At 42.3% G+C, this 954,850-nt stretch overlaps 7 protein-coding genes and 1 pseudogene across 24 annotated transcripts; 5 read left to right on the forward strand and 3 right to left on the reverse strand.

Annotated features, from left to right (window-relative positions):
* Nucleotides 1-74,717: 74,717 nt before the first annotated feature.
* F13A1 (coagulation factor XIII A chain) lies at nt 74,718-163,500 on the forward strand. Its single transcript, XM_073332122.1, has 15 exons — nt 74,718-74,831; nt 75,659-75,838; nt 87,152-87,340; nt 107,724-107,975; nt 120,497-120,615; nt 125,242-125,349; nt 128,034-128,208; nt 133,287-133,425; nt 140,471-140,574; nt 143,865-143,953; nt 144,894-145,047; nt 146,872-147,156; nt 150,769-150,929; nt 155,707-155,843; nt 160,874-163,500. The coding sequence occupies exons 2-15, from the start codon at nt 75,679-75,681 to the stop codon at nt 161,025-161,027; spliced, it is 2,226 nt and encodes a 741-aa protein (XP_073188223.1). The 5' UTR covers nt 74,718-74,831; nt 75,659-75,678; the 3' UTR covers nt 161,028-163,500.
* A 52,706-nt stretch (nt 163,501-216,206) lies between these two features.
* Nucleotides 216,207-226,233, forward strand: NRN1 (neuritin 1). Of its 2 annotated transcripts, XM_073332123.1 has the most exons (4): nt 216,207-216,820; nt 216,995-217,110; nt 221,387-221,531; nt 225,057-226,233. In XM_073332123.1, exons 2-4 carry the CDS (start codon nt 216,996-216,998, stop codon nt 225,289-225,291), a joined length of 495 nt encoding a protein of 164 aa, XP_073188224.1. In that variant the 5' UTR covers nt 216,207-216,820; nt 216,995; the 3' UTR covers nt 225,292-226,233. The 2 variants fall into 2 exon arrangements, with proteins under 2 accessions (XP_073188224.1, XP_073188226.1); XM_073332125.1 differs by lacking the exon at nt 216,995-217,110 and having other exon boundaries at nt 216,298-216,820.
* Nucleotides 226,234-281,352: 55,119 nt separating this feature from the next.
* Nucleotides 281,353-711,593, reverse strand: FARS2 (phenylalanyl-tRNA synthetase 2, mitochondrial). Of its 11 annotated transcripts, XR_012157338.1 has the most exons (10): nt 710,722-711,318; nt 708,291-708,384; nt 642,538-643,170; nt 614,222-614,381; nt 594,590-594,721; nt 502,118-502,278; nt 456,001-456,152; nt 315,968-316,146; nt 282,944-283,086; nt 281,353-281,407 (listed from the first exon to the last, which is right to left on the reverse strand). XR_012157338.1 is itself a non-coding variant. In XM_073332128.1 (9 exons), exons 3-9 carry the CDS (start codon nt 708,318-708,320, stop codon nt 337,091-337,093), a joined length of 1,407 nt encoding a protein of 468 aa, XP_073188229.1. In that variant the 5' UTR covers nt 708,321-708,384; nt 710,350-710,431; nt 711,373-711,593; the 3' UTR covers nt 334,899-337,090. The 11 variants fall into 11 exon arrangements, 8 of the variants coding, with proteins under 8 accessions (XP_073188232.1, XP_073188229.1, XP_073188228.1 ...); XM_073332128.1 differs by lacking the exons at nt 281,353-281,407; nt 282,944-283,086; nt 315,968-316,146; nt 710,722-711,318 and adding exons at nt 334,899-337,229; nt 710,350-710,431; nt 711,373-711,593; XR_012157339.1 differs by lacking the exons at nt 281,353-281,407; nt 282,944-283,086; nt 315,968-316,146 and adding exons at nt 337,156-337,229; nt 339,218-339,419 and having other exon boundaries at nt 710,722-711,317.
* LOC140907029 (uncharacterized) lies at nt 462,005-464,052 on the reverse strand. Its single transcript, XM_073332134.1, has 2 exons — nt 463,184-464,052; nt 462,005-462,597 (listed from the first exon to the last, which is right to left on the reverse strand). Exons 1-2 carry the CDS (start codon nt 463,764-463,766, stop codon nt 462,056-462,058), a joined length of 1,125 nt encoding a protein of 374 aa, XP_073188235.1. The 5' UTR covers nt 463,767-464,052; the 3' UTR covers nt 462,005-462,055.
* LYRM4 (LYR motif containing 4) lies at nt 710,554-856,785 on the forward strand. Of its 5 annotated transcripts, XR_012157341.1 has the most exons (5): nt 710,556-711,078; nt 749,381-749,501; nt 779,931-780,066; nt 780,751-780,873; nt 856,404-856,785. XR_012157341.1 is itself a non-coding variant. In XM_073332141.1 (3 exons), exons 1-3 carry the CDS (start codon nt 710,993-710,995, stop codon nt 787,998-788,000), a joined length of 258 nt encoding a protein of 85 aa, XP_073188242.1. In that variant the 5' UTR covers nt 710,554-710,992; the 3' UTR covers nt 788,001-791,378. The 5 variants fall into 5 exon arrangements, 3 of the variants coding, with proteins under 3 accessions (XP_073188242.1, XP_073188243.1, XP_073188241.1); XR_012157342.1 differs by lacking the exon at nt 779,931-780,066 and having other exon boundaries at nt 710,558-711,078; XM_073332141.1 differs by lacking the exons at nt 779,931-780,066; nt 780,751-780,873; nt 856,404-856,785 and adding an exon at nt 787,950-791,378 and having other exon boundaries at nt 710,554-711,078.
* Nucleotides 743,070-743,587, forward strand: LOC140907032 (small ribosomal subunit protein uS19 pseudogene; annotated as a pseudogene).
* An 84-nt stretch (nt 856,786-856,869) lies between the features above and the next one.
* On the forward strand, nt 856,870-915,446 carry RPP40 (ribonuclease P/MRP subunit p40). Of its 3 annotated transcripts, XM_073332135.1 has the most exons (11): nt 856,870-856,975; nt 864,375-864,482; nt 871,221-871,301; nt 897,992-898,856; nt 905,282-905,426; nt 908,246-908,314; nt 909,857-909,952; nt 911,413-911,538; nt 913,250-913,448; nt 913,726-913,860; nt 915,033-915,446. In XM_073332135.1, the coding sequence occupies exons 4-11, from the start codon at nt 898,731-898,733 to the stop codon at nt 915,229-915,231; spliced, it is 1,095 nt and encodes a 364-aa protein (XP_073188236.1). In that variant the 5' UTR covers nt 856,870-856,975; nt 864,375-864,482; nt 871,221-871,301; nt 897,992-898,730; the 3' UTR covers nt 915,232-915,446. The 3 variants fall into 3 exon arrangements, with proteins under 3 accessions (XP_073188236.1, XP_073188237.1, XP_073188239.1); XM_073332136.1 differs by lacking the exons at nt 856,870-856,975; nt 864,375-864,482 and adding an exon at nt 868,046-868,141; XM_073332138.1 differs by lacking the exons at nt 856,870-856,975; nt 864,375-864,482 and adding an exon at nt 868,930-869,711.
* Nucleotides 864,843-868,971, reverse strand: PPP1R3G (protein phosphatase 1 regulatory subunit 3G). Its single transcript, XM_073332139.1, has one exon. It carries the CDS (start codon nt 868,915-868,917, stop codon nt 867,925-867,927), a length of 993 nt encoding a protein of 330 aa, XP_073188240.1. The 5' UTR covers nt 868,918-868,971; the 3' UTR covers nt 864,843-867,924.
* Nucleotides 915,447-954,850: the final 39,404 nt, after the last annotated feature.

Below are 954,850 nucleotides of genomic sequence, written 5' to 3' on the forward strand. Positions count from 1 at the left end.
GCCAGAAAATGCAATTCATTCTCTTACGAGCATCTCAACACACCACACATCTACTGCATGGGGTTGGAGAAAATGAAGCCACTGGAATCTCCTGGTCTGGAAGGGAACCTGTCGGGGAACTACACGGAATAACTGCAGAGCTTCCATATTGCCTGCAAACGAGTGGCACTGGAGAGGATAAAAGAAAAGGAGTACTTGTGGCACCTTAGAGACTAACCAATTTATTTGAGCATGAGCTTTCGTGAGCTACAGCTCACTTCATCGGATGCATACCGTGGAAACGGCAGCAGACTTTATATATACACAAAGAATATGAAACAATACCCCCTCCCACCCCACTGTCCTGCTGGTAATAGCTTATCTAAAATGATCATCAGGTGGGCCATGTCCAGCACAAATCCAGGTTTTCTCACCCTCCACCCCCCCACACAAATTCACTCTCCTGCTGGTGATAGCCCATCCAAAGTGACAACTCTTTACACAATGTGCATGATAATCAAGTTGGGCTATTTCCTGCACAAATCCAGGTTTTCTCACATCCCCCCCACCCCCATACACACACAAACTCACTCTCCTGCTGGTAATAGCTCATCCAAACTGACCACTCTCCAAGTTTAAATCCAAGTTAAACCAGAACATCGGGGGGCGGGGGTAGGAAAAAACAAGAGGAAACAGGCTACCTTGCATAATGACTTAGCCACTCCCAGTCTCTATTTAAGCCTAAATTAATAGTGTCCAATTTGCAAATGAATTCCAATTCAGCAGTTTCTCGCTGGAGTCTGGATTTGAAGTTTTTTTGTTTTAAGATAGCGACCTTCATGTCTGTGATTGCGTGACCAGAGAGATTGAAGTGTTCTCCGACTGGTTTATGAATGTTATAATTCTTGACATCTGATTTGTGTCCATTTATTCTTTTACGTAGAGACTGTCCAGTTTGACCAATGTACATGGCAGAGGGGCATTGCTGGCACATGATGGCATATATCACATTGGTGGATGTGCAGGTGAACAAGCCTCTGATAGTGTGGCTGATGTTATTAGGCCCTGTGATGGTGTCCCCTGAATAGATATGTGGACACAGTTGGCAACGGGCTTTGTTGCAAGGATAAGTTCCTGGGTTAGTGGTTCTGTTGTGTGGTATGTGGTTGTTGGTGAGTATTTGCTTCAGGTTGCGGGGCTGTCTGTAGGCAAGGACTGGCCTGTCTCCCAAGGTTTGTGAGAGTGCTGGGTCATCCTTTAGGATAGGTTGTAGATCCTTAATAATGCGTTGGAGGGGTTTTAGTTGGGGGCTGAAGGTGACGGCTAGTGGCGTTCTGTTATTTTCTTTGTTAGGCCTGTCCTGTAGTAGGTAACTTCTGGGAACTCTTCTGGCTCTATCAATCTGTTTCTTTACTTCTGCAGGTGGGTATTGTAGTTGTAAGAAAGCTTGACAGAGATCTTGTAGGTGTTTGTCTCTGTCTGAGGGGTTGGAGCAAATGCGGTTGTATCGTAGAGCTTGGCTGTAGACGATGGATCGTGTGGTGTGGTCAGGGTGAAAGCTGGAGGCATGCAGGTAGGAATAGCGGTCAGTAGGTTTCCGGTATAGGGTGGTGTTTATGTGACCATTGTTTATGAGCACTGTAGTGTCCAGGAAGTGGATCTCTTGTGTGGACTGGACCAGGCTGAGGTTGGTGGTGGGATGGAAATTGTTGAAATCATGGTGGAATTCCTCAAGGGCTTCTTTTCCATGGGTCCAGATGATGAAGATGTCATCAATATAGCGCAAGTAGAGTAGGGGCTTTAGGGGACGAGAGCTGAGGAAGCATTGTTCTAAATCAGCCATAAAAGTGTGGGCATACTGTGGGACCATGCAGGTACCCATAGCAGTGCCGCTGATCTGAAGGTATACATTGTCCCCAAATGTGAAATAGTTATGGGTAAGGACAAAGTTCAGCCACCAGGTTAGCCGTGACATTATCGGGGAGACATTATCCGCATGGCTGAGGTTATGGGGCAAGTGATGCTGCTTTTCCACAATTTCAGCCCGTGCACGTCGGCGGAAGCACTCTATGTAGAAGTCCAGTCTGCTGTTTCAACCTTCAGGAGGAGTCCACCTAGAATCCCTCTTTCTGTAGTGTTGGTAGGGAAAACCAACCTTCCACACAAACTTCCTCATGGCTGGATTTTACTAAAACTAGAAAGCCATTTACAACACACACTTTGCTTCTCTACAAAAGAAAAAGGACACTAAACTTTCTAAACTACTACATGCTACTAGGGGCCACAGCAATGGTTCCCTCAACCCACCTAGCAATATTGTTAACCTATCCAACTATACTCTCAGCCCAGCAGAAGCAGCTGTTCTATCTCGGGGCCTCTCCTTCTGCCCCTCCACCCCCACGAACATGATACAGTTCTGTGGTGACCTAGAATCCTATTTTCGACGTCTCCGACTCAAGGAATATTTCCAAAATACCTCTGAACAGCATACTAATCCACAGAGGTCTCCCTACCAACACTACAGAAAGAGGGATTCTAGGTGGACTCCTCCTGAAGGTCGAAACAGCAGACTGGACTTCTACATAGAGTGCTTCCGCTGACGTGCACGGGCTGAAATTGTGGAAAAGCAGCATCTCTTGCCCCATAACCTCAGCCATGCGGAACGCAATGCCATCCACAGCCTCAGAAACAACTCTGACATCATAATCAAAAAGGCTGACAAAGGAGGTGCTGTCGTCATCATGAATAGGTCGGAATATGAACAAGAGGCTGCTCGGCAGCTCTCCAACACGAGTTTCTACAAGCCATTACCCTATGATCCCACTGAGAGTTACCAAAAGCAACTACAGCATTTGCTCAAGAAACTTCCTGAAAAAGCACAAGATCAAATCCGCACAGACACACCCCTGGAACCCCGATCTGGGATATTCTATCTACTACCCAAGATCCATAAACCTGGAAATCCTGGGCGCCCCATCATCTCGGGCATTGGCACCCTGACAGCAGGATTGTCTGGCTATGTAGACTCCCTCCTCAGGCCCTACGCTACCAGCACTCCCAGCTACCTTCGAGACACCACTGACTTCCTGAGGAAACTTCAATCCATCGGTGATCTTCCTGATAACACCATCCTGGCCACTATGGATGTAGAAGCCCTCTACACCAACATTCCACACAAAGATGGACTACAAGCCGTCAAGAACACTATCCCCGATAATGTCACGGCTAACCTGGTGGCTGAACTTTGTGACTTTGTCCTTACCCATAACTATTTCACATTTGGGGACAATGTATACCTTCAGATCAGCGGCACTGCTATGGGTACCTGCATGGCCCCACAGTATGCCAACATTTTTATGGCTGATTTAGAACAATGCTTCCTCAGCTCTCGTCCCCTAAAGCCCCTACTCTACTTGCGCTATATTGATGACATCTTCATCATCTGGACCCATGGAAAAGAAGCCCTTGAGGAATTCCACCATGATTTCAACAATTTCCATCCCACCACCAACCTCAGCCTGGTCCAGTCCACACAAGAGATCCACTTCCTGGACACTACAGTGCTAATAAACAATGGTCACATAAACACCACCCTATACCGGAAACCTACTGACCGCTATTCCTACCTGCATGCCTCCAGCTTTCACCCTGACCACACCACATGATCCATCGTCTACAGCCAAGCTCTACTATACAACCGCATTTGCTCCAACCCCTCAGACAGAGACAAACACCTACAAGATCTCTGTCAAGCTTTCTTACAACTACAATACCCACCTGCAGAAGTAAAGAAACAGATTGATAGAGCCAGAAGAGTTCCCAGAAGTTACCTACTACAGGACAGGCCTAACAAAGAAAATAACAGAACGCCACTAGCCGTCACCTTCAGCCCCCAACTAAAACCCCTCCAACGCATTATTAAGGATCTACAACCTATCCTAAAGGACGACCCAGCACTCTCACAAACCTTGGGAGACAGGCCAGTCCTTGCCTACAGACAGCCCCGCAACCTGAAGCAAATACTCACCAACAACCACATACCACACAACAGAACCACTAACCCAGGAACTTATCCTTGCAACAAAGCCCGTTGCCAACTGTGTCCACATATCTATTCAGGGGACACCATCACAGGGCCTAATAACATCAGCCACACTATCAGAGGCTCGTTCACCTGCACATCCACCAATGTGATATATGCCATCATGTGCCAGCAATGCCCCTCTGCCATGTACATTGGTCAAACTGGACAGTCTCTACGTAAAAGAATAAATGGACACAAATCAGATGTCAAGAATTATAACATTCATAAACCAGTCGGAGAACACTTCAATCTCTCTGGTCACGCAATCACAGACATGAAGGTCGCTATCTTAAAACAAAAAAACTTCAAATCCAGACTCCAGCGAGAAACTGCTGAATTGGAATTCATTTGCAAATTGGACACTATTAATTTAGGCTTAAATAGAGACTGGGAGTGGCTAAGTCATTATGCAAGGTAGCCTGTTTCCTCTTGTTTTTTCCTACCCCCGCCCCCCGATGTTCTGGTTTAACTTGGATTTAAACTTGGAGAGTGGTCAGTTTGGATGAGCTATTACCAGCAGGAGAGTGAGTTTGTGTGTGTATGGGGGTGGGGGGGATGTGAGAAAACCTGGATTTGTGCAGGAAATAGCCCAACTTGATTATCATGCACATTGTGTAAAGAGTTGTCACTTTGGATGGGCTATCACCAGCAGGAGAGTGAATTTGTGTGGGGGGGTGGAGGGTGAGTAAACCTGGATTTGTGCTGGAAATGGCCCACCTGATGATCACTTTAGATAAGCTATTACCAGCAGGACAGTGGGGTGGGAGGGGGTATTGTTTCATATTCTCTGTGTATATATAAAGTCTGCTGCAGTTTCCACAGTATGCATCCGATGAAGTGAGCTGTAGCTCACGAAAGCTCATGCTCAAATAAATTGATTAGTTTCTAAGGTGCCACAAGTACTACTTTTCTTTTTGCGAATACAGACTAACACGGCTGTTACTCTGAAAACTGGAGAGGATGAAATCTTACACGCTGCTGCATATAGGCCTCCAATGCCTTTGGGCGAGCCACAATACATGCCAGTGCGATCAGGAAGGGGCTGCAAACTGCTGGAGAGAGTGATTTTAAAATGTCAAGAATTCTTTGTTTCACATAAGAATGTCACCGGTAAAAAAACACAAGAAATTAGCTGCTGTGTGAGACCACTGACTGTTATGTGGCAAACCTCCATGATAACCTTAAGTCATGTGTATTCTAACAGCTCACAGATGGCCTGATGAGAGACACAACTATTTATGGCAGAACTGATAACCAAGTCAAAGAAAGATAATTGCAAGAAAAGGACTGTGTCCTACTCCCTTGATGCCTGTCAAGAATGCTCGTTAAGGCCTCAATAACGGTATGCTGGTATGGTTTCTGTTACAAAACTTTACCTCCTTGTGGTTAGGGTTAGAGATCTTGATAGACAATGGAGGGGCTCATGGAACATTTCTCAGTCTGGAAGGTTATATGCACTTTTATAGATTATGAGCCAGATCCTCCACTGCTGTAAATCAATGGGTCTCTACTGAAGCCACACATCTATGACTACCTCTGTCACCCCAATGTTCCCCTCTTATCTGGCTAATCTTACTAAACTGAGTAGCCTTTCTGTGCTGCAGCTTATCGGGCCCCACCATGAAAAAGCCATTTGATGGTTTGACGGATACTGTTTTTACACATATACCCTTCTTTCAGTGAGTAAGCACTGACCCTAAGGAAGAGATATGTTTCTTCTTCCAGTCTGTGGTAGGTAGTGTTCCTATTTTTATTTACTGTGGCAGCTCACCAGCAACAATCATCCTAAGCAAAAAAGGGTGAGTGACTTTGCAAATGGTACATTGTGGTTTGCCTGGGGAGCAGTGATGGGACCATGCTCCGTTTCCTAGTGTGCCGGGGCAGCACATTTGAAACCATCCAGGCGTCAGGTCTGCTCTGCGTATTTTATGTTGTGTTTTGCTGAGAAATTGCTGCTGACTGCTTCACAATTTACTGGTAAAGAGACTGGCGGTGATGCAGCGGAGGAAGGCAAGAATTAACCCAGATCCTGCTCAGAATGTGTCAAGAGGTCAAGCTTTGCGGATGGACAGATTTGAACACTTGAGTCTAACTGACAAAATCCGATCATTAGCCAGAACAAAAGTTTCAGCTATGCTATGCTGGACAAAGGCTGGATTCCTAGCTAACTACTGCAGAGCTTTAACTTGCTACCCTGTAGATGCTCCCCTATTGTGCTCTGGTTGTAATAGAGATGTCATGCTGGTTGATTGAAGGTGGGTCACAAAGTTGATAGCATTTTAAATGCACCCCATGGAGGATTTATGTTTATTTAAATACAATATACTGCCAGGGACAGTGGCAAGCTTGTTAGAGCCAGGGAATCTTCCTTGCGTAACTCCTGTGACATGACCCACCATTTAAAATGGGTGCCCCTTTCCTCCATCCTTCCCTTCTCAGTTGAAAATAACTCTGGGCAGCAGAGCACCCACATGTCAGTGGGCAGACTCATCTGATGAGTAGCCAGGATCTCCCAGGATAGTACAACACATCTCTGCTTCTGCACAGCTTTCCTTTTAATCTACCTACACTGAGTTTTCCACGTTCACACGATCACAGTCACGCACACACTTTACAATATTTCTATCCGAAAAAGACTCGGGGTTTTGTTTTTAAATACGAACTTGGCTGGCTTTCTCTCTGCGTGAGAGCCTGTGTGTGTGAAGTTCAGTCTTGACTCTGCCTTTACTAAGGCCTGCAGTGGGATGAGGCATAAGAGAGATTTCCTGTTATGAAATATAGACTGTTTGCTAATTCTCTTCATCATGGCAAGCCTCCAGCCCCTTTTAAATCCCCTATTCAGTCATCTGGCATTCTTATCAAAGGTGGCATAATCTTGGAATATAATTCAGAAGAATCATTTTATAGTATTTATAACTGAGGTGGTTATTAACACTGTAGTAATTTCATGATTCCTAGTTAATGGAACCAATACCTTAAGGGCTGAATTATACCCTCTCTTGGCAATACTTGCAGGAAGGTACCAGGGGGCCAGGAAACTCTCTGACTTTGCGGCATTTCCTTCCAGTCTTCCCTGCTAGAGAGCATCAAGAAAACAAAGGCATCTTAACCCTGTGGCCCCTGACTATCCTTCTGGAAACATGCAGTCACACCAGGTCTCAGCACCTCCTCACTGCTTCTCTGGCTCTCCCACTCACCCTGGTAGCACTGGCCCTACAGGAGCCGTGCTATCATTTGCCTGCAACCTCGCCAACCCAGAGTGGGGTTCAGAACAGAGTTAATGCTACTTGTTTTGAATTAGCACTTAGAGGCCAGGGCCCTGTTGTGCCAGGCACTGTACAAACATAACAAAAATGGGTCCCTGCCCCCAAAGAATTCACAACCCAAGTATAGGACTAGTCAACAGGTAGATTACAACAAAGAGAGCTCTGGCACAGTCTCCCTGTTAGTCATTTAATCACTCAGTGTCTGTAAAATGGGAATAATGATACTTCCTTTCTCTGCCTCTTTTGTCACGTCTCTTTGGATTATAAACACTTGAGTCCAGGGACAGTTGTCCCTTACTGTGTAACTTTACAGCGATGAGCACGTTAGTTGGAGCTTCTGGGTGGTACTGAAAAGTTGCTAATAATATTTCAAGCACATCTGCTGCTTTTAATAGGAGAACATCATGGAGAACACCTCTGTTCTGCCTCCCAAAAACCCTGCAAAGCCCTGTCCCTGTGGAGCAAGGGGGTGTGGATTTCTGTGGGGTCAGAACAAGGGGAAATTATCATGATGCCTGCTGCTCCTGCCCAGTTTAGTTTCTCACTTGCTTTCAGTGCTGCTTCTTTCTTGGTCCCCTCACCTAGGGGTCAGTAGCAAGATAAATATGAGTAGGGTGACCAGACAGCAAGTGTGAAAAATCAGGACGGGGATGGGGATACTAGGAGCCTATATATGAAAAAGACCCAAAAATTGGGACTGTCCTTATAAAAATTGGGACATCTGGTCACCCTAAATATGAGTAACAATATTAAAAAGAGAATAGAAAAGTATAATTGTTAAAGAACTAGTTAAAATAAAATAATGTATCAAGCTGTTAAAGAAAATAATAAGCGGGGAGGAGAATTGGAGGAGATGGAAAATGGGAGAGGGATGGGGTGGGAAAGGTAGGGTAGGGAATGGTAATAAACTAGAGTGGCTCCATATTATGCCCAGGTCCCCTAAATCTTGACTATGGGTATGTCTTCACTTGAAAAACAGTGTGTTCTTTACTGAGGTTAACTAACTGGGGTTCACATAGCAGTGAAGACACAGAAACATGGATTAGCAGCTCAAGCTAAAGCCTATAGGGGAGGCTGGGGTTGAACGCAAGCTGCCAACCCGAGTTAAAAGCTGAGTTGCTGAGCCCTCGCTGCTATATTAACCCGAGTTATCTTAATAACACACCTTTTTCCCCCCCGCCCCGCCCCCAGTGAAGATATACCCCATATGCCTGCCTGCTTCCCTGCCTGCAGAAGAAGTTCTTCAGCTTTCAAAGAGAAATCCATTCACCATCCTGGACTGTGAGTTGTGCACATTAAAGGGAGCAAGTTAAAATGAGACATAAATGGGAGTATAAAGACAAAATAGGGCCTGGTTCCTTCAAAATACCAAGAGCTTTCCTAATAGACTATTTCCTCCAAGATCCCCTAGTTCACAGTAAATTTCTCTACCCTTGACGCTGTCTGATTCCTGGAGAATGGGGTTCTCAGTTGCACCTGGGAACTGATCAGTTCTCACAGCATTGATGCACAGACCCAGATCACATTTCAAGGTGGCTAATTGCTGGAAACCAGTGATCTATATTCGCTAAATCTGATTCTACTCCAAACTGTGGGTCTGATCCTAGTTCTCCAAGAATCTTGCCTTAATCCATTACAAGAGATTTATAGCAACAGCCTTTAAATCATCTCTCTAATTACACTGATTGACTATTTAATACATAAGTATATTCATAGCCTAGTCCAGCCCCTGGTCTGAGACAGGGTCATCCTGGCAGGTGTTTGTCCAACCTGTTCTTAGAAAGCTCCACTGATGGAGATTTCACAGCTTCCCTTGGTAACCTATTACAGTACTTAACTATCCATATAGTTAGAAAGCTTTTCCTAATATTTAACCTAAATCTCCCTTGCTACAGATTAGGCCCATTCTTGTCCTGCCTTCAGTAGACATGGGGAACAATTGATGTCTGTATAACAGCCCTTAACATATTGGAAGACTGTTATCAGGTTCTCTAAAATGCCCAGGTTTTCCTCATAGGTCAGGATTTCTAAACCTATTGTCATTTTTGCTGAGCTCCTCTGGACTCTCTCCAGTTTGGCCACATCTTTCCGAAAGTGTAGCGCCCTGAAATGAGACACTACTGCAGCTGAGGCCTACCCAGTGCTGAGTAGAGCAGGACTATTACCTCCTGTGTCTTACATATGACACTCCCTTTTGTACACCCCAGATTGATATGATTACTTTTTGCAACTGCATCACATTGTTGACTCATTCAATGTGCATCCCACTATAACCCCCAGATCCTTTTCAGCAGTACTACCGCCTGGCCAGTTGGTCCCCATTTTGTAGTTGTGCATTTGATTTTTCCTTCCTGAGTGTAGTGCTTTGCACTGGTCTTTACTGAATTTCATCTTGTTGATTTCAGACCAATTTTCCAATTTATCAAGGTCATTTTGAATTCTAGTCCTGTCCTCCAAAGTGTTTGCAACCCCTCCCATCTTGGAGTTATCTGCAGATTTTATAAGTAAGCTCTCCACTCCATTAGCCTATGATTCCTCCATGAGTTCTCAGAGGTAATCACTAATGGTTCCAATATTGCTTCGGTCAATTTCTTAAGTACTCTAGGGTGAATTTGGTCAGCACCCACCTCCCGCACAGTCCCCTTGCCTCTCGCAGGCACTCAGTGCCTATCCCATGTATCCTCCAAGGTACCCACGACTCCCAAACCCTGTGCCTCCTGCAAGGATCCACCACTCCCTGCACCCTCCCAAGCACCCACCAGCCCCTGCTTCCTGACACTGTTGCCAATTTAGCTGGCTGGGCTATCTCTCTACTGTTCCCCATAATGTGGAGGAAGGGGTGTGTGTATGGGACATGAATCTCTGAAGGGGGAGCACGGTAAAAAAAATTTGTGAGCCTCTGCTGTGCAGTCAAGGCCAAAGTCATCCCTGATGTAACTTCATACAAGTCAGAGTTACACGAGGGCTGCATTTAACCCAAAGTCTCTAAAGTCTTTTGGCATCATTGTGGACGCAATATAAATATATGGAGGTTTGAAATCAGAAGAGGCAATTTAAAGTGGTAAAACAATCATTATTCTCAGAGGAGAGAAATTTAGAAACATGAAATTGTAGGATATAGATATTCAGGCCTGTCTGTAAAGGCCTATACTCTAATTTAGGTGTATTCTTATCACTTAGCTAGTTATAGAGGTATTAAAAAAAATCAAAATCACTGTCTGCCGGTGTAAGGGCCTTCTCTTACCATGACAATCAGAGGCCCTGTTCTTAGGCTAAGGCCTTTGGCTAAGCAGCAGAGGCAGCCATAAGCTGGGAAGCGAACAGTCACATCCTCACATTCCAACCTAGTCACATTGAAATAAGGTGCTATTGGGCTGTTAGGAATACAACCCTGTCCTGATAATGCCTATCGCCTCCAGAGAAAGGGAAGTGCCTAGAAGATGTAAAAGGAAACTTAGTCTGATAGCATCCTGTCTGGCAAGAATTCACTTATCAAAAGACACAGCTGGGAAACCCTTATGTCTTTATAGATGTAGTTGTGAAATCCTCACTTCTGTATTGTTTTGTCATTATAGTTCCCACTTTGCTATTGTTTATTTGCATGGTCTCTGTCTGGTTCTGTGATTGTTTCTGTGTGCTGTATAATTAATTTTGCTGGGTGTAAACCAATTAAGGTGGTGGGATATAATTGATTAAATCATGTTACAATATGTTAGGATTGGTTAGTTAAATTTCAGGAAAATGATTGGTTAAGGTATAGCTAAGCAGAACTCAAGTTTTACTATATAGTCTGCAGTCAATCAGGAAGTAAGGGGGCAGGGAATGGGAACAGGGAATGGGGGTGGGGAAATTGGAATCATGTTTTGCTAAGGGGAGGAATGGGAATAGGGACACAGGTAAGGCTCTGTGGTGTCAGAGCTGGGAAGGGGGACACTAAGGAAGGAAACTGGAATCATGCTTGCTGTAAGTTCACCCCAATAAACATTGAATTGTTTGCACCTTTGGACTTCGGATATTGTTGCTCTCTGTTCTTGCGAGAAGGACCAGGGAAGTAGGCGGGTGAAGGAATAAGCCCCCTAACAGAAATTGTCAGACAACAGCATGACCAAGTAAATCACGTATCAGAAATGTTCAAGTATATCCCATCTGATTCCCTCTCAGTGCCTTCAGGATGCCAATCCAGCAAATCTTCCAACACTTCTGGTAAGTTAGAGCAGCATGGGAAGTACACCACAGGAAATTCTAAGTCTGATAAGAAATAGAAGCCAGAAGCCCCAACTCTAGTCATTCAAATGCTTCTTAGAACTACTCTTGAACTTAATTTTTGAACAATAGCTGGCAGTAATAGGGATAAAAATCACATTGATGCTCAAGTGAGAAAACACTTCTTTTTGGTTAGGTGAATTTAGACTCTCATTCAGAAGTCTACGATAAACACAGGTAAGAACAATAGTCACTGTATGCATTTCATCTCATCAGCTTTTAATAAGAGCCTCCAGATTATTCATTCTGGCACCCTCTGGTAAGAGTGACTCTTATAAGATGACAGCCCAGAATCAACCAAGCAACATTATTACTGGAAAATAGTTGTCTCATAGGACATGTTGGCTGTTAACCTTTCAATTAAGAAAACATCAGGCTTCAATGGACAGGACAAAAATTCGACACTTGAATTCAAACAAAGCCAGTGAGATACTAGGAAACTTTGTTCAATATTATGACATTCTTTAGTTGGAACAAAACTACTCTGATGATTCATTAGTAAACAAAACACAACACTTCCCCCCGCCCCCAACTTCTGACTGATTCCAGTTCTCCTAAACTTTCAGTTACATAGGCAGAAAAGCTGCTTATCGCTGAAAGACTATGAACAATGATCAAATTATTCAGTTATTTAAAGGAAGCCAGATGGCTTGGAGAAGGGATTAATAGAATGTTCTAGAAACACTTAAGTGTTGGTATAGCCTCTCATGTACCATACAACAGTTCCCTACCACCTACCTGGGAAACAGGCTACTATGACCCTTATGCCTCAAGTGAGCAAAGACTCCTCTCGGTACACCTTGTATACTCCTATGTGTACGTTGTAGATTTTGACTATGTGGCATTAACCGAAATTATAGACACAATGACTTCTCAGATGCATTACTAAATCCGTACAGTTAAAAAAGGGTTAATCATTAATAATCAGGTATCTGAAGGATACCTTACGCAATACCTTTCCTCAGACCTCAGACTCTAGTATATCAAGTTTCCTCTTCACTTTCAAGGCCTTCCAAAATGCCCATCCTTATTTTCATAACCTTTTACAATCCATCATGTTTCCTAACCTTTGCCCAACCTTCTCTCCTTTGTTTCCTTTGCTCACTCCCAACTTTGTGCCAGATTTCATGTGGCCCCCATACATCTGGAAGCACCTCCAATCAATATGTACCAAGCACCCTACCTGCCTGCCTTCAAATACTTCTAAAAACCCACCTACTACATGCCTTTCTGTGTTTGCCCTGATTTGCATTGTACTACACTGTACCTGTGTGTTCACATTGCTGGTTTTCTGGGTAGAGCTTTTAGTTTGACACAGTTCATCCTACTTTACAAGGCCATGTACAATGATGGTGCTCTCTATACAGTCTTAATAAATATCTCTTAAATGTCTAGATGACTCTGTATTCTAACTAATCGGTGTTGGAGAAAGCATTTGACAGAGTAAAATGAAAATATTTCATTCTGATTCTGTAATACATCAGACAATATGTTTTTTTTTTAAAGAGGCAAAGTTCTGTGTGTTTTAAAAAAGCCTGCAGGCATTCACATCTGCATTTAGAGTTGGTAAAATTTTCCATCATTTCCTGTAAAACTTTTTTTTTTTTTAAACAGGAAATGTCTTTTTTCTCTAAATGACATTTTTTTATTCCTTTAGGCATGTTTTGGCTTTAGATGAAAAAAGTAAAAAAATCAAAAATCAGTTTTTGAAAAAAATTGTTTCCAATCCCCTCTCTTTTTTCCCTTTCTCCTCCTTCATTTTTCCATTTTTGCCACTAGAAAAGCAGGGAAAATTGAGAAAAGCCAATAACGTTTCTGTTTTTTATCAGAACAACATTGGTCATTTACAACAAACCCCACGGGGGAAAGGAAGAGGTTCCTTTATAAAATCGTCTTCTCCTTCAACTAAGAAGTTAATGGTAAGTAAAAGGTGACCAGGAAGAGATGCATACAACATTTTTTATTTCATCGTTGTCCTTTCTTGCTCCTTCCCCAGCTCATGGACTGTGTCATGTAAAGCAATGTAAACATTTTAAACAGTGGAGCCCCATCCTACTGTATCCTACCTCAAAAGTATTTGGAGTATGTATAATTTCATATATCACCCAATTACTTAGTTACCACAGTTTTGGAGAGAATAAAGTTTCAGATTTTCTGATGAGTCTTATTTTGTAAATACCACTTGATATTCCCAGGGACATAATTTGTATTAAACTGCTTACAATAGCAACCTCCATAGCACTTGATGCCATTCCTGATTTGGGTTCTCCAAAAGCAAATGCCATATTTGCAGATGGAAGAAAAACCAAAACTGTAGTATCACACATTGGTTGTATGTGGGGATTTATGGTATGGTGCACTGATTGCTGTCCCCACCTGCTTTCAACTCTAAATACTAATAATTAGATGAATAAGTACTTAGTCTGACCTTATCTAGATTTTTTAATTTAGGGATTCTTATGACTCTGTGACTGCAGCACATACAGAGATACCTGAGCTAGCTTTGATCTAGCTAGCTCGAATAACAATAGCAGTGAAGCATGGGTGGCACCATGGGTTGTACAAGCCTGCCCAGACCCTGATAGGTACTCAGTCAGCTAGCCTGCACTCCTGTGGCTTCACTGCTATTGTTATTTGAATAACCTGGTCAAACGTAGCTTGGGTATGTCTACATGTGCTGTAGACACACCTCTAATTGCAGTGTAGACGTACCCTAAGAGTCTGGTAATCTAGAAGTATTAAAACCCAAGAACTCTAGAAAAGAAATAATACCAACAGTAGTATGGTGACTTTGAGGGCTCAGTGGAAGAATTCCCTGAGAATGGGCTCACCTCAACTCTTTCTTTACATTGGGAGTAGTTCATAATGGTAGCATGTAAAGTGTTGGAATGTATTAGTGCCACTGTCTGGCAACAGAGTATTGACAAGGGTGGTCTGAATCCTCATTGACCTAACCTGCTGTTACAGAGCTTTCTCCCATCTGGGGCTGAGAAAAGTTACAGAACCAGGCATGCAGGGAGTCAAGGAGTCAGCTAAGGGGACATTATAAAAGAGAGCTAGCTGGTAGCAGGGGAGGTGAGAAACTGATAGTCTAGTCCAGGGAGCAGACAAATAAGAGCCAGTATAGTCCGTTGGAGTTTTTGTGTTGTATTATGCTATATGGCCCTGAGTTGTGATCAGCAGACTGTTACAAAACAGATGGTGACTTCAGAATGTGGTGCCATTAATTTTAACCACCAAATAAACCCCAAAGTCTAAGAAGGCTTTTCTTTGCTTTACCCAAACCTGTCTCAAAGTGTCTGTTTCACTGTCCTAATGCTAGTTTTGCAGACACTTAAGAAGTCATATTGGGAGGAGATGAAAAGGAGACAGAAATAATCAAAAGTAAATGGGAGATGGAGCTTGGAATAACAATCACCCAAGAGAGACAGAGTGAAATTACAGGAAACGTATACACAGTCACATCCTCTCCATCATGAAGAGAATTTCAATGGCAAAGATGTGATATTTCAATACTCCACTGAATAAACATAAAATGAACACTCTAGTCTCTGAGAGAAGGAATGTGGGATAAGAACCTACTCACATATTTTTAAACTGTCCCCCAAATTCTGTCCATCTGGTGAAAAGGATGCAAATGGCCAAAGCTGTGAAAGGAACATGATCAAAATAAAATGCACATTATATAATTATAGCCTAGTTTTACAAGGGAGAAATCGTTTAGCTAAGATCAGAGTTCTTTTCTGGCTCCAGAACTGGACCATAACCTCTGTGTGTTCCTGGAAGATACCTAACACTTTTCCTGTAATTCCCCACACTGGTTCATTATTGCTCTTATGTCTCATTTCACATACTGTAATCCTAGCCCTAGAAGAAGAAATTAATTTCCCTGAAATCACAGTTCTGTTGTTGCATCACAGCCAAGGCCCGTGATCACTTTCTGTTCTGGTGAACTAGTGAGCTGGTGCAAACCTATACAAATAGGCATGACCCACTGAACCCAATCCTTTCTTTCAGAATCATGATGAAATTCAAGTATGGGGAAACTGGGTTAATTCAAATGTGAATTTGAGCCTCATAAACTGCAAATCTATGCAAACTTGATTCTGCAGAGTTTGAAATCATAACGGAATAACAATAATCTGCTGATAATTTTCAATTGTTTCCTAACAGTTAGAGTTGGTAACTAGGCTGAAGAATAGAACTATGGATTTATTGATCACTTGGTCTTGGGGCAACTGGCCCTTCAGTAGAAACCAGTATAGACCAGCTAAAAGTTTCTAATGGAATTTCCACTAGGGAAATTCCTATTAAACACAACTTCATAGGGTTTGCATAGAGATTTAGGGCTTGATCTAGTAAGGTGCTAAGCACTGTCAGCAGCCGTTGACTTTCATGGTAGATGAAGGCACTAAGAACTTTGCATAATCAAGAGCCTGATCATGCATCAGTGGATTTCAATAGCCTTTGGATCAGGCCCATAGCCCTTAAGCAAAAGCTAAATTCTGCCTTCAGAGACAATCATGCTTTCTGAGGGCAAAGTCAGGACCTTAATTAATGATCCAAATACAATTACTCTCTCTGTATTATTTATTGATTTATTTATTTATTATTGGTCCTATGTTAGTGAAAGAAGTGCTTGTCCACCTATATGATGTCAGCTTCTGCCAGCCCAGGGGTTCAGATACAAGCTCAGAAGGTAAACTTTGATTCCTGACTACACTGCAGGAGCTGCCCCACATTTTGGTTTCTAAAGCGACCAAAGGAATATCTAAAAAGAGCTCTGAAATGTTCTGCACAGTGATGACATTTTGTTTCATTGTAAAGATATTTTCTTTTACGTGTATTAATAGGACTGTAGCGTTTTGAAATACAATCAGTCTGGCTAACAAAGTACCTATTTTCAAATTATCAGTCAGAGGAAGGTTCTTGTTCAAAAAAAATCTATTAGTCTTTAAATAACGAATATAGAGACAATCAGAGGAGATGTGATTGCTTATTGGATACATGTATCCCAATAATGATAAGTTAATCAGGTTTGGACAGAATTTGCTGGGGCTTTTACACCTTGGGAATACTGGACCAAATCATTTTAAAGGGCCTCTAACTGGAATTACAATTGATTTATGTAAAAATTCAAACCATTTAAATTACTTTGGACTACAATATCTGTGTTCTCAGTGTCTCTTTCCAATAGCAGTTTCTTCTGTTTTGGGATTTCATGGTTCTTTTCATTAAGAATTAAGATGGGCCAAACCCTGAGGTCCTTACTCAGTTCTGATTCAGGAAAAATTCCCACTGAAATCACCTCCCATCAATGGGAGTTTTGCTCAATAAGGGCTTGGTAAAAATTGAATGAACGGATGTGCCCGATCTTCTTAAATTCCCTCATTGGCTGCCCACTTGCTCAAGTGTCAAGTTTAGATTTCTTGTCCTACCATTCAAGACTCTGCACAACTCTGCCTCAGCTGACTTCATCTCCTGTTATGTACCCGGTGGTTGGGGCACATCTTTTACTCCTTCTCTGGGCCTGTGTGTGTTGGGCCCCTCTGGGCAACTCACCTGGTGACGGGCCTTGAGACCCTCCTAGTACTTGCGAGGCCATCTACTAAAAGTCCAGAAAAGGGTCCAGTAGATCTTCTCCTGAGCACCCGCTCCGCTAGCAAGCCAAACAGAAAACAATAAGCTGTAAGTTGATGTTGGCAAGCTATCAGTTTGGTGATAACGAGATAGCACCTACCACCTCTTCTTATGCAAGTGCTCTGCATTTGTTCAAGAAGGTTACAATTAAGCTGTAGTAGGGTTTAGGTGTTTTTCTATGTGTTGCCTTGCCCAGAGCCAGTCACATACAAAAAGCGGCCAAGCAAGGGACACTGGTGATCACAACACATCCCTTTGACCAAATATGTGCATCTTCATCTATCCTGCTACACCCCTGGCTTTTTGGAGGGCCAACCCTCTCAGTGTTTTCCCCAGGAACTGAAATTAGAGACAGTGTTTGAATTTAGCGGGGGAGAGGGGGATGTTGGAAAACGGCTAAATTGGCAACACTGCAATGTAATTAGTTGACCACTGGGGGCGATGGGGGAGTTCAGGGGGTGTAGGGAAATAAACTCTATACCAGTTCATATCACCACTGTCACTCCAGTTGGTTGGCTGACTAACAACTCATCCTTAAGTCTGAAATTGTTTCCATCCTCCCACCTAGTCACCTTGTGGTCAACAGGAAGTAACCTATTGTTAGCCAGTGTCTTGTGTTGATTTTGATATTGTTGTAATTTGTATTGCAGTAGCTCCTGTAAGCAGGGTTGTGCTAGTCTCTACACACAGGGGTGATCCCTGCAGTAAAGTGTTTGCATGCTGCAACTCCTTTTGATGTGCACTATGCTGGATAAAATATTTGATGTATACAAGAAATACATGATGCTGTGATGTAAAGAATTTCATAGGCATGAGTCTGGAATGGTTGCATTATTCACAAGTGATAAGGCCACAGGTGGACTATGCGAGTCATCTCAAATAGTGTTAAAAAACCCCTATCTCACACCACATCTTAATGTAGTCTGTATATGTCAAAATAAAAAGATTTTAGGAATGTTTAAAGAGTTCTTGAAAACGTATGTTTTAAAATATATATCACTCTGCCTATAAAGACAGTCCCCTTAGGCCTGGTCTACGCTTAAAAGTTAGGGGCCCTGGCTGCCCTAGCTATGCTGCACTAACCCCTGCTGTAGATGTAGCTAGGTTGACAGAAGAATGCTTCCATTGACAAAGCTACCATTGCTCGGGGAGGTAGAGTTCCTACAGTGATGGCAAAACCCATTCTGTTGCTGTAGGAAGTGTCTACATCAAGGTGTTAGATCACCATAGCAATGGCGCCATTGCACCCTTAGTGTAGAGATGGCCCTAGTTAGGATGATTCTGCTTTTCATAGTGACCCATGAAATCCTGTAAATATAACCCCATTGTCATGAATCCGAAATCCAACATCTCAAGACTTTCTAGGGGTAGAAGTGAGTGTTGCAGGTTCCAGCTTCCATTTATATGATCATAAAGTTCCCATCTCCACTTCTGCAGGGCAACATATATAAAAGCCACCCTCGGTCTTGGGTTGGGGTAATTTTTTTTTTAAAAGCAGGTGAGTGGGGAAATCCCACATTTATAGTGAGAAGGAGAAAACACGTTTGTGGCAGTTGATTCAAACCCTCTAACGCCCCTCCCACCGCAAAACAGAAAAAAACAAAACAAAACTGCGGTTTGGAGTTGCTCATGGAGGTGGGAATGTTAGAACAACTCCCAGGAAGTGGATCAGTAGGCAGAGTGCAGGTGAGGCAGTCAAAGCTGCATGATAAATGTATTTATTAAAAGGCTTTACAATATATCATATGGCTCCCCAGTTTACCAGGTGGTTTTCAGCTCCACATACATGGCACGTATAAAATAAGAGAGAGCGTGCCAAAGTTGGGGAGTGATATTATTGGAAAAAATTGCATGTAACCTATACATCCAGTTTATATTGTCTCATTTCAGCTAGTCTGCTTAGAACTTGTTAGAATATACTGCTCCCCTCATATTCATTCACTCATGAAGAGAAAACAAAGTCCTTTTCTTCTATTAACATATTTAAATTAGCTCCTTTTAAAATTAATCAAAATAAGAGGGGTTTTTTTTAAAGAAAAGTAGATGAAGCAAAGACTGTTTTAAATCTCAGCAGCTTTCCCTGTGTTTGCAGTGAGCTTTTTCTTGTTTTCACTTGACCTAACAGCTCTGTCTTATGTAAAGGAAAGGTCCTATGGTTAATGTTTTACATTCTGGAAAGGTTGGGATCAATACATTTTACTCTATCCTTTTTAAATTTAATTTCAACTAGGCTGCTCCTTTTTCAGCGATAGCAATTTCCTCTACAGCATTTCTGTCCATAGGAGCAAAGTGTTTGAAATTGATATGGATTTGTCTCTCTCAAAATTTAGTGCTTAATATTGATATAACTACTAGGAATGAGAGGTCCACAAGTGGGCATGGTGGGGTGACAAGGCTTTATTTGCTTGGCAGCCATCTTGGGCTGACATGTTATCATATTTCGTAAACTTAAGGAGACTCAGGCCTGGTCTTTGGGTAGAAAGCCCTCCCCATCCCATCACCCCATCAAAGAACACTCAGGAGGTGGTGTTGGTGATTGAGGGGGAGATTTTTAAAGGCACAAATGGGAACTAGGTGTCCAAATTCCACTGACTTCCATCAACTTTGTGCCTTTGAAATAATCTTCCTAAATTTCTGACATTCTTCCCACTGTGTCAACAGTGAACCAGTGCCCCAGAACTGTGCCACTGTAAATCCCACCTTTCAGATTACACCTACAATGAAGGTCTTGCCAGTTTATAATTAGAGCTGGTTGAAAATTTTCTGATTGGACAGTTTTCTGTCAGAAAAAATTGATTTGATTAAATTGAAACGTTTAATGGGAATGTGTTGATTTCATCAACATTGATTTGCGAGAAATGATCAAAATGTTTTCTTTCAATTATCATTTCAACTCTTTTATAATATATTAGAAATATATTATGTTAACATACAAAAGTCAAAACAATAACATCTTTGTCAAATCAATACATTTCGGGCAAAATGTTTTAATTTGAAAAGGACGTTATTGTTTTGACTTTTCTAATAATATACTAGTTGAAATTTCGAACAAATTACTTTTTGAATATTTTGTTTTGTGAAAAATTCTGAGATTACAACTTTTCATAGAATCATAGAATATCAGGGTTGGAAGGGACCTCAGGAGGTCATCTAGTCCAACCCCCTGCTCAAAAGCAGGACCAATCCCCAATTAAATCATCCCAGCCAGGGCTTTGTCAAGCCTGACCTTAAAAACTTCTAAGGAAGGAGATTCCACCACCTCCCTAGGTAACGCATTCCAGTGTTTCACCACCCTCCTAGTGAAAAAGTTTTTCCTAATATCCAACCTAAACCTCCGCCACTGCAACTTGAGACCATTACTCCTTGTCCTGTCCTCTTCTACCACTGAGAATAGTCTAGAACCATCCTCTCTGGAATCACCTCTCAGGTAGTAGAAAGCAGCTATCAAATCCCCCCTCATTCTTCTCTTCTGCAGACTAAACAATCCCAGTTCCCTCAGCCTCTCCTCATAAGTCATGTGTTCCAGACCCCTAATCATTTTTGTTGCCCTGCGCTGGACTCTTTCCAATTTATCCACATCCTTCTTGTAGTGTGGGGCCCAAAACTGGACACAGTACTCCAGATGAGGCCTCACCAATGTCGAATAGAGGGGGACGATCACGTCCCTCGATCTGCTCGCTATGCCCCTACTTATACATCCCAAAATGCCATTGGCCTTCTTGGCAACAAGGGCACACTGCTGACTCGTATCCAGCTTCTTGTCCACTGTCACCCCTAGGTCCTTTTCCGCAGAACTGCTGCCTAGCCATTCAGTCCCTAGTCTGTAACTGTGCATTGGGTTCTTCCGTCCTAAGTGCAGGACCCTGCACTTATCCTTATTGAACCTCATCAGATTTCTTTTGGCCCAATCCTCCAATTTGTCTAGGTCCCTCTGTATCCTATCCCTGCCCTCCAGCGTGTCTACCACTCCTCCCAGTTTAGTATCATCCGCAAATTTGCTGAGAGTGCAATCCACACCATCCTCCAGATCATTTATGAAGATATTGAACAAAACCGGCCCCAGGACCGACCCCTGGGGCACTCCACTTGACACCGGCTGCCAACTAGACATGGAGCCATTGGTCACTACCCGTTGAGCCCAACAATCTAGCCAACTTTCTACCCACCTTATAGTGCATTCATCCAGCCCATACTTCTTTAACTTGCTGACAAGAATACTGTGGGAGACCGTGTCAAAAGCTTTGCTAAAGTCAAGAAATAATACATCTACTGCTGTCCCTTCATCCACAGAACCAGTAATCTCATCATAGAAGGCGATTAGATTAGTCAGGCATGACCTTCCCTTGGTGAATCCGTGCTGACTGTTCCTGATCACTTTTCTCTCATCTAAGTGCTTCAGGATTGATTCTTTGAGGACCTGCTCCATGATTTTTCCAGGGACTGAGGTGAGGCTGACTGGCCTGTAGTTCCCAGGATCCTCCTTCTTCCCTTTTTTAAAGATTGGCACTACATTAGCCTTTTTCCAGTCATCCAGGACTTCCCCCGTTCGCCACGAGTTTTCAAAGATAATGGCCAATGGCTCTGCAATCACAGCCACCAATTCCTTTAGCACTCTCGGATGCAACTCGTCTGGCCCCATGGACTTGTGCACGTCCAGCTTTTCTAAATAGTCCCTAACCACCTCTTTCTCCACAGAGGGCTGGCCATCTATTCCCCATGTTGTGATGCCCAGCGCAGCAGTCTGGGAGCTGACCTTATTAGTGAAGACAGAGGCAAAAAAAGCATTGAGTACATTAGCTTTTTCCACATCCTCTGTAACTAGGTTGCCTCCCTCATTCATTAAGGGGCCCACACTTTCCTTGGCTTTCTTCTTGTTGCCAACATACCTGAAGAAACACTTCTTGTTACTCTTAACATCTCTCGCTAACTGCAGCTCCAGGTGCGATTTGGCCCTCCTGATTTCATTCCTACGTGCCCGAGCAATATTTTTATACTCTTCCCTGGGTTTCAACCCAATTTTGGGATAAAACCAGATTTTGAAATCTCAAAATTTCCTGTCAGAAGGGAATTCTGAATATCAACCAGCAGCATTTGTAATGACAAGGTCTCCTGGCGCTCTCTCTTTTTTTTTTAATATGAGTAATGGTGTTGCCCATTGCAAACTAGCCAGATTCCATGCTGCTACTCAGTCCCCACCAAGAAATTTCAGTTGCATGTAATATTCTTCTTCACTTCCTGGTCTAAACTGATGTGTAGTGCATAGCTAGTGATGTTAAAAAGCAGCATTGTTTTGCCCAAGAATTGAATACATTTCAGTGCCAGGTGAAATGACCCACCTACTCTATCTGTAGTTATAGATATACCTGTGCCCAATATGTGGTGATGATATCCATGTGATAAATTGTGGCGCCATGTAATAAAGTGGATTTATCATGCACCTTTAAATGCCTAACCCGCATTCTGCCCACTTAATCTATCTACTCTGGGATTTAATCTCAAACTTGCCAATTCTCCAAGTAAGATCAAATACTCTCACCTGTCACTGCTTTTTTAAAAAAAAATCAATCTGTCTGCAAAATGTTTCCTTCTGTCCCCCAAATATGGTATGTCCCTCTTCCCCACCACAAAATTATGCTGCCCTGAAGCTCAGGATGGGCAATAATGAGTTCTGTAACACTGACTGATTTAAGGTCCAGTACCCTGGACACCTAGAAATAGAATATGTACATAATCAGAAAGGGGAGATTTTCAGCTTTATAATGGTCCACACAGCATTTGTGCCTAGAAGATTCTGAGATATTGGATTTGAAAGCTGGGATACATTTATATTTAGAAAACTATTTCAGTTCACTTTTAGAGGGGTTTAAAATATTTTTTTATATTTTCCCCTCTCGGCATGTACATAATATACAGTGGTGCCTAAAGGTTTTCTTGGCACTTGTTTGGGTTGCCCTGCCTAATGGCTTGCAAATGGCTGCACTCCTTGTGAATAATGGAGTGATCATAAATCATAATTGGCTGCCAATAAAATCTTTTAGGGGTTCTCAGGGCGGGAGGGGGCTGCAATCAGGAATCTGGTAGTTGTGACTCATATTGCTGAATGGGGAGGGGAGGGGGATTGGCTAGATTTCAGTTAGGTGGGAGGAAACAATTGGAGAGGATCCCAGTGTGAAAATGGTTGAGAACTGCTGTTTTATAAAACTTCACAACATGTATTCTATCCCTATAAACACATATGTACCCATCCCCCCATGCACTCATGCATGTGCATTCACACACCTATGCGTATAATGTCTAAGGAGTTTTGGAACCCCTCCGGATGAAAGATACTGTGAGGATGCAGGGTCTATTTATTTTTTAAAGCGTGGTTCACACTGGAAATGAGTCTCAAATCTTGTAGTGAACTAACAGTGTAAGGAAGGAGGGCTCCGAGTATACAGCTGTCATTAACTAGCCATTTTCCCCTATGGTAAATCCCAGGTTGGATTTCAGTGCCTTTTCACCCTCTGAAATACACTCTAATTGCTGTGCTGACAGATAACCCAATAGGTTTCTGCGTCTCCCTTCTTGGTTCTGTTGCAGCAATATTATATGACCATGATCTTTCATGCAGAATACATCGACTTGCTGCTGTAAGATGAGGAAAAAGAAAAGGAGTACTTGTGGCACCTTAGAGACTAACCAATTTATTTGAGCATAAGCTTTCGTGAGCTACAGCTCACTTCATCAGATGAGGGGAGCTTTTCAAAGTGTTGCTTCTGCACATTTTTTGCCTTGCTCTCCCCAGGCATGTGAGATGCTGTTCAAAGCTGCTTGTTAACCAGATGCATGCGGCATTGTGAAAAGTAGGAAGGAATCTGGTCTCACACTTCTTAATGAGCTGCCACCTCCTCAAATGGGTTAACGGGTTTGGGCTATAAATTACACAATAGAACATCTGCAGCAAAATCTGTGAGATACTCCCAACAGTGCAGGGAAGTGGATAAAGGTTTTATGGAGTTGGATTTCATTCTGATCTCAGTTGCTAATTTTGACTAATAAAGTCCATCATGTAGGTGAAAACAACACTGTGTGGAGTGAGGGCTTATTTGTTTTTTATGTTTACTTGAAAAAAGAATGTGGGTCATTCTCCTGAGGTGTTTGTTAAAGGGAACTGAACATACGTATTTCATCTTATACTCATTGAATAACTTTCCTTAAGGATGCATAAAATATCATATCAGGCCTTATTCTACCTAGGCTCCTACTGAGTTTCCTGGGAGCAGGACTGGGCCCTTGATCCTGGGATTTTTAAGCAATGGGCATCATGGCTTCATGAATCTATTCGTTCTGACTTTCTCCCTCTTTTCTTTCCTCCATACTGGCTCATCCGTGGAGGCCAGTCTCTCCCTTCAATTACCACAACTCACCAGCAGCGTCTCTCCACCAGACTTTCAAGAAACATGGCAGGACCCCACTTGATGTCCACTCTCTCATCCAAGCTGCACATTGGAGGAGTCCATTCTCAGCCTGCTCAACAGCTGTCATGAGGCAGAGCTCTAGTTATCAGTCGCGGAGATGCTGGCCCTCTTGTGCTAGAACAAGCAGGCTGCTCAGTTGGCACTCTGAATATAGTGGAGGCCAGAGGGTGAGTGGAATGGTGAAGAGATGAGGCTTAAGGCTGAATGGGGCTGGCAGACAGCCTTGTCTTCACCAATGCCCAAGAAAACTTGCTGCTAAAGGTCAGAAGCAAGTAAGATGTTGAGAGATGTAAGGGAACTGCCCCATCCCCTCCTGTAAATGAGAGAGTTTCAACTCCAGGACTTCACATGCTCAACAATCCTTCATTCTTCAACTGAACTAAGTTACAGGGAAAGATATTAGCTTCTGTGAAGTGAAGGGAAACAGGAAGCAGTGACTTGGATATTTCTCACCTTGCGGGTGGTAGGGTTGGAGTGGATTCTCTCAGTCTGGAAAAAATTGTTTTGCAGTTGTTTTAGTTAAAGTAATTCTACTCTGAAAAGTGACCCTATTCCATATTTACTCTTTCTCAATTATTCCCATAGGAATGGCCAAGTTTTGCCTTTAGCTTCATTTGTGCCAGCCTGCTGGCATCAGTGATGTAACTGAGGGCAGAATGGGACCCTGCAGGCACTCACTTCCCAAGTCAAAAGCTATTTTTCTAGCTGCCAGCACAGCAAACTCAACCTGCAGTTTGATATTTCAGTTCAATATTTTCTGTTGTTCTCCCCAGTTTGTGCATTTGCAGCACTTTGTGTATTATCACTTTCACTCTTTTTCATGTTTAATCAGCTAGCTAGTCAGCATCCCTTGCTGGTTGTTTGGGTTTTTCACATAACAATAGAGAGAAAAATATTTTTAAAAATACAGGACAGTGCATCTGTTAAACCTTCAAAATCGGCAGGGGGAATCTGGGTCAAGTGCAGTACTTGAAATTACATGTAACTCTTTCTGTTAATTGGTTAGTGTCAAGGTTCCTTCCCCACTCTGAACTCTAGGGTACAGATGTGGGGACCTGCATGAAAGACCCCATAAGCTTATTCTTACCAGCTTAGGTTAAAAACTTCCCCAAGGTACAAACTTTGCCTTGTCCTTGAACCGTATGCTGCCACCACCAAGTGTTTAAACAAAGAACAGGGAAAGAGCCCACTTGGAGACGTCTTCCACCAAAATATCCCCCCAAGTACTACACCGCCTTTCCTGGGGAGGGCTTGATAAGAATCCTCACCAATTTGTACAGGTGAACACAGACCCAAACCTTTGGATCTTAAGAACAATGAAAAAGCAATCAGGTTCTTAAAAGAAGAATTTTAGTTAAAGAAAAAGTAAAAGAATCACCTCTGTAAAATCAGGATGGTAAATACCTTATAGGGTAAGGAAATTCAAAACATAGAGAATCCCTCTAGGCAAAACCTTAAGTTACAAAAAGACACAAAAACAGGAATATACATTCCATCCAGCACAGCTTATTTTACCAGCCATTAAACAAAAGGAAATCTAACTAGATTACTTACTAACTTAACAGGAGTTGTAAGAAGTACTTCTCAGTGGCCAGTGGTGCCTTAGTTTATTTAAATTATGTGGGCATATAGGACCCTATGCTTCCAGGGTCCCAACATAGCATGAATACTCCAGTCCTGCCAGCAAGAGCTCCATTTGTAGTTCCCTGTCAGTACATACTTCAAGTTGATGGAGCTATGCTGATTCATAGGATCTGGCCCCCCAGTGTTCTTTACAGACAGCTCTTTGCATAGTGTTTTAGCATAATGCATAGTGAATAGCATAATTAGTGCATAGTGCATTGAAATATTCCACTTTCACACACACAACCTGAAGGAATGTTAAGGAAAAATGTGCGCAGTCAACTATGCAAGGTTTATGTGCTGCAAACTTTCTCAGTGTGAGTCTGTAATTCTGTTGCTCTAAACAGCTGTGGCAAATGAAGGCAATCTGAACATTCAGGAGCCATCTGATCATAAAGAGGGGTTGCTTGTATGGCACCATAAATGGCCAAGTAAAGAGTATTGCTCTGCCATTGCCTATGAAAGAAGCAGTGTAGATTGCTTTGCATTATCACTGTATTTACATTTTTCAGTTGTAGAGGATATGCAAAACCTACTGAAGAAGACAAGGATTCCTGTGTTTATCCTACATTTGTTTGATCCTTTTTGAATTCAAACAATGGACAAATGTGTCTAGTTTTACAAGCTGAGGGAAGTGTTTAGTCTTATAGTACCTAGCGAGGGATGGGTGGTAGCCTTTCAAAAAACCAGACTTTCATGGAGTTGCAGGAGATAATGCCAGATTGAGGCACGATATTTGTAGATAACTAAATGAAGGGCTGGGCCCTTTATTGGCCCACAGCTGGGCAGAGATTGCAGTATTAGTGCCAGTAAAAACCTGGACTCAGTTTGTCTTCAGTGCAAAGCTATTTATTTGAAAGAATCACAGACTGGCAGAAAAAGATTATACAATGCTACTTCCTAATAAGCCTCAATTCCCCAAGTATAATCCCTCTGTAACTATGTAGGCCCTACCCAGTATCCTGATTGGCAAACAAAGTGGGTAGATGAAGGCCTCTGTCTCTTTGCCTCTCAAGCACTTAGTCTATTAAGTATCTCCTGGAGCAGGGTATTGGCTACCCCGAAACCCTCTGTCGTAAATGTAAAGGGAAGGGTAAACACCTTTAAAATCCCTCCTGGCCAGAGGAAAAACCCTTTCACCTGTAAAGGGTTAAGAAGCTAGGATAACCTCGCTGGCACCTGACCAAAATGACCAATGAGGAGACAAGATACTTTCAAAGCTGGAGTGGGGGAGAAACAAAGGCTCTCTCTGTCTGTGTGATGCTTTTGCCGGGAACCAAAAGGGAATGGAGTCTTAGAACTTAGTAAGTAATCTAGCTAGATATGTGTTAGATTCTGTTTGTTTAAATGGCTGATAAAATAAGCTGTGCTGAATGGAATGTATATTCCTGTTTTTGTGTCTTTTTGTAACTTAAGGTTTTGCCTAGAGGGATTCTCTATGTTTTGAATTTCCTTACCCTGTAAGGTATTTACCATCCTGATTTTACAGAGGTGATTCTTTTACTTTTTCTTCAATTAAAATTCTTCTTTTAAGAACCTGATTGCTTTTTCATTGTTCTTAAGATCCAAGGGTTTGGGTCTGTGTTCACCTATGCAAATTGGTGAGGATTTTTATCAAGCCTTCCCCAGGAAAGAGGGTGTAGGGTTTGGGGAGGATTTTGGGGGGAAAGACGTTTCCAAGCGGGCTCTTTCCCTGTTATATATTTGTTAGACACTTGGTGGTGGCAGCAATAAAGTCCAAGGGCAAAAGGTAAAATAGTTTGTACCTTGGGAAAGTTTTAACCTAAGCTGGTAAAAATAAGCTTAGGGGGGTTTTCATGCAGGTCCCCACATCTGTACCCTAGAGTTTGAGAGTGGGGAAGGAACCTTGACACCCTCTGGCTCTAAAGTCCCCGAAAGTCCCTCGTAGCAGGGTGTTGGCTACCCTGGGTCTTTCATCTTAAAGCATCACAGGCCTCTTCAGATGTTAATTGGGGTGAGAGCTGAGCATATCATATTTCCCAATACTTATACCCTTTTCTCGAAGGAGTCACATGTCTTTGAAATATGCTACATTGCCGTTACATAACCTGTTTTTTTTTCTAATTAATATTTCGGAAGGGACAACATGAACTGACTGAAGGCCAGTTGACATTTACTCTCTCATCAATCATTCTCTCATCAATCGATTGCTTCTTAGGTCAGCTCTTGTGGTTGTACGGTTTTATAGGGCCAGTTGACCCAGGTCAGTCAGTTTCAGGTTCACCATCCAATGTTTTCTGCGTAATTTGTTTGGTAAACACGACTGACCATGACCATAGTTCTTCCACATAATCGCAGGTACACACAGAGCCCTTGGTTAAACATCGAAAGTGCATAGTTGTGTCAACATCCAAGTGCAATGTCTAGGGTGACCAGATGTCCTGATTTTATAGGGACAGTCCTGATTTTGGGGTCTTTTTCTTATATAGGCTCCTATTACTCCCCACCCCCATCCTGATTTTTCACACTTGCTGTCTGGTCATCCTAGCAATGTCAGCTCTCTCAGTAAGTGTCCATATGGCTTATCTGATGCTAAGAGAACCCTGTTCCCAGAATCCTCCAACAAATTCAAACTCACCAAGCTTTACCACACTCGTGCCAACCACAGTAATTCGTAATTATTCAGCATCATCCCAACACTAAATATCTGAGGAGGGAGGCTGAATTGTGCATCCCCAGAATCCTCACTGCATTTTGGCAAAAAGCATCGCAGAATGTCTAGTTGGTCAGCTGTTTGGAACAAAATGAGAATGGGTGCTGCTACAACATGATCTGCAAAACGCACAGTGAAAAAGCAGATGAGGCTGATGTGGGCCCTGTGGAGACCTGAATGCTAATGAAAAGAGAAACATATTTGGCAGCATTATAATCAAGACACCCTGAGGATTTCAAAGAATGTGTCCTTTTTTTACTACAGTAATAAATTTGTCAGTTTTGTGAAGAAACGTTGTGAAAAATGAGTGCTTTTTACTGCAGTCTGTGCGGTCGCTCCAGATTCACCCCAGATAATGGCTAATAAAACTCTGAGGTGGGAGGTTGAGTTGTGCATCTCTGAAATCCTCATTATGCACAGTTTTAGAAAACATGCACATGTGCCAGAGTGTCTCATTGTTCTTTTGATTTTTTTTTATTATTATTATATTGGTATGAAGTGGTTTTGTTTCCAGCTATGAAATGCAAATTTAGCTCATATTGATCCTGCTGTCTGCATAAAGGTTAAAAATACATATATAATACTGTTCCTGACAGCTTTGGAGGATGCTATTAGCAATAGTTAGGTTTTATTGCTGCTGCACAAAACCAAACACTCTTCCATGTCCAAACAAATGGCAGTTAGTTTACTTTTCCTTTTTGGTGGAGGGTTATGATCAAGCAGTCAGGCACCAACAAAATCTTGGAAAGTAAAGACTGTGTCAAAAAACAGCCTGCCTCAGGTATTCCAAAGGAAATGTATTATGTCCATTTACAACATATCTGCAACTTCTGAGTGTACATCTACACTGCAAAATAAATCCAGCCCTGTGGCAGTGACTCTCAGAGCCTGGGTAAACTGACAGGCTCATGGGGTGCAGACTATGAAGCTAAACATAGTAGTGTAGATGTTTGGTATGGAGCTGGTGCTCTGAAACCTGGTCTCGGAGCCCAGGCTCCAGCCAAGCCCTAATGTCTACAGTGCTATTTTTAGTCCCATAGTGCGAACCCGAGTCTGTTGACCTAGGCTCTGATACTTGCTGTCACAGGTCTGTTTTTGCCGTGCAGACATACCCGTTGTCCCCAGAAATACAAGTGCTGTTACTGAGGGTTACTATTTATATACCCATAACTGTTAGTGCCCTCCTTCTAGTATAAGCAGGATTGGAAAGTCTTATTTACATTATATGGACCAGAGTCTTCATCGATTTAGATATTTTAAGGCTAGACGGGACCATTAGATCATCTAGTCTGACCTCCTCTGTAACACAAGCCATAGAGTATCACCTAGTTTCCCCTTTCCCTTTCTGTCTGTCTGTGTGATGCTTTTGCCGGGAACCAAAAGGGAATGGGGAACAGTCAGCACGGATTCACCAAGGGAAGGTCATGCCTGACTAATCTAATCGCCTTTTATGATGAGATTACTGGTTCTGTGGATGAAGGGAAAGCAGTGGATGTATTGTTTCTTGACTTTAGCAAAGCTTTTGACACGGTCTCCCATAGTATTCTTGTCAGCAAGTTAAGGAAGTATGGGCTGGATGAATGCACTATAAGGTGGGTAGAAAGCTGGCTAAATTGTCGGGCTCAACGGGTAGTGATCAATGGCTCCATGTCTAGTTGGCAGCCGGTATCAAGTGGAGTGCCCCAAGGGTCGGTCCTGGGGCCGGTTTTATTCAATATCTTCATAAATGATCTGGAAGATGGTGTGGATTGCACTCTCAGCAAATTTGCGGATGATACTAAACTGGGAGGAGTGGTAGATACGCTGGAGGGGAGGGATAGGATACAGAAGGACCTAGACCAATTGGAAGATTGGGCCAAAAGGAATCTGATGAGGTTCAATAAGGATAAGTGCAGGGTCCTGCACTTAGGACGGAAGAACCCAATGCACAGCTACAGACTAGGGACCGAATGGCTAGGCAGCAGTTCTGCAGAAAAGGACCTCGGGGTGACAGTGGACGAGAAGCTGGATATGAGTCAGCAGTGTGCCCTTGTTGCCAAGAAGGCCAATGGCATTTTGGGATGTATAAGTAGGGGCATAGCGAGCAGATCGAGGGACGTGATCGTTCCCCTCTATTCGACATTGGTGAGGCCTCATCTGGAGTACTGTGTCCAGTTTTGGGCCCCACACTTCAAGAAGGATGTGGATAAATTGGAGAGAGTCCAGCGAAGGGCAACAAAAATGATTAGGGGACTGGAACACATGAGTTATGAGGAGAGGCTGAGGGAGCTGGGATTGTTTAGCCTGCAGAAGAGAAGAATGAGGGGGGATTTGATAGCTGCTTTCAACTACCTGAAAGGGGGTTCCAAAGAGGATGGCTCTAGACTGTTCTCAATGGTAGCAGATGACAGAACGAGGAGTAATGGTCTCAAGTTGCAGTGGGGGAGGTTTAGATTGGATATTAGGAAAAACTTTTTCACTAAGAGGGTGGTGAAACACTGGAATGCGTTACCTAGGGAGGTGGTAGAATCTCCTTCCTTAGAGGTTTTTAAGGTCAGGCTTGACAAAGCCCTGGCTGGGATGATTTAACTGGGAATTGGTCCTGCTTTGAGCAGGGGGTTGGACTAGATGACCTTCTGGGGTCCCTTCCAACCCTGATATTCTATGATTCTATGATTCTATGATTCCCCCTTTGCATTGAGTCCAATAACTAAAGTGTATCTTCCCAAAAGGCATCCAGGCATGATTTGAAGACATCAAGTGATGGAAAATCTACCACTTTCCTTGGTAGTTTGTGCCAATGGTTAATAACCCTCACTGTAAAGAATTTGTGCCTCATTTCTAATTAAATGTGTCTGGTTTTAACTTCCATGCGTTGGTTCTCATTGTGCCTTTCTCCATTAGATTTAAGAGCCTTTTAGTAGCTGGTGTTTTCTCCACATGAAGGTGCTTAGACACTGTAAACAAGTCTCCTCTAAATCTTCTCTTTGATTGAGCTCTTTATGTCTGACATAAATATAAAGAGAAGGGTAACCACCTTTATAGCCTACAGTGCTATAAAATTCCTCCTGACCAGAGGCAAAATCCTTTCACCTGTAAAGGGTTAAGAAGCTAAGGTAACCTCGCTGGCACCTGACCCAAAATGATCAATGAGGGGACAAGATACTTTCAAATCTGGAGGGGGCGGGGAACAAAGGGTTTGGGTGTCTGTGTGATGCTTTTGCCGGGAACGGATCAGGAATGTAAGCCTTGCAACTCCTGTAAAGTTAGTAAGTAATCTAGCTTGAAAATGCGTTAGATTTTCTTTTGTTTAATGGCTGGTAAAATAAGCTGTGCTGGATGGAATGTATATTCCTGTTTTTGTGTCTTTTTGTAACTTAAGGTTTTGCCTAGAGGGGTTCTCTGTTTTCAATCTGATTACCCTGTAAAGTATTTACCATCCTGATTTTACAGAGCTGATTCTTTTACCTTTTCTTTAAATAAAATTCTTCTTTTAAGAACCTGATTGATTTTTCATTGTTCTTAAGATCCAAGGGTTTGGGTCTCTGTTCACCTGTACCAATTGGTGAGGATTATTATCAAGCCTTCCCCAGGAAAGGGGGTGTAGGGCTTGGGGGGATATTTTGGTGGAAGACGTCTCCAAGTGGGCTCTTTCCCTGTTCTTTGTTTAAAACGCTTGGTGGCAGCATACTGTTCAAGGACAAGGCAAAGTTTGTACTTTGGGGAAGTTTTTAACCTAAGCTGGTAAGAATAAGCTGAGGGGGTCTTTCATGCAGGTCCCCACATCTGTACCCTAGAATTCAGAGCGGGGAAGAAACCTTGACAATGTCTCTCAGGGTAAGGCATTTTCTCTAGCCCTCAAATAGTTTTCTGCACTCTGTTCAATTCTTTAACATGCAGTGGAGTTTCTCCAGTTTATACAGAATCTGTGCCTATATCCCACTCACGATAACAGTAGATGTGCATCAGATCTGTTAGTGTTGTACAGCAAATTCACACAAGTGATTGCAATTCCCAACCTTGTAAGTTATATCTGTTGTTGTTATTTTTGGTCTTACAATTATATGGCACCTTTCATCCACAAGAGTCTAAAAGCAAATGCTTTTCAGAATATGCCCAAGGATTGCTTCACCTGACATGGCAATGCAGCTGCTTCAAGTTGGGATATGGCAGTTTTTTTACAGAACAAAGCAGCACTATGGTAGGAAGAATGTAATTACTCCGATTGGAATTTGGCCAGGAGATGAGGGTAAGCACATGCAAAAAGTCCCATAAGATGTTTAATGACGGTGAGTGGTCAGGACCTTGGTCTTATGTCTTAGCTAAAAAACTGAATTAAGAATTACTCAGCACAGCATAACAATGTTTAATGATAATGCCTGGGGTTTTATAGAAGAATATAAGAACTGTATATTAATGTAATGTCATCAGTATACATTTTCAGGGCCAAATTTTGCTTCCAGTGAGACTGTGCCATGCTTTGGAGGGGACAGAGGTGCGTTAGCTAAGGAAGCAGTGCCGGAAGTGCTTGTATTAGGTGCAGCTCTTTCTGGGAGCTGGAGGCAGAGCAAAGTAAGAAGTGGCCTTTGCACACTTTTAAAAAATCATCCTGCCACATGTGGGGGTATGTCCCTGGCCCGGCTTACACCCTGCCCCAAAGCACTCCTTTTGCAGGGGTCAGTGAGCATAGGATACAGTGCTGGTCCTTTTCCTCTCTTGTGCACTGGAAGCCAAATGGTGACTCTCTCCTGCATAGGTGCCCAGGACAAGAGAGGGAAGGGACAAGGAAAAGGATTCCCTCTGCATTCTCCAGTATCTGTTGCTCCCATCCAGGATGAGGCATAATATAACCCTTTGTCTGTGTTAGATCAGTGTTGTCATTGCCAGTGATGTGGTTGTTCGTTCATTCATACACAGGAACTTTTTCTATATTTTTATTCAAGCGTCCATCCGCACCCTTTTAAAATCTCACTAAACGCTCAGTAATTTTTTACTCCGTATGCAGAGCAGAGTCTTCTGCTGTCATCTATCTGACTTCAATCATTGCAAGATAGGCGTATGAGTGAGGTGCTTAGGAATCGAAATTCTCTCTCTCACCCATACTCAAGAAAGATTAAAATAAAAGTCTGTAAAGAGGTACTGTATGACCCTTCTACTAAGCAAATCTTTTCTGGAATCAATTGGCCAAATTTTGCTGGCAGTTACACTGGTGTAAATCTGGAGTAACTCCATTGACTTTAATGGTGATCCTCTGGATTAACACAGGTGAAAGAGCAGAATTTGATGCTTTTTGTGCATGAAGGATCAATGGAAATACAATGATACAGTGGAAAGGACTAGAAGAGAGGAAAAACTGAGACTAGATTAAAAGAACTGCTCTATAATTTCAGCTAGGAACTAGGGTTTTGCAGGCAATGATGTAGTGGGCAGCCAGCATGAGGCTTTTCATTGCTAATTTTGAGTATCAGAATTTTTTCAAAAATCACATCAGAAATGAAATGACATTTTATCTTTTCCAAGTGATTGAGTTATAATAAATGCTCACGCTGCAGTGTTATAGAATGCTGCTTTAAAATTGTGACTCTTTCCATTATAAGAACTCTTAGAATCAGAGATTTGTATGAGTGATGCCCTACCAAATTCACGGTCCATTTTGGTCAATTTCACGGTTATAGGATTTTTAAAATGGTATTAAATCTGAAATTTCACAGTGGTGTAATTGTAGGGGTCCTGACCCAAAAAGGAGTTGTGGAGGGGTCGAAAGATTATTGTAGGGGGGGGAGGGGGTTGCGGTACTGCTGCCCTTACTTCTGCACTGCTGCAGGTGGCCGTGCTGCCTTCAGAGCTGGGCAGCTGGAGAGCGGCGGCTGCTGGCTGGGAGCCCAGCTCTGAAGACAGAGATACTGCCAGCAGCAGCACAGAAGTAAGGATGGCATGGTAGGGTATGGCCACCCTGACTTCTGCGCTGCAGCCTACAGAGCTGGGCCCTCAGTCAGCAGCTGCCACTCTCTAGCCATCCTCTGCAACTCCCTTTTGTGTCAGTACCTCCATTTTGAGAAATGCTGGTCTCCCCTGTGAAATCTGTGTAGTATAGGGCAAAAGCACACAAAAGTTCAGAGTTCACGGGGGGAGACCAGAATTCATGGTCCATGATGCGTTTTTCATGGCCCTGAATTTGGTAGGGCCCTAGTGCTGAATAAACCCCACCCCAAAAGTTTGGAGATTGCTTTAAGTAATCAAGTATCTATAGTCCAGATGGCTTTCCAGAACTTCCAAACCTTTTCAACCTACCCGGCACAACTCCTTCCACTCGCTTCAACCTCCCTAACCCAGGTCCTATTCTAAACCCACCATCTTCTCCATTTCTCCTTTGCTTCCTCTCCCCATTTCAGTTGTCAAATCACTACCAGCTCTCTTGTGTTAAGGTAGCGGTGGGCAGCCTGCACATCCCTGCGGCCCAGTGCTGGGGTCAGTATGGAGCTCTGCATCAGTCCAGTAGGGATTCTAGGAGGCATTTGGCATGCACTTCAAAGTCACTTTTTAAGAAGGCACATCATGCTGGCTAATGCCCACAGGTTTCAGCTACAGCCCCACTTTCTTTCTGTCCCTTTGGGATTGCTAGTACCACTACCCTCATGTGGTCCTTGCACTCAGATGTGATTGCGCTCAGCCAAGCATTGGGTACTGGAGGGAGGTCCCTTTGGCTCTGCTTGCACAGACACAAATCTACCATGTTCTAGCCATAAGTGGGATACTATGCATAGGGATAGTATGAATCTGATTCAGTGCCCATTGAAGTCAATGAAAATACTTCCTTTGATTCTAGTGAGCTTTGAATCAAGACCCAGGTAGTTTTCTAAGATGGCCAGTGATGTGCTGGAAGAGATGAGTAGGAGGCCATGAGAAGTCCTTGTTAAAATTCCATTAGCACAGCAAAGGAAAGCTTGAGATTATTTCCCTGTTTCTGATGGATTTGCACTGTTGCTAGACTGCTTAATTATGTCTACCAGAGATCACTTATCCTTAGGGCTTGTAAAAATACTAAGGAGCAAATTGCTTGTCTTTGGAATGCATACGATTGCAGCAGGGGTCAGGAGTCTTATATATTAAAAAAATTAAAAATTCAGAAGAGAAGAAACCTGGTTCCCCTTCAGGGAGACACTGGGCACATGCACATATACACACACAGACTATAGTATATTATCAATATATTTAGCATATTTTTCAGGAAAATAGTATAAAGAGATACCCAACAAGTGCACTTAATGTATAATTGTGGTGTTACCTCCCTAGTTATGGTTCTGAGTAGGCATTTTATTTAAACAGGAAAACAAATGAGTAGATTATCTAGTCCCACACCACTCCTATCTGCAGACACGGAGCCCCATGAGGAATTTATTACATTGTGGGGGAAACATTTTCTGGGATCTTCTTGTTAAAGCATTAGAAGCACAAATGTCTGAAGTAAGTTCCTTCAAACTTGCCAAGCACGCTCACAATGAGGGCATGTTTTAAAGGCTTCAAAACAAGCACCTGTTTATTTCCCTGAATGCAAAACAAACAACTCCTCCCTCAAAAAATATGAAAAACATTATAACTGGTGAAAAACATCCTCTGGAAATGTCAAATGGAAAGCAGAATTTTAGCAAACTTTCCAGAATGATTGATCTTTGGGCTGAAACTAGACAAGTGAAGTGTCATCCAAATGGAGTCATTTTCAGAGTTATGAGTGAGTGAAAAGGAGGTTTTGCAATGGGCCAGATTCAGATATATTTACTGATGCTGAGTAATACCTTACTTCTCAAGTAATCATGTGGGATTACTTAATGTTAGTCAGGGTATCTGGTGCAATGGAAGTTGCTTTGCAACCTTAAAAATACTGTTAGCACCATGACTATCATTTAATGTGAGAATGTAAGAGTGCCATGCTAGAATGTATCTCCTATCCACATTAAATATAGGAGCATTTTGCCCTATGCCTTTTTCATTCGAGGGAAGCCTTTTCTTTTCCTACCATGCATGACAGTTTTCACTGCCAACAACTTTATTGATCAAAGTGTAAATGAAGGTGGGGAGCTGACATTTGCTGTTCTTCCTGTAGAGAGGAGCACTCGCTCTGCAACCTCAACCAAGCGTGATGCTCCCACTCTGTAGGACAGCCAGTACCCTTCTTAAGTTAAAAAAAGTGTTGGAGCCCTTATAGGAGGACATTTTTCGCAACATGTCTGGGGAACTATGCCTGCAACTTCCATTCATGTTAGCACGATGTTGCACATCCATCCTAACTATGCAAGCACCACTCTGAAAATTTAATCCAGCCTGGCTGACGATCTGATCATGCATTTTTTGCTCAGGAAAAACTCCCACTACATCAATGGGCATTTTGAATTAATAAGGAGGGCCAGAAAAACCCCTCTTCATGGTACAAGATTATCCATATGTTTTTAACTGTACCTTGCTTTTTAAAATTGAATATGTATTTCTAGTCATTTTTTATTCATCGCAAAAATGCTTATTTACTAATGTTTTAATACCATAGCTTCAAAAATTACACACCTCAGATCCAGTTAGTAGAAATGATAGCAAAAGATATAAACGGAGGAATCTAAACAGCAGCAAAGAATCCCCCCTTTTTTTTAATACATAAAAACCCCGATAAAATATATGTTGAAACTTTGCTATCATGGAGATGTTTAGTTAGGCTATCAAAATAGGAGAAAAAGCTACCATCCACATGTAATTAGAGATAGGTTTGCATGCATGCATGTGTGTGGTTTAACTGGGCTATTAAATATGAAAGTCCAGAATGAAGAACTCTGAAAGTGGGTCAAAGAGAGAACTTTGTCTTGAATGCATGTTGCTTTCCCTGCCCAGAATGATTTGTTTTTCCAAAGAAGATAAGTGACTCATTTGCAAGTTATTAGGGGAAAGAACAGTATAGGAAGCAACTTAGTGAAAACAAACTGCTCTAAGCCCTCAGTATGTTGCAGGTAAAGCACAAAAGTAGAGCCATTTCAAAGCCCTAAATAGATGGATAGGCCTGCAGGTGCAAAGCGTATACAGTTCAAATTCCTATTTGACAGCACTTGATATTAGGAGGTGCACATTTCTTTAGTTGTACAGGTTCATTGGCATTGGTTGGAAATCATGGATTATTTGTCAGTACATTGGGTTACCGTCTTTATTCCTGGCTTAGCAAAACAATCAAAAATTATAGCTAAAATTATTTTGAGGTTGCTCCATGATCGCAGTTTTTAAAGGAACTGTGGAGTGTGAACGAGCTAGATGATCAAAGCAATATCAGCTGTATCCCTTCCTAGTTTGGGATACCCAGTAACTGACTGGGTACAGTACCTCGGACAGTGGGATTTAATAGCCTAGGGTCAATGTAAACGGTGCTACAGTTATCACCAAATCTTGCAGTGTCACTCACTGTTGTAAAATGTAGGGTTTGGGGCCACTACTCTTTCTGTGGGTCATGCCAGGGAGAATACCAGAGGCAGCAACCGCAGACACTGTGAGTGTAAAGACCATAAGGTATACAATTCCATCACTGCATCTGGGGCTCTCATGTTGCTTCTATAATTTCAATTACCCTTGTTCTAAAGTTGTTTCATTGGTTACGTGTAACATTTTTTGATTCATTTAAAAAACACTATGAAACCTTTGCAAAGAACTGTCATGGACTAGCCCCTCTTTATTCATTGACCTCAGCGTCTGTCGTCTGCCAGTGTCCATACATTATTGCAGTGGTGGCATGCTACTTTCCTGATTTATGCCACATGGCAAATGGTTTTGTACTGGCTCATGAACTATAGTTTTCATAGAAAAACAATAGCAGCTGATAGTATGACTCCCACAGCATCCTGAAACTGTTACTGCATTTCTCCCGGCCTCCTGGAGTTTGACATGTGTCACCGCTGTAGTCCTGCAATGTTGCTATAAGGGTGTGTGGGTGAGTGGAAATGCTGAAAGAGCATTTGATTATGCTGCTCCCTCTTCATTGAGGAATAAATTTCCACTTAGTGTGGCAAGGCACCTTCTCAGTCTCACCAGCCTCAGCTGTTTTTAGCCTGGGTGAGACGGGCTTGGGTAAAACAGTCCTTCTTGGCTGCACAGGGGCAGTCCGTTCCTTCTCTCAGCCAGTCTTTTGGGCTTGTTCTTCTCCTTTATGGGAGGGAATGCAGCCTCCCCTCCTGGTGAGGCTTTGTGTCTTGCTGCTTCTAGCCTACTGGCAGCTTGACTCCTCCTCTCTCGCTCCCCCTTTTCTCCCAACAGGGGAGGGTTTAAAAAGGTCTCGGGCAGCCCTTAGTTGGCATCCACTGATCCTAATTGACCTCAGGTAACTCCCTCTCAGCTGATCCTAATTGATCTCAGGTCCTCAAAGAATCAATCCTGATGCACTTGCATGAGAGGAAAGTGATCAGGAACAGCCAGCATGGATTCACCAAGGGAAGGTCATGCCTGACTAATCTAATCGTCTTTTATGATGAGATTACTGGTTCTGTGGATGAAGGGAAAGCAGTGGATGTATTGTTTCTTGACTTTAGCAAAGCTTTTGACACGGTCTCCCACAGTATTCTTGTCAGCAAGTTAAGGAAGTATGGGCTGGATGAATGCACTATAAGGTGGGTAGAAAGCTGGCTAGATTGTCGGGCTCAACGGGTAGTGATCAATGGCTCCATGTCTAAGTTGGCAGCCGGTGTCAAGTGGAGTGCCCCAAGGGTCGGTCCTGGGGCCGGTTTTGTTCAATATCTTCATAAATGATCTGGAGGATGGTGTGGATTGCACTCTCAGCAAATTTGCGGATGATACTAAACTGGGAGGAGTGATAGATACGCTGGAGGGGAGGGATAGGATACAGAGGGACCTAGACCAATTAGAGAATTGGGCCAAAAGAAATCTGATGAGGTTGAACAAGAACAAGTGCAGAGTCCTGCACTTAAGACAGAAGAATCCCATGCACTGCTACAGACTAGGGACCGAATGGCTAGGCAGCAGTTCTGCAGAAAAGGACCTAGGGGTTACAGTGGACGAGAAGCTGGATATGAGTCAAAAATCTGCCATTGTTGACAAGAAGGCCAATGGCATTTTGGGATGCATAAGTAGGAGCATTGCAAGCAGATCGAGGGATGTGATCATTCCCCTCTATTCGACACTGGTGAGGCCTCATCTGGAGTACTGTGTCCAGTTTTGGGCCCCACACTACAAGAAGGATGTGGATAAATTGGAGAGAGTCCAGCGAAGGGCAACAAAAATGATTAGAGGTCTGGAACACATGAGTTATGAGGAGAGGCTGAGGGAGCTGAGATTGTTTAGCCTGCAGAAGAGAAGAATGAGGGGGGATTTGATAGCTGCTTTCAACTACCTGAAAGGGGGTTCCAAAGAGGATGGCTCTAGACTGTTCTCAATGGTAGCAGATGACAGAACGAGGAGTAATGGTCTCAAGTTGCAGTGGGGGAGGTTTAGGTTGGATATTAGGAAAAACTTTTTCACTAAGAGGGTGGTGAAACACTGGAATGCGTTACCTAGGGAGTTACCTGGAATGCGTTACCCCTTCCTTAGAGGTTTTTAAGGTCAGGCTTGACAAAGCCCTGGCTGGGATGATTTAACTGGGAATTGGTCCTGCTTCGAGCAGGGGGTTGGACTAGATGACCTTCAGGGGTCCCTTCCAACCCTGATATTCTATGATTCTATGATTCTATGATCTCTGGTAACCCTTCTCAGCCCTGATTGACCTGTAGTCACCCCTCCTCAGTTGATAGGGAGGAGGGCCTTTTAACCTTCTGGGACTGTTTTCTAACCCTCCCGTCCCCCTGACACCCCCCGCAGCTATCTGTCCTGAGCTTATCACATTAGATATTTGCTCCATGGACATTTTTGCATTTTAGTTAACTCAGGAAGCAAACAAGCTTTTTTTAAAGGCCCACATGTGCTGCTGGAAAAAGAAAAAGATGATTAGTGTATATGGTTAGGCGAATGTAGAGGGGTTCTGTTCTTGTGTGTTATACCTTTAAAAGTAAGGAGTTGCCCGGGTTGTTGTCTGGGGGGGTGGGGGGGGTGGGGTTGGGGTTGCTGTCCATCAATTAGAGATGGTTCTTACGAGTAACATGCTGTGCTCTATCTGTGATTTTCTCTTTGTTGCTGTAAGAAAGATGCGGTATAAACAAACCTTAGTTAAGCGACTACTTAACTGATTATCTGTGTCATCTTTCTTCGGATTCTTTTAATTTCAATTGCTTAACTAAAGAAAAGGACTTGAGAGTTTAATTTAGTTATATTAAGTTTTATTAACTATCCTTAACAACAGCAATTAGTAGTATAGGATATAAGAAGGCAAAAATGGTATTAAACTAACGTAAACTAGAAAGTTGGTTGATATAACTATTCAGGTTTTTGGAATCTAATCATACAACCACAATAGAAAACAACACTTATACTCAATCTCGGGTCTTGGGAAGTGACTTTGTTTAAAATTTTTGGCTGAGTCCCTCAGAATATGGCCTCACATGTGCCAGTTGGTTATCCAAGCTGCAAAGAAAAAACAATCCAAAGCTAAATCACAGGATAATTTGATCAATTACTTAAATACCAATTCGCCAAGGTCTCCTTCCCAATGGACCTATAGTAGTCAAACCTTGTTACCTATTTCCTGATGAATGATATTAGCCCCAGGATCTGATTCATGCTTCTAACTACCTAAACTCCTACATTTATGACAGACTGTATAGATTAAGTGTGGTTCAAGAGGCTTGTACACTTGGTCTGTTTTATGTTGATATGCCCCTAGAACTTGAAAGGCTGTATGAAACCATTAACTATGGTAGACACATGTATAGTGTCCCACAATCTGAGTTCAGTTTCAAAGCTATCTTATAACAGTCTTGATTGGAACCTGTTACAAAACACTGACACACACTATAACTCTGTGACAATCTTTAACACACATGCAAAAGCATGTACACTTCCTTGTTAATTAGATACCCAGTTTCAGAAAGTGGTCAATTGACTGATTTGGGTCAACACCCAAGAAAAAGTCTGTGTGTTACTTATCACCAGATCTTTGCTCAGCTGTCAGCTTTCAGCTTTGTTATTGTTCACAACAGGAGGTAATGGTGCAAACACAGGGAGCAAAGGATGGACACAACTATACTCTTTTCCTGGTGTGCTAGTGGGCACCATGAATTGCTGGAAAATAGGAAGAGACAGTTAAAGGTGTCTCTCTGAGATAGGCACTTGATGTCACCAGGAGGACTCCTGGGTGGCAGGCCAAGGACCTCAGTATTCTCCCTTCCAGGGGTCTTCGGCTTTTGGGAGCACATCTTGTCTCACCAGATTGTGTAAGATAAAGTAGGCCAAATCTATTGGTGCAACAATCTTGAGACATACCTTGAACGCTGGCTGGTTTGATCCAGTCAGCAACTTACCTCTGCAAACTGCTTTCCATGGCCCTTTTGTGGTGCACCCCTGGGCCAGCTTTGCAGTTATGCATGCACAAGTTGCAGATTCTTCATCAACACTCTGCTAGCTGCTGAAATGTCCAGTTTAAAGTTCATATAATATATGCAAAGTCCCTCCATAGTCTTTGATGCTCTTTAAACTTGTTTTAACTGTCCATTATACAATGCAAATTCGCTTAAAGAGCTGTTGTTCTCCAGCATGCTGGAACAGCTGTATACATTTTCCATTTCTGTTCTCTGTGTCTTAACAACAGTGGTGGACTTTGGTATATATGGCTGAGCTCAGTCTGGGCATTATTAATCAAACAGTTACATTTCTGATTATTCCATTCTGTGATCAAGTGTCCTTATACACACCCAATTTGGTTTCAGTTCCTTTTATTTACTGCCTCTTTCAGCATGGGTGTATTTCACTAACTTGATAGCATAAGCATTCTTGATTGCCTTCTTCACTTTACCATTTAAACTAAAATAAATCAATATGAATACAAGTCCTTTCTTTCTTAACAGGATTGTCCAGATGACTTCCATTTTATGCACATTTTAAGAACAATGTTAGATTCCAGCAAGTTCCCTATGTTAATGCTGTATGTGGCACATCATATAATATTTATATTCCATATTCATTTAATGTTTGTTTAATTAATTCACAGACAGGCAATAGGGAGAAGTCTCTTTAGCTGCACCGGTGGTACTCTCTTGCGAAAGTCTGCAGCAACTCCGCTATTGAAGAAATTTGCTCTTCGATCTTGGGTTTTTATTCTCTTAGCCCATGTTCTCTCTTTTCTAAAAGGCCTTGATGCCAGGGCAATTCTTAAATAGTAACAACTCATACATTTAGGGCCTTAGTTGCTATATTGTTTTCCTTCAGCTGAAATAAAACTCATCTGGACTGAAAGTGCCTGTTTTGCTCTAAATATAGTGAAAATAGAACAAGCTGTGTATGAGGTCTTTAGAAAAGATTTGCACTGATATGCCAGAGAAACCTTCAAACCTCCAGAAACAGTACATTGTTTGGCACACCTTTCCTCCAAAACTGGGACCAGGCATGTCCTATTATATAGAACATTGCAGTGCCGTTATTTACATGGTTTTGGGGGTTGCTAATAATCCTATATGACATTTTTCTTCACATTTCTTTCTCCAGATTTAACTCAATGTCCATGACCATTTTGGTTTTATTATCCTAATCTGGAAGGCTAATGAGTTAAATGTATTTTTCTTTAAGATACTTAAATCTAGGATTCAGATGTTGAGATAACAGCAGTGGCAACTTCCTAGAAATGGCTTGTATTCAGTAGTGTCTTAGTACATTTCTTCAAAGAAGGGGCACACAATGAGAGAAAGGATGGTTTTGTGATTGAAGTACTGGACTGGGATTCAACAGATTAGGGCTCATTTCCACCTTCGGCAGGTCATTTAAACTCGCGCTCTCTCTCTCTCGCTGAGCTTCAGTTGCACACCTGTAAAATGGAGATCATTATACTTCCTCTCTCCCTCCTATTGTCTGCCTTGTCTACTCCGATTGTAAATCCTTTGGTACATGGACTATCCCTTACTATCTGGTTGTGCAGCACCTACCACAGCTGGGCCCCAGTCTTGGTTGCATATCTAGGCATTACTGTGGCACAAATAAATAAATAATAATAGTAAGAGACCAAAGTCAACGGTGGCTGGTACAGGAAGCTGGAGAAGACACAATGCCTGAGTGGGATTCCAGAAGGAAGTGTTATGGAGCAGACCTTGCTGCACCTCTAAAGTGTGACCTGTAGAGGTGCTGAGAGTCCTCTCTTCCCTGGACCCTCCCCATAGGGCTGATGAGAGTGATAGACGAGAGAGCTGGCTAATGAATAAGCAGCAGGTAGGGTACACCGTGCTTCTGTTCATGGCCCGATCCTACGAGCTGCTGAGAACCCCCACCTCCCATGGGGAAGGGAGGAAAGGGAGGGTGGAGAAGGGAAGGGAGGAAAAGAGGGTGGAGATCTGTAGTGGACAGACCCCCACTTCCCCTGCTTTCACAACAGGATAGCAGAGAGCAGACTTTAGCCTGTTATCTCTCTTTCTCCCTCTCTCTGGTGTTTGTTCACAAAATGTATCTGCGAACCTATTGTTAACGAGGATGAGCCTTTCCTGACTGCAAAGATCTAACAGCAACCACCAACTTCATTCAGTCTACGCCACTGTGCTGCTAGAACTCAGACTTTATCACCCATGTTTAACAGCAGTGGGTCCTATGCCCTTGCTTCTGCCACATATATTTTTCATAAAATCTCTTCAGTTTTGTGGGTGGCCCCATAACTGACTTTTAGCTCTTTGCTGCCCTATCTAATCACTGAGATGGCTTTTTTGTGAACCCTACTTTTTAAGTTGGCGGTAAAGCATTTAGTAGCTCTAATGCTGCACTCAGATCATATACGACGATTTTTGGGGGGGAATCTTTTATTCTGTCTTATTTATCTTAGGGTTCTATTCTGCCATCCAACACCACAGTTTCTGTGCTCCTTTAGTGTAAAATCAATAGCAGTAGCCCTAGTGGATTTCGTGGAGTCTCTGGCACTGCTCCCTTTTTGGGGTCAAAACTGTACTTGGGATAGGGTGTTGGAGTTTTTTATATGTTAGATCTGATTAATTGACTTTCTTCTCTTTTGGGTGGGGGCTCAGTTGAGGGCTTTTGGGTAGAAAGGGATAACAGTGCTGTGGGTATCATCCTGATGGTGAAAGGCTTTCTCACAGAGGAAGGTTTTGCAAAGTTTCCTAAAGATGGTTAGACTCTGCATTCACCCGATCTCCTCTGGGAGTTTCTTCCATAGCCAGATCCCCTCAGCAGAGAATGCTTTGTCCTCAGCTCTCATGCACTTCATCCTGGGGCTTTGTGATCTGCATGAACCCAGAGAAGCACAGCTGTCACGGAGGTTCGGAGACTGAATTTGATTTTAATGTAGCTAGGGTTTGGTCCCTTATTTCATTTGTTCTTGGTAAAAACTAAAAGATATGATTCCATGAGCAAAGAGTTTGGTTTTGTTTGCTTTTAGTCTGGATACATGCTGTTTCGCAACAGTACAATTCAAGCGTCATTACTCATAGTGTTCTCTGGATGATACTTTACATTAAGAGTCCCTCATCTGCATTTCATCTTGATTTAATAGGACAGTTATTGTATTTTAAATAAATACCAACTGCTAATTACAAACATACTGTAGTATAACAGTGCACTGATATTTGATTACAGAAGTGTTAACTCATCAAAGAGATTTCTATTTAAATGACACATGCAGGTAATATCTTCAGAATTAATAGTGTCTTCCTTGTCTGCTAACATGCTCATTGAAATTAACAATACATTATTATACCATAAATGTTTTGTATTTCTTTCAATTAATCAATAGTCTTTCTGAAACACTGTAGTAAGACCTTTGTTACATGGATGTTAACTGTGGTTAGAAACCTTTAGTGCATATTATACTTTTTATTTACATAGGACCAGATTTTCAAAGGTATCAGGTGCCGAAAGATACAGATGAGTGACTAGCAAGATTTTCAAAAGCGCCTAGTGCCCACCAATGGGAGTTAGGAGCGTAGTTGGATTTTCAAAAGTGCCTAGGCACCTATCTGCATCCTTATGCATCAACATACCTTTCAAAATCAGCCCGATAATGCTTTTCATTCAGAGATCTCAGTGCTGTTTACAAAAGTTGCAGAGCATTATTAATTCACTTTGGACAGGTAAAGGAATGGAGGCACTGAGAGATTAATTGATTCATCCAAGGTTATAAAAGTTACTGGAAGATGTGAGTAGAATCCACATTTCCTGACTCCCAGCTGTGAGCTCATTTCTCTAGACCACAGGATCTGTCCCCAAATGAGGCCTCTAGCATTAACCTACTGTCCTATCCCCATTAAGCCCCAGAAGAAGGGCTGCCATTTGTGTTTGCATGAGTGCCCTTTCCTCTGCTAGCACCCCCTCCCACCTGTACTTTCCTCCCCAAAGAATTTTCCATGCTGCTTGTTCCTCATCCCTACTTTCAGCTCCCAGTCTAATCCCACCTTGCTTTTTGCTGGCCAACAAGATGATTAGGAATTTGCCTGGTGGGCACAGAGGAGCTATGTTAGAAGGATGCAAAGGGGGAAGGAGTTCCAGATTGGAGAGAGGCAGGTGTGATGGGAATTAATTCTCTCAGCCCCTCTCAATAACTAGAAACCTTCCCTCTTCCCCCAGTCCAGCTGCCACAGAAAAGCCTATAATAATAGTTATTCCCCAGGTGACATGGAATCAGCTCGTTTCCTAGGCGTTTATGAACAAGGCACATTGATCAGTGTGCAGTCTTTCCGATATATACAATCAGTTGAGGCACATGTAGTTAGGGATCAGTTGTACTTCTGAAAATAGTCTCTTTGGAAAGGGCTGGACTTCCAGAGCATATCTGGACTACTCACAATGGAAAAAATAAAATTATTTGCATTGTTACCTACCTGGGGCCTTGTTCTCTCCCCACACGAACACAAGTGATTTCCATTGTCTTCAGTGAGAATGACTAGTATCCTTTGGGGCGTGGGGGAAATGAGGCATCTGGTGCTTATTATCATCCCTTAATTTCACTGAGCTCAGCATACAGTGTGACATAAGGAGGAGACAAGGCCCTGAAGATGAAGAGATGGCAAGCAGTTTGTGCCACGCTGTCTGGGAATCCACCGCTAAAAACTCTCCATACAATTAAAAAATGTTTGCTCACAAGTGAGGATTTTTTAAGAACAAGAGTCTATGATGTGGAGAAGGTAAACAAATATTCCTTAAATGATTACACAGTTCTTTTAATCGCCTATTCATAAGTGTCTAAAAGCCTTAACAAACAGCAGAAGATTTAAGCTTTATAGGAAACCACCCCTTTATACTTAGAAGTAAACTCTTAAAAAACAAACACCAAAACAGCTATTTATTTCCAGAGTCTAAGTAAATTTAAATGACTGTGACTATATTAGCACAAGATTTCAAGACATTTCTACTATATGTTCTTACTAATTTTGAGCCATTATTTTCCAGTGCAATTCCCTTCACTCTGTTGTAGCACCCTTCAACCCACTGTCCCCTAATGAATCCAACAGACATGAACTGGGAGTATAGCAAAGTGTGGTTTTCTGAGTATTCACTGCAGAGATTTCTAATTACTGTGGGGTTTAGCCAAGCAGCAGAGTACAAGCTTATACCATGACTCATATGCTGTAAAACCAGTGCTAAGCACTGTATATAATTAAGACAGCATTATAGCAGTCAGATCACATATCTTTTTTTGGAATGTTTACAGTCCTGAAAATGTGTAATGTTTTCAGAGCTCTCAGATGTGAAGACTGTTAAGATATCTTGGTGACTCCATGCATCTGAAGAAGTGGGTTTTTTACCCATGAAAGCTTATGCCCAAATAAATCTGTTAGTCTTTAAGGTGCCTCCGGACTCCTTGTTCTATTTGTGGATACTGACTAACATGGCTACCCACCTGATACTAGGTTTAGACCATCATTTTGATTATTCCAGATGTTTCCCCCCACGTATTTAAGGCATCTTCAGAAGAGCTATGTTTTACTGAGAACAAAAAATGGCCTTTATACCCTTTCCAAGGATTTGATATTGTCAATGCCCACAAAGCTCTCATTTTTTGTAGTGCACATTTCTGAAAGGAGTGCTTGAAACATTTGCATTACAAGTAGCATGCATGGCTAATTATATTTACTTTTGAATGCAGTAGAAAGAGCTTAGAAGTGTGATACCTGACAGCCATGAATTCAACATTTGAGGATAGCACTCGTTGGCCACTGGGCCTGTTTAGGTGAACAATTCATAGCAAGCATAAAAATTCAGCTAATTTGTTTTCCTTCAAATACATGACTGTCAGGTCCGATCCAAGAACTTTTTTTTCTTGTGGATTGGCTTATCTAAGAAACAAGATTGGAAAGGATTCTCTGACAAGAGCCATATCTTGGGTCCGGTTGCTTTGGAATCTAAGTTACTGGATCCAAAAGCTAAATGCAAGGAGCTAACCTCCCAGCCTAAGAGGAAGGATCCACCTACCTCATATCTGAGGGTTGGCACCAACAGATAGAGATGATATCTCAGGTCCATCACTCAGATCCATCTCCACCACCTCAAATGGTGCAAACCACAATGATTTTGCTGGTTGCAAAAGTCCAGCAAGATTATAAGGTTACATCTACACTGTAATAAAAGACCTACGGCACGGCCGTGGCAGGCCTGGGTCAGCAGACTTGGGCTTGCAGGGCTCAGGCTGTGGGGCTAAAAATTGCTGTGTAGGCACTCAGATTTGGGCCGGAGCCCGGGTTCTGAAACACTGTGAGGGGGGTGAGTCTAAGAGCCCAGAATCCAGCCGGAGCCCAAACAGCTACACCTCTATTTTTAGTCCCACAGCTGAACCCCTGTGAGCCCGAGCCAATTGACTCAGGCTCTGAGACTCAGTGCTGCTGGATTTTTATTGCGGTGTGAATGTACACTAAGAAAGAAGCCTCATGGATGCGCCAAGAATGACTAATATTAAGTACACTATTTTTTCTATGGACACTGAAGGAATGTTCAGTATTTGTGACGTTCTATCCACTATCTTATGGAATCATATAGCATCTTCTGAAGGAGAAGAACCTGCTGTCACCCCTACACTTTCTTCTGTTGATGTTACTTCTCCTCAGTCCAGATCAGACTCCTGAGGTGGTTGTATTTGTTCCTCCTCTCCCAGTAAAGTGTGTTGCACAGTCACAGGGGACCAATGTCTGTCTCTGTGTTGTAGCACCAGATCCATTTTATTTGGATCTGAAGGCTGGAATCCTTCTTGGAGCCATGTTGGGGAAGCCTTCCTCAAATAAAAGGGACAGTCTTGGTATTGCACTGGGGAAGGCCAGTGCTGCTACCTCACCCATGGTGAAGCTTATTTATTTGATCCCATATTTAGCTCTGGTTGTAAAACCTGACATGTATAGATCTTGAGCATATCCTTGTCTGGAAGAAAGTCTGTGCTTGTGGTTAAGTATCCCTGCTCTGGTTCAGTATCCCATTGTGGATCCATCCTTGGTTTTGACAGTATCCGAGAAATCAGAGGTCGTGGTTGAATAAATGAGATAGGTGGAACATTTTTATTTGGAGACCCCCAATGGGTTTGGAGTGGAGGGGGCAGAGGTGAGATTCATATCTCTTCTAGCCTCCTTTTCTCCAGAGGAGGACCATTAAATATAGATAGAAGCCAGCAGGATCTTTGAAACCTCCAATCCAATGGTGGTAGAAACTGCACTTCAGAGATCAAAGGAGGAACAATTTCATTCAACACAAGCTGACAAGGAAGGTAAAAGACTGGATGTATGGGGAAGAAAAAATCTTTTTATCAGCTACTCTTGACATAAAAGTATCAAACTATTAGGCAGTTATGGCACCCTAACAGTACCCTCTTTGAAGAAAGATGGCAACATTTATAAAGAATTTCCAAGATGACCTGAGGAAACAAGCAAATGCAATCTTGGGGAAAGGGCAAAATATTGCCAAACATGGATTAAGAGCATCCCTTTGACTCTTTGGACACTTCCACCAGAACTGTGGCCTCAGCCATATCTTTGAGGTGCCTCACATAGCTGAGTTCAGCAGGACTTCCACCAGAGACCAGGATGCAAACTAAGGATCTCCCATTTGAGACGCAGGAGGCTATTTAGCTCATAGACAGATGAGATTCTAGAATGCACAAAGAATACTAAATCTATGGCAATGTCCTTAATGGTTTTTCCAATCTACCAGAAGGAGCTCTGGAGCACCTGTATTTAGGAATCAGACAATATCCTCTTTCTTCTTCCTCCTCCTATTTTTATCAAAGGTGGAATTACTATCAGCACCAGAATCCTTCTCAGCAACAGCAATTGCAGAGAAACCCTTTAAACTCCATGGTAGGGGAAAATTGTCAACCACATCATCTTCTGGACCTCAGCTATGGGCTCACATTTGACATGAGGACAGAGAGATACAATCCAGTCCTATTCAGCACTTATCCTATTCTACTTGGGGACCACCTGTTCCAGTTCTACCACCACTGGCCATCTATAACATCAGACAGGTGGATTCAGAGATTGTTCTCAGTGTACTCTATCCAATTCAAAACCTCCCTCCTTCCAACCCCCACTCCCATCCCTCTTCGAGGACCCATCTCACGAGAACCTGGTATAAGAACGGGGCCAATAGAGGAAATGCCACATGAGTACAGAGGGAAAGGATTTTATTTAAAGATACTTCCTAATATCAAGAAAGGATGGCAGTTTTCATCCCATTTTAGTTTTGAGGAAACAAAATTCATTAATCAGCAAGTTTCAGCTCTGCATGTTGTATCTATCATCCAAAATCCCTTTCTTTTCTATGCAGGACTTGTTTGCAACTCTGGATCTGAAGGATGTATATTTTCATATTTCAATAAGACCTTCCCATCAAAAATACCTACATTTCATGATGGGAAAGGACCACTTTCCATACAAGGTCCTCCCCTTTGGTCTTTCTATTGCCCTGAGGGTTTTTACAAAGTACCTCCCTGTAGTTGCTGCACATCTAAGGAAGCAAGGGCTCTTCATCTGTGCTTATCTACATGATTGACTTGTTAAGGCATCGCTCAGAGAGACGTTGTTGTCAGTGATAATGCAAATATGCTCCCTCTTTGCCAACCTGGGGTTGTGAATAAACTGGGAAAAGTTGCTCCTGGAACCCACTCAGAGGATTGTATTCATAGGGGCTACATTGGACTCGATAGTAGCTGAGCTATTTTTTCTACAAGAGAGAGAGGTAAAAATAAAGTTGGTGATATCTCTACTTCCACAACCCCTGGAGCAGACAATTTTCTTCTGCAGAGATCTCAAAGCCTCACCGTGTCTGTGGCTCCTTTATGCTCGACTACAAATGAAAGTTGTACAGCAATGGCTAGCAAGCAATTACAGACCCAGGATAGACAGCATGTGTCAAAAATCGGTGGTTCCTAGGAAGCATTATGAACACTAACATGATATACACAATATCAGAATGTTATGGTGGGGGTACCTTTTGATCATCTGAGACCTTCAATAATAGTTACTTTGGATGCATCCAGTCTAGGTTGGGGTGTCCCTGTCAGTAACAGTGTCACAATAAGAGGTCATTGGCCTCCCTCAGAGAGGAAGATGCATATCAACGTACTGGAAATGAGAGCCATCAGAGAGGCTTTAAAGTCATTTTTGTCACAAATCCATTACAAGGTAGTTCAGGTAGCAATAGACAATTGAACTGCCATATACTATCTGAATGGGCAGCAGTTGCTCGTTCCCCTCAGTTATGCAAGGAGGCAATAAGCCTTTGGGATTGGTGAATAGAGATGATATTTACCTAGTGGCCATTCATCTAGAAGGAAAAAGTAACATTCTTGTGGATCATCTAGTCTGAAAACCTTTGCAAATGCACAAAAACTACTGTGCTGAAAGAAAACTTCAAATTGGGGGGACAGCCAGCCATAGACCTCTTTGTATCTAAAACCAATGAGACATATTTAATATTCTGCTCTAGGGCAGGGAGAGACAAGGGATCTATCTCAGACACATTGCTGTTAGACTAGGGACAGGATCTCCTATATATATTTCCACCTTTCCATCTCATTCTGAAGGTGATGAAAAAGATAAAACAGAATAGAGCTGAGATGATTTTAATAATCCCAGTTTAGATCAAGCAACAGTGGTATCTGGACATTCATCTGTCCAGGGAAGTATACAGACTCCTGTCACTATTGACAGACTTACTGTCACAACAGCAAGGGACAGAGTTCTCACCTGGATTCTCAGTCACTTCATCGAACAGCATGGGCGACAGAACTTTGAGACACTTGAAATAGTCCTGTTCCTTAGAAGTACAGAATGTTCTGGGAAGGAATCCACATGGAGATATTATGCACATAAACAGAAAATATTTTTATTATGGGAAAACAGTAGCAATTGTGACAAAGTTCCTGCTCTACCTTGGTGGGTCTTGCGCTTATTGGCGGATATGCTTGCCTTGGAGCTTCACGGCAGCCCTCAGCTTGGCCGTTTTTCTGAACCCACAGTCCAGGTTGACTCCTCCTGTGTCTGACCAGGAGTTAGGAGGTTTGGAGGGAACTCGGGCCCACCCTCTACTCTGGGTTCCAGCCCAGGGCCCTGTGGAATGCAGCTGTCTAGAGTGCCTCCTGGAACAGCCGTGTGACAGCTACAACTCCCTGGTCTACTTCCCCATGGCCTCCTCCCAACACCTTCTTTATCCTCACCATAGGACCTTCCTCCTGGAGTCTGATGATGCTTGTACTCCTCAGTCCTCCAACAGTCCGTGTTCTCACTCTCAGCTCCTAGTGTCTCTTGCTACCAGCTCCTCACACGCACACCACAAACTGAAGTGAGCTCCTTTTTAAAACCCAGGTTCCCTGATTAGCCTGCCTTAATTGATTCTAGCAGCTTCTTGGTTGGCTGCAGGTGTTCTAATCAGCCTGTCTTAATTGTTTCCAGAAGGTTCCTGATTGTTCTGGAACCTTCCCTGTTAGGAAACGGAACGTCTTTTGCTTGCTCCTCAGCTATCTGCTTTCTATTCTTTCCTAAACCCCCCTGGCCCGGATTTTTCTTACTTTTTGCACCTGCCTTAGTCCCCCCCGACCGGGCCAGACGCTTTTTTGATTTTTCTTTTTCTTTTTTGTGTTTTTTTTCCGTCTACGTCCTTCGCCGACCATCCCCCCCCCCACGCCTGCTTTCGGGCGCAGCTATTTGCCTCAGCTGAGCCCCCGGAGGAGGGGGGGGAAGATTGCCGATTTTGCTGTCCGGAGGGGGGAGTGGAAACCCCCAGACCCAGCCGTTTTGCCAGCAGCTCGGACCTTACAACATTCTTAACATACCGGAGGACTTGGAACACAGCCAACACAGCCGGAGACGGAGATTTCATCAGACAGAAGAAATAATATAAATCATTGTGACGAAGGCCGTAAGATTGAGTAACTTTCTGAATTATACTCTCGTGGGGGGGAGTTTGACTGTGATTACTTGCGTTTGTGGCGTGGAGACCCCCACCCCCGATCCATCGGTGCCCCTACCCCCCCATCGTTATTACAACTGTCACGGCCCCCCCGCAGTCTGTCCCTGCTGGCAATCTGCCATCTCCCTTCGGATCCAGCTGTTTGCTTTGAACTTTGCCTTCCGGACCGGACCTAACAACCGACCAACCGAGACTCTTTGGACAAACGTGTGTGGGTCTGCACCCCCCCCCCCCGGATTGCTTATCCCACAACTTGCCCCTTTTACTGGACCCCGATTTTGTTCCCCCCCCCTCCTCCCAGCCCCCCTCCCTTGGCATTTTTTCCCTTCCCGTCCGCAGCCAGCGGAAGGAGGGGCTATTCCGCCTTTTCCCCTCCCCCCTCCTCCTTCCGGTGTCTCCCTGTCTCTCCCTGCTCACAATGGCGGGGAACGAGAGGGGCGAGACTGCTTTAATAAAATTAGTTGTCCCTTCCCTACCACCACCCCTGCCCAACCCCCAAGGTCCCCCCCCTACTACTATTGTTAAGGTACTTGCCACCCCCCCTGCTGGGGCACCGGTAGCAGGAGGCACCAGGGTGATTGCTGCTGCTGCTGCTGCACCCACCCCCCCCCCAGATTCTAGGAAACCCCCCCGGTTCGCCAGAAGGGCCAGGGCGGGTGGAAAGGAAAGGGCCCCGCTAAACCCACTGAGCCCTCCATGGCAGGGGCTGCCCCCACCGCTGCGGCCTCGTCATCAACCGTGGCGCCCCTCCCAGCATTTCCCTCCACCAGCTCTGCGATTGTCCCTCCCCCGGCCCCCAGGACGTATGCCCGGGCGGCAGCGGGCTCCCCGCTGCCTGCCACCTCGTCATCTCGCCCCCCCCTGCCTCCGCCACCATCACCAGCGGCCGAGGCCCTTTCCCCGCCTTGACCAGGAAGCACGGCGTCCGTTGCCTCCTGGTGCCCGCCTCGCCCCACGTGGAGACATACGTGCAGGCGTTGGCGAAGGTGGTGGGACCCACGGCTATTGTGGCGGCCTCCAAGATGTATGGGAAGGTCGTTTTCTTCTTAGCCTCGGAGGATGCCGCCCAGGAGGCGGTGGAGAGGGGCCTGACGGTAGGGGGGGTGTTTGTCCCCCTAGAACCGTTAGAAGACCTGGGCGTTCGCCTTGTCCTTACCTCCGTTCCTCCCTTCTTACCCAATGCTGCCCTGTTACCCGCTCTTTCCACCCTGGGGAAACTTGTTTCTGTCATCAGCCCTCTCCCGTTGGGCTGCAAGGACCCCACCCTCCGTCACATTTTTTCGTTCCGCCGGCAAGTGCAGCTTCTACCACCGGCAGGGGCGCGTGACGGAGAGGCGCTTGAGGGGTCCTTTCTAGTCCCCTACGAGGGAGCCCGCTATCGGGTCTTTTATTCTACCGGAGAGGCCCGGTGCTACCTCTGCCGCTCAGCGGGGCATGTCCGCAGAGACTGCCCTTTGGCTCGGGGGGGAGGAGCACCCGAAACCCCCGAGACCCGGCAGGACATTGGCCCCGTCGCTGCCAATGCCCCTGGCTGCCCAGTACCTGAAACCAACCCTCCTCCTACTCGACCCATCGCTGCTCCCGTCCGGGCCCAAGAGATACCTTCCCTACAATGCCCGGGCGAGCAAGGGGTTTCCACCCTTGCTAGTACCAACCCAATAGAGCCCATGGAGGAGGGTGTGGCAAGGATATTATCGGGTATAAGAGAGGGCCCTCCCCAAGGAGAAGCCCCCGCCCCTTATGTTGCCCCACCGCTACCTCCCCGAACGCCTAAACCATCGCCTCCGCCCCCCGACACGACCCCTGCTAACCAGCCCCCAGATGATGCTATGGAGGGCTGGACCCTAGTCCAGGGGAAGCGAGGCAAGCGGAAGGCTCGAGCTCCGCTGCATCCACCCAACGCGGAAGCCCCCCGGAAGACCAGGAAAGGAGGCACTGCTATTGAGCCTCCCGCCACGGCCGCGAGCGAGATCCATCCGCCGGTGTCGGGAGGGGAAGACGGACTGGCATTGGAGGGCAGAATCCCCCCTCCACGGGAAACCCTCCCCTCCGAAACTTCTGAGGACACCCCTTCTGCCTGGACGCTACCCGAACCCCCCGCGGACCCCGAGGCAGCCGTTGAGGCGGGCCCTAGAGGAGAGGCCCCCGGGGTGGCAGGAGTTGGCCTCTCCTCCGTGTATGCGGAGATCGAGGCCCTAGATTTGACCCCGGTCACCCAGGGAGGGGATGATTTGCTGCCGGCTGGCCTCGAGCTGGGCAGCCTTACCCCAGCCTCCCTTTCCCCATGCTCCCTCCCCCTTTTTGCCTTCCCGGGTGAGCACCCTGCAGAAGGCGGTCCACCACCTGATGCCGTGACCGCTAAAACCACCATGGAGCCAGCACCTAGCATTCTTGGGAGCCCCTCCCCTTCCCCCTTAACCCTTGATTTTGCTCAGGAGGCACTTTCCTTTAGCTGCTCGCCTCCTGCACCCCAGAGCCTTACCCCTGCCCCTGCCCCCACCCCTGCCCCTGCCCAAGGTCCCTCCTCCTGCAATGTTAATGCCGCCCCTGGGGTTATTTCCTTTCCGCCTTTTGCAGACTCCCCCCAGGGAGCAGTCTTTGCACTTTCTAGTCGCGACCCGTTAGGAGTGGCAATTTTTCCCCTGCCATCCCCCTCCACCCCAAGGCGTGAAGTGAATTTAATAACCCCAGCCTGTCAGACGCCCCGTCGGTGGTCCGCACCCTGTTTACCTGCCTTAGCGGACCACGCGGCTGTATTAAGAGGCCCATCAGGGAATACCTTGGGAATTGTAACCCCACCCCCCCATGAGCTGCGGCATGCGCTACGGAAGTTCCTAGAGCACTCCCGTGGCGCCCGCGATAGGGCACAGCTGGCTCTTCGGCTATGGGGGGACTTTGATCAACTCCTCCAGGCCACAAAGGCCCTTATAAAGGAGGGCAGGGGGCAAGGAAAGCGCGGTGCTGCGGCCTACGAGCGAGCCCGCAGCTTCCGCAGCGATCTACTCACCTACGGGATGGGTCATGGGTTGCTGTGCAACCCGCCGGGGGCCCTGAACCCCCCCGCCAATACGAGACCCCCACCCCCCCAGCCCTCCGTATGACGCCTCTTATTATTGCGACCCTGAATACCAGGGGCTGTAGGATGGCTCTCCGCAGGTCCCAGGTGCTCTCTTACCTTCGGGAGGGGAGGTACTCTGTAGTTTTCCTGCAGGAGACCCATACAGACCCGGCCGCCGAGGATAGGTGGCGGCTGGAGTTGGAGGACGGGGTATACTTTAGCCACTTTGCGACCTGGCAGGCTGGAGTGGCAACCCTATTCTCCCCCAACCTACGGCCTGAGGTGCTAGGGGTCAATGAGGCCGTGCCGGGCCACGTGCTGCACCTTCGAGTCCGTATGGAGGGGCTCGTGGTTAATCTTGTTAACATCTATGCCCCGCAAATGAGCTCCAGGCGGCCACAATTTTATCAGCAGGTGTCCGACTTTCTCGGCACCCTGGATTCGCATGAGTGCCTGGTCCTGGGAGGGGACTTTAACACCACCCTCGAGGAACGGGACCGCTCAGGGGCCGAACCAAGTCCGGCCGCTGCGAATATTCTTCAAGGGATAGTCGACCATCACTCCCTAGTGGACGTTTGGCGCGACCATCACCCAGATGACACCTCCACGTTCACCTTTGTCCGGGTGGAGGCCCATCGGTCACACCACTCTCGGTTGGACCGTATTTACTTATCCCGTTTCCATCTTTCACAGGCCCACTCCTCCGCCATTCGGCCGGCCCCATTCTCCGATCATCATTTAGTCACTGTAACGGTTTCCCTCCGTGCAGAGAGACCGGGGCCGGCCTATTGGCACTTTAATAACAGCCTGTTGGAGGACGAGAGCTTTGTGATGTCCTTCCGGGAGTTTTGGCTGGCCTGGCGAGAGCAGTGGCGTGCCTTTCCCTCGGTGCGGCGATGGTGGGATCTCGGGAAGGTGCGCGCCAAGCTCTTCTGCCGTGACTACACTCGGGGCACCAGCCGACGGCGAAATGCGGCGATAGAGCAGCTGGAACGGGAGGTCTTAGAGATGGAGAGGCGCCTGGCCGCCGATCCCGAGGACCCGTCCCTCTGCGGAGCGTGCCGGGAGAAGCGGGAGGAGCTCCGGGCCCTTGAGGACCACCGGGCCCGAGGTGCCTTCGTTCGATCCCGCATCCGCCTCCTTCGGGAGATGGACCGCGGCTCCCGCTTCTTCTATGCCCTGGAGAAAATGAGGGGGGCCAAGAAACACGTCACCTGCCTCCTTGCGGAAGACAGCACCCCCCTCACGGGTCCGGAGGAGATGTGTGGGAGGGCCCGTGACTTCTACACAAGCCTTTTCTCCCCGGACCCGACCGATCCTGACGCTTGCGAGGTGCTCTGGGAGGAACTCCCCACGGTCAGCGTGGGCGACCGAGACCGACTAGAGCTGCCTCTCACCCTGGCCGAGTTCTCGGAAGCCCTCCGTCGCATGCCCACCAATAAATCTCCGGGCATGGACGGGCTGACCGTGGAGTTTTACCGCGCGTTCTGGGACATTCTCGGCCCAGACCTAGTCACCGTCTGGGCTGAGTCCTTGCAGAGCGGGGTCCTCCCTCTGTCATGCAGGCGTGCGGTGCTCGCTTTGCTGCCGAAGAAGGGGGACCTCCGCGATCTACGAAACTGGCGTCCCGTCTCACTCCTTAGCACGGATTACAAAATCGTAGCGAAAGCAATCTCGCTGCGGCTTGGGTCCGTGATGGCGGACGTGGTCCACCCAGACCAGACCTATACTGTCCCGGGTCGCAGCATTTTTGACAACCTCTTTCTCGTCCGAGACCTTTTGGAACTCGGGCGGAGAGATGGTCTATCGTTCGCCCTCCTGTCTCTTGATCAGGAGAAGGCGTTCGATAGAGTAGACCATGGGTACCTCCTGAGCACTCTGCAGGCGTTTGGATTTGGACCTCAGTTTGTGAGTTTTCTCCGGGTGCTGTATGCCTCCGCAGAGTGTTTGGTTAGGCTCAACTGGACCCTGACTGAACCGGTCAGCTTCGGGCGAGGAGTGCAGCAAGGGTGCCCCCTCTTGGGCCAGTTGTATGCTCTGGCGATCGAGCCTTTCCTCTGTCTCCTCCGCAGGAGGATGACAGGGTTGGTGCTGCGGGAGCCGGAGCTGCGGCTGCTCCTGTCGGCATACGCCGATGACGTACTCCTCGTGGTCCAGGACCCGGGCGACTTGGCGCGAGTGGAGGCATGCCAAGCCATCTATTCGGCAGCCTCCTCCGCCCGAGTCAACTGGGTCAAGAGCTCTGGCTTGGCGGTGCGGGACTGGCGGCAGGTGAGCTCCCTCCCACCCGCACTTCAGACCATCCGGTGGAGTGCGGGTCCACTGCTCTATCTCGGCGTTTACCTTTCCGCCACACATCCTTCCCCGCCGGAGAACTGGCAAAATTTAGAGGGCAGGGTGATAGAGCGGATCCGGAGATGGACGAGGTTTCTCCGATGTCTCTCCCTCCGAGGGAGAGCACTGGTGCTTAACCAACTAGTCCTGTCCACGCTCTGGTACCGGCTCAACACCCTGGCCCCGGCCCCGGGTTTCCTGACCCATCTCCGGAGATTGATTCTAGAGTTCTTTTGGTCAGGAATGCACTGGGCCCCTGTTGGAGTTCTTCATCTACCCCTGAAGGAAGGAGGGCAGGGCCTGAAGTGTCTGTACACTCAGGTCCGCGTCTTCCGCCTCCAGGCCCTGCAGAGGCTCTTTTATAGTGCAAGTAGTTCGGCGTGGAGCATACTGGCGCACGCCTTCCTGCGCCGTTTCCAAGGGCTTCGATATGACCGGCAGCTCTTTTATCTTTCTCCGAGGGGTTTTCCGCGAGACCTCTCCGGGCTGCCGGTCTTCTACCAGGACCTCCTCCGGACCTGGAAATTGTTTCTAACAACCAGGTCCGTGGCGGCCACCGTGGGGGCAGATCTCCTCACGGAGCCCCTGCTACACAACCCCCAGCTCCGTGTGCAGGTGGCGGAGTCCCGCTCGGTGCGCCAGAGGTTGGTCCTGGCGGAAGTCACGAGGGTCGGAGACCTCCTGGACTACGACCGGAGAGACTGGCTGGATCCCCTGATGCTCGCTCGGCGCATGGGGCTCTCCAGCCTTCGTACCCCCCGGCGCGTACTTCAGGAGGTGAAGGCCGCCTTGACCCCCGCTGCTCGGGCTTATGTTAGCCGAACCTTGTACGAGGGCGCACCCCGCCCATCCCTTACCCCAGGCCCGCCGGACCTTTCCATCGGGCCCCCACCCCGTAGATCCCAACAAACCCCTCACCCTTTCACTGCAAGCCGGCTGCACGAACTGCAGCCGGTTAGCTTTCAAATTGCTCCACGGAAATACTTATATACACTTACGCTTCACACCCTTCACGCCCACACCCTGGTGTCCCGCCCCGATACAAAGTGGCGGGATCTCCTGCCACCTTTGGAGGGTGAGCAACCTCGGTGGGCCAGCCTGTATTCCACCCTGGTCCCAAGGCCCGTCGGGGACATCAGTTGGCGGCTCCTTCACGGAGCTGTGAGCACGGGCGTGTTTTTGACACGGTTTACCCCCATTCCGGACACTTGTCCTTTTTGTAATGTGAGGGAAACCCTGGCGCACGTGTATTTAGAGTGTGCCAGATTGCAGCCCCTTTTTCGGCTCCTCACAAATATTTTATTACGCTTCTGGCTTCATTTTCCCCCCCACCTTTTTATCTATACACTTCCCATTCGTGGCCCCACAAAGTCGCGGGATCTTCTGGTCAACCTCCTCCTAGCTTTGGCTAAAACAGCCATTTATAAAACCAGAGAGAGGAGGTTGGCCCATGAAGCGTCCTGCGATTGTGGGGCCGTTTTTCGATCCTCAGTACACTCACGTATCCGGGCGGAGTTCTTCTGGGCGGCGTCCACCGACTCCCTTGAAGCCTTCGAGGAGCGGTGGGCGCTGTCTGGGGTTCTCTGCTCGGTGACCCCGTCCGGTTCCCTCCGTCTGACCCTTTGATTGAGGGGAAGAGCGAGAGACGCCAGCCCCAGCCGTTGCCGCTGTGGATACCATCATTCCTGTCATCTAGGAGGGGTCCTATAATACATGGGTGTCTACCCCCCCTCCCTAACTTGCCCACCCCGCAGCCGTGCCCATCTTACCGGGCACTCTCAGGAGGGGGAGGATCGGTGACACTGGGCGCGGCACTGGGTAACTCGAGGGGGTGGAAGACCACGAGTGTCGAGGAAGCCCCCCCGCTCTAGGCCACCAGGTAACTCAGGAGGGTGGAAGACCACGAGTGTCGAGGAAGCCCCCCCGCTCTGGGCCCAGGCTAGCCTGAACACTTCTCCCTCCTGAAAGCTGCTGTGTTATACCTTCTGATTGCGTTGTTTTGTTGCATAGTTGTTTTGTTTCCTTTGGTAATTCTGTAAGCGTTACCAATAAACTTTCTTTCTGTTTCAAAAAAAAAAAAAAAAAAAACCTTTCCTGTTACCTTACGCAGGGAAAAGGGACCTACTTAGCCTGGGGCTAATATATCTGCCTTCTATTATTCTCCTATAGCCATCTGGCCCGACCCTGTCACACAATATATAGATTCCTATACAGCAGCTATTTAGTATATTTTAGAGTATTTGCTCCATCTTAAAATGTCTGGTTTCTCATCGTCATCCAGAAGGGTTCATCTCTCAGCTATTTCTACATACCATGTCCCTGTCAATAATAAACCAGGGTTTGTTCAGGATATAGTAATGAAATTCTTAAGAGAGCTTACATTCTATCCACCACTTAAATGTCCTGTATCATCCTCGTATCTAAATATAGAGCTTACTCAACCTATGCAACACCCTTTGGAAGAGTTTATGCTATTCCACTTATCCATTAAGATGACATTTCTCATAGCTATCGCCTCAGCAAGGAGAATAAATGAGCTACAAGCACTGATGTATGAGCCACTGTTTACTGTCTTCCATAAAGGCAAAGTAGTGCTACACCCTCATCCTAAATTCTTATCTAAGGTGATTTCTAAATTCCGTATTAATCAAACAATTAATTTACTGGTATTCTTTCCGAAACCACATAGTCATACGGGAAATACCCAAGTACACATGCTTGATGATGAGAGCTTTACTCTATTAGTTAGAGAGAATCCAACAGCTTAGACAATCACCAACCTTTTCATCCGTTATACAGAGAGAAGGAACGGTCTGGTTATCGTGACAAAAAACAGTGTCTGAATGAGTTAGATACAGAAGGCATATTAGTCTCTGCTCCCTGAAATCGGTGAGATCTCATTCTGCTAGAGCAAAGGAAGCCACTATGGCATTCAGCAGACACATTCTGCTAGTTGAGATTTGTAGAGCAGCTACATAGAGCTCCATTTGCATTTTTACCCAGCGCCGCTCTTTAGATTTAGAGTCTAGATCAGATGCACAGTTTGGTAAAGCAGTTCTCCAATCTTTATTATATTTGGACTTCACAGATCACCTTCCTAGGATAGGTGTATTGCTAGCCAATCTCTGCCAGGAGTGGCAATATGGAGAGGCCACTTGACGAAGAAATGAAGGTTACTTACCTGTAACCTGGAGTTCTTCAAGACAGACTCTGCATATTCAGGGTCCCCATCCACCTTCCCCTCTTCCTGGATCCTAAACACCACAAAGGACATAGGATCAGGAGGGAAGTGACTAAGGTGGCCACAGCCCCATGCTGCTTTATATCCCCAGCATCAGAATGTTTGCTGAGGGAAGAGGTGGGATTGGGTACCTGAGTGCTCCAACAAGCAGTGCTAGCTAAGGTTCTTCTTTGAGTGATTGCTCATGTGCATTCCAATAGGTGTGTGCGCGTGCCACGTGCACAATCACCAGAAGTTTTCCTTCGCGGTACCCGTCGGGTCGGCTGTGGAGACCCCTAGAGTGGCGCCTTCATGGCGGTGTATATATGTCCCTGCCGATGCGCCGCCTGCTCAGTTCCTTCTTACCGCCCGTGACGGTCATTGGAACAGCTTAGTCTCTTGCTTTGCAAGTGCCTTACCTAGTGGTTCCCTTGTTTCTAGTGTAAATAGTTGTTAGTTAGTTGTTAATAATTGTAGATTAGATTAGTTTAGCTTACTTCGGGGGGTTTCCCCTGTTCTACTCTCCCCGGAGCCGGGGCATGCCTCCATTGCAGGGGTTTAAAGCTTGCAAGAAGTGTGGAAAACCTATGCCAACAAGTGATCTGCACACTGCCTGTCTCAAGTGCCTCGGGGAGGGCCATCAGACAGATAAGTGCCCTATTTGCAGGAGCTTCAGACCCAGGACTAAGAGGGAGCGGGACTATCGCCTGAAGCTCCTCTTGATGGAATCGGCCCTTCAGCCACAGCCTGAGCCAACGCAGGCACCCTCGGTGCGCAGCGCACCAGCCTTGGTGCGGGATGTCCCAACACCAAGGAAGGACTCCGCCAGGGAGCACCGCCACCGCTCCCCGGCCTGCAAGGCCAGTGCCTTGCGGTGGCACCGTTCACAGTCCCCAGTGCCGCATAAGAAAAAGAAACCAGACAGGGGACATTCCCCTGTCAGGAAGCTGAGGGGGGATTCCAGTGGGGTGTGTCCTCCGGCGGGACACCCTCGGTAGGGTCCCCAAGAACCGGCACCGTTGACTCCAGCCCCAGGTGCAGAGCCATTGAGTCCGGTGAGAAAGGACTCTCCTACCCGCGACGATTTGGAGGAAGAGCTTGACCTCCCCTCCACTCCGGACACATATGAGGTGGCTCAAGACCTCATTGATATGACGGAGCAGTACCTGGCCCCGCAAACTCAGGCACCGCCAGTAGCACCGGTGACGGCACCGACTGTGGCATTGTGCCTGGCACCGCGGGCGATTACAACACCAGTCACGACACCGATGCCGATGGCGGCACTATCGGCAGCACCGATGGGGGTGCCGCCGTTGATTCATCATCGGGAGAAGGCCATGATGTTACGGTGCTGATCTCCATCTCCCTGGTACCGCTCCCCGGCACCGTCGGGGTCCGCTCCCCTGTGGTCAGGTACAGAATACTCGTCAGAGTCAGACGCGGAATCATCTGTGTCCCGATGCAGCCACTACCGCTCCCAGTCCTGGCACCGATCCCGGCACCGTAGGTCGGCGGAACAACCAGCACCAGTCGCCACTTGGCAACCCCAGTGGCAGGACCCAGTGCAATGGCCTTTTTGGACCCCCTAGGCCTACCGCCAGGCTCAAGGTCAGGGATCTAGGCCAGTATCGGTGGTATCCACCCCCCGTGCCCTTCCATCAGTGACGTCAATGGCACGCCACACCCCTAGGGCCCCTGAGGATCCCTTACGTGACAGGGCTGTTGAGCGGCCACAGTCAAGCACAGCCCTCCTCCACTGATGTCGGTGGCACCTGAACCTCTGGTTGCGGGGTGCTCCGAGGTACCTGACCCATCCTCCAGAGAACCCGAGGGGCAGGAAGACCCTGTCCTGGGAACCTCTTCCTCCTCTTCGCCAGATGAGGTGGTGGTGGGCACCTCCACCACTCTACCACCAATGGATACCAAAGGCCACCAAGACCTGCTCAGGAGGGTACCAGTTAACCTCAACCTCTAGGCAGAGAAGGTTATGGAGGACTCAGAGCCGCTGGTGAACATCCACACCCCCGAGGGTCTTTCCAGAGTACCTGTGTCCCTCATAAGGACAATTCAGAACACCACGAAGGTGCTCTGGCAAACCCCAGCCTCTATACCACCAACAGCTAAAAGGGTCGAGAGACGTTACTTTGTGCCATAAAAGAGCTATGAGCACCTGTTTACCCACCCCGAAATGGGGACTCTGGTAGTTGATGCGACAAACCACAAGGAGCAGCAGGGTCAACCAGGCCCCACACCTAAGTCACATGACGCCAAGAAGCTGGATCTCTTTGGCTGTAAAGTCTATTTGACTGGGGGGCTCCAGCTTTGGGTCGCGAATCAGCAGGCAGTGCTTAGCCAATATGCTTTCAATTTCTGGAGCTCGTTGGCTAAATTCCAGGAGTTAATCCCAGCTGATTCTCGCAGGGAGTTCGGTGCGCTCCTTGAGGAAGGTAGAATGGTCTCTAGGACTGCCCTCCAGGCAGCCCTGGACACACCGGACTCTGCAGCTAGAACCATGGCCACTGCCATCACTATGAGGCACAGTGCATGGCTTCAGGTTTCAGGGATCCCACCTGAGGTCCAAAATACAATTCAGGACCTCCCCTTTGACTGTCAGGGCCTGTTTACTCAAAATATGGACATGCACCTGCATAGCCTGAAGAATTTGCAGGCAACTCTGAAGTCTCTGGGGCTACATAACTGCCCCCTTGGGTGTTCACCAAGTGTATGGCAGTAGTGGCAGCCTTCTCCGCAGATGCCAGGTGCATGTGTTCCCGTATTTGGACGACTGGCTCATCAAGGCCGAGTCTCTTGGACTCCACATGCGCGAGGGCGTTTCTTTCAGAACTGCGTTTCAAAGCGCTCACGGACATTATCCAGACCCTCCTCCTCTTCCCCACAACTATAGCCAGGCACTGTATGGGACTACTGGGGCATATGGCGGCCTGTACATACGTGGTACAGCATGCCAGGCTGCGCCTCTGGCCCCTCCAGATGTGGTTAGCACAGGTGCACAGACCAGGCAGGGACCCACTGGACTCAATCGTGACCCTCCTGCCTCAAATTCTCCACTCTCTCCAATGGTGGCTGCAACCACAGCTGATTTGTGCGGGAGTACCCTTCGCAAAACCCCAACCCACATTTTCCCTTGTCACAGATGCCTTGGTGCTTGGTTGGGGAGCGCATCTAGGCAATATCAGAACCCAGGGCCTCTGGTCCCATGCAGAGCTATCGCTGCACATCAACTTGAGGGAGATGAGGGCGGTTCGCCTGGCAGTCCAAGCGTTTCAGGCCCGTCTACAGGGCATGTGCGTATCAGTGCTCACGGACAATACTGTAGCGATGTTTTATATAAACAAAGAGGGTGGTGCTCGTTCCTCTCCCCTCTGTCGAGAAGCCCTGGCGCTGTGGGACTTTTGTGTCACCCACTCCATACACCTGCAGGTGTCGCACCTTCTGGGGGTGCAGAACTAGCTGGCAGACCGCCTCAGTCGCTCATTCCATGGACACGAGTGGTCCCTCAGACCGGACATTGCTCACTTAATTTTCCAGAGGTGGGGCTCTCCCCACATGGACCTGTTCATGATGCAGAGGAACAAAAAGTGCCAGAGATTCTGCTCCTTCCTGAACCACAGCCCAGGCTCCACCGTGGATGCCTTTCACCTGTCATGGACTGGTTACCTGCTGTACGCGTTCCCGCCATTCCCCCTCATACACAGGGAGCTCCTCAAGACTCGTCAGGACAGGGCTTCCTTAATTCTCATAGCACCAGCATGGCCCCACCAGCGCTGGTTCACCATGTTACTGAACCTCTCCATGGACAGACCAATAGTGCTCCCTCTCTGTCCAACCCTAATCTCACAGGACCACAGCCATCTACAGCACCCCAACCTGGAGTCACTTCACCTCATGGCATGGAAGCTCCACGGCTGAACCCTCTTGAGCTTCAGTGCTCGCACTCGGTTAGGGAGGTCCTGCTGGGGAGTAGGAAACCCTTCAGTCAAGCCATGTACTTGGCTAGGTGGAAGTGTTTCTCCATTTGGTCTTGACAAAGGGGAACTGAGCCGCAATCAGCCCCAATTCCCCTTACTTTGGACTATTTTTTAGATCTCAAGCATCACGGGTTAGCAATATTATCCCTAAGGGTACACCTCGTGGCCATTTCGGCCTTCCATTCAGGAACGGCGGGAGGTTCAGTGTTTGGTAATCCCATGGTGAGCAGGTTTCTTAAGGGCCTTGGCAGACTTTATCCTCCAGTACATCGGCCCATCCCCCCCAGGACCTCAAGCTGGTCCTGTCGTCACTCATGGGCCCTCCCACTTTGAGCCCATGGCTCCCTGCCCTCTCTCCTACCTTTCCTGGAAGGTGGTTTTCCTGGTGGCTATAACCTCCACTAGGAGGGTATCCGAACTCAGGGCGCTGACCTCCGAACCTCCATACATGGTATTTTATAAAGACAAGGTGCAGCTACGCCCCCACCTTGAGTTCCTGCCTAAGGTTGTCTCCCAGTTTTATGTGACCCAGGACATATTTTTACCTGTGTTCTTCCCTAAACCCCATGCCACTCACAGGGAGTGCATGTTCCATTCCTTGGACGTTAGCTGGGCCTTAGCATTTTACACTGAATGCACAAAGCCATTTCGTAAGTCACCACAGCTCTTTACTGCTATTGCGGAAAGAATGAGGGGGCTCCCGATCTCATCACAGCGCATCTCGTCATGGATCACGTCCTGCATCAGGACTTGCTATGACCTAGCTAAAGTTCCAGCCCCGCCAGTTATGGCGCAGTCTACCAGAGCACAGGCAGCATCTGCAGCTTTCCTGGTGCAGGTGCCTATCCAGGACATTTGCAAGGCGGCAACCTGGTCTTTAGTCCACACCTTCACATCCTACTATGCCATTACCCAGCAGGCGAGGGATGATGCTGGGTTTGGTAGGGCAGTCCTGCACTCAGCAGTTAGGTGAATTCCGATCCCTCCCCCAGGGTAACTGCTTAGAAGTCACCTATTGGAATGCACATGAGCAATCACTCGATGAAGAAAAAATGGTTACTTACCTCTCGTAACTGTTCTTCGAGATGTGTTGCTCATGTCCATTCCAAATCCCGCCTGCCTCCCCACTGTCGGAGTATTCCGGCAAGAAGGAACTGAGCAGGCGGCGGGTCGGCAGGGACATATATACCCCGCCATGAAGGCGCCACTCTGGGGGTCTCCACAGCCGAGCCGATGGGTACCGCTAGGGAAAAGCTTCCGGCGACCGTGCATGCGGCACACGCACACACCTATTGGAATGGGCATGAGCAACACATCTTGAAGAACAACAGTTACGAGAGCTAAGTAACTGGTTTTTCTACCATCTAGCAGCCTGTACTGGTTGGAGCACCCCAGGAGCGTGACTATGCAGAGCCCATCTCAAAGAACTCTGGTTACAGGTAAGTCACCTTCATTTACTGGAGCACCTGGGGAAGATGCAAGCAAACATAACACCCAACCCATGTTTATCAACTGCATTTGATGATCCCTTACTTTTGTGTATGCTGAGCCACCGGCAAATGTTCTTGAATCTGGAAGAACAATACAGAAGTATGTGAAACAACTGAAGGGAACTTTAGGAAAAGATCAATGTTAAAAACAATAGAGATGTGTCAGTTGACTTTCCTACTTTGCTCACATAATTAACACTATGATGTTTTCCTGATGACTTTCTAATGTATTGTTGAAATAATAAAAACAAAACAATTACATTTTGGAAAGAAATCTAAGGGTACTCCTACACATATGGGATAAAATTGCTTAAAATGAAAATAGTTAAAAATTGCATTGATGATAAACAGTATCAGCGAAAGTTCACAAAATTAATACTGAGTTTACAGTTGAGAAACAGACTTTCAGCATGGAACTCTGTGCCTGGAAAGAGTCCTGTTGAAGTCAGTGGGGGGAATCTACATGAGGGCACATATTCATGCCAGCAAGTTCAATTGCCGGATTGGGGCCTAAAACTTTAGGCAAGAAATGATGAGAGAGAGTAACAAACAGTAGGGCCCTGTAAGGACAAGGGCTATAGTAGTGAGATTATTACATTACTTAGGTGGTTGTTTACACATCTTGGTGGCTCATTATACAGCTGAGTCAATAACTGATTTTTCGGTTTGATGGCCAAACTGAAAAATGTGAAAAAAATTGATTTGTTTCAAGCCAAAACTGATTTTTTTCCCTCCTGCTGAAACAAAAAAAAAATTTTTTTGTTGGGGTTGAACAAAACATTTCAGTGGTCATTTCAAATCAAAATTTCAAAACACAATGTTGATTTGAAGCATTTTCTAAATGAAATGGTGATTCAAAACAAAGAGGTGTGCCAAAAAAATGCTGAACAGCAAAATCGTAAACTACTGGAAGTGTAGGTAAATGCAAAGTCATTAGTATGGGCTAATTAGTAAAATCAGTGCCCATTTAGGGCACCACATTTAATGGAGGTTTGCAGAAGTGCTGACCATGCCATGGGACTACTAACTGCCCTGACCCATACCATTCATACTCACCCGTAGGGTTTCTGTTTGCCTTTTCTCCATCAAGAATGGGTGTTTGTCCTTTCTCAGATGTGTGTAGTGGGCAACTCTGCCAGGATACCTCCTTTGAAGCATCACTGTAGCAAAGAGATGAGGGAGGGCATTTGAAGCACCATCTGCAGGTAACTCAGAGACAGCCTTTTAGATGAAGAAATGATATAAACAGAGCTAGGTGGGGGATGAATAGATGAGCACCTCAGGGTAAGAGGAAAAATGCTTTCTTCTTTTAAAACACCAAGGTATACAGGGCCAACCATGAGAGTTGGAGCATAAACAAACAACTTTGTGAAGGAATGAATTTCAGTGAATCAAACTGACTCTTTGTAATAACCCCGTCATATAAAGGTGATGTAGTTTGTATGCTACTGTGTATTTTGTCAATAAATTTGTGGAAGCACTGCAGCACTGTTTTGAGAAATAGGTACATGGGGAGAGTTTAGGATACATTTGTTAGATTAACCTTCGCAAACCACACTGCAGAAGATTACAGTGGGAACAGGAAATAACTTGCTGACTTTGTAAAAATCAAAGCCTGCAGCTTGCACACATCCACAATTATGAAACAACTGTTAAAAATGTGGATAATGATTCAAAAAAAGTTCATAGTTTAAAAAAAATTACACAACAGTGAAACAGCACCTCCTTTCAATTCCTTATGACTCAGGTAGCATGTCTGTAACAGAGGTCACAGATTCCGAGACTTTCTGCAGAGGCCAGCAGCAACAGTTTGGGTGTGTGGGAGGGGGCTCAGGGCAGGGGCAGAGGGTTGGGGTTGCACTTACCTGGTGGGGGAAAGGGGTGTCTCTGGCTCCCACCAGCATGTCCCTGCAGCTCCTAGGCAGAGAAGCCAGGGGGCTTTGCACGCTGACTGAACCCACAGGCGCCACCCCCACAGCTCCCATTGGCTGCAGTTCCCAGCTAATGGGAGCAACAGAGCCGGCGCTTGTGGCAGGAGCAGTGGGTGGAGCCCCCCCTCGCTTCCCCTCCCATAGGAGCTGCAGGAACATGCCACTTGGAGTTGAGTAGGGACCCTGCCAGCCCTGCCAACTCTTTGCCCTCCCCCCCAACCAACAGGGGTGGCAGGCTGCGGGCCGCCACCTGGCTCCCCATCCCAGCACCAGCAGGGGCCTGGGTTGTGTGCTGCTGCCCGCCTCCCACCCCAGCATCCAGGCCCTCCTGGCCTAAGTTTTAGTTAGGGGTTTAAGAAGGAGGTGCAAGGGTGAGTTGTAAAACATCCCAACTGTAACATCTGAGGTAGTTGGTCTGTTGACGGCTGATGTCCTGGAGGGTCGTTACATTTTAGTCATGGGTATTTTTAGTAAAAGTCATGGACAGGTCACCGGCCATGAATTTTTTTTTACTACCCGTGACCTGTCCATGTCTTTTACAGTTGGGATGTTTTACAACTCACCCTTGCACCTCCTTCTTAAACTGCACACTTCCTTAATTAATAAATTACTCAGCTCATCTGTACAAAGATGCTGGTCAGTGCTGGAACAGAAAGATGGTCAACACCCCACTTTGATAACTGTCTTCAGGAGAAGCCAAAGAAGCAGTTTCACTAGCGACTCTTCCATAATATAGTTGGAGTGTATAGAGATAGCTACAGCAAAGGTTGCCTCCGTCTTTCCATTCAGACACAAAGCTTTTATGGCCCTGCGTCAGCTAATGTAGACATACCCTTAAACACCTGCTTGAATCAATGTGGTTAAGGGTATGTCTACACTGTAGTGTAAGCCCAGGGTTTGAACTCAGGCTCAAGCCTAACTCCTCTTCCAACTACACACAAATCATGTTAACCCAGGGCTCAAACCCAAGGCTTAGACCCAGGCCCCAGGAGCCCTTGGGTGGGAATGGATGGATGATCTGAGCCTAAGTCAAGCCAGGACCCAGGGTATAAGCTCTATTGCTTTGCAGTGCAGATGCAGCCCCACTGGATTTGTGCTCTGGCAGTCCACCAAAAGCATCCCACAATCCCATGAGCCAACTGTTTTTGTCCTCTGGAAAGTCAAGGTTGATGGAAGGTCAAGTTTTCTCATGCTACACTATGAACAAAGGGCTAAAGCAGCCACATTTTAGGAGGGCGCCAGGAAGTTTGGGATATGGGTGCTTGGACTTGGGCCTGCATAATGCAATGTAAATGCTGGAGCCTCACGTTGGGACCCAGGGTTCAACCATTCCTAAGCTGGAGTTACAAAAGAGTATAGATGCTCAAACCCTAGGTTAACAAATCCAGAGTCTGCTAACATGAGTTCTGCTAGCCCTGGGCTTACTTAGCAATGTAGACATACCCTGAGTGGGAGAGGATTACTCACATGCTTAACTTTAAAAATGAAGAAAAAATTCTCTCTCTGTGTGGAAAAAAATCACATTGACTTCACCTGGCTTTGGATCAGGCCTGTGAACTTGGGAAGGCTGTTCCTGGGAAACTGCAGTTGACTCACTGGTTTCCAGCAGTTTACAGTGGAGTGGCAACTTTACAAAGAAGAGTGCTCTATCACCAGACTTTACAGTGCATCATTAATTATGTTTAATGGCACTAAAGGGAAACCAGGGCTTTCTGCTCTCCATTTATCCTACTGCATCACCCCTTCTGTCAACAGATTTGAGCCATCCAGCTGCTGCTCCAAAGGAAGGTAAATTATGGTCAATACAGGCTAATAGGTGAGGGAGAGCCATTCCTAGGAAGTCACAGCAATGAGAAAACACCTGCTATCTGGAGCTGTCATAAGCATGAATTTGCATCACTCCCCCCACAATAAATAAATTTCAATCTAGAGAACATTCCGCTCCCTGGATGCAAAGCTCCATTGCTGTTGCAAATGTGGTCTCTCTGCTTTCAGCGTCATTACCAGACTTGTGAAAGCTCCCCAGAGGTCTCCTGAAAGATGGGAATGGGCACAGAGGGGTATTGCATCCGCCAGGTGTTTAAGCACTACGGCTTGAATATGATTGGGCCACTCTGTCCGTTTGTTCACCCTCTGTGACTGAAAGCTTTCCTCCTAGCTCTGACAGCACCGCAGCCACTTGGGGAAGCGCATGACTTCCTCTGGGGGCTGAATTTTTTATTTGTGTTGCAGGCCCCTGACAGACACAGGATAGAAGCAATATTTATGTCAGTTTTTGTAATGTCACTGCAGCAGCCACAATTCAGGGAACTGAAAGGCTGGATCATGAGCCATGGTATAGAGAAATCATAGACTAGAAACAAATGTAACCATCCCCAGACAATCCTCTGTTGTCCCAGGGCAGCACGTACCAGTTCCCAATACTATTCAGATGATGCCCGTTATTTATGTGGGGGGAGAGCAAAAAGGGATTCTGCTGAAATTTAAAATAAAACTAAAAGGCCCTTGGCCCTGATTGTATCCTGTCTGCTCTTGTGTTGCCATTTACATCTGTGCAAAGTGGGCATAAAGCCACCACCACTCATGTAAGTCAGCAGAGAATTCTGACTAGCTGGCATTTTACACCCACATTGCATGCAGTGTACGTGATGGCACAAGGTGCAAAGCGAGGAGCTGGGAATTCCAATTTGCATCCAGGGAGTGGGGAATTCCCATTTTCAGCTGAACAGGCTGATGATGCCAGTTCTTTACCATTAGGTACTTAGCTATGTTAAGAGCTAGGGTAGGAGTATGGCCAAATTCTCTACTGTTGTAATTCAAGGCATGACTTCAATGGAGTTATGCCAGCAGACAGTTTAATCCTGAATTTACATTACTGGACTGTAGGCAATAGCTCTCTGTGTGGGGGACAGAATGCCAACTGCCCGTCTTTTCAGTCTCTAATCCAGACTGCAACATGATGAGTGGTCTGATCTGATTAAACGATCACATACATTGTGCTGTAAGTAAGGGGTGATCTCCACCAGCCAGTTTGTGCATGAGTATGTCTGTTTATTGTATGCACATTGTGTCTGCTGCCAACTAGCAGCCACTAGCTGGACACTGAGCTGAGTCCCCCTTCACAGTAGTTTACCCTCGTGTAACTCCATTGGGTTAATGGAGTTATTCCTGACACATCAGGTGCAAATGATATCAGAATTAGGCCTCCTGGCTTAATCTTCAGCTGTGCCAGAGCAGATCTCAGTGCAGCTGAGTGAGACGTGGGAGAAGGGATGCAAAGCTGACGCTAAGATGGATTTCTGCTCCTTCTTCCCCTACTGCTGGAGCTGGATTTAAGACTGCTCTAAATTCTACCACCTTAAAATGGCCCCAGCGGGCCATTCCACAGGTGAGGATCAGACCTCAGCAAGTGTCTCAAATTGCTTTCTAGTCATTATATTACACGTGAGGTTGTCTTTCTGAGTATGGGAAATCAAGGACCAATGGTTTTTATTTACTGAGCACTGAACATCACTATATGTTAATCACAGGAGTTTCTCTCACTCCTGAAACAATACTTGCTTTACTTCACTGTGCTCCTTAGCTAACCACGGTGACGTAGGTTATCCCTACGTGGGAAAAGCTCTAGATTTCTACTTTAAAAATTGCCACTTGTGGAGTTCCATTTGGCCCCACCTGACCCGGGACCTGTGCACAACTCTTTAGGTGTAAGCAGCTCTCCGGGTGTTGTGATGTCTTCCACTGCCAACAGCTCCACCAACACTCCCCTTGTGGGGCCTGGCTACTCCTGCTGAGTCCATCAGGGGACTAACTCGCAGGAGAGTTTCAGCCTGCAATGCATGTGAAGAGCAGGAGCGCTGACCGTACAAAACAGCTGCTCTTCGGTGCATGCATTTTCTCTGCCCACAAACTCTTACTATGTGGGGCGGAGGGGGAGCCTCACGGTGCCTGGAGGCAATGGAGGGGGGTTACGTTGATGCTGAGGAGATCAGAGCGCACTTTGCTACTGCACGTTGTGCAGTGAAGAGTAGCATGTGGCTTATTCTACCAATTGACTCCTGTTGACCATTAAAGGGACAGCATCAACCTGAAATTTGTCGATTGTAAGAAGTAAAAGTTATTGCAGGTGCTATACCTGCCCTTGGTCTTTAAATATTTTTCCCCCACCCTATCCTCATTGGTGTATGAAGGATCCACACACGAGGGAACAGGGAAATGATTTCACAAACTGTTGTCTAATGCATGAAGTAAACAAGTACACTGAAAAACAGATCAAATCATATTACAGGAGGATTAGGACTTATCTGTAAAAGAGCAGCTCATACATGTTGAAACAGAAGGATGATTTAATTCCCCAAGCTGTGGCCCTTTAACTGCAGCTAGACAGGCCCAGATTGATAAACGTGACTTTTTAATTTTGCACTTGCAAAATTGTGCATGTAGATACTTGCATGCAGAAAACTTCAATGTATGTGGGAAATTTTTTCATGCACAATATAGGCTCTGGGCCAGATCCTCAAGTGGTGTAAATTGATTTCAATGCATCTGTATGGATTTACATCAACTAAGGAGCTGGCCTGTATTTAAGACTGAGTGAAACAAATAACCCAGCTTTGGGACAGATCCACATGGCCCCTGTGCACCACTCTAGCGATGCAAAGAGGCAATACAGCAAGTTTAACCAGCTGGCTGAAATTCCCTAATGTGGCAAGCCCAAGTAGCCCAGAGCTAGCACGACTGGATCTGTGCCATTGTCTTCAGGGGCATGATTAAGGGAAGCGGCATGCTCCTTTATAATCTGGCAATCCCCAGATGGCATAATAGCCCCTTGGGGGCTGTGCACCTGGCAGAACTTTGAGCAGCCATGAGAGGTTATAGGATTAGCCCCAGGAGTGTGGAGCAGTAAAGGTGTCTTATAGCTACTTTCCCACTCTCCTCCCTCCCTGCCACCCCCGCCACCCCCGGCTCCCAAGCTGATGCTGTGTTCTGCTTTGCCACAGCTAAGGCGCGAGACCCCTACATGAAGCAGCATGGCAAAACTTATTTTACCATATACACTGAAAATTGTATATTGAAATCCTCCTGATGTATATGTGTGTGTGTGTGTGGGGGGGGGGGGTTGGGGCAGAAGAGTGAGAGACACCCAAGGCTCCCGCAGCTGTTGCTGCTGCCTGGAGGTGGCGTGGGGAGGGCTTGCCAAGAAGGGAAGTCTCCCAGCCCTGAGGGGGGTGGGGAAGGGAAGGGGATATACTGCAGTTACTTTAAGAGCCCCCAACTATTGCCAGATTTCATTGCACTTGAGAACGTCTACCAGGAGCAGGAAAGAGAACATCTGAAAAGAAGGTACCCTGGCTAGCTAAATACTTTCTTCAAAATGCTATTAACTAATTGCCACATTTTGAAATGCTGCTTAAATGGGTATTTGGAAGAAACTGAGTTCTCAGCATTGGGTATTTTTCTGAGCAGGCTGCAGTGCCTTACACACACACACCAGCTTTATGCTACCTCAAAGAGAAATCTCTTATCATCCAATATCTGCAATTTCCCTTTAATTGATTTACTCTAGAGAAGTAAGTGGAGGAAAAGTTTTTGTCCCCTTTTTCTTGAAACCTGCAGGGTGTGGGAGGTGATTTTATTGTCTGGGTGTCTGTGGGCAAATCTTCAGATATTTTGTGTGTTTAAAATATGTAGAAACCCTATACAAGATATGATAGCATTCATTTCAAACACTTTCTAGTGTTTTGGACTCATGATGCAGTATAATTTATGTGTGTGTATTAAATCAGGGTAGAGAATTTGTGAGAGTCACTCACCAGAGATATTAATTCACCACTTAATCTGCAGTGATGCCTTTTTGGAGGGTTATGTACGTACATATGTATTTAATCCTAACCCATGGAATCTCCCAAATGTTTCAAAGTCTTGCTATTCCCAGACAAACGCTTTTGTGGTTGGGTTTATTCTTTCTTCTCTTTTTCATATATTTTGACCTTCCAAACCTCAGGGGATTGTAATCCATTGTTAGACTGATGCTTTCTGCCTTTGTTTTATTTATGTGAGACTGAAAATGTGTAGCGCATTGGCATCGCACACTTGTTATTTGTTTCTCCCTCTTAGACGTGGGGCTATAGCTCACTTTTCTTTTCTCTTGCTCTCCTTTTTCCTTTTAGGGGATTGCAACACTGTAAGAATGTCTGAACCAACGCACGCTGACAAAGAGAAAAAAAAAACAATTCCCCCTAGCCTGAGTGGCCGCAGAGCCCTCCCTCCAAACATCTCCAATGCTGAAGAAGATGAGGTCCCTGTCATGGAGATGACTGGTTTGGTACCTAGGGGATTTAACCTGAAAGGTACAGTGTACTGCACATTTTAAGAGTTGAACCCTTTCTATATTTCCAGTAGCTACGTTTATGTCTACGAACTAAAACAAAAACACTTGTAATAACAAAGTTAGGTAATAATAATTTGTTGTACTTCTGTAGCTCCTTTCATTTGAGGATCTCAAAGGCCTTTACAGACCTTAATGAATGAAACTTTGCACCATCCCCGTCAGAAAGAGGAAAGGAAATTATGTCTGTCTTACAGGCAGAGAAGTTGGCGCACAGAGAAATTAAGTGGACTGCCCCAGGTTCACGATGTCAAATAGTAGAGGGAGGAGGAAGATTCAGGAATATTTTGAAACTATAACACTGAGTTCAGTTCATTGTGACTTGTGGGGGTCATATTATTTGTTGTTCAAAAGCGTTCAGATGATTGCGGGTTATTTCTGAAAATGTTTTCAAATCTTGAATTAGTCTTTAAAATTACCAGAAATTGCTTGTTATGCTCCTGGTTACAAAGTTTACAATCCGGGATCAGAACTGATGATACGTGACTTGTATGTCAAACAACACTGAGTAACAGTTCTAAGTCTTTGGAACAAACAGGTTCACATGCCAGCTGAAAATAATATGAAAATCAGGACTGATGCTTGAATGATTCACTAACCTAAGAGGCTAAATTTATAACAAACATTATTTGAAATTAATAGGTGAGCTAGTTCCACAGAGCAACCAGGGCAGTATGATATAATAATACATGAAACTCCTACAACAATTTTCAGCCAAGGATCTCAAAGTATAACAAAAGTGGGTAAGTAGTAATATCCCCATTTTACAGATGAAGAAACTGAGGAATTGGAGAGCTTTAGTCACCTGCTCAAAGTTGCACATGAAGACTGTGTAGCCTTGATCCTTCACCCTAATCCTGTGCCTTAACCACAAATTCACCCACCCTTCCCATTCTAATACATAAATGTTTCTTTAATAAACATCACTTAAAAACAGGCAAGAAACTGTCGTGTTAAGAGTGGAACCATGGGCTATGCTTTTCAAACATCCTTGCTGTTGTATGTTGGTTTGTGTTTTGATATACTGTAGTGGAGTGAAACATGACATAAGAAGGTCCATCTCAGACTACTGTGGATCTCAAAGGAGAAACATTAATAAAATCAGGGAAGCCTAAGGTCTTTGGAAGCCTGAGAGGAAGATTAGAGAAGTTGTGTTGTGCGCCCGAACCAAAGCCCATTAAAGTCAATGGAAAGACTCCCACTGACTTTTGAGAAGCTTTGGATCAGAACCCATGTATAAGGGTAGAGTTGGGGGAGATTTTCATGGGGTTTTTCCACCAACAAAATTAAAGCTTTCAGGGCAAGTAAAAGGTAGTGAGAAGCCTGAAACATCCTCCTCCTGCCTCACTGGCAGGCCGAGAGATTATTAATGTACAAGGCAAGGAAACTGACGGCCTAGAACTCAGCCTCTAACTAGATAAGTGTAGAGGTTCTTTTGTATCAGAATGTGCTGAAGGGGAGAATCTGCCTGGAAAGAGTCACTGCTTCTGAGGGGACTCGTTTCCCTCACATTATCCCTTGGCAATGTTATTCCAGCAGAACTGAGGGAAAATGCAGTCGGCATAGCCAGAAAAATACATTTTGAAAAGGACCTGCAGGGTGTTTGATGGTGATTGGGGGGAGGGGGGAATTGCTGCTGTTTTCACCGCATTTTCAGAAATAACAGTAGGAATTACCTGGCCTCTTATTTTTTAGACCAGCATGTCTTACACATAACTCTGGCTGAGTATTGCATTTTGGGGTTGGTGCTTGCTGCACAGAGCAGGTGCAGTGTTGTACAGACAAGCACAAGGTAAGAATTTGCCAGCAGGACAGGACGTGCCAGGGAGCCGAGTCCTGTGTCAATGAGCATGCTTTCTGCCTAAGCTGCTTCCATGCCAATGCTACCACAATATCTCACAATCGCCAAACGATTTTATATTCACAGCACCTCTAGGACATAGGAAGTGCTGTTAGTCCCCCATTTTACAAATGGGGATAATAAGTGACTTGTACAAGGTCATACAAAAGTTTGTGGTAGAAGAAGGGACTGAACTTTTAGCTCTCAGGTCAGCACCCTGACCACTGGACGCATCACGTTCCACTCTTCCGCCAACTGCACAGAAGTCCCACATGCAATTTCTGTCAATAGGGGGTGCTGCAACTTTTCTGTGGAGTGTTCCTGCATTGGGAGGGAGTTGAGGCGATGCCATGAGAGAGCAGCTTTGCATAACATCATCCACTGGGAAACTCATGAGATTTCCTGACATAAGTTAATGATCTTGTCAGCCTTGTTATAAATGGAGTGTTGGTAAATCGGAGGGAGGGAGGTGAGCAGATGTCCCAGGCACGAGGAAAAAAATTGCTTTGGCTCTGACAAAATATTGGCCTCAACCTCCAGGGTTCTGTTAGTTCACCATTGGCTGTATGCCTCTGCTTGTAAGAAAAGGATCTAGAGCAAACTAGAGTGGGAAATGGGGAACTCAGGATTCCCAAATGGAAAAGTCACATAGAATTAAATAAAGAATAGTAACCTTGCTCTAGAGTGTTTAAACCTGCTGATCATTCTAATCAGGAATTGTATCCTTTCTATGGGCAGCGTTTAAAATTCTATATAGAGAATGTTTATCATGTATCCTCTCTGTGGGTGGGGTTATGATAAACTTTCTTTATAAACAATTTTAAACCCCAAAGTTTGTCATAACTCCATCCACAGAAAGGATACAACTCCCTATTAGATCGATCAGCAGTTTTAAAAACTCTAGCGCAAGGTTACTATTCTCTGTTTAATTCTATAGGATTCCTGAGTAACTGCAAGAAAGTTTAGTCCCTTTTAAATTCCACTGGACTTTTCCAGAAGGGCAGCAGTAAGAAATATTTTGAGCATTTTTACATGAAACAGACATTTCCCTCTCTGGTTTGTTCTAGATTGGTTTCCCACAAGGCAGCATACAGCTGATGATGAGAAAAGACAAGGACATACTCCTGCAACCCTTATTCATATGAGTATAAAAGAATAGCACAAGTATGTAGTAGCATAATCAGAAAGGCTAAGGCACAAAATGAATTCCATCTAGCAAAAGAAATACATTACAATAAGAAGAGATTCTATAAATACATTAGGAGCAAAAGAAAGACAAAGTAAAGTACAGCCCCTCTACTTAGTGGGGGAACAAGAACTAATAACAGACAACACGAAGAAGGCGGAGGTGTTTAACACCTATTTTTGCTTCAGTCTTCACCAAAAAGGTTACTTGTGACCAGATACATAGCAGAATTAATAACAAGGGGGAAGGAATGCATGCCAAAATAGGGAAAGAAGAGGTTAAAAAATACTTACGTAGGTTAGATGTATTGAAGTCAGTAGGGCCTGATGAAATTCAACCTAGGGTACTTAAGGAACTAGCTGAATCAATCTTGGATCCATTATCTTTGAGAACTCCTGGAGGGCTGGTGAGGTCCCAGAGGACTGGGCAAACATAGGACTTCTCTTTAAAAAGAGCAACAAAGAAGACCTTGGGAATTATAGACCAGTCAGCCTAACTTTGATATTTGGAAAGATACTGAACAAATTATTAAACAATATGTAAGCGCCTGGAGGATAATAGAGTTACAAGGAATAGCCAGCATGGATTTGTCAAGAACAAATCATGCTAAACCAATCTATTTTACTTCTTTGACACAGTTACTTGCCCAGTGGATAGGGGGAAAACTGTAGATGTGATTTATTTTGATCTTTAGTAAGGCTGTTGACACAGTCCCCCATGACAATCTTATAAGCAAACAAGGGAAATATGGTCTAGATGAAATTACCATAAGGTAGGTGCATAACTAGTTGAAAGATCATACTCAAAGAATAGCTGTCAATGGTTCTCTGTCAAACTAGGAAGGTGTATCAAGTGCGGTCCCACAGGGGTCAGTGGTGGGTCTGGTACTAGTCCATATTTTCATTAATGATCTGGATAATGGAGTGGAAAATATGAAATTTGTGGACAACACCAAATTGGGAGGGGTTGCAAACACTTTGGAAGACAGGATTAGAATTGAAAATTACTTTGACAAATTGGAGAATTGATCTGAAATTAACAAAATGAAATACAATAAAGACAAGTGCAAAGTACTACACTTTTTAAAAATGAAAGTCACAACTACAAAATGGGGAATTACTGGTTAGGTACTGAACAGGCTCTGGGAGTTATAATGGACCACAAATTGAATATGAGTTAACAATATGATGCAGTGACCAAAAAAACCAAACAAACAAAAAACACAAGCTAATCCTTGGTGTATATGAACAGGAATGTCATATGTAAGACAGGGGAGGCAATTGTCTCACTCTTCTTGGCACTAGTGAGGCCGTAGCTGGAGTACGGTGTCCAGGTTTGGGCCCCACACTTTAAGAAGGATGTGCACATATTGGAGAGAGTCCAGAGGAGACCAATAAATATGATAAAAAGGTTAGAAAACCTGATCTCTGAGGAAAAGTTAAGAAAACTGGGCCTCTGAGAAAAGAAGACTGAGCAGGACTTGATGAGTCTTCAAATATGTTAGGGGCTGTTATAAAGAGGACAGTGATCCATTTGTTCTCCATAACCACTGTAGGTAGGACAAGCAGTAATTGGCTTAATCTGTAGCAGGGAGATTTAGTTTAGATGTTAGGAAAAACTTCCGAACTATAAGGCTAGTGAAGCTCTGGAGTAGGCTTCCAAGGGAGGCTGTGGAATCCCCATCATTGGAGGTTTTTAAGAACGGGTTGGACAAACAGCTGTCAGGGATGGTCTTAGGTATACTTGGCCCTGCCTCCGTGCAGGGGCTGGACTAGATGACTGCTTGAGGCCCCTTTCAGCCCAGTATCTTTATGATTTACTTGTGAGTCCTTATCTACACTTTAAACAGCTTCATCAATCAGTACCTGGTAAATAATAATCTTATAAAAGGAATAAATCAGGTACATGGCCTTCATTAATGCAGCTGTGAGGGCCTACACTTATTTTTATTCAGTGGCCAGAGCAAGGGGGGATGCAGAGGGGATCAGTGACATAGGATGTAGCTCATGGTAGGGTTCTCGGGTGCAGGAAGGTCATGAATGGGGACTGCACTTGCCCGGCAGAGCAGTGCCTATCTCCCCACTTTTGTGCCAGGATAGAAAAGGGAGACTTGGGGCAAAATGGGTGAGGGATGAGTGTGTGAACTCTGAATCTACTACTCCACAGATCCTCTGACCACAACTCCTCCACCCACAGAAAGGACAGGCTGGATTCTGTGCCTCCCTGCTTCCAAGGAGAACCTCTGTGCAAAGCTGATTTACTTGAGCAGTATACAGAGGTCTGTTTTAGCTCCTAATTACTTACATATCACATTTGTTCATCAAATTATAATACCTGGCCATTTATATAATGCTTTCCAAGCCAAATTCTCCATGATTGTAAGGGAGCACAAGTCAGTTTAGAACAGAGCCACACTTGCTTACCCAGCTGTGAGTTTGGCCCTGCAGTCTTCAATGGAAAGTGAAACATTAGCTTACAAATTCCTAAAATGAAAGATGGGTGTGGTTTTTTTTCCCCTAGTTCAGCACTGGAAACTCATGCTGACAGTTGATAATCAAGGGGTCCAATATTGACCAGTAATAAAGATCCTACAGGCAGATCCTTTTGACTGAGGGTGTGTAAAGTTAAATAGAATCCAGCTCATTCTTTCATAGCTGCATTGATGCTAGCAGGAGCGTGGGGGAGTTGGTTTTGTTATGAAGTTAGCTAATATAAGTTAAGTCTGTTCCCTGTGGCGTGAGAAGATGCCATTTTTGCATAGTCATTTATCTAACTCTAACCGCAAGTATCTCTGGTATTTTTCAAACAGGCTGGGTCTATATGACATAGCTGATCTCAGCAGGAAATGTCAGCTGGAGAATATTTCTTTAATTATAATTCTCAGAACTTTGTTTCTGTAGTTTAAAATAGACTATTCAGGGAAGGGTATTCATCTTGCAAATTATTTCATGAAATGATAATGAAACATTAGGCCAAATATATTCTGTGTATTACTCCATTAACATCAGTGGATGAACTGGACCTATTTTCTGTCTAAGGTTCAGTTCTGGTACTCCATATTCAAAAGCACCCACAGAAACATCTGATGAAGTGAGCTGTAGCTCACGAAAGCTCATGCTCAAATAAATTGGTTAGTCTCTAAGGTGCCACAAGTCCTCCTTTTCTTTTTGAGAAAGCTTAAGAAAATTCTGGGTCAGATACCCAGATGGTGCAAATGTGCATAGCTCCATCGAAGCCCAATTCCTGACTCTATCACTGACTTGCTGGGTGACCTTGCGAGAGCCACTTACATGTCTCTGGGCCTCAGTTTCCCCAAACCCACCTGTGTTAAAGGTCTACAAAAGAGAGGGCCAGATCCTCAGCTGGTGTGAACTGGCATAGCACTGTTGAAGCTGGTGCAAACTGGCATAGCTGCAGCCACATTTGAACTCCATCAGTTTATGCCAGCTGAGGATCTGGTCCATGATCTTTTTGCAAGGGCAGACACATCCAGAGAGGAAAGAAGGAAGACAAAACTTCCTGATACGGGGTGGTGGTGAGGTAAAGCTCCGCCCCTTATGTCAAACATTTTTAAGTTGAGGTGTAGTAACTGGAAGCATTTACTGCTGATGTTCTGTGTTATGGGGTGTCTGCTTTAGAACAACCACCAAAAGGACTTTAAGGGGTTGGTTATAAAAAATCACATCTTTTATAAAGTGCCTTTCACCCAAGCATCTCAAACCACTCTACCAAGGTGGGTGGTATTAACTCTATTTCTCAGAAGAGGAAACTGAGGCACAGAAGTGAGACAGGGAATTAGTGGCACTCAGAAATAGAACACTGGTCTCCAGACCCCTAGCCAGGTACTCTAGTGACTAGGCACCGATGCCTCCCTACTTTCAGCTTGGAGGCAGGATTTGGGACTAGATATGGCTTCAAGCTGAACTTGAACTTTGACCCTCAGGTCCATCAATTTACAATACATACAGCTTTCAGACTAGCTTGGCAGAAAGCAGTTTTTACAGGAAGGAACCACTTTAATTATTGGGCATTTATCACAAGTCACAAAGCAATACCAGCTAAACCCCCAATTCTTCTGTCTTGTCATCAGATAGTCTAACCGTGACAATTAACCCATTGTCATCTATATGGGAAATCGAAATTTCACTCTGCTCTACCAATAAATGGCTACACAGGCTGTGCATTAGCTTAATTTAAAGCTGTATTTTTAAAAAAAAAAAAAAAAAAGCTTCATCCCTGCCTGGGAGATATCTTCAAGGGAGGATTGGGCAGGAAAGGAGGAACCTAAAGGGATTTCAAAAAGGGGTGGGGGAGCAGCTTTAAATTCCACCAGAGGCAGCTATCGCAGGGATAAGCTTATCAGCACATCCTCCAGCTGCTCTAGCCACACATCCTCCCTGACTAGCACAGTCTACTTGTTGAGTTGAGCTTTCCCCCTCATAGAATCATAGAATATCAGGGTTGGAAGGGACCTCAGGAGGTCATCTAGTCCAACCCCCTGCTCAAAGCAGGACCAATCCCCAATTTTTGCCCCAGATCCCTAAATGGCCCCCTCAGGGACTGAACTCACAACCCTGGGTTTAGCAGGCCAATGCTCAAACCACTGAGCTATCCCTCTCTTCCCCTCTAGGCTGCTACCATTCTCCACAGCTGAAATTACCCTTCCTGTCAGACTTTCTGCTGCTGGGGCTGTGTGCCAAGGCCTATGCCTGCAGTGTAGACACAGGAATGAATCTGCCCAAGTTTTTGCAAAGATCTTGCAGGGCACAGACACCATCTTCCTCCACGCCCTGGGGGTGCTCACCCCTCCTGTGCCCCGCCTCTTCCCACCCCCCTCTACCCCTGCCCACCTCTTCCTGCCCAGTTCCGCCCCCTCCCCCGAGCGCATCCCATGCCCACTCCTCCCTCTCCCACCCAGTGCCTCCTGCACTCCTGATTGCACGGGGCAGGAGGCGCTGGGAGGGAGGGGAGGCACTGATCAGCGGGGCCGCTGGCGGACGGGAGACGGGGGAGTGGGGAGCTGGCTGCCAGTAGGTGCTAAGCACCCGCTAATTTTTTTCCATGGGTGCTCCAACGCCTATGTTGCAGGGCACTAGCCATACGAAAGGAAAATGCTGAGTGCATAACAAGCCAATATACTTTGGGTATCTGCCTTAAGGAAAATACAGAGGATTCTGTAGGCAGGAATGTTGAAAGCAAGCAAGCCATAGAAAGCGAATGGAACAGGAAAAATACTAGCTTTATGGGAGCTTAAATAGGTATTTATGTGGATACCTACGTCATAAAGTCCTAGTAAGCTCCCTCTCACAGTCACGCTTTAGATAGAACAGAAGGAGCTCTTGAAAAGTTGACTCATGCAACTGGCGACAGAATGATGCAAGTTCAAATCACAGCATAACTGAATGGAAGTGCTCAGTGGGGGATACGTGTTGTGAAGCATGGTGAAAATGAAGATGGGGAAACAGCTTGTGACATAGTTTTACCATAATGGTAGGATGAACCCTCTGACTGCTACCAGTATGTTCCACTCCGGTGCACTCAGAGATATGCCTTATTAAAGTGTTCCCATAACAGGCCAATAGGATGGCATATGAGGCAGTAGATTCCCCGCCGCCTCCAACTGGATAACCACAGTTCTCTGTGTTGCTGAATTACAATTTAATTCAGAGACAGTAGTATTGCCTCCAGTATGCATTATGTATCTGCATCATTCATGAGACCTTCTTTAAGTCTCTTAACTTTAGTAATCAGGATTTCATCCAGGTATGGGAAAAATTCTAATGTATTGTGCCCAAATATATACGTTGTTATAATTACCAGGATCACCAGTGTTTTGGGATAGATACACCTGTATATGTGTGAGTGCTGCAGCTGTTCTAGCCCAGGGCTCATTTTAGGAACAAACTACCGCTGTGAGCCCATTTGAGATAATAGCATGAAAATTTTCTGCAAGGAGTTCAGGTACCCTGGTGATAAGTATGATATAATAACCTGAGTAGAAGATTTAATTAAGTTGTTGTTATAGTGATATTTTTCCCCGTGAACCAAGCAAGTGGGTCAAAAGAAGCAGGGCCAAAATTTTCAGATGTGGCCTCTGATTTTGGATTCATATGTTTTTGGATCCCCAATTTAGGGTCCACCTTTGGCCTGCTTTTCAGAAGCGCTGACCACATGCAACACCCATGCTTTCAGCTGGACCAAGGTGTCTCAAGTTGGGCACCCAAAATCAGAGGCTATTTTGAAACTTGTTGGGCCAAAATGAAGCAGAGGAGACCATCCCACTGCTGTGCCAAGAACAAACACTCTGATCATTAGCAAATATGAGTAATGCAGGGCTCAGGTTGAATTCCTGATCCACTTGAACCACCCCTGTTCCAATTTGACAAAGGAGCTTGACTTTCAGCAAGCTCGGGTTGGGCACCCTGGTTTTGTTGTGATGTGATATTTACTTTGTAGTGTTGTGACATCTGCTCAGAAGAGCCCAGTATCCAGGTGCTCATACCTTGAGCACCAGGAGGAGGAGGTCTGCTTCCCTGTGTAGCCAGCCTTTTCCTTCCACCCAAGCTCTGGAGAGTGCCTCTTTTGGGATGGTTCCCGGGGATACCCAGGGGTGTGAGGCACCTTGCTACCACCTGCCAATAGTGTGAGGAAGCCTTTTCTGTACCTGCCATGGGTGAGCTCCCCAATTCCACCAGCCACGGGCAATGCAAGCAGTGCCCTCTAAGCCTCACAGACCATGCTGTTACCCTACAGACTAGCAATTGGCACATCCCAAACCCCCAGCCCTCTGTCTCCCTGAAGTGTCCAGCCCTTGTTCCATTGGACACACTCAGTATTCACAGATTCACTGCTTCCACAGAAACAGTACACCCCAGCTCTGCCAGTTCTACCTCACATCACCACTCTGCTTAACTCACAGCACTTAGATATGTTTACAGTGAAATCAAGTGTAAGTTTATGTAAAAAAGTGTAGAGATTCAAGTGTTAGCAAGAAGTAGTATTGGAGACAAATGGTTACACATACAATCATAACACACATTCTAGAGCATAGACTTAATTAACAAGATCCTCTCATGTCTTGTAGAATATTGTTTACCCCCAGAATCCTTGCAGTACTTTACAGCCAGGTTGGCTGTGACCTTCCTTTCATTAGACATGCATTCTGCCAGTTTGCCTCCTAGGTGAGGGATCCCATGTGTTTCCTTCCACCCCAAGATATTCCATACCAATCCTTGGAGTTTATTCAGAAACAGGACGCACGCACGCACGTGCACACACACAGCCTGCTTATTTCTCTCTTGTAGATTTTACAATCCTTAACTCCTCCCCAGGCTCCGCTAGGCATACATTGTGAGGCATTCAATACCCAAATAACCAGACAGGGAGATAGGTGTCTGTTACCTCCTGCCTGAAAGGAAGATGTCCGAGGCATGTCATCTTTTGGTGAGCTACCTTAACTCCATGACCTTAAGGACCTAATTTTCAGTACAGAGACATAATTCCTTAAATACTATCCATACGTACATGGCCTGGCTCTGGCTCTTAGCCCCTGAGGCCCTGCCCCCAGGCCGGAAGCTGGATCCACCTTGGGGTAAGAGCTGCACGGGCCGCTGTGGGGAGCCATGGCCCCTCCACTTGCCCTGGGCTGGGGGCACAGACGGCGGGGACACAGGCCAGGGGCTAGCTTTTGGAGCCCCCCACCCCAGGAAAGTAGAGGAGCCTGGGCTCCCTAGCCCAGCTCTGGCTCCCAGTTGAGTAGGGGCATGACCCTGGGTAAGAGGAGGGGCAGGAGCAGGGCCTCATAGGGGGAGGGGCCTCTTGGCCCCCCACTTTTAGGAAGAGTCTGTTGCCCCTGCCACACTCTGTTTCTCATCCTGCAATCCTAAGCCTCCTGCACTATTCACCTTCAAGCTTCTGCAACCAATGAGACAGGGAACCTATATAGTCAACAGCCTCACTTGTGACACAGCCCAGATTCACCCCTAGAGCACTGGACTATTTTATAACTCATTTCATATAAGGGGCCTGATTCTCCTCTCTCGAACCCTACAAAGACATTTACACATGTGCCAAGTGGGTATAAAATGTAATCAGATGATGATTTTCCTCTCCACTTCAGTGGGGCTATTACCAAGTAAGGTACTACTCAATGTGAGTGAATGAGCAGGATCAGAGCCCATAAGCGGTATGGTATCAGTATGAAACAAAGAAACTGATTTCCCCCCCCCCCCTTTTGTGTGTGTACATAGATTTTCTGGAAGTTAAGGAAGTTCACATGTTCAAGGGTGACCAGGATGTTAACAAGCAGGAGCACCATACTGACAAGTACTACCACCCTAAGTTGATTGTACGCCGTGGACAGCCTTTCCTTATCCAAATTGACTTCAACCGTCCTTACAAACCTGAAAAGGACCAGTTCTGGGTGGAATACCTTATAGGTAAGTGCCAAACAGGAGCAATGTAGTGTTAGCAAAGTAAAGTTTATAGAATATCTATATCTGTTCCAAATAATATAGTATCTAAGGGCCTGATCTTCTATTAAAGTCAGTGAGACAGTAGGATGTGCTTAAAGCTGAGCATATGCATTAAACGCTTTGCTGAAATGGGGCCTGGATCCGGCTAGCCTTACTCATTCATTTAAGTCAATGGAACTACTCATATGAGAAATGTGAGCAGGGTTTGTCCCTCTATGTATATTCAAAAGCTGTACTTTACTATATTGGATTGCCAATGTTATCACTGGTTTATGTTTAGGGGCAAAATGATAGTGGTGGTGGGCAGATTAGAAAAACTTGTTACAGTAACTCCTCACTTAACATTGTAGTTATGTTCCTGAAAAATGCTACTTTAAACGAACTTATGTTAAGAGAATCCAATTTCCCCATAAGAATGAATGTAAATAGGGGGGGTTAGGTTCCAGGGAAATTTTTTTCGCAAATATTCCCTGCGGAAACTGAATGTGATGATGAACCCACGCTATCCCACTGGAGCACACCACTCCCTCCACTTTCCAAAGTTCCGGGGGCTGCATGTGTGTGTGAGACAGAGACAAACCGTGTGTGTGTGTGTGAGAGAGAGATGCGCATTGCCCCTTTAAGTACACCACTCTACGTACACTGTCTTTTTAAGTAGATCAGCAAGTTGAGAGAGCTGCTGCTGCCAGCAAGCTCCCTCAGTCCCGAGCCCTGTCGTGTCTCCCCCTCCCTGTTCTGTGGAGATGGGGTACAGGAGTGGGGGGAGAGGGACACCCTGACATCAGCACCTCTCTTCCCCTCCACCCACTGCACAGCAAGCAGGAGGCTCCCAGGAGCAGCTCCAAGGCATAGGGTAGGAGCGGCACACAGCAGTCGGGGGAGGGACACCTGAACTGCCCAGCAATTGATAGCCAGCTGGTCGGCCACTGCACAGGGAACTTAGGGGAGCTGATGGGGGGGCTGCCGGCCCACCCTGGTTCCAAGCCCCCACCAGCTAGCTCCAACAGGCTTCCCTTCCTGCAAGCAGTAGACAAAGCAGGTGGCTGCCAAACAACGTTATAAGGGAGCATTGCGCAACTTTAAATGAGCATGTTCCCTAATTGATCAGGGACATAACAAAACAATGTTAAACGGGAGGATGTTAAGTGAGGAGTTACTGTACTTGCAATTTTGGAGAATCTAGAGAAAAGAGCACGAGATTGTAGTCAGGAGAAATGGCAGAAATGTGTGTGTTGATATAAAAAATAGTTCTATGCACAAGGGGAAAAACAGAACACTAGAACTGTGAAAGTTTCTATAATGTGTACTTGCAGCTCAATATATATTAAACTGGAAAATTCTTAGGCAAGGGGGGAAAAAGATTGCAACCTTGGAATCAGAAAGGTATTGCAATCATAAAGATCAGATCATGAGTCATCCTGCACAACTACTCAGGAGAATAAGAGCAGGCATATGGTGACCCCTTGCACCAGATACCTCCATCACAGGGAGAGGAAATGACCCCCTCCTCCAATGCACCAGCCAGTGCAGACAGGGGATAGGCTGCAGGATATGTCCTTGGTAAAGAAGGGGGAAAGCGAGAAAGCAGACTGCAAGTCTGAGTCACAAACTGCTTCCCACTCTGCTTCTGGGTCAGCGCAGTCATACGCTGCCCCATACAGAGGGCTTTTGGTACAGTCACAATTTCACCGAGTTCTCTCTCAATTTTTTTTCAGACATCTCTGTTCCTTCCTGTTATAGATTGTGTATAAATTGGTTTGAATTGACATTTAATATAGCTTCCTGAGAACTGCATTTTAAAACTTGTATTACTGATTTTTTTTCTGCTCTTGGATTATGATCATATATCCACTTATTAGATTTGTTACTCTATCTTTTAAACATATACATGATGAAGAAGTTGCAGTCTGCAGTTCCCCCCGCCTCCCACTCTGTTACTTCTCATTTCAATTAGGGTTAGGAGGCATGTTGTGGTAGTCTAATGAGCTGATTGGCTAGAACATCCGTAAGTGCCTTAAAATTTAATATGCACAAAGATTATTAGTCCTTTTGGGGATTTAATTGAATTCAAGGCTTTTCCAATTCATCTTTATATCTTTAAACAAACAGCTATAGATTGAAGAAGTGAAAAATGGAAAGTTTGTTTGTTATTGCATTGTGTGATGTATGATGAATAAAACAAATTTCAGAATTCTTTATAAAAGTGATCTTTGTTTTTAATTTTTTTATTGAAGAATTCTAAAACTTTTTAGATTCATTTCCCATACATAACATGATGCAATAAAACAAAGTATACATGTGCATCGACAGGGCTCTTTCCCAACATACATCTTCCAAGTTTCACACCATGGCTTCATGGGAATGCATAGTGTACTGGTATGCAAGGGGCAGTGTCTGGTATTTCAGTGGTTGCAGAAGAACCTATGATCCAGTGCTCATTGAAGTCAGTGGAAAGACTTCCCCCTAGATCACATTAGAGATGGATCTGAACACTGTGGAGAAGCTTGCAATACAAACCCAGTTCCACATCATAACTTTACAATCGACTCCTTTCTTTATGATGCACCAAACCAAAACCCCAGAGCCAAACTTTTTTTTCTTTTTCTTTTTAAAGCTTTGGAGTGTTTGAAATCCAGATCCATCTGTTGGGGCTTGGTCACAATTCTAGTCCATGTTCTGTGTAATTCAGAAACAAACGTTGCATTTCCCAACTTCCAAATGCTCAGCCCAGCCACTGGCCTCTCTCATCCTGACTCTAGTCAGTCCCTCCAGTGCTGTGTCTGGACCAGGCCAGAGAGAAGTCACCAGCAAATAGCTACAGCAAACCTTTTTATTAAACAGGAGCACAGTGGGAAATGATAGTCACCTCAGACATTTAGAGGGATGAGCTAATGGACCTTGTTCTTTAGCTTAGGGGCAGCAGCACAGGGTAGTCTCCTTATGTGGCCCACCTGGCTGAGTGGGACAAAGCCCTACCTTCTGCCAGTCAGAGCCAAACTTGCTCAGTGTGGCCCCGTCAATGAGTGGCAAATTATTTCCACAAATCTAAATCCATATTCAGCCATCCTGCTATTTCTTGCTGAGCATCTCGTATGTAGTTCTTTTTTGCAGTCTCATGTTCGTAGGTTCCAATGGGAACTGAAAGCACTCGAGCACCTCTTAGGAAACCCTCAGCTGTAGGTAAGCAAGAGAACAAGGAGCTAGTTTTTATGAAGGAAGACTTAGCTGCTTTTCTCCTAGTGATTCAAAGTGCAGTGTTTCAGAGTTGCTATTCTTTCCGCAGGATGTCTTTCCCTGAGGAGATGACAGAATTTCACAATACTTAAAGTAGTGAGCATCCCTTGATTAGTGAAATACTTGATGGCAGTACACTGTTTAATACTTGATGCTGTTGGGCAGCAGTCAGACCTGCAGCATGTTTTCTGATCATGGTGCAGGACATAGCTTCCAAAAGGCAAGCAACGAGCTGCTGCTCTATCTGGTGATAAGCTTCCAGCCCTACTGAACTCACTGCCAGCACTAAGCAAGCTGGAATCCAGAGCACTGCTTAATACTCAGCACTCCGACAAATGTTTCTCTATAACCACATTGGGGTGGGGTTTTATGTGGGCAGCAACAACAAAAACAGAACAGTACACGTGGGAGGAGGAAGTCATGTAGGAGAGCTAAGCTGACATTTTGTATTGGCAGTATGTTTGCATCTTGCTACTTCCTTCTAGTGGAAGGTTCAATATTTAATGATCTTGAGGGGACGGGGAAGAGGTTTCTCTACAAATACTTAGGACCAAACAGAGACTGCTGAAAGATTCAGCATTTTGTTTGCCATGAGGAAACTCACTCTGTCTGCATTTAGTGTCATGTTCCTGGGAAGCAGGCACCTGGCTTACCAAACGTAAGCCGGGAATTGGGCAGACAGCAGCAGCAAATCACTGCAACCCAAGCCAGAGCTTTGGTAGATAAGAATGTAAAAGGTATTGCATGAAAATAAGTGGTGATTCAGAGGAATGTTGTAGATTTGAAAGTTTTTAAGTTGATGAATATTAAGCAGCCTTACAGGTGACTGTAATGACCTGCAAAGATCCTCCCCTCCTCTATTCACAAACATGTAATTTAAAATAGTCAGATAAGAGACCATCACAAAAGAAGCCATCCCAGGTTTTACAGCAGATTTAATGCATTCCAGGGCGGGGCTTGAGGTGTTTAAGGCTCAATCCTGTGTGGTGCTGAGTATCTCAGCAGGAGCAGATGCCCTTGGTTCCTGGTGAATTCAGTGGAGGTTGAGGGTACTCAGCACCTTGCAGGAGGTTCTCTTTGCAGGATCAATCCCTTAGTGAGTGCTGTGTAGATACCAACATAGAACGTATGTGTTTAGTAGGGTGACCAGATGTCCCAATTTTATAGGGACAGTCCCAATATTTGGGCCTTTTTCTTACATATCCCCCCACCCCATCCCAATTTTTCACACTTGCTATCTGGTCACCCTAGTGTTTAGTAAAGATGATTCTTGCTGACAGTAATTCAGCATGGAGGTTTAATAGATTAAAGACCAGTTCTGCTCTTAAAAATGACTCATAAGCGTGGGAACTAGAGTTGTGGGGGGTGCTGCAGCACCCCCAGGCTCCCAGCTGCTGGCCCCACGCGTTCAGGCTTCTGGATGCCAGCCCCACACGCCTGGGGGCTCTGCTGCCGTCCAGGGTCCCAGCTGCTGGCCCCAAGCCCAGGTCTCTGAGGCCACCCTGCGCCTGGGGCTTTGCTCCTGGCCTCAGCTCAGGGAGTGGGGGGAGTGGACAGGGGTAAGGGGGCTGGCTTTCAGCACCCCATTAAAAATGTTCCAGCACCACTGAAATGACTGAGTAACAATGGCACTTATATACTCCAGAGACCTGGTCCCTGCGTGTATTCAGATTTATCACTGTTTACTTTCCTGGCTAAAATAAATTTTTGCTATTCTTTAGTCCTGTTAATGTTGCAGAGCGCTATGGGAGAGTGAACTGGATTCCATTCTGGCTTGTGCATTGATAACAGGACTCTGAACTAAGCTAAATTTGGATTGCAGAATCCTTTTAGTTGGTAATGAATCACATTGGGTGAACTCTCCTTGCTACCCTCAATAGCCTGAAATTTGTTCTCTAGAGACGTTTCATGAATAACAAATTTGCAAAAACTCAGTCTGATTGCCAACAACTCACAAGCAGAGTGAAGTTAACTGAATACATTATTACAAATAGTTCACGCAGCTCCATTTAAAAATATGTTGTTTCACAACACCGTACCACACAGCTACCTAGTGAATACAGTACCTTAGCGGAATGTTTCTGTTAAGATGATCAGTAGTGAAGTTATGTAAATGTTAACATTTTAGACAGTTGTAATTATGTTTCACATGTAACACCTCATTGAATATGTTGTCCTGGGGAAGAGCAACTTAAGTTCTTCTAGCTCTTTCTAGGAGCTCCATGAGAGCTGTGCTGGTTGAGGCTATAAAATGGATGCACTGAATCAATGAATCCACCAGACATCCTGGACGTATTCATTGCCGGTCAAGTTGGGGCTGTGTTGGCTTTCTGGCAGCCTCCTGGTGAAGGGGCAAATGTGGGTATTTTGTGCCACTGTAAGCCCCACAGCAGATTTTTCACAGTCAGGGAGGGGGCTTGTGGGAATCTGCCCATCTGTTCATATTGCTGCAGATAACTAGGCTGGCACCAGTGCTGTGAAAAAGCTCCAGTACGAGCACTTATTTAGAATTGGTAGTTCTAACTATGATTTCTTCGAGAAACAATTGTATGATTCGGTCTGCTAATATGGCCTTCAATCTCACTTTTCATAGTAGTTTCTACTCCTGGGGGAATTCTGCAGCATGCCCTGTAGGGGTGCGGGTATCTGGGCTGGGGCACCCTGTGGCTGGGCTCTGGGATGTACGGGGTGAGGGTGTCTGGGCTGGAGGGCGCCCTGTGGCTGGGCTCTATGGGGGAGCAGGTGAAGGTGTCTGGGCTGGGGGCACACTGTGGATGGGCTCTGGAGGTAGAGACTGAGGGTGTCTGGGCTTGGAGGGTGCCCTGCAGCTGGGCTTTTGGGGATAGGGTGTACAGGTGTGTGGGCTGGGGTGTGTACACCCCATGGATGGACTCGGGGGGAGAGAGGGATAGTGAGTGTCTGAGACCAGAGGGGAAGAATTTTCCCCTAAGATGTGCCCAGCTGACACATGTGACGCACCCACACTGAGGTTCCCAACAGAAGCACAACAGAGAAACAGGAACTGGTTTGTCATAGGGGTTTCTTTACCTCTCTCTACTCCTGGAGAAATCTTTCTTGTTGTCTGCATTGTTACAGACATACTTGCTGACCAATATTTTGAAATAAATTACCAAATAATTGAAACTGGTGTGATGATATTGTGTTATTTTGACAACTAAAATATGCAGAATTTTGCAGAAATTTTAATTTTTTGGCGAAATTTTTTTAATTTTGACACAGAATTCCCCCAGGAGTAAATAGTTTCCTGTACACTACCAAAGCTGTTGATGACTTTATATGGTACATCCTTATTCTAATGAGATATTTCTATGCATTGTTGTAAATCTTAGGGCTAGTCAGACCTTCCTTAAATGGCTTCATAAACTCATAGATATTGGTCTATCTATAAATGTTATCTTAAACCTCTAATTTATCAATACACTTCAGAAATGGTCATAAATCCCAGACCTCTTGGCTAATCTTACCCCCACTTCCCATGCATCTATAAATCAAGGAATATTTCTCTGAAACTAGAGCAGAAACTTCCTTCTCTCTTTTCTGTAGCCTTATAGGACAATGCTCAGAGAGATTGTTACTCACATTAAATCAGTCAAGAGTAAAGAATTCTAAGGCCTGATCCTTTATGCTTTATCCAGGCCAAACTCCCCGGAAAGTCAAGAGGGTATTTGCCTAGTAAGGACTTATGGGGTCAGGGGCCCGGTCCAAAGCCCTCAGAAGTCAATGAGAGTCTTTCCAGAGCCCAGGTCCTTAGTCTACTTTTAAAGAAAAAAATGTCACTTTTAATTGATCAGAACTTTTTTTGACATTTAATACAGAAGCAGTAAATCTCATGCTTTGTGAGGTTAACATTGCCAGTGGAGTCGTTTTTGCCCATTGGATCCAGAAAAGATTTTTGACTATTTGAGAATGTTGCCTGGGATGGTCTGTTTTCTTGATGGCATGTCTGGTAAAGCACGTTGTCTCAGTCATTACGACAATATGCAAAAGCGGACTGCCTCGGTCTCTGTGACATTGTGGCAAAGCACATTTTCTGCCTGTTTAATCAAACGCCAGGGTTTAATTAAGTAAATATTTTTCCCCTTTAAAAAGAATGGATTCTCATAAACATACAGGAACACATGATGGGCTGAGCAAAGAGTCCGTGCCGTGTCCCATGTTGTTTCCATTTTCTAAAGGAGCTCCCATTCTTTGGAGCCAGAATTATTTATGACCATTGGAACACACTTCCTAAAATTGGTCCAGGACATAAAAACAACTGCATGCCAGCTGCTAGCTAAGAACAACAAATCTGTTTGTTTTTTGCATGATAATGTCAAGGGTATATTTTTTTCACCCTGGCATTCTTTGCCAACAGCCAGAAAGACGTAGGAAAGGAATTATCTGAGACCTTCTACAAAGTCAGGATTTTTTAATGCAAAAGGACCTAGATTCTGTTGCCCAATTACATCCATGCAACAACAGTAACTTTTAAAACTTGGCTTCTTTTTTAAAAAAATGCCTGTAATAACTCAGAGTTAGTAATAGTTAGCAGTGAGTGTTTAGCCCGTTTTAGCCCAGGGAATGTGGTCAGATCTGGGTAAAGCTGTGCTGAGATGGGTATGTGTGTTTTTTCTAAATGTTTTCAAGTCTGCATGCAGCCCTGCTGAAGGTGATGCTGTTTGAAGATGGGAGGGAACCAGATGTGACACTATAGGCAGCCTCTTAGAGACACTAGTACCTTCAAGGATTTGTTCCTCTTACAGGCTGTGATCATTTGGGGCAAGAAGGTTGGTTTTTTGTTTTGTTTTTTTGACAGCTGGGTGTTTGTAAAAATTATTCATGAGCGTTAGCTAATCATGGTCCCAGTGCACCCACCTACCATCCTCAGTCTGTTTGTTACAATAAGGCTTACCTCTGTTACAAGGCTACTATATTCTGGCTCTCAGCTCCAACTTATTTATCATCCTGTCACAATTGTTATACTTCCAGGACCTGCTTGGAAATGGATTCTTTATGCTGTGTATGAAGGGTCTATCTGGGTAAAATGAATGAGTTGAACAGGAAAAATATTAACCTTACTGTGTATATAGGAAGACAGATTCTGGCCTCTTTCTTTTAAATATCTGCTAATGGCTGAAAGGGATACTGTGCAATATCATGGGGCCCCCATATTTTGATATAGATCTTAAAACTAATGCAATCTGGAGCGGGGGGAAATGTCCTCTGGAGTCTAAATATATCTTTAAAAGAAAATTCCATTATTCTGTCTGCCAACAAAAGTATCCCCAACCAACACCACCACTGATTTGTGGGACCTATCCAAAAACATCTTGCACTCCCTCTGCTGGCCCTGCAACAGCAGTTAACGAATATGCCCTAATTGCAGAGCAATACTGATATCAGTATGTGCTCGCTGGTGCACATACAATGAATTAAAGCAAAATGACATGTTAGCGACAATCTTGATTAGAACAATGGAGCTGGAGGAGGAAAGCCCATGAGAGTTTTCCCTGACTCAGAACTGACCTGATGTTTGTTAAACTGAAAATAACAACCTTGGTATCTATTTTGGCAGGGTTTTGTTTAAAGAGCTTGTTAACTGGAGGAATATCGCTCTTGTGTTGCTGACTGAACCTTATTCTGCCTTCCTTCCTCTCTTCCCCACAATCAATGTAAATTCCTCCCATATGCTCTACAACTATATCCAGCACTAAGCCTAGCATACTATAGTAACTGACAGGATCTTAAGGTAATGCTGATATTCCAAGCAACTGAGACATGCTTTAAACAGAGCAAATTTCTATGTGGGATACATATGTAGGTGACCACAGGTCTTTGTTTTAATTTAACTGGTTTATTCTTTTACTTCTAAATCAATATGCTTGTAGCAGTTGTTGATGTGATGATGGATGGTGAGAGTTTATCTCCCTGTACAAAAGGCTGGGCTGTGGTTTTTGTAGGTGCCTTTCCTCTTGTTTTTGGAGTACCTTATTGCACATTCTGTTACTAAATAAGATATTGGACACCAGCAGGAGAAAGCCCCAAGCCAGCAGTAAGGATGGAATCCCAGCCACACTGAATGGCAGAACTCCCATTGACTTCAAAAGGGGTTAGGATTTCATTCTTAAGTATTTGTTTACTTCCAAATAATTAGGCAGTTTGGCATACCCAGGCCCGGTTAACTCTGGGCCAAATTCATGCCTCCCTCATGTAAGTGAGCTAGACTTGGGGGAGGGTTTAATGAGCGCTACGTCTGTACATCCATGAGGTGGAGAAGCACAGTTAGTTTCCCAGCACCGGAGAGCGCAGAGCAGAGGGTTACTGTCTAACAATGTTACTGTCTAACAATGGTGTTACCATACACACTGTAAGGAGAGTAATCAGATAAGGTGAGCTATTACCAGCAGGAGAGCAGGGGGTGGGGGTGGGGGTGGGAAACCTTTTATAGTGATAATCAAAGTGGGCCATTTCCAGCAGTTGACAAGAACGTCTGAGGAACAGCGTGGGGGAATAAACATGGGGAATTGGAATTAATTTGCAAACTGGATACAATTAACTTAGGCTTGAATAAAGGCTGGGAGTGGATGGGTCAGTACACAAATTAAAACTATTTCCCCATGTTTATTCTCCCCCCCCCCCACTCTCCTGCTGGTAATAGCTCACTTTACCTGATCACTCTCCTTACAGTGTGTATGGTAACACCCATTGTTTCATGTTCTCTGTGTATATAAATCTCCCCACTGTATTTTCCACTGAATGCATCCGATGAAGTGAGCTGTAGCTCACGAAAGCTTATGCTCAGATAAATTTGTTAGTCTCTAAGGTGCCACAAGTCCTCCTTTTCTTTTTGTCCATACTAACTGTCCCAAAGAACACGTATCAGAATGGGGTGAGAACACTGAGCGGAGTCATGGCCACCCACCTGCATTATTTACCCTACTACATAGGAGTGGCAAACAATGCCCTTCTCCTCCCCCCATCCTACCCCATGAGCCTGTATGAGCCACACACAACTGAGACCTGAATGTACAAATATAGGTCACATCCCACTTGCCTTCAGAGGAGTAGTCCCTTCTGAGTTCTGTGAGTGAAGTGAGACAACGCTGGCTCCAAAGTGAGTCACTTTCCTTATAATGAGGGATTATGCTGGGGCATTACGATGAGTTACTACTCCATAAACATTCTTCAAAACACTGTTAGGAGGGAACTGGATGGTTCTAGGTAGTAACTAATGAGTGAGCCTTTCATGTTTAGAAGTCTTGTTTTAAATTCAGACCAGATCAACAGTGACCAAAAGTTATTGCCTTCTGGTGTCCCTTTGGTGCCCTGTGTAAAATGTGTTGATGGTTTCAGACCAGTCCCTAGTAGGCAGATGTTCGCATCACAGAAAGTGCCATCGCTGACACTCCTGTTGTCAGTCTCAGGCCACAGAAAGGGCAAGGACCGAATGAGCCTGGAGACTGAACTCCTCTTGCCTCTCACATCCCTGAGGCGATCCCTGAGGCATGTTGGTGGGACTGTGTGATGATGGAGCTAGCAGTACCACTGGTTGTTTTCACAAACCCTCAAATTCACTTTTTTAAAATATTAAGGGTAAAAATATTCTATGATAGGCAAAGCTGGTGGCATCACCTATTATTAAGGTTGCCTGACACTTCCCATTATAAGATCCTGTTATTAGTTGTTTATAACATTGCAAATTTTAACCATTTGTGCTGAAATTTTGCATGCTCGGTGGGTATCCACCTCAGGCTGAATTGTTTTGGAAAATCTCAGTCAAAATGGTTTGGCCGTTTCTGAGAATGAGGTTAGAGAGAAATACTTGGGTTTTTTTGCCCGGGTTAAAATAGTTTGGTGACCTTTTTTTTTTTGCGAAGCTTTGGTGCCCCTATGCTTTGGAGCAGAGACTTTAAATTTGTCAGGGATGTGCCTTTTGCCAAATTTGCCCAAGTTTTAAGCCTTTGAAGAATCATAGTTTGGACATGCTCAGACTTAGATTTTAGTAGCTTAATTCCCTGAAGATTCTACCCCCACAGGCATGCTCCAGCCAGGACTTTCCCCGCAACTGCAGCTCAGGACTGCTATGGGCCAGGTCAGGCCTATTCTGGCCATCTGAACTGGGAGCTGGGAGTGTCTCTACTGTGCTCTCAATGATCTCCTGCTGGGCCCAGAAAGCATAGAGGAAGAAGATGTCTAATTTGAATGGAGAAGGGAGAAGCGCCTGATCTGCAGGATCGGGGGCAAGTAGATTGGAACAAGGAGCCTGTGGGGAGAGGACACTGGGACTGGTTAGGCAAGGTGACTGTGAATGGGAGCCAGGGAGGAAAATGGGTGTGTGGGGGGAGAGGGGGAATTGGGCACTGAGAACAGATGAGAAGACTGGGCCTGGCTGGACAAAGACTCTGTGACAGGAGTGAGGGACTCGGAGATTGGACGAGTTGTCCAGGGAGAGAGATTGGGACTGGAAATTAGTGGAGAGGAGGAACAGAGGAAGGCAGGACCAGGAATAACTGAGCAAGGAGACTGGGATGAAAAACCATGGGTGGAAAAGGGACAGGACCGGGATAAGGTCAGATAGGAGGGGATGGGGCAGAAGGGGGTCACAATTTAGGGGGTGTGGGCAGAAGAGTTTGTGTTCTTTGGAGCAAACTCCCTCCAGATCCTGGAATGGAGTCAAAGATCCCTGAGTCTCACCATTCCTCTAAGTCGGCAAATATCTGTGACATCCACTGCCAAACGCTCACCCCCATCTAGTGCTGATCCATCTGGAGGATGACTACCTGCTATTGCTATCAGTTATTCCATTAGCTCAAGAGGTGGAGGTTTGTGTGGTGGCTTTAAAGCTTCCAGCCCTGCCGATGACCAGTGTGAGTGTCAACATGATGGAATTTTTGGGTGTGGTGTTCGTTTGCTAGATTCTTTAAAAACAAACAAACAAACAAAAAAAAACCCTAAGAATTTACACACAAAATACGTTAAAAAAACATTAAGGTTACAAAGACAAATACTGAAAAGTTAAAATATGACAGAACTAAGGTTGCCAGGGCAACCTTTGGCCCCCTTGTATTATGATACAGACTTTAATTACATAATTAATCCTCTTTCCCCCCTCCTATCCCCATTTGTTTCAGAAGTTGAAAGATGTGTAGTGAATGAGGCAGGGGACTGCAGGAAAAGAAAGGGTGGTCTCACGGTTAAGGCAGTTGAAAGCCACCCTGGAGACTTGGATTCTATCCCTGCCTCTGCTACAGTGTTCCTCTGTGATGCTAGGCAAGCCACTTAAATCAAACTTTTCACAGGTGGTCACTAACTGGGTGTTCCTCATTTTCCGGATGCCTGAGTTGAAACTGTATGGTCTGATTTGTTGAAAGTGCTGAGCACTTGCAACTGCAGTCAATAGGAGCTGTGCTTTGAACTTAGAAAATGCTACATAATAAGTTCTTTGAAAAATTAGGTCCCAATTTGGGCACCCAAAATTAATGGATACTTTTGACCTTAATCTCCGTGCCTCAGTTCTCCTTCTGTAACATGGGCATAATAACCTCTCACCTCAAAATGGTCTTGTGAACATTCATTAATGTTTGTAAAGCTCTCAGATGCTATAGTAATGAGTGCCATAGAAAAGTGCATGAGGAAATCAATAATTCTGTCTTCAAAGCAGGGTTTGAGTAGTGTGAAGTAAATAAGGCCTGTGGCCACACACTGAATAATGAGGAGAAAGTAAAATACCATGAAGTGAGCATCATCCATCCTGTGCATGGAATGAGGCCAGATCCTGTGGAAAAAATAGTATGCAAATGTGTATTGAAGACTGAATGCATAATATGTATTGCATAATCCATCAGAATCACTCTGTCAGTTCCCACAAGCCCTCAGTTAATTGCAAATGATGACAAACCAACCCCAACTTTTTCACTCAGGACAGGCACCCTGACCATTCCCAACTCTGGAACCTTCCCAGTATCCCTTGCTTGGCAGTCTCTGCCATCTCCACTCCTGAACCTTCTTCCCTAACAAATCTTGACTGACTTCCAGCAATAGGGGCCTCCTTCATTACCCCTATCCAGAACTTTCTGCCACCATTCAGGACTTCTCCTGTTCTCATCTCTCACACATCTAGAACCCTTCCTTCTATCTGCTTAAACCACTTGTAACACCTGACCTTCCTCAAACAAGTTTCTCCTCTTGAACTTTCAAATTCATCCAGTTTCTCCACCTACAGATTGCAGTAGGTAACATTTTTAAGGGCTAAAATATGACTAATGGGATAAAAGGATTATGAGGTGCTCAGATACTATAGTGATGAGGGCCATATAAGCATTTTAGGTAGATGTATTAGCAATATTTCAGGGAAATTCTTGCAGATGGCAGTGTTGTGCATTTAATAATTGAATGATAATCATGCCAAAAAAGAGGGGAAGTGGGGAAAATCTTACCTAACGACGAAGAATAACTAAAAGCCTAACAGGCCAAAAAAAGTCATTGTCACTGAGTTCTGTCCTGCACCTTTGTATTACTATATCAATTCACATTTAACATTAGGCCTTTATCTGGCAAAAGAAATCTTACACAAAGTCAAAGTGAACCCATTCATCACTTTCGATTTGCACAACTTCTTTTTTCCCTCACACCTTCATTCTCTTGTACACTTACATATATGGTTTAAGGGGGAGGGAGATCAAGTGCAAAAGCTTCTGCATAAATTCTCCTTAACTCTGAAGCTAGTGAATAGGATTGCCCTTTTCCTTGACGCATTACTGTTCTGAGGAGCTCTCCTCATTTGTCGAAGCGTAGACATCAAAGACATGCTTTACAACCAGATGGGACTACAGTTCATTTATTAGACTGGCGGACAGTGTTCGATGCCATTAAACATAACCTTAGATTTAAAACATGTAGTGCCAGAAAGGGCATAAAGTTGGGAACAACACCTTCCAGAGATAAAAGATAATGACAAAAGCTGTAATTTAAAAATTACCAGAGGAATGCAACGTTTAGTAGGCAATTCTTTTATGCTACTTGTTTACATTTAATAAAGCAATACGCTGCCAGGTATGAGATGGCTAAGGGTATGTCTGCATTGCAATTAGACATTGGCCCATGCCAGCTGAGTTGGGCTTGTGGAGCTCGGGCTAAGGGGCTGTTGAATTGCAGTATAGATGTTCGGGCTGGGGCCGCAGCCCAAGCTCTGGGACCCTCCCACCTTGCAGGGTCCTACAGCCTGGGCTCCAGCCTGAGCCTCAACATCTATATTGCAATTAAATAGCCCCTTAGCCCATGCCCCATAGTTCTGAGTCAGTTGGCAGGGGCCAGCCCTGGGTTTTTAATGGCAGTGTAGCCACACCCTTAAGTATACTGGTAAAAGGATATAAAATAGAGCCAGTCTCATCAAGGTTGTTGGCTTGAATCAATTCAGGTCTCTGGTCACTAAAATTTGTCACTATCTATGGACACAGGGTGAATCGTATGAAATGAATTTGCTGTTAATCCAGGTTCCAGTGGACAGATGTCCACATTATGGAAACCACCATAATTAGCAACTTTGATGGCAGTGTTAGCAAAGGGGACACAACCGGTGACTAAGAACAATTCCATCGTGGTCAGGTGTCTTTAGACAAATGTGACAACAGCCTTGTCTACACTGCCACTTACAGCACTGAAACTTTCTTAGCTCAGGGTGTGAAAAGACACCCCCCCGGAGCGATGCAAGTTTCAGCGCTGTAAAGTGGCAGTGTACACAGCGCTGGGAGCTATTCCCCTCCTGGAGGTGGTTTTATTACAGCGCCGGGAGAGCTCTCTCCCAGCGCTGGAGCTGCGACTACACAGCCAATGTTAAAGCGATGCTGTGGCCATGCTTTAACATTGGCTGTGTAGACATACACTAAGAAAATGAGGACTAGACAGTGCAAGGGATTGTTAGGAGGGTGTGGGGGATATCAGTGTTAGGTAGGGTTACCATATTTGAACACTCAAAAAAGCGGACACTCCACGGTGGTGGGGGGTGGGGTATTTGCACCCAGTATCTACCAACTCGCGTTGTATTAATGTGTTATTGTACTGTTCTGTATGCTGTGCGCTACATGTTGTCTATATTGAGTATATATAAGAAAAAGTGATATGGCCTCAAAAGTGAAGTTTAATTATTTAAAGTTTACCGTACTTCTTTATATGTAGTGAGTCCTTTCCTTTCACCAGTTCTTCAGTTTTCTTTCTCCTCATGTGCCCACACATACTTCTCTGTAGATCAAATTTTTCTCAGCAGTGGCTGATTGCTCTTTAAGAAGGCATGAAAGTCTTTACAAGAAGTTTGTCTGAAGTTGTATTGTACAAGTAGAATTCCTTTCAACGACTCAACATTCAAGTTGTTCCTTTCCTTTGTCTACTGGCTTTGCATCAGTGAAAAAATTCACTCTACATTTGCATTGTGAGAAGGAATAGCAAAGAAAAACTGTGCAATCTTTAACAGTTCTGAATGATACTCAGTGTTTCTGGATTTCTCAAAATATTTGGTGCACTTCTGGTGTGCTAGCAAATTACTGAACTCTTCATCACTGTTGCAACTTTCTGTAAACTTCTTCAGGTTGCTGACCTGATCAAAACACTTCACGTCATCAATTTGCACCCCCTTATTGATCAGGTACTTGATACAAGGTTCCACATCACTCCAATTTGGTGCCTCACTCAGGGTAATCAACCTGAAACAAGAGAAGTCTTCCAGGGGTCTAAGCCATTTCTTCAAATATTCTAAGCATCTGCTGTACATATTATCTGCTTCAGCACAGAATTTGTCACACTCTTCATCAATTCCTTCCATGCGCTTTTGTGCCAGTAGTCCCTTAACTTTCAGGAACATAAAGTTGTGAGTCTTGCATTCAAGAAGGATAGTGTGAACCGAGTTCAAACTTTTCAGCACTTCCACGACAGAATTGCTTTCCCTTTCGATTTCTTAGATGTAAGTTTGGAATACACTCATGAGTGAATGCATGTGCCAAAGGTAAATCTCACTTAATTCATACTCAAAAAAATGTCTTAAGCACTGTGGGTGGTTTGTCCTGTGACAGAAAGAACGACTTCAAGGCTGGAAACATCTGTATCAGCCTTGTAATGCCTGGAAGTAATGACAGCCATCGTGTCTTGCTATGAGAAAGCAGCTTTCGGTATTCAACATCAACAAACTCACAGTACTCCTTCAGTCGCTCAGTTCGGACAGCGTAGATATGAAAGTACTCGTAAATTTTAAAAATAATGTTCTTAATGTCAACGTTCATTCTTTCTGCTGCATGGTGTACACAGTTGTTCAAAATGTGTGCTGGGCAACCCACACCAATTAATGTTCTCTTCTGCAACAACTTCTTGAAGTTTGCAAACACATTCTTTCCATCTTCATCATGCTGGAGTCTTCCAAACATTGTATTGCAGTTGTCACCTGTAAATGCAATACACGTCTCAAACAAACCATTTTTTTCAAATGTTTGTTTTATGTAATGAGCAATCGTGTTGGCAGATTCATTAGGTGTGTTCTGGACCTCAATCAATTTTGACTGCAAACTACCATTCTTCCAGTCGAAATACTGAATAATTACTGGAAATATTTTCCCTGAACCTGTGATTGCTTCCTCTGTAGCAACTCCACAGTAAGCTACGTCATTTTCTTCAAACATTTTCAGAACAACATCAACAGAATGCGGTGCAAGCACAGAGAGAACAATTGCTTCTGTCTTGGTTCTAGCACTTGAAAATTTCTGTGCTACTTCAGAATCAGGGAATGTCTTCTTCAACAAGACAGATGTGCAATCCATTGACTTAAAGCTATTACGATGCTTAATGGTGTGAAATGCAAAAGCACCCTCTGCTTCAGTAACAGCATCCTCTGATTTGCTGCCTAGTTTTACAAAATAATCGGTCAATTTTTGTTGATGAGCTCTCTCCTTGAACTGCTTTTTTGTGCTTGTCTGGGTCCACATGAGTTTGTAAATCATTAGCGCCTGTATTTTTCACAGAAATGCAAGTACCAGGTCTACATACCAAGCACTCAGCTTCCCATTCTTCTCTACCACTTCGAGAACACAGGAAGTTCATCTTTAGTTCTGCAGTGGATTTACACTTTCGTTTTGGCATTGTGTTTGGGGGTAGTAAAATAAAATATCAAATAAAGAGCTCTTGAGGAAACACTGCCATGCACAGTATGAACTCAGAAAAGACACTGAAATTGTCGACATTGCACTATCGCCACTATGGAAAAATGAGACAACTTAACAATGCTTAAATATGAGGCCCAATTCTGCTGCATGTTCAGGCCACTTTGTGCTAGTGAAGCATCCAGTTTAGCTGGCGACTGAGGGATTCCTCTTCCTTGGCTGGCAGAGTCCTGGGAGTGGATCTTAAGTCTCCCCACTCTGGGCTGCTGACACAGGGGACGTGGCTGGGAACGTACCCATAGGGTGACCAGATCACAACAGTAAAATATCGGGACACACTGGGGTGCTGTCGGCCCCGCCCACAGTCCACTCCCGCTCCGCCCCCACTCTGCCCCATGCTCCACCCCCACTCTGCCCCAGGTCCCACCCCCTCTCTGCTCGGCCCCACCACTGCACCCTCCTCACCGCCTGGCCTGCCGCTGGCTTGCTGCATCCTTCCTCACCCCCACCCACCCACCGCTGCTGGCTCCCTCGCCGCTCGCCTCTTCAACCCCCACTGCTGGCCTTTTCACCCCCCAACCCACTGCTGGCTCACCGCTTGCCTCTTCACCCCACCCCACTCACCTACTCACCCCTCCTGTCGCAGGTCCCTCTGGCTCCTAGGATCAGGGGCAGCCGAGGGGTCTCCACGTGTTGTGCCTGCCGCAAGCGCGAGGTCCATGGCCCCCATTGGCCGGGAAAAGCACAAATGGGAGCTGCCGGAGCAGCGGACCGGGGCTTGCACGTGCCGGCAGCGTGCAGAGAGCCCTCCGCCCCCACCCCCCGACCTGACCCTAAGAGCCAGAGGGACCTGCCGGGGGGCGAGGTGGGGAGTCCCGGGGGTGCTTACCTGGGGTGGCTCCTAGGAAGCATCCAGTAGGTCCCTCTGGATCCTATCTAGGGTCAGGTCGGGTTGGGGGTGGGGGCGGAGGGCTCTCTGCCCGCTGCCGATGCCTGCAAACCCCTCCCTGCAGTTCTGATTGGGTAGGAGGGAGTTGGTGCAGCACGTGGAGACCCCCTCTGCCTCTGTGCCCAGGAGCTGCCCACACTGCAGGCTCCTGCCGGCGGGCGAGTGCTGGGAGCTACCCCAGGAAGCACTGCCAGCCCCAGGACTTTGGTGCGCACGGTGAGGTGAGCAGTCCCTGATATCGGGACAAAGCGCATCCCAACCGATGTGGCAAAATCCCAGATGTTTTTAGATATTTAAAAATTCCTCCTGGACGGCGATTTAAGAACTAAAAAGCCAGACATGTCTGGGAAAATACGGACATATGGTAACCTTAGTGTTAGGTCACTAGTTTGAATTTGGCCAGTGAACAAAGGCATTACCATATAACAATTGTTTCTCTCTCTATTTGTAGCCACAGCTCAGTTTTAAGTGGACATATGCCTACCTCATAAAAAATATCATCACACAGTAGCACCCTTTTGGAAATCTCAGAGGGCCCAGGGACTGATGTCTACTCCCATCTCTAGAGGGCCCTTTAGATCAAGGATGAGGCACATCTCAGGGCACTGTGAGGGAGCTTGTACTGCTATATCCGTTCTATGGACAAACGTGGGCCAGATATTTTTAAAAGACGTATAGGTGCCTAAAGATACAGTTAGGCACTTGGTGGAATTTCCAAAAGCACATAGGCACCTAAACACCTTTAAAAGTCTGCCCCTTAGTTTAATGGGCGGTCAGCTGGGCAACTTTCAGCAGCACAAAGTTCAGACTTTCCTCTTATCTTTTTAATTGAATAAACCAAGCAATTTACCCTACTCTTCAGAATTAGGTGGTTTGGAAGTTGCTAGAGATGTCTACTGAATAATCCAATTTTGCTGTCGTTTGCTGTTGTTTATACAATTACTGTACATCAAAAGTAGGAGAAAAATACCTACTGTAGAGGGAAGAAGGATCAAATCCACCACCAGTTTAAAGGGCAATCCTACATTCAGATCCCAATTGTTAGTAGCCACAAGACTGTCATCTCTTATCCCTCTACACCTTAATTTTTAATGGCCTTTTTAAGATGTCCTGCACTTCATCTTCCTATGTTTGCTATCGAGTTTTGTTTTTTCTTTCTAATTCCTTTTTCTTTAGTAGGTCTCTTACTTCTGTTGCATGCCCCAATAAACAGAATATATAAGCAAAAAGAAAAGGAGTACTTGTGGCACCTTAGAGATTAACAAATTTAAATAGTCTCTAAAGTGCCACAAGTACTCCTTTTCTTTTTGCGAATACAGACTAACACGGCTGCTACTCTGAAACCAGACTATATAAGGTATCTGGTTTGCAGCATCCCTGGACTTTAGGGCAAAAATGGCTATGTATGTGGTCCTGAACAATCCATCAGATGGAAGCATAGTAGAAATGCAGAGGCTGAGCTGTGTTATAAAGTTCAGAGCCAGAGCTAGATTTATGTTATCCCAAAATTTAGGGGTGTTCAGATCTGGGACTCTCTCTACGTCAGCATTATACAAATAATTGGAAAGGAAAATCAGTTACATGCCCTATTCTCCACTTCAAAGTACATAAATGCTATATTTTCACTCTGCTATTATTAGACTTGTCTGTCCCTGTGCATTTGCTTTCCATTCATCTGTATAAGAGCTTGCTGAGATCTGACTTACGATTTATTAGGGCAAGGATCAGTTTGGAGTTCAGGAGAAGTGTGATGCAATATCTAAACAATGCTGAGATGTGGTGTTATCTATTATCTATATGGCAGTAATACCTACAGGCCAGGGCCCTGCCGTGCTAAGGACTGTACAAACATATAACAAAGACAGTCCCATATAAATTGAAGAGGAGACAACTGGTGGATGCAGCAAACACATGACAGGGGTGGGAGAAGGGAGCACAAGGAAATGATGAGAGACTTAAACTGAGGCATTTACAAAGCTGTCAAATACATTCACAGAAGGTTCCTCCTCTCTTTCCATTACTGTAGGTCGTTATCCACAGCAAAACAAAGGCACTTACATCCCAATCCCTTTGGTTGAAGAACTGCAAAGCGGGACATGGGGAGCCAAGATTACCTGGAAGGAGGACAGTTCCATTAGGCTGTCCATCATGTCTGCTCCGAGCTGCATTGTGGGGAAATTCCGCCTCTATGTCGCTGTCCTGACTCCCTATGGCATCCTCCGGACAAAGAGAAACCCAGAGACTGACACCTACATACTCTTTAATCCCTGGTGCCCAGGTGAGGGGTGTACAATATTCAGATGTTCATACTTCTGAGACAAGACCCATCTGTTTCCCCAGGCTTTTGGGGAGACAGGGGTGTGATAAAGTTTGTGATGGAGGGGGTTATTGTCTGGACTTGACTTCTTATTTTTTTAACTTGTGGTTGATTATTTTCTAGTTTGAGTGGGCAGTAGCTGGTGGCTTTACTTTAACTTTTGGTAAAGGTACCAAGATGCTTGGATAGCTGCTTGATCACTCTCTCTGTGTGTCTGATTCAAAGCCCACTGAGATCAGTGAGTCTTTCCACTGATTTCAGTGGGCATTGGTTCAGGGTGCAAAGAACTAAATGTTTAAAACCTGGTGTTCCATTTGTGCATATAAAAATCAGAATTTGTGCTCACATATGCATTTTACAAAGTGAATTCTATATTCCAGGCATTTTTGAAGTGAGTACAAATGAGTTGCAAGTTCTGATCAGCATCTTTTCAAAACAGTTTAGGAGCACTTTGCTTCAACATGATAAAACTTGGAATATAGACAGATCCAGAATGGCTTCAAACTTCTGGTATATCTAGTGCTTTAATGCAGTCCTGGAACTCTTCCTTCTTGGTAGATATAATCTCTTTCCCATAATATTTATATACATTTCTTTAGTGTCAGATAACGAGCATCGTGCTTTGTGATAAATGTTTGGCATTATAAATAGAGTACTCTGCAGCACTTTGTTTTGTACATGGAGTGATTTGGCCCAAGTTCATTACCTGCCTCTGGTCCAAGAGAACATAGGCAATGATTAGTTTATGTATTGTTTAGGAAGATGCATGATTAATCCTGAGTAAAGTGACATTAGTTAAGTGGAATTAGGACTAAAAAGGAGGGAAGAGAAGGAGCTAGGACCAGTGGGGATTTAGAGTTAGTGGGGCCCTGTGCTTAGCTTCATTTTTGGCCCTCCCCAATGGGGGGAGCATTCTCTCTTATCTTCCCCCCCCCCATTATCTTTTCTTTTTTTTCTGCATTCTCCTCCTGGGGCTCAGGGCTGGGGGTGCAGGATCTGGGAGGGAGTTAGGGTGCAGGAGTGGGCTGGGGGTCTGGGTGGGAGTTATGGTGCGGGAGGGGGCTCAGGGTTGGGGTGCAGGGTCTGGATGGGAGTTAGGGCATGGGAGTGGGCTGGGGCTGGTGGTGCAGGGTTAGGGTGGGAGTTAGGGTGTGGGAGTGGGCTGGGAGTTGTGGCCAGAAGTTAGGGTGTGGGAGGGGGCTCAGGGCTGGGGCAGGGGGTTGGGGTGCGGAGCACTTAGCTGGGGCAGCTCCCATTTGGTGCAGGTGCGGGGAGCTCAGGTGGCTCCTTGTGGCCCTGTGCTTGCCCCGCAGGCACCGCCCGCAGCTCCTATTGGCCACGATTCTCGGAGATGCCTCCCCCGCTCCCCCGCACCAGGAACGCAAGGGCTTTAGGGGCTGCAGCCCAGCGCTAAGCGGGCCCTGGAGCCCTGGGCGGCAGCCCCTAAAGCCCTGCCCCCTTTCCGAATCCGGCCCTGCGAGCAGGCGCTGGAGGACTCGGGGGGAGCAGGGGCAGCCGGGGAGAAGCGGGAGTTTCCCTTTCAAAGCCTCGCTTCTCTCCGGCTGGCTGCGCGGCTGCCCTGTGCTACTCCTGAGTCCTCCGGCCGACGTTTGCAGCTCTCCCGCCACCCGCACCTCCCGCCTGCTCCCCTGAGGCTGCGGGTGAGCCTCCCTCCCTGCTCTCCTGCCCGCCACAGCGTCTACCCCCGCAGCCGCCCTCCCGTGGAGCAGCCGCCCTGCACAGGGTGCGCCGGTGCTGAGCTGCCCCAGTGCCCAGCCCTGGGGGAACCGTGCCAGGGCACTGTGTGTTCCATGGTAAATCCGCCCCTGGCTAGGATGGGATGCTACAGCACCATGAACTCTCCTGAAAAACGGTGTAGAGTTGTGTTGCTTAAAACTGCACAGTAAGAAGATGCTCCATGGAGAAGGTAGGTGCACAGCCAGGAGAAAAGTGGGAGGCATCACAGCCTGATGTAGGCATGCAACTGTAACTCACTGCTGAGTGGATGTTAGCAGATCCCCCTCCATGCCTGATTTGTAGGTGGTATGAGTCTGTTACAGCCCCAGCTAGGGAGCTTTAGCTCAAGTTGTAGCTGTTCGTGCTTTTAGTCCTGGACATCTCTGGTTCAATGTGCCGTGTGTTGGTCAAGATGACAGCCATCCCCCAATCATCCTGAGCCAAACCCAATGCAAAATCCTCCTAAGAACTCAAGTCATCGAGGAGATCCTCATGATGAAAGCATACACATTTCATGTCCCGTGCTTAGCCAGCCCTATAGGAACTCGCTGCTATTGTGCTATCTACACCTGTGGAATATGACCAAAGAGACAAAAATCAGATAAAAATAGATCATCGGAGGAAACCAGTAGGACATGCTGCAAACTACAATGAAATGCTGAAGCTGTTGCCTTCAAAAGCAGTCATCAGCATTCAGGGAGTGATAAATAATGAAGAGGACAGGTCAATGACACAGAACAATCTGGATCTCTTGGTAAGCTGGGTGCAAGAAAATGATATGTTCTTAAATCTGTCTAAATGTAAATGTGTACATCTAGGAACAAAGGATTTAGGCCAGTGATACTCAGACCTTAGTGGTTCAGAAGCCAAATTAGTGGTCACATTACCCAAAAGAGCCACAGCAGTGTAAATTCATTGTTTCATTTTCTCTCTCTCTCTCTCTCTCTTCCATTCTCACAGCAAAATGACTAACCAAGTATTATTATTTTATCAACTACAATTAGTTTACAACATAATAAAAGCACCCTGATTGGTTAATAACTTAGATGGGTTAATAATTAACACACAGGTGTTAGAGAACTTATTCCTTCACTCTCCCACTTCCCTGGTCCTCCTCGCAGGAACAGAGAGCAACAATACGCGAAGTCTGAAGGTGCAAACAATTCAATGTTTATTGGGGTGAACTTCCAGCAAGCTTAAATCCAAGTTCCTTTTTCCTTATTTTCGAATCCCAACTTACTTCCTGTTTGCCCCTAATTTATATAGTAATATTCTTAGCTATACCTTAACCAATCATTCTACTGAAATTTACCTAACCAATCCTAACATATTGTAACATGATTAGCTAACCAATTATATCCCACCACCCTTAATTAGTTTACACCCAGTAAAATTAATTATACAGCAGACAGAAACAATCACAGAACCAGGCAGAGACCATGCCAATAAACAATAGCAAAGGGGGAATTATAATGACAAAACAATACAGAAGTGAGGATTTCACAACTACATCTATAAAGTCTTAAGGGTTTCCCAGCTGTGTCTATTGATAAGTGAGTTCTTACCAGGCAGAAAACTATCAACCTACATTTCCTTTTACATCTTCTAGGCTCTTCCCTTTCTCGGGAGGTGATAGATTGGATCACCTTCCTAACAGCCCCAGATGGACTAGTTTGGAATGTGAGGATGTGACCGTTCGCTTCCCAGGGTATGGCTGCCTCTGCTGCTTAGCCAAAGGCCTTAGCCTAAGAACAGGACCTCAGACTGTCACAGTGAGCGAAGGCCCTTACACAGATTCTTTCTTGTATACCTCTATTACTAGCTAAATGATAAACATAGACCTACATTCTTAGAGTATAGGCCTTTACATGCAGGCCTGAATATCTATATCCTAACAACAGGGTTTTAATATCATGTGCTGCAAAGAGCTGCAGGAGACACATTAAAGAGCTACTAGCAGCTTGCAAGCCTCAGTCTGAGTATCACTGATCTGGGCCATACTTACACAATGGGGGACTCCATTCTGGGTAGCAGCAGCTCTGAGAAAGATCTGGGGGTTGTGGTGACTAATCAGCTGAACATGAGCTCCCACTGCAATGCTGTGGCCAAAAGGTCTAATGCGATCCTTGGATGGTTCAGAAAAGAACTGCAAGAATGATTAAAGTATTAGAAAAATTGCCTTTATAGGGATAGACTCAAGGAGTTCAATCAGATTAGTTTAACAAAGAAAAGGTTAAGGGGTAACCAGATTACAGTATAAAGGTACCTACACAGGGAACAAATATTTATTAATGGGCTCTTCAATCTAGTAGACAAAGTGGTCGGAAGTTGAAGCTGGACAAATTGATTTGAAACAATATGTAAATTTTTAACAGAGAGACTAATTAACCTTTGGAGCAACTTACCCACGGTTGGGGTGGATTGTCCATTGCTGACAATCTTTTATACAAGAGGTCAGTCTAGATCCGTGGTTTTCAACCTGTGGTCCGCAGACCCCTGGGGATCCACAGGTAAGTCTAAGATTTTCAAAAGGGTCGGTGCCTCCAAATGAAAACCACTGGTCTATATCATCACAATGGTCCCTTCTGACCTTGGAAGCTATGACTGTCTATGGGCAACTCATAAGGCTCTGCCATGGGGGAAAGAAACTCCTAATACTATGCAAGTACACAGATCCATTATGAATCCACAACAGTACAACAACACGTAAGCAGCTGATCCCAGAGTTTCCTGGATAACTTTGTGCTGAGTATGCTACCTCTTTTGGTCTGTTACTTACACGTACTCCATTCTATATATGCAGCCAATGACCCTTTTTACCTGTTTGGATATTGCTTTGTATTTTTTCAAGTCACAGCCCTTGATGACTGTGACAAGTTCAGTTTTCTGCACATCCAAGGGTGTGATTTCATTTTGATCTCTATTTGTTTCTGGTCACATGTTTCTAAATAGTTTTGACTGTTACACTTATTTTTCCCCGGCCTGCTTGTGCAAGCAAATGAGATAGAATGCCCCTCCTTCCTTTGTACCCTGAAAAAAGAAATGTGTGAAATGGATCAACCAATGTGTATAAAAACTCAGCATCTTAAATATAATCCTTGATTAGCAAAGTGAGCAGTGGTATGAAGATCTCATAGGCTGACTTGCTTGGTTAATAGATAACCTTTGGGTGAAATACACCATTTAAAATGAGAAAAGAATGACCTGAATATATGGGAGTGTTTTTACACTGATTAGAAGACAGGATTTGTCTGTTTCACTAGCAGCTTTCTGGCTCATTGTTTGGAAGAAATGTCTGTGTTTCTGGATGAGATTCATTCAAAGACAAAAGTGAAATATTTGTGTCCTTCCTGGATAGCACCTTTTGTTACAAGAGTTCAGCTTTGTTGTACCTTTCTGGTTTTCATAGTCTGCTGTTTCAGGACAAGTATGTATGTATCAGTCAAGCTAGAGAGAGGTTCTGGAGCTGCTGGCTTTAAAAGTCATTGGATTCTCTCATACGAATCTCCCACTTCAGATGTATGACTAATCACCCATCAGACTTTATTAATTCAGTTACATTACTTTTAGGGCCTGACCCTGCAATATGATGAGTGCTCTCAATTCAAGCTCTCACCACACTACAGGATGAAGAGGTTTTTTACATACTTAGATCATAGATCATAGAATATCAGAGTTGGAAGGGACCTCAGGAGGTCATCTAGTCCAACCCCCTGCTCAAAGCAGGACCAATCCCCAATTTTTGCCCCAGATCCCTAAATGGCCCCCTCAAGGATTGAACTCACAACCCTGGGTTTAGCAGGCCAATGCTCAAACCACTGAGCTATCCCTCCCCATAAACCATGTGCCTTTAGTAATCTTAGATCCGAATACCATGAGCCTGATTTCAGGAGGTGCTGAGCTCCCATAGCTTTTCTTGGTCTAAGTTAGCAATGAGACCTCAGCTCAGGTTCAGGCTCTACGTAAAGGGCTATACAGTGTATTCAGTCAAGCTGAAAACTTCCCTGGCTGAAGTAATGCATTTCACCCATTACAGCCTTTTGCTAACTGAACAGTGTATTTAAGATGTTGGGGTTATACACATTTTTGCTGCTCTAATTACAAATTTCTTCTGCTCATCCTTGAATAGATGATATATAATTTGAGGATTAGGTATAAATGGACGGCCCTGAACTGCTCACATAAACTGTTGTGAATCCAATTTTGTGCCATAGGAAGTTTCCCCTAGATTTGCAATTGCGGGTCAGATTTGAATTACTATGGTTATGTCTATCCTGCACACTCCTTACAGCAGCGTGTAGAGTACATACTGTGTATGCCCCTGCAGCCTGGGTCTCAATAGCAGTGTGGACAGTAAGGCGCTACTTAGGCAAGTAGATTAAAGACATGTCAGAGCCTTAAGGTATGTACTAGGTCTGTCAATTAATCACAGTTAACTCATGCGATTAACTAAAAAAAATTAATCACGATTAAAAAAATTAATCGCGATTAATCGCACTTATTACAATAGAACACCAATTGAAATTTATTAAATATTTTGGATGTTTTTCTACATTTTCAGTATTGATTTCAATTACAACACAGAATACAAAGTGTACACTGCTCACTTTATATTATTATTTTTATTACAAATATATGCACTGTAAAAGCGATAAAAGAAATAGTATTTTTCAATTCACCTCATACAAGTACTGCAGTGCAATCTCTTTATCGTGAAAGTGTAACTTACAAATGCATTTTTTTTTGTTACAGAACTGCACTCAAAAACAAAACAGTGTAAAACTTTAGAGCCTACAAGTCCTCTCAGTCCTACTTATTCTGTCAATCGCTAAGACAAGCAAGTTTCTTTACATTGACAGGAGATACTGCTGCCTGCTTCTTGTTTACAATGTCACCTGAAAGTGAGAATGGGTGTTCACATGGCACTTTTGTAGCCAGGGTTGCAAGGTATTTACATGCCACATATGTTAAACATTCATATGCCCCTTCATGCTTTGGCCACCATTTGAGAGGACATGCTTCCATGCTCATGATGCTCATTAAGAAAATAATGTGTCAATTACATTTGTGACTGTACTCCTTGTGGGGAGAATTGTACATCCCCTGCTCTGTTTTACCCGCATTCTGCATATATTTCATGTTATAGCGGTCTCGGATGATGACCCAGCACATGTTGTTCATTTTAAGAACACTTTCACAGCAGATTTGACAAAACACAAAGAAGATGTGAGATTTCTAAAAATAGCTACAGCACTTGACCCAAGGTTTAACAATCTGAAGTGCCATCCAAAATCTGAGAGGGACGAGATGTGGAGCATGCTTTTAGAAGTCTTAAAAGAACAACACTCTGATGAGGAAACTACAGAAAACAAATCACCAAAAAAGAAAATCAACCTTCTGCTGGTGGCATCTGACTCAGATAATGAAAATGAACATGTGTCAGTCCGCACTGCTTTGGATCGTTATCAAGCAGAACCCATCATCAGCATGGACACATGTCCTCTAGAATGGTGGTTGAAGCATGAAGGGACATATGAATCCTTAGCGCATCTGGCACGTAAATATCTTGCAACGCCAGCTACAACAGTGCTATGCGAACACCTGTTTTCACTTTCAGGTGACATTGTAAACAAGAAGCAAGTAGGACTGAGTGGATTTGCAGGCTCTAAAGTTTTACATTGTTTTATTTTTGAACGCAGTTTTTTTTTTTTACATAATTTTACATTTGTAAGTTCAACTTTCATGATAAAGAGATTGCACTACAGTACTTGTCTGAGGTGAATTGAAAAATACAATTTATTTTGTTTTTTACAGTGCAAAAATTTGTAATAAAAAATAAATATGAAGTGAGCACTGTACACTTTGTATTCTGTTATAATTGAAATTAATATCTTTGAAAACGTAGTAAACATCAAAAAATATTTAAAATAAATGGTATTCTATTGTTGCTTAACAGCGCGATTAATCTCGCAATTTTTTTAATCGTGCAATTAATCACAATTTTTTAAATTGCTTGACAGCCCTAGTGTATACCCTACACTGCTCTCTGTGTGACCAAGCAGTGCCCTCCATGCCTACATTGCTATTTTTAGCAGTGTAGTGTCCTGCTTCCTCCCCACTGCTGGAGCCTTCCCCTGCCTCAGTGAAAGGCTCTTGCGGCGGGGGAAAGGCTTGTTCATCTCCCCACAATCAGAGCCTTTCCCCACTGCCTCCCCCACCCCCAGAGCCGTTCACTGAAGGGTAGCTATACACCTCAGTGGCGGTGACATGTAGTGTAGACATACCTTAAGTGTCATCGATTTCAGAAAGGTGAAATTCACCCAAAGTCCCTAATTTACCGCTCCCGTGGTGTAGATGGGTTCTGACTGCTAATCCGGCTCAGAGGCTAGAGTAGCAGCCCTAGGGGATAAGGAGGTGCACTGCATTTGGCCATGTGTTGGGTAGATTTTGCAGGCACACATACTAACCCTTGCTTACTCTGGGCCCTGGGCTTTAGGAGTAGAAGCCTTGGGGGCCATTTGGTTACAGGGAGGCACAACAGTGCTAGAGCTCCCCAGGGCTCATGGAAAGTGCTTGTTGATGCGCCCTTTAAACATCTTCTGTATTTTCCACAGTATGCATCCGATGAAGTGAGCTGTAGCTCACGAAAGCTTATGCTCAACTAAAGTGGTTAGTCTCTAAGGTGCCACAAGTCCTCCTTTTCCTTTAAAGGGAGGCAACCTAGGCTCTCACCTGTGCAGTGGGTCAGCTCCATGGGGACATGACTCCCACCTCCTCCCTGCCCTGTTGGGAGAGACTAGACTCTCTCAGGAAGTGTTAGCAGAGGGCATTTCCTGTGCTCAGGAGGGTAAAGGGTATGCCACTGTGGCACATATATTAGGGGGACAAGGCGGGAGGGCCTTCCTGTGGACTTTCCTTGCTTGATCTCACAAAGGAGCCAACCCTTTAGCTGCATTACTTCATTCAGACTGAGTGTATTTCACCCTTACTAATCTTCATACAGGTGAAATACAGGCAATTAAACGTAGTACTTTTTTTCCTAGAATTGCTAGATTTTATTTATTTCCAAGGTAAAACCTAATTAGTAGAATTAATGGAACCCTCCCGCCCATCAGATCTGTAGTTCCATTCGCACAGAATAATTTTGGAATTGTGCTACCTGCAGAGGGCTTAGAATCAAAGTAGTTCACAGCTGTCTCCTGTTTTCTTCTCAAGAGAGCCAGTGGTATTGAAAGCTATCCAAAACCAAAGCAGTGGGTTTCTAGGGCCTATTTCAACTTTTCAGTGAAAGCAGAGATCCTTTTCTCGGTTTAACAAAATGCAAATATTTAAAACAAAAACAGAATGGCAAAGGATTTAATCCATCTTCATCTGATTTTTACAATGATTACATAATCTGCAAATAACAAAGACAGGCGGATTGATATCCAAAAGATCAATGGATATTTTTATTCTGTGAAAGGAAATATCTGTGGTCATGAAACCATAGGCTATCTCTACTGAATGAGTAAATTATCAGTAAAGATGGAAGAAAATGCAATTTTCATTCCCTTAAATGTTCCCTCTCCACCCATTTTTTACAAAGGTATTTTAATAAAATGCAAAGGTCAATGAGTAAATATATACAGTAGCTCAATCTGCAAATTATGCAAATCAACACCAATCAAATAGGCTATAGAAACCTTATGATCTGTGAAGTATGCAACGGTATTGGCAAAGTGCTATGCAGCAGTTGTTCAGAGCTAGGAATCAGAAATTGAAAAACTCACTTGACAAGCTACTTCCTTAGGGTCAGAGTCTCAGCTCATATAAGACAATGGAACTGTTTCAGTTTATGCCATCTGAAGATCTCTCTTGAACTTTTAAATCTATATTGGTAACCTCTGAATCAAAAACCATGATCCTCTACTGCCTGAGCTAAAAGACCCAGGTCCCCTGATAGGCAGGGCCGTCCTTACCCATATGCAAAGCACGCAGCTGTGCTGCTCCAGCCCCTGTTCCTGCTCCGCCCTGCCCCTTCCCCGCCCCCACTCCCCTGAGCTCGGCAGCTGGCCTGGGCCTGCACTCACCAGCGGCGGGAGTGCAGCAGCCCGGCCTCAGCCGCACCGCTTGTGAGTGCTGAGGGTGGTTCCCCCCTACCCCCCCCAAGCCAGCTCCGCCCCCCTCCCCCCGCAGAGGCCTGGGGCCCGTCCCCCGCTCCCCCCCATGGGGGTGCTGCATAGGGCCCCAGAGTTGCTAGGGACAGCCCTGCTGATAGGGTACGTTTACACGCTATTCAAGGGTGTGATTTGCAGCTCAGGTAGGCACAATTTGCTAGCTTTAATCTACCTAGCATGCTAAAAATGGCAGTAAAGATATGGCTGGGCAGGCTTCGGCGTGGCCCATACAAGCCCGCCTGGTCCCCTGGGTACACGTACCCATGTTGCTAGGCTGCATTGAAGCCTGTGCAGCCATATCTTCATGTCTATTTTCTGTCATGCTCACTAGATTAAAGCTAGCATGAGTGTGCCTACTGGAGTTACAGTCACACCTTCACTTGCAATGTAGCTGTACCCTCATTTCCTACCCAGTAGCAAGTTCATAAACCTGTCTGTGGGTGGCTGAGCCATTAGAGCAGGGGTTCTTGCAACAAATTTTTTGGTGGCCTCAGTGTGTGGCCACCAACTCTTCCTGGCGGCTGCACTGACTCTTTTTTCCCTAAAATTATTTTTTTCTCCTAAAGTGAATTAAGTAATATGCACATATATACATCCAAATCATTGTAATTTATTTATGTAAGGTTTGGGATTTTTTTTGCAGACTCAATAATAAAAATCATGCATAGTTATTTCTATTCTTTACTGAACCTAACAGAATAGAAACACAAATAAGGTGAACTGGAGTACTTGAGGCACCTTAGAGACGAACAGATTTATTTGAGCATAAGCTTTCGTAGGCTACAGCTCACTTCATCGGATGCATACTGTGGAAAATACAGGAGGATGATTTTATATTATATATGATTTTACAGAAAACATGAAACAATGGGTGTTATCATACACACTATAACGAGAGTGATCAGTTAAGGTGAGCTATTACCAGCAGGAGAGAAAAAAAACCTTTTGTAGTGATAATCAAGATGGACCATTTCCAGCAGTTGACAAGAACATGTGAGGAACAGTGGGGGTGAGGGGGAATAAACATGGGGAAATAGTTTTACTTTGTGTAATGACACATCCACTCCCAGCCTTTATTCAAGTCTAATTTAATAGTGTCTAGTTTGCAAATTAATTCCAATTCAGCAGTCTCTCTTCACAAATAAGGTGCTTTGCACATTCTTGTCTTTTTTATTATTGTTTGGTAAAAGTGGTTGTCTGTGTAACAACTATGAAGTAAATTTTAAAATGCTTTGACATAATAGAAGTCAAAATAATAATAAAAAACATATCTAGGTGGCTTGGGTCTGGGGAGTGGAGTGGAGGGGAGGGGAGACACAACTGCAGCTGGCCCAGAGCTCCTCTGGACGAGGGCGGGGGTGCTCCGGGCTTCGACCAGCCCAGGGCTCCTCTGGGCAGGTGTGAGAGCCAAGATTTCACCCCAAGTTTCAACCCAAGCTTTATGAACAGTTTTATGGACAAACTACAAATTTTTAAAATGGAAATACATATCCTATTTAAAGAGCTTCAAAACTGTAGGTTATTTAAAATAAACTGTTTAGTCCACTCTACCCTGTTAGTCATTTTTGATGGCACAACGGAGAGCCACTGGCACAGTGGTGACACAGCATAGTTTCATACTTGCCTCGTTTCACAATACCACAAACCATTATTCCATTTCATTTAATATCTGTGGCTGTGCTTTTACTTTATTGCATAGGACACATGATTTCGGTTGCCATTACATTATATATCTGAGCCTCCAGTCTTGCAAGCCCTAACACATGGGAGGCAGATCCTCAGCTGGTGTGTTGTAACTCCACTGAAGTCAACAGAACTAAGTCAGTTTACCCCGATGATCTGCCAGTGTTTACCTTTAAGCATGCGAGAGTCCCATTGACTTCAATGGAATTGTTCATGTGTTTTAAACCTGTGAGAGAGTGTTTGTAGGCTCAGGGTCTATCTGCTCTTGATTGAGATGAGATCAATTTAGAAAAGATTTCTTAAAATATTTTCGACAAAGTACTCTTCAACTTATTTTCCTCTTTGAAAGGTAAGTATTTCCTGGCCAAATGTACAATAATGCCCATATTTACAGGAAAAGAATCCAAACCCCTTAGCTAATACGAGGGAAAACCTGCACTCCAAATTCTGTAATCATTTTTTAAGGCAGTACAGATTTTTCTTTAACTTGCTTGACACTGAGCTATTTTCCATTAACGTTAATGGGCTTGAAATTGTTGGTCTTTGATCTGTTTTGCAGAAGTGCGTCATGGTGTTCAGCCTTTTAAATTAGTGATGCACAGTAATCATAAAATAGTTGATAAGATGTGACATTTTAATCATGCTTTACAGATCCCACTAAAAACAGTCAGGAGTTGTCAGCATTTTTCATCTTGCATACTTTTAAGTTGTATGTCTTATTCCTAACTGTGATTGCTCTAATTATTATTGTTTTTATTTGTATTGTGTTGGAAGAAATAATGTTATGCCTTGTGAACAAAAGACACTTTTCATTTAAGATGACTAGAATACAGTAGCTTTAAGATCTGTCCACTATAAAAACAAAGTAGCTGTATTAATGGTTACTGTGTGTAAATTCTGATGCAGAGGATTCTGTGTTTCTGGATGATGAGAAGGAAAGGGAAGAGTATGTCCTGAATGACCTTGGTGTTGTTTTCCATGGAGACATCAACAGTATAAAATCCAGAAGCTGGAATTATGGTCAGGTGAGCCCTTTAGAATTTCTCTGGCTGGCCCAAGTAGTACTCTGCAAGTTAGTTTAATTGATACCAGATTGTAGGCTCTTGAGTGCATTATCACTCTCTTTCTGAGAAACACAGTGGGCATCATTTTAATATTGCATGAAGTGGGTATATACCTAATCCAGACAAGTAATTTCTTATCTAATATTTAAAGGGCTAGTTTTAGGGGTATATTTCAGATATTGAGAGGCTGTCCATTGAGAGTTAAAGTCATCAGCTGACAGTTCTGAAATGCACCAGTATATCTTCTGCTGCATTATTGCCTCTCCAGGATCAAACCAGTTGACTCAAGAGAAAAGGGGGACAATGATTTTAAGCATTTATTTTTAAAAAAATTAAATAGCCCTCAAATGTTGTATAATACAATGCCGGGCATAGTTTGTACCTTTTTCTCTTCTTCTCTTTAGTTCTAGCAGCTCAATGGAAATAAGTATCCTCTTCTCACACATTATCCTGGCACAGGCTGTGAGGGTTCTTAAAACTTTTTCTGTTATAAAATTTGTTGGATTTTTTAAAATAGTTCTGGATTATGGAACTTTCCTAACGTAAACACTGATTTCCCTGTGAGAAGTTGCGTGGGTTGATTTTTCTCCTCTTCCCCTCGCTCCTCTCAAACGCTTGGCTGTTTATCCACGGATATGTTGGTTGTTCCATGTACCTGTGTCATGTACTTTCATTTTTTCATTTAAACCCGGAGGCCACAACTTTCTCCACTGTTGTGTACCATTTGCTGTCCTTTTCCTTTAGTGAAACACAGGTGGAACTTGGGTGAAAGTGATTTCGATCATTGAAGTTCTACAGGCGGAATAAGCTACTTAAGGCAATGGAAATCAGGTCTGGAAAGTGTACTGATGGGCTCCTAATTTTCAACCAAATGAAGTGTACTATGTTTCTTAACTTTCACAATTGACTCTCATTTGGGTATTGCCCAATATTCAGTCACTTTGAAAAATGTTGTTTTCTAAATTTGTGGTTTAATTGAGGAATCATGGATTTTAGAAACGAAGAACATGGGTGGGAGTGAATTACAGTGCAGGCAGGCACCATGCACAGATAGGACCATAGGGGGGTGTTGGGAAGAAATGAGGCCATATTTGCAGTATTGGTGGTTTGGTTTGTATATAGAGAATAGTGATATTTTATATCCTACAAGCATGTTTCAAACACTGCTCATTTGGATATTTTGCTCAAACTGAAAGTTTTAAAATGGGAGGTGAAGTTCCAAAACAGGATCACTAGGTGCTGGGGAGATTGTGGCTGCCATTTTAGAAATGGGTAGCACCATTTGGGAAAGTAAGAGAGTGGGTGGGGGCAGGAAAAGCGGAACCAGGAAGAACAATAGAGGGAATCAGCCACTGGGAATAAAAGAGTATGGGGAAACAATTGTACCCTTCATCATGATACCGATTTCCGCCCTGTATTGAGTAAATTGCTAGTCACTCAGAAAAGCCCAACCCACAGGGAATATGGGGAAAATCAAGGTTCGGAAGAGATCTGGGCAGAAAGGGTACTATGCCCAGAAAACTAGGCAGCTCAGATTTACAGTGATTTTCATGCTTTTTGCAATAAAGTTATGAACGGGTCCTCAAATTTGTCTACATACAAAGTTGCACCAGCTTAATTTAAGGCGTGATTTTTAAAAAATATATGGATTTAGTTTAACTGGCACAACAGGCCTATAGACAGTCTTATCTTGGTTTAAACCAGCTTTTATTTCAGTTTAGCATATGTCAATTAGAAACAAGTTTAACTGAAACTGAAATAAGAGGGTCCGCACAGGGGTTTGCCCTGGTTTAACTAAACCAGTGCAAATCTGTGTGTAGACAAGATCTCTGCGTCTGTCTATTCTTCCCCAGCTTTGTTTTCATGTAGCAGTTGCATTCCTTGCAGCCGTTTCTCCAAACTGCTCTGCCAAAACAGCTCAGTCTTGAATCCAGCTTTTAATTATTTTTGTCCTTGGCTGTCTCGAGCAGAGAGTGACTGCTTTATGCTGTATGGGCCAAATTCAGCAGTATTCTCTGGATACTTGGCACTGCTATGGCAATGCAAAAGCAGCCATTCACTTCCCACATTTTGGAGATCTTCAGATTTTGTGTTTTGCTTCAGGTCCATCTCTTGCTAGACAGCAGTTGAATGCAAGACTTGAAGACATGACATTGAGTTTGATGTAGTTTTTGCAAAATAACTGGCATAGAAGGTGGAGAAGTATAGGTCTAGCCTGGTTTATGGCTGCTTTGAGGTGCTCTAGTGATGCAAAGCCACCAGAGTATACTGGTGGCCATTTATCCCTTCTCTTGTCCGTTTAACCCAGTGTGGTAAACCCAGGACAAACAGCTACAAAAGGGGGGTAGTAATTAGTCCCAGTGAATTAAAAGGCCCCTCCCTATCCACTGAGGAGAGAGAACCACAGGGCAATAAGGTTCAGCTGGAAAAGGGGTTGCTAGAGAACCAATTAGGTTCAGCTGACTCCAACTACTTGGGACCTTTTTAAACCCTCCCCTGGGTGGTAGGAGGGAGAGAGTGAGGGAGTGAGAAGAGCAGGGAAGTTGCTAGTAGGCTGTTTGCAGTAAGACACCAGACCTTCCCAGTAGGGAGGCTGCACTCGCTCCCCAGAAGGGAAGGAAAACAAGCACAAGGACTGACTGAGGAGAGGAGAGGAGTAGCAGGACCCTGTGCCATCTATAAGGATTTGCCTTGCCCCAAACCTGAGTCTCCAAGGCTAAAAAGGACTGAGCCTACTGAGGCAAACAAGGTATTTTGCCACACGAGTTATTTCGCAAACACTTACTATTGTTGTTTGCAGTATTGTAGCCACATTGGTCCCAGGATAATAGACAAGATCAATAGAAGTTGGTCCAATAAAAGATAATACCTCACCCACCTTGTCTCTCTAAATGCATACAATGTCAATTCATAGATTTTTAAGGCCGGGGGGGCCTTACCACCATGATGACAGCAATTCCTGTGTTTCTCTCTCTCTCTCTCTCTGCCAGTGAGATTGAGATGGCAAGGGTTTAATGCAGAATATACTTTACTGCATCAAGTGATGACTAGATGCAAATAAAACAGATTTTTGACTTTGGTGAAAGTGACATGTCCTTAGCTCAAGCCACAAGCAGAGTGAGTTGTAGCAGACAGGGCTGGTGCCAGCAGATGTGAGCCAGAGGATTTACGTTCTCCGTTGTGAGGATGCTGTTTAGAAAGGGGTGTCTTTAGAGAGCTATCCTTTGTCCAGGATTATTTCCAATACACACCAATAAGATTATTCAATTGATCTCCAGTGCAAACACTCCGTGGATGATATGACTCTGGCATTAGCTCCTTGGGTGGGGAAATGCTGACCTCCCCTGAACTCAGTTTTGCACTCTAAGATTATAACTGATTATTTAATAATGAGTTTCTGTTAAATGCCAAAGAAACTAAATCAGTGCAATTGTGGTTAGTAGAGCCCAGAAGTTGAATGATGATAAATGTACACTGACTTTCTTGGTTGATATTGCATTAGAGAGTGCAACAATATATCAGTACCTTAGATAGGTACTGACATAATCCATTCAGTTTTTCTATTTTAGATCAATTAGAAAACAAAACCTTTATAGCATATTTGTTTTTTTTTTTAAGAAATGGATGCATACTGTGTATAGCACCTTCCCATTGCTCGTATGGAATTAAATGAGTGAGGAAGAGCTTTGTAGTTCATACATTTTGATGTATGTCACAGCCTGCAATAGAAATATAACGTTGTTATATGCATTTTCAGTGAATACAGAAGATGAGCATTTTATTGATGTGCATTTCTCTGTCTCCTTTCCTCTTCCAGGGGACAGTGGTATTTTCTGCTGCTATCCAATTTCTCCTAAGCAAATTGAACTACACCACAGGGCAAGTTATTTGATGATGGATTCTGGTCTATGTAGGCACCTCTGCTCCCTATTCATTCCTGTGCTTGTTATTACTGGATTTCAGAAGTGGGAGTCTTTAGACTGTTTTTAAAGAAGACCGCTTTAGGTCACTTGTCATTTTCTTAGTCCAAACCGCATAGGCCAGAACTAATCAATATAATGTACCCAATAGCTAGTTAATTTTAAACACAGGTCCAAGCATATTACTTTTTAAAGTATGGAGACTTTGCCCTAACCTTGGTAAAGCATTCATTGTTCAGCTTTGGGCACTGCAATGGCTATGTCAGAAAGGTCCTCGTAATCAACAGGTCTAGGACCTATGAAGGACACACAGTTCTCTTTGAATAGATCAGCATTCTTCTTGTTGTTATTAGAACTTCCTATTATATTCTTGATAGCCATTTAAAATGTTATGTAATGTAAGATTGACTTTGTTGCCATAACCTTTAGATGTCTAGATCAGAACGGACTTGAAAGCAAGACTACATTTTCTCACGATGGAACACTTCTTACTCAATGTGGATAATTAGTAAACAAAAAAACCAACAACCCTGTATATCTAAACACTGAACTAAAACATGACCTTGATCAGTTTATTGTAGGGGAAAAGAATATTGGCTTTCTATTTGCTTTCTAGAATAAAAACTGAACCAGCCTTTTTTCTTTTTTTCTCTTTCCTTTTATTTAGTTTGAAGAGGGCATTCTGGACGCTTGCCTACACTTGATGGATAGAGCAAAACTAGATCTCTCTGGGCGGGGAGACCCAGTCAAAATCAGTCGCGTTGGATCTGCAGTGGTATGCAACAAAGATAAAGACCTGGAATATATTGGAAATGACATGTTTTTATTTATTTAATTTTTTATATCTATTTTGAAAGCTGATCTTGAATGACCACTTGAATAGGTGGAATCTCACTTTCTTGTTCCACTGCACTGACCTAAGATCAGATCTCTCTTATTCTATACACACGCATGCTGAGTTCTAGAGACCACCATTAATAATGTCTCACTCCAGGAGGGATGATATCTTAGTGTCCACCCGTCATCTGTGTCTGACACTAGGACCACACTGATAGACGTGCCACTTTCAGACATTGCACTTCTTGATGTGATGGCACTCCACCTGACACCATGCCAGTATCTAGCAGGTCAAATAATTGATAACGTCCATCTTCCCAGAGCAGGGAAGACAATATGGTGGTTAGACTGGGAGTCAGGAGGCCTGGATGTTAATTCCCACTATGACCTGGCTTTGGTGTTTGGCCTCTGGAAAGTCACTTCACTGTGCCTCAGTTTCTTCATTTGTAAAATGGGGATGATAATTATTTGTTGTAATTAGATTGATCAGGGCTACCAGCAGTGCAAGGTACCCCAAAGGGTGAGAATCATGACCCTGGACCTCCTTCACCATCCAGTAGACCCGAGCCTGTAGGTGGTGGAGCACGCACTCCACCCTGATACAGGATGGAATAGCCCCTGTTAAGGCATGCATGCCCAATGCTTCTCAGGAGTCCTGCTTGTGCAGGTTGACTCTGCAGTGTCCCTCTTTCCCCTTTCCACCCCCAGCCATTTTCCCCCGGGGTGCTTCTTAACAGCCACAGTGTAGCCTTTTAATGACTGGCTATAGCACAGATTAAAGATCAAAATACTGCACTGTCCTTGAAATGTGCCTCTTCCAGTATGTCTCCCATGACAGCGAGCTGGATACAACCCCTCACCCTTTGGTTTTGTCACTGAATACTTACCTTGTTTCATCCCGGGGTTCACAGGATTTTCTAATTAGAAAACAGTAGCTAGTCCAACCAAAAGCTTTTAAATGAAAATTGTGATTTATTTGGCAAGAGTGTAGTTGCTGTGCATTAACATAATTGAATGGTATATGGTGAATGAGGTTTTTCACACAGCCTCAACTGATTTGGTTCAGATTGCTACTAACTAGGAAATGTATTGCTCATTGACTATCAATTTAGTCATTAATCAGCAAATTGCATGTATAGTCTTACCTGGAGAAAACTTACACAGCAAAATCTTTCTTGTTTTCGTGTGTGCTAGATGCATGCTATTAGATTCAGCTCTAAAAATAACAGTGGACCCATTTCTTCTCTCACACCAATATAAGTCAGGAATAATTGTACTGCAGTCACTGGATTTACACTGGAGTATAAGTGAGAGGCGAATCATGCCCAATATTTCTCAGTAGGATTCAGGGTCACTTAATAGGCTATATTCACTTTCCAGTGAGCATGCTTATTAATAGTGAACCATTGAAAACTGCCAGTGTATGTATGTTGCATTTTGACTTGACTTCACCTTCCCCCCACTTTCTGGCAAAGAATCAGGTGTCTTCGACTTGATTGCTCCTCCTCCCCCTGCTTGAGGATGGTACATCCCCAGGTCCTGCTTCAAGTGTGACACTTCCATGGAGTGTTAAACTACCAGTAGAAAATACACTTCATTTAAATGAATAGTCCATGACAAACAAATGACAGCTTAGGATGTCTGTCTCAAAACAGTTCCACCAAATTAATCATTTGGTGACATGATTGAAACTTTGTCATTTGGTTCAATGACATTGGACTTGAGCATTTGACCACCAGTGGGATTTTTCAAAAGAGCCTAAACAGGTTAGGCACCTAACTCCCATTGATTTCAGTGGCACCTAAATGCCTTTGAAAAACTGACCCCCAAGTGACTAAAAGATCTAGGTATTTGGCCAAGTAGTTTAAAGTAGAGAACTAGAAACCAGGAATTCTGAGTCTTAATCCCAGCTCAGAGTGATTTAGTGTGTTACCTTGGGCAAGTCAATTATCCTTTCTGTTCTTCTGAAGATGATAAAAAATTTTGAAATTCTTGGATGATAAGAAAAGCACCTCATCTGAAGAAACAACATAATGTGGGAGATGGTTACAACATTTCTAATACACAGCATAACCTCTCTCCCCCAAAAAGTATTTGTACAAAGGTTGTATAGAAGAGACTGTATAACTTTTTTTTTTACATGTTTATATCTTTTAAATTATTTTATCCATTGTCCTGTGCCACAATGTCCTCATAGCAGGGCACTACCAAAATCCAATGATCTACTTCTTTGTTAACAATGGGAAATGTTTTGGAAACAACTTACATGGTATTCCTAAATTGTAAGGGAAAGAGGCCATTTTGATCATCTAGACTGACCTGCATAACACTGGCTGGAGGACTTCCCTGAATTAATTCCTATTTGAACTAGAGCATATCTTTTAGAAAACCATACAATCTTGATGTACAAATGTTCAGTGATGGAGAATCCTCCATAGAACCTTGGTAAGTTGTTCCAGTGGTTAATTACCCTCACTGCTAAAAAATGTAAAACTTATTTCCGGTCTGAATTTGTCTAGCTGCAACTTCCAACCATTGCATCTAGTTCTACCCTTGTCAATTTTTTGACATACTTTACACAAATCTTAACATATAGATTTATAGAATTTCTTTTTTTGTTAGATCAATGCTAAAGATGATGAGGGAGTGGTTGCTGGCAGTTGGGACAATATTTATGCTTATGGAGTAGTACCGTCAGCCTGGACTGGAAGTGTAGACATCCTGTTGGAATATCATAGCTCTGGTATGCCAGTGCGGTACGGTCAGTGCTGGGTCTTTGCTGGAGTCTTCAATACTTGTAAGTATTTTAAAAAGTGGTATCTTTGTCTAGTGCAGATAGTTTTAGAACTAAGATACTTCTTGAACTACAATGTTCAAGAATAAATAGTAGGGGGTTTTGCCATTACATGGCTAAAACAAACATGCTTTGAACATGCTTGTATGCTTTCAACTTTTGCTTCTCTTTTACGAGAATCTTCTAGCTATTTAAAGTCTGTCTTTTGCATCTAAAATGGCTGGTAAAATTTGTTTAGTGATGTGTGGGTAATGGGGGCATGATGGGCATTGGGACAGGTGGAGACTTTGTAAACGTAATAGTCATTGTTTTCCTCTGGAACTCTGAGATGGAAATCATGAATGAGTGATCTCAGTCTAAACCCACTGTGAGCAACTGACCGTATCACAAAGCCATTGCGCTGTATGGCACAACTGACAGTCTCTCTTGGCTCAAGAAAGTTTAATTACTGGAGTACCAAGGATTCTTCTTGGCAAGACCGAGGTGCATTGGCACAGCACCTGTAATATCCTGTGTAACTTGCACTGTTAACACACTTCCTTGGCGTTTTTGAGCCAGCCCTGTGGAGGAAAATACTGGTTTGGTGTATCATGTATCTGGTGCACCAAGAGGTTAAACTAAACAATCAGATCAGAGTTTCAGTGTTGCATAAAAGCAGAGAGGTTCTAAGTTTCATATCCCAGTGAGGGAAAGCAATGCTTGTACGGTCATAACTTTCACTGTCAAGTGAAACTGTAGGAGCATCATACCAAATAATCACTCAACACCGGTTTCAAACTATTAGTCACTAGAGGCCAAGAAAGACATATGCACTGTGAGATAATGTGAATACTCTGCCCATCCCAAGATCTTGGAGTACAGAGTGTTTTCCGTAATTGGGTCCAGGAGGATTATGCCGGTGTACGGGATCCCCTATAGGCTCAAAGCCAGCATAGCAGCTCCTATACCAACGTCCCTGCTACCAGTGTAAGGGGCTTGGCTGGAGTATAAAGGGTATAGCTTGGGTTTCTCTAAACCCCACTGATCCCAACTTCTTTGTTGGCTCACTAAGATGACTGCCAGCCTGGTGACAGAGTGGCACACAGCCCAGGTTCAGGGGACCATAAAGGACATCTTTGCAACCTCTGAGCATAAACTCTCTGGCCAAAACCAAGGGTCTGGGACTCCATGTTTAAGTTGTTAAGAAGAAATTAAATAAACAAAATAACCCAATGAAACCTTCTCACTTTTTCTTTGATGTTGTATCCATGACCTATACAGGCACATCAGTTTTCTTTGCAGTGTATTCTTATATCAGTGATGTTACCCGTACTGGCAGATCTGGAAGTTGCATGATTCATGCACTGAGCAATCAGTTAAGATTATGCCTCATTATCTGTTTCTGTTCCATACCTTTTTGCACCTAATAAGACAAGGAAAAACATGGGCCAGACGCTTACCTGCTGTAAATCAGTGTAGTTCTATTGACTTTGGGAGCGATGCTAATTTACATCAACTAGGACTTGGCCCTCCCCAAAGTGTCTGCTGCTGAACAATCTAGGAATATGTGGATTTCTGGAGTGGGTTGATTCCTGTTTGGGAGCAAAAGTAGAGCCAATATACTGTGATTATAGTCAATTCCCCATGGAATTTCAATGACCAGCTGTTTGCAAGTAGTGGTAATCTTAAACAAAGACAGTCAAAGTTTGAGCATTGGCCTGCTAAACCCAGGGTTGTGAGTTCAATCCTTGAGGGGGCCATTTAGGGATTTGGGGCAAAAATTGGGGATTGGTCCTGCTTTGAGCAGGGGGTTGGACTAGATGACCTCCTGAGGTCCCTTCCAGTCCTGATATTCTATGATTCAGAGACCATTCTGCTCTGAGAGCTCCAGCTAATTGCTGGAGGAAGACCTGAAAAGTTTTTGAAAATATTTTTTCCCTTTTGATTTTTGCAGTAGAAATTCAGGTCCTGTCTAGCATGCAAGATTGTATGGCCTTGTTAACAGTCAGTTGTTTCTTAAAATTTCTCAGCATTGTACTGCCCCTGGTACAGCTCTAAAAGTAGTAGCCATGGTGGGGTCTCTAGTATAGACAAAAATGTGTGATATAGCCCTGATCATAGCACGAATAGCCAGTGGAGAATTAAGCCTCTTAAACTGCGAGGGTTGCCAATCTTCCACCTTTGACAAGCACAAAATTCGCTATTCCTGCTCACTGACTCCCCAAACAAAAGTAAAAATTCTGTTTTATAAAGTGCAGCAGCCAGAAAGCTAGACCCAAAACAATGAAATTCTATTATTATGGAATGGTTCTGACAAGAAAGATACGTCCAAAACCTCCATTTCTGAATATTGAGGTGTGTGTGTGTGTGTATCTTTAGTTTAGATATACGTCTCTTCATCGGAAACACGCACACTGTACCAAATACCTTACTTATATCAGGACTAGCAGGACTCCAATACAACCCTATCTTCTACATGCTACGAGTATTGTGATCATGCCACTGCTGGTAGGTACCACCAGTCATTTGAAATTCCTATAGCCATTAGATGATGCTTTTTGCCCGCTCACCCTCCCACCTCTGTCCTGCAGTACACCAAAAACCTCCTCCATTGCAGACATACCGTTATACACAGCGGGCCAAATTTTGCCGTCTGAACCACAGGTGCACAGCTCCCATTGGGACTGATTCATTTCTGCATTCCTCTAGCTCAGTGGTTCCCAAACAGGGGGTTCTCGGGGAAAAAAATTCCCTAATGGCAGACAGAGCTGTCCTTAGGGACCCTGGGTAGTACGGGGCCATAAGCCTTTAGCACCTGGACTTCCAAGAGCTAAGCAGGTCAAAGCAAGCATATTTATCCCACTGAGGAGATTTAAACTTCAAGACTCCTTATAAGAAATGGAAAGGGAGGTAGATTTTTTTTTGCTGTTTTTAAAATTAAATAGGCAGCTAGTATTGTTTTTAAAATTATTATGAAGAACAAGTTTAAGCTTTGTTGTAATGTGTGTTCTTTGCCTGGACTGCTCAAGACATGAATGCTTGTGTAGGAGGAACTCTTTGAGTTGGCTTCTTAAATACCTTTATGCTGTTTCACATCTGATACTCCTTGATGAAAGCCTTGTCTTATAACAGGCTTATTCAAAGTGATACAAGCTATGAAAGTGAGATCTTGGAAGAGTGTTGCCGTTTTCATAATGTAATAAAAATACTGTAATGATGATAAATAATAGTGTGTAATAAACATGTCATAAAAACAAATTTCATATTTCCAAGATCATTGCTTTTATAATTTATACTTGGGTCAAGGAGAAAATCCCTGGAAATATTCATTTTTAGCAGGGGGTCTGCAAGACTTGACATTTTAATGAAAGGGGTTCACAGGTTGTTAAAGTTTGGGAACCACTGGTCTAGCTATACCCTATTTATAAAACTGAAGTAATGCAGTGTAGATTCAGGGCCACCTGTAGTCAATAGGAGACACATGTGCATCTTAGGGCAGAATCTGTCAAGGTAGGCCTACTAACATACCAAGTGCAGTTAGAGATCTAGCATTCATTGTTGTTACGAAGCCAGATGACAAACAAAAAAAATTGATGATTAGCAAGTTATAACGCTGGGCAGTGGCATATCTAGCATATAGCTGCTTACATGAAAAGGAGCCACTGCGAATGAGCGTCAAGATGACAGTGAATAGGGGGATGGCTAATTCAGCTAAAATAATTGCTTTGAGTTTTGAGTTATTTGAAGCTTGTAACATTTTATGACTGCAACTGCAACCAATCCAGTTTTCCAAGATTACCATACTGATTCAAGACAATCATCTGTTTTAAAATGCTAAAACATTCTGGAGAAAAGTAAACTAAGTCATTGATCTTAAAATAGCCAGATGAATTATTTCCAATGAGCCCCAAAGGCGCTCATGTGCTGGAAGTCTGGGAAGGCATTGGAATGAAATTTAATCTATAGGTATGTATGAGATCCATGCATCCAGGTAATTTGTCATCAAACAATTTAAAACATATGTGTGGTGTTGCTCTTTATTGAAAGTCACAGTAGTGACGTTAGCCTACATAGCACCATAGAGGGCAGTCCAAACTTTTCCACTGAAATTGTTTTGTGACAGTAAATTGGGTTTTCAACCCCTTCCCCTCCCCAAAACAGTATCTGCCTCCTGTGGAAACATTTGGCTTTTCATCAAAAAAATTAAGAACAAAAAAGCTCGTCTGAAAATCGAAATATTCAATTCAAAAATGCTGCCGCCGTGTCTCATGGAAGTTGTTGTTCAGATGCCTCAGACCCCCTCCCGCCCCCAATTCTTCTCTGAGAGCTGCGCGTCCCTAGTTGGACTCCCATCTCCTGTGCTATACCATGGCCATGGGACTCCCATGATGCACTGTACCAGCTGAACAAGAGCGTTAACCTGACTACATCTTAGCTTTCCCATCCGTAAAAATAGAGATAACAATTACATGCTTCACTGAGATGTTCTAGGATTGAATGCATTTTTTTTAATTCACTGTGAGATCATCTAATAAAAGGTGATTACAGAAGTTCAAAGTATTATTAGTGAGCGATTGGTACAAAATATGTAATGTGCTTTGTTTAAATTCTCTAACCCTGACACTTGTAAATAATTCAGTTTTCTTTCTCAATATCGATTTCTGTTATATTTTTTGGATTCTCTAGGTTCCTCCAAATGTAACATTGGAAAATTCCAACTAAACTTAAAGAAACCTTCTAACAGTGGCCCTTCTAATAAAGTCTTCCATTCACTTCAAAGCTTATCACTGCTGGAAGGACCAGTGTTTACCCTCTATTGTGTCTTAGTTTTTTGGGAAGCCTAACTGTTACTTTTTTTCATGTGCTAAAGGCAGACTATGTGTGGGGAGCGGCTGGAGGGGATGGGGGTTGTTTTACAAATGGAAAGCATTGAAAGAATAAAGGCCCAGGTTATCTTTCCATCCTCCCACCCTGCTTCCACCTGAAGTATACCTATAATCTCCTCCAATCTATCTACCCATTCTATCTACTCATCCTCTTGCCAATATATTATCATATTGCTTCAAATCATCCTTTTCATTTCCTTTCTCTTTCCACTCCAGTTCTGAGGTGCATAGGGATACCTGGAAGAATTGTTACCAATTATTCCTCTGCCCATGATAACAATGCCAATTTACAACTGGATGTCTTTGTAGATGAAGAAGGGAAAATGGACTCCAAACTCACAAAAGACTCGATCTGGTGAGCTGTCCCAGCAAACCTATCATCTCTGTGCACATAAAACATGACAGATGATCAAGGTTTCGTATGTCTCTGCTATTCTATTTAAAGAATACTGCTAGATTATCGAAAGACGTAGTTGCAAACTGTGGAATAAAAGCTAGTTAATAAATAGGGCAAGGAATGTAAACTGTTCAACATGGAAAAAGGCAAGGGATCAGTTCAAGAGTCAGCGTTCAATATACCACGCATATAAGCAACTTGGAAGAAAGGGTGAATACCTAAGTGGCAATAATTGCTGAACTCTAGAAAACCTAACAGAGGGCCCAATCTTGCTAGGTGTTGGGTATCTCCAATTTTGCTTGGAGGATTTCATAGCTTGGATTTAATTCCTGATCTAATGTCCATTGAAGTCATGGGAAATTTTCTGTTGCTTTTGATAGTTTCCTATTTGCATGTTTTATTTAAATTTGGTACCTGCATCCAGAGCTGCAGATGGGAAAACTTTAAAATAAATCAGATACATTTTTAAAAGATATAGGACAGGACTCTTTAATACTTCGATTAGCTTTATAAAAATAACAAGATATCGGATCACTATATTATTTGACCCAAGACCACCTTAGGTTTGCAGAAGACAATTCTGCTGTTTTCTCCCTTCAACTTTCCCATTCTCCTGTCTGGAGTGAGAAGAGCAATATATATTGATTAAGTTCTACATTCAGCAGAAATGATCTGTGGATTACCATACCACAACATCTCTCTTTCTGTGGAGCAATGATTCTGCCTTCTATATACATTCCTACATTCAGTAGATTCTTGTTCTGCCCACTGTTAATATTCCTGATTTGTGTGAATGATTTCTTCACCTCATCGGTAGAATAATATTCATTCATCAGGATGCTTCATTAACAATCCAAGATCTGGATTCTTTATAACATAAAAACTGGAACAAATCTACTGTCCTGAGGACAAAAAGACTGAGCCTATTATAATTGCAGCCCTGATGTCATCTCCATGAGTTCCATTGTCAGGGGGGAAGGATCCAGGTTTTGGAATCTATGTAAGAATTACATGTCAATTTCCAAGGAAAAATTCTCTTTCATGATAGCATAAGTCAGTGCATCTCACAGAACCACCCATATGCCATCCTATATAAATTGCACAGAAAACAAATAGCTCTGTGTCTAGAGAGACAAGGTGGGTGAGATAATATCCTGGGACCGGCACAGCTACAACAACATTACGTAGTTCTGTGTCTGTAATATATCTATTTTGAAGCCTATACTTTGTGATCCCAGGGTTCCAAAATTCAAATTTAGCATTTACTCTAATGACCAGAAGACAATATAACATTTCTGTAGGTATGATTCTCCTGCAACTTACACTGGTATAAATTGAGAGTAACTCTACTGAAGATACAGTGGTGTATAACTGATGTGAGAGAAGAATCAGGCCCTTTGTATATAGTCAAGTATGTTAGTCTCTAAGGTGCCACAAGTACTCCTTTTTCTTTTTGCGAATACAGACTAGCACGGCTGCTCCTCTGAAACCTGCAGTATGTTAGACACTCTACTAACAGCTTCACCAAGCTCTTTTTCCCCATGTACTCAAAGTCATATTTGTCTTAACCACTTGTGACTTTTTCCTTTTCATTTCCCTACCATTTTTCAATATTTTTCACTTCATTCAATAATTGTTCAGGTTTTCCTCTGAAGCTGGGGACAGATTCTGAGCGGGTGTAAATAGACGAAGCTCCATTGAAGTCCAGGGAACTGTGCCAATTCACTTGAGCTGAGGAACTGGCCCGCAATGTTTTACACCCCACATTTTATATACCTCTTTCTTTGTCTTGATTACTTTGGGCTTCCTTGTTCATCTCTTTCTCCTCATAATGTATTTATTGCTACATGGTGCACATAACCCCTTAGGCGCACATTAATTTATCTTACAGCACTTCCCATTTCTCCTTTGTGTCCTTTCTCTTCATTACCTTGTACCACTCTGTGGTAGCTCTAACTCAGACTTTAAATGGTTTGTGTCTTATCCTTGATGTTATTTCAGTGTAGCTTTTTATTTTTTTTAAGATGACATGTTCAAGGTATTTATAACAATTTTTGAAAAAAATGTCTTGACTTTTCTTTTTTAATTTATTTATAATCCCTAGGCAACTGGAAGTTAGGATCTCTTTCCTTTATGAACGTCTACAGCAGTTGACTATTTTATTCCCTGGAGCTGCAAAAGATGGATCTGTGTTCCTATTTCTAGCACTGCCAGAATTCAGGGATGTTTGGATCCAGGATTTTTGTTCAGACCCATCTCTAGGCATGGGGCTGCACCCAAGTGCTTGGTATCTGATATGCATTTACTTATTTTTAGAAAAAAGCATTTTTTCCCAGGATGAAAACATATATAAAGAATTACACAGACTTTTCCAGAAGTTATTTTTAAGAACTTGGTCAGATTACTGTCATTATTGACTGCTTCTCCTTACTTTAGTTTTTTTTAATTATGTACAGACACGTAAGGAATATACCTTGAAGGGATCTTACTATTGTGCCTTGATCCTAGTATTGATCTCCAATCAGGCAGAGCCCTGTTAAAATCAATGAGGCTCCATGTGGGTGCAGGAGCTTCTTCCATGCCAAGCTCACTGTAAGATGGAGGCCTGAGTAGCGATCCCTTCTGAGGTGTTGAACTCCAATCTTCCAGGCTCCACCCTCTCTCTAACTCCAAAACCAAATTTCTTGTGGTGTGGAAGACATTCTTCAGTGCTATACTCAATCCTAATGTCCTTTCTCATCCAATATGTCCCTAACCATATGAGCCCTGTAAAGTACTCTTCTTAAATTGTCTGCCAGGCATAAAAGTCTGCCACCTGGTCATTTTTTATTAGTTTTTCTATCATTTTGTTTAGTCTCTGGCTGGTTTAGATATAAGAGCTACAACTTCAGTTTAAATAATTGTCTATATATAGGGCCAGACCCTCAGCTGCTAGTACGCGGCGTAGCTCTATTGAAGTCAATAGAACAGTGCTCACTTGCACCAGTCAAGCATGTGGCCCAGTATGTTTTGGAGCTGGAAGGAACTTTAGATTATGTTTTAGGGATGGAAGAATCCCCCCAAATCTGGGGAAGCACAAGTGAATATGTATTTATCCATCCTCACCCAATGTCATCATACTTATTTATCATTTGTATTGCAGTAGCATATATAAATCTCAATCCCATTGTGCCAGGCATTATACAAACAAAAAAACAGTCCCCGCCACAGAGCTTACAGTCAAGTTATTACATTGCAGTGTCTACTCACCAAATAAGATTAGTTTCATTCATGGCCTCCTCCCCTCTGTTTTTTACCTTCTGTCCTTTGGTCACACTCAAAACCAAGAACATCTGAGTTTGATTCAAAGTTGGATTTTAAGTGCTTCGGGGCAGAGATTGTCTCTTCTCACATGGCATCGTCATAACTTTCAAAAACCCACCTACCAGACAGTGGTTCACCAAAGGCTCTATGAGAATGACTCACTACGCCGCATTCAGCAGTATCAAAAATTCTAGTTGTGTGCGTCACTTTTCTTGAATAATTCTTTTTCTGTAGTCCTGCTTCATTAACTCTCCTAACTGACAAGTTTTTCCCTGATCCAAGCATTTATTTCTGCTTTGAAATGTCTTGTTAGACAAGCCTCAGAGCCCACTGACTCCTCTACATTTCTGTTTTTTTCACCTATTACTAATGAAATGGTCGGAGTTTAACAATCCATTCTGGCTGCAATTTTATTGCTAATATTGCATGGATTAGGGAAGTATCAGTGGCTACACAGATGTAATTTCATTCATATCTGCTGGCAGGATACACATAATTTGCAAAGAAAATTGCTACTTTCTCCTCCCCCATTTTTGTTAATAACAAAATTCAAACACTTGGTTGACTCTTGAAGCTGTTGCAAGAAACTCGTGTTGGGTTTTTTTCCTCCTTGTTTGTGCTCTCCCTTGAGCTCTAATAAAATTTCAGAAAGAAAGTTACAAGAGCCATCTTTCTCGTTAGGGTGGTTCATCTTTGAAACATTCTCGACAGATTGTAAATAAGATGACCTGGTGGTGTTTTTCAAGCACCCAGCCAAGTGAGGGCATTTCAAGTCTGTGCTTAAACTAACCACTTAAATGCCTTTGAACATAACGCATGTGGCTCATGGAACAGCACTTGGCAAGGGTGCTGGAACAATTGGTATAGTGGGGGTGCTGAGAGCCATTGAACCAAACTGCAAACCCTGGATATAATAGAAACCACTTCAAGCCAGGGGGTGCAGCAGAACCCCCAGCACCCCTAGTTCCCAGATCCATGGAACTTGGTCCTGTGGAGATATGACCTCTAACATGGGCAACCATAGCACGTGAGTCTGTGAACTAATTAGAAACTAAGAGAGCTGGGCCTATTTTTTGCTTACATGGAAAACCTCCAAGGAAAACTTAGCACCATGGCACTGATGATTCAGTTGGGGTCTCTCTACCTTCTGCAGTATTACCAAGGGAGAGTTGGAAAATTCTAACAAAGTAAATTGCTTTTTGCATATTTTTTTAAAGTTAGACCTAATCATTGAAAGGGACCTCTACAGATCATCTAGTCCATGACTCATGGCAGGACTAAGTTTATCTAGACCATCCCTGACAGGTGTTTGTCTAACCTGCTCTTAAAAAACTCCAGTGATTTAGATTCTACAACCTCCCTATGCAATTTATTCCAGTGCTTAACCTTCCTGACAGTTAGTAAGTTTTTCCTAATGTCCAACTTAAATCACCGTTGCTGCAATTTAAGCTCATTGCTTCTTGTCTTATCCTCAGAGGTCAACGACAACAATTTTTCTCCCATCTCCTTGTAACAACCTTTTAATTACTTGAAAATTGTTAGTATGTCCCCTCTCAGTCTTCTCTTCTCCAGACTGAACTAACCCCATTTTTTCAATCTTCCCTCATAGGCTAAGTTCCCTGTAAGCTGCTCAGCTGCACAGCATCCTTCTTAGCACTGCACAGGCGCTCAGGAAACCCACCTGGGGGGAGGGGCATCTCCCCAGGCCCAGACATAGCCTGGCCCCCAACTCTGCTGCACCTGGAGCACCCGGACCGGCCAGAGTGCCCCTACCCTGGTCTGAACCCAGCCACAGCTGGGGTGGGGCGGCCCAGCCAGGCCCGAACCCATCCCTGGCCCAAACCTGCTGAGGGAGGGGTGCCTATCCTGTGGCCCCAGCCCCAGAGCTGCTGCGGCATGGAGAAGTGCCCCCCTCCCCAGGTGCTGCTGTGGTGGGAGAGACAGCTGGGGAGAGTCCTCTCGTGAGGATGTAGCCCCAGAGCACCCTCCTGCACCCCAAACCCCTCATCCCTGGCTCCCAACGTAGAGCCTGTACCCCCCGCTGGAGCCCTTACCCCCTGCACCCAACCCTCTGCCCCAGCCCTGAGCCCCTTCCCACACTCCGAACCCCTCGGCCCCACCTCCACCACATAAATTTTATTATGTGCACCAATATGCAGGTGATGAGTTTATGTTGCACATAACAAAATTCATTCCGCACGTGAGGTGGAAAAATTAGAGGGACTGCTGCTCATACATTATGTTTTCTAGACTTGTAATCGTTTTTGGTGCTATTCTCTGGACTTTCTCCAATTTGTCCACATCCTTCTTGAAATGTGGCACTCAGAACGGGACACAATACTCCTAATTAGCATGGAGTAGAGTGGAAGAATTATTTCTCGTGTCTTGCTTCCAACACTCCTGCTAATACATCCCAGAATGATGTTCACTTTTTTGCAACGGTATTGCACTGTTGACTCATATGTAGCTTGTGATCTACTATGACCCCCAGATCCCTTTCTGCAGTACTCCTTCCTAAGCAGTCATTTCCTATTTTGTATATGTGCAATTGATTGTTCCTTCCTAAGTGGCCTTTGTCCTTATTGAATTTCATCCTATTTACTTCAGACCATTTCTGCAGTTTGTCCAGATCATTTTGAATTTTAATCCTGTCCTCCAAAGCACTTGCAACCGCTCCCAGCTTAATATCGTCCGCAAACTAACGCAACTATTCCTCTTTAAAAAGCTTAGTCTTTGGTTTGTGGCATTCAAAAATGACCTACAAGGAGTTAGGGAACTATTTGTTTATATATCCAGTGCAGGGTCAGTTAATAAACCTGCACCTGCAACTTTACACAGAAACCAGACAAGCTCGTTTGTTTGTTTTAACTATCAGAATGAACATAGTTGTGCATATTACCAGTTGTATAGTTGGTACTGAAACCTCTGTTTAAGATTACCTAGTCATCAGCCTGGCTAGGTCTGCTTTATACCGTTCAGGAATCACAAAGCAGTGTTAACACCAGCATACATGGGCAGTTAGGGATTTCTCTTGCATAGAGGTATTCTCTGAGATAGAATTGACTGGCACCCTTCTCACAGCCCCCATTCTTGGGGACGTGGCTGACAAAAAAAGGATTCGCAAAAAGAAAAGGAGGACTTGTGGCACCTTAGAGACTAACACATTTAAAAAATTTCCATACGGCTAAATTCAGTGCCTTGCATAATGACAGGTTTCAGAGTAGCAGCCGTGTTAGTCTGTAGTCTCTAAGGTGCCACAAGTCCTCCTTTTCTTTTTGCGAATACAGACTAACACGGCTGCTACTCTGAAAAAAAGGATTGTGGCAGGAGCACCATTGTGCACCAACAATTCCTAGCTGCCTGAATCTCTTTTTAGGGGGGCTATGCATTAAGTGCCATTTAGAGCATCTTTCAGGCTCCTCTAATTGGCTTCTTGGCACTGGACTGGGCTTGAGGATCAGGGGATTGCAAAGAAGGCTTATACCTACCTTTCTGATACTCCCCATCAAGCTTCAGCAGGCACCAAATTATTGGGCCTGGGGATCTGGCTTGATCTGTCCTCTGCAACATATAAACTGTTGGACCCAGAAAATTCTTATGAGATTTTCATTGCAACAGTGAGACATTAAGACACAGGCTTGTTCTGATATTTATTTTTATGCTTTAGTATTGAATATTCTTGTCTGTTTTCCTGTGTAAGGAACTATCACTGCTGGAACGAGGCATGGATGGCAAGACCTGATCTTCCCGTTGGTTTTGGAGGATGGCAAGTCGTAGATAGTACTCCTCAAGAAAACAGTGATGGTAATCCTGCATGCAGTCTTTGTATTTTAGTCCTTAGACTGAAGTCAGTAGCTGTGGAGAAGATTTGGAGATGGATTTCTCATTCTCCCCCAATAGATATAAAAGCACCAATTATCTCAGTGGGCATAGAATTTGGCCAGAGGAAAACAAGACACTCTGTGCCATAATTCAGCCACTTTTGTTGGGTTAGGTGGTATGTACTTTATATAGTATTATGTATTAAAGACCAGCATTCCATATTCTGCAATACCAAAAGGTTTTGATGCAACCCATGTATAACCTTGACTTCTTTTAAGGCGGGAGGGGGGGCTGCATATTGTTTCCCATTGAAAGCATGTTCAAAGCAGAATTTCTGTGCATACTGATAGGAAGGATAGGAATTTTATAGTGGACATTACTTTGAAAAAATCACAGGTGAAACATAGAACATTTTGATGAAACCAAGGGCAGGTCTTCACTACCCACTGGATCGGCAGGTAGTGATTGATCTATCGGGGATCGATTTATCGCGTCTCGTCTAGACGTGATAAATCGATCCCTGAACGCGCTCCCCGTCGACTCCGGAACTCCAGCTTGTAAGAGGTGGAAGCGGAGTCGACAGGGGAGCAACAGCAGTTGACTCGCCGCCATCCTCATGGCCAGATAAGTCAACCTTAGATACGCCGACTTCAGCTATGCTATTTGCGTAGCTGAAGTTGCGTATCTTAGGTCGACACCCCTCCACCAGTGTAGACCAGGGCAAACTTTATTTAATCAGATTTCTAAAGTGCCCTCACCATAGTATTTAGGTGTTGGTCCTACATTTTGATACTGATTGTTACAGGTTGAGACTTATTTACATCCCCCTTCAGTAAAGGAGTAGCCCTCTCCCTTCAGTCTCAGCAAGTGGCATACGCTGAGCCCAGGGATGACTTCAAGGGTGGGGAGAGACTGTGGTATTTTCCACAGCATGGCCACCCAAAAGTCAAAGGGCTCAAGGAGAAAAATGGAGAAGTCATGGGATTCCGGATTCCATGAGCCCTGTGACCAGCCTGCAAGCCAACTCATAGCACAGTGGAGTGAGGAAAGGACATGTGGAAGGGAAAGGTGCCTGATCCAAAGAACGTTGAAGCTAATGAAAGGACTCCAATTGCCTTCGCTGGAGTTTGGACCCAGCCCCAGGAACGTTAAATGTATTTGTGATAACAGAGCTGCCCTGTAGAAGAGTGAGAGGGGATGTAACGGTTTTAAACCAAGTATTTTGGGAGTATATAACATATGCCATAATGCTAATTTCTCTCTGTAAATTCCTGTGGCTGCATTCTCTAGATGGTAGAGAAAAATGAAAATCCACTATTGCTGTTACATTTCTTAATTTCCTGCTCACTCAATTCAAAGATATATTCTTAAGACAGCGGCAGTCAGATGTTTCCTAGGTTCACACTCTGACAGACTGAGCTCCTCCAAGCTTGTCAGCTTTAACTCAAATCAGCTTATACTGAATGACATTTCCAGCACTTGAGGCTTATGCTAAACAGTGAAGCAAAAAGTGTGTCATTAAGGTGCCAACTGTTAGATAGCTTCAGATTTGGGACTGGATGGTTCACTGAGTTGGTAATAGAACATGGAGCCTTTCCTGTCTGGGTCAATTGTGGCTATAAGTTATTACAACATAAGTTGTTCTGTGGCCTTGAGCATGTGAAATGAGTTGATGCTATCAGTCCAGTTCCTAGCAAACAGGTCTCCATGTGGTAAAACTGGCATTAATTTGGCAGTTGCTGGCAATTCCAGCAGAGAAGAAACAACTGAATGACCTCGGAAGTAGTACCTATGGCTGAGGACTGAGGCATGCTGGTGGGGCAATATGGAAAACGTGGAGCAACGTGTCGGTGCTTTATCAGGGGCTAAACAGCGGACAAAGGGCCTGATTCAGCACTTAGTTACTCCAGTTTTGCACCGGTGTAACTCCACTGAAATCATGGTGAATAGGGACCGAGTTCTGTCAGTTCATCACCTTTCAGAAACTCCCAAATCACTTTAAAAAGGTAGATGAAAACATCACTGTTTTCAAGTAAAAATCAGCGCCATGATCTTACCTTGGTTGAATGTAGCATTTGTGGGTACATGCATGTGCACCTGTGGCAAGCTGAGGTTAGAACATCAAAAAACTAGAGTGGGGAAATATTGCGGGGCCTGGGAGAAGTGTGGCTTAAGTTCCATCAATAGCACTTGTAAAAGCTTTTTTCCCCCTCTCTTTAAATAACCTCAGACACTGAAGGCCTGATTCTGATACTCTTATCACACTGAGTAGTACTTCACTCTGCAAGTAGTCTCACTGCAATCAGAGTTTGTCAGGGTAGCAGAATGAGGCCCTGAAAGTGGAAGGGAAGCAAAGTCTCCATTTTCATTAATGAACAGTTTTGTTGCTGCATCTCACACCTAGCACATGAGTCCAAAGACACCTGCAGTGCTGTACATGTACCAGGTATAATATGCTATCTTTGCAGTACAGATACCAGTGGAATATTATGCCCTCAGCAAAGGAGATAGTCGGGCTTATGACACTAGGTAAAACCTATCTTTTTATTTCATGTACATTGGAATTGGAAAAGGTTCAGAAAACAGCAAAAAAAAAAAATGATTAGGGGTATGGAACGGCTGCTGTATGAGGAGAGATTAATAAGACTGGGACTTTTCAGCTTGGAAAAGAGATAACTAAAGGGGGAAATGATAGAGGTCTATAAAATCATGACTGTGGAGGAAGTAAATAAGGAAGTGTTATTTACTCCTTCTCATAACACAAGAACTAGGGGTCACCAAATGAAATTAATAGGCAGCAGGTTTAAAACAAACAAAAGGAAGTATTTCTTCACACAACGCACAGTCAACCTGTGGAACTTCTTGCCAGAGGATGTTGTGAAGGCCAAGACTATAACAGGATTCAAAAAAGAACTGGATAAGTTCATGGAGGGTAGATCCATCAATGTCTATTAGTCATGTTGGACAGGAATGGTGTCCTTAACCTCTGTTTGTCAGAAGCTGGGAATGGGCGACAAAGGATGGATCACTGAACCTGTTCTGTTCATTCCCTCTGGGGCACCTGGCATTGGCCACTATCGGAAGACAGGATACTGGGCTAGATGGACCTTCGATCTGACCTAGTATGGCTGTTCTTAGGTTCTTATTTTAAGCGAATGGTTTTGGCTAGTTGTTTTTTCCCAATCTAGCACATTCTAGATATTTACTTTAACTAAAGATAAAGAGAACAAATTCAACCTTTTATTTCTCTTCCCCCTCTAATCTCAATTCAGGTATGTATAGATGTGGCCCTGCTTCTGTTCAAGCTATTAAACATGGTCATGTCTGCTTCCAGTTCGATGCACCTTTTGTTTTTGCAGAGGTATGTACCTTAAAAAATAGTGTTTTGCGTGATTTAAATGCGACAGTAAGTCAGTCTCTAGGTATAATACATGGACTGCAATGTTATTTCCCATTACAACTCATGTAAAATAGAAATCCTGTCATTATATTTAGATCAGTAGGTTTGATATGACACTTGTGAATGATAAAATTGATGAAGCACTGCTTGCCAAAGTAGTAATCAGAAGAAGTTGCTCCAGTTGAAATGAAACCCCAGTTACCAGAGCAGCAGAGAAAGTTACTCGCTGCTTTCCATAACACAATCTGCATTGGCCCCTGCCTCTCATTAACGACTGTAACAGCAGGCAGGCTCCCCGGCAGGCTCTGAAGCTCTGGGTGGTGGTGTAAGCTCTTTGGGCCAGGGCATGTATCTTCCTGTATGTGTTGACAGCCCCTAGCACATTGTGAGGCTCTATTAGAATGCAAAGTAATTGTGCTCCTGCTGAGATGGTGGGGCTCCTCAACTCAGGACAGTACCTTTACAAGCATCATGGAGACCAGACTTGCTGCCAGGATTTCTCAATCTTCACAAATGTGTTATTAAATAGCTATTGATTGTTCAAAAGGACACAGTGGGCCAGATCCTCAGCAGGTGAAAATTGGCTCCAATGACTATACATGGAGCTACGTTGATTTACACTAGCTGAAGTTCTGGCCCTGCAACTGTACTAGGAAATCCATATGACAAGTGTATCTGACAGCTAGTTTAAAGTATTACCAAATTATCATTAACATTAAACCCTTTTTGGAAGTGTTTTGGGCCCCAGTCCAGGAAGGGGGCTTAATGTGCTTAATTTTAAACATGCATCTAGTCCCGTTTAAATCAGTAGGACTTGGTGATTGTGTCATTGAGTCAAGGGGAAGATATATTGGCTTTAAACACAACAGAAGACGTAATGCTTTGTTATTTAATTTTATAGGTAAACAGTGATATTGTTTACTCAAAAGCAATGAAAGATGGGACCAGAGTGATTGAACACATTGATAAGACCCACATTGGGAAATTCATCTTGACCAAGGAAATTGGTAGTGATGGAACCAAGGACATTACTGAGCAGTACAAGTTCCAGGAAGGTAACTGACTGCACATGGCAAAATGAAGTGTTGTATATACGGATGTAGATTTTTCTTAAATAGGTCTCCTGTCATTTATATATAAACCTCTAGCAAGGTGGGTTCTCACACAGCTTTCTCCAAGTGGCGTATCTTAATTCCACCTCAAACTTATTACACATCCTTCTGTAAGAACATCTCCTTAGGCTGTCGCTCAAAAACACCTTGGACAGGAGTTGCTATATCTGAAAACAGAGGATAACCATGGATGAATTTATTTAATTCAAAATAGGAGATTTTAAAAGTTGTTTTTCATCATCCACTTCAGAAGTGTGACAGTAGTGTGACCCTTAAAAGTAGTGGTGACTAAGGGTCAGCCCATCCTAGGTCACATGGCATGGCCCTTTAAAATTCTGGGAGGTTTTGAAGTATGCAAAGCCCTAGGAAATAAAACGTATTGGTGGAAAGAAAGTGACCCTAGAAATAAGTAGCATGTGGGAGAAAATCAGTTACTGTTTCTTTAAGGGCCTGCAAACAGGAATTTTGCAGAGTGGGTGAGGCAAGGCTCTTCTCTTACCCAACCAACTGGGGTGAGCTGAGAAAAGGGGACTAGCTCATTTTTCATCATCCACTACAGAAGGTCTGACACATCTTGGGTGACAGTAATTCCTTATGAGCTTCCTCCATGTCAAATACAGTATCTTGGTAAGTGCTTATTTTTTAACAAAAAAGGGATGAGTGTCACACAGCCCTACCACCCTGAGACTGTTTCCAGTGCTAAAAATTAAGTCCACTCGGCTGTGCCACATGTCTAGAATCAGATATACTCAAAAGTAGGTAGTGTTCTTCCATCTTCTCTACTAATTTACTTTAGCAACACTCCCCCATTCATTTGTGATATTGGGGAAGCAGAGAAGGATCAAAATAACATTTTAATCCCAAATAAGCTGCTTTACCCAGGACTGCATGGTTGGAGTACAGAGTTTTTGCTTTCTAAGTCCCACTGGTCAATTGAGTTTAGATTGATAATGAACCACAGTAATTATTATCTGACTATTGCTTCAAGTATTCACTTCTTATATTTCGCTATTCACACAGTGTGATAGATCACCTACGTCATATGGTAGCATTTCTGCTCCATGACTGGATGATTCCCAAATCCACAAGCTATCAGGATGGCTCAATGAACACTTCAGCACAAATATTCAAGCAACTGCGTATGTGCATGAGTATTTGGAACATCTTGTTTTTCTGTGAACAAAAAATTCACAGAAAACAAATAAGGCAAATATCATTGAGTTGAATTTGCTATTTTTATTTTTAAAATTTGCAAGTGATTTTTTGTTTTTATTTGCAGTATTTGCCAATCTCTGACTGGTACCGTAGTTGGAAGTCCCAGCAAAGAGGCCAAGAACTGAATGGACATGAAGACTGAACTACCCTCTTACTCATAGATGTGGTCTCTTTAGTACAGATTTGAGGCACATTAGCTAGCCAGTTTGGTTGGGAAGCATGCATTACCCCTACCACTGCTCAAATTGTCCTCTACTTAGCTCCAGGTCTCCAGAAACCTAAGGGCCAGATCCTGAGATCATTAAGGTTAAGGGGAGTCTTTTCATTGACTAATGAGTTTAGATCTGGCCCATGATCTGGTAGTTTTTATAAGCGCTGAAGTAATTTAAGAAGAGAAATAATTTCAAAATATTTGTAAAAGATTTTTTTAGGTGTTTGTTACTGCCATATACAAAACACCAATCTGGACCCTGGGAAAGTGGCATCATTATGAACCTGGTAATTAGGTTCTGTTGTTTCAGTTTTTTTAACATAATTTTCATCTTGTCCTAGGCACAGAAGAAGAGAGACTGGCCCTTGAGACAGCTCTGATGTATGGCATTAAAAAGGTTACCCAGGATACTATGGAGCAGGCAGGGACCGATGTTGACATGGACTTTCAAGTGGAAAATGCAATACTTGGCAGTGACTTCAAAGTCACTGTAACTTTCAGAAACAACAGCCACACCCGTTACACTGCAACAGCCTATCTGTCTGGCAATATTGTGTTTTATACGGGTGTCACGAAGAATGAATTCAAGAGTCATACTTTTGATGTGACACTGGAACCCTTGGCATGTAAGAGGGGGAAAACTTTAAGCCTCAGCCTTTTGTTTGCTTTCTTATCTGTGTGTGCTGACGCCAGTGAAACTCCCTCTAGTGATAGGCCCAAATTACATAGCTGTGGATAGGGCCCTGGAATGGGAGTCAGGAAACCTGGGTTCTGTTCCTGATTCTGCTGTGTATTTGCCCGTGACCTTACCCTCTGACCATCCACAATATGTGAAATGGGGATGATCATGCTTATCCACAGTCAAAAAGTATTTTGAGTTCTACAGATTGAAAGTGCTGAATTATTAAATAAGTGATGAGGATTGTTATTATTTAATGAGAGAGAGAGAATGGGTCCAGGTGTTAAGCTGTAAGATGTCATTTTCACATCTTTGACCATCTTGTAAGTTCTCAAAAAGGAAAGGGAAAACTCTGGTTCTTCAGGTGGAGGTTACAATGACAAAATAAAAGCAAAATCTTTCTCTTATTTGAGAGAGCCCTACAAGAGAAGGGAAAAGAGTGGCACTGGGTGCACATCTGGCACAAGAGCCATCCTGCAGTTAGAGCGTAGGAGGGTTCAGGACAGGCTATGGGAATACAGTGTTAGGTGCATATTTATGGCAATCTAAAAAGGAACAGCATACATCCCCGGCTAGTGTGTGCTGCTGACCACAGCATATGTGCAAGCCAGTTGAGGGAACATTCCCTACCTGAGATACCATGCACTCTGCGGGGGTGTGCTGTGCTGCTGGTACCCTCTTTCTAGCCCTCTCTGAACTGTTAGGGAGAGATCCTGCCCTGTTGTTTGCCGGGGATAAAGGGTTCCCTATTATCCATTCTGCACGTCTTAGGGCAGGATTTTTCCCCACAACTGTAAATTTCCATTTGGAGCTTGTAAATCTCCATAAAATAATATGAATATATAATAATAATGAAAAATTAGAGATGGACCCTAATCAAAACTTTAGCTCCAGTCTCATATGATGAGTCAATAGCTATTTGTTGGTTGTTTCTAACTCATCCGATTCATTTGTGAGTATTCAGTAACTGTTCATGTACTTTCTCTCTGCCGCATTGAGTTGTTCCAACCAATTTTATTATAACAAGCACTTTTTAAAGTGCTTTGAATCAATTATTAAATGTCGGCTGTAAAGTTGTCAAACTTTATAAAAAATACCTGGCTAGCCATAAAAATAAATCAATTTCAACTCTGGGCTAAACTCTCATTGGCAATCCAATTGCACCCCTATAACTGAGAGAAGAATTTAGCCATAATTTAGATATTCAGTATAGATGTGCAAATATCTCAGCATTCCCTCTGTTTTCCAAGCTAAATTCCACAGGTCAGATTCAGCCCTGTGGTGAGGTCCCATGGAAGGCACTGTGACTCTACTTAACAAAGAGGTTAAATAATGCAGTGGTGCTTGTTTGAATCCTCTGCACGAAGGTGAATTTACTAGGATACGTTTACAGCCACAGTGCTCATTTTTGCTAAGCTGTGGCTATGGTACATAAAACTGCTATGGAATGTTTTCATAAATTCCAAATTCTAGTGACTGATGATGATGAGTGAATTTAGACTGGGCCTCCATCTAGAATAAGCAGCATACCAGGGAGAAATCACTAGGGTTGCCAACAGTCCATTATTATAAGGGACATACCGTATTTTTTCATCTCTGTACAACAAGATTGGGAGTTGCTGATTGTTGCACAAAGCAGCAAGAAATAGCCCTGGTGAATGTAGGTGAGTACTGCTGCTTATTAATTATTATTATTATTAATAATAATAATAATGTCAGGAGGATGGGTGGGGTGAGGGTGCTAAGAAAACAGTCCTTTATTTTTTAAATAGAATGTTAGCAACTCTCAGAATCATCTTAACGTATTTTGAGAAATGGGAGCAGAATTTGTAGGTTTAGTGAAATAGCAAGAAGTGTGTGTGTGTGTATTTTGAAGGTAATAGAATATCACTATATGATCAAAATGCGTCAAGGCATTCTTTCTAGACTACACTGCTGAAAGGAGCAAAATAAGTTTTCAAACAGAAACTGGATGTGTGATTTTTCAGAATAATGATTAAAGGAACTGTATGGGTTGAAAACATCTTTGAGGATTTGAATAGCTTAAACCTGCCAGTGCCTTCAAAGGTGCTATTGCTTCCACTCAGTTATATTTAGCTTTCCCTGTCTTTTTGAAAGGCTGCTAGGCAGCTCAGTTTTGTGTCTCCCTGGGCTTTCCCGGGCACAGTAAGTTGTATTGGCATCTTACCAGCATACCCGCTGCAGAAATGAGATTCCATTATTCTTTTTTCTCAGTGATTAAATTTAATCTGAAATGTTTCTCTTTTTTCCATTGTAAAATAAATTCCATTTCTAGTACAACAAATATTTTTTACACAGATAAAAAACACCTAGTCTTGATTATAATTAAAGATTTGAGATATGATGAGAAATTCATTTACAGGAGATGGGACCACATCAAAAAAATTCCAGGCTGGCCTGGTGAATCTAGTTCAGGTGGTCATCATAGGAATGGCTTTGAAACCCACTCTAGGAACCCATTTTGATGTAGGTGGCTCAAGAGTGGAAAGAGGTATATGTGATTTACCCAGTTTGAATTCAATTTCATGGGTGTTTGTACAGTGCCAAGCATACTGGGGGTCTAGTCCAGCATGACTCTGAGGCTCCTAGGTGCTCCGATAAAACAAATGAATAATAAGTGGGTGGGAAATCTTGATATTTTTTACTAATGTTGGAAAAACTAGACTGGAGTTTGCTCAGGCAAGGAATCAAGATACATATTGTGACTGATCGCCTCCTAGATGATCTATGTGAGCTTCTGCACGTTGAATTCTAACACCGTTGCTGGACTGAGAGTTGCAGAGAATCATTGATTTTAACTGTATTGAACGGCATCTCAACATTCCAGCCCAGGGAGCTATTCTTTTCAATAATGATCATCCAGGACCAGAGTGACAGCTCTCAAGGGAGCGGGGTAGTGCGTGTCCCTTTGCCGTGTGGTGCATGTAGTGTTGAGGTAGGCCAACAGCGGGCATCAGCAATGAGCCCTGCACTGAGGAACAGGAAACCTTGCCAGTAGCACTGTGTGCATTCACACCTCCAATTGGCTGCTGTTACCGCCTGCATGGGTACCCCTCAAAAATAAGTGGAAGGGGTATGGAAATGAAGTAGAGAAGTAAACATTTAGAGGGAGATTCTCCAAGGGCATTTCAGCACCTCACTGTCCCATTAAAAGCCCATGGGAGTCATTTAGTACATCTTGTTTATATTACGGTAGTGCCTCTGAGCCCCAGTCAAGGATCAGGGCTTCATTATGCTGGGCCCTGTCCAGACATGTAACAAAGAAGATTGAGCTGTCTGGGACAGGGACTATCTTAAATGACAGGTGGTGCACAAGAGGAGGACAAAGGTAACATACGAAGAAAGTTGTAGCAGAAAAGGAGGCATTGCAGCTTTTGTCTGACTACCTAACTCCCATTTGTGCCTTTGACAGTCTCTTCAGTGGAGGCAAATCTGTACCGTATCTGCAGGGCATCAGCAGGACTGAAAGTAATAACCGGTAACTATACTGCTTTCAAGCTTCAGTTTTATTGTGTGCGTTTGTTTTTTCTCCCATCAGCTAAAATTTCTGAGGTCTTAATCAAATCAAGTGAGTACATGAGTCAGCTGCTGGAACAGGCCTCTTTGCACTTCTTCGTCACAGCACGTCTCAATGAAACGAAAAAGATTCTGGCCAAGCAGAAGACCTCTGTACTGCAAATCCCCAAGCTGCACATCAAGGTCAGTTTCAGGAATGCAACAAAGGAACCTAGCAACTATCCTGAGTTCAGGATACATTCTGCATCACCATCACACAGACCTCTACTCCGTATATCTACAGGTTGGGCCAGCACTTAGGTGGCTAACCTGGGGGTCTTTTTTCAAACAAATTTAAAAGCTAATGTTATAAACAACTTAAAACAGAGTCATATATAAAAATAAGTAGAGTTGATTGTATCACCTCTAGTTCAGTTGCCTCATGCTTCCCACTCGGACCCTGTTTTCAGTTGCTTATAACTTTGCCAGATTTTAACGTTTTGGCTGAAGTTTTCCATGTTGGTGTGTGCTTGAGGCTGAATTTATTTGTTGTTTTTTGAAAGGCTCAGCAAAAATGAAGAAAATATGTTTTGCGCATGTTAAACATATTCTTACAACTGTTTTGTTAAGGTCTAGCACTTCCATGCTTTGGAGAAGGGACTTGAAATTTGGTAGGGACATCACCTTGATGTCAGGGATGGGCCTTTTGCTATCCCCAGGAAAATTCACCCAAGCAGGCAAAAGTTACAAGCCTCTGAAAATTCTCATGAAATACGAAAGTGTCACTATGGTCTAATTAGAGAATGTAAATGATTATCAGTATGGTCTTCAGAGAGGATTCTGTTTTACAGAGCATCTCCTAGAGAAAACCAACAAGTCAAATTAACTTCACTTATCTTCAGTAGCCAAATTTAAAAAATGTATAATCCTGTATCTTCAGTATTCAGACAGAACCTCTGACACAAAATCCCCAAGTTAAGCTCCAAAATAGCTTATTCACCCTCCTTTGTTGTGATGAAAGAATAATTAATGAAAGCGATAGGTTTTAGCCCAGTAACCATCTATTCTATAAACAATAAAAGCTTACGGTGACCTGCAAAGGGTAAAAAAAAAATTAAATTCGTTTTGTGCCCTATTTGCTGCTTTGTCATGTACAAAGGTGTCCTGCTTTTTGTTTGGTTTTTCTTCTTTTAAGTGCATGTAAGATAGAGGTGATAGGGACTTCTGCTCAATTTTAATTTTAGAAATGTGAGCAATGCAAATCTCGTCTTCCCGAACTTTCTTGGTAGACTTTGATATGTGAATTGGGTGACTACTTAATCCTTAAGTAAGGGGAAAGGGTGAAAAATACTATTCCCCATATGTCTTCATATATACATCTTGATCTTTCTATGTCCGACTAAAAGATCATTGGAATTAACCAATTAATGGGGAAAATATACCTCTTTCAAATTTAGCTTGAAGCCAGGTCTCAATAAGAAGTGTGCTAAGGTGAAATTCTGCTCAGTTACATCTGTGTAAACCCAGAATAACTCAATTCTTATGGAGTTAAGTGCTTTTGATCACAGGAGTTAAGTAAATTAGGTGCCCAACTTCCATTGATTTCAAATCAATTTTGAAAATCTTACTAGGGGCCTGCCTGCAACTTTAGGCACTTTTGACATTTTGATCCTAAACGCCTTATCCTGTACCACTGAAGTCAGTGGGAGTCTTACCTTTTACTATTTCAGGGTGGGGGTGATCAATCCCTAAGTGAGGATATCAGGATTTGGCCCATAGCAATCTCTTAAACTATTAAAAGTAATGTTAAAAACAAAGTACTACTGACTAGAATTGGTCAGTGAAGTGGTTTTTATCCCCAGTGGAAAACTTCTGAGTTTTTGTCAACTCCTCCCGCCCGCACCAAGTGTTGATGGAGCAGGGGGTAGCTAGAGTTTTTACTTGAAGGGCTTTTGTTTTTTCATTGAAAAAACAATTTTGGATGGGAGGAGTGGGGTGTGATGGGTTGGATCACAGAAACCCCCTTGGGGCTCCAACTGATGTGCCAAAACTGCTTCTGCTCCTGCTTTCCTGCCCTGGCAGCTTGGGACTTCAGAGCCTGGCCTGGTTTGAGCCAGATCCGCTAGCCTGCTGCAAACCCAGACCCAAGTGTGAACCACATCCCCTAACAGCTGTAGGCTTAATTGAAAGCAGCTTAAGAAGTGTTCCTGTCCTCCCAGTGGGGTCCAAACCCCAAATAAATTAGTTTTACCCTGTATAAAGCTTATACAGGATAAATTCAAATTGTTCGCCCTCTATAACGCTGATAGAGAGAGATGCACAGCTGTTTCCCGCATCTCCCCCTCCCTACCCCTCCCCCAGGTATTAATACATACTCTGGGTTAATTAATAAGTAAAAAGTAATTTGATTAAATACAGAAAGTAGGATTTAAGTGGTTCCAAGCAGTAACAGACAGAACAAAGTGAATTACCAAGCAAAATAAAACAGAACGTGCAAGTCTGTCTAATACAGTAAGAAAATTGAATACCGATAAAACCTCACCTGCAGAGGAATTCCAGTAAGCTAGCTTTCACAGACTAGTCTCCTTCTAGTCTGGGTCCAGCAATCACTCACACCCCCTGTAGTTACTGTCCTTTGTTCCAGTTTCTTTCAGGTATCCTGGGGGGTGGAGAGTCTATTTCTTGTGCCAGCTGAAGACCAAATGGAGGGGTCTCCCAGGGGTTTAAATAGACTCTCTCTTGTGGGTAGATACCCCTCCTTCCCGCTGTGTAGAATTCCAGCTATAAGATGGAGTTTTGGAGTCACATAGGCAAGTCACACGTTCATGCATGACTCAGAACTTACAGGTAGCAGCCATGGTTCACATGCTACCTTGAACGTCCTCATGTAGACTTCTTATGTGGATTGGAGCCTTCCAAGATCCCTTTGCTTCTTGATTGGGCACTTAACTTGTAAATTCCTTTCTAAAGAAGCTGACCAAATGCTTTACTAAGGCTACTTAAAAATCAAGCAAGTATACAGCCAATATTCATTACTTCAAATACAAAAATGATACATGCACACAAATAGAATTAATAGATTCAGTAGATCATAACCTTTACAGAGATATGTTACATGGCATATGTAGCATAAAACATATTCCAGTTATGTCATATATACATCCATAAGCAGATTTCCATAAAGCCTTAAGGGGTGCACTGTCACAGGGGGGACTCGATGAAAATTTGTCTGTACCACTAACATCAATTTGAAGATGTAAGAGGGTCTTTTTGACTGGACTGTCACAAATGTGGCTATTAGTGCTATCATTGCACATCAGCCATGTGGTGTTATACACGCAGTGTTTTACCTCATCTGTGCTTCATCCATTTCCTATTCTTATATACAGGGGGTTTTGAGAACAACCAAATAGAAAGGTTATATACAGAGAACAGGCTGAGCTGGAGTTCCCTCCAGAGCATTAAAGAGGAGTGCAAAAGAATGGAAAGCTGTGCACAAGACCTTAGAGGATCCTGAGTGACACAAACCAGCGCTCCTAATTTTATACTATAGAATAGGGGAAAATATTTCAGTAGTCCATTCTGGAGTGTCTAATCACCAGAGTGAGAAAAGGGACTAGATAAACAGCACCAGGAGCATTTTCTTCCCAGGGGCACCTGCTTTCTCCTGGGAACACTTCCTACACCGGGAGCTGAGACAGAAAGAGGAAGTGGGCTTGGAGTAGGATCAACTACCCCAACTCTTAATTTATGATGGATTTCTCAGGAAGCTGCTTAAGCCAGCTTTGTGCTGCTCAGACCCAAGAATTGGACCTGAAGGAAGTGAAACCCCTTTTCTAATTCCAAGTTCCACCCCACTCTGCTGGCTGGTCTTACAGCCACAAGTTTGCATATTCCTACAGAGCCTAGTACTTTTTTTTAAGTCAAATTAAAAAATGGAAGACCCCGCACACACACACACAAATCATGATAGTGCTGTTATAGACAAGGGGCTGTGCACAATTTCATGCATTGCCTGAAGAAAGCAGAGTTGTTAAAACAAACAAGATCCCACTCTTCATCCTCTATCATTCACAAACCCTATGATTTGGGGTGCTGAACATCCACCCCATGAAGTGCATGGAAGGTGGGGACGCACTTTGTCTCCCAACTGTGATGTAATCAGAGGTCCCCCTACCAGTCCAGAATTAAGGAGATCCTCAGAAGTGACAAGGAAGAAAAGGCTGTTTCAGTCTGGAAGCCAGTATGCCAGGGACAGTGGGAGTGAGCATAGTGTAAGAACAGCAATAGAATAGAATGAGATCTACAGGGTTTCTTTCTGTCCAGTACCTCAATACAAAATCCTCTTCGTAATACTCAAGGCTCCTAACTTAGCCATCATACATAAAAAAAAAGTCTGTCTCTTATCGTGCTTTAATAGACCTGTATGCATTACTCCATTTTAATTGTATAGCAGGTCCTTCTGTGGTTCTCTTATCCTCATTAGCAGACATGTTATGAAATCTTCCTGGACAGATTGTGTGCAGAAGTGAGGTGAAGCTTGGCACTTCTCTCGCGCTTTTTCCGCCTCAGCATACTTCTGTCTCAGAATACAGCAACGTTCACTGTGGGGAAACCCACATTTAAACCAGTGAAACATTTGCCCGGTCATTGTATCCACTGCAATAAAGAATGCAGTGAATGGCCAGTCACCCCAGCGGCATCTAGGTATTTTAACTAGTTTTGATTTGTAAAGAGGTGAGCACCAAGAAAAGAAACAGGGTTCCAAATGTTGGGGGGCATGGGGAGGGGGGAGGGTTGTAGTCTTCTCTGTGCATGACCAAGCTCAAGAAACTAATAGCTCACTTTACATTGTTTCGGTCTCAAAAAGCCATCCGTACAAACACACATTTTGTTAAATGTGCATTTAACAACTGAGACTTTGCATGCCAAGATTTTATAATTTTCTGCTTATTATCTACATCCTTCCCTTGTTTTGTAGGTTCCTGGAGAGAAGGTAGTTGGTAAGGAAATGTCTGTGATAGTAGAATTCACCAACCCACTGAACCAAAAGCTTGTGAATGTCTTGGTACGTCTCGATGGACCTGGCTTACTGAGGACAACCACAAAAATGTTCAGGTAGGGAAGAGCGTGGAAATAATGAGCTGTTCATTCCCTTCTCCCATATGGGATTTAGCACAAAATAACTATCCTTGTGGATCTATGTACTGTAATTCAAGCATATGCTTCTTATTCTAAGGATCTGTAATGGATGGAGGGGGTGTAACAGATGGAAGAGGTCAGTCTGTCACTGTGAAGGTTACTAGAGGGTTTTGGTAGTTGGGAAGTGGCTTTGGAGAAGTTGGTGGTGTGGGTAACTGCCAACTCTATTATTCTTTTATTTGTCATCTTTGTGTCATATCTAATCTCTGCCTCAACTACTCAACCACATATTGCCCACTACAAGGTGTGCGGTAAAACCATAAATAAGACTTGCTTTTTAGGGAGGGTGTTCCAAAAAGGGATTTCCCCCTCCCATTGATTCAGAGCAAGATTTTAAAAGATTCAGATAGCTGCTTTTGAAAATCCCTGTATGCACCTATGTGAATCTAAATACCTTTTAAAAAATATCTGTCTCTATGGGTCTGATGGTGAAACAGCAGAGCATGGAGGCGATCACTGTGTTGAACATAGGAGTAAGTAACTGTGATCCTACAGCATCCCTAAATAGGTCTATCCTGAAATGCAGTGGCCTGGTGCAGGATGACCTCAAGTGTGAGAAACAGGAAAGTCTTATGTTGTTGGCCAATGTTTTGTTTCATTTATAGAGAATCTCATCACTGGCACAGCTGCTCCCAGGCATAAGGGCTACATTTTCCAGAACTCACATTACATTTGAGTGTGATGTGGTGTATGTGTGAAAACAGTAGAACTGTGTGTGCATAAAAGATTTTTGGATGCAAGTCTTATTTGCATGCACAAGTTCTGCTGTTGGCACGCAGTATTAGGTACTGAAATTTAGAAGCTGGATTGAGGCCCTGGTTCCTTTGAAAAATTGGTCTAATTCAGCAGTGGCATAAATGATAGCATATTTGCACATCGGCGATCTGATTCTGATCACACTTGGACTGATGTAAAAATGATTGGCATCAGATCCTGGATTTGAGTTGGGTAGAAAATAGGTGTTAAAGGGCACTGGACAATGTGTAACATGCACTACAGTTTAAGGCATGACTGAATTTGGCTCAGGATCTTCCACAGGGCTATCCCAGTTTTGAAACTGGCCTTAATTATTAGGGAATCATTGTTTTGCAGCCCTTCTTATTCTAAAAGCTATGGCTGACTGTTCTCACCTTCAGGGAAGTGAGAGTTGTCAGGTGCATCCAAAGAAAGGGAGTTACCAGGAAACATGGGCAATCAAGGGGATACTTTGCTTTCTTCAAGTCACAGCTTCCCCCCCTCCCTCTTTAAGATAATGGCCTAGGACTTATTTAAAAATGGGGAATGATTAGCTGTGTCATTTGGAGATTTCATTTTAACTTTCCTTGGATGGATAAAGGCTGCAGGTTATGCACACAGGGGACAGACCATGGGTAGTTGTAGTTTATTTAAATAATAATCCCATGTGTCTCTATGTATTCAAGCTGATAAATGGCTGCAGTGTGTTGACAGCTCAGCACATTATTTAGAATCATTCATCACTAAGTTCACTCCCAGGCAAATATAATTAGGGCAGTTTGACTTCATTTGCCAAAAAGTTAGTCAGTTGGTTTTCTGGGGTTTTTTTTTTTTCCATCTCTATCCATCACTGGACCATCTCGGATTGGCGGTGGTCCCTTTGGTCTCTTGTAATTAGTTATTGTTTGGGGAGGGGGGTATTGAGGAGGATAAGAATTTAGAAATGGCTATAAATGCTCTCGTATTTTTACAGTACTGACATATATATGGTTTGAGACAACAGGCAATGTGGTCCAGTGGCTAGAGCACTGGGCTGGGAGTCAGGAGACCAGGTTGTTTTTCCTGCCTCTGTCCATTGACCTAGGCATGTCACAGGGCTATATATTGATGCTTAGCCATGGGCCTGAGTAGGGAAAGGAGTACGATTTGTGCAAACGCCTTTGACAGTTGCAGCCACTGTAGTTGGGGGTATTGCCTTTGTACATCTCAAAGCTAACAACTGGCCACACAATTAACTGCATTATTAAAACGATTTAGGACCAGCCCATATTCAGATCCTCCTTCAAGTCGCTTTATCCTTTTCCAAAGCTCTGAGCTTGAATTAAAGGTGATGGAGGTGAGGAAGGATGGTTTAGTGCATAGGACAGTAGATTGGGACACAGGAGATCAGGATTCAATTCCCAATTTAGCCACAGCCTCTTTGTGGTCCTTGGACAAGTAATTTAATCTACCTTGTGCCATCTGTACATTGAGGATAACAGCACTTCCCTAACCTCACAGGGCTGGTGTGAGGATAAATACATTAATGGCCACAAGACATTCAGTTGCAGTGAGGACAAGGTCATGTAAATACCTCAAGAGTGAACATACCAGCTAGAGGCCTGATACAAAGCCCATTTAAATCAATAGGAGTCTATTTATTTAAATGTGCTTTGAAAAGTTGATTTGTAGAGCCTGATCAGAGAGATCTAGTGAATCTAGTGGAATGGCAAATTTAGGGTAATAAAAATCTCCACATTACATTTGTACTAAGATCGTACCTACAACAAGCATTGCATAAGAAGAAAAGTTTATAGTGTCAGTACACAGAGCCAGAGCCTCAGCTGGTGTAGCTCTACTGACTTTGTTAGAGTTATGGGTAATATTTTCAAAAGAACCCAATTGACTCAGAAGCCAAAGTCCCATTGAGAGTCAATGAAACATAGATTCTTGAAACTTTAATCTTATGACAATTTACATGAGCCAAGGATCTGGCCCATGTCTGAAAATATATAACAAACAGTTGCTCTACCTAAAGGATCATGTAATGCCTTAATTGCTTCCCATATTGGAGATGTCTCTCTCTCTCAGGCACACACAGAACTAATGGCATTTTAACTGGCACCATCATCTAAGTCATGTAATTCACTGTTCTGCCATCGTAAGTTTGTATTTGGTGAAGAGTCAGTTATAGGAGGACAGGTTGCACATACTTCATAAGGAACCAAAAACAAAATAAAAAAAGGAATTTGCTAAGAGCAGTTTGCATACATTCTCTTCAAAACAGCGTGCTTTGGTTTTTTGCAGGGTGCAGGCCTTAAAGCTGCTCCAAAGTATTTTTGTGCTGAGCCTGGGACTTACTCAAGAAATCCCCATCACAACCTTGACTTTCCCCTGCCTTGAACCTAGTGTAGTCAGTTACATCTCTGCAGTGTAAAATGTTACCAAATCTGTCTTCTGCTTTTACTTACCTCATGGTAGTAAGCCACCTTGCACTCACTCTGTTCAGATGGTTACACAGAAGAGAGAATCAGGCCCCACATCACTATAACCTCACAATCCAGAAGTGTGCAGTTCATAATCCTCTTCCTTACTGCTAAAGGAAACAGTTTTTGTTTTTATAAATACCTAGCTCACATCCTCCACTGGTTCCATTAAGCAGGCTGCATTCCCCTAAACACAGTCAGTCAATACCAATTATCTGTACACTGGACAGGGAGAAGGCTGTGAAACGGCCTAAAAAACACAAACTCAATACATGTGGCTGTCTGTGGGACTTAAACCTTAGCATAAAATTGAAAATCAACAGTACAAAGTGCAGTTTGTTGATACTATAAGCAATCAGGAGCCATACATAATGGAACATTGCAACTGCTAACAGCAGGACTCATAACATTTCAGCTTGTTTTCATGGACACAAGGAAGTGATCTTTAAAAGTGGACAATGACAAGATGCTCTCTGAGTAATGCAGTGTGAGCTGGCAGAGTGTTTCAATTCCCCATCACCACTCCTCCTGCTGGATATTTCTGAATGAAGAATGGTTTGATGTACATTAGGGTGGGCAAACTTTTTGGTCTGAGGGTCACAGTGGGGTTGCGCAACTATATGGAGGGCCAGGTAAGGAAGGCTGCCCCTCCCCAAACAGCCCAGCCCCTGCCCCCATCGGGGCCCCCCCTCAGAACCCCAGACCTATCCAACCCCCCTGCTCCTTGACCACCACCTCCAGGACCTCCCCCCCTGCTCCCTGTCCCCTGACTGCCATGACCCCTATCCACACCCCCATCCCCTGACTGCCCCCCCTGAACTTCCAACCCATCCAACCCCCCTGCTCCCTGTGGCAGGCCAGAGTGCTGGCAGCGCAGCGAGGTGAGGCTGCAGGGGAGCGGGGACAGCAGGGGAGGGGACGGGGGCTAACCTCCCCAGCCAGGGGCCAGGCAGGATGGGCCTGCAGGCTGTAGTTTGCCCCACCTCTGCTCTACATACATGAATTTGCTTTCAGTGTATGTACTGGAAACTACAGCTAATCTTCTCAGGTTGTCCCAGGACCAGAGGGGAAGAACTGAACAACTAGACACAAATCTGCTGAATGCTATTTTATGGCAGCATAGTGCAGATTAGGATGCTAAAATGAATACACATTCCTTGAGCCACCTAAGAGACTAGGTGAAATCCTGGCCCCATTGAAGTCAATGGTAAGACATCCATTGATTTCAGTGAAGGCAGGTTTCACCCAAAACTTAAAATTGAGCTGAAAGACTAAGTTTATACTAAAGCTCAGAATTTTGAGCACGATTTCTTGGAAACACTGACTAATGGGTCATATTCCCTGCTGTTGCAGGTCAGTGTAGCCACCTTGTCTTCGATGCAGTTTTGCCCATTTACACCAGCAGAGCATCTGATGCATTGAAGATAAGGGCCACCAGTATCCTATGGGATTGACAGAAGCTATGAATTTAAAAGAGGGGTAAATGTAAATTGAATAGCTGGACAAACTTCCTCCTAGTCAGATCTATTTGACTGAGAAATAGACTCCCAAAGGAAGCGTGGGAAATTTTAAAATTGGATTGGAAAAAAAGCCTAGAAAAGTGTATTGTAAGAACAATTTGGCAATGGCCAGGAGATGGGAGCAGTATGAAAACAAATGTAGATTAGACTTCAGATTCTGTATCAGGGTGAGATTTCTCACCCTGCCAATCTGTCAAAATATTGATATTTTGCTTTATAACTGCAGGGAAATTCCAAAGAATTCTACTTTGACCTGGGAAGAAAAAAGTTTTCCAAGACAAGCTGGCATTCGAAAGCTAATTGCAAGCCTGAATTGTGATGCCCTACGACATGTCTATGGAGAGCTAGACCTAGAGGTTGAAAGGAAACCACTCATGTGAACAAGACTTCACTTCTTCAGTCTTTCATTTGTCTGTGTTTATAGGGGAAAAACAGTTCAGAAATATTTTCAGCTCTCATTGTCCTAGAGATCCAAATACATTTACATGTCAATGAAGCAAAGTAACAGAACACACCAGGGAGGGTTGGGAATGCATTTATTTGGTTATGAGTGTTCCAAATTAAGATAATACTAGTTAAAGGCAACTTCAGGCCGTATTACTCTTCTAGTTCACGTGAATGTATACCCCTTTGCATTGGTACTGGGAGGGAGAAGGTTCCATTCTCCAAAACACTCTGAACTTTAGTTTTAATTAGAGCTGGATATTTCCGTGAACAAAAACTTATAAACTCATATGGTAAAAGATAGTTTATGTAACCTAAGGGGTTGCTTTATCTTGTGGTGGTAAAGTTTCCAAATTCACAGAGCAGCTCACTTTGTTGAAAGGATTTATCAGGGTTTGGTACCTCAAAGCTGCTGCCAATTAGCACTCTATGCCCTCTTGCTGTGTCTTTACCCCACTCTGTCTGCTGCTAGTGCACTGTCCCTCTCATTTGTCCCTAGGCTACCATATCTCTGCCCAGGGATACCAAGGGATACCATATCTCTGCCTTGGGTGCACCAAGCTCCCAGTTCATTAATCAAAACCTTTCACCTCTGTTTAAAGGCTTCTGTCTTGCCACATCTACCTTCTCTCCTTACCACACTTAGTAGGGCCCTTATTATTCCTTCGTTCCATGAGTGTAGAAAACAGCTGATGCTGACAGGTGTTCCATGCCCCTTTATGGAGTTCAGGCTCCACCGACCTGGAAAGTGGGCAACTAGGGATAGAAAGGTGTGGACAGGCAGCAGGCTGGGAGGAGTAGAATCCAAACCCACAAAGGAAGCAAGTGCAAATGAATAAGTCCTCTCTGTGCTGTGGAACCTTTCAGGCTGGTTCAAGAGGCAGCTGTGATCAGGTGAGCTCCTGGTATCTTGGTTTTTGCAGGAGCAGCATTCATTAGCTAATAGGAGCCAGTGGGGCTGAGCATGGCAGTTTTGGGAGAGCTCCCAATGAAGATTGGCACAGATCTCTGGGTAGTCCCAGGGTAGAGGATGGAATCATAGCTTCTTCCAGGGGGAGGGTACAGCCACATCCCCTGAGAGATGGAAACTCTAAAGCCTGATTTCAGTGTCTTCTCTCCTTTACAACTTATTCCTGCATAAGAAAGAAATGAGAAGCCTGGGGTCCCATTCTAAGACTGATCCTACCCATAGCTGTTACTGACATTTCTATGGATTCCATTCTCACCGTTCTTCTTGCACCACTGCTACTCAGCTGAAAGGGAAGTACTTCCTGGCATGTTCTGTGTAATGGTGGGGCTCTCAGGGATGCTGATGGGACTTAGGAGATCTAGGAGAGAGAGTGCTGCCACTGATACTGAGCCCTATTAAGATTTTTCTAGGGGATTTGAATTTTATTCCTAAATACACATTTCCTCCCCAACCCCAAAACATACCTTGTTTCCCTGTGTGTATTATGAATGCCTACTGAAATACTTCACAGCATTTTATTCATTATAAAACAAGTTGGGGGGGGGAGAGGGATGGGTCTCAAATTATTCTGTATCTGCAGTAAAAAAATCTTTGCTTGCCAAGCTGTAGAGATTTACTGTATGGAAAAGAACACAGCCCATGCTAACAAACAGCATGTGTGGGATACTTCATCATTTTAAAGGGAGATGAGAGGAAGTGGGTACAAACCTCACATCTATTAAATAATATAGCTTTACTGTGCAGTTTATAGGTGACATGTTATCTGATCAACGAGAGAAAGATGCTTTGCCTTAACCTCTCCAGTCCCATGCTCCTCTTCTTTCCCCATGTCGTCTCCCCTCCCCACACTCACAGAGCCTCTACCCAGGTAAAAGTAATTTCTTTAGGACAAGTAAGTGCAGAAATTCTCTCAAGGACAGGCAGCTAGCTAGGGGAGAGATGGCTTGCTTTGTTAGAGTATATGGGACAAATTTTCAAACAGAGACACAAGTTGCACTTACAAAATTTTTATGTATACCTCATACTACAGTGCTGGGTATGGGACAGAAAGATAAGTACCCATTGCCTGCCTAAGTGGGCATGTTCACATGGGGAATGGGTAGGCATATACCTAAAGAGTACCTGTTAGCACCTGGGCTTTAATGCAGCTGTGTTCACACAGGGTTTTGCCAGCTCAATTTACATTACCTCATTTGAAAATTTGTCCTTACTTGTCCAAAGGCTCTCAAGGAGCCCTCTGTGTTTAGCAGTTAACAGCATGCTGAAAATGCATTACAGCAAATTATGTTTAGTGATCATATGTTCCTTGCTCAATTCTATAGTATCTAATACAAAATATCCACATTTTGCTACTGAGTATAAATCTGCTTGCTTCTGTGCATTTTTAATTAGAACATAATAAAAACCTTAAAATAAAGCCAGTCTGATTATGCAATAGAGCTCATAGCCTGTGTTTTGTATCTTGAACTATCATATCTCCTACAATCCAGCAATATAGTACACTACTTGCAGCATCTGTTAAGGGGTTAAAAAAATACCCACAACTGGGAAAGCAGAAGGCTGCTTAAGAAACACATCAATAAGAAACTCCTCTCTGATACCAAGGAAAAAGCCCTTTACTTAAAATGTTTTCCCAGGGCCATTGTGACTATTATAGCCACTGCTTTGCTCCCTGGTTTATCAGCTGAGTACCCAATATATTTATCCAGCAAGGAAGTTAACATTTGCAGGACAGATCACAGTGACAGCAGAAAGACTCCATGGACTTCCCTGGTGTCCGAAACCCTTTAAATGGCCAGTATTCTTTGAATGAAACCACAAACATCCCAGCTTCTAAAATAGGCACCTTTTAGCTAAATATACACTTAGCACTGTACAAACATTAAGCTACACAATATCCCTGGAAGGCAGGCAAGTATTATTCCCAATTTACAGAGCTATAAAGTGAAGCGAAGATGTTCAGTGGTTTGACTAGCATCTAAGGCAGACTCTTAGCTCCTATTGCCTCCCCATTCTCTACAGAGAGAGTTGCCCAGCCAAACATAAGGAACACTGAATAAAAATTGAATAAGGACTCCAGAACTTGGGTCATAGATTTTAATGGGTTTGACGTGAGTAAGGGTCAGGATTTGGCCTAATTTACACATACGATGCTATATGGAGAATATATTCTATACATACCCTGCCATCCCCCAAATTACACTAACACAGGAAATGGGCCCAACCCAAAACCCCAGCTCCAATACCTCTGAACTTTGGGGAAGTCTAGAGCAAAGTTTGAACTTGCCAGCTGAGGCCTTCTTGCCAATGGGTTGAACTAAAACCATATGGATCCAAGCTTCATGGCTCAGGACAATCTCTAGCAAAATTACACACATCAACAAAACAAAACCCTGACCCCAGTGAGCTCACAGGAGTAAAATACAATTGACAAATAGACTTTTCAGTTGCCTGCATGCTTTAGGGGTTCAGCGAGGTTTGAATGAGAGCGAGGTCAGAGTGTGAATGTTGATTGGGGGTGTATTCCAAGTGTAAGAGAAGGCCTGAATGACAGCACAGAGCTGGAAATGGATGAATGAAACAAACGAAGCAGTGAGGGAAAGCTTGGGCTGAGTATATGAAGCAGTACAGGCTGCCAGAAAAATGGGGTCCAGGCTGTAGACATGGTGGAGAGTTGCTGAATGCATTAAGTGAGAAGCTTGAACTGAATACAGAAGAAGGGGAACCAGTGCTGAATGTTAGGAGGTAGGAAAAAAACAGCCAGGATGAGGGAAAGAAAAATCAGCTTAACAGCAGTGTTTTGGACAGACCTAAGGAGAGAGCGAGCTGCCAGAGGGGAGGAGGTTACAATTGTTGAAGCAGAGAATCAGCAGAGCGTGTCTATGAGCTTGCAGTGGTGATGGCGAGGAGAGGGCAGAGTCTGCAGATGGTAGAGGAAAAAGCAGCAGCTTTTAGCATCCCTGTAAGACCAATAGCAGCGGGTGCTTCACTTCCCCCACACACACTGATGGCACCTTTACTCCAAAATTGCAATTTAGGGCCTTCAACATAAACATGATCATTTTAACAGCTGTAAAGTCAGAGTACAGCTTTGGTAAGTGACCAGCCTTATAGCATAGGGAGAGCCTGCTCTGGGCTGTGGATACATGTTCATGTGAAGTTCAATTTAGCCACGAGTCGGACTTACATGAGTAGAAAAATGTATTCAGGAACAAGGTTCAGATGATTTTTATATTATGCTTTAGGAAAGCCCCTCCAAGTATGAAAGCGTTAATATCAGGTACAATATATGTGCACCTTTTATACAGTCACCAGCTATTGGTTTAAGATTTATTTACTGTCTTTGACAAGACAGAGGCACTGTTGAAAAATTTTGCTTAAGTCCTAGTTTGCAAAGTGATTGGATTTTCAAAAAGACTTAGTTTCCTTAGTAACTTTTGAAATTAGGATCGAGGCTCCTAAGTCATGGAGGACTATTTGAAAAATCTTAGTTCAAGTCTCATGGGACTTTGAAAATGAGATTTAGGGCAACATTTTCAGAGTTGCCTAAATTTACCTATTTGATGTTGTTTAAGTGCATTTTACTATAGTAATAACTAGTGATGACCCAAGGTTTCTTTAGTCCATTCATTAAATCCATCTGTACAGGCACCGGGGGTAGAATATTCAAATAATTATGGGCAAATATTTTAGATAGCTGAAGAATCAGCTGTTTTATGGACTGAATAGTAACCCTGACAAGCTGTGGTTCCTTTTTGTATTCTTAGCTCTGTAACTCTAGAGGTGGAGATTTTCAAAGGCTCAAGAGACAGGGGCCCAATTCCCATTAAAAAAAATCAATAGGAGTTGGGTGAATAAGTTCTGACATGCTAAAGTTGTACTATGCTGGTACAGTTAAAGCAATAGGCAGCCCCCATCTGGGAAGGGGAATAAGCTACACATGTATCTAAACTAGGGGTGGGACCTAGAGCAGGTTGGAGGATTTTTAACAGACCCATATTCAGTTGAAATCTGCAGGTCCATTGAACTTGACATGCTTCAGGAACTCAGAGTGATTGCTCTGGCATTTCATTTCAGAAGAAAACCAGAAAGCAAAGTTCCAGCAACATCAAAATGACCCATTTTGAAACCATTTTTAAAATAATTTTTCATTTGATATTTTATTATAAAACAAAATTTTAAAAAGGCAAAAAAAATTAAGATGCAACATTTCAAATGACCTGAAACAGATTTTCGTTAGGGTGGGGAGATTAACTTTCCTTTGAAATGTTTGGGTTTTATGCCTATTTGGAACAAAGCCAAATCTTCAAATCTTTCACAAAACTGAATTTCCACCCTCCACCCAGCTTTAGTTGCACAGGTATCATTGCTTCAATCAAATAAATGAAATCACACACCCCTATCTGAACTAGGCAGAGCAGTAGAAACCTGCGTAGCGTCCAGGCCGAAGTCTCATTCGTGACTGAAAATTTCCTCCCTAGTTTTAACAAGTTTGGTGGATTTCTTTGCCATTTTAAAGCAAATAATTTGAGCCAACTCTGAAAGTGTTATCATGTGATGTGGACAAGTCCTCCCATAATCGAAACATTTGAAGTTACGTCATGACATTGATGTTTAGAGTGGGGAATTGTGCACGACACAGGAGCTCATTCTTTTAAAAATCTGTCATTAAGCAATGGCTACAATTTGTGCACCATAAGAACAATACCTTGTGCTCCAGCTGCAAGCTCTGGAAGAGCTTTTAACTAATAAACCCTAATCCCAAAGCTGTTCTGACATCAGATGTTGCTAGAGCACAAGGAAAAAATGCCTTAGTATTCTGTGGTGATATATAATTTGAAAGTGTCATAACAAAAACACTACATAAATATTATTTCCATCACAACCATAGGGAAAACCGCTTTGTCAAATGGAAAAGCATATAATAAAGGCATTTTTGCACTGAGGATCATACAAATAAGTTAAAAAATAATTACAAAACCTTTATATTTTTCTTTTAAGGTCTGTTACTTACCAGAAGGGTACGGTTGTAAACCATGCACTTTCAGCTAAGCTGGAGTTTATTTACCCAAGCTGGGGATCACGCTTAGCTGCTGTGCAGACATGCCTTCTAAGGGAAGGGAGAGGGGATCTTCCTGAACCCAGTTGATTGTCTTCTGCCAGTGAGCCTGGCAATCCCAGGTCCCGTAACTGCAGAGGAGATGCTCCAGGCCAGCATGCTGCGGTTTATCCCACCTGCTCTGTGCTGCCCCCCCCCCCCCCCCGGCCTAGGCTGTGCACCTGCACCTTTCTGGCCCCGCCGTCGACAGAATGTCAGGGTGTTGCTGGGGGGGGTAAGGGAGCACGGCTGGAGGGCTGAAGTTCTCTGGCAATCTCTAGCTGCAGAATGGCCCTTTGGAGCTGTGGCAGCTGGTTATAATTCAGAGTCGCCTTAAATTACACTGGAGACCGGAGCAGCCATCCGCCCGGCCCCAGGGTTGGAGAAAAGCAAAAGTGACTTGCTCTCCCCACAGCCCCCAGGATTATAGAAGAGAGGGGAAGGCAGAAAAAAAAATGGCATAGTTTTGGAAAAGTGGCAGCACTATGGGTCCCGCTGAGTTAATGAAAACCAAAGATCAGATGTAGCACAGCATGAGAGAGAGAGAGAGATGGCAAAGAGGCACACTTTTCCATGATGAAGTAGATATTCTACTGCCACCTCCCAAGAAGCGGAGCGTTATTTACTCATCACTAGTTTCTAACATTCTCTCTTTCCTTCAAAGCAAAGTTCCCAATGTTGTTCCTGCAGGTCAACAATTCAACATTTAGCGTTCCAATAACTTTGCTTGCATTTTCTGCTGCTCATTAACGCAGACCATTCACTCTGTTCAATAGCTTTGGAATGGAGTGCACAGTACTGGAACACGACATAGATCACTGCAATATTTTGCTGCTGAACATGAAACACAATGCACCACTCCTCACCAGAAACAAAGAGAATTGGGCGACAGGTGGGAGGGTGCAAAACCAGCGACTGACAAGGCAGTTACTTTGCAGGTTTTTCTCTTTTGAGTGTTCTATCAAAAGCCACCTGCTGACTTCCATTTTCTCCATCCACTAGAAACCCATCTTAGGGCTCAATCATGCCTGCCTGACCTTTTTCTTATACAGGCTCCTGTTACCCCCCCCCCCCCCACCATCCTGATTTTTCACACTTGCTGTCTGGTCACCCTAAGCTCAGGCCCTCAGGCAGGGTACAGCAAACAGACAGTCTGACATCCTGGTTCTGGACAACGACACACACAGGACTCTTGGCCTAAGGTGGCGAGGCTGCCACCCAAGGGCAGAGTTGGCAGTAAGGGGTACGAGGCCTAGGCCCACCCTACTCCACCATGGCCCAGCCCAGGACCCTAACAGTGGCGGAGGGTTCCGCCACTGGGTCAGCTGGAAGCCTACTGCAACACGCCGACCTGGATTCAGGCCACAACCTAACTATAGTCTAGTGTCCCCAGGCTCCTTCCTACTTTCCCACCATAATGTACCTGCAGCTCAAGGTTGTCCCCCATCTCTTCAGGGTATACAGCAAGGGGCAGTCCTGCCAGCTCTTCACCTGGCTCAGTTTCCTCCAGGGGCAAGCCATGGCACAGTGCAGATTCAGCTCCAAGGATCCATAGTGGCCTGGAGACATCTGTTTCCTTCCCTGGCTCAGGCTCAACTGAGTTAGAGGCTCCACCTTTTATACTCCCTGTCCCACCCCTTAGCTTTGGCAGGAGGGGCCAGGCAGGCCTGGCTCCACCCACCATGGGGGTCAGAGTGTGGCTCCTCCTACTCCAGCTCAGTGGGAGGCCTCTCCAGCTCACTATAGCTTGTGTATGTGGTGTGGCAATGCGATCTATGGGGGTGTGATTTCTAAAGTGCACTAAAATGTTGAGCATTCATTGGTCCATGCAGACCAGCTGGCATGCACTAAAAGTTCCCCAACGCACATTACCTAGAGCTCCTTCCAGTAGAGCCAAATTAATGCATACACAGACTAGGCAAGTGCTATGGCCCAAATCCTTGGTACTGCTCAGGTCTGGGTTCCCCGCAATGCCATGTGCTGGGTTGCAATGCCAGTCACTCAAATTTGGCCTGGTCAGCCCTCCATCCTGACAGAGGGCCAGCCAATACTGCTTGGGTCCACCACCAGGAGTCCTCACTAGGGGCCTGACCAGCCTCTGTGGTCCTTCTGCTCTGCCTGCAGGACTGGCTACAAGTACAGGGAGCTGCAGTGAGTGCCTGGATGGGAGAGCCAGCTAGAAGAGGAATGGTGGGGAGTGCAGCAGATGCCAGTCACTGACTGACCTGGCTAGGAGAGAGTTAACATCCATACAGCTGAAGATCTATTCGGTTAATAGATCACTAATGCAACTCTGCTGGCCAGGACAGAGTTAATATAAATACATCCATACTGTGGGAGCCTCTAGTTTAGCTGGCCAGTAGAGGGGCCCAGATGTATAGGTTTGCATAGGGCCCAGCAATGGGTTCATCCAGGTCTAGTTTCCAGCATTACATTAAAATGCACTAGAGAACTTTTAGTGCATGCAGCAGAGTCTACATGGACCAATTAATGCACAGCACATTAGTGCACTTCAGAAAGCACACCCCATACTTCGCCTTGCCACACCATGTAAATGTGCTTTGATAGTAATACCACCTAGCTTTTATATAGCACATTTCACCAGTAGACCTCAAACTGCTTCACAAAAGGTGGGCACCATCATAGAATCTCAGGGTTGGAAGGCACCTCAGGAAGTCATCTAGTCCAAACCCCTGCTCAAAGCAGGCCCAATCCCTAAATGGCCCCCTCAAGGATTGAACTCACAACCCTGGATTTAGCAGGCCAGTGCTCAAACTACTGAGCTATCCCTCCCTCCTTACAAATGGGGAAACTGAGGTACAGAGAGGTGAATTAACTTGCCCACGGTCACCCAGCCAGCCAGGAATCAAGCCCAGGTCTCAAGAGTCCCAGTCCAGTACCATGCTGCCTCTTTAATGGGTCCCATTGGCAACTGCTGGCTACAGAAGCCCTCATAGCATCAAATGTCTAGGGAGCATTAAGGAGACTGTAGGGCTCCGGAGCGACTGCAGAGGCACAAGGTCCCCATGTGGAAGAATCTGGCAGATTTAGTTTTATCCTCCCATTTAGCCCACCCTTCTGCTGAGAAGGGCTATTCCAGACCTTCAGGTTCTTTGGAGCCCAAAGGATCTGTAATGATCTGCCCTTTGGAAATTCACTGATCAGACTTCCAAGCAGCATAATCTTCTGTTTGATAGAACTAAAGGAATCCTGTTTCACCCACTTCAGAAGGTGCATCTTTTGGACCATCAAAATGGAGTGAGGACTTTTTGCAGATGAATTAGTCTGCCCCCCAAAACCTGCTTCTGAGTTCTCAAAGAAACCACCCCAGTGCTGTTTAGTTTTATTTCAGTTTACCTGGACTGTTTTTTTCCTCCCTTGCAGCTGAATTGAGGATGCCACAAATGATCTGGAAGGAATGCTGGATAGAAGGAGCCCATGTAATCCATTGACAATCCAATTGCTTCCCCAGCCTTTCAAACAGATCAACTGCAAGCTTTTTTTCGGACACCATTAGATACAGCTTGAGCTCACAGCATGTCTGAGCGGCATGAGTCTGGGCTGTTTTCCCCATAATGCCAGAGAGGGAGGCAGGGGTATTAAACTTCTGAGTGAAAGCTCTGAGGAAAGATAACTAACCCTGTTTCAGCAGCCAAAAGATTTCAGTGGTTAACAAGACACATAAGCACAGCAGCACCCAGATCAATGGATTTTGCTTTACAGGTGGCCTCAAAGCCAGCTCCAAAAGAATGTATTTGCTATGAAACTTTTACAGCAGCTAATTATCCAAAAGCTTTTCCTTGCCATTTGTTTTGTATGGTCTTTCTCTAGCTGCTGTCCTTGATTTTAAATGAGACTGTATTGCAGAACAGCTGTATTGGATTGTATTCATGTTGTTGTGATCTGTTTTGCCAATAACCCTTAAGAGCTCAATTCTACCGCCACAGCTCACGCTGAGTAGCATATTACTGCATGAGTGATTCAATGGACTTACTCGTTGACTAAGATGCTGCCAGATGTGATCAAGGTTGCAAGAACTGGGTCCTAAATAATCATTGAAAAGTAGTATTTGTGGGGTTTTCATTACTAGCCAACTGCTACATCACAGAAAAACCTTCAAAGCCATTTTGCAGTTCACATCTCTTATTCTCTGCTACTGTGGATATTTGCAAGATGATTGGTCACATACCATACTGTCTATCCCAAAGGGTGTGTACACACATGAGCAAAGATCACATCATGTATTCTGTACCATTTATTATCCTGATGGCATCACCTATTATTAAGGTTGCCTGACTTTTCCCATTAGAAGACGTTTTCAATGGCTTATAACTGTGTCAAACTTTAACCATTTGGGCTGAAATTTTGCATGCCAGGGTCTGCCTCATGCGGAATTATTTCGGAAAAATTTCAGCCAAAATGGTTTAGCCACTTCCAAGGATGAAGCTAGGTTGGTTTTGCCTATATTAAAAAAAATTCTGTCAACCTTTTCTTTCAGGAGCTGTAGTGCAGCAGGGACTTGAAATTTGACAGGCAATGGCCTTTGTGTAAAGGATGTGCCTTTTGCTGTCCACATAAAAATCTACATAAATTTGTCCAAGTTTAAGTCTTTAAAAAATTGCAGTTTGCACACACTCAGAGACTTCATAGATTTTTAGCAGCTAAACTCCCTGAAGATTCCATCCAAATGGGGAGCGGAGGGAGAAGAACGGGACAGGCAGTAGATTGGGACAAAGCCTTGGGGTGGGGGCAGGAGATTGGTACTGTGGCTGGGGAGGAGAGAGGGAATCTGGAATTGGAAGCCAGGTGGAGAGGGGAGACTGTGACTGTCTGGGCAAGAAGACTGGAATTGAGAACCAGTAGGTGGGGAGAAAGGAGTTGAGTTGGAAGAGGAGACAGCTGATGGGGAGGAAGAAATGGGACTGGCAAAGACTGGGATAAGGAGCTAGGGGTGGGGAGAAGACACTGACAGGATGAGGAGCCCAAGAAGGGAGATTGGGGTTGGGAGTCAGTATGGATGGAGAAAGGGGATAGGGCAACTGGAGGTCAGGGTGGGGGGAGAGAGACAGATCGGATGAGGAGCCAGGAGAAAGGAAATTGGGACTGGCTGGGAAACGATTCAGAGCAAGGGATTGTGGGGGGGTGAGACCTGGGACTGGCTGGTTAAGGACACTGGTGGGAAGTGGGCGGGGGGGGGGTCAGAAACTTGGACAGGGACTCCAACGGGGTTAAAGACAATCTTTAATTACATGATCACATGCTATTTTTCTCCACAGGATGGACCTGCTCTGAGGATGAATCAGGGTTGTGTAGTGAAGGAGACTGTTGTCTGTAGGGCCCCGGTTCATTTGTTGCAGAAATTGAAAGGTGGGCACCAGTGAATGAGGTAGGGGGTTGCAGGAGGGGGGGAAAAAGGATGGTCTTGCAGTTGAATGCTCCTCTGAAGAACTGGACTCTATCCCTGCCTCTGCCACAGAGCGCCTGTGTGAAGCTGGGCAAGTCACTTCAAACAGACTTTTGTGTCTCTTGCCAGTTTTCTGAATGTGGGATTTGAAACCCTGGAGTCAGATTTGCAGACATGCAGCTGTGAGTGCTCAGCAACTGAAGTCAGTGTTGGAGCTGTGCTTTGAACACAAAGTGCTACACAGGTGCTAAATGCTCTGGAAAAAAAAAATCAGGCTTTAGGGGTTTCAAAATGGACACTCAAAATTAGTGGACACTTTTGACCTTATTCTCTCTGTGCCTCAGGTCCCTGTCTGTACAATGGAGAGAAGAATACTCCCTTCATCTCCCAGAAGGGAGAGTTTCAAAGATAAATTAATATTTGTCACTCAGCTAGTTTAGTGATGAGCACCAGAGAAGAAATTAAAAATTCTGTCTTCAGAGCAGAGTTTGAATATGTCCAAAAATAAGGCCTGGGAGCACACATTGAACAATAAGGAGAACATATAATTTTGAAGAGTGTTCATTCACTGAGTACTATCCACTCTGTGCACTGAATGGTTTTTCCACATGACTCTGACCTCAATCTTTAATGACATGATCACATGGTGTATCAATGCATAAACAAAAGGGGGCTGAATTAAAGCTGCACAGGCAACCATAAGCCTGGCATTTTCTGACTTTCAGGGCTTGACATTGCAACTTCAAGAATGTTCTTTTAATATAGCACTTCATGCAAATATATATTTATTCAGCAGAATAGAGGATGGCGTGGTATAATGATTTTCCTCACGTGAGTTTGGGGTAGTCCACATTATTCGTGAGTGGCAAAGCCTTGAGTGAGCTACCCAGGTGTCAAGGTTCCTTCCCCACTCTGAACTCTAGGGTACAGATGTGGGGACCTGCATGAAAGACCCCCTCAGCTTATTCTTACCAGCTTAGGTTGAAAACTTCCCCAAACTTTGCCTTGTTCTTGAACCGTATGCTGCCACCACCAAGCATTTTAAACAAAGAACAGGGAAAGAGCCCACTTGGAGAGGTCTTCCACCAAAATATTCCCCCAAGCCCTACACCCCCTTTCCTGGTGAAGGCTTGATAATAATCCTCACCAGTTGGTACAGGTGAACACAGACCCAAACCCTTGGATCTTAAGAACAATGAAAAATCAATCAGGTTCTTAAAAGAATTTTAATTAAAGAAAAAGGTAAATTTTACCTCTGTAAAGTCAGGATGGTAAATACCTTACAGGGTAATCAGATTCAAAACAGAGAATCCCTCTAGGCAAAACCTTAAATTACAAAAAGGCACAAACAGGAATATATATTCCCTCCAGCACAGCTTATTTTACCAGCAATTAAACAAAAGAAAACCTACCTCATTTTCTAGCTAGATGACTTACTAACTTAACAGGAATTGGAAGGCTTGCATTTCTGATCTGTTCCCAGCAACAGCATCACAGACAGACCAAACCCTTTGTTCCCCACCCCCTCCAGATTTGGAAGGATCTTGTCCCCTCATTGGTCATTTTGGGTCAGGTGCCAGCAAGATTACCTTAGCTTCTTAATCCTTTACAGGTGAAAGGGTTTTGCCTCTGGCCAGGAGGGATTTTATAGCACTGAAAACAGAAAGGTGGTTACCCTTCCCTTTATATTTAAGGACATGTGGCAGAGCTCCAAGCTGCTCCCCATGGGTCCCACACTTCTAGCTAGCTTCAGAGGCTTACTGCAACCCTCCACATAGCCCTTCTCTCTCGGGCCAGGGATACAGTGTACTGAGCCCTTTTCATCATAAGCCAGCAATGGAGGTTGGTGAGAGAATTCCCAGTCTCTGTTGCTCCTACAGCCTCATGCCAAAACAGTTTAGCCTCCTGTCCTGACAGGGGCCTGTTTTCCCCTCCCAGGAGGTGTTTCTGTAGTGGTGGGTTGGGAGGAACCCAGGCCTGCCCTCTACTCTGGGTTCCAGCCCAGGGACCCTAATGGTAGCAGCTGTTAGCAGCCAACCTTTTACTGCCAGAGTTGCTACATTTCCCTGGGCCACGTCCCCACAGCTCTCCTGCTTCTTCCTTACCTTAGGGCTCCCTTACCAATGACTTGAGGGTATCTTCATTAACCAACCCTTCAGCCCCACTTCCTCTTTCCTGGCTCCTCTCTGCCAGACTGGAGTGAGCCCTTTTATATTATCAGAGGGGCCTTAATTACAGTCAGGTGGTCACATTAGCTTAATGGCCTCACCTGACTCTTTGCAGGTTAATTGGAGTCAAGTTTTCTCATTAGCCTGGAGCAGCCCCTGCTCTGGTCAGTCAGGGAACAGAAAACTGTTAATCCAGTGGCCGGTATATCTGACTTCTGCTACTCTGCTGTACCTTCGGTTGCACTCTTCCCCTCACCTCCTTATCTATGCACTCCCTATCCGTGGCCCCACAAAGTCGCGGGACCTCCTGGTCAACCTCCTCCTGGCCCTGGCTTAAATGGCCATCTATAAAACCAGGGTGAGGAGGTTGGCCAATGGAGTCTCCTGTGACTGTGGGGCCTATTTCCGATCCTCCGTCCATTCATGCCTCCGGGCAGAGTTCCTCTGGGCAATGTCCACTGACTCCCTTGATGCCTTCGAGGAGCAGTGGGCGCTGTCCGGGGTTTTCTGTGTGGTGTCCCTGTCCGGTTCCCTTTGTTTGACCCTTTGACCGCACTGCTGTCCCTGTTGTTCATTAGTTGTCCCACGTAATTATTTGGTTTCCCAGGTCCTGTGGATCCCCCCCTTAGGCTTGGGGGGATCCTTTAGCAGTGGGCGGGCTTTGCCCACCCAATTCCTGAATCCCAATAAGACTACTCTGCTGTATCCAACTGGGCTGGGTCTATCACAGACACCAGGTCATCCCAGGCATGTGCCAGTAAAACCTTTGTAGCACACAACATGATCATGTGTTCTGTATATGCCACATAGTTCACAGAAAGCTAGTTTATCACCTCCCTTTGCTTGTGACCGTTGGCTCCCTTAGTTGCCATGAACCCAAATGCACTGATCTCTGCCATGCTGATCCTGCAAAGTACTGCACCCTGGACTCCTATTTACTTCAATTCAGTATAAACTGAAGATGCTCAGCACCCCACAGGATCAGGCTCCTACACCCCAAGAAGCACAGTTTCAGATTCAAATGTGCTGGAAAGTATTAAGCATCACTGCTTCCTACTTTAGTACCTATGACCCTGATGGGGTCTTTGTTCATCTTGGTGCCCCTGGTGGCATGTAGAGTGTTTCTCAGTTCTCTTGCCACTAGATGGGCTTGGGGGGATATTTTGGGGAAACAGGAACTCCAAGTGGTCCTTTTCCTGAATTTTGTCTAGCTCACTTGGTGGTGGCAGCAGTACCCATCCAAGGATGGAGCTAAAGAGTCTTTGGCCACAAGATTGACTCACACGGCACATTAAATAAAATGTTGTCACATCACTAATACCTTATATATTACAGGGATTAGACCATAAAGAGAGAGGCGGTGAGCTCTAGTGATACAAGTTCCACAGTTTATAAATGCATGCAAGCTGTTCTTACATCCACACAGGGCTCAGATACTACACATGTAGGGATAAAAATCTGCTGTCATTTACACAAGTGTAAATTGGGGGTACGCAGCCCCAAATTCAAATGTGGATGTCGCTAACTGTACCTTTAACAAAATCCAATTTGTTTCTCCAGCTGTACACTGGTGTAAATGAGAGAAGAATCTGGCCATCTGGCCCACCACGTCTGCTGAGCATCTGCATTGATATACTCCTAGGCATTAGAATGGGAAGATTCTACACTGACTCCATTTCAGGCTTATGGGGACCTGTTCTACATAGAATTCACAGTGAGGAAAGCATGGCTTTATATTAGACACTCGCAATGGTAAGAGCTTTGTAACAGGGACACTCAGCCCAGTCCCCATCTCAGTTACAATCTATGGAAGTGCAATGGTGTAAGGCCAAAAGTTACCATTGTGATAATCTAGGCTGGCCTCCTGCAGAAGGTTAGAGCTTAGCACAGATTGTTACAAAAGTCTCTCTCTAACACGTAGGTAAGTAAAGTAATTCACTTTATTCTCTGTATACTAGCTGCACTAAGCACCGTCAGGTGGTTGCTGTTTTACGACTCAGTCCTGTCAAATGATAAAACACCTCCTGAAAGGTGCTCAGCAATCAACACTCCCAACTCCTGTTGACTTCGAAAAGAGCTGAGGAAGCCCCAAAACCTCTCAAGAGATTCTTAGCACCTGGCCAGTTCAGGTCGTAATGCATAACAACTGCATGGTTAATATGATGCTTTCTAAATTAAACACCTTTTTTAAAAAAAATTACAACAGTTGACTACAATATCCTGGGCCTAATTCAGACCCAGGTCAAGCACCTGTAATTCTACTGAAGTCAGAGTTGAACCTGCTGACACCAGGACTGAATTTGGCCTCCTGCATTTTATTGACTAAGCAGTACCAGCCAAATGCCAGAAAATATATCTGCTTTTGATTAGTCCAGAATCAATTCCCAGATGTCTAACTGTATCTTTGATACATTTAATTTGATTCCAGCTGTGGAAGCTCAACTCAGACACTATTGTGTTATCTTTAACTCAGAAATTTCACTTAAGTAGTACGTCAGTTGATCATCAAAATGTCTTAGAATACTGAAAGAATGTTTCCATATTCCTACCAATGCTTACACTGCAGGAGATGAACACTTTTGCTTATGCTTTGGTCCCTGGAACACCTTTGACCTGTATTTCCCCCAAACATTTTTAATTCCTCTAAATTACATGCAAACCTCTGCAGCATATGCTACACCCCAGGTTAGTTTGTTTTATCCTATCCCGCCAGTCTTGGCTGTTTTCTATTGGTTCTCAGTAGAGTAGAGAAAGTCTGGAGCACTGTGCCTGGTGCAAGGTCTGAGGCCTGAACCAGGGGCTGTGAACCAAAGTCTGCAAATAATAAGAAATTAAACCTTAAAATTAATTCACAAATTTATGGATTAGGTCAAGCTATTAGTCGATAGTGCAGCATGTTAGTTCAGAAGACCTCAATGTTACGGTTCGGTGGCGAGGGCATTTGGCCAGCTTTATCATCAACAAAGCACAATACTAGCTCCCTGGGTCAATGTCTACAGTTACACTAACACATGTATGCTCATTACAATGGGCTCAGCTCAGTCAGTGGTGGGACTTTCCGATGCCCCCTAGGCTGGGCAAAGGATTAAGGTGAAGTACCCTGACATTTATAGGCTGACCCTAACAACTGGAATACACAACTTACACAACACCTTACGTGTTTGTTACCTCCCCTTGTTCCTGATATCTTGGATAAAACAACCCTATTCATTATTTTCTCAGACCATTTTATCTTGTACTAGATTGGGATGTATCTGCACTCATCATCATCATCATGTTCCCATTATACCTCTGGCATTTAGGGCAGTGACGAAGGTCCTCCACTCCTGTCTGTTTCTGGCAAGTTTTTCAATGGTTCCCCAGCTGTGCCCCAGGTTTTTCAGCTCAGCTTCCACAGCTCTTCGCCATGTTGTTTTCGGGCAGCCCTGTTTTCGCTTGCCTTCAGGTGTCCATCTTATTGCTACTCTGGTGATGGAATCATTTTCCATCCAAAGCACATGACCAATCCATCTCCAACACCTCCTGGCAATGATGGTGCTCATATCCTCCTGGCTGCACTATGTCAAAAGAAAGCTGATGAGGATCAATAAGGATAAGTGCAGGGTCCTGCACTTAGGATGGAAGAATCCAATGCACCGCTACAGACTAGGGACCGAATGGCTAGGCAGCAGTTCTGCGGAAAAGGACCTAGGAGTGACAGTGGACGAGAAGCTGGATATGAGTCAGCAGTGTGCCCTTGTTGCCAAGAAGGCCAATGGCATTTTGGGATGTATAAGTAGGGGCATAGTGAGCAGATCGAGGGACTGATCGTTCCCCTCTATTCGACATTGGTGAGGCCTCATCTGGAGTACTGTGTCCAGTTTTGGGCCCCACACTACAAGAAGGATGTGGATAAATTGGAGAGAGTCCAGTGAAGGGCAACAAAAATGATTAGGGGTCTAGAACACATGACTTATGAGGAGAGGCTGAAGGAGCTGGGATTGTTTAGCCTGCAGAAGAGAAGAATGAGGGGGGATTTGATAGCTGCTTTCAACTACCTGAAAGGGGGTTCCAAAGAGGATGGCTCTAGACTGTTCTCAATGGTAGCAGATGACAGAACGAGGAGTAATGGTCTCAAGTTGCAGTGGGGGAGGTTTAGATTGGATATTAGGAAAAACTTTTTCACTAAGAGGGTGGTGAAACACTGGAATGCGTTACCTAGGGAGGTGGTAGAATTTCCGTCCTTAGAGGTTTTTAAGGTCAGGCTTGACAAAGCCCTGGCTGGGATGATTTAACTGGGAATTGGTCCTGCTTCGAGCAGGGGGTTGGACTAGATGACCTTCAGGGATCCCTTCCAACCCTGATATTCTATGATTCTATGATTCTATGTCAATAGAACTCGGTTTGAGATTGTTCCGGGTCAAAAGATACGGGGGATTTTTCTGGGGCAGGTTGTATGGAATGAAGACAGTTTGGACATGTCAGATTTTCTCATTCCCCAGCATTCTGCACTATAAAGTAGTGTTGAAAGTACGCAGCTCTGATAAATCTTGAGTTTTGGTTTTGGTGTTGTATTTTGATGATTTTCAGTCTGTATTTAAGCTCCTGAAGGTGTTTCTGGATTTATTGATTCTCTTCCGGATGTCCTGGCTTGTTCCACCATCCTGGCTGATGGTGCTGCCCAAATACGTGAATGTTTCTACATTGGTGAGAATATGATCTTCTATCCGTACTGGTGATGGTGAGGCAATATTAAAGGTCATGATATCTGTCTTATTGTGGTTGATTTTTAATCCAATTTGCTGGCTGAATGTGCTGAATCGAGTTGTTTTTTCTTGTATATGGTGCTGGGTATGTGTTAGGAGAGCGAGAGCATCTGCGAAGTCCAGGTCTTCAAGGGATGAAAAGGGTGTCCATTTAATGCCTCTTGGCATGTCTTCTGTTGTACGCTGTGTTACCCAGTTGATGGCAATATTGAAGATTTTTGTAGACATGACACACCCCTGACATACTCCTATTTTGACTCAAAACTGAGATCACTGTGATCAACACTGCATGTAAAGTTGGAACAGAAGCTTTTGATGATGTTGATTATATGGAGAGGGATTACATATGCCTGCAGAATGTCCCACAGCCTGGTCCTGTGAATGCTATCAAAAGCCTTCTCAAAGTCTATAAAGTTTATGTAGAGTTGCCATTGCCATTCTAAGCATTGTTCTATTATGTGCTACCATGCCAGTTATTACAATCACTTAGAGTTCCTTTCTTTAGTATCTTCACTTTAACCCCATTGGTCTACTCATCTGACACTTTTTCCCTTTCCCAGACAGATGCAAATAGAGGGGCCAGGATAGATGCTGCTAACTCCAGGCTCTCTACACTACACTAAGTTTTTCACTTCACCTCTCTATGCCTCTCTTCCCCTTGTCTTATCTATGTAGACTGTAAGCTCTCTGGGGCTTGGTGCTAGCACAATGCAGGCCCAGACTCACCTGAGAACTCCAGGCACTAGTGTAACACATATAATTAAATTTTTCATGCTTGAGTTTTTGGATAGCTACCTTGAGATACCTGAAACGATCCTCATTTTCAGAGAGTGTTGCATACTTGCCCTCTGAAGTTTAGGCCACTTTAAGATATCTCCATTTGGGGGCCACAAAAACTGAAGCACACAAAATCAGAGGCCACTTTTGAAAATATAGGTCTTAACTGCCGTATGCCTCACTTATCTCCCCTCCCCCCTCTGTCCTCTGGGGAGAATAACACCCACTTTCCTCACATAGGTGTGGTGAGGGGTAACTGCTATATTTTTTTTTATTGCACTTGGAAAATGGAAAGTGCTGCTGCTAAAAATCCATACAAATGAATAGCTAGCAGTGGCCAAATGCAGCCCTGATGTAAGCAAAATTATGCTGTCCCCACTTACAACAGGGTTAGATTTGGTTCATTATCCCTAATATCTCTAGGAGACTTTGCACAGCCTTCTTCCCTCTTTCTTAGGAGTGCTACTGCTGCCTGTGTCCCTGCTTGATCTCTGTGCTCAGCTTCAACAGAACACTTGAATATTCCTTGCATGATGTGAATCATCTCATCACCTGGGATTTGGCCCTTTGGATTCTCGGCTCATTGGTTGAATTCCCTGCCCTGGTGCATGTGATGTGGATGCCTGACTGAGTTTAAAGACTTGCTTACGTCTAATGGAAAACTTAAAATAACCAAAGCAGACTATTCACCCTTGTCATGTCTTCTATATTTGCCTTCCCCGTGATATACTGATAATGGGTAATGGCATTTCTATTAAAAAAGGGCCACGCACAGCTCCTGCTGTTGTTCCCTACTTGAAATCATAATCCTCTGAGTTATCACAATTGATTTGTTGTGGAAATAATAATGATGCTTAGCACTTATGCAGCACTTTGTAAACACAAAGCGTCAACATTTTCAAATGTGGCTGGTGATTTTGGGTGCCCAACTTGAGACCCCTTTGAAAAAAGTCCTGATTCTCAGAAAATGCTGAGCACCTGCCCTTTGAAAATCAGGCTGGTGGCTCAAGTTGATTTTCAGGTGGCTCAAGTTGGCTGCCCAAAAATCACTAGTCACGGATGAAAAATTTGGCCTAGTCCAAAGGCCAGGTACACAGTCTTTGCACCGGGGATCTCCATGGCAGTCAGAATTTACCACCAAGAGTATAGATCACCAGCACAGCTGCTCCTAGTGCCCGTAGCCAGCTGTATTCGCTACTGCACCAGCCCACCCTCACTTTTGTATGATCGCTAAGCTTTCAGCCAGTTATCTCAACGTGCTTCAAACATATTGTAAGCCTCACAAGTGCTAATCCTCATGACAAATATGTATTACTATCCACATTTTGCAGAGGCACAGAAAAGTGATAAGTGGCTTACTCAAGGCCACATAACTGAATGGCAGAGATCTGAATCCAGACCTTCTGATTCCCCTCTAACCTTTAGCCCAGAAACCCATACTGTAAACAAAACAGCAAGTAACAAAGACAGCATACAACTGAATATATAGTGCCAGATATGCTTAACTTTGTTATTAGATGCTGGCTCTGCTACTGCTTGAATCTAGTTCTCTTGTACTCGAGCACGTCAGGTGATCATCTTCTAGCAGGAGCGGCGCGATAGTCCCCTGGGGAGAATGTAAAGGCTGTGACACTTTGGGGCATCTTGCAGCACTCCTGCAGCTTCAGGCTGTCCGCTCTCTGCAACATGTTTTGTGCAGGGGTGTAGAAGTTACCATGCCTAGCTAATAGTCATTGTTAGGCCGGGGACAAGCACGAAGACTGTATACCACTTAAGCCCTCAAAAGTGGGATGATTTTTTCTCAACCCATCCCCGTTATCTGCCCCTCTGCACAAGGGTGAATTTCATCTGTGTGAATGGGAAAGAGGGAAATGAGGCCCCCAGAATAACAGAGTGGGTACAAACCTTCCCACAGACCAACCTAAGAACCAGGCCACTGCCTCCCAGTCAGTCAAAAAACCCGCTCCACAAGGCCAGCACAGCACTGTAGATCTTGAAGTGAGGGCAGATCAAGTGCAACAGATGCAGTGGGCAGCCTGAGGCCCAAGTGCTGCTGTGGGACTTGAGGATTGACTTGTTAAAGAGCCACTGAACAGGCAAGACACACAAATGAGTTCTCCAGTGCCACAAGTAACTCGTCTATTTGTCAAACTCGGATATCATCTTAACACGAGAGCACTTTCCTGTCTGTGCAGAGGAATAGATCTGGATTGAGTGTATTTTGATCTGATGTCATGTGGGAATACCTGGTTCACAGGTGATCTTTCCCCAGGCTGCTTTAACAAATAAACAAAGAGGACTATTCTGACAGCTATTTGCTTGTTATTATTTCAGCTAACTACTAACTCCTGAACTATTTTGGCTCAGCCACCTGCTCAGTAAAGCTGAGTTTGTTGTTAAGTGTCCCAATGCCCTAAATCAGAGCCAGCATCTCAGCTAGCAACTAAGCAGTAGTTACACTAATGAATTTGCAACATGGTTTATTTGCATGCAGAAATCTCTTCTACCACTACTATAGTAGCAGCTACTGTAGTAGCGCTGGAAGAACACAGAAAAAGATATATGAATATTCATTCAAATTGTTTAATGCATTTGCTTCATATGGGGCTGCACCCCTTTTTTCATTTCATTGAATATTCTGGTGAATGATCTTTGCTAGCAGGAATAATCAACAAGGGCCTGATCCAAAGCCCATTGAAGTCAATGGAAAGTCTCCGTGGACACAGCGGGCTTGAGATCCGACCCTTAAGCCAATTATAAGCATAAATATTCACTGAAGGTGAATTACAGATTGAAAAACCAGCCAACAATTGTGCCAATGTTGAGTTTTACATACCAGTTTGAGAAATGTGCTGTCATTGGTTGGATACAGCAGCCAGACAATCAGAGAACAGACCCACCAGATGAATATCAGTGAGACTGGAGTAGTTACTCCTGGGGGAGTTCTGTGCCACTGCACAATGCAGAATTTTGCAGAAATTAATGTTGTGCCTGCAGAATTTCCTTTCCCCCACAGAAATGGGCTGCAGTGCTGCTAGCCACCACTAGGGGCCACTGGACTCAGCAGAGCCCAGCTTGCACATAGAAGACACTGCTAGGGGGAGGAGGAGGGAGCTAGAGAGTTCCTGGCAGCTGCAGTTCCCAGCACGCTCTGAGGGAAGGAGAGGGCCATGTGCAGGAAACTCCATGCAAGCCTGGGACCAAGCATCAGGCTGTTTCTCCCTCTGGATCCCTGGCTTGGGGGAGGGGGAAATGAGTGTCTGGGCAAGGGCGGGGGAAAGGGGTGTGGGTCTATTGGTGGGGGGGCCCTGCAGGTGGGCCCTGGGGGGAGGGGTTGTGGGTGTCTGGCCACACAGCTGGGCTCTGGGGGGAGGGAAGGGGACAGAGAAACAGGAACGGGGTTGTTATAGGGGGTTCTTTAACTCTCTACTCCTGGGGGAAATTTTGTGTATGTCTGTATTGTTACAGACATACTTGCTGACAGGTATTTTGAAATAAATTACCACAATAAATGGAACTGGCATGATTATGGAGTGTTATTTTGCCAAATAAAATGTGCAGAATTTTAAAATATTGTGCACAGAACTTTTTATTTAGGTAGTGCAATGAACGGTTGCTGGCTCTCTGTGAAGGTGTGAATTTTATTCTTACTGCTTAATAATATGCACAGAATGCTGTGAAGTTCGAGGATGATCTTCACTATTGGAATGAATAGATTGATAACTGGTGGGGAGAGGGGGTCTTATTTTTAAACCATGAGGTTCAGTCCAGCTGGCAGTTGAACACTCCAGGCCTGTTTCTCCTCTACTCTCACCTCCTCAGCAGGAACCATCAGTGCTGCAAACTGTGCTGTGCCAGGGCCCCTGTCTAGCAAATCAGATGCCAGACAGATTTGACATTGCAGGTGCTAGAAACAAAGAGCCTGATCTCAAGAAGTCAGTGGAAGGTGTTCACCACCTCACAGGATCAGACCAAAAAGTAGAAAGTAGCTAGCATGAAACTAAGAGGGATGGGTAACGGAGACTCATTCACGGCACATGGAATCAGTCTGCTGGACCTAGTCCAGCCATTTAGCACAGGGAAGAACTTCACATTGCGTTACAGAGGACAGTGCTACACTGATCCTTATATGCATCTAGGCCCTGATTCAGCAAGGCACTTAAGCACCTGCTAAACTTTAACCAGGCAATAGTTCTCTACATTTCAACAGGATGAAGCACATTCTTAATGTTATGTCCGTGCTTAAAGACCTTGCTGAATCAAGATCTTAAACTCCAGGTACCATGTCCATATGAAAACATTATGCTTACTGGGGTGTGACTTTGCTACACACCTGATGGATCAGCATAAAGCTGGGGAAAGTACAGCCCAAAATACCATTGAAGTCTATGGGAGTTTTACCTCAGTAAAGCGGGTGAAATTCACCCCTGTGCAGGAGGCCAACACAAGACATAGGCACTTGCTTACATTCACTGAACTCAAGGCTTTAAGCCATGCACTGGCCCTTTGCAGGGGGGGGGGGTTTCCCCCAGGCTGAGTAAGAACTGCAGAATTGGGTCCTAAAAACTGCACTTAGGTTCCAGGCAAACTGGGTTAAACAAGCATTTGACCAAACAAATTACAGCCAATTAACCTGGAAAAAAAAATATCTCGGACAACTCTCCCATATCTACAAGGTAAGCACGCGTTTAGTTCCCATTGAGGAACATTCCTCTTGTCTCCCAAGCTTGGTGAAATCCTGGCCCCATCACCACAGGGGCTCAGTGTGGCTTCCACTGGCAGCACAGGCAGCTGCATGCAGGACACACTTATGAAAACTGACAGCTAGAGAAACCAGGCAAAGCAATTTTTTACATTAGGGGCCCCAGAATGCAGCCCAGAGGCCAGAAGAACCAAGCACCAGTTTCTATTCCTCCTTTGTGAAGGAAGAAGCAAGAACTAAGAGAAAAAGAGTGTTTATTTTTTTTATCAAAAAGAACAGTCACCAGACTCCTTCCAAGTCATCATTACAGCCCTTGGCATCTCAGGAGCTGTGTAAATCCTGTGTATCCTACACAGCCTATCAAGGAATGTGAGAATGGCTGATATGCCTGCTCTCAAATGGCTTCCCAAGACCACTGCCATGCAGCTTTATGGTCCTGGTGGACTCCCTTATGGGAACTACTACTTGCTTGCACTTTTTCAAAGTTCTGTGTCATTTTCTGACAATATACAACAAATGATTTTTTCAACTCTTCCAGTATCTTACATTAATAACTCCAGACCCCACAGTAAGACTACAATCGGTTCATTACTGTTTAATAAGCAGGGCTGGTGTAACCACTAGGCAAACCAGGCGGCCACCTAGGGTGCCAAGATTTGGGGGAGCCAAAAAGCGGTGCCCCCAAATTTTTTTTATACTATTGCTGGAAAACGAATGAATAAAGAAAGAAAAGAGAAATGTCGTTGAACTTGCATTTTAACTTGTCGTTCTCTCATAAAAAGTGGCAATGACATCATTTTTCTCGTTGCGCGCAGCCCTCGCCCGTTCCGACAGGCTGTTTATCATGCTACATTTTCGGAGGTTGTCAGGTTGAGGCTAACTATTTTTGTTGAGTTGTTTCAAATCTAAGACTGGCAATTGCTGCTGCATCGTTTCGCGGATACTTTGTGTCAATTGTGTGTGTATGTTCAGTATTTGAGTGTATATGTTTATCATGTGTGAATATGCGTGTGTAGGTTGTTGAAATTTGTCATATTGATATTGTCAGTTGCTGTTGTATGATGGAGTATCCGCCATTCTGATTTTATAAATGTTATTAATAACGATAATTGGATAGTCTAAAGGTAGAATAAAATGTAGTAGATTTTGATATGAAAGAATGAAGAAAGGAAATATACGTGACTAAAAAGTGTGTATTTCCAATTACAATCAACATTGCTTAATTTTAAGGAAAAGTAATCTTGATCTCTTAATCATTATGCAGTATTCATTTTGAAAGTTTTTAATAAGCGATGCTTGGGGGAAAGGGGGTGGCGCAAGGTGGAAGTTTCGTCCAGGGCGTAAAATATCCTTGCACCGGCCCTGGCTGCCAGGCTTTCTAATCCATAAAAGACCTTCCTGGAAGTACAGGCCAGCTCTCCAGAATGAGTCTCCTTTATTTTCCTGATACCGGGACACACACAGTGTAATGGTATTTTCAACCAGCAATAATTGTGTGTAATGTAGTTTGGGAAAGTCCAAAAAGGGCATAATTACAATAATCAATATACAATAGGCTGGAACAAAAGCTTGCATTAACACTGCAGCAGTGATTTGAGTCAGATAAAAGCCCAACAAAACCATATCACTGAAACACAATACTGTGTGCTTTTTGTGAGGGTATGGCCAGTAGGGGGCAGAGAAGGAGTAACCGGATTATTGCTGCTTTTCACATGTATAAGTCCCTATCCTGTGTCTGAATCACTAAAGCAGATCTGAGGGTCCCACTGAAATGCAGATCCTGACGCAGAAATGGAGCCTTCTTACTCATAGGTAGAAAGTGCACCAAACTTCCTGAATAGAAACAAATAAAGCAGTATTCATTCATAACAAACAGAATCATCTCCAGTACCCACATCCATTAGACAGGTTTCAGAGTAACAGCCGTGTTAGTCTGTATTCATGACAGAGTTTGTAATACCAAGCAGAAAAGCACTTGCCAAAATTTTGTGAAGCAAAGAATTTGTCCTCAAGACATGGATGGGAAAGGAAGCTGACACTCACTTGTGGTTATGAATCATGGTGTTAAAGGACCACTGTCAGGTTAATATATATATATATTTTTAAATTCACTTTCTTGTGTTACCAACCTAAGACCTTATTACTGCTGAGAAAAATTTAAGAGGTAGATTCTCAGCTTGTGTGTCAGCAGAATCCCACTGAAACCAAATTAGTCTCAGCTAAGAATCAGACCCTTTAACAATCTAATTTGCTTATAACTATTCACACATTTCACCATTTTAAAGAAATGTCAGCTTCATTTTTCTTTCTGATCACGTTCACGTTACAGTTCTCATGATCTTGGAGTTGTCCAACCCTGAAGGGGAACATTTAAATTTAACAAAAACCTTTTCATTTAGAACATGAATATTAAAAGGTTAACAATGTTACAGTTTGTAAAACAAATGCTTCTCCAAAGCTTAGATTTTTGGCCACCTTATATGCATCCGTTTAATTAGGCAACATAAGGTTCACATTGACTTCAATAGTCATTGGACCAAGCCCATAATGCCAGACAAAAAAAATGTATTTTAAAGATGCTTGCTATAAAACTCCTGTGTAACAGTAGATTACTCGTATAGTGAAGCTGTTTATATTTAAACAAGAGAAGACTTTGAATTAAAGATAATGATAATAGTAGCTAAACCACTTGGTTGCCACACCTTACCACCATCAAATGAATGGCCTAGTGGAGTTTAATGGGACTTTGGGGGCCATGATATGTAAATTCATGAATGAGCACACCAGTGATTGGGACCTACTGTTGCAGCAGTTGCTCTTTGCCTACAGAGCTATACCACATCCAAGTTTGGTATTTTCACCCTTTTGAACTCATTTATGGCCATTACTGTTGGTGAAACAGCAATGGGAGCGGGTTACATCTTCTCCAGGAACTAACATTTTGGACTTTGTAATCAACCTGCAAAACACCCTCTCTAGCCCTTGCTTGAGAAAACCTACAGGATGCTTAACAAGAGCAAAAGGCCTGGTATGATAAACATGACAGAGAGCGTTCCTTCAAAGTCGGTGAACGAGCCATGGTCCTGAAAGCCCTCAAGGCCAGTAAGATGGAAGCATCGTGGGAGGGGCCATTTATGGTCCGAGAGTGTATGGAAGCTGTTAATTACCTCATAGCGTTCCTAGACCCTACCTTAAAACCTAAAGTATACCATGTTAATACTCTAAAGCCCTTTTATTCCCAAGAAATCAAGGTTCTCCAGTTTACAGCCCAGGAGAGAGACAACGCTGAGTGGCCTGAAGGAGTCTACAATGAAGGAAAAAGCAACAGTAGCAAAAAAGCGGTGAGCCTTTCCATCACCCTGGGGCATAAGCAGCAATATCAAATCCAGAAGCTGTGCACCAGCTTCACGCCAATGTTTTCAGCCACCCCAGGACAGACAGAACGGGCATATCACTCCATTGACACAGGTGATGCTCGCCCACATAGAGCCCAACTCTCCCGGATGGCTCCTCAAGCCAAAACCGCAATAGAAAGGGAGATCAAAGACATGTTACAGATGGATGTAATTCGCCCCTCTGAGAGTGCATGGGCCTCTCCAGTGGTTCTGGTTCCCAAACCCGATGGGGAAATCCACTTTTGCATGGACTACCATAAGCTAAATGCTGTAACTTACCCAGAAAACTATCCAATGCCATGCACAGATGAGCTATTGGAGAAACTGGGATGTGCCCAGTTCATCTCCACCTTAGACTTAACTAAGCGATACTGGCAGGTGCCACTAGATGACCCAGCTAAGGAAAGGTCAGCCTTCATAAGCCATGTAGGGCTGTATGAATTTAATGTGCTCCCTTTCGAACTTCGAAATGTACCCGCCACCTTCCAGAGACTGGTAGATAACCTTCTGGCTGGATTTGGGGAATTTGCAGTTGCCTATCTTGACAATATAGCTATGGTCTCAGATTCATGGGTAGAACACCTCCAAGCTATCTTCCAGTGCATAAGGGAGGCAGGATTAACTGTTAAGGCCAAAAAGTGTCAAATAGGCTTAAACAGGGTAACGTATCTTGGATAGCAGGTGGGTCAAGGAACTATCAACCCCCTACAGGCTAAAGTAAATGCTATCCAAAATTGGCCTGTCCCTAAGTCAAAGAAACAGGTCCAATCTTTCTTGGGCTTGGCTGGGTATTACCGACGATTTGTACCACACTACAGCTAAATTGCCACCCCACTGACAGACCTAACCAGGAAAAAACAGCCAAATGCAGTTCAGTGGACTGAAACGTGTCAAAAAGCCTTTAACCAGCTTAAGACAGCCTTTACGTCTGACCCTGTACTAAGGGCCCCGGACTGTGACCAACCTTTTGTCGTAACCACAGATGCGTCCAAGCGTGTTGTAGGAGCAGTTTTAATGCAGGAAGGACCAGATCAACAATTCCATCCTGTCATGTGTCTCAGCAAAAATCTTTCTGAGAGGGAAAGCAAGTGGTCAATCTCAGAAAAAGAATGTTACGCCATTGTGTATGCTCTGGAGAAGGTATGCCTGTCCATTTGGGGACAGCATTTCCACCTGCAGACTGACCATGCTGCACTGAAGTAGTCTTTGACTATGTGAAGCCAACAAAAAACTTCTCTCTTCAAAATTTTGATTTTGAAATACAACACATTTCAGGAGCCTCTAATAAAGTGGCTGATGCACTCTCCTGGGAAGGTTTCCCAGAATCAGCGGGTAAAAATGTCCCTGTATTCTAAGTCATTGTAGTCCTTGAAATGTGAAAAATACTGTTTAGTTCTTCATGTAATTAGTAGTAAAATTAGAGGTGATTGTATCCTATTAACTCTGTTTCTTAAACCTCCAGGAAGAAATCCCAGCTAGTGTGGACCCGAACTGATTCAGGCTGGCCAGCACCATCTGTGATTTGGGGGGCATGTGATAAATGAAGAGGAAGGGGTAGCTCCATTTTATGGACACCCAGCCAGCCAGTTAGCTACAAAATCCCTGTGAGTAGCTGTCCTCTACTTGCTTTACCTGTAAAGAATTTAAAAAGCCCATAGGTAGAAGGAAGGGAGTGGGCACCTGACCAAAAGAGCCAATGGGAGGGCTAGAACTTTTTAAAATCTTTCCCTTTGTCTGTCAGTGGTTGTTCTCCCGGAGAGCAGGGACAGGCTGGGACTATGCTGTAAGAAGCTTTAAGCCAGGTATGAAAAATCATCAGATCATACCTAGAGACTACTTATTTAAAACCCCAGATATGTAAGTAGATCAGGGAATGTCTAGGAAGATGCAATTAGGTTTATTTCTTTTATTTCTTTGTGGCTTGTGGACTCCTCTGTGCTAACCCCCAAATGCTTTTGTTTTGCTTGTAACCATTAAGCTGGGCCTCAAGGAAACCATTCCTGATGCTTAATTATTATATTTGCTCTTTTTAAATCTAGCAATAGCCTAAGTTCCAGATGTATATTCTTTCTTTTTGTTTTTAATAAAATTTATCTTTTTTAAGAACAGGATTGGGTTTGTGTGTCCTAAGAGGTTTGTGCACACATTGTTTAATTAGCTGGAGGCAACAGCTGATTTCCTTTGTTTTCTTTCTCAGCTCTTCCCTGGAGGTGGGGTGAAAGGGCTTAAGGGTACTTCACAGGGAGGAATTTCCAAGTGCGCCTTCCTGGGTCCCAAGGGTTTTTTTGCACTTGGGTGGTGGCAAGGTCAGAGAGAAGCTATACTCTTGGGAGTTTAATACAAGCCTGGAGTGGCCAGAATTAATTTTTAGAATCCTTGCAGGCCCCCACCTTCTGCATTCAAAGTGCCAGAGTGGGGAATCAGCCTTGACAGCAGCTATGTAGCATGAGGATATAATCCTCAGTGATACAAAAACATGGGAGTGGAGCACAAATGAGTTGTCAGTGGAACTGCAAAAATCAGATTTCTTTGCATCACACTGTGGCATGTTGGTTTATAATGTAATGTTAGAATGTTTCTATTGAAAACATTTTTAGTTTTACATTGGTCTGTAAAATTCAGATACCAAGGTGATGTCATAATCAAATAATAGCTACTCTCATTCCACATCATTACCAATGTCTCCCCCACACACACACAGTGTTTACTGCTATATGGGAATGTAAGCAAAAAATTAAAAAACAATGAGCTCGATCCTTTTTCTTATATAAGTGTAAAGCAGGAGTAATGTCAGTTAAGTCCATGGAGTTTAATGGTGAAAAGCTAGTATAAATTAGGCCAGAATCCAACGCCTTAGGTTGTGCATTTTTTGGTGATTATTTTATTGATTTTTGTGAAGAAACAGGCAATAACAAGTACAAAGAGGAAAAAGACATATCTTGCCTATGTTTCCAAATACTGTGTGCATCATGGGATCTCGTCACAGTTAGACAAATACAAGACAACGCTGCATAGACATAACACGTTAGGGTGGGTGTTGCAGTAATAAAATAGAAGATGTACATGAATAAGGAAAAAACAGAAGGAGGGGACCAGAGCAGAGGGAAAAGGAGTGGCATAGTATTAGATCTATCCAAGTGTATATAGAAATACAATACAAATATCTTCAAATTCATACAACTGATCTCTACATTTGTACACTCTACATAGTTGGCTGCTAACTATGAATACCACTGCTCTATTCTAGATATAAGCTTACTCTTCCATCTTTGTAAAATCATGCACTTTAGTGAACACTGCAGCCCCCAAGAACTATAGTCTTTGGGTGAAGTTAAAATTAATTTCACAGGTAAGTATCCTAAAATATAATTTTCAGCAGAGGTTTGGCTGCAGAAGTCAAACACCATAGTAACTCTTATGTTCACCTCTCTCCACTGCTGCCTACTGTTGGATAATCCCATGGCATATGCATCAGGGTCCCTTTTTTCTTTATTATGACACCAAACAGACATCAGAGGATTGAGCAGAGGCATTTTTAACATGATACAATATTCTCTGGCACTGGGATTCTGTTAAGGGCTGTGATCAATCCCCTTCCCAAGCTTTCACAAAGAATGCCCGACTAATGGAGTTCCTCTTCAGTAACAAAACATACAGAGTGGACATGGACTTGGGGAGTTCATAAAATGTTCCTAAAACTCCCAGAAGTTCTGGAGCCTCTGACAGTCCTAGATGTCCAGACTAAGCTGATATGTTAACAAGTGTCAGAGTATGACTACACTTCAATCAGACACCCGCAGCTGGCCCATGCTAGCTGACACAGGCTCACAGGGCTTGGGCTAAGGGGCTGTTTAATTGCAGCGGAGACTTCCAGAGGAGGGCTGGACCATGGGCTCTAGGATCCTGTCGGGTGAGTGGGTCTCAGAGCTCAGGCTGCAGCCCTAGCCCAGAAGTCTACAGTGCAATTAAACATCCCTGCAGCCTGAGCCCTACCAGCCTGAGTCAGCTGGCACAGGCCAGCCGTGGGTTTTTAATTGCAGTATAGATATACCCTTAGTTGTAAATACTACCACTCTGCAGTAGAAGAGGGACAAAGCCCTCACCATTGACTAATTGGGAAATCCAAATGCCACCTCTGCTCAGCTAATCCTTCCAAATTATAGGTTTTTTCCCCAATTGCCCATAATAGGCCTTTCTGCATGAAGGCTAGAATGAAATCAGTGCCTCTTAGCTAGGATAGTTCATACCTTTTGTGCAAGCACCACAGGTTGTACCTACTTTAATAAATAAGTGTTATTATTTGTACATAGTTTTACATATACATTTTTAAGGCTAAATTAATTTTTCAATATAAAATAATCTTGGCACCTTATACGGTAATTTCAGGCAAGCACCCTCCTGCTTCCTCCTTCATGGGAGGAACATCCCATAAACATCTGCAAAGCCACCTCATTGTCCCCTTTCAAATCCCCCCTTAAAACTCTCCTCTACCATGATGCCAACAAAAACCTTGACTGTGATTAGGCTGCTTGTGTGTGCTGAGACCACAGACTACCATGCTAACCAATACTGTCTCATTTCTTTGTACTCCCCTATCTGTCTGCATCCACCTGGTGTCTCTTGCCTTATGCTTTGATTGTAAACTCTCTGGGGCAGGGAAACATCTTTTTGTTCTCTGTTTGAACACCACTTAGCACAATGGGGCCCTGCTCTATTACTGGGATCTGTAGGTGCAAAGGCAATAATAATCATTAATCGTTTCACTTGCCCTGAAGGAGATTGACTGCTCTGAAGGCGAATTCCATTCCATCCAATCCTCATTCAAAAGCTGCAAGACATCTGCAGCTTGTCAAGCTTGTCAGCAGGTCAGCACTGTGGCTGAAGTTTATTAACAGGGCTGACAAGGTTGCGATGTACTTTCTGAGCTAGCAGCATATCACAAGGTTTCTAATTCAGGACCTCTTATTAACAACAATCCCTCTCTCTTGTGTTTATCTGTAGGACTGATTGAGGGCATCGTAAGTCCATAACTGAGCAATCCAAGGTCTTAGGTTGGAATCCTTGGGTCAGAATCACAGGAGAACAGCTTTATAAGTATGTGCACATCCTGTGATTTTCCTGCTTTGCTGTGACAGAGATGCTGGTAAAAAGAGCATGTGATCTGAAGCATAAGAGAACTAGGTTTCGTACCAGTAACTGGTGTTCTTAGAATACATTCCCTCCAGGGACCCACACGATTGGAAACATGCAGCTGTAGTGCACATCCTACCAGTTAAAAGGCACTTTGCCTCCCAAAAATAAATTGCTTTATTTATCGGATAGTGACGTTTGCCTCGGGTGACTCATTGGCACAAGTCATTTTCCTCTTTCTGTTGAGTGCAAATCATGGAATGTTTTACATTCATTCAGTGTGGGCTGATGAGTAGAGGAAAGGACAAAGTTTAAAGCGGAGATTTCACCCCCCTCCTCCCATCAAAGATCATCATTCAGTTTTATTAGATTTCCCTCTGGTCAAGTGTTTGGCATTTGGAAATGGTGCTTGGTATTAGTAGCTATCGTGTTAAAATAAATTAATTTTTTTATAGAGTTGGTCAGGTTGGAGAAATTAAGGTGATCTAAAATCACCAGCTCTGCTTATTGGATTTTAGCCAAGAATATTTCCATCATTATGTTTCTTGGGTAGGGCATTACAAAAATGACAATAATTTCAGTGTTGTATGCTGCTATCTAACAGTGTGATCCAGCTCCCACCAAGGTCTATGACAGTTTCCATTGACTCCAGTGTGGGTGGAATCAGGTGCTAAGAGACAAATCAGCCATTTATTCAGTTAGCGTGACAAGGCATAGCTCCATTGATTTCAATGGAGCTGCACCAGTTTACAGCAGCTGTTGGGTAGTTGTAAATTGCATTACAGAAAGTTCGATTGCTGATTGAAATGAGAGTTTTGGGGGCCAAAACAGCAGGATTAGAGCTGGTCAAGGGAAAATATTATGATTTAAAAAAAAATTTAGAAATATTTTCCCCGCTTAAAATCTAAAACCAATATGTGTAAGTTTCAAAAATCACACTTTTAAATTTGAAAATTTGCAACCAACTCTAAGCAGCTAAGGAAAGTGGCCTCATCTCACGTATAGCTGCCAGTATAGGACATCCCCAATTTAAGCAGGAAAAAGTAATCTATATGTCCTGCCAATGTTAATCTGTCTGTCCTACAGTGCTTTGAGGTTCAGTCTTCTTATCGGATGTGGAACTTGCCAAGCCAATTTGCGGTGGCCTCATCAGCAAAGTGCAGAGCCCTCAGACCACCAGCAATCTGGTCAGAGGGCAGTGGTCAGTGATGTGTGACGTCCGTCTTTGGCCCCAGCCACACATGGGATCCTCTCATTGGCCCCAGGTGTGAAGAGTGGCTGTGCATTGATCCTGGCCCACTTGAAATCAGTTCAGAAGGCCCCATGAACAAATCAAAGCTGGGTACATGCATGGTCAAGTCTGTTAAAAGAGACTGGTTTCTGACATCAGCTGCAGAATATTCTTCTTGGCACATCGACGTCACAGAAAAATCTGGGAAGGGCAAGAGGGCCCACAATGGCTGTCTTGACAACAAGCATGCTCTTGAGTGGTCAGAGAGGTCTTTTGTATTTGCAACCAAATTTGCAACCAACTCTAAGCAGCTAAGGAAAGTGGCCTCATCTCACGTATAGCTGCCAGTATAGGACATCCCCAATTTAAGCAGGAAAAAGTAATCTATATGTCCTGCCAATGTTAATCTGTCTGTCCTACAGTGCTTTGAGGTTCAGTCTTCTTATCGGATGTGGAACTTGCCAAGCCAATTTGCGGTGGCCTCATCAGCAAAGTGCAGAGCCCTCAGACCACCAGCAATCTGGTCAGAGGGCAGTGGTCAGTGATGTGTGACGTCCGTCTTTGGCCCCAGCCACACATGGGATCCTCTCATTGGCCCCAGGTGTGAAGAGTGGCTGTGCATTGATCCTGGCCCACTTGAAATCAGTTCAGAAGGCCCCATGAACAAATCAAAGCTGGGTACATGCATGGTCAAGTCTGTTAAAAGAGACTGGTTTCTGACATCAGCTGCAGAATATTCTTCTTGGCACATCGACGTCACAGAAAAATCTGGGAAGGGCAAGAGGGCCCACAATGGCTGTCTTGACAACAAGCATGCTCTTGAGTGGTCAGAGAGGTCTTTTGTATGTAGGCTCGGGTTTGCCCTAATCGTCTCAGCTATTCTAGCCATAGCATCCTCATGACGGATGTGTGGAGGAGTGATTTTGCTCAATTAAACTGTTTTATTCTGTGTTTCCCATACATAGAAAAGTTGCATTTAGGAGGCTGGATATGTATTTAAAAGGGGGGGGTATGTGGATGATTGCTATTAAAGCTTCCCTTTACTGCTCAAAGGCTACTCTCTTTGATTAAAATAAGTCTAGCTAATTATCCAAATTCTTGTATAGTGGCCCACCAAATAATATCACATCATTTAGAGGTGAAGTTCACCTCAAATGAGTTAGATGCACCACCAGCACTGATACCGGTAGCTAATGGGAGGAATGCTGTCAACAAATAGGATTCTACATGGTTAGAATTAAGGTAAAGAAAAATTGCTTTGTAACCAACCATCAGGCACCCCGCACACACACAATAAATAAAATCAGTCAGTCACAGAACTCGTTAAGGGGAAAGAAGTTTATTCAGCCCATCAGGGTGATAAGAATTCATTTCTCAAGTGGGCTGAATTTCACCCAGATTCAATAATTAAACTGTATTCTTTAAAAGTCAAGATACTTACAGCCGAAATGAATGGTTCTTCCAGCTTAACTGATAGGAAGGCGTGTCAATATTCAGTACCTAATTACCGATATTCAGGCCTAATTACAGCTGCATCACGTAGCTGTGTACTTAGAGGCCAAAAATTCTGGACATCAGTTTTAGTGCTAAATAGAAGCCTTATGGCCAGATCCTGCCACTATTACTCACAGTGAATAACAGTGCCTTGTCTCTCATATAGTCCCATTGATTGCAATGGGACTGCTTGCAAGCCAGGATATTACACACAGCACGGAAGGAGAAACTAGCTGCGGTCTCAAATTGAGGAGAAACTGAGAGTTAACATTCCTAGCTCCTTTGAGATTAAGCTTTTCATTGGCAGTTTATTGCAGTAAGTTCAGTTTGTGGATGTTGTGGGAAGGGTTTGCTTTAGACCCCAGGGGCCATTTGGTCTTGGTTAATATGACCAGCGTATGTTTAGCAGCTGTGTTAGTTACCACAGGGAAGGGGCTGCAGTTACATGCTGGCTGTGTATCCCAGAGGATGTTATGGAGGAGTGAAGAGCTAGGAGGCAGGGGTAAATGTTGAGGAGCCACAGAACTGGATGATGAGAGCCAGCTCAGTGAAGATAAGGGGATGCAAAACAATCAGAGCTGCAACCTTTGAGCTGTTCCCGATGCACTACTTTAGTGGTGCACAGAGACTTCAAATATGGTTGTGGGATGTCCTGCCAACCACTGCCTTTTGCTGAAAGTGTGTCACTGTCACACCTGGCCAGGTGTGTGGGATCATATCATCCTCGAATGGCTGTGGGTGCTGACTGCAGAAGATATAAGCCTGAAAGAAGGAAGGGGCTGAGAAGGAGAGAGATGAAGGGAAGAGGTGAGACAGGGAAGGAAGAAGTGTTGGAGAATGAAAGGAAAAGAGGATGGGGAAGGAGAATAAAGATAAGGAGGATGCAGACTACTTATGACATAATCCCACCAACTCAGCTAGTGTGCGAACAGTCAGCAAGGAAAGAGTTAATTCTCCCATCCCTTTCTAAGTCAGGGTTTGTAGAATGTAGCAAGGGCAGTAACATGGAAGAAGTACGATGCAGGTGCAGGAGAGGGGGAAGTGCTCCCAGCAATCAAAAAGCAGGGCCTCCTTCAGCATACCCAGGAAACGGCAGGGGAATGAGAGAAGCAGATGCTGGCTCTTGGCAGCTAGAGTGAAGGGCAATGTTATAGAATGTCAGGAGGAAAAAAATTGCCACATATTATTGTTTGTAATTCCTGCAGTAGTCTCTTTATTAGATTAAAAGCGCATTTGGACAGGAGAACAAAGAGCAAATTGATGCCATTCAGTTCTTCTGAGGAGTGCAGAGATGTAGCAGCCAAATGGCAGTAACCTGAGGAACCCTGCCTACAGGGAGCTCTGAGGAGGAGTGCGCAGAAAGGTACAAAATGCTGTCCCATAACAAGACACAGGCAGCCACAATGGAGGCAGGACCTTGGCCACATCCCCTTGGATTGCAGAGCTCCACTAGGAATGCTATCAGGTCCCATATTTAAAGCTACAGGGAGCTCTAGGGGTTTTGTCCTGGGGCTGGTGTTGTTTCAAGGCAATAACTTTATTGTTACCTCTGTGATTTCCCTGGAAGTGAACATAAGAATGGCCATACTGGGTCAGACCAGAAGTCCATCTAACCCAGTATCCTGTCTTCCGACAGTGGCCAATGCCAGGTGCCCCAGAGGGAATAAACAGAACAGGTAATCATCCAGTAATCCAGCCCCTGTAACCCATTACCAGCTTCTGGCAAACAAAGGCTAAGGACACCATCCCTGCCCATCCTCGAACGGATGGACTGAACATCTCAGGGCATCAGTGATGGGATTCACAGCATGTCAATTCTATATCACCAGTTCAAATCCAGCCCAAGGCAGAAGTGACTGAAAGGGCCTGCCTACACTTAAAACACTACAGTGGCTCATGTTCAGTACAGAATCATGCCTAAGTCGACGGGAGGGATTCTCTCATCCGTGTAGGTAATCCACCTCCACAAGAGGGGAGCTGATAGCGGAGGCACATTGTGGGGCAAGCGACGAGGGACAATGCTGGAAAGCTTGTACTATAGCTGCCTGAATCATCCCGACTGTGGGAATAGTCTCCTGACTTCTCACTGTGGTACGCGGCACAAGCCTAAATTCACTTGCAATCCAATTACATTCACTCTACAATGAATGTGTAACCTTGATTTGTTTTACTGTCTAAAACAGGCCTGGAGAGAGGAGGCCCATGACCATTGGGAAACTCAAGACTGACAATCTCAACATCAATTAGATGGATCCCACAATTATGGAGTATCCAATAGAAGAATTGGAAAGTTTACTGGAGTCGCATCTTATAGTTAGAGTGGTGCAACTTTGTGTTTAGACCAGTCTTAATGTACACATGGGGCTCATACTGGCTTCAGTGGGAGGGGTGGGTGTGTGTACACCATTGTGGAGAGGCCTGTACTCTAAGTTGTCCAAGGTAACACAGGCTCAACTCAGGTCTGTTGCATAAAATTGTTTATGAAAGACAGTGAAAGTTGGAGACAAATATACTGGTACAAACTGGATTGTTTTAGTTAAAGGAACTGTGATAAGAGGTCTTCAAGGCTCCTGCTGAAATCCCAGGTTGACATGACAATAAGCCGAAAGACCTGAGAAACAGGAGGAAACATTTATAACTGAAATCACCAAAATGTGCTTTGGTAAATTGGTTTGTGTTCATGGGATGAGGCTGCCACCCTTCTTGGGCACTGTTTATCTGAAGGTCACTGGAAGAGTTTGGATGGACTGGAAAGAGAAAGCTACCATTATGGCTGACATCTCCTAGGATCCCAGGATCCACCAAGACACCATTTGGCCTTCTTCCTGATCCTGGAAGACATCCCAAAGATTTGTAATGATGGTTATAATGGGAGAAACCCAGTGATAACTTGATGCGAAATACTGCACTACACTTTACTATTGTCTTATAACAGTAAACAAGGGTTTTATTAACATCTTATGCTTCGTTGCCAACACATGCGCATCAACAGGCAGAATTTAGCTCAGGGTACATCTTTTTTTAATGACTCTGTGACACAGAGGTCCATGGGGCTGACAGACAAAGGGTTCACTGTTCTTTACAAGCAACTCCTGTCTCAGATCTGACAAACTCACTACACCTAATACACCACTTTCATGGTATTTATCCATGGAAGGTAGCATGTGAGAGAACTACTGAAAGCTTCTAACTTATCAGTACTCAGTCACTGTGGGGTGTGTGTCTGGGTAATATTTAAGGAACAATGTAACTACACCAGACCCTCACTAAAACGCGTGTCTATATAGCAGAAATTCGCATATAACGCGGTCGCAGCCATGGATCCCAAATTTAATTACTTTAATTGTAATTCATTATAATGTGGTCCCCGTGTTAACGCAGTACCGCACATGGATCCCAAATCCTGTGTTCTAGCAAGGCTCTGATGTATATTAAATTTCACCCTAATGGTCTTGGAGTGAAAGTGGGTCACCAGGGAATTATATGTCTGAGTGATGGCCCATTCAAGTGGGAGGGAGTTATCACCCATCCCTAGCTAGTCGATTACATAATGTATTGCTCAGTTGTCCACCGTTGCAACAACCCAGAAAAGTCAGTGGAAAACCATCAAAGATAAACACTGAAACCACTTAGAAGTAAAAAAGAATGATATATCAGACAGGGGATCGCCCTGTCCGGGAATAAAGACAAAAGACAGATTTGGTATATTACACAGTGGAGACCGATACTCTGTATCCATTAACTGAGGTGACAACTGAGGAGGGATGTCATGAAAGATTGAATCCTGGCTTCTGTGAAGCCGGCCAGCTCTACAACAGACTGAACTTTGTGGGGAAAACCTACTCTATTAGATAGGAAAAGGTAACTATTAATAAGCGTAGGCCTAGTTCACATTTTATTATTTTGTTTTTTACTGTAACCATCTGTTCCCATCATTCTCTTGTTTCTAGTGGAACCTCCATTCTTTCTTAAGTAAACCTTCTTTTGTTTTATTACAAGTGCTCCTGATTGCTGTATGTTATGCAGGAGCAGTGATTTAAGATAAAACTGGGGTACACTGCTCCTTTGAGAGCAGAGGATCGAGGATTTCTGTGAGCAGCCAGTGTCAGGGTCTGGATATCACAGGGGAACATTTCAAGGGGTCCCAGGGACTGAAGTGCCCCTATTGCTAACCTGCAGGGCAAGGGCAGGGCTGGTGTAGCCTGAAGGAGAGTGCTTAAGTAGCTGACAGGCTGGTGGTGGCAGGAAGCTAACATTTAGCTACCACAAGCAAGACTCCCTCGTGCTAGCAGCAGGAGGGTAACAAGGTGACTCACAGGCCTGGGTATCCCTAACTATCACAGACCCTCCCTTCACTTTCCCCTGCAAACATTACATTTTCTAACCACAGTTGCCAGAACAGCCAACTGGAGACCAACTTAGAGCAGCTAATTTGCATCAGGGACCAGACCAACCCCTAAGGGGCCAAAGATCATGAAGGTGCATTTCCTCTCTTCTCAGACTTGTTTTTCACCTAAACTTATCTGGCTGTTCCTACTCTGGATTTCTTCTTAAGAAATACCCTCCAAATCCTAGGTGTTTACACAGTTTTCTTCCCCTTTAAGTAAGGCTCAGCGTGTTATCTATTTGGTACAAGATTCAGAGTAACAGCCGTGTTAGTCTGTATTCGCAAAAAGAAAAGGAGTACATGTGGTACCTTAGAGACTAACCAATTTATTTGAGCATAAGCTTTTGTGAGCTACAGCTCACTTCCTCACGAAAGCTTATGCTCAAATAAATTGGCTAGTCTCTAAGGTGCCACAAGTACTCCTTTTCTATTTGGTACAAATTTCTCTTAGTGCCTCAGATGTTCAGGATGTGGTTCAACATAGACTCTCTACTTCTGCCTAATTTTCCTCAGACCCAAGGAGTAATAATGCTGTTTCATCCCTCATCAGCTCTGTAACTCCTCAGTGGAATTCTCCCCTCTGACTTTTTAAGTTCAATCACTTTCTCAGGAAGCAATTTCAGGCTAATAATACTCAGAGTACTTTGCCTAGTGATTTCCAGACCGTCATCTACATTCAAGGACCTAGAATAGAATACACACGATATTGTGTGTGTGACACACACTTACACTAAGTAATATCATAGCCTCAAAATCTGCTGTTATATTCACGCAATTGTTTCTGGATTGCTCACTTTTAAATCTTTGTATCTACAGATTCTTCATCATCATTTTTATGTACATTTCAGTCCTTACTACTTTAATTTCTTGACCTTTTCTACAAGGAAATTAACACTGGTTCTTACCTTACTGACTGCCTTTGAAGAGTGCTTTGAGATCTCTGAATGAAAGAGGATTCCATTTAGCAGTACTGATGGGGCAGTTACTGAATCAAAGAGCAGGCATCAGAGTGCAGTCCATAGAGCGATGAGCAGATGGAGATGCCAGGTGTCCCTATGGAAGGCAGATAGATGTGCATATGTGGTGGTGTCAGCAGAGACAAGGAGGAACATGAGATGGAAGCTTGGATGGCTAGTAGCTGTCACAGGAGGGAGCACAACTATGAAGAGGGTTGAAGAAGATCTACTAATAGCCCATGATGCGGGGGTGGGGGGGGGGAACCTACTAAATGTTCAGCCTTAGCAATTAGAGGATACTGTTATGAGTTAGGGCTGAAGCTGGTGGTCGAATAGATGCTCTTCATTCAGGGTAATGTAAGAAACAGTTAAGCTCCTTTTTGGAGTGACACATGAAACAATAGGAGTCACCACCCAACACAGGCCACACTCAAGTGGTGTCAGAAACTGAGCTTTGTGGGCGGAGGGGTTTCACTAGGTATTGTTTGACGGAGGTGAATATGTCTGCAAACAGAAGCACTCAGAAGCAACTAGAGAACAGGCAGAGAGAAGCAGCCAAAAAAGCCAAGCAGGCATCAAGAAAAGTACTGAAAACACAGTCCTGAGAGAAAGTGGAGATAGCATTTTACCCCAAACAAACTCCCTGGCTGGAAAGAGGCTTGGAACTGTGAGCAGAGGCGCTGTCTCCTACTGTTGGAGTCCTCTGGGGTTCAGGGAAACAGAACTTTATGTACTTCCTTTGTAAATAAACAGCGTTGCACTACAGCAATACCTGACTCCATGATCAATTTCTCCTTCTAATGGAAACAACGCACAAGACCCCAAAGTTTGGCTAACCATTTGCGTCAAAAGGGGTAACAATAGCTTTGTAACAAAGAGGTCCAATGTGATACATGCTCTTCTGAATTCTCTAGACAAAGAACTGCAAGGGCTCCAGGAATACATGGCCAAATGAAGCCAAATACAAAGTAGAAGGACGGTCGAGTGGGAAGGGCACTAGACTGGGACTCAAGAAATCTGAGTTCAATTCAGACTTCCTGTGTGACCTTGGGTAAATCACTTACTCTTGGTGCCTCGGTTCCATATCTGTAAAATGGAGCTAGTATGTCCCTGCTTCAAATGGATGCTGTGAGGATAAAATCCATTAATAACTACAAGGCATTGAGATATTATGCTGATGGTAGCCATATAAGTACTGATCTAGAAATCCAGTTAATTAGCAACAAGAAACATACAAAGAAACCAGCTATACATCTAAAATTGGTTCTCTTAGTAGGCCGTAAGAGCCCTGCATGTCTTTTCTTCACCAGGACTTGCCCGTTACTACTTTTTCACTTGTCCTCTTTTATTTTATAGTCTGGTGAGGGTTTCCCAGCATGCTCTTCCTTAAAGAGATAGCACCTATCACAGCTAGAACTGTTATTTTTAAAATGGAAGTTTACATAATTACTGACATCCAACAGATCAAAAGCTCTGCCCAGAGCAGAGTTTCTAAAAGTTCAAATCATAGAAGATTAGGGCTGGAAGAGACTTAAGGAGGTCATCTAATCCAACCCCCTGCAAAAGCAGGGCCAACCCCAACTAAATCATCACAGCCAGGGCTTTGTCAGGCCGGGCCTTAAAAACCTCTAAGGATGGAGATTCCACCACTTCCTTAGGTAACCCATTCCAGGGCTGCACCACCCTTCTAGTGAAATAGTTTTTCTTAATATCCAACCTACACCTCCCCCACCACAACTTGAGACCATTGCTCCTTGTTCTGTTATCTGCCACCACTGAGAACAGCCTAGCTCCATCCTCTTTGGAACCCCCCCTTCAAGTAGTTGAAGGCTGCTAACAAATCCCCCCTCACTCTTCTCTCCTGCAGACTAAATAAACCCAGTTCCCTCAGCCACTCCCATAGCTCATGACTCTAACAATTAACCAATAACCCTGATAAAAACAATTAAAGGGAATAAGTTTTTGTTAAGGAAAGCTGAATAATCCTATCCCAAGTTTCTACATCTAGCCAATTTTGAGATAAGACACTCAAAAAAAAAAAAAAACCCACAAAACCAACCACAAAACATCCTTCTCATTTTTAGACTTATCTCCAAGACTCCTTTTATAATTAACTTCAAACTTTCCACACACAAAAATCCTCTTCTGCCTAGAGAAAATAATTGAGAATTTGCAGCGGGAAAGCAACTTCTTTGCAGAAAGTTAGAAAAATTGGGCTTACAATGGAAAACTAGTTGCAAACCTCACTATGGAATCACTAGAGGTTCCATAACATATTGGACATTTTTATTTTTAAGCTCTGCCTCACCATTTCACTTTATTTCATTTCAAGACGGTCAAACTGCTAGAGACTTGTAGACACTATTGGTGATGTCACCGAGAGCTTTTTTGACAAACAGTAGAGTGGAAACTGTTAGCTCTTTTAGTTCTATTATATCTGAATACTGATCAGACTTTTGAGATATGCAAGGTGGTTCTATCCCAGGGACCGGCAACCTTTGGCCTGAGGCCCACCTGGGTAAGCCCCCTGATGGGGACGGGCCAGTTTATTTACCTGCCGCATCTGCAGGTTCAGCGATTGCGGCTCCCACTGGCCGTGGCTCACCGCTCCAGGCCAATGGGGGGCTCCAGGAAGCGGTGGCCAGCACATCCCTTGGCCCATGCCACTTCCTGCAGCCCACATTGGCCTGGATGTAGATGTAGATTTCACCCTCTCTGATATCTCAGCAATACCAATAGCTTGTAGGAAAATTCAGAGTGATACTACCCTGGTCACATGATGGGTCAGGAAAGAAAATCTGTTCATTTTATTTCTTGCCAGCAAAATTCTGATGACACTGAGCATCCACAAAGCCAGCATTCCAGTTGCCTTGCATTGTCAGAGTGAGGCAAAGCAGCCAATGTATTCTGGTGAATGTAGTTCACCATGTATCTGAACACTAGCCTCCTGCGTGCCTTGGACCTCAGCCTCAAAGCAGCTTTCTCCCCGGGACCAAGGGATCTGAGCTGTGGGACGTGGCCAGGGGACTGACTGCAAACAACATAGATCTGCTGACCTTAATAAACCCTCCAGAACATGAGGTACACAGAGAATCGTGGTGCTACTACAGTAAATGGCTGCCTGTTTGAGCAAATACCCAACACTCTGCCCCTGAGTTCAGAGTGGTAAATTCCAGTCCTATTTAAACCATGTTAGTAGCCTATACACTTGTAAATTTCACCTGTAGGAAACAGAAATATACTTGTGGCAATCATCAAATTAGAACTTCAGAAAGAGTTTTCAAACGTATTGTCATCACTAATCATATTTTCTCTTATTTGAATAGCTGAATTATTAAGCATTCAGGTTCAGTTAGGATCAATTATCAAACAGCTCGTTTTGACCTATGTGAACTTCAGATCTGTTTTTTTTTTAAATGTTTTCCAAATGTGGACAGTCATCAGAAAAATAGTATGAAAGGTTTACATATAATGTTCAAGCCAGGTCTGCGTATCTTCATAGAAATGCCAGCAATAATATTACCATTCTCTTAAATTTCAGCTCTTTAATGACAAGTCTATTAGCTGAAAGTCTGTTTGAAATACAACCGGACGTAAAGCTCGCCATCCATTTTAAATAACAAGTCTTCAGTGCATTTTCCCACTTACATAGAGTGCATGTATCATAGCAACATGGCTATACAAACATACAGCATTACAATAAGAGATACTGCTCACAGTATCTGTGCGACGTTCATGAATTAGATTGACTATATATGAACCAGATCCGGCTCCCATTGAAGTCAATGACAAAACTTCTATGACAGCAGATATATACTCTTTATCTACTTAACTACTTCTCAGACTGCAGGAAACCATAAACTGAACAGAAAGGTACATTTCCCAAACTCTGCAGCACAGGCCAAATCTTGAGCCCAAGGCCCAACTCCAGTAGCAAGGTTGCTCTAAACTGCACCCAATTGCCCATAGCTCCACAAGCTTGTTCTGGCAGCCAGGGATCAATAGAGCCAGCATAGGGGAACTCTCTCTGTGCTAATGCTGGGAGTGGGTTGATGAGGAATTCTATACCACCTGGACATTCCCTTTGTTTACAGAGGGGATCCTCAGCAGAGTGGGTAGATCAGTTTTATGGCCCCTTTACACTGAGAATGCTGCTCACAGTCACTGCTATGAGGACCTTATAATCTGTGACATAAGAAACAAGACAAGCTGTGCTTTGCAAAGAGGCTATTGCAGTGTTGGGGTTGGGAGTTTTGATTTTGGAATGCTCTCTCGGTTGGATTTGGCAGAATATTCCAATGTTCTTCCTAAATTGTAATTAAAAAAACAACAAAGTTTCACAGGTGGACAAAAAACAAAAAATACTACTTGCTATATTGTTACAAATAATAGCAACAGCATAATATTCTGTGGTGTGTCTAATAAATTCTGTAGAAAATTACTAGCTGTTCAAATGTGCAATTATGTGTTAACATACCTTCCTAACAAAGAGGGGGAAAAAAGGGCAATGATTCAATTATCAAAGTACGGAATGTTTTCCCTTCTCGTTCCCTAAAGACTTGAGGCAGTTAATGCACCTTTAGCTGTCTAAGTACAGAATGACCTTTTAGGAGCCCTTCAATAGTTTGGTAATTGTGTCATTTCACAACTTTCAACAAACAGGTAAAGCTGAGAACAATTTCACTTCATGACCAAAGGAGTGTAGAGTAAGCTAAGATTTAGTCTCTAAGGTGCCACAGTACTCCTTTTCTTTTTGCGAATACAGACTAACACGGCTGTTACTCTGTCACCTAACCCACTTCCTCCCTCTCCTGAAGCTGTTATTATACAGGCAATGCTTTTCCAAACCAATAGCTCCAAGCCCAGAGAACTTACATTTTGTTTTCACCCACAAAAAATGCTAATTGCAGCAAGAACAAAAATCGTCTTTCTCTGCTCACTGTGCGACTCTGCTGGTTGGCATGAGCAGAGAGTTCTGAGCACTGGTGCTGTGAGCAGTGGGGAGGGTTGAAAAGAAAATCAATGGCATTTCTCGTTCAATTAAGTTCATTGTGATGCAGAACCACCTCCTCACACTGCAGAGCCTGCAAGAGATCAGTGCTGCAATCACTACCTTTTAGCAGCTTACCTCCCTCCGTCTGGACCTGCACAAGCCACTCTTTGGCAGGCGATGGCAGTTTGCTCTGAAAAAGATTCCTTATAGGAACCAATGAAATATGCTGTCATAAGTTATTGGCCTTCAGGAGAGGATGTCAGAATGAGGGGGAGGGGACTTAGGGCAGCTTTCAAAATGAGTCAGTTTATTTAGATGTCAAAATTACTGCTGTCTTTTTTACCCTTCAGTAAAAAGTTCTCTCTCCTTGGTGTCTCCCTGAGAAATAGCTGCAATACATATTTTGGTTTTATGACCCTTTGGTCTTAGCAGCTAAATGACCTGATTCAGAGCCCATCAGAGTTGATAGAATGATTCTTATTGACCCCAGTCAGCTTTGGATCAGGCCCCACCGTGCCTAGGAAGGAAAGCTCAAGGGAACAAAATGTTCATGGCAATGTGTATTTTCCACCTCTAGCTGTTTGACCGGCTGGTTAGTCCTGGATGGTGCGGAAAGCTCCTCTAAAGTGAGGAGCACCCTCATCTCCCATGGCAGCATATCCTATGGGCACTCAGCACATTAATGCCCTTGGCAAAGGCAGCCATGGTTTTCACGTGTACATTAGCTCATGGAAGTGGTTAAATGCACAACATTTAACAAAAATCTCACAGCCCCCTGCCACCTATGTCTATGTTCATCCCCTCAGAGGATTACCACACTAATTCACTCCCTGGGGCATGATTCTCAAGGCAAGACCCCAAAGAGGCTGTCTGACTATTTAGACGCCATACCCATCTAGGAAAGAGAAGGGCATAATCCCACAGAAGTGTTCTTGATATTTCTAATTGCAACCTGCTAAGCAGCAGCTGCCATGTTTTCACTATGATGTTTCAGAAACTCATGGTTAGCTGGAAACAAGGATAGAGAGATGCTGGAGAGGGAGAAAAGATTTTGACATGTGCATGACTAGTAAACGTGTGCATGACTGACTACATGGAATATCTAGCTGAGAGAGAGAATACAAGGTGATGGTGATCAACAGCTACCCTCTCTTAGACAGATGACCTTCCTTTCTGGACTGTTGAGTCATGCATCTTTAGTACTGTGTCACTGAACAAGTAGCACGGTATGCTGCTACTTTTTGCCTACACAAATGCATACCCATTTGGTCCAGTCATTGTTCCACATCCTACATAGAATGATGTACCCAAATACATAGAACATAACTGTACCCAAATACAGCTTCTGAACAATGATCGTTTTTGGTAGAGTAACAAAGGGGACATTCCTTTACCATTTGGAATGTCCACTTTTGGTCAAGCCACACTCACTTGGAGCTTCACCCAACTCCTGTTCAAGTCAATGAGAGGCTTTCCATTGACTTAATTGGGACCTAGATCTGTCCCTCTATGAGTTATAACTTCCCAGATGTGTCTGAAGCCAATGGCAGCTGCTACAGAACTCAACACCTCTGAAAATCAGGGTATTAGTGTTCCTCTAGATCCATCATAGATTCCCAAAGTAGATACGATTCTATGATAATTCTAGAGAGCATCATACACTGTAGACTATTTACTCATCTCTTTCAAGATATGCATTAGTACATCACAGGGCAAAATTCTACCTTATATATTTTTCCTCCCTAGATTTAGCACTTTTCTGGCAATGACTATCTCATTTAAGTTCATTGAGATGCATACATAGAATATCAGGGTTGGAAGGGACCTCAGGAGGTCATCTAGTCCAACCCCCTGCTCAAAGCAGGACCAATCCCCAATTTTTGCCCCAGATCCTTAAATGGCCCCCTCAAGGATTGAACTCACAACCCTGGGTTTAGCAGGCCAATGCTCAAAACACTGAGCTATCCCTCCCCCCCACACATGGTAATCTAAATTGCCTGTGCTCTCCTCAAACTACACATAACTAATTAACACATGGATTTTTTTTCCAGCTCTGAAGTTCCTTTGTAACTGGTTATGTTACTAAGGGCTGATGAAGTGAAAAATTAAAATTTAGAAGAGCATAAGTGTAGGTTTTCATGACAGCTGGCATCAGATAAAGCTGGTTATTTTAATGTGTTTCTAGAAGGAATCATATTGACTGTTGTAAAGAAAACTCAGAATGGAATTTCAGTTACTGAATTCCTATTTTAACTGAAGGCCAATAGCTGCTATGGCAATAGATATTCTTCAAATCAATAAAATAAATAAAAGAAACAGAATACTAATCCACTAAGGGATCCATGTTCCCACTGCAGTCAATAGGAGTTTGGCCATTGACCTCAGTGGAAGTAGCAGCAAGCCCTATGTGGGATTGTTATTGAAATATAGTGCAGTTACAGACCTTGTGCAGCTAGCTCCTGTAATGGAAATGTCATTGTGGGCCAGAGTCTGACCTCAGTTACTCTAGCGTAAATCTGAAGTAACTCCAAACTGTTTAACACTGGTGTCAATGGAGTTCCCGCAGAGTTACATTCAAGTGATTGAGATCTATAGCTGGCCCACAAGATTTATTCATAGTGGCAGAAGGATGTCAAACAGAGGCAGGATGCATTCAACTCACCAAATTTCCATATCCTATACCCTACCTGGATTTTGCTGACTAAGACAAAATATCCAGTTTGGGACTTCGGTTCTTTCCCAGCACCACCTATGCCATTCAGGTCTGTGATGAAAGTACTGGGGCTCACCTCATCCATAGATCCTTTATATACCATGGATGAGAATATGTCCCTTGAAAGAAAACACCCAGCTAGGATGACAGAGACACAGTTTTCCAACGGGACAGCTTTTTGGAAGCCAGCCCACTCCTAGCAACATCCATGGGCACCTGAAACAATATCTTGTGTGCCAAACATAATGGAAGTGGGTATGTTCTCCATCTGGATGGAACATTTCTGAGCTCGGTTTTGCTCATCAACAACACCCTCATTACAACGCTGTATTAAGAAGTGGATGGGCTGGTGAGAAGCAACATCCTTCAGATAACAAAATTAACAATCCCTGCTTGGAATTTTCTTTTTTCCACATGTATCAAAGAGAACTGCTGATTGGCTGTGAATGATCATATTTTTAAGAGAGACATTATTTTCCTTACAACCATGGCTGGCAAAAATTTGATGGTGGTCAAGTGAGATTTTGTCAGTCAGAATTTATTTTCAAAAGGCATTTCAAAAAGTACAAACATACATGTAGGCTGAGCTTTTCCAAGGAGCCTAATGGAGTTAGGTGATCAGGCCCAGCTCCTCAAAGATATTTAGGTGCCTAACTCTCATTGAACTAGTTTATTTCAATGGAAATAAAGTGCCTAAATACCTTTGAGGATCTTGTTCTTCGGATCTTTATCCCTTTGATCATCCCAGGCATAGAGAATAAAGATTTCATTATTTCACTAATTTGGTAAACTTAAATTAGATCATTGTTCTCTAAGCCAAATATTTTGCAAAAGATCTTATCCAACATCCTTATCTTTTCAAAGCATTCTGTAAAACAATCCCAATACTTTAAATTCTACTCTTAGTCCTCAGTTCCCCACTACTTTCCCCAGCTTTGCATTTTGAATCACCACAACAGTTTACATTCATAAAAATTCATTTACCTAACAATGATTTCCATTTGTATGATTTACAGTGTATACACACGCGCATACTGTAATTTCATATTGTGACACAACTTTAATGTAGATTAGGGTCAAATTCTTCCCTCAGATGCACATGCCTACCTGACTCCTGTTCAATACAAGTCATACACATCCAAGGGTAAAACTAGACCTGTGGTTACCCAGGACTTTCAATTCATTTTTAGAAGATTGGCTAGTAACATAAATCCTAAAATATGCGACCAGACAATTCCACTGCACCCCCAACTAGAAGGTGTTCCTTAAACCCCACCTGTCACATTTTCAGTGTGTTCGTGCTCTTTTTCTACTTAAATAAAGTCTTCAGGCTCTCACAATGGATTGGGGTAATTTCAACTGGGCATCAATATTGGTTTGTATTTTTTGTCTCTGGCCATCTTCCTCTAACAACAGAGCTAGCTGGAGGTTATGAACCTCACTATCTATGGCTTGCTGTAAACAGATATGTCCTTTCTAGACTGTGGTAATCCAGTACGGAATGCAATTAGTAATAGTATTTTATCAGATAGAGTTGCCAACAAGCACAGCTTTTTGTAGCACAGATAAAGATGGATTCCTGACCTGAGGAGCTTCCAGTCTAAGGGCTAGGTCATAGCTCTATGGCACATGTCAGAAACAGGGCTCCACAAGGAACAATGGAAAGCAGAATTCCTCCTTGACCTCCAGAGCATGCAGAAGGACTACAAGTACTACTAAAACCACTTTACAGGGCACAGCTTCTTCCCCCTCCACGAGCGTCAGTCCCACTCATGGGGCAATTTGTGTAAGGTGTCAGAATCGTGGCATCTATTCCTGTTTGTTCTAGTCTTCATCTAGGGCCAGATTTTGTCTGGCCCTTACACTGTTATCATAGAATCATAGAATATCAGGGTTGGAAGGGACCTCAGGAGGTCATCTAGTCCAACTCCCTGCTCAAAGTAGGACCAATCCCCAATTTTTCCCCCCAAATGGCCCCCTCAAGGATTGAACTCACAACCCTGGGTTTAGCAGGCCAATGCTCAAACCACTGAGCTATGCCTCCAGGGCAAAAGGAAATTTCCTCACCTCTTACGCAGATCATGTAAGTGCCAGGCTGAACTGAGCACAGGGACTGCTCCCCCATCCCAGAGGGAGATGCCCCACAGGAGGTGATACTGCCAGCATTTTAATCAGTGCTGTGATTATTATCTGACCCAACTTCTGAGTGATACTGTCAGAGATTATGATGATTACTTACTTGCATTAACAGTAGTAGCTTCACTGAGATCAGGAACCCTTTGGGCTAGGCAATACTGGGAGATAATCGCCACCCTGAAAGCTTTCAATTTGAACAGTTCGGATAGACAAAGCGTGGAAGGGGAAACAGAGGAAGTGTCTTGTCCGCACTTACACAGGTGGCCAATGGTAGAGCTGGGAATACATCCTAGATCTTCTGAATTCCAGGCCAGTCCCCAACCAGCTGGACCAAACTGCCTCTTTTGATGATAGTCTCTGGTAGATTTAGTCATGATGGTAAGCCTAAGGCTAACTGAGGAATACATTTACTTAACAGATTTACACCATTGCCAATGATAACATGCTAAGCATGTGCCTACAGCAAAAACAGTAATTGCAATGGGCAGAAAGAAATGCTGAAGAGATCTTTACCCTAAGAAACATTGAAAAGAGTTGTTGATAATGAAAATGTCTTAAGGCAATGGTTCAGTGACAACCAGGGGTCCGGATCCCCCTGTGGGGCGGGGTTGGTTCGAAGGGGTCCGCCAAAATAAACCGGAAAGCAGGGCCGGCATTAGACTCACTGGGACCCAGGGTGGAAAGCTGAAGTCCAAGCCCCGCTGCCCCCGGGGCTGAAGCCGAAGTCCAAACAACTTAGTTTGGCGGGGGCCCTTGTGGTGTGGGGCCCTGGGCAATTGTTCTGCTTGCTACCCCTTAATACCGGATACAGCTGAACTTCCCCAAAGTTCAAGGTTATCCAGAGGTGGTTTAGTTTAGGATCATTTCTAGCTGGAACACCACCAAAGCCACTGCTCTTGTGTTCCAGAAGCAGAAATCCTACAGAAAAGCCTGCTCTCAAGAGATTTTTGACCCAGTTTGTCAGAGGTTCAGATACCTCTGAACTGTTAAACATGGATCTGAAATGTTAAACAAATCAAAACTCTACAATCTGTTTGGTTTGCATGTTGGAAATTGTCATATAGTCAATTTCAAAGCAAGTTTTACATGTGCTATGGTCAAAAGTAAGTTCAAGACACGCCACCTCATACTAGCTAAGCCCTAACTTGCAGCTAGACCTTGTTTACCCTTAGGAAAAAGTAGGAGACACAAGTATGATAAAAAAAAAAACAACCACCACCACAAACCTTTATCAGCATGGCATGGGAGTGAAATGAAAATTCCTCCTGCTGCAGCTCTCTCAGTACTTGTACTCTTGAACTTGTCACATCCCTTCGATCATGGTGCTTTTCCAAGGGTGCTTTAACAAACTGACTAAAATACCAACAGCCCAGCTGCAGGCTGACCAGCATGTACAATGTTTCCATTCAAGCACCTTGAGCCTACAGCCCACCCATCCATCCCCTTTTATTTGCTGCTAATGCATTAAATCAAAGATGCAAAAGACCTACTGGGTCACCTCACTGATCTTTGCAGGGACAATGGCAGAATTCTTCCCTATGGTATATCTATCTCTGTCTGTTGGCAGTAATTCTAGAGCAGCCATTACCACATTTGAACGCCAGATACTGTGTTACCTTTTTTTGCCTTAAATCCAGTTTAGATTCAAATATCCCTACTGGAGGGAGCTTCTATCACGTCACTTGAGAGACTATTTAACATCTTCAGAGTATAAATTGGTTAGTCTCTAAGGTGACACAAGTACTCCTTTTCTTCCTGTGATGTTGGGACTTGAGCTTTCCCCAGCAGTCTAGAGACCTGATTCTATCCTTAATTCTGCCATGCAATCACTTTGGGACCTGACAAAAGACACTTTCCCCTACCTTGTCCCTATCTGGAAAGTAGAGATAATTCTGCTTATCTACCTCTGTTAATCAGTTTGAAGTCTATGGATAAAAGGGTGTTATATAAGTGCAATGGGTAAGTTGCATGTTAGTATTACCATATTAACAGATCTCACCATCAAGAGTTTTTGCATCTTACTCTTGATTTCATGTAATTGCTCCTAGTTGTACTGACTCACTTAACCCTAAATAATCCCTCTCCCTTCTCCGTGACCTTCAGACCCTTGTAGACGGTCATGTCTCCCACCCTCTTACTTCTAAGCGTATTGCTTAGTCCTCTTCCCTTCAGGCCATGGGGAAGTGAAGGGCTGTTCTTTTTTAAATGATGCTTCTCAGGCATTGCTGGTATAAGGAGCTGCACTGCGCAGCACTCACTGCTGCTGCTGGAGTAAAACTACTTAATTATATTTACTCATTAGGAGCAGGGGGATTGAAAATCAACAGCAGCCCTCACATTGCCTATCAGCCAGCCTGAAACAGGGGTGGGAGGAGCTGATTTGGGGGCAGTAACTTTGTGGTTGGATCTGACTGAGGGGTAGTAATTATGGTGGTGAAGGAGTGGCTATTCTGTGGGGAGAGGAGCCGAGTAGAGGGGTGGTAGGAAGACATGGGCAGGGGTTGGTAATTTTGTGGTGGAGCACCTGAGTGGGAGTGGCTACTCTGTGGTGGGGAGAAGGTAGGTAGGAACTGGTAATTACAAGCAAGTGAAACCTTTAGGGTCACTGGGTTCAGTGTGGCTACACAGGGTGCAATGCAGGGCAGAAAGGAGACCCTGGTGGGCAACAGCAGCAGAACATCTCCATGAGCTGCTTGTGTTTGCTCCCTCTGCAGACACAGGGTCTCAGTTTGCATTAGCCAGAGCCAGCACTAGCCGTTTTGGCACCCTAGGGCTACTGCTACCTGAGGGCAAGTGGGCCACATTTAAAAGGGAAACACTCCCCCTTGAGAAGCGGCCCATCTGGTACATGCCCTAGACAGGTACCTATGTAGCCTACCCTAGTGCTGGCAGCAGGTCCCCCTCTCCCTTAGGGGAAGATACATGTGTAACCCCCCAGGATCAAGTGTATGTTATACTTCCCCCATTTTGGGCCTAAGTCCACAGAGGGGCTTTTTAGGTCAAGCTGTGAAGCCTGGTGTTTTCAGTTCTGTCAGTGTTCAGTCCCCAGTGTGTTAGCCAAGATAACAACATGCACACTCTACTGAGCTGAGCCAGAGCTCAAAACCCTTAAGGCCAGGCAGGGATGCTGACAGACTCCCACCGAATTTGCCCTCATGCCTTGAGCCTTGCACCTGGGGTGGTGAGGGCAGCGCAGCATTCAGGGCCCCAGGGGAGGGTGGGGATGGGGTGGAAAGGATGGCACTGCAAGGGCACTGGTTTGCCTGGACAGCTCCCTTATTGTCTGGCGGGGGCATCCCTGCTCTGCCTGACAGGAAAGCCCCCCCTCCCCGCTCAGGCTGGAATAAGGAGCTGGTCAGACCAGCACCTGCAGCATCCACTTCTGTTTGTGCAGCCCCCAGCTCTGATCTGCCTCAGGCCCCAGCCACCGCCCCTAATACACACAGTAGGAAAGAAAAAGGCAGATGGGGCAGGCAGGCCCTGGTCTCCCTCAGGATTCAGGGCAGGCAGCCTGGCAGAGATAAACCAGCTCAGCAGCCCTCCCCAGCCTCATCCAGGTGACGTGATAGGGGAGGGATGGGGGGAGACTCCTGAATCCTCCGCCCATTCCTCACTGCAGGGGCCAACCCCGACAGACCCAGCAAAAGCCAGTCTCCCACCCCCACTGCTGCAAAGGGTTGGGGGGGGGGGAGGCTTTCTTCCGTGCTATCCCCACCCAGGCAGGGAGGGAGAGAGATGCAGTGAGCTGTAGCTCACAAACGCTTATGCTCAAATAAATTGGTTAGTCTCTAAGGTGCCACAAGTCCTCCTTTTCTTTTTGCTGACTATACAGGCTAACAGGGCTGCTACTCTGAAATCTTCCACAACAGGATGTACTCCTCCTTGTCCCCCCTCCCTTCTGTCTCCTGGAGCGCGGCAAACCTCCCCACAGCCTTTCGGGCCCCCTCAATATCCTCACCTGGTGCCAAATGGATGGCTAGATCTCTCACTAGCCGCTCCTGTTGCTCTGCAGGAGAGAGGGCTCGAGGGATAGACAGGTTCGCTGTCTGCGAACAGCCCCCTCATTGGATTTGCATGCCTTAGAAAGTATTATTTTTGCATCTCCTGGCTAAAAAGAGGAAACACACAGTCACGCCCCTCCCATCGAAAATAACATTGGAGGCTTTGTGCTACCAGCCTGCATCCCCAGGAAGCCCCAACGGGCCTGGCTAGGGATCAGATGTAACGCTGGGCTCTACTCCTAGGTTCCCGATCTATTTGCCAGTTGCAGCCCCGTCCGTTATGTAACAAAGCAGCAATGCAGCGGCATCGATTCAGACAGCACAGGGGGGGCATGTATTTTATAATACGTTAAAAAGCCAAAACCCCTGGAGGGCGGGAGAGCGGGTTAAAATCGTGAGGAGAGGTTATTCCAAAATAAAAAGAGGGGGGAGGGCGGCAATTTTGCAGCCTGGCTCCTCAGCGGTGCCCTAAGTAAAAGCAACGCCATGCAAAAGCGATGCAAATGATTTCGGGTTGCTTCTCTATCAGGGCTAATTATTATTATGTGGCTTAGGCTCAGCACAAAAGAACCAACCCAGCATGCCGGCAGCCTGTTCGAGGCCAAGCTTTAGCCCCCGGGTCGCCTGTTGCTCTTGAGGAAGCGGCCAGCTCTGCAGGGTGAGGACAAGCCCGCAAGGATCACATCTAGCGGCCGGCGTGTGCCAGGCACAGAGAGTGTGAGGCGGGAAGCTGGACGCAGCTGTGCAGTGAGGAGAGAGGGGGGGAGAGAGGCACACGCCAGGCTTAACAGAAGCTGCTCTGCTTGTCAGGCGCTAGCTGCGGTGTTTGGCCATGGGGACGTGTTACTAACGACGGCAGGAGTTCCTCCCGGGCCAGCTCCTTCTGGTGGGCTTTTGTTTGTTGTCGGCGCTGTTGCAGGCGCGTGGAGAATCCCGGGTTCCCCTAAAGTCCTGCAGGGTCACGCCAGCAGCCCGGGGGAATTTCACGGCGGGGAGGAGATTTCGTGGCGATTAATGGCAGAGAGCGGGCTAAATCCAGGCTGGGATGCCTATAAATGGCGTTTCTCCTTCCAAGGTGCACACTAAAAAAAAAAAGAAAGAAAGAGAAAGAAAAAGAATCCGTCAGTGTCATTCCCCCACGTCAGGGCTGGCGGTGGGCGTGGGGCTGTACTTCCTCCGCCCCCTGCTAATGGAGTGAACCATTCCCAGCTCTCCCTTCTCCCTCTTTCTCCCCTTCTTCTCCATCTCCCCCTCGCCTGCAAGGTCTCCGCTGCTGGGAACTTGTTGGCAATGCCTGTTTTTCAGCTTCCCCCCACGTTTTCCAAAGTAACTATTTAAAGATCTGCAGTCGCAAATGGTTTTACTAAGTGTAGGATGGGACTTAAGTTGAACGGCAGATATATTTCTCTGATCCTTGCTGTACAGATAGGTAAGTGGACCGCCAAATTGTGTCTCAAGTTGTCTGCACCAAACCCCATTTGATGCATGCAGAAACGGAATGTCTAAATAACCTGAAATGATTGGCATGGTTTGTGGCGAAAGGGACCGGGCTATGTACTCTCCTCGCTGGCTCTTTTTAACGGCAATTTTCGTGTTTATTCAGGATGCCAAGTGCTGAAAGAACAGCTTTTCCGCAGGAAAGGGAACGAATTCTTTTTCGTCTTGAACCACTTTTGCTCTTCCTTATTGCAAACCAGACGGATGAAATGCTCGTTAATGGTTAGGTTGCTTTCTTTTTCTTTCCCTCCTCCCCGGGAACGATTACATACGTATTTCTTCCTAGATCTATGCCGCCGACAATTCAGTGGTTCCAATGCGAGGACATTTATTTCTTCCCTAGAGGGGCAGGGAGAGATGAGAAATGGAACAAAATGGCTAGAGAGCGGTCTAGCTGGAAAGTTTATTTGCAGGCAATCAGGGAGGTGCAAAGGGGTGGCAATGCTGTCTTTTGGAATGTCAGGGCTCTCCCAGCTGCCGTGAAATTTTTTGTTAAGTGGGATGGTGAAACAAAACCAAAATCTAAATCTTCTTGCCTGAGCATTAATTTTGTATAAACTAAGAGAACCTGGCACTGAAGCACAGGTGCAAAATGCCTATTCTTTGAAAGGGAGTTACTTACAATAGCACAGATTTCCCTCCACCCTGGTTTGTGTGTATATATGTATGTGTGTGTGTGCGTGTGCATTTCTTCTTGCTGTTGTTTGGGATTTTGTTGTTGCTGGGTTTTGTTTGTTTATTAGATTAATTTTGTTCAGTGTTTCCGATGAAAATATTTTCACAGTTACAAACATTAGAACAGCTTTAAAGTTTGCCACTCCTTTGATTCTGCATGAGGCACTAATAACCCAAAAAAGCCCAAAAGAAATTCCCTAGCATTATCCAAAAAAAAAAAAAGATCTTGGATTAAAAAATAATTAAAACACATCCTTTATCGATACATTGGCAGATTACAAGAGAAACCCTTGAAAAGATTTTCTGCAAAGGAATTCTGTCATAATAAAAATACTCAATTTTGCTGTTTAAAAATCATTTCGCTCTGTCGCTTTCCTAGCTAGCCGATCTCTGCAGCATTGGGGCGGGGGGAGAGTGGAGAAAAGGCAAAACGCGATGGAAATAAATTTCGCATCGATGGGGTGGGGGTGTGGGGAGGAAACCCTAGAGACGAAACACTGAACTCGGGAAAATGTGGCTAGAATTTGCAAACCTCAAAATTCATGTCATATTTCAAACAGAATAATTTCAAAGGATGTCATTTTTCAGGACATATGGCCTTTTTAAAACTACATTTCCTATTTTTAAAATGTATTTATTTATTTGATTGGGAGAGGATGTGAGGATAGGAAATTTTACCAAGAGAGGCATTTTTTCGCCGTGAATTTTACATGTTCTTGGCACTTTATATGCACTAGATCGTTCGAAAACGTGCAGGAATTTGGAAAGTTCAGATAAAAACAGTGCTGCAGACCTCAAATATTATTAAAGTGTAGATATTTTGGGGGGAGTGAGGAAAGGGATGAATTTTCGGATCTTATAGTCTCTTCGGTGAGCAGTTTGATTTTATTTTACTCCGAAGTCTTTATTACTATATTGAAATAAGGTGCCACCTCTGTTTTGTAAAGAGAATAAATGCCACATCCAGTGTAGAGTTGTATTTACCTCTGCTGGTGAATTACTAAAGGTTTCCTATGAAATGGAAGTTTGTCGCATTAGTTTGGTGTCCCCCACAATGTATGTATATCTTTGCACCAATGCCTTGGTCCTTATGAATTCATGGCTGGAAGCTGTCCGAAACCACTTACACTTTGACAAGAAAGGTGGCTGAGGGAGGGAAGCGGGGGTTGCAGGAGCTTGGAAGGTGAGACAGAAAGACAAATGACGCGGGGAGTAGACGGAGCTAAAGAATATTAAACGTAGAGAATAAGCAGCAAAATTAAGGAATGCAAAAAGGATCAATTATGGATGGACCCTTTCGCCCTTATGCGTTGCAGATGGGCGGCACTTTCCCCTTTCTCTTTCAAACGACCTAATTCAAGAGAAATCCCATTGTTGGGTAACTCGGGAGAAACCCAGTCTCGTTTCTTAGAGCACAATTGCCCCCAAAGCCGCTGACAGCGACAGCATGCTAACCATGCAATTAGCTGCACCTCATTTCGCTCTCGCGCCCGCGTGTGCTTTGAGCAGGCCTCTCCTTCCGAGCACGAAGGCAGTACAATGGCACTTACGAATTATTATTGTTGCCATCGCATCTTGGCGCCCGGGAGGAGTCGATTCATAGGGCAGATCATTTGGGAGCCTGTGTTTTCAAGAGTGACTTGTAGCATTTTGCCGCTTGGAAGTGGCGTTTTCGCCCTCCTCATCGGCTTGCATGGAGGGATCGCGATGGCTTTTGTAGGATCTCTCTCTCTCTCGGGATGTGCTCAGCTCTGCGATTTGTTTGCATGTTTTGTACCGTAGCCAATGTCTGCCCCCCCCCCCCCCACCTCCCCGGCGTGTTTTGACGTGCGGGTGGGCGGCGGTGGTGAGGGGTGTGGTTACTAAGTCAGGTTAATGATGAATCAAACGGGGAGGGGTGACGGGGTTTCTGAGTTGAAACGGAGCCTTTTGGAACCAGCCATTTACTTCGTAATGGGAGCACCTTAAAAAGAAGCAGCCACGTCCCCCAGGGGAGTCTCTAGGGTAGACTTTCTTACCGTTGCAATCCCAGGCTCCCGACCCAGTGTGTGCCCCCAGCACTTGGGGCAGGCTCCTGAAAGCAGCATGTGAAAATGGCAGCTCCCTTCACCCGATTACTGTAGGTGGCTAAAATGTCCTAGGCATGGGGGGAGGGGGGAGCAGCCGAGAGCCCTGAGCTCTGTTGTTCAGGATCAAGCCAGTGATCAATTAAACCAACAAGTCTCTAATTCCCTTTCATTTGCAGAGGGATTGATAGGGATAAATAGCCCGTATGCTAGCGAATCCCAGCCTGTCAGCTAGAAATTGTATCTGGTGGTGGTGTTTTTTTCAAACAGACAAATCAATTGAGTGAGTCCTGACCATGCAGGCGAGCAGAGAGAGAGAGAGAGAGAGCAAACCATGGTGACACCCCAAACCTCCCTCAGCACCACTGCAACTGGAGAGGCTAGTGGCTGGGAGGGATTTTAGAAATAACATCACTTAAAAGGTATTTACAGAAAATCCTCCCAGCAAGACAGCCTGGCTTCCCCTTGCATGAAAATCCACTAGATCCCTCAGCACTGTGTGGATTTCATTGCAAGGGGAAGAGATCGGGAGGGAGCACCTTCTTCCCAGCAGGGTCAGTTTTCTGTGTGGCTAGAGACTGAGCGCCTGGTTGATGGACTAAGCTGTAGCTAGACAGTTTTCAGAAACTTCTAGCTCTCTAGGCAGAGTGGTACAGAGAGGAGCTGAGGTGACGTGAGGTAAATGATGCTCTTGTGTCTCCACGTCGATCCATCTGGCTATGAACATGTCCAGAGACACACAGTCTGACATATAAACCACAGGCGTCTCTCTGGCACCCATCTAGCTGCAAAACTACGACATAGGTGAGGAGTAATTTCACACATACACAGAGAGAAAGAGAGAGAGAGTCTGTAACTCTAACACTCAGTCCATCGGTGGATTACACAGGAGGGCATTTTCATTTTTTTAAACAGTGGGAGGGTCTCAGTGTGTGCCAGTGAATAGCAAAATCCGAAAGGTGCAACATGGGAAATATAACCAGGAAAAGATTTCAACGGTGGAAAAATTCATTTCTCTTACTAGCGATTGCAACCCAAAACCTTTTCATTCCCACCCCACGCTGTTGCACCATCGGAGGGAGAAATCTACGTGAGCCGTTTCAGTTGGAGCCCCTTTGCGTGGTTTGTGAATGTTTTCCTTTTCCTCTCAGAGAGGTTTCATTTTTTCGCAGCTATTTCCCCTGAAATAATGAAGTGCCCTTAACAGAGTGTCCGTGTGTGTGTGTGGGTTCGGAAGCAGAATGTTATAACAATGAAACGCATCCCGGGAAAGGAAAGAATTCAATTGAAAATTGCCTTTAATAAACAACCTAACGGTAATCAGGACTGTAGTGGGCCACGCTACTGTAAACTAAACTCAAACATGCAACGGGAGAGAGAAATGGAATAAGAACTGACGGGGGCGCACACAAATCGAAGGCACAAACCCGCTCCCTGAACGCCTTTGACTCTAAACCTGTTGTTCTCAGCACACTTACCCTCATTCAAAATGAATCCCGTCTGCTGGTGAAAATGCCCAAACAGGAAAACTGGCTTTTTGTGCTGAGAAGGAAGCAAGGCGGTTTGCAACCTGGCGGGTGCACAAGAATGGGAGCTCTTCCTGTCCACGACTTTGATCCCTAATATATGGTGGTGGTTGGGGTGGGGGGGAGGGAGGAGGTTGAATGGAGCTCACAGACACGTGGGGGTTGGGTGCTGCACGGTGTTACTTGTGTTGGGATGTGTCCGGGCTGATGTGGTGCTGCTCTGTTCCCCAGCGTACCTGGTGCAGGCGGTGAGAGCCGCGGGGAAGTGCGATGCGGTCTTTAGGGGCTTCTCGGACTGTTTGCTCAGACTGGGCGATAACATGGCCAACTACCCGCAGGACCTGGACGACAAGAGAAATCTCCAAACGATCTGCTCGTAGGTCTTCCTATTTCGTTGTTATTCCTCGTCACGGATCGCGAGGGTTACATGCGGGGTGGTTATTCGACCCGGTTATTTGAAAGGGAAATGTCACTGGCCGGGCTGAAAATCCCGCTCGGTTTGCTGCTGTGGCTGTGTTTCTCTGCGTAAAAAGAAAGGGCTTGTACAGAGCTGCAAGGCGCTGCCCTATTTGCAGTTGTCCCTGGCCTGAGCTGGCCTTACCTCCGTCCTTATTGCCCCGCAGGCTGAAGCGCCAATCAGAGCAAAACGGTACTGCGAGGACAGATTTAACCTGCGCGCCAGCTGAGCCATTCAGTTCGTTTCCCCGCTGACTATGTATTCCTTTGGCTTCTCTTCTCTTTTTCTTGCCCTCTGCATTTTTTTTTTTTAACGCCGATGGTCCCTTCCCAGTTGATCAGTTCAAGGCCCCAGGTGTGCCATCCAGCGTTAGCTGTCAATGCAAATAGTCATTTACATGGGTGGTGCCGGTGCAAATAAAAATGAAGGTCGGAAATCCAGCATGGGGTTGGCAACATTTGGCTGGCCCTGGCTCTTCTTAAAGGCCGGTTTTGTAGCTAACGAGTTGCCTAAAACAGGATCGTTTTTGCAAACCCCCTAAGCAGCGAAATTCTAGGGCTAGTCTTGTTCTTCATTGACTCTTCCGATTCTTTATTTGTTGTGGGTCGAGTTCTGATTTCCTTACTCTAGAAATGTGGGACTGTTTTTTAAGTCTGCTACTAAACAACACGAGTAAAGAGATCAGAATCTGGCCCCGGAATGAAACAAAATAAATTAAGATGACAACAATGCAATCGAATATACTGTGAAATAATAATAATAATTAATAATAAATAGCACCTTGCCGCCTTATTAGAGAGAGGTATTTCTCCACGATCATTCAGATCTAGTTAGTTTCATTTTTAGAGTTAATAACATTATTGCTTATATAAGGCGTGAATAATGACTTGGGCTTGTATAGAAATACTGGTGTCTGAAGAGGGACTGGCACTGAAATGATCTCTGCAGGCTGAGACACTGGGATGGTTTCTCTGCCAAACTTTCAGTCCTTGCGGAAGGAACACTGGGCCAGACCGGGCAGGGAGTTCTTAAGCACAACTTTCCATAGAAGTCATTGCAGAGTTTTGCTTCGACTCCAGACTAAGCGCCTGGTAGGGTCCATTGCTTAAAGAAATGTTGAATCGTGATTCATTTCGCCCACATTAAAAAAGCGTTATCTCCCATTCCTGACTCTTTACTAGGGACATATGAAGGTTGTTGGTGAGAATAGAAGGATAAGAGCTAATGCTTCATTTCTAAGAACTGTCCATTAAGGGGTTCTTTGTTTGAAGATAGTAAGGCACCGTTTGCATTTTAATTTAATTTTTTTAAAAATCCGTTTATAGGATTTCCCTAATTGCTGTTTTCCTGCATAATCCTGAAATATCCGGCAAAATAGTCATATTTAGAAGCCAATGCGGTGTCATTGGAGTGTAACGTCTTTCTTGAAACATAAAAAAGGAGTCCGAAAACAATGTACATTAAACGGAAACATTTTTTTTTTAAATCAAGACATGTTAACCCAAAAGATTATGTTGTGAAACCCATGTGACTTCTCTTTCTGTCTATATATTTCTGATCGACAGTAGGCTGCTATCTGCAGCGTCTACTATGCCGGTACGTGGCTTGAGTGGCCAGCTGCAATGTACCCGCTGTGCTGCAAGTAGAATAAATACATAAATAAGGGCCCTAGCATTCTAATCTGAAGCCTTTGTCCTAGATACTGTTCAGGAGTTAGCTTCTTGTCCAGTGCCACCTCCCTATGCCTGATTTCTTTAAAGGTTTCTCTCTCCCTTTCTCTATGCCAGTATGTGTATTGAAAGAAGATCAAGGAAGATTTAATTTTCCTTTGGGAGATGCAGTTATAGCAGAAATACTGCAGGAGAGGCATACTCTCAGCCTTCTTGGCATCTCAATATCTCATTATTTATTACAAATGTAGCAAACACTGGAGTCTACAACCAGTGTAGAGTGCTCATAAATTAGAGGCTGCAGGACTGCTTAAAAAAAACAACCGAAAACTGAGCGCCTGCCTGAAAAACCAGACCAAACCAGAGAACCGTCACAGGGGCCACACTGATTTTAGATAACCTAGACTACTACACAGAGATCTGCCAGTCTCCTCTGAAATGAGACAATCCTGCTTGGAGTATAGATTTAGCCTCGAAATCTGCTTTTGGTTTGAGTGAGAAAAATGGGAAAGCAATTTAGGAATATTGGAAAATTTTCCAAGGGGGTGAGTAATTTCTTATTTTAAACACTGAAGGATCCTGGGCTCACTTAAATCACTGGACAGACTTCCCCTTTGTCTCCAGCGGGGCTTTGGATCAGGTTCTGATTCTGAAATTACAGGAATACTGTCCCTGTAATTTCAGAATCACTGACCTGGCGCCTGATCCAAAGCATTCTGCAGAGAGGTGGCTGGTTTTCTGTGCAATGAGGGCTCGAGCTAAAGCCCTCTGAAGTCGGTGGAAGGTTTTCCTAGATGGGATCACCAACGTGGTGCTTTCCTGTCAAGTAACTTTGTTTTAGGAGCTTTAAACTTTGGCCGATTCCATCGTTCTGGAAGAGTAAAAGCAAAGCTCACTGCACAATAATACAGTTCATCAGCATCAACAACAAATAAGACCCTCCAACAATAATCATGCTAAGCAATAAATAAATATAATCATGATAATCATCACAGCTAAGAAACACCCTCCTTAATAAAGTCAGACAGTTAAGGAAGGTTAATAATAGGCTTTTTGTGGCTATTTCCCCCCGGAAGATGTCCATCTATTCTGTGAACGCAAAAGGCACACTTTCTACCCCTGCCTAGGATTTATGGAGCTATGCGTTAGACCCTAGCCGCCTTCCCTTCAAAGGCTGAGATTTCGATGTCTGACTCCTTGCAAAAGCCTAAACCAAAACGTTACCGCGTAAATACAGAATAAGCTTGCTGGGTGTAGCCGCCTTGCTTCTTCAGAATGGAAGCAAGCCGCCCGCTTAGGGGGCGTTTGGGGATTAAGATTGCAGTCGCTCCTGAGGGAGCCCTGAACCAGAGCTATTGACTGAAGGCTTGATCCTGCTCTCATTGAAATCGACGGCCCCGCCCCCAGTGGTTTAACTGGGAGCAGGAGCCGAGCCTAGGCGCAAAACGAGCCGGTTGTGCGTAGGGCTGCTTCTACTAAGGTTGCAATTCGGAAGGCAGCAAGGGCCAAGGTTTTGAAAAAGCGACTGTTGATTTTAGGGGCCTCAATTTTGCAGCCCCCCAAAGGGGGAAACTTCTTGCAGGGGCCTGATTCGCATAACTGGGGGGTTGGGCACCCGTCATCGCTACACACATTTGAAGCTGTTGGGAGGGGCGGGGTTGGAAGGGGAGCGTGTGGGGCGGGGGGAGAATCAGGCGTGGGGCTGGCAGGTTGTTGGACCATCTTGTGCAGCCAGTGACCTGGCGCTTGTCCCCTGTGTTTGCTTCTTCCCCAGGTACTGGGATGATTTCCACTCCTGCACCCTCACAGCCCTCACGGATTGCCAGGAAGGCGCGACAGATCTTTGGGAAAAACTGAAAAGGGAATCCAAAAACCTCGATTTTCAAGGCAGCTTATTTGAACTATGCGGAGGAAGCAACGGGTCAGCTCCTTCCCTACTCCTCCTCCCTGCCTTCCCCCTGCTCCTGCTGGCTCTCTCTGCAGCGCTAGTGACCTGGCTCTCCTTCTAGGAGGTCTCTCCTGGTAGACCACACATACCCACACACACACACACCTTCCATATACTGGATTTATAGAGGAAGTGTCCATCCGTTTTTTGGGGACCGTTGTGATGATCTGTGATGATGAAACATCCATATAGGATTGTGGAAACGTTCTCTCTTTATTTTGTGTTTTATTTGCCAAATGTTACCAAACAATGAGCAACAAACAGCCAAAATCGGACCTCAGCTTTAGTGTCTCTTCAAATAAAAATAGAAAACCCGAGCCCTTTGTGCAAAAGAATCTCAGGAATGGCTTTGGGCCACCTAATATTAATAATCTTAATAAATAATAAATAATAATAATAACAACCACAACAACAACAACAACAAAAGACGGGCTCCTCTTATAATATGAAAGAAAACGATGAGTTGAGAAAAAAGGCACTGGAAATGAATCCAAGATTGATATCCACGTGTGAAGCATATGGTGAATAACTCACAATCTATCATCTTTCCTCCACAGTCGCTTGTTTTTTGATCATTCCACTGCAAAAATAAATTTCCTCGAGGGGAAAAACGAAAGAAATGGACAGCTAAAGAAAAAGAAGGAAGGAAAGAGATTGTCTCTAATGACTGAAGGATTGAATGCTGCTAAGATTGCTGAGAGTTTAGCTTTACTTGGTGTTGTCGAAGCATCTTTCCGAGTTCACTGCCTTTAATTTCCCTCCTCCTCTCTTGTTTTAGATGTTACACATACCGTAAAATACCTGAATATCCAACAGTATAGATTACAAAAAGGGGGCTTAAATGTAAACTTAAAAATACAGCATATTGATTTTGACAAAAAAAGAACCTTGATTTTAAAAGAAAAGATGTAATTTAAAAAAGAGTTTATTATAAAGCTAATTCAGCAAAAAAAATTTGCTACAAGTATAGAAAGAAGTATAAAATAAAAAGTATTGTTTGAAATGAGGGTGTCGTTTTATTTGTAAAATATGCATGGTATATATCTATTTAACTGGACAGGCTTTTAATATAATGGCGGCTAAATGCAGAGCTGCTAAATTAATTAACATCGTCATCTTGGAGCAAAGAAATATAGAATTTCTAAACTAATTAACAGAGCCCTTGAAAAATAATGCTAAAAAACTCTCCCTAAAAACAGTCCACAATACTCCTTTTCTAAAACGTGGGACTCCTCTTCTGTGACTGCTTACAGAGGGAACCAGCCCCCGCCAGCCAAAGTGAGTGCCAGATGTCAGTGGGAACTCGGGGTACCCGAGCAATGCAGGACGGGCTCACAGGTCTAGCACGGCTGCATTTGGAGCAATTTGTCAAAAATCCGCCCCGATTATTCTTCCCTTTATCCACACGCGCCGGTTTTGCTGGCACAGCAATTGCTGACGGCCTTATAGGCAGACTATTTACAGCTATATTCTTTCCAAACCTATTTAGAGATTTAAAAAAAAATAAAAATAAACCTATTTTGCTGAAAAGGAGCCTGTTTATAGCTGTGGAGGGGAGAGAAAGCAACCACCATTAAGATGCTGCAAAGGAGGGACAGAAAGCGGCTGCCTGAGATCAGATGAGTCCTTTCATAATTAATAAGACAGCTCGGCTGAAATAGCCAGGAGACTGGGCCCTATTGATTTAGCAGCAGAAGCTGCTGTAACCTTGTCTATTTATAGGATTTTGATGCCTTTATGGAGAAGTAAACATCAAGGAATAAACACATCCTTTCTACCTATAAGATGAGAGCCCTGCTGAGAGGGAGGAAGCTGGGAGGAAGGGAAGGAGGGCTCAGAGTTTAATTTTGATCCTGCAATTCTAGTCATACACATTATTTATTCTGGTGCGGGAGGGGGATGTAATAATCCCCCTTCTCCAACATATCATTATTCTCTCCCCCCCCCAAAGGTCTGTAAAGTCTGAAATGTAATGTGTAAGCAATAGCAAACGTTCCCGTTCATAAATCAAACAGTGGGTTGCAATCCAATCTGCATTTCCCAAACGTATTGAATCCCAGCAACAAATGGGCCCCGGAACTGAAGCCAGCAGCCTTTAGCACTGCAAGCGATGTTGATTTTTAATGATAAAATACATTGGGGGGAGGGGGGAATCACCAATCTATGCAAAGCTCAGCCTCATTTCGTGGGCATTTTTCCACCTTCCCTTCCCTTCTTTCCCACATTGGCACTGCCAGGGAACCGTGGGCTTTCTGCGAATGGCTTTTCCCAGATGATCAAAATTTAGATCGCTATTAAAAATAATCATGACATCACACGTTGCTATTTATTTTAGCACCAACTGACAGCTGCAAAAGAGGGGGAAAGGGAATGGGAGAGTTCAGGCAGACCCTGCACTGCTTTAGCACCCGCTAGAGTTCCCACTGAAGCAAACAGCAAAACTCCCATTGATTGCAGTGGGAGGAGAATCGGGTCCTTCTTCGGGCCAAAGTCCCACTGAAAATTTGCCCGTGTAAGGAGGATGGTTTTTGTTTGTTTGTTTGTTTTACTGCTAGTAGTTAAATCAATTTCCGTAAGGAGCTAAATCCTGCTGACTTTACACGTGGTCAAATCCTGTTACCTGTAGCAATCCCACTGACTTTCTCTCCCAAGCAGGATGTGGTCACGTGAGTCTAGTTTAAAGTCCCCAATCCGGTAGTCCTTACTCAATAAAACTTCCACTGAAGAAAATAGATCGGATTCCATTTTGAGAGAGAGGTTTTGTCTGTATAAGGACTGCAGGACCAAACGCCAAAGATGTGCCATTCTATTACAGAAATACAAATTGAATCTGGATTAAAATGGCTTCTTAGTTCTTTCTATTTCCAGATTTTGTTTTAAACAATAGTGGCTTTGTCTTAACTGTATAAAGCAATCTCAAACTCTTTGGTAAGGGGATCGGTTTCCATCTCAGTAGTGCGTTCAAGAGATTTTCAAATTAGAATGAATGAATAATAAATAATCTCTCTATATTTAGCAAATACACAAAGTCGTTCTACATGGCGACGAGACGGCAGACAGAGGGCTGATGGAATCATAAGCATGTTTTTTTTTTAAGTTAGTGGCTGAGCCAGTGAGAGACAAGGATGCTAGGTTATTTCATTTGAATTTTTTTTCTCCTGGGGTATTGCAAATTGTTTCGATTTTAATATCAATCTTCTTAGAGTTTTAGAAAGGAAAGGATTTGTTCAATAGAAGCAAAATCTCACGGGAAATCTCCCATCCTGGTGTTATTCCAAATGCACCAGCATGCAGATGTGCCTTTCTAATTGACAAACGCCTGCTTTCGGAAATCACTGTCTAATGACAGGGTAATTCCAGGCAATAAGATGAACAAGGATGCATATGTTATACATAAGTCTACATTGCATCGCCTATATTTATTTTATATACACAGCAACCGGGCTATAAATAATGACTTACCCAGCTTTCTTTTCCATAAATGTATAAGCCACCCACACAACCTTCTGACAGAAAGAAGAAACAACAACCCAAATCAGAGAGAGGAGACTGCAAAATAAGCTAATAAAGACCCACCAAAGGCATCCACCAAAGTGGCATGGAATAAGGAATGGATTTGAACGACCACATAACTATTCTTGCAAAATGGGATCTTCCCCTTGCTGAAACCATTGGGAGTTTTGACACTGACTTCAGTGGGAGCAAGATCAGCCTGTAACTTCTCAGCCTAGACCGTTTCATTTGTTTTCCACTTACAATTAAAGAAAAGGCCAGGCGCAAAATGACTAACTCCCCCTCTGATTTTCCAGGGAGCTGGGAATTACTGTACTAGACATAGCTGATATCAGTTAAGGTGTGCAAATGAGGAGACAAGGAGTTTGTAAATGAACTAGCACCAGGCTTTTTTATAGAGAGAATAGTTAAGCTTCCATCTCTGTAACTGTCTTGAAGATTAGAGGAGTAGCAGCAGAACTGGATTTCAATCTCAGTGTTCTTCCCGTGGCTATTTATTATTTGTATTGTGTTAGCGCATTTGCACCAGTCTTTTGCTCCACAAATATTTGTTTGTTTCTTACAAAACAAACTAAAAAATAGGAGGTGGGAACTGAATTTATTGGACACTTTAAAATATACATATTTTACATAATGTGTTAACAAATCATCTCTGGCCTCATTTAATTACTGATTGCTGATCAAAACCCTGCTCTATGGATCTTCAGACGGCACAACATAGTCTCAAATTATGGTGGCAGGGCTAAAGCCTTCTCAGTGTTTAAGGTTATGAAAATTTTAAGGGTCTCGAATCCCCTGGATGTTATTCTTCTATTTTCTGTTTGCTTTTTAATCCAGAAATGACTATACTGCCATGTGTTTCCAGAGTTTTTCTCCTCAGCTGTGTCCAAACAGAGCAGAAAAATAAATGACCCAAACCTGGTGAAAAGGACTAAGCGAACCAGGTTTGTTTAACCTCGTCTCTCTGTGCCCACCAGCTCCAGAAGGCTTTGTGGTTAGGATAATAGAAGTGATAAAAAGAGAAGAGAGGAGAGGCCAAGAAGAAACCAGCCATGCTCTCTGCTGCACTGGTCCCACTCCCCAATAAGCAGATTTCTTTCAAAGCTGCAGGTGTCCAATTCTCCAGAACCTCACACCATATTCCAGCCCCCAGGCAAACAGGAGCTGGAAAATTTCAAGTCCAAACAAAGGAGTTCAAATGCTCATTCAAACCGAAAGGGACAGAAATAACCCAGCAAGTGCCCTTCTTTGCTAAACTGCAAGGTAAATGGAGTTAACAGAAGCTGGGGCCGCTATTTTCATTGTCAGAGCAGATCTACAGGCCCTAATCCTTGTCCTAGTTCAGTCTGTGAGCAACATCAGACCTGCAGGCTGCTGTCCCCTGAGACTCACTGAAGCTTGTCTCCTTCCTTATGAATTCTGGATAAACTCGTGTTTAGTAACAGGCTGCTCCACTGAATAATCCTCGCCAACTTCCGCCTTTTAACCAGCCACCTGAGCACTGGAGGCGGAGGCTGTACACTGCTTCCTATTCAGATTTGCCTCAGATCACCTTAGAAAGAAGGAAGATTGAGCCAGAGTTAAAAAATGCATCGGTTACCTCTCCATCTGCCTTGTTGCATGATGCAAAGACAGAGAGAAAGATGGACGTGCAACGTTGCAAAGCCAGCCTGCTAGCACATGGGGAATGAACTGGGAAATGTGGTATATGTCCATTACTCAGAATAAGAACATAAGAACAGCCATGCTGGGTCAGACCAAAGGTCCATCTAGACCAGAATCCTGTCTTCCGACAGTGGCCAATGCCAGGTGCCCCAGAGGAAATGAACAGAACAGGTAATCATCAACAACATTTGAATGCAAGGCTGTCTGAGTGCAGGGTACATTGACCTGTTTGTTCACAGTATTATTAATAATTAAGGTTGGGATTCTGCCCCTCTTACTTACCTTAATTCCCACATAGCCCTGTTTAAACCAATGAGCTGTTCTCATGCTCTGAGAGCAGCCCTAGTGAAAGCAGTGGCGCTACAAGCAGAGGAAGCAGCCTGAGTAGGAGTGGCAAAATCAGGCCTGTATTTATTGATTAATTCATAATATTATTTGTATGCCAGTGGGGCCTAGAGATCCCCGCTGAAGGGAACTGAACATTTTAAGTAAAAGGGCCTGATTCACTACTGTGTTACTCCAGTCTTATGCTAATATAAAGTCACTAGTTTTAACGGAGCTACAAAGGTGTAAAGCTGGAGTAACATAGTGATGAGTCCAGCCAAGCTTTTCAGATATGCAACCTCTTTTTGCCTCTGGCTCTTCCTGTTCTCTCCTGTTATCTGCAGCTGTCCTGCTTTAGCTGCTCTTCCTATTTGCAGGCCATGTTTATTTTGTGCCAGGGCTTGCCAGGGCTGAGCCCCGTCACCTCTAGGCTTGGCAGTTCATAGCGCCAGCCTCTCTGCACTTGCCATGTCAGTTATGAAAGTCAAAAACTTGCTTGAGCCCCAGCACCTAATTACTTGAGAGCCCCAGCACCTCTTTCATTACAAATTAAGCGCAGCTTGCAGGAGGCTGGGGAGAGGACTGTGTAGGTAATAGCCTGAGGAGGCATCAAGCTGTCGTCTTCTTCCCAGTGAGTGCAGGGTGAAAACACATTTTGACGGGGATGAGGAGTATTTGGTCTTGGGTAACCCAGCCTATTTACACTACATGAATCCAAAGGAATTTGAGGTGAGGAAGTGGGCTAGGTTTGGCCATCAGGGTCTGGTAACTGGGTGTGCCATAATCACCTCAGCTGGAGCCAGTGGCCACCTGAGTGACAGTCACACCAGGCCCTTGGAGTGGTTTTCCAGCAAGCAGTGCTGTATTATCTTGGGTCAGGTGTCCTTCTCCTGACCAGCTGATGCTTTTGGCTTAACAGGAAGTAAGTCTCTGATGACAGAGTGTGATTGACATGTGTCTGCGCTGGAAAAAAAAAAAAGGAGGCAACCAAGGGAAACAAACCAGCAGTCATTATGGGTGTAATTCCCTCCTGTGCAGAGGGCCTACACAGGACCAATGAGCCCACTGAAATCCCACTTAAGCCCTGGGACTTCAGTGGTGCATGTGCCTTGTGCCGCACCTCTGTACAGGGATAAATTCCACGCTGTGGGGATACAGCCCTACACCTGAAAATAGAGCACTTCAGTGACCTGTCTTGTAAACCATGTGTAAGACATCAGATTTTGTAACTGTGATATTACATGATTGAATAATAACCTGTAACATCATGATTTGCACAGTGTTATCTGACCCAATAAAATTACAAGACGGCATGTGTGTGCCTTTGTGAGAGGGAGAGAGATACAGGTGAACCTAAAGTCTGTTTACATCCTTGCTTAGCCCTGGTCTACACTAGGACTTTAGGTCGAATTTAGCAGCGTTAAATCGATGTAAACCTGCACCCGTCCACACGATGAAGCCCTTTATTTCGACTTAAAGGGCTCTTAAAATCGATTTCCTTACTCCACCCCTGACAAGTGGATTAGCGCTTAAATCGGCCTTGCCGGGTCGAATTTGGGGTACTGTGGACACAATTCGACGGTATTGGCCTCCGGGAGCTATTCCAGAGTGCTCCGTTGTGACTGCTCTGGACAGCACTCTCCACTCAGATGCACGATTGTTTGCCGTTGCTCTGACGCAGGGAGGGGCGACTGATGACACGGCTTACAGGGTTGGCTTACAGGGAGTTAAAATCAACAAAGGGGGTGGCTTTACATCAAGGAGTATTTCAGGCAGGACTTCACGGAGGGTTCCAATAAGAAATGGTGCACCTAAGTTATTGTTCTTATTGGAACAAGGAGGTTAGTCTGGCCTCTGATTGATACATGGCTAGATTTACCTCGCTGCACCTTCTCTGTGAGTGACTGCAGTGTGACCTAGAGGAATGAGCTCCCTAGACGGGGGGCCAAGGGCGGGGTTGCAAATGAGTACAAAACAAATCTGGTCTATTTCTTATTTTGATACACTCCATCTATCTTTTACAGCTTTGGCTGGCAGCAGACGGTGCAGAAGGACTGCATGCCATCCACATCTCAGGGCTGCTCGGCAGAAGATGGTACAATAGGACTGCTAGCCATCCTCATCTCTTGCCTGCCCGGCAGAAGATGATGCAATAGGACTGCTAGCAATCCGTATCACCTGCCTGCTCACCATAAGATGGTTCAATAGGACTGACTGCAGGGCTAAAGAGAATGACCTGATCAAGTCACTCCAAATTTAGTCCCTGCACCTATGTCTGCTCAGATGCTCCTGATCGACCTCACACAGGCGACCAGGAGCACCTCGGACATGACGATGACGGCTACCACTCCTATTGCACCGTCTGCTGCCACAAGGCAATGGGTTGCTGCTGCTGTGTAGCAATGCCGTACCGCATCTGCCAGCACCCAGGAGACATACAGTGACAGTGAGCTGAGCGGGCTCCATGTTTGCCGTGGTATGGCGTCTGCACAGGTAACTCAGGAAAAAAGGCGCGAAACAATTGTCTGCCCTTGCTTTCACGGAGGGAGGGAGGGAATGGGGGCCTGACGATATGTACCCAGAACCACCCGCGACAATGTTTTAGCCCCATCAGGCATTGGGATCTCAACCCAGAATTCCAATGGGCAGCGGAGACTGCAAGAACTGTGGGATAGCTACCCACAGTGCAACGCTCCGGAAGTCGACTCTAGCCTCGGTACTGTGGAAGCACTCCGCCGAGTTAATGCACTTACTGCACTTAGAGCATTTTCTGTGGGGACACACACACTCGAATATATAAAACCGATTTCTAAAAAACCGACTTCTATAAATTCGACCTAATTTCGTAGCGTAGACATATTCTTAGAGACAAGCAGCATTAGAAACAGACTCATAATAATCCTCAAACCAGGATACTAAAGAACAAGTACCAAGGCACTGAGCATGGGGATAAGTTGTGAAACATTTCTATGTTAACTTGTATTTTCTACCCTCACTGCTCCAATGGACAGACGCCTGTTTTCCATCTGTTGAATGCACTGGAAATGTACCAGGTTTCAGAAGTTCCTATTCACAGGGCTTAGATTGAAAAGTACATCATTGGCATCTGAATCAATTGGTCTGGTGTTCTATTAATATTATGTGTCATCAGTATGTTGTCACCCTGATGATAAATTACTTTGACTAATACCAGCTGCCTGAATCATCACCTGGATATATCACTTATTGGACAGAGTTTTAATGTCTGGGACATTTCATACTCAATATTTTGTATGGAAAATAAAAGAACTCATTTGCATGGCATGAATGGATAAAATGGACCACTCCAGATCACTATAACAGCCAGACAGCTGGTGGAAAGAGTGAGGAATGGCAAAGCAAAGGGAGTATGTCAGCAAGACAAAAATGGAATATGTTTTAGCTGTTGGATAGTGGTTGCTCTACTAAATTGGTAGACATCCTTCAATCCCTTGAAGCCTAATAAAGAAAAGGTAGCTGGAGTTGTTCATTCAGAGCAAAATTTACCTCAGGATGAAATTCACCGCCGTGCAGAGGCCTACACACCACTCAACTCAAGGAAATTCTATTGGGAGGGTGCTAAGCAAGACATAAGTGCTGGATAGGTATCTTGTCCATTGTGCACAGGGATTAATTTTACTCACCAAAGCAGAAGGCCCACACAAGGCCCCATGCATCCATGTGAAGCATTGAATAAGTGGAGCATAGGGCCTTTGTATGGGCTGGACACACTGGGATGAATTTCACCTCCATTGTGATACAGAGAATTTGGTTAAAAAGTGTTTTGCTTAAATTATGAAAGTCCGTGCCTCCTCCTGAGGCAAAAGCAAGACAAGGGAAGTCAGAGTCAACAGTTTCTGATGTCAATCTGAGACTATTAATTTGAGAAGATTGACTGCCTGCTGCATCAGACAATAGAGATTACTGCCCACAGGTGCTGTCTCTTGAAGTAGAAAGGGACTCAGAACTGCTGCAGAGATTAAGGGACCAATCCTGATGTCCTTACCAAGCCCTTCCTCAGGCAAAGCTTCCCATGAAGCCAATGTGAGTTTTGCCTATGTAAGCATTTAGGCTTTGAGGTGTGGGAATTTTACCCAAGCAAAGACTCCAGGATCAGGAACCTCAATGTTTTAAATGTCTGTAGGTCCTTTTTATCTTTTCTATGATATTTGACCTCTAGGATTTAATTCTCTCATAAATTATGTTTCTGCTCCATTAGGTAACATGAAAAATGTACAAAGAGGCACTTATTTATGTAATGAAGGTCAATTTTGTATTCATCAGGATGGGTTTCTTGCCAGGAAATGAGAGACTCTGACGCAGAATCAGCATGTGAGGAGAAGTTTGACAGTCCTTCAGCAATATCAAGCTCAGGACACTTTGGAAAATGTTGAATATGCAAGCTCACCGCTCTGCTAGGCAGGGCTAAACACCACCACCACCACCACAAAGACAGACACTAACCTTGGCAGTAATTTTTTCATCACAGTTACCTGTCCTTGAACCATCTCTTCAGTGTAGTATCCACCAACAGGCTTTTCTTCAGCCTCTGGTAGGAACAATTTCTAGCCCCACCACATTCTTTTCTTAAAAGGGCACCGTCACATCACATATGTTTATAATACACCACCTGTCCTCACCTGTGCTATTAGTAACCCCTGAGATTATTAAAAGTGAAAAAAAAATTTAAATAGAATTGGCTTTTTTGTATTTATGATCTTTTTGCACTTCATTCAGATTGGCCACCAAAAAGAGTCTAGTAGTCTGTTTCACTGTGGCTTTAGGTCAGCTTCATTTTTTGGTTCTCCTGCACTGGCCGCTGCTCTGCAAGGGAATGTTTCAAGCAAAACAATAACAATTCTCCCATTACAACACCCCAACCTACCCCAAGATAGATTAAAGTTAGCAGAAAAAGTATTTAGTCATGAATATATTTCTATTAGTCATGAGTTTTGTAAACTTTTGTTTCTGTAACAAAATTTTATTTTAGGATCTAACCTACCAGACAGTGTCCCAGTGCACAAGCAAATTTGTTGCAAAGCAAATTCTGCTTTTCATTTATGCTCATGTTCCTCAATTTCCTTACCAGGCAGCAGGGCAATGATAGACAGATGACTCTGGTTCCACTTTTGACTTCAGCTTCCTTGCTCATTTTCCCCATCTGTGAAGTACTTTTGTAAAGTACTTTGTTAAGTACTTTGAGATCTATGGATGAAAAGCCCTATTTAAGAAGCTAGATATAGTTGTTAATTCTGCTTCAAGACTTGAACTCCAGTTTCTTTCTGGTGCTGAAGGGGCACCCAGAAACAAAAGATGAAGGATGCCTCTTCATAGATTTTTTTTAATCGTACTTGGGACAAAACAGAAAACAATATACGGCCATTTGGATGCTATTCATCTGTGCAGAAGACCAGCACAAGGGCCATATACCACTTCTATCTCACCAAAGTCTTATTCTGAAATTAAGTGAAACGTAGATGTGGTGCTGGCCTTCAGCTCAGGGGCCAATTTCACTCTATGTCATTGATTTGCTTGCAATAGACACGTTGTGGCATCTTCTTACAGAAACTCAGTCCATCTTCAGAAATTTCATTTCACTATTGGTGATCTCTTTATTTGGTTGTGTACCAAAGGTTATTTTATTTTTTAAAGTGCCAGTGATTTGTGCTGTCTCCAGCTAATTCAGTGACTTGGAAAGGGGAAAAAAGACAAGCATCAATATTACACAGTGCAGTAACATCACTGGTATGTCTGTTTCCTTTCTTCATTTCAGCTGGGGTCAATTGTTTTTTCAAACGTGGGTGCCTTACACTAGATACATAAAGCTACATTTGGACACCTATTAGAGTGACCTGATTCTCAGAAGGCTGAGTATCCACAGCTGCTGCTGACTTCAATAGGAGTTGCAAGTGCTCAGACTTTCTAAAAATCCAGCCATTCATTTAGGTGTCTAAATAGGGATCTGGGTGCCTGACATTGAATATTTGAACATGGTGGCCTGGGAGCATTGTCACAGTTTCAGGGTAACTACACCTGTATTCTTCCAGATACACTTCTGTGGTCCACTCCAAGAGTTCCCAGTCAGGTCTCCAGCCATCAACTGTCTCTGGGCAGTTTATCCAACCTTTATCCAACTCCCTTGTGATCTGGGTTTTTAAGGCTGCACAGCTCCCTGCCTGACACTGTGATATTCCCAGCAAGCCAATCTGCCAAAAGGCCAACACCTGCACTTTGCTTTCTCTCGGAGATGCTTATGATCAGTGTATGGCCTGCAGTTACCACCCTGCTCTTTCTAAGCAAGCATGTTAATTCTTACGGCAAAGGTATCACAGAGAAAACATAAGAACATACCAGGCGTCACTCATGAACTCTAGCAGGCCAAAGTCCTTCCAATCTTTGTGTGAGGGTTGGGACCCCTTTGGAAAGAAGGCCTTGTCCATTTGCTGGGTCAGAAAGATGGCCCTGGGTCAGTTCAAACACAGTCTTTTTCATTCAAAAAACCTTTCTTCTGGCTGTTGTTCTCTGAAAACCCAGTCTGAACCACTAGATGCAAGCCTCCCTAAGGGGTGGTACCTCTCTGGAGGTGCTTACAACATAAGCAATTCACCTTAATCACCCCCCCACACGCACACACACACTTTTTAGTTCCTGGAGGAGTTGTGGCAACCCTCCCGTCCTGGAGTTGCATACAATCCCTAGCCCACAGTGATACATCAACTTAATATAATGTGGGATTGCAATCTCTCTCACTTGCATAACAATTTATCTACTTCTAGTGTTAACAAGGAAGCCAGTGTTCGGGGTCCTTAGACAGCTGAAAAATTCATTTGGTTAAGAAGTTACAGCAAGAATAGCCAAGGACCAGCCCATGCACTGGATTCACACTATATTTGTTCCTTATCTGTGCCACAATTTACAATTGCGTTAACACACACTGAAACATAAGTAGTAAGTATAATGTAGACAAAGCCTAAGAAACCAAAGCAAAAATGGTGGACCAGAGCTTCAGGTGGTGTACGCTGACTCTTGACTACAGTGGAGCTACACCAATTCACAGCTAGCCCCTGCGTCTGGTCTAGATGCTGCAAATGGAGTCAACACCCACATAGAGTCCTCGTTAAATCAAAGGCTCTCTCCAGGGGCACAGGGGTGAGAGTGAACACATCCATTTGTGAGAACTAGTAACTAGCTCTAATGTTGCTATATAGAAAGGGCATTAAACTCATTTCTCTTATTAACATATACTACGGTGCCATCACTTCAGCAACAAAAATTGGAAAATTGGGGGGGCGGGGGTGTGAACTTACCAGCTGGCAGAGAGAAAGATGCAATTATCCTGTTATAAAATGGCCACTTGAAGGCTGCAGACGCTGGGCTCTGCCCAGTTTAAAGAACCTGCCCCACAAAGCTTGCTGAGAAAAACAATTCCTAGAAGATAGCAAACCCTCACACCAAAGTTCATAGGGACCAGGAATTCACTGAGAACAGTGTTGCATTTGTCACCACTCTCCCCCATATGTATTCTACAGTAATGCCTGCTACTGATAGCGCTACAGTAGAGCTTGAAGCTATTACTTTGTGTACTACTGTGGTATGTTTTTAGAAGGGTTGGCATGTACTTGAATACCCAACAATGTATTCATGGCTGCATTGGGGCTCTTTTAGTCCTCCAGTGTTCTCAAAAACTCCCTGTTCTTTAATTTTATGTTACAAAATCCCTTAATCAAATTTTAGTGATTTTAATACCACTTCTTTACAAGTTCAATATTTATCTTCCCGTGTTATTTTATATCTCATCACATTTACTACTGTCAAAAGTATTATAGTATATATTATTCAAAGCTGCTATTTAGTGTCAGTAATGTAATGTCACTAATTGTACTTTTACACCTGATACAATTACTGTCATTTGGTTACTGAGCTCTTTTGTATTTCTACAGATTTCAGTGTTACTTTACTCTTCACTCGTCCTTTTCCCCATTAAATTATATGCATATTGCAGATAAGAAAAAAAGGGCCACAACTTTCACTGACTCGAAACTCTGGCTGTACAAACAATGCAGGTTCCATTCAAAAGCTGCTTCATTTTATTGTTTCATTTTTAGGATGTTTGGGACTTGATTTTCTAAGTGTCAGAAGCTCACAGACATGTACAGAAATGTATGGGCAACTGAATGCCTAATTTCTGGGAGCAGATGCTGAGGCATTGTCTACACACAAACTTGTACCTGTTTAATTAAACTGGTATTACCTGCTACATAGTTACTCTCATTTTAGTTTCAGAGTGGTTTCTATCAGTTTAGCTTTAAAGCTGTTCCTAAATGACTTTGAGTAAACCAAAATAAGCCTCGTTTAAACTGAAATAAGAGTGTCCAACATAGGCTTTTGCACCAGTTTAACTAAATTGGTTTAAAACTGCACCTTTAGTTAAACTGTCTTAACATTCGTGGCTAGACAAACCCTTACTGCGCATGCAAAGCTCATATGTGCATGTACAAATGACCAATTAGGCATCTGGCCATTCATATACCCAGACTGAGTGGACCCAATCCCCTCCTGGTATAAATGATGCAGCTCAATTCACACCAGCTGATGATGTAGCACAGTAACTGTGGGCAGAAATTAAGCACACACTTGCACACCCATTTTTTGCAGAGAGCCTCTGGTTTCTGATTATTGAAAATCAAGTCCTTGTTATCATGTGCACTTGTTTGGAGCAAAGATCGAGGAGTTAAGGGCTTCCACAGAAATACTGTAGTGGAGGAAAAGCAAAAAAATAACAGAAAAAGACCCTTCACTGAGGAGTCAAAATAATTACATCTTAATAAAATAAGAGTAACCTCAAGAAAAAAAGATTCCTACAGTTATTAATACGAAAAAAAATTATACAGGAGAACTCACCATCCCGCTTAAAGACTGTCATGTGCAGGAATGAAGAGAGTAATTTCCCTCTGACCATGTTTACTTCTCCACAGCTGAAGTGCTATCCTTAAGTCCATACTCAGACAAAATTCCCAGTGAGGGACTTCCATGTGAGGAGAGATTGCGAAGTATAGCACAATTGTTTAATGTATAGAGGACATGAATAATGGGAGATATGACAGCTAGTTATAAATAATGAATGGCATAGAGCAAGTAAACCAGGCCCTTGTATTTCTCCCTACTGAAATACAAGATCAATATAAAACTTTTATTTTTCCTGTTGTTTTTACATAATATGTTTGGACTCACCACAACCTGGATGTTATAATGTATCTGGTAAGCTTTAATAATCAGGACCGTCCGAGAAGCAGAGCACCGAGTGAAAGGTGGCTGAGTTTCCTTTATCATAAAAAGTGACTAGAAAGCAGTCAGGTGTGAGAGACACAGTGGAATGCACAATGGCAAAGTGAGGCAGAAAGGTAACAGGTTTCAGGACAGGTCAATCATTTCAGTTGATGGGGCTGTTCAGATTTGATTGTGAACTCTGAGCACTTTCATTAAAAAAAAACGTTGAGAACTTCCTTTTCGATTCTCACTTCAAAGCAAAAGGCAAATATTTGCCTCACTGAGGGCTCAGACCTGCATCCCTTGCAGACTCAAAACTCCCCGGTGGGCAACAATCATGTCAATAGGAACTTTAATGTTCACAAGGAGAACGAAATCAGGCCATGAATCGGAAATGGTTGTGACATTTTCAAATAAGCTTTCACAGTATTAGGAGTTACCTTGTTAAGGTAGTTGCCTTCGCGATCATTTCTATGTTTCATGATTAATTATTATAAATGTGTTTGTATTGCAGTAGCAGCACCTAGGCACCTACTGTGCCAAGCACTGTCTAAGAGCTTGTCTTCACTACGGTCGCTGCTGCAATCGACGCAGCAGGGGTCAATTTAGCGGGTCTTCACTTTGCTAAATCGATGGCAGAGCGCTCTCCGGTCGATCCCGGTACTACAGCTCTCTGAGAAGAGTAAGGGAAGTCGACCAGAGACCGTCTCCCATTGACTCAGCACAGTGAAGACACTGGGGTAAGTTGACCTAAGCTACCTCGATTCAGGTTACGTTATTCACATAGCTGGAGTAGCGTAACTTAGGTCGACCTACTCCAGTAGTGAAGACAAGTCTTAAGAGTTGAAGCAGATATAACGTGGGACCCAGCTCTAACCAGCTTGGCTACCTATCAAATTTAACCATTTCTCCATTTTTAAGTGGGACAGGAGCAGAATTATTACTTATGAATATAAATGTTCTCAAATTAGTTGCCAGTGATGTTACAGGTATATGAACAGATAATAGAGTTTACTTAAGTAAAATCACATATTCTTTGAACAATAACAAATATGTCCCTTGAGTAGTTCATTATTCACATTGGAAGCTTGAAATAAATGTCTAAATGCTACGTGGCCAGTGAAGAGTCAGCTGATTTAAATTATGGATCGGGGCAAAGATTTGTACAAAGTAAATATGTGTGTGCCTGTTTTAAGAATACTATGAACATTAATTAGGGGATGGAGTGATGAAAAAAATAAATAGTTTTCTGCCCACAAGCCAGACACTGCTCGCAAACTCAGGACAGCTGGACAGATATTCTATGATTTTAACTGACGTGATCTGTACTGAAATAGTTAATGTTGTCATTTAACTTGCCACGGTTAGGCTTCAGAGTCCACACCTGACTGAAAGGAATGGGAGAAATTTATACTTCTCAGACTTATTGTGCTAAATTCTCAGCTGTATCCAATATATCCTAGGCACAGCCTAGGACACACAGGAGCAGAGGGTGTACACCAAAGAAGCCAATCCTGAGGCTGGTCTCTGGTTTAGTTTAGAGCAGCCTAAGGTCAATTCTGAACTACGATGTCTGGCTTATGGCCCCAAAGGGACATTATGCCAGTTGCGGATTGCAGGAGCAGAGTGGCACACCATCCTCCTTTCTCATGGCCACAGTTCCCACAGTAGAAGCCAAGAAGGAAGTGAAACAGAGAGCTCACATAACATGGGGACTCCTCTACCTCAGTGAATCCCCATCTGGCTGGATCCACTGGCTTTATGGCAAAGGAGCCACATATCACAGGGGAGAATCAGACTCATTGATTCTATCAACAGCCCTGCATTAAGGATTTATCTCAGATGAGGATTCAGGAACTTCATTTTTTTAAATGAAAGCTTAAATTCTGCAGAAATGAGGGCATCACCAGAGAAAAGCTGGCCCTGTCTGCCAGCTGCACAACCACTCCCTCTCCTGAGATGGGATGCAAGGCTCTGACCCCTGACTTCTCTACATGGCAGCTAGACCCTGGGGGATGACACGAGGGGAGGCAGTGCCTTCCCAATTCTAAGTGATGGGTGAGTTCCTTCTTGGTTTCTTGCCATGCCAGAACAAAGTCTCCAATCCCATGACAATCAGGCTCCGCTCCCAAAAGTTCCCTTCTTCTAACTCCTTTTGATTTGTAAATTGCACTCTCACGTACATGTGTTTATAAAACAATTTTCAGTTGACTCAAAGACCCCAATGTAAAAATCCAGCACTTGGGGCCATCCTGTATGCTGACAATGCTTTCTGCAGGGCTCGGGTATCCACAAAGAGATGATTACAGTGCTGTGTAGCTGTAGGTTTCAGAGTAACAGCCGTGTTAGTCTGTATTCGCAAAAAGAAAAGGAGTACTTGTGGCACCTTAGAGACTAACCAATTTATTTGAGCATGAGCTAAGTAGCTGTAGTATTTTCACCGCTGACAGGTATAGAATCTTAATCCTATCTCTCTCAGATTATTTACGGTAACTGCTTCAGAAACCCATGTGTGAGGGAACACAAGAGAAAGGCAATTGCTTATACAGAATGTTTCCATCCACTGGACAGTGAAGCCGTCTAGTGGCATACAGAGATCCTCCACAATTTCCAGTGTAAACAGAATTTGGTTTTAAATGTTGATTCAGCAACTCACCCACTGAAGCTGTGGGCAAAATTGATTTAGCCACACTGTATATTGGGCATTCAGAGAATAAAGTCCTTGGTTCCATGCTGTGGAACCCTGAAATGTGGCATCATTTATTTATTTACGCACCTAGCCACTGTTTCTGCAGCACAGTTCAGCTCCACTGCTATGATACTGTCCCATAATAGAGTCAGTCTCCAGAGCCACCTGTTAAGGCAAGTAGTGTGAATGAAAGTACTTAGGCTCATAAAAATACAACTGTATGAAAGGCTATATCATCAGAGAAATACACCTCTGGAGGGTACATTTTGAGCATAAGTTAATATTGATCACATCTGGAAAAAGTCATGTTCTGTAGTCTATGCACCTGGATTTGAATGACCATTAGCAAGCTGTCTGGCTATACACATTTTTTCTACATCCCAATGCAAAACGTAGCAGTCAGGAACTTTACTTGGATTTGTGGCACTCCCTGGAGGATTTTGCGTCCCTGTGCACTTGATTTTCAAAGATGCTGTTTGCATTGCCTTCAGATGGAGGAGGGTTGCTCAGCCTTCCAGAGCCATGGAGGGATTCCCGGTATGGAGACACAAACCTAACGTTTTGGGGTTGGCCCATTGTGCAGACAGAGGCTAACTGCAAATTTTAGACCCAGGTTCATAGACTTCAAGGTCAGAAGAGACCATCGTGCTCCTCTAGTCTGACCTCCTGCACATTACAGGCCACAGAACCTCACCCAACTGTGAATTTTTTCAAAATATGGTGATGTTTAGATTTGTGGAGATCTCATGGCTACTTTTGAAGCAGAATGAGTGTAATAGAGTGTAGTGATTGCAAAGGAAAAAAAACTTGTGGGATATTATATTAGACCATTTTGGGAGGAAGAACTGGGGCTTTAATGCTCTTTCCAAATGTTGTGAAGATGAATAAACACTGATGTGCATATCCCTTCTCTTTGATATGAAGATATGCTTAATTATATCAAATATGATTTTATTTTTCAGGCAACAGGTAGCTGTATTCTCTAAAACCTGTTGCTCTTCATTAGCTAGTGTCCTAGCCAGACTCCTGTTGGTAGTTATCTCTCCTTTGCAACTTCAGCCAAATGTGGACATGACTGCTTAGTAGACAGAGGTGTTTGCTTTAAGTCTTTCATTAAGCCAGCTGATAGGATCAAGTGCAAAATAGTCACAACTAAACCTGGTGAGACATTTTTCTTGCAGTGTTTGGACAAAAGATCAGAGACCTATTTCTGCTCACTTCTTTCCTTGTTAAGATACCCATTATCTTTAACTGCTTTGGGACATACTGAGAGCATGACAGTTATAGAAAAGTCAAATTCTATTCTTTTTTAAGAGTGCCATGCTCAAATGCATCTGTGAATCAGATGGTACTACCCTTTGGTGCGTTATGAGTAGACAAAAGTCAAAAGAGGCTAACTGCTTTGTCAGTCAAGTGTGAGGCTATGAAATGAAGGACACTCCTGGACGGATTGTTGAACATTTGTCTTCATCAGTGGTAATTGCAGGTTAACGGCATTTTATCCTGTGTATCATTTAACAAACCAAAAATAAATAAGAAGAGGATTTCCAACCGGATAGGTGTTCTCTTGTATCTATACTGCCTAACAACTTGGACAAGCAGCAATGTAATTACAGGTCACGTGAGATTATGGACAAGTCTGAACTAGCTTTTTGTTTTCATCTTTTCATTTGCAGCAGAAGTGGTATGTCAGATACATTTTAATTTGCTGACTTTCTCTCAGAACATACTAGGATTTATTTTTAGATGTTATCCAGCACTGGTGTGGTACAAATATATTTTTACCAATAATTTGATCACCATAACCATTACTTACCATTTCTCAAATCATGGTAGAAATTCAAAAAAGATAAGGAAACAAAGGGGAATAAATGGTCAGTTTTCAGAATGGCAAGAGGTAAATAGTAGTGTCCCCCAGGGGTCTGTACTGGGACCTGTACTAGTCAACATATTCATAAATGATCTGGAAAAAGGGGGAAACAGTGAGGTGGCAAAATTTGAGGATGATACAAAATTACTCAAGATAGTTAAGTCCAAATCAGACTGCGAAGAGTTACAAAGAGATCTCACAAAACTGGGTGACTGGGCAACAAAATGGCAGAAATTCACTGTTGATAATTGCAAAGTAATGCACATTGGAAAACATAATCTCAACTATACTTATAAAATGATGGGGTCTAAATGACCTGTTACCACTCGAGAGAGATCTTGGAATCATTGTGGATAGTTCTCTGAAAACATCCACTCAACGCACAGCGGCAGTCAAAAAAAGCAAAAAGAATGTTGGGAATCATTAAGAACGGGATAGATAATCTGACTGAAAATATCATATTGCCTCTATATAAATCCATGGTACGCCCACATCTTGAATACTGTGCCCCATCTCTAAAAAGATATATTGGAATTGGAAAAGGTACAGAAAAGGGCAACAAAAATTATTAGGGGTATGGAACGGCTTCTGTATGAGGAAAGATTAGAAAGGGACTTTTCAGATTGGAAAAGAGACAACTAAGTTGGGATATGATAGAGGTCTATAAATCATGCCTGGTATGGAGAAAGTAAATCAGGAAGTGTTATTTATTCCTTCTCATAACACAAGAACGAGGAGTCACTAAATGCAATTGATAGGGAGCAGGTTTCAAACAAACAAAAGGAAGTATTTCTTCACACAACGCACACTCAGCCTGTGGAGCTCTTTGTCAGTGGATGTTGTGAAGGCCAAGACTAAAACAGGGTAACAAGATACATTCATGGAGGATAGGTCCATCGATGGCTATTAGGCAAGATGGGCAGGGATGGTATCCCTAACCTTTGTTTTCCAGAGGCTGGGAATGGGCGGCAGTGGATCACTTGGTGATTGCCTGTTATGTTCATTCCCTCTGGGTCACCTGGCTTTGGCCATTGTCGGAAGACAGGATACTGGGATAGATGGACCATTGGTCTGACCCAGTATGGCCATTCTTTATGTTCGGAACCTGTACATTTCAAACCATTTGTAACATGTTGCCATTATTTGCCTGAAACACCCTACTGCTATCAGCAGGAGTTGATCCTTTGGGGAAAAGGTTATGTGGCTTCTGCTGATTCACTGAGGGTCAGTGACACACAGTTGTTCCTGACTGACTCCATATGTAGACACTCATATCCAAAATAAGAGTGTCCATCCAGGAAATTATTCAGGAATAGCAATTGCACTTTAAATTCACATTCTATCTTAATGTTCATTAACCTTCAAGTGTAGACAAGCCCTGAGGTAGGACACTCATTACCCTAGCTTACATATATGGGAGTGGCTCACTGAGGGAGACAGGATTTAAAGTGTGGGCTGAGCAGTCCTAAGGGAGGAACTTTCTGCACAGTTAAACCAGGGGAGAAGGTTTGTGCTGAATTATTTATTAATTTTGTTAATGAAACCAAAGGCAAGGGGGTAAACTGGGAGTTTATATACTGTGTAGACTGTATTTGTGGAACAGGTTGGGGAAAACACCTGTTTACACCATTGTTTCTATAGATGGACTATTGTAAAGCTCTGTGCCATCGCACTGTCATCAATTTCTACAGCAACATTGCATTTTAAAGGGGGAAAAGTGAAAGGAGACCAAAAGGGACAAATGAAGGGCCCAGTGATATAAACAGCACAGTGCTCTGTGTGTTTGTGTGATATGCAGAGATACCTATAAATGCACATGTGTATGTCTACAGTAGATATCATTCAGGCCAATGAATGAGAAAGAGCGATTACCAGGTTATAGATCCATCAGTGAGATTGAAGATAGGCTACCCACAAGTAATGAAGTAACTGCGGGCCCCATGTCCTTTATTTCTACTTTCCGTCCCCACAATTCCAAACCTGCACCATACAGAGGAGCAAATATCCAGAGAAAGCTTTGGGGGGGCCCATTGGGAAGAGGAAATGAGTGAAGTGGAAAACAGCCCCTTCCCTTTTCTTCAACCTTTCCCCTTTGCAAAATATCTGTGTGGCTCAGGCTCAGGAAGAAGTAGGCTGGCAGAGGGGCAGGATCTTCACTAAGCAATCAGCAGCACCCCTCAAAACCACAGAGAAGTCACACAATTAATGCTTCCACAGCATAAGTCATTGCTCTTCTCTCTCTGTCCTCCTTTCACAGTCACAGAACAGAGAAGCCAACAGCAACACGGCTACTGGTTCTGCACTGGGTAGGGGCTGCTGCAGTGGAGAACTAAGTGGGAGACACTGGCCAGAATCTTTGGGCTTGAATCCCCATAGCTTTTCGGCCTCCACTGCCTTTTTTTTGGCCTTTCCCCCATGAGGACCAGGGTAGGGAAGAATGTGCCAATGCCACAGTTTCAAGGGAGCCAGAGAGTTTGTTGCAGTAATTTTTTCCCCTCTGCATCTTTTTTGTTCACAAATTGACTGCTGTTTGCCTTCTTCACATTATATAAATGTGAATTGCTATAACTGGTTTTTGAGGGATGAGTCATGTTCAAAAAAACCTTTCCACTCTAAGGGCTTGTCTACACTACAAAATTAAGCCAATTTTATCTAATTCAACCTCAAGACTCTGAATTAATTAAGTCAATTGTGCGTGGCAACACTATGCTCATTGTCTCGATGGAGTGCGTCCTCACTAGCAGTGCCTGCATCGATACTCAAAGCAGTGCATAGTGGGTAGCTATCCCAAAATGCAACTTGCCACAGTGTGTTTTGGGAAGTTTGTGCAATGCCTCATGGGACCAAAACACTGTTGCAGGGGACAATGGGAACATAGCATCAGCATTCCATGATGCACTGTGCTCAATGACAAACAACCCGGTGGTTTTTGTGCCTTAAAACCTTTGTGCATATGCCATAACCCCAGAAGCATGGAACCTGCTCAGTTGTGCACTCCTGCTCAGAGCATCTCAAACACCTTGTGCTTTCTCCTGCAGTGTTTCCAGAGCTGAAGTAGGGTCCGCCGCGTGGAACTTAGCAATGTCCTGCAAGCAGCCCTGCTGCAAGCCACTGAAAAAACAACAACTCACAGTTGCTGCTGGCAGTCACAGAGCAGCTGCACTCTGTTGAGCGCCGTTTCTGGTCCTGTGAAACAAGCACTGACAGGTGGGACCACATCATTTTGCAGGTATGGGATGACGAGCAGTGGCTGCAGAACTTTTGAATGCGGAAGGCCACTTTTGTGCAGAGCTTTCCCCTGCCCTGCAGTTCAGCAACACAAAAATGAGAGCTGTTCTGATAGTGGAGAAGTGAGTGCCAATCGCTATTTGGAAGCTTGCAACACCAGACAGTTACCAGTCAGTGGGGAATCAATTTGGAATAGGTAAATCACCAATGGGAGCTGTTGTGCTCCAAGCATGCAGGGCCATTAATCGACTTATGCTACGAAGGGTAGTGAGTCTGGAAAATGTGCAAGACATAGTGGATGGTTTTGCTGGATGGGGTTCCCTAATTGTGGTGGGGCGATAGACGGCACACATATCCCCATCTTGGCACCAGACCACCTTGCCAGAGTACATAAAGTGAAAGGGATACGTTTCAGAGGTGTTGCAAGTGCTAGTGGATCACAGGAGGCATTTCACTGACATCAACGTAGGATTGTCGGGAAAGGTTCATGACATGCGCATCTTTAGGAACTCAGGTCTGTTCAAAAAGCTACAATATGGAACTTTCTTTCCAGACCACAGAATGAACATTGACAATGTTGAGATGTCTATAGTTATCCTGAGGGACCCAGCCTACCCTTTGTACCCATGGTTCATGAAGCCATACACGAGCCACCTGGACAGCAGTAAGGAACTGTTCAACTATAGGCTCAGCAAGCGCAGAATGGTGGTTGAATATGCCTTTGGTCATTTGAAAGGGTGCTGGAGAAGTTTACTAACAAGGTTGGGCCTTAGTGAAGAGAACATATCCATGGTTATAGCTGCCTGCTGTGTGCTCCATAATATCTGTGAAAAAAAGGGGTGAAATTTTCCAAAGGGGTGGGCAGCTGAAACAGATCGCCTGGCAGTCATTTTTGAGCAGCCAGCCACCAGGGCAATAAGAAGAGCACAGCAAGGGGCTCTGTGTATCCGCAAGGCTTTGAAAAGCCATTTCAGTAATGAGTCACAGTAATGTGAGCTGGCTGTCTGCATTGGGTTTTCCCAAACCTTCACCTGGCTTGTACCACTGTCCCTTTAAAGCCAACCCCCCGCTCAAGCCCACTGCTTCTACTCAATAAAGAACATTTATTTCTCAAATCCATTTACTTCATTTAACAAACATAAGGAAAGAGGGAGAACAGAAAAAAAAGGTAACTGTGCGGAAAAGGGGTTGTAAAGTTGGAACAGGAGAAAGATTTTCAGCTGTGTAACATAACACCGCATTCCAGACCATCAAAGGTCTGTGTATGGGAGCCTTCTGATCCTTGCAGTTAAGTGAAAGGGAGTCAAGTGAAAGGGATAATGGACTTTTTGCCCACACCTCATGGAACGCTTGGGGGAGGGTGATTCTGTGCCAGGCAATGCTGACTGGCTGGTTGTCCACCAGGGTCTGCAGAGGGCCTCTACCCTCCTGCTTTTGTTCCTGCAACTCAACCAGATGCCTCAACAGGTCTGCTTGGTCCCTCATAATCTGAAGCATCTCATCCTGCGCCGCATGCTCTTGCTTATTGGAAGCTTTCCTGCTCTCCATATCCATGTCTAACTTTTCGGACAGTGAAATCCTCCATGCTCTCAGCTCTGTGTCAGCTGTCCGGAGATGTTCATTATCTCAGTGAACGTGTCCTCCCGCCTTCTCTTTCTCCCCCTTCTAATCAGCAAAAGTCAGCTTTCAGGTGTTGATGACATGGTGGAGGACACACTTCCAGCTGTCAGTCATGGGAAAAAATAAAGGCGCTATTGTACATGAATATATGTTTCCATAGCAAGGCCTTTTTCATAAAAACAACAACCCCTTATTACACTAGGTGCAAGCCATAACATAATCAGAACCCGTAACCGTTCACTGTGTTGCTTTGCTGCTCCAGCCGTGGTGAGTAGGTCCCCGCAAGTCACGGGTGACCACCCTTTTAATGAAATTTATGGCAGGCTCATGTCAGGAGCAGAGGTAGCTAGCCGAACAATGGTCCTTCCCCATAGCACCACAGGAAGTTGTTTACCAATGGGGTGTGTGTGTGTGGCGGGAATGTTTTCACTCCCAAATTGCGGAATCTCTCATGGGGGCCCCAGTCCCCCATCAGCCACTTTAAACTACTTGTCGACCCATTCTGAGCACAGAAAAGGCACATTAGCAGCCGCATGGTTTGGCAATCCAGAATGGGGTTGGGGGGATGTTGGGTGGGTCTACATGCCCTTTTTTTCTCATAAGAGCATTTTTAATGAGAACTTCCCCCATTTCCCCTAGGTGACCTTATCTGATATCAGTCTCCTGAGGAGAACAGAGGTGGAAAGGAAGGAGATGGTGCAAGCATCTGGGTATAGACCCGGTCCTTATGCTGCTTTGCTGTGTACCGCAATGATGCCAGCAGAATTAATTCAGGTGTTGCGTGGGAAAGTGTCCTACCATGGTGGAAGAAATAAGACTGCCCTGCCCAGAAATCTTCTGCAAAGGATTGCAGAGTACCTCCATGAAAGTTTCCTAGAAATATCCATGGAGGATTCCCAGGCTATCCCAGTCCACACAAACAATCTTTTCCGGGGGCCACCCTCTGAGTAGCAGTAGCGGTCTCTTGTAAGCAGAGAACCACAGCACCTCGCTTTTTCTTCACAGTAAACATGCAATACCACCGAATGTGTTTGCCCACTAAAGTTTAACTGGACTTTGATTGTAACTGTATACTCACCAGAGGTGCCTTCCCTGGGATCACGGTCAGCCACTGTGATATCCTGTGACCCACAGGACTCCAGGGTTAAGAATATTTCCTGGTTCTTGGGGAGAATGGATCCACCACTCGCCTGTCTCCCATTCTCGTCCTCTTCCTCATCCACCATATGTCCTTTTTGTTGTCCCTAGACTCACACAACTGTGAGGTGTCCATGTTGCTTGTGGGGGTGCTGGTAGGGTCACCCCAAAAATCACATGCAGCTCATTGTAGAACTGGCATGTGTGGAGTTCAGTACCAGAACGACTGTTCTCCTCCATTGCCTTCTGGTGCGCTTAGTGAAGTTCTTTTATTTTCGCCCGGCACTGCTGTGTGTCTCTCGTGTAGCTCTTTTCCCCCATTCCACGAGCAATCTTTGCATAGATGTCAGCATTTCTTCTGCTGGATCAGAGGTCTGCCTGCACAGACTCCTCTCCCCGCACAGCGATGAGCTCCACCGCCTCCTGTGCAGACCAGGCTGGAGCGCGTTTGGGGTGTGTAGTCTACATGATCAGCTAGGCTCAAGCTGGCACACTCCCAATGCTGATCAAACAGGAAATGGGAAATCCAAAATTCCTGGGGCTTTAGCAGGGAAGGGGCTGTTTCCTGTGGACCTGGCTGCAGTGCAGCAGAATTGAGAATGATCTCCAGAGCGGTCACAGATGAGCATAGTGGGACTCCATCTGGAGGCCAATTAAGTCGAATTACACAATGCTGCATCTGCACTACCTTGCAGTTGACCCATGAAAATTGAATTAAGCACTACTCCTCTCACAGAGTTAGATTACAGAAGTCGACATTACAGGCGACTTAGGTCAGCATAAAGGAGCCGGTAGCGTAGACATTAACAGGTCGACTTAGGCCTGGTCTACATTAGAAAGATAGGTTGAAGGAAGCTGCCTTAAGTGTAATTCTGCATGGTACTTTCTATGTTCCCAGGTAACTTTTGTCCTTTCACTGTTTTCTCATCCCAGAGGGATATTGTGCTGCCACAGATTTCACCTTCAACTGTCTCCATGCTTATTATGTAGCCTGAAACCTTTAATGGACACCCACAGTTACAGTCCACACACACATGCTGAGAGATTCAATGCCCTAGTTATTTCATCAGGCACTATTGCTGCTTTAAAAAGTCAGGGTACCCAAGCAGGGAACTGAAACCACACAATGTCACTTAAGTGACCATTCTTATAATTCAGTCCCTAAATTCCAAATACTGAATATTTAAAAGAACACTCACTACACACACTTCATGAACAGGCTATAGCTGTGGTTTTCAAACTTTTTTTCTGGGGACCCAGTTGAAGAAAATTTTTGATGCCCGCAACCCAGCGGAGCTGGGGATGAGGGGTTTGGGGTGTGGAAGGGGCTCAGGGCTGGGGTGCAAGGGTGAGGGCTTCAGGGTGGGGCTGGGAATGAGGGGTTTGGGGTGTGGGAGGGAGCTCTGGGCTGGGGCAGGGGTTTGGGGTGCGGGATGGGGTCAGGGCTCTAGGCTGGGGGTGCAGGCTCTGGAGGTTTGGGGTGCAGGAGGGGCTCCGGGTTTGGAGGGGGCTCAGGGCTGGGACAGGGGATTGGGGAATGGGGTTGGGGCGCGGACTTACCTCCAGCATCTCCTGGTCAGTGGCACAGCGGGGGTGCAGAGGCAGGTTTCCCACCTGTCCTGGCACCACGGACCACGCTGTGCCCCGGAAGCAGCCAGCAACAGGTCCAGCTCCTAGGTAGAGGCCCACAAGCTGCTTAGCGTGAGTCTCACCCACAGGCACGGCCCCCCCAGCTCCCATTGGCCGGAAACCAGCCAGTGGGAGTGCAGAGCCGGTGCTCGAGGCGGGGGCAGTGCGCAGAGCACCATGGCCCCCCTGCCTAGAAGCTGGACCCGCTGCTGGCCACTTCCAGGGCACAGCATGGTGTCGGAAAAAGTAGGCACTAACTTGCCTTAGTTTGGCAGCACCGCCAACGGGACTTTTAATGTCTCGGTTGGCAGTGCTGACCAGAGCAAGGCGACCCAGTGCCTTACATTCCATGACCCAGTACTGGGTCACAACCCATGGTTTGAAAAACACTGTGCTAAAGGCCCAATTATGTTGGTCTGGCCAAACAAGTTAGCTGATCCTGGCCAATTGACAAGGAGGAAAAAGGGACAAGTCAAATTAATATATTGTTCACAGTGAATAGTTCAATTAGTTCTAGTCAATATTATACTCCTCAGGGGGGTTTCAATGCTGAGGAAATAGGAGCAAAGTGTATTGACCACAAACAAATTATCAGAATTGATGGATGAGAAGCACATCAAGGGCCACATTGTGCCACTATATTTTAATCCTGTTTTTTTGTATGTGGCTCTAATAAGATTTGGTTTTTAACAATTCTGTTTAAAAATTGATGACCTAATATGGTCCCTGGTCTTTAGAACTTTGCTGTCTTCTCTCTTGGGTTGCTGTAGAGTAGAAGAAGCCAAAGACACTCTATCCCTCCACTGCAGAAATTGGTCTGTGTGGCAGGTGGATGTCACGCAGATGAGTTCAGGTGCCATTTATATTCCATTTCTGGATACTGTGTTACAAGACATTCAAGCACACACACAGCTTCCAAATATACCCCCAATGCCACAGAAATTCTGAGAGACAAGGTGGGTGAGGTAATATCTTTGATTGGACCAGCTAATGTTGGTGAAAGAGCCCCATTTCTCTTCATCAACATTAGTGGTCCAATCAAAGGTATTACCTCACCCACCTTCTCTCTCTAATATCCTGGGACTGACAGGGCTGCAACAACACTGCAAACAGAAATTCTGGAAAGGTTTCTGTGACATTTACTGTTTCCTCCACTGTTGTAGGGCTGTTGCTCTGCGCTCAAGTTACAGTGGTAGGAGGAGCAGCTACACTGGGAACAAGAAGCACTTCCACAGCATGAACATCAGGGTAATTTGTGATGCCAGAAAGAGCCTTGTGAATTTTTTTAGTAAAATATCCTAGATCCACATATGACATCTTTAATGTAACAGATGTCTACCCTCCACCACATGTTAAAATTTAGTTCAGCTCTGCTTATCGAGTTGGTATAAAGTAAAACGAATTCTTGTTGTTTGAGAGTGTGACAAAGAAATATTTGTGTTACTCCACACTAGACTTTGTGTCCCAGATAGTAACATGTGAATTTTAAATAGGATCCTTTATCTTCAAAATCAGCCACAAGAGAGAGAAATGGGGCTAATAAGAAACAAGCCTTGCAAGGGCCTTGGGGATCCTTAAAATGAGGTTCAGATGGCTGCACAGAGATGGAGGTTCCCCACAGCTCTCACCGTGAAATGACTGCCAAGTGTTAGCAGCAGGCTCGTACAGGCAGTATAATGTGGGCTCACATGAGGTATATTTCTACAATGGAAAAAGCAGCATCAGCCAGAGGAAGGTGGCCAATATGAAGAATGGGGAAGCAAGTGGAAATGGAGCTAGAATGAGAAGTCTCAGAAATGGGAGAAGAAAATGGTTCAGGGCCAGATCATTGCCACGAAGGAGCAAGTGGGAGTAAGGCTCCCCAGCCCACATCCCTGCATAGCCACCTCCCTAATTCCTGGGTCTAGGAGTAGGTGGAAAGGGACAGAGAGTGGACGGGGTCTTGGCTCCAACCTTCCAACATACTGACCAGCACAGCTGAGCAGGGGCAGGGTTACAGGGGTGACAATTCTGGGACTAATCTGTTACCAGTAGCATATGACTGGCCCTCCTTCCCTCCGAGCAAGGGAGGAGCAGGGCAAGATGAAGTTAACTCAAGAACTGCTGAATTTCTATAAGGAAGAAATTATGTCTTGGGCACAAACATATATGGTTTTAAAAAGTAAACTGAGTATTAAAGCAAATACATTCATACTTTTCATTTATAAGGCAAAGATGAGTCAGGCTGGGTTGCCAGCCAAGGCTGATGGGTATTTTTGGCCAGGGTACTAACCATCAGCAAACTTTTACTGACAATCAGTTTAAAAACAAAAAAGAAAACTGACTATCAGTACATTTTTCAGTAAAAAAAGGGGACCCATTTGGATGTCAGCTCTTTGGATGGAGCGACTGCCTTGGGGTCTAAATCAGGTTTAAACCCAAGTCCCCCTTCTATCCACATAGAAATTAGTCTGACCTAGGCCAGGACCGCCCCCTTCACTCAAGCCTGCAGATCCTGTTAGTGGGGTGGTTCAGAGACCAAGTCTCTCTGTGACATGAGTCAGAGCACAGGCATTTTGTCGCGTGGATGCAGCTCAAGTCCAGGTCGCCAGACTTGGATATGGAGAGTTTGCCATCGTCTTCCTGCAAACCACCTGGGTTGCATAGCCCAGCCCTTCCATTCCAGAACTTGCAACTTGCTTCCCAGGCACCAGAAGCAACCTCCTGAGTCAAAGACCCTGGACATGGGTTTACATGAGCAAAGGCAGCTTGAATCTTGATCCCAGAATCTGTAAAATCTGAAATGTACAATCACAAATAGAAACTGCACAAGTCCCAAATTGCCACGAAATGGTAATTGCCCTCCTATATAAACTGGATTTGTGTATTTATTGATGAATTTGAGTTTTCATCATTAAGAATTTAGGAGTGTCTGTACCATGTTGGTGGACAGCAAAGGAGATTGACCTCTTGGTAGCACAAATCCTGGCAGCTGAAGTCTTTGTAATGGCAACAAATCATATCATTACAGAATTCTAGTAACAAACAACATCCTTCTAACTTTCATAAAGAAGCTTTATTCAGGCTGAAAATTCAAATGCTTATTTTTAATCCAGCCTATGGACAGACAAATACTGCAACAAACTTACACAAATTTGCAAATGATTCATTTAAAAACAATGTACTGGTTGCTATTTCATCCCTTTTCTGTTTGCTTTCTGAATGAAAGCTGGCTCTCCCTGTGTGGAGAGCCAACAGAAGGTCTACTATCCATTAAAATAGGGCTTAAGAGGGACTTAAGAGGTGCACAAGGGAGGCTTTCACTCTCCATTTGTTTTCTGGAGTATAAATTTACTCCCAAGACGGTTTGCTGAAACAATTATTGTTAAATTAATATTTGTGACTATTTGCAGAAATTGAATTTTGAATTAGTAGTTGTGAGGATTCACACCAAAGGCCTGCTAATTAGTTCTACCCTCACCCAATCAAGGAACAGAGCTATACCATGTAACCTGTGTCCAGTCAAAACAGCTCAAATTACTAATACAACTAATTGCTCACAAACAATTCATAGTTCAAGAATGATTAACAGAAAAGGAAGCAAAATGCCATACAACAAATGACTGATATGAAATATTCTCCCTGATCCAATCCAGAGGTCATGGGGGGCGGGGGCAGAGTCTTAAAAAAAATCAGGCAAGAGGGTTTTCAATTATGAGTCCATGGAAATATTTGCAGGTTTTTGTTTTGGAAAAAATGGTTCTCTTCTTTTTTCTCTGCTCTCTCATAACCTCAAAACTAGCACTCTTTAAAAATTTAAACATGCCTTACAGTTAATCCTCAGTGAGGGCAAGAGCATGTGACATGGATTTGAAAAGTGCTGGTTTAGGAATGAGAAAGTTATTAATGATTAAATTCCCTAAATACTTAGTGGCATCAGCACATGCAGATCGATATTATAAAGTATAACTAGTAGTATGCTTCTCTTAATTTTGGTCAGGACACCTGCTAGCTAATTTTTCTACCTGCTACTGTCCTAGCTTACAATTTTTTTTGGAGGAAATAGTAGGTGATTTTGATTAAGCATTCTTAAAGGCCTCCATGCACCTAGGTATTATTACAACCAATAAAGCTACATTAAAAGAAAGTTGAGATTACAAAGTCAAGCGCTCAAAAGTTAGGAGATGTCAGAATTAATCTGGCTGGCTTGTATATGTGTATTCCGATTAGAACTGGGTGCAAAATTATTTAACTGAAACTTTTTTAGGCAAAAAGTGCAGATTTGGCTATGCCAAAGCCTTTTGTGAATTCATGTCAATTTCACCAAGTTATTTTGGTAAAAAAAAAAATCTGAAAAATAAAATGTTTTGTTTCACCATTTTCAAAATGAAACTTTTGGATATGAAATTTCATTTAGAAATTTCCTTTGAATTAATTTAATTGTTTAAAACATTTTTTGAAATGCTCAAAATTAAAATGAAATGCATTGGGTCAGACAAAATAGGGATAAAATGAAACATTTCATTCAACCAAAAGCAATTTTTTAAAGAAAACTCTGATTCAACAAAACATTTGAAATAACTTCATTCTTGGGTCAACCCAAAACTTTTTTTTTTAATAGCCAAACCCAAAAATCCATTATTTACCCATCTGAATTACAATAGTCTTTAATTACATGATCATATCCTATTTTTTTCCACAGGACCTCCTCCTCATTCAATGAAAGGGCCATTAATCAACGTTTCTTTGAATGAGAATAAATAAGGCCCTAGGTCTTAATTAATGTACATTACTCAAATCCTGTACTGAACACAAAATTATTAACTTTTTCATGGGTATTTCTACAGTACTCATCACTAGAGTATGAGTGCTTCACAAACATTTAGCTTCACGATGCTCCTGTGAGAACAGGTGAGATTATTATTCCCACTTTATAGATAAGGAAGTGAGGTACAGAGAGATTAAGGCCAAACTGTCAAATAACCAATAATTTTGGGTCTCCAACTTGAGGCATGTATGATTTGATTTTTCAGAGGACTTGATGCTTGATTTCAAAGCCCAGCTCCATCAACTTCATTTTCTGCTGTGGGAGCTTAGCACTTCGCAAATCTGGCCCCAAATGTCTTATGTTGGGTACCCAGAACATGAGGAATGCACAATTACTGACCACCTGGAAAAGTCTGGTTTAAATGACTTGCCCAAGCATCACATAGGAATTTGGTGGCAGAGACAGGGATACAATGCAATTACCCATGGCATCATTTAACTGCATGAACCATGAGACAACCCTTTCTCTTTCTGCTGTTCCCTGCCTCATTCACTACATACCTTCCAACTTCTGCAACAAATGAGGCAGGAATCTTACAGTCTCCTTCACTACAAAACCTGATTCATCCAGAGAGCAGATCCTGCCTGTGCACTGAATGAGGCAGTGATCCTGTGGAAAAAATACAATGTAATCATGTAATGAAAGATTGTATTATAATGCATAGACACAGAAACTCTGAACTAAGGTTTGCACAAACTTTAATTCTAACTTTTCAGGGCTTGATTTTTCAACCTTAATGTTCTTTTAACATTTTTTTTAAATTAGGAAATTACATCAAAAAAACTATCAAAAAACAAATTTCAGGTCCCTGCTTCAAAGCATGTAGAGGCCAGAGCCTCTCAGTTAAATGGATATAAGATTTTTTTTTAAACAGGGGCAGAACAAGATATTTTCCCCGAATCTCCTATCAGAAATGGCTGAACCATTTTTTTCTGAAACTTTCTGAAAGGATTCATCTTGAGGAAGTCACCTGACATGGAAAATTTCAGACCAAACAAATTTTAGTAAAGTTATAAACGTCTGAAAACAGGGTGAAAAAATGCAGTGCTACCAATTTTGTCTATAATACAGGTAATTATACACCATTTAAAGAGCTTGGACCTTCACTCATGATGAGATCTGCTTAGAGACCAAGGGTTCCCAGAGAAACCAGGACGTCTATTAGTTCAGGGAGCCAAACTCTATGCCCATTTCAAGGGAAGAGGAGCACAAACCCCACCCTTGAACAAAATAGTTTCCACAAGTGGCAATGTGCAGTGTGGGTTTCATTTTATTTTATTGTCACCAACACAATGTCAGCAACTGAGAAAAAAACGTGTTCACAAATGTTACTCCATTTTGGCCAGTATTCAAGCTGTTCATATCAAAGTAGTGTTGAATCAACTTATCAATGAAGTAAATGTTTTACTGAAATATAAGTGTTCGCTACTTACCACTTTCCTTCCTCCACTAATTTTATAATTGTGCCAAAAAAGCAATCAAGCTTTAATGATGTTGAGGGACAAATGCAGCTATCATCAATATTTCTCTCAGCCATCAGTTGCTTTTACATCTCAGGGAACTGTCAGAAGTTTAGCTATTGCCAGGGCCCTTCTTTCAATCACTTACAATATCTTTAATGAGTAATCCATCAGCGTAAACACACTATCTTCCAAGACACATGTATGGAAGAATCAAAACAGCCTTGCAAGTATTATTAGCCAGGAAAGCAATGCACAGAGCCATTCAAAAATTCAATTTGAATGTGTGCTACATCCGTTTCCATTGACTAGTCCCAGGAATTGATGCAGTTACTACAGCCAGGATTAGCAATTCTTTCTAGGGACATCCTTCATAAAAGAAAATCCCTCAGCTGAATGAATCTTTGTCCCAACAAATGAGGAATGCATTGCAGAGGTTTTGACTGGATAAGGTATTGTTCTTGTCCTATACTAAACTGTTGTGAGCTGTTAAAAAATGCCATTTTTCATCCTAGAGGTGGAGAGTGAAAGGACGCATGTGTATAGCTTGCATATTAGTTTGCTTCGGTTTTAAGGCATGTGGGGACTCCTTTGAGATGAAAGAGGTTATACGATTCACATGACTTCATATACGTATTTATTTATACTTTTCTCCACTGATGTGGGCCTGTAGTCAGAGTCACTGACAACATGAGCAGCACTGCTGTTTAGGAATAGTTTCACTAATCACCAGTGCTGAGTGGCACTGCAAACTCCACTATCCTATGCACAGTCCAGGCAGAACTCTGCATCACATAGGAAAGCCCACACGACAGCAAGGGAACCTAATATGTGGAGCAGTTAAAGTAGCAATTCAGTGACACACCCATAAGTATCTTTCTCCAGGATTCAAAGGGATAACTTTCCAACAAGGGATTCTGAGATTTAGCTGCATGGTTTCCATTAATTTTAATAAAAAGAAAAGGAGTACTTGTGGCACCTTAGAGACTAACCAATTTATTAGAGCATAAGCTTTCGTGAGCTACAGCTCACTTCATCAGATGCATATCGTGGAAACTGCAGCAGACTTTATATATACAGAGAGAATATGAACCAATACCTCCTCCCACCCCACTGTCCTGCTGGTAATAGCTTATCTAAAGTGATCATCAGGTGGGCCATTTCCAGCACAAATCCAGGTTTTCTCACCCTCCACCCCCCCACACAAATTCACTCTCCTGCTGGTGATAGCCCATCCAAAGTGACAACTCTTTACACAATGTGCATGACAATCAAGTTGGGCTATTTCCTGCACAAATCCAGGTTTTCTCACATCTCCCCCACCCCCATACACACACACACTCACTCTCCTGCTGGTAATAGCTCATCCAAACTGACCACTCTAATAAATTGGTTAGTCTCTAAGGTGCCACAAGTACTCCTTTTCTTTTTGCGAATACAGACTAACACAGCTGTTACTCTGAAACCTGTCATTAATTTTAATGGGAGCCATGCAGCTTAATCCCCATATGATGTGAATTGAATAACAGGGCTGTGACCCCAACAGAATCCCAATGCGAGAGGGAAAGGGGCTCACTGGTATCTGGTAGTGAGTTTCAGGTCACTGTACAACACCAACTCACTACAATCATAACCTGTATTTAAAAGTGTCCGGTAAGGTATCAATGGAAACCTAATAACACACTGATCATTAGCATTATTGCATGGTGTATGTATGGAGGACAAATTCAAAATTACAAACATACTGGGAATTATGTTCTTAAAATGTGCTTGCCAGGCAGGGCTGAAGTTACCCCACCCTAGACTGGGGCTCTGCCACCATAAAGGTACTTCCAATGTGCATTAAGAGACAATGGAAATACAATTTACATAAAAGGTAAACAAAACAATCAAGCCAACAAAGGGAGGAGATAACCACTCAGCATTGTGGCGGGGGGAAGAGGAAGGGAGGAGACTGCAGGAAAATGATCAATTTTCATTTTAGCAAACACCAGCGGGGGAAGAAACCAGCATGGAACGTCCTTCACCAACAGACTCCAGGTCTCCTTCCTCATAGCTTGAATGTGCTTTACTTTGAGGAGCAGCATTTAGAAGAATCCATTTCAAAGATTCACCTGACTATGAGAGAGAGGGGCAAAGAACCCCAAGTGATCTTTCACCTAAGGAGACAAAGGAACAAAGCACTTTAGGCTTTATGGAAGATCCTGACCCGAGGGATAGTCAATCCTCCTGCTGGAAGGAAGTGTGATAAGAATCTTACCTTGACCCGAGACTGTAGTTTTGTTAAGTTTTGGTTTCTATAAATCATTTTTCACTTTTATTTGCATGTAACCATGTCTAACTCTATCGTTTATCCTTGAATTCATTTAAAATCCCATCTCCTTTGGTTAATAAACTTGTTTCATTTTTAATCTAAACCAACCCAGTGCTGTGTTTGAATTGAAGTGATAGGTAAAGCCAGCTAAAATGATAAGCTGTGCAGGTTGTTTCTTGAGACACAAACAAACCTTATTCCTCTGAGGGGTCCAGAAGAGGGCTGGACATTGCAAATTTTGGGAAAATCCGGGACTAGGAGGTGTTGGGGTCATTTTGCCAGGTGTAACCAAATCTGATTCCAGAGTGTGACTGTGGTATGACAACCAGGCTACCGGACTCAGAGCTGCTGTCCCAGGATTGCTTGTCACACAGATACTTTGTGCATGCTCATATGCTGGCTGGGAGCATCCAGACAAGGGAGATGCAGCGGCAGAGCATTACCCCAGCAGGGTTATTGGGCAGGTGATGACACAACCCCTCACTGGTCTGGACTGCATCCCAGAACATGAAAAGGGCCAATCTAGTGAAAGCTTTAAAAAAAAATGGTGGGGCTACTGCCATGTTGTGTCTTTCACATACAAATCCAGTTTTCTTGGTAGTGACTTGCGGCATGACACCTGTTTGTGGACAAAACAATCTATGTGGGTTTAAGTCCTGATCCTCATTGTTCTCACTCCTGTGCATCTCAGAAGGAGTTGAGAGAGCTCAGCGTTTTTTGGGATCAGGCCCCAATTCACAACAGAACTTCTGTACATGCTTAAGTGATGTCCTGAAAAAGCAATGGTGGGGGCTGGGGGCTGATTGCACACATAAAAATCTTTCAGCACCTGCTGCTGTCCAGTGACCTACCATAACATAAAATGAAACAGGAGAATGCCACCTGGTGGACTTGCTCGTTTATATGCTAAAGAAGCTGCTGAAGCAGAGAAAAAAATTAAATTAATATGTGATGTTACACGTAATTGGCAAGGCAGATATACTTCACAATGGCTTCTCAGTGAGAACTTAGTAACCATCCAGGAGCCATTTCAGGCAGCAAATTACTAAGTCAAGGCAGCGAGATCATGTCTCAATTAAACCTTCCACAGTGATTGTAAATATTCCTGATGGATGTGCAATTCGAAGAGCAGGCTGTGAGAGTATGAATGTCAAAATCGGCTGCAGCTTTAAAAGCACTTTACTGCCATTCTGTGCCTTATTCTCCATTTGGGGTCAAATTTTCCTTGATGGAAAGGGTCACACAAGACTCTCTTCACCCATTAAGCCACATTAGGCAGCTTCCTGGGATAGGAGGAGAGGTAGGCAACAGTGGGTAAGTCACAACTGTGAGTTTCTTTGCACACTCTATCTGCCACAGAGTCTATAAATTAGCCATACATAAGCCAGCACAGAGCGTGGCGATGGGTGCAGGTCAGGGTAGGGGAACAGCCGTCGGATCCATACTTATACTGGTGCAGTGACTCCTAACACCCTATGAAAGTGGTGCAGCTGCATTGCTATAGCGGTAGATTATAGGGGTAGATTTCACTCCCCTCCTGCCCCTATTTCCCTGCATTTTAGCCTTGATACTTATTTGGCTTCTAGCTAGGGTGGTAAAAAGGATCAGATACTTATGATCTTTTCCATCAAGTAACCTTCAGGGTAGACATTGAGCTATCTCCACAAGCATAGCTTTGCATTATGCTAGAGGTCTCCCCCTTTGTTGACTGAGGGCAGCTTCTTAGCCTATTTCCATCTCTAAAAGGAAATGGTTGGACTTTTGTTTTGTTTTGTCTGCTGAAAAATCAAAATATTTTTTGTTGATGAAAAATGGTGTCAAGGCCACTTGGTATTAAACTCCCAAGGTTACAGCTTTTCTCTGACTTTGGAGCAGTAGATGCTGCCCTAACCCTAACCCCTTCGGACCCAGGTAGGCGCACTTGGGAATTCCTCCCTGTGGGGTACCCTCAAGCCCTTTCACCCACCCACCCCTGCTCTCCAGGGAAGAGCTGAGAAAGAAAACAAAGGAAATCAGCTGTTGCCACCAGCTAATTCAACAACATGTGCACAAACCTCTTAGGACACACAAACCCAATCCTGTTCTTAAAAAAAGGTAAATTTTATTAAAAACAAAAAGAAAGAAAATACATCTGGAACTTAGGCTATTGCTAGATTTAAAAAGAGCAAATATAATAATTAAGCATCAAGAATGGTTTTCTTGAGGTCCAGCTTAAAGGTTATAAGCAAAACAAAAGCACCTGGAGTTAGCACAGAGGAGTCCACAAGCCATAAAGAAACAAAAGAGATAAACCTAATCACATCTTCCTAGACATTCCCTCATCTACTTACATATCTGGAGTTTTTAATAAGTAGTTTCTATGTATGATTGGATGATTTTTCATACCTGGCTTAAAGCTTCTTACAGCATAGTCCCAGCCCTGTCCCTGCTCTCCGGGAGAACAACCACTGACAGACAAAGGGAAATATTTTAAAAAGTTCTAGCCCTCTCATTGGCTCTTTTGGTCAGGTGCCCACTCCCTTCCTTTTACCTATGGGCTTTTTTAACCTTTTACAGATAAAGCAAGTAGAGAACAGTTACTAACAGGTATATTGTAGCTAACTTGCTGGCTGGGTGTCCATAAAAGGGAGCTACCCCCTCCCCTTTATTTATCACAGATGGGGACAAAAGTCCAGTCAAAACCTGCACGTGGCAACACAAGTTATGGTACAGAGCAAAATAGTCTGGGAGATTTACATTGCAGGGTTTGTCTTCCCATCTGTGGGATGCCCATTCATTCTCTCATCTCTGTAAAAGGAAGCATTAAGCCCATCCACTGACTCTGAAAACTTTCTGGTAGCTGAAGGAGGGGCCTGGAAAATTGCTCTTCAAACAACAGGCTAAAAAGATCAGTTATTAACTTGCTGCCATGGCTTTGTGTTCTTTAGCAGCTTATGTGAGTAGTACTCACACGCATGCATGAGTATATATACACACACACACACACAGTGTCTATCTATATGTATATATACATAAGTATACAAGCTAGTGCATGTGTGTATGTACATATAATAGATATGTATACACACACAATATCAGTAGTCCCACAGTCAATGGTACAACCTATATTATATAATATAGATAGGTATATTTGTGTGTGTGTGTGTGTGTATATATATACACACACACACACACAGGTATATAAATAATTAGACTGTATTGATATAAAATAAATTATGAAATTGCTAGAAGTTGAAATAATCAGTGTGCTGCTCTTCTTGGACAGAGAGAGTTGATGTTTTAATAGCTTACACAGGAACAGAAGTGGGCAGCTTGTCCCAGCAGTATACTGTGGTTTCCTAGGTAACTGTACTTGAAATAAGGTGATGTCTGGAACTGGGTTGTAGCAAATCAATTTGTTGTAGGTGCATACATAGAAAAATGAAGCCAACCAGAATCCTGCTGATTCTCAGCTGCTACATTGTATCACCTAGTCATTTCAGTAATGGAAGATTTCAGTGAGTTTTAATGATCAGCAACACATTTTTCTTTTGTGGGGAGGTACACAGAAAATATTATTATGCCTATTATGTAGTATTGATACAGTTCCATAGCTCTGCATTATGCTTCCCAGACAAATGAAAAATGGCAGATCCCAGCCCTGAGGACTTTACAATCAAAGCCCTGATCCTGCAAATCCTTGCTCATGTGCTTACGTTTACACGCATGAGTAGTCCCATTGATAACAATAGGACTACACCATTGACATTCATCTGACAACTCATGTGCAACAAGTCAAGCACATGCACAAATGCTTGTGGAATTGGGGCCAAAGCTTGCTCCTTTTATGCCAGTAGTCCCACTGATTCATTACTTATAGGGATAAGGTGAGAAGGATTTGGCCCTAAAATTAGACATAGCATAGTAAGAGATGAAAACAATCAAAGGATAGAGGTTAGCAGTTATGGGACAGCCCAGTGGTTAGGGAATTAGACTAGAACTTGAGAGACAAAGGTGCAAGTTCATACCCTGCCACTGACTTCCTCTGTGATCTTAGGCAAGTAACTTAGCCCCCCCCCCATGTCATAGAATCATAGAATCATAGAATATCAGGGTTGGAAGGGACCCCAGAAGGTCATCTAGTCCAACCCCCTGCTCAAAGCAGGACCAATTCCCAGTTAAATCATCCCAGCCAGGGCTTTGTCAAGCCTGACCTTAAAAACCTCTAAGGAAGCAGATTCTACCACCTCCCTAGGTAACGCATTCCAGTGTTTCACCACCCTCTTAGTGAAAAAGTTTTTCCTAATATCCAATCTAAACCTCCCCCACTGCAACTTGAGACCATTACTCCTCGTTCTGTCATCTGCTACCATTGAGAACAGTCTAGAGCCATCCTCTTTGGAACCCCCTTTCAGGTAGTTGAAAGCAGCTATCAAATCCCCCCTCATTCTTCTCTTCTGCAGGCTAAACAATCCCAGCTCCCTCAGCCTCTCCTCATAACTCATGTGTTCCAGTCCCCTAATCATTTTTGTTGCCCTTCGCTGGACTCTCTCCAATTTATCCACATCCTTCTTGAAGTGTGGGGCCCAAAACTGGACACAGTACTCCAGATGAGGCCTCACCAATGTCGAATAGAGGGGAACGATCACGTCCCTCGATCTGCCCCTACTTATACATGCCATTGGCCTTCTTGGCAACAAGGGCACACTGCTGACTCATATCCAGCTTCTCGTCCACTGTCACCCCTAGGTCCTTTTCCGCAGAACTGCTGCCTAGCCATTCGGTCCCTAGTCTGTAGCTGTGCATTGGGTTCTTCCGTCCTAAGTGCAGGACCCTGCACTTATCCTTATTGAACCTCATCAGATTCCTTTTGGCCCAATCTTCCAATTGGTCTAGGTCCTTCTGTATCCTATCCCTCCCCTCCAGCGTATCTACCACTCCTCCCAGTTTAGTATCATCCGCAAATTTGCTGAGAGTGCAATCCACACCATCCTCCAGATCATTTATGAAGATATTGAATAAAACCGGCCCCAGGACCGACCCTTGGGGCACTCCACTTGATACCGGCTGCCAACTAGACATGGAGCCATTGATCACCACCCGTTGAGCCCGACAATCTAGCCAGCTTTCTACCCACCTTATAGTGCATTCATCCAGCCCATACTTCCTTAACTTGCTGACAAGAATACTATGGGAGACTGTGTCAAAAGCTTTGCTAAAGTCAAGAAACAATACATCCACTGCTTTCCCTTCATCCACAGAACCAGTAATCTCATCATAAAAGGCGATTAGATTAGTCAGGCATGACCTTCCCTTGGTGAATCCATGCTGGCTGTTCCTGATTACTTTCCTCTTATGCAAGTGCTTCAGGATTGATTCTTTGAGGACCTGCTCCATGATTTTTCCAGGGACTGAGGTGAGGCTGACTGGCCTGTAGTTCCCAGGATCTTCCTTCTTCCCTTTTTTAAAGATTGGCACTACATTAGCCTTTTTCCAGTCATCCGGGACTTCCCCGGTTTGCCACGAGTTTTCAAAGATAATGGCCAGTGGCTCTGCAATCACAGCCGCCAATTCCTTCAGCACTCTCGGATGCAACTCGTCCGGCCCCATGGACTTGTGCACGTCCAGCTTTTCTAAATAGTCCCTAACGGCCTCTATCTCCACAGAGGGCTGGCCATCTCTTCCGCATTTTGTGATGCCCAGCGCAGCAGTCTGGGAGCTGACCTTGTTAGTGAAAACAGAGGCAAAAAAAGCATTGAGTACATTAGCTTTTTCCACATCCTCTGTCACTAGGTTGCCTCCCTCATTCAGTAAGGGGCCCACACATTCCTTGGCTTTCTTCTTGTTGCCAACATACCTGAAGAAACCCTTCTTGTTACTCTTGACATCTCTGGCTAGCTGCAGCTCCAGGTGCGATTTGGCCCTCCTGATAACATTCCTACATGCCCGAGCAATATTTTTATACTCTTCCCTGGTCATATGTCCAACCTTCCACTTCTTGTAAGCTTCTTTTTTATGTTTAAGATCCGCTAGGATTTCACCATTAAGCCAAGCTGGTCGCCTGCCATATTTACTATTCTTTCGACTCATCGGGATGGTTTGTCCCTGTAACCTCAACAGGGATTCCTTGAAATACAGCCAGCTCTCCTGGACTCCTTTCCCCTTCAAGTTAGTCCCCCAGGGGATCCTGGCCATCCGTTCCCTGAGGGAGTCAAAGTCTGCTTTCCTGAAGTCCAGGGTCCGTATCCTGCTGCTTACCTTTCTTCCCTGCGTCAGGATCCTGAACTCAACCAACTCATGGTCACTGCCTCCCAGGTTCCCATCCACTTTTGCTTCCCCCACTAATTCTACCCGGTTTGTGAGCAGCAGGTCAAGAAAAGCGCCCCCCCTAGTTGGCTCCTCTAGCACTTGCGCCAGGAAATTGTCCCCTACGCTTTCCAAAAACTTCCTGGATTGTCTATGCACCGCTGTATTGCTCTCCCAGCAGATATCAGGAAAATTAAAGTCACCCATGAGAATCAGGGCATGCGATCTAGTAGCTTCCGTGAGCTGCCGGAAGAAAGCCTCATCCACCTCATCCCCCTGGTCCGGTGGTCTATAGCAGACTCCCACCACTACATCACTCTTGTTGCACACACTTCTAAACTTAATCCAGAGACACTCAGGTTTTTCTGCAGTTTCGTACCGGAGCTCTGAGCAGTCATACTGCTCCCTTACATACAGTGCTACTCCCCCACCTTTTCTGCCCTGCCTGTCCTTCCTGAACAGTTTATAACCATCCATGACAGTACTCCAGTCATGTGAGTTATCCCACCAAGTCTCTGTTATTCCGATCACGTCATAGTTCCTTGACATCACCAGGACCTCCAGTTCTCCCTGCTTGTTTCCAAGGCTTTGTGCATTTGTATATAAGCACTTGAGATAACCTGTTGATCGCCCCTCATTGCCAGTATGAGGCAGGAGCCCTCCCCTCACAGACATTCCTGCCTGTGCTTCCTCCCTGTTCTATATGTCTCTGTTCTATATGTAAAATGGGGGTCATAGTACTTCCCTACCTCATAGGGGTGGTGTTGTGAGGATGAATACATTAAAGATTATGAGGTGCTCAGATATTGTGATGATGATGGCCATAGAAGTATCTTAGATAGAGGGCTACAACAGTGCAAGATCATGACATCTGCTAATTCTACACACACTTCATGTTAATTCCATTTCATATTTACAATTAACGAAATAGAATAAACAATGTTTAGAATGAAGACCATTACAGAGACTGGTGTCTTAAACAACAATAGAAATATTTAGCATTGGTGAATCTCTGTGAAATGTCCATATGTGCTTCATTTGCTTTCATTTTATTAGAAAGGGCTAGTGTAAACACTGAAGGGACACCATCAATACAAAAATCACACTTCCGTCTGAACATTCTTCTGCATTTAGACAGCCAGTTTATGCTATATATTTGACAGCACTTCAGAGGCCTGGTTTTGCCAAGTGCTGAACAACTCCAGTGATGAGAAGCTGAAAACATCCAGCACCTTCAGGAGTTGCTTAGCAGCTTGAATGATTGGGCCCTTAAAGATAGGGAAAATATGGTTGCAAAATCAGAAAAATTAGCAGATGGCTCAAAGTTAGTTTTGGGACCTGAAACCCCTTCAGTCAAATATGAAAAATGAATTCAGTTTCTAGTTTCAGAGTAGCAGCCATGTTAGTCTGTATCTGCAAAAAGAAAAGGAGTACTTGTGGCACCTTAGAGACTAACAAATTTATTTGAGCATAACCTTTCATCAGCTACAGCTCACTTCATCAGATGCATTCAGTGGAAAATACAGTGGGGAGATTTATATACACAGAGAACATGAAACAATGGGTGTTACCATACACACTGTAACAAGAGTGATCAGGTAAGGTGAGCTATTACCAGTAAGGAGAGCAGGGGGGTGTGGGGAGAGATGGGGAACCTTTTGTAGTGATAATCAAGGTGCGCCATTTCATAGATATTTAGATCAGAAGGGACTATTATGATCATCTAGTCTGACCTCCTGCACAACGCAGGCCACAGAATTTCACCCACCACTCCTGCAAAAAACCTCACACCTATATCTATGCTATTGAAGAATGTCTGAGGAACAGTGGGTGGGGGGGGGGAAATAAACATGGGGAAATAGTTTTACTTTGTGTAATGACCCATCCACTCCCAGTCTCTATTCAAGCCTAAATTAATTGTATTCAGTTTGCAAATTAATTCCAATTCAGCAGTCTCTCATTGGAGTCTGTTTCTGATGGTTTTTTGTTGAAGAATTGCCACTTTTAGGTCTGTAATCGAGTGACCAAAGAGATTGAAGTGTTCTCCGACTGGTTTTTGAATGTTATAATTCTTGACGTCTGATTTGTGTCCATTTATTCTTTTACGTAGAGACTGTCCAGTTTGGCCAATGTACATGGCAGAGGGACATTGCTGGCACATGATGGCATATATCACATTGGTAGATGTGCAAGTACTGTGTCTCTTTAATGCAAGTGGTTCTTGTATTAATTTTTAACAAATGTATAGACAAAAAGAAAGGCAAAAATGTTATAATTGTTTAACAAGACATCCAGAAATGCTGACCATGGTTCTTCTCTGAACCATCTCTAACTTATCAACAGTTTTCTTGAATTGTGGACACTAGAATGGACACAGTATTCCAAAAACGGTTGCACCAGTACCAAATACAGTGGTAATATAACCTCTCTACTCCTATTCAAGATTCTCCTGTATATCCAAGGATTTCACTGGCCACAGTGTCACACTAGAAGCTCACGTTCTGCTGATTATCCGCAATGACCTCCACAAGTCCTTTTCAGAGTTACAGGTTCCCAGGATAGAGTCCTCATCTTGTAAATATGGCCTACTTAGAATCATAAAACTGTAGGGCTAGAAAGGACCTCAACAGGTCATCTAATCCAACCCCCTGTGCTGAGGCAAGACCAAGTATACCTAGACCATCCCTGAAAAGTGTTTATCTAACCTCGCCTTAACATGCTGGCCGCTGCTTCCCGCTGTTCCCATTGGCCGGGAACAGAGAACCACGGCCACTGGGAGCTCGGGGGGTGGTGCCTTCGGACAGTCACTGTCAGCAAAATGTCTTTCAGCCCGCAATCAGATTACCCTGGTGGGCCGCAAGTTGCCCACCACTGAGTTATGCATTTGATTCTTCTATGTTCCAAGATGTATGACTTGACGTGTGGCCATATTGTTTGTGCCCAGTTTCTCACGCAAGCCAGATCCCATGACCTATCCTCTTAATTTATCACTCCCCCATATTCATATTAATAAATTGAGTCTCATTTATGAGCATCCCTGTGAGGTAGAAAGGTATTGTTATCCCCACTAGATACATGTGAAACTGAGGCACTGAAAGCAGCCTAAATTCAAGGTCGTAAACAAAGACTGTGGCAGAACCAGGATCTCTTAATTCCCAGCCAAATGCTTTAACCATGCAACTATCCATCTTTGCTATTGTCGCTGTTTGAGTCACTGCACCTTACTCCATACTTAGATTCATAGATTTATAGATACTAAGGTCAGAAGGGACCATTATGATCATTTAGTCTGACCTCCTGCACAACGAAGGCACAGAATCTCACCCACCCACTCCTGCGAAAAACCTCTCACCTATATCTGAGCTATTGAAGTCCTCAAATCGTGGTTTAAAGACTTCAAGGAGCAGAGAATCCTCCAGCAAGTGACCCATGCCCCATGCTACAGAGGAAGGCGAAAAACCTCCAGGGCCTCTGCCAATCTGCCCTGGAGGAAAATTCCTTCCTGACCCCAAATATGGCGATCAGCTAAACCCTGAGCATATGGGCAAGATTCACCAGCCAGATACCCAGGAAAGAATTTTCTGTAGTAACTCAGATCCCACCCCATCTAACATCCCATCACAGGCCATTTGGCCTATTTACCACGAATATTTAAAGATCAATTAATTACCAAAATCATGTTATCCCATCATACGATCTCCTCCATAAACTTATCCAGTTTAATCTTAAAGCCAGATAGGTCTTTTGCCCCCACTGCTTCCCTTGAAAGGCTATTCCAAAACTTCACTCCTCTGGTGGTTAGAAACCTTCATCTAATTTCAAGTCTAAACTTCCCAATGACCAGTTTATATCCATTTGTTCTTTTGTCCACATTGGTACAGAGCTTAAATAATTCCTCTCCCTCTCTGGTATTTATCCCTCTGATATATTTATAGAGAGCAATCATATCTCCCCTCAGCTTTCTTTTAGTTAGGCTAAACAAGCCAAGCTCCTTGAGTCTCCTCTCATAAGACAGGTTTTCCATTCCTCGGATCATCCTAGTAGCCCTTCTCTGCACCTGTTCCAGCCTAACCAGAAAATGTGTGATAAAATTACCTAAACACCACATGCACATTCAATACAACTTTTTTCACAACCTATAGGTCAGGTCAGGGACCTTCCACTTATCTATCTGTCCCTTCCAGGATGGAAATCAAAGAGAGAGGGCCTCACCACCCACCCCATCCATGGATCTGGACAAGGATCTCATGGATCTTGGAACTTGTGTGTGGAGAGAAGAAGGAGAGAGAAATTGGGTCTGCTGGAATCACTTGGGACACACATTATTACTTCTGGCAACCAGAGGGAAGTCCTTCAGAAAATTAATACAGGTTCAGGAGCCATCTCTCTGGACCAAGCAGGGACATGCACAAGGGGAGTGGCAAGCAGAGGCCAGGCCCCCCCAATAATTGGCAGGCGCACAGAACTCCTCCGGCCTGGTACTGGAGCAGGAAGAGCGAGCTCAACCGGGGCTGGGGCAGGGAGAATGAGCTCCTCTGGCCCTGGGGCTGGGGCGTAGACACAGAAAGTGCGCCTCCAAAAGGGGTCAAATTTTTATTCCTGCTCATGCCCCTGCTACCAAGAAAGGTTCCAACGGCTCTGGCAGCATGACTTTATATCCCTATGCATATGGCCTGCAATCTTGGCTGAGCACTGAGACTCATACAAATCTGGAGGAATCTATTGGATTTGAGTGATGGACCCTTATTCTCTTTATGAGTGGGAGCGTGAGTGGAAAGGATGTAACCTTTTGCTGAGTAAAGACTCATAGGATGGGGAAACATCATTTGCATTCATAAAATTAAACTGCATTTTTATAGCTCATGTTCATTTACTGCAGCTTCATCAAATAACCTAGCAACATCTACAGTGATGCTTCTAGAGAAAGGTTTCATGGTGGTAGGCATGATCTATACCTTCCATAAGGCTAGGGCTGCTGGGCAATCTGCACTGAAGGATTCTCCAGCTTCTCCCTGGCTCTAATGGAGCCTTTCCCCATGGGTGGAAGCCACTGGGACTCTATTTAGTTTATAAGCTCTTGGAAGAAGGGTTTTCTATGTGTACAGTGCCTACATTAAGTAGTAGGTCCCTGATTCCCAGCTTCACTGCAGTAGCAATAGTAATAACAGTGACGATTATTCCTGGAGAAACACTTTTTCCTCACGCAACTGTACATATTCTAGGAAATCAGCTATTGTGAGTGTCCCTTTCACACCGCAAACAAATCAAGGCATTCAAAACTGACCATCATATAAAGCAACATTTCATCTCTAAACAAAACTTGTTTCCCCTCTAGAACAGGGGTCCTCAGCCTGGAGGATCATGACATCTGGGAGTGTCACAAACAGATGTCAGGAGGTTGTGACCATTCTTCCCCCCTAGTGGGGGGGGAACGACAGAGGTTCCTTTAAATGCTCAACTCCTCTTTTATCTCTTCCTCAGTCCTTGCAAGTACCCAGCTGCTCATGCCCACTCACCTCTTCACAAAGTGGTGGATAAACACACTAGCTAGATGCTGCTGCAAATATGACCATTAATGAAATAGCAGTGATGACTCTAGGTTTCAGAACCAACTCTATTATGAAAATCAGGTCAGTTTACATATCTGTGGACAGTTTGAACCAATAGTGCCTGAAGCAGGTGTCAACAGGCGTGAACAGCTGACACTCACACATTGGGTGTCCACTGGCTGCTTTTTAAAAATCCGGAGCAAGGCATGGTAAGTGATGTCTTAATAAGTGGTGGTAGTAGGTCATGGTAAGTGGTGTCTTAATATAAACTTTCTATAACAATCATTTTGGGAAACATGAGGTTTTTGTTGGTCTCTTTTTCTGCATGTGAAATCTTTTGCTTTTAGGGGTTGGGGGGGCATGCGGGATAAGGCATTTACCATGTTTCTTGGCCTTTAATGCTCCTTTAACTCACACTTGGATTTTGTGGTCCTACCTTTCCATATTAGGCCCTCTTCAGGCACCATTTACCTAGCAGAGGATACAGATTTTCACATCGTGTGGACGGTACTGGTGCATTCCATTGGCCTATGACAGTGAACTTGGCACATATACAAGCAGGGCTGTGTGTTCCAGAAGCTAGGCAAGGAGCCAGCAACAAAGAGTGAGAGTGGCCAAAGCAATCAAATTCAATGTGTTGTAGTCTTAAAAAATAAGAGAGAGAGAATGTCAAAGCAATAAGCTCACAACAAGTTGTTGTCTTGGGCAGCCCAGCTTATGGCTTTATTCCTATTCTTTACTCCATCCTACTGCCAAATGAAATTATATATCCCATTTAAAAATACACTAAAAGCAATGCAAAAAATTACACCCATTCTCCATATGATATTTAAGATTTCCTTCTGGACACAGGGTGACAGGGTGAGACATGAGAGAGAGGCTAAGCAGGTATTGATGCCACCTGTCACCTCTACGTGTCATGTATTTGCATGGCCACATCAGGCAGACACCATGCAGAACTTTAATGCCACTTAGCAGCAGTTCCACAGCAGCCTTCCTGTCCTGCTGTGCCTACTGACGAGAACCACTTGCTGCATCTCCTGAGGTAAGCAAATGAGATGGTGACTGATAGTGAATGACTGAATAAGTGTGAGTGAATAATGGAGTGAATGAGAAGGAACAGGAATGAAAATAGGAAGAGAGCTGGATGAAATTTTTTGGCAGAAGCTTTTTTTCCACTAAAAATGCATTCTGTCAACTGAAACATTTCATGAATTTGTGTTAAATTCACAACATCGTTTTGGTTAAAAAACGGGGAAAAAAATAGAAAAAATCTGAGCACTTTGTTGTGACACTTTCTAAATAAAATGCTTAAGTTTTTCAATTTGAAATGACTTTGTTTCAGAATTTATTTCAAATTCATTTTAAAAAAAAAATGAATGGCTTTTAAAGCTCAAAAATGAAACAAAACTTTTCATTTCAGGCCATACAAAGATATTTTTTTCTTGACTGATCAGTTCTCCAAAAAAAAAAATTGAAACATTTTTATTTCAAGTTGACCCAAAATTATTTTTCTTTTTCATTTTCAAAACAGCCAGTGACCTGATAAATCAATTAGTCACACAGCTTTAAACAGGAATCAGAGCAGGACTGCATGAGAAAGAGAAAGGTACTGCACTCACAAGAATGAAGGGGTAGCAGCTTGGCCTTCATGGTAAAGCACTGGGCTGAGAGTCAGAAAACATGGGTTATAATTTGTCTCTTACTGTGCTAGAAAATAGGGATACTACCACCTACCTATTTCACAGGGATGTTGTGAGGTTGACTTCATTAGTGTTCATTAAACTCTGAGTTCCTAGGATGAAATGTGTACAAAGTATTATCAGTACCTGGGGGTAAATGGGAAGGAAACTTGGCTGGCCCCAATCCACATTATTTAAGCATTGTCCCATTTTATACAGGGTGAACCCATGAACTGTAGATCAACTTGCAAGATTTTAAAGGAGCTTAACATAACTTCCTGGTCCCATATGTTGTCACTATGATGCAGCATTGCACTGTGTTATTAGGAAACCTCAAAGCCACCTGTGGCTAACCTTGGCAACACATGTGTGACCTACTTCAGTTTCTCCTTCTTCCACCCATGCAAAGGCATATTTTATCTGTCAGTGGCAAATCCAACCCCTTTTATTTGTAGAAAGTTCACATAGAATAGAATATCAGGGCTGGAAGGGACCTCAGGAGGTCATCTAGTCCAACCCCTGCTCAAAGCAGGACCAATCCCCAAATTTTTGCCCCAGATCCCTAAATGGCCCCCCTCAAGGATTGAACTCACAACCCTGGGTTTAGCAGGCCAATGCTCAAACCACTGAGCTATCCCTCCACCCAAAAGGGAAAAACAAATCATCCCAGCCACAGCTTTGTCAAGCCTGACCTTATATTTTTTTGCCCCAGATCCCTAAATGGCCCCCTTAAGGATTGAACTCACAACCCTGGGTTTAGCAGGCCAATGCACAAACCACTGAGCTATTCCTTCCACAATCCAGCTCCATCACAGTAAAAAAAAATTCCTCACAAAGTAAAATAAGAACACAATGCAGCAGCTCTTCAATCCAACTCAATGGTCACCATTCCCAAGTCACCTACCCGAGAGTCATTAACTTTTATGTCCCAAGGTCCTTTAGCTGCAGTTCCAGGGCCCCACTCTCAAGACTATCCAACATGAGTTCCAAGACCCTGCTCTCCTTCACCTCGTCTCCTGCAGCCCCAATCAGGTCTTCCACCAGATGGCTCCCCTCGGTGTTCCACTCACCAGGACTCCTCACCAGTGAGTCCTGCCAGTACTCAGAAGAACCTCTCTCCCAGACCAAGCCCTTGTTCCTGGGCTCCTCCCGCAGCCCTCTCCATCAGCTCTTCTGCCAGAGAACTCCCTGCATCGTTACACTCCCCAGGCCTCTTTGACAAGGCATACTACCCCTGCTCCAGGGGACCCTCCCTCCAGAATTAGCCCCTTGCTTCTGGGCCCAGCTTGCACTGACCAAGCTGATTCTTCCCCTCATTCTGAGGAGCCTCCGCCCAAATCAAACTCCACAGGGAACCCCAGCTCTAGCCAGTCCTCCTAACATCTTTCCTCAGAATTTTTCATCAGCTGTTTCCAGTTACTGCTCTACTTCAGGTCTCCTGCAGCCCTTTGCCCTCAGGCAGCTTTCACCTGCCACTGACTAACTCTGAGACTCACCTACACTGGATCCCTCCACTCCTTCCTAAAGGGGCCCATCCCCCTGTGACACACTGGAGCTGCATTTGCAGCTAGCCAAAAATTTCCATCAAAACTTTGTTTCTTTGACTGAAAATTGGGTTTTGAACTCAACGGAAATTTTCACAGAGTCTGTTGTCTGCAGAAAAAATTGACTTTTTTTTGTGAAAAACATCTTTTAAAAAGTCAAAAATTTCTGTGCAAAATTGACAAGCCTATAATTAGTGGGAATGGCATGTGTTTTTCAAGAGAAACATATAACTCCTTAGACACACTTATGGCCTTTCAAGACACTTGCTTTGGTTTTACTGGTTAGATATGTTGTGCCCTTGAGGTAAATTTATAAGGTGGGCATACTAGAGTGGTGAGAGGGCACAAGGAAGCTTCTCTGTGCTCAGCACAACAGTGCAGGCACAAGGACTAATATCCCAGAAAGGGGTGTCCTAACGGTGTCAGAATGGCGCCATGGCCCTGATACATCCTGATCATCATGATGGCTGAGCTAGGAAGACAACTGGCTCCCTTTGTTGCAGAAGTAATGCAGAAGGAGCCTTTCCCTGCCTTCTCCCTTAGCTCAGCTCAGCCTCTCGGGAGCCATAACTGAACCCCTCAGCCCTCACTTTCCCCTGAGAGTGATAACAATACTGTAGCTATTTTTCATTTAAAAAAAATCCACTTTCAGCTTGATCAGGATCCAAACTCTGAGTGATAGTGATAAATGTACTGCTGTCCTCCTCACTCTCCTTCTATTTTTCAGATTCTGGTATGGATACTCCTGAATGGGGGCATCAATTTCCAGGACAACAACAATGGGTTTCAATCTCCGATTATTTAATGAGGACTTATAAGTAAATAGTACTTCTTCAGAGAAGCTCTATTCGAAATCTCCGTGGGATCCTAAAGAACTCTGGAACTGAAATAACTCACGGGCTCTACAGTCCTTAGTAAACACAATTTAATCTAAGAATAGCAAGACATTGTTCTGAAATGAAAAATAATCATTAAAGCCACGTGGCACAATGGTTTAACATATAGCATCAACAGACCTGGCTATGCCAAATTTAATTAAGGAATTTTATTTGTGCCAATAATTTATCATCCAAGGTAGAATAAAAGGTATTCAATTTCTTAGCATTCAGTTTCATTTAGGTGTACAGTTAGTGGGTTTATCCTATTGCAAAACAATTTAGCTACGAAATCAGAGCACCAACAAAGAGTACAACTAAATCTATTAGCAATCTTCAAACACTAATTGGATACAGCTCTGGACAAGACATTTTATGTGTGTCATATTTCTCTCTCGCTCTTTCTATCTCACACACACACATAAATGTGTGTAACCATTTAGTAGAAATGATTGGTTGAATGCTACTGTAATGCTACTAATAATAAAAGCAGTATTTTTTTACAGACATCGCCAAGGGCATCTTTTAGTAAAGATGCAAAGAAAAAAAAAAGCTATAAAATCTCCTCTTTTCCTAAAGAGACCATGCAGGAACAATTTCTTCATTAGCCTCATGCTAGTTCCTTATGCGTTCCCAGTAACCAGGGACCAAAATGGATCACGACTATGGCACCCAAGTGGTCCTATTGCCAAGCATCTTTTGCCACTATTTAAACTAGTGGGCAGTGTGGGTGTAAAATGCTACCACATTGTCAGCTGTAAGCAGACAGAAACTAACCTGTTGACAACAAAAAGCCTATTTGTGGATCACGGTCACATTTCCCGGGGAGGTAGCCAGGGGTGTGAGGCACCTCGCTTCCACCTGCCCTTGGTGTGAGGAAGCCTTGTCTGTGCGTGCCAAAGTCAGCTCCCAACCTCTGTCAACTACAGGCCACACAAGCACTCCCCTCTAGGCCTAAGCAGGCCAGGCTATCTCTCTCCAGGTTAGCGGTAGGCACACTCCAACCCCAAGCCCGCCGAGAGGCTCCCTGGAGTGGGCAGTCCCTGTTCCATTGGACACGCACAGTATTCACAGATTCATCGCTTCCAAAGAAACAGTACACCCCAGCTTACCAGTTCCACCTCCAATCACTGCTCCACTGAACACAGAAGTATGTTTACAGTGAAAAAAAAATAAAAGTTTACTTTTTATTCATTAGAGATTCAAGCAATAGAAAGTAGAAGTGTTGGAAACAAATGGTTACATATAAAATAATACACATACCTAGACTTTACTTAACTAGATACTTTTCTGCCTAATAGAGCAATACTCGTCCCAAATCCTTCCAGTGTTTTACAGCCAGACGTGGCTGTGATCTTCCATTTATGAGACGAGTCACACTGTCAGCTTGCTTCCTTGGTGAAAGAGTCAGTGTGTCTCTTGGTAGATTTTAGATATATCAGGACAGTCCTTTGTTCTTTTCCACAATCTTGACATCTGGACACACCCTACTTATTGGTTTCCTCTTTTTTCAGTTTTGCAATCTTTTGATTAGCATCAGGCTCAATATGCAAACAGATTTACATTGTGAGACACACGATACACATATGACCAGCCAGCAAGAAATACATCTATTACCCTTTACTCACCTCCTGGTTACCTGCCTTAACAACATAATTTTCAGGACAGACACATAACTTCTTAAATGTTATCTGTACATTCATTTCACAGTGATTATGACTGGCTCTAAGCAGAGCTCTCATCCTTTAGTGAGATATTATGCATACATCCAACTCTAAGCACCCACTATGCCCGCTGCCAGTTGAGACAATGAGGTTCCTGGGTCACAATCAGATACAGGGCACAATCCTGCAGATTTTATTCAGGAGATCTTAACATTCACCAAAAGTTAATCTCATCCCAAAACCACAGAGGTGATGCTGGAAGAATTGCTACCTGTGTTCCCACTTCCAGTTTGTTCATGTGCTGGTCAAGTGATAGTTTTGCCTGAGTAATATCGGCAGGGTAAGGCTCCTAGTACAGGATATAAAGTAGCAGGATAACCTACTGGGAAGTAAACTAGGGGAAAAAACACTTATTCTAAAAAAGTAAATGCAGAAAGAGAGACAATTGATGAAATTATGGTTGTACATATGCTATTATTAACTGGAAGGACAACCAAATCTAATTCAACAACAATAACCATTCTTTATTGCTACAATACCCTCTGCTTGAAGGCCTCTGGGCACTAATCAAGCTTAAAATTAAAATAAAATCTTAAAGATAAAAGGCTTGGGATCACATAATCAATAACAACATGGGGCGCAATCCTGAAAATATTAGGCAAGGGAATAATTTTACTCAGATAAGCAGGACTATTGAACTCAGAAGGACTAATCATGGGAGAAAAGCTACTAAAGGTGTTTACGGGTGAAATTCTGCCAAAGCTGAATTGCAAATCTCTCACTGACTTCACTGGGGCCAGGATTTCACCTTAAGCATCTACAGGATTACAGATGTACACATATATACAATAAACAAGCTGACTTCTTGCACCTCTTCATTGTCATTATTATTTGTATTACATTGGCTACAACCAAGATCAGGCCCCACCATGCTAGATATGCACAATCACATGGAATTTGAACCAGTCCCTGCTCTGAGGAGCCTACAATCTTGATAGACTAACAGAACAAATAGTGGCAGAAAGTGATTCAACATGCATTGCAGAAGATTGGGAACCCAGACACAGAGATTAAATGACTTGCCCAAGATCATACGGTGGCAGAGCTGAGAATATAATATAGGTCTCTCAACTTTCAGTATAAAAATAAAATGTATCCTGGTTAAATATTTGGTATGTTTAACACCCCTCCACCCCATTTCACAAGCCAACATAAAACTGTAAAGGAAATAAAATATATTAAGCCTAACAGTAGCTCAGCGCACTCATTAAGCAGGTGGCTCCATCCTGTTAACTTCTTCCCAGCTTTCACTGGTAGTCCCAGGTAGAGTTTGTAGCAGTAGTTTAATGCACAGGTTACAAAGGTATGGATGAAACAAGAAGAGCCTCTAGTCTCTTTGCCACTAGAGAGGAAAGTCTCTTGGACATTTGAGGTACATCTACACGGCAAAAAGAATTTAAAAAACCACAGGGGTGAGACTCAGAAGCTGGGTCTACAGACTCAGGCTCACACTTCGGTGCTAAAATCAACAGTGTAGAAATTCCCGCTCGTGCTGGAGCTCAGGGTCTAAGCCACATGCTTTCCACCGGGTTTCAAAGCCTAAGCGGGACTGTCTACACAGCTATTTTTAGCACCATAGTGTCAGCCCCACAAGCCCGAGTCTCTAGACCTGAGTTCTAAGACTTGTTGTTACGGGGTTTTTGTTTGAGGTTTTGGGGTTTTTTGGTAGTGTAGACATACCCATAGAGAACAGAAGTCTAGTGCAGGTTGTGACAAAGTTCCTCCTCTGCCTTGGTGGGTCCTGCACTTATTGATGATTTGCTCGCCTCAGAGGTTCACGGCAGCACTCAGTTTGGCCACTTTAGTGGCTCAAATCTGCCATTCACTCAGTTAGCCTCATCACTGGCCAGCATGGGGAAAGGAAGAAGAACAATCCCGCAGTCTCTACTGATCCACCTAGTGGATCGGGGAACAGGCCAGAGACCTTCCCCTCTCGTGAAACCCACAATCCAGTTCAACTCCTCCGGTATCAAGTAGGGAGTTGGGGGAATGGACAGATGGGGGGAACCTGGGCCAGCTCTCTATTCCGGGTTCCAGCCCAGGGCCCTGTGGATTGCAGCTGTCTACAGTGGCTCGCGTGACAGCTACAACTCCCTGGGCTATTTCCCGATGGCCTCCTCCCAACACCTTCTTTATTCTTACCAAAGGACCTTCCTCCTGATGTCTGATAATGCTTGTACTTCTCAGTCTTCCAGTAGTACGCCTTCTCACTCTCAGCTTCTTGCTCCCAGCTCCTTGCATGCATGCCACAAACTGAAGTGAGCTCCTTTTTAAACCCAGGTGCCCTGATTAGCCTGCCTGTCTTAATTGATTCTGGCAGCTTCTTGATTGGCTGCAGTTGTTCTAATCAGCCTGTCTGCCTTAATTGCTTCCAGAAAGTTCCTGATTCTTCTGGAACCTTCCCTGTTACCTTACCCAGGGAAAAGGGACCTACTTAACCTGGGGCTAATATATCTGCCTTCTATTACTCTCCTGTAGCCATCTGGTCTGATCCTGTCACAAGGTGTTACCTAGTGTAAGCAACATGTCTTGCATATAAATTGGGTGTATTTTAAAAAGGACTTTTGTTGGTAAGGCAGTACCAACTAATGACAAAGGTAGATTGAATGTGTCGTAAACATGATGCATTTTGTCCATGAGCTTACAGGAAATCTAAATGGTTTTAAATAACTTTGTTCAAATGTCCTGAGGTTTTTAATGGAGAATGAAAATGATGAGGGTCACATATTAGTATTTTATTGACTACAAGCCAAAAAGGTTGCTTTGCAAACATTTTAAACTTTCTATCTGATCAGAGTTACCTTCCATTTGAGGATGCAACTTCCACTGGCATCAACATACTGATGGGTGAAAAGGAGAACACATCCTTCTGTCCAGGGGAAAAGATTCTGGACCTTTCCATTTCCAAAATAATTAATAGAATGAATGGGTTTGGGGGTTTTGTGAATTGCAGCTTATGCTCATGATTTCATATTTTCTGCAAAAGTATCAAAAAGAAACAATTATTTGGTGGGGAGGATGTCTTTCAAACATTCTCATGGAACTTTTCCAGTTTTCCAACAGATAAAAGGACCATTTCAGAAGAAAAAATAAAAATGTCCCTTTTTTTTTAAAGGTCTCAAATGGTTAAGACCTCTGTTTTAAGTCTCTCCCCTCACCCCACCCCAAAAAAGCTCTTCCAGCAGCACAGTGCCACCTAACACCATGTTGTAAGGAACTTTTCACTTAGCTGTTATTTTCAGGAGAATCATGCTTCTATTCTTAAAGGATTTTTGTTGCTCTTGGTTTGCACATCTCTTCCCTTATTAAATCATCCACCATGTAATTTACATCATATTGCTTAATTAAGAGGAAACTCTTTTGCTGCGGCATGTGTTGGAGGATGAATAGAATCAATCAACTTTCTTACAAGACTAGAATCTCCATACAAACCATTCATTTCCGAGCTTACTTCTGCAGAAACAATAAAACGAATGCTATTGTACTACCTTGAAAATGGGCATTTTAAATGCTTATGACAGGTATGTTGTAAACGTTCATGATGGATATATTGTATATTTTTCATATCTCTGGTTAGAAAATAAAAGGGGTCTAACTTAATAAGCATCAAGCGCTTGAATTTGGGGCTGGGGTACTAATAGGTGTCTGTGCCATGCCACCATTTTCACATCTCTCAGCTGGAAAAAGGAGGCAGAGAAAACGTTGTCAGGCCATCACTTCTAGGGTGAACGTCATCACTTTGCCCTCTAGCTTCCAATCCCAGTTCAGGCACTACGAATAGGAATTATGCGTGTGCGTATCGACAGAATAAAAAGACATCTTCTACACACAAGTATAAAGTCAACTGCTGTGTCTACTGCAGACCACCCATCATCCTGGAGAAGCTGACCTTAATTAATTTAAACCAGGCTCACCTTGTTTTACTATAAGCAATTAAGATTAATTTGTTTCTGTAGCACCAAGAGTCTGTTATGGCTATTGTCTTCAGCGGTGCTTAGCAAGCTTGCAGGATCAGTATAATGGTGATAATTTACAGATGAGGGCTGGGGAATTGGGAACAATGACAAGCAAAGTGACAAAGCAGCAGTTCTTGACATTTTTCATACCAGGACTTCCTTAGCCAGGATCTCACTCACACCACTTCCTTCCCATTTAGCAATATGGGAAGGGCAGGACGGTCATTGACCCCCTGATATCTGTTTGTGACCTCCAGCTTAAGAATTCCTGGGCTAAAGTACTAAAGTTAACCCCTGGCTGGTTGGTTCCATGATTTTAGTTTAGATTTTCTATTTTAAAAGAAACTGATGTACCATCTTCCAAATTTCTGACTCATTATTCTCAAAACAAAGGAATGAACTGATTGTAACATGCAACAGGGATGATTATGTGTATGTGTAAGTAAGAGTGCTGATGTCCGTAACGGCATCCTACACAAGGGGCTTCACGACTCCGCCTTATAATCATCATATGACTTCATATCATAGGCTTTATTTTTTTTAGTGTTTGCACTTACCCTGTAAACTATTTCTCCAAGGCATGTTTCCTGGCTTCCAGACATTTAACTCCAATTGTAGACAATGTGGCTAATGCCACAGAAAACAAGATTTGTATGGCCTAAAGACAAGCAGCAACTGCGATGGTCCCTTGGTTTTCACACTGAATAAAAACATAAAAAGGGAAGGTTGAGTGAGGCTTCACTACCCACTAATACCTCACAGCAATTGTTTTCTTTGATAAATTAGCTCTAGGCAAGCACTTGACTGTCAGCATGGAATTTGATTTTGTAGCTCCTGTACAGAAGAATTGCCTGCTATCTCAGCTAAGTGCTGTCTATAGTGAATAGCAGAATATACTGAAAACAGAGCCAGCTGGATTAAGCTCTGTTTGGTTTGTGTAAAGCAGATTCAAACCAAATAATGACAGTTAATTTTTTTAAATCTTTAGGGTAAGAGTAACATCTCATGGGTTTATTGCTTAAAAAGAGTTGTCACCCACTTGTCACAGCTGCTCCTCATTTTTAAAGACGGTAAGATGTCACAATAACCCCTTATAACAATTGTTGGTGGGAAAGGGAGGTAGAAAGACTGAATTAGTCCAAAATAAAGAGCCTCCTGATACAACTCAAAGCCTATTTTAAGATCATGCTTGGTAAACAAGAACAGTATGAGATCAGACACTGGTGAACCAAAATTGGTGTGTCAGAACCTAGACCTAACTGGTGGACAAAATAATGAGTGGATGGGCTATTCCACCTATAACTCCTTTTTGGGGTCCTTAAAGAAAGGAACTTTGGGAGAAAAATTGTCTACTGTACCTAGCTTCACCATCATGGCTGCTACCCCCACCATCTCCTGGAACCTCCGGCCTTTGTCATCCTGATCATGAGAGATGTGCTAACCAGACTGGGCCAGAGAGAGGGACCCAGATGACCATTTCCAACAGCTACAGCTATATCCTGAACACCTCCTGGGACATGAAACTTTGTCTCTCCTCCCTGTGTTCCCTCCCCACCATGTATCCTTTCCCTTCCCCACCTTATTTCTTCTCTTTCCTAGCTCTCAGCTTTTTCCATCTGTCTAATACGAGTCTGGCTTAGCCAGCCAAGACTTTATATTTTGCAGCACTGCCGTGAGCCTGTGACCAGAATGAGGCAACTAAAAGCAACGTCCTAAACAGCCTGATACTGATACGAGTTTGCCAGGTCTCGGAGTAGTTGATAAGACCATTTGCTGTGCTATGACGAGACCATTTCCAGCTATGAGGTTGCAAGAGAGTCAATATCAGAGACAGAAACTTCATTTTCTATCTTTGCTGTTCTTTTCTCTCCCCTTTTGTGTATATTTGTTTTCTTCTGAGGAAATGTGATCAAACTTAAACACCAGCAACTCCAGTCCATCTCAACTAATGTCTTCTCTTTTCCTCCAAAGGACGGTTATTACCATCTTTAATACCACCTAAAAGACTGTCAAATAAGGGTTCCTTTCCTTCTAAAATCTCTCTCCAGCTAAAGGGAAAGGGAACAAGGGATGATGTTAAAATGAAAGCCCTATTTAATACCTTACATTGCAAATGCTTTAACTGTTTTTTCCTTCTTTTCTGTATCTTTAATAAAAGGATTCGTAATGGTGTGGTTGCTAACGTATTAAGCAGGCTGAGGTCTCTGTATACCAAACCCCAAACCTTGTTTAGAACTGTTTAATGGTGACAGTGACTGGGTTATGTTAACATCTTTGGCCCATATATTCCATCTAAATTAATACAAGTCTCATGACTTCTGGGTAAATCAGCCAATGAGAGTTTGAAGTGATGCTGTAAATGCTCCAAAACTAGGCACAGACTGCCTACTCCCGTGAAAAAAATCTAGGGGCAAAAATGAGGAACCTCCCCACTCTCTTTCTAAAGCCTCCCAGTGCTTTCAAAATGGATTGAATATTTATCCTCACTTCTCCTGAACTGTTTTGAAGGATACAGTCCAGCTACACGGGACTGAGCACATTCCTCTGCAATGTCTCTATTTCAGGAGTGGCAGGGAGACAATTCCTAACTGGCTGGGTAATGCAGGTAGGGAGTCTCCTGACTGAAAGGCTGTATATAAATGTAAAATATTATTAATTATTTTAATCATTTGATTTTCAAGTGTGTGAGAGAGGACCTCAAATTCAGGAGTCTGTTAGAATTAGAGATAGGCCCAAACTGCAAATGTTGGATCAAATCTGAGCTTCTGCCAAGACTGGGCTTGCCTTGATCTGGGGTTTTGGTTTGGGCCCATCTTTGGTTGTAAAAGACTCTCCCCGAGTCCATTACTCAGCTGGAAATTCTGTAATTCATAGTACTCTCTTCCCTCTCTTAACCTGCCAGATGTAGCCTTATAAGATGTATCAGATAATGAATGATCCTACCGTAAGTGAGTCTCCACATTCTTGATAACTGTATTCTGCCAGGTGGTGTGTGAATTCTGAGGAAAAGCAAACTCCCTGCCCTTGGGGAAATGTTCAAGTTAGCCTTTGGAGCTACCATATGATATACTGAACTTTAAATCAGTCTGCTGAAATGCAGCACTGTATTGAATACACTGGAAGAAAACCCCACACAATAACCCCCTAAATCTATGCATATTTTTAATGCTTCTTACATATTTCTCTTTTCTCAATGATGTGGGTCCATTTCTGCCTCTTTCTTTAGACCAAGGGTGGGCAAACTATGGCCCACAGGCCGCATCCAGCCCGACAGCCATTTTAATCCAGCCCTCAAACTCCTGCTGCGGAGCGGGGTCTGGGGCTTGCCCTGCTCTGGTGCTTCAGCTAGGGAGCAGGGTTGGGGGCCACTCCGCGCAGCTCCCAGAAGAAGGGGCATGTCCCCCCTCAGGCTCCTATGCATAGGGGCAGCCAGGGGACTCTGCTCCACATGCTGCCCTCACCCCAAGTTTCCACCCCCACAGCTCTCATTGGTCGGGAACTGTGGCCAATGGGAGCTGCAGAGGTGGCGCCTGCGGATGGGGCAGCGTGCAGAGCCACCTGGTCACACCTCCATGTAGGAGCCAGGGAGAGGGGCACGCTGCTGCTTCCGAGAGATGCTTGAGGTAAGTGCCACCTGGAGCCTGCACCCCTGAGCTCCTCCAGCACTCCAACCCCCTGCCCCAGCTCTGATCCCCCTCCTGCCCTCCAAACCCCTCGGTCCTAGCCTGGAGCACCCTCCTCTACCCCAAACCCCTCATCCCCAGCCCCACCCCAGAGCCCGCACCCCCAACTGGAGCCTTCACTTCTCCCACCTCGCCACCCTCCCCACCCCAGCCTGGAGCCCCCTCCAGCACCCTGAACTCCTCATTTCTGGCCCCACCCCAGAGCCCATATCCCCAGCCAGAGCCCACACCCCCTCCCGCACCCCAACCCCAATTTTGTGAGCATTCATGGCCCGCCGTACAATTTCCAAACCCAGATGTGGCCTTCAGGACAAAAAGTTTGCCCATTCCTGCTTTAGACAGTATAGAGGTGACCATAGAAAAGTAGGAAGAATTGTAGACAGTGAGTTGATATATTTATATATATACACACACACATATATATGTAAAAAAGGATTTTATTACATCTTTAGATTGTCTGACCCAGCACATTTTGCTGATTCAGACTCATAAGGTCTAAAATAATTTCCTACTGCTGTCCTATCTGCTGGACTGTTGTATTTTTAAACAATTAATGGGCCAGCAAATTCCTGGGAATAGGTCCCATGACACTGTGCACTAAAACAGAACAATTTTTGCACGGGGTAAATCTGGTGCTGCAGCAAATTTATGGCAAAAGACTCTATACTTGAGATATTAATGATTAGGACCTGATCCTGCAAAGATTTAGGAGCATGCTTAACTTCACACACAGTGAATAGTCCCATTAATCAGCCCCTTATTCTGTATTTAGCCCAGAATTTTTGCTTCCTACGTAATAAGGCCCTGAGCAATGGGATCGTTATTTTTTCCTCCATAAAATATTATAATGGACCTTGGGCTGAAAATCTGTGCTGCTGATCTCAATAATACCCCCTACACGTGGTCCTGGAAAGGCGTCCTAAAGAGGCATAGGTTCAAGGATTACACAACATGCCATACAGTGATAGACTCAAGGAGCTTGATCTATTTAGGTTAACAAAGAGAAGGTTAAGGGGTGACTTGATTACACTCTATAAGTACCAACATGGGGAGCAAATATTGGCTCCTCAGTCTAGCAGAGAAAGGTGTGACACGATCCGCTGGCCGGAAGTTGAAGCTAGACAAATTCAGACTAGAAATAAAGTGTACATTTTTAACATGCGGGGGTAATTAACCACTGGAACAATTTACCAAGGATTGTGGTGGATTTTCCATCATTGAAAAGTTTTAAATCAAGATTGGATGTTTTTCTAAGATCAGCTCTAGGAATGATGTTGGGGCAGTTCTCTGGCCTGTGCTATACAGGAGGTCAGATTGGATGATCACAACAGTCCCCTCTGGCCTTGGAATCTATGAGTACCTGTCTGCCAGGAAATACTTCCTGGGATGGACATGGGGGTTTTCAGGCCTCTTTTACATCACTCTGACCCTTTTACACCACATAAAGGAGCGGGAGTGAAGGTCTCACTCTTTGTGAATTAAGCATTGGACAAGATCATCCATTTAGATCAGATGGGCAAAGCTCATTTTATGAGCTCCCTGTAGTGGTGGGCTTGATGACTTGTTCCTCTTAGTCTAGAAAATTGGAAGGCTCCAGAAGCAACAACAGCTACTATCCTATAAGTAGTATAAGAGAAATACTGCACCTGCTTTTAGTTCCTGTCGCTAATATTTATTTCAATGTTTTGTTCTGCGGTTGGACGTTATTAGATAAACCCACTGGAGTGTTCTTAAATTGTTTTTGCTTCGTTTTGTTCTTACGTTATTTTTATTTCCTTTGTCAACAATGCAGCTAAGAAGCCTAAAAAGTATCAGAAGAGCAAGGCAATGTGCCCCAGATGGAAGCATAAACCAGTCTCTCTTAGATCTAGTGTCCTGAGTTGGTTAAAGAAGTGGTATTTGGTTATAGGGAGCTGTATTGCTCTCCCAGCAGATATCAGGAAAATTAAAGTCACCCATGAGAACCAGGGCGTGCGATCTAGTAGCTTCTGCGAGTTTGCTACAAGCTAAGTTAGATAGGCTTTCATCTTAAGTTACAGGAACAGAACAGAACCACCTTATATTCTCTCAGCAAAGCCCTGATCCTCCTGTATGTCTGTGGGACTGTGCCACTCAAAGCAACACCCTGGAACCTCCATATTCCCCCCATTGTATAATTATGATATATTTCATACAACATATGCCATGTAAGATATCATATGAAAAGTCATGATCTGCTGAAAAGCATTGTTATGTCCAAATGTGTATATCATTCGTGTGTATGAAGTTATGAGATTTTGCAATATGGTTGTTACTGAAATAGGTTGAGGTTTGAGAGTCTCTACTGCTGGTTCCCCAGGGACAGCAAGGGTGGTGATCCACTCCCAGGAGGGTGTTAAGTGACCCTTAATCAGCAGGGGAGTTGTAAACAATGGATTTACAATTCTGTAAGAGAAGCACACACAATGGGGGATTGCTCAACCCTGTGACTCAGCAAAGCCCTCCAGGGCATGTCTGGGCTAGTGTTTTCCAAGCACATGGACTGAAGATATAAAATGGGGGACAGTGGCATCATGCTTTGGCCCTTATCCTTCTCCACATATGCTGGAAGCAATAAGAACGCTGGAAAGACAAAGACCAAAACTGAGGAGACTGGTCCCAGGCTTAAAGGGGAAGCCTATGTATTAAGAACTGTAACATCTAGTGTGATGAGAAAACTGCTTGTCCAAATACTGCCCAGTCTAATAAGGTTTAAGATTTAGACTGTGCACTTACCTTTTTTTTCTTTGGTAACTATCTCTGACCTTTTGTGTCTAGTACTTATAATCACTTAAAATCTATCTTTCTATAGTTAATAAATCTGTTTTATATTTTACATAAAACAGTGCATTTTTGTTGAAGTGCTTGGGAAATCTCAGCTCAGTTTACCAAGGCTAGTTTGTGTCCTCTCCACATTGAGGGAGAACCCAGGAATCCTGTCACAGGGACTCAGGATAAAAGTTGATGCTGCAGCTCAGAGCAAGCCTCCCAGCCCTGGACAGGTAACCAGACACGCACTAGCTCTGCTCAAGGCAGCACACTAAAAATAGCAGTGTGGATGTTGCGGCACCAGCAAAGGTGCAGGCTAGCCACCCGATCTTGGATAGTCCTGGTGGGTAAATGACTTAGGAGCACAAGTCTTCTTGACTTTCAATGGGACTTGTGCTCCTAAGTCATTTTGGTGCTTTTGAAAATCTCACCCTATTTTTATTTTACTATTCAAACAACTCATTTCCTAGGGTCAAGGTCTTTATTTACAAAAGTAAAATGCTGACATAGAGAAAACCTCACATTTAATGAGCTGTCTTTAAAAGCTACAGCATCCTTTTGTGGACTTAGGCAAGTCACAACAACAAAAAAGAGAAAGAAAGAAATCTAAGCTTTCACTAACATCAGTTAATCTTCACAAGGTCATACTTTACGTAATTTTAATTAACATCTATTGAGCGTTGATGTTCACTTGCCAAATGGAAATATGTTCATTAAAATACACATTAAATACCCCTGCTATAACATCAGTTGAGAATGTTAAACAGACAGGACTTGGAATCATTGTTCTGAATGTTCTTGTCAGTGGTGTATGTGCTTTACTTTTTCAAACATTTTCCATTTCTCTCAGCCTGGATAAATGTACCACAATGCATCTCCAAGGAGAGCAGTTTCCTGGCTAGCATTATAATTCTGCAAAGGGGAATTTTTATAAACTTTGAATTTACACCATACTGGGTAAAAGTGGAATTTAAAATTAAAAAGCCATATTAAAATAGCATTAGGGCACCCCTGGGAATTTATTTATTTGGTCCATTAATACATTTCTGACAGAGATGGAGCAAAGTGCTGTGGCTGGGCTAGGGGAGGGAAGCAGGATTTCTATTAAGCAGTACTGTGGCCTGGTGCGTTGCAGCAGTCTCAAGCTGTGGATCAAGAGAACACACCATGACATTATCTTGGGGCACCCATGATTGAGTCACGTTGTTACCCCCGCTGCCTCAGCAAGAGAGAGAGACTTGCTGGTGCTAAACTGGATGTCAGCTCCTTGTCACTCCAGACTGTTAGCCACTCAAACACTCTCCTCGGAAGCTCGGCCAGCCTTTACTTTGCCTTGCAGGTTAACTTTATGTGCACCCCAATCACCAAGCCTCCTTGAAGAGCATTCCCCTGTCGTATCCAGCCCTGGCACTGGATACTCTCAGAAATTACCAGGTTCGCTGTCTCCAAAGAAAGTGTGCATGCTAGCCTATTAGGTTCAGCTGAGGGTTCACACTTTACTTACCATTACAGCACTGAAATGAATTTATAATAAAAGCAAGAACAAGTTTATTAATAAAGTACAGAGATTTAGGTGATACTGAGTAAAGATAGAGCAAACAGAATTGATTACAAAAGAAAAACATGCTGCTAAGAGACTAACCATAATTTTAGCAGGCCTCACTTCTTTGGCTAAAGCAGTTTCTTCACTCTCCTGTCTGGCTGCAGAGCCTGTTGGTTTTCAGTCAAAACCAGGATCCATAATGGTCATGATGAATCACTCCCCTCTGCCAAGAGTGTTCCTCAGTGAAATAGATAACAAAATGTCCTTTTGCTTCTCCTTATATTTTCCCCAAACTCATTGTTTTGACCCCAGAGACATGCCAAACCCCTGTGGTTTTAGCCTCTGGTGTCTTCCCACACTGATTTCACTTCTCCTCTGTCAACCTGGCTTTTCGTGTTGTTTTACATGTGTTTTGGTTTTTACGTTGCTTGATTTACCTCAGAGATCTAGGCAGGAAGGTAATTCAACATTCCTTTCTCTAGGACAAACTTCTTTATCAACTCTGCCTGGTTACATGGTTTAAACATATTTTTAGTACATACAAACAACTTCTTAATGATCACCCGTACGTACATCACACAATGCTTATGATTAGGGCTACGATTTTGTAACAGAGGTCATGGATCCCTGACTTCCAGAGACTTCTATGACTTGAGCCTGCAGCACCTGGGAACTGAAGGGTACCCCCATCACCTGTGGTGGCTGGGAACTGCGGGACCTCGAGCTCCCAGCCACCACGGGGCCCCTGGGAGCTCGAAGTCACCACGGGTGGCTGGGACACCCCTGGAGCTCAGAGCCGCTGCGGGTGGTCAGGGTGCCCCAGAGCTCCTGGCCGCCACAGGCGTGCCCTGCAGTTGAGAGCCATGGGTGACAGGGATGCCCCACAGCTCCCAGCTGGGGGCCTTAGGGGTGGTGTGAAGACCCCGCAGCTCCCCATTTTGTCATTCATATTTTTAGTAAAAGTCATAGATAGGTCACAGGCATCCATTAATTTTTCTTTATTGCCCATGACCTGTCAGTGATTTTTACTAAAAATATGCGTGACAAAATCTTAGCCTTACTTATGATGACCAGTATAGTATAAGCTTTCATTTGATACCTCACATGACCTTCTTTACAGAAAAATCCTATGACAGCAATGTCCTATGACACTACCTATGTTCAAAGTAGTGAGTTCGTTAGGCTCATAGGAGTTGCTGACACAACTCAAAACACTTAAAACTTAGGTCAACATAGCTACAGCACTCAGGGGTGTGAAAAATTCACACCCCGGAGTGCCTTAGCTATGCTGACTAACCCCAGCGTAGACACAACTAGGTCGACAAAAGAATGCTTCCATCGACCTAGCTACCATTGCCCTCGGAGGTGAAGTTCCTACAGAGATGGAAAAACCCCTCCCATGGCTGTAGTCTGCACCTACACTGTGGGATTACAGCAGCGCCATAGCTATCCACTGTAGCGCCCATAGTGTAGATATGGCGTGAGAGGGACAATAGAACATAAATGCATATTATGTTGTATAGAAACATATCAGTGATAGGGCACAACACTGACCTGGTATGGTCACTTTGGAGCCATCTCTTGTTTTATTTAAAAATGACAAAAGTGTTTACGTCTCATGAGAAATGCCTGACAGACTTGATGCCCAAAATTTACAGCAGTGAGCTCATTCCTCAGAAACAAAAAGTAGCAAGGAACAGGATTCAGCTGCTAAGCTATAAGGCAGATAACAAGTGACCTTTCTATAGAACCAGCCCATGCTGCCTTTTAAGCACTGGAGAACTAGTAGGTTTCTGACCTCAAAAATACCATGGAAATGCTACCAGATTTTCATTTAGACTGTTCAAAACTCTTTTATTTTTGGTCACACCTATTTAACTCAAACACCTAGGAGAAAGGCTCTTTCTCATTAAGTATCCCACACTTCTGACCCTTCAAAAACTAATGGCAGAGAAAACCAGCAGTTCACATCTATATGCCACCCAACAAATCTTCCAGCCAAAACAGGGAAAGCTGGACTTAATATTCCAGATATTTATTAGGTAAAACATCAAGCAGAAAAAACATAAAAAAAAAATCAAGGGGTTTTTAATACATCATAAACAAGTAAAAAAGGGCACTACTTTTTTTCCCCCTTTCTGGATCACTTTTAAATATTAGAAGGCTTGAGTTTACTTGACTAATTGTGTAATTAGAAATACTTCAAAATAATATATTTTTATATAGCATGCATTATTACACATTAGCATTTGTGAGAGTGCTATCTACAGACATTACAGATCTATTATTGGCAGTGGTATCTATAAAGCAATATGTATTTTGGCTCTACTCATAATGTGATCACATATTTCTTATGCTGACTATATGTTGTCATGCTGGACAGCATTCATGCAACAGCAGCTGGTTGATAAGACATTCAGAGAAATTCCACACCAGCCACCTTACTCCAAAGGAGAGTTCTAAGTTTGGCTTAATTTTTTAAGAGATAGAGTCTGATACACAAGTGTTTGCCAACTTCAACACTCGTGGCCTGAAAGCTCTGTGCTCTTCTTCCTGTAGGGTAAAAATTGCCTGCCTATGGAAAAGTTCTATCATAATTTGTATCTTCTTTGTTTGGACTACCCTTCAGAATTGAACAGAAAATTAACCCATTCCTGCTGTGTAATTCTATGGGATGGTTAAAAATAGAAACTATAAAAAGTTTAGAGTTTCCACTGGTTCTTAGAGTGATTTTTATTATACGTTTCTGTAGAACCTTATAGAATTAAGACCTGCTCCTGCACTGTTGAAGTTAATGGGAGTTTTGCCATTGTAGTCAATGAGCCTTTAATCACTATTACATTTTATAGGACTTTTCCATAAGCATGAAGAAGTCTATCACTTTCTGGGTACTGTCTGCTTCATATTATTTATCAATTAATTAATTAATTAATTATCAGTAGTTAACTCCCTGTAATGTGTATGGTGCTGTAGAAGATACCAGCAAAGACAGTCCCTGCCCTGAGAAACTTACAATTTCTTCTTTTCTCTATAAAATGTGACAAAAAAAATTGTATGTTTCAATTACATGGTGCCTTATAAAACATATATAAAGTATAATAATATACCAAGGACTGAGGACTCAGTGTCTCAGAGGGTGGGTAGTGCATAGCACCTATCTAGGTAGCTCTCAATATTGAACCGCAGATGGCTGTTCAATATGCAATGAAAAATACTTGTGCAGTCTCTGTTCAGTTTCTAGTGGCCATGCAAAAGAGCCACCTTCACAACCAGCATCTTTGCTGAACGTCTTGATTGACAAGTGAAAGGCAGAATTGGGCATGGGGACTAAATGGCCCTCTGGGCTCCAGAGGTGACTCCCTCAGCTCAGGATCCAAGCATGTTGGTAAGGAAGTTTGCATTGCTGCTGTCTATGCTGCATCCTTTCTGTGGTGATAGATGAGCACTACCTGCTCTGCAATTAAAAAACAAACAAACCTACTACATTTTAACAAACAAAGACACATATTAATTATTGTTAATTTGTATTGCAGGAGCACCCAGAGCTCCCACCCAAGGATCAGGGTGCCGTCATGCTATGTGCTATAGACACATGTTGTAAAAAGACAGCATTTGCCCAAAAGGGTTTACAAGCAAAGCCAATACTCTAAATGTATGACACTTCTGAGCCAACAAGAATGGGCACCCCAAAAGCCATTGAAAAAATATGGGTATCCTTTTGGAGCCTCTGGAACTAGTAACCAGCCCTGTTCTTTCAGACCTAGTAGGGCAAAATGGTATGCAGGATGGTAACAGCTCAGTGAAAACATGAGACCCAATACCAATTAGGGATTTAACTGTTCAAATTATAACTTTCAATTTAATCTGTGAATCTACAGGCAGAAAGCAAAAGTAGCAGGAAGGTTTCCAATATTCCCATAGCCCAGGTACCCAGCTGTTGTTACGTCCACTTGTTGGTCTTAACCTTTTTCGCCCCATGGCACTCGAGTGAATGCTGACAGCATCCACACCTTAAAAATGTCTCTCTAATAAGATAGCTCTTCTGAACGATTAGGTATTAGTTAAATTAAAAGAACAACATCCTTGGCCCTGTGCTCTTTTATAGAGTCTTGTAATGCTGCTTCCAGGTTCAGTGCACCTGCAGAGCGAAGGCTGTAACCATTCACCACAAAGCATACAGATCAGCAGACAACATAATGTTTAAAAGCAGCATTGTCCTACTTATTGAGAACACCTGAACTCAAATATTTTCACCAGACAATCTTATTATATTTCTCATATTGCAACACAGCTGCTCATAACTTTCAAAATTCAATCTGCATTGATAACACCAGCCAAACAGTCCAGCAATATAAAAGTTCCTTATTGTTGACTGGGTAGCCTCTGTACATATTACTTTCCGTGGTACCACAGTAATCACACAAACAATGCAAAAGCACTCTGGTTAACTAAAGCACTTTGAACCAGAACTTTAGAAAATGGTAGTCCTTTTAAATCATGGTTACTCTTGTTCCAAAACCTAGTGGTTCTCAGCCTTTGGTGTATTAACTAGGGCTGTCAAGCAATTAAAAAAAGTAATAGAGATTAATCGCGCTGTTAAACAACAACAGAATACTATTTATTTTGTATATTTTTGGATGTTTACTACATTTTCAAACATATTAATTTCAATTACTACACATAATACAAAGTGTACAGTGCTCACTTTATCTTTATTTTTATTACAAATATTTGCACTGTAAAAAACAAAAAAAAATTAGTTTTCAATTGACCTCATACAAGTACTGTAGTGCAATCTCTTCATCATGAAAGTTGAACTTACAAATGTAGAATTATGTACAAAAATAACTGCATTCAAAAATAAAAAATGTGAAATTTTAGAGCCTACAAGTCCACTCAGTCCTGCTTCTTGGTCATCCAATCACCCAAACAAACAAGGTTGGTTACAATTTGCAGGAGATAATGCTGCCTGTTTCTTGTTTATAATGTCACCTGAAAGTGAGAACAGATGTTCATATGGCACTGTTGTAGCTGGCACTGGAAGATATTTACGTGCCAGAAAGATTCATAAGTCACTTCATGCTTCAACCACCATTCCAGAGAACATTTGTCCATGGTGATGATGGGTTCTGCTTGAAAATGATCCAAAGCAGTGCGGACTGACATATGTTCATTTTCATCTTCTGAGTCAGATGCCACCAACAGAAGATTGATTTTCTTTTTTGGTGGTTTGGGTTCTGTAGTTTCCACATCAGAATGTTGTTCTTTCAAGACTTCTAAAAGCATGTTCCACACCTCGTCCCTCTCAGATTTTGGAAGGCACTTCACATTCTTAAACTTTGGGTCGAGTGCTGTAGATATTTTTAGAAATCTCACATTGGTATCTTCTTTGCATTTTGTCAGATCTGCTGAGAAAGTGTTCTTAAAATGAACTTGTGCTGGGTCATCATCCGAGTCTGCTATAACATGAAATATATGGCAGAATGTGGGTAAAACAGAGCAGAAGACATACAATTCTCCCCCCAAGGAGTACAGTCACAAATGTAATTGATGCTTTTTTTTTTAACGAGCATCATCAGCATGGAAGCATGTCCTCTGGAATTGTGGCCGAAGCATGAAGGGGCATACGAATGTTTGGCACGTAAATACCTTTCAACACCGACTACAAAAGTGCCATGCGAATGCCTGTTCTAACTTTCAGGTGACATAAATAAGAAGCAGACAGCAGTATCTCCCGTCAATGTAAACAAACTTGTATGTCTTAGCGATTAGCAGAATAAGAAGTAGGACTGAGTGGACTTGTAGGTGCTAAAGTTTCACACTGTTTTGTTTTTGAGTGCAGTTACATAACCAAAAAAATCTGCATTTGTAAGTTACACTTTCACAAAAAAGAGATTGCACTTCAGTACTTGTATGAGGTGAAAAATACTATTTCTTTTGTTTATCATTTTACAGTGCATATAGTTGTAATCAAAATAATAACATAAAATGAGCACTGTGCACTTTGTATTCTGTGTTGTAATTGAAATCAATATTGAAAATGTAGAAAAACATCCAAAAATATTTAATAAATTTCAATTGGTATTCTATTGTTATAAGTGCCATTAATCACGATTAATATTTTTAATCACGATTAAGTTTTTTGAGTTAATCATGTAAGTTAACTGCGATTAATTGGCAGCCCTAGTATTAACATCTTGCTTCCAACTAACTGGAACACCATCCCAACGAACAACCTGAGAAACGCAACTTCCTGTCCTCTGCCCTGACAATCCCCTTGCAGATCCCGACCCCCAGTCTGAGAACCCACGACATATGACAACTTATGCATTGTGTAATTATCCATGATATGCGACCATGTCATCCCTCCCTTTACATCTCTTCACCGGCTCCCTCTTCGCTGTTGTATCAAACATGAGCTACTTATTTCACCCCATACTCCTCCCTACCTATCATCTCTCATTCAGTATCAAAAGGTCAACTCCTGCCTCCAGCTGGCCCATGAAACCAGCCTCCATCACCCACCTATCAAATTTTCAAACAAGAACTTTTGTGCTTTCTCCCATGCTGCCCTTCATGCTTGGGAGGAGCTCCCTACAAAGCCACTTAACTGTTCTTCTTCAAATCCCTCCTTAAAACTATCCTTTGCCATAAGACCAACAAAAAACTTGACAACCATTCGGCTGCTGGTCTGCTGAGAGCACAGCCTATCAAGCTGACCAATATTGTCTTATTGTTTCCTTGTTCTCCCACGTCTGTCTGTATCCCTCTGTTAGCACTTATCTTATAAACTCTTTGGGGGCAGGGACTGTCTTTTATTCTGTGTTTGAACAGGTCCTAGCACAATGAGGTCCTGGTCCGTGACTAGGGCTTCTAGGCCCTATGATAATACAGATAATAACTAATAATAATTGTTTTCAGAAAGAAAAAAAGTAGGAAGATGGCTGGAAAAAGGGAGAGGGGGAAAACCTAGAGGGAGACAGAAAAGATGTCCAGGAGATGTGGAGAAACCAGGTGTAAGAGTTCACTGTCCATGTATATTTCTGGTGATTATAAAGATTATGGGATATGATATCCAGTTCCTTTTACTAATTATAGAAATCAAGAAATAAAGTAAAACTATTTACAAGGTTAGGGGTCAGTTCTTTTTTTTTGTAAGGTACATTCGCCACTGATGCCAGACCATACAAATGGCACTGTGGTAGTCTTCAGTCACTAGTGAGTGATTTTCTTTGCTGCCAAAGTAGACCATTTTGCACAACTTCCTTGTGAATCAGCCTCCCTAGGAGTATAGGGGTACCTCACAGTAACAGTCAGCTTCCTGGCTAATTCTGGTTCAGACTTTTCTCCAAAAGTCTCCTCATAACTGGGAGACTCCCACAGCAAATGAAGGAGTTTCCCTGGTAGGGCTGACATCGTTGCAGTCCTTAATACCCATTTTTGTGCATTTTATACAGATCCCAATAAAGCCCAAAATGTGGTGGTGGTGGTGGCGTTGTTCTTGATCCTCTCCCCGGCGCCCGCATTACACTGAGGAAGTTTAAGACTTAGTCTAGTCCACTTGTCTGGTGTAAATACAGTGTCATTAAAAAGTCCAGGCTTATCGCTTTAGGCAACATGAGAAAAAAGTAAATGACTGGAAACAGACATCTGATGAAGCTAGTAACTGAGACGTGGAGGATGCTGCAAAGGACGCTTACTGAACAAGCCAAAGAGCTAACGGTTTTTACAGATTAAGGTTACAGCAGTGTGTTTCCTGCATTCCAGAGCCAAACTGACAAGAAAAACCTGGCCCCCCTTCACACCACAACCAGACCCCAGTTACTTTTCCAAATCATTATAAGAAGAGAGACTATCTGGTTTTAAGATGTATCCGTAAAGCTAGTTCAAAGAATAAACAAGAAGAGAGGTTCTCTGCTGTCAAGAATAGAACAAATGAGTTTAGGTTGGAGAACATAACAACTCCTGGGTTTGGGTCTATAAACTCAAATGAAATACAAAGGAATATTTAATATGGAAGGAAGAAATCTTGTGAGTGCAGGAGAGGTTAGGAGAGTTTCCCCAACCAAAGCAATTAAGTGTGATTAAAGACTGATACATCAGAAAACCAGTCATAACAATAAAGACTGATACAGAATGCCAGATTATCCTGTACTAAGTGGTATCATGCCTTGATAAAATACATTAATGCAGTCTCATTTTGTATATGACCTGGTCCATTTAGAGCAAGTTACTACAGGGAGCAACAACGGGAATAGGGTTTCATTGCCCACCGTATTCACACAGCTATTGTAACTCCCCTCCCTTTATGAACACTTATAGAATGGGTGTAAAAATTAGAAAGGGGAAGAGTAGGGGAAAGTGTAGAATTGTCTGTTAAAAAAATATAACGGTATAATCAACATAACAAGATTGTTTGGCCACTATAGGCAGACAGACAAATGATAATCTTTAGCTCTTAGTCATACACCCATTTAAAGGAGTGGGGACATTGTCATTGACTTGAATGGATACAGGATCAGACTCATATTGTGCATTTCATCTGTCAATCCCAAAGTCCTTTACAAAGAATATTAAGTATGTAGTCGCCAAATTGCAGATAAGGAGATATTTCTATCCAGTTCACATTGCACACTACACAGATGTAACCACAAGGGCATTAGCTTCCAAATTAGTGGCTTCTGTATCTAGTCACACAAATTTGAAAGTATCTTTTAAAAGAATCTTTCCTATTTGTACCAGCTCTGGCTTATTTGAGGTTTGCAAAAAATTTTGCAGGCCAGTTGTGGGCCCTTCTAGTTAGCACTCGCTGATGTCATGTGAAAGTTTTTATTCTCAGGTCAAATATCTTACTTCCTAGGTCAGTAGAGACTATGAGCCCTGGGAGGAAAGTATGCTCATTGTTATAATAATAATAATAATAATAATAATGATAGACCTGATTCTGATTGTACTTACCCTAGTTTTAGGTGGGAGTGACTCCATTGTTTTCAATGATTTTACTCATGATTAAATTGGTATCAATTCAGAATCAGAGCCAAATATCTTTCATTCAGTACATTTCAGCATAAATGATTCCAAAACATTTTACCTACTATGGTCAATAAACACCAATGTTCAGTAAACTGCATGGGACTTGATTTATCTACCTCAGAGAGGTAAAAGGTTTCGTTGACTCTGCCAGGATTCCCACCTCTAGTTCTAGGGAGTCTAAATATCTCCAGTTTCATGCTTAGGCCACTAAGCCAATCCAGCTGTAGCTGGAGGAAAGGAGGTAAAAGTTTCAGGAGGATCTCTTGACAGGAAATGGCATGCATCTGAGAAGAAGGGAAAGGGGTGTCTCCAGGACAGCTGGGTTTGGGAAGCTGGATGTTGCTGGAGCTGGATGGTGGGGAAAAAATCAAGATTTTCTGCTTTTCATAACCAAAACTGAGCGAAAGCTTTAAATAAATAGGGATGTTGGGAAGACACAGGAGGCATCTGCAGCAGGTTGACTTCTTTGTTGACCCATGAATTCCCAGGTTTGTCCAAACATGCAAAGAGGTGACACAAGCCACTACAGATTCTTCTCAAATCAATTTATCCCTTCCTGCTTTCTACAGCCACAAGAAGTTTCTACTCACACCCACTGATTTCCTTTCGTAACTATTCTCTACTAAACCCCTTCCATATTCACCTCTGCAGCCCTTTTTCTGTCTTAGAGTCTACACCACCCTCAGTCCCATGAGGAAATTCAGCTGTACGCTGAACATGGAAGTAATTATTTCATAATGGAGTCAGACCCTGCAATTGGGATGGTGTCAGGCCTCACCTAAGTGACCTCATTTACAGACCCAGGCTTTGGCTGGCTGGCACAAAGCGATTTGTAATAGATAGGATGAATTTTAGTGATCGGTATATCACAGTGCTTAGATAGCTCCCAGATGACTACATCACCAGCACTTCACAAAGCTACACTAACTCAACTCTGTTTTAAAAAAAATCTACTTTATCATAATATACTCGGACAGGTGCAAAAAAATCAAGGGTTTGGATCTATATCTGTCACAACTTCTGGAAATCCTTCCGCTAATATCAGGTGGAGGGAAGCTGCTCTAATTGCCTTGCTTCCTATGGCACCTCACATCCACCTGATGCCGCTCAGTGACATTAAAACAGATTTTCAATCTCCTGCTCAGTGTATCATCCACAGTGGAGAAAATAAATCAACCCTTCTTCCAGTGGTGTCCGTGACAAAGGAGATGACACCACCACGAGGTCAGCTCTACGCAGTGCCATGGCTGCTGCCACCATCACCTCAAGTGCTCCTAGGATCTGGGTGATACCACCTAGACTTGCAGGTAGAATGTGGACTTGGCATGCTAGTATCACTGGACCTGCTTACAAACCCTCACATACAGTGATACACTGACCTCTAAACAACATTTACAATTATACTTGACAGTACTTAAAACCAAAAGTGACTGGTCTCAGAGCTCTCCCTCTCCCTGGTTATGTGGCATTGCACCATGTACTGTACTGTAAGGTCCCAGTGTGGCGGTTCAATACAAGACAGGACACGGCTTTAGGCAAGCAAGCAGGCTGGTCTGCTGATGGGATTGCCCCTGTCAGCTTTTCCACCTCTTTTATTTCTCTCCCCCTCTGCACATCACATACCCCAACCGACCGCAAAAGGCATCAACAAAGGAAATAATATGACTTATGGCATACAAATAAACCAGGATTTATTTGAAGGGCGGGGCAGACCCACACAGTCAAATAGAGCACAAGTCCAAATGAAACAGCCAGTCCTCAAAAATAGAATAGAAGGTAGCTTTTGAAGGTCATGTAGAACCCTCTTTCTCTCTCAAAATATAACCTTCATGATTGCCTAAGAATTCAGTTCAGCACTTGTTTGCAGCGGACATTCGTCCTCTCATCAGATTAAATTCTTTGCCAAATATACCCCTGGCATAATCCTGTTATCATCAGTGGAATTACACCAGGAATGTGATCTTCCCCCTTCAAGTATGCAGTGGAGTTGTTTGGCTTATATAAATCTGTCAGGTATACAGTTCATACAGTACACATGCAACATGTGCAGTCAGATTCTAGGCCTTGTGCAAAGCCAGATGTGCAAATCCTTTGGTAGACATACTTGAACTGCACCTGGGGCACAGTAGCAAACACTGGGAACAAATTGGGGTGCAGGGCTCAGGGAGATCATGGGGGATTTGGGCATCTACGGAAGGTGTCAGGTTGTTTGTCACTGGAGAGAAGAGGTGCTTGTCACTGTGAGTGCAAGAGGGTTTCAAGAGCTGAGGAATTGGGGCACGTGGAAACAGAGTGTAGGAGCTTTCGTTTTCTTTTGCAATTGAAGGGTGTTGATACTTTTCATTGGGGTCATGGGAGGGGGGTTGGAAGTCACTGGAGGATATGGGAGAGATTTTCAGTTAGCTGAGTTGAAACCATATACAATTACTTACCTTCCAGTAACTTGTTCTTCAAGATGTTTTGTCTGTGTGGATCCCACTTATGGTGTGTTTGCACACAAGTCATAGAGAGTGCATGTGCAACATCAGTGGGATACACACAGACAAAGACTCCAAGAACTATTTGTTTTCTGGTTCTAGGAACTCAGACACCTGTCCAGTAGTTAAACACTGCCACAGTCTCCATTTACAATGCCCAGTCACTCATCTGAATATCTTCTTTAAGAACAAACTATTAGAGACACAGGACTGGGTCTCAGGAGATCTTGGTTCAACTTCCAGCTCTGACACAAGTTTCTTCTGTTACTTTAGTCACTCTGTGTCTCAGTTTCCCACTTGTGGAATAATGAGAATAACTGCACTGCCCTAGCTTACAGGGGTGTTGTGAGGATAAATGCTTTACACGATTGTAAGGTGCTCAACCACTATGAGTGCTTAGATACACAGACTTATATACAGTGGCCCTTGCAAAACACTATAAGCTATTTCTAACCTCTACATCCAGTCCTCTGCAAGAGACACTTTGCTCCAGTATGGACAAGTTTAATATTTGCCAGCTGGCTCACAAACACCTCCAGTGAATGATATGCCCTGGCTATTGACCTGTACCTGTCCACTTCAGCTCTGCAGAGAGCCCTATGCCCTATTGCTGGTATGTGATGAGTACATAATGCAACAGCACAAAACTATACATTTTAAATTGTACAACAACTCAGTCATATGAGTCAGTCAGAAGGTATATGGTTAAAAACAATGTAAAGGACACACAGCATAGAGAACTGAGGCTACGTAGTGCCAGTAGACCAGGAGACCTGTAAAGGACATGAAAGACTGTCAATAGGACAGGTGAGAAGACCTGGTTTTCAGTTTACTGAGAGGGGAGGGATAGCTCAGTGGTTTGAGCATTGGCCTGCTAAACCCAGGGTTGTGAGCTCAATCCTTGAGGGGGCCATTTAGGGATCTGGGGCAAAAATTGGGGATTGGTCCTGCTTTGAGCAGGGGTTGGACTAGATGACCTCCTGAGGTCCCTTCCAACCCTGATATTCTATGATTCTAAGATGATAGAAAAGGAGTGGATTTTAATATGCTTTAGAAAAGGATGGGGATTCAGCAAGTTCTTGTCTACACTGGAGATTTACCCCAGTTACAGCCATTAGTGATCTGCCACTGGTGTAACTGCAGCTTGCAGCTCCTACCTTGAATGGGCAAAGCTGCTATTTGCACTGGTGAAGCGTATCCCACTTCCGGAGTTTATACTAGAGGTGTGAACTAGGGCAGATCCATTGGTGCTTGAATGGCTGGAAACATGGTAAATCCTCAGTGTAGACAAAGCCTGAGGCACGGAGTGGGGGCATGTTTTATTGGATAGCCGGTACAGCAGCATTCAAGGCTTACGCGCTAACAAAGGCATGTGTGTCAAACTCAGAGGAGCTAGGATACCTTCCTCACTAGTTCTTTGTGATTTAGAACAGACATGATTGGAAAATTCCCATTCTGATTTAGACAGAATTAAAAGAGAACGCAGGAGATTAATGGACAACAGGAAAGTGCATTAGAACTTTATAGCACTTCAGCACAACTACTATATTGACAGGCACCATGAGTCTCAGCTCCCCGCACTCAGCTCAGATAATGCTTCAGGGAATCTGAGGTACAATGGGACTTCTGAGGAAGTGCACGAGTGCCCAGTGAGGTCCTTCTGACTAGTACATTACAATGAATAGTTAATGAAGGGGCACTTACGCTAAACTGAAATACTCACTTTGTTGTAAGTGTTCCATTGCATCATGGAAGGAATCCATTGTTCTCCTCTGCAATTTCACCAGCCATACTGCTTTACTTTTCCCTGCTGAGATGTCACTTGTTCTGCCGAAGGTGCCGTTGGAACATGGCATCTGTTTCGATAGTCACTTAGGCAATTGCACATGAAATATCTCATTTGCCCATTAAAAGCAGCAGGGCTGAAACCTCAGGTGGTTTTTCCCTTGCAATCTAACAGCTAATTTTAACCTTGGAAGATTTGATTTTTCCTCCCCTAAAATCCAGGCACTTACTCCTAGCTCAAGACACACAAATAGCTCTCTTTGGTTAATAAATAGCTCTTTATAGAAAATGCTTAACATCTCAATGTTTGCTCTGAAGAAAGAACCCTTCAGCAGGAGGTAGAGGTGATTATGCAACAACAGTACCAAAAACCCAGTGTGTCTTATAAAAAGAGATCAGTTGGCTAATCCTGTTAGCTCCCTAATAAATGTTCTGTTAGGGAGAGAGGACGTTAGGGTATGCAAGTGAGAGCAAGGACTGATATTGCAAATTTCTACTCTCATCACTTAGTTAAATGCAAGTACTTCATATCTAATACAACGGGCTGAAACATAGCAGCCTATAGGATTAGATTTTCAAAAGTGGCTAAGCAGCAATTCTGGGTGAATTTGAGACCCCAGAAAGGGGCCTGATTTTCAGAGGACAAGTGCTCAGCAGGTTTAAGGGTGTCTTAAATGTGACACCTAAAAATTGAGGCATAACAAAATCACTCGTGACTTTTCAAAATTTTGGCCTATATCCTTTTTCATTTCGCCTCCATTTGAACAGAGCAGGGCCCCTCCCCCAGCCATATAGTCTGGATCCTACTTTTGGGTAAATAAAGTACTGGGATTTTGCTTTGGACCAACCTCTGGTATTGACATAATTCTGAGAGAATAAAGAACCGCAAGGGACATGGTGAGGCTTTGTCAAGCTTCAGGGATGATGAAACAAACAGGATTTTTTGTTTCTAATGCTGATTATGCTTCTGTCATTATGAATTTTTCTAATAAAAAGAAATCACAGAGGAATTTTCCTTATTAGTAACAGTAAGTACATAACTAATTACAGATGGGAACAGCTGAGTCAACGATCTAGAAAGCTGGCAATGCCATTTAATAGCTGGACTTGAAGTTAGAATGCTGCTCAGAGTCAAACTGAAGTAGCTGTCGTGAAACTTTGAAGAATGACATCAGACGGCTTTGTAAATGTCCCTGAATTATGTGAGGTTTCTTGCCCATGAATTACAGGATCATAAAGGACATTGTTCCTAACTAACTGTATGACAACTTGTAGCCTCTCTCACTTAGTACTCTAAGCTTCAGGTATTTGAGGTGCCTCATAATTCACTCCAGCAGAATTTTGCCAGCACACAAAATCATATTGACTAACAGTCTGAGCATCATTTTAAACTAAGTTCACACTGTTTTATAGCAATATTATTCCTCATCTAAATGTTCACTTACAGATCCAGAAATCATCCAACCTTATTAAACATAGCTTTTTGTGTGTATGCACGCACATGTGCACACACACACCCCCCGTACCTAATTCAGTAGAAAGATATGGGCAAAAGTTGCAGTGGGGGAGGTTTAGATTGGATATTAGGAAAAACTTTTTCACTAGGAGGGTGGTGAAACACTGGAATGCGTTAGCTAGGGAGGTGGTAGAATCTCCTTCCTTAGAGGTTTTTAAGGTCAGGCTTGACAAAGCCCTGGCTGGGATGATTTAACTGGGAATTGGTCCTGCTTCGAGCAGGGGGTTGGACTAGATGACCTTCAGGGGTCCCTTCCAACCCTGATATTCTATGATTCTATGATTCTAAGTGAAAACTTGAGGAAGCCAAGGACGAGCCAAGGGCAGAATATGCTGGCATCTCTTCACTCCCTGATAGTCGCAGTGACCTTACACACTGTAGCACTTTTTTGGCATGTGTACATAGTCTTCTCCAATAGCTCATCTCGTGTTTTAGCTCATAAAGCCAAATCAGATCTTATGACTTGGCTCCAGCCTAGCTCTGCATTCAATGTTTGTGGCTTATAACCTGCTTCTGGAAAAAGGATGAAAGTGAACTTAAAAAAGCAGAACTGAAGTCTTAGCTTTCTATCTCCTCCCACAGGAGTTTATATAAAATTCCTGCAAGTAGCCCACAGACACAGCGGGCTTGGATGATTTGTATAAGGACATACAAGTATAATGTTGCAACAGCACCACTTATTTGGAATTTGGGAATAGGGGCTGGCTTAATGAATACCTTTGACTTCTTTTGCTCTTAGGGGTATAGCGGCATCTTGATGGGAAAGAACTTGCATTAATGTTAATAGACCTTACTGATTTGCATGCTAATGAGAATAAACTCCTCCCATCACAGCTAGCCAGGAACAATATTAAAACCTTAGGCAGAGGATGTCCAGATTTGAAATATTAAAGTATTTTAAATTGCACTTTGAGGGAATTCAGAACAGAACGTAAGAAACACTGCAGACAAAGGAAACAGCTATTCCAGAAAATGTCTATAATTTTCAGGGATTCCTTTTATTGCTGATGGCTTCCAAATATTTCTGCCCTTGACTAAGGTTTTTCAGTTCCCTTGTGCCTCCCAGTAATCTCTGCAGAGGCTGAACAGAATTGCACCAGAAAGAAGGAACTGCAGAAGCACAGACATAAAATCCCTCAGTTAATGAAGGAAGCTTCTTCACTCACAGATTGAGTACAAACAGTGTTCCTTTTGGAGGATCACACCATACTGGACGTGTGCACGTACTAAACAGAACCAAAAACAAGGAGAAGGGAAATGGAATCTCTAGCAAACAAAAGACAGCACCATGTACAAAATCTCACTCAAGTGAGTGTGGGGTTCAAATTCTAATTCCTTACCTATACTTTCTATTCTTTTAAATTCATACAGTCATATTGTTGTTATTCATTATTTAGAGGGCTATTAATGTGTCTGGAGCTTTACAAAGCACATCGAGCTAGACTGTGTCCAGCTACTGAGTGGCTGAGCAAAAGGGTCAAGGCACCAGAAGGGTTCTCTTCTTGTGTTCCTCTGCATGGTAGCCAGGTAAAATCACAGTCCCACACTTCCCTAAACTAAGAGACTGCTCTCTCCTCATGCCTCTCTGGATATGTATGTACTAGAGTTTATACTTGAGTCAATAGATTGCCAGTGAACTCTCAGTAGTTACAACCCTTACGAAGGCCAGCCTGGACGCTTCCCCAAATGTTTGTTACATGATACAAACATCTATAGCTCATCCCAAATAGATCCCTATGATAAACTCTAAACATTTGTTGTCTGGTACCTCTGGGCTATGTCCATCCGAATCCAAAAGTTGGATTTAACATGAGTTACAATCCTAGAGTAGTCAGGGCAATTTGTATTTAACATGTATTAGCTAGTAAGGTAACCATAAATCAGCTGACATATTTCAGCTACGACTTGCCCTGTCTACCCTAGAATGTCAACACCTCTTAGGCTTTGTCTACACTAGCACTTTTGTCAGTACGACTTTTGTTGGTCAGAGGCGTGAAAAAAAACAAAACCCCGACTGACAAAAGTTTCACCGACAAAAGCACCTTTGTGGACAGCACTACGTCAGCAGGAGACATTCTCCTGCCAATATAGCTACTGCTGCTCGTTGGGGGTGGTCTAATTATGTTGATAGGAGAGTTCTCTCCTGCCGGCATAGAGCAGCTACATGGGAGACCTTACAACAGCGCAGCTGCAGTGGTACAGCTGTGCCATTGTAAGGTCTGTAGTGTAGACATGGCCTTAGTTAACATGTTAAAACACACTCTTTTTCCTAGTGACGATGACGCCTGTGCAGACTACCCTTTACAAACATGTTAACTACCTCAAGTTAACTCACAATTAACTAACTAGGTAAAGAAACTCCAGTGAATATAGACTTCTGGGTGCTTAATGGTCCACAGACGGTGAAGAGGTTGAGCCAAGGTGCCTTCATTCACAGCATTACTGCAAATAGGGTTCCTTTTATAGGCTTATACTCTACTGGATGGATACATATACTAAGAACTAAAGCAAGATGGGAAATGGAATCTCAGGAGAACAAAAGACGGCATCAAGAAATAAAGCGTAAAAATCTCACATGAGTGAGGAGGTTTGGATCACATCTGTCATAAATATAAAGGGAAGGGTAAACCCCTTTGAAATTCCTCCTGGCCAGGGGAAAGCTCCTCTCACCTGTAAAGGGTTAAGAAGCTAAAGGTAACCTCGCTGGCACCTGACCAAAATGACCAATGAGGAGACAAGATACTTTCAAAAGCTGGGAGGAGGGAGAGAAACAAAGGGTCTGCCTATATGCTGGTTTCTGCCAGGGATAGATCAGGAATGGAGTCTTAGAACTTTTAGTAAGTAATCTAGCTAAGTATGTGTTAGATTATGATTTCTTTAAATGGCTGAGAAAAGAATTGTGCTGAATAGAATAACTATTTCTGTCTGTGTATCTTTTTTGTAACTTAAGGTTTTGCCTAGAGGGGTTCTCTATGTTTTTGAATCTAATTACCCTGTAAGATATCTACCATCCTGATTTTACAGGGGGGATTTCTTTATTTCTATTTACTTCTATTTTTATTAAAAGTCTACTTGTAAGAAAACTGAATGCTTTTTCATTGTTCTCAGATCCAAGGGTTTGGGTCTGTGGTCACCTATGCAAATTGGTGAGGCTTTTTATCCAACATTTCCCAGGAAAGGGGGGGTGCAAGTGTTGGGAGGATTGTTCATTGTTCTTAAGATCCAAGGGTCTGGGTCTGTAGTCACCTAGGCAAATTGGTGAGGCTTTTTACCGAACCTTGTCCAGGAAGTGGGGTGCAAGGTTTTGGGAAGTATTTTGGGGGGGAAAGACGCGTCCAAACAGCTCTTCCCCAGTAACCAGTATTAGTTTGGTGGTGGTAGCGGCCAATCCAAGGACAACGGGTGGAATATTTTGTACCTTGGGGAAGTTTTGACCTAAGCTGGTAAAGATAAGCTTAGGAGGTTTTTCATGCAGGTCCCCACATCTGTACCCTAGAGTTCAGAGTGGGGGAGGAACCTTGACAACGTCCTAATTCTATACCCATTTCTTTCTATACTGGCCAGTTGAGCTGGCTGCATAGGGGGAATATGCTGTACTCTTTGAAGGGGGTTAGGAGTGGCACACTTCCACTTTGCACTGAGGAATTCTGTGCTGGACTGTGCTGCTTTGAGGCACAACACCTCTCTACGCTCCAGCTGCAACAACATGGCTCTGCACTGACCCATACTCAGAGCTGAGCCTCTCGGGGGCAACACTGAGCCCTGTAGAAGACAGGGACCTTGCTCCAAAGCAATGCAGATGCACATGCTGCACAGTACAGTTCAAACTGTGGAATTGATAGGGGTATTGATAATGGAGATGGCTATGTCCGAGGGCTTCACAAAAGTAGGTATTAGGCAGGCTTGGAGTGGGCGGAGGGGGACTTTCAGTGGACGGGATGTGGCAAGCTATACCAACTAGTCAAGGAGGTTGAATCATCTCTATGACACCAAGGCAGAACTTGTGCAGACCTTGGAGGGCTCAAGCCTGGAAGTCAAGAAAAGGAATTCTCACACTGTTGTCACTCCTTTGAGACAGCCTCAGCCTTCACTTTGCTGCTGTGTTAGTTCAGCCATTCATCAGCCGCCTGAAGGCTGCACTGTGCTACTCTGTTGTTTATTGCTCACCAAAATACCATCATTCAAAAAGGCTGGGTAAAACTAGGAAGACTAGGCTTCAGAAGGGCAAGCACGACTCCTATTTTATGAACAACAGGCTACTAGAGAGCAAGCAGGACTCCTAGATTTAGCCCTGATCCAAGTCAAGTCAATTTAGTTATGCCTTTAAATGGCCGTAAGATATCTGAGCAAAGATGAAATCATAACTGGGATTTAATTTGCGGGTGTGGGGAAGAAGGTGAAGTGTGTGCTTACGAAAATACTGAATTGATTATCATATATTTATATATAATAATTCAGCAATCAAGTTGCAAACATCTAGAAGAGAATAAGGTGATAAGTAGCAGTCAGCATGGATTTGTCAAGAATAAATTGTGTCACACCAACCTGATAGCTTTCTTTGATGGGGTAACAAGCCTTGTGAATAGGGGGGAAGTGGTAGATGTGGCATATCTTGACATTAATACAGCTTTTGATACTGTCTCACATGACCTTATCATAAACAAACTAGGGAAATGCCACCTAGCTGGAGCTACTATAAGGTGGGTGCACAGCTGGTTGGAAAATGATTCCCAGAGAGTAGCTATCAGTGGTTCACAGTCCTGCTGGAAGGGCATAACGAGTGGGGTCCCACAGGGATCAGTTCTGGGTCCAGTTCTGTTCAATATCTTCCTCAGTGATTTAGATAATGGCATAGAGAGTACACTTATAAAGTTTGTGGACGATACCAAGCTGGGAGCGGTTGTAAATGCTTTCGAGGATAGGATTATAATTCAAAATGATCTGGAAAACTGGAGAAATGATCTGAAGTAAATAGGATGAAATCCAATAGGGACAAATGCAAAGTACTCCACTTAGGAAGGAACAATCAGTTTCACATATACAAAATGGGAAATGACTGCCTAGGAAGGAGTACTGCGGAAAGGGATCTGGGGGTCATAGTGGATCACAAGCTAAATATGAGTCAACAGTGTAACACTGTTGCAAAAACAGTGAACATCATTCTGGGATGTATTAGCAGGAGTGTTGTAAGCAAGACATGAGAAGTAATTTTTCTGCTCTACTCCACACTGATTAGGCCTCAGCTGGAGTATTGTCCAGTTCTGGGCGCCACATTTCAGGAAAGATGTGGCAAAATTGAAGAAAGTCCAGAGAAGAGCAACAAAAATGATTAAAGGTTTAGAAAACATGACCTATGAGGGAAGATTGAAAAAATTGGGTTTGCTTAGTCTGGAGAAGAGAAGACTGAGAGGGGACATGATAACAGTTTTCAAGTACATAAAAGGTTATTACAAGGAGGAGGGAGAAAAATTGTTCTTCTTAACCTCTGAGGATAGAACACGAAGCAATGGGCTTAAATTGCAGCAAGGGAGGTTTGGGTTGGACATTAGAAAAAAATTCCTGTCAGGGTGGTTAAGCACCGGAATAAATTGCCAAGGGAGGCTGTGGAATCTACATCATTGGGGATTTTAAAGAGCAGGTTGGATAAACCCCTGTCAGGGATAGTCTAGATAATACTTAGTCCTGCCACCAGTGCAGGGGACTGGACTAGATGACCTCTCGAGGTTCCTTCCAGTGCTATGATTCTATATCTATTCATCAAATTCATTTCAGACAACATAGTATCTGGCATAGACTCCAGTAAATTATATAAACACATGATAATTCCCCATACATGATTCATGCATGCTGATCCAGAAACTGACTTTAGGAGTCTGGCTGCACTGGGGAAATTTTCTAACAGGTTTTAAAACAGGTTAGAGCTGTAACGTAGACCCAGTTTTGAGAAAACCTGGATTTGTGCTGGAAATGGCCCACCTTGATTATCATATACATTGTAAAGAGAGTGGTCACTTTGGATGGGCTAGTACCAGCAGGAGAGTGGGGTGGGAGGAGGTATTGTTTCATGGTCTCTGTGTGTATATAATGTCTTCTGCAGTTTCCACAGTATGCATCCGATGAAGTGAGCTGTAGCTCACGAAAGCTTATGCTCAAATAAACTGGTTAGTCTCTAAGGTGCCACAAGTACTCCTTTTCTTTTTACTGAACCAGTTTCCAAACCAGTTAGAGAATTTCTCCATTGTAGATCTTCCCAAGGTGGCTAGGACTCAGACGGCTAGCTATTTTGGCTGAATGGTATGTTATTTAAGAATATCTAACATATGTAACCAAATACAAACATTTTTGAAAACTGCATTCACACTGCAAGTGCTCAACCAGTTCTCCTTAGTATCTGTAGTGTATTTTTTCCTGAAAAAGCTAAGGTCTAGGGAATGCATTGTGTGCCAGTGGACAGGGTAGTGGAGTGGGATGCAGAAGCCCTGGGTTCTATTCCTGGCATGACTGACACTGATCTGCTACAGCACCTTGGGCAACTAATGTAACTTATCTGTGCTTCAGTTTCCCTGCCTGTAAAGTAGCCATTAATAATATATTTGCAAGGCACTTTGCCTGATGTAAAGTGCTACATGAGCCTTAAGTCTGACTATTACAAAAAGGACAGGGCACAGGTGGAAGTACATGTTGTATCCTTTCAAAGGCTAGTGGAGCTGCCACTATAGTACATGTGGGCAAAGCCCTCAGAGGAATTCTAGTCGAGTCCTTAGGAATTCTGCCAGAGGCTCTTGCCATAGCATGGCTTCCACCCCCCTACCTCACCTAACATTGGCTATGACTGAAAGCCACAACGTGATCCAAAGTGAAAGTTTAAAGGTGAGTATATAGATTGTACATAATCTTTCAAAATCTGAACTGTGTTCATGGGCTTAAGATTGCAATATCAACACTTCAATTATGGCTTCTAAAATGCTTTGAAGATGAAATGCTCAATGCAGTAGATGTCCTACTCTAAAGCCATATCTATACCAAACCTTTGGTCAATGCAAGATATTTTGGTGTAAAGCCGCCACAGTTAGTATATCACTTGTGTGCCTGCATACTGACTCCTTGTGCCAGCACTGTGCATAGGCCCCCGAAGTGCTTGTCACTGCACAGTGCAGTGCACTGTGGATAGGTATCCCAGTGCGCAACCTGCCATTGTATGGGAAATTTTAGCAACACATGGTGGGTCAGAAATGAGTCACGCAATGGTGAGTGGGAGCAAGGGGCCAAGTTCCCATCATGAAAGTTCTCTATCCCATAATGCCATCCACATCCATAATTTTGGCATCTTTTTTGAAATCCCATGAACCCATGCTGCACTTCTCTTTGCCCGCCATCTCTGACAGAAGCACGGAGCCCGCACAGCACAGCATTATTGTCCTGAAAATTACAAACACAGGGTGAATGATCTTCTGGTTTTTGCAATGCCACAAGAAGAACCACTTCAGTGGGGAATGTGATGATTTAGTGGAGGACAGGATGCTGTGGGACATAGCAAAAGCTGGTGGCATTCATGGAGCATATGGTGAACAGTTGCTTCTGGGCCTGAGAAACAAGCACTGACTGGTGGGATCACATTGTAATGAAGGTTTGGAATGATGAGCAGTGGCTGCAGAACTTTTGGACGTGCAAGCTCTTATTCCTTGCTTTGTGAGTTGAGCTCGCCCCAGCACTGTGGCACAGAGACACCAGAATGAACACTGAACAGTGGCAAAGCGAGCGGCAATCGCACTGTGGAAGTTTGTGATGCTGGAGTGCTGCTAGTCAGTGGGAAATCATTTTGGAGTTGGAAAATCCACAGTGTCGTGCCGGGCAGTTAATTGTCTCTTGTTATGCAGGACTGTGATTCTCAGTAACGGGCAGGACGTAGTGGCTGGATTTGCAGCAGTGGGATTACAGAACTGCGGTGGGGCGATACATGGAATGCACGTCCCTATTTTGACACCAGACCGCCTTGCCACAGAGTACATCAATAGAAAGGGCCACTTTTCTCTGGCTGTGCAAATGTTGAAAGATCACCAATGAAGTTTCACCACAGCAGAGTTGACTGGTCAGGGAAGTTACATGACGCATGTATCTTTAAGAACATAGAACTGTACAGAAAGCTGCAAGAAAGGATATTCTCTCCCGACTGACGGATTACCATTGGGAATGTTGAAATGCCAATCATGATCCTGGGGCACCCAGCCTATCCCTGGCTCATGAAGCTGTACACCGGCCACCTTGATGGCACCAAGGAAAGATTCAATTACAGGCTCAGCAGAATGCCAGTTGAATGCGCTTTTGGTAGATTGAAGGGACACTGGAGTTGTTCACTCACAAGACTGGGATATTTTTCTCACTGAGAGTCAATGGTTATAGATGCCTGTTGTGCGCTGCATAATATCTGTGAGGCAAAGGGAGAAAGCTCAGCACAGAGGTGTGTGGCTGAAGGAGACCTTGAAAGGCACTTCAGCAGTCAGTCACAGTAGTGTGGTATTGTGGGCCGTGTTTACCTGGCCCTGAAGTTGCTGTTTTTTCTTTTGGGGGGTGAACGGCTGTTAGGAATTGTATGGTGCTTAGTGTACATTTATAACTATAACACTGACTGTTAATGCACCTATTAATTTTGCAGTGCTTGCTGTACATGTATAATTATTGCACTGTGTTTGTCACTGACCCTGTGCATTCTGGAGTGCTAAGCATTCTGCAGCATTTGTTGTGAAGTAATACAGATTAATTATTTTCCAAAAAACAGATTTTTATTGCATACCAAAACCAGTGCAAAAAACCTATGTGCAATTAAAAGAAATTAATGGAATAGAACTTAACAAGGGAATGGGCGACAGGGGATGGATCACTTGTTGATTACCTGTTGTGTTCATTCCCTCTGGGGCACCTGGCATCAGTCACTGTCCGAAAGCAGGATACTGGGCGAGATGGACCCTTGGTCTGATCCAGTCTGACCATTCTTATATTCTTAAGGGGAAAGAACACTGAAGTCCATGTGTCAAGGTTCCTTCCCCCCTCTGAACTCTAGGGTACAGATGTGGGGACCTGCATGAAAACCTCCTAAGTTTATTTTTACCAGCTTAGGTTAAAACTTCCCCAAGGTACAAACTATTTTCCTTTTTCCCTTGGACTTTATTGCTGCCACCACCAAGCATCTAACAGATATATAACCGGGAAAGAGCCCACTTGGAAACGTCTTTTCCCCCAAAATCCTCCCCAAACCTTACACCCCCTTTCCTGGGGAAGGCTTGATAAAAATCCTCACCAATTTGCATAGGTGAACACAGACCCAAACCCTTGGATCTTAAGAACAATGAAAAAGCAATCAGGTTCTTAAAAGAAGAATTTTAATAGAAGAAAAAGTAAAAGAATCATCTCTGTAAAATCAGGATGGTAAATACCCTACAGGGTAATTAGATTCAAAACATAGAGAATCCCTCTAGGCAAAACCTAAAGTTACAAAAAGACACAAAAACAGGAATATCCATTCCATTCAGCACAGCTTATTTTCTCAGCCATTTAAACAAACAGAATCTAACGCATATCTAGCTAGATTACTTACTAAGTTCTGAGAGACCATTCCTTTCTGTTCCCGGCAAAATCATCACACAGACAGAGAGAGCCTTTGTTTCTCCCCCCCTCCAGCTTTTGAAAGTATCTTATCTCCTCATTGGTCATTTTGGTCAGGTGCCAGCGAGGTTATCCTAGCTTCTTAACCCTTTACAGGTGAAAGGGTTTTTCCTCTGGCCAGGAGGGATTTTAAAGGTGTTTACCCTTCCCTTTATATTTATGACACCATGTTAATCCATTTTGGCTACACATATAGCAACTGAAGTTCTCACAGGAAGCTGTGGTTGTCCTTACTGTCCCCTGGTGTTGAGTGGTAGGGGTAGGGCTGTGGCCCCTGATGCCACGTTGAATGTTGGGGGGGGGGATGTAGGGAGGTGCTAAAATAAAGTTTTCCATTGACTGCAAAGAGAGTTGAGCCCATGCTTGTTGAACGTGTAGGTCAAACAGAGTCAGCAGCATCTGTGTTTGCTGTTGGAGAAGCCCCATTATGTTCTGGTGCATCTCCCTCTTCTTTTCCTGCTGGGACTCCTGGGCCTTTCTCCTGTAGCTCTTGCCCTCTTGCATCAGACTGTGAACAGAGGGCAAGGCTGTCTGAAATACTCACCCTCCAGGCCATCTGTTCACAGTCCAATGCAGGAGTGGCTTGCAGGATCTCAGAGAACATGTCCTCTCAAATCCTTTTCTTTCTCCTCCTTATCATGGTCAGGGATTCCGGGGGTGTGAAGGGGGGCCCTCAAGACCACAACAGCAGCAGATAAAACACACAGAGGTACCGTTGTATGTATAGTCATAATGGAAAGTGAAAGTTAAGCTTCAGAACTCCGTTCCCTTGTCCCCCAAAAGTTTTAAACAAGACATGCTTACTGACATGTCAGAACCGCTCTCCAGTCACAGTCATAGAGAGTGTGGCCTGCCAGGGGCAAGGGGGTGGGGAAATGAGAAAGAAATGATTTGTTTACATGTAACAGTAAAATTTCAGTCCCTATTTCCATGGGTACAAGTACAGGGCACTAAATAGTGGCACTATTTTCCGCAGGCGGTGGTGATTATAGCTAGCTCATTCCTGAGGGTAACAAAGGCACAGAGAGCACAGCTGCTGCTGGCGTGCTGAAGCTGCCAGGATCCATATGCCGCTAGGCTGTTTATTGCAGTGGTACCTGCCAGAGTCATTGCAGACTGATTGTCCTGCTGTGGAGGAAGGAATAAGGCTGCCATCCCTAGAAACCTTCAGGAGAGGATTGCAGAGTATCTCCAAGAAAGTTTCATTGACGTCTCTCAGGAGGATTCAAGGGACATCCTGGTTACATACACAAACTGCTCCTCTCTTCGCCTCCACCTAATGAATGGGAATGAAAAGCAAATAACAGCTCTATCTCTGTTTGTTGTCCCGCTTCTAATACAAGTACATGAATGAAAAATCGATACCTGTGTCCTGCTAACTTGGGGTCAGGCACCGTCTGTACATTTAAACATTGTAATGGAAAATGCATTCACACACTTACCTCAGGTTCCTTCCCTGTCATCGGGCTCGCCCTTGCTCAGCTGCTGGGACTGACTGGACTGCAGTAGAATATCAAACAAGTCCTGACTTGTGGCACACAACATGGGAGAGCTTCTAGGTGTGGTCACCAGGCTGGGCAATCAGGAAGAGGCATTTCAACATTTTGTGGGATTTTTGAAGGGCAGGGGTTTTTGGCTTCCAGTATCTGTGACCTGTGGGCAGTGGAGTTCACAACTGTGACCAGAGCGGTGAGTGTCAAGCATTATGGGACAGCTGCTGGAGGACTGTTAGGGTTGACATACGTAACAGAGTGTCTATACTCACGTCGCATCAACCTCAGCACATCACCCATGGCTCTACGCCACTCAGGGAGGCGATGCGACTGCGTCACCATAACAAGGCACTTACATCAGTGGGAGACAAGTTTAAGTGTAGCCACATGCATAAAGAGGTCAATGAAAGGCTGCTTACATTGATCTAACTTTGTAGTGTAGACCAGACCTATGTATTATTATTAATATCCTGCTCTGTGTACAGGAATCTTCCTAGAAAGGGACACCTCTATTTCTGTGCAGAATAAAAGATGGTCCTAATAGTACTAATTAAAGCCTTTCCCTATCTTTTATCCAATAATCCTATAATCTTAAATTAACCAAATCCTTTCTTGTTGGTTATGCACAGCATTCACAGGCTAGGCGAGACAAGATCAACAACAAAAATCCTTGCAGAAAATAAATACAGTGAACCACAGTAAATTGGGAGCAGGCCCCCCAAAATGGTGCAAAATTCATAGGGGACACTGTTGCCATAGTAACCAGCATTACAGCTTGCTTCTGATAATTAATGGAGGGCTTTGCTATGACAGTATTCGTGAAATTTCACTTTCCCCTGTGCTCCACTGCAGAATGCAGTATCATTTCCCCATTCATAAATATTTCATTACCACAGTCAGCCATGTTTCATCATCACTGATAACACTCAGCCTAACCCACTCATAACTGAATTTGTATAGCTCTGTCCCTACAGCAACTTTCATTCTCTCCTTTTACTTCTGCAGTCTCCGTTTTTCTTGCTTGATATCCTTACGCTGCAGAGGTATTGTTTTGGACTAAGTTCAAGACCCACTTTCCCCCCCCCCCCCCAACTAAAAAAATCAATACAAGATTGTAAAAAATATCATACACCTATAATATATATATACACACAAATATACACAGATAAAATGTACGTATAGCTATCTCTGTATAACACTGTTTAGAGAGATGCACTGCAGATATACACAGTAATTCACAGGACACTGGCTCCAATCCAGCAAACCACATGCATGTCTTTAAGCATGAGTTGTCCCATTGATATCAGCTCAGTGCCCCACTAGTCTCACTATGATCAATAGGATGTGCTAAAGGACTTTGCTGGATTGGGGCCTTATTATCCTCCATGAATAACGAGCTAGTGGAGACTATCCAAAGCATGGGGGCATAAGGGGTTAAAGTGATACAGAAATAACTGGGGTAGAAAAGGAATTGTTCCAATTCCTCTCTTTAGTACCAAAACTTTTTGTTTAAAATGACTGACAAAGGGTAAGAATACATTTCATGAGTAAGAGCATTTGAGCGTCCTTGTTGTTTATCACTTGACATACTAATTTTTGGTACCTTTCTGTTGTTTTGTTATTATGGTGACTTTGAAAATATCCTGGTAGCCAAAGGGCTCACAGATCCCAACCCTCAGGTGCATAATTATCTCCTTAATGCCAGATCAAGTTCTATCATTAGCTGTGATGTTTCATAGGCTGTCTCTAGGAGAAGATTTCTTCAGCCAAAGGAAAATAACCTTTAATCATCTGTAACCCTTTGTGGAGCATATTGTATGTTTCATTTAACATATTTTCTCATGTGCTTTGTATGTATTTCATAACATCTTTCGGTCTGTGGGCCAAATTCTGCTCTCAGATGTGTTTTTATGGCTTATATGGACATCAGTGACAGATGCATGCATCTCAAAGCGGACTGTAGCCCTCGCTATATAAATAAGAGTAGATACATTTCTCTCTCACACATGGGAGAAATCTGCGTAATCTATTAAACATGTGGTGGCAATATTCATGTGATAAATTGCAAAGCCATTCAATAAATACTATTTATTTTCCTATGCCATGCTATCTGTATGACCAGCTCTGATGCCATTTACACTAGAATCTTGGTTTAGCAGAGCTCTGTAAATCCATTTCCTAAAAGCACAATAAAAGCATTTTTCATACATCTTCACCCACAAAATCACTAGCTTTCTGCAGCTAAAAGAGAAGGCTAGAAGGGAAGGAAAGGGTACTTATGAATTATTTTGCCTTTGGCAAAAAATCCACTAGTACAAATTCCATTGCTAACTATAAATTGTAATTATTTTCTCTTGCATGCAAGAATTTCCTGACCGTTAAGGCCAGGCACAAATATAGCAACAGATATTTTTTTGTCAGTATGACTGGGACAGGGATGTAATGAATCAACTTTATTTTGGAATCAGCTGGTGGGCTCCTTCCCATAAAGATGTTAGGATGGAGAATTCAGGCTACCGGACTGACCAGAAGACATCAAAAATTAAGGAGTAGGCCTCAGCTCAGGTTTTCAATGCGAAGAAAGTTGATTACAATTTTGCCTTGAGTCATGAAATTCAATCAAACTGAGAGCAAGGGCAACCAAGATCTTTTTAAAGATGGTCATTATGTTTCTGATCTTTCATGATGAAACAAATTAAAGACCAGTTTTGACTATAGCATTACACCTTGAGAAATGCAGACTACACTATTACAAAAGCAAAGCAAATACTAGAGCCACATCCAAATGGACTGATAGGTCTAAAATGAAACAATCCTACCATCTAAGTAGTATTCCAACAATTAAAATGATCCCAGGGTCATGGCAACACCATGGTGCAGTACTGGTGCATACCGCAAGTATGTTCGGCCGTCAGCCATCCAGAAAGTACGACAATAACCTACTAATTGCACATCTCTGATGATCTCTTGCTATTAGATTATGGCTCCTTAACTTAATTGCTTTTTAGCTTTAAAGAAAAAGTGTCAGTGAGTTTTGTGCAATATATTCATCCATGGTCAAAATAAGTTGCTAGAAAAATAAGAGAAAATAGTGCTGAAAAATAAAAGTTATGAAGACCATTTCCCCACTATTTTGTACTATTTGCATAATATATATACATCTTTCTCATCAACTTAATCCTGTTTTTCTTATAAGCTAGACCCTGCCTCTTTTGTTAAAGTGCCCTAAGTCCCACCCATTTTGTCAGGGTTGCCCAAACCCCTTCTCCCATTGTAAAGATAAGACCTTTGTCTGTAGTCATATTGCAAGGCCTAAATCCTAAGGCCTTTGTCTGCAGCCTGGTTAAAAGAGCAGCAGTCATTAGCTGAGAAGCAGGAAGTCACATCCTCACATTCCATCTAAATTACATTAAAACAATGTAATAGGCTGTTAAGAAGGAGACCCAGTCCTAATAGCACCCTCTATCACCAGATAAAGAAACAGATCTTAAGACGGTTAAAGAAAACTTAGTTTGCTAGCATCCTGTCTGGCAAGAAATCACTTATCAATAGTTGTGGTTATGAAATTCTCATTTCTTTATTGTTTTGTCATTATGGTCCTCGCTTCCCTATTGTTTGTCTGTATGATTTCTGTCTGGTTCTTTGGTTCTTTCTGTCTGTTACATAATTAATTTTGCTACGTGTAAATTAATTAAGGTGGTGGAGTATGATTGGCTAGAGAATTTTGTTAGGATTGGTTAGTGAAATTTTAGTAAAATAATTTATTAAAGTACAGCTAAGCAGGACTCAAATGTCACTATATAAACTGGGGTCCAAAAAGGAGACTGGAAGAGAAGGAACAGAAGAATGATAAGAAGTAAAGACCTGGAAGAAGAAGAACTCACCTCCAAGACACAGCCTAACATCAGAGCTGCGAAGAATCCTCTGCATGACCATGATGTGCAGCAACCAGAATGCAGATGAGACTGACCTTGCTTGGCCAACAGGGAAAGTTCGTCTACCTGATCAGAATTGGTGAGCATAGCATTGTATGCTTAGCATGTGTATTCTGCTTGGTAATTGTCAATAAATAGAGAATGAGGATATTACTGTGTAATGCTCTTTCACTGGTAAAAAGTCCTGCAAACCCGCAGAAAATTATGCCCTGAGCCCTAGGAACAGGTTAAGGGTGGGTGTCCTAGAGTCTGAGCTCACAGAAGGTAAGGGTGGGTGCCTAAATTAAGAGGGTTCCGCCTTGAGCCCTAGCAACTAGGTAAAGGTCAGTGCCCCTAGCGTGTGTGAATAACAGAGATTTTTGTGCAGGTAACACCATCTTTCAGAAGTTTAGTTACAGCAATCTGTGCTTCAGACACTTTCCCCTCACTTTCCCCTTAGTTTGTAAAAACTAAGGCTCCAGTCCTGCAACCCACACAGAGCTTCATCGAGTTCAATGGGAATCTGCCCATGCAAACCCTGTTGCAGGGTTGGGGCCTAAATTTGGCATGCAGTTTTCACACTAGAAAGTGAAATAAAAGCAATGGAGACCTTGAGACTTTGGGGAGCATGAGCAATATAAAATAGTCACTGTTTCTCTTTCAACCTCTCACTTTCCTCACCACCCTCACAACGGCCTCTCCAGGACTCTTCTCCAAAGGCAGCTGTTATCACCTACGTCATCCAATCTGAGCCCCACAATTTAACATAAAAGGCATCGGGATTTTCCCCCCACAGTAATGACTTCCTACCGTGTCCCTCTGGGAGATTGTTCATGGCTGTGGCTTTCATGCTAAAGATCCAGCTGGCCAATCAGAATGCAGCATTGGACAATTATGACATCATCAGCAAGAGTCTACTATGTTTTCTAAAGAATAATCCCCGGGGCTGGCGATACCTCAGTGTGAGCTCAGCAATAGTCTATTGGCAGAGATCCAGCCAGAGAGATTAGGCTGACGTATAAAGCACTGACACACCTACTGTGCGTGATGTAAATCGGAGAAGCTGGGATGTCATTTTATGACATATGGGACACATGTAGCATATAGTTTGAGGATTTGAAAGGCTCTGAAATCCTTTGACTGGCATCAACAGTCATATGGCATGTTAAGCGTGTAGGCTTAAGACTTTATGTTTCTACTTTCTATGCAGTCACAATATTCATCCTGTGATGACTCAGCCTGATCTGTCATCAGGGCCCCGTTGAGAGTGCACAGCTGACACATTTGACACTCCACAGGCTACCTAGAATCAAAAGAGAAAATACGGGCATGCTTTTAAGTGGAAACAAGCTACCAAAGCCCAATGCAAGAGGACATCGACTAGAAAGTGCAGCTCTGATTCCATAGCATAGTAGTTAAATTGCCTTTTGAACCCTCTTTGAACTCTTACCACCAATGTAGCCAGCAGAAATTCATAGTTTTTTAATCAGTTACAGAGTGAAGTTTCCTTGGTAACTGCTGTATGTTTGATCAGGCCTTCAGCGTTTGGTCTACCATTGTTTCTAGAATTCTTTCTGTGTGGAGGTACCTGATTTGAGATCCTGCCTACCCATCTCTCTTCGATGTGGGACACATTCCTCATGTTTAATCTGAGATTTGATTCTCTCCAGGGCCAGATTGGGCACCCTGGGCCACATCAGAGAAGATGTGAAGTTGCACCACCCCATGGGTGGGAATTTGCCTCAGGAAGCATCTTTCCCCCTGGTGCACATGGAGCCTGACCTAAAGCCCACTGGCATCAATCAAAAGGCACCAACATCAATGGGCTTTGTAACAAGCCCATGGGGAACATGCATACCACATCATGCCTTAGGATGGTGCAACAGCCTCTGTGTGTCCGAATAATTCTACTGGCCAGTGCAGGGGAAGAGGGGCTCCCTCCCTGCTTCCCCTTCAACGCTTTTGGGATAGTTTGTGCCCCGGGGTGGTTGGAGTGAGCAGTCCCTGCGCATCCCAGAGAACAGGGCCTGTAATTGTGTGACAGGGGTGCTCTACATCTGAATACATGTAAAGAGTTAGGCTCAGATCTACAAAGGCACATAAGTTCCGAACTTCTGTTGAAATCAGTGGAATTTAGGAGCCTAAATATCTTTGTGGATCTGAGGCTTACTAAATAATGTGTCAGTAGATGGCGCTCATCTGCTCTTAACATCTGGCCCGGAGGGAAGAGGGGGGCGATCAGAGAAGGGGAAACTCCTTAAACTCCCTCTTGTTCATGGCACCCCCAAAAGAACCAGAGACCATTCAGCCCATAGTATTTCCTATTACACCCTATCAGGAACTTTTATCTTCTAGCAGATATTTGTTCATCTTAGATGAGATGGAGAACAGAATTAAACCAAGCAAAACTGAGAGCTCAGCTACGTGTGTTGGTGTCACAGGAACCCAGAAAGTCAGAGATATTTCAAAGTGCAGCCTGGATACAGAAAGTTATCCCTTGCACAATATATTGCTCTTCTCTTTTCTTGTGGCATTAAGCGATGCTGTCACCAGGGCAACCGGCTGAATTCACGTGCCTGTTTCCCAGATAACCCTTCTCACAGTATTGTACCAGATACGGTAGTTTGTACCTGTGCGATTGGGATGTGCTGCGGTAATCATTGACCCGCCTCATTAATTGCATGGTAATAATTAACTCTTCGCTAGCAACTTCGCATCTGCAGCTCTCTAAGTGCTGAACTAAGACAGGCAAGTATTGTTCAAAGGGGGGGAGAGAAAAAGAAAAGCAACTTGCCCAAGGTCACATAGCAGGTCAGTGGCACCAGTGGAGCAGAACCTCTGTCTCCTGACTCGCGGCCCAGGGCCCCAGCCCACTGGGTCACACTGCTTACACCAGTGCCCGCAGCTCTTTCGCCAGTGCGGACAAGTGGGCTTTACAATCACACCCCTCCGCTTTTCTATACTGCACTTGCCATTTAAGCTCTGACCTCTGTCCTATATATATATATGTGTCCTATATGTGATCCATATCTTAGGTCTTGTGTACACTTAAAATGCTGCCACATGGGTTGTCTTCACCAGGAGCGCATGTATTGATTGTATTGTCAGCGTGGGGCATTGTGGGACGGCTCCTGAAAGCCAGTAACAATCGACGTAAGCAACACGGTGTCTACATTGACACTGCATCAACCTAATTGCATTGACCGTGACTCTACAATGCTCCGGGAGGTGGTGATACTAAATAGGCATAGAGTGGCACTTATGTCAGCAGGAGTCAAATTTAAGTGAAGACACTTCCACAGCTGGGTCGATGCAAGGCAGTTTACATTAACCTAACCATGTAGGGTAGACCAGGCCTAGGTAATCCACCTCCCCAAAGGGCAGTTGATAAGCCGAGTGAAGAATTCTTCCATCAACCTAGAGCACATCCCTGAGAGACTTAGCTATACTAAAGTAAATTCCTAGTGTAGACCAGGCTTTAATGTCAGATCACATTCTTCTATCAAGCAAAGCAGATGTAGCTAGATTTTACTTCCTATTAAAGCATTTAAGTGACTTCAGAGCTTAAATCCTATTTTCAAAAGTCACTTACAATATTTAGGGACCTGAGTCCCATCGAAAGTAAAATGCTAACCTAACACCTAAGTGCTACAGCTGGTCAGAAATTTGCCAGTGGAACATTTTATCATCAGAACTTTCATGAGAATCTGTCCATTTTGCCAAATCTTCTGAAGGACATCGGGCAGGTTTCCGCCTGGTTTCTTGCCCACTTGCTCGCATTGAGGGCTGCCACAGAGCAGTGACCCCAGAAGACCCATCGTGGACTGAGGTTGTCGGGGCTTCCAGGCTCCCTGTTTTTTGGCAGGCTGCCAGATGGGCAGCTGAAGCGTGGGGAGCCTCAGCGATTTCATTTTTAAAAAGTCAAAATGAAATGCCATTTTGATTTTTCAAAATGAAAATTCTGGACTGCCCCCGTTCCTCAGGACATTACAAAAGTCTGAGCTTTCATTCTGATGTAGAACAATTCATTCTCTTTTCAGGATTTCCCACCGAATGGAAACACTGAATTCTGACCAGGCCTACGAAGTACTTAAGTTCTGCATTCACAGAAAATCAGAACCGATTTGTGCATGATCTGATAAACAAGGAAAGAGGACCAAATCCAAAATGAATGTTATTTGAAATGAATATGCAGTTAGTTCTGTTTACAAAGGGCCCAAGCAGCTTTAGTCATTCAAGATGCAATGGCACTTCACACAAAAGTGAGAACAGGTCATCTTCACTAGAAAATTAAATTGAGTTAAAATGCAATTTTGAGGCATCATGTTTATGAACCTGATGCTAAACATGACTTTTAAATCAGTGTAGACAGGGACAAGTTGATTTTAACATCATGTCACCTACTCATAAGGTTCACTCTCTGGTTCCAACAGGGTTTATTCATGAACAGCTGACATGTTCTATACATGGTTGTCCCCTTCATGCTAGATGACACTTCTCATCTGAAGATCTCAAAGCGCTAGGATGGGTTTTAACATGACCTAATTTCCTAGTGAGGACAAGCCCTAAGAGTATTGAAACCTCTGTGTCCTTGCTGATTCCCAACCGTTTATATTTTTGCCAACCCCAAGCATTCAAAAATGAAGTGTCAGGCTAAAATCATAAGATTGGCTTCCAAATCATGAGATTTAAAACAATAACAAGTTTCAGATTCTTTTAGTTAGCTTGTCTGTTTTTTTGAGACTTTATGGTTCACATGTTCAAGCTTTCCTCTGCAACCAAGAGGACTAGAAACTTGAAAGAAAAAAGAAAGAGAGATTCTTATGTAATCACATGACTCCAGGAGTTGGGGCTTTAAGAAAAACACAAGGGTTGTAATCAAATCATGAGTTGGCTGGCTCTGTCTATAGCGGTCATCTCTACTAGTAATGTGGCGTGCACCACAATATCAACACAACAACTAATCTAAACCTGGAGTCAACGCCTCAGAAAAATTAGATGCTGCAATAAAAGAGAGAAATTCCCAAAAGGAAAGAACGTTGTGAACAAAGTAGGCCACGGTAACCAAAGGTGTATTGAGCCAAATAGAATGACATCATACCAACCTTTGAAGGGCTCTGGGGATTATATTTAGGATCACATTGGTTCAGAAGTACCCTCTCTTTCCCTGGCTCAGCCCTGAAGGAATGTCAGGAGGGAGCACAAGGCCAAGTATCAACGTGGTCAGCCTCAGACAGGTGCTCAAGAAACTCAATCAGTCCACCTTAAAGAGGTCCCTCATAGTTTCAATGACATAAGTTATTCTTCGCTTCCTACCCTAAGCTGTTGTGTAGGGTTTCTGTTTGCTGTTAAACTATAGCGTTTTAGTCCAGAGGTTGCTGAATTTCAGTGATGGGTGAAATAATTTCTATATTTTACACAGAGAGAGAGAGAGAGACTGAAAAGCAGTCTGCGATCCTTCAGGACAAAAGCAGCTCTATAAAAATATGCCATTATCTTAATCATTTTCAATGTAACAATGTTCACGTTCCCATTTGCAGTGCTATTTTTGAATAGTATCACTGGCCTAAAGAACACTCCATCCCTGATGCTGTCAGTCTGGAACTTTTTATGAGCATGACATTCACTTACAGGGCTTTTATTCTTTCCCATTGCTGAGCTTTTCTTTCAGTTTTGTCTCCATTTCCCCCTCTGAGCTTAGAAATAGTCAAAACTCATTACAGAGAATATAATATCATAGACATTAGAAATGGAAAGGACCTATTAGATCACCAGTCCAGCTTCCTGCCAATTAAAGACTGTTCTCTAGCATACATTTTCTAATGCTTTGTCCAGTCTAGTTTTAAAAACGTCCAAGTAACTGGGCTACCACTGCTTCCTTTGGGAGACTATTCCACAGCCTAATACATCTCACTACCAACAAATTCTTCCTGCTATTCAGCCTTTTACTGTCATACTATTTAGCTCTAGTTATATCCCAGTACATCACACTAAACATTTCTCTCTGATTGGTGTTTACACCCTTCAAATATTTGTGCACGTTCATATCCCCTCACTTCCCTTGGTCATTGCTTAGCAAGACTGTACCTAGCTGTTACTTTGAACTGCTCTGTCAAGCCGTTCTACTCCATGATCCTATTTGCAGTTCTTCTCTAAAGTCCTTCCAACTTGTCAATAACTTTCTGGTATTGTGGGCCTAGCACTGACAGCAGGGGTTGATGTGGGATTTATATCTGGCAGGGGTGTAGCGCTGACAACATTGAAACAGGGGATACCTAGCTAAGTGTGAGCAGGGGTGAGTCCCCACCTAGCGGCTAGAGTCTGTGGCAGCACCCCCGACTAGCAATAGGAGTAGGGGGAATCCAGGGCCTCTCACTGCACTGGGTTCTGACCAAGAAGCCTTCTTGGGCGCCAAAAGGAAGGCATCTGCTGTCTGTGGTCCAGCTAATGTTGCCCATGGGTCTCTTCCTACTGCTCTGTCGTTCCTTGGGGCAACGCTGTGCCTTGCGGTTGATCCCTTGCAACCCAGCCCATGGGCCTGTGCAGCCTGGGGAGTCCCGGCTTTGTGCCGCACTCCTCCTGCGGATAGCCTCCTGGCATAACCGCTCCGTAGCAGTGAGTTCAAGTCTGTCTTTCTCCATCTGCCACCCTGCTGTGCTGAAGAGGCTCCCTGTTAAACCCCCTCTCCAACTGGGGCATGGCCAGCAGGTGTGCTGGGGTGGGGCTTCCCATGCTCAGAGTTGTTGCTGTACCCTTTGCTGTCCAGTGTGGGCTTTATCCATCCTATGGAATGTAACTTCATTCACTGTTTTTTAAATGGTCTAGCCAACCATTCAAAGAGGATGTTCCTTGTAATCATCTCTGGGAATCCTAGTTCTTGGGACACCACAAGGAAGCGCCTCAATTAATTATTCTCTTCTACCAATTTACAGAGCCACACTCTACCTCGCCCTACAGCATAGGGAGAATGATCCATGTGAACAGAACCACAATAATTCTCTGCACAATCATGTACCAAGCTACACTCCTGGAGTTGCAAGAGTTATTGTTAAGCATTTGATTTCACTGCTTATAGTAGTTCCAAGGCTCCTAACAGCTCCTGTTTGGAGCAGTAAATCTGCTGAAAGGCTGAGCATATTAAAGCCCCAGGCAGCAGTTGCTTGGCTCCTGATGTAGGTTTTGTTCACGCACCACAGGCGGAGGTCCTTGCAGAAAGCACATCTATGGAGGAATAAAGATCTGTAAATATGCTGCCAAATGGCCCTTTTGTCCTCACTGTGCTTCTAGAGAGGGGGAGAAAACAATTAAAGCCGTTGCAGAATCCCCCGACCCCCATCTATCTGCTCCCCAACACCAAACTCTCAGACTCTTCTATATTTCTGGTTTGATCTGAGAAGTTCCGAAGGGGAAAACATGCAGCATGATTTATTTAGTGTCACTGCAATGCAGAGAAGTGGAATAGTGACAAAGAGCCCAATGCTGCAAGGTGGCGATTGTATCCTATGAGGTGCAGAGCATCCTCTGATCCCATTGGTCAAGATACCCAGCAGCTTGCAGAAGCCATCCTAAAGAAAGAAAAGGAGTACTTGTGGCACCTTAGAGACTAACCAATTTATTTGAGCATGAGCTTTCGTGAGCTACAGCTCACTTCATCGGATGCATACCATGGAAACTGCAGTAGACATTATACACACAGAGACCATGAAACAATACCCCCTCCCACCCCACTGTCCTGCTGGTAATAGCTTATCTAAAGTGATCATCAAGTTGGGCCATTTCCAGCACAAATCCAGGTTTTCTCACCCTCCGCCCCCCCCCCCCCCCACACACAAACTCACTCTCCTGCTGGTATTAGCCCATCCAAAGTGACCACTCTCTTTTCCACGGTATGCATCCGATGAAGTGAGCTGTAGCTCACGAAAGCTCATGCTCAAATAAATTGGTTAGTCTCTAAGGTGCCACAAGTACTCCTTATCTCTTCACAAAGTGTATGATAATCAAGGTGGGTCATTTCCAGCACAAATCCAGGTTCTCTCACTCCCTCACCCCCCTCCAAAAAACCACACACACAAACTCACTCTCCTGCTGGTAATAGCTTATCAAAAGTGACCACTCTCCCTACAATGTGCATGATAATCAAGGTGGGCCATTTCCAGCACAAATCCAGGTTTTCTCACCCCCCCACCTCCATACACACACAAACTCACTCTCCTGCTGGTAATAGCTTATCTAAAGTGATCATTAAGTTGGGCCATTTCCAGCACAAATCCAGGTTTTCTCACCCTCCGCCCCCCCCCCCCAAACTCACTCTCCTGCTGGTAATAGCCCATCCAAAGTGACCACTCTCTTCACAATGTGTATGATAATCAAGATGGGCCATTTCCTGCACAAATCCAGGTTCTCTCACCCCCTCACCCCCCTCCAAAAACCACACACACAGACTCAGTCTCCTGCTGGTAATAGCTTATCCAAAGTGACCACTCTCCCTACAATGTGCATGATAATCAAGGTGGGCCATTTCCAGCATAAATCCAGGTTTTCTCACCCCCCCCACCCCCATACACACACAAACTCACTCTCCTGCTGGTAATAGTTCATCCAAAGTGACCACTCTCCCTACAATGTGCATGGAGAGTGAGTTTGTGTGTGGTTTTTTGGAGGGGGGTGAGGGAGTGAGAGAACCTGGATTTGTGTCTCCAAGATTTTGATTTCGACATCCAGTACATCTTAGGAGCTTCTAACAAAGTGGCTGATGCACTCTCCCATGAAAGTTTCCCAGAATCAACTGGTTAAAATCGCCCTTGAGATGTGGAAAATATTGTTAGTCTTTATGTACTCGGTAGTATATTTAGAGGTGCATGTGTCTTATTAACTCTGTTTTTTCCTAGAGCTCCAGGAAGAAATCCCAGCCAGCGTTTCACCCCATCTGTGATTTGGGGGGCGTTTCATAAATATAAAGGGAAGGGTAAACACCTTAACTGAATGGATCCGATGAAGTGAGCTGTAGCTCACGAAAGCTTATGCTCAAATAAATTTGTTAGTCTCTAAGGTGCCACAAGTACTCCTTTTCTTTTTGAGTGATAAGAGTTTCTTGGAAAAAGTTGGGTTCTTTTGTATGTCACCTTTACTTCCAGGAGGAGAGAAAAGACCCTGATAGTTATCAGCAGGTATTCCAAAGTATTCTAAAAACAGATTCCAGAAAGTCTTTTACTTTCAGGCTGAAAGGAAAAAGCTCTTGAGTGGGAAAGGGAGGTTCTTTGGCTAGAATTCGATAGCTCTTTGAAAGGGGAAGAATGTGCACAGGAGCGTCGGGTCTCAGACAGCATGAAGCATCATAAAGTATTGAATTTCTCTCAGAAAAAAAGATGATTCTCCTTGTATCAGAGCAAAGCTGCAAAAGAGAATAATCTCTAATCATATCTAGTACAGGAAACAATGTCTTTGCTTTTGCATCCATGCCACATACGTAAAGTTCTCATCCCTGTTTTGATCTATAGACATCAATTTTTAAAGAGATCACTGGAGTCAGACATGCAAGTGTGCAGCAATAACATAGGGGCACAATCCCACAAGGCACTAAACTCCTCCTGAGAGATGCGGAGCACCTCTCCCCAATGAGAAATTGTGGATCAGACCCATCCTGACCAGATCATATAGGAAATCATGGCCTTCCTAACCAAACTCCATTTTTCAGCATTCAGTATGTGGGGATGAACGAAAAAGGATGCAGGACACACAGCACACCAGCCCTGCAGATTGCAAACACACACTGATATGTATAGAGCTGCTGATGTGCAATGAACTTTTTCAAGAAAAATAGTTTTGTGTTAGCTTGTTTTAAGTGGGCAGCAGTGACAGGCGCTGGACTGTACGCTCAGATTCTCACACAGGCTCCCTCATTATAGCGCTCCCTGGCTTTCAGTCACCTTACACTCATTCATTTAACAACACTCATTACAGTCACCTTCTCTTTTCTTTTTTAACGCTCAGAATTCTCACTCCCCACAGGAGGGCCTTGTAATGAGGATGGAATATATTCTTAATTAATTATTCAGGGGGCCATTAGAAGTTCTCAGCCCAACCAATTCCTGTTGCGAACACGTGTCAAACTCCTGAACTCCCTGAAGTGGCATCAGGGTACAGGGCCAGATCCTCAACTGAGCTAAATTGGATTGGGTCCAGAGAAGTCAGTTAAGATTTCAGATATGAACAAATCTATTGATGGCAGAGAAATGCACTTACATTGTCAAGGGGGTGTATTCAGTTCTACAGCTGGATCTGCCTACATGTAACTCTAAATTATTCTCACTTTCTCTGCTGTCCCTTGAGAAAGAGTTTGGCGCAGGAACAAGTAAACACCTTTATTAATAAATAATAATGATAATTAAAAATGAAAAATCCTGGACATGCAAGCTAATTATTTGTCATGTGCCTGCTCAAAGCCCTGCCATGTAATTCACTCTGCATACAATACAACAGTCAGATATGGAACAGTGAGAGGCAGCATCGTCTAGTTAGTACTGTCCAGGGCTGGGAATCAGGAGTCATGAGTTCTCATCCCATCTCTACTAATCACTTACTGTGGGACCTATGGCATAACATAGGAGCAGACATATCAGCTCAGGCTAGTGGTCCATTTAGGCCAGTAACCTGTCTCTAACAGTGGTCAATACCAACGGCTTCACAGGAGGGGGCAAAAAAGCCCGAGGTAGGCACTTATAGCTTCTTCCCAACCACCCTCAATTTGGGCTTGGCGTATACCTTGAAGCTAGAGGTTACACCTTCCAGAACTCCTTACTATTGTAACTGAGGTCACTTAATTTCTCTGAGCCTCAGTATTGTAAAATGGTGATAACGATACTGACTTGCAGCTGTAAAGTGCTTTGTGATTTTAGATAAAATTACTATGTAGGTGCCAAATTATAATATGCAGCTCACCAACATCTACATATAGTACATAATGACACAGAGAGTTATTGCTTGGGCTGGATTACATTGTGCAGACAGAAATCAAGCCGAGTCACTGAAAAAAAAGAGAGAACAATCTACTGTCCAGCCAACCAGCTCCTGCTCTAGATTACTGCAGTATTGCCCACCAAATTAACATTCACCGAAAAGGGCAGAAAGAGAATTCCCTGAACTGCATGTTAATCACCTCCAGCCACCCGGTGACCACAAAGAGAAAGATCCCTGGCAGTACTATGGTGAGAATACAGGCCTGCTTTGCACAGAAAGCAAACCCATTTTATATACAGAGCTTTCTCTTAGCAAAAACACACAGCAGGTAAAATATCCACAATACCCTGAGCTTTTAAAAAAAAATGCAGCTGTTTAAGTGTTTTAAAAGTAGTATATATATATATATATATATATATATATATTTATTTATTTATTTTCCCTCCAGTTCGGTAACAATTTACAGGGATGATTTAGTGACATGTATGAAGTTACTCAAGTGTGCAAATGAAGTGTTTACAGGATAGCAGCCCATTTGTTTGGGGAAGGACAATAACAGATATCCCAATATTAACTAATTAACTGATTCTGGTTTTCTGCTGCATTGTTTATTTTGTTTCCTCATTCTCCTACCCAATCCACACCATTTCTCTCTTTAGTCCACCTGCTGTGTCCTGTCTGACACTATGCCTCGTCTATATTCCAAAGTTTTACTGATATCACTATTTCAGTTATGTTTGTGATTTTTTTTAAACTGATACAGAAGCCCTAGTGAAGACACAGTTATACTGGCATGAAAGTGACTTATATTTGTATATTTATTCACCTTCTCATACTGCATCCACACTCGGGGGGTTGTACCACCTTAACTATACCAGTGTAGTTAAAACACTACACCTTTTAAGTGTAGACAAGCCCCTAGACTGTGAGCTCTCTGCGGGAGGGACTGTCTATGTTGCTAATTGTCTGTACTGTGCCTAGCACAAGGGGGCCCTACTATACATAAATACTAACTCTGGAAAGAAATACATTCTAAAATAGCCACTTCTGAAAAGTGTTGTCACTGTTTCATTCTGCAGAACTTGTTAAAGAAAATGCCTGGAAGGGTTAACATGGTCTAGAGAGGAGACTACTGAGGAAATGATGACTTGAGTTAAATATTAAACAAAACGAAGCCATTCGTTCCTAGAGTATATGACATACAGCTTCTGATCTCATCCGCTTCGCAGTAAAAAAGAAAATCAATTCTGTAACAATCAATACAACTACACAGAGTAGCAAGCAGCTATAACTATGCAGAAAATAAGTACAGCACCAATCTGTTAAAGTGACTGAGGAAATCTGCTTTTTCCAATTGGGAAGTAAATGACCAAACCAGATTAATGAACAGCTGATTGCAGGTTGTCTGAACAAGGCTGTTTTCAGATTAGTACTACTGTTTTATCATTATTGGTAGTGTTCGTTTATGGGAGAGGTCACTGAAGTCTCAAGTGGTATGACTGCATGGCAATTTGCTGTTCAGATAATTCACAATAGTTTTCCATTGTCACATGTTTACAGCGAGCAAAAAAAACCAGACCAACCAAACTGTACTGTAAATTTGCTATCAGCCTGCTGGGAAGACACAAATCTGAGTGTTAAAACAAAATCTCTGTAATCTCCCTAATCTCTAGAGTCAAGCATCCGTAGTAATCATTCTGAAAAACAATGGGGACTGCAGTATACTGTCTCCAAAACATTAAAATGGTACATACATATTGTAAACCAAAAATAAAAATCCTCAACCAATCCTATGTCCTAAACTTTTGAAGCAACATGTTACAAGTCAACTTTTTTTAACAGTTACTGATATAAAATCTAATGTCAGACAAAAATAAAGTACCAACAGGTGATCACAATGAAAACAAAGGCCTGGTATACGCCACTTACCCTTACAAAAAAGTGCTATGTACATGCCAAGCATTATTCTTAACCTAATGCTGCTCCTCTTGAATTTTTTTGCTTGGCATTATTTAACTTGGCTATTTAGGAGATCACACTCCCTACTTTGTTTGAGGTCCACCAGTTCAGTGATGACTGCTGTTATGATGTAGCTCACAGCAACCTGGACTGACATGCTTCCTAAGAAGAGCAAAATGAGAGGCACAGATGCAGCCCTTTCTTTGGCAAAGTCAGACGGGGTTTTCCCTGTGGAGTCCTCTTTGGTAAGGTTTTCTACAGTACACACATGCGGTAGCAGACCAGACTCTGAGGTTCAATTCGGATAATCTATCTTTGAACAGTAAAGTATATCTTGCATTATAATAATTCATTACATAACATTGCCAAATGTGATTCTGCTGGCATCTGAGAGTCATGCAGCCTGGTTGATCTCTTTTGTTGATATGATTCTAAAAACAGAGCAGAAGCACTGCTGCCTGCAATGAACTTTTCCAAACTTATCTGTATAAGATCAGGGACGGGAGACACAAAAATAAGGAAAGGGCAAGATTTCCAAAAGGTAGTCGTCTAAAAATTGTACCCTATTGCTTCTGATCTGGGGTCTGCTTCTAGGGGAATGGAAAGTGCCACAGTCACCAGCAACAGGGAGTCCTTGCCTAAAATATTTTCCAGATCACATCTATACTAGAGTGTGCATGAAGAAGGTCTGTTTAATCTAAATCTAGCTAAGCATTTATACCTTGCGGTCAGATAACCATGGCATCTGATAGCCTTACACAAGCCTCAAAATCCTTCACATGATCTAATCTAGTTCTCTCCTGAAGACGTCTGAGTTCTTTTCTTGTAAGACATGCAACCCCCTTTCCATTTCCTTCTTCTACCTTCTCCTTTCTTTTTTGTTGTGAAAGAACTCAGCAAAAAAAGTCAGTTTTGCATTGAATGAAATCAACATGATCTACAGTCATGCTTACCTCCACCAGAAGACGTGTCCATAGTCTTGGGCAGCTTCCAAGAAAGCTCTGTCCTTTCCCACCTTTCCACATAAACCCTGAAGGTTGACGGTTTCAGAGATCCTGTAGAATGTGGCTGCCAAGAGAGACTGTGGTCTCAGAGAGATGCAGACTCTTAGATAATTTGGGCCAATGCCACAGAGAGCCTCAAAGAGAACAAATGAGACCTTCAATATGGCCTATACATGGTTAACGTAGTGGGTGGATATATTCTTGGTAACTGACACTGCTGAAGAGTTTGAATGCTGCAGACCGCTCCACAGTTGGCTTGCTCACTCCCAAGTATAATGGGAGGCAATAATGCAGCCTAGAGGTCATGAAGGCAGGGATCACTGTAGCAAGACATCCTTCAGCAAAGCAGGTTAAAGCTTTTTAGCCAGTCACAGATGGAAGAAGTCATTTTTAGAAGCTACATGACACGGAATGAGGTTCTTAGCATTAAGAACTTTGTTTTCCCATTGGAAGGTTCTCTGAGTTTCTCTCATCCCTCATGAAATGTTACTGCAGTATTTTACAATAAGGGTCAAAAACACTACAGCTTTTACAAGATACTTTTTTATTACGGAACAAAATTCAAGACAGTGGTATCAGACATTTTTTAAACGAAGAAACCAGATCAATAGTGAAGTGAAAACTGCTTATTACTGGCAGTGCCACCTCTGTAAAAGCATTTTCAAGAACTCACCTATCTTCCCACCTTTTTTCCACCAAGAGATTAGATGCTCCAAGAACTCTCTCTTCCCCCCATTTCCCGGCTGCTAAGTACAGACAGTTTGCAATCTGGATCATGCCAAGTACCATACATGTTAATGGTTAAGGAGCAGGCTGATTCAAATAACATCCGGGTACCCTTGTTAAACCATTCAATTCACATCTCTGGCTGTGAGACCCAAGGTTCACTGCCCAATTTTCTCCCTACTACCTTTCTGAAACTTCTCCGCCACACATATTGATGGAGCAATCAAATGGGAAAACCAAACTTGCCCTAAGAAATTGTGTGCCATGGGGGAGAGAGAGGGGCAGAGTAAAGGGGTTTGGGAAGCAGTAGATGGAGGTTTCCATATTGAATGGTAGAGAGAATCTTGCAATGTGCCCCAGCCAGGGCCATAATAAGAGAGGAGATTTCATCTTTCCCCAAGAGGCTCTAGGTACTACCTCAGTGCTCTCTCACAGCAGGAAGCAGCCTATACTCCCCTACTTGTGCAATGTGATTGGTGAACATCACAGCACCCTTTCATCATGTAAGGATTGGAGTCCCCAGGTGGCAGCATTGCCTGAACTTGGCTGTGCCAAGGAATAATCACTGCTCTGGTGAAATTTTTGAAAAAGCCCTTTCACTGAAGTAGTCCCTAATGAGAATTCTAAAAGGGGCAGAGATTAAAAATGGGCAGGAATCGAATGAAATGTAATACAATTAAGGACACCTGCTCTTTAAAAAGATTTTTGTTTAAAGATCACCAAGTAGGTTCTTCTGTTGTGTAAATGACTCCTACTCTGTTTGCCTTGTAGAAAAAAAATCTAGCATATTGTCTTTATAATCAAATTATTTAGATAGTGCAATAGTGATTTAGATTAGAATTTGTTTATACCGCTAAGTCTGTTGAATAACGAAATTACAATGATCTCTCCATTCATTTCCCATCTGTGCTAATTGCTGGGTTCTTCTGGTTGAGTATGTTTACTGCACAGTAGTCTCGTGATGGGGTATAAAGCAATGTTGGATGGTTCTTAGTGCATTGCTTTTACTGCCCCCTTCCCTGAAGGAGGCAACGTTCCTTGCAGAGCCAACAAATTTGTATGTTACCTGGAAGACCATATTAAATATCATTACAGGCAAGAACAAGCGCTCGCACGACAGTCTCTGCCTCTGAGTGCTTCATCAAGTATTTATCAGACCATTTAAAAATTTCAACAAGCCTCCAGTGTCATTCCACTGCCAAAATTTGCTTATTATAACCTGTCATGAAAGAAGTAAGCATCCAATAAAGTGACTGAACTAGAAAGGGGTCCGTCAAAGATCAGCTTTCTCCCTCAAAGGTCATAGCTTTCAGTGGATGACTTCTGTTAGGAAGCACAACATTATGGGAGTTCAAGTACCTGCATATTTCTGCTTTTCAGGGCCTTTTAATAATGAGTACTTCCCTCTTCCACCTCCAAGTGATATCAATCTTTGGCTGATGATGCGGGTGATGGAAATTTTTGCCATAGTACACACGCTAGGAACACTAATTTGAAGCAGGCACTGTGTATGTGAAACACATGCAGCTAGACATGTTAAGAGGATACGCTCTCTTTGGTTTGGTCTGAGTACAGCTGGGCCCACACCAATGGCCACATCCAAACACCCAGCACTCTGAGAAAGTTCTGATTTCCATCCAGAGCCACATTTCACATCTATCCCTTCCTTTATAATAGGCCAAACCAAAATCCAAGCACAATCAACTTGGGTCAGGATCCAAACTTTGCAGGTATATTTCATGAAAGTTTTTCTTGACGCAGAATGTGCCCTTTTTATAAGAAGGGGGAGAAAAGAAAGAGTGAACAGTTTTTCTATGTGTTTTGCTTTACTCATTACGTGGATGGAAAACCCTGTCAACATAGAAATAATGCCAAGTGTTTACACTATAATGGAACCCAGGGACCAATTAACAACACAGAAAACCACCAGGCAGAGTATTTCTTAATGTAACAGGAGGGAAATCTTACAATATTGCTCCCCCCTGCCCTTTCTTAAAATAAAGGACAAATGCTTTGCCAACAATTTCTCAACGGTAATCTTTATGATCTGAAAGTTCTACCACTGCCCATTTATGAAAAGGCTTCCAAACTTTATGCTTCGCCACAAAATCCCTTTCTTTCTTTACAAAAAAACATCCACAGTAATTGTGACTGTCAAAGCAGGGATTTTAGAATCTACCCTCCACTCCCAGTTCTTGTACTACCAATTCCTCTATGGCTCGATGAAGGTGGTGCACCTCGACCTGAGTCAGAGTCCTCTCCAAGTGCCGGTAAGTGATACGATAGCAATGGCTGACCTTCTTTGTCCTGGAAAACAAACAAAAAGAGGACTAATACACATGCATATACAAACACACACACCACAGCACACTTCCCCATCTGCACACTTCCCCATTAGTTGTTGTCTTGCCATCTTATTTTATTTTTATTGCTTAAATTATCAATGTAATGGCAAAATACACAATGCAGACATTTTCACCTACTGCCATTCCGCCATGTTGAAAAAGTATTTTGGAGAAACTAAGGAAGTGTTATTTACTCCTTCTCATAACACAAGAACTAGGGATTACCAAATGCAATTAATAGGCAGCAGGTTTAAAACAAACAAAAGGAAGTATTTCTTCACACAACTCACAGTCAACCTGTAGAACTCCTTGCCAGAGGATGTCGTGAAGGCCAAGACAAGAAGAGGGTTCAAAATAGAACTAGATAAGTTAATGGAGGATAGGTCCATCAATGGCTATTAGCTAGAATGGACAGGGATGGTGTCCCTAGCCTCTGTTTGCCAGAAACTGGGAATGAGCAATAGGAGATGGATCACTTGATGATTACCTGCTCTGTTCATTTCCTCTGGGACATCTGGCATTGGGCAGTGTTAGAAGACAGAATACCGGGCTAGATGGACATTTGGTTTGACCCAGTATGGCCGTTCTTATGTCACTATGTACTTGACTGCTGAATAAAATATGTGTCAGCTTGACACATGCCCTGTGTATGTCACTGTGCTGACATTCCAATGGAAAGTGAAGACAAAAGAACACAACAGTGGAAAGATTAACACTGACACCTAGGAAAACAAGGGGTTTCGCTCACTTTATCTCAGTCTAATGTGTCTTGCAGTTTCAGAAGCAGGAGAACAACTGGCAATCTTACAGTGCTAGCAAGTAACACTGTTAGTCAGGGTGAGATGTTCAACAAATCTCTAATCCATGTTGCTTCAGCTCAGTTGTAGCAACCACTACTAGCTCCAGCTAGAAGGGGTGTTAGTGCTTTTCCAAACACAAAGAGCAAAACATGTATTTTTCAGTCCAGATTATTATTTTTATTTCAGATCATAGGAAAACAAAGAAAGAACAAATGTAAAGTCTCCACATGAGACAGTAGGACAGAGAAAGAAATGTGCCTAGCAAACCCTTACGTTCTGTATCTCAAATGAAAAATAAAATGGCAGCTGCTTCACAGCTGCTTTTGTAAAGACTCCCTTGTATTTGAAGGTGCAGTACATAGAAAACAGAATGACATCTCCTTTCATTTATGTAGCTACCTACACCACAGTAAGCAGCAGTAGCGCATAGTGTCCTGAGATCGTGGAGCACAGAACATACTTCCACAGCAGTGTACCATGTGTGCTTTGGTAGTTGGGCATATCACCAGCAATCCAGAGAGACCAAACAGAAGTTTATGATTACACTGTTGGAAAGGAATTGCAACAATGGAACTGACAGTATTATTATACGTATCAACTAACACCTTAAATTAAACTCAAAGATATCAGAAAGTAGAAGAGGAAGGCACTTGAGCTTCCCCCAGTTTCAAAAGTTCTGACAGTTGTGAGGAGGGGAAGAAAAGGAAAAAGAGGGGAGAGAGAGATGGGTGGAGGGCATGACAGAAATCAGAAATATACTGTATGACAGAGGTTTACAAACTGTGGGGCATGTCGGAGGTTATCGGGGGAGGGGTGTGAGGACCTGACAGGGCTGTGCTGAAGGGCCAGGGTCAAGAGAGGTCTCTGTCCAGCAGGGGAAGTGGACAGGCGTTTCTGCTATCTTGCATTTTGCAGCTTCAATAATAACTGTATGTAATGTGTTTTTCAGACCCTTGGCAGAAAGGCTCTTTAAAAATGATGTAATTCTGGCCCTGATCCTGAGGCCTGGAAAGTGTATCACATTAGAAAATGTGTAACCATGTTTTAGCTAATATGATGTGATCACAACTTTGCTCTTAGCGTGGAAAAGGGCAAGTGTTTAGAAGCATAACTGGTCGTAGTTAACCTCAGGTTTAAAACCTCCCCCCACCTTATTTTGGATTCCATGTCCTTATGCTGTCTCCTCTCACCATTCAGGCTCCTCTCCCAATGCAGATGAGCAGTTCCTTCATGACACAGAGATATGAAAAAGCTTTTTGTGGGTGTCACAGAAGAAGCGTGTCTTCAGGAGGGATTTAAATGAGGGGAGGATAGTGGCCGTGCAGAGCAGCTCAGGCATGGTGCTTTGTTAGCTAGAATTGAAGCTGGGAATTAGTGTGAGAGAAATAGGAGAGGGGCTGAATTGTAGAGGAATCACAGTTACTGTGGTTGATTTAAAAAACATTAAGATCAAACAACGATTCATGCTCAAATAAATTGGTTAGTCTCTAAGGTGCCACAAGTACTCCTTTTCTTCAAACAAAGAAGTAACTATTAAGATGTGACTGGTATCACACTGATAATTTTGCTTGTATGTTACACGTCTTTCCCCATCTTTTTAGCTGGGATTATTGGGAGATTGTTACTAACTAGGAGTAGAACGATTTTTCAAAAATGTTTGTTCAATCGGAGATGCACAATAAACTTCAGAAAGCTGAGCCTCCTGCCTAATTAAGTCCACCCTGAATGCAATGCTGTAGCCAGCCCCATGTTAGAGTCTGTAGATCTATATTTCAAACAACTAAAAATTTAAGCCACAGAACTGGGACAGCAGCTTCGCTAGGTAAACAAACATAGAAGATTAACACTGAGTGCAGTGGACATTATTTACCTAAACTGCACTTTCAGACAATCCCATACGGTTTACAATCACACAGCCTTTCTCCTTTCATTAGGATTTAATTGATCTTATTGTCACACTCGACTCTGCACCAGCCTGCAGCTGTCAGGTAACGAATCACAATAAATACAGGGAAGCACTGCTCAAAGTAGCAAGAAGACAGTGATGTATTCTGATGCCACAAGAGAAAAACATGGATGCAATCAATGAATAACACTGAAGTGAAACAGTATCTAATATTTTTGCATGCATTTTTGGTGGGAACAGCTTTGCCTCATGGACTATGGCTTTTTGGGAATTGGAGTTCCCCAGTGTTACAGTCACAAGTTAGTTTCACTGCATGCAACCAACCTGCAGGTATATTTTACTCACACACACAAATATACACAGAGAGAGAGAGAGAGAGAGAGAGAGAGAGAGAGAGAGTGTAAGGGACCTGATTCTTCCCTTACTGACTCAGGAATAACCTTATTTAAGTCAATGTGAAACCAGTGTGAGATCAGAATCTGGGCAAAGGACTATCAAAACCTAGAATAAAAAAAGCATCTTAGGCAATCAATGCCAGCATTCGTTCCCCTAATGTGGAGTCCCTGCCACAGATGTCCACTGAAGGATGTTTTAAGTACAAGGTAGAGAACTGTATCTGACCCAATAAACCACCAACAGCAAACATCTGCAAGAACAGCAGCTGGATAATCTGACCCAGCTGTTAGACAAAAATACAACACAGAGCAACCCAAAAAGACTGCGGAAAGAACGAATGCCTGGGACTGGACAAAGTACTGTTTATCAACATGCAACACTGCAACAAGAAAAACCTCTCAGAAGTTTGAGATGGATGGGAGATAAAAGTACAACAGTGAGCAGGGAAAAAAGCGTTTAACAACTATATTCTACTTTCTTTTCACAGGTTTCAGAGTAACAGCCGTGTTAGTCTGTATTCGCAAAAAGAAAAGGAGTACTTGTGGCACCTTAGAGACTAACCAATTTATTTGAGCATAAGCTTTCGTGAGCTACAGCTCACTTCATCGGATGCATACTGTGGAAACTGCAGAAGACATTATATACACAGAGACCATGAAACAATACCTCCTCCCACCCCACTCTCCTGCTGTTACTAGCCCATCCAAAGTGACCACTCTCTTTACAATGTGTATGATAATCAAGGTGGGCCATTTCCAGCACAAATCAAGGTTTTCTCACCCCCCCCCCTTTTTTCCAAAAACCTCACACACAAACTCACTCTCCTGCTGGTAATAGCTTATCCAAAGTGACCACTCTCCTTATAATGTGTATGAAAATCAAGGTGGGCCATTTCCAGCACAAATCCAGGTTTTCTCACCCCCCCCGCAAAAAAAAACCCACACACACACACAAACTCACTCTCCTGCTGGTAATAGCTTATCCAAAGTGACCACTCTCTTTACAATGTGTATGATAATCAAGGTGGGCCATTTCCAGCACGAGAAAACCTGGATTTGTGCTGGAAATGGCCCACCTTGATTATCATACACATCGTAAAGAGAGTGGTCACTTTGGATGGGCTATTACCAGCAGGAGAGTGAGTTTGTGTGTGTGTGGGGGGGCGGAGGGTGCTTAGTACCTCTCAGGACCAGAGCTCACCAAGAGCTCAGCTTGAAAGTATTACTCAGCCTAGCCAAAGTTTCTTTCCCCCCTCACTCTACTCACTTCTTTTAGGGCCGGAGTGTAAATAAAAAATCCCAAAGATACAGTAGGAAACGTTACAGACAACAGATAATTGTTCCTTCCACTCAGCTTCATGCTTTCAAATCACATACACCACAACCGTAGTACACATAACTGGTGTATGTTGTATTATAAAATTTACAATTGACAAATAGTGCTCTTTGCTAGGAACAACATCATGGAAAATGGCAAAAGCCTTGTGTAATATACCATGCTGTCAACAGCAAATAATTCAATTACCATAGTCATATGGATGCGGAATACAGCAACCAGTAATTCACTGAATAAAAGGCCTTATCCAAAGATGCGCTCTCATCAGTCCTTTCATATATAGATAGCCCATGTCACATTGTGTCCTACAGTGTATTTTGAAAAGTGGCCACATTTTCGTTTATTTGAAGTGAACTTGATGCTGGTGAAAGACCCTGGACTGAGAGCTCTAGAAAATAAAGTTCTTTATTAAATCCATAGACCGTACCACATGGGGAATGGGCTTGGAAGCTGCTATTGCACTGTCCTTCCAACTGCCTACCAGCCTTGGTAGTCCTGTCTCCAAGGGTGTTTGTTCCACAGCAGCTTGGTTGAGACTGCCAAATGAAGCTGATGCTTGTGGTTGTAATATTTTTTTAGTGAGGCAGATACTTATCTTCGAGGATAGAGGTTCTCAAACTGGGCGGTGGGTCCCCTTTAGGGGAGACACGGAATGTATTCTGGGTGTGTGTGAGAAGCTTTAGGGGAAAAAAGAATTATTGCACACATTTTACCCACTGCAGTGGATAAGTAGCAAAGCTGATTCCTCCAGACAAACAGGTCCTCAGATGGTACTGTACATTTTGATGGCTTTCTATTAAGCTTGCATAGCATTATACAAAGTTGTTACCATCTGTACATTACTCTGTTTGCTATAAAATGGTGCGGACATTTAATTGTGAGTGACAACTGCAGTTTTGATTTTGCTCTTATTACAATGGATTGTTGACTCTGTTTGAATCAATGCCTTACTGTTTTTAATATTTAGTAAGTGTTGCATGTTGATTTTTTTTATTGGTATATGTACTTGTGTGGCAGAGGTAAGTTTGAGAACCACTGTACCAGGAACTAGATTGAGATTATTAACAATTCATTTCACAGCCTTTAGTCAGATAATGACTTTTTCCTCACTACTAACCTGGGCTAGATTTGAACTGGTGATCCAGAGATGAGTGTTCTGTACCTCATTACCAATCTCTGAGCCTCATAATCTCTCAGTTTAATTTTCTTCTAAATCAAGATCTTAATATAGAGCTAAATTTCAAATACTGTGTCCTAAATCAATAGGCAGGTTATTAAGAGACAGAAAGAAAATATGTTATGGGTTCCAACAGCAAAACACATTTATGCCTAATGTTGTGTCTAGTTAAGCTAATGGGAACTAACCAAAAATTCGGACAGGTTTCAGAGCAAATACTCACATACTCAAATACAGAAGCAAATATTCACCAACATGTACACACCACACAACAAAAACACTAACCCAAGAACCAATCTCGGCAACAAACCCTGTTGGCAACTCTGTCTGCATATCTATTCAAGGGACACCATCATAGGACCTAACCATATCAGCTACACCATCAGGGGCTCGTTCACCTGCACATCTACCAATGTGATATATGCCATCACGTGCCAGCAATGCCCCTCTGCCATGTACATTGGCCAAACTGGACAGTCTCTACGCAAAAGAATAAATGGATACAAATCAGACATCAAAAATTATAACATTAAAAAACCAGTAGGAGAACATGTCAATCTCTCTGGTCACTCGATTACACACCTAAAAGTCACAATATTACAACAAAAAAACTTCAAAAACAGACTCCAACGAGAAAGTGCAGAACTGGAATTAATTTTCAAACTGGACACCATCAAATTAGGCCTGAATAAAGACTGGGAGTGGATGGATCACTACAAAAAGTAATTTCCATCTGCTGATACTCACACCTTCTTGTCAACTGTTTGAAATGGGCTACCTTGATTGCATTGGCCTCATTAGCACTACAAAAGTGATTTTCCCTCTCTTGGTATTCACCCCTTCTTGTCAATTGTTGAGAATAGGCCACTTCCATCTTAACTGAATTGGCTCGTTAGCACTGACCCCCACACTTGGTAGGACACTCCCATCTTTTCATGTACTGTGTATTTATACCTGCCTACTGTATTTGCCACTCCATGCATCTGATAAAGTGGGTTTTAGCCTACGAACGCTTATGCCCAAATAAATTTGTTAGTCTTTAAGGTGCCGCATGGACGCCTCGCTGTTTTTGCAAAAATTCTGAAACTTTTTAGCTCCTCAATCATTAATAAACAAAACTTCTATACAGTCATAAAGATGGGTCTGAACTACAGTCTAGTATGGGAACACAATGAAGTTGAGGAAGTTTTGATCTAGACTTTCCATACAGCTGTAGCATTTAAAGAGTTAGATGCTGAAACAAGAGACAGAGAGGTTCTTGCATTATAATAAAAAAGCCACTTTACTAGAACACCATCTGTATGCCCTAGAGGAGAAAGACACTCAGTTGCCAGAATGATTCATTGAAAGTCTGGTAGAGCAATACAACCATCTGGTGTCCACAACCATCAATGTTTTGACCTTCTTTCCCCATCTCTATAGATCATCATGGTTTACGGAAACTGTCAGATGAAACAGGAAGCCAGACAGCTACATCATCATGGTGAAAAATCCATTCCATAATACACAAACAAAAGCCAAAGGAATTCTTGTAAATATATAGCAAGCTGTGCAAGAAGCTAAAAGAACCTTCTTTCTCCTTGGTGTAATGATGACCACCTGACCTATACTGTGTAGAACACTAACTTATCAACCCTGATGCCTCAGCCCATCCTCAGATCCAAGCACCTCGCTCTGTAAAGAGCTCTCATCCTTCTTTGCTGAAAAATTAACTGAATTCCTATAATCCCCATGATGGCCTTGCATGAATGAATTAGATCTGATGCAAAAAAAGGAACCATGCACTATGGAGTTTCATAGACTCATAGAACTGTAGGGTTGGAAAGGACCTCAAGAGGTCTCCTAGTCCATCTCCCCAGACTGAGGCAGGATTAGATAATCTAGCCCCTCACTGACAGGTGTCTGCTCCCTCACACCAAAGGAAAATATGAAACTCGGAGGGATGATCAAGCCACTAACTGTGACACAGACCCTTGCCAATCATGGACGGCAAAAGTCAGTGAAGAGCACTTACACTTGCTTCTGAATAAAATAACCAATCCTTCCATTGAAGGCAATCCACCAACGACCCTGAAGCAATACTCAGACCAGCTCTCAAGCAGCCAATGCTGGATTCTACAACCCACACCAGCTACCAGTCCATCTCCAATCTCCCTTTCCTAGGAAGGTGTGATGCATGGCGAGAAAGGGTTAAGCATCCTGCAGGCTAAATGACACAGAGTCAACCTGTAGAGACGTGTTAGAACGGTATATAAATGGTAATTAGGGCCATTCCATGGTAGATAGGCTAGAACTCTGAAATACAAACCTATATTGTTAGAAATTAGAGGTGATACTAATTGTATGTGTGTAGTCATATGTTAGCCATGTAAACAGACAGTTCCTTGTCTGGCACTATAGCTATTGATTCAGAGATCAAAAGGGTATATTAACATTTAAATGAACTGTAAACACAGGATATCGCTGTATTTGTCTCTCTTTGAAATGTATAGCAAATCACCTGAGAATGATGGAAACCGGGCAATTGTTTTATGTTAATCTGTGTAAATAATTACCGGGAATGCTTAGGAAATAGGTCCGCTTCAAAGTCTCCATAATAGTCTACTGTTCGCCGAAGAACTCCGACCTGTCAAGAGAAGGCCTGGAATTGTGTAAAAGACCCTTGGGTCCTGATCCTGTCATCTCAGACCTGCTTGATGCTTCATGCAGGGGAAGCTTAAGTCATAAGGCTGAGATCCCAGTCCTAAACTGGAACACCCTGAACATGAAGATTGGACTATAACCTATGAACTAATTCTGAAATAACTTTTTGCAACTACAACGCTCGCCATCTCTAATGTGAATTCAATCTCAAGAACTGTACTCATGTCTGCATGTATACTGATCCTTTAACCAATACATTCTCTCTTTTCTTTTTTCATAATTTTTAGTTTAGTTAATAAGAATCGGCTGTAAGCGTGTATTTGGGTAAGATCTGGAATATTCATTAACCTGGGAGGTAATGTGTCTGATCCTTTGGGATTGGTAGAACTTTTTTATATGATGAATCAGATTTTAAGTAATCCTCATCATATTTGACTTGGGTGTCTGGGTGGAGGCCTAAGGCTGGGTTATTTTAAGGGAACTGTGTTGTTGGCTTCCGGGTAATCAGTGAGGTATTACAGAAGCTGTTTTGGGCTGGCTTGGTAAATCTAAGTATTGGAATATTCACCAGTTTTGGGGATTGTCTGCCCCATTCTTTGCAGTTCACCTAATTGAGTGGCATCAATTGGGGACCCCGGTCACAGGTCACTGATTAAGTGGAGCTGATCAAACTCCAATAGCATTTGACTCATGCTGACACCAAAGAATCCACTGCATCTGGATTTACACTCGGATGTTGCTGGGATGGCCCAATTGGACTAACTTCAGGTCACTCTGAACTGGGCTGAGTAAGAGCATCACTACAAAACTCCAATATGAAGCACCTCCTGAGGGGGAGGGAAGAAAGAAACACATTGGCACCCTGAAACCTCCAACTGCTCACCGTCCAGTTCTGGACCCAGTTCAAAATCCTCGTCTTAATCTATAAATACTCACAATAGGATAGAATCTCAATGCCTTAGAGTCTGTCTTTCCATCAATAATTCATACTACTGTAACCATCAGACACAACAAAGGTGAGGTAGAAGCGGCAGAGAGTTTACAGGGAACAGCACTATGTTATGGCACTCACTTTCAAAGAGATAAGGATGTGCCCAAGTCTGCTATGCTCAGAACATGATGTAAGGCCCCATCTTTCCTTCAAGCCTTTTCACCATGACAGGGATGAAGCATTACAGGCTGTGTGATAGTAAAACAGAAAGAAGGAGAAGAGAACTTTCCAACAAAAATATACACATCACAATATCCACTGGAATAACAGCACCATAGTGGCAAAGAGAGCAGTGTTCTTTGGTTAAAGTATTTGGGACCCTTAATTTTGAACTAGAACTATATAACACAAGGACTGGATGTTGGGAGAGAGGGAGAGAGAAAGGGGATGGATGGAAAGACAGATCCACCATTCAGTTGCAGACAAGACAGAATGAGAGATTGTATGTGCAGCTCACAGTTTCATTGAGCTTCACTTTTCCCTAGGGCTGGTAAAAAACTGTTTTGACTGAAAATTGGGTTTTCAACAAAATTTAATTTTTTATGTAAAGTGTCTGCATGCTAAGAGAAAAAATCGATTTTTTAAATCAAAAACCATTAACATCTGAAATCTGAAAAATATTTGTTAAAAACGGAAGTATTCTGATTTGGATACAGTGCTACAATGCCTCATGGGAGATGTGGTTCAGTTACCTCATGCTCTCATTCTCCTTTCTGGTCCAGGCCCTTTGGGTGGACTACATTTCCCATGATCCACAGCCAGTTACTTCCACAGTACACCACCTCCTCTCTCCAAGAGGGGAGACTGTGGTGCATCATGGCAAATGTAGTCCATGGCAGGAAGCCCAGTCTATAGAGTAGAATAAGAGCATGAACTACAACTCCCATGACGCACACTGGCAGTGTCCTGAATTCAAACACTTTGGGTTTTAGCCAAAACTTTTCTTTTTCAAATTTTCACAGAAAAATCAACATTTTCCATGGAGGGGAGGAATGACACCATTTTTTGACCAACTCTCCTTTTCCCAAGTCTAGTTTCCTGTCACATTTCCCTCAGGTTCCTAAATCCCAACTAGATACGGATTGGATTGTTGCACATGCATGGAAGTCTATGACCCTACTGGGAGCTCTGGCAGGCATTGTGCTGAGTCTGGTAGCACACAACCACTTCACTACTCTAAGAGAGGATGCAGTGCCCCCTCCTCTGTGCATTCAGCCAGTGCTATTGGCTGGTACAGAGGTACCAAGGCTCACAACCCATTTGCAGAAGTTAGTGATAGCAGTTACACTAGCCCTGCAGAGTTCTTGCACTCCTTGAGCACACAGACACCATGTTTACCTGCTCCCAGTTCAGGGAATGCAAGTGAGAGAAGGGGAGAAAGATGCCTTGTAGCTTCTATCTCTACACACTTGTGCAGAGGACCGAACACGGTTTGATCCTGTGAAAATAGCAACAACAATTATCCTATCATTGGACATCAGGGCAGCTCAAAACTCTCCAACTGTTGGCAAATGAATTACCATCTACATGGACCCAAGAGTGACATGCTTTCTCAACAATCAGAACAAATCTTACAAGAGAGATGGAACTGGACTCTTCTAAATGCTGTATGAAGCATTTATAGTAAAAACGTGGAGTGGGATACTTTTTTTTAGTCTGTTTCATAAAAGATCAAAGAAAAAAGGTATAAATATTTAGCAGGAGGTTGGATTTTTTTCATCAACTCCATGTTAATACTAAAGGCTACAAAAAGTATTACTAAAATTAATCTTGCTGTCAAGTTAAAAATGTATCTGATAAAGGACTAAAAAGGGAATTTATAAGAGGAGTGAAAACACTTCATCCTCCTCAGAAGCCAGGCTGGATCAGTGTGACAGCAGGTGCTCAGACATTTTCTATTAAACAAAACTCCATCACCTCGTTAACTCTGGAAACCAAATTCCAAGCTTGAAGAGAGTTCTGCCAAAAAGTGTCCCGTAGTAATAAATTAAAACAAAATTTGGTCACTTCCAACAATATAAAAACAATAGTTCTCTTGTGACCAGAAATGGGGTGCCCAGCCTGATCAAAAACAGACAGTGACTGACAGTTACAGGCATCACAGATGCACAGCTTTTGTGAAATGGAGATAGATAAGAAGGCATCTATGCTCAGATGCCACCACAGAACAAAGTATTATACGGCCAAACCATTCCTTTAAGACCATCAGTAATGTGAACAGTAAGTGGAGAGCAGTAGTACACACTAATACACAAAGGGTATTTCACACCAATCACAGCTTTGTTTGTGAATGATCTTAATGGGCTTTCCACTCTGGGGCCTTTGGGCACTTCTGCAATATAAATAATACCTAATCAGATGAACTAGGTTTAATTGGACAAAACCTATCAACATCACGCCCCATAGTGCGAACCAGTGCACAAGAATTTAGGGAGAGCTGTCTATTGTAGGTACTTATATCACCCTCATCGCCACAATATCTGAGAACTCACAATCTGTAATGGATTTATCTCACAACACCTCTGTGAAGTGCTATGTCCCCCCGGCTTTTTTCTTTTTAAATTACATATTAGAAGGAACTAAGCCACAAAGAGACTAACTGACTTGCACAAGGTCACACAGAAAGCAGGGACTTGAACCACGGACTCCCAAGTCGAGGCTAGTGCCCTAATCACTGGACTATGCTTCCTCTCTGTCAGCTGTAAAGCACCTCATGAACAAAATGGGTTGTTGTGTGGGCATAGTCTACCCATGTGCAATAGACAAGGGATAAGGAAAGCGATATACTAATCAAACGTGTCATTTTTGCAAGCGTCATGCAAATTCCATTCTTTAAAATTGACCATGGGGGCAAATAAGGGCTGGTGGTGGTGGAGATGAAGGACAAGATGAGCTAACATGAGCATGACAGTAGGGAGAGGAAGGAAGGGACTTGCAAAGTGAGGAAACACTCAGGGTACATCTACACAGCAAAAAAACCCATGCCAGCGAGTCTCAGAGCCACGGTCAGTTGACTCGGACTCGCACTGCGGTGCTAAATATAGCAGTGTTAACATTTGGGCTCAGGCTGGAGCCCCGGCTCCAAGACTCTCCCCTTTGCTAGGCGTCAGAGCAGGGCTCCAGACCAAGACTGAGTATCTATACTGCTATGTTAGCCCTGCAGCGCAAGCCCCACAGGCCCAAGTCAGCTGACCTGGCTCTGAGACTCGCTGCCACAGGTCTTTTTTTGCTGTGTAGACATACCCTTAGGTTAAAAAATATTTCTTTGCCTTTTTTTATATAGAAATTACTGAACATTCAAAAGAATCAAAAACTATGCAGCCAGGATATTTCCCCAGCTCCCCTCAGGGCATCTTACAGTGCTATAGGAAAGTCTGTAAGATGTTCAAATTTATATTTTTTCCACCTGTCAACTTACTTTTTGGTTTTCAGTGAAACTGAGTGGAAATTTTCTAGCAAGACATATAATTAAATGGTGTTTCCAGCTAACTTTATTTATTATTTACTTGGTTTATTTTTTTTTAAAGCTCTCCCTTTTCCCCATAAAAGAAAATATTTTTTCAAAATGGGCATTTTTTTATGGTGATTAATCTTGCTTAACCAGTTTTGGTTTTGAACTACAGAGATTCCCCTCCTTGATAATACTTTCCTTCCCTGAGGACAATTCCGTTCCACACAGCCAATCACAAGAAACCGGACCTGACTGTTTCTTTGACAGTCAATGCCTCGGGAAGATGACCCAGAAACAGTCCACAAGTAAGGAAGACCCAGGGCCAGTAGGTTAGACCATTGCACAGCAAAACACTAGCTGTCTAGCTGTTAAATATTCCTCCTGTTTATCCATAGTTACATAATGCCATAGTTCCCAAGGGCAGATCTTCAGCTGGTGTAAACTGGCCTAACTCCTCTGAAGTGACTAGAGCTATGACAATTTATACCAGTTGAGGATCTGCTAAAAAATCTTGTGGGGTGCTTTAAAATTTAAATCACCCCAAAATTCCCACTTCCATTGCTATTCTCAGTGATGCACGCAATGTACCATAGCTGCATTTACTCCTAGTGGGCTACCTGATGTCCTCATCATAAAAGGAAGAAAACTGTGGATGGGGAAAATTGACTGGCATCAGCTGCTACAAAGGAAGAAAACAAAATGGATTAATGGGCAGCAAGCAGGTGAGGCAATCTAAGGATGCTAATGCATGCAGTTTATCACTTGCTTCTACAACTCATAACATACCACTTACATACCAACACGTCTGCTGTATGTCTCATTAATTTTAGTAATAATTGTCTGAATGAAAAAAAAATTGTGAAGATTTCTTGTGCATGTCAGTAAGACAATAATACACGGTATTCTAGCCTATAATGACTTTCATATATAGTTCTCAAAGCACTTGACAACAGAGGTCAGTATCGTGATCTGCATTTTACATATAGAGAAACTGAGGCACAAAGAGTTAAAGTGACTTGGCCAATGTTACACTGTAGGTTAGCATCCAAGCTTGAAACAGAACCCAGATCTTCCAAGTCTAAGTTCAGTGCCCAATCCTCTCAGCCACACTGCCTTCTCCTTTCCCACTCTGTTGTGTTACACCACCTACTGTGGGTGTAACACAGCAGAGTGGGAAAGGAGAAGGCAGTGTGGCTGAGAGGATTGGGCTCTGTAATTATATGGTAGCTCTGAGGAAGGGACTGGCTTTCATTTTATGTTTGTGTATGTCTCACGCATCAGAGAACGGGGCCTCTGCGCATTATTCTAATACAAATAATAAAACTTCTGCATATGTGTATATAATCACGCAAGTGTATATATGCACACACACGCTCATGCTTGCAAAGGCTATTTTGTATATTAACTCTAGCAATAGTGCTCAGGTTAGCAAGACATTTTATAATACAGGTTATATGTTAACAAGACATGAGTTTTGTTTGTTCCACACCCAGTTTTCCGACGATTCAGATGTTTATTGTGTAACCATCGGGGTGAATAGTTCTCATAAAAGGTACATAACAGAGAGTGCCACTTTATACATTTTTTCTTGCACTTTCATGAAATTTGAAGTTACAGAGAGTAGAATAAACTATTTTTGATGGGGCCCTGTGTTGTAACAAAAAAATATCTTAGCGGGGCCATGCTTTGTAAACTGATTGATTTGAGGGAGGTACAGTATATTATTCCACAAATTGGAGAATGGATAGAGGAAGACTGTTAAATATAGTCTGGGAAATGCATTTTGTCCATCTTTTCTTAAAAAAACCCTGAGCTCTTTATGTGTGATTGGTTAACTCCTAACAGAGAATTATGGAAAAAACTTGACATTCATCATGTACTAGATGAAGTATCTTGCAGGTTATGATGTTTGGCCTCACATACTAGGATCTCTGAAAGTGAGATTTCCATGAAAAGTGATGTGCTACAAAATGAAAAATAAGATTCTCTTTCTGAGATTACGGGTACATAACTGAACAACACTGAACCAAATGTGACCCTGGTGTAAGCCAATTAAAGTCAATGGAGTTTGCCCTCTACTTTTTCCTCAATGTACAATTCTATACTAAACACTTACCACCAAATTGGAAAGATCAGTCTGAGGGGTTTAGGGTGCATTTGTCTGTGCCTGTGGGGACTTGAAGGGAAGAGGAAATGTGAGGCTAATGACAGACTCATTAAGACAAAACTTATCTGACATTCCTTTAATTTAGAGATGGGCCATAATCACAGAATGCTAAACTGGATCTGAACTTTCCCAAATTTGGGACATATTTGGATTGGGTGGAGGAATGGGTTGGTTTAGCTCACTTCAGAGATACAGATTTCAGAGTAACAGCTGTGTTAGTCTGTCTTTGCAAAAAGAAAAGGAGTACTTGTGGCACCTTAGAGACTAACCAATTTATTTGAGCATGAGCTTTCGTGAGCTACAGCTCACTTCATCGGATGCATACTGTGGAAACTGCAGAAGACATTATATACACAGAGACCATGAAACAATACCCACTCCTACCCAACTGTCCTGCTGGTAATAGCTTATCTAAAGTGATCATCAAGTTGGGCCATTTCCAGCACAAATCCAGGTTTTCTCACCCTCCACCCCCCCCCCCCCCCACAAACTTACTCTCCTGCTGGTAATAGCCCATCCAAAATGACCACTCTCTTCACAATGTGTATGATAATCAAGGTGGGTAATTTCCAGCACAAATCCAGGTTCTCTCACTCCCTCACCCACCTCCAAAAACCACACACACAAACTCACTCTCCTGCTGGTAATAGCTTATCAAAAGTGACCACTCTCCTTACAATGTGCATGATAATCAAGGTGGGCCATTTCCAGCACAAATCCAGGTTTTCTCACCCCCCCACCCCCATACACACACAAACTCACTCTCCTGCTGGTAATAGCTCATTCAAAGTGACCACTCTCCCTATAATGTGCATGGTAATCAAGGTGGGTCATTTCCAGCACAGATCCAGGCTCTCTCACCCCCCCCCCCCCGGGAACACACATACACACACATAAACTCACTCTCCTGCTGGCAGTTTATGTGAGTTTATGTGTGTGTGTTCCCCGGGGGGTGGGTGGGTGAGAAAGCCTGGATCTGTGCTGGAAATGGCCCACCTTGATTATCATGCACATTGTAGGGAGAGTGGTCACTTTGGATAAGCTATTACCAGCAGGAGATTGAGTTTGTGTGTGTGGTTTTTGGAGGGGGGTGAGGGAATGAGAGAACCTGGATTTGTGCTGGAAATGACCCACCTTGATTATCATACACATTGTGAAGAGAGTGGTCACTTTGGATGGGCTATTACCAGCAGGAGAGTGAGTTTGTGTGTGGAGGGGGGGGGGGGGGCGGAGGGTGAGAAAACCTGGATTTGTGCTGGAAATGGCCCAACTTGATGATCACTTTAGATAAGCTATTACCAGCAGGACAGTGGGGTGGGAGGGGGTATCGTTTCATGGTCTCTGTGTGTATATAATATCTACTGCAGTTTCCATGGTATGCATCCGATGAAGTGAGCTGTAGCTCACGAAAGCTCATGCTCAAATAAATTGGTTAGTCTCTAAGGTGCCAGAAGTACTCCTTTTCTTTTTTCAGAGATACAGGTCTTGATTTTGATTTTACCAGCACAAACCCCGTGTAAATCATAAAAACTCCATATGAATCAAAAGAGTGAAACCAGTGTGTGATTGGAATCAGGTTCAGAGGCCTGCAAACAAGTCCAGATCCAGATGCAAACTGTCCAAAGTTCACAATCTGGGCTTTTCGTTTGAGCCTATGTCCCTTTTCATTTACTCCCAAGATTGGTTGTGTTTGACGTAGTGGTTAGTTGCTGATAATCACATGCCAACAATTCACTACATTCACAACAGAACTAAAATACAGCAAATCTCATTGTTCAAAAAGTTCACAGCCAGAAAAATCATACTACAAGTTTAAAACAAGATTCTGGAAAAACAGCCGTATGACCTCAAAACATAGTTGGTGTAAATTGGTCTGTTTCCACTGAAGTCAATGGAGCTATGTCTATTTACACCAGCTGAGGAGCTGGTTGACTGTCTTCAAAACAAGAATGAGGACTCCCCCGACGGGAAAGTTTCTAAAATTAATCAGCAGAAGCAGCTACTGACATCCTATTTCTGTAAAACGATGATACACATGCTTGGTTGGGAAATTAATAAACATGTGTAATTGGGCATAGACAGGGGTGAGGAGTTAAAATAGCTATTGGTAGCCTAAGCTGACAAAAATGAAATTCGTAACAGGGCAGGGGGCGTGTGCTAGTTTTAACCTACCGCTTAAGCCCTATGTTAAGTGGGGCTTAAGTGATATGTATATGTGCCCTCTGCACCAGAGGGAATTTCATGCTATGTGAGTGAAGATCCCCAGTTTGATCTGTAATGTAGATATATCATTCTAGGATCTGCAACTGCAAGCTCTCTCTTTCAGTATTTAATTGACTATAGCAGCAATGCATAAGAAATGACTTCCATTAAAAATGAATCTCTTCCAGATCATTGCTTTTAATACTCCCCCATGTCTCGAAACCCTAACCTCGGCTGACGGTTTGGTTTTCAGGTATTAAGTGGAGTGGCCAGAAAGAGAGAGAGAGAGAAAAAAAGACAAGCCTTCATAATAATAACCTACACTGTTAATCAGTCATTTTGCTGATAAAATGCAATGTCTGTGCTCTTTAATAAACAGGTAGATTGTGAATGTGAAATAATCAAAGTGAGACTACTATGAAAGTCCGCTGTAAGATATTTTGAATAAGGATCTACAAAGCTGCTAATTGGATTCTGGAAGTTGTAGAGTCATTATCCTATAACACTGGGTTGCTTTGAATAGAATATGAAATCCATATTTCTAGAGACTGTGTTTTCCTTGTGATTAAAATGTAAAAGGAAATGAGCATGCATGTAAATGGGTTTTCAAGAATAAAAATGAATAATTAAAAATTAACTCATTGCAATTATAAAGCATCCACAATAACATTATTTTGCCATTTATCTTTTAATTAAAGATGTCCCATGATTCAGATTTTGTGGGCATGAAATTAGCATGGATTTTTAATGTTTGGAGAAAAACAGGAGGTTCATTGCACTGATGTATCTGATATGACACCACCTCGGTGTAAAATGAAGCTGGGCACTACATATAAATCACTGATCTTTCTCACCTCTTAGGACAGTTTCACAATCAAATTGAGACGCTAAATGAGTTCAGCTTTTATTGTAAAAAGAGCCTAAATTACAAAAGCACCGCCATGTATATAATTTGTTCAGGAGCCGCCGCTCAGGCAAAAGCTCAGGGCTGAATTAGTCTGAGGACTCTATTATCCTTCACCTGGTGAAAGGGTAATTAGTGGGAGAAATGTCACATTTATAATTTAAAAAAAACATTTCAAAGATGACTTGCATCCTTTGGCACAAACCAACCACCTTAAAAAATGGAGAGAGATCGAGTGTCCCCTGTTATGATTTTCTAGCTCCTGTGCCGGGGCACCAACTTTATCCAGAATAATCAATAACTCAGTGCTTGGCACATCCCTGCCATTGATCCACAGTCTAGCACACAGTGCCAAGTGTCCTTGAGGGAGGGGGCAGATCCCTCCAAGCAGTTATGCCTAGGTTCTTAAGACACAGCGCCAGTGCAGTCTGCATAATCGCAAGTGTCAACTCAACTTTCAGTAGAGTACAGCAGCTAAAGAGCAGATATACTGTATAAGGAGCAGTGAGTAACAGTAGCTCACTCATCCCTCCTAGTGTGAAGGAGGAAATGCACTGCTTCAGCTATTTTATAAAATGTCAGGAAAGGGACAAATTAACAAACTGGGTGGGAAAAAATGGGTATTTACTCACAAATACTTTTCTTTATAGATTTTCTAGTAAAATGGAATTTGATGTCTTCCCTGCATATAGTGTAGTTCATATAAAAGGAGAGTTTCCTTTGCAGTTGTCCTTCTATGGTCATCCATGGAAAAAGTTGATGCTTATTATTCTAATAGTACCTCAGATGCCATAGCAATTGCAAGCTTGTGACTGGTAACAACTGCAGTACCATTGTGGGTAAATCTTGACTTTTTAATAACAACCACTGTAATTCTGCTTTTCTCACTAGCAAATCTACAGAATGCCTTCTTGGTTGCTGTGTGTTTGACTTGCATCTGTTACTTCCTTATGCAATGCCATGGAAATAAATCAAAGAACTCATGCAAAGACTGCAGGAACTGGCCAAAGAAACCTTGGTCTCTGCTACTTGGCAAAAGGCAACTACTTCACGGAAAACACAGGTGAATCTTCCTGGAAAAGGAAGAGCTCCCAATAACAAATGAAGAAATATGAGAGGAATCATATTATTCCATCCTTATCCTGATTGTGCATTTTTGCCTTTTCTCTGAGATTAATATCAAGTTCACTTTAGATGCTGCTTTTAATGACATATACATGCTTGTAAGCAGGGCCAGGGCAACCACTAGGCGAACTAGGTGGTTGCCTAGGGTGCCAAGTGGTTGGGGGCGGCGGTGGAGCCGAGGTAAGCTGGGGCAGGGGGACGCGGGGAGGGCCCCCTGCAGCAAGTAACGGGGGAGCGGGGCGGCGCACAGGGGGACCGCTCCCCGCCCCCGCTCACCTCTGCTCCGCCTCCTCCCCTGAGCACTGCCCCGCTCTGCTTCTCTCCCTCCCAGGCTTGCGCAACAAACAGCTGATTGGCGCCGCAAGCGTGGGAGGCGGAAGAAGTGGCGGCATGCTCGGGGAGGAGGCGGAGCAGAGGTGAGCTGGGGTGGGGAGCTGCTGCACGCGGCTCCCCGGGCCGAGGGAGAGGGGTGGGGGCGGCGGGGAGCTGCTGCAGGGGAGGCTCCCCGGGTCGAGGGAGGGGGCAGCGGGGAGCTGCCGCAGGGAGGGCTCCCCAGGCCGAGGGGAGGAAGGGAGGGGGTGGCGGGGAGCTGCCGTGGGGGGGCTCCCCGGGCTGAGGGGAGGGAGGGGGCGGTGGGGAGTTGCCGCAGGCAGGGGGGGCAGCAGCACAAGGTGGAAGTTTCGCCTAGGGTATGAAACCTCCTTGCACCAGCCCTGTTTGTAAGGGGTCCTGGGAGGTGCTCAGATACTACTGTGAGATGGGAGCAATGTAAGTACCTAGACAGAGACCACTACTTTACATCTGTGTTCAATCCTGGCAACTCTTATTCATTGCTACACTCCATGTTCAAGTCTAGCAGCTCACACTGATTTCTATGCCACTGGAAGGGTAGTCCAACTACTAGAAAGTGTATTCTAGTCTACAGTCATTTGTGGTGTGAAAACAACAAGGTGTATTCCTAACAATAAAAGGATGCATTCATTACCTACACTGCGTAGCAAGAGGGATGGAGACTGATCTACAGTAATAGGTCTTTTCTCTAATTGACATCTACACCTCTACCCCGATATAACGCGACTGATATAACATGAATTTGGATATAACGCGGTAAAGCAGTGCTCCGGGGGGGCGGGGCTGCACGCTCTGGTGGATCAAAGCAAGTTCGATATAACTCGGTTTCACCTATAACACGGTAAATTTTTTGGCTCCCGAGGACAGCGTTATATCGGGGTAGACATGTATTTCTTTTGAGACATGGCCAGCCGGTTGCCTCTAACTTCTTCATTGTCCTAAAAATGCCCTTCATTTTGGTTTGCTCTCTGCTCCAATTGCTTCTTCTCCAGTCTCTTCACATGCTTTTCATATTTTGCAGGCTAGCTTTTAGTGTCTATTCCATCTTCTGGGAGAGTGCCCATATGTCTGGCAGGTCACAGATGTCAGATTTTTTAAAAAGAGGAACCTTAGTCTTCATAATGCTGTTCAGCCTGCCAAAGAACAAGGTTCAGCCTCGACTCTTCTCTCGACCTCATTGTCCTGTTTCGGAATATCACCTACAAATTGGCAAAGTTATACTGCAGTTACTTGAAAAGCAGGGCATTGCAGACTCTAATCTGGAAGCCTTCACTGCTTCATTAGCACAAGACACTGTCCCTACAGTCTTCCTTTAAAGGAAAAAATTAAATAGAAATTATATCAATTGGGTTCTATAGCAGTTGAGCAGGATTCTGTAGCAGTTATACAGAAATTAATAGAGAATTCTCTCTTTTGTATAAGTGTTTTCAAATACAATCCTATAGAATTTCATAGCAAGGTAATAATTTTCTATAAAAAATTCTATAGGTCTTTTCCTGAGGTCTTATTTTTCTACAGGTAGTAACCCTTCGATTCCATTTGATGCCATACCACTCAAATTCTCATGGCCAGCAAATACATGCATAACATAGAACCATCCAGTTTTAAAGAGAGTGGGAGCTAAGGACAGCTTTATGGCCTGTTAGGCCATCATGCTAGTCCCTGCACAATGGCACTCTTATCTGGCTACAGTAGCTGTGTCAGAGAAAGAGAAGCACTGTCTAGAGGTCAAAGTACAGGCAGGGCTTACCAGCCGGAGCTTCCTGCAGCAGAGCTCTGATAAATATTTTCAAACCCTAGAGGTGAGCCACGGTGCGCCCAGCAGGGCTGAAGCCCTGAGGCCCCCCCACCCCACAGCTGAAGCCCGGAGCCACGAATGGCATCGGTGGGTGCTCCAGGAAATAATATATGCAAATTTAAGCTCTGAGTACAGACTTGGATTTTGGAAGTCTGCTGCTGACAAAGACTGGTTGTATGATCTTGAAAATGTAACTTTATCTTCCTGTGCCTCAGTGGGGATAAAGATACTTATTAACCAATTGTAGGCCTTGCTGGAGCCCTAAGCAGAAGGAACAGTATGAACCGAAAGGTGTGAACCAGAGTAGGCCTGGTCTTGGCAAAATAGCAAAACACCAGGTATTAGTTAACACTGAATAAGCACATTCCTGACTGGTGAGGATGGTACAGGAACACAGAGATCTCTCAAGTAACTACATAAATACATTCCTAAGAGATGGTACAGGAACACACTGACTCCTCGTAAAGATAAGGAGGGGATGACAGGATAATGGATAAGGATGTTTTGTTTGAACTAGCAGGTACAAGGTAAAAGGGTGGTAACTAACAATATCTGGAGTGTCATACGTAACTTGTTTGCATCAAAGTATAAAAGGAGAAGTCAGAGGAGGGGCATATTTGTACTTGCCGAGGGGACAGCATCCTGGTGTACTGACTGAGCAGGTACCATTGTTGCAGGCACACACGTGTTAGTGTACCTGTAGCTCCTATGGGGTGCTAGTACCGTGCTTTGTCAACAATCAACTTGGCCGAGCGACTTCACCACTAAACCGAGCCTGTGGTCTTTCTTATGAATAACACTGAGATCTGCTGAATCGGCAAGCTGCACTCTACTCGTGCAGCTGACAACAGAGGCACAAGAACAGCAGCACTGAGGAGCTGTAACCACTTAACAGCCTTAACAACTCTCCACACCACCACCACCACCCATCACAAAGATATTGAAAGCCTTAATAAGCTAGTGCATGTAAAGAGCTTTGAGATCCTCGGATGGAATGAACTACAAGGTCTTTCAAACGCTTAACGCATGCGACTAACTTTATGCGTGTCAGCAGTCCTAACACAGCATTTTTGCAGGACCGGGTTCGAAGGCTAAGTATGATTTATTAATTATTATTACTATTATATTGCACAGCCTTCCAAAGTTAATTTGGGTGGCACGCAACAGTGTATGCTGGAATAAAATTTCTATTGTGAAGCCTGAATATCAAGAATAGTAAAATCTTGTCTATAAATGTTTTATAATATATTTATTGGAGTCATATGTTATATACTTAGTCTTTCCTTAATAAAATATGTCAATAAAGAGAAAGCAATTTCCAGTCCATTATGGAACTTATGAGCAGGATAAATGTGTAGTTTATTGGACCATAGAGAAGAGACTAGCAGTTGATCTGTCACCCTCTGTCAAACCTTAACAGGTAAGGATAGCTTGTCCACTTTGATTGATTACAGTTATGATGCTGAGAAAAGCAGCTAGTCCAATGACAAATATTATTATTTTAAACTACAACCTTTGACGTGACAACATCTACAAAGGTTATGGGCAAAAATAATAAAGCCCTAATCAACTGTCCTGTACTAGTGATACAAACCGATGGTGTCCAAAGTGAAGTTAAAATGCTGATGTATGACTTTTGTGCAGGATATTCCACAAAGAGGTGGGGAATCTAGGATTTTTATTAGAAGACACCACAGTCTCTGCCTTGGCAATCATAAGGGCTAGGAAGATTGCACTTCTAGGGCCCAATATGGCAACCTACTGAGCGCCATCTGACTTCAGTGGAAGTTGAGGAAATCAGCATTTCAAAGGACTGGGCTCATAACAGTGAATTTTACCTTAGGATATGACATTTTCACCTCTTTGCACCTGGCTTTAACTTCAGATTTAGCGCCAAATTTTGAAATTCTTACTCAGTCCTTATTCAGGCAAAGTCAGAGAGCTTTGACGAGTGAGTACATCAGGGTTTGTCCCACTACGAACAACTTCAATGTGTGTTATTGAAATACACCTGATGCAGCTTCTTTTTTTAACTACATGGAAACAGATTAATTTTCTCCCAACCCACACAACCACAAAAATCACTATTAGAAAGAATTCATTCTATGAATGAGACACCTGATTTAGAAAATTGACACTGACTATACTCCTCACAGTATCATATTTTGTGGTGAACAATGGGTTTTTGCGTCTCTTTATCCCTCGCTATCATCCCCTCTTGTAGTATTTTGTTCACTCTTTTTAATATCTCTAAAACCTGGGATTAATACAAATTGCCTGATGATAAAATGGATGACCAGTGCACCTCAGAACAGACATTCTGGAAGCAAAACTTTTGCCATTCCTCTTACAATCACAAGTTCACTGGCTAATGAGAGTGGAGGATTGTGGATGATTTGGCAGTTCGTTTATTGAAAGCATGGGAGACTGATTCATCAGAGATCCTTTTACAAATGTGTTTCTTGTTAGTAATGCAGAAACCACCAAAACATCACACACCTTTACAAACAATAGGACTAGATTGGGTCCCTGGGACATAGTTATTCCTAAAAGACAGAAGGGTGACACGTTGCTGCCTACTTGAGCATAATTCCCTCTTTGCTGCCCCCTTGTTGGCCATGCCAAGATTTTGCCCATTCCTCTCCCTCCTTGAAGGGGTGTGTGTGGGGGGGTGGGGGAAGTGCACTGGCTGACAGGCTATGTCTACGCTGCACTGTTAATCTGGGTGATTTACACCTGGGATAAACTAACCTGGGTGCTAGCGTTCCCGCAGCAAAGCTGATAATACAAATAATAAATAATAATATCCAAGTTATTGTGTCTTCGTTGATTCTGCACTTCCCTGTGCGGGTCTGGGGACATATCTTCTGGTTCTTTGTGCTGAGACACCTGAGGATTCCTTCCCAGTCAATTGTGGGAGAACTTGTCTGTCCTTTGGGGCGAACTGTAGGAAGGGTATTATGGGACTATTGGCACTCGAGTGATTTACCCTGTGTCCTCCCTGCAAAGTGGGTGAGCTCCAGTCTGAGTTAAAGCAGAGCCTGGGCTCTAAGCCATCCCCTTCCAGCTGGGTCAGCTAGTCCAAGCTTAAAGCACCTCCAAACCTGAGTTGGAAATTTTTCTCTGGGGTCGGCCCAGGAGTTAAAGATAAAATCTGGACAAGAGCCCAAGGTAACTGTGCAGTGTAGACATACGCTGAGTGAGTTAGCAGCACCTCCTAGGGTGTGTCTTCATTGCAGCGTTAACCCAGGCTTTTACCTGGTTTTAACCACACCATCCTACCATCCACACACAAAAACCTTTGACCCAGTAGCAGAGGTGGTTTGACACCGGGCTACATTACCCAGGTGGGGGTGTAGCTTTGGGCCCGAGCTCTGCTTTAACTTGGGCTGGAACCTGCCCACTTTGTGGTGCAGATGAAGGCTGTAACCCAGGTTACTTAACTTGAATGTTGATAGTCCTCCAGTGACTTCCCACACTTCCTCCAGGGTAGTATATTCCTGCCCTTCTCCCTTCTTTTGCAACAGAGATCACCTACAAGTTTATACATGCCCATTCAGCATTTAAACCCCATTCCACAAGGGCAGCTACATTTCTACACAGTACTTGAACTCAGATGCCCACCAATGTGCTCCTAGCTGACCACAGACTCATAGAGCAGCACAGCTTAGTACAGTGTTAAGAACCATGTGATGAGTCCCAGAAGCCCTAGCACCTAACCTAGGTTAGTGCAGCACCAGTGTGGATATAGCTACATGGGTGTGACTTAAGTGTGGCTTAGCAGTGTGGAGGCTCACACTTGGCTTGGTTAACTTACGTTCCCAGGCCCTGGAGCCTGGACCAAAGCACAGATATACTGCAGCAAAGATACACTCTTACCCCTGTATTTCCAGGCCCCAATCCTCACAATCTACCCCAACAGTGTATAAAAAAGGGAAGTAAATAAACACCTTTCTCGGGTCTTCCACCAGCCAGTGTTTACACTATACTTTTACTTTCCTTTAAACTACAGGCCAGTGTACAAAGACTAAACCGTTGCACCACAAAGGTGGAAGTGTAACCATGAGGGTTACTGAACCTGAGTATCTCCAGTGTATCACATTCACAGAGACACCCCTGTTCTAAATAACGTTGAGCTGAAAAACTGAGAGAATGTGCAGGGCTCAGTGGCTCTGAACAATTTTTTTTCTGCCTTGTGTGTGCACGTGTGAACAACAGATGCACATTGGATTGTGTGTAAAAGAGCACTGATTAGACCTCTTAAAGGGCTTTTCTTGTGAACACACATCTTGAAAGGCAAAACACTGGCTACTTACATTGTAAAGTAGCTGAAGACCAAAAGATTTTTCATTAGTAGTGTCTTTTGGTCTGCGCTTGTGCCCTTCTCCTCCTAATTCTTGGAAACAAGGGCATAAGGAGCCGTGTGGACCAACTGCCTCTCCAGTTCCTTCTCTACTGCAAATAACTTTAGGATAAGGATCTCAAGCAGAGGGAAAGGGGTGGTAGTGGAATACACATAGGGCCATACATCTCAAAGAACACCAGTTACTGTACACGGTAAGTAACCCATCCTTCTTCTTTGAGTGATGGTCCCTATGTGTATTCCACTCAAGGTGACTCACAAGCAGTATTCACTGAGGAGGAGGGTGCAAGGAACCCAGCTGTACCACAGACTGAAGGACTGCTCTGCTGCAGAAGGTGTCAGATGTAGAAGCCTGTACAGTACTAGGGAGTAATGTCTTGCAAACGCATGCACAGAGCCCCATGTTGTTGCGCTCTAGCTCTCTAGAAGAGGGACATTTCAAGGTGAAGCTATCAAGGCAGCCTCAGCTCTAGTCAAGTGAGCGCTCACACCTTGTGAGGCAACTTTATCTGTCAATTCATAGCAAAGCAGGATGCAGCCCAAAATCCACCTAGAATGTTCCTATGAGGTGACTGCTTCTTCTCTCCTATGTTCAGTGAAGAAAACAAATTGTTTAGTGGATTTCTTGAAGAGTTCTGTCCTCTGTAAGTAGAAGGCCAAGGCTCAACAGACATCTGGAGAGTGGAGCTGCTTGTCCTCCCTGCTGGGATTGAGCTTCAGACAGAAGACAGGTAAGTGGATGACTTGGTTCAGATGGAGTTCTGAGATCACCTTCGGACTGAATTTAGGATATAACCTTAGAGAAATTTTATCCCCATGGAAGACAGTATATGACTACTCATCTGGCTGAGGTGATTGCAACTAGAAAGGCAATGTTCATAGAAAGATAAGTGAAGGAACACGAGGGCAAAGGCTTAAATGGGGAATTTGCTGAGGTCCCACATCAGGATTAGTTTCAGCAATGGAGGAAAGATTCAGGCAAGGCCCTTCAGAAAGCATCCTGTGACTGGATGGGCAAAGACAGTATAGTTGCTGCCTGGAGGGATGGGGTGAAAAGTACTAATAGCTCCCAAGTCCACTCCTAAGAAGCTGGGGACAACCCCGACATTTTCAGAGAGACAAGGCTGTCCAGAACACTTGGGCATCTCGGTTTTAAACAAGGTTGGAAATCGTTTGATACTCTGTTTTATTGTGTACAGTTATCCCAAGGTGCAAATGTACATCTGTTATCCGCTGCCACGTTGTTAAACAGTGTTAAAGGAAAGTTGGTGCTTCCCTCGATGCACAATCACACCAGTAGTTTGGTATGTTAGTGTCCCCTTTACTTACTTACGGAGCGTTGCTAATATTTTTTGTTGCAAAAACAATTTCCTTGCACATTGACCGCTCCTGTTAGACAACAAGAGCAAAGCCGCAGTGGTGGTGAAAATGATCAGTTTTACAGTAGTCAAGTTATTTTTAAAAACGATACTCTTCTGTCATTTAAGCTCGCGAAGCATCTATGCCTAAAGGACCAGTGATTTATTTGTGGTGGGTGGGAAGGAAGCAGGAGAAATATATATGTCCTGGCTGGGAAGTTACTGAGGGCCAGATTCTAATATCTTACCTTTGCTGAGCAGTACATTACTACTTGAGTGGTCCAACTGAAGTCAGTGAGAGGACTCAGAGTGAGATCCTTCTCAATGTGAGTAGGGAACAAGGCTGTGTCCTTGAATGTTCACAGTATTGAGGGAACAGATTAGAAGGGGTGGTTTCCCCGTAGGCCACTAAATAAATCACTCTAGAAGATCATGGGGAAAATTCAGACATGCTGTAAGTGGGGGCATCTCTACTGATTTTACCAGAGGGGAAAAGGTGCAAACTCCATTGACTTTTCACATGGAGAGCCTTCAGTGAGTAAGGGAGATGTGGGTGGCCAGAAGTGGTCAAAATTATGGGCCAAATCCTTCCTTCTGCACACAGAGCAAGGAATAGGGCTGTGTACAAGGAGGATATGCTTACGGGTGGTGGTGGGGGAGGGGGATGATCCTATCCCCTCCCGTAGAGCAGCAGTGATAGGTGTTGTCTCCTCCTCTCTCATGGTGGGGTGAGGAATGACTGACAGACCCACACAGCTGTGGAGAAGGAGCAGGGCTGGTGGAGCCACAATTGAGCCTGCCCCCTTTTCCTTATCAGCCCCTCTAGAGCAATCTTCTGGCGTAAAAAAGGGTGTGTGCGGGGGAGGGGCCAGGCGGGCCATGTGCAGGTTGCCAGCACACTTCTCCCTCCACCAATGCAGTGGAATAGTATAATAGTTCTGTTGCAGGCACAGTGCTTTGTGATCACAGAGGAAGGGGCCAGGTTTGCCCAGATAAGAAGTACAAAATATCAAAGAATTAATAAGGGCTTTTCAAAAAGATGAATAAAGTGTCTCTCCAAAACTTCCATTTAAATAAATTGGCATTCTTTTTTAAAAATGGGAGCCCATTTACCCTATGTTCAGGCCCAAAACATCTGACCTGCACTTTCAGACACTAAATTACTTGAGTTACACCTGATACCAACAAAATGCACATGGGCTATCGGGGGGTATCATAGGCCTTGTCAAGCATTCCAGCCGAAGTAGGCTGTTTAATGAAGCATAGAAGGAAAACCTTTTTTAGAGGCAATACAAGACTGAGCTCATGTTTAAAACAGGAATTTGCCCATCCCGATTCAGCAAAGCAGCAGATTTTCATTTCATGGAGCAGAGAAGGGGGAATTGTTTGTCAGATGTATCTCCAGAAATATTTGCTTATGGGAGAGTGTATGTTTGTGTGTGGAGGACTTCTTGACCATTTTAGGGAGAAGGGTGTCCCCTGAAGGTTTCAGACATCTGTTCCAATGGGCTGCCCTGGAGATTTTTTATCTTTGGTTTGCCAAATGAGACGTCTGTGCTGCTAGCATTGCACAGGTTTTCTTTCCGCTAGGACTACTCTCTCTGTTGGAAAAAGGCAGATACTGAACACACTGTATCGTTCTCATTTCACTCAAGAAATGGGTTTAAACTACAGCTGGATGACAGAGCCAGACATTTCAGACAGCTCCTCCACTTTTCTATCTAAGTGACCTTTTTGAAGGCATAAATAAAACTGAGAAATTGAGGGACCAATTCTTCAAAGTGGTCCTTCACTCTCAGCTCCTATCTGTCAGCACGTTGCAAAATTAGGCATGAAATTATATGACTCAAACAAAAAACCTATTGGGGGAAAACAAAAACTGGGAAAGGAAAGATGCACTGTGAGTGTGTGTCCAACACTTGTGAGCATTTCCTTCTACATGTGCTCTGTATCTCAAGGTTATTTTACTGTATTTTACAATGTCCCCCTTACCTATTTAGCTGCACAACAGAATAAACAGTCTATAAAATCCACATTAACTGTTGGCAGCCATATGTACTGTAAACAGAGCCCTCTCCTGCTGTTTTGAATTCTATACCCTTTAGATGTACAATAGAGACCACTATTTATCCTGGAGATGGAACTAAGTTAATATTGAAGAAATACAATTAAACCAAGACAGGAATACTCCACACTTTTCTTCTGAAAAAAAGAATAAACTGGATTCAGTAATCAACCAAGATAATTATTTGATGGTGGAGGAGAAAGGCAAGACGACATTCAATAAGTGACAACTGCAGTAATTAAAAGATTTGTTAAAAACCAGTGTTGAAGTGCCTTTTGTTGAGTAACTAAAATAACAGTTTAAAAACTATTCTATATGTACAATATGTATTTTTCAGGCCTGATACTATATCATTTTTAAGGGTACTGGATTCTTGCTTTCTGCTTAATGAGAGTATTTATGCTTTTAAAAAACTATTTTAAATAATAGTATTTGAAAGCTTAAAGTCTGAATAATTTTCTATGATGTACACTTTTGTCATACACTCAAACAGAAATTGCATTGCTACCATTTCTTGGGGGGATGTGCAAGAAAAAAATGCTTTGGGGGATAATGAAATTTATTTCCACTATGGACACTTTACTCAATAAGAACCTGATTCCTCAGTTTGCTGATCACCTTCAGCTCTTTTTGAGATCAGTGGGAATTGAGGGCATTCATCAACTCACAGGATCATACCCTTCCTTGAGTTTGGAAAATTCCTTTGAAAACTGACCTATCCAGATCCATAGTTTACTTCTTTACATCTACTATAATGATTGATTATAAAAAAAAACCCTAACGATCTTTTACTGGCCAATCAAAAAAATAATTCACTATGGGCCAGCAGAATTTTGCAAAGTTGCAGAACATTTTAGTGACTCCAACTAGAAATTAGAAATATTTTCAATTGGCCTGTTGATTTGTTGTCATTCCAAGCAAAACAGAAGAAAATCCCCATTAAAGGAAAATGGGTAAGACTACAAGTTGTATTTGAAATGAATAACTTCTATAATTAATTATGCACAAATGTCTTTCTCATGAGGTTAGTGTTTATGAAAAAGAAATCTAACCATAATCCGATGAAAATCACTATAGGATTTTTGGGGGGCGAGAGGGGGGGAATTTTGGTTCCATTTTTGTCTTTTTTTGGAGGGGAGAGGGAAAAGAAAAATCTTTCCTCTTGAACCCTTTTGTGACCATTGAAAAATGCAGTATAATAGAACATCAAAAAAAGAACAACTTCAAAATGCCAGTGCTATTTTCAGAAGCCTCTTGTTGCTAGATGAAGTAGAAATGATGGTTTATCAGTTCTCCAGATGGACCAAGAGGAAACCCCCAACAGGAAACTTTCATCTACAAAGAAAGCCAACTGGAAACTTTACTTATGTAATTAAATGAGGGAAACTAGTCTGTGATCTGAAGGAGATAAAGGTGTTACTGAAGACTTTTAAAACTCCTCTATTCTTATTGTACTTGAGTCCGTGTGCTCTGTGCCTGTATGCAGTCCCTTTAGGAAGAGAAAGCTCTGGTGTGTCATGCCCTTCATGGTATTCTGTTTCTATAAGGAAATGACAAGGATTCCTTTCAGTAAAATATCAAAAAATGAAGGCCCAGATTTTCCCCTGTGTAACGCCAATGCCCTTAAGTGGGTCATCAGCAGTGGGGATTGAAGCTGGGATCTATAGATCTTAATGTATGAGCATCTACATCCTGAGGTAAAAAGACCGCCATGTTTTAGCCAAGGCTGTATGCAGCAGGCTCATCAATCTCTAGTTGTCTTCAGACACCACCAGGGGGAAACAGAGCACCACACCATGTGGGCATGGCTTAAACTTGTGATGTGGCCCACTTTGTATCACACAACCAGGGGATACTGTGCCTAAATCCTGTGTAGCCAGTCACAAAAAGATCACCCCAGTGGAGGGGATGGGATTATCCAGCAGCACAAAGATGGTTTTATGATGCCAGGACAGGGGTGTGGCTGGGGAAGGAGGAGGCATGGCCGGGGTCCCTTATGTCCTGGTGATCCCTGGCTGCAATTACAACTTCCTTGGGACTATCAGCGATGAACTAACAGTGCTCTGGAGGATGCTCTAACTTGCGCCAGGAGACATGCCCAGCACACAGCTAGCCCGGGATTTCTAGAAGAGCACAGAGGTGGCTTACACCCACTTTGGCATGTAAACACACCCACACCCTTCCACCTGAGATGCATTGTGCTATGGCCTAATGGTGCAGAAGATCAGGACCAAAATGGTAAACTATTGAGTTTCACACTTATCGGTTAGGCCATGTGTGTCATAGGGCTGCAATCTACCCATTCTGTCTTAAAAATGTATCTTAAACCCATAGTGTAGGTGGCTAAATGTAATGGGTGTCACATGGCTACTTAAAAAATATATGCCCAAGTATCTAAAATATAACATGTCACCAGAACGGTTTATAAACCTACATTTTATTATATACCTGCCAACTGTATACAGAGGGTCCTGTGCATTTCGTGATTGCAGAATTTGCCGTGGGATTTACCCCTTGCTGCAGAATTGTGCTCCAGAACCTCAGCTTTCATTTTATAGATGTTAAGCTTATAGCCCTAAAGGGTATGAAGATAATGTCAAACAGATGTTCATGTCTGCAAAGCTTGAAACAATGGCTCTGGAAGGTTAAATTGCCCCAGTCATCTCAGTCAGAGCCCCATGGACTTTGATTGTGCAGCCATGGAATCTGGTATTTTTCCAAGATGTTACAGAATTCAACGTTTTTGTTGCAGAATTCGTATTTGTGTGTGCTTGAGAGTAGACAGATGAAAATGAAGGTTATTTCATGCTAATAAAAATGCTAATTCAAGTATATTCATAATTATATATATAAACGTTATGCCATATTGTGAGAAGGTATTGCAGGTTGTAGACGAAAGCAACTGAAGGCCACATTTTGCCTTTAACTTCAATGGCAGATGCTCATGTATCTGGTGCCACTATTCAGCCTATCCAACATATACCATTGTTTGCTGCCAATCAATGGATACCATAAGTCTCTCATTCCAAGATAAAAACAGCATGGCTGCTGAGAGTCTATGCTTCCTTCAATTTGTATTACAACCTGTACCCTACTGTGTTTTCACTGAAGCTTTTCTTTTTCATTAATCTTTGGCTCTGTATTTTGTACTTATATAGTAGAACATACTAGTGTAATTTTCTACTCATGTAACTTCTATTCATCAGACAGCTTTTAATTCTACATAAAAATAACCTTTTCTTAAACTATCCAAGCCCAATTAATCCCTTGTGCAATGCCAATGAGTACTGTAGAGTTACACCAGAGATGATCTTGGCTCTCTGGGTTTAATTTCAGCCAAGAAGAACTGTATGCTGCTTTGATCTTGAGGTTAATCATCTGCAAATCAGTTAAAAATTAATATTTCATTATTCCAAAGAAAGAAACTCTGATAGTATATGTGAAATATTGGAATTATATCTGATTTAATGTAGGACTATAAGAACATAGGAACAAAATGGATAAGGCCAATAGTCCATCTAGTCCAATATTCTGTCTCAGACAGTGACCGGTACCAGTTCATTCAGGGGAAGGTACACAAAACCCCATAAAGGACAAATATGCAATATCTTGCCTCTGGAGGAAGTTTCTTCCTAATTCCTGTCCGTTAGTGACTGGATTTGTGTCCTGAAGCACAAAGTTTGATATTTATTCAAATATAAATTTAATCTTAAAAATCCATGGAGCTCTTTGGCTCAATATTATCTTGGCTAGGTAATTATTTATACCATCTGTAAAAAAAAATTCCTTTTATCAATTTTAAATGTGTTTCCTTTTAATTGCATTGACTGTCCCCCTTGTATTTGATAAATAGTAAGTAGCAGCATGCAACCAACCTTCTCTATGATATTATTTTTACTTTCCTCAATCATTTCACCTCTTATTTGCCTCTTCCCTAAACTAGATAGTCCTAATCTTTTAAAAATCTCCTCACTTGCCTCATGTTTCCACACCTGCAATAATTTTTATTCCCTTTCTCTGGACTTTTTCTGCTAAATGTTTTTCAGAACGCAGTGACCAGAAATGAACACACTTCTCAAAGTGTGGCTGCACCATCAATTTATATAATGGCTTTTTAATATTTCCAGTATTACAGTTTATCCTGTCTTTAATGCATCTTAACTCCTTGTTTGTTTTTAGGACAATTCCCACTGAGAGAAAGGATTGAGCTAGTAGATTGGGCAATGGGGTGGGACTCGGGATATCTGGAGTCTTCTTCCCACTGAGCCACAAATGGGGTGTTTCCAGGGTTTTTATTCCTAAATTTAATAAATTTAGACTGCATCAATGCATATGAATACCTCAGAATATTCTCACAGATGCGTATTACCTCCATTTAGGTCACATCCATCTACATATTTGATGGCTACTGTTTCCAACCAGTTTACTTGGTTCTAAAATGAGATTCACATGCATGTAGTTTCCAGCATCATTCTACCTTCTTAAAAAATAGGTACAATATTTGTTACCCTCCTGGCTTCTGGGACAGTAGCTAAATTTAAGGAGAGACTGAATTATTTTATTACCAGCCCAGTCACCTCATTCTCAAATTCCTTCAAGATTGTGTCCTGGTGATTTGCTGCAGTTTAAATATTTGTTTTAGCACCTTTTTCTTTCACACCTCTGTTTCTGACAGGGTCTCATTTTTATTGTCTCCCTCAGAGCAACTGTTTACGAGTCTGTTCCTATGGTCTCCCATGGGCAAGGCTGATACAAAGAAATCATTTAGTTTCTCTGCAATATCCATATCATCTTTAATTTCTCCTTTTACTTCTTGGTAATCTAGAACAGAGGTGGCCAACCTGAGCCTGAGAAGGAGCCAGAATTTACCAATGTACATTGCCAAAGAGCCAGAGTAACACATCAGCAGCCCCCCACCAGCACCCGCCCCAGCCGCTCCCAGAACTTCCCACCCACCGGCAGCCCCGCCGATCAGCGCCTTCTCCTCCCTCCCCACACCTCCCAATCAGCTGTTTTGTGGTGTGCAGGAGGCTCGGGGGGGGGGGGGGAAGAAGAGGAGAGGAAGGGGGAGGAGCAAGGGCACGGCAGGCTCAGGGGAGGGAAGGGGTGGAGTGGGGGCAGGGCCTGTGGCAGAGCCAGGGGTTGAGCAGTGAGCACCCCCCAGCACACTGGAAAGTTGGCGCCAGTACCTCCAGCCCTGGAGTCGGTGCCTGTACAAGGAGCCGCATATTAACTTCTGAAGAGCTGCATGTGGCTCCGGAGCCGCAGGTTGGCCACCCCGATCCAGAATAATTTATCAGGCTTCCTATTTCTGATATTCTTAAAGGAATTATTTGCTTTTATGTCTTCAGTAATTTGCTCTTCAAATTCCCTCTTAACTCTCATAATTTCCATCTCACATTTTGACTGCCATATACCATATATGCCATATATGTTGTAGATAGACATAATGGAGGAAATCCTGGCCCCATTCAAATCAATAGCAGAATTCCCATTGACTTAAATGGGGCTACGATTTCACCCCATGATTTAAAGAAAATGTTAAACATCATCTCATTTCTGTTTATCAAAATTCAGGTAGGATATTTAGTTCAAGCTTGAAAGTTTCGTGTTGTATGAATCATTTTACAGATGTGACATGGGGAAAGACTTTTCCCACAAGCCTGTATTTTCTGACAAACAACAAAACCTTTCCAACTGTAGTGTTGTTGCAGCCCAGGATAAGGTTCCCAGATATGAGAGAATCAGGTAGGTGAGGTAACGTAACATCTTTTATTAGACCAACTTCTGTTAGTGGAAAGCACAAACTGGGGCTTGACATGAAGAGCTCTGTATAGCTCAACAGCTTTTACCATCCACCAAGAGAAGCTAGTCCAATGAAAGATATTATCTCACCCATCTCGTCTCTCTCAAAAACCTTCTGAACGTTGTACAGCTAGGGAAACAGGCACAGAAAGATTAATTGCCTGATTTTCAAAGGTGCTCAGTATTCCCAGCTCCCACTGACTCCAACAGAAGTCTTGGGCGCTAGGCACATCTGAAACCTGAGCCATAAGTGACTTGTCCAGGGCCTCACACCAGAGCTGAGATTAGAAATCAGGAGTTCCTTGTCTGACTTCCAACATTTGGGCTCATTCCTCTACGCCATTGCCTTTGGTCTCTCATTCCAAAGATGGAATCTCCAACAGCATAGTGCTCCCTACTTTGCATTGTTACTCTGCTGCTGGTGAATTTTCTGCCCTGGGGGCCTGGCAGCTTGTGTTCTGTCAGCGGAACCCTTGCAGTGAATCAGACCTATACAACTATATGTAGATTTTGATATCGATATATAAAACCATGCTTTTGTGGTGATACATAAATGTGAATCATCAAATATATATATCTATAAATATTATTATAAAGTGGTGATAGCAAATCTTGCTTTCTGATTGGTCAGAAGTAATGACAATAGACAAGTAACGACACCATAGGTCCAAATTACTGGGTACTACTGTTCCCCCTCTGCCTCTCTCTGTGATCTCGGGTGACAGTACTTATCCTGTCAGCCTCAATTAATTTATCTATGAAAGAGGGCTAACAAGATTTGTCTGCTTAGTATGGATTGACTATAGTTTGTATTGCAAAGCACTTGGATGATGTGAAGAGTTATATAAGTGGTGGTGTTTTATTATTAGGTTTTTAAAACTGAAGTACATCACACAGGGCTTAAATTCGGCCAGAGCTGTCCAGAGTTGAGCTCTGGTAAGTATTTTAAAGTCCCAAGCCCCAGCGCCTCCCCTCAGGGACAGGGCTGAAGCCCATGGGTGAAGAAGCAATGCGTGGGGGGGCAGTGGGCACATACATATCTTCTCCCTTGTTAGCCTTCCCTTGATGCTTCCTCCTTGCAGAGGAATGTTGGTGGGTGTTGGGGGCCAGCGGTGATGCTAGCCAGGTGCTCTCTGCTAGCAGGTCAGTTCCCCCCGTGGGCTCTGTAAGGGGAGGGCTTCCTAGGCCTCTATGCAGCAGGGACAAGCCCAGGTGAGTCAGTGAATTACTCCTGGGGGAATTCTGTGCTTGGTTCAGCTGCTAGTCCCAAGTAAGCTGTGGGGGGTGGCCCCCGTGCATCCAGACCCCCACACACATCCAGAAGCCCCCGCTGAGCCTCACCCTGGCACCTGGAACCTCTCTGCACCTGAACCCCCATCCCGCTGAGCCTCTCTCCCTTCATCTGGAGCCCTCTCACACCCAGACCCCCCACCAAGTCCCACCCTCCTATATCCAGACCCCCGCCGAGCCTCACCCCTTGCCCCCCCAAATATAGAAGTTGAACTATGCCTATGCTGAAGCCCCTCCTCCTGGCACCTTTCTCAGGGCTGAAGCCCTTCCCCGCACCAGGCCCCCTTTCCCCCATGGGGCTAAAGCCCAGAGCCCTGCTGCCCCTCAGAACAGAAACCCCTAGCCCCAGCACCCTGCCGGAGGGCAGAAGCCCCATAGGCAGAGAAGGGGTGGTGTGTGCGGGGCTCCAGGAAATATTTCAGGAGAATATAAGCCCTGACATCACATATAATTAATGCACTTCTGCAAATTATGCCAGTATTGACTAATCAAAATATAGGATTTTCTATGATGTTTTAATTTGGCAATATTTTTAATATTTTCCCTAATCAATAAAAGTTGAGTAAATAAGTAAATGACTAAATTTTTTGTTTAACAGCAGTGTCCAACGTAGAGTCTTTGACCCTTCTCTTCTTCTGCCTCCCTTCCTCATCCCCTCGCACAACTCAACCCCTCTCTCCTGCACTGCTATGCTTCCCCTGTTCTTTTATGCTGCACTCTTACCTCTTTACCACCTACATCATAGCTTAATGTTCTGACCCCCGGCCTCTTCCACTACAGCCAACCCAGACAGTGTGCCACTTGGTCAGAACTGTTAAGATGTACTATCAACTGATCACACACACAAAAAAACCTCTCCGATAATCTTTGTCCCAGGGCTGCAGTGAATAAGTGTGAGGGACTGAAAATTCTTCTCATTTGTTCCCTTACATGAACAAAAATAATTTTTCAACCAGGGAGCGAGACATTACTTGGCAAAGGAACTTCCGCTAAGAGCACTTGCTGGCAATGTTTATACATTGCTCCTGAAAAATACACTGAGCATATTGACAGTATAGCACAGTCTTCAGTGGCTGTGCCAGCTGAAATGGACAGGGGTAAAGATCTCATACGGATATCCAGAGGTGGTCTCCGTCAGATAACCATTTGGAAAATACCAGACCCCTGGCACAACCTGATCCATTTCAACAGAAAAAAAATAAATCCTTTCCAAAATGTTTTTTAAGATCCAGGGATCCACTCACTGGCAGGAGTGATTTAGCGACATTAGAGAGGGGGTGAATGCTACCAGATAGATGGAAATTACCCCAAATCTGCAATACAGTGGCTGAATGTTAACTAGGTGTTCCTGTAAGCTCCATCATTGGACCTGTTTCAAGCAACTCACCTGAGCAGAGCCACGGGGTTGGGGGTGGGGGGCAAGGAGAAGAACACTGCTTTTAAAAATAGAGTGCTGGCCCAGCAACTCAGCCTGTGTGTATGCAGAGGCATTCTCCAGGGAGGTTATGAGTGTAGGAGGCCTAGGTATTTTTCTCTCATCCATGGCCTCTTTCCTACTTTTTACTTCTGTTGGCACTGCAGAGCCTATGCAGCTATGGCAGAGTGAGATGGATTCCATTGTGGCTTATCACCATCAGCAGTATGGCTCATGTGCACCAGATTCTGATCTCAGTTGCACCAGTGCAAATCCAAAGTAACTCTGCTCAAGTCAATGGAATTGTTCTGGATTGAGTGAGATCAGAATCTGGGCTGGTATCTCAAATGCAGGGCAAATTCTACTTTCAGGTACACTGCCTTACACCATTGGAAAGGGGAGTCTCCCAGTGGGGGACACAAGGTCAAGTCCAAGAAGGTTCCACAATACTCAAACTTCAATAGTATGATGTTTTCATGTATGGAAAAGCAATTCAGAGTCCATTTTAAGAGGCTTCCATGGCTCCCTTTGAGATTTGTGCAGCTGGACCCCTAGTAATTCAGAAAGCTTTTATATCCCTTCAGTTCCAGGCAGAGATGTACCAAACCTGATGAGGACATAACCGAACTCATGCAGACAAACATTATACCACTCTACATCATCATCATCTTCTTCTCTGTATATAATTTACTAACTACTTGGTAGCATGCTGTGATGGCCACATCACTGTGGGGTAACACCTCATTTATGCACAGCTCAAGAATTCCAGAGCAGAGGAGACATGTCAGCTAGTTCTCGCATACAGAATTCCTGCATTGTGCAGATTATTATCTGGACTGTGGTAGCACTCAAAGACTCCATTCAGGATCTGGTCTTCATTGTGCTAGGTACTGTACAAACACACACTTTGCCTGTACAATACACAGCTTAAATTCAGACACGATGCGCAAACAATACAGAGAGACCACAGGGAAGACAGGGGTTGTAGTAAAAAGAACGTGATTATTCAGGTAAATTATGTGCACACCTTGGTAATACAGAAGGTTTTAGAGTACTAATGAACTATTTTTTTTCCTTTATTTTAAATACAAACTATGGGCCAGATCATCAGCTGATATAAATCAGTACATCTCCATTGACTTCAGCGAAGGATCTGCCCCAAAAACTCTTTTTGGGCAATTTATCGTGTTTCCTCCCTCCCCCCATCCCCCTTTTCATTCCGTGTGATAAGAATAAGGGAAATGGTAACAATGAAAAGACATTAAATGAACCAGGTGGCAGCAAATCAGTGGATGATGGACTTTGCAATCCTGCAGTTTGTGGTGAAGGTCTAAGCTGGAGCATTGCAGCCTGTGAGGACTGTTGGGGAGAGGCACAGGAAGTAGCTGCCTGACATTATATCATTAAAAATCTTTATTTGTTTAGTACTTTAGTTTTGTGACATTAAAGCTCCGAAAAGTGTCAGACCACACACCCTGGAAACTGAGGGTGGGGATAGTGTTCAATGTTGGCCTAACTCTGCTCCCATCAAAGTCACCTGAAAACTCCCAGAGTTAGACCAATGCTGAGCACTTTTGAAAATCTCAGTGAATTCCTGTGTTTGTTAACAGAAGAGGTACCACAAGGGCAGGGCTAATGCAAGTGTCTTCCTACACTGCCCAGCCAGTATGACTCAACCCTAAGTTTGAGGGGACTACCTTTGTGTGTAAAAATCAGTTTTAACAGACAACCGTTGGTAGCCTGCTGATACTTGACACTGGGGCCAAGCGTGACGGTGGATTTTGAAATGTGGATTCTTGTCCGTTAGGTATTGGACAGAGGCCACCAAATCACTTCATACACAGCAGGCCAACAAACAGCCACCTGAGTGAAAATTCAGGTGGTATTTGAAAGGAGTTTGCTGGCTTCCTGTCAGTCTTCACATCCCCAAATCTGCACGTAATTCGAAATGGTAGCACTAGCAGCCTGTAAAAGACATCAGTGGACCTTTCCTGGCCAGGATTTCTTTTTCACTAACCTAGCAGGTTTTTTAATATTGTATTTAGTGATTGGCAGCAACTTTTTACCTGCTGTTCCACTTCCTCTCGAGTGCTGCCAGCCTGTCTCCTCATCAGAGCAGCTCTAACAGTCTGATTTCATTGCACAAAGCAAATTGCTTCAGTGGCCGTGACAATTTTCATACTTTTAGGATTTTAGACAATACAATTTCTGCTGTAGGACAGCTCTGGGTGCAGTAGGCTTGTTTTCCTTCACGGCAATCAAAATGTTGGTTCTCACTGCTAAGTAAAATATAAAGACATTTAAATTAAGGGCAGGAGGGACTATAAATACAGCACCAGATAAGAACTTTAAATCTTTTTAATGTACCTTTTTAATGTACTTTTTAATGTACCTTCCCTCCAACCATGGTTTACATTCCCTTGAATGTGAATTCTTACAGCTACGAGTTGCTACAGATTCCACAACAAAGGTTGTCCTTTTGAAGGAAGAGTGAGCTAGAAGAAAGAGAGAAGCATCTAGCTGTGCAACAGGCAAATGGCAGCTGCCAAAGAAAAAGCATCTACTGTGGTAGCCTCCAGCACCTTTCATAGCAGGAATCAATAGGGCAATTGAATGTTGCTAGTTCAAATAACAACTGAAATGCAAAGAAGTGTATGGTATTAGAGACGGGAAATAATTAAAAGACACAAAAGCTGTAGGCCTCCAAAGCCTTAGCAATCTCAGTTTTATATTTTCTTGAAAGGAAAGAGAACTGAATTATTCTGCTCAAACCTCAGTGATTATACAGCGGGGGCTGTTTAAAAAATCTACACATAAAATACAAAGGCATTTGACTTTATCACAGTATTCCCGTACTCCCTTGACTTAGCATAGGAAAGGCTATGTCAAATATCACAGCTCAGTAAATGTTGATTTTTTTTAAATAGTGCCAGCTATAAATCCTTTATATTAATGATGTTCTCTTGGCTCCTAAGGAGAACTACGGGGATCAGTTTTCAAAGCACATCTGATAATATACATGTGTAGAGTTTATAATTTGCAAAGGGTTTGGTGGCTGTACACCCCACGCCACACTTGGAAACTTAATTCTAAAAAGGCTGATGAACCTGTGACTGTATTTGGTAGTCTCTAAGGTGCCACAAGTACTCCTTTTTTTTTTTTTGAGAATACAGACTAACAGGGCTGCTACTCTGAAACCTGTATTTTAAGAGGTGCTCAACACCTGCATCTTCCATTGACATCAATGGTTTTAATAAGAGATGCTAGTGCTTAGCACCTCTGAAAATCAAGCAGCTAATGACTAGCACAGAGTTCCATTATGCAGTAGTGCCCAGCTCAGAAGTGACCTCTGAACTCTTGCATCTTACTCTAGTTGGGACTAAAAATGTCCCAGAGTTTGTACAATTAGCTCTGTCAGAGATGGCAGGATATACCAAAATTCAGTACCCCCTACAAATTGATTATGGGCTGAGATTTCAGATTCATGGGAGAATGTTTATTTATCACGCACAAAGGTGTTATAAAGTGAGGCGCATATTCAAAGCCACTGCTGTTATAAGGGAATTACATACTGGGGGAAGGTATCTTCAAATGACAAGATATCTGTTAGTCATTGTCTTGGGCAATGGAGAGGCAAAGGTCTCCTTAGGGTCTGCCTTTGACGGATCAAGGAAAATCCCATGTTTGGACAAAAACTTTGCCTCCATCAAAAAAACAGAGAGAGGAAGGTTTCCATGTTGCTAGATATTTTTTTGTCTTTTGCCTCTGATCATACTTTGTCTCTGTTTCATATCCTTGTAATTTTAAAATGGTTTAGAGTACTAAACGTTTTCACTTAAATTAAACGTTAGTCTTCTATGGATTTCTGTGTTCCTTTGAATTACACACATTTATGGAGCATCATGGATTTTATGATGCCATGTGTAATGCATTATGTTTTCAGATTTTTGTGCATGTTACAATTCTGAAGAGGAAGATTAGTGTGTTAATGTGCCTGTGCACAAGGCAGCTCCTTGGAAAATCTCCGGCGGTGGTTTCAGTTATAGTCACCGAATCAGTTTTTAAATTATGAATCGGGGGGGAAATGGGGAGAGGAAATCAGAATTACATGAAAATGATCTCATAGGTATAACTGAAGTGGAAACATTATTCCCAACATGAAATTTCACCTTGCAATTTTGTGTGTTTATTTCAAAATGTAAATTGTAATATCCAAATCAATATGCGGGGAGAGCCATCATGCATGGATCTGTTTCTTTCACTGCAGAATCACTAGAGCACCATCACTCTGTTCCCTGGACGCTTTTCTATAAATATATTACAAAACACTTCCAGTCACTTCCAGTTTACATATGCCAGCGCAGTTAAAGTGAAGTGTGTAGGTTCAATATTTAACAAAGGTTTAATCCCTAGATTTAACTCAATAGAGCGAAGGAGGCCAGGTTCTAGAGGAAATTATTGGATATGGGGAAATGTGGGCGATTCAAGGAATGTAAATGAATGCATTTTTTGAGAGAGAATGTTAAGCATCATTGGCTAGGTAGAAGTGATGAGATTGCATGAAATCCTTGTAGTATTGTAAAAATGTCTACCAGGCAAAACATTAATATTGCAGATATGTATTACAGCTGAATAAAACATTGTGTTTTCATTCATAGGGAGTTGTGTACAACTTGTTCCCATTCACATGGGTTCACACCTTTTGGGTTTTGTGCAAAGAAACCCAAAAAAGCTCAAAGTGAATCTCAGCCAAAATCAAAACATTGAGTTTTTACCTGCTGTTCCCAATCCACACACTAATGTAAATCTGCCCAAGTTCTCTTAAAATTTAGCTTATGTTTACAGAAAGGTTTATGGACATTGGTGATTCTTCCTGCAAAATTGGCCCAAGTTTTGGGATTGTAATGAAATCCCAAACCTGGTGAATTGCGTTTGATTTCAAAGTTAGTTTCAGACAACTACAGCATATATGACAGTACTATCACTGCTGTCTAGTTTCTAAGCTAAATAACTTGTCAATGGGTTAACACATTTAAGATGTTGGATAAAATTTTCAAAACTAATTTAGGCACTATTGAAAATTGTAGCCATTTTCTATGGGCCTCATTACACTTTTAATTTCACCCGTGTAAATCAGGGGTCAGTAGAGTAATGCCAGAATAGAATCATATCAGTATAGAGTAATACCAGAACTCCCAGAGCAGAAGCAGACCCTATTATTCTTTCCCAATGAAACCTGATTGTGCTCCATATTGTGCATAGAGGAAGATGTACAGGTAACAATGTTACATTAGACTGAGGGATAACCTACAAGGAACCAAAACTTGAATGCTTTGCTAAACCGATACAACAGTTGTGATGACATTGCCTCATTATGGATTTCTGAAAACCACCCCATTATTTCTTAGCTGGCATCTCCCTGCTTTGCATGAGTTTGAAAGGTGGGTATTTTCCAAAGCTAAAATGACTATGTCACTCTTGAAGAAAGACTGTCTTCTTCAAAATGATTGTTGCTGTTGGCAGAAGAATTTGAAGCTACGTGATAAACAAAGTATGGTTTGTGAATGATCCTCTCATTGTGGTAACTGACATGAAATAGGTCATTTTGTGTCTAGCAGACAAATGTAACAGATACTAGATTTTGCTTGAATTATAAAGAAGACCTCAGCACAGATATCACTTGAATGTATTTTTCAGAAGTCACTTATCTTCCAAAAGAAAGGAAGTCTATGCTTAGAGCCCTAGACAAGAACTCAATATCAGGCATGAAAAAATCAGAGTTCTATCTATTTTTATTACGATAATGTTGGAGAGCAATAGAGAGGAAAAATCTACGGTGTGTTGAGACTGATGACTAAGTGCTGGCCTTGAGAATTATAGATGCTGTATGTGTGGTGCACTTTAGTTTTCCTGCGTCTCTAAAAAACTGCAGTGTTCATCCTGCAGGTGCCTATTGTTCCATTTTTAAAAACTTAACTGAAAAGGGCACTTAAGGAGAGCAGGCACATACTGTATTCAAAGGCAAAATCAATTTTGATATTGTGGAAAAGGCCAGGCCTGGATGATATTTTTGTTATTTATGACAGACGTAGGTGAAATTTCCTCAGGGATAATCAGACATACAGCTTCTGCATTAATAAACAAGAAAAATATCGAATCTGGTAGAACTTTGTCAGCTCCATCCTAATTGTTATGGACTCTGACGTACAGTGATTTTGTAGGTGGTACTCTTTCCTCCAAGTCAATGTTGAGCTAAGACTCCACAGAGTGCTCCCCCTTTAGGCACAGAGGTGAGAATCGCTAGGCATATATCAAGCATAAGAAAGAACACTGCACTAGGCCAACCCTCCTCTGACTAATTACCCATGTAAGGTGTTCTCTCAGTTTGACTGACTGACAACTGTGTTTGGAATCAGCACAGATGCCTTGATAATTCTCCATCCTTTTGTTTGAGGAGATACAGCTTTCAAGACTCAAGTTGGTAGCTCAGATATTTCCCTGACAGAATCATTTTGCCATCAGCATTTGTTTTGATTAAACATCGTATTTCTCATCAGTTCAGTAAAGGGAAGAAAATAGGGTTCCTAATGTTAATATAACAGCATTTTTCATTATGGTAAAACAACTATCCAGAGAAAGCAGTATCCATATCATGGTGGACAAGAGCTATTTTAACTTTCCACAGGGAAGAGAACCCGTTGTAGCACAACAAAGTAATATCATGGCATATAAGAATAAAGATTAAGGGTTGACAGCAGGCTTTCTATGCCCTTTCTTCAGATTCTTAGCATACAACATACATAATTTTTTCTATGCGATTTTCAGACACAGATTGCAGGTTATAAGGCCTGCAGCTATACCCCTTTTTTCTGTGATCCTGTCAGGTATTATTAAATAAGCAGGGCAGGGCTGAGTGAGAACGTGGATGGGAGATCTACAGGAAGCACCTACAGTAGATGCTATAGGAAGTGCTGATAGGGAACAAGTAGATGACACTCTTCCCTCGAGTCAGTACAGACCTATTTCCCTAGCATGTTGTTCGGAAGCTCTGTACTGCCATCATTTAGACAAAACCAAATACTGAGCTACTGACCACTTATGGCTGGCCACTGAAGATACCATGGGATTTGCAGAAGGGTTGCAAACTCTGGTGTGCTGATCAAATTACAAGGGCCCTGTGTTCACTTCTATAAGCAGAAGGAAGCCAAAAACCTATCAATCCATCTGAGGGAAGGAAGCAGGGTGTACCACCTCTGTGGCACACTCTCATTCCTTCAAGTCTCTGCACTATGGTGGAGGGGGAGGAGCTGCCCTGATAGATCTCTTCTCCTTCTTATCAACTGGGCAAAACATTCTGAGCTACTGTAGACAGAGACTGCAATGCAGTAGTTTGTGTACCATCCTCCTCTGCCCTTTAAGGGAGCATCTAGGGACAGCAGGAGTCGAGGGAATCCCTGGCAGCATGGCTCTCACGGAGTGTGTTCCGGCCAGGGTGGCAGGGGAGGTGAATACATCTGGTTGCAGTGTGGCGACAATGGGTTTCCACATGAATGCCCCTTATATCTGCATAGAATTTGGGGAAAATGTTGGAGCAGGGGATCAAACTCCTTACTTCTACTGGGAGGAAAGTCCCACCCTCCTAGATGGGAAAGACAAAAAGAAACTACCAGTGTAAACTTGTTGAGTTTCCACTCTTATATTCTGCCCACCTACATTATCCCTGCAGATTCAGCTGTTTTTTGTCATACCTCTTTGCTTCCTTTCCTGTGCTGTTTTGTGGTGTTGCTGGATGCCACTATACAATTCTTGTGTTTCAGCTCAGAGGCTACTGTGAACCACAGGTGGATGAAGCGATCTGATCCCCATATATTGTTTGTATATCAATTTTTAAAGTAGGTAAGACTCTTTGTGATCCTTCAGATGTAAGATGCTATAAAAATGTCAACTCTTATTATTATTAGTCCAGAATTTGATGGAAACACTGTTCAAAAAGTACAACAGGGAAAAAAACCAACCACCAATGAATAGGATTTGTATACCTACACCACAGACAAAATTGACTCCAGTGCATTTCTGCACAAACCTGGATTGTCTTACTCTTACGTACTGTCTGTAATTAGCAGTGTCAGGCAAATAGCCAAGCAAACTTTTATGCATATGGACTGAACTGCTTTGTTTAGAAAAGCAAGTGAGAGAGACCAATATGCTTCTGAATTCTGTTTTCTTGCCCTTTCGTTCTCACAAACCCCATGCTGCCACACTGGAGTCTAAAATTAAAAACTCATTGCATTGGGTTATAGCAGCATCACTTCCCATCTCTCCAGTGGAGGGAGAGTTTAAGCATCACATCCTCAGGGCACAAGAGCACACGAAAATGGCCATTCGCTCTGGATTTCCCTATCCCCTTTTCCCAACCAGATCTATTTTTCTGGCCTTTTTGGATAGTTACATTAAAAGAGGTTAAATGGACACAGGCTTTATACATGCCTCCCATACCTCCCCCCAGAGGGAGCCAATAAAAAGAAGTAGTGCCAAGCCCCCCTGCTCTGCAGGAGAATGGAAAACATGAACATCCAGCACGAGTGAGATAGTCCTACACTAATTTGAATACCTGACAACCCAGTTCTTACTACCTCTGCATATCTTCCATTCCTGATCTGGAGATGCTGGCATCAAATCGCATCTTCCAATTAACAGTAAGGAGTATGCACTCTGTTCCCACAATAGATTTATGTAATACTAGGGCTTGCCTATACAGGTATTTATTTTAGAATTAACTACTCTGAATTAAATCCATGTGTGGAGCACTTATTCCAGAATAAGAATGGTGCCTTATTCCAAATAAACTGGATTTAAATAATGTGCAATATGGCACTCTTATTCTGGAATAAGAGCATCCACACATGGTTTTAATCGGAATAGTTAATCTGCTCTAAATTTAAATCCTATCTTAGTATGGATCAATTTTCATTAATTTCTATTTTCATTAAATTAATTTCATGTGTAGACAAGCCCTTAAAATGAAGTCAGTGTGAAATGTTAAGGGAAAGTTATAATACCCAAAATAATAAATTCATCGAGACAGACATATATTATGCTAGTGTTGACCATGATTACAAATATATTTTTAAAAGAAGTTAATCTCCACCTACACTAGATGCTCAGTGGTGTTTAAAATCATTATGTAACATCATTTATGAAACTCCTTTTAATATTGTTCTGAACAAGGTAAGAGTTTGTGAATTGGTTGGGATGTGATGTGTATGTACTGAATTCACTTATGTATTCTGTTTCTGTTGGCAAGAAATTTCTCTCTCTTTGTTATTCTCTTCCTTGCCCAGTACATATTCTCCTCACCTATACGAGTTATTGCCAGTTTGGCTTTCGTAATTGTTTTTTGGTTTTGCTTTTTTTGGGGTGGGGGAGGAGTAAAGAGATTGGCCCAAGCCACAAACTTCAAATCCATACTTTCCCAAGGGATTGTGTGTGGGGGGGTTAGGTTTCAGTTCAGACCATTAAATAGATAAAGACGATCTGTAAATTTTGGATCTGGACCCGAACTTTACCAGAGTGTGAGAGAACTTGGATTTGAAGATTTAGTTTGGGCAGATCCTTGGGAGTTTGGGGTGTTTTTTATTTAAAATGTTGTGGGCATGTTTATTTTGTGAAGGAAAATACACACAACAGCCCCAAATAATTAAATTCCATGAAACCAAGTTCAGTTGCTTGTCAGTCATATACTGGTACAGCTAAACCCAGACACCCCTTCAAAATGTATTTGCCTTTCCTCGGCTGAGAAACACATAAGTTAGGCCTTATCTTCACTACTGGGGAGATCGATGCTGTTGCAATTGATGCAGCGGGTGTTGATTGAGCGGGTCTAGTGAAGACCCATTAAATCTACAGCAGAGTGCTCCCCAGTTGACCCTGGTACTCCAGCTCCCCTAGAAGAGTAAGGGAAGTCGACCGGAGCGCATCTCCCGTCGACGCAGCACAGTGAAGACACCGGGGTAAGTCAACTTAAGTTATGTCGACTCCAGCTACGTTATTCACGTAGCTGGATACCATGACTTAAATCGACTTACCCCGGTAGTGAAGAAAAGCCCTTAGAATGGGACACAGGCTTCTTCCACGCTAGGGTTAAGATACTCTTTGCTTGAAGAGCTTGTGGCATAAAGGATACAATTGCTTTAGTAACATTTGACACGTCCATCCACAACCTGCAGTGCTTTTAATGTGCTCAAAATCACTTTATCACTTAAAAAAACAACAGCAAGAACAAATGGCTTCAGTGAGCAGAAAACATCTCTAGGCAGGCCCCTCTGACTTCCTCCTGAACCTGTCCTGTAGCACAGTAGTAGATATGAAAGGTGCTGTCAGGTGACTTAATTGTCACTGACAAAAAATGAAAACAGCAGTGAATGCTTTTTTGCATTCTCTTGATGTTAACCCACTGACCTCAACTGACTTGAGGGTTGCTTTAAAATTCATTGTAGAAACAAAAGACACATTTAGTTGCAGGAATCTGCTGCGTCCCAGAAGCTAATAGCAAGACTTGGCCACTTATGCAATGCTTTACATCTTCAACATGCTGTGCAAACATTAACTAATTAATTAATCCTCTCCAGGCCTGTGAGGTACATCAGTAATATTGTATTGAGACAGACAGTTCAATGTTAAAACGTGGCTCTATTCTGAAAAGTGACTAGAAATGGTATCATGGGTCTTTCTGTTTATATATTAAAGATTTCAGAATAAAGTGTTCTTGGATTACAAACAAAAAGATGTTAATTTTTCCTAACTGCCAGCCCTGCAAACTCAGCCTACTCTTTGAGAGCAAAGATAGGCTCTTATTTCTCTCTTTCCAAGCATCATTACTAGTAATAAAAGTTATGCAGGTTACTTACATTTGTGCAGCCATCTTGTCTTCGGATTATGCTCTCAACATCACTTGTTCAACCCCTTCGACTTCAATGGGAGTTGCTGGGTGCTTAGCATTTTTGAAAGTCAAGACACTTATACGAGAGTTAGGGTTCTCATTTTAGAGGCTCAGGTTTGAAAATCTGGGCCAACAGTTTTATGTAAACAAAGATCTTGGGTCAGGCACATAAGGGGTGAGCATGTCACCTTTTAACTCAAAGGGTTTTATTCACACCTTAAGGACAAATAATGTTGAAGTGCAGTTCTGCTCCAAACAGTGACTGTAAAATTACATTGCAAGATCCATGTTTTATTGTGATTTATTGGTTTCTCTTCTTACAAGTAAAAAGGTTTTTCTAATTGACAGTGCCACAAACTCTTCCTTGGATCTGAAAGACATCTGTGTTCTTTCCTGTTCATGCATCAATCCTAGTAATCCTGAAACTGGAGTTTATTTAATAATACTGATAAAGATGCCTGAGTCAGAACAGAATGCAACTCACTTTCCCATTGCTGTGTTGGTTCTGCAGTGCTAATTGGAATAAAAACTGTCCCTAAATCAGCGATTTCACTTTGAATACATAGTATGAGGCCATCCTTTGAGTGCCATTTTTAGACAGTCACTTTTTGAACCTAACTACACTTTGTTAGTCCAGCTGGTAGGGGCAGCTGCAGAAGTAGCCAAAGCAGCAACCTTCAGACATTCAGAGAACTTTCTATAGTTTTGCTGTGACTTTCTCAGCCCTTTGCTACAATTCTCCAGCTCCCTCGTAGACTCTTCACCTCAGCTTCAATCCACACCTGCACCTCTTACCGTGTTTTCCTCTGCTTTGTCCCCCTCCTCCTCATTCCCTTCAATGTCCTCTCTCCCTTCACTTACTTTCTATTTATCTGATCCCCTCTGTAAACTCTCTGGGGTAGACACTGTCTTCCTACAGGAGTCTATACTAACACATTTTGGGTGTCATTGCAATATAAATAACAAATCCCAAGTCCTAAATCAATCAATCAATCAATCAATCAATCAATCAGTCATCAAACACACACACAGAGCTGGAAAATATAAAACATATGAGAAGTGTTTTTCAAAAGATAAATGTTTTCCGTTTTCTAGATATCAACTGCTTCTTCAGGCTGTAAAACCCACATATCTTCTGATACTGTGACTTTGAACAGTAGTTATAAGTTCCATTTCAGACACTACATTTGGTTTCCAAATGTTGGCTTATAGTTTGATAGGTAATGAAAAGAGTGGGTTTCATCAGTGAAAGCTACATCATCCTGCATTGCTTGAGCTAGGCACATGCTGCTAACTCAAGACAGGTTATTGACAGGAAACAGCTGTGACTGATTTGTTTCCCCAGCAGATATGGCTACAAGGTGATGATATCAAGCAGTCCCTAACACAGAGTAGTGAGCAAAACAAGAGAAGTAAAACAGAAAAAAATAAAAGAACCCCAGAGTTCGGAAGTGCCACTGAGATCTGTAGCAATTCTTCTTTAAGGGATTTTTTATTTGATTTTTATTTATGCAAATGTTCTGGGTACAGATTTACTCAGCATTTATTAGGGTTTCATTTTCTTTTACATGAGCGCAGTAGGTCTCATGATAAACTGAATAGTTATCAAATTCCGGCATAGCTTCTGTAAGAACTTCTGCACCCTCAGCTGAGATGCTAGTTTGTAATTTCTGCCAATGACACTACTTCACTAGTCCTATGCATCCTCTGATAACCGTACTAGGGAAGTGGCTGCCATGTTTCCATATGGTGACTTCACTTTCCATACTGAGATCCCCCTCCCACCTAATTGGGATCCCACTCCCATTTAGTACCCTGACCCCTGTTCGTGATTCCCACACTGAGGACATCTGTGTTGAAGGGATTACTTTTCCCTCTCTTTCTTCAGAAGGACAGACAGACACGCACACACAGCAGAGACAAGTCAGAACCAATTGGTTTAGATCAAGTGTCAATCTTCTGCAAATCAACTTTAATTCTGTTGCAAACAGGATCTAAAGAAGCCTCCTTATGGTCATATTCAAAACAACAAAACACTCCCATTTTCTAAATACAAAGCGAACCATGCAATTTAACACTTTACCGAATCAAAGCACAACAATGAAGGAATAGACTCTTGCCTGTGTTTTGAAAGCATCAGAATGAAGAAGTTCAATAACTCATGTCTGGAACTGGGTAAAAGTCTTTATTCACCACGCTAGACAGCTGAGGGGAGCATACACACAAAAACACAGGCAAGAATATGTTTTTAACCCTTTTTAAGGATTTCCTGTAGAATGTGTTCACAAAGGGTGAATTTTAATCACTGTGGAAGGCTGGTACAGGGCTCTCTGCACTACTTACGGCCCCCATACAGGCTGAAGTGTTTGTCTATTGGCTGACCTCCTACATGCCATGGTTCTAGACAGACTGTCGTAAAAAGCTACACAGGGGGTAGACTGGGAACAGGCCAAGAAATGAGCCTCAAATCCACAATTACATGGATCCAGTAGCTCAGGTAATGCAGATATCTGGTGGGGGCTGCCGAACAGCAATTCTGCACCTGGCTTTGAGTGAAGGGTGCACTCCCCTCCCCGCTTTCAGCACACCACCCTGAAAGAGGATGAATACTTAAGCTCTGCAGGTGAAGTAGGACAAAGGACACAAACTACATCAAAAAGGAATAAAAGCTGCAATGTGCACAACCACAAAGTCTCATTTTGTCTCTTCAAGTGGGTTAAAGGTCGGGAAAAAAGGGTAAGAGATTAATTTATGCATTAACTCTAATGCTTCTTTGCTGCAATGCAGACACAACAGCTTTCTCTACTACAGTCTGTTCTAGTTAGAACTTCCTCAGCTTGAATTCACTATACCTCAGCCACATAGTGTTCCAATATAGGAATAGCAATGTACCACATCTTAATAATATCTTTGCTAAATGTCACAAAACTTGCCACCCATCAAGGAACAGAGGTAATTCATTATTGTGCCTCTAGATGTGCAGGCTTAAATTAGACTTCCAACTCTCCTGCTCAAAATAGTGAAACACACCTTACAAAAACAAAAACAAAAAAGGCAAATGTGTTGGAACTGAGGGTAAGTTAGATTCGCCAAGGGACAGATCTATTTGCACGGTCGATTTTCCTGAGGTATACTTTTAGTGTTTATTGTATTACTCAATACAAATTAATAACAAGCATAACAGCATCTCAACTGCTTGATGCAAATGACCCATTAAAAATACAAAGCATCTTGTTAACAAAATGCAGTCATCAGAATGCACTGTGAATTCCCACAAACCTGTGTACATTTAAGGTTAGTATATCTCTAATAATCATCAGCAATCTTTCGTTTTCTTAAATGGCTATTATTATATCACTTCCCTCAAAAACTCTTTACTCTCACAGATATGGTGGTTGCTAAAAGAAAGCAGGAGCAGTAGCAGCCAGATTATTCTAGGTTCTTGGGCGGGCATGTGGAGGGGAGGGGCAAAGGCAGCACATTGCCCTGTCAGCTGCAACAGCCTTCACCTTGTGAGCCTGGGAGGCAGGAAGGGTAATGGTGTTATGAACAGCAATAGGGCAAGGGGGAAGTGCAAAGGGTTTAGAACAAATAAGGAGCTCAAATTTAGCCACACTCTAGGTGAATTGCTGGCAAGACATTCAGGAAGAAAGGTCAAAGAAACTGAAGCTCATTCTGCTTTCCTCTCTAAGGGTATGTCTATACTATGAAATTAGGTTGATCTTATAGAAGTTGATACAGTACAGGTCATGCCTGACTAATCTAATCGCCTTTTATGATGAGATTACTGGTTCTGTGGATGAAGGGAAAGCAGTGGATGTATTGTTTCTTGACTTTAGCAAAGCTTTTGACACGGTCTCCCACAGTATTCTTGTCAGCAAGTTAAGGAAGTATGGGCTGGATGAATGCACTATAAGGTGGGTAGAAAGCTGGCTAGATTGTCGGGCTCAACGGGTAGTGATCAATGGCTCCATGTCTAGTTGGCAGCCGGTATCAAGTGGAGTGCCCCAAGGGTCGGTCCTGGGGCCGGTTTTATTCAATATCTTCATAAATGATCTGGAGGATGGTGTGGATTGCACTCTCAGCAAATTTGCGGATGATACTAAACTGGGAGGAGTGGTAGATACACTGGAGGGGAGGGATAGGATACAGAAGGACCTAGACCAATTGGAAGATTGGGCCAAAAGGAATCTGATGAGGTTCAATAAGGATAAGTGCAGGGTCCTGCACTTAGGACGGAAGAACCCAATGCACAGCTACAGACTAGGGACCGAATGGCTAGGCAGCAGTTCTGCGGAAAAGGACCTAGGGGTGACAGTGGACGAGAAGCTGGATATGAGTCAGCAGTGTGCCCTTGTTGCCAAGAAGGCCAATGGCATTTTGGGATGTATAAGTAGGGGCATAGCGAGCAGATCGAGGGACGTGATCGTTCCCCTCTATTCGACATTGGTGAGGCCTCATCTGGAGTACTGTGTCCAGTTTTGGGCCCCACACTTCAAGAAGGATGTGGATAAATTGGAGAGAGTCCAGCGAAGGGCAACGAAAATGATTAGGGGACTGGAACACATGACTTATGAGGAGAGGCTGAGGGAGCTGGGATTGTTTAGCCTGCAGAAGAGAAGAATGAGGGGGGATTTGATAGCTGCTTTCAACTACCTGAAAGGGGGTTCCAAAGAGGATGGCTCTAGACTGTTCTCAATGGTAGCAGATGACAGAACGAGGAGTAATAGTCTCAAGTTGCAGTGGGGGAGGTTTAGATTGGATATTAGGAAAAACTTTTTCACTAAGAGGGTGGTGAAACACTGGAATGAGTTACCTAGGGAGGTGGTAGAATCTCCTTCCTTAGAGGTTTTTAAGGTCAGGCTTGACAAAGCCCTGGCTGGGATGATTTAACTGGGAATTGGTCCTGCTTTGAGCAGGGGGTTGGACTAGATGACCTTCTGGGGTCCCTTCCAACCCTGATATTCTATGATTCTATGATTGCATATGTCCACACTAAGCGCTACTGTGGCTAGCGTCAACTTTCGGAGCATTGCACTGTGGGTAGCTATCCCACAGTTCCTGCAGTCTCCACTGCCCATGGAATTCTGGGTGGAGCTCCCAATGCCTGATGGAGCAAAAACATAGTTGTAGGTGGTTTTGGATATGTCAGTCACCCCTCCCTCCGTGAAAACAACGGCAGACAATCGTTTCGCGCCTTTTTTTGGTGCAGATGCCATACTGCTGTCAGCAGATGGTGCAGTAGGACTGCTAACTGTCATCATCATCCACCGCTTCTGCTGCAACTCTGCTCTCCTCATGCCATGAATCAACCTCACAGGTCCTCTTGTCGTTCTGTATCAATATCTATTCTCGTGGCAACCATCGTCATCCACCACGTCCACTGCAACTCTGCTCTCCTGCAGAACCCATGGAGCCCGCTCAGCTCACTGCTGCTGTTGTGAGCATTGCAAACACCTAGCACATTATCCTGCAGCATGTGCAGGACCTGCAAAAGCGGGCGAGGAGGCGACAACAGCATGATCACAATAGTGATGAGGACATGGACACAGACTTCTCTCAAAGCACGGGTCCTGGCAATTTGGACATCATGGTGGTAATGGGGCAGGTTCATGCCATGGAATGCCGATTCTGGGCTCGGGAAACAAGCACAGATTGGTGGGACCAGATAGTCTTGCAGGTTTGGGACGATTCCCAGTGGCTGCGAAACTTTCGCATGTGTAAGGGCACTTTCATGGAACTTTGTGACTTGCTGTCCCCTGCCCTGAAGCACAAGAATACCAAGATGAGAGCAGCCCTCACAGTTGAGAAGCAAGTGGCGATAGCTCTCTGGAAGCTTGCAACGTAAGACAGCTACCGGTAAGTCGGGAATCAATTTGGAGTGGGTAAATCTACTGTGGGGGCTGCTGTGATGCAAGTAGCCAACGCAATCACTGAGCTGCTGATATCAAGGGTAGTGACTCTGGGAAACGTGCAGGTCATAGTGGATGGCTTTGCTGCAATGGGGTTTCCTAACTGTGGTGGGCCGATAGATGGAACGCATATCCCTATCTTGGGACCGGACCATCTTGGCAGCCAGTATGTAAACCACAAGGGGTACTTTCCAATGGTGCTGCAAGCACTGGTGGATCACAAGGGACATTTCACCGACATCAGTGTGGGATGGCCAGGAAACGTACATGACGCTTGCATCTTCAGGACTCTGGTCTGTTTGAACAGCTGCAGGAAGGAACTTACTTCCCAGACCAGAAAATTACCGTTGGGGATGTTGAAGTGCCTGTAGTTATCCTTGGGGACCCAGCCTACCCCTTAATGCCATGGCTCATGAAGCCATACACAGGCAGCCTGGACAGTAGTCAGGAGCAGTTCAACTACAGGCTGAGCAAGTGCAGAATGGTGGTAGAATGTGCATTTGGACGTTTAAAAGCTCGCTGGCGCAGTTTACTGACTAGTTAGACCTCAGCGAAACCAATATTCCCACTGTAATTGCTGCTTGCTGTGTGCTCCACAATATCTGTGAAAGTAAGGGGGAGACGTTTATGGTGGGGTGGGAGGTTGAGGCAAATCGCCTGGTGGCCGATTATGCACAGCCAGACACCAGGGCGATTATACAAGCACAGCTGGGCGCCCTGCGCATCAGAGAAGCTTTGAAAACCAGTTTCATGACTGGCCAGGTGATGGTGTGACAGTTCTGTTTGTTTCTCCTTGATGAAAATCTGCCCCCTTGGTAGACTCTACTTCCCTGTAAGCCAACCAACCTTTCCCCTTTGAGCACCGCTTTCAGAGTTGTAGGGGCAAGGTTGCGGAAGATTGGCGAGGAGCTAAGTGGCGGTCTGCATATGTGACTGAATGTAAGCGGAGAATGCAGACAGTTCAATGAACTTTGTCCGACAGACCCTGCCAAACTGTAGTTTAGCATAGTTCAGCATATTTTTTTCCTGAAAACAAGTCAGTTTATATAACAAGCATAAATCATGAATGCAACGAATGTAACCAGCTGTTGACCCCATGTAACCTCGAGATAAGCGCGGAGACTATAACACCGCAGAGGACTCCCCCCCTGGTGGAGTCTTGCCTGGTCAGCTGTCCCTCCGCGTGCCCTAGGGATTCCCCACGCAGATTGGAGTGTAAGTTCTTCCTTCAATAAAGCGTAGCTTGCTATTCTTAGGCCTGAGTGTCATCCTTTCACTGGTATTCCATCGCCCCCACCCCCCCCCCCCCGGGCCATTGTGGGCACAAGAGGCAATAAAGTCATTATTGTTTAAAAATCATGCATTCTTTATTAATTCATCGCACAAATGGGGAAAAACTTGCAAGCCCCGGAGGGGTGGGTGAGGAGGGAAGCACTGGGTGGGGTGGTGGATGAGGGGAGGCGAGAAGGACAAGGCCACACTACAGTTCAAAACTTATTGAATGCCTGCCTTCTGTTGCTTGGGCAATCCTCTGGGGTGGAGTGGCCGGGTGCCTGTAACTTCCCCCGCTGTGCTCTTGGGCATCTGGGTGAGGAGGATATAGAACCTGGGGAGGAGGGCAGGCGGTTATACAGGGGCTGCAGTGGCGGTCTGTGCTCCTGCTGCCTTTCCTGCAGCTCCACCAGATGCCTGAGCATGTCATTTTGCTCCTCCATTAGACTCAGCATTGCATCTTGCCTCCTTTCATCGTGCTCCTGCCTCCTTTCATCGCGTTCATTTAACGCTTTCCTGGACTCTGCCATTATTTGCCTTCATGTGTTCTGCTGAGCTCTTTCAGTGTCGGAGGACTGCATGAGCTCTGAGAACATTTCATCGCGAGTGTGTTTTTTTCACCTTCTAATCTGTGCTAGCCTCTGGGATGGAGATAATGGGGGAGCACTGAAACATTTTCAGCTGTGGGAGGAAAAAAAGGGAGAGTAGTATTTAAAAAGTTACATTTTAGAGAACAAAGGAAAGACTATTTCACACAGAATCAAGCGATTCACATTACATAGCACATGTGCTTTTGGTACAAGGTTGCATTTTGCCTCTTATATTGAGTGCCTGCCAGTTTGGTGTGAGACATCACATACACTCGGCTGGGCAACAGAATTCGGCTTGCAGGCAGCCATGGTAAGGCAAAAGGTTTCGGCTTCTTCAACCTTCATAACATGTGGGAACAGTTTCAAACAGCAGAGCCCTCCTTTCCCATACCAAGCAAAGCCTGTTGGGTTGGCCATTTAAAAGGAGGAGCTTTGGTTTTAGGGTGAATGTGCAGCACAACCCAACCCCTCTCTCCCCCAATTCTCTGGGATGATAGCTTCACACACACCCTGCCACCGAGTGGCTAGTATCAGGGAAGATCCCTGTCAGACAAACGCAAACAGCTCAGCATGAACGGGCCTCCCCCCACCGCATGGCTAACAGCGGGGATGATTTCTTTTCAGCCAAAGTCAAACAACCCAGCAGGAATGGGCACCTCTGAATGTCCCCTTAAACAAATTTCCCGTATTGTACTCATGTGACCATGAATGATATCACTCTCCTGAGGCTAACACAGAGAGTACATCCAGGAGAGCTCTATGGAGATGTCCCTGGAGGATTTCTGCTACATCCCCAACACGTTAATAGACTTTTCCAGTAGCTATACTGGCCGCGAATGCATCCCAAGTCTTCAGGGCAAATCAATCATTAAACATTTTTGCTTTTAAACCCTGTATTATATTTACAAAGGTACACTCACCAGAAGTGTCTTCTCCAGCTTCATGGTCCGGGAGCCCACCTTGGGAGGGCTGGAAGGGTATTGGCTCCAGGGTGATGAACCGTTCCTGGCTGCCGGGGAAAAGGGATTCTCACTTTTCCTGCTGTGCGCTATCCTCAACCTCCTCCTCCTCTTCCTCATCCACAAAATCCTCATCCCTGTTGCGTGAGACTCCCCCCTTGCAGGTGTCCACAGACAGTGGTGGGGAAGTGGTAGGGGCTCCCCCCTAGAATTGTATGCAGCTCATTATGGAAGCGACATGTATGGGGCTCTGACCTGGAGCGACCGTTTGCATACTTTGTTTTTTGGTAGGCTTGCCTCAGCTCCTCAACTTTCATGCAGCACTGCTGTGTGTCCCTGTTGTAGCCTCTGTCCATCATGCCCTTGGAGATTTTGAAAAATATACTGGCATTTCGTCTTTTGGAACAGAGTTCTGCCTGCATGGATTCTTCTCCCCATACAGCGATCAGATCCAGTACCTCCCATTTGGTCCATGTTGGAGCTCTTTTGCGATTCTGGGACTCCATGGTCACCTGTGCTGATCAGCTTGCCACGCTGTCCAAACAGGAAATAAAACTCAAAAGTTCCCGGGGCTTTTCCTGTCTACCTGGCCAGTGCATCTGAGTTGAGAGTGCTGTCCATAGCAGTCACAATGGAGCACTCTGGGACAGCTCCCGGAGGCCAATACCGTTGAATTGCGTCCACACTACCCCAAATTTGACCCAGCAAGGTTGATTTTAGCGCTACTCCCCTTGCTGGGGAGGAGTACAGAAATCAATTTTAAGAGCCCTTTAAGTTGACAAAACAGGCTTGGTCGTGTGGACGGGTGCAGGGTTAAATTGACCTAACACTGCTAAATTTGACCTAAACTCGTAGGGTAGACCAGGGCTTAGTGACCTTTCTAGAACAGGTTTGTAACTTTAGCAAGAGGAAGAACATCTCCAATTTGCACCATGGCTAGCAGGGATCAGGTGAGCACTATTACATGCTTACTTCTACACTCCTGGGATTATGGACCTGATCCAAAGCCCACTGAAATCAATGGAAAGACTCTCATTGACTTCAGTGGGTTTTAAGCCAGGCCGTGTGAATAGGGATGACTGATCATACTGTGTTCATTGCGATTTTGCTGTGTGGACAAATGTCCACTAGGGCCTGGGATGTGATCACCACACCCATTTGCATTTGAGCTCTAAATGAGATTTCGAACTGCAGAGGGCAGGACATTCAACCATTGTGTCACTTACCCACTTTGAAATTCTAGCAGAGTTAAGAGAGTTTACAGTTGAAGAAGGGGTCAGGGGAATGGACCCTAACACAAAGCTTATGTGGTATTTAATTAATAACACAGATGCCTGGAATTCCATGACCTTCCCTAGTCCTTTTTTAACCACATCCCACCAAGCAATGGCTCCAAAGAACAGCTTATTAAGGCAGCTTTACTGTGTACACAGAAGAAAATTAAATTGGAAGTAACCTTGGACTAATTAAAGCCCAGTAGCTGATTGAAGTAAATAAAAATGAACACATTTGTTTTAGGGACTGTGCTCAGCAAAGTTTTGTGTATACTGGCAACATGTGGATCTGGGACTCTCCGCTGGTATAGCCTCATCAGTGGTAGCAACAGTGCCAAAAATGCCCACGCTCAATATTCTCACTGGATTCCACCATTGCTACCACTGCCAGCGCTACACTGGTGAAGAATTACATTTCCATTTTTTCTAGTATAAACGTGGCCAGTGTGTTAACCAAGCCGAAAAGACAGAAAATGGCACTGATTGATTCATCTGCCTGATCTAAGATCAGGTCTTTGCAGTACTGATCTGTGGCCTTACGGAATAAAGTAAAAAACACTGTAGTGTCAACCAAAGTGCTCCCAGAGACAAGCAGCAGGCAAGATCTCATGCATTAGAACAGTCATACTCATCAAGTTTTGTAATGGGGCCAATTTCCACTCATGGGTACCAGAGAGGGATAAAGCAGTAGCCGTGGCCTACACTGAGTCTCCTCATTTTCTCCTTTCACTCTAGTGAATTCAAATATTGAATGGAAAAGAGATCATTTGCACAAGTATTCAGAATAAAGCTATTGAAAGGAGGCCCACGTGTATTTTCTCCTATTAATTAAAAAAATACATGCCATTTGGCGCATTATGGATTGTACCAAAGCAATTTTTTGTGTTTATGTAATCTGGTGAATTCCTAAAGCAAAATATTTGCTTTTTAAAAAGTGCATATTTTATATCTATATTACTCACATACATAGCATCCCTCTCACATATATGGTGGTCGTGGTATTTGTGTGATAAACTGCACTTAAGCCCCTTTCACCACATCACTTGCACTCAATCCAATATAATCCTTCTCCACCAGAACTATTTCTAACATTCCAAATCTTTAAGCAGCTTTCAAACAGCCACCATTATTTTTTTTTTTGCAACAAACAAACAAAAAACCTTCAAAACATTAGCACCCAGCACTTGGCATAAATCTTTACCTCTTTACTCTTTATCTCTTCTTTCCCTTGGGCCTCTGGTCCAAGAGGAGCAATATTGTTTAAGTCTCATTAGAAAAAAGGTACAGTACATAAAATTACATGGATTAGTGTCAGGTTAAGTTATTAGACCTTAGAAAGTCAGGAATCAGCCTTATCCAGTGGTTTAAGATACTTGTTCTCCCGGCAGATCTTTGAGATATTGCATCTTAAATCTCCAACGTTATTATGGAGCAAATAGCGGGCCAGCGGGCCCCTGGGGTGACAGTACTCCCCCCAAAAGCTTTGCCCCAGAGGCTGCGTGGGGTGCTCCTCCCCAAAGACATGCCCCAGAGGCTGGACCGGGGCTACAGCTCTGCCTGACTGCAGGCCAGAACCCTAACTGTTGACTGCCACACCCTGCTTAAAATCCTGGGAAATAGACTACTGCAGCTCGGCCGGATTGCAGGCCTGAGCCTTCACTGGTGGCTGCCTTGCCACCCCCATTTAGAAGCCTCTCTGAAATTATCCAGGGACTTCAATGTTCAAAGCCTAGAAATAAATGTAAATCAGGTTCAGCGTGAGTATGATATTAAAATGATTATTTAAAGGCATTTCAAAGGATAACTGAAAGCTGATTAATCTAAATTTTGTTTTATGTCTTTTTCCTTTGTACACCGAATGCCACAGTTGCTTCCTGCAATAGCTGTTACAGGAATGTTTTTAAAGAAAATGCTTTTCTTTGCCAAATGTTGCAATTAAAAAAAAATCTAAATTATAGACAGTTACAGCTATATTTACAGTTGCAAACCAAATGTTATTATTTACTCCTTTTCACTTCCTCGTAACTGCATTTCTAGTATAATGATCAACTTAGCATCTAGACATCTGGGTTGGAACAGGTTCTGTTGGAGAACTTAATGTGGGTGTCCAAACACTGTCAGTGTGGAAGTTGTTGACCATTTCATAGATTCATAAGATTTAAGGCAGAAAGCATTATTATGATCACCTTGTCTGACCTCCTTCACAGCACAGAACATAGAATTTTACACAATGATACCTGTTTTGAGCGCAATAACTTGTGTGTGAACTACAGCGTATCTTTTAGAAATACATCTAGCCTTGAATATTCAACAGATCCTTTCTTCCAATGGTTTAAGTGTGGTTTATAATAACAGTTTGTTAAGTATCCTGGATGAAAATCACGTTCCTTTTCAATCAATCCAGTTTCACTTGCTTGATAGCTGATGATTTAATCCTACTAATTTGCCAGTTGTCCATAGTCTTTTAGAAAAAATGGGACAGACAAGATCTGATTTTGTAATGTAATTAAACAAAACACATGCAGATTTACCCTCACCCCATAATTTCTTTTTCTTTTTTGGAGGAGCAGGGGGGAATAAGCAAAAGGGACTAGGAAACCCACCACTTTTTGGCTCTCTTTATACACTGAAAAAAAGCAAAAATGAGCTCAAACTTTTGCAGGTTGTCTTTATTGCTGCTTTGAAAGAACATGTGTGTGCTTGTTAGGGAGTCCCTTACAACTGTTTCCAGGTGCCATTCAGAATCTGGCCCTATCTAGATAACCGGTTCAACATAAGACATTAGCATTTATCTTATCACAGTCAGATCTGTTCACCACAAGACTACGTTGCAATTAAAGGAAAATACTGAATTGTAAAGTGACAGGCTGCACTTTGGGTTGCATCACTGCCTGCCCACACGGACTCTCACAAGGATCACAGTGCACATGTGCACCATATCTTTTATTGGACTTAATTTAAGGAGTAATACAGTAGAAAAATGAAAAGTAAGAAATTTTTTTAAAGAATAACTATGACTACCTTGCTTTAATAAAGCATTAATCTATTGGCAGGATACTTTTTTTTTATTCAGGTCAAACGTGAATAATATAAACCAATTTTACTGAAGTACTTTTTATACCAAAGCAAAGAGCGGAGCAGGTCACATGGGTCAAACTACAAGCATTTTAAAAGTTTCCCTACAGAAAGCCAAGACATGGGAAAATCAAAAAGGAATAAAATTTTCAGTAAGGAGATCAGCTTTCCATTCTAACTTGTTTCATTATTAGGGATAAAACAGCTAAGTGACCAATTATAAGTATCATTCTGCGGGCTAGACATTTTTCCTATGACTACACCTTCCCCAAATTTTACTAAGCCATGTAACCAATACAGGATTAGCTCTTTCCCCTCCCAACTAGCTGTGAAGATAATGTGAGCTGCTAATAACAAAAACAGTACATTTTGACCAGTATCATCATCTACTTCTAGCAATGCTAAAGGAGGACCTACTGTAACACAATATTCATTTATAAATTAGATTACACAGTGATCATGTTGCAGAAGATCAGGGGTTCTCAAACTTTTTTTTGCTGGGACCCCCTATGAAATATTTCAGGCTGTGATGACCCTGCTCCAAAAAAGTGATAACCCCCCCCATACCATCTCACCCTTACTTCTGGCAGTAGTGCTGCCTTCGGAGCTGAGCGCCGGCCAGCAGCCACCACTCTCGCAACCCCCCTACAATAGTCTTGGGACCCTCATTTGGGTCAGTGAATAAGTGCAGCTTATCCTCATTTGGGATACAGTGAATAAGTGCAGCTGCCCTTGCAGACCCTTGGGGGTGGGGAGGAAGCAGGGGGCATGCCATGTGCACACGCAAGTAATTGTCTGTGGGAGTTAATATTTCATTAACAAACCATAAATGTATCCTAGCATCCAACTGTCCACAATTCCTCCAAAAGAGAATCTGAAATAGAATGTAGATGGGATAGGGAAGATACATCATAAACTTTGGTACTGAGTAAATTTAAGATTAACACAAATTGAAATTTCATTGGTAGGTTATACAACTTTGTACCCTCTTTTCAGATATAATCTTCTGATTATTCAAACTTTTCCCCCCTAAAAATGCCTACACTAGACTTTCTAATAAAGCACAATGTAATCAGTTCTGCAAAATGTAGGTCAATACAAAAATACAGTCAACATGCATACAGAGTGTCTGAAACAGAACATGGCACGGAATAAACTAACCAGCTTCACAACATACATGATGAAAACTATATTCAAAAACCTCTAAAAATCATTTCCTTACCTAGTAACGCTTTGTTTATCAATCTATCGGTCTAAAACCGTAAAAAGTGTTTATTTTCTGGAATCTTACTGTGTTCTTCCATAGTGAATTACTTTGGCTTATTTCAGTTCAGGCTATTTTGCAAATGCAAAGGATAAATGAATTCCCAAAGCACTGCAAAACTTCTGCAGTAAAAATGTAAATGGATTATCCCTACATTAATATCTCACTAAACAGCAACACTTTAGAAGCAATCATTCATCTGTTGCTCACAACATAAAAGCCACATGATATTTTCTCCATAAATCATCTGGCTGTTATAAGATTAGTGTAGAAAGGGGCTGGGTTTTCTATGCAGGGTTTTTCTACGAGGAAATAAAATATTTAGATAATCTTGCAAGTGGGTTTTCAGATGCCACATTTTCTCGGCCACACACTAAGGCACTAATTTTCAAAAAGCTAAGGTCGATTGTCAGGGTGAAATATATGTGTATGTACACCCACATTTGCTCATGTAATTATCCACTGACATGTGCATGAACTGATTTGCATACACAAACTTGGGTGTGCACAGATCTTTGTCTCCACTATGAAATTTTGGTCCCATTTCTGTCCTACCACGTGCAATCCTTGATACTTTTTTCCATATGCTAATTCATAGATTCATAGATATTTAGGTCAGAAGGGACCATTATGATCATCTAGTCTGACCTCCTGCACAATGCAGGCCACAGAATTTCACCCACCACTCCTAAAAAAGACCTCACACCTATATCAGTGCTATTGAAGTCCTCAAATTATAGTTTGAGGACCTCAAGGAGCAGAGAATCCTCCAGCAAGTGACCCATGCCCCATGCTACAGAGGAAGGCGAAAAACCTCCAGGGCCTTCCAATCTGCCCTGGAGGAAAATTCCTTCCCGACCCCAAATATGGCGATCAGCTAAACCCTGAGCATATGGGCAAGATTCATCAGCCAGATACTACAGAAAATTCTTTCCCGGGTAACTTGGATCTTACCCCATCTAAAAACCCATCACAGGCCATTGGGCCTATTTACCATGAATATTTAATTACCAAAACCATGTTATCCCATCATACCATCTCCTCCATAAACTTATCGAGTTTAATCTTAAAGCAAGATAGATCTTTTGCCCCCACTACTTCCCTCGGAAGGCTATTCCAAAACTTCACTCCTCTGATGGTTAGAAACCTTCGTCTAATTTCTAATCTAAATTTCCTAGTGGCCAGTTTATATCCATTTGTTCTTGTGTCCACATTGGTACTGAGTTTAAATAATTCCTCTCCCTCTCTGGTATTTATCCCTCTGATATATTTATAGAGAGCAATCATATCTCCCCTCAACCTTCTTTTAGTTAGGCTAAACAAGCCAAGCTCCCTGAGTCTCCTTTCATAAGACAAGTTTTCCATTCCTCGGATCATCCTAGTAGCCCTTCTCTGTACCTGTTCCAGTTTGAATTCATCCTTCTTAAACATGGGAGACCAGAACTGCACACAGTATTCCAGGTGAGGTCTCACCAGTGCCTTATATAACGGTACTAAAACCTCCTTATCCCTACTGGAAATACCTCTCCTGATGCATCCCAAGACGACATTAGCTTTTTTCACAGCCATATCACATTGGCAGCTCATAGTCATCCTATGATCAACCAATACTCCAAGGTCCTTTTCCTCCTCCGTTACTTCTAGTTGATGCGTCCCTAGCTTATAACTAAAATTCTTGTTATTAATCCCTAAATGCATGACCTTACACTTCTCACTATTAAATTTCATCCTATTCCTATTACTCCAGTTTACAAGGTCATCCAGATCCTCCTGTAGGGTATCCCTGTCCTTCTCTAAATTAGCAATACCTCCCAGCTTTGTATCATCTGCAAACTTTATTAGCACACTCCCACTTTTTGTGCCCAGATCAGTAATAAAAAGATTAAATAAGATTGGTCCCAAAACTGATCCTTGAGGAACTCCACTGGTAACCTCCCTCCAACTTGACAGTTCACCTTTCAGTAGGACCCGTTGTAGTCTCCCCTTTAACCAATTCCCTATCCACCTTTCAATTTTCCTATTGATGCCCATCTTATCCAATTTAACTAATAATTCCCCATGTGGCACAGTATCAAACGCCTTACTAAAATCTAAGTAAATTAGATCCACTGCGTTTCCTTTATCTAAAAAATCTGTTACTCTCTCAAAGAAGGAGATCAGGTTGGTTTGGCACGATCTACCTTTTGTAAAACCATGTTGTATTTTGTCCCATTTACCATTGACTTCAATGTCCTTAACTACCTTCTCTTTCAAAATTTTTTCCAAGACCTTGCATACTACAGATGTCAAACTAACAGGCCTATAATTACTTGGATCACTTTTTTTCCCTTTCTTAAAGATAGGAACTATGTTAGCAATTCTCCAATCATATGGTACAACCCCTGAGTTTACAGATTCATTAAAAATTCTTGCTAATGGGCTTGCAATTTCTTGTGCCAATTCTTTTAATATTCTTGGATGAAGATTATCTGGGCCCCCCGATTTAGTCCCATTAAGCTGTTTGAGTTTCGCTTCTACCTCAGATATGGTGATGTCTACCTCCATATCCTCATTCCCATTTATCATGCTACCATTATCCCTAAGATCCTCTTTAGTCTTATTAAAGACTGAGGCAAAGTATTTGTTTAGATATTGGGCCATGCCTAGATTATCCTTGACCTCCACTCCATCCTCAGTTTTTAGCGGTCCCACTTCTTCTTTCTTTGTTTTCTTCCTATTTATATGACTATAGAACCTTTTACTATTGGTTTTAATTCCCTTTGCAAGGTCCAACTCTACTTGACTTTTAGCCTGTCTCACTTTATCCCTACATATTCTGACCTCAATAAGGTAGCTTTCCTTACTGATCCCTCCCTTCTTCCACTCCCTATATGCTTTCTGCTTTTTCTTAATTACCTCTCTAAGATGCTTGCTCATCCAGCTTGGTCTACAACTCCTGCCTATGGATTTTTTCCCCTTTCTTGGGATGCAGGCTTCCGATAGCTTCTGCAGCTTTAATTTAAAATAATCCCAGGCCTCCTCTACCTTTAAACCCATAAATTCTTCAGTCCAATCCACTTCCCTAACTAATTTCCTTAATTTTTGAAAGTCAGCCCTTTTGAAATCAAAAACCCTAGTTGCAGATTTATTTTTGTTAATCCTTCCATTCAATTTGAACTGAATTAGCTCATGATCACTTGAGCCAAGATTATCCCCTACAACCATTTCCTCTATGAGGTCCTCATTACTCACCAAGACCAAATCTAAAATGGCATCCCCTCTAGTCGGTTCAGCAACTACTTGCTGAAGGAATCCATCAGCTATCGCATCTAGGAAAATCTGAGCCCTATTATTATTACTAGCACTCGTCCTCCAGTCTATATCTGGGAAGTTAAAGTCTCCCATGATCACACAGTTTCCATTAGTATTTAGTATTAGTATTTACTTTATTAAAAACATTAAAAAGGGCTCTATCCATATCCAAATTAGATCCCGGCGGTCTATAGCACACCCCAAGCACTATCCCAGGGGAGGCTCTAATAGTTTTCTTCCCCAATTTAATTATTGCCCAGACAGACTAATCATAATGCTGGGTAAAGCACTGAGGCATTAGGCTGCCTGGAGAGAAGTCACGGCAGTTTTATTAATTACACCAACACGCAGCCCAGTCTGTCTGTGCTCAGGGTTTTGGAAATATCAGCATCGTTACTCCTATGCTACCATCACAGGTCTGGATCCTCAATTGTCACTGAGTTCTTAGCACAGCTCAGTAGAAGGACATGAGAACAAAAGCAGATTTGAGCCACTTTTGCATTTCCCCAATCCTGGGCTGGCTGTGTAATGGTCTGGTCCCCTAAGTTAGAGCAGTCTGCAGGTTGCTCTAATGTACACCCGCTGCCATTAGGTCTAAGTGGTCATTACAGCAGCCAGAAAGCCCAAGTTATGATCCCTTTCTCCTCATTACACCCCAAACACTAACTGCAGGAAATGGGATGTATCACAGGAGTCATTAGGGTGGCTCTATGCTACCAGAGGATCCCACTACACTGGGGTGATCTTCCCAAGCCTTTAGACAGACAGCAAGTTTAAAAGTGGCCCTAATGTAGTGGATAATCTGGTTGATGACACCTATCCTTACTGGAACAGTTAAGTTACCTCTTAGGTTTCCAATCTCTCCAGTAAAGATTGGAGCTTGTTTATGGTCAAAAAAGTGACCAAGTTCAAATAGCACCTTCTTATTCAACATAACTGCTAGTCATATCTGTTTACTTGTCCAAGAAAGCCACATTTTATACCTGTTAACACTGCAGAACCATATGAAACATTGCAGTTATGCAAAAGTGAGTTGGCTTTTACTCCTTCATATATCATTCACAAAATTGTCTGCTAAATTCTGATTAAAAATAGTAATATTAATTGATATTAATAGATCAGAGGTTGACTCTGCAGTGCTGGGAGTTAGAAATACACTCTTCTTTTGATATGTAAACTGAGCAAATTTAATATGCAAATAACTGAAAGAGAACTCTACAATGTTATTTTTAGAGTCTCTTTTCTAAGTTTAATTGGACAGCTACAGCAATTCTCCTTATACAGTATGATCTTTCATAAGAAGTTTGAAGATGAAAACCACAAAAGCTTCTAGGGAGAAATCATGTCTAGAAATTTCTTCTCCTTGGGACCTCCTCCATTTCAGGAGCAGATCCTCTCTGACCTTAAAGTCTATGAGATCTGACACTCAAATTGCTGTACCCATTTACTGGATTAGATTATGTCTTTACTGTCTGGTTGACCCTGTTCCCAAACCCAGCCATTTTACCACCAGATTCTGATGCTCTTAAAGGTTGAAAAGGCTTCCTGATGCAACATGGCTCTGTTTAAGATGCCTTAAGGGAGTAAAAAGAAAAGGAGTACTTGTGGCACCTTAGAGACTAACAAATTTATTTGAGCATAAACTTTCATGAGCTACAGCTCACTTCATCGGATGCATTCAGTGGAGTATGCATTCATCGGATGCATTAAGGGAGTAGCAACTTAAACAAAGCCTGCTGTTCAAGTCATGACTTACTGTACTAAAAAAAAAAAAATGGAGAAAAAAAGGGTTAGATTAGCAAAATAGAAAAAGAATAAATGTATAATAGTTATCCCAGGTGATATTTAGCGGACACTTTCTACAAATTAAATAGAAGAAAAGTTTGTATCTGAATCAAGAATGTATCAGTTGCGTAGTGGTGGATTAATCAGTTTGCAATATACAATACGGTGCTGTCCTTGAACAATGGGCAAATTACTTGAATACGTTGCTGTGGTTTTGAGAGATTCTGTTCCGTTCTGAGATGCACCGCTGAAATGACCCCATTCAGATTTCAGCATTTTGGACTAGAGTTCTGCAGTTTTCAGTAAAATGTCCGTGCAATTACATGTGGGAAAATCCCCTCCAGGTCTGTGTGGCTGCACTAGTGAGGGAAGAGGATGGTGGGAAGGAAGATGCTCCCCTCCAGTATAACTACAGCAGCATCCAGGCTCAGCTATTGCGTACACTTGATAGCCACAAGAGACAATGATATGCTAGCTATGGAGCGTGGCCAGCTGCACAGTGTATACGGTTATGTGTTACTTACTAGGAGCGTCCCTTCTAAAGCTGCAGCAGTGTGCGCCTTACCACACGTTATCCTCACCCAGCCAAGTAATTCCACCCTCTGCTATCATCATGGCTCGGCTAAGCACAGCACCTGCAGCACACTTCTCCGCCGCACTGGTCCCAGCATAGATCCAGCAGATAAAGGCAGGGTTTAGGCCTAAACTGGATCTCAGGAGAACTAAGATTCAGCAACATACTTTAGAATTCTAACATTAGCAACATGTCAGGCAGTTTGGACAAAATTAAAAAAAAAAAAAAAAAACCCAACCCAGACCTGAACTTCCACCCTGAGCTCTTATAGAACCTTCCCCGAGAATCTGAGAAAGTTCAGCGTGGACCAGGAATATCATATAACAGCGAGAAAAGCTATTCCCATGGACTTACTAGATCAAGCAGACAAAGAAAGTACCAGAAATCTCTTAAGGCTTTTACATTAGGAGAAGATTAGAACTCAAGTCCCCTGGCTCCCAGGCCTGTGCGCTCTAACCAGGGACCTACCTATTCACAGGTACTTGACCTATTAACAGATCTTCCACTCTTCATCCTTCCTGATAAACCCCACATCTACAAGGTGCATGTGGCTGCCGTGCTAAGGGAGCTGGAGGCCCATAGGTGTTAGAGACAGTCTGTGAGGAGGGTAAATGGCAAGGGAATTGCTATCAAGGAGAGAGCCAAGGACTGTGGGGATAGGTCTAATAAAAATAAAAGGAAATGAGAGCCCAGATTGCAGCTGTGGGCACTTTAAAGGTTTGGTTTGGGTTACATGGCTTGCCTCTCAAGGGCTACCATCCTGGGGTGAGCCAACATGGATTATTAAGGAGGCACACCTGAACAGGGATCACATGGGTCCCCTATACAGAGCAGGAACTGGAGGAGTGGGACAAAGGCATGCTCAGGGAGATCAGAGGCTGCTAGGAGTGAATAGGCTCCAGCAGAGAGTTCTGGGCCTTGGGATTGAGACTACAGGGAGGAAAGGCCTCGGAGAGCCCTAATAAGAGGGTAAACACATGAACTTGAAGAGACTTGAAACAAAGCAGACTCCAGGGGTGTAAGATGGAAAAGACTCCAGCCAGGCAGAGCCTGGCAGTGGTCTGCCAAAGCAGGAAAAGCCTCAGGCAGGAAAAGGCCTAGGAGTGGGAAGAGAAACTTTAATTTGTGTCGACTTTTGTTGGACTTTTAATTTAGGACTTCCACTTTTATTCTGTGTTTATTTTATGTTAATAAACCCAGACTCCAAGGAGGGGTATTTTTGACCACAAAAAGCCTATGGGTGAAGTTTACAGAGTAGTCCAAGTGGGGAAACTAAGGCAAGGGGCACTTGCAAGACAATCTTGAGGTCACTAGGGGGCGCCTGGGAGGAGGCCACTCTATGACAGTTTGGAAAAAAATCAATTCACCCATTTTTACTTAAATGTCTTTAATTCTTGCAAGGGAAACATGGAATCCTGAATTGAGGTCTGAAGCAGATAAGTAGATGAGGTTCTTAGAACTAGGATTGGAGATGTTTTCCACATGCAAACAGCAAAACAAATACACTGAATTTGATTCTCTTTTCTTACCTTTACACAAGTGTATGTCCATTGAGTTCAGTGGAGATACTCTGATTTACAACAATAAATGAGAGGAGAATCAAGCCCTGTCAATCTATATGAATGTTATATCATATGAGAGAGGGAGAGTGAGCACAGTGTGTGTTACTCATTCTTTAAGAGCCATCACAACAACCCCCGAACATTTATAGGTGCAATACAAAGAAAGAAGAGCCTGTCTACGTACATTTACATCACTACATCCCCATTATCTTTAAATGTAGTTATAGATGAGTGTGCACACACATTTACACAAACACAAATATACACAAATGCATGCAAGTAAGTGGGTGTAGAGTGGGTACACAAACGGTTTATGGTTTTCAATACGCTATTAGCAGCAGAGAGCATCCTTTAAAGATAAGCAACTTTGTTTTTCTCTTAGCACGGACTACTTTGTCATCTTACAGTTAAACAGATGTGTTCTGTGGTCCACTAGAGGCAGATCAGTGTTTTGTTTTTTCACATGGATTTTCTATATTTTGGTGTTACAATTTAGACAATATTTGACCTAGGGCAAATGTGTCAATATTAATAGGAGGAAACCACAGCAGTCCCAGAAGAAGTGATGTAACAATGTCAGTGCCCAAAGACTCAATCATCTAGGCCAGCTGGAATATATAATTTTTAATAGGATCTTTGGGTTAATAAGATCTTCCCTTGTTAATGAAGAATAAAGGCAGGGGCTAAATCACATTAAGCGCTTCTAAAGAATTTAACAGACAATTTAGCAAAATGAGATTTTCACAATCAGAAATATAGTTCCAATCAAAAAATTTTTACATGCTCTACTATAAAACTACACATAAATCATCTAGTGCATGGTAATAAGGCTTATACTGTAGAGTATGTTCTACCAAAGATGACTTTGTAAATGTCATTATATTACTTACTATATGTTGGGGTTCCCCCAAGATCTCTTCCACTTGGTTCCCCAAGAATTCAGTCTAACTCTAATCTTGTCACCCAGATTCCTTTATCTGACACGTAGCAAAGTTATGATGAGTTGATCAGATTCAAGTATTGGGGGAGAGTATAGGGCGTACCACACATCCGAAGTTACACCGCAAACCTTTTCTTTTAAGTACATTTACACATGACCTTGCATTTGCTATACGTTACATTTCACATTTTGGGATTGGCTTGGCCACTTTGTAGGAACCGACCCCTGCACAACATTCTCAGTCTATGCACTGTCCATGTATAATTTATTCTTTACCTCATCTTATGTTCCAGGCTTATTTTATCCATTGTTATCCTGTCCATTGTAAATGGTTCCCTTATTTTAGCTAGTACAGACATTCTTGTTTCCAGCCTGCTGATCCATTTACTGCCCTAATCTTCCCAAGAAATGAGGCCTCACCCATGTCCAGTTACTCATGTCAAGCCAGGCCTACACCACGTTCCCTAGAATCATTTTATTAAAAGTATTAACGTGGATTCCTGAGATTAGGACAGAATACTGGAGGGTGGAACTCCTCAAATGAGTAATGTTACCCACATATATAACTTCATCAACACTGGACACAAAGACCCCAATCCTGCAATGACTTATACATGTGCTGAACTTTAAACTAGTAAGTAATCCTGGGAACTATTCCTATGATTAAAATGAAGAGTGTGCATAACTCTTTGCAGGATCAGAAGCAGAGTGTGCATTTATACAGCATGGGCTTAATTCTCTGTTATAGCAGAAAACAGAGGGAGTAACTCCACTGAAGTTGCACAGTTTTCCATTTGAGCTTTGATCCCTGCATATTTTGTTGTGAATGAAGATAGGTGACTAGAAAGAAAATTTATGTAAAAACACAGATTCAAAAAAATACATCAACAATGAATTAATATTGGGGGGAAACTGAATAGCCTGAAGATAGATGCCACTGAAAAAGCCCATAGGTATACAAAGCAGACGTTTTATGAAAAAGGAAATAAACGTGATAAGCTATTGGCTCGAAAACTTAAAGGGATCCAAGAGCAACATATTATTCCACCAATTAAAGACAATCAGCAAAGGATAATTACACACCCTAATGAAATATGTGCTTCCTTTTCTGCTTATTATAAAATCCTCTGTTCCTCATATATTCCAAACTCTGAAGTTATTCAAAAATATCTGGAAGTAGCAGGCTTACCAAAGATAAACAAAATTGAGAAAGAAATGTTAGATAAAGAAATAACAGAAGAAGTCTTCTTAGAGACAATAGCAAGTATGAAAAGTGGTAAAGCTCCAGGAACTGATGATGGCTTTCCAGCTGAATTTTACGAAGTATTTAAGGAGGTATGACTGGGTCCCTTCAGTGTACCTTCAGTGGCATTCTGTTAGGGAGGAACTTCCATGAGCTATGATAGAAGCTACAGTTGTTGTTCTCCCTAAAGTTGGAAAAGACCATACCTTTATACAGCCCTTATAGGCCCATATAACTGTTGAATCATGACAAAGATGTTAGTAAACAATACTAGCTAGCTGATTCAGTCCACACTCTCAGTTCATATACACCCAGATCAAACTGGATTCATTAAGGACACTATTCAAAGAGTACTTGGAATCATCCATAATGCCATATTAAAAAAAAAAAAAGGTTAATTTCTTTTATCATCACTTTACTCGGAGAAAACTTCTGATAAACTAGAGTGGAACTTTCTTCTTCAAATCCTGTCCCACATGGACATTGGCCCCCAGTTCCTTAAATGGATACTAGCTCTTTATATCAGCCCAAAATCAACGGTGCAACTTAATGGGCTTGAATCTCCCATGTTTGAATTACACAGAGTGATGAGGAAGGCATTTCCATTATGTCCTTTGCTTTTTTCATTGGCCATGGAGCCTTTTGCACAGAAGATAAAGAACAATGACTATCACGGGAATAAAACTTGCAGGAACACACCAGAACATAGCTTTATATGCAGAGAATGTAATATTATTTTTTATCTAAACCAAATATTGTCCTAAAATTTGAATCTAAAGAAATTCATGACTTTGAGAAAGCATCTGGATTTAAAGCAATGTTTGCCAAATCTGAAATGCTAGCTATAAATTAGCCAGACTCTGAAATATCATCCCTCCGGAAAACACGTGGGTACAAATGAGTAACAAATTCTGTAAAATACTTGGAAATTCAAATCTCAAACAACCTAGAAGAGCTCTGTGATTTAAATATCAAACCACTACTTCATCAAATGAAAAAAAATCTGGAATGTTAAGACAAGTATGCAATTTCCTGGTTGGGAAGAACAGTCACAGTCAAAATGAACATTTGGCCAAGGAAATCTTTCTTGTTTCAAAATCTCCCTGTAATCATCCCACATAAAATCCTTGCAGGAATACAGAAGATGTTGTTAGAATTTATACGGAATAAGAAAAAACCAATAGTGAGTGCATATACTTTATACAGACCCATTTAACAGGATGATCTAGCTGTTCCAAATATTTGATGGTACTATCAAGCCAGCTAGCTCAAAGCACTAGTGAATTGGGAGCCAAACACTAGGTCTTTTTTGAACAAGAAAATTTTGGCAGTGTAAACATTGATAGGCTATCTTGGATTCATTAAAAAAAAATCACACTCTTCAGAAATTTATACACATGCTTTAGCGAACGCTATGGCTCTGGGGTAAAACTAGAGATAACGTATGTTCCTTTCCCTTGCCAATGACACCCTTTGCAAATAATCCAAATCTTAATCCAAACTGCGAACCAGAGAGCTTTAAGACTAGGAAAGCCATCAAATACATATGGTTGGACAGTTATTCAGCAAAGAAACTTTTCTAACTTATTTAGAGATCAAAACTAACTTTAACTGGCCCACTCTTCCATGGTACCAGTACTTTCAAGTTAGGCATTATATTGCTCAACTTTCGAGAACAGCTAACTTCAATAGAATGGATTCTGATCAATTAGGAAACAAACAAAAAATTATGGCTAATTTATATCAATCTTTGCAAACAACTTTCCTAACAAAATAATGCCATTATATGTAGGGTGACCAACTTTCTAATCTGTGAAAATTGGACAGAGTGCCGGAACCTTCATTGCCCTCTGCCCTGCCTCTTCCTTCTCAGGCCCTGCCTCTGCTCCACTTCTTCCCCGAAGGCCCCACCGCTGCTCCACCTTTTCTCTTGAGGCCCTGCCCACTGCCCCCCATTGCTCACTGCTCTCCTCCACCTCCCTCCCCCACCAGCTGAGAAGGGCTCTAGGGGAGGAAGAGTGACTGGGGCAAGACGTTTGAGGGAGAGCCGCTCTTCAAGGGTGGGAATGGGGTGACTGGGACAGGATGGGGGAAGGAGAGCCATGCTCCGGGGGTGAAGTGGTGATTGGAGCAGGACGAGGGGAAGCACCCCCAGGGTGGGGCACAGATGTAAATTTTTTTGGTTACATAACTGCACTCAAAAACAAAACACTGTAAAACTTTAGAGCTTACAAGTCCACTCAGTGCTACTTCTTTGTTCAGCCAATCCCTAACACAAACAAGTTTGTTTACATTTGTCAAGGTTCCTCCCCCACTCTGAACTCTAGGGTACAGATGTGGGGACCTGCATGAAAAACCTCCTAAGCTTATCTTTACCAGCTTAGGTCAAAACTTCCCCAAGGTACAAAATATTACACCTTGGACAGACCGCTACCACCACCAAACTAATACTGGTTACTGGGGAAGAGCTGTTTGGACGCGTCCTTCCCCCCAAAATACTTCCCAAAACCTTGCACCCCACTTCCTGGACAAGGTTTGGTAAAAAGCCTCACCAATTTGCATAGGTGACCACAAACCCAAACCCTTGGATCTGAGAACAATGAAAAAGCATTCAGTGTTTTACAAGAAGACTTTTAATAAAAAATAGAAGTAAATAGAAATAAAGAAATCCCCCCTGTAAAATCAGGATGGTATATATCTTACAGGGTAATTAGATTCAAAAACATAGAGAACCCCTCTAGGCAAAACCTTAAGTTACAAAAAAGATACACAGACAGAAATAGTTATTCTATTCAGCACAATTCTTTTCTCAGCCATTTAAAGAAATCATAATCTAACACATACCTAGCTAGATTACTTACTAAAAGTTCTAAGACTCCATTCCTGTTCTGTCCCCGGCCAAGACGACTACAGACAGACACAGACCCTTTGTTTCTCTCCCTCCTCCCAGCTTTTGAAAGTATCTTGTCTCCTCATTGGTCATTTTGGTCAGGTGCCAGCGAGGTTACCTTTAGCTTCTTAACCCTTTACAGGTGAGAGGAGCTTTCCCCTGGCCAGGAGGGATTTCAAAGGGTTTACCCTTCCCTTTATATTTATGACACGCCCCCCAAATCTCAGCTAGGGTGAAACACTGGCTGGGATTTCTTCCTGGAGCTCTAGGAAAACAGAGTTAATAAGACACATGCATCTCTAAATATACTACCAAGTACATAAAGACTAACAATATTTTCCACATCTCAAGGATGATTTTAACCAGTTGATTCTGGGAAACTTTCACGGGAGAGTGCATCAGCCACTTTGTTAGAAGCTCCTGAGATGTGTTGGATGTCGAAATCAAAATCTTGGAGAGCTAAACTCCACTGAAGAAGTTTTTTGTTAGTTTCTTTGACGGTGTGAAGCCACTTTAGTGCAGCATGGTCGGTTTGCAGGTGGAAACGCCGTCCCCAAACATATGGGCGTAGCTTTTCCAGAGCGTAGACAATGGCATAACATTCTTTTTCAGTGACTGACCAGTTGCTTTCCCTCTCAGACAGTTTTTTGCTGAGAAACACTACAGGGTGGAATTCTTGATCAGGTCCTTTCTGCATTAAAACTGCTCCCACACCACGCTCGGATGCATCTGTGGTTACTAGGAACGGTTTGTCAAAGTCTGGGGCCCTTAGTACAGGGTCAGACATGAGTGTCGCTTTAAGCTTGTTAAAGGCCTTCTGACACTTTCCGGTCCACTGAACAGCATTTGGCTGTTTCTTTTTGGTTAGGTCTGTCAGTGGGGCAGCGATTTGGCTGTAGTGCGGTACAAATCGTCTGTAATAACCGGCCAAGCCTAAGAAGGATTGAACCTGTTTCTTTGACTTTGGGACAGGCCACTTTTGGATAGCATCCACTTTGGCCTGTAGGGGGCTGATAGTTCCTTGACCCACCTGGTGTCCAAGGTAAGTCACTCTGTTTAGGCCTATTTGACACTTCTTAGCCTTAACAGTTAGTCCTGCCTCCCTTATGCGCTCAAGGACTTTTTGTAGATGTTCCAGGTGGTCTGCCCAGGAATCCGAAAATATGGCCACATCGTCAAGGTAGGCGACTGCATATTCTCCTAATCCCGCTAGGAGACCATCTACAAGTCTTTGGAAAGTGGCGGGTGCATTTCGCAGCCCGAAAGGGAGTACATTAAATTCATACAGCCCGAGATGTGTGATGAAGGCTGACCTTTCCTTGGCAGATTCATCTAGCGGTACCTGCCAGTACCCCTTGGTTAAGTCCAAGGTAGAGATGAACTGGGCCCTTCCCAGTTTCTCTAATAGTTCATCTGTGCGCGGCATGGGATAGTTGTCTGGGCGAGTTACAGCATTTAGCTTACGGTAGTCCACGCAAAAACGTATTTCCCCATCTGGTTTGGGAACTAGAACCACTGGAGATGCCCATGCACTTTCAGAGGGGCGGATTACACCCATCTGTAACATATCCTGGATCTCCCATTCTATAGCAGTTTTAGCTTGAGGAGACACCCGGTAAGGGTGGACCCTAATTGGGTGAGCATTACCTGTGTCAATGGAGTGGTATGCCCGTTCAGTCAGTCCTGGGGTGGCTGAGAACGTTGGCGCGTAGCTAGTGCACAGCTCCTGGATCTGCTGTCGCTGCATACGCCCAAGGGTCATGGAGAGGTTCACCTCTTCCACACCACCAGCACATTTCCCTTCGTAGTAGACACCTTCAGGCCACTCAGCGTCGTCTCCTCCCTGGGCTGTAAACTGACAAACCTTTAATTCTCTGGAATAAAAGGGCTTTAGAGAATTAATATGATACACCTTAGGCTTTCGGTTGGAGGTGGGGAATGCTATGAGATAATTAACAGCTCCCAGGCGCTCCTGGACCACGAATGGCCCTTCCCACGATGCTTCCATTTTATGGGCCTGGAGCGCCTTTAAGACCATGACCTGGTCTCCTACTTTGAAGGAACGCTCTCTGGCATGTTTATCATACCAGGCTTTTTGCTCTTTTTGAGCATCCTGTAAGTTTTCTCTAGCAAGGGCTAAAGAGGTTCGGAGGGTGTTTTGTAGGTTGGTTACAAAGTCCAGAATGTTAGTTCCTGGAGAAGGTGTAAATCCCTCCCATTGCTGCTTCACCAACTGCAATGGCCCCTTAACCTCACGGCCATATACAAGTTCAAATGGGGAAAACCCTAAACTGGGATGTGGTACAGCTCTGTAGGCAAAGAGCAACTGCTGCAATACTAGGTCCCAATCATTGGAGTGCTCATTTACGAATTTACGTATCATGGCCCCCAAAGTTCCATTAAACTTCTCCACCATGCCATTTGTTTGATGATGGTAAGGAGTGGCAACCAAGTGATTTACCCCATGAGCTTCCCAAAGGTTTTTCATAGTTCCTGCCAGGAAATTAGTCCCTGCATCTGTGAGGATGTCGGAGGGCCAACCTACCCTGGCAAAAATGTCTGCTAGTGCCTGGCACACACTTTTAGCCCTGGTGTTGCTTAGAGCTACTGCTTCCGGCCATCGGGTGGCAAAATCCATGAAAGTCAGTAGGTACTGCTTTCCTCTGGGTGTCTTTTTCGGAAAAGGACCCAGAATATCCACAGCTACTCGCTGAAATGGAACTTCAATGATGGGGAGTGGCTGGAGAGGAGCTTTGACCTGGTCTTGGGGTTTTCCCACTCTTTGGCACACCTCACAAGACTGGACATAGGTAGAAACATCCTTGCCCATTCCCTCCCAGTGGAATGACCCCCCCAAACGGTCTTTGGTCCTGTTCACCCCAGCATGGCCACTAGGGTGATCATGGGCTAAGCTCAAGAGCTTGGCCCGGTATTTAGTTGGAACTACCAACTGTCTCTGAGGATGCCAGTCTTCCTGGTGTCCCCCAGAAAGAGTTTCCTTGTATAAAAGTCCTCTTTCTACAACAAACCTGGATCGATTAGAAGAGCTGAGAGGCGGTGGGTTGCTCCGTGCCGCCGTCCAAGCTCTCTGGAGGCTTTCATCTGCTTCCTGTTCGGTCTGGAACTGTTCCCTTGATGCTGGAGACATCAGTTCCTCATGGGATTGTGGACCTAGGCTTGGTCCCTCTGGAAGCGATATAGGGGATGGAGCTGTTTCTGTTGACTGTGAACCGCTCTCCGCTGGTGCACTATGTTGGGATTCAGGCTCCGGCTGAGCCTCTTGTGTAGGGTTATCGGCTGCTGCCAGTTCAGGTTCGGTGGGGCCCTCTGGTGTTGAGGTTGCAAGTACTGGATTCAGTGCTGACACGGGGTCTGGTGTTGGTTGTTTGGCTGGTTCCGGTTCTGGGACTGGTTCCGTCTGGGTCTCTGGGACTGGATCCACTACTGCTGTTGCAGACATTGGCCTGGGGTCCAGGTCCATCACCTCTGACTGGGTCCTGATGGAAGTTTCCGGAACAGAGCTAGGCCTCACGGCTTGTTTAGCCTGGTTGCGGGTGACCATTCCCACCCTCTTGGCCTGCTTCACATGATTGGCCAAGTCTTCCCCCAACAGCATGGGGATGGGATAATCATCATAGACTGCAAAAGTCCACATTCCTGACCAGCCCTTGTACTGGACAGGCAACTTGGCTGTAGGCAAATTGAAAGAGTTGGACTTGAAGGGTTGAATCGTCACTTGGATCTCTGGGTTGATTAAATTGGGGTCCACTAAGGAAGCATGGATAGCTGACACTTGTGCTCCGGTGTCCCTCCACGCGGTGACCTTCTTCCCACCCACACTCACAGTTTCCCTCCGCTCCAAGGGTATCTGGGAGGTATCTGGGCCTGTGGACCTCTGGTGTGATTCCGGTGCAATGAACTGTAATCTGTTGGGGTTCTTGGGGCAGTTGGCCTTTACATGCCCCAGCTCGTTACACTTAAAACATCGTCCAGCTGACGGGTCACTGGGGCGAGGAGGGTTGCTGGAGAACGGGGTGGTGGGACGATAAGGGGTCTGGAGGGTTCTTTGGGAGGTAGGTGGGGCTTTGGGCGGCCCCCGGTAATAGGGTGTGGTCTGGGGCGGTCCCTTCTGGTCTCCGCTCCAACTGCGACCAGTTTTCTTCTTCTCTGCCACCTCCACCCATCTGGCTCCAATCTCTCCTGCCTCAATTACAGTTTTGGGTTTCCCATCTAGGATGTATCTTTCTATTTCCTCAGGAACACCCTCTAAGAATTGTTCCATTTGCATTAGGAAGGGCAAATTTACTGGAGATTCAACACTTGCTCCTGATATCCAGGCATCCCAATGTTTTACAATGTGGTAGGCATGTCGGGTAAATGACATGTCTGGTTTCCACCTTAGGGCTCTGAACCTCCGACGAGACTGCTCGGGTGTTATCCCCATTCTGACTCTCGCCTTAGATTTAAACAGTTCATACTTGTTCATGTGTTCTTTAGGCATTTCAGCTGCCACCTCAGCTAAGGGTCCACTGAGCTGCGGCCTCAGCTCTACCATGTATTGGTCAGTAGAGATGTTGTACCCAAGGCAGGCCCTTTCGAAGTTTTCTAAGAAGGCCTCAGTATCATCACCTGCCTTGTAGGTGGGGAACTTTCTGGGATGGGAAGTGGTACCTGGAGAAGGATTGCTAGGGTTTGTTGGTATATTCTGCTGGGCCTTTATCCTCTCCATCTCCTCCACATGCTTCCTCTCTTTTTCCTTCTCCTCCTCCTTCAGCCGCATGAGTTCTATCTGTCTTTCATGTTCCCTTTGTTTTTCCTCAGCCTGAAATTTGGCTAATTCCAGCTGTAGTCGAGCTGAGGATTTGGCCATTCTAACCTCTCTGGTTTTAACTAACTTTACACCCGAGGTTTAGAAATAAACAAACAAAACTTGGCTGTAAAATTTTGCTGTGCTGGAATAGAATACCTATTCTCTGATAGTGATTGTCAGCCTACAGAAAAAGACAATTCCCTTGTCTCTGCTCTGGGCCCAAATTAAAGCAAAAAACCTCCAACTACTTGGAAACCTGCTTACCCAGCCCAAAGAAGAAAAAAAATTTCTTTTCAAACCTGTGCTCCTTGTAAAACAAAAAAAAAATCAAAATCCTAAAAAAAAACCCTGCCACTTTTGTCTCCAGGCAAATGGGTAGAGCACACACCCCCTATTTACTTTTAGGAAGAAAAGAAAAAAAAAAAAACCTCTGGGTTGGAAGACTGTGAATTTCCCTGCAGGAGTTAAGTACCCTGCCTCCAGGCAAAGAAAACCTGCAATTCACAAGATAATCCCCTTTTGTCTCTGCTTGGCCACAAAGCAGAGAGAAACCAAGCTGCTTTCAGTTTCAAAGCTGCCTTCTGGACTTCCTAAAAATTCCTTTTTAAAATCTGTATTTCTAGTTCAAAAAATCTCAACTGGATCTCAAAATGATTTCAGGTTAATCCCACCACTGTGCCACCATGTCAAGGTTCCTCCCCCACTCTGAACTCTAGGGTACAGATGTGGGGACCTGCATGAAAAACCTCCTAAGCTTATCTTTACCAGCTTAGGTCAAAACTTCCCCAAGGTACAAAATATTACACCTTGGACAGGCCGCTACCACCACCAAACTAATACTGGTTACTGGGGAAGAGCTGTTTGGACGCGTCCTTCCCCCCAAAATACTTCCCAAAACCTTGCACCCCACTTCCTGGACAAGGTTTGGTAAAAAGCCTCACCAATTTGCATAGGTGACCACAAACCCAAACCCTTGGATCTGAGAACAATGAAAAAGCATTCAGTGTTTTACAAGAAGACTTTTAATAAAAAATAGAAGTAAATAGAAATAAAGAAATCCCCCCTGTAAAATCAGGATGGTATATATCTTACAGGGTAATTAGATTCAAAAACATAGAGAACCCCTCTAGGCAAAACCTTAAGTTACAAAAAAGATACACAGACAGAAATAGTTATTCTATTCAGCACAATTCTTTTCTCAGCCATTTAAAGAAATCATAATCTAACACATACCTAGCTAGATTACTTACTAAAAGTTCTAAGACTCCATTCCTGTTCTGTCCCCGGCCAAGACGACTACAGACAGACACAGACCCTTTGTTTCTCTCCCTCCTCCCAGCTTTTGAAAGTATCTTGTCTCCTCATTGGTCATTTTGGTCAGGTGCCAGCGAGGTTACCTTTAGCTTCTTAACCCTTTACAGGTGAGAGGAGCTTTCCCCTGGCCAGGAGGGATTTCAAAGGGGTTTACCCTTCCCTTTATATTTATGACAACATTCATGGGAGATAATGCTGCCTTCTTATTTACAATGTCACCTGAAAGTGAGAACAGGTGTTTGCATGGCACTTTTGTAGCTGCCATTTCATGCTGTTTACGTGCCAGATATGCTAAACATTCATATGCCCCTTTATGCTTTGGCCACCATTCCAGTTGTACCTTCACAATAAAGAGATTGCACGATAGTACTTGTATGAGATGAATTGAAAAATACTATTTCTTTTATCATTTTTACAGTGCAAATATTTGTAATGAAAATAATAATATAAAGTGAGCACTGTACACTATATTCTGTGTTGTAACTGAAATCAATATATTTGAAAATGTAGAAAAAACATCAAAATATTTGTAATAAACTTAAATTGGTATTTTATTATTGTTTAATAGTGAAATTAAAACTGTGATTAATTGCAATTATTTTTTTAAATTTCATGTTTGATCACAATTAATTTTTTTAATTGTTTGACAGCCCTAGTTATTTTATCTCTGTATTTCACACTATTGTGAATGCTGCTGGAATACTGTGCCCAGTTCTGGCACCCACAATTCAGAAAGGATGTTGACAAATTGGAAAGGGCTCAGAGAAGAGACACAACAATACTTAAAGAATTAGAAAACATATCTTATAGCGATAGACTCAAAGAGCTCAACCTATTTATCTTAACAAAGAGAGGATTAAGGGGTGACTTTATCATAGTCTATAAATCCCTACATGGGGAACAAATATTTAATAATGGGGCTCTTCAATCTAGCAGTGAAAGATATAATACGATCCAATGCCTGAAATTTGAAGCTAGACACATTCAGACTGGAAATAAGGCATACATTTTTAATAGTGAGGGTAATTAACCATTCGATTTACCAAAGGTCACTGTGGAGTCTCCATCATTGGCAATTTTTAAATCAAGATTGGATGTATTCCTAAAATATATGCTTTAGCCATTTTTGTGTTGTTCACATACACTCTGATCATAAAATTTGTAACAGGATTCTTTTAAGTTTACAATATAGTCTTATTTTCAAAGGCCCAGAAACAGGTTGCTGAAACAGATCTTGATCAAACTTTCAAAATATATTGACTCTTAGGCTGAGACCAAGCATGGGAAACTTCTGCTCTAGTCATAGTTGCAATCTGTTCAAACTATAAAGACCTTTTGATTACAGGAAAGCAAAGAGCACACGTTTAAAGAAGAAGGTCCAGTGACATAAGTCATGGTGGAAGACTGCAGGTGCCCAATTACCCTATGTGTGGTTTTTGTTTTTGTTTTTTTAATAGGGGGGTGTTTTTGAAACCTTTTTTCTTTTGTAACTTGAGGTCATGGTATAGAAGACACTGAGAACTACTGCACTAGTTCAACAGATCTCTCCCCAAAGAAAGGAACATTTAATGGCTGAATCCTCAGAGATAGCCCTCCCGTCCCGGTGAGACTGCAGCACAGATAGTCTTCAGCAGAACTATTCCCAAAGAAGACTTTAGTTCCATTATATATAATCTGATTTTGATAGATCCAGTAGCAGCACTGCACTGGATTAACTCTAGACTGACTCATCAGGTCACTGTAGAACTACTAAAGCTATTGAAGTAGGGGGAAAAAAGGAAGGATGGATTTTTTTCTGAAATTTTAAATAGATAGAACCAAATTCCCCATTAAAAAAAAAATCACACTTGGCAAAGTTAATTTTCCCTTGAAAGGATACAATACAATTTATTTTTATGTCACATCCTTCATGCAGTTTACAGTGAAAGTCCATTGCAGATCAAGTTAAAAAGAGGAGTGTTTTAATAAAAGATACGGAGACAGTAAATGAGTCAATGGTTCAGAGGGAAGAAGGAAGGTAAGAGATTTTCAGCTAGCTGCAGCAGCCTAAGTGAAGGAACAACACCTTCAAGCTATGAAAAGGAGGCTAAGTCTAGAACAAAATTGTGAGCAAGTAATGCAGTGAGGGGATGTGGGGCAAGAATATGGGATGAAACAAGGTACATACTGAATTTTGAACAGGATTTTATACATTTAAGACTGAGTTGTGGTTTTATTTAAAAAGTTACCATTTAAACTATGGTGATATACCATGAACACTTTGTTTCCACAGGCTACTAGATTCAATGTATATGGATTCAGTTTGGGTGCATAAAATACAGTGTACATATATATTATATCATATATACACAGATCTATTTAGAGCTGATAATATACACATATGTATCTCACAAGACAAAATGCTTCAGATAAACTTGACTGTATTATATGAGTATTAGCATATACCTTTTTTTTAAAAAAAAGTTTTATACCGGTTCTCTGTTGCTTTAATCTTGTATGTTTCATCATTTGGGCCCTTCATCCTACCTAATGGACTTCAGTGAGGCTCTACACAGGCGCAGCAGCATTTCTGGCAAGATCAGGGATTTAATCTATACTAGCCGTAACCCATTAATCATATATTCTAATAAAGCAGTTATATATATATATATATATTTTCTATAAGCTGCTCCCTCTAGAGGGCAATATGAGGTCTCCCTCAGGCATACTAATGTAACACACTATTACAATTGACCATAGAGAGATATTTGACTTCTGAGGCATTAAGAAAAGAGGCAGCTCCAAAACTATAATGACAGAATTATGCAAACCATTATTTTGTAAATCTAAAGGGTATCAATTAGGATTTTTTTTTTATTACAGAGAAGCAGCAATGGTCCAGTGAGCCAACCAAGTGAGCCGGGAATACCCTAGTTCTGCCACTGACTTGCTTTCTCTGGCCTCCTGAAACAAACTCATTGTTCTCATTTACCACACTGTGTAAATAGTGATAATGATACTTACCTCTCTCACTTGGGTCTTGTAAGTATTCATTAATGTACATTCAATGTTTTGGAAATGTAAAGTACAAGATGAGTGCTAAGCTAAGCATCGTTATCATTGGTAGGGTAAGTATATTATTTTAAATTAACTCAGCATTTTACATACAGTACATTGGACAATACTCAAAAGCTTGTTTACCCTTTTTTTTGTTTTGTTTTGTTTGTTAAACAGATTCTTCTCTCTCCCCACCCCTAGTAATTTCACCTCACCAGCAAGCAAGTTGTAAAATAATTTTAAAAGAAATCTAACAGGCTTCCTGTGGTGGGATGGTGATATTCTAGAGAGAAAACTCTTGCACCATAAGAAAGATCCCCATAAAACAGTTTCTGCACATAGATATCTTGAAAAAGAAAAGGAAGCAGAAGAACAGTAAAGGCAATGACACTTCCGGTATATTTTAAAATGTGCTTAAAATGACTTTGAATGGTGACAATGTCCAATAAACAAGGATCCCTTAAAAAAAACAAAAACAAAAACAAACCAACAACAACCTTCAGCTGTTAGTGAAAGCCTGTAACAACCGAGAAATAATTTTTGTATTGACATCAGTCATTTTTTCCCAATTGTTAAAAAGTTCGAAGTTACTAGTCCCTACATTTTTTTTGCTCTGATGGGTACTTAGCTGATTTATCACATCAAACAAATAGAGTCATTCGTGTACTCAAAAGAGAACAAAAACAAAAATCAATCTTGCCATCTGGTCATAATTTAGTGATTGAGAATTTAATTGTTAAGAAGTAATTCTTCATTTTTTACATTTATATAGTTTGCTAGCACAAATGGAAGAAAATTAAAGCGCTGTAATGTAGGGCCAAATTGTCTGCAGGGGTACATTGGTACAGTTCTACTGAAGTCAACAGAACTGTGTTAATTTACATCAGTAGAGAATTTGGCCCATAAAGTGTCAAGCACTAGAGTTTCATTTAAGGATTTCAGAAAAAATCCAGCTGTGAATCCAGCAAGAAGCAATTAGGATTACAGTTTCAAGTGTTGTCTAAAGGTTCACTCATGTTAATTCTGTTTAAGTCAATGGGATTCATATGGATCAAGAAATCCACACTGCTTTGAAAGCTTTTCTGGCAATCTTCTCTTTTGTCTATAATGAAAACAGGCTCTTGGCTACTGTCTTCTTTTAGAACAGGAAAAGCAAGCACTTACAGAACCATTGCCATGCTCTGGCAAAGTGTTTTATTCATATCCCATTAAACTATTATGCACTTTTTTGGTTTCCATTTAGCATTCTTGCTGTTTGGAAAGGTGTTTCACTAAACATATACCATTCATGCTTCAACTCATCCTATTCTTCCATCTACCAGCCTAATTCATTCAGTAATGCCACAACCCCAGTGTTTCTGATATCACAATTCAGAAACACCACCGAAGTGTCTTTAATCTCACAAATTCTAGTTGGTGGTGTAATGGAATGATTCAGGCAGGAGAAGCAGGTTGACTGCGATGGGAAAAGCTTCTGTTTCTGTGCAAACGAATATCAGCATTGAGGGCAAGGAAATATATAAGAATTACAAGATTAATGAGACATTAAGAGATGGTTCAAGCAGTTTGTCTAGAAGTGCCCTGTACATAGCAATTGAAACAGCATCACCTATACACATAAATATGAGCAACCTCTCCTACCTTTTTAAAGGCTGAAAACAGCAATCATTGATTTGATACAAAGCAATTCCTGGGATTAATGACCAACTGGAAATCCAAACTAGTTATTCAGGACCCAATCCTGCCAAATTTTACTCAGGTAAGTAGTTTCACTGATTTAAAGGATTGCAATATCTGGCATTACTTAGGGAATGTTTTGTGCAAAGGCAGTTTTTGCTTATATGACAGTTGAATGGGGTTTTGTGAACGTGCGTATTTCTAAGGTTTACTTAAATGTGACAATGATTGTTTAACTACAGTTATTATTGCTAATTATTTATATTGGGCCATAAATAGTAGGTGACTTGAAAACAGGTAACAGGTCCCTGCCCTGAAAGGTTTTCAACCGAAAGGCGCGAAAGACAACAGAAATAAGCAGACAATTTACAGAGAACACGAAGGGTCCATTAGAGCCAAACATATCTTGGAAAAAGGATTTTACTGGAGTGTGTGGAGAGAAGGGGAGAGGTAGGAATCTTGGAGTATGTCTACATTACAGCCACTTCAGAATCATAGCTGCAGCTACGTTGCTGTAGCTCTGTAGTGTAGACCTTTCCTGTATTGATGGAAGGGTTTTTTTTTAGGGCTGTCAAGCGATTAAAAAAATTAATCACACGATTAAGCACGCTGTTAAACAATAATAGAAAACCATTTATTTAAATATTTTTGGATGTTTTCTACACTTTTAAATACATTTATTTCAATCACAAGACAGAATACGAAGTGTACAGTTCTTACTATGTTTATTTTTTATTACAAATATTTGCACTGTAAAACACAAAAGAAACAGTATATTTCAATTTGCCTAATACAAGTACTGTAGTGCAATCTCTTTATCATGAAAGTTGAATTTACAAATATAGATTTATGTACAAAAAAAACTGCATTCAAAAATAAAACAATGTAAAACTGTAGAGCTTACAAGTCCACTCAGTCCTACTTCTTGTTCAGCCAGTCACTCAGACAAAACAACTTGTTTATATCTGCTGGAGATAATGCTGCCCACTTCTTATTTACAATGTCACCTGAAAGTGATAACAGGCGTTTGCCTGGCCCTGTTGTAGCTGGCATCAAAAGATATTTACGTGCCAGATGCGCTAAAGATTCATATGTCCCTTCATGCTTCAACCACCATTCCAGAGGACATGTATCCATGTTGCTGACGGGTTCTGCTCGATAATGATCCAAAGCAGTGCGAACTGACGCATGTTCATTTTCATCATCTGAGTCAGATGCTACCAGCAGAAGGCTGATTTTCCTTTTTTGTGGTTTGGGTTCTGTAGTTTCCGCATTATAGTGTTCTTGCTCTTTTAAGACTTCTGAAAGCATGCTCCACACCTCGTCCCTCTCAGATTTTGGAAGGCACTTCAGATTCTTAAACCTTGGGTCGAGTGCTGTAACTATCTTTAGAAATTTCAAATTGGTATCTTCTTTGCATTTTGTCAAATCTACATTGAAAGTGTTCTTAAAACGACCGACATGTGCTGGTTCATCACTGGAGACTGCTATAACATGAAATATATGGCAGAATGCAGGTAAAACAGAGCAGGATACATACAATTCTTCCCCAAGGAGTTCAGTCACAAATTTAATTAATGCAGGGGTTCTCAAACGGTGGGGCAGGACCCAAAAATGGGTCGAGACCCCATTTTAATGGGGTCGCCAGGGCTAGTGTTAGACTTGCTGTAGTACAGAGCCAAAGCTGAAGCCTGAGCCCCACCACTTGGGGCTGAAAACAAAGCCCGAGAGCTTCAGCCCTTGGCTGTGGGGCTTAAGCTTTGGCTTCACCCCTGGGCGATGGGACTCAGGTTACAGGCCCCCTGCCTGGAACTGAAGCCCTTGGGCTTCAGTTCCAACCACCCCCACTGCACAGGGAGGTGGGGCTTGAGCTTTGGCCCCCCTGTCTGAGGTGGTGGGGTTCAGGTGGGCTCAGGCTTTGGTCCCCCCGCCTGGGGTTGGGTAAAAATTTTTGATATCAGAAGGGTGTCACGGTGCAATGAAGTTTGAGAACCGCTGAATTAATGCATTATTTTTTAATGAGTGTCATCAGCATAGAAGCATGTCTTCTGGAATGGTGGCCAAAGCACAAAGGGGCATACCAAAGTTTAGCAAACCCAGCATGTAAATACCTTGCAATGCCAGCTACAGAAGTGCCATGCGAATGCCTGCTCTCACTTGCTAGTGACACTGTAAATAAGAAGCGGGCAGCATTATCTCCCGTAAATGTAAACAAACTTGTTTGTCTTAGCAATTGGCTGAACAAGAAGTAGGACTGAGTGGACTTGTAGGCTCTAAAGTTCTGTCTATCCTTGTGGATAGTTCTCTGAAAACATCCACTCAATGTGCAGCGGCAGTCAAAAATGAAACAGAATGCTGGGAATAATTAAGAAAGGGATAGATAATAGGACAGAAAATATCAAGTTGCCTCTATATAAATCCATGGTATGCCCACATCTTGAATACTGTGTGCAGATGTGGTCACCCCATCTCAAAAAAGATATATAGGAATTGGAAAAGGTTCAGAAAAGTGCAACAAAAATTATTAGGGGTATGGAATGGTTTCCATATGAGGAGAGATTAATAAGACTCGGACTTTTCAGCTTGGAAAAGAGACAGCTAAGGGGAAATATGATTGAGGTCTATAAAATCATGACTGGTGCAGAGAAAGTAGATAAGGAAATATTGTTTACTACTTCTCATAACACAAGAATTAGGGGTCACCAAATTAAATTAATAGGCAGCAGGTTTAAAACAAATAAAAGGAAGTATTTCTTCACAGACGATGCACAGTCCTTGCCAGAGGATGTTGTGAAGGTCAAGACCATAACAGGGTTCAAAAAAGAATTAGATAAATTCATCGAGGATAGCTCCATCAATGGCTATTAGCCAGGATGGGCAGGACTGGTGTCCCTAGCCACTGTTTGCCAGAAGATGGGAATGGGCGACAGAGGATAGATCACTTGATGATACCTGTACTGTTCATTCCCTCTGGGGCACCTGGCACTGGCCACTTTCTGAAGACAGGATACTGGGCTAGATGGACCTATGGTCTGACCCAGTAGGGCTGTTCTTATGTTTACATTGTTTTGTTTTTGAGTGCAGTAATGTAACAAAAAAAACAATCTACATTCGTAAATTGCACTTTCTCGATAAAGAGATTGCACTGCTGTACTTGCATGAGGTAAGCTGAAATATACTATTTCTTTTTTTTTTTTTTATCATTTTCACAGTGCCAATATTTGGAATCACAAATAATAATATAACGTGAGCACTTTGCACTTTGTATTCTGTGTTGTAATTGAAATTGATATATTTGAAAAAATAGTAAAACATTCAAAATATTTAATAAATTTCAATTGGTATTCTATTATTTAGCAGTGAGATTAAAACTGTGATTAATCATGATTAATTAATCGTGATTTTTTTAATCACGGTTAATTTTTTTGAGTTAATCGCATGAGTTAACTGCGATTAATCAACAGCCCTATTTTTTTCCATTTATGTAGGTAATCCATCTCTCTGACAGGTGGTAGCTAGGTCGATGCAAGAATCCTTCCATCGACCCAGCCAGGTCTACACTGGAGGTTAAGTCGATCTAACAACACTGCTTAGGGTACAAAATTTTTCACAGTCCTGAGCGATGTAGCCAGGTTGACCTAAGTTTTAGGTGCAGACCAGGCCTTGGCATATACAATTTGAAGAATTTAACAAAAGGTTCAAAGGTACTATTATCTTATGAATACTAAAATGTACTGAAATAATCTTGAACTTTTTAGGAAAACAAATTATAGAATAGTTTTAGGCATGAAGCAATCCAGTTTTACAGAATTTCATCAGGGTTCTGCAGAAATCACACCAAAACCCTCCATAATTTAGTATAAAGTGATTTCTATACAGTTTTAAGTCATACTATAGAACAAATATATCCCTTCTATAGAAGTCTACAGTTTGGCTCAAACATTCTACAGAAAGGTCATCATTCTCTAGGCAATTTTACAGGACTTTTCCATAAGTGTTTCTGTAAACTGTATTTTCTCCCTGCCCCATGGCTGCATGATTTCCATTTACACAAGTCTGGCCAGTTTCAAAATATATATGCCAAATTTTCTTAAGCATTGAGTGGATCTCTATGGCTTCCTGTTTAATACTGGAAGGTGTTAATGGCTGCTATCAGTCATAGACCTGGTTAAAGTCTATGGGTGTATTAAGCACCTTGATTCAGGTTAAATAGAAGGAGCAATTAAATGCCCTTTTGTGTAGCAATATCTGAAAAAACAGAAGCTACTTCCCAAAGCACTGACTAGCATGGGTAGGCCTGAACAGAAGCTAAAGCCATGTTGGCTGAGGGGTTTCCCTGGAAACTGAATGCAAATGCAAGGTCTGGAGGATCAATTATTTGCAGCTATGTTTGTGAGAGGAAGAAAACCAAAACAAAACCTGCTAACAGCATGGCCCTGATTGGGAGCAGAGACTAGATCTTTGGGGCACAAGACTCACCAGAAAGACAGGTTTAGAAATTATGAACCAGGAAACTTCCTGCTGAGCTCAGGGAAGTAGGACTTTGTGTACATTCTGTGTAAATAAACAGGACTGCACCAAAGACACACCTAACTTGTATCATCGTTTTCTCCTAATGGAAATAACTTGGTAAAGCCTAAAATATTGGCTAACTACTTGAGCCAAAAATTATCGAATCTTAAAATCTCATAGAATTAAAGCCATAAATTGTGAGAGTTATAGATTCACTCAATGTTAGCATAAAACTGATATACTTTCTCATAGACAGTCCATTGTACTCCACCACTAACCAGTGATATCCCCAAGTCAAAACTTGCTGGGAAATGAGTGTGGAAATGGATAGTTAGTAACCTTAGGGGAACAAATATGGAAGTCTAAAAGCATGGGGAGGAAAATGTAGGTTAATTTGTTTTTAAAGGAAATGCAATACAGTGGGGCATGTAGATAGGTGTCTGGTCAAAAAGGGACCCCAGCGCCTCCGGTCAGCACGGACGACTGGGCTGTCAGCAGTGTTGCAGAGCTAAGGCAGGCTACTTCCCAACTGTCCTGGCACCGAGCTGCACCCTGGAAGCGGCAAGCAGGTCCGGCTCCTAGGTGGGGGGGCCATGGGGCTCTGTGTGCTGCCCCAGCACCGGCTCCACACTCCCACTGGCCAGGAACCGCAGCCAATGGGAGCTGGAGGGGGCGGCAGTGCCTGCAGGCAAGAGCAGCACGTGGACTCCGTGGAGCCTCCTAGCCCCATGCCTAGGAGCCGGACCTGCAGCCCGCAGCCCCCTCCCACATTCCGAATCCCTTGGCCCCATCCCCCAGCCTGGAGCCCCCTCCTGTCATCCCAAGCCCCACCCCAGAGGCTGCACTCCCAGCTGGAGCCCTGAACCCCTCCTGCACCCCAACTCCCTGCCCCAGCCCGTAGCGCCCTCCCACACCCTGAACCCCTCATTTCTGGCCCCACCCCAGAGCCCGCACCTCGAGTTAGAGCCCTCACCCCCTCCCAAACCCCAACCCCCTGCCCCAGCCCAGTGAAAGTGAGTGAGGGTGGGAGACAGCGAGCCACTGAGGGAGGGGGAGTGTAGTGAGTGAGGGGTGGGGCAGGGTTGGGGCCCCAGGGAAGGGGCGGGGCTATGGTGTTCGGTTTTATGTGATTAGAAAGTTGGCAACCCTTGAACCCCACATGCAGAAGGGAACTGCAGTGGTAAGTCATTCTTAAAAAAAAAGGTTTCTATTCATCTTTCAAATATAATCTATGCCATTTAATCTTCTTCAATAGGTGCTACTGTATCACTGAACAGCAGGCTGCAGTGAGGGGTGAAGGGGAAGGATGGGGACACCTACTCACTGTTATGACACAACTGATCTTGAGAACACAGACATAACAGCTGGATACAACAGTTTTGGACTATGCAGTTCATCCATCATTTACTCCTCAATCTAATCTCCAACCATATGGCCATTACCCAGGTCCCATCAAGCTGCACTAAATGAATCTTTCCACAGAAGCTTATGGGGCATGACTTGCTCCTTCTTGCCTGCACCACGGACATCTCTATCCTGATGGCTTTTTTGAAGACATCCTCAGTGTTCCCATAAACAAAAATTTCTCTTTGCGTCTGTACCCACTAGACATGTTGGACAGACAGAACACAGGAAACTGCTAACTGCAAAATCAGCTGTGTTTCTAGTCACCCCCTCCATGGCCACCTTCTTTTCATCCTCTTGCCTTTCTATCTTTACCACAGGCTGCCTCCTGCCTCAGACAGATATTTGGAACCATTATCAAACACAACAGACCACAATGAACAATATGCTCTTGGCTGGAAAAAAACAAATCTCAAGTCACTGTGTCCTCATTGTTTCTCAATTACAGCACTGCAAAGTAGATTAAAACACTCCTGTCTCTGCAGCAATTGCCTTTAATGCAATCAGGATGTAGAGATACATTTTTAAAGGTCAAACAGCTAATTTCAAATAGAAGAGGGAAAGAAAAAACAAAACAAAACAGGTAAGCCACCTGCAGGAGAGGTGCACTTATTCTGAAGCGCTGGCACAAAATCCCTCTGACTAATGTATACAAATTAAGGGCTAGATTGTGCCCTGCTCAGCACAGACATGCAAGATGGGATCCCACGAAAGAGCAGGCAACGCTGCAGCTGGGGAGATGACCAACAGCTTCTTATTTTTGCCACTGCCGGTGCTAGGTATCAAGCAGGGACAAGGTGAATTTGGAGCCGTGGCTCTACCCCTCTTCTGCCCAGCCAGCACACCGGGAGAGAGAACACAGCATACCCGTGTCAAGGGCAGAGCTATTACTGTGCTTTGTTTCCTGGGAGCCCTGGGAGGAAGTCTGGCTCCTGCTGCTGTGCAGCCCCTAGGCACTTTATCCAGTGCTCCTCCAAAGTACCCATGCATGCTTCAAAAACTCTTTATAGTCCAGAGAAGCAAAGCTGTGCATGTGTGTTTATACTTCTCTGAACTGTGTCTCTCTGTCTGTCTCTATATCAGAAATCATGTTTATTTACCCCAAATACGAATCTCAGTTATAGTACCAAATTATTCTGAGGGGGTAACAACAAAGATGCTGCTTTCAGTCCAACATGGATTTCTTTCAAAGCCGTTTTCAACGTGCTTTAAGCAGCAGAAGCTGTAGAACTGTAAAACACAAGGCTGGCTGCCAAGCCCAAGCTCTGCTGCAGCTGAGCAGGCAGCCGTTCAACACAAACAAAAATAATTGAGGATGAAAACCAAGAAAGGGATGAGGGGCTAGACAGAAGAAGAAGCTGATGCCAAGACTTAAAAAAAAGACAAGAGGTTTTTCCAGGGGAAAGTGTGGTTCTCTCTCTTTTTTTTTTTTTAAATCCTCCTAAATATGCTTCTACCAGTGATTCTAGGAATTTGCATGGCCAGCAACAGATTTTGAATGCGACTGTAATCTAAATAAACTATTGTAACAAGTTAGAAACTGGTTAAAAGACTTCAGAGACGAAGAGGCCAGTTTTCAACATGGCTATAGGTACCCAAAGGATCAGTACCAGAACGAGAATTGCTTAATATATTTATTAATACATTTTTTAAAAATTGACATTAAAAGAACACTTAGGTTGCAAAGTTAAACACTCAAAAGCTAGGAAATGCCATTTTACACTTGCAACGTTACTTCTATCCCCTAGTACAGTGGTTTCCAAACTGCGGATCGCAGAACATAAGGCACTGGGTTGCGGCAGCTCTGGTCAGCACTGGACCATTAAGAGTCCCGTTGGCGGTGCTGCCCGGCTAGGGCAGGCTAGTCCTACCTGTTCCGACACCGTGCTGTGCCCTGGAAGCGGACAGCAGCAGGTCCTGCTCCTAGGCAGGGGGCATGGGGCTCCGCGTACTGTCTCCGCCCAGAGCACCGGCTCCACACTCCCATTGGCCGGGAACCAGCCAATGGGAGCTGGGGAGGCGGTGCCTGTGGGTGAGAGCTGCATGGAGCTGCTTGCCCACCTCTGCTTAGGAGTTGGACCTGCTGCTGGCCGCATCCGGGGCGCAGCACGGTCCGCAGTACCAGGACAAGCAGGAAGCCTGCCTCTGCACCCCAGCTGCGCCGCTGACCAGGACCCGCCCGAGGTAAATTCGCACCCCAACCCTGCTCCCCAATTCCCTGCTCCAGCCCTGAGCTCCCTCAAACCCAGAGCCTCGCGCCCCAAACCCCTCATCCCTGGCCCCACCCCAAGCTCTGACCCCCTCCTGCACCCCAACCCCCTGTCCCAGCCCTGAGCCCCCTCCCACACCCTGATCCCTCATTCCTGGCCCAACCCTGCAGCCCTCACCCCTACACCCCAACCCTCTTCCCCAGCCCTGAACCCCTCCCAGACCCCAAACCCCCCGATCTCCAGCTCCGTTGGGTCATGGGCATCAACAATTTTCTTCCACTGGGTTGCCAGAAAAAAAGTTTGAAAACCACTGCCCTAGTCATCCTCAAGAGGGGCAGGGGTCCTGTAATTTCCTGGGGCTCATGTAATTTAAAACTATCACAATGCATGTGCCCAAGGGGCAGAATTAAGATTGCAGGAGCAGATTTTTGCATATAATTTCCATATTATTTATTTGCTTGTTTTACAGAAAAAGGTAAACCACCAATTTGGTTATGTACAACTGTAATGACCTCTGCTCACAGGATTTGAATCCTAATGCTTCAGCACTTGCCTCTAGTGCCTGGAATATATGACCTAACTGGTAGCAGAAAAAAGTTATCATCACAAAGATGGGGGTGCTAGGGCCATGTGCTGAGTCCAGGGGATGGGTTGGGAGAGCACAGCCTGGCTTTCTCTCCCCAAAGCCTCTACTACATCCGCTATGGCAGCTCCTAGGTGTGTTCCCACTGAAATGTCATTGTTGCCTGCTGGTGTTGCGGCATTGGACTGGCCTTAGAATGCTCATGTTCAGTTATTGTTCTGGATGCTCCCAAAATTTTCTCGAGGAATGCAAGTGAAAAGGAAAATGGAAATTTAACAGTTTATATCATCTCAGCAAAATCTGAATGGAAAAATCAGGGGACAGACAATAAAGGCACTTCTCTAACCTAAAGGCTTTCCTGTGCTGAACTTCAAAGGCCTGCTGCAAATGGTAAAGGTGTTAGACCTTCTCAAAAAGGTCACTAGAATTTATAATGGAAAATGTTATACAATCTAAAGACAGGGATTGCTACCAGTTCCACTTGTGATTTGGAATATGGAGTAAACAGTGAGGTGGCAAAATTTGCAGATGAAAAGTATGCAGGAAAAAGTGGCCTGGACATCATGAACAGCACAATGAAAAAAAATCTGCTAAATATGGAAGTGGTCCAAAAAAACCCAGCAAACCAACCCCAAACAACATGTTAGGATGTTCTCTAAGAATAAGATAGAAAATAACACTGAAAATATTGTAATGCCTGTATAAAAATCAATGGTATGTCCTCACCCTGAATACATAGTTTAGTTCTGGTCACCACATCTAAAAATAAAACAGAAAACAAGGGGTCCAGAGAAGGGCAACAAAAGTATTAGTCATGAAAAGACTTTCTGCATGAGGAGAGATTGATGAGATTAGGTTTATTTGGTTTAGAAAGGAGATAAATAAGGAGGGGGCACGACAGAGTTATATAAATAATGAATAGTACAGAGAAAATAAGTTGAGAGCTCACACTCTCATAACACAAAGCAAAATGCAATGAAATGGAAAGAACCAATAAAAAGGAAATACATTTTTACACAACAGATAAATAACCAGTGGGACTCATTGCCACAAAATATCGCCAAGAACTTAGGAGGATTCAAATATGATTAGATATGGATAATAAGAACATCCACATAGTTACATTAGATTTAAAAAAGTATGCATGGAATAAACCCTCGTGATTCAGGACATAAACCAGTCACTAATTGATGGGGATTAAGAAGAAATTCTCCGACAGGTAGATTATTTCATAATTGTCCATTATGGAGTTTCTTGTACCTTCCTCTGACACATCAAGTATACATGACACTGGATTAGATGGACCACTGAACTGACTAGTATAGCAATTCCTATGTTTCTGTTATAGCTTTTCAGCCAGCACTTATGCCTAAGGATGACAAATGTCAGGGTTAGGTTCACTATTACGCTGAAAGTAATGTGTTGGGTTTTCTAAGCAACTTAGATTACACCAAAAAAATTTAAATGTTTACAGCCACTGTGACAAACTCACTGTCATTTCACTTCCAATCTTCCTAATGCTTAAACTATCACAAATTCCTTGTTCTCTTTGGGATTTTTTGGGTGTTTATTTTTTGTTCTCCCGTTTCATCTTTTAATATATATAAATATTTTAATCTTGTTATTTTTTGAGCATTCAGGAAAAATACTGCAGGCAATAACAAAAACAAGAACAGTGCATGTTTTTCATGTCCTAGTGCTACTATGTATGGTCAAGCTTATGGAGCGCACTGCATTACAAATCTGCAAATCTACTCTTTTTGAGAGCAAGATTTTCTGAAGACAGCAGAGTTTGAAAGGAGGGCATTAGAGTTTCTGAAGAGAAAAATGCTGCCAGCCATACCAATGCCGAAAGCAGACAGTGACTTGCAAATAACACTCCAAGTAACACCAGGCACGAAATCTGTTAGTCATACAAAAGAGAGCTTACAAAAACTTAGTGTAAAGGCAATAAACATGCAAGTCTAGTTTGGCAGGACCAAAGCCTACAATGATGCTTCACCCCTTCCTAAATATTGTATTCTTGCAGTATACTGCTGGATATAAAATCATAATAAACACTACATGAATTGCCATATCTTAGGGTAAATCTAGAAAGCCTAATGTGCCATTTCATATTCCGTACTTAATCAAGCAATCTGCGTGGTGAAGCAGTATGTCTTAAGTGCAAAAAATGATAATGAATCTGCCTTTCATTTCTGTGAGGCCATAGAAATTTGAACTCTTAGACTTTCATACTTTAGAAGCTACTTTCACAAGGCATAAAAAGAATGGAATTGGTGGCTAAGTAAAGGGCAGATATAACAAACATACTACAGTACCTACATTTCTTTTGTAGTTCCTCATTATGTGTAAAACCTAACGGCTGAGACCTCTAGAAGCTACTGTAATACAATTATTAATAATTACTACTACTTTATACTATTGAGCAAATAGCAGCGTGCCCCTTTTGACCAACAAGTGTATTTTTATGTGTAACCCCCAAGGAGATGACATAGATTCCTGGGACTCTGCCTGCTGGCAGCTCAGGGAGAGGCACACTGTCCCTCGTCGGGAGGGGGAGCCAAGGCAGACTCAGAGTCTGCCCAGCAATAGATAGGGAGTGAGAGGCCCTTCCAGAGAGAAGTCATTTGTAGTCAGTCTGGAGCCAATGACGGAAAGGGCAGGACTGGCTGTGTGGGGAGCTGGTGAGTCCCAGGCCTGCATGCAGCGTTTCCCCTGAGAACTGGCTTCTAGGGACCTGACAGCAGATCCCTCAGCTGGGTTTTTCCTTCCCCACTGATGATTCCCAATTTGTAGTGTTTGCTGAGAAGCTTCCCAGCCAGGCTGGGTTTGCCCTCCAGCTCCCTAGGTGAGACCAGTCGCCACATGGTCAGCTCTGCTCTGGCTGCTAGGCCAGGGAAGCTGCCTGCTGAGTGTGTGACTGGACGCTGGGCTAGGAGGTTACAGTTTGGATGTTAGTGTAGTTGTGTAACCTACACCTTGAGCCCTGCACCCCTTTGTGGGGAGGGGAAATCCTGGGACCAACGCAGCCAAATAATTTCACAGGAAAAAAAGAAAGAAGATACACCCCACTGAGTGGGTGGCTGGATCCAAAAGAACCCAGACCTGTCCATCAAAACCTGTAAGCAGATTGGCATTAAAGGAGGTAACCTGGTGGAGAGGGAGTGCTACATATGACTATCATATTTCTTAGTGTGGTATCAAGGAAGGCCAGGATGCCAGAAGAGAAATGACTGAATTATTGTAGACAGATTAGGTTTTAGGAGGAAAGAAAATATTTAGGATATAATCCAAAATTTATTGAACTCAATGGAAAGACTCCTACTGATTTCAATGGCCTTTGGATGAAGTTCTTGGTGCTCGATCCTGCATTTCCTACACAAAAATTCCAGTGAAATCAACAAGAGGTTTGGGTGCCACTGAATGCAGGATGGGCCCTTAGACAATTACAATCATTGTTGTAACACCTTAATTTAATTGACATGGCAGTATCAGTAAGTACAACACAAGTTTATTTTGTGTATCACTTTTCCTACACACATATGAAATGCTTTGGACAGCTCAATAATACAAGCACACAACAGCACAAAGAAAAGTTATAATTTATTTCATATCTCATCATCATAAACGCAAAGCTGAACATTTTGATATGCAGTATCCACAAAGGTACTGGAAAGGTTTGAGAGTTTGGACAAACTCTCCAGAACACTGCACAACTACACAGTTCTTAATTTTGGAATTTTGTCCAGAGACGTATGGAGAGAGTGTAAAGTAATTGTCTGGAATTGCTAAGGACAAAGCATCCTGAAAGCTTTCTCAACAATGCAGGTGAAGTGAAGGGGGATTTAGCTTCTTTAAGAGAGTTGTTCCTACAGTTCTATTGTCATAGTGGATTTGAGGGGAACTGGAAAAAAGGGGATCTGAATGGCAATATGACTAGATGAAAATGTCCATCACCAGGAAAGATGGTAAAGACTGAGGGCCTGAGCCACTGCTGTTATCCAGCTTTACGCCATGCATATCCGTAGGAGTTACACCAGTGTAGGACTGGGGGAAGGCAGTTGAGAATCAGGTCACAACTGTTTGTCTAAAGAAAGAAATGATTGGAAGGAAATCTCATTTCTCACATTTGCTCAAAGTTCTTTTGTCAGTATATAGAACACTTTCAGGTTCTGGCACTGATTATTGTAATACAGACCCACGGGAGTGTGTGTGGGGACAAGTGGCATGGGTGCAGAATAAGAAATCTGACACTCTAACATCTTGTAGAAGGTTATAGCAGGAGAATAAATCAGACTGATATTTCTTTATTCTTTTGTCCAAAGAAAGGAAGTTAACAACAACAAAGATATTAAATACTGCACTTAATCCAGGGTGGAAGTTCCCAAACTCTTTATTAATAGGACGAAGCCCAACTGGTGATGATCAACTTCAAATGTCACGAAAAATCATGGATATTTTGGGAATTGGAGGAAACTGTTGAGACAACTGAATATGCTAGGATAGTGGCTCAACAAGAGCGACAGGTAATGTATGCTTTTGTTTTTTAATTAAAATCTCTTGGGCACAGGTTAAATGGTACAGCATCTTAGCTCACCTGATAATTTTCCTCTTTATGATTGTCCTTCAGCAAGGTATTGTTGAATCTGGGCCTATAAAACAGTCAAGTTCCAGCATATTCCTAAAATGTTACTGCACTCTGCTGGAAGTAAACTATGCAAATACAGATGGGTCATCAAACATATGTTTCTTCTGAATTGTTTAATATCAGTTCATCCATTTGATCCTCTGATCAGCAGAGACATGGCTGATGGCTTTTAGCACATACCCTTCAAACTTGGAACAACTTTACTTATTTGGCTGTACTCACTTTTGTTTGTTTTCATATATAGTCTGAGCATTCAACCTTATTCTTGTTACACTTCTTTCCATGTATAATAATAAAATAATAAATAAATAATAATAATAAAAGGTTACACTGTGCTATATATATTAGCATCCTCTCAACTAATAGAATTAACTAGTTAAGTACATCTGATTTCATTGCATATGTTTAAACTGATATTATATCTTGTAATTAGAATCCCAACAAAAACAAACAAACAAACAATAAAATCAGAGACTAGTAAGCTATATGTAGTTTAGATTTGTAAGTCCTTCAAACTATTATATGATAATGGATCGGGTATTAGAGATAACATAGGTGAGATGAAAGTAGAAATGTTTATATGTTGAATGTAACACAAGAATATTGATAATAAAGCACGCTCTTTAGTTTGTATAATTTAACGAACATGTTTCAGAATAACAGCCGTGTTAGTCTGTATTTGCAAAAAGAAAAGGAGTACTTGTGGCACCTTAGAGACTAACCAATTTATTTGAGCATAAGCTTTTGTGAGCTACAGCTCACTTCATCGGATGCATACTGTGGAAAGTACAGAAGACGTTTTTATACACACAACCCATGAAAAAATGGGTGATTATTACTACAAAAGGTTTTCTCTCCCCCCACCCCACTCTCCTGCTGGTAATAGCTTATCTAAAGTGATCACTCTCCTTACAATGTGTATGATAATCAAGTTGGGCCATTTCCAGCACAAATCCAGGTTATCCCCCCCCCCCCCCGTCAGAGTTGGCAGCAACAAGGGCCGGGTTCAATATCTAGGGGATCCATTCCAACACCACAATGCAAACTGGCTCGAGCCCCCACCCAGTGACCTGGGACAAATATATACCACCCCCGCTGGGCGCCTCCAAGAGGCAATACTTCCCCTCTCGCAAGCACATAGTCTGAGTGTAGCAAAAAGCCTTTTAATAACAGAGAGAGACAATGTGGCATTATGTTGGGGAAACACCACCAACAGGATTCATAACACAACCCATGAGCAAAAAAAAAAAAAACAACCCACCCCAAGCAAACTGGGGCATGCCCTTTCCCTTTGGTTCTTGAGTCCAGCAACCCCAAATCACCCAAAGTCCCAAAAGTCCAATGACCCAAAAGTCTCTGTCCCTGGTCAGGGCAGCCCCAGAGTTCAAAAGCTTATCTACAGAGCTTTACCTCCCAACCTGGGTGGAGATGGGGGCGGAGGTAAGAGGCACCTTACATGATCTGAAGCTGACCGCCCCACAGCTCCATAGGCCTTTGCTCCACTCCGCTCCACGAACTGCTTCGCTCAGCTCTGCTTTGAGGCCCACAAGCAGCTCCCGCCGTCCCACGAACTGCTCCACCAGCTGGTCCACAAACTGCTCCGCGTCCCACCAGCAGCTCCCGCCGTCCTATGAACTGCTCCACCAGCCTGTCCACAAGGCACTCCAGCCGTCCCGCAAACTGCTCCACAATAGATCTTCAGGCTCCCCCACTACTTAACACAACGCTCAGTGATTTCAGCTCTTAGTCAGTTCAGCTCTTTGGTGAATTCAGCTTGTAGTAGAGGAGCCTCAGTGCTGGGGGGGGAGATAACCTGGATCTGTGCTGGAAATGGCCCACCTTGATTATCATACACATTGTAAGGAGAGTGATCACTTTAGATAAGCTATTGCCAGCAGGAGAGTGGGGTGGGGGGAGAGAAAACCTTTTGTAGTGATAATCACCCATTTTTTCATGGGTTGTGTGTATAAAAACGTCTTCTGTACTTTCCACGGTATGCATCCGATGAAGTGAGCTGTAGCTCACGAAAGCTCATGCTCAAATAAATTGGTTAGTCTCTAAGGTGCCACAAGTACTCCTTTTCTTTTAACAAACATGGTGGGGCAGAAGACATTTTGAGGAGCCAAAGGAAATTCTCCCCTGATGCATTTTGTAATGCTGTCTGGACTACTTCAATGGCAAATTATGTTTGTGAGAAGTTACTTATGAGCCCCAGGAATATACCATCTTTGGGAGGCAGGAATTAGCAGTATCTAGGGTGGGATGGATATGTATGAACTACAGTACAACTTACAACTGTGTTGAATGCTATATAAAAAGTCCACACTGAAAGCGTGAGACAAGAAAATTATCCCAAACCAATACTTTAGCTTTGTGACAGAATTTTAACCTGAGGTTTCCAGAAGCCCAACTAGCCCCACCAACCCAATGCTTTGCATTACAAAACTGCTGCTTCTGAGTGGGGCTGAATTGCTCAGGAGATTAGTAATAGGATATAGAGCCTTCAAGTGCTGTCTAGGTTACCAGTCCAAATGCAGGCCACTGTCCTAGTGACTAAAATTGTTATCTAATAGCCTATGAGAAATTAGTTTGATGGTCTCATCCGGTTCCCAGTAGACTAAGGTCTAAATTACAAAAAACAATTACAAGTGACAGTCTTCTTGTAGAACTCAGAGAGGCCAGAGACTGCATGGGCAAAAGGTACACACCCAACCCCAGAGTAACCTCCTGTCAAATTTCAAGTCCTTGCTCGAAAGCATAGAGGAGCTAGAGCTTCTCAGTGAAATGGTTTCCAGAAATTTATTTTTTAACATGGGCAAAATGTATCTTTCCCTAAGCTCATTGTGAGAAGTGGCTGTGCCATTTTAGTTGAAACAAACAAAATCTGACCGTAGCAGACATCCAGCATAGAAAATCTCAGCTTGCAGAATTAAAGTTTGGCAAAGTTCTAAGCAACTGAAAACATGGTCTTATAATGGGAAGTTTTGGGCAACCTTAAAGATAGGAGCTGCTATCTGAGCCACCTATAAAGTCCTCTTATCTAAACTTAAGTGTTCCCACTATCACAGAGAAGATTTTTTATATATAGTTTTGTTAGCTTTAAAATGCTAATAACTTGAAGCCTATCAAGTGAACTGTATTCCCACAGCCAAGCAGGGTGAAGCCTAATCAGTATCTGAATGGCAAACATCAGAGGAACAAACCAGGATGTTCTGGGAAATACTGCTAATGGTTTAAGAGTTTGTACTGTACTCTACCTTTTGAGTTAGTACTGAACCAATGCCCTGGGCTAGCACTAAGGACTCTGTGCTGCAGGAAATGCAGTCTCAGATAAGACAATACCCAGGTCCTGAGCATATGTATTAATGAAACATCCTGTGGCAATTTTTTCTTTTGTTTTTAAAAATAATTAATGGGAGGGGAAATGACAATGATCTGAAAAAAAATCGATACTGTTACATCAAACAACTGAAATCATACTATAAATACAAATACTATCAATAGATATTAAATCCCATATGAGTCTTCCCATCAAATTACTATTACAGGATGTTCATCTGAAGATTTCAAAGTGCTTTACAGCACTAACATCATCTACATTTGACAAATAGGGTAACTGAGGCACAGAAAGTCTTAATATTTACCTAAGGTTACCCAGCCAGTCACGGGCAGAGCTCGGAATAAAACTAAGATTCTCAACTAACTCCTTGCTGGAAAAGCAGAAGCACCTGGGAACATTCTAGTTTGGTAAATTAGGATTTTAGGTAGGGTATTAGCCCAAAGGCTATCTGTAATCTCTATATTATTCCACATTTTCTTCTTCTATGTGTTAAGCAACTACCATATTCTGTCCCAGAAGGGTCTAAGTTTCAGTGATGGATGCAGTTATCCTTGTATGTAGTATAGATAGTTGTTGCATTTGCAAGGAACTTTGAAGTGCTTTTGGATGAAAGGCATGACTATAGAGATACACACCTACATCTCAATTATACAGTAAAAATAACATATGTAAATTATTATTCTCATAATAATCATTGCATAACCCTGAATTTTTTTTTTTTTTTATAAATTTTGGCCAAGATTTGCAAAAGTGATGAGTGATCTTTGGTGCCTTCAGTTTTCAGTACTCAAGTTGAGACACCTGAAAAGGGCCTGATTTTCACAGGAGTGGAACATCACACTTCTAAGATTCAGACTCCTTTAAACGTGTCAAGTTTCCCCTGCCCCCCAAAATCATTTGTCATGCTTGAAAATATTGGCTCTTATGTTTTAAATGCAACATTTATAAAAGGAAAAAAAAGTTACTCAGGACTGTAACGCCTCTCCCTGTTATCAGCTGCAGTTGCAGATTTTACTTTTTTTGATCATTCAATTTTTGGCATCCAGCCCCAGTTTTAAAAATCCAACATGAGAAACAGTGCAGAATTACTCTAGACCTCTGATGCCAGTTTCCTTGCAGACTGTCTGATGGGAAAGGCAATGTATAATCAACCAATCAGGAAAGAAAGACACAAATCTCTCCTCCCACTCTCAACATTCTGACAGACAGTAGACAAATAACCATTCTTAATGGCTTGCCATCAAAGTCTGTGGTTTCCTTCAAACCACTGTATTCAGCTCCATTTTGGGTCAGGCTATGTTCTGTTATGCAATCCAGGGCTCTTCTGAGAGCACAGAGTACAGCAAAAGACATTTTTCACTATTAGAAACAAATTACTGTTAACAGGCTTCAGTAGGAATCCTATCATTCTTCTTTGGTTGGAGGCTAAGACATGCTAACTTGTGGGAAGAATGGTACAGAAGAAAGGAAAAAAGATAAAGAGGAAACCACAGGATTCCATTAGGGGTAAAAAAAACAAAACAAAACACCTGACGTGTGATATATCACCAGTGATATTCCATTAGAAATGTAATCACCCTTCATGGGTAACAAGAACAGAGGAAACCTTAAGTCATGAGCCACGTGGAAGAACATGTAGACTCACTTATTCAGGCAAATGCAGAATATTGCTCTGCTATATAGAAAAGGGATAGCCAGAATCACACTGAATCTTTGTAAGAAGCTACAGCAGGAGAGCTTCACCTTTTTTCACTACGTTACCTGGAAGTCAGTCCTTAACAATCAATCCTCAGACACATCCCAGAAACCTTTGCAAGAGTTCCCAAAGCACTTCACAGGAATTAGTACTGTGATTCATTGGATACTTTTAGCATGCAATGGGCTGGTGAAAAATGGCTAAACAAATCAGCTACAATAGGACACAAAGGAAAGAAGCAGGCTCCAGCCTCCGGACAGCTGCAGGTGAGCGGCTCCCCTTGTGGTCCACAGGCTGAGATCTAGGGCTCTACAGAATCTCCCCCAAGAGCTGTCTCCCCCAGCACACAACTGCAGGCATTTCGGGAGTTTGAGCAGCATTACAATGGATATAATATGTCTGTGAAAAAATAAACTAGCAAAAGCCTTTGTAAGCCGATTCAGTGAGACAACACCCCTTGACAGTGTTATATCTAAAGCCACAAAGACAGAAACTCATTACATGCCACAGAGAATGGGAGGAGGGAGGAAATGTTTTTCCGTCCGGTTTTGGATCTTTGTCCATAACTTTTTTATTTTTTAAAGTTAGCAGGAGCTGCTGCTCTATACCGCTTCCATTCTGCCCTTAAATTAAGTCTCCTGTTTAACGCATAATGCACTTGTTTTGCCTTATATTACTTTAGCTCTGTGAAGTGGCTCAGATACTTATCAGTAACACCTACTTTAAACCCCAAAAGTCTCAGTTCCTCTTAAGCATATATTGAGAAAAATTCTATCCCTTCCTATGGGAGCTGAACAGAGAGGGCAGGAATGGGGTGGTAATACTAGTGTCAGCCACCTCTCTGTCACAAGAATCATTCTACTCATTCAAGGCACAATGACTCCAGTCAGAGAGCCACAGTACATTACCAAGCAAACCGTTCACAAGCAGTACAGCAGTCCTTTGCTCCAGTATACTGTTTATCACAGTGCGACAGATATGGCAATATCCTGGGCAAACCTTATGGAGGTAACTTAAACCTTATTGATTACACTTAATACCTTGAGGGTCCATGAGTGATTCTATAGAGTTTCCTTAGCAGAAAGACAGAACTCATGCAATCTCTTAGTAGAAACTTTTCAGGACCGTTGGGGACACTGCATGTGTATTGTGAATTCCTAGGAATACTTAGGAGAGTATAAATGACCCACTTCAAATTCATCCTTTTGAAGCTATGCCCTGGGAAGAGAAACCACTTGTATACCGATTACCCACTCCTGAGAACTCCAGTTCAAAGACCTCTAAATTGTGTAAATGATGGACTGAACTTCTCATGAGTGTTCTTGTTCTGAGCAAAGAATGTTTTAAATATATTTTCTCTGTAGTCCTTTTACTTTAATAATCAAATATACTTGCTTAGAAGAATGGTGTGGTAGCTTAACTGAGGGCAGTGATGCTGTTGTTAGTCTCTGAAGATAAGGCAAACAGGTCTGCTTAGGCAGTCTGTCTTTGTCTAGGAATAAAATAGTGAAGGCAGGAAGCTGTTTAGCATGGAGATACCCGACCAGAAGGGAGAGAGACCAGTCTCCACCTAAGAAAGGCAATGGCTAGGGAGCTGGAAGCCTGTGACTGTGTGCCCTTGCTGCATCACTAAAGGAAAATACAGGTGCAGCTGCCCTGAATTACGACCTGCAGTATATGTAATTGCCAGCTGGAGCTCTGGGCTTGGGTCTTACCTGCAGACCACGCCCCCTTGAAGCTGTGAAGTGCCAGCTGGCATGGAAGCCAGGCGCTTCTTAGACTGCCTTAAGGCTAGGAATAGACCCTATAATGCTATTTATATGGAGGGAAGGGGAGAAAGTCCCTATGCCCCTCTTCACCCCTTACTGTAACTTCACAGAAGAGGGATGAAGTTAGCACTAAATAATTAATTCTTCCCTTCACCTTTGATGGCTCCAGAATTAATTTTTGTAAGAAAAAAACCTCTCTCTGGCTAGGACGGATTTTTAAAAAGTTGATTCACTGCAATAAACAGCTGAAAGGTTAATGATCTCTATGCTGGAAAATGTTAACATTTAGACCAAGGAAACATGTTTTCGTAATTTCAGAACAAACAAATGTCAGCATTCCTGGAAGAGATCACAATGTTTTCAACTTGTTTGTTTTGTACTTGGTGGATATTCTATACTAACAATCAACTTGTTTAAAGTTACAGGTCTAAGAAAACTATTACCAAGTCCTGCGAGGTTCTGATGACCCTCATCTCTAGCTGGCTAATGAGATTCAGGGCACTGACCACCCTTTCAGACGGGGTGGGCAAACTTTTTGGCCCGAGGGCCACATCAGGGTTCCAAAACTGTCTGGAGGGCAGGTGTAGTGTATTAAACTGCTCCCAGTAGGAATGTGCTACTTACGGCTGCCAGTCCTGGTGCTCTAAGTGGCATGGTACGGGGGCGGGAATGGGGGGGTTGGATAAGGAGCAGGGGGTCCTGGGGGCAGTCAGGGACAAGGCACAAGGGCGGTTGGATAGGCATGGGAGTCCCAGGGGGCCTGTCAGGGGGTAGGGGTGTGGATAGGGGTCATGGCAGTCAGGGGAGAAAGAGCGGATAGCGGGATGGGGTCCTGTGGGGGAGGTTAGCAGCAGGGTGTCCTGGGAAGGGGCAGTCAGGGACATGTAATTTTGAGGGTGAAGGAAAATTGTATATTTTTACTTTTATACCAAAAACCTGAATAGAAAGAATACAACTCACCAAAAAAATAAATATATGAAGTAAAATTAAAAAAGCAGTTTAAAAATATACTACCGGCATAAGATGGAAGTAAATGTAGAGAGAACAAACAGATGTCCATTTTAAACCTTTTAATGTACTGATGTGATGAAAAATAACTTTTTTCTAAGCAAATACCAAATAGAGGCTTTGGTATATAAAGACTAACTTATCATCCTAATTCTTTGCATTGACTTAACACCTTTACAAGTGAGTATCTTAAAGCACTTTACAAACATTAATTAAGGTATTATCATACTCATTTTGCAGATAGGGGAAAAAAGGAGACATGAAGTGACTTGTCCGAAGTTCCCCACAACAAGTCTGTATTTCTAGTCCCAGATCTACTCAGAAAACTATCAGAGGTAGCGCTCAGCAGTAGGGATGAATAGCAAGATGGTTCAAAATTAGTTAGGGTTTTCAAAACTAGGGAAGACTCAAGTACCCCAGGACCTCACAAAACATAGTAATGGTCAGATTCAGTTCAGCATTGCCAAGTGCAAGGTAATGTTGTGACCCAAGAACCTCTTGGTGTCAACTGGTAGAGGGCATAAGGGTTACAAGGGATCCCCTGGGTCTGGTATTTACATTGTAGCTCATTAAAAAATGTCATAAGGATTTTTACTGAAAGCCTGTGTCACGCTGGTCATCATAATCTTTGCAAAATGTATGTGCAGATAATACTGAAGGAGATATATAGGAAATTATGTCCTTAGGGCTTGTAGATAATATGCCTTAAGACCATTTCCACAAGGCCAGAGGTGGGAGACTCTTATCTATCTGGTTTAATATTTTGTGTCTTACAATAGAAGTCTATTTGTGTACTCAGTCAAATGCCAATGAAGAGACTGTGGGAACTTCAAGAGAAGAAATAAACAGCAAGAGGTGAACATCAGGGGAGGGACCCCTGTTTTCAGGTAAAGGTCTAATATATCTGTGGGTGCAGAAAGATACCCTGGCATCCTTCATCTGGGGGAGACAAGTTGCCAGCAGGTTTGGTCTCCTGAAAAGAGGATCTCAGCATCCTGGTTGAAAAATGCTGGGAGAAGAACTTTGGGTAGGCAGCATCTTCTCAGAAAAGAGGGCATCTTGTTTGTTAAATTTAAGCTCTAGAATGTGTTATGATTTTATAAGTAACCCTCTATTTCCATTAGTCCTACTTACTATCACTTGAATCTCTGTTCTTTGATAAATAAATGCATTCTTATTTTCACTATAAACATACATAAGTGCTGCGTGTTAAGCGGAACTAGGGTCTACGGTGTAACTGGCAAGTTGGGATATACTGTTTCTTTGGGAACAGCAGTGCTGGTAATAATGTGAATGTCCAGTGGAAGAGGGGCTGGACATTCCAGCGGGGCACTCGGAGGATTTGGGTTTTGATGTTTATCTTTCAGTAACTTGCATGAGGGATAGCAGAGCCTGCGTGGGCTGAGAGGAGAGTACTTGTGTTGCCTGTGGCTGGGCTTGTCAGGAAGCTGACCCCTGGTGGGCACAGAAAAGGCTCTTTCATGCTAAGGACCAGTGGTAGTGAGGTGTCTCACAACCCTGGGTACCCCCAGGGAGCAGCACAAATGCATATTAGAAGAAAGGGTGGAGGGATAGCTCGGTGGTTTGAGCATTGGCCTGCTAAACCCAGGGTTGTGAGTTCAATCCTTGAGGAGGTCATTTAGGGATCTGGGGCAAAAACTGGGGATTGGTCCTGCTTTGAGCAGGGGGTTGGACTAGATGACCTCCTGAGGTCCCTTCCAACCCTGATATTCTATGAAAGAATTTCAACTGCTTTTTCACACTCATGGGTTCTGAATTAGCTTTGATTCCTTGGGAAACAGATAAAGGCAACAATGACACTCGTTCAATGCACAGTGCCTGTCAAATAAAAAGTGTCTAAGCTGTTAGACAGTATTAATAATGGGAGATAGAATAATATGGAAGACATTTAAGTTATTTAAATCCTTAGGTGGATTATGCTGAGAATAAGGATTAGAGGCATGTGTGTGGGCATAGTGGTAGATCTAGACGGCTGGGAGTTAGAAGACATCTATTCTATTCCAGATCCTGTCACTGACTTGCTGTGTCACCTTAGGCAAGTCATTTAGGCCAGCATTTTCCTAAGTGTCTATTGATTTTCATACACCCATTTTTGGGTGCCCAATTTGAGACACCCTGAGCCATTATTTTCAGAGGTTCTAAGCATCTACAACTGCAGAGGAAATCAATGGAAGCTGTACAGATCCAAAACTTCTGAAAACCAGGATTCAGATCCTTAAGTTGAGCATCCAAAAACGGAGACGCTAAAAATTAGTGAACACTTAGAAAAATTTATCTAAATGTGCCTGGGCCTCAGTTATTCCATTTTTATATTAATAATAACGTTGCTTATCCAAGTTTGTAAAATGTTTGAGATCAAAAGATGGTGAGTACAAAAGTGCATAGCTTTGTAGAGGCGGGAGAGGATGATTTGAGGTGACGAGATATACAATTAATAGGACTAGGTTTATTTCATTTGGGAAAGGAAGAGGAGATACGAAAGAGGTTTTTGACATAAAATAGGTAATAAAGAAGTCCAGCTGGATTCCCAATAATACTAGACCAAGATGAAACTAAAAGGTAACTTTTAAAAACTAATTAAAATACTTTGCATAGTGTATCAAAAACTCCATGCCACTGAAAATCTTCCAGGCAAATAAGCTTAGTAAGATTTTAAAAATAAGAGTAGTATCTACAGTTGCACTAAAATGATAAGGTCTGTCAATTCTCAAGCTTCAGAACACAAGGTGACACCAGTATGGAGTCAGAATGAAATTGTACCATGAATTATAGACCTGCAGAATTTGGGCCAGGATGATGATTTTATGTGCACCTCTGAAGCAACTGGTACTGGACAATTCTATAGACAGGATACTGGACCAGAAGGTGTCTTGGTATACTCTGGTATGACAATTTCTATTTCTATATTTTTAAATTCATACAATACCTACACTATCATAGGCTTTCTTTTTTATTGGATAATGTCCCCAGTGGACCTCAGTCTGTCCTTCTGGGCCACTACAGTCTATCATCTAAATATGAACTGTAGTTATATGTACCAATTGTGAAAATGAATATTAGTCCAGTAGATTATTACAATAGCTATTACGATCTATCATGTAAATATGTTTTTAAACAGTTTTAAAGTGGTGGATAATTGATATTGCATATTTCAGCTTTTCTGGTCTTTTGACTGCTAGCCCAATTGCTGGGGATTGCTTTGAAGTAAATCTAGTTTCAACCCAGGGAGAATGTTTTATGGCTGAGTTTTAAAGCTGGACTGATAGTAGTAAATGGATTAACCTCGCTAGTTTGAGGTTTTACTAACTTCACATATTTTGGGATTCTCAAATCTATTTGAAGTTCATGCATATTTTCCCTATAATTTAAATCCATGCTTCCCCTTCCACACAAGGACAATTCAACTTTTTTTTTTAAAGAAATATCTGTTCTATAAATTTGAGATAGAACCCAACATTCTAAGCTAGCACGAAGTGGATGACCTGTATACGACATATATATTACCTAGTTGTAGTTATTTGTTACTTAATTAGATTTCTCTTCTCACCCTCACGGTCTAAAGATTTCCATCTTGTCTCCTCTGTGAACCACTTTCACTTTGCTTCTCCCCCCATGGATTTTACTCTCTGCCACCATTCTGCTCTGTCCTCGCAATCTGCAATCTTTTCTACAGCAAGCAGAATGCATACCCTATAGTGATGGAGTCAGACTTGAAATTTCAAACCCACAATATTCCCATATGTAAAAAACTAAGCAAACCAAGGGCTTGTCTTCACTATGGGGGTAAATTGACCTAAATTACGCTACTCCAGCTACATGAATAACGTAGCTGGAGTTGACGTAATTTAGATCGACTTGCTCCGGTGTCTTCACAGTTCTGAGTCGACGGGAAATGTTCTCTAGTCGACTTTTCTTCTTGGAAAGCTGGAGTACCGGGGTTGACCAGAGAGTGCTCTGCCATCAATTTAGCAGGTCTTCACTAGACCCATTAAATCGATTGCAGCGGTGTCGATCTCCCCATAGTGGAGACCAGCCCTGAGTTTGCTCATCCCTAGAACCAACACAAAGTTAACTAGAGTGCCATAAAATACATTTCTATAAAACTGAGTGCAGGGCAGATCAAAGTTCAGAATGGGTTGGTTTTCAACAAGCCTCATGATATTGCACTATTCCCTTTCAGCTTCCATTCTTGTGTAGCTTTTCCTCCAACTGTGGTGTTGTGTTCTCCATGTGTGCACTAAGTGAAATTGACTGTATTCCTGACCTTTCCAAAGCAATGGCTCTGTTGCCACAGAAAACCAATTGGAGCAGCAGGCAAGAAAAAGATGAGAATTTAAGGACAGAAAGCAAAGGTGAAAAGAGGAGGGAAAAAAACACCTCAGCCCGAGAGGGGAATAAGCCAGATGGAAAACTGTAACCTAGAGAACCAGTGCTTGACCATAATACGCAAGGGCTTATTTGACTTGTTTCTAAACAAAGTTGAAAAGAGTATTTCTCGGTTCCTTTTATATCCAGTCCATTGACTATCGAGTGGATGATACAAGAGATGAGGTCCATGCAGCAGAAGCAGATGCTGATCTGGCTTTTATTGCTATGCAATAAAATATAGTATAAAATAATCTTGTGCAGATCAGTATACAGACACACACACACACAGCATTCACAGGACACAATTTCTTTTTTATGACAGATTTTTAATTTATGACAGTTACAGATTTTGACCTAGGGTGTGTTATTGCTGTTTAAAACTGGGATTTTCAAAAGGAGCCTCGGTACCAGAGGCATCTGATTTCAGTTCTCAAAGCAATGCAGGAGTCCCAGTACTTCAAAGTTCCTATGGCACCCGGATTGGCCCATGGAGTCTCCTTAGAATGGGAGCTGCCTATGCTTTTATGGGGAGAGTGATGCTGCTTTGTGGCTGAGCACATGGCTTTAACCAGCCTATCAGAATCCTGAGCCATCATGATCTTTGTAGATGGAACCCATGAGTTAATGGATATGGAACTCACTGGGGTGCTTTTACTCTGAGGTTGGTCTGCCCTGCCTGGATCAGAGGCTGGCTGCACAGAGTGGCCTAGGAAAAACATTTTCAAGAGCACCTCCCTAGCTTGTAAGGTCCCTTTAAGAAAAGGACTTTCCCACAGCACATTTGGAAGGGCTATGTACTTCCTCTAACCAGAAAAATCACCTTTGTGCTTGTATCCTTTACTGGAATCGCTGCCTCACAAGAGGAGCAATACTTAAAGCCTGGAGACTTCAACCTCTCTTATTAGAGAGGAAAAAATACAAAAAGTACAACTTCCAAAAGGCTGTCAATTTATCTGCCAATGAGAAACTACCTAACTAGTGCTAATACACACACAACTATTCACAGCTAATGAAAACATATGCGTGAAGATGCGGACACTGAGGAGTTCGGTCTTGCAGTCATGGGTGGTGAGAAGGAACTGAGTGGCAGTTGGGCCAGCTCTGCCCTTTACATCCTCAGTCACAGGTGCATAAGGATGCCCGGGACACAAACACAACCTGCTAGCCAAAAGACACTGATCTGTGGTGTATGCATGCCAAGACTGGAACACCGATGGATGAGTGCTCCAGGAATCTTCATTACGAGCATTTTATTTTATTTTTTGTCATTTTGAGGGATATGAGACAAAAGCGAAACATGGAGAGCTTCTCATTCATTGAAGAGAGTAAGTTGTGCTATTTTGTGTGGGAGGAAGGGGAGAGGAGAAATGGGGCTTTCGCCGGCTTTTACAAACCACTGTGTAATCTTGCTCGGAGGCTTGCTCAATTACTGGGGTTGATGAAAAGGGCCAGAAGCAGCCAGTAGTCTTCAAAAGACCCTGATATAAATTATTAATTTAATGCAGAAATATTAGTCTTCCATTTATTTGATCAAAGAAATGAAAAGCTCCAGAGCACTAAAGCACACAGTTCATCAAAAGGAGGCCTCTATCCTCTGATAGCTCTTGTCAAGCAGTCTCTCCTCTTCTGGTGATCTTTGCAGAGAAACTACAACTGGGACACCGCCAGGTCAGCAGTGAAAGGTAATCTCAGAGAATCCCTCAGCAAACTGTAATGTACTCAGGATGAAGAACAAGGAGTTCAGGGACTGAACTAATTGTGTTTTAATTTGTGTAATACTAGCAGCAAACAGAGTTTCAGTGTTATTCCACCGCAATTCACCTCTTGCAGAAGCAAAATGAAAACGTGACAGAAAAATATCCCTGATAAAGAACTAAGCTCTAAAAGTATTTGTGTATGCATTGCTTAATCTGAATTTTTTTTTTTTTTTGGCGGAGAGTGGAGGGAGGAAGCAGAGTATATGCCAAGAAAAGAGAAAATAAGGGGATGTAACATACATTGGCTTTTATACAATCTAATCAGGAGATATGGGAGCGATTTGATAGACGGTGGTAGAAGATGGGATCTGCTGACTTCTCCCTACCGCACTACAAATCTGCCCTTTATCAGTTAATATGGTGGGCAAAGAGGGGGTAGAGAAAGGATCAGACAACATATTGGTCATCTGATTATTCTATATCCAGGACATTTTGAAACGGTGGCAGTGTATACCTGCTAAACTACAATAGATAATAGTTTTCCTATTTTAGTATTTACACATTTACAAATGTACAACTGTCTCCAGAAAGTATACAAGAAATTCATTCAAAGACAGGAACAACCTTCCTTCACTACTTCCTTGCTATCTTTTTAACACGGCATGTGAAAAGAAATTTTCCTGCTTATTCTCTCCCATACTGCCTTTTCAGGGTATATTTAATTGTTCTGATTAAAAATTTACTTTGTTAAATACCACTGAGAACACAGTTCATTTCTAGTTTCCAGTTTTATATATTTCTTTCGCCTGCCTCCACGTAACAGGACCTGAAGAGCTCTGTGTAAGCTCAAAAGCTTGTCTCTCACCAACAGAAGTTGGTCCAATAAAAGATATTACCTCACCCACCTTGTTTCCATAAAACAGGGATGTGAATAGGTCTTTCTGCAGAGCCTTGCCTTGATTTCCCTACTTGCATTCCACAAAAACTCCAGATCACAGTCAAAAGGTAATTAAAACCACTCCCCTTCTGGGATACAACGTATTTAGTTGTCACACATGTCGGCATTCTAGGCACCAACCCCAGTTCACTCATGCTCTCTCTTTAGGTAGGGAGTCCTCAGGCTTCCTTCCCAGAGCTGGGTCTCCATTCTTTTACTCTTTGCAAGCCCCAAACTCCCGTGGTGCCAAGGTCCTCCCCACAGGAGCTTCTCTCACACTTGGCAGTTTCCTGAGCGTCATCCTTGTAAGGCCCAGTGAGTCTCAAACCCTGGGCCTGCAGCAGATATCTCCATACTACCACCCAGCAGCAACTATAACTAGCTCATGCTCCACTATCCACAACACACTGTGGGCACAGACTGTGGCATGTCCCGCCTCCAGATTCATGGCTCCTGATTGGCTCCCTGCCCTATATAAACCCAAAGGGCATTCCAGGAACTGTCCAGGCAACAGCGCAGATCTCCTGTAGCTGCTCTGACTATTCCTGCTCCCTGCTCTTGAACTCTCGGCTTCTCCCTTGGCTTGATTTGGACCTCACCTCTTGACCCACACCCTGAAACCTGAATTGGACTCTGATCCTTGGTATTGACCCCGGCCTGGAACTTGACTGAGAACTCCTCCGCTACTCTAAGCCTCAGGTTTGACCCTTCTCTGACCTTGATCCCAACTGCCCTTGCTAGGATCCTGACACTTCCCTCTCTGAAGCTTCTTTGAGATTCTTGTAGAGGAATCACCTGATCCCTGCTCAGGTGTGCCCACTTAGTAACTAGGGAAAGCTGGCTCTGCAGCCTCTAGCCCTTAAAGGGAAAGTCACCCTGTTAGACACTGTATCTTCTTACTAACCTCACAGAGATCATTTTTGTGTCAAACTTAAAATTGGGGCCCAGATCCTGAACTGGATAAATGTATCCACAAGATATTGAACAAACTTTTCAGAACACATGATTCCAAGGTGTCCTGCACCATTATGGAGTATACAAAGGGGTGGGGCTGAAATGTGTTGCTCAGGCAGGAAAGTGCACGCAAAGGTAGCTTTAACCAAAATACAGAGACTCTGGACTTCTGGGTTCAATTCTAGGTTCTGAAGGGAAATGTGTTCTAATGGTATAGATTCTTCTGCCCCTGTGCCCACAACCTTTCTCCAGCCATATCACTTGTACTAGAAGCTGCTACAGTGGCTGTATGTCACCGGAGTACTTCGCTGTTCAGATGGAATCCTCCAGAGGTGGCTATGATGGCTGTAGGGCCACGGTGCACTTTCCAAGCTGCCACACTGTATTGGAGCCAAAGTATTTAGCAACAACAGTTTAAAACTTTAAGTCTGAGAAAACACATTGCTGGTACAGCCTTCAACTCATTTTCTGAAGATCAGCATTCAGCCTCTTCTGTTTTACTTGACTTTGAAATTAGACATCTCTTTTAAACAGGATGAATTCCTACATATTGTTCTCCCAACCTTCCCTTATTGTTACCCATAATGGTACAAGATGAAATTGAGAGGTTTTTTTGTTCTAAACTGACTGTTTCACCCAGGTATGTCTTCTGGTTTTAAAATGAGACAGTACAGCTTATTTTCTATTATATATATATACACACACACACACACAGTCAACTTTATTTCACTTTGTGGTCTCTGTTGGAAGTTTGGGCATTGCATTCTCATTATCTTCACTGGAATTTCATCTATGCACGAATGCATTACTGATATTAATGTCTCAACAATTTCATATACTCTTCTTACTGGAATTTTTTGGATGGCAGCAATCTTGCTTACTTAGGAGAGGCATAAATCTTTCCTCTATTTGCCTGATTTTTGGACAATCGTTTTTTTCTCAAGGAAAACCCATTTCTTTTGTGAAATTAGCAAAGTCTTGACCAGAAAAGGAGGACCACTTTCTGATTTAACTATTGATGGAATTTCAAAAATATTGGATAGATTATCCCATACAACAAGTACTGATGTGGATGTGGATAGCACCATTGGATGTGGATAGCACCATTGTTATTGCACAACATCTAGAAATGTTTACCAATTGCTGTCCACTCTGTAACGTTCCATAAAATTCTTGGTATTCACAACCCCTTTTGATTATGAAAACATGTGCATGAAAACATTTTTGTTCACCAGCATGTTGGAGTAAAGGGAAAATGTCAGAAATACTTGTAGAAATATGTATTAATGAAGTATTTGCACAGCCATCTTGAAAGCTCTTTATGGATATGCAAGTAGTCATTCCATCAGTTAGCAGAAAGAATAATATATGACTGAGGGGACGAGTCATAGCTCAATACTCAAAATAATATTCACAATAAATAGTTTTGCAAGCTGTCTATTGAATAGACAAATACATTCACATAAGCTATTAATCAAGTAATTTTCAACTGCAAATACATTCATAAAAATCTAAATGTGCTGCAGATAATTTACAAGCAGAAAAGGGGCTTAAAATCCTACTCCCCATCCCACAACTGTGGAAGGCTCTGAGCCAATTAAACAGGACAAGGTGGGAGCAGCACCAATGGGAGGGGAGGGGGCCGGGGGGGGGGACGACGACCCTATGCAGGAGCCTGTAGCCTTTACATGCTACAGAGATCATCACCATCAAAGCTCCTACACCTTAGCATGCAAGGGTTCTAGAGGGCAATTGGCTGGGAGTTACTGGAACGAGGATGGCTGGGCCACAACTAGGCCGTGATGCCTGAAGTGAGGGAACATGCTGGGTGAGAGGACTACTTCAGCCTCAAGGCTGCACTACTAGCCATAGAGCAACATGGCTGCCATTCTGGAGACAGAGGACTCTTCCATCCCCCAGCCTCTATAGAGACCTTGGCTCACCCCCCTGCTGCATTATGGGAGTTCAGAATTTTGCCCAAAGAGAATGGTTAGCAATAGAGGCAATACCACATTTTTAAACACAGTATCCTGAGAAGATAGCAACCAACACAAAACCTGTCAATGGAACAGATATTTTATCTAGAGTAAAAGCATAGAATTAGCATATAGGAAATTAGACTAGTTCTAGATGGGTCTTTCCCATTTTTACATAACTTTCTGATGCTTCTTTTATTGTATCAACACTGATATGAAGACTGGCAATTAAAATGTATTTTCAGCAACATCAATGTGCCTAGTTTTCAGGTCTATGCATTGTCTTGTGCTAACTGACAATACAGCGCTGCCCCAGTAGCAATAAAAAGAGAAAGCTGTGCATGGCTGCAACAAACTTTTTCTTCACATTCTCCATAGCTAATAATCCTATTTGTCTTTATGCTCAGGTGCACTCATTATCTGATCATAGCCTATATTGTTCTCCTGAACATTTGACTTTTCAGTCTAGAGGTATTAATTGAAAATCCTGTTCACAGCAAGAGACATCACTTAAATGTTAGGAACGCTTAGGGACTAGAAATGCAAAGATTTTAGATGACTCCATAAATTCAAGTGGCACATCCATTTCTTTGCATAAATGAAATTCTGTTTCATACAATGCCAAGCCCACTTTAAGGAAAATGCCAACAACCAACCAAAACTTATTCACTTGTTGAACCACGATAGCTACCAGGCCAGAAAAATAATTGATAAATCCAGCATACAGTGTACAACAAATTCAAGAGAACAATGGTGTCAAATGTCTGACTACGGTAGGAAAAGCCTGCAGGATGCAGGGCATAAACTGATGATCAGCTAGGTTTAGGTCAGAAATTTCCCTTCACCCCTGAGATAATATTGAACAATTAGATTCACAGCCCCATCAACCTACAAGAACAAAAAATGACTGAAAAGAAATTATTTTTAAAACCCAATTTTTAAAACGGTTTCAGCCAATAAAATTTTACCTCTTACCCTCTTTGAAAGGGCGTAAGGTAGTTTAAACTGTGTGGAGGATGATTTCAAAAATAGTTTTATCTGCAACATCTGGCATTTGTCACTGTTAGAGATAACCAACTATATGAGATGGACCACTCTTTTTTTCCTGTATGATCATTTTGTGCTCCTATTCTAACAGGAAGGAATTCTGATGCCTGGAAGTGTGAATAGTTCCAGTTACATGGCTGGCTAATAGAAAACAGAGCAAAATCTAATCTCCCCCCTCCCACACACTAAATATAAACAATATTCTTATATGACCCAATACTATTCTTGTCATGCACGTCATACATGTGTGGATCAGACCATAGGAAAGAAAGGAGGGAATAAACAAACAAATAACAGCCATGGCTCAGGTCTAGGACTAGAATGGGGATGTTGTGGGTGAGGTACACTGGCAGATCTATGTGGGAAGTTGGTTTTCAGCCAGCACTATGCCTCCCTAGCATATATTCAACATTCATGCAAAACTTTAAAAGGAAAATAAAGTTTTTATAAAATAAAACCCATTTTTGAAAACTGCTGTAGGAAACATTTTGGAGCTATGAAAATGTAAATGTACAGCCATTGTAATAACCAAACATGTTTTTATACATTTTTCTAGATAACACATATCATCATCTGACAACGGGGAAGAAATATTTCAAGAGCTTTACTTACTTGGGATGCGTGAATTCGTCAATGAGGACAACCTTTTCCACCAAGTCTCCTCCGATGGTTCGGACTAAATCATAGAAGTCATTTTCAGAGTATTTCTCAGAGGGCAGCCAAAAAGAGATGTCATTTATCAAAGGAGGATATTTGCTGAGAGGCTAAAAAATAAAAAAAAATATGTATACACATGTCATAAATATAAAGAGAAGGGTAACCACCTTTCTGTATACAGTGCTATAAAATCCCTCCTGGCCAGAGGCAACATCCTGTTACCTGTGAAGGGTTAAGAAGCTCAGCTAACCTGGCTGGCACCTGACCCAAAGGACCAATAAGGGGACAAGATACTTTCAAATCTTGGGGGAAGGAAGCCTTTTGTTTTGTGCTCTTTGTTTACGGGGTTGTTCTCTCTTGGGACTGAGAGAGGCCAGACAGAAATCCATCTTCTCCAATCCATCCTAATCCAAGTCTCCAATATTGCAACCAGTATAGGTAAACCAGGCAAAGCGGATTAGTTTATCTTTTGTTTTATGTGAATTTTCCCTGTGTTAAGAGGGAGGTTTATTCCTGTTTTCTGTAACTTTAAGGTTTTGCCCAGAGGGGGATCCTCTGTGTTTTGAATCTGAATACCCTGTAAAGTATTTCCCATCCTGATTTTACAGAGATGATTTCTACCTCTTTTTTTTTTTTTTAAATAAAAGCCTTCTTTTAAGAACCTGACTGATTTTTCCATTGTTCCAAGATCCAGGAGTTTGGGTCTTTGATGGTTTTGTAACCAATTGTTTAGGATATTATTCTCAAGCCTCCCCAGGAAAGTGGGTGTGTAGGGCTTGGGGGGATATTTTTTTTTTGGGGGGGGAAGATGTCTCCAAGTGGGCTCTTTCCCTGTTCTTCGTTTAAAACGCTTGGTGGTGGCAGCATACTGTTCAAGGACAAGGCAAAGTTTGTACCTTGGGGAAGTTTTTAACCTAAGCTGGTAAGAATAAGCTTAGGGGGTTATTCATGTGGGTCCCCACATCTGTACCCTAGAGTTCAGAGTAGGAAAGGAACCTTGACAACACATCTATATAAATGTTTCATTTGGATAGAGATATTTAAAATTCTATTTTATGCTCATAATAACATGTAAACTAAGCTTTCACAGAGTTAATTCCTTCAAATTTTGCAAAGTTTGTGCACTGTTTTTTAAAGCACAAACTGAACTGTCAAGTAGCTAAAGTGCAGTTCTAAGCTGAAAAACTTTAATCTCTCAAAACGGCATTGTGGGGTTCCAGTGTTCATTGTCTCAGTGCCTCCTTTGCTCAGTTCACAAGTAAAAAGACAGTTATTCTGGCTGCCATTTCTGCAAACTCATTCAACCTTAATTCCTCTTGCACATCACCACTAGCAACCAAGGCTCTGTAAGGCAAACAATGCAGGTACACTGTGCAACCCTTCCCTATCAAAAATAAAATATGGCTCTGCAGTTAGAATAAACATTAATTCTGCTAATTACTTGTGAGCAGAAATAGAATTCATCTGCCTCTTTCCTAGATGTGTTGGTTCTGCAGGTCTAACAGATCTAGGTCTAACTACGTAAGAACAGGTCTACCTACTTAAGAGTAGTAAGAACTTAAACACATAGAGGGAGCAGATCTGTTCAATAAGAGGAGGCCATTTCATCACAGTAATTTTCAAGGTAGAAACAGTTTAAAGATTTATTTTCACATATTCAAAAGATGCTTATCACATTCATGCATAACATTTCCATGTAGTTTATTTTACCATGTTTATCTCATTTATCTTCTGTAATGTTTATGTTTATCTTCTGTAACGTTCAATTTAATGCTAAAACAGTCTGATTTACAGTTCTTGGTGCATTCTTATTTGTAGCCAAAGCAAAGAACATGTTTAGACTCAAAAAATGGGAGTATCAGTTAATTTCCTCTATTGGTTTTAGTTACAATAAAACCCTTAAGATTAAAAAAATACAGACTATTGTTAAGATATTCATATTTTCATAATCATTACAATATGCAAATGTGTCACCTTTGCTGTAGACTGGAAGACCCTGTCTCATGATCTAAGTGGTCAGGAGAGCATGCCCTGATATTTTCAAGATCACAGAGAGAGGAAGAAAATTAGGCCAATGTTTACATGCACTGGACTTTTAAGGCCCGAGCCAAAGCGCACTGAAGTCAATAGGCTTTGGATCTGGCCCTTAATGAGATTTCTTTAAATCAATCCTTATTTTGAACAAAAACCAGACAGCAGTAGTTCTCCTCTCCCATTCCTGCTTAACTTTCTAATTATTTGTATTACCATAGCACTTAGGAGCCCTAGTCACAGACAGGATCACATTGCGTTAGGCGATGTACGAACACAGAGCAAAAAGACAGTCCCTGCCCAAGGGACTTACAATCAATTATAGGACAAGAGACAACGAATGGATACAGATAGAGGACTACAAGTACACAGCGAGACAAAATTGGTCAGCATTGGTCAGGTAGGTAGTGGTCTCTGTATACCAGCAGACTAACTGTTGTCGAGTTTTATGTAGCAATCACAACAAAGGAGATTTTTGAGGATGAATTCAAAGGTTGATAATGAGGTAGCTTCACTGCTGTTTGCGTGGAGCGCTTCTAAAGCATCTGGAGCAACATGGGAGAAAGCCAAAAGCTGCTTGTTTGAAAATGTAACAGGTGGGCAATGGAGGCTACCATCACAAGCTGATGGGAGGCAAGCATTTTATTTCCTGCCTTCCCACTAAAACGTTACATCTTAATTAAGTACATGTATATAGGATCCTTGGGTACTACAAGAACAAATTGCTTTTCTTATTTTGTTTATATAAAAATACAACACTTTGTATGTAAGCATTGGTCTATACAGAACATTATCTCAATTAAAAATGTATTCTATGATTGGGAATGTTTTATGATAGAAAAGTGAAATCCTAAGTGAATACCTGATAAAGCAATAAACCTGTTAGTAAGACAAATTTACAGTGCCCAGATTTATACGAATCCTGTTACGTACAGTGTAAACCTTTCAATGAATATCTGATAAGGAATATAGTGCAAGTTTTAAATTAATAACCCCCGTAAATCAAACTGTGAATCACAAATGATTATCCAACTTGTTACATGAATAAACTTGTCAAAGAAATTCATCTCCCCTGTATACCAATTTCAAAACTCCACACAATAAAGCCATCATACAGGAGCTCTTGAGACAATACCAACTCTAAGGCTATGTCTACACTACGAAATTAGGTCGAATTTATAGAAGTCGGTTTTTTAGAAATCAGTTTTATATATTCGAGTGTGTGTGTCCCCACAGAAAATGCTCTAAGTGCATTAAGTGCATTAACTCGGCGGAGCGCTTCCACAGTACCGAGGCTAGAGTCGATTTCCGGAGCGTTGCACTGTGGGTAGCTATCCCACAGTTCCCGCAGTCTCCGCTGCCCATTGGAATTCTGGGTTGAGATCCCAATGCCTGATGGGGCTAAAACATTGTCGCGGGTGGTTCTGGGTACATATCGTCAGGCCCCCGTTCCCTCCCTCCCCCCGTGAAAGCAAGGGCAGACAATCATTTCGCGCCTTTTTTCCTGAGTTACCTGTGCAGACGCCATACCACGGCAAGCATGGAGCCCGCTCAGGTAACCGTCACCCTATGTCTCCTGGGTGCTGGCAGACGCGGTACGGCTTTGCTGCACAGTAGCAGCAACCCATTGCCTTCTGGCAGCAGACGGTGCAATACGACTGGTAGTCGTCCTCGTCGTGTCCGAGGTGCTCCTGGCCACGTCGGCTGGGAGCGCCTGGGCAGACATGGGCGCAGGGACTAAATTTGGAGTGACTTGACCAGGTCATTCTCTTCAGTCCTGCAGTCCTATTGAACCATCTTATGGTGAGCGGGCAGGCGATACGGACTGCTAGCAGTCGTACTGTACCATCTTCTGCCAGGCAGGCAAGAGATGAGGATTGCTAGCAGTCGTATTGTACCATCTTATACCAGGCAGGCAAGAGATGAAGATGGCTAGCAGTCGTACTGTACCATCTTCTGCCGAGCAGCCATGAGATGTGGATGGCATGCAGTCCTTCTGCACCGTCTGCTGCCAGCCAAAGATGTAAAAGATAGATGGAGTGAGTCAGAACAAGAAATAGACCAGATTTGTTTTGTACTCATTTGCCTCCTCCCCTGTCTAGATCACACTGCAGTCACTCACAGAGAAGGTGCAGCGAGGTAAATCTAGCCATGTATCAATCAGAGGCCAGGCTAACCTCCTTGTTCCAATAAGAACGATAACTTGTTCCAATAACAACGATAACTTAGGTGCACCATTTCTTATTGGAACCCTCCGTGCAGTCCTGCCTGAAATACTCCTTGATGTACAGGCACACCCTTTGTTGATTTTAGCTCCCTGAAGCCAACCCTGTAAGCCGTGTCGTCAGTTGCCCCTCCCTCCATCAGAGCAACGGCAGACAATCGTTCCGCGCCTTTTTTCTGTGCGGACGCCATACCAAGGCAAGCATGGAGGCCGCTCAGCTCACTTTGGCAATTAGGAGCACATTAACCACCACACGCATTATCCAGCAGTATATGCAGCACCAGAACATGGCAACGCGATACCGAGCGAGGAGGCGACGTCAGCGCGGTCCCGTGAGTGATCAGGACATGGACACAGATTTCTCTGAAAGCATGGGCCCTGACAATGCATGCATCATGGTGCTAATGGGGCAGGTTCATGCTGTGGAACGCCGATTCTGGGCTCGGGAAACAAGCACAGACTGGTGGGACCGCATAGTGTTGCAGGTCTGGGACGATTCCCAGTGGCTGCGAAACTTTCGCATGCGTAGGGGCACTTTCATGGAACTTTGTGACTTGCTTTCCCCTGCCCTGAAGCGCATGAATACCAAGATGAGAGCAGCCCTCACAGTTGAGAAGCGAGTGGCAATAGCCCTGTGGAAGCTTGCAACGCCAGACAGCTACCGGTCAGTTGGGAATCAATTTGGAGTGGGCAAATCTACTGTTGGGGCTGCTGTGATGCAAGTAGCCCACGCAATCAAAGATCTGCTGATATCAAGGGTAGTGACCCTGGGAAATGTGCAGGTCATAGTGGATGGCTTTGCTGCAATGGGATTCCCTAACTGTGGTGGGGCTATAGATGGAACCCATATCCCTATCTTGGCACCGGAGCACCAAGCCGCCGAGTACATAAACCGCAAGGGGTACTTTTCGATAGTGCTGCAAGCTCTGGTGGATCACAAGGGACGTTTCACCAACATCAACGTGGGATGGCCGGGAAAGGTGCATGATGCTCGCATCTTCAGGAACTCTGGTCTGTTTCAAAAGCTGCAGGAAGGGACTTTCTTCCTAAACCAGAAAATAACTGTTGGGGATGTTGAAATGCCTATATGTATCCTTGGGGACCCAGCCTACCCCTTAATGCCATGGCTCATGAAGCCGTACACAGGCAGCCTGGACAGTAGTCAGGAGCTGTTCAACTACAGGCTGAGCAAGTGCAGAATGGTGGTAGAATGTGCATTTGGACGTTTAAAGGCGCGTTGGCGCAGTTTACTGACTCACTTAGACCTCAGCGAAACCAATATTCCCACTGTAATTGCTGCTTGCTGTGTGCTCCACAATATCTGTGAGAGTAAGGGGGAGACGTTTATGGCGGGGTGGGAGGTTGAGGCAAATCGCCTAGCTGCTGGTTACGCGCAGCCAGACACCAGGGCGGTTAGAAGAGCACAGGAGGGCGCGGTACGCATCAGAGAAGCTTTGAAAACCAGTTTCATGACTGGCCAGGCTACGGTGTGAAAGTTCTGTTTGTTTCTCCTTGATGAAACCCCTTGCCCCTTGGTTCACTCTACTTCCCTGTAAGCTAACCACCCTCCCCTCCTCCCTTTAATCATTGCTTGCAGAGGCAATAAAGTCATTGCTGCTTCACAGTCATGCATTTGTTATTCATTCATCACACAAATAGGGAGATGACTACCAAGGTAGCCCAGGAGGGGTGGTGGAGGAGGGAAGGAAAATGCCACACAGCACTTTAAGCACAGCACTTTAAAAGTTTACAACTTTACAATTTATTGAATGACAGCCTTCTTTTTTTTGGGCAATCCTCTGTGGTGGAGTGGCTGGTTGGCTGGAGGCCCCCCCACCGCGTTCTTGGGCGTCTGGGTGTGGAGGCTATGGAACTTGGGGAGGAGGGCGGTTGGTTACAGAGGGGCAGCAGTGGCAGTCTGTGCTCCAGCTGCCTTTGCTGCAGCTCAACCATACACTGGAGCATACTGGTTTGGTCCTGCAGCAGCCTCAGCATTGAATCCTGCCTCCTCTCATCACGCTGCCGCCACATTTGAGCTTCAGCCCTGTCTTCAGCCCGCCACTTACTCTCTTCAGCCCGCCACTTACTCTCTTCAGCCCGCCACCTCTCCTCCCGGTCATTTTGTGCTTTCCTGCACTCTGACATTATTTGCCTCCACGCATTCGTCTGTGCTCTGTCAGTGTGGGAGGACAGCATGAGCTCGGAGAACATTTCATCGCGAGTGCGTTTTTTTTTCTTTCTAAGCTTCACTAGCCTCTGGGAAGGAGAAGATCCTGTGATCATTGAAACACATGCAGCTGGTGGAGAAAAAAAGGGACAGCAGTATTTAAAAAGACACATTTTATAAAACAGTCGCTACACTCTTTCAGGGTAAACCTTGCTGTTAACATTACATACATAGCACATGTGCTTTCGTTACAAGGTCGCATTTTGCCTCCTCCCACCGCGTGACTACCCCCTCAACCTTCCCCCCTCCCTGTGGCTAACAGCGGGGTACATTTCTGTTTAGCCACAGGCAAACAGCCCAGCAGGAATGGGCTCCTCTGAGTGTCCCCTGAAGAAAAGCACTCTATTTCAACCAGGTGACCATGAATTATATCTCACTCTCCTGAGGATAACACAGAGAGATAAAGAACGGATTTTGGTTGAATGCCAGCAAACATACACTGCAATGCTTTGTTCTACAGTGATTCCCGAGTACGTGTTACTGGCCTGGAGTGGTAAAGTGTCCTACCATGAAGGACGAAATAAGGCTGCCCTCCCCAGAAACCTTTTGCAAAGGCTTTAGGACTACATCTAGGAGAACCGCAAATGCCAGGGCAAAGTAATCCTTTCACATGCTTGCTTTTAAACCATGTATAGCATTTTAAAAGGTACACTCACCAGAGGTCCCTTCTCCGCCTGCTGGGTCCAGGAGGCAGCCTTGGGTGGGTTCGGGGGGTACTGGCTCCAGGTCTAGGGTGAGAAACAGTTCCTGGCTGTCGGGAAAACCGGTTTCTCCGCTTGCTTGCTGTGAGCTATCTACAACCTCCTCCTCCTCATCATCTTCTTCGTCCCCAAAACCTACTTCCGTATTGCCTCCATCTCCATTGAAGGAGTCAAACAACACGGCTGGGGTAGTGGTGGCTGAACCCCTTAAAATGGCATGCAGCTCATCATAGAAGCGGCATGTTTGGGGCTCTGACCCAGAGCGGCTGTTCGCCTCTCTGGTTTTCTGGTAGGCTTGCCTCAGCTCCTTCAGTTTCACGCGGCACTGCTTCGGGTCCCTGTTATGGCCTCTGTCCTTCATGCCCTGGGAGATTTTCACAAAGGTTTTGGCATTTCGAAAACTGGAACGGAGTTCTGATAGCACGGATTCCTCTCCCCATACAGCGATCAGATCCCGTACCTCCCGTTCGGTCCATGCTGGAGCTCTTTTGCGATTCTGGGACTCCATCATGGTCACCTGTGCTGATGAGCTCTGCATGGTCACCTGCAGCTTGCCACGCTGGCCAAACAGGAAATGAGATTCAAAAGTTCGCGGTTCTTTTCCTGTCTACCTGGCCAGTGCATCTGAGTTGAGAGTGCTGTCCAGAGCAGTCAGAATGGAGCACTCTGGGATAGCTCCCGGAGGCCAATACCATCGAATTGTGTCCACAGTACCCCAAATTCGAGCCGGCAACGTCGATTTAAGCGCTAATCCACTTGTCAGGGGTGGAGTAAGGAAATCGATTTTAAGAGCCCTTTAAGTCGAAATAAAGGGCTTCATTGTGTGGACGGGTGCAGGTTTAAATCGATTTAACGCTGCTAAATTCGACCTAAAGTCCTAATGTAGACCAGGGCTAAATGAATAAAAGGAATACACCTCCTCTTACACCACAGCCAGAGCTGTGGATGTTGGAGACACCCTAGACTTACTGTGTTAATACAAAGTTAACATACATTATGTTGTTAATAATACCAGCGTGATAAGACTCTGTTTTAATATATTTCACCCTCACCCCACAAGTTACATTACATTCTCCACTACCAAAGAACCGTAGCAACTTATTGACTAATTTCAAGGTATTTAGGGACTAATCCAAAACCCATTGAAGTCACAACTCTGTATCAGGTCCTTCATTTTAAGAAAAGCAGGAGACTTGCCTGAAATAAACACAAACACAATCTGCATCTAATCTAGATGGTAGCTATGTATTTCACACTTAGAAGTATGATGTTAAACAGCAATACTGCAAAAAATACATATCATTGCCGTTTCTTAATGCCCTGAATCTGAAAGGTGCTGAGCATCCGTAGGTCATGCTAAAGTCTTTTGCTGTTGATTTCAGTGGAAGCAGGACTGGACCATTAATATGGAGACAGCACTAATATTCCCAGTTAAACTCAGACCTACAAGGCCAGATCCTTCAAAAACACTTGAGAGTAACCTTACTTATGTGAGTAATGCCGCTGAACTCAATGACACTACGTACATAATAATGCTACTCATGGACATAAGCATTTACAGGATCTGATCCTTTTTCTGCATTACCAAGTCTTCAGGAAAACTAAATGTATCCCTGGAGAATTAACCCTTGAAATTACTGCCTTAGACTAACAAATGTATTATTATTTTTTTAAACAGAGATGGAAAGAATATTAGCCTTTCATCTCCAAATAGACAAATATAGTTTAAACACTATCAAATAGTTAATAGATACCGCAAAGCTCCTTAATATTTTGGTAAAAGGTATTCTTTTACTCAGACTTATAATATACAAAACTCCTGTATGTTCAAAGATAAAGGGCAATAGTCTTATATTCTTGTCACTCTTTGCCACTGACTGCAGTCAATGGCACTGCAGAGGTATGAAGTCAGTGCCCAATTTGGTTCCCAAGTGGACTACCTGGTTCAAAAGTGCAATTGGTTAAATAGTTGTAAAACTAGATGGTAGGCCACTATCCCCACCCACAAATGGTGGACATATAAAAGGGACAGTCCTAGATTTTTGAACTGGAAGCCTAAAATTAGGCTCTTAAATCCATATTTAGACACCTAAGTAAGTGACCTGAATTTCAAAAATGCTGAGTGCCCAGCAATTCCCAATAGCATCAACAGGCCCTGTTGCTTCCAGATGTGCAGGTTCATTAACTGAGGTTCCACAGAATCTCAAATCCCTGATGAGACTGTGGATTTTTTGTGTGAAACTGAGCAAAGAAAACCCTGAACTGGCTGGCAAACGGGTGGTTTCCTTTACTCCCCAAATACATGAGAGGAGGCCATCTAACCTGTTTTCCCTTTTACCCTCCCGCCCAGTCCTGCAAGACTCAGGTGAGGAATGCAAATGAGCCTCATGCCTCTTGAAAATGCTAGAGGGGAGCCATTCTTCCTCTTGCAAAATGGCAACAAAACAAGCATAGGAGCCTAGGAAAAAGGTCACAAGTGGGAAATGCTGGAACCTACTCAGTCACCCTGGAGAGAGGAATGTGGGAAGTCCTTTACCAAACTTTTCCACGCTTCAAAAAATGAGCAAAGGGTTAGAGGTGAGGAGGTTCTTGTTGTATCCAGTCTAATTTGCCCCTCCGTAACATTTATAACTGAATACTGCAACGTTCATAAAATAACTTACAAGAAAAATATGATTTTTTCTAATTCAAAAAGAATTGTAGTATGCTGCACAGCTTGTGGGGGCAAGTGTTCCTTCAGCTAATAAAAACCAACCAAAGAAAGTTCTCTTCAGGGCTTTTCCTAAACCAAACGTTCCTTCTGTTTTCAGGTTCAAGGCAAACAATAGCCTCAAACTCCCTTTCCTCAAGGTTTAATAGAAATTGACTGTTGTCTGACTGGTTTTATTGGCAAACCCCTCGACACTGCTGTTTGGCTCTCCAGCCTCTACCAGCAGACACCCCTTGATTGCCGTTTCCTCCTCCCTTTATATAGTGTAGGCAGGTTTCCTCAGAAGGTAATGGACTCCAGTAGCTTCTAAACTAAGCCCTGCTTGCTAATCCTTGCCTCCCAGTTTTAAATCCAGGGTTTCTTGACGCAGTTCCTTCCTGACAGTCCCAGGGTACAGATAAGTACTAGGCCCTGCCACATACCCCACATATGAACTTTTTTTGTTCTTAAGATTTGAAAGTAACTTGAGAGGCTTGAGAAACTATAGAACCATTTGCAGAACACGGTCAGACATTAATCAGGGTTACTATACAGTTCTGGCGATGCTGTTGGCAACACTGTTGGCAAACCACAGTTGCCAACTTTCACGCGGTAAATAAGCACCCCGACTTTCACAATAAGCCAAAATCAAGCTAATCTCATTTCAAAACAAGGCCAAAACAAGCTAATCTCTAAGAACCCCAACACCCTATGTGACTAGATCCCCCGGTGTGCAGTCTGGGACTGTGGTGGGCCCACTGTGCATCCCTAACTCTCTCACCCCCTTGTCCCTGCTTGCTGGGAGATGATAAAAAAAAAAAAAAAAAAAAAGAAGCAACAAGCTACAACAAGCAACAAGCCAAACAAGCAACAAGCTACAAGTAAAAACTAGCCAGCAAGCAACTCACAAGCCAATTAAGCCAAAAACAACCCCAATTTCTGCATTTTGTTTTGCAGGTTTGATATGTCTGCTGCAAACTCTATGCTATTTCCTTTTCCCCAGTCCACAGTTTTCTATATAATGAGCTTTATAATTGTGCCATTTTAGATTCTCTCTCCACACCTCCATTTTCAACTATTACAGCACATGTACCTTACGCACTTTTCAGTACTCTCATGAAAACTAGATAAAACTAGATATATGATTACAGTATCCACAAGGTATTTCCACTAAGTACAAGGGAGTACGGGAATACTGCAAATACCTGAGATAACTTTATGTAATTAACCAGGCAAAATTGGAAAGTATTTAAGGGTGAGCATTGAATTATTAAATAAAATAGACTCTTTTGAGGATCTTTGCCCAATGATACATGTTTACGGTTAGAGATCAAGAACAACAATAAGCCATAAATCAGTTTCTGGCTTCCCTCTAATAAAAAATAAACAAAATGCATCTTAACACTGCAGCCATGGTGCATGGTACTTACTGTCATATGAAATGGGGAACTGCGCATCCTGCTCTGCCAACTTGTAGAGTATATCTACCTCTACGTATTAGGTCTATCTGATATACTTAACCACCTTGGCGACTTAAGTACCAAATGCATGTGCTTAGACCCTCTAACATCACCAGATCTGCAGGAGAAACCTGGTGATGGATTCAGGCTACAGGAATCACGTGCTGATCACAAGGGTACTCTCTGCTCATTCGAACAGAGTCGGGACTGCCAACTAAACTGAACCAAGATTCCCCCCCAGCCATATAAAAGAGAAGCCTCACAAGATACTACTTTACTTACAAAAGAGAAAGACCTGCATATGGGTCCTTCCTGCCCTTGGGGAGAATGCTGCCCGAGAACGGGAAAGGGTTAGTGCTAGGAGTGAAAACAACACATCAGTAGTACCAAATGACCAATATTTTATCCTAGCCCAAAGCTCTAAAAAGCTGGTCGCACTGCACTGTTTTTGCCCAGTGATTTTTACAAATATTTTGCATTAGTGTTATATGTTTTTCCAAATACAATGATCAAACTACAGCATGCTGAAGGGAACAGGAGAGGAACTTTCTGATATGGTGTTTCACTAAAATTCTCTCTCTCAGCTACTGCGGAGACAAAATGACACTACACAATGAACCGTAAATTGAAAAAGTAGGAAAAAAGCTTAACTTGTATTTCGACAGCTGTGACACAAATACGATTTTAAAAACCGTGTTAGCAATTCCACAACAGTCAAACTATTAAAAAAGCCAACTGTGTTTTACTGTCATCACTGTTCTAGCCAGAAAATAAATACATGAAGACTATCAGCATTATTGCTGCCACAGCTTTAATAGTCCTGCATTGCCTATATTTTGGATAAATGTACATAAACTGCACAGGGTTTTAATGTGACATAATAGTCTCACGCCTGTAACAGATAACCCTTTCTCAATACATTCAGTGCTGAAGCTACACCAATCCACTGTTATGGTTGGAAATTTAAACACACAACAGACATGAAATTCAAATTTGCAATTGTAGCTTGATCCATTTGCACATACGGTAGTATTTTGTATTAGTGTATATACTGTTAAATTTATGCTTTCATATTTATGCCCAACGTAGCCAATTTACAGTTGCTGCAGAAAGCATAACTTTGCATTTCTCGGCTGTCATGGGTGTAAATTCCTAGCCATAATGTTCCATTAAGGGAGGGTCCTCCCCTCATCAAATTTCGCTTTCTTTTTTATATTCCAGTAAAGAGGTAAAAGTACAAACAAGCAAAACAAATTTGATGTCACAGACAAATATATACAGAATGGCCCTGGTCCTGCAAAATGCCTTCAATTCCCAGTAACACTTAGCACCTTGCAGGATCAGGCCCTTTTCCAGCCTACAACCCGAGTTATTTCGCTGACCACATCATTACCCATTCAAATCAATGCTTGAGAATACTGTGGGCTAGACTGTGGAATTTAACCAACAGGCTGGATTTGGGAGTAGCACACTGCTTTACTCTCCCAGAAGGAGCTCTGGGAGAGACTGTGCTTCTAGAGGCAGGATCTCATGCTGAGGAACCCAGCATGGAGGGGGAGTAGACATGATGTACCATCTTTGGTACCATCAGCACACCTGTGCAGCTTTGCAAGCCAGTGTAGAGGAGGCTGGGAGGGGAAGACAGGACTTTGGGCCTGGCCTCCCCATCCTTTTGGGGGTGATTTATGCTCCCTGGAGCTTAGGCACTGTGATTATGCATGGCCCTTGCAAAAGCAGGAATGGCTTTCCTTATAGCAAGGCCCAGGCACAACCTACCATATATGTGAAGGTCTGCTATATAAGGTACGTGAATGCCAAAACGGTGTTTGAAAAACAATTAAGTGTGACAAACCCCTTTTTTACTGTGCTCTGACAACTCCACCATAGCCAAAAGAAATTTCACCAATTTTCTCCAGTTTACTTCATTTTTTGGCCAAGAACAAGCATGGTAAATGTAGTCTGGGCCAGGGAGCCCAGCCCACAGAGGAGAATGGGGGCATGGGGCACATGGACCTCAACTTCTAGGAGGCTTGGCAGCCGTATTATCAAGTCAAAATTTTTGGATGTTCAGTTGTTTGGTTTTTTTTGCTGAAAAGTTGAAAATTTCCATGGAGCCTCCCCCATTTTCAACCCAGCTCTGTTCATGACAAATGCCAGGGACCCCAGCCATAATTCTAGTACTTGGTGGCTGATCAGAACTTTTGATTCCTAAGCTGCATTTAATAACACACAAAAAATGCTGGCACTGCCCTTCTCTTTCAGATGAGAACCCAAATTAAAGCCAGATCCTACCACAACAAGCATTTGTCTGTTAATTCTGTTACTGATTTGAATGCCAATATTCACCAACACGTTGCATCCATCAAACAATATCCAGGTTTCCATTCCATTTATAACAGTTAATATCCCCCTCACTTGGGTGATACAGAGAAGGGAAACTCAGATTCCTCTCCTGAGATCAATACCCTGAAGAACAATTGCACATTTGGCAGCAAGAGCTGATTTGTTTGTCAGCAGAAGTCCACACAATTAAAACAACGTTGGATTACAAATAGCTGCTGCTTCTGATCTTAGCAAACACTTTTCTTTTTCATTTTTTTCCTCTCCATACAAGAAAATATAAGGAAATATTTTGTGGCTATGAATCAGCGCTCAGCACCTTAGCCACAACACTGCCTCCTCCCCACGTGAGGTAAGTCTTAGCAGGAAAAGCTACCAAGAGTTGATAACATGATGATATCGTATGTCAGGCTCCCTGCAGGTACAACATAGGAAAACATTTAAAAGTATGCGTTCTGTTTAGGCTCCTGGGTCTCCAGCTAACTTCTTCCCATCCCATTCAGCCACCTACTCCATTGCTGCAGAAATAATCACGAACAGCCTGAAACAAATTCATGGGTGTTCTTTTGTCACAATGAAACCAAAACCTAACAGCAGTAAACAGCACCCTTCCCAAACACTGATGCAGCTATGGTTCATTACAGAAGCAGCTGCCTAGCTGAGAGGAGGTGGAAAGGGCAAGCGGTGTTCAATATGACATTGAAGGATTAACATGTGGAACAACTGAAGGGAAGTTCAAAGCGTTATAGATGAGTATATCTCAGCAGCTCCCGCCTGCCTGAACTGCAGCAAGGACCGACAAGAAGAATGGTGCTCTAGCAGAACTCAGATGTGTGGTCAGTGGGGCTGGTAAACACTGAAGAGGAGAGGGCAGAATGCACAAACCTATGAGATATCAGGGAGGGCTGCACTCCTAAAACTGCAGGCTGGAGAGCTGAAACAGTATCTTCCTGTCAAAGCCCCCGTGCATGTTTGTCATTCTAGACAGAACATAGTAAATATACCTTTTTAAATGGTGTGTTTAGATAATATTTTAACTTGTGGCTATCTGGGAAAAAATGTAACAAATTACAGAGACGGTCTGAGAACAAATAGCTGCTGCCCAGCTGTCAAATATCTGTCTTTAGACAAAAAAGAGAAAGGTTGCTCTTTCCTTGAAAATTCTGTGTATTAAAATATAGTAATAGCTCTCTCCCACATATAACCCACAACAGACAAGTCTTCACACCCACGTATGAATTATCCTTTCTGATCCATGTTAAACCATTTAACAACATAAAACATTTATGAGATTAATGCTCAGAACAACTGAAAAGGGAAGAGAAGGTACAGTATTCATGCCACTTCATGGACACAGGCACCCATGGACAGATGCTGTGCATCTTGGCAAAGCACTGCACAAAACAGAAATCTAAAACATTGTCTGACCCAGGAGCTTCTGTTTGGCACAGCAATTAATGCGTTTAATATTTAAAAAGTAAAACTGTACCCAGCTGTCATTTCGGGGACCAGCACAAACACACGCACAGAATAACACAACGGGGGGGAACAATTCATACTTTTTACTGACAACTATGTATTAAAAACTCTTATAGTGTATTAATGTCAAGTTCATGTTGGCACAAGAGTAAAACATACAGAATTAAAGTTCAGTTATAATCTGAAAAGAGGCTGGGAAAATGGCATCGTGGCATTCCATAATGATTGTGCCTCTGACTCCAGTTCAAATGTGCTCAGCCTGCACATAAGAAGGATAGGTTTGCCAGCTGCCATCCCTACAAACTCAACCTGGCATCTAGAAGTTCTTCCCCGCTTGTGCATTTTCACCAAACATAAAATATTCCGCAGGCCAAATTAGACCCTGTGTGACACCTATGAATTGAATTCAGTGGAGTTACTCCAGATTTACATCTATAAATCGTTTGGTTTAAATAAAAGCAGCATTTGACACGGAGCCTATAAAGGGAATTTTTAAGAAGCTGGGCATTGAAAGTACATGGGTTGGGTCATATCCTGATTTGGCTTCAAGGAATTTATTATTAACAACAACAAAGACAATAGTAATAATACTACCTAGCCCTTCATCTAACCCCTACCACTTTTCAACTAAGAGTCATCCTTCCCTGATACTTAGAGATTCAAACTTGGGTACCATTCAGGGCAAACCACACAAGTGTAGACATTGGTACAAAACCTAGTAATTTTCTAAAATAAGGGCATGAACCCACAACTTTCTGCAAAAGTGCAGTCCCACAGAAGTCAGTGGGATGAGCCCAAACTCTTCACAAGACTTTCTGCAATGAGATCCTGGGCAATTGTCTAATCACGCTCTCCTGTTACTTATAGCTCTGAGAATGAGCTTAAATATGTGTTGAGAAAGTCCATAATACTGCAGGCTACTGTGCCTTTCTAAAGCTAGTGGAAATAAACACAGTGCTCATATTCATTACACTATTTTAAACAACAATTTTGTTATTTTAAATGTTTAATTTATTCAAACTTGTTACTGTTTTACTTCTCTGAATGAAAAAAGCATCTAGTTTTTTAAACAGATCTCTAGGGTCCAATAATTCAAAAAGCTGGATGGACTTTATGCAACCTTCCACATACAAAAAATCACTTCTATTTCTACTACAAAGTCATTTTTATACTCTAGTAAGTTATACACAATTGAAGGGGGAAGGGAATAGAGGAGTATACATAAATGAAGGGGCCAGTTTAACCTTAACTAAAGCATCAACGTTATACTGTATACAGCACAGAAATACTCACATGCACTGGTGCAATATACACACAGAGTGCTCTTTTGGAAAACTTCCCAAGAGCAGTAGCCAACATGCAAAATGTCACAATTACGTTACTAGTGAGATGACATTAGTGAAAGTAAAATTACTCTTTTGGAGCACCAAGCAATGTTTCAGTTACAGATATTTTAACCTTATACTTTTTAAAGAAATGCAATCAGTTGTTGGGACCAGTGTAAATGAACATCTTGATCTGAACATAGGGGCACCATTCACAGATGACACTGAACTAGAAGGTGTTTGAATACCACTGAGGACAGAGGGGTTCCAGAGAGATTAGAAATATGGCCAGAAAAAAACAAAAAGAAAATAAGATTCAATTTGAAAATATGTCTGGGGGAAAATAATTTGAAATACAGATAGTTCGATAGGAAAGAAACCTGGAAAGCAATAATGCAGAAAGAATCTTAGAGGGATAGTGGCCAGTAAATTATATACAAGTTTGAAATGTGAAACAGCTGTAAAAAAGGTCTGATTCTATGCTTCATACCCAGAGGGTATACAGATACAGAGCAGGGAGGCGACAGTCCCTCTCTAGACATCATAGGTGAGAGTGCACTGGCTATACTACCATCAGGTCAGTAGGCAGCTCAGATACAGAAGGATACTAACAAACTGGATGGTGTTAAGAAAAAGGAAGCAGAGATGGTTTGGGACCAGGAGGAACTGAGCAGGAGAAAATTCCCTACTACAACCAGGATCTCCCTTCTAACCTATGGCCCGCCAACCACCATCCAAACAAACAAACAACATTTTTAGTATTTGTTAGTTACTGGTAATGTGCTCAGTGCTGGGCAAGGCAAAAATAAACAGCCCATGCCATGGGACAGACAAGACTAACAGGCAGACCTAGAAAAAGGTGCTGACTTAAAATTCCCTCCCCCATCTTCTCAGTTTCTTACAAACCTCTTGAAAATGTTGGGATGGAGAAGACATTTGATTGCCAAGGGCTCCTCTGGCAACATTAACTCTACCACCTGAACATATGCATTCTGTTCATGTGCCTTTCTCTTAGGCCAGTGGTTCCCAAACTCCAGTCTGAGGAGCACTTACTAGCAGTCTGCAGAGCTAATTGGTTATATGATGCTAGCTCTCCTCCTGGTTTCAAGCAGCTAAATGTCATTAGAAGACAGCTACAAGCATATCCATACTTTTCTAATATTATTTGCCCATTTAAGCAATTGCTGTGGGATCATATGCAATCACAAGTGGCTCTCCCAGTTGGGAGGTGGCTCGCCCAGTGTGGGACTAGGAAGGGGGTATGAAATGGAATGGACTCTCTCTTTCTCAGAAGCTAATCTCTGGGGACAAATTCTGGTAACTAAGTAAATGGGATTTGCATAGAGGTATGGGAGAATAAATCATAGAGCCATAGGGTTAGAAGGGACCGCAAGGATCATCTAGTCTAATCCCCTGCCAGGATGCAGTATTTGTTGTGTCTAACCATCCAAGACAAATGGCTATCCAGCCTCCTTTGGAAAACCTCCAATGAAGAAGCTATCACGACTTCCCTAGGCAGTGTGTTCCGTTGTCCTACTGTTCTTACAGCTAGGAAGTTTTTCCTGAGATTTAATCTAAATCTGCTATGCAATGAAACAGAATCCTTTTCCCGCCTGGCCAAGTGTGAGCATAAGCTGCCCTGCAGCTGCTACTGAAGCAGCTCCATATCTACTGTGTCCCTCTCCATGGGAGTACTGACTAATGGCTAGAGATTGCCCTCTGCACTTGTCTCCACAGGCTGTCCCCCACAAAGAGAACTGCACTGGTTCCATTGCAATTGGGTAGAAGGCACCTAGGGGTGGGAAAAGGTGCATAAAAAGCAAACAGTTAAGCAAGAAATATCATATACATATAATATAAGTCTCAGACCTGGACGTTTCTAAGAACTACTTAGCATACCTGGAGGAAGTTGGCAATAGGTTGATATACTCAGTAGAAACCCAATTTATCAGCAGCTACTATGGGCCTGAGTTTAAGAGGTGCTGAGCACCTGCAGCTTCTACCAAAGACGATGGTAAGCTCAAGCACTCAGCACCTCTCAGGCTCAGATGTCATATTTTCTTGTTTTGGTACCTACTTTTTCTTGTTATGCTTAATAACAACACCGAGATAAATTGCTCAGTGGGATAAAATATTGCACTTATCAACAATTCCCATCAGAGCTTTATATATAAATAAAAAATGCAAGTCTTAGAAAACTGACTTAAGCAACAGGAAGACATTCTTTTAAATATATAGCTTAACCATATAAACAAATCACATCCAACATTTTATTTTAACTCAGAAGAAAAATATCACTGGGCACATTCGGTTGATAACATTTCCTTTTCCCCTCATTACGTTCCACCAATCCGGAGAGCTGTTTTCTAAGCAGTAGCTTCTCCACAACACCCAAGCGGGACTTGCACCAATATTCCGTGCATATCCAAACATGCAGGAATTACTGCACCAAGAACCTGTGGCCAAATGCAGCATGCGTAGAAGCTCTTCTGAGCCCGCTACCAAGCTGTAATGTTTAAAAAAAAACAGCAAAGAGATTTTAAAGTGATGGTGCAACATATTTCCTTGACAGATGCAGCTTCACACAATGCCCTGGACATTGCTGTAGCTCTAGTGGAATGAGCCTTTCTAGTAAATGGGAGAAAAATGCCCCCATCCCCGTAAGCCTCTCAGACACGAGCTGATCTGTATTGCTTAGGAAATGTTACTATATATGGCCCCATAAGAGCTATGCTCCCTAAGGCTCGTGGTCTGAGCGTATCAGTGATGGCTCTGAAATACTAATGGGGATGAATGAATAAAGAGAACTTCTGAACACCAGAGCTATGTCTATTACAGGTTTTTCCATTCTACTTTTCAAAGCAACAATAGGAAAAGGGGTTCAATATTACTGTTTTAGGAGAATATGTTTAATTTGGAAACAAATATGCAAACTAGACTTTAAATCTGTGTGAAGGTGCTACAGGATGGAAGTAATCAATGGTAATTTATTTATTTATTTATTTTTAAGTGAAATCCCTTCCAGTCACAAGATCCTAGTTATTTTTTTTACATTTTGTTCCCTGGAGTGACTACTAAATGTCACTTGTACCACATTCCAGAATGACACAGGAAACAGGAGAAGGATATTACAATATTGATATAGCTTCTTTCCCCCCATACTGTGCCTTGTATTGTTTGGCTTTTCTCTGTAGCTTAATTCTTATTCTGATCAGAGAAGAAGTAGCTGAAAACCAGATTTTTATTAACACTATATACATCTAACGGTGCTCATGCCCACACCTACATACATACAAACATATGCACAATCCCTTCCCATTTTCTAATGATAGCCACAGCAGCTCAGCTGTGAAAGGTAATCATGATGATTGAATGGGATTTGTGGATGGATATTAGAGCACCCTTTATCAAAAGCTCTTTGCAAGATGCATTTGTGTGTAAAATGCTTCCACAAATGCTAAAATAGCCATCAAGTAAACTCATCTTTGACAGAATCCAAAATGCCCTTCTCCCAGAGCATTGGTAAAAGGAACATAGAGCGGTATCAAAAACTCTTTCTCTTTCTTTATTTTATAATGTATATACATGCGCACACATACATCTAAATAAATTCACATCTCCCTCTCTCTGTTTATTCACAAATGAAATGTCTACGCACACTCATATACATAAAATGCACAGTTTACAGTATTACTATATTGTGGTAGCACTTAAGAGCTCCAAACCAGAGATCAGGGTCCCTTTGTGCTAGGCAATTTACAAACACATAACGTAAAGATAGTCCCTGCCCCGAAGACGTACTTACAGCAGCACGTATAGCACAGTCATTGCATGCCCAGCTAGCACAAGTATAAACAGCAGTATAGACGATAAAGCACAGCTGAGCAGAGTGCCCTACATGCCAGAACCTCAGGGTATATACCCTAAACAGCTCTCTACATGCACAAGCAGTGCCTCCAATGTCTAACATTGCGCCGCTACTGTGCATGCCATCGTAGGTGTAGACATCGCCTAAGTATAAAGTGAGAGACAACAGGCAGATACAGAAAACAGATTGGGAGCACACAAGGTAACAATGGGGCAGTTACAACAGGAGTGGACACAGAAAGCTCACAGAGGTGAAGTGACTTGCCCAGAGTCACACAGCAGATCAATGACAGGGCTTGCAATAGAACCCAGATGCTACGCTGAACTCTGGGTGCAATCCCTTATCCAATAGACTGGAATTTATTCGAGTAAGAATTGACATAAAATGTTACAGGCCCACTAGTACCACAGGAGAATTTTCCACATACCCATGCCTTTATAGAAAGTAATAAATTTGTCCCTGAGAAGTGCTGAGCACCTGACTCCCACTGAAATCAATAGTAGTTGGTACTCAGAGCCTCTTACAATAAGCTCTAAATCTGTTATTATTTTAAAACTCTGTGTTTATCCCATCATCTGATAGTAATTTAAAATGAGTTTTTAACATATCGCTGATGGAAACTGCTCCATGGTTTATTTAAGCACTTTGTCTAACCATTACGCTTCACTATTTAGGATGTTATAAAGACGGGGTTGATGCATTCCGCAGCAGAATTATTCATTTGTGAGCTATTTGTTTTAAAGAATCCCAACTCGTCAAACTATGAAAATATGAGGTTTAGAGATCAGACAGCACTGCAGTACATTTACTTTTTAAAGCTCCTTTAAGCTTTTGCTACGTACCCATTTAAGAAGTAGCAGATGTACTGTTGTTTGGTTACATTTGCTTTCACCTTAAAAAAAATGCAGGTAGCAGTATTATATGACTGGAAAGAAATCTATCTATTGCATCATTTAATTGGGGATCAGCCCTGCTTTGAGGTTGGACTAGATGACCTCCTGAGGTCCCTTCCAACCCTGATATTCTATGATTCTATGATCACTCCATCTGCAATGCTACAGTGAATGTGTCAGCACTGGCAATTGGTAATTCCTTTTTTCTTGATCTTATTATTTTGAGGGAAAAACCACTGTTGAACTGAAAATTCTATTAGGGCCATATAGCCTCCACTTTTTGTGTAAAGATGCACTGAAAGGAAGTTCCTAATGGTATGTCCCAGATTACTGGGGATCTCTTTAAAATGATATTGAAGGATGTAACTATTGGGCTTATTTATCATGTTTGCATTTTATGAGTATTCACCCAGTAATGACTAAAAAGCTAATATCCTGACCCAGAATGCTCTGGGCTGAGGGTAAAATCTGGGATGGATAGTCTTGGGTCAGCTTCTTCTGTTATTGTTCGAAAGTCCTTGTCAGGAATCTGGAGGGGATATGTAAAGGATATTATATTTAGCTGCAAAGATTTGAAGTCAGGTATACTGCCCTGGTGCCCCAAATATGGAGGACTATGGAGGCGCAGAAAAAAAAATACAGCCAAAACCTGTGTCCTGGGAATCTCCCCTGTGCTGTTCCTAGCCCCGCATAGCAGGTACAACTGTGACCTTTTTGATAGGGGTCAAAGACAATGCAGTGGAGGTTTCCCTGGTTTAGAACAGTAGTAACTTACAAGTAGAGCCCTACAAATCTGCAAGTATCTGCTTTATATCCGTGGACCATTTCTGCGGATAGCAGCGCAGATGTGGATACAAATTTTGTATCCGCGTAGGGCTCTGATGGTAAGAGCCGGACGGGCAGCTGTGAGGAACCGCGGCACAGATCCTCCACCTGCCCTGGGCTGGGAGCCTGGGAGGCAGGGACACTGGGCTGGTGGCTGCTTGGGCCCCAGACCCAGAGCAGGTGGAGGGTCTGCCGTGGCTCCCCACAGCTGCCCACCTGGCTCTTACCATGGCCAGGCTGTGGATCCAAGCTACCTCCCTCCCCTGGCTGGAGCCGGGTCTGAGAGAGCCACACTGGCAGCTGTGGGGAGCCTGTGTTCCTCCTCCTGCCCTGGGCGGAGGGACTGGGGAGGCAGAGACACTGAGTGGGGGGGTTGGGACATTTGGTGGGGGGCTGGTGGAAGGGACACAGGGTAGGGGCTGGGACACTGGGCAGAGGGCTGTGGGGGCCCTGCCCAGGGCAGATGGAGGGTCCGCTGTGGCTCAGAGCCGCAGCCCGGCCACGGTAAGAGCCAGGTGAGAAGCTGTGGGGAGCTGCGGTGGACCCTCGACCTGGGTGGGGGAGCAGCACTCGGGCAGTTCCACAGGTCTGCCCCCTTCCCCCGGTCAGACCAGCGTGGAGCCCACCTGGGGAGTCATGGCAGACCCTCCACTTGCCTGCGGCACAGGGGTAGGGAGAGGCTGAGAGCAGCCCCCGGCCGTGTCCCCACCCCCCCCAGGCTCTCCGCCCAGCTGAGGGCAGGTGGAGGGTCCGCAACTCCATGCAGGCTCCCCACTGCTGCCCATGCAATAATATTGTCAGGGGGTAGATAATAATATTGTCAGGGGATGCATCAGAGCCTCAGCCTGGGCTCCAATGTAGGGCACTGCAAATCCGCAGATATCTGCGGATAATTTTGTGTATCCGCGCAGGGCTATACTTACAAGGCTGTTTAGGGTACAAGTTACACAAAGTCCCAAGAGGAACAGGCTAAGCACAGGGTTACCTGACTCTTCTCTATTTCTACCAGAAAATGCACCTTGTTTTCAAGACAGGGCTCTGGCACCTTAATTGTATGGAGGAATGATTGCAGCTACATGGTGAGGGACGAGACATGGAATCGGATCCAAAATCCTTTAGCATCAATAGGAGCCTTTCTATTGACTTCAATGGGCTTTGGACCTGGCCCACAATGCATAGATACATTTTTCCTCTGAAGGCCACTCTTACAAATTGGGACCTGGGGCTGGATATCCCTTTCAGCAGATAGAGGGTGGCATTTGCATCTAAGTTTTTCCCCTTTTCCCCTTCCTCAAATTCTTCCCACCCATTCTACTTCCTCAGAATTCCCTCTCTCTTCCATTCAGGCTTCCTCCTCAGAGGTTCTGAGACTTCAAGGTAGGGGAAGTGGGAGTGGAAGACTGAAGTATCTGGCCAGCCGACTTCTCTCCCTGCCTAAACTACTCATGGCCCTCATGGCTTTGTGACAACTCCCCTGCTGTGGTTTGTGCTGTTAAATAAGCAGAAGCAGAGATGGGGAGTAGTCACAAAGAAATGAAAGCACTGAGTGAACACGTTGGCTGAGTTGAAGGGTTTCAAGTGCTGGCTTCTGGCTGACTGTTCAGCCAAAACAGAGAACAGCTCCTGGTATCAGGTGGGATGGAAAGATACTTTCTGTTGCAAGCTGTAAACAATCCTGGGATGTTGGCTGAGACTGTTAGCAAATATGCAAAGGCAGGGGAGCATATGGCTGTTGGACTACAGGTTTTCAACACAGCAGAGAATTAATTTCCTTAGTAAGAAAATATAGAAATTGGTCCAGCTTTTACAGTTACTTACAATTACAGCTGTTTTAACTCTGCAATATATTCTGACCTGAGGAGATACACAGTGGCCTCATAAAATGCAACCAAGGAAAGCAAGCAACTGAGAGAATGACACTGCTCCGTTCATATTCAGAGAATGTATTCTTTTTCCTTCTAAAATGAAATGCCTCACTGGGATATCAGAGCACAAAGCAGAGAACTCGGTGCATCTAAAAAGTACAGCTCCCATCTTTAGTTTCCAGAGCCCAGTCACAGCACTGCTATATAAATAACTAGAAACTGGAAAATCACTCTAGCTATTGACATGATAATTAAGCAGAGGGGATGGGAACATAAGACTCTGTGAATATTTTAAGGTTGTAAATGGCCAAGAATTATTTAGCATGTTTATGAAGAATGTGGGAGATTATCTGTATTTTTTAAATTAATGTATATTTCCTATTGGTCCACTATCATGCTATCTGTTACCTGGCTACAAGAGTAAATGTAATCTAGGTGGAAGTGGGGGGTTACACTTCTGCAAGAAGGCAGATGATGGACCAAGAAGGTGGTCAGGGAAAGTGCGGGCCCCTTACTGAATGGGGGAGGCAACCTAGTGACAGAGGATGTGGAAAAAGCTAATGTATTCAATGCTTTTTCGCCTCTGTCTTCACGAACAAGGTCAGCTCCCAGTCTGCTGCACTGGGCAGCACAGTATGGGAAGGAGGTGACCAGCCCTCTGTGGAGAAAGAAGTGGTTCAGGACTATTTAGAAAAACTGGACAAGCAAAAGTCCATGGGGCCAGATGCACTGCATCCGAGGGTGCTAAAGGAGGTGGCGGATGTGATTGTAGAGCCACTGGCCATTATCTTTTAAAACTCATGGCGACTGGGTGAGGTCCCAGATGACTGGAAAAAGGCTAATGTAGTGCCCATCTTTAAAAAAGGGAAGGAGGATAATCCAGGGAACTACAGGCCAGTCAGCCTCACCTCAGTCCCTGGAAAAATCATGGAGCAGGTCCTCAAGGAATCAATTCTGAAGCACTTAGAGGAGAGGAAAGTGACCAGGAACAGTCAGCATGGATTCATCAAGGGCAAGTCATGCCTGACTAACCTATTTGCCTTCTATGATGAGATAATTGGCTCTGTGGATGAAAGGAAAGCAGTGGACATGTTATTCCTTGACTTTTGATTTGGTCTCCCACAGTATTCTTGCCAACAAGTTAAAGAAGTATTGGCTGGATGAATGGACTATAAGGTAGACAGAAAGCTGGCTAGATCATCGGGCTGAATGGGAAGTGATCTATGGCTCCATGTCTAGTTGGCAGCCAGTATCAAGCGGGGGGGGGTCGGTCCCGGGTTTGTTCAATATCTTCATTAATGATCTGGAGGATGGCGTGGATTGCACCCTCAGCAAATTTGCAGAAGACACTAAATTGGGAGGAGAAGTAGATACGCTGGAGGGTAGGGATAGGATACAGAGTGACCTAGACAAATTGGAGGAATGGGCCAAAAGAAATCTGATGAGGTTCAATAAGGACAAGCGCAGAGTCCTGCACTTAGGAAGGAAGAATCCCATGCACTGCTACAGACTAGGAACCAAGTGGCTAGGCAGCAATTCTGCAGAAAAGGACCTAGTGGTTACAGTGGACAAGAAGCTGGATATGAGTCAACAGTGTGTCCTTGTTGCCAAGAAGGCCAACGCCATTCTGGGCTGTATAAGTAGAAGCATTGCCAGCAGATCGAGGGACGTGATCATTCCCCTCTATTCAGCATTGGTGAGGCCTCATCTGGAGTACTGTATCCAGTTTGGGGCCCCACACAACAAGAAGGATGTGGAAAAATTGGAAAGAGTCCAGCAGAGGGCAACAAAAATAATTAGGGGGCTGGAGCACAAGACTTATGAGGAGAGGCTGAGGGAACTGGGATTATTTAGTCTGCAGAAAAGAATGAGGGGGGGGGGGATTTGATAGCTGCTTTCAACTACCTGAAAGGGGGTTCCAAAGAGGATGGATCTAGACTGTTCTCAGTGGTACCAGATGATAGAACAAGGAGTAATGGTCTCAAGTTGCAGTGGGGGAGGTTTAGGTTGGATATTAGGAAAAACTATTTCACTAGGAGGGTGGTGAAGCACTGGAATGGGTTACCTGGGGAGGTGGTGGAATCTCCTTCCTTTGAGGTTTTTAAGGTCAGGCTTGACAAAGCCCTAGCTTGGATGATTTAGTTGGGAATTAGGTCTTGCTTTGAGCAGGGGGTTGGACTAGATGACCTCCTGAGGTCCCTTCCAACCCTGATATTCTATGATGTAGCTAGCCCAATCACTAGTATTTATCCAAACAGTAAAGGCATCAAGATCTGCTGCTGCCCTTTTTGTCCACGTTCAAGAGGGGCACAGCTGACCTGCTCCTGTTGTGCTGAGATTGCCAGCCAAAGACTGCTGACTTGCTAACGATTCTGATCTGGGGTAACAAACACAGAGGGCTGGTATGAATGGAAAAAAATCCCAGGGCAAAACCAAAAGTTAGAATCTGCTGTTAAAACAGAGACGCTCTCCAGCAACGGAATACAGAAGACAAGACTGGGCAGGAGGAGCCGGAGGTGCAGAAAAATCCTGGACTCCGTGGAAGACAGTGACTATGATTCAAAGGATGCTCAAGAGGGGTGAGGAAACTGAGGGAGGGTCTTGAACACAGATGTTTGTTATTTTTGCATAGATCTGTATAACTCTGGTGCTTTGGCTGTGAGTACAGTTTGTGTAGTTAGAGGTGCCTTTGTTAAGTCTGTGTGGTACCTGTTTTAACTGTCCCCAGGTCCCCAAAGGGTGAAACAGTAATTAAGAGTACACACGAGGGTGGACCACTGGAGAGGTATGACTGAGACCGTGTGTATGTGTGCGCACAAGTGCCTAGGGCAGCTGGACTACATCCTGAAATATTCCAGGAGTGGGAATTAACAGCTATTCTAGGGTTGGTAGTTAGAGGCTCCTTACATCTTTTCTCCACACCAATTAGCATGTCTGCACAAGGCCAGACATAATTTGCCCCTTAGGCAATACAGAGGTAGCATCAAGAAGTGATAGCTGCTGGAAACATCTGAGCTCAGGTCAGATTTCTTATAGCTTCCACTCCACATCCAGTGGGAACCAGGAGCTAATACTATGCAGAAAAAAAACAAAGTTTTAAGGGTGTTTGGAATGTTCATTAAATTGAAAGGTTAGATACAATTCCAGTAGGTATATTTTTGCACTACTGAACTTGTGGTTTCATCTGAGAATCAATTTACAGTATCATACGATGGCAGAGTTGCCATGGTAATTAAGTTTTTCAACACTAATCACTACTGGAATCATGTATGATTTGTTAGCATATGAGCTATTGGTCCCAGGTGGTCTTGATTTAGACCCTTTATTAAACCCCTCTCTATCTCCACAGCCAAAAATGCAAAACTAAATTTGCATGGTGTATTTTTGAGTTCTGGAGCAAAGCATACACTATACCCCTCTTTCCCCCACTGTCTGAGTTGCAGACGTTTTGGGGGACATTACACCAATTTTAAGAGAGTTACTATATATCTATGACAGGTTTCAGAGTAGCAGCTGTGTTAGTCTGTATCCGCAAAAAGAAAGAGTACTTGTGGCACCTTAGAGACTAACAAATTTATTTGAGCATAAATACAGCTCACTTCATCGGATGTATGTAGTGGAAAATACAGTGGGGAGATTTTATATACACAGAGAACTATATATCTATGTTACTCTAAATCAGACAATTTCTTCCCCTACTTGACTTGAGATGGGAGATGATACCTACAAGGACAGGTTCTCCTTTTATGGCTTGTGACCTTGATTTTTGTGGCCTCCCGTTTGCCTTTTCACAAGGAAAAATAATAAGTGTGATCTATCACATGCAAATGGGTCCATAGGTGCTAGAACTAAGGGTGCTAGGGGTACTGCGACATCCTCTGGCTTGAAGTGGTTTCCATCATATGCAGGGCTTACAGTTTGGTTCAATGGCTCTCAGAACCCCCACTATACAAATTGTTCCAGAACCCCTGAATGGGTCAGGAGTGGATAAAGCCTGGGAAGATTTTCCAATTTATTTGTTTGTTTACTTACTAGAAACAGGGAAATCGCCATTATATCACAACGTCAACTTAAAAACAAACAAACACCGTATTGTCTGTCTTTTTCATTCTATATCTTGAATAATCTTTTCGTCATTTCTTTCACTCTGTGTATTCTCTGGAATCCACTCTAGAAATGTTGCTTTTCTCTTTTGCCTCTCACCTAATTTATTTTACCTTTCAATGTTATTTTTCACTTCCTTTCCTCCTATCTCCTCCATTTCTAAACCACCCTTTTCTTCTCTTCCCCCCATCCAGCCAGCCCCGCAAATCCTCTATCCTTCTTTAACCAACCTTCTTTAGATCATGGCTGGAAGGCAGGTGCTGCACACTCTCCTCCAAATGCTGGCTTGATGAAATACCTTTCCCTCATGCAGTTCAGTGATACCAAGTAGTTTCAAAGGCTTTCAAATATCTATTTTACATTTTTAAAGCATTAAACGGTCATGATTTTACTCAGGACCATTTAAAAACATTTTTCTGCTTACCATGAGCTCAATCCTGCAAGATGCTGAGCACTCAGTTCAATCTTGCAAAGTGCTGAGCTCTCTAGTCGCGATCCAACAAAGCACTTAAGGACATGCTTAACTTTAAGCACATGAGTAATCCTACTAACTTCAGTGGGACTACGCATGAGCTTAAAGTTAAGCATGTGCGTAAGTGCTCCGCTGGACTGAGGCCAGAGAACTCAGCATCTTGCGCCTACTGGCATGACTCTTGATGCTAGAGGCCATGATTGACAGGTTTCTAGTCCAATGATAAGGCTGAGTGTGAGGTCTCTTTATTCTGAGCTGACAGTAGAAACTGTCAGTGGTTCCCTTCCCTTGGCTCATTAGTGTGAGAAAAGAAGAGAGTCCCCACCCCCACGAAGAAGATATACAATACCCGATGGGGTGGGGTAGTGTAAAAATGTTATTGATACTCATTTGGGGTGATCTGCAAAACTCATTCATAAGAAATGCTGCATTTCCAAATTTATGCCAATAAAATTTTTATACCACACCATCACGTATTCTCTATATGTATCTACAAACATGTGCTCTGAATACATCTTCAATTACAATAAAACTAATTAGTCAATAAGTCACATTTGAGGCTGTAGCTCAAATGTTCAGACATCGAAGTTCAATTTACATACTAATGGTGCATATTTGCCTTTAATAGATGTACTATTAGAAAGCAAACATAATAAATGGATTGGAGTTACCCTATCTTGATGAAAAATATCTGAAACTGCAACAGCCAGTCAATCTATTTACTTTTTTTATTGGGAAATAAAGCTAATTACAGACTAAGAAGATAAATGTAAATTACACAGAGCAGCATACTAATGGTGGATCATTAGACCCACCCCCTTCACAGTACGTAATCAGTTCAAACTGGCTGAAATGGCTGGCTTGTACCTTAGACTTTATTTTTCTGAGACAGAACTAGCAACATACAGGCAAAGCTGCTTACGTTTTGCAAATGTGTTCCCTTAGGCATGTCACTTTGTTCTATTTTTGGTCTCCCCTAGATTTCCAGAACAAGTTCTCCATCTCCCAGTGGCCACCATTCCTAAGGTATCAGCCTCGGGACATTTCACTTGTCTGAAGAAATTGATGACTACCCAGTGTATGCGTAATAAGAGGTTTTAAAGCTGCATGGTGTGAGCTGCAAGAAAGCTCAGGTGTGTAGTGAAAAAGGTGTTAATTGGGTAACTGGGTGAACAGAACTCTATTACAGATTATGGGCCTGATCCTGCGGTCATTACTCACAGAAAACACTCAATGAAGACAAATGGGAGTGCCGGAGTTATTCAGGAGCAGCAGCCACCAAGGGAGACAGGAAAGAAACACTGTATATTACAGAGGTATATTGTCAAGGACCCATAAACAGTCTTACTCTTTTTTCCTTATTTTAGAGTCCACACAACTTTAAAAAACAAACAAACAAACAAACAAAAAAAACAACCCCAACAACCCCACAAGAAACCCAATATTGTTATGTCTTGACAATACAACAGCATGGTCTTATGGCTAAGGCACTGAATTTACACTCGAGATTTGGGTTAGATTCCTAGCTCAGCTACAGACTTCCTGTGTGATCTTCCCAAGACGCTTTTTCTCTGTCTCTCACATTAACCCCTCTGTAACACCTCCATTCTTTCACTTTTTGTTGGCCTTGTCAAGTAAGGTCTCTTACTAAGTGTCTGTGTAATGCCTAGTGCAACGGGACCCTGATCTCAGGTGTGGCCCTCGGCTCTGCTGCAATAGAAATAAATAACAAAACAAGCAACCACTGGAAAATGAAACTGACTTTATGCTGAAGAACAATACACCTACAACAGACTGACACAACATGCTGCTTAATGTGGCCGTGAAACAACTGAGATTCCAGAAAACCACCTTGGCAACAGAACCCACCTGTCAACACCTATAGGTGTGCAGCATTTTATATGAACCTCTCTCCTCGTCCCTCCCCAAATGTCATTTTATTTTTGTAACCTTCCCTGTGAGGTGCCAAAGTCTGAGGTCTTTTTCACAAGAATGCCAGCTCAGAACAATTCAGGAAGTGGTAATTATCTGCATGTGTAGGTATGCTAGGAGCTCTGACGAATGGAGATATCACATGATATACTAGATCAAATCACACAGTTTCCCCGTCTATAAAATGGGGATAATGACTCTGATCTCCTTTGTAAAGCACTGAGGAAAGGCGCTATAGAAGAGCTAGGTATTAATTGTTAGTTATTATAAACAGGTCCAAGTAATTTCCTTTAATTATAATATCATGTTCTTCAGGTGCTCAGTTTTTCCTGCCCTTTACATTCCAGGTCCTACCTCCCACCTGTTCTTCATTCTGAACCTAGGCAACAAATGCTAGTGATTGTAGGGCAATAACTTCCTGTGATCCTCCATAGTCCCGAGACATGACAAGTTATAGGTTGAGCCACATAGTTAATCCAAGTGAACACAGTAATCTATGGGGAAAAATACTCTCAGACTGTTGTGACAGGTGGGCACAATGGTATGCTAGTTGTCAGCTTCTTGACACACTACTGCTTGCATTCAAACACCAAACGCCTGTGATGACAAGCCTGAAAATTCAGGCTGTTAAAATGTTCTTTACTAATGCAAGAAACACATACTGTAAGTCCTGAGAATGCATTCAAATTAAATTCCATCTTTGAATGAGAGCATATTTAACCCAGATAATAGTAAAGATTATTGCTTTCCAATGAGATGATCTTGGATATTTGAAGAACATTTTAATGAACAGTGGAAAAATATAAATGGTGGTGCATAATTTTCAGATTATAAGAATTGATAGGTAAACTCCAAAGGTTCAAAAGTTTGGTTCAGTTAAGCACTGAAAGTATGATTCCATGCCTCCTGGGGTGCGCACAACTGGGCTGGGAATCTGGTGAGGACAGGCTCTCAATATTTCTGTTGTACCTTGCTTCCTCTCACTTAGGCTGAAAATGCTGCAGTGGCTTTCCTCTAATATCCATCAGAAAAATCATACAGGCCTCCACATTGGAAAGCCAGGTTTGGAGCCAAGCTACAATTTTTCTATGAAATTTGATATGAATTGGACAAATGGTTCCTTAATTATGATACCCTAAAAGCAGGAGGGCTTATCAAAGTTAAAAAAGTCTACTAATTTGGTGTTGCCACTTAGTAGCAAAATGACAGACAGAAGAGATAAAAATTAGTTTGTTAGATTCCCCTAGCTGAGATCTAGAGAACTGCACCATACATTACTTGATTACAATCTCATCTGAACAGTTATTAACCCCTTAAAAAGGAGTATAGTATAGTATAGTATAGTATAGTATAGTATAGTATAGTATAGTATAGTATAGCTCTCAATAGTTCAATATAAGACATCAAATGAAAGCTGGGGACTTAAACTTTTATTTTTTAGAAAGAGTAAGCCTCTAGCCCTATTAAATGGGGACAGAGCAGAAAATGTAAACTGAGGGATAGGCAAAATTCTTCCACCAAAACTGAAGGCGGGAACAGTCAAGCTATTTGTATAAACACACATGAAAGGAAGTGCTAGTCACCAGAGTGAGAAACCACTTCTAACACCTTTGGCAGATTCTACTTTACTGGATTCATCTATCCTGCCGGCACTGCTGTGCCTCTTTTAAGTTTCTTGCTTTCTCAATGTCCCCACCATACAGGGGTGTGCACGCACCTACACACACTCCAACACCCCTATTTAGGAGCCCTGTACCAGAAGACCTTAGGAAATCTGTAGGAAGAGGGCTAGAAAGAGCAGAGGGTGTTCCCCTTTCTTGGGGACATCCTGAGGTTTACAGGAGAGGTGAAGGAGAGGTTACTTACCTTGTACAGTACCTGGAGTTCTCCAAGAAGTGTGTCCCTATTGGTGTCCCACGTCAGAACATACCTGTGCCTTGACCTGAGATTTTTGTCAGCAGTGTCTGCAGGTCCACATCGCCGCCCAAGACACACTTGTGCTCCAGTATGAGGGCACACAGGCAAAGGGTGGACTCACCACCTCTCCAATTCCTTCTCAACCACAAAAGTCTAGCAAAAAAGACTATGAGGCAGAGGGGAAGGAGAGAGGGTAGTTCAGTCCCATAGGGGGACACACCTCAAAGAATTCCAATCATTATACAAAATAAGAAACCGCTCTTTTCTTCGAGTAGTGTTCCTATGGATGTTCCACCTCAGGAGACTCCCAAGCAGTACCTCAATATGCAGGAGGGTGCCAAGGATGTAGATTCAGTACAGACTGTAGAACAGTGTCACTGAAAGCCATGTCAGCTCTGGAATCAGGCACAAGAGCATAGCGCTGGGAAAAAGTGTGCACCTAAGACCAGGTGACTGCCCTGCAGATGTATGAGATATGAAGCAGCTTTTCAGTGCAGCAGCAGAGATAGATTGAGCCCCACTGGGGCTCAATCACTCTGATAAGAAGGCAAAACCCTGTGGTTCATAACAGGTTAAGTCATTCAGTCTTTGGGTGGAAACCTGATGTCCTTTCATTCATTTCTCAACTGAGATGAAAAACCATGGGGAAGCCCTAAAGGGCCTAGTCCTGTGAAGGTAAAAGGCAAGAGCTCTTTTTATGTCCAGCGTCTGGAGGCTTGTTTCTTCTCTTAAAGACTGAGGCTTAGGATAAAATGCCAGTATCTGAATCTCCTGATTAATGTGGAATTCTGAAGAAGCAGGGTAGGAAGCAAAGGTGTGGACATAGTATCACTGTATTGCTGTAGAACAGTGGTTTTCAACCTGGGGTCCGCAGACTATGTCGAAGATTTCCAAAGGAGTCCACATCTCCATTTGAAACTTTTTAGGGGTCCTCAAATGAAAAAAAGGTTGAAAACCACTGCTATAGAACAGAGTGTATGGGGGATCAGGCATCAAGGCTGCAAGTTCCCCTACACTTCTGACTGAGGTGAATGCTTTGGGGAATGAGGTATTACAGGACTGAAAAAGGAGGGAACAGGTTCCCACAAGTTCAAACATGGATTTCCTCAGCTCATTGAGAACCAAGTTGAGAGGTCCCATGATGGAGCTGACTCCCTAACAGCAAGATAGAGATTGAACAGACCTTTAATAAACCTCATAGTGGTTGGGTAGGTGAAGAAAGCCACTCGATAGGGCCATGTGTGTGAAAAGCTGTGATGGCAGGTAGGTGAACCTTAATGGAGCTCACCCATAAGCCTGTGATTTTTAAATTTAGCAGGTAATCAGGAATGTGTGTCAAATAGGACTCAAGTGGAGATATAGATCTGTGGCTGCATGAAATCTGGAAGGTTTCCACTTCTGCAGCAGTTTTTCTTGTCATGAGTTTTCTACTATGAAGCAGTACTGTTTATACCTCTGGGGAGCAGTCTTGTTCCATACCAGAGAGCCATCTTGAAGCCATGCCTTGAGGTGAAGCACCGAGAGGTTGGGGTGGATGATGGATCCTGACTCCTGGAGTTTGCTGTTAGAGGAAGGCAGAGAGGTGGTTGCACAGATATGCAAATCAGCTCTGGGAACCACACCAGTCTCAGCTATGACAGTGCTATGAGGATGGCTAAAACGTCCTCCTGTTTCAATTTTCTAGGACCTTGAGCAATAAAGGTGGCAGCATGTAGCAATGTGCAAGGCCAAGAGATGACTAGGGCATCTCCTCTCGAGTTGTGGCTCTGACCTCTCCTTGAGCAGAATCGTCTGCACTTCACGTTGGATGGTGTCACAAAGAGATCTACCTGCAGATGACCCCAGGTAAAGCTTATCTCTTGGAACATGTCACTGTTCAGCTCCCACTCATGGCTGATGTGGAAATGCCTGCTGAGGGAGTCCCCCACTGTGTTGTGTACTCCTATCAGATAAACCACTGAGCTCTGAATCCTGTGTGAAATGCACCAGTTCCATAGTTTCACAGATTTGGTGCTTAAGGACTCAGATCTCGCTCCTCCTCGTTGATTGATATAATACATTGCCGGTCTATTGTCCAGCATTATTCTGATCGGGTGGCCTCAGATGTGTGGTAGGAAGTGCTGGCAAATGTAATGAACCACTTTGAGCTCTAATATGCTGATAGGGAGGATCGCTTCCCAAGGGGTCCATTTGCCCTGATTTGTGAAGTTTTGAGAGTGTGTACTCCAGGCAATCAAGGAGGCATCTGTAGTGATGGTTCTTGTGGGAGGAGGCTGCAGGAATGGAACTTCCATGCACACCCTTTGTGGATCCTTCTTCCAATTTAGAGAATCAAGGCCCTTCTGAGGTACAGATACTTGCTTGGATAGACTGGTTGTTGGGAGTAGAGACAGTTCTCAGCCAGGCTTGAAGATACCGAGAGTGTAGTCTTGCTAACAGTGTCACAAACATACAAGCTACCATATGTGTCTTAGGAGTTGCACGGCAAGGCCTTGCTGTGGTTTGCAAGCTGTTTTGCAATGTTGCCATTCAGCAGGTATGCTCTAATGGTGGTGGAGTCCACTGTGGCTCCAATGAAGTCTATGTGTTGAGTGGGTTTGAGGTAAACTTTTCTGTGTTGAACTGGAGGCCCAGTGGAATAGAGAGAGGGCCTTGCTGGTTGCAGTTGGTGCCTCAAGAAATGGGACCTTTCAGAAGCTGATCATCTAGGTAAGGTAAGACAATTATTCCCAGCTGGTGAAGATGGGCTGCAACAGCTGAGAAGACTTTGGGACATGGGAGAGACCGAAGGGTAGGGCATGATATTGGCAGTGGTCCCTGACCACAAGAAAACAAGAAAACATCTGTGCCAGGGGTGCTTGGCAATATGAAAATAAGCATACCAAAGGTCGAGGGAAACAAATAATCTCCTGGACCTAGAGAGGGAATCATCTCTGCTAGGATTACTATTCTGAATGGCTGACTGTAGACAAAGGTATTCGAAGTCCTGAGGTCCAGAATTGGTCCCCACCCTCTATTTTTCTTCTGGATCAGGAAGTCCTGGGAACAGAACCCTTTCCTAACAAAGTACGGTGGAACAGGTTGTATCACCCCCACAGTTAGGAGGCATTGTACATCCTGTCTCAAAAAATCCTCATGAGAAAGCTTCCTGAAGAGGGACTTGGTGGTGGTGGTGATGGGGGGACAAGGAGTTGCAATGGATGGAATAGCCTGTAGAAATCACCTCCAAGATCCATCTGTCCCATGCAATGAGCTCCCAGGAAGTTAGGAAATGGGAGAGACGATCCCAAAAAGGGTGAATGGGGGGAATGGATGCAGCATAGAACCTGGAGCGGGAGACAGGATACTGGGTTAGTTGGACCACTGGTCTGATGCAGTATGGCCATTCTTATGTTCTGATGAAAAGGTGTGCCCTTCACGTCTGGCTACAGATGACGGTACTGACAACAAGTTCAGCTTGGCTTCGGAGACTTTATGTTTCAAAGGCACAGAGTCTGGTGCTGCTTTAGGTTGTTTACCTGACAGCTTCTCAGTATGTGGCATGGTCTTCTTAGCCAATGGTGTGATCTCTCTGCTGGAAGGGAAGAGAGCCTTAGCAGTATCCAAATCAGGATATGAGGTCTCCTGAAACACAGACTGAGGTTGTGACTTTCTTTTTCTTTTATTCTGTTTTGGAGAATGGGGTCTTCTCTTCTCTGAGAGTCTGGATGGTTCTGAAGGGCTCCCAGGGTATTTGCTTACTGTTGCAGTAGAGGTGGTCGCTGGGGCTCTCTGAGCAACCAGATAGATGATACAGAGAGGTGAATCGGACCCCATAAGTCTGTGAGGGTTTTTCATTAACAGGAATTTTAATCTATCATAAGAACAGCTATGGTCTGACCCAGTAATGGTCCATCTAGCCCAGTCTCCTGTCTGACTGTGGCTGATGCCAGATGCTTCAGAGGGAATAAACAGAACAGGACAATTTCGGGTGATCTATCCCATGCCATTCAGTCCCAGTTTCTGGCAGTTGGAGGTTTAGGGACACCCAGAGCAGAGTTGTATCCCTGACCATCTTGGCTAATAGAATTGATGGATCTAGCCTCCATAATTTATCTAATCCTCTTTTTAACCAGGGATTTGGAGCGGAGCCCGCGGAGCAGCTCCGCAGCAGTGGAGCTGCAGGTTTTTGCCTGGAGCTGGAGCAGAGCCGGAGCACAGTTCCAAAGCCCTGTTTTTAATCCAGTTATATTTTTGGCCTTCACAACATCCCATGGCAATGAGTTCCACAGGTTGACTGTGTGTTGTGTGAAAAGGTTTTTTTTGTTTCTTTTAAACCTGCTGCCTATTAGTTTCATTGGGTGACCCCTAGTTCTTGTGTTTTGTGAAGGGGTAAAGAACACTTCCTTATTCACTTTCTCCATATCATTCATGATTGTGTAACCCTCTATCATAGTTGTCTCTTTCTAAGCTGAATGGCCCCAGTCTTTTTAAGCTCTCTTCATTTGGAAGCTATTCCATACCCCTACTCCTTTTCACTGTCCTTCTCTGTACCTTTTCCAATTCTAGTAAATCTTTTTGAGATGGGGCAACCAGAACTGCATGCAGTATTCAAGTTGTGAGCACACCATGGATTTATCTAGTGGCATGATATTGTCTGTTTTATTATCTATCCCTCAATTTCTTTTTTAAATCCTGAACCGATCATACATTTGGAAGGAATGTGAATCTATTTCAGGCAGCAAAGGCAGCTTGAATGCCCGTCGCTGCGGGGAAAAGAGTTATGGCAGGTCTGGCAGGGAAGTCCAAGACTTGGGCATAACCCATACTCAAGGCTGCGGATCAAGGACTAAGGGACAAAAATAAAGGCTCAGCATGCACAAATGAAGAAGGAAAGGTTTGCTTAATAACAGAAAATAAAAGAAATTTGAAAAGAAAGGATTAAGCAAGAAAGGTAGCAAGCTGTGTAGCTAGATAATAGGCACCACAATGCTCCATGTCAAGCTGCAGGTGGTTGAGAAGGAACTGGAGTGGTGGTGGGTCTACCCCCTTCCTGTATACCTTTGTACTGGAGCATCAGGATGTCAAGGGCACAGACACTGCTGATGAAAATATCCCATCAAGTGTGCATGGGCACACGCACATCCTGATGCAGAGCAACCACAGGGACGCTACTCGAAGAAGAACCTCATAGTGAGCTTTCAGAGTCAAATCCTGACCGCTCGCGAGACTCCTCAAAGACCACCCTGAGTAACCAGAATTCCTAGAAGGAGTTTTAGTCCCTTAACAAACTCCTTCTTAAATTATTTAGTTGGCTTTGTAAAAATTAAAAGGGTGCTTATCACATAGCCTAGGGGCCCCTGAAAAGACAACCAGCAGCAACCCCACAAAGTGTAGCCGAAAACCAAATTTTACCTTATTACCCTGACAACAAGCCTATTCTGGTTTGTTAGTGAGAAGCCTGCTGAGCCTATTTTGGATCATTAGGGGCTGAAGGTCCTAAGGCTGGGAAGGAAGAGCACGGTGAAGCTAAGGGAACCACCAAAGGCCCAAGGGCTAGGGAAGCTGCTAATTAGCCTCTCACAAAATTCATGGGGAGGGAAATGGAGATTCGGGAGGCAGCCCTTCCAAAGAGCATCCTAAGGCTCAGGAGTGTAGAGGAGAGACCTCAATATTGGTGCAAAATGATTTTAATAAAATAAATAAAATTTTCAAAATATTAAGTCACTAAACTTGCCTTTGCCTTTACTGAAGCTTATGATCTATGTATCATCATCATCTACCTTATCTCCCAAGGGCAAGCAAATACCAGGGAAGATAAACATTTCTTTATAGCCACAAAATGTTTATTACCTCCAAGTGTGTTTACACTGTGATGGGTTGGGTCACAGAAACTCCATTGGGACTGCCACCTGATGTGCCGAGACTACCTCTAAGCCTGTTTTGCCTGGCAGCTTGGGACTTCAGTGCCCTGCCTGGTTGTGCCAGACACGCTAGCCTGCTACAAACACAGACCCAGGTCTGAACCACATCCCCCAGAAGCTGCAGGCTTAACTCAAAACAGCTTAAGAAGTGCTCCTGTCTCCAAAACCCAGATACCCAGTTCCAAATGGGATCCAAAGCCCAAATAAATCTGTTTTAATCTGTATAAAGCTTATACAGGGTAAACTCATAAATTGTTCACCCTTTATAACACTGATAGAGAGATATGCACAGCTGTTTGCTCCCCCAGATATTAATACTTGCTCTGGGTTAATAAATAAGTAAAAAGTGATTTTATTAAATATAAAAAGTAGGATTTAAATGGTTCCAAGTAATAACAGACAGAACAAAGTAAATTACCAAGTAAAATAAAACAAAAACATGCAAGTCTAAGCCTAATACAGTAGAAAACTAAATGCAGGTAAATCTCATCCTCAGAGATGTTCCAATAAGTTTCTTTGACAGACTAGATTCCTTCCTAGTCTGGGTCCAGCAATCACTCACACCCTTGTAGCTACTGTCCATTGTTCTAGTTTCTTTCAGGCATCTCTTTGGGGTGGAGAGGCTATCTTCTGAGCCCGCTCAAGACAAAATGGAGGGGTTTCCAGGGGGTTTATATTGTTTTTCTCTTGTGGGTGGAAACCCCTCTCCAAGATGGAGTTTTGCAATCACCTGTTCAAGTCACACATCTATGAATGATTCAGCTTTTTGCAGGCCGATGCCATTTTTTACATGTTAGTTTGAACGTTCCCAGGAAAGCTCAGATGTGGATTGGCATCTCCCATAGGTCATTGTTAGTTAAATACTCCCAATTACTTGAATAACCCCTTCACACCATGTTGACCAAATCTGTCCTATGTGTTTCCTACAGCAAACACTTTAAATACAAGCACAGAGCCAACGTCCATAACTGCAGACATAAAAATGATACATGCATGCGAATAGGATGAATATATTCAGTAGATCATAACCTTTGCAAAGATGTGTTACATGGCATATGTAGCGTAAAAATATTCAAGTTATATCATATTTACACTCATAAGCATATTTCCATAAAGCATTATGGGGTGCAATGTCATATACACAGACTCTGGGATGCAGTCTTATAACTTCTATTTTTCTTTAACATTCTATACTATTTTCTTTTATACTATGTTTTGAAAGATATATATATATATATATATATATATGAGTTTATTGTGCTTTGTATAGAATGTAGATATGAGTCTGCAATTACAAACTGTGTAAACAGACTGCAAACAGTAAGTTATACCTCTAGAAACTATTTAGTCAAAAAAGAAAAAAAAAATCAGAGTTATCAAAGTACAGGACAAGTCTCCTGTGTATAAGATACTGGCTTGATCCAAAGATAATACTTATTTCAAGAAGACAAACCATATAAAAAATTTGTGTTTTAGGAAGAGACCTGATTGTGGGCTAGGAAATGTAGGGTGAGTTTTCAAAGTAATAAATATAAGTAAGCCCATACAAAGAAGTCTAGAAATATCATAATTAAAATGAATTTTTATAATTACTCTAAAAACTTATTCAGAAAAAGCCTCTAGGATAAATATGTGTCATTGGAAGTGTTTTAAACCTTTTGTTTATTTCTTAAATGTTGAAATGGCAAACACCTTTCTGAAATGCATACTTGAAAATATGTTAATTAAATGTGAAGCTCCTAATACCTTTGCTATGTAAATAGTGAAATTCTTCAAGTACAAATATAGCAAGATCATTTGATGTCATAACTGGTTACTAATATAAGAAGCCATTTAAGTAAAGAAATATGTATATTAATTGGGAAACTAGTTACCTGGCAATCCTTTAGCAATCCCTCATCAAACTTGTGAAGACAAGAACCACCTCTCCAAAAACTGGTAAAAAGAAAAGACAATACCGTCTCTGATAACACTTTAAGAATTTAATTTTAAAAGACTACTTTGAGAACTGACCTTAACAGAGAGAACAGGAGCGTTTGGACTCATTTGAAACAGAATTTCAACTCCAATTAAACTCTCATGGAACTAAAGGAATATTTCAGAAAATTGGCTGAATAAAAAGGAGTTAAAACTAACTTTAAAAGTCATTTGATGCTTTTCTGACACAAGAAGAACAAAGGCGAGTTAAAACATGTTGCATATTCATTATTCAGACTGCTCATTCAGGAGACGAAGGTGCCACCCAAGCCAACTCTAAAGTCATGAAGTAGTGAAAGAAGGACAGCAACCAACTTTAAATCTACATAAGACAAACAACAGGTGTGTTTTCCTAATTTCATGGAAGTAGGAAGGAAAGAGTATAAAAAACTCTTCAGAAGTGAGCACCCCCGTACACACACCTCCTGCTACCCTGCTTCAGCAAGAACTCTACAACTCACCTCCATAAGCAAGCTGACCCAGACAGACAAGAAAAACAGAAAAGACTCAAGAAACCATCTCAAGGAATAGCTTCCCAACACTTCAGCATGGATTGATGAGAGGAAGTTAACTAAGACACTTGCCAAGAGACTAGATTTAAAACTCTTGTAATGATTTTATTGGAATATGAAATTGCTATTGTAACTTAAAATACTAATAGTTAATCTGTCACTTAAAATACTAACAGTTGCTTGTTAATCACCAAGTGATTAGAGCAATGGTTCTCAACCAGAGGTACACAGAGGTTTTCCAAGCAGGACATCAACTCATCTAGATATTTGCCTAGTTTTACAACAGGCTACATAAAAAGCACTAGCGAACTCAGTACAAACTAAAATTTCATACAATGACTTGTTTATATTTCTCTATACATGATACACTGAAATGTAAATGCAGTATTTATATTCCAACTGATTTATTTTATAATTATATGGTAAAAATGAGAAATTAAGCAATGTTTCGGTCATAATGTGCTGTAACACTTTTGTATTTTTATGTATGATTTTGTAAGCAAGTAGTTTTTAAGTGAGGTGAAACTTGGGGTACACAAGACAAATCAGACTCCTGAAAGGGGTACAGTAGTCTGGAAAGGTGGAGAGCCATTGGATTAGACCATGTATTCCTGGAGACGACACAGGGTAAACAACGGTAAACAGAGAAATAGTGGGATTTAATTGGATTTAAGATTCTTAATATTTGTAACTGGCCTGTCTCTAAGACAGCTCCTCATATGGCTTCTTCTAAGTAACCGACTTAAAATATTTCCTTCAATTTCATAGGATTTAGTTAAAATTACTTTTTATTATTATTAACTAGACAGGACCCAACAGCCCTTAAATTCTTTTACCCAATCATAAACAGCCTTTAAGTATCTAATTGGACACTAAAACTGGAGTCATAATAATTTTGGGAAACAATACACTTTGATCTTAATTTACCAAAGGGAAAGCATTCCTCAGAGGTGTTCACTCTGTGGGGCATAATCTCTGTTAAAAGCTCTCCACAGAGAAACATACAGAAGAGATTGTAATGGAAGTAACCAGCTTAACAATTATGTTCTGTTATTCGTGTTGTTTAATGTCCTTTTTTCCTTCCTTTAATAATAAAATAACACTGGCTAATAATTGTGATGATTTTGCTTGTTCTTAATCATGGTGTCCCCTAAAAAACGTTAAAGAACCCCTGTGACTAAAGCAGTGGGAGCCACACCCCGGAGTTGGCAGCAAGAGAAACAATTAGTAACAGCTGGTCTACCATTTCTTGGTTCTGTAAAACAAATATTTTTAGTAATTTTTAAAATAAAATTCCTTGGTGTCCACCAATTAAAATAAATAAAATTCCTTTCTACCACACAGGAGGGACCCACACCTACTAAGGCTAAACAGGCACACCTGGGCCCATAGGGAAGTTCAGGGCGTGGTGAGACTCCTAAGGCTTGCAGTAGGAAAGGTGCGGGAAGCCCAACTAACCTTATAAGACTAACAATACATGGAGGCTAGGGGCCTCCCGCTGAGCCTTCTCTAGAGCTTGTGGGAGCTGAGGGTTAGGGAGGCCCCTGAAAAAAAGACTTGAGTGGGGATGGAGGGCTGCTAGTTTCCTTGTGGTCTCACAAGCCTCCAAAGGCCTATAGAGATTAAGGCCTTATGATGCACTCCAGCCAGTTGGGAAACTTACCCTGGTAGAGACTTCTCCTAGGTACCTCCTAGGGATTGCAGAGTCTTAGAATGTGTGCATTAATAAGGCTTCCCAATTGCAGACATCAGGAAGGAAGGAATGCCCCTTTCTACGCACTCTCCCCTCCACCATCCCAAGTTAGGACTTCAAAAAAATAAGGAAATTCCGACATAAAATACTTCATCAAGGTGAAGTTAAGGTTTCTGTCCTTGGTTGGCATGCTTATTATCTTTCAGATATATTAGAATCACACAAGAAATTAGAAGTCTAAGGAATTCAGTTAACAACATTTTAAAGTATGGAAGTCAAGATAGCCAAATTGCCATGGTTTTGCCCCAGAAGAAACCACTGAATGTCTGAGAGGATTCACTTATAGAGGCAGAACTAAATATGCATTTTTTGTTATTCTAGGTTTGCTATCTGTTAACTTAGAGAACTATAACAATCTACAAATATTAGAAGAGCACTAAGATGAGGAGAAAATTGTTTAAGGTGGTGCATGATGGTAAAACTGGGAGCAATGGCATGAAACTGAGGGAAAAAAAATTTCACAAGCTAGCAGGAAAATGTTTGTACTAAACTCTGTTGGACTGTGAAATAGTCTGTCAGTGGATGTGGAAGATGGCCTGGCACTGGAGTATTTTGAAATGGACAGAATTTTGCCTAATACAGTCAAAGTCCTCTCATATCCCTAATTTTTATGATTTCGCATGGAGAACAATTTTTGACTGTTACTACAGGGACCATTTTTCATCTATTTCAAGAGGAGAGAAACCTTTATTTTTTTTCTCTTGGTGCTGGCATAGAGAAATTTGAAGGAACAGTCTGAGCATCACACAAGTGGTATGTTTTATGTTTTGAAGAGCTTCATTTAATGATGGTGCAAGAAAAGCTGCTATTAAATCTGGTCAAGGAAAGGTAAAACACTTGTAATGAAATTCAAAACTCTCAAAAAACTTTATTTTGTCATTTTAACGTCTGCATAAGCATGATGCAGATCTGAATTAAACTGAATGCTATGTGACAAGCTACAGAGGAAATCAGGCAAATCCAGAGTCTACCCTTAGGAAACATTGCAAGGCCTTCCTCTTTGAGAAGCTGCCCACCTAGATTATCACTACAAAAGGTTTTTCCCCCGCCCTGCTCTCCGGCTGGTAATAGCTCATCTTAAGTGATCACTCTCCTTACAGTGTGTATGATAACACCGATTTTTTCATGTTCTGTGTGTATATAAATCTCCTCACTGTATTTTCCACTGAATGCATCCGATAAAGTGAGCTGTAGCTCACGAAAGCTTATGCTCAAATAAATTGGTCAGTCTCTAAGGTGCCACTAGTACTCCTTTTCTTTTTGCGAATACAGACTAACCCGGCTGCTACTCTGAAACCTTTCAGCCATATGTGTCACACTCAATTCAAACACTCCTTTTATTCCTAAACTCCTAGCAGCTGCCCTCCCCAAAGGAAAACCCTACTCCAAGCAGAGTTTTGACCCTGTGAAAGGAGAGGTATCAAAGACTCATGAAGTTCAACAGGGACTTCCTATTGCTAATGATTAGGCATGGAAGGTGCTCAGATACAACAGTGATGGGTGACAGCATAAAATTCTAAAATAGATTAGATTAGATAAGATAAATTTAATAATCTGGAGCCTCACATCCACAATAACATTAAGAGAAGAAAATAGTCATTTTTTCTATCAGGCTTTTCAGCTTTGACTGAGTTCTGTCAGTTATTTTCTTGGCTTGCTTTGACTGGCTGCTGCTTCCTGGAAAGTTGGAGTTGTAAGTATGTGTACTGTATTTGAATGGATGTCTGGATGTTTCAAACCTACAGCTGGAGTTTGAGCTTTGGGAACATACTGGAATATTTAGGTTTGCTCTTGTGTAGGTCCTTTTTACAGTATTTCACGGGAGAATTGTGGACGACTTTCCCCAATCTTATATGCCAATGCATCTTCATTGTTGGGTTATTGTACCAAAGTGAGAGCTGTTTCAACAGCTGATTCAGGTTTATCGTAATTTTTCTTTTCATATTATATTTACTTTCAAATAATAAAAAAGAAACAAGTTGGTTCACAAATTAAGTGAGAGGAATAGTAAAGACATTAGTGTTTAAAGTCCACCTCTCCCACCTTGACATAGTACTGCTACAATTATTATCCAATTTCTCCTACAGAGACACCGGGTAAAATTTCAGTAGCTATTCTAACTTTCAGTAACCCCTTCCACTGAAGCATGATGCCAGTTGACTTGACCCTCCCTATGCCAATGGTAAAGTATACTCTGAATGCAGCACTGCCTTTCAATCAATTCATGTTCAGCTGCTGTATTACTGAAATGAGTGTCAGCTACAGAAACTTTAGGATGGTTTTGATGGTAGGGTTACTACAAAAGTGCTGCTGAAACCCCAGCTTGCAACTCACTCATAGAAGAGGCTGGAGGAAAATGCTGCTGATACATTGGGGCAAAGGAAACTTGTGCTTGTTAAGTATCATTAAAAGCTATACCCACATACACATTGAAGATAGCAGGTCACATTTCCAAACTGTTTTGTGGAAGGTTCGCCAAGCAACTCCCAGTGACTTGTATGTGCATAATGTGGCTGTAACACCAAGCAGGGATTTGGGAATTTATTACAGTATTTTCAGAGGCAGCTTCCATTCAAAGTAACACAGAATTACAGCCCTCATTCAGGAAATCACTTAAGCACATTCTTGACTCCATCCCTATCCAGGAAAAACATGTAAGCATGTGCTTCAGTGCTGTTTTGAACAGAGATGATTTTCTGAATATCCAGAGCTCAATAAAAATGTTCCATTATTGATATAAATTTATGGTAATGACAGGATTTTGCCACAGCAGCTGAAATTTTATTATGATTTTAAATTGCCTTTTACCGTTGAACACAATTTTGGTTATTTAACATCTCTTCTCCTCTGCTAATGACCAAACCCTCCTACAGAGCGAAAATTATATATTGTGAAAGGGTTGGGCCAGATGGCTACAGGAGAGTAATAGAAGGCAGATATATTAGCCCCAGGTTAAGTAGGTCCCTTTTCCCTGGGTAAGGTAACAGGGAAGGTTCCAGAACAATCAGGAATCTTCTGGAGACAATTAAGACAGACAGGCTGATTAGAACACCTGCAGCCAATCAAGAAGCTGGTAGAATCAATTAAGGCAGGCCAATCAGGGCACCTGGGTTTAAAAAGGAGCTCACTTCAGTTTGTGGTGTGCGTGTGAGGAGCTGGGAGCAAAAGGTACTAGGAGCTGAGAGTGAGAACGCGGACTGTTGGAGGACTGAGGAGTACAAGCATTATCAGACACCAAGAGGAAGGCCTGAGGGTGAGAATAAAGAAGGGTGAGAGGAGGCCATGGGGAAGTAGCCCAGGGAGTTGTAGCTGTCGCACAGCTGTTCCAGGAGGCACTCTAGACAGCTGCATTCCACAGGGCCCTGGGCTGGAACCGGAGTAGAGGGCGGGCCCGGGTTCCCCCCAAACCTCCCAACTTCTGGTCAGACACAGGAGGAGTTGACCTGGACTGTGGGTTCACGAAAACGGCCAAACTGAGGGCTGCCGTGAAGCTCCAAGGTGAGCAAATCCGCCAAGCGTGAGACCCACCAAGGTAGAGGAGGAACTTTGTCACTATATATATATATTAATATTACCTGAAAATGCACTTTTTGGTCAATGTGAGGCACACTAAACTGTTTCAGGAAGCGTTCGTCTTCACTCCAGAACAGGCGAATGTCAGGGATATCATAGAGAATCATGGCCAGCCTCTCTAATCCCAGGCCAAATGCCCAGCCAATTTTCTCCTCAGCACCAGCTGCAATAAACAAAGATAAAAATCCAAGGGCTTAAGTGTGGCACATGAAAAATTGCTAATACAATGCCCCTCTCTTTCCCAAGGAAGATGCTAAAGAAGCATGAAAGGAAAAAAGTCTGCAAGTAATTGTCAGATGATGGAGCTAAAGGCTGATCCTCATCCCATCAAAGTCAGTGGCAAATGTGATCGAGGAAGCATGACCAAGTTCAAAAGTAAGCAAGGCTAGTGACCAGGAAGCCTTGCTCACATGGCTCTCTGGCTGCAGTTAGACTTTGAAGACACAATTAGCAGCACTGTATATTGCCTTCCTTTACATTACTTCTCTATTGTGCTTATAGGTTAAACACTTAACATTTTATTCAATTATGCTGTATAACACATACAAAAATCAGTTTACAATCCAAAGCATTTTAGTTGGGCTGATAGGCCAGGCCAGTGCACAGTGAACACTGTCACTAGCATTTGGGAGGATCGAAACTGTCCCTTTCAAGGTGACAGTAAGATCAATTCAGACCACCAACTGTATGCATACTTTGCAGAACAAACAGGTTTAGGACGCTGCTAGTGTTAATAACAACACCTCTACCCAGACAGCTCTCAGATCAGCAGAGGCTTTTACACCTGGAGAAAGCTGTTACTCCCAGATAAGCAAGGTTCTATTACTGTAGCAGTTAAATAATAATTAATAATTCTTTGTACTTATATAGCACTCTGTATGTGAGGATCTCACAGATCTTTACAGATGTTCATGACACAAGACCCCTGTCAAGAAGGTGAATATTCTTATCTTCATTATTTACAGTAGCGTAAATTGAGGCACAAAGATATTAGAGTAATTTTTTTAAAAAACGGAGCCTAAAGTTAGACTCCAAAATCCACATATAGACAGCTGCCTGATTTTCAACCGTGCTAAGTTCCCAACAGCTCCCAGTGAAGGTCAGCCTTGTAAACAATCAAGCAATTGCCTAAATGTGTATTTAAGCTTCTGTTTTTGAAAACCTTGACCTAAGAAATGTGCCCCAGTTCACAGAGGAAGCTGGTCATAGAATTCTGTTTCCTGATTTCTATCTTTGTTACCATCCATGGAAGAAAACTCCAGCAGGGAGCCCATGGGAGCCCTCTTGTAATTAGGGTAATTGCTACCGCCTAGAGATGCACTGTCCCCATTAGTGCAGAAGAGGAACATCACAGAGTCCTAGATTTTTGAGGGCAGACATAACAAGAATTAGAAAAGAAGCATAGTCATTGTTTTGATTTATTTAATTAACCTGAATCTCCTTATGTTACTTAGAATACTGAGTCCCTCAGCAGGATTCCTGTGCGCTTTATTTAACAACTGGCTCACATTGCACTTTCCAGACAATTGCAGTGCGAGGTTAATCCACTTTATAAAGAATAATCCATAGCAGGGATAGTCAATAGGCAGACCGTGGGCCAAATCTGGACCGCCAGACACTTTTGAACGGATCGCAACATCTTTTTATTTACTTATTACCTTTATTATTGGGTTTTTTATTATTTTCTCTGGAGGCAATAACTTGACAAAGAAATCAGGACCTTGGCAAAAAATAATTGATTACCCCTGATCCATAGAGTCAGAACTGTAAATACCCTGCACTATCCTTCTTAGGGTACAGAGTGAAGTACACATTCAGGTTTTTTGAAAGCAGACAAGATAAGAAGCAGTCTCTGCATATACGTCACACTAAAAAGGGTGTATTTTGCAAGTTTGGTTACCCCAATTTTTAGATCATATAAAGGACAGACACAAAAAGACACAAATGTCACCAAATGACTTTGTTTTTTTAAACTCATACTGAAAAAATAAAGGAAACTGAAAGCAAAGGCTGCTGCTAAGTCATTTGGAAGCCACTACAGACGACTATGTTAATTACGAAGACACAATAGCGACTCCATAAAGTTGCACTGGGCTTTGTGCTTAGCTTCTCTGCTTTGAACATGATAATGTGCCCTCCTCAAATTTAAAACACTTATTCTTTTAGTATAGAATGAATTTTTGGAGAATTTTCATGTAAGACTGTTGATTAGTTTAAAAGGTATAAGTATTTAAAAACTGAGAAATTTGTATAATCTACTCTCTCAGCATATGGACGCTCCAGAATCCAAGCGTTCATTTAAAAATAATTATGTTTGTAGTCCTTACAGATGTGAAGAAAAGATGAACCAAAAGCAAATCAGTGTTACAGTGTGGTCTTCCTGAACTGTATCCCTTTGCTGTCTTGTCACTTGCCTCCTTAGATGATAAACTTTTTAGGTCAGGGATCACAGGTAGAATCCCAGCCATACTCAAGTCAATGACAAAACTCCCACTGACTTCAAAAAGGCCAGGATTTTACACCATATCATTGTACAGTGCCTAGCACAACAGGGCCCTGATTTACTCTCAGAGCACTACTTAATACATAATAAAAACAGAAATAGACTGCCTGAGGCAATAGCTCTGGAAGGTATGAACTGCCACTGCTTGTCTCAATAGAGGAGATAACTCTGAAACCTAAAGACGCCAATTTAAATGCCAACAATGTTAACTATTTCACTAACCAATCCATGCAACAAACCTCGATGCCAACTCTGCCCACATATCTACACCAGCGACACCATCACAGGACCTAATCAGATCAGCCACACCATTACCGGTTCATTCACCTGCACGTCTACCAATGTAATATATGCCATCATGTGCCAGCAATGCCCCTCTGCTGTGTACATCGGCCAAACTGGACAGTCCCTACTTAAAAGGATAAATGGACACAAATCAGATATTAGGAATGGCAATATACAAAAACCTGAAGGAGAACACTTCAATCTCCCTGGAGACAAAATAGCAGATTTAAAGGTAGCCATCCTGCAGCAAAAAAACTTCAGGACCAGACTTCAAAGAGAAACTGCTGAGCTTCAGTTCATTTGCAAATTTGATACCATCAGCTCAGAATTAAACAAAGACTGTGAATGGCTAGCCAACTACAAAAGCAGTTTCTCCTCCCTTGGTGTTCACACCTCAACTGCTAGAAGAGGGCCTCATCCTCCCTGATTGAACTAATCTCGTTATCCCTTGCCTGATCCTTGCTTGCATATTTATACCTGCCTCTGGAAATTTCCACTACATACCTCTGATGAAGTGGTATTCACCCACGAAAGCTTATGCTCCAATATGTCTGTTAGTCTATAAGGTGCCACAGGACTCTTTGCTGCTTTTACAGATCCAGACTAAGACGGATATTTCGCTACTGCTCATTTGAGCAGACAGAACAAACAAAGGTGACAAATTAATCTGATGACAAATGGAACTGATGACTGTGTATGTTTTTTGATAAGTAAAATTTTAGCAGAAGAAGGTCTTGATCTAGACTGTTTTTAAATATTACTAATGTGCATATTTTGAGTTATGAACAATTTAATAACAACCATTTCTGTTTATTCTGCAAAGTTTAACGTAATATTATTTGACAAATTAATTTACTGTAAAAATAAAGTGTATTTCATGTCAGTTATTTATTTTTTAGATGGAGTGGGTGCCACTGCATATTTCTGCAGTATGTGCATATGGTAGCCAACTGAGAAAGCATTCTTCATCCAAGCAACTACCTTGCAAGCTCAGCACTTCAGTGGCTGACCTATCCATAAGTACCTGCTCCAAGAACTTATCTTTCAGGTCTCCTGAACACTAGGAAGCCCACAGGAAGGAAACTGCTCTCCTGAAGACTTTCTGAATTTTAGGAGGCATACGTAACAAGGTTCTCCTCAGCTGGCTACCCTACTTGAACTTGTCAAATCCCTATGGCACCCTCAGAACACACCCCTCCTGCTGTGTCCCTTCCCTGCTGTCTTGTTTTCTATTTGTAAATTATAAGGCCCCTAGGCAGCAAAACATTAAGCATGTGCTTAACATTAAGCATATGAATAGTCCCAGTGCAGTCACAGGGACTAGAGCATATTCTTAAATGCTTGCTGAACGGGATTTCTAAGGTGCTTAAAGTACATACTTAAGTGCTTGAATCAGGGTCAAAGCATATATATTTTTAAACACACATATTTCATGAAAGTACAAAAGTTATCACTACAGAATTTATAGATATAAAATGTACATGAATAAAAATTAAACACCTATACTAACAAGAAATTAACTGCTTGGGGCAAGTGGGCAAGAGAAAGTGATGAGGGAGCTGGAAGTGACTGCCACAGACTTAAAGCTGGGATGGAGACAAGCTGAGGGCTCACGAGTGAATCTGGTCAGGCAGCAGGTTTAAGGGAACTGGGGAAGCAATCATAGCGTCTCTGTTTAAAATGTCACAAGCCAATGGAGATAGCTTTCTCCACCTGGCTCTCAAAGCTTTCAGGCTGCCAGGCTCTTGATGCTTCATGTGGAAAGATCTGACCACTCAGCAGTGGAGCATCATTGAAAGTTTCTTTGCCCCATACACACAGTTTTAAAGCAGCCCTTCTCTCCGGCCCCAGGGTCAGTCTCCCATCCTGGGTCCTCAGTCCTCATAGATAAATACATTATATATATTAAAGGAAAAATCCCCCCCACAACTACTCAAACGCCACCAAGAAATTCTCCATTACAAATCTTTGTTAATATAGAATGAAGATTACTCAAATGTATTTCAAACACAAACGTGGACACAAACACCAAAGAAATCATAAGTTAAGGAAAAATACATGACTAATAGAACACGATTCTCCAGACATTAGCCCACTACCATCACACTGTTCAGCCACTCTAACACTCTCTACTCACTCAATGTCTGTACCAAACAACTACAGATAATTCAATGTTCTTTGGGATGAACTAGAAGGTGCTATACTCTAGCTAAGAGACATATCCTGACCTGCCAAAGCCGAGGGGTAAAGCTACTGAATCCTTTATTACAGCTATGGATAGAGATATACATTTTTCTAAGGAAACAAAGAGCTTTAAAGCCATGGGCGAGATAAGGACTTTTCTACCACTTAAGATTTTTAAGCTCTACTTTGTAACTTAATTTTAGGATCAGGTTAACATTCTCTCATATGCATCTCAATCATGCTTACTTTTATACCTATACTGCCTTTTATTATACAGTTTCCCCATTACTTCTGTAAAATTGCCAGTAAGGAATTAGTTTATTCAAGACAACTAAACTGAGTCTTGGAACTATGAGAAGGGGCAGTTACTAAGAGGTGAGAGAAACTAAACCAGTGGTTTGCATCTTGCAGCCAAATCAGCACAGAGCTCCAGCCCCTCAGGGCCATACATGTAGTATCGGGTGCGGCCCACATTGGTAAAAAGGTTAAGAACCACTGAACCAAACTCTGATCTTAAGGTTGAAGCAGTACCAGGAGTGGAAAAACAGATTGGGTACAGTGTGTGCTGTAAATCAATGAATCCAAATCTGGCAGACTAAGGATTGGAGTGAGATGATAAAGACCTCTCTCCTCCCCCCGCTTTAAAGATTGTTATTGACTGTTAGCTTGATCACCTTTACTGACTGAAACTGCAGGTAGAGATGTGGACTCTCAAGTAGCCAGGACCCAACTATTATGACTTAAATTCCACTCAGAAACTAATCTACAGCCAGACAATACTACAGAACACAGGTGTAATGTAATGAGCTCTCTGCATGAAACATTGCTTAACGTGTAGCCCCATGTCACAGTACTCTAATCTTGAGGTGAGAAATGCAAGGTAGGAATTAGAAAGAAAAGGATGCACTCTTCTTGCCTAGCATAGATGAGGAAAAACAGTCTTGGCTACAGCTATTACCTAGTAGCAGATGAAGATCTAATAAAACCTCCAAATTGTGAACTATGAGTGATAATTCACAAACACACTTCCTCAATCAACAGGGCTGATATACTTCTCTGCCATTTCTCCTGGTTGCATCCCTGAATGTATAAGCATTATTCCAGTCTTATGTGCATTGACCCTCTGCCCGTCATCCTCATTCAAGCTCCAATTTCAGCCAAAGGCTCAGGGCCTGATTCTTCATTGTGTTTCTTTTGAATAGTGGGTGTAAAATCAAATCAAATGATAGAATCTTGCACTCTATTTACCCTGGTATAAGGGACTACACAGGGGTCAGGCACTGAAGAACTGCGCCAACTGGGGTAGATCAGATGGAGACACAGCGTTAAGGAGAATAAAAACTGTTAAAGTGATTCTTCTCAAATTCCTCTTTAATTTAAAGAAAGAGCTCTCCTCTCCAGGCTGAAATCTTGCATGCATGCTGATATGTATTTCTACAGCTGAGTTAGAAACACCTCAGACAAAGACCTGAGTCCATATTTTACATGTTAATAAGCACTGGTTTTAAAATGATTTCTGAAAACCAGAGTTACACAGTGTTTGGCTAGTCAGTATGGACTAAGATCCATATTCTAAATAAGGGCCACAGTGATCAGACAAAGTATGTTTAACCCATGTTAGAAAGAAATCGTTTTTAATCTAGTGTTCAAAAAAATGGTTTTCTGGTATGGGTAAAACTCCATTATGGTTTGGGGACAAAGGGTCCTATAAAGGAAATGCCAACACAGCAAAAGTCGCCAGTCTAATATAGATGTGTCTAGGAACAGGGTTAGAAAAGCATTCCATAATGAGGTCAGATGAACAGAATGTTAATCAACTGATGCTGAAAACATATTAAAGTTCTGCTGAACTGATCTCTTCATCTGAAACAAGAATCAGAACTATTTATATTATCTTTAATCTTCCTGATATCTGCTGGGAGAGCACTACAGCAGTGCATAGACAATCCAGGAAGTTTTTGGAAAATGTAGGGGACAATTTCCTGGTGCAAGTGCTAGAGGAGCCAACTAGGGGGGGAGTTTTTCTTGACCTGCTGCTCACAAACCGGGAAGAATTAGTGGGTGAAGCAAAAGTGGATGGGAATCTGGGAGGCAATGACCATGAGTTGGTTGAGTTCAGGATCCTGACATTGGGAAGAAAGGTAAGCAGCAGAATACGGACCCTGGACTTCAGGAAAGCAGACTTCAACTCCCTCAGGGAACTGATGGGTAGGATCCCCTGGGGGAATAACATGAAGGGGAAAGGAGTCCAGGAGAGCTGGCTGTATTTCAAGGAATCCCTATTGAGGTTTCAGGGACAAACCATCCCGATGTGTTGAAAGAATAGTAAATATGGCAGGCGACCAGCTTGGCTTAATGGTGAAATCCTTGCGGACCTTAAACATAAAAAAGAAACTTACAAGAAGTGGAAGATTGGACAAATGACCAGGGAAGAGTATAAAAATATTGCTCGGGCATGTAGGAATGAAATCAGGAGGGCCAAATCACACCTGGAGCTGCAGCTAGCAAGAGATGTTAAGAGTAACAAGAAGGGTTTCTTCAGGTATGTTGGCAAGAAGAAGAAAGCCAAGGAAAGTGTGGGCCCCTTACTGAATGAGGGAGGCAACCTAGTGACAGAGGATGTGGAAAAAGCTAATGTACTCAATGCTTTTTTTACCTCTGTCTTCACGAACAAGGTCAGCTCCCAGACTGCTGCGCTGGGCATCACAGCATGGGGAGTAGGTGGCCAGCCTGCTGTGGAGAAAGAGGTGGTTAGGGACTATTTAGAAAAGCTGGACGTGCACAAGTCCATGGGGCTGGACGCGTTGCATCCGAGAGTGCTAAAGGAATTGGTGGCTGTGATTGCAGAGCCATTGGCCATTACCTTTGAAAATTTGTGGCGAACGGGGGAAGTCCCGGATGACTGGAAAAAGGCTAATGTAGTGCCAATCTTTTAAAAAGGGAAGAAGGAGGATCCTGGGAACTACAGGCCAGTCAACCTCACCTCAGTCCCCGGAAAAATCATGGAGCAGGTCCTCAAGGAATCAATCCTGAAGCACTTACACGAGAGGAAAGTGTCATGCCTGACTAATCTAATCGCCTTCTATGATGAGATTACTGGTTCTCTGGATGAAGGGAAAGCAGTGGATGTATTGTTTCTTGACTTTAGCAAAGCTTTTGACACGGTCTCCCACAGTATTCTTGTCAGCAAGTTAAAGAAGTATGGGCTGGATGAATGCACTATAAGGTGGGTAGAAAGTTGGCTAGATTGTCGGGCTCAACGGGTAGTGATCAATGGCTCCATGTCTAGTTGGCAGCCGGTGTCAAGTGGAGTGCCCCAAGGGTCAGTCCTGGGGCCGGTTTTGTTCAATATCTTCATAAATGATCTGGAGGATGGTGTGGCTTGCACTCTCAGTAAATTTGTGGATGATACTAAACTGGGAGGAGTGGTAGATACGCTGGAGGGCAGGGATAGGATATAGAGGGACCTAGACAAATTGGAGGATTGGGCCAAAAGAAATCTGATGAGGTTCAATAAGGATAAGTGCAGGGTCCTGCACTTAGGATGGAAGAACCCAATGCACAGCTACAGACTAGGGACCGAATGGCTAGGCAGCAATTCTGCGGAAAAGGACCTAGGGGTGACAGTGGACGAGAAGCTGGATATGAGTCAGCAGTGTGCCCTTGTTGCCAAGAAGGCCAATGGCATTTTGGGATATATAAGTAGGGGCATAGCGAGCAGATCGAGGGACGTGATCGTCCCCCTGTGTTCGACATTGGTGAGGCCTCATCTGGAGTACTGTGTCCAGTTTTGGGCCCCACACTACAAGAAGGATGTAGATAAATTGGAGAGAGTCCAGCGAAGGGCAACAAAAATTATTAGGGGTCTGGAACACATGTCTTATGAGGAGAGGCTGAGGGAACTGGGATTGTTTAGTCTGCAGAAGAGAAGAATGAGGGGGGATTTGATAGCTGCTTTCAACTACCTGAGAGGTGGTTCCAGAGAGGATGGTTCTAGACTATTCTCAGTGGTAGAAGAGGACAGGACAAGGAGTAATGGTCTCAAGTTGCAGTGGGGGAGGTTTAGGTTGGATATTAGGAAAAACTTTTTCACTAGGAGGGTGGTGAAACACTGGAATGCGTTACCTAGGGAGGTGGTAGAATCTCCTTCCTTAGAAGTTTTTAAGGTCAGGCTTGACAAAGCCCTGGCCGGGATGATTTAATTGGGGATTGGTCCTGCTTTGAGCACGGGGTTGGACTAGATGACCTCCTGAGGTCCCTTCCAACCCTGATATTCTATGATTCTATGATCTTCTATCTCCTTTAAATTGATACGTCAGGCTCCTGAGTGCAATCTAGTTTACATTACCTCCTTAAACAAGGATGTATCTTTCAGACTCTGCATGCTACATAAGCCACGCTTCAGGAACTCCAGAAGAGAAGTAAACATTCAATTACACCTACCTATGAGAGGAAAAAAATCTGGGGTTCTTTTTAAACTCACATTTGGAATAATTTTCTAATAACTGCTTTGAGAACATAGCTTTGTCTCCTGGGTCAGACTGATCTGTTCTGTTTGCTTCACTTGAAAACTCAGTAAAAGAACTTTAAAGCCTTTAACTGAGTTTTTAATATTTATGTTTATTTTTGTCCATAATCAAAATAGCCTTGAACACACTAAATGGAGAGCCTATTTAAGAATAACTCCCAAGGGAAACAATCACTCCTATTAACTATCTTCTAATAAGTAATTAACACATATTATACTTACTTGTCAATATTTCACTGGGCTAAATAGCCAAGTGGGAAAGGGTCCTGCTTCTATATGCGTTTTTGGGCAGGAAGAAATAGATAACTAGAACAGAAAAGGAGAGAAGAGGTAATGGCAAAAGGAGAGAGATGGGGAAAAGATGGCAGGAATGGGAAGAAGAGAAAATTCCTTTCTCCCTTCCACCTGATCATCTCTCCTTTTTATCCCCCTTCACTTCTTTACCTTTTCCTTTCCCATGTCTTGATTTCTCCCTTCCCAAACCTCTCATCTTTTCCATCTTCCACATTCCTAAACTGAATCCACTTCCTCCCTTTTTTCCCCAAACCACCTTCTCTAAAGTCCAAGGATGAAACCCTGCCTCATTGAAGTCAGTGGCAAAACTCTCACTGACTTCAATAAGGACCAGGATTCTACCAAAATCTCAGAAACTTTTCTAACTTATATAAATGAACACCGCCATAAACTAAACTTTCTCAAACTCCATCATCTGTATAAAGTTTCAACTCAGTTCTCACGTGCAATTCAAGATATTGGTTTTGAACCCAAAGCCCTTCATGGTCTATGTCCCAGCTACTTTAGAAATTGCCTCTCTCTTTGCATTTTACGCTAAAGTTATGAACAGCTAAGATGCTCAAATTTTAAGGCCTTAGAGTTGAATGTCTGGGGGTTGGACATCCCCAGTGGATGACATGGGGGAAGCAAATTCCACTCATCTGACAAAACCCAAAGTTGCTAACCTTCCGAGCATATTGCCCATCTACTTCCCCAGATTTTGCCGAAGGGGTTGGATGTTGCTTTATTTCAGCATGTGTATGTTGAGTGCCTGTTGCATTGCTAACATTTTGTCAACACTGGAGAGACTGAGAGGTACTGTAGTGTTCAGAAATTCAATTATAAACCTAATTTATCAGGGGTATAAACTACAGCTGGACAAATTCACTCCCAACAAGTTTATTGCCCAGATGCAAGTTTCTTGGCAAAATTTCACCCTCATTAATTCTGGCTGTTCTCTGTTTTACTAGGGTGGTCTTTTCTAGATTTTCTCAAAGAGAAACAGATACCACGCAATGGCTGAGTCCAAAAGAACATCACATTTTGATTCAATTACCTGCTAGTATTTTATCCTTAAATTAGGTGTGGGATGTCAAAGTAGCTAACAGACTGAAAAGTAACACTTTATACACACACCACTTCACCGAATATTATTTTGCATGTGATTGAGATTTTCTTTAAAAATGAAATAATTAAAAAAAAAATCTGTAAAACAGATTATATATGATAAGTGCAAATTTTGTTCAATATATTTGGAGGCAACTTGGTATATGGGTTAGAGCAGGGGACTGGATGTTGCAAGCTACTGATGATTATCAGGTTTCTGGGGCAGGTATCGTCTTGTGGTTCTATATTTGTACAACGCCTAGCATAGTGGAATTGTGGTCCATGATTGGAACTCCTAGTCACCACTGTAATAAAATAAACAATAATAATAAACTCCAGGCTCCATACACAACTCTGCTACAAACTCATTGTTGGTCTTTGGAAAGTCATGATCAGCCTGTGCATCACTTTCCCCACTCTGTAAAATAATGCACATATTTATAAAGGGCTTTGTGATCCTTGGACAAAAGGCCCGACATATATGCAAAATATTATTAACATCTTCCTGCCACTACTTGTATACTTCTCTCAAAAGTTAAGAAAAGCCAGAATTAAGGCTGCCTATGCAATATTAATTAAGCTTCCTTGTGTCTATGAATTATGATATAGTATTTAACTACATGATCACATACTATCTTTTCCACAGGACTCCTGTGCTCGGGCTGGGGGCAGCACGTGGAGCCCCATGGCCCCCCTGCCTAGGAGCTGGCTGCTTCCAGGGCACAGCACTGTGCCAGCCAGCACAGGTAGGGACTAGCCTGCCTTAGTGCCGCAGCATCGCCGACCGGACTTTTAACGGCCCAGTTGGCAGTGCTGACCGAAGCCGCCAAGGTCCCTTTTCAACCGGGTGTTCCGGTCGAAAACCGGACACCTGGTCACCCTATAACAAACTTACTACCACTCTGTGTAGTTGCAGCCTGCGACTGCCCTGGGCTGCTTTGTTTCTGCCTCCAGTAGGGAGAGCATCACAGGAAATCCAAAGACTGCATAAGGAGTGTACAGAAAGTGTGGCATCTCTACATTTCCTGGAGGATTTACTTTGTCGCACAGTAATCTGAAAAACTGTGTACCAAAGCACAGTTCCATATGAACCCTGCCTCATTCTATTTAGTGTACATATCATGCAGGATGGCTTGTTTTGTTGTTCAGAAAATAGCAATGCAAGATACATTTTATCTATTTTCTTCAAAACAAAAGAATCCCCAGAAAATTCCATAAAAAAGAGATTAAAAGAATGTAAAAGTTGCAACGTGAAGCTATCAAAATTCTGGAAATGTCAAATTTAATGTTACTTGAACAATCTTACGTCTGCTACCTCGTTCATATGTATTGCAATAAAACTTTGTTTGATATAATTTTTTGTGTGTAATATAAATCAAACATTATTAAGGTTGAAAAGTGAAACTCTCAAAAGTTAAGAAATGCCAGAATTAAGGCTGCCTATGCAATATTAATTAAGCTTCCTTGTGTCTATGCATTCTTTGTGTCTATGTCTATGCATTATGATATAGTATTTAACTACATGATCACATACTATCTTTTCCACAGGACTCCTGCTTCATCCACTGCACAGGACAGATGGTGCTCACTTAATGAGCTGAGTCATTCATAAATATTAATTAATTTATTTCTTCAACACCCTTGTGCGATGAGGAGATATTATCATCCCCATTTACAGATGGGGAACTGAGGCACAGACATATTAAGGTCAAAAGTATCCACTAATTTGGGGTTCCCAATTTGAGATGCCTAGGGCCTGACTTTTCAGAGTATTAAGCACTATATATCACTTAATGTGTTCAAAGTGCAGCTTCCACTGACTTCAGCTGCAGCTGAATTTCTGCAAATCAGATTCCCAAGTTTCAAGTCAGGCACCCAGATAATGAGGAACACACAATTAGTGATATACCCAGTGATATACCCAGAATCACACAGGAACTCTGTAGCACAGACAAGAATGGAATCCAGTTCTCCAGGGCAGCATTCAAATGCTTTAACCATGAGACCTTCTGTTCCTGCAATCTCCTACTTCATTCATTACACACTTTTCAAATTCTGCAACAAATGAGTATGTGTGAACTGTGAATTTTCAAACGCTTATAAACTGGCCAAATTTGTGTGGAATTTCACAGGGATGTGTGTAAAAGGCACCTCGCTGATTCTGAGGCCACAACTCTCCCCTCTTGCCGTCAAATTTCAAGTCCCTGCTCCAAAGCATCAGGGAGCTAGGGCTTTTCAAAGAAAAGGTCACCAGAATTTTTTTTTATCATGGGAAAAACAATATATTTTTTTCCCTCTATCATCACCATTGGAAACACCTGAAGCATTTCAGGTGAAAATTTCCAGAAAAATTCAGCCTGAGGCAAACATGCAGCGCAGAAAATTTCAGCTCAAATAGTTAAAGTTTAGTCAAGTTATAAGCAATTGAAAGCACTATCTTATAATGGGAAATGTTGGGCAGATTTAATAATAGACGGTGCTACCAGCCCTGCCTGTACTGACCACAAAAGGCAACATTTTAATATCCATACTCATGTTGCATTGTACCTTATTCCATAAGCGCAGTCTCTTCGGGGAGAAAGATACCATTCAATGTGAGTAAGGGTATCAGAATCTGGTCCTTACTATTTTTCCCCAGAATACCTGCCTCACTCAGTAAACAGGATGGATGGTGAATGAGACAGGATGAACAGTAAAGAAGAAGATGGACTGTGTCTAGTGACTGAGGCAAAACTTGGCCCATACACCGGGCACCTGATAAAAACCTAGCGAAGTCAATAGAAAAGCTTGGATTGACTTCCATGGGCTTTGAATAAGTTCCTAGACAAATGGACTAATGAAAAGCTGCCTTATTCACGGAGCAATGTCTATCCTATGCACTGAATGAGGCAAGGGTCCTGTGGAAAAAACAGTATGTGACCATGTATGCAATCAAAGAGTACATCCTAATGCATACACACAAGGGGGTTAATTAAGGTTGTACAAGCAGCTCGAAATTTGGCATTTAGTGACTTTTGAGTACTTCACTTTGGAACCTTAACTACTTTTTAATAAGAGTTTTTTAATGGAAAAACTCTCAATGTATGTACAATGTAAGTGAAAGGTCAAGGCTTTCCTTATTGGCTATTTCAATTCACTGCTAAAATATTTAAATAAATTAACAGGCAAGTCAATCCAGCTTTTGTTCTTTGTGAGGAAAGAATATATTAATAAAATCTCTTGTTCAGTAGAAAAAAATTGCATTTTAGCATCCTTACCAAAAAGATTACTTTCTCAAAATAAGTTACTAGTTCTCTGTTTCTTTCTACATGGTTGGTAATTAATTTGCTGCTGTTGTGCATAGAACTTAATTTAGAGTAAATAATGCCACTGTCACTTAAATACTTGAATGACAAAAAAAGTCAAATTCTGTAATTCCTATGTAATGACAATTAATGAAATGCTATTTTCCACTAGGAATTATTTTAAGCGTTAAATAAAGGAGTTATTGTTCCTTTTAAGATTTACTCTCATCATCAAACTGCATCTCTCTTATTATCTGAAATATAATTAGAAGAAGACTTTAAAAAACATCCAGACAATTCTTAATTACATCTTCTTTTCCATTCTTGTTTGAGAGTTGACAACAATCACTACAGAAACTCACAACGAAGTAGGACTGAGTGGACTTGTAGGCTCTAAAGTTTTACACTGCACTCAAAAATAAAAGTTATTTTTTGTACATAATTCTACATTTGTAAATTCAACTTTTATGATAAAGAGATTGCACTATGGTACCTGTATTAGGTGAATTGAAAAATACTATTTATTTTGTTTTTTATAGTGTAAATATTGGACACTTTGTATTCTGTGTTGTAATTGAAATAAAAATATTTGAAAATGTAGAAAATATAAAAAACTATTTAAATAAATGCTATTCTATTATTAACAGTGCGATTAATCACACAATCGCGACAGATTTTTTTTAATTGCGCAATTAATCACAATTAATTTTTTAATTGCTTGACAGCCTTGCAAATTAGGCTATTACTAGTTTTTTTCTTTGTTACATACAGAGGTAGCAACATTATAGAAACATTTAATGAATCTAGCCTCACTGTTGCGATATAGACATTATTATTACCCTGATTTTGCAGATGGTGAAATGGAGGCACACAAGTAATTTGCCCAAAGTCAAAAGCATATCAGTCCAAGAGTTAGGAATATATCCCAGAACTCCTGACTCCCAGACTGATGTTTTAACTGCTAGACCACACTTTTACAAAAGTCTAGGTTTATGAAAGTTAACACAAGATTTAACTTTTATATTCCCCGAACAATGTTTACTGCACATATACCCTAACAGCACAACAGCATTAACAGTGTTGAGAAATGCTACACAAAGCATGTCACATATGTAATGTGATCCAACTATGAAAACCTTTTTAATTTCCGGAATTATGGTATTAAAATTTTAAGCCATTATGTTGCATTAATACACTCTTTGCATAAAACTGTAATTATATAGTTTCAAATTACTTCATCTAATGAAGTTATTTGTAAGTAATTTGCTGCAACAAACTGTGAGAATAAAAGAATTAAGAACTCAGAATGGGTATTCCCAATTCCTTAAAGTTAATTTTTGTCAAAATACACTGTGGGTGTTTCAAACAAGCATAGCTATCCATAACTCTCTACAACTAGACATATATGAATAACGTCCACAATTACCTCAGATAAGAAATATGTATAAGGGATGTAAACTCTCCTCATGCTTTACGGTTTGAAGAAGCTTCCCCTACGAGCAGATTATTCCATACTTTTTGTGACAAAGTTCCTCCTCTACCTTGGTGGGTCCTGCGCTTATTGGCGGATTTTGCTCGCCTCAGAGATTCACAGTAGCCCTCAGTTTGGCCACTTTCGTGGCTCACATCTGCCATTCACTCCGATAACTCATCACTGGCCAGCATGGGGAAAAGGAAGGAGAACAATTCCCACAGTCTCTGCTGGTCCACCTAGTGGGTCGGGGGACAGGCCAGGGACCTTCCCCTCTGGTGGGACCCACAGTCCAAGTCAACTCTTCCTGTATCCAATAGGGAGTTGGGGGGTTGGGGGGAACCCGGGCCAGCCCTCTACTCCGGGTTCCAGCCCAGGGCCCTGTGGATCACAGCTGTCTATAGTGTTTTGTGTAACACCTGTGTGACAGCTACAACTCCCTGGGCTACTTCCCCATGGCCTCCTCCCAACACCTTCTGTATCCTCACCACAGGACCTTCCTCCTGATGCCAGATAGCATTTGTACTCCTCAGTCCTCCAGCCGCATGCCCTCTCTCTCTCTCAGCATCTTGCGTGCATCTCACTAACTGGAGTGAGAGTCAAGGTGTCCTGATTAGCCTTAATTAATTCTAGCAGCTTCCCAATTGGCTACAAGTGTTCTAATCAGCCTGCCTGCCTTAATCAGTTCTAGAAAGTTCCTTAGTGTTCTGGAATAGTCCCTGTTATTTTACCCAGGGAAAAGGGACCTGCTTAACCTGGAACTAATGGATCTACTTTCAACACTCTTTTGTAGCTATCTGGCCTGACCTTGTCACATTGTCTATTATGGGGTTTCTTACACTTTCCACTGAAGCACCTGTTACTGGCTATTATTGGACAGAACAATGCACCAAGCGGACCACTGGTATAATCCAGTACAGAAATTGCTATGTTCCTCTCAATTTATTTTCCATAAACATGCTTTTCAGTTTACATATTTCTAAGGATGCAAATATAATCAAATCAATAGAGTTACACATTTGACTTGGTATTCATGTATTATTAACCCAACAAAGTCTTCACCATCCTCTCAATTTTCTCTCCAGGTCCTATGATATGTTGCATACCAATGGCTCGGTGGCAATACATGCAATTATGATAAGAGAGTTCCTCAGTTATCAAGCATGTCTTTTACCTTTGTTTCCTGTTTTGTATGAACATCTTAAAATATCCATCATCAAAACAAAACTAGATAAATAAAGTTACATCTGTGCAATTATCCCACACAGTAGGTAGGAATTTATTACAAGTACTTTATCTACAATGTTTATTTAATCCATCCAGTCAGTAGTCTCAAGACTGATGAGATCTGCTTTGATGCTTGTTCATGCCTGACAGACCTAAAGCTTCATATTTGTTATGCTGCAATAAAACAGATGTTTGATGCTGGAATCTGGATGGCAGTGATTTTTTTTAAGTTTCAGCAAATGTTCATTTTGGCCCCCAAAAATCAAATGGAAATAGATAGGGTTTTACTAGGAAAGAACTCTGCCCCAATATGTATGTGTTATTTAATTTAAATTAAAGGTAATATTTACTTTCTTTAAAGGAAAAAACTACGAGCACAGGTTCTGAGTAATACAACCTTTCTCCCCAACACCCCCACACACCCACCGCATAATTCAAACTAATAGGTTCCTTGATTCAAATAAAGAAGTTGGATATGAAACAATCTTGTAATCTTCTTGTAATTACTGGACTGTACTGGTGCTTGTGCATGAGACAAAGAATGAACTACTGTTATTACAGGAGAGAAAACAGAATGCAGGAGAACTAAAAGGAGAAAGGAAAGCTGTAAAACACTGGGGAAGATTGTCAGCTGGTATATATAGCTCTACCTCCACCAACATCAATGGAGCTGCGCCAATTTACATCAGATAAGAATCCAGCCCACCACAGGGCCATCTCCACTGACAAAAGGATTTGACTAAATGTTACATTGTTTTACAGACGACATATTTGTCTAATAGTGCAGTGAGTATGTTAAATTCAGTAAAATTGCCAGTTCATTTATTCATTTCTTTGTGTATGTTTTAGAAAGCCTTAGTCAATATTTACAATACATTCAGATGATCACTTCAGATGAAGTGAATAGCTCTTTATTATACCTATTTTGCAGCTGGGGAAACTCAGGCACAGAAAGGTTACCGATTTGCCCAAGGTCACAGAATGAGTGAGGGAGAGAAGCAAGACTGCACATAGGAGTCTGACTTCCCAGTGCACTGCTCTTAAAAAAGTTTTATTTTCCCTCTGAATCAGTGTAAGATATTGATGTTTCCAAATTTTTGAGCTCTAGATTCACAGAATCACACAGAGATCCCAGTGTAAGAAAACTACAAGGTTAACTGGAAGATCTGAATTTACTCATCTTTTCTCTCTTTAAATCAACATAGGCCATGCAGGAAAGCATGGTAGATTTTCACAACTGCATATTAAGCATTGCACACTCATTACATATTATGACTGATTACTATCTGCACAGAAATCCTGGTGTACTGAACTAGTGATAAAAGATCAGGAGATTTTTGGTTAGAAAAAAATCCCACAGCAACTCTTCAAAGAAAACAGGCTGCCAAATAACCAACCAACACCCCTCGCTCTCCCCCCCCGCAATAAAGCAGGAAAAAGGGCTCTAGATCATCAGAACTCCATGTTCCATATGCTCTATGACAAAATAACTCCACTTACCTAAATATGTTGGCAAGAAAGAAAGCAGTGTTAGGAGTCTAGCAGAGGAGAAAGGGTGTTACAGGATAGGAGGAATACTGGTGATACCCCAGTTTGCCATATTCTGGCTGTGTCAAGTATAATATACTATTATCATCATGGCTTAGGGGTGCTACTATATTTGCTCAGGCTGGTAAATTTTCTTAACTATTTTGCAACATTGTTTTAAAGGGTTAATAAAAAGTAAGACAGGAAAAAGCATTCAATAAAGCACAAAGAGGTAAATCATCCCAGAAACTCATAATGATCTGTGAAGGTACCTGTGAGAACCAGCAGTAAACTCTCCCTTACTACTGTGAGTTTTATCAGTGAAAGGAAGGTATAATGCTATTGCTGTATTTGTTAAATAGTACCCTTGAAAAGAAAGCTGGGTCTAATTATTTCAGGAGTACCAGTTAAATCCATCTGATGCTCAGTGACCATCCAAAAAGCAGTTACAACCTTCAAGAGACTGAGAGTCACTAAGGCACATCTCAAGACCTATAAATATAATTAGTAATCAAATTTTATTTAATAAATAGTTGTCTTCTACCTTTCATATTAAAGCTCAGCTGAGTGATAACTCTGCTGTTTTAGCAGATTTTTAACTAGATGGTGTAAGATAGTACACCTCGAAACAAAAGTGTACCACATTCACCTATTACCAGTCTATTTCCAATATGGCATGTTTTATTTTTATTGTCTAGTAAAATGTTTTTTCTAAACTGTGTGGGAGGGGGTGCAGATGAAGTTTTGAGCGACTACATCTCACAGAAGCTCCAAGACAGGGTGCCTTATGTTTCACAATCCATCCAATTTTTACCACTCTAGCCCCTGGTCCTGCAATGAGAACTAGTCAGCCAGATCCCTGCACCAAGGTGGAGACCAACTGAGCTCCATGCAGGTGCAGGGGTCCACCCACATGGAGTGATTTGCTTTAATTATTAAGGTCCTGATCCTGCAATTACTCAGAATTGAAGAACTGTTATACCTGAGACTTAAAATATACAAAAATTAAAAATGCCATGTGGCAGGGCAGGGGTAAACCCCTTTAAGGCCCTGCCAAAATGTTGGCTGCAGCCTGGTCTCTAGCCAAAAGGCCTGGGGTAGAGACACAGGTATTCAGCAGGGAGCCCAGCTGCAAGCCCTAATGAGGGCTGGCTCAGAAGAACATGCTGAGCTAAGTGCTGACAGCTAGGCTGAGGCATGAAAGGGCTATAAAAGCCCTGGGCAAACATCAGTGAGGGGCTAGCCTGGGAGGAGACAGGAGGGTGGTATTGCTGTCTCTTTACCAAAGAAGGAAGCCTTGAAAGCTGGGAGACCCTGGGGAGGGTCTGTGGGGCACTAGCTGTTGGGGGATCTGGGAACTGTATGAACACTGTAAATAAAGACACTTGGGTGATCCAGCAAAAGAAGGCGTGGAAGATTCTTTATTATACCAGCCTAAACACAGGGCGCAGGCTCAAGAGGGAGAAAGCCTGTGGGGACCCCGTGACATGCCAAAACAGAATAAAAAGAAAAAAGAACTATTTTGCTCCACAAGCCAGCGCTCTGCAGACAGTCTGCCCAGAGCCATCTTTTTTGACTGCAATGCAGGATAATCTTGCAAAAATGTCAAGACACTGGAATAGACTATGCTGCTTTATCTCTGTGGTAAATCACAAATGCTAAATCAGATAAACTACAACTCAGGCCCGAAAAAGAGCTCTGTGTATCTCAGAAGCTTCTCTCTCTCTCTCTCACCAACAGAAGATGGTCCAATAAAAGATATTACCTCACATACCTTGTCTCTCTCACAACCTTTTGTCTCAAGCAGTGAGGACAAATAGGAAAAATATGTCTATGCAACTCATCAACCTGGACTCCAACATCTATGTTCTTGAAAAGTGACTGGAAAGTATAAATCAGTAAGTAGCAAATACTGATTTCTGAAAGTCAAACAGAAATACTAGAGACCCAACTCCTTTCTGGGAATCTTTGGATACCCAGGTGTACCAGGGTGCTGGTGCAAAAGCACCTAATTAGCCCATGCCCAGTCAGCTCCAATCAGGGGAAACAGATTGGGGCTGATGGAAAAGGCCTGGTACCGGCCTGAGGATTAGCAAAACCTGCTGGCCTGAGAAGCCAAGAGTTACAAAGGCTGGGAGAGAGCCAGAAGGCAGCGGTAGCAAGGGAGAAGACAGTCAGGGAGGGAGCTGGAGGCTGACTGCCTGTAAAGCTTGTATATAGATGGACACTGGTGGCGGGACAACCTTAAGTAAATAAAGACACAGGTGTTGCACAACCCTGAAGTGCCTCTGAGCCTTTCTGGGGAGAGCAAGCGGGCCCCAGGAAGAGGGGCGTGTCGTGAACCCTGTTACACCTGGATTCCAGCTGGAAAAGAGAGAGGGTCCAATCACTTATATGGAAAAAAAGACGTGTGTGTCTTTTTAGAATTAACTCTTAAAGAAGATCCAGTCTACATAAAGAAAAGCTATTGCATACCGCTACCTTAGAACCCGGATAACCCCAGACCGGGTGGTACTGTGATCTTCACACTGATTAAATCAGGCAGGATTTTGCAAGCGGCCAGACAAAAGCAAAATATCAATCTAGATGGGTTTTAGATTCCAGATATTAGTATAAGGATAAGGAAAAGTGAATATTGTTGAACAGTCCTTTCTGGAAAAAAAATGCACGAACATGTTGTTATAACCCATGATGTTGTGGGTTCTCAAAAAAATAAGTGATATCTGTTTTGGGCAGGAGTGGGTGGAATGGCGTGTGAGGAGAATGACAGACTAATCTGTGGATGAGCACGGCAATGTGGAATCAGAAGATCTTGTTTAAACTTTGTGATAAATGTATCCTGACAGTTTATTTACTATATTTTGGATATAATTGCTACTATAGTGTAATATTAAAATTTCCTGCAAGGAAAGGTCCTCTACTTGGACTCATAAAAGCATTAATATTTTAGGAAGTCACTATTATACTAAGAATAGGAAGAACATTTTCTTGATCACAACTTTAGAATTAACAAAGTGAAAATGTAGGATGTTATGTTATAATGGAAGAGTCTCCCTAGAGATCAAATAATCTAAAGCAGCAAGAGGTTTCTATACTTTTTCATATAATTAGATAAGTCCATTTACTTTTTGTTATGTAAACTGCGGTAGCTGACCTATTAATTAAATAGATGGGTCTTCAGCAGTTTTCAGGATATCACTGGAAAGGCGACTTTGTAGACACTCTCCCTCATAAAAAGACTTCTATTAAAGACAGTCATACTGTTAAGTTGCTCTGTGTCATACCTTAAGAGAATAACACCTCTTTGTAAACTCCCCACCTACCACCACTATCAATATAACAGTACTCATCAGGATTTATAGTGAGCACCAACTGTAAAGTAACCAAGGAAGTGGAAGTGAATGGTCCTTGTAAAAAATGTCATTCAATGTAGCATCTTTAATACAAATTTCACAAAATGTGGCTTAATTATTGTGACTCAGGAACCTTTGTGGCAACTGGGAAAGGACATAGGGGGTGGAGAGTTTTACAGGGAACCCCTGGATCAAATATATGCACAATAATTCACCAAAAGGTGGCATGTTAAATGTCAACGGAGAGCCAGTAGCCCACCGGTCATCATAATCATTATTAAGGCTACAATTCAGTCATAGGTATTTTTAGTAAAAGTCATGGACAGGTCACGGGCAATAAACAAAAATTCACGGCCTGTGTCCTGTCCATGACCTTTACTATAAATACCCTTGATTATATCTTAGCTGGGGGGGCCCAAGGTGCCGCTGCTGCTTGAGGAGTCCCTGGGGCCAGCTGTGCAATGCAGAATTTGCTCAAAATTAACGTTCCCAGCAAAACTCTCTCTTTCCTGCAGAATTAGTGATTTCCACCAAAATGCTTTCTTTTGGAGGAAATCAAAAAATTCAGCCCCGTGCATGGCGGGGCTGTCAGAGAGTCCCAGCCATACATGTGGCTGACAGAGGGGGCCCCAGCCGAGCAACATTTCCTGAATCTTTAGGTCATGGTTTGGGGCTTGCACCCCATTCTGCATCTGGTCATCTCTATATAGCAAAGACACCAGCTCTGGTTTCTTAAGATGAGCAGTTGGCAAGCATACATCCACAAACTGATCTTTCTTATGGACTTTATAATTCATGCTTGTTCCCCATCTTTCCCGAATAGTGTAAAAGATCCACTCTGCTTTAGGTTGAAGAGTAGAGGTTTGTTTCCTTGTGAATGCTTCCTTTAAAACTTTGCCCTCTGCCATACTGAACTCAAAGTTTCAAAGGAGGCTTTTGCATGGAAATCAATATGTCATTACTTGGCCCAGGCCCCTCTGCATGGACATCAGTCTGTTGAGAATGGACCCAACTGTTGGATCCCACATGTTCCTAAGCCAGCTGTGTCTGGGCAGAGCCAAGCTTCTAGCTCTGGGTCTCTAAGGCACATTCCCTGGGTGACCCCCCCCTTGCATGAGCCTTTCCTTGGGAGATGGGACTCAACTGTCCTGTCATCCCCAGACCCTGGAACCAGAGTCTCAGACCTCCTGAGTCCCCTCTAGTTGTTTATAACATGCTCCCTCAGAGAGTTTCATGTAGGCTGTGGTCACAATGGGATTCTAGTTTAACCCCTTCAGGGACAATGTGATAGGAAGGCAAGGGGGACAGATTTAGCAAAGGAATTTCTTAACCCCTGTTACTTTACTCTTAAAGAGGACTAGAGAGTTACAGACATTTTTTAAAATAACAAGTCCTGGGATGCACTGATTTCACCCCACATCTAGTCTAATCTCACCCCTTCTGAGAGTCCAATGTCTTGTTTGTGTTTCAGACTGGGTCTCTCCTGCCTCTCTCTCTCAAGCCAGTTCTTCTTGCACATGGCAGAGGTTGGTTCCCTTTCAGAGAGAAACACATCTCCTTAAACACTGTGTATGTCTCCTTTTGCTATGTGCCCAGGTTGATAAACTCCAATCCCTTCCGCCCAGTCAGGCTTCTGTGTAGAGAGTTCATTGTTCCATGCTGTTGGGCCAGCAGTTAAGATACAATGAAAGCTGAAGGCCATGTCTAGATTACTCTGTGATGGCTTCTCAGTCACAGTCATTCAATTAGGCATCAAGCATATTTCCTGGTCAGGGCAGCTATCTGGAATGCAGCATAACAGACTGACCTATCAAGGTCAGGCTGTTTTTTCAGCACAGAATATAAAATGGTCAGCACACAAAATAGAAGACAGGGTACAAAAATAGAAGTCATAATCTGATACAGATATAACCCACTGCATCACAGGAAGTTTTAAACAAGCAGCAGTTTATTGTTCATTCCTTCTGCAAGAAAAAAAGACCAGAATTTCCAGACCTCTTCTCCAAGTTTCACAAACACAAGCCTTTGGAGGAAGAAGGAAAGTGCTCGAGGTAGAATCTCTAAAATAGGCTTTGAACAATGTGTGTCTGGTTCTTTCTTTCTTCAGGAAAGAGGGGGGGAAAGGTAAACCCTAACAGTCTTTAAATAAACTCCCAATGATTTAGAAGTATCTCCCTACAGCACACCTATCAAGCTGTCCAGCCCCAGCAGTCAATTTCCTCTTCCTTTTAATTTGAAGGATAAAGGGCGAGGGTTTCTGGTCGAGGATTCCAAATAACCCTTCCATCTTCACATAGCCTGGAACAAGGATTCCTAATCCTTTTAAACTCCTGGCCTCACGCAGGCATAATGCACGAGCACATACATCCCATTTCTGTACTAATGAGCTTTTCCTCTTTATATTTGTTATATTTGTGGGTATGGGCTCAGCTTCTCAGCTGCTCCATAGATCCCTGGTTCAAAATAATCTTCAGGGGCAGAATTAAGCTGTTTCAAAGCTATAGGCAGGAATGAAAGAAACTGACTGCCCCATTACAATGTTGCCATATCTCATGATTTTATCACCAGTCTTGTGAAACTTGTTTTTTTTCCTTAAAACTCCAGCTCCTGAGGTCATGAGAATTTCATCTTTCATATATTTAAAAAATAACTTTCTAGCCCTTTTGATTTGGAGAAAAGCTCAAATATGACTCAAGTGTAACCAGAAGTCTCAAAAACCAGAAGGCAGAGAAAAGGAAACCCACATTTACTATTTTTAAACATCTCACGATTTTCAAGCCAATCTCATAATTTTGGGGGACCTGACAAACGCTTTTTGACTGCTTAGGTTGGCAATACTGTCACTAACTACAGACAGCACTGTTTCTGTACGTTGCCGAAGTCACAGCAATATAAAGTATCCATATGGCCAAAGCTTTTAGCTTCAATTCACAAGTCCTCAAAAACAGCAAAAAATTGAAAGAAAACCGAGAACTGCTTCCCTTCCACGTTCTTGGCACTGAGTTTCAGAAGGGAGCAAATACAGGACTGCATAGCATATGTTAAAAAAATAAGGTGGGATCTACATGAGATTTTATATTGAACACATACTCAGTTTTTCATATTTTGTCAAATGAAAAACTATCCGAGCCAAGGAATTCTCTATTTTGAGTTTAGTTTTTCTAAAACATTACAGCCAGGCTGCATGTTTGGCAGATGCCTGGTGGAGCAGGGAAGAGAAATTCAGACACACACATATGTCACAGCTGTGGAGTTACTTCAGAACCACCCCAAAGACACTCCTTCAGTCCAATGGCTGAAGTACAGTCCCATGCCTCCACACAAATCCCGCCACTGGAGGAGTCCTCCATGATAGAATGCACCCCTGTATTCACACCCTACACACATTATAATAATTTTTGTACAAGGCATATCTTATGAGGTCTCATTTATAAACTCTTGATTTACTGATCAATAATATCATGACAAAATGCATGTAGCAGTGTTATATGTGAAATTATAAACACAAGCGGAGATCCTGACTAAAAGCGTGTTTTCCAGATAAGTCTGGGGAGGGGGCAAACCAGTTCCTGGGAGACAAAGGACAAGCTGACACCACAGCCAGGTGTAAACAAGGTGGATGCACCATTACCTGCTAAGTGGCCACTCTTTGGCAGGAAAGGGGACAGAGGCAAAAATCTACATCTTAGCAAAGAATGAGCATGGAGTCCCCTTCCAGAAAAGGTGGCCTGTGACCTTGCTCCCAGCTGGAAATGCTTCTTGAATGGGGGACGGACAATAAAAAGAAGGGGCAGACAGCACAAGACACCCTCCTCTATCTCCCTGCCCATCATATTCACTGGCCCTGAATAGACAAAGGAAACAGCCATTGGACTGTGGGAGATGGGTCCTGACCTATATTGTTTGGTCAGTAAGACTGCTGAAAGCATGTGGTGAGAAAACTGCTCTGAATCTAATGTTGTTTGTTAAGTTAAGCACGAGTAAAACGTTTTACCTTTATTTTTCTTGTAACCATTTCTGACTTAGATGCCTCATTACTTGTACTCACTTAAAATCTCTCTCTACATAGTTAGTAAACTTGTTTTACTGTTTTATCTAATTCAGTGTGTTCAAATGGAAGTGTCTGGGCAACTCCATTTGGGGTAACAAGTTGTGTGCATGTTATTCCCTAGGAATAATGGACTTAACATACTTGTGCTGTCCAGGAGAGGGCTGGGCTGGGCTGGGCTGGGCTGGGCAGGGCAGGACATACATTTCTGGAGGAATATCCAGGCCTGGGGGTGTATTGGGGTCCGCCTGTGTTGGATCATATTAAAGAAGTTCTGTATTAAAATCACAAATGAGTTTGATTCCCCATAGTTTAAATTCCAGTATATTACTAATTAAGAGGTCTCTTGGTTTTTGGTACTGTTTCTCTCCCTCTATGCGTGAAACTTGCAAGCTGCTAATTGCGTTAGTACATTCTAAGACAGAGTCTGTTCTCAAAGCAAGTCACATAGAGAGAGACTCAAAGCAATACTCTGTAACAACAGAAACAGCACCCAGAGACTCCCCGCCCTTTTGTTGTATTAACAATTGTGATTAAAATAGAGATAGAGGATGTATGTGGATGGATGCTTGGTGTGGATAATAACTGAATGATCAGGGAGGTGCCAGCCTAAGAATCCAGTGTCCATCGGCTAAAGAAGGCGTCAAGTGGAAATAACCAGAGGACCCCCGGAGGGCAGACTGGAATCCACCCAACAGCCTCAAGAATGGGAGAACCAAAGAACAAGATAACGTCTAGCAGCACGGAGTCATCAGGAACGTGCTATCTGCTGATTGATTCAGCAACAGCATGATGAAGCAATTCCCATAGACTGGCATAGGAAGAAATTCCTATAAAAATGGACTCTAGAAAGTGAGAACTTTGGGGTCTGATTCTGCAAACCAACTTCCAGGAGCATCAGATGAGCATCTGACAAGGCCCTGCTCCCTGTTCATGTCCAGGCCACCTGGCCAGTGGCTTGGCATGAGCAACTCTAAGGCTGGTAACTATATGATAACAACCTTGCAGAACCTGCGTGTCTGTGTTTGTATGAATGAATGTGTGAATAAATATGAGATTGAATGGAATGTATAGCTATAACTAACTGCTTACTATGATTCTGTCTGTATTCACAATAAATGTGGTATTTTGCCTTTTCCCCCTTAATAAGATTCTGCCAGTTTTTATTTTATTGGTATAACACCTGCAGCATAACCAAGGCTGGTAAGAGCCAAGGTATGGCTGGCTGGCTGCAGCACCCACACAGACATAGCTACGAGTGACTTACATGTGGGAGGCTGTTTGTGATCAGTCCAGGTTGGAGGCTATAGCAGCAAGGAGTTGTAAAACGCAGGATTTAGGGTAGGGGTGACACAACTACTCATTAGTCTGGATTGTATCCTCCGAGAGGCAGATTCCTTGGACAGGGCTCAGTGCCTTACCTAGGGAGCATAACTCCTGTGAAAATATTCCCTGTCAAATGGTCCCCTGCTTGTAGAGTGGAACAGCACTGGTTTCACTGTTAGGGGACCTTGAAGAAGAGGGAGTCAGTATAGCCCAATACACCATAAACTCATTTTACACCAGTTTTCTATTTCTGCATTCAGAGACATTTTGGGTCATGATAAAATAAATTCTAAAGAAATTATATGTGGAGTTAAACAAATGTAAAATCTTTAGTGTGTAAGGAGAGTCTGATGGGCTTGAGAGATTTGAGCTTGTCACAAGCCCTTCCAGTGTTATAGCAGTCATCGCTTACAGGTTGGCCAAAATGCTCACAGGAAGGTTAAGCTCTTCCACAGTCCACTGTCTTTGCTAATGGGCCATCAACCCCGTCTGGCTTCTTCACTGTTGTATCTGAAAGGCTGGCTGTGGGTGTTTTCCAGACTAAGCCGATTTGAAATACAGATCCCTAGTCAATATTCATAACTTCAGATACAAAAATGATACATGCATACAAATAAGATAAGCATATTCAGCAAATCATAACTTTTCTAATGGCACCTCACATGACCCGTCTTGTACAAAATGCATCGTAATTATGCCATAATTACATCATAATAATATCACTGTGAAGAATATGGGGTACAGTGTCACATGATAGATTTCGTTCTCTCACATGTATGGTGCTGCCTTTGGGTCACTGAGTAAAATGCTGCAATACCCTCAGGAGCCAAGTCATTGTTAAAGAGAGTTAAATCTAGTCAGTACTTGACTGGGACTCCTGAGAAAATCCCGGTATTGCAGGAAATTACTATTATTTGTATTACATCCGTGCCTGGAGGTTACAAATGAATTTGAGACCCCAGGTTGTGCTTAGCACTGAACATACACTCAGCTTACAACCTAAATAGACAAGACAGACAAAGGCTGGGAGAAAATAAGAACTATAAATCCCATTTTACAGATGAGGAAGTGAGGCAGAGAGAGATTAAATTATCTGCTCAAGGTCACATGCAGAAGTCAGTAACAGAGCTAGGAAATGAAGGCAAATCTTTGGAGTCCTCAGTCTTGTTTGGGGTTATTGTAATTAAGCAGGTGGTATTTACATCTGAGTGTATATTGAAACAATATCCTAATAAGGAATTAAGGGACACTATGTTTTGGAGGTACCATCATTTAGATGTGATACAAACCAAGATCCTGACTATATGTGGTATTTAAAGATGTTATGATGCATTTCACCAAAAGAAAGGATATTTTAAGCCAGTTTCCAGTTTGATAATTATACTCTGTCCCCCTAAATTTCCCGTCTAGTTTCAGTTGGTTGGAACATTCTTTTGTTACTTCCAGTCCTAACACCTTCCTGTAATGCTGACATGTGCTACTAAATAGCTCCAGCATTTCAGCTTAACTGTGGCTCTATTTAGCAGCATTTACAAACATTTTAAAAATGTTTTAGGATCCTAAGAACTATATAAGTGCAACTTATTTGACTGTATCTCTCAATTTTGCATTGATTTCTCAAATTTATAGGGAAATGTAAACACAATTCTAAAATATGTATTTATTTTGACTCATTTTTAAATGTGCTGAATTTTTAATAACAGTGGGACGGGTTCTCCTCTCACTTGTACTGCTTTAATGTTGGTTTAACTCCGCTGAAGTTACACTCGCTTTTTACGGGGTAAGTGAGAGGCTCCTTTGGCTCACTGAGTGCCTTGTTCCCTTCATTGCTACCACCATCCTCAATGTTGTGATATACATCTACTTTGGCTGCTATTTTGGTGCAACTTTAATTCTTTTCCACTTCAGCAAAATTCAGTAGAACAGCATACTGGCTTTTTAAAATCAAGCTGCAGTAAGAGGAGGTTATTTACCTGTATCTGGAGGACATGGTGAGAGAGGATAAAAGGAAGAAAGGACTCACTTCTTCCATACCGCCCATAGTTCCATAATATTGATGTTCATTCTTGCCTCTCAAGATGTCCATGTTTCCTGTGCCAAGTGGTTGCCCATATGGGCTCTCCAGCTTAGTAGGGACAGGTCCGTAATGATGATCTTGCCCAGTAAAGAGGGGAGAAAGAAGACGCCTACACATATGTGATGAGGATTTGTCCACCATAGGAGAGAAGACAGTACCTTGGCAGAAACTGTCAGCATGAGGTTCACAGAATGGCGGCTTCAGGAGTAAACCAACTGTAGCCATGTTTGAAGGTAACAAAGGTGGAGTCTTGCGAATGGAGTGATGTAGTTGCACAAGTCCACGTGGCCAAACAGGGACAGACATATTTTGACCTTTACTTGAGGACTGCTTGTGATGTGAGCTATGATATCGTTCGTGGTCCGGAATCTGTCTGTGGGCAAATAGGCTCTTGTAGTGAGAGAGTTCAAAGTTGCCCTGATGAAGTTCAAAGACTGGATGGGGGTAAGAACAGATTTTTCGATGTTCACACTGACTCCCAGTGAGGAAAGGAGAGAGAGCATCATAAAGGTTGACATTAAGGCTTCCTGGAGAGATTTGGTGGCGAGGAGTCAGTTGTTGAGAAATGGGAAGATGAGGTGGCCATGAGGTCTGACATGAGCTGCTACCTCAGAAAATACCTTGGTAAAGATTGAGGGAGCAGTAGCTATCCTGAAGGGTAGTACTCTGTACTGGAAATGATTGGAGCCCACCACAGCTCTGAGAAATCATCTGTGGGCAGGATGAATATCAACATAACAGCATCCGTCCTTCATGAAGCAATGAACCACATGCCATTTTCTAAAGATGGAATTATTGCTGCGAATGTGACCATGCAAAATTTGACCTTGTGAATAAAATGGTTGAAGTGGTGGAGGTTGAGAATTGGTCTCCCCACCCGCCCTTCTTCTTGGGTATGAGGAAGTAAGTTGAGTAAAAAACCTGTCCCTTGATATTGTGGAGGAATACATTCTATTGCTCCTTGGAATACAACAGGGACCACCACTCAAAGAAGAATTAGCTATATTATCCCTAAATTACAGTCGTCTTTGGTGGGGAGTAGGGAGAGGTAGGGAGGGAAAGCAATTTGTTTCCAAATGCTGCAATATAAAATTCTTAATTGGATGGACAGATCTGTACATAATGCAGCAAGATGTTCATTAATTCAATATTCTTGGGAAATACATTATACTATGGCAAAGTAAGCATTAAAATGAGCAATGTTCTCAAAGACTGTTTGTGAACGCACATACAATATAATTCCTAAAACTACAAATCTTAGACCGATCAAAAACATTCAGCTGAGCTTTTAAGAGATATTAAGGGGACAGCAAGAACTTATTTCAACGACATCAGTGACCTTCATTTTCAATGTTAATGTCCTATTTACCATGATAGCAGCTTAATAACCTTTTAACTGACTAAATGAAATTATATTTCAATGATGCAATATTATTACCATTTCTAAAAACAGGAACACACTGTTCCTTGTACTCATTGTTCTGATGTTTTTATCCCACATTAGAGGGGTCATGCTTAATGTTCAATTTCCCTTGCCCTTCCTCCTGTACACAATAAACATTTCAGTCAATCTAAGCACCAGAGCTTGAAGAGAACTCACATTTCATTTATGAAACAAAATGTTTTACCTTGTCAAAAAACCCTCCTTCAAACTGCAATCATGGCCTCCTTTGTTCAGATTTCCTTTGAAAATTATGCTGTACTCCCATGACAAGTTCCTTGACTCTCTTTATACAGGTAGAAGCTACTTTAGAACACACAATTGTGCAAAATTCTGCTCTCTGAGTTAGCTCCACTTTGGAGGCAGAGACAGTTTAGATAACATTCCAAGATGCCACTGACTCATGTGACTTTGAATGAATTATTTCACTTTTCCTCATCTGTAAAATGGAAATCATAATTACCTTCTTTGTAAAGGACTTTGGAATCTTTGGATGAGAACACTGTACAAATGCTAAGTACTATTATTAAGGGTTAACGCATATACAATATGCTGAAAACACACAAAATGACAATTGTAACAGTCATCATTAGGGCCAGAAGGTTTCAACTCCTGCCACATGACAGGCATATAATCTGTAATCCTGACACATATCCATTATGACTGGAGCCAGGATAGAACGATCATATGTAAAGACATGCTGTTATTATAACAATTATCTCTTATTACCCACACATCATATGGCATCAGTCACTAGGTCTAAAATACAGAAACAAAAACTATTGGAAAATAAGAGGCTAAATTAATAGCAAATGCAGGTATCCTCTCTACTAGGTCTATAACCACTAAAAGAATTACATTTTTACAGGTATTATTCTCATCATGTATAAGTCAATCAACATCTTTTTCCTGAATAAGCTTTCCTTGCTTTCTTTCTGGCCATCTCTCCCTTAGCTGCCAATCTGAACTCATCTTGGAGTAGATACAGGGAACTCCCTTTTTTGAGGTCTACCTTATGCACGAAAGGACATTGCTCAACCCTCCACGCAAGAGAATATCCTTCTGAAAAAACATTATACAGACTGCTGTCTTGTTCCATTTATCACAAACACTATTTGCCATCTCAATTATTCAGCATAGCTGAGCATGAATACTACATATTGAATCCTTGACAATTCTGTATGCCAGATATTGCTTTCTATTGAAAAAAAATCATGATTTGACTCTTCCATGAAGTTCTTAGACATGTTATTACATATTGTCTTTTCATTAAGGTTTTGGCAGCTCTCTCATGAGTGAGCCACTCTGGGTTAATTCAAACTGTTTAATAGCTGTATCTCAAAAATTTTAAATATGATCACATGCATATCTGGATGTGAGTGAACTTAAAAAAAAATGTTTGTGCTACACAGACCTTTATCTATAGAAGTGGTGGGCAACCTGCGGCCCGCATGTGGCTCATCAGGGTAATCCGATCGCAGGCCGCTAGACATTTTGCTGACATTGACCATCCGCAGGCACGGCCCCCCGCAGCTCCCAGTGGCCACGGTTCGCTGTTCCAGGCCAATGGGAGCTGCAGGAAGCGGCCGGCCGCAAGGACATGCTGGCCAGCACTTCCCGCAGCTCCCATTGGCCAGGAATGGCGAACCGTGGCCACTGGGAGCTGCGGGTGGCCGTGCCTGCGGATGGTCAATGTCAGCAAAATGTCTCGCGACCCGCAATTGGATTACCCTGATGGGCCAGTTGCCCACCACTGATCTGTAGTCATGTAGGACTAAATTCATAGGTGATATGAATTGTGATGTAATAATAAAAACTTAGCTCCTATATAACTCTTTTGATCAGTAGCTCTCAAAGCACTTTATAAAGAAGGTAAATATCATGATTCTCGTTTTACAGATGTGGAAACTGAGGCACAAAAAGAAAAACTAATTTGCCCAAAGTCACGCAGCAGGCCACTGGCAGAGTTGGGAATAGAATCCAGGTCTCCTCAGTCCCTGTCCAGTGCTCTACCTACAGGCAAGACCCTGTGCTCTTTGTCTGGGTCCACAGTTTGAGAAGAAGTAGAGAGATCAAATTAAATATGAAATCCAGAGAGAACTTGTTTCAGGAAAGCACTTGGGCATGTGCAGAAGTCCATCCCTATTCAGGACAGCACATGTTTAAGTGCTATCTTGAATAGGAATGCTTCCCTGAAACAGGAACTTGGCCTGCCTAATATACAAGTGCAGTCATTTCTCCAGTCTCAATTCATTTGGACTTCTCTTTTTACTCTACTTTGCATGATGCTTCCCTTATGTTAGATTTTATGTATTTCTAATTTCTTACATTTGAAAAGAAATAACTAAAGGTCAGAATGTTTCAGTGGGTTTCTAAAATGAGTTAGAGCTCATTGGAAAAGTTATCTGACTGGTGGAGCTTTGCTGAGGACTTTCTAATTGTTCCTTTTCAGAGACTGATTTTGATTTTTTTGTTTTTGTTTAAAAATTTATTTAGTAAAAGGTGTTCAGTTGACAACCATGGCAATAGACATCATCTGTTTATCCAGAGAACAGCTACAGAACAGACCACCACAGTGCACGCTTCACCATACAACCTTGCTAAATTGTCTTCACTCTGTTCTTGGACGAATGCCTCTAGAGGTAAAAGAGGGCCCACTCAGTTTTTGGTGCCTCTGCTGAGACTGCCAACGTATGAATCTCTGACAATTGTTCTGATGGGACTGGTGATATAAAGTGGCCTGACAGTACAAATATATTTCACATAGGTCACTGAACACCTATCAGACAATGACTTTTGGTCACTACTAACCCAAGCCAAATTCAACCTGGCCACCTAGAGGTGAAAGGCTCTGAATTCCATTACTAATCCCCTGGGCCATCTACTCCCCCAAAGGCTTATTTGTCTTGTTCCTGCTATTTATCACAGAACTGAAAGGCACATCAGTAAGATAAATAAAAATGGTGTGGATATTTCCAATTCAGTTTTAATTACAGAAAATAATTGGTGATGTTTCAAAGTGCCATGTATACAGTATTACATTATTACTCCTCTAGTGTTGGGAGTTACACTGAGGAAAGAAAACTAAAATAGAATCACGTTTGTGAATTTTGATAACACAGATCATGAAAAAAAAAAAAACCCAACACCACAGATGCCTGGAAATGATATCTTTGCACTTTTGACTGGTATGCTGCACTGGATCAAAACACAGCAATGTAAACTTGCCAGTGTACTACAGCCTCCTTGAAAATTTAACACTGTTCCTGTTTTACACCAGGTTCAATCTGAATCAATTTCAGATTTTCAATTTTCTGATGAAGGGAAGATCTAAGCATCACACTATTGAACAAGATAAGAGCTCCAACAAACCTCTGTAACCCACCATCAAGAGCCTCTTAGGGGATCTTAAATCCCCATTATTAATGGCACTGTGACTATCCCATTAACATGTAAAATATACACTTTTGTAACTATGACAAGAACACAGTAAGTTATTACTTTACCTGACAAGAACAAGTTAATTAATATAAACAGTGACACATTATTAGACTTAGAGACTATAAAAGATAGACATGTCACAGGCTTAGGAAAATTAGTGTTTTCATTTTTAGAGCCAGATTGTGGCACGCCATTTCACAGGTATACAAGGAGCTTCCCTCATGTTTGTGTCTCCCATTCTAGGACCAGGCATGATTGCTGACCCTTAACCTCAAGAACTATTTATACCCTGCTACTAGAGGTACGTTAAGAATAGAACCATGGCTTTGCAGCTCCAGACATTGTGAAGCCCAGGAAGGTTTGATCCAGGGACCTGCAGAGCACATGCGAGCCCTCCACAGAAACTGGGGCATAAGCATAAGAAGGAGCACTGGTGTAGCAGAAGCCTACAGTGCAGCTGCTTCCTGGCTAATACTTGAATCATGGAGGTCTGGGGGAGCAAGTCCCCTTTGTTACTTTTAGGGCTACCTCACTTCTGTCTTATGGCCCCCTTACTGCTCACTACTGTTTATATTAAAGCAAGCCACTTGACATTCAGGGCCCCCCCACTTATTCTCATAATTCAAGCACTGTTCCTGACCCCTCCTCAATCTCAGTTTCTTCCCCCTCAGACTCTGAGCTGGTCAGCAGCAATGGCTTCCCATGGAGGTTGAGTCCTCTCTGCAGATTACCAGCACACAGATGAGGGGATAGCTCCACTATTCCTTCTGCCTCCCTACCCAGTCCAGTTGAACATCCCACTCATATCCCAGGCCCAAAGAAGGAGATCCGGCCTTATCTAAGGGTTGCTATTTTTTCTCAGGTTACACGCAGGAATAATCTTTGTGAGCAGCCAGCCCAGCCAGCATTGAGGTGCATCAGCCTACCAAAAGTGATTTTGCCTCCTACCTATCCTTTCAGCCATAAGAAACTTCCTGCAGCCATAAGAAATGTCACTCTGTCATAGCAAGGCCAGCTCTAGTTTACAACAGCTAAAAAATATAAGGCTATAAGAGAAGAGGCACCGAAGGAAGAGGAGGAACCCAGGAGGAAGAATAAGAGGAAGAGAATAGTGAGTGGTGTGAACAAGTGAGTTGTGTGAAGGAGTGGGTGAAACAAGGACCAGAAGAGAAGAAGAAGGGAAAGGAAAAATGACACAGGAGGAAGAAACCAGCGGTGGGGGAAGAAAAGGGGACAAAGGCAAAGACTGGAGGGACAAGCTATTTTAACAATATATTGAATAACGCACCCTTTGAAAAGTACGGAAACTAAAGTAAATTGCATTTCTTTTTTTTAAACTAATTGTTACATCTAAACCTTCCATAAATGACAGATTTTGGGAAAAATATTTTGTTATTTTTCATTCTGTTAGTCAGTCTTTCCTTTTTTGAGTGTGAGGTCTTAAAATATAAGATAACATGATTCTGAAACCACAGAAAGTAGGCAGAGGGACTCAAGAGTCAGCTGTAGTTCCAAAGGCTACTTTTAACTTTTTTTTTTTAATTAAAATGACTAGTTTACAAATTAAAAGTGTTATTTCATCTTTAAATTCTGTTGATCTGAAAAAACAACTCAAAGTTCATTCTCATGATTAATGGACCTCTTGATGGAATGCAACCTTACATTGGAAGTTGGGATGGGTACATTATTCTTTATATTTGCGCTAGTTCTAAGGGTGGATAAGCAGGGTGCTCTCTCTGGGCACCAACTTCCAAAGGGCATCATACTGCTGTGCCACTCTACTGCTGCTGTTTTTTTTTTTTTTTCGGTGGCTCAGCTACACAGGAGGAAGGGATGCGAAACATTTTCCACCCTAGCCAGCAAAACAGTTAGGGCGCCTTCTGTTTATATTATCCAAAAACCAAAAAAACCAGAAACTTTTTTAAAAGACTTCAAAGTGGGATGGGGTATAACAGAGGGATATGCCACTGTTTCCAGAACCAAAAAATAAGGCTTTAACCACTAAACAAGTTACATAAGCACAAGGTTGCAAAAAAATAAATTGGTTTAGCTATTCAAGCTTTATCAGGTTAGACTACAGTACGTTTCCGGCTACACTCATTTGGGCTTCAATTATAACAACAAACGCACTGAAATAATTAAATTATGAAGCCCCGAAAGCATTTAAAAATCACTAAAATGAAGCAGATGCACTAATAAAATTAACACTAATAAACTAGGTCAACACTGAGCGAAAGGAAAGAGCAATGACAAAGACAGAGAACTCTACACCCAGAATGCTGGAACCTGCCCCCTCCAGGGTACCATTTTCAACACTGTTTTCCACATATAGTACTGTGCATTTCACAGTAATGACGCAACTCTTTGACCTCTGTAACACAGGCATTGCTCACATTGTTCCCATAGAATCTTTACTTGCTGCTGCTAGCATTCAAATGGCTACTTAATACAGACAGACTTGGGAAAAATGCTCATGGTACCAGTACATTAGCAACTTCCTACAGTAAGAGGTATAGTCTCTTGTAGCATGGAGAGACTGGTGCATGTACTCCACACAGGCTTATCTTCAGGGCAACATGATCTAGAAAGATGAGCCTAGGACAAGGAGTCAGGGGCTCCCAAATTCTAAACTCACCACTGTCACTTACTTGGGCTTGGGCTTGACCTCTGTCTTCCTAATTCAAAATGAAGATACATTTGCTGACCATCCTCACAAGGTTATTGTGACAATTAAGTAGGGTCAGATTCTGCCACCCTTTCTCAGTTTGAGTGGCACCTTCCTCAAAATCAAGGGAGTAACTTGCAGAGTAAGGTACTACAAGATGAAAATAAGGGTGGGTGGCAGAGTTTGGCTCTTAACGTTTACACAATGCGTTGCATATGTAAAGCACTACATTCAATAAGAAGTGAGTAAGGAACCAAACCTTGAGGAGTTCTGAAGCACCAGTAACTTCCACCAAATTCAGGGGGTTTCAAGTATGCTCAGTCTGTCTCCAGATATGACCTACTATTGTTATAAAGCTGACACGTAAGTGATTATGCATGGGGGTTGAGAGTATGCAAATGCTAAGTATTATTGTTATTATAATACAGCTACACAAAAGATGATGAAGAGACTTAGGGATATGGCATTGACTTTTAGGTTTCTCAAGGGCCAGAACAACAGGGATCTCTGCTCAAAAGGAAGGAAGGAGAAAGAGGAGGTAGGGAAAAATGCAGGCCAAGAGAATTATTTAGGAAGGAAAGAGAGAAATTCTACCTGTCTTTCTCTTTCTTTTATATGCACTCCCTTGTTCACACTGGGAAAGCTCTAGCATAGCAGCAAAACAGCAGAGAAAGAAGAGCCAAGGCAAGAAACTAAACTGTTCATTAAAACTCAGGATTGGAAACAGCTGACAAGCATTATAGCGATGCAGAAAATCATTTTTCTCAAATCTCTGACACAGAAAAACCAGGCACAACCCTCATAAAAAATCAAGGACAAAGGAGCAAAGGAAGGGACAGACTCTGAAAAAGAGGGGGTGGCAATAAAGATACACAAAAGCTGTACATTTAAGTGTTTTGAATTATGGACACATTTTAAAAGAAAGCCTAACTGTTGTTATAAATCCTGACATTAAAACTTCCGCTTTTTAAATCCCACTCCTCAAATGAAGGTCAACGACAGATTGCTGAGGCACTAGGAGAATTTCTGATATAAAAGCAGAGGCTTTGGAGATATATGCAGAGGATAGAGATAGTAAGAGGTCTAGAAAGTAATTCTAGAAACAGTGGCAGGTCTGTCATTTCACAACTAAGCGTGTGTCACAGTAGAGAGAAAAAGGGCACGGGTGGACATAAAATTATGTAAAAATTAAAAATACGAAGCTTGCTCAAGATCAATCATCAAAAGCTAATATTGCAGTATTAGCAAATAACCCCTGAAGAACTGGTGAAAAGAAGTTAAGTCTTGCCCCTGCTCCCTCACAAGTAGATCAGTTTCTGGAAAAAGGGTAATAAATCAGCAAGGCTTCATTACTTATAAAGTGTGATAAGCCCTTTTATGCCACACTTTACCATCATGCATTCAGCATGGTCCAATGTGTAGGGCACCGAACTGGGAATCAGGAGTTCTGAGTCTGGGCAAGTCACTGACCCTTTCTGTATCTCTCTGTCCCTTCACACCCTTTGACTGTTTTGTCAATTTAGAACAAAAGCTCTTTGGGCCAGAGACTGTCTCTGACTTTGTATCTGAGCATAATATATTGGAGCCCCATTCTCAACTGGGGCTTCTAGGCACTATCATAACACAAATAATAATAAATAATAATTTATTCCATCAGTCAATTTCTCTCCCTCTGTTCATTACAAGTATTTATGAGTTAGAGGGCAAGAGTGATAAAACATTGCCTGAAGAGTGCAATACTTATTGGGATTATAGTTATAGTATGTTGCTTCAGTGGGTCATAAACCCTTTCATGCAATATCATAAAATCTCAGAGGAACTATTTTAATCCTCAGGCAAGATTTTAATACTGTTGCCCTTAAACCCATATATTCTTTGATTCATATATATTGCATATACTAACACTAACATATTATTATTATTATACATTTCCAGCTCAATTTCAAATTTTCAGTATGATAACTGATTTCAAAACAAGCCCTAAATAGCAGTTATATATATCTTCTTATCAATGGGCCAAATTCTCTCCTCAGATGCATGCAAACAACCCTGGTGACTTGAACAGGATCACCATTAGGCAACAGATTTTGAGCCTTAATCTTCTCATTGTCCTCACTAATCTTCCTTTTCTCTTTGTTCCATCCCCTTTTCCGCTCCTTTCACACATGTGTAGGTTGATGGGCTCTCTCACCAAGCCAGGAAAGAATGGTGCTACACCTTAGACACACTTCAGGAGCTTGCGTGAGGGCGCAGTTTACTGCCCTCATGCAATAAATGAGTAACATAAAACAAAGAGATTTTCCTGACCAACAGGCTGCAGGGACTTTTCCCCTTGCTTGCCTCACTCAGGCTCTACCACAGAAAAGGCTGTCTCTCCTCTTTCCAGGCTTCTCCTGGCTGAGCTGTCATGGCTTTAGACTCCCCAGCAGGCAGTCACATGACTCAGAGTCCTGACCCCCTTCCTAGTTGGTTCAGATAACACACTCTGCAAACGACCAGTCTCAAACATAGGATCTTAAACCGGCTAAGGGTTTTACACCTGAGAATGGGACTGATCTCAGCCCTCCCTCTCCACCAGCCTGGCCTCTAAAGGGGCAGACCACCCTGTTACAATTTTATTCTAATTTTGCTCTTTACTTCTTCCTGATCAATTTTTTTTTTCGTTTTTTTGTGTATCTGCTCATAGGACCTGATCCAACAACCAGTGAAGTTGATGGCCAGACTCCCACCAACTTCAAAGGGCCCATAGCTGACTGGACATTTGAAACACTCTGCTTACCAATTCATTAATTTTATAGAGTGACCATTTTGCACTGGACTTGACTATTGGCTGCAGTATACATTTGAGAAATGCAGCCAATTGCAATGACAGATTAATAGAGACATCACGGTTAGAAACTGTCTACATGATAGGTTCACGTGCATCTATTTTAGATGGATGGAGCTATACAGAGTGGCATTGATAGTAGGGTGGAGTTATCGCCATTTGGCGAACTTTATCTTAACTTTGTATTTCCCCACACTCTAACTTAAAGTGTAACCTTAACTTTGAATTTCCTGGCTTTTGAGTTTTTTATTTGTTTTTAAATTACATTATTTTATCAGGGCTTTTTATTTCCCTCGTTGATATATATTTACAAACTGAGCTCCTCTTAATAAAGATTTTGTCTAAATTTATTAGGCTATTTGGTTGGCCTGAAACATACCTTTCTCGAGTATTCTGATCCATACAGTTTTATAATGGCCATTATTTTAGTAGCTCCTCTGCCTGTTCTTAAGATACAATATAAATAAATAATATAAATAAATAATATAAATAAAACATCCCTTACTTCCCTCCACAGAGGACACCCAAAGAGATCATGGAGGATAACATGAAAAAGCAGGAAAGTTTGGCCAGATTATTGTTTTCTTTTAGAGATAACCCCAGATGACTGCTAACGATAATAGTTAAATTTATATTGCAACCCACCATCCACCATACCACAGAAACAATATTTGGGGCTTACATAGCACTTTACGCCTCCACACATTAACTATTTCACTTAGTGGAAATAAAAACTCTCTTTCTTTCCAGGTATTCATACTGCATTCATCACTGTGGTATGTGAGAACTGTAACAAGTGCTGACAAGCAACATAAGGAAAAACAGTGGATTTTACATACCCTTCTGTGGAGAAGACTGATAAATCCAGGATAAATCAGAGAATCATGAAGTCTGTTTAACCTCCTGGATCAGATTCTCTGCTGATATAAATGGACAGGGCTCCACTAAAGTCAATGGAGCTCTGCCAATTTATGCCAACTGGGATCTGACCCGCTGTGTCTACTGCTTAGTAGCCCAGTACTCTTCCCCTCTTCCCCTCCTCCCCTCCCCCACAAAAAACAGTCATTCAACAGATATTAACATCACAGGAGATGCGGAACCAATATAAAAGGAAAAGAGGCTATTTCTAGCAGCAACTTAGCTTCCAATGGCAGATTGAATTGGGTTTTGTGGATCAGCAGATCAGCAACCTATGCCCCAAATCTCATATCTCTCTAGAGGGATCCCCAAAAGTTGCCATGTCCCCCTGGAAAAGTAAAAGTGAGTGAGTGAGTATGTTTGTCTGTCAGGTTTGATCCAAAACCCACTGAAGTCAAAATCAAGTTATTCCCATAATTGGGAAGGTATTTAGGAAGGTCCATCATTAAGAGTTAGCATATACATGTTGTATTAAGGTACAGTTTTTGTTTTTACTGCATGCTTGAGCTTGAGCTAGGCACAAAAGGTAGTTAAATTAAATAATTCAACAACTCAAACAATTCACCTTAATGTACCTTGGTAGCCTGAATTTCCAAGACCTAGCAAATACAATGCTCTGGCAGCACTCTACTGGAGAGAAACCTTGCTGGTAAACTAAAAAGAGAAGGCAGCACATTTAACATCAAAACCCACGGCGCCATTTTTATTCAAGGCCTCCCCAAATGCGCCTAATCAATGAAGCAGCTTAAAAGAAAAAATCATGACCAAGGACTCTACCCTGGTGATGATGAATAACTAGGGATACTTGGGATATGTCTACAAGGCAGGTGGAAGCAAGCCTCTCAGTCCCAGTAGACAGACACACTCTAGTTCTGCTTGAGCTAACGCATTAAAAACAGGTTTCAGAGTGGTAGCCGTTTTAGTCTGTATCTGCAAAAATAACAAGGAGTCCTTGTGGCACCTTAGAGACTAACAAATTTATTTGGGTATAAGCTTTTGTGATTAAGTGGGTTTTAGAAGAGCACCCAGAAGTCACCTACTACAGGACAGGCCCAACAAAGAAAATAGCAGAACGCCACTAGTGGTCACCTACAGCCCGCAACTAAAACCTCTCCAGCGCATCAACAAAGATTTACAACCTATCCTGAAGGATGACCCATCACTCTCACAGATCTTGGGAGACAGACCAGTCCTTGCTTACAGACAGCCCCCCAACCTGAAGCAAATACTCACCAGCAACCACACAACAAAAACACTAACCCAGGAACCTATCCTTGCAACAAAGCCCGATGCCAACTCTGTCCACATATTTATTCAAGTGACACCATCATAGGACCTAATCACATTAGCCACGCCATCAGGGGCTTGTTCACCTGCACATCTACCAATGTGATATATGCCATCATGTGCCAGCAATGCCCCTCTGCCATGTACATTGGCCAAACCGGACAGTCTCTACACAAGAATAAATGGACACAAATCTGACATCAGGAAACATAACATTCAAAAACTGGTAGGAGAACACTTCAACCTCTGTGGCCACTCAGTAAAAGATTTAAGGGTGGCAATTTTGCAACAGAAAAGCTTCAAAAACAGACTCCAACGAGAAACTGCTGAGCTTGAATTAATATGCAAACTAGACGCCATTAACTTGGGTTTGAATAGAGACTGGGAGTGGCTAGGTCATTACACATATTGAATCTATTTGCTTATGTTAAGTATCCTCATACCTTCTTGTCAACTGTCTAAACGGGCCATCTTGATTATCACTACACAAGTTTTTTTTTCTCCTGCTGATAATAGTTCATCTTAACTAATTAGCCTCTCACAGTTTGTATGGTAATTTCCAACTTATCTGTATGTATCTATCTATCTATCTTACTATATGTTCCATTCTATGCATCTTATGAAGTGAGCTGTAGCTCACAAAAGCTTATGCTCTAATAAATTTGTTAGTCTCTAAGGTGCCACAAGTACTCCTGTTCTTTTTGAGCATAGGGACTGTTCCTTTAGATTGTTTGGTAAGTGCCTAGCACTGAGTGGATGATACGATAAAAATATTAATAGGTTATTTATGCATCAATCAATATTAAGTATCCTAATTCTTGCAGGTTTAAATAACATCCTGTGTGTGTAGGGAAATCCATTTAGTTCAATTACAACATGTAAATCTTTTATTAAGTTTCTAATTACCAGCAGCATCCATAGATTTCAGAATATCCTTTCCTCTGGTAAGGACACGTAAAGTACACCAATTTTCCTTCCCTGTGGAAATTGTGAAATGTTTTTAAATAAACTTTTCACGCTCACTATCTCTGGAAAAATGTCCCCCATAACTAAACTAAACTCTTCAATATTTTTTTTTTTTTGGCCCATGGAAAAGCAAGCCAAAAAAATGAGAAGCGTGGGCAACAATGGAATATATGTCAAAACCTGGCAAAATCAAGCATTATTTAACCCAAAAAGGAGAAGAGTTATAGATGATTTGATTGACGATATAGTGAAAAGTGATCAGTTGCTCCTTTCTCCCTGTTCCATATTATAAGTACAAGGGGGACAATAAACCGAATTAGAGAACAGCACAGTCTGAAATTCCTGGAACAGAAACACACTGAGACATGAGTAACAAAAGTGCTTCTAATGGGCCTTTCATGATCCAAGTGAGAAAACATTATTAAGAGAGAAAGAAAGTGTGTCTCTGATGGGGAGGGAGTACCATCCTCTGAAACAACAGCCTTCTGGGTCTGCTGCAATGATAATTAATTCTGAGGCTATTGAGAAGAGAGTGGGTTTGAGAGCTTAAATTCATGAAGAGTCCTTGTGTGTTCTTTTGTATGGTTTAATCTATGCAATAAACACTTGGGATGTAGGATGGGCACCTATAGTTATATCTTATAAATGCAAACAAATTAATCAGTTAAACAAACAGATACAAGCTACACCCAGAGACAGGATACCACGGGACGTTGATTTTATCCAGGACGGCAGTTCCTGGGTTCCATTGGTTCAAATTTTTTAAAAACTATTATCTTTTTTTTAACCATTTCGATTCAGTCATCCACTGTAGATCTAGGTCCTCTCTAACATCAGCAGTTTGACCCTCATTTCTTTCCTTTAGCGACTTCATTGCTTGACTTAACTTATGCGTACCTTCCTAAAGTCCTTTCAGTTGAATGCATCTGAAGTCTCAGTGTCTCCTCTACATTCTGACAATTGTAGGTGTTCTAGTTTAGAATTCTCCAAGTTGCTCCTCTGCTGCTGTGACATTGCACTCCATATTTTTATAAAAATATGTTTATACGTGTGGATATGATGTTACTGGAATATGCTTTATGCAAAAGGTCTCTTGTAAAGTATCATAACAAAGCTTATAATCTACTGAGTGTGGTCATCCTATTTGTATAAATGTATCATTTTTGTACCTGAAACTAGGGATATGAAATATATCCTACTGTCCTATTGTAATTATGCAAAAAGAAAAGGAGTACTTGTGGCACCTTAGAGACTAACCAATTTATTTGAGCATGAGCTTTCGTGAGCTACAGCTCACTTCATCAGATGTTTACCGTGGAAACTGCAGCAGACTTTATATACACACAGAAATCATGAAACAATACCTCCTCCCACCCCACTGTCCTGCTGGTAATAGCTTATCTAAAGTGATCAACAGGTGGGCCATTTCCAGCACAAATCCAGGTTTTCTCACCCTCCACCCCCCCACACAAATTCACTCTCCTGCTGGTGCTAGCCCATCCAAAGTGACAACTCTTTACATAATCAAGTCGGGCTATTTCCTGCATAGATCAAGGTTTTCTCACATCCCCCCCACCCCCATACACACACAAACTCACTCTCCTGCTGGTAATAGCTCATCTAAACTGACCATTCTCCAGGTTTAAATCCAAGTTAAACCAGAACATCTGGGGGGGGGGGGGGGGGTAGGAAAAAACAAGAGGAAACAGGCTACCTTGCATAATGACTTAGCCACTCCCAGTCTCTATTTAAGCCTAAATTAATAGTATCCAATTTGCAAATGAATTCCAATTCAGCAGTTTCTCGCTGGAGTCTGGATTTGAAGTTTTTTTGTTTTAAGATAGCGACCTTCATGTCTGTGATTGCGTGACCAGAGAGATTGAAGTGTTCTCCGACTGGTTTATGAATGTTATAATTCTTGACATCTGATTTGTGTCCATTTATTCTTTTACGTAGAGACTGTCCAGTTTGACCAATGTACATGGCAGAGGGGCATTGCTGGCACATGATGGCATAGATCACATTGGTGGATGTGCAGGTGAACGAGCCTCTGATAGTGTGGCTGATGTTATTAGGCCCTGTGATGGTGTCCCCTGAATAGATATGTGGGCACAATTGGCAACGGGCTTTGTTGCAAGGATAAGTTCCTGGGTTAGTGGTTCTGTTGTGTGGTATGTGGTTGTTGGTGAGTATTTGCTTCAGGTTGCGGGGCTGTCTGTAGGCAAGGACTGGCCTGTCTCCCAAGACTTGTGAGAGTGTTGGGTCATCCTTTAGGATAGGTTGTAGATCCTTAATAATGCGTTGGAGGGGTTTTAGTTGGGGGCTGAAGGTGACGGCTAGTGGCGTTCTGTTATTTTCTTTGTTAGGCCTGTCCTGTAGTAGGTAACTTCTGGGAACTCTTCTGGCTCTATCAATCTGTTTCTTTACTTCTGCAGGTGGGTATTGTAGTTGTAAGAAAGCTTGACAGAGATCTTGTAGGTGTTTGTCTCTGTCTGAGGGGTTGGAGCAAATGCGGTTGTATCGCAGAGCTTGGCTGTAGACGATGGATCGTGTGGTGTGGTCAGGGTGAAAGCTGGAGGCATGCAGGTAGGAATAGCGGTCAGTAGGTTTACGGTATAGGGTGGTGTTTATGTGGCCATTGTTTATTAGCACTGTAGTGTCCAGGAAGTGGATCTCTTGTGTGGACTGGACCAGGCTGAGGTTGGTGGTGGGATGGAAATTGTTGAAATCATGCAAAGTGTGGGCCATTAATGGTGGTTTGGAATCTTGATGGCTCCCATTAACCAGGATAATTGACTGTAAATGGCTGTGTTTACTTGTAAAACTTCCTGTATACATGTGTGGTAATGAAGTCTCACATGTATGTGATCATGTCACCTGAACTAAAATCCATCTTTAACCTGGTGCTTTTCCATTTAGAAGGAAGGGGGAGAACCTAGATGGAGACAAAGGATTCCAATCTTGTGCCAAAGATATAAAAGGGGGTGGAACAGAACGAAGGGGGCGGCAGTCATGAGAAATCCCCTAGCTACCACCTGAGCTGGAACAAGGACTGTACCAGGGGAAAGGATTGGGCCCAGACTAAGGAGTCTTGTCTGTGAAAGAAGCTTATTGGAACATCTCTGAGGGTGAGATTTACCTGTATTCAGTTTCTTAAATGTATTAGGCTTAGACCTGCATGTTTTGTTTTATTTTACTTGATAACTTACTTTGTTCTGTCTGTTTTTACTTGAAACCACTTAAATCCTACTTTTTATACTTAATAAAATCACTTTTGTTTATTATTAAACCCAGAATAAGTGATTAATATCTGGGGGAGCAAACAGCTGTGCATATCTCTCTATCAGTGTTATAGAAGGCGAACAATTTATGAGTTTATCCTGTATAAGCTTTATACAGAGTAAAACGGATTCATTTGGGGTTTGGATCCCATTGGGAGCTGGGTGTCTGGGTGCTGGAGACAGGAGCAGTCCTTAAGCAGTTTTCAGTTAAATCTGCAGCTTGGGGGCATGGTTCAGACACTGAGCCTGTGTTGCTGCAGGCTTGCGTGTCTGGATCTACAAGGCAGGGTTCTGGAAGCCAAAACTGACAGAGAAAAAGGGCTCAGAGGTAGTTTCAGCACATCGGGTGGGGGGGTCTGTCAGCTGCTTTGCCCACTGAAGCATTTATGATTTACCAAAGTTTCTGATGCTTTGGTGCAATATTAAAACACACTGGGCCAGATCCTAGCTCTGGTGACAGCCCCTTTGCACTGTCCCAATGACGTATAGAGGCCATGTAGAAAGAGCAGTCCTACAGGGGATTCTTCCTGGTACAGGAGTGGCGTAGGGGTCTGCATTCTAGCAACTGCTGGCTGAAGAGCAGCCTATGCACAGCTGGATTATGGCGACCCCTGCTCTAACTTACATGGAGGGCTTCACTGGTGCCCAGAACACCCAAAATCCAGGAGGTAAAATGGGTGCTTAAAGCTACCTTAGACCCCACAACTCCTGAGAGGGGTAGCACAAAATCTGGACCCTTGATTTAACCTCAGCATGGTAAGAACCTCAATTTTCAGCACTGCAATTGTCATGAAAATGGTATTCCAACATCCTGTTAACTGATGCTTTCACCTGGATAACATGCTTTGTATGGGTCTGTACCTGTTTACCAGGAAGGAGGAGCAAAATACACCTGAGGGGGCCTATGCGCTTATATTTTGGCCTCCCAACACCACTATTACATTCTATACAAAAAACAAAGCAGAGTTGTTGCTTAGCAACTAAGAGCCCACACAGGGAGAAGCTAATCAATATGGCTTTGACTATAACCCCTTTATAAACAAAAGTAAAACAATAATTTACTCTGAAATTCAGACTGTAGCATATTTTCCTTTGTGGTCTGACCTTTCCCTCCCCACCCTCTGGCTGAACAAATACTTGGGACTGATAGCTCAATGAATTACCACAGGGTGAGTAAAGTTTTAACAGAAACCTGAACATGATGTTAAGAAAGATGAGAGACATAACTGACAGTCCAGTAATCTTCAAAGCAGTTTTGCATAGTAGCAGACTAAAGAATTCAGGCCACTCATGTCTTGTAAGCTAATGATACAATCACTTCAGATTTTAATACAGTGTAGTAGAACAAGCCAATCATTTATTCTGTAGTCGTCTTGCATAACTGCATAAACAACAGTATCCCTCCTCCAAACATAGCATTTTTATGTTTTCCGTGAATTAACTGAAATTCAAATGCAGGTGCTTTCTTCGTGCAGTTGGAATCTTGTCCTGTCTCTTAGTTAAGTCCTGCACTGCAGAAGTCAAACATAGCCATGTTAAATCGTTGGATAAGCTGGGAGATAAATTACAAATGAATTATTTTCAAGGTTACCACATTAGTTTTATTTTTAGCAGAAGGAGATATATATTATTTGATCCCTTAGCTGCAGACAAGCTTCTGCTGGGGACACTGGGTATGACCACTAGGTAATTCAAGGGGATGGAAGACCACGAGTGTCGATGAAACCCCCTCGCACTAGGCCCAAGTGACCTTGGCCCCCCCGCCCTGGAGGCACTCGCAGCAGTTATGCTGAGGATCTGCAACAATATGTTGTAAAGTCAGACTGTCTGAAACTAAACAAGGCCAGACAGGGCAATATGGTAAAACACTGCTGAACAAAGCAGCTTTATATATATGGTTTAACAGATGGTACAAAGAAAAAGGGAACTAGCTGGTATCTGGATTGGCTGGCTATATGGATACTTAGGGCAGCTTGCTATTGGATAAGTATGCTGAAGAAAGGATGTATAAAAGTCTGTGTAACTTCCTGCTCTGTGTACAGGATTTGAGGTGAATATCTCCCTGTACCATATTGAAGCTTCAAATAAACTTTTCTGCTTCTCTACCCCGTTGTGATTATTGGGTGACGCACCCCGGGCAATGAACCTTGCTGTTGCTTGCCTCGGGCACTTTGTGCCGGCAACACTTCATTACAAAAATGAACTCATTTCAGCACACAACTACATATATTTCTTGATATAAAGAAGAAAACACTTTTTACAAGGGAAAAACACTTGCAACTGTTAGCTAAGAGGCCACATAAAACACTATTAACAATACCGTTAAATCCCCACAGCATTACAATGATCAATTCAACAGGATCTCAGACAACAGCGAGCCACTTACAAAAACTCCTTTCCACCTCTTAATTATTGTGGGAAGCATCCCCTCAGTTTACTCCACATTCCCCTCCCCCAGCCTGTATCTTTTGTAGTGTGCCCAGAAGGTCACAAATTGGGTTATCTCAGACCAAGACAGGAAGCAAGGTCCAGAGACCTGGAGCCCTCACAGAAAACACTCTGCCAGCTACCTCCTTTCTTGTATAATATGAGGATCCACCTTGAGCAGCCCAGTTGTGGCAGTATAGCACAGGGAGAGAGATGATCTCTCAGGCAGGCACGTCCCAGGCTAATTAGGTCATAACCAACAACTTAAACTGCATCCAGAGACTGATAGGCAGGCACGGAAGACATCAGAACATGACAGGATGAGGAATGGAAAGAGTGGGAAGATGTGGGGGGGGGGGGGAGGCGCGGAAAGAAAGGATGGTATTAGTGAGAATTTTTTAAAATTCAATTAGTTGTTACATTTGAAATGTCTTATTTTGTGAATAGGAGTCTTTCATTATTATTTAAATCAAAATAAATAATTTAGGTCCTGTTCTTGCAATTGATCCACCCATGCAGAGCCCCACTGAAATCAGCGGGACTCTACAGGAGAGCAAAAACCTCCCTGTATGGAATCAATGCAGCTGTATATCCATATACTGTAAACAAGGACCTCATCTTCTTATACGTTTGCAAAATACTATGCATATGTATGTCACTATATACATAAATAGCAAAAGTATCACTGCACACATCTTATTAAACCATAGCTGAAATATAATCTATTTTTAATTAGCTTGCAGTAGAATTTGACATTGTGTATGAGGGCATACTAAGAGAGAGGGAGGCTACAGGGCAGATCTTCAGCTGGTATAAATTGTCACTTGGGCCCAAGACAATTTGCAACAGCTGAAGTTCTGCCCCTACACATACTGGTTTTCATTTTAACCTCTCCTTGCACATTTGTAACTTCTTACCAGGCATGATGGACCATGACATATCAGATGAAAAATGATTGTGCATTAAACATGGTCTCTCTTTTGCCTTGAGTAATGTCATTTTTTGGGGGAAACTCTTTCATGGGTAGGAAAGAAGGATGATTTTTTATAGGTGTCATAAATATAAAGGGAAGGGTAAACCCCTTTAAAATCCCTCCTGGCCAGAGGAAAAATCCTCTCACCTGTAAAGGGTTAAGAAGCTAAAGGTAACCTCGCTGGCACCTGACCAAAATGACCAATGAGGAGACAAGATACTTTCAAAAGCTGGGAGGAGGGAGAGAAACAAAGGGCCTGTCTCTGTCTGTATGCTGCTTTTGCCAGGGACAGAATAGGAATGGAGTCTTAGAACTTTTAGTAAGTAATCTAGCTAGGTATGTGTTAGATTATGATTTCTTTAAATGGCTGAGAAGAGTTGTGCTGAATAGAATGACTATTCTTGTCTGTGTGTCTTTTTTGTAACTTAAGGTTTTGCCTAGAGGGATTCTCTATGTTTTGAATCTAATTACCCTGTAAGGTATCTACCATCCTGATTTTACAAAGGTGATTCCTTTACTTCTATTAAAAGTCTTCTTGTAAGAAAACTGAATGCTTTTTCATTGTTCTAAGATCCAAGGGTTTGGGTCTGTGGTCACCTATGCAAATTGGTGAGGATTTTTATCAAACCTTCCCCAGGAAGTGGGGTGCAAGGGTTGGGAGGATTTTTGGGGGGGAAAGACGTGTCCAAACTAAGTTTCCCAGTAAACCCAGTTAAAGTTTGCTGGTGGCAGTGGAAATCCAGGGGCAAAGGATAAAATTAATTTGTACCTTGGGGAAGTTTTAACCTAAGCTGGTAAAAGTAAGCTTAGGAGGTTTTCATGCAGGTCCCCACATCTGTACCCTAGAGTTCAGAGTGGGGGAGGAACCCTGACAATAGGACTGTTTTATTTAAAAATAAATAAATAAATAAAATGGGGGAAGTTCTCTGTGAGGGATTTGAACAGATGCTTAGGTTCTTAGACATAGTCCCAGCAGAGATGAAATTAGTGGGTAGAGTATAGATGAGGCAATCAAAGATGCATGATGATAAATGCAGCTTATCACATAGCTCAACAATTTATCACACTGATATTGCCACTATTGTCCATTTGTCTTACCACTACATATATACACACTTGATCTCTATCTGTCCAGCTATTTAGAAGTAAAGCACAGATCTGTGTATTCAGATATAATTCCCAACTCATTGTAAAAGTAAAGGTTACAGAAAATTGAGATAATTTCCTCTTTCACATCTCTTATTCCCCCACAGAATGCACACCAAACAAAATATTTCATAGTCCAGAGAAAATTATCACCTTCCATGCCATTATCTATACCAAAAGTTTGTTGAAGTTATCAAAATCACTGGCATTAGCACATATTATAAACATGCTGGGGAAGGATTTTCTGTTTCCTATTAAAAATAAAGACATACTTGTTTGAATGTTAAAATGCAACTTGCTTGGTAGCAAATGGTTAAAAGACTCAGCTTTTGGTCCTTCTGTGGTTTGTTTTTTTTTTTAAAGGAAAAACTGTGCTAGTAATTACATCTTGCAGTTACGAGCCCAATTAAGAACATGCAATATGTCCCACTTCTTTTATTCTCTACTGATATAACACCACAGGCAGCATTAACTGTCTAATAAATAGGTGACTACTGCTTAACACTTTGTAATGCTTCAGCACTTTCATTCACTCCAGGCATCAACGCCTCCTCTCCCTTGGCTATTAGCAGATCAGCCTGGCAGCATGAGGATGCTACCATGTGGTGTGACCAGGCACACACGCCCAGTCTTGTGATTCCCCTGGGCTATGAAAGGCAGGTGGCATAGTCAGATTCTGAAAAGGAAGATGCACTAAGCTACCATATGAAGGTTTTAAAGACACTTTTTGCTAGCTAATTGACTGGAAAAAGGAACAACTTCTACATGGAAGGATCTATGTTTGTATGTCAGCTTGACTAGAAGGATTCAGAGTAACAGCCGTGTTAGTCTGTATTTGCAAAAAGAAAAGGAGTACTTGTGGCACCTTAGAGACTAACCAATTTATTTGAGCATGAGCTTTCGTGAGCTACAGCTCACTTCATCGGATGCATCCGATGAAGTGAGCTGTAGCTCACGAAAGCTCATGCTCAAATAAATTGGTTAGTCTCTAAGGTGCCACAAGTACTCCTTTTCTTTTTGACTAGAAGGAGTAAGCGTGTAAAGTATATTTAATATACTTTTATGCACGGAGTTCTAAATATTTCCTTTATGAGCACCAAATTTGATTTATACATATAGGCAAATATGAATGAGAAGAAACATTGGAACAAATTCATCTATGCACAATATTTAACTGATCATGGAATATGGACATATTGAGCTCCTCTGTAATAAGTAAAAGTTTAGCAGGTTTTGTAAGCTATAATCTAAACTCACCTGGCTAGTGCCTTCTAGCGAGGCTGCAATACTCAGTTATTTTTACAGCAAAGAGTAGGGAGTCACTACAAAACTCTATGTGCATTACAAATTAAAAAGATACTAATATCAATTCATACACTCATACAAATTGATTGATCTCTGTAAAGATCACCCATCAGGAAGTATTTGAAAAAAGAACACCACAATAATTACACTTTATTTACATAAAATAAGGAATCAAGACCACCACAAACTTGGCTAGCTCTACATGAATACGGCACAGGCAGAACTCACAAGACCTCCCCACAGCCTGTTTTGTCTACCAATAGCTTAAATCCTATGCAGCAGTGATTTTAGAATACTGCTCCCATTTGCTGAAGAACCAAAGGTTCATATTGTCTTTGTTATTAGAGATTTGCAGTATGTAATAATAAAATAAAACAAAATAAAACTCATTCAAAAGATTACAGATCATCTCTTCGCATGAATAAACAGACCTTATCAATTCAAATATATTAGTTGCACATGCATCTATGAAGCAAGTAGATTAATGAAAAACAAATAAAAAGACCATATATTAAATTGTTTCCATAACTTTAGAGGACTCTGATACAGCAGTCTCTGATTTCATACCTGACTTTTCAAGCACAAATTACATCAATACCCACAACCTTTTCCTATGTTTTAGCTGTAGTCAAATTTTCCACCACTTCATCAGATTTGGGGGGGGTGTGTGAAAAAAAATGCACAGCCAAGCATTTCCACAACCAGTTAAGTTCAATTTTCCTAAGAAGTCTCATAGCTGACTCATAGAAAGCGATTGTCTCATCTAGAAAAATAATAGTTTTAGAGTTCTACACTAATTCACCTGGTGGCACCTTTAAGAAATTTATTACTAAAACAGAGTGAACTAAAAATTACTAACACAGTATAAAACATAGGTGAGATATTTTTTCCCATTCTTGGGAAGTCTGTGGGTGGAGATCACTAGAGTCCTTCATAATGTACCAATTCAGTTAGCTTTTTCCTAGCAGAGCAAAGAAAGATCTAAAGATTCTATTCCGACAGAAACACGAGCAAGTCTCGGCTATTTCATCCAGAGCCTACTCTCCGTCTCACCCATCCTGCAAAAGAAGAGTCAGCTCCTCAGATGGCATAAATCACCATAGCCTCGTGAAAGTCAAAGGACCTTGCACTTTCATCTCTTTTCTGGCCCACATCAGGTCAACAACATCACCAGTGTAAGTGTGACACTGTTAATTCTAAAATGGTGGATGAGCTCTATTTCCAAATCAGTCTACAAATCCTTCAGATGTATCCATAAACCCCTGCAAATTATCTATCCTTTTGGGAATGAGATCCAAACTCTTGGAAACAAAGTTCTTTAAATAAAGAAGTCCATTAATTTAAACTGTTGAATTGTTTGTACTGCCCTTGGTTGGAGGCAGTGAGATTGCCATCCTAGTCTTAGTGTCTCTGCTCTGCAGTGGAAAAACCTACTCTTGGACTGGGAGATTCCTGTTTTTCAAAGTGACGCAAAACCTGCTGCAAAAGATCCAACTCTGCAAGGGGGCACACAAAAAATCCCAAACAAACTCAACAACAGCTCAGCAAACCATTTCTGCTTCCTGGGCCACATTTAGGGCCAGTCTGTGCTTGGCCGTTGTGTGGATGCACAGGAGAGAGTATGGGGAAGGGTGTCAGGAGCCAAGTAAAAATAACTCCATACTCTTTCCTGATCATAGGGGCTGCTGCCTGCCACTGCCCCCAAGTCAGTTGCATGCACTAGTAAGTGGAGGTAGCTAGTTACTGAGGGAACAGCATGCTGCCCCTTCCCAAGGCTACGCTCTTGGGAAGCAGAGAAATCTCTGGTAAGCAATGTTTTTCAACATACAAGGCCACCCAGAGCTCTCCACAGGGTAGTGCAGTTCAGGCAGGTCCTTAATGTCACAAACAGGCCCTTTGCATTCCTGTGTATATGTTGCATAAAATGAATGTTAATATTGTGTTATCAATAGCATAGTATTTTTCCCCACTAGTGTTTAAATATTCTTTTTGTTGCTTTCATTGATACTTTGGAGTGTATTTAATGTTCAGGTTCAGAACATGTGCAGCATTTTTCTGTCAAACGCCAAGGAATAGAAAAGAAAACCTCAGTTCAGTCAAGAGGGGAGGAGAAGGTGTGAGCAAAGTCAAGGTGATGCCATGTAACAATTTTCATAAGGTTTTTTTGGCTTTGGTTTTTTCCCCTGCATTGGTACAAACAGCTGTCTGGACTGGAAGGTTCACTCTGAAAGGTGATGCTTCTTAATGAATTCTCTTCTGCTTCTGATCGAAAATATTTTCACTTCCTACATTGGTCTGGGTTGACTTACTGAATTTAGCATTTGTGAAAAACAAAACAAAGCATACAAAAAATCCAGGCTATTCTACTGATCCATAGCAGCTAATATAACAGCAAGCAGCTGATAATGTTGAAAAATAAAAATAATAATGTTATTATTAATAATAAAAAGAAACAAAAGAAAAAAACATTTAACTAATTTCTCATTGCTAGTATTTCATACCACTGAAATTTATATGCACAGCCAGTTTTTTTACGTTGGTTGAATGGACATTATTATTCTCACTCATCAGCATAGTTACCAGTCCTCTATTATGAATCTGCACTAAACATAACATTTATATGAACTCATTGACTGACTGATCCTCATCACAATACCAACAACAACTCTTACAGGCTTTCATGGGTACTCTGTGCACCGAAGAATTGTCAAATCAGGCCTATTGTCTTATATTACACTTGTACCATCTGTCTTATCATACAGTGTCTGCATATGGGGTTCCAGCCTTCATCTCTCCCTGACCAACGTATTTATGATGGTCACTATTGTCCTGAAAATTTTCAATAAAAAATGTTAAAAAACAAAACCAAACCAAGATCATATACAACGTGAAATAACTGAAAGAAATAATAAAAAGAGAGCTACATTTCTACTTATTTATTGTAGTGAAAGCTGTTGTTGCCTGAACTAAAGATTATTTTTTGACTTTAAAAAAATATTTATTTCTGACTAAACTTGACATCTTTTTTGGCTAAGATCACAGGTAGTATCAATGGAGATGAGACTGAGGTGCAAAGTCTTAACTCAGAATCTGACACAAACCTCCATAAAAGTCAGGAGCGTTTGGTTCTTAGGTTTTGGTTTGGGACCATCTTTGAGTATGAGATTGATAGTGAACATGTCTTCTACCCAGAGACAATATCCTATCCCTGCAGATGGACAGACTCACTGATCAAGAGAGCTCTGCGCAGACACAAAATTTGTATCTGCAATCCACAAAAATGATCTGTGGGTATAAAGAGGATATCCACGGATATGCAGGGCTTTAGATAAAAATTTTTGATCCGCATCCATCTGCAAACTGCAAAAATGGTCCACGGATATCCACATCCGTAGATATCTGCAGATATAAAGTGGATATCCGCAGATTTGCAGGGCTTTACTGATCTAATAGGACTGTGTTTTCAAGTTATTGGCAGACAATGTAGGGCTGACGTTTATTGTGGTGTGGAAAGTTTCTGAATTGAGGCCTGAACCTTCATCACTGAAATCAGTGACTTAAATGGAAACAGCATTGTATCTTTAAACAATTATGTTTAGGACTACAGTTAACTGTGTCCAAACTTATCAATAGGACTTTAAATGCAAGGACATGCATGACATCTAGACTGACAGTCTCAGTGCTAATGAGTTACAAGTATTACAAGTTCCCCCTCTATCTTGGTGGGTCTTGTGCTTATTGGCGGATTTGCTTACCTTGGAGCTTCATGGCAGCCCTCAGCTTGGCCGTTTTCGTGAACCCACAGTCCAGGTCAACTCCTCCTGTGTCTGACCAGGAGTTGGGAGGTTTGGGGGGAACCTGGGCCCGCTCTCTACTCCGGGTTCCAGCCCAGGGCCCTGTGGAATGCAGCTGTCTAGAGTGCCTCCTGAAACAACTGTGCGACAGCTACAACTCCCTGGGCTACTTCCCCATGGCCTCCTCCCAACCCCTTCTTTATTCTCACCATAGGACCTTCCTCTTAGTGTCTGATAATGCTTGTACTCCTCAGTCCTCCAACAGTATGCATGCTCACTCTCAGCTCCTCGCGCCTCTTGCTCCCAGCTCCTCACATGCACACCACAAACTGAAGTGAGCTCCTTTTTAAACCCAGGTACCTTGATTAGCCTGCCTTAATTGATTCTAGCAGCTTCTTGATTGGCTGCAGGTGTTCTAATCAGCCTGTCTGTCTTAATTGTCTCCAGAAGATTCCTGATTGTTCTGGAACCTTCCCTGTTACCTTATCCAGGGAAAAGGGACCTACTTAATCTGGGGCTAATATATCTGCCTTCTATCACTCTCTTGTAGCCATTTGGCCTGACCCTGTCACAAAACACACCCGCTTTGAGATGATTCCCCTGTTTACAATTACATTTTTAGACCTGTCAGCACATATTAAATGGATTAAAAACTGAAAAAAAAAAAAAAAAAAAAAAAAAAAAAAAAAAAACCTTCCCTGTTACCTTACCCAGGGGAAAGGGACCTACTTAACCTGGGGCTAATATATCTGCCTTCTATTACTCTCCTGTAGCCATCTGGCCTGACCCTGTAACAAAGTATATAATAAATCATAATGGTATCATGTAAAAAAATCAAATCTCTTTTTATAATGAGCCTATATACAAAAGTCCTTCTTTTAAAAGCAGCAAGTAATAACACAATGAATCATGAAGATGGGATGACACTGTATGGACAAAAGACAGAAGATGAGGGAGCACCCTGACTACAATGGGTGAAGTTAGAGAGGGGGTCAAATCTAATTTATTGGAGGAGCCACCTTATCAATATGGGAGTCTTCATAAAGGGCCAATCAGAACCATTGTGATCAAACTATTTTTAAATGCACTGTATCAAAAAGGCATACTGCGGAGCCGAAGTATTTTTTTTTAATTATTCATCCAGGTAGTAGTAAATAGTATGAGCCAGAGTCTCAACTCACATAAAAGTATAGGTTTCAATGAATCTACGTCAATTTACGCAAGCTGAGGATCTGGCCCTAGGTTTGTAAAAATTTCTAATTAGGCCTTTAACTGACCTGAAATGTGCATCTGCAGAGCAATTTCTGTCAACTGGATAAACTGAATACTTTCTCCTTCCATGAACATTTGTGTTTCTTGCTCTTAAAAAATACTCCTATTCTCCAATTTGAAAGCCACCCTTTCCTTAAATCAAATCACTTGTACTTTCCATTTCCATTCTTGACACCAGCTTGAGCTCTGGACAGAGTGTGAGTCCTGGGCTTTTGAAGTTCCTAGTTTATTCCATTTAGTGTCACAACCTCTAAGCATTATTTAAATGTACCTTTTGTCAGCAAATATGAAATATGAAACCCAAGAACAAACACACTGTAGCATATGTGTACAAATATACACACAAGCAACGTAGTATACATTCCGTAGAATACATGTTTTTATATATATATATAAATAAAAAAAGTGTGTGTGTGTGTGTGTAGACAAACATAAGTGGAACCTTTCTCTATTTAGGCAGAATATTGGCTGAACAAATATTTATTGAGAGTTACTCAGCTGTAATACATAAGGGGATTCACGACATGGTACATCTGGACTCGTCTTAGTCTTTATGAGATAATTGCACCTTGGACCACCTAAAACAAGGCGTAACTAAAGGATTTGATTTTTAAATTTAAAAACATGGAATAGGCAGGAATTGAATCAGTCATGCCTCTGCACTGTTCATAAAGGAAAGAGACTATAAACAAATGGGCAACAGAAATGGTGCAATAAGAACAGGATTAATCTGAGTGTGATTAATTCAGTGTCAGATTAAAATGGATAGTGCCAGCTGTAACGGATCCATTCTGCAGCATTATTCCTTCCTGTCACTTTTTGTCCAACCCCCTCCTATTCCAAAATGGTAGATAAACCTGCAAGAGAGTTAATTGTCACATACATGGATTTAATCACATTGTCCACAGTGTTTGGGGGCCTTGCCTTCAGCGATCCATGACTAATTGTTGTGGTAATTTTTCAATCATTAACAGCAGCGCATATGCTGCAGACAAATCCCATGACACTCACCAAAGCCCAGTGGCAAGAGGCATACACTCCTTCATAAAGGCCACCACACTCCCCACTACACCTATTATATCCCCATTAATATATGTCTGTTTCCTTTGGATGGAGATGGGAGGGATGTACTTAGACTGTATATTGATAGCTCAATAGTTCGTTTTTATTTTCTTTAAGGCATGATCCGGCTTTAAGGCTTGGTGAGGGAAAGAGAAGGAAATTAAAACTCCATCTGGGACACTAGCTGAGGGTCTGCTCTATATTCTGCTTGTCCTTCATTCATTTTATGTTGAGCTTGTGTGCTTCAGCAAGTGCCCTTTCTTTGTGTTTCAGCTGTATTAGAGATTTCCATGGCAACTGCCGGTGCTCATCTGCTGCACCATACTGTAGCCTCTCTCAGCTCAATTCTCCAGTCGCCCCAGTGTCAGGGCATGCTATAGGCACTGGTGGGACAAGACCTTGCCTTAGGGAATCCTCCTGCTGATTGAAGCCCTGCTCTAATCACCTCATAATATAAGTGAACCAAATCACATAAAAACAATTTTCTTTTTGAGATTCTTGGAAATAAAACAAACAAACAAAACCCCCCTAGAGGTTCTTTGTTGCTCAAAAGCAAAAGAAAAACAGCACCCAGGATCCTGAAACAGCAGAAGGGATTAGTTCCATAATAGTCTGGAAGGAATTGTGGGAAATACATAAAAGCGTCTCTGCCGGTACAACCTACATGACCTGCCCCTTTAGCTCAGCTGGCAGAGTGCTTGCCTGGGGAACAGGAGGCCCACATTTCAGTCACCTCTGTGACTTCTCTTTATAAATTAATTTATTCACTGGCATGCAGGCCAGTTTATGCTAAATGAGGTGTGTGGTGCCCTCCACTGGAGCCTATGTGCGCTCATGGAAAATGTCACATTCGGTACCCACTTTGCACCTTCTGGATGCACTCAGTGGGGTCACGTTCCTCCCTTTCCCCCGTTGTTCGTTAATGTATTAACTGTCACGCAGGCCTGTTTATAGGACATGTGAGGCAGGTCCTTCAGAAGAAGGCACGCCCAGGCACAGAAAGTGGAGGTCAGGAGGCACCAGATTCAGACACTGCAGCATCATTCCTAGGAAAAGACCATTTTAAAACAGAGGTATAAAGAGCACTCAGAGGCTTTAGAAATGCAGATAAAATATTAGTTATTGATAGCAAGTAAATAATAATAATAATAATAGTGGAAAGATCACCAAAGAAAGTAAATGAACAAACAAGAGCTCATGGCACAGGAAGAAGAGATTAAATAAAAGTAAAGCCCACTCACTTCCTGGGCCTCCCGCCTCAAACAACTTTTATTTAGTTTCTGGTTCTCATCATAAGGGAATAAAAAAAAGTCCTATTCTTTTGGCCTGTTTGTGACAGTCATGGCACCAACTCTCTGATGTAACTGTTAGATAAGTTATGACAAGACCAATGCTTCATTTCCCCCTAGCATAGCTGTGACCATGCAGTGCTTCTGACATTCCAAGAGCCTCGTCTAAGCCAGTGGTTTTCAAACTGTGGGTCATGACCCAGTACTGGGTCGTAGCATGTAAGGCACTGGGTCGCAGCGGCTCTGGTCAGCACCACCAACCAGGCTGTTAAAAGTCCTGCTGACAGTGTTTCCCGGCTAAGGCAGGCTAGTCCCTACCTGCTCTCACACTGCACTGTGCCCCAGAAGCAGCCAGCAACACATCCAGCTCCTAGGTGGGGGGGGGTGGGGCATAAGGCTCCATGCACTGCCCCCGCCCCAAGCACCGGCTCCGCATTCCTATTGGCTGGGAACCAGCCAATAGGGGTGGGGGGGGTGCGGTGCCTGCAGGCAAGACCCATGCGGAGCTGCTTGCATGCCTCCACCTAGGAGCCAGACCTGCTGCTGGCAACTTCTGGGGCAGAGCGCAGTCCGCGGTGCCAGGACAGGCAGGAAGCCTGCCTTAGCACCCCCGCTGCACCGCTGCCCGGGAGCTGCCCGAGGTAAGCCCCCACTCCAACCCAGCACCCCAACCCCCTGCCCCAACCCAGAGCCCCCTCCAACACCCTAAAACCCTCATTCCCAGCCCCACCATGCAGCCCGCACCTCCCGCACGCCAAACCTCTGCCCCAGCCCTGGGCCCCTCCCACACCCAAAACACCTCATCCCCAGTTCTGTTGGGTCACGGGCATCAACAATTTTCTTCAACCGGGTCACCAGAAAAAAAAGTTTGAAAACCACTGCACTAAGCCATCGAGTGGGCCAGCCACACTCACTCTTCTGTACGAGTCACGATGAGCCATGGTATACATTTACAAAATAAGAAAAGGAGGACTTGTGGCACCTTAGAGACTAACACATTTGAGCATAAGCTTTCGTGAGCTAAAGCTCATGAGCTGTAGCTCACGAAAGCTTATGCTCAAATAAATGTGTTAGTCTCTAAGGTGCCACAAGTCCTCCTTTTCTTTTTGCAGATTCAGACTAACACGGCTGCTACTCTGAAACCTGTCATTTACAAAACAGTCCTTCAAACTTTTATTATTTGTCAACAGCTCTCTCTCTCTCACATCCATAAGTTTGTTTTGCCTGGCGGGGGTGGGGGGGCGGGAGGGAGAGAATTTATGGAATTCAAATGAAGCAACTTGTGTGTGTGCGTGCGTGCATGTTCTTCTCTCAGGGGAAAAAAAAAGGCAACAATATGTAAACTGTTTCTTGATTAATTTCTGCATGTGGTAGAGTCATTGTTATTACCGTGCTGTACTGCGTCAGTGTCATGGACACGGGAACTGCACAAGTTAGGGGATCTGCCTTCTAAAGCCTACCAAACATGACAAAAAAAATCCTGACACTGGCAGATGGCATGTGAATCACTGTAAAGGCAATTAGCAGCTCGCTGCCGGATTTTGACATGCTGGGGAGGAGAGAGGGGGTTTTCTCTGCTTGGAGCAGTTAGCGCTAAAGGGGATGGAAATAGGGATTAGTCTCACTTTGCTCCCACAGAGCCTTCACAACTGGTGTTGCTGGCTTTGCGGCTGCTGTACCATAGATGCCCCTAAGTCTCTGGTGCAGAGAGATTTGCAGCAGCAATAAAATTGCCATCTCGTTACCTTGATGACTACAAGTCACAGTTGCTGCAAAGAGAAGGGTATTAAGCGGAATAAAGATCTGTGTAGCAAAGGAACAGAGCTGCCCAGCTAAGCACTGACACTGCTATGCAAAAGCATTATAGAGCATTACTGAAAATATATCAAAACCCTCCAGTGTTTCTAAGAAACAACTATAAATGGATTTTTGAACTGTTAAAAAATTGGGTTTCTCTCAAAATGGCTCAGTGTTGCAGAAGGTGGTCTCAAATTTTGATCAGTTCAACTAAAAATGAATCCTGCAGCCTGAGCTTTGTGGATGCGTTTCTCTTCAAATGATGCCAGTTGACAAGAAACTGAAAAGAGTAATAATACAAACTGCAATAATAAAAATAGTAGTTCCAATACATGGTCCCATAAGATTCCACATGTAACGGTGCTGCACATCCTGGTTACAACTACAGCAGGAGCACAGCTCTGGCTAGACAAGTGGTTCTCAACTCTGGTCCACCGCTTGTTCAGGGAAAACCCCTGGAGGGCCAAGCCAGTTTGTTTACCTGCCGCGTCCGCAGGTTTGGCCATCGCGGTTCCCACTGGCCGCAGTTCGCCGCTCCAGGCCAATGGGGGCTGCAGAAAGCGGCGCGGGCTGAGGGATGTGCTGCAGTGGAAACCTCGATCGGCCGAACCTGCGGACGCGGCAGGTAAACAAACAGGCCCAGTGCGCCAGAGGCTTTCCCTGAACAAGTGGTGGACCAGAGTTGAGAACCACTGGGCTAGACCAACTCTGACAGTTGAGACCACCATGACTGCTAACCTGTGCTACTGTCACCTTGTTCACCCATCAACCTCCCCATTTGTCACCTTCTTCAGTTGTTATGTATTAGCTAAATCTTAGATTGTGAGATTTAGGGACTATTTGTTAGTACAGTGTCAAGTACAATAAGACCCTAATCCCTGTTTGGGTTCCCAAAGCACTCTGGCAATAGCATTAATAACTATAACACTCAGATCCTTCTACTCTAAAAGCAGTCTCCTACCCCTTTTGCTAAAGGAGAATCTCCATTAGCTGTTTGATACAGGGCCTATGATGCAAACAGTTTGATTCTCTCAGTCGAGAGAAGTGGGAAACATACTCTAGCTAGATCATTTGAATACTTATAGATGGCTTCCATCGGAGACTCTCAGTGCATTTTGCAAATATTAATTAAGCCTTAAAATGACATGTCAAGTAGGTAAATTATTATCACAATTTTGCAATAGGTAAAGTGAAGAACAGGAAAAATGGCTATTGAATGACAAGTAGTTGTGGGTTTGGTTTTGTTTTTTAAGGAAATCCTGTTCTACAGTTTTAATGCAGATCTACGTTAACAGTTCAACGGAGTTATAAATGTTAATTGTGCAACTACTGTATGGAAACAAACCACAACCAACCAAAAGCAATTCCTACAATCAAGCAAGCCAGCCTTTCCCAAGTTTTAATCACCATTCAATACAGGAAATAACTATAACTTCCCAGTTAATACTGCATGTGTAGAAGAACTACCATACTAATTGCTAGGACATGAAAAACGATTACAGATACACTATGAAACTGCAGATCATTGTGCAGACAGAAAAAAAGAAATACAAGATCAAACATTTAGAAGGCAGTCACTGGAGTATGGGAAATAATCAGCCCCGTGAGTATTGAGGTGAAGAGCTAGTCATTTTAAAGAACACATGAATTGCCATAGTGGAGTTGATCAATGGTCCATCTACTCTGATATTTTGTCAGCTTCAGAGACCACTACCAGAGGAAGTTGTAAACCCCATAAACCATAATTGTACAATAAGTTTCTTCATCGTTGTCTAGGCAGTTAGTGACTGTCCTGAAGCATAAGGACTGATAACATTTTTATCAAACCTAGTTTAGCTGTTGATATTCTTTGTATTATTCATATTAATTGTAACGTAACACTGTAAACAGGAGTTTGCTTACCATGCAATTCCAGGTGAGTTAATAACAGTTAATGGCTCATTTTGGCAATCCTCTTTGATATACCAGTTCATGCAGTACACAAAGCTAAGCCCTTGCCAAGCAGCATCTACTGAATTAGCAGAAAAGTCCATACAAAAGCAAAAAAAATGTTTTTTAAAACACCCTCATGCTTTCAAGGAACATACACTTAAAACTGAATAGAGCAACACAATGCTTTGTTTTTCCACCAACTCAAACACTTTTGGGTAGAAAGACTAAAACCTTAACACCAACATCTAACAAGCTTCTTGAACCAAAGAAAATTTACCCCTTGAAATAGTTAGAAAGTAACGATATGATAGAAATTTAGATGCAAAGAAATACCGATTGCTAGTGGGAGTGAATGTTGAATTCAAAACAGAAAGTGCCAGTTTAACAGCTGTTCCATCTATAGGGTTATATGACTATTGAGAGTCAGGCCTACAAAAGGGAAGGCAATGTGACCCAGCAGACAGAGCACTAGACTGGGACTCAAGAGACTGGGTTTCTATTTGTGGTCTGCCATTATCCTGCTGGGTGACTGGGGCAAGCCATGTCACTGCTCTGTTCCTCAGTTTTGCAATCTGTAAAATGGGGATAATCCTTAACAGAAGACATCTAAACAAAATCATGCACAAACATGGCTCTATGTTTCTTGAGGTTATCCAGAGACAGTGCTTCTCTAATACATTTACCTTAAGAACAAATAACAGGTGCAACAAACATAGGCTTCAGTGCTTAAAGAGGCCGTAGTGCTAGCATATCTGTAAATTCACACCTTCTGAAACTATAGCACATGAAAAGATCAAAATTTAGTTTGGTGACCACACATCACGCTGCTTCTTATTATTAATGTAACAGACAAAAGTGTGGTAGGAGCTTGACAGCAAAACAGGTCATTGCTCCAATGAGCTTACAGTCTAATAAGACAATGTACAAACAAAGGAGTCGGAAAAGGGATGTAATTTTTTCTAATTGCATTAGTCTTTAACCCTCATTATATGCCTGCCAAACCTTCAGCCCTTATCTTAGGGTATGTCTACAGTATAAAATTATATCGGATTTACAGAAGTCGATTTTTAGGAACAGATTTTATACAGTCAATTGCGTGCATCCCCACTAAGTGCAGTAAGCCAGCGGAGTGCATCCACAGTACCATGGCTAGCGTCGACTAGTCCTCGCTGCCCTTTCGCTCCCGGTTGCTATGCAGACACGTGGCAGGCTGGAAGGCGCAGCCCAAACCCTCTCCTGCACCAGGATGAAACCGAGTATTTACATGTCAAAACTACGAACGCCAGCCTGATGTCAAATGTAGCTGGCCCCCGAGCGAGCGGGTTATTTCCAAGCAGGGAGGGGAAAGGAAGTTGCTAAAATAAGCCGGAGGTACGGATGCACATTCAAATAAGAGGAGAGAAAGAAAACCCAGCCAATCCTCTGCTAGGAGCTGAACCCCTCCACCCCTGCCCACACACACCCCCCACCATTAATAGCTTCCCTCAGCGCTGCCAGAGATAAGCTCCCAGGGCTTTTCCTGTGTACCTGACTAGTGCATCTGAGTTGGAAGTCCTGTCCAGAGCAGTCACAATGGAGCACTCTGGGATAGCTCCCGGAGGCCAATACTGTTGAATTGCATCCACAGTACCTCAAATTCAGAACAGCAATGTCGATTTTACTGCTACTCCCCTTGCCAAGGTGGAGTACAGAAACCGGTTTTAAGAGCCCTTTAAGTTGACAAAACCAGGTTGGCTGTGTGGATGGATCTAGTTTTATTTCGATATAACGTGGCTAAATTCAACATCATCGCGTACTGTACACCAGGCCTAAATTTCAATTTTTTAATCTGTATTATATCCATTTTCTATTGATACTGTGATTTTAAAAAAAAATTCTTGCCCAGTCCTCAGAGCTTTGACTAATCACCAAATAATGCTTTTACTCTTTTCTACACTTAAGTTTTCTAAGAATACATAACCTGCATTTTTCCATTTCTAACTACCAGCTGCACCCACATCTACCTATTTTTAATTCAAAGCATGATGCTACCAGAAGTCACTATGACTTCAAAACAGGAGTGAGATGCTGATTTTGCCTAGTTCTGGTGAAATGTTGAGAAGCAGAATTCTGAATAATCAACTGGCAGGAGCCCAGCCCTAGATTAACTCCACTCATATTTTATATCGCTGTTTTTGCAGCTAACACATCTTTAGATGGGTAAACTGTACTCTTAATGTGTCATTTTGGATCAGACACAGCATATGTATCTTTATACACATAAACAGTACATAGGAACACATGAATTGCCATAATGGCTCAGCTCCATGCTCCATCTAATCCAATCCAGTATCCTATCGCTGACGGATGCAGGAAACTGCATTGTAGGAGGAGATGGGATAATATGCCCCCCACCCCATCCCAATTAAGGTTTCATCCTAATCTAGGAGGAATGTGCTTTTGCCTTGAAACATGAGATTTTATCTCCCCTCCAATGCTCTTTTTATTAACATGGATAGCAAGTGCAAATATATACAGAATAAAGTCTTTGGAACTCTCCCAATTAGCGCTCATGAAAGTGAGGAATTGTTATCCTGGCCTTGATTCTAAAAAAAAAGAAAATGGAGCTCAGATAAAGTGCTCAAATAAATCTGTTAGTCTCTAAGGTGCCACAAGTACTTTACCTCGTTCTTTCTGCTGATACAGACTAACACGGCTACCACTCTGAAACCTGGGAAATTCTAGTTAGTGCCATCAGTCTTACAGTAGTATCGTGAAAAGAATTCATTTAGTTGAGGTAAAAGAAATTTCAGTCAGAGTTTATCTTTGACTGTCCCTAGTGAAAAGTGTGTGCTAACAAAGTCAGAACTAATATGAGACAGGGAAAGGATTCCCCTAAATCTGTTTGTTCTTCTGGAATAATTCAATAGCTAAATACTTTTCAACTGTTACAATCAAAAAAGAATTCCTGACTGGAGCCTTATTTCAATGCATTCCAATAACGTTTCTAGTATTGCAGTCCCCAGTTCTGTCTTGAATCAATCAATATTATGAAACAAAATTCAGTAAATTCATCTTAACATTTTTTTTAAAAAGAGGAGAAACTCTGAATTACAATAATATCACTGACAGTCCCAGCCACTGATAGTAAGGAGATGAGACTGATGCATGAAGAGCCCAGTTTCTGAATTAGGATGCTATTTATTCTCAGAAGTGGAAGAAAAAGTGGAAGAAAAAATGGTTACCTACCTTTCATAACTGTTGCTCTTTGAGATGTGTTGCTCATGTCCATTCCATTCTAGGTGTGCGCACTCCCACGTACATAGTCATCGGAGACTTTTGCCTAAGCAGTATCCATAGGGCTGGCTGTGGTGCCCTCTTGGGTGCTGGGCTAACGTGTCGGTATATTAGATGCAGCTGGGCCTACGCTCTCTCAGTTCCTTCTTACCAGCAAGTCCAACAGAGGGGCAGGAGGGGGGGTAATGAAACGGACATGTGCAACACATATCGAAGAACAACAATTACAAAAGATAGGTAACCATTTTTTCTTCTTCGAGTGCTTGCTCATGTCAGTTCCATTCTAGGTGACTCACAAGTAGTATTCCTGGAGGTGGGCTCCGAGTTCACAGTCATGCGGCTTGCAACACTGCTCTACCAAAGCCAGCATAGTCTCAGGCCTGCTGGGTAAGTGCGTAATGAGATGTAAACGTGTGGACGGATGACCAGGAGGCAGCCCTACAGATATCCTGGATCAGCACTTGAGCTAGGAAAGCTGCTGAAGAGGCCTGCACCCTAGCTGAATGGGCGGTCACAATCGCCGAAGGAGGCACCTTTGCCTGATTGTAGCTGTAGCGGATACAGGCAGTGATCCAAGACCAAATTCTCTGAGCAGACACTGGACAACCTTTCATCCTGTCGGCCACTACGACGAACAACTGTGTCAACTTACGAAACAGCTTGGTCTACTTAAAATAAAAGTCTAGCACCCTTCTGACATCCAGAGAGTGAGACCTGTGCTCCTCCTCCATCTTATGAGGCTTTGGAAAGAAGACAGGTAAGACTATGTCCTGGCTCATATGAAACTGTGAAACAACCTTGGGTAGGAAAGCCGGATGCAGCCGCAGCTGAACCTTATCCTTGTAAAACACCATATAAGGCAGCTCCAAGGTAAGTGCCCTAAGCTCAGAGGCCCCGTGGGCAGATGTCATTGCGACCAAGAAAGCGACCTTCCAGGAGAGGAGGACGAGGAGGAAGAAGCAGGAAAGCAAAGGCTCAAAGGGGGAACCCATGAGCAGCAATAGCACAAGATTCAGGTCCCAAGGTGGGACGGGGTTCCAGATATGCGGGTAGAGGCGCTCCAGGCCCTTAAGGAACCTGACAGTCTTGTCTTGGGCGAAAACTGACCTGCCCTCGAGCAGAGTGTAGAAGGCCAAAATAGTGGCCAAATGGACCTTAACAGATGAAAGGAACAAGCCTTGGAGTTTGAGATGCAGCAGGTCATTTTTGACCAGGGAGGAGTATAAAAATATTGCTCAGGCATGCAGGAGTGAAATCAGGCAGGCCAAATCACATTTGGAGTTGCAGCTAGCAGAGAGATGTTAAGAGTAACAAAAAGGGTTTCTTCAGGTATGTTAGCAACAAGAAGAAAGCCAAGGAAAGTGTGGGGCCCTTACTCAATGAAGAAGGCAACCTAATGACAGAAGATGTGGAAAAAGCTAATGTACTCAATGCTTTTTTTGCCTGTCTTCACGATCAAGGTCAGCTCCCAGACTACTGCACTGGGCAGCACAGCATGGGGAGGAGGTGACCAGCCCTCTGTGGAGAAAGAAGTGGTTTGGGACTATTTAGAAAAGCTGGACGAGCAGAAGTCCATGGGACCGGATGTACTGCATCTGAGGGTGCTAAAGGAGTTGGCGGATGTGATTGCAGAGCCATTGGCCATTATCTTTGAAAACTCATGGCAATTGGGGGAGGTCCCAGAAGACTGGAAAAAGGCTAATGTAGAGCCCATCTTTAAAAAAGGGAAGGAGGAGGATCCGGGGAACTACAGGCCGGTCAGCCTCACCTCAGTCCCTGGAAAAATCATGGAGCAGGTCCGCAAGGAATCAATTCTGAAGCACTTAGAGGAGAGGAAAGTGATCAGGAACAGTCAGCATGGATTCACCAAGGGCAAGTCATACCTGACTAATCTAACTGCCTTCTCTGACGAGATAACTGGCTCTGTGGATGAGGGAAAAGCAGTGGATGTGTTATTCCTTGACTTTAGCAAAGCTTTTGATACGGTCTCCCACAGTATTCTTGCCAGCAAGTTAAAAGAAGTATGGATTGGATGAATGGACTATTAGGTGGATAGAAAGCTGGCTAGATCGTCAGGCTCAACGGGTAGTGATCAATGGCTCGATGTCTAGTTGGCAGCCGGTATCAAGCGGAGTGCCTCAGCGGTTGGTCCTGGGGCCGGTTTTGTTCAACATCTTCATTAATGACTGAATGATGGGATGGATTGCACCCTCAGCAAGTTCGTGGATGACACCAAGCTGGGGGCGAGGTAGATACACTGGAAGGTAGGGATAGCTTCCAGAGTGACCTAGATAAATTGGAGGATTGGGCCAAAAGAAATCTGATGAGGTTCAACAAGGACACGTGCAGAGTCCTGCACTTAGGATGGAAGAATCCCATGCACTGCTACAGGCTGACTTGCTAAGTAGCAGTTCTGCAGAAAAGGACCTAGGGATTACAGTGGATGAGAAGCTGGATATAAGTCAACAGTGTGCCCTTGTAGCCAAGAAGGTGAATGGCATATTGGGCTGCATTAGTAGGAGCATTGCCAACAGATTGAGGGAAGTGATTATTCCCCTCTATTCAAACACTGATGAGGCCACATCTGGAGTACTGTGTCCAGTTTTGGACCCCCCACTACATAAAGGATGTGGACAAATTGGAGAGAATCCAGCAGAGGGCAATGAAAATGATTAGGGGGCTGGGGTACACGATTAACAAGGAGAGGCTGAGGGAACTGGGCTTAGTTAGTCTGCAGAAGGGAAGGGGGGGGGAGCAATTTGATAGCAGCCTTCAATTACCTGAATGGGGGTTTCAAAGAGGATGGAGTGGTGGCAGATGACAGAACAAGGAGCAATGGTCTCAAGTTGCAGTGGGGGAAGTCCAGGCTAGATATTAGGAAAAACTATTTCAGTAGGAGGGTGGTGAAATCTCCATCCTTAGAGGTTTTTAAGGGCCGGCTTCACAAAGCCCTGGCTGGGATGATTTAGTTGGGGATTGGTCCTGCTTTGAGCAGGGGGTTGATCTAGACAACCTTCTGAGGTCTCTTCCAACCCTAATCTATGATTCTATGATGGAGGCCAGGGAAACGATGCAGAACTTCAAATTTTTGAGGTGCTTGTTGAGGCGTCGCAGGTCCAAGCTGGGTCTCAGGCCCCCTTTTGCTTTCGGAATTAGGAAATAATGGGAGTAGAATCCTTTTTCCCAACTGTAGGGTGTAGCCCGAAGAGATTATGTTGAGCACCCAATGGTCCGAAGTTAGCCGCGACTGGGCTGCAGGTGGTTGAGGAAAAAGTAGGAAGGTGAATCCTGCTATGTGACTGGCCCGCTGTCCTTGAGCTCATCCTCAAAATGCCTGTCTCTGTCTTCCATAGTGTCTTGAAGGGCCGGGCTGAGCAAGTGAATGGGAAGATGAGGGGCAGCGTCATTTAAACCCCTTGTCTTTGTCTTTTTTTCTATAGGTGCTCTGCTAGGGAGGCCCACAGGACCTAGGCGGAGGAGGTGGATGATGGAACTGCTTCCTAGCTTGCTGAGGAATATGAAGGTCCAGGGATTGGAGAGTGGTGCGGGAGTCTTTAAGGCCATGCAGTCTTGTGTCTGTGAGCTAAGAGAAGAGCCCTGCTCCCTCAAATGGATGGTCCCGGAGAGTGGACTGCATCTCCTGGGATAACCCCGAGGACTTCAGCCAAGAGCTATACCTCATCACCACCACAGAGACAACAACCCTGGTTGCTGAGTATATTGCATCCCTGGTCATCTGGAGGGTGCCTTTTGCCACTGCTTTGCCCTCCTCCACTAAAGCGGCAAACTCCTGGGCACAGTCCTGTGGGAGGGCCTCCCTGAATTTGCTAAGGGAGTCCCACAGATTAAAATTGTACCTATCCAACAGGGCCTGGTGGTTAGACACCCGAAATTGCAAACTGGCAGTCGAATAAATCTTTCTGGCAAATAAGTCCAGTCTCTTGGAGTGTTTATTCTTTGGTGTGCCGCTCACCTGGCCCTGCCTGGTCCGCTCGTTAACTGGGGACACAATCAGCAACTCAACTGGTGCGTGAGTACAGAGGTATTCAAATCCCTTTGCGGGGATGTAATACTTCTTTTTCACATTCTTAAAAGTGAGCAGAATGGAAGAGGGGGTCTGCCACAGCATTTTCGCAATCTTAAGGATCCCTGTGTGGACGGGAAGTGCGGTACAGGCCAGGGTTGTGGAAGATATGATGTTGTAAAGATCATCTGATTGCTCAGCCAACTCCTCAGTTTCCAGGTTTAAGTTGGCAGCCACCTTTTAAGGAGGGCCTGATGTTCTTTAAAGTTGTCCGGGGGGACTGCCAGTCTGGGAGGGTCCCACCACCACCTCGTCCAGAGATGAAGACGAAGAGTGCATCGCAGGAGGAGGGGTGAGTTCCCCTTCCTCGTCTGGAGATGGCTCATTAGGCGTCTGAGCCTGTCGTGCTGCCCCCACGTCAGATTCTGCACCGTGCTCTGACTCCGGTGCCAGCAGAGCCAGGGGTGGTTTGTCCGAGGTGGCCAGGGAGGAGTGGTGGGACTATGGAATCGGCATTACCTGTAAGCGCCACGGGTTCCAATAAGGCCATTGAGCAGGCCACTGGCCCTGCTGCCACGCTGCCGCCACGGATGCTCAGCTGGTCTTGCGGGTCGATGGCAATTCATACTTTCTTGGCGAGGGGCTGAACTCCGGCTCTTACTCAGACCATTTTCCTTCTGGTGACCAGGGCAGGGCTCTGGAGGCCTGAGTCTGTCGACTGACCCTTGCTGGACACCGGTGTCTAGAGTGCAGGATCAATGCCTGCCCGTCGAGTGGCATGAGGATGGTAGAGACCAGTGCCATGATGGGGAGCAGTCCTGCACTGGTGGGGACCGACACCTGGGAGATCGTCTAGGTGATAGTGACCTGCGCCGGGGCGATCTCTGGCGGGAGGCCTGATGGTAACGAGAATACGGAGACCAGTGCCACAACTCCAGCGTCCGATGCCTCATAGAAGGAGAGCATGAGCGTGGCGCCAGGACTCTGGGTCTTCTGGCCGGAGACCGAGGTTGCAGAGCTGAGGTCCTAGGCTGTGGGGACATACACCTGCGAACAGGGGGACCGATGACACTCCACTGCCCTTTGGGGGCGATCCCGTGGCCAGCTTTCCCTTGGATTTCAGGGCCTTAGCCAAATCTGGTGCCTGGTGTGGCGTCTGTGGTGCCAGAAGACTCACTAGGTCTTTAGTCGCCTGGGTCCACTGGGGTTGCTACCGGGAGTCGGATCCCTGGCTTGGCTACAGTGGTACCCCCTTGAAACTCCAGGGTGGACATGTGGCCTGAACTAAGTCCTTTGCCCAAAGCCTCCTTTCCTTCCTTAGATGGTGCCAGGGAGCCTTTTTTTCTCCCGCAGGTTCTTAGGCACCGGTGAGGGGGAATGTTGCCAGGCAATACGCTCGGCACCGATGCAGAGGTGCTGGGAGCGGGGTCCATTCGGGAGGGCTCTGATGCTGGACAAAGTGTAGCCTCCATGAGGAGGGCCCTCAACCAGATATCCCGTTCCTTCTGAGTTCTGGGATGAAAGTTCTTGCAAATCCTGCACTTATCTTTTATATTGGACTTCCCCAAGCACTTCAAACAGCTGCTGTGCGGGTCACTAACAGGCATCGGCCAGCTGCATGACGAACACGGTTTGAAGTCCGGGGAACAGAGTATGCCCCGCTCTGGGGCGAAGTCCCAGCCAGGACTCTCACTACTAACCTACTGATAGTTAATCTAATGGCGAAGTTCCTAAGAACTATATACAAAGGAAGTAACAATGGACTGTTAAGAAGCCTAATGCTCTTGCAATGCAAGACAAGACGCTCCAACCAACCATCATGGGCGCTAAGAAGGAACTGAGAGAGTGTAGGACCAGTGGCGCCTAATATACCAACGCACGAGCGCAGAACTCAAGAGGGCGTCACAGCCAGCCCTACGGATACCGCTAAAGCAAAAGCCTCCAACAACTGTGCATATGGGCCGGCACACACCTAGAATGGAATCGACATGAGCAAGGTCTCGAAAAACAAAATCCTTGTTTTGTTTTATTTTTATTTCTCCGTCCTCTCTCCCAGATTTGGAGAGGAGGCTTCATAGGACAGAGGTCACTGGTAGAGGAGGGAGCTGGGCAGGACTAGACTTGGGCCAATCAGCTTGTGTTTCTTGATAGAGGAAGAGCCTTAATGATATATTCCCAGCAAATGTAGGAAAGTCTGAGGTATTTGGGCTATGAAGCACAAACGTTAAAAAAACAAAAACAAAAAAACCCATGCTTAAACAATAGAAAGTATGTACAAAGCTACTGTCGTATATTTACTTCTAATTTCCATACATTATGAGACATAAAGATTCCCCCATAATTATACTGCAATATGGAAGTTAGTTCTTATTGTCGATGCTCCTTCCATAAGCATTATATTGCATAATCTAATTGTTAAACTGTTTGCTAATTTATTGCTGCTATTTATATAGGGAATATCCTTTAAGTGTTAGAAGTAACTGGTTCTTTCATTGACTTTTTCATGTGCAATGGTAAACTTCAGTAATAACTGGTTGGTCCATTGCCTGGCTCCACCCTTTACTGTAGAACAGCCGCTTTTCAGCTCCACCAAGCATAGGAATACCAAACCTACTCCAGTCTCTTTGTTGCTCTCTGGAAATATGATAAGGTTCAGATTTCATTCACAGGACAGCCATTTCCTTTTCTGATGCAATATGTTCCAAATCTGATATGCTATATTCTCTTCTAATCCCGGTGAGCCACTGGGTTGTTATGATTACACAGACCTAAGTACAAGCAAACCTGAACATCTCAAGGTTAAACTTAAGCAACCCTGAACTAAGGCATTTAGGCTTAGAGTGACCATATTTCCCTATACTGAACATGGGACACCTAGTAAAATTACTCATATTGAAGCAAGTTCAATGGCAAACAATCGTACAAATGTTCAATCTAACATCAAGTTGACTGAGCCCCTGTTAAAAAGAAATACTGCATAGTTGGATTCTTTTTATTTACCTTCTTATCTTTAAGGCTTTAGGGTTCACATGTGTGTCACACATCCCCACACTCCCATACACCTCTCTCACAGAGGGGGGGTTGACCGACCTACCGAACTGACCCTCCCCCGGGATGGACCCACCTCTCCTGGTACCTGCCACTGTGTCTTCCCAGGGCAACACAGGGACAGGGGGCATGCAGGGTCACATGCCCACCCTTCCCAGATTTCTGACAGGGTTCACACCAGAATGTGGCTAGCAGCAGCCTATATGCACTTCGTGGGAGGGAAGGGATGGGAGCTGCTTCCAGCTGCAGGGGAGGGGAAGGGATGACCTGGCCCATGTCCTTGCAGAGCTCTTCTCTTCCCCCTCTCACTCCCGTGTGTGGCTGGAAGAGTCTTGTCCCTTCCTGACCGCACAGTGTTGAAAGGCAGCTAACACCTCCAGGCTGCTGCTGGCCACTGACATAACCCAGCCGCCTCCTGTCCCCTTGCTACAGCACAGGCAGGAAGGGTTTAAACCCTAAGGATGCATTGTGCTCCAGGGCCCAGGCAGCCTGACTGCAGGGGCTTCAGTGAACCTGGCCAGAGAGGGCTCAGCAGAGGAGGGTGCGTAGGGACTCAGGACGGGATGTGTGCAATGAGGGTGCTACGCCCCTGCCCCGGGGGCTGCTGTGAAGCCTGCAAGTTCGGGGCATGAACAGGCTAGCAATCTCTCCCCCCCACTCGCCACTCCAGAGCTTAGCTGAGAGGCAAAGAGGCTTCCCTGTGCCAGCGCTATGCGGGGCTCGGCTCCTCCTGGCCAGTGTTCCGGGCCAGAGCACCGGCCCAGCCAGAGGCAGTAGGAGAAGGAAGGAGCATGCCTGCCAGGCTGCTGGTGAGCTGAGCATTCTGACCAGGGGCTGATTCTCCGCACAGTGCTGGGAGTGGGGTGCGCCCCACGGGGGCAGAGGGAAGGGGAGATATGGAAGAGCAGCGGGACTGTGGAGGCCAAGAGGCAAAGCAGGGAGAGGACGGCGAGAGGTGGAGCATGTAAAGGGCCACTGGGGGGCAACAGCGGCGACATGTAAGTGGCCACTGTCTGGCACCTGCCCACACTCACCAGCCACCGCAGCTCACAGTGCGCAGCCAGTGCAGGCTGGAAATGGGATGGGGGGTGGGGCCCTGCTGGCTGAGATCCGGCACGTACTGATGGGGTGGGAGACAGAAAATACAGGGCAATTTGTCCGTTTTAAAGGAAAAGTTGGGACACCTGCAGGAGGGCTTAAAAACTGGAGATCAGGTCACCCTACTTAGGCTACATCTACACTTATGGCGGTGTGCAGAGTACAGCTAGCACAGGCATAAACAGTATTGTAGACAGTGAGACATGGCTTAAGCCAGTGGTTCTGAACCCGTGGGCCCCTTGTGGCCCAATAAGCACACAGCTGCAGCCCATGTGACAGCCTCAGAGCTATACAGGCAGTATATATATTGTGTGGATGCGGCCCACATAACAGAGAGAGCTGCATATGCAGCCCACAATGGTAAATAGGTTGAGAACCATTGGCTTAGACAAACAGAGTAGAGTACCCTACGTGCCTGAATCACCTAACACAGCTCTCTACCTGCCCAAGCAGTGCCTCCCACCTCTACACTGCTATTTTTAGCAGTGTAATGTGTAGCGTCCCCCAACGGCTGGAGCCTTTTCCTGCCCCTGAGAAAGGCTCTGGCAGAGGGAAGCAGCGGGGAAAGGCTCCAGAGTCTTTCCCCGCTGCCTTCCCCCTGCCAGCACCTTTCGTTGTTGCCCCTCTACTGCTGGGGCCTTTCACTATTGTGTGGCGCTACAGACCACAACGACAAGCAGGGACACAGCTGGTCTTTCCCTGGGGCTTAGAGCTACATGTGCAGTGCCTGTACTCTACACTACTGCCAGAAGTGAAGATATAGCCTTTGTTATAGCAGTTAAAACGCAAGCTGTGACATTGGAGCTGACTTACAAGATACTTATACAAAACAAAACAAAATTTCAAAATAATACAGGAGATTACTCTGGTTGTCAGAAAGTAGCGCTAGAAAATCATCTCTGCTTTCTCTGTTTCTTAATCATAGACAAAGGGTAAAGTCAGAGAGAGAGAGAGCATATACAGCTTCAGACAGCCATAGGGGAAAACTCTGCCCATTTACCCAACCTACAAACATGAAAGTCTGAAAGGCAAGAAGTGGCATGAATTGCACCATCTGTGATATATTTTAACATTAGTCTCCTCGACAAATAGATTTTGGACAGATAAGAAATAAAGTTTGCTTTTGCTGTCTGGCAAAGTGAAACAGTTTAATGCTGCACTGCTAGGAGTAGGTACAGACTCACATAAATAAAGTCTCCTCTCCATTCCTATTTGGCTAATCCTGGTAAGCATCGTACAGCCCAACAAAAATCTTGTGGAATCCCCCAATCAGATGAGGAAACTTGTTATTTGGATCAGAAAGGCAACAGCTCTTAGTTGCATAAAAACTAGAATCCTTATAAATGAGAACAAGATGAAACTGGGAGAAGAATTGTTTAAATAACTCTACAAAGGATCACATTTTGAAGCGTTCAGCACAGCATATTACAGTAATTAAAATACATTATTAGATTATATTCTTATCTGTGTAAATAAAAGAAAGAAAACACTTCTGTGCTATAAATTGTTGCTGTTGAGGGTGCTGAGATCACCATCCTGTTTTGCTTTGGAATTACTTAATAAATCTCACACATTATTTAGCTGCCTCTTGTGTACAGCACTCTAATCCTCCTGCTGGATCCCAGGAAGATCAGTCATACTAAGGCTCCAAATCTTTAATGTCTTTTTTAATTTCCAAACATGAAGGACAATGTGAGAAAGACACACTCTAACTACTGTATGTGTAATATTACCTCACAAGGCTTTAATATATCTAGCCGTATACAGTAACTGGTTTTTAAAATTCCAATTGGACGACCTAATCATTCTCCCAGAGAGTAGAGTCTCTCACCCCTTCAGGGGAGAAAGTACTTATGTCATGCCCTCAAATAACCAGTCTAGCTGGCTCAGGGCCAGCATTAACTCAGAGCGTGTTAACATCTTGCAGTGGTTTTGTGGGGAGGAGAAAATAAGGTCTGAAGTATAGGCTAGATTACAGTACTGTGAGGGTATGGGATGAATGTTCCAAATGCAAATGAAGTCTTGTACCATCAAAGAGACATTACCCTCTAAATCTACTCACAGAATCAATCTAATGCTCAGCTGGTAATTTGTCCACAGACCATGCAAAGCCAATGTGGCGCCACATATTTAAATGTTGGTTCCAAGTTCTATAATAGCTTTTTAGTTCGAAACTCAATCCTGTACTAACCATCCCTGCAAATAAACAACATACCTCCCAGAAATAGGTATAACTGAATTGTCATAAAATGTATTGCAATATATTTGTTCATTCTGAGCAAACATATACAGACTGGGAATAAGGTTATATTAATTCTTTCAAAGAACACCAAATTCCAACATATACGATGAATCTGTCAGAGGTAATAAAGTCAGAGAAAGCAACATTTTAAGAATTTTGTGGGCTCATTCTGGATGAAAAACGATGAACAAGTTAAACAAGCAGAGCTGTAAATTAAGAAACAGACAATAGACAAATTATCTTTACAAGAGGAAGAGGAAAAAAACCAGAAACCTTTACATAACTTTATAATACACTGTATGTGTTTGACCTGCAGCTGTAGCCATGGGTAACAGAAAATGGGAAAGCAACAACAAATAAAATACTGCCTCCTGAGACTTTAAGGGATATCACCTCTATGTAGTCTGTCTCTCTGCCTTGCCCCAATTTATCAAGCCAAGACCAAAATTTCCTTTAGCCTTGTCCAAAAGAAAGCAAACCCAACCACCAATGGAAAAACCATCTTCATCCAAGAGCGGGAAGCAAACCATCCTTAACTAAATTTCCCTTTCAGCTGTGAGGAAGGAGAAAGGAAACTCTACATCCCCTCAAGAGTTTATCCCTAGCCTGCAACTGCTTCCACTTTATGGACTTGATCCTCCTGCAAGGTGCTGAGCACTCTGGCTCCAAAATCTTTACGCATGTGCTAAAGTCCCACTGGTTTGAAATTTATGGGACTTCAGCACACATTTAAGTGTTTTGCTGCATCAGGGCCTAAAGCACATTCACTTTGATGAAACAACCTCTTAAAATTGAGCATGTGCTTAAATGATCTGCTGTATTCAGAACAGGCTGCTGAGCACCTTGCATGATACAGCTCCAAATAAAGACCGGAGTGTGGACACTCTCCTTTTCCAATAGGGAGACTGAGCATCTTCTCTGAGATAGGTCAGGTCCTCTGTCTTATTCCCTTTTTAATCTGTCAAGACCTGCTCTGCCTATTTTAGCTTACGGCCCCCAGAACACACTACACATATATGTAGACAGTAATATCCACATGATATGTTGTGGACCACCAAGATCAATTTATCATACTTCTATGAACAGCTCACCTATGCCTTTCCCCTTTAAGCCAATTCTATCAGGACTTCCTCCAGAATTCCCTGAGTTTAGACGATTAAAGTAAAATTTCACCAGCTATTAACTATCAAATTGGGTATGTCACTGGGATTGGCCAGCTCTGGCAATCATATAGCATACAACTGCCAGATAGCTCTGTTTACATTTAAATAAAATCCCAAACTCCCCACCTCTTTTACTTATGGAAGTAGAGCTCAAATCACTAGGCAGCTTTGAGAAGAAGGATGGCCCTGTGGTTAGGTAACTTGCCTAGGACTTGGGAGACTCTGCTCCATCACAGACATCCTGTGTGACCTTGGGCAAGTCACTTAGCCTTTCTGTGCCTCAGTGCCTCATCTGTAAAATGGAAATAATAGCACTCCCCACCTCACATGGATGTTGTAAAGATAAATACATTGAAGATTGACAAGCGCTCAGATATCATTGTGTGGGCCATTTAAGTTCCTTAGCTAGAAAGTCACTGGATAAAAAGAGATTTTGTTTTCCACTAAAAGATTTGTGATGAGGGCAGCTGAGCCTCAAGAGGGAGAGTAAAATTACTCTGGGTGTCTTGTTTGAGAAGTACAACCTTTATTCAGCGTAACACCGGAGGCGTTTTATGTATCTATGTGCTCAACCCATTGATATGCAATTGTAACTTAACTTCACCTTAAAACAGAGGTCCCCATACTGTGGGGCACCCCGCCCCCCACAAGCGATTGCAGAGGAACGTTCACAGGGACGTGGCTGGGGGTGTGGAGGGAGCATCACCCAGCTCCGCCCCGGCCCCTCCCCAAGCTATGGCCTCTGCCTCCTTACCCCTGTCCATGTCACCATGGCCCCTCCAGGAGCTGTGGCCCCACTCCCAGCCCCAGCTCAGGGGGATGGGGGAGGTGCGGCAGACAGGGGTAAGGGGAGGGTAAGGTGAAAAGTTTGGGGACCACTGACTTAAAGGTTTTGTAAGGATGTGCGTATGTGTACTCCTCTCTACTATATCTATACATACATACGTACATACGCGCACACACTTAAATATTTCAAGATTCCTGCAGTGTTAGTGCTCAAAAAGATGTTGGGATGGGTAGAACACATTGGGTTTGCATGCTGGATATGCCATATGCTCCATCTGTTGAAATATTTTAATGCAATTTAACAGGCAAGACTCAAAATAAATAGCTGGATGAGACATTAAATTTCCCATTCCCCAAAACTCCCCGTCCTCCCACTGCTTGATAAATCAGAATCCTACATCTCTAAAATGTAACTCAGAGTATATTAATAAATTAAACAAGTAAAATTGTCCCTTCAAGGTAGCATTAGCAAGGTTTTTCCATTAGCTACAAATTCACTGCTTATTCAGCACGATACGGAGTTTGGTTGTGTCAAAACCAGAGCCTGAAACAACTGAAGGGTTAAGAATTTGGAGCTGCTATTCTCCTTTAGAAAGCATGTGTACAAATAAATAAATAAAATAATCAAATGTTTAGAGTGCTACAGCTAAGATTACACATGTTAAAATTTTTATTGTGCAGAAGATGGCAGCACTGGGCTCATTAACACTTTAAGTGCTGGAATTAAATACTGTAGCTAAACTGTCAGTGTTTTAAAACAGGAAAAAAAAACATTTTGAGGAATAGCATCTAACTTTCACCTCACACAATACTTTGTGGCAAGAATGCTTTTGCCTTAAAACCCCTCACATTCAGAGGAAGAGCTTGCTTCAGTGAAATTGGTTTAGTTACTGCAAACTCTTTTCTTTGTGTTTCTCTGTCTATGAGGAAGGCACGTTATCAGGCTCATTAGTCTTCACTCACAACAATCTTAGGACTGAATACATAAGGATTGACAACAATAAACGGTCAGCAAAAGTGCTTTCACTGCAACTTCAAGATATTATACACACTCCTTTGAACCTCAGCACCGCACAGCAATGTTTGAACTGAGAATACAAACGAATGCAAACTGTGCACAATTTCTCCGTATCCTTGTCAAAGGCCTCATTCCGTCACTGAAGTCGGAGCAATCCTCTTCCCTTCCATTTTAGCCAACTGACATTTTCTCTGCCAAGCTCTCCTCATATCCATTGCATTCATCCTCAATCCCAAAAAAACAGGCAAATCGCCATCTCTGAGGGCTATGCCAGTGCTACTTTCTGAACGGGAAGGCAGGAAATACATGCGCAGCAACAAGCCTTGCCAACTCTCCCCACTAGCAGCTTCAATACAGCAGCACTTAGGATTAAGGCTAAGATTTACTCATGGGTATTTTTAGTAAAAATCATGGACAGGTCATTGGCAATGAAAAAAATTCATGGCTGCTGCTTTGGTGGGTCTTGGGGAACAACATCTGGCCCCTGCTCTGGCAGCGAGGGCTGACTGTCCCCGGATGCCCGCTGCTCCAAGGCCCCAGGGACTGCTGCTCTGATGCCCTCCAGAGCAGTCCCCGGAACCGCTGCTGCACCAGGTCTACTGCTCTGGGGCTGCCCCCAGGACCACTGCTGCTTGGGCGGCCCCCGGAGCCAGCTGCTCGGGTGGCCTTGTGGTCAGCCACACTGGCAGCTGTGGAAGTCATGGAGGTCCCAGAAAGTCACCGAATCCGTGACTTCCATGACAGACTTGCAGCCTTACTCATGGTTCACAAGCGCTCGGTGTGTGATATCAATAGCAGTTGCACCTAGACCAGGAACTATTGTTTTTCAGAAAATCTTAATATACATCCTACTAGTTATTACTACCATTATTCATTATTATTTGTATTGCAATAGAGCCTAGGAGCCCTGATCATGGATCAGCATACCATTGTACTAGGGGCTGTACAAACACAAAACCAAAAGACCCCAAAGAGCTTACGTTGTGCTTAAAAGCTTCAATACTTTATTTTCTAATTGTTGAGTGTTAATTATAGTAACCATAACTTTATATTAATATGACTTTTATACATCAATTTTAATATAAATAATATTTAAATACACAGTTTTACTATTAGCAAAAAGACCCCACACAACATGAAATTTTAAAAAAATCTAGAACTAGATTTTATACTGATTATGATACTGAATTTCCTTCTATCCAGCTCCCTCTCTTTGCACTACAGTAAATTTCCAAAGTTCTGCATCACTAACTTCAGCCTTTGGGGAACATGTAACTGCATTCCTTACTCTGTGCCTTCGGAATAATAAGAATTTTCTAAACAGCTGAAATAAATCTCTACAATAGGTGGAGTTTTTGGTTTTTACACAGATTAGATATATTGATAGAGTTTAAGCCAGAAGGGACCATAAGATCATCAAATTTGACCTGCTGTATATCCTTGTGTATTACACAGACCAATAAATTTTACTCAATTTGACAAGATATCTTCCAGAAAAGTATCGAGTCTTGATTTGAAGACATCAAGAGATAGAGAATCCACCACTTCCCTTGGTTGTTTGTCCAATGATTAATCACTCTCATTGTTAAAAATTCATGCCTTATTTCTAATTTGAATTTGTCTAGTTCAACTTCCAACCATTGGTTATGCCTTATCCACGAGATTACAAAGCCCTTTAGTACCTAGTATTCTCTCCCCATGAAGGTACTTATGCACTGTAATCAAATCACCACTCAATCTTCTTTGTCATAAACTAAACAGATTGAGCTCTATACATCTCTCACTATGAGGGATTTACTCCAGTCTTCCAATTATTTTTGTGGTTCTTTTCTGCACCCTCTCCACTTTTTCCAACATCCTTGTTAAGCTGTGGATACCAGAACTGTATGCAGTATTTCAGAAATGATCTCACCAATGCCATACACAGAAATGCAATCACCTCCCTACTCCTACTCACTACACCCCCTGTTTATAGAAGCATGGACCACATTGGCCCATTTTGCCACATCTTCACGTGGGGAGCTCACGTTGAGTTGCTTATTTACTCTAACCTCTAAATTCTTTTCAGAGTCACTTCTTTCCAGGGTACAGTCCCCCATTCTATACGTATGGCCTGCATTTCTTGTTCCTAGAGGCATAATTTTGCATTTGGCTGTATTAAGCACATTTTGTTCAAATGGGCCCAGTTTACCAAGCAACCCAGATGGCTCTGTATGACTGTCCTGTCTTCAGCATTATTTATCACTTCAAAACTAGTTACATAGACAGGCCGAAGACCTGGAGGAAAAATTTGGCACCATATTCTCAGTGGGGTTATAAAGAGTAGCTTTCCTGGTATATGCATTGCAATTTTCTTTTAAACAGTCAATAACACTGCAATCTCTCCTCTCCCTTTTACACTTCAGGATTTTTATTTTGGAATCAAACATCATCACAATGGGCACCCTGACTGACCTCAACACAGAGATCAATATCTGAATGGGTATGAACAATGAACAACCCCCATATCCCATTCAGTGAGCCTTTAAGAAGGAGGTCAGCTTTAGAATCTTGGGTGAAGAAATCTGGTATTGTTTTTCTGAATACCAGAATCAGCTGAACCTTGAAAGTGAGGTATGACACTAAAACAACCCTATATAAGATAAAGCAATGAATCTTATTTTATTTCAGAAATTTCAAATTTAATGTACTATTTTTGTTGTCTCTGTCATTTGGGTTCTTTGTAACACATTCTGAAGGTCAATGTCAGACAGTGGAGACCTAGCAGTGAGTTATGCTGTCAGGAAAGAGAGGCAAAGACTCAAAGACTATGGAATCTTTTCTTCGATATAAAAAGACAAAAAAAAAAAAAAAACCCAGAAGACCAGGAAAGTGGGCAGTGAATGAAGCTAATAAAGCTTTTGCTCTTGCACAAATTTGATTGTTTTAAAGTACATATTCTATTTAAAGGTAACTGAAATCAAAGAAAGGCTTCTGTCAGAGATGGTCAAAGTTTACTTTGTCCTGCCCCAGCGGAGGAGGTTGGACTTGATGACGTCCTAGGGTCACTTCCAGCCTTACATTTCCGTGATTCTCTGTAAAGATGAGTATCAGAAGCATTTTCAGTGGAAGAGAGTATTTGGGAAAACAATAGTTTAGCCCAGATTCCATAGGGCATTACAGCTACAATAGAATTCTTCACTCAAGACTAAATGTTCAAAACTGAAAATCTTAAATAATTTGGCAATATCATTTGAATTTGATACATCCTCAAGTTAGCCTCCAAGAAACTGTATTAAGATATTACAAGCAGGAGAACTGTCATTGCAAGACACATGTAGTGTTGTTTAACTGTGTCGGTCTCAGTATGTTAGAGAGACAAGATGGGTGAGGGAATATATTTTATTGGACCAACTTCTGTTGGTAAGAGAGACAAGCTTTCAAGCTACACAGAGCTCTTTTTCAAGTTTGGGAAAGGTACTAAGAGCGTCACAACTAAGCAGATAGTTTAGCTTTAGCATAAGTAGTTAGCATATATTCTGAGCCCTGGTCTAGACTAGGAGTTGAGAGGTTTTAGAGTAGCAGCCGTGTTAGTCTGTATTTGCAAAAAGAAAAGGAGTACTTGTGGCACCTTAGAGACTAACACTGAATGCATCCAATGAAGTGAGCTGTAGCTCACGAAAGCTTATGCTCAAATAAATTTGTTAGTCTCTAAGGTGCCACAAGTACTCCTTTTCTTTTTACTAGGAGTTGAGGTCGAATTTAGCAGAGTTAAATCGATTTAACCCTGCACCTGTCCACCCGACGAAGCCCTTTTTTTTTTGACTTAAAGGACTCTTAAAATTGATTTCCTTACTCCACCCCCGACAAGGGGATTAGCGCTGAAATTGGCCTTGCCGGGTCTAATTTGGGGTACTGTGGATGCAATTTGACGGTATTGGCCTCCGGAAGCTATCCCAGAGTGCTCCACTGTGACCGCTCGGGACAGCACTCTCAACTCAGATGCACTGGCCAGGCAGACAGGAAAAGGCCCGCAAACTTTTGAATCTCATTTCCTGTTTGGCCAGCATGGCAAGCTGCAGGTGAGTGCAGAGCTCATCAGCAGAGGTGGCCATGATGGAGTCCCAGAATCGCAAAAGAGCTCCAGCATGGACCGAACGGGAGATACAGGATCCGTGCTATCAGAACTCCATTCCAGTTTTCAAAATGCCAAAACATTTGTCAAAATCTCCCAGGGCATGAAGGACAGAGGCCATAACAGGGACCCGAAGCAGTGCCACGTGAAACTTAAGGAGCTGAAGCAAGCCTACCAAAAAATCAGAGAGGCGAACGGCCGCTCCGGGTCAGAGCCCCAAACATGCCGCTTCTATGATGAGCTGCATGTCATTTTAGGGGGTTCAGCCACCACTACCCCAACCGTGTGCTTTGACTCCGTCAATGGAGGGGGAGGCAACACGGAAGCAGGTTTTGCGGATGAGGTAGAGGATGATGATGAGGTTGTAGATAGCTCACAGCAAGCAAGTGGAGAAACCGGTTTTCCCGACAGCCAGGAACTGTTTCTTACTCTGGACCTGGAGCCAGTATCCCCCGAACCCACCCAGGGTTACCTCCTGGACCCGCCAGGCGGAGAAGGGACCTCTGGTGAGTGTACCTTTTAAAATAGTAAACATGGTTTAAAAGCAAGTGTGTTTAATGATTAATTTGCCCTGGCATTCGCGGCCAGTACAGCTACTGGAAAAGTCTGTTAACGTGTCTGGGGATGGAGCGGAAATCCTCCAGGGACATCTCCATAAAGCTCTCCTGGATGTACTCCCAAAGCCTTTGCACAAAGTTTCTGGGGAGGGCAGCCTCATTCCGTCCACCATGGTAGGACACTTTACCACGCCAGGCCAATAGCACGTAGTCGGGAATCACTGCAGAACAAAGCATTGCAGCCTATGTTTGCTGGCGTTCAAACAACATCCGTTCTTTATCTCTCTGTTATAGATTCATAGATATTTAGGTCAGAAGGGACCATTATGATCATCTAGTCTGACCTCCTGCACAACGCAAGCCATAGAATTTCATCCACCACTCCTGCAAAAAACCTCTCACCTATATCTGTGCTATTGAAGTCCTCAAATCGTAGTTTAAAGACTTCAAGGAGCAGAGAATCCTCCAGCAAGCGATCCATGCCCTATGCTACAGAGGAAGGCGAAAAACCTCCAGGGCCTCTTCCAATCTGCCCTGGAGGAAAATTCCTTCCCGACCCCAAATATGGCGATCAGCTAAACCCATATGGGCAAGATTCATCAGCCAGATACTACAGAAAATTCTTTCCTGGGTAACTCAGATCCCACTCCATCTAATATCCCATCACAGGCCCTTGGGCCTATTTACCATGAATATTTAATTACCAAAACCATGTTATCCCATCATACCATCTCCTCCATAAACTTATCGAGTTTAATCTTAAAGCCAGATAGATCTTTTGCCCCCACTGCTTCCCTTGGAAGGCTATTCCAAAACTTCACTCCTCTGATGGAAACTTCATATCCTCAGGAGAGTGATATCATTCATGGTCACCTGGTTGAAATAAGGTGCTTTTCTTAAGGGGACATTCAGAGGTGCCCGTTCCTGCTGGGCTGTTGGTCTGTGGCTGAACAGAAATGTTCCCCGCTGTTAGCCATGTGGTAGGGGGAGGGGTTAGCCACACGGTGGGGGGAGGCAAAATGCAACCCTGTAACGAAAGCACATGTGCTATGTATGTAATGTTAACAGCAAGGTTTACCGTGAAAGAGTGTACCCATTGTTCTATAAAATGTGTCTTTTTAAATACCACTGTCTCTTTTTTTTCCCTCCACCAGCTGCATGTGTTTCAAGGATCACAGGATCTTCTCCTTCCCAGAGGCTAGCAAAGATTAGAAGGTGAAAAAAACACACTCACGATGAAATGTTCTCTGACCTCAAGCTGTCCTCCCACACTGACAGAGCGCAGATGAATGCATGGACGCAGACAATGTCAGAGCGCAGGAAAGCACAAAATGAACACGAGGAGAGGTGGTGGGCTGAAGAGAGTAAGTGGCGGGCTGAAGAGAGTAAGTGGAGGCAGCGTGATGAGAGGAGGCAGGATTCAATGCTGAGGCTGCTGGAGGATCAAACTAATATGCTCCAGCATATGATTGACCTGCAGGAAAGGCAGCAGGAGCACAGACTGCCGCTACAGCCCCTGTGTAACCAACTGCCCTCCTCCCCAAGTTCCATAGCCCCAGACGCCTAAGAACGCTGTGGGGGGGCCTCCAGCCACCCAGCCACTCCACCCCAGAGGATTGCCCAAGCAACAGAAGTCTGGCATTCAATAAGTTTTAGAGTTTTAAATTTTTAAAGTGCTGTGTGGCCTTGTCCTTCCCTCCTCCACCACTGCACCCAGCGCTTCCCTCCTCCACCACCACTCCCGGGCTACCTTGGCAGTTATTCCCCTGTTTGTGTGATGAATGAATAAAGAATGCATGAATGTGAAGCAACAATGACTTTATTGCCTCCGCAAGCTGTGATCGAAGGGGGGAGGGGAGGGCAGTTAGCTTATAGGGAAGTAGAGTGAACCGGGGGGGTGGAGGGGGGGCAGTTTCATCAAAGAGAAACAAACAGAACTTTCACACCATAGCCTGGCCAGTCATGAAACTGGTTTTCAAAACTTCTCTGATACGCACCACATCCTCCTGTGCTCTTCTAACCGCCCTGGTGTCTGGCTGCGCGTAATCAGCAGCTAGGTGATTTGCCTCAACCTCCCACCCCACCATAAACGTCTCCCCCTTACTCTCACAGATATTGTGGAGCACACAGCAAGCAGCAATAACAATGGGAATATTGGTTTCGCTGAGGTCTAAGCGAGTCAGTAAACTGCGCCAGCGCGCCTTTAAACGTCCAAATGCACATTCTACCACCATTCTGCACTTGCTCAGCCTGTAGTTGAACAGCTCCTGACTACTGTCCAGGCTGCCTGTGTATGGCTTCATGAGCTGTGGCATTAAGGTGTAGGCTGGGTCCCCAAGGATAACTACAGGCATTTCAACATCGCCAACGGTTATTTTCTGGTCTGGGAAGAAAGTCCCTTCCTGCAGCTTTTGAAACAGAACAGAGTTCCTGAAGATGCAAGCGTCATGTACCTTTCCCAGCCATCCCACGCTGATGTTGCTGAAATGTCCCTTGTGATCCACCAGTGCTTGCAGCACCATTGAAAAGTACCCCTTGCGGTTTATGTACTCGCCGGCTTGGTGCTCCGGTGCCAAGATAGGGATATGGGTTCCATTTATGGCCCCACCACAGTTAGGGAATCCCATTGCAGCAAAGCCATCACTATGACCTGCACATTTCCCAGGGTCACTACCCTTGATATCAGCAGATCTTTGATTCTGTTGGCTACTTGCATCACAGCAGCCCCCACAGTAGATTTGCCCACTCCAAATTGATTCCCAACTGACCGGTAGCTGTCTGGTGTTGCAAGCTTCCACTGGGCTATTGCCACTCGCTTCTCTACTGTGAGGACTGCTCTCATCTTGGTATTCTTGTGCTTCAGGGCAGGGGAAAGCAAGTCACAAAGTTCCATGAAAGTGCCCTTACGCATGCGAAAGTTTTGCAGCCACTGGGAATCGTCCCAGACCTGCAACACTATGCGGTCCCACCAGTCTGTGCTTGTTTCCTGCACCCAGAATCGGCATTCCACGGCATGAACCTGCTCCATTAGCACCATGATGCCCACATTGCCAGGGCCCGTGCTTTGAGAGAAGTCTGTGTCCATGTCCTCATCGCTCTCGTCACCGCACTGACATCGCCTTCTCGCCCGGTTTCGCTTTGGAAGGTTCTGGTGCTGCATATACTGCTGAATAATGTGCATGGTGTTTAATTTGCTCCTAATTGCCAAAGTGATCTGAGCAGGCTCCATGCTTGCCGTGGTATGGCATCTGCCAAGTAACTCAGCAAAAAAAGGCGCAAAACGATTGTCTGCCGTTGCTTTCACGGAGGGAGGGAGGGCCTGACGACACGTACCCAGAACCACCCGCAACAATGTTTTTGCCCCGTTAGGCATTGGGATCTCAACCCAGAATTCCAGTGTGCGCTGGAGACTGTGGGAACTGTGGGATAGCTACCCACAGTGCAACACTCAGGAAGTCGACGCTAGCCTCAGTACTGTGGAAGCACTCCGCCGAGTTAATGCACTTACAGCATTTTGTGTGGGGACGCACACAATCGACTATATAAAAACGATTTCTAAAAAAACGACTTCTATAAATTTGACCTAATTTCGTAGTGTAGACATACCCTAAGGGACCATTCAAGGGGAAGTGTCACTACTTCACTTTTAATGCCTAACAGCTTTGGGGCAGGGAACTTATCTCTTAATCAGCCTATAAAGCTCATTTATATTTCTGCCCAAATATATAGAAAATAAATAAAATACAGCATAAAAGTCATCCAATGTGTGGCATCCTCAAGGCCTCTTTAAAATATAGCCATAGCAGAGCACTGTGCGCACAGGCAACTTAGTTCTGAGTGATAGCTTTTGGTGATCTCACAAACAAATACTTCACATTTAAGCAATAATACAAAGGGAAAAAATGTAATTGTAGCTAAGGCTTGTTTTTTTCCATAGAAAAGTGCCATTTTTTAATGGAAGAAAAAGGTAAATTTCACTGGGCAACATAAAATTTCATAACTACATGTCTTAATGACTCACATCAACCAAAAATGCTTTGTAAGGGGCCAGACATGTTTTGTTAGGAAGAAATAAATAAAGAGTTTCTATTCACTGTTTACTATTTTGGAACTTTACTTCAAAATTTTCAGTGTATCTAAGGAAAACTTTGACACAAATTGTTCAGAAAAACAACGTTTCAATAAAAGCAGTTTAAACACACATTCTAAAATTTTTACTGTAGAAAAGGTTTGGTTCAGCTGAAGTTTATTCTGCTGCAGTATCCTGTATGAATGCAAACTCCCTTGTTTCTGCTCTGGTGCTTATCAGTTAGCAGTGCAGCAGAACATGAAAAAGATCTTTTGGCACTTAGCCTGTGAACTGGCACACACAGCAAACTAACTGAAATATTCCCCAGCTGTGGCCTAGCCAGCCAAAAATGAATAATGTTTTTTTAAAAAAAATTCCATTCAATCCTACTGTGCTGAGTTCTAGAATATCTCCCATAGAGATTCTGAGTTAGCATTTTTCACAATAAGTGAGCAACTGGTGGGAAATTTTAAATTCATGTTTTTCATAGAGCAGTCAATTTCATGTTTTCCATGCAAGCTGTGATAACTGTGAAAATAATGTAGCTTCATTTATAGGCAAGTACTCTGGATGAAGTTTTGAGGCACACAACAACAAAAAACATGTGAAAGATGTGGTATTCACTTCCCAGGAAAAGATGAAGATCTCTCCCCTTGCATATGGGCAGGATGATAAACAAAGAGCTGATGAAAGATGCTGGAGAAGCAGGATACCCGATAGATAGACTTGGCAGAATTCTTCCCTGCCCCCCCCCCAATTTCCCCCCCCCAATTTTTATCCATTTTTAATTTGACAGTTGCAGGAAATTAAGGGGGAAGTATGGTTGGGGGTAGTACTAGGGCACTGACAATGATGTAGCTGGGGGGATCCTGTGCTACTGAGGGGTTCAAGATACCCGGACACAGGATGCAGGGGAGGCTGCAGTTCTGGTCACCAGAGCAGAGGCCTCTGGCCAGGGCTGAAAGGAGGAAGATCAGCCTTCAGCCATGGAGGAGGCCACCCCACTGCTGAACACTCCCTGCCTGGGGACAGCCCCTGCACTCAGGGCTAGTGAGTGAGCGCGGGACTGTGACAGGGTTGCTGCAGAGGGCTCCCTGCACAGCCGTGGAGCCAGTGACACTGGATCGTTGCAGGCGCAAGGCTGCCTATGGTCCTAGCAGGGCAGAACAGAGACCTCCCTAGTCGGGACTGCAAGGAGGAGAAGGACAAGCCCCCAACTGTGGAGGAGGCCACTCTGCTGATGAATGGCTCTGTCCCCTACGGCTGAGGGCTCATCCTCAACCTTGCAGCCCTGGCCAGGGGTCTCTACTCTGCCCTGCCAGGACCATAGCCTTCCCCACACCCTCGGCCTGCAGAAATCCAGTGTCACTAGCCCTGCAGCTGTGCAGAGAGCCCTCTCCACTGTCATAGACCCGCTCCCTCTCTCCTGTGACAGCAAGGCTGCAGAGGGTGCTCTGTGCTGCTGCTGCAGGGCCAGTGATACCCAATTGCTACAGGCCCAAGTGGGAGGCTGCACTAACTTGTATGGATGGATATGCTTTTCACCAATTTCAGGGTGTCAGCTGAAATCAATGTTTAACAACATCTATCAATTTAAATTAAGTCCTGCCAAGCCTTTATGTAGAGGGAAGAGATGGAGCCATGAAAACACCCCTCCGTGCATTATGGGGTGGAGACTTTGGAAAGGAAGTTCCAGTCCTCCCGGCAATCAAGATGAAGGAACTAGGAGGCACAATTTTGATTTCTAATAGCCATGAGAAGTACTTCCCTTCTGGTCATAGTGTCAGGGCAATACTAAGGATTTTTAACTTTGTTTTGCGGGAGGCTTGTCACTATAACAAATTCTGAGAATCTATGCGTTTGAGTCATAATAATAAACAAGGCACCATCATAAATAAATGTTAAGTTGGCACTTTGGGGATATTCTGAAATCTGAGGGAATGGGACAGTAGCAACTATTACCTGTGTAGGCCACGTCAAGTCATATGCAGTAATCACAAGCCACATTTCTTAATAAATAAATACATAAATAAACAAACATACATACATTTTGGTTTTGTCTGTATTAAGTTTACTGCAAGGTCCTGTATATTTTTTCCAATTTGTAATATCCTCTGAGCAATCTCAAAATAAAATGTCTTCTTTTCTCAACAACTGTGTCTTTCTCAACAACTTTCTGTTTGACAAACATTGATTCCTTTCTTTTTGTTCCCCACCTGCAATGCATTTTGCTTTGAATCGAGCTGAAATTAACAAGACTCTTTTCGTCTGCACATCATCATCATCATCACCATCATCAACTGACCTGGATGGGAAACGGTTTTCCCATCCCATAAAAACTCAAGATTCCAAAAATATTCTTGTTCCTCCTCAGTACAAAACTGAGACCTTTCAAAGATTTTCAAGGAAAATGAGAGAGATACCCTTTCTGAATCCGGGGGAGACTTGAACCTGGGACTCTCACATCAAAGGTGGGTGCCCTAAGCACCTGGCTATTAACTATTCTGGGATGATGCCCTCTCAATGTCTCCCATTGGAGCTGTCCCACTTTGTATAAATAATTAAATGTTCACTGGGCCAGAGACAGACTGACTCCATGTCAGTGATCAGGTCACTTACCTGGGATGTGAGAAATCCAGGTTAAATGCCTACTTTAAAGAATATTAAGAAAAGAGGAATTTAGAATCTACTAATGACCGATATACATCTACATCAGAAACACAACCGTGGCCCAGCTGCAGCACTGCAGCTTGCAATGCTGTAGCATAGATAGTTACTGCAGCAACAGAAGGTGTTCTTCCATCACTGTAGGTAATCCACCTCTCTGAAAGGGGTTAGAGCTGTCTACACTAGGGCTTAGGTTGGCTTAACTACGTCTCTAAGGGCTTGGCTATCCTACCCACTGGATCGGCGGGCAGTGATCGATCCAGCGGGGGTCAATTTATCACGTCTAGTCTAGATGCGATAAATCAACCGCCGAGCACTCTCCCGTTACTCCTGTACTCCACTGGAGCGAAAGGCGCAGGCAGAGTCGACAGGGAAGTGGCTGCAGTCGACTCACTGTAGCGAAGACACTGCGGTGAGTAGGTCTAAGTACGTCGACTTCAGCTACGTTGTTCACGTAGCTGAAGTTGCATGACTTAGATCGATCCCCCGCTCCTCCACCCCCAGTGTAGACCAGGCCACCTCAGGGTTGTAAATTTTTCATATCCCTGAGCGATGTAGCTAGGTTGACCTAAGTTTTAGGTGTAGACCAGGCCAGAAATAGCTTAAGAAAACCTACAGCAACAAAACACACTAAATACACCATAACAGGAACACCTGGAGGCCGCAACCTTACCCGTTTGCACAAAATAGATTAATAGTATTCCAAAGGGCCATTGGTATGTAATAAACAACAACTGCTGTTTATTCCGGGGGAGCTGCAGGTTCCCATCCACTCCAAAAATCAAGGCCATGAAGTAGTGAATTTGAAAATACTTGAAAAGTAATCCCATTATCTTTTTCTTTCCTTTTTTGTAATCTTTAGAGGATAACTCATGTCAGGCAACCAACCATATCTCTGTAATTTCAATTAAATTAATTGTTGTTGCTCTTGAAACAGTACATGATCATCAGTACAAATAAACAACATATAAAAGGAGAATATTTACCCAATTAACACATAGTGGTAGCTAAGATGCCACAGTGTTCTCCTATGTGTGTGCTGTTTTGCTAACAGCATTTTTTAATCATAACTATTTGAATAAATTAGGCTTGATTTGAATGACAGGAGAATTTGTCTGTCAATTAATTAGTTTATCTTTTAAAATTAAGGGTCCTCCCTCCCCACAAATTCCCTAAAAAAAAGCCATGGTTTCAGTTTTTGGGCTCAACTAGCTGGCTAGCTTGGTGCCCTAACAGCATGCAATCTGTTTGTAGTCTTTCTGCTGCTCCTGCTAGTAACAGAGATGTGTGTGTGCGCAGCACACTCTGAAGGAAAAGGGAGTTGGAGACTGTGAAACTGATTGTGCTAGAAGTGTTTGCTAATAGAGATGTCAATGAAGTAGAGAAGTTTCAGTACCTGAGTTAACTAGCTGCTGCTCCATGACCCCGCAGCCCAGCACCTCCATCCATTCTCCTTGGAAGTTGATCTCCATCTCAAAGGAAGGGTGAGTAAATGGGAAGTAGCAGTCTACCCATCTAATTTCCAGTCCTGTACCATTGTTTAAAAATAAATAAATAAGAAGAGTAAGTATTTAAAAGGCTACCTCCTCCAACCCTTTGTAAAACTTGTCCTTCAATTAATGACACCAATTACTGTAATCCTGAGAAAATAAATAGCAAACAAACTAATTTGCAGCACTTTTGTGCAAGGTAATAAATCTTGCAACTTGTGAAAAAATGGCTATGTCTTTTCTAATATGAAAAACACTTTGTGCAATTCAGGCACCCTTTGAAACCAAATCAATCACTTGTCAAATTCGAGCAACCACCTGGCAGAGAAGGAAAATGAGCCAAGATCATGGGATGGTAGGTAATTTTGTTATTCTCTGTAACAGAAAATGACTAAGATCCTCAAATATAGCTAACACTTTTTGTTGTGTTTTTATTATTTTTATTATTTTACAATTTTAATTATTACTTTAATGACACATTTAGGCAAATAAGTTTCCGCCCTCCCCCCCCCCTTTTTTTTCTCCAAACACAGTAATCTTAACCTGTTTTAAAAATAAAGCTATTTTCTCTGTACGTGCTTGTGTATGAATATTTTATTAGGCTACACATACGAGAATACATGATGGTGCAATGTGGTGTAACACACAAGATATCTGTAGCATGAGTTTGGGATGACTTCAATACTTGTAAGTAAGTGAGCTATGCATGCAGTGTTGCCAACTTTTGACCCCAGTTTGGTTCATTTCATAAATCCCTAGTGCCTGGAGTCACGATTACACGAGAAACTCAGCTTTCATTAAAAAAAAAAAAATTAAAAAAAATCAGTTTTCTAGCCTTTATGATTACAGAAGAAAGCCTGAAAACATGAAAGGCTCAATAGCCTTTTAAATGTTTTTAAATCTCATGACTTTTAAGCTAATTTTATTATTTCTGCAAGCCTGACTCATGAATTTTGAATGTTTGAGTTTGGCAATATTATACATATCATCCCAAAACTGTGCCAAGAAAACCTTTACAGCATACTACACCATCCTGATTACAGTAGATGACAAATATTTTACAGGGGAAAAAATGTTTAGATAAGTTTTTGTTTGTTTATAGTTGTTGTTATTGTAAGCATCAGCATATATCAGGGCCAAACTGATTCCAAGGTTGAATTCCTGTTTCTGTTCCAATTCCCTTCCCCTCACTTTTTCCATTACTAATAATACATGAAACAATTTATTTTTAGGCTGAAATTTTCCATGTTTAGTTTAAGCCTCCCACCCTTTTTTGAAGCAACTGTGATTCAGCCATTTTTGAGCAACACAACCAGGGAAACCCCATCCCTCCAAACAATTTCCACAAATGTTCTGATGGAAGTGTTTGCACTGACATTAATTAAAAATAGATGAAACTAGAACCTTATTAAAGACTGTAATTAAAATGGCACTCTAGAGGCCCCATCTGAGATTATGGCCCTATTATACTCGGCATTATACAAACATAGTTAAGACAGTCCCTACCCGAAACAACTTACAATCTAGGACGCCAGTCCTACACTGTGATCCACATAGGTGCAATATCCCATCCACATGGACTACAATGCAGAATCAAGGCCTAAACAGACAAGACAGACTAAGCGTGGGAGTATTGTTATCCCATTTTACCGTTGAGAGCTGATGCACAGAGACATTTGGGGTATCTCTTCACTGCAGAGTTTACTTGGGTGTTGCCCTTCACCTCCCTCCCATGCACACACAAGTTTAGTGGTACTTTTAACTTGGGCTAACTGGCTCGTTTGAGGCTGTACACTAAACCCCAAGAGAAGCTTTCACTCATGCTGATAACCTGCCCACTTTGCAGCGGGGACGCAAGCTAAACCACTCGAAGTAATGAAACTAAGTTCAAACTTGATTTAATTCATGTTCACTAATGAGCAAGGGAAAGCAATTCAAGTTTGAAAAAACACTAGCCTGAGTGAAGTTTGTTGGGGTGATGTTAACTATATATTTCCATGCGATAGATGATTTTTTTAATTTTAAAAAGAAAAACAACTTTGAATTTCCACAATTTATAACTTTGGGTTTTTTTGTGTTTTTTTTAAAACTATAACATTCTCTTACAATCTTAGGTGATGGATTCTTTCAGCCTTAGCTGCAGGTTAATGGCATTTTTGCACATAAATACTCACACACACAATACACTGTAACACATGCATGTGTACACAGACACAGCCAAAACAGTAAATACATTCAACATTTAGGAAACACCACAACGGATGCTGTTGACAGTCAGCCATTCAAACACATTAGCACTTGCATATTTTCTTTTTTGCTTTTAAAAATAAACCTCAAGAACTTTTATGGATGAAGGTTAACTTTTTATTCATATAAAATTAGAAAATTCAAAGTGATTATCAGAATGACCATATTTGTACTATGTTTTTTATTTATACACACACACACACATTATGGGTATGTCTTCACTCCATGCTGGATCGGTGGGCAGCGCTCAATCCAGCAGGGATCGATTTATCGTGTTTAGTCTAGACGCACTAAATCGATCCTCGAAGTGCTCTCCCGTCGACTCCTGTACTCCAGCGCCGTGAGAGGCACAGGCAGAGTCAACGGAGGAGCAGCAGCAGTCGACTCACCGCGTTGGAGACACCATGGTAAGTCTATCTAAGTACGTCGACTTAGATCGATCCCCCCCCCGCAAGTGTAGACCAGAGCTAAATGGTGATAACTATACTGACTTCACGCATATATAAATATATGAAGTCTATATGAAATCAGTATATATATGCATGAAGACAGTAAAGTTATCCCCATAGATAGAGAACACTACATATATACAAAAGGGACCAACATATGGTGACTGTGGGAACCATAACTTTGAATTTCCTGACCTTTGTGCAATTGGAATTGTAACCCTAAGGCTGATGTAAGACATCGCATTTTTGTATACATATGCATATATGTGAACTTATTTTTCATTCAGATTTCACAATTTGCAAAGGCAGTAAGAATTACATTGAATATTCAACTAATTTTGTACTTAATAAAAAGAAAGCTCCAGTAGAATATGTTTTTAATAATCTGCCTTTCAGATAATGTTCAGATATTTGATTTCTGTTATTAAAAATCATAGAATCAGAGAAATGTAGGGCTGGATGGGACATAATTTTTATGATTCTTAATCAAGTAAATACAATTTCAGCATATTATCTGAAAGACAGATTAAGGACTGAATGAAAAGCAGGAAGGTGAAAAAATGATTCTATTACATGAGGGGATTTGGGGGGGAGGCTGTTTGTTTTTTAAATTTTGAACCATTGATGTATGTAAATAAGTTTTTCTGGTGTTCAAGGAACACTCCCTTTGGGGTATCAGACACTGTACAGAATGCAGTTCCAGTTAGATTATATTGCATTATTTGTCACAGAGTTCATCATGTTACCCAGTGTTCTGATCCACAGGGAGGCTCAAAGAGTTAGGATTGCTGTGGAAAATATATACACATTTCCTGTAATTTAGGATTAGTTAGAACACTAAACAGAGTGTTTTGTAACATCCATTCCTTTTTATTTTTAATGTATATTCAAAATTAAAGAAATAACATAAAAAGTACAGAAAACAGAGAAGGGATAGTAAAAAGAGAAACTATATAAGAGAAACTGTATCAATACTGTATCAATCTTCACTTATTTATTTTATTAACTTTTGTTTCTGTTTCTCCAGTCCTATACCAAGATACTTCATTTTTCAAGATTGACTTCATTTAAATACACATTGCTTATTGATTAGGATTAATTTCTTTTTAAATTATTATGATCAGAGATTAAACATGAGAAATTTCAGGCACAAAGGATTATTTCCAGAAATTTTAAAAAGGCTGAGGGCTCCAAAAATCAGACATACAATTTGAAAAAGTCAAATAGGACTTAACTTTCTGTGTTCTGTAAACCAAGCAATTGGTCCTTCAGACACTAACTACCAGATGTCGACCCACTCATTTTAATATTTCAAAAGGGACTGTTCATAATTACCCACTGATGTCAATGGGAATCCTTTCATTGGCTTAATTGGGTATTGGATTGGGTCCCTTGTCCAGCAGTATCTAAAGGATTAGGCCTCTAGTGAGTAAAAAGTAAATGGAGGATTATTCTTATTTTTGATTAATGCATGCCAACAAGGAATTGCACAGATCTCATTTGTATTCAATGGAGATGGCATTGCCATATACTGAGCTAAAGGAAGAATCTGTCAGTAGTAGCCTAACTGAGCCCTGTAAGGAAAATGTTTAGCAAAAGGCACTGAAAATAAAAATCATGAAGGCAGCCCATTGCTGTGGTACTGCTAAGAATCAGAAAAAAACAGAGTACCAGACATTCTCCAGAGATTACACATTTATGTACTGGTTTGTTCCTTGTACGATTATGTTTAGGAAAGGACTCTGGAAGAAAAGAAAATATTCACAAAAGGAAACTACTGAGAACAGGAGTTGCTTAACCCTATGTATGTAAAATTTACATCTCTCCTAAATTAAGCCTGACTTCATTACTTCCTATTTTCCTTTATTGCCCCATCTCAAGAAAGTTACTTTGGAATTGGAGGGGTTTCGGAGAAGGGCAACAAAGGTGATTGGGGGTATGGAACAGCTTCCATATAAGGAGAGATTAGTGGGACTGGGACTTTTTGGCTTGGAAGGGAGATGACTGGGGGTGGTATGATTTGGGTCTGTGGAGTCATGGCTGATGTGGAGAAGGTGGGTGTGGGAGTGTTGTTTGCTCGTTTTCATGACACAAGAACTAGGGGTCACCAAATTAAATTAGTGGGCAGCAGGTTTGGAGCAGACGGGAGGAGGTATTTCTTTACATGGTGCGCAGTTGGCGGGTGGGGCTCCTTGCCAGGGGATATTGTGGGTGCCGGGATTATAGCTGGGTTCATAAAGGAACTAAATAATTTCATGGAGGATAGGTTCATTGATGGCTATTAGTCAGGGTGGGCAGGGATGGGGTCTCTAGCCTCTGTTTGCCAGAAGCTAGGAATGGGTGACAGGGGATCAATCACTTGATGATTGTCTGTTCTGTTCTTTCCCTCTGGGACACCTGGCATTGGTCACTGTCGGACGACTGGATACTGGGCTAAATGGACCTTTGGTCTGACCCAGTATGGCCGTTCTTATGTTCTATTAATTCTGCTTGCAACAACTGGCAGAAATTGTGTGGAGCAAAAATCTAATTTATCCTATGTTTTCTCAGAAATTATCACCAAATGAGATTTTTGTTAAACTGGTAAGAGGTACACAAATTGGAGATAGTCCAGAGGAGAGCAACCAAAATGATAACAGGTTTAGAAAACATGACCTATGAGGAAAGGTTAAAAGAATTGAGCACGTTTAGTCTAGAGAACAAAAGACTGAGGGGGGACAGAAAAGCAGTCTTAGCCCTGGTCTAAACTACAGGGTTAGCTCGAATTTAGCCGTGTTAGGTTGATTTTATAATGAATGCGTCTACACAAGCAACCCTGTTCCGTCGACATAAAGGGATCTTAAAATCGACTGCTGTACTCCTCCCCGGCGAGGGAAGTAGCGCTAAAATCAACCTTGCTGGGTCGAATTTGGGGTCGTGCGGACGCAAATCGACGTTATTGGCCTCCGGGTACTATCCCAGAGTGCTCCAATGTGACCGTTCTGGACAGCACTTTCAACTCCGATGCACTAGCCAGGTACACAGGAAAAGCCCCGGGAACTTTTGAATTTCATCTCCTGTTTGGTCAGCGTGGAGAGCTCAGCAGCATAGGTGACCATGCAGTCCCTCCAGAATTGCGAACGAGCTCCAGCATGGAGCGAATGAGAAACACTGGATCTGATTGATGTACGGGGAGAAGAATCTGTGTAGGCAGAATTCTGATCAAAAAGAAGAAATGCCGATATATTTGCCAAAATCGCACAGGGCATGATGGACAGAGGCTACAACAGAGACACACAGCAGTGCTGCGTGAAAGTCAAAGAGCTCATGCAAACCTACCAAAAGACAAAGGAGGCAAACGGTCGCTACAGGTCAGAGCCCCTGACATGCCGCTTCTATGATCAGCTGCATGGCATTCTAGGGGGGGACCCTACCACTACCCCACCACTGTCCGTGGACACCTGCAAGGGGGGAGTCTCACGCAACACGGAGGAGGATTTTGTGGCTGAGGAAGAGGAGGAGAATGCGCAGCAGGCAAGCGGTGAATCCGTTCTCCCCGGCAGCCTGGACCTTTTCATCACCCTCGAGCCAATACCCTCCCAAGGCGGGATCCCTGACCCTGAAGGCGGAGAAGGCACCTCTGGTGAGTGCACATTTGTAACTACACTACAGGGGTTAAAAGCAATAGTGTTTAATGTTTGATTTGCCCTGAACAATAGCAATGCATTCATGGCCAGTACAGCTACTGGAAAAGCCTGTTAACGTGTCTGGGGATGGAGTGGGAATCCTCCAGGGACATCTCCATGAAGCTCTCCTGGAGGTACTCAAAGCCTTTGCAGAAGGTTTCTAGGGGGGGTTCCTTATTTTGTCCTCCACGTTAGGACACTTTACCACGCCAAGCCAGTAGCAAGTAGTCTGAAATCATTGCAGCACAAAGCATGACAGCGAATGGTTCTGGCTTTCGGTCACTTTCAAGCAACATTCGGTCTTTATCTTTCTGTGTTAGCCTCAGGAGAGTGATATCATTCATGGTCACCTGGTTGAAATAGGGGAATTTTTGTAAGGGAACAGTAAAAGGACCCCATTCATACTGGGCTGTTTGCGCTTGGCTAAAAGGGATCATCCCATAGCCACGCGGCGGGGGAGAGGGGTGAAGGGATCATCCCAAATAGCCATGCAGAGGGGTGGAGGGTGGTGTGTGCTGCACATCCACCCGAAAACTGCAGCCCCTCCTTTTAAATGGCAAACCCAACTGGCATTGCTTGCTATGGGAAAGGAGGACGCTGCAGTTTGAAAACATTCCTACATGTTATGAAGGCGTTAGAAGCCAAACCAGAGTACCCTTTGGCTTACCATGGCCACCTGGAAACCAAATTCTGTTGCGCAGCCGTGTGTGATGTGTCATCATACCGGCAGGTGCTCAATATAAAAGGCAAAATGTAACCTTGTATCTAAAGCACATGCTGTCTGCTGTGAATTGCTTGATTCACGGTGAAAGAGTCTCCCTTTTGTTCTCAAAAATGTATCTTAAATTTTACTCTCCCTTTTTATCCCCCTGCAAGTGCAAATGTTTCTATGCTCCCCGTATCATCTCTGTCCCTGAGATTATCGCAGATTAGAATGCGAAAAAAACCGCACTCGTGATGACACGTTTTCTGAGCTCATGCAGTCCTCCCGCACTAATAGGGCACAGCTGAATGCATGGAGGCATTCAGTGGCAGAGGCCAGGAAAGCATTAAGTGAGCACGATGAGAAGAGGCAGGCTACAATGTTGAGGGTAATGGGGGAGCAAAGAGACATGCTCAGGCATCTGGTGGAGCTGCAGAAAAGGCAACAAGAGCACAGACTGCCGCTGCATCCATTGTATAACCGCTTGCCCTCCTAACCAAGTTCCATATCCTCCTCATCCAGACACCCAAGAACGGGGGGGAGGGAGGCTCTGGGCACCCAGCCACTCCACTCCAGAGGATGGTCCAAGCAACAGAAAGCTGTCATTCAAATAGTTTTGATTTGTAGTGTGGCTACAATAAGCAATGTGGCCTTGTCCTTCCCTCCTCCCACACCCCACCCGGGCTACCTCATCAGTTATCTCCCTTTTTAAAAAATAAAATTAATAAAGAAAGAATGCATGGTTTCAAAACAATAATTACTTTATTTCCTTTGCCAGCTGTGATCAAAGGGGGGAGGGTGGCTGGCTTACAGGGAATTAAAATCAACAAAGGGGGCGGGTTGGCATCAAGGAGAAACACACACAACTGTCACACCGTAGCATGGCCAGTCATGTAACTGGTTTTCAAAGCCTCTCTGATGCGCAGCACGCCTACCTGTGCTCTTCTAATTGCCCTGGTGTCTGGCTGTTCAAAACAGGCAGCCAGGTGATTTGCCTCAACCTCCCACCCCGCCATAAACATCTCCTCCTTGCTCTCTCAGATATAATGAAGCACACAGCAAGCAGTAATAACAATGGGAATATTGGCTGCGCTGAGGTCTGATCTAGTCAGCAAACAGCGCAAGCGAGCTTTTAAACATCCAAATGCACATTCTACCACTGTTCTGCACTTGCTCAGCCTATAATTGAACTGCTCCTTACTACTGTCCAGGGTGCCTGTGTATGGCTTCATGAGCCATGGTAGCAAGGGGTAGGTTGGGTCCCCAAGAATAACTATTGGCATTTCAACATCCTCAACAGTAATTTTCTGGTCTGGGAAGTAAGCCCCTTCTTGCAGCTGCTCAAACAGCCTGGAGTTCCTAAAGATGCGAGCGCCATGCACCTTTCCCGGTCATCCCACGTTGATGTCGGTGAAAAGGCCCTTGTGATCCACCGGTGCTTGCAGCACCATTGAGAAGTACCCCTTGCGGTTTACGTACTGGTTGACAAGGTAGTCTGATGCCAAGATAGGGATATACATTTCGTCTATCGCTCCACCACAGTTACGGAAAGCCATCCACTATGACCTGCACATTTCCCAGAGTCACTACCATTGATAGCAGAACGTCAGTGATTGCATTGGCTACTTGAATCACAGCAGTCCCCACTATAGATTTGTCCACTTCAAACTGATTCCCGACTTACCGGTAGCAGTCAGGCATTGCAAGCTTCCACAGGGCTGTTGCCACTCGCTTCTCAACTGTCAGGGCAGCTCTCATGTTGGTATTCCTGCGCTTCAGGGCGGGGGAAAGCAACTCACAGATTCCAGAAAAGTGGCCTTTCACATGTGAAAGTGTTGCAGCCACTGGGAATCATCCCATACCTGCAAGACTATGCAGTCCCACCAGTCTGTGCTTGTTTGTCAGGCCCAGAATCAGCATTCCACTGTATCAACCAGCCCCACTGCCGCCATGATGTCCCAGTTGCCACATCCCGTGCTTTCAGGAACGTCTGTGTCCATGTCCTCCTCACTATCGTCCTCGTGCTGCCGTCTCTTAGCCAGGTTCTGCACACACTGCAGTATAATGCATGAGGTGTTTACAATGCTCGCAACAGCAGCGATGAGCTGAGTGGGCTCCGTGCTTGCCGTGCTGTGGCATCTGCACGGGTAACCCAGGAAAAAAGGCACAAAATTATTGTCTGCAGTGCTTTCACAGAGGGAGGGGAGACTGACGACGTGTACTCAAAACCACCCGCAACAATGTTTTTGCCCCATCAGGCATTGGGAGCTTAACCCAGAATTCCAATGGGCAGCGGAGACTGTGGGAACTGTGAGATAGCTTCCCACAGTGCACCGCTCTGTGAGTCGATGCTAGCCACGATATTGAGGATGCGCTCCGCCAACTTAATGCGCTTAGTGGGGGCATACACAATTGACTATATAAAATTGATTTCTAAAAATCGACTTCTCTAAAATCAACCTAATTTCATAGTGTAGACATACCCTTAATAAGTAAGTTATGAACGGAACAGTCAACAATTGTTCTCTATGTCCACCCAGGGTAGGACAAGAAGTAATTGCCTTAGTTTGCAGCAAGGAATATTTAGGTTAGATATTAGGAAAAACTTTCTAACTATAGGGATAATTAAGCACTGGAACAGGTTATCTAGGGGAAGTGGTGGAATCCCCATCATTGGAGGCTTTTAAGAACAGGGTAGAAAACACCTGTAAGGGATGATGTAAGGTATACTTAATCCTGTCTCAGCACAGGGGAATTGACTTTTGAGGTCCCTTCCAGCCCTACATTTCTATGAACAATAATTCTTAGCTCTTGTATAACTGTTTCATCTACAGATCTCAACAAACTTTCCAAGGAAGTCTAGTTACAACGATGTTAGAAGAGAAGCAAGAAAAGAACAAGGCATGTGGTATCAGGAGCCTCAAGGGCAGTGCACTGAGAACTAACAGTGAAAGAAATATTAGTTCCCACTTGGCTTTCCTATACTCTTTTATTGAGGTTTCAAGAATTTGGCAAGCAAATATGATGAGTTTGAAAAATATGTGCAAGCTGACATATATTCTATGGAAGAGAATTTAATAAAGATGTTGAGATAATTTAGAAGGGACAGCAATTACCATTTTGGACAGCCTGCCACCAAGAAAAAGATAATTAAAGACTTACTAAATACGATGTTGCGTTTTCCAATTATAGCCACATTCTTACTGAGGGACAGAAATTTAGCTGGTGTACAGTAAATTGGTGTAACGCCATTAACTTCAGTGGAGCTATGCAGATTTTTTACTAATAGAGGCGCCTGACCTTACAGACTATTTATATGGGGGTTAGACTTTGACCTACCACACAAAATGGGCTTTTGACATACATGACACACTGATTTGCTAGCACATGTGAATGTGTAATATCTTTACCCAGCTTGCTATTATTTAGAACATCCTTCCTGCTTCTATTTCCATTTTCTCAGTGAGCGTAATTACGGAGTCCACAACTCTCATCAAACCAGTTAACAATAATTGATTAAAAGCACTTGCTGCTTCATCAATGAAGGTGGCCTACCTTCAGAATAATCTATCTATTTTTCAACATAATCACATTCAGATCATTCCAGTTCTAGTTCGCAATGCTGGAGAGGCACAGCTGTGGACTCTGTGCTTGGAGGTCATGTGCCATGGCAAGTGATGCATTTGGTCAGTCTGTGCATTGTTTGACCATTTGTTCTCTTGTGTACGGGCTGCGTAGCTGGGCCATGGGTCAGTCTGTTGGAGCTTCAGTAAGGGGCATGTGGCTCTGACCCTTGGTGCTTTGATCATCCCTGCTGCTTGAAATCTCTGAGTGGCTAATCACTCTTTGATGAGGAGAGGAAGAGATGAGCTTGGCTAAGCAGGGGAACTTGACATTAAAAAAAAAACAACTTGCTAGGTGAACTCAAGAGCTGCAAATGAAGGGAGTTAACACGAGAGCAAGATTGGTCAGGGAGTGTGAGAGGCTTTCCTTTCAGGTTCAGCTTTATGTGCAATTTCAAGATGTCCAGAGCTGGAACAGTGGTGGTGACCTGAAACAGATGTGCCAAGTTTTCTTTCCTGCCAGTAGCTAGAAGGAACTTGCTGTGCATGAAGGGCAAGGTGGTGGCTGTGCTGGAAGAAAAGATTCTTGGATTGGAGTGGTAAGTAGAGATGCTATGGAGAATCAGAGAAGCTGAGGAGTTTCTGGACAGCCAGGTTTGGGAAACATCTGTATCCCAGCTACAAGGAAGAAAGGAGGTGACCATCAGAGAGAGAGAGAGAGAGAGAGAGTTCATAACTCCCAAAGTGAAGAGGTGGAGCTGACATTTTGCATGGGTGGAAAAAGATGAGGATGGGCAAGCTGTGCCCACCAGAGAGAAAAGGATCAGGAGAAATTCCATCCAGCTTGAAATTTCCAATCCATACCAGGTCCAGCATCCAGCTCTAAAGATCCAGCTGGAGTGAACGAATGAAGAAATAAATGGGACACATGTTAATAGCGTCTCAGTCCAACCTGTAAGAAATATCAAGCTTGCCAACAAAGAGATCTCCAACCCTCCAACAAAGACAGACAATCCTGGTTAGGGATTCAGTACTCAGAAGAACATTCTGTAAGGGACAGACTGGCAATAGGATGGTGTACTGTCTTCCCAGAGCCAAGCCTCTCTAAGAGTGGATAGGCTTTTGAAGTGGAAGAACAAGGGTCCTTTAGTGCTGATATGAACCATCACTGATGGCACTGCATCCCAAGATCTCTCACAGAAAATAGATTGTTTCAGTGATCTTGGAGCAAAGGGAGACACGAGGCAGAAGATTCTGGAAGTGAACTGATGGCGAGTGGTGTAGAGCTGAGCTTTTTGGCTTTGTGGAATATTGGTCAACCTTCTATGAAGACAGGGTGCTGTATAATTTGGATGGCCTACACTGTACTAGGAGGGGAACCCATCTCCTTGGGGACAGGCTGGCTATAGTAGGCAGGAGGATGTTAAACTAATAACAAAAGGGGAGGGTAGAAAGAGGGAAGACATGAGAAATCACTTAGCACAACATGTTGGCAACAAAATTAATCAAGACATTACAGGACATAAAGAGAAGAAATTTTTAATTGCCTATACACCAATGCTAGGAGCCTGGGTAACATATGAAAGGAACTGGAATTGCTCGTTTCTGAGCATAAATTTAATCTAGTGGGAAGTACTGAAACCTGGCAAGATGATTCACATGACTGGAATATTAAAATCAATAGTTATAACCTATTTTTGTAGGATTGAATGGGTCAAAGGGGAAAGGGAGAATGGCACTCTGTGTAAGAAATGGGATTTTCTGTTTCCAAGTCACTGACAACTCCAAAGAAAGGATCTTGAATGCTTATGGATCAATGTCCTAACAGATAAAGTACAAGACGGGGTATTAGTTGGCATTTGCCTAAGACCACCAAATCACACTAGGGAATAGGATGACCAGCTCCTTATGCACCTATCTACAATTCGGGGGGGGTGGGGGAGGAGTGAAGTGCGCTCATGGGGGACTTCAAGCTATGTGACAAGTGTTGGAGGTCTTATGCTGCCAGTATTAAAACATCCATGGAATTGGTAAATGGGTATAGAATGGAATGGGTAAAGTTACCAGGGTAACTATAGGCTTTGTCTGACATCGATCCTGGGAAAAGATAATGGAGTGGCTAATTAGGGACTCAATTAATAAAGAATTAAAGGAGGTGTCATAAATATAAAGGGAAGGGTAAACCCCTTTGAAATCCCTCCTGGCCAGGGGAAAGCTCCTCTCACCTGTAAAGGGTTAAGAAGCTAAAGGTAACCTCGCTGGCACCTGACCAAAATGACCAATGAGGAGACAAGATACTTTCAAAAGCTGGGAGGAGGGAGAGAAACAAAGGGTCTGTGTCTGTCTATATGCTGGTCTTTACCGGGGATAGACCAGGAATGGAGTCTTAGAACTTTTAGTAAGTAATCTAGCTAGGTATGTGTTAGATTATGATTTCTTTAAATGGCTGAGAAAAGAATTGTGCTGAATAGAATAACTATTTCTGTCTGTGTATCTTTTTTGTAACTTAAGGTTTTGCCTAGAGGGGTTCTCTATGTTTTTGAATCTAATTACCCTGTAAGATATCTACCATCCTGATTTTACAGGGGGGATTTCTTTATTTCTATTTACTTCTATTTTTTATTAAAAGTCTTCTTGTAAAAAACTGAATGCTTTTTCATTGTTCTCAGATCCAAGGGTTTGGGTCTGTGGTCACCTATGCAAATTGGTGAGGCTTTTTATCCAACATTTCCCAGGAAAGGGGGGGTGCAAGTGTTGGGAGGATTGTTCATTGTTCTTAAGATCCAAGGGTCTGGGTCTGTAGTCACCTAGGCAAATTGGTGAGGCTTTTTACCAAACCTTGTCCAGGAAGTGGGGTGCAAGGTTTTGGGAAGTATTTGGGGGGGAAGGACGCGTCCAAACAGCTCTTCCCCAGTAACCAGTATTAGTTTGGTGGTGGTAGTGGCCAGTCCAAGGACAACGGGTGGAATATTTTGTACCTTGGGGAAGTTTTGACCTAAGCTGGTAAAGATAAGCTTAGGAGGTTTTTCATGCAGGTCCCCACATCTGTACCCTAGAGTTCAGAGTGGGGGAGGAACCTTGACAGGAGGATACTATAATTAATGCCAATCAACATAGGTTTATGGACAATGGATCCTGTCAAACTAACTTGATCTCTTTTGGGGATGAGATTACAAGTTTGGTTGATAAAGGTAATAGTGTTAATGTAATATACTTAGACTTCTGTAGGGAATTTGACTTGGTATTACATAACATTTTGATTACAAAACTAGAATATTAAAATGGCACATATTAAACGGATTAAAAACTGGTTAACTGATAGGTCTCAAAATGTAAACAGAGAATCATCATCGAGTGGGTATTTTTCTAGTGGAGTCAAAAAGGGGTCTTTTCTTGGCCCTATGCTATTTAACATTTTTATAAATGGCCTGGAAGAAGACATAAAATAAAGGTTGCAGATGACACAAAAACTGGGAGAGTGTTAAATAATGAAGAGGTATCCGGGGGGGTCCAGATCTCTTGGTAAGATGGGTGCAAGCAAACATGCATTTTAATATGGCTAAATGTAAATGTACACATCTAGCAATGCAGACCGTACTTACAGGATGGGGGACTCTGTCCTGAGAAGCAGGTACTCTGAAAAAGGTTTGGGGGTGGAGGAGGAGATCAGCAGAACATGAGCTCCCAGTGCGATGCTGTGGCCAAAAGGGCTAATGTGATCCTTGGATGCATAAACTGGGGAATCTCGAGTAGTAGAGAGGTTTATTTTACCTCTGTATTTGGCACTGGTGCAACCAGTGCTGGAATCCTGTGTCCAGTTGTAGTGTGCACAATTTAAGAAGGATGTTGATAAATGGGAGAGGGTTCAGAGAAGAACCACAAGAATATTCAAGGAGGAGAAAACTTGCCTTATAGTGACAGTCTCACAGAGATTAATCTATTTATCTTAACAAAGAGTAGGTTATGGGGTGAATTGTTCACAGTTTACCAGTGCCTACATGGGGAGTAAATATTTTACAATGAGCTCTTCAGTCTAGCAGAGAAAAGTATAACACTATCCAATGGCTGGAAGTTGAAGCTAGACACAAATTCAGACTGGAAATAAGGTGTACATTTTTAACAGTGAGGGTAACTAACCATTGAAACAGTTTGCAAAGGGTTGTGGTGGATTCTCCATCACTGGCAATATTTAAATCAAGATTGGATTTTTTTTCTAAAAGATCTGCTCTAGGAATTATTTTGGGGGAGTTCGATGGCCTGTGCTATACAGGAGGTCAGACTAGGTGATCACATTGGACCCTTCTGGCTTTGGAAACTATGAATTGACAGGGAAATGATTGCAGAAATGGCTATCCTGCAAAGAGAAATGGCTGAACACCTTAGACGCAGCATATCACCCAAGTGGAGGCATACCAAATATGCTCACCAGTATATTTAAATTGGCAGTTAGTCTCCACATGGGAGACACTTGCCCTCCACTACTGTTCATGAGCAGAACACCAATTTATGGTAGCCCATAATATAACCAGTATGGAAACCACCATGTAGCTAGCAGCCCAAGCAGAAATCAACACATTCATTTTCACTTGCCACCTGCTGTGGGGACAGGTGGCAGCTTCCTATGATGTTACAGGACCAAACTAGCAATGTCCTTGCCTGACATCTCATTTCCGCCTTCTGATGTGTCCAAACTCCCAGAAGCATATGTTTCTACCATGCCAGAGGTACAGAAGCAAGCATATTTTTGTACACAGGTCCTTTATCTCCTTTATTAGCAAAAGAAATTCTGTATGGTAATACAGCCTCTAAAAAACTCTAAAGAATACATCTCTCTGTTCAGACTGATGACAGGGAAACAGCTGGACACTCTTGATCTGATTTGAATCACCTTGAGGACTGGTCAGACAATTATTCAAAAGGGCATACAAGTTGTACAGAATTCTTACCAGTCTTGTATCTTTAAATGGGACTTTCTCCATAAGGTTCACTCCATCCTCTTGCAGGGGAGGGACATTTCTTCCATTGCAATGACAGGATTTCATTCATGCCAAAGTTTTCCATTTGTTGTTTCATATGTCTGTCCTGAACTCAGGCACAAATGAGCTGAATGTGTGTGGTGGGGTGGCAGCTCCACTCTTATGACAGATAGGGCTAGAGTAGGCCAGAGCAGCTGTGCAGAAGGGCAGCCAATCAGGGCCAGTATTATAGTCAGCCAATCAGGGCTAGGCTAGGCCCTATATAAAGGCTGCCCAGGAAGGGAGCAGGCAGTCTGTCTCCTAAGCAGGAGATAAGCACCTTGGATAGAGCAGTGCTGGGCAGGCTTGGGGGAGCACAGAAGGGCTCCAGCCCAATACCTGCCAGACTGCAGGCTCTGATAGAAAGGGCCTAGAGGGTATGAAGGGCCAGAGGGGAAGTGGCCCAGGGACAGTTAGACAAGGGGAGAGGAGGAGGGCAGGGAGGCTGCCACGAGAGGGTCCCTGGGTCAGGACCCAAAGTAGTGGGTGGACCTGGGTCCTCCAACTTCCCTCCTCCTGGTACTGCACCTGGCCATGGAAGGGTGGCTGTGACAGACTGCAACCAGCCCTTGAACAGAGGGGCTAGACTCGCGGGGTTGTGGTTGGCCACTGCAGCAGGAGCGAACTGGAAAGAGTGCTGTTAACCCTGCCCTGGAAGGGGGTGAGTGTGGACTTGGGAGCGAGTGTGGACTTGGGGGCGCTGTCCTGAAGAGGACACTGCTGAGCGAGGAGCAACGTGGGTCTGGACGCCAGCAGGGTGAGAGATGGATAGGACACCACCAGCAGAGGGTGCCCCGCAGAGGATAGAGCTAATTCCCGGAGGTGCCACTGTGGTGAGCCCCAACCCTGTTACAATGTGCTAAACATTTTTCAGCACAAGCGTTGTTTTTAAAAGTCAGCATTTACATAGGACCCACATAATCAGGACTGAGTTGGGGAAAGACATTTATGGGGAGTTGCATGGGTCAATATTAGATCAGTCTTAACAACTTCACTAGTCAGAAATGGTAGCAAACACCACTGATTATAATATAAACTGGAAAGTTCTGCAAACAGAGATAATATGAAAGGCCCTAGAATGGTCAGAAATACGGACAACACATAAAATGAGAATTGGCTTAGGAAAATGCAACAACACAGATCTGGGGGAAATAATCTGAAAGAAAAATATTGAGGAAGGAATCTGCAAAAGGAGTAAAGGTGAAAGTACTTGGCAACAAATTAGTTATGAGTTTACAACGAGATGTGACAACAAAAAAAGCCAATGAACTTTGGGCTTTTTATGTCACAGAGCAAAAAGAAAAAAAGTTAATCTCTGGACAGCCCACTCCTGAAATACTGCATTCAGCTCCGGACACCTCCTTGCCCAAAAGCTTCGGACAACTAGAGAGTTCAAAGGAGGGCAACAAAAAAGATCGGTAAGCAGGAGAGACCGATTTACTGCATGAGGAAACATTGAAATAGCTTGGTGCAATGATTAAGTGGGCACACAACAATCTTCAAACATCTGAAGTGTATAAATGCAGACGGAGAGAAGTTAATTATTGTATTACGAGAGGACATACACAGTAACTAGAAAGAATGGAAGGAAATTAAGGAAGGGGAAATCTAGGCTGAATATCAGGAAAACCTCCTTGACAGTGAGATCTATTGGAAGAGATGGAAGGCACATCATTTGGGAAATCTAAAATTAGACAAGACAAAGCGCTAGAAAATGTAACAAAGGGAACCATCATACATTGTCAAGGATGCAAACAAGATGACTTAATATTCTAGGTCTTTTCCTACTCTAATATTTATTATTTTTTTGTTAGTCATCAATAAAACCAGAGGTAAAATAAACACTGGTATAGTCATTAAGCTTCCACAAAAGGATGGCCTTTAAGCAACTTATGTTATTTGATGACATGTATGGCAGTAAGATACCTCAGAAGCTTAATATAGCTCCAGTGCCTATGAACATGTTATCCTGCTTGATAGAATGTGTAACTCAACTGAGGTTTTGCTGACTTCATAACCTGTAAAGAATACAACCCTAAGTGATTTATGAAAAGCAGCAGTAATAAACAAATCTCCTGTGAGAGAGAGCGCGCAACTGAATGTGGGACCTTAAGCAACTGAATGCGGGACCTTACACTATAGTTCTATTTCAACAAAGAAAAATTATATTTTTCTACAGAAGCAACAAAGCAAAATCCATTTCAAATTCAAAATTAAAATTTGAGGGACATTTGTGTTTCTGAGGCAGAAAAGTAAATAAACATACTATAAATTGGACAGTAGAATATTCAAAGATAAATTGCTGTGACTGGGAGAATTTAGTTGAACTTATCCAAGATCTTTTGCACTGGTGCCCATATTGTATGTCTACATAGTAAATGGCACAGCATGGATTTTGTTCCTTTGGTGCCACCTTATTTTATTCTGTTTTCACTGACAACTGAGCTGGAAGTAATCGGAGAAGAGCAGGAGAGAAAGACAGGAGTGAGGAAAAGGACCTAATTCTTATAAGTTCCTGACCATACACTATGTCTATATGTTTCCAAAAAATGGGGGAGGGGGAGTGTAGAAAGAGGAAAACCCTCACTGTCAGATCAAAATGAGTAGGGAAATCTAATAAGTTAAAGTTTAAGTCTGCAGGTTTAGCAGCTGTTTAAGAATGTCTTTTCTAATGTTCATCTGGCCTCAGCCTAACGGGCTGCAGAATAAACTTCAGTGTAGTAATTATTGTTAAAAATGCAACATCTGCCATCAGTAACCAGTGGCTGTCACTACAGTTTCAGATAACACTGTTAACTCTGGGCAAATGTTGACTTTCAATGGCAACCATAACACCTCAAAAGTTGATTTACAAATATTTTTGTTCTTATCACTTTGACCCTCAGAATGTGCTACACTGCCATTTAAAAAAAAAATAAAATAAGTAAGTCATGTCAGGTACAATTTTCAAATGCACCTAAATGTCTTTGGACCCTAAGGTCTATTTTCAAAATTGACTTAGACTGACTCACTGACTTTTTTTTAAAACTGTATCCTTAATCTAATTGACACATTTATGCAATCACCCTTTTTTAAACAGAAAAATGTTAAATATAATACAATTATTAAAGAAACTGTTGGAAGACAGGATACTGGGCCAGATGGATCATACTGACTCAGTATGGCCGTTTGTTCTTACGTTACCATTTTTCCTGCCAACTGACATAGGACTAAAACTGGCAGGAAACTTTTTTAATCAATATTTAGAATTATTGAAAAATTTCTATCATCCCTACATAGGACCTGATATTGCCATCAATCCTCACTCATAACCCCCTCTAATTTCAGTGGGCATCTCAAAACAGCTTTAATAGTAACCAGCATATCCCATGCATTCTAATGCTATGCATTACTTCCTTGACAGGAAGTTGAGTAAATTCAGCAGACCAGTCTTCCAGCAAGGAAACAGCCATAAGCAGCTATGCTCACTTAGACCATTCCTTTACTGAGACAGTGAAACAGAAACAGGTATTTCTGAAGAATGTTTGATAAATCACTCTTATTCATACACACACACACTTTGTAACCTCGAATCAGCAAATGGCGGACAGCCTCCATTCAGTTAGAGTCTGGTTTATTTAGCTATGGGGAACTTTCATGTTACTTCATAGACAGAGTGGATGTAATAACACATACACAGAATATGTAACTTTATATAAAATTACTGATTATATCAAAAAGAGCAAATCAACAGGTTTTTTTAAAACAAATACAGCGGTTTTAGTGCCATGACAGTTCCCAACAGCTCTCTGGCTCTCTCTCTTATTATGCTGCATAACCATTCTCAAAAACTTGGATCCATGCCTGCCCACCAGTAGACAAGGTGAAAGGGTCTAATACCACACTGCAATACTTACCATCACCAAAGAGATGAGTCACAAGCTTTGTGAGCACTTGTTTTAGATTGAATTCCACCAGCCGCACTGCCTCCATGGTGTGAGTCTCCTGCTTGTGTGCTGTGCGGTGCCCTTGCTCAAGCAACTGTAAACTTTCTCCATCTTTGATGTTGCTGAACAACTAAACCAACAAAACAAAAAGCACATTGTTTTGTATTGACTTTTCTAATGAAGTTTTATTGACTCTAGAAGGGAGTTCAGCTGCTGAGTCTTCAGCATGAAATAGAAATTTAGGGATTATGGTTTTGTATTGGTGTAATTGTGAGCATAGTTTTTTCCTGAAGAATCTTTATTATGGACGATGATGCCAACAAATATACAAGGAAAAAACCCAGCCTGACTTTCAGGACCCAGGTTGAGTCTGCAGGGATGGCAGTTAGAAAAACTATTTAGCATATTTGTTATGGAAATCAAGAGGCAATAAACACTGCATCTTAAAAATCACTTTCCAGAGCAGAGCCAAAAGCTGTAGCCAAAAGTAAGGAAAAATGTAAGAGAAGCTAGTTTCTAGTTTAAAGATATATGATGTTTGAAACCTCTTATTTTTATTTAAATTTTTTTTTTACAAATTCCATTCTTTAAACAGTAAGATGAACTATCAAACATTCAATCAACTGAGCTTTACAACTTGATTCTGTACACTGATTTATAGCTACTAATTACAGAAATCTATTTGTAGGAGAGAGATTCATAATCTGTTTGATTTAATTTGTTACTATAAATCTGTTTGGGATGGGAGATTCACAACTTAACTTCTGAATTGTTTAAAATGGTTAAAATAAAATGGTTTAAAAAAATATCAGGATAAATAAGAGTACCCAAAACAGAGAATACAATGTAGTACATCTAAGTTATGTCACAATATTAATATAGAACATATTTGACACACTATGATTTTATAAAAATATGCTAATGAATGAATATAATGTAATTAGAATATGCTTCATGCAAAAGGTCTCTTGTAAGGCATCATTACAAAGCTTATAATTTATTGAGTGCAGTCATCCTAATTGTATAAATGTATCACTCTTGTATCTGAAACTAGAAATATGAAATATAACTGAAGGCCTACTGTAATTATGCAAAGCGTGGGCCATTAATGGTGGTTTGGAATCTTGATGGCTTCCATCAGCCTGGACAATTGACTGTGGAGGGCTCTGTTTGCAGACAGGCCTTCCTGTGAGTCAGGCTGGGAGAAATGAAGGCTTGGAGTCTTACAGGACATGTGACCATGTCACCTGGTACTGAAATCCATCTTAAATCTGGTGCTTTTCCATTTGGGGGTGGGGACCCAGACAGGGCTGGCTCTAGGAACCAGCAAACCAAGCACATGCTTGGGGCAGCACTCCGGCTTTTTGTTTTGTTTTGTTTTTTGTTGGTGCTTGAGGTGGCAAAAAACCTAGACCGGCCCTAGACCCAGAGAGAAAGGATGCCCACCTTGTGCCAAAGCCATATAAAGGGGTGGAACAGAACAGAGGAAGCAGCCATCATGAGAAATCCCCTAGCTACCACCTAAGCTGGAACAAGGGCTGTACCAAGGGAAAGGATTGTGCCCAGACTAGAAAGGTATCCGGTCTGTGAAAAACTTATTGAAACATCTCTAAGGGTGAGATTTTTATCTGTATTCAGTTTTTATTACTGTACTAAACTTAGATTTGCATATTTTATTTTGCTTGGTCATTCACTTTGTTCTATCTGTTACTACGTGGAACCACTTAAATCCTACTTTCTGTGTTTCATACAATCACTTTTTTTACTTATTAACCCAGAGTATGTATTAATACCTGGGGGGAGGGGAGGGGAACAGCTGGGGAATCTCTATCCGTGTTATATAGGGCGAACAATTTATGAGTTTACCCTCTATCAGCTTTATACAGGGTAAAACGGATTTATTTAGGGTTTGGACCCCATTGGGAGTTGGGCATCTGAGTGTCAAGGACAGGAACACTTCTGTAAGCTGCTTTCAGTTAAGTCTACAGCTGTCAGGGGATGTGGTTCAGGTCTGGGTTTGCAGCAGGCTAGTGAGACAGGCACAAACCAGGCAGAGCACTGAAGTCCCAAGCTGGGAGGGCAGGGAAAGCAGGGCCAGAAGTAGTCTTGGCACATCAGGTGACAATTCCCAGGGGAATCTAACCCATCACAGTACTATAGCTTGAAAAATTTTTCAAAAATTAAAACACTCAAATCTATGAAAGTCGAATAAATGAAAAGCTATAAACGTAAGCTAGCTTTGGAAACCCAAAAATAGTTTCCAAGATCTCTAAGTTCGTGTGATTGACCCATCCCTAATAAGAACATTTTGATTCTTCCCAAAGAGACCTGCAGGTCATGCTAGAATTTTAGCCACATTTAGAATAGCCACCATAGAATGTGCCTGCCCTTAATATTGCAGCTGCCTTCCAAATTGATAAGCTAAAAATCAGCAGACCTCATGTGTATTACATAGTGGCTGAATCCAACTGTTTCTTCCATTGCACCACAAAGGGAAGCAGGCAGAATGGGTGGGTGTGTGTGCGAGAGACGCCCCTCCACAAAGTACCTTGTACCCTATGGGAAAGTGCATTCAGCTGAAAGAAAGTTCAAATTTCACTTCTACTTACTGCTGTTTATATTTCTATACTTCACCACTCTTATTCTTCAGCACAATTTATAAACATTATAGAAGGCAGTCAAACTGCTTTTCCTGTTGTACAAATTAAACTTCAAGGCAGCACAAGGTAATTTCAGGCAGTGCTGAGAATAGAACCTAGGTCTAACAGGGAAGACCCAAGACACATTGCCTTTCAAATTACTATGTCGAATTAGTATACTTGTCTATAGCCACTGCTCTAGCTATTACATAACACTCCCCTCCCAGAGCCAGGAACAGAATTCAGGAATCCGAATCCCAAAATACTGCAGCTGCCTACCAAATAGCTCTGTGACCCACTGGCTAAATGTGTGTAGTGTCCTTCTGGCATGGCTGGTCCAGAACAAAAATATATTCTTTGTAGCTTACATAATAGAGGGCTGTCCTGGGGAATCTGAAAATCCAGGAATTATACCCTACCGATGACCTATTTATTATTCAAATTTTCTTTTTTAAAAACTAATTTACTTTAAAAATACTTAAAACCAGATTTTAAAGTTAAAAACCATTAAAATCTCAAAGGCACACAAAGAGTAACCAACCACATCTGTATATCTCTCACCTGTCAAACAATTTGATTGCCAGTGTCACACTATGGAAGATCTGAAAGCTGAGAGGCATGACAACAATAAATATACGGGTGGAGAGAGGGCAAAGAATTATGCACATAAATCCTTGTGCACACAACCCCTCTCATCCGTGCAGGCTAGTCTGACGACTCAGGTGATAAAGATTGATGGTAGATCCCTTGAACTTTTACCAGATGGAACAAGGGGAAACTTGGAGATTAACACTTTTCCTGGAACAGAAGTGTACATAATACAAAATACTCATGCCCATAACAGCAGGTTGCTATGGAGTAGAGGATGCAATTTTAGCTCACTTTGCTATAGGGTTAATGTAGACATGAAGTTGTTGTACTGAAGAAGCCCAGCGCAGAATGCAAACCCTTTCAAGTAGGGTACCAAACAGCCTTGTAAATACTGTGCATCATAACCAGTTTGCATGGATTCAAATCCCTGATGTTCATAAAGGTTTCCCATGATCAATTCTTGTAAATCCATAAGCAAAAGTCAATGACACTTTTCTGATATTTGCAGTGTTTGCTATCTCACAAGAACAGGAAAAGAAGCAGGCTTCCAGTGCAACAAAGTAAATTTATCTGAGATCAAAGTTATTATAAAACTGTGGTATAATTATCTGAACCAAAATATAAAACAAGATAGTTTACAAAGTGGAGAATCACAGAAGGTAACAATTTACTAGGCAACTGCCTGCTAGAGTCAGACACACACAGGGGCCTGCAGAATTACTTCTTCATACTTCCCCTCTATTTGATTTTCCAGGTCAACCTCTCCCCTTGTGAAACGAAGTGAAAATGGCTTCTACTGAACCTCCTGACTACATTAGATATAATCAGCCAATCAAAGGCACAGCAAATATGCATTGATTGGCCTATTTGATCTATCCCAGCAAACGTGTCTTTAACTCAGAATGTACTATGAACAGTATCCTTAACAGTTCACAGATGCCTATAGAGTTAACAAAACAAATACACTTGCAAAATGCTTTTTTAGAAGTTCTAATAAACCACTGCTGACTTTCAAATGCAGGTCACAATTAATCAAGGTTAAATTCTAGCACAAATATTAGATGTAATGCTGAACTGGGGAAGTCTGAATTTAATTATTAGGAAAATTAGCAGCCAAGATTGGGCGAGTGAGTGGGGGGAAAAAAACACTACAGTACCCCCTGAACTGGTCTATTATTACAAGTTAGAAGGTGACTTGGTTGGGAAACAGAAAAAAGAACCTGAAGTCTGATTCTTATGTTGTCTTCAGCATGTCACAGGAGAGGGGGAAAAAGGAAATGAGTACTCATCACTCTAACAAAAAAGGCAGCAGCTTTAAAAATTATTTATTGCGCTTTGAAATAACAAGAGGTTCATCTTGCAATTGACCATTTGAAAGTTAAAAAACACCCTTTCCCTCACTGGCATTTTTTCTGCATTGCCCAAACAAAACAAATTGTCTCCACCACAGCATCCACTTGACCTTAACCACTAGCTGCACAGATCAATCATCTAAAACTCTGGCTACATCGACACTAAGAGCTAGGGCTGTGATTCCCAGCTCACACAGAGCTCTCATCTGAGCTAGAAAACTAAAATTGTAGTGGCATTTGGGGTCATTAAGCTAAGAGCTGCAGAGATCTGAACCCTGGGGGGAAAAAACCCAGCCATTTAAAAAAAAATACAACCAAAAAACCAAAAATCAAGCTTTTTTTGTTGTTGTTTTTTTGCACAGAGCTCAAACTATTGATGTGATGTGGGTCAAAATGGTCTCAGTCTGTCAAGTTATACCCAAGGTAGTGCATGTCACCACTAAATCTTTGGGGGACCCTAAGCGATATTTAAGAAAATATACTTTTTTTTTTTTTTGAGTGCATGCACCAATATGGTTAGAGGGTTTCATTCCTTCCACTTTATATCCTTTAAAACTTGACTCTTGTAAGTGCTCTAAAATCCGAATGGTTACTTGGACTGCTTTGAAATTTGGTGTGCCTCATCATGAAGGTGCAAGATGGCATTAGCGATCCAAATTTGGGGGTCAACTGACCAAAGGTTTCCCAAGTTGCAAACCCTCTCCTCTGCAAAAAACAAAACAAAACAAAACCAGTTCTCTTCTGCTGCCCTTACTGTTGATCTGAGAGGTACTAATAACTAGATGAATCTCAGACCTCGTTGAGATGGATGTCTGTGAATTCACCCTTCAATTATCACAGAATCATAGAACTGGAAGGGACCTCGAGAGGTCATCTAGTCCAATCCCTTGCATTCAAGGCAGGACTAAGTATTATCTAGACCATCCCTGACAGGAGTTTATCCAACCAGCTCTTTAAAATCCCCAATTATGGAGATTCCACAACCTCCCTAGGCAATTTATTCCAGGGTTAACCACTCTGACAGTTAGGAATTTTTTCCTAATGTCCAACCTAAACCTCCCTTGCTACAATTTAAGCCCATTGCTTCTTGTCCTATCCTCAGAGGTTAACAATTTTTCTCCCTCCTCCTTGTAACAACCTTTTATGTCCCATGTCAGTCTTCTCTTCTCCAGACTAAAACAAACCCAATTTTTTTCAAATCTTCCATCATAGGTCACGTTTTCTAGATCTTTAATCATTTTTGTTGCTCTTCTCTGGACTTTCAACAATTTGTCCGCATCTTTCCTGAAATGTGGTGCAAAGAACTGGACACAATACTCCACTTGAGGCCTAATTAGTATGGAGCAGAGCGGAAGAATTACTTCTCATGTCTTGCTTATAATACTCCTACTAATACATCCCAGAATGATGTTTGCTTTTTTTGCAACAGTGTTACACTGTTGACTCATATTTAGCTTGTGATCCACTTTTTGCAGTACTCCTTCCGAGGCAGTTATTTCCCATTTTGTATGTGTGCAACTGATTGTTCCTTCCTAAGTGGAGTACTTTGCATTTGTCCTTATTGAATTTCATCCTATTTACTTCAGATTTCTCAAGTTTGTCCACATCATTTTGAATTTTAATCCTATCCTCCAAAGCACTTGCAACCCCTCCCAGCTTGGTATCGTCCGCAAACTTTGTAAGTGTACTCTCTATGCCATCATCTAAATCACTGATGAAAATACTGAACAGAACCGGACCCAGAACCAATCCCTGCGGGACCCCACTCATTATGCCCTTCCAGCATGACCATGAACCACTGGTAACTACTTTCTGGGAATGATTTTCCAACCATTTATGCACCCACCTTATAGTAGCTCCATCTAGGTTTTATTTCCCTAGTTTATGGGAGGGTCACGTGAGCCAGTATCAAAAGCCTTACTAAAGTCAAGATATACCACATCTACCGCTTCCCCCTTATCCACAAGGCTTGTTACCCTGTCAAAGAAAGCTATCAGGTTGGTTTGACATGATTTGTTCTTGACAAATCCATGCTGACTGTTACTTATCACCTCCTTATCTTCTAGGTGTTTACAAATTGATTTCTTAATTATTTGCTCCATTATCTTTCTGGGTACAGAACTTAAGCTGACTGGTCTGTAATTCCATAGGTTGTCCTTATTTCCCTTTTTATACATGGGCACTATATTTGCCCTTCTGGAATGTCTCCTGTCTTCCATGACATTTCAAAGATAATTGCTAATGGCTCAGATATCTCCTCAGTCAGCTTCTTGAGTGTTCTAGGATGAATTTAATCAGGCCCTGGTGATCTAAAGACATCTAACTTGTCTAAGTAATTTTTGACTTGTTTCCCTATTTTAGACTCTGATCCTACCTCATTTTCACTGGCATTCACTATGCTAGACATCCAATTGCCACCAACCTTCTTGGTGAAAACTGAAACAAAGAAGTCATTAAGCATTATCATCATTAAGGATAAATTAATCACATGCTCCCACCTAAGACAAAAGGAGTTTTGGACTGATTGACTGGAGGTTGCTACAATTTGTGAGTCATGTGTGGCCATTTTATTTTGGGGCGGATGTAATCCAAGTCTTTGGGGAAATGTTATAATGAATGCTTCCTGGGAGGAACGCGGTATTAGGGAGTGGAGGAGTGGGGAAATAGAGGGAATGGGTCTGGATCTGCAGCAAAGGGAGGGGGGCTTTGGGAAGTGGGATAAATGGCTGGGTAGTAGGGGAGGGGAAAGAGCTTGTACATTTCAGCAACTGTGGGGGTAGCAGAATAAATGTATGTGTACTGAGGAATACTGGGGCATTGATGAAGTGGTAGAGTTAACTGTGCAATCTTAACTGTGCATTTCTGGTTTTCATAAGTTTGAGTTTTGCTCAACTCAACCTATTGCAAGGAGATGATATACCATCAAGCAACCTTAGCTCTGCATTGTCATTTTTTGCCACTTAATTATTAGTGCAGATGTAACATTAAAACATGTTCATGAACCTCTTAAAATGCATAAATTCAACCATCCAGGAGCTCTGCAGTTTGATGGGATGCCTGGTGCCCAAGTCAGTTTGTTTACTCCTTCCAAGGGAATCACATACAGTTGCAATAATTGAACAGGGGTGGGGGGGATCTTTTGTATTGGCATATGTGAAATTGATTAAATGTAGTTCCTGACTGGCAAGCTGCCATACTGCAAAAAGGCACCATTAGGATATGCACTAATTAGCATCCTTGCTGGCATGTTCCACAGAAGACTGATCTGCGCATAGTTCTTGTAGCAGTATCATTATTTCACTAAGGCCCCAAGCATGTGCCTTTTTTTTTTTTAAACTGATATAGTTATATCGGTACAAGTCCTAATGTGGATTCAAGTTATATCATTACAAAAAATGCCTTATACTGGTGTAGTTATTCCTGGTATAAGCACATTTTTTACCAGTATAACTATGTCCACATTGGGGGCTTGTACTGCTTTAATTATACAAGTATAAGTAAAGCAGTGCAAATTGTGTGTGAACAAGCCCAGGGAAGCCAATTACTGAATAGGATGGAGAATGACCTACAGTCTCACCCATTTTAGTGCCTATTCTAAACTTTTATGACAGAACTTCTGCATCAGATCACATGGATATATTTTAATAATTTCACATACAACATTAACACATCCAAGCTGCAGCCATGTCATGTGTGTTTACTCTTTCACAGTAGATTGTGAAAAATAGACCATTTTATTATAACCTGTCCACTTAATCTTACAAGCAAAAGAATAAAGGTTTGGTTTAGTGATGTGATGAACAACTGTGTGTCTACCTTGTGTGATGACAAGAAGTCTTTCTATTTAATTTTGAAAGCCAAATATATTGCATAATCATGGAGGACAGATACTGGAAGAATGTGTATGTATCAATACGGCTGGCTAATTCAGCATTAAAAAGGAGGGAGGAATTAGGTGATTTAAACATATGGCATGATGGCTACTAGTCAGATCACAATAGGCAGCAGCAGGAAGTAAGTCAACATCAGTAACCTCAGGTGGCCAGAAGATACTAATTATTAGACAAAATAAAAGTGGGGCTAAATTTCTTTAAAGTCTTTTTATAGCATTGATCAACATGTTTTCTCAAAGTTGACCAGTTTAAAACACTTATTTAATTAACCTTACGTATGAGATTCAATGTTTGTGTAACAGTATTAAAGCAAAAAGCTAAATAAGAGTTTAGTAATGTGTGACACTGCACCCCATATTCTTCATAGTGATATTATGATTATGACATAGTTATGGTGTATTTTATGCAAGATAAGTCATTGAATAGGTCATTGAAAAGGTTGTGTATTGCTGAGTAAGATTATCCTATTTTTATGCATATCATTTTTATATCTGAAGCTATGAATATCGACTACGTGTCTGTATTTCAAATGTAGTTATACCTGGGTACTGCCCACTAGGCAAGTTGCTTTCAGTCTAGAAAGCTGGGTGGGGAAGGGCCTATTCAGGGCAATGAGCCATTAGGAAAAAACAATAGGCCTTAGGAGAAGCGTATCTCCCACCTGGGGAGCCTTCCTGAGAACGCTACAGACAGCCTCCGAGTAATGCCTGCTATGACTCTACAAAGACATGTGATGTGATCACATGTCTCTAGACTCCATCTTGGGATGTCTGTGTTTTTCCACAGACTGGTCTGGGAACCAAGCTTTGGGAACAAAGGGTTCCCACCATATGCAAAAGCTATATAAGGCAGGGAGTGACATAATCTGGAGTTCTTCACTCCCCACAGAAGAAGACTTGTAGAAACACCTGACTAACAAAGACTGGACTGGGGGAAGTGCTGGACCCAGGTTAAAGGGATTTTTAGCCTGTGACTGAAACACCTGGGGATTCCAAGCTGTAAAGGAAGTCCACCTTGCCCCTTAAGAATCTGCCACCTGCTTGTATAATTTCTTGGGGTGAGAATCTGCTATTCATATCAAATCTATTTAGTATATTAAGCTTAGTTTGCATTTTTGTTTAGTTGCTAGGTAATCTGCTTTGATCTGTTTGCTACCACTTAATCTATCTTTTTATAGTCAAACTTGTTTTTGCTTTATCGAAACCAGTGTGTGGGAATCATAACTCCGAGGCAAAAAGCTGTTGCATATTCCTCTCCACATTGAGGGAGGGGGCAAATTTTATGAGCTTATGCTGTGCAATTCGCTGTGCAGTGTAAGATGGTATAATTTTGGGTTTATATTCCATAGGGGGTGCATGCCTGAGGAGCTGTGAGCAGCCTTCCTATGCAGGGGCTGGTCAGAGAGCCGGCTTATAACTGCAGCTGGGTGTACCTCTACGTATGCTGGTTTAAGTACAGGCTGGAGGGCTTTGTAGCTTGTCACAGTAGTACAGTGTGAGATGGAGCCAAGGCTGGTGGTCAGGGGGCTCAGTGGTACCCCAGTTCCAGGTGGCACCCTGGGGGGAACCTGTCACATGTTTGAATTTATATTGTTTTAAATCCTGACATCTCCTTGTCTTTCCAACAAACATGACACAGATAACATGGTTCTCAACACAGTATAAAAACCTGGGTTAGATAGATTTCTGTCCATCTAATCTAAGGTGCCCATCAAAATAGCATCCTGGTATAAGCAAAATTACACACATTCAGGCCCTGATACAGCGAGGCATATAAACATGAGAGGTGATAATGGAATCCTTTTGTCTCAGAGTTCATTAGCTCAGGATACAGTTAGTAACAAGTTTACTTGAAAGCGATACCTTCATTATACTGTAATTTGTTTCCCAGCAATACATCCTGTGCTCTGACTGGCTCCTTATATTTATGACCACCCTGTCACAGCACTTCTTCGCAGTCCACATGTCTTCCTCCCTACTCTGCTTTACCCTTGGGGAAGGCTTAGTCTCCATCACCAAGAGAAACTCCTGTTTAACTAAACTATAATTAGAACATGCGGCTAGGTGGGGTGACTAGGTGGGAGAAGGGCTCAGAAGTTGAATTAGCCATGCTTATTGTGTGCTTACGAAAAGGGATTTCTGAGGTCAGACGCCAATTCTAGTGTCAGGGATTTACGGTTGCCAATCAGAATGAAGGAATTTACATTATCCACATATGGTTATAGAATTTTTTTCCAAGCAGCTGAATAGTGATTATGCAAATCCCTGTGTTAAGATTATGTAATAAGTACCCTCCACCAGTGAGTACAAAAAAAACCCAGCATTCTGTGTGTATGATGTCTACACTGCAGCTGGGTGCAAGCCTCTCAGCCCAGGAAGACAGACTCGCACTAGTGGGGCTCAAGCTAGTGGCTAAAAATAGCAATGTGGATGTTCTTCAGAGCTCAGGCTCTGAAGCCTAGGGGGTTGTATGGGCTTGAGAGGCCAAGCTTCCACTCAAATTGGAACATCCACATTGCTATTTTTTAGAGCGTGAATTCAAGTCCCACTACCGTGAGTGCATACCTTCCCAGTTGCAGTGTAGACATACCTTGTATGGTCAACAAATAACCTGAGAACTGCCATTTATTCATAGTAGAGAGTTGTACAGTATCCCTTGTTCTAACTGAGTGAGAATTCCATTTCAGCGTATTCACTAAACTCGAATGAATCTAAGTTCCTTCTGAAAACACCACTTAAGAATATCTACCTGTCACTTGACAAGAAAAAAAATTGATTTACCAACCTTGACAATAACACTATAAATCAGTGGTTCTCAAACTAGGGCCTCTGCTTGTTCAGGGAAAGCCCCTGGCGGGCCTAGCCAATGGGGGCTGCAGGAAGTGGCGCAGGCAAAGGGATGTGCTGGCCACCCTTCCTGGAGCCCCCATTGGCCTGGAGTGGCAAACCGCTGCCACTGGGAGCTGCGATCGGCCGAACCTGCAGACGCAGCAGGTAAACAAACCAGCCTGGCCTGCCAGGGGCTTTCCCTGAACAAGCAGCTGTTCTCCCTAGTTTGAGAACCACTGCTATAAATAAACAAGCAGCTGTACTCTAAATCCACTTACCAATATCGAAGCATTTTCATATTTTTTAAAATAGATTATTTTATAAAATGATGGATTAGCAATGACATTTATCTGGAGCTGATGCATCAACAAGAAAACTTCCTGCCATCCCAAGTAGTTTCTGACACAAAAAAACTTGTGCAATCACACCCAATCTAAGCAGCGTCAATCACTGAGAAGATGCATAAGCCAGTGTGTTAATAATGGAGTACTCTATGCTGCTTACTGACAAGCTTTTGGTTTGGGAAGAGAGCAACAAAAATCATTTCAGATAGTAAACCTGCTCAGCTTTCTTAATCTCTGGAAGCTTCAGTCTTCATTCCTCCAAATACAACAACTTTTTAATTTTTTTTTTTTTAAATCTAGCCAAAATGTTTCTTTAAAGGAAGACTAAGTATGTCGCATGGAATAACATAGAAAAAGCTATTATGTTCAAAGGGTACCAGACTCATAATGATGGATTTCAGGTTCATAATGCTATAATTCTTCATTTCTTTAACAAACTAAACCTTTTCAAATACACCTGTGGATGAAACTTGCTTTTTGTTTCCCAATTAAAGAAACAGGTACATCTGTTTGATAAATTTGTCTTGAAATGCGTACTTTGATTTTGAATTGACTGAGTAAGATGGTAGTTCCAAACATTTTATTTATTTATATTTAAAATAATAAAGAAGCCTATCCAAGGCCCTAGGTGCTCTAACATAATTATTGTGACCCAGGGACCTCTTTATGCTAACTGGCAGAGGGCATAAAGGGTACATAAGGGTTACAGAGACCCTCATAGTCTGGACTTTACAGCTCACCAAACAGTGTAATGTAAGGTCTCTAATGAAAGCCTATGTCATACTGGTCATCACAATGATTGTGAGATGTATGTACAGCTGATATCTGAGTTATGTAACTGTACAAAAATTATGTTCTTAAAATGTAAAGTGACACCACCGAATTGTTCCACCAGAAACATTTCTCTCTCTGGCTATGTGTAAAGTAACCTTTATAATGGACACCCATTTACATACTGAGTCAAAAGCTAATAAAGGGAAGTCAAATCAGCATGAAAGCAGAGAGGGGAAAAAAATTAAAGGGGGGTTATCCTGTTCGCAAACTAAAATTATGATTTGGGGGACTATTTCTAGGGGGCAGATGAACCCCCTGTGGGTTTGTTTTTTTTTCCAGTCTTGTAGGACAAACTGCCAGCAAGCTTGATCTTACAAGAAGAGGACTCAACCAAACTGGCTGCAAATGCTGGGGAAAGAACTTGAGGAAGCTATCTTGTAGGAGACAGGGAAATGCCTTGTTAGTTAAGTTTACTCTCTAAAAAGCATGTTATGATGTCGTTTAATATGTTACCATTTGTTTCCATCTCGCATGCCAGTTTATTTGAATCTCTCTATTCTTTCTTAAATTTTCCTTTTGTTTTATAATTAAGGCCCTACTTGAATCACAGGATGATTGTCAAATAATTGCAGCTGAATTGCAGATAAGTAATAATGGACCTTTATTATTTGTGGTAATTTGGAAAAGCTAGAGAAGACCTATTTCTTTAAGAAAAATTTGCTGGAATGATAAACAAGTATTATGCCTGCTTTTTTTTAAAAACCCAGACATTTCGCTGCAACTATTACAGTCATTAATGCATGGGGATGACCGCAGGAGTCCTGCTGCTGTCAGCTCAGATAACTAGGGTTCTACTGTACTTATGGGGGGAAAAGTATAGTTCCAAACCTCAATGTATGCAAAATTCTGGATTGTGTAAAGTAATTAACATCAAAATTGTGGTGAAAGCTTAATATTGTGGGATCCACAGTATCACATATTAAGTAGGGCTTTATTTATAACTTAACTCAAGTGCTGTACATAATACAGGGACAGCACTCTAAGGTAAAATGGGTAAGCTATTCCTTTGGAAACAGAGGATCTGGGATTTCTGTACGCATCCAGTGATCAGGAGCTAGATACCACAGGGGGATACTTTGAAAGGACTTGAGAACTGAGGTGCATTTATTGTCAACTTGCAAGGCAAGGACAGGACTAGCTGTTTTAGGGAGCTTATACCTAGCTAATATGAGCAGGACTCCCTTGTGCTGGAGGGAAGGTGGTAACAAGATGAGGAGGCTCAGCCTACATGCCCCGAGAAGTGTGAAAATCATACAATATGTACACTTTAAATTAAACCTCAGCTGCACTGAAACAAGTTCCACAGGAAGTCGGCCAACCAATCACCTGTAGCACTATTTCATCTAGGAAGCACACCCTCAGGCTTCTCCAAGACCTTTATCAAACAGGTGTCTTCTGCAGAGTCAACAAATTTTGGCTATTTTGGAGCAAGGGGTGGGTTCAAAAATCTTGCAGCCCACACAGAACACCCTGTGTTATAATAAAGGGACTCCAGTTTGGATGCCCCTGCTGACCACAGTGTGCCCCTACTCACCCTGGGATGCGGAACAATATTCAAGTTCAGCAACAATTATTCAAGTTGGGGTGCAACACCATGCCCTGAGTGTCCCTAGCCTCTGTTTGTCAGAAGCTGGGAGTGGACAACAGGGGATGGATCACTCCATGATTGCCTGTTCTATTCATTCCCTCTGAAGCACATGGCATTGGCCACTGTTGGAAGACAGGATACGGGGCTAGATGGACTTTTGGTCTGACCCAGTATGGCCACTCTTATGTTCAATTTCCAAATGAAGCCTATTTTTAAATCAGTCTTTTTATCCACTGTACCTCACGATAAGATATTTTATCCAAGACATGAAGCACCCATTAGAGAGAATGTCCACTGAAAACATTTTTTTCATGTCACTGCTCCTCCCCTTCTGTTCCCTGTCCCTTCTCCCCCAATCAGGAGATGCCACTCATGTGGATAAGAATGCATAATCCAAGTCCTGCCAATCATGACTATTGATTACATTTAAGTGGTAGCTCTACATCACAAAATTGGCATTGACTGGAACCCTTATTGGCAATCTTAACAGAGATGCCCTTGATTGAGTGAGCATGGAAAAATAAAGAAGTTTTAACCCCTTAAGAGCGTCACTCCAGAAAAAAATCTGAGGACATTAAGAAATTTGTCCTGCTACTATTTTTTTTTTTTTAAACTGGATGGTATGGCTTGGACAATACCAGCCAGGCCTGCTCTCCACTCACATCTGAGATTTACTGTGTTCTTGGATATTGAGGTTCTTTGACCAAGTGGGGTAGCAACACCTCATTCCCATTATGAAAAAGGTAAGTTGAAATATTCACCTTTCCTTATTCCTGTCATGCTTCCAATCAAATGAACAGATTAACAAAGATAGTAACATTGTTTAAAAAAGACTTAGAACAAAAAGTAGACTTCCATGGGGCACTCCATGTGGTCCCCAAACAATGAGGGTTGGAGTCTCCAAATTCTAAATTTCCTCACTAATAACTCTATATAACTGTTTTGAGCCTCCTCCTATAACACACTGGATGGACATCAAGACGACATGTCTCAACTGCCCACACTTCGAGCTGACACTCAGACAAAATTAACAATAAGTATGACTTACTTTCTCCCCGACAGGCTTTGCTCTAAGGATCTGGAAAAGAAAGCTGATGTTGATGAAGGGCTGTATGAATATGAAGTGGCACAAAATCTCATCACAATTCAAATAGTAGCAGTTCATATATCCCAGCTTTTCCAGGGTAATACCTTCAGTTATTCTAGAATATATCTAATCATATACCCATTTTAGCTACTGGTATTTTCAAATGACATGCTTTGCAAAACCTCCATGTTAAAACATGAATTTCACAGAAAACTAGCTGATAATCTGAAATCAAATATTGGGAAGCTTCCACTGTAGAAACGCCTCTATTGATAATATTTAAATGTCTGACCTCCCTTTTCTTCAGTTCAAAACTCATTCATTTTCCCAACTGGTATTTAGGAAGGGGTGTGGGGGGGGGAAGGAAGAGAGAATCTGAGAAACAAACCATGTTTCACATCTACCACTATCAGAGACACACAGTTCAAACTGCTGATGAGACTACCTAATCCCCATAAAGTTAAATGCCATTGATCCTGCCACCCATTCACGTTGCTCTCAGGAATGTGGCCAGCCGGCAAAGCCCCCAGTATCATCAGCAGTGGGCTTGTTCCAAACCTCAATGTTTTTAAAACTCTGTTAAACAAATTTTTTTTTGTGTAATAAAAAAAAAAAACCTATATATGCTGCTAAGTCCTTTAACCTACTTGTCAAGGGTCTTCTCATAAAATCCTGCTGTTGGAGCTATACAGGATAGTTGTGTTGCCAGTTAACTATGGCAGATAAACTGCTTATTGCCAAAAAAAAATGAAAATGTACAGACTTCCTCCCCATCCATAACCTACTGTCTTGAAAGAAACCCTGAGGCCCCTAGTGTATGTAAACATTAATCTGATGAAAGTCTGAATTGACTCAGGACCCAATTCTTTGACACCCTTTTTACACTGGAGTAAATCCACAGATTTCAGAGAAGTTATTCAGGTTTGCATTGGTGTACTGCATGGGAAAACAGAATGAGGTCTGTACGTTTTAATATGGGGAAAACAAGAGGAGAGAAGAGAAAATAGGTATGTAGAAAATATAATTGTACAGAGAAGGCTAGTTGGATGTTCCCATCTATTTCAATCTATAAAACAAAAACAGAAGGGAGGTTGGCTAAATTAGGAGACAACACATTTAAAACGGATAAAAGGAAATTACTTTTTCATATGATATAATTAATAATAGCCATGGGATGTAATAACAATGAAAATCTTCATAAGATACCAAAAAAAAGTAAACTTTTCTATAAATAAGAATAGCATCTGTAGTTATATTACCTGGGATAAGAGTTTTCATGCTTCAGAGTATACAAACCATCAGCTGGGGTCAGGAAGTAATTCTCCCACAATTATATAGAACTGCACAATTAGGAGCAATACATAGATGCCAACTCTCCCTCATTTGGAGAGAGAATCCCTATTTTTAGCAAAGTTTTAAAATTCTCCATTGTCTTAGCAACAAATTCACCATCTGCTCCAATACATTTCAATGGAGACTACAGATGTATCCCTATTTTTTCCCTCCAAATGTCCCTATCCATAGCCTTCAGATGTTAGCATCAGTGTGCTTTATGGGACTTTGACCACTGATGGAGCTAGGATATTGAACTGGAGGAACATGTCTGTTCCCCATCAAACTTATACAAAACTTAGTATAATCGAGAAAAAATACTTTGAATTCTTTAAGACATGTAATTTTTAATTAGCATTTGTTGTCAATTGAAATGTTTTGTGATACTGAGTTTGTATTATTTCTCTCTGGTGGCTAAATTACCTGAAATCTAGGGGGGGTTTAAACAAACATTTCAGTATGTGTAGAATTGCACACATTGATCCCTGTACATAAAGGAGTGCATCCCTCTTTCATTTTTATGTAAAAAAGTATGAATACGTCTTTGGGGATCAGATTTAAAAATGGTCAGTTCTAGCCTTACTGCAGTTATGCTAATGTTGCTAATCCAAAGAGTTTGCAAATCACATGACAGAGGGGAAAAAATCATGAGATTTTATATATAGATTAAAAAAAAGATAGGAGGAGACATCTTCTCTGAGCCCTGGACTACACTACCTTTTTACGTTATACCGACTGAACTCCTGGTGTAGAGAGCACTATGTCAGCGGGAGGGCTTTTCCCATCGACATAGCTACCGCCTCTCAGGGAGGTGGAGTACCTATGCCAACGGCATAGGTAGCATCTTCACTCAGTGCTACAGTTGCAGCAGTGCACCTGCACCACTGCAATACTGTGAGTGTAGACAACACACTGAGGTCCTTTTTTCAGAAAAGGAACAAACCATAATAAATTGTATTTAGTTTTTTTTTCCCCCTTCTCTGGGAGATGCCTTCCAATGAAACCCCACTACACACCAAACACCTCCTTCCCTCCACCCCATAGCTGGCTGCACACTGTTTGGAACAGAAACGGTCTCTTCTAGACTCTCAAACCCATCATTCTCTCTCCCTCTCTCTGTTATAAAAGAAACAGATTCCCAAGTTGGATTTTTTACTTTTTCATGTTGGTGTCTTAACAAGATCTTCAGTACAAAATGGCCACATTCATCTCATGGTCCACTGTACTAATAGAAAACATGCCACACTAAAGAATGCCTGATTAGACCTTTATTGAGGATATCATCCTATTTGCAATCTTTCATTTCTATAGTCTTAGATTTTAATTTGTAGTATTAAAGATCAAAAATGAACATTGTGTTGTCTTCGCAGCCAGTACTGCATATTTTGTCTAGATCTTAAAAAAAAAAGTTTGCCGCTGCATGAGTCAGAACAAAAATAGTTAGTGTATTTTACACTCAGAATTGAGGTACATTAGCAGAGCCTTACAGTACTCTAGTTCCTATCACATCTATTACCTCCCTTCATAAGCATTAATTCATACAATACTTTAGGCAAATATTAAAAAATATTAATGAACATATTAGAATAAAAACTGCAAATGTGCTGTGTCCATGACTTTCATAATTAATTTTATGTGAATATTTAAAGTTTTTAGAATAAGAATGTACTTGGAAAATGAGTAATTATGGAAAACTTCACAATGGAGCTGGTTGCATGACCATCTTGAAATCTCAGCTCTCTCTCCTCTTATATAAAAGAATCACTCATCCAATCAGGGAGCAGACATAATGCCATGTGACTTAGGTGATCGTTCACACACCAGGAATAAGGATTAGCAAATAAAGACATAACTGAACCAAATAGTTCTCCATCATTATTATTCTGACTAAGATATTTGGGAAGAGTGATGTGAATGTTTCACTCAAACAGCAGTACTATTCGAAATTTGCCTTGATTACGTTTGACATGAGTTTGTGAAAAAGAGGTGGTTCATTCAATCTTTCTTATCCTGTCCAAAATGCCCATTCAAGCTGAACTGAAGCTTTTTGCAAACATGCTTACTCTCTCTTGATATCACAAACCATGGAGACCATTAGCTGTGTATTTTAAATTCAAAATGCCATGGGACCTTTGGCATTTCCTTTATCTGACTGCTTCCAGGTAGGAGGAGGACAAACCACAGTAGTGCAAGTAGGGTGGTACTCTCCAGTATGCAGTACCGGCAAAAGATTTTTAGGAGGTACGGGATACCGAAAAGACTTGGGGCTAGCCCCACCCCTTGAAGGAGCAGACCACAGCTAGGGAGGGCATTCATTCTTATATGGCTTTAACAGGCTTTGTTTAAGTTGTTAGCATACGTATTGTGCTGTTAAATTGGTCAGGAGTCCTCAAGAATGGAGAGGGGGACGGAAGGTGTTTAAACAGTGTTTTTGATTCCATTTCTTCCTATTGGTCTGAATTATCCATGACATTCATACTGTATCACATCAAGTCCAAATCATTAGAGGAATGCCCCTGCTTCCACTGACCAGAGGATGTTTGGATTCTGACATCAGCCCGGTTCTGCAGCCTGATGGGAATCAGATGTTGTCCCCAGTGTACGTAGAACTCTTCTTTGCAGCCAAACTAGTCCAACATGCATTTTGTTAACTGGAACTGGAGCAGCAAAACAAAGAAAATGCTTCTTTTCCACCTTTATGGGTGAGAGAACTATAAGTGAAGATTATAATGCCGGACACTGATGACCTTAAACCAGCTGCTTCAGGAATCTGCCAAGAACTTGGCTGAAAATAAGTTCCTCATCTTAGCAATGGAGCTAAGACTTATCATACATCTGCCCACCTTTATTCGAATGTCACTCCTTCGGATCTGACAGCTCAGGCATTGTCAGTTTCATCTAGAACAATTTACAAACTTGGAACCTAATCCTGTAAACCCTTAATCATTCGATCAATCCCATTGAAGACAGTGGGACTATTTGCATGACTATGGACCACTTTTTTGGTAAGAGTTTCAGGAGTCTGTTCTGTTCCTATAAGGAAAATTGAATCTCCCATTGAAATGCAATGTTTGGGTACAATATAACGCAGTTTAGGATACAGTTCTATTTAAAATCTATCTTTTAATAAGTCATACATATGCTGAAATGGCTCCTCACTCAACTCCCATATAAACAGACTGAAATACTACATATTTGGGGGGAAAGTGAGTAGTTAAGCATGTTGATGTTTGTATATACAAACACCCATTTCATCACTGTACTGGAAAAATATACCTGAACTTAATTTTCTATAGAATTTGGAAAAATATACCTGAACTTAATTTTCTATGGAATTTGAAATAAGTTTAACAGCCCCAATTGTTTTCTGTGTTAATCAGTGTGAACCTGAAAAAAATTACATGCCTTCTAAGAGAAAAGAATCACTTATTGAAAAAAAAAAATTCCTTCCAACTGGTTCAGAAGAGGGTTACAAGACACATACATAACCTCATGAGCAGATGGTGGAGAGGATACTCTCCCACATTATGACCAGCAAAATAATAATAAAATCTCAAAGAGGCAGAGGTTCACAGATTTGCAAACTTAAAAACCTGTGCTATGCTTTAAACCACCTCAGCACATACCAGGTTTATGAACATTAAAAAGTTAACTGCAAAGGAACACTGAAAACCATTAATCTGAATGTGTACCAGCCAGTATGCCCTCTCTGACTAAAGGTGCACACCGGAGCAGCTAAAAATTAACCTTGCCCTTTTATTCTAAACTGAGTCATGTCACTGGCTCCATCTCTGTTGTTACATAACAGATAACAAAACTCCAGTGGGACATGGTGCTGGCACATAGGGTCTCAGATACACGCTGTGATTTTTCAGAATCTCTTTTGGGAACAGTCACGTAGGTGAAATAGCTGGTACTTATGAGCTATAAGAAATAGCTGTTATTTCTGCTAATAGCTGCTATTTCTATGCATGTATATACATCTTGGTATCTGAAGTTATGAATATTAGCTATGTTAACTGCATGTTTGCTTCTGTGGTAACGGCCACAAGGTATTTAGCTAGCACATGAAGGGACAAGTCAAGTTGAATGGCCCATTAAGGAACACTTAGCTCACAGTGGACACTGGAAAACACCTGTCTTCCTGTGAATGTTCTAACTAGAATATGGGTGGGGCGTGATGGACATGTAGCTTGCCAATATGACTCCAAACACCATCTTTCACAGTAAGAACAGATTTTCCTTTACTTGGCACAAGCTAAAAGGCTGCTCTGGAAACATATCCATTTTGCCTCTTTCCTGCTCTGGCCTCTTTCCTCCTCCAGCCTCTGGACTATGAACATATACTAATGGAAGCATTCTAACCAAGGGACTGAGGACTTTAAGGTAATCTGGAGCCTTCATATTTCCTTGATCCTTTGTAGATGGACTTATGAGATGGATATGGTACAGAGACTGTTCTAGCCTCATTGATTGCTGATTTCTCCCTTGCAATGGACAAAGATCAGATGTCTGATGACTTTCTCACATGAGTCAGCAGCCTTTGATACCTGTGGTATAAACAACATAGCCCTTGCTTGAGTGGTTTTGTTCTTTCCTCTCCAGATGTCAAAGCCTGTTCCCATTGAGCTCAATAACAAAACTCCTTTTGATCTCAATGGGGACAGATTTGGCCCCAAGAGATCAGAGAATGTGATTTTGATCGATTGTCTCTGGACTAATAAGCAGTTCTAATACATGTTCTGCCAGGCTGATTTTGATTGCCCTCCTGTATATCGTGCTGAGGAAAATAATAAAACAATTTGGGCTGTAGTTCTATCCAGATGTACATGGCACACACAGTTCTATGCATCTTTTCCATCAAACCCAGATGGCACAGCATCTTTGCTTTCCTAGTGCCTGATGGAGAGCAATACTTAGAGAAAGGTAAGCTGGCAGAAGCTTAGTTTGGACATAAGGGAGGCACTGATAGTGTGGTAAGGGAAAGTGGGGTGACTGTCCTTCCTATTCTTCTTTCATTTAAGAAGTTTTCAATTTGGGGTGCTGCTGGATCCTCAAGGATACGTGGAAGTACAGGTGGCACCAGGGGCCCAAAGCATCATTTTACAACTGCATCTGTTTACCAGATGCAGTTGTCTAAAATTTTAGACAGGTAAGGGGGGTGTCAGAGGGGACAGGGAGAGCTTGGGGGCCCTGGGCTGGGGAAGAGTCACATGGAGGGTCACGTGGCGAGATCACGTGCACTCCCTTGTGTCCCTCCCATGAGTGCAGTACCGTGAAGAAATGATTTCTGCTTGCACCACTAACAAAACAATGACTGGAAACCTGAAAAGCAAAGTAATATGATGAACTGGCTAGTGTGTTAAATGTGTATCATTGCCTGCATGAAATCAGATCTACTCAACCCTGCATCAGAGACCTTACTTCTAAACTTAAGGGTACATACCCAAGCTGGTCTTAATCAACAGCAGAGGAGCTGTAGCAGGACAGATGAGTCACTAAGCGTGTAGCCAGGGTCTGGAGCAGGCTTGTATAGCCCATGCTGCTGTGGCTTCATTGCTATTAGTAATCAAGCTAACTAGATCAAAGCTAACTCAAAGTGTGTCTACATATGCTGCAGTCTGGTGTCAATTGCAGTGCACACATACCTTATGAGCTAATGAAGCTTTTCCTTTAGCTTAATTTGTAAGATCTTGTGTTCTAGCAGCAGGAAGAAGTGGATTCTATCCTCAATACTGTGAGGTTCCTATTGGCCATGGTGTGTAGCAGAATGCCCTAGGGCAGTGATAGCAACCACTGGCATCCATGCTGCTTTTGTGGACTGTGGTAGAATTTATATATGAATGCCCAGACATATAATATATTTTCCCCTCACTTGTAACACCACTGCTTTTTACTCTTTTTCAAACTGACTACTCCTGTGTATTCATCTAGGGAGTGGGGACTCTTGAGCTAGCAATTCTAAGCCAGAACCTGGAACGGTTAGCGCCCTACTGAACACAATGAAATCACTGAATTATTTGTTGGAATTAGAAGTCTCATTTTATTCTTGTGATGAAGTTTGTAATAAGTGTTACGTATTACAATGAACTGCGTCAATTCTCATAATGAAATTCAAGAATAAAACAAAGTATTCAAATTCTACAAGGTGAACTCTGCGCAATCTTCCTCTCTACCAGCCCTCCCACAAAATATGGACACCTACACTTTCTGCTACTCTGAAGGTCTCAACACAAATGTTTCAGGGAGGGAGGGAGGGAGGGAGGGAGGGAGAGAGAGAGAGAGAGAGAGAACGAACATCTTTTCCAGGCAAGTTGGTTAGCACATCGCTATAATCATTAATGAACTGGATGTTAACATTCTGTGATAACAGATCAATCGTTCTCCTGAGAAAAATGGTGAAGAAAAGGGAAAACAGGGAGAAAGTAACATTCTTATTAAAGGCTGCAATGAGGTGAATGGTAAATGGTATGGGGCTTTTCTTTCTCACCCTTCCCGACATAAAAACAAAATTTAAAATGGCTCTGACACTTGGAGAGATTGTGGAGAAAGAAATGCCTTTTTCTGTATCTCATGGGAGTGTCCAAATGGTCAAATTTTGGATCCTCATTTCAATGTCTGTAATCATGGGGTCTAGGATCTTGTCTGACTCTGCAACTTTCAGTCATATGTCTAAGGCTTCCCATGATATAAAACTATCAATTGAAAACCCTAATGCTTATTGTTCATCTCTTGGGAGCAGCGAGATGCTCCATACCTGTCTACATGATATAGGAAAAACACACAGCTACAGTTCTAAGTGCAATTCTCTACAGTAAAACAATATTTATCAGTGCCTGCTAAAGGAGCAACTTCCAGTTATGAAAAACAATGGGGAAAAGTTACCATTAGTACAAAACAAAAAGGTCTTCAAATGTAACCCTGTACAAGATATCTGTGAATTTTAATTCCATTATTAAGCTCATTCAGGAGAAAACCAATCTGAAAATGGGTGCTACATTTCTTAAAGGAACCATTCTTAAATTATTTTTAGCCCTTAAATTCATTAACCAATTTACTCAGTGTCAGAAAAAATTCATTCTGGACTCAAAGAGTAAGTGTGGTAATTTTGAGGAGGATATGCTGTATTTTTCATACATAACTAAGGCCTGGTCTACACTACAGAGTTAGATTGATGCAAGGCAGCTTATGTCGACCTAACTATGTAAGTATCTACACTAAAATTTCGCTCCTTTTGACAGAACTGCCCCGCTATGCCAACTTAATAACTCCACCTCCGTGAGAGGCGTAGAATCAATGTCAGTGTAGTTAGGTTGACGCAGTGTTAGTGTAGACACTGCATTGCTTACATCATTTGTTACTGGCTTTTAGAAGCCATCCCACAATGCCCCCACACTGACAGTACAATCGGCACAAAAGCTCCTGGTGAGGACGTGCACCATCGACACAAGGAACAAAGCGTAGACATGCACGAGCGATATAATTACTGCGGTGGCTGTATGTTGATGTAAGATGGAATGACTTAATTTTGTTGCGTAGACATGCCTTAAATGGTTAATCAATTCTTTAAATGTTAAGCTCAACTCAACCCAACCTTGACTGTGCAACTGCAAGTGGCACTTCCATAATGGAAATATATACTTTTTACACGTGTCCCCACCCTATATGCACACATTTTATATTCATTCATATTACCTCCTCAGCTAAGCAACCCCAATCACTATTCTTCTCCAACAAGCAAACCCTTTCACATATTGGCATCCCTTTTAATAATCTATTACTCATATCAATATATTACTTATCAATGGCACTTAAGCATTCAGTGTGTAAGCTTTGCCAGTGAAATATATAAACTCAGGAATCTCAGACATTTGCTAAAGACTCGCTGACTGGCATTTTTGCGCCCTGCTGAGCTTACTGTATAAGCATCACAACAAGCTTGTATCAGTGTCAGCTGTACAGAGCCATCCTTAACATAGCTTTGAGCCGAGACCATGCATAGCAAATTTCAGTGCAAAAGGAATTTTTCTGAGAAAGTTAGAAGCAACTGAAAAAAAGGTGATGGTTAGAACAGAAAATGCATTTCAATTTCAGCTGTAACAATTATTGCCTTAAATTACTGACATGTTGAGCGTGTGACTGCAACAAAGCAGTTGGTAAAAAGATGTTCACAACATGGGTTTGGCCTGGATGAATTCAATTATGTAGGTCACAAGTAAAGCTGGTTGCTCTTCTTTCTTATTTCCGAAGACCATCTCATTTTGCTAGTTTTCAAATAAGATCTTTTTTCTTCATTTTTCAAAATTTCGTGTGGGTTTTTTATTGTATTTTTCAATTTAAAAAAAAATCTGACTGTTCAAAAATGAATTTATTTCAAAATCAAAACTTTTCATCTAATTTTGTCAGTTCTGAAAAACTCTACCATGTGACTAGGCTGACTAATCAAGATTGGAAATACAAAAAAAAAACAAAAACCCCACACCCTGAAATTGAAAACCATAAACCAAAAAAGAAGGTTTGAAGTAAAAGATTTTCATGATTTTTTTTAAACAAAAAAATTGGTTTTGTTTAAAAAGAAGTATTTACTAAAATTCTAGTTGTAAATGAGTTATTATACAGGTCATTCGAAGACAGTTTTGATAAAAATCTTTATACCATGCCAAGCTAGCATGTGTATGTCACATATTTTACAGAAACAACTATATTAGAAAGGTTTCAGAGTAACAGCTGTGTTAGTCTGTATTCGCAAAAAGAAAAGGAGTACTTGTGGCACCTTAGAGACTAACCAATTTATTTGAGCATAAGCTTTCATGAGCTACAGCTCACTTCATCGGATGCATACTGTGGAAAATACAGAAGATGTTTTTATACACACAAACCATGAAAAAATGGGTGTTTATCGCTACAAAAGGTTTTCTCTCCCCCCACCCTACTCTCCTGCTGGTAATAGCTTATCTAAAGTGATCACTCTCCTTACAATGTGTATGATAATCAAGGTGGGCCATTTCCAGCACAAATTCAGGTTTTCTCCCTCCCCTCCCCCCCCGCAACAAACCCACTCTCCTGTTGGTACATAGCAATCCACAGAGACCTCCCTACCAACACTACAAAAAGAAGGCTTCTAGGTGGACTCCTCCTGAAGGTCGAAACAGCAGACTGGACTTCTACATAGAGTGCTTCCGCCGACGTGCACGGGCTGAAATTGTGGAAAAGCAGCATCACTTGCTCCACAACCTCAGCCGTGCAGAACACAATGCTATCCACAGCCTCAGAAACAACTCTGACATCATAATCAAAAAGGCTGACAAAGGAGGTGCTGTCGTCATCATGAATAGGTCAGAATATGAACAAGAGGCTGCTCGGCAGCTCTCCAACACCACTTTCTACAAGCCATTACCCTATGATCCCACTGAGAGTTACCAAAAGAAACTACACCATCTGCTCAAGAAACTCCCTGAAAAAGCACAAGATCAAATCCATAGAGACACACCCCTGGAACCCCAACATGGGATATTTTATCTACTACCCAAGATCCATAAACCTAGAAATCCTGGGCGCCCCATCATCTCAGGCATTGGCACCCTGACAGCAGGATTGTCTGGCTATGTAGACTCCCTCCTCAGGCCCTACGCTACCAGCACTCCCAGCTACCTTTGAGACACCACTGACTTCCTCAGGAAACTACAATCCATCGGTGATCTTCCTGATGACACCATCCTGGCCACTATGGATGTAGAAGCCCTCTACACCAACATTCCACACAAAGATGGACTACAAGCCGTCAAGAACACTATTCCCGATAATGTCACGGCTAACCTGGTGGCTGAAATTTGTGACTTTGTCCTTACCCATAACTATTTTACATTTGGGGACAATGTATACCTTCAAATCAGCGGCACTGCTATGGGTACCCGCATGGCCCCACAGTATGCCAACATTTTTATGGCTGACTTAGAACAACGCTTCCTCAGCTCTCATCCCCTAACGCCCCTACTCTACTTGCGCTATATTGATGACATCTTCATCATCTGGACCCATGGAAAAGAAGCCCTTGAGGAATTCCACCATGATTTCAACAATTTCCATCCCACCATCAACCTCAGCCTGGTCCAGTCCACACAAGAGATCCACTTCCTGGACACTACAGTGCTAATAAACAATGGTCACATAAACACCACCCTATACCGGAAACCTACTGACCGCTATTCCTACCTACATGCCTCCAGCTTTCACCCTGACCACACCACACGATCCATTGTCTACAGCCAAGCTCTGCGATACAACCGCATTTGCTCCAACCCCTCAGACAGAGACAAACACCTACAAGATCTCTATCAAGCATTCTTACAACTACAATACCCACCTGCGGAAGTGAAGAAACAGATTGATAGAGCCAAAAGAGTTCCCAGAAGTCATCTACTACAGGACAGGCCTAACAAAGAAAATAACAGAACGCCACTAGCCGTCACCTTCAGCCCCCAACTAAAACCCCTCCAATGCATTATCAAGGATCTACAACCTATCCTGAAGGATGACTCAACACTCTCACAAATCTTGAGAGACAGGCCAGTCCTTGCCTACAGACAGCCCCCCAACCTGAAGAAAATACTCACCAGCAACCACATACCACACAACAGAACCACTAACCCGGGAACCTATCCTTGCAACAAAGCCCGTTGCCAACTGTGCCCACATATCTATTCAGGGGACACCATCACAGGGCCTAATAACATCGGCCACATTATCAAAGGCTCGTTCACCTACACATCCATCAATGTGATATATGCCATCATGTGCCAGCAATGCCCCTCTGCCAGGTACCATGGGCAAACTGGACAGTCTCTACGTAAAAGAATAAATGGGCACAAATCAGATGTCAAGAATTATAACATTAAAAAACCAGTTGGAGAACACTTTAATCTCTCTGGTCACTCGTTTTCTGATCTCAAAGTGACTATCCTTCAACAAAAAAACTTCGAAAACAGACTCCAACGAGAGACTGCTGAATTGGAATTAATTTGCAAATTGGATACAATTAACTTAGGCTTGAATAGAGACTGGGAATGGTTGAGTCATTATAAAAAGTAACCTATTTCCCCTTGTTTATTCCTTCCCCCCTCCCCCCCCACACACTGTTCCTCAGACGTTCTTGTTAAACCCTGGATTTGTGCTGGAAATGGCCCACCTTGATTATCATACACATTGTAAGGAGAGTGATCACTTTAGATAAGCTATTACCAACAAGAGAGTAGGGTGGGGGGAGAGAAAACCTTTTGTAGTGATAAACACCCACTTTTTCATGGTTTGTGTGTATAAAAACATCTTCTGTATTTTCCACAGTATGCATCCGATGAAGTGAGCTGTAGCTCACGAAAACTTATGCTCAAATAAATTGGTTAGTCTCTAAGGTGCCACAAGTCCTCCTTTTCTTTTTATATTTAGAAATGTTCTTTAAAATATCTGTCGATTTTGGGTTGTTGTTTTTTTTAACCTCCTCACCAGTAAAACAAGATTCTCTTTGGCACACAAAGGAAAACTGAACAGCCTTGGAGGAAAATATTATAAATAATACACTTTAGAAGTCTCTACAAATTACCTAAGATAGCTTTTCCATATGTCATCATGGCATGGTTTTAAGGCCCATTATTTTGCAGTCTGTGAGGGCTAGAAACTGGAAAGGGGAAATTCCTTGACAGGCTGCCCTTATAGGTAAAAGTAGAGTGCTACTAGCCAAATGGAGGGACCTGTGAAACTCCCTGCTTGTTAGAGTCATGCTAAGCATTATGAATAGTTCCTACCTCATGATTGGAGAAGAGCCGCACTCCTTCCATCTGGTGAAAGATTGGGTAGTGGCTGCTATCAATCGTATCGCGGCGGTAGACATCTCCCACAACCAAAAAGGCATCCAGCCCCGAGTGCATCAAGTCCCACTGGTGAGCCGACGTGTGTGCTCTTAGCATGTGAGTATGGCTCATGTAGTAGTTTTCCCCTTTCCTCCTGCTGGGGTGGTCTTGTGGGATAAGCAATCTGTCAAAGTTCTGCTCCACTGTAACCACCGGGGACAGATCATCATAAACAGAAAAGAGTGGGGTCCCAAAACGTCCTATATATTGCTTGTAAAAATGATCCTTTATCCGCTCTTTGATCAGCCACAAAGGATGGTACCTTTGGTTGTGCAAGTTCTTTCCCACCTTGGACAGAATTTTCTCTGTGACATTGCTGTAGTCATCTCGAGGGTATACTTTACCAAGCAGTTCCACTGTACTTGATGTGGGTGTTTTGGCAGCAAAACTTGAAGTTACAGTCCTGGACCAGGCATGCCCAAAACTGGTGATTCTTCCTATCTGGACTCCCTGTGATAAAACAGTTTTGGAATAACGAACTACTCTCATGAAATTCCAAGATGCTGCCATCATAATACCTCCAAGGCTCTAGAAAGAAGGCAAAAAAATTAATAGTCAAGATTTGCTGTAGGTATTGCAAACAGTCTAATGATAATGAAAAGCCAAACATCAATTCATTAAATAAGACAGAAGTCCAGTGTTGTGTCCACTACCTTACAGAAAAATCTTATGACCCAATTCCAGCTAGATTATCTTCTCCAACCACCAACTCTGCCCTTCTATTAATGATTTGGGGCCCGATTCTGTCCCCATTAAAGATGATGGGAATCTTTACAGTACCTTAAATAAAAGTAGTATAGGCCTTTTATTTATTATTTTTTATATTCAATTTAACCTCCCTCCCCCCAATAACTCAACTTATTATACAGGAGAAATTGTGGTAAGTGTTAACACGTTTGTCAATAATTATATTCCACGTGCTAACATATTGTTGTACATTCTCAAAACAAACTACAGGATTAAATAGCAGCAGCACAACAAAAGAGAAGCAAATGTAATATTTTGCATTGTTTACAACAAAATTTTGTCCCCCATAAGAAGTCTAGAGATGAAACCTAGCTCATTTCACAGCATAACATACAAACATAACATATGCATTACAAACTATACATTTGTAGAATGGACAGAACTGGTCTTAGCATTTTGAGGAAAACCTGCAAAACAAATTTCCAAACCCACTCTAATGCAAATTACTCTTGTCCATGCTGATTTTACCACTACACAGAGACTAGGCCTTAGGATTTTGGAGGAGGTCAGTGAAATGGAAGATTTTGCTAGGGATGGGGGGTTTGGTGGTTGTGTCAGATACAAATGACTATCTCTATAAAAGAGGTATCATTGTCTATCCCCCAGTTTCTCTGGTTGCAGTAGCAGAGCCTTATTGTGCTGGGTTCAAACATAACTGCTGAACACTGAAGTGTTTAAAGAGATAATTCCTGAACAAGCAAGGATTCTGAGGGCTGTAAGGCCTCCAGAAACTATAAGATTCTGTGCTCATTCACGGAAATGTTAGCACTTATATACCATTAGTAGTGCTTTACAAACATCACAAGACTCCTGTGAAGTACGTAAATACCACTGTCTCTATTGTAAGAAGTGGGACACAAAGGTATTATTGTTAAGTGACTTGTGTAAGGGCACAAAAGGAGTCTGTGTCAGAGACAGTATTCAAGTCTAAGGGTATGTCTACACTACGAAATTAGGTCGAATTTATAGAAGTCAGTTTTTTAGAAATCGGTTTTATATATTCAAGTGTGTGTGTCCCCACAGAAAATGCTCTAAGTGCATTAAGTGCATTAACTCGGCGGAGTGCTTCCACAGTACCGAGGCTAGAGTCAACTTCCGGAGCGTTGCACTGTGGGTAGCTATCCCACAGTTCCCAGTCTCTGCCGCCCATTGGAATTCTGGGTTGAGATCCCAATGCCTGATGGGGCTAAAACATTGTCGCGGGTGGTTCTGGGTACATATCGTCAGGCCCCCGTCCCCTCCCTCCCTCCGTGAAAGCAAGGGCAGACAATCGTTTCGCGCCTTTTTTCCTGAGTTACCTGTGCAGACACCATACAATGGCAAGCATGGAGCCCGCTCAGCTCACTGTCACCGTATCATCACCAACGCCCCAGTCCCTTACAGCTCCCTTTGACCTCACACCCTGTATGACCTGTCTTACAACTTGTGGCTACAGGAATACAGATGAGCTAATAAGTATATAAGCTCTGAGTACATGAAAGGTTTTAAAGCAAAAATCTTTAAAGCTCTTTTATCCTGCCTCCCATCCAAGAATATTTAATTAATGAAAAATTCTGAAGTGCCATGGAAAATATTAGAAAATTTGGACTGCCACCATCTTGTGATCTGACAGCTTTTGTGTACATTATGTGTGGGGAGGAGAGTTCCACTAACACAGCATATGCTAAAACAAAAATTATAACATATGCTAGGTTGCTAAAATTGGACATTTACCAGTCTGCTTAGCAATTTAGCAAAGCCCTGCATTTTAGTTTTGAAAACTGTGCAGGCATACAGCAGCAACTATCACTGTTTTAGCCATGACCATGTCTGTATTTTTTCCCCACTGGTTACAATAGGACACCATGGAAGTGGTTTATAGTGCCATAATATTAGCAGTTTGAATGCTCTACCAAACTAAACTCTGGGTTTAGAACACAGACATCTTGTTAAACTCCAAAACAGGCCTGCAGTCCTACCACAAACATCGAATTTGTTATACGACAAAGACTTTTGAAATAGGTTGTACCTCATGTACACACTTAGGCTTCAATCTTATCAGATGGTGAGCATCCTCAGATCCTGCTGAGGACATCTAACATTTCCCATGGCCTTTCAACGTTTTGTATTAAAATCTTGGGAAGAAGGCAGGATAAAATGATTTTTTTAAAAGACTTTTAATTTTTTCATGTCCTCAGAGTTCATCTACTTAACAGCCTATGTATAGTCTTGCAGCCATAAATTGTAAGGAACATACACAAAACCCCCTTTTTGCAGTTTCTGTAACCAAAACAAGATGCCGTAGGCTGGTTTGTTGTCTGTTTTCTAATAGTGCCTCATTAATCATGACGATATCACTGGAAACATTTGGAGGCTTGCAATATTGAAAGAGGAAAATTATAAAATGTTTTCTTGGATAAGGTTATTAACCATCATATTTCTCCTTATTGTTCTGTTTAATAACTGTTTAAAGTTTGGAATAGAAGTTAATAATCAAACCATCTCTTGTAACTAATCCAGTTGTCTAATTCCTTAGCAAAGTTTAGTATTTTTATGTCCTGTTTTACACACATCAACATTGAGTGGCACAGAGAAAGCGGCCCATGTATCTCAAGCACGCTTTCCTCCACCACCATCCTTCTCAACTACAAGAAAGTTGCACCATGTGAGGTCAAACCCTATGGTGCAGCATCTCCTGGGAGAACAGAACATTCTTCTGCAAGAGCACTGCATGGGCACCAATAGTTGTATATTAAAATGTTAAAGTAAGAAGTGCAAACTCTCTATATAAATTTCAGGTAGGATACGATAACTGATGACAATTCCAGTGTCCTCTTCATATCATATTGGCTTATACTGCAGGTTCCATTATTTCATTCCTGATGCTATCCACCAAGCATACCTAGAACAGCTACAGTGCACCAGTTATTCATATCATTTAGGTGTTCTGGTTTATTCATAAATTAAAGCACATTAATTTAAATAGATAACATTTCTCAATTTCTCAGAAGTTTTTTTCTCCTGCTGATAATAGCTCATCTTAACTAATTAGCCTCTCACAGTTTATACGGCAACTTCCAACTTATCTGTATGTGTATATATATATATCTATCTATATATATATCTTCTTACTATATATTGCATTCTATGCATCCGATGAAGTGGGCTGTAGCCCATGAAAGCTTATGCTCTAATAAATCTGTTAGTCTCGAAGGTGCCACAAGTACTCCTGTTCTTTTTGCAGATACAGACTAACATGGCTGCTACTCAGAAACCTGAAAGTTCTCAATAGCTTCTCACATGTTTCAGGTGAATTCAAATTCATTTTCGGTGTGCTCAAAAGGTCCACAAGCTCTATAATTCTGTTATAACTCTAGTTGCATTAAATCTACATTTCAAATATTGACAGAGTTTGGTTCTAAATGAATTAGATGAGCTAAATAATGTATGTTTTAGCAGCTGGGAAAGTGGAGTGCCTGTACACTGGAATTTGTGTTCATTAAACTACAGTCACATCTAATTTGTTGTACTGTACCATTCAGAGAATGTCAAATTTAAAACAGAGGGCTAGAGGGGCACAGATAGAAACTATCACCTTTCAAATGGCATCAGAAGTCAACCAGCAGATGGCCACAAATTCAAATTGTGCATATTTTAGCACCCAATGTAATAGAATAAAGGCACCAAGCCCTATAGTCTGTGAAATTTAAAAATTTAGGCCCCAGCAGAAAGGCCCAAAATCTTCAGGTCCCCTCCTGATGCAATATTTGAAATAGATGGAGAGAATGCACAGATTCAGAAGAGTAGAGCATTAATGCTGAAACTGGCTTAGATGTTCTCTTAAACAGGCTAAACTGTTAAGGAAAATCTCTTACTCCACATGCACAGTAAGCAATTTTCCTTCGCTTAAAATGGAAATTATTCCTTGAATTTTTCCCTGAACTAAATAGAGACTGTTCTTCATTGAAGACTGGCTACATTCCAAGTTTGACGCTTTAGATGGGGACTTTCAAGAACACCTACGTGATTTACGTAAAAAACATCTAGTTTTGAATGATCTGAGTATCAGAAATACCAATCCCAAAACTCAGAAATGGTTGAAAGTGAAGTGCGTATTTTAATGTTAAATCTTTACTATATAGATATATTCTCAACATACATAATAATATTACATATTCTCACACACATCTCAGATCCAACAAGATGATTCATAAATGGTTCCTACACATTCTCAAATACATCTCCTGTGTCCTGCGTTTGATACATTACTCTTTCAAGAGACGCATCCTGAACAAGGCTAGCCCTTCATTCCTTATCTGCAGGGGGAGCAGTACCTTATTATTATTCTCTTCACCACCCTTAATCCAAACTCTATCTAGTTTGCTTTCTTTAATGAAATGTTCTTCAGATCTGAACTGTTATCTAGGAAATATGCAGCTGAAGTGGCCATAAAGTCTACCTGCAAAAATAGTATTTTTTCAAGCACATTTTCTCAACATCTGAAATTCAGCTATGTTATCCTCATGTATTTGTTAAGCACAAAGAGTAAGTTTACATTGTGAAGCATTTATATGGGCAAAAATTAATTTACTTTATTTAGAAATTAGATGGTATATTTCATTAATTTTCACTGCTTAAATATGTTATTTTTAATAGATGTAACAAAGTCACATGACCACCTACCTAGCTTTAACTGAAGAAAAACAGTAGAAAAAAAATTGACTTGTGTTGGAAGCTGGTAGTTAAACACAAGTTTAGGTGGGCATTAAAAATACAAGGGACAATAGATGGAGAGTAAATAAAAAAGCACTGCTGAATTCCACCATAGGTGCCGACTCCGTGGGTGGTCCAGGGCTGGAGCACCCATGGGGAAAAAATGATAAGAGCTGAGCACCCACCGGCAGCCCCTCTATCACCTCCCTCCAACCCCAGTGACTTCTATTTACCGTGAACAGCTGTTTTGCGGCATGCAGGAAGCTCAGAGGGAGAAGCAAAGATGCGGCACCCTCAGGCAGGAAGAGGCGGGGTGGGGGTGGACCAGGGGCAGAAAGAGGTAGGGTGGGGGTGGGGTCTTGGGGGAAGGGGTGGAGTGGAGGCGGGGCCTGGGATAGTGCTGGGGGTCAAGAACTCCCTGGCATTTTGGAAAGTTGGTGCCTGTGAATTCCACAGTAATGGTCCAAAATACTATAGCACAAATTAGCAATTCTGCAGAGTGCTGGATAATTAATGTAGAATACTGTATTATTAGACTGTAAAATCTTCAAGGCTTTAACACTATATTTTACTTTATGGAAAATCATTCTGCATGTTTGGAACTATCTACATAAATATTAATAACAATCATTATTAATTATTATTTCTATTTCAGTAAAATATCTGATATTTAAGATATCAGAATCAGAACCCATACTGCTAGGCTTTGTAAAAAACACAAAAAAAGACATATTCCCAGACTCTACAGAGTTTACAATTTAAGGCCACATCCTATAAGATGATATGTCAATGGGACTCTATTCAGGCATAGGGATTTTCCCTCATGCATCAATTTGCAGGATTGAGACCTAAGAAGAAAAGAATTAGGGAGAGAGATATAATCAAATTTTTTAAAAATTTTTATTACATTATTAATTTTATAATGGACAGGGGAGGAGGACAACAAGAGGAGGACAGAGGTATCATAAATGCCCCATAAAGCCTATCTTAGCCTTGCAAATATGTTGAGTCTTAGTTCTATTGTGATAATTAGGCTTACAAATTTACTCTAAATGTGAGCTCAACTGTAAAAAGTATGTGAAAGTTCATATATCATATCATAAAACTTGTAACAACAAACGTTGATGGGAAAAGGTATGAGACAGAAAGGTGAAATTAGTCTAAACAAAAGCTACAGATATGGTTCAAGGACTATGTTAAAATCATGCTTGGTAAAAACAGATGTTGTGGAACTGAAAATTAATGAACCAAAACTGATGTGTTGGATACAAGGCCTCATTGGTGGACAAAATAATTAGGGGATGGGCTATTCCACCCATCACTCCTTTTTTGGGTCCTTAAAGAAAGACACTTTGGATGAGGAAACAGCAAAGAACAGACAGAGACAACTGAAGGAAGCTTTGCCGTCATGCCGGCCACCCCCACCAATCTCCTGAGACCTGGAGCCTTCATCATCCTAATTCTGAGAGATGCCCTGATCAGACCAGAGCAGAAAGTGAGACCCAGATAACATCACCAGCTACCAGCTCCAGCTGAATCCCAAACACTGCATGGTATAAAATGGGATCGGATTTTTACAACGAGAGTAACAGCTCTAGTCCATCTCAACTAACGTGTCTTTTCCCCAAAAGGACAGTTATTGCCATCATTCGTACCATCTTAGAGACTGTCAAACAATGGGGTTTTGCTTGTAAAATCTCTCTCCAGCTATGGGGAACGGGAACAAAGGATGTTGTTAAAGTCAAAGCCTTATTTAATACTTTACTTTTCAAATGTTTTAACTGTTTTTTCCTTCTTTTCTTTATCTTTAATAAAAAAAGTTAAAAGGAAGTTTAATGATGTGTTCACCATGATACTAAGCAGGGTGAAGTATCTCTATAGCAAACCCCAAGCCCTGTTTAATACTGATTAATGTTGGCCAGTGATGGAATTACATTAACACCTTTGACCTATTTATTGAAAATACATTAATACAACATTTCCTATCTGTGCAAAACGTTATTTTTCAATTACACCGAGGTCTTTTTCCAAATCAGGGGTACTGTGACAGGTAGGTCTATGGAGGCTTAGTCCACGAAGGATTCACCTGCCTGAATAAAATTCATATACCTGGGAAGTGCATTTTATCACAAAATCTGAAACCTAAAAAATATTCTAGCCCAGTGTGACTTAGAGACCTCTTGATGCCAAGTGGCAAAGGCCTTAAGGGATGCAGATGAGTTACAGGAATCCCCTGGGTCTGGTATGTACATGCTAATTCACCAAAGTGAGTGTGATGTAAGGTTTCAAACAAAAACCAGTGTCATTCTGGTCATCAATATCACTGCAGAAAGCATGTACAGATGCGTAAGGAGTTCTGTACATATCAGGGATGGCCAAACCATGGCTTTTGAGCCGCATGCAGCTATTTTACAGTTCAAGTGTGGCACGTGGAGGCCCCCACGTCCTTCATTCTCTGGCTACCAGACTTGGGGGAGGGGAACTCAGGGCCTCTGCCTTGCAGTGGGGTAGGAGCTTCTGTTTAGCGGGGAGGAGGATTTCAGGGCTTCAGCCCCGCAAGGTGCACCTACTGAGGCTCAGGGCTTCAGCAGGAGCAGGGCTGAAGCTCCGAGCCCCAGCGGGCGCGCCCTGCCTTTCAAACTTCTGAAGTTTGTCATATGTGGCTTGGAGGGTCAGTAAGTTTGGTCATTCCTGGTATATATATATATATAAAATTATGTTAAAGTCTGTGAATAGGAATTGGTCACCAGGAAAAGTGAAAAACAGTTTTTCTTTTAGGCACAAAATGTTTACTTATTTTTCTGTTTCTATATTAATTACGTATTGTATGGTTCAAAATAGGACTCCACTCCCAAATCTGAACCAAATGCTAAAGAAATATTGTGAAAACTTCAGAGGGGGAAAAAAAAAAAAGAGAAAAACAGTGGGGTGTAAGGAGGAGCCCTATCTTGAGGTGCAGATCAAAGGTCTGTTCTGGTATATTTGTGGGACAAAGAGGTAATTCTGGCATCCTTCACCTAGGAAGTAAACAGACAGAGAATTTGATTCATGAAAGAAGGGTCTCAGCCAGACTTGGCTGAAAATGCTGGAGAGAATTTTGAATGAGATAAGCTTCTTTGGACAGGGAATATCTTTTTAGTTTAGTCTAGTCACTAGAAACCATGCTACAATTTTGTTTTATATGTAACCATTTGTTTCCAATATTCTTACTAGCACTTGAATCTCTGTTCTTTGCTAATACATGTATCCTTGTTTTCACTCTAAATATATCTAAGTACTGTGGTGTTAACCAAAGAGATGATCCTGAGTTGACTCTCGCAGCTGGTGTGTACTAGTCCTTTGGGAATAGTGGATCTAGGAGTTTTGTAAATGCTCAATGGAATAGGGAACAAGCACTGCAGAGGAACACTCAGAGGATTCAGAGGTTGGTGTGTGCCTATCAACTACCTGTACAGAGAGAACAAGCCTGCAGAGCCCAGGAGGGCAGAGCTTGTGTTAGCAGGGAGCTGATCCACAGCGGACACAGGCAAGATGGCACTAAGGGCACGTAGTGGTGAGGTGCTGCACAACCCTGGATACCCTAGGACGGGTCTCACCCTGTCTCCAAACAATCCTAAAGTGAAGCTTAATTCAGCTGGGACAAAGTAGAGATGCAGCTTTGCACATATTCATCAAGTCTCCCAGGAACCTGGAGAAATGCCCCCTGATTTTCTGTTAGCTCCTACTCTCTCCCAATAGCCTCCCAACTCACTCAATTGGCTGTGTTTTTTACAATGATGGGGAATTAACTAACTCACAGCTGGCTCTGCCCCACTATCCTACACACCTAGGCTTTAACTACACGCATGCCAATATTATTTTCATAATTTACAATTCTTAGAAGTAAGAGTTTAACCAAAACTGAAATGTTCTATCTGAATTTCAAGTGGGGTCTAAATTCAAATCCTGGAATTTGGACCTGCCCCTTCAGTTTTGGCTCCTATTGGGATTTAAAACAGGAAAGGATCTATTCCCTGGTTCCAACTGGGATGCAGTCAAAACTTCATTAAAATACCCATTCATTGTCAGATTTAAGTCCAACTGTAGACCAATGGGACAATTGTACCATTCAAAATGATAGAATTCTCATATCAATTGATCTCCTGCACTTGCTGCCATTTTGAACCAAAGTCTCACCGTTGAGCTAAACCTCAGCACTAGCGCTAATGCATCTTCGATCTCAACTTCCTAACTTTAACCCCGCTCCAACATTGCTCTTTTGTCCATATCTATTGTGGAAATAATGAAAATCTGTGAATGAACAGAGCATTTACTAGGACTATGTGTATTTCAACAACCAATCAAAAAATAAAGACAAACATTTCTCTATGGATTTTATTTTAGAATCCATTAGTCTAACAGGCTTCAGAGTAGAAGCAGCACAGAACATGTAAATGTTGGCAGCAGAGATGCTACTGCTGCTGCCGAGGTACAGTATCTCCCAGTTAGTAAATGTACGATCACATATATAAAAAGAAGCCATCTTTAGTTTGAACAGTACCAGCCCTATTTATTTGTCATAGGTTCTTACAATGTGTTTAAAGAAAAGATCAGAATGTTCTTCCAGAAGGAACTGTATTTCCCTGCCTGGGGCATACAGGTTCTATGGGTTGATAAGATTGGGACTGAAATATTAATGAGAAGCAATTTGTCAAGAAAATTATGCAAGAAAGCTAGGCGGTTGCACAAAGAGGCAAGCAATATGAGATACAAAATCATGCACTCTGATCTAAAAAAATCACTGACTGTCTGGTTTAAAAAAACTACTACCTTTGTAAAGAATGCTTTGGGGAAAGTAAATAAATAAATTAATGAGAGAATTGACAAACAAGTGCTCACTAAATTCAGCATTTATAATTGCAGGTACTATCTACAAAAGTAAAGACCCCCACAACCCCTCACTCAGGATACACAAGATGAGATTTCATAATTGATTCAATCAAGAAATGACTACTAAGGATATTTTTGCAACTAAATTTCTATACTACATTCCGCAAATGTGAGATGAAAGATGTTTTGTCATGGGGTAGGATAGCTCGGTGATTTGAGCATTGGCCTGCTAAACTCAGGGTTGTGAGTTCAATCCTTGAGGGGGCCATTTGTGATCTGGGGCAAAAATCGGGGATTGGTCCTGCTTTAAGCAAGGGATTGGACTAGATGACCTCCTGAGGTCCCTTCCAACCCTGATGTTCTATGATTCTATGTCAAAAGCTGTTTGATTTTTGAAAACCTACAGAACATAAGAAAAATATCCCATGATGGGCAGAAATACAAATGGAAAAAATATCATTTTTGAAACATTTTCTCACAAATCATAATGCATTTGTACTAGGCAAAATGATGATTGTTGTGTCATATCAGAAGGTTAAAATCTGCAACTAAATAGATGCACATGGGAATTAAATTAGTCAGGCGCTTCAAAATATTATTTCTTTACAAGGAAAATTTACAAATGAGAAAGGACTTTGTGTTATCAAAAAAAAAACCCAGATATGGTGTTCCTTTCATGCAACCCTTCATTTTATAAAGAAAAAGATACTGCTGGAAGACAAAATGTATTAATGAATACCAGTTTATCCAGACAAATGAGGCCATATTTGTGTGTAACTTAAACTGATCCCCCTGCCATATTCTGTAAAGACTCAAACTTGTGTTGACACTGGTTTAATTCCCATTGATTGGAATGGGTAATACACACAGACATTACTCATGATCTCTTAGATTATTATTATTGTTAATAATAATACTTTGCACTTACATGGCACCTTTTGCCTGAGGATTTCACAGTGCTTTTCAACCATTAATTAAGGCTTGCAATGCCTTATGAGGAAAATACATTATTTATACCCATCAGGTACAGCAGCTTCCAGTTCAACAATACTGTATTTCATCACACATGAAGATGATAATACTTAGCCTGCCTTAAGTGCAGGGGACTGGACTAGATGACCTCTCGAGGTCCCTTCCAGTTCTATGATTCTATGAGCTCTGCGTAGCTCAATAGTTTGTCTCTTTCACCAACAGAAGCTGGTCCAATAAAAGATATTACCTCACTCACCTTGTATTTCAACATGTTGTTTTTCATTTGTTGTTTGTTTCCAACTGGTTTTCGATTGATTTCCTCTCTTTCAAATGCTCAGAATGTTTTTCTTTAATCTTAAATGTCATTTTATCAAGTATTCATGTCAGCATTTTAAAAAAAAAACTTTACAGTGAACCTAAATTTGAATGACTTTTCGATGAAAGAAATTGCTTGGATAATGAAAAATAATGATGTGAACAATCATCTAAAAGTATTTTAAACTAGAAACAATTTAACAAGAATAATGGCTACTCTCAGTGAAATTAAAGTGCTTTTTAAAGTAGATTGACTAAGTTGCCTATTAAGAACTGTGCTGAACAATTAGGGAATACTGCAATGTTATGGATGAAGCAGCCTTCCATGTGCAAGTTCTTGCACTTAACATAATGTAGTAGGCCTTATATAATATAATTTTTAAGGCCCAGTCATACGTTCCTCAGGCAAGCATGCAAGGACTGCAGGGTCAGACTCAAATTTCATCCCAAAAAACTTCACAGACTTAAATTATATTATTCTTATTGTTTACTTAGTACTGTCAAAAGACATGAGCCTGAGAAATAAATCAAAAGACACTTAACTGAAAAAGAAATATGCTTTGAGATGAGAAGTGAAGAGAGATGGAGAGTTGCTGAGGCAGATAGGTATAAGAAGGATATTCCAAGTTGATTATCTGCCGTGCAGAAGGCTCTCACATCAAGAATAGCAAAAATGCGTGAAATGACATAGAGGAGAACATTGCTAGTGTTATTTATGCCTCACTGAGTATTTAACTCAACCTGCTAACTCATGTGAAAACTAAAACCTGCCTCGTCTTTGCTAGAATTTTACCTCACATTAGTTAGCTCAAGTTAGCTAATTCAATATAAGAACTGTTTTCCTGGTGAAGACATGGCCAAACCACAATCATAGGCTATCAGTGTTAGGGTTTGATCCCTCACAGTGCTCAGTATTCTGGCCATGATCCAGCAGAGCAGGCTAAATGTGCTTAAGTGCTTTGATGGATTCAAGACCAGAGTGCTCAGCAGTTTGCAAGATCAAGTCCTTAGATTAAAATAAAGAAAACCCCAAACGGAACAAATGAAAAAGAAGAGCGGAGAGAGTGACCCCTCTGTAAAAGATGCATTAACTCTGCCTCACAAAATGGCAACTGCCTCTGCATCCAGGCAGACTGCCTTAGAAATGTAAAGATGTAGTACAGAGAGGATAAAATCATAATCTTTACATACACTGCAGCTACTGTAGATGAACAGAAGAAACTGGGAGGGTAATGGAGAGAAGTATTTGTTGTTAGTACTAAACAAGTACTAAGTAATAATCCTAACTAGGACCAGAGGATGAGGCGAGAGCACATCCACAGCAGGGTTTAAAAATAAGGTAGGACAATATTGAACTAAATCCTCAAATGAATGGGGAGCTAGTAAAATTATATGAGGATTGGGGAGATAATGATTGCAGTTCCTTGTATGTGTGAAAAGTCTGGCAATGGCATTCTGCCTATACTAGAAAGAAGAAAGATGAGACTTGGGAAACACACAGGAAAATTTGTTTTTAAACTACAGGGATGGGAGGGGACAGAATCTGGCACCCTCAATTATGATTAATCAGTGGGTTACGGTGGAGTGAGGTACTACTTAATGCAAGTAAGGGGTACAGAATCCAAACCAAGAAAGGAAAATACAACCATTGCCTAAACAACATGCAGCAATGCAGATTTTTGACAGTGATAGCTTTATAACACTGAACAACACTTTATAACACTTTATAGCATTGACTTTTTAGGAATATGAACGATATAAGCTCCGGAAGTTCCAAGCACTATTGCCTAGACCTATTACACTGAAGTGACATTTTAGAATTGTTTTACTCACTATATACCTTGATTTATAAGTTATAACCTAGGCACAGGATACCACACTATAGACATATTTACAGTGAATTCTTTTAAATTTACTGCTTTTCCCTTCTCCTTGAAAGGCCTCTGTATGTGTATTGTCATCTTCCTGTTTATTTTTTAAAAAATCATCTTCATTTTCATGCTGTTACACCATTATATATATTCACAATAAATATTATATCAAAAGTATTAGAGAAAATGTGTGTAGTTCACTATTTGTTATAACAGCATCTGGCCTATCAAACACATACTGTATCCTACAGGACATTGTCCAGGTATACTGGAAGAAGAACAGGAGATCCTGGATATGGTTTGATCAGGCTGCAACTTTATTATTACATGTCTGGGACTACTTGGCAGATAAAAGTGTACAGTGCAGGTAACTCCATGATCATTTCAATATCTACCTGGGGGCTTCGGCCAGCCCACTCTTTTTCCATTGGTCCCCAGCATTGCTGGGACCTTACCATCCCCCCACCGCAAATGAGGGTTAAGGTGGGCTATAAAGGAACGGGGCCGGAAGGCTCTGTGCTGCACTAGTCACAGGCACTCTGAACCACCCCTCCCACCCCTGTTCCACTCCTTTAACAGGCCATTTATCTGGTCACCGTGTCCCTTCCCTACAGAGTGCCTGTGCTGGACATCTGCCCCACACTTACAGAATGAGTTGTGACATCATAGACTAAAACTCTTCCTCACTCACCTACTCTTCCCGAAGGTGTGGGGAAGGTGACCCCTCACCCACTCCATCTTGGCCAATCTGGCGGTGAAGGAAAAATTTCTTCTCAGCCCCCAAAGAAAGGAGCAACTAGCGAAATGCCCACAGCAGGTCCTGACCAAACCCGGTATTTTGCCACTTCTGAGGCTGGGTGCTGCTCTGCCTGGTCTGGGGAAAAGGGGCTTCTCCTACCACGCTTGCCCTTTATCAACTCCCCTGCCCTTCTGGTCCCTGGGGTATGAGTCAGCATTGCAATGCTGACCCACTTTTCTTTTGTAGCAGCCTTTGTGCCTTTCTGGCCTCCCCACCCTTAAAGTGATATACTCCTTTCCCCAGCAAGCCAGAAAATGCTCCTTCCTCTCCACCACACCTGCTTGTGGTGCTGTAATTGTCAAGATATGAATCATGGGTGTTATTTTTAAAGTTAACTGAGAAAAACCACATAAATCCATTTTGTGTGCACCTAATTTATGGATGAAATTGCTGAATGTTCATAAACAGCCTGGGAATTTATACAAGAACACATAACCAGACCTTCAAAGTTAGAGATACACAATTCTCAAATGTTTAACTTATGCATGCAGATATTAGACAGGTACCTAATAATTGGGAATTTGTGAGCTCTTGAGTTAGGTATGAATATCTATATTTGCAAACTTGTTCCCATATTTTCAAAGCAATTTTATCTTTCTTATTGAAGCAATTCAGATGATTAAACCTTCCCCCACCCCTTTTTTTAATTTAATGTACTTTTTTCACCATGTAATGTACACTCTTTGTTTTCTTTTTTCACTTCACTCAACTTGAATAGTGAAAATAGACTTGTCACTAGTCTCGTCTCTTTTCAAGAGTTCACTTTTATTAATGGCCAGTTTTAATCAATAGTTTTTCCATGCTACCATAGTGCTAATACATTTCAGTTTCCAACACTGTAGGGAAATAGTTAATTTTATGTAATGTTTTAAAGTTTTTAACATGTCTATTAATATAATTTATTTTTTCAATACATAAAAGAATCTGTTACCAAAGTCTCTTGACCCAGGTAGGATCAGATTCTGACACTGCTACCATTAGCATTTTATTCTGTAAATAGCCCCACACAAACAAAGGGGCCCAACTGTGAAGTAATGTACTACTCAATGTAAGGGCTTCAGAATCTGGTCCCAAATTACTACACTATAAGGTGCAATCATACAAACAGTATCAAGCTCAGTCCCATTGAAATCAGCAGGACTAATCAATGGTGTAAGATCTAATATGTTGGGTAAGAGGATGAGTGTTTGTGGAATTCTATTCTGTCCCATTCATGTTCTTACACCAGACCCCACACCGTGACAGCTCAGTAATTGAATGATTACATTTTATAATTTCTTTTTGGTCATAAATTAGTTGGGGACAGATTATGAACCCCTTACACATACTGGTAAGAAATTACTCATCTGAAGCCACTGGGCTACTTGAATGAATAATTCCTCACCAATGTAAATAAAGGATTGAAAATCTGGTCCTAAATTCCTAAATCTCTTAATCTAAATTATGTGACTATTTTCCCTATAATCACCCATAAAAGACTGCAGGTAGAATTGCTGTCTTTGTCATTTATGTGGACATGGTCAGAGAATTTAATTCTGCTGGGAAACACTACCATAAAATCTCTAAGATAATTAAAGCAAGAGTGAAAGTCCAAGATGAAATGTTTGGAATTTTTAAAGTTCAAGCGACTTTCCTGCATCTTTAGGGTATTTAATTTTCTGCCATTCTAATACATGCATACAAAATGGCAGATGAACTGAAAACTCTCTTTCTCCAATTCTTCTTTCGGTCATCTGCTGAGAGTCAGAATAAAGTAAGTAGATTGACTAGAGACGTTGCTGATAGCTTTCAGCGTATAGGCCCTGGTCTACGCTACGAGTTTAGGTCGAATTTAGCAGCGTGAGATCGATTTAACCCTGCACGGGTCCACAGGATGAAGCCATTTTTGTCAACTTAAAGGGCTCTTAAAATCAATTTCTGTTCTCCTCCCCGATGAGGGGATTAGCACTGAAATTGACATTGCTGGGTCGAATTTGGGCTAGTGTAGATGCAATTCGATGGTATTGGCCTCCGGGAGCTATCCCAGAGTGCTCCATTGTGACCGCTCTGGACAGCACTTTCAACTCAGATGCACTACCCAGGTACACAGGAAAAGCACCGGGGACTTTTGAATTTCATTTCCTGTTCGGCCAGCGTGGAAAGCTCATCAGCAGAGGTGACCATGCAGTCCCAGAATTGCAAAAGAGCTCCAGCATGGACCAAACGGGAGGTACTGGATCTGATCGCTGTATGGGGAGACAAATCCGTGCTATCAGAACTCCGTTCCAAAAGAAGAAATGCCAAAATATTTGAAAAAATCTCCAAGGGCATGATGGACGGAGGCTATAACAGGGACCTGCAGCAGTGCTGCGTGAAAATTAAGGAGCTCAGGCAAGCCTACCAAAAAGGCAAAAGGCCGCTCCAGGTCAGAGCCCCAGACATGCCACTTCTATGATGAGCTGCATGCAATTCTAGGGGGGTCCCTACCACTACCCCACCCCTGTCCATGGACACCTGCAAGGGGGGAGTCTCATGCAACAGGGATGAGGATTTTGGGGACGAGGAAGATGATGATGCGGAGGAGGAGGAGGATAGTGCGCAACAGGCAAGCGGAGAAACCTTTCTCCCCAACAGCCAGGAACTGTTCATCACACTGGAGCCAATACCCTGCCAACCCGGGCTCCCAGACCATGAAGCCGTAGAAGGCACCTCTGGTGAGTGTACCTTTGTAAATATAATACAGGGTTTAAAAGCAAGCATGTTTAATGATTAATTTGCCCTGAAGACTTGGGGTGCATTTGCAGCGAGTATAGCTACTGGAAAAGTCTGTTAACGTGTCTGGGGATGGAGCAGAAATCCTCCAGGATTTCTTGCAGGGCAGAGTGAGATGCTTGCATTATCACTGTCTATGTTATATCCGTTTCAGGCCTTCCATTTTTTATTATTAAGGGGACATTCAGAGGTGGCCGTTCCTGCTGGGCTGTTTGCCTGTTGCTGAAAAGAAATGATCCCCGCTTTTAGCCACACCAGGGGGCAGGGTGGGGGGCTCATTCACACTGAGCTGTTTGTGTTTGGCTGGCAGAGATCTTCCCTGATACTCGTCACACAGTGGGAGGAGGGGTGAGGCGATCATCCCAGAGAAATGGGGTGGGGGGGGTTACTTGAGTTTGTGCTGCACGTTAACCCGAAAACTGCAGCCCCTCCTTTTAAATGGCCAACCCAACAGGTGCTTGGTATGGGAAAGGAGGGCGCTGCTGTTTGAAACCATTCCCACATGTTATGATGGTTGAAGAAGCCTAAAGACTGTGGCTAACCATGGCTGCCTGCAAGCCGAATTCTGTTACCCGGCCCTGCATGTGTGAGATCTCACACCAAACTGGCAGGCCCTCAATATAAGAGGCAAAATGCGACCTTGTACTGAAAACACATGTGCTGTGTAATGTTAACAGCTTGCTTCACCGTGAAAGAGTCTACCCATTGTTCTCTAAAATGTGTCTTTTTAAATACTACTCTCCCTTTTTTCCTCCCGCAGCTGCAAATGTTTCAACGCTCCCCCTATCATCTTCGTCCCAGAAGCTAGCGCAGATAAAAAGGAGAAAAAAAAACACACTAGCTATGAAATGTTCTCTGAGCTCATGCAGTCCTCCCACACCGAAAGAGCTCAGCTGAATGCGTGGAGGCAAACAATGGCAGAGTCCAGGAAAGCTGAAAATGAACGCGAGGACAGGAGAGACGAGCAAGATGAGAGGTTGTGGGAGCAAGAGGAGAGGTGGTGGCAGCGTGATGAGAGGAGGCAAAATGCAATGCTGAGGCTACTGGGGGATCAAACTGATAAGCTCTGGCGACTGGTGGAGCTGCAGAAAAGGCAGCAGGAGCACAGACCACCACTGCAGCCATGTGTAACCACCCGCCCTCCTCCCCAAGTTCCATAGCCTCCTCACCCAGACGCCCAAGAATGCGGGGTGGGGGGCTGCCCAGAGAACTGCCCAAGCAACAGAAGGCTGGCATTCAATAAGTTTTGAAGTGCAGTGTGGCCTTCTCCTTCCCTCCTCCCCTCATCCACCACCCCACCTGGTGCTTCCCTCTTCCCCCACCCCTCCTGGGCTACCTTAGCAGTTATCCCCCTATTTGTGTGATGAATTAATAAAGAATGCATGATTTTGAAACGACTTTATTGCCTCTACAAGCGGTGATCGAAGTGGGAGGGCTGCTGACTTACAGGGAAGCAGAGTGAACCAAGGGGGCAGGTTTCCATCAAGAAGAAACAAACAGAACTGTCACACCATCGCCTGGCCAGTCATGAAACTGGTTTTCAAAGCTTCTCTGATGCGCAGTGCTTCCTGCTGTGCTCTTCTAATTGTCCTGGTGTCTGGCTGCGCGTAATCAGCAGCCAGGCAATTTGCCTCAACCTTCCATAAACGTGTCCCCCTTACTCTCACAGACATTGTGGAGCACACAGCAAGCAGCAATAACAATGGGAATATTGGTTTCGCTGAGGTCTAACCGAGTCAGTAAACTGCACCAGCGCGCTTTTAAATGTCCAAATTACATTCTACCACCATTTTGCACATGCTCAGCCTGTAGTTGAACAGCTCCTGACTACTGTCGAGGCTGCCTGTGTATGGCTTCATGAGCTACAGCATTAAGGGGTAGGCTGGGTCCCCAAGGATAACTACAAGCATTTCAACATCCCCAACAGCTATTTGCTGGTCTGGGAAGAAAGTCCCTTCCTGCAGCTTTTGAAACAGAACAGAGTTCCTGAAGATGCAAGTGTCATGTACCTTTCCTGGCCATCCCACGTTGATATCGGTGAAATGTTCCTTGTGATCCACCAGTGCTTGCAGCACCATTGAAAAGTACCCCTTGCAGTTTATGTACTGGCTGCCAAGGTGGTCTGGTCCCAAGATAGGAATATGCGTTCCGTCTATCGCCCCACCACAGTTAGGGAATCCCATTGCAACAAAGCCATCCACTATGACCTGCACATTTCCCATAGTCACTACCCTTGATAGCAGCAGCTCAGTGATTGCGTTGGCTACTTGGATCACAGCAGCCCCCACAGTAGATTTGCCCATTCCAAGTTGATTCCCAACTGACCGGTAGCTGTCTGGTGTTGCAAGTTTCCAGAGAGCTATCACCATTCGCTTGTGAACTGTGAGGGCTGCTCTCATCTTGGTATTCTTGTGCTTCAGGGCAGGGGAAAGCAAGTCACAAAGTTCCATGAGAGTGCCCTTACACTTGCAAAAGTTTCGCAGCCACTGGGAATCATCCCAGACCTGCAACACTCTGCCGTCTCACCAGTCTGTTCTTGTTTCCTGGGCCCAGAATCGGCATTCCACTCCATGAGCCTGCCCCATTGCCATCAGGATGTCCAGATTGCCAGGGCCCGTACTTTGAGAGAAGTCTGTGTCCATTTCCTCATCATTCTCGTCACCGCGCTGCCATCACCTCCTCGCCTGCTTTTGCAGGTTCTGGTTACGCACATACTGCAGGACAATGCGTGAGGTGTTTACAATGCTCATAACTGCCGCAGTGATCTGAGTGGGCTCCATGCTTGCCGTGGTATGGCGTCTGCAGGAGAGCAGAGTTGCAGCAGAAATGGTGGCTGATGACAGATGCCACGAGAATAGATATTTATAGAGAACGACGAGAGGACCTGCAAAGTGGATTCATGAGAGCAGAGTTGCAGCGGAAGAGGTGGAGACAATGGTTAGCACGGGGCATATTCCTCGACAAAGAACACACGTACCCGGGAGCCCATGACAGACAACATGGAGAAATTCGCTACTGAGACAATAGCAGCAGAGCAGAGTTGCAGCGGACATGGTGGTTGACGATGGTTAACAGTCCTACTGCACCGTTTGCTGAAAGCAGTATGGCGTCCGCATGGAAAAAAGGCGCAAAACGATTGTCTGCCGTTGCTTTCACGGAGGGAGGGGCAACTGATGACATGTACCCAAAACCACCCGTGACAATGTTTTTGCCTAATCAGGCATTGGGAACTTAACCCAGAATTCCAATGGGCGGCGGAGACTGCGGGAACTGTGGGATAGCTACCCATAGTGCACCACTCCATAAGTCAATGATAGCCACGGTAGTGAGGACGCACTCCACTGATTTAATGCGCTTAGTGTGGACATACGCAATCGACTGAATAAAAACGATTTCTAAAAATCGAATTCTATAATATTGACCTAATTTCATAGTGTAGACATACCCTAGTTTATTCCCTGATGCCAGGGAGGGAAGGCTTGCTAAATAACGATCAACAGACTAGATGAGCCTGTCTAAATCTGTTTCTACAAAGTTAAAGAACAAAGTTTGAAATGAACTCTTCTCTTTTTTTTGTTTTTAAAGGCAAGTTATTTGAATAAAATATTTAGTCAGCTATGGCATAATAAAGTTTAGAAGAATATATGCAGACTCTACAATTTAAGCAAAGTGGAAACTGATTCAATGCTCCTCCCCTGTATACAATTTCTAAGAACCCAGCACAAGCTCAAAGGAAAAGAAAGCGAAGAGACACGTTAACATTTCACTTCAGTTACAAAAAGAACTGGATCCAGGGAAGAAAATTTGAATCACAAACCAAAACATGCAAAATGACCTCACACAAACCACCACTACAACTGACACCTTCATTCACAATCACACTGGAGAAGGCAAATATCAAACATGTATAGATAGAAAATTGAAGTAGTCTCTCATTCCCAGAGGTGATTCTACTTGCTTAAGCTATAAGTCCATAGGCAGGGTAGAGTGACATGCTTGCATTATCACTGTCCATGTTATACCCGTTTCAGGCCTTCCATTTTTATAGTATTACATTCATTTGAGAGAGAGAAAATAAAATCCACTAGTGCATAGGGCAGAAAGGAAATTATTATCCCATTGTTTTAAAAGTCAGTTTACTTTACATAGCCGATAACATTATTCCAATTGAAACTACAAAGCACAACTTTCTCCTTTGTTAAATATTTTTAACTGTCAAATGTTTTCTATGTTCTCTCATTTACTTCAGTGTTATTGATATTGAAGCAAAGTGAAATATTTTGCAAATAAAACAAAGGTACTTAAATTGACCATTTAACCTGTTGTATTTTTTGCTAAGCCTTTGCTAACTTGGCAGTAAATTGAGCATTAAACTGTAGAAAGACAGGGAACATACCCACAGGGCTAGTCACACAAGTGAAGTCTATTCACATAAGGATGAAATTAATCAACATGCACAAATCCAGCATCAGGCCTATGCATTAGTATAGGATTTAGTGGCACAGACATTCTGCTGGCCATCTGCCCAGGGATGAATTTCACCTAGTATTAAGAGTTTGCAGGGTTAAGGCTCATAAATTGTATTTATATATTCTGAAGAGTCACATTCTAAAATACTAAGTTCAAGATACATTCACACATCATTGTTTAAAATACATTCAAGTTTCCATATAATTCTCTTGACTGCAATTGTGATTGAAAGAGTATCACACTAACCTCTGAAGTAACTACTGTACGTACATCATATATTCAAGTAAGTCCCACCAAAGGTGTGGAGTCAGACTCAATGTAATCATTATAGCCTACACAATGTTAACCTCTACCCTATTTCTCAAAACTGCTAGTGAATTAGCCAGCATTCTAGTTGGTACATTACTGTAGTTACCAGCAGACTTTGACTAGTATAGTGGCATTTGTTTCAATGTCATTGGGTTTGTCATGTGCGGAATCAGGGGAGAAGTGAGAGAGAGAGAGAAAGAGAGTTGTGTGTGTGTGAGAGAGAGAGAGAGAGCGAGCGCGCCACAGTGGTGCAACTGTATTTAGATTTATCTCCTCCTGCACTGAATGAAACATCACCGCATTGTAAATTATTCTCCATTACGTAATGAAATACTGTATCTATAGAACAATTTAATGTATCCTATATGTTTTTTGGAGATCTAAATAGTATATATTAAGTATACTTTATTACAATATGCTAATGACAAGAAAGGGACCTCAGCCAAATTCCAGGAACTAAACAACCCCAAGCTCTGGAATCATTAAGACCTCTATCTGAGCTTTGTTATCTCTAGCTATTCTGATGCAAATTTTCAGAAGCATCCACTAAATGCTGGGTATCGAACTTGCAATGACTAAGGTCTGATTTTCAGAATTGTTGGGCATCCATGAATCCCACTGACTTGAACACTGACATCGTTGTGTCAAACTGGGCACACAAAAATTGAGGTAGCCAGAATTAGTGGGCACTTCTGAAAGTTTTGGCTAACGACATTCAAACAAATTGTAATGAAAATAATAAAAACAGAAAACAATAGAAACAAAAGATAATGGGGAGGGGGAGGGGATGGGGGAAAGGACAGAAGCACAAAATCGGTATAGAAAGAAAGTGTTAGGGGAAAAGGAGTGGGAAAAGATCAGGCCATGATTATTGGAGATACCTGCGGCTTAAGGGCTGAATCTCGTACTTTTGCACGGTGTGAAATCATTTCTCAATATTATAGTTCTACTCTGCATAAAGCAGTACTTACAAAAAGGATCTCCTCGTTTCTTCATGTATTGTTAGATCTTAGCAAAGATTGTTTTCAGATCTTACTTTTAGCCTGCAGAGAACATATTGGAGAAAACTTGGCATCTCCATGAATTCAGGAAGATTTTCTACACCCCACCCTGGCCTTTTTTCTTCCCCTCCCCCTTCCTCGATAGCTCTAAGAAACCGTTTAGAGGCCCCATGTAACTATTTCCCTACCCTGGCTACAAAAATTAATAAACTTTAATAGCATGCTACGAGGGAACACTTTTACTTATCCTTGCCAATAGTCCCTTTTTCAACAGAAATTCTAATGATGTCCACAACACTATGTGGACACAGTGGGTGACACATTTGCTTATAGTCATTGCCATATATGTATTTTATCCATCTCAGCATTTACACAGTAAAGTGCCAGAATATGGCAAGCGATATATAAAACACATTCTTTTCTATATTGTATTCCACTAGTTGGCATGCTGTCTCTCAGCTTAACTGGCACCAGTACAAATATTCAGAGCTGTACAAAAAACATTGCTGAGAGCTCAGTGACTGCCACAGTTTCTTGCATATTATCAGTGCACCACACTGTGACATTCAATACATTGGGGGAGCATCCTATAACCCCCATATTCCTCATTTTTATATAATCATGATCTTACAGGTAAAGCATGCCTTGTCAGGTATCAAGGGAAAGGTTATGATCTGCTGAAAGTCATTTCTCTATCCATTTATGTATTTCATTAATGCATATGAAGTTATGAGAATTGTGTGGTATGGCTGTCACTAAAACATACTGTAAGTATTCAGCCAGATATTAGCTCCCCAGAGGCAACAACAAGGAAAGTAACCACCCGGGCGGGGTGTCAAACAACCCATCAACAGCCATTGTCCAGCAAGGGAGCTACAATTCAATGACTCACCTGCATGAGGCCACACAAGGGAAATTGCTCAACCTTGCCTGGAGACACAGGGTATGTCTACATTGGCAGACTTACAGCGCTGCTCAGAGAGCACTGAAGGGAAACCGCTGTTGTCACACTGTCAGCTGCCTGCGCAATAACATGTTCACACTTGTGACACTTGCAGCAGTATTCGGAGCAGTGCACTCTGGGCAGCTATCCCACAGAGCATCTCTTCCTCTTCTACCACTAAGACTTGTGGGAAGGCAGAGGGGAGTCGCAGGGCAATCTGGGTCCTGTTCCAATGCCCTGCGATGCATTGCGTCACATCCCAGCAATCCCCGTGCTTCTGTCTGTATTTGGTGCCATCTTTCAGCGGTTTGTGTACTGTGCGCTCTGCCTCTTTGGTCTGCAGGAACGGATCCCGCACTGTGGACCAATATGCTGCTCACTCTCACTAACCCGACACCTTTGTAGTTTAAGGAATAACTCCACTGCCACTTGTAAGAGCAGTTGGACACTGATCTGACCGCAGGTAGTAGCTACGACATGAGATTGTTCTTTCATTCATGGAGGTGCTGACCACAGTGTAATGCTGCTTTTGGGCTCGCAAAACAAGCACTGAGTGGTAGGATCACATCATCATACACGTCTGGGATGACGAGCAGTGGCTGCAGATCTTTCGGATGAGGAAAGCCACATTCATGGCACTGTGTGATGAGTTTGCCTCAGCCCTGCAGTGCAAGGACATGAGGATGAGAGCTGCCCTGCCCTGCCATTGGAGAAGCATGTGGCGATGCACTGTGGAAGCTGGCTACTCCAGACTGCTACTGATCAATCGCTAACCACTTCGGAGTGGGAAAGACAACACATTGTACGTGTGTTGCCGGAAGCGTGCAGGGCCATTATTCGCATCCTGCTCCAAAAGACCATGACTCTGGGCAACGTGCATTACATTGTGGATGGCTTTGCACAAATGGGCTTCCCTAACTGCGGAGGTGTGATAGATGGCAAGCATATTCCAATTCTGGCACCAGACCACCTAGCCGAGTACACTAATCCAAAGAAGTATTTCTCTATGGTTCTCCAGGCACTTGTGGATCACTGTGGGCATTTCACGGACACTAACACAGGCCAGTCGGGAAAGGTGCATGACACACATATCTTTCGGAACACTGGCCTGTTCAGGAAGCTGCAAGCAGGGACTTTCTTCCTAGGTCAGAAGATCACCATAGGAGAAGTCAAAATGCCCATTGTGATCCTGGGAGACCCTGCCTGCCCCTGAATGCCATGGCTTACGAAGCCATACATGGGGAACCTTGATACCAGCAAGGAGCAGTTCAACAACAGGCTGAGCAAGTGTATGTATGATTTGTGTATGTCCAAGTATCATCTGCAACCTTGTCCTTTGGAGTACAGTGCAGCGGGGACTGTACTTCAGCAGGGCTAAACTGCAGAGGTACAGGTGTTGAGTGCAGTGGTACTGGGAGTCCACAGGGCTGGACTGTGCTGGGACAGGAGTGGAATGCAGCGAGTACAGCCTGGAGTCAGGAGGTTGATAAGAGTGTGTTGACGGTGGGAGGCGCATGGGAAAGTTTTGCGACAGTTGCTGCAGGGGAGGGTGGGCGTGGAGCTGCTCGGTTTGCAGTGCTAGTAGTGCCTGGAGCGTGTCCGCTTGGTGCTCCATAACCTTTAAAAGCCGCTCTGCGGCTTTGTTCCGGCATGCCGCATTCTCCTTTCGGTCCCTCTTCTCGCTGTCCCGCCACTCCTTCAATTCTTGTTTTTCAGCCGCAGCGTGCATCATGACATCACACAGAAAGTCCTCTTTAGTTCTTTGTGGCTGCTTTCTAATTCTGCCCAGCCATTCATGCAGTGATAACAAAGAGGGAGGCTGGGCTCCCAAGGTCATATCTGTGAAGCCAAAATGCAACATTTTACAGAAGCAGTATTGTTTGCAACACACCAACCACTGATTCAGTGATTTAAAACACAGCCATTATTCACATACCTGGTCCCTAACTGGCTGACCCCAGGCAAGCTCACGTGAGCCACAAGACCCCCAAAATGGTGAGTAACCACAGGGGCAGGGGAAATCAGTGATCCAGGACCATACCGTACACTGGGCATGGGTCTCTTGGGGAGAGCCAGCACTTTAGGGGGGCCTTATAATCATTACTGTCCCCACGTTTTCCACAGGCTGTGTTCATTATGGAAGATATCTCGCTGCTGAGGGTGAGCAGGGAATCAAGGGAGGGTCTTCTCCAAGACTGCGGCTTCTGCCCTGGCCCTTATGCAGCTCGCCTGTGTGCAGCAGTGGTTCCCCCCTGCCCCCACCTCCCAGTGACAGCAGAGTGGCACAGGAAAGTTACCGTTAACGGGGAAAGAAGTATCCACAGGGGCCTTCGTAGTGGAGGTGGGGTCACCGCCGAGTATCGTGTCCAGCTCTTTGTAGAACCAACACCTCATGGGCGCAGCCCTGGAGCGGTGGCTTGCCTCCTGTGCCTTGTGGTAGGCGTTTTGCAGCTCCTTCACTTTGACCCTGCACTGCAGCGTGTCCCGGTCATGGCCCCTTTCTGTCATGCATCATAAAATCTGTCCACTGGTATCATAATTCCTACAGCTGGAGCGCAGCTGGGACTGGACAGCCTCCTCTCCCCAAATGCCGATGAGGTCCAGCAGCTCGGCATTGCTCCAAGCGGGGGATCGCCTGGCGCGTGGAGCAGGCCTGGCCACCTGGAAACACACGTCACCGAGCAAACAGGAAGGGGACTTTCAAAATTCCAAAGGAATGCACAGGGTGGGGGTGACGGTTGGCCACCTGAGGGCAGGGCAGTAGAGTTCATACCAACGACCGGAGAAGCGAGAAGAGGCATTGTGGGACACCTCCCGGAGCCCAATCGCAGCGCTGGAATCGACCAGGGTGTTGACACTGGCACCGCGGCGCTGTAGCCCCGGCGCAGAAAGCCGCACGCCTCTCGTCGGGGGAGGTTTTTTTACAGCGCTGCAACTGCACCATGTCTGCGCACTAAGTGGCTTGGCCACAGAAAGCGTGTTCACCTCGGGAGTTACACCGCAGAAAGCTGCTTTACTGCGCAGGAACTACACAGCGCCTCAGTAATGCCCACCAGACATGCCTGGACTTGTGTGTTCCCTAACCACATGGGACTAAGAGTATAAAACTGAACACTAGGGGCCCAGGCTTGGTCTTTCTCTTTCCCTCACCTATGCTGCAAGCAACAAAGACCCTCAGAAAAAGACAAGACTCCAACAGAGGAGATCGGCCCAGGTTTAAGGGACAAACCTGTATATTAAGGACTGCAATATCCAGTGGGGTGAGAAAAACTGCTTAATCTAGATGTTGCCCAGTCTAACAGGGTTGAGAGTTTAAACTGCATGCTTATATTTTATTTTATTTTGGTAACTAACTCTGACTTTTTGCCTACCACTTAAAATCTACCTTTTGTAGTCAATAAATTTGTTTAACTGTTTATCTTTTCCAGTGAGTTTGTCTGAAGTGTGTGGTAAATCTGCTCAGGTTTTGCAAAGGCTGGTATATATCTACTTTCCATTGATGAAGTGGTGAACCAATTAATAAATTTGCACTGCTCATCTTGAGCAGTGCAAGACAGTATATTCCGGAGGTACAGTGCTGGGAGCTGGGGGGATTTGGCTCTGGTGCCTTTCTCTGTGTGATTCATGAGTGGCTCTGGGAGCACTCATGCAATCTAGCTGGGTGTTGAGTCTCCCAAGCAGTTGTGCTGAGCGATAACGGCACCTGGAGGGGTTTGCTGCTGGTCACTAGCAAGGCATGTGAGAGACAGCCCAGGCTGGAGAGAGTTCAGGGGGCACAGCGGTTCCACGGTCCCAGGCTGCACCCCAGGGAACCTGTCACACACAGAATACCAGAAAATAACGTCATCTACCAATGGATTAAAAAAAATTCTTTTATTAATGTTTGTTATTGGTTCACTTCAAGAACCCTCTAGTTCTTGTAGTATGGACAGGATAAGCAGGAAAGCCAACTTGCTTGTGCTATCCCAGTCATCACTTTACCTCAATCATCACTTTACCTAACTTTTGCTTAATTCCCTATGTGGACCCAATCCAACCCTCACTGAAATTAACCGAAAGACTCCCATTAACTTCAGTGGGAGTTGAATCAATCCTGGTAAGAGAGACGCACTATTACTCTTCTCCTCCCCGAACGGCAATTATACTCCTAATTTTTTTAAAATCTCTTCTCATACGGCATTCATCAACTCCAGCTATTGCTCTGAATCATTTTGTTGTTGTTTTTCTCTGGACCATTCCTATTTCTGATGATCCTCTTTTAAGATGATGTGAGCAAAACTGAACACAGTGTTCAAGATGCGTTTGTATCACTGATGTATATGATGGCACCATTATTATTCTCTTCCATTAATGCATCCTAACATCATGTTCCTTTTCTTTCTTTTTTATTTTTATTTAAACAACATTCTAGCTTGGCTCAATTCATGGCTGCAATGGGATTATCCATATCCTTAAAGTTAAGCACATGCTTAAGTCCTTTGCTGAATCAGGGCCATAGTGTTCAGCATCTTGAAGGACTGAGTCCCATATGTATTTCTAGTGTGTCTCTGACTGTAGCATTTAAGTACCAATTTAGATTTATGTATAATAATGTTTCTTTCTCATAGGATCTAGCATGTGTTTTGTTGCTGCAGTACCCACAAGCTGGGTCAGACGAAGGTGCAAGAGGCTTAACATGGACATTTTTCTATTGCATTTTATCTAGATTTTAATCCACTGCCCACCACTATAGAATTTGAGTGGCATTGGATACTGAATAGCTATTGTTGACACACAGAGTACTCTATTTCAGTGGTTCAGAACCACTGATTGACCATTACCATTCTGGTTCACTAGTAAAAAGAGGAATTCCTATAAATTAGGGTGGTTCCATAGAACACCTCTAAAAGGGAGAAGGAGGTAACTTCTTCTACTCCTGCATCTAGTATTTAAGAAATATAATTTAACTATTTTAACTTAACTAATGTTACATATAGCACTATCTCAAGAGACAGATGTTACATAAATTGGTCTTGTCCCCAGGCAAAAAGTAAACAAATGTCAGATACACAGCCATTTATTTTATTAATTAAAAAAGAAACATATCCAAAAGGCAACACTCAGATACTACAGAGATTGAAAAACCTAAGTTTAGATAGTTGAAATTTTGATACTTTGTAATTTTACTGCAGCACATAATGTGGTGCGCTCAAAGAAAAACCAAACTCTGTATGATTCCAGGATCAATTAACAGATATATTTTAATTATTAGTTGGCTGCTAGCAGTCATGTGACCGCTGTGAGCCAAAAGAAGGACTATGGGAGGGAGAGAGGGAGTGGAAAACGGCATAAATTCCCTAAAGGAAGGTTTTTATTGCTGTTTTTTCTTCAGGTAGATACATGATGCCATAAGAATGGAGAAATATAACAATATCCCAGCACTAGAACAGAAATAATACACAGTAAAGACAAAGGGACTACTTTGATGATTCTATTACAGTCTATCAACAAATAGTTATTTAGAAGGCTTTGGTGTTCTGTAATTTAAAAAAAATATAAACTTATTTAAAAATAAACAGTTGTACTCCTTTCACAAAGCAACCTAAAGCATACTTTACTTTTGATAGAACTTTATCAAGTGGTGTCAGCATAGTTGCTGGGAAAAGGAAAGTTTAAACTTCATTTCAAAATAGAGAAGAACTGTTGTGGTTGTATGTGAAACTGGTTCAAGGAAGGAACACAGTTCCAAAGGAAGAAAGGCCTGGAGGTAAAATATAATTTAATAAATGGCATGGCCTACACTCTCCCTTAAGGTATTGAATGAAGCCATTTCTATTGGAAACAAGGCATGAACAACACCTCCTGGGTGTCATGAGGTTCACCTCCCTCATGATCTGGCACTTCCCCAAAAAAGCACTGCCTCAGCCATATATCAGACAGAGGGTGTACTAAGCTGATAAAATAGACACCATCAAGAAACAATTGAAACAGAACTTATCTCTTCACCAGTTCCCTGAAGTAGGAAGATGACAGGTAAGCAATTACTTGACAAGCAGCAGCTTCCTGACAGTTGATCCAATCTCCCTAGGCTGTATTCTTGTTTCCTCTAATTCTTCTTCTTTCCTAGGTACCTCCATCTTCATCATACAGACTGAAGACCTACTCAGGTAAAAGTCCCTTTGAAGTCAATGATCTCAGTTACACCAGTGTGAATCTACTGACATCAGAGTAGTTACTACAGATTTACACTGGTGCAAGAGAGCACAGAATATCACTCTCGGGGAGTTCTGTCTGAGGAAACTTTGAATAAGTACTGTGGGGTTTAGCTGTTATTGGAAACTCTGCCCAAGAAATATAAACAAAAACAGAGTATAGAAACAAGAAGATGCCTATTTTGACAACTAGTTCAAACAAATTGGAAGCTATGCCCCTTATTTTAAGGTGTAAGATATGCATCTAATGTTTTAAAATGTAAAAGTAAAAAGGTTTTCTATAAATTTTTCATTTGTATTTCCATATGCCTTGAGCAACTCAAACAACTGGAAATTCTACTTTTATATCTTCCCAGAGCTTCTCAACCCCACAGCATGTAAGCTAAAATCAGGCCTGCTCTACATTACAAAGTTAGTTCAAAATAAGCCCTCTTCCGTCAACCTAGTTGTGCACATTTCTACACTTAAAATTTGTCTCCCACCAATGTAAATGCCCTGTTACACTGACACAGTAACACCATCTCCCCGAGTGGCATTGAGCCAGAGTTGATGTACTGAGGTCGACGCAGCATGAATGTAGACACTGCATTACTTACGTTGACTAACATCCTCCAGCTGCTGTCCCACAATGCCCAACACTGACTGCTCTGGTCACAGCTGTGAACTCCTCTTCCCAGGGTCACAGAGACAGAAAGGTCCCCCTTCCCTTTAAAGCCCCAGTGAATTACTGAAATGCCTTTTCCTGACTGTCCAGCTTGGCGAGCACACCTAGCAGTGCTCCCTTGTTGTGGCAACTGCCCAGCTGACTGTGCCTGCTACACGCTCCAGACACGCTTCAGCTTGGAACAGACAGGAGATAATGGATCTCCTGGGCCTGTAGGGAGAAAAGGCTGTGCAAGCACAGCTACGGACCAGCGGCAGAAACATGGACATCTACGAGCAGACTGCACAGGGGATGCAGGAGAAGGGGTCTGACAGGGACCAGCAGCAAGTGCCCCATGAAAGCAAAAAAACTGCATCAGGAATATCAGAAGGCTAGGGAGGCAACAGTCGATCCAGTGCTGAGCTGCAGACCTGCCACTTTTAGAAAGAACTGCATGCCATGCTTGGGGGAGATCCCACCACCATCACATACCACCATTGATATCTCCTAGGAGCCTAAACCACTGACCCCTGATGTGAACAGTGAGGATGGGAGACATACAACTGCGGGGAGGAGTCAAGCTATGCCAGGACCAGTTTGACGCTCCACCGCAGTCCTGTCAGTCTCAGCAGTCAAGTGCGGGTGAGCACAACGCAGGGGAAGGAACCTTGGGTAAGTGTGTAATTGGATTTCCCATTACAATAATGTACTGATGGCACCCCCAAGTTAAGCGGACACAGCTACTGATTTTTCATTAATTTACTTTTACTAGAAGAGGCAATAGTACAACAAAGAGAGGCAGTGTTATCATCTGCTTTTCATTCCCTTGTAAAGTTAGGCAAAGGGCATGGGCGGCGTGTGAACTACCCATTTGGGAAGGCTAGCCACTGGCCCCACCCCTCCCAGAGCCCCGAGCCGCCCACCACAGCTGGAGGAGTCCTGCCACAGCTGCCCCAAGTCCTGGCCTGCCAGCCAGCCCAGGCCACCCCACCCCAGCTGGCCAGCCCCAGAGTGTGCACCAGCCCCAGCTCCCCTGTGCTGCCAGCTGGCCTGCCCTAGCCCTAGCCTGCTTCGGGGAAGAGGAGCGGCCTAGACTGGGGCCACAGGGGAAGAGTGGGAGGAAGGAGGGAGCCTCGGGTCGGAGTGCAGGTAGGGCCATCCCTGGCTGTTTGGCGATGCTTTGCCTCCACTGGTCTGAGATATCCACTGCCCATAGCAATGGGGTCTACGCAGAGCAGTTTGTTTATGTACACAGGGATGTCCCTTGAATCCTCCTGAGAGATCTCAATGAAACTTTCATGGAGGTACTTTGCAATCCTCTCCTGAAGGTTTCTAGCCATGGAAGCCTTATTTCTTCCTCCGCAGTAGGACACTTTCCCACACCAAAAAGAAAAGGGGTATTTGTGGCACCTTAGAGACTAACCAATTTATTTGAGCATAAGCTTTCGTGAGCTACAGCTCACTTCATCGGATGCATACTGTGGAAACTGCAGAAGACATTATATACACAGAAACCATGAAACAATACCTCCTCCCACCCCACTCTCCTGCTGGGGTGGGAGGAGGTATTGTTTCATGGTCTCTGTGTATATTAATGTCTTCTGCAGTTTCCACAGTATGCATCCGATGAAGTGAGCTGTAGCTCACGAAAGCTTATGCTCAAATAAATTGGTTAGTCTCTAAGGTGCCACAAGTACTCCTTTTCTTTTTGCGAATACAGACTAACACGGCTGTTACTCTGAAACCTTTCCCACACCAGTCAGCAATAACTTCGGCAGGCACCATTGCAGTACACAGGCTAGCAGCATACGGATCTGAGTGGCTTCAGGACACCACCAGCAGCTGCTCTCTGTGCCTTTGTTACCTTCAGGAGTGAGATATCAGCTAAAATAACCTTCACCTGTGAAAAATGGTGCCATTATTCACTCCCATTAACCTATCCTTATAGTTTCATGCAACCAAACAATTCCCTCACCCCTGGCAGGCCATACTCACCATGGATGGTTCTTTGAGTGGCATGCGCACAAGCACCCCAAAGCATAAGTGTCAATAAGCATGTCTTGTTTAAAACTGTAGGGGAAAAAGCAAAGGGAGTTGAGTCTCAACTTTCACTTTCTGTTGTGACGATACTGACTATGGCACTTCTGCGTGTTTTATCTGCAGCTGCTGCCACTGCGGCCTCAAAAGGTCCCCCTTCCACACCTGTGGATCACCTGAGCCAGATAAGGAAAAAGAAGAGGACTTGGGATGACATGTTCAGTGAGATGCTGCAATCCAGTGCTGCATCAGACCGTGAGCAGAGTGCCTAGAGGGTGAACACTACAGACAGCCTGGAGAAAGAATAAGCAGACAGGAGAAAGGCCCAGGAGACCCAGAGGGAAAAGGAGAGGGAGATACACCAGGGCATAATGGGGCTTCTCTGGTAGCAAGCACAGATACTGCAGACTCTTGTGGATCTACATGTTCAACAGTCACAGGCTCGCCTCCCTTTGCAGTCCATGGAGAACAGCATTACGGCACCTCTCTTCACCCCTCTTCAACATTCCTTGTGGCATCAGGGGCTGCATCCCGACCCCTACCACCCCACTCCTAGGGACATAAGGGACAACTACAGCTTCATATGCACTGACCTGTGAAAGCCGCATTCTTTCCCCTTGTTCTGTTCCATTAATTTATGAAGGTTTTATCGTATTTGCTTTTAAATTGCACAGATTTTTCTTTGCACTGGTTTTGTTATTGAATAAAATCCTATTACCTATATTTTGAAAATGATTAATCTTTATTATTTCACCATATATGCTGCAGAGCGCCTAGCACTGCTGAAAGCACCCACTTACTTGTTACTATACAGTTTGACACAACTTACAGGATCAGCGACAAACACAGTGTAATAATAAATTTACAGCAAACACCTCAAAATTAATAGGTGCATGGACAGTGTTATATTCATCAATGTACAGTACACCAAGCACCACACAATTCTTAACAGGCTCAAAACAGCAGGGCGAGGTAGAGCACAGTATAAAATGCATTACTGTGGCTCACTATTAAACTCTTCTTTCAAAGGCTCCCTCAGCAGCATAAGCTCTTCTAACGGCCCTTGTTTCTGATCATAAAAGAATGTCCCTGCTTGAAGCTTTCTGAACAGTCCAGTGTTCTTAAAGATACATCCGTCATGCACCTTCCCTGACCAGCCCACACTGATGTTGGTGAAGCATCTGCAGTGATTTACCAATGCTTACATAACCATAGAAAAGTAGCCCTTTCTGTTTATGTATTCGGTGGCAAGGTGCTCTGGTGCCAAAATAGGGATTTGTGTGTCATCTGTTGTTCCACAGCAATTTCGGAACCTGATTGCTGCAAATCCACATTGTCAAGAATCACAGTCCTGCATAGCAGGAGACAATTAATGGCCCTGCATGCTTGCATGACAGTGGCCCCTCCAGTGGATTTCCCAACTCCAAAAGGATTTCCCGTTGACTAGTAGCAAACTGGCATTCCAAATTTCCACAGTGCCACTTGCTTCTTTACTCTCAGTGCTGTTCTTATTTTGGTGTCCCTTTGTTAGTGTGCTGGGGTGAACTTGGCACACAGATCCAAGAATGTGGCCTTGTGAATCCAAAAGTCCTGCAGCCACTGCGCATTGTCCCAAGACTGCATGATGATGCGATCCCACCAGTCAGCGCTTGTTTCCTCAGGCCCAGAAGCAGCTCTCCACCATCTGCAGTTGCTCCATGAACACCACCAACCACCTTGAACTGGTTCTCGCTATGATTCACAGCAATCCGTCCTCCAAGGAAACATCATGTCTCCCACCAATTTGGTTCTTCTTAAGGCTCTGCAAATACTAGAGGATCATGCATTCTGTGCTTGCAAGACTTATGATAATAGTGCAGAACTGTGCAGATTCCATGTATCTGTCAGAGGATGGGTTGCATAGTTTCTTGGGATTTTTAAAAAAGCACAAAAATAATGGGATATAGATGACAATAGAGGATGGAGACAGCTGTACACTGGGAAGTTGACCTCTTGCTCCAAGTCACACCTGCACAACTCGTTTCTGTCCCACCGTGCATTGCCAAAACTACCCAAAAAGACAGTGTGCTGGACAGTGGCAGGTTGCTCACTGGGATACCTGCCCATGGTGCACCACACTGTGCAATGACGCAAGTATTCCTGGTGAGTATGCACAGAACCAACACAAGGAACCAAGTATGCATGCCCACAAATGAAATACTAACTGTGGAGGCTTTATGTTGATGTCACTTGTATCGACCAAAGTTTGTAGTACAGATGCCCCCTGACTTATGCAATCGTTCCATTCCGGAAAGCCTTGCGTAACTCAAATTTTGCATAAGTCGGAAACGTATACCTGTACATTACGCAAAAATTTCCACAACTCGAAAATTCTATTTCTGACTTATGGAACTTTTTCCGTAAGTGCGAATTTGCGTAAATCGAGTCTTGCGTAACCCGGGGAGCGTCTGTATAGACATGAACTAATTCTTGATTTCTGGAAGCCAATTAACCATGTAATATTTCCAAATCTTCCTACATTGCTTCAGTTAAGGGCCTTGTCCTCACAGATACAAAGAAATTAATCATATCATGCAAATGTCTGGACCAGATAGAATCTCCTGGCTTTCATCTCTTTACACAAAATGAGGAATTTCCTCCCGCCTCTCGTGGGCACCCTCTTTCTGGTTGGGTGTGAGTATGCTTTCCTTGCTGTTCTTACAATGGCGTAGCACCTGCCTCTCATGAGTGCCCTCTGGCCGATGGTAGTTCGGCAGGTCTTCAGTGACTCAGCCCTCTGGCCAAGTCACACATACCGTCCCCTTCTTCCAGGGTATACAGTCACCTAGTATGGGGTCCGTAGCACCAAGGCTTTCTCCCAAGAGGCACAACAGGCGCCCATCTTGGTACCCTCGGTTGGTGGCCTTTCGGCAGCCCTCGCCTGGGCTCAGTCTTCAACCAGACCAGCAGGGCCCATCATGGTACCCTTGCCTGGTCTGGCTAGATTCTGTACTCAGCCAGCCTGCAGTGAGCTCTCCCCAGTCCTGCTGCTCTTCCATCCAGCCAGGCACTCGGTTCTCCCTCTTCAAGCTCCAGGAAGCAACTGACTGCTCTGCCTCTGCTGCTTCCTTTTCTATGGCCCTTCTGGCCCCTGATTGGCCACCTGAAGACTTCTCCTCTGCTCATTTCTGGGGCAGGGTAAGGCACGGCCATAAAGCCTCCAGCAGTGGACCTCTGGACCTAATCCACCCAGTCAGACTCCCCCAGAATTACCCTGGCCTGGGGGGCAGGATGTGCAATATGCAGTTCTGAATCTGTGACATGCTGACTCTGTAACATGCATCTCATAGTCCTACTAGAAATAAAATATTTTTAATGTTGGAATGGGTGCATTCTAAGCTTTCATTGAAACATACAGCATTTACTTCTAAAACCTGTAAATTTCCAAGACATTAGATCCTAAAATCAACATGTTTAGACATTGAAAATATATTCAAGGTAATTTTTAGAGGTTTCTACAGGGTATGTTATAATTTCTTCCTTTTTTCCATATAAAACTGAACTCATAGTAACTAACGCAGTCTGATTTACAAGTGGAGGGAAATGAAAAATAGTACCAATAAAAAAGTATAAAACATTCTAAACTATTCCTAAATTTTTTTTTCCTGTAAAATATATGTTGTATGTTGTATATAGAATACATGACAGTAGAGGTGTGGTATAAAGGTTTTATCAGCAAAAGCTTGGGATGGCCACCTAGTACTCACAGATAGTGAAGGTTCTTTTACTTATGTAGACTATCACAAAAAAGCACCAATAAAACTTTTCTATCACACTATATTTACCATCTATCTATTCTGCTCACTCATGTTTTCTTTATATATTCAAAAATGTGTAGACATACGCATTGTTCTTCACAATTGAAATTTAATATTGTACAACTAGAACTGTGAAGTTCTGGGATTTGAGCTCACAGGAGTTCATGTGGCCTAAACCCCCATGAATTTCACTTTGATTTTTTAATTTTTTTTTTTTTATTAACAACCTCTCCAAAAAACACAAAGCAAAACTAAGCTGAAACTGCCAAGTTTTGCCTGGCTTCAATTCAAAATGACACTGTTTTATGCGGTCTCTGTCCAAAAACAAACTGACAAAACTCAGTCTAGCATTTTAGATCTCTGTGAAGCTAACCCCTTTGTCAGGTTTGCAGCAAAGCCCAATGCCGGGTAAGATTAGTCTGGTTGGAGGTTTCACTATAAAAACTTCATGTTGCTCAAGTACGCAACTTACTAATGTCCTAGTGAACCAGTTGGAGCCTCACTCAAAGCCCATGTCAATGAGAGCCCGCAGTCAAAGCCGCCACTCTCCAGCCGCCCAGCTCTGAAGGCAATAGCACAGAAGTAAGGGTGGCATGGTATGGGATTGCACCTTTACTTCTGCACAGCTGCTGTTGGGACACTGCTTTCAGAGCTGGGTGCCCAGCCAACAGCCGCAGCTCTCCAGCCACCCAGCTCTGAAGGCAGTGCAGAAGTAAGGGTAGCAATACAATAACCCCTGGGAATAACATTGTGACCCCCCTGCAACTTCCTTTTGGGTCAGGACCCCCAATTTGAGAAATGCTGGTCTCCCCCGGGAAATCTGTAAAGTATAGGGTAAAAGTACACAAAAGACCAGATTTCACGGGCAAAAGACCAGATTTCACGGTCTGTGACATGTTTTTCACGTCCATGAATTCGGTAGGGTCCTACCCATAATGTATCCAAAGTTTTAGCGGATCATATTCTATACCTCTACCGAACACATTAACTCATAGCAGCCAGTTCACCATGTGAGCTGGCAAGGACGGTAGTAATTATTACATATTATACTACTCTTCCAAACACTGTACACACTCAGCATTAAATTTATCATGTGATGTGCTCATAACGTAGTCCATAATTCTTGATTTGCACCTATGCAACATGGGCATAAGTGGATGAAACTCCACTGAAGTCAATGGAGTGATACCTGTAACAATAACCATTTGAATCGATGATTACTGACTTATGTGATGTGACAAGCATATTAGCTTTTGTAACCTAAACCCAGGTCACCCTAGGTGTGCCATATATATGTGACATAATAGCTTGTGGACAGATATTTAAATAAAAGTACAGATATGTACCCAAGGCATATTATGTGGCCTATATTCCTCACTTCACACAGAACAGTTTATTAGTATTATTATTTACATTACAATAATAGCTAAAAGCCAAACCTAGATCAAGGTCCCACTATATATGCACATAGTCCATGCCCCAAAGATCTTATAGTCTAAATAAACAAAAATGTCAACAGAAGACAGCTAGAGGAAATCATTATACCCGTTTTCCCCTCAGTCTTTTGACAATATCAGTTAATTTATTTTCAAGTATTATCTTTTTAAGATCTTCAACAAAAACCAGAACTTAAAGAAAGAAGCTGGGTTCCTTCCAACTGTTTGCACAGCAAAACTGGTGTTTAACATCTGGGACTATTTAATTCTTGAGTAAATCACAGATTTAGAACTGCTTTCTCCCAAAGCTTGGATTTTTAATATAAGCATGCACTGCACCATGTCAAAGATCAGAGGCCGCTGATTTCCATGTATGACTTCCTCGGTAAAACTCTCCAAATGCCTTGTCGGACTGGGAACAGTTGCACGTCTTCTTCCAAGAGACATTTATTTCAATTTTTGCTCACAGAAGGGTCATGGTAGCCATGATGAGGCTAATATGAGCAAGAGCCTCTTTCATCACCATAAGTCACGACACTGACAATCTACTGTAGAACAAGCAGCAGCCTTCTTCCGTTCTCTCCACCACTACCGCATTGTCTTATTTTCATGACCAGAGTGGTTGATCTTCAGCTTGATGATGTAGCAAGTATCTTATTGATTTCTCATGCACTCCCCCCATTCACCAAGTAGGAATGCTTCTATTAGTGGCTTCCCCATCAACCTCCTCAAGGTGCTCTCAGAAGAGATGATTGCTCTGCAAAGTTCACAATCTGGAGTTCTCATTTTCAATTAACCTGGGCTGGGGCTGGTTAAGCAAGTGGAAGGAAAAAACAATTTCAAGCAGGGGTACTGTACTCTCCTTTTCATTTAGCTTCCCTCTCATATTCAATACCCACTTAACCTTCACACAACTTCAGGGTCAAAACTTGACTAACACTTGGTAAATTAAATCCATGGTACAGTATTCTCACACTTGTAGCATCCAAATTAAAAGTACCTCTAAGAATATTTAAGCTAAAACCCATCAAACAAAGGGCAAGCTAGAAACCTGTAATCTATTCATGACTCAGACACTGATTTGCTCTGTACTCTTTGCAAGCCATTTAACTCTCTATATATCAGTTACTGCATCTGTGGAATGGGAATGGGAATAATAAATTTCATTGAGATCTGTGACTGAAAAGTACTATCTACCTTAGTGCAAAATATTGTGGGTGCGGGTTTGTGTACATTACCACAGGGAAAGCAGGGTTTATTGGGTGTCTGGGTACTAACAACAGCAGAACAACACAGCTTTCTAGAGGTGCACTACATGAATAATAATATATGGACAATTAAGCCTTCTTAAGAGTGTGGATTCTATCCCTTGGTTTTGATACATGATGATTAACCAGTGCCTTACAAGGAACGCCTCACCCAGAAACAATGACAGTCTGCACATTCATTCCCCAAGGACACAGTATCACCATAAAGGAATGTGATCAATAGCTAGCAAACTAAGAGGAAAAAATATTGGGGTACTTTCATTTCCACACAGGATAGACCTGAATAAATAAATGTAGTGGAAGACAGTTGTGGTAGGAAATACCTGTTCATTATTTCCTGCAGCTCTAGGTATTAACAGCCATACTCATAAAAAAGAGTAATGGGACTTTTGGCATCAGTACTGTATTTATTTAAATTCTAATCTGAGACACATGACAAGCATCGCTGAGTAGTTTGGGTAACATGCTGCTACATTTATCTATATCCACTGTACTAAAATACACAGGATAAGATTCTGTCCTGCTAGGAAGACAGTAATTATTAAGTGGTCATTTTCTATATTCCATTATACAGTGGGGAAAAATAAAACTTCTATAAAACTTACATAAATGCGATGCACCACTTAAAGTGACCTGGAGACTGTGTTACTGTGATACTTTATCAACCTTTCCCAAAGTGTATGGTGTGTCCTGACCAACTGCTTGTCCAGTGGAGGGATGGGGGAGAGGGGGAGGAGGAAGAGAAATGGAAGTCGTCTTGCAAGCTTCCCCCATGCTGCTCTGTCAACAACATGGAGGGGTTGAAAGGTGACACTACTGATTTCATTTTCCTGAAGAAAGGCTCAGCTTTCAAAAGTTTGGAAAATGCTATTGTAAATTATATATATTTAAGTATCCATTTGCTCAACGTACTAACCACAGAGACCCCTGTATCACATTCTACAATGATGAGACACCACGATCTGGGCAACAGGCCCAATTCTGTCCTCAGTGAGAGTTTTGTCATGGTGTTCAACAAGAGCAAAGACAGACCCACGGTCTTATGAAAACATGTTTGCATTAATGTGGTTGTCACATTATACTCCATATTCTTTGTTAAAATATGCTTCTGGTAGGATAACTAAGGTATGCTTTATGCAAGATAACTCTTGTAAGGTATTATTGGAAAGGTTATAATTTACTGAACATGATTGTCCTATTTGTATGCATGTATCATTTCTGTATCTGAAATTAGGGATATTGACTATGTATCGGTATTTCAACAATGCTACTTTGGGTGACGCCCACTGCTAACACTTAAGGGGGGAGGCGGAAGCTAGGAAACAAAGGACTCCCGCCTTATGCAAATCTTATTTAAGGGTTGGGAGGTAATCCAGGTCATCAATTCTCCCCTGCTACCCCACCCAAGATGACTGCTGGAAACAACTAACACTGAACGGTGGGGAAAGAATTGAACCCAGGCTAGAAGGGCATCTGGCCTGTGAAAATTATTAGAACCACATTTACAGTGAGAACTTGCATGTAAACAGTTTCTTTAGTGTATTAAGATTAGTCTCCATGCTCTGTTTTATTTTCTTAGTAATCTGCCTTGTTCTGTCTGCTACCTCCTTAACTACTTAAAATACGCCTGTTATAGTTAATAAATTTATTTCTGGTTTACAATATAACCCAGTTTATGTGATTTTTAACTGGGGGGCAAGAAGTTGTGTACACCCTCTTCCACATTGAGGGAAGAGGTGAATTTCATACAATTTGGGGTTTGTACTCCAAGGGGGGGTGGACATCTGGGTGCTAGGGCAAGCTCCTTAAACTGAGCCTTCCCAGAGTGGATCTCTGGCTCTCTGTGCAGCTGGGTGTGGCCCTGCCTGTGTTCTTGGCTGGAAAAGGCTGGGGAGCCTAACCCATCAAGGTCAGGTAAAGGGGACCCAGCCTGACAGAACAATCTGACTCAGTGGTGTCCCAGCATACCAGGTGATGTCCCAGGGGGTCCAGCCCATCACAGTGGTAATTCAGGATTCAACCTTTTCTGCTTGACATCATTTACTCTGGAAATAATCGTGCCTGGCTGATGCAAGCATGTGCAACATTATATATAATCTAATCCAAAAGTGAAAAGAAGAAGCCTGTGCCCACGGTGTACTAAAAACTAAAGAGATAATGCCATATGTTATGTGGACTTCTGGAAGTTTTACAATACAATGTTTAAAGGAGAAGCTCTGAGCTAGTTAACTCCATCCCTTGTAATGTTCCTTTACCGTGACTACTGCCTAGTAAATATTTTAAGTTAAGAGAAGAAAATAATGGACTGAATCAATTTCTAATTCTGGACTCAGAATCCTGCATATAACAAGCCACAAATACTGCCATGGAGCACTCAGTTCCTATACACAGAGGTGAGCCTTTACAACACTCAGCAGTTGCAACTGCTGCCAGATCAGGCATGGAATTAAAGTTTTCCGCAGTATTGTATTCATTCTACTTAACCAGAGAATGGTTGTGGTGACATTAAACTGTGCTAGATTACTTAAGAACAGTGTGGAACCGAGGCCTGAAGTACCTCTAACCACCATGCCCTGCCTTTGTGGCATACACATAAAGAAAGGTCAAGTCACAGATTTTGTAATCCAACCAGATTCATCTTCCCTCAAAATGCCCTGACCTATGGTCACCATTCCTTCCGAAATAAGGAGCTGTAGGACATGTATCTGACTCAAGTAGCTGACCACATGTTTTAAATGAGGAGTAATATACCATTTTCTCCATGGTTTCCTCATTTAAATGTTTAAATAAATAATAACTCAAACACCACCTACAGTAGATGCCAACATGTTGTCATAGAAAACTGCCATATAGAATGTAAATCTTGAGTCACATTCAGAAAAAAAATAAAAAGCTCAACATGCTAGTGCCCCCACCCCCATCTCCAACCAGAGAGTGTCAGCAAACAGTGCCAGAAGTGTGAATACGAATGAAGAAAACCAACATTGCTCGACAGGAAGATAAACAGAGTCCTAATTTATTTCTACCAGAATTTCTATAAAGTAAAAACAAACACATTTTCTATGCTACCTCCTTTTTATTTTATTCTCTCTCCCCTACCTCTTTATTATGTACTCTTCCACAGACACATTTAAAGTGCATCTCCACACTGTTTTTTCCCTAGAATCTTTTTAATAATCAAATTATCATTTAAGTATAACCTGTTTCTCTTCTTTTATCATTTCTTTTCTCTTCAAAGTTTTAATTTTATGTGCGTTTCATAATTTTCCTTCCTCACCAGCCACAAAGCACACACACACAAGCTCTCATATTCAGTTTTATTTCCTCACACAGCTAGCATCACCACTTTGCTTAACTTCTCTCTCTCTCTGTGGTCCACTTTACGCAAATTACCTTCTTTCCCTGATGACCTTCTTTACTATCCACTCAAATATTGTGTAGGGTCTTCTTTTCCCTCTACTTTCTGCCACTTCCTAGTTCCTCCTTTCTGAAATGTTGAGCACTGTGGCACGGAATCATTTAAGCATGGGAGTAGTCCCATTGTGTTTTAAATTAAGCACATATTTAAGCTGCTTGTTAGATCAGGACCAGAGCTGCTCAGCACGTTGCAGAACCGAGTCCTTCATTCTAGAATCTAAATAAGGGTTTTTTACCTAATTCTATTGAATGCCTATCTAAAACTATTCATTAAGTGACAATGCACTCACTGAAAAAACAAATTAGAAACAGGACATCACCAGAACACACTCATTGGCTGTTCTCACTTTGAGGACAAGACATTATTTCCAGATTAACTTTTGTTGTTATTGTCCTCCCTACCCTGTCAGCCCTTAAATAGATATCACATAACTAGAGTGAATTTCACACTACTCAGTCTATTCTCCCAGTGTCATAAAACCTACCTTGGAATGCTTCACTACCCATCTTGCAGTTCCAGCTTTATTCTTGGTCCTTCTGTCATTTAACAAACTATGAAAAATCTGCAAGTAATCAGTGATTTCAGAAGAAATGAGAACGTGCAGTTACTTCTCATTCTTAAATAATATCCATGTCTAATGAACAGGTTTTCATTTTTCACCTCTCACATGGGAGGTACAAAAGCTGTAATGCTTTAACACTTCAAAAAGTTAATTGAAAACCATACAACCCATTTTATCATCACACCATAAACTTTAATAGCAGTGTTTTCCATTATAATACATATGTTTAAGTAGCTGTGCATGAACACCATAAACTGTCACTAATTATTTCAGAGAAAGTACCTCTAAAGTTATAGAACTACAAAGAGTGCTGACACACCCAAGATTTTGATAGAAGGTGAACTTCAAAGGTAAGAAAAATCAATTGGTTTGGGTCTCTTTTTTGCTTCTTTCTGGTGTATAAAAAAGACAAACGGAAAAGTATTTTTAATGAGGTTTTTTCCTACGACTTTTTTTAACCTTAGAAATATCCGTAATATAAATGTTTGCCTTCTCTGTTTTTGCTGGAGGTCTCACTGGAGGACCAGAAAATGAGGTGGGAGCTTGCTCAGCCCTCCATTGGGTCCTGATTCAGGAAAATACTTAGGCACATAATTAACTCAATCCAGCACAAGCTTGAAGTTAAGCACATGATTATATGTGCTTCCTGTTGCCAGCTCTCACAATTTTACTGAGAGTCTCATAATATCTGGTGTTTTACTTAAATCCCCAGCTCCTGGAGTTACGGGATAACATGAGAATCTCATCTTAAGTGTGTTTTTTTTTTTTGTAAGCCCTTGGCGTTGTGAAGAAAGGCTTGAAATACGAACACTAAATGTTTAAAAAGCAGAAGGCAAATAAAAAGACCCAAAATGTATTATTTTTTAAATCTCATGATTTTTAGGGGCCTGACTCGTGATTTTTGAATGCTTGGGGTTTGTACCTCTGGGATACTTTCCTGAAATGGGACCTTGTCTTGAAAAATAAATAGGAATGACAATTTACAGCAGTCAGCAACATCAATCACTAGACTTAAGGCTGTGCACTTGGACTTTCAGAAAACCTCTGACAAGGTTCCTCAGCAAAGGCTCATAAGCAAACTAAGCAGTCATGGGATAACAAGGAAGGTCCTCCCATGGACCAGTAACTGGTTAAAAGATAGGAAACAAAGGACAGAAATAATGGTCAGTTTTCACAGTGGAGAGAGGTAAATAGTGCCCCCCCCTGCACCCCGCCCAGGACCTAGGACCAGTGCTGTTCAACATCTTCATAAATAATCTGAAAAAAAGGATACATAGTAAGGTGGAAAGTTTGCAGATGATACTAAATTACTCAAGATAGCTGGGTTCAAAGCTGGCTGTGAAGAGTTACAAAGAGATCTCACTAAACTGGGTGACTGGGCAAGAAAATGCCAGGTGAAATTCAATGTTGATAAATGCAAAGTAATGCATATTGGAAAACATAATCCCAACTATACATACAAAATGATAGGTTCTAAATTAGCTGTAACCACTCAAGAAAGATACCTTGGAGTCATCGTGGCTAGTTCTCTGCAAACATTTGCTCAATGTGCAGCAGCAGTCAAATAAGCAAACAGAATGTTAGGAACCATTAGGAAAGGGATAGATAATAAGACAGAAAATATCATAATGCCACTATATAAATCCATTGTACACCCACACTTTGAACCCTGTGTGCAGTTCTGGTCACTTCATCTCAAAAAAAAGATGTATTAAAATTGGGAAAAGCACAGAAAAGTGCAACACAAATGATTAGGGGAATGGAACAGCTTCCATATGAGGAGAGATTATAAAGACTGGAACTGTTCATCTTGGAAAAGAGATGACTGAGGGGAAATATGATAGAGATTTATAAAATCACCAATGGGGAGGAGAAACTGAATAGGGAAGTTTTATTTATCCCTTTACATAACACATGAGCTAGGAGTCATTAAATGAAATTAATATGCAGCAGGTTTAAAACAAACGTAAGGAAGTACTTCTTCACACAACACAGTCAACTGGTGGAACTCATTGCCAGGGGATGTTGTAAAGTCCAAAAGTATAACTGGATTCAAAAGAGAATTAGACAATTTATGGAGGTTAGTTCCATCAACAGCTATTAGCCATAATGGCTAGGGGTGTAATCCCATGCTCTGGGTGTCCCTAAACATCTGACTGCCAGAAGCTGGACTGGATGAGAGAGGGTGGATCACTTGATGAAATGAAAAATAAGATGTGATTCTTACTAGAGTCATAGGCTGAAAAGCTCAGATGTAAATAAAAGACTAAGATGTTCTCAAAGATTCATGTCATGATTCTAGTTCAGACCCATTACAGAGGAAGAAGAAAGTCAAAGTCTGAATCCAAACTTCTCCACAGTTTACAAGCAGGCGGGAATACTTAGCAAACATGACAGAAGAACTTACAGCAAACTAGTGAAAAACAGACTCATTTCAAACCCAATCCTGAAATACTTAGGTATATGCTTAAGTAGTCCCACTGAAATTCACATGCTTAAAGTTAAGCACACATATAAGTGTTTGCAGGTACAGAGCTTTAATGTTTAAGCCAGGGCTCGTTTAACATTTCTCTCTTTATGGAAGATTTTCTTGAAGGCAAGGGAAAATGTAATTTGTTTGCACTGACATTGAGAAAAATACCACTGGGGATCAAGCTGAGTACAACTAAATTGATATAGTTTTCCACCACAAATGATATACCATTGCAGTCAGTACTGAAGTCTGTTTACCATAGTTTAAACTTAAATCTCTACAAAGCATTCAAACAGAACAAGTTTGCAGAGAAAGACGCAGTTATTAGGAGTTCACAGGTAGAATACATCATTCACCGAGGGCATATTTGTCGGCAGAAAAGTTGCAAAACGCAATAAAAACCCTCTAAAAGGTAAATATCTATAAATTTCACACTTGATTACCCAGTAGCTGTAACTGCTGACAACTTACTGTGGTTTACATCAGTTCCCAAGGGTCTCAAGCCACTGCTGATTGAACAGATTACAGTGATCTACTGTTAGTATAAGCCCCTAGGTAGGCATTATGATACGGTTAAAAAAAAAACAAAAAACAAAACCTGTAAAACTGTAATTCCACTGAACCCTTTATCTCTTCAAACCTGTCTTCTGACATTTACCATAGCCGTTTCTGCACTGCTGACAATGGCTATTTGTTAAAAAACTGCAGTGGAAACAAACATCAGGATACATATGAAGAGAAGAATGAGTAACTGAATACAGCAAATGTGGTGGGGTGTATTGACCCAATCCTTGGAGTGGCATGGAAGGAGTTAACCCTTCTGCTGGCTGCTGTTATTTGTAACCAGTGTAAAAGACAGATGTCATATGACCACGGCAAGAAACAAAAAGCAGGCCTGTCACTCAGTTTGGGGAGGCTAGGGGATGAGAAAGATCTGATTTAGGGCTCTCCATAGGTCTGAACCGGGACCAGGAGAGATGCCCAGAGGGAACTGGGGGCAAGAGCCCAGGAAAGGGCTATTGGGAGACTTAGGAGAGGAACAGGAGGATCAGGACTTTCCAGAGTCTCCCAGCAAGGTTCTAAAGAAATTACAGGCATGAGAGAGCAAGTGTGTGCGCACAAAAGAACTAGTTCCTGAAGCCTTGACACAAGGGTAATTGGGAAGGAAGCCTGGGGAAGGGAGCAAATGGACTTCTTGACACAAGGGAAATTAAGATTTAAGAAGAACTAAAACGACCTGGGATACCCTGCTCTAATGTTAAGTGCTGAGTACCTTTATATTACGTTCCAATAAACAGCCCCAAGAAAGGGGAACCTACACTGCGACATGTGGAGTGGGCACACTTTGTGGTACCAATAGAGAGGAAATTAAGATGCTGACATTCAGACAGAATCAGGGTAAGCCAACCATCACACACAACCTGAAGTGAGTCTGAGAGAAGCTTCAAAATAAATTGTGTTATATACAAGCAACTAATAGGTTAACACTTGTCCTGCTGAAATCAACAACAAAACTCCCATTGATTTCAATGGGTGCAGGAGCAGGACCCAAGCTAATGCAGTCACAAGAATCAGACAATTTAATTACAGTTCTCTTTTCCTTTTGTGTGGAGAGTACAACAGTCTCATTATATGGATGCAAAACATACATGACCAAATTCTCCAGCTATTCCTGTTTGAAACTAGGTAATTCACACAAGACTTATATAATATTAATTATACTCCTTTGATTAAGAAAATCAAAACAGATGTGGAAAAAAAGGTCAAAATATAAAATTTCATGGTTGGGCAAAACTGCAGCAGTTAAAATGAATAACTTACCCTGAATTAACTTCCTTTTCCAAACACTTCAGGTTTTAGTCCAGGGAGTCTCTTAGATAATGGCAATCCCTGAGAAAAAATTTCATTTGGGAAAATAAGAAACCCAGGGTTAAGCAATCTACTTTACAAAGGCCATGGCAAAAGAGATGATTGGCTTTGCCAAACATTAAGCACTATTACAAAAAACAGTCAGACTAGAAACCTGATGGATAACACCAAATCCTAATTAGCACTCAGTAAAAATAGAACAATTAGGCATTTAACCTATTGTTAGCTCCCCTCTTGAAAATGTCTGCAATATTAAGCTTTTATCCTTTTTCCTCCTATCTATTTTCCTTATTTTAATATCTGAATTTCAAGTTTGATGTTGACTATTGTTGAAGGGGTTTCTCCATCCTTAGTATTCAAAAAAAGTTTCCAAATTTCTTTATATCAGTCAATAGTTTGAAGGGAGTCACTCCCCTTCCGCCACCTTGCTATGGTAATTCTAGAAGAACTAGGAGATGAGTGATCAGTTCTTTGGGCTTTTGTAAGACACAGAGTTTTCAGGACAATCTAGTAAAAATACTAGGACAGAAATTTGGACTTAACATGAGATAATGAAAGAGTTTAACTGACATTATCAACTGATATGAAAGAAGAGGAAGAGTAGGAGAGCATCAATCCCAGTATGTGATCAAGACCACAAAGTTGAAGAAAGTGACTGGTAGCAAGCCTCCTCAATACAACATTAGGGATTTACACAGACCAATTTAGAATTGCGTGTTTGTGTATATACCAAGTATTTTTATTTAAATTGTAGAACAAGCTTTATAAGATTTCTGTTTAAAAGAATGATTTTCATAAATAGAATTCAAAAAAGAAGAAAAATAGGTAATTCACATTTTTTGTTATATTTGAATAATAAACCCTGATTAAAAAAAACAGTCAACCTAATGCTAAATTGAGTCAACCAGACAATCCACTTTATGGACTATTTATTGAAAAGGCATCAACCTTTGTCTGAGAAAGAAAACTATTTACCTGGTTGAAAAATTCACACTCACGACTTTGAGAAAGGTGTGGGTTGATGCTACACAATTAGCACTCATATTTTCTTATATTTCTACACTGCACATTCACAATATCGGATTTTCCTTATAAACATGACTTATTCCCCTCAGAGAAGAAATGCATTGTTGAATGGACTTATACAAGTGTCTTTAAATTATGTGTGGTACATCACTTTTGAATGAAAATCTGATATTTTCATGCTCTCTTGTGACCACCAGCTAAAAGGTGAAAGCAAACCTGGAGAATGAATTTCAGTGCGGTTGAGTGTCATGCATGACATCACGAGGGCAATCTGGGGCAGATAAACCCAGAAACAGAATACAGAAAATCACACAAAAACAAGATCTCCATGTGCCCTATAAACACCAAGCACACAAAGACTCTACATTAGTCTCCAGTGAAAGTTCCCTTGGTGACTTTGGAATGATGAGCACCCAAAGAACCTAGGCAAGCAGCAAAAAAAGCCAGCAGATGGTTCTAAATGAGAATAAAGACAGGTGACTAACTAGTCTGAGAGGTATAAAAATAAAGTTGGAGCACTGCCGTGGTGTTATCATTTTTTGTAGAGCCACCTGGAGGTGTTGCGGGCTTATCTCTGAATGCCAAAAATGAGTAGTGCCCATCTGGCTAACCCTAATAAATTTCCTTCCTTCATTACGAGACTATAAAAGAATAGAATTCCCTTAGCTCTACTCAAATGCTTTCAGCAGATCTATTTCTTTAAAATATTTATATGGGTCAGGCAGGGCTTCACAACAATTTCCTTTAAGTACAATAATGCCATAAGTTCACATTTGGAAGCACATACCATATCAGTAGCAATAATAATTAGTAACTGTAGGAAGCATCAACATTTAATTTTTTAAACACAGAACTTTGGATTTATATTTCCAAAACGATCTTAGGAGGATATGGTTAGCCAGTTCAAAGGACTAATGGTAATTCTCTGCACTACTACATAGGATGCACAGCTCAGGAAATCTGCCACATTCATGGAGGAGGATAGACCATGTACAAACCAAGAGAAGAATGAGCCCATAAGAATGTGTTGTTACTCAGTTCTCTATACTCCCTACCTCCTATAAATCTTAGTTTAAATTGTACAATCAATATTTCTATGCATTTCTCCCAAGCAGTTTTCACTTGTGCAACTGACACTAACATAGAAGATGGCCATAAACGTCACTGATCTTAATGAATCACGGGTGTTGTTTTTCCACAAAGATAAATGTATTTTTCAACAAATTTTTCTTGTGTGTTGGATACACATAGATTTTTCACTGACTTTAAGCTTGTACTGTATGCCCTCTCTTTCCGTTATATTTATGACCATGCAAGGATGTTTCTAATCATAATTACTGCTGGAGTTCCCCTAGGTCTTCCTGAGAGTACCCCAGCAAAGTAAATCCTTACAATATGTAGTCTTGTTCTACAAAGGTGTTTGTTTATTAGAGCTCCCTTTCCCAATATCAGCCATACATCTGCTTTCTGGGTAAAATGTTAAGTTTAGGGCCTTCTCCTGCTTAAATCAATGTCAAAACTCCCATTGACTTCAGTCACGTTAATATTAAGAGTACGCCCTTGCTCCCTAACTCAGATATATCATTTTGGCACTAGAGGATGTGAAGTTACCAGGGGCGGACAAGTCCCATTAATTAAATCACACATCAACCAAACATTCTATCTACAAGAGCAGTTCACAAATGGATTTTTGTGGGGTGGTTGGTTTTGTTTGTTTTTTCACCCAAAATGGCTTTCATTTTCATCAAAAGTTTTCTACAATTGTTTGGATTTTCATTAAAAAACCTCAAACCTGAAAATGGTGGTTTTTTTTTTTTTTTAGCCAAAAAGTGAAAAAAGAGGTAGGCCGAGGAGGGGTAGGAGGGTTGGCTGGGCAACTCCACAGTGATGACTTTTCCACCTAGGACAAATTACTTTTCTAAAAGAGATTACACTGGGGGAGTAACCTATGCTTAAACTGCACTGAATTTGTCCCATTAACTAATTAAGGTAACAATCATCATAATAATAGATATTTCAGTTATTCGGTGATTTTCATCTGTTAATCCCAAAGCACTTTATAAAGGAAAGTATGTATCATTGGGGGAAATTTTCAAAGGCACAAAGGGCACTTAGGTGCATGACTCCTATCCCAATGGAAATTGGGTGCCTAACTTCCATTTGTGGCTTTGAAAATCTCCTCTGTTATCTCCATCCCACAGCTGGAAAAAACAAAGCATGGCGAGGTGAAAAAGTTTGCCAAGGTAACACATTAGGTAATGACAGAGACCAGAATAGAACACAGCTCGCTTGACTCCTACTGTCCTGTCCATTTGGCCACATCGCCTCAAGGTAGTGTCAAGGTAATTCTTATTGCTCACTTCAGCAGCTACTAGAACCCCAGTGAATTAAACAATTAAATTAAACAATATATTGCTGTTTTGTTTTATCCTCATCTGACACCGAAACACTGGCCTGTAGGCACGCACTCAAGTCCCTTACTTCTCTACCCCATGCTTAACAGAAACAGAATTTTCATTTTTTAAAAGTTCATAATTTGAACTAAAACATAAAAGCAAGTGAGAAATTAATTATTTGCCTTCCCTGCCCACCTCCTAAAAACACATGCAAAACTAGAACTGATATAAGCTAATCAGAATTCAGAGAGAGAAGAAACCAACTAGGTCACCTAATCTATCCTTCATGCTAATCCTAAATTGTTCCCTAAAGTAGGGGTTCTCAACCTTTTTCTTTCTGAGGGCCCCCCCAAACATGCTATAAAAATTCCATGGCCCACCTGTGCCGCAACAACTGTTTTTCAGTAAATTAAAAGCTAGGGCCAGCATTAGGGGGTAGCAAGCAGGGCCCCATGACGTAGGAGGGCCACATGAAGCTAAGTTACCCGAGCTTTAGCGTCAGCCCCGGGCAGCAGATCTCAGGATTCGGCTTTCTGCCCTGGGCCCCAGTGAATCTAATGCTGGCCCTGCTCTCTGGTTTATTTTGACTGACCCCCAGAAACCTACTCGCAGCCTCTGGGGGGGCTCAGACCCTGATTGAGAACTGCTGCCCTCTAAAGCATGTGAAAATATTTTTGTGTTATCACATGACCCCCAAAATCACTGCAAATTGATAGACATTCACATATCATAGTGGTTAGCGTGCATATCTTTTTATTTTGAAAGATAATGTCTTTCTCAGAAATAACATATGCTCCATGCTATATGGCAGTTAAGATTTTTTTAAACTTGTCTCCTTAATTCAAACTGAACTACTCATCTTCCAAATGTGGTGTTATGTTTCTCATGATAATCTAAATAAGAAACAGAAAAAAAATTACAGCACTACTCAGGATCAATGTAAGCTGCTCTCTGGTGAATGCACACACAATTCAATGGGCATTTTGTATTAGAGGACTCCCTTTTTACCCTTAGGCAAGAACATCACAGGATAAATTATATTTAACTCTCAGTATTTCTGTTTATAGTATGTATGTTGTTGCTTTGCTCTTGGATAAGCTTAATAAAACAGGGAACCATTTCAGCATCTGAGACTTGTCTCTTGGTTTGGAGTTGTTTTTTTGAGAGGTCAGATATAACTTCAGTATGGAAAATTCCTAACTATTAATAAGTGGTCAAGAATAAAATCACATTATTTAGCTGCCCCCTCTTTTAGCATAAAATAGCTCCTTGTGTCAGTGAAATACTGCCACATGTGACTTAATAGTGTCCCTGGTTAATTTTTAATCAGCAAACAATACAAAAAATAGATGTAGACATACACTAACCTAAATTTAAAGTAAGCACAGCCGTTGGATATTTCTAGCTATGTTGTAATATCATAGGAATATAAATATGTTCCATTTAGAGTTGCCAGCCATTATTCCACCTACACAGATGGTAATTTTCACCTTTAATTGGGCCACCAGAAAAGAAACTTACCAGCAAACCAAAAGCTTGCCCCTAATTAAATCACATGTATAAGGGCCACATCCAAAGTCCACTGCAGTCAATTAAAAGACTCCTATTATCTCAATTAAACTTTTAAAACACCATTGAATTTATCATCTATCCAATTTTTATTCACATTTGGATTTTTTCACATTTGGATTTTCATTAATGGTGACAAAGGTTAAGAATCAAGACATCATTTAGTTTCAGAACCTTAAAAATAGGGGAGATTCAGTTCTCACTGCGGTATTTCTGTGGGTTTGTCAGTTCTTGACATGGCTACCTGGTTACTTAGACAATGTCTACACTACCACAGAATCGACGCTGCTGTAATCGATGCACCAGGTGTTGATTTAGCAGGTCTTGTGAAGACCCACTAAATCGACAGCAGAGCACTCTCCAGTTGACTCCAATACTCCACCGGGAACAAGAGGAATCACAGAATCAGAGAATATCAGGGTTGGAAGGGATCTCAGAAGGACATCTAGTCCAACCCCCTGCTCAGAGCAGGACCAGTCACCAACTAAATCATTCTAGCCAGGGCTTTGTCAAGCCTGACCTTAAAAACCTCTAAGGAAGGAGATTCCACCACCTCCCTAGGTAACCCATTCCAGTGCTTCACCACCCTCCTAGTGAAAAAGTTTTTCTTAATATCCAACCTAAACCTCCCACACTGCAACTTGAGACCATTACTCCTTGTTCTGTCATCTGGAGTAAGGTAAGTTGAAGGGAGAGCATCTCCCATTGACCCAGCACGGTGTAGACACTGCAGTAAATCAACCTAAGCTACGTCGATTCCAGGTACATTATTCACAAAACTGGAGTAGCGCAGCTTAGGTTGACTTACCATGGTACTGTAGACATAGCCTTAGGGTCTGAACCAATGCCTATTCAAGTCAACACAAAGGTTCCCATTGACTTGAACGGGAATTGTATTGAAACTCTAGTTAAATCTCTGTTTAGGCATTCAGCACCACCAGTATCTGTTACCAACCAGCAGACAACAGTGTCAAAGCCTAATGAGCATTGCATAGGAAATTCATACCAAAACACTGTTGTTTTTTAAATGAAAAAAGAGACTTAGCTATGTGAGCACAGCAATTGTCAACTTGTGACAGGAATGAGGTTGTTTTTGTCTAAAACCTTGTATCCCATCTACACTAGGCCATGATATAAATCGAAAAGAGGTGTTTAAATACACTTCCAACAAAACTTTATAAAACAGTTTGGCTGACCAGTGTGCATCTCCCCACACTCCAGGAAAATATCAAAAACGTTGAGGGGAAAAGAATGCCTTCTCTGTTGTATTGTCTCCTCTCTCCTCACGATATAAGGATGACTGTCAACTGGAACTCCAGAAAGGGTTGGAGGTGGAGGTGGGGCAAGGGTAAAAAACAGAGGAGATGCTTCTTTCATCTGAGAACCCAGAGCACCAAGGGAAAAACTCAGGAGGAGAAAATACTGCTACATCCTGTATTATGTCACTCTTGGTCTCCTCTTCAGCAGCTACTCAGAAGAACAGAAGCCAATGGCTATGCAGCTGCAGTAAGGACAAAGCTGCCAGACAGACAGGCACTAGCAGAGAAGTAGCTGTTCCTAAAGGTTCCTGTCTCCATGAAGGAGGCAAGTGCTTTCATCAGAGATTCTTGAGATCCACAATGACAAAAAGTGAAGTGACTTCCAAGCTCTTCTTCCCCCAATCCTCATCTCATGGCAAAGAGAATAGTGGTAAATTCTGAAAGAACCTTGCACTATTTTCCTCCTGCTTAGCCCTCGTCACAGGTCCGATGCTCTGGAACTGCTCTGTAGGAAGCCAGACAGGACTCTGGGGTAGCGTGACTCCCCTCATGGCATGCTGTCCAGGGCAAGAAGCCTTTTCGGCTATGGCCTTCCTAGATCTGACCTCAGAGCACTCAGCACCCCTGTTCTCACCATGCACTTCCTGCAGCGGGTCCACCTGGATGAGACCCTTAGGGAAACTGGAAGGGCCCTGCACCCCAACTTCGCAGTTAGCAGTGACTCAGCCAGCGTGTAAACCAGAAGGTTTATTAGTGGACAGGAACACAGTGTAGAACAGAGCTTGTCAGAACAGAAAGCAGGACCATTCACCAAAGACCATCTTGGGGGGACCTAGGGCCTGGTGTCCCCTCTTACTCCCCAACAGGAGACTGACCTGCTTCCAGCGGCCCGACCTCCAACATGCCCATTGCCTCTCTTCCAGTCTTTGTCTTGCATTCTGGGCAATGAGTCACCTGGTCGCATCCACCTCCTAGTTCTCAGGTTACGAAGGGCACCGTCCATTGCTTATATGCAGGCAGCTTGAGCAGCCTCACCTGCCCCTGGGGGTCTCAGCAAAAGTCACACACCCTTATTCCCACCACCTAGGCATTGGTGTAATATACCAGGAAACTGACCTACACGCAGTATTCATACAAAACAGTAAGACTCACATACACACAACACAACAAGGGGGAAAACACCTTCATCACACCCTCTCCTGTGAGTGTTTCTGCATGCAGAGGTGATCCAGCCCAACATTAAGGCCTTCTTTAATACAAGAAGGCTTTAGGGTTTCAGCATAATTCCCCATTTTTGATAGTATGCCTCTTTTCTGTTGACTCAGTGAATTGAAACTAATACAACACTCGGTATGTCTTCTCCCATCAACACGCGAGTAATTCAGGCATTTGTCTTCCATTTCTTCTAATGGGAGATATAAGCATAAAGAGCTCTTTATTCCACAAGGAGAAAAATCAAACCTGATGACTTCACAAATAGTGTATATACACAGTATGCTGAAGCAAAGTGGATCTATTTAAAGAGTCTCTATTGTAATTCATATTCCATCCCAAACTGCTAACCAGGCAGAGAAAATACCATTACAAGGGCAAATGTATTAATCCAAAGTGCAGTAATCAGTGGTGTATCGTAGGAGATAAGCAAGGCAGGTCTTCCAACTGAGAGTTCACTCCACTCCCTTCCACCAGTATCAGAAATTGGAAGCATATAAAGATTCACAAGCAGTAACATGGCTCTGTCAACAAGGCTCAAATAATCACAATATCTATTTTGATAAAGTCAGTCTCATGGCAATATAAAACTTCACGAGGCAAAATAAAAACAAAATGAGATTCCACTGCTGAATGTTTCCAGTTTGTTTTCTTTTATTTCAGTCTTTTTAGTAAACTTATTTTATCATATTTCTTAACTATTCAGTTCATATTTCATTAGAACCTGCAATTTACAACAGGTTGGCCAGTGCTTTTACCTCCACAGAGCCCCATTGACACTCTGAACCAGTTAGGGAGTCTTCCTGTATGTTGTAAACTGCAGGATCGGGGCCATAATATTCACTTGTTAAAAATACTTCAGAAAATATATCTTTATGCATTGTGTAAGCAATTTCCCATGAGCCAAAATACAACAATTTCCCATATAATATTCCCCAGTTTTAAACTCTGATGGGGAAAAAATGGTTACCAAAGATAGAGTAGCAGTGTTATAAATATTCTGTTTGGATTATTGAAATATTTGTCATGTTTGCATTAAAGAAACTGCAGAATTACACTTCTGGCCTATCTAGGGAGGATAAAAACTATAATAAGATATATGATTTTCTTCAAACCAGAGAGTTCCCAAGTGGAAGTCATAACATGGTGCTAGAATTACGCTGTTGAGAAAAGGTCCTGTGACATTGCATTCCATATGATTTTATGAAAATATGCTGATGACTGTGAATATAATGTAACTGTAATATGCTTCATGCAAAAGGTCTCTTGTAAGGTGTCATTACAAATCTTATAATCTACTGTGTGGTCATCTTATTTATATGAATGAATCAATCTTGTATCTGAAACTAGAAATATGAAATATAACTCTGAGGTCCTATTGTAATTATGCAAAGTGTGGGCCATTAATGGTGGTTTGGAATCTTGATGGCTCCCATTAACCAGGACAATTGACTGTAGACGGCTCTGTTTACTTGCAAGCCTTCCTGTGAGTCAGGCCAGGAAGAATGAAGGCTTGGGGGGTCTCACAGGACATGTGACCATGTCACCTGGTACTGGAATCCATCTTTAACCTGGTGCTTTTCCATTTAAAAGTGTGGGAACCCAGAGACACAAAAGATTCCCTCCTTGTGCCAAAGCTATAAAAGGGGGTGGAACAGAACAAAGGGGGCTGCAGTCATGAGAAATCCCCTGGAGCTCCCTTAGTTGGAACAAGGATTGTACCAGGGGAAAGGATTGGGCCCAGACTAGAAAGGAGTCTAGTCTGTGAAAGAAGCTTATTGGAACATCTCTGGGGTGAGATTTCATCTGTAATCAGTTTCTTAAAGTATTAGGTTTAAACTTGCATGTTATCTTGCTTGGTAACTCACTTTGTTCTGTCTGTTATTACTTGGAACCACTTAAATCCTACTTTTTGTATTTAAGAAAATCATGTTTGCTTATAAATTAACCCAGAGTAATTAATTCCTTGGGGAACAAACAGCTGTGCATTTCTCTCTATTGCTGTTATAGAGGGCAGACAGTTTATGAGTTTATCCTATATAAGCTTTATACAGAGTAAAATGGATTTATTTGGGGTTTGGATCCTATTGGGAACTGGGTATCTGGGTGCTAGAGACAGGAGCACTTCTTAAGCTGTTTTCAGTTAAATCTGCAGCTTTTGGGGGAAGTGTTTGCAGCAGTCTAGCGTGTCTGGCTCAACAAGACAGGGTACTGAAGTCCCAAGCTGGCAAGGAAAACAGGCTCAGAGGTAGTCTCAGCACATCAGGTGGCAGTCCCAAAGGGGTCTCTGTGACCCAACCCATCAGAGGTCCATCAGGCATTTTATAAAATTATTCAAAGTAAAGTTCCATCTACACTATTAACCACAGGCCAAGATATAATATGGATTGGTCTTACCTGTATCAATGGGACCAAATCTTGTTCTAATTACATGAAGCAACTGTACTTTGGTTCTATAACAGGTCAAGGCTAGAGCATAGTGTGGTCTCATTCATTCATGCAAACTCAAACTGTGATAGCATAGTCATGACAATATTGTTTTTAAACATATCTGAACACTATCAAACTGAACATGTTAAAGGGGCCTTATATCTCCTTAGTTTTCTCAAAGCAGGGCCAACCCAGTGATGTGTGAGGTCCCAACCAAAGCAGAGAAAGATTATAAGAAATCGGGCCATAAGTCGTTTGTCCTTCTAGTCCTGCTGTTAAAGAGCGTAGAAAAGTCTGAATTAATTGCAGTACAAATAATAATAATAGTTTCCTCTACCTTTGTACCTGTTATTGAAGAAGATAATACATGAGTTCCAAGGCTCCCAAAATAGATGCTTGCCTTATTTGTCCTTAATGTTAGTCCCACATCAAACCCTATAGGGCTTGATAACACTGATGTGCTTCCTCCAGGAACAGCACAGAGAATGAAACATCCTAGAAGAACTTTTGCTTGAAAGGCTTCCAGGAAACAGCACACTTTAATCATCTCAGAGAACTCTTCTGTGGCCCCAGATGCCAGAAAATAATATTTACTTCCAATGCCAGTATTAGTGAAAAATATGAGAGGAACTCAACATATTTATCTTTACAAAAAAGCTACTGTACTTGGAGACATTTTCTTGAAAAAAACAAAAAGAACACATTTCCAGCCAAGATAAATGTCCCTTGCTGGCTGACAAAAGATACAGTAGGCCAAGAAAAGCAAGAAAAAACATCAAAGAATCCACGCTTTATTATTAATGAAGTGCACTTAGTGTCATTATGCCTTGGGCTCCCTATGATACAAGTACAATCAATAAACATTGCATTTCTTTATGTATTAGGACAATCTGAGCTAAAGAGTAAGATTTGCCTCTTGCTTTTTCTTTATAACCATTTGGGGAACTGCAGTCTGTGACATGTTTAAGAATCAACTTCCACACACAGCCTGCAGGTTCAATCACCAGGGATTTTGAAATGAGAAGTGAGAACAATACGACGACCAGGGTCAAATGAACAGAGGAGATAATAAGGAAAAAAAAGTAAATCACTTTAATAAGGAGAAGTCAGACCTTGTAAGACTTTAAACAGTATTCATTTAAAATCAATAAAAAATACTACACAGGGAGTCTAGAAAAAGAGATCAGAATAAGTACGTTTCCCTAACCTTAGTGCAAGTCTCAGTTCAACCAATGGATTTTTCCATTATTTATAGCTTGGATATTAAAGTAATTGACTGAAAAAAAAATGCATGAATAAAATGTCTATACCACAGTGAAAGAGAGTTTAGATTTCACCGACCTTCCTGAAAAAAGAACTGGATGGTGAAGGAAGAGAATAAACTATACTGCAAATATGAACAGCAAAAACATATAGAAATTCCCACCCAATCTTTCTTCACCAAGCAGCATCCTTCTCCCTGTTCATAATCCACTTCCTCCGTGATACCAAAGCTAATGTGTCAATGTAAGAAACAGGTAGCTTTTCATATTTAAAATAACTTTCGTATAGATTAGATATTTGAGCATTTCCTGATCACCTCCTATTTTGAGATCTGTATGTTGTATCTGTCCAGTGTATCATGACTCCACAAGGAAGGGACTCAGTCTTCTTTTATGTTTTTAATGACTCAGTGCTCTCTGACAGCCATTAATGAATTAAAATAAAAGTGAACGAATGCCAACATTTCTAGAAAGATATGCTTTACAATGAAAGTAAAAGAAAAAGCAATAAGCTATAAAGTATGGCGCTTAGAAACTTTAGTGATGGAAGCACTATAAATACCCTTCCAGACCCAACAAATAAAAAAAAAAAGATCAAAATTAAATACAAATTTTTTATTGTAAACATGGATTAAATTTTACAAAAAAATCTTGAATTGGTTATTTTCACTCTGCATCTGATTTTGTATGTTCTAAAAAACACAAACGCATCACAAGGCAGCATCTCCAAATGAGAGAAAAGGAAAATAAGTGTGCAAATCACTTGCATAAAATTGTAAGTTGTAGGTAAGAAAAATTCTAAGAAGCAAGGGGAAACAAACCGAGTATAATGCCAAACACTGATGTCAGGATAGATCTTGGAAGCATACTAGATCCCTTACGGTGAGATCTATTATACTGGGGAATATTCTTCTCAAGGGAAGGGAAGGTTATTTATGACTGGACAAAACACTAAAAAGTATAATATAGAAAACAGTTCTGAAATGATGCAGTGACAGACTAGAACACCTAAGAAGCCTAGTCCATTTCTGATTTCTATGATTAAGTTTGTCAACAAGTTTTCATTATGCCAAATGACCATCCAATGAAAATACCCTCACTTCCTGCAGGGTTTCTGTCCACAAAAAATATCTGAAACAATATCAGTATTAAGGTTAGTGGTATCTTTCAGGTTTGGTATAACTACTACGAAGTGAGCATTCTTAAGGATTACAAATATGATAATATATATCTTCTGATGTCCTGAATTCCAGTCTAATCCTTTTACCACAAAACCATCTATAGCACTTTTCATTCAAGGATTGCAAAGCACTTGACAGACATCAAGATCCAGTTAACTTCCTGCAGAAATGCCTGTGCCATGGGAAACCCTATTTTGGTGCAAGGTTTTAAGGGCCCAATCTTCACCACATATTCATTTAAAAGAGACAGTGAAGGTGGTTTCATGGTAGGGGTATGGGGCAGGGCCAGGCCATGGAAGCTAGGAGTTCAAGCCCCTGCTCACAGCTTCCGAGAGGCAACTGCCAGCATTTTGAAAGGGATATAAAGCCTCATGCTTTTGGCTGTAATCCCACGTTTGAAGATTAGGTTTTAGGGAGGAGATTTTGAAATAGCTGGTTTCATGGGAGGAGATTCTCCCACATTTGACTACTTTGGGATTTCTCGCATCTTCTTCTGAAGCCGGCCACTGTTGAAGCCAGTAAATAGAACAAGATGGACCACAAGTCTGACCCAGCACATTACAGAACAATAAAAAGAGCAACTCTTAACAGTTGATCATTTAAATGTCTTGATGGGTCACTTATTCTTTAGAGCTAGCCTCTGACTAATTTTGTGTGTATTTTTGATTTGTCTGCTTTGAACATCATTCAAAGTTCAACATTACATACCAAAATAACACATACTATAATAACTTTTGAATTTAACAGCTTGCTAAACTATCTAGCTATTTAACAGATCTTCCCCTAAATGATCCAGGGTATCTCTGATCTCTGTTGATGGCACAGTCCTACAAAGTTGTTGTTTTCTTTCTCTTTTTCAATCCTTTTTGTATTCCCAAAAGCTTGAAATTTAATCAATATATTTTCTTGTTAAACCCAAACGAGGCAAGCAAGAAGTGTATTGATGCATGATCAGAATCCTGCAATAGGATTCATACAGAAATAGAATTTCTCCCTATGGGACCAGAGAGATGGAAGAATTTTCTCTTGTTATTTCTTCTAATGTCAAAAGTTTAGGGTGGGATTTTCAGAAGTGCCTATGTAATTTAGGATCAAAACTACTTCTGACATTCAAAAGTGCTTGTGCTCCTAAGTCACTTAAATGCTTCTGAAAGCCACCACCCCACTGTTCAGTTCTGTTTCTGTAGGCAATTACACGAATATAAAGAAATTACTAATTTTAGAAACAGAATTATTCAGAATACCCATTTGTTATGAGGAAATAATCCTACCCAGTGTGGGCAACAGAAAAACACTTTTTTAATTATAATCAACTATGATAATATTGGCTGAGAGCCAAATTCTGCCTTGATTTGCATTCCTAATTTTCAATGGGTGGTATAGAATCCAAACAAGGGCAGAACCTAACTCTGTGTGGCACTGTCTATCATTGCTATCAAGGAGCAAAAGTGATTAAGACGAAGGAGAATCAGAGCAGCAGCAGGAAGGAAAAGAGGTTATCCAGTTTTTAGAAGTTGAAAAATGGTAATTAAAAAAGATGATAATATCATGACAATCAATTATCACTCCAACCCCAAAAGAAAAATAACCAACATGAACAACAACAGAACAGGAAAGCACATGCTCTCTCAAAGCACTGAGTGCCATGTCATAAAGCTGAAATGATATACCAAAAAGAATAATTTAGGCAGCATATGACAAAGCTACAAATATGCCCCGGAGAATGTAACAGCTGCTCCATTTCACACAGTTCTGCAGTCTCTGCAGGTATTTTGTTCAAATTCATTTTTCTCCTACTACAGATTTAGAATATTATCAAGTACACCAGATGCTTATGTTATTACATCATTCTCAAATTGCTCATTTATCTTAAGATATAAGGCAAAAAGAGGGCCAGCCAGGTTTCCTTCTTCCAAACCTGAACACAAGCAGCAAAGACTGCTGTCTAAATAATATATAACAATAAAACCCGACCAAGGTATCAACCAACAACATTCAGAAAATGTTGCCTAGGTTTGTTTATGCTAAGATTTTACACACACCACTAAATTCTCCCTCATATTTGCACAGCAACATGTAAGTAAGCAAAAGCACAGTTTACACAAACACACAAGTGGACCAGTCCCGGTCCCATTTAAATCTGTGATCTGAGTAAGATAATTATCAGGGCCCACATGCTGAAGACAAGCAGCACTTATTTTTGTGCAATACATGGCTTCCAAGAAAAGCAAAAGCAAAACAAATCTATAAAATTAATCACTCTATCCAACAATACCATCAACTTAAAAAAGAAAACTTGTCTGAATCTTGTTCCTACTGCTTGATTCAAGCAATCTACAATTACTATAACCAAAATAAAAGGGAGGAAATCGCCTTTTTTAGTTCACTTTTGCAGTTGACTGCACTTTCTGTATCACTTTCTTCTGATTTGTCTTTTGTTTGTTTTACATATACATGTGGCTTTCATACTGACACAGGAGAATGAAAAACGTTTTAAAAATAGGGCATGTGGTTGTAAAACCACAAAAATTATCAGTTGGACTCAGGAGCATGGGTAGTACCTGAATTTTTTTTAAATACTTTATTTAATGACTAGATTAGATTTCAAACTGACAGCATTCCTGTAAACAAGGTTTGCTTTAATATATTTTGCCTTCTTCCTCATAATTCTTTCATATTTTGGAGATCAATAAGAGAGCAATAGAACCTCTAGTTCAATGGTGCCCAAACTTTTCCTGTCACACCCCCTCTTACCCATAATGGAATCTGTCCACACCCTCCCCGCCTTTACTGCACAGTTGGCTCAGCAGAGGAGCTTGGGCTGAAAGCAGAGGTGGAGGGAGAACTGAGGATGGAGGAAGAACTGGGGCTAGAGGCGGAGCTGGCCTGGGGGTGGAGAAGGAATGAGAGAGGAACTGGAGGAAAGGGAGCAGAGGGTGGAGTGGAGCTGCAGCTGGGGCTGAGCTAGGGCTGGAGCCGGGCTAGGTGATATTCCCTCCTTCCATCCCGTGGGGGCTGACTTGGGTCCCGCCATGCGTCCCCCACAACATTCCTCTGTACCCCCCTAGGGGGGCACACCCCACAGCTTAGTGACCAATGCTCTAGTTCCAATGACTGAAAGGAAACTAAATTGAGAACGAGTCATCACTGCACTAGTCTGTAAATCTACTTTTACTTATCTAACCTTTTCCAAGCCTTCCAAACTAGATTTTACTGGCTAAATGAAGATTGCAGGTTTTTTTAAGATCTCTTAAATATATGAATGAAGAAACAAAAAGTGTGGTTGTCTCAGAATTTTAGGAAGAATGTTATAAAGAATCTGCAAATAAAAATGGAAAATTCCATTTTAATATGTGTTTAGCATACCTGTTGCCCAGACCAAGAGAAGTATACAGCACAAAAACAATAAAAACCCTTCATTTCTTCTGTTCGTATTCCCTTAATTCACATAGCCAGCCTACAATGCTTCATTCTGTGACCTATAGCTACCAAGGAAACCCCAAGGAGTATGGTGCTGGCCATGAAAGTTCAGTTAATTGCATTTCTGTAGAACAATTTAAAGTTTCTTAGAACAATTTTAATTTTGTTTTTAACATAGAAGAATGTTTGAGAAGGTGCTATATGTAATTAAACAAAAGTGAAATGTATTTTAAATTGCTTGTATGCTTTTCACAAGACCCAAAGGATAGCCAAAAGAAAACAACTTGTGTGTGTGCAGTGTATAAATATAGACAGAGAGAGGTTATTCTACAGTCAATATTGCATTATTTATCTGTATTATTTACACACAAAGCATTATTTTATAAACACACTATAAACTGGGTCAGAAATGTAGCTGATGGAATTAAGAAAACTCAAGCACAGGTGCAGGTTAAATATCAGTTTAATCAGTGAAAATGGTGCACCACAAACACACCTTTTCTGAAGACAAACTAATTCACTATTTAAATAGCATGTAATAGATAGACCGTAATGTTAGAAACACTGCTATACCAAATAATACATATTGGTGATATTATATTAAAAAAAATCAATCATAGATACTGGTGTGATATAAACGACATGCGCTAGTCATGACAAAACTACCAGCAGAGCTGGAAGTTGGAGCCATTCTATTTGAAGGTCCGGAAAAAACTGGATGCTTACAGTGCAGACGAGAGAAAAGTGGAGGCTGATGGTGCGGCTGTGGTGAAGGAGCAATAACCCACAGAGCAGAGGAGGGTAAATCTAGGACTTATTAAATAAACAAGGAGAACCTAGTAACTGAATTATAACCTCATAATTCACAGTTAACTGTTTATTCCATGAGCAATACACTTTAGAGGAGCCGTGTGTGCGCAGACAACAGGTAACATGTACCCTTTGTCAGAGCCAATTCCAACAAAGCTGGGACCTCTTGCAAAATCTTGGGCCCACAACTTCAAGACTAAATGCAGATGACCTCTCTCCACCTATTAAACTCCCATGTAAACTCAGTCTCAGGAGAGGGTGTATGTCCTTGCAGAAAGAATAAGGAAAATGGTGGATGGAAGTTTCCTGTTAAACAGAAAGAGACAGAGGAAAACCTTTGCTACACTTCCCAGGGACATTTTTCCCAAGAGTCCTTGTGCTATCACCCTGCCTCAACGCTCTCAAACAGCACAAAGCAAATCATACTCAACACCACGTGACACCAGACCACAAGCAGGAGTCATCACATTATCATAATTTAATAGATTTATGGAGGCTAAAGCCAGAAGGAATCATCCAATCATCTAATCTGACCTTCTGCACATCACAGGCCATTACATTTCACCCAACTATCCCCATATTAAGCCCAAAGAATGCATAGATTTCAAGGCCTGAAGGGACCATTGTGATCATGTAGTCTGACCTCCTGTACCACACAGGTCATAGAACTTTCCCAAAATAATTCCTAGAACATACCTTTTAGAAAAACATCCCATCGTGATTTAAAAACTGTTTGTGACAGAGAATCCACCAGGACCCATGGTAAATTTCCCAATGGTTAATTATTCTCACTGCCAAAAATTTACACCTTATTTTCAGTCTGAAGTTGTATAGTTTCAACTTCCAGCCATTGGATCATGTTATATCTTTCTCTGCTAGACTGAAGAGCCCATTATTAATTATTTGTTCCCTATGTAGATACTTATAGATTGTAATTAAGTTATTCCCTAACATTTTCTTAGTTAAGCTAAATAGATTGAGCTCTTTGGCATAAAGGCATGTTTTCTAACCCTTTAATATTCTTGTGATTTTTCTCTGAATCCTCTCCAATTTATCAATACCCTTGAATTGTGGGGACCAGAACTGGACACAGTATTCCAGCAGGGGTCACACCATGCCAAATATAGCAGTAAAATAACCTCTCTACTCCTATTCAAGAATTCCCTGGTTTATCCATCCCAGGATGTGTAACTTTAGTTAGACAAAAGCATTTCAGTCCTCATGAAACTAAACTGTGTGCGATAAACGGAGAACAGGAGAGACCAAGGTGCTAGCAATGCCCAAAGGGCCCTGCAATAATAGAGCATTGATTAGGCGAGATATGACTAAATATGCCCATAATCCACGGTGTTTCCACAATGTGGAGCCTTCCTGTGACTGTAGGTTTGGCAACGTTGTCTGAATCAGCCATAGGCCTTTATGATTGAAATTATCTGAACTTTGGAAGCAGTTCAAAGAAGTAAAAGTAGTATTGGACTGATATTAGTTATTGACTCCTGGATCATCCTGCCCCTCTCCTACCATGCAACCTTTCTACTGCCCAACCTCTCCCTCTGGCATTGCCTTCTCAACTTTCACTTCAATAATCCCTTCCTCTCCCCAACTTCAACCCAAAGAGCCCCTTAACAGTTTGTAATACAAAGAACTAACCTGACTTCTGGCTGCCAATACTCTGTCCATGTGGTTTGAATGTTACACCCTTTCCGCTGTCCTTCTTATGGGTTTGTCTTTCAAGGATTCGAGTCTGCAACCATTTAAGAACAAAAGAAATTTTATGCATGACAGCAGTCCTATTAAATTCAACAGGGTTACTTATTTGCATAAAGTTACTCTGGTGTGCAAGTGTTTGCAACATTGGAGCCTTAGGACAGTGGTTCTCCACCAGAGGCATACAGACCCCTGGGGGTACGCAGAGGTCTTCCAGGGGATACATCAATTCATCTAGATATTTGCCTAGTTTTACAACAGGATACATAAAAAGCACTAGTGAAGTCAGTACAGACTAAAATTTCACACAGACAATGACTTGTTTATACTGCTCTATATACTATGCACTGAAATGTGAGTACAATATTTATATTTCAATTGATTTATTTTATAATTATATGGTAAAAATGAAAAAGTAAGCAATTTTTCAGTAATAGGGTACTGTGACACTTTTCAGAGTAACAGCTGTGTTAGTCTGTATTCGCAAAAAGAAAAGGAGTACCTGTGGCACCTTAGAGACTAACCAATTTATTTGAGCACTTCATCCAATGAAGTGAGCTGTAGCTCACGAAAGCGTATGCTCAAATAAATTGGTTAGTCTCTAAGGTGCCACAAGTACTCCTTTTCTTTTTGTGACACTTTTGTATTTTTATGTTTGATTTTGTAATCAAGTAGTTTTTAAGTGGGGTGAAACTTGGGGGGTACACAAGGCAAATCTGATTCCTGAAAGAGGTACAGTAATCTGAAAAGGCTGAGCCACTGCCTTAGGACATGTGTTTAACTTTAACAATTCTAAAAGTCTAATTAGGTTCAACTTTCCAAATGCAGGATACCGTGTTTTGGTTAAGAAGTACCCTTCAAATATGTGACAGAGAAGTCTATCACAAGCCATTTAAAGACACTGATTCTGCATGGAGAACCAAAGAGACACTCTTGTTGAGGTCAGTGGCAAAGGTGTTGGAACAATTTCTACAGTGGAGGTGCTGAGAGCCATGGATCCAAACTGTAAACCCTGTATATGATGGAAACCACTTCAAGCCAGGGGGTGCGGTAGCACCCCAGCACTCCTAGTTTCAGGACCTAGGGTCAGTGGAGTGCCCGGCGGGCACAGGGGTCAACCTGCATGGTTCTCAATGCACAATTGTGATCTAAGTGAGGAAACTTTCAAATAATTATGAGTAAGGATTCAGTCCTGCAAACATTTACACATATGTATAAATGTTTTCAAGATTTCCCCAGTCCTGCAATCAGGTTTGCAATCAGACCCTTGCTGAACCAAATTTAAAGCTGGTTTAATTTTTCAGGAAAATTTCCTCACTATTGACAAGGCCTGTGAGCTTGACTGTGGTCTCCCGCCAGTACAAATCAAGAGTAGTTTCATGGAAGTTACAGGAGAATAAATCTGATGTGCATTAGTAAATAAGCAAGAAAAGCACAAAAATAGGGTGTTTTAGGAGCTTCAAAGATGTGCAGGGGAAAGTTTCTCTTTTCAATATTTTGTTTGCAGGATTAATAATGTGCATGGGACAGAGTGCTCTGGTTTCTAATGACCTAGCAAACACCGTGTAACATTTTCTTACGAGAAACAGGAAGTGAACCTCTACAATGAAGATTGTAGAGCTGATTGAAAAATTGAAAAGATTTTGTGGGATACTTTGAAAGGTTCCATTTTGCAGGGACCAGTTTTCCATGAAACTTTGAGACTTTCTAAATACATATTTTTAGCAAAAATCTTGTTGGCTAAACTGAACTTTTAGCAATGAAAATGTTAGGCAGCACCTTGAAACACAATTTTGATAGAAGTTATGGGTTATAAAATGGATAAAAACATTGTGTTGCCTGAAAAAAATAACAAAGAGGTGACCAGTTTTTCCTGAGCAGGTCCACACGGGGAGAATACATTCACTATTCATCAGAACACTTTTCACTTAACACAAGTATCGGAGGGGTAGCCGCGTTAGTCTGTATCCATAAAAACGACACAGCTTCTACCCGCTTTCACCTTCTGGGAGGCAGGGAGCAGAGTTAAGGGTCTTTGTTCTGAGGACTTCACTGTGCAACCTGGGCCCGATACTCTCTGTGTCCTTAAATACATCAAACAGGAACACAGTGATAATTCATAACGAGGGGGTGGGGGGAAGGTTGGGGGATGTCTCAGGCCCAGAACAGCCCCTCGGGGGAGGCTGTGAACGTCCATCCCCGTGGCCGGGAGGCTGCCCGCTAGAGGCAGCGCTGCACACAGGGGAACCACGCGGCGGCAGCGACCCGAGGAAGCGCCTCTGGCCCTGCAGCGTCTGGGCCCCCCCCCGCGCCCCGCCGGGGACCGTGTCCCCAAGTGGGGCCCCGCCGTGGGACCCTCCCAGCCGCCACTCACCGTCCCCCTCAGCTCTCTCGCCCCGCGGGCTCGCCGCTGTAGCTGCCCGAGCCCCGCCTGACACGCCGCGAGCGGAGGCCGCCGGCCGAGACCGAGGCGCAGGGTGCCGACCGGCAGAGCTGGAGCCGAGCAGGGGGCGGCCCCGGTTCCCGCCCCGCCCCGGGGTCCCCGCGCCCCAGCCCGGGGCTGAGGCGGCCGCACTGAGCTCAGGCTCCTGCGCGGGCGGGAGGGAGAAGGGGCCTTCGAGCGAGGACCCGCCTGCGCTAACAACATGGCGGCGTCCAACCGGACCCAGGTGCTGCGGCTGTACCGGGCCCTGCTGCGGGCGAGCCAGCGCTTCACCGCCTACGGTTACAGGTGGGGCACGGCCAGGGGAGACACGTGCCCGGGAACCTGCTGAGGGGTGGGGGAGGCTGGGGTCCCCCCAGGTCCCTGCGCTTTGGAGGGGCGGGAGGGGGGCCTAGGTTCTGTCCCCCACCCCCCGGCTCTGTGTTCTCTGGCGCAGCTCAGGTTCCAGGCCCCTTTGAGGGGGGGGCCGGCTACAGGCCCGTTCCCCCTTCATTCCCCCCCCCCCCCCGCGTTCTCCTGGGATGGAGGTACAGGCCAGGTTCTCTTCCTCGGGCCTCCTGCATGAGGGTGGGAGAGACAAACCAGTTTCTCCTGTAGGCCCGCTTAACGTCCCTGGGTGTGGGGACCACAACCGGGTTCCGAACTCAACAGCTCTTCCTCCAGGGGGAGCCTCAGCCTGGCACTGGGTGGGAGCCGAGCCCAGGTTCTCGAACGCCCAACTGAGCCCCCTGTATTCCACAGGGGAAGGGCACCCAGATTGGGTTCCATCCTTTGAGCCATTTTTTTCTGCCCCAAGTGCTGGACGTGTGGCCGTCTCTTCCCCCCATTGTATGGGGTTTATGGGACGGCGGCATGCCAGACCCTGGCCTTCCACCAAGAGGACATGTCTAGGTTACTAGGGAACAACTGGCTAGCTCTGTGCCTGATATTACTTCTAGCTACCTAGTCCACTTGCTGATCGCAATGATGATAGAAAGTTAATTGGAGGAGTTCCTTTATTTTAGATAAGACTTTCAGTTCTGGTCCTTCTTACTTTCATGTACCACCCTCACGTTAACCATTTTAAAGCGTAGAAATTATGATAAGATGTGCACTTATATTGGATTCTTGCTAGTTTTCACGTAGAGATGCAGTCTTTCCCTTTCTTCAGTGAAATGTCTTGGTTTTGATTAGTCTGTCTCTAAATACAGTAAAATGGGAAATATTGTCTAAAAACAATTTTTGCTATATTTATGAATTTGAAAACACTAAAAACAATGGCAGCTTCTCGCAATACGCAAACAGTAGCACTTGCCTGCAGACCATCTGGAAGCAAGAAAACAATTCTACCTGTTGGGTTTTTTTTTTTATAAGACACCCATCAATGAAGTATATGAGCACGAAACTAAAATGAGACGCTGGTAGTCTCTTCTGTTTTTAAGATAAACAGTTCTACAGCATCTTTAGGACTCACATAATATGGTATTGTGGTATCTTAGCACAAATTCCATAAGGAATTACATTTATTCTGAAGGACAAAATCCTAAAAGTTAAACTCACTGTTTCATGGATTTAGTGGGAGGATTTTTTAATACTATTGCTTATGAGTCTATGCATTGAGTGTGAATCGTCTGCTACTGTTTCCCTATTTTACAATCTTACATTTTTTCCAGAAATGTTTACATTTAGAGTCAGACATGGAGTCGAATATTTTTGTATTGCTTCTGTCTTGCCTATTTATGAATGGCAATGTACATGTTTTCATAAACATATTCTGAACTTGGTCTCCCGATACCACAGTTCCTTCTTCCAATCCAAAAGTTATTTTGTTGCCATCACTGTGAAGGGTAATGTTAGTTTTAGAGTTACTGATCTCATTACTGATAGGCTTTAGAATAATAATGCACAGGATCATCTCCAGAGTCTGGCAGTAAAAATTATGGAGTGCTCTGAAGCCCAGATGTGTGGGCCATGTTTTAATAGCAGGAGAGAATTTAGTAGATAGTAAGTAATTTCATGTCTGGTAGTCTGCATGCATATGACCTAAAGAATAAAGTGTGATTTAAGACGGTAGGAAAAGAATCAGAAGGTGATGTTGAGGTGTCTAATAGCTATATACTTGGTAGGAAGCATCTATGGTTTTTTATTTGGTAAATAACTTGTTGCATAGGTGTGTTTTTCTTGGGTTTTAAGTAAAAAATAAAAAAAAATATTACAAAGGTCTCAGCAGACACTTGCAACAAGTGTAAAATATAGTTTTTGATTTTAGTTCAAATTTGGATAAATTCAAGATCTGGAGAATCGGGGCTTACCTGTAGAAGAACAGGAAAACATTGTGAAGAACTAAAAATGTTTTAATTAACATAAAGTTCTTCTAAAAGGAAAACATTGTGCTTCCTGCTTTCCCCCAAAAGTCTGGTCCTTTATAGAAGGTGCCAGATAGGCCAAAAATGAAGGAGTGAGGGTTAAATTGCTGCACTCTGAGACCGTTTGCAGGCAAAAGACCAAAGTAAAAAGAGAGTAGTCCAAAGAAGCTGCTTACAGATTTTGAGGCCTTGCACCCCAAAATTCAGAAGGATCAGAGGGAAATGAAAGAGGAACTTGTTCATAGTTTATTACATTAAACTTGAAGTGGGTGTCCGTTTACTTTGTAAACATTTGCAGAAATTATCAGCTGATATCATTTATTATTTTTATATTGCAAATTATGTACTGGGCTCCCTACAGATTTACATACTTTAAAAATTAATCTTGCTGAGGGACTTCCTTGTACATGCAAAAAATAAAATAAAAGACTACACCTTTCCTGCCCAAGGGGGGAAATGAGGGAAGGAAGTAGTCTTTGGTGGGGAATTTGAGAGTAGATAAAGATTTACTGTGACCCCCAAATTGTGAAAAACAAAGAATAAACAGCCTTCCACATGCACTTAGTCAAGGAGGCTATAAGATTCTGCCAGCTAAGACACAGAATTGGATGGTGGTAATAAATTGATCATACTGATTATGATAGTCTTAAAAAATTCTTCTGTACTCTCTCAAATAAAAAAAGCAAAATTATTAGTTTTCATGCTATAGAAAAATGTTTTTATGAGAGAAAATTGTTGTTGTAGCATGCTGTTTGAATGTTGTTTAAATCAATAATCTACCTCTGGTTGAATGTTCTGAAATTTATGATTCTGCTTCAAGCAAACTTCCAGTTGTTTTGGTTATTTTTGTGTTGGTTTGTTTTATGAAACATTATTAAGTTGTCACATTTTGCATCTATTTTAATATCCCCATTCCTCCTCCTTTCTTTGCGCTTCCAGCCCATTCTCCTGGTGTTTGTGTTCCCCCTTTGCTCCTATCTGTAGTATCAGTGTCTGACACGTTTGCATGTTTTAGTAAAAAGTAATTGCTTTCTCCCCTGTTGGCTAGATACAAGTGCTCCAGACCTTGGTTTTATTCTGTTTTGTAACATAGTTTGATACAGACTAAAACTGATCATGCAAAAACAGAATGCCACAAGCTATCTCTTGATCCATTGTTTATATGTAGTAAATCTTTCTGACCCTACATGAATAATGGGGATAAATTAAGTATCTAGAATCAGTCAATTATATCTTCTCTGCTACCCTGAAACTTGAAATATAATTCAAGGTAAATTGAAAAACTGGGACTTAGATTAAACAAGGATGTGAGAGGAAAGAGAGAAAATCATTCTCCCGCTGGTGAAAATCTTGGTTTTCTCCATTCTGTGGATCAGCCTTCTCAATCAGTTTACCAAAATTTGATCTGCTAGTCTTTGAGTTTTATATTTTTTAAAAAGGATGATTTTATAACATCAAGAGATTAAATTGAGACAGTGTTTATGGGCTTCCTCTGACCTAGGTGTGTTCTAGGTTTCTGTTACATGGGAGGTTAGTGAAGTTAAGCTCTCCAGGCTCTACTTCTGGTTCTTCCACTGATTCCAGTTTGGGCAAATTACTTAATTGTCTGTACCTCAATTTACCCATTTCTAAAGGTGATATAGTCACCTACTTCACCAGGATGTTGCGAGACTTGTATTTGGAAAGTGGAATTTGTCATTCAGCGTTCTCCTGTGTAAGTTTTGATTGGTGAGTGCCAGATCTCCTGTGAATAAGACTGATGTTCTTGAGTCTTGATTCATAGAATGTTGCTTGTATCTAACGTATCATTGGGTCCCGTTTCCATGGTGACATCAATCCTATGTTGAAACAGCTGGTACCAGCACAGTATGTCCATGATCCATCAACTTGTGCAGAAAAAAGTGCCGAGAAATTAATGACATTTTTATCCTGCTTTCAGTCCAGTAGACAACAATGGACACTAATTTATTTGAGCAGTTGGCCATTTTTAGTGCCTCAAAGGCCTAATGCAAATTCTGGTGGTGCATAGAGCTGTTAATGTGCCTGTTCTCATCTTTGGATTTAGGCTTTGGATATTTGGGCCATCCCTAATAGTGGCCTGGCCATTAATTTGTGTGTGTCAGTGCACAAGTTCATGAATCTAATGAAAGAGTGAGCCAGTTTCTTTTCATGCATCAGCAGAACTGTAAGCCATAATAAAGACTAGAATATCTTTATTCCTGGTTATAGATAAGGCCCTACCAAATTCACAGTCCATTTTGGTCAATTTCACAGTCACAAGATTTAAAAAATAATAAATTTCATGTTTTCAGCTATTTAAATCTGAAATTTCAAGGTGGTGTAATTGTAGGGGTCCTGACCCTTAAAGGAGTTGGGCTGTGTGACCGAAGTCCCAGTGGGGGACAGCTGAGGTCACTCAATTAGGGTGAACTGCAAAGAATGGGGCAGATAATCCCCAAAGTTGGTGAATATTTTAAATAGATTAGATATACCAAGCCAGCATAAAACAGCTTCTTTATTACCTCACTGGTTGCCTGGAAGCCAACAGCACAGTTCCCTTGAAGTAACCCAGCGTCAGGCCTCCATCCAGGTACCCAAGTCAAATATGATGAAGATTTCTGAAAATCTTACTTCATCATATAAAATGAAAGATTCTACCAATCCCAAAGGATCGGACACATTACCTCGCAGGTTAATGAATCTTCCAGATCTTACCCAAATACATGTATACAGCCAATTCTTATTAACTAAACTACAATGTATTAAAAAACAAAAGAGAGAGAGAATATGGGTAAAAGATCAGCATACATATAGATGTGAGTTCAATTCTTGAGGTTCAGATTCACAGCAGAGATAGTGAGCTTTGTAGTTGCAACGAGTTCTTTCAGAAATAGTCCACAGATTATAGTCCAATGTTTATATTTCAGGGTGGTCCAGTCAGTATTGGGATCTCAGTCATTGTGGCTTAGGCTTCCCCTGCATAAAACCTCAAGCAGATCTGAGATAAAAAGGCTCAAGACCCAAGGATCTTTTATACAATTTCAGGTCTTCCTTGACAAGTTGTAGTCCCTCGGGCAACAATAGGTAATCAGGGCATCTTTGAAGTGGATCCATCACCGGTACTTAGCTATACCAATTAACATAAGACAAATGCCTGTTCCTCCACCATTCGCTGGTGATTTGCTATACATTTCAAAGAGAGATGAATATCCCATGTTAACAATATCCCATGTTAACAATATATCCCATGAGATATCCCATGTTAACAATATCCCATGTTAACAAGAGATATCCCATGTTAACAATCCATTTAAATACTAGGATATTCTTTTGATCTCTGAATTATCAGAATACAGCATAGAAAGGGACAGTTGATTACATTGTTGAGCATTACCCATACATATGTAAATACACAAAAACACAAACATTATCTCCCCACATATCTTTAAGGGTTGAATCTGAGTAATTTTATTTTGCAGGATGTTTAATCCTTTCTGGCCATGCGTCACAGGGGGGTCGCAAGGCTATTGTAGGAGGGATACAGTACTGCTACCCTTATTTCTGCGCTGCTGCCAGCACTGCCTGGAGAGCAGCGGTTGCTGGTTGGGAGCCCAGCTCTGAAGGCAGAGCCGCTGCCAGCAACAGCACAGAAGTAAGGATGGCCTGGTATGCTATTGCCACCCTTACTTCTGCGCTGCTACCTGCAGAGCTGGGCTCCCAACCAGCAACCGCCGCTCTCCAGCCACCCAGCTCTGAAGGCAGCAGTGCAGAAGTAGGGGTGGTATGATATGGTATTGCCACTCTTACTTCTGTGCTGCTGTTGGTGGGTGCTGGCTTCAGAGCTATGGCGCCCGGCTAACAGCCACCACTCTCCAGCTGCCCAGGTCTGAAGGCAGCAGAAAAATAAGGGTGGCAATACTGCCACCCCCCCTAAAATAACCTTTGTGACCCCCCTGCAACTCCCTTTTGGGTCAGGAGAAACACTGGTCTCCTCCATGAAATCTGTATGGTATAGGGTAAAAGCATACAAAAGACCAGATTTCATGGTTCATGATGCGTTTTTCATGGCCATGGATTTGGTAGGGCTCTAGTTATATAGATGTTTGCAGTGTTATAGTTGCATTCGTCCCAGAATATTAGAGACACAAGGTGGATGAGGTAATCTTTATTGGACCAACTTCTGTTGGTGAAAGAGACCAGCTTCTAAGCTACACAGAGCTGAAGCTTATTTCCTAGTCCTAGACCTCCTCACTCCCTGCATATCAATTCAACTCTAATAATTACTTTCCTAGCAACTTGGCAATACATTTCTGTCATAAAAGTTTAAATTATTCCCCTAGATAAACTTCAAACTATAGCTTTCAGTGGAAAAAAATGTGAGACAAAAAACCAAAACCTGAATCATCTAAGCAGCTGAAGGGGGAGACTGAAGGCGATGGCAAAATCTAGTCCAGGATATCACAGCACTGAAAGAATTCCTCAGAGACCAACTGGATTCAATCTCAGAAGATATTTATGGCATCTCTAAAGATGTCTGTGACATAGAATCCTGAATAGCTCACTTGGAAAATGAGCTACCAAAGACTGCCATTGAAATCAGGGAAATTAAAGAAGAAACTGTGTCCTTAATTCTTAGACTACACCACCTGGAAGAAAAACAAAATGACCTAGAAAACAGATCTCGAAGAAACAACTTTTGCCCCTTGGGTATTGTTGAGGGTCTAGAGGGGAAGAATATTATCAGCTTTCTTTCAGAAGCTGCTCCCTGACATACTTAAATTGGACCCCTAGCTGCCCCCACTAGATATTGAAAAGGCTCATTGAATGCCTGGTACTAGAAGGCAGAAGTCTGGCAAGCCCAGACCTTTCTTCAAGCTGCTGAAGTTTAATGATAAAGTAATGTTAATGAATGCTGCCAGAAAAGCTGAAACCCTGATCTACAAAGACCACAACATTTCTTTTTTCTGACTTCTCAGCTGAGCTTAACAAAAGGAAGGCTGCATTCAGTGGCATAAAGCAAATCCTTCAGATACAGCATCAAGTACCCATCCACTTTCACTATGGATTTAGCAGGCGCCACAAGATTTTTGCAAAACCCCCTCGGAAGCTTGGCAGACATTTCAAAGACAGATTAGATTTGACCAAAAATAGCAGTCTCTTTTTTTCATCATGAAAAGCATACCTCAACAAGTTTAAAAATCAGTTTTTCCTATGCATCCTTGTAGATAACGGTATTATTCACTTATATAATCTTTCAGCTCCTAGCAGATAACCAGCTAGATTGAACTCTTCCGTTGATCTCCTTTGGAACTGAGCAATACAACAACTGTATAGTACTGCAATGCATAGAGTAACAGTTTAATTCTAAGATGGGGTTTATAGCACCATCCACTGACTGAAGTATTAGCTGCACTAACCATCACAACTTGCATGGATAGACAGAGTCTCTTCACTAGCTCTATCTCTGATAGATTGTGTTTTGGTGACCACAGGTCGCATGGAAGTCAACATTCCTGATTTGTAGACTGTAACCTAAACCTTAAATTGCACTAGTTTTTATTCAATTTGTCCAGGGCATTTGAAATACTATGAATATGATTTTATATTGTATTTTTCATATTCAGATTTTTTACTAATTTATATTTGATTTAACAAATCAATTGTAAACTTACACATGATGAGTCTGTATGTATTTGCATATACTTATGTGCAAGTGTACATAAAATCTTCTGTACTTAGAATACATTATACATCTTCTAGGATACCTAATGGTATTTACAGGGTAATATTTGAGTTAAAATATATTTGTATTTCGAGATGTTTAGACTATTATTAAATAATATAGGGAGAGAAGAAGCAAATGGAACTGAAGACATCAAGGATCTGAACATGTCCACACTGGCTTGTTAATTTTTGGTATGTTCTGTTGCAAATATACTTCGGAAGACATATGAAATTTAACTGTAGAACTTTTTGTATACCTGACACTCTTAGAGGCTCAATTAAAGGCATAAAATCAGTCAAAACTAACCAGTATCTCATATTTATAAATACAGACCATATCCTAGAGATGTGGTTTTACATATATCCACATTGATATTTATCTTAAGGTTGTATATCTTAATGTATCTTTTTAAAACTGTGCCATGAATGTTCTTAGTGTGTGCTCCTGGAAGGTGAGGGAACTTAACCTTCCAAAAGAATTAAAATCCTGAGACACCTCAGATTAAAAAAAAAAAAAGTACCAAGTTGCTTTATTGCAGGAAGCTCATTTAGCACAAATAGATGTCAGTAGAATCAAGACGTGGGCGGGTGTTGAGTTTCATTCCTCATTGAATTCTAAGAGCAGAGACGTATCCATCTTAATTCATTAAAGTATAAATTTTCAGTGCATACAGTCTTGGTTTGATCCTGAAGGAAGATGTGTCTTCCTGAAGGCTGTTTCAACTCAAGAGTTAATTCTAGGACGCATGTATAATCAAAGTGGAGGTAATTCTGAATTTTTCAATACATTGCAGACATTCTTTCTAATAAAAAAAAGACATTCCTCTAATATTGGGAGGTGGTTGGATTTATCCAGCTGTCTATCTAGCATAGTATTCCAATTATATGATACCCAGTTCTCAAAACACAATAGGCCAACCTTCATGATTCATGAATGAACTTGATTTAAAAAGATACGGAAATCGAGACACTCCAAAGAGCATGACTATTCATCTTACTCCAGAATTGACTTTTTTCTTGTGTCTTCAGAACTGATTTTAGCATGCCCAGAAGCAGCTATTGATGATATATTAATTTCAGATCATGCATCAATTATGCTTAACATAGATGCAGGTTACATATCATTGAAGTCTTCCAGGTGGAAGCTGAACACGCTGCTATTAAAAAATGCAACGTTTTGTTCCACAGTTGATTCAGTCATCTCTAACTTCATACAAGAAAATAAGCACTGAGTTACCTGAGATACCATCTTTTGGGAAGCTATGAAAGTTACTTTAAAGGATGAATATAAAATATGTCTCCCTAAAGAAGAAAGAAAGAAAGAGACTCAAATTACTAGAATCTCTGGATAAGGAAATAAATGAGTTGCAGAGAAAGCATAAGACTGACCCAAATAATGAAAACCTCCTACATTCTCTAATCAACACAGAATATAAATATAATGAATGCTTATCCAGCCAAGTCGAATTTATACTCAACAGGATCAGTCAAAGATATTATGAATGGGAGATAAAGCAGGTAAACTACTTGCCAGAAGACTTAACATGGAACTAGCCAACAACAATATTTCCTTCTTATTACATGAAGACAGGAATGCAAACATTGAACCAATAAATGTAAATAATTTAAGCAGTTCTATCAAGCTTTATATAAATCAGACAACCAATTTGACTCTAATAAATGTGATCATTTTGTTGAAGGCCTACCTTTTATTACCCTAACTTCAGAACAAGTGTTGTTTATGGACAAAGCTAGCACAACACAAGATAAAACAGTCTGTTAAAAAATATATGAATTCCAGCCAGGCTCCTAGGATGGATGACTTTCCAGCAGATTTCTACAAAACTTTTGTAATCGGCTATCTTCTGTTCTTTCAAAGGTGTTCACTGAAACATTCCAAAAATGAACTATTTCTCATGAGATGAGAACTGCTTTAATTACTTTATTATTAAAGAAGAACAAAGATGGTTGCAACTGTGGCGACTTCTGCCCCATATTTCTATTGAACATAGATTCAAAATAATTGCAAACGTTTTGGTGACACACCTGAATGTCCTCTTTCCCTCAATTATACACACAGATCAGGTTGGTTTCATTAAAGGAAGATTGGCTGCTGCTGATATGATAAAAATCTCTCACTTGGTCACAGTGTGAGGCAACATTGCCTCATGGTCCAGAAAGCTCAGATGTTCCCGAGACCCAGAAAAAGCCTTTGTTAGGTTTGAATAGCCTTATCTAATGGCTGTCCTTAAAAATATTCAGATTTGGACCAATAATCCTGAAGTGGGTCAGTGCATTATACAGCTCTCCCTTTGCTTCAATGTCAGGTAATAGAATTATTTCTCCCACATTTCAACGAGAAAGAGCACAAGGGGGCTGTCCCTTCTCACCCTCCTTTTTAATGTTGCTGTTGAACCACTGGCAATGTACATGCATCAGCACTCAGCCACTGAAGGTGTGACTATAAACAGGAAAGAATGCAAAATTAGCTTATATGCTGATGACATTTTTCTACAATTGAAGAATCCATTCTCATCAATCCCATCATTGTTTAATTCAGCTGATCTTTTTGGAAAGATCTCTGGTTTTGCATTAACTGGAATAAATCACAAGCAATGAATATGTCCAAAAGACCAAATCCTTCTTAGTTTCAGAACTTTCCTGTTCAAATATGCAAGGAAATAACTTACTTGGGTGTTAAAATTTGTCCTAATCTTCCCAAAATTGTTTTGATAAATATGGACTATACATTAAAAAGACAAGGTGGGCATGGTAATATCTTTTATTGGACCAACTTCTGTTGGTGAGAGCGACAAGTTTTTGTCAAAAGCTTGTCTCTCTTAATCTTAACAGCAAAAGTGCCTCTTATCTTTCAAGTCTCTCCCTTTGCTCTTTGCTCAAATAAATAGTCTTATCATGCAATTTATATGGGATAAAAAACAACCTTGCTTGTCACAGAAAGCCCTTAAAAATCCTGGGCAACTAGAGGTGTGGGGTTGCCCAATTTGTGTCTATATTATCTAGCATTCCAAATGCATCCTTTAGTAATGTGGTTCCCCTCCTGTAACTCTGTATGCCAGCCTGGTTTGAGATGATAAAAAGTTTAGATATACCATTTGGTTCCTTGTGTTCTTTTGTATATCTTAAGATGCTACCTACACCATTAAGGAAAAAATCCAATCTTAAGATGATTACAGCATCAACTCTTCTAATTCTCTTCTCGAATCACTATGGGATAACCCATGCCTCAGGATCAAAACCAGCCCTACACTTAAGATAATTTGGATAGAAAAAGGATTAACAAAAAAATAAATATATAATACAAGATGATAGACTGGACTTCAATTACATATGCAAAAACATCAACTACTGCTGTGTGTCAGTTCCATCTTTCAGCAGCTGTGCTCAAGGATTCATGCAAGGATAGGGGACAAATCGGTCTCACCTCTAAAAGAACTTGTTAAGAAATATTATAGATGGCTTAATGCTTTGCATTACCCTCTAAATCTCAGTCCCAAATTAAAATGGGGGAAAGGACTTTGCCTTGCTATCACAACAGAAACCTTGGAGGATATCTGGCTTAATGTGAAAGATTCTTCAAGTTCTTTATCCTTGCAGTTCTTCCAGAACAAGATATTAAACGGGTAATACTGGACTCCAAGACATTTGTTTAAGGCTAGATTAGCAACACACAGTGAATGTTGGAAACAGCCCCATGCCAACCTTTCACACATTCTCTATACTTGTCAAAAAATGTGTGTGTTCTGGAATACCATATTTAGTGCTCTCTCAAAAGCTTGAAGTGTTGCTATTTTTGCTTCTCCATGCTTGTGTCTTTTAGGGGTACTGGATGAATTGGTATTACCAGTTAACATGAAGAAATGGATTGCAGTAACTATTTTAGTGGCCAAAGAGTTATTTTGAGAAAATGGAAATCTGCAATTCTGCATACACAGACTGGCTTAGTGAGCTCTGTACTATTACCTTAATGGAAAAAATGACTGTCTAATAGAAATGCTTGGAGAAAAAATATGAGTGTATCTGATCACACATGAAACTATTGCATACTTCTGCAGTTTAGTATCCTAATACTCATAGGTTATGTTCTCACTTATTTATCTATTTAGTCACTTTAACAGTTGATGCCCTGCACGACCTCTGTAGCTGAAGATTTTTTTGGTTGTTTGTTTTTCCAGGTTTTACAAACTGAACATTGAATTTTGCCAGGTATATGGTGTTTCCATCTTGTGTATGTATTTATGTACGTTTTGGTTGTGTTATGTGTTTATATTTTATCTAAAAACAAAAAAATATGTATTCTTAAATTAAAAAAACCACAAAACAGGTTGGTCCAATAAAAGAAATTACTTCAGCCCCCTTGTCTCTCTGGTTATATAGATGCAGAAAGATCACTGTAAGTGCTTTTAGAGTCTAGGCTGAGTTTAACTAGCTGCACTACAAAAGTGTAACCTTTTTAACTAACTTGATTAGTAAAAAGAAATATGAAACAATTCCCCCTCCAGTTTGGAATTTGATCAACTCACTGACAGCTGTTATACATTAGAATGGGCTTTAGATTCCTTAGCTTCTCACTGCGATCTACTTGTCTCTTGGGCCTGGAGGGTGTTGTAGTTTAAAGATCATTTTTGTGAGTTGAAATTTCTGGAGTCCATATGGAAGAAGAAAGAGCATAGAAGACAGGTCTGCTATAGTGCACAAGGATTTTATGCAGAGGTGAAGAGATAGTCCAATGATTGGGGTGCTATACTGGGACTTCGGAGGCCTGAATTTGATTCACTGCTTTGCCACAGACTTTCTGTGTGACCTTGGGCAAGCTGGTTCCCTGTGCAGCAGTTCCCTATCTATAAAATTGGGATAATAGCTCTTGCTACCTCGCAGAGGTGTGGTGAAGATGAATATATTTAAGATTATGAGGCGCTCAGATATTTATGTTGTGTCTGACATACCTGGAAAAATAAGAGCTATGACTGAGACCAGAAAATGGTGTTTAGACCTGGAAAGCTCATGTTCAGAACTGGTTCTGAACTTAGGGCTAAATCAGCTTATCACTGGTTCAGCAGCACCTGTTGCTGACACCAGTTGTCATCAATTAGCTACTTTTCAAATGTACAACGAGCTTTAAGTTGGCAGATGGTTGTGCCTTTGCGAGGATGGGTGCTCGGGTGTGGAAATCCCTGCTGCCCTCCAACAAATCTCTTACTACTTTTAAACAATCCCTCAAATATACGTATATATTGTTTAAAAAATATTGTGACCGTTGTTGGCCTATTTATTACCTCATTTCCCCCGATCCCTTTCCCTTTTAAAAATAATAATCATATTGCATTTCATTCCCCCTGCCACCCCCAAACTGTAACGTTTGATCAGCTAAAGTGAAACTTCTTGCTTTACTGTTAGGCACTGACAAACTAGAAACACCTTTTATCCCCGGTCTAGATTAACAACTGCACAAATGCTTTATCTGTAACACATCCGTGCTGGATGAGTAATGCTATACATTTTGCTTTCTGGTTGTCCTAAATGCGATTGTGATTGACAGGATCTTCCCTGCTGTCAGCAGCATGTTGCATGATACTGTACATTTAGAACAAAATGTGATCCATGGAGACGTTAAAAATTTATCTGAAACATGGCATTTTCAGGAAAGTGTTGTATTCGGTCTTCAAGCAGGTAGTCTTATAACTGAGTTAAGGAAGCTAGAGTGTGGGGAGGTGTCAATTCTGCTCCCACAGCGTTTTGACTTATCCACCCCAGAAATCTGGCTGTACCATGACAATGAAATATTATGATTTGGTACTTTTCCTGTTTGAACAATTTGCAGTGCAATAAAGATAGGAAATCAGATGAGGGATGTGTGGTATTTTTCGTTGGTTTTCTTTAGTTTCCTTCTCTACATATATTAGTTGCCTCTTTCCAAGCAGTGGTAGATTTTGGAGCCTTCCAGGTTCTATTCCCGTATGGCATAGAAATCATTGATGTAAACCTAGGTTTTTCTAAGTGTAATTTGTTTAGTTACAAAATGTTCACGGCATATTTCCTTGAACAGAGGTGGTAACAAATTTCGCAGTCATTGCCCTTATACAGAAACCATATGTAAGGCCCCACTGCCCTGTCCCAAGAAAGCACTGCCTCGTACAAAATCAAATAGATCCAGCTCCTTAAACGTTCTGTGTTACTTTTCCTCCTCCAGCCCCTACGCTTTTTCAACAGAAAATGGTTCTATCAAATCTGTTCTATTCAGGACCCATTTCCTTGGACTTCAAGGCATCATTGAATGTTATTCTAATACTTTTATCCTTTCCTTGTAAAATTAAATATGTTTCTCTTTAAAAACCAAATGAAAACACATTCACACTTGTGCTTTGGCAAATTTACAGAATTTCACTAGGACAGAGAGGAACCTAAAATATTTATGGTAGTAATTTGGAAAAACAAAATGTGATCCAAACTTTTGAAAAATAGAAATGGTTAGCTATAATTTGAAAACAATGAAGTGGGTCTTTCTCTGGGGACTGATAATTGACTTTGTTATTTGAATAAGGCTCCCAAATTAAGGAAATCTGATGTATTTGTAATCTGAAACACTATTTACCTTCTTTACATAGCACAGTGGAACAGACATTTTTCTTTTATGTAAAATTTAATTACAGGTAGTGTTTGAGAACTAATGAGGGTAATAGAAAATTACTGCTTTTGGCACAGATTTGTGTCAGTAGCAATATCTATATAATTTCTAGTAGATAAGAAGTTCTTTGTAATGTAGTAATAGCTCTGCAACATTGAAAGATCAAGTTCACTCCCCTTCCTCACCCTGCATTCTTCTGTAGCATGTGGTTAATTTTCATTTTCTCACTTTCAGAGCCTGAAGCTCCCCTTCTATATTCTGCTGCACTCAGAGAAAAATGATTGAACTGATTTACTTATTAAGCAGTGGGTATAAGGTTGTGATTCCAGGGATCTTTCTTAAATGGTGAGACAGCTCATCATTCTCTGAAGAAGAAAAAGATTTATCTTTTTCCAACCTGCTCAGTTAGCATGTTTAGATCCGTTAGAAAAGTAAGCCAACAGTAACTTGTGCCAGCATGCAAGGTGGCAGATGGCACCAGGATTGGCCTACTGTGGTCCTTTGCTCATTGGTTAGATCTAGTCCTGTCCCTTTGAACTCTGGCTACAAGAGAAGTACAACTCTGTGGTCAGTTGTCTCCACCAATAAGAGCTAAGATGAGAAAAATGGAATTTATTTTCTTGGTGTTCTTCTGGGTATGTGAATATTTGGGCCTCTATTGATTTGGCTTGCAGACAGGAAGTCAGCCACACTTTCTACATTCTGTTTCAGGTACCATGATCTTCCCCACTCCCCACCGCCCCAACCTCAGCTGAGGGGAAGGATGCTTTCTTGAGCCATTATATGAAGTGTAAGGTATTTCACCCAATTCCCTTAATATCAAAGCTCCTTGACAAGATCGGAATGAGGAAGCCACAATCATTCTGAAGGTTCCCTTCTGGCTGAAGTATTCCCAGTTTTTGAATCTATGAAAACATGGCCTTTTTTTTACTCTTATTTTTTTCCCCACTATATTTTATTGCTTTTTCCCCCTCCCTTTTAAAAAACTTGTATTAATTACTTTCTCAGAGCACAATTTAGTGTTTAATATGATATAATGAAGGGATTGTATATACACCTACTTTCTGAAAACTGGTTGTCTGCAATGAAAAAAAACCTTAAAATAAACCTTAAGGAAACTTTAGATGAGCCCCGTGCAATGAATTGGCTGTGTCCCGGGGTTGGCTGGCATACAGGGGCTAAGAATCTATTCGGTATTGCAGGAAAGTCAGATAATGCTAGTTACAAAGTGGTATGAAAGGCTGTTTCCTTGATCCTGTTGGGTTTTTTTGTTTGTTTGCTTGCTTTTGTATCTTTCTTTTGATAACTGGCAATGGATAACATAGTGTTGTCTACTAAATGAGAAGAGCCCAAATACAAAATAAAGTAGAATTTAAGTGCATGTGTAAATAATACAGTGTCCAGAGGTTAAGGAATTTTCTTCTGACCATTCCAAAGTATTGTTCTATGAAAACTGCTGGTTAAATAGGTGGACAAACCAGTGTGGAAGATGGGATGTATCACAGCTTAGTATCAGGGCTTTGGAGCGGAGTCTGGAGCTGGAGCGTGGAGCAGCTCTGGAGCAGTGGAGCTGCAGGTTTTTGTCTGGAGCTGGAGCGGAGCCGGAGCACCGCTCCAAAGCCCTGCTTAGTATGACTCCTTGTGAATTAGTGTCTATTGAGTTACACTGACTTTGTGTCTTGAACTTAATGGAAAGATGATCTGTTTTTGTTTTTGGTTGACAGAAATTTTAGTGGTTGTTTCCATGCACAGTGAAATGGCATTGAAATAATATAATTTTGTAAACATTATATAAAGATAAGCCTGAGCTTCAAAATCTCTTTGTGGACATTGAGCACCCTAAAGTCTGAATATATTCAGATCATGTGTTTTGATTGAATCCATTACAAAAATATGTATCGTTTGCAAAACTCTGATCCCTATGTGGGTTTGGATTCTGAGTCTACTCGCCCAGTTTTGGGGCTTTTCAGACCCATGATTTTGGTTCAGGCCCATTTCTAATTTATTAGCTAATACAGATGTATGATATCATCATTCCACAGCTGTTAGATCATAAGTAGAATGTATGCTTTCTAATAAGTATATACAGTCCAGAAGTACAATATTTGCTCACTTAAGAATTTATAGATATAATTTTTCTGCCCCATTTCAACTAATTTTATATAGGCAAAAATCTGTCTCTTATTTTTAAAAGTCTTTTCTTTTTTTTTTTTTTCCATTTTAGTTTTGGGTTCATTGTTTAGCTGCAAAAGACCTATGGCAGTAATATATAGAGAGGATGCTGTATATTCTTTGTTGCTTTTGTCTTTGATATCTGTAAAATAATGCTTGTACTCCTTCAGGGCTAAGAAGTTCCTAAAGTTTGATGTTAACTTTTAAAAAATTTATTTTAGGGGATATCTTCAACAATGTAACAGAAAGCAGAAGTGTCTCTCCCTCACCCTCACACACTGAAAGTTAATTTGTTTTCTCTCTGTCCCAGGCAATGGGTTTTTAATTATTATTTTCAGGTCTTCATTGCTTTAGAAAACCTCACGGTCCTCCCTGCAGCTGTTCTGGCTATAGTGGTATCCATAACTAAATTACTAGCAGTGACTGCTAACTCAATATTGTTGAAGTTCATACAGTCTAATTTATTTTTGAGACTTCATTTGGTTTGAATTACCTGCGAAAGTAACATGTTATGACCCTTTAAGGTTGAGCTCATCAGAGATGCCTTCTTCTCTGTTCAGGTATCCTTTTGCTCATATCCTCAAGTTTTTGATTTCTCTCGTTAAAAGTGTCTTGCAGGGTACACAGTCTCTTTCTTTGATAATATTCATTGGCATTATTTATTTATCTAATAAACATATCTTATACAACATAACGCTCAAGTGAAATCACAAGAACTTATAAATATCAGTCTACTGTTTGCATAGGCAGGGGAAATCACAATATAACTTGCTCAGAGCCTTGGTATTGCCTGCCCTCAGGTCCTGATTCAGCAAAGCACTTAAGAACAGGATTAAGTGCTGTGCTGAATTTGGCCCTTCATTGAGAGGAAGGTGCAGACATCTGTAGATGCTCTCTTTAGTTTGTTAAAGTTTAAATTCCAAAATTTTGCTGCTGTCTCTTGTAACCATGAATCATTGAGGTTGATCGTTGTTTATCAACACATAGTGTGAGCCACTTTCAATCTGTATTTTACTACTAAGCTATTAGTTCCTTCAGAATACTGCCCCAAGCTTTGTTCGATTATATAGGCTTTTAAACTTGATCGTGCTGGGGGGCAAGTATAGTAGTTAACAATACTAAACTAACAGATGTTCGGAAATGGGAGAGCTTTTTCCAAAGCATTCTCCCTGCATGACACTTGTATTATTCTCACATCTCTTCTGAGCTTTCTAGCTGAGACTCGCTTTTCAATTTGACTAGCATGTTTTGGACAGCTCTGTCTTCCAAAGAGCATGTCCATTTCACCATTTTAATTTTAAACTCAGTTTGCCTATCTGTAAAAACAGCAGCCTCCATTTCTTTTCAAGAAATCTTTCTTGATTTCTCTTCTCTAATATTGGCTGCTCAATGTGCATCTGGTAACATGAATTTTCTTCCTCTTTTCAAGACTCTTTAGTTATCTGACTTGCTCTCCGTAATTTGTTTCTCTCAACCACATCTGCCGTTATGAGTTTGAAGTACTGCCACACTTATCCCCTATATTTTTGTGCATTGGTATCTGGTAGCACCTGTCCAGTAGAATTGTGGTAGGGGGAAGAGGGAGGGTTAATGGATTCATCAGATCCTAGAAGCTCAGTCACAGTTTTGGGGGACATGGATCAGAGTTCATGTCACACACCCCGTCAGTACCCAGCCCAAGGCAGGGAAGCTAATGATCCAACCAGCGAACTAAATTCAAAGATGAGTCCTGGTCATGTGCCACCTGAGGCATGTTATGCATACGCTAAGAAGAAGCCACAGTTCTTGCTAACAAATCTCTGTATTGTTTTACCCATATGGTTTGTTATACAGACCTGTTCCATCTTAAAGTACAAAGCACATGCCATTACCAGAAAATACATTTCATGTTCTCATCCATGTTTTAACTCAGATAATATTTATGTGACCTCTGTGGTAAAAATGGAAGATGAATAGGGAATGGAAGATGAGAGTAATAGTGATAGCAACATATAGTTACACAAACTAGCTGTGTGCTCTCTTTGATCACAATTTTGTTTTCCCCAAAACAACCTTTAAATATCAAAGTCAGGGCTTGGAAAATCTTCTGTTCTTCTGGTGAATGAAAAACTTGCTGTGAAGAGTGGGTGGTCCTCACCAGCAACTTGTTTTTGTTTCTAAAGAAGCTTGTAGTCCATATGGTGCTGAACGTAATCTTCCATATGGGAGCAGAATGTAAACCAATATAGTATTGTCATCCTAAGTCCGCAGACAGGTCAGCTGCCTTTTATTTCTCCTTTCTTACCCAAATGACTGCAAAAGTGAATTAACAAGGACTGTGGACAGTCAATGGCAGTTTGTTACAGAATTATGTTAGATTTATGCTGCTTGAGAAAGCGCCCCAATTAGTAAAAGCAGAAGCAGGTAATTGCAATAATTGCAGTGCCATGAGGAGGAGGTCCCAGTGAAAGCAGCCTTCAGGGGGTTGGTAGAGTAATGGAGACTACATCCCCCAAACCCTCTTGCCTCAGCCACGAAAGGAGGAGGGGAAAGAAGAGAAAGGAAGCTCCTCTCCCTTCCAGCAGCCAGAGGGGATGATTGGAGCTTCAGATGCAGGTAAGTTGCATCATACGCTCATTTAACTTACGCGAATTCAACTATACGTGTTCGGCAAAAAAAAAAGAATAATAACAAGATACCTGTAAATAGTGCAGGCGATTCCACTCACCATTCCACTCAATGAGCGTATCCCCCGGAGTGACCATGAGATGGGAGATGTGAATCTGCTGTTCCCTCAGTCGGTCTCAGTTCCCGCGTGCCTCCCATAGTGTGAGCATCTCTCCACGCTGGGTGAGATTCTAGTGTTTAAAGATACTGTACATATTTTCTGTGCTCAACTGAAGAAACAGCGATCTGTTCCAACGCTGGAGGAAAAACTGGCTGTGTTGGACTTATTGAGAGATGGTATGTCTGTCTCCAACATGGCGCATAAATATGGCCACAACAAATCTAGCATCCGTGCCATCAAGATTTGAGAGAGAGAAATACATCAAGCCGTGGCATCTAGTGCTCCAATAACTGCTAAGCTGACAAGCCAGGTGCGTGATAAGACTTTAGTGAAGACTGAAAAGGCATTAAACTTATGGCTGGAAGACATGAACCATAAATGTGTGCCTATCGATGGTAACAAGTTGTGAGAAAAGGTTCTTAGCCTCTACATGCTGTTCAAACCTCCGGCTGAAGAGGGACAGCCTTCTGATGAGAAGGAATTCAAAGCCCGCCAAGGTTGGCTTAACAGTTTTAGGAACTGCTTCAACCTCAAAAACGTGCAGACTCCTGGTGAAGCTACATCTGCCCAATGAAGAGGCAGCAAAAGCCTACCCCGAACAATTTAAAAAAATCATAGAAGTAAAGGGCTATCTTCCAGAACAAGTTTTTAATGCTGACGAGACTGGTCTCTTCTGGAAAAGAATGCCCAACCGCACTTACACTTCAAAATCAGAAAGACAAGCCCCTGGCTTCAAAGCAGCTAAAAACCATGTGACTCTGTTGTTTTGTGGCAATGCGGCTGGGCATTTAATAAAGCTGGGCTTGCTCTACAGGGCTGCAAATCCCTGTGCCCTAAAAGACAAGAACGAAAATCTCCTGCCTGTGTTCTGGCAATCAAATAAAAAGGCTTGGGTGACGGCAGCATTATTTCTGGATTGATTCCACAAGTGTTTCATTCCAGAGGTCAAGCAGTACCTCGAAGAGAGAGGATTTGACTTTAAAGTGTTGCTGATCATAGACAATGCTCCTGGCCACCCTGTGGCACTCCAGTTTGCGCATAATGACTTTGAAGTCATCTTTCTTCCCTCTTCCTTCCCCCCCCCCCCCCATACCATCTCCAACCTCTCAACCAAGGCATGATTCGCTGTTTCAAGGCCACGTACACAAGGCTTACATTCTCACGGATATGTAGCGCTATGGATGCTGATCCCAATCTTAATGTGATGGAGTGTTGGAAGTCCTTCAACATTGCTGATTGCATCACTTATATTAAACAGGCAATGGATGCAATCAAGCCTGAAACAGTCAATGCATGTTGGCGAAACCTATGTAAAGAATGTGTGAATGATTTTAAGGGTTTTCTGACCATTGACAAAGAAGCGAAATGCATTGTTCAGGTGACCAGGCAAGTGGGTGGTGATGGCTTCATTGACATCCTTGAGGAAGAAATTGAAGAATTAGTTGAGGGCCATAGAGAAACACTGACTAATGAATAGTTAGAGAAACTGATAAAATTGTCTACAGAAGACGAAGATGATGATGACGAACAGGAAGAGCCAGCAAGTTGGAATCTTCATAAATCTGAAGTGTTCCAAGCAGCGAAACACCTGAATGATTTAATTTCTGAATACGATCCCTCTATGAAACGAAGCCTCAAAATCACACATAGTATTACGGATGATTTGAGACCGTATCAAGAAATGTTTGAGCAGCTCAAAAGACAACAGCGACAGTTGCCGATCACGATGTTTCTCAAGGAAAAACATCCAGCAGCAGATGAGCCTACGCAATCAACTTCTCGAGCTGAACCAGAGCCAACCACTTCATCTACGACTTGCTCTCCATCACCCAAGCTCTCAGTCACCTCCGTCTCCTGGATCGACATCAAGCCTTGACGACCCCCTGTAATTAAAAATACAGTACTGTAAAATTATATTTTGCATATGTACTCTTTATTAGATGCTGTACATTACTGTATACGTTATACATTTATATATAAATGGGTTGTATACACAAAACCATGTACAGTAAACTGTACTTTATGGGCGATAAATTTTGACTATACGCGATTTTCGCCTTACGCGCTGACTTTAGAACCTAACTCCTGCGTAAGATGCGACTCCACTGTATTTATAAGATACTTGCAGTACTAGCTAAAGGCTGATAGGAATGGTGGAGCTCCCAAGTTGGAGTTAGGGGCAAGGCCCTGGTTGAAATCAAAGCATTGTCCCCTTTCCTACAAGCTGATGCAGGAGATTAGGCCTTTTCACCAGGGCATTGCCCTGGACCTTACTGGTGGAGGGCTCTGCTCCGATCCTCATTTTTCATATCTACCTCTGCTTAGTAGGTGCCTGGTAAACCTTTTAAGCACTGATGGTATGTGCCTTTTTAATACCCAAGAGTGACAGAAATAACCACAGCTAGTTAACCAAAACAGACAAATCAGTGTTTCTGTGTCTCGAATTTGAACGCATATTTGAAATTTGATCAGTGGCTTTCCCTTTGTCATGTGGCTTAAATAGTTAACTACCCAAGGGTACCACTTATTAAAAAAAATGGATACATTTCTGTTCTCAAAATTTATATTCCTAGAGAAAGACTGGACTTAGCCTTTTCCCTTAAAGGAGCAGCAGAAGGGGAAGAGAGAGACTTTTTACTTCAATGACAGTCATTTAGGCCTGGTCTACATTTAAGTTTTGATGACATATCTATGTCAGTTAGGAGAATAAACAATCGCATCCCTAAAGTAGATAGCTATGCTGGCAAAATCCCTAGTGTAAATGCAGTTATACTGGCAAAAACCCCACTTTTTTTGACAGTATAGGTTATTTTATTCAGGAAACTAGTATAAGCTATACCAACAAAAGAATTCTTCTGCCAGGAGCATTTGCTGGTATAGCTACACTGGCAAAACCTTTCTATTGTAGACAAGGCCTTAGTGTACCCAGTGATTTTTACATGTTCTCTATCTGTTGCATTAAAATGCTTTTCTGTAGACAGGTTTCAGAGTAGCAGCCGTGTTAGTCTGTATCCGCAAAAAGAAAAGGAGTACTTGTGGCACCTTAGAGACTAACAAATTTATTTTGTTAAGTACTCCTTTTCTTTTTTCTGTAGACAGTGTTTGAAGAGCAATGCAAGAGTAGCAGAGGGTTCGGAAGTTGTCATTTATTGGCATGGATTAATCATTTTTGAGAGCAGCTGATCCAAGTATCTTTTTTTTTCTTCTTTTTCTTTTCCTACTAGGAGACTGTCATATTAATTGATATAGTTTTGATCTGAATCCCTACCTAGATTTTTTGGAAGAATCCGTTCATAAATCAGAATGTCTCCTCGTGTAACCAATACAGTTCATTTATCTAAACTACCTTGGATTGCTTCCTTTCCAGAAAACATTTTAGGTCAATAAAGCTCCGATGAAGTGCTTAGGACATAGTACAAACCACAGTACTTCCTAGTGCATTTCAGCTTGAATTATGTTTTGAATGTCAGCTGGAAGAATCCTGTATTGGTCTTGAAACTAATATCTGAAAGTGACAGTTTCAGGAAATATCTTGCAACTCACCGTCTTATCTAGAACATTGTAATACTTTTCTAGGCCAAGTAATTATTAGTAATTTTATAATATAAAATACATAGGTAAGGCTGTAAGAAAGTCATGACTTTTTGCTTCAAAAGTTGTAATCACAGTTTGTTAAGCTGTGTTTTTGGTGCGGTCAGTTCTAGTAACACAGACATATTTCATTTATTGACTTGCTTTCAAAATGGATTCACAATATCTATTCAAGAACAAAAATGGAAAATACTAAAAAAAATGTCAATAGACTATCAGAGGATTTGTGTAAATCAAAACTGCCCCTCCTTATCACAGTTTGACAAGTAATCATTTGAAGTAAAACATTTCAGAGGCTTTGCATTGCTTGTGAAGAAATGCAGCAAGATAAAAATGTATAACATAAATGGAAAATGACACTTTTTCAAAAAGTTCAATCACAAAATTGAAGTTGAATGATGTTGCAACCCTGTGTGCCAGGTCAGAACACCTCTCACTCAAATTTGGCCCCCCATCCCTCTGAGGGGCGGCTAGGCCAAATCTGAGTGAGTGGTGTTTTGACCTGGCGCATGGCTTCAAAATGCCACTCAAATTGCGACAACTATAAAAAGTTGCAGTGTGTGTTAAATGTTGCGGTTCCACAACAAAATCATGGCCCATGATTTTCTTACATCCATATATATGTGGTCTTGAAGGTGAAAAGTTTAATGAGAAATTACAATTATTATTTATTTGTACTGTCCATATAAACTAGGTGCCTTACACAGATTATAGACATAATATTTTACCTGCCCTGAACAATTTCCAATGTGAAAATTTTCACTAATGATTAATTTACAACAAAGAGTAACATAAAAAAATTAGCCAAGATTTTCAGTAATGGGTTCTGAAAAGCTAATTCCTAAATTCAGATTTAGGCATCTAAATAAGTGTCCCAACTTTCAAAAGTATTGACCATGCAGCTCCCATTGAAATAGAGATTTACAAAAAAATCTTGGCCATAATTCTTATTATTAATAATGTTGATAATTTGTGGATACAAATTTGATTTGTTAGCCCTTTTAGTCTGGGTGTGAGGGGCAAGGATCAGCAGTTAGAACATGGAATATAGTCAGGAGTCAGGGTTTAAAAAATTAATCATGATTAGTCACAATTTTAATCGTACTGTTAAACAACAGAATACCAATTGAAATTTATCAAATATTTTTGGATGTTTTTCCACTTTTTAAAATATATTGATTTAAGTTACAGAATACGAAGTGTACAGTGCTCACTTTATATTATTTTATTAAAAATATTTGCACTGTAAAACCGATCAACAAAATAAATAGTATTTTTCAATTCACCTCATACAAATACTGTAATGCAATCTCTTTATCGTGAAAGTGCAATTTACAAGTGCACTTTTTTGTTACATATCTGCATTCAAAAACAAAACAATGTAAAACTTTAGCATTTACGAGTCCACTCAATCCTACTTCTTGTTCAGCCAGTCACTAAGGTAAACAAGTTTGTTTACATTTACAGGAAATAATGCTGCCCGCTTGTTATTTACAATGTCACCTGGAAGTGAGAACAGGCATTTTTATGGCACTTTTGTAGCCAGCATTTCAAGGTATTTATGTGCCAGATATGCTAAACATTCGTATGCCCCTTCATGCTTCAGCCACCATTCAAGAGAACATGCTTTTATGCTGATGACACTCGTTTAAAAAAATAATGCATCAATTAAATTTTGACTGAACACCTTGGGGGAGAATAGTATCCTTTTCTGATTTATCCGCATTCTGCCATATATTTCATGTTATAGCAATCTCGGATGATGACTTCGCACGTGTTGTACGTTTTAAGAACACTTTCATTGCAGATTTGACAAAACGCAAAGAAGGTACCAATGTGAGATTTCTAAAGATAGCTACAGCACTCGACCCAAGATTTAAGAATCTGAAGTCCCTTCCAAAATCTGAGAGGGAAGAGTTGTGTAGGATGCTTTCAGAAGTCTTAAAAGAACAACACTCTGATACGGCAACTACAGAACCCAAACCACCAAAAAAGAAAATCAACTTTCTGCTGGTGGCATCTGACTCAGATGATGAAAGTGAACATGCATCGGTCTGCACTGCTTTGGATCATTATTGAGCAGATCCTGACATCAGCATGTCCTCTGGAATGAAGCATGGTTGAAGCATGAAGGGATATATGAATCTTTAGCGCATCTGGACGTAAATATCTTGTGATGCTGGCTCCAACGGTGCCATGAGAACGCCTGTACTAACTTTCAGGTGACACTGTAAACAAGAAGTGGGCAGCATTATCTTCTGCAAATGTAAAGAAACTTGTTTGAGTGAGTGACTAGCTGAACAAGAAGTAGGACTGAGTGGCTCTACAGTTTATCATTTGTTTTATTTTTGAGTGCAGGTTTTTTTGTACATAATTCTACATTTGCAAGTTCAACTTTCATGATAAAGAGATTGCACTACAGTACTTGTATTAGGTGACTTGAAAAATACTATTTCTTTTGTCTTTTACAGCACAAATATTTGTAATAAAAAATAACTATAAAGTGAGCACTGTACTCTGTGTTCTGTGTTATAAGTGAAATCAGTAAATTTGAAAATGTAGAAAACATCCAAAAATATTTAAATGGTATTCTATTATTGTTTAACAGCGCAATTTTGTAGGCTGGATTTGGTAATATAACAGTATTTTGTAATAATTTCTCCTTTTGGAAAAAATAACAAGTAATCTCTTCCTTTTCAGGACTTGGACCTCTCTGATCAACCTTTCTTCTGCCATAGTAAAGTTTAAACTGCTTCCAATGCACAGATGATCTGGCAGAAAATTTGTTAATCGAATAATTTCTGCCAATTGACTTGGCATATCTAGATTTTTAATCTCTGCTCATTGTCTGATTTTTAAGATTTGCTCTCTGGTCAGATCAAGGTAGAGGATTGCATGCTGGGACCTGTGATGTCCAAGGCCAACACCCTGGTATTAAAGATGAAGGCATTTAGAGGCTATATTTAGCTCATGGGAAACACTTTGATCACTATTGATATAGCACATCAGTCTTGATGGACCTGGAACCTTTTGCTATCTCAATTTTTAAACTATTTGTGACAAAAATAGTAAGAAACCATGTGTAACTAGATTCTTTCTTTGTCTGGAATCAGGAGCATAGCAATCTTCATTTTATCTTCCTTTATTTATGACTGTCACTTTGTCTTAGTAGCATGTGGCATTATGGGACCCAAATGAATAAGTAGAATTTATTTTCGTGGAGGACCCATAGAGCATCCACTTGTATGGCCATTTTCTCCTACCAGTCCCAAGGATCAACAGTGAGGCATTTTGTTCTGTTACCAGCATGCAAAGCTTCTCTACTTCCATTTGTGTCAATGATGCCTTTAGAATGCAATCCCATCCAAATAAATTTTAGCATGGTATCTGTGAGCAGACTATGAAATGTGTTGTTGTTATTTTACGTTATGTAGTGCCTTTTATCCCAAAGTGCTTTACCAGCTATATGATGTTTATAAATCACTGCTGAAGTGCAGCCACCTCTAGGATGGAGAGTGGCAGCTGGCCAGTGCAGAGCATGCTATGCAACAGTGGAAGAGGAAAATTTTGTCTGACAGCCTGGTAAAATTCTGGTCTTACAAAAAGCATAATGGAATTTTTAATGACAGTGTACAGCAGACTGAACCTCTGTTTTCAAGGACTCATCAGAAAGATGAACATGCAAACTGAATGATATTAATTCCTGTGCCTCAGAAGGATGAAGGGATGAATCAGTCTTACCAGGATTTGAACTTGTAGTTCTAGGACTGTAGATATGCCAAACCTGATGATTAGACCATTAAGCTATCCCATGCCCTGTCAGCATCTGGGCCAATGAAACCTTATTTTGGAGCTATTTGTCATTTCAGGCCACCAGGACACTTTTCATCTGTGGCAAATTGTACTTCTAGCCCCTGCAGCAGTTCCCAGACTGGTGCGTCATTAACTGAATGACATGTTCACTTGGGTCCTGTGCTGGTAAAGCATTTTTCTTTTCCACTTTTACAATACAGGGTTGCAGTAGCAACTCCAATTAAAATTAAAGGAGTCCATCTATTCTGAAATCTTATTTCCTACTTTCTAGTTTTAACTTTCTCAAAAGCACTCTCTTTGTGCTGAAACTTTTTATGCTTCGTCTTAGTTCAGTGATAATTTCACTCCTTAAAAATAATTAAGTATAGCAAGCGACAATTTATGTTTTAGAAGTTGTTTCAGAGTATTGCCCAAATGGGAGTAGTCCAGGTCTAAATAGAATGGGTAGTATTGATCAGATAGTATTCGGTGTTCTCTTTATTAAAGTTCAAAACAGGCAACCATTTAGCCTAAAAAAATAGTCATTCCCCTGGGTTAGACAGACACTGAACTTGTTCAAGTATGAGGAGGAGTTTTCTGTTTTTTAGAAAAATAAAAGAAAATTCAGGGAAGCTGTTTCGGAGTTATGGTGCTATAAAAATATAAATGTTAGAAAAGTCTTCTCACTTTTCTTTTTTTATTCTCTCAACTTGGACAGGATACTTTTAAAAGTTCAAACTTTTTAACTGATCTAGTAAATCTGAGAAATAGAACATAATATAGAAACAAGATTTGCTTTAGAAATCAGAAGATTTTTAGTTTTCAAATGGGCAGGGTTGGTGTCCCTAGTCTCTGTTTGCCAGAAGCTGGGAGTGGGCAAGAAGGGATGGATCACTTGATGATTACCTGTTCTGTTCATTCCCTCTGGGGCACCTGGCGTTGGCCACTGTCAGAAGACAGGATACTAGGCTAGGTGGACCTTTGATCTGACCCACTATGGCCGTTCTTATGTTCAAACTTGTTAGCATTTACTACGTAAATCCAGTCATATTGATGCATATTATGATATATAGTGGATCTCCATTTATGATGTAATGTGCATCGAATACATCTCTTAATATCCTATTGATCATCTAGTACTTGATACTAGCTTACCATTAGAAGGGGAGAGGGTTTTTTTTGTTGTTTTGTTTTTGACCAAGCATTCTTTCAAATTATTTTCTGTAGACCGATTCCACCACGCATCCATCCATGGCCCAAAAGCAAGACTTTTTAGGAGTGGTTTGGAGTTCTAAACCTACTGACCAGAATATATTGGAAAGATGGAGGGAGGAAGATGCTGGGATGGCTATCAAGGTTTTGCTCCCCTGGGCCTGGCTTAGGGACTTAGTCTTAGATGTCTACCTCTGGCTGGTAGGTGTCTGAAAAACTAAATGCTGTGTTGCTCAAAGAATGAAGGCGCAAGTCTGTCACTTTTCTCCCACTCCATCTCATGGCTGCTGTGAGGAATGACGTATTTACCCCTTCCCCAGCCTGTTCTTTGGTTGCTCTTCTTCTATGAAAAATATGCAGTGCTTGTCTCTGCTGCTCCTCAGAACCTTCTCCAGCAGGAGCAGCCAAAAAAAAAAAAGTAAGTTTCTTGGCAGTTTCACTGCTGCCCATAGGGTTCTGTATATTAGCAGTGAAACTGACCAGTGGCTTGTTAGTTTAGTTGCTTGGGAAACCTGTAAGCAAAAGAGGCACTGAAGGTGTCATCTCTTAGTAAACTGAGGAAGACACTCTGCATTGATTTACAATCCACAATTGGAAGGTTATCTTCACAATTGCAAGGACTAGAAACTGATGCTGATTTTATTTTAGATGAAAGCCCCAAACTTGCCTCAAAAGAGGATTTTTCCCCCAAGTCTTTGTTCGATGAGTAGACCTAGGCTTTTATATTACAGCCAGATATCTTTAGTATATTGTAATTTGAGAGTCACAGCACTGCTAGAAGTTTGTCTAGTGTAGAAACTTTGAGAGCTGGAACTCTGCTAATAATAAATAAAATAATAATAAAACAACATTACACCTACTCCATTCTGTTTGCTCCTGGATTAAATTCCACAAGACACTATGCCATCCCTAACTGTGAAGTATGAGTACTTGTGGGAGAGCTAGATATGGTTACTGGCCTGACTAGGATTCTGTTCATATTAAATTCTCAAATTTAACTTTACATTAAAGTGTCTGCATAGGGTATCTGTTACATTGTTTGTTAAAAGTTTCTATTTGACCCTTGATGGTGACTTCTAATGAGACTTTAAAGAATTAGGAAATATAAAAAATATTAAAAAGAGATATTCCTTTCCTTTGGAGTAATTCGTTATATTTCAAGTCTGCACTGGTATCTGGCCAAGCAATAAAAGTTTCAGGTAACTTAAAATGAATCTTCAGCAGACTTTTTATCCCTGAGGCTGTCAGTTTTTGAACTAGACGTTGGTCTAGAATGTAAATATAGCTGAGCAAATTCCCTCCAATTCATGTTTTGCCCATATGAACTGAGGTCTTCGCATCTAATACTTCTAGAATATCAAGACCATAGCTATCAGTGAGGGGGAAGAAGAGAATCAAACTATAAATGGAAGAAGTTAACAGTAGGTTTTTTAGAAGGGAGTCTTTTCTGAATTAGTAAATATTTCATCCTCTTTCTACATAACACTGCTCCTCGTCTCGCTAAGTAAAAGCATGATGAAATTGGAAAACCTTTTTATTTTATAATTGGTCACCAGAGTGGATTTCCTATAGGTGAGGTACTACATTATATAACTTATTACTCACCACAACTTTAGTTGATAGAGAAATGTAATTTTGTTCTCTTTTTTCTTTCTTGGTGAAGCCTTCAGGCCTCTTCCCATGTGATCTATCTCTTTTGTTTGTTTGGATTCTATACCACCATTTACTCCTTCTGCCCCAATATTTTGGATCATCCTAAATAACAATCTGTAATAGCTGTGCCATTCTCTTTAGCAGTCTGTTGGCTTATAACTGTGATATGCTCCATTAAGACATTATTTTTGTTCACAATAATAGACAAGGAGAAATGTCAGCACATTTATAAGGCCTCCTTTGGAAGATGACTTTCACCGTTAGCATGTTTTGTGTATTGATAAATGCAAAATGTTGAGACTCTCTAACATTGTTACTTGACCAGAATTATTTTGAAGGAAAAGTGCTGTGTAGTAAAAACAAGTGTGCCTATGCACAGTATTTTCAACTTTTTTTTTTTGCACTCCATTTAAACAAATAGTTTTTATCTTTTGTGCCTAAGACTTAAAGAAAAACCACAGTGATTTTTATATATATATAAATTTGACCTTGCATAAGTATTTTCTAATAAGAAGAAGATCTGAATCCCAGAGCAGCAATTATTTTCTGATCTGTACCTGTTGCAATTTCAGTATTTCTATAGCAGGCAGTGGTTCAGACTTCACTCCTTGGAAGCTTCTATTTTGGGAGGAATTGACGCACAATAAAATGGAAGGACACTTGAGCTGCATTTTAGGGAATAGCAAAAGCAGAAGTATTAAAAGTTAGTTTTAAGGTAAATTTGTGTGCATTAGGAGAAAACTATTGTTTTTACTACTGTTTTCGGTCAGTAATGTCCAAGATTTTAAAGCTGGTAGCTAGTGCCCATTGCCTATGACACTGTATCTTGAAATGCATTTGCCTGGGAACTGTTTTCCACATTAACCCCAACCACTTTTGATGCTTTCTACTTATGTGCAGCTGCTATCTGATTAACACCTTGTATAGCCATGCACCTGCAGTGCCTTTGGCCTCAAATCTCTGCACTGAAACTGTTAACCATCTACATCAGTGTTTCCCAAACTTGGGATGCCGCTTGTGCAGGGAAAGCCCCTGGCGGGCCGGGCCGGTTTGTTTACCTGTTGCGTCCGCAGGTTCGGCCGATCGTGGCTCCCAGTGGCTGCAGTTCGCCGCTCCAGGCCAATGGGAGCTGCGGGAAGTGGCGTGGGCCGAGGGATGTGCTGGCTGCCCTTCCTGCAGCCCCCATTGGCCTGGAGCAGCAAACCGCAGCCACTGGGAGCCACGATTGGCCAAACCTGCAGACGCGGCAAGTAAACAAACCGGCCCGGCCCGCCAGGGACTTTCCCTGCACAAGCGGCGGAACAAATTTGGAAAACACTGATCTACGTTATACTTTTGGTTTAATTGGATGTTAATTGCATGACAGATGCAGATATCGCAGAAGGTGGTTCAGGGAAGGTGTGCATGCAGGATAGAGCACAGTGACTACATTTAATAATACACATTTTTATTCTGGGTTTGTGGTCACCAACTAACTGTATGTGTTCAACAATTCCAGACAATATCTGCAGTAAAGTAGAAGGGAGGACAGTTTCCGTTAAAATGGTGCTACACTTGGATGATAAAATGATTTCAGTAAGACACTGAAAAATTACCTGAAAACTGCCTTTATAGTCTCCTACTTTTTCCCATTCCTGCAAGCACAGATTGAGTTTCTGCTGCTGCTGGTTGTTTGTTATTAAATACTTTTCACTGATATAATGCCTCTTTTTCGAGGATCTCAAAGAGCTATATAGAAGTGGTTAAGGAAAAATGGCATATGTTGTAATTCTGCTTCTCTGAAGAAATATTTTTTCATAATTCTCATTCCTTGGTCCTGACTTCTTGGTGCAACTTCCCAAGCTCTACAGGTTATTTATAGTTAGTGGTGTGAGGTAAGAGCATGAGTTCTGGTAGCTTTGCAGTACCCCAGTGCGTAACCTTCCAATCAGATCCTGATATGGCAGGAAGAGAAGACATCCTCAGGAAAACAGAATGGTTGACAAATGAATGCCTCAAAAAAGCAGAACAATAACCATCAAAGTGTATGATAAACTCTCCCTCTGAAGGGCTCCCCAACAAACTGTGAGGGGAAGTGAGTGACTGAAATTTCTGCATGAAAATACCATGTAATTCTGCACTGAAATTATGCAATTTTTCCCTTCTGTGAGCATTAGAGCTGATTGAAATGTTTTAACTGAAAACTCGTTTCAGTTTTACTTCAAAAACAAACTTTTTATGCAGGAAATTTTGAAAACAAAACCAAAAAAACTTTGAAATTTCCCACAAAAAATAATTGGTATTTTCCAAACAGCTCTTCTAAAGTGGCCATCTGTAGTGGAGATTCGTTCCTGGAGAATAAGTAGCCTGAGGAGGAGGAGGGAATGAGTTTTCCAAAGGTCAAAACATAACAAGATGGCAGAAGTCGAACAGAAGAAGAAACGGACCTTTAGGAAATTCACCTACAGAGGTGTTGATCTGGATCATCTCCTCCATATTTCCTACGAGCAGCTGATGCAGCTGTACATTGCTCGCCAGCGCAGGCGTCTAAACCGCGGCCTGCGTCGTAAGCAACATTCCCTTCTGAAGTGCCTTCTCAAGGCCAAGAAGGAGGCCCCTCCCACGGAGAAGCCAGAGGTAGTCAAAACTCACCTGCGCGACATGATCATCCTCCCCGAGATGGTGGGCAGCATGGTTGGTGTATACAACGGCAAAACCTTCAACCAGGTGGAAATCAAGCCCGAGATGATTGGCCACTACCTGGGCGAGTTTTCCATCACTTACAAGCCAGTGAAACACGGCAGACCTGGTATCGGTGCCACCCACTCATCTAGCTTCATTCCTCTGAAATAAATGATGCTTCGGAAAAATGTTTTCTATATGTAAATAAAGAAAATGCTCCTGCATTTATAAAATAAAAAAATAAAATAAAACTGCAAGCAGTAACCAGGCTAAGGACAACAGTGTGAGTAGTAAGGTAGCATTGCTCCCCAAAGCATCAGGCTTAATATTTCAGTGGTCTGTAGGGCTTGCGCAAAAATCAAAACTTTAAAAATCTGGACATAAAGGACACCCCACAAAGACTCTGGGGGCTGAAAATGCAGCTGAAGATCAGTGTAGCCCATCTTGACCATGTCCCCATTTCTCTGGTACACCAGCAGCAACAAGGATGTGTGGTTTTGGAGCTTTTATGTTGGCACATGCCCTGTCCTTCCTGGGCCAGTTAAACTGGCTTTATTAACAGACCATGCTGGCTTTATAAATAGACTGTGCTGGCTGCTTTCTGTATGTAGTCTTTTGTAGCCGTGTTGGTCCCAGGATATTAGAGAAACAGGGTGGGTGAGGTAATATCTTTTATTGAACCAACTTTTGTTGGAGAGAGAGAAAAGCTCTCGAGCTCACACAGTGCTCTTCTTCAGCTCTGTGACTTACTCATTACAGGATTGGCTACAAGCATTGTCTTTGGTGAGAGATCTAAGGTACAAATTGACCTGAGATAAGTGACTGATCTTTTAGGACTGGAAGCAACCTCAATCTTATGTGATCTTTGGTGTATAGCAAGCAGCTATGACTAAGTCCAGCTTGCCTGGATGGCAAGATAGACTGGAATGCCCAAGGGAACTGTCTGACTCCGTGGTAAGACTGCTATAGTGCTTTAGGAGTTCACACTTGTTAGTGGGTTGGTGAAATTTAATTATAGAACACACACCAGTTTCGGGTCTCTGCCCTGCTTCTTGACAGTCATGAACCACTACACAGAGTTTGACATTGAACACTATAGAAATAAGCAAGCCGTTCTTTCTTCAATTGTTTGATGTGACTTTTTTTAAAAAATAGTTTCAAACACTGCGTCTTTGCATAAGTTAAAAAATAATAATAATAATAATAATAATTAATAATAAAAGCAAGTCTGGATCGGGATGCTTCAGTTCTTTGAAACTATGGATCCAGAAATGTGCCCTTTTATTCTGTTAAATTGGTTTATATTGTGAAAAATCACATTTTGTAACAAAGTGTCAGCAGACTGAAGTTTCATCAAAATGGATTTGGGTAATCTCAGATGTTGATTTGCACTTACTTTGCAGGATTGGGGTTTTGCAGGAGTGGTGCCTAAGTACAAGAATTGGAATGTCAGCATGATGGTTGCTTGGAAACCATTTGAACAGCAAAAAAAAAAATTTGGATGGAGACTGCAATTTCCGCCTCATGTGAAGCTGTCTTTGCCCTGGTCTTCACTACAAAGTTATGTCAGTATAAGTACATTGCTCACGGTTGTAAAAATCCACACTCCTGAGTGACACAGTTATACCAGCCTTCCCCCACCCACCCCCTGGGTAGACAGTGCTATGTTGATGGGAGAGCTTAGATCAGGGGTGGCCAACCTGAGCCTGAGAAGGAGCCAGAATTTACCAATGTCATTGCCAAAGAGCCACAGTAATAAGTCAGCAGCCCCCCATCAGCTCCCTCCCTCCTCCCCCGCTTCCAGCACCTCCCACCCACATCAGCGCCTCCCCTTCCCTCCTGATCAGCTGTTTCTTGGCATGCAGGAGGCTCTGGGGGGGGGGGGGGGGGCAAGGGCACTGCAGGCTCGGGATGGGGCGGGAAGGTATGGAGTGGGGGTAGAACCTGTGGCAGAGCCAGGGGTTGAGCAGTGAGCACCCCCCCCCCCGGCACATTGGAAAGTTGACACCTGTAGCTCCAGCCCCAGAGTCGGTGTCTATACAAGGAGTCGCATGTTAACTTCTGAAGAGCCGCATGTGGCTCCGAAGCCACAGGTTGGCCACCCCTGGCTTAGATGGTATTTGCAATAATAATATTAGGTTAAAAATATTCCAAGAGAATTAAAATTCTGTCCTTGTGTAATTTACCTAGAATAGACTCAGCAGTTTCTGTGGACAAATTCTGCCTTCCTCCCATTCACTCTTCCCCCTCCCACTCCTCCACCCCCATATTTTTTGTCTCTTGTTCCACTGGCCTTCTGCATTAATTTGTTGTGATAGTTTCAAACATCCATTATGATAATTTTAATGCAAGAGTTTGCACTGCAGGTTAGCTTGCTATTTTTGTTGCAGCAACTGTGTCATTTCTGAAACCTTCTTGCTCAGGCTGACAATATAGCACATGCTGCAAGAACCATTTGAATCAACAGGAGCAAAAGGTGTAAGGTATTAATCTACAAATAACTATTATGCCTGGATGAGTTTATTCTTATTATTATTTATTAAAGGATATTCAGATACTCTAACCTCTCACTTGTAAATCCTGTACCATATGAGAATACAGAAGAATTTGTGCTGTGTTACTCTGCTTGGACTGAGAATCAATGTAATCATGATAATTAGTAGTCTGTCTGCAACTCACTATGAACCAAACAAAGGGATTTCCTCGGAGCAGCTATTCTCAAGAGAAAAACCAATGTGTGCAAGAGAGGATGTATGCTGTGCATGCTTCTGCATATCCTTGTTTCTTGCTACGTACAATATGTGTGTTGCTATAATTTTAAGAGGGCTCAGTTGTTCAGAGGTACTGCAGTCAAAATGTTACTGGTGGATTTTTGTGTGAGCATTGTTAAGATCTAGAAACATGAGAAGAGGATAAAGATTCAGAACTGAGACTGTACAAAACAATCAGTTTTTATCTTTTGTAGAAGATGTTACATTGAGAAGGGCAAAAATATGTTAACTTTTTCTTCTTCCTTCCTTTTGTTTTTTAAAAAAAAAAAATCCTGGAAGAGTAGAATGGGTTGGGTTTAGAAACTGTTTACCTTATACCTCCCAAAAAGGAAGAGAGGGTGAGCTTACGGTTAACATTCAGGGTTGGATGTTAGGAGATACAGGTTCTCTCCCTGGCTTTGCCACAGACTTCATGTGTGACTTAAGGCTAGTCACTTGAACTCTCTGCTTCTGTTTCCTCAGTACTTACAGAGATATTGTGACGCTAACTTTAATTTTTGTGGAGTGCACTGAAATATAGCACTTTCCATCCAAGGATGAATAGAAAGTTTTAATAATAGTAAATTGCAGCAAAATTTTGTCTTCCTACTACAGGTATTTGCACGTTTGTACCCCAATTTTGCAAAAGATTAAGTACATGTTTAATTTTAAGCACGTGAATAGTCCAGTTGATTAATTGGAACTACTCACATGCTTACAGTTAAGCATGTCCGTAAGTCTTTGCTGGACTGGGATATAAAATGGCATATTATAGATTTACAGGCTTATAGAAATTAGAGAAGGAAAAGATAACAACGGGTAATCCTTTAGTCAAGTCTGCTGCCCATACATGTTTGTTTCTTGCCATACACAGTGTTTAGACAGTAAATGTGAATTGTTGTGCCAGTTCTTAAATACATCAATTTTCTTTCTAAACAACTGTGTTTGGTGTATTGAGTGAAAAACTAGAAAATGGATAATTAATCCATCATACGTATAAAAAAGCAAAAGCAATCTGGGGCCAAACCTACAGACATGCATGTAATTAGTCCCATTAAAATCAGGGGGGCTACTCACCTTAGTAGAGTTACTCACATGAGTGTTTGCAGAATAAAGCTGGATAACGAACACCAGTTTTTTTTTAAAAAAGATAGAAAGTGTATGTTAGGGTTGTATATCTTCCAGGAAACAACCATTCCCAGAAAACCACTGAATTTTTTTTTTCCTTTTAAGAAATAGATTATATTTAAATACACATGCACCCTGGCTGAAGAGCATTTTCCTTATCCAGTCATTCATTATCAAGCAACAAAATTAAACTAAATGTCAACATTTTTTGGTTATGTCTGCCCCAGAATAATTAAGCAGCTTCCCCTCAAAATCTTTCTAGGGCACCAGCTGCAAATAAGAATGAGTTTCCATATTTAATAAATTCTATTAACTACACACACATCCATGTAACATTATAGGTGAACAGGCCCTAATTAAAAGCATACACCATCTGCTGGTTTGTGGCAGCAGGGTAGCACTCCATAACCACCCCTGGTTCCTGTGATTGAAATGTATTATTTATGAGCTCTTACAAAAATATGTCACTTACCTCATGGAAACTGCATTAAGAGCTGGATGGCACCATCTAATGGTATGGTAGTGAAGCAGGTTGTTAATCTTTTTTCTTAAGAATATTCTTTTTGAGATAGATAGATAGATATATATATAGGGTGGAGAGAGGGGTTAATGATCAGATTTCCAATAGTTTCATGTTGAACCTGAAGCTTGCATTTAATTTTTTTATGAGATTGAAAAGTAACGTTTGAAAATATTAAGCTATTGGAGTGGTTTTCATTGTTTTTTACTTTCTGTGCAAAATGTTTAAGTTTGAGATAAATATGTTTATTGGTGTGAGGCATTTTAGATGGTGATAGACAATAATAGTGTGAATTACAAAGATATCTGAAAAGGATCAGCATGCACCAAATACTTCTATTATCTGGCCTCTCATAAAAATACCTACTGATCAATTGAGAGTGTCTTTTAACAAAAATGAAATTCACCTAGTGTTTGTAAAGGGATTTATTGCAGACTGAACAAAGATTATTTATTGGCTTTTGAATATGGTGAGAGAATTCTGATCTGTGTTTCAGATGGCCCTTGGGACCTAAAGTTTTGCACATTTTTCTGTGTTGCCTTGCAAGGGTGGAGGCCACATCCTCTTTCCCACCTGTTAGTGGGACTAAGGGCACGGTTCCTCGAGTGGAAAGCAAAATGCACATTGAGAAAAATAAAACACCTTTTTGAATGGCTGATTCAGCAGCTCACCTTTGGTGACTTCCAGGTTACAAATTGATGTATGCAGTGGTTAGCATTTTGCCTGATGACCCTTGGAATGCCAGGAACAAGAATCAGTGCACTGATTCAAATCACTCTTGTGGTTCATATGACAAGAAAAGAGGAGATTGAAATATGAGTGCTACAGAGCACCAGGATAACTAGCATCCAGCAGAAGTAGTGCTGTTGTGCTACTTGTACTTGTACTAAGGCTTTTTCTTTGTAGTGCCAAGCAGTGCTGCATCTTAATAGCAATAACAGGCAGAGCAATAATGATTGGACTTTTCTTCTGGCTACTTGTATTGTTACAAGGAGACCTTTGGTATTAAAAAAAAGTAACCAGAGAGCATGTAATGACACCCTCCAGGTAGTTGTACTTAACTTTTTAAAAAAAACACCAAAAAAACCAAAAAACCTGCCTTGGTGAAGAAAGTTTAGACAACACGGGGGCTTTCTATGTTTCTCTTGGTACTGTTAATTATTCTGTTTCCAGTGATGAAACCACCATCTTTCTTGCCACACATTAGGTAAGGGTGTGTAGAGGAGTAATTCTACAGTTTGTTTGTGATTCCACCATATGTTTATAATCTACAATAACATTCGAGTCTGTTGGCCTAGAAAAATGTTTATACATCTCAGAGGTGATGTACACATGAAGAAAATTGAAGTATATGAAGCACAAAGTTCTTCCACATTAAGTTCTAGTGAAGCTGGTTTTACAGTTCAAGGCCCTGACCACTGCTTTATAGTATTGACTAGGGCATGTTAGGATTTAACCTGAACAGAGAGAGAGAATATAAAGTTTGAACCAGATAAATGGGCCATTAGCGTGTACAACTGTTTGTTAATATCCTCAACAGCATTTTACTACAGTAGCCAAACACTTTAAAACTTGTTTTGATGTCAAAACTCATACACTTACGGATGCTTTTTTTTTAACAATGTCTAGAACATATGCCATCAGAAGGATAAGAGATGCCTTCAGAGAAAACAAACATTTAAAGGATTCAGAAGAGATACAGACACTAGTGAATAAAGCAAGAACAAACCTAGAGATTATTCATCGACAGGTAAGCATACTTTAGTTCATCTCTTTTGCTTAAGAATTGTAAAATGCTGAATAACATGTTCTCCCCTAAAGGGTGTAAGTCCCATGCCAGTTTACGGAAGGGAAAGAGAGATCCTGTACAAGTATTATTGTTCACAAATGGTGGGGAGGCAGAGTAAGGGAGTGAGTGACTGGCACAGTATTCAGTTCTCCTTGATTGGAAAGATTTAAGCATGAGTCCCATTAGTACTAATGGGATTCTACATACTATTCTCTAAACTCCTTTACTGTCCCTCTTTTTTCTGCTCTTCAGTCCTCTGCTGCCATGTGTTTTGTCTTTCCTTTGCTTTGCTTTTCCCTGTGTTGTGTTTTCTCTTGCTCTCTTATGTCCATCTCCTCATCCCTTCTTTTTCTCCTTCCCCCATCACTGGCATATTAATATGCTCAGGGGAGTGCCAGTAGCTTAAGCCTCCTTTACTCTATTTTTGCCCAATTTGAGGCACAGTCCAGTATGGTGTAGAAGCAGAAGCATATCCAGCCTTAACATGTTTTAATAAGTTTGTGAAAATATTTTTTGCCTGTTTGCACCCCAGATATCATTGATTCCTGTCCACTGTGTTCACACCACTGTGCACAGGGCTAAGGAGGGTAGCTAGATGATTCCTTGGAAAACACATCAAACTTAACTGATTAATTTTATACATAATGTATGATAAGTTGTATCTGTAAGTTCCCTCTAGCCTCTTACTTCAGAAATAGAGCCTAGCTTACCATTTTCTTTCAATCCTCATGATTATTTTACATTTATTTATATTTTGTAGGCTTTCTTTGCAAGGAAAGGGGCTAGAAAGATTTTTATTTCAAGCAAAAGCTGAGATTGTTCTTCAAATTTATTTCTCCCACGTCAGGGAGGGTCTGAGGCTGCAGGTTTTATGGAGCCAAAGGACAGCTCTAAATTAAAAAGCTGGAAGACCTCTTGCTAAGTAGAGTCAACCATTAACCATTCAATAACAGCAGAAGAATACCTCTGATATTATTTGTTGAAAGAAGGTTTGTTCTTTGGTGGGGGAGGAGGTCGCACTCATATGACCTGCTGTTTGGCACTAACAAGCCACAAATGATTCAAATTCATAGGTGTCTTCTAATTTTGGATGCCTTAACATTTAGGTATCCAACTGGACACACCTATGACCTAGCTTTCACTGGTCCCATTAACCTAAGTGGAGCTGTTGGTGCTCAGGTCCTGCCTGTGTCAAGTTCAATATTCTCAAATTGAGGCAATTATATTTGGAGGCCATGCTTGGGAAAATTTGGTCCTTAGTGATTTGGTCCAAGGTATCACAGTATGTCTGTGACAGAGCTTGGAATAAAACCCTGCTCTCCTTATTCTGAGTCCTGTGCTTCAACCATATAATATTTATGTGACCAGTCCTCCAAAATCTCAATGGGGCTTTGCAGAATTGGGTCTTGGATCTTATTTCATGTCAGTTGACATGGTGGAGAAAGGAAGAAAGCACTTTTTCTAACCTAGCTGGTGAAAGAACACACAAAATTGGTTGGGTCCTTCAAATATGTGCTTTTGTTGTTTTGATGCCTAAAGAAAAAGGGAGCAGGGAGATAACAGTAGCAAGTTAGGTTAATCTCTGTTCTACATTCCCACTATCTCGTTTGGTTCCTGTTTATAAAATAATAGGTACCAGGTAGCCACTAGCAAATACAGTTGTCATATTTTTTAAGCGACATTGTCACAAGATGACCATTCAGTCTTTGTTTGGATCCATGAAAACATTTGTGTTTAAAGTTTATTCAAAACACAATAATGACTGTTGTCATGACATCAACAGAACCATTTCAATCCATTCATTTTGTTCGCCTTGTTACTCTGAAGTATTCACACACAAAAATGAATTTAATAAGAGATGATCTCGTAATTGTCAATCTAGAAATAATCCTCTAGGGCCATATTTTGCCTTCAGCTATGAACATGCAAATCCCGGTGAAAATGGCTCAGACATATAAAGACACAATTACACCTGTCGGGGGAAATTTTCAAAGGCACAAAGGGCATATACTTAAGGCGAAGATTTTGTCACAGATATTTTTAGTAAAAGTCACAGACAGGCCACAGGCAAAAAAGAAAAATTCACGGAAGCTGTGACCTATCCATGACTTTTATTTAAAAATATCGCTGATAAAATGGGGATCTGAAGGTCCCCACACTGCCTGAAGCAGGGCAGGGGCTGCGGGGTATCCCTGCCGCCTGCAGCTCCGGGGGATCCCCCACTGCCTGTGGGGGCCAGGAGCTGTGGGGTGCCCCACCTCTGGTGTCAGCCAGGAGCTGCAGGGGTTCTCTGCTGCCTGCGGTGGCTGGGAACTCAGGGGTTCCTGCGCTGCCCGTGGCGGCCGGGAGCTGCGGGAGTTCCCCCACCACCGGCAGCTCCAGGGACCCTGCTGCCCATGGCAGCCGGGAACTGCGGGGTACCCTGCCACTTACGGCGGCTTGGAGCTCCAGGGGCTGCCAGAGGCGGCAGGGGTACCTCACAGCTCCCTGACCCCATGGGCAGCGACTTCCATAACTAAATCGTAGCTTTACACTTAGGCACTCAACTCCCACTGATTTTCAGTTTGGATTTTCACATTTGAAAATTTCCCTCTTTATATTTAAATTTTAAAATAGTCTTAATTTGTAATGGCTTGATACACATAACTTAAATGCATTGTAAATCAGCAAGATCATTTAGAGATCTATATTTTTCTCTTCTACAAAACCATTTGTCTGTTTCTCAATTTTGTTCTTTAATTTGTCTTGACTATCTTCACCTTACATTTGCTATAGGAAGACCTTAATCAGTTACTACGTCTATAGCTTTTAAGAGCTTTTACTCTCCAATGGGGTTTCTTTCATGTTCTAAGCAAACCTGCTGATTCAAAAAACATCTTTAATTCGATTGCATTTGAGATCACTCTGTGTACAATTTCAGGGAAAAATATATTTAAAAAGCAGAGGATTTTGTAGAAATGGAAGGGGAAATTCTTGTCAGATATGGAATATTTTCACTATTTTGGAAGTGTTAATTTTATCTAAGCATTTCTTTGGACACCCTTTTAATTTTTTTCTTCTTTCAGACAAGATAGAATCTCTCTAAGTCTGACTGTCAAAGGGTGTATATGTATCTATATACAGATATATTTTTATTGGAGTAAAAATAATAGCAGATGGTATGTGGTGAGGCTTCTCTTTAAAAACATAATCTAATAGAAGGAAATGAGTTTAGCAAGTGAATTTCAGAGATGTCTGAGCTGTGGGGGGCTTTGAATGTTGATATTTGGGATAACTGAAGCTGTATTAGTCTCTATCAAATGAAAAATGTATTTCTAAATAAGCAAAAGTCATTGTCAGTGTTTTATTGTGGAACAAATTATATACATCAATGCTGTCAGCACTTCATCTATAAAGCAAGCTCTAAATATTAAGAAACAAGTCTCTGCTTTGTCCTAAAGTACACACATAAAGTAGGGTGAAAGTACAACAGACCTAGAGTTTCTTCCATTCTGTGTCACACTTACAATCATCTGTTCCATGAAAAACACCGTTTTTGCGTGACTCACATTTCTCTAACATCTTGATTGTTTATTTTCAGTCTTATTTTAATTGAACAATTTAATTAATGAAGTGAACTGACATAAAATAATGGGTTTATATTTAAAACCAACCCTAAAACATATATTATATAAATTGTTTTGGTTTTTAAACACAAAAGCAATGAAGCAAATATTAGATGTAGTGTGCATTTTTGTAAGTTTGGGGATTTATTATAATATAGCACATCTGGTATTGCTGACTTTTTCATTGCATGTCAATAGAAATTAAATAATATCCCAGCTTGCTGACAATTTGTTGTTACTGTGAAATCAAATTTACATGCTAATTTATGGTTTAGTCATCAAAGTGACCATTGAAGTATAAGGTTCATAAATAACAATTTTAATCAGTCTAGTGGGAAATGTGAAATAGTGACAGATTACTGTCATTTCATGTCAGTTACCACAGTATTTTCCTGAATGTTTTAAAAGGAGCTTTATAAAGCTATAAAGCATGGAGAAACATTAATCTCAACCTCTGTCTTCCCACACTTTCCTAGTTATTGGTTTTGATTTGAAAATAGGATGGGTAAGGGAGGGAGCAGCTCACAGATTCTTTTCTGCCCATAGCACATGGTATGGAGGTTTTTCTTGTGTCTGGTCTGCTAACAGCAGAGAAGGGGATTATACACTGTGACCAGCGTATTGTCATCATTAAAAGAGTGGAAAAGTTGCAGTTGTTAATGCCAGCATACAGTCAGCTCTAGAAGAGCACTGTAACTTTAATGTAAAATCCTTTGTATGTGGAATGAGTTCTACTGTCACCACTAGTGTGATATGATGTCTGTCACTTGCTTATCAAACTATTTCTATTTATGCTCCCATGACTTCTCTGAAAAACTATTACTACTGTTTGAACATGAGGGGGATTGGAGAGGCTTCCCTGAAAAAAAAATATTGCTTTTGTTTAGATTGAGGGTTTATACAAGCCACTTTGAAGGCTCATTTGTGTTGTGTGTGTTCAAGTCCTAGCTAGTTCTCTTCATGACATCACAACAGCCTTTGATTTTCACTGCACCAAAATGAAAATCTGTATGGGACCAGTGTGTTTTGGTTAAATGCCTATTTTAATCCACAAAACTATTTTTTATTATTATTATTTTTCATCCTACAAAAGACTTCTTGAAGGCTTGAAACTTGAAGGCTTTAGTCTTCTAGCTCTACATTTAAGAAGGAATTACTCTGGATTTCCCACCAGATATGAAGACTACAGTACCAATCATTCTTGTTTTGACATCATATCACTGAAGTACCCTTCAGTAAAAAGGTTTGGAGGCCTCATTGCTTTTGCTTGTTCTTTCACGTAGTCCAAACTGAGGAGAATTGTACTTTATACAGAAGATTCTCTTGCAGGGTGACCAACAATACGTCATAAACTTCTGGAGGAGCACTATGTGAGGGTTTCCCTGATTAGTGCTAACTTATCTTCCAGGTATAGCCATACTCTGAGTGAACAGATGGAGAGTAATGACTCCTCTCTTTAATATCGTTTGAATTGTTTGACTTTGCTTTTTTATGTATATGAATGGAACTGTAAGAAGAATGTTTGTGAGCTATGACAACTCTATTTAATGGGCTGTGCTTATAATACTAAGTACCAAACACTTAAAATATTTTTCACATTCACAGCATATAATTAACCTCTTCTAATCCTTGCAGTATTCTTTGGGGTTGGTAAGCATTATCCCCATTATATTGAGATGAAAACTGAAGCAGTGTTGAGTGATACAGCCAGAGTCACTGTCAGATCCAATATTAGAATTCAGGAGTTCCTATCTCCCAGTCGTGTGGTTATGCCACACCTGTCTTAATCTTGTAAGTCTTGTTTTTTTCATTGCAATTTACTGTAATTAGTTGACAAGTATATTTCAAGTTAGAACCTCTGTTTGTGTATACTCTACCGTTAGAACAATTCTTCTGGATTAATAGTTTGCTTTTTGAGTTACATTATATCCAGTACAGTAGGGCATATCCAGAGTGCTTGACCTTTTTGATGCAGTCATTGCCAATATGTCCCCTCAGCAGTGTTATGGATGCAAGCAACAACTTGGTGGTACCAGAGGTTGTGACTGATGAAAGTACTAGAACAGCACTGATATTATTACGAATCAGTAAGAATATATCTACAGCATAAAAAATGAAGCATAGAATATTTTGAATCTTTTCTTCCTTTCAGCACCTCCTAAGTGGTTTGGTTAAATGGTAATCTTTTAGTATTGTATGTGTTGTTGTATTCAACATTTTTATATTTTTAATGTTCACAGGTTTTTAGAGAATGTTGGAGGGGCACAGACAATTTGAAGTGTAGTCAGTTTGAAAAGCAAAAATTAAATTTTGCTTAGGTTCTGAACTTGCTTTTGGATCCCACTGCCAATTTTTTTTTTGGTTTTACCACCATATTTTCCTGTTGTTTTACACAAATGGGGCTGACTGACTATATGGGGGGAACAATGGAATAGGCTCATACAGACACAAACTAACATAATTGAGAAAGAAGATTTTTTTTTCCCTCTGATCTTTTCAGTTCTAATAAGCTTAGTTTTACTTGCAACAGTGGTAGGTAAAATATTTTGGGAGAAGTGGGCAGGTACTTTTTCAGCATTCAGAGTGCTGGGTCCAATCTACAAAATCTTTAATGGACTTGGAGTTCACCATCATATAGACCTTCTCTCCCTGCAAGAGAACTACTTAGACTACGAAGCATTAGAGGCAGAATGCACTTAGCAGCAGAACCTTGTATGAAATTTCTTGCTAGTAATTTTAATTTAAGTCTATAGATAAGACAAACATTTAGGGTTTTTTTTCCCTCTTGTTATGTGAGAGTTGCAAAATTATGTAATATCTTTGGTTATGTAATGGCAATACTGTAGCCAAGAGCACAGCATAGTTGGAGAGAGCCTTGAACCCCCATTCAGAAGGTTGTTTGAACACCCACAACATTGTTGAAATTTGTACTGATTACTGTTGATGCTGGGGGTTCATGAACCAAAAATCTGAATGTTTCTGTTGCTACTGACTGCAAATTATCTTTGTACACAAATGAGGTTTCTTTTTATCAGATTTGCTACTGGGAAAAAACATGTAAAGGTGACAAATGAATTTACTGCTTGCTTCAACAGGCTCATCTGAATTGATTTTATTTTAACTTTTTAACTCTTGCACATAATTCTAAACTTTACAAAGAAAAATATCTCAGAGTGCCTGTAATTATCTCCCCGGAATTGAAAAACTCCACGCAACATAGAGTGATAAGATTGCTAACGTAAGTTCTGTATCTCTGAATGGAAAACCTGCTTTCCCCTGTTTTTCCAGATAATCTACAGTTCGGATGGAGTATATTTCCAGGGAAGGGAGTGGGCATTTGTTTGTTTATTTGGCTTTGATCATTTCCCCTCTCCCTCTTTTTCTCTACCCTTTCCTCAGAACCATGTATGTTGTTTATCTCCTTATGTGGAAGCCAGAAACAAAAGCACATTGCTCTCTCCAAGAGCCTTTCTGCAAGTCAGCTAGCAGAGTGATTGATAGTCAGTAAGCTTGCACCTTTTCTTTTGATGGTGACCCAGCATATTTTCCTATCTCTGCTGGCCTGGGAAATGGAAGCCCCAACTTCATCCTGAACCCAACTCTCCTGCATATCGACATGCTAACCCATCCCTGTTGGCTTTTTTTAAAGCCTAATATTGATTACTTTTTTCCACTCTGTTCTTTTGGATAGCTCTCCCAGCCCTGTGGATCTCAGTGAAGTTAAAAAAAGGTGTGTCGTCTTTTCTCCGCAAATGTATTTACTAATAGCTTTCCTCTCTTGGTGGTTCATTACCATTTTACCTATGATTTTTGTTGTCAGAGATTAGTTATTTATTTGTATTACAGTAGAGACAGTCCCTGCGCCAAAGAGATTACAGTGTAAATAGACAAATCACCGGGGGGGACACAATATCTCCATTTCACAGAAGAGAAACAGAGATATTAAGAACTTTCCCAAGGTCTTACAGGAAGTCTGTGGTAGAGCTGGGAGTTGAATCCAGATCTCCTGAGTCCCAGTCCAGTACTTTAATTGAAAGACCAGTCTTCCTCTTGGTTTGCAATTAATTGCAATTTGGCTCACCTGTCTTTGAACTTTTTTACATATTCAAGCTTGTGCTGATTTTTATCTTTCATTTGAAACTGAGCAAACCTTGTTTGTTTCATTTAAATTGCACTTAAGTTTGAGTTCATTTGAAAGGAGAACTCAAGAGGTGCAAATCTTTGTGAAATGCAACTGCCCCTGTTTTAAGCAGGCACCCTAGAAGCATGCAGCAAGAGGGGGAAGCATAGAATGAAGAAGTGATTAAAAGCCTTACAATGGCTGAATTTTCAATATTGTCCCTTGGAAAGAGGAGTAGGTGTTCTCCTTGCTGACACTTAACACAGTGGTCAGTGAGGTAAGAAAAATCTAACTAATAGTGTTTTGTATTAGAATTTAAGAATATGCACATTTTTTGTCTTTTAGCTGGTCATAGCTTTGGAAAAAAGGGGTAGGGTGGGATACAGGAAGTGAACTGAAGTAAGAATAACTTAGAACACGCTTTGATAAATTTGAATAAAAATCCAAAGGGATTAATGTTTGGTCCGTCCCAGGACATTATTAGCAAGGTGAGACCTGCTTCCGACCAGTCTTCTCAAATAGTTTTTATCTTGGCATATGGTATAGTATTAGAGAATATGCAATATTGTAACAGATGCAAAAGCCCAGAGCTGTCACAACAGTTTAATTTCAAACATCTGAATGTGCAGGAAGTGTAACAGACATTATACCCTTCTTCAGGTGATATCGCTCTCTAGGTTACACCTGTTCCAGTCTCCAGGGCAATGTTAGTCTTTAGGCTTTCAATCTAACACTCCTGATGGAAGACAAGGTTGTATTTTCACAAATGATTGTTGCAGTTTGCTCTGTGACTAAACTCCAAGTGACAGATTCTATATGTAATATTTATAAAAAACAAAAACAGACCCTACATTGAGGTAACCTTTAGGTTGTGATACCTGCCATCAAAGACCAAGGCAATTCAGAGATAAAGGGTTGAAATCCAGTCCATCCAAAATAAGTGTTACAATGGAAATGCGTATTTTGAAAACATGCACTTTACATCTGTAGCAAGTATCTCTGTGAAAAATGACTCTGTTTTTGCAGCAGCTGCTTGTAAAATTCATAATTTTGACCTTTTTGAAAGATTATTTACAATAATATAAAAGTGATGTGAACATTTTATGGAGGTACACAACTTCTCTTACTAGGGTGACCAGATTTTCAAAGTGATGGGGAGGATACATGCTCACAGAAGGGTTCAACAAAAAGGTGGTGGTAGGTGTGAGGGCGGTGTACCAAGGAGAGTTTGACTTTTGGGAGGTAGGGAGAAAATAAGGGGCCCACTACTCCACCTTTCTTCTCTCAATCAAAAACTGCAAAGCAACCTTGTCCTCCTTAAAACTCTCCTTTGCCATGATGCCTGAAACAAACTTGACAGTGGTTAAGCAGCTGGTGTGGCGAGACCGCTGCCTGTCATGCTGACCACTGTTGTTTCTGGCTTACCTTGTGCTCCTCCGTCTGTTGTCTCACCTTTATACTTCAATGGTAAGATCATTAGGGCAGGCAACATCTTTCATATATGTTTCTACCTAGCTCAGTGGGCTTAGGACCTCTATACACTTCCACAATACAGATGAATAATAATAATATAGCACTACCCAGAGTCAGTGAGCATTTGAGTGTGTGTGTGGGAGAGGGCTATATATAGGAAAATGGCTCATTTAGGAGAGAGGAAGTCAGTTTGGCAATGTGTTAGTGGAGGAAGTCAGTGTTGGTACTAGACGCATGCTTGCACTTAGCCAGCTCTAAATTTCACCAGCTCAGCAGGCCAGTGGCTCTTTGAGATGGCTGGAATCTGTGGAGAATTCCATTTTTGTAAATTACAAGCATGAAAATAGGTTGGTTGGGTCACGTTCATGTGTCTGTCAGGTATGTCAGATGTGTACATTTTTGTTCTGTATGTCCTGTGTGTGTACACACACATCATCTAAATGGTGAATTCACATGAGGAATGTGAACAGTTGTTGTTATTTCCCTGGCCAGCTAGATAATGTATACATATGTACTGTCGGTGTACAGTAAATAGGCACATGTGCATACACACAATATGTATAAGCTCTTTGGAGCAGGGACCATCTTTTTGCTCCCTTTTGTATCGCTCCTAGCACAATGGGGTCCTGGTCTATGTCTGGGACTCATAAACACTATGGCAGAAAAAAAAGTAATAATATGCTCACAATCTATTGTGTCTGTGTGCAGATTGTGTATCCAAATACATTGATCTGGGTTATTTTAACCATTTCGTCAGGTAATATGTTTAATCAGAGCATCATATGACCTGACCAGTTAGCCTTTCATGTTAATACTACAGCACCTTGTTTGTACTTTGCTTACTTTTAATGTTGACCCAGTGCTCACCTTGTCTGTTTTAATGATTTTAATTTAAAGTACCTTGTGTCTCCCAGCAACCTAATTTCCCTGTGCGTTTCTCAGTAGTGAATACTTATTGATGGTCATTACTCTCTAACTGCTTGTGCCAGGGCACCTCTGGGAGGTTAATCAATCTTGTGCTTTTTTAATTGACATCAATAATGTGTTTACATTTATCAGTATTTCTTAACTGTCAAGTTATAACAGTGGAACATCAATAATAAATCACGCCAATGGTGAACTTCAAACATGAGAGTTTTAAGAGTCTCCTTAAGCAATTTGACATGTTGTAAATTGCTTTGGAGTGATTTGTATGTGCTGTATGGGAAGAGGTCCAAAAATTGGTATGTAAAATACTGTAGAATAAATAACATTAAGGAACCAATCCATTGAAATGACAGTAGGATGGTTTTTGCCATATACATTATATACTATTATGAGGAAAGAGGAAGCAAATTTTTTAAGGGCTAGCTTAAAGGCCCCAACCAAGATTGTGAACCCATTGTGCTATGTGCTGTACATAAACATAGTAGGAGAAAGTCCCTGCCTTGAAAAGCTTACAAACTAGATGAGACAAAGGCTGGGTGAAAGGAATTATTATTCCTACTTTACACATGGGAAATAAGGCACAGAGAGATTAAGGACTTGATCCAGATAAGCACATAAACACATGATTAACTTTAAGCATGTGAGATGTCTCATTTAAATGAATGAGACCATTCATGCTTAAGATTAAGCATATGCTTAAGTGCTGTCCTGTGTTGGGGCTTAAGTAACTTACTTGAGGTCACATAAGAAGCTTCTAGCAGGGCTGAGAATTGAACCAAGATCTCCCAAGTCCAAGTCTGGTATCTTAAGACCATCCATTCTCTTTCTTCTACCCCCACTAGCTTCATGCAGTAATAAGCTGCACATATGACAATCATCTAAATGAGAGAGACCTGGCAAAATGCTGACCATGCTATTTGCTTCATTCATAGTGTTTTACAGACTGTCTTGAGGACAACTTCCAAATTAAAGACATGATTAATGAGAATGGGGAAAAAGGAAATGGGGGGAAGAGGTAAAGAAGGTTGAATACTTGACAAGAAGATAACACTGAGCACCAAATAGGAGTTAAAAATAGCACCAGTGAAGCAGCTATTTACTTCCTTCCTAATTTTACATTTCATGATTTTTTTTATTTAGCTCCTATGATTTTAAAGGTAAACTGCAAAGCTTTTATGGTAAATATATGCAACAAACATTTAAGATCCTAACCATTAACAGAATATGTTGTTATTAGACTTTAAAACTACAAACTTAAAAAGAAATTATCCTTACAACTTACCTGGTAAGACTGGAGTTCAGGGTTTTCCATGTCTCATAGAAGGTATTGTTCATTATTTTGTTATTTATAAATCATTTATAGTGCTATGGCTTTAAATGTTTCTTTACACAGAGCAAGAGAGAGGTATTCATTTCCTTAAAGATCTGACCATCTAAATCAAACTAAAACAACAAATGCATAAGCCAGGACATGAGACAATGGTTCAGGAGTGAAAGAAGGAGATTATTAATGATGACAAAAAGGGTTGGGGGTTGCATGAGGATCTCTTCTTTGAAGGAGCAGAGAACAGGAGTACACTGTGGATGAGGACAGGGAGACTGTTCTAGGCATAGTGGCAGCTTGATAAAAGGCGCAAAGTTGAGTAGAAAAAATGAAAACGGGAGAGGAGTAAGATGAAAGTATTGAAAAGAGTAGGAAATACCAAGATTATCTAGATCTCTGTAGATGAGGAGAAGCTTTGAATTTGATTTAGGAAGAGACAGAGAGGAATTGGAGAGTTTAGTGGGTGGTCAGAGCAGACCAGTGGTATTTTGGGCCGATGGTGAGAGTCGTGGAGGGCAGAGGACACTAACCAGGGTGAGAGATCAGACACCCATTAGGGACAATGATTTTGGTGGGAGGGGGATAACTCTATCTGAGCATTTATACCAAGTTGCCATCGTTGTAATATCTGAGCAACTTTTGCAAAGTGACCAATTTAAAGAAGCAACAGCAGCAGGATTTAGCGAACGAGTGGGTATGGTAGCGGAGAAAGGAAAGAGGAGAGAGAAGAGTCACAAGTTCACCGAGGTTCAGTCCTGGGGGATGGGAAGGTTTGATTAAACATCCAAAGCTTGTTCCTGCATCTATGGAAATCCGTGGCAGAGCTCCCACTGATTTCAGTGATACAGGAACAGGTCCCCCAGGCTTTAATGGTCTTTGACTGAGTAGCCACTGCAATTTTAGTTCCTCAAGATCCTGAAGTGTAACACCAAGGTTCTCTCATTTGAAAAATATTGGTTCTAGATAGATTCTTTTTATTTACTAGTTTGAACATATGAAAAAGGACAACCAAAATGACAAGACAGCTGCCATCTCAGTGAACTGAATATTATTGTGGAGACCTGGCATGTTCCACCTATCATGATTGAATCAATGTGAAAACTGGGACTCCAGTTCCTGTATTTCATATTCTCTTCTAGCTCTCTAAAGAATGACACACAAAACCCACTCTAGGGAGAGCAAGAGATTTTACTGTTATGTACTATAAAGTTAAAAGGTTTCTACTATCAAAATAGGCTGTTAAATAGCATAAAGAACATAAGACTAAATGGTAAAAATCTTGTAAAGTTCAGTTTACTATTCTGGCAGCCATTCTGCTGGCCGCTTGTACTTTTACACAAATGTTCAAAGTAGTGAATAAAAAGAATCTGTCTTCAAATGAGAGGACATTGGCAAGACAGCCTTCAAAGGAACTAAATTACAGTGGTTACTAAGTCAAAACCCATTAAAACCTAGATGTTTAATCAATCTTTTTATCAAGAGTAAAGCAAATCAGAAAGCAAAGGAGCTGACATTTAATGTATCATTGCAGATTATGTACATTCCTTGACTGTACAGAAGGATGTGTTGTGGGGACCTTGTGTGGAGAAAGCAGATCTAGAGTCAAAGGCATGCATCTCTTAGTTGGAAAATGAGGACCTATGTTCACAGTAGGGCTCAAGTAGTCTTTGCCAAATTGGTTTGAAACATGTTAAACCCTTCAGATTGACTCAGATTAAACATGAGACTAATTTAGATTAAACCTGCTTTGTCTGACTCAAATGAAGAAGGTGAAATCTTATTTAAATTGAGTTTAAAAACAGTGTTTCACACACTGGCCACCAAAACCATGTTTAAAATCAAAGTAGCCTGAACTTCGTTTTAAGCCAGTTCAGCAAGCAGGTTTTTCAGTACAGTATAGGCACGGCCTAAATAATAACAATGGTTTCTGTTCCTGATGTATTAAAATGTTTTGAAGCCTGAGTTAGGTTAAGAAACATTGTGTTTGGACCTGTGTTTTTTTTATTGTATTAAGAGATGACACAGAGGCTGCTGAGAAATGAGGACCTGTAACAAATATCATTGCATAGCGGTTTGCAGGCTAAAAAGTGAGCGTGAGTCTCTTGCCCCAAAGTCTGCTAGAAGCAGTACGCTGGTACTCATCCAGTATTGGTGCTTCATGCTTTTGAGTGAAATTTTCAGAAATGTATAAGTCCCACTTTCAACAGTGACTTGGGCACTTAGGAGCCCAAGTAACATTGAGAGTTAATGATATTTAAGTTCCTAAATCACTTAGGCACTTGCACATTTTACCCTTTTCTTAGTAAGTTTGCCACCATTTCCCACTTTATTAATGCACACTCTCACTTGAATGGAGCAGCACAGTGTAACAGCAGGCTTCTTGTTTCTCACACCTTTTTATACCCATTAATAAAAGCACAGAACATCTCTCTCTCTCTCTCTCCCCCCCATACTCTCGGGCTGAAAAGCTGAGTATTTTCGTTTCAAGTAAATACCCATCAGCCCTGCAGATCTATCAGCAGTAGTTCTAGGGGGTAACATGTAAGCAGCCCAATACATGAATGACCTGAGAGCGGTTCTGAGTACCTGCAGCTCCCATCATGATGTTGTGGGAGGTGATACTATTTATTTGCATGACAGTAGCACTTAAGAGCCCCAGTCATGGACAAGAATCCCATTGTGCTGGACGCTGTACAGACACAGAACAAAAAGACAGTTCTCGTTCCAAACCTTTGAAAAACTCCTATCCACAGACTTTAAGCATACCTATTCCCCCCTTTTTTTGGGAGCGGCGAGGGGGAGAGGTAATTGTACCAGTTTACCAGATAAAGGGGTTGATCTTTAGGTTCAGTGCAGAGCATTTACCATTCCTACTGAAGTCAACAGGGGTTTGACACAAGTGATATGTGATAGTTTACTGTGAGTACTGGTAGAATATGGTTCATTATTTGTGTCCTGTTAATTTATTTGAATTTTTTTTTAAATTGTGTACCAAAATAGCAATAATGAATTCAGAGTACTGAACGTGTTCATTTAGTTTCTTAATTTTTTCAATCCTTATTTGCTGCTTGCTTGCTTAAGATTTCGTTTGAAATGGTAAAAATTAGACTTTTTTTTACTTCCTGACTCTTACTGTAAAACACAGACAGTGATACCGTGTTTCTAATATAAAAGTGTTATTAAACTTAGAGAGAGGGAGGGAGAGTTCTGACGTATTTTTATAAAAGAAAACAAGGATAGGAAAGGTAGAACACAGGAGCAAAGAGACCCAAAGTTTCCCACAGTATAGTAATAGATATGACCTTTAATATTGAGGCCTTTGGATCAAAGTTAAGTTGGCATTAAAATTTTCTAATAAATTCCCTGCTGAATCTCAGGGTTTTTTCCCCTCAAAGTTAATTCAATAAGGTCACAATAAAGCGAGTGCTGTCTGTGTTATTGTAATTGCTCTCAGCAGGCTGGTAATATTATTGCACAGAAGTGCCAGCTACTGTGCTTTTATTTCTCTCTTCAGCCACACTCCTTCCTACATACTCCCTTCCCTCGTCTCTCAAGTCCACCCCAAATAGGAAATGAAGCTGTTTTAAATGCCATTTGCCTCTCATTTAAAATGCTTTTACAGTGATGCTTTCCTGAATCCTTTTCAGCTGAAAAAATAAAAGCTTTAGTTAGACTTCTTGTAGAATAACTGGAGACTTTTATTTCCTTTCTTTAATTCTGGTCCAACCTTTAAGCACTGGATCCAGCCTTTAAGTTCTTAAGTAAAGGATGTTATTTCTAAACACAAAGGGCTTGGTTCATCTCATGTTGGTTTGACTCTCTGAGGGTAGCAAATTGACAGATATTTCAAGAGTTTTTGTAAGACTCTGGAGGATGGCATAGTCATGGGAAACCAGGTAAAATAATAATGTCTTTCACATTCTTCTGCATATTGAGACATACGTGGTTGTCCTGTTTCTGTAAATTATTTCTATCCATGCCCAGCCTGGATTCTTGAATAGAATAATAAATCTGATATTTCTTGTCCTGTGGAATGCAAGTTTACGTGTGACATTCATGAATCTACTAGTAGAATATTAATCTGGGCATAAACCATTGCAATGAATAAATGGGTACACAGAAACACTGTGATCATTGCTCTTCGCATATGTTATACAACTGTAAATTGATATATAAGTGTTAACATGAATTTGGTTTCACTTATTTTTGTTTATAGCTACTATTGTGTCCGTAATTTGGACACTGTTGCTTGGATCCTAATTCCCAGATGCAACTTACTCCTCTCCTTCCTCAAACATTTGGTCTTAAATAAAAATACAGATTTGGTTGATCTGGGTAACATGCAGTGTTGTGTGAGAGGCTGCCCACGTTGTAGCCAGCTTTTTTCATCTATTGCAGAGATTTTTTTAAAAAAAGAAAAGGAGTACTTGTGGCACCTTAGAGACTAACCAATTTATTTGAGCATGAGCTTTCGTGAGCTACAGCTCACTTCATGGATGCATACTGTGGAGACTGCAGAAGACATTATATACACAGAGACCATGAAACAATACCTCCTCCCACCCCACTGTCCTGCTGGTAATAGCTTATCTAAAGTGATCATCAAGTTGAGCCATTTCCAGCACAAATCCAGGTTTTCTCACCCTCCCCCCCCCCCCCACACACACACAAACTCAGTCTCCTGCTGGTAATAGCCCATCCAAAGTGACCACTCTCTTTAAAATGTGTATGAAAATCAAGGTGGGCCATTTCCAGCACAAATCCAGGTTTTCTCACTCCCCCACCCCCCTCCAAAAACCACACACACAAACTCACTCTCCTGCTGGTAATAGCTTATCCAAAGTGACCACTCTCCTCACAATGTGTATGAAAATCAAGGTGGGCCATTTCCAGCACAAATACAGGTTTTCTCACCCCCCCCCCTTTTTTTAAAAAAAAAAAACACACACACAAAAACTCATTCTCCTGCTGGTAATAGCTTATCCAAAGCGACCACTCTCCCTACAATGTGCATGATAATCAAGGTGGGCCATTTCCAGCACAAATCCAGGTTCTCTCACCCCCCCACCCCCATACACACACAGACTCACTCTCCTGCTGGTAATAGCTCATCCAAAGTAACCACTCTCCCTACAATGTGCATGATAATCAAGGTGGGCCATTTCCAGCACAAATACAGGTTTTCTCACCTCCCCCCCACACACAAACTCACTCTCCTGCTGGTAATAGCTCATCCGAAGTGACCACTCTCCCTACAATGTGCATGATAATTAAGGTGGGCCATTTCAAGCACAAATCCAGGTTTTCTCACCCCCCCCCTCCACACACACACTCACTCTCCTGCTAGCAATAGCTCATCCAAGGTCAGTTTGGCCCACCTTGATTTTCATACACATTGTGAGGAGAGTGATCACTTTGGATAAGCTATTACCAGCAGGAGAGTGAGTTTGTGTGTGTGGTTTTTGGAGGGGGGTGGGGGGGTGAGAAAACCTGGATTTGTGCTGGAAATGGCCCACCTTGATTATCATACACATTTTAAAGAGAGTGGTCACTTTGGATGGGCTATTACCAGCAGGAGAGTGAGTTTGGGGGGGGGGGGCGGAGGGTGAGAAAACCTGGATTTGTGCTGGAAATGGCTCAACTTGATGGTCACTTTAGATAAGCTATTACCAGCAGAAGAGTGGGGTGGGAGGAGGTATTGTTTCATGGTCTCTGTGTATATAATGTCTTCTGCAGTTTCCACAGTATGCATCCGATGAAGTGAGCTGTAGCTCACGAAAGCTCATGCTCAAATAAATTGGTTAGTCTCTAAGGTGCCACAAGTACTCCTTTTCTTTTTGCGAATACAGACTAACACGGCTGTTACTCTGAAACCAGAGATTTTTTAAAATACAGTATTTGCTTTAGATTATGATTATTTTATTACAGTAGCACTTGGGACCTTCAATGAAATATCAGTCTCCCATTCTTCTAGGCATCATACAAAGATGTTTTACAAATACAATCCTTGATCCAAAATGCCTGCAATCTGTCCTCCCCTAACTGCACCCTTTATCTGTTAAAATCTCCCTGTGTTACATCAGGATTCTGAGTATGCAGTTTTGAAATTTAAAATGGAGGTTTTTGCTTGCACCACTGCATCATACTTTTGTGAATAGTAACGAAAGAGCACACTTATTTGTCATTTTTTCACCCTATTTCTCTATTGCTTATTATTTCTCTTCACCCTCCCATGCACTTTTTAAAATTATTCTTGTCCCACACTCTTGGTCACGCATCATACCCTACTGGTACAAAGTGCACTGCAGTGTCTGCATGTTGGATGAACTTCCAGTGATCAAAAGCATCACTTTCACTGTGTTTGAAGTTTCTGCCAGCCAAGTTACAAGCATCTTGAGGTCACTCCTGATCAATAACTCTTTATTGCTCTTTATTTATGGCATACACATTTTAATTTATAATTCCAGTTGCTACTTGGGATACTCATTTTTGGTAGCAGAGATGTGATACGACTAGTGAAAGCAGTATGTCCCCAAGATGAAAGGATGCTACTGACCCAAAAAACTTCAAGAAGGTTGATTTGGAACCCTGCTGTGGTTGGAGTCTAAGATACGTTAAGGTTGCCCTGAATCAGTGTGGCAGATGATCAAGTTGTTGCTTTGCGAATTTAATAATTAAGCATTGCTGTGACAGAATTTCTATTTAAATTAACATTTTTGATTGATTCTGCACTTCAAAAGTTCAGTATTGAGATTATAGCAGTGTAGGATAAAGAACTCACATTTTCCAAAGCAGTTTTCCCTGTGGCTGAATCAGGTCATTCTAAAGTTAACCTGAATGTTGAAAAATCCATTTGGACTACATACAATAAAAGCTTTTTAAATGGGCATGCTGGGGGAACGAGGGGGTGCCGGTAAATTAAAAATGCCGATTAACTCAGAGAGAGGGGTTTGAAGGGAGGGGGAAGAGGTGGCCACGGTGCAGGGTGTGGGAGGGTGTAACAATGCGGCCTCTGGTGGGACACAACTGAGAGTATCAATTCAGAACCAATGGCTTAGAGCAGGGCAGTTACAGCCCAAGGCTGGGTTTCCTTTACTATTAAGGCACACCAAACCAGCCAAACAGAGAGGACTTTGGTTTTACCCTATTGACTAACCATAAGTCACACAAGCAATTCCCTTAGGCGCTCCAGTTTCCCAGTATCACCACCAGCACTGCTCCTTATGGGAATGACTGGTTATGAAAACCAATACCCCAGTGAAAAAAAGGTTCTCCCAATCCCAAAGGACCAAGCCCCAGACCCAAGTCAATATACAAATCAGATCTTATCCACAAATCACGCTGTTGCCGATCCTTTAGAATCTAAAATCAAAAGATTTATTCATAAAAAGAAAAGTATAGATGAGAGTTAAAATTGGTTAAATGGAGTCAATTACGTACAGTAATGGCAAAGTTCTTGGTTCAGGCTTGTAGCAGTGATGGAATAAACTGCAGGCACAAATGAAGTCTTTGGAGTACATCCACGTCTTGGATGGGTCATTTAGTTCATTGTTCAGAGCTTCAGCGTAGCAAAGTTCCTCCAGAGGTAAGAAACAGGATTGAAGAAAAAATGGATGGATTTTCAGGGCCGTTTATATCCTCTGCCATGTGGAAGGACATCCCTTTGTTCTTACTGTGGAAAATCACAGCAGCCAGGTGGAGTTTGGAGTCACATGGGCAAGTCACATGTCCATGCATGACTCAGTTCTTTACATGTAGAGCAGCCATTGCTTACATGATACCTTGAACGTTCCCAGGGAGGCTCCTCATATGTGAATTGGAGTCTCCCAAGGTCCATTGTCAGTTAAGTGTTTCTTGATTGGGCACTTAATCTGAAGAGTCCCTTCTCAATAAGATGGCCAAATGCTTCACTGGTGCTACTTAGAATCAAACACATTGAAACACAAGTACATAGCCAATATTTATAACTTCAAATACAAAAATGATATATGCATAATCATAACAGATATCATAATCATAACCAGCAAATTATAACCTTTTCACAGACACATTACTTGACAACCTTTGTACAATATTTGGTGCAACTATAGGACCTTGGTTGCAACAATGATCTATACGGTCACAGTTCATGTCAATAAGTCACAGAGGGGCTGCAGGGCACGGGCTTGGAGGGAGTTTGGGTCCGGGAGGGGGCTTGGGGCATGGGAAGGGGCTAGGGTGTGGATGTGGAGGGCGCTTCTCTCTGGTGGCTCCCTGCAAGCGGCTTCCCATCCCTGGTGCTGCTGGCGGAGGTGGAGACAGGTGACTCTGCAAGCAGGCATGCTGCCTCCATCTGCAGGCCCTGCCCTCTGCAGCTCCTGTTGGCCGCAGTTCCTGGCCAATGGGCTGGAAGCCGCAGACTCACCACTCAGGGAGAGGGGACGGAGGCAGCATGCCCTCAGAGCCACCTGGCTGTGCCTCCGCCAGCAACAGCAGAGATGGGGAGCTGCTTGTGAGGAACCTCTGGAGGTGAGCCCCCGCCCCCCCCATCCGGCACCCAGAGCCCCTCCCAAGCCCCCTCCCGGACCCAAACTTCCTCCAAGAGTGCACCACGCAGCCCCTCCCACGTTCCAGCTCCCTGCCAGCCCCACACCAACCGCACTGTAAACCGGACTTTCAGTGCAGATCAGAAATGCCGGTTTATAGAGCTTGCCAGTTGGTGAAGTGCCAGATAAAAGATCTTTTGCAGTATTAACCATAAAAATATCAGTCACGTTGTCCTTTGTTAAGCTAAACAAATTACTTGATTAAGATGCTATTTAGCACATATTGTTTTAAATAGTTTCCTAATGGGACCCTTCCTTCAGCCATCTTACAGGGTTTCAGATGATGCATTTGTCCATTATTCTGAAGCTAGCTGTGGCTAATGTTTGATCTGAATGAAAACCACTCAGCACTTCTGAAAATTAGGCCACTTATTTAAATTTCTAAATAAGGATTTAGGAACCCAACTTTGGACACCAAATTTTGTGACGGGTTCAGTCACAGAGAGCCCCTTGGGACTGTCACCTGATGTGCTGAGACTACCTTTGAGCCCATTTTCCCTGCCAGCTTGGGACTTCAGAACCCTGCCTTGTTGAGCCTGCTGCAAACACAGACCCAGGTCTGAACCATGTCCCGCAAAGCTGCAGACTTAACTGAAAACAGCTTAGCAAGTACTCCTGTCTCCAGCACCCAGACACACCCAGTTCCCAATGGGGTCCAAACCCTGAATAAATCCGTTTTTACTCTGTATAAGCTTTAAACAGAGTAACTCAGAAATTGTCTGCCCTCTATAACCCTGAGAGAGAGATATGCACAGCTGTTTGCTCCCCCGGGTGTTAGTCACTAACTCTGGATTCAATAATAAGCAAAAGTGATTTTATTAAATATAAAAAGTAGGATTTAAGTGGTTCCAAGTAATAACAGACAGAACAAAGGAAGTTACCAAGCAAAATAAAACAAAAATGCGCAAGTCTAAGCCTAATACAGTAGGAAACTGAATACAGATGAAATCTCACCCCCAGAAATGTTCCAATCAGCTTCTTTCACAGACTGGACTCCTAGTTGGGGCCAGCAATCACTCACACCCCATAGTTACTGTCCTTTGTTCCAGTTTCTTTCTGGCATCTCTTTGGGGTGGAAAGGCCATCTCTTAAGCCAGCTAAAGACAAAATGGAGAGGCTTCCAGGGCCTTTTATATTTTCTTTCTTGTGGGTGGAATTCCCTTTGTTCTTCTGTGCAAAGTCACAGCAACAAGATGGAGTTTGTAGCCACTTGGGCAAGTCACATGTCTATGAATGATTCAGTTTTTTGCAGTTTTTTTTTGTTGTTTACATGTTTACATGTTAGTTTGAATGTTCCTAGGAAAGCTCAGATGTGGGTTGGTGTCTCCCAAAGTCCATTGTCAGTTAAGTGTTTCTTGATTGGGCACTTACTGAGAATAGTCCTTTCTCAAGAAGCTAACCAAATGCTTCACTGAGGCTACTTAGAATCAAACACATTAAGATACAAGTATGTAGTCAATATTCATAACTTCAAATACAAAAATGATACAGACAGCATAATCATAACCAGCAAACTACAACTTTTCCATAGACATCCCACTTGGCCTCCTCTGCACAAGATCTGGTGCAACCGTAGGACCCTGGTTGCAACAATGATCTATATGGTCACAGTTCATGTCAATAACGTTACAAATGTAAAAAATCTAAACCTAGCCTCTGCACCTGAGAGCTCAATATCTCAGTATCTTGCTTGTACATCTTCTTTCAGGTAGTTTGGTTAGTTCCTAAGTATATGCTAAAAGAAGTTTTAACAATAAAGATAGATTGACTGTTGCATCCCAATCATAACAACTTACATATGTATATCATTTTATTCTGAAAATTCCCAAAGCATTATACAATTATAATATCAATGAAACACATCCTCCCTTTACGTGGAAGGCTACCTACCAATTATTTGTTTTATTTGCTTGGATTCAGTATTTTCAAAAGCCTGTCCACGCTCTAGGTATTCTCACAATTAAATTCAAACCCATAAAGGAATACAACCCCTTATCTTAATACAAATATTATTCCTGTGGGAATTCTGTGCCAAAAAATAATTAAAATTCTGCATACAGTATTTTAAAATTCTGCAAATTTTATTTGTCAAAATAACACTATATAATCACACCAGTTTCAATTATTTTGGTTATTTATTTCAAAATACCAGTCAACACGTATGGCTGTAACAATACAGACACACACAAAAATTCCCCCATCAGTAGAGAGTTAAAGAAACCCCTACGGCAACCCCAGTTCCTGTTCCTCTGCCCCTTACCCCCCTCCCCCGAGCGCAGCCAGGGGCAGACATTCACACACCCAGAGCCCAGCTGCCCGCACCCCTCACCCCCAGTGCAGACACTCACGTCCCTCCCTCTCCCCAGAGCCCAGCCATGGGGCCCTTGCCAGCCCAGACACTAAAACACCCTCCCCCTCAGAGCTCAGCCGCGCCCCTCCCCCCTAGACATTCTCACCCCCGACCCAGCTGCAGGGGGCCCCCCAGCCCACATACTCATACTCTCTACCCCCAGAGGCCTGCTGCAAGGCCCCCTTCTGGCCCACAGACTCTCACCCCTACCTTCCTAGATCCTAGGGATCCAGAGGGGGAGAGAGCCTGATGCTGGGTTCTAGGTTTGCATGGAGTTTCTTGCGCACTCCGCCTCCTTACTTCTGGGCATGCTGGGTACTGCAGCTGCTGGGAACCCTCCAGCTCCCTCCCCCCAGCCTTGTCTTCTGTTTGTGAGCTGGGCTCTGATGGGTCCAGCAGTCCCTATAAGCGGCCAACATCTCTGCCATCCATTGGGGGGGGGGGGCCGGAATTCTGTGCGCACATTAATTTCTGCAAAATTCTGCATTGTGCAGTGGTGCAGAATTCCCTCAGGAGTAAAATATATATCAACCTTCATGGCCCTTGGGAAAGAGGATAATTTAGCCAAAGTCACTGGGAGCAAATTCTTACTTTTATTAAATGTGTCATGGGATTTTTCCTGTTTATATAATGAAGATGGGATCTTAGTTTTTAAGGCCCCATCCAAAAGTCCTCATGTGATAAACTGAAGGGAATTCCACCTATCTTCCTTAAGAAAAGGAAAGGCTAAATAGAGCCCGTCTAGATTTCAGTCTGTGGTTTCAGTGACCATTAGTGTTTCAATCTTATACTTAAACTACTTAGCCCACACCATTAGAAGCCAGTGTTACTAGCACCCATATTTGTGTATTTTATACTGCTAGAAGCTCAGAGACCTTTGGACCTCCAGTGCTATTATGCAGATTCATTAATTGTTCATTTCAGTAGCATTCCTGATAATTTAAGACCAATTCAGAGAACTCACTCCAATGAGCCCTTGAGGTAAAAATGCTTTTGAAGTAAATAATATTAAATATTTGGTAGAGTCCCAACTAAATATTTTGATGAACTGTGTTTTTGACCTCTTGATTTTGGTAAATTGAATCTTCCTTTAAAAATATCGTATCTTCAGATTAAAAATGAATGTAATACAGGCACTATATTGCTTGATTGTTGCTTATTGATTAACAGGCCAGTCAGTATAAATCAAAATTAGGAAAATTGCTATACATAATTTGAGCTCATTTAAATTATCTTTGTTATGGGAGCAATCCTCTTGTTAAAAGAATCAAGTGCAGTTGTACCAAATAGTAAAATAAAATTGAACATTGGACTGGTGAAAGGACGGCTAAATTCAAGTCCTATAGAAGTCCACTGGAATTTTGTTTGTCTTCCATGGGATCATAATTCACCCTTTGATCAATTTAAAGGTGGAATGCAAATGAAATTGTGAAAATTCCATCTGCTTTAATGCATCTCTCTGCTCCTACTCAAACTCAGAAAAATCTGCATCTTCAAGTATTGCATGCCTAAAGGAGCTACTTTTTCTGCCCTGTCCACACGCCTAAATCATTGTACCTATTTCCCTCAGATTTGGCATTGTTTTCTTCTTTCTTCAGTTTGTGCTGTGTATTAATTCACCCCGAGCCCCTTAGTATGGTCAGCCTTTTCTTTTTCTGTTTTCCTCCAAAATTTTCCCTCCTCTAATCATCTTAGCTCAAGCCTGAAAAGACACAATACCCAAGAGTGGAAAATGGTAGTACGGTAACTCCTCACTTAGTCATCCCAGTTAACACTGTTTCGTTGTTAAGTTGCTGATCAATTAGGGAACATGTTCCCTTATAACTTTGTTTGGCAGCCGCCTGTTTTGTCCACTGCTTGCAGGAAGAGCAGTCTGTTGGAGCTAGCTGGTGGGGGCTAGGAACCAGGGTGGACCGGCAGCCCCTGTATCAGCTCCCCACTCCCCTAAGTTCTCTGTGCAGCAGCTGCCCAGCAACCTACCAATTGTTGGCAGTTCAGCTGTCCCTCCCCCCACTGCCATGTGCTGCTCCTGCCCTCTGCCTTGGAGCTGCTCCCGGGGGCCCCCTGCTTGCTGTGCAGGGGAGGGGAGAAGAGGGGGACTAATGTCAGGGTGTCCCCTTCCCCCTACTTCTGCCCCCCGTTTACTCCTTCTCCATATAGAGCAGGTGGGAGACACTACAGGGCTCAGGAGGGAGAGAGCTGGCCGCAGCTGCTGTCTCAACTTCCTGATCTTTTTAAAGGCTATGTACTTAGAATGTGGTGTCAACGTACTTAAAGGGACAATGCCCCCCCCCCCCACAGAAGGTGTGTGTCTCTGCTATGCTGTCTCCCCTCCCTCCATTTGTGCTGTCTTGTAGAGTGTGAGGCTACATTAACAACAATGTGTTAACTCTTGAGGGCTCAGCCGAATGCTAGTTCATCATTTATCAGCAAGGCATTCCCTGGGAAATATCCCACCCTCTTCCACCCTCTAACTTCACCACCTCAACCAAGCTTCACAGTCGTCATTGCTGTGTACAGTATTAAATTGTTTGTTTAAAACTTATACTGTATGTGTGTGTGTGTGTGTGTGTGTAGATATATATATATATTTTTGTCTGGTGAAAAAAATTTCCCTGGAACCTAACCCCCCCATGTACATTAATTCTTACGGGGAAATTGGATTCACTTAACATCGTTTCGCTTAAAGTCGCATTTTTCAGGAACATAACTACAACGTTAAGCGAGGAGTTACTGTACTATTAGTGGACACAGTTGTTGAAGTAGTCTGCTCCCCTTTCTTCTCTTTAGGAAAGCACAATCTTATTATTCCTTAAGTCAAGTCTTAGAAAACAGACCCAAGAACTCAGGTTCAGAGAACACTGCTCTAAGAGACAAAGGCCTATAAGACCTGATAAAGCCACATCTGCCTCAATCCAGTTGGCAGTTTTTTCCCAGTTTATGTCTTCAGGCGACATTTATATTGTTTGTGGACCTAACAGGGCAGCAACATACTTGGGGAGATTCAGACCTTGAGAAGAGGAGTCTAACATGATGACACATTTGACATCAATATTCCTATGGTCTGTTATGTCCAGAAACCTGTGATTATAATCGTGCTGAGATGCTGTTTCCAAAACTCATGTTGTAGAAAACACATATTCATAATAAAAACTCTACAGAATACTGTTGCAAACTGAAGTTTGTGATCATTTTTTAGAAATGCACATCTTATAGAAATCATAGTCCACTTTTAGTACTTTGAGTTGAATTCAGATTTTTGGTTTCTGGTTGTTGTTTTTTACTCATCCACGTTTATTTGTGGTTATATTTGCAAATAGTAACTTTGGGGAGTGGGGAGGAAAGGTTTATTTGGATTGTGACTGCATATATTTAGGGATAAATCAGTGGATTAATTAGCAGTGAAATTCATATGTAAAAGAAAGTTCCAGGAAAAAAATTAAGCAGTGTCAGTTACTGTTTGCATTCTATCTTTCCCATAGTGTGTAGCCACACAGGCTACTTTGCCTCCCTTCTACTATGGGCCACCAAGAAGTTAACCAAAGAAAGCATAAATATGTAGTGATATAAGAGGAAAGCATGAACACCACATGAATTCTAAGTCACTTTAAAGAAACCTACCTGGACATTTTCTCTGTTTTTTTAGTCATCATTTTCTAAAACCAAATCTTGAAAAATTACAGTGGATAATGACTTCCTGGTTGGTTTTATTTAATCTGGAGTCCATATCAACTAAACAGAGACACATTTTCCACAGTAGTATTTTTGGACAATAAATCTGGCCAATATAATGCACCTTATTGAATGGTCATATGTATTTTATCTATACAAAGGGAAGAATCGGTGAGCATCAATACCTGTGTGCTTTAAATTTACTGCACCACTTCCTGAGTATTGGCAAAGGCTTTGGCAGTTTGTAAAATCGAGGTCATCATTTGCTTGTGGTCCTTCCTCATCTGAATGTATTTCTTTCAAGGCCCTTCCTGCTGCAGTCAAGAAATTGGTAAAGTAGTTCTGTGTTTGTTTTTTTGGTAATAATTTTTCCATTTAACATGTCTCTTGATTCTCTGTTTTATTCCCCTCCCACCCTCTCCCCCAGTGGCTCAGGTGGCCCATGGCACAGTCTTCTGTCTTTTTATTAGGAATTCTGGAATCCATATACACCCAGTGGTCATATTCTTGAAGCAACCTATGCTAAATGCCAACATAAAATAATAGATGCACAGAACACAATTATCATTGCTAAAAAATAAATGCGAAGAACATAATAGTGGAAAGTATTCATCCTTTGGGGATGAAAACCACTTAACTAGCTTTGATAAAATTAAGCTAGTGTTATGGATCTCAAACTGATGCAATTTCCCTGCCACTGAATTCCTCCCTCTTCCCCCAGGGGAAGCTCTTGCTACTTGAAATGATTGTATTGGATACACTTATTTATGCCAGGTGATGTAGTCAAAAGAAGGACTGGAATTCTGACCACCCAAGTTTTCATCTCAGTTTTACCAGACTTCTGTGATGTTGAACAAGTCATTTGTACTCTGTCTCAGTTGCTGTCTTTGTAAAATGGGGATAACACTTTTCACACCTATTTCACAGGGTGCATTAAGGCTTAATAAATGTTTGTGAAGATGTATTATGTAACTACTAAGTATTTGTGATTTTTTGGGGGAGGGGAGAAGGTTGGTTGTTTTTGTTTTAAAGAAATGTCTTTTAGACTAAACTTTTTCTAAGAGTTCATCCTGATTTGGTTTTAACTAATACATTAATTCTAGACTTTGTTTAACTGACAATTGTAGTTCCTCTGTGACCAGGGAAGAAGCAAGCTGCTTTCATTTTTTCTTAGTTTTGAGATCTCCTCCTGCTCCCAGCACTGTTCCCTCTAAGCTGTGCGCGTGCACACAGATCTTAAACCCCGTGCACACGGCGAAACACCGTGCACACAAAAATTTGCACAGAAGCACAACAATTTGCACAGATGAAATGTTTTGCGCCTACAGCCTGTCAAAAATTTGCACAGAAAATTTTTTTTGCCCACACGGCCTGTCAAAAATCAGAGGGAACATTGGCTCCCAGTGATGTCATTGGGTATGCCACAGATTATGCCCCAGATCTGCAGCAAATTATTCTAAGGGAATTTGTGACTATGTATAACAATTAATACATTTCCCCACTGTTCATTAGAAGTGAAAAATGTAGAAAGAATTTGCATTCTGGTTGGACATGGCAGCAAGATGGTGATTCTTTTTCTTTATACTGGAAAATGTTTTATTCTGAAATACTTATGTGGATTTCTGTAGAATTACTTAGCAGACTAAAACCTTGTCTTTGTTATTCCTCTGGCTTGTACTTTAGCAAAAATAACTAGTAATAAAAAACTGACTTCACACCACAGAGCGTTTAGAGAGTGTTAAAAATACAGTATATAGAGATGTAAGATGGAAACCGAAAAGTAATGTCATGTAGAAATAGTAACATAATTCTAGCATTTAAGTGGCAATTGAAGCTGGGTTTCCAGCTGGTGTAAATGAAAAAAAGAGTCAGGGACTGCTGGTGTGATGTGCAATGACATCTTTGGATCCTTGAGGTTCTTCCTGCATAATAACATTGTTTACAATTGCTGATTGCTTAATTTTTGTTCTAGTTCCCGTGAACAGTATTGAAATAAAGACAAGACAGACAGACAGACCTGCCTTGTTGGAACTAACAGGTTATAGCAAAGTTAGAATATGGATGGAAGGAATGTAGTAGGTTTTAACATCTTGCCAAATGATGTCTTGGGCTTTAGAGGCCTGTGGAGCACGATTATTGAATACAATTAAAGCATGGTTTGGCTATACTTAAGAAGGCAAACTTGAATCAGATCTCCCAACAGCTTTGTTTTTATAGCACTAACGATACCGCACATTACATTTTTCAATGTTACTTTATATACATGTTTGTCAAGATGGTTGAATATTGTATTGTGTGATTTTTGTTTTTCCAATACATAATTTTTATGGAAAAAAGCAGTCTAGGGCATGTGACAAGACATGGTTTTCTGTCTCTTCCTGCACTCCTCTCTTCTGCAGCTATTGGGCCGTGTTGTCTTTTATTGGTAGATTTTATTTATTGTATTGTATTAGACACCCACAAGCCTTTGAGGCTGGAACACTATCTAAATGAAATTTTAATTCTTACTGTGGCATCTTTGAACACATAAATAGTGTCAAAGGGGTACTCCTGGGGGAATTCTGCACCAAAAAAATAAAAATTCTGCACATAATATTTGAAAATTCTGCATATTTTGTCAAAATAACACAATATAAACATTCCAGTTTCAATTATTTTGGTAATTTATTTCAAAATATCTGTCAGCAAGTATGTCTGTAACAATACAGACCAAAAAAAAGATTCTGGTAATTTATTTTTTTTTACAAATAGATTTTTGACTAGGCATATTAATACAGAACTTTGAGTAATTCGTTTAAATTACAATACAGAGCTGTATTTCCTGCACCTGTCAGAAGCACTGCAAAGGTTTGGGGGGTCCGGGATAACAGAGGAACTGAGGGAGAGGGAAGAAGCTTGGGAGTGAACCTGGAGGATGGTGGGTGTGGGTGGGAGGAGATTTTTTTGGGGGGGGTGGGGGGGGAGATCGTTAGGGAATTGGGAAGCCTCGCCCATGCAGACCCTAACTAACCCCAAGCCTCTCTGTCAATCAGATACATCTGCCCCTGTCCCCACCCCACCCGTCCCAATGGGTCTCTGCAGCCCCCGCCTTGTCCCCAGACTCAATACTGTCACCCCACTAGCTCCTGAGACCAAGCCCCAGTCTATCCCCCTACTATGCATTCTGAACCCCAGTCTGTGACCCCCTAGCAGCTCTGTGTTCCCCACTCTGTCTTAACCTGGCTCCACGGGCAGGATGCTGTGATGAACTTCTACTCCTGGGGGAATTCTGCAGCATTGGGCACGCATAGAATTCCCCCCCCCCCCCCAATACATTCTGCCCAAGAAGTGCACAGTTTTACCCATCAGGGGCCGCTGTGGTGCCAGAACAGCCATCTCTGTTCATCCATCTGGCTGGCCTGGTGCCACAGCAGACTCTGCTGGGCAAAAGGGAGAACTGCATCTGTTCTTGAGCAGAATGTATTTTATGCTGGGAAAAAACAAAATTATGAGGGACAGATGCATTATCAGGGGATAAGAATAAATAGACACAAGTCGGACATCAGGAATGATAACACACAAAAGCCAGTGGGAGAACACTTCAATCTTCCTGGACATTCTATAACAGATTTGAAAGTAGCTGTATTTGAATGAAAAATCTTCAGAAACAGAAGAAAAACAGGTTTCAGAGTAACAGCCGTGTTAGTCTGTATTCGCAAAAAGAAAAGGAGGACTTGTGGCACCTTAGAGACTAACCAATTTATTTGAGCATGAGCTTTCGTGAGCTACAGCTCACTTCATCGGATGCATACCGTGGAAACTGCAGCAGACATTATATACACACAGAGATCATGAAACAATACCTCCTTCCACCCCATTGTCCTGCTGGTAATAGCTTATCTAAAGTGATCATCAAGTTGGGCCATTTGGTGAGAGAACCTGGATTTGTGCAGGAAATGGCCCACCTTGATTATCATGCACATTGTGAAGAGAGTTGTCACTTTGGATGGGCTGTTACCAGCAGGAGAGTGAGTTTGTGGGGGGGGGGGGGTGGAGGGTGAGAAAACCTGGATTTGTGCTGGAAATGGCCCAACTTGATGATCACTTTAGATAAACTATTACCAGCAGGACAGTGGGGTGGAAGGAGGTATTGTTTCATGATCTCTGTGTGTATATAATGTCTGCTGCAGTTTCCACGGTATGCATCCGATGAAGTGAGCTGTAGCTCACGAAAGCTCATGTTCAAATACATTGGTTAGTCTCTAAGGTGCCACAAGTACTCCTTTTCTTTTTAGAAGAAAAACAGAACTAAAATTCATTTGCAAATTTAACACCATTAATTTGGGCTTGAATAGGGACTGGGAGTGGCTGGCTAATTACAGAAGCAGCTTTGCCTCTCCTGGAATTGACACCTCCTCATCTATTGTTGGGAGTGGACTACATCCACCCTGATCGAATTGGTCCTGTCAACGCTGGTTCTCCACTTGTGAGGTAACTCCCTTCTCTTTATGTGTCAGTATATTTATGTCTGCATCTGTAACTTTGTTAGTCTTTAAGGTGCCACCAGACTCCTTGTTGTTTAGATGAATTATGCGCATCTTCAGATGCACAGAATTCCCCCAGGAGTTAAGGGGTCACTACAAAGAATCCTTCAGATCAGAACACACTTAGATTTACAATTTTTTTTACTAAGTTTTTTTGGTAGCCCAGCTTAATTGTTTTTGACACCTTATTTTGATGACACCTTAGATGTGATGTAGATGGATTAAAAATGAATGTAATGCAGTCATCAAACTGCTTGGTTTTGCTATTTTGATCACTGGGAAACTTATAGCCATATTTAGCAAAACATCTCTTCGTGAATGGAGCTCACTTAAGAAAATGTTGCAGGAATTGTGTTGATTTAGAGAATAAACCTTTTTTCTGCTTCACGAAAAGGAAAAATAAAACACTAGACTAATAAAAGTAGAATTATTCAAGGTGAACCACAAATGACATTGCTAAAATATCAACTTCAGTAATGTATCTATGATGAATGCCCAGTTGTATAAATTTATAACTTATAATTCATTTTTAATTTATAATTTAATTATTATAACAACCCCAAGAACCCAACAGCTTATTCTTACCTTCTTTTTATTTTTTAAAGACCTTTATATTTTCTTTTTCTTTTAGGTTACATGACATTCTTCATTGTCATATGACTAGTTCATTGGTCTACTCCGACAGCCCAGCATGTAGCATGCTGGTAAGAGACAGACGTCTCTGAACTCTGTAGACTACATTATGAGAGGTTAGGTAAGTGGCATTTTTCTTTATTATATTGCACAGCTTTTAATTTATTTCATATTCAACACCGTATAAAATATTCTTAAAATAAATTTAGGGGGGAAAGCGCAATATAATATTAAAAAGCCACTTATCAGACCTGTTATACATGGGGTTGACTCCATGACCCAGGAAAATTGCATGGTGATTTTGACATCATCCGGCACCATGCACGCTGAGGCACCTAGCCGGGTATGGTGAGAATAGATGTTATGGGACTTTAAAGAAAAAAGTTAGTTTGTATACAGAAGGGCTATTGCAAAATGAATTTATTTTTCATGCTAGGGCTGTTCACACAACCAGAGCACAGAAATGAGCTAGACGTGGGATTCATCCTGCCATTGGTCAGTTTATGGGGTTGGTTGTTTATGAACATTGAGCTTTGCTATTTCAAGTTTTCGAAGGCTCTGTTAGTCCTGCTGAATGTAATACTACTGCGGGAGTTCTGCACCACTACACATGCACATAATTCATGCCCCGCACAGAATTTTTTTCCCCCACAGAAAATACATTGTCGGAATGGTGCTGCAGTTCCTCCTTTCATCCGCCGGGGACACTGTAGTACCAGAACAGAGAGCAGCTTCTCCCAGATGGAAGCAGCCCCAGCTGGGGATAGGGAAGAGAAAGAGGCTGCCTTTCTCATAGCACCCTGCCCATGGGGCCGATTAGAAGGCATGGTATATGGGGGAATGGATAGCATGGCGCACATGGGGCTGCTTTGGATCACAAGCTGGGGTTCAGAAGGGCTAGTGGGGGGTAGGCACAGTCTGGGGCAGAGGCTGAATGGGGACAGGGAGGGAGGGAGGTGCAAGGACACATGGGGATGGGGGGAAGGGTGGCTGAGTGGGAGTGCAGGGCCATGTGGGGGAGGGGGTTTCTAGACAGGGAAGAGGGTGGCTGAATGGGGGTGCAGGGACACACGGGGATACGAGAGGGGTTATGGGGATGGGGTGGGGGGTGACTGAGTGCGGGTGCAAGGACACATAGGGATGGGGGGTGCAGGCAGGGGCATGGAACCGGGGGGGGGGGGGGGAACCAGGGCCCTCCCACTTTTCTCTGCGGCTGGGCCTGCGTTCTTCCCCTCCGAGGCCCCAGCCAGGCCAGCATGCAGCCCAGCCAGGGAGCTCGGGTAGTTGTGGGAGCCCCGTGCACGTATCCTCCACCTGCCTGCTGTGCAGGGGGCTGAGAACAGCCCCCACCCTGTGTCCCCGCCTGGCTCAGGGCAAGTGGAGGCTCCGTGATTCCACAGCGGCTCCCCACAGCTGCCCATACAGCTCTGGCTGTGGGTGGGGTACACCTCAGAGCCGCAGCCCAGCCACAGAAAGAGATGCGCTGCAGGCACTGTGGGGAGCTGCAGACCATCCACCTCCCGAGGGGCTGCTCGCCCGTCCCCCCGGGGAGGTGGATGGTCCACCGCGTCTCCCCACAGCTGCCCGCACAGCTCTTATCGTGGCCGGGCTGCGGCTCTAAGGCCAACACTTTTGGCCCACCCTAGGTGGGAGCAGCAGGCTTCCAGCTTGGCCGGGTAGGGGCTTCTGGGGGGGAGAGGAGGGGCAAGGGCAGGGCCTCAAGGGGGTGGGGAGTCCCCAGTCCCCCCACGTTTGGGAAGCCTCTGGCACCCCTGGGTGCCGGGACACGTGGACAGGGGCAGATGTGCCTGACAAAATGAGAGAGGCTAAGGGTCAGCCAAGGTCTGTACGGTGGAGGCTCCCTAACAATCCCTCACTGCCCAAGAAAAACCTGTTCTATACTTCTCCCACCCACATCCAACAACCCTCCAAGTTCACACCCAGACTCCTTCCGGCAATTACTTTCTTGTCCCTCAGTTCATTTGTTACCCCGCCTCCCCCCAAGCCTTTGCACTGCTTCTGAGGGGTCTGGGAAGTACAGTTCTGTATTGTAGTTTAAATGAATTATTAGTCAGAGTTCTGTATTAATATGCCTAGTAAGGAATTTGTTTGTCAAAAAACATTTCCTGACTCTCTCTTGTTGTCTGTATTGTTACAGACATCCTTGCTGCCAGGTATTCTGAAATAAATTACCAAAATAATTGAAATTGGCGTGATTATATTGTGTTGTTTTGACAGATAAAATATGCAGAATTTTCAAATATTGTGCGCAGAATTTTTAATTTTTGGAGCAGAATTCACCCTGGAGTGATGTAATCTTCATCCTGTTGGTGACTTATCTGAAAATCTCCTAAATCTACCTGACTCTGATTACTAGAATCATTGGGAATCACATAAAAAAGCATCATCCGCTACCTGGTTGTTAAAAGTGATGTACAGAGCTAAAACCTGCTCTTCTCAGCAATGCATTCAGATCAGAAGTATTAATGAAACTTTACTCAAGGGTTTGACAATTACAGTATAGTTATATTTAGAGTACACTTAAAATGCTTTTAAAGGGGAGATTTAACAGATGAGTTTTAAGTATTGGAAAAAGTTAATATGACACACTTTTCTATGATAGGAATAAAGGGGGGAAGAGGACTCATTTCTGTAGAAAACTTGAAGTATGAAATTTAGCTTAATACAGGGGATTATCGTTTAGACTGGCATTTTTTAAGACTGTGTGCAGGATCAAGTCTTGATTTGCATGATGTTGCATGATGTCATGGTTTGTACAGGTGGTGAATAATGGGCTTTGACTCTTGAGTCACCTGTCTTACTGGTATGTTACCAAATGTAGACATATAAAAGCAGAATACACTTAAATTGTCAGTGTCTACTATGTATACTGGTGACATTAAATATTATAATCATGTCATCTTATTAGCGGTAGTGTTCAGAAAGTAACCTTGTAGCTTGGCACCTGGTGGCAATGTGAGTAAACACAGTTGCCAAGAGCATGGAGAGGGTATTTCAGCGGCTTTTGTGCATTAAGTTTATAGATAAATACTGATTAACAAAAATGTTAAAGCAACAGCATTAACTTAAATCAGATTTCTGACTGTTTTTTTTACCTTTGTGACTATTCCAATAACAGAGGTTAAAGAAAAATATTCTTTTTTTTTAATGTTTTTCTTTCTGCGTTTGATAGTATTTTGTTTTCAGTCTCATTCAGCTGGCTTCCTGTGTTGTTATGTGGATCTTTCACACAGCAACAGCTGAGACAGAAACTTTAAAAAAAAAATTATTTTAAAAATTGGCAGGACAACTTAAGGGCCAGGTGTGGTATGGCTTTTAAGTTTTTAAAAAACTGATTTCAAGTTGACAGTGTCCCTTTATTGTCATGTAATCAAATAAACTTAAATGGAAACTTCTCTCCCCCTTATATGTAATTACATTGAAAAAAGCTAGTGTTAAAAATACCACATCAAGGTATCAAGATCACGTACTGAACTTCTAGAACTTCCTGGTTTTTTTTTAAAGATAGCTGCAGCTGTATTAATTTGCCCACATTGCGCATCCAGTATATTCTATAGTACCTATTAATAACAAAGGGTAATACATTCAACTGACCTTTAACTAGTTCTCAGGGAGGATCTGTATACATGTCAAGTTTCATATTTCAACCATAATTGCTATAGTCCTCTTTTTTCTTCTTTTTTTTTTTAAAGAAAGTGTGGTTGCAAACTTTTTTAAATGGGAAAAGTGTTCTTCTGTTGTTTGCTTTTTGTTCTTGCTGTACTTGGAAATGAATGAATGGATCTTGCTTAGACTTCCTGAGGAAAAAAATATTACTTTGAGAACAGATCAAATCTGAAAAATTTCAGCTAAAATGGTGAATATTTATGAAAGTTATTAGTGAGGGAGGAAGGGAAAGTGTTCTAATGAAACTATTCTGCAACCGTAACTTCTGTATAACCAAGTGCCTGCTATAATAAATGCCAAAGTACATAACATGTATTCACTATCTAAGCACTGGTGTTATGTACCAGTAGATTCATCAGGTCACCCCTACCACATATTGCAGCCCAGGAGTTTGGGGTTCAGAATCCATCTTTTTCCACCCAACTCACCATTCATTCTACTGAAACTACTAGAGAAGATGCCAGCTGGGACCCTACAGCTTTATGGAATTTATGTATACATTATAGCAGTTCCAGGATGCCTTTGAAAAGCTAAGCAAGTTGATATTGTAGCCTTTTCAATGCCCACATCACTGTCACAGCCAGGGCTATATTGGCATGGTTGCTGCCTTTTCCCAAGAACAAGCCAGCTAGCTCCAGCCAGGCCCTACCTCAGTGAAATAAGTCACGCAAACACATACACTTTTCTCCTGGCATTTCAAAGTGCATGCTCAGTAAGCAACAAAAAAACGGATTGGAGGTTTTAATTTCATGTTTTTCACTGACCTTTTGAAATGTCAATTTCAAATTTTCTACTTAAATACTTAAAAATAAAGAAATAAAAGAGCTATATAAAAACTAAGTATGATTAATTATCAAGCATAAAAACTAATTTCACCTCTCACACTGAGAGTTGGTTCCTCCAGATCAGATTTATAAATACATTGTCAGGATAATGTGAATAATTTACGATGCTACTGCCAGTAGTCTAATTATTCTGTGAATAAAAAGAGGACGTCAGTCCCCAGGGATGTAAAGCACCTTTCAAGAATACCAAATTAACTTAAAACATTAAAGCAAAGAACAAACTAGAGAGCAATAGTTAATATCCTATCTAAACTGGTCTACGTCCACATAAACACCATAAGTAATAGTTGTAGAGCATTCCTGAAATAACAGTAGGAATTTCCTTCTCATTGTGCATATTTGTTCCACCCCTGTTTAAACAAATATATTTAAGTTGGAATGATAAAAAGTATTTATTTATTTTACAATTACTTTCCATCTTCCCTCAGACTCTCCTACAAGTTGCAGTAATCAGTGCTCTGTGTTGACTAGTGATAAATTACAATTTAATAGTTCAGGGCTATGATCTCAACAAGATTATATTGGGTCAGATGGTTCTGATGTCAGAGACTTGAATTATTAGTTATTTCAAAGAGGAATTGGACTGATGAATTTTTTCCATGAGTAATAAATCCGCTTGCAAACTGTCAAACGTGGTCTCTATATCAAGTTGTAAATTTAGTCATTCATGCATGGGAAAAGAAGTCAGTAATCAAACTGAGAGGCTGCACAGGGATACGAGAGAAGTAACTGAGCTTACTGCTGAGGCCAAGTGTTACTTATACTTTGTGTCCTGTTATTGATTTTGGTTTCACTTTGCAGTCATACTGGTCCATCAGCCTTTTAATTCAACATTGTAGAAAATGTTCCACAGAGGAAGCTACTAATTCTGATAGATTTATGAACTTGTTTGCTGTGGTGGTGGTGGGAAATAAAAAAAGCAGCTGGTTTGTGGAGCCATGACAAAAGTCACTAATCAAGTGTCCATCCTTAAAAAGTTCCTCCAGATTGAAGGATTCTACCAATTTGCAGAGATATTCCCTGTCTTAAAAATAGGTAATTCCATTTCAAGCTACAGAAACTTCTTGAGGATGTCACTCTACATTTTTCCTTTATCATCAATCACATCTACAATTTTGTACACAGTTCAATATATGATATATGGATAAATTTTAGGAACAGAGGATGAAAGGAAGGAATAATTGAGGAAACTGAGGAATAATTGTTTTTTGAAAATTATTATAAATTATTTGTTTATATAGACAGCCAGCTAACAATTTTGAATAGGCAACATGCAGACCAAAAAGACAGGAAGGAGATAGGGTGCATCTGCAACATAATTTTTCATTCTTGCTTTCATTTGTTAAATATTTTTCCTTTCTTGGCCTAGCCTACTTTGTCCATTTATGATTAACATTTATCATTTACTTGTTACATACCCATTTGATTTTTCATTTATATGTTGTTTTTAGGCCTTATCTGTGTCTGTGTGCATGTATAATTTGTATAAATTGTATTTATCAATTTAAAGTATTACATTAAATTAAACGGTGAAAAAAATCTTACAAAATAGCCATATAAATACATCTTCAAATGTTTTAAGAAGTCCTGAAAAATACTCCCAGCAAAATAGAAATAAAAGACAGATTTAACATCCTAAATTTATATAACATAAAATATGTTTTGTGGGTTTTATTCATATTTTCAGCTTTTAATCTCCTGGTTTATTTTCACTTTTCAAAGATTTAAACCTCTTATTAAAAAATTGAAATAGAAAATCTTTCCAATTTTGTAATCTTGTTTAAAACTAAACATCAAATTCCATATTGAATAGTTCTAAGAGTCAGCAATTATTAGATCTGACTATCTTCATTTCACTTTGAATATTATTCCAAACTGTATTTCCAGCCAGTATTTAGTATCCATACTGAACTGTATTTTGTTATCTTATACTGTGGGAGGGAAGGGAAAACCCACAACTCAGCAAAAACAATGGGTGTTGCTGCTTTTCACCAGTTATACTTAATCTCCTCTGTGTCTCAGTAGCTGTAGAAAAGCAAACATTCACTGCTTTTGATCGGAGGAGAGAAATGACAGTATAACATCCTCTACAGCCAGTGCCAATCATATTTCTGAGCCTGCCTGCAGAATGTGTACATCATTCTGTCTCTTCTCTCTTTCTGCATGGAGACCAAGCAGCTTGTCATCTTCACTAGTTCAGTTACAGAGAAGTGCAATTGCTTCCTAAAACTAGAATCTCTTAGGTCAGCCCTGTAGTGTGGGAACACCAGTCATTCATGTTTTTATTTCAAATTTAGTTTTTTTAGATGAAACAGTGAGGACTCCAGAAAATACAGCATTCTGTTAGAGTGACAGAATGTACACATTATTGTACTAATCATTGTACAAATTATGCCTTGTGAGGTATCATTTCAAAACTCATAATTTGCTGGTCATTATTGTCCTGATTGAAATGTGTGTGGCAACAGTTTATGCAAAGTCACAAGATTTCACTGTATGGTGTTCTGATCACTAAGAAGCATTCCCTGGATTCTGGGGAGAAGAAGTCCAGACTAGGGTTGTCAAGTAATTAAAAAAAATAATCATGATTACTCGTGTGATTAATCATGCTGTTAAACAATAATAGAATACCATTTATTTAAATATTTTTGGGTGTCTGACTCAGATGATGAAAATGAACATACAGCAGTCCGCTCTGCTTTGGATCGTTATCTAGAAGAACCCCACATCAGCATGGACGTATGTCCAATGGAACGGTGGTTGAAGCTTGAAGGGACATATGACTCTTTAGCACATCTTTCACGTAAATATCTTGCAATGCTGACTACAACAGTACCATGTGAATGCCTGTTCTCACTTTCAGGTGACATTGTAAACAAGAAGTGGGGGCAGCATTATCTCCTGCAAAATGTATTATCTCCTGCAGATAACCAATTGGCTGAACAAGAAATAGGACTGAGTGGACTCGTAGGCTTTAAAGTTTTACATTGTTTTGTTTTTGAGTGCAGTTATATAACAAAAAATCTACATTTGTAAGTTACACTTTCACGATAAAGAGATTACATTACAGTACTTGTATGAGGTGAATTGAAAAATACTATTTCTTTTGTTTATCATTTTTACAGTGCAAATATGTGTAATCAAAAATAATAATATAAAATGAGCACTGTACACTTTGTATGCTGTGTTGTAATAGAAATCAATATATTTGAAAATGTAGAAAAATATCCAAAAATATTTTAATAAATTTCAATTGGTATTCTATTGTTTCACAGTGCGATTAATCACAATTAATTTTTTTAATTCTGATTACATTTTTTGAGTTAATTGTGGGAGTTAACTGCAATTAAGCGACAGCCCTAGTCCTGACCTAAGAACTCAGTAAGACTGCTGAAAGCATATACTGACAAATTTTGTTTGAATGTTATATAATTTGTTAAGTGAGGCACCAATAGCATTTTAACTTTATTTTCTTGTAACCATTTCTGACTTTTATGCCTCATTTCTTGTACTCACTCAAAATCTGTCTTTGTAGTTAATAAACTTGTTTTACTGTTTTATTTAATCCAGTGTGTTTAAATTGAAGTGTCTGGGAAATGTCGTTTGTGATGGCAAGTTATGTGCATGTTATTTCTGTTAAAGCAATAATGAATATTATGTAATCTTGTTCTGTCCAGGCGAGGGCTGGGCAGTACATGAAATACATTTCTGGGGAAAATCTAGGACTTGGAGTGTGTTGGGGTCACCCTGCAGTATAACCGAGGCTGGTAAGAGCCAAGGTGTCGCTGGCTCGCTGCAGCACACACAGAGACATAGCTGGGTATGATTTATATGCTGGAGGCTGTGTGTGAACAGTCCAGACTGAAGGCTAGAGCAGCAAGACATTGTAAAGGGCAGGTTATAGACTAGAGGTGACACAACTACTTGTTAGTCTGGATTGCACCATGGTATGTCACACTTAGTGCTCAGCACAGATGATTGCTTCAAAAGCTTTTTAACTTTGGTAATATTTTTTAATTACTTCTAGACAAATCTTCCTCATTTTCCTTTTTCTCAGTCTTCCCCTGTACAAAAACAAAGAATAGTGTGTTTCAAGCGCCAGTTAAGGTGAATAACCTTTCCTTTTCTAATATTCAGTGAGTGTACGGCGATTGATTACACCAGTTCTATTTAATACATTTAATGGATTAATCTCTTATCTGCCCAGAATGTTCTTTGAAAAAGATTACAGTGAATACAAAAAAGTTGGTCTTGACATAAATTTAGTATCCTAAAAATGTAATGTCCAGATTTCTCTTACAACTTTAGATTTTTATAGTGTCTTTCACATAAAGAATTTCAAAGCATATGTCAGATTTTGGGCCAAACTCTTGGAACATAAGCAGAAGTAAGGAAAGCCTCAGCAAAGAGAGGAAGTGTGAAGTGCAGCTTTTGTGCCCTGATGCTGGAGCCCTCACTAGTATTTAGTGTAGAAAATTCTAACTTCTGCATCCGAAGAGAGTTAGGTAAAGGTGTTTGGTATGGGGTACAGAAGGGGAGAAAAAATAGTGTACTCAATAGTCCATTCAGTAACTCCCTGCAAATATTTATGAAGATGCTATGGCAATCTTTACCCTAAAGAAACTTGCTGTGTTTACTACCATTTGATTTCCCTTGGCACACCTGTAACACATCTCATATCCATACACACAGATTTTCCTAATGGTGAACAGGCATTCACAGCACTGTTTTAGATTAGACATGCTTTGCACAAGACTACGTACCATGTCCTCCTCCACCATGCCATTCTCCATTGCTAGTGTGGTAGGGTGGATAAGGATGACTGGCAGCTTTGAGATATTAATCAGCCATACACTCAGTTATATGCATCATCTGTAGTTCTTAAACCGCAAAACAGATTCTCCTTTACAACATACATATCACATTCTCATTAACTCTAATAGAACAATGTTCTGTGCCTAGAGATAAAAATATACACCATTGTATTCAGTTATGTCTGATTTTGTTGTCTCCACAGCAGTACAGATATGTGGCCCTTTACAAATAACTGGGTCCCTTGCTTTTAGAGTATTAGTTCTGCTGAGATGATTCCCTGCTTTCTCCGTGCATAACAACTCAAGGTTTCTCCTGTGGCTCAAGTGTGTACCTGGCAATGAACAATAAGTTTCCAAGACAATTATCCTACCTGGCCGAGTCTTCCCATTATAATGCTGAACAGGCTAAATCTGAATGCTTAAAGGACCCAGTGAATCCATACAATGTTGAATTTTAAAGCCAACTTCTGTACCAGTGTTACATTAACACTAATGATATCTGGGTAATTTTTTAGTTAATGGATGAGGTAACATGGTGAGTTCTAACGTGGCAGTTGGCAACCAACTCTAAAAAGTTTCTCCAGGCTTAAATAAAATATGCTTTAAACTGAGTGAGAGCGGGTTCAGGGGGCTGGAATGGCATGTTAAGATGCCTGCAGTAAAACCTATGATTGTTTCTGGATGTAAATTAAACAAGTGTTCCTCACACTAATAGTCATCATGTTGGCATAAAAGTACTTGTGTGTCAGTGAATTGTGGTTGTAAGCATCATAATGTTACTTCAAGAGGATCATTAGAGCTGAATGACGCAACCAAAAAATCCTAAACAAATCAAAGTGCTTCTGTAAGAGCTCTCTATAAGGGCATCAATCATTGCTGTATAAGCACTTTCATAGCCTGAATATAAAAACACTCTGGTGAGGTCCGAGAAAATAGATCCGAGGTGTAATTCTAGAGGAAGATGCATTGGACTAGTTACCGGAAGACAAATGTAATATAAGATTTTACTGATTGAGTTTCTCAGTGAGTCTAACCTTCAGCGCTACAAATAATTATTTTAGCAGTGACTAACCACTTAAAATGAGCATCTATTATATCAATAAAGGCACACAATGCAGGATTATATTCTTTCAGGTTTACTCCCTTCAGTTAAGATGATGTTTGTGTTTTCTTAACCCCCATATTTAGCCTTCCTGTTCCAGACATAGCAATTATCTAAAGTTGTATAGAGAGGAATTTTTTTACATTTTAAGATCACTAAGGAACTGAAATTTTATTGTCAAAATTAGTGCAAAGAACTTATTCTTTATAAGTACCTGATCAATCCCTTGTTGCATAGTGGGGGGTGGGGGGGTGGGAGAGGATTATATGTTGTCAGTTGATGTTTTGTCATGAAGCTTGGCAAAAATGTGAGATTATAACTGGAAATAATGTTTAATGCGCTCGATGCTGAAGTCTGTTCATTGTGGGAAATGGATCAATGTGGCCACAAAATAACCATACTAAACCCCAGATCCACATTTGTCCACTGATTAATTTTTAATTTTTACATTTGTATAGACCCTGTCTGTTTTTTTTAAAATTAAATAATAAAATATATTTTCTTCTCAATAGTTAAACAGGTATGACTTTTACCCTACATATTCACATTATTTATTAGGTTATCTATCTGTTGGACAGTGTGCTTTCAGAGAGCACTGTGCCGTAGTTTGGAAAGAGAAGGGAAATTTTGGATAGGAAGAATCTTTTCGTCTTATGCAAAATGCTTAAGATATTTAATGTTCTGTCAAGGTTCCTTCCCCACTCTGAACTCTAGGGTACAGATGTGGGGATCTGCATAAAAAAACCCCTAAGCTTATTTTTACCAGCTTAGGTTAAAACTTCCCCAAGGTACAAACTATTTTACCTTTTGTCCCTGGACTTTATTGCTGCCACCACCAAGCGTCTAACAAATATAACAGGGAAAGAGCCCACTTGGAAACGTCTTTCCCCCCAAAATCCCCCCAAGCCCTACACCCTTTTTCCTGGGGAAGGCTTGATAAAAATCCTCACCAATTTGTATAGGTGAACACAGACCCAAACCCTTGGATCTTAAGAACAATGAAAAAGCAATCAGGTTCTTAAAAGAAGAATTTTAATTAAAGAAAAAGTAAAAAAAATCACCTCTGTAAAATCAGGATGGTAAATACCTTACAGGGTAATCAGATTCAAAACATAGAGAATCCCTCTAGGCAAAACCTTAAGTTACAAAAAGACACAAAAACAGGAATATACATTCCATTCAGCACAACTTATTTTCTCAGCCATTTAAAGAAAACAGAATCTAACGCATACCTAACTAGATTGCTTATTAACCCTTAACAGGAGTTCTGACCTGCATTCCTGCTCTGATCCCGGCAAAAGACAACACAGACAGAGAGAACCCTTTGTTTCCCCCCCTCCAGCTTTGAAAGTATCTTGTCTCCTCATTGGTCATTTTGGTCAGGTGCCAGCGAGGTTCTCTTAGCTTCTTAACCTTTACAGGTGAAAGGGTTTTTCCTCTGGCCAGGAGGGATTTAAAGGTGTTTACTCTTCCCTTTATATTTATGACATGTTCAGACAGGGCTTCATCTGTAAAGGTCTCACCTGAATGTAAAATGTAATACTGCAATATTAGAAATCAAAGTAAATGTTTCTTTTTATATCAGGACATTAAGGCTCAAAATAATTTTTAAAAACACTCAAATTGCCCTTACTACCATCCTCTTGTATTAACAGTGCAAAGCACTTTAAAAGGTTTATAGACTATTCAACCTTCATGTTGTTTATATTTTTACACTAGATCAGCTTGGACAATTAAAGTAACACAGTCAAGTTCACCTTCAGATTCTCTTGCACACATACAATGTTCCAGTGTCTCGGTTATTACCATGAAACACACATAGCTCTGTAAATTTACACAGCACTTAACAAACACATGGGCTCAGGCAAACTTTCACTTGACATGAAGTTCTCGCACTTCATTCCATGAAGCCATTCATATGAGTAACAGCTACATGAGTAATACTTTGCAGGATCGGGCCCTTAGATAACCACATGTGTTCCTGCCCACAAAAAGCTTTTCAAACACTGCTAGGGGAGATTTAAATCCACAACAGGGAATTGCTGTAATTGGAAATCAGACAAAAACAGTCACAAAAACATTTCCATTAGTCCTAGTTTTGGTAATTTTCCTTTTAAAACACAAATCTAAAAGCCAACAATATTTAGTGCTTTTCATTTATAAATCTCAAAGTGTTTTACAGAGGAATGTCATTATTATTATTCCCATTTGGAAAATAGGGAAACTGAGGCACAGTGTGGGTGAGGTGACTTCCCAAGGCCACACAAAAACTCAGTGGCAGAACTGGGGAAAGACCCAAGGTCTCTTGACTCCCAAGGACTCCCCTAGCTCCATGTGGGGAGAGAGGACTCTGAATCCCAGCCCCGGGGCTGCGGTGGGGAGAGAGGACTCTCCTGCTGCAGCCGCGAGGCTGAGACAGAGAGGCGTCATTCCCCACCATAGTCCTGCACCCCAAAGCTCCCCCATCACCACCCCCCACCTTACCCCACTACCCCAATCCACCCCCTGTGGCTACGCACCTGTGTGCGTACCTGCACTAATCAGCCCTTGATGGCTTCTTGTGCGGCTGCGCAGGTGCTCCGCATAGAGGTAATACAGGTTGGGTACCTGATGATTCTGATGAGGACGAAGCTCTGGAGATGGGGGACATAGTGGAAGGAAGAATGGAAGACAGAGGATAAGAAATTAAAAGGGGGTAGAGATGCGGTTGGATTAATTGGAAGAATGAAGTAGGCAGTGGTGAGAAATGAGAGCAAAGATGGGGCAGGGATGGAAATTAAACATTCCACTGTAGTTTGACTTTCTCTGTAGTAATCCCATAACCACTTTAAAAATAAATTGATCTTGGGGCCGAAAGATCTTTTGTATTTTTTATTATCACCACATGTTATAAGACATTTCCCATGAATAGGGCTCTTTTCCCTGTGGCCTTTGCCTTTTAGTCATTGCTGTACATAAATATAAACAGAGTTTGTTTCGAGTAGCCTGCTATACAAAAACTATTTAAGCTTTTATTACTTTCTCCTTTGTGAAATAACATGCCCTGATCCTTCTGAAGCCAGGCATAAATTATGGATATAGTATAATTCAGTGTTCAGTATAGATATTAGATCATTCTGGTGCTATATAAATACTATCCAACTGATGGAGGTACAGGTGGACGGTCAGAGCTGCACCAATTTCGCCCATCCTGGGATGGTTTAGAAGGTAATAAATGAGAGTGGTGTTTTTAAGCATGGGTTACAGAGATGCATTTCTGTTTGAAAGAGATACATTAGCTTCTGATGCTTAGTTAACTGAGTTGGAAGAGGTGCACTTTTTCATGGGTTTTCATGCTTTTCCATTAGTATAACTAAGGTTCCTATGTGGACTTTACAGGTCAGAATTGTAGTGTTGATCAATTATAGTGATAAAATACATATGTAATTGTACAGCCTTTGTGGGAAACTAAGGACAATCAGAATCCAAAATGTATATCCAGTTAGCACTATTCCAATTACGAGAAGTGTTCTGGTAAAGAAAAGCACAAAGCAATATATCTTGCTTCCTGAGTAGAGATTTCATTTTTATTTTTAAGCAGAGCTCCTCATGAAAACTTCACTGAATAGCACTTCACTTAGGCTTAATTCATTAACTGCTCAAGGTGATGCCAGAGAGAACCTTTTTTATTACAAATCTTGATAATTGATTTAAAAAAAAATAAGGGGGGGTGCACTCAGGAGATTGGTGCGTGTATTTAAAGGTGAGGTTGCCATTAGTAACACATTTGGTCTTCTTGGTTGGAGAAGTTATTGTTCATTACTCACCTGAAGTGAAATGTTAATGGCCTGTGGTGATCTGAAGAAACCCTACAAAAATGCCCAGGAAAGCTCTAATGGCATTATACAATAGTCCTTTCCACGCAGATCTCCCCACACATTAGAAAGCCATAGAATGTGTTTTTTGCTTTTAATTAATGTATGTTCCACTAATTGGGATCTGGAATAGCAGAAAATGCAGAGAAGCACCTGCTACTGACTAAAAAGAACAACATTCACCTGGAGACAAGTATTGTACATTACTTACTGGTATTTGCAAAACATATGGGACATGGGCTGTGTGGAACCATGACAATTTGGAACCACATTTCTGAAAGAAAAAACCTCATCACATTGGAAGGAACCTGTTCAGTATCTCTTATTTTTCTGTGTTACTGTCTATTGTTTCTAATTGCTTTTTAGAAGACTAACAGTTTTTGGTAAAATGATTTTTCCTCTCATGATTTGAACAGAGTTGAAGTTAATAATAATACTACCTGATATAGCGCCTTTCCTATCAAGGGATCCCAAAGCACTTTGCAGGCATAAAAATAAATTTGATCTCTACATAGGGATCAATTAATTGACCAATGAAATGTACCTTTGGTGTGCAGCTCTTCAAGACAACTCAACAGTTCAGGACAGCTGCTCAGTCTGCCTGAGGAGGAAGAAGGCTAGTTTTTGAGCATTGGTGTAACGGATTACTCATTTATTAGATTGCTTAGACCTACCAAATAAACTAGAAAGACTCAACTGTAAGTGATAATGTAGAAAGGGAACTTTGCAACCTGATAGGCAGTAGGACCAAAAAAAAAAAAGTTGTTACTGGTAGCTGAAATCATTGGTGACCATCAACATAAGGAGAGGCTTTTTAGTTTTCCAATAACACAAGGAGAAGCACAAACTTTTATATGTAAAAAGGGCATCTTGATGGCTTGAAATGTCTTCTGAAATAGGTTGCTTTGAGCATCTTTTAAAGGTAGTGCTTGTACTCAACGTGGCAGAGTCTGAAGCACCAAATATAGATGCTAATCTCTGGTGAAAGATCCTGCCCTTTTGAGTTCAAGGAGGCAGTTATTTGTTTGTGTGCTTCTGGCTGGGAAGGCATTCTGACCTCTGGGGTCAAAAGATGCTTTTGGAATCTTGTGGCTAAAGAAGTATATGGATCTGGGAATTTTAGAATGCCATTTGAGTCTTTCAGCTTTTGTGGAGACTCCTGCTTTCCCTCTGAACAGGTCTTGACGCTCAAATGATAAGTCTTCAACTAATTTCTGAACCTAAACTGGTAAGCTAGAAGCTCTCAGCCAAGAAGTTGGTGTCATGGCTGATCGTGCAAAGGAGCTGTATTGCCCAAGAAAGGAAGGTGTATGTGGCAAGCACAGCTTGGAAACTAGCTTTACACTTCTGAAGGGTAACCAGATAGAATTGGTTTTACATTCAGGAAGGCCACGTACTTTCCCAGTGAGCAAGAGGAACCAGCTTGTGTCATGGGCTGCCAAGGCATTAAGAAAAATATGACAGGAGAGTATGAAAGTACTTGTGTGGGGGACCTAGTAGATATGCGTCTGTGACACCTCTGACAATTCCAGGTCCAGAGCTTTGATAAGTCTACCCAGAAAATCCTCATCATTCTTTAAATCATCTAGAGGAGAGACCACAGACTTGGTAACTGAGTCATTCAAAAGAGACAATGATTGTGGTGGCCCTTCTAGAATGGCATCTTCCAAATAGTTAGTGGAGAATCTATGGAGAAAGTTGCTAGGATGCAGCTGACAGCATGGAAGCTTGTCTCTGACACGTTGAGGTCACGTCTTCTGGACCACAGGCGTAGTTGCATTTCAGGCTGAACTACACGTACGTTCTTGGCTGGGGTAGAAGGACATAAGTAGTTTACAATTGCAGCACTATCCAGAAAGTTCCAAGCTCATGCCCCCTATGTGCATACATCACACACAGTGAGAGCTCATGCAGGTGATCACTTTCAAGAAGATTTACCCTTTCTCACATGTATACTGTTATATTACTAAAAATCCTGCTGTACAACTTTTTTAAAAAACACTCAACATAAGCATTATTCAATTAACCAAAATTTCCATTACCATACATAATACAAACGTGGGATTTTCCCTAGAAGACCGTTGGTCCATCAAGTCCAGCATCTTGCCTGGTGCCTTATCCCCACTTTACTCTTCCACCACCCCAAAATACTCCTCCATAATGTACAGTTATATATAATGTACATTGTATAATTGATTAGACATATAGTGGCAGTGGTGTTCTTTCATGACTCCTACAACATTAGAGCTCAGCACTTACTTCTGTGAATTACAAAGCTCTCTTTTTGAAGTAAACTCTATTTATTAGTTTTAATTTCTCCTGCCATTCAAGCTATTGAGTTATCTTATTATGGGAGAGCGCAGAAAGGAAGAACTGATCATTTTTAACTATATCTTCCATAATAGCCTCAATATCTTGCCCTTTAACACTTCTCCTTCCCAGGCTAACTAATCCTATCCTTCTGCAATGCAGAATTCTTCGTATGTAAATCCCAATACACCTCTGGCCCTCTGTGTTATCCTTCTTTGGACCTTTTAAGTCTCAGCTGTCTTATTTTTAGATAGGCAACTAAAATTGGATGCATTATTTCATATGAACATTGTTGATCTGGATAAACACATTTAAACCAGGCTCTGTACTTACTGTCTCTCTCTCTCTCTCTCTCTCTCTCTCTCTCTCTCTCTGCTTTAACCACTGTTCATTTTGTTCATCTGTTGAGGAACAAAAATCAAGAGGACTGGTGTGTCAACTTCAGTTCACAAGCAACCTGTCAATCAATCATGATCTGTTCCTATGGGGAAATCTCTACATTTTTCCTCTGTGAATTATTCCTGACAGTCTTATGGTTAAAATGTTGACCTTTGTGCTCACATTTGCAGGGTATATTATGTCCATTTTTTCCCTGCTCTTATCTGAATCAGACCCAGGACCCCATAATCAGCATATTGTAAATCTATCCATCTTATATACTTACATGGCCCCCACTATCTTAGCATTTGCTATCGTAATGTATTTGTCCTCCCAACACCCCAGTGCAGAAGGGAAGATCAGAGAGGGAAGTGAGGTACATAAAGATAAAGTGACTTGCTGAAGGTCCTAAAAGGAGTATGGGCCAGAGCAGGGAAGGGAATTGTACCCCGTCACCTAATCACTTAGACATGCTTCCTCCTGAATCACCTTTATTACTAAAGAGAAAACCATGAGATTGATAAGGAGGATAGCCTAAGAATATCTCCCTGCCAGAAGACTCCAACTTTCTACAGCTATATAAAAGACAGTTGTGTGCCTGCCAACATGATAGTTCAGCAGTCACATTTGTGACACCACTGATATGTTTAATTGGTGTGTTGGTATTAACAAACGTGTAATGGCATAAAGCACAGAGAATTTTGTTACAGCTTTGGCAAACCTGTACTGAAAGAAAGAGTAGCACAGATGGCTGAAAATAACAGTAAAATATTCCATTACATGTCTGCAAAAATCATTAGACAGCCACTATAGATGTTATTAATGCATGAGATTCACTTGGGGAGTCACGTTTCTGTAATATGCATTAAAACAATGATCCTTTTGTTTTCAAATGGAACTGTTGCCAAATACAAACATGTATTTCTGCAGTTATGAAATGAGGTTATCAGCAATAAAGAAGATGCAATCCAGGATTACACATTTATTCTCAATGGCTTTGTTTGTCTTTTGCCAACTACCCACCAAAAGCAACTAGTAACACTACTGTTGTCTTTGGCCACCACTGCCAAAATGCAGTCTTATAAAGTTATATCGCAAACCCAATGTATTGGTTTGGAGCATACAGTAAACCCAGATGAGCAGAGAATTTTTAGCTAGAAGACCAAAGTATCAGAATTTGACCTATTTCTGAGAAGCAAGAATAACTTATAAGAAGAAACTGGTTAAATACAGCCTTTTATAGTTAGTGAATAATGGTTGAACCTCTTTTCATCCTCTGGTATGCATGTGTTGTGTATTACTTTCAACCTTGAGGTTAATTCAAGCATTTATGATTTACAATCCATTATATTATTAGGTATTGATTAATTTTGGATTTATTTCTGAACATTTCTTAAAGTTACCTTTATAACAAAGAAGCAGAAACTCCCTACATTTTGTCTGCAGGATTAAAAGGCTGACTATATTGCAGAGCTATGTAGCAATGATCAGCCATCAGAATAATACATAGATTGTTAAACTGAGTGAAGAAATGTAGTCTTATTGATTGGAACCCCTCCCCTTTCATGCTTAAGAACTCTTTTTATTAGTATGATTGTGGCGGGGTTTGTTTATTTTGTAGTTGCATTTTTTGGCTCTTCAAAAGCAGGAGTATAAACTGCTGCAAATAGGCAAGTTCATAAATCAGAAATTATGAATTCTCCCTTGGATTACATTTATTTTCTAGGTACCTGGATATTTTTTGGAGTACACAGTTTGACTCAGCTGAGGTGGATGTGTGCTTCTAGTAAGTATGAGCTAAACAAGACAAGTTGAGTGATCACATTTTGCTTTGTGGTTTTGTACCTATAAAACTTAGCCAAAAATGATGTAAGAAATTTTTTTTAAAATCTATAACCAAATTAAAAATTAAAAAAAAAATCCATAACCAAAGCCTGCTCATTCTGAAGTCAGTGGTAGTTTTGTAGCTGACTTTAAGGAGGACAAGATTTTGCCTGTAGTTGAGTCTTCACTAGTAAAAGGAGAAGTGGTACTTTTACTTGTGGGTTTTCCTGGACCAGCTATATTAAGATAAAACTACCACTTGCCTTGTCTTGCTAGGATTTTACAAGATAAAGATGTTATGTTAGCTATCTCTTAAAAAAACCAAAAAAAAACCCCAAAACAAACAAACAAATCTTTTTAACTGTCAAGATCCAGCCAAAGTAGTAAATTAGGGATCCAGTATAGCTTAAACACAACTGATATTTGGGTGCTTTTGTCCTGTACACTGTCATTTCCTCACATGCTTGCATTAGTAAACTATTGTTGCTTCCTTTGTCCATGATCAGCGCAATGGAATTTTGGCAATACTGAAGAAAGCGTCCAGTAGCTATAGAAGAAGACCTTGGTAACTAAGAATAAACTGAATGAAGTCTCCTATTTGTGCACCTTAGGGCAGGGCTATTCTGATTTTCGGTCAGTTGGAAAAACTGCTGTATGTTTTCTGAAAAAAGCCACTGGGAAAAGAAAAGTGAAAAAGCCCACAAATGGATTCATGTGTTAGTAGCTCTACAGAGTGCCTTGTGTAAGCTGCATGTTATGTTTCAGCCAAAGGCTTCTTCCTGCTAAGGGCAAATTTCAACATATTTATAATAGATAGATGCAAATATAATCAAACAGTCTTCCTGAGTATTCTACCAGTGGGAAACTTGTGGTAGCAATCTTCCTTTTTAAATCAGCAGCCACAAAGCCAATTATGTCTGAGAAAGAATTTTTGAACTTTCACAATGTGCTTGGGGAGAGTGAAGTGTTTATTTAAATTTTGCTGAGAAAGAATTAAGTGTGCTGAACAGCCAGACATCAGAATTTCAAGCTAAGTGCATCTGAGCAGTTCTCTCACTTTTTTTCACTTCCTATTGATTGTCTGAGCAAATGGTGAAGACCTCCTTGTCATACTTTTTTCTTCATTTTTTTTGGAAGGCATCTGCAGTATCTTGGACTAATACTTAGCAGTTTTCAGACAAAATCAGTAGCGCTAATTGGCAATGGCAGTTTTCCCTGTATGGGTTCTTGTCATTATCAGATCCTTTTTCATATAGATGCTTATCATCATTAGATCACTTGTCATTTTTTGACTGTTTTCCTCACCCTACTAACATGTGAAGGCTATAGCTATCCACTAGGGTGTTACCACATGTGAATTACCACATCTTAGCTAGTGCATGTTAAAAAAAAAAGAAACTTTTTCCCTAGTGAAGTCAAGTCCTAAGGGCTTGTCTACACTACCCAGATCGGCAGGCAATGATCGATCCAACAGGGGTTGATTTATCGTGTCACCGCTGAGCGCTCTCCTGGTACTCCACCAGAACGAGGAGTGCAAGTGGAGTCAAAGGGAGAGCGTCAGCTGTCTACTTACCACAGTGACTTCAGCTGTGCTTCACGTAGCTGAAGTTCCGTATCTTAGATTGACCCGGGTGGTAGTGTTAGACAATCCCTAGTAATGGACCTGTGAGATTAAATCTCTCTGAAGGAGAATATCTAGTATGAAGTGCTTCATGATTTCCTGAAATTGCTCATTTTGTGCAGCATCGAAGCTGAAGTTATGATCAATTTCTTATCAAGTTTGTGGTTATAATTTTCTCATTGTTACCTAATAGTCATAACAAGAACTTTGATTTTCTCATCACTTCCCTTTTAACTTTTGAAATTAAAGTTTGCGTACTGTAATTAGTTAGTTTATAGTATTTGTAAAAGAATATCAAATAGATGTTATGTTCATGTAAATACTTCAGAGTAACATAGAAATTATTGATAAAAACAAATTTTTCACAAGTTTGCCTTTGATAGGTGAGATAGTTATCAAAACCAGATTGCTCATAGACACTATAATATTCCTATCAGACAATTTTCCCCCTCTCCTAGCCTTCATGTTTCATGATCATTCTTCCAACAGTCTTAAATAGCATGCATTTTGCCTCCATACTATTTTACAGTCCCTCTATTTCAGCTTTGATTTCCTACATGATCTTCCATCCTCTGATGGGTGTGAAGAGGTTCATAATTAAGGGGGTATATTCTGCGTATTCTTCTCTTCACTCAGTCTCCTCAGCCTATCACTCCGTTTTCTGCAGTACTCTGGTGGACTCCTGGCTGTTGCTCAACTTCCTGCTCCTGTGCAGTCCAAAAATGTTCAGTATGTTTCTGTGCTTTTTACAGAAGTGAAAAACTTTTTCCAGCATGGGGGTAACAGAATACTGTGATGATTTTTTGCCACAACACTAACAGCGCAGACCAATAGAGGAGGGTTATTTTTGATTATACAGGATTTACTGTCTTATAGCAGGATGTACACTGCCATTTTTATAGTCAGCACTAAAAAAAGAAGAAGAATTAAAAAGCAGGGCATAGATTTTTAAAAATACTTGTCAAATTATGACTCCAATAAATCATGTTTAAAAAATTTCAGATAGCAAGACTCTTAATCTTTCTGGCTTTGACATTTTTCTTCTGAAGTGTTAAGAAGACAGTAATTCTGGTCTTGTTCTTTTTTTTCTTTCTTTCTCAGTTACTATAATTCTTGGTCAGAAATGTCAAGGGTTTAAAAACAAATATCTGTCGATGTACATTTCCTACATACTCCTTTTAAGGACAGGAATGAAATGTACAGCACTTCTACAGAGATGAATTTCCACAGAGAATGTGGAACAGAGCCAGCAAATAACAATCCACATAAACAAGTGTACTTTCTTTATAAGAGGCAGTCTTTAAGAATGAAGACAATAAAGAACATTTTTTTGTCAAGTTAGTGTATGGAATGAAGGCTCAGGACCAGAAATCTTAGAAACCATCCTGAAAACAGGAGGTATATTTTACTTATCATTTATTGTAATTCTAGTACATTTTGCTACTTGTTTAGTGTATAGTACAAGATACTTTCTTTCCATTTGGGATTAGATTAACCCATTCTCTTAAGAATCTATTCATTTCACTTTAAGAAAACTATAGCAGCTACAGACATTTGCTGCCTCTATTACTGCCTGAGCTCATTTCAAAAGGTGCGCTTAGGGGCAGCAGGAAAGCCCTAATTGTTACCCAAAGCACCATATCAACTGTGCTTGAGGTGGCAGAATTCCTGCCAGTTCCTTTCAAAAAGCCTTGTGTAAATTAAGGGCCTTAATGGTCACATTAGAATGAAGGCAGCAAGGTCTGTAAGAACTTGAACCAAAAAATGAATAAAAGAAAAATGTTTTATATTTGCTGTGGATGGCATGGCAGATCTAATAATATTACGTTGTAAAATTATTAAACATTTCTGTACCTTCTGAAGCACTTGAGTTCATGATGATGTAATTACAGTGGTGTAACCTTTGGTATAGTCTCTAAAATTGAACCTGTAAATATTTAATTACATGGTAAAGAATATTCTTTTAAAAAATAATAGTGTTGAACACAGATCCAATGCATTCAGAACCTGAATAGTGATAACTATCTTATACTAAACCATACAAAATTCAATTTGCTGTTTACTTCAGCTCCACAAGTCAGTGTAAACCAGGAAAGTTACAAAATAATAACAGGACCTGCTCTTAGTGGATCTCAGAGAGGTGTCACTATTACATGAGACCAGGAATTTTCTACATTGAGTAGCCATTAGAAAATAACATCTGGTTTATCAAGTTAACGGTCTTATTGAATCATGTACGTTTTCCCGTATCTCTTGGATGACACAGTCTTAAAATGCGTTAATCTAATGTACACAATCACTTCCACTGTTCTTACCACTAGGGGAGTCCAAGGTTCAAAGGAGAAGCCTTATTAGCCTTAACCAGTGCTTAATTTGTGCCAGGTCTGAGCCCTGGCATCTCTGGACTTGACGGGTCAGTTACCGGTCCTGGCACAGGCAGCAGGAGGCCCATGCTGGCCACAGAGCGCACTTTCTGCACTGGGGCTGCAGTCACTTCCCCCTCAGGCTCCGGTTCCGCCGCCTCGCCCACACATCCTGCGCAAGGCCAGCAGCTCGCTGATCCTGCCTGACACCTAGCGAGTGCAGCTGCGGCTAAACTGGCACAAGCTGAGCTCCCTCATCATGGACAGCAAAGTCCTTCGGGTCCAGGGATGCCACCCCCCCAGAAGTGCTTCTGCCAGCAGTAGTGCCCCTTTCACTTCGTGGAGGGCTCTCACGAGCAAGCTGCTGCCCTCTGGAAGACCCAGGAGTGGCAGCAACTCCCGAGTGCTGGTAGAGAGGTGATGCATTAGGGACTGGGGAAGTGACCATGCAGCCAGGGCAAAGTGCGGGACGGGGAAGCTGGGCACCAAAGCAGGAGGGAAGCTCCAGGAGTCTGACAGGTACCCACTGGGGGAAGCGGAGCAGTTGGAGTGGGGTGCACAAGAGGCAACCGGCAAGAAAGCAGCACTGCGCTCCAGCCAGGGGTTGCTGACCCCCACGGTGCCCACAATCCTGGCTACCGCAGCCCCCAGCAGCAGCTGTGCTTCGTAAGGGAGTGGGCGGGGTGCTGCCTGGCCTGTCCCCCTCAGGAGACCCTCACCAGAAGGGGTGAGAGCTGGGCCCAATCATGGACCCTCTTATGTGAGGGGAGGGGTGCTCTCCCTCCCCCTCCCAGGGGATTTCAGCTGGGCAGGTGCCCCAATCCAGGCCGAGAGCCAAGCAATGGGAATGGCTCGGGTAGGGGAGGGCAGCGCTGCTCTTCCGCGTCCCCTGCCCCATTTGGAAACCAAAACACCAGCCCCCGCAGGACATGGGGGTTTGTGATGGAGTGTGGGTTGGGGGGTACGTGGGGAATAGGCAGGGTTGGGAGTGCGTGCGGAATGGGGGATAAGCAGGATTGGGTGTGTTGGTTGTGGCATAACAGTACATCAGTGCTTAATTTGTGCCTGGGCTGAGCCCCAGCACCTCTTTCATTACAAGTTAAGCACTGGTTTCAACGTATGCCAGATTTGGCCCAATGTGAGAAAATTAAATATTGTAGGTCATGTTCAATACTTCCACTTCTAGTTCCATAAAGTATTCTCCCCTCCAGTTCTATGTTTGGTTCATTCATTCTACATGTTGAGAGGAAGGCTAGGTAGAAGGTGGTTAAGGTGACACAGAACTCAGAGTTAGGAAACCTGGATTTTGCTCCCAGCTCTCCAAGAGTCTTCCTGTGTCATCTTGGGCAAGTCACTTAACCACTTTGAGACTCAGTTTCCCAATCTGTAAAACAGGGTGATCATGAGGAATCATTCATTAAAATTCGTAAATGGCTGTGTGATCGCATAGAAGATACTGTATAGCTGAAAAGTACTGTTTATTTTAATTTAGTATAAAATGCATAATCATAATTTTACATTGGATTTCCTTTTGCTTAATTATGATTTTGACTTAGAAAACACATTAGTTAATTTCAAAGTGCTAGAATTTTTGTAACATATTTTACTAAAATGCAAAAAACTTCCAGCAATAAGATGCCTTGACAAAACAGCAGAGTCATGCATTAGTACCCCTTTATACAGCCATCAATTACCTATCTGAGAGACTCATAAAAGCTTATATCAATAAATTCCAAGCAAGACAGGTTATTTAATGACCAAATATCCAAAGTTGCCTATTGGGTTATATGTGCTAACCTGCACATTTACACACCCAAGAACTTGGATTTGAACATGGAAATCTGATAGTTAGATATCCAGCTGCCCACTTTGCATACAATACCCACCTGCTGAAGTGAAGAAACAGATTGACAGAGCCAGAAGCATACCCAGAATTCACCCACTACAAGACAGGCCCAACAAAGAACGTAACAGAACGCCACTAGCCATCACCTTCAGTCCCCAACTAAAACCCCTCCATCGCATCATCAAGAATCTACAACCTATCCTGAAGGAAGATCCCTCACTCTCACAGATCTTGGGAGACAGGCCAGTCCTTGCTTACAGACAGCCCCCCAGTCTGAAGCAAATACTCACCAGCAACCACACACCACACAACAAAAGCACTAACCCAGGAACCTATCCTTGTAACAAAGCCCGTTGCCAACTGTGTCCACATATCTATTCAGGGGACACCATCATAGGGCCTAATCACATCAGCCACACTATCAGAGGCTCATTCACCTGCACATCTATCAATGTGATATATGCCATCATGTGCTAGCAATGCCCCTCTGCCATGTACATTGGCGAAACCGGACAGTCTCTATGTAAAAGAATAAATGGACACAAATCAGACGTCAAGAATTGTAACATTCAAAAACCAGTTGGAGAACACTTCAGTCTCCCTGGTCACTCAATTACAGACCTAAAAGTCGCAGTATTACAACAACATAACTTCAAAAACAGACTCCAATGAGAGATTGCTGAATTGGAATTAATTTGAAAACTGGACACCATTAAATTAGGCTTGAATAAAGGCTGGGAGTGAATGGGTCATTTCACAAAGTAAAACTATTTCCCCATGCTTATTTTCCCCACGTACTGTTACTCTCACCTTCTTGTCAACTGTTGGAAATGGGCCATCCTGATTATCACTACAAAAGGTTTTATTCTCCTGCTGATAATAGCTCACCTTAATTGATCACTCTCATTATAGTGTGTATGGCAACACCCATTTTTTCATGTTGTGTGTGTGTGTGTGTCTATTGTATTTTCCACTGCATGCATCTGATGAAATGGGTTTTAGCCCACAAAAGCTTATGCTCAAATAAATTTGTTAGTCTCTAAGGTGCCACAGGTACTCTTCGTTCACTTTGCTTGTGTAAATGCTTCCTGGAAAAGTACGTTTTGTGATGCAGAACAGTTCCTCTGAGGTGATAAATTCCCTCAGTTCCTGTTGAACACAGTTTTTACACTTGGATGCCTGCATTTGGGAAATCTAAATAAAACTGCTTGATTTTTCACAGGTGATGTGAATCCATAACTCCCTTTGACCGCAGTAAGAGCTATGAGTATGCAATATGTTTGAAATCAGGCTCCTTGTGTAGTTGCCGAATATGGGTTTCGGTACCTAACTTTAGGGTCAAGTTTGTAAAATTTGGCCAGCATTTTGATGGGTTTATTCTCCTTTTGCATGTTTAATTGTTGTTAATATACAGGTTATTTGCATGTAGGGAGACAAGAAGAGACCTGATAAGGCCAATGTTCTTGGAATGCCCAAGTGTAACAGCATGTAAGTTAGAAATTTTTAGTCTGTCTCTTGTGCTTCTGTTCATTTTCTGTACTGTTGATCATGGAGTAAGTCTACAGATGGAGTTGTAAGGACAAAATCCTCAATTAGTAATGATTGTTTTAGGAAAATTAATAACATTTCCCCTTCATTTGTGTGTTCCTTGTGGTCCTTTGCTGCAGTTCTCAAACTGTATCTGTCTGCCCTTTGTTTCCTGACTCTGCAATTGGAATAAGGATTTGATCAGCAGGAACTAAAAGTAGCTCATGAATGCTGACAACATTCTTATCAATGTCAAGCAGACTTGCCTACTTAAAAGTTACTTTTTGTTTACGTGAGGCAAGGCTAATTAATGTTCAAGGCCCTTCATACATTTTTGGTTTTCACTGATTTTTACCGAAAAATTTCTGGGTTTTACAAAAACTGTGGTTTCGTTTTTACCAGTTGTCATCCCAGTTTTGGACCACTCAAGTAAGTGAAAATACTCATTACATGTTAGAAAATCCAGTACATTACATTAGGTCGCTGTTTATGTTAATAATAAATTAGTCTACATGTAAATGCAAGGCTGTCTGTCAAGGTAAGGCAGTGTAGTGGAAGATACACACTTTCTCACACTCACATGCATATGTGCACATAAGTGAACTCCCCAGACTCAGCTCCACTCTCCAGAAGAGAGATGGAAGCTTGGTAACCTGGGTGGCCAGAGTAACCAAGCTGCCATCTCTTCTTCTGGAGCGGGCCTGGAAGCAGAAGACGTGGAGGAGGCAGCTTGAGGAGCTAGTGCCTCACCTCCTCCGCCTCTTCCAGGCCCAATCTGGGAGAAGAGAAGGTGGTTCCGTTCAATAACCTGGGCTGCCCAGTTTGCCAAGCCACCATCTCTCCTTCCAGAGCAAGGAGCTGGGTCAGAAGTGCACTTACTTTTCTCTGTTGGTGATTTTTCTCCCTGACTGCCGGTCCCCCCATATTAATTCTGATATTTACGCAGAAAACTCTTGAGTTAATTTTTGCATAATTTATACTGGTTTTTAAATGTTTATATTAAACATTGATAAATTCCCAGGAAACTTTAAACACAACAAAAACTGAAAATGTAGGGCCTTGTTAATGTTGCTGCTGCTGCTGCAACTGGTAATGCTTGTTAAATGGCAAGTGTAGAAGATTAAGAAATATTTACGTGTCAGTGCCAAGCTAAAGCCTGTTTGTTTTGTAGGTGCTTTTATTTATTTTTGTAACAAAGTAATGTATGTTCTGTGTTTGATTTATTTGCTGGCATATTAATTAGGTCAGGAAGATGCATGTCTTACATATTAATTTCATGGTATATTCTACTAATTGAGATACATAAGTTAGAGTACAAGCAGCATGTTGCATCCATTCAAATACAGCTATTAGGAGCTCAAGAGACAATTAGCTTTAATGACTCCATGGCCAGGCCTAAAATGAACCCTAAAGATATAAATCACATAGAGGAGCAAGTTCTTATAGATCCAAATTTCATAATTAACCTTCACAGTGTAGTGAATAAGAAAAGAGGGGGAAAATATACTTAGAAGAAATGAAATAAAATTAAATACTGAAACAACCTGACAGAAGTGTTTGATGGTATCACATTGCTATCTTGCACTGTGACTTCAAACGCTGCTTCTAGGAAACCTGTCAAATGGCCGCAGTTAGACCATGTCTGTGCTAGGGCCTTTTTAAAAAAACAAAACAAAAAAAAAAACACCTCCTACTTTTGCTAACACTTGCTCAGGTTCGCTATTGTTAGCAATACTGGGATCCCTGGTGTGCGTGAGACACTGAGTACTACTTACGTTCTTTACCACTTGTCACATAGCCCTGCTTAGGGTAGGTCCAGTCAATATGGTGTTTATAATAGCAACAGCAGCTCAGCCAGCAGCCCATTCAGGTGGCCAGCAGTGTTACTAACACGAGTGAAATAGAACCAGTGTTGGCAGTAGTGGGACGTTTTTAGAAAATGCCCTTCATGTAGATAGGGCTGCCAGGTGTCCAATTTTCGACTGGAACCCCCGATCGAAAGGGACCCTGGCAGCTCCAATCAGCACTGCTGACCGGGTTGTTTAAAAGTCCAGTCGGTGGCTCAGCAGGGTTAAGGCAGGCTCCCTGGCTCCACGCAGTTCCCAGAAGCAGCGGCATGTCCCCCTTCCTGCTCCTACTGGTAGGGGAAACCAGGGGGCTCTGCATGCTGCCCCCGCCCCAAGAGCTGGCTCCACAGCTCCCACTGGCTGGGAACTGCAGACAATGGGCGCTGTGGGGCCAACACCCCTGGACGGGGCAGTGCGCAGAGCTGCCTGGCCTCAACTCCGTGTAGGAGCCAGAGGGAGGATATGCCACTGCTTCTGGGAGCTGCTTGAGGTAAGCACCACCCGGAGCCTGCACCCCAACCCCTTCTCACACCCCATCCCCCTGCCCCAGCCCTGATCTCCCTCCTGCCCTCCAAACTCCTCGATCCCAGCCCAGAGCACCCTCCTATACCCCAAACCCCTCATCCTCACCCCCACTCCAGAGTCTGCACCTCCAGCAGGAGCTCTCACACACCCCTGTGCCCTAACCCCCTGTCCCAGCCTGGAGCCCCCTGCTCACCCCTAATCCCTCATCCCCGGCCCCCCACCGAGCCCACATCCCCAGCCCAGAGCCCTCACCCCCCTGCACCCCAGCCCAGAGCCCCCTCCTGCACCCTGAACCCCTCATTTTTTGGCCCCAGCCCAGAGCCCACTCCCCTAGCCAGAGCCCTCACCTCCTCCCACATCCCAACCCACTGCCTCAGCACAGAGCCCCCTCCCTCACCCTGAACTCCTCATTTCGGGCCCCACCCCAGAGCCCACACACCCAGTCGGAGTCCTCACCCGTTTCCCAACTCCCTGACCCAGCCTGGTGAAAATGAGCAAGTGAGTGAGAGTGGTGAGAGCAAGCAACAGAGGGACGGGGGAGAAGGGGGCAGGACCTCGGAGGAGGGGCAGGGCAAGGGTGTTCAGTTTTGTGCGAGTAGAAAGTTGGCAACCCTAAGTGTAGAAAGGGCTGTAGTCTGGCAATTCAGCAAATGAGGCATTTACTGTATGCTTCACTTAATGCAAGCCCTCTTGTTTTAAAATGGACATTACTTGATGAAATTCCCCCTCAACTCAAAAGCCAGCCACTAGACTCTACAAGTGATACTGTCATCTAAACACAAAATATTGTTTTGTACAATTGGCCAAGTTACCGTATGCAGAGGAGGCTAAGAATCAGTGGTCCTATTGTGTTCCCTGGCGGGAACTGAAGAATAATCTGAGAAGAAATGAAAGCCTCTCTCAGGACAATATTCCGTTAAAAATGTCATGCCCTCTTATTAACTTGGACATAGCTGTGCTGGTTTTTAGATTCATTGTAATGACTACTATCTGTTGCACATACTGTTGTATATTCTAAAAGTGTTCTTTAATCTGTAACATTTCAGTGAACTGTTCTCATTCTGGCTCATAATGTATTTTGTCAGTGCTTTATTAAAAAATTAAGAGATCAGAAAAGAATGTCATGCATTCTAAAAGAGGAAGGAAGTATTTTGGTGTAATGCACTTACTGTTTCTTGCCTGAAATATTGTTCTAGGTCCCAATCAGCATTCTGTGTACACCCAACCTCTAATTGGCTTCAGTAGGAGTTTCAGATGCACAAGGAATGCAGGCTTGTGTTCGTAATCAACTATTAATGCCAATATTTTCACACATGGGTGCTTTAAAAATTGGATCCTAAATTCGTATTTAGGCACCTAAATAAACACCTTGTACTGAACTGAACACCCAGGAACTCCCATTAAGTTCAGTGGCTCAATACATTGGAAAATCAGGCTGTTTGTTTAGGTGCCAAAATAAGGACTTGAATCCTGATTTAAGCATCCATTGTTGACAATCGTGGCATTCATTTTTTAACTTAACACTGTGGTTGTAGGTCTATTGGTATGTTTTAATTATTATTTTGGCTGCTGATATTTAATCCCTAACAGTTGACGTGCTGTCTGATAGTTTAATAATCATGAGGCTTCCAGTTTTCAAATGTTATATTTTGCCATTATCATTGAACAGCAGTGTGGTGGTTCCATGCAGCATCTTGTCAAATATTAGCCAGGATTTTGGTACTTACTTTAAGTTCTTTACATAGGACTTATTTAAATCCAACTCATGCTTTCTTTTTCGCTCTACTGAAACTGAAAGATACTTTCAGTTTCAAGCAGAGATGGCTCAGTATTTACCAGAGGTGATTTTTACCAGATAAAATCATGGTTCTTAACACCTTGTGAAAAATTAGTTAGTCCCTGTTTAAGGCATTTTCTATTTTAAAACTCATTTTGTTAATGCACACCACATTACACTTAGTTTTAGTTACATATTCTAATTGTGATTACATAAGGCAGTAGATTCATAGATTAATTTAGGGTTGTGCAAATAAAAAGTAAAACTGCCAGGGGTGTAGTACTACAATATGTAATTATAATACTGAATGTTGGAATGTCTGCGTACATTTCGGTTCAGTATTTTCTAAAGGAAGCTATACATGTCATGACTCCTTTCAGTTTTCAATATTATATAATCAAAAGTCAAACACATTTCAGTTTATGACAATAAGGCAATGGTTCCCAAACTTGTTCTGCCGCTTGTGCAGGGAAAGCCCCTGGCAGGCTGGGCCGGTTTGTTTACCTGCTGCGTCCGCAGGTTTGGCCGATTGTGGCTTCCAGTGGCCGCGGTTCGCTGCTCCAGGCCAATGGGAGCTGCTGGAAGCGGCAGCCAGTATGTCCCTCGGCCCACGCCACTTCCAGCAGCTTCCTGCACAAGCAGCGGAACAAATTTGGGAACCACTGCAATAAGGCATAGTCATAGGCTTGAAGCATTAAATAATCAGAGCGTGCAGAGTTGCAGATTACCAATCCAGGTGCATTTGTCCATGCCACGTTCTGTAGCAGAAGATCAGCTTTGATGGAGTGGATAGGCGGAGCCTGTTCCTCAGTTTTGAACGGATGTATCCTAAGTTTGAAAAGATTTCTTCTTTGCTTGCTGAATTTGTTGGACACTCACTCTATTATTTTTCCCAGTTTCCCATTTAAGCCAGTATTTACCGGCGCCCTGTCCTAAATTAGTTTTTCCTGGGAAAAAGCCAACCCTGGTTTCAAGGAAGAACACATTAAATGTGTTTTTATAAAATGTGAGCAGTCTTCACTAGTACTCTCTAAATGTACTAAAATGCTGATCCTTTAGAGAAATGGGGGAAATATTTTTAATTATTAAACACATGAGGCCATCTTTTTTTTCTTTTTTATAATACAAACAAACAGTTGCAAATACAGCATTTCTAAAAGCTATGCTATAGCTGAAACAGAAGTGATGGGTTTGTTGCAGGAGTTTAGGGCCTCTGTTATGGAGATCAGACTTCTGTTCCATCTACACAGCCTGTGGCAGCGTGCCTCCTGACCCCAGGTTGACAGATTCAGGCTCGCACTGCTGGGCTAAAAATAGCTGGGTAGCCATTGCGCCACCGGCTGGGTCTTGGGATCTGAAGCCTCGGGAAGGGAGTGGCTTTAGAGCCCAAGCGCCAGCCTGAGCTACAACTTCAAAGTACTGTCTACACAGCAGTTTTCAGAGCGGTAGTGCAGCCTGCATAAACCCATGTCTGTTGACCTGGGCTAGGAGGCTTGCTGCCGTGGGCTGTGTAGACGCACCCTGAATGATCACAATGACCCCTTTTGGCCTTCAGATCTATGAATTTGAGTTTGTAACTGTTAACGTTGAGGACGTTTGGTTTTTTTAAAACTTTTTAACAGGGGGCCACTTACTGCTAACTGTAGTGATTACACTTCTAATATGAATTTACCGTGTCTTCTAAGAATGTGAAGGCACTTGACATTTCCTATAAGTGTAAAAGAGAAGAAGAAGAGAGCTAGACAGTTCCAATACTATTGGATGAATAATTGCAAACCATTACGGACAATATTTTGGTGTGTTCTGAATGAACAGGGACTATCACTTTTTTTTTCTATCACTTTTTCTAAAATCTGCATCCAGCCTAGGCTGCTTTACCCCTTGAAATGGAAGCACTGTCTAGAGTTGCCAATTGGGGGGGTTCGTCACATGACAATCTTTAATTAAAGATTAGTCTTTAATTCCTGGAAACTCCAGGACAGTCCTGGAGGGTTGGTAACCTTAGGACTGCCAGATCGTTTACACCGTTTGCTTTACGCCATGACTCTTGTTATAGTCCAGGCAGCATATTTTGAACCAGGCAGTCTTCCTCAGTGGTGCCAATGCAACTGTGTCATCTCAAGGAGCGCTTGGTGGCTCATGAGGCAAGACAAGATACTATAAATGACTGGCTCAGCAAAACCCCAGCTAAACATTAAAAGTGTTACTTTACTGAGACCAAATGTAGATGCAGGAATACATTCCCCCTTTGTTGTTATTTCATTATTAAAGTAAGTGTGTGTGTATGTGTGTTTGTAGTGGTTGGGTTAGTGCTAAATTGATGAGCTCATATTTCATAAGCTCATAAGATTGAATGGTATAGAATAAAATCAATGTTTCTGTTAATTAAGTTTTTTGGGTGGTGGGAAGACCAAATGGCATTGCAAAGTCATTTCAAACTTTCATATGTATATTGACTAAAATTATTGGCTTGAAGATTTGAAATCTCTACTATAGAGATTTTTCTTTTGTTTTAAAGGAGAAGCAAAATACATTGAATGTTCTCTAAAACCTGATTCTCTGCATTTATGACACAAGGGAGATGGTTCTTGGTGGATATAAAATAATGGCATTAACATTAATGTCAAATATTCTGAGCATTTAAGTGCAGTATTTTCTTTGCTAGTGGTTAAACTCCTCCACCCACTGGGTCCTCCTTCAAAGGCTCTTCCTGATTTGGAATAGCGGGTCGTTTCAAATGTACTGGAAATTTGTGCTGGTATCTTTTTATATCGCAGGTTTTTTTAAATTACCGTTTGTTCTCCATTTTATTAAAAGATTGTCTAAATTTCCCTTTTTAAAAATATTCATCATGTTTATAATTCTGGTTGTGCTAATAGATTTATTGTTGCTGAATAAGTGTTGATAATACTTTGATGATGGTGCATTAAGTAAGCAAGTAGGATTCTTCCTCTTCAATTGCAGTTTCCCCCACTCACCAAAATCCCTGCCTTTGTTTTTGTTCATGGAGAAATGTTTACCTAATTCAGGGGTGGCCAACCTGAGACTGAGAAGGAGCCAGAATTAACCAATGTTCGTTGCCAAAGAGCCGCAGTAATACGTCAGCAGCCCTCCCATCAGCTCTCCCGACTCCCAGCGCCTCCCGCCCACCGGCAGCCCCGCTGATCAGCGCCAGCGCCTTCCCCTTCCTCCCTGCACCTCCCGATCAGCTGTTTGGTGGTGTGCAGGAGGCTTGGAGGGGGAGGGGCAGGGGAAGGAGCGAGGGCATAGCAGGCTCAGGGGACGGGGTGGAGTAGGCCTGTGGCAGAGCCAGGGGTTGAGCAGTGAGCACCCCCCAGCACATTGGAAAGTTGGCGCCTGTAGCTCCAGCCCCAGAGTCGGTGCCTGTACAAGGAGCCGCATATTAACTTCTGAAGAGCCGCATGTGGCTCTGGAGCCACAGGTTAGCCACCCCTGCCCTAACTCATGGAGGCGGATGGGTCTTTGTTGTTATTTAATGCAGTCATTTAGACTCTACTGGCTTGATTTTTGCTTTAGAATCCCTACTAAAGCAATCTAGGGCCCTCTAATAACGCCCCACACTGGTGTAATGTTGCTCCCATCTTGGCACAGGTCCTGTATGAAGTCACTATTCAGACGTGTTGCAAGAGGATGAAACTTCATGGGTTGGGCTGCTGAGAGATCATACCACGAAAAATAGTTCCTACCTGATTTCACCTCTCCCGACTGACTGATACCCTTAGTGCATGTGTGAATTTTTCTAGGTCTGAATTTGGCCCAACATCCCTGCAGTGCAGGAACATAACGGTTGTTAATATTTTATCAGGATTCTTTTCCAACCCCCTTTTATAAATTATGTTGGCAAGAAAGCAAAGGAGCTGGAAAACATGCATGAAGAGTCCGAAACTTGCGCATGGGAAGAGTGATACCTTTGTGACATGCTCCTCCATGACCCCATTCAAGACCAGTGGGCTTAAGACTCATTCTGCAGCCCTTCAAACATTTGATGTGAAAGGGAACTTGTCATTACTACAGGCCTGAGTTGTCCGTGCCAAGTTGGGGAGAAGGGACCCTCAGTAAAAGAGGTTATGCTGAATATTGCTTGAGCTACAGAAGAGTATAAATGTGCTGCAGATGTGCTACTTGAGGAAGTTTTCCTGAAAGAGCAGTTGCATTAAATAGAGGTAAATAGTGTTGACGTATGAAAGGTATTTAACTCACATGTTACTTTGCTTTTCAAAGATGTTCCATGTTAGAAGTGTTTTGCTCTTCTGAATATTTCAGTTCTTTAAAATCTGGCACAGATTAAAGTAGAATATCTTTGGAGTCCTGGCCTCTGAATTGGAGGGGGCCTTCATCAGATGAATAATTAATGGGGCCTTTCCTAACTAGTCCTTGAGGAGAGAACACTGAGCAAGGACCAGTCTGTGCAGGGTGGAGTATGCTGGGCTGCTTGGGTGGGGCAGATGCATTAATTTATTGGGCCTCGGAGGTAGCACCTATTAGACACGGAGTGAGTTTGGGAATATTTGGAATAAAGGAAGTTTTTTTAAGTCAGTCCAGGGGTTGAGGCTGGCCTGAGTAATCTGAGTACAGGAACAGAAGTTTTTTTAAGAGAGCACTTATAATGGGGGGTGCAAAGTTTTGGTCAACCCAAGCCCTATTTAGGTTTAATTGACTTCTGTTTATGAAGGTTGATTTCTCTGCCTTTATATTAATAAAAAAAGTTCAAAGAAAAACTATTTTTGATGGGATCAGGACTGACTTTATCATTATTGTTCATAAGATCAGCTTGCATGTGAAGCTCTGTAATATAGTTGTACATTGACTCGGGAAAGGAACATTTTTGACTAAGGGTGTGTCTTCACAGCACAATTAGCTCAAGTTGTAACACAAGTGTAACCCCAACAGTTCCTGTCCACACACAAATCTCTAGCTTGAGTAAAGTGGTGCTTTAAAGTAGAGCTAGCTGGCCCATCTGAGAGGGGTCGAAGCACGAGTAATGCTGATTCTTGAGCTAATAATGCTGTGGGGATGCAACAGGTTGAGTAAGAACAGCTCATGAGGAGTCACTTTGCTAATCCAGTCACTCTGCACTGCTAATCAAATCATTCTGTGTAGCTCTACTGTTGTTTTGTGATGTCGTTGCTCACACTCCTAGTCTAGCTCGAATGTAGTAACTCAACTATACTCTAACTCGAGCTAACTTTCAGTGAAGACAAGCCCTAACATACAGTCTGCCTCTTACTGTATCCCTTGTTTCTTTAAACTGTATTTATCTTGAGGCTGAAGAAAAGATTGAATTGATGTCCATGAATGTCAACCAGCGCAAAGTGATTCAAAAATTATGGCTGAACGTGATACCAACCACAGTGGATGCTAATATTTAATGCTTCATACTTACCTAAAGTGGAGATTTTAGTATCTACATTATAAAAACTTTGTTCTAAGTAAAATAAAACCACGAGAGCTTTACTTATTGCTAATTATACCGTTATTTTAATAGGTAGAACTAATAAAAATAAATACTTGATAAAATTAACTTACATCCGTCAAATTTTACTCAAATAGTTATTGTTAAAGTTTTTTCATAAGACTAGAAATTACTCCCATGTAGTGTTGATGGGTTCATAGTCGACAATGTGTCTTGGAAATACCTATTCTCCATAGATTTACAGTTCATAGAATCATAGAATATCAGGGTTGGAAGGGACCTCAGGAGGTCATCTAGTCCAACCCGCTGCTCAAAAGCAGGACCCATACCCAATTAAATCATCCCAGCCAGGGCTTTGTCAAGCCTGACCTTAAAAACTTGTAAGGAAGGAGATTCCACCACCTCCCTAGGCAACGCATTCCAGTGTTTCACCACCCTCCTAGTGAAAAAGTTTTTCCTAATATCCAACCTGAACCTCCCCCACTGCAACTTGAGACCATTACTCCTTGTCCTGTCCTCTTCCACCACTGAAAATAGTCTAGAACCATCCTCTCTGGAACTACCTCTCAGGTAGTTGAAAGCAGCTATCAAATCCCCCCTCATTCTTCTCTTCTGCAGACTAAACAATCCCAGTTCCCTCAGCCTCTCCTCATAACTCATGTGTTCCAGACCCCTAATCATTTTTGTTGCCCTTCGCTGGACTCTCTCCAATTTATCCACATCCTTCTTGTAGTGTGGGGCCCAAAACTGGACACAGTACTCCAGATGAGGCCTCACCAATGTCAAATAGAGGGGGACTATCACGTCCCTCGATCTGCTCGCTATGCCCCTACTTATACATCCCAAAATGCCATTGGCCTTCTTGGCAACAAGGGCACACTGCTGACTCATATCCAGCTTCTCGTCCACTGTCACCCCTAGGTCCTTTTCCGCAGAACTGCTGCCTAGCCATTCGGTCCCTAGTCTGTAGCTGTGCATTGGGTTCTTCCGTCCTAAGTGCAGGACCCTGCACTTATCCTTATTGAACCTCATCAGATTTCTTTTGGCCCAATCCTCCAATTTGTCTAGGTCCCTCTGTATCCTATCCCTGCCCTCCAGCCTATCTACCTCTCCTCCCAGTTTAGTATCATCCGCAAATTTGCTGAGAGTGCAATCCACACCATCCTTCAGATCATTTATGAAGATATTGAACAAAACCGACCCCGGGGCACTCCACTTGACACCGGCTGCCAACTAGACATGGAGCCATTGATCACTACCCGTTGAGCCCGACAGTCTAGCCAACTATCTACCCACCTTATAGTGCATTCATCCAGCCCATACTTCCTTAACTTGCTGACAAGAATACTGTGGGAGACCGTGTCAAAAGCATGTCAGTGCCAACATGGTTTTCTCAACCCATGACACATACCATGTAGTTTATTAGAGACACTGTTCTTCCTGCTGCTGCATAGTGTGGAGGGAATGCAATACGAAGAGTGGGGAAGAGGGTACAGAGGTGTGTGTGTGTCATTCTGGCAGCATCCCTCAACTACATAGCTTATGTTACTATCTAAGGAATTTATATCTTTGGGTAACCAAAAGCACCTGACATACTAGTATACTACTGTAATATATGCTTTGGGAACACTCACTAGCTGAGTACATCCAGTGCCAAAAAGTGTCAGTATACTAAAGGACACATCAACATGGTTTAATTTAAAAAATGTTCCTTATAGATTAGTAATTACAGAAATATACCACACTATTAAATACATACAAAATTTTAAAAAAAGATAGGAAAATAATCAACTTTGTTTATGGCCTTTAAAAAGAAGTCTGGCAGTAAAGTCTTTTTACTTCACCGCACCATCATGCATTTGTGGTATAAGCCACATATGTTATAGAGAAACTAATGGACCAGCTTTAGATAACTTACAAAAATTATTGGGGATTCTTTGCCTTGTTTACCATAGGTCCCACTGTAAAAGGCTCTCTGAAAGCAATTAAAACCCTCAAAAATTATCTAAAAAAACATTTCTGTATTTAAAATTGACAATTTTATGGTCTCAGTATCTTGGGTCTTGTATGGGTAGAAGTGTCCCCTTCTAGCTGCTGCAGAGCTGTGCTCTTCCCCCATATTCCCCATAAGAACCCCGTTAGCCTCTATGCTCCAACCATTCACTAGGCCACATTTTTGCCCCACCGTCAGTATCCATGCTTTCCTCCATGCCCCCCTTGTTCCCTACTACAGCGTTTTAAATGTTGTGTTTTTAATTTTGAATGTTAAAAAATGGCCTACAGATAAGATGTTCTCAAATTATGTGTGTTTGGAGTTTCCGGATACTACAGTGGTTTCACTAAAGGAATTCAAAGAAAGATGCAGAACAAGAAGGGCAAATTTTCAAAAACGGAGACCAGCTGGAGACAATCAAGTCTGTGAGGTTGGAGAGGGTAAGGATCTGATACGAACAGCTATTATTCCTTTTGAGAATGGAAACAAGTTCCTGCAGGTCTGCCCTATCAGTGAGCATAGGATATCCTGGAACATGCTCCCCAGACTTCTCTTGCTGCTGGGAACCTGCCCAGATTGATGCAAGGTACAGGTGCTTGGGTTTGGCCTCCCCTGCACCAGATGCTTCCTCTCCTCATCCCTCTACTTTGCATCTTGCTATCTCTTCTGATCCAGAAAAGGAGGCACTGGAAGAAAAAAAAGGAATTAGATCCAGAGAGCTAAGTGCTGGCTTCCATGCTTCCAGGAGAGGAGGCAAAGAATACTGGAATAGGAAAGAATATTCCCTCTAGTTTTCACCTTTCTTGGCTTCCTGAAAGATGGCATCATGGCACTGGCTGTTCTGCTTAGTGCAGCGGGCTGGAAAAAAAGGAAAATGCTTGACAATCAAATTTTATATTTTAACCAGTAACCAGCTAACTCCTCTCCTTCACCCCCTTTTTATAATGATTGCCTGATAGAAACATTTTTTTTAATTTTCATATCCTAAAATATACTTACATGAGTGCTCCTCAAATGCAAGGTTTAAGAAAACACAGCGCTATCCATCTCTCCCAGCAGCAACAGGTAGCAGGCCCAGTGTCCAGAATATCAGCCAGCCAGGAAAGAATTTTTAAAGGGGCCTGATGTTGCACATGTGGTTTTTATTTTGTATTTAAGTAGTCAAAAGTGGGGTTGCCTTTGCAGCGGCCTGATGACAAGGGGCAGATTCATCCTTCCAGATGGAAAATGTGGGATTGTGACTCACTTCAAAGCCAGTCAATGCCGCTCTTGGATTTAGGAGAGTGGGTTACTTGAGAATGATTAAACATATTCCCCTCCTTCATAAGGACTTAACATTCTGCCTTGTACATAAATAGCAGATCATTATACTTTTATATATTTTGAAAACATGAGGAGTGTGAACTTTGGAAAATTACACATCAGGTATTTTAGCTGAGCAGCAGGAAATGTACATATGATCCAGTACTGAATGCATCGCTTCCACTCCTCAGGTTAGCAGCTGTTAAAAATGATCCGTATATGTAGTAAACGTCAACAATGCCTACTGCTGATTCACTTATAAGATGTTCTTTTATTAATGTGATAACCTTTTCAAGAACTACGTGGGGGATACATAGTTAGAAACATCCACAATTCATAGACATTGAGATCATCTAAAAATGTTGAGGCATCATACATCCTACAATGGAGCACCCATAGGGACAAAATCACCTTGTAAGGTAAATAATCTCAAGTCACTTGTAAGATAAATAATGGCTCCATGTCTAGTTGGCAGCCGGTGTAAAGGGGAGTGCCCCAGGAGTCGGTCCTGGGGCCGGTTTTGTTCAATATCTTCATAAATGATCTGGAGGATGGTGTGGATTACACTCTCAGCAAATTTGCGGATGATACTAAACTGGGAGGAGTGGTAGATAGGCTGGAGGGCAGGGATAGGATACAGAGGGACCTAGACAAATTGGAGGATTGGGCCAAAAGAAATCTGATGAGGTTCAATAAGGATAAGTGCAGGGTCCTGCACTTAGGACGGAAGAACCCAGTGCACCGCTACAGACTAGGGACCGAATGGCTAGGCAGCAGTTCTGTGGAAAAGGACCTAGGGGTGACAGTGGACGAGAAGCTGGATATGAGTCAGCAGTGTGCCCTTGTTGCCAAGAAGGCCAATGGCATTTTGGGATGTATAAGTAGGGGCATAGCGAGCAGATCGAGGGACGTGATAGTCCCCCTCTATTTGACATTGGTGAGGCCTCATCTGGAGTACTGTGTCCAGTTTTGGGCCCCACACTACAAGAAGGATGTGGATAAATTGGAGAGAGTCCAGCGAAGGGCAACAAAAATGATTAGGGGTCTGGAACACATGAGTTATGAGGAGAGGCTGAGGGAACTGGGATTGTTTAGTCTGCAGAAGAGAAGAATGAGGGGGGATTTGATAGCTGCTTTCAACTACCTGAGAGCTGGTTCCAAAGAGGATGGTTCTAGACTATTTTCAGTGGTAGAAGAGGACAGGACAAGGAGTAATAGTCTCAAGTTGCAGTGGGGGAGGTTTTAGGTTGGATATTAGGAAAAAAAATTTCACTAGGAGGGTGGTGAAACACTGGAATGCGTTACCTAGGGAGGTGGTAGAATCTCCTTCCTTAGAAGTTTTTAAGGTCAGGCTTGACAAAGCTCTGGCTGGGATGATTTAATTGGGGATTGGTCCTGCTTTGAGCAGCGGGTTGGACTAGATGACCTCCTGAGGTCCCTTCCAACCCTGATATTCTATGATTCTCCTTTATGAATATTTGCAGTGGATAGAGAGAGAGCTTCAAGCATTGCAGAGTAAGGTAACATGCCATTCTCATAATATAAATACATTCTCATGAGTTTATTTGAATTGGTTACCAACATTATGGTCTCTTTTTCATCAGCAAATAAATCTTAATTACTCATCACTTAGTTAAAAGGTTGTGCATTACCTTAACTGTATTATATATATATATTTCTTTGTTCAATGGCATATTCAGCTCCAGAATTTTCCTTCCTACTGTAATTAAAGTATAGTTACTTTCTATTTTTCTTATAAAGATGAACAAAGATCGAGTTTCTTATGTTCTTGATACTAAAATACGTGAAAGTTCATACAATTATTTCATTTTAAATGGGCAGTAATTTTGATTCAGAAAGGATGACCTTCTCATGATCATCATTGTGATCTGATTTGGACTGAGTAATTACCGAAGGTTTCCTACTTCTCTGGGTCTTTCCCAGCCTGCACATCTGAGGAGTTCTAACGTTCCACCATACATGTGTGTTTGGATTTGTGTTGTGAAAATGTAAAATTCTTATTTAGGTGACAAGAATTGGAGGAGAGCCACTTGTTCATCTACCTTATCCCCTAGCCATCTTGCTATATAAAACCTACTTAGCTATTTGCTTTCAGATCACCAGTCCTCTCACAAGGCTGACTAAGAACATTCCTGAGCCACAGAATTTATTTTATTTTCTGCTGTGCCCTCTAATGTGCAAGCAAGGAGGGGTAGACCAGTTCAGATAATATTGGAATTGCCCCAAAAGTTGAAGCAAACTTGTTCCTATGATTTTTTCCATGTTGAATCCATTTCTTATATACAAGGAACTTCTCCTGCAGGATCCAGTGTGCCATTTTAACTTATGACTTCTACACTCCTTACATGCACAAAAAGGAAGAAGAATGACTGGATAAGGATAGGTCTTTTGTACAGATACTCCATGTATATTTAAAGGCCTTTGACTTTACTAATGCCTTTAGAGAAAACTGAAGTTCGAAAAGAGACTAGAAAGGGGGAAAGAACGCATCAAATAGGAACATTGGTGTAATTTTGGGAATTCTTTGTGGATGACATTAATAAACACATTAGTACTTCTTTCCTTTTTTAGGGTCCAAGCCCTCTCCCTTGAAATGTCATTCCCTTTACAGCAAATTATCAACTAGCAAATCATCTTTTCAAAAATGTGCATAATGTATATCCTGCATAGAATTGTCCTTGAGAAAATTGCATATGGATGAGAAGATTTCTCTTTGGACACTGCTTAATACTGCCATCATGAATCTCCTGGAAGCCAGGGATAAGTGTATAGTCTATATGGCTCTAACTGAAGTCTTTGGGGAGCTCCTGCATGTATTTGTGGGCAGAATTTGGCCTGTGTTCTCTTAAATATTGCTCTCCTTGTTGGTGTGGTGGTAAATATACATCAAATGCTTCTTCCCTTCTCATTTGGGGAGATAACGCCTGCTGAAGTTTTTCCATAAGGAGTGCATTGATGCCACATTGAAATGAAGTTATTTTAATTTCTGCTTATGCAGTTAATAGTAGAACTGGTCGGAGTGGCTTCCATGGAACCATACTTCATTGGAATGGAAACACTTCAAAATTGGGGTATATTATGGCAGAATTTCACTTCAGAAAAAAATTGAGAGAAGTACCAACAATGTCAAAATGAAACGTTTTGAAAAGACTTGGTTTCAAATTTTTGTGTGTTTATGATAATACAAAATTTTAAAAGTAGAAATCAAAACAAACCATTTCAGCTCTGTCAAAACAAAATGTTTTGACCCAGAACAAAAATTATTTTCTGAATTTTCCTTCATTGAGATTTTTGGAATATCGGATTTTGTTCCAGTCAGGGAAACAGAGCAAATTTTTGAAATCTTTTTTGAAATGGAACATCCATCTGCTTCAGACTTCTAATGAATAGATCCAAAATATCTTGCCCCTTTCTTCCAAAACAAAACAAAAACAACAATAAGCTGAGACCAACGAATGGTCTAATGAGGTTGAAATTAGGTTCCTGGCAAATCTAACAGTTTTTAGTGGTGGTGGTGTTTATTTTAATGACTTCTGGTACTCCATAAGATGGCATTTTGTTGCCTGGGTATTGCTGCCTTGGTGGAGGGGTTGCTGATTAATTTCAGTTTCAGGGTAGCAGAATAAGTCATGCTTTCCTCCCCAGCTGCTGCTATTCATGTTCGCAGCACTTACCTCCTCCCCCAAGACAGACACATAAATCCCACTTGTCACATTATCTGTCATAACATTAGGATGAAGACCATGATATCTGACAAAATACTTGCAGACTAAATGTCTCTAGTTCTTCTTCTTTGTAAGCTTCCAACAAGGTGAGAAAAATCCTATAGGAGATCTTTAGAATATCCTGTGCATCAATTTATGAATTTTTCTTCAGGGTTTTTTTTTGTTTGTTTGTTTTTTTAATAAACACCTTTTCTATCATTCTTGCTGAGTTGAGGGTTTTTGACTGGTGGGCTCTAGATATTATTGTCCTGGCATAGCATTGTTGTAGGGATGCCACAAAAATCTGACAAACTGCTTTCAGAAGTGGCAGGAAGAAGTCAGTAATTCCATAATTTTATCTGCTAATTAATTGGAATTATGGAGAAAATTGCAGCTTCAGTAGTTTCAAGATAACACGTTTTCTGAAAAATTACTGTTTTAATGTATCAGTATGGAGCGTTTCAGCTCTAAAAAGCCACTGTTCAGAGCCAAAAAATATCCGTGATACAAACAAGGCCCCATGTAGTCTGGAATTCCACAATCAGAGAATTACCGGTTTGGTTTATCTTTTGGGATCCATCAGCACAGCTTACATCTACCCAGGTGCTTGCTCAGAGAGGAGGTGTGGTCAGGTTGTTAAAAAAGGCCTGGGACAATTGGCAGTTTAATGCTTCTCCTGACTGGATTTTAGGGCTGCCCTCCCCTCTTGGAATTATGGGATTGAATCTCTGCTCTGGTGCAGCTTCTCCTTCACTACAAGTGTGGGCAGAAGTTGTTCCATAGTTAAGACTGCTACTGAGCTTCTGGTATAAGCCCAATTTTGGTCTCAGAATGGGAAGGTTAGACTGGTAGCTGATTTTTTCTTAAAATTTTAAAGCGAATTGAACAAGGAATTCCTGAATTACTATATTATAAAATTAGCTGTTAAACACATTTGCAAAAGTCTAACTATATTTGCTACTTGTCACTAAAAAAAGAAAAAGGAAAAAAGAAAGAGAGAGAAGCTATTTTTACTGAAGTCTCCTAGCTAATGACCAGTGCCAAAATTTAGTTGATTAATATGAACTGACAGAAGTTATTAATACTTCCTTTAGCAACATCTCTAGGGAATGTCATTTCTGGTGAGCTTAGTATAGCATGTCATATAACTGCTGGAAACCTAATACGTAATTCTCTAGGGCCCAACTTTTTAAAGGTATTTGATCGTTGCTACCCTCAGTGTTGCAATGCCTAACTGATTTAGGAGCCTGAATCTAATTTTCAAAAAGGTTTTAGGCACTTAGCCTAAATTCCCTCGACAGTTAATGGCGTTTAGAATCCTAAGTGCCAAAATCCTTTTGACAATTAGATTTAGGCTCCTAAATTAGTTAGGTATTGCAATGCTGAGGGCAACAACAACTATATACGTTTAAAAATCTGGTACTCAGCCTTTGTCTGTCAGACAAATGTAACCCAGTCTATAGGGAGACTTATTAATGGGATCAATGTCATTTTTCGATTGGAAGGTTTGCAAGGATGGCTGCCAATCCGTCTAGGACTCATAAAGGTGTGAGATTCCCGAGTGAGCCTGCTAGAGTTTTCTGAGTTTCTTCCTTCTGCAGAACTGAGGGAGCCCACAAGAAAGGAGAAGGGTGTTCTCCTTCCCTAAGCCCGGCTCTCACCCAGTTCCGCTTCCTTGGAGGTCTTCTGTGCTCCTCTGTGGGTTGCACTAGTTGCAACTACAGGTAGTTTATTGGGCAGAGATGTCAGGGAAACCACTAGTAATTCCCTATCTTTTTTTTTTTTTTTTTTGCTTATCCCTGTACTGCTCTTATGTGTTCCACTGCCACATGGTCCCCTCTTCTAGAAAGAAAATGTCCAATAATAACCCTTATGTCCTGCAGACTGTAGAAAGGAGAGGGGAAAGCTCACATCATAAGTTTCCTTTGCTCCTGCATACCGTATTATGATGATTTTTAAAAAACTAAGGAAATTCACTCACTAAAACCTTTGTTAAAGTAAAGTTAGCTGCAGGCACATACTGGTATTTCCATTACTTCTGGGATAATTCTGTGCAAAAAAAATACATATTTTTTAAATTCTGCACACAAAATAAAAATTCTGCACACAATATTTTAAAATTCAGCAAAATTCTGTAAATTTTATTTGTCAAAATAACACAATATAAACATGCCAGTTTCAATTATTTTGGTAATTTATTTCAAAATACCTGTCAGCAAGTATGTCTGTAACAATACAGAGACACACAAAATTTCCCCCAGAAGTAGAGAGTTAAAGAAACCCCTATGACAACCCAGTTCCTGTTTCTCTTTCCCTTCCCCCCAAGCCCAGTCATGGCCCCCCCTGCCACGTGAACCTCCTGCAGCCCCAGAGCCAGCCAAGGGCCCCCCTTAGCCCAAACAACCTCTACCCCTCAGAGCTCAGGGATCCAGAGGGAGAAAGAGCCTGATCTCTATCCCGGGCTTGTGTGAAATTTCCTGCGTGCTGCCGCCTCCTTCCCTCAGGGTGTGCAGGGAACTGCAGCTGCTGGGAACCCTCTAGCTCTCTTCCCCTCCCTGCAGCAGTGTCTTCTATGTGTGAGCTGGGCTCTCCTGCGTCCAGCGGCCCCTAGTGGTGGCCAGCAGCTCTTCAGCCTATTTCTGTGGGGAAAAGGAAATTCTGCACACACATTAATTTCTGCAAAATTCTGCATTGTGCAGTGGCACAGATTTCCCCCAGGAGTATTGCATACATACTGCTTTTCAGTAATATTAGAATTTTTTAAAAGTCCAATGTTGGGAAGCTAAGAAATTCAGAGCTAAAGTTAAAATTCTCAGTCAAGGAATCAAAACTACTTTAACTTTCCCCATGTAGCAATGTCCTGAAAAAATCTGAAAAGCATACTACCACATCCATAAATCAACAGTTTAATTTTATCATTCCCTGCAACCAACCCCCGGGAGGGGAACGGGGGGGAGAGAACCCACCAACCAGACTGCTTCAGTCACATAGTGGTTGAGCTACTTTATATCTTTTTTTGCTGTGCTGCGAGAATTTTATACATTTCTGAAAAGACAAATTCCATACTGAAAGCAGACCTTTCATCATCATGAGACACAAAGCTAGCATCTCTCAAAATATAAACATCACAGGTCATGAACATGGTAATGGAGCACTTGTGTGAAAAAAGCAAAAACTATTGTGATGACAAATTGTCACATTTAGTATGGGAGACACGTGTGAATGAAACAATACTCTGCATGCAAAAAAAGAAGATAGTGGGCTGGCATCATTAATATGGGTGAAGTTAAGGTAACTGGTATCTTGCTTGAGAGGTACAACTTAACTCTGCATTTATTAGTTGTGCAACTTTTGAGGGCTTTTTGTGTTTTTTTCACGCTCCCATTCTTGAAAAACAATAGTCTAACCTCTGATCCATGTAACCGTAACTTCAGTTTAATTAAGTTGCGAGTGGTAGGGAGTATAATTAAATAAATAAAGCTGATTTCCTGAATGTTTTCTTGTGTATCGCTTGCCACCATATAGTTTCATGAAGTTTGCTGCAGCTTTCAGTGCCACAAAAGTTATAGAATCATAGAAGTACAGGACTGCAAGGGACCTCAGTAGATCATCTAGTCCAGTCCCCTGCACTCAAGGCAGGACTACGTAATAACTCTTCCCCTCTTTACTAAGGTATAGAGCAGGAGTGGGCAAACTTTTTGGCCTGAGGGCCACATCGGGTTTCCAAAATTGTATGGAGGGCCGGTTAGCGGAGGCTGTGTCTCCCGAAACAGCCAGGCGTGGCCCAGCCCCCGCCTCCGATCCGACCCCCCCACTTCTTGCCCCCTGATAGCTCCCCCGGGAATCCTGGTCCATCCAACCCTCCCTGTCCGCTAATCGCCCTTCCCCCTCCGCCCCCCCCGGGACTCCTGCCCCAGCCAACCACTCCTTCTCCCTGACCACCCCTGGAACCCTTGCCCCGACTGCCCCTGCTGACCCATCCAACCCCCCCTCCTTCCTGACTGCCCCCCGGGACCCCTGCCCCCATTCAACCCCCCCATTTGCCACCCTCTGACTGCCCCAACCCCTATCCACAGCTCCGCCCCTGCCCACCCCCCGAACTCCCCTGCCTTCTATCCAACCCCCCCTACTCCCTTACTGCGCTGCCTGGAGCACCAGCAGCTGGCAGCACTACAGACGCGCCACTCAGAGCACCAGGTCAGGCCGCGGCTCTGCAACTGCGCTGCCCGTCCACCCAGAGCGTTGCAGCGCGGTGCGCTGAGGCTGCGGGGGAAGGGAAACAACAGGGATGGGGCTGAGGACTAGCTTCCTGGGCCAGGAGCTCAGGGGCCGGGCAGGAAGGTCCCGTGGGCCGTGGTTTGCCCACCTCTGCTATAGAGAATCCTGATGAAGAGATCCTTCCCTATGAGAAATGGAACCTTGCAGCAGAATTTAGGTCCATAATGCCATGAGGTATTCTGTTCATTGGCTACAAGGAGGTGTAGTCACCTATATTTTAAGAAATAAGGATGTGAAGAATATAGTAGAAGACTTATTTTTAAGGTGAAGTTCCCCACAATATGGTAGAAAATCTTAATTTGTATCACAGCATATGAGCCCTTGCATGATTACCATTTTGAAAAATATTTTTAAACTAATATGCTTTCTAGTGTCTCCTTGTTGGATATGGGTCATGGGACATTAGTCATCAAATAAAGCACATCTTTTAATACACAGGGTTGTAACTCTAGTATGAGGAGCTGATTGGATTTGGAACGCAGAGCAGGGAAGACTTGTAGAGCTGGGATGATAATGCAAATACACTGTGTATGTTTTATTTATTTATTTATTTATTTGTGCATATGTAGCATTGAGCTGTAGCCAAATACATACATCAGTTATACAATAACTAGTGGGGTTGCCAATTGTGTTGGGACTTATTCCTGGAAGTTTCATCACATGACATAATCTTTAATTAAAGATTAATCTTTAATTCCTTGGAGACTTCAGGACACTCCTGGAGGATTGGCAACCCTACTAACCAGTTAAACAGCTACCTACACTTTTATTATTTTTAAGCAGGATTTGCTGGAATGACTTGGGAAGTACCATACTGCCATCTATTGGTTAAGCCTTTTTATATTTTCCCCACTGATAACTTTTGTTTGAGTATGTGCAGAGCTATGTAATGTTGTTAAATAGGTTTTAAGATTGGGTCCGTCCAGATTAAACAAGCTCTTATAGGGTGAGCCAGACATTTAATGGGTACCCATTTTCTTGCTAAATATTTGTTGAAAAGTATGTTCCTTATATATAATTCCCGATACTGTGCCTAAATAGTTTAAAGAAACACCGTAAAGTTCTATCCAATAACTTTTAACCTACTACTGTAAGTAGCACTGAAGATTACTAAAACTTAAAGAAATTAGAGGAAAGAACTCTGTATCTTCTGTTTATTTTGTGCATTTGACAGCATTTTGTTCATGGTCAGTTTACCATGTTATTTATGGGTTTTTTTTAAACGGGAGAGTGGGGGAGGAGAGAGAGCCATTTTTTAAAAAAAACTAGGAGATATGATTGTAAAGACACACAAATTGGCAGGGGAGTCTCTGAATCTACTTTAACTTTTTTTTTTAAATGTATGAGCATCTCACTGCAAGTATGTCTGTGGTTGTGCAGCATAGGCATTTTGTTTTATTCTACACTGGGCCAAATTTTCAAAGTTAGATGCATTCCTATATTTGTAGCTATCTAACTTATCTGCGCAACCCTAATTTGTGTTCATGTATTGAGTATGTGTGCATACGTCAGGCATATGCAAATGTATATGCATGCATACATTTGGGAAATTGTCCCCTAAACATGTGTATTCTGCATAGGGAATAAGGATGCATCTGTTTAGAGAGAAAGAGAGAAATCTTTTATAGTATGAAGTCATTTTCTATGGAACAGCTTCACTGTAGCCAGAATTGCAATTTGTACATTGACATAGTCTGCGTATTTTCCCCTTTCCCAGTGCTATGAATAGAGTTAAATTATATGTAGATTCCATTGTTTATATACATTAGACAAATATGCACAGAGAAGCGTTTGTATGTGTGTTTTTTGTATTACAATACACAGTTTCTTGCAATTGCATCAGGGACTAATGTTTTCATACACTGAGGTTTAGCCATATAATTTCAATGTATGTCAGTCAGTTGTACAGATAAACAATACACACAGCTGTTTGAACATTTAAACCTATATGTTGTAGCTGATGTTGGGAGCAGTGTTAGATCGCATTTTGGATGCTCTATGGCAGGGGTCAGCAGCCTATGGCACGCGTCCCAAAGATGGCATGCGAGCTGATTTTTAATGGCACACTGCTGCCTGCCAAGTCCCAGCCACCAGCCCCGCTCAGCCCGCTGCCGAACCCAGGCCGGGACCCCGGCAGGCAGCAGCGTGCCTTTAAAAATCCTGCCCGCCCCGGCCCGCACTTCACCCTGCCCCAGGGGAGGGGAGGGAAGGGGGGCGGAGAAGAAGCTTGGTCCTGCCAGCTGCTGCTGCAGAGCAGGCAAGCTCCCCCTCCCATGCCGTGCTGGGTTCCTGCCCCTCCTCCTCTCCCTCTCTGCCGCTGATCAGCTGATGGCCCTTGTGAGCAAGAGGGAGAAGCAGAGCTGCAGCATGCTGCTCCGGGGAGGAGGCGGAGAAGAAGAGATGGGGATGGGGGGGTGGAATCAGGGCATATCCCCTCCAGCCTCCTGCCGTGAACCGCTCCTGCACCTCCCCACAAACCCCAGCCCTCTGCCCTGACCCCTGCACCCCCCTCACACACACCCAGCCCTCTGCCCTGACCCCTGCACCCCCCACGACCCCAGCCCTGACTCCAGCAGCCCCACACACACATATCCAGCCCCCCCACAGCCCTCTGCCCTGACTCCTGCACCCTCCTCAACACCCCCTACCCCCTGCCCTGACTACTGCACCCCCACACACATACCCAGCCCCCCCACACCCCATGTCCTGACTCTTGCAACCCCTACATTCCCACCCCCACCCCTCACCAAATGGGAGCTGCCCAGGTAAGCAGCCACCCCCAAACCTTCTGCCCCAACCCTGAGTCCCCTCCCTCATTCTAGCTCCTGGCCAGATCCTACACCCCAACCCCCAGCCCTCTGCTCAGTGCACTCCCACCCTCAGTTCAGTGCAGAGAGAGAGGAAGAGACTGGCCTAGAACCAGGGAGAAGGTAGGTACCCACTCTGTGTGGGCAGGGCCGGGATCCCAGACCGGCAGCAGGCTGAGCGGGGCCGGCAGCTGGGACTCTGGCTGGCAGGGGCTGGCGGACGGAACCCCAGACCGGTAGCGGGCTGAGTGGCAGCGGGCTGAGCCGCTCCGCCCACTGCAGGTCTGGGGTCCTGGCCGCTGGCCCCGCTTAGCCCGCTGCCAGCCCTGGCCAGCCACGGCCCCGCTCAGCCTGCTGCCGGCCTAGGTGAATGGAACCCCAGGCTGGCAGTGGACTGAGCGGGCTGGCAACGTAAGATCAGCATTTTAATTTAATTTTAAATGAAGCTTCTTAAACGTTTTGAAAACCTTGTTTACTTTACATATGACAATAGTTTAGTTATATAATATATAGACTTACAGAGAGAGACCTTCTAAAAAACGTTAAAATGTATTACTGGCACGCAAAACCTTAAATTAAAGTGAATAAATGAAGACTTGGCACACCACTTCTGAAACGTTACTGACCCCTGTTCTACAGTGTGTTTTTGTGATTACTCAGAATAGACTCCAAAGGTACAGAATGAAAGCAAAGAAGAATAGAATGATGATAAATATTTTAAGAGGCCCTGTGACATGCTTTATTTTTTTTTCTGATGTCAGACTGCTGATCAGTGGATTCACAAACTCTAATGATGTGAGAGTTGTTATAATGCAAGATTTCTGAAGGGGTGTTTTGTTAGTGATACTATTTGGCCTGTGGCATAGGCTGTTTTTAATATGTCAGTTGTGTCACATGCATATATCTTCAAATATGATCCTTGACATTAAACCACTGATATCACTGGAATAATAGTAATACGTATCTCTTATATAGAACTTTTCATCAACAAATATTGAAGTGTTTCAGAATCTTTAATGTATTTATCCTCTCAACAGCCCAGGGAATGAGGACAGTTATGGGAAGTTTTGACTACTTAAACTGGGTACTTCCTCAAATATGTTTGACAGAACATGACCTAAAGCAGCATTTGAGTCGTGCTGGAATGCTCTGGAATGCTGTTCCTGCACCTTTTTGGGAACTTCTGTTCTGGTACTTCTGCTAATTCTAGCTGCTTCCCAGCTTCCGTGGAAGGAGCGGGGTCCTGATGCCAGTGCCCCTGTGAAGGGAGCTGGTCCTGGGCCAGCCCCTTTCCCCTCCCTGGCTACAGAGCCTCCTTTGAGCTGTCAGGTGTTGATGCAGGCCTCAGGTAGGGGGCACTTGGCAGCAGATCAGCAAGGAGGGAGCTGGGGACACATAGGAAGGAGCTGGAACCTGGTAGCAGGGACATAGACATTGGAGTCCCTTTCACACACACACACACACACACACACACACACACCAGGCACAGGTGAGGGGAGGTAAGGATTGAATGGGCTCTTTGGGGAGTTGCCCCACTGCTCCCCTGGGCCTCTCCCAGCTCTCCCACAGCACCTATATTCCTCCTAGTTCCCCCCACTAGTCCTACCTTGCCCTGTTCCCCTCAGCTCCCTCCTGAGGCCTCCCGCTGCTCCCCCCAGTAGGCACCTCAGCCCTCCCCCACTCAGAGCAAGCTTCCCCCATCTCTGGGGTTCCAGCACTACTTCCTTTAAGACTCAAGCACAGGGCTAATGTCACCATTAACATTGTCTATAGAAACAATCCTACATTCCATTTGTTGCTGCCAAAAAAATAATCCATAGACAAATATAAAAATCATTATGCTTGTTTTCCTAAATAATAAGAACTGTGGGTATGGGAAAACCTATGCCCACTTACACCTGCTTCTTCTCCTCAACTTCAAACAAAGTTCCCCCCATTAATTGGCTAATTCATCTCTCTCCTAATTCCTTTTAAAGTACTTGCCAAGTTTAGATTTTCATTCTTTTTTTTTTTTCCAACTTCCCTGTGGGTCATTTAATGGTACCCCCTCTCTACCTCTGCGTTCCTATGGTAAAATTGGTTGGGGCTGTGTGTGACATGTTCGTTAGATGTTGTATGGGGGGGGAGGTTAATTGCTGATTTTATTGTTACTGTAATAAATCCAAAGGGAGTGTGTTTAAAAAGCTCCAACTGTTATCCCAGACTTTGTGTAATGTGAGTAAATATCAATGTCTGGGCCTTCGAGACCTTTTAACCTTTTGTCTCACTGATATTGGGAAGGTCATGTGTATCTTGCAAACCACACTTTTACCACCTAGTTAGTAATAAGGTGTTTGTACTTCGATGTTCATGATCTTCCAAAAGCCTAGTCCATTTGTCAGGATATTACTGAAAGGTTTCTTCCTTAAAGCTCATTTTTAAAGTTTCTATTTAGATCTCATTTGGGTTATTAAGCCCTAGTTGATACTCAGCATATTAAGAACAGTAATGTTTAAATGATCCTAGGTGGCAGCTGTAATGTAACCTATAAGAAGTCAACAATATTGTATTCTTGAACCTGCCTCATTATGTTCAGACTTTTCATAATTTCCAAAGAATCCACCCGCATCCCACCAGATTGGTGCACAGAGACAAAAACCCTCAGCAGCACTCGCACAATCATGTGGGAGTTTTTTGCAATTAGAATGCTACATTATTTCCCAGCCTTACTGCAAATACTCACTCTTCTCTCATTTCCAGTTGCAACGTGCTCTAGGAAATACCAAGGCAGGTCTATATTCCAGTGTGAGATTAAGGGCTTGGCTACACTTGCAGATGTAGAGCGCTTTGGGTTAAACCAGCCTTCGTACAGCGCAGTAGGGAAAGCGCTCCAGTCTGTCCACACTGACGGCTCAAAGCGCACTGGCATGGCCACATTTGCAGCACTTGCAGCTGCATTGGGAGCGGTACATTATGAGTAGCTATCCCAGCGTTCAAGTGACTGCAGCGTGCTTTTCAAATGGGGAGGGGGTGAGGTGGAGTGTGTTGCGTGTATGTGGGGGGAGAGAGAGTGAGGTTTTGCGGTGCTGAGAGTGTGTCAGCATGCTGTATTGTAAGTACAGACCCCCCCTTCCTCCACCGGCTCTCTCTCACTCACTGAAAGCAAACATTAGCTGTTTGGTTTTTTCTCAGAGCCGGCACTCCGAAATGGAGCTTTGAACGGGCCACTTCTGCATCCCTGTCGGAGTTCACAACAAAGACAAGAGAGGCCACTTCAGTTAATGGGATTATAGGACGTTTCCAGAGGGCAATCAGAGCGCTGTAATATAACTCCTAGTTCACACTGACGCTGCAGCATCTCACCCAATACGCAGCAAACGTTATCCCTCTCGGGGAGGTGGAGTACCAGCAGCGCTCTAGCCAGGGAATCAGAGTGCTCTACGTGCCTTGCCAGTGTGGATGGGGAGTGAGTTAGAGCACTCTGGGCGGCTTTATTGCGGTATAACGTGCAAGTGTAGCTAAGGCCTAAGTATGGAAGAGTTGGGAAAAACAGTATAGTGAACAGCGCAGCCTTCATAAAAAGTCTTTCCCTGTGCTGTATTTCTCTCTGACACAAGCCCTCTTCTTTCACCCTCTGCTATTCCAAAGAGAGGAAAGATTAATTAAACCAATCACTGAATGTTTCCCACCCACACTACCCAAAATAACTCCTTGTACAGAATTAGCTCTAACCAGCTATGCGAAACCCAACAATTTAATTGCAGCCAAAAAATGAAGAAAATGTGCTGTCATAGTTTATTCCAGTTAGTCATGTTAATATAATCTATACCCTGTATTCACATAAACACAGACATCTCCATGCTCAAAAGCTGGAGGATTTGCAAATAATTATTTTTTCTCTCCTTAATTTTTTTAATGTCCGTGAAAAGAGCTAGGAAGACAGCACTGGAAAATGAAGTCATCTGTGCATGGAACAGATATAGAACAGGACAAGTGTAAGCTTCCCCCAATGAAGAATGATCCAGTGGCTAGTTTGGTTCCTTGGGGGTAAGGACTCCAAGTTCTCCATGCCTTCACCACAGGCTTCCTTTGTGATCTTAGGCAAGTCACTTAGTCTCTCTGTGCCTGTTTCCAATCTGTAAAATGGAGATAATATTCTGTTCCTCACAAGGGTGTCTTGAGGACATTGCAGCTTGTGGGTTCATATGAGTACCATGCTAGATAAATGCACAGGTGCCACCTCCTGGAGTGCCTCAGGAAGTGAGAAGACAGTTCATTTTCCATGTTGATCAAGTTATTGTCCTCTGCTGAGGCTGCCAATAAAGCTTGACAATTGTAGTAATGCTTTCTGAGATGTGGGCATGTGTCTTTGGGAACTGGACTGAGATCAGCACAGTCATTTCCCGTCCTCCAGAGTACGGTCATCATATAGTGACAACTTTTAGTCTCTAACCCCAGTCTGGTTTTGAACTGATGTCCTGAGTTCTGCGGATGTATCTTCTTTTCATTTGTTCCCTGTTCAGGATTTTTAAGAATCTTACATATACAGATAACTTCTAGAAACCCCAGGCACTATTTTTTTCCTAAAGGAAAAAATATGACAGTCTTTAGTTCCAAAGGGCTAAATGGGGTTACCGTTACCTGAGTCTGTGTCCATCTGAGGACATGAAAGTAAGGATATGGTCTGTTTTCCAAAGCTTTACTCTTTAGTTCTGCTTGAACAGCGCATTTTGACTCATGTCATTTTTCAGAAATAGGATTTAGTAATATTAAAATGAGAGTGAAAGATGTGCAAAGAAAATCAGCTGTCATACATCATGCAAATCTAGATAAAGAAGAAAGTTGGTCATGTGTAGGGACCAGATTATCAGAGTTTGTTAATCTGTTAGGGTTTTCACAGAAAAAAGAAGTCTGTTTTACACTGAAATTAAACTTGATTTCATTCCTGGCATACTTGCAGATCAGCCAAATACGGTAGTAGCCACAACAGCAGTGATTTGATCTGAAAATATTTGAATGGAGACCATTACAGACAGACATTTTTTTTTAAAAAAGATACAAATCTGTCAGAGTCTACATGAGTTAACGCAAGCCTCAGCTTTGGAAACAGGAAGATGGTTAGAGTCTGTATTTTCTTAAGACAAATGATGCTAGTTGGGTTTTTTTTTTTTTCTAATTTAATTTTGTAATATGTCGAGAGAGAATTTGAATCTGCATTGGGAAAAGCCCAAACTTGTAATTAAATATGAAAGGGACGTTTAGTTTAGCAACATTACTCCAGAGAGAGAAAGAGACCGAAACTTTATAATAAGTAGTACTACGTTTTAAAATCCAGTTTAATCTCTGGCTCTATCCAGGCCTCTACGTTTCTGAAGAAAGGAAAAAGGGGAGTTTCTAATGCCCTAGATTTTGGAAAAGCCTATATATTGTAGGAGGATTCTTGACTATTTTTTCTTTTAAACAAACTTGGAAAATTTTTGTTACTCCTACATAGTGGGAAGCCTTTGCTATGTGTCCTGGTAATAAATGGTAGTCTTGTTCTATAATAAAATAGGCACAAATGATCACAGAGTAGAACAATGTGGAGTTTTAAATGCATAACAAGCAGAAGATTTTTTTTAAGTGTATTTATTTAAAGAGATTCCATTATGGGTTTATGTATCTTGCTCAGGATTTTATGCATGTGCCCAAATTAAATTCTAGCAAACATACACATTTCTATAATAATTGATAGCTCACTGCATATCTTTGTTCTCAAAGTATGCCATCATCAATATTGACACAAAATGTTTCTTGTGAAATATTCTACGGGCTTAGATGCCAGTCATGAAAGACAGAGAATGTGAATTTCTAGCAATAAATAATACTATGTTTCTTGGGCTACCTGGATTTTTTTCTTACCTTTTATGTATGGTGAGTTTGTCAGATAAGATTCAGGACAATTAAAATTAAATCTAAATGTTTCCTTCTTTTTTTTTTAAATAGATACTTCAGTTTAGTTATTAAGTAATGACTTGCACCACCAGAAATAAAACTAGCAAACAGTTTCTTTTTGAAAGGAAATATATTTGCCTTAAATATGCTTATACTAGTTCTATTTAGAAGTTGATTAAGTAAAGGCAACATGAACCTATCACGATTATTGAGTCAGCAGCTTTCACATACCCTCTGCCCCCCTCAGGTTAATGATTTTGTGTAACCATATAGAAATCTAACAATTCTGTATATAGTAGAACCTCAGAGTTATGAACATCTTGGGAATGGAAGTTGTTCATAACTCTGAAATGTTTGTAACTCTGAACAAAACATTATGGTTGTTCTTTCAAAAGTTTACAACTGAACGTTGACTTAATATAGCTGGAAACTTTACTATGCAGAAGAAAAATGCTGCTTTCCCTTTATTTTTTTTAGTAGTTTATGTTTAACATAGTACGGTACTGTATTTGCCTTTTTTTTTTTTTTTTTTGTCTCTGCTGCTGCCTGATTGTGTACTTCCGGTTCCAAATGAGGTGGCTGGTTGACTGGTCAGTTCATAACTCTGGTGTTCATAATTCTGAGGTTCTACTGTTCTCTATATTTCGGTTACCTATATGCTATTTATTGGATTATGGGTTCGATCCTTCAACGAGCTGAGTGCTTTCAACTCCCACTGACTTCAGTGAGAAGTGAGGGTGCGAATACGTTGGAGGATTGCACCCGGTATTATTTGTATGCTGTTTGAGCTTTCATTCCACTTCTTATGTATTTGTGGGGTTTTATTAAAAAAAAATATTTTGTCTCACTGTACAGTTTTTTGTGTGTGTGGTTCGGGGAGCGGATATACACAAGAACATGTCCAAGTACTGTAATTGTCTGCTGTGAGAGCCATCAATATTAATGCCTCTCACTTCCTAAAAATGACGTGAAAATGAAATGAAAGTTTATTTTAATTCATATTGAATCAGAGAAGTTGTTGGATCATCAAAACTCCCATTGACATAATGATAGCAGGATTGGACCAAGATGATGAAGATATTTTATTGTTGTCATAATCATGCTGTTATGCCGACTATGTTTTCGAAGATAAACTGAATTTAATTGCTTTTTAGTCATCATAATCCATAAACTATGCCCAGATCTATTTGATGCAAGGTATTTTCAGATATTTCTTGGTAGAGTGGAAATAAAGCAGCATTTCTGGATGGGGAAGAAAGAGTTATTAAACTTATTTTGAAGTCTTTTATTGTTTGGGATAATCAGATTGTCCTGAGTGTTGTTGAATGGGGACACATTAAAACTTAAGGGGGATATGATGTTCCACAGTGAGCAGTTCACATGAGGGTTCTGTGGAGACTTTCAAGGCCAGCTGTGTTTCATGAGTTGAGAAGGTTTGGGATAACCCCCAAAACGGGTATTTTACAGACGTTTCCTGAAACTAGACAGAGATGAATATATATATAAGGTTTCAGAGTAGCAGCCGTGTTAGTCTGTATTTGCAAAAAGAAAAGGAGTACTTGTGGCATCTTAGAGACTAACCAATTTATTTGAGCATAAGCTTTCGTGAGCTACAGCTCACTTCATTGGATGCATAAAGTGGAAAGTACAGTGAGGAGATTTTATATATACACACAGACCATGAAAAAATATACATTGTAAGGAGAGTGATCACTTAAGATGAGCTATTACCAGCAGGAGAGTGGGGTGGGGGGAGAGAAAACCTTTTGAAGTGATAATCAAGGTGGGCCATTTCGAGCACATTTCCAGGAGTTAACAAGAACGTCTGAGGAACAGTGGGGGGGGGGGGGGGGGGAGGAATAAACAAGGGGAAATAGTTTCACTTAGTATAATGACTCAACCACTCCCAGTCTCTATTCAAGCCTAAGTTAATTGTATCCAATTTGCAAATTAATTCCAATTCAGCAGTCTCTTTTTGGAGTCTGTTTTCGAAGTTTTTTTGTTGAGGGATACTCACTTTGAGATCAGAAATCGAGTGACCAGAGAGATTGAAGTGGTCTCCGACTGGTTTATGAACGTTATAATTCTTGACATCTGATTTGTGTCCATTTATTCTTTTACGTAGAGACTGTCCAGTTTGCCCAATGTACATGGCAGAGGGGCATTGCTGGCACATGATGGCATATATCACATTGGTAGATGTGCATGTGAATGAGCCTCTGATAGTGTGGCTGATGTGAGTAGGCCCTATGATGGTGTCCCCTGAATAGATATGTGGGCACAGTTGGCAACGGGCTTTGTTGCAAGGATAGGTTCCTGGGTTAGTGGTTCTGTTGTGTGGTTGCTGGTGAGTATTTGCTTCAGGTTGCGGGCTGTCTGTAGGCAAGGACTGGCCTGTCTCCCAAGATTTGTGAGAGTGATGGGTTGTCCTTCAGGATAGGTTGTAGATCCTTGATAATGTGTTGGAGAGGTTTTAGTTGGGGGCTGAAGGTGACGGCTAGTGGCGTTTTTCTGTTATTTTCTTTGTTGGGCCTGTCCTGTAGTAGGTGACTTCTAGGTACTCTTCTGGCTCTGTCTTATCTGTTTCTTCACTTCAGCAGGTGGGTATTGTAGTTGTAAGAATGCTTCATAGAGATCTTGTAGGTGTTTGTCTGAGGGGTTGGAGCAAATGCGGTTGTATCATAGCGCTGTACTTTTCACTTTATGCATCCGATGAGGTGAGCTGTAGCTCACGAAAGCTTATGCTCAAATAAATTGGTTAGTCTCTAAGGTGCCACAAGTACTCCTGTTCTTTTTATAAATATAAGGTATGCCGTAAAGTTGAGGTAAGAGGAGAAATAAAACATACTCATGAAAATACCTTGGATGACAGAGACTCCACACAAATCATCATGCAGACTGTTTTGCTGGGTGAATGGACTTCATAGCTCAGGTTTGCAGCCCTCACCAGCAATCAGATTCACATAGAAGGGAGTGAGGAAAAGGATAGAGAAATTGATCTTTTCAGCACACTGCATTTCTAATACTTTACTTCAAATGGAAATGTTGTCAAAAGAAAGTCTTTAAATTTTGAGTGCTATTTACTGTGAAAGCACCAGTTCCTTTCAGATCCATAGTGGTTCACAGTATGTGAATGCCTTTCAGTGCTATGAAATTACTTTATCTCTCTTCCCCAAAAGAATAAGCATATTTATTATTTATTTACACAAATCCCCAAGGACTGGATTTTGTTCAATGTTTCATTCCCTAATAGTCTCTCATAATTAATGATCTAGAGAGACATTACTTGGGGCTGAATCATTTTCCTGTTAGGATGCCAACTTAGGATATGTATGTACTGTGACTGTATTCTCATACAGTATTCAGCTAGTCACAGTGCAGAATACTTTAGGGTGTATTTTACAATATATACAAATGTATTATTTGAATAAAATGATGAATAGGCAAATTTATAAAAGAAAGGCATCCCCATTGTCATTCATTAATCCTGTTGTATTGGTATTTGAACACGTAGGTTCCTCTGTATATAATTTATCTAGGCATTTACATTATACTCCTCAATTTTATCTGAATACCTGATATACTGCATTCTTCATCGTGTTATCTGAGAGCTTGTAAAGGGTGCTACCCCCAGGTACCTCCATATTTTGTATAGTTTTTGCTATACCCTGCTGCACAGTCCAGTGATTATTTTGTTCCGTATTTTATGTTCAATGGATTGAAGCCTACTGTAAACTGCACCCTTTTCCCAGATGGGATTGGTCACTTCATGACAGCCTTCCTATACGAGTTGTGGGTTTCTGAAGGAATCGAGCTGCTCTGTGAAGGCAGGCTTCACCCAGCTTCAGCTCTTTCGTACAAAAATGAGAGAGAAGAGAGAGGGTAGTAACATGTAGCTAATGGGAACAAAGAGGAGAACTATGGAAAGTGAAGAAGGGATGAGGAGAATGGAGAGATCAAGCACATTTCTGGGTGCTTAAAAAAGAAATACTTCTCTATTTCCAACCTCTGTTTCTATGAACTAATCAATATTTCTATAAAATAATCAATATTTCAGGGTAAAAGTCACTGATGTCCTAGTCCACTATGTACAGATTTTATGTACAACTGTTCATGTACAATAGTTGAGTGATTTATTTGTTGTTACTGCAAAAGATCTGATTCTCTCCTTTTATACAGACACAAGCATTAAATGGGAATTATGTAATTCAGCATCTGATTGCCTCATGAAAGTTATAGCTGCTTAAGTGTCCAGTATAACTACATAAATATAATACTTAGCACTTAAATAGCAAGTCTGGACTTCTAGCCTGTTTACTTTCTTTCAGATCATTACATCTAGAAATTGGGAGAAAAACATATTGGAGTAGTTCTTTTTAATGATAGTTTGTCTACCTCTTGCCACAAAGCTTTAAACAGTTTTTTTGGCTCCAAATGCCTGTATGTCCTTTTGGCAAGGAAGACAGCATTTGTAGCGCTCAGCCTCAGCTACTAAAAACTTACAAGAGTTCTATTCTAACTTCTCTTTTCTAGCTCTCCTTCACTTCCGTTTCCATTCCCACAGAAATGGAATCACCGGAAATAGGGAAAGGGTTTTCAAGATCATAAATGTTTCAAAAGTATTCTAATTCTACTAAATTGGCATAACTTATGTATGCAAATACCCACTCACACCTCTTCTGATAACATTTGGTTTTAGCTCAGGGATGTTTTTCTTTGCTAAGCAAGTCTGTATTTTTTAAACATATTTAACATCAACACAAACTGAAACTTGGCAAATCACTGAACAATCTCTGCTGAACTTCACGTTTGCTGCTTTTGCCCAAGTTAGTGTGTGCTAAACTTGATGTGTATATCCTTCTTTTATAAAGTTTTCAAGTCAGAAATGGATATTAGGTATTTAGAAAATTATTGCTTTCATCTAGTGAATGCAGAATTACATTAAACAGACTTACAGAAATTGTGAATAATATTCATTCTGAACATATATTTTCGCACAACATATCTAATTTGGGCGGGGGGGAAATAATACTTTGAATTATAACTTTTTTAAAACAAATATGCAGTGATAAAATCCATTGTCACGTTTTATATAAGCATTTGGCAAATACAGTCAAATAGGAGAGATACTGGGTATAGGTTATAAATAACGGTCTCTGGATCTTAAAAGTAAATAGATTATTCTGACATGTATTAGTAATTAGTTCATATATCAACTTTCATTGTACATTACTATGTGTGTGTGAGAGAGAGAAAGAGAGATTTTTAATAAAAGAAAATTGGATTCTATATTAAATGTTGGGGGGATAATCTTCTTTTATAGGAATTTTTTTCATATGAGGCTTGGTGCTAGATTCACCAGTGCCATTTGCAGGTGCAGGTGAACTGGCTTCAGAGTTTTCCCTTTCAATTAAGTTTTAATTGTATGATTCCTCTGATATAAATATCAGTTCTTTAATCATCCATGGAGTCTCCTACAACTAGCAGAATAGACAAACCTGATTTTTTAATGTAAAAAAATGTAAAAATCTATTTTTAAATACACACCCCCGTAAGGTCTTTTTATACATCATAAAGAGGCATAAAAGGACATAAAGTAAATGACGTCAGATTCTAGTACCAAGAGGAGGCTATCCTTTTCCCTCTTTTGCTGCACATTTATTATAGGGTTAAAAAGAAAAGGATTAAACGCTTTTTCATTTGAATGCAGAAAGAAGTGTTCTGTTATGTTAAACCATCTGTTACTCGTCAGTTAATTTCAGCTCATCATCTGCAATTCATAGAACAGATTGTTATCCCTCATGAGATGGCATTTTTCAGCAAAACATTTTTAGGAAATTGTTTTTAAAAATACAAAAACAGGAGAGCCAAAGGAAGTTATTTTCTTCTTTGAGTGCTTGCTCATGTCGATTCCATTCTAGGTGTGTGCACACTGATGTGCACACTTGTTGGAGATTTTAGCCTTAGTGGTATCTGTAGGGTCAGCTGTAGCACCCTCTTGAGTGCCGCTCTCATGCGTCAGTATATTAGGTGCCGCCAACTCTACGCCCTCTCAGTTCCTTCTTACTGCCAGCGATGGTTGGTCGGAGCGTCTTGTCTTGCATTGCAAGAACATTAGTGGTTCTTATAGTCCATTGGTCTGTCTCCTTTGTTGTTAGTTGATAGGTACTTAGTCAGATCTTTAATTTAAGTGTTAGAGTAGTTGTTTAGGAGTAAAAGTCTCAGCTGGGACTTCGCCTCAAAGTGGGGCATGACCCGTCCCCAGGCTTTAAGCCATGCTCATCGTGCAGCCAGCCGATACCCATTAGTGACCCCCATGAGCAGTGGTGAAACAAACTGTGCGGTGGCAAGGGCCCCCAACAATAGGGTGCCCCAAAATGCAGGACAAATCTGACAAATGACTGAATTTAATAAGCGTTGCAAATCATGAAGCAGTCCAGGCTTTCTGCATTCTGCGAACTTATTCTGCGAAATGTGTTCTAAATGTGGTTTTTTGAAGTAGTCTAGCAAAGAATTTTGCCTTGCCATTTTTTTTTTTGCTGTCTCAGCAATAGCATAACAGCAACTAAGGGAAATCGTCATTTGCCAAGCAAAGTTGCTTGACCAGTTATCCAGCTGAACAAAAGCACCCTCCCCCGCACTTTGCAACAATGCCCATGATTTGTCACCAGCATGTAATGATTCAAAATCCCGTTTTTACAGAGCCAGATAAAAACGCCGGATTAATTGCATTAAACCTAATTGGGTGGTCCACGGCCCACCTAAGTCCACCCGTGGCTATGCCCCTGCTCTCTCAGACATTTTTAATCTGCCTAAAATCAAGGTCAGTTTTTTAGCAATAATGAAGCAACACTATGAGTCTGACAGTCAAAAAGATGAAGAAGACGAAGCTAAGCAAAAAGACAGTTTGTCATCTTATTTTAAAAAGCTTAAAGTTTTGAATAGTGGACACTCATCAGAAAGTATGGGCGAGCAAACATCTGAATTATCTGATCACTTGCCAAGTTGTGGGGATACCACAACAACTGCAAAAGTTGAACAAGTGGACTCTGAAGTGACAATGGAACTACAAAATACTGGTAATTTTGTCAAAGTAAGGGAAGAAACCTATCCTGAAGACATTATTGTATTATGGCCAAAATCTGTTTCATTGGATAAAGTAATAAAGTAAATAAACTGAAAAATGTAGATCATATGGAAAATTTAGAAAAGAGTATGGGGTTGTGGGATTAAAGCATTTTAGACGTCTTCATGAGTCCCATTTTCTGAAGATGAAGAAAAATGGGACAACAGAAATGAAAATTTGGTTGATTTTTTTGGAAACCACTAAGGCAATCTACTGTTATGTTTGCAAATTATTCTCTGACCATAGTAAAGGAAAATAAACATTCATCAATGGGCACTCTAATTGGAGAAATGTTACAAGACATATTGCTGATCATGAAACTTCCAAAGCTTATATTAATGCTATGTGTAAGTTCGTTCAAAGGTGTAAATTATCTGGAAGAATTGATTCTGTGTTATCAGCTCTGTTTGAAAAGGAGTGTTCTTATTGGAGGAAAGTGCTGAGACGTGTTGTTGCCACGGTCAAACTGCTGTGTTCTTTGGGACTACCTCTAAGAGGACATGATAAGTCATTGTCAAATCAAAAAGGTAATTTTTTAACCTGCCTTGAAAATCTTAGTGAATTTGATGATTTTCTCGAAGAACATTTGAAAAATTATCGGTATTATGGCTCAGGGAAGACCAACTTTTTAACGCATCAAATCTACAATGAATTCATCACTATAATGGCAGAAATGGCTGAGAAACCAATTCACTGATGAAGTAAAGGATGTTAAGTACTATTCCATAATAGTAGATTCAATACCAGATGTGAGTCATGCAGACCAATTAACATTAATTTTAAGATATGTGACCGGCAATGGTGAAGTTGTAGAGCAATTTCTTTGTTTTGTCCTGCTAAAATCCCACACTTCTGAATGTCTAGAGACAACTGTTTGGGAAATCATTGCAAATTTAGGTTTGGACATCAAAAATTGTTGTGGGCAGAGCTTTGATAATGCCGCAAATATGGCAGGAAAATATTCAGGTCTACAGGCAAGACTGAGCCAATGCAAGCCCCTCTGCTTTATTCATACCATGTTCCAGCCATTCTTTAAATTTAATCTGCAACGCTGCAGCCGAATCTTGTAAGGGATCTACAAATTTTTTTTTACTTAGTTCAAAACATGTATGCCTTTTTTCAGTTTCCACGCATTGGTGGAGTATGCTACGATCACGCTTGGAGCAGACAAATGAAACACATTTGACAGTCAAAAGAATTTGTGACACCAGGTGGTCTGCTCCTGCAGATGCTGTTTTGGCTTTGAAAATGAGCTATGATGATATAAAGAAAACCTTATTAGACATAGCCACATCAAATTCTGAAAAACGGCATGTGAAAACTGAAGCGAAATCCTTAGCAGAAAAGTTTGAAAAATACGATATTGCTGTTTTTACTCTTTTGTGGAACCGTTTACTTCAAAGAATTAATGCCATCAGCAAATTGTTGCAAAAGATTGATAAAAAATTTATTGAATGCTACACAATTGTTAGCTTCAGTTAAAAGTTTTGTCATGGAAGTTCAAAATTACTATAGCCCGGTGGAAGTAGAGGCACTAACATTAACAGAAAATATAGGTTCCTCTGATCTATCTGATGAGAAGCATAAAAAAAGCAGGAAGTTTTCTTTCGGTGAAACTAGAGACAATGAAATCAATTTAAAAGGGAAAGAGAAGATCATTGTTGAGACCGCCAGTGTTTTTTGTGACACAATAATAGTGCAATTATAGAGTAGAGGTGAATCTCTAAAGAAAACTGTTGATTTATTTTGCGTCTTTTTTGACGGAAGTATGGACAAAAATGCGAAAAGCCACTACGGTAAGAAATTAAGTGAATTCTACTGAGAGGACATAGACACAAACCTTTTTGAAGATTAAGTGAAACATTTCATTTTATCGAAAATGATGAGGTCTGTGCTTCATAATCACCAGTTGATTTGTATAGACTTGTACATGACGGTTTGCAGTCAATCTTTTCAAATGTAGAAACCATTCTGAAAATATTGTTAACGATACCTGTCACAAATGCTTCTGGTGAACATTATTTTTCTGTATTGAAACAAGTTTAAAAATTATTTGTGAAATACAATGAGTCAGGAACATTTGACAAGTTCGGCAATATTGACAGTTGAAAGTGCCTCTTTACAAAATATTACTTATGATTACTTGATGATTTTGTAAAGAAAAAGTGTAGAAACAAAGCTATATGAATTTTTTTTTCAAATTGAATAAGTTTCTTCACAGGAAGTTAACTTTTATTTTTCCATTTATGCATCATCTGTACTTTTTATTTTTACACATTTTTCACATTAGCGTAATGCAAATACAAGCTTTCATCTAGACCAGAAGTTCCCAAACTGTGGTCCAAGAACTCCATTCAGGTGGACCGATGAAAGGTTATAAAGTTTTTTTTTTTATAAAGCACTCTTGTCCAAAGCACTTTACAATAGTTAGCTAACAGTACAAACAACATTTGGAAAGATCACTAAGTGGTCCACCAAGACCCTCAGCAATTTTCAAGTGGTCTGTGAAAAAAAGTTAGACTACAAAAACAATCAAGGTACCTCACTTTATTTTCATTTACTTCATATTATTTATAATATAGGAGGAGGATGAAGAAAAAAATAATGAAAAATTGCGGGGGGGGGGAGTTAAGAGAGAATGCTCTTTTTCTTGGCTGGGTCCCGGAGGGGCCAAAATGAAGCTCTGCACAGGGCCCCACTAACTCTAAATCTGCCACTGCCCACTAGAGCTGTTTAAAGTGTTATGGGGGAGTCCCATGGAAAGGACAAGTGCAAGATCTGCAAAAACTTTCACCCTCAAACTCCAAAGGAGCAGGATATCTGCTTGAGGCGCACTTCGTCCTGCCTCGGACCTCTCTCAATCAGAAAACCCACCTGGCAGCGGTCCCCCTCCCCAGTGCCTAAGAAGCAGTTGAAGTCGACAGGCCGATCAGCACCGTAGAAAAAGGGAGCTTCAGGCAAAGGACCTGTGTCAGGCCATGTGCCTTCTGCGGAGCTGTTCGAGGGTACTGCTCCAGTCGGACCCCCTAGCCCAGCCAGGGATCTTCCTATGAGTCCTGGGAGCAGCATGGGGTCCTGGCCCCTCGTAGGGTCATCTTTGCCCGAAGCAGGCCTGGTGGCCAAAAAGCAAATAGGCCAACCAGCACTGCAGATGCCAAACCAGGCAACGGACCCGGACAAGGCGCTAGACGTCAGGAGGGCGCTAGCCTGCTACATTGAAAGGACCAAGCCATTCCGCAAGTCAACACAATTATTCATCACAGTGGCCGACAGGATGAAAGGTTGTCCGGTGTCCGCTCAAAGAATTTATTCTTGGATCACTGCCTGCATTCGCTGCTGTTACAATCAGGCAAGGGTGCTGCCTCCAGCGATCGTAATGACCCAGTCAACCAGCACGCAAGCTTCCTCGACAGCTTTCCTAGGCCAAATGGCTATCCAGGACATCTGTAGGGAGGCCACCTGGTCGTCCATCCATATGTTCACGTTCCATTATGCACTTGTCCCGGGTCTGCTGGGTGATTCTGGCTTCAGTAGAGCAGTACTGCAAGCTGCTAGACTGTGAACTCCGAGCCCACCTCTGAGGATACTGCTTATGAGTCACCTAGAACGGAATCAACATGAGCAAGCACTTGAAGAATTAAAAATGGTTACCTACCTTTTCGTAACTGTTCTTCGAGATGTTTTGCTCATGTCCATTCCATTACCTATCGTCCTACACATCTGTCGGAGTTGCAGGCAAGAAGGAACTGAGGGGAATACAGTCGGCGACGCCTAATATACCAGTACATGAGCACAGCATTCAAGAGGGCGCTACAGCCGACCCTACAGATATCGCTAAGGCAAAAATCTCCAATGACTGTGCACATGGGCACGCACGCACCTAGAATGGACTGGACATGAGCAGTACATCTCAAAGAACAACAGTTACGAAAAGGTAGATAACCGTTTTTTCTTATAGCATTGTTCATATTTCTACATTGTTCTGCTCCTGTCCTCATTTACATGTTAGTTGTCTTGACTAATAAAATGACCCTGAGTTGATAATTCATGTATTTCCCTTCCCTGTCTGCCCTCCCCTCTACTTGCCTATGCTTCAGATATAACCATGCTTGAACACAATTGTAATACATGCCTGTTGTAATAAGGTTCCTTTTTGCCTGTGTGGACAGAAAGGAAACGTTCTAACCATGTGTGGGAACTATTTTTGAACTGCAATTTGTTTATTAATTAAGTAAAATATTTACCAAATGTATCCATATGCCACAGATTCGATTACTTGTATTATTCCATAAGCAAATGGTTAGTTGCTTGGGGTGAGTTGATGTTGGGTTTGGTTTTAAATTCCAGACATGCCATCTACAGTAAATCTTTATATTCAAACCACATATGAATAACAAAAAGTAACCTTTAAAGGGAGAGAAACGTAATGGTTATTTCAAGTTATTTGATAATCTTTGCTTTATTTTTCTTAATTTTAACAATACAATTTTAAAATATTGTCTTATAAGGGAGTTTGGGGGAAAGGGGCTCCTTACCCGCAGTAGCGTGTTCTCCAAAAATATTGGCTCCACAGAGCCCTGCTGTAGGTGCTGGACACGTAGTCATGTGGCCACAGAACTTTTTTGAGCAGTAGTTACCAGATGGGGATGAAACACATGTTCCTCAAGCCCAGCATTCTGTAAGCCAAGGGATTTAAATACTGTGCTCACTTTAACAGTCTGTTAATTCCTCACTGTCCATCTGTTGGCAGAGTCTTGGAGCCAACCTTTCCTTTTCACATTCATGTTTGTTTTACATGTAGTTGTTCAGTTGTAAATAGTCCATGGGTAGTTTAATAGTTACAGTATAAACTCAAAAGTCTTAGTTTATTGTTTACAATGTCTGTTTCTGGGTCACTTTCAAAGTTGGCAGATCTGCTTGGGAAAATGCCAAATGTTCTTCTTACATCGCTATGATCCTCACATCAGAGAAGAATGAAAAATGCCTTCCATGTGTTAGGGAAGGGCACTCAGCCCAAGGCTGTGATGCCTTCAAGGCCTCACCAAAAGGGCCCAGAAGAATTGAAAGACTCTTCTCCCACACCATCTCCTGCATAGAGCTCTGGTAGTGCATAAGTTCGTACGCTTTCTCCCAGGAAGATCTCTCCACACAACAGTAATGTGGCCAGTAAACCCCTCTCAGTAGCAAACCCTGATACAAAATCCCAAACGGAAAAGGGCCAATGAACCCTATACACACATGCTCTTAGTGCTCTTACCTAGCTCTCCCTCCTCTTTATTGAATCCTCTAAGTCTGGATGTCCTGTTTGTGTCCCTGGGGCTTTTTATTTCTCTTACCTTTCTATAGCAGCACTGGTAACACCCAAAAAATGATGAGTCCCTCTCTCACTGACTTAAACAGGAGCAAAATATCTTTGAGTGCATTATCATTAATTTAGCTGGGCACAGGATGGAAAATAAAGGGCACTGGGGGAGCTTTGTGGGCATTAATGGTGCTGCAGGCAGGGAGATAGGCAATAAAAGAAATTAATCGGTGGGGAAAAGATATTTTCTTGTACTCCATTAAGTTTCCCAGGTACAGCTCTTAAAGGTGTGATTCTACTCTGAAAAGTGACTAAAAATGGCACTGTGCAGTTCTGTGTTTGTCAGCAAACTCAGTGGTTTCCATAAAAATACACTCAGCTTACAAGTGAGATGTTGTCTAATTTCTAGCTCTGCAGTTTTGTCTCAAATCTGAGAGTCAAGGTGGGCTTTTTCTTTTCTTATATCACTTCCAATAAGATAGATTCTACAGTCCAAGTTATATTATCTGTGACACCTGTGACATTTTGCACAATTATTTCCTAAGTTCCAATCAGATATAACTCTAATGAACAATGGAATCCAGTTCACCCTCTCAGCTGTGTTGGCTCTTCAGAACTAAGAGAGTAAAAATGTTGTAATTACTAAATTTAATGGACATTTTGAATATACACAGGACTGTTGAGTAAGGTGCCATTTTTAAAGTAGTCACTTTTCAGAGAATTGCACCTTAAAGTGACTTTGGCAAAATTGGAATTAGAACCATAATCATCTGACTTTCAGGTCCACAGTCTCACTAAACAAAAATTCTCTTCCTTGGAGTGGGTAGAGTTAAGGGTGATGTTGGCACCTTAAACAGGTTTTCTGAATTTCTAGTTTTCAGAGTATTAAAAACTACAGCATTCTACTAATGTTGTTTTCAATGACAATATGCTTTTATACTTAACTCTGTTTTAAGAGACTTTTCTTCTAGGATTCTATTATTCTTGAGAAAAAATTATCCTTCTAAACCTTTTTTATAGCTGTGAAACATTCCACAATAGGTCCTCCTCTTATCATTGCAGCCAGCTGTGATTGAGGGAGAGCTCAGTGTTCAAGTGAACCAGGAACAGTAGGAAAGTTTCTTGCTTTTTTTCTGCCACACCCAAATGATCTGTGAATGGTGTGGGAGTTATAGAAAGGACAGATTCAATCAATACTTACTATTCAGCAACTTCCTTTCCTTTTCTTACTGTCAATTTTGCCCATTTTACCCCAGCCCCATACTACTTATGTTACAGCATTTGTCAAATCTGCAGGTGTGAGGGAAAAATCAAGTATGGTTTCATACTGACTTTTATCTGAGCTATCCTCTATCGGGGACTATACCTTTCATGTGCAACGGAAAGAACTTGATGCTGTAGATATTTTTCATCTCTAATTACTCTGGTCATCCTTACTGATTTTGTTTTTTTCATTGATTAAACTGTTTCAAGATAATATATCCCTCACACAAACTAACTACAAATATTTGGGGGTACGGCTAAAATAATCCTGTGTAATCACATCGAATGGTGGCGCAGTTCTATATTGTATATTGTAAACTGTTTGGGTAGAGAAGCTGTCATCGTACTTATTGATAAAGTGCATAGCACATTACTGGCACTGTATAAATATTTAAACATCAAGTAATTCATTCAGACCTGAAGTGTATCTCTACCATCACTTTGGTTTTCTGTTCCCACAGATTCTTTCATAAATGTTTTTTATTCTATAACTTTTCTTGGAGGACTAAAGTGTAAATTATACCACCAGTTATACAAAGGGTAAGAAAAAAACTGAAGGGGAGGTTTGTGGAGCAAATGGTAGGATTTTCTAGGCAAACATCGCTTGTGGTAAATGAACTGTGATGAAAATACTGTGACATTGACCCCTGCACGCTGGCTTCCAGCCATTTACCAAAAGAGTAAATGTCTCATTGTGCATAAATTACAAACATGCTTGGTGAAGAAAGAGCACAGTAAATAGCCATTTAACTCTTTAATGCTTTGTGAGAATGAGTGTGCGGTAATATAACACTAGTAAAACATTTTCATTAGAATCAGCGCCAACAGAATATCTTTGCAGAAGAAGTTATTGGGATCTTAGGAATTAGTGAATTAAAACTGAAATGTTTAAACACTCTCTTGCAGTCCCGCTGATATGGGGGGGTGTGAGCATCTTAATTTTTTCAGCAACTGTAAAAGGAATTTGTGTCTGTTCTGTCTAAAGTGTATGTGATCAGGGTATGTACAAAGCTTTAATCGTCTTATTGGAAGTTCAAGGATAACAGTGGTTGAAGAGCTGAGGTTTAGAAGTTTAACGTAAATTTTCTGAAATAAATTCTGGAACTACAAGAAAATCCTACAAACTGCAGGCAGATTAGTGAAGATGCAGTGGCATAGTGTTTAGGGAGTGCACACTAAAATGTGTGTCTGTGTATGTTTATTGGGAAAATGAGCCAACATGTATGTCTTTAATGGAGATTTTCATATATCCAAGTCAGCCATTCCAACAGTGGAGAACATAACCTCTTACCCCAGGTGAACAGAAAATAACTACATTTTTTGACATTCTCCTCCTGCAAAGAAGCTTTCCCTGCCTGAACACACAACTTCACTTCCAGGTTCTAGCAGATAGAAGAGCTCTGCTTAGCAGAAACATTGTTTTTTATCTTGTCTTTAGTGAAATTTTTTAAAGCTTTAATTTGTTAGCTTTCTTTATTCCGCAAGAGAGTAGAGAGGGAATGTTGAATCTTAGGTCATGTATACATTGGGTATTTTCCTGAGCTGCCAGCCACCAGAATAGCACCACCAGTACGAATCTCTATGTAAGCAAAGGAAGCCACATCATGCCACGATGGCAGTCTTCTGGGGTGCCAATGAAAATCACAGCTTCCCATCTCTACATAAGAGGTTTTCACCAGTTTAGTTACATCCACAGCTGGCCAATGAGTGCTGGAAACACTCCACATGGCCAAAACCTTAGATGTTTGCCTGACTCAGAAGTCAGACACTCAACCTCCCTGCCTCTTCCTTTGAAAAAAGGGAAGAGCTGCAGTTCAGGTTTCACCCTTGGGACATTGCCATCCAGGTTGTCCAAAGATCTTGACAAAGTCCTCTAAAATGAGGGAAGAGGAGGGCCTAGTGTCCAAATAATAGACACAAGTAAAAAACCTTTTTGAGGGGGGAAAAAACAATAAACTTTGCCTTGTATATAATAAGAGCCTTTAAATCCATGACAGCATACACAGCTTATTTTTAAAATGCAATGCAAGGTTTTAGATATGAGCGCAGAGAGACTGCAAATTTCATCTCAAACCCAGAACAGAAAATGAGTGATCCATTGACAGTTTAAAAAAGAAGTTGTAATGGCTGAACCTGTGACCAAGCTATAATGAGAAATTCTTCTCCGGTTTATTTAACTAACCTCAAAAACATCTACCGTAGATTTGGCTGGGATGTAACTGCCCATCCTCTCTTCCCCTTCCCCCACCCCCAAGTGATACAAACACAAATGTTAATATTTAAAGCTCCCCAGCCTGCTACTTTAAAACCAAACATCTCTTACAAAGCTGAATTGAACCATCTGGTAGAAGTCACTGACATAGCAGGAAGTGCTGCCTCTTGCAAACCTGATTCAGCAAAGTGGTGGGAAGGCTGAAATAGTGTGGGGGGAGAGGGGGGGGTTGTATCAACCAAGGAGGCCTCCAAAGCTGAAACTGCAGCACAGATCAGTTGGGAATTCATCCCCCTTGCTTTTCTTCATGGCAGGATGAAATCTCCATTCCCCAAAAGTGACGTAAGTAAGAAAACAGATTCTTTATACTGTCCTAGAACTTTAAAATTCCCAAGGTGACAAGGTGGGTGAGATAATCTCTTTCATTGGGCCAACTTTGTTGGACTGCCTGTTGTGCAGGATGGCTGCCTATGAACAACATTGAGTTCCTGTAGAAAGGATGCTCCCTTCTTCCCGGACAGATATGTTAGTTGCAAAACATTTTTTAAAGCTTGTTAGTTATTTAATTTCATGGTGATAAGCACATTGTAAATCAGCAGGAGCTGCCAAAAAGCAGGGCACTTAGTTGAGAGCCTAAATATAGATTTCAGAGCCTAATTTTAGACCCCTCAGGTATGAACATTTTGGCCTAAAATGTTCAACTATATTAATTGAATTAAATGTCATGGCAGGGTTTATAATATAGCAATAATTATGACTCTGCAGCCTGCCACATAACCCACATGTTGCGTGGTCTGCCTGATATAAGTTACTTTTTGTTGGGGGTATATACTGTTTTTTTCTTTTTGTGAAATAATATGGTTTTTCCTAAGTTGTGTATACAGCTTCTTTTTCCATATACTCTATATACCACATCTACTCCCTATTAATCAGTGTTGTTCATGGGCTTTTGTTGACTTAATTCTGTATGCTAAGGGAGTGGAACATTTGCTGGCAAGAAACGCTGCTGTTCCTTTAAGAACGACATATTAATCTTCCCTTCAGTGAATAGTCAGTCTAAAATCCAGTGCTTTACAAGTTTCAGACCAGGCTATTTATCAAAAGGGGACTGTTCATTTCTTAGAAGGGCAACATTTATGCAAAGATGCATCTGTGACAGTGTGGGGAGTGGATAGCAAAATATAACTTAATAACTGCTAGCTTTTTCTTTTTTAAGTAAGCTAATACAGGTTTGAAACATTGAACTTTGACTTTTATATTGCTCTCTAGATTCCTGCTGCACTGACGCACTGTCACAAGTAATGCAGTCAATGATACTTTGTAATATATCAGATTCTACGTAATACCGTCTAGATAGATGTAAATATTTTATATAAATTATGCCATCTTTTTCATCCTACTTCAGTAACCGCAAGCTGAGTTTTTTTGTTTTTTTCCTACATTAATAGTTCAATGGGAGCTAATGGGTGTCCTGCCTTGTGAAAACCAGGACACTTATTTAGTTGGCTGACTATGGATTTAGAAGCCAAATTTTAAACTCCTTTTAAAAAGAATCTTGGCCTCTGATGCTTTCTTTAGCCTAAACTTCCTCTTCCTCTACCCCTTAACTGGTCTGTATGCCAGTTGGTTGCTACCCTCTGCCCCACAGGTGGCAGTGATTCACTGGGAGTTTACGCAGAGTTTATAAAGCAAGCTCAAAGGTAATTAACACATAAGACAATGGGGAGAAAAATCATTATTTGGATTACCATAGTGGCTAGGAGTCCTATTCGTGGACCATGAACCCACTGTGCTAGGTGCTGTACAAACACAGACCCTGCCCCCAGGGAGCTTACAGTCTAAGAATGAGACAAGACAACATATGGATGCAGACATACTGGAGAGTACAAGTAAACAATCAAACAATATTGACAGGCAGTGGTCTCAGTATACCAATAGCCTAACCATTGTCATGTTTTTTTGTAGGCATCATGGCAACCCAGGGTTTGAAGGAGGATAATGTTAGCTTTGCTGATCTTTGCGAGAGGGGGGGCTCCTTCCAAACGTGAGGGACAGCATGGCAGAAAGCAGAGCTGCTTGTTCAAGAATTTAACAAGTGGGTGATGGAGGCTGGTACTGTGGGCCAGTCACAGGTGAGAGTTGACCTCTCAATAGTGGATGAGAGGTAGGAGTGGGGATAGGCCATGAAGGGCCTTGAAAGTGGCTTATGTTTGATGCAATAGAGAAGGGGGGTCAGTGGAGCAATGCAAAGGAGGCAAAGCGACAGGCTAGGGAAATGATCATGACATTAATTTTTTTAATGGATATGAGCAGGGCAAGGCTGCGTTTGTCATTTGGATAGGGAAGGCAGTATTTTAGAGAGGTGACCGCCGACAGAATCAACAAGATTTAGACATAATCTGGAAGTGAGGACCCAGAGGGAGGTCCTAGTCAAAGATGACACCCAGGTTATTGGCCTGAGTGATAGGCAAGATGGTAGTGCTGTAACCCTAACCCTAACCTGTGGAGCTTGAGCTGACCACTAGACATCCATATGGAGATGTCAGAGGAATAGGCCAAGATTTTATTTTGGACAGGACAAGAGGGAGTAAGATCTGTGAGTTGTCAATATATAGAAAATAGCTGAATTTGTGTTTATGGATAAGATTACCAAGAGATAAGATGGCAGAGGGAGAAGAGAAGGGAACCCAGGACAGAGCCCTGCAGAATCACACAAAGTTGGAGGATGGACAGTCCTCCACGGGACACACAGAACGTGTGATTAGAGAGGTAGGAGAACTAGGAGAGAACAAAATCACAGAAACCAAGGGAGGACAAGATTTCAAGATGATGACCATGGATGACTCTGTCAGAGGTGGCGGACAAGTTAAGGAGGATGAGGATGGAGAACTGGTTCTGAGATCTGGCTAGGAAGAGGTCATTGGCGACTTTGGCTAAAGTGATTTCAGTGGAGTGCAACGGATGGAGGATGGATTGGAGTCTAGGATGGAATTAGAGGAGAACTACTCCAAGCAGTGATTGTAAACAGCACATTCTGTGAGCTTAGAGATGAAAGGGAGATGGGGTTGTAGTTAGAGAAGCAAATGGGGTCAAGGGGTGTTTTTTTCAGATGAGAGAAATTAAACTGTGAGGGGAAATTGTGAGGGGAAAGCTAGAGGAGAGGGGGAGAGTATGGAGAACAGTAAGAAGGAGATGAGAGTGGGTGCGAGGGAGATCAGGGGATGGGCTTGGATGGGGTCACTGGGAATAGGGAGCAATCAGGAAGGAGGAGGTAGAGCTGGTGGGAATACTAGAGGGATGATAACAAGGATGGGTCAAAGAGGAGGAGGAGGACGACGGATGCTATGTTGCAGAAGAGGGGTGTTGTGAGAGCTATGGGTGAGTGGCAGATAGACCAAGTTACCCACCCTCTCCCCTAGAAAATCAATTTTTCATTGTCTGTAATGCTTTACTATTTAACTATAAAGCACAGAGATCCTGGGTATGAATAGTATGTTATGAACAAGAAGCTATTTCTATCCATTATATGTTACTGATGTACAAATTGTGTAGGGGACCCTATCCCCCTCAACTACTTTTAAGGCAAATTAATTTGTGAATCCCAAAGAGGTAAACGAACAACTTCTGTGCATTAGTCTCCACCCAAAAAAATTCTTATAAAGTTCCTTTCTATTTGTCTAAATATATTTTGCATTTCCTTTCTCTGTAGTTATTAATTGCATATATATTAACCTAACAAATGTGTATGCATATCTTTTTCCTTACATTGTCAGTACTGGGTTGAGAATTTAAGTATGTGGCTGTTTTATGCATTATTATTTTTTGCTGGCTGGGTTGATGCTGACTAACAACGTTGCAAAAAGAATACAGACTGTCCACTTTCACTTTTGTTCTCAGCTGTGCATTTTTTCTTCCCTTTACTTCCCATTGGCCCTCTAAGCCTGTCTTTTCTGAAATATTTTTTGTTTTATTTCAGGTTACCATTGGTCAACTCTATTCAACCCAGAAACTTGTTATTGAGAGTCCAGAAAACACAGAGATAATCTGATCATCTAGCACCGTTGGACCATCGTCAGCATTCTGTAGTGCTGCACATTGATAGCATATCCAATATAGTGTGTATGCACCCTGCCTGAGTTTGAAAAACTTATCGGTATAGTAAAAGATAAAGCTTTTGAGATGCTCAGTTTTTGGCACCAAAACAGTCTAGAATTTCTCTTCTCATGGTTCATGCACTAAAATGTACTGCTAAGCCTACAATAGCGTGTAATGTATTCCTAATATCCCCCTTGCTAGTATTTCATGTGTAATGAGACTGTTTCTTGGCCTTATTTGACAATAAAATTCCATGAACCGAATACTTGTAATCAGATATTTTCTTCTCCCAGTGATCTTGCAACTTACCTGGCTCATAAAGGATACCAATTATATTTCAACCAATGATACAATTGTTTAAAATTACTTTTTACATTGAGCCCCAGTTCATATGGAAATATGCAGCCTACAGTGAATAAACTAAATAGCTGAATTTGTATGGACTTGGTGTGGGTAAGTTCTTGTTAAATAATTTATTCATTAAAGCCATGTGAAATTTAATGGAGGCCTTTAAGTAAAACAAGATATTTTGTTATATCCTGGACTTCAACACTTACAAATATCAAAGGTTAGATTGTGTGTTTTCATTTAAAGAGCATTCTCTGTAAATTTCATAATTGTCAGACAAACCTCACTAATTTTTATTTTGTTAATGTGCAACTCAAACTTTCCTGGAAGCTTACCAGTCTTATCTCACTTCTCAGTGAATAGCTCAGTAATAGAATTTTAGCCTCATGTTACTGAGACTTCAGAACTTTTAAAATAAAATTTCATCACTGTTCCTTATTTTAATATACTAAACTGCAACTGGCAAAAGGAACAAAGCATATTTTCCTGTACAAAAATTTTGTATATTACCCTTATTACAGATACTTGCAAAGTTAGATAATTGAGTGTGAATGGTGAGGTTGGTATATTTAATTCAGAATGCATACAAATATTTTCTCATTTCTGTTGAGCGTGCAAGTCTCTACACGCTGGCTCAGTGTCTCATGCCTGCTCTGCAGGGACTATCTCCAGAGGCTGAAGGCAGTTCAGTCTTTATGCCCATTCAGTACTGGATCCAGTGAAACTCCCAAGGAGGTTGCTTACTGCATTCTATTCATCTACACTTACTTACAGTAATGCCACAAAAAAGTAATTTTTAAAAACAGCTATTTGTTAAACTGAATAAATATAGGCAATAGCAAACAGACATTTCTAAAGCTTTCTGTAATTATCTAGGGGCCTCATTCAATGCCCACATTGAGTAGCATATTGAAAGAGGTGGGGTTTCTTAAGAGATTCTCCTAAGCCACCAACTCAGTAGCTTCACCTTAAGATTCCTCTTTCTTGCAATGTTCCTGAGCTCTGCAAGAGAGAAAATTCCTGAAATGTTTTTTTTTTTATTTGAAAAGTAAATTACACCTGTTAAGACAGTGTGCTAAACAAGAATTTAATCTTTTTTAAAAATCAAGTTTTATTCGGTTCAGTGCTCTGAGTTCACTACTTACGTTTTCCACTAGAATGTACAGAAAAATTACTCAGTTTAAAGCTTCAGCACAATGTACATCAAGAGCTTCACATGAAGTAGTCAGAACTTTAAACTAGGACAATGCCTGTAACTTTTAAAGAAGCTGCATTTGTGGAGGCAAAGGGGCATACTTTCTTTTTCTTTTGTAAACTAAAGAGAGAGTATCAAACTGAAATGACAGAACTAAGCAATGAACATATGTAAGTGATTAATTCAGAAGTACTAATTCCCAAAACTTATTCATTTATAAATATTGTAGAATTATTTGTAGAATTACCTGACTTTTAATAATATAGCATTCTATTAAGTATGGAAAGAGTATGCAAAATAAAGTGCCACTACTGTATTTAAGACTACAAAACTGCCTTAACACTGCTTTTCACATGGAAAGCAGATACTGTAGTATTTCTCCATTTGTTAGGTACATAAATACAGCAAATAGATCACTTTGCTACAGCATTAATAGATTTTTTTTAACTAGGCAGAATGCCATGGACTGCAGTTTAAAAACAAGGCACTAACACTTTAAAATCCTAAAATACACCTAACCAAGCTAATTAGAACATTAGCATTGATGGTAAAAGGACAAGCGGGGAAAAGATTTACGTGCCACTAAAGCATTTAATAGCATTAAGATGTTAATTTTATGTTTTCTTCAAATAAATTTTACAGAAGAAAATAATGGCAGGTCTAGCAATTTGCATTTGCTAATAAAAATTATACAAGTGTCTTCTGCGAGACACAGTACAGATACATTTATAATGTTACTTCAACCCTTCCAAGTGTATGTTTACACTGCAATTAAAATCCACAGATGGCCCATGCCAGCCAAATTGGAGTCACAGAACTCGTGGTAAGGGTCTTTTTAATTGCATTGTAGACATTCTGGCTTACTGGAGCCCGGGCTCCAGGACCCTGTGAGGTGGGAGGGTCCCATATCTCGGGCTGCAGCCCAAACTTCTACACCGCAATTAAACAGCACCTTACCCCAAACCCTGTGAGCCCAAGTCAGCTGACACGGGCCAGCCGCAATATAGATATACCTTATGTCTCTTATTACCAGTCAGATTTTCCTAAGCCTGCAAAGGGCACTTGTAGTTTTAAGGATGCATATTGTACATATGATATGCCAATTGAAAACAACATTAACAGAGCGGAGGCCTGTGTGCATAGAAACGTGTAATACAAAGTAGGTTGAGAAGGCTCATTTTATTTTCTCATTTGAGGAATCAGTTACATAAGACTTCAAGAAGTTATCCCTGGGCTTCTTATACAGCATGACTACATTGCTTAGTTTCTAAGCTTACCTAAGGAGACTGTTCAAGCCTTAAGCACTAACCAACTTCAGTTATATAAAAGATATAAAAATACTTTATTTAATAAGGTGCAAAGTTAGAAAATGAAATAATCTAGTACAATGATTACTTGTAAATTGCAACACAATTAGTGCACTTAAGGATGCTCCTTGGAGCGGGTGTCGACAACAGGAATGTCTGTTTCCCTACTGATGCACAGTATGTGTATCTTCTATTAATATGAATGATAGTAGCATGTGCAAATCTGTTACACATGACTGGAACAAGAGACCCATTAATATTCTCTGTTAATGCATGATGATTAGTATTGCATTTGTTGAGATAACATATTCTCTGTATATAAAAACTATTGTCAAATACTGTATGAAAGTAATCCTATCAACTATGGAATGAAAATGTGCTACTGTACTTCACTTGGCTCTTTAAAATGATGGAATATGGAAGGAAAACCTAGTATAAATTACACTGCTCATTTAAAAATACCCTTTTTATATATTCTATTTTCACTAGTTATCCATGAAATTGTTTACTGGATTTTTGTCTGAGCAATGTAAACAATATAAATATGAACATTGTCAGTAAAAGGAATCCCAGTGATTTAATTTAATGTCCCCCTATTCTAAAAGGGATATTTGTTTCTGATTTACAGCAGAGGAAAATGTTAAGAACTCTTACTAATTCTGTGATAATTCTTAAAATTACCTAGTAAGATACTAATTTTTGTAGTATTACACTGAAAGATCATTTGCTTCACACGTTTACCTTCAGCTTTCCCTGATCTCAGCAACCTTTGACTTTATTGATTTGGAAATGATGTGGCTCAGTTATCATGCTCCAAAATTTGGCTCTTTACATATATCAAAGGTCAAATAAGAGCTTTTAATAGAAAAATGCAAACAATATTCTGAAAGAGAGCAGAAGGCAATCTCTGAACTTCCCTAACATGATAACTGTCTAAAGCAGTGCTACTCAAAGTGGTGGTCCGCGAGCCATTGGCTGCCGGTCTGCGCGCACATTGGGAAAAACAATTGCCTGTCCCCCACATCAGATAGCTTGAGAAGCACTGGTCTCAAGGACAGGCAGTTCTAAAACCCTGTTGACATCTGATTAGACAATCTTGCTTCATTTAAAAAGAAAAGGAGTACTAGTGGCACCTTAGAGACTAACCAATTTATTTGAGCATAAGCTTAAGTGAGCTGTAGCTCACGAAAGCTCATGCTCAAATAAATTGGTTAGTCTCTAAGGTGCCACAAGTCCTCCTTTTCTTTTTGCGAATACAGACTAACACAGCTGCTACTCTGAAACCAACCATTACTACATTTAGAGGATCAATTTTAAAGCCTGGAAATACTAGCGGTATGGCCACGGTAAGGTGAAGCAGACCTGAGGTTACATACAAATGTTTTTACTTGCTGATCACATACACTGTTCTTGTTTAAACAAGCCATCAACATAGAGATGTTAAACTGACACTGCTCTAGCAAAACTGTACCAACTATTTCTAGCCTAATGCATGTCATTAACAGCATTACTTGTGCCTCCTAACATGTAAGACACACAGGACAGTATGTTTTTGTGGAAGGCTGGAAGCACCAGCTCCACAGCATGCTTCCCGCCACACGCCCACACCTCCTTAACACTTTGCAGAAGCACCTCCACTAACTTCTGGCAAGGACCTCCATTTCTCCACATGTATGTAGGACAGAATTGAGAGGGAATGGCTAACCTCAGAAAGTTCCCCTGCTCACTCAATAGATATCTAGGGTGAAATCCTGGCCTCATTTAAGTCAGTGGCAAAATGCCCAAAATTGACTGAAATGGTGCAGAATTTCACTCTTAGAGTGCATATTAATGCTACAGGAAGCAGCATTAGCACTTGTGAGATCCACCTAGGGGGTACTACTGTGCAGCCACAGGGAAGGAAGAGAGGAGGGAGGAACCATGCTGCCTGGAACAGATGGCTAGCAGGGCAGCTGAATCTCCATAGATCTTGGGAGAGCCATTAATTTAGGGCAGCTACCCCACTGGCCATTGCAGTGGAAGAAAAGAATTCTTTCACCCACTTAGAACATGTTGCTTTTTTCTTCTACATATAAAAAAAAAATTTTTTTAAAGGGAGGGGGAAATGTGGGCCATAGTTATTCAATCTGAGGGGAAAAGGGGAAATAAATCCACTTTCTCCTTAAAATGAACATATTCCACTAATCTAAAGAAAAGATTTGGAGTGCTTAGATACCACAGTGGTAGGTGCTTTTGAAATATCTAGTAGATTCCATAGGTTGATGAAATATTAATATTTTAGAGGAAATGCATCTTCCTATTCTACTTATCTATGCTATTTTTAAACCTCCTAAGTACTGCAGTATTCTGAGGGAGAATTTGGGGGTTAAATTATGCATTCAAATGATTACTGTTCTACATCCAGAATAAGAGAACTATGAAGACCTGTGAGGAATTTCTTTTGAAAAAAAGTACATAAAATATTTATACCAGCCTTTGGAAATTCTGCTCGCTAAGAACAAGCTTTTTTTTTTTTTTTTTTTATAAACAGACAAGTATTGAAGGTCTTTCATTATCGTGCTAAAGGGCAGGCAAATACATTTTGTACTTGGACAGGTGAATTTTCATGACAATTTCGTATTACCATAGACCTGCATTGGGTAGCAATTTTCAAGTAGACCAAACAGGTAATCAGATTTTAACTAAGAATTCTGGTCCAGATCATCTCCACTACCTTCATTCAATACACTGGTCCAGCTCCAGGTCCCACTAATGTAAACAAGAGCAGAATCCAGCCTTTAGAGTTCAGATTGAAAGCCCAGGCCTTTCAAAATTGATACTTTAAAAGGTAGCAGGTGTAAGTTACATGCAGACCTTGACAGCACTAAACTATGTTTAACTTCATAATATCTTTCTGAAATTCCTACCCTTCTATCAACCCATCTTAATCATGTATACCCTCTTGATCATGTATAACTATTAGAAGTTTCCTACTGAGTGTATTTAAATATACAAATAACGAACAATAAATGTTTCCTATATGCTGCAAAAATCAAATTGCTTAAACCAAATTTAACGTGCATTAAGTTTGGTTTCCTTCATGCCCACGCAATTTAATCTGACCTTTAAAAAAAAAAAAAAAAAACACCCAGATCACTATTTGTTGTTTTACAAATGTCTATAAAAGCCTTTGGTTATATTTCTTCCTTTAATCCTCGAAAACCTTGTCTAATCCACAGGGACCATAGAAATCTGCACATACAGTACTGTAGATTCACAGAACTGGAGTTTTTCCAAACATTCTTACAACCTCTAAGAGTTCATGTTTTCAATTAGTTTTTTAGAAAATCTTCACATACTGCAACAGATATCTTATGGTGATACAGTGTGTTGACATTGACATATTGACATTTAAGCCCAATTACCATTTTGCTTAGTCTCACCATCAGAGTTTATGGTGTTAGAAATATTTGATTTTTACTAAATATACCTATCCAGTCTGAACTTATTACATATACCAGTAGCAGTAACGTCCAGGGATTATGCATAGGTTCTAGCACTCAGACTCAGAGTCTAACTCTGTTTTTGACACTGACTTCTTGGGCAATCTTTGGCAAGTCACTATATCTCTGTAGGCCTCAGTTACCTCATCTGTGAGAATCATAATCATAGAATATCAGGGTTGGAAGGGACCTCAGGAGGTCATCTAGTCCAACCCCCTGCTCAAAAGCAGGACCAATCCCCAATTAAATCATCCCAGCCAGGGCTTTGTCAAGCCTGACCTTAAAAACTTCCAGGGAAGGAGATTCCACCACCTCCCTAGGCAACGCATTCCAGTGTTTCACCACCCTCCTAGTGAAAAAGTTTTTCCTAATATCCAACCTACACCTCCCCCACTGCAGCTTGAGACCATTACTCCTTGTCCTGTCCTCTTCTACCACTGAGAATAGTTTAGAACCATCCTCTCTGGAACCACCTCTCAGGTAGTTGAAAGCAGCTATCAAATCCTCCCTCATTCTTCTCTTCTGCAGACTAAACAATCCCAGTTCCCTCAGCCTCTCCTCATAAGTCATGTGTTCCAGACCCCTAATCATTTTTGTTGCCCTTCGCTGGACTCTTTCCAATTTATCCACATCCTTCTTGTAGTGTGGGGCCCAAAACTGGACACAGTACTCCAGATGAGGCCTCACCAATGTCGAATAGAGGGGGAGTATTTCCTCTTCAAAGTAGCTGCTCGGATTTAGCCAATCCATGTCAGCAAAGAGCTGTGTGATACAGCCTGGCAACAGGAAGAAACTGATCAGAACATCCAGGCTAGAAAGTGAATGGGAAATGTTCTGTACCTGGACAGAAACTATCTTTGCCCTGGGGTGGTGAAGCTAGGCAGCACTCCCTGGCTTAAAGGGGTTTCCAGTTTTGTTGAATGGCTTTCCACACCCCACTATAAAAATTGTTCCAACGCCTCTGCCTTTGTCGGTTTCACATTTGGAGATAGGGGAGGCCCTCCAGGGGAAACGGAGAGACTGCTCCCATCTAAATCCCCTAGGATTTGCAGAGACTCATGCTGATGCAGTCTTTGAAAAGTGCTTTGAAATCTACAGCTGAAAGTTGTGCAACATACTGTCTTGCTGAAAATTGAGCATGTGTGACTCATTAGAGAGAGACAGTCCCCATCCTATTTTTACTTTCAAAAAAAGCATTTTTGCTTTATTATTGAAAAAAGCGTCTTGTCTATTGTCAAAGCAGGAGAAGGATTTTTTTTTAAAGTAGTAGTGGTAGCAAGATTGTAGGTAGGTACAGATATGCTAGCTGTAATTTAAAAAGTACTTTTAAATATTTAGTATTTTAGTCTTGGAGAACAGTGCTTCTCACGTCTTGAAGTTTTAGACTACTTGGCTGGGAGGAGAGGGGGGGATTTTTACTCTAAAGGTGACCAGCAAAGGTAAAAGTTAGCTTTCTTGAGTTGGTTCTTTATGACGTTTAGAGGAAGACAAAAAAGTTCTTCGCTTTTTGTTTTAAACAGTTACACAGTCTACCCTGTTTTTCCTGAAAGGCTATATGGCTGACTGGACAACTGGTGAGCTCATAATATCACATATACCATCGATATAAAACATCATTAATTTAGAGGGTAAGTGATTTTTATTCATACTTTTAAAATGCTTGTTAAATATCTATAACTCATTCAGCACCCTACTGCTTTACTTGGGAGTTGAGACAGTTCCCAATCTGTATCTGGGATGCCAGCAAAACCAGGGAAGAACAGATCAAGAATACCTATCTTTTCCTATTTGAATAAGTATAAGGTATGGGATGTTAAGTTAGTGTTCTGGAAAGTTCTGACATTTTGGAGACCAACTCTGAAAATCTTTGTCAGAGTCTGTTGCATACCAGAGAACATTCTGGCCTGTTGCGAATAATCTTGCCCTGACAGCAGGATTCTCTGACATACCAGCTACCATCTCTGCTCTCTCCCACCCTCCCTCCCTCCCTCAGCATAGGCTAGATTTGACCTTTAATAGTTTAAAAAATATATATATTTTTATTTTTTTATGCTGTAATTCAGCAAAGAATTGGGCTCAATACTTTTAACATCATACCTCAGCTATAATAGCATACATTTCAAGTACTAACAATCTAATGTTTTATGTCTTTGCCATCTTAACAAACTAAATCAGCTCACATTTTCCCATGTAGTATCCTGTTTATACTACATATTTTTATAAAAATGTAATGTATCGGGGACAGTAAACCATTTCACTGTTTTCCTTTTTAAAATATATGGACTCTGTGCATATTTGGGGGGGGGCGGGTAATACATAACTTGTAGAATTACTACTGGGATTTCTTTTTCAGTTTATATTTATACAACTTACTGTGTACAACCTCAAACACAGTACTGTATCACAATAATATAGGTCAAGTTGAGTAATGAAACGTTCAAGTAATCAATTTTCAATGGAATTGTGTTTTCGTTATGCTAAAAAGGCCTCATACACACTGAAAATCTAATGTGTCATGGCAGGTGCTTACAATATTGTAGTGCCCTAACATAGGTGAACCATGATTTAGTCCTGTGGCTCAGACAGGATTAAACCATGTTTTAGCCATCACCCTGAATGCTGCTTACAGACCTGCAAAGTCCAAGGTTATAGTGTGATTCACTAACAAAGTCTGACCCTGTCTACAATGCAAAATCAAACTGTGTTTTAACCTTTAGAGGGCACGATCACATTGTAATTGAGTATTCCATTAAATTAGCTTTCTATAATGTAGACAAGCCTTGGAGCATCTAGTTCTATAAATTACAGCTCCATGCACTTAAACAACTTATATCAGTCATCTAAATGTAAAAAGTTGTACTTTTCCATGCTACTTATCTTGTTACACTGCTTAGATGTTAGCGAATGGGGTCTCTTACAAATGTGTACTGACAAATGACACTTAGAACACATGCTTTCATACTAAACAAAATAAGGTACTATAAACACCTACAGAAATGTGGTTATAAATATAGCATGAAGAGGGTTGAAGGAAACCATTTATTTTCACTCATTAGTGAGGACCATGGAAAACTAAGACCTGACTCTACTTCATAAAATCATTCCTCAGGTAGTGATCTCTAACAAATATTTACCCATGCCAAATTGTACAAAAATCCATCATACTATTGAAAATTTCACATCTGTGTGATGTAGTTAGGTCAACCTAACCGACTCTGTAGGCACAGCAAGATTGACAGCAGAATTGTTCTGTCAACCTACCTAGCGCCTCTCGAGGGTGGTGGATTTACTACAGCAACAGAAACTCCTTCCTTCACTATAGTGCTACGGAGGTGTAACAGCAGTTGTGCTGCTCTAGTACTGGTAACGTAGACATACCATTAGAAAAACCATCACTATTTAAAATTTCTAGATCTTTCATTAAGAGGAAAAAGCAACTCGTGTATGTGTGTGGCAAGACTCTGTTTTAACAAAGATTAGCCAGAGTTACACATGAACTTTATAAAAAAAAGGCTGTGGTAGGTGGGAAGTGCATTAGCCATTGAACAATGTTAAAGAGCACTAACTTACAAGGAAAGAAGGATATTTTCCATCATTCAGGGCCTCCAAAACTACAGCAAAGATGGGACACTCAAGTAAACCAGAAAGTGCTCACACTCATGAAAATTATATTATGGACTCCATTAAATTAAAAATAAAGTGGAAGACTGCTGTCTTATTATGTTGCTTTTGGAAGGGGGTGAAAGAATTAGGCCCCTTGTTTGAATGTGTGAAGAGTACTGACTGAACTTAAGCCTTTAAATTCCTCCACGCTCTGGCAAAGACATATGTGCTTGACTTTAAGTGCTTGAGTAGCCTCACTGACTAATCACATGAGTAAAGTTAAGCATAAGAACAGCCATACTGGGTCAGACCAATAGTCCATCTAACCCAGTATCCTCCTTTCGACAGCGGCCAATGCCATGTGTGTCGGAGGGGATGAACTGAATAGGCAATCATCAAGTGATCCATCCTGTCATCCACTCCCAGCTTCTGACAATCAGAGGCTAGGGACAGCCACAGTGTGGAATGGCCATTGATGGACCTATTGTCCATGAACTTATCCAATTCTTTTTTGAACCCATGTGTTCGTAGAATCAAAACTTAAGAATTATGGGGGTTGGCGACTGACCCTCGCCCAGTTCTCCCTCTCAAAAAAGAGCTGGATTTCTGCAACTCATAATAATAAGTCAGTTTTTGCCTACATCTGTCCCTGTTTCTAGGAAATGCCTACATACCCATAAAAGGGAAAGTGCGTGCATTATCTGTCAGTCCAAAGACCTAATGCATAACATAGCACAGTCACAACACTGGATTTAAAGTTCTCTCCTTAAATTCAGTGTATTAAATAGGAAACTTCACATAAGGCACCACCATCAAGTTAGAGAATTTTTTTTTTTAAATAAATCACAAAAATTTTGTTTCCAGTTCTCTTTAAACAACTTTAAAGAGAAAAGTCTATGTGAGGCAACTGTGCTGATTTCTTGCAGCTCTTGAGAGTTCATTTCCTTTACAAAAATGGTGAACTAACAATACCGGAACTAACAGGTCAGACCTAGCTTTTTCTACAACTTTAAGGCTGACGGTAGGAGGTCCCAAAATAAGCCACATTCCAATGGGAGGCTCAGAAACCAGTGACTATGCAGCAAGGTCTCCCCAGGAAAATGGTGCAGGGTTGTTCCAGGGTGCGAGTACAGGGGATGGGACACTGCAGTGGTATCTGACAGCTAAGGCTTGGCTTGGCACAGCGTGTTTGCCTTCTGGGTTCAAGGGCAGGACATTCATAGCCGGCTGCTTGTTACCCCACCCCACTCATCTTAGGCTCGGCACAATGGGTGGCCGGCCGGCCCCAGGCTCCCTGGAAGGCGCTGGCTGACTGGCGGCTTGTTTGCCCCCAAGCTAAGCTCAGAGTAGGGCGCTGCTTTTGCCCCCAAGCTGAGTAATGCTGGTCTGCTCCCAGGCTAAGCTGAAGGCAGGGGCTGCCCCAGGCTGGGTAGTGCTGGTGTGGTTCACGGCTGGCCCGGGCGGCGCTCAATAGAGGGGCCCGGTGGGGTCGCCGTGGCCGGGGTCTGTGCTGGGCGCTGCGGGGAGCCCCCCGGGGGCGGGGCGGCAGCAGCGCAGGGTGTAGTTGCTGCCCCCGTTGTTGTCCCAGTACTCGCCCTGCTGGCTGCGGTAGCAGACGGCGAAGTGCACGGCGGAGCCCTCCTGCAGGCCGGGCGGGGTGCACAGGCTGAAGTGGAAGCGCTCGGTAGGGGGGTCGCTCCCTTCGGGGCTGGGCAGGGGCAGGGCCGCGGCGTCCAGGAAGGAGAGCCACTCGTTGAAGGTGTAGCGCACCGTCACCTCCTTGGGGCCCGGGCAGCTCAGCACCCGCACGGTGCCCCGCACGTCCAGGTCCCCCGCGGGGCGGCCCAGGCGCTCCAGGCACACCCGCTCCCGCCGCAGCCGCTCGGCCGCCGCCAGCTCCCCGGCGGGCTGGAAGTCGGGCACCAGCTGCAGGGGAGGCGGCGGGCGGCCCCCGCAGCCCAGGCCGAGCGCGGCGCTGAATCCCTCCAGGGGCAGGCGCCGCAGGCGGGAGAGCACGGCGGGCGGCACCTGCGGGTCTTCCGCCGCGCTGAAGTGCTTCACGCTGGCCAGGTTCAGCCCCAGCGAGTCCGCGAACTGCACCCGCTTCTTGCACTTGGTGCAGCAGCCCCCGCTGCCCTCCTCCGGCGGCTGGAAGAGCCGGGCGGCCGCCAGGCTCGGGCTAGCGGGCAGCGACAGGGACCGCCCGCCGCGGCGGCGCAGCCCCAGCAGCAGCTCTCCATCCCCCGGCGGGGGAGAGGCTCCGGCCCGCTCCGGCTCGCCCCAAGGCTCCTGCAGAGGCAGCGCAGCCGCCGCCGCCGCCGCCCCTTCTTGCTCTTGCTCTGCGGAGCTGCCTCGCCAGGGGTCCCGCGGGAGCAGCCGCGCCGTCCCCTCTTGCTGGCGGCTCCCGAAAGGCGCTAGCATTTGCTCCAAGCCCAGCAGTCCGGAGTCCCGGCCTTCCATGGCATGTCGCCCCCCCTCCTCCTCCTCCTCCCCCCCGGGAGGCGCTGCTGGCGCAGGAGGGCGCCCGACCCCCCCCCCTCTCCCGGCCGGGGCTTGCTCTGGCTAAGGCGGTGGGGTCACTTTATCCCCTTTGCCTTGCGGCGGAGTCATGGTGGGGGGCGCGCCCCTGTCCCCTGTGGGCTCGGGGCGGACGCTCGGGAGAAATCAAGTGGCGGGCTGCCAGCCACGTCCCCAGCCCTGCCAGAGCCAGGGGGCGAAGGAGCAGAGCGGACCCCGCGCCGCGGACGGGCTCGGAGAAGTTTCCATGCGTTGAGTGTTTGGCCGACCACGCCCCCCTCGGCGGGAGGCGCTTGCCCGCCCATCCGCGGCTTCCGAGCCAGTGGAGGGCCCTGCCGTTCGTCTCCAGGGCAGCAGCTACAGGAGGAGTCCAAAAGTGGTAGCAGAGCGAGCGAGAGAGAGGAGAGTCCTAGCGGGAAGCGGCTGCCACCGCATTTTCCCTGCAGGGCCCTGAGATGTCGTGTGGTTTGCTTACTGCCCCCAAGCACGAGCCCCTCTAGAGCTGCCAGGGTCAACCAGCAGTGCCTTTCACCCCCTGTAGCGGCAATGCTATTCTCCTTTTCATTGCAGTGCCTTAGGCCAGGGGTTTGTGTAGCCCTGGGGGTAGCCGGTCTTATCGGGATATTTGGCTAGTTTTACAAGGGGCTACATAAAAAGCCCTAGCGAAGTCACTGCAAACTAAAACTTCACACAAACAATGGCTTGTTTATACTGCTCTATATACTATACACTGAAATGTGAGTACAATATTTATATTCTAATTGATTTATAATTATATGGTAAAAATGAGAAAGTAAGCACTTTTTCAGTAATAGGGTGCTGTGACACTTCTATATTTTTATGTCTGAGTTTGTAAGCAAGTAGTTTTTAAGTGAGGTGAAACTTGGGGGTATGTAAGACAAATCAGACTCCTGAAAGGGGTACAGAAATCTGGAAAGGTTAAGAGCCACTGGCCTAGGCCATTGCCTGTATAAAACCAGGGCACAGTGGTCCAAGCTACCCCATAGTTAGTCTCACATTCTAACTGCCAGATTTGATACTTCAGGGAATCTATGATGCTACCATAGAGAAGGCAAAAGTAATTTAAGCCCTGGTTGTGCAACAGGCTCTCTGCATAGGTGATTGACCTCAATAAATGCAGCAGGTACTTGGCAAAGACATTAAAGGTGTCTTGGCAAAAAGAGATTTAAAGGTGTCCCTTTTTTGCTTGTGTGATACACAAAGGCCTGGGGGGAGGGGTTTGCTGTTACTGCTTTTTAAAGTTTTTACTTCAGATTTTTTTAATGTAGAAATATCAGGATGGATACATCTAGTCTTCCTGGCTTTGCAGAGAACTCACTGGGGATGTTAATTCGGATCTTTCTGCTGGTCTTAATTGAAGACAGTGTTGAATCTTTAAAAAAAACTTTTTTGTCATCAGGCCATTTGAATAAAATAGAAACAGAATCAAAACATTTTAAACAGATTTCCCACTTCTGTTAAGCTGTGGAACTTAACTTCTGTTCCACAGATTTCACTTCTGTGGAACACTGTCAGAATCCTGCCAGTTCTCCACTAATGCTTGTGCCAAAATTTTTCAAAAGTGGCCTTTGATTTTGGGTGCCCAGCTGGAGATCTCTTTGGCCTGATTTTCAAAAGTGCTGCGCCCTTGCAGGTCCAGTTGAAGTCTGTGTGAGTAGCAGGTGATTCGCGTGCTGTCAACTTTTACCATTGTATCACAGGTCTCATATTTGTTGTTTTTCTTTTATAGGCCTGTGATTATATGAGAACCTCTCCTCTCATAATTAAAGAGAGAAACTTGAAAACAAGAACCCTGAAGTCTCAAAAACCCAAACAATCAAAATAAAAAGAATCCCAAATGTATTATTCTTTTAACGTCTCATGATTTTTAAGCCACACATTACTTTTTTTTTCCCCTCAGACTCGTGAAGATGCACAGGCCCCTTTTGAAAGTCTAGTAATAGTGTTTTCTAAGTTTATAATGTAAAAAAAAAAAAAACACACAGAAAAAAGTTTGATTTCAGCAAAAACAGTGCAGTACCCTATAGGCCATTTTTAGCTGAATGTTGCATGTTAAATGACAGCACCATAATGAGGACTTGATTAGGATTTTTGGAGTCAATGCCCTTGCATGTCTGAGAAGTTTTCCAAAATTAAACAGGTACTTAGTACACATTACAGCTGTCGTCTTTAGATAGTTCTGTTGGTGAAAGTACAATTCCTCTCCTTCACTCCACCTTTTTCAGGACAGAGAAACTAGAAATCCACATGCAAGGAACATCGCTTTCTGGAGATTTAGGTTTTCGCAATGGATTTCTGTCATCAAGGTAATTTTCTGAAGAAATTAAGATGTATTTTTAATTAAATTTCATTTCAGTTGCAAAAATAACCTTCCAAAGGTGAACTGAATCATAGAATATTAGGGTTGGAAGGGACCTCAGGAGATCATCTAGTCCAACCCCCTGCTCAAAGCAGGACCGATCCCCAATTAAATCATCCCAGCCAGGGCTTTGTCAAGCCTGACCTTAAAAACTTTTAAGGAAGGAGATTCCACCACCTCCCTAGGTAACGCATTTCAGGTAGTTGAAAGCAGCTATCAAATCCTCCCTCATTCTTCTCTTCCGTAGGCTAAACATCCCCAGTTCCCTCAGCCTCTCCTCATAACTCATGTGTTCCAGTCCCCTAATCATTTTTGTTGCCCTCTGCTGGACTCTTTCCAATTTTTCCACATCCTTCTTATAGTGTGGGGCCCAAAACTGGACACAGTACTCCAGATGAGGCCTCACCAGTGTCGAATAGAGGGGAATGATCACGTCCCTCAATCACGTCCCTCGATCTGCTGCCCCTACAATGGTATACACCCATTGGCCTTCTTGGCAACAAGGGCACACTGTTGACTCATATCCAGCTTCTCATCCACTGTAACCCCTAGGTCCTTTTCTGCAGAACTGCTGCCGAACCATTCAGTCTCTAGTCTGTAGCGGTGCATTGGATTCTTCCTTCTTAAGTGCAGGACTCTGCCCTTGTCCTTGTTGAACCTCATCAGATTTCTTTTGGCCCAATCCTCCAATTTGTCTAGGTCCCTCTGTATCCTATCCCTACCCTCCAGCGTATCTACCTCTCCTCCCAGTTTCGTGTCATCTGCAAACTTGCTGAGGGTGCAATCCACACCATCCTCCAGATCATTTATGAAGATATTGAACAAAACCGGCCCCAGGACCGATCCTTGGGGCACTCCACTTGATACCGGCTGCCAACTAGACATGGAGCCATTGATCACTACCCGTTGAGCCCGACAATCTAGCCAGCTTTCTATCCACCTTATAGTCCATTTATCCAGTCCATACTTCTTTAACTTGCTGGCAAGAATACTGTGGGAGACAGTGTCAAAAGCTTTGCTAAAGTCAAGGAACAACACATCCACTGCTTTCCCTTCATGCACAGAGCCAGTTATCTCATCATAGAAGGCAATTAGATTAGTCAGGCATGACTTGCCCTTGGTGAATCCATGCGGACTGTTCCTGATCACTTTCCTCTCCGCTAAGTGCTTCAGAATTGATTCCTTGAGGACCTGCTCCATGATTTTTCCAGGGACTGAGGTGAGGCTGACTGGCCTGTAGTTCCCAGGATCCTCCTCCTTCCCTTTTTTAAAGATGGGCACTACATTAGCCTTTTTCCAGTCGTCTGGGACTTCCCCTGATCGCCATGAGTTTTCAAAGATAATGGCCAATGGCTCTGCAATCACATCCGCCAACTCCTTTAGCACTCTCGGATGCAACGCATCTGGCCCCATGGACTTGTGCACGTCCAGCTTTTCTAAATAGTCCCGATGAGATACAGTTCTACTGTGTGGGCATCCCATCTCCCAGAGAGGGGCAAACTGCTCCCATTCATCTCATCTGGTGTTAAAGATAAATGGATGCCAATGAAATATTAACTCTCTTAGGAGCAGTCATCTAGCATGGCTAGATAGTTCATTCATTTGAACAGATATTTCCACAAGAATAAGGGTGCAAGCTTGTGCTATTGAAGATTAGAACCACTAATGTTAAGATAACAGTTATTTAAAATTTCCCAGTAACCTGATTCCTTTTGTAACTTCTGTCATTGTAATCAGCTTTTACCAGTAACTAGTTCTGGAGCATGCAAGAAAGAAACTAATTCTCAGCCTAGTCTTGTGTGATATACAGGAACTGGTTCAGAGAATAACTAGGAAAACAGATGGTCACTGTTGCTCAGGATACATTGTTTGACTATCATGGATTAGAATGGGAGTCAGCAATGGACAACACCGTAACACATAAGAGTGGAATCTTTTCTTCTGAAACGCTGATAAACTTACAAATAGTCTGAAGGGCAAACTAAAATACCTGAAATGGCTAGTTTAAGTCATATTGGTGCAAATACCAGTCTGCACCAATGCAATTTAGTTACCCGAAGGATTTTTACCAGTGTACTACCTGTGCAACTACAGTGTAGTTACACCATTGAAAATGTCTATAATTAAGACACACCTTTATACCCTGATCCTGAAAACACTTTGAGACATGCTTAACTTTACACACTTAAGAAGTCCCTTTTAAGTCAATGGAATAACTCTTGTGCATAAAGTTAAGCACATATGTAAATGCTTGCAGGATTGGGGCCTAATCCATAGACTCTATCTGAAGGCTATTCAGAAACACTATATTAGAGGCAGTGCTAGTGTGTATGCTGAAGAGCAAAACCAAAGTAACAAGGAGTGAATAAAATGTGGCTAAATAATGAGGTATGAAATATCATAACTCTTGGATACTATACATATATTCAGTAAGGTCAGATCAACATAGCTTCTGTAAGGCTAACTTTGTGCTGGTTTAATATGTTAGAGTTCTCTGAAAGAGACGCGTAAATAAAATACTGGCTCCATGTGTTGGAATTTTCAAACAGCTTTTGACAAGGTCTCCCAAGAAAGGGAGACTTTTTCTGGGGAAAACACAGGATAAAGGAGAAAATCATATTGCAATGTTGCCAACTCTCACAGTATTTGATGTTTTTTTCTTAAAATTCCAGCTTCTGGAGTCATGTGATAACGTAAGACTCTCAGCTTTCATTTTTAAACAAAAGTACATTTCTAGATATCATGGTTATGGAGAAAAGTTCTAAACCATTATCTTTAAAGATTCAAATAACAAAAGGCAAATAAAAAGATCCCCAAATTATTATATACTTTTTAAACCTCAAGATTTAAGCCAATCTCATGATCTTTGGGGGTCCTGGCTCATGATTTTTGAACACTTGGAGTTGACAATATTGTATTGTGGGTAAAACTACATCTGCTAATCTGAGTAAAGGAAAATTAATAGAGGTTGGGAAGATAATGGTGAACCCTAAGAAAAATTTTATAATAATAATAATAATGCTATTTAATATTTATAATAGTGCTTTATAAATTAAAAATTCTGTACAGAGTACCTAATCCTCAGAATACCACTGTGAATCAAAAAAGTATTATCCCATTTTAGAGACGGTGAGATCCACAAAGATACTTAGGCGCCCAGATTTTGCTGCCAAAATCTCTGGGTTTTTTTGGGCTCCACTGCAATCCAGAAAACTCCTGTCAAACCCTATAGGCGCCCAAGTTTTCAGGGTAAAAGTTCCCCCAGTGCCTATGAGCATGTGCCCTGCTTCCTTACTGTAATTGTCCAGATGTCTATCTCCCCCTAAGCCGCAGAGCGATTCACAAACCGGGGGGAAAACAGACACTCCTCTGCCTAAGTCACATGCTGGGCCAGATCCGGTAAATGTGTTCAGAGGCCACCTATTGGTATGGGTTTCATTCACAATCTGGCCACTAGAGGAGGTAGTGGTGGCAATACTTATAACTTTAACTTTTAGCCCAATGGCTAGAACACTTGCCAGGAATGTTGAAGATACAGGTTCAATTCTCCCCGCTCTGCCAGGGGGTCTCCTACCTCTTAGGAGAGTGCTCCAACCAATGAGATATGGAATAGTTTGATTTGAGACTTCCTCAGTATCTCCCGTTGAAGTGTTCCACCATGAATAAATAATGAAAGACCGGTTTGAGGAGGTGGACTGGATTCTGGGTTTCCCATTTTCCAAGTGGGTTCCTTAACCACAGGACTACAGTCTTTCTCTCTGTTTGGCCCAATGACTGTTCCCCTGTGGATAAATACTTAAATGCTCATTTGTGGATCTGTGTCTGGACCTACCTCCCTAACTCCTCATCTTATGCTTATTCCACAAAAGCATTCTGCTTCCCCTGCACTACGTGTTACTTACTATGTTTGTTAATGAAGGAGCGGTGAAATTTGCTGATCACAAAAAACTATTTAGATGAGTAAAAAAATAGAGAGGATTGTAGGAAAAACCTCCAGAAAAATCTAACCAAACGCAGGATAGCATAACAGCAGCTGAATTTTAATTTTGATAAATGCAGGGTAATGCATATTGAAATGAATAATGTATATTTCTCCTAATAGTATCCCCTTGACTGTAGTAAATTGATCTGCAAAGAGGATTGCCGTTCATAAGAATTCTGTGCAAGCAGTAGGAATGAATATTGGATCAAAATCCATTTAAGCATTAAATCAGGTAGTTATGGAGATCTTGGGAATTTAAAAATTCTGAGGGCCGGCTAAATTGTTTGTTAGTATTCCCAAAGCAGGTGAAGTTTGAACTCTTAAGTGTAAGGGTTATATCCTCAGCTGGTTTAAATTGTCACAGCTGCTACAGCTATGAGGATCTGCCCCCAGGCCTTTAATATGTTCTCTATTCAAAACATTTACAAATGGACTCTTTGAAATAAAAGTTTTAAAAGTGATAGTTCACAAGAATAGATCGTTCAAGAGCATAACCAGATCTGATCAATGTTTTTTCAAAGCCTACGCTTTCATCAAATTATTTTTGTAAAATCTTTGTTTCAGCTGGAGAATTTTTGTCATTGGAGGTGACTCATTTTGGTCTATTATATGAACAATGTCATGGAGAGGCAATAGCAATGAGGGTTGCACTATGGAGTTTGAGAGGAAGAAGAGTCTTATGATTAATGAACTGGACTGAGTCTCAGGTGATCTTGATTCAGTTCCTGCCTCTGCTTCAGACTTTGGGCAAGTCATTTATCTGGCAGTGCCTCAGTTTTCCATCTGTAACATGGCAATAGCAAGATTTCCTTTGTCTTATCTGTTTAGGCCCTGATCCTGCAAACACTTAATTACATACTTCACTTGAAGCATGATTCAGAACAGTTTACCCATCCCCTCCCTCTTTGTAAGTGAAATATAAAAAACCCTAATTCTTTTGCATTTTTAAAGTCTCATTGGCAACTATTATCTGTTCTTGGAAGAAACAAACTTAGTACTTTATGGCCCTGATTCAGCAAAGAATGTAAGCAACTGATTACCTTTAATACACTAAACACAGTGGGAAAATTCATGTGCTTAAGTGCAGTGCTGAACCATGGCCTTTGAAATTAAAAAACTTAAATTGGCTTATTTGGAAAATATTTGCAAACTAAGCCCCCGAATCCTCCAAACACTAAGGCACATGCTTAACTTTACTACCGTGAAGTAGGCCCACTGAAGTTAGGGATCAGGACTTAATGTTTTTTTGTCTCCCTCTGTCGGCCCAACCAAATCACTCACCCTTACAAAACTTGACGCACTGGCAGTGCATTGTGACGTTTTCTCTTGACTGCTCCACTTTTCTTGTTCAGGGATAGTAAAAATATATCCAGTTCTCCATCAGTGAATCCAATGGAGAAAAGAAAATAATCTGAAAGTATTAAAGTGGGATAGGGGATTTCAGTGGGACCTAGCCATTGTGTTATAGTAAATTACTTAGTGGTTTTATTGCCAGCCTATTCAGTTGAAACGTTATATAATAGTATCTTGCAATATTTACTGTTGCACTGGGAGGGGAGAGGGAATCAATAAACTTTGTGGGGGGAAAGTCTGGTAAACTTGCCTTAAGAGGGAAAATAATCTATAAACCGTGGAGGGCGGGGTGTCTGGTAAACTTGCTTTAAGAAGCCCTTTTACGATTGGAGGGATGGACTCAAAATATCATATTCACTTCACCTTTCATTTATCTTATTGCCTGAATGACTGTGTCTCTTTTTCAAGACAAAGCTTATTTTGGTTTAAGACAAACAATGGAGAATAGAAACGGCCTGTCAATTGTCTGGAGTGGCTTCAGTTAATTCCCTCATACTGTAGCCATCTCAGGGCTAACGTGTACCATACATTTTATTCCAGACAACAGAATGAAGGTAATTTATGTACTGATAGTAGGAAAATATGAGAAGTTCTTTCATTTCAGAACTGTCACTAGGGATTCTATTTTCACTAGCCCAAGATGTTTGATTTCTGAATCAGTTACATTATTCCATGAAAGTAAAACTTTGTTGCAGATGCCCTGTCCAGAGGCCCAATCCTTTGGGAGGCAGCACTGCTGATGGATGTGTGGTTTAACAAACAGATAAATCTGTTTGGATCAGTAACCACCACATGGACACAAAAGGAAGACAAAATTGTTTGTCTGCAGTCATCCAGCTTCAAATCCCTGGAGAAGGGATGAGCTATATCTAGACTGGAAAATTAAATTTGCTTACTCAGTTGCCACTGATTCAGATAACCATCCAATTTAATCAGGAGTCAATTCAAGCAGCCTGTTGATTGTTCCTCTATAACCATTTCAATCATGGCTTCAATCTCCACATCCTAGATTGACAGATTTCCCAGCAGTCCCAAGGAAGGTATTCTATTAATAAACATACAGGTTACAAAGACTCAAATCTCTTCAGTGACCTCACCAATTCCCCCCTCACATCTTGTCTAAGGAAATCCCTAATGACAGAGGCTTATCAGAAAACATTAATGAGTTATAACTATTGTGTAATATTAACATACATATGAGAGAAGTCCTGGTGAAGTGTATGTGTGTGTGTGTGTGTGTATATATAGAGAGAGAGACATCAGCAGTTTGTGCCCAGAATGAATATTCAAATCTGACTTCAAATTCTTCCCACATCTCACTTCAGATTCTTCCAGGATTAGTTCTGAATTGTTTTTTTATCCATATTTAACTAAGTCTTGGGACTTCAACTTTGAAGATGTATGCTTTTGCATTAAGCTGGTTTTTCAGAGATAAAATTGTGTCATGAATAATCTTGGTTTTCAGGACAGCTAATTTTAACAGATCTGTCATTCCTATGTAGATGGCATGTTGGGATATTAATATCCTCTTAAATTATTTAAAAACTATTAATGCTTCATGTCCTATGGGAATGTTGTCTGCAAAGCTAGCATCTTAGGGTTTCAGTTTTATCAGTTTGTGAGGATTTCCAAGTATTGGATGTAAAGATTCCATCAGGTTATGAGTTTCTGCTATATTGCAGTATAAAACCTGTATCACAGAACTTTCCAGGTTATACTGTTTGATTAGAGATTGTTTAAATATCTGTGTATTCCTTCCTGTTTTGAAGCTTACACAGAGAAAGTTTATTAGAACATTTTCTTATTTTTAAACTAGCTTTCTTCTCTGTTAAGCAAAATTGAATAGCTCTAATCCATAAAGGCAAAGATTAGATTTGTTCTTGAAGAAGCAGGTATTGAACTTAAAAAGTGTTCAATATGCCTTAAGAGGAATAGCAGTAACTGTTACAGTTTCCAAAGGGACTGAGAGGGGTTTAATTTGAATTTCTGCCAGATGTTCAGGAGACAAAACCTGTCATAAATTTTACTGGAGACCTTCAGACAATGGCAGAAATCTCTCATCCTTTAGGGCTGCCAAGTATTATGAAGTGTTCCATCCCATCTTTATGTAGTGACTCACATTAGCAATGATGTATGAGAAATGGAGATACTTTGAATTTATGAATATTCTATTTCTCTGATTCATGGCAATGATTGCATTTCCCATAATGATGTGGTGATTCTAAATCTTCTGTTATTTGTGCCATGTATGTGGCAATAGGGCAAAGAATCTCTTAATTTTGGGTGAAATCCTGACCCTATTGAAATCCAGTGGGATTTCTCCTTATATGTCTTGCACAGAACTGAGCATACTGTTTGTGATGAACAAATACATAATAAAAAAGGGAATTATCACATTATCCTTTGTTTCCCAAAAACAGTGTGCAAAAGATTCCAAGCACTTTGGGGGAAATTAAACTGAGGACAAAGTTCGACTGAAATTTAACAAAAATACCTTTTGCACAGATCTTAATTTCACTACAATTTTGTGCATATTTGGATTATTTTAGAGGTGTTAAGTTGCAGTTTTATGCATACGTGTTTTGGGAGATATTGATTTAAACTTTTCCATGTATGTAGCATATTAAAAACCTTAATTGGTTAAGTCATGCTTGTCAGACTTTTCAATCAGCTAATGTGGTTGTGGACAGAGCAGTATCTATGTAAAAATGACTCCTTCTGGTGGAGATTTGCAGCTGTGTTCATGAAGTTCTGTGCAAGTAGCAGGAGCCTTTGAAAAGGACATAGCTCTATGACAAGGTCTGTAGAGTGATTGGCAAGAAAAAATATACTTAATTACTGAAAAAATGTTTTCAGCATAGGATATTTTTTTAAAAAGGCTGATTTCTGGCATACTGTCACAGAGCCACATCCATTTCAAAGGCTCCCACTATTTACAAAGAACAGCAGCCATGGTAGTGGAACACTTTGAAGTAGAAACTACCTGCTGAGTCAGACAGCTCGGGGCAGAGCATCAAAGAGGGGTGTGTTTGGACTCCAAGCATCTTGAACATTCAGTTACTTATTTTTAAAGATATCATCTTCACCACACACCCCACCCCTCAATGAAGTTGGAGGTAGAATTTTGGATAGATTAATGGGTTTACATAGCCCGCATCCTGAGGAGAGTATTGGGATATATATGGGAGAAGATTTATTGTCGGTAGCCCATACATTTCTAATGTGCAAAGAATTTGACTGATTCTGGCAATAGACTATCATTGTGATTCTCTCCAGCAATAGATTGATTCTAAGCAGATTCTAACCCCAGAAGCTTAGCGGTGTCCAGAAGCTCAGCAATCACAGTACTCAATCCTGACCCAATTCTATCCACAAATGTCACTCTTTTCCTTGATGCCTATCTCTAATTGGCCCCTTATCCCAGTCCAATTCTCCTCATGTAGGCAGTCCCAGTCTCCATTCATCAGACTTCTCATCACAGTCCCAGTCTCCTTGCCCAGCAAGTCCTAGCCTAACCCTTCCAGACTCCTAGTCACCATCTCCCTGTCCTCATCTCCTTGCCAAGCCGCTCCCAGTGCCCACTCCCTGCTCCTCATCTGATTTGTCTCTCTCCCTCCTAACCTGCAGTCAATCCTCCTGCCTGCCTTCCCCATTCCCATTGGCTCCCATTCCCCACTGACTGAACCATTTTAGCTGAAATTTTCCAAACAAAATCATCATAAGGCAGACACCCACCATGGAAAATTTTTCCCCAAAGGTTAAAGTTTGCGAAGTAATAAGCAACTGAAAACAGGGTCTATAATGGGAAGTATTGGACAATCGTAATAATAGGTTGTGCTACCAGTCCCACCTATAACAACTCATTTAATAGAATCATAGAATATCAGGGTTGGAAGGGACCTCAGGGCGTCCTCTAGTCCAACCCCCTGCTCAAAGCAGGACCAATCCCCAATTAAATCATCCCAGCCAGGGCTTTGTCAAGCCTGACCTTAAAAAATCCTGACCTTTCTATCATAGTACCACTGAAGGTCCCCCATCACAGGTAAGGCCCCTATTGTACTAGGCGCTATACAAACAAATAATACTAAGACAGCCCTTCCCTCAAAGAAGGGACAAAATAGCACTAAATCCCGTCATCAGAAAAATAACTCACTGAGCAAAAGTATATTCAATTAGGTGGCCCTTCAACGTTGTCCTGCCTAGGTGCAAGGAAATTGGCTCAATGAGCTGAAGTTGTTCTTTTACACTCAGCGAAATTTAGGCAGTTTGATTTAGGAGGCTTAAGTGTAAGGGCGTGAAGCTGGTAGGAGGGGTCATGAAGTAATAAAGCAGCCAAAAAGAGCATTCAAAACCCCCTAAACTAGTGTAGAAAATTACACCACTAACTTAGGCAAAAATGCCCTTGCACTCTTATTTACCCAAGTTGGGGGGAAAGGGCCATACAATTGCCAGGCAGATGCTTGCTATATAGAAGAAAATGATTGTAAAGAAATATTTTAATGTATGTAATATATATTAAATATCACAAACATGTCACTTTGGGAGAATAATAAAAATAGACAATGTCTATCTATAGATATATATTGTGTATATATAAACTATATGAATTCATAGCCATCTGTTTTGTTAAATGTATTATGCAGTACATATATATAGGAACCTGGTTTATTTAGTATTCAGTTTATTTTTTCGTTACTTTGTTTGGTTAAATGGTTAAGTGGGAAAAACATAGAACTGAGAATCAGAAGACCTGTGTTTCATCCCCTGATCTGCCGGTGACATGCTGTTTAACTCTGGGCAAGTCACTTCACCTTTATATACTTCAGTTTTCCCATTTGTAAAATGGAGATAATGTTACCTTTACAAAATGTTACCTTTACAAAATGCTTTGAGATCTATGGAAGAAAACTCTACAGAAGTGCTAAGTATTATGCATATACTAAACTTTTATTAGCCATATAGAGAGAAGATATATTTTACATCAAGTTTATATGTCTACAGTAAGAATTTGATAATATATTTTACAAAATATATTCCCCTTGCTGGTCCTGAGCTAATATTAGTCCTCATTGGTCCCACTTTTCTGCTTGCATCTGAAAATTAGAATGCATTTTTGCACTGTAGCGAGGGGGCATGTCCTCTCTCCTGGACAGACGCTGCAAGTCCTCCCTGGTGGGCAGAGCCGGCACACCCACGCCTGCCCCTCCGAAAGCAGAGGGGTGGGACAGGATCTGGAAATATAAAAGGCCAGCTCTCCAGCTCAGCTGCTGCTGGAGATCGGACCCGACAGCAACCACTGCAGCCCCCGAGATCTGGATGGACTGCCGGAGCTGCTGGCTGCTGGAGACGTTAAGGAATTGCTGGGGCTGCCGTTAGCTGTTTATCCCAGTGAGGCAGACTGTGACCCCAGGACCCCTCTCAAATGGGAGTGTAGGAAGTAGTCCAGGGGAGCTGAATATAGTTCGGCTGTGTTGTTGACTGACAGCTGGCCAGCGTGTTGTGGCCAGATTTCCCTGCTGACCAAGTGGCAGACCACTCTGCCACTGTTACGGCCCTGGGCTAGGATGCAGTGGAGTCAGGTGGGCCTACATCCCTCTACCCCTGCCACCCCATCCCTGGCGTGGCAGCCTCCCCACCACAGACAGGAGGCCTGCATTTGTCGGCGGTCCATCAGAGCCAGGACCCTGACTGTTTGCTGCCCCGCCCTATTTGGGAGCCTGGGCTTAGAGACTCATTGTTGCTCTGTCTTGAGTATAGGCCTGAGCTCCCTGACTTTGCTGCCCTGCCCTCTTTGAGGGCCTGGACTAATAGACTTGTTATTGCTCTGTCCTGAATACCATCCAGAGACGCCTAACTACTTGCTGCCTTCCCCAGCTGGAGGGTTGGGGCTTATAGACACTGCTGCTCTACTCTGAATGTAGGCTAGAGCCCCCTAACCGTTTGGTGCCCTGTCCGGTCAGAGGACCAGGGCCCCTAAGCTCAGTACTGTGTAACCGTGCTGAGTGGCAGAGACCCTGATGCTAATTCCCCCCTGAGCTGTGCTCTTCCAGAGGACTTGTAGCAAGGGGGCGTGACCTCCCTCCCAGACGAACGAAGGGACAGCTGCGACCGCCTTACACACACCTAATTTAAAAAGAATATTATGACACCAATATTTCTTCATTTTTTTTTTTTTACTTTTAACTGATGAGACTAACAGCTGCCGCTGGTGCTGCAGTCATTCAGTAGATTCTTTCTAATCTAGCCGTAATATATTAACATGACAGATTCAGAAATCCCCCTTATAAATGCAGCATACTCATGCCAAAACTGGTCTGTTTGTCTTTTACCTGCTTTAAACTATTGTAATATAGGAATGTTTCAAGAAGAGGCCATATTGTATGGAGCCCAGAAATAACTTAGTTAAAAGAAGCCACTTTTTTCAAAGCGAGATAGCACATCATCAAGAAAAGTTACATCCCTCACACACACACACACACACACTTTAGATGCATAAGGAAACAGTTACAGTGAACAACTGGTTTTGTTGGTTTTTGTTCTACAGTGACATGTTTGCAACATCAGAGGGTCATAGTCTGCTCCAGTCACACTGGTTTATATCCTGAGTAACTCTCCTGACATTAACAGGGCTACTCCAGATTTACACAGGTATAAATGAAAGCAAAATATGACTGAGAGTCTTTTAATTAAAATAATAAACTGCAGAGTCCTTTGGCAAATGACTTGGCAGATTCAACACTGACAATATGAGTATTATTTTAAGCAAGCCTGAAGCCAGCGATTTGATAATACATTATTGATCACAACTCTCTCTCCCTCACTCATCATGTATTTTTGTACTCAATCAAAAACTAATAGAATAAAAGGCAGTCATTATTTAAATTCTTCAGCAAATTATTGTCTATCATGAAACTACTGTTATTTATTTAAGTGTATAAGCCTGCCAGACAAAAAGTATTTCCAATTTCTCTAACAAAGTTCCAGTGTAACCTGGATCACTGTCTGTATCTAGAATAACAGGGCTTGATTCTGCCATCCTTACTCATAAAAAGTAGTTACTACTAGGGCTGTCGATTAATCACAGTTAACTCATGCAATTAACTCAAATATTAATCACAATTAATAAAATTAATCACAATTAATCACAGTTTTAATTGCACTATTAAACAATGGAATACCAATTGAAATTTATTAAATATTTTGAATGTTCTACATTTCCATATATATTGTATTCTGTGTTGTAATTGAAATAAAAGTGTATATTATTTTTATTACAAATATTTGCACTGTAAAAATAAAAGAATAGTATTTTTCAATTCACCTCATACAAGTACTTTAGCGCAATCTCTTTGTTGTGAAAGTGCACCTTACAAATGTAGATTTTTTTTGTTTCATAACTGCACTCAAAAACAAAACAATATAAAACTTCAGAGCCTACAAGTCCACTCAGTCCTACTTCTTGTTCAGCCAATCACTAAGACAAACAAGTTTGTTTACATTTACTGGAGATAATGCTGCGCTCTTCTTATTTACAGTGTCACCAGAAAGTGAGAACAGGCATTTGCATGGCACTTTTGTAGCCAGCATTGCAAGGTATTTACGCACCAGATATGCTAAATATTCGTATGCCCTTTCATGCTTTGACCACCATTCCAGAGGATATGCTTCCATGCTGACGACTCTCGTTAAAAAAATGTGTTAATTAAATTTGTGACTGAACTCCTTGGGGGAGAATTATATGTTCCCTGCTCTGTTTTACCCGCATTCTGCCATATATTTCATGTTATAGCAGTCTTGGATGATGACCCAGCACATGTTGTTCATTTTAAGAACACTTTCACTGCAGATTTGACAAAGCACAAAGAAGGTACCAATGTGAGATTTCTAAAGATAGCTACAGCACTTGACTCAAGGTTTAAGAATGTGAAGTGCCTTCCAAAATCTGAGAGGGACGAGGTGTGGAGCATGCTTTCAGAAATCTTCAAAGAGCAACACTCCGATGGGGAAACTACAGAACCCGAACCACCAAAAAAGAAAATCAACCTTCTGCTGGTGGCATCTGACTCAGATAATGAAAATGAACATATGTTGGTCCACACTGCTTTGGATTGTTATCGAACAGAACCCATCATCAGCATGGATGCATGTCCCCCAGAATAGTGATTGAAGCATGAAGGGACATATGAATCTTTAGCGCATCTCGCACGTAAATATCTTGCGACGCCGGCTACAATAGTGGCATGAGAGTGCCTGTTCTCACTTTCAGGTGACCCTGTAAAGAAGATGCAGGCAGCATTATCTCCTGCAAATGTAAACAAATTTGTTTGTCTGAGCGATTGGCTGAACCAGAAGTAGGACCGAGTGGACTTGCAGGCTCTAAAATTTTACATTGTTTTATTTTTGAATGCAGGTTTTTTTGTACATAATTCTACATTTGTAAGTTCAACTTTCATGAAAAAGAGATTGCACTACAGTACTTGTCTGAGGTGAATTGAACAATACTATTTCTTTTGTTTTTTTACAGTGCAAATACTTGTAATCAAAAATAAATATAAAGTGAGCACTGCGCACTTTGTATTCTGTGTGGTAATTGAAAGCAATATATTTGAAAACGTAAAAAACATCCAAAAATATTTAAGTAAATGGTATTCTGTTATTGTTTAACAGGGCGATTAATCGTGATTAAGTTTTTTAAATTGCTTGACAGCCCTAGTTACTACCTAAGTGGTCCCTTTGAAACCAGTAGGGCTTACATGTGGAGCACGAGACCATTCAACATGAGTAAGGTTGGTAAGTTTAGGGTCCTACAGCCGGATTGTGGAGCCTTTACTGACGTTGGTGAGCACTTATTTGTACGAGTAGTTCCTCTAAGTCACAGAGAGGAGCAGTTTAACAGTATGAGAGGCATCATGCCCTTATTTACTGAGTAAAGGATGGAGAGCAATGGATTAATCCCTGCTACAGTTCTGTGGCATTGCTCAAGGTAAGGAGTCAACATTTTTGGATGTTAGGTAACTTAAGTGTAGAGCTGAGCCCCAGCAGCTTCCATTAACTTGAGTGGGGACATCAGGGGCTCAGCTCCTCTAAAAATCACACCACTTTTATTTGGGTGCCTAGCTTTATATGCCCATGTTTGAAAATAATCATCTTAACCGCTCTGTGCCTCAGTTTACCTCATCTGTAAAATGGTGGCTCTCCCTTATAGGTGGATTGTGACAATTAAACAACATTTCTGAAGTTCTATAGATATCCTAAACCCCACCAGAATGCACAGAAAACCATCCAGTTTGTGCAGCCTCAGTGACTCTCCAAACTCCATTTAATTTGAGAGTGAAGCAAATTTGCCCAGTTGGTTGTGCTGTGGTACACATTTTCTTCACTGTGCTATTACAGTAGCTTCTATAGACACTGCAACAAATTTTTTAAAATAAAGTTTGCTTTAAAATATTATTTCCTCCATATCCCTATCTGAGTTGAGCAGAATCATGTCTTCTCATTACAATTTTCTCTTTGTGCCAATGGACTTGCTTAATCTTAAATGCTACCTCTTAATTAGCTGTAGAAGTCACTGTTCAATGACACACAGTAGTCTTCTCACAGAAGATGAACATGATAACCAGCCCAAGCTTCCTTATTCCCAATCCAAGAGCAATGGTCTAACATAGAGCATTTCCACTAAGCTATAAGGCCTGCCTTCCTTTCAAATTCAAAGACACTTAATGCCTTCAAATCATATCAAACTCTACCCATGTTCTCTGCCACATTTTCAATTGGTTCTGTGATTATTCTGTTTCATCAGTTGATCCAAAGTGTCTGCTATTTCCCTATGTAATACTCTTGTTTAATTTTAAACAATAGAGAGGGACAAACTATTGGCACTGAATTGCAATGAGTTGTCAAATTTTACAATGTACCTGCACAGTAAGTAAATAGAGTAATTTAGTTAACTTTCAACATTTCACTTAGATGGTTCTGAATCTTTCCATTAAAGTTCAAAAAGCTTTTCTGAACTACTGGATCTTGCTTTCTTGAATGGACGCATGGTGCAGTTCATTTTTTGTCTAGCTTCTTCATAAAACTAACTAACAAACAAAAAATCTTCTGGGCACATACAAAGAATTGCCTGTTCCCCAAAATGTTTGGCCTAAATAGCAAGATTGGCAAGAGGCTCATCTGAACACAGACTGCTAGCAGACAAAATGTGAGGACTCAGACTGTAAAGACAAATACTAAATTTGCACCAAGTGCCAGTTGGCAACTGTTTTGCCAGAAGAGGATTATGTTTCAGGGTCAGCTGATGTGGGAGTTGGGAGAGCCTCAGGTAAGGAGATGATTTATACAATCAGAGCTTCTGTGCTATTGTTGTTCTCAGACAACACTTGGCCATGGAAAAATCCCAGAGGAAATTTTGTGATTGACTCAGCTATTTGGACTAAATCCAATTACAGGAAATATGTTTGTTCTAAGTACCCAAATTTACAAATTGCTTGTTCTCAGGATGAAGTGATTTTTTAGTAGTTTAATCATCCCTATAAATGGTATAAAGGGAAAAGGAACACAAACACCATACTTTCAAACTGGGAACAAATAGAAGCAAAATAAGAATGAAATAAAACTACAGATATGCACACCCACTGGATTTCTCTGCTGAAAGGGACCAGAGTGGTAGGAGCACTCCAAAACAGTCCCCTCACATTATTTCTCACTAAGCATCCCCTAACAAAGGAATTTGGGACGCTTCCCTGTCTGATAGATCTTGGGGATCAGAAGGGCAGGGCAACCCAGCCCTGTGGATATAGGAAACCTACCATCTGTGGGACTTCTGCCTCTGCACTGCTCCATGGCTCCGCCTCCCATGGCATCACAGTCCCTGAAGAAGCTTTGCTTCCACTAACTGGATCCTATGTGGCTGCTCAGTGACCTTTCCAGGGGGGACCCAGAGGAAATCAATACAATTCCTAGCTATATGAGTTCCCTGCCACATTTCCACATGGAAATTTAGTGGCTCTACATGGGACAATGCCATTGAATGTTGTCAGTCCCCTGTTCCTTACCCCTAAGTCCCAAATACTCATGGAACCCCTTCCTCACATAGGGAGGCGGTGACGGTGCTGTGGAGGCAGCACTCCCTTCACTTAAAGCTGACAGCGGGAGATTTGTGCATAGAGGGTCCCTTTCAAGAACATGTGTATACAGGAGATGCTTTGAGCCTGAAACATCAGTGGTTTTGTATACAGACCATGACTAACATTTTCAAAAAAAGGAGCCTACAGTTAGGCTCCAAAGTTCACTTTTAAGCACCTAAGGGTGGGATTTTAAAAAGTGCCTACGTGACTTAGAAACCCAAGTACTAACGTCAGTGGCGCTTGTGCTAAGTTATCTAGGGGTTCTTGAAAAATCCTACCCGTCAGTGCCTAAATACAGTAGTGGGGCTGAAGAGGTGACCACCCTGTCTGCCTCCAGCTAACTTCAGGTGTATGCATTGTGCCTTTTCACACAGGGCTGGAGAGCAAGCCTTTCCCGCACTCCCCCGGCAGCAGTGACTCCTGTTCCATGGGGCTTGGCCCAATTCCCTGCTTTGGGTGTTGCAACCTGGCTCCTGGGGTCACAGAACCATTCAGGTTTGGCCCTAAGTCTCACTGAAAGTAAATAAGACCTAAGTGCCTAAGATGTGTTTGAAAAAGGGACTTAGGATCCTAAGTCCATTAGGTGCTTTTGAAAATTTTACCCTAGAACCTCAAATAGAATGGTAAAGTGTTGCTTTGCTTATCTTAGATGAGGGTCTGTTTCCCTAAATCAGGGGTTCTCAAACTGTGGGTCGGGACCCCATTTTAATGGGGGCGCCAGGGAAGGTGTTAGACTTGCTGGGGCCCAGGGCCGAGGCCGAAGCCTGAGGGCTTCAGCCCTAGGCATATGGGCTAAGGTTACATGCCCCTTGCCCAGGGCAGAAGCCCTTGGCCTTTGACCCACCAGCCCAGGGTGGCGGGGCTATGGGCTGGCTCGGGCTTCCGTCCCCCGTCCTGGGGTCGTGTAGTAATTTTTGTTGTCAGAAGGGGGTCGCGGTGCAATGAAGTTTGAGAGCTGCTGCCCTAAATTATTACAAGTTCTGGATTGCTTTGTAGTTACTTCTTAGGTTTTAAGGTTAACATGAAGAGAGATGACTGGAATTCAAACCTCAAGAAACTCCACAGCTATTGCTTTTTTAATACCTGGGCACCACATAGCCATGGACAAAAGGCTAGATAGCTCAGGGAAGTCGTGCATACCAACACTGAAGGAACTAAGTCCAAAATACAAGTGTAAAGGTTTCTTATTGGCTAAGAAGCCACTCTCCTCTGTCTCTATGGCTTTCTTACTCTGCTGGCAGCATTTTCAGTATTTCTCTGACGGAGATAAGCAGCAACATGATCCCGGCATTGGGTTGAAAAAGAGTGTTTCAGAAACCCTGCTAAAATCTTTAGGCCAAATCCTGCAGTCTGTACTCATTCAAAATACCTCTCTCACAGCAATAGGAGCTTTGCACGAGAAAGAACTGCAGTACTGGGCCTTTTATGAACCGCTGAATGTTTTTGGAATGTAACACAACAGTTTATTAAAGAAAAATGCCAGCCTTTTTCTCGCAATATATTTTTTAAAAATAGACCTCAGCATAACAAGCATTATTAAAGCAATAGCTGCAGGAATTGCAACATTTTAATGGCAATAGATGACTTACTGGAAGCTGGTAACTTCCCTAAGCATACTAAAAATGTGATTAACTGAGATGGAAAAGAACTCTTTCAGCAGGAAAAGCACTTAGTTTTGAATGCTGTTTACATTTGAACATGGACTTTAAAAATGTGTACAGAGGAGGAAATGTAGCATTATTTTATTTTTGGTCTGTTTTGGGCTCCATAGTACCATTTAAGGACTGCCGTGTATTGTCCTGGTGGAACACCAGGAAGCATTTTACAGAATGTCTTTCAGAGCCCCCTGGTATACAAGGGAAGCATAGCTGCTATTCCACCCCATTGTGGGATGCAGTACACTGCTCCCTGTGTGCTGATCCCACTTCCCAAGGCAATGTGGAAGAATAGAGCCATGGTCCTACCTTCTCCCTACCTGGTTTGGGACAACTTGCATCACGCACACTGAAGGCGTGAGCTTGCCTTGTGCTACCCTGAGTACAGGGACTGCATGCAGCTGTGTTGTGAAAGGAAGATGCAACTCTCTACCACCACCATGCACCCCAGTAAAGGCCAACCACAATCGCACCCTTTAAAACAGATAGAGGCTGAGATTTCTACACAAAGACAGATCACAAGCACTCCCACTCTCCTTTGAAAGGATTTTGTCTGATACCCTCCTCCCCATTTTCTGCTTTCTTACTCTGTCTAGGGCAGTGGTGGGCAGCCTGCGGGCAGCCCATCAGGGTAATCTGCTGGTGGGCCACGAGACAGTTTGTTTACATTGACTGCAGGCGTGGCCGCCCGCAGCTTCCAGTGGCCGTGGTTCGCCGTTCCCGGCCAATGGGAGCTTTGGGAAGCAGCCGCCAGCATGTCCCTGCGTCCCACGCCGCTTCCCGCAGATCCCATTGGCCGGAAACGGCGAACTGCAGCCACTGGGAGCTGCAGGCAACCATGCCCTGCAGACGGTCAATGTAAACAAACTGTCTTGTGGCCCGCCAGCGGATTACCCTGACGGGCTGCAGGTTGCCCACCACTGATCTAGGGTCACAAGGTCAGAGTGGGAGGTTTCCTAGCCAGACAGCTCCTTTCTTTTTATTCTAACTCCAAAGTCACAATGAAATTAACAAAGGCAATGCATCCCATGGTTAGCTAGTGTTCAGTATTCTTCCTGGCTTGAGAAAATGTTTTTGTTGGCTTCAGCAAAAGTTCAAAAAATTATGGTTATTTACCAACACCTCTTAGGTTCCTTGAGTACATTAACTTTAGCATCGAGTTGGGAACCTACTAGAAAATGGTGAACAGTGAGGCCATTTTCACAATCAGTCACTGAGCTGAAGATTTGAGCCTGAGAGTATTAAAGGAAACCGTGGCTTAGCCATTTTTCAATTCCACCCACTTTCTCAAGAATTCCTAGAAAAGCTTCTGAGGAAGTGAGTAAGGAGTCTGAAGAAAATGTACCATGATCAAGCAAAATGCCATTTTTCAGTTTTCAAAATCTCAAAAGGAAAAAACAAAGATGGATTTTGCACATTTTATTCCTTTTAGCTAAAAGTCTTAGGCAGCCTGATGTATCGGTCTATAACTGTTTTACGAAGTATGGCAAAGCTTATACAGAAATGCAAAACAAGATTTTTTCTTTAGAAACACCACTAATGATGGCCAAGGTTAGAAGATTCAAGGCAACTTCCTTCCTTTTCTTTTTCAGTCAACAATATTTGGAGAGAGAAAAACATTGACTGGAAGCAAGAATGTTTTGATGGCAGCTTAGAAACATACACGAGATTCAAAGTAAACACTGCAAATAATTTTTAAGGTTTAATTTTAGGATAAATATATATATGTAATTAAATATCTGACTTTTGATCACAGAAGATACTCCAGAATGCATAGAAATTAAAAAGTGCATGTCACCTTTTAAACCCATTTTCTGTTCTGTATTGCAGCCTCACACATTCACTGTTCTCCAGCTTTGAAAAACCAAATAAAGATCTGTTTTCAAAGATGAAAAAAATATAAGGAAGAGGCAGTTGGCTTGTGCAACAAAAAAACGTTTCCATATAATGTGAAGATCAGGCTTTTTTTCCAAATCCAGTCATCTTTACAGAAAACAGAATCAACTTTTCACCAGTGCCAGGCAACATTTCACAAATCCCACCTTACTCCAAGCTATTACCATGGATGTTGCCTCAAGGCATTTCCTCTTGCCTACATCCTATTATTTTCTTCAGTCATAACAAATTGAATTGCTGTATAACTGCATTACCCAGACTGTGGATTGAGATCCCTAAGGAGATTGTCCTGGCTTTCTGGGTGTTGAGCGGTTTAAATGATTTAACTTTTAAAATAAGAAAATGTCCATTTTCACAATACACAGAAACCTCACACCTAATTAAATATAGAAATACAGTAACAGCCATTAAAAAGTCAACATTTCTCACCAATTTCCATGCACCAATATAGCCTATTTAAGCATAGGTAAATACTATGGTATCTCAGAGATGGGTGTACGGTAACTGTTGCAAATACAGACGCTCCCCGACTTACACAATCATTCCGGAACGCCTTGTGTAACTTGAATTTTTGTAAATCAGAAATGTATACCCGACCATTACGCAAAAAAAGAAGAAGGAAAAAAAACCCTCCTATTTCTAGCTTACGGAATTTTTTCCGTAAATGCGGATTTGCGTAAGTCGGGTCTTGAGTAACCCGGGGAGCGTCTGTACTGACTTTTGAATGCAGTTCATTTTGCCTGGTGCGCTGAGGGGAAAGGGAAAAAACCCACAAGACTATGGGTTGTGCTACAGATGGGTAGATTTCTCCTCTGGTGCAATGAGCTTATTTGACTCAGAGGCATGAATTTTTACCTTTTCAACAGAGCCCCCATCCATTGATCTTCACACAGGAATGTAAAGCCTATCTCTTCACACAGGCTTTTGCCTGTGGGGCTGATCATGGGCTATGCATATAGTTGAATTTTGCAGCAGAGTCTCTCTATTGACATGAATAATCAACTATTTTTTGTATTTTTAAAAGACTTTGTGAAGTAGCCAGCGACAAATGTAATTGGTACAGTTTTTAAATTAGAAAACCATTGTGATTACACATGCAAGTGGTTAGATGCCTAAATGTCCATTTTTGTGTATAATTACAAAATTTGTACAAGCAATTGCATTAACTATAGAGTCAATGTAGGTGCAAATCTCAGACTTCCTTGAAATATGTTGCTGAGCCACTGACCTCAGGGGTCTGTACCTTAACAAAAGCCTATCAAGCTAGATGGTCTGAGCCAGTGAGCTCACAGCAGCCTCTGCCTTGTCATCAGACTAGCAAAATAACAGAAAGTAGTACCATAAAATCAACCTAGGAGGCCAGAGATGCCTAGTGAGTGACTTCACAGTGGTCTCTCCCTTGCCATCAGACTAGTAATCTAGGGTTCCTGTATTACAGACCTCACAAAGACCTGCCTCTTTACATCACCCAGCAAGCTATAGGTGTTGAGCCAGTGATATCACAGAGAGCTAGACCTTACCATAACCACAGAAGACTCTAGCTTGACCTAGTAATGGAGCACAGTCACTCATGTCACAGAGGGCTGAGGCTTGATATAAGTTCTGCAAGCTAAGAATGCTGAGCTACTAACCTTAAGGAGGCCTGAGCCTTGGCATCAGTCTGACGAGCTATAGCTGATGAGCTAGTAATTTCAAAGAGACCTGAGCCTGCAGCTATAGATCCTGTTTGGAGCAGTCCAACAGCTATAGATCCTGAGGTAGTGTCCTCAAAGAAGTTTATGCCTGGATATTAGTCCTGCTAGCTAATGGTGCTGAGTCAGGGATGTCACACAGGCTTACTTTTGACATGAGACTAGTAAGCTAGAGGTGCTGAGCCAGTGATCCTAAAAGAGTCCTGTATCTTGATACCAACCCAGTACCATAGAGCTGCCCAGCCAGTCAGCTCCCAGAGGCCTATGGTTTGTCATCACAATCCAGCAAGCTAGAGATGCTGAGCTAGTGAACCTAAAGAAGCCTAACTATTTACATCAGTCCAACAAGCTATAGCTGGTGAACTAGTGAAATCTCAGAAACTTGGCCCTTTACATATATCCAGCACACTACAGTTGCTGAGCAAATGACATAACTATGTCTTAAAATCTGTCCAGCAAGCTGAAGGAACTTTTCCCTTAGCTCAGCTAAAGGGGCTGAGGAACCAGTCTCTTATAGTCCTGGCCTTGACAGTAGCCAAAAAAGTCAGAGGTGCTAAGCCATGACCCTCACAGACTAACAGCCCAGTATGCTAATGCCGCTAAACCAGTCATCTCACATATGATTTTGGTTAGCTCAGGAGCTATCGCTGTTGAACTGATATAAAAGCTTGGGTTTCTTCCAGACTCAGCTTTTACAGCTTACTGGACTTGTATCAAGACACAGTCTTCTGTCTCCTCTTTCTGTTATTTATGTATTGGAAAGTTCTGTGAGCCACTTTAAGTAAAAAGTGCTATATAAATTTGATAGCCTTGTGCATGCATAAACAGCAGCAAGCTTGACTTGGTACCTATGGATATGGTCACATTTGCTATTTTGTACTGTTCTAAAGTGAATGAGGGGACAGCAAGCCAGGGGACAAAGGAGATACAGTGAGCAAGGGTGAGCAGGGAGCACACAGAAAAGGCAAGGTTTTTACATGTTCTCCATCATTAAAGAATCATAGAATCATAGAATATCAGGGTTGGAAAGGACCTCAAGAGGTCATCTAGTCCAACCCCCTGCTCAAAAGCAGGACCAATCCCCAATTAAATCATCCCAGCCAGGGCTTTGTCAAGCCTGACCTTAAAAACTTCTAAGGAAGGAGATTCCACCACCTCCCTAGGCAATGCATTCCAGTGTTTCACCACCCTCCTAGTGAAAAAGTTTTTCCTAATATCCAACCTAAACCTCCCCCACTGCAACTTGAGACCATTACTCCTTGTCCTGTCCTCTTCCACCACTGAGAATAGTCTAGAACCATCCTCTCTGGAACCACCTCTCAGGTAGTTGAAAGCAGCTATCAAATCCCCCCTCATTCTTCTCTTCTGCAGACTAAACAATCCCAGTTCCCTCAGCCTCTCCTCATAAGTCATGTGTTCCAGACTCCTAATCATTTTTGTTGCCCTTCGCTGGACTCTCCAATTTATCCACATCCTTTTTGTAGTGTGGGGCCCAAAACTGGACACAGTACTCCAGATGAGGCCTCACCAATGTCGAATAGAGGGGGACGATCACGTCCCTCGATCTGCTCGCTATGCCCCTACTTATACATCCCAAAATGCCATTGGCCTTCTTGGCAACAAGGGCACACTGCTGACTCATATCCAGCTTTTCGTCCACTGTCACCCCTAGGTCCTTTTCCGCAGAACTGCTGCCTAGCCATTCGGTCCCTAGTCTGTAGCTGTGCATTGGGTTTTTCCGTCCTAAGTGCAGGACCCTGCACTTATCCTTATTGAACCTCATCAGATTTCTTTTGGCCGAATCCTCCAATTTGTCTAGGTCCCTCTGTATCCTATCCCTGCCCTCCAGCGTATCTACCACTCCTCCCAGTTTAGTATCATCCGCAAATTTGCTGAGAGTGCAAGCCACACCATCCTCCAGATCATTTATGAAGATATTGAACAAAACCGGCCCCAGGACCGACCCCTGGGGCACTCCACTTGACACCGGCTGCCAGCTAGACATGGAGCCATTGATCACTACCCGTTGAGCCCGACAGTCTAGCCAACTTTCTACCCACCTTATAGTGCATTCATCCAGCCCGTACTTCTTTAACTTGCTGACAAGAATACTGTGGGAGACCGTGTCAAAAGTTTTGCTAAAGTCAAGATACAATACATCCACTGCTTTCCCTTCATCCACAGAACCAGTAATCTCATCATAGAAGGCGATTAGATTAGTCAGGCATGACCTTCCCTTGGTGAATCCATGCTGACTGTTCCTGATCACTTTCCTCTCATGTAAGTGCTTCAGGATTGATTCTTTGAGGACCTGCTCCATGATTTTTCCAGGGACTGAAGTGAGGCTGACTGGCCTGTAGTTCCCAGGATCCTCCTCCTAAGGATCTAAGAAAAGCCAAAACTGGTGGTCTAATGCTGCAACCACTTGCCATCAAACACTGTGCTTACCATCTGAGTAACCCTACTGAGGATGTAAGACCAGGAAAATGGAAATGCACTGTTATTTGTAAAATCCTGCAAAAACTGGATGCATGTTAATACTCACAGAGTCCTGATAAGTCTCCACAGGATTCTGACACACCTGAACAGAGTCCCAATGCATATTGGCCTGTCTCATGCAGTTCCAATACACTCAACAGCCTCGGGAGCCAGATACTTCCTATGCGGGGTTGTGAGGTGTCTGCCACAGTGACAAGCTGCTTGACACATCTCATGAGGTGCCCAGCGCATCCAGCAGGACCCTGAAACATCCCTGTTTGCTTGACATATCCCTCTAGGTGTCCATAATCCCCAAAACTTCCCACATGGTGCCAACACGTGCTGCGAGTGCCTCACATGCCCACTGTTTGCTCAGCACTTCAGTGGAGTCCTGTCACATCCCTCAGGAGGCTGACTCTTCCCTGCAGAGCGCCTGACAAGTGTCACATAAAATAAAAATACTTTTTAAATTATCCAGCCATTTTTACTGGCACATGGTGGGAATCCTGGGGGGAAGAGGGGAGAGGACAAAGCTGATAGAAGGCACCTGCCCAGATTAAGCATTCTACAGCCAATTGCCTCTCCCCCATTTGCTCTTTAAAACATACTGCTACTGAGGGAGTTGTGCTGCAGGCTTCACTACTGTCAGTGTGTGTTTGGTAGCACTACCACGGTGCTTACTGCAGAGAAGTCTTTGAATCATGATTTGAAGACGTCAGTAACTCAGCCAGAGGTTATGGGTCTATTACAGGAGTGGGTGGGTGAGATTCTGTGGCCTGCAGTGGGCAGCAGGTCAGATTGATCCTGATGGTCCCGTCTGACCTTAAAGTCTATGAGCATGGGAAGGTGGGTGAACAGACTACCACTAGCAGTGTAGAGAGAGAGGTTTCTGTGTTCCTGTGTCTGTGGGTTTGAGGGACTGGGGAATCTTATAGGACAGCACTTCTCAAACTTTAACAACCCGAGGACCCCCATTTTTATTTAAAATTTTTTATGGACTTCCAAGCCCCCTGCTCAGCCCCTGGCGCCACCCCCACTCTACCCCTTCCCCCAAGACCCCACCCCTGCCCCACCTCTTCCCACCCCTGCCCTCCTCTTTCCTCCCTGAGCATGCCCCGTCCCCACTCCTTCCCCTCCCTCCTGCATGCGTCTGAACAGCTGTTCCGAGGCTTGTAGGAGGCACTGAGAGGGAGGGGGAAGAGTTGATCATTGGGGCCGGTGGCCCTGGACATGTCTTGTGGACCCCCTGAAGTACCCTCAGGGACCCCTGTCTGAGAAACTCTGCTATAGGATGTATTTAGTACCAGTGTGGCTTCCTGTGGATTGTTCCGTTATCAGCGTGTCTGGGGGTTTCCTAAATGCTATCGTTGTGGGGGGAGGGTTCCTATGGATTGTACCATTATCAATGCACAGGTGTGTATGAGGGCAATGTCCTATGCAATGTACTGTTGTCAACAAAGGGGACTTATATGTGTGTGAAGGGGGGGTATATGACATGTACCACTATTAATAATGTCCAGGAGGTGGGGTTCCACGATGATGCTCCTCTATTATTTCCCACATATCCAATATGTCATCAAGGGTCTGATCCATAGTCCTGGTGCTCTGTCTTCCTCTTTACACTTAACACTCCTTTGTCTGCAGGTTGGCCATCTCTCATAGCAGTATATGCTCCTTTGTTTCTCCCCTCTTGCTGCTCCACTCTAGCCAGAATGCCACTTAATGTGTCATCGTTCTCACCTCACTGTGTATCATTTTGGAGCTGTAACCATACAATTTTATGTCTGTGTGGCACAAAATAGGCACATTAGCTGTTTGCTACACATTTTGGAGGCTTCAACTATATACCCAACATATAAGAGGCTGTAAATTGGACGTGGTAGTGACATGGCCTAAGTTGTCAGTGTAGCAGTCACTCATGCAGAGGACCTGATTTTTCCTTTACCCCATACCATATGTAGTGATTTACCCCACTGTGACATGAATGCAAAATTAATTATGGAACAGCATAATACATCCGCTTTGAATTCACATTACACTGATATAAATAACTACAGAAGATGCAACAGCCTAAAAACACAAATGATATATTGATCATGGATGGATTGATGCATTGTGCCAGCAGCACCCCAACCCCTTTCACTTCTCTGTTTTGCATTTGGTGAGACAATTAGCTTTTTTGTCCCCTTTAAAACTGATGACACAGTTCTTTTAAACATCAAAACTACAGGTGAAAATGTTTAACTCTTTACGGAATCAACTCTTTAGCAGGTTGCTACAGCAGGGTTACCTCCTGTAAGAATTTTATTGTGAGTCTTAAGATAATTTATGTTTTTCTTAAAGCTTCAACTCCTGCAGTCAGTTATTAAATAGAAATATTAACTCACTGTTACCAATGCTTGCAATTTTTATCACAACTTTTGCAATATTTTGTATTTTTCTTCTTAAACCTCCAGATGCTGGAGTCAAGTCATTCTGTGAAAATCTCAACTTTCATCTTGAAAAAAGGAAGTTTCTAAGGCTGATAGTTGCAAAGAAATCCTTGAAAACATGACCCAAGTGTGCTTTAAAAAGCTCACAAACCAGATAATTTAAAAAAATGGTGTTCTTTTTATTTGTTAACGATCTCATGATTGTAAAGCAAACCTCATGATTCTTTCAGCCTGTTGTGATTCTTAAATGCTAGTGGCTGGCAAGGCTGCCAACACCAAAACCAGATCCAAAAACGTTTAACCCTTGGTGGAGCAGATAGGACAGGCCCTGGATGGGCTCTTCAGAAAGCAGCTTCTGACACAGATTATGAGGGTGCTGGGTTACATTGTGCCTTAAATGCCCAGCCCTGTGTGGGTGACTGCACCCTGCCACGGCATCCAAACACCCCCCAACCTTGCTCCCCCTGTTCTGTCCCTTTTTTATCCCGTTTTGCACAGGGGGAGGGCTGTCGCAACTTCGCCAGCTGTTACTGCGCATGCTCACCCCCTCTCTCAGTAATTACACGGCTAGCCAGAGCCGAGGCTACACCGGAAACAGCTGTTCTGAGTTTGGAAGGGCGCCGGAAGTAACCGCACTGCCCCGCCCCCCCCTTCCTCCGGCTGCCCGCCTGCCTGCCTCCTCCCGCCGCGGACGTGGGGCGGGGCGAGGGGGAGCCCCCGCTGCTTCCTTATTGGCGGCTGCCGCGCGGCGCGCGGACTCAGGATGTCGGTTGCGCTGCGGCGGCTCCGCGAGACGCCGCGGCACCTGCTGGTGTGCGAGAAAAGCCACGTGCGGCATGAGCGCTCCCGGCACGCGGCGCACGTGCGGAGCCACGCCTACAACTGCCGCGTGAGTGCGGGGCGGCGGGTGGCTGTGGGAGCTCTGCCCGCGAGCGAGCGGTTGGGGAGCGCGAAGGGCCCCCTCCCCCTAGCTGGGCTCCTCCGGCTCGGGGGCGGCTGGCTGGTGAAGGCGCTCGGTGTCTCCCTCCCAGCCCCGCTTCTAGGTGCCTGTCAGGGGCCGGCTTCCTAGCCGCCCTCTGCTGGGGCAAGCCCCAGGTGTAGACGCGGCTCTGCTGCCCCCTCTGCGCTGCCGGGACTGTAGATCTGGGCCGCTGAATTATAAGTGGAGGCCAACATGAGGGGTCTCCCCCCGTTTAACCTGCTCCGTTTTCAAGGCTGGTTATGCCGGCCTAGTTACAGGGGTAACTGTGCTGCTATAGTCTCTGTAATGTAGACCTGGCATTAGAGTGACATACTAACGACCCGAAATCTACCAGTGGTGTAGACGCTGATCTCTTTCCCTTCCTTTTCAAAAAATAAAAAAAAACAAAAAACATAAAATTAAAATAGCTGAGCCAACAGCCTCCTTTTTGTGTAAAGGTTTGTATTGCCAATTTTTCCATGAACATCCGCTCTATTGATTATTCCAGCTCTGCTCTTGGGGCAGTTCTTCATGGATGGATGAATAAAGTTGTGTGTGACCATTCCCCCCCCCCCTTTTTTTTTTTTTCTTCTTTGCAGAGTGATAGATTTTTAAAACAAAGAGGGAAAGCCCCCAAAACTTGATGTGGTATTTTCAACAAAACACACTTTCTCCCATCCAGTGTATAATTTGTTGGTGGGATTGTAGTTCATATTTTTAATCTAATCATGTCATTTTAGAGTATCATTTGGATGAAATGATGATATATCAAGCTGGTAAAAAAAAATTCTGATCACTTCTCTACTGGCACCTAAGGCTTTGAAATTGGTTATCTAACAAGATAATGTTGATGGGGGAAGGAAAAGATCAGTGTTTACCAACTGGTAGATTTGGTATTTTAGTCTAAGGCCAGGTGAAAGCTCAGAAATTTGTTTCTGTCACTAACAGAAGTTGGTGCTATAAAAGATATTACCTCACCCACCTTTTCTCTATAATTCTATGTATGCATTTCTGAGATGCTTCTTTAAAAGGACATGCAGTTGCTTCTAGAATGTCTCTTATGCTGGGACTTAATTTAACCAAGCTGGATCCATTAATGGTTTGCAAGTTGCTGGGTTTCAAAAACTTCAAAACTTAAATCACATTTAACAGCTATATATAATGTATTGAACAAGGTGTCAAAAACAGATAAACAAGCCAACAGCAGATAGGTATTGTGGTGCTTTCTTGAGGCAGTCCAGAACTGTAAGTCACCCTGTTATCCTTTCTGCCTTAGCAAAAGGAGGTTTGGTCGGTGGTGTTGTGTGTGACGGCTCCCTGCCACCACAGTCTCCTGTTAGCTAGCCAAAAAAACTCCTTAGGATGCTGCCACCCCAAACTGGGCCTTGCAGATTAATCCTTGGTGCACTACAATATTGAACTTTCCAGAAGCATCTCTCTGCAGCATCCAGCCCCCGTCACTGGATGCTGACAGAACTACCAACTCTGCTGCCGCCGAAGAGACAGACTACATACCAGCCTGCTGGTTTGGCTGAGGATGCACACCTCTTTATTATAACAGCACTGAGATTAATTTATAATAAAGCAAAAGTAAGTTCATTAATAAAGAACAGAGATTTAAGTTAAATTAAACAGAGATAATAGAAACCGAAAATGGTTACAAATGAAACAAAAGTATAAAGTGTTTCAGTCTCTGTGTAACCTTAGCAGGCTCCATGCTTTGTCTAAAGCAGTTTTCTCACCTACAGCTACTTCTCAGCATCATCAACTCATCTGGTTGGAGATCCACTGTTCATAGATGCAAAGAGACTGACCTCTTCGTTCCCTCAGTTATGAGTAGCAAAATGTCCTTTTGCGGCTTATGTTCCCCAAAGTTCATAGTCTTTGTCCCAAGAGTCAGGCTGACTCCCTGAGGTCCAGATTATGAGGTATCCTCTGGTGTGCTGATGCCATGCTATTGCCTCATCCTCTTGATAACCGGTGTTTACCTCAGATGCAAATGAAAGGTCCATTGTCTCTGGCATCCCTGTGCTCAGTTTACATTACCACATTCACCCTGTCTAAATTGGCCTTCAACATTGGTTCTCCACTCATAAGGTAACTCCCTTCTCTTCATGTGCCAGTATATATTTATACCTGTATCTGTAATTTTCAGTCCACACATCTGCAGAAGTGGGTTTTTTACCCATGAAAGCTTATGCCCAAATCAATCAGTTAGTCTTTAAGGTGCCACCAGACTCCTCGTTGTTTTTGTGGATACAGACTAACACGGCTACCCCTCTGATTATAGACACAGGCAAATCAACGTTCCCTTTGTCTAGGACAAACTTGATCAAATCTGCTCCCAGAACTTATTGTAGAAACATATTTCTAGCACACATACATAACTCTTTATAGTGCATGCATGAATCATCATGCAATGATATTAATGACTACTGTGTCACCAGCTTTCACTTGATACTTCACACAACACTCTTTACAGAAAATACCATGACAGCAATGTGGTAGATGTAATGAGTGTGTCATTGGAATTGAAATAGGTACAGAAAAGGGCAACAAAATTATTAGACGTATGTAACAGCTTCCATAGGAGGAGAGATTAAAAAGACTGGGACTTTTCAGCTTGAAAAAGAGATAACTAAGGGGGATATGACAGATGTCTATAAAATCATGATTGGTGTGGAGAAAGTAAATAAGGAAGTGTTATTTACTCCTCATAACACTAGAACTAGGGGTCACCAAATGAAATTAATAGGCAGCAGTTTAAAACAAACAAAAGTGGAACTCCTTGCCAGAGGATGTTGTGAAGGCCGAGACTATAACAGGGTTCAAAAAGGAACTAGATAAGTTAATGGAAGATAGGTCCCTCAATGGCTATTAGCCAGGATGGACAGGGATGGTGTCCCTAGCCTCTGTTTGCCAAAAGCTGGGAATGGGCTACAGGGGATGGATCACTTGATGATTACCTGATAATTCCCTCTGAAGCACCTGGCATTGGCCACTGTCGGAAGACAGGATACTGGGCTAGATGTACCTTTGGTCTGACCCAGTATGGCTGTTCTTTATGTCAGGCCTGATAGGATTTACAGAACAGTGGGCCATCTGCCATTGGCACTGAGGGCCTGTTAGGGTCACAGTATAGTTTTTAGACTCATGTGTAAGTTATTTGTAAATTTATCTTCCTGGCTCCAGCAGTACCTAAAGCCTGGATCCTGCAAAATACTGCACACAGCCAGAACCCCACTGAAATCAGTGGAGTTCCATGTGGGTGTAAGGGTGCAAAATTGTGTCTGAAGATTAAAGGTACCAGTCCTACAAGTGACTCCTTGTGGGTGGACCCCGTTGGTCACACAGAGCATTATCTGGAATGGGGCCTAAGATTTCATGCAAACATCTGTAACAAAAGATTTGAAGGAGATAGCTTCTCTCTTAGACTCAAATTGATTTGCATATTGCAGCAGCAAGTAAGCAAGTTGTAGCTGTGTTTACTAAACCTCCTCTGGCTTGGCTGTGAAATTAAATGATCACTTCCTTTTCTGGCAAAGTTAAGTAACTGCAGTTAAATCATCTGAATGTTGTTGAAAAACCCAAATCCACTCTGTCCGCTCCCTTGTCACCACAGATCACTGTGTGACCCTGGAGGCCCCTCAGTGCCAACTAGCAGAGAGCACAACATACCATAACTCACATCAGGCCTGGCACTCTCATTGCCCCAACATACTGTGGTCATAATCTGTATCTAAATGGTGTTGTGTAAAGTGCCATATGCAAACTGTTAACATGCTGGTCCTGAAAATCGTTGCATGATATATGTATGGCGTGTGTACAAAGAGTTAGAAATGCGTGCTGAAAATATGTTCTTAAAACGTATTTGGAAGGCAGCACATAAAGCCCAGCCTTACCTAGGTAAAGCAATGTGTTTTTACTTGTCTGGCCAGCTTGCTCACAGAGAACACTGAAAAGTATATTTACATATAAGATAAACAAAGCCATCAAACTAGCAATTGGGGAGATGATCGCTTAATGATCACAATGGGGGATGGAGTCTGTACCTTCCTGGCTCTTGAAACAGAGACAATGAACTTTGGGGTAATATAAGGGGGACAAAGAGAGATTTGAGTCTTCTGTCACTGAGGAACTTAGGGGTCAGTGTCCTCTGAGCCTATGAAAACTCTCTTGGCCTAGAAGGTAAGCGTAGCTGGAAACTGACTATAGATGAGAAACCTGCTTAGAAAAGGGAACTTGCTGAAATTAAGTTTGCCACAAGAATGCATATTTTGTTTTGTTCTGTTTCACTTGTAACCATACCTGTTTTTTTATTCTTATTTATTATCACTTAAATTTGTTCTTTGTTAACAAACTTATTGTTGTTTTATTACAAAACCATCTCAGTGCTGTGTATTAAATTGGAGAGTGAATCCTCAGCTAACCTAACAGGCTGATGTGCATGCGATCTTTTTTGGAGGCAGCAAACCTAATAATTTCTGGGAGTGTCCAGTGAGAGGGACTGGATACGGCAAAGAGATGTCTCTGTGGAACTTGGGAACTGGGGTCCACTGGTTGTTGGATGCAAAGCAAGTTTTGGACTGGCAGAGTCCTGTAGAGTTTACTGGTGAAGAAGAAAAGCTGGTGTGTCAGGTCTCTGACACATTACTTGGCAGCAGCAAAGCTCTCGCTTGCTGGGTCTGAGAGGGGGTGACACAGTGGCTTACAGTTCTGGGTACCCAAACAGAAGCATCACACCCTGATTAGAAAATTAATGGATAAAACATTTTAACTAAGGTTCAGCTTCAGGCATTCTCAGCAGTACACGTCTCCCAAGTCTCACCCCTCCTTTCTTCCAAAGCACTACTTTTGTGTTATTGTCAACAAGGTCTATCACTCTCTTCTGAAGGGAAGCTCAGTGCTGCCATGTCAGACTCAGCCTATTCCCAGCTCCCCTGTATTCCATTCTGTATGGGTTCTTATACTATGCTCATCACCTTAGTAGCTGAGGACTAGATGCACAAAGGTACGTAGACACCTAAACATCAGACTTTGGCACCTAAGTCCCAGTTTTAGGCTCTAATGCAATTCACAAAACTCCAGCCAAACCCTGTAGGTGCCTAAACTCACTCAGCACCTAAATTTTCAGGGTAAAAATTCCATAGCTACTTAGTTTCTGTTTCTGGGCCTGCACACTGCTGCCTTGCTCTATCTAGAATCCTGTCTCCTGCCAGAGCAACCTGTGAACTGAGGAAGATAGGTGTTCACTTGCCTAACTTGCTGGTGGAGCTTGATCCAGTAGGTGTGCTCAGAGGCTGCTTACCAGATTGGATCCCATTTAAAAATCTAGTGTTTGGTTATAACTTTTAGCCCAGTGGTTAGAGCACTCACCCAGGAGGTGGAAGACCCAGGGTCCAGTCCCCCTGCTCCATTGACTTTAATTATTTAGCTGCAGTGAAACAGCTTCAGCATGAGAGATTGGGGGAGCTCTGTATCAGAATATCCCATAGCTCAGTGGTTAGAGCACTTGACTGAGAAGTGGGAGACCCCTCTTTAAATCCTGGTAGAGGGGGGAATTTTGAACCTGCGTCTTCCTCATCCTGGGTGAGTGCTCTAACCACTGGTCATAATGTAGACAGCAGCAGTACCTCCTACTTTGATTGTCTTGTGTAGCATTGCATGCCGGCCTCTTTCTTTCTCATAAGAAACACAGTAGGACCTAATCTGCTTGCATTTGGGAGAACAGCCATGCTACACTGAATGCACCTGATCTCATCTGAGTTTTTGTGGATCAAGGAGGCTTTTGGGGGGGTGTTAAATCTGTGTCTTGCACTATGGAATGTATTTGTTTTAAAAATGGACCAAATCCTACCCTGATTTCCATTCATGCATGGGCATAACTAAGGACAGATTTAACCCATTATGTGGTAAATGCCCCAAATAGCAAAGGTAAAAAAGCATTCAAAACAGATTTTAAACTAACCTTTATTTTGTCTTAAAACCATACCCTTTGCAAAACCATGCTGTGCAATAATATCCCTTTCTGTAGTGCTTTAAATGGCACTGTACTGTCTATGAACTATGCAAAATAGAGAACCGAGTCCTACACAATAAGGTTTGGTAACTGAAACTCTAGGCCATCTGGGGTGGGGCTAGCTTAAAATTAGTAATGTGCTGAATTCGTCTCTTGCTATTTGGGGCATTCACCCATCTACAGATACCTTTTACTCTTTTATTTTATGTGCTGATCTCTTTGAGGAGCTGAATTTTTGTTTGCTTATTTCTTTTCTTCAGCCCTGTTTTGTAATTTTGATTATCTATGTTTATATTGTAAAATCTAATCTGCATTACAAATATGGTCTGAATAGGTGTCATTTTTGATCCCTGAATGTGGAATTCTTCCAGAAGCACTGAAAAGAGTTATCACAGACATTGGAGAGTATTACTTGGTGAAGAATTTATCCCTTCATGAATTGGTTACACATGAATTTATCAATACATTTGTGAAGAAAGGTAAGGGGGAGCTAAAAATACATACAGTGAATATGAATGAAACCAAATGTCTTGGCAGTGCTTTCTGGAATACTAAAAAGTGCTTGTGATAACATCAGGGTTTTTTTTCTATGAGTTGTTTGGACTGTGACATTCTTGGCATTTGGAAGAGAAGAACAAATACAGAAGTCTGCATCACTCTCCTCTTCTCTCTGCTCCCTGGCAGATAGGCTATTATACCTGTTATAGTGCAGAGGAGAAAGGTTAGTGATAGAAGAAATGGTGGAGGATCGACAGAAAACGGGGCAAGAGAGCAAGGTCGCTGTGGTTCTTTTAAAAATCGAATTTCCTTAATTTTTTAAGGATGGGAGAACTAAACAAAGAGAATCCTGTAGTACACTCAGATCAGTTTATTTTGTTCCACCTTAGAGTTCTTGGACAATGTACACTGCTCCTGACAGCATTTACCTTTACAACAGCTTTCCCCACATAATTCTTAACAGGAATGATTTCATAAACACTAGCTAGAGAGTAAAGCATTAAACATTTTAAAGCAATAACTCCAAGATTTCAGAATGATATTCTTTGGATTCTAGCTCTAGAGGGCTTGAGGTAACAGTTATTTAGGGTGTGTACAGTGCAAAAAAAAATTGTTCTTAACTTGGATTAGCTAACTGCGATAGCTAATTTGTGTGAAAATAGCAGTGAAGACAGAGTAGTTTGGCTTTTACTCAGGTTAGCAGCTCAAATTAAAATCTATAGGAAGAGGAGCCTAACTGCTAACTCAAGTTAAAAACCAAGTTGCTGTATCTTCACTGATATTTTAATACAAGTTAGCTACCACAGGGTAACTAATCCAAGTTAAGAACACACCTGTTTTTTGTAGCATAAACATATACTAAGGCAGTACTGGGTCGCAACCCAGTACTGGGTCACAGCATGTAAGGCACTGTGTTGCCTTGCTCTGGTCTGCACTGCCAACCGAGACATCCCGTCGGCAGTGCTGCCCAGCTAAGGCAGGCTAGTGCCTACCTTTTCCGACACCACGCTGTGCCCCAGAAGCGGCCAACAGCATGTCCATCTTCTAGGTGGGGGGCATGGGGCTCCATGCGCTGCCCCCGCCCTGAGCACCGGCTCCATACTCCCACTTGTCAGAAACCAGCCAATGGTAGCTGGGGGGGCGGAGGAGGGGTACGGGCTCAGTGCTTGCAGGCGAGAATCATGTGAAGCCGTTTGCACACCTCCGCGTAAGAGCCAGACCTTTTGCTGGCTGCTTCCAGGGCACAGCGCAGTCCACAGTGCCAGGACAGGTGGGAAGCCTGCCTCTGCAGCCCAGCTGTGCAGCTGACTGGGAGCCGCTGGAGGCCCCCCCAACCCCAGCCCTGAGGCTCCCCCAAACCCAGAGCCCCTTCCTGCACCCCAAACCTCTCATTCCCGGCCCTACCACAGAGCCTGCACCCCCAGCCCAGAGCCCTGGCCCCTTCCTGCACCCCAACCCCCTGCCCTGGGTCGCGGGCATCAACAATTTTCTTCAACTGGATCCCCAGAAAAAAGTTTGAAAAACCTTGTACTAAGGTACAGCAAGCATTGACGTGTGTTTGTACATGGGTGAAAGGGAGAAGCAAGATGTAAAATCAAAAGTCTTATTAAGGTTTGAGATCTCCTGACCTATCAGGAATAAGAATAGATGAACACGTGTAAGGCCTGTGGCATTCTTTACAGGAATGGAATGAAGGAAGGTTTAGCCCTGGTGCTCTAGCTCAGTTCCATTTGAGTAATTACAGTCTGCCTACCTGAATTCTCCTTGCACTTTCAATTGGGTATGATTTATGGTTTGCTTTATGTCCTGAACTGTAGTGATGCATTGCTGTTATTGTTTAATCGCAGCTGTCTTCCAGCCTAGAGGTGACTGCATTTCAGATATTAGTGAAGTGTTTCTTCTCCATATAGTTTCTAATAATCTTGTGAAGTTCTGGGTCTTTTGTTAAATGTCATTATAGAGATATTAATTATGAATAAAATCTGCAAGTTCCAAAGAAGGCATGTAAATCTGCACATAGAAATGGTTTCTCCCTCTGGTCCTTCTTCCATCTTGAACTTCAAAGATGGAACAACATGTCTCCTGCCTTTGATATTTAACACTCTGAGGAAAAGGCATGTTGATAGCAGACATCCAGGGACATCCACCACTTTGTTGATGCCAGAAAGTTCCCTTTTACTTAGGACTCAATCGTGGAGCAAAGCACTTTTTCAAATAAGCTGATTTTAAAGAAAAGTAGTTGTCCCTCCATTAAGGATTAATTACTTGCTAAATTTAGGACCCTCTTTCTTGCTGCTCTTATTCTCTTGAATAGTACTTGTGCCAGCAGTTCCTATTCGAGCAATAGGACCACTCATGTGCCAAGATTACAGGACTGGGCTCTTGATTTTAGAAGATGAAGGTGGTTGTGGTACATGACTGGAAAAAAAAATGTCCACGATAACAACATTGTCCCCTTTATTTTTCAATGTGACCCAATATCTGAAAAATGGTTGGACCAAATTTTTTTCTAATTTGGTGAAAAGAATCACTTCCAGGTTGAAATAAAGTGTTCTAAGTTTGGGCTGGAATGGATTTCATCTGGGTTATAAAACCCTGAAAATGTCACTGTCACATTTGTAGAGGCAACACGAAAGTACCATAGTGGGAGAAGGCTAGTTACTTTCAGTGCAGAAATCAAGCAGGATCTAAACAGCAACTGACTGGTTTATTTATCTTGAGATGAGTCTAACTTAAATATTTCCAGTATATATTTTGAGAACTGTATAACCTTGTGTTTTACTGTTCCTTTGTGTTAAAGGTTCATGCTATGCTCTTACGTACAACACAAAAATTGATCAAGATAATGCTGCTGCTCTACTACCAACTGGTATGAATTCATACTATTCATTATACATAGACATTGACTAATGCCTTTGATTTGTTTTGTTTTTACTTGGGTTTTTGAAAGCGGTACTGTCAACTGGAAAAATCATGAGTACATTTCTTTACCTATGTTTACTAGTAATTATTAAAATGAAATATTAAAAAAATTAAAGTTACTCTTTGTTATTCATGCTCTTGATTTATTTAATTTCTTACATCATGGACAGTAAACTCAATTAAGTCAATTTCACTTTTACTCATCATTTCAAATGGTCAGTGCTGCAAACCTTGCGTTGCTAATGCTGTAGAGGAATATTTGTGTGAAAACTCTTTTCACTGGAATTAAAAAAACAGCATTTCTGTTCGTCTGAAACTTTATTAAAGGCTGCTTTTTACAAACTCCAAAATCTAAACCATTTTAAGTTGATGCTGTCCCCTTAAAAAATATAGGTCAGGTGATTTTGGTATATTTCTCAAAATACTATGATGAAGTATTTAGTACTTAAAAGTACTGAGTAATACTTTTCTCAGAGTATAATTAAGCATTTTACGTGTGAGAGTAATGGAGAGCTTTGTTTCGTTTCACTGTTTTCCAAATGTCTTGAGATTTCAACATATTATACAATACATATTACATCAATTACAGTAAAAATGTAAATCTTTTCATATCCTTTTATTTTTAGTCTCATTTGCTAATTGTCATAACCCAGTTGCCAAAAAAAAGCAAGTGTTTGGCAGAGCACAAGTAAACTGAAATTCTTCATGTAAGCTCTTTGCAGTAGGGATATCATCTTTTGTAAATATATATAGCCACTAACCCAATGGAAATCTGATCCTGATTGTGGTCTCTGGGTGCTAGCAACAGGTAAATGTTTCAAAATAATATTCACAGCCATTCTGGAGTCCATGATTTAGACATGTGTGATATCACAGTCAGTCCTTTTTGACACAATATTATTATTTTGTGGTAGTGTCCAAAGACCCCAGCCAGGATCAAGGGCTCCATTGTGCTAAATGCTGTACAGCGGCAAAGGATGGCGCCGTCAATGCACCAAAGTGTTTTCAGTCTAAGCCACAAACCTTCAGACACTTATGTGCCTAACTTTACTCACCTGGGTAGGCCCATTGAAGTCAAAAAGTTTAAAGCACAGCAGTCGCTTCAAGCATGAGAGTGTTTGCAGAATCAGGGCCTAACTGAACACAAGATTCAATACATGAATATAACAAACACTAGGAAATAGCTGGGAGGAGGGAAGATACAGGTGACAGTAGTAACATGGCAAAATTACATAGGGTAATTGCACCACTCAGGAATTATGTTATTTAGGGTTCACTCATGCTAATTCATAAGACATTTTTGACAACCAACAATCTTTTTTAAGGGTTACTCTTTGTGATCCATTTAACTGGAACTGAAGGCGCCTGGATTACATTACTAACACCTAGTGATCCAGGTTTAACTTTATACAGCATGAGACTCTCAAAGACTTAAAAGGGAGCTATGGAAGCGATAACTGGTACTAACAAAAATCCTTGTTGTTCATAGGAAAACTAATTATATCAGTAGACAAGGATACATATGAGGAACTTGGACTACAAGGTCGTCCATCTCAGTATTCTGGTAAAAAAGTCATGAGATATAGTAAGTATTGTTTACACTAACAGCACCTATTCTAATATTAATATCAATTTATAAAGTGTCTTAATAGGACACCAAACTGTCTGAGTTTAAGCTTTGATTCCTCTAAATTTGGTTAATCTCTGGGATGTTTTCTCCCTGTGTACACACACCATACACATATTGAGAGAAATATGTAAACTACACAAGTAACAAGAAAAGCACAAATAGAACATATATATTTAATATCTCATTGATATTGTAAGAACTTAATTTCTGCATTTCTTTATTTATTTTTAATTATATATCCCTTGTATTGCAATAATGTAGGATATGAGCATTTTTGCATTTTGTATACTGTATGCAATCTCTGTATCTTCGTCACAAAATAATGTGCCCCTCCCCAGAAACATAAATCTGTCACATCTTCACAGCAGAAAAACAAAAAAACTTAATGAAAGCTTGCACCTAGCAGGATGCTGCAGAAACTGCAAAGAAAAAACCTAAACTTAAGAGACCCCTTTTATTGAGAGAGAGAGAGAGAGAGAGAGAGGGGATTTTGTTTTGTGTGTTTGTGACACTTAAAATCTTTCTCAGGCAAATTATCCTTTAAATAGCCTCAATGCCTTGCACACGGTAAAGAAAATTTGCAGTTCTTAGCAGATATCCTGTGGACATGCTTAGTGATTTCTAAAAAATCAGTCATAACTCTTTTAGTTCATATCCTCCCCCGCAAACCTAGAAGGGCCATACATATTGAAAGTTAATTACAAGCAAAGATTAACTTTCAGAGTGCTGTTGGCTTTAAGTTATCTGCATAAAAACAACTAGTAGCAAAATAGGAAATAATGCTAATTCATTGAACTTAAAAATATCTCAAAATTTCTTCAGGTTTTTTTTTTTTAATTCATCTTTGGATTGGGACCAATGGGTGTGGGAAAACAGGCTCATAATGGAAACAGTGCTGAGGCCGTAAGTATGGCTTTTGCTGGTACTGTAAGCTATAGCTTTTTCCTTAAATGCCAATGGTCTGGTGCCAGTATTTTTTTAAAGCCACTATTTTGGCATGACAGCTCCCCTTTTCTCATTTCCCTCACAAAAGTGAGCTGCTCATTGCTGGTTTTAGAAAGCAGATAACTTCAAAAAAAACCCCACCAGACAGACAAAACCCCACAACTTTCCCTTGATTTCTGCACAGTGAAGCTGAGACGCAAGCAGAAAAGTTAACAAAAGGCAGCAATGTAATGTCTTCTCCATCAGCATAAAGAGAGAAAAATCTTCATTTGCAAAATGGAGAGCAACAGCTGTATGACTAAGATTTTGAGAGAATGCTACAAGGCATGGAGGGTTACCTTAAAAGGAAAAACAAAGTGTATCCATAAAAAGTAGTTGAAAACATATTCTAGTACTCTGATAATTCTCATAGAATCTGAATATTAAAGCTGAGCTCTGTTGAGTAAAATTTGCCCATTCATCTTTTACAGTTGTTACCATTGACTTGACTGACTCGGCCTTTGATCCTGATAGTAAGAAACATAAAAGAGTGCTTTGGGCCTTGAAAGAGAAGAAACCTTTAGAATTTGATTTCCTGCTGTCCTGGCATAACACAGGTAATGAGAATGAACTGTAATATTAGAAGAATATTAGAATATTAACTATGGATGACATAAAATTAGATGGGTGAGGTAATATCTTTTATTGGACCAACTTCTGCTGGTGAGAGAGACAAACTTTCTAGCTTACAAAGAGCTCTTCGTCAGGTCTGGGCTGTGTGAAGAGCTCTGTGTAAGCTACAAAGCTTGTCTCTCTCACCAACAGAAGTTGGTCCGATAAAAGATATTACCTCACCCATCTTGTCTCTGTAATATTCTGGGACCAACACAACTACAACAACACTGCATACACCAATAATTAGATATCATTCTTATTTGGATTGTAAACTTGTAATATAGTGGCATTTTGTTACTTAAAGAACAAACTCTTGTTGATGGCACCTCAAAGGTGCAGTGACATGAAGTAAAATTTGTCAGGAAGAAAACTGCAAATTCTGTTTGATTTTGAAATTAGCGTACAACCACTGTATGTCCTGCTATTGGGCTTTTGTAAGGCTGGTTACAAATTTTCCATTGAACTGGTTTTTGACCGTTTTTTTTTTTTTATTATTTTTTTATCAAAAATTTGAAAGTACTGCAGTGGTGCCACATGGGAGTTGTAACTTGTTTGCCTCATGTCCCCATTTTTCTCTATAGGCCAGGCTCATTGGCCTGGCTTTGTCTGCCATGATTGACTGCCTCCCCTCTCCAAAAGGGGAAACTGTGGTACACTACAGGAGTTGTCCAATATCAACCAGGAAGCCTGGCCTATAAAGGAGAATGGGAGCACAAGGCACTGTGGCAGTATTTCCAAGTCAAAATATTTTGGTTTTCCAAAGAAATTTTTTTATGTTTTGAATTTCTGCTGAAAATTTGAAATTTTCCATGGGGAAAAGTTACCATTTTTCAAGCAGCTCTATGCTGTTCCTCTGACATGTAGAGTACAAGCCCTCTTGTTGGTGGCCTATGTAGAGCATCTCTTCAGGAACAGCACACAACTATCTTTTTCAGAAGGAGACTTAGTATTGTTTTTCTCCTTTCATCCAGGGATCTCAAAGTGTAGGCAAGGACACTATAAAAATTGCTTTTTACCAATTGGATATCTTGCTTTTGAGTCTGTTAATATATCTTGAAGAGATGGTGTGGGAGAAAAGAGGACAGACTCAAAACACAATGTTAGTGATAAACTATATTCAGATGGTGATGTCCTATTTGTAATAAACTGTCATCTAAGCCTCTAAATCTGGTTAATGTTTCGGTGGGATGATCAGACTCTCCATTTGCATTTTTATAGAGAAAGAACAAGTGGAAAAGCTTAATTTTTCCTTTCCTATGTCTGTGTATTTGGAAACATTAAACAAATACTCATCCTTGAAGATGTTCCGTAATACATGAGTTTAATTTTTATTTTGACCAGAGTAAACTGCCTTAACTGTTGCTAATGACAAATTGAACTATACAAATACGGCTCAATAAGGTTTCTCTATAGAGCTTGCTGGATCTGAAACTGTACTTCATTTCCAAGAAAAGAGGAGAAGATGAAAAATCTAGGGCTCTGGCACAGGTAGATAAATAGCATGTAAGCAGTTTTAATTTCAGTACATCTTATAGAGCATCTCACACATCTTTCTCTCCTTTACAAATACATGTAAAGGTTTGTTTAGTTTGATGCTCAGTGTTCCTTTGGTGTTGCAGTTTTATAACAACTTTTTGTGGTCTGTGTTGTTAGGTGCAGAAGGATCAACACTGGTGTCATACTTTTCCAAAAATCAAATACAAGCCCATCAACCAAAAACAACATTCAGCACATTAAGAAATTTGCAGTGTCCAGTGCTCCATAGTAATGAACTGCAAGGAAAGCTGGAAGAGTCATGCAGTGCACAGGAACTGTTTGAATGGCTAGGTGCTGTTTGCAACAAAGTTGGTTTGTAAGTATCTGAACTTGCCTTGATCTTAAATATTTAAAAAAAAAACCATAAGCCATAATTTTCTACCTTTGATACCTGACAATAGGCACTTCAGTCTTTAGATACCTTAAATAAGTGACTTGATTTTTCACAGGTGCTCAGCACTTCTGAAAAGCAGACCATTTATTTAGAGGTCTAAATGTATTTAGGTGCTTCATGGTTGATGCACAACTCTGAAAATGGTAGTGTTGGTGTAGAAAATTTGCACTATCCTTATCCAGATTCTTTCTGTTTTCAGAGACAACAAGTCATTTAGCTTCTTATCAACCTATTGCTGTCCTCAGCCCAGCACAGTAGTGGAGCAAGCCTATTTGTGCACGATCACTGGCTTTATACTCCCAGAGAAGATAATTCAGTTATTGGAACAGCTGTGGTAAGGGCCATCAGAGGTACATTACTATAACATATTTACAATTTTAATATTTTCCCCTTTCAAAGTATTTTACAAAGACTAATCTTCAGCACCCCAGAGAGGTAAGTAAAGTATACCATCCCCAATTTACATATAGGGAAACTGAAGCAAGGAGGTTAAGGCCAAAATTATCAAAAGTGACAACTGATTTTGAATACCTCAGCTTTGGGGGACCCAACTTTGAGATATTCTAGGATTGGTTTTTTTTAAGTGTTAAGCAGCCACAACTCTAGTTGAAGTTGTGGGAGCTCAGCATTTATGAAAATCAAACCCACCGTATGTCATATTGGACAAGTCACAGCCAAATTTTCAACTCCTACAGCAAGTCACGCTGAGTTTTGATTAAAACACAGATGTTCTGGCTCCCAGTCTTAAGACCACTGGACAATGCCTAGCCTTTATTAATATCAGTTTATGATTTGTAGTCTGGTTCCCTTCTGGTGGCTGAAGTACTAATACACAAAAAGAGTCCATTCACCAGATTTTCTTTCCATATGTGTTCCACACTGACATTGGATTGTTCTATTATCCCAGTCACAAATAATGCCAATTCCCTACAAGATGCAGAGGCGGCTCAGAAAAACTGGTTTCTATTTTAAAAAAACGAACCAAACAAACAAGCAAGTATTTTTAATTAAAGTACAGCGCACAGTTACATGTGTCAAAGTACATGATACGATATAAATCTTCAGGGGTGAAGTTCTTCATTGTGAAATGGCATTTGGTCCTGTTTCTTTTGTTTTTCATTCAATTTTACATAAACAGTTAACATTAAAATATGTAAACTGCGCAGTCTCATAAATATTTTAATTTAAGGTAATATTAAGCGTCTGAAGGAATGCTAGAGCCTCGGTGCCTCAGCAGGAAAACTACAACCCTTTGTGCTCTCCGTATGTACCTTCTAAAATGGTGTGACACAGTTGGAATTTCTCATATAAAACACATTTGTTTTCCAATAAGATGCTCATCACACTAGTGGGTGTCCCACATTTCAGTAAACCCAAGAGAGATTTTTAACTCCTTTAGTTATACATTTCCCTTAAGTAGTTAGATCTCTAATTCCATTCTGGTGTACTTCAATATAACTTATTGTTCCATTCTAATTAGAAGCTAATGTATTTTTTCTTTTCCAGTTGCTATTTTGATGAACCAAAATTGGCTCAGTGGGTGACCTTAACCGTGCATGGCTTTGCAGACAGCCCTGTTTCTTGGAGAGAAAGTGAACATGGTTTCCAAAAGGGAGGAGAGAACTTGTACAATTTTGTTGTTTTTAGGAGCCTGGACTATTGGCTTCAAATGGCTGTTGGAGCAAATGATGATTGCCCACCTTAAAAGTTCTGCCTGTAGGGAAGTTTCTTAAAAAGAATTATCTGAGATGTGCTTACAAAATATCAGACAATTAATTAGCCATTGAAAGGATCTATGTATATAGGAAGTTTTTCATGTTAGCATCTTATTGCTTCCACATGACAAGTGGAGAAGTCTTGTTTACTGGAATGTGTATTTTTGTCAAATATCTATTCTTAATAAAAAGTGAAATCTTGTTATATATTCCACAAATGTGTAATCTTGCCAAAATGATAAATGGTTTTCTAAATCATGGCCTTCTGTGTTGAAAACAACAACAAACAAAACAGCACACCCTCCACTATTCAGATACCAGGAACAGAAATTCCACCTTCCAACACAGAAAGAAATTAAAGCAGCAACAAGGGGTCTGCAGTCTGGGAAAGTTCTTGAATATGGCTGGCTTACTTGACAGAAGCTTTATTGGATGTTTTATTTTGTTTTGCTTCTGTGCAAACTGCTGCAGTTGTTGGACAAGTCTACCATGACCCTGCTTTAGAAGTCTTTGTTTAGGATTAGGCCATGCCACGTTTCAACTTTCACCTCTTTCTGTTGTCACAAAAGATCGAATTTTTCTTTAGTAAGAAAAGTGTTTGTTTTTTTCCCTGCCCCATCCTTTAAGTCAAGTGGCTAAAGGGATTTGGCTCAGGCCTTGCTGGAAAATTCATCTGCAGCAAGAGATCAAGCATAGCAAGGCTTAAGGGTAAGAGTTAGATCTTGGAAAGTTACAAGTATTTGAAAACCAATGTTCAGCATGGAAAGTGTTTTGTAGCTTTCACTAGAAAGGCTGCTACCAAACCCTGCTCTGATATACCTCTCAGAATTATTTTTTTCCAGTAACTGCCCAGTGTGCTAATTGCTTTCCAAACAAAAGAAAGGAACAGTCCCAGCCCTGATGAGCTCTTACTGTGTTTTTAAAAAACAAACAAAAAAACAGTAGAAGGAAGAAATACAATGTATACAGACAAGGTGGCTAAATATATAAACATTAATGACTCAAACTCTCCATTAGCCATCAGCTAGTTTTCCATAGGCATAGTACCAGAGGTGGTCTTCAGGAAGGATCTGAATGGAGAAGAAAGTGGCTTTGCAGCTGATCTCACTAGGGGAGGGGGGCATAGCTGTTAATCAGGTGGACCAGACTAGCATTGTGATCAGAGGAGCTATGCAGAACAAGGATAGATAAGCAGTGGAAGCAGCATTATGCAGAGCTTACAATGGAAGGACAACAACCTTAGAAGCTCAGACCTGCTAACTCCACTGATCTTCCACATAGAGTCTGGGTTTTCAGACCCTTTTATGGTCTGCAGGGAAATTCCCTTCAGATTGGCTGCTAGTTCCCCATACCATTTAGCTGTGTAAACAAAGGGCTGGGAGCACTACCAAAGCTCAGCCATTTGGGCAGAGAGCCACTAGGGTGTGGAAAAAGAAAAGGAGGACTTGTAACACCTTGGAGACTAACCAATTTATTTGAGCATAAGCTTTCCTGAGCTACAGCTCACTTCATCGGATACATAGGGTGTGGCTAATTCCTGCTGGCTCTGCAGCTCCCCACCCCCTCTCTAGCCATTCTTGCCATTCACTAATGAAGATACTTAGTACTGCCCACCCCACTCCTACTCCAGAACCATGTCCCTGGTCAATTGCCTGCTGCCTAGGGAACCCTGGGCTCTTTCCTTCCTCACTCCTCCATTTCCACACCGATAGTGCAGCTGCCCACACCAACGCTTCAGCACCACACACCCAGCTCCCTCTTACCATGGGAGTTTTCTGTAAGGACTGATAATATTCCCCCCTTCTGACACCTGCAGGAGTGGGTTGTTAGCCTCTCCCTCTCCTTTCAAGTGGTAGGGAATACCACCGAGAGCAACTACCTGCTTCCCCACCCCTCCAAAGCACTCAGCTCTTCAGGGGAAGAGAGTTGCTAAGATCCCTGCCTGTCCAAAAGTGTGCTATGATAAACTGGGCTCACGAAGACCCAACCAACTGCCACATACACAGGGTTTCCTTGTGATGAGGGGCTTTTCCCATCACATGGCCAAGAAGCCCCACCCGCTGGGTGGGTGTCCTCCCCCTCACTACTAGTTAACCCCTCTCTCCTGAGTGGGCTCAGGCCTTGCTGCCTGGGGGTGGTGAGGGCAATGAACAGTCCTTTCCCTGGAAATCCCAGTGCTCCAGCCAGCCTCCTGCTGAGATGGGAGAGACTCCTCTGGTCGGTGAGGGGGTGGTAGGGTGACCAGATAGCAAGTGTGAAAAATTGGGGCAGGGAATGGGGAGGTAATAGGTGCCTATATCAGAAAAAGCCCCTAATATTGGGACCGTCCCTATAAAATCAGGACCCCTGGTCACCCTAGGGGGTGGAAAGGCGCAGGGAGCAGGTGTGGGGGCAGTGGCATGTTGGGGAGTGGTACATGGAAGAATTGGGCGGGGGGAGACATCTGTAGTAAGCTTCACTCCCTATCCTGCCCCTCGTATGAGGGGCTTTGGAGTGGAAGCGCAGGCACTGCCGGTATCTGCCCCCCCTCGCCCACACACCTCCTGACCTCCAGCGTGGCGGCGGGAGAACGCAGCGGGCGGGGAGGAGCTGGCTGTCCAGCCGGGAACAGCTGCGCCGGGATCAGAGGGGGTGACCGCTCAGCGAGCAGTCGGGACTCTGGGGCGTGGTTTTCTGACCGCGACCACATGATTGAATGGTCCGATTCAAGCCTGGGAAGAATTGGTTTGTGTGAGGCACACAGGGGGCTTGTTTACCAGGGAGCGGGGAAGCAGGCAAACGAGCAGAGAAACAGGGGGTTTGGAGTGGCGACTGAGAGGGGTAAGGGATAGGGACTCATGGAGCCCTCCCCCCCACTTCCCCTGTGTACTCCCCCGCCTCCCCTTGCAGCCGGGGGTAGGCGATAGGAGGGCGGGCTGGCTTGAGCACCTCAGCTGCAGGGCTGCGTTTGGGGTTGATTGGACGTGTGCAGGATGGGTGGGGGTGGTGAGGACGGGAAGGAGTGTGCATTCAGCGCAGTGTGGGTGGGTGAATGGACCAGTGTTTTGTCAGCAAGTATGAGAGCTAATGGATGGTGGCATAATGTGGCAAAAAAGGGAGGTAATCTTGGTGGTAGTGTTTTGTGTGGAGTGGGGTGATGTGGGTATGGGGGAGATCAAAGAAGAGATGGTTGTAATTAAAGTGGGAGAGGAGTTGAACAAGAGTCTCTACTGAAGGGGCAGAACAAGACAAATGCTGTGGAGGTAGAAGCAGCAGGATTTGGCATAGTTTTAGCTATAGTGGGTATGGGAAAGAGTCAAAGATACTCCACAAGTTCTAGCAGTTAATTAAGATGGGTGGTTGGTGATGTTGACTGTGACAGAGGGCGTGGTAGAGAAGAAAACAAGTTTGGGTTTGTCCATGTTAAATTTAAATTTAGACATCCAGCAGAGGTTGGAGAGATTGACTGACTGAGATGCTGGGTTGAGTGGCTGGAGAAAAGTCTGGAACAGGCAGATTCCCAAGTCACTGGTATGGGGATGGTGGTAGTAAAAATGATCTCCGTGATTGAAATTTCCCAAAGATAGGGTGTAGTAATCCTTTTCTGAAATAAGGCTTGTCCCCTTATTTTGCCCGATAGTAGGCTGCTCCCCCGCCCCCCCGCCGCACAGCCTCTGGCAGCACATTTCAGAACCAGCCAAAACTTAGAAGATTCCATCCAAAATACTGTTTTGTGGTAAGTTAATGAACTGTTGTTTGTATTGTATTAACACTTGGAGGACTAACCAAACAAACACACAGTAAGAGACTAGCTACAATGTAAACAGGAAAGACAGACAAAGGGTGAAAAACAGAGGCATGAAGAGGTGAGTGACTTTCCTCAGGTCAGGCAACAGGTCAGTGGTGGAGTTGAGATTAGAACCAAAGTCTGACTACATCTAGTCCAGTGCCCTAGCTACAAAGACCATCTGACTTCTGATGTTGTTAACCATATTAACATAAAGAAAAGAAGGACTTGTGGCACCTTAGAGACTAACAAATTTATTTGAGCATAAGCTTTCGTGAGCATCCGATGAAGTGAGCTGTAGCTCACGAAAGCTTATGCTCAAATAAATTTGTTAGTCTCTAAGGTGCCACAAGTACTCCTTTTCTTTTTGCAAATACAGACTAACACGGCTGCTACTCTGAAACCTGTCATATTAACATAGGCTCTCAGCTTTATCATTACCATTTCTTTATGTTAAAGAAATATTGGGACAAGACTGAAGGGTTTTCCTTGTTCTATTTCAAACACATTCTCAGAATAGAGCTTGAATGGTCTTCAGATATTGGAGTATTTAAATATTTGGTCTTCATGAGTATTAATAAGAACTTCAGAAAACTCCAGCATAAACTGTGGCAAGCTCTCAAAGATCATCTCTACTGGTAGAATAAACACTAGAAAATGGCTATTGCCTCTGTTTACTCATCCTCTTTTGAAGTATGCTACCAAATGTTCTGAAAAGGATTTTAGTTTAAATGGACTAGTTTAATGTATTGGAGCTAAAAGGGGAGCTAAAGCAAATTACAAAATTCTTGTCTCCCAGAGTGAGGGGTGGCATAACTGTGACAACTTTCTGTTAGCTAGCTGCTCAAACACAGTTGAGCCTTGATTGTTCCACTATATACACATAATAGCTATTCAATTGGAGAGTAGCCTAGCTTCAGAAATCTATTCTAGTGTTTTGGTTTCTTTTTTTAAAGAAACAAACAGAAAAGAGATCATATAATTATCTCCATTGTTAACATCTGGGCTAGATGCCCGTATTCACTGGAGACCAACAAATTAATATTGTCCCCAGGTGTGGTGGTGTAGTTGCAGAAATCTAGAATTTCCAGGTGGTGTAGGGGAAATAATTTCTTTTTATAGGTGGAAAACAGCACAAGTTCTTATGTTAACTGATTCATTGCATGGACAGGAGTTTCTAATCTCCTCAATCCCAGCTTTTTTGTTGCCACTATTGTACTACCAGATCAGCCATGTAACTTATAGTAGGACGCTACTGAAGGATCTAAGTAATGAGGAAGGCTAATATTTCATTAGAAAATATCTTCAGGAATATACACCTGACACTGAAGCAATCGGATATCTGAACCAGGCCCTGAAGCAAGAAATATAAGCAATTGTAATTGGGCCAACATAGGCTACCCCAGCACTTCCATGATGATAAAATCTTTTCTGGCATTGAGGTCAGGGCTGGCCTTATGTATGGGTAACCACCCAGGATGCTTGCGGGGGGGGGGGGGGAGGAGGGAAGGGAAGAGAAGAGAGGAGGGGTTAAGAGGCAAGGAGCAGGGTGGGCCTGGGGTGCAAGCTGTGGAAAGGAGTGGGGGAGGCAGCAGGGCCTGGGGATGAAGGGTGGGGGGGGGAGACAGAGCCCGGGGCATCAGTGGGGCCTAGAGTGCCAAAATACAAGTTTACCCAAGATGCTATTTTCTCTAAAGCTGCCCCTGATTGAAGCACTGGAGTTCAGGGCACTCATTACTACAAGGGCTCACTCCAGGATAAAGTAGAAAAACAGCTGATTCTAGGCTAGGTCCTGATAGCTGCTGAACATCCGCAGCTGCTATTGGGTTTCAGTGGGAGTTGGGAGGGCTCAGCAGCTAAGAACATCAGGCATTTTGGTAGGAAGTTTGAAATACACAGGATGGCAGGTCAGAGCAGCCATACAAACCTAAACTAAGGCTGACCTGGCTATAGCTTATGCCCACATCAACTCCATTTAATTGGACACAAGTTTACACCAGTATCTTCTTAAACTATGAAAGTACAAACTGGTGAGCCTGTTATCTGGCCATTAATAGAAATGTCTGGGCAAGGTGAATGCTCTCAGTGTATTAGAACGCTGCCCTCTTTTCTCCCCTTCACCCCCTTAAATCAGTTTGCAAACTGTAATGATATAAAATATGAAATTACTCTTCATGAACAAAACAAAAATAGCTCTACTCGGCACACTTGACTTGCCCAACAATGAGAGATCAATCTGTGTAGGTGCCTAATGCAGAAGGGTCAAGGGGAAGGAGAAAAATAGTTTTCAATATCTAGGGAATTATGCAATTACTTGAAAGGAAACTAAAGGTGTTTTTCATAATTTAAAAATGTATTCATTTTCTGTAACGTGAGATGTACTTTCCCCATTATAAAAGTTCTCCGGGGGCGGGGGAGTTCTTACTGTACTAACTGAACCAGGAAAGAACACAGATAGTAAACTGCTCTGGATGAATGAGGAATTGTTAGCATGTCACTCTGAGCATATTCCTGAAGTCTGAATGGGAGGTACAGCATGTGGATTGCAGCAGAAGTCTTTTTGTTGAAAAATCAGTCCTAAGTCACAGTGATAATGAAACAGTTAAAGTTCCAATTGGTGTCTTGGGGAGCACAAAAATACAACAGAAGCATGTTTTAATACACCCCTTAGAATTTTATATATGGCATTTCAATCATGTCCTCTCTTAATCGGCTCTGATGGGAGTTTTAGATTTAGGGAGGCAGTATCTCCTAGTAGATAGGTCACTGACCTTGTCAAGTCAGTTTGCCTCTGTTTCCCCTCTGTGAAATGGGCATAATGATACTTACCTCTTTTGTAAAGCACTTTGAGGCTTACAGATGACTATTTATTTTTGGCTTACAGAATTTACTTTTAGAACCTTAAGCAGCTAGTATTTTCCACTTAGGAACACATTAGTAGCCATGTTGTTTTGGAGGCTGCCAAGCAAGCCTGGCCTGGATTCCATAGTTTCACCACCCAGCTGGGGTTTTAGCTGTGTGGTGCCAATTGATAGATATCCAGTGGAGAGAGATGGCTAAATTCCCTTTTGCTGCTTTGTCAAAAGACACTTATAATATAACCCATAATTAGCCGATAATGTCAGTCATGTTTAGCCTCAGCAGAAACTGATGTGGTTAGTATCAAGTGGCCAAGGCTCTAGTCCTTGTGTCTCATTCGTATGTCAGGGCTTGAAAGAGAGGGCCCTATCAATAGAAATTTCATGGGCTTGCAGGATCACACTCTTAGGGACAAGGTCTTAGCTGTTTTCTGCCCCCTCTGTGCTGCTTGAAAATCTACGCCTTCTTTTTTTTCCCCCATCTGCTTATCCATCCATGCCTGGTATTTGTAGAGAGCTATTCTCCATAATATCTAGGCACTTAAATACAGAAAAGTTAGGGTGACATGAGACCCAGATCAAAAACTTAATCCCCTTGTGACGTTATTGATATAATCTGAGACTGTATAGATTATTGTTGCAACCAAGTTTATGGTTTGCTGGTTATGATTATGAGTGTATTTTTGTAGTTAAAGTTATGAATACTGATTCTATACTGTCTGTATTTCAAACTTATGCTATGCTTCTGGGTGACACCCCAGACAAGTTGGTGTCAGCTCTGCCTAGCCTGCTTGATGGCCCATTAAGGACCATCAAATGACCCATCGAGAGAAGGCAGATACACCTTGTGACTCAGCAAAGTATGCAGGGACTTGCTCAAGTGACTCCAAACTCCATTTTGCTGTAATTTTCCACAGTAAGAACAAAGAGGTGTTCTTACACCTGGAAAAGACTATAAAAGAAGAAAAGTACTCCTTTTCTTTTTGCGAATACAGACTAACACAGCTGCTACTCTGAAACCTATAAAAGGTTGATGCCTCATCTCCATCTTGTCTTCAGTTCTGCTTCATACCTCTGGAGGAACTTTGCTACACTGAAGCTTTGAACAAAGGACTGATGACCCATCCCAGCTGTGGATGTATTCCAGAGACTTGATTTGAACCTGCAGTTTATTCTATCACTGCTACAAGCCTGAAGCAAGAACTTTGCCATTACTGTATGTAATTGATTCAATTTAACCAATTCTTGCTCTCATCTGTATCTTTTTCCTTTTATGAATAAACCTTTAGATTTTAGATTCTAAAGGATTGGCAACAGCTTGATTTGTGGGTAAGATCTGATTTGTATATTGACCTGGGTCTGGGGCTTGGTCCTTTAGGATCGAGAAAACCTTTTTTCTTTTACAAGGGTATTGGTTTTCATAACCATTTGTCCCCATAAAGAGTGGCATTGGTGGTGATACTGGGAAACTGGAGTGTTTAAGGGAATTGCTTGTGTGACTTGTGGTTAGCCAGTGGGGTAAAACCAAAGTCTTCTCTGTTTGGCTGGTTTGGTTTGCCTTGGTGTGCACAGAAACCCCAGCCTTGGGCTGTAACTGCCCTGCTTTAAGCAGTTTGTCCTGAATTGGCACTCTCAGTTGTGTCCCACCAGAACCAGCATCCTTACACCCCTGCATAGAGATTTGCCATTTGGAGCAGCAGGATTCAGTTGCGGTTAAGATAAAATTTGGAGAAAATATACAGGACTCAAGCCAGCCCTTCTTAGAGCTTGCATCTCTGGCCCCTTTGTGCCATAAACCGCCTTGGAGAGAAGAGCATGCATCTTTCAATTATGGAACAACATGCCTTTCAGGTCCCCGAGGTACTGCTGAGCCTGGGAAGCCCTGTTTGCACAGCTCCTATGGAACTGGGAGCCAGGTGCATAGCCATAGTACTCCAGAGCCATTGTGCAATCACATGGTGTCCAAGTGAATGGCTCTGGCTTCTTCCTGACCCTTGCAGGTTCTGGAGCAGAATTGCCACTCGTTCTTCAGTAAACCCCTTCACCCAACAGAACAACTTGCTTTTGAGGAGCTTTCCTTCCCTCAGGTCTACAAATGGACCTCGTGCTATGTTTTAACTGAACTTGAGACAATCCTTTACTCCCTCAAATCCAAAAGGTTTAATCCTCCCGTCAGTACACAGCCTGATTATCTGGGCTCTATGCTGAGGCTCTCCAGGAAGAATGGCTGAGGGAAGACAGGAATGTTCATGAGGGCTGTGAAATGGCCATGCAGACCCTCTCCATGGTCACATGCAACCTCGGAGATGCAACAGCTTCTGTTCCTGTTGCCGCCCCCGTCCCCTTATGTGACTAGTGGGATTTTTTCAGTGGACTCAAATAACCATGGAGTCACCTACCCCTTTCTAAACCTCCCTGCTGAGACGGAGGGAGCCCCTGTGGAGATGGTCTCTGCTGCATGTAAGGGACCTGTTTATTATTGTTGTTGTTCATGTCTATTCCAACCAAGAATTGATGTCTCATTCACTAGGCACTGCACAAACACAGTAGTAAATAGTCCCTGCCATGAAGAGCTCACAATCTAAATAGACAAGACAGGCATAGGGTGTAGGGAGGCGTCTAACACACCAGCAGTGTAAACAATGCGATAGCAGCAAATGTCTCAATTGGGGAACTACTTTGTTTTTTGGGTGAGTTTAGTTAGGAGGGGATAAACTGAATGGTGAGGGAAGGGAGATGAGGCAAGTGTGGTGGGAAGCTGAGATGAAGAGACTAGTGTAGGGGGAGGGTTGGAGCAAACAGCCAATCAGCACAGGGCAGAGAAAGTCCAGACAAAACTGTAGAAAGTTCTCTAAATATCCGTTGTGTTAAACTTGGCAAAACAAATTCTTCCATCCCTAATGAGAACTGTGTTTAAGGAACTCACCCGGCCAAATATCTAAGAGCACCTTTTTGCTGTAATTGCCTTTTACACCAGCTTGGTTGGACATGGACCATTGGAGGGAAACGTTATGAACACCAGACCTAGGACTACCTGGAACTGCACTATAGGCACGAGATCAAGTTGCTGGTCAGCTTGTTAACAAGCTTTCCTTTTTCACCCCAGACCAAGAAACAGAGCTTTTGGTAAATGCATCAGAAAGGTGAATGTCACCAGCCGTTTAACACATGTAGGGTTACCCTTATGTTATGGCTGACTATAATTTGGATGATACGAGAGAAGGATGGTCTTGTGGTTGAGGGACTGGCGCTTGGATCTTCGCTCCATTGCCAGCTCTGCCACAGACTTTCTGGTGACCTTCAGGAAGAGATGTGGGGCCTGCTTTTCAAAAGAACTCTGCTCCCATTTAGACACCAAATAAAGCAGACAGATTTCCAAAAAGTCTCGGTGTGTTGGGTGCTGAGCACTTGAATATTTGGCCTTTATCTTTTCGTGCCTCAGTTTCCATCTACAAAGTAAGGCTAATATTACTCTTCCCAGCCTTTGTCTTGTTTGTTTAGACTGTAAGCTCTTTGGGCCAGGGACTGACTTACTATGTGTTTGTAGAGTGTCTGGCACAATCTAAGAGCTACCTTAATGCTGTTGCCTATTGTCAACAATCTTGCTGCTATCAAGACTGTGTAGAACTTTAGCATCCTTAGAGGTGCTCTAATCTAAACACTGTGGGGCTCAGTTCTCAGAATTTGGCTCTTCAAGGTGGTGGTGCAAAATAAAAATGCCCTGGGAACATTCAAGAGTGAGGGAAGTAAAGTTTTGAAACAGGCAGAGCCAAATTCATCCTGAATGTAATTCCACCAGCTGCAGTGAAGTTACACCAGGAATGAATTTGTTCTGTTTTCATCTGAACAAAACAACCGATCACATGCTTACAGAGTCTTTCCCCTGTCTTTCTATACTTTAAGAGGCCAATACTTTAAAATGATTCCACTGCATATTTATTTTATTTAAATAATAATTGTTGAGGAAAAAGCATGAGAGTGGGAAGACAAGGACTAAATTCTGGTTACTTTACGCACATGTTTTCAGACTTGGGTTCCTAAGATGGCACTAGGGTGACCAAATGTCCCTACTTTATAAGGACAGTCCCACTATTTGCTTCCCCTGTCCTGATTTTTCACACTTTCTATCGAATCACTCTAGAAGGCAGTAAAATAGCTTGACTTTCAGAAGTGCTGAGAAATCACAGCTCCCATTGACTTCTCTGGGAATGGTGGATACTCAGGATCTGTCTAAATCAGGCTATGTATTTGAGTGCCTACATAGGAATCTAAGTGCCTAATTTTTGGAGAACAGTTTTTAAAAATTGACCCCTATTACTGCTCAGAGTACGTTGTTATCAACAGAGCACTATAAATGACAACTGATGTACCTTGGCCAAAAGTCTCTCATCTCTCTCATTTTCCCTTCTCCCCTAATGAAAGCATCTAAATCACACTGTAAAGCCTACAGCGTATCAGCCCTTTTGATCAACTGTCAATACTGATGACAAAGTTTTCAGATTATGAAAACCAGTTCTAAGGTATTGCAAAGACCAAGGGGAGATTTTTTTTCAGGGCGACTCAAGGCCAACAAGAGAGAACTGGAGTGTTACATTAATTAGCCTGGAGTGAGCCTTCTGAAAGCAGAATGGAGCTGTTTTGGCTCCAAAGCAAGAAAGAGCTGGCTGAAGCCCATTCATCTGCATGTAATTTTAGAGTGAATTAAAGTTTTGAAACCAGGGAGGCTTGCTGAAAAATGACGGTTTGGAAGAAGCAAGTTGGCTGCTATGAACATGAATGGCAGCAAAGCCAACATAAGCTCATGTTTCTTTCATTCTTGGACCACTGTGAGGTCCAGGTTTTCTAGCAGGATGTGCTCATGCAAAATGACTCTGCAGTGTGATCTGCCAATTTTTAGTGAGAGGCAAATATGAAAATAAGCCATTCAGTTCTCTTATGTAAATGTACTGCATGTGTCTAAAAGGTCAGGCTACTCAGACATGATGGGGTATGTGTGTGCACCAGTAAAAGAAGCTGAGGTGAGAGTGGACAGAAAACACAAACCATTACTTCAGGGTTTGGCAGAAGCCAGGAGAGTAAATAAAGTATTGGGATTAAAAAAAAGGAAAAAACAGAGTAAAAGAGGTTATCGTAGCAATATCCAGTGAGCCAGTGGGACTAGACCAGGGGCATCAGGATAAATTTGTGTGAAGGGTACATCTGAGGGTGTCGGGAATGACAAAGGGTCTGAAAGTTAAGGGGACAGGTGAAAAAAATTATGCTGTGATCTAGACAGCTGTATAGATCAGATGTAACTTAATGACCATTAGTAGAAGTAAATGGCAAAAGTTAGGTGAGAAAAGGGCTATCTATTAGACAAGAGGTTAATTAGATATGGGGATGTGACTGAGTTCTACACAGCTCTTAAGATACATAAGTTGGGTGCCAAAAACCTATCTGAGCAGCTAACAAGTTCATAAAGGGGGACAAATGAAAGCAGAGAAGGTCCAGACTCTACAGCAATATAATTACCTGTAATGTAAAGTGTCTTAATGCTTGCAGGGGGGGAAAAAAACTATCAAAGCAGTCATAGTGGATGTAGTTTAAGAATTAAACAGACACTTAAAAGGAAGGAAACGCTGCAGAAATGCTGCTAGTTGATAGATAGGTGGATTGACCTAGACGGGCCACCAGGCCTCCTTCAATCCCCAAATGTTGCTGTATCAGAGATTGCTGAGTTCACCGTATATTGAGTAATTTTATATACTATTGTGAAGAACTGCTCTGAGCAGGGACTCCTGTAGGATTCTGCTACCATGAGTTACAGATGTAGTTTAAAGATAACACCAAAAAAAGGGGCGAATGGCATTACGTAAATAGAAATTAATAATACAGTTATTCAGATTACTTCAGTGCGGTCTGACCAGGGAATAAATATCCCAGCTAATAGACAAAGCAAATATTCAGGCTTAATTTTTAAGGTGAGGCAAAACAGTTCAAATAAAAACAATGCTGAGTTTTTTCATATCCCCACTTCCTAATTTAAACTGCTGAAAATTTAATTTTGAGGTGAGAATAAAGTATGTCGAATAAGTGCAATGGGAATTGATAACCCAACTGCCAGTCGTGTGTCTGAAAATCTCTCCATTGCCTGTAATTTTGGACCAAGATTTTTAGAAAGAGGAGCCCAACCTTTCGGCATTCAAGTCCATTGTATTGTTAGGTACCTAAGTCAGCGTTCTAATCTTCAGAGGTGCTGAACGCCCACAAATCCCATTGAGATGAAAACAACATTAGCTGAGTGTGATGTGGAGGTAAAATTGTGTCTAAACTGAGATGTTTTACATAAGTAGGGTGACCATATTTCCCCAATGGAAAACCGGACATCACGTAGAACTAGCCTGAGCCCCATCCCCTGCCACGCTTGGGGCTGGCCCAACCCGCTAGCCCAAGCTTCCTCCCCCCAGGCCTGGCCCGAGCCACTCATAGAATCATAGAATATCAGGGTTGGAAGGGACCTCAGGAGGTCATCTAGTCCAACCCCCTGCTCAAAGCAGGACCAATCCCCCATTAAATCATCCCAGCCAGGGCTTTGTCAAGCCTGACCTTAAAAACTTCTAAGGAAGGAGATTCTACCACCTCGCTAGGTAATGCATTCCAGTGTTTCACCACCCTCCTAGTGAAAAAGTTTTTCCTAATATCCAACCTAAACCTCCCCCACTGCAACTTGAGACCATTACTCCTTGTCCTGTCCTCTTCTACCACTGAGAATAGTCTAGAACCATCCTCTCTGGAACCACCTCTCAGGTAGTTGAAAGCAGCTATCAAATCCACCCTCATTCTTCTCTTCTGCAGGCTAAACAATCCCAGCTCCCTCAGCCTCTCCTCATAACTCATGTGTTCCAGACTTCTAATCATTTTTGTTGCCCTTCGCTGGACTCTCTCCAATTTATCCACATCCTTCTTGTAGTGTGGGGCCCAAAACTGGACACAGTACTCCAGATGAGGCCTCACCAATGTCGAATAGAGGGGAACGATCACGTCCCTCGATCTGCTCGCTATGCCCCTACTTATACATCCCAAAATGCCATTGGCCTTCTTGGCAACAAGGGCACACTGCTGACTCATATCCAGCTTCTCGTCCACTGTCACCCCTAGGTCCTTTTCCGCAGAACTGCTGCCTAGCCATTCGGTCCCTAGTCTGTAGCTGTGCATTGGGTTTTTCCGTCCTAAGTGCAGGACCCTGCACTTATCCTTATTGAACCTCATCAGATTTCTTTTGGCCCAATCCTCCAATTTGTCTAGGTCCCTCTGTATCCTATCCCTGCCCTCCAGCATATCTACCACTCCTCCCAGTTTAGTATCATCCGCAAATTTGCTGAGAGTGCAAGCCACACCATCCTCCAGATCATTTATGAAGATATTGAACAAAACCGGCCCCGGGACCGACCCCTGGGGCACTCCACTACATACCGGCTGCCAGCTAGACATGGAGCCATTGATCACTACCCGTTGAGCCCGACAGTCTAGCCAACTTTCTACCCACCTTACAGTGCATTCATCCTGCCCATACTTCTTTAACTTGCTGACAAGAATACTGTGGGAAACCGTGTCAAAAGCTTTGCTAAAGTCAAGAAACAATACATCCACTGCTTTCCCTTCATCCACAGAGCCAGTAATCTCATCATAAAAGGCGATTAGATTAGTCAGGCATGACCTTCCCTTGGTGAATCCATGCTGGCTGTTCCTGATCACTTTCCTCTCATGCAAGTGCTTCAGGATTGATACTTTGAGGATCTGCTCCATGATTTTTCCGGGGACTGAGGTGAGGCTGACTGGCCTGTAGTTCCCAGGATCCTCCTCCTTCCCTTTTTTAAAGATGGGCACTACATTAGTCTTTTTCCAGTCATCCGGGACCTCCCCCGTTCGCCACTCACCTGAGCCCCCGTCCCTGCGCAGAGCTGGCACCACTGCTCACCCGAGCCCTGCCGCCCCTCTGGTCAGGACTGGATTCACCACTCCCCTCTGCTCTCAACAGGTTCCTCCGCAGCCCACTTGCCCACTTTTTTGCAAAAGTGGGCATTTGTCATCTTTGCTCTTGCCAACTTATCAACTATCAGTTGGCAAGAGCAAACAGGACAAATGCCCATTTTTGCCAAAAAAGTCGGGATGGCCGGGACAGGGCTTAAAAAAGGGACTGTCCCAGCCAGAGTCGGATGTATGGTCGCCCTAATAATAAGGAATAGTTGGAAGGCTTGTTAGCAACACAAAATTATTAATGTAATATTACTTAAGGGTTGGGATTTTCAACAGCACCTAAAGAAGTCAGAGGCAAAATTTTGGAAAACGGTTGCATAAGCTGTCTGTGCAAAATGTACATGCAAGGATCACAAACAGGTAATTGTGCATTCAAAATTGGATGATACCACTACATATCTTGCACACACAATTCTTAATTTGCACACCATGTGTATATTTACCAGATACATACTGAAGTGTTTTGGTTTTTATTTTGAAATGTGGGCCTTGCTTTCAGTGGCAGTTGGGAGTCCAACTCTGTCAGGCACTTTTGAAAATTCCATCCTAAATTATGATCCTAGAGCTGTTTAAGTTTAATTAAATTTTTATTTAAATGAAGGAGGTAATAAATATGCTTTTTGCAAACTTCTTTTTAACACTTTCAAAATGACCCATTTCTTTTTGAATTGCTTCAGATGGCTGTTTTCCTTCCAAATTGCAAACTATAATATGCTTGTCAGTTGAACTGACTCAGTGATGTTTACCATCCTGGGCTTCTAGCCAGGCTAATCTTAAAAACTGCAATTACCATTGTTAGGAATAGTTACAGTTCTCATCCCATTTCCTCTGCCTTCTTTCTTTTTTCCCTCAAGGAAGTCCTCCATTTTCCTGTCAGAATCCTGAGGAGCCCTTAATTTCTCCTTAGCGGGTTCCCACGCTGCACTTCACAAACCTCAAGGGTGTGGGTGTAGTCACAGTGACTCCTTTTCCACCCAACTCTTTCTGGCACCAATGCCACACTTCTGCTTACACAGGGACCTACTGGGAAGCAGTGTGAGGCACTCCTTTTGCCCAGGATTGACATCCCTTGCTGGCCTGACGGGTTTAAGATTGGGAACCAAGAATTGAACCTACTGGTTTCCTGCAGAACAGGGTATTATCATTAAGACACCTACTAGGTCAACACACTCCATCCGCCTGTGTAGCGTGAGTTCTCAAACTTTTTTTCATCTCATGTGAATCCTAGTTAAAAGCAGACTGTTCTGTGGACCACCTTCTTCCCATTTGTCTTCACATGGTCAACCTCCCCTCCCATTCATGATCATATAAGGTATTGCTGGAGTTGCTGCAGAAATGCTCACCAGGAAAAGTAATGCTAGAAAAACATGTAATGTAACTAAGTGACCTTCTAATGTAGATTAAAGGGAGGGGGAAAAGAAAAAGAGCTAGCACCATGTAGGGTTACGTCCTGGCTGGTTGTGTTTTTGTTTTTTTTAAATAGATTTGCCAGTTGCCAGAAAAATAATTTAATCTGTCAGTGGTTTTGTTTTTGTTTTTTTTAAAAAACATGTGTCTAAAGATTTGCATTATCATCACAGTACACTGGGATACCTAATGTTAAGTTTCTGTGTCCAGCTAAAGATGCTGTTTAAGTAAGAAAATGTTCTCAGTCTTATCTATTATGTGTTCTCTCTTTAGATCCTATAAGTGACTTTTGGGTGGGGGGGAGAGCTTGCAGTGGGCTTGCCTTGTGGGGGAAGGGAGGTGCTAGATATTTTTGCATTTCAAAAGTGGTAACCCTAGTACCATGTGACCAGCCAGCTGTGTGTGGACCACAGTTTGAGGACCTGTGATCTAGCATGTAAGCAAGGTTCTGTTTGCTGCTGTGCATCTTGAGAGGATTAGGGGATAACTTTCTCTTTAAATGTCCATTCAGTTCCACAGGGAAAAGACCACATCTTTCTGTTAATCTGCTAGAAAAGCAAACCTCCAACTCTTCTAATGTGCATGCATCATATCATCGCTGTAGCCACCAAGTAGAGACACTTCTGAGGGTTACAGCACCCTGAGTGCTGGCTACCAGGCAGAGCATGTTGAGTGGGAATTCTCAAGTGGACAGCCAAGTCAAGACCTCACAGCTGGATTCATTAGAATGTCTGGAAGGTGGAGATAGTGCACTGATCCATTGAATGAATTTGGTGTGCTGTAATTTTAGCTAAATTATGTGCTGGTATTTTACCATCAGTGATCTGAAGAGTTGAATATGGCAGTAATCCAGGAATAGGAAAAGTACAGCCTTTTCAGTGAAGCCTTTAGAACAAAGATTCTATTTTATGCTATAGCACAAACGAATGTAAAACGTCCTTATTCTCAACTGTCACCCTCAGCTCAGCAACTGTCTTTTATGTTATGAGATACATATGGGTTGTGTATCTTTATGATTATATGAGGAGCAGAATATATTCACCCCCCAAAAAAGTTTTTCAATATGTGAATTCCAGTCATGCTGCAAGAAAGAGAAAACCATGGTTTTCTTTTTAGTGCCTCTTACTCTAAGGCTTAGTCTGCACTACAGAGTTATGCTGACATAAGGCAATTTATGTCTTCCTAACTACGTCATTTGTGTACACTACACACTGGCAGGAGCAAGACTAAGGTCTGATCTACACTATGAGGTTAGGTCGAATTTAGCAGTGTTAGGTCGATTTTATAAGGAATGCATCTACACAACCAACCTGTTCCGTTGACCTAAAGGGCTCTTAAAATAGACTGCTGTACTCCTCCCTCATGAGGGGAGTAGTGCTAAAATGGACCTTCCTGGGTCAAATTTGGGGATTATAGACATAGCGCTGTGCAATTCGATGGTATTGGCCTCTGGGCTCCAATGTGACCACTCTGGACAGCACATTCAACTCTGATGCACTAGCCAGGTACACAGGAAAAGCCCCGGGAACTTTTGAATTTCATTTCCTGTTTGGTCCACGTGGCGAGCTCAGCAGAAGACGTGACCATGCAATCCTAGAATCACAAATGAGCTCCAGCATGGAGCGAATGGGAGACACTGTATCTGATTGCTGTATGGGGAGAAGAATCTGTGCAGGCAGAACTCCGATCCAGCAGAAGAAATGCTGAGATATGCCAAAATCACACAAGACATGGTGGACAGAGGCTACAGAAGGGACACACAGCAGTGCCGCATGAAAATTAAGGAGCTCAGGTAAGCCTACCAAAAGACAAAGGAGGCAAATGGTCACTCCGGGTCAGAACCCCTGACATGCTGGTTCTATGATCAACTGCATGCCATTCTAGAGGGGAACCCTACCATTACCCCACCACTGTCCATGGACACCTGCAAGGTGGCAGCCTCATGCAACATGGAGAAGGATTTTGTGGATGAGGAGGAGGAGGAGAATGCGCAGCAGGCAAGCGAATAAGCCATTCCCCCCGGCAGCTACAACCTTTTCCTCACCCTGGAGCCAATACCCTCCCAGGGGGAATTGTTCCCGGACCCTGAGGGCAGAGAAGGCAGCTCTCGTGAGTGCACATTTGTAACTACACTACAGGGGTTAAAAGCAATTGTGTTTGATTTTGCCTCGAAGAATTGGGATGCATTCATGGCCAGTACAGCCACTGGAAAAGTCTGTTAACGTGTCTGAGGATGGAGCGGGAATCATCCAGGGACATCTCCATGAAGCTCTCCTGGAGGTACTCTGAAAACCTTTGCAGAAGGTTTCTGGGGAGGGCTGCCTTATTTTGTCTTCCACGGTAGGACACTTTACCACACCTAGCCAGTAGTCTGGAATCATTGCAGCACAAAGCATGGCAGTGAATGGTCCTGAGTTTTGGTCACATTCATGCAACATTCAGTCTTTATCTTTCTGTGTCAGCCTCAGGAGAGTGATATCATTCATGGACACCTGGTTGAAATAGGGGAAGTTTTGTAAGGGAACAGTAATCCCTTCTGTTTAGTGATCCCTGGTCATGCTGGGCTGTTTGCGCTTGGCTAAAAGGAATCATCCCGGAAAATAGCCACGCTGGGGCGGGGAGGGATGTGCTGCACATCCACCACAAAACTGCAGCCCCTCCTTTTAACTAGCATTGGTTGCTATGGGAAAGGTTGCTGCAGTTTTGAAACCATTCCCACATGTTATGAACATGGAAGAAGGCAACCCCACGTACCCTGTTGCTTACCATGGCTGCCTGCAAATCGAATTCTGTTGCCCAGCCGTGTTTGATGTGTCACCATACAGGCAGGCACGCAATATAAAAGGCAAAATGTGACCTTGTACCTAAAACACACGTGCTGTCTGCTGTGAATTTCTTGATTCACTGTGAAAGAGTCTCCCTTTTGTTCTCAGAAATGTATCTTCTTAAATTCTACTCTCCCTTTTTTTCCTCCCCTGCAGCTGCAAATGTCTCTATGCTCCCTGTATCAACTCCATCCCTGAGGCTATTGCAGATTAGAAGGCAAAAAAACTGCACTTGCGATTACATGTTTTCCAAGCTCAAGCAGTCCTCCTGCACTGATAGGGCACAGTTGAATGCATGGAGTCATTCAGTGGCACAGGCCAGGAAAGCATACAGTGAGCATGATCGGAACACGCAGGAGGAGATGCTGAGGCTAATGGGGGAGCAAATGGACATTATGAGGCATCTGGTGGAGCTGCAGGAAAGGCAACAAGAGCACAGACCCTCGCTGCATCCAATGTATAACCGCCTGCCGTCCTCTCCAAGTTCCATATCTTCCTCACTCAGATGCCCAAGAACATGGGCGGGGAGGCTCCGGGCACCCAGCCACTCCACTCCAGGGGATGGCCCAAGCAACAGAAGGCTGTCATTCAAACAGCTTTGTTTTTTAGTGTGGCTACAATAAGCAATGTGGCCTTGTCCTTCCCTCCTCCCCCACCCCACCAGGGCTACCTTTTACTAGTCCGTGATCTCAATTTCTTTAATAAATAAAGAATGAATGGATTCAGAACAATAATGACTTTATTTCCTGTGCCAGCTGTGGTCGAAGTGGGGGAGAGGGATTGGCTTACAGGGAAGTACGTTCACCAAAGGGGGCAAACACACACAACTGTCACACCATCGCCTGGCCATGTCATGAAACTGTTTTTCAAAGCCTCTCTGATGCACAGCGCACCTCAATGTGCTCTTCTAATTGCCCTGATGTCTGGCTGTTCAAAACTGGCCACCAGGCAATTTGCCTCAACCTCCCACCCGGCCATAAACGTCTTCCCCCTTACTCACAGATATTATGGAGCACACAGCAAGCAGCAATAACAATGGGAATATTGCTTTTGCTGAGGTCTAACCTACTCGGAAAACAGTGTTGGATCATATTAAAGAAGTTCTGTATTAAAATCACAAATGAGTTTGATTCCCCAGAGTTTCAATTCCAGGGTATTACTAATTAAGAGGTCTCTTGGTTTTTGGTACTGTTTCTCTCCCTCTATGTGTGAAACTTGCAAGCTACTAATTGTGTTAGTACATTCTAAGACAGAGTCTGTTCTCAAAGCAATTCACAGAGAGAGAGACTCAAAGCAATACTCTAACAACAGAAACAGCACCCAGAGACTCCCCACCCTTTTGTTGTATTAACAATTGTGATTAAAATAGAGATAGAGGATGTATGTGGATGGATGCTTGGTGTGGATAATAACTGAATGATCAGGGAGGTGCCAGCCAAAGAATCCAGTGTCCATCGGCTGAAGAAGGCGTCAAGTGGAAATAACCAGAGGACCCCCTCGGAGGGCAGACTGGAATCCACCCAACAGCCTCAAGAATGGGAGAACCAAAGAACAAGATAACATCTTGGAGCCGTCAGGAATGTGCTATCTGCTGATTGATTCAGCAACAGCATGAAGCAGCAATTCCCATAGACTGGCATAGGAAGAAATTCCTATAAAAATAGACTCTAAAAAGTGAGAACTTTGGGGTCTGATTCTGCAAACCAACTTCCAGGAGCATCAGATGAGCATCTGACAAGGCCCTGCTCCCTCCTCATGTCCAGGCCACCTGGCCAGTGGCTTGGCATGAGCAACTCTAAGGCTGGTAACTATGATAACAACCTTGCAGAACCTGTGTGTGTTTGTATGAATGAATGTGTGAATAAATATGAGATTGAATGGAATGTTATAGCTATAACTAACTGCTTACTATGTTTCTTTCTGTATTCACAATAAATGTGGTATTTTGCCTTTTTCCCTTTAATAAGATCCTGCTGGTTTTTATTTTATTGGTTCAACAACAGCACCAGCGCCCTTTTAAACATCCAAAGGCACATTCTATCACCGTTCTGCACTTTCTCAGCCTATAGTTGAACTGCTCGTTACTGCTGTCCAGGCTGCCTGTGCCAGGGAGCAAGGATAACTATAGGCATTTCAACATCCCCAATGGTAATTTTCTGGTCTGGGAAGAAAGTCCCTTGCAGCTTTTCGAACAGCCTGGAGTTCTGAAAGATGCAAGCTTCATGCACCTTTCCCGACCATCCCACACTGATGTTGTTAAAATGGCCCTTGTGATCCACCAGTGCTTGCAATACCATTGAGAAGTTTCCCGGTGGTTTACGTACTGGTTGGCAAGGTGGTCCGGTCCCAAGACAGGGATATGCATTCTGTCTGTCGCCCCACCACAGTAAGGGAACCCCATTACAGCAAAGCCATCCCTTATGACCTGCACATTTCCAAGAGTCAACAGAAGGAGGGTAGCGTGGACATCAGCCACCACAGGGCTAGTCTACGCTGGCAGTGCTTTAACTTGCCTTGTGTGGTCGCAGCGCAGTGCTGGGAGAGAGCTCGCCCAGCGCTCTAAAAAAAACTCTCCCAGGGCTCTAAAAAAACCCACCTCAATGAGGGGCACAGCTCCCAGTGTTGGTGCACTGTCTACACTGGAGCTTTACAGCACTGCAACTTGCTTCACTCGGGATTGTTTTTTCACACCCCTAAGCGAGAAAGTTGCAGCGCTGTTAATTGCCAGTGTAGACAATTTCACAGTAATTACTGTGGTGGCTGTAAGTCGACCTAACGTAGGGCGACTTAAGACTGTAGTGTAGACATGCCCTTAGGCTGCTCAGCATCTTCACTGATAGGTTTCTGAGGAACATGTGGGGCTATAACTTACAGTACTTCCACTAGCACTGTAAGCCTGCTCATGTGGTAGTTGCTCTTCATCTTTGTAAATCCACAACAGCTCCAGAAGTGTAGCAGAGAGCTGCTAGCAGATCAAGTCATACCAGTGTAATGTATCAGAGTCTAAAGGCAGATAGCGGCTAGCCGGCAGGCAAGCAAAGCTTGTTTTATTCTCATCCAATCGTCCTTTCCACACATGCTCTCTGGAATGCTTGTTGCATGGCTTATTACTCTAGTACAGTCAACAAATAACCACAACGATATTTAGCAGACGTGAAGCACTTTTTGTTTCAAGAGCTTTACAAAGGTGTATAAGCATTACCACTACTTTACAGATGGGGAAAATTGAAGCACAGAGCTAACTGACTTGCTAAAGATCAGTGACTCATCACTGATGAACAGGGTGGATTGATTTAAATCAAGCTGATTTAAATAATCAATTTTAATCCGCTTTTCTGTTTGTAGTTCAGTTATTTGCTAAAGAAAAGTGCATTCTCATTGGTTGATATAACCCTTAAAATAGGTTGATTTACAGCTAAATAGAGTCATTACATTAGCTTTGGTACATCTTTATTGCTGTCTGAGAGAGTACACTATATATACATTTAAGCAATTATGTAGCTTAATATTTTCAGATTCTTATTAATTGTACATCTCTAGTATGTTTGAAAACGGTGAACGATATATTGCTTATTTACTAGATAATTAACATTTTGCTGATTTGTGTCAAGCTGCATTGGGATGGTAAGGGGAATTTACTTAAACACGCACAACAGCATATGAAAATTATTTTGATTAAACAAAACAACCTTAAATGTTTTGGATACATAAACTTCTCTTATCAAAACATGTTTCACAACTACATGAGTTATTAATGGAACAGAGAGATTAACTGTCAGTAAATTAAACTGATTAGTTCACATCAGCCTGAGAAAATATACATAAGTAAAAGTGCCTGGAGATTATATTACTACTTGCCTATGTCTCTGGAAAATGAGAGCCTACATAATTTAGGAGACTTCTATCCTGCAAACTTTTAAAACTAGGAGATCTCATTCCCTTCCTTGTTGTTTTTTTTTATTCATAGACTGGAAAAGAATTACAAGTTTTCCTGCTTTTTTCCCCCCAACTCCCAATCAATTTCTCAACATTAAGTGAATTCGTCCAAATGAAGAAAATATTCTTTCTGCGCCTGCAGAAAATGCTACTGCTGTCAAAACTGGTTTAGCATGTCACAGGCTCTTGTTACCAGGTACTTAGCTAGTGACTTCCACCAGTTCAGCCGTGTGACCTTCTTTAAAGTAACTATCGCCAGTAAACAGGTACTGCTTGAATGGTTCGCCTCCAGCACTGAAATTTATTATGGGTGACTAATAGATGGTGATGTCCTAGCTGCAGAATCTTGTTCAGCAGTTAGGGTATGTCTACACTACGGAATAAGGTCGAATTTATAAAAGTCGGTTTTTTAGAAATCGGTTTTATATATTCGAGTGTGTGTGTCCCCACAGAAAATGCTCTAAGTGCATTAACTCAGCGGAGTGCTTCCACAGTATCAAGGCTAGAGTCGACTTCCGGAGCATTGCACTGTGGATAGCTATCCCACAGTTCCCGCAGTCTCCACTGCCCATTGGAATTCTGGGTTGAGATCCCAATGCCTGATGGGGCTAAAACATTGTCGCGGGTGGTTCTGGGTACATATCGTCAGGCCCCCATTCCCTCCCTCCCTCCGTGAAAGCAAGGGCAGACAATCTTTTCGCGCCTTTTTTCCTGAGTTACCTGTGCAGACGCCATACCACGGCAAGCATGGAGCCTGCTCAGGAAACCGTCACCCTATGGCTCCTGGGTGCTGGCAGACGCGGTACGGCTTTGCTACACAGTAGCAGCAACCCATTGCCTTGTGGCAGCAGACGGTGCAATACGACTAGTAGCCGTCATCGTCATGTCCAAGGTGCTCCTGGCCACGTCGGCTGGGAGCGCCTGGACAGACATGTGCGCAGGGACTTAATTTAGAGTGACTTGACCAGGTCATTCTCTTTTGTCCTGCAGTCAGTCCTATTGAACCGTCTTATGGTGAGCAGGCAGGCGATACGGATTGCTAGCAGTCGTACTGTACTATCTTCTGCCAGGCAGGCAAGAGATGAGGATGGCTAGCAGTCGTACTGTACCATCTTCTGCCGAGCAGCCATGAGATGTGGATGGCATGCAGTCCTTCTGCACCGTCTGCTGCCAGCCAAAGATGTAAAAGATAGACTGAGTGAATCAAAACAAGAAATAGACCAGATTTGTTTTGTACTCATTTGCCTCCTCCCCTGTCTAGGAGACTCATTCCTCTAGGTCACACTGCAGTCACTCACAGAGAAGGTGCAACGAGGTAAATCTAGCCATGTATCAATCAGAGGCCAGGCTAACCTCCTTGTTCCAATAAGAACAATAACTTAGGTGCACCATTTCTTATTGGAACCCTCCATGAAGTCCTGCCTGAAATACTCCTTGATGTAAAGACACCCCCTTTGTTGATTTTAGCTCCCTGAAGCCAACCCTGTAAGCCGTGTCGTCAGTCGCCCCTCCCTCCGTCAGAGCAACGGCAGACAATTGTTCCGCCCCTTTTTTCTGTGCGGATGCCATACCAAGGCAAGCATGGAGGCCGCTCAGCTCACTTTGGCAATTAGGAGCACATTAAACACCACACGCATTATCCAGCAGTATATGCAGCACCGGAACCTGGCAAAGCGATACCGGGAGGAGGCGACGTCAGCGCGGTCACGTGAGTGATCAGGACATGGACACAGATTTCTCTGAAAGCATGGGCCCTGCCAATGCATGCATCGTGGTGCTAATGGGGCAGGTTCATGCTGTGGAACGCCGATTCTGGGCTCGGGAAACAAGCACAGACTGGTGGGACCGCATAGTGTTGCAAGTCTGGGACGATTCCCAGTGGCTGCAAAACTTTCGCATGCGTAAGGGCACTTTCATGGAACTTTGTGACTTGCTTTCCCCTGCCCTGAGGCGCATGAATACCAAGATGAGAGCAGCCCTCACAGTTGAGAAGCGAGTGGCGATAGCCCTGTGGAAGCTTGCAACGCCAGACAGCTACCGGTCAGTTGGGAATCAATTTGGAGTGGGCAAATCTACTGTGGGGGCTGCTGTGAAGCAAGTAGCCCACGCAATCAAAGATCTGCTGATATCAATGGTAGTGACCCTGGGAAATGTGCAGGTCATAGTGGATGGCTTTGCTGCAATGGGATTCCCTAACTGTGGTGGGGCCATAGATGGAACCCATATCCCTATCTTGGCACCAGAGCACCAAGCCGCCGAGTACATAAACTGCAAGGGGTACTTTTCGATAGTGCTGCAAGCTCTGGTGGATCACAAGGGACGTTTCACCAACATCAACGTGGGATGGCCGGGAAAGGTACATGATGCTCGCATCTTCAGGAACTCTGGTCTGTTTCAAAAGCTGCAGGAAGGGACTTTATTCCCAGACCAGAAAATAACTGTTGGGGATGTTGAAATGCCTATATGTATCCTTGGGGACCCAGCCTACCCCTTAATGCCATGGCTCATGAAGCCGTACACAGGCAGCCTGGACAGTAGTCAGGAGCTGTTCAACTACAGGCTGATCAAGTGCAGAATGGTGGTAGAATGTGCATTTGGACGTTTAAAGGCACGCTGGCGCAGTTTACTGACTCGCTTAGACCTCAGCAAAACCAGTATTCCCACTGTTATTACTGCTTTCTGTGTGCTCCACAATATCTGTGAGAGTAAGGGGAGACGTTTATGGCGGGGTGGGAGGTTGAGGCAAATCGCCTGGCTGCTGGTTACGCGCAGCCAGACACCAGGGCAGTTAGAAGAGCACAGGAGGGCGCGGTACGCATCAGAGAAGCTTTGAAAACCAGTTTCATGACTGGCCAGGCTACGGTGTGAAAGTTCTGTTTGTTTCTCCTTGATGAAACCCCCCGCCCCTTGGTTCACTCTACTTCCCTGTAAGCTAACCACCCGCCCCTCCTCCCTTCAATCACCGCTTGCAGAGGCAATAAAGTCATTGTTGCTTCACATTCATACATTCTTTATTCATTCATCAAACAAATAGGAGGATGACTACCAAGGTAGCCCAGGAGGGGTGGTGGAGGAGGGAAGGAAAATGCCACACAGCACTTTAAGCACAGCACTTTAAAAGTTTACAACTTTAAAATTTATTGAATGACAGCCTTCTTTTTTTTGGGCAATCCTCTGTGGTGGAGTGGCTGGTTGGCCGGAGGGCCCCCCACCGCGTTCTTGGGCGTCTGGGTGTGGAGGCTATGGAACTTGGGGAGGAGGGCGGTTGGTTACAGAGGGGCTGCAGTGGCAGTCTGTGCTCCAGCTGCCTTTGCTGCAGCTCAACCATACACTGGAGCATACTGGTTTGGTCCTCCAGCAGCCTCAGCATTGAATCCTGCCTCCTCTCATCATGCTGCCGCCACATTTGAGCTTCAGCCCTCTCTTCAGCCCGCCACTTACTCTCTTCAGCCCGCCACCTCTCCTCCCAGTCATTTTGTGCTTTCCTGCACTCTGACATTATTTGCCTCCACGCATTCGTCTGTGCTCTGTCAGTGTGGGAGGACAGCATGAGCTCGGAGAACATTTCATCGTGAGTGCGTTTTTTTTTTCTTTCTAAGCTTCACTAGCCTCTGGGAAGGAGAAGATCCTGTGATCATTGAAACACATGCAGCTGGTGGAGAAAAAAAAAAGGGACAGCGGTATTTAAAAAGACACATTTTATAAAACAGTGGCTACACTCTTTCAGGGTAAACTTTGCTGTTAACATTACATACATAGCACATGTGCTTTCGTTACAAGGTCGCATTTTGCCTCCCCCCACCGCGTGGCTACCCCCTCAACCTTCCCTCCTCCCTGTGGCTAACAGCGGGGTACATTTCTGTTTAGCCACAGGCAAACAGCCCAGCAGGAATGGGCTCCTCTGAGTGTCCCCTGAAGAAAAGCACTCTATTTGAACCAGGTGACCATGAATTATATCTCACTCTCCTGAGGATAACACAGAGAGATAAAGAACGGATGCTGTTTGAATGCCAGCAAACATACACTGCAATGCTTTGTTCTACAATGATTCCCGAGTATGTGTTACTGGCCTGGAGTGGTAAAGTGTCCTACCATGAAGGACGCAATAAGGCTGCCCTCCCCAGAAACCTTTTGCAAAGGCTTTGGGAGTACATCTAGGAGAACCGCGAATGCCAGGGCAAAGTAATCCTTTCACATGCTTGCTTTTAAACCATGTATAGTATTTTAAAAGGTACACTCACCAGAGGTCCCTTCTCCGCCTGCTGGGTCCAGGAGGCAGCCTTGGGTGGGTTCGGGGGGTACTGGCTCCAGGTCCAGTGTGAGAAACAGTTTCTGGCTGTCGGGAAAACCGGTTTCTCTGCTTGCTTGCTGTGAGCTATCTACAACCTCATCATCATCATCATCATCATCTTCTTCGTCCCCAAAACCTGCTTCCGTATTGCCTCCATCTCCATTGAAGGAGTCAAACAACACGGCTGGGGTAGTGGTGGCTGAACCCCCTAAAATGGCATGCAGCTCATCATAGAAGCGGCATGTTTGGGGCTCTGACCCGGAGCGGCCATTCGCCTCTCTGGTTTTCTGGTAGGCTTGCCTCAGCTCCTTCAGTTTCACGCGGCACTGCTTCGGGTCCCTGTAATGGCCTCTGTCCTTCATGCCCTGGGAGATTTTGACAAAGATTTTGGCATTTCGAAAACTGGAACGGAGTTCTGATAGCACGGATTCCTCTCCCCAAACAGCGATCAGATCCCGTACCTCCCGTTCAGTCCATGCTGGAGCTCTTTTGCGATTCTGGGACTCCATCATGGTCACCTGCAGCTTGCCACGCTGGCCAAACAGGAAATGAGATTTAAAAGTTCGCGGTTCTTTTCCTGTCTACCTGTCCAGTGCATCTGAGTTGAGAGTGCTGTCCAGAGCGGTCATAATGGAGCACTCTGGGATAGCTCCCGGAGGCCAATACCATCAAATTGTGTCCACAGTACCCCAAATTCGAGCCGGCAAGGTCGATTTAAGCGCTAATCCACTTGTCAGGGGTGGAGTAAGGAAATCAATTTTAAGAGCCCTTTAAGTCGAAATAAAAGGCTTCATTGTGTGGACGGGTGCAGGTTTACATCGATTTAACGCTGCTAAATTCGACCTAAAGTCCTAGTGTAGACCAGGGCTTAGGAATCCACCCTGGTACTTTGGGTTGAGAATATTGGCAATAAAATGAGGTGGAATAAGTACTTGATCCCTCCACTTCTTTACTGCCTGCAATGTAACTCTGTTGTTGGGTCTTTCTCTCTTCAGTGTCCCTTGATGTTCTTGCCAGATTTCAACAGCATCAGCAATACAGCAGCAATCTTTCTACAGTTTGTCCAAGGCTATGGAACTATGCTAATATACTGAAACCTATCTTCTACTTTTCTCTTTAGTCTGACGTTGATTAGTTTGGTTGGGAAAGTTCCATCTATTCTATGTGAAGAAAATCATCACCAAAAATTGTCATCAGAATAGGCCAGCTTTTAATCAATAGCTCAAAACAGTCAGTCGCAGAATTCTATTATACATCGTTGGAGCTCATTAATTTGGTTCCTCCTATTCCTTTCGGCAAAGCTGAAGTGAAGTGGCTGTTATGCAAAGATTTTTCAATTTCAACAGCATTTTCCTTTATTTCTGGAATTGTAGTTACGTCTTTGGCTAAAAGGTGCATGAAATTAGCACTGCACCCCTCTGCTATAAGTTTCAGGTTCCCTTAATTATCTTTTTCTAGATTTCTTCTCATATTTATTACATTTTTAGTAGGGCGGCCAATTAATCGCAGTTAATTTACATGATTAACTCAAAAAATGTAATCATGAGTAAAAAATTAGTCGTGATTAATCGCACTGTTAAACAATAGAATACCAATTTAAATTTATTAAATATTTTGGATGTTTTTCTACATTTTCATACATATATTGTATTCTGTGTTGTAACTGAAATGAAAGTGTATATTTTGGATTACAAATATTTGCACTGTAAAAACGATAAAAGAAATAATATTTTTAAATTCACTTCATACAAGTACTGTATTGCAATCTCTTTGTTGTGAAAGCGCAACAAGAAGTAGGACTGAGTGAGTGGACTTGCAGGCTCTAAAATTTTACAGTTTTATTTTTTAATGCAGTTTTATTTGTACATAATTCTACATTTGTAAATTTAACGTTAATGATAAAGAGATTGCACTACAGTACTTGTATTAGGTGAATTGAAAAATACTATTTTTTTTTACAGTGCAAATACTTGTGATCAAAAATAAATATAAAGTGAGCACTGTACACTTTCTATTCTGTGTTGTAATTGAAATCAATATATTTGAAAATGTACAAAACATCTAAAACTATTTAAATTAATGGTATTCTATTATTAACAGTGTGATTAATCACAGTTAGTTTTTTAATCGCTTGACAGCCCTAATTTGCAGCATTACCCATGACAAAGCTATTCCCTTCACACTTGAATTTTTGTTCATAGTTTACCGCTTTTACTTTTACTACTTTTAAGTATTCTTCTGTGTGAATGTAATTCTAAGAGCTCCTCAATGTCAACTGGCAGAAGGCCCACTCATATTGTTAGCCACACAACTGTGGGGCTCCCACCCTCTTTCCAGGGCCCAATAGCCTTCTACAGATTAATGGGACCTTGTCCCAGTAAAGGAGCCTTTATAACACAGAAAATATTCTTAAACATGCACATGTATTTATTAGCAATTAACAATCAATCAACAGAGTACACACACGGAACATCTAATGTTCACCGCTCCCAATAAAACAGCCTGTCTCCCAATAGCCAGTCACGATTCAATCTCATCCAGGGCTCCAGCTTTCACACAGTCTAGTCGTGCAGGAGTTAAAAATCCTACCAGCTCTGGTCTTGAACTGGATCCTGGAATTAAGTTCCAAGGAGCATGTTTCCTGATGCTCATTATATCGTTAAAATGAGAGTAGTTCTTATCAATACCTTATCCGATTATTTTACTCAAAGCATATCTATGCAAAAACACTAACCAATCATTTTCACTATACAGGGGTTCACATGCCTAAGACAGCCAGCCTACTCATTAACTTTTGTATTTTTCAAAGTTAGTAAAAATTTCTGAATTTCGTCAGTGGAATACATTTGCAACAGCAAAGCCTTATACTTTTTATTATCAAGAAGAAGCTACAGAAACTCAAGGCTAGCTTGTCCATTCTCATGACTTTGTGACTATATATCTATCCCTGCTAGGAATGCTGCAGCTGATACTTTCCTATCTGTCTGCCTACGTCAAGGCCGAATGCTCCTGACTCTCCAGTTTTTTGTTTCCAACTTATGGTGGCTGAACATAGCAGGTGGCTGAACATAGCAGATGGTTGCAGGTTATGCTAAATCCATAGGCTGAGAGTCCTGTCAAGTCTAGGCCTCTTATTACAATATCAGGCTTGACACACTCACTATCCCCCAAAATTTTGCTGTCACAGGTATCCAAAAGGTATCCTGTAAGGTATTACAGTGGTTCTCAAACCAGGGGCGCCGCTTGTTCAGGGAAAGCCCCTGCCGGTCCGGGCCGGTTTGTTTACCTGCCGCGTCTGTGGGAAGCGGCGTGGGCCAAGGTATGTGATGGCCGCCCTTCCCACAGCCCCCAGTGGCCTGGAGCAGCGAACCGCGGCCAGTGGGAGTCACGTTTGGCTGAACCTGCGGACACGACAGGTAAACAAACCAGCCCGGCCCAGCAGGGGCTTTCTCTGAACAAGCAGCACCCCTAGTTTGAGAACCACTGAGGTATTATATGTAAATTGGTGACAAGTTGGTACCAAATATCATTGCTTGATGAAAATACATTTACATATGAGTAGGGGTGTCGATTAATCGCAGTTAACTCATGAGATTAACTAAAAAAATTAATTGTGATTAAACAAAGCTTTATTTGCACTGTTAAACAATAGAATACCAATTGAAATTTATTAAATATTTTGGATGTTTTTCTATTATTGTTTAACATTCTATGTATTCTATTTAACAGCACGATTAATAGCAATTAATTTTTTTAATCAGTTGGTTGCCCTTCATGTGAGGTAAACAAAGCAATCAAGTGTAAAAGAGTTAAGTGAGCACACCAGGGGAAAGAGTCTGCATCCCCAAGAAGTGCAGCTGCAAAGCTCTCCCTTGGTGAGGCTGAGGGTTAACACAATGGCTTACGGTTCCTTGAGGAAGTGTCACAGTGAGTGTTTCCAGATTTATGAATTGTTTCTGTAAAATAGACAACCCCATCTTCTGTTGTCACACAAGCACTTATTGGATCGCTGTGTTCGTTGCTCGGTCAATACCGATTGATGAATTTCCCGTCAATGCTTTTTGCACATTTGTTCAATCTCCTTCTCATACACTGTATCCAGCAATGTATGCTCTGTTGTTGGAGTGTGGCCTGATCATAATGATTGAATCATGTCAATTAAATGTTTGTTCTGAACAAGACAAAAGGGAGAAATTGTTGCATAAATTAACCATTGGATCTTTTTGTTTGCGGAGTCTTGCTGGAATTTACTGGTCCTGATTAAAACCATGGATGAGTTCATACTGGATGATGATGAAGAAAGTGTTTTGAATACAGGTAACTTACTGCCTGATGTTTAATTGCAGCACTTCTGGTGGAACCTGCAGATGATTCTGAAGTCGTAGACATTGCAGATGATGGACATTCATAACCCCATATATATAAGCTGGACTCTGACACACAATGGTAAGTCACTCTCACTCACTGAGTATTAGTCAGTGCACTGCTTTAAAAAAAAAAGAGAGAGATTGTAAATGAAAGATTCATTCTACTACAGCTGTTTGTGCCACAGTTTAAATGATAGTTTATTCTTAACCCAGTTTTATAGGGAAAATAATAAATCATAAGGATTATCTAAATCTATTTAAACCATCTCTAGAGAGATACCAAACAACTTGAAGAATTTTTTTTTAAAGTTAAAATTCATAAATGCCTAATACAACTTTTCTTTTAAAGAGGAAACCTTCACCTTGGATGTTTGTTTATACTGAGCAATAAAAAATCATTTCAAAAGTGTAGCCATAACAGTAAAAATGTAACTGAGAAAAGCTCCCACAACAAACTAGCATGCCAATTATATTGTGGGCACAAACATTTTTGAAATTCATAAGTAAGGCCATGAGTTGGTCACAGATTCTGATTTTACGTGACCATGCCAAAATCTTAGCCTTTTTTGTAAGCAGTCCCCCCAAAACACAAATGTATGGCATGGAAGGCAGTCCATAAGAATGGTGCAAAGATAAATTTACTAACCAGCAGTTCCAGATTGTTCAGACATGTCCACGTTGTCATTGTCAAAACTGTTGCCTTCTGAGGAGTGTTTTTCTTCGTGGTATTTCATTCTGACGACCAGCCCTGATGTATTTTTGTTGCAGTGTTTACATTTGACACGTTCCTTTTTTTTTTTTTTTTACTCCTCACAGGAATTTCTTAATAATATTCCCAAATAGGATCTTTTTATGACCTGCAGCCAGGGAAGTCCCCAGGTGTTGAAGTCAACACAACACTAGTGGCTGCACTGTGACGAATGCTATCCCTTCTTCCCACAGTGCCCTGCTTTGATACAAGTATTGCCTCTTTCTGGTTGCACACTCTCTGCTCCTTCTCCCTGGGTGTGTAACTCTCCTGCCCCCAGAAAAACAAAAGAACAAACAGCAATCCAAGACTCCTGCTCCTGTAACCCCCATGCCTTTTGCAGGGCAGTACTTCATTCATTTAGAGAGAGAGGGGAGGAAACTCATGGATTTCTGTTTGTTTGTATCTCTATGTACACATGCAAAGCCATTTACTTGAAGGGCTCAGAACCATCCAGGAGTAAAGCGGGTAGTTACTTGACAGCTCAGTGTTTTTCCGTAAACTGGAGAGTAAGTGTCCATGGTGGGTGGAGTAAAAAATATTCATAATTTTGAGAACTGAGCCAGTCAGAGTTCAGCTAGGGAGAAGCTATAAACTAGGAGTATGAGACCACCCAGGTGGTCTCAGTAGATGATCCTGATGAGATACACGGTGGTATTTCCTGTAATCGGAGTCTGGGTCGCACATGCCACAGGGTCCAGCCCTTAATACAGTAAATGGCATATTGTGTCATGTTTGTAAACCTAGACCTCAAAAATTAGATGTCTTCCTCCTAATCCTTTCTTTATAGAGAAAAGCAGCCTTTAACTCCGTTTTTGATAGAGGCTTATGGACCCAGCAGATTTAAATTAAATATTTTAAGAGATTATAAATAGTTTAGGCCTTAAAATATTTTGTATTAAATTCAGATTTCATGGTAAACAGGTTTATTTTTAAGAAGAAAAGTGACTAAATTTTAAAAAAGCTGATTTGTATCCTCCCTGGTACAGAGCCATAGATTGATTACTATTTCTGTAGGCTCAGAATTGTCTAGAGGAACAAACACCAGATATTTGACTGAATTTCAGTCAGTTTTACTCAGAGTTACTGGGCTTGTTGCTGGACCAGTTCTGCTTGTGGGGAATATAACTGAAGAGTTTGCCTATCCTGGGAAACAGAGTGGCACTTTAAGATGTGTTAACTAGAGCTGGTTTTATAAAAAGGAGAGGGAAAAAAACTTTTTTCCTCCTGTCATCTTCAGGCTTTGAAATGTTTAAATGATGGATTTTTCACAATTTGTGTGAAAAGTTAATTCTTTTTGCACTGAGAAATCAAACCAGTTCTAGTGCTAACTAAACATATTTTAATTAGCACTTAGTGTAGACACAGTCAGCCATAGTTGTTTTTTGTTTTGTTTTGTGTTTTTTAAAAAATTTTTTTAAGTATGAACAGGTTATGGTTATCCCTAAGTGGTATTTAAGAAGTTTTTAGTTAAGATATTTTAAAATGCCACTCATTTTAAGTGTAGAGAAACCCAAACAGGGAGGTATTGTTATAATTGGACTGGAAAGAATTAAATTATCAGTAAATGTTTATTTCACCACACACAGAAACTGACAAAATATTTTCATCAGTGATAAGTGAAATTCACAGGTAGGCAAAGTAAGAAAAATGCTGCTTGAGAACTTACTTAGAGTTTGATTTCAGGATATTTACTTGTGACATGATGTTGACAACTTGTTTTTAACAGTTTTATAAAGCTTTGTGACAGGCTTGCTTGTGTAGTTCTGCTTTCCCTCTCATGAGATTTCCAGTAGGTTTCAGTGGATAGCTGCTCATACCCCTCTAGGCTCCTTTGAATGTCCAAATGCATGAAAACCCATTATGGATGCTTACATTTTTATAAATATCTATCAAACAATGGCCAAATTCAGAAAGCTAGCACAGGGTTGTGAAAAGTGGCACATCCCTGAACCAGTCATGTCCATCCCAACAAAAGGGAGCTTTATTCTCCTGCAGGATAGCTTCCAATCCTCTTTTCCTGTCATACTGCTCAGCATGATTCTCTAGTAACGATGTAATTGGTGCTTTCAATGGCTAATAAAAAGCTAGTAAGAGGGGGGATGTGACTGTGAAACTAGCAGAGTCCTCTTATTTTAGGGATGATGGAGACTACAGTTATCCAGTTCAGTAGAGCTCTTGTAATGTTCATGTCACCAGCTCTATTTGGTTAGCGTGTCTCTTAGTGTATTCTCTTGCACCACCACTGTTTGATTACACCATGTACCTGTTTTCCAGAACACAAGAAATATATGTGATTGAAGTAGGGGCTGGGAAACTTTTTTAGAATAGATAAAATCCCATTTTTGAAAAAACGGTGTTCTCTTTTTTGATCCACCACAACCCTCCAAGAGGTTGTGACCCACACATTTGGAATCACTTCTCTATAATACGTATAAGTTCTAGCAACAGGAGAAACCACTGATGGCTGGCTCATCTGATGTTCTCTCGCTAAGTGTCAATAGAGGTGGCTGTGATGATGGCAGACAGCCACTTTTACCAGAGAATTAGTCTTCCTCAGGGGCCTGATGCTCTTAATCTGTTAACCACAAGGTACAGTGTAAAATCCAGCTATTTACTCAAGCTGATACCTGAGGAATTGATAAGGGGTATATTTTTACTTTCATTCTGAGCTTGAGTCAGTCTATTAATGTTGTGACACTGATCAATTTGTATGGTCTAAAAATTACTTTATGTGCAACCAGCAAAAAATGTGATGGGTACACTTCAGGATATTACAGGTCTGTCCATAGGTGGAGTGCAAGGTGCTTTACGTGGTGATTGTTGTTCATCATGCCTTTATACAGAAAAAGGTGTGCTGTGCTTCTCCCTCTTCCGTTTTAAATAAAACATAGACTCACACGTACTGTGGGGCTTGCACATCCACTTTTCTCACTGAAGCCAACATACCCTTGTTCATGAAATCATTTTTTAGTTCTGTGTCCAACCTACTCCTGGATGGCTCATCCATGGAAATACATGTATTTGTTTGTTTGGGAACATTGCCTTAACCCAGAAATTGTTAGAAGAATTTCTCTGAGGGAGTAGATCTTATCTGGATAGGATTTTCATGCTAAATATTATGTACTTTTAGATTAGTCATCTTTCTACCTTCAAGTGGCATTGAGTTGCTTCAAGGAATCAGCAACCACTACAACTAAAAGTCTTTAATTGGGTTATCTCCCTAACTGTGGGGCACTCCCCTGCAATCTTATTTTGTCCCTTGTAATAAGGATAGCTATCTGGCTGAAATGACATTCACAGCATGTGCATTGTCCTCTCGCTCCCCAACTTGTGTATGAGCCTCAGGCTCTGACAGATACACTTATGCATTAAACACACTGACATCTGCTGCAACAGAGGCAGAGGTGAGGAGAATGTTTAAAAACAAAAGTGCTGATAACCATTCACTTTACTTGCACCTCCCTCACAGCAGAGAAGACAAGAATTTAATGGGTGTTTAAACTAACCTGTCTCATATCCTCGACTTGGTCCGGTTGGAGGCACATTGTAGGGAATGTGCACTGCAGGTACAACCTGTGCTACAATTGTTTTGTGGGGAAAACATGACTTCTTGTGCCAGCTGCGCCTTTCATTTGGGTTTAAGTGTTTGCTTGTTTCCCGGAATAGACTTTTATGAGCTGTCCAAATATGGATACAGGCTAAGTCTAGGCCTAGCTCTGCTCTTTATGAAATCACAATCGTAAGGATCTTTTAGCATCCTCTTTGAGATACTGAAAACAGTCCTGCTGCGAGACAAACCGCATATGTTATAAGCCCAATCTTTCAGGGATCTGGAAACTTGTGCCCAGGAGCTGAAATTCCCTAAAGCAAGAAAGATTAAAGGAATCAAATTCATGATCTGTGGAGTGCTTGTGCAGGCCCTGGGGCTCAAGGAATGCAGATGCTAGGTATCTTGCTTTAAAAAACAAAAATGTAGTGGGGAGCGGACAGTCTTCTCTCTTGGAGGTGCTGGCTCCGCTTCATTTATCGCCCAACCCTAAGAAATTATTGATCAAAGTGCTTGGGGTTGTATAGATCATGCACATTAGAGGACTGAATGAATGCATTAAGGACAGGACAGTCCTAGACAGAAGGAGAATGGTGACCTGCCACCTCTAGCCCTTACTCCTGTGTTGGTTATGGATGGTGGCAACAGCTGCTCTGGAATATTGTCCTGCTCCTGCATCATCTGCTCAGTGGTGCATTAGGCAAAGTCCAATGCTGAGTTGAGCCAGCTTTCATTTCTGTAATACAGTGCCCCCAGTCTCTAGGATTTATGCTGTCCCCATAGCAGTGAGGCACGCTGTTGAGTCTGTGTTGACAGGCAGACTGTAATTCAAAAATGGCATGAGGTTTTTTTGGTTCAATCCACAGCATCGCTTGTTGGTATCTACTAACTCCCCTCTTCTGTACCCCCAACAAAAGAAACCCCCTGTCTTAAGGGCTAGATTGTAGCTGGCCCCTACATTGTTGCACGAGAGGAGGGGATTGGGTTATGGAACAAAAAGCCAGTGCAAGCAGTGGTGTGGATCCTATTCTAGATGTGCATGAGCCTCACGTAGACAAGATGTGAATCTTTGAACAGGTATGAAGTTGAGCTATACCTGCCCCCTGTGGATATAAAAGGCAGCTGCAACTGTCCCTTAATTCCCTGTACATGTGGTAGTGAGAGAGAGCCAGAGTGTGTCTATCTGCTACCCCTTAGCACTTTACTATAAATTTTCATAGCTAGGGTGAATTCCCTATATATCCCCGTCTTGTTTTTTTTCTTACAACTTTTCCTTACTTTTATTAAACACCCTCCACCCCAACTCCAAAACCAAAACAACCATATCTACATCTTTCCCCTCTGCTACAAGTGCTGGATGGTTTCAGAGCCTTTCAGGAGCTGGTCTCACAACTTACTGACACACTGGAGATGTAGACCTCACTGATCAAGGAGGCCCATAAATAACTTGGTATCTTCTGCTCTGGGAAGGTTAGCAATACCTATTAATGAAGACAATTTGGAGCCAGCTAACAACCTTTGGCAGACCCCTACTATCCTTGCTCCAACTAGCAAACAAGCGTAAAACAGATCAAATGCTACAGAAGGGCATCTACACACATTGCGTGGAGCTCTGCTGATCTCTACAATCCAGGAGAAAGTTGGACAGCCTTGTCCATCAAAAGCTACTCTCTGAGATAAAGACCCTAAAAAGCTGGATCTCTGGGATGAAAGTTTACTCCCTGCTTCACTCCAGCTACACATCTTGAATTACCAAACATCACAGCAAGGAGGGCTTCCTGGCTTCAGGCATGGGGTAGCTCCCCCAAGGTACAAAATACTACAGAAGATCTACCCCTTGAGAACAATGACCTATTAGGTAGCCACACAGAAGAGGCCCTACGTTCATTAAGAGACTCTAGGGCTACTTTGGGATCACTAAACATTGATATCCTGGCCTCAAGATGGAAGTCCTTCTGGTACCATTCTCAGACCAAACAAAGAACAGTGATCATCCTTAGAAAAAGAGACCCATATTCTCACAAAAGAGACCACTTCTTTTCAGTCACTACTATGCTGCAATGTGATGGCCATACTAGAGCCATTCCCAAACCTTATCTTGATAAACTGAAAAGGAACCCTAGAGAAGGTACCTCTGCAATTCAGAGAATGATTTCTACTTCCCATATTTCCTTATTCCAAAGAAAAAGCAGAGCTTTATCCTGAGAAGACTGAACAAGTATATATTCAGGATGGTGACAAAGTATGTCAGTAGTTAATTAGTGGCTGATAAGACTCTTCAATCCCACCTACCTGACTGCCACCTGCTTTCCCGTCACCTAGAGTGGGATCCAAACAACAACAAAAAGTTACTTACCTTTGCAGTAATCGTGGTTCTTTGAGATGTTGTCAGTGGGGATACCATGACCTGCCCTCCATCCCCATTCTTTGCTTGTTTGTTGAAATTCAGAATTTCAGAGGGACTCAAGGGACTGTTGAGCCACTCTGCCTTTCATGCCCTCAGGTAGCAGTTATGGGAGGAGTGGAGGGAGCAAGTTTGGCCCAAGGGACACTCATGTACAGAGACTCCAATCTCGATGTGCATGAGGTATATGCACATCTGAAGTGAGCAAAACATCTCAAGAACAGCAGTTACTGCAAGCTACATAACTATTCTTTCTGTAGTTCACTGGGAGTGAAGCAAAACCTGAGAGTGGCCCTTAGAAGCTAAATCTGAAGCTTCAGACTCAGGTAAGTTGTTTGAGATTTATCTACCACTGTAAATGCATACACAGCTTTACAAAAATAGGTAAAACGTATGCTAGAAAAAGAAGGCATCATTACCAAAAGAGGAATGCATGGAGAAAACAGATTTAAAATGTCTTGGGTCACTTTTTACACTCTATACCTGGTTTATGGGAACTAGGAGGATGTCTCTGTCCTCACAGCTACCAGTTCACTGTTTCTTACATAGGAGAACAAACTCTGCTTTGATCAGCTTTATTAGATGGCATGGGTTCCTGAATGATTTGCTTTGGAGATCTGCTGGGAAATAAGCCAAGGTAGAGATTTTTCAGAATAGTTAAAGGTACAACTCTAGATTAGGCCAACTTAAATTCAAATACCTGTTGGGAAATATTGGCTGGAAAACTAACCTTGCACATGTCTCTTTGCAAACAAATAATTCTTGCAGAAGGCTAGAAAACTCACTCACTACTGAAAATGCTCTCAAAGAAACACAGGTGTTTCTGGTGAACTCCTAACGGGATGAGAGAGGTTCTGCAGGAAAAGAGGCCCCAGACTTACTGTGCTGAGATGCCTCCTAAATTGATCCACACTTTGAGCACCAGTCCAGTTTTGTGAGGAACCAGTGTTCTGAAAAAACACATGCCTTGAAGTGTCTGTGTCAAACCCCCTCTGAGTGTTATTAAACAAGTGGGAAAAGAGGTGTGCTGCTTTGCTGGATATGACTTTGACTTTACATTCATTTAATAATTGAGGCACTCATTCTATAGCCCAAGGAGGAAAAGCTCAAGGTGTGTAAGTACCTACAAGCTTTTGATTTGGAGGCAAATGCACAAAAGAGGGAAAAAACCTATTTCTAAGCTGTAACTTTCCCCAAATTATTAATTTGCAATCTTTTTTTTAAAAGCTAACCTTCATGAAATTGTGTATCAAATTCCATTTTTTGTAATAATTTGTTGGAGTAAATCTGCAGTGCCCAGCCTCTGCCCACACATGCACATATATGTGTGCAGGTGTTAACATTTGCACATTCAAAACTTATTAGACCCATAGGTTTTTGCAAGTATTTTTTAAAAAAGTTACTGACAAATATGTACACAGGCAAACTTCAAATTTAGTGC

Source organism: Lepidochelys kempii, chromosome 2, assembly GCF_965140265.1.
Source record: "Lepidochelys kempii isolate rLepKem1 chromosome 2, rLepKem1.hap2, whole genome shotgun sequence".
Taxonomy (NCBI): Eukaryota; Metazoa; Chordata; order Testudines; family Cheloniidae; genus Lepidochelys; species Lepidochelys kempii.

Excerpts from the sequence above, each read along its gene's own strand:
- LOC140907029 (XM_073332134.1), bottom strand. The coding sequence starts at position 463,766 with ATGCAGAGCTCATCAGCACAGGTGACCATGATGGAGTCCCAGAATCGC. Across the intron at positions 462,598-463,183 it reads AGGCGGAGAAGGGACCTCTG|CTGCATGTGTTTCAATGATC; the intron begins GTGAGTGTACCT and ends TTTCTCCACCAG.
- FARS2 (XM_073332127.1), bottom strand. The coding sequence starts at position 708,320 with ATGGACAGAGTATTGGCAGCCAGAAGTCAG. Across the intron at positions 502,279-594,589 it reads GCAGCAGCTAGTTAACTCAG|CTGGTGCTGAGGAGAAAATT; the intron begins GTACTGAAACTT and ends TGTTTATTGCAG. Across the intron at positions 456,153-502,117 it reads ACCAAAAAGTGCATTTTCAG|CCTCTCAGCAAATATCCTCC; the intron begins GTAATATTAATA and ends TTTATTTTTTAG.
- F13A1 (XM_073332122.1), top strand. The coding sequence starts at position 75,679 with ATGTCTGAACCAACGCACGCTGACAAAGAGAAAAAAAAAACAATTCCC. Across the intron at positions 143,954-144,893 it reads CACCTTTTGTTTTTGCAGAG|GTAAACAGTGATATTGTTTA; the intron begins GTATGTACCTTA and ends TTAATTTTATAG. Across the intron at positions 145,048-146,871 it reads GCAGTACAAGTTCCAGGAAG|GCACAGAAGAAGAGAGACTG; the intron begins GTAACTGACTGC and ends ATCTTGTCCTAG.
- PPP1R3G (XM_073332139.1), bottom strand. The coding sequence starts at position 868,917 with ATGGAAGGCCGGGACTCCGGACTGCTGGGCTTGGAGCAAATGCTAGCG.
- RPP40 (XM_073332135.1), top strand. The coding sequence starts at position 898,731 with ATGTCGGTTGCGCTGCGGCGGCTCCGCGAGACGCCGCGGCACCTGCTG. Across the intron at positions 905,427-908,245 it reads CAATACATTTGTGAAGAAAG|GTTCATGCTATGCTCTTACG; the intron begins GTAAGGGGGAGC and ends TTTGTGTTAAAG. Across the intron at positions 908,315-909,856 it reads TGCTGCTCTACTACCAACTG|GAAAACTAATTATATCAGTA; the intron begins GTATGAATTCAT and ends TGTTGTTCATAG.
- NRN1 (XM_073332123.1), top strand. The coding sequence starts at position 216,996 with ATGCCAAGTGCTGAAAGAACAGCTTTTCCGCAGGAAAGGGAACGAATT. Across the intron at positions 217,111-221,386 it reads GGATGAAATGCTCGTTAATG|CGTACCTGGTGCAGGCGGTG; the intron begins GTTAGGTTGCTT and ends TCTGTTCCCCAG. Across the intron at positions 221,532-225,056 it reads AATCTCCAAACGATCTGCTC|GTACTGGGATGATTTCCACT; the intron begins GTAGGTCTTCCT and ends CTTCTTCCCCAG.
- LYRM4 (XM_073332140.1), top strand. The coding sequence starts at position 710,993 with ATGGCGGCGTCCAACCGGACCCAGGTGCTGCGGCTGTACCGGGCCCTG. Across the intron at positions 711,079-749,380 it reads TTCACCGCCTACGGTTACAG|AACATATGCCATCAGAAGGA; the intron begins GTGGGGCACGGC and ends AACAATGTCTAG. Across the intron at positions 749,502-856,403 it reads TAGAGATTATTCATCGACAG|GTTACCATTGGTCAACTCTA; the intron begins GTAAGCATACTT and ends GTTTTATTTCAG.